This window comes from Sciurus vulgaris (assembly GCF_902686455.1).
Source record: "Sciurus vulgaris genome assembly, chromosome: 1".
In the NCBI taxonomy this organism is placed as follows: domain Eukaryota; kingdom Metazoa; phylum Chordata; class Mammalia; order Rodentia; family Sciuridae; genus Sciurus; species Sciurus vulgaris.
In genome coordinates, this window is record NC_136461.1 from 155,718,721 (window position 1) to 156,872,153 (window position 1,153,433).

At 38.4% G+C, this 1,153,433-nt stretch overlaps 5 protein-coding genes and 2 long non-coding RNA genes across 23 annotated transcripts; 2 read left to right on the top strand and 5 right to left on the bottom strand.

The window, feature by feature from the left end:
* Positions 1 to 234,022: 234,022 nt before the first annotated feature.
* On the top strand, positions 234,023 to 284,730 carry STMN2 (stathmin 2). The gene is made up of 5 exons (XM_079155100.1): positions 234,023 to 234,190; positions 260,601 to 260,696; positions 265,072 to 265,244; positions 276,603 to 276,794; positions 283,565 to 284,730. The coding sequence occupies exons 1-5, from the start codon at positions 234,172 to 234,174 to the stop codon at positions 283,622 to 283,624; spliced, it is 540 nt and encodes a 179-aa protein (XP_079011226.1). The 5' UTR covers positions 234,023 to 234,171; the 3' UTR covers positions 283,625 to 284,730.
* Positions 284,731 to 298,981: 14,251 nt separating this feature from the next.
* Positions 298,982 to 651,977, bottom strand: MRPS28 (mitochondrial ribosomal protein S28). Of its 8 annotated transcripts, XM_079111105.1 has the most exons (4): positions 651,531 to 651,977; positions 607,226 to 607,407; positions 604,488 to 604,528; positions 516,149 to 516,496 (listed from the first exon to the last, which is right to left on the bottom strand). In XM_079111105.1, exons 1-4 carry the CDS (start codon positions 651,735 to 651,737, stop codon positions 516,360 to 516,362), a joined length of 567 nt encoding a protein of 188 aa, XP_078967231.1. In that variant the 5' UTR covers positions 651,738 to 651,977; the 3' UTR covers positions 516,149 to 516,359. The 8 variants fall into 8 exon arrangements, with proteins under 8 accessions (XP_078967235.1, XP_078967231.1, XP_078967237.1 ...); XM_079111109.1 differs by lacking the exons at positions 516,149 to 516,496; positions 604,488 to 604,528 and adding an exon at positions 298,982 to 299,085 and having other exon boundaries at positions 651,531 to 651,968; XM_079111111.1 differs by lacking the exon at positions 604,488 to 604,528 and having other exon boundaries at positions 516,473 to 516,496; positions 651,531 to 651,962.
* Positions 356,720 to 363,302, bottom strand: LOC306646860. The gene is made up of 3 exons (XR_013759985.1): positions 363,088 to 363,302; positions 362,078 to 362,291; positions 356,720 to 357,130 (listed from the first exon to the last, which is right to left on the bottom strand). It is a non-coding gene; the product is annotated as an uncharacterized lncRNA (long non-coding RNA).
* Positions 382,326 to 386,243, bottom strand: HEY1 (hes related family bHLH transcription factor with YRPW motif 1). 2 transcript variants are annotated; one of them, XM_079153628.1, is made up of 5 exons: positions 385,996 to 386,243; positions 385,651 to 385,726; positions 385,409 to 385,504; positions 385,012 to 385,093; positions 382,326 to 384,087 (listed from the first exon to the last, which is right to left on the bottom strand). In XM_079153628.1, exons 1-5 carry the CDS (start codon positions 386,082 to 386,084, stop codon positions 383,504 to 383,506), a joined length of 927 nt encoding a protein of 308 aa, XP_079009754.1. In that variant the 5' UTR covers positions 386,085 to 386,243; the 3' UTR covers positions 382,326 to 383,503. The 2 variants fall into 2 exon arrangements, with proteins under 2 accessions (XP_079009754.1, XP_079009755.1); XM_079153629.1 differs by having other exon boundaries at positions 385,421 to 385,504; positions 385,996 to 386,240.
* A 3,844-nt stretch (positions 651,978 to 655,821) lies between the features above and the next one.
* TPD52 (tumor protein D52) lies at positions 655,822 to 807,674 on the bottom strand. Of its 8 annotated transcripts, none has more exons than XM_079111054.1 (8): positions 807,462 to 807,674; positions 682,370 to 682,485; positions 676,114 to 676,262; positions 669,958 to 670,059; positions 668,814 to 668,840; positions 662,272 to 662,313; positions 660,740 to 660,800; positions 655,822 to 658,504 (listed from the first exon to the last, which is right to left on the bottom strand). In XM_079111054.1, the coding sequence occupies exons 1-8, from the start codon at positions 807,478 to 807,480 to the stop codon at positions 658,385 to 658,387; spliced, it is 636 nt and encodes a 211-aa protein (XP_078967180.1). In that variant the 5' UTR covers positions 807,481 to 807,674; the 3' UTR covers positions 655,822 to 658,384. The 8 variants fall into 8 exon arrangements, with proteins under 8 accessions (XP_078967180.1, XP_078967173.1, XP_078967174.1 ...); XM_079111047.1 differs by lacking the exon at positions 807,462 to 807,674 and adding an exon at positions 697,681 to 697,932; XM_079111048.1 differs by lacking the exon at positions 807,462 to 807,674 and adding an exon at positions 697,681 to 697,930 and having other exon boundaries at positions 660,752 to 660,800.
* On the bottom strand, positions 673,918 to 676,098 carry LOC306644328. Its single transcript, XR_013759282.1, has 2 exons — positions 674,901 to 676,098; positions 673,918 to 674,870 (listed from the first exon to the last, which is right to left on the bottom strand). It is a non-coding gene; the product is annotated as an uncharacterized lncRNA (long non-coding RNA).
* A 235,097-nt stretch (positions 807,675 to 1,042,771) lies between the features above and the next one.
* On the top strand, positions 1,042,772 to 1,084,546 carry ZBTB10 (zinc finger and BTB domain containing 10). Of its 2 annotated transcripts, none has more exons than XM_079131177.1 (6): positions 1,042,772 to 1,043,015; positions 1,055,572 to 1,056,460; positions 1,069,178 to 1,069,276; positions 1,073,795 to 1,073,971; positions 1,074,168 to 1,074,340; positions 1,074,607 to 1,084,546. In XM_079131177.1, the coding sequence occupies exons 1-6, from the start codon at positions 1,042,920 to 1,042,922 to the stop codon at positions 1,074,910 to 1,074,912; spliced, it is 1,740 nt and encodes a 579-aa protein (XP_078987303.1). In that variant the 5' UTR covers positions 1,042,772 to 1,042,919; the 3' UTR covers positions 1,074,913 to 1,084,546. The 2 variants fall into 2 exon arrangements, with proteins under 2 accessions (XP_078987303.1, XP_078987302.1); XM_079131176.1 differs by lacking the exon at positions 1,042,772 to 1,043,015 and adding an exon at positions 1,043,803 to 1,044,928.
* Positions 1,084,547 to 1,153,433: the final 68,887 nt, after the last annotated feature.

Sequence of the window (1,153,433 nt, forward strand, 5' to 3'; positions counted from 1 at the left end):
TGTGATAAACAGGATCAGTTTGATTACTACTTACAGTTTTTCTAGTCATGAACAAGAGGATGGGGAAGGGTGTAGGATGTAAGTGAGTAAATAGAGGTACCTGTCAGAGGGCCTCCAGTCTCCTCCTGTAGGTATCTCAGGAAGGGAGCTGCCCTTCCAATGATGGTGGCCATGCCCTCAGAAATAATTCAAAATGCCTGCAGCAGCCTCCAGAGAAGCTGGGAAGCCCCCCTAAGAGTGCATTGAGTCACCCCAGGGGTCAGGCGCAGTGTCCCTCTATGGTGAGGTTGCTGGGCAGACTGAGAAACTGGTGTCAGTCAGCAAAACTTTGACTTTTCTTATTACATTTTACAAGATTCATTTAAGCAAAGAATATTATAACCATGTAAGCAAAAAAATAACCTGAGCTCTGCCATCTCCTAATTCTATGATGGCACTAAAATTACAGACTAACCAGAGTAAGAGATAGGGACTGGCCACAATAAAGAATCACCCATTAAAATCAAATCCCCAATATCAAACATATAAACAAAAATCATAATATTAGCAAGAAATCAAAACCCAACTCTGGATTATCATAGCACAGTGAGGTTTTCTTCCTCTGTAAGGAAAACTAAGTGGTACTTAGTCCTGATCCCTATTAAAAGCAGACACATTCTATAAGGAGTCAGTCACAGGAGGCTCCAAATATGTCATCTTGGTTAAACAAATGATAATGCTTTAAAAATTATAAGTCAAACTATATTGTGCACCTTTTCACGGAAATGGTAGACAAAAGATAAATACAGGAGAGAAGAAGCATATGTGTTAAGGAGTTGGTGAGCAAAATCAAAATTTTGGATTATTTTACGTGACTGAAATTCAGAAGGTTTTTCCATTTTATAATGATTTTAGGAAGAAATGAGAGGAGGAATTGGATCTAAAGGCAACTCCTAGGTTGGAAAAAAAATTTAAACTCAGATCCTTGATGATCATGATAGCCAAACAATGTGCATGAGTGAAAGGTGCTGGGTGTAAGACTGCAGTGAGGGGTGGAGACTGGTAAGCCAAAGAAGGAATGGAATTTCCACTCAGTTTCATGTCTTCCTGGCTTTTCTGCAGTACTCTATGAGTATCTGTACATATTTAAAGAGTCTAAGACATTTGCTTGTAAATGGATGCACCTGGGGAATATCATGCTAAGTGAAATAATTCAATTAAAAAAAAAGTCAAATGTTTTCCCTGATATGAGGAAGCTAATCCACAATAAGTGGATGGATTTAAAAAAAGAAAAAATGAAATTTCAGTGAAGTAGACAAAGGCAAATTAAGGGAAGGAAGGAGGGATGGGAAAAAGAAAGACAGTGGAATAAATCTGACATAACTCTTCTATGTACATGTATGAATATACCATAATGAATCTCATCATAGGTACATCCACAAGAAAATAATTTAAAAAATAACTACAGGTAAATGACAGAAAGATCAGTAGAGTAGAGGGAAAGGAGCTAGGGGTAGGGAGAGAAGAGGGGAAAGGAAGGTACTGGGAACTCAATTAGAATAGATATATTTCGTGCTTTTATAATTATGTCAAAATGGACTCTACTGTCATGTATAACTAAGGAGAACCAATTAAAAAAAAAAAAAAAGAAAACAAGAGAAGATGAAAATCTAGTCTCCCATTTAAATTCTCCAATATATTCTTCTACTAGATTTTTCAATGCTGGTAGTGTTTACATCCTTTTAGGACACAGCAAGGACCAAAACAGTGGGAATCTAATAAAGCATACCTACCAGTCAGATGGTCCCAATGGTGATGAGATTGCAAATTCTACTAATGTTTACTTATAAAGAGTCAGTTGTAAAAGATTACCTCCTTTTCCTCTTTATATTACTGTCTTTGTATTACTACATAATGCAAAGAACCTCTAGATATATTTAAAGAGTATTTTTTTTACAGTAAACAGTAGCATGTTCCTACCCCTCAATTATGAGTGAGGAAAGGGTACATAAGAAACTTACTTAAATAAATAACTAAATACAGTTCCTTAACAAAAACTTTGCCAAGGTTGCATGCTTTTCCTCAAGTCACTGTATATAAAATTGTTTTTATCGGCAAATAAAAATAACAAACAACAAAAATTGGTTTATATGACTATTTATTCTTCTAGTTAAAATGAAATAACAGGCAGGACTTTTCCTCTTCCCTAAAAAAATTAAAAAGGAGCACTCTGCTCAACAACAGAATACATACCTTCTTTTCACAGGGCATTTACACAGACAGATCATGTTCTATAACATAAAGCATGTTCAAATACACTTAAAAATCAAAACAGACAGATTATATATATGATCACAGTAGAATTTAATTTAAAATCATAATGGAAACATAAGTGGAAAAATCCCCAAATATTTGAAACAAAAATCTCACATTTCCAAGTGTCTATTTAGTATATTGAACTGAATAAAAATGAAAAATATAAAATATTAAAATTTGCAGATGCAAAAATTAAAAAATAAAATGAAAAAAAATGTGGGATACAGCTAAAGCATAAACTGAAAGAGAAATAGAATTAAAATACTTATTAGAAAAAAATCATCTAAATATTTCAGCTTTCCTCAAAAGAAATTAGGGGGGGAAAAAAAAGAGCAAATGAGAATCAAATGAAGTAGAAGAAAGGAAATAGTAAAGGACATAGTGAAAATAAATAAAATTATAAATAATAAAACTATAAACTGATTTTCTTCATGAAGACTACAGACTTGAGGATACTCATCAACACGGTCTATGATGTCAGACTTCCTTTTATACCAAAACCAGATAAAGACCTTGCAAGAAAACAAAACTATGGAATACAAAAATATACAGAATTCTTACTAAAATTTTGTCAAATTAAATTCATTATCATAAAAAAGAAAAATCAAAGTCATCATGATTAGTTAGGTTTGCTCCAGGAATGCAAGTCTGCTAAACATTCAAATGTTAATTAGGATATTAAATTAGCAAATTAAAAAAAGAAAATCCAAGTGAACACCTAAGTAGATAAGCAAATATAGCTGATGAAATTTGACATCAGTCACTGAAAAAATGCCCTAAAATAAAAAGAAAGTTTTCTCAATCAGATAAGTTTCTGAAAAGAGAAGTTTCTATAGGTCTCTTTGTACTTACTGATTTAAATTGAATGCAAAGATAAGGGAAAAGGCAAAGATGACCTCTTGTCACTTCTGTTCAGCACAGCTAGATGTCATAGTCAGTGTGATAAGGCAAGATGAAGAAAAAATATTTTAATAAAAGAATTAAAGATGACTTTTATTCAAGAAAGAGTAGAAAATGGTTGAGGGTGACAAAGAATGTTCACTGCATTGATTGTGATGATTTCATAGGTTAGGTACATTTGTCATTTGTCAAAACTTATCAAACTTATTCTATATTAAATACCAGAATAAAGCTGTTTGAAAAGTTTTTGCACAAAATTATGTAAATTTATTATTTCATGTAATAAGAAATCACAAAGTACAGATCATTTATATCAGTATTTTAGTGCCAAGAACACTGTTTTGTGTTTCTCCTCTTACTATTTTAGGATGGCCAAATCATCTCCCATTGTATCACTACATAATAAAAACGAAATTCAAAACAATAGCAACAAAAATTAATATTTTTGGAGTGATGATAACTTTTCTGGGAAAATTTCACTCACCTGCAATTGGTCATAATTTCATGACATGCCCAATAGAGAAAGAAATACATATTGCCTCAAAGTATCTGTTTCACTCCCTAAAAATATGGGTCCCCCAACAGTTAAACAAAATGAGAACTCTGATAACAAGGATGATTAGTATAATTGCCTTTTGTAAAAGCTGTACATTAGACACAATCATTATGTGCCATCCTGTTAGGACTATTGCATTAGCTCCCTGTTAGGACTAAAAGAATTCCTTGTTGCTAACGAAAAACATAATAAGATAGCGTATTGCTGAACAATGGGAATACATTCTGAAAAAATGCTTTGTTAGGAGATTTTGTCATTGTGCAACATCATAGCGTGTACTTAGACCCCCTAGATGGTATTTAGGTCAATCCCTCTACAAGGCCTCTTGGTGTAACCAGTAAACATGTAAACATGAGGTATATGGGGCTACTGGCATTGTAACATGGCATACTGTATTATAGTCAATTATTCTCATAAATTAGAAAGAGAATACTCTAACCAATGCAATGAGGCATGCGTATAATCCCAGTCACTCAGGAGGCTTGCAAGTTAAAGATCAGGCTCAGCAACTTAGCAAGACCTTGTCTCAAAATAAAAAATGGAAAGGACTGGGAATGTAGCTTAGTGGTAGAGAGCACCTGGGTTCAATTCCTAAGAAGAAAGGAAGAAAGGAAAGGAAGGAGGGAGGGAGGAAAGAAGGAAGGAAGAATGGGAGGGAGGGAGGGGAAAATAAAGAATATAAAGCATAATACAATAAATACATATACCAAATATTATCATTATCAAGTATCTTGTGTATATCATGTATACATAATTGCATGTGCTATACCTTTATGTTACTAGCAATCAGGTAGGTTTCTTTAAACCAGCACCGCCCCAAACACACGGACATTATGACATTATGATGGTTACAATGTCACTGAAGATTTTCACCTCCATTATAATTTGGGGGAGCATTCTCATATATGCAAGTCACAGTTACCCAGACCCTTGTTATACAGCACATAATTGTGTATCCATCTTTGAAACTGCTGGGGAAAATGTTGGGATGGAAATTTTGAAAATTCCTCTTATTAAAAATTATTTTTAGCAGCTTATAACAAATGTTAAATTTTTCCTACACTTCAAAGATAAATCAAAAGATATACTATTTATATTCCCTCTTGGGGGATAACATTAATTTTTAATATAAACATACATTAACCTGGGAGGGACAGGTAAAAACGGAACTATTGAAAGCTCACTTTTGGAATACCTTCAACGTATCAAATGCATCTAAGACCAGAAGACCAGAAGTCATAAGACAAATAAGAAATGAGTTAACAGAACTTGATAGGTACATTTTAGAGGAGATTCATAAAATTACCAAAGTCTATCATGTACAAAACTTAAAGGACACTTGTCATACAAAATTTTGGAAAAGCAGAGAAATTTCAACACTAGAAGTTCTGAGAATCACTAACCACAACTATGGATGAACTGTCAAATCTGGGACTATTCTTACCCAGATTTCAGCACAGTCCTGACTAGGAGCAGGTCATTTATAATTATGACTCCTGTCTGTGACACCAAGAACAGAGGAATAAAGCAGCAAACTCCCCTTGCCCAATCAGCAGGGCAGAGCCAGGCAACTGGAATCTCACAGATACAGGGCTCCCTCCCATTTCCCTTCTCACTTCCTACATAGGACAAAGAACTATGAAGATCCAACAATCATTGGGTGAGTAGGAGATCTAAAAGGACTAATGTTGCCACCTCTTCCTGCATTAATAGATATGAAAACCTGAGTAAGTCCTTCTGGCACCTTCTCCCCAAAATAATAAAAACCAAGGCAAGGGGTTGGAAAGCTGGGAAGTGTACTACATGCCTTGTTTTGACATGATAACCCAAACAAATGGAAATTTTCTTCTAAGCTCTCTTACTTCTTAAAATACAAATTGCTCTCACAGTTGCAAAAGCAATGGTATTGATAGAAATGATTAAACTTGGGTAACTACTCCATTTCTGTACTTCTCTTCTCACTGTGTTCTGCCTGTTACTTGACTGAGTATCCACCTTGGCAGAGCACCATGATTGGCAAAACAGTTCAGGCAGCAGGTGGAAGTGGATGAAAAATACAGTGACTCTCTTCAGGTGGCTTTAAATAATGAAAAATGATGCTTTGCGTTTCTAGTAGCAGAAGGCATTCCACAGAGGATGCTACCTGGACCTCTCTAGCTTAGCCTCAGCTCAGACTTGAATATAAGGGTAAGGAGGTGTTCCACTGCTTCCTCTGTCCAAATAAACAAATGTTATTCCTAGGTTTGTCATGATAGAAATTCCCTTTTCAGATTTTTTGCTAATTTATCTCTTTTTTTTTGAAAAGCAGCTTGTAAAAACCAGTATCATTCCCCATTTTAAAGACATTTGCACCCAGACACATTGAATTAGTGTATTCTTTAAAGGTTTAAGGATTTTAATTTGGTTTTAAATCACCACATATTCTGAGGTCATAGTGAGGACAGGTATCAGCAGCTCTTGGCTGACTAGAACTTGACACCCCTGGTTCCCCACCTCCCCCCATTTCTATTCTCAAGATACTTCCTAGTTTCCCAGTTGGAGGGGACAAATTCTTTTTATATTCTGATATTTCTCCTGGACAGTTCACATATTTCCAAAGTGCCTTCTGACCAAAGCAGATAATATTGAAATGGTTAATCAAGTGGGATGGAAAAGGGGAGCCAGTACCCCGACTCTCTTTGCTGGCTAATGGACAGGTGCCTGTCATTTCCGCCCACTGGTGAAGTATTAAACTTGTAAGGACCCTCCCTCCTGCTTCACCCCATGAGCTCCCTTGGGAGATCACTACTTCAGAAAAGAAATCTACTTCTCTTTCCCCACAAGCTCTTCTTTCTTGTCAGACATATTCCCTCCCTTACATAAGCATGCCTGTGACAATATGAACTCAAATCATTCCTTGATTCTCATTTTGAAAGAAAGTGCCAAGGAGTATAATGTATGGGTATTTATTATTAAACAATAAAAACTTAAGTACTCCTAAGTATCCTATAAGACTAAACGTAACTCAGTGTAATAAATGTTTTCTTGTTATTTTAAAAATTTTTTATTTGTTCTAATTTGTTGTACATGATAGAATGCATTTATGCATTTTCATAGACAATACATAAATGGAGTATAATCTCTCATTTTCTCTGATTATACATATTGTAGGGTCACATCAGCCATGCAGTCATATATGTACATGAGGTAATAATATCTGTTGCACGTGATGAAGTTTTAATTTGTAATGTATTTGGTAATTCATTGTTCAATTGTTTCCTGGCACTCATTCTTCAGATGTTACCATCTCCATTGTTCATGGCTTATTGAAATAACTTTCAGAGAAATAACCATAAATAAATATGTAAATAAATACCAAACATCCCCTTTCTTTTGAGAGATTAAAAAGTATAATGATAGCTCCATACGCCTTCAGTATTAAATTCATACTTACTAAATAAAAGTAGGATTGTTAGCTTTCTATCACTCTGGCAAATTGTCTGAGATAATCAGTTTAAAAGGGCAAAAGTTTATTTGGGCTCACAGTTTCAGAGCGTCCAGTCCGTGGTCACTTGGCCCTGTTGTTTTGGGCCTCTGGTGCCACAGTACATCATGGAGCACATGATGGAGTACAGTTGCTCACCTTATGGCATTGGGAAACAAAAAGGAAGACAAAAAGGAACAGAAGTCCATATCCCCTTCAAGGACATCCCCTCAATGGCCTACCTTCCTTCCAACAGACCCCACCTCCTAAAGATTCCACCCCCTCCCAAATAGCACCATGAGCTAGTGATCAAGCCTTTTTAACACTTGGGTCTTTGGGGAACTTGCCATATCTAAACTATATCAATGATGCTATAAATAAATTTATTGTGGTTATAAAATTCTAAATACTCATAGAAACTACTACATTATAATTATTTTACATTTATTATTAAAAGCAGGTGAGAAACCATCATTCAGTTGTGCATTTGGCAATTTCTATAAAGTTGAATATGATGCTTTGAGTTACTGTTTTAATGAATGCATAAGAAAATAAAAAAGAACCCTACTCCTGAGGTCAAGACACAATTGAGGGTTTATGCCCTATGAACCATATTTACAAATAATATATATGAGTATATATAATACCTTGGATATAATACATACATGTTACATGTCCTACACTTACCCTACACTTACAGACATTAAGTTTATTTAATCTTTATAGCAGGCCTGAGAGGAATATGATGCACATTTGGCAGATAGGCAACTGAAGTGCAAGTGACATACTCAGGGTCACCCAATCAGAAATGGAAGAGCCAAGTTTGCTGACTCTGGTCTGTTTCTATCAGGCAAGAAATTGCGATCCCCAGTGAAATGTCCCTAGTGGACACCAGTGAAACATCTGCTCTGCCAAGGGCATTTGATCAAAATGTTGGCCAAAGCTTGGGGACTTCAATGTTGTTGTGCATGCTTAAGGGACTTCAGCTCTCCACAAAATGGCTGAGCTACAAACAAGCATAATAACCACAAACGAACTCATGTATAAAGAACAAATTAGCATCTAAAAGCTCCAAGAATGGGTTCATATAACCAAATATTAGGCTGTATATAATAATACAAATATTTACAAATAAATGTATCCTAAATTCCAAATAAAAGAGCAACATTGTCATTAGAAGATGCACTTAGAAATGATCCAAGATTCTGCTGCTCCTCATAAAAGAGAAATTTATCAACCTCTGCAGTATCCTAGTTACTGGGAAATAAAAGAATTTAACTAAATATGAAGATCTATAAATCATCCTCCCCAAAATGAAAAGCAGGAAGCTAAGTTACTTGATTTTTCTGCCAAGGCAGAATGACCATCTACAACAAAATGTCAAGTAAACAAGCAAACTTACAATAGAAAATCTCCAAAAGAAAAATATCATGCAACATAGTTACTGCCAGAGCCATAAGGAAAGCAACCACAATCGATGCAGAGAGATAATTAAAGCATTCTTTCAAACCATCATTAATGACAGCAAACACTGCCTAGCCTCATTAGTAAATCTCAAAATGCAGTCCAACTAATGGAACCCACCGGCAGCCTCACATTATTCCATTTCTGAGGGCTTTTGTGGAGAAAAGGGCTTTAGGGGAGAGGAAGGAAAAGAAATGTTTAATCAATTTCTTTTAAAGACCCTTGCTGCTTATGAAATTACAAATCAGTCTTTCATGTGTCGCTTATGAGTCCAGGACAATAGAAGTCAAGGGGAGAAGATATTTTTTGAAGACACACTATTGTTGACTTGAAGCAACAGATCGTCAAAGCAATCTGAACTATTGTAATTTTTCCCAAATGCATAAAAACATCAGAGCTAATCAGCTGTCATACCGTTGAGCTCAATCACACACAATCCTATGCTCACTATTTAAGCAATTTTCTTTCTCTTCCTTTATTTCAAACATTTACTTTTAAGTTACCAAAGGGACAAAATCGTTTTGAAGGGTGTTAAATGTAAGTGCCTTCTGAAGGAAAGACACTTGCAAAAAGATCAGGTGGCATTACAGAATGGATATAGCTAACTGACAGTCTCAATCACAATAGCAGTGAAATACAGCAAGAGCACCCATTCAGGATGAGAATCATTTCCATCAGGTAAGGCACCATCACCTTGGTAGCACCAAACCCGAAATGAAAGTTTTTAATTAAAGTCACAGTAACCTACTGTAGATATAGAAGAACTGCTATTACATTTCCAGTACATTCCCCTTTTGAATCACACAAAAATATTCAAACCTAATATAAATTCATCTTGTCTTACAGTCTTCTTCTGGAAGAGATATAAAATAAAACCTAACATTGAGATTGAAAAATATGATAATCTCAATATATTATGAAACAGGTAAGTACTAACAACAGGCAGCATACAGCAAAACAAAAAGCTTTAAAGACAGAAAGTCAATAGAAGGGTAGGAATTAATCTTCTTACATGGTCAGGCATTAATTAGTTTTACTGACTTCAATGCCTCTTTGAAAATATCTAGGAACTAGTTTGAAATAGTTATGTGCTATTCGCCCATCAAGAAAAGACATACATCTTGGTCTTTTTAGTCTTCCTCTGATTCTGATTTATACAGGTTTAGTGAATAAAAGGTATTGCAAAAGGACTTTTCTAATATATGAAATGTCCTGAAATGCCCAGTGTCCAGCAAAGCTAGACAGTTCAGAAATATGCTCTGGTATTTAGCAAACATAAAACATCTGATCTATGAAGCTTCTCCTACAAATTTTAGAACAAAAGCTTTCAAAGAAAGAAATTGAAATGAACTTTCTAAAATTACTTTTTAAGAATTTCAGAAACTTGTTAAAAATAATCCAAACATACCTGGCTTCAAGTTTCAGAATTAATTTTCAATTAAATAGTTTTATTAGATATGGAATAACCTTTCATTTAACTCCTTAGTTCCAATTAGAGTTAGCCAAACTGAAGGACATGAAACCAATAATTTATACTGTTTCAAAATGTCTTTAAATACAATTAGAATTAAAATTTATTGTAAAACTATGTAACAGTATATTTGTTTTTTAATGCTGTGTATCAAACAGTCACAAATTTAGCAATTTATAGCCACATCTGCATATCCTTTCACAGTTTCAGCAGACTGGGACTGAGGTGTAATCAAGTTCCTTGCTCAGGTCTTTTCAAAGCTGAGATCCAGGTGTGGAGCAGAGCTGCAGTCTCATGGGGAGATCAGGATCCTCCTCTAAATTCTTTGAGGTTGCTGTCAACATTTGTTCCCTGCAATTATAGGACAGAGGTTCCTGTTTCCTTGTTGGCTGACAAATAAAAGCTCCACACTATTCTCTGTCCTCCACATCATAGCAGTTTGCTCCTTCACAGCCAGTGGAAGACTCCCTCTCACTTTAAGTTACTATTTCTTTTAAAGAATCACCTGATTAGACCATGACCACCCCCCAAAATCTAAATGGCCCTTTTGATTAACTCAAAGTCAAATAATCAAGGACTTTGTGATTACACAGGGGGTGAAAATAGTAGAATTCAGTTACAATCAATGCTTTTAAAAATAATACTATAATAAAATACTACTATATTTCATGAAAGGTTTGACTATTTTTGCTTCTTGCAACAAGTTTATTTCAACAGAATTTGCTTATACATAAAATCAGCATTAAATACTTTAATATAATTATATGACAGCCTTTGGATGTCATATAATTTGTCCAAGTTTGAAGCATTCCTACTATGAATCTTTTTCTCCTTCAAATGTTAAGCACAGTATGCAAGCAGGAAAAAAGAAATCACCCTTAGTTAGGTTACCCCTCCCTCCCCAGCCTAATTCAACCACAGAGTCTGAAAGTGTGCACTCAAAGCATCCAACGTGGAATGCCTAGTAGCTCAAAAACAAAAAACAAAGCAGCTGGGCAAGGTGGTGCACACCTGTAATCCCAGTAATTCAGGAGGCTGAGGCAGGAGCTTCGAAAGTTTGAGAGGAGGCTCAGCAACTCAGCAAGACCTTGTCTCAATAAAATATAAAAAGGGCTAAGGACGTAGCTCAGTGGTAACGCACCCCTAGGTTTAATACCCAGAACCAAACACACACGTGCACGCGCGCACACACACACACACACACACACACACACACACACACACACACACACACACCCCAAAGCATCCAGCCTGGAACAGATCAGGGAGACCACTAAGAAGTTTATTCCATTATAGGATGGACTAGACTTCATCTGATAGGTATGGTACTAGATACAGAAATAGTTGTTATGCTAGGTGCTGTGCCCACCATATCCAGAGCACTACTGTGGCTGCTTTCCTCCACAACTTCTCTGCATTTGTCTGGTCCCTGTAAAGAAGTTTCAAACACATTTCTGCCATATAATCTATGCCGTACTATTTTTTTTTAATTGGGCCATTTTAATGTTTTTTAGTTTAATAAATATTTCTCTTGATAACAAATGTGTAAGGCTATTTGATATTATTCAGAGACACCATAGTAATGATGATTTTCTTGGTAGGTTTGTAGTCTTCAGTAATTAAAAAGTTACTTGTATGAAACTGCTATCAAGTCATTAAGATGGCACTTAGGCATATAACCATCATTTTCAGGATTGTTGGTAACCCACAAATATTTTCCTTCAATAATCTTGCCTTTCAACTCATTCACATCTGCCTCAATTGACAGTACCCTTGGTAATGACACTTGAAATTGTAGATGATGTGATGGATTTGTAGACAAAAAATTGTGATGATTTTTTTTTTCTGCACCAAATATTGGCAAGCAAAAGTAGCTTTCATTTCAGATGTGTTACATGAGCCTTCTTGAAATTCAAGCCCATTGGCCTACTGAATCTTTCATAACTAGGTAGTTTTCTTATAAACCCAGGAAATTACATCAGGAAGGAGAGAGAGAGAGAGAGAGAGAGAGAGAGAGAGAGAGAGAGAGAGAGAGAGAGAGAGAGACTCACCAGGGATGAAATATAAACTTCAAAGGTACACCCCCTGTGACATACTTCTCCCAGCCACATTCCACCTGCCTGCAATTACCACCCATTTAATCTATCAGTGGGTTAGGTTAAGGCTGTCATAAGCCAATCATTTCATCTCTGAACTTTCTTGTATTATCTCATGGATGAACTTTGGGGGGACACTTAATATCTAAACCATAACACTATAAGAAAAAAATAAGGAAAGGTCAGATGCTCATTAATGTACAAAGAAGGCAAATAAAGTGATTGGTCTGAAAGTTAAGTTATACCATAAACACTGATGAGGTCAGAATCCTCATGATCCAATCATGCTCCACTTTGAAGCTTCTGTGCTGGGGACCATGATTTCAACATGAGCTTTTTGGGTCATATTTCAGATCCAAAACATAAAAGTGATTAACATCCCAAGCTAAATTACTGTCTAATGTAATTAAACAAACATGGGAAGAGAAAGCCAGAAAAAGGGAAGTCCCTCTGCCCCGAGTTCATGCCTCTACCATGTCTTTCTACCATGATGTTCTGCCTCATCTCCAGTCCACAGCTAAAGAGTCAGTTGACTGAACTTCTGAAACCAGGAGCCAAAATAAACTTTTCTTCCTCTGCATTGTTCTTGTGGTTCTTGTCAGCTCTTATGCTCACAGCAACAAAAAGATGACTAAAACACACTGTAATCCAAATGACATCCATAGTGCTTAGAGTGTGATTCAATATATTCATTTTGTATCATGAAGCCAGCCACAGAGCCACCAGGTGCATCCTTTGGTATAATGCTTTTAATTTTCAAGCCCCAAAGATGCATGAGCTGATTCACCAATTCCCTCAACAGGAAAGGCTATGGCCTACCTTTGAATAAGCACATTGGTATGAGTCTCTGACCACCTGTATCAGTTTCTGTTAGATTATACTGTAGGAAACTGGGCACTTTCTTTTTGTCCTTGGCTCCTGGCCATACCATATTTCCTGGAAGAAGATAAGAACCTCATTTCAAATATCACCTCTTAACTGAATTTTCATAATCTTGTCCTTTTTGGAATTAAACCTTCTTGGATGAAAATATGAATCAGAGTCAAAAGTAGCTATAATTTGTTTAGTATCTATGCTATGCAAATTTCTCAGCTGCATATTTTACATTCATATAAGCCTTCAACCACTCTTGAAGAAATTATTATCTCCATTTTACTTATAAAAACGCTACAGTTCTAGTGTAACTAGTACTAGGTTATCTATGTGGTAGACACCGAGGAATTAAGACCTAAGTTGAGTTAGTCTCAAATCTCATGTTATTACCTCTTTAAATAGGAATTGCTTATTACCCAAACTAGGTAACTTTTAAGAGTATAATATGTCCTTATTAATAATTATAATTAATAGTTATTAATAAAAATAAAAATAAGCCAGGCCCATGGCAAGCATATGGAAAGATATAATTTATTTAACTATAGCTATAATACCCTGTACATTCTAGGTCCTACTTTGACATTGAGACCTCTTACCAGCCAATTCAACCATTGGTGTCACTTCCCTGAGTGGGTCCCAGCTTCTTCTCTACCCTATTGCTCAATGAGATAGAAGTAATAGGATGCCTAAGCTAGTTCCTAATAGTCTAACACAAGTACATGAGTTTGAACTTTCCAAATGTAAAGCCTAGAAATAAGTCAATTTCATACTTAGTACATATTGCTCCTCTTCCTTAAACATTAGTAAGATTTCTGATTTTCATCCCGGAGACTACAAAAGCTTCAGAGTAACTGAGATTTTCTCAACAATTATATCTATGCACAGTTCTGAACACATTCTGAATCACTGCAAAAGGTTTTTAAAATATTTCTTGGTTATGATAAACATGGACACAGAGCTACAGTACCTCTGGATATGCAGACTAAAGCATGTGCATATGTGCATATGTTTTTATGCACATGTAGATAATTTTCATTCATATTTTCTCATGTCTGGATCCATAAATAGTATAAATCCTCCTATATTTCATTTGGAGTTCTTCATTATCAAAGTCTGATAAGTTGAACCTATGGTACAAGTACAATATAGCACAGGACTCAATATGCAATGAGAACACAATGAAGAATATGAATAAACTGATCTCAATAAACTAATTGAATGCAATAAACTGATATGGCATCCCTGAGTGTATTTCTCTGCAAGCCCATAACAACATCCACAATTAATTTCAATTTCCTTTTTCACTAGGTAATTTTCCAAACTAATTCTATGGATTCTAATTTTTTGAGATTATCCTTTTGAAAGAGTTGTGTAGATTTTCCAGCTAGGAAAACACTATTTTAGGACTTTGTTTGGACTTCTTAGAAATACTTAATTGTCCTTTTTGAAGAGGTCTAGTTTCCATAAGGACTCTCAATCCTTTACACTTTTCAAACTTATGGGAAGACAAATAAAAATGACTTTGGGATATTTCTTATTGATCTAGCCTTGCTTTTTATAGAGGGCAAGAACAAGGTGATTAAATGGTCTTTATAAACTCTATCAAGAAAATATAAATCTTCCCACCTTATTATTATGATTAAATGGTGGTTAAAAGGCTACCATGGGGAAAAACATCTATATCAGATAAGTTGGGGAAAAACTATACTTTCCATTACTTCTCTCAGTACTCATTATTGTCTTAAAACTTTTGAGAAGGTTGGCAATAAAGAACTTAGAAGAATTTGGCCATAAAAACATGTCCCCAAATATATCTTCAATAATCTCATTAGATAGCACTTACATGGAATACACACTGGGAAATTCTCTCCTAAATGACAAGAACTCTCAAGATTGGTTGTAGTGGCCACCTCTCCCACTGTGAACAGAGCAAAATAAAGACACAGAGATGTACAGATTCATATAAAACTGAAAGAGCTCCTTTTAGCTAAGGCCTAAGGGAGAAAAACATATAAACTGTATATTGAGTGAGTAGTAGGATATTAAACCAAAGAACCTGTTACAGTGAAAATATACTCCCTTATGGTGAGATCTAGGCATTCCCATAAACTAGACATTGGTGTCCTCAACAGGAGCACTTTTATATCAATTACCCATTCTCTGCTAGTATGAATAGAACCATAAATCCTACATACATTGGCTTTTCTAATTATCGAAGAAGGTAACAAGAATAATCCAGAAAGTGGGAAATTTGATGGTCATTATCAAAGCAGAGCCAGGAAAAGCTGCATGCTTTCATTATAGTGCTAGAAGAGAGACTGTGTGGCCTTTAGCAATGATGGTGATGAAGCAAACAGGTTAGCGAGGGACAAACGGAAGAAGTCAGAACTTCCAGTATTCATTGCCACATAGCTGCTGAAACCCAGGAAGAACCTCAGCTGGCAAACCAGCTAAAAGTCATCAGAAAAATACATAAGAAGTTGTTAGACTTAGCCATGATTTATCATCAAAAATACATCCATTTGTCAAAAAAAAATGCATCCACAGTATCAAGTCTATTTGCTGCAAAAGGAAATCATCATTCTTATTTTTCCACAGCCCACCTAGAAGGGCAAGCAATTCCATGCATACTACTATTCCATGCATAATTTCATAGTCTTTGAATTGCCTTCACAGTAATGGTTCTCTGCTCATTTAGATGAGGAATCCTTTGAGCAGGATTTCTCAACCTTGGAATCACGTGCATTTTGGACCAGGTAATTCTTTCCTTTAGGTGGAGATCTGTTTGTTGTAGGATGTTTAGCAATATCTCTACTCTCTGCCAATTGGATGTCAGTAGTTTCTGTTCAATTTTGATTGCCAAAAATATCTCAGTATACTGCCAAATTTTCCCAGGGAGGAAATTTATCCCTGTTGAGAATAGAGGAAGGATACAAGAGGAAACTCTCAAAACTTACAAGAAAAATTTTAAATGGACTATATTTATATCAGTATGCTTTAGCAGGAGGTTTGAAGCTGGGGACAAGAGTTGGGGGTGATTTTTGGTAACCCTCTTCACATTCATCAGCTGAATCCTGAAAGTTGGTTGCATTTGCAGGAATTTACTCAATGTTTATTACAATTGATATTATTTATTGTATGTTGTTCTTTGCCACATAATACAACGTCACTCAGAGCAATAACAAAATGGCCTGATATTGGTAGCCTCTTACTCTGAAAATTTTAACAGAATGAATGTCAAAAATCACTGCAGCTGGATAAAGACATAGGTGGGTTCATGGTACTTTTTTGTCAATTTTTATTTGTTATTTCCATAATACAAATATTTTTAAAAAATCAGTTAACACTATTTTGTACAAAAATATTCTATTTTAGTGGCACCTAATATTACACTATTCAAGAATAAAGGGACAAATTTTTGGTAAGTCTAAAGTCAGATTCCTAATGGGTTCTTGTAAAAATGATGTGAAGTTTCTGCAACATGATAAACACATAGTTATTTAAACTATGTTTTAGATTGTAGTTATAAACTTTCCAAAGAAATTATAGTGCTCCTGCATGCAATACATTAGGGATTTGAGCCCTTTCATTTTATTAAAATGCAAACTAACTATGCCATCTTGTTTTTTATGAAAATTCAATTACATTGGAAATCAACTAGAGAATATTGCCTCTGAGTTTAAGATGATTCAGTGAGCCACAAACGTATGAAGATTATCAGGGAAGAAATTAAACAAAATAATAATAGCAGCCACAATTTGCTCTTCACTTTAGTGTTTATAAATCACTCTCATGTACATAATCTTATTTTTTCCAACCAGTGTTCTATTTCCCTGACCTCTGACCTCTCAACCTCCCAAATAAGATTCCACAGTCTATAAGTAGAATCAGGAGAAACTATTTAAATTTTGCTTAATGGTAAAATGCAGCTACCATTTTGTGCATCTTCTTTGTCCCTAGACTATAAAAATTCATATGAAGAACGTGTATTTGATTTATATTATTGACCTTCAAACACTCCTATTCCACCAATCAACAATCAAGACTAGTTCAAAACACAGAAGACTGGTGTTTGAAGGTCTATTTGAAGGAGCTTCACATGGGATTCCCACATTCCTTAACTATAGAATGTCACAGGCCCCTAAAGGCAAGTAATACTGCACACATTTCTAGACACTTACCTGGCTTCTTGTCTAGAAAGGCATTTGAAGGCGCTTTCCTGAGTTAGACTAGTGGGCAGACATAGACCCACAGGTTGTGAATTAATATATTGTACTTTCTCCTTCTGCACATAAGACCTATTCTTTTTGCCCAAGTTTCTTGATCTAAAGGTTGAAATAAATGATCAGACATTTTATTATTACAAGAAAGAATCTGAAACAAATGGAAAATCTTATGCATTTCACTGATTGACTAAATCTGCTAAATGATACTTTATCACATTAACTTTAAGAGAAAAATCACTTTTTGATATACAAAAAAACTGTCTCCACTGTTCTATGTAATTATTACTAAATTAAATTCAAGATTTTTGAGAATAAGTAATAAATTAATAAATATTAGAGTCTTTTCCATACAATTAAAAGCATACTTAATGACATGAAAAAGTATCCTCTCCATGAGCCACTGACCACATGCATTGGGTGAAATTTCAGAAGTTTAATAATTCATTTTCCCTACAAATTGAGTTGTAACTCTAAAAACAATTAGTATTTTATGGTAAAAGCCATAAATAATAAGCCTACTTGTAAAAATCCTAAAAGAGGAATATGAATCCAGTTCACCTTGAGAAGAGACCCAGAGTAACAAATTAACTCAATAGAGTTTGAAGGGAAACATCAATTATTTAAGAAGGAGAATTCATTGCAATGAAGAAGGAGACTCAAATAACAGACTGATCTCATGTTTTCATTGTACATGCAGGATAACAAATCGATGAGGGCCTGTCAATTGAATTTGCAATATCCAAGCAGTGCCACACATAATTACATGGTGTATATAACAGATGTGACTTCCTATCAGAAAAACAAAAATCACTAAAAAAATCTCCTGACTTAAGTATACACAAAAGATATGCTAAAATGGTCTTGAAAATAAGGCCACATACTCCCTCTATAATGCAGACAAATATAAAATAAACAGACGTTTGCCTAATGAAATTCTAACAACTTGCAAAAATAGTCTTACTTTTCTAATTTTATCCTCTCATATTATATTTTGGAATATTTGAAATCCTCATTTAGGTATGTCACATAAGGTATAATTTAGATGAAAGAGAATGAATAATGCTTTCTTCAAGTTTCAGCTTCTTTAAAACAATTAGCAATAGAATTCTGTTTTGCAGGATCTCACTGTTCCAAAGAACACCTTTGTCTTTGGCAAAGAAGTTCATGGGATGAGAGTAGAGGATGAGTTTCTATGTACTAGAAACCCTTTTATCCTGAGGGATGAATCAGTAAACATCAGGGAGTCTTAGGAGGGAAGGTTATGGAAGGGACTTCATCATGTCTTGGGGTTGTTTTCTCTTCCTGGTAACTCACAAGGAGGTGAAAAGAACAATGAGGGACCGACCTCTGGCCAGGCTCAGGAATTTCTTCCTCCCAACCGTATCGTGCTAATATAATCCAAATAATCTTTTACAAAAATGTTAGGTAAGCATCCTAAAAGAATACAGAATAGGACAAAATGTTGTGATCTTATTTATTTAACTTGTTCCTTTGAACTACACAAAGACATCAGAAAATATAGTTTTTCTAGGTCTTTTAAGAAAAACCTTCAAGTGAGAATTTTTTTTTTTTTCCTAACTACACCAGTCTCATTCCCATTCCATAGTGACCCTTTTATTTTCTTGGTGTTGGAATTGAACCCAAGGCCTCACACATGCTAAGCACATGCTCTACCATTGAGTTACATTCCCAGACCCTCATGCAACACTTTGATCCACTTTTCCCTTAAAGAGTTCACCTTTTCCCAGACCCATCCCCATTGCCAACAAAATCCTACTGGCATGGCTCCTGGCTTCTGAGCCACAGAGCCAGCCCAATAATCCCTGCCAAGAAGTGATTGTGGAGCAGTGGAGTGACAGAGCAGTAGCCAGGACTCAGGGAGGCTGGAGCAGAGTGGCAAGAACTGACTGTGGCCACAGGAAGCCCACCATGCTTGGGTGAGCCTGAGTCCCAGGCACTTTGCTGGCCTGTCACCAACAGTCAGATGCCAGATGCCCACTGCAGAAGTCAATTCTACACAGATCTGTAGACCTTAACCTCCTGCTTCCCCAGTAACAGTAGGAAAATGGAAGTAGGGCAGACCTGAATGGGATTGCAGGGCCAACCAACAGCATTAGTACTTTTCCAAAACCTGATTAGCATGAGTTTGGACCAGTAGTGTTGACCCAAGTATTATATAAACCCCTAGACTAGCAAACTCATTCAGCAACCTTTCTTGGGTCCCCTCTGTCCCAAGGGGTTTCTGTTTCTATTCACACTTGAATAAATCCTACATTCATCCTCCTTTGTGGATATTTTTCTTCAGAAATGCAAGACAAGAACTCATAAGGAAGAAATTGGTGGTGAGCTGCTGGGGTCTGCTGCAATACTAGAGACCATTAAGAGGCCATTAAGAGCTACAACACATTTTTAAGAGACCTCACCCACCAGCAGAAGTGGAGAATCTGGTTTCATCTCACACTCCAGTTTCTCTACCTCTCCCATCTGAGAAAGGAGTCTAATGATGACATCATATCTTCTTGCATATTGCAAATCCTTCCATCTCAGACTTCGGTAAAATGTTGTTGGAAGTTTTCCTCTGCTTAGGCTTCTGCTGGATCTGAGGGGATGTCATTGGCCATGCACCCGAGAGCAGAAACCTCCCACAGCTCTTTACAAAATGGCTGCAGGTGATCCTCCAGGATCACCTAAGAAAAGGAGTACAATCACAGAAGAAAGTAGATTTTTCCTATTCCCAAGAGATAGTCTTCCTCCTACTCCTAGAGAAATAAGAACTTGGCACCATTGTGCTCAATGACTTCCCTACTTGCATTACAAAATGATCTCTCCTCACATAAAGGAACAATGGTTCTGTCTGAGCCAGTCACTCATACATGGTACAGTAGCCAAATAGAGTCCCTCAGTGCCCACGTGATTTCCCCAGTGACAGGAAGGGAGTGTTGGTTAGTCTTGTCATGAACACAGATTCCCATTAGACATTCATTTTCTGAGCCAAAGTCTGTGCTCTTAGAAATCATAAAACTCACCTTCAGAATTACTTCACCCACAGGTATTCTATAATGGGGGAGGTTTTGTATGACCATCATGGATAAGTTAATAGCAAAATTGTTAGACACTATGGTCATAATAGCAATAGGTCAGCAGAGGACAAATAATATATACACCAAATGTTTATAGTCCACATAATCCGTCAAAGTAACTGAAGTCCAATCAATCATTTCAACCCCAAATAGGTACTCATTCATTCAACAAAGATTTAATGAACACCAATGACATGTTAAAGGATGGATAACAAGGAAGAATGGCAAACAAATGAAGACAGAATAGCCAATCTCCAGTCCATACAGTCTTTCCTCTCTTTCCCATCACTACCCTGAGCTCCCTGCTCCTGCCGTTTTTATTAGTCCCTAATGTGATAAACTGATCATTGGAACTTGAGTCAGCACAGCACAGATAAGTGCTGAGTTGGCTGCTTCACACAGACAAAAGCTGCAGTCAGGGAGCTGGTAGAACACATACCTTCCTCCTTCCAAGCAGTCTTCCCAGTGTTTGTCATCCACCTCTCTAAACCATTCCAAAGTGGGGGTGTGCTGTTATTTTCCAAATAAGAACCTTAGATACAAGCCAAATAAGTATCTTAGATACAAGTAAACCAAGGGTGATTTGAGTGCATGTGAGTAGTGGGGAAAACTGTCCCCTGGTGGTCTCGGTGCCAGCATGGCTGTACCACATCAAGTCCCTCCTTAAACTTGCTGGGGGAGTAACATCCGGTCCCCATGGTGGACACACAGACTCACATGGCAAACCTGCTCAGAGAGGTTACAAAGGGTTTCCCACTCAGGGCTTCCTTTCAACAATAAAAAAATAACATTCCTTTGGAGCGGTGCAGGGGCTAGGGATCTACTGATAACAGAATGTTTCTCGCTGTCATCAAAATAATTACCTCAGTTGCTCTGAGTATGGAAATGGTGACCTTGTGTTGCTCTCTGCCTGCCATTTGACAAAGAGTGGCTAAGCGGCCAGCAACATGGGAGAGAGCAGGAAGAGCACAGCTTCCAGGGGCAACAGCTGTCTTGGCAAAGGAAAAAGGCTTTTAAAATGGCGAATATGATTCTCAGCTTCCCAGAGAATTAAATGCAGGTCCCAAGTGCTTTCATATCTTCACTGAAGAATCTGCTTAAGGCATGCATGTGTCTCAGCAACACACACATGAAAAATATATTCTCCCTGGCAGGAGAAATAACTGATTCACAAAACTGGTACACGATTTCAACAAAAAAATTTCACTTTCTCCCTTCTCTCTGACTAAATTCTTTAATATTTTTCCTGTTTGCCTATTTATTCTCCAGTCCATTCCTCCTCATGCATATTTGCTGTTTGTTTAGTCAGTGACAGAGATTTTGTGTCCTTACCTCTAGAATTATTTGGGCCTCAAAAAAGGAAGATAAATGGGCTTGGGAGCTAGCAGGACCACTGGCACATGCAGAATTCTGTGAAATGGGCATTACCTGAGGTTGATGGCATCCTTAGACATGTTTCTAGAGTCAGTCTTGTTTTTGTTGTTTCTGATTCCAGTGGCAAAACATGGAGAAAAACAATGTCCATGGACGACTTTGGGAAATAGGGAAGGATACTGGAGGAAAATTAATTCTCTCATTGTAAACAACCCAATGTCTTTGGAAGGATGAGAGAAGAGGGAAGAGAGCACCCTTTTCCCTTAAATACATTTCATCTCTAAACCCCAATCCAACACAATACAGAGAAAGTTACCATAATGAGCACAAAATTTAGGCCAAAATTTTATTGTGAAGAAATGTGACTTTATTTTTCTTAAACTAGACTCAATTTCTAGTTTAAGCACCTTTCTATTAAATGACACAAATCAAATTTTAATCAATTTAATCCTCTCCCCATCTTGAGGTTACATATAAAATCTAGAGGGATCACACAATGTCAGGCTTCTGTGTACGGCCTGGGAGAACCTTTATGTAGCATCAGATGAAAGATTCTATTCCATCAGATTACTGACCATCAGTCCATGAGACAGGGATTATCCATGAAGCCTGATGGCAGGTGCCCTCAGATCCAGTTCGGTCTTAGTATTACTGTCTTCTAATTTCAGGCTCAGTCTACAGTTTATATACCAACACGAGCCATGAAAATTGAGCTACTTACAACACCACTTCAGGTAATCAGAATTATTCCTTCATGCCATGTTACGCTGGAGAAGTGAACATACCCTATCATCTCAAAGTCCCTTGCCTAAGCCCACCATGAAGGCATTCCCTCTCTGGGGTTCTGCTGTCTCCCCAGTTTGACCCAAAAATAGGGTTCAGGCTGTCTCTGCTCTTAGTCCTTCAAACATACTAGGATTATTTTTTTTATCCCCTCAAAGATTGGTCTGTAGGAAGAACAGAAAATAGCCCTCAACTTGTCAAGGGTATGTAGCTCTTCTCACTTCCCTCTGACTCTGCCCTGCAGGCCAGAGAACCTTTATCCCATCTGATCACAAGGGAACCCCAGTATGTTCTTTGGACTATGGTCATGTGGAACATATCATATTCTTCTTTTCTCCCTCTGAAAATCATGCAAGATTTTGGAATTTAAAACACAGGGTAAAGTAGGTTTGTTTTCTCTCTTTCAGATATCTATCATTTCTCCAAGAAGGCAATAAACGTGGAATGGCAGAAGAAACACTGAGTAATAGGAAGTACCTAAAGAAAACACACATGTTCATACAAGCACATGTATACAATATATGTACGTATATTTACATATTATATACCATATACATATCACATCATAATATCATATTATATAATAGATTTTATAGGGAGATTTTATATATATATAAATTTTATATATATATATGAATTTTATATTTATATATATATAAAATTTCTTGACAACCTACTTTTCTCATCTGACACCATCGCATTCTTACTAAAATGTAAATCATCAAATAGGGCAGCCTTAGTGGTCCCCTTGTCATTTGTCTTTCTTCTACAGGGAAGGTCTGTGTAAATAGTAGGAACAAAAGAGAATACATTTAAAAATAAATAAAAATTTACCTGAGGTTTCTTCACTATTCAAGTAAAAAGAATTTAGGAATCCCTTGAAAGACCTTTAAAAAAAGACTTGGTTCCAGCTCCATACACCAGGGAAGAAAAATAGGACTCAACTGAAAGCTCAGGAAACTAAGTCTTAAATCTGGATAATATTTGAATCAAGATTTCAAAATGCCAGTTTACAAACAGACAACTTCTCTTCTGGATATTTATGCCTATCTGAGCACAGCAGATAAAACCTTTTTTAAAATGTCTTGTTATCTTATTTAAAGCTAATGCTCCAAAGTCTCATTGCTCTGTTTCCTTTTTCCATCTGCATGTGCTAAGAATTCCACATATTCTATTAGAATCAGACATTTCTCTGAAACTTTTCAAGTATTTCTAACATCTGGGTATGTGGCATGCAGATTCTGATATTGCAAGTGCCTCTGTAATCCAATCAAGGTCCAGGTGGATTAGCTAATTATCTACATAAGATCATGCTACACCTCTCATACTACTCTCACTGGACAATACTTTTTAGAAAATACCTGCCTCTCTAAGTAAGTTCCCATTTGCCACTGTTCTCATGTGTAAGAGATGAAGAGGCAAATTCAATGTGTGAATGGTCCTCTCTGACAGCAGATACTTGTTGCCATTCAGTTATTTATATTCTGGGATGGTAAATCTTACGGTCTCTACCTTACTCTCCAACAGTCACACAGCACACACCTTACCCCAGAGCATCACAACACAATCACTGAAATGTTTGCATGTGGTGATGATGTATATTCCTATATGTAGGGACTTATCTCAACTCATTCTTCCATGCAGGAAATGCACATGGGTTTGAGTGGTGCACTGTGTAAAGTACTTCTAATATTCTCTATTGGTGACATCAACTTTAAAAGTTTGTACTTTTTAATAATGGTAATAATGTATGTATGATTTACCTTACAACTTATGATGACTCATCTGTCTTACACAAAAGATAATTTAGATCTATGCCTTCAAATTTTAATGTGTATACAAATCACTTGTTGATTTTGTTAAAATGCACATTCTAATCCAATAAACCTGGATTGGGCACGAAATTCAGCATTTGGAAATACACACTCCCAGAAGATGGTCTTGCTCTAATGGACCACACCCTGAATACTGTTCATCAAACCAAGTGGAATGAAGCCTAGAAAATGTGCAGCCTAACAAAATGTTTATAACGATCTCAAAGAGTCTTTTTCTTTTGCACACTGTATAAACTTTATTCTCTACTTCCCTTTCACACAAATCTCACAATGTACAGCAAAACTGACATAAATACTTTAAATAATATATATAGGATTAAGGTCATTTTTATTATTTCCAAAAAAAGCATTTGTAAACTCTGCATGTGTTCCAAGATTTTCTCTGGGTGTGTTTACCAAGATGGAGTCCCTCCTTCCTGGAGCATCAACACCTACACCTTTATGTGCTAAGACCAACTGGCTCTGCCTGGTGGAAGCTGACCGATTCGCAGACTCCACAAGTATAGGATTCTCTTTGCTCACTAGGTTCCTACATGAGAACCTGGACATAACATGCAGAAAGACATAGCTTTGTTTTGGGGCAGGAAAAACTGGGATCCCAAAAGGTTATTCAAGAAACTTAAACTTCTTTGTAATTCATTTCATTAAAATAAAAGAAGGAAAAGAATATATGAATGTTGGAAAATACTGGGTGGTAGCTAATTTCGAAGTTCTTATATTCTCTATACTTTTATGTAAGTTTCAAATATTTCATAATTTTTAAAAGGCCAAGGCCATTTGAAAATGATGATTTTCTTGTTTTGTTTTTTGGTTTTTGTTTTGTTTTTTGCGTTTTATTATTGTTGTTCTTGTGGTTTTTCATTTCTCTTAGTGGATGCCTTTAGAAGAGATGAGAAAAGGGGGAAAGGAGGTAACAAGAAAACGGGACATTTATAAGCAAAACAAAATGTATTATCTTTCACATTTTACATTTTCATTCAATTCTTTTTGAAGGAAATTATCTCTCATACTTTAGATTTTCTTTTTTCTCACATCTCTAAAATGAGGAAAAAACATCGAGGGTGGGTTCTTTCACAAACAGGCTTAATATGACTCTTTTTTCTAGAAAAAAATTAGACTGAGGCCAAAGGGAGAAATTAGTCTGCTGGCAAACACCTAATTTAGAACCCGACCACACCTGCCCCAGTTAATGCTTTACCAGTAAAACAGCCTGACAAACAGAACAGGAGACTTGTCCACACAATACAAGGACCACCCCAATTAGCTTACAAGATTGGGGGATGTTTGTGGTATCCTCCTAGAGGGAAACAAGGGAATAAGTATAAGGACCCACCTCCCACAGATCCACCTCCTCCCTATACAGGAGTATACAATGAAAATGGTGAACGAATAGTTAATATTAATGGTAAATACAAATGTTCAATATTTGTCCTTCCTTCAAAGGTTGGGACGTCAAGGGCCACCCTGGAAATGTAGGATAAAAGAACAAAGAAACAACATACACAAACAACTAAAAAAATATTATCTTAAGATCAAATGCCCTCATTGCATGTTAACTGGTTATGAGTAGTTTATGCTGGCTTAGGTCTCACATATGTATTACAATAGGTAGAGGACAAATCAATAACATAAAGAATATTAGGATAAAAATTAAGCACTCACACTGATTGTTTGGCAGTAAATAACCTAACTTAGTTTTAACTGAGCTTGTTTAGGTAATAGAGTAGACCTTTAAAGTTAAATCAAAAACATAATAATATGAGCTAAAGATTAAGTGCATGTTTTGCTTAGCAGTTAGGTAAAACTAGCTTAAAACAAAATAGAGTCATTATGCTGACAATAGGTTTGACACCAAAGGATAAACAAAAGTCAGTAGGATGAAAAGAGGAAAATACCTTTCACTGTAATATGCTTATGTGAGTGATTTTAAGTAAATATAGAAAGTAGATCTTAATGTACCTGCTATGTGTTAGACACCTGCTGGAAAGTGGGGTTAATGACAAATCTTGTGGTAATTTCTCTATAACTTGTATCTTGTTTAATCCTGCTTTACTTAATACTATAAAAGAAGAGCTAAAATAAATCTGAGCAGCACTTACCTCAAGTTGCTCCAGGGGTTCCTGTCTTCCTCTTCGTGGACTCCACCCATCCTTCGGGGACCCTCAGAGTTGCTGAGGCTGGCTCCCAGCACTGCACTTTACTGAAAGACAGGCAAACAGAAAGAAACTGAAATCACTCCTATTCAGAGATACTGGAATGAACTTTTCAGCATTTGCAGCTTCATGCAGCTAGGAATATGCTTTCCTTCCTGGAATCTACTACTTCCCTGTAACCCATTAACAGTTTACTTAGCAGAATTATAACTGGAAACACATAGGGAATTTTCCTGCTAAATCCACATTACATCACTTCATCTTCACCACATTTTAATTAAATTCAAAATTTTGAATCTCAATTTCCAGGTACCAGAAATTTAACGACGCCTCAGTTTAAACATCTGAATATTGCCACTTTGGAATTTTATGATTTGAAATGACTCTGAAGAGTCAAAGCAGTCATTTGGTAAGAACAACCAGAACTCATTAAATATTTTAATGTAAAACTAATTTCAGCAATTATGACAATCAAAAGTTTACTTTTCATTGAATCCCAAACTTCCTGTGATATTTCTTTTGCATCCATACCATTGTTTGTACAATAATTTAAACCCCCTAGAAACACTAATTTTTGTTTTGCTTTTCATGTAGCTTATTATTCATATCTATCTTTCTTTTCCTAGCTACTCATTTATCTGTGTAAAAAATGTGTTGACATAAAATATTTTATTACAGAAGAGAGATCTTTATATGGTTTATGATTCTGGAGCAGCAATGAAAAGCAAGTGTTCTATTGCTGTATTGCTTTCCTCTTATTTTCAGTCATTGCCTAGGAAACTCCCAAATTATGTTTCTTAATTCTAAAGGATCAGAGCCTATTTCCATGAAAAATTCATAAATGCAGACTGAGTTATAGCATTAATACAGTACACTTGAGAAAAGAAATCTTATTGAGTCACAAGTATTTTTAAAAAGAAACAAATAAAAAATCCTGAGGCTTGCCACTCCCTTTTCAATTTGTTTTAGCGGTATTTAATTCCTTCTCCCCTATATAAACTTCAGCTTCCTTTACTGATTTGAGAAATACCTCTTGGCTATGCCTGTCTCTGTCGTTGTCTTTCTCATAACCTGAAATCACTATACCTCATATCCTGTCAATTTCTTAATAAAATATATGACTTCTGTTTCCATATGCTTGACCCTTGAACACAATATTTTAAAATACAACATGCATCAGGCTTCTAGAATAAGAAAACACTATGAACACTGCCATCTTCCAAGTATGATTATGTTCACATTTTTATGCCTGATGTTTTTAGATTTTCTGGAAGGGGAAAATGTAGTGAGAAGGTAAGTGGTACACCAAGAAAGATTGGAGTTCAAACCTAGCCTGCCCCTCACTGTATTACCTTGACCAAACTTTTAACTCTTCTGAGTTTCATCTGGGCACTGAAGATGGTTAAATAAGACAGCATAGGAAGAACATCACCTCTGCACTAGATACCTAACTCACATTCTAGTTGTTTGATATCTTCATAATTGCTATGGTTTGAATGTGTTCATTCAAAGTTCATGTATTGGAAACATAATCCTCAAATCCATATGTTAATGATATCTGGAGCTGAGAATTCCTGAAGCAATTAGGATCAAATTTGGTTGTGAGAGTATGGCCCCCAAGATGGTACTATTGGCTTCATAAAAGAGGAAGAGAGATGAGAACAAGCCTATCTGTTCTGTCTCTCCATGTGATACCTTCCACCATGTTATGACTCAGCAAAGAAGCCCTCACCAGATGTCAGCATCATCTCTTAGACTTTCCAGCCTCCAAAACTATGAGCCAAATAAACCTCTATTCTTCATAAATTACACAGTCTATGGTGTTCAATCACAGCAACAGAAAATGAACTAAGACATTAAGGCTCTCACAGAGTATTTAAATAGTGTTTCCTCCCTTTTTTCTTGTTAACACAACCCTCTTTTCCTCAGCTGCCATTTCCAGGAAGGACTCCCTTCCTTGTGCCAGTACAATTTTAAATCCTCCAGCATGTATTTCAGCTTACATTCTAAACTTATCTTTGGTCAAGGATATGTGTCCAAAATAACTGAAGTGTAAAATAACTGAGACAGGAAAGCAGATGGGAGAGAGAAAGGAAATCAGATGTGAGAGGTTAAAGGGGAACATTTCAAAGATAGGAAAGAATTAAAGTCATTTTTAAAAGAGGAATACATTTCAGCCTTGGTACTTTTTTTTAGCATAGTGAAAACATTAAGTATTCTAATGAATCTCACATCAGTAAATCCACACAACTTTATCCACACCAAATCTTGGTGACAGTCTTGTGCCAGTACTTTATACTTTATTCTACTTAGTCACATTTGCTTCACTAAAGGGAAAGAGAACTATTCATATTTCTCTGAATGTTCAAACTGAGTCAGGCTAAGAAGTACAAGCCCCTTGAAACCTTCCATTTTTCTCCTGATAGGTCTCAAACTGTGAACTCCAGGAGTACCGTAAAAACCAGGGCACTCTTTTCATGGCTCAAAGATGCTGAAACAAATTGCTATGATACAATTGAATAAGTGGATTAGTATAGTCTATCTAACAGGATTGTATAGTAGTAATAAATAGATCAGTAAAAGCTTATTAAAGGTTAATCTGTCTAGTAGAGTAACCACTAACTAACACAAGTGACTCCTGAACATTTGAAATGTGGCTAAATTGAGAAGTACTGTTAAATATAAAGTACATACTGGATTCCAAAGACTTGGTAAGAAAAAAAAATGCTATGCCAAACATTATTAACAATTTATCCTTATTAATTATTATATTAACAATTTGAAATTACCAACTACTAAATGTTGATATGTTAACACTAATTGTTAATAAGTGTCATGTTGATTACATGTTGAAATATTTTTATACTTGAGCTAAATAAATACATTATCAAAATTAAATAAGCAAGTTACTTTTTCCTTTCTTTCAATGTGGCTATCAAAATCTGTTAAATTACATATATGGCTTACATTTGTGGTCTTAATTATATTTCTATTGGACAGTGATGATCTAATGACCTTCAGGTGCCCTTTTAGATATTAAATAATCCTTTAAAAAGATGCCTGAGGGCTCTGGTCACCCTAAAAGCCTCTGCTGCTCATCCCAACTTTCCATTCACACCTTGTCCTAGGAAAAGACCCTGTTATGCCCCAACTGAATAAGATAGTTCCCTGGGGAAGTCTGTCTTTCTCTGTCCACACAATTCATTCCCTCCACTGCTTCCTGGGTTGGTGTTCTAAAACAATAATTTTTTTTTCATTATTCCCTAAGTAAAATCATTTGATTTGTCACACATCACCCAAATTTCTTATTTTTAGGCATTAGCTCTGCATTTCCAGTGACCTCTTTTACAACCCCTTAAATCTAACTGGTTACTTGGTTATCATCTTCTAGAAGCTCTCATTGATGGGTAGGTATTAGAGCATGTACTATTTTTTTGAACAAAGAAACCACATTTCCATCTAGCTGGCAGGCATCTGAAATGACTTGAGACTACATTCAGGGGAGCTAAGTGGTTGCTTTAAGTAAATATTTCCCCTAATGAAGTGTTGAGTAGAAACTGCCAACAATCTCAAGAACAGGCAGATATTTGATCAAATATGATCCTGGGTATTTCTGAGAGTGTTTTTGGATAAGAATAACACTTAAGTCAGAGGGTTGGATAAAGCAAATTGCTTTGCCCAATGCAGGTTGGTCCCATTCAATCAGTTAAAGTCCTTAAAAGAAAAAATGGCTGACTCTTTGCAAATAAAGACAGAATTCTTTTCCTGCCTGACTGCCCTTGGATTGGGATAACAACTTTTTGCCTCAACAGCTGCATACTGAGGACAAAGCTTCCAATACATGGATCTTTGGGGATATAATCTAGCAAGATTCAAATCATAGCACCACAGAAGGAGGGAAAAAAAGAAAGGATGAGATGTTACAAAGCCTCTGAGGGGTAAGCCAGAATACCAGGGGAGAAAAAAGATGTTATAAGTTTGAAGATGCAGAGGAGTTTGTATATAAAAGTGTGGGTATTCCCAAGGGCATAGTGGAATGCTGTTGAATAGACTGTCAGTTGGATGGGGTAGAAGGGTGTAAACATAGGCTTAAGTGCAGATCTGCATAGCTGTGAGACTACTAAGAAGGACAGATTAATAGAAGAATATCTGTTTTGGCAGAAGGGAAAAATATAAGCAAGCATGACTGTTCTGAACTGGAAAAAGTTAAAAATGGATATACAACACTTCCTAAGGGAACTGAGGAAAAGGAGAAGGAAGGAAGGAAGGAAGGTGGGAAGGAAAGAAGGAAAGAAGGAGGGAAGGAAGGAAGGCAGTCAAAAGTTGAGATAATAAATATGTTAATTTGCTTTACTACAGTCACCATTTTACTCTATACATGTATGTTATAACATCATGTTGTATGTCACAAATATACATAATTCAATTATTTTTAAAAGTTATGCAGATAAAGCAAACCATTCAGGAGAATAACTTACAATGCCTATTCCCAAAAATAATAAGGAGAGATAAGCCAAATAAAGCAATGCAGATAAGTCCAATGAGTATTGCTAAATGGGGATGATGATAGATGTATGGATCTTAATTTGGCCTATGCCAAAATGTGCCCTGGACAATGTATGTTTAATGAAAGTTAAGAGTAAAAATAAGGGGGGTTTTCAAGATGGCGGCCTAGAGGGTGGCTGCATTTCATGTTGCTCCAGGACTCAGGATTCAAAAGAACAGATATAGACAGACTTGGGACCAACTCAAGTAGCCGGGTGAGTCTCTCCCGTTGGGGAGGCATCCCGGATGGGACGGTGGTCCCGGAACGTAGGAAACTTTGTGAAGTAGAGCTGCCAGCGAGACACCCCTCCCCCCGCTGGAGCAGTGAACTCGGACAACTGGGAGCATCGGAGAGGAGGCCGCTCAGCACAGCGCTGGGACTCGGAGCAACCACTGGGGCTCCGGGCCGCGGCCCAGAGGAGGGGCTGCGAGGAGAGCTGTGTGGACTCACAGCACCGGGGCCTGCCCTGAGGAGGAGGAGGAGGAGGAGGAGGAGGAGCACGGCCGCTTGGATTCTGAGTAGCTATACCAAAGCTACAGGCAGTTGCCAGAGGAGGGGCTGCGTGGCGAGCTGTTTGGACTCAGACCACTTCTGAACAACGGGGCCTGCCCGGAGGAGTAGGAGGAGGAGGAGGAGGAGCGCGGCGGGTCGTTTGGACTCGCAGTGACTGCATTGGAGCTCCAGGCGGCTGCTCAGAGAAGGCGAGTGGTGAGTGGTTTGGACTTAAAGCGACCGCTCCTGAACACAAGGGGGCTGCCTGGAGGAGAAGCGCGGTGGGTCGCTTGGTCTCGAGTGGCTGCACCAGAGCTCCCGGCAGTTGCCCAGAGGACGCGTGCAGCGGGTCACGTGGATTCAGAGCCACTCAGAGCGACCGCTCCTGAACACCCGGGGGGGTTTACCTGGAGGAGGAGGAGGAACGGGGAGGGTCATTTCGACCCGGAGTGATTGATTGCCCAGGGCTACGGGTGATTGGTGGGAGGAGGCACGCAGTGAGTTGCTTGGACTCCTAGTGACCGCACCAGAATACTGGGCGGCAGTCTGGAGGAAGAGGCGTGCGGTGGGTCTCTGGGACTCAGAGCGATTGTACAGGGCCCCAGGTGGCTCAGAGGAGGGGCCGCATAGCCAGGCGATTAGGTGCACAGCAGGGTTCCAGGATCTAGGAGGCTTCTTGGTGAAAGAGCCCCACAGAGACACGCTTAGGGGCGGAGCGAATGTTCCAGTACTGCGGGCAGATTCTCTGAGGAGGGGCAGCCTAAGGAGATTCATCTGCGAAGGGTGAGGCTCCCAGGCCCACGAGGTAGGGCCGGGCCCCTGGGAACTTTGCGGAGGAAGGCAGCCTAGCCCAGGCAGTAGCTGTAAATTGAGGGGAACCTCTAGGAGGGAACAGACCAACGAGACCTCCCCACCGGGTGAGTCTTCCCTGCCGGGTGAGGTTTCCCCACAAGGACGGTAAAACCAGAGACACAGGCCCAAACAGGCCTTGCCTCAGCCCGCAGCTTAGGTCCCCTTTGGATGACCATTGGTCAACAAGTGGAGACACCTCTGCCCACTAGCAGGGAATATACCCCACCTGAAGGCCACCACTCCTAGAGAGGCAGCTTCCTTGTGGAGCACCACATTATCAACTTCCTCCAAGACTTCAGCCTACTGAAGGCTAAGAGGGGATATATATAGAAATCTTCAGGGACATTGTAAGTCAATAGAGGAAATCTGCATATATCTCAGCGGTCCACTGATACCTGAACAATATGAGAAAACAAGGAAAGAAAATGCTGCAAACAAATCTAGATGTTATATCAATAAAACCCAATGACAGCATGACAGAAGAAATGACAGAAAAGGAGTTCAGAATGTACATATTTAAAATAATCAGGGAAGCAAACAATGAGATGAAAGAGCAAATGCACGCACTGAATGATGAGATGAAAGAGGAAATGCAGGCATTGAATGATCGCACCAATCGACAGTTAAAAGAGCAAATACAGGAAGCAAAAGATCATTTCAATAAAGAGTTAGAGATAATGAAAAAAAAAACAAACAGAAATCCTTGACATGAAGGAAGCAATAAACCAAATTAAGAACTCCATAGACAGCATATCCAGTAGAATAGAACACCTGGAAGACAGAACCTCAGACATTGAAGACAAAATATTTAACCTTGGAAACAAAGTTGAACAAACAAAGAAGATGGTAAGAAATCATGAACAGAATCTACAAGAATTATGGGATATCATGAAAAGGCCAAATTTAACAATTATTGGGATTGAGGAAGGCTTAGAGAAACAAACCAAAGGAATGAACAATCTATTCAATGAAATCATATCAGAAAATTTCCCAAATCTGAAGAATGAAATAGAAAATCAAGTTCAAGAGGCTTATAGGACTCCAAATACACAAAATTACAACAGACACACTCCAAGGCACATTATTATGAAAATACCTAACATACAAAATAAAGACAGAATTTTAAAGGCTGTGAGAGAAAAGAACCAAATTACATTCAGGGGGAAACCAATACGCATATCAGCAGATTTTTCAATCCAAACCCTAAAAGCTAGAAGGGCCTGGAACAACATTTTTCAAGCCCTGAAAGAAAATGGATGCCTACCAAGAATCTTATACCCAGCAAAACTTACCTTCAAAATTGACGACGAAATAAAATCCTTCCATGATAAACAAAAGCTAAAAGAATTTACAAAAAGAAAGCCAGGATTAAGGAACATTCTCAGCAAAATATTCCATGAGGAAGAGATGAAAAACAAAGAAGCAAATCAGCAAAGGGAGGAATTATCCTACAGGAATTGTCAAATAAAGGAGGAACCAAGTTTTGTCAAACAAATACATAAATAAAATTTAAAAAATGAACCAAATGACCGGGAAATCAAATCATATCTCAATAATAACCCTGAACGTTAATGCCCTGAATTCATCAATCAAAAGACATAGACTGGCAGATTGGATTAAAAAGAAAGATCCAACAATATGTTGCCTACAAGAGACTCACCTCATAGAAAAAGATACCCATGGACTAAAGGTGAAAGGATGGGGAAAAACATACCATGCACATGGACTCAGCAAAAAAGCTGGAGTATCCATCCTCATTTCAGATAATGTGGACTTCAAGCCAAAGTTAGTCAGAAGGGATAAAGAAGGTCATTTCATACTGCTTAAGGGAAGCATAAATCAGCAAGATATAACAATCATAAACATCTATACCCCAAACAGTGGCTCATCCATGTATGTCAAACAAATCCTTCTCAATTTCAGAAACCAAAAGACCATAACACAATAATACTAGGTGATTTTGACACACCTCTCTCACCACTGGACAGATCTTCCAGACAAAAATTGAACAAAGAAACCATAGATCTCAATAACACAATCAATAATTTAGACTTAACAGACATTTATAGAATATACCATCCAACCAAGAGCGAATACACTTGTTTCTCAGCAGCACATGGATCCTTCTCTAAAATAGACCATATATTAGGCCACAAAGCTAATGTTAGCAAATACAAGAAGATAGAGACACTAGCATGTATTCTATCAGATCATAATGGATTGAAGTTAGAAATAAATGAAAGAGTAAAACACAGAGACTATTCCAACACCTGGAGATTAAACAATATGCTATTATATGATGAATGGATAACAGAAGATATTAGGAAGGAAATTAAAAAATTCTTAGAGGTAAATGAGAACAAAGAAACATCATATCAAAATCTCTGGGACACTATGAAAGCAGTACTTAGAGGGAAACTTATTTCATGGAGTGCATTTAATAAAAGAAGTAAAACTCAACAAATAAACGACCTAACACTACAGCTCAAAGCCCTAGAAAAAGAAGAACAGACCAGCACCAAAAGTAGTAAAAGACAGGATATAGTAAAACTCAGAGCTGAAATCAATGAAATTGAAACAAAAGAAACAATACAAAAAATTGACAAAATAAATAGTTGGTTCTTCAAAAAAATAAACAAAATTGATAAACCTTTAGCCACACTAACAAAGAGAAGACAAGAGAAAACCCAAATCACTAAAATTCAGAATGAACAAGGAAATATCACAACAGACATGATTGAAATACAAAACTTAATTAGAAGCTATTTTGAAAATCTATACTCCAACAAAATAGAAAATTTTGAAGACATCAACTGGTTTCTAGAGAAATATGAATTGCCTAAACTGAACGAGGAGGACATACACAATTTAAATAGACCAATTTCAAGTACTGAAATAGAAGAAGTCATCAAAAGCCTACCAACAAAGAAAAGTCCGGGACCAGATGGGTTCTCAGCCGAGTTCTACAAAAACCTTTAAAGAAGAGCTCATTCCAATACTTCTCAAAGTATTCCATAAAATAGAAGAGGAGGGAACCCTCCCAAACTCATTCTATGAAGCCAATATCACACTGATACCTAAACCAGACAGAGACTCATCAAGGAAAGAAAATTTCAGACCAATATCCTCAATGAACATCGATGCAAAAATTCTCAACAAAATTTTAGCAAATCGCATACAAAAACATATTAAAAAGATAGTGCACCATGATCAAGTGGGTTTCATCCCAGGGATGCAAGGTTGGTTCAACATCAGGAAATCAATAAATGTAATTCACCATACCAATAGACTTAAAGTCAAGAATCACATGATTATTTCAATAGATGTAGAAAAAGCATTTGATAAAATACAGTACCCCTTCATGCTCAAAACACTAGAAAAAATAGGGATAGTGGGAACATTCCTTAACATTGTAAAGGCCATTTATGCTAAGCCCATGGCTAAAATCATTCTAAATGGTGAAAATCTGAAAGCATTCCCCCTAAAACCTGGAACAAGGCAGGGATGCCCTCTTTCACCACTTCTATTTAACATCGTTCTTGAGACTCTAGCCAAAGCAATTAGACAAACCAAAGAAATTAAAGGGATGCGAATTGGAAAAGAAGAACTCAAATTATCCCTGTTCGCTGATGACATGATTATATATTTAGATGAACCTGGAAATTCCACCAGAAAACTCTTAGAACTCATAAGTGAATTTAGTAAAGTAGCAGGTTACAAGATCAATGATCATAAACCCAATGCATTTTTATACGTAAGTGATGAATCTTCAGAAAGAGAAATTAGGAAAACTACCCCATTCACAATAGCCTCGAAAAAAATAAAATACTTGGGAATCAATCTCACAAAAGAGGTGAAAGACTTCTACAATGAGAACTACAGAACACTAAAGAAAGAAACTAAAGAAAACATTAGAAGATGGAAAGATCTCCCATGTTCTTGGATAGGCAGAATTAATATTGTCAAAATGGCCATACTACCTAAAGTGCTATACAAATTCATTGCAATTCCAATTAAAATCCCAATGATGTACCTTACAGAAATAGAGCAAGCAATTATGAAATTCATCTGGAAGAATAAGAAACCCAGAATAGCTAAAGCAATCCTTAGCAGGAAGAGTGAAACAGGGGGTATTGCAATACCAGATCTTCAACTCTACTACAAAGCAATAGTAACAAAACGGCATGGTATTGGTACCAAAATAGACAGGTAGATCAATGGTACAGAATAGAGGACATGGACACAAACCCAAATAAATACAATTTTCTCATACTAGACAAAGGTGCCAAAAATATGCAATGGAGTAAAGATAGCCTCTTCAACAAATGGTGCTGGGAGAATTGGAAATCCATATGCAACAGAATGAAACTAAACCCATACCTCTCACCATGCACAAAACTAAACTCAAAATGGATTAAGGACCTCGAAATCAGACCAGAGACCCTGCAGATTATAGAAGAAAAAGTAGGTGCAGATCTTCAACATGTCGGCTTAGGACCAGACTTCCTTAACAGGACTCCCATAGCACAAGAAATAAAAGCAAGAATCAATAACTGGGATAGATTCAAACTAAAAAGTTTTCTTTCAGCAAAGGAAACTATCAGCACTGCGAAGAAAGAGCCTACAGAGTGGGAGAATATCTTTGCCAATCATACTTCAGATAGAGCACTAATCTCCAGAATCTATAAAGAACTCAAAAACTCTACTCCAAGAATTCAAGTAATCCAGTTGACAAATGGGCTAAGGAAATGAACAGACACTTCACAGAAGAAGATCTACAAGCAATCAACAAACATATGGAAAAATGTTCAACATCTCTAGTAATAAAAGAAATGCAAATCAAAACCACCCTAAGATTCCATCTCACCCCAATTAGAATGGCGATATTCAAGAATACGAGCAACAACAGGTGTTGGCGAGGATGTGGGGAGAAAGGTACACTCATACATTGCTGGTGGGGCTGCAAATTAGTGCAGCCACTCTGGAAAGCAGTGTGGAGATTCCTTAGAAAACTTGGAATGGACCCTCCATTTGACCCAGCTATCCCACTCCTTGGCCTATACCCAAAGGATCTAAAATCAGCATACTACAGAGATACAGCCACATCAATGTTCATAGCTGCTCAATTCACAATAGCCAGACTATGGAACCAACCTAGATGCCCTTCAATTGATGAGTGGATAAAGAAACTGTGGTATATATACACAATGGAATATTACTCAGCCATAAAGAATGACAAAATTATGGCATTTGCAGGCAAATGGATGAAATTGGAGAATATCATGCTAAGTGAGATAAGCCAATCTCAAAAAGACAAGGGACGAATGATATCGCTAATAAGTGGAGGATGACACATAATGGGGGGGAGGGAAGGGTTAGTGTTAGGGTTAGAGTTAGGGTTAGGGAGGGGGGCAAGTATGGAGGAAGAAAGTATTGTATAGAGGGTAAAGAGGGATGGGAGGGGTGGGGGGAAGGGGAAAAAATAACAGAATGAATCAAAAAAAAAAAAAAAAAGAATTAGCATTCTATAATCATAAGGGAAATGGATGAAATTTTCACATTTACTGAAGAAGAGGAACCTTCAACTTCTAATAATCATTAAGTAGCTATTCCTTTAGCAACAGTCAGGGAAGAAACAAGGCCTATCCTGGACTTAAGGCTGCATAGTCAAGGTAAAAAAGGAGAGAAGCTTGGGATAGTTTCAGAAAACAATGCAGTATTCTTTGACAATATAAAAAAAAAAATCAAAAAATTTAAATTCACAACTACTTGGAAAAGAACCAATTAACATTCCAGTCTAAGCATTGTCTAATTCAAAATTCATATTAAGAGTGATTCCAGGTGGAAATAAATAAATAAATATTGACCTTAAAGTTGAAGGAATAATATTAGAGACTGTGAAAGGTTGGGGAGGGGGAAGGAGCAAAGGCCGGTGGAGGGTAGATATATGCAACCATTTATGCATATGGAAATATCACAGTAAATCCACTAATATGCACAATAAAAATAAAAAATAAAATGTATAAAAGGAAAAAATCTTTTTATTTGTATTCCCATCTCATTAGTTAAGAACTGTAACTTCTATGCTATGCTATACACATTTCTCCAATCATCTTCAGTAAACAGAACTATTCTCCAAAAACACAACACAGATTAGAACAAGACACAACTATGATAGAACTGAGACAACATTATCAATGCAATCAAAAATATTTGAATTCAGCCCCAGGACATGAAATTACAGCCCACCCATGAAATTTCTGAGAGAAATATCTAGTAAAGAAAATCAGTAGGATGATAAATTATTAGCTAGACCTTTTTCTTGAAATACAAGAAAAGGAAATATGATGAACCTGGACTAAACCAGAGGTAGCAGTCAGTTTTGCTGAGCCATTTGAGTTTTACTTTAGCAATCACACCTCTTGCTAAGAACAAATGGTCCCCAACATATAGTGGTCCAATTAAAGAATATTTTATCTTGCCAGGGTGCAAAAGTTATACAGATTCAGTAAACCTATATTTCAAATTTTCAATTTTGATCTTTTGCCAGGCTAGCAATAAGTGGGACAACACTCAGGACACTGGACAGTGGCAGTGAGCTCTACTCCCAGCCAACCAGGTGATCATGGGGAAAACAACTGAATCTCCACAGTGCATGGTGTTGCTGAGCTATTAGGATAAATGTATTAAATGCCTTTTGTTTATAATACAGCTTACAATGTGTTTTTCAGAAGTTGAGGACCATCCGTATAATTCAAACCATTTCCTGGAATATGACTATCAAATTGATATTTCTCAATGACAATTAGAAAGGAGCAAGGAAAAGATTGGAAGGAGGAGGCTGATAGGCTTTATTCACTCAAAAGACTACAAAATTTTCTATTTGGCATTTTTTTAAGTGAAGAATTTAATCACCATTATGAATTGAATGATAGTCTTTTATTCTGTGTTCTTCAAGTACAGTTAATACCAATTCATCACCACTCTGTCTCATTGTGGACTAGTGCCTTCTCATAACTCTTTCTGAGTCATTGTTTTTATCCACTTCCTTATTCCAGGTTGGTCTGTGTCCCAAGCTGACCCACGCTGGTCTACCTCATTGAGACAGAGCTGTTTTGCTTATTGCAAGAGGTTTCTGTTTCTTCTTCTCTAATTGCTCACTATACAAACCTTGTATTATTGTGTCTTCATCTTCATTAATGTACCTATGTCTGATACATGTCATTCTGAAGTGACAGAGGCACATCTATGTAACCATAGGCCCCCTCTGGTAAAGTCACAGCAGTGTGCTCAACAGGGTTACTGGTCCCTAGACTTGGGGAAAGGAAAAATTCCCACTTGAATCCTACTTACAAAGCTCTCACTCATATCATATTTGTCCTTTATAATTTCCTTACCACATTTTAGAATTCCTCTTTTGTTCCAAAAGCTGTGACTAAATGTCATCCACTCTCAATTTACTGAGGTTTTGCTATTTAAGATTCATGTAGATTCATTCTGGAAGCTTTTAATTGCTCACTACTTTTTAATATTGAATGCTCAAGTCAGCTGGTGCTTGTGATAATCTATAATCACTATCTCATTTCATACACACGATTTCAGTAAGTTACAATTATATCCAACTATTAAAAAAATAGCATAAGGCACAAATAAGTAACTTGTCAAAACAAGTCAGATTTTGAAACTTGATCTTTCGACTTTTGCCTGTAGTACCTCTGACTTTCCTGAAACTGCAGAATTTGCCTGCAAAAAAGCCTTCACACTGTAGTAAATACAGTTGCACTCTTAAAGATTTGATTGTTAAAGCTGTTAAAGTAATTAATCTCTGCTGGGTACAATGGCACACACCTGTAATCCTGAGGCTCAGGAGGCTGAGGAGGAGGATCATGAGTTCAAAGTCAGTCTCAGCCACTTAGTGAGGCCCTAAGCAACTTAGCAAGACCCTGTTTCTAAATAAAGAATAAGAAGGGCTTGGGATGTGACTCAGTGGTTAAGAATCTCTGGTTCAAACCCTGTTACCAAAAAAAAAAAAAAAAAGTAATGGTAATGAATCTTGAAGTATTCAGAGGTCACCTCCTCCTTTCATCTGACCCATTCCCTGGGTAGTGATAGAGGAAGAAAATTAACCAAGACAAGACTTTCTTATGTCTGTGTATTCCTTACATTGTTAGACTGACTATCCTGTTCACACCAAAAGCTGGAGAAATATGTGCTATTTTTCAGGGCATCAGTTAACTCTGCACACCTCTTATTACTCTAGTCCTTGTGGTCACCTTGTGATAGATATTTATTAGTAAACTAGAGATATTGCTCATGGTATTGAGAAAAAAATGTAATCCTGAATCTAACCAGGAATAGAGGTCAAATGAAAGGCAAACACACAGTACATACGCGTCAGAGATGGATGGCAACTATAGTCTTAATCAGAGTTCCAGAAAAGATTTTGTGAGACTCCTGACTCAGACAGTCAAGAGAAAGCAATTTACATTTCATGTCTGAGACAGAACAATCTGTCACTTAGAAATATTTGGGTCAGTAATATTAGCTCAGAATAAAATCATGATGAGAACGTGAGAGTAATCTTAAATAAACTGGATAACCAGAAATGTTATTTCTGAAAGCAGAAATGTTCCTTCCTTTTCTTTTAAATATATATAAATATCCTACTGCTATGAGATAAGCATATGATAGGTGCTTTATATGTTCATCTGGATTCAAAAATGAGATTCTCTACATCTTTTACAATATGTGCAATGTGCAGAATTTTACTCTCAAGTATTTAGAATTGCTAGTAAGAACTCCCCACAAAAAAAAATAAATAAATTTTTTAAAAAGTCTCTTAAGGAGGCATACTGTGGTAAGAATAAAAGATAATTTGGGAACATTTCAGTATGAATTTTAAAAAAGGACAAATTGACATATTTTACTTTTTGACAAAATGAGACTGTGTCTTAAATAACTTATTTAAAATTATACATTTTATAGATTATTGGTCTCAAAACATTGGTTGTTGTATTAAATATTTTGTGATTTTGTGATTTAAAAAAATATTGAAACCATATACATGTAAATATTAAGCTGAAGCTACTAGTGGCAGAAATGTCTCTGTTTGCCATAGATTTCAGATTCAAAATCTTCCAAATTCATTTGGTCTAAAAAGGATATCATCCTTTATTGAACTGCATACTCCATATGGCAAATGGATTTTTTTGACCATGCCCAAACTCTACTGCATTCTTTAAGCCATGCTTTATTGTACTCTGAAGGCTTCCTTGTGCAGAAAAGACTGAGCTGCCTCACAATGGCTCCTCTTGAAACTGTTTGGCCATCATGCAGTTTTCCATTTACACACTACAGCCTGAGAGGTTGCTAAGCAGCAAGCAGTACCTCCTTGCCCAGAGACATGCTATGTTTCAGAGCTCCCGGCTCTGCGTTTTCTGTTCAATGTTAAAGAGATTTGATGAAACAATATTGGTCAAGCCTTAATTTTAATGCTGTCCAATGTTCCTGATACAGTAATCATTTTAACAGCACTTTGTTTGCATTAAGGGAATAGCATATGTAAGATTTCCAATGTTTTTCAAAGATCATACAGTCTAACGCCTTCAGTTTACATGTAAAGAAACTGAGGCTCAGAGAACTGAAGTTACCTAGTATCCGGTATTCTGTTACAACAGTACCAACTAGACTAAGACACAAGCATTGTGCTTACAAGGTAGAAAGTTAAAGAAGTGGTTAAAAAGATTAAGTGACCATATTCCTACAATCCAGAAAAATTAATACCTTATGGAAAATTCTTCCATATTATTCTATTCAAAAATGTAAATATATGTATTTTTATGAAAACAAGATCAAACTGTAATATTCCTGCAGATTGTTAGTGCTTTAAGAGCCGAGATTAAATTTCACAATTCTATCACAGAGGTATCTGGCATAGAATCTGACCCAGAATAAGTCCTGATAAAATTTTCACATTTTTCCATGGAATGCATGAGTGAAAAAATATTTTTAAATTAGTTTCGTTCCTTAATGTTTCTTGGGAAAGCTGGCACCTCATGAACTATACATGAGGTTCGTGGCCAATTGGTCCATCTTGACTGAAGAATTAAAGGTCACTATAGATACGTGTATGAAGGTAATATGATTGAGCTTGAAGGATAAAGAGAGATGGGTGAGACCAGGAGTGGAACAAACAAGAATGTGTACTTGGATCATTTCCTATAGAGAAGATAGTCACAGCAAGTGTATCCACAGGCATGGTGCCTAACACAAATATTTCACATATGCCAGAGATTCATTATTTTTTTGCTTCATGAAGACATATGCATTTATATTTTTTTTCATAAATGAAGAGATAAGCAGTGTGCTTTGTAACTTGAGGCTCAGCAATCCTCAGCATTTCCGTAGAAACATCTGTGCCTGAAAATGTCTTCTCAAGAAGAATCTGAAAGGGTGGAAGGACAAAGATGTTCTGATTCTACCCATCATCACTCATAACATCAAGGAAAGAGGATTTATGCTTCAAAGTCTTTAGCAAATCACTTATTTATAATAACTAAATAATATTTCTGTTGCTTTGTGTAATACTCAAGGATTCCTTAGCTTGGTTTTTTAACTGCTATTAGTTGTAACAACAATACCTGCATTTGGTAACTATTGCCATAGGGTTTTCTGCAAAGTTAAAAGAAGATGTTACTTAACTTCTCTGTACCACAGTTTCATCATCAAAAATGGGACTAATAATAACACCTACCTCATAGAGTTGTGGTAAAAATTACTTTAGCATATAAAACCATAAAGACTATGTCTAAATCATAACTGCTGAACATGTAAACTATTAGTATCTTTATTTCTATTATTTTTATAATGCACAGTGATCATTATCTTTCACTTAAAATGAAATAATAGGTTTCACTTGGCATCTCTATGCTGAACATTAATTAGAAACAAAAAGGCAATTGTTTTTTTAAAGTAATTAAAATTGATGGGACTCAAACTCTGTGACTGAAATTGACACTTGATTATTTCTAAACCTCCAAAGTCTAATCTGAGGTTGACAAAGAGAAAGTTTAAAAAAAAAAAACAGTGTTTCTTGAAGGAAAGAATGGCTGGATGAATGCAAAAAAAAAAAAAAAAAAATGGGAAGCTAAAATTTAAAATGCTACTGGATATTTACAAGGGACGCTAGCCTCTGTCTCCCTTGGAATTAATATCTGTCGTAGGATTGATGGTCACCAGGGAAGCTTTATACACAACTGCCATGTGGCAGCTGGACCTCTGGAGGGAAGAGAAAGGCATCAGTGTAACTGGAACTGAAGTTTCACAAGGACTGCCATCGGTTCTGGTACCATTCCTCTAGAGAAACAGACCCACGGAGAATGCTGCTTGCTGATTGTATTTAATATTAAGTCATTTGGGATCATAAATGTCCTATATCTAACTTGTTGAGTTCATGATATTATATGTTTGGAATATTCAACTCAAAAGTTAACCTTGAAAGTAATTCCCACCTGAGTGACTTGACAGGTTTTACATGTCTTGCTGGTGTTACGGAGTATAGGCTTCTGCATCCCAAAGTATTGCATTCCTAGGTAGGGACAATGGACAAACAGCAGAACCCCAAGGAAAAAAATATCCCACCAACATCCTTCCTGTAGTCAAAAAGATTCAAAAATAACATTTTTTGATAAGGATCTATGTGGGAAAAATAGAAAATTCCCGTCACTAAATTCTCTATGCCTCCAAGTAACTTTGTCTAAACTGTCCTACTTTATGATAGGTTGTTGTCAGCAGTTCTTGCTTCTTCAATTCTTCATTTTTTATTATCTTGGATTTCTGAAAACTGATGTTTGCCTGTACTGAGAAAAGCTCCCCTCCTATTTCATATCTGAATTTTACTCTTGAATTATAAAGTGATTCTGAATGTAGGTCACTTCTCTCATACACTGCAGAGGCTAGAAGAATCTGAAGCAAAGTGATCCAGGGGCTGAGTCATGCAAAGTCAGCCTCTTCAATGCATGAAGCACTCTCTCCCCAGCAAGTCCACTGCTGTTCTTGAACAAAGGACTCAGGGGACTCACCTCTTTTAAATCCAGTCTATGGAGGTAAAATACATTAATACACTCAAAAGATGCTAGCACCTCAGATCAGGCACTGAAGTACTAGAGCAGAATTCTTGCCATAAAGCTACCTAACGTCTAGTCTGAGACAGAGGAAATCAAAGAATAATTCCAGAGGGATAAGCGTCAGACTGTGGATCTGGAGCTGTTGGGGAATGGAGGGTTGCCATGACCTTAGCTAAGGATGCAATTAAAAAAAAAAAAAAATTCACCTGTGAAGGATAAACAAGAGGCAGGTAACAGGGGCAGGGGATGGGGTACGGGCAGGAAAGGAAATATGCACATTATAGAAGAGGCAACTGCTTGTTTAAATCATTTATGCTGCTGGGGGATTTGCTATAGCTAGAGAAAGAAGTCAAGGTGGAGATGTTGCAGGAGATATAAGGCAAGGGATTAAAGCAAAAAATGAAGCCAAGAAGGTGCTCATGTGCTTTCTGATAAATGTGAACTTTATCCTGAAGATGATTGGAAGTACAGTGTGAAGAAGAGATTGGTCCTTCAGAAAGAAAACTTAGCAACAGTGTGCAGGATGGATTAGAAAGAGTGAGATAGAAACGGAAAAACTCGTTAAAACGCTATTGTTACTTTTCAGGAGAGATGTTATTAAGTCTGAACTAGAGAAAAGCTGATGAGAATAAAGAAGACAGAAAAGATTGGAAAGTCCTTCACTGAGGACATGGCAAAAGTCAGCATTTAAAATCACACCCTCTGAAGAGAGATTGCCAGGATTTGCCAACTAAGTATTTAAGGGAAACATAATTGAATCATTACTTTTTGTAATTTTCACTATTGTGTTATTGTAATTATTATTCAAAGCATAAAGGAGGAAGAGCACAGAAGACCAACATATATCCCACCACCCAAATATAGCCCACTACCAACATATCACTGTGCATTCTTTGTCCTCTGTGCTTTTTTACAAAATCAAGATCAATCTTGATAGGCTGCATTTCACACAAAAAAATTAATATCAACTGCAACTGTCAATATTTTGTTATAAAAGTTCAAGTTTTTTTTATCTATAAAAAACATCCAAAGTCCCATTTTTTCCACCATCCTAAATACCACTTCCCCTTCGTTGGCAACCAGTATCATAAATTTAGTATATGTATTTTCACATTTCATACATCTAGAAATGTATTTTAACCCTAAGTAATATATAACATGCTTCGTGTATGCAACTTTTTAATAGCATAGAGAAAGTCACTGAGCTATGAATATGAATTCTGAGAAGCTGCACAGCCTAATGACTAAAGCTTGGACTCAAAGGTCATACTGCCTGTATTTAAGTACTAGATTTCTGTTATTTACTAGCTGTGTAATTCTAGGAAAATTCATCTCCTTATCACCTGTGACCCTTATCTAAGAAATGTGTTGCTGATTTTTGGTGATGATTAAGTAAGTTAATATATGTGAAAAGATTGGAACAGCATCTGACACTTAATATGCCTTCAAAAGATGTTGGTTAATATTAGTTAATATTTTATCAGCACATTATTATATTTTTTCCATGTATTACCCTATTGATGGACATTTAGGTTGCTTCCAATTTTTCGCTACTGCAAATGAAGTTGCAGTGAACATGCTCCTGGGTGTCTCCTTGTGCACCCTTTGAGAGTATCTCTAGGGCGTATTCCAGCAGTGAAATGACTGAGCCCCTGGGTGTGAATTTACCATTTTGAGACTCTTTCTAATCTGTTTTTTTTTTTTTTTCCTACTCACACCCTTACCTTTCCAGTTCCTCACATCTTCATCAACATTTGGTTTTGTCCAACTATTTTGTTTTCTGATCATGAAAATGGAATTCCATTTTTAATTCCTTCTTCCCCTATAAGCATCTCATAACTGACAATTCAGATTTCCTCTTCTGTGATATGCTTGTTTATTTTCTATGCTCAGTTTTCTTATATGATGATTTTTGGGTTTTTTTTTTTCTTAATATTATTAATTTGTAGGATTTATTTATATATTTTGGATCATACTTCTTTAATTATTAAAAGGCAAATACATTCTACTTGTCCATCATAGTGCTGTTAAATTTATCTTTTAACATTTGTTTTCATGTATACAAGATCTTCATATGGACTCAAGTTGATAATTTCTTTCCTTTTATGTTTTAAGAATTTTTTCCCTAGCCAAAGGCCAGGATCTTTTCTATTTTATTTTAAGATTGTTAAAGCTTTACTTTATACATTTTGGATTTTGACATATCCAGAATGTGTTTGTGAGAATAGTTTAAGATAAGGAAGGCAATGTCCCTGTACTGTTTATTTATAAAGCCATCACTGTCATGTATTAAGGTTTCATTTATATTTGATTCTGAGATTTTCCTTCTATTCCACTGATCTAATCATGCATCCCCACTGCCTATTTTAATTACAACTTCATCATGTAAGTGAGGAACTCTGTATCATTTTACAAACTACTTAATCAATTTCATATCTCTTGCATGTAATCAATGAGTTGAACTCCCAGAGATGAGATGAAGAAGGTGAAATCTTGAGTTAGTCTGGACAGTATTAGTAGGAGTAAAGAAAATCAGAAACTATTTAGAAGCTAAATTCAATAGGATTAAGCATTGTATGAAGAACTAAAAGAGAAAATATAAGAAATCAAAGATGCCTAATCAACATGCTCATAGTATGCAAGAGTTTTGTGGTTGTGATATTACAGAGTGAGGTCACATGGTAAGAAAATGGTTAACTTTAGAGTGGAGCATGTTGAGATTGGTTACAATTATTGCATCCCATCCAAAGGGTATAGCAGTTACATCGAGCAAAGGGAACTGGAGACACATGCCTAAACTCTTCAGAACCTCTGGGACCAAGAGATAAATTTACAATTTACCAGCCGATAAACTGCAAAGTTGCTAGAACTATAGGTGATCACCTAAGGGGAACATATATCTATTCAGAAAAGTCTTCTCAATGTGTAATGAGAAACTTGGAGAAAAGAAAACTTACAGAAGAGGAAGAAAGACATGAGAAAGGTAAGGTAATAAACATGCCAACTGAAGCACATTATCCAGAAAAAAAAAATCTTGGATTTGACAATTTGGAAGCTGATGATTACTTACAATGAAGTTTCCAGTTTATAATGGAAGCCAAACTGTGAGAAATTACAAGTAAGTGAGGGGACTGAGACAATACAGTTGAGAAAATAATATTTAAATGCCATGTAGTAGTTATAAGGAGACTAAGGGGAGGGCCCAGGAGGGTCTAGAATGTCGAAGACAAAATGGACAGTCTGATGTGAAACTTTAAACCTGTGGCACGAAATCTTGCTTCAGCCAGCCTCACTGTCTTGTGCAGAGCCTTTCTTTGAACTCTGTGAATGTGCTCCCTTAGATGATCTCAGATCCTCATAAACTTTGTCTTCAGACTACTGAGCACAGAGTGACTTCCAGGGACTTCTTGTTGCCTCAGGTATCTTCAACCTTACAACCAAGGAGCCTGAGCACCTCCAGCACGTTTGGTTCTGTTTCTAGCTCCGTGGCCCATTCTGTCATCTGTCAGGAGATACATATGAAGCTTTTTGATTCTGCTAAGAACTGCTTTCTAGTCTTGCTCATTCCAGCAAGTAGAGTCCTTCCATGTTCCTAATATAAAGCCTTTTCCATGAGTCATACCTGGTTTTGTTTTCCTGCCACCCTGACTTGAAGGTCTCCTGTTAGCAACATTCCCGCGATCAGGAATTACACCCATCTGATGATCCAGTGCTTGCCTCTAGCCCTTTGAATAGCTCCTGTAGGAAATTGGACTTTAAAATGTGCCTTTTGACATCTCTATCTGAAAAGCTGCTAGGACCTCTGCTTTCTGTCTGTATCTTGTCTCACTAGATCTTCCACTTCTCCTTTTCTGCCTTATGGTCTTTCAGGGATCCTCTAGTTTTCCCTGACAAGTCTGTGAAGACTTTGAGGTACTGTCCTCTGGTTTCATGATACATTCAATGAGGTCCCGTTATTGAAACAGCCTCTTAATTTCCTTAGTGTTTTGTTTCGTTTTGTTTTTACTGATCACTACGTTCCAAAGGCTATGTTTACCTATTGGTGTGGCCACTGACAATTATTTAAAAGTATAATTAGCAAATCAAGATGTATCCTGATGATCTTTAGACGTTTGTATCATGCTACACGTGATAAGAGTCACAGACCTCAGACATCAAGAGAGAAAATACATAAAAAGAAGATATGTCACAAATCAAAAAAACAGATGTAAGATTTCATCAGTAGGCAAGGACTCACCCAGGTATCATATTTCCCAACAAGTGGTTCAAACAGTAACAATTCTTGGCTATATACAGCTGTAAACTGAATAAGAGAAGATTGTATCATTTACTTTGGGCTTCACAATGACAATGCCAGGTGAAAATCTGTAATTATCATCAAGGGAGTTTTTCAAATCAGAATATTTAAATAGACAAAGTTTAACTGAATTGCAAAAGTGTTCCTAACATGGATATTCCTTTTGTAGAGTCTGGGTATGACTGACAGCAGGATTCAATGCAGACTGCTCCCTTCACATAGATTTACATATCTGCCCCCTGCTGCAATGCTGCAGCCATTCAGTTGACCTCTGCTTTTTCATGCCTTCAGGACTTCTACACATTTTTCTTTCCTTTTATAATGTTCTTCTCCCCTTCCTTTCCCAAGTAATGCAATAAATATAAACCTTTCTCTGCCTCTTTTGTCAAAATTATTTATTCTCTCTTCAGAGTTTGGGCAGTACTTTTGTGGATTAAATCACAAAATTTACATACAATTTTTTTTTGTTGTTATTTAAGGTTTCATTTTGGTTTGATTTGTTTGAGTTTGGTTTGGTTTGGAATTTTTTTCATTTGTTTTTTGCTTTTTGCTTTTTTAAGCAGTGTTGCCACAGATCTTTTTCTCTTCAAAAGATCTTAGTATAGGAATTGACAAAGAACTGAAAGTAATATTTGATGAATACATTAATATATAATACTAGTCATGAGTGAAAGTTTGTTCAGCTACTAGATATTTTCTGAAGAAGACTTGAACTTCAAAAGCAATCCATGTATTCTGTGGAACTTGGGCTCAGTATCCATAGTGAATGAAGAATTAGTGGTTAAGAAGGAATCCTTTATGAGCATTTGGGCCTGAAATTCTGAGGAAAAGAGAGGTGGATTACAGACAATATATCTACAGTTGGCAATCCTCCTGACTCTTCTCCTTTCTCAGTTGTCTTGAATGGAACAACCTCAGAGTGACCTTGGGAGTTTTTCATTGGATGGTGGAGCCACAAGATAGGAGGAGCCTAGGTTCCTGAATCAATGCTTGGAGGAGAGAAACTCAAGCAGCAACACCTCCATTATACTTGTTCTGTGAACAAGAAATTTCACTGTGCTCAGTTACTAAATGTGGGCTTTATCTATGATGGCAGCTAGTAGTATCTTAGCACAAAAATAACACAATACAACTTGTTAAAACACATGTGCAAAACAATACAAATAATATAGAACACACACAAACAAACAAAAAAATAAGCATATGTGAAGTAGAATAGTTGCCAAGAAAAAGAAATTGCAGGATGAAAATAAAGTTAAAGAGATTCAGTAGTGCTGAGGTACCCTCTGATGTATAAACCAAGAAGGGTAACTCTGCTCCAGAGGTCCAAAGGAAAGAAAAAATGCAACTGTGTAAGAAAACTACAGGAATTTGAAACTTGTACAACTGACCAACTGTCCCATAGAGATGAAAGAGCCAAATGTGGAGTTTGACCTTGGTGAAATGCCCTCTCTTCTGAAGGCATGATGGTGAGGAATTGTGGTACCGTCTGCAACTTAATCAGCTGGGTGTTAAAGGGTCATAAGTCCCAAATCACAGCTAGTAATGTGGTGAAAAATCCTATGATCCTGACATCAGAGATCTGAATCATAATCTTATAATGGATTTGCTATGCATTGTTGGGAAACACACCGTATGATCAATACCTTAATTGTCCAAACTATAACATAAATATAATCCCCCTTTTGTCTACTGTATTTTATTTTACAATTAACTCATATTAATTGTACAAATTAGTTGGTCTCACAGTGATCTTTCCAGATATTAGTACATCATTTTAATCATATCTGTCCTCCCTAGTGCCCCTTTAGTGGAGTACATGAGAGAGCATAAATGAACTGAAAGTAGATCTACTCAAGTACGGGCATCATCTCAAAAGGTAATAGTGGTGGTAGTGATGTGTGTTTATATACGGGGACAGAGTAAAGCCTATAACCACTGGAATTGGGGTACTCAACAGCTGCAAGAATCTGGCCACAAACTGGATTAATGATCTCACTTATGCAAGGTCTGTCACATCTAGTATCCCTCTGAAGAGCCAAAGATAGCATGAAAGTTTCAGGTAAGTGTGGTCCATATAATTTGGCTATAGATTACCTAATGGAGAGGCTCTCTAGGTAACTGCAGAAATAAAGATATGTAAGAAAATTTAGTCAAAGAAAGCAAGCCCAGAAATAAAATTCTAGAACAAGCAAAAGTGACTTGGAGGATGTTCCATAATAGAGTTCCTCTTTGACCCAGCTACCAAGGGTTGTTAATATCTTCAATATGTGGCTTCTCCATATTGGGTACTTGGATCACTAAAGTCCCCGAAATAGCATGAAAATGTTCATGTAGATACATACATTTTTCTGGAGAAAGGGGTGTTCTTCAAATTTTCAAAACAATTACAGACTTCGAAAAGACCTAGAATAATGGAGATTAATTCCAGTTCAGCAATTTAGTCATATATTTGATATGCCAAGCACCAAATTTAAAATGCAAATCTTTCAGGATCAAGGACAATACTGGGCAGAAAATGATGTCAAGGTCAGGCTGGAGGATTATTTAGGTCACCTGTGAGTAGCATTTATCATACTGAATTTGTCTACAAGACTACTTTTTCTGTTTAAGGTACATTCAAGGAATCTTCCCTGATCTTTCTTGACTTTTGTCCTGTTTGAAGGGAAACACTCTAAGTTTAGAAATTATTTCCCTTAATACTAAGCCCATGTCTTTGTCCTTAAAAAACTTAGTGCCAAAATCTACATCTATGAGCCCAGCTAAGCAGACCCTCTGGGAATGATGGCCACACTACCCGTAGAATTGGTCATACTTCATTTCTGCCTAAACTCATTTACTCACTCATAAGCAGGTTGGAGCTAGGATTTGGGCGATTGTGAGGAATAAAATCAGGTTGGAAGTTGGGTCATGGATGGTATTAAGACTTAAGGCAAGATGATTAGCAACAGAAATATTAAGCTCCAGGATGGGGTAAATTTCAGTGTTAAGTTCAGATAAATGTCCCTGAGGATGGATGTGTCTGTTGCAATATTTCACTTAGCAACATATGAAAATCGAAATTTATTAATCAGTTTCGATCAAGAAGTAAGACAGGACTGTCCAAATGTCCTGGGTATCAAACCATCTTTCATTACTATAACAAATGCCTGAGAAAATCGACTTATAAAAAGAAAATGTTTATTCTAACTGACAGTTTTAGGGGTTTTAGTCCCTGATCTAATGAGCTTATTGCTTTTGGTCTCTAGCAAGGCAGCATATCATGGTGGCAGCTAGTGGTAGAGCAAAACAACTCACTTCTCAGTCAGGGAGAAAAGAGGAAGAAGGGGCTGGGGTTCTACTCTCACCTTCAAGGCACGCCACCAATGCCACAAAAACCTCCCACTAGGCCCAACTTTTTAAAGTGCCAATCTGGGAACCAAATCTTTACTACCTGGGCTTCTAGGGTACATTTAAGATCCGAACTATAGCACCATCATCCTTTATAAATTGCCAAACACCCCATTTGAGGTAGCAGTGGTAGCAACACAAACGCAAAAATGCAAAGTGGCATAAACCGTTATTTTGAGAAGTGTGACGCAGCTGTAGACTAGAAAAAATATAGAAAAGGCCAGAGAGATGAAAAGAGAGTGGGTCACAAAAATGCTGATATTCTGTGATGTGAAGACAATAAGACCACTGAAAGAGGTTCCCCATCTTCCAATTCTAAGAACCTGCAGCCCTGTGAAACCAAGGTGTACGACGGAGATGGCTGACCTCTGTCTTCAATACTTTAGGGACTTGGCAGCATCACAGACAGCCAACAGCACCAGTCTTCCTCTTAGCCTTCAGGAGCTGCAATCTGATTGACAAGAGGCAGATTCCCTGCTGATCACATGGTGTTCACTGAAGTACTGTGCCTCCATTTGTCAGTCCCTTTCTGGTCTTTAATAACTTAAGAATCTTCCTCAGAAGCTTCCTGCTTATAGATTGAGACAATTCAATTCTCAGACTCATTCCTTGCAGAAATTCCATGGGGAGAACTCTTAGCCAAAGTCTTAAAATGAAGGTGTCCTCTCTTGCTTGCTGCAGTTTTCATTGAATAGAATCAATTCTAATTGTGCAAACCCTTTAAGGAGCCTGAATCAGTCTGAACTGGGAAGTTACATTTAATTGAGGTAAAAGAACCAGTTCTGCAACAGGAATGTGAGAATGGAGGAGGATTATGCCTATATCAAAGCAGTTTCCTTGAAGGGTAGAGCAGCAAAGTTTTATGGAGAAACTTCAGCTTTGTTGAACATAGGAAATAATAGGAGACACAAATATCTCATGGGGAATAGGAAGTGGTGTGAAAGACCACCATCCGATATTTGGCAACAATGTTCCAGCTCTATTTATTCAACAAATACTTCCCATACACTATGAGTTAGTATTTCATCGTGATGACCAAAATACCTGAAAATAACCACTTAAAGGAGGAAACATTTTTTGACTCACAGTTTGAGAGATTTCAAGCCATGATTAGTTGGCTCCTTTGCTCTGGTCCTGAGGTGAGGTATAACATCATGTAGACAAAAACTTCTCAGCTCATGGCATGACAGCTGGGAAGTGGAGATGAGAGAAAGAAGGGGACAAGATAAAGCCACCAGGGTCATGCCCCCAATGACCTACTTCTTCCAATCATGCTCCACCTGCCTACAGTTTCCACCATCTCTCACTAATCCTTTTAAAGTATTAACTCATCACATGGATTAATCCATTGATGAGGTCAGACCCTTCACAATCCATTCATTTCCTAAAAGTCCCATCTCTGAGCTTCGCTGGAGACAAAGACTTCAGCATATGAGACTTTGGGAGACATTCCAGATCCATGCCATAACATTATATACCAGGAACTGTTCTAGATACCATCATATACCAGTTACATAGGTAAACAAAATAGACAAAAATCCCTATTCTCCAGACTAACTTTGCAAACAGTAATAATCATCTCAAGGTGCAGCAGAGAGAGACAAATGACTCTTCAAGTGCACATATTCAAAGCAGACAAAAGCAGTCTACAAATCAAAATCACCTGTAAATTCCATGGATGATGCTTTCATTGTACACCAGTTACTGAATGCCAAACATCTTTCGTTTACCTCTCCTGAACTACTCTCCATTCCATCTACTCTGCTGTCTGCCCTGAGAGATTAATTCCTGTGAACTCCATCAATAGGTATTTGAGCCCTCAGACTCCCTGTTAGGTTCAGCTGGTGGGAAGCAGATTTTAGAGAAGGAAGAGTGGGGTCAGGTTATTTATTCCCCTGGCTCTTTCCTTTCAAAGTTATCTAGAGCTGGTGGCGTTCTTTAAAGTAAGGGGCATTACTATTACTCTCAAAGAAGCCTCCTCTACATGACTTTCTCCTTACAGGGCCCAGAAAGGGAGCCTCCATTCATCCCTTCAGGCATCTGTGCAGAATCACAACCTCTGCTCCTAGGCAACAACCCCATATGGCTCTCCTGTTAGAACTTGCCTGTTTTAAAAATAGTATAGTAGGCTGAATAAGAGTCACCCAAAGATATCCCTGGAACCTATAAATTTACCTTACAAGGAAAAATATATCCAGATGTGATTAAAGATTTTGAGAAGGGAAAATTATCCTGCCTTATCACTGGGAACTCTGAATATAATCATGATATCCTCATAATACACAGAAGAAGAAAAGACACAGCTATGAGAGAAGAGGAGGCAATATGGCTACAGAGACAGATTGAGGTGATGCAGCCACAGGTCAAGGAATACCAGTGGTCACCAAAAGTGGGAATGTGTATGGAATGAATTCTCCCCCTGAGGATCCTAAGAAAGTGCAGCCTGTGACACCTTGTCTTCAGCCCTGTGATATGGATTTCAGACTTCTAACCTCTAGAATGTGGAATGAATTTCACTTGATTGGAGCCACCATGTTTGTAGTAATTTATTATATCAGTCACAGGCATCTAGTGTACTTCATTAATAAATTCTCCTCAAATTATCCTCATTAGCCTGTTGAGATTATCATCTATTACTACAGGGTTCTCATCATGAGAGTATACAGAAGAGCAAAGCCCCTGAAAATGAAGCAAAAATTAAAGACAGGCAGTCAGTGTAGGTAGGCATTTGGGTCAAATTGAGAAAATGGAGGCCGGTTTGAGTCCAAAAAGTTGGAGACCTCCCCTGGGAGATGGGAATATCAAGGTCTCCAGAGATACTTTGATTACCAAGATTACCTGCCCATACTACCCCTCCCAAAAGGTTGCGAACAGGGAGTTGTTAATTAATGCCCCCTGGGTTGCTCCTGCCTGGATCACTCCATTTGACCCTTTCCCCTACCCATCTGCTTCTCACCTTTTGGCCATCCCACCAGCATCTCCTGGGACTAGTCACATATGCAGGAAGGAGAAAGATAATGGGGGAGAGAGCAGGAGAACAAAGAAAGTAAAATGTATAAAAGGGACAGGATGGTCTCACTTCTTGGGATACCAGGATACCAGCTATGGCCGCCCTTCTCCCTCCCAGGAGAAGTCTGTATTACTATTTTTTTTTTTTTTAATAAAACCTGCTTTCTGTGCTTGCCTTGATTCTTCTCTAACATTCAGACTTTGACATTTGAAGAAGCAGAACTCATCATCAATAACCAGCAGTATCAAAATTATGTAAAATTTATGTCTAGGTAAATCTTTAGTAAGAAGAGTCTCCCTTATTTTTATCATTCTCAAAACAGCTCTGTCCCAATAGGTTAGAAGTGAAATGATGAAGCTGAACTCTCTCAGTTATTGGCCCCCACCATAGCACTGGGCAGGCAACAAATCTTTTGATTCCACTGGGCATGCTGCACAAGATACAGTCCCCAGGGTCAGACTGGAAGAGCAAAAGGGCTTCCTAGAGATATTTATCCCCTTCCTAGAGATATTTATCCCCTTGGATTTTATGCAAAGCTACTCTTTTGTTTCAGAATTCTTTATTACTCTGACCTTCTCAGGATTTTGTCCTGTATCCAGGAAACAACCTCTTACTTTGTAGAAAAAAAATTTTTTTTTGTTTAAAGCTAAATTCATGAATTTCCTGAAAATTTTTTTTTTTTTTCCCAGCCCAATTTAGCCCAGCAAAGCAGCCCACAGGAGCATGGGTATCTTTTCCTTAAGCATTCACACATTTATCTACTTATTCTTATAGCTGAAAAAGGGGAAACAAAGACATACTTTTGTTACAAAATTATGAGCTTTTCAATTTAATAAATGGACTCATAACAGTGCCCCATAGCAGACAGTAATAAACTATTTTATGGGACCAAGGAGTGAGGAAATCACCAAAGGGAGGAGTCAAAGCAGCATCTCAAAGAGAACATAAGAATTTGTGACACTGCAGGACATACCCTGAATTTTAAACTGTCACCTTTGACTTTGTTTTGATCCAGTCATAGAAATCTGTATTTTTCAAATTGTAGGATATAAAATCACTTTAGTGGAAAAGCAGAGATACATAATATGTTGTTTCTACTTTCGTCTATTACAATAAAATGTTGTTATAAGTAGATATGAATTAAAGTTTGTGCATTTCTTTGGAAAAATACATATGGGTGGAATGGCTGAGTATATGCCAAACTTTTTAAAAAATTACCAACCTGTTTTCCAAAGTGTTTATATCATTTTGCACACCCACCAGCAGTATATGAGTTCAAGTTTCATCAGTCTCTCCTCAATATTTGGTATTGTCAGCCTTTTTCACTTTAGACATTTTAAGGTATATGCAGTGATATCTCCTTGTGTTTAAATTTGCATTTCTCTGAGTAAAGATGTTGAATATATACATATATATTTTAGCATTTACTCTCTCTGTGTATAAATTTAGTAAGATGGCTGTTCAAAGTTTTTACTCATTTATTGGAACATTTGTACTCTTATAAATGAACTATCGAAATCCTTGCATAATTTAAATTTATGTCTTTGTTGGATATTTGCTTTGCTGACCCATTCTGTGCTTTTTAAGTTTTCTTTTTCCTAACAGCATCTTTTAAAGAGAAAAAGTTTCAATTATTGATGAAATCTAATTTGTGTACAGGTGTGTCCTATATAGGTGAATGAAAATGGAGCAGAGTGGGTATTCTCTTCCTCTGACTCAGGCATGGAGATGAAGATAAGTAAATATCCACCTAGTATAGTACCAGTTGAGGCTCAGCTAAGCATGTATATAGAAGTCAAATCTGAATGGTTCTCAAATTCTGACCCACACCAAGCAAGTATTACTCTAAGACTCCAGTACTCCAGTACCCACTAAACTGAACCTGATCCCCATATTAAGACATGATTGGGAGCCCAGAAAGTCAAGGAAAATTTCTTCCATGGAACTGACCATGGAAGATCATAGTGAAGTACTAGTGTTCCCCATCTCAAAATGATCACTTATGCATTTACTCTCTAGTTTCTTCTAGCCAAATACCTGAAATTACGTTATTTACCACCAAAGTATAAAACTTATACTTAATTTTGAAAAATATGTTAATACTGCATATGTCTTGTGGGTTCTCCCTATGTATCATTCAAATGTGTTCAGTTTCAACAAAGAAAATCTGTATTGTATAATACTCTTTAAAAATCTTAACTTAAAGCCTCTTGCTTATGATGGTCTTTGTTTCCCCTATCTATTGGTGCACTATAATTGTACATTGGTTACATTCTGGTATAATCATATGTGCATGGAATTTAATTTACTACTGATTTACTACTACATTTCAGTCCCCAGTGTCCCCACTTTCCCTCCCATTCTCCCTCCTCCTATTCCCCCTTTTCCACTCTACTTTAGTCTACTTTACACTCAAATATTCTTAATTGGTGTTTTATATATACACATAAATGTGGAACTCACTGTGGTATATTTATACATGGACATAGTATAATTTTGTCAAAGTCATTTTGCATTTTCTTCCATTTCCCATCCCTCCACACTCCCTTCAATCTCCTTCTACTTGCTGATCTCAGTCTTCATTACATCCAATGCCCACCCCCATTTTTTCTTCTTACTTTGCTCTACCTTCTGCTATGGGAGAGAACATCCAACCCCTGATTTTCTGAGTCTACCTTATTTCACTCAGCATGATGTTATCCAGTTCCATCTATTCGCCAGCAAATGCCATAATTTCATTCTTCTTTATGGCTGAGTGAAACTCCATTGTTTGCATACCACATTTTCTTAATCCATTCATCTATTTACAGGTATCTGGACTGGTTCCATATCTTGTCTATTGTGAGTTGCACTGCTATAAAAATTGATGTGGCTATATCACTACAGTATGGCTGATTTTAGTTCTTTGGGATATATACTGAGGAGTGGGCTATCTGGGTCACATGGTGGCTTCATACCTAGTTTTTTGAGGAATCTCCAAACTGTTTTCCAGAGTGTTTGTAAAAATAAGCAGCCCCATCAACAATGTATGAATGATATGTCAAAAAATACATTCTACTGTCATGTATAACTAAATAAGAACATTTTTTTTTTCCTGTGGTGCTGGGGATTGAACCCAGGGCCTTGTGCTTCCAAGGCAAGCACACTAACAACTGAGCTATATCCCCAGCCCCAAGAACAAATTTTAAAAATTTTAAAAGCTATGAATATATGATGATCTCATTTTTTTACTTCAATGAAAATTTCTGCTTTTATAGCATGAGCAAACAGGGAAGAAAGAGGTTAAAATAGATCATATATCTACTGCAAGTATGGATAACACTGTGCAACTACACAGGAGCAAAAGCAAGGAAAGATAAGGTGACAAAGACATATAAGTATCTGGAATGCGATAAGAAAATAAAGATGAGAGCAGACGATAGGCAGGAAGCAAATGTAGCTGAATGAATTCACACAGGGTGTTTAAGAAAGATGAGAAATTAGAAAAAATAACATAGTCTTCTGTTTTTGTTTCTAACAAAGTACAGCTTTGTTCTATTCAGTTGCCAATTTCATATTAAGACTACACTAAATAATACCAGTGCTAGACTATTTAACTATTTGTAAGTAAGGTTGGCCACAATATCAGGTAGATTGGCATAGATAGAATGGGCTCTAGTAATAGATAAACCATTGTGCAAGAAGTTATAACTCTATTACTTTTTCAATTAATAAATACAATGAATTCTAACAGGGCTAAAAACTAGCCAACAAAAATATGGATAGATTTAGTCTGTGATTTTTCTTTGAAAGTAAATAATTAGAGCTCATTATGATGATGAAAATCAACAAAGGAAAGAACAGGTGTCTGATACATGATGAAAAAGTAATTTTCAAGGTGCTTATTCTTTTGGGTAAATAAAGAAATAGGAGCCTCAAGAGCATTGTTTCTGTGATGTCCATAGTTTTATAGAAGGAAATGGCTCTGATTGATCATTACATTTTAAAAACATGAGTGGCAGATTTATGAGCTACATATGAGAGGTATATTATGAATTATCAATTTTTGTCAGCTTTGCTGCTTTGGTCTTCATCCTCAGACATAACAGATAATCATCATTCAAACTAAATGATATTATTTATGTCAATGGTATATTTAGGTATATTTATTTCATATGTGTAGATTGTACCTAGGTATTGTCTACATTCACATATGTGAGTACTTAATCTCATAATAATGAAACAACTGCCCAGCAGCTGAGAGAATAGTGAAGAAGGCTGAAATCTTGGTTCCCTTCCCAAGAATTAATTCTGGAGAACTACTCCAAGAGAGGAAGCAAGAACTCAAAGAACTAACTTAAACACTAACAGTTTCATGTGAATCGGCATAATCAAAGATGGGAATGAAAATAGGATGGGAATGGGAAAAGGGCATGCCACAGGAGAGAAGACAGCCAGGGATAAAGGGCAGCCTGGTACAGAAGTGCTAAACTAAGTTGTGGAAATTTTCTTTTTGCTTCTTCTTTTCCAATATTATATTGGATCAGTCCCATTACCAAGAAATCCACAGCATCAGTTCAGGACTCCTGATGTCAGAAAGACAATATGGAAGCAGGGGAAAGGGTCCAAAAGAAGGACATTATTTGTATCAATAGAAATGAATGAAGCTGGCTTGACCCCTGCACGGAGGAAGCGCACCATAACTGAGCGACCCCGCCTCACCTGTGCACCTAGGACAGGCGCAATCACTCACTGGTCGGTCCCAGTCACGGAGCAAGCAGGCGGGTGAGTCAGGCAGCCTGCATCGCGGAGGTAGCAGGCAGGAACCCAAACCACCTGCCTTGCAGAGCTAGGTAGTGGGCAGCCAACCCGCCCAACCACCAGGCCGAAGACAGATGCCATCACTGAGAGACTCCTCCCAACCACCACGCCAAGGTCTGTCGCCATCGCGGAGCAAGCCAGCATACGAGCAGCCCACCCGCATCGCGAAGCTAGCCAGAGGCTTCTTTATAGGCTAGTGCAGGCATTTTGAATTATTCCTGAGGGCATGGCCATCATCATTGGAAGGGCAGCTCCCTTCCTGAGACATGTACTGTACAGGAGGCTAGAGGACCTTTGACAAGAGCCAGGAGTCAAGAAGCGGAGGAACTGAGAGACTCAGGACCAACTCAGTCACTGGGTGAGTCTCTTCCACTGGTCAGGCTCCCCAGATGGGGCAGTAGTCACGAAATGCAGGGAACTTCGTGGAGTAGAGTGGCCCAGAGAGACTCCCCTGCTGGAACCAAGAACCCAGCCAACCGGGAGCATGGCAGAGGAGGGCCAAATGGTGAGAGGTTTTGACAGAGAGTGAGGGTCCAAGTCCTGGCTGGTAGCTCCAGTCCCCAGGGAACGTAGCAGAGGAAGGTCGATCAACGAGGGAGTCCCTCGCAGGGCCAGGCTCTTCAGGCCAGGCGGCAGGACAGGACCCTTGGGAACATCACACAGGAGGACTTCCCAGTCCAGGTGGTAGTTCTTGGAGGAGAGCTGCCCAGAGAGACTTCCCCACCAGGTGAGTCTTCCCCTCTGAGTAAGGCTTTCCCACCAGGGCAGTAGACCAGAGACACAGGCCCAGATCAGACATACCTCAGTCTGCAGTATAGTCCTCCTTTGACTGACCATCAGTAAACAAGTGGAGGCACCTCTGTTCACTAACAGGGAATATACCCCACCTGAAAGCCACCAACACTAGAGAGGCAAATTCCTAGTGGAGCACCGAATTATCAAGTTCCTCCAAGAGTTCAGGCTACTGGAAGGCTAAGACGTGAGTTATTGGAAATCTACAGAAACAATATTAGTCAATAGAGGAAATCTGCAACATCCCAGAATTTCACTAGTAGAGGGGTAGATATCTGAGCAATATGAGAAACAAGGAAAGAAAGTGTCCCAAACAAACCTAGATGGTATAGCAATAAAATCCAATGACAGCATGGCAGAAGAAATGTCAGAGAGGGAGTTCAGAATGTACATAATTAAAATGATCAGAGAAGCAAACAATGAGATGAAAGAGTAAATGCAGGCATTGAAGGATGAGATAAAGAGCAAATGCAGACATTGAATGATCACACCAATCAACAGTTAAAAGAGCAAATACAGGAAGCAAAAGATCATTTCAATAAAGAGTTAGAGATATTGAAATAAAACAAACAGAAATCCTTCAAATGAAGGAAACAATAAACCAAGTTAAAAACTGCATAGAAAGCATAACCAATAGGACAGAACACCTGGAAGACAGAACCTCAGACATTGAAGATATTTAATCTTGAAAACAAAGTACACCAAACAGAAAAGATAGTAAGAAATCATGAAAAGAATCTACAAGAATTATGGGATATCATGAAAAGGCCAAATTTAAGAATGATTCCGATTGAGGAAGGCTTAGAGAAACAAACCAAAGGAATGAACAATCTACTCTATGAAATAATATCAGAAAATTTACCAAATCTGAACAATGAAATAGAAAACCAAGTACAAGAGGCTTATAGGACTCCAAATATACAAAATTACAACAGACCCACAACAAGGCACATTATAATGAAAATACCTAACATACAAAATAAAGACAGAATTTTAAAGGCTGCAAGAGAAAAGAATCAAATTATATTCAGGGGGAAACAAATAAGAATATCAGCAGATTTTTCAATCCAGACCCTAAAAGCTAGAAGGGCCTGGAACAACATTTACCAAGCCCTGAAAGAAAACGGATGCCAACCAAGAATCTTATACCCAGCACAACTTACTTTCAGATTTGACGACGAAATAAGAACATTCCATGATAAACAAAAGCTAAAGGAATTTACAAAAGGAAAACTGGCATTACAGAACATTCTCAGCAAAATATTCCATGAGGAAGAGATGAAAAACAATGATGCAAATCAGCAACGGGTGGAAGTAGCCTAAAGGAATAGCCAAATAAAGGAGAAACCAAATCATGTCAAAAAAACAAAAATGAGTCAAATGACTGGAAATACAAATCATATCACAATCATAACCCTGAATGTTAATGACCTGAACTCATCAATCAAAAGACATAGACTGGCAGATTGGATTAAAAAGAAAAATCCAACAATATGCTGCCTGCAAGAGACTCATCTCATAGAAAGAGATACCCATAGACTAAAGGTGAAAGGATGGGAAAAAACATACCATGCACACGGACACAGCAAAAAAGCTGGAGTATCCATCCTCATTTCAGATAATGTGGACTTCAAGCCAAAACTAGTCAGAAGGGATAAAGAAGAACATTACATACTGCTTAAGGGAAGCATAAATCAGCAAGACATAACAATCATAAATATCTATGCCCCGAACACTGGCCCATCCATGTATGTCAAACAAACCCTTCTCAACTCCAGAAATCAAATAGACCACAACACAATAATACTACGCGATTTTAACACACCTCCTTCACCACTGGATAGATCGTCCAAACAAAAATTGAAAAAAGAAACCATAGATCTTAATAACACAATCAACAATTTAGACTTAACTGACTTATATAAAATATACCATCCAACAAAGAATGAATACACTTTCTTCGCAGCAGCACATGGATCCTTCTCTAAAATAGACCATGTTTTATGCCACAAAGCTAATGTTAGCAAATACAAGAAGATAGAGATACTACCTTGTACTCTATCAGATCATAATGGATTGAAATTAGAAATAAATGACAGAATAAAAAACAGGAACTTCTCCAATACCTACAGATTAAATAACACTCTATTATATGATGAATGGATAATAGAAGACATCAGGAGGGAAATTAAAAAATTCTTAGAAGTAAACGAGAACAAAGACACATCGTATCAAAACCTCTGGGACACTATGAAAGCAGTACTTAGAGGAAAATTTATTTCATGGGGTGCATTCAACAAAAGATGTAGAAATCAACAAATAAATGACTTAACACTATAGCTCAAAGCCCTAGAAAAAGAACAGACCAACACCAAAAGTAGTAGAAGACAGGAAATAGTTAAAATCAGAGCCAAATTGAAACAGAAGAAACAATCAGAAAAATTAACAAAATAAATAGTTGGTTCTTTGAAAAAATAAACAAAATTGATAAACCCTTAGCCACACTAACAAAGAGAGAGAAGGAGAAAACTCAAATTACTAAAATTCGGAATGAACAAGGAAATATCATAACAGACACGAGTAAAATACAAAACATAATTAGAAGCTATTTTGAAAATCTATACTCCAACAAAACAGAAAACCTCGAAGACATCAACAAGTTTCTAGAGACATATGAATTACCTAAACTGAACGAAGAGGACATACACAATTTAAATCAATTTCAAGCAATGAAATAGAAGAGGTCATCAAAAGCCTACCAACAAAGAAAAGTCCGGGACCAGATGGGTTCTCAGCCGAGTTCTACAAAACCTTTAAAGAAGAGCTCATTCCAATACTCGTCAATGTATTCCATGAAATAGAAGAGGAAGGAACCCTCCCAAACTCATTCTATGAAGACAATATCACACTGATATCTAAACCAGACAGAGACACATCAAGGAAAGAATATTTCAGACCAATATCCTTAATGAACATCGATGCAAAAATTCTCAACAAAATTTTAGCAAATTGCATACAAAAATATATTAAAATGATGGTGCATCACGATCAAGTGGGTTTTATCCCAGGGATGCAAGGTTGGTTCAACATCCAGGAATCAATAAATGTCATTTACCATATCAACAGACTTCAAGTTAAGAATCACATGGTTATTGCAATAGATGCAGAAAAAGCATTCAATAAAATACACCCCTTCATGCTCAAAACACTAGAAAAAATTGGGGTAGTGGGAACATTCCTTAACATTATAAAGGCCATCTATTAAGCCCATGGCCAATATCATTCTAAATGGTGAAAAACTGAAAGCATTCCCCCTAAAAACTGGAACAAGGCAGGGATGCCCTCTTTCACCACTTCTATTCAACATTGTTCTTGAGACTCTAGCCAGAGCAGTTAGACAAACCAAAGAAATTAAAGGGATACGAATAGGAAAAGAAGAACTCAAACTATCCCTGTTCACTGATGACATGATTATATATTTAGAGGAATCTGGAAATTCAACCAGAAAACTTTTAGAACTCAGAAGTGAATTCAGTAAAGTAGCAGGTTACTAGATCAATGCTCATAAATCCAATGCATTTGTATATATAAGTGATGAATCTTCAGAAAGAAATTAGGAAAACTACCCCATTCACAATAGCATCGAAAAAAATAAAATACTTGGGAATCAATCTCACAAAACAGGTGAAAGACCTCTACAATGAGAACTATACAACACTAAAGAAAGAAATTAAAGAACACCTTAGAAGATGGAACGATCTTCCATGTTCTTGGATAGGCAGAACTAATATTGTCAAAATGGTCATACTACCAAAAGTGCTATACAGATTCAATGCAATTCTAATTAAAATCCCAATGACACACCTTACAGAAATAGAGCAAGTAATCATGAAATTCATCTGGAAGAATAAGAAACCCAGAATAGCTAAAGCAATCCTCAGTAGAAACAGCGAAGCAGGGGGTATCGCAATACCAGATCTTCAACTCTACTATAAAGCAATAGTAACAAAAACAGCATGTTATTGGTACCAAAATAGACAGGTAGATCAATGGTACAGAATAGAGGACATGGACACAAACCCAAATAAATACAATTTTCTCATACTAGACAAAGGTGCCAAAAATATGCAATGGAGAAAAGATAGCCTCTTCAACAAATGGTACTGGGAAAACTGGAAAACCATATGCAACAGAATGAAATTGAACCCCTATCTCTCACCCTGCACAAAACTCAAAATGGATCAAGGACCTCAGAATTGGACCAGAGACCCTGCATCTTATAGAGGAAAAAGTAGGTCCAAACCTTCAACTTGTTGGCTTAGGATCAGACTTCCTCAACAGGACTCCCATAACCCAAGAAATAAAAGCAAGAATCAACAACTGGGATAGATTCAAACTAAAAAGCTTTCTCTCAGCAAAGGAAACTATCAGTAATGTGAAGAAAGATCCTACAGAGTGGGAGAATATCTTTGTCACTCATACTTCAGATAGTGCGCTAATTTCCAGAATCTATAAAGAACTCAAAAAACTCTACACCAAGAATACAAATAACCCAATCAACAAATGGGCTAAGGAAATGAACAGGCACTTCACAGAAGAAGATGTACAAGCAATCAACAGGTATATGAAAAAATGTTCAACATCTTTAGTAATAAGAAAAATGCAAATCAAAACCACCCTAGGATTCCATCTTACCCCAATTAGAATGGCGATTATCAAGAACACAAGCAACAATAGGTGTTGGCAAGGATGTGAGGAGAAAGGTACACTCATACATTGCTGGTGGGGTTGCAAATTAGTGCAGCCACTCTGGAAAGCAGTATGGAGATTCCTCAGAAAGCTTGGAATGGAACCACCATTTGACCCAGCTATCCCACTCCTTGGCCTATACCCAAACGAATTAAAATCAGCATACTACAGAGATACAGCCACAACAATGTTCATAGCTGCTCAATTCACCAGAGCCAGATTGTGGAACCAACCTAGATGGCCTTCAGTTGATGAATGGATAAAGAAACTGTGGTATATATGTACAATGGAATATGACTCAGCCATAAAAAAATAATAAAATTATGACATTTGCAGGCAAATGGATGAAATTGGAGAATATCATGCTAAGTGAGATAAACCAATCTCAAAAAACCAAAGGACAAATGATCTTGCTGATAAGCTGATGATGACACATAATGGGGGGCGGGAGAGGGGCAAGAATGGAGGAAGGAGGGACTGTATAGAGGGAAAAGAGGGGTGGGAGGGCTGGTGGGGAATAAAAAAATAACAGAATGAATCAAAATCTATTACCCTAGGTAAATTATGATTACATAAATGGTATGCCTCTACTGCATGTACAAACAGAGAAACAAGATGTATCCCATTTGTTTATAATAAAAATAAATTTAAAAAAAATAAAAAGAAATGAATGAAGCTGGTGGTTGGTTATTAGAAGCCATCTACATGTCCAGCATTGGGAAAATTGATAACTAAAATATGATATATACATGTGATAGACTACTATACAGTTAGCAAAACAGACTAGATGGCCACACAACTCTTCTAGTAGATTTTCAAAGGTAAGAAACATAGTGTGAATTATTGTGTAATACATCCAAGTAAAATAAATACTTATGTAAAAACAAAAATACACATTTTATAAGACCAGCTACATGCTACATATAAATTAAAATGGCTGCTTATGATAAAAAAACAGTGTGAGGATATGAATAATTTGTGCATATATATATATGAACTATACATATATATACATATATGTGTGTGTATATATATATATATATATATATAAAATTTCCCTTAAAATTACACTTCTGAGAAAATGGACCATTTACAATAAATTATCTCTTTATAATGGCCAATAAAATGTACCTAAATATGTATGTGGAAGAATAAGATAAACCTTCATTAAAATCCTAGCCCTGCCTCTGGTCTTGAGAATTTGATCTTTCTAAGTTTTGTCTTGTCAACCATTACAGTGATAGGATGTCCTTGTATAAACTCTCAAATTCATCTAGGAGATGATAATATCTCATGGATTACAAAATAGTGAATAGAGTAGCTGAAACAGAGTCTATAAATATGGGATTCTTAGAATTTTTTCAAAAAGCATCTATAAATACAGACTCTCCCAATCAAAATTCCAGAAAGAACTCTCCTTGTAAAAATTGGCAAATCATTTCTAAAATTTATACAAAAATTCAAACTAAAACAAAAGCAATTTGGAAAGGAAAAATAATTAATGGGCTTCATTACCAAATTCCAAGTAATAATTGTAAAGTCATGGTAATTGAGTCAATATTATATTTGAATACAAAGACAGACAAATAAATCAATGAAATGAAATAGGGGTTCAGAAATAAACTAATATATAAATGGTCAATCATTATGACAACACAATTCAGTGATACTGAAACAACTGGACAAACTAATGAAGAGAAAATAAATGTCTACTGTTCCCCCATGTAATGCAAATAATTAAATCAATAATATAATGACAAACTGAGATAAATTATAGATATAAATGTACAAGATGAATATATAAAAGTTTTAGAACTATGTTGTTCAATGCAATAACCAATAACTACATGTTGTCATATAAAATTAAATTAATTAACATTAAATGAAATTTTAAACTTCATTCCTCAGTCACACTGGCCATAATTCAAAGGCTCAATAACCAAGGAAGTTAAAGGCTACTATTGAATAGAGAAAACCGAAAGGTCTATTGGAAGGCTGTTCTGGAAGAAAACATATGAGAATGCCTTTGCTAGTTTGAGTTAGGTAAATATTTCTTTCCCTAGGGTGGGGACTGGGGATTGAATCAAGGGTTACTTTACTATTGAGCTACTGCCCCAGTTCTTTTAATTTTTTTTTTTTTATTTTGAGACAGTCCAAGTTGCTGAGCATTTCACTAAATTGCTGTGGCTGGCCTCAAACTTGTGATCCTCCTGCCTCAGCCTCCCAATTCGCTGGGCTTACAGGCATTTGCCATTACACATAGCAAGATTTCTTAAATAACACGCAGAAATCCTCACACAATAAACTGTAGAATTGATTAATTGGACTTTCTCAAAACTAACACATCTCATCAAAAAAAAACATTGTCAAGAGAATGACAGACAAAGCATAGACTAGAAAGATACATTCATGACACGTATACCAAGAAAGGGTTATGTCTGCAGAATAAAAAACTTTCAATTCTGTAAAAAAGGGCAAACAAGCCAATAAAAAATTTGAGATATGTTTTGAACAGACAACTCATAAAAGAAGATATAAAAATGGCAAAAATGTTCAACAGAAACAAGAGTACACATCATCAATCATCAGAAAAATGCTAATAAAAACCATAAAGATACTTCTGTTGCTGAATTGAAAAAGTGATACCACCCTGATATTGATGAGAATGTGGAGTTATCCAGAACTCTCAAAAATTGCTGTTGGGAGTGTAAAATGGTACAATCACTTTTGAAGACTGTCAATGTCTTATAACATATAGGAACATGTTTATGCTGTAAAATTTCCATGATTTGGCCATTTCACTTGTGCAATTTCTTTTCCCAAACAAAAGCACATTTTGACATAAATACTGGTATACAAATGCTTCTTAGTAACATTTTTTAATATTAGCAACAAACTGGAAACACCCAAATGTCCTTCAACAAAAGAATAAATAATTAATTTTTGGTATATTCTTAAAGTGAAATACTACTTAACGATAAAAAAAGACAAACTTCTCACATACAAAGCAGTATAGAGGAATTTCAAAACTATGCTGAGATCACCAAGCCATATCCAAAGAAGAAACACTGCATTATTTCATTTATAAGTTCTAGAAGAGGCAAAACTAATCTGTGGTGATAAAAATAAGAACAGAAGTTACTCTGAGAGGAGGTGCACATTGACTAGAAAGAGGCATTCGAGAATTCCCTGGAAGAAGGGAAGTTCTGTACATTGAGATGAGCATTTAAGGTAGATACATCGTCAAAAATCATTAAACTACATTTATAATATGTGCATTTCACTATATTCAAATTATCTCCCAATTTAAATAAAGTTCTAAAGTTTTTTATTTTTATTTTTTTTAAAGAGAAGCAATCTGTGATTTTAACCATGTATTCTGAATGTGCCTTTCTTCTTGGTACCTACAGTGACTGTAGCTCCAGACCAGTATACCACTCACCCCACCCATTCTCAAGTGTCCTTCTAAAGGATTCATTATGCAATGCCCCATTATCAAGTTCCAGGGCAGAAACAGAGACCTTGCTCCTGTGGTCTTCAAAGCCTCAACCGCCCTAGTCCCAGTCAGAGAGTAATGCCTCTACCCTTGGTTGATTGAACATGGGTCATCACAAATAATCCGACAAAGTCAACATGTCAGAGACCACTGGAGTTTTTCTTATTCCAACAGCAGCTGACTCAACTGTATATTAGTCATCACAGAGATCAAAAATCTACTTTCTCATTCTGAGCTTGTAAACCTGAGCCCAGACTTCAGCAGGTATCTAAAAGGCAATTGTCAATGGATTTTTTTCCTTTATATCTTATGAGTCAAATAATAAATAAGTAATAATGCTTGAACATCCACTTTGCATTTGTTTTATATACTACTGCATGTTTAGGCATATCTTTTGGTTTCCAAGTGACCTGGATATGCTCAAACATATATTGACATCAAGGAGGTTACCATGGAAACCAATGCAACTGCACATTGAGATTTACAGGCAGGTAATTTAAGAAACCCTGGAGCAAAGGATGAGTACTTGATAGTGTCCTGGTTGCCCTGAGGCATATCAAAATTAAATAAAGCACTAAGTCTTGAAATGAGTAGTTATCACTCGAAGAACAGTAGCTGAAAGAACAAAACATTTTCCTCTAAAGGCCTGGTTGTCAGGATATGCACTATGATGTTAGTTTGTTTGATGTAAAAAATCAGTTCTGAATTCTCCATGTTTAATCAGTATATCAAAACACTGCCTAGCTATTAAGTATGCTTTATTAACATTAGTTGCCCCCCAAATTAGATTAACACCACATAGAGAGTCTAAGATTAATTCCAAACACTGACTTAAAATTAAAAGAATCCTTAAAAGTGACTCACAAATTAAGGTACAATGATACTAAGTCAGGGAAAGGACCCAATCATGTGTACCATGAAGAGCCCAAGTTTGAAGACTATCCAATTTGGAACTCAAACTAAGCAACACAAACACATCTTTGCCAAATAATGAAATAGTAGGTTTCTTTTTTCTTTTCTTCTATTTTGGTTTTTGAAGATTCTTTTTTATTCTTTTTGTTTTGTTCTGTTTGTTTGTTTTAGATACACATGACAGTAGAGTGTATTTTGACATATCAGACCTACATGGAGTATAATTTATTCTAATTAGGATCCCATTCTTGTAGTTGTATATGATATGGAGTTTCACTGGTGTTGCATTCACTATGAACATAAAGGAAAGTTTCTAACCTCTTTTGTTTTTCTATTTTGTTTGTTTTTAGTACCATGGATTGAACCCAGGGGTGCTTTACTACTGAGCTACACTCCAAGTCCTTTATATTTTTTAATTTGAGACAGGGTCTCATTAAGTTTCTGCAGCTGGACTGAAATTTGTGATCTCTGACCTCAGCCTCCCAAGTAGCTGGGATTGTAGGTGTCCACCACCACATTCAGCTCTAAACTCTTTTAAAACAAATTTAGTGACACGAAGTTCACAGCCCCAAACAGAGTTAAGTGGTAAAGAATTACTTTTGTAAGATATTTAAACAGTAGGAGATTTGATCTACATTTGGTATCTCTGCTGAAGATCAGCAAAATGAAGAGAGAGATGAATTTTATCTTCTTTACCTTTATGTTTACTTATTAATGTGGCCATTTCAAAATGTTTCCCTAAAACATGGTCAAAATCAAAATTCTTTACAATTCTTTAGAATAGCTTCTTATATTCACAAAATGTTTTCTGATAAAAAATGTTATCTGAATTTTAGACAAAACACTGTTCAATTTCAAAATGTTCTGTGAGAACCCTTCATACTTCAGAAAATTTAATACCATCTATAAGAAAGTCTAAAATCACATAGTGTGCTAGACAGAGTACAAGATTCTGAATCAGAACTCACCTTGGGTCCTGAATTTGCTATGTACCAACTGTGTGATATTGGACATTTAGTTTCTCTAAATTTTAGTTTCTTTCTTCATAAGGTGGTTATGATAATCATGCCTAGCTCACAGAATTGTTAATTGTATTTTAAATCATGTAGTAAATGTAGTAAAAGTATTTAAAGCCATAAAACAATAGGCAATTACAATGTTCACTATTTTGAAGCAAAAAATTATTGCTTGTTCCCACTCTTTCTTCACTAACAATGAACGCTAAGCCTAGATAGCATAAAATAATAATATAGGATTATAGAAAGGACTGCAATTCAGTGATAAAAGAAGATTGTGCAGTTTACATACCTCAAATAATAATAATAATGGCTACCAAATCTGGAATGGCAATCAAATGCCAAGTCTGCATGTCATTTAATCCTACCAAAAACCTACAGATATATCTTAGTTACATTTTGGAAATTATAAAGGTTGTGAGCATATTGCTTTTATCCACTAGCATCACACCCTTGAGAGTAGAGTGCCAGCCCTCCCATTCCATGTCATCCCAGGGAAGTTTCTCATTACAGCTTTCTGACTTCCCCTGGCAATAAGAGTGGAAATACACAGAATTGGACCAAGAAGCCATCTCTTTGTGGATTTCTATATAAACTTGGAGAAGAAAGATCCCTTTTTGTGATATTAAGAAAGGAGGACTGGTGTCTAAAGCTGCCAGTGGACATCTTGCCTACTGCAGGTCACAAACCACTGACACACCATAAAATCAATCAGAGATCATCAGCAGTGACAAAAATGAAGCCCCATAAGATCATATGGGCCTGAACTACCCCAAACCTAAACTTCGACGCACCACTCTTCAGGATCCGAGTTGTAAGAACAATAAATTCCTATTTCATTAAGGCTATTTGAATTGCTATGGAAAGGTCCTGGAAAGACACAGAATATAATTCACACAAAATAGATGAGAAAGACAAAGAAAGGGATAGACAGATAGAAAGATAGATAGACACACATCCACATACATAAACTTTAATGAAAGTTTTCAAGTATTCTCTGTGAAAGTATTCACAGAGATATAGGTTCCCAGGCTAGGAATCGCATGAAGCTCTTACTGCTCCTCAGGCTAAAGGGACAAGAAAAGGAAATCGTGCTTCTGTAGCCCAGTAAGAACTGGAATAGTGGAGGAGGGCCATGCTCACAGGAATCTGCTTTGGGAGGGATGCTAGGTGAGCAGACAGGAGCAATGAAGCAGGAAAGGGGCAGGGAGGGAAAATCCAAGCCACAGATTTAATCACTCTTTGGTCTCCTACAGAATCCAAATGGCAAAAAGGCCTTGGTGAAAGTCTGTGGAATTAGTGTCACAGGACAGAAAAGGTCAGGGATTCTCTGGGAAATAGGAGCATGTGGAGAAACAGCCACATTATTGAGTTTCTTTGAAATCAAGGAATACTGAAGGCAGGACTCAATTCAGATGGGTCATATACTGAAGTCAATGCTCTTTCTATTTCAAGTATTTAATGCTCAGTTCTGTCTCTGTATTTGACTGGCTTCCATTCTGGAGATCTCAGAGACAGTGTTTATGCCTCGAGGTCTCAGTAACTCATGAAGAAATCCTTGACCTCAGTTTTTCGATATTTTCCTAGCCTTTGTAATGTTCTATCATTCAGACTTCATCTTCCAAATGACACTCCCTGCTAACATTGTAGGAAACAATCTGTGCCTCACAGGGATATTAGATAACCCACACTGGTCACTGATTCCTCTTTTCTTCACCATATCAAGGAAGCAACACTTAAGTCATTCAGTTCCATTTTGGCTTTTGTTGTTTTGTTGTGAGGGTTTTTTGTTTGTTTGTTTGTTTGTTTGTTTTGTTTTGTTTGTTTTTGTTTGGTTGGGGGTTGGGATTTTGTTTTGTTATTTTCGTTTGGTTCTTTGGGAGTTTCTTGTTTGTTTTATTTTGTTTTGGGGAGTGACAAGAAAGAACACTAAGTCTCCAATTAGTTTAGCATTATTTAGGAGACAAAAAAGAGAAACGTATGCAATATGGACTGAAGTAACCTTTAAGGAGCACATTAAGTATCAAAATAAAATGCAATATATAAAGACAGTTCAGACTAAAAACTATGTCTGTGGAAATACATTTGAGTACAAAATTATAAAATATGAAGGGTAACTGTTTCTGAACTGAGGCAGCATCACAAGGTAGATTTGTAGGCAGTGCTACAAATTTCTTAAAACAAATGAAATATGGTTGCATTCACTCATTTAATTCATGCAACAAATGTCTATTGAGTACCTATTTCGTTCTAGGCACTGTTTCAGGCAAATCTTAGCTCTCAGAGTTCATATTCCAGTAAGGAAGTCAGAACATAAATTATTTATGTTAGGTGCTGATAAATGCTAAGGAGAAAATTTAAACAAGGAAAGTTGAGGAAATCCTTGCAATTTTTGAAACAGTGACCAAAGGATGGCCTCACTAGGATGGTAACACATAAGCAAAATTTGGTGAAAGACTGCATCATGTGAATTTTAGCATGGAAAACACTTCAAGCAGAAACATTTGGAGGTGGATAAAGACCCCTTCAGGCAACATTTAGTAACACCTCATGATTAAGAATAAATATATTCCAAAATAGTAAATAATCTCAAGCAATAATACATACACACACACTCATACATACACATACTATTACAGAAATGAAATGAAAAAGCTCTATATAGGTATCAAATGATGAAAATCTGAATAAAGTGAAGACAAAGAAGAATGTAAGACATGTGCTTCTGGTCTCCTTGTTATGACACTTTGCAATTCAAAGTAGTAGTAATTAAGATACATCCTCAGAGGTTTTATGAGTTTTCATTCAAACCTTAAGCAGACATCCTTATGGAAATTCCATTTCCAGTCACAGGTACTAGATACACAGAATAACAAAGGACAGAACACCAAAAATTGATGAATAATCTGTACTTTAAAAATCTCTAAAGCACAGTTGAGCTCACAGCCCAGAACAACAATTTGAGACCAAAAATGAGAAATCAATTCTTCAGGGATAAGCTACCTTACAGATAGCATTGACCCTTAGAAAATATGATAACTGCTGTTAGCTTATAGCCTGAATTTTAACAGCAAAATGGGAACAACAAACAGGAGTACTAGTTTGGGGACAGATGAGATACCCCACATAAAGTTGCGATTGCTGAAAGATAACATGTCAGTGAGTAAACCAGAAATAACCCACCCCACACAGACTTGTCTATCTTAACCTTAATTGGAGGTTAAAAAGATAAAGAAAGGAAAGAAAAAAATTATTCTCCTCTGAAAATCTTTAACTATAATACTACAGTCATATTCCATGTGTGACCCAAAGAAACTCAAACTAATAATTACTAGGGGGTGATCTTATATCGTTGCATCTCTTTAACACCTATGAGAAACAAGAAACTTCATCTCATGAAAAGGAATCTATCTTCGCTTGCAGGTCACAATGAATTCCCACGTTATGAAATTCAAAGGAATACATGTTCATAATTAAAACTCAGCAATTACACACACACACACACACACACACACACACACAAACATCACTGTAAACAAGAGCCTAGAGAAAGAGTAAATTACAGAATCAGACCTGAAAAGACTAGTTATTGGTCATATTAGATAGAGAATATAAAATAAGCACATTGAATGTGTTTACAGAAATAAAAATGAAGGTTAAAAGTTTAATGAAGGAACCATTAAAATTGATCAATCAATTTAAAAAAGAACCTACTACAGTTGATTAAGAATACATAATAGAATTAAAAATCTAATGGATGAGTTAAAAGAGAAGTTTAGAAGCTAGAAGTAGAATTCCTCAACTAGAAAATATTTCTGAAGAAATAGCTTATAATATATACAGTAACCATTTTACTATCTGTGTGTCTTATATCATGTCATACACCTCTAAACATGCAAAGTGGAATTAATTTTTTAAAAGGAGGAGTTTTCTCATAATACAGTATGGGATTAAAGAGAGGGAAAATATGACAGAAAGATTAAAGCAGAAGATAGAGAAGGTCCAAACTCCATCTAATCATATTTCAAGATGAAAAGAATAGGACAACAAAGAGGTAATAATAAAAGAAACAATAGTTATGAATTTTCCATAATCATTTAAAAAAAAAAAAACAATTCCAAGAGAAGGGAAGCCCCTGTAAACATAAATAGTATAAATAAAATGTCCATACCCAAACTTTTCTGTAATTCCAAGCAGCAAAAACAATGAATGGATATTTTTAAAAATCAGAAGGAAAAATGCCCTATAAAGGATAAATAGCTGAGTTCAAAAAGATAAGCCAGCAAACAATGGAGAAAACCAAAATAAAATCCAGAATTGCACAGAGGACAATAACATCTTCCAATAAGAAGGGCAAAATAAAGATCTATTCAGAAAAACAAAAATTTAAAAAAGCATAAAACACATAAACATTTAGCAAAAAAAATTCTAAATCTACAGACTGATCCTCAGGAAGAAAAAGATGACAGGATGAAGGTCTGAGGAAAAAGGACGACGAGTGAATGAAGAAAATGTTAACTGTTAGATAAATTCAAACATCAGCATTAAACAACAAAATTGCTTTTCAAATAGGAAAGGAAGAATGTTTTTTGTGTTGTTTTGTTTTGTTTTTTGTTAGATAGAATTTAAATCCTGAATAGCAATGCACATGCACTGGAATGATGGTGATGTGGGAAAAGTGGTCTAAGAGTCCTGGCTCAGCATGAAGGAGGCAATCACCAGGAAAACCTCGGCTGTGTCAATTAAACATTAATGTCATCACTTCTAGGAAAGTCATGGAAACATAAGGAAATAGAGTGTATAATTTCAAACTAGTACATAGGCAGACAAGAGGGAAAAATGAGGCAAAGAAAATCAATATAAAAGAAGGAAATGGGGTTACAGAAGCAGAAGAAATGTGGAATGAGAGAATCTAAAATATGATTTCTCACATGAACCCAATTTGGTCAGTGATTCCGTTTTATGAAAAGGGATTACATTTTTTTCCTTCTTTAAAGTACAAAGATCATCAGTGAATATGCCAATTTTAAGAGTACATCTAAAACAGAAAAAACAGAAAATTTAAAAATAAAAGAATATTTTTTAAATGCAAAATGAAGTTGGCTTAGCTATATTGCTATCAAAAAGCTGACTAAATTGAACAGACTAAGATGCTCTCAGTTCATGGGAAATATATGATAATCTAAATTTGCCTGCCCTTGTAAACTAATTTTTAAGTCTGTAAAGCAAAAAGTAAGAGAACAATGAGAAAGGACTAAATCTACATCACCAAATATTTTAACTCAGCCGGGTATCTAATAAACTACGAAACAAATATCAGTAAGAATAACAAGGTTACAAAATTTGATAGAATTGTTCTCATGGACATGCAAAATAAAAGTAGATGGAATAATAATTTACAATATATTCAGAAAATGAAATAATTAATATCAAGCCAAGAAAAAAATAATAATTTTCCCTGTATCAAAAAGGATGTGGTTTAGTCAGCTTTTCACTGCTGCAACTAAAAGACACTAACCAGAAAAATTGTAGGGGAGGAAAAGATTTTGGGGGGCTCACAGTTTTAGAGGTTTCAATTCATAGAGAGCAGGCTCCATTCCTTGGGGCTTGAGGTAAGACAGAAAACCACAGCAGAAGAGTGTGGCAGAGGGAAGCAGATCACATGAAGATCAGGAAGCAGAGAGAGACTGCACTCACCAGATACAAAATATATATTTTGTAGATATATATATTTTATATATACAAAGGCACGCACCCAATTACCCACCTCCTCCAGTCACATCCTACCTGCCTTCAATTACTACTCAGTTCAATTATCAATTCACTGATTGGATTGAGGCTTTCCTAACCCAGTCATTTCTCCTCTAACCCTTCCTGCACTGTCTCACACATGAACTTTTGGGGGCACCTCACATCCAAACCATTATGGGATGAATCTGAAGAAGAGCAAAGCATAATCATGTTTTTAAAGTCATATGCTAGAAGACTAGACATAATAGATACAATGTATATGAAGTTCAAAAATGGCTATATTACACAATATATTTACATCTGTGATAAAATAAGAGGGAAAATTAACAGCATGTTGAGCACAAAGTCGAAGAAAACAGCTTATTCTGGGTGGGAAGGACAGACACATGTTCAGAAGAGAACTGGCAGGACATCAAAGAAACTAATAAGGCTCTAGTTTTTAAAAAGATGATCAATGCTCAACTGACCACTCTGTATTTTAATCATTGTCATTGCTGTTTATGTTGTGGTTGCCCAATTAATATATGCACAAAAAAATAAAAAGACCAGTCTTACTTTCACAACACTCAGTAGATTTAGAAGAAAAGCAGTACCCAACACACACACGCATAGAATCTGATGGAAAAAAATATTGAAAAAGAGAAAGTGACTTTCTGGAGGCTACGCAGTGAGCCAACACTCCACTCTAAAGCCAAATCACTGATTTTCCTGCCTGTGCACAAAGTAACCTCACCCTCCATGTTTAGATAAAAGAAATTAAACTGGGTTTTTCTTTTTTAAGACTTTTGATGATAAATAATTAGGATCAAGAATCTAATCAATTTAAAAGTCCCTAAAATATTTCTTAAAATTTGAGGACAGGACAAGTGATGCATTTTACAAGTACTTCTGACAACAGTTCAAATCTTTGTCCTTCTGCTCCAGATAAGACGGACAAAACAGAAGTAGAAACTCCATTGAAAACCAGATGATAAAAATGTAGGCACTTAGCATCTAGAAAAGACTTTCCCAAAAAGAGATAAGTTGGGAGATGTTTGAAGAGCATTAGAACTAAGACTAATCTGAATGACTGAGGGTTGAACACATTAATAAACTTTAGGCATGAGCAGAAACTTGTAGGTGCAGTGGGAAGGGTAGAAGGAGGGCAATAATTATGTGTGCATTATTAATATAAAATATTAATATTAATATAAAAATATAATAAATATTATATTTTTTAAGATGTTCCAGCTTAAAAAATATCTGATCCTTAAGTATGCAAAAATCAACCTATATTTAGACTTATTTTCTAATATATTAAGATATATTAGAAATCCTTTAAAAACCATTTAATAAAATATTCATCCTACAATATTTATCAGCATTAGCATGGGTAAAAATCACTGAACTGCAAAAGGCTGAGTTTCATACATTAAACATTTAGTGTTCTATTTTTATTCACACATTTTTGCCCTAATTTCTAAGTATAGTTGAGAAATTTACTTTAATTATCTCTGTTCCCTTATCTTTCATTCTCAGTCCCATACCATTCTGGGTGTGAAATTGATAATGAGAAGAACACTGAAAAAACAAGTGAGAACGGAGGCTGAAGTCAAACTCAAGATGCTGGACTTGTTTTGCAAATGTAATTATAATATAAATTTGTAGAAATATTGGGTTTGTTTTATTATGAAGGTGTTTTGAAAAAAAATTATTTTCATGCTATCATATCAGAGCCATATCAAGATCAGAGTCAAAACTGAACAAAGTGCTGCAGTCCCATAGAGATCTGTAAATAAGAATATTCCTACCCTTCCATGGTATACCATGGTCGATTCTACCTAAATGGGCTAAAAAAATGTGCTCTATTTTACACACTAATGACTTACCTCACACTCAAGGTTTCTCATAAGGCAAAATGTTTTTCGTTTCTGATTGAATCAGAAGCTTCTTAAAAATTAATGAAATTAATAGGCTGGTTTCTACACCTGGGGTACATGATAAAAAGCACTCTTAATTAGAAGAGTAGGTTACGTGAATTTATTCTGGAATTTCCAGAGTCTGCCCCAGTAAATAATTATAAATATGTGCATATCCAGGTCATCATACCAAACATATTCCTCCAAACTTCCCCACACTCCACCCACCTCCAAGCAGCTAGTCTACTTCTGCATGATTGCCTCAGGAGAGAAGTATGAATGAGTTTACTTGACTTTGACTTCTAAAAGCAAAGTGGAGAGAACTTGAGATTTAGGCCATACTTTTGGGAAAAAGTAAAGAATAGCGGGTATAAGACTTACCCTTGAGTCTTTAAAATGTTTGCCCAGGTTGGGAAGAAGTTGGAGGAAAGTAATGGGAAAAGAGGTAGTGGGAAAAAATGATATTGGAGAGGTGATAGATGAAGTAACAACCAGAAATTGTGTAAGAAATTTGATCTGTGCTTGCAACCTCTACTCAAGTGAATGTGAATGCAACAAATAACTTCTCATTGACCTTCAGCTGGGAGTTCCCTCTAATGTGCATCTTGAGAAGATCACCAGCATCAGGAACACTTTCCACTGCCCTGAGAGTTTTTCCTGTTCCCATCTAACTTATTCCATATAAACCAAATGCTTTATTACATATCAGAACATGTGGAAGTCAAAGAGAAAGGAGGAGCATGGTGTCCTCAACACATCGTGAGGGGACAGTTAAGGAAAGTGCCATTTGACACCTAGCTGGTAGGGCCAGAGTCTCAAAGAAATAAGTTCCATTTTCCCTGGGCTATGACCCCTACCAACACTACTACTCCTTTCCAGCCCAGGTGTGCAAAGGAAAATAAAATGTCATGACAACAAACACCATGCTTAATAGGGTACAAAACATTTCTCATACATAACTTCATTCACCTTCACAAAACTCTGTGAAATAGGTGGATTTAAGTTCCATTATTTTTCCCAAATTACAGATGAGTAAAACTCAGGCTCCACAAGCTTACATAATTTACTAAGCACACACAGGATCCAGGATTCATCTGGTCCCAGAGCTTCCATTCTCTATGACTCTGCTGTTTCTTCACTACTACTTGGGTCTGCATGGAAATAGAATAGGTGCCACCCAAGGTTTGACCGCACTGAAAGCTTACACTCCCTTCCTCAGCTCCAGAATATCCTTCCTTAGAAACAACCCCTACATCCAGGCAAGGTCTTTAAGAGCTCCGGGTAAAATGGCACCACCTATCAGTCCAGTCATACAACACAGGCTCCATTGACTGAGACTTCCACAGGACACCACTACTGCTTAAGAAGTTTAAATGAAAGAGTGGGCAAAATGCCTTCTATGAAGTAGAGTCTCAATAAATATTTCCATTTTTTTGGTGGAGGGATGGTACTGGTGATTGAACCCAGGGCTTCACACATGCTAGGTAAGCACTCTGCCACTTAGCTAGCTACCTCCCAGCATTGTTTTTTTTTTTTTTTTTTGTCTCATTTTGAAACAGTCTCCAGCATCAAATTTGTGATCCTCCAGCCTCAGCCTCCCAAGTAGCTGGGATTACAGGCTTGCAACACCATATCAAGCTTCAATTTTTTTTTTTTTTCTTAATTGAAAGAAATAACTTCAGAATTTTTTGGACCACATAACCTAATCTCTTTGCTTTCCCAAAATAAATAAATAGTCATAAACAATATAATTTCTTGTATCTCAGATGATAAAACAAAATTTCAGAAAAACTAAATCTCAACAAATCTGAGTCTTTCTGAAAATGAGAATCAGAATTCAGTATCATAAAGGAAAACAGTTTTGTTACTTCAACTCTGCTCTCAGTAGTAAAATATTAAAAATTATTTTCACTAGAATTAATGAATATATCAGGTCCCTCAGCCCTGTGGCATATAAGCATAAAGAATAATATACCCTGGGAGAATGTAAAATCCTAGATTAATATTGAATGAACAGCGAAGGATAAACAGGACTTTCTGCTCTGCTCTCCCTGAAGACAAACACAAACAGTAAGCCAAGAATCAGACATGAATCAAACCAATGAATGCACGCATTGGTTTTTGCAATACCAATAGGGCTTTTAAAATGTCAAAAGAAAAGTATACTTTAATAAAAATACATAAAAATTGTGCTGAAAAATTAATGTAGTACACCATGTGCAAATAAACCCCTACATGAATAGAAAGTTGAGATTAACTTCATGCATCAGTAAACTTCAGGTGACAAATCACTATGACAACTTCTCTTCCCCTTTCAAATGCAAATAGAGGTCTTTGGGGAATAGTCGATGCATAATGGGGGTCAAAATTTTTAACTCACACAACTTGGATACGCAGATATGTGTTATTTATTTATTTTTTAATAGTTTTCCCCATGAGTCCCTATCTTCTGGTTATAAGAAAACTTTTTAAATGAATGGCTAAACCATTTTAAACCAACTCTGATTTGATAACTTAATAATCAGGAAATGTTCCATCTCCCCAGTAAGGAAAGAGCTCAGTCTCTCAGATTTCCCCTGTCTCTTTCTTCTCATCTCTGAAAGAAGGGAATGAGATGTCGGAACAGGAAGAAAATAGTGTGAACTGGGTAGGCACAGTGACCTTGAGCCTAGTGTTCTGGTCTCCTAGATAAAGTCTCGTTCATCTAGCTGCTGCTTGTCTTCCTATCATGGTTGCAGTTTGTAGTCTGTCTGTTTGTATCTCTCTCTCTCTCTCTCTCTCTCTCTCTCTCTCTCTCTCTCTCTCTCTCTCTCTCTCTCCTCCAAATTGATCACAGCCCATCCACTCCCCGACCAATCTGGTCTCACTTTGGCACCTGCTGGTCCCCAAACTCTCTTGTTCCCTGCTAGCTTTTGCTAAGACCACTCCATTCTCAGCAGATCAAGGCAGACTCAGAGGCTCAGCACCCAATCTCCTGGGGAACTAGGGCTCAGGAAAGCTAATCCCCAGAGCCTCTGACTCTGGGGAGCATGAAGACAATGGAAGTGTCTTTGATGCAGGAGAGTTGGAGATTTCCCTGAAGACCCCCAAAAGATTCAAGCCTCCTGCATTTACTTCCTTCTCAACCAGCATCCTTGTTTTTAGTTTGTTTGTTTTGTTTCAGTACTGAGGTTGTACCCTGGGGTGCTTTACCATTGAGCTACCCCAGCCATTTTTAATTTTTATTATTTTGAGATAGGGTCTCACAAAGTTGCTGAGCCTGTCCTTGAACTTGTGACCCTCCTACTTCAGTTTCCTAAGCCATTGGGATTACAAGTATGTGCTACCATGCCAGGCATACAACCAGCATTCTAGATCTACACTCCTCAGTCAAGAAAAGGGAAATGGAGGCATATGTCTAATCGATGTGTTGCTTCTTTCTCTTTCTCTCTGGATCCTTCCCATCACCATCTCCCAGGGTTAAAAAAGAGCTGGGCTCTGCTTTTACTTCTACATTCTGCCTCTGTCATGTACATGGCTTTATATTGTCATAGATGGGTGGGTAATTTCTCTGCTTTGGGATTCTCTAGGTTTAGTACCTGACATGTAATAAGAAAAAAATAAAGGGATTTAAATCTCTCAAGTCCATCATCTGGTTTATAATGCTTTTATTTTGTTTTAATCCTGTTTTCTATAGCAGAAAATGATAAAGCATTTCTTTTCTTTTCATCATTCTTTATAATGAAGTCTCCTCCTCCTTCAGACAGAGGTTCTCTCAGGTTAAATAGGGCAAAGTTCATAAACTCCAGAAGATAAAAATAAATCAGTAATTTTAAAAAATCATACTGCTCATTCTCATGCCTATAAATATGGTTGTCTGTTCCCAACGTAAACATGTTTATATCCATATATATGTGTGTGCACAGCTATCATTTCATATAAACATTCTATTACATAGGATTTCCTAATACATAAGTTTTGTTGTTGTTGATTTCTAACATAAGAAATCTAATATGGATTATTTTGAGAATGATGACCATCATTTCTCTGGCATTACCATGAAGAAAAAGAAGCCCCAAACTTTAAGATCAATGTGATAACTCTGTGTGTTAACAAAGATTGGCTCTATTGGAATAAAGAAAAATGTTGATAAGTAAAATGTAGGGGGTGAGAGAAGTGGGTTCAGAGGAATAAACTGCCTTTGAAAATTATAAGTGGTGGGCTGGGGATATAGCTCAGTTGGTAATGTGCTTGTCTCGCATGCTCAAGGCCCTGGGTTCAATCCCCAGCACCGCAAAAAAAAAAAAAGAAAATGCAAATTATAAGTGGTATTGTATGGAGAACAAACTTGCTCCATATGACTTCGAAGGACAAAATTTAGCTCAAGTAGTTAATGGGAGGACAGATTTCTAACCATCAAAGCTGTCTAATCTAATTGCATTACTTGAGCTTTGATTGAGAGCCAATGTTTACATCATAACTGGAGCTACTCAAACTAAACCAGAAAGCCTCATGGTTAGGATGTCGTGTTGATTGTTTAAGGCTATTAAACTTTTTCCAAAACCCTGAGCTTCTATACTCAGAGTCTTCAAAGCTGAGAGCCACAGAAATAGTACCTGATAAAAAATAAAGTGCCAAAAAATACAAATGCTACTGGCAGGAGAAGTGGCCATGGCCATTCTTCGATGACAATTACTGAGCCTGAATAAGAAAAAGTTTAAATTATCTATTTACAATAGAATTAGTTTACATTACAGTTTATGACAAATATGGTGAAATGAGGCTATACAAAAAAATCCATCAGGTTTCAGAAAAGAATACTGAAAGAAGTAAAATAGTGAAAACCAGTGATTTTCTGGTTTGGAACAGAGAGGAAAGCATCATTAACAGGGATTATGCAAGTAAGGAAAGCAAAAGCAAAAGTGTATGTATAAAGTTATTATGGTATGTTGCTGTTTAACCTAAGATGATGCCATTTTTGAAGAGTTGCATTACTTGAGTTGTGTCCAAGCAATATAAGATGTTATATTTATTGATTCTTTCTTTTCCCTATTGGGAGCTCTTCCTGGAGTGATAACAGTATATGGAACTCGCAGGAAAATTGATAACTGTTAATAAGTAGTTAACTCATAACACTAGACAGGTGTTGAAAAGAAGTGTGGGAAGAGATGACAAGTTGAAGGATGTAGATAGGAGAGTGCACCATTGGTCATCCTTGTCATGATGTCATGAGCCACCAGCCCATGTCTGTTAGGAAGAGGGCAGGGAAAAGGATAGAGACTAACCAGCCAGCAATGGTTCTCCAGTGCCTGGAAAGTAAGAGGAGTTGGTCAGCTCAGGATGAAACAGGGATGTCTGAGTAGAGGTCAGGAGACAGGAAGAAAGCTGACGGGCATGGGGCAGGTACTAGATGCCAGCCTAGTGAGAAGCACCTTTCACACCACTAACTCATTAATCCTTCACTTCTACTGGTGGGAAAGTATTAGTATATCTTCCCATAGTTAATGAAAATGAAACTGAGATCCAGAGAAATTATTCCCAGTCACACAACCAGTAATTGTTTTCTGGGATTTTAAATCTCAAAGCTCATAGTGTTTCCTTTACATCATTTGAGAAAAATATGCTCAAACATCAGCCAATACAAAAAAATGACAAGTGATACCAGAGTCAAGAGCCAGATGGAAAGAATAAGTCAAACTGGAATGGATAAAAACAATGAGGCTGATACTTACGAAGGGCTAGAGTGTCTAAGATCCACGCCAGAGAGTCCATTTAAACTAATCCAGGAACCAGATAGATATCAAACACAGAAGAGGGTGGAGCAATAAAAAGGCAATGTTCTCTCAAAAATAAACCCAAACAAAAATGTTTTTCAACATTTAGGTGCTGCCACTAGTCTTACCTTTATGGTTTTCTGTCTCCCAAGACTTGGGGATGAGGGAGACTCTGATTTGCTCATGTCAGTTTTGATTCTTACATCTCAGAACTGTAGCCCATGCACATGAGCTATCCGAAGTCAAGCTGCACTGAGAGGTAAGAATTGAAATGAAAGACACAGAGATTTTAGAAAAACAGTTACCACTCCATTTCTTGTTCTCAAACTGGGATTCACTTTTCCATGGAATCCATGAACTTTCTCACAGTGAGTGATTCACAGATCATTAGTATCATCTGAAGAAAAATAAAGAAGAAAGCATGAATAAGAGAGGATTGCCATTTGTCTTAGTCAGGGTTCTCCAGAAAGAAAAAAACTGACAGGAGACAGAGAGACAGAGATAGATGAGACATAATGAATTAGGAGAATTGGTTCAATCAATTATGGAGGCTGAAAAGGTCATCTGCAAGATGGAGAACCAGGGAAATTGGTAGCATCCTTAAGAACCCAGGGGGCCACTGGTGCAAGTCCCAAAGTCCTCAAGCTGGAGAATCTGGAGTTCTGATGTCCAAGGAAGAGTGTCCCAGCTCTGAGAGAGAGAAGAGGCAAATTCCTTCCCTCTACCTTTCTGTTCTAGCTGGGCCACCAGCCAATGGATAGATCTCCCTCACTCAGTCCACTGACATACACCAATTTCCTCTGGAAACACCTTCAGACACACCTGTAGTAGCCCAAACACTATAATCAAAAGAAAAACCACCTGGGTTTCTCTTTCAGCACAAGAGGGATGCACTCAGTGCTCAGGAAGCATTGAGAATAAATGCTTTACCAGCTATGAGTATCCCTTAATCCAGCCAAGTCGACACCTACAATTAATCATCACACCATCTTATAGGCTGCAGCACTGCATGGTCAGGTTTAGCAATTTTTGTCAACAGGAAGCTCTTTTGCATTTAGACAAAAGCCCTCATTTATTTTCCAAGTGAAAGCATGAAAAAAAAAGTCTTAGAACTAAACAAGTGAAAGGATATGCTATGTAAGATGCTCTCAGAGAATATGGTAATTACCAGAAATATAATATACTATAATTATGTTCTCAGAAATAGGTCTATTCAAAGTAGTCATTCATATATGTGATTATGCATGGCAGCTAAATGAAGGAGGCATTAGCAAGGTTGTCAATATGCAAATGCTATTTCTACCAGGCCATATAATTTATCAAATGGAATTAAACATCTCAAAGGAAACAGACGTCTCATTTCCCTAACACATAGCAAACATCACTATCCCCATACACATGGAATAGTCTATTCATTTATCATAATGCATTACTCCCTAATAATTAGAATCATTCTCTTTGTATTTTGTTTTTAAAGATGAATTTTAAAATAGTTACTTTACCTTGTAACCATCTGAGTAAAACGCATTTGAAAGATTTGTGTTTCTGAGGAGAGGAGGGGTAATATCAGCCATTAGAAATTGTTTTGCTTCTCCAGGGAGTCAAAATATCATATATCAGACATGCAAAGAATATACTCCTTGCACTTTTCAAGGCCAGACTAACTCCTGTGAAAGCACATACACATCTATGTGCACACGGTGCATATGTGTACAAATACACATTCTTCTTCTCTCTCTCTCTCTCTCTCTCTCTCTCTCTCTCTCTCTCTCTCTGAGGAAATCTATAGCATCGTCTCATTCAGCTATCCATTATAATTGAATGACATACAATTGAAATATAAAATTATCATTTTGAAGACCTCTTCCAGACATCATTCTAAGACTATAACCCTGTGACCTATCTGTGCAGATTTTACCTCCACTGGTTTTTCACAAATGACTCTCTCAAAACAGAACATATGCCTTCCATAATAGAACATTATTTACATCAGAATGAAAAGGGGCTGTGGAACTATCACAGGGCTTGAAGTTCTGATTTCTGAACTACTGGTTAAATTGTTTCCAGGAATACCATTTCCTGGTTTGCCCTACATTTGATTAGCAATCTCACAGCAGGGGAACGGTGGTGGGGGACAGAGTCAAGGACCCTACTGCGGCCCAAGCCACACGGTGCTCAAGAGCAAGGAAAGAAAGGCTGGACACTCCCCTTGGCAATGGCTGCTTTACACTCCCACAGAGAAGCAGGGAGCTCGCTGTAGCTGCTTGTCATTTGGGAGCCTTGAGGCGTGAAAACGGGGCTGGCTGCATAGCTGCAGGATAGGAGCATAGAATATTTGGCATGACATCCTGACTGCTTCTAAATGAGTACAAATGAAATTTTCCTATGAGGCCATGGACTCCATCCTCTCTGATTTCTAGGCTCAGCTTGACTTGCACAAAGCCACAGAGAGGGAAGCTGATTTTAAGAAATCCCCTAAAAACCTTAGAGGAAAACCTCTCAGACTGACAGGGACCCTGGCACCTGCTAATAGAAAACCAACATGCCCAGCATTTGGGGTATTATACAGCAGCAGGAACTGCAACTTTTAAGTATCCATTAGGATGCCATAGCACATTGAAACATTTTCTTTGCTTCAGAATCTTGTTGGAGTGACCTTCTTTGTGTTATCCATTGTGCCAATCTCAATCTGCCTCTCGGTTTCATTCAACAGGTGTTCATGAAACACCTTCTTGTCCATGTGTCTGTGCTGGGTATTATAAGAGCATCCCTGATGAATAAAATCGAATCTCTGGCCTCGAAGAGCAGGATGCCTAGTAAGAGAGACAAGCCTGTGAAGAAGTGGCCTAATCCAGTCTAGAAGCAAAGAGATCTATTTGTATAACTATAGTAAAAGCAGAAGCAGCTTCCTTGCATGGGAAAGACAATAGACTTAAGTAAAGGACATCAGATTCTTGGCTTAGTCACAGTTCAGTCCCTGCTATATTATTTAGGGAAGATCACTGTCTCTGGAATCTGTTTCTTTCTCCCTAAAATAAGAAAGACCACTCCTACCCTTCTTCTTCCAAAATGTATTCACAGAGCTTTTAGAGACTGGGTGTGTGTGGCTGTTGTTTTATGTGTCAATTTGACCTGGACATGAAATCCCCAGATAAGCATTATTTCTGGATGTGTTTGAGGGTGTGTGCAGAAGAGAGCAGCGTTTGAATTGGTGGACTCCGTAAAGCAGAAAGCCTCCCAGTGTGGGTGAGCATCAACCAATCCACTGAGAGCCTTCAAGGAACTGAAGACAGAAGAAGGAGATTTGCCTCTTTTTCTTTTTATCTTCCCCTGCTTTACTGTTTGAACTGGAATATCTCATCTCATCTTCTGTCCTCAGACTGGAATTTACACTATTCCCGGGCTCACCTGGTTCTCAGGTCTGCAAACTTGGACCTAATTACACCACCAGTTCTCCTGGGTCTTCAACTTACAGACAGCAGATCACAGGACGTCCCAGTCTCCACAATCATGTGAGCCACTTCCTCATAACAAATCTGGATAGATAGATGGATCAATAGATAGATAGATAGAATGATAGATAGATAGATAGATGAGCCATAGATACAGATTTAGATACAGATATTGTTATAGATACACCTATTAGTTCCATTTTTCTGAAAAAGTCTAATCAACAGAATTGATTCAGAAGTCTAATACCTAATAAGAGTTAACATTAATTAATTAGTCTGTGCCAAGCACTGTGTTAAGTAGTTAAAATGTTTCTTTGTTTAATCCTTGTTCTATTAATATCTTCCTCTATATAGATAAGGACACTACAGAAAAAAAAAAAAAAAAAAGTTGAAGGCTGTGTTTGAATGTGTCTGAATCACACACTGGCTCCTAACCACTCTCTCATTCTGTTAATTCTCTACCACTCATAAGCTCAGGGACTTTGGACAAGTCTTTTAACCCCTTGGACCTTCATCTTTGTCATCAATACAATAAAAATTGTCTCAAGGAAATTTCTTAGAACAAACAATATTAAATGCTACCATAAAGGCAAAAACTCTGGGGAGCGGAAGAGGAAGTCAATAATCCCTGTTAGTCAGGAGTGTGTTAAGGTGGTATAAACCCCAACTCAGTACTCAGCTTTCCATGTGCCTGCTCTGCCAGCACATCCTGTATTTTTACTAGCTCTCTTAGACCTACTGGCCACTGTGACTTACTCATTTTTATCATCTTCCCTAAATGATTGAATGAATGAATGGACCTATCTGATAACCTGAGCCGATTTGGGTCTTCACTACCTTTCTTCTTTTGGCTCCCCAAAATTCTGAACCAGGTCAAATTTCTTTGCTAGGTATTTGCATCACTTTCTGGATTGTCTGTGGGTGTCTGCCTTCCCCACCAGATTTTAAGTTCACCAAGATGAATACCATCTGCCTTATTTACCCCTATGTCTCCAATGTCTACCTCATAGCAGCTGATATGAAATGTTTAAATAAAATGAATGATTGAATGAATTTTCTAAAGTCTGCCTTTTCCAATGACCTAGTTTTTAGCCACCCAAAAATAACTTCTGCTCCTGAAAAAAACTCACTGGCCTAGTATTACTGCTCTGTTTAAGATAAAATACTTGGTACCTTTGAATTCAATATTTATAAATATCAAAAGATTAGATTGTTATCCTTTTAAGATATATTTTCATAGTATTATTAAACAGAGTGACATACACAGACACAAAAGTGAGATAAGGATGGTTTCTAAAAACTAACTCACAGGAGTATCCCAATGATGAATCATATTTGGTCCAACCATCTGCCAAATTGATTTCAATATCTAGATCCTAGATGACCTGAGAAACAATAGGAGAATCTAAAGCTTTAGAGAGACTAAACAAAATTCATTCTTGCTTACTAATGTGGGAGGAGAAACAGAGACATTTCAGAAAATTTTTTAAAGTTTCTAGTGTTTCATAGTTACCCTTGAGTTAAGCAAACAGACTCTGAACATCCTTCAAGTATTTCCCAAGTTCCATGTTTTTACAAGAGAAAAACAAATAGCATTCTATATAGATGCACTCAATTTATGGGAGGGTTACATGCAGACTGACCCATCATAAGCTGGAAATACTATAAGTCGAAATGCATTTGAGCCAGGCACAGTGGCACACAACTATAATCCCAACAGCTCAAGAGGCTAAGACAGGAGGACCACAAGTTCAAAGTCAGTCTCAGCAAAAACGAGACACTGAGCTACTCAGGGAGACCCTGTCTCTAAATAAAATACAAAATAGGACTGGGGATGTGTTATGATTTGGATGTGAGACGTCCCCCAAAAGTTCAAATGTGAGACAATGTAGGAAGGTTCAGAGAAGAAATAATTGGGTTTTAACAGTCTTAACCCAATCAATGAATTAATCCCTGATGGTATTAATTGAAGTGGTAGGGTGTGGCTGGAGGAGATTGGAATTGGGGCATGGCTTTGAGCTACATATTTTGAATCTGGAGAGTGGAGACTCTCTGCTATCTGATGACTCAAGCTGCTTCCCTCTGCCACACTCTTCCTCGATGATGATCGACCTCACCTCCAGCCAGGAGGAATGGAACCAGCCTTCTATGGACTAAAACCTCTGAAACCGTGAGCCCTCAAATAAACCTTTCTTCCTTTATAATTGTGCTGGTCAGATCATTTAGTCACAGCAGCAAAAAAGCTGACTAAAACAGGATGTGATTCAGTGGTCGAGTGTCCTGAGTTCAAGTCCCAGTACATCCCCCCAAAAGATGCATTTGATGTATTCAACATCTCGAACTGCGAGGCAAACCCTAGAGCAGCCCTTGTCTACTCACATGATCACATGGCTGATGGGTATCTGCTGCTGCTTGTGCTGCCCAGCATTGTAAGAAGTTATTGCATCACATATTATTTGCCTATGGAAAGATCAAAATTTGAAATAAAGTTTCTACTGAATGCAAATAACTTTTGCAACGTAAAAAAATGGTAAATTTGCAATTCAAACCATTGTAATTGAGGGACTGTCTATGTTTGAATCCTATGACCAACTTCCCTTTATCTCACTTCTGTCTACTATAGTATCTCTTCCAGGTCCACCCAGGAAAACAGGAAATATTACAAAGTATTTATAACACAAAGAATTCAATGCAGGCAACTAGTAACATAGGTGTCAGAATTGCTGAGAAGCCAAACAGGAATTATAGGCAAACACCTCTGGGCTAGAGGAACCAAGGGAAGAGGAAGTATGTCTGAGTCTAGAGATGAGGGTACTTGAGGGAAGCTGGAAGGAGGCAGGGATTCAGCCACCAGCAAAAGAGTCACCTAAGGCAGACACAGGTGAGGAAACATGCCCTATTTTATCCTCCTGTTGTCAGTCTAAGGAGCATAGATTGCAGTAGTCATCTCCCCTGTGATCCACAGAAGAGGAAGAGACAGTCAAGGAACCAATGCCAGGGCACTTATTTGACAACCTCCAGGTGATCCACTTACAGGTATATTTTCCTAGGCCACAGAAGTCAAGATATGACCATTTTGAAATCTCATTCCCATGAGAGGTTAATAAATTAATATTCTGATTGAAAATATTTTGTTACTAAGAAAACTTCTAAAGCTATCGTTCTTAAGTGCTATTATTTTATACTCACTTATTATTTAAACTTTCTATTTCAAAGGATAGCACTAACCTGTGCATTATTGCAAAAGACATGTCATTTTAAAAATCCATTCATGTTAAGGATTATTCATAATAATAGGTAAGAGCTGAGGAATTTGTTATGGCTTGCTGTTTTGCATATTCAAAGCAGGAAGTGTAGGTAAAGCTAAGATCTAAGGGAAGAATAAATAAAGGGCATGCATAATAAAATGCAAAGGGCTAGAAGGCTGCTAAATTTTCTGACAATTCCTGACACCAAGTAATAATCATTTAATTCCTGACACCAAGTAATAATCATTTTAGAAAACAAAAACCTTTTTAAAAAGCATGCCTAAAGTAGGCTGTCAAAAAGGTCTTTTAGGAATTTAAATCACTCGATTATTCAGAAAATGTACCTTGGAATATACAAAATGCACCGACCTGCTCAGCTCACATAAAATATTCATTCTGAATGACGAGTTCAGTCACTCCACTGTAAAGCCCTGATTGCTCATGGCCCTATTTCTTTGGCCCATGACCTCACTGAGATTATAAAAGCAAAAAAAAAAAAAAAAAAAAAAAAAAAAAAAGGCCAAGGACCAAGGATAGCCATCCCTGTTGGGATAGTTGTCTCTGTCCATTGGTAAATCATGGTTCTGGGAGTCATTTCTAAAGGGTTTGTGAAGCAACCAGACATGGTTTTAGGGCCTTGTCCTTCCCCACCACAGCTGACATTTCTAATGTCAGGAGCCATTTTCTTTTCAAATCATCAGAGAGTATGTTGTTATTAAAATCACCAGGAAGCTGGCTTAAACATGTCTAGTCCTGACTCTGCCAAGGCAAGCTCAGCCTTGTGAGGTGTGTGAAATTCAGAGTTCTAAAGCACTAGTGCCCATTAAGGATCCTCTGGCAATTCTCACATGATGAGGAATGGCCCAACTAAAAATGGAGAAATTATATTCTTACTCCCTCCTCTACCCCTGTGGTTTTAAATGCATTAGGTCTTTTCTGCTTCTCCTACTTTAAAATGGTAAATTGAGTAGTACAATTGTGCCCTGCTAAAACAGCCACTTATATCTCCCAAGAGCGCAGAGTTAAAAAAAGAGAGTCTCATTAATTCGGCACACTTCTTAGACATTACCTTCTCCTAACTCAACAAACTGAGAAAAAAAATGTTTACTTCCTTTGGAACATTTAACCCACTTTCCTCAGAAATTTTGAAAAGTTTGATGAGATCAAGGACAAATGAATTTTTTTCTAAAATGCCACGATAATACAGTCTCATTATGTACTTTTATACTTTTAAACTGAATAAATCTGAGTAAGGCCTGTCATCAAAATGGAAAATAGTTAAATAAAATAAAAGGCCAACCTACAGCTGAGTTTAAAAATGCCAATCAGGACAGATGAGGAAGAAAAAAACAGAACTGGGTGGATGGGGGGAATGTTTTACCTTAGAAGTAAAAAGAGATGTGACTGTCAGAAATCTTTTTTTCTACTATAGTTTAAGAGTACTTTCTAGAATTTTCAGTAAAACTGCTCCCATTTTCTTCCTTTGAAGAAAAATAACTCGTTTCATGGTAGCTAATTGATATATTAATTATGATATCAAGCAACATTAAATTGCTAGTAACCAAGTAGTTTCAAAAAAGTCAGAAAGTAATATAAAATTGAGGAAATCTCAGATTCTCAGATCTCATACTTTTTTTCATTTCTTGTGCTATCTGAAATGTCACTGACCAGGAATACCTTGTCCTAACTTATCAATTAGAAAGAATCAAATTGCATCATTATACACTCTTTTCTATTTTAAATGTCATTCCTTTCTGATGCTTCCTGACTTAGCTGTATGTAAATTACACGTAACTATTTTCCCGTACACAAGTCATTTTTAATTATAGTATTAGGGTGATGCCATTTGCTATGGTGTGAATATTCAACCTGTAAATTCCAGTGTTGTCAAGGTGATGGTATCGAAAGGTGGGACCTTAAAAAGGTAATTAAGTCATGTGTTAGTCAGTTTTCCATTGCTGTGACAAAATACATGAGATAACTGATAAGGAGGAAAGCTTTATCTTGGCAAAGTTTCAGAGATTTTAGTGTGGGGTCGGTTAGCTCCATTGCTTCTGGGCCTGTGCCAACTCAGAGAACATCACGGTGGGGAAAATGGTAGAGAAAAACCAACTAAAATGTCAACTTTAACACTATGAATCTCCTAGAATTAAACAAACAAAATAATACATCTTTGCAATATTGAGCTAGGTGAAAATTTCTTAAGAAACAAAAATCACAAACAATGAAAGAAAAAAATTAATAATTTGACAATTAAAATTTAAAACCTCTATTCTTCAATAGATAGTCAATAAAATAAAGAAGAAGGCATAGTATGGAAAATATATGTGCAAAACACATGTCTTATAAAGGGTTATGTTCAAAATGTAAAGAATTTTTTTTAATAATAAATAATCCAATTAAAATATGAAAGACTTTTAATAGAATCTTTACCACCACACCCTCCCCCACAAAAAAAGAGAGATGGGTAGAAAATAAACACATGAAAAGATAGCGTGCCATCATTAGTCCCTGGAAAAGTGTCTTAGTACCACTATGAGTGTCTAAAATTTAAAACAAATGACAGCAACTACTGGACAGAATATGGAACAACAGCAAGAATTTTCAAATATCACTAGTTGGAAAGAAAAATAATATACCATCTTTGGAATATACCTTGGCACTTTCTTATAAAGTCAAAACATATAATGAAATGTGACCCAGAAATCTAGCCTCTGGGTATTTTAAATGAAACACATGTTTACACAAAGACATATATATGAATATTTATAGTAATGCTATTCATAACAACCAAAAAAGTGGAAAAAATCCAATGTCCATCACTATTGAGTGCTTAAAGTGTGGTACACCAATATAATAAAACACTACTCAGCACAGAAAGAAACAAACTATTGATATGATGGCAGGGATGAATCTCTGGAACATTGTACTAAGTTGGGGGTGGTGACGCAAAATGCTGCATGATGTCTGATTCCTTCAGTGCCATTCTAGAAAATGTGATGTCACGAGAACAAAAGTTAAATCAGGAGTCCCTTGACTAGGAATGGATGGTCTGAGACTACAGAGCACACCTCACAGCTCTTGGGGGCAATTGTAATATTCCATAATATTTCATACACAGACTGTGTTGAAGATACTGACTTGACCTTATACCTGACTGTGCACATTGTCAAACTCAGTAACAGCATCCCTAAACATGCTGAATCTTACTGTGTGATACTTCAAAAACCTAACTTTAACCAAAGCCAATGTTATGATTACACCTTCTCAGGTCACCAAACCTAAAAAGCAATACCAAATGTTAGCAATCATGTAGAGTAACTGGGACTCCTCCTGCTGTTATCAGTACGAATCAGCGCAACCCTTTAAAATTTTGTTTTACAGTTTCTTAAAAAGTTTAAGAGATACCAACTATATTTACTCAAGAGAAAAAGAAAAAGAGTATTTCCATGTACACATAGACTTGTGCTCAAATAAAATAGTGGATTTATTCTTCATAGCTGAAAATAGGAAAACACCTAAATATCTATCAACAGGCTTTAGTAAATCTAGGCAATGGATTACATAATTCAACAATTAAAAAAAAAAGAAAACAGGAAAAATATTGAGGTGTGTAACATGGAAAGACCTGAAACTCATTATGCTGAGTATAAAACAAAATCAGACATAGGAAATAAACGTTATATTTTTTCCACTTATATAACTTTCTAGAAAGACCAAACTAATCCAGAGTGCCAAAAAAATGTTTGCCTGTGGTCAAGAAGATAGGCTGTAAAGAGATGGAAATTTTTTGACATGATGGAAATGGTTTGTATCATAATTATAGTAATGATTTTACAGGAATATACCTCTGTAAAAACACATCAAATTATAAACTTTAAGTGGATTTATTTTACAAAAATTATACCTCAATAAGAAAATTGTAAAGATAGAAAAACATTTGTAAGAGGAGACTTGAATTAATGTGATTAAGTGAAGTTCTACCAAAAAATGTCTCTGGGCTTTCAACCCAGTCAGATTTATCTTTCCACATAGAGACTATACTATAGGATGAACACTGATTATCCAACAGCTACTTTTATAAAAGCTTCACTAAGAAAAAACAGTGGGTTTTTATGGCGGCACTGTCACTTTGCAGTGGCAGAAGAACAAAAGCAGCAGTATATTCTCTTACCTGACCAGAAGCGCAGCAACTTTCAACAGCTCCTGTAACACACAGAACAGCTTCTGAGTCCCTCAGCTAGGACTAGGGCGAGGTGTTGAGCCCCCATATGACAGGCCACTGAGCCAGAATGATGTAGGACAGAAGAGGCTGGCACACAAGCAATTTTCAGGAAGCAGGTTTATCGGCTGTAGCCCGTTGGGAGAATGTGGCTGGTTCCTGAAAGATACTCTGGACCATGAGCATAGAAAGTCTTTGAACTTTATGCCCCAGTGGCAGGGGGTGGGGTGGTTAGGGGTTTACTTTCTTTTTTTTTTTTTTTTTTTTTTTAATTGGAGGGGAGGGTACTGGTCATTGAACTCAGGGGCACTCAACCACTGTAATTTAGTAACAGGGTCTTCACTGAGTTGCTTAGCACTTCGCTTTTGCTGAGGCTGGCTTTGAATTTACCATCCTCCTGTCTCAGTCTCCCATCCACGGGGATTATAGGCATGGACCACTGCGCCCAGTGGAGGTTTACATTTTTACAGGAATCCACATAAATTTTTTTTTTTATTAATTTGAGTTCTCAGAAAGTGGCTCTTTTTTTTTTTTGCCATTTTTTTAGAACAGTCAGAGGTTTTGCAAGTTTTAACACAAACCTGGCTTCTGCAAAATAGAGCAACAGGAAATAGGAAGTTCTAACCACACTGAGCTCTTTTGCAGAAACCTGCTGATAAGCTGTTAACAAGAACAATTGCAGTGAGGGTCTCCGGAGAAACTTAATTAAGATGCATTGGTGGAGGAGGGGGCACCACTACAAGAACACTTCCATCAGCTCACTTTTGGCCCAGGATAATCTCTCAAATACATACTAAGCTAGAACTGCAGGATGACACCATCATTTCACTCTAGAACGGTCTAAAGAGAAGAACTTGCAAAAGAACCAAACTTGTCTTCAGACATACTCATCAAGCCAAGTCATTCATTCCCTAGACATTTTCTTGGGCCTCACCAAATTGCCACATTTGTGTTCAAATTAACTGATTCCTGTATTCAAAATGAAAGACTACAAAAGTAAATGTGGTCCAGAGGTGCCATACATATAAAAGATGAGAATTTTTGAGATGAAATTTTCTTAAACTACTTTTCTAATTATACATAAAAAGTGGAATTCATTGTGATACATTATGCATTAGGCATAATTTGGTATAATGCACCAATGAAAAAACAATAATAAAAGGGAAACCAGCAGAGTAAAGGAAGGGGATTCAGGGAAGGAATGAGGGGGTGTGAAGGGGGAAATACGGGAAATGAAATCAATCAAATTATGTTATGCCCATATACAAATATGTCACACGAAATCCAATAATATAATATTTTGTACTTTTTAGAAAGTACAAGACATAACTACTTTTAAAAGTGAACTGCCTATCTTTGGAGCAGAAATGTAATGAGATTTTGCTTTTCTATCTTCATGGTCTTTATAACATCAAAAAACTTCTTGAGAACAAACCAACAATTACTTATTCAACTATTTGCACACTTACACTACACAAACATTTCAGATATTTTGTTCCAAATATCTGGAATTCTGTTTTCCTAGGAGAGGAAATGTTTAAATGATTGATTTTCTTTTGTTGTTGTTGTACCAGGGATTGAACCCAGGGACACTTTACCATTGAGCCACATACCCAGTCCTTTTTAATTTATTTTTTATTTTGAGACAGGGTCTAGCTAAATTGCTTATAGCCTCACTAAGTTGCTGAGGCTGGTTTTGAATTTGCCATCCTCCCACCTCAGCCTCCAAGCCACTGGGATTACAGGGGTATGATACCATAGCTGGCCTAATTTTCACTTTTTGAGCAGTTTTAGATACAGTCATGTAACAGCATGTCTTCTTAGTAAAATAATCTCTGTTTTAGAGTATCTTTCTGCAGGAAGTATTGTACACTGTGATCTGTTTTTCTAACAGCCAAATTTATTGCAATAACTCTTTTCCACTGTTTCCAAATGTGGTCACCTGTCCAGCTGAAATAACAATGTGTTTGAAACAATTTGTTAGATGCAGGAACCATTTTTAAAATTTAACAATTCATCTAATTTGGTGTTCAGATAAAAACTATTTAAATATTGAAATGGCTTTCTTTTTGCTGTTTGAAGATCCAACTATACCAGACTATAAAATGATTAATGAACCAAATGCTAAAGGAAGCACACATTTTCAATGAAGGGGAAAGATGAGGAGGTTGAATTATACACTCCAACAGAATCAAGAAAGAACAGAAATTGATAGCTGATGACTTTGCATTCCTTATTCTCCTTTGCTAACATAATTGTAAAAGGAAAGATTTTAACTTAGAAATTCAAATAATATCCACCTAAGAAATCATAAGACATGGAATCTGTACTTTACTGAAAAAAAGTTGGGAGGGTGGAGAGTAAAAAAGAATATTAAATAAAAACAATTTGACAGTCAGAGAGATCAAGAAACAGTGCTTTTGCAATCTGAGAATATTTGAATTATTCATCTTCTCCTTGAAAAGGTGTCATTTGTAATAAAGTTCACCAGAGTTTTTCACACTAAGATAATTAATGGAGAATTTTAAAAAAATAAATACTATGATAATACTTTTTAAGCAAAATTCCTTTTTTCTTGGAAGTATGATTTTTGAAAGAGAAATTTTATTTTTATATTAGTAATTCTAAGGGCTTTAACAATTTGGTTCCAATACATCTAAGAATCAGGGCCATCAGCAGTTTTTTAATATAAATATGAAAGTAAACATGGAGTCTGATTGCAAAATAATAAGAATCTAAATGGAAAAGCATAGACTAAACTGCAAACAAACAACATAAACCTCAAAACATCCCCCTCTAAAATTCAGAAATTGGGAAAACATATGTTTGTTTAGCTAGCAGTCACCCCACATGGTCATGTATGCCTTTTACCCCCTGAAAAAAATAATTAAACGATAATTACGACAGCTTCTTCCAACTCCCCCCCTCAAGAATTAAAACTGACAAGGATTCAGGAGTTCATCTGAAAAAAAATTTCTTTTTTAACCTGAGACCTTGAGTAGCAAGAACACTTATGGCAATCAACAACACAGAGGTTCCAGGTGACACAGGACATTCTGAGGCTCCTACTCTGTCAATCATGACTCCCATCTTGGTTGCCACAGAGTCAGTTCCCTAGCTCACAGTCACTGCCTCCTTTCTTTTCACAATACTTCCTCTCCTTCAAGGTGAGTCAGATAAAGCAGAGACCTGAATGAACCAATCCTGACCTACAGAGGCCCAATTTCACCTATGAAAATGAGTGCACTGTCCAAATCTCTGGTGCTGAAAAGCGAAAGGAGCAAATTCATTCACTTTAGATTATCCTCAGGGGCAAGAAAAAACACACCTACACAGCTCCAGTTTCTGACTGAAAAAGAAGGAAAGGAAGGACATCAATTCTATGCAGGAAATCATGTTTTGGATAAATAAAATACATAAAGTATCCTATATGTGCTATGGACTGATATATTAAGGTCATTGCTGCATTAATGCATAATGTAAAAAAAAGAAAAAAGAATTAAACCTTCTAAGAGGATTTATTCTGCATTATCATTTAATTACCAACATGTCTCTATTTTCAATTAGAGTGCTATCATTTCATTAGGCACATGCACTGAGATTTTCTAATTTAAACCCTCCCAGGTAACCCAATGCTCAGCAGACTTGATTAGCATTTTTATCTTTCTTTTCCTCATTGAACAAAAAATAACCTATCTTTGTGTTTAAGTCAAAAATAGTAGTCTCCTCCCTAGGTCTCCTTTGCACAGACACTATTCGCCACAATTTATGCAGGTTGCCTCAAGGGAGAATTTCACCTTGCACAATTCTATTAGAGACTGCTATGGCTTGGAATTGAACAGAATACTGATTCTCCCTGTATCTGCATAGTTTAGGAATTAAGAAGCTTTGGAGTCAAATTAACCTGGTTTCGAGATCCATCTCCACCACTAACTAGTTGTGCCTCTGGCAAATGATTTAACCTCTGTGTCAGTTTTGCATTTTAAAATGGAGACTGCTATGAGCAATAAATGGCAAAACATGAAGTGAGAAAAAGCAACATGAAGCGATTAGCACAGAATCTGATAGAACATTAGGGATAATTTTTATTGTTGTTATTATTACTTTGGTTGTTACAATATCCAGGATATGGATAAGGAAAATATTTAGAAGTTTCAATTAAGCTATACATTCCCCCAAGCAACTGAATTTTAAACTAATAATAACAATGTCAGTATAATGTATTAGAGGCCTAATATCACAAGCATCACTCTCTGCAGATTGATTGTCACCCATGCACTTTATATTAAGGACTACACAAGTTATTTTTGCTAGTTATTCTCTGACTTCACCACTCATTCCATCCTCTACCATTCACGACTCTGTTCTGACTTCTAGACTCCATCACTAGCTCTCCTGCCCTCTCCTCTGGCTTATGTTGAATCAAGTCAACAGAAAATGTGAAGATGGGAGAAGAGAAGAAGGAGATGAATGTCTTCCCTCACTACCTCCCTGCTTTGGGCCATTGTTCTGGCCCTCCATGGCTTCAGCTTTCATTGAACTCGGATAACAACCCTATTTCTCCCCTAACTTGCTACTGCCTGGGATTTGAACATCCCTCCTTGATTTGCTTGTAAATAATGCAAATACTTTGTAAATAATGTTTTTGTTAAATTCTCATCCAAAGTTCATCCAGGTATGCCCATTTTCTATCAGGACCATGAATGACAGGCCACTTCTGCTCAACACTTTCCTTGGTAGTCAATCAGGTTAGTGTTCTTTTTTTTAGAAAAAAAAAAATTGTTGTTTTGTTGAGAACTTACTACATACCAAGCATTAAGCTCAGCGCAAAGTACAAAGAAAACATAATAGATCAATGTCTTTAAATATGTGTGTGTGGGTGTGGGTTTGAGACAGCATGCACACCCCAGTCTTCCCTTTCAATGACCCCATTCTTCACAAGGAGTAGAACTATAAACCACAAACCACAATCCAGTGCAATAACCCAGAGGTCTGTGCACGTGTAAAGTGCAATAGCTATGTATAAATACATTTATAGCCTACTTTATTGGTGGAGATGCAGGGAGAGAGAATTGAGAAAAATCAGAAAATCTTTTGGTTTGTCCTAAAATAAGAAGAGGAATTTAAGGGGCAGAGCTATGAGAAAGATGCAATTTAAGCACAGAAGAGAATTTTTCAAGTCACAATGACCTGAAAATATGCAGTGTGCTGAGTGAAAAGCAAAGTGATTTGGGGTAAGTAGAAAATGGTGCTCAGGTGGGAATGCTTATGGGGTGGGCAGAGGCCATCAGGAGATATGGTTCAATGGCTAGAGATTGACCAAGTTTCAGAGGACAGTCCTGCAACCCGTACAAAAGAATTTGAGCTGTGGAATGATTTGATCTCAACTAAAATGGAGACTGACTTAGCAATAAAAATGGGATGACCAATTTAATGGACAGTAATAACACAGATAAAAGATAAGAATCTAAGTTAGAGCAGTTCTCTTTGGAGTGCAAAAGCTGGGGACAAACTGAACAAATACCTTAGAGAGAATGAGACTTGAAGACCTTTGAATAAAAGATTGTGATTTCAATATGTAATGTCTAGTTTGGGCCAGCTCCTACATGGTGACACAATTCACCTCCAATATAAATGGAGGACAGGAGGCAATTGGTCAGGGCTAGATGAGTTTCCTTTAGAAGAAAAGTTCTCATCTACTAGCGTTGCAATGATTTTTTTAAAATGATATGACAATCACTTTGAGGTAAAAGGAAGTCATCATTTTCTAATTAAAATAAAAACTACACTGGAACAGCAGTAGATGGTTGCAATTAGTGATGCCTTAAAATGCAAGAAATTTCAGAAGTCAATGACACACAAGCCTCTAGAGAGGCATTTGCTCTTCTTTAAGCCCTCCCTACATCACCAGCACAATTGGCAAATGAGCACACCCACACGGAACTTGGCAGCACCATCACATTAGACTTGTTTGTTTCATGTCTTTCCCTAAAGGACTTTGACATATATCCACAGTAACCTCTGCAGTATTTTGCATGAGGTAAGGGAACTCAATAATCAGTTTTAGTACCATCATAAAAATTTTGGCAAAATGCCAAAACTATGACACTGCATCTGTATTTCAACACCTAATTCCCAAATAATAGAGGTGTTATCCTTTTTCTCATCAAGGGTTAGTATTTTTCAAGCCTGTTAGGATGCTTCTTCCCACTTACTACAAAACATACTTATATCAGACTCTCGGTACAATTCAGCTTTTGAAAACAACATCACCAATGAAAGAAATGCTCAATCTGAAAATCCAATATTCTGTTCAAATAGGTCCCTAGCAAAGTTATTTGCAGCTAAAACTGTCACACTTCAAAATCTCCATGCATTATAATGATTGTTTTCTCCCCTACTATTACCATGTTTAAATATCATTAGATTTTGAGACTGGCAACATGAACATTAAACCCCACTATATCCTAGTGAAGAGTGATGTAGAGTGCATTGCACATGTGCATGTGTGCACACACATGCACACAAACACACACACACACACAAACACACACACACATTCCAACATAGCAACCAATGTACACTCCAATATAGCAACCATGTAACTGCATATTAGATCTCAGGCAGGAATACCAGGGCTTGACTGCCAGGTTAGTGGGAAGTCTATCAATAATAATTCTAAATTCTTCAAGTGTTTTTAAACACAAGATACCTCTCTGTATTCTATCAGTGCCAATTAACTGGATCCACATGATAGAAATTATGACTGCTAAATCAGGTTAAACTATTACTTCTCAAGGGATCTGCATAGGGGAAAAAAACACTAAATAGACTAAATATACCTGGGTCTTCTTATCCTTTTGGTTAAAATAAAAAACAAAAATAAAATTATTCTTACATGGTTTTGCCATCAAATATTTTCATAACTTTACTTTCTTCTCTTCCTTTTAAAAGAGTCTAGGCATTCTGCTTTTGTATCATCCTGCTAGAAGAAGTAAAATTTAGTGAAAACCCTTTGAATCTTTTTAAAGACCTAGACTTACCAGAAAAGGAAAAGTAGAGTGGGTAAAGGAACATGAAGCATATCATGAGGCTGAATGAAAACAGCATGGTGCTGGCCCGTGATTAGACAGATGTATCAGTCGAAAAAAATAGAGCATTCAGAGATATATGTAGAGAGAGGTGATCATAGTACAGCACCCAATAAAGATGGAATCACAAATCATGTGGAAATATGGACATTTTAATAAATAGTGCTAAAATAAATACGTAATAATATAAAATACAATAAAAATTGAATCATTTCTGACATCAAAAAAGAAAATAAGAAATTTAAATGTAAAATATGAAATTACGTCAGTATAGGTCTTGGTGATTTTTTCTGTGTAACCTGGAAGTAAAGGAAATTTCCCTCCCATTCAAAATCTAGAAGAAATAAGAAAAATAATGAATTTGACAGCATGAACTTTAAACTGCATGCTGACTATAACTTTGTAGGCAAAAATAAAAATATCAACAGCCTGACTTTTTATTTTTAATATGAAGAGGTAGTTTCTAGAAAAGTCAATACAAATGGTCTATTTTAAAGGCTCCTAATGAGGAGAGTAGCTTAAAATAAAAGACATACAAAGAGATTCTATTTCTTGTTTATCAAATGGACAAAAAATCAGGGTTTGGTCATATATTTACATGGTAAAGCTAAGGAGAAAAGAACACATACACATTACCGAAAAGGATACAAAATGTTACAAACCTTATGAAAGGCAATTTGGCAATATGTAGCAAATTATATACATATTTATGTTTGCTCCTTCTCTAGAAATCCATACCAAAGACAAAATGGTAAAATATAAAAAGATGCATAACTGTGGCTATTGCATTATTTGTAATGGCCAAAGCCATTACATTCTAAATGTCCACCAATAATGGATGAATTGGATCAACTCTTAGATCCTTCCAATGGAATATTATATGGCTGTAAAGAATAAAACCAGTGTGAATTTACATTGCATACAATCATAGAAATGAAAAGTTAGACCCCATTTGTGTACAATGAATCAAAATGCAGTCTGTAAAAATAAATCTTTTTTTAAAAAATGAATAAAACCAATGAGGGATAGGGCTTGTAATTCAGTGGTAGAGTGCCTGCCTGGCACATGCAGGGCACTGGGTTTGATTTTCAGCACCACATAAAAATAAAGCTACTGTGTCCATCTACAACTAAGAGTTTTTTTTAACAAGAATAAAACCAATGAACACTTTTTCATATGTGCTCTCTAGTATACATTGTTAAGTAAAAACAACAAGTTGAAGAAGCAATGAGTTTATATACACATTACCATTTACCTAAGAAAAGGAAGAGGTGTGTGTGTGTGTGTGTGTGTGTGTGTGTGTGTGTGTGTGTGTTTGTACATATGCACACAATAGGAGATTAAACTAAAATAAAATGATCACGCATATGACGTGAAAGAAAACATGTAGAGGAGACAGAGATAAAAGTCAGGGGCAAGAAACCTACAGGATGAATCTGAATATCTTGTCATTCCAAAAAGCACAGAACTTATCAAAAATGATTAGAGAAGAGTCAAAGAGATCATAAACCCACTTGAAGTATCTCCCACTATAAAAAGATGTATCATTCAGAGAACCAATAAGAACAATAACATCAGTGGATTGAAATGGATGGAATGTGTTAAAAATCCAGGAATTCACAATGATCACCTTTGTAGGATATTCCAGGAAATCAACTAATTATTCTGAATACTGGAAAATAAAGGGAAAGCATCATGAATATAACTCATCTTTCCAGTAAAAACAGTACATCAGGATATTAAACATTGATGAGAAGAATCTTCTCTCTGTGGAAGTATTCCAGCTAGCAAATACAAATATGGACACAATGAGTGAATCAGAATATTACCATTTGCAACCCCTTAATTATAATCTGGATCTGGGAAATGATCCCCCATGGCAGCAAACATCACAATGGTGGACAACTAGACATTCTGCATTTCTTGATGGAAGCTGAGAACACTACCCACAAAGTAGTCTTGCCAAAAATGTAACCTAAATATGGTCATGTCTTGACCTAATAACCAATTCAGTAAACACTCAGGGAAAAGAGGAATAGGTATTATTTTTTTTTAAAGGAATTGTAATAAGAAATACACAAAAAGTAAAAATTACAAAACAATGACTCTGTTTTTTCAAGAAATAAAATGCAAGTTAAATAGATCATAGATAGCAAGATAGATAAATGATAAATGAATGAATAAAAAATGGAAGGGTAACTGATGAAATAAAAAAATCTATGAGAGATATGCCAACAAAATGTGATGTGTGTATCCTGTTTGATTCCTGATTCAAATAGAACATCAACATAAAATCTTTAAACAAATAAAAGAAGTATATATGAGAAAAATATAGACTGGATATATGATGACACTAATTAATTAGGTAATCAATTAATGGTTGTTTTGGTATGAACACAGCACTTTGGCTGCATTCTTTAACAAGAGTTTTTGTTTTTTGGTTTTGAGGAAACATACTAAAATATGTGTGCAATGTAATGTCTGAAATTTGCTTCAAAATAGCATGGATAGTAAATAAGGAGTGTAAATGAATAATAGTGTGCCTGTGAGTTGATAAGTGTTGAGGTTGAATAATGTTTCATGTAGGTAGGTACCTTGTACCTTTTTCTCTACAGCTTGTGCTTTAAATTATTTATTTAAATTTTTTTTAAAAAGTCCTATGCGCAAATTCTGAATTCATCATTTTTATCTGTTGAATACTAAACAAGTAACCTACACCTTTGAGTCTCCACTTTTTTCTACATATAAGTAATGATAACAATAACTCTATTGAATAATCCTATTGAATCCACCTCTACTTTCAGATTTTGAAAAAGGTTAATTGAAGGAGATTGGAAATGGAGGATTAGAGGGGGACTGCCTTTCCAGTGGTTTCTGGCTCAGGATTCCAGCACAGGTACTGCCTCTCAGTTTCTCTTTTTCTCCTTTCTTCTTCCATTAACAGTCAAAGTTTCTTGTTCTGTCTCTCCTCCTTTATTTTGTTTTTCCTATTTTTCCACCTTCTTCATAACTGTCACTTTCTTTGTCTCTTCTGCATTCTGTTCATATTTTGAACATTCTAAACTCTCTTGTACCTTCCTATCATGTTTTCTTTTCTCTCAACAAACTGCATTTTTACCATCTTTTAAACCATTTAGTTTATATAACTTCTGCCCATACCATTCATGTTGCTGCAATTATTCGTACTGTGGATGGCATCGTTAATGCCTGCTGTTTACATTAATGCCAGATCTAGTTCACACTTATTATTTTTGTTGTTGACAACTGGTGACCCCACCATTTTTTACACTTGTGGTAATTCGTGTTGTAGTTGTAATAGTGTGCACCAGGCATTTATTTTAATGCTGTATATTCTTTGCATTGGTTGTTGCTGGTTTTGTTTGCCCCTTTTCTGTGGGGTGCTAGAAAACTACAAGGATGCTACAAATTCACCTGGTAGAGACTGCTGCTGAATTAAACCTAGCCAAAAGATAGTGGATCTTGCTCCACACACAAATTAACCACACTCAAATTTCAGATAGACTTCGATACGAAGAATAGAAGAGACAAAACACCAAACTAATAAGCAGGGCACAAATAGGAGTAGCTGGGAACGGACCATCAGTTTCCATTCATGGATGTCTACACCTACAGAAAAAAACCAGAATTAACACAAAGTCTGTGGATATGACATCCCTAAAAGGGTCTCAATCTGGATCACTCTAGAATACTTTGGCAAGAGAAGGCCAAGGCCTAAAAAGGCCCACACATAAAGTAGATGAGAAATCCATAAAAGAGATGCATAAAACCCAACACAGGAATATAAGAAATATGAAAAAACAAGGTGACACAATCTCTCCTAAAGTTAAAAATTCACCAGCAACTTACTCCAAGGATAATAAAGTGGATGAAATATCATAAAGAATTCTGAAGCATGATTATAAAAATGATCAATGAATTCCAAGAGAATGCAGAAAAACAACTGAATGAATTAAGGAAGTCAGTACAAGATATAAAGGAGAAATTCAGCAAGGAAATAGAGATAATGAAAAAGATTCAAACAGAAATCTTGGAAATTAAAAACACTACAAATCAAATAAAATGTTTAGTTGTAAGTCTCTCTAAGAGAATATGTAATGTTGAAGACAGAATCTCAGAACTTGAAAACGTAGACAGACTTGAATATTCAGATGGTATTAAAGAAAAAAAAAGTAACAATCATCATAACTCTGGGACAAAAATAAGAGACTAAATTTAAGAACCTTTAAAATTGAAGAGGATGGTGAGATGCAGGCTAATGAAGTAGACAATCTCTTCAGGAAAATAATAACAGAAATTTTTCCAAACCTGATAATGAAGATGGACATCCAGAAACAGGATGCATTCAGAAACCCAAATAGACAAGATATTTAGAAAATTAAAAATCCTCTCCATGACACAGTATATTTCTTTTTATTTTTCAGTGCTAGGGATTGAACTCAGTCTGTGACACATTATGATTGAAATGCCCAACATACAGAACAAGGATAGAATTTTAAAAGACTTAAGAGAATAATATCATGTCACATTTAGAGGCAAGCCACTCAGAATTTCTTAGTAGAAATTCTAAAATCCAGGTGAGCTTGGAATGATGTGTTCCAAATTCTGAAAGAAAACAACTGGCAACCAAGAGTACTAATATACAGGAAAGCTATCCTTCAAAATTTAAACAAATAAAAATCTTCCAAGATACATAGGAAGGTAAAGAATTCATAACTACTAAACTGGAACTACAGAACTTAAAGAAATACTCCACGCAGAAGAAATCAAAAACAAACAACAAAGCTCACAAATTAACAAATCTTAGGAGCAGCTAAGCAAATGAGAAACAGGACCAAATTAAACATTATAGATAAATCAAAAACAGTAGGAATTAATAAACCTCTCTCTATAATAATATTGAATGTAAATATTCTCAACTCTCCAATTAAAAGAATAGACTGGAAGACTGGACTGAAAAACAAGACCCAATAATATGTTATTCGCAAGAGATTCACTTGTGGGCAAAGACAGCACAGACTGAAAGTGAAAGGAAGGAAATTGATATATCATGCCCCAAAATAGACTTTAAGCAAAAACTAATCAGAAGAGACAAAAATGGTCACTTCGTACTGGTAAAGGAAACAATCCAACAAAATGATATCAATATTTGTGCCCCAAATGTTGATATACCTAATTACATAAAAGAGACACTACTCAAAATAAAACCTCAGATAGATCCCAGTACAATAATTCTGGGTGATTTCAACACATCACTCTTTCCAATAGATAGGTCATCCACATGTAAACTCAATAAAGACTCTTTAGATTTGAAAAATATTATAAATCAAACTAACATTCTACAGATTATTTTATCTGAAAACATCTCTCTACACTTTCTTCTCAGCGGTTCATGCAAACTCCTCCAAAACAGACCGTAATTTAGGTCACAAAGAAACTCTAAGAAAGTACAAAAAAAGAATAATTTCTTGAATGTTGTCAGATTATTATGTAATGAAACTTGAAATCAATGTCAAATAACCCTAAAGAAACTACATAAACATATGGAGATTGAACCGTACAGTTTTGAATGATGAACGGGTGATAGAAAAAAATCAAGGGAGAAATTTAAAACTTTAAAAATCTTAGAGTCAAAGAAGAATAGTGATACAACATACCAGAGCAGATGGGACACTACGAAGGCAGTTCTGAGAACAAATTTATAGCTAAGAGTGCAACCTGTGTTGTCTTTGCCTGTAAGGTGAGTCTCTTGCAAACACCATAAGAAAATGAGAAAGATCCCAAACAAACAACATAATGATGCATCTCAAGAACCTTGAAAAAGAAGAAAAAAAAAAAAAAAAAAAACAATTCTAAAACCACTAACAGGAAGGAAGTAATTAAGATAAGACCCAAAAATCAATGAGAAATCAATGAGATTGTGAATAAAAAACCAATACAAAGGATCAATGAAAAGATTAGTTAGATTGATAAGTTCTTAGAAACCTAACCAAAACAAAAAGATAGGAGACCCAAATTAATAAATAAATTAATAATTATTATGACAAAAGAAGAAATCACCACAAATAGTACAGAAGATTATTAGGGACTGTTTGGAAAACTTATACTCCAACACATTGGAAAACCTAGAAGTGGATGTTGCTAGACACATATGACCTATCAATATTAAATAAAGAAGACAAAGAAAACCTAAATAGACCAATGACTTGTAATGAGATGGAAGCAATAATAAAAAGCATTACAATGCAGAAAATCCCAAGGTCTGATGGATTTTCAACTGTGTTCTAGCAGAGCTTTAAAAAAGAACTAATGCCAATGCTCCTAAAATTATTCTTTAAAATATAAAGGAATGGAACTCTTCCAAATTCATTCAATAAAGCCAGAATCACACTCACACCAGAATGAAATAAGGACACCTCAAGGAAAGAAAATTACAGGCCAATATCCCTGAAGAACTTAGATGCAAAAATCCTTAATAAAATGTTAGCTGATCACATTCGAACACGTGATAAGGAGATTGTACATCATGAATGGTTTTTATCCCAGGGATGCAAGGATGGTTTAACATACACAAATCAGTCAATTTAATTTATCACAGAAATAAAATTAAGGACAAAAGTCACTTAGTCATCTCAATAGATGTAGAGACAGTCTTTAACAAAATTCAGTGCACATTCATGATAAAAACACTGAAGAAACTTAAGGATAGAAGGAACCTACCTCAGCAACATAAAGGCTAGATATGAAAAACCCAAAGTTGACATAATAATGAAGGGGGGGAAATGAAAGTATTTCTTTAAAATCTGGAACAAGACAAGGGTGTTCACTCTCACCACTCCTATTCAATATAGTACTAGAAATTCTAGCCAGAACAAGTAGGCAGGAGAACTAAATAAAAGGGATAAAAATAGGAAAGGAAGAAATCAAATTGTCACTGTTTTTTTATGATATGGTCCTATACTTAGAAGATTCAAAAAGCTACACGAGAAGACCTCTAGAGCTAATAAACAAATTCAGCAAAGTGGCAGGTTACAAAATCAACATACAAAGATCAGTAGCTTTCCTACATACCAATAATGAATCTGTTAAGAAGAAAATCAGAAAACAATTCTATTCACATAACCTTAAAATAAATAAATAAATAAATAAATAAATAAATGAAATACCTAGGAATAAATCTAACCAAGGAGGTGAAAGACCTCTATAATGAAAACTATAAAACATTGAAGAAAGAAATTGAAGAGAACCTTGAAAGATGGAAAGACTTCTCATGTTCATGCATACACAGAATTAATATTGTTTAAATGATCAGACAACCAAAAGCAGTGTATGATCAATGCAGTCCTCCGCAAACATCAATGACATTCTTCAAAGAACTAGAAACAACAGTCCTAAAATTCACTTGGAAGAATAAGAGACCCAGAAGAGTCAAAGCAATACTAAACTAAACACTCATGCTGGAGACATTTCAATACCTGACTTCAGTTATACCACAGAGCTATAGTAACAAAGACTGCATGGTTCCAGCATAAAAACAGATGCATGGACTAAAGGTACAGAATAGACAACATAGAGAAAACACTACCCAACTACAGTCTTCTGATCCTTGGCATAGGTGTCAAAACTACGCATTAGAGAAAAGACGGACTTTTCAACAAATGGTGCTGACAAAACTGGTTATCCATATGAAGAAGAATGAAATTAGACCCTTATTTCTCATCCTACACAAAAGTTAACTCAAAATGGATCAAAGTCCCAGGAATTAGACCAGAAACTATGGTCTAATAGAAGAAAATGTAGCATGAACACTCCGACATAAAGACACAGGCCAAGAATTTCTCAATAGGACCATTAAAGCTCAGAAAATAATGCTAAGAGTTATAAATGGGATAGCATCAAATTAAAAAGCTTCTGTACAGAAAAGGAAACAATTAAAATGTTTTAAAAAACAACATACAGAATGGAAGAAATCTTTACTAGCTACTCTTCTAACGAAAAATTAATATACAGAATATATAATGAGCTCAAAAAACTTAGCACCAAAAGACCAAGTAACCCAATTAATAAATGGGCAAATGAACTAAACAGACACTTCCCCAAAGAATAAATACAAATGGACAACAAATATATGAAAAAAGTATTCAACATCATTAGCAATTAGGGAAATGCAAATCAAAACTTCTCTGATATTTATCTCTTTCCAGTCAGAATGGCAGTCATCAAAAATACAAACAATAATAAATGCTGGAGAGAATGTGGAGAAGAAGGAACATTTTTACACTGTTGGTGAGATGGTAAATTAGTGCAACCACTATGGAAAAGGAAATTTTTTACACTATTGGTGAGACTGTAAATTAGTGCAACCAGTATGGAGGTTCCTCAAAAGACAAGGAATGGAACCACCACATGATTGAGCTATACCATTCCTCAATGTTTATTCTAAAAAATTAAAGTCATCATATTGAAGTGATACATGCATACCCATGTTTATAGCACCACAATTTACAGTAGAGCAAACTATGGAACCAGCCTAGGTGTTCAACAATGGATGAATGGACAAAGAAAATGTGGTATATATACACAATAGATTTTTATTCAGTCATAAAGAATGAAATTATGTCATTTGCAAGAAAATAAATGTAACTTGAGAACATGATGTCAAGTGAAATAAGTCATACTCAGAAGGTCAAAGGTGAAATGTTTTCTCTCCTATGTGGAAGCTAGGGAGAGAAAAGAAAAAGGAAGGAGGGTCTCATGAAAATCAAAGAGAGATCAGTAGGGTCAAGGAAAAGAACCAAGAGGAAGGCTCAGGGGAGGGGAAAGGGGAAAATGATATTGTTATATGGAGCATATACAAATATGTAACATCAAATCCACCATTATTTAGAACTGTAATGCACCAATAAAAAATGGGGAAAAAGTCAATTGAAAAGATGAAAATGTTAGAATCAGAAAGTACTCTTTTAACTGTCATTATTTTGTGATATTAGACAAGTACTCACCTTCTCTGAACCTCACTTCCTTTCATGTAAAATGGGCATAATACCAGCAACATACAATTGTTATGAGGACTATGCAAGTTAACACTGTTAAACTAACATTCTCCTCTCTGAAGCTATTTTGATGTCATTGGACATAATGATTCATTCTTCTGATAGATTTACTTTATCATTACACTAATAGTTTTCCTTGAGTTATAATTTAAATACTTGTTATGACAAGTCTTTGGAACCTTTGAAAATGAATCAGTCTTTGCATTCTCCACCTCATGGAGGGTATATCACACAAGAGTCATAAATCAATAAATTTTTGATGTATTAAATTCCTTAAATAGATTAGACACTTCTTCCACAAACTGATTCATCTTCTGAAACTACTGACCCTGAGTTCTATTGCTTATATTACTTAAATATTGTAAAATAGACATCAGATTCCCAGGAAAATCTCAGATGTTTTCCTTTTCAAACCATAAATGTGATAGGTAAAAATCAGAGCAGGATATGAAGTCCTGGATTATAAACATAGTTAATTGAGCAATTTATTGGTGTGAGATAAGTATGTGATAATTGTTAGTTCCTACCTTTCAGTTCCTACATGTAATACAAACATATGACTGATGCTAAATTATTTCTAGCATAAAGTATCAACTTGATTCCCCAAATTATAAAGCTATGAAAAACTACCTAGCTCCAATGATAAGCATGATAATAGTGGTAGATTTTTATGTAGGTGCGATTCACCTTGAAGCAGTTCAATAAAGTTCAATAAAGTGAAATCTCCAAAAAAGAACAGACTCCAGAAGACCCCATTGGAGGTGACAAACAAATCATTCTCAAGCACAGTTTAAAATATTCTGACTTGAGAACAAATCTCAATTCCTGTATTCTGACAACATGGTGACAGCATGGTTTTTACTTCTGAGAATTATAAGGCCTTTTTCTCATAAAACTTGGAGAAAGCCAAAAGCAGTTCAATTAGCGTGTCTACAGCTCCATGGGATAGCTCAGCTGGGCCCTATAGAATTTAGCTTTGCACTCTTCCCAGAATACCCTCTGAAGCTTCTCTGAAGCTATTAATTACACACATCTCTGTAGTAAAACTCACTCCTCAGTGCTCTTCTGATTTTAACAAGCAAACACTAGAGTGCAGTGCAGAGTAAAGGGAAATTTTCTCTCTAATTAAAAAGAAGTTCATGATCTGTAATTTCAAAGTCCATCAAGCATAGTCCTTTAAAAATACATGAGCTATGCATGAGGTTATAGGTTCTATATACAAAAAGAAAAGAAGACAAAATTAAATCGAGCTCAGTTTATACCTCTGAAAGTAAGACACTGGAAAAGAAAAATGGAGATATCATTTGTTCACTATAAAGCGATGCATTCATATTTTACAAGACCAGGACTGCACTAAAACCTTTAAAGTCCCTACACAGTTATGTATTTCAAAACATATTTAATACCATAACTCAATTTTATAACATTCTCAGTTTCCATTAAATATTTTACATATTATGAGATGTGGATTTTATTTCACCTCCTAGAGAAGTTTATGCTTAAAAAGCAATGTAGAGCAATTTCAATGTATTCCACGGAGTTTTCTTCTGTTCACATCATTATGTTCAGAAGTCAGTTGAAATATGCCAAAGTTTTATGTAACTAAAATTTTCTATTATTTTCAAGGGTTGAAATGGAAAGAGGAGTGCAAAATAAATCTGTAAAAGAATAAAGCATAAATCTACTGTGGTCATAAATTTACCATGGAAAACTCCCAGTGAAATTGTTGTAGAGAGAATTTAAACAAATGGCTGTTACATTGAGAAGAAACAGCATAACTAAAACATACCAGAGGTTAATTCTCCTTAAATTATTTTTTAAATCTGTTAAAATTTATGTCATGATAATTTTCTTCATTGATGAAATTAAGTTCATAATTCATATTATAGAAGCCACAAATGAGCTAATGCAGAGGGACAAGAGAAGAGCTTTCTAAAAAGTGAAGGAGCATAAAAATAGAAGTGATAACCAAGAGACTAATCATTGCCTGCTAATAGCCAAAAATAGAATAATGTCACACACGGCATGTAACAAAGTATATAGTACATAATAAGCATTTACTGATTTTTAATGGAAGATAACTTATCAAATAAATAAAACAACACAAAACAAGCCTGGAATGTGTTAGAGTGCTAGAAGTACTCAAACAAAACAGAGCCACACACAAACAATTGGCGTATGCCAAAGGAACACAGGACCCAACTGAAAGAGGTACGAATGGCCAAAGGTAGAACAGTTTGAACATTGAAATAAATGAAATAACTTTGGATTATAATGAAAAGTGCTGAATAAATATATGTGAACTCATAATGACATAAGCAAATAATCCAATAATTAGGTAAATAAATAAATGGGAGAGAATAAACAAATAATTTATGCAGAAGAATTTCAAATAATATATGTAGATATTCCATGCTCAAGGAAGTGGCCCCAGACTGTTTACTTGTTAAGTGTGAACTGTGCATAGCCACTTCCTTCCAAAGAGTATGGGAGAAAAGGAGTAACTGAACAGTGGAGAAACCTGACAACCACTATCTCAGCCAGGTGATCAACATTAATTCTACCATTTGTGTGTACCCTTGACATGATGTGATGACAATGGCATCTTGTTTGCGTGGTCTTCCTCCCAAAACTCACAACCCCAGCCTAATCATGAGAAAAAAGTCAGAAAAATCCCAAATAAGCAACATTATGAAAAATATCTAAATAGCATTCCTCAAAATGATCAAAGTCATCAAATGCAAGGAAAATCTGAGAAACCATCCCAACCAAGAAGAGCTTCAGGGTCATGACAGCTTAATGTGGTTTCCCAGATGGGATCCCAAAATGTAAAGAAATATTAGGTAAAAACTAAGGAAATCTGAATAAAGTATGGACAATTGTATGAATACTACTTCATTAATTATAACAATTGTACCTTATTAATGCAAGATATTAATAATAGGGGGAAATGAATGTGGAGGGGTTGGGGCAAGAAGCATCTGGGAATTCTTTATACTATTTTTTCATTTTTTTTTCTTAAATCTAAAACTTTTAATTAAAAAAGAAAAAGAAAAGCCTTACCAAATGTGCCTTTTTCTTTGTAGGAGGTGCGAAATACCACAATTTGCCTTCCACTTTGGAGTAGATGTCTCAATATGCTCCCTGACCACTGGATCCCCATTTCTACAGAAATGTTGCAGGTTTTATCTGACTCCCTCTGGTTCACATATATCTCAGTAAGACATAAAAAGTGTTTTGCTTTACATTTAATCAGCATAATGTTCTTAAAATAATAGACCACAATAGTGTTTTGTCAAAAATCAAGGCAACCATGCAGACTATGTTGCCATAGTGCAAGAAAATTTACACAGTTGGCAAAACAGTGAAGGTGTCGTTTGTTGTGCCAGATAAAAACAGTGTCTGGTGCTCTTTATTAATTGGTATTTAAAAAATGAAAGTATTAACTAGGTCAATAACTGCATATAAATTGCCAGAAGCTATGTTAATTTTTTTTAGTAAATATAATTTACCTTGAACATCTGCAACCTCTACAATTGATAGAGTTCACAGAGATACACAGTCCTTCTCCAACAACCAGCCAACTTCTGCATAGGTCAAGCAGGCAATTAAAATGGGGATGTGATCTGTATCATCACCTCTCATTTTTCAGGTCCTTGATGGTGACATTAATACCTGAAAATCTCCCTAAGATGCATTTTGCTTATAGTTTAATATCTTGGTAAGAAACAGAAACATTTAGAAATTTTCATTACTTCTTTCTGCCACAGTGATCTACCCCATGGGTCAAAGACCAATGTGGGGTTTCTTCCATGTACCAAAGTATTTCTAATCCAAATTTACAGCCAACAATTGAAATGGCAACCGGATAGGTCTACGAATTAGAGGCGTACACTTAGAGTCATATCTGAAACGACCCCATGTGTCACCTGGGCATTGCCACAGTGGTATTTTGGGTTGCCAAAAATTAGAAACAATTCAGAACCAGTGTTTAGAAACTCCAAAAAGTCTCAATATTTTCCCCCTAGTGCACAGTCATTCTGGTAAATGTATGCAGATATATTCGTAGTGCATACCTATGGCAATGCAATAGGGTTGTTCCTCAAGAGAACCTAGCTCTTCAATTAAAAATCTCTGGGTCTGACAACATCTGACAAATTGGTAAAAATTCATAACCCTTCTCAAGTATTTAATCACCAGTCCTAGAAGGGTTTTTGTAATAAAATTAATTAATGTCCTTATAGGCTCTCTACCTATTTATTCATAGGGACACCACCATACCTAGCTACAGTTAGAGGACCCTGTGAACCAAAGTATTCTAATTACTGTCCTGCCCCTGATGGCATTTTTAGTAAATATACCACCTTGCCTTTGTCAGTTGGCCATGTGGCCTCAGATATACTGGCATCCTTTTATTTCTACCATAGTCAAGAAACCCATGCCAAAGGCAGTATTACCTATAGTTATACCTGGCTACAAATAAGAGCGACCAAACTTTTTTGAGAATGCAGGTGGTACTCCATGAGAATAATCCAGTAATCCAGAATTTTCAGTAACTGTGCCCATATTGGTATATTTGGTTTGGTCTTCTTAGTATATTTCCATTCCCCTTGATCTAAGATCCTAGAATCCACTTATATTCCCCATATTATGGCTAATATGCATTAATGAAGTTTTCAATTTTTCTCTCTTGTCGAATCATATTCTGTACCTGACTACCTGAAGCCAGAAGACATAAGCATACCAATTCCCCAAATCCCTTCTGTGCAGGCCTTTCTCTTACGACCATTCCCATCATCAATTCTGTATCTGTTAGTATCTAGTCAGAATGAAACCATAAATAAATTATAACAGGGAAAATTTTATATAAAGAATTATTAATTAGTAAATAATGTATTAAAAAGAAGAAATAAGACTATAAGGAGTACAGAAGTAGCAAATGTAGAAAGCCATATCCTCAGGGCAAATAAATATTTCAGGAAGCAGGGACTGGAGATGATCTATATAAACAGTACCTCCAGTGCTGGAGAAACTTTCCTAAGGGTTCAGGGAAGCCACAGGACTGATGGTCCTTTTAAGAACGTGAGCCCTATAGGCCATTAGGCTGAAACCTGTACTAGGATGGATACACAAACATTGAACGATATCACCTTGCACTGATTGTCTAGGAAACAGATACTAAGATGGTCTTAGATGTGCATATTTATTGAGATTAAAGCCTATGAAAGATAAAGGGAAAATTGTACCAGACAGTTAGAGTAAGACTTCAGACCATGATTTAGGTCTGACACATGCAACAGAAAAAGAGAAAGGAAAGGAAAAATGATAGGAAGAGACTCATGAAAGTCTTAGCTAGTCCGGTGGTGTCCCTAAATGGAAGAGTCCCTCACAGGCCAGGCAGGGTGAGTCCTTTTATCACTACCACGTTTATCCTTAAGTTGAGGGCTGCCTTGAAAAGAGGAGAACTCAACGAGTAAGTCAGATGCTAAAGACACCTGTAGCCAGGAATTGTCAGATAACTGCTCTCTCCACAGTGGGGTCTCCCTTGGGAGATCTGAGCCACACTTTTCCACGGCTGACACATAGATTAGGTGAAGTGACTCACAATGGAATCAGCATGACCATATAGTGGACAGAATGTTAACTGTTCTGAGAGTAGACAGAGGCAAGCAAGGTATTCAGCATGCAATAATTTAAAGAGGTACTTCTTCTCAGGAGCCAACTCTGCACTAGATTGAGCCTGAGAGGGAGCACCTCTTTAAACTTGGCACACTTGAGTCCCTCGCTTGCCTCCCCTAGTACTGGTCTTGCACATAGCCACCATCTGGGCACTTCAATTAACTTTATTGTACTTGCTCTTCCACATTTCTATCTAGCCAACAATCCATCTTAGTTTTTATTAATTTCAAAGTATGTCTCACCTCTGAATACCAGATATTATTTGATGAACTAAAGCTTAATATTTTGAAAATTCCATTTGGGGAACTAATTACATACAGGAAAATACATGAGTCTTTAAAGAAAACCCAGTGCACCTGTTTAACAAAAATCTCTGTCAATACATACAACATTCCTCCAGGAAGTCCCCTCACAGCCCTTTCCAATGTTCAACCCCACCACTGGAAGCAATCACAGTTATGAATTTCCTTTTGGTCTCAGACTCAGTGTGCCTCTTCTGGAAACGCTCATAAAGGAATCATACGGCATAATGCAGGTGTGTAGAGAAAATATATTTGAGTCTGTACAGTTCAAGCTTTCTGAACAAGTTTTCTGAAACTTAGTGATATGAATGAGCAATTCCATTAACACAGACCAAATGCTGTGCCTTTCCACAATATCAGAATTTACTGAATGACAAAAAAATTTACAAGTTGGGTCACCTGATAGTCATAAGCCAGGCAATCATGAGTCCTTTCATTTTATTGCAATCTTAGTGTCTAATATCTAGAGCATTCAAGTCACACATCATACTTCACACAATGATATATATAGGTCACAAAAAGATCAAAAAAAGGGTTAAGGTGGTTACAAAATACTGTGCACAGGTGAAGAGATATGAACGCATGGAGTCAAAGATTCACTGTAGATGGTAAGATAAATATTTTAACAACCAGTTCTACAGAGTTACCAAAGCAGAGGGTGTGGCTGGATGGCAGTTTCAGTTTCAGATTGTCAACTTCAAGTGCCAGCTTGAATGGTCAGCTTGGAGAGGTCCCTGTGTCTTCCTTGTGGCAGAAGGAACTGCACTTGCACCAAGCTGAAAGGCACAGAGAATCGGAGGTTCATCTCTCTTTTGATTTTCCTGGGCAAGGCCTGTGACAAGTGACAGGGTCAGGGTGCCTGGGTCGAGTCTTGGGGTATTCTCTTTTTATGGGTCTTAGGTGAGGAAGGTGCATCTGGCAAGGTTGATAAACACTTATTTCTGATGTTCCTGATATGATCTGTAATGTCCACATGTTCAGGTACTCCTGATTTAATTTGATAAATTGGCATGAATAAGTTATCTATCAATTTGTGCCTGATAGTTTTGCCAGGCAGATGATGGTTGTTTACCTATACAAACAAGGCATATAGTCGTTCTTCTTTGGCACTTGTGCTCAAAATGGAGTAATGCATGGCAAATTACTGCTTTACAAAGCGAAGTAAGTAACTCAGGGTTAGGCACACCCTGAAAACTGCTATTCTATATAAATTTTGAAGTAACTCAGAGCAGGGCACAGCCTGCTCTTCACACTTAGTACTTTAGTAACAGTAAATTATCCAATAGGACTAAGAGAGAGTCATAATCAAGTTATTCATACCCATATAGCTAGAAAGATTTACCTATTTCAGATGTATGTCTGTATTTCAAACCAGATAACGCAGATTTGGTGAGTCTCTGGATTCTACTATTTTCCTCCAGAGAATAGTGGTTGGTCGGTTGGTTGGTTGGCTGATTGGTTGGTTGGTTGGTTGGTTGGTTGGTTGGTTGGTTGGTTGGTGGGTGGGTGATGGGTTGGTTTGTTGATTTTAGCAGACAACTTGGCTGAACTAATACCCTTAAACCTGTCTTCTCTTAAATGGATGGAAACTGAAAACTTTCTTTCTCCCTTTGAATTCCCTGGAATTTACCCCCAACACATATTATCCAGAGGGAGCCAGAGATTTGAAAGGAGTTTACATGCATAATGTAGGTCTTCACCCTTCTAGTTCCCTTTTTGAGATAGGAAAACCTTTTACTTTCTGTCACCTATGACCTATCCAAATTCTACCTACTGGTTTTTCAAGGCTTTAAGCCAGCATGATTCTATCAATTTCTACCATTCTATATGATGTGGGCGAGAATCAACAACTGGGAAAGGGTCAGCTAGTGTCCATCCATCATCAATAGTTGTTTTCTTATATTTTTAAGAAAGTAGTACTTGTAAAATTTATTTTTCATATCACTCATATGGCAGACTGTATTTTCGTAAAGGTGTGTAACAATATCTCCCCCATCCCTCTCAATTTTCTTGCAAAGTGATCTTAGTACTTCTCCTAGTAAGTACTAAGCATATAGAGAGCACTAAGTATCTGCTCTGACCGCAGAGTACTGAGGAGGTGATACTACCTGATTTTAAAACTAAGTCAGTAAGATAATGTGCCTCTGCATGGTCTCCTCTTCTTGGGATGTTAGCTGAAGCTGCTGGGTCAACCAATAACCAGCATCCACCACCTGACAGGTAAGTGAATGAGCCTTTGGATGATACTAGATTGCAGGCTTCAGGTCTTCCTGCTGAGAGCCCTGTCACAAAGCTGTCTCCATTGTGTCCTGTCCAAATGGCTGACCCATAGATTTCATGGTCGGTATTTGTCACTAAGTTTTGAGGTAATTTTTTTATACAAAAATAGTCACAACACATTAGGTATCAGAGTGATCCAGCTACAACATCTATTAATACCAATGATTTTCAGTTTTGTCTGGATAATATGGATGATTAGAGAGGCACCTCCTTTTCTCTCACACATGCCCTTCTGAAATTGCAAGTTAAAAAATTCAGTCAAATTTCCCAGATAGAAGAGGACTGTTCTTCAGCAAAATCTATTCCTTTAGTAGGACCACCTGCTCTTGGAAATTTTAAGACTCTCAGTAATTTGAACCTGAAATTCTGTGTCTCCAAAAATCAATAATTAAATTTTTACTTGGAATATCTTATGAACTAATCTTAATGCTTTCTAGAATCTCATATATGCAAAGTCAAACTTTCACTGTTCAAACCAGTGGTACTTAAACTTTATTTTTTTTTTATCTGTAGACTAATTTTTATTAAAATGTTTTGGTATTTTAATGGTACAGTGTTGAAAACTATATGCAGTTTTATTTTTTTTTTATTATTTAAACAAATGGGATACATGTTGTTTCTCTATTTGTACATGGAGTCAAGGCATACCATTTGTGTAATCATAAATTTACATGGGGCAATGTTGTTTGATTCATTCTATTATTTTTTTCCCTTCCTCCTCACCCCTCCCACCCACCCCTCTTTTCCCTCTATACAGTCCTTCCTTCCTCCATTCTTACCACCCTCCTTATCCCTAACCCTAAACATAACCCTAACCCTAACGCTGACCCCTCCTACCCCCCATTATATGTCCTCATCCGCTTATCAGTGAGATCATTCGTCCTTTAGTTTTTTGAGATTGGCTTATCTCACTTAGCATGATATTCTCCAATTTCATCCTTTTGCCTGCAAATGCCATAATTTTATCATTCTTCAGGTGGAGTAATATTCCATTGTATATATATGCCACAGTTTCTTTACCCATTCATCAACGGAAGGGCATCTAGGTTGGTTCCACAGTCTGGCTATGGTGAATTGAGCAGCCATGAACATTGATGTGGCTGTATCTCTGTAGTATGCTGATTTTAAGTCCTTTGGGTATAGGTACTTAAACTTTAAATAAGAAACTACTTCTCTTAATAAAAATTCAGAAAAGAAAAAATTTATGGAGTTTTATTCACCTTTCTCAAATGATTAAAATATGTATCAGGCAAACAATTATAAATAATAATATTAAAATAGTAGTAGTAGTAGTAATGGGAAAGGACATATCTCTATACCCAGGAGGAGGGGAAAAGAAAGAAAGCCAAGTTACAATGATGAACTTCTTTCTAGAGACAATCTGAAAATAGATTTTCAACGTCTAGGGGAATTATATAAAATATGTTATGTAAAAGTAGCTTAATGTTTGGGGGATTTGACTTCCATGCTACATTTGCCTTTATTAGTATTTTCTTCAAAAGTTATGATAAGTCTGAGCTTTTCAAAGACAAATATGATCAAAAATATACCACAAACAATTGAGGAAGAAGAAAAAAAGAGGGAGAGAAGTAATGCAAGCAAGGGTAAAGTCATACATCACTGAAGGCAATACAAATTAGTAATATGCTTTTGGAGAGCCATTTGGCAATGCCTATCATGAGAAGAATAAAAATGCTCATCTTCAGTGATTCTACTGCTGGAGTTTATCCTGATAAATTATATTAAAAGCATAAAAATTTGTAAGTATGCAGGTTTTTATTTCATAGCTTTTTTATACTCACAAAACAATGGCAACAATCTAAATGATGAGCAATTAGGGAATGGTTAAAAAGAGTCCCTCTTACACAGTTATTAAAAATAATAATTTTAAAGACAGTAACATCATGGAAAAATCTACTTTTGTGATACAACATTAAATTACAATAGAGCAATACAAAAAGAAAATGCTATTATACTAAATAAATATACATATATATGTACACACTTATATACACATGTAGGTAGACAACAGGAAAAGAACAAATAAAATGTGTTTATTTGTAAGCCCTATGGGCATCTTCAATTGATTTTGTCTTTTTAAAATTTGATACCTTTAATTTAGAATCAATGCTGATTTGTACAATAATTGATAATAGGCCACACTCCTTGAAACACTGTTGCTGTTTATGTCAGTTTATACATCTTTGAGAAAACTAGTAAAAAATTAACTCAGGTTTGCCTATGAAGTAAGTTAACTGTTTAATGAACAAAAACTTACCCAAAACTAAATTTTTCAGGAAAGTTTTTTATTCATCAGATAATACCTATATGTGGTATACATTCCCCTTATTTTAGTTCAAAAGTTGGGTAGACTGAATGAATGAAGTAGTTTGTTCCATAGTCCCACTATGCTGCAGATTTTATAAGATTTTTCTGGATTTTCTTCAGATTCATTATATTGTTTCACATTTCAGTAACTTGCTACTATTGAGGAATACCAGGAGCACACTTTAGAAAAAGAGATGAAAAAAGTGGACAGAGGATTGAAGCTACAGAATATGGGACAAAACAAATTAAACCAATATTTAATAAAAAGAAAACTGAGTATACCTACTTCATTATTTTGTTTGGGACTGACTTTGCTGAGGAGCCCTAAAACAGGGTGATTCTTAAATTACTATAGTACATTCAGGAATAGCTTCAAGTTTAGGGTTTTTAAGATATTACTTATATACCCGGACCACACGACCAAGAATCATGCTTAAACACATCTAACCTGTGAACCAGTAATCCACATCACAACAAAGATCCAAATCAATGCAGGTCCCAAGACCACACCTGAGGGTAAATAGTTTGGGCTGAAACCAAATCTGAGTTAAAGAAATGTAATAATTATCAGAAAGAGCTAAACAAATTAATAGAAGTCTGGGGCATTTATGTCTTTCTGACCCTCCCCTTCTCCCTGGCTCCTTTGTATTTATAATTCTGAACTCTATCCCTTCTTAAAAAAAAAGGATTTTTTTTAAAAAACACATGATGGGTTTAGCATTTTCCCTCTTGGCCTTTAGACATTTTGTACCTGTCAATGTCTGGAGCGTTGGGAAACCTCATGCATGAGGAATATCCAGGAAAAAAAAATGTAAGAAAAATATTCAAGAATACCAAAAAGATCAGTAAGATATCCTTATCACAGATTGGATAAAGAGATCCATAATTGTTAGGCTGTGTTGTATTAAAGACTGAGAAGAAGAATTTAGAAGAGAAATAACAGTGAACAGAAAAGGGGAAGAATAATGAACGACAGAGGCAGAACATGAAAAAGTTATAAACACTAATGGTAACATTGAAAAGTTCTGCTGGTGATAAAATAGACATGCCTTAAAAGAGAGAAAACTGTCAGGTGCAGTGGTGCATACCTGTTAACCCAGCGGCTCAGGAGGCTGAGGCAGGAGGATCGAGAGTTCAAAGCCAGCCTCAGCAAAAGTGAGGCACTAAGCAACTCAGTGAGACTCTGTCTCTAAATAAAATACAAAATAAGGCGGGGAATGTGGCTCAGTGGTTGAGTGCCCCTGAGTTCAATCCCTGGTTACCCACCGCCCCCCACAAAAAAAGAGAGAGAAAACTACCTGCTGCAATGTGACCATCTGGGAGTATTCAGGGATGTACAACATCTCTGAATCTCAACAGCTCGTAAGGGGCCCCTCTATTTCAACTGGTGTTACTCAATACTCAGTAAGAAACAATACATAAGGAACACACAGCTAGTTATAGCAATGGAGTAGGCTATATTAAAAGACTGTTTTGAATTTTCTGCTGAGAAAGTCTGGAAGAAATATGAAAAATTTGGTGTTACCTCACAAGACAATGGAGAGCTATGGGCAGCTTTAAGAAAAAAAAAAGAAAAGAAAAGAAAAAAGAAACCTGAAAGAGGAAATCTTTGAGAGATCAATAAAATATTGATTCAAACATTTTATATGACACTGAGAGTAATAAAGGACTCATTGTGACATTCTCTACAGATTCTAAGCCAAACAAAGTTCCTCAGCAGAGCTCTATCAGGAAACTAAGCTAAAGAATTTATGTAGTGTTAAGAACATTATATATCTGTTTGTTCTCACTAAAGAGATCAGTCCGTCCACCTTCGCTCCAGAAGTGCTAAATACACATTAAAGCTGATTTTATAATGATAGTAAAGTAGGGCACACAGTTTGAGTAAAAAATATGCTGAAATTTAAATTACAACCTTCCACGATCCTAACCCATCACTTGGCGACTATAAAAACAAAAACATAACACAAAAATAGGTGAAGGATCAGGAAGTATAGAAAATTTCAAGAGAAGCTTCTTTTAAAATAATTCCATTTACTGACTCTCAGCAACAGACAGGGGACTAACCTCTGGGTTTTGGACCTTTGTTTGGAAAACATATGGAAAGGTAAGAAATAGCGTGAGAATGGAGTCACTGGCAAAAACACTTCCCATCCAGAATGTCTCACCAATATTAGCATCCATGTGACTCTCTGGATGCCACTGAAGCATGTTATAGACCTATTAAAAAAAAAAAAAAAAAAAGAACTTGAAAAGGTAAATGAATTTTTAACACAGAAGTTTTATCAAATTGCCTCAATTTGGGCTTTATTGCCAGGGGCTGAGTGCTATACAGATGTCTGTAATTAGTAAAGTTGTAAAATATTCTGAAAGCCAGCAGGAGGCTAAGGGCATGGATGAAAATTCCATGTCCTTCCTGATTTAAGACAACAGGCCCAACCTAAAAATGCCTGATTGAACTATCATACTTTCAGGGATGTCTGTTCACTAGATTTTAAATATGCTATCGGTTCTGTTAGACACACTTTCATTTTTAAGTAAGTAGTGTGTCTTAGCCTAATAGATCTGAGTTTTCAACTGTAACTACCCCAAAGGACCCCAATTCTCAGAACTCTCAGCAAGTAAATAATTCCTCTGGTTTCCTTTAGATCTATCATTTCCACAGTCAATGTGTTGGGACATTTAGTTAAATAGAAAAGCCAGGCCTTGGTATGTTCTTGTACAATTTTTATGATTTCATGTATCAATTAAAAACAAATTGAGGGACTGGGGTTGTGACTCAGTGATGGAGTGTTTGCCTGACACATGTGAGGCACAGGGTTCGATCCTCAGCACTACATAAAAATAAATAAAATAAAATTATTGGGTCCATCTACTACTAAACATATTTTTAAAAAATAAATTGAATTTTAAAAATTAAATAAATGAATGAAAAGCACAATAAAGTCATGTGTGTCTACAGAAGGGTTACGAGGAGGCCAAGTGAGTCGAAATTCTACATACTGGTTAGTGAATATCACAGGAAAAGCCTGCTAAGAAGACATAGGTACTGAAGTCCTCAGAACCAGATCCACTCCATCCTGATACATACTGAGTGACCTTGGTCACCTTATTTAATTTCTTTATGCCTCAAATTCACCATGAACAAAAATAAATAGAGATGTATCACATGTTGCTGTGAGGATTTAATGAACTAATACTTGCACAAAACAGCCCAGGGATTAGCACTTGGCAGCTCTCAATAAATGTTACATGCTCATTTCAACATTTTAACTATATCAAACTTAAGTTGTTAGTATTTGTGACCTACTACTGTGGTTTAAGTGGGCATTAGCTATTAAATAGAACCTCAGCCTATAATAAAATATTAACCCCAAGATTATAATGTTTGGAATTTGTAGTAGGATGGAAACAAGTGCATGATTCCATGATGAATAATCCAAAGTAAGAGAATGCTTCAAATTTATGAACTTTCCAGATTAGAATCCTGGATTAGATGTTTGTATATATGTATATGTCTACATATAGGGATTTTTTTTGTTTGCTTGTTTTAATCTCCAAAAGCTTTCTCTGGCTTATTTTACTCAGTGTATGTGTTAGTCAGCTTTTGCATCAGTGTAACCAAAATACTCAGCAAGAAAAAAGGCAATCTCAGAGATTCGGTCCGTGGTGAATAGACTTTACTGCTGTTGGCCCAAGGTTTGGCAGCGCATCATGGTGAAAGAGCAAGGCAGAGGGAATCTGCTCAGGAAATGGTAGCCAGGAAGCAGAGAGGGAGGGGAGAAGGAAGGGGCTGTGGGATGATGAACCCTTTCACAATATGGCCCCAGTGACCCAACTCCTCCAGTCATTCTCCACCTGTGAACAGTTACCACACAGTCAGCCCATTCCAAGTCATAACAACTTGATGTTCTCCAGTTCCATCCATTTACCAGTAAATGACATAATGTCATTCTCCTATATGGCTGACTAAAACTCCACTGTTATATATAAATTTGTATGTATACCACATTTCTTTACCATTCATCTGTTAAAAATCACCTCGGCTATTTCCATAATTTGGCTACTGTGGATTACACTGCTGTAAACATTAGTATGCATGTTTCACTATACTATGCTGATTTTAGTTCTTTCAGATGAATACCAAGTAGCAAGACTCACTACTTGGGGTCATATGGTAGTTCCATTCCTAGTCTTTTGAGGAATCTCCAAACTGCTCTCCAAAGTGGTTGTACTAATTTGCAGTCCCACCAACAAAACATGAGTGAGTGTACATTTTCCCCCACATCCTCATCAGCAATTCTTGTTATTTGTATTATGATTTAATTGGTGCATTATAATTACACATAATAGTAAGATTCATTATGTTATTTGTATTCTTGATGATTGTAATTCTAACTCAAGTGAGATGAAATCTCAATGTACTTTTAATTTGCATTTCCCTGATTGCTAAGGATGTTGAACATTTTTTCTTATATTTTTGTTTTTTGGCCATTTGTACTTCTGCTTTTGAGGAATGTGTTTATATCATTTTCCCATTTGTTTATTGGGTTATTAGCAGACACAAAGTCAAAGTTTGAAGATTTTCTCTCATATAAGGAAGTTAAGAAGAAATAAGGGGAGTAAATTTCAATAAAATAAAATGAAGAACATTGTGAAAGGAAGAGGATTGGGGAAAGATGAAGTAATGGAAAAGGGGAACAATTGCAGAATGAAATTGATCAAATTATGCTGTGTGCATGTATGAATGTATCACAACAAATTCCCATTTTATGTAAAACTATAATATACTAATTAAAAAAAAACAATAAACAGATGGAAAACCAATAGAGTAGAGGAAGAGTATCAGGAGTAGGGAGGAAAAAGGAAGTAATGGGGATTGAATTGAAGCAAATAATGTTATATATCTTTATGTCAAAATGAACCCCACTACTACTTATGACTATAATGCATGTTATAGTTTGGATATAAAATATCCCCCAAAAGATGAACATTCAGTGGTGAAGTGATTATGACAGTTATAATAGTGGATTAATCCACTGATATGGATTAAAAGGATGATAAATTTAATTAGGCAGGGTGTGGCTAACATCCTGAGCTGCTTTCCTCTACCACACCTTTCCACCATGATGTTCTGCTTCACTTCTAGCCCAGGGCTATGGAGTCAGCTGACATGGACTAAACTTCTGAAACTGTGAGCCAAACATTTTCTACTTTATGTTGTTCTTGCAGGTCTTTTGGTTGCAGCAATGAAGAACTGACCAAAACAATGCACTAATAAAAAATTGGAAATAAAAAGCCAATAAAAATGAATAATTATTAATTTTTAAGAAAAAATGACTTTCTCCAAACCGAACACCTTCGAAAGGTTTATGCATAGTATTTATTTTTAATTCTTCAAAAGGTTGCCTAAAATTTCATCATATTAATTTAGCCTATGTAAGTCCCTGAGAGTAGTCAAGTACCTCAAGATAATAAAATGAAAACTAGGATGAAATTTAAGAAGATACAACATGTCATTTATAAGGAAATTCAGATGCCACCTTCAGTAGTGAGTGCTAATCTGATAATTTGTAATTCTGGTTTCTCAACATGTTAATATCTGCTATTCTGAGTAATGGTTTTATAGACTTCGCTTACTGAGCCTTAGTGAAGAAGACATCAGGGCTTATTCCAGGGCAACATTGGGAGTGGGAGAATTGTTGGGTTTCTTGGCCCTCCCCTCACAAGCAAAGCCTGTATAAATAGTCTCTTAAAATCTCTGAAGGAGAGCTGAGGTGTATCACAGTGATAGCACACTAGCTTAGTATGTTTAAGGCCCTGGGTTCGATCCCTAGCACCACCAAAAAAATTCCCTATTTCTAAAGGCAACTTTGATTTGGGATTTGGAAGAGATAAATTTAATCACCAAGCTCAAAATAATTAACACAACAGATTCCTTTGAATGTATTATTTTAGAACCTAAATTGGGATCTAAGCAGCCCATCCAGTAAAATCCAGCATATCTTCATCTTTCAATAAATATCTTTTGAAAAATGAGAAATTTGAGGACTGATGGCTTTGCTCCATGGAATAAATATTATCTTGAGATACTGAGGTAAAGTTCTGTAATAAGCTAAGATCAAGAGACACTATTACCTTATTATCTTACCCATTATTTTTTGTTTGTAATCGTGATGCCTTAATTTTTTAATACTTCTCTGATATAATTTCATGGTAATGTCCAAGGAACTTACTCATTACCTAAATTGGATTAATTAAAAGCAACTTTCTTCTAAAAAGTAATATATCTGTCTGTTACCATTTGGTTTTGAGGTGTCCCCCAAAAGTTCCTCTGTTAGTGTGGAAATATTCAGAGGTGAAAGGATTGCATTATGAGATCTATAACCTAATCAGTCAGTCCCAGTTTGAATGGGCTAGCTGGGTGGTAACTTAGGCAGGTGGGGCGTGTATGGAGAGGTGGGTCACTGGGGCATGCCCTAGAAGGGTTCATCTACCCCAAAGCCCCTTCACAACTTCTTCCTTTTCTCTTTCTGCTTCCTGACACCATGTCCAGAGCAGCTTGCCTCTTCCATGACCTTCCAACATGATGTCCTCCCTCACCTTGGACCCAGAGCAGTGAAATTAGTCCATCATAGAGTAACTCTCTGAAACCATGAGCCAATCAAAATACACTTTCCCTTCTCTAAGATGTTTTTGTCAAGTATTTGGTCATAGAAATGCAAAGCTAGCACATTGTTCAAACAATTAAAGACCCTTATGATAAGTATATTCACAATTATAAGTATTGAATCATGACCCTAATGAGTCATGATACTAATAAACATTAAAATATATTGCAAACTACAATAATCTACTTGATTTTTCCACAATTTATTACTTTTATTCCTTTGGCCTATCTTTATTATTTATTCAAAAATAATGAACAAATATTTCTGCTGGTTTCAGAATCTAATTATCAAGAGAAGAGATATATCCCTGAAGTTATGATAACAAAAATATAAAGCATTTTCACCATTTTGTGAAATGCTAATTTCAAAATTAGCATTTTGAAATTAGCATTTGAAATTAGCATTTGAAATTCCTGCACTAATTATAAAATTTACCTAGCTTCCATTTCCAATCAAAGTAGGAGGTTTCTTCTCCTACAAAAACTCACACTTCCCACAATAAAAAATAAAATAACCAGTGCTCTGATCCATCACTGATAATTTCTGGAAATGTTATGACTGTGTATTTTGATGATTTATTTAATTCCTTTTATGTGGTTTGCCTAGAAGAATTAATGTGGTTTCCTCCTATTCAACATTCAGACTCCAAAAATCATGAATTGAGGTGCTAAAATCATTTGAGCCACAAAAAAATCAAATATATTGAAAATAAAAGAACTAAAAGGTCACATTAAATTTTCATTGTTCAAGTGGTTTTCTTAATCTTCAAGTATGTATGGTGTAGTCTGTCTTGTCTATTGCAGTTTGTTTAAAAGCCAATCTTGCCTCTTGGTTTTTAAATTCTATGTTTCAAATTTATATTTCAGTTTCAAGCACTTGAGGACAAAGTATTTAACTGAAAATCTCCATCTCTTTTTCTTAATTTTCATAATTATTAGTTTTTCAAACCATAGAGAATTTTTTCTAAAAAATCTGTTGTAATTCATAAGAGGTAGCGTCTTAGATTCAGTGAAATATGTTACACACCTTAACATCTAATACTAGTTTAACATAAATCAAGTGGAGGAAAGTTGGAGTTAAATAAGTATGCTAATTTCTGCCTCTATAACAGGTAAAATTTTTCAACAGTCATTAAAACCTTCAGTTAAAATAACAAGAGCTTCCTTACTTTATCATCATACAGGAAAGCACTAAGAATAAAATAATTAACTAAAATTGGGTGATGGAAGAAAGTAAGGAAATACACTAATTTTATGATTGCTCATAAAAGAAAAGAAAATGACCAAAGTATTAAATAATTAAGTAAATTATGTAATAGTAAACCAATTTAGCTACTAAAACAAAACTACAAACCTTCTAAACACTGCAAGTAAAAATACAGTAAAGCAAAATATGAAATAAAGCAAAGAATGAACTATAGATGACTTTTGAAAGAGTAAAAACATAAAGTATAACTAATTTCAAAGAACTAGATTCAAATATACTCATAACAATACATCTAAGTGGATTAAATTCACCCCTTAAAAAAAAAGAAGAATAGGATATAAGAAGGTATGTAAGAGAAATGTAGCAAGTAATTGAAGGAAAAGAAAGAAGTAATAAACTGTGAGAGGAAGGACAGGGAGATGGGGATAAGAGGAGATAGCAAAAAAGAAAAAAAAGTAAAGAAGGGAAATAGAAGGGGAGAGAGAGGGATGGGGAAAGAGAAAGCCAGAAGACTTCATATGAGACCAGGTTGAATTCACATTATAAAACATTAAATGACACAGAGAAAATCATCATCTGGTTTTAAAAGTGAACATTTGTTATGAATTACATATGAGGGATCTCCAAAAGCTCATGTGTGAGACAAAGCAAGAAAGTTAAGAAGTGAAATGATTGGGCTAGGAGAGCCTTAATCTAACCACTTAATTCACTTGAATGAATTAACTGGGGGTGGGGCTTAACCATAGGCAGGTAGGGTATAACTGGAGGAGGTGGGTCTCTGGGGGCATGCCTTTGGGGTTTATATTTTGTCCTTGGTGAGCAAGAGCTCTCTTGCTTCATGACTGTCAAGTCCTGAGCTGCTTTCCTCCACCACACCCTTCCTCCATGATGTTTTACCTCACCTCAGTCCTGACCAATGGAGTCGGCAATCTATGGACTGAGACCTCTGAAACTGTAAACCCCAAATAAACTTTTCCTCCTCTAAAATAGTTCTTGTTAGGTCTTTTGGTCACAGCAGCATAAAAGCTGACTCAAAAAAACAATCAAATTAGTCAGAATATTTTTTAAATCTAAGATAGTGAATAGTCCAAAAGACAGCATCAATGGTCACAAAGCAATACTGCAGAAGTTACAAAAAAAATCAATAGAAGAATCTTATGCACCTCTCAGTCCATGACAGATATAGAAGAGAAAAAAATAACCTAGCAATTCTACTACTATTAACTGATTAATAATTATGGAAATTAAGAAAAATAGTATTAATATGTTGAATTAAATACTTCATCACCAAGTCCTTGAGATTGAAATATAAATTTTAAAGCAAGTATTTATCCAAAAGAAATGAAATCAGTGATAACAAAGAGACATCCATGTTCCCATACTATAGCAGCACTATTCACAATATTCAAGCTATGGAACTAAATGTTCAGCAAAGGATGAATAAATAAAGAAAATACAGTGGAGGGCAGCCAGGGACTTCCCCAAGCAGCCCACAGCCTGGCCCCCTCCAGCAGGAAGCGCCTTTCCAGGCTAGCTTCTCGGAGCAGACCACCCAGTAAGAGCCTTTCTACACAGAGCCAGCCACAAGTCCCCAAGCCCGCAAGCAGCCTCTGGGACCAGGGCAAGGCAGCCAGAGACCTCTCCAGGAGGACCTGCCCCCCCCTCCCCGCAGGCTTTTCCCACGGGGCAATCCAAGATGGTGAACTAGAGGGTGACTGCATCTCCAGTCACTCCAGAACCCAGGATTCAAGAAGGGGAGGCATTGAGAGACTCGGACTAAAATAGAGCCATGGGGTGAGCCTCCCAAACCCAGTGAAGCGCTGCCCGGGCGGCAGGCCCGGATTCGGGTGGCTTATAGAGTAGGGCAGGGCAGCTAGAGTCTTCCCCAGGCAGCTCTGCGCACTCCAGCAGAGGGGTCCTCCCATAGGGCCAAATTCTCCAGCATCTTGGAGCAGGCCCCCCAGTGAATGCCTTTCTGCACAGAACAAAGCTTCAAGTCCCTGAACCAGGGTGGTGAGTTCCTGCCTGCAGGTTGCTTCAGGGACCAGGACAGGGCAGCCAGGGACATACCCAAGCAGCCCACAGCCCAGCCCCCTCTGGTAGGAAGCGCCTTTCCAGGCTAGCTTCTCGGAGCAGGCCCTCCAGTGAGAGCCTTTCCACACAGAGCCAGTTCCAAGTCCTGGAACCAGTAGCGGGCTACAGGCAGCTTTCCTTGGAAGCACTGCATTATCAAGTTACTCCAAGACTTCAGGCTACTGAAGGCAGGAAGGTGATACACTGGAAATCTATAGGGACACTATAAGCCAATAGAAGAATTCTGCAATATCACAGAGTCCCACTGACATCTGACCAATATGAGAAAACAAGGGAAGAAAATGTCCCAAACAAACCTAGACACTATATCAATAAAACACAATGACAGTACAGCAGAAGAAATATCAGAAAGGGAGTTCAGAATGTACATAATTAAAACAATCAGGGAAGCAAACGAGGAGATGAAAGAGCAAATGCAGGCATTGAAGGAGGAGATGAAAGAGCAAATGCAGGCATTAAATGATCGCACCAATCAACAGTTAAAAGAACAATTACGGGAAGCAAGAGATCATTTCAATAAAGAATTAGAGATATTGAGAAAAAAACAAACAGAAATCCTTGAAATGAAGGAAACAATAAACCAATTTAAAAACTCCATAGAAAGTATAACCAATAGGATAGAACACCTGGAAAACAGAATCTCAGACATTGAAGACAAAATATTTAACCTTGAAAACAAAGTTGAACAAACAGAAAAAATGGTAAGAAATCATGAACAGAATCGACAAGAACTATGGGATATCATGAAAAGGCCAAATTTAAGAATTATTGGGATTGAGGAAGGCTTAGAGAAACAAACCAAAGGAATGAACAATCTATTCAATGAAATAATATCAGAAAATTTCCCAAATCAGAAGAATGAAATGGAAAACCAAGTACAAGAAGCTTATAGGACTCCAAATATACAAAATTACAACAGACCCACACTAAGGCACATTATTATGAAAATACCTAACATACAAAATAAAGACAGAATTTTAAAGGCAGCAAGAGAAAAGAATCAAATTACATTCAGGGGGAAACCAATAAGAGTATCAGCAGATTTTTCATTCCAGACTCTAAAAGCAAGAAGGGCCTGGAACAACATTTACCAAGCCCTGAAAGAAAATGGATGCCAACCAAGAATCTTATACCAAGCAAAACTTACTTTCAGATTTGATGATGAAATAAGATCCTTCCATGATCAACAAAAGCTAAAGGAATACACAAAAAGAAAGCCAGCATTGCAGAATATTCTCAGCAAAATATTCCATGAGGAAGAGATGAAAAACAATGATACAAATGAGCAACGGGAGGAACTAGCCTAAAGGAAGAGCCAAATAAAGGGGAAACCAAATCATGTCAAAAAACAAAAATGAGTCAAATGACTGGGAATACAAATCATATCACAATAATAACCCTGAATGTTAATGGCCTGAACTCATTAATCAAAAGACATAGACTGGCAGAATGGCTTAAAAAGAAAAATCCAACAATTTGCTGCCTGCAAGAGACTCATCTCATAGAAAGAGATACCCATAGACTAAAGGTGAAAGGATGGGTAAAAACATACCATGCACACGGACACAGCAAAAAAGCTGGAGTATCCATCCTCATTTCAGATAATGTGGACTTCAAGCCAAAACTAGTCAGAAGGAATAAAGAAGGACGTTACATACTGCTTAAGGGAAGTATAAATCAGCAAGACATAACAATCATAAATATCTATGCCCCAAACATTGGCTCATCCATGGACGTCAAACAAATCCATCTCAATTCCAGAAATCAAATAGACCACAACACAATAATACTAGGCGATTTTAACACACCTCTCTCACTGCTGCATAGATCGTCCAAACAAAAATTGAATAAAGAAACAATAGACCTCAATAACAAATCAACAATTTAGACTTAACCGACTTACATAGAATATACCATCCAACAAAGAATGAATACACATTCTTCTCAGCAGCACATGGATCCTTCTCTAAAATAGACCATGTCTTATGCCACAATGCTACTGTTAGCAAATACAAGAAGATAGAAATACTACCTTGTACTCTATCAGATCATAATGGATTGAAATTAGAAATAATGACAGAATAAAAAACAGAAACTTCTCCAATACCTGGAGATTAAATAATACACTATTATATGATGAATGGATAACAGAAGACATCAGGAGGGAAATTAAAAAATTCTTAGAAGTAAACGAGAACAAAGACACATCATATCAAAATCTCTGGGACACTATGAATGCAGTACTTAGAGGAAGATTTATTTTATGGGGCGCATTCAACAAAGATATAGAAATCAACAAATAAACGACTTAACACTACAGCTCAAAGCCCTAGAAAAAGAAGAGCAGACCAACACCAGAAGACAAGAAATAGTTAAAATCAGAACCGAAATCAACGAAATTGAAACAAAAGAAACAATCGGAAAAATTAACAAAATAAATAGTTGGTTCTTTGAAAAAATAAACAAAATTGATAAACCCTTAGCCACACTAACAAACAGAAAGAGGGAGAAAACTCAAATTACTAAAATTTGGAATGAACAAGGAAATATCACAACAGACACGAGTGAAATACAAAACATAATTAGAAGCAATTTTGAAAATCTATACTCCAACAAAACAGAAAACCTCGAAGACATCAACAAGTTTCTAGAAACATATGAATTACCTAAACTGAACGAGGAGGACATACACAACTTAAATAAATCAATTTCAGGCAATGAAATAGAAGAGGTCATCAAAAGCCTACCAACACAGAAAACTCCGGGACCAGATGGGTTCTCAGCCGAGTTCTACAAAACCTTTAAAGAAGAGCTCATTCCAATACTTCTCAAAGTATTCCATAAAATAGAAGAGGAGGGAACCCTCCCAAACTCATTCTGTGAAACCAATATCACCCTGATACCTAAACCAGACAGAGACACATCAAGGAAAGAAAATTTCAGACCAATATCCTTAGTGAACATCGATGCAAAAATTCTCAACAAAATTTTAGCAAATCACATACAAAAACATATTAAAAAGATAGTGCACCATGATCAAATGGGTTTTATCCCAGGGATGCAAGGTTGGTTCAACATCTGGAAATCAATAAATGTCATTCACCATATCAACAGACTAAAAGTTAAGAATCACATGATTATTTTCGTAGATGCAGAAAAAGCATTCGATAAAATACAGCATCCTTCATGCTCAAAACACTAGAAAAAATCGGGGTTGTGGGAACATTCCTTAACATTGTAAAGGCCGTCTACACTAAGCCCATGGCCAATATCATTCTAAATGGTGAAAAACTGAAAGCATTCCCCCTAAAAACTGGAACAAGGCAGGGATGCCCTCTTTCACCACTTTTATTCAACATTGTTCTTGAGACTCTAGCCAGAGCAATTAGACAAAACAAAGAAATTAAAGGGATACGAATTGGAAAAGAGGAACTCAAACTATCCCTGTTCGCTGATGACATGATTATATATTTAGAGGAACCTGGAAATTCCACAGAAAACTCTTAGAACTCATAAGTGAATTCAGTAAAGTAGCAGGTTACAAGATCAATGCTCATAAATCCAATGCATTCTTATACATAAGTGATGAATCTTCAGAAAGAGAAATTAGGATAACTACCCCATTCACAATAGCTTCGGAAAAAATAAAATACTTGGGAATCAATCTCACAAAAGAGGTGAAAGACTTCTACAATGAGAACTACAGAACACTAAAGAAAGAAACTAAAGAAAACATTAGAAGATGGAAAGATCTCCCATGTTCTTGGATAGGCAGAATTAATATTGTCAAAATGGCCATACTACCAAAAGTGCTATACAGATTCAATGCAATTCCAATTAAAATCCCAATGATGTACCTTACAGAAATAGAGCAAGCAATTATGAAATTCATCTGGAAGAAAAAGAAACCCAGAAGAGCTAAAGCAATCCTCAGTAGAAAGAGCGAAGCAGGGGGTATCGCAATACCAGATCTTCAACTCTATTACAAAGCAATAGTAACAAAAACGGCATGGTATTGGTACCAAAATAGACAGATAGATCAATGGTACAGAATAGAGGACATGGACACAAACCCAAATAAATACAATTTTCTCATACTAGACAAAGGTGCCAAAAATATGCAATGGAGAAAAGATAGCCTCTTCAACAAATGGTGCTGGGAGAACTGGAAATCCATATGCAACAGAATGAAACTAAATCCCTGTCTCTCACTCCGCACAAAACAAAACTCAAAATGGATCAAGGATTTCGGAATCAGACCAGAGACCCTTCATCTTATAGAAGAAATAGTAGGTCCAAACATGCAACTTGTTGGCTTAGGATCAGACTTCCTTAACAGGACTCCCGTAGCACAAGAAATAAAAGCTAGAATCAACCACTGAGATAGATTCAAACTAAAAAGCTTTCTCTCAGCAAAGGAAACTATCAGTAATGTGAAGAAAGATCCTACAGAGTAGGAGCATGTCTTTGTCACTCATACACCAGATAGAGCGCTAATTTCCAGAATCTATAAAGATCTCAAAAAGCTCTACACCAAGAATACAAATAATCCAATCAACAAATGGGCTAAGGAAATGAACAGACACTTCAAAGAAGACGATGTACAAGCAATCAACAGATATATGAAAAAATGTTCAACATCTCTAGTAACAAGAGAAATGCAAATCAAAACTAACCTAAGATTTCATCTCACCCCAATTAGAATGGCAATTATCAAGAACACAAGCAACAATAGGTGTTGGAGAGGATGTGGGGAATAAGGTACACTCATACATTGCTGGTGGGGTTGCAAATTAGTGCAGCCACTCTGGAAAGCAGTATGGAGATTCCTCAGAAATCTTGGAATGGAATCATCATTTGACCCAGCCATCCCACTCCTTGGCCTATACCCAAAGGTCTTAAAATCAGCATACTACAGAGATACAGCCACATCAATGTTCATAGCTGCTCAATTCACCATAGCCAGATTGTGGAACCAACCTAGATGCCCTTCAGTTGATGAATGGATAAAGAAACTGTGGCATATATATATAATGGAATATTACTCCGCCATGAAGAATGATTAAAGAATTATGGCATTTGCAGGCAAATGGATGAAATTGGAGTATATCATGCTAAGTGAGATAAGCCAATCTCAAAAAACTAAAGGACGAATGATCTCCCTGATAAGCGGATGAGGACATATAAGGTGGGGTATGAGGGGTTAGCGTTAGGGTTAGGGTTAGGTTTAGGGTTAGGGATAAGGAATGGTAGTAAGAATGGAGGAAGGAAGGACTGTGTAGAGGGAAAAGATGGGTGGGAGGGGTGGGGGGAAGGGAAAAAAATAACAGAATGAATCAAACAATATTGCCCTATGTAAATTTATGATTTTTAATTAAAATATATTAAAAAAAAGAAAATACAGTGAATATATACACGATAGACTAATCTCATCCTTTTATAAAGGACAAAATGCTATCATTTATGACAATGTAAAAGAAACTGGTGAATGTTAAGTGAAATAAACCTAGTAAGACAAATATGGCATGATCTCATTCATGTGAAATCTTAAAACTTAACTGTATAAAAGTTGAGAGTAAAATAGAAGGACCAGAGTCTGAGAAGGTGAGAAGAGGTTGGTCATTGAGTAAAATGTTATACTTAGGAGGAGTAAGTCTAGTATTCTCTCTCACAGAAAGGTGAATATAGTTAACAATACTGCCTTGTGTACTTCAAAGTAGCTAGAAGAGATTTTAAATGTCCTCACCATATAGAAATGAAAAATGTTTAGGGTGATAGATATGCCAATCTACCTGTTACTCATTATGCATATGTAACCACACACATCACATTGTACCCCATATATATGTATAAATATTATGTCAATCAAAACTTTTTAAAAAGGAGAAAAATCAAGCAATGATATAGAAGATCTAAATGATAGGGAAGGTAGAAATAATTACTATAAATCAAACTTTGTTCCCTAAAATAAAACCTACAACTTATTTTTACACAAAGTCATCATTAAAATGACCATGTTTGGGTTGTAATGGAAACCATAATTAATTCCAAAACATTAAAATACCAGCAACATTCTTTGATCACAAATGCAAAAAATTAGAAATCTATAATAAACCAAAATTTTAAATATTCTTATGAATTGAAGGAATTTATTTAAGTTATCTTTCAGAATGATCAATTGTAAAATAAAAATAATATCTGAATCACCTCATTGTGAAAGATGGATGAATTTTAAATATTATATAAGTATAAAATCTTATCCAAGAATAATCCTCTTTCTCCCCACAGTTGAGAAGCAACTTAATTTGACAGCTACAAAGATTTTAACAGCTGTACACATGTGGCTATTTAAATTAGTCTAAAGTAAGTTAAAATTCCAGTTCTTCAAAGTAAGTTTCATTTATAGACATCATTGGCTACATATGCCTAGTGACTGCCATATTGGATATCAGAATATTTCCATCATTACAAACAGCTTTATTAGGAAGTGCTGGCTTTGATTGTACTAGAGATATCAGGCTAATACTTAGAAGTTTATGAGAAATATTTAAGTTTTATTTTGGCAAATTAACAGGGTCCTTCTGGTGAGAGTCTCAGATGAATTTTTTTCCCAGTTTATTTCTTAATTATATCACTCCCTCAATTAATATCCAAATACATTAAGGTGCTAATTGAATATGATGAGTAAGCTGTGCATACTAATTATCACTAATAAGCTTAATGCTTATTGCTTAAGCCTATAACAGCTACTCACCTACACAGTGATTCAAGACAACTTGCTGTCCCTCACTCTTCATTAGGAAAATGTGTTTTATTAAATTGATTTCATTATATGTGAGCCCAGAGGAATTACACCATGGGCAGTCCTTTTAACTTTTAAAAGTATTGCAAATATTTACCCTGAATAAAATGTTCATGCAGCTGAAGGTGATTCTTAAATCCACCCCAGTTTTTCAATGATTCTTAGAGCATTTTTTGGTGGTAAACTTTAAACCATTAATAAGTACTTTCTCTGCTAATATATTTCTTCATTGGTTTGGTATTGTTTTTATTTATAACTTTTTTCTTAATTGGTGCTTTACAGTATATGTGAAGGTAAAATTCACAGTGGTATATTCATATTTGTAGATAGCATAATCTGGTAAACCCAATTGCACTGTTCCTCCTTTTTCCCATTTGATCTCCCTTCTATTCTGATTCCATTTTGTTTTCCTTAGTTTGCTTGAATATCCACATAAAAGAGAAAATATTCAACCCTTGACTTTCTGAGACTGACTTATTTAATGTAGAACAATGTTTTCCAGTTCCATCCATTTACCAGTAAACGCCAAAATTTTGTTCTTCTTTTTGGTTGACTAAAACTCTACTGGGTATATACACCCCATTTTCTTTATCCATTCATCTGTTGATGGGAATCTGGCTGGTTCCATAACTTGGTTATTATGAATTGTGTTGCTATAAACATTGGTGTGTGCATTTTATCAGATAAATAATGGAATGGGATAAGTGGGTCATAAGGGATTTCCACTGCTAGTCTTTCAAGGAAACTCCACACTGCTTTCAAAACTGGTTAAACTAATTTGGTATGTATAAGTGTGCCTTCTTCCCCATCTTCAACAGCACTGATGATTATGATTGCCATTCTGACGAAAGTCAAAGTTTTGATTTTCATTTTCCCCTGGGTTGCTAGAAATGTTGAAATTTCTTCATATATTTTTTGGACATTTGTATTTCTTCTTTTGAAGAAATGTCTGGGTAGTTCACTTGCTCATTTACTGTTTGGGTTATTTGTTTTTCTGTATTATATTTTATGAGTTCACTATATATTCTGGATATTAATCCCCTTCTAGAGAAACTGACAGAGATTTTCTCCCATTCTGTAGATTCTCTCTTCACACTCTTGTTTCCTTTGCTATGCAGGAGCTTTTTAATTTGACAACATCCTAATTATTGATTCTTGGTTTAAGAAGTTGGTGCCTATGTCAGTATGTTAGAGTGTTGAGGCTATGTTTTCTTTAGGCAGCTGAAGAAATTCTTGCAAAATTTCTAGTCTAATTCTGGTCAACTTTTGTGTGGAGTGAAAGGAATCCAGTTTTATTCTTCTACATATAGATATCCAGTTTTCCCAGCACCGTTTGTTTAAAAGGCTATCTTTTCTGTAACATACATTTTTGACAAGCATCTGATGGCTATAAGTTCATGGGTTTGTTTTTGTCTTCTATCGTATGCCATTGATCCTCATGTCTATTTTGATTCCAACCCTGTTTTTATTAATATAGCTCTGTAGTATAATTTGAGATAAGTTATAGTTGTGCCTTCTGCATTTCTTTGACTGAGTCGCATTGATTCTTTAAGATTCTTTTTAGTTACATAAAACTTTAGGATACATTTTGGCATAATCACAAAAGCATGGAGTATTATTTGCTCTAATTCAGTCCCTAGCACTCCCCCCTTCCTCCTGCTCTGCTCCCTCTATTCCACTGATCTTCCTGCTATTTACTCTAGTTTTTTTTTAATTAGTGTCTGTGCATGTACTTGATATTGGGATTCACTGTGCTATCTTCATGTATGTACATAACCAAAGTTTTGTCAGATTCATTCTACTTTTCCCATCCATGCATCCTCCCACTCAGTCCCTTTCATTTACTCTACTAATTTTTTTTTTTCTGTTTTGATGAGATTCCCACTCCCTTTTTATTCCTTTCTTTCTTTCATATACTGCTGAGAAGAAAGTGAATTCAGTGATCGATGAGTGAAATATCCTATAGATGTCTGTTAGGGCCATATTATTAACTGTATTTTTAGTTCTGTAGACTCTTAGTTTACATCTAGATGATCTATCTAGTGGTGAGAGGGTTATTAAAATCACTCAGCATTATTGTATTGTGATCTATTTGATTATTAATATCAAGTGTATGTTTTATGTACATAGATACACATAGATACACCATTGTTGGAGGCATAAATATTTACAATCACTATATCTTATTCTTGTATAATTCCCTTAAGCAGTATGAACTAAACTTCTTTGTCTCTTCTGATTCATTTTGGCTTGAAATCCACTTTGTCTCATATGATAATACCTACCCCTACCCCTGCTTGTTTATTAGTACCATTTGCGTGGTATGTCTTTTTCTGTCCTTTCACCTTCTGTCTGTGGATGTCTTTGCCTATGAGGTGAGCCTCTTGCAAACCACATATAGTTGGGTCTTTTAAAAAAATCCAATCTGTCAAACTATGTTATGATTGAAGAGTTTAGATTGTTTACATTCAATGTTATTATAGAGAGAAGCTTCTTTATTCTGTGACATTTTGATGTATTTCCAATGTTTAAATCAGGAGTGATTCTCCTTTAAATCAGATTTGATTCTCCTTTAACTGACTATTCTTGTAGTGTAATTCACCCTATGCCATTTTATTTTTATTTTTCATTTCTTCTTCATGAAATATTTCACTGAGTATGTTTTGTAGTGCAGGATTTCAGGTTATGAATTCTTTTCGCTTCTGTTTATTTTCAATTCTGAAGTTTAATTTTGCTTGGTAGTATTATCGGTTGGCACCTTTTTTTTTTTTTCCCAGAGTTTGGTATATATTATTCCAACCCCTCCTAGCTTTTAGTGTCTAGATTGAGAAATCAGTTGAAATTTCAAAATTCTTTTTCTGACATTTTCTTCACTGTGATGTCTATAGAGTCATTTGTTGAAGCATTATGGTTACTTGGAGTGGTTTGTTCCCTTGCTTTTTCATATTGTTTGTATGTCTACCCATCTATTGGGATAGTTGTCACTTCTTTTAAGCTCCTCTGTGAGCTTCTTTCTCTTAAAAACCCTAAGTTAGGTTAATATCCAGATATTGATAGTTTAACTCAGTATGCACCTCTGCTGAATCCAATATCAGCACCACCATTTTAAGAGATTCCAGTTGGGCATGGTGGTGCATGCCAGTAATCCAAGTGGCTTGGGAGGTTGAGGCAGGAGGACTGAGGGTTCAAAGCCAGCCTCAGCAAAAGCAAGGCACTAAGCAACTCAGTGAGACCCTGTCTCTAAATAAAATACAAAAATAAGGTTGGAGATGTGGTTCAGTGGTCACATGCCCCTAAGTCAACCCCCAAAACTCTCTCCAAAAAGAAAACGATTCCACTGAAACCTATTTAATACAATTGTTTCAGAGCCAAACCTCATACTATTCAATCTTTTGAAAAACAAAAGGCTTTCTGTTGTTCTTCTCCACAGTTCTTCAAATCCAGGTATAAACTTGTAGCAAAGTTCTGGAATATGTTGAGAATTTAGTTATTAAATTTAATAAAATTGCTGTAATATTAAATGAGAAATAAAAGGGAGAAGAAGAAAGATTAGGCAAAAAAGAAAGAAGGAATTAAAGAAAGAGAGAAATAAGAGAAAAGATAAATCCACACGAAGGTATAAAGGAGAAATAGATAAATGATGAGTATTTGAAGTGGTAGCAGATAATGTAGGAGGTGGAATAGGCAGAAGGAGAAGCAAGTATAAACTAGAGCTAGGGAAACAAAGATAGAAAGATTGATTCCAATTAATGCTTTAAACCATTAGAAGAAATATATTCAAATGAATTGAAGATACAATGTTGGCTATTAGGGTAACAACTGTCAATCAAGTTACAGAGTGATACATATAATTAAAGTTGATATTGTAGTTATTTATAGTAAACCATGCCAAAATAAATTCTTGTTGAATCTTGGTTTGGATTTTATCAGGGTTTGTGACATTTAGCAGATGTCCATCATTCTTTGGCTGTGGATCTCTCCATAGTAGCTGGAGCACAGGAACCACTTCCCTCTTTGCTAAGAACCTCCCAACATCCAGATCTGGCTGGTCAGCTCAGAGTTCCACAGCTGACTTCTTGGAGGGTGCAGTTTGGTTGTTTCTATTGTGTACAGGAGTTCAGGATGCAGTCTCTGGAGTTTCCCTGACTGCTGTGGGTCACCATGTGCCTGCTCACATCTACAGGATTCTTTTCATGGCGGTTTAGAGCCTGGTGGCTGTCTATAAGAACAGGTCATCTGACTGTGGATTTTCCATGGGTGTTCTATGATTCCCCCAGCCAATGTCCTTCTCTGGGGTACCATAACAAAGAGACTCAGGTAGTTTGCCTGGGTCCTAAATTTTACTCCCCCAGATTGTAAACAGCAGGTGCTTATTCTGACTGTTGACTATGACTGACACAAGGTCCAGCCAGCGTCTAAACAATGGTCTTTCACTTGTAAGTTTTGACCATGGTTCAGGCTGAGAGCCATGTCAAGCTGGGAACAGTCACTCCCCACTGCCTTGGTTTGGTAATTTTCCACCTTAATGACCTCCCTCTGCCTATGGCTGGGGGCACTTTCCACTTAAGTTTCTTGGGGTACTCATGCAATTTATCCTACCAGCTTTCTGACAGTGACTGCCACCATCTGAGAACCAGATCTCTATGATACTGGACATCCAGACAGCTTCACCCCAGTGTGGTCCCTGCAATCAAGAGGACAGTCCCTAGGCTTCCCGTGGTTCCTATCCCCAACGTCAGTTGTAGAGGCTGATGTGTCCTGATAGATCTGCTTTCCTCTGCTTGAGGCCAGAGCTGTATTGCTGCTTGTCTCTGCAGGTGCCCTGTGGAAGGAGTGCAGAGCTGCCTGCCTCTGCCTGAGCCACAAGGAGGTTGGGGTGGGCACACTCAGGGCACAGATCTGTTCCACCTCACTCCCTTTGTTCACAGTGAGGAGGAGGGGGTTTCAACGATTTTTGGCTAGGCTAGTAGCAAGCACTCTGGAAGTTCTTTTTAGCAAAATTCCTAAGAAATCTTGCTGCAGGGGACTTCCTTCTGCTTTGGTTTGCAGCTATCTGAATGTGGGAAGGTGCCATGTGGACTTAAGGGTGTGACTAGTCAGCTTAGGGCTCCACAAAATGTCTGCAGATCCCTGGCACAGCTTTCTCTTCACAATTTGGTTTTAAGCTGTTTAATCTGCTTCCAGGACACATCTTTTACCATTGCACTTGAAATTTTGTCTGCCTTTCCAAATGTTTTTAAGTCAGTGATCTTAAGAAATTATTCATATCTCTCTCTCTCTCTCTCTCTCTCTCTCTCTCTCTCTCTCTCTCTCTCTCTTTCTCTCTCTCCACCCCCTCCCTTCTCCCCTTCCTCCACATTGCTTCAGGCTTGGAATTAGGGGACTCTGCACTTATGTTCTACTCTGGTAATGAAACTTCAAGTCTCTCCAGTTTTCAGACTTTCTAGTATTGAGTTTTAGAGCATTTATTTTGTCACTCACCTCTCAATTATACTTTTCCTTCACTGCCTTCTTTCTATGTTTTGAGGAGACTGGGAATCTCTGCCTAGCTCCCTTCTGCCATCTTCTTAAACCTCTCTGATTCTTTTATTCTTCCAAATGAATTTGAGACTGGGTTTTGTTCATTTGTTTGTTTGTTTGTTTGTTTGTTTTTAGTTTTGTAAAGCATGTCACTGGTATTTTGATGGATCGCATTGAATCTATGTAACAGTTTTGGTAGTATATCGAATATTTATTCTGCCTATCCACAATAATGGGAGCTCTTTCCATCTTCTAAAATCTTCTTCAATTTCTTTCTTTAGCTTCTATAGATTACATTGTAGAGATCTTTACCTCCTTGGTTAGATTTATTGCCAAGCATTTTTTTTTTTTCTGGTTTTTGTGGGAGATAGTTTTCTTGATTTCTTTCTCAGTAGATTCATTATTTAAGCATAGGAAAATGATTGGTACATGTTGGTCTTGTTCCTGCTATTTGTTGAATTTGCCTATCAGCTCTAGACATCTTTTAGTGAAGTTCTTTGGGTCTTTTAGATATAGGTTCATGTCAGCAACAAATAAAGATGATTTGAAATCCTCTTTTTCTATTTGTAACCCTTTAATTTTCTTTTCTTATCTGATTGCTCTGGCTAGTGTTTCAAAAAAATGTTTAGTAGGTGTAGTGAAAGTGGGAATTCTTGCCTTCTTCCTGATATTGGAGTAAATGCATTCAGTTTTTGTCCATTCAATGTGATGTTGGCCTTGGACTTGTTGTATATGTTGAAGTAATTTCCCTCTGTCCCTCCTTTCTGCAGTGATTTTTAAATGAATTGGTGCTGAATTTTGTTGAATGCTTTTTCTGCATCTATTGAGATGATCATGTGACTTTTATCCTCACTTTTATTTATGTGGTGAATTACACCAATTGATTTGTGTATTTTGAACCAAACTTACATCCAAGTGATGAAACCCATTAGATCATGGTATACCATCTTAATGTGTTTTTTCAAATGAGGTTTGCCAGTATTTTACTAAGGATTTTTCCATATATATTACAAAAATACTGCTTTCGAATTTTCTTTCCTTGGTGTATCTTCGTCTGGTTTTGATAGCAAGTTTATACTGGCTTGATAGAATTAAATTGGCAGTATTTCTTCACCTTCTATTTCATAGAATAATTTGAGGAGGATTAGTATTAGTTATTCTTTAAAGGTCTGGTAGAACTCAGCTGAGAATCCATCTGTCCTGGGCTTTACTTTGTTAGAAGTCTTTTAATTTCTTCTTTGACCTCATTGTTTGATATTATTGTTTAGATTTTCTATCTCCTCATGATTCAATCTGAGTATTCTATATGTGTCTAAAAATTTGTCAATATCTTCTATGTTTTCCAGTTTATTGAAGTATAGATTTTCAAAGTATTTTTAGCAATCCTCTGGATTTCAGAAGTGCCTGCAGTGATATTTTCTTTTTCATCCCTAATTTTGTTGATTTGTACCTTCTCTTATTCTCTTACTGGCTAAGGGTTTATAAATATTTATCTTTTAAAAGAACTAACTCTTTATTGCATCGATCCTTTATTGCATTGTATTTCTTTTATTCTCAATTTCATTAATTTTACCTCTAATCTAAATTATTACCTGTTTTTCTGCTGATTATTGAATCAGTCTGTTCCTTTTGTGAAGTATAACATCAGATTGTTTATTTGGGATCTTTCTATGTTTTCAAATGTAGAAACTCAGTGCTATGAACTTCACTTCTTGCTAGAACTGTCTTCATACTGTCCCAGAGATTTTGATATGTTGTATCTCTTTTCTCATTTGTGTCTAAGGATTTTTTTTTATTTCTCTCCTGATTTATTCTCTGATCCATTTCTTTTTCCAAAGTGCATTATTTAATCAGATGTCAAAATTATTTCTGCTGTTCTTGATTTCTAATTTTATTCCACTATTATTTGATAGGATGCAAGGAATTATCTTTTTTTTATTTTCTACTAATTGCTTTTTGTCCTAAAATATGACCTATTTCTATAGTAAGTTCCATATGCTGCTGAGTAGAAAGTGAATTCAATTATTGATTGATAAAATATTCTATAGATATCTGTTAGGTCCATTTGATTAATAGTACTTTTTTTACTTTTGAAGAGTCTTTACTTAATTTATGTCTGGATGACCTATATATTCTTGAGAAAGGTTTATTGAAATCACCAAGAATTATTGTCTTGTGACCCTATTGATTTTTTTTTATATTGAGTAGGGTTTGTTTTATTTATGAAGACACATCAATGCTTGGGGCACAAATATTTACAATAAATATATCTTGTTAGATGATTCCCTTACACAATATAAAATGTTGTTCTTTGTCTCTTCTGATTAATTTTGACTTGAAGTCTACTTAGTCTGATAAAAGAGTAGCTTGCTGTGCTTGTTTTCAGTTTCTATTTGCATGGTATATCTTTTTCCATCCTTTTACCTTCAATCTGTGGATATTTTGCCTGTACAGCAAATCTCTTATAAACAACATACAATTGGATCTTGTTTTATAATCCATTCTGTCAATCTACGTCCTTTGGAGAATTTAGATGATTTATATTACATATTATTATAGACATTATTCTTATTTCCTGCCATTTTTATTTGTTTCTAATGCTTAATTCAGACTTGATTCTCCTTTAATTGGCTATTTTTCTAATGAGATTCATTCATATGATGACTCTGATATTTATGCTTTATTTTTTATGCGTGAAATATTTCATTGAGTATGTTTTATAGTACAAACTTAGTGGTTGTGTGAGGGGAGCCATCTGTGGCTTTTAGGAGAACCAAGCATAGTTGGGCCATTAGCCAGGAGGATCTGGTCTTAGGAACTCACTCACAGTTATTAATAACTGTTCAAGATTGCCTGAGTCATGTGGTTATCCTGTGTTGGTTCACTACTGAAGTTCAAATACAAGCACTGGATGTGGGAGCAACCTGCGAGAGCTTGCTTACCTCCACCCCCATCCTGTTTTTTGTGAAAGAACCTCCTACCTGTACCTTTTGTTCTGTACCAATATAAATAAAACTGGCATGGGGTTCTTCCCTGGTTGGAGCTAGACCCTCTTGGATGGTTCAATTTGGCATACCCCTCCTCTTAAGATAATTCTGTCTTCTGTCATTATTTCTGATAAATTTCATAGCTTTTATTTTGCAGCCAGCCCATCCCTCCTACAGGAAACCTTTCCCTTGCCCATGAAGGACATACGGTAAGAACGAGCACCCAACGTAGAGCATACCAAAAAAAATAAAGTCAGGTGGGTGTTTGGCCTCCTCTCGTGGAAACAGAAAACACATGCATGGAGTGCCTTGTTGAGAGAGAGAGGAGAGGAGAATCTGTGAAAGGAAAGTGAAATGCAGGTGAGCAACTCAGAAACCAGGCAAGGAGATCCACACACAGAAAGTTTTATTTGCTAGTCAGAGTTTTATAAAGGACACCACTCAAAAAGGGTAAGAGAGGGCAGGGAAAATCTAACTCTGGGGTATTTTATAGGGTTTGCATAGATTTGCATGAGCTGTCTATGTGAAGCTTTGTGGTGGACTCTTCCTACTAACTGCCTGTGTAAAGCCTGGTGGTGAGCTGCACATGTAAAGTCTTGCAGTGGGCTTTTAGGAGAACAAATTGGCTGTGCAACCTAACCTGAAAAGTAAAGCCCAACTAACTGTGATAGAGTTGGAAATTTAAAATGCTGGGAGAAAAGATCATAATCAGGAATTCAGGGGAAAATCTCTGACCCAGAAAACGGGAAATTAATTGGCAAGTTTCATAATTTAAATATGTGTGCTCCCCCACAGCTACCCGTGCTGCAGAAGTGGCATAGTTTTTAACCCTGGGCAGGGCGGATGGGAGGCAGCAGCCATGGCCACTGGGAAAGCTCACACAATCTTGCCTACTCCAATAGAGCGTGGCTAGTTCCTGCCCAAGCAGAGCCCCTCTGGGCCAGGCCACCAAAACAAGAGGAGAAACAATGCTCAGACTGGAGGTGCCAATGGCGCAGGCTTTTAAATCACCTGTGGGGCCGCACATAGAATGGCAGACCTGGGTGGTTTTCGTGGGCTCCTTCGTAGCCCCTCCCCCCTGCTCCACTGTACCTGAAAGCTAATTCTTCTTAATTCTACAGCATGAGGAGAAAGGAAAATTAAAATCTTAACTGCAATCTTCTACTTCCCTGATTAACTACGAACTAAAAAATAAAATAAAATAAGTATCTTTACAGGTTGATCTCAAACTGGCATTCTTCCGAATTTGGGACCAGCATGCTAACCATCACACCGTGGTGGTTCTCTGTTAACAAGTTTCACCAACAGGCTTCATCACAGGATTCCATTCACTTTCTTTCATCTCGAATAGATTGTCTTCAGCCAAAGTTAAACAAACAAACAAATCTAAAGTTAATAAAAGATGTTCTAATTGTGCTTTTTAATGGATTTTTTTTTCTTTTGCTTCTTAGGTGCTTTTTAGGAATGATGCTAAGGGTGAATCTAACAATCAGTAGGACAAAAAGCTGGCAATCCAAAATATTTCTGAGTTTTCCTATTATCGTTGGACTTCAAACCTTCCTTATGATTAAATCATATAAAAGTTTAATTGGTTATATCTTAAATTCCTAAACAGGTTAAGTCAAATAAGAGCTATGAAATTTATTTATCAGAAATAACAACAGAAGACAGAATTATCTTAAGAGCAGGGGCATGATTAATTGAGTCATCCAGAAGGGTGTGGTTCTAACCAAGGAAGGATCCCGTGCTAGCTTCATTTATATCGGTACAGAACAAAAGGTACTGGTAGGAGCTTCTTTCATGAAAAGCAGGATGGAGTTGGAGGTAAGCAAGTCATTTGGCTCTAGCAGGTTGCTCCCACATCCAGTGCTTGTATTTGAACTTCAGCAGTGAATCAACACAGGACAACCACATGATTCAGGCAACCTGGAACAGTTATTAATAACTGAGTGAGTTCCAAAGGGCAAACCTCCTGGTTAATGGCCCAACTACACTTGGTTCTCCTACAAGCTATGGATGGTTCCCTGCACTTGTGAATTCTTTTAGTTTCTGCTTATCATAGAAGGCTTTCTATAGTTTTGCTAGACTTCATAATCTTGGTAGTTACCCGTTTTCTTTCAGGGCTTAGTGTACACTATTTCAAGCCCACCTTGCTTTTAGGGTCAGGGCTAAAAAATCAGTTTAAATTCTAATTGTCTTACCTGTAAATGTGGTCTGCCATTCTTCTTTTGTGACTTTTAAAATTATATATTTATTTTGTATACTAGACCTTTTAGTTATACTGTGACTTCAATAGGATCTTTTCTATCTTGCCAATTTGGAGTTCTGAATGCTTTTGTATTTAGATTTCCATCTCATTCCTAAGGTTTGGATACTTTTCTGATACTATTTCTTTGAAAAGATTGTGTATTCCTTTAGTTCATCTTTAGGTACATTTCATCTATGCCAATGATTCTTAGACTTTTGTCTCTTAATGTAATCCCAGATTTCTTGAATATTCTGGTCAGGTGTTTTAACATATTTTCTATATTATTGACTTTATTTTCAAGATTATATATTTTGAGGCCTGAGAATCTGTCTTCAAAGTGCTCTAATCTATTGTTGATGCTTTCAACTAAATTTTTAATTTGATTAATTGTGCCTTTCATTACCAGGTCTTCTGTTTGTTCTTTTTCAGAATCTCTCTCTTCATTGACATGCTCCCTGAGTTCCTGTAGAGTCTCTCTCAATTCATTCCTTAGATTTTCTTTTAGTCCATTGAACATTTGAATTAGAAATTTTCTCAAGATTGTTTTCTGTCATTTCTTCCTCTTCGGTGTCAATGGAGGTAGTTGTGCTGTGAGCTCTTTGGGGTGGCACGTTACCTTGTCTTTTCAGACTGTCAGTATATCTACCCATCATCTGGATAACTGTCTCTTCTACTTTTTTAATGAGCCGATGGACTTTTTAATGAGTTCCCTTTTTTTCCTCTGTATCCTAGGTTAGGTAAATGTCTTGGTATTAATATTTTCACTCGGTTTGAATTTGCCACTGTGTAAAGTCTCTAACGCCACCTTGAGAAGAGATGCTAGTCACTAACAATTACAGTCACTTCAGAAAAATGCCTTATATTCATAAATTTTTTCTAAATTTAATAACAGTTATCTCCCAGAGTCCACTAATCTAAGTTGTAAATTGGAGTGGTTTTCTTGAATTGTTAGAGAAATTAGATAATATGGAAAATAAATTTTGGTTTCAAGATGGCGGACTAGAGGGTGGCTGCATTTCATGTTGCTTCAGGACTCAGGATTCAAAAGAGGAGATATTGAGAGACTTGCGACCAACTCAAAGCAGCCGGGTGAGTCTCTCCCAATGGGGAGGCGTCCTGGATGGGGCAGTAGTCCCAGAACGCAGGGAACTTTGTGAAGTAGAGCTGCCGGCGAGACGCCCCTCCCCCCCCCCACTGGTGCAGTGAACTCGGACAACTGGGAGCGTCATAGAGGAGGCCGCTCAGCACAGCGCTGGGACTCGGAGCAACCACTGGGGCTCCGGGCGGCTGCCCAGAGGAGGAGCGGCGAGGAGAGCTGTGTGGGCTCAGAACACCGGGGCCGGTCCTGAGGAGGAGGAGGAGAAGGAGGAATGCGGCGGGTCGTTTGGACTCCCAGTGACTGCATTAGAGCTCCAGGCGGCTGCGCAGAGGAGGCGGCGATTGGTGAGTTGTTTGGACTTAAAGCGACCGCTCCTGAACACAGGGGGACTGCCTGGAGGAGGAGCACGTTGTGTCGCTTGGTCTCAAGTGGCCACACCAGGGCGGCTGCCCAGGGGAGGCGTGCAGCGGGTCACGTGAATTCAGAGCCACTCAGAGCGACCGTTCCAGAACACCCAGGGGGTTACCTGAAGGAGGAAGAAGGAACGGGGCGGGTCACTTCGTCTCCGAGTGATTACCCAGGGCGGGAGGAGGAGGCTAGCAGTGAGTTGCTTGGGCTCCTAGTGACCGCACCAGAATACTGGGCAGCTGTCTGGAGGAAGAGGCGTGCAGCGGGTCTCTGGGACTCAGAGCAATTGTACGGGGCCCCAGGTGGCTGCTCAGAGAAGGGGCTGCATAGCAAGGCGATTAGGTGCAGAGCAGGGTACCAGGATCTAGGAGGCTTCTTGGTGGAAGAGCCGCACAGAGACACGCTTAGGGGTGGAGGGAAGGTTCCAGGACTGCAGGAAGACTCTCTGAGGAGGGACAGCCTAAGGAGATTCATCTGCGAAGGGTGAGGCTCCCAGGCCCAGGATGTAGGGCCGGGCCTCTGGGAACTTAGCAGAGGAAGGCAGCCCAGCCCAGGCAGTAGCTGTAAATTGAGGGGAACCTCTAGGAGGGAACTGACCAGCGAGACCACCCCACTGGGTGAGTCTTCCATGCCGGGTGAGGTTTCCCCACAAGGACGGTAAAACCAGAGACACAGGCCCAAACAGGCCTTGCCTCAGCCCGCAGCCTAGTTGCCCTTTGGATGACCATTGGTCAACAAGTGGAGGCACCTCTGCCCACTAGCAGGGAATATACCCCACCTGAAGGCCACCACTCCTAGAGAGGCAGATTCCTTGTGGAGCACCACATTATCAACTTCCTCCAAGACTTCAGCCTAATGAAGGCTAAGAGGGGATATATATAGAAATCTTCAGGGACATTGTAAGTCAATAGAGGAAATCTGCAATATCTCAGCGGTCCACTGATACCTGAACAATATGAGAAAACAAGGAAAGAAAATGCTGCAAACAAATCTAGATGTTACATCAATAAAACCCAATGACAGCATGGCAGAAGAAATAACAGAAAAGGAGTTCAGAATGTACATAATTAAAATGATCAGAGAAGCAAACGATGAGATGAAAGAGCAAATGCCGGCATTAAATAATCGCACCAATCGACAGTTAAAAGAGCAAATACAGGAAGCAAAAGATCATTTCAATAAAGAGTTAGAGATATTGAAAAAAAAAGAAACAGAAATCCTTGACATGAAGGAAACAATAAACCAAATTAAGAACTCCATAGAAAGCATATCCAGTAGGATAGAACACCTGGAAGACAGAACCTTAGACATTGAAGACAAAATGTTTTACCTTGAAAACAAAGTTGAACAAACAGAGAAGATGGTAAGAAATCATGAACAGAATCGACAAGAACTATGGGATATCATGAAAAGGACAAATTTAAGAATTATTGGGATTGAGGAAGGCTTAGAGAAACAAACCAAAGGAATGAACAATCTATTCAATGAAATCATATCAGAAAATTTCCCAAATCTGAAGAATGAAATGGAAAATCAAGTACAAGAGGCTTATAGGACTCCAAATACACAAAATTACAACAGACCCACACCAAGGCACATTATTATGAAAATACCTAACATACAAAATAAAGACAGAATTTTAAAGGCTGTGAGAGAAAAGAACCAAATTACATTCAGGGGGAAACCAATACGGATATCAGCAGATTTTTCAATCCAGACCCTAAAAGCTAGAAGGGCCTGGAACAACATTTTTCAAGCCCTGAAAGAAAACGGATGCCAACCAAGAATCTTATACCCAGCAAAACTTACCTTCAAATTTGACGATGAAATAAAATCCTTCCATGATAAACAAAAGCTAAAAGAATTTACAAAAAGAAAGCCAGGATTAAGGAACATTCTCAGCAAAATATTCCATGAGGAAGAGATGAAAAACAAAGAAGCAAATCAGCAAAGGGAGGAATTATCCTGAAGGAATTGTCAAATAAAGGAGGAGCCAAGTTGTGTCAAACAAATAAGCAAAATTTAAAAAATGAACCAAATGACTGGGAAACCAAATCATATCTCAATAATAACCCTGAATGTTAATGGCCTGAATTCATCAATCAAAAGACATAGACTGGCAGATTGGATTAAAAAGAAAGATCCCACAATATGTTGCCTGCAAGAGACTCACCTCATAGAAAAAGATACCCATAGACTAAAGGTGAAAGGATGGGGAAAAACATACCATGCACATGGACTCAGCAAAAAAGCTGGAGTATCCATCCTCATTTCAGATAATGTGGACTTCAAGCCAAAGTTAGTCAGAAGGGATAAAGAAGGTCATTTCATACTGCTTAAGGTAAGCATAAATCAGCAAGATATAACAATCATGAACATCTATGCCCCAAACAGTGGCTCATCCATGTATGTCAAACAAATCCTTCTCAATTTCAGAAACCAAATAGACCTTAACACAATAATACTAGGTGATTTTAACATGCCTCTCTCACCACTGGACAGATCTTCCAGACAAAAATTGAACAAAGAAACCATAGATCTCAATAACACAATCAATAATTTAGACATAACAGACATTTATAGAATATACCATCCAACCAAGAGCGAATACACTTGCTTCTCAGCAGCACATGGATCCTTCTCTAAAATAGACCATGTCTTATGCCACAAAGCTAATGTTAGCAAATACAAGAAGATAGAGACACTACCATGTATTCCATCAAATCATAATGGATTGAAGTTAGAAATAAATGAAAGAGTAAAACACAGAAACTATTCCAACACCTGGAGATTAAACAATATGCTATTATATGATGAATGGATAACAGAAGATATTAGGAAGGAAATTAAAAAATTCTTAGAGGTAAATGAGAACAAAGAAACATCATATCAAAATCTCTGGGACACTATGAAAGCAGTACTTAGAGGGAAATTTATTTCATGGAGCGCATTTAATAAAAGAAGTAAAACTCAACAAATAAACGACCTAACACTACAGCTCAAAGCCCTAGAAAAAGAAGAACAGACCAGCACCAAAAGTAGTAGAAGACAGGAAATAGTTAAACTCAGAGCTGAAATCAATGAAATTGAAACAAAAGAAACAATACAAAAAATTGACAAAATAAATAGTTGGTTCTTCGAAAAAATAAACAAAATTGATAAACCTTTAGCCACACTAACAAAGAGAAGACGAGAGAAAACCCAAATCACTAAAATTCGGAATGAACAAGGTAATATCACAACAGACAGGATGGAAATACAAAACATGATTAGAAGCTATTTTGAAAATCTATACTCCAACAAAATAGAAAATTTCGAAGACATCAACAGGTTTCTAGAGACATATGAATTGCCTAAACTGAACGAGGAGGACATACACAATTTAAATAGACCAATTTTAACTACTGAAATAGAAGAAGTCATCAAAAGCCTACCAACAAAGAAAAGTCCGGGACCAGATGGGTTCTCAGCCGAGTTTTACAAAACCTTTAAAGAAGAGCTCATTCCAATACTTCTCAAAATATTCCATAAAATAGAAGAGGAGGGAACCCTCCCAAACTCATTCTATGAAGCCAATATCACACTGATACCTAAACCAGACAGAGACTCATCAAGGAAAGAAAATTTCAGACCATTATCCTTAATGAACATCGACGCAAAAATTCTCAACAAAATTTTAGCAAATCACATACAAAAACATATTAAAAAGATAGTGCACCATGATCAAGTGGGTTTCATCCCAGGGATGCAAGGTTGGTTCAACATCAGGAAATCAATAAATGTAATTCACCATATCAATAGACTTAAAGTCAAGAATCACATGATTATTTCAATAGATGCAGAAAAAGCATTTGATAAAATACAGCACCCCTTCATGCTCAAAACACTAGAAAAAATAGGGATAGTGGGAACATTCCTTAACATTGTAAAGGCCATTTATGCTAAGCCCATGGCTAATATCATTCTAAATGGTGAAAAACTGAAAGCATTCACCCTGAAAACTGTAACAAGGCAGGGATGCCCTCTTGCACCACATATATTCAACATCGTTCTTGAGACTCTAGCCAGAGCAATTAGACAAACCAAAGAAATTAAAGGGAAACGAATTGGATAAGAAGAACTCAAACTATCCCTGTTCGCTGATGACATGATTATATATTTAGAGGAACCTGGAAATTCCACCAGAAAACTCTTAGAACTCATAAGTGAATTCAGTACAGTAGCAGTTTACAAGATCAATGCTTATAAATCCAACACATTTTTATATATAAGTGATGAATCTTCAGAAAGAGAAATTAGGAAGACTACCCCATTCACAATAGCCTCGAAAAAAATAAAATACTTGGGAATCAATCTCACAAAACAGGTGAAAGACCTCTACAATGAGAACTACAGAGCACTAAAGAAAGAAATTAAAGAACACCTTAGAAGATGGAAAGATCTTCCATGTTCTTGGATAGGAAGAATTGATATTGTCAAAATGGCCATACTACCTAAAGTGCTATACAAATTCAATGCAATTCCAATTAAAATCCCAATGACGTACCTTATAGAAATAGAGCAAGCAATTATGAAATTCATCTGGAAGAATAAGAAACCCAGAATAGCTAAAGCAATCCTTAGCAGGAAGAGTGAAACAGGGGTATTGCAATACCAGATCTTCAACTCTACTACAAAGCAATAGTAACAAAAACGGCGTGGTATTGTTACCAAAACAGAAAGGTAGATCAATGGTACAGAATAGAGGACATGGACACAAACCCAAATAAATACAATTTTCTCATACTAGACAAAGGGGCCAAAAATATGCAATGGAGAAAAGATAGCCTCTTCAACAAATGGTGCTGGGAGAATTGGAAATCCATATGCAACAGAATGAAACTAAACCCATATCTCTCACCATGCGCGAAACTAAACTCAAAATGGATTAAGGACCTTGGAATCAGACCAGAGACCCTTCAGATTATAGAAGAAAAAGTAGGTCCAGATCTTCAACATGTCGGCTTAGGACCAGACTTCCTTAACAGGACTCCCATAGCACAAGAAATAAAAGCAAGAATCAATAACTGGGATAGATTCAAACTAAAAAGCTTTCTCTCAGCAAAGGAAACTATCAGCAATGCGAAGAAAGAGCCTACAGAGTGGGAGAATATCTTTGCCAATCATACTTCACATAGAGCGCTAATCTCCAGAATCTATAAAGAACTCATAAAACTCTACTCCAAGAATACAAATAATCCAGTCGACAAATGGACTAAGGAAATGAATAGACACTTCACAGAAGAAGATCTACAAGCAATCAACAAACATATGGAAAAATGTTCAACATCTCTAGTAATAAGAGAAATGCAAATCAAAACCGCCCTAAGATTCCATCTCACCCCAATTAGAATGGCGATTATCAAGAATTCAAGCAACAACAGGTGTTGGCGAGGATGTGGGGAAAAAGGTACACTCATACCTTGCTGGTGGGGCTGCAAATTAGTGCAGCCATTCTGGAAAGCAGTGTGGAGATTCCTTAGAAAACTTGGAATGGAACCTCCATTTGACCCAGCTATCCCACTCCTTGGCCTATACCCAAAGGACTTAAAATCAGCATACTACAGAGATACAGCCACATCAATGTTCATAGCTACTCAATTTACAATAGCCAGACTGTGGAACCAACCTAGATGTCCTTCAATTGATGAATGGATAAAGAAACTGTGGCATATATATACAATGGAATATTTCTCAGTCATAAAAAAAAAAGAATGATAAAATTATGGTATTTGCAGGCAAATGGATGAAATTGGAGCATTTCATGCTAAGTGAGATAAGCCAATCTCAAAAAGCCAAAGGACGAATGATATCGCTAATAAGTGGATGATGACATATAATGGGGGGAGGGGAGGGTTAGTGTTAGGGTTAGAGTTAGGGTTAGGAAGGGGGGCAAGTATGGAGGAAGGAAGGACTGTATAGAGGGAAAAGAGGGGTGGGAGGGGTGGGGGGAAGGGAAAAAATAACAGAATGAATCAAACAACATTACTCTATGTAAATTTATGATTACACAAATGGTATGCCTGTACGCCATGTACAAACAGAGAAACAACATGTATCCCATTTGTTTACAATAAAAAAAATACATTATAAAAAAAAACTTCCTCACCTGTTTAATCATGGTACAAAATTTGAATTTAATATTGTCCCTATGTCTTTAGAGTAGTAGCAGTAGTAAACATTGACTTTTCAGAACACAATACAGAAAGTACAACATAACTTGGATCTCTTGCCTCCCACACATGTGAGCCAGAAGTATCCACTTTCACCAGATGGAAGCCAGCACTCTGGGACAAGCATCAGGTGGAATCCTGCATTCCTAAAGAGGCACTGTTGGAGCCAACTGTGGGAATTGGGCAAGAGGTTTGCTCTTCCTAATTACAATGCAAAACAATGCTTATTCTACCTAAAGTCAGAAGATATTTTAAGGGAACAAAAAGTGTAACACTATGTGAAGTAGGATGTGGAATATTTATGGAATATTTATATTTGTGTTAATTTAATTAGGAAGAGTGTCAAAGTGATTCAGTCAATTCTCAATTATCCCCAATAATGGAACTGATCAATACAACAGATAGCCTAACTATCTAACTAGTTTAAATACAGCTAATAAATCCACTCTCTTTATTACTGGTACATGTACACTGAATCTTCTTCAGGTTTAATAAAATTCATTGCAGAGCAGTAAAAAAAAAAAAAAAGAAAAGAAATTTTGTTTTTCACTTTTTTGTTCTATTTAGTTATGTATGACGGCAGAATGCATTTTGATTCCTTGTACACAAAAGGAGTACAACTTTTCATTTATGTGGTTGTACAAGATGTAGAGTCACACCATTTGTGCAATCATACATGTAATAGGGTAATGATGTCTGTCTCATTCCACCATCTTTCCCACCCTCTTGCCCCCTCCCCTCTCCTCATTCTCCTCTGCTCAATTCAAAGTTTCTCCAATCTTTCTTAACTCCCATCCCCCCATTATGTATCAGCATCCACTTATCAGAGAAAACATTTGGCCTTTGGTTTTGGGGGATTGGCTTATCTCCCTTAGCATGATATTCTCTAACTCTATCCATTTACCGGCAAATGCCTTAATTTTATTCTTCTCTATGGCTGACTAATATTCCATTGTGTACAGTTTCTTTATCCATTCTTCTATTGAAGGACATCTAGGTTTGTTCCACAATTTAGCCATTGTGAATTAAGCTGCTATGAACATTGATATGGTTGCTTCATGTAGTATGCTGATTTTAACTCCTTTGGGTATAAATCAAGAAGTGGTCAAGTGGTGGATCCATTCCAAGTTTTCTGAGTAATCTCCATACCGCTTTCCAGAGTGGTTGCACCAATTTTCATTCCCACCAGCAATGTGTGTGTGTACATTTTCCCCACATTCTCACCAACATTTGTTGTTGCTTATATTCTTGACAATTGCCATTGTGACTGGGGTGAGATTGATTAAATCTTAGTAGTTTTGATTTGCATTTCTCTAATTATTAGAGATGCTGAACATTTTTCCTATATTTGTTGATCGATTCTATTTCTTCTGTGAAGTGTCTACTCAGTTCCTTAGCCCATTTGTTGATTGGTTATTTGTATTTTTAGTGTTAAGTTTTCTAAGTTCTATATAAGTCCTGGAGATTAGTGCTCTATCTGAAGTGCTTGTGGTAAAGACTTTTTTCCACTCCGTAGATTCTCTCTTTATAAACTATATTTGGCTCTCTGGTTAACTGTTCTCCCACTGCTTTGATTCTTGAATGTGGAATTGAGGCATGAATTTTCCTCCACCATTTTCTGGGAGTTGGTTTATTTACTTGTTTTTCCTGGCCAGGTTTTTGAAATAATGTTTTCTTTCCAGGGTATTGGTTATTGTTCAGTTTGTTTATTCTCAGCTCTGACCCAAAGTGTTCCAACTTAGGGGAGTATGTATGCAGAGTTTCACTGTAGGGTTTCACTCCCTTCTTGGGTGAATAGCTCTGATACCCACCTCTTTCTGAGAGTCTCAGACCTCATGCTATAAGGACGAGAGTGGAATGCGTCATCCTATCCTTCAGTCCCCCTCTAGGCCTATAAGAGATGACTCAGGATTACAATACTTAGTCTGAATTTAATTGGCCTCAGTTCCCCATCCCTGGCCCTAGTGCCAGCCAGGATTCTCATCCTAGAACACAGAGACCCTGTTTCAAGTGAAAGTGCTCTTTGCTCCTCTCCAATTTGTATATTCAATTTGCTGGTGTTGTATTTCTGTTTTGATTCACTCTTGGAGAGTTGCTATGATAGTTTGGTTTCCTCTGAAGACCTAATTCCATACCCCAAAGTTATAAGCTATATGGATTTAAAAGTTGTTAAAAATATAGCTCATTGGGCTGAGGTTGTGGCTCAGTGATAGAACACTCCACTGGCATGTGGGAGGCACTGGGTTCAAGCCTCAGCACCACAATAAAAATAATAAATAAGTAAATATAATAAAGTTACATGTAACTTTACATTTTATTATATTTATTTATTTTATGTATATAAAATATATATATATATATATATATATATATATATGATTCATTAAGGCTGGGGTTGTGGTTCAGTGGTAGTGCACTAGGTTTGAGCCTCAGCACCACAGAAAAATAAAATAAAGGTACCATGTCCACCTACAACTAAAAAATATATTTTAAAAAAGTAAAGAAGTTGAGGTATGAAGGTAACAGGAAGGTTGAAATATTTAAAAGGTAAAAGTAGAGAAAGTGGAAGTAAAGTAGTGCATGAAGTTCCTAAAAGGGGGGATAAGTAAAAGTTCAGAAGAGACAGAGCAAAATGCATTGCTATTGGAGGGAAAAGTAAAGGAGTACGAGTTATTAAATAAGCAAACAAGTACAGCAGAACACCACCCCCCACAATACCCAATCATAAAATTAAAAGGATAAAAAATTAAAACAAAAACAAATTTTAAAAAAGTCACGCCCTCTTAGAAAAATAGAACAAAATGATAAAAAGTTAGTAACAGGAAAACAAATGATAAACTAAGAAAAACAAAAACCAGGAACATGTGTATATACATGACCCAATCAGCAAAGATAGCCAGAAAAACAACAACAACAAAAAAAAATCTTAAAACTCAAAAAGAAAAATTCTTAATGAGAAATGCCTAAAGGCTTCCACTGGGGTAGCTGAAGTTGAGTATCTACCTCCTATTTCAGTGCCCTTCTATCCCTCACTTCTTGAGCTATGCATTTCTTAGAGGGAGCCCTGGGTGGGTGATATTAAACCCAACCTCCTTTTGTGATTTTCACCTGTCTGCCTGGTGGATAGATTGAAAGTGCAGCTGGTTGCCAGTACAGGGAGGGAGAAATTGGAAGTACCTTCTATTGGAACTTTGTACAGAAGTCTTAGATCACTGCTCCTCCTTATCGTCAGTGGTACAGAGGTCTATCTTAGAAGTTCTGACTGCTGGGGTCGAGCTCTAAACAGAGCTCTAAAAAGAGACCTTTGTTTAGGGTATGATTCTAGAGTGATTAAATCCTTGCACCCCTAGGGCTGAGTAGATGTCAATCTCTGCTAGACATCTGGGTTGCTAGCATCTCCCTAGAGTTCTACTCATAGGGCAGGGTGACTGGCCTCTCTGGGTGAATGGTGCATGGCAGGTTTCATGTAGCCTTCCCAACACCCAAATATGGATTTCCAAGTTTCTGACCAGGCAAATGTGGTCACACCCACCTGATCAATTTCCCCCTGTTCTTTTCAGCTGGTCATTCACACCACAGAGCTCAGGAAATCAGGTTGCGTTCTCCTGTCTCCAATACAATCATACCTGTAATCACCTGTAGTCAATTTCCCTGATCCTTTCTTGCTGGTCACTGATCCTTTTGAGTCACAGGGCTCAAAGGGAAAGCAGATTGTACTCTCCTTTATACCTCTGTGTTGAGTCCCCCTATGGATCCACTATTGTCTATAATTGTTTTGTGATCATGATTTGCCAGGTGTACTTTAGGTCCTGCAGTAAGTACTGGCTGAAACAGAGTGGAAGTGTTTGCTACAGACTATCCAGTTCCCCTAGGAACAAGATTCAATGTAAACTCTTCAGACTGGATGGAGATCCACCTCAGTTCTTCACCTAGAAGTTGAGAAACAGAGAACACTTTTTCATGCCAAATTTGTCCTTGTGTTTCTCTTTCCCATTGTGTTGCCTGTCCCTTTGGGGTGACACAACAGCACTGCCACTGCCAAGCTCAAGTGTATTTCCTTTTATCCTCCATTCACTACTCCAGAATCTCTGGGCTTCTATGAGTCTCTGACAAACAAATAATGATTTCTAATGGTTTTCTTCAGTCACCTACCTCTTACAAAGTCATATTCCTGTTCTTCAGTTTCCAAACAGAAGAACAAGTAGGAAGTAACTCCTTCCTCTACTCCTCTACCTTGCCATCCCCACATGCCCACAGTTCAGTACATTTTTTTTTCTTTTTTTTTTTATTTATTTGTTCTAAATAGTTGTACATCACAGTAGAATGCATTTATACATTTTGATAGATCTTACATAAATGAAGTGTAATTTCTCACTGAAATGCCTAATACCACCTTGTGATTGGGTGATTCATTTATATTCTCTGGGCCTCAGATCTCCCTTAAATGCAAGGGATTAAGAGGCAACAAAATGACAGCCTAATTATAAGTTTGTATTCCCATACTTAAAAAATAGCAGAGCTTAACTGAGAAGCTTGGAGAGGTCAGAAATGTAAATTAAAATTTAAATATATGTAATAACCGAAAACTCTTTAAAGTTCAAAGATAGATATCATTGAGCACCATATCAAGAGGTGCACGTATTCCTACGGCCGTGAGCATGGAAGCTCAGAGCGTGGAGATTCCATCCCTCAGGCGAATGGAGAGAAATTCTTTCCAATGCAGATCTGACAGGCTGACTGATTCTGCTGCAACTGCACTGCTGAAGGTAAATGCCACCTTCGATTAATTCAATGAGGACAGAAAGAGATGGTGACAATCTGACAGTCCCTTCCCCCATCAGAGGGAGATGCCCAAGAATAGAGCAACCACCTGACCCCTGCTTCAGTCCCGATGTTCTAGCTTCTCTGTCCTTCCAAGAGAATCTGATTAACAGAAAAGTAAATTCCATTCTTACTTTTCCCCTGCTAATCTACACATCCATCCTTCGTCATGAACAGAATACCAGATGCAACTAAATATATACAAGAGAAAAACTCAGGAAGAGAAATTAACAATCCAAAGTAGGAAATATAGGTGAGCCAATCTACACAGGTCATCCACTCTGTTCCAAAGTTAATGGAAGGGGGAAAAGGGACTGTTAAGGAAAATTGCAATAATAGGATATGTGGTCAGACAAGAATAAGATTCTAAAGCAAAACAAAAGCAAATTATAAATGAATATTAAAATATAATGAAGAATTAGCAAAGGGAAAATGCACTGGAAAAAAGTAAGGGAAGAAACAACTTCATATCTTATGAAATCAAATGGAAAAGCTGTCTTGCTGCACATAGTAAGATAATGAACTTTAAAGGAAATTACAAATAAATATTTAAAGAACTATAAAGAAAATGATGTCTAGAAGGACAACATAAAACAGATGACAACCATGACAAGCCACCAGCACAGAGCTCCTTCCCATCAACACAAGAGAGCAATGGGATAAAGGTTTTCAGTCTCTGGACACAAGGAAAGTATCAAATATCTCACTGGCTCCTTTCACCCGCAACTCCAGTTCACCCTGGAACTGTCTCCATCTCCAAAGAACTGGGTATCTAAACAATTAATGAGAAATGTTTGTCTTTAGAGGAGCAATCCAACTAACAAATGAATAAAGAAGATTTTAAATATGATTATTTTGTCAACAATGAATAATAAATTGGAACTAATCATCAATGATTACCACTAGCATCACTATAAGAGAGACAACCTGATGTTATGGGTATCCTGATAGAAGTGCACAATCTTACCTATAAAAGTGAAATTGCCTAGAAAGTCAAACCTGAATCTGATCTAGCCTGTGTATCCAACTACTGATTTACTGAAAAGTAAGAGGCGGAGGGAAATGTTAGCTAATAACAATGGTCTATAATCAGCATAATATAGACTATAGGAAATTCTGAAGAACAAACTTACTCATTGCTTCAGTATATAAATTGCAAGATGTAAAAAGATACAGGTGCAGTTATAGATTAAAAGAGCCTTAAGAGATGTATCAGGCAATTTCAGTATATCGGATTCATTTAGGACTTTATTCAAACAAACTGTGATGCTAAAATAACTTAGGAGATAATCTCAGAGCACAATCTGAATGCAAAATATCAAAATAGGAGCCCTTAAAGCCCTTATTCTTAGATTGAATTTTTAGATTTATTTGGTGTTGTTTATAATACTCCATGTGATGCATTTCTATTACAAAAATCATGCTTTTGTTTTGTTGATATCCTCCCCAAATTTTCTATTTTCTATTTAGTTTTTTTGATGAGGGATATATTCTGGAATATTGACAAGTTGCTTATTTCAGTTACTGGGCAAAATAATTAAAAACTAACTTTATGTGTCATCACTTTTGAAGTGATGTCAGTATGCGCATTGCCCAGCACACCAGGCAATCCTCCGCAGGAAGCACGTCTTGCATCCATATGGTCAGCTATCATTTACAATAATAGCAACATCATTATCGTGATTATCAGCACAAATTATTTATCTTAGTGACAGAGACATGAGAAGTACATGAAGCAACAACTGCCTAAATGGTACGCAGCCCAGAACTTATGGGTATTTCTGTGGGAAGCCATCCTTATCTAGCAGAATCAGATGGTTCACTGTCTAGTTTCCCTGAGAAAATGGCTACCCTAACTCCACCCTATCCTGTCCATCACAGAAGAAGCTCCTCCTGGTCTTGTCCCCCTTTACCTGTGTGTCTATAAATAAAAGAGAGTTGTTGTTAGAGGCCAGAGCTGGTATGGCCAGACCTGTCACACCCCCTCTCATTTAAAAAGTGTATTGACTCTTGTGGTTTATTGAGTAGATAAGTTTATGGGTAATTGATTGATATATAGCCAACATCATCCTCCAGCAGTTAACCTTTTTCTCATCCATGCAGGATGTGACCAAGAGACCCCCACACACTTCCATCTTACTTGGATGCTTTTTCTTTCAGCTTGATTGGAAGTTAGGTCTTGTCATTGGAATTATATCTGTTCAGCTCAGTTGAGCACAAATCATAATGCTCAGGGCAACATACACAAATTTCTCAACACACACAAAATTCTTGAGAAACTCAAGAATGAGTTGATCTCATTCTCACCTATCCTTATCAACATAATCATGATAACAGAAGACACTCAACTGTTCACTGTGCCTGTGGTTCTATACAAAATGCTTCACATATTAATTTCTATTTATAAAGTAGATGAATCTGTTCATGGACCAGATGTTAAATAATTATCTTCTGATTTTTGCTATTAAACAGTTTCTCTCCAACTTGAGGGATCACTACACCTCAGTTTCTTGATCTCAAAAGTGGTGGTAATAACATGCTAACCTTATGGTGCTGTTATGAGCATTACATGAGGTGCTCAGAGCTGGAAGTAGCTTGTGCTAGTAGTGCTCCTTAACATGTGTTGTTACTGGACAGCTGAAAATAAAAGCAATCTAAATCACAGACATGTATTTTGGCTAAAACGCATGTGGTATAATAGAAATATTCTGTTATGAAGTTGTGGAAGCTTTAGAACATGCTCTTCTGCCCTAATCTTGCCATTGCTGTATTATTTTCTACAGTCCAGTCTCTGTAGCCCTTGGAATTGCAGCATTTAACAAAGGCAATTGAGTCTGGTGCTCCAGGATGAGGTTCCAAAAAGGTTTATAATCTCTGCTTCATGGAATTAAGAGAGCATTTTATTTGAATCTTTTTAATAATTTTCCATCGTACTGAGAGCCACTTTGTTTTAGTCAGCAGCCAGATTGTTCTTCGGTAACAAATTAAGCTGCAAATTGCTGTGACTTGCTCAACAAAGCATTCTTCCTACTGATTTCTGCTGGTCACCAAAACAGGGAGAAGCATATAAACTTTTTGCTAGGTCAAAATTATCGCCATCCTCTAGAGAACAAACTCAACATATATATTATAAAAAGGGCATTTATTAGATTGGCTTACACAACCAAGAGCTGGATGGTCTTACAATGACTTTTGGCAGGCTGAAGAGCTGGAGGAACCAATAGCTTCTCAGTCCAAGAAGCTGGAGCCTCAGAACAAGAGGGAACAATGATGCCTCCCCAGTCTAGGACTAAAGGCCTGATCACTCCCTGGAGAGTCACTGGTCAGAGTCCACTTTGGAAGAGTAAAGGACTTGAAGTCTGATGTCCTCAGGCAATCACAGCAGCAATTGAGAACCTGCTCAAGAAGGATTACCCCTAACCTATTAGACACTGTTGCCCAAACTTAGGGTGCTTCTCTGCTTCTGTTGCTGTCCCACATGTCAATCATTCCTAGAAATCTCTTAAGAGATATCCAGAAATCTCTTAATATTAGCGCATCTCTTAATCAAAGCAAGTTGACAATTCAGCTTAAGCATCACAGCCTTGATGTGATGAGTGTCATTTTAATTCAAATTTAATTCTCCAGAATGAGAACATGTGAATTTTACTTAACTATAAAAGGGACAGGAAATGTAGAGAAGAAAGTAGAATATTGAACTTTGCCACACACTGCAATTGGCTCCTGGATATTTTGGACTACATGTCAAAGCTTTTGTTATGCATGATCCTGCAATGGTTGGGAGGCAAGAAGAAAGTGGTGAAATTACCTACTGGTGGGACTTCATGCTGCATGGAAGGATTGATACTGGCTGTGGAGCTCACTCATCACTTGTATCACAAGTGCATGTAAACTCTACATACCAATGAATAAAACACTGAGCAAAGAGAAGAAAGGGTCTTTGTGTTTTTCAAAGATATTTCCCCATTATTCCTTTCAACATGACTGATAACTAAGGCATTTTTACCCTAGTTACAAAAGAAAATTTAAAATTTTTACATAAAATTTGAGCTCCTGGGATGTCAGATGGCAAGTGCTAAGCCTGTGTGCATGAGTGTGTGTGTGTGTGTGTGTGTGTGTGTACGTGTGTGTGTGTTCATCCAAGCATTTAAAAACACTAGACTCTATTGTTACATTCGTTTTATAGAAGGAATACTGAGGTTTAGAAACATTAAACAACTTGTTCAAAGTGCACGGCTGGGAAATATCAAAGCCGAAATTTGATCCCAGGTTTAAGTCTATTGTGTGGATTTTTCTGTCGCCCTACAGACTCCCCTCCCATGCCTGGTGGCTTTCTCCCCCATGCCTTTTTCTTTTTTGTGGTTGTCGTTGCAATATCTCTTTTGTCAGGAACATTTTATTTCCCATTCCTCATTGCCTAACACATAGTATAACATAGAAACTCACTAGATCTGGGTTAAATAAAAAAGGCAAACTTAATCTAGAATTTCGCCTTAAAGTTAATTGCAGTTTTGTGTTATGACCCTCTAGGAAATTCCAGGGTATAATATTGTGGGATGAAGGAAGTTACTACACTGGACAGACAAGCATCATGAAAAGCTCTCCTCTGAAATATTGTTTGTGCATGAGGCCATCAGCCACTATCAGGAGACCTGATAGTGATATTGTTCTCAGAACACCTGATTTGACCAAGAGAGAGCCATGGGTATGAGAATAGCAGTCAACTTCTTGCCAGAACCTCTGAGGTGTCCTGGTATACTTCCTTGGCCAATAAAATTATGAGAAGTTTGATATTTATACAGGAAGACAGTTGATGATTTTGTAGTAGTTTTATAGTGGGGTTTGATGTCAGAAAACAATGTAATTATTGAGAAAATAAGTCCAAGCAGAAACTCTGAAGGAGGAAGCCAGTCAAAAGTGTGGGCGAGAGTGCACAGTTGTAGGCACAGGAAGAGCAGAGGCAGAGGGTGGTTGTCTTGTGAAGGATTGAACATGAGAAAGAAGATCAGTACTTTCTTTTTAGGGAGAGGGGAATGGCCTTTTTGCTGAAGCTATTTTTGAGGGACTGCCTACCTCCAATGTTGGGTTCCCATTCTTTCTATGAATCTGATGGTCAGGTTTTTCTTGACTGATGTAAGGCTAGTCATGTGGCTGGTGACTCTGCCTTATTCCCATGTGACTTTACTCTCTTTTCCTGAAGGTAACCACATGGTTCTTTATAAACAAGGAAAAACACTTATTTTCCTTTCCTTTCTTTCTTTCTCTTTTTTTTTTTTTTTTTTTTTTTTTTTTGATGATGTTCTCCACTTCGACTTAGAAACCATTCGATATGAAATTTATATTTACTCACTGTCACTGTGTTTGGGGTCATGTGAGTGAAGGTGGCAGATTTACGTCCAGGTTATTTCCAAATAGACATAAAAAGTTAAAAAAAAATTATTTCATTTAGTCTAGCAGTTCAACAGAGTGTTTTAAAGTGAGTTATCGATATGTTTTGCTTTTGGCACTTTTTTTTTCCCTTATCAGTGGACAAAGAAAATCTTTAGACATCTTTTTTCTTTTTTTTTTCCCCCTTTTGTATTTTCCCAATTCTATCTTTGCCTTGCCAATTCAATCCCTCTCTTCATTTTTCTTATAGTGTACAAAGAATTGCTTTCTACTACTCTAGGGATCTTCCCTATAAATGAAATGTAGACTTAGAAATACTAGGGTATGAGTTTTTGTATCTGAATTGATATGAATGGAATGAGATTTAGCTTATCTTGTTGGTGTTAAGCAACACATTGGCTTTAAAGAAAAGGCCTTCCACTTTTTCATTTTCCTTAGCCCTGTTGTGCAGAACACCACTTATGCAAGGCCATTTTATTCACATTTTATAGAGCTCAATCATAGTTCTGGGACAGAGGCCAAAGAACTGAAGGTTTGCAGGAACACTAAAAGATATTCACTCACACCTGATGAGTAGTATCGTGAGTTTCTGAATAGAAGAGTGACCTTCAGCTGGATGTCACTGTGTTGGCAAGCTTTTAGTAAATACTTGCTACCAATGTTCCTAATTCTCTTACTTACCAGATTTTTAGGAAGTATGGCAGAGCTATGAGCAACATTTCAAAACTACTTATTTGTCTATTTATGCAAAATAGCACTCAAACACTTTTTTTTTTTTTTGAAGATTTGTTGCAAGCCTCTATCCAAGGCTACAAACAGCTTGGAAAACACTGGTCCATGTCTTGCATGTATCAATGCATGTTCTCCTGATGAAATCTGGAAGTTCCAGATAAAACCACAATTCAGTGAATGGCTCAAAGAAACGAGTATTCCAGGGACAAAGCTTCTATATGTATTCAACAAAAAAGCAACATATCTATATGTAATTCGATCACACTTTGTATCTCAATTTAATGCTGTAGTGATCTAAAAATTAATTTGACTTCTGTGTGTCTGAATCCAAATTAATTTTCTAATATTTTTCTTTGAGTACTAATTCTATCAAAATTTACATATGTGGGAAAATATTACAGAAATATAACCTCAGGGGCCATCCAAATGGCAGACTAGAGGGTGACTGCATCTCCAGTCGCTCCAGAACCCAGGATTCAAGAAGGGGAGGCCCGGATTTGGGCGGCTTATTAGAGTAGGGCAGGACAGCTAGAGTCTCCCCCAGGCGGCCCTGAGCACTCCAGCGGTAGGCTCCTCCCACAGGGCCAGATACTCCAGCTTCTTGGAGCAGGCCCCCCAGTGAAAGCCTTTCTGCACCAAGTCCCTGATCCAGTGCGCAGCGAGCACCGAGCACCGGCCCACCCACACGCTGCTTCAGAGACAGGACAGGGCAGCCAGGCACTTCTCCAAGCAGCCCGGCTCCCTCCGGCAGGAAGTGCCTTTCTAGGCTAGCTTCTCAGAGCAGACCGCCCAGTGAGAGCCTTTCCACACAGAGCCAGCCACAAGTCCCCAAGCCAGCGAAGACCTCCGACCTGCAAGCAGCCTCTGGGACCAGAGCAGGGCAGCCAGAGACCTCTCCCGGCGGACCTGCCTCCCCCCAGCCCCCTGGCCACAGGCTTTTTCAACGGGGCAATCCAAGATGGCGGACTAGAGGGTGGCTGCATCTCCAGTCGCTCCAGAACCCAGGATTCAAGAAGGGGAGGCATTGAGAAACTCGGACTAAACTAGAACCACAGGGTGACTCTCCCCCACCCGGTGAGGCTCGGCCTGGGTGGCAGGCCTGGATTCAGGCAGCTTATTAGAGTAGGGCAGGGCAGCTAGAGTCTTCTCCAGGCAGCCCTGGGCACTCCAGCAGTGGGCTCCTCCCACACGGCCAGCTTCTCAGAGCAGGCCCCCCAGTGAGAGCCTTTCCACCCAGAGCCAGCTCCAAGCCCTGGAACTAGTAGCAGGCTAGGGACAGCTTTCTTCAGAAGTTATCAAGTTACTCCAAGATTTCAGGCTACTGAAGGCTGGGAGGTGATACACTGGAAATCTACAGAGACACTATAAGCAAATAGAGGAAACCTGCAATATCACAGAGTCCCACTGACATCTGACCAATATGAGAAAACAAGGGAAGAAAATGTTCCAAACAAACCTAGATACTCTATCAATAAAACCCAATGACAGCACAGCAGAAGATATGTCAGAAAGGGAGTTCAGAATGTATATAATGAAAAAAATCAGGGAAGCAAACGAGGAGAAGAAAGAGCAAATGGAGGCATTGAAGGAGGAGATGAAAGAGCAAATGCAGGCATTAAATGAAGGCAGCGAGAGAAAAGAATCAAATTACATTCAGGGGGAAACCAATAAGAATATCAGCAGATTTTTCAATCCAGACCCTAAAAGCTAGAAGAGCCTGGAATAACATTTACCAAGCGCTGAAAGAAAACAGATGCCAACCAAGAATCTTATACCCAGCAAAACTTACTTTCAGATTTGACAATGAAATAAGATCCTTCTATAATAAACAAAAGCTAAAGGAATTTACAAAAAGAAAGCCAGCATTACAGAACTTTCTCAGCAAAATATTCCAAGAGGAACAGATGAAAAACAACAATGCAAATCAGCAATGGGAGGAACAAGCCTAAAGGAATAGCCAAATAAAGGAGAAACCAAATCATGTCAAAAAAACAAATATGAGTCAAATGACTGGGAATACAAATCATATCACAATAATAACCCTGAATGTTAATGGCCTGAACTCATCAATCAAAAGACATAGACTGGCAGATTGGATTAAAAAGAAAAATCCAACTTTATGCTGCCTGCTAGAGACTATTCTATAGAAAGAGATACCCATAGACGAAAGGTGAAAGGATGGGAAAAAAATACCATGCACACGGACACAGCAAAAAAGCTGGAGTATCCATCCTCATTTCAGATAATGTGGACTTCAAGCCAAAACTAGTCAGAAGGGATAAAGAAGGACATTACATACTGCTTAAGGGAAGTGTACATCAGCAAGACATAACAATCATAAATATCTATGCCCCAAACATTGGCTCATCTATGGACGTCAAACAAATCCATCTCAATTCCAGAAATCAAATAGACCACAACACAATAATACTAGGTGATTTTAACACATCTCTCTCACCACTGGATAGATCGTCCAAACAAAAATTGAATAAAGAAACAATAGATCTCAATAACACAATCAACAATTCAGACTTAACTGACATATATAGAATACACCATCCAACAAAGAATGAATACACTTTCTTCTCAGCAGCACATGGATCCTTCTCTAAAATAGACCATGTTTTATGCCATAAAGCTACTGTTAGCAAATACAAGAAGATAGAGATACTACCTTGTACTCTATCAGATCATAATGGATTGAAATTAGAAATCAATGACAGAATAAAAAACAGAAACTTCTCCAATACTTGGAGATTAAATAATACACTATTATATGATGAATGGATAACAGAAGACATCAGGAGGGAAATTAAAAAATTCTTAGAAGTAAATGAGAACAAAGACATCATATCAAAACCTCTGGGACACCATGAAAGCAGTACTTAGAGGAAGATTTATTTCATGGGGCGCATTCAACAAAAGATGTAGAAATCAACAAATAAACGACTTAACACTACAGCTCAAAGCCCTAGAAAAAGAAGAGCAGAACAACACCAAAAGTAGTAGAAGACAGGAAATAGTTAAACTCAGAGCTGAAATCAATGAAATTGAAACAAAAGAAACAATCGGAAAAATTAACAAAATAAATAGTTGGTTCTTTGAAAAAATAAACAAAATTGATAAACCTTTAGCCACACTAACAAAGAGAAAGTGGGAGAAAACTCAAATTACTGAAATTTGGAATGAACAAGGAAATATCACAACAGACATGATTGAAATACAAAACATAATTAGAAGCTATTTTGAAAATCTATACTCCAACAGAACAGAAACCTTGAAGACATCAACAAGTTTCTAGAGACATAAGAATTACATAAACTGAACGAGGAGGACACATACAACTTAAATAAATCAATTTCAAGCAATGAAATAGAAGAGGTCATCAAAACCCTACCAACAAAGAAAAGTCCGGGACCAGATGGGTTCTCAGCCAAGTTCTACAAAACCTTTAAAGAAGAGCTCATTCCAATACTTCTCAAAGTATTCCATAAAATAGAAGAGGAGGGAACCGTCCCAAACTCATTCTATGAAGCCAATATCACCCTGATACCTAAACCAGACAGAGACACATCCAGGAAAGAAAATTTCAGACCAATATCCTTAATGAACATTGATGCAAAAATTCTCAACAAAATTTTAGCAAATCGCATACAAAAATATATTAAAAAGATAGTGCACCACAATCAAGTGGGTTTTATCCCAGGGATGCAGGGTTGGTTCAACATTCGGAAATCAATAAATGTCATTCACCATATCAACAGACTAAAAGTTAAGAATAACATGATTATTTTCGTAGATGCAGAAAAAGCATTCGATAAAATACAGCATCCCTTCATGCTCAAAACACTAGAAAAAATAGGGATAGTGGGAACATTCCTTAACATTGTAAAGGCCATTTATGCTAAGCCCATGGCTAATATCATTCTAAATGGTGAAAAACTGAAAGCATTCCCCCTAAAAACTGGAACAAGGCAGGGATGCCCTCTTGCACCACTTCTATTCAACATCATTCTTGAGACTCTAGCCAGAGCAATTAGACAAACCAAAGAAATTAAAGGGATATGAATAGGAAAAGAAGAACTCAAACTATCTCTGTTCCCTGATGACATGATTATATATGTAGAGGAACCTGGAAATTCCACCAGAAAACTCTTAGAACTCATAAGTGAATTCAGTAAAGTAGCAGGTTACAAGATCAATGCTCATAAATCCAACGCATTTTTATACATAAGTGATGAATCTTCAGAAAGAGAAAATAGGAAAAGTACCCCATTCACAATAGCATCGAAAAAAATAAAATACTTGAGAATCAATCTCACAAAAGAGGTGAAAGACCTCTACAATGACAACTACAGAACACTAAAGAAAGAAATTAAAGAAAACCTTAGAAGATGGAAAGATCTTCCATGTTCTTGGATAGGCAGAACTAATATTGTCAAAATGGCCATACTACCAAAAGTGCTATACAGATTCAATGCAATTCCAATTAAAATCCCAATGATGTACCTTACAGAAATAGAGCAAGCAATTATGAAATTCATCTGGAAGAAAAAGAAACCCAGAAGAGCTAAAGCAATCCTCAGTAGAAAGAGCGAAGCAGGGAGTATCGCAATACCAGATCTTCAACTCTATTATAAAGCAATAGTACCAAAAACGGCATGGTATTGGTACCAAAATAGACAGGTAGATCTATGGTACAGAATAGAGGACATGGACACAAACCCAAATAAATACAATTTTCTCATACTAGACAAAGGGGCCAAAAATATGCAATGGAGAAAAGATAGCCTCTTCAACAAATGGTGCTGGGAAAACTGGAAATCCATATGCAACGGAATGAAGCTAAACCCCTATCTCTCACCCTGCACAAAACTCAACTCAAAATGAACCAAGGACCTTGGAATCAGACCAGAGACCCTACGACTTATAGAAGAAAAAGGAGGTCCAAACCTTCAACTGGTTGGCTTAGGATCAGACTTTCTTAACAGGAATCCCATAGCACAAGAAATAAAAGCAAGAATCAATAACTGGGATAAATTCAAACTAAAAAGCTTTCTCTCAGCAAAAGAAACTATAAGTAATGTGAAGAGAGAGCTTACAGAGTAGGAGAATATCTTTACCACTCATACTTCAGATAGAGCGCTAATTTCCAGAATCTATAAAGAACTCAAAAAACTCTACACCAAGAATACAAATAATCCAATCAACAAATGGGCTAAGGAAATGAACAGACACTTCACAGAAGATGTGCAAGAAATCAACAGATACATGAAAAAATGTTCAACATCTCTAGTAATAAGAGAAATGCAAATCAAAACTACCCTAAGATTCCATCTCACCCCAATTAGAATGGTGATTATCAAGAACACAAGCAACAATAGCTGTTGGCGAGGATGTGGGGACAAAGGTACACTCATACATTGCTGGTGGGGTTGCAAATTAGTGCAGCCACTCTGGAAAGCAGTATGGAGATTCCTCAGAAAGCTTGGAATGGAACCACCATTTGACCCAGCTATCTCACTCCTTGGCCTATACCCAAAGGTCTTAAAATCAGCATACTACAGAGATACAGCCACAACAATATTCATAACTGCTCAATTCACAATAGCCACATTGTGGAACCAACCTAGATGCCCTTCAGTTGATGAATGGATAAAGAAACTGTGGCATATATATACACAATGGAATATTACTCTGCCATGAAGAATGATAAAATTATGGCATTTGCAGGCAAATGGATGAAATTGGAGAATATCATGCTATGTGAGATAAGCCAATCTCAAAAAACTAAAGGACGAATGACCTTGCTGATAAGCAGATGAGGACATATAATGGGGGGTAGGAGGGGTTAGCATTAGGGTTAGGGTTAGGTTTAGGATTAGGGATAAGGAGGGTGGTAAGAATGGAGGAAGGAAGGTCTGTATAGAGCGAAAAGAGGAGTGGGAGGGGTGGGGGGAAAAGGGGAAAAAAATAACAGAATGAATCAAACAACATTGCCCTATGTAAATTTATGATTTTTAATAAAAAAAAAAAAAGAAATATAACCTCAGATTTCTGGCAGAAACTATAACATGTTGAAAGACCAATTCTGTCTTTGCCTTGCCAGTTCAATCCCTCTCTTTCTTATAGTGCACAAAGAATTACTTTCTATTACTCCAGGGATCTTCCCTATAAATGAAATGTAGACTTACCAAAGAGGAAACTAAATGTTGCTGGTTAAAATCAAGAAGATTTAGGAAAGAAAATCACAACAACCTCAAAGTACATAATGAAAAGGGGAATAAAGACATAAATAAGTATTCAGTTTTGTACTTAATTTTGTGTTTGGAATTTTGTTTTCTTTATCATAACTACAGCCTCCCAAATTAAATGAGCAGTAAGCCTCAAAACCTGGGTCTGCCCCAATTCTCTACTCTACATAGGAAAGGCAGGACAAATACTCTACCTCCCTTTATCACTTTTCACATTAATCAGATGGTTAATTAGAATCCTCTAAGTGTGATCAATGTTTTTTTTTTTTTTAAATAAGATTGTTTTCCAGAATAATTAAGCATCCAGTCAATTCTGGTATAACTCACTAATTCTTGTAAAGGTTCTTAAACAATACCAGTAAAGAAATTATACATGGTGTTTGCCTACTCGTGACAAAAATCATAAATTTACCCTAATAAAGATAAAGTGCTATTTTATATGCATGGATGGAAATTTAGATGACACACACTGGCAGTAAAGAAAATACAACCAAATTTACAGTGACAAAAAGAAATGATAATTTTCTCATGCTTACTGTGTATTTTGCTTCTTATACAATAATTTACTACATAAAATTTTACTAATTTTCCTCTGATTTATTGAAAATTTCTATTAAAAAATAGTATATTTTTCTCTTTATTATAGCTTGAATCTTTAATAGTCCCCTGAAAAGTTCATATGTTAAGCAATGCAGGAAAATTCAGAGGTGAAATAATAAAATTATGAAAACTATAACCTCTTCGGTGGATCAATCCATTTGATTGATGAGTAATTGGCATGAACTGCTTGATGGTGACTGTAGGCAGGTGGGGCATAGCTGGAGGACATAGGTCACTGGGGACGTACCCTGGCCTCTAGTTATCCCTGACAATGCTTCTTCCTCACCTCTTCTCTTTTCTTCTTTCTCTCTCTCTTTCTTGACCTCCTCCTTCTCCTCCTCTCTTCTCTTCTAGCTTTCCTTCAGCACACTGTTCCTCCATGATGTTGTTCTACCTCATCTCAGGCCCAAAAAAATGAAATCAGCAACCAAAGACTGAACCTCTGAAACCATGAGCCCTCAATAAACGTTTCTTCTTCTGAATTCTTCTTGTCTGATATTTTGATCACGACAGTGAAAATCTGGCTAACAGTGTTAATTAACAATTCTATATCTTCAATTATAAGGATATATTTTACCTGTTCCTAAGAACCTTTAAGTCATTACTTCCTTTGTCCATTCTATATTCTAAATGCAGGCTGTGAACTAGACACTGTGTGTAATAAATGGTCTGTGAACTTCTGGTACACTTTGAACTTATGGTACAGTTACAGAGACAACAGCCAAGTAAATAAATAAATAAATACACAACTTTAAATTGTGGCAAACAGCCTTAAAAGAAATAATCAGGATTAAGTGATAGCTAATGAATGAACACACTGACATTTATTAATTAAAAATATACATTTGGACTTCTGTTTCTAGTCAAGATGGGTCAGATTTATCTTTCAGTGCAGAAAACACATAAACCTTATAAAAAAAAAAAGAGGAAAAAATGTAAGAAACTATGGTATTCAAACACCAAACATCAAGCAATGCAGGACCGTGATTTTTGAGAAAAGGGAAAGGAGTTATGTGAGCCCTACAATTACATCAGCTTTCTGCCCAGGAGCTGGAAAGGACAAAAGGAGCAAGAAACTCACATGGTTCCAGCATCTCCTTGAGTTGAGGAAACAGACCTGGGAATACAGAGATGCTAAAGCAATTAGACTTTACAGGACACAGTACCACAGAGACCTGCAGGGAGAAAGCTTTAGAGATCTGCAGATGGTGCTTCTTGAGTCTTCAGGTAATAATCAATATTGCTGAATAAGGCCTGTGAATTGCACCCAATGTTCAAGAAAGAAGACAGAGAAGGAGAAAGAACAACTGTGGCTTATCTAATGATGGGAAGGCAAGTGGGGTAGAAAACCTCACAGTACATGATGTATCAGGTAGAGCAGTCAGAGGCCATATCTCAATACAGGTAAAAATTTAGACATACAGTTAAAAAAAAAAAAAAAGCTATATAGTCTCAGCTTTAGAAAGTTATTCTTTAAAGCAAGTCTTAAGATATTTAAACTGTTTCCATGGAACTTAATTTTTCCCCATAACAGAGCTTGACAATATTTATAGACTACAGAAATATCCCACAAGCAAATAGGTAAAATTGACACTCAGTAAAACTCACATTCTTTTATTCAATGAAAATGTTACAAGGCAAGCAAGGAAGCAGAATAATATGACCCTTCAATTACAATGAACCAAGAAATTGCACAGATGATAGAATTAATATGCAAAGACTTTAAATATTTATAATAACGGTATCCCATACATTCTAAAAGCTAGAGGAATGATTAATCATGTTAACCAGAAAAAATACAATCTAGTAGTGACCCATATCAAACTTCTAAAGAGGAAAAGTATATCTTTGATGAATTTATGATGGACAGAATCAACATAAATGAACTTGAAAGTATAGCAAAAAAAAAACATTCGAAGAGAATAAGAGAATGACAGAAAAAAATTAAACTAGAGAAAATGTAGATGAATTCACTTATGAGTTCTAAAAGTTTTCTGGTGGAATTTCTTGGTTCCTCTAAATAATTCATAAGGAAATTCAGTAAATTAGCAGGATATAAGATCAATGCTCATATATTCAATGCATTTTTATGCATAAGTGATGAATCTTCAGAAAGAGAAGTTAAGAAAACTACCCCATTCACAATAGCTTTGGAAAAAATAAAATACTTGAGAATCAATCTCACAAAAGAGGTGAAAGACCTCTACAATGACAACTACAGAACACTAAAGAAAGAAATTAAAGAAAACCTTAGAAGATGGAAAGATCTCCCATGTTCTTGGATAGGCAGAACTAATATTGTCAAAATGGCCATACTATCAAAAGTACTATACAGATTCAATGCAATTCCAATTAAAATCCCAATGATGGACCTTACAGAAATAGAGCAAGCAATCATGAAATTCATCTGGAAGAATAAGAAACCCATAATAGCTAAAGCAATCCTCAGGAGGAAGAGCGAAGCAGGGAGTATCACAATACCAGATCTTCAACTCTATTACAAAGCAATAGTAACAAAAACGGCATGCTATTGGTACCAAAATAGACATGTAGATCAATGGTACAGAATAGAGGACATGGACACAAACCCAAATAAATACAATTTTCTCATACTAGACAAAGGGGCCAAAAATATGCAATGGAGAAAAGATAGCCTCTTCAACAAATGGTGCTGGGAAAACTGGAAATCCATATGCAACAGAATGAAACTAAACCCCTATCTCTCACCCTGCACAAAAATCAACTCAAAATGGACCATGGACCTTGGAATCAGACCAGAGACTCTGCATCTTATAGAAGAAAAAGTAGGTTCAAATCTTAAACATGTTGGCTTAGGATCAGAATTCCTTAACAGGACTCCCATAGCACAAGAAATAAAAGCAAGAATCAATAACTGGGATAGATTCAAAATAAATATATTTCTCTCACCAAAGGAAACTCAGCAATGCGAAGAGCGAAACTACAGAGTGGGAGAAAATCTTTGCCACTCATTTCAGATAGAGCACTAATTTCCAGAATCTATAAAGAACTCAAAAAACTCTACACCAAGAATACAAATAACCCAATCAACAAATGGGCTAAGGAAATGAACAGACACTTCACAGAAGAAGATCTACAAGCAATCAACAGATATATGAAAAAATGTTCACCATCTTTAGTAATAAGAGAAATGCAAATCAAAACTACACTAAGATTCCATCTCACCCCAATTAGAATGGTGATTATCAAGAATACTAGCAACGATAGGTGTTGACGAGGATGTGGGGGAAAAGGTACACTCATACATTTCTGGTGGGGTTGCAAATTAGTGCAGCCACTCTGGAAAGCAGTATGGAGATTCCTTAGAAAACTTGGAATGGAACCACCATTTGACCCAGCTATCCCACTCCTGGGCCTATACCCAAACGAATTAAAATCAGCATACTACAGAGATACAGCCACATCAATGTTCATAGCTGCTCAATTCACAATAGCCAGATTGTGGAACCAACCTAGATGCCCTTCAATTGATGAATGGATAAAGAAATTGTGGTATATATATACAATGGAATATTACTCAGCCATAGAAAATAATAAAATTATGGCATTTGAAGGCAAATGGATGAAATTGGAGAATATCATGCTAAGTGAGATAAGCCAATCTCAAAAAACTAAAGGACAAATGATCTTGCTGATAAGCAGATGTGACACATAATGGGGGGTGGGAGGGGGGCAATAATGGAGGAAGGAGGGACTGTATAGAGGGAAAAGAGGGGTGGTAGGGGTGAGGAGAAGAAAAAAAAATAACAGAATGAATCAGGGTACCTATTACCCTAGGTAAATGTATGATTACAAAAACGGTATGCCTCTACTTTAGGTACAAACAGAGAAACAAGATGTATCCCATTTTTTACAATAAAAATGAATTTAAAAAAAAAAAAAGAAAATGTAGATGACTGCAAATAACCTAAATAACATAAGATGTGAGAAGAGGAAACTCAAAACAAAAATGTCAAGAAATATGGCTCACAATTTTTTGTAATTCCAGGAAAAATGTCGACCCACAGATTGAAGAAGTTTTAAGTATGAAAAAACTACACAAAGGGACATCACAATCAGTTTGCTCAAAATCATGAAGAGAAAAATCTTAACAGTACAATGGGGGGAGACTTCATTGTATACAAGGTAACAATGAATGACAGATTTCTCATTGAAATTATTCAATTTCAATTTGCAATCAGTGGAATACGTTTTTTTAAAGTACTAAATTCTTAAAATATCTTTGAAAGAAAGTAACAGTCATTGGGATGGTGAACAGATTAGTGATCCTCAGGGGCTAGGGACTAGGTGACTATGAGCCTAGCCATAAGGAATATTTGTGCTTATGGTAAAACATGTAGGCTAAAACTGCATCTAACCATGGCCACGTGTGTGGAAAACTGGTAAAAATATGAATGAGGGATGTGAAATGAGTCCGTGTCCAAGTCCTTATTCTAACATTATGCTATAAGGGTGCAAGATGTTACCTAGGCAAAGGTTAAAAGGAATCTCTCTGTATTACACTTTTTACAAGTTTGAAATCTATAGTTATTTTGAAATAATTTTTAATAAGACAAGTTACAATAACTGAAAGTATTTAAAATCAACATAACTGCACTATAAGGAAAGGCAAAGGAAACCTTCTAATAGAAAGAAAATAAGGCCAGATAAAAATCTACCTCTCCACAAAAGAATGACAAGCACTAGAAATAGAATATATGGGAAAATATTTAAGGCTTTCATCTTTGTGATATTTGAATATCTTTAAAAGATAATTGACTATTTAAAGGAAAACATTAATATTCGGAGATGTGTTCTCAGATTTGTGGCATAAAGAATAAACCAAAAGCCAGGAGATATAAAAAATTGTAAGTGTATTATTTTGAAGCTCTTATATTACACATGAAATGATATGATATTACTTGAAGGTAAATCGTTATAAATAAAAGAAGTACAGGATATAAAACATCAGCATTTTAAAAAGGAGACATTGTAGAAAATATTCCAAACTGGAAAATAAATCCAGTATGATGTAAAGAGAAGGGAAATGGGAATAAAAGGAAATGGGGCAAACAGAAAACTAATGGAAAAATGTTAGATTTAAACCCCAAAGTCATAAGAGTAATATTAAATGTACATGGGAAAAAAAAATTTCTCATAGGTTGAACTGCGTCCCCTAAAAGATAGGCTGGATTTCTAACCTCCAGTAGTTCAGAATATGAACTTACCAGAACCAGATCATTGCCAGTGTAAGTGGTTAAGATGCCATCAGACTAGACAGGAGCCTGCTCTTAACTCAGTGTGACTGGTGTACCTATTAAAGGGAAGAGCACGGAAAGACAGGCAAATGCAAGCGGAATGTCACGGACAGACAGATGCAGATAACAGAGCTGTGTTTTCACAAGATAAGGAACATCAAGGCTACCAGATGCTGGAAGAGGCAAAGAAGGAAGTACCATCCTACCAATCCCTTGATTTTTGGACTTCCATCTCCAGACTCCGTAAGAACAATTTTCTGTTGTTTTAAACCACACATTTTATGGTATGTCATTATGGCATCCCTAGAAAATTCATGCAATGCCCAATTGTAAAGCAAATAATGTTAGATTAGATTTTTAAAACAGCAAGTCCCAACTATATGCCATTTATAGGAGCACCTATCCCTCTGAATATAAAAACACAAAAAGGTGACATATAGAATTATCAAGAAGTTAAACATAGTATTACCTTATAACCCAGTAATTCCACTTCTGGGTATACAATCAAAAATATTCCATGCAGATTCACAGAGATTTTTATACACCAGTGAATAAGTGTATAATACAGCAGCATTGTTCACAAGAGCCAAAAGGGAGAAATAACCCAGGTGTCCATCAACGGATAAATGGATAAACAAAATGCAGTATATATCTACAATGGTATATTATTTTACCATAAAAAGAATTAATTTCTGAAGTGGATTAAACTTGAAAATAATGTACTAAGTAAAATAATCCAGACACAAAGTCAAATATTGTATGATTTCACATATGTAAAGAAACCTAATAGATAAATTTGTCAAGACAGAAAATAAAACAAAGATTATCAGAGGCTCAGAGGAGAAGATTAGGGAGTTATGACCTAATGGATACAGATACTACACAGCACTGTGAATGTTCTTAATGTCACTAAACTGTAAACTTAAAAACGGTCAAAATGGTAAATGTTATACATATTTTGCCACAATTTTTTTTAAAAAACATGTAAGTTTGTTATAGACTGTCTGTGCATGGCTTGATAGCTCATTTCTTTTAATAGCTGAATAATAATCTATTACCTGAGTATACTACATTCCATTTATGCATTCACTTACTGTTTCCAAGTTCTATTGATTATGAATAAAGCTGCTGTAAACACTCATGTTTAAGTTTTTCTGTGAACTTAAATTTTCAACTCATTTGGAGACATACCAGAGAATGAGATTGCTGCATCACATGATAAAAGCATGTTTAGTTTTGTAAGAATCTGCCATACTGTCTTCCAAAGTGGCCGTGCTAGTTTGCATTCCCAGCAACAGTGAATGAGCATTCTCATCCCATTCTGTGATGGAAGTGCTTCGTATTTTATACATTCCAGTAAACGTGTAATGGTGTCTTATATTTGCCTTCATTTGCAATTCTTTTGTGACAAATGATGCTGAACATCCTTCCATATTCTTATTTACCATCTATACGTCTTCCTTGGAAAGGTGTCTATTCAGATCATTTGCCCATTTTTTAATAGTTGTTTTCTTACTGGTGAGTTTTGAGAGTTCTTTGTATATTTTGATGCAAGTCCTTTATCAAAGACATGTTTTTCTATCATTCTGTGTGACTTGTCTTTTCATTCTTTTGACAGTGGGTTGTGTTTTTGGTGTTTTATCTTAAAAGGCACTGCCAAACCCAAGGTCATCTAGGTTTTCTTTTGTTATGATTTAGGAGTTTTATAGTTTTGCCTCTACATTTAGTTCTATGGTCCACTTTGAGTTTATTTTTGTGAAAGGCATAAGTCTGTGTCTAGATTCACTCTTTAACTTGGACGTTCAGTTATTCCAGAGCCATTTGTTCAAAGAGTTCATTGATTTTTGACAAAGGTAAAAAAATTCAATAAAAAAAGAATAGTCTTTTGAACAAATAGTGCAGAACAACTGACCAATGCTTTTACCCCATAAAAACTAATCACAAAGTGTTCATATAACTAAATGTAATACAGAAATGTATAAAATAACTAGAAGAAAACAGGGGTAAATCTTTATGACCTTGAGGTAGGTCAAGAGTTCTTTGATATGACACTAAAAACATGGTCAATGAAAGAAAAAGTGAGTTACTTTACCTAAGTGGAAAATATTTGCTTTACAAAAGATACTGACAATGGATTTTTATTTAGAATATATAGACAATTCTCCAGTCAGCACTAAGAATTATACCAATACATGGTTTGAATAGGTACTTCACCAAAGATGTATCTATAACAAAAAGGGAGATATTTTTTAAATATTCAACATTATTAGTCATCATGGAAATGTAGATTCAACCAAAATGAATGACACTAGTCAGTTATTAGGATATAGCAACACTTATTAGAATGACCAAAATCTAATATTGAAAACTGCATATGCTGGAGAGGATGTGGGACAGTTAGAATACTTCCACACCACTGGTGGGAATGTAAATTGTAAAGTCTCTTTGGAAAACAGTTTGACAGTTTCTTCAAAAGTAACACATGTTCCTACCATATGAATAAGCTATTCCACTATTAAGTATTTATGGGAATGAAATGATAGCATACACCCATGCAAAGATTTAGTCATGCTTGCCCCAAACTGGAAGCAACTCAAATGTCCATCAACAGGTAAATGGATACACCAACAACAGTACATTCATACAATGGAATGCTAGTCAGCAACAGAGAGGAATGAACTTCTGATATACAGCTACTTGGAAGGATATTGCAATAAAAATACATTAAGTGAAAAAAAGATTTAAAAAAAGACTATCTGATCTATGATTGTGTTTCTGTGTAATTCTAGATAGTGAAACTCGTCTATGGTAGAAAAGGAAACAGATTAGAGACTGGCTGGGAAAAGAAGAGAGACAGAAGGAATTACAATAAGAGAACAAAGAAAATTTGGGTAATGATAGATATATACATTATCTTGATTGAGATGGTAGTTTCAGACACATACCTATGCCAAAACCTATCAAACTGAACATTTCAAAGATGTTGAGTCTATTTCCCATCAACTATACCTCAAAAAAACTATTTTTAAACATCCTGTGTCTCACTTGAAAGAATATTATATTTGATCTTACATCTACAAGTACCTACCACAAAACTCAATACAGAAAATTCTCATAAACTTGGCTACAGAAAATAATGCTAATTTTAAGATGTTAATAAATACTTTAATTTTCCTCAAAAACTATGCATTTATTAAGCATCTGCTAGTATACACAGGTTCATAGCATAAACAAAAGTATAAGAAAAAATAACATCAGAATTATTTTTCTTTGAAAATCAACAAATTTATATGAACATTTAAAACATCCATATTTCTTAGCAAAAATATTGACTTCATGTGCTTGCAAGAAGTGTTTTGCTAAATCAATAGCAACTTCCTTTAGAATTGAGATGTTCACTGGGATCTCTTTCTAAGGGATCATACAGCTGAAATTTTTTGTTACAAAATTATGTTTTTGTTTCTCTCTTTCCTTGACAAGTCCGTTTATTTAACTAGTAGTTGCTTTGGATATTCTGTGTAAGTATGAGTTTGCTTTTCACCTAATGACATAGATATGACTCAAGCAATATGGTACTCAGGAGTCCAGCTCCTTCAGTGCACAATGGAATAGAGAAAAGATGTACTGGTAAATGCTTTTTTTAAATTTTTTATTTTATTTTATTACATGACAGTAGACTGTATTTTGACATATTATACATACATGGGGTATTCTTGGGTTGTACATGAAGAATATTAGAATTCTAAAAGTACCATTTATATAAAAATTGCCTGTTAAATATCACTCATTCTTATCTTTTTATTAAAATAATTTCTCTGAAGGCTCCTATAATATGACCTTTGTAATATAATTTGATTAGCACTTAAAAACACATGTCTGTAAACCATAACCTGTATTATATCCATAGCTGTTTTATTTTTACTCTTATTATTTTTAGTTTTAAGTAAGTGAATTTTCATCTTATTTTCTAAGGAAACAAAAATTAGCACTGTCCTTTTTCTGTAAAATGGAACAATTAATGATCAGTTTCTAAAACTTTTATTTCCCATATGTAGCCTTACTCCACTAATCCAAAATGAGATTTTTCTCCTTCTCTGCCCTTATTCATTTATCGCCAGCCTCCATTCCAGTATCTCTTTAGAGTATACATTAGCGATACAGTGTCAATTTGGGGCAGCCATCTTAAAATCCTTCTAAAGGTGCAGTGAAATCTCAGTCTTTTTTATTCGGATAGCCTATTATTTTTTAAAAAAATTATAGCTACACTTTCTACCCTTTGAATCTATTAATAAGACAAAAATTTTATATACTAGTATACATATACTAGTATCATCTTATTACAGTTATTCTTATTCAACCATAGTTTCTTTATTAAAACAGAATGTTAATAAGGTGTATCTTGGGTCTTTCCATTTAATTTATATGGTAAATTTTATGATAGTACCTTTACCAATCTCAATTTACAAAATCACTGGAATGTGATACAGTATAATAAAACCTTAGCTTGAGATATTAACCAGGTGATAAAAGTGCTACGTAAGATTCATTTGTAATATGTAAACTGCTAGTTCCATCTTCATGCCCTGTAATTACCAGGAAATACAAAACTCCTGCCTATCCTTTAAGGAGAAAAAAGGTAGCAAAACAAAGAAATTTTGCACTTTATTATTCCAGCCACCTGAACATGATGGCATAAGAAAATGTTCTAAGTACAAATCAATACAAATCCACCGCTTTGTCCAGGGAATCCATGTAGATGCTGTGCCAGGGACCAAGGGTCCTGTACAAGGGCAAAGATCCCAAAAACTCTACATAGGCCTGGATCTGACACAAAATTGCAAGACATCTTACATCTTTAACTGTCCATTTCCTGCCAGTTCTTGTCCGTGCCCCTTTGCTGTCACTTGTAAATGGATTTTTGTTTGTTTTCCCACTGACCTGACCTTTTCCTTAAAAACTAGCAGTAGCAGCAGCGTCCTTTAAGAGAGAAACTCCAAAAAGAATATTCCCTGGCTTGAAGGAAAGTGGAAGGATGCAAGTTTTGTATCCAGTCGTTCCAGTGTTTTCTTAACACAGGTGGAGTTGCCTTAAGGAGAATGCTTACTTTTTCTTGCTATGTCAAGACCATGGACCACTCGCTTAAAGAATTTATGCCCCACTGAAAGTCCCTGCTTTCTAATCCTTAAGCTAACTTGTAGTTGGAGTCTTGTCTTTTGTTTATTTTGCAAGCCTGGAATAATCTTCCCTTCCTATTCCATCACCATGCCAGAGAAATAACGTATGTAGTAAAAATGAATAATCTGCCAAAATAAAAATCAGTTCCAAGTTATATTTTTCCATGGATGTATTTATCTTGAAATGAGTGGCTCACCAATGCAATACAGAGTGTTCAATAATTTGAGTTCATTTTAAAAATGTCAAGATGTTCTCTAGACAACTGGACTGAATCTGTCATTTTCTGCTTGCTAAAGTAGGTGAATGAGGTTAACAAAAGTAAATTTTAATGTTGTTCTTTATTTAAAACCCTCCTCTAAAAAGAAAAAACTATGCTGCTTCTAAAGATCTAAAACCTTGTACTTTTATTTCACCATCTGTAAAAGGGCACTGAGACCCAGACTGTTTTCCAAAAGAACTGAAAAGAATGACTGATTGTAATAAGAGTAGAGGAGATAAGCAATCAGAGCCATTAAAATGCATGCAAGGGTCTCCAAAATTCTTTCTGTGTCAAAACTAAGTTCTGTAAAATCTCCTCTCCTCTCTCAGGATCAGTCTAATTCAAACTATAACTATGATTTTTCCACTAGCCTATCGAATCAAATAACTCAGACATTTTTAAGGAAAGGAAACATTCAAGAAATGATCACAAAACTAACAGACAAGAAACTGATGAAAAACAAACATACAATATATGTAGACAGAGAAAGGTTTACTATCCATACTATGTAAAGGGTACCTAGATAACATTAAACAAAAGATAAATGCTCCCCTATTAAAACAGGCAATATATACACATAGGCAATTAACTCAAGAAGATACATTTAATCAAGATGCAATTTTACCACAATAATAATGAAAGGACTAATAATGTATGTATCATTGATATATGTTTCAAAAATATATGTAGTAAGTCTATTTATTTATGCTATATATTATATGATATGTGAATATACATTACATTGTTCATTTTAAAAGTGTTTTCTATTCTGCTACCATTTCCAAGCAAACTCATTGAAGCTATATTGATGCAAAATGCTTAGTTTCCTAAAGTGGATGACTTTCACAGCATACAAAGATTTCCTTGGGATTCTTCTCAGAATTTTTGATGTAATGTACGCTGGTAATGTATACCATTCTTCATCAAATCAACAAAACCAGATATATTGCCAAGCCATGCCAGGTGCTCTCTCTGGAGGCAGAGTGGATGAGATTTCCTTCTGGTTCAATTTATCCTTAGCAAAGTAACTTTTAACCATTTTGACAACTTCAACTCCAAATTTCCAAAAGTAGCACATGAAATGCAAATTCTTTTCTGATATGAGCAATGCATAATATGTGAAAATCCAAAAATGAAGTTATTCATACATCTGTAGTTCCACTCCCATTTGTAGCTTCCTTCAAATCGCATGCTGAAGGAAACTGGAATAGCTTCCAATTCTTTCATTACCCACTTCAAATTAAAAGAATAAAAGTCAGCAATTCTGGAATATGTGACATCATTTAGCAGAAACTAATTCTATTGTTATTCTGCTACAAGTTACAAATAAGCTCCACCATTTCCAGGGCAAATGGATTCACAACAGTCACTTATTATATAAATCTTCTTTTACTTAGCTTTGAAACAATTTTGTAGAATGTACCAGAAAAGCTACAGATTAGGGGAAACCTAAGTCAGTAAAATTCCAGACTTCAAACTGATCCTTCTTCAAAAAAATTTTTCATCCGTTTTCGATTGACCAATATAATTGGTTCATTGGTTCCAAAGACTTTTTGCTTCCATTATATGTCTTTCCATAAAAGAAATATTTAAGCTTTCATGTCTTTTTATAAAAATAAAAACAATAAATGCAGCAGCTAAATTATACTTTCTTTACTTTGACATTTTTAACTTCACCTTACATCCAATACAAACACAGATAGATCTCCATAATGTAAACCACAAATTACATTTTTTAAAAATTACATCAATAGGAAGCAATCACAGACATCATAACAAAGCAAGTCGATGACTGATGATTCACATACTAAAGAATTTGATTACACATTTGTTTAGAGTTCAGCTGTAACTTAGGTAACTTAATATAATGAAAAATTTTTAACAAAAGAAATATCCAAAATTCTCCCCATTTGTTTACAATTAAAAAAAGAAAAAAAATATCCAAAATTCTAGAAAGGGAGTAGGAAAAGTATTTTCACCCAGCTCATTATGGATTTCAAGGAACTATCATGAGTCCATAAAACCTAGGTACTGACTTGCATCAATACCAATTTGTAATGACTAAAATCATCAAATATTTATTAAACATCTACCACCTCTGTGGTTACAATACTAAGCTTCTGCCTTTATCCTTGAAAAGTCAGTAGTCCAGTAGGAGATACTTATAGTGACAATTTAACATAATAACACAGTTAAGTAAAAATTCTATAAAAGCTTTGAAGAGGAACATTTGGCCCTAAAAGAAGATCTGGAGGAGGTGATGTTGCTTCAGCCAAGTCTTAGAAATGAAAAGAACTTGGTTGAAAAGAAATGTGAGGAGGGCATTCCAGCTGGAGCAGGAACATAGGGGTATGAAGTAACAGGGTACATGCACAAAATCATGAACACCTCAAAGAAAAGTGTAGGGAGAAGGTTAGAGATGAGAAATATTAAAAGTCATCTTCTGAAAAGTGAAAAGACAAGAGTCCCTGCTTCACACACACACACTAGGAGAGATTTTAAGTACCCCAAAATTTGCTTTTTTTAATTCTACATTTTCTTTAAATATTTTTATTGTTTCATTATTTCAATTTTCTATCTTAGCTCACCTAGGATTTATTTGTATATAGTAAGCTAGAGAACCAACAGTTATTTTCCAAATAGTTGATACCCCAGCACAATTTAATAAGACAATTTCATTTTTTCCTACTGATTGAAATATCCATGCTATACTAAATCCTCTGGTGTACTTTTTTGGTACTTCTGTAAGCTATTTGGCTCTATTGATTTATCTTCTCCTGCACATTACCACACTATTTTTTCTCTCAGCAAAGGAAACTATCAGCAATGCGAAGAAAGAGCCTACAGAGTGGGAGAAAATCTTTGCCAATCATACTTCAGATAGAGCACTAATCTTAGAATCTATAAAGAACTCAAAAAACTCTACACCAAGAATACAAATAATCCAATTGACAAATGGGCTAAGGAAATGAATAGACACTTCACAGAAGAAGATCTACAAGCAATCAACAAACATATGGAAAAATGTTCAACATCTCTAGTAATAAGAGAAATGCAAATCAAAACCGCCCTAAGATTCCATCTCACCCCAATTAGAATGGCGATTATCAAGAATACAAGCAACAACAGGTGTTGGCGAGGATGTGGGGAGAAAGGTACACCCATACATTGCTGGTGGGGCTGCAAATTAGTGCAGCCACTCTGGAAAGCAGTGTGGAGATTCCTTAGAAAACTTGGAATGGAACCACCATTTGACCCAGCTATCTCACTCCTTGGCCTATACCCAAAGGACTTAAAATCAGCATACTACAGAGATACAGCCACATCAATGTTCATAGCTGCTCAATTCGCCATAGCCAGATTGTGGAACCAACCTAGATGCCCTTCAGTTGATGAATGGATAAAGAAACTGTGGCATATATATACAATGGAATATTACTCAGCCATAAAGAATGATAAAATTATGGCATTTGCAGGTAAATGGATGAAATTGGAGAATATCATGCTAAGGGAGATAAGCCAATCTCAAAAAGCCAAAGGATGAATGATATCACTAATAAGTGGATGATGACACATAATAGGGGGAGGGAAGGGTTAGTGTTAGGGTTAGAGTTAGGGTTAGGGAGGGGGTCAAGAATGGAGGAAGGAAGGACTGTATAGAGGGAAAAGAAGGGTGGGAGGGCTGGGGGGAAAGGAAAAAATAACAGAATGAATCAAACAACATTACTCTATGTAAATTTATGATTACACAAATGGTATGCCTTTACGCCATGTACAGAGAAACAACATGTATCCCATTTGTTTACAATAAAAAAAATACAACTTATCATTTGCTAATGTTTTGCTTGTATTATCTCCTTTGTTCCCAACCAAATTGTAACCTCTTTCAAATAAAAGACTAGACTTTATATTTGTGCCTGTTTGTGTGTGTCCTCAAAAGCACTCAAAAAAATATTGTACACTCATAGAACTGAACTTCATTTGTCTGAACCTGGTCTCAGAACTCCTCAACAATCTATGTTTAGGATTAAGCTCTTCAACCTTTGCTACAGTAGAGGCGTGGAAATAGCTCTGGAACAATCTCAGCTAATGATGGAGAAAAATGACCTACCATCTTTTGTTCTGGCCCACAATTGACAGAGAATCAGAAGTACTGGCTACTCTTTTAAGTATGAAGGCTTTTCATGTCTGAGTAGTTTGATTTAAAGTTATAATTAGCATGGTTTAGAAATAATTTTGTTACTCTGCAAAAAAAAAAAAAAATAGAGCAAAATATATTTGTTCTCTGGGTCTTGGCTTACAAATTTGCCATATTGTGGTATCCAAGACAGGGGTATTGGTATTAGGAGACTTCATACAAATTTTGGGTTTTCACCTACCTGTTCTTCTCCATATATATAGTAGACAAGCCAAAAAGTATCTTGAATGAATTAATAAATAATAAATAAATAAACATTCTTTTTCCCAACACAATATGTGTTATTAATGGAAACAACCCTCAGAAAGTAGATCATATTCAGAACCAAGGTATTCAACATTTTATGGAATTGGAAACTTCAGAGGCAACTGTTTCATGGAGACCTAATGGACAAAATCAGAAGCTTCCTTTAAACCATCTTACACTCAAGTATTCAGAATAAGAAAGGTAGATTCTGTATCCAAATATCTACTTCCTCAGGCCACCTTATGAAATGCAAAGGAAACACTTCCAGAGCCCACATAATTGTGGAAACTAGATTTTTCTGTGCCTCTTGTTCCTTGGGGAAAATGCCTGGCCCTCTTCTTTACTCAAAGCTAGTGGCTGTTTCTCAAGAAAATTTGCACAATAGATCTAGTGTCTTATGAAAACTGCAGTAATTTCTCCATAGTTCATGAAATAATGGAGCATGAGCAGGGACTTTAATATTTAGACTCCAGGCAGGTTGTATTGCCAAGAGACTTGGGTCTGGGCAGGGAAAAATCCCAGGCTGAGAGAAAAATACAGGACAGGCTAAATAGGAATCAGTTGGAGTTCATTAAAGACTAGTACAGATGAGATTATGAGGACTGGACCTGAAGAGATAGCCCAAAAAAAAATAAATTTAATGAGAGAAAATATGAGCAAGAATAGGATTTGATAAGCAATGGGACATAGAGTTTTATTTAAATAAAAAGATATATAGATACCCAAAGACACATGAAAATATTTTCAACAACACTGATCAATAGAGAAATGCAACTCCAAAAACACACTGAGATATAACCACATACCAATTAAGATGGCTACTACTAAAAAATAAAATAAAATTTTAAATTAATGGAAATTTAAATTGCTATAACTGCTATAGAAAAAAGTATGAGAGTTCCTATAAAAAAACAAAAATAGAATTATGATATGATTGAGCAATTTCACTTTTAGGCATATTTCCAAGATAATTAAAAGAAAGGCTTGAAGAAATATAGGTATACCCATGTTCATAGCAACATTATTCACAATAACAAAAAGGTCAATGAATGAAGAAAATGTGATTCACACACACACACACACACACACACACACAGATTCACACAATGTAATGCTATTCAACCTTAAAAAGAGAGAAAATTTTTGGTACATGCTATAACATAGATTACCTTGAGGACATTATTCTAAGTGGAATAAACCAGTCACAAAAAGACAAATGCCATAGGATTTCACTTGCCTTATGAACCTGTAGCATTCATAGAGATGGAAAGTAGAATAGAGATTTTGAGGAGCTGAAGGGAAGGGAAAATGGAGAATTAATGTTCAATGTTCAGAGCTTCAGTTTTACAAGATGAAGGGTTCTAGAGATGAATGGTGGGGATGGTTGCATAACAATGTAAATGTTCTTAATAACACTGAACTATACAACAGTTAAAAACAGTTAAGATGGTAAAATTTATGTGTACTTTACCACAAATAAAAATTAAAAACCAGAAAACTCTCATTGCCTCTATAACTTATCTGGAAAGAGACAGGGGTGATATGCCATTCATTAAAAACAGCAATCAAAGATGGAAGGGTAGATATCTTTGGGAAAAGCTGCAAACTCCAGTAAAAACACACTACTTTACTTCATTAGATCAATGGGCTTGAATAAATGAGGAGGGTGAGACTAGACCTTTGAGGAGAAGGATGACATCCCAGGAAGAATGGTCTGTGATACAAATGAGAAGAAAGAAGATATTCCTCAGTAGTGAGACAAGTCCAGCTGAAATGAAGTATTATTAATGTACAGTGAAATAAATCATTTTACTCAATGACTTTCCTCAACGACACCACACCACCCAGAAACAAAAGTAAGGAAAAAATTCTGTAGAAAATTCTGAACTACAAAATGGTACCACAGGAAAGCAACAAGGTAAAGAAATTCATGTGCCCAGGTATTTTCCAAATACTAACTCATTGACTAATCAGTGAAGTTTGTATAGCAGATCCTAACTAAGTCTGAAATGTTCAGACTCCCAAGAACTTTCCTTATGATCACAAACTGGTCAATATTTTGCACTGTCAACATGACTGAGCATACATGATGACTATTCATTTTGGTACTTTGCTAAAAATGTCTATATTGTTCTCATAGCAGTGCACTATAACTTCTATAAAATTGTATGCAATAATCTTCACCAAGACTTCCACTCTGTCCTTCGGGAATTTACTTTGCTTTTCGAAATAAATTATTTTGTTTCCATTGTACAAAGACAAAAGGAAACTGAAACCCAAAGAAGCTAGTTATTCAGCTACCATGTGGTAGTGGAGGATGAGATTAGAGATTTTAAGTCTTGTTCTTCTTGCTGCTCTAAGCCAAAGTAGGCAAAGGAGAAGGCAGAAGACACCTATTCATGAATAAAATGGGAATAAGATTTAGCAGATGTGAAGAAATCTCAGGTGAGTGTCAAATAAAAATTTAGCCATTTGTGAGCTAGAGCTGGATGGTTAATGAAAAAGTTCAGGATATGAAAGCGATAATGGGCTGTATATGGGAGTGAAAGCTAAGGTCACTGGCAGTATGTCGAGTGAGGAACTATCTCATGCTCAACATGAACATTTAAGATGCTCATGATTTAATGGGAGAAATGAAGAAATATGTGAATGTAGAAACATGAAGAAACAATGTGAGCAGTAGAATGGACACAATGTCCAAGTATAGCAATGGCAGTAAATAACTGCAGTGCAAAAGATATTGAGATGTTGAGCCATTTTAGGTCCACAAGAATCACAAAGATTATATATACATATATGTGTAATATATATATATATATAAAATATATATTAGATTTAGATTGATTGATAGTGTTATTTGGAGAAGTTACATTTCCATTGAAGTAAAGAAGATGAAAGAAAGTTTGTAGCACTAAACTAAAGGTTACATTAAAAAAAAAAAAAACATGGAAGACATTAGTTAAGGGCAGATATGGGTAGCCTGTGGGTGGAATTAATGGATAGGATTAACTGGAATGAGTTCTGGAAAGTATGGGAAGCAAGAGAGACAAGGACAAACTATAGTAACAGGAATGGAAGTATCTTAATCTTTTGGGGGTTGCTAGAGCAAAATACCTAACGTTGAGAAACATATGAAAACAAGAGGTGTATTGGGCTCATGATCCTGGTGACTACAAAGTCCCAACAACATGTTGCCAGCATCTGGCAAAGACATCCTTGCCACATCACGATGACAGAAATGAGGGGGAAAAGAGCCACAGCAGAAAAGGCCAAGAACCTAGGGTGGCTCACTTTATGACAACCTATTTTCTCAAGAACCAACCCCATTCTGGGAGAATCACAGGAATCACTTCCAAGAGCAGCTCCTATGACCTAATCACCTTCACTAGGACCCAACTCTTAAAGATCTACCAACATTACATTGGGACCTAGACCCCAGCACATAAAATATAGGGGACACACTCAAATTATATCCAAGCCAGAACAAGAAGTGTAACAGAAGAAAGGAGTATTTCTGTAGTATTTTAATTTGAAAGTATGTAGACTATCATAAGATATTCCCCTAAAATTTCACATAAGGCTTTTTCTGGCTGTAATGAGCTCCTTGGTCAGGTACCTTGTACTTTAGAGCAAGATCAAGCATTTTCCTTGCCTGTTTTGTTCTTAAATATACCTCAAATTAGAAGCAAGGTGTGTACTTACCAGAAACATGGGATGCATGAAACACAAGTCCATGAATATTTTATAGGCAGAGGAGAATTAAAAGATCAGATTAAATTCAGAGCAATAACTGAAACCCTGCACTGAATTAATGTGCCTCATTACTTGAGTGAAGTTTTCAAGAGTAAATACTGCTCATTTCTCAGTCGGAGCACTGAACTGGTGACATGTTTCTAGTTCACTCAAGCAAACCACTCGTATTTTAATATAACATTTCATAATTGTGACAAAATCCTCTAGGTTGGAAATTATGTTTGGCCATTTGTGCAAACTTTCATTTTGTGCAAATTAACACAATTCATGGCCTGATATGCCTCAGAGCTCAAATATTTAGATGATGTTTAACATAATCTTTCTCAATGTATAAAACTATTTTGGAGAAAAGCAAGATATGAGTATAGCAATGTACAGTATTAAATTAAACTTAAATATGCTCAATTCTTAGAATAAATACTTTAATTTTAGAATCTTCTGCTCTGTGCTGTTTATTCTTAGACTGTTTTTCATTTGAATTTCTCTATATAAATAACTACATATCAGTTTTTACTTTCCATGGTGTTAATTGCTGGAATTACTGCAATAATCTCACCCATTCCTGCGTGCGCGCGCACACACACACACACACACACACACACACACACACACACACCTTTGCTCTCCTTCTCCTAACCCTTCTACAAGAGGTGAAGGTTTTTTCCTCCATCCTTTGAATGTGGGCTTAACTATTTCACTGGCTCTGGTCAATGTACTACTAGCAAGTATGAAATGACCTAAGATTTTTAAATAATTTTTATACATTGGAAGTTGCTCTCTGTCTCCAAATGCAATGTGTACCAAGGGTGAATAAACCCAAACCAATCTAATAGGTAGACCATGTGGAGTAAAGCAGAGCATCCAGCTTTCCAGTTGTTAACCACCTCACTTGAGGCCATTTTAGGCAATCCAATTTCAGTTAAACCACCAGTGAAGGAAATCAAGTGAATCAAGTGAATTACCCAGGACAGACCTTCCAAAGAACTTCCTAGCTGAGTTCAGCCTAAATTGTTGACTTACAGATTCATTAGGAAAAAAAAAAACTGTAGTTTTGTCAATACATATTTTTAGGATTTATTACACAGCAGTAACAAATTATTATTCTCTTTAGTAGGTAGCATTCATCCATTTAAAAAGGAGAGAGAGAAAAGGAAATTACTGGCTGACCAGAAAAAAGAGGAAATAAAAGTATTGGGTTAATTCTTAGATTCATCCAATCACAGTTTTTACCACCACTGACCCTAGCTAATAAATCCTTAGCCTTGTCAATTATAGAATTCTAAAACTGTAAAAAAAAAAAAAAAATTACTTCCAAGTGGTTTTATTCAAGCTATTCTACAGTCCAGTAATCCACATTGGTTAATAGTAGAATAAATACGGGGACTCAACTTCCATGTGGGGTTAATACCTTATTGCATACTTAAATTGATCAGAAGACAGCTACACCACTGTGACTGACGTTATAGCTTGCATGAGAAAGCCTGCTGGGGGAGATGGCGAAACCATAAGTTAGACTGAAGTAAGGACCAGATTGTCACTTAGTCCTGTGCCACAAAATCAGACCATAGTTAATTATTTGTCAGGATCTGTATAAATGATTTTTAATCAGGGATATGCATCATACTCACAAGTACACTTTTTTATACTACCAATTTTTTCCCTATCTCCTGGAAATATTGAGTCATTAGTCCAAAACAAGATGCCAGAATCTGTTTTGTTTGTTTTAACATCACAGGGTAGTAGCCATGCATAGTACTAAATAAGAATAACCAGTAAAAGCAAAGTAGGACATTGACAAAGTGACATGATTTGAGGAATAGCAAGAGATTGTCTAATAATAAAATCTCCAACTGAACTAATGGCTTGCCTGAAATCACATTAGTCTCTTCCTTGGCTAAAAATACATAATCCTTGGCCAGGGCATTTATCATACATGGAAAAGGCCTAGACACAAAAGACAAGGATTTTCTCCTATTTACTTACTTAACCTTGGTAAAGTCACTTAACTTCTCAGTCTTTTCCTTTGCAAAATGGGAAGATAAATCTACTTACCAGGTTACCTGGAAGATTATTCTACAAACTTTAAAATGCCATCTTAAAATGAGTAAACACTACTCATCCTAGAAAAAAGAACCATTAACTTCTCAGAACAAATTGAATTACTCGAATTGCTAGCCAATTTCCTAATAAGGAGATGAGGAAAAAAAGAACAGATCCAGGCAACTTGGGATTTGGAAGGAGGAAACCTCAATGTGCAATCATTTATAAAAGAAAAGAAAACTAGGCATGTGGGTCCAATCAGAATGTCCCCAAATGGAATGAGGACAGTGGAAGTTAACAGACCCAAATAAAGTGGTCATAAAGAAGCCAGATGCAAGCATGTCTACCCCTCATTGTAACCCTAGAAAACCTAATCAAATGGCCCCAAATCAAAATGGCTTATATGGACCCTATAGATTCATCTTATTCTTAAATTATGGACAAGATGCAGAGATAAAGAGTAAAATAAGATATAACTTGGAATGATGCACTTGATTAGAGATTATGATTTCTGTAAGCAGTTCTTTATCATTTGCTATTTGAAAATCAAAATATTTCTATGTTTTATATTTGGAAGAATAGACTTATTATAGCAGAATCACAGAAGGAATTTTGCAGACAGTAAAAATTAAAGTGAATTGCTCTTGTGAATTTAGCTTATATGAATAATTATTCATAATCTCTTTTGATTTTTTAGTCTTGAAGGTTTTTTTTTTCTTTTGATGGCAGTGAAATAGTTTCATTTATTGGGACCATAATGATCAAAATGAAAACTTGAAAAATGATGGACTCATGCACTAAAGGGAAAAGTTTGAATATTTAAAATGCTAAACAGCATAAGTAATAACTTTCTCATCTCAATTTATCAAAAATACTATGTGAAGGTGAATCCTGTGTGCTTGGTTTTGATAAAAATAAGAGACTGATTTGGGAAAATCTGACAATTCTTTCATATTTTCTGATATACAAAGTCAAAATTACATGCCATCCTTCTAAAAGAACTTCACGGCAATGCTGAATATTTTTCATCTAAATAAAAAATCGTGCTAATCTGTGAAGTTTTTCTCTCTCCATACATTTCTTTACCTATGGACTACTAGAATATGCCTTTTACCCTCTCATTTTTTACAGTGAGCACAATAGCATATAGCCTTATGATATGCACTTAAGAAAAATGATTTTTTTAAAAAACACCTGGTAGTGCTGTCCAGCTACTCTGAATCGGACAAAAAGTGAGACTTTGACATGTTATCTGGCCAAGTAGTTTTCTTAGCTTCTGTGATGCTCTGCAATTAAGCATCAGTTTACTTGTCTCCATTCTCTTCCTAGATGTCTGTAAATAAACTGGGATCATTAAAACAGGCACAATAAACAGACAAATCAACAGCCAATAGCAATATAGAGTGTAAGAAGAGTATTAGAAAAATAAAACAATGTTATCACATACTGTGATGGTAGTCAGTACCTTTCTTGTTTGATATGTCCAGTGAAAGAGGTGCATATTAGTTTTCTATTGCTGTGCAGAAAATTTGTGATAATTTTCAGCTGCTGAAAACAATGCTCATTTATTCTCTGACGGGGGTTCTCCAAATGACTAAAAATTTCATAAATTCATGAGCTTCTCAGTTTGGAGTTAGTTAGATGGCAGAGACGACAGTAGATAAAGAAAAGAAAGAATATGAGCAACAGAGCAGAGGAAAGTATACAGCACGTCCTGAATAGTGACAAGCCACACACTACAATGGAGTGAAAAGACATTAACCTTTCTCTTTGTACAAATTTCCAAAAAAAAAAAAAAAAAAAAAAAAAAGCTATTTCAGCTAATGCAGGTGTACAAGTCCACTTGAAATACTATACCAAAATACTGTAAGCTGTAGAAACAACAAAAACTTATTTCTTAGAGTTCTGGAGACTAAAAAGGCCAAGATCAAGAGGCCAGCAGACTCAGGGTCTAGTGATGGCTCATAGATAGCCATCTTTTCCCTATGTCCTCACATGATAACAAGGTAAGAGAGCTCTTTGGGGACTATTTTAGGCCACTAATCTTATTCTTGAGGTTTCTGCCCTTATGATCAACAAATCACCTTTCAAAGTCCCCAGCTCTTAATACTATCACTCGGGGTTAAGATTTTAACATGTGAATTGAAGGTGCAGGGACATAAACATTCCATCCATTGTACTAGGGACAGCTTTGTGTGAATTAGATAAAGGTGCCCTCTCCTCCCATCCCACAATCAAGCACACTCCAGGGATGACATGCAGAATGGGTTTTATTCCCCACTCCCTCTTCAGCTAGCATCCTTGTCCAGTAAACAGGTGGCATAGTTGTATGCAGTGGGCATTTAGAAAGGGGCAGCATGGTGATAGCTAGGTCTCTCCAGTGTAATCTGTCCCAACTGCCTGGCCACACACCTCTCTGGAGCTTTGACATAGCTCCTTCCATCCCAAAGCATGTGATGGCATCAGTCCACCCTGAGCTGGGGATGACACGACACAGACAGAACTCACGAATTTGCATAGAGAGAAGGCAATGGAGTTGCAGAGGATGAACACAAGGAAAGTAAAATGAAAGTTAAGCATGGAAGATGGTAGTGATGTTATCAGGAAGACACACAGACATAATTAGTTAGAAGATGATGGAATTTTACCACAGAAAGTTTTGGATTGGAAAGATCCAAATCAGAATAAAGAAATGAAGAAAGCTCATTTATACATCAATAGAGTGAAAGATTCATGTGAACCAGATTTCCAAAGGCTTAGAGAAGAAAAAATATGAACTGAAAAAAAAATATTTATCTAAAGATTACTTTGCAATTTTTATAAAGTGGAAATTTTTTCAGAACTTCCTTCTCTAAACACTATGGTTTTTTTTCCAAAACCAAGTTAGTAATAATACATTTCAATATTCATCAGTTAAAAGTGACTTTAGATCTAACTCTATACATGGAATTAAATAATACATATCATTATTCTCCCAAAATAATAATGATAACTACATATCATGTACCTACCACATGTTAGGCATTGAGCTTTGTAAACATTGTTCTCATTAATCCTTATAGTCATGAAAGTAATTATTAACATGCATATTTTATACTTAAGGAAGTCGAGATGCCTGGAAATGAGGTCAACCTTAAGGGGGTTTTGTTCCCATTATATTCCATGTGAATCATGTCTCCAGGGAGTTGGACAACCTGGTCATGCAGTGATGTGCTCACATTCGTATTTGGAGCTCACAATTGGATGTGGTTCCTCCCCACATTCTGTGGCTCCAAAGCCTTTCCACTGTTTATGTGCACCAAAAAGTAAATTGCCATTGCTTAAAATTCCAGAATGTTTTACATTTTTTATTTGAGCTGCTGTTTATGAAGATATATAGTGACAGAATATCCACTGAGCCCTTATTATATGCCAAACATAGTATTTGGTGTTCTACATGTTATTTTATTTAATCTTCAGAGCTTTCTGATATAGTTACTATTGTTGTACAAAAAAGGAAATCGAAATGTCTTAGGCTAATAAAACTGTCCAAGACATTCACATTGGTAGATTAAAGAATAAACTAAAGTGTCCCTCACTCATCATGCAAAGCTTATCTGAGAAACTATAGGGGACACCACACACTGCTCAGGTTGACTTCCCTATAATAGTTAATCTGAAATTATCCTTGCATTCATCTCTTTCTTATTAAAAGCTATCTTGTTATTCTGCAATGATTTATCATCACACATCAGATTTTATAGTCACCTCCACACAAATCTGTGGTTGATTAATTAACTAAAATTGGAAGACATTTCGATGATGAAAAGTGCTAAGTATTTCTATGAATAATAATTAGCATTAGCGTGGTACTCCAACTAAATTATGTGTGTCAGTATTGGGAATCAATCAACAGAGGGAGGGTTAGACATTTGATGACCAGAACCAGATAAGATGGATTAGTCAGAGCAACACGGATGACTAGAGCAGTTATTAGCAGCATGGAAAAAAAAAATTGAACACCTAATATGTGCCAGGACCCATACGGAATCCTGTGGACACAATACTGAACAACACAGGGACAGTCTCTGGGCCTGGTACCTAGGTAATCTCGCCGTCAGTAAGTAGATGTGTAGAAAACAAGTATGTGGTTATGGTCACTGTGATTTGGGTCCTTCACTCCAGTCCCTGGGAGATTGAGATGGGGCAAGGCAAAGTTTCAGAATTAGCAGAATCATCCAGGGGATAAATAACACAGACTCAGCTATTGAAATAAAGCGTGATGGGCCTGCATGACAGGGAAGAGATTGATAACTGGAAATAAACAAGGGCCTGACCATTGAGAGGGTACATGTGAGTAGGATCTTCAGACCTAGGTTCCTTACAGCCCTCCACAGCCAACCAGAAACAGATACAAACCCAGAAACAGAAATGCCAGGACCAGAGTCCTCTAATCCCATGGCTAGGGTTATGGAAACCTGAGATGCAGAAAGAGGAATTCATATCAGCCATCCCACATTCCCAGTTTCTTTTCTCTCCAAAATGGCTCAGTACATCTATGCAACTATGTTGAGAGATCATGCTGTCAACTCAGGTCCCAAACCAGAAGTTGTCAAAATAATAGATTCACATAGGGTGTTCCCCAAACCCTACAAAAAGCAAATATTTTTGAAAACATAAATTCAACTGTTACCTCAAGTTTTCTCGGCTGTTAATTCTACTAGTGGACAATTACCACCTTATTTCCTGGAAGCTGGACTCCCAGTCTTTGCTCTTGTTTTGAAAAGTAAAGCAATCCTGACAAAAGTACACACCCTGCTGTCTGTTGCCATGAATTATAGGAGGCCTCTGTGACCTACCCAGTTTTCTACTTTGTATTTTTATCAGAGATAAAAATTGTTATCAAGATCTTCTTCAAAGATCCAAATTCATTTCACTCTAATTCTATGATTAAACTATTTTGATACTAAAGAAGGAAATGGCTTTTATTTGCTCTTGACTTACTGACGTTTTCAGGACATAATCAGGGAATCATTTTCCTTCACTGATATTATATGTATGCGTATAGGCCATGATCAAATGTAGTGAAAAGCACAAATTGCCTGTGTGTGATCAAACAAACTGAAATGATCATATTTTGCAGAAAGACACATTGTTTTTCCAAAGGGTAAGATTTTAAAACAGCGTTATTGAGCTGTAATCTTCAGTAGGTTAAGTGTATTAAATGAATTTTCAACATATGGCACTTTCACCTTACAATTAGTTTTGTAGTACCCCCACCATGAGTTAAGAAACTTCTGTATATGGTGAGAAATATCATTTTGTGTGATTTACCAAAGACATACTATGAACTGGGTCCTTTATAAACATTATTTTGAATCCTGCCTTTAACATACTATTTCTACATCTTAAATTGAGGAAACCAAGAGTGAAGGAAGTTAAAAGATTTGACCAAGGTTCCAAAGCGAGAAGCAACAGCTTCAATTTACACCTTCTTCTAATCTCTAAGAACTTATTCTTGCCCTCCCACCATTCTTGCCCTCTGTGCCATTAATACAAGAGACCCAGCAAAAGAAGCCCACTAATCTCTAGGAATTTTTATGATTAAAGAAAGAGGGATACAAAATGATTAAGAATACCAAGACAAACCTAGAATTGGAGAGAGACTAAAAATAAAAATCACAGGCTACCCAGTCTATATTAATTCATTCAAGAATTTCCTTTCTTAAAACACAGGTCACAAATAAGTTACATTAGGGTTTTATCTGAACACTCATAAGGGAATAATCACTAAGATGACTGCCCAGACACCAAGAAGAGCTAAAACACTGTGGATACCATCCAAGACTGAGGCCAGCCAATGCCTTTCCTGGTATATGAGCTGACATATGTAAAACACTTAACACAGTGTGTGGCTTTTAGCAAATGTTATATAAATGCTAGCTGCTTTTGTTCCTGAAATTTGCCTCCCAGCAATCATCAGTAATGGACTCTTGCAGTCATAGCTCTGCCTGCTCTCTGGCCATAGGTGGTTGAGCCAGGAGTAGAAAACCAACTTGAATCAATCCAACCAGATTTTCTCTTCCAGAAATTTACTTGGCAATTCCACATTGTGAGCATGAAATAGAGTGGACAATAATGGAGCTGGGAAGGCTATTTTTCCATGATATGCATGAGTCAAATAACCAAGAGGGAGGGAGGGAGAGAGAGAGAGAGAGAGAAGAGAGAGAAAAGAAGAGAGGAGGAGAGTGCAGAGATACATGTAGGCCCAAAGAGAGGGATACAGAGAGCAAGAGTGAGATGAATCAGAATGACTCCACTTCTGACTCCCCCTCTTGGTGAAGTTTGACTTCACTTCTCTTCTTGAGTCATTGCATCCTTTCAAAATACTAGTTTTGTTTAAATTATTTGAGTGTTTTTGCTGACAGTTGAATGTTTGCTAATTAAAACAGAAATATATTCCAAAAGAAAGTGAGTACAAAGAAAATGTGAGAAACTCAAAGACCCATGTTTTAATTCATTTACTTCAGAAGAACCCACAGGGGAAACTTTAAATTGAAGCTGTTCTTAGAATACTCCAGATAGAGGCTTTTTCCATGGGGTGATCCAAGATGGCAGACTAGAGGGTGACTGCATCTCCAGTCGCTCCACAACCCAGGATTCAAGAAGGGAAGGCATTGAGAGACTCAGACTAAAATAGAGCCACGGGGTGAGTATCCCCCACCCAGTGAAGCTCGGCCCGGGTGGCAGGCCCAGATTCAGGAGGCTTATTAGAGTAGGGCAGGGCAGCTAGAGTCTCCCCTAGGCAGCCCTGAGCACTCTGGCGGTGGGCTCCTCCCACAGGGCCAGATTCTCCAGATTCTCAGAGCAGGCCCCCCAGTGAGAGCCTTTCTGCACAGAACCACTCCAAGTCCCTGAGCCAGTGCGCAGCGAGATCCAGCACACACGCAGGTTGCTTCAGAGACCAGGACAGGGCAGCCAAGGACTTCCCCAAGGAGCCCAGCTCCCTCCAGCGGGAAGCACCTTTCTAAGCTAGCTTCTCGGAGCAGACTGCCCAGTGAGAGCCTTTCTACACAGAGCCAGCCACAAGTCCCCAGGCTAGCGGAGAACTCCGACCCGCAAGCAGCCTCTGGGACCAGGGCAGGGCAGCCAGAGACCTCTTCAGGTCTCTCTCCCTGGAACCAGTAGCGGGCTAGGGGTGGCTTTCTTCAGAAGCACTGCATTATCAAGTTACTCCAAGACTTCAGGCTACTGAAGACTGGGAGGTGATACACTGGAGATCTACAGGGATACTATAAGCCAATAGAGGAAATCTGCAATATCACAGAGTCCCACTGACATCTGACCAATATGAGAAAACAAGGGAAGAAAATGTCCCAAACAAACCTAGATACTATATCAATAAAACCCAAAGACAGCACAGCAGAAGAAATGTCCGAAAGGGAGTTCAGAATGTACATAATGAAAACAATCAGGGAAGCAAACAAGGAGATGAAAGAGCAAATGCAGGCATTGAAGGAGGAGATGAAAGAGCAAATGCAGGCATTAAATAATCGCACCAATCAACAGTTAAAGGAGCAAATACGGGAAGCAAAAGATCATTTCAATAAAGAGTTAGAGATACTGAAAAAAAAACAAACAGAAATCCTTGAAATGAAGGAAACAATAAACCAAGTTAAAAACGCCATAGAAAGCATATCCAATAGGATTGAACACCTGGAAGACAGAACCTCAGATATTGAAGACAAAATATTTAATCTTGAAAACAAAGTTCACCAAACAGAAAAGATGGTAAGAAATCATGAACAGAATCTACAAGAACTATGGGACATCATGAAAAGGCCAAATTTAAGAATTATTGGGATTAAGGAAGGCTTAGAGAAACAAACCAAAGGAATGAACAATCTATTCAATGAAATATATCAGAAAATTTCCCAAATCTGAAGAATGAAATGGAAAACCAAGTACAAGAGGTTATAGTACTCCAAATATACAATATTACAACAGACCCACACCAAGGCACATTATTATGAAAATATCTAACATACAAAATAAAGACAGAATTTTAAGGCCGTGAGAGAAAAGAATCAAATTACATTCAGGGGGAAACCAATAAGAATATCAGAAAATTTTTCAATCCAGACCCTAAAAGCTAGAAGGGCCTGGAACAACATTTACCAAGCGCTGAAAGAAAACGGATACCAACCAAGAATCTTATACCATCAAAACTTACTTTCAGATTTGACGATGAAATAAGATCCTTCCATGATCAACAAAAGCTAAAGGAATTTACAAAAAGAAAGCCAGCATTGCAGAACATTCTCAGGAAAATATTCCATGAGGAACAGATGAAAAACAACAATGCAAATCAGCAACGGGAGGAACAAGCGTAAAGGAATAGCCAAATAAAGGAGAAACCAAATCATGTCAAAAAAAAAAATGAGTCAAAAGAATGGAAATACAAATCATATCACAATCATAACCCTGAATGTTAATGGCCTGAACTCATCAATCAAAAGACATAGACTGGCAGATTGGATTAAAAAGAAATAACCAACAACATGCTGCCTGCAAAAGACTCATCTCATAGAAAGAGATACCCATAGACTAAAGATGAAAGGATGGGAAAAAACATACCATGCACACGGACACAGCAAAAAAGCTGGAGTATCCGTCCTCATTTCAGAAAATGTGAACTTCAAGCCAAAGTTAGTCAGAAGGGATAAAGAAGGACATTACATACGGACTGCTTAAGGGAAGCATAAATCTGCAAGACATAACAATCATAAATATCTATGCCCTGAACATTGGCTCATCCATGGATGTCAAACAAATCCTTCTCAATTCCAGAAATCAAATAAACCACAACACAATAATACTAGACGATTTTAACACACCTCTCTCACCGCTGGACAGATCTTCCAAACAAAATTTGAATAAAGAAATCATAGATCTCAATAACACAATCAACAATTTAGACTTAACTGACTTATATAGAATATACCATCCAACAAAGAATGAATACACTTTCTTCTCAGCAGCACATGGATCATTCTCTAAAACAGACCATGTTTTATGCCACAAAGCTACTGTTAGAAAATACAAGAAGATAGAGATACTGCCTTGGACTCTATCAGATCATAATGGATTAAAAAATTAGAAATAAATGACAGAATAAAAAACAGGAACTTCTCCAAAACCTGGAGATTAAATAATACACTATTATATGATGAATGGATAACAGAACACATCAGGAGGGAAATTAAAAAATTCTTAGAAGTAAATGAGAACAAAGACACATAATATCAAAATCTCTGGGACACTATTAAAGCAGTACTTAGAGGAAGATTTATTTCATGGAGCACATTCAACAAAAGAAGTAGAAATCAACAAATAAATGACTTAACACTACAGCTCAAAGCCCTAGAAAAAGAAGAGCAGACGAACACCAAAAGTAGTAGAAGACAGGAAATAGTTAAAATCAGAGCCAAAATCAACGAAATAGAAACAAAAGAAACAATCGGAAAAATTAACAAAATAAATAATTGGTTCTTTGAAAAAATAAACAAAATTGATAAACCTTTAGCCACACTAACAAAGAGAAAGAGGGAGAAAACTCAAATTATTAAAATTTGGAATGAACAAGGAAATATCACAACATACATGATTGAAATACAAAACATAATTAGAAGCTATTTTGAAAATCTATACTCCAACAAAACAGAAAAGCTCGAAGACATCAACAAGTTTCTAGAGACATATGAATTACCTAAACTGAACGAGGAGGACATACACAACTTAAATAAATCAATTTCAAGCAATGAAATAAAGAAGAGGTCATCAAAAGCCTACGAACACAGAAAAGTTCGGGACCAGATGGGTTCTCCGCTGAGTTCTACAAAACCTTTAAAGAAGAGCTCATTCCAATACTTCTCAAAGTATTCCATAAAATAGAAGACGAGGGAACCCTCCCAAACTCATTCTATGAAGCCAATATCACACTGATACCTAAACCAGACAGGGACACATCGAGGAAAGAAAATTTCAGACCAATATCCTTAATAAACATTGACACAAGAATACTCAACAAAATTTTAGCAAATTGCACACAAAAACATAGTAAAAAAATAGTGCACCATGATCAAGTGGGTTTTATCCCAGGGATGCAGGGTTGGTTCAACATCAGGAAATCAATAAATGTCATTCACCATATCAACAGACTAAAAGTTAAGAATAACATGATTATTTCAATAGATGCAGAAAAAGCATTCGATAAAATACAGCATCCCTTCATGCTCAAAACACTAGAAAAAATTGGGGTAGTGGGAACATTCCTTCACATTATAAAGGCCATCTACGCTAAGCCCATGGCCAATGTCATTCTAAATGGTGAAAAACTGAAAGCATTCCCCCTAAAATCTGGAACAAGGCAGGGATGCCCTCTTTCACACTTCTATTCAACATCGTTCTTGAGACTCTAGCCAGAACAATTAGACAAACCAAAGAAATTAAAGGGATACGAATTGGAAAAGAAAAATTCAAACTATCCCTGTTCGCTGATGACATGATTATATATTTAGAGGAATCTGGAAATTCCACCAGAAAACATTTAGAACTCATAAGTGAATTCAGTAAAGTAGCAGGTTACAAGATCAATGCTCATAAATCCAACGCATTTTTATACATAAGTGATGAATCTTCAAAAAGAGAAATTAGGAAAACTACCCCATTCACAATAGCCTCGAAAAAAATAAAACACTTGGGAATCAATCTCATAAAAGAGGTGAAAGACCTCTACAATGAGAACTACAGAACACTAAAGAAAGAAATTAAAGAACACCTTAGAAGATGGAAAGATCTCCCATGTTCTTGGATAGGAAGAATTAATATTGTCAAAATGGCCATACTACCAAAAGTGCTATACAGATTCAATGCAATTCCAATTAAAATCCCAATGATGTACCTTACAGAAATAGAGCAAGCAATTATGAAATTCATCTGGAAGAATAAGAAACCCAGAATAGCTAAAGCAATCCTCAGTAGAAACAGCGAAGCAGGGGTATCGCAATACCAGATCTTCAACTCTATTACAAAGCAATAGTAACAAAAACGGCATGGTATTGGTACCAAAATAGACAGGTAGATCTATGGTACAGAATAGAGGACATGGACACAAACCCAAATAAATACAATTTTCTCATACTAGACAAAGGTGCCAAAAATATGCAATGGAGAAAAGATAGCCTCTTCAACAAATGGTGCTGGGAAATTTCAGCAGAATGAAATTAAAGCCCTATCTCTCACCCTGCACAAAACTCAACTCAAAATGGATCAAGGACCTCGGAATCAGACCAGAGACCCTGCAGATTATAGAAGAAAAAGTAGGTCCAAACCTTCAACTTGTTGGCTTAGGATCAGACTTCCTTAACAGGACTCCCATAGCCCAAGAAATAAAAGCAAGAATCAACAACTGGGTTAGATTCAAACTAAAAAGCTTTCTCTCAGCAAAGGAAACTATCAGTAATGTGAAGAGAGAGTGTATAGAGTGGGAGAATATCTTTGCCACTCATACTTCAGATAGAGCACTAATTTCCAGAATCTATGAAGAACTCAAAAAACTCTACACCAAGAATACAAATAATCCAGTCAACAAATGGGCTAAGGAAATGAACAGACACTTCACAGAAGAAGATCTACAAGCAGTCAACAAATATATGAAAAAATGTTCAACATCTCTAGTAATAAGAGAAATGCAAATCAAAACTACCCTAAGATTCCATCTCACCCCAATTAGAATGGCGATTATCAAGAACACAAGCAACAATAGGTGTTGGAGAGGATGTGGGGGAAAAGGTACACTCATGCATTGCTGGTGGGGTTGCAAATTAGTGCAGCCACTCTGGAAAGCAGTATGGAGATTCCTCAGAAAGCTTGGAATGGAACCACCATTTGACCCAGCTATCCCACTCCTCAGCCTATACCCAAAGGACTTAAAATCAGCATACTACAGAGATACAGCCACATCAATGTTCATAGCTGCTCAATTCGCCATTGCCAGATTGTGGAACCAACCTAAATGCCCTTCAGTTGATGAATGGATAAAGAAACTGTGGCATATATATACAATGGAATATTACTCTGCCATGAAGAATGATAAAATTATGGCATTTGCAGGCAAATGAATGAAATTGGAGGATATCATGCTAAGTGAGATGAGCCAATCTCAAAAAACTAAAGGATGAATTATCTCACTGATAAGCGGATGAGGACATATAATGGGGAGTAAGAGGGATTAGCGTTAGGGTTAGGGTTAGGGTTAGGGATAAGGAGGGTGGTAAGAATGGAGGAAGGAAGGACTGTATAGAGGGAAAAGAGGGGTGGGAGGGGTGGGGGGAAAGGGAAAAAAATAACAGAATGAATCAAACAACATTACCCTATGTAAATTTATGATTTTTAATAAAAAAAAAGAATACTCCAGATAGTAATAATTCTACCTTGAGAGCCACTGAGTCTACTTCAGTAGTTTGGAACTTAGATCTGTGCACTTCTTGAAAGGCTTTCTGCAACATTTTTCTGTAAGCAGTGCTACTGTAATTCACACACACACACACAAATTGTATCTTCATGGACTAAAAGGATTTAATAGCTTCCTTTATTAACAAGCTCTCTACCAAGAAATGACTTGGCTATTAGTCAAAAGAGAGGATCCTAAGAAAGACTGCAAAACCTGGATGCTATTGGTGTACAAAGAAATATAAAACAAATTTTAGGAGAACTCATGTTTTCTGGGAAGCGTGCAGGAACTTGGACAAAATCTACCACTTCTTCCACAGATTCTAATATTTTATGGTGTCAATCCAATATTGCAAATGTGAACCTACTTCCAAGTACTCTCATGCAGGTATTCTGTTTCATGGGACTTTATTTGCCTCACAAGTCATCATTTTCTTATGTGAAACTCTTATTAAAACATATGCATGAATCAAAAGTGGATTAAGAGGATATTTTCTTTAGCTTTATGTTAAAAATTTTTGCCTAACTCACCAATCCTCTTAGTCCAGCATAGATTAATCTCCTGTATCTCTTCAGAATTGCTTCTAATGGATAGTTTGAGATGAAAAACTCTAATGTACATGCTTGCACTATAGATAAAATGCTGAGATGGATTTTTATTATCTACAATAAAAATAAGTCTTTTTTGATTACACACACATACACACACCCCATCCTAATTTACACACAATTTTGATGTGCTCGAAGTCACCCCAGCCAGGTACAGAAATTCTTTCTACTGCACCATCAATGAGTATGTCTCTCTTTCCCTCCTTTCTCTTCCCACTCAAACTCTCCCACATTCTTTCCACCATACCCTCCACCTCATCAATGTCCCAACCTAGATGATCCCCTTCTCCTCAGCCCTTCATTCTAGCACAGTGATTCTAAGTCTGTGCTAGAGACCTGATCCCAAACTGTGGAAAATAAACCTGTGGCCTAAGGAGGGGTCTTCACTCAACCTTTTGTGTATTTGGGAAAGGATGGGGAGATTAAGTTACTGGCATTCCAACTTAGAATTCTGAATGTACTTTCCAGTGGAAGCAGTAATAGAACACTTAGATCTTTACTGTGATGGGTATTGTTCTTCATTTTCACTCATTTATTTGTTTATTCATTACACAACATATTCTTTATTCTCTCCTATGTTTCAGGTACCACTCATGAGTCTGAGGATATGATCATAAGCAAAGAGATAAAATGGTGGGTTTTTTCCCATCACTTCTAGACCTTTTGACTAAGATCAAATATAGTATCTTTTCTAATCATTTTAAAATCATGGGTTGTTATGAGTTGATCTTAATACATAAGCATGTCATGCAACACTGATTCCATAGGAAATCATAAACTGAACTCTTGATAACCAACCTACAACATGCAACAGTCCATTAATCAGCTCAGGAACTCTTAGACATCTGTATCTGTGCTTCTATAACTACAAATTTCTCCATCAAAACATTCATTCATTCATAAACACACAGCTAAAAACACATTCTTAGTAACCACACAGTATACCAGATGTTCAGAACTCAACTCACTGATTATGACCTTTTCTCAATATTTTCCAGGATAGCACATCAAATTTCTAACATATATTTTAAGCCCAAAATAAAGTTCCAAATCTAAACATTTTATGGAACTTTTCATATAAATGAAGACTAGTTACAGAGAACATATGCTTGTAAATCAGATACACTTGGGTTCAAATCTTAGTGGTTTTGATATTTTATACAAGTTATTAAGCTCTCCTAGCCCTAAGATTCCACATCTGCAGAGTAGGACAGTAGCACCTATTTCATACAGTTGACATGATGATTAAATAAAATTAAGTAAGGTATATATTAAGCCACTGGTACAAGGTAAATACTCAAAAAATTAATAAGAAATAGTTGTACTTTGATATTTGGCTATATTTTAAAACTGTTGAGAAAAAATAGGCATCCTGTCCCCTTCAGACAAGAATAGAGTGGGAAGTGACAGTAGACAGATCTTGCTAATTAGGTAGTCAATTTTATTTTTCTTTCCATTTCTGATTCTTCTTATTTTATCATGCTCCATGATATGTGTTCAAATATTCATTTTAACCTGACTTTAAGAAAGTTAATAAAGTAATTTCAGGAATACAAATACAACCTAGGCCTGAAAGGTCATGTGAACACTCCAATCAAACTCAAAAAAAAAAAAAAAGAGCTGAAAGTGATATGTGATATCTGTCTTTAATTAAATCTCTAAATCCATCTGACCAAACCCAGGGCAGAGGTGGATCAAAATGATGTATGAATTGTCAGATAACCACTCCCCACAAATAATTTCCTTGCAGGACTTGGAAATGACATTGATTGAGAAATGACAGGCTATTTTTCACAAGAGTTGTTAGCTGAGACATCTCTCTAACATTGCTTTCTATCACTTTACTCCCCAGGGTAGCATTTCAATACACAACGCTAGCATGGGATGGAGATTTATTCGGAAGGAAAAATACATTTACCCACAGCTCTTCCTGAAATGCTTCTCTGTGAGGAAACAGGCTCATATGTCTTTGTCCCAGGATTCCATTTTCCAGTTCCTTTCCTCAGCATCTGACAGATGAGGAAAAGTTCTTCTAATCACTCAAATATCAAGCAAGAAGAAAGAAAAATTGGAGTTTAATTAACCTTCTAGTGGAAAACTAGCACTCCTCTTTTCCCCATGGTAAAGCCCTTCTGAACTCTAATGAGTAGGCCAGGGGCAGTGGATCTCAGGCAGAAAGCAAGTGCATCAGACCACGTGATTAAAGGTGTTCCATCTCCTCTGGCATCATCTACCCTGGGGTGACCATTTACCAGAGGGAGGAGACCCCTGCCTGAGTGTCTGAACGTTCAAATACTAAACATGAAACGGATTCAAAGTTTTTCCTATTTCACAATGAACTCTGACTTTAAATTCAGAACCCAAATAAATCCATTAGCTTTGGAATCTTGTCTTCCATTTATGTGATTTTTCTCTCTCCATAGTTGTGTATTGCTCTTCATCTACTCAGCTTGATGACCAGTCTTTTAGGTCTACCTTGAAAATAAAAATTAGAACAAACAAACTACTAATAATCAAGGAGTAGACATAAAATATATGTAATTGTTTTTCTTAGTTTCTTTACATCTCTATATTGAAGAATCTGTGTCCATATATATATATATATATATATATATATATATATATATATCTGCAAGTGCTGTGCATAGATTAACAATAGCCCTCAAATTAAAAAATATATTTAAATAATCTCTAAGTATATCCATCTCTTCATCAAACGATAAGATCCTAATTAGTCTTATACATCTTTGTAGTATTGTGTACACTAGTGTCCTGAAAATTTTACTTCTATTTTTAATCCACAGTATTCGCATTTTAATAAGAACTCTCATGAAATATCTATAGTTAAATTGAATTTGAGTTGACATTATTTAAAATGAAAATAATTTATGTTGTCAAATATTAAAAACAACATCTAACTCTGATACTAGATACGTTTGTATGCTCTTCTGAAGCCTAAAATACATAATTTTATTTGACAAAGGTAGCATTGCAAGTCAGTGAAAAAAATATGGGTGTTTAATATGGTGTCATAACAAAAGAAAAATAAAAACCTAGGTCTTTATTTCACACTGACAGATCAGAAATCTACAATATACAACTAAAACAAAGAAACTATCCAATGGAAAAATAAAATGAATTTCCTTATATTCTGGAAGGTAGAAAAATATCCCTAATTTAATATTCAGAAGCAATAAAAGATAAAATTTGACTGAACTAAATTAAACAATATAAATTGTATATAGGAAAAAATACCATAAGCAAACATAAAGGACAAACTTAAGAGATTATAATTTTCATCATAGACAAAGGGGTAATATTTTATGATACAAAGACATCCTAAAAATTGAAGGGAAAAAAATAGAAATGTAGACCAAAAATGTGAGCAAACAAAACATGGAAGAAGAAATAAAGTGTATGAGAAAAGATGGCCAACCTAACTCATAAATTAAAATTCAAGATCTCACTTCTCACCCAAAAACTGACAAAAATTTAAACAAACAATATATTATTTTGTTGTAATGGAGCAATTATATGTGAAGTGGGAATGCAAAAAAAAAAAAAAAGAAAGAAAGAAAATGTACACACAAATATTTGGCAGTATCTATAAAAACTACTTATGCATTTTCCTTTTGACTCAGCAATCCCAAATCTGGGAATCTGTCTGAAAGTGGCACAACTGTGAAATGTTTTATATACAAGGTTATTCATTACAGAATTATTTTTAATACTAGCACTAGAAATAATTCAAATATCCATCAATAGGTACTGCTTGAATAAATTATGATAAATTAAGTATCACATAGCATAAAAAGGAATGAAGAAGACTGTCATACCCTTGTATGAAATGATCACCAGGCTACACTACAAAGTGAAGAAAGTGCAAAACGGTATGTCCAATATGCCATCTTCTCCATATGAAAAATAGCATGTATTTATTTAGCAAATTATATTTGAAAAATAACTTTTTGTACTATAAAATATCTGGTTATGAAAATAAATAGCTATAGAAAGTGAAAAGAAAGGTGACAGAAGGAACAAGAATTGAAGCAAAGCCCAAAAATATGAAAATGAAGTAAGAGAAAACCTAATTATATATCAAATTAAAGACACAAATGCAAAAAATTATTTCTCCACATAATATTTTGACTTTTTATACTTGGTAGAATCTAATATATTCAATAGAAAAATAGAATTCAAAAGAAATCTTAGTCTAATTAGTAGCAATGATACTGTTAATGCTCCTGAAATTATACATATATATAAGAATAATAAAAATATAGCAAAATTTAATATTAAGTAGTAAAATTTAAATTTAATGTCATTAAATTTAATCTTAGATTATTTAATGTTGTAACTGAATTATTTAATGTTAAGTAAATTTTAATATTAAAGATAGAGAAATACACTACATAAAAGCAATGCAAGTATAAAATCAAAAAAGTTGAATTAGTCATTTTTATAAGGTTAACATTAACTTATATCAAAGTCAGATAATGACTCTATGAGAAAAGAAAATTACAGGCCAGGGGAGGAGCTGCACGGCGAGCTGTTTGGACTCAGAGCGACCGCTCCTGAACGCCAGGGCCTGCCCGGAGGAGGAGGAGGAGGAGGAGCGCAGCAGGTCCCTTGGACTCGCAGTGACTGCATCAGAGCTCCAGGCGGCTGCTCAGAGGAGGAGGCAAGTGGTGAGTTGTTTGGACTCAAAGCGACCTCTCCTGAACACTGGGGGCTGCCCGGAGGAGGAGGAGGAACAGGGAGGGTCACTTGGACTCGGAGTGACTGCCCAGGGCTACGGGTGGTTGGCAGGAGGAGGAGGCACACAGTGAGCTGCTTGGAATCCTAGTGACTGCACGGGAACACCGGGCGGCTGTCCAGAGGAAGAGGAGTGTGGCGAGTCACTGGGACTCGGAGCGATTGTATGGGGCTCCAGGTGGCTGCTCAGAGGAGGGGCCGCATAGCCAGGCGATTAGGTGCAGAGCAGGGTCCCAGGACCTAGGAGGCTTCTTGGTGGAAGAGCCGCACAGAGACACGCTTAGGGGCGGAACGAAAGTTCCAGGACTGTGGGCAGATTCTCTGAGGAGAGGCAGCCTAAGGAGATTCATCTGCGAAGGGTGAGGCTCCCAGGCCCAGGAGGTAGGTCCGGGCCCCTGGGAACGCTGCAGAGGATGGCAGCCCAGCCCAGGCAGTAGTAGTAGATTGAGGGGATCCTCTAGGAGGGGAACTGATCAGCGAGACCTCCCCACCGGGTGAGTCTTCCCTGCCGGGTGAGGTTTTCCCACAGGATGGTAAAACCAGAGACACAGGCCCAAACAGGCCTTGCCTCAGCCCACAGCCTAGTTTCCCTTTGGATGACCACTGGTCAACAAGTGGAGGCACCTCTACCCACTAACAGGGAATATACCCCACCTGAAGGCCACCACCCCTAGAGAGGCAGCATCCTTGTGGAGCACCGCACTATCAACTTCCTCTGAGACTTCAGCCTACTGAAGGGTAAGAGGGGATATACTAGAAATCTTCAGGGACATTGTAAGTCAATAGAGGAAATCTGCAATATCTCAGCAGTCCATTTATACCTGAACAATATGAGAAAACAAGGGAAGAAAATGCCCCAAACAAATCTAGATGTTACACCAATAAAACCCAATGACAGCATGGCAGAAGAAATGACAGAAAAGGAGTTCAGAATGTACATAATTAAAATGATCAGGGAAGCAAACGTTGAGATGAAAAGAGCAAATGCATGCACTGAATGATGAGATGAAAGAGCAAATGCAGGCATTGAATGATCGCACCAATCGACAGTTTAAAAGAGCAAATACAGGAAGCAAAAGATCATTTCAATAAAGAGTTAGAGATATTGAAAAAAAACAAACAGAAATCCTTGAGATGAAGGAAACGAAAAACCAAATTAAGAACTCCATAGAAAGCATATCCAATAGGATAGAACACCTGGAAGACAGAACCTCAGACATTGAAGACAAAATATTTAACCTTGAAAACAAAGTTGAACAAACAGAAAAAATGGTAAGAAATCATGAACAGAATCTACAAGAACTATGGGATATCATGAAAAGGCCAAATTTAAGAATTATTGGGATTGAGGAAGGCCTAGAGAAACAAACCAAAGGAATGAGCAATCTATTCAATGAAATAATATCAGAAAATTCCCCAAATCTGAAGAATGAAATGGAAAATAAGTTCAAGAGGCTTATAGTACTCCTAATATACAAAATTACAACAGAACCACACCAAGGCACATTATTATGAAAATCTTAACATACAAAATAAAGACAGAATTTTAAAGACAGTGAGAAAAAAGAATCGAATTACATTCAGGGGGAAACCAATAAGAATATCAGCAGATTTTTCAATCCAGACCCTAAAAGCTACAAGAGCTTGGAACAACATTTACGAAGCCCTGAAAGAAAATGGATGCCAACCAAGAATCTTATACCCAGCAAAACTTACCTTCAAATTTGAAGATGAAATAAAATCCTTCCATGATAAACAAAAGCTAAAAGAATTTACAAAAAGAAAGCCAGCATTACAGAACATTCTCAGCAAAATATTCCATGAGGAAGAGATGAAAACAAAGAAGCAAATCAGCAAAGGGAGGAATTCTCCTAAAGGAATTGTCAAATAAAGGAGGAACCAAGTCCTGTCAAATAAATAAATAAATAAATAAATAAATAAAATTTTTAAATGAACCAAATGACTGGGAATACAAATCATATCTCAATAATAACCCTGAATGTGAATGGCCTGAATTCATCAATCAAAAGACATAGACTGGCAGATTGGATTAGAAAGAAAGATCCAACAATATGTTGCCTGCAAGAGACTCACCTCATAAGAAAAAGATACCCATAGACTAAAGGTGAAAGGATGGGGAAAAACATACCATGCACATGGACTCAGCAAAAAAGCTGGAGTATCCATCCTCATTTCAGATAATGTGGACTTCAAGCCAAAGTCAGAAGGGATAAAGAAGGACATTTCATACTGCTTAAGGGAAGCATAAATCAGCAAGATATAACAATCATAAACATCTATGCCCCAAACAGTGGCTCATCCATGTAGGTCAAACAAATCCTTCTCAATTTCAGAAACCAAATAGACCATAACACAATAATACTAGGTGATTTTAACATGCCTCTCTCACCGCTGGACAGATCTTCCAAAACAAAAATTGAACAAAGAAACCATAGATCTCAATAACACAATCAATAATTTAGACTTAACAGACAATTATAGAGTATACCATCCAACCAAGAGCGAATACACTTTTTCTCAGCAGCACATGGATTCTTCTCTAAAATAGACCATATATTATGCCACAAAGCTAATGTTAGCAAATACAAGAAGATAGAGACACTACCTTGTATTCTATCAGATCATAATGGATTGAAGTTAGAAATAAATGAAACAGTAAAAAACAGAAACTACTCCAACACCTGGAGATTAAACAATATGCTATTATACGATGAATGGATAACAGAAGATATTAGGAAGGAAATTAAAAAATTCTTAGAGGTAAATGAGAACAAAGAAACATCATATCAAAATCTCCGGGACACTATGAAAGCGGTACTTAGAGGAAAATTTATTTCATGGAGCGCATTTAATAAAAGAAGTAAAACTCAACAAATGAACAACTTAACACTACAGCTCAAAGCCCTAGAAAAAGAAGAACAGACCAGCACCAAAAGTAGTAGAAGACAGGAAATAGTTAACTCAGAGCTGAAATCAATGAAATTGAAACAAAAGAAACAATACAAAAAATTGACAAAATAAATAGTTGGTTCTTTGAAAAAATGAACAAAATTGATAAACCTTTAGCCACACTAACAAAGAGAAGACGAGAGAAAACCCAAATCACTAAAATTCGGAATGAACAAGGAAATATCACAACAGACAGGATTGAAATACAAAACATACTTAGAAGCTATTTTGAAAATTTGTACTCCAACAAAACAGAACACCTCGAAGACATCAACAGGTTTCTAGAGACATATGAATTGCCTAAACTGAACGAGGAGAACATACACAATTTAAATAGACCAATTTCAAGTAATGAAATAGAAGAAGTCATCAAAAGCCTACCAACAAAGAAAAGTCCAGGACCAGATGGGTTCTCAGCCGAGTTCTACAAAACCTTTAAAGAAGAGCTCATTCCAATACTTCTCAAAGTATTCCATAAAATAGAAGATGAGGGAACCCTCCCAAACTCATTCTATGAAGCCAATATCACACTGATACCTAAACCAGACAGGGACACATCGAGGAAAAGAAAATTTCAGACCAATATCCTTAATGAACATCGACGCAAAAATTCTCAACAAATTTTAGCAAATCGCATACAAAACATAGTAAAAAGATAGTGCACCATGATCAAGTGGTTTTATCCCAGGGATGCAAGGTTGGTTCAACATCAGAAAATCAATAAATGTCATTCATCATATCAATAGACTTAAAGTCAAGAATCACATGATTATTTCAATAGATGCAGAAAAAGCATTTGATAAAATACAGCACCTCTTCATGCTCAGAACACTAGAAAAAATAGGGATAGTGGGAACATTCCTTAACATTGTAAAGGCCATTTATGCTAAGCCCATGGCTAATATCATTCTAAATGGTGAAAAACTGAAAGCATTCACCCTAAAAACTGGAACAAGGCAAGGGTGCCCTCTTTCACCACTTCTATTCAATATCGTCCTTGAATCTCTAGACAGAGCAATTAGACAAACCAAAGAAATTAAAGGGATACGAATTGGAAAAGAACTCAAACTATCCCTATTTGCTGATGATATGATTATATACTTAGAGGAACCAGGAAATTCCACCAGAAAACTTTTAGAACTCATAAGTGAATTCAGTAAAGTAGCGGAATATAAGATCAATGCACATAAATCTAATGCATTTTTATACATAAGTGATGAATCTTCAGAAAGAGAAATTAGGAAAACTACCCCATTCACAATAGCCTCAAAAAAAATAAAATACTTGGGAATCAATCTCACAAAAGAGGTGAAAGACCTCTACAATGAGAACTACAGAACACTAAAGAAAGAAATTAAAGAAAACCTTAGAAGATGGAAAGATCTCCCATGTTCTTGGATAGGAAGAATTAATATTGTCAAAATGGCCATACTACCTAAAGTGCTATACCGATTCAATGCAATTCCAATTAAAATCCCAATGATGTACCTTACAGAAATAGAGCAAGCAATTATGAAATTCATCTGGAAGAATAAGAAACCCAGAATAGCTAAAGCAATCCTCAGTAGAAAGAGCGAAGCAGGGGGTATCGCAATACCAGATCTCCAACTCCAATACAAAGCAATAGTAACAAAAACGGCACGGTATTGGTACCAAAATAGAAAGGTAGATCAATGGTACAGAATAGAGGACACGGACACAAACCCAAATAAATACAATTTTCTCATACTAGACAAAGGGGCCAAAGATATGCAATGGAGAAAAGATAGCGTCTTCAACAAATGGTGCTGGGAGATTTGGAAATCCATATGCAACAGAATGAAACTAAACCCATATCTCTCACCATGCACGAAACTAAACTCAAAATGGATTAAGGACCTCGGAATCAGACCAGAGACCCTGCAGATTATAGAAGAAAAAGTAGGTCCAGATCTTCAACATGTCGGCTTAGGACCAGACTTCCTCAACAGGACTCCCGTAGCACAAGAAATAAAAGCAAGCATCAATAACTGGGATAGATTCAAACTAAAACACTTTCTCTCAGCAAAGGAAACTATCAGTAATGTGAAGAAAGATCCTACAGAGTGGGAGAATATCTTTGCCAATCATACTTCAGATAGAGCACTAATCTCCAGAATCTATAAAGAATTCAAAAAAACTCTACTCCAAGAATTCAAACAGTCCAGTCAACAAATGGGCTAAGGAAATGAATAGACACTTCACAGAAGAAGATCTACAAGCAATCAACAAACATATGGAAAAATGTTCAACATCTCCAGTAATAAGAGAAATGCAAATCAAAACCACTCTCAGATTCCATCTCACCCCAATTAGAATGGTGATTATCAAGAATACAAGCAACAACAGGTGTTGGCGAGGATGTGGGAAGAAAGGTATACTCATCCATTGCTGGTGAGGCTGCAAATTAGTGCAGCCACTCTGGAAAGCAGTGTGGAGTTTCCTTAGAACGTTTGGAATGGAACCACCATTTGACTCAGCTATCCCACTCCTCCGCCTATACGCAAAGGAGTTAAAATCAGCATACTACAGAGATACAGCCACATCAATGTTCATAGCTGCTCAATTCACAATAGCCAGATTGTGGAGTCAACCTACATGTCCTTCAATTGATGAATGGATAAAGAAACTGTGGTATATATATAGTCCAATATTACTCCGCCATAAAGAATGATAAAATTATGGCATTTGCAGGCAAATGGATGAAATTGGAGAATATCATGCTAAGTGAGATAAGCCAATCTCAAAAAGCCAAAGGATGAATGATATCGCTAATAAGTGGATGATGACACATAATGGGGGGAGGGAGGAGTTAGTGTTAGGGTTAGAGTTAGGGTTAGGGAGGGGGACAAGAATGGAGGAAGGAAGGAAGGACTGTATAGAGGGAAAAGAGGGGTGGGGTTGTGGGGGGAAGGGAAAAAATAACAGAATGAATCAAACAACATTACCCTATGTAAATTTATTATTACACAAATGGTATGCCTTTAAGCCATGTACAAACAGAGAAACAACATGTATCCCATTTGTTTACAATAAAAAAAAATAAGAAAAAAAAGAGAAAATTACAGACCAATATTCTTGATGAAAATAGATGCAAATATCCTTAACAAAATATTAGTAAAATAAATTCAATGGCACATAATTGAATTACACACTATGAACAAGTAATAATTAATCTTTGGATGCAGGTATCATTCAACATACGTAAGTCGACAAATGTGATAAACCACATTAACAGAATAAAGGATAAAAATCATGATCATCTCAAAATATGTATTTGATAAAATTCAATTTTCTTTCAAAATTAAACTCTCAAGAAATTAGTATAGAAGGAATGTACTTCAACACAACAAAAGTCATATATGGCAAGCCCTCAGCTAACACCATACTCAATGGTGAAAAGCTTCCAGCTTTTCATCTGAGATTAGAAATAAAACAAGGTTCCCCTCTCACTACTTTTATTCATCACAGTACAGGAAGTCCTAACCAGAGCAATAAAGCAAGAAAAAGAAATAAAAGACGCCAAATAGAAAAAGGAGAAGTGAAATTATCACTATTTGCTGATGCCCTGATCTTATTTTTAGAATACCCTCAAGACTCCATTGAAAAACTATCAAATGGATTTAGTAGTGGTATCAAATGGCTTCAGTAATTGATTCATTTGGTAGAACTACCAGATGGATTCAGTAAAGTTACAGGATGCAAATAAACATAAAAACAATCAGCATTCTATATACTAACAAATAACTGTGCAAAAAGAACCCCAAAAAGCAATTCCATTTACAATACCATCAAAAATAAAATAAAAATACTTAGGGAAAAAACTTACTTATGAATGTGAAAGATTTGTACAATGAAAACTTTAAAAGTATTGATGAAAATTTTGAAGAAGACACAAATAACATAGAATTATGTCCCAGGTTTATGGATAGAAAGACTTAATAAGGTACCCAAACTCTTCTACAGAATCAATGCAATCTTAATCAAAATTGCAATGAAATTTTTCACAGAAACAAAAAAGCAACTCCAAAATTTGTGTGGCACTAAAAAAAGAAAACTGAATAGCCAAAACTATTTTGAGTAAAATTAATAAAGTTAGAGGTATTTCATTACCTGATTTCAAAATATAATTAGTTCTCTGTATCCACGGGTTCTGCATCTGTCAATTCAAATACAGATTGAAAATATTTGAGAAAAAATTTATCATCCAAACATGTACGACTTTTTTTTGTTCTTATAGTTATTCCCAAAACAATGTAGTATTACAAATATTACATAACATTTACAACATATTAGGTATTATTAGTAATCTAGAGATTAATTAAAGTATATTCAATGATGTGTGTGGATTATTTGCAAGTACTACACCATTTTATACAAAGGACTTGAGCAACCACAGACTTTGGTATCTGTGGAGAGTTCCAGAATAGAAGCTTCAGAGATACCAAAGGTAAACTGTAATATGAAGCTATTGTATTAGTTAGGGTCTGCCATAGAGACAGAACCAAGAGGAGACTAGATGATTGATTGATTGATTGATTGAATCATTGAAATAATCATACATATATGATATATTAAAGAAGTTAACTTGTGTAATTATGGAGACAGACACAGAATGCCCACGATAGTCAAGGAGGCCAGGAGCATGGCTCAGTCCAAGCTCAAACACTGCAGAAGCAAGGAAATAGATAGAATAACTCTTGGTCCAAGACTGAAGATCTGAGAATCTAGCAGGCCACTGGTCCCAGAGTCCAAAGTTTGGAGAATCTGATGTTCTGACTTCCAAGAGCAGGAAGAAAAATGTCCCAGTTCCAGGGAAAAAAAGAGGATGAATTTGCCTTTCCCCTACCTTTTTGTTCTTTCTGGGGCTCCAACCTATTGTATGGTACCCCGTCACACTAAAAGCAGATCTTTTTCACTTAGTCCATCAATTCCCATGCCAATATATTCCAGAAACACCTTCACAGAAAATGTTTTACCAACTATGTATTGTTTAATCCTGTCAAGTTTTCACCTAATATTAACCATCATATTCATAGTAATCAAAGCAAGGTGGCAAAAACAGATATACAGACCAGTGGAACAGAATAGAGTGCTCAGAAAAACATCTACATATTTGTCAGTTATCTTCAATGAAGGCACCATAAAATGAAGCTTTGTGGAAAAGAAACACAATGAGGAAAGAATAATCTCTTTGATAAATAGTGTTGGGAAAATTGAATATTTATATACAGAAGAATGAAATTACATCTCACACCATTCATTAAAAAAAAACACAAAATTGTATCAAAGACTTGTACATAAGACACAAAGCTATAAAACTATTAGAAGAAAACATAGGGGAAAAGATGCTTCACATTACTCTGGGGAATTATTTTTTATCATGACCTCCAAACATGGGCCACAAGGATAATTTCAGTATGCACAAATGGATTCATTTAATTGTTCAAATCACAAAGCTTTAAGTAGGTTTTAGTAATAATTTTTAAATTTTCTGGATATATTGAAGTTTTCTCTTGCAGAAAGTCTAATACTCCAACTTTGTGTTGTTATTGTTGTTGTTGTTGTTGTTATTAGTTATACATGACAGTAGAAGTAACATCCCATTTTTCTGGTTGCACATGATGTGGAATTACATTGGTCATGTATTCATATATGCATACAGGAAAATAACATCCAATTCATTCTACTATCTTTCCTGTTCCCACTCCCCCTCCCTTCCCTTCATTCACCTTTGTCTAATTCAAAGTGCTTCTATTCTTCCCCCCCACCTTATTGTGGGTTAGCATCTGCATATCAGCAAGAACATTCAGGTTTTGGCTTATTTCACTTAGCATGATATTCTTCAGTTCTATCCATTTACTGGCAAATACAATAAATTCATTCTTCTTTATGGCTGAGTAATATTCCATTGTGTATACATACCACGTTTTCTTTATCCATTGAAGGGCAGCTAGGCTGGTTCCATAGTTTAGGTATTGTGAATTGAGCTTCTATAAACATCAATGTAGCTGTGTCAATGTTGTATGCCTATTTTAAGTTCTTTGGGTATAAACCTGGGAGTGGGATGACTGAGTCAAATGGTGGTTCTGTTCCAGGTTTTCTGAAAAATCTCCATAATGCTTTCCAAAGTGATTGCTCCAATTTGCAGTCCCACCAGCTATGTATATAACACTCCAACTATGGAAGGAGGAGTAGCTTGCTCTGTTTGATTTCCCTATTTACAGATAAAATGCCATAGAGGCTATAGGTGCTTCTTTTAAAATAGAACCTTCATTGACTATCAGCCTTAGAGTTTTGAAAAGGTTAAGTAAGTTCATGATGTCTTATTTTATATCTTTATTTTTTAAAATCCAAATTTGCAGGAAGTTACATGAATATTTCAGTAAACTACTACATACCCCTTACGTATACTCACTAATTATTAGCATTTTGCATATTTTCTCTATATTTTTCTCTTTTCTCATATACATATTTTTTCACACATTCATTATTACTAATGCTGGACGATTTGAAGGTTGGTTTCACAGATTATGTCCCTTTATTCCTAAGTGTTTTTGTGTGTGTCATCTCTAAGAATATGAATACTCACATAACCAACAGGACAGTAAGTAAATTCAGAAAATCTAGTATTGCTATAACATTATTATATACAGCTTTTATTCCAGTTCACCAGATGACCCAAAACAACCCTTATGTTATTTTTTTTCTTGATCCAGAATCTAGTCCATGATCACCATTGCAATTGCTTATTATGTATTTTTTATTTCCTTTAACTTGGATTAGTTTCTCAGCTTTCTTTGCTTTTATGACATTGATATTTTTGAAGAGTATAGATTCGTTTTTTAATGGCTTTGCCTTCAGTATAAACTTTTTTATGTGTTTTGTGACAATTTGTTTTGAACCTTGGCAGGAATACCACACCACTGATGCTGTCTCCTTAGTGCATCTTAGTACCAAGAGGCACGCAGTGTCAGTTGATCGCATGACTAGTGTGCTCGCTTCAATAACTTAATTCAGACGGCTGCCACTAGGTTTCTTTATGTAAAATCAACAACATTCTCTTTGTAACTAGTAAGTTATTTGTGGGGAAATACTCTGAAATGGTGCAATTATCTGTTCTCCATCAAACTTTCATCTAGTAGTTTTAGCATTTAACTATTGTAGCCTGAGTCAATTATTGCTATTACAGTTACATAACAGTAATTTTTTCCAACTCTATCTTTTTCTCTAGGTTTATCATATAACATTCTATGATAATAAAGAGATTTTTTTTCTCCAGTTTATTTCTTTAGCTTCAGTAGAAACCCACGGTTCTTATTTAATGAGTTATGATCCATTACGATTAGATTTATATTGATGGTTAGATTGTCCAGATTCTGGCCATCAGGGTCCCTTCAAACTAGCTCTGGTGTCCTTTTTATGGTCTCCTTTACTTTTTAGAACTTCCTTACCTTTTGAAACAATAAAATGTTTCAGACTCATCTTGAACTTCCTGTGTCCCTGACCTAGAATCAGTCATGTCTCTAAGCTCTTCAGAACTTATTAGCTTCTTACGAGCTACCCAGAGTTTGTTCTCCACAGTTTTATCAATAAATGTATGTTCCCTCAATACGTACCATTGGAGGGTGTATACTTTTCCTATGTAATTGAATAGTCTTCCCATGCCAATCCACATGAAAATGTGGCCTATACTTTGACTAGGTCAAATATTCTTCCAAGTAGTCCTCCTTTCTGATTCTTTTTAGTGGAGAATGATATTGTGGTATTTTCAAAACAGAATCTGGGTTTTTGCCAGGCTATAGGTATAATTTCTTCTAAGCCCATCAAATGTCTATTCTTAAGAAATAAATATTGACTTTGATTATAAATGTGGCATTTTTTTTAAATAAAAATATTTTTTATTGTAAACAAATGGGATACATGTTGTTTGTCTGTTTGTACATGGGTTAAAGGCATACCATTAAATGTGGCATATTTTAATCATGAGTTAAGAAATGTATGTGTGTACGCATAAAATACTATGGATTTATATATTTCTGGCTCTAGTCTACCATTAGATTCTTCCATACCCTCCCCAATTCTATACTTATCTCTCTCTGATCCCACAGTGAGAACCCTGGTTCTCAACAATGAGATCATATTCAGTCACTTTCTTCATCTTACTACACATGCAAAATGACTTCAGAATTTCTACCCCTATACTACACAAACAAGAAATTGTTATGAAGTATTAAGGATTTTTTGCAGGTTTTTTTATCTTTAAAGAGAAGTATTTTAAAATTATAAATCAATCATAATTGAAATGAGAACAGTTCTTATTAACAAAAAAATTCAATCCCCTTATACTAAACTTCTACCCTAGCTTTAATGATGGTGATATCTATACACAAAATCCCCATAAACTCTCACTCCTTTGATGACTAAAATTACCTTGCTACATTCTGATCTCATTGGATGTTTTCAAAACCTAACATCATACACGAAGTCATACCCAACAGATGTTACCTGCATTTCTTAAAGAGGAACCAATGAACACACCCCACATGATATACAACCAGTCAACTGCTTATGCAGGGAAAGTGAGAGTCAGTCTTACAACTATATTGAAAAGATCATTTTGTGTGTTTTAACTACTAGTGCTGCTCTTAAACTCCAGAATATATAGCCATAGATCTATACTTCTCAATGCGCAAACATATTATGGATCTTTAGACCCACTAAAGATCTAAGTCTGAGCTTACTAAAAAGGCCTCCAGATGCAGGAAATTAACCGAAATAAACATACAATTAAAATAGACAATTGTCACAGCTTTCAACATTGTCAGTAACAGATTTCTATTTGACCCAGACCCTTCTAAAAGTAAGGACCCAAACACATCAAATCCACAGCCTCAACTAAATTCTAACCCCACCACACCCTCAAAATCACACATAGAATGTGAGGGACAGAAGGGAAGAGGTAACTAATAAAAGTTATGATCCAACTAGTTTGCCATAAATTAATTCAGAACTGTCATATGATTTATTTACATCTACCTAGAATGTTTGTCTTTGTAATTAGACAAAATACGTTCAGGCAGCAACTGATACCAATTATCTTTATGTTCCTTCAACATGCACCCAAGGGACCATTTTTCCTGTGTAATTAGATGGGCCTCCCAGGCTACTGGCATCAAAATGTGACCTATACTTTGTCAAGATCACCCTGCCTTTCCAAGGATTGAAAACACATCTTTCTGTTTCTTGTATTTTGGGGGAAGCCTAACATGGTAATTTACGAGAAAAGACCCAAAACACCAGGTAGCACTTGGACCTATTTATGCTGAAATGTGTGATTCCTAGGTTTAACTGATGGCAAAGGAACCTAAATAAAACAGCCCAAGTTTTAGAAGCTCATCTAATCACCATACAATTTATTGGCTACAATAGTCCTGGCTAATAAAATTGTCCCAGACTATTTACAGACCAACCATCTATTGAGTCAATACAATAACTAACTCCTGGGTAAACACTCAGGAAAAGTGGACTCATTAATTTAAAAGGAGAAAAAGATACACAGTTATTTAAGATGTCCAGGACTGTCCATGGGACATATTTTTCTGGTTGGCTCCAAGAAAAGAATACATTCCATGCTTTTAAAATTATGTCAAAAGTGGATTCTACTGTCATCTATAACTAAAAAGAAGCAATAAAAAACTAGATACAAACGGGGATTCCAAATATTTGTCAACATTTATGATTGTCTTCATGCCGCTTATATTTTCTGCAGAATGATATGCAGGTGCTTTAAAATTACTTACACTGCTCTTATGCTAGGCTGATACTCAGCTTGCTATGTCTTACTCAATTTGAGCTGCTATAACAAAGATACCATACACTGGGTGACTTACAAAGAACAGAAATTTATTCCTCACATTTCTGGAGGCTGAAAAGTCTAAGACCAAGGCACTAGCAGACTTGATGTCTGGGAAGTGTTTGCTTTCTGTTTCACAGATGGCACCTACTAGATGTGTCCTGACACATGGAAGGGGCAAGGGTCTGAGGTCTCTTTTATGAGTCACTGATGCCATTCACAAGGGATCCACCCTCATGACCTAGCCATTTCCTAATACCATTAACTCCTAATACATCTTCTTGGGATTTCAACATTTGAAATTAAGGGGGACAAAAGCAGTCACTCAATTGCAATGCTGCTTCAAAAAGTTGAAACCATCCTGACATATAGCAAAGTTTGACCAAATAAGAAACAAAGTTATTATAATAGAGAAATTATGCACTGTTAGCTTAATTCAGGTGGAGAGTTCAACAGAGGTACAGAGGAGTGGTCAGCAGCAGGCACATGTAGAAATAAAATAATACTTTCTGTCATTTACAGTTATAAGATTTCTCCAAAAACTCCTTGATAAATGCCAGACTGCTATGGGGAAAATGTGCCCCCTGATTAGTTTTAAAAATCAGCTTTCCCATGAACAAAAAAGAAATACTACTTCACTGTTCCCTATATTGCTGTGGGTTTTGCTTATATAAACCCTTCCGTGCCTTGGTTCCACAACTGAGCTTCAGCACATGGGAATAAATATCAACTTTGCTTTTAATTAAACTGAATACATCTGAGTGATTCTTTGATAAGATGATCCTGAATCTAATCAAGGCTCTAAAGTTGACTTCCACTTACTGGAAACATGAGAATAAGTTGTGACCACATTGGAAGCAGAAGTCACACCCCAAATGTTAGAAAGTTCTTTGGACAATTGAGCCAGTTGCTATAATAAATTGATGGCAGGAATTGAAAAATGAGGGAGGGCTGCTCCAGATTAAAAGAGATTGAGAAACATAAAACCAAACATAACATGTGGACCACATTTGGATCCTATTTCAAATGAAACAAATATAAAATGGCTCTTGAGACAATCCCAAAAATGTAATTATGGACTATGTATTAGGTGATACAATGAGTTCTTGTTAAGCTGTAAAAAATAATAGAATGGTATTTGTGTCAGAAAAGTTTCCTATTTTTTAAAGATACCTTACTTAGATATGAAAGAGCGAATTTAAATAATGTCTGATATTTCCATTTAACAAATGGAGCAAAAATGGAAAAGAAAAAAGAAACAAAGGAATGAAATCTTAGTTTTTACTGGATTGATGCAAGTTCATTATTGCTCTTTCTTCTTTTTTGTCCATTTGAAATAGGTCATGACAAAAATTTAAGTATAATATTTTTATATTTTGATGTAAATATTTTAGATAAAAGACTTATGTATTCACAAGTTTGTAGACTCCTCTTTCCAAAAGAGGATGTTTCCTATGCATTCCAAATAAACCAAATAATGCATGTGCTAATCTATGGGCAATTTGTTTTCTGTTACTATAAGAAGCATAACTGCACATTGCTCTATTTTTGCTGAACTGAACTCCTTAAAAAGTTGGGTGTGTGTTCTTAGCCTATGATTCAGAGAGCAATTGGGAAAAGAAAAAAAAATCATTCAAGGCCTGAAGAGATAAAAAGAAATGGAATGAAATTCTGTTTTCTGTAGTTGAATTTGAGGCTATGGTATGTCAAATTGAATTTTTGATGAAATGGCTTTAAAAAAATACTACTTACATGTATTATTTCAATTCTATTTGATGATACAGCAGGATGGGGATGGGAATGGGGAAGTTCAGGGGGTCAAAGAAGAAGTTAATAAATGGCTCATGGGAAAATCTCTCTGGAATGCAGTATAATAAAATGCTTTTGCTCTTTTCTTCCCTAAATCCTCCTCCTCCCCTTTCTACCTGTGTTTAGAAGAACTACATTCTTAGGTAACTGATGTTAGTTGCATGTATACTACAATGTATATAGTAGGGCTCTGTCTTTAAAAAACAAATAATACCCGTGAGAGAAGTGAGTCATACTTTTAGATTTCTTTTCCAGGCATTTCAGTATTGTCACCATGTGTTCCCACTCATGGGCTGTGAGCTAGGACACTGAATGGCATCCCAAGGGGAACCAACCTCCCAGCTTCTATGATGTCCAACTAAGATTCTCCCTGAACTCAAGCCGTAAATTAACTGACAGAGAGGGGGAAATATTCATTGTTGTGAAGACAGAAAATAATTTCTCATCCTTACCAATTTAATATAAAGATTAATCTTATTAAATGTATATCAAACTCCTTTTATGATTAGAGCAAGTCCATTTTATGAAAAGATCAATTATAAAACCATCAATAGGATTTACTAATGTTAATAAGTCCTTTTGCTTCCAGGGATGGACTATACTAATTACTAATATGTTCAAATTCCATTTAGACATAAAGAAAACCCTAAGTACAGAAAAGGAGATAATAATTAACTAAGCATTTTTCAGTTGTAAATAACTAACTTAAGAGGAAAATGATGGAATAATGTCCATTTTGCATTTCAAAAATAACTCCAACATACTGGCAAATTCCTGAACAAAATAGATAGTGTTACTAATAAAGAAAAACATCTCTCCCTCCTTGCAATGACTTTGAATAAACCATATTGGACAATTCTAATAAAGGCCTTCATATCCTTTTTATTTTCATTAATCTGTAAGGATTTAAGCATGGCAAAATAATCAAATGGTAGTCGATTAACTATTTTTTTCTCTGTGCAATTATTTTAGATGCATCCCTGGATATTTCCAGCTATAACTATATTAACTTCTAAATTTCTAACCACCTAAAAATTTCTGTGGCTTTTATTCTTCAAACTTTCTTTGTAATCAACTGAGGTTAGATCAAAAGGATTAATTCAATTCTAGCAAAGTTTTTATATCTTACTTTTAATAATTACTGGAGGATTCTTTCCCAGACATGATTATTAATAGCAAAAAAATCATATGACGATATTAGATGACATCAGCTAATCCTCCAAAGCAAACTGTTCCTCTCTAGCTTGGAAGGAAATCAACACAGGCCTCCTTGCAAAGATAATACACAATAGGCTATAAGGCTATAACCTACTGTAATTAAAACCTCTGTTAGTGTGTCTTTGATCTCCACAACTTCACCTGTTAAAGATAACAAAAATTAACAAGGGCCTTCTACCAACATGAACTCTAACTACTTCTACCCATTGGGGAATGGAGCAGGATATAAAATAAACAATAGTAAATAGTCTCATACCTGCTCCTGGCAGGAGTTGAACAAACCAGGGTGGTTGGGCCAGGTGTGGTGACTCACACCTATAATCCCAGTGACCAGGAAGGCTGAAACAAGAGGATACTAAATTTAGTTTTGGGTTTTTTTTTTTTTATTTGTTCTTTTTAGTGACACATGACAGTGGAGTCCTTTTTAATATAATTATACACACATGGAATCTATTTTATTCTAATTAGAACCTAATTCTCATGGGTACACATAATGGTGGGAGTCACTGTGGTACATTCATATATGTACATAGGAAAATTATGTCAGACTCATTCCACTGTCTTTCCAATTCCTATCCCCATCCCTTCTATTTCCTTTTGTTTAGTCTACTGAATTTCTATTCTCCCGACACACACACTTATTGTGGGTTAACTTCCACATATCAGTGAAAATATTCAACTTTTGACTTTGGGGGACTGGCTTATTTCACTTAGTGTGATAGTCTCCTGATCCACTGGAAAACATCATAAAGTCATTCTTTTAATGGCTGAGTAATAATCCATTGTGTACATATAACACATTGTCTTTGTCCATTCATCTCAAAATTAGCATCATTCTAAATGGAGAAAAACTGAAAGTATTCCCTCTAAAAAGAGGATTGCAAAGTTTGAGGCCATCCTGGGCAATTTAGTGAGACTCTGTAGTCTCAAAAAAGAAAAACAAATAGGGCTGGGGGTATAACTCAGTGGTAGAGCATCCCTGGTTTCAGTCCCCAGTACTGGAAAAAAAAAGGAAGGAAGTTTGGAAGCATGGATATGACTTGATTGGGTTCAATCATTTTTAACCATTTTCAAGTATATTATCATTTATTATTATTTCATCAGCATTTATTGACAATCAACAATATAAATCATGAAGTCAAGCCATAGGAAGGACGTAAAAATATATATTGCTTAGTTCTTGCTCTTAAAAAGTTTAAATGTGAGATACACTAGGCTCATACTGGCTGCCTGCCCCAAACTCACCTGCTTCTCCCCATTCCATCCTCCCCCCAAAAAAAGAAAAGAAGTTTATATGTATTGGAAGCCATAAACATAGTCATAGAACCTACAGTTTATTAAGAAAGGTGATATAAGCAGCTTATATATGATAATATTTCAATCAACTGAAATCTCTACAAGATAGGTACTACTGTCCTTATCATACACTGAACTTATCGGGCACCTATGCTTTAATTCAGGTGTTCACCAATATCCATTAAAACCAACTGCTTCAGGGAAAGCAGACTGAGCCCACTCCATATTTACAGTGAGATGAGCCAACAAATCCCTTTGTACTGTCAGAACCAGTTGAGGTTGTTGTCTTAGGTTTTGTTTATATTATTTGCAACTAAAAGTGTAAACAGAAAGGCAGTCTTCCTCCAAAGTTAATGACATTTTCTTAAAGAGGTGGGGGTGGCATTTTTTTTCTTCATTTTATATTCTTAGACATTGAAGAGAAGCTCTTAGCTGACTTCATAATATAAAAGCCTGAAACTTCATTAAGTAAACATTTGTTGAATGAATGAATTGGCTGAAGAAAGGAATGAATAAGTGAACAAACTACTGATTATGAAATAATCGATCTGTTCCTACTTTGCCCTTACTCTGCCCTTACTCTTACAACTTTTTGCTACTCATAGTAGCAAAAAGGAAAATAAAAACAATAATTAAAAATCACCCAGCTGTTTGAATTTAGTTTCTCTTAGTTGACAATAACCTGCTATCTTTATATTCTATTGTAAATCATTAACCTATTTGACATTATTTGAAAATTCAATGAAACCAAAGTTAGGGGACTAGTAACCAGAAAGTCAAAATAGAAAAGAGTTATGCACCTGATGTTTACCCCTGCATATGTTTACCTCCCTCTCACGTTCCCATCTATCAATAAGTAATGTTCACCAGAGAATGAGAAATTTGGACATTAGAATTAGTGCTTTGCTTTTCTTATAGTGATCAAAAGTGCAATAAATCTCACTGAACTGCCAATTGCAGTTGTTAAAGACATTAATGCCATGACTCGGGCCCTTTTCCCCATGGAAACTGAAGACAGTATAGAGAAGACACACAGCTAAGGGGAAAGAGTGTGGTGGGGAGAAGGAAAATACTTTAAAGATATTAGTCACGCAGACATACTGAAGATCCCTCATCTCATGACTGGTAACTACTCCACTGAGAGGGAAATAACTCTCACATTTATACTAGGAAATGACTATAGAGAGAAAAGGGTTATGTATTTCCAGACACTGCCAATTTCAATATTGCTCTCTTGCTGTGTCATAGTCACAGACCCATACAATGACAGGAACAATAATTTCTAATCTTCCTGTTCAAAAAATAATTCTATTGATCACCACTTTATTTTTTGTTTCCCCATGATTCAGCAGATAAGAACCGCTCCAAGTTCCAGTATCTTCCTATCATTCAGCAAGAAGTTAAATGTGTTAATATGTCTTTGCAAGTTAAGAAGAGGTGAAGAAATTCATTTCAGCACCAAGGAGAGTGCTCTGCTATTTTCAAATGCATTGGAAATTGCATATTGTTCATGATACTGAAAAGAAATTTTGAAATGTGGTTTTATAGAAAGCTGCTAAAATCCAATTTCATTAATGAGAAAATTAATTTTGAATAAAATTAAAATGTCAGCATTTTATATATGTTCATGACTACAAGTTTTTTCAGCTTTCAAATATGTTGGAATTAGTGATTCTTCACCTATTTTTTTAACAACAAAGTCACAATTTCTGTGTGGGCTTAGACTGATTCGATGCAGTTACAGAAAAGTTAAATTAACAGGGATTAAAAGTTCCATGAGAACAAGTCTTAAAATATTCCTCAATGCTGTGTACATGATAAATGTCCAATAAATATTTAAGTGAGAACGAGTGAATTAAAGACTGACATTCATTAAATGTAAAGAAATAAATTAATGAATGTCTTATTTGTAATAAAAATCATTTTTCACAGCTGGTCTCAAAGATCCTTACATGCCACATCACTCAATCTGAAACTTGAACACATCTTTCCTTGGCCTAGATCAACGGAGTCTCTGGATGGCAGAAAAATCATGCCCCAGACTCTGTCTTTTTGTCTTTACTGAGTTTTCAATATAAAGATTTTTTTTTTTTTTTACATTGCCTTAGAAGGATCACTAAGGTTTCAATCTGTGCAATTCTACACCCCCAGGACAGCATGTCATCCACTGGTGGTTCCCCCAATACCCTGTTACCAGATGGACAGGATACAGACACAGGAGACTATATCACTCTCTTCCACCAGGTCCCCAGGCGTACCATACATACTACTGTCCCTATTCCCAAATAGCCAGCAGCCCCTTCCTCTGTGCCAAGGGAAGAAAACACCAGGCCTCCCTCTCCTGAGTTCAGAGACACCTGAATCCAGTTGTGCTACGAAAAAAAAAAAAAAAAAGTCAATAATTTAAGTCTGTTCCAAGCTGCCACTGCAGCCAGACATGGGCTAGCCCTGGGGGACCAGACTCTTCCAAGGACAGGGCCAAAGGTGAAAAAGAAAACATGAAAAAATAAGAACATGGATTTTTCCATCAGCCAGTATATCTGTGAGGACTTCTCAGGCCTGTGAATTCCTTTCCCTTTTTTATGTCTATTTGTGCAATGAAACATGTAAACCAAGTCAAGCCTCTTGGTGCACAGGTAGACACAGCCCAGTTCTTAGCTCCTAGGAGGATTCTAGGCTAAGGCTCCACTCTACTTGGACTGTACTATCAGGGCCCCAAAATGGGGGGAACTGCCAGGAAAGGACTGATTTCCATTTCAAACTGCATTCTGGTACTTTGTACTACAGCACCATTGGCCGATCAATATTCAATGCTTGGAGATTCTGACTCTGCGGGAGTCATGTCAGGGGACCTTGGGAGCCAATCTGCTTGAGCTTCTGAGTGATAATTATTCATGGGCTCCTGCCTCTTGCTCTTTCTCTAGCACGGTCCCACTCTGCAGACTCAGTGCCTTATTCAGTCTCCTCTCTCGCTCTCTCCGCTGCTGTAGCTGGACCCTTCGCCTTCGCCACCGCTCAGCATCTGCACATCCCCTACAATGGCTAAAACAGCAATGGGTAAGGCATCGCGCCTCGTTCTCCCTCTGTTCGACCGGGAGTTCGCCTCTCACCTGCTCGCTTAGAGCTTTGAAGGCATTCGGAGATATTTTATAAAGAAAAAGACGTTAATGGTAACAGGAGCCAGGAAGGTCGGAGGTAGCTCTAGGGGAGGTGGGAGGGCAAAAAAAGGGAATCCTTGGAAATCCAAAGCGAAGGATTTCTTTAAGAAGATAGAAGCAGGTAAGTTGCCCTCCCATGGATAGGGAATTTACTTTTTCCATATTTAAAATTAAAGCTCATTTGCGAGTGGAGCGGGCTACCTTAAAACTGTTTGCCTTTAATGGGGTTAAGGGACATTTTGGAAAGTGCTTTGTAACCTCCTATATTTCTTCTCTGGTTAAAAAAGAAAAAGGGAAGGGAAAGGGATAGAGGGAAGGTTGGGAGAAAGGAAAAAGAAAAATGCAAAGTCAAAGCGGTCCCATCTAGGCTGTTTGAAAGATGGGTGGAGACGAGGTGGGGGAGGAGGAGAGCGGGGCACATTTTATGGTATTGTCTCGTTGGAAAAACCGCTAGTCCCGGGGCGCGGTGCAGGGAGGTAGGCAGCAGGGGGAAGGGTGGGAGTAGGACCTTTCCTTTGTTTTAGGGAAAAGGAGGGGAAAGAGAGAGGAAGTCGGGAAGGGCGTGGAGGCCGCGGGTGGGCAGCTGCAGGGGCGGGGAAGCGCGCTGCGGGGAGGGGTAGAGGGACCGGGCTCGGAAGGCGCCGGGGTGGGGTTTCTTTGTGTGCCGACCAACGGTCCCAGGGGGGGAGGCACCTGCAGCTCTGGGCGCACAATGCGGACAGCCCCACCCTGTGCGGAACCGGGCCGGCCCCCACCCCCAACCCCCTTCGGTGGAAGGGGCCGAGTGGGGAGCGCAGCGCGACACCCGCCAACCCAACCCTGCGGGGACAGCGGCGCCACGCCACGCCCCGCACTCCGCACTCCTGGCTCTTGGCCTCAGCTCCCGAAAGAGACTTGACCACTGACCCCACCCGCCCCACCGTAGCCTCATTGTCTGTGTTGGGGAGGGAAGAAGAGAGTGGATTAACATTTTTTCTTTCCAGAACCACATTGAATAGGCTGTTCAAATCACAGCAAAAGGTTTCTTTGAACTCCTTTGATCGTTTTGAGGAAGAGCTTCTGGAACCTAGAGATATGTGTAAATAAATATACGGATAAAGATATGTAAACGTAATATAAAGAAAAGAGGTCAAAGTCTTAAGTTGGAGAGTGAAATTTCTATTTTGTGGGAAAGACAGGGCCAACTGCCGGTAATTTCATACGTTTAACCTATAGCAGAGAGACACAAGACTCCGGATCCAAGGCCTTAATTCCCAACTCGTCTTGCGCTTCCAGTGTCCCAAGGTTCGGGCGCCCAGTGATCCAGGGAAGGATCAGTAGACAGGCTGGGAGAGCCCTGAAATCTGGGGGTGGCTGGAAGCACCCCTCCCCCAGGACCCGGTTGCGGGATGCGGAGAGGGTAAAAGCTGCGGAGAGGGCTGGATGTGTACGGCTCCGCCCTGCCCCACCCTTCCCGCCGTGCTGGGAAGACCTCAAGCGAGGCTAGAAGGGAAAGGGACTGTGGGAGGGGCAGTTGAGAGGTCGACGGTCCTGGGACCCCTCTTTCCAGCCCCCCAGTCCAGATCAGCCGAGCTCCTCTGAGGATGTGCAGACACCTGGCGTGGCTCTCAGTCCGGGCGCGGAGCCCCTCCCAGCCAATTGGGTGGCTCTGCAGAAAAGCTGGTTTGAGCCCCACCCGGCCACACAAAGGCGCAACCCCACCCCTCCAGGCCTCTAGCCCACAGAGGTGACCCCTCCCCTGGGGTGCGGAAAGGTTTTCTGTTCTCGCCCACCCACAGCCCACCTAGAGTTCAGTGACATTTTCCCCCAACCCAAGCCCACAACCACCCTTCTCGGATTTCCCAGGCTGGAGACCCCGTAGAGGGTATCTTCCAGAGACCCTCTGTCCTCCAGTGGGGCGCGGCTCAGCCCCACCCCTCCGGGCTGGGGCCCGGAGCCGCCGGCAGCTGGCCGAGTGGGGGCGCACGTGGCGACTGGGCGCGTGGAGCTCTGCCAGCCCTGCAGAGCCTCCCGCCGCGCCCTGCGCACCCCTCCCTCTCCGGAACTGGGCGTTCGCCCCCGCGGGAGCATCCCCATAGACTGGTTTCTGCGCAGTGTCCTGAGCTACTCCCTCTTGCCACAATTCGCACTTCACCCGCATGGAAAGGTTCTGAGAATGGAGGGTAGAGGCGATCTTGCTCCATGCTGTGCACCCCTACTGCGAGGTTTCTGCTGCAGAAGGTGTCTACAAACTGATCGTCATAAGTTTTATTATTTCAAATCAGCATTATTATTCCATGACTAGTAGCCTTATTTGTTCTCATTTGTTTGTAAAGGACTGATTGCTTTTGGTGAAGGTTTAACCCTTGCACTCACTTTTCTTCCTCCATATTTCTCTCGCCCTTCTTCCTTCCCTCTCCCCCCAAAAAGAAATTTTGTCTCCAGTTGCCCCTTTTAAGTTATAAAGCAAATATATTTTGACTTCCTGTTGAGATTTTGTATGTTCATGTGACTGGGACATATATTGAGGTGCTTGCAAAGGGCAGGGTCTGTGTGCTAGCGATCGCTGGAAAATTCTCCAGAGAATTGTTTGTGGCTGCAATGGGTGAATATTATATAACTGATGATCTTTTGCATGAGGTTATAACTGTAAACATATAAATATAGGTTATGCACAACATTTTAACTATTTTTCCCCAAAACTATCTTCCAACTGCTGTTCCTGATCATGGTCTCATATCTATGCAGAAATACGAATGGAAAAATTGTAGCCACTACCTAATAAAAATCTCACCCCAAAGATAGCAAATGCAAAAATCTGCCATAATCAGGCTGCATTTGCAAATCATGCAAAGAAATACGACCTCTACAATATTAAAATAATAGATGTTGCAGTCATTCCAATCGCAACTGCAAAGCATAATCAGTCACCAAAGTGGGTGTTTTTTTCTTTATTCATTAACCAATTATTGTATTCAGCATGATTGTACTAAGTAAATATAATATAACCCTTCTACATAAATATATAAGTAACTCTAAAGATTTTGATTGGATTTTAGGATAAAACTGAAAGAAAAGAAACATCCATTAATCACATATATCTAGTTCATACCAGATGAGTAAGCTGAGCTTGCAATAAACACCGTGTGACCCAGTGTAGCACACTGCCACTTGCTAGTATAAAAGTATAATAGATCTGATGTCTATGCATGTTAAAATTCCCTGAAAGTATATTTTTTAATAATAGTTGATTGGATGATTTGAGATATTCAAATCTAAAACTTTGTTTAATCAATATTCACAATGGTTTTGCAATATGATTTACATATTTGTAGTATATTATTCTAAAGGAGAGAAGGGTATTTTGTCAGAACAATGCCTCTGCCCTTAGTCTTCAAAATTTTACCAAGATATTATTTGTTGCATTAAAAAGTTTAATTACTTTTGGTTTTTGATTTTAATTTGCTAATAGACTATGAGATAAGCATGTGATTATTTGACACAGTATCATCAAAACACTCATTCTGGTGATAAAATGCTGCAAACTACATATATTTAGATTCAAGAAATGTCCTCTCAGAGAGCCATAAAGTTGATTCATGCAATAAGTTTTCCTCTTTATAATTTAGGATCAAAATAGTTAATTAATTCTGTGAATATCAAATAGTGGCTATCAAGCAGAATTTTTAAGTAAAATCTGAATAACAAAAAATGAAATGAAAGATGAGTTAATTACATATTGAAGTGAAAATTTTGTCACTGATAAATCCAGGCCATGTTTAGGAAAATTACTGATTTATCAATCACTGTTGGTTTTTATTTCAACTAAATAAGACGGACTCTATATTCATGCCAGAGCAGTAGCTCCTTGCTCACGAAAACCTGGATGAAGCTGGCCTCAGAGCAGTAGAAGCTAACCAACCGCACACACTGGACCTGGGTGTGGTCAACCCCATAGTGCTGATAGCCAACCCCAGCTCACACCAATTTCCTTTTGGTTGTGGAAAAACATACATCATTCTGTTGTCACAATATCAGTGTCCTTATGTGAAAAACGAAATAAATATGCCAGTGCAGAGGAAAATACTTAATTAGTTAGTGACCCAGTTGTTTCCAGAATCTCCTTGATTGTCTCAATTGGAAAACCGTGGCGTCTGCGTTAACTTTTACTCCACTAGAGGGCAGTCAAGTTCTCTAAAGAAGTAGATGATTTAAAACCTTGCTTTAAATATTAACTGTTTAGTAAATTATTTTCTTTTATTGGGAATTTTCAAACGTTTGTTCAATAAATTAATGTTATGCTTTGCACTAGTGAATGAAAAGGGTCTGGGCATTTTTGACTGAGTTAAAATGAAATGAATGATCATAATCTGCAAGTAAGCTTAGTCCCTGGTTAATTCTAGTTTCATTAAGTTGTTATTACAATATCATTTATGTTACTTCTGGAGTTTGAATAAGTAAGTGAATAAGTAGTAGGAAATGTCAGAAAATGTAAGTATTATCAGCAAAATTATTTAGAAACAGAATGTTTTAATATTTAAATATAGAAATTAAAATTGTTGTTTACCTATTTTTTTTATTTAAAATGTGTCCCATTTTGGACACTCCTATTTTAGTCTCCACCTTCAGGGAAGCTGCAGGCTCTATTGGTAAAGCAGGTTTCTATAGTGTGATACTGAGGAGGGATCCTGAAAACTGTTCCTGTTTTTTTCTAGTCTTCTATTTCTCTCTTCCATTTAAAAGATGCCTTTTCAAACCAAATATAATGTGATTTCAATTCGACTTTTGTTAGCTTTCAACAACTACCAAGCATCTCCTTATAATAGTTTCATTAGTTTAGTGGAAAATTGATGTTCATTTTAAAGCAGCAAAGGATCAGCACAATTTCTAGGATCATCACTAGTGAATTTTTCTCAGGTCTGCATTAGAAGGAAAATTATTTTTCTCTTACATTTTATGTAACCGTAATCCACCTGTAAAATATTTAATAGTGTCATATCGCTGTATTCCTCATATCTTAATGTGCCTGTGAATTATCTGATTTTCATTAAAGTGCAAATTCTGATTCAGTATGCCTGGGATGAGGCCAGACATCATTCCTAACAAGCTCCCAGATGATTCTGATTCTGACCACCAAACCATAAATTTAAGAATTCTGATATGCACGTACCCCTTATAAGAACCTAATATTACATCTTAGCAAGTTTAAGTTCATGGTTCATGGCAATCTTTACAAAATATTTCACTTCCAAACTCGTGCATGCTTAGGGATTTTATTCCTCTGAGGATTATATGTTCTGTGTCATCACTCGCTTTCAATTAGATTTTTAAGATATATTTATATTGCAGGATTCAACAGAAGACCTTCAAGAGAAATGTGGGGGAAATAAGGAACTGGCTCTATGGGTGTGTGTATGTGTGTCTGTGTCTGCCTGCCTGCCTGCCTGCCTAAGAAATGAATGTGGTTTGTGGCACAGTTGAGAAAGTATGATAAATAATAATATTAGCTTACTGTTATTTACAAATGATGTGCAGAACAAAAAGTTCAAACACAACCTTTTGGATATGGGAAAGTTTGTAACCTCAAATTCAAACTTTACACCACAAATACTCCACATCATGAAGAACTTAAAAGAGAATTGAACCATACTAAATGTATCTGTGGTTTTATTTCATACTTAGTACTTATCAAAATATCCTAACAGTATTTCTTCCTGGGTACCACATGAGAAAATTATTAAGAATTTATTGATTATGGCTGTATATTCAAAAACAGATTATGGGTTTTTTCCTTGTGCTTACTTAATCCAACAGAGGACCTCCATTATTCAATACTACCTTTCCAAGAAAATCAACCTAGTGGGGAAAAACTTGGCTCTTCGAAGAATATCATCAAAAATATCACATCTTATTTCTTCCACACAGTGGTTGACTGACCACACAAACATTACCACATTTCTGGAAATGTTATCCTGCAAAAATGATACTGTATATAAAAGGTCTCAAATTAGAAATATAGCATTTCCCAAATAAATAATGCATTAAAAACATGATCCCAAATAAAGTGGGGCACAGAGGTGGTAGGATATACTGTTACTCAGCATAAAGTCGGATGAAGTCTCAAGGTTATCCATTTCTTCCTTCTTGTTTTTTGTTGTTAACAGTTTGTTCCAGGGTCCCAGAAATTGAGAAACTTTCAAGGGTTGCAATTCAAGACAATGCTGATACACATTACAAAAGTAATGTGTGTTTTAAACACTTAATCCTCACACTCTATCACAGCTATATGTAAAATTTCATTTGGAGATGTCAAAAATCTAAACTTGAAGACCTTGAAGAAAAAGTCTTCCTAACTAGTTGTTTAATCAACAATTTTCTTACCATGTTCCTTTCTTTTAAGAACCATTTTCTGGTATAATAAATACCAGAATCTCTGTAAATAGTGACTTTTTTTCCAGTACTGGGGATTAAACCCAGGGGTGCTCTACCCCTGAGCTACATCCCCAGCCTTTTGTACTTATTTCAAGACCAGATCTCACTAAGTTATCCAGGCTGGCTTCAAACTTGTGATCCTCCTACCTCAGCCTCCTGAATCGTTGAGGTTACAAGCATGCACCACCATGCCCAGCTCAAGAAGTGGCTTGTATTTATTGAATTTAACCCCTACATAGTACCTAAAACATGTGAGGGACTGTTTTGAGCAGTTTGCATTTATTAACTGTGTTAATCATCTAACAATCCTAAGTAGGAGGTCCTATTACAGCTGAGGAAATAGACATGGAAAGATGTCGTGACTTGCCCAGGCCCTTTGTTTCTGGAATCTGTATCTTTAACCTAATACCTGCTAGTCTCATATCAGCTCCATGTCAGAAGTTGTCCCACCATAGGGGTCAGACCTGTGACACTGTCTTCTTGTTAACAAGCCTGAGAGAATCTTGTCCTTTCCCAGCTCAAAGCCGCTTTGAAGAGGAAATGCATCCCAACCGATGACTAGTTTTAATAGCTAACTGGAGCTTATTAAACTAATTGCTGTGGATTAGGCTTTGGGGTGAAGAGAGCTGTGAGGGGTTTGTAATGTATGGACACAAGGCTCAAAGAAGCAGAACAGCAACTTCTGATATGAACACACTGGGATGATCACTTGAAAAGAAGCTGGCTCTATCTCATCAGGTTCAGGCTTGCTAGCACATTTCAGAATGGATCCTAACTCCTCCCACAACCTCTAGACATTTGATTTTAATAATCATTCTTATAAAATAAATTTAGAAGTGAAAGAGATATATAGTGCAGGCATCCACATTGAATAGATCTATTAAGTCTTACTTCAAGATTCTCTTATTACCCCAGAAGCAGACAGGCAGGCAAGATCTGTGGGAAGGCTCAGAATCCCTTGTGAAACATTTTTAATTATCTTTAATAAAAGAATCAGGCCCTGTCATTTGTCAAGGAGACATCTGCAGTAGTAAAACCTGTGTTTACAATAACCCATTTTTATTAATCATGATTAAAGATAACATTTTGTGTACATTTGTTCTCACAAAACACTTTTATGTGAATGTAAAGGTTAATTAATGCATTTCAGCACTCATTTTGCTAGTCATCTGGAAATATAGCTTTCCTAGGATTTGCACTTAAGAGAAGCTACACATTATACTTTGAAACCACTCTAAAACCACAGCAGGGTTGGGCACGTTCATTTATTCAGTGTGGTAGAGCACCTGCCTAGCAAGTTCAAGGCCCTCAGTTTGATCCCAAGCATAATAATAATAATAGCAATAACAACAATAATAATAATATAAAAATATAATGAAAATACTTTAGACTTTTTCCTCACTTGCAATATTTCTGACTTCAAAACTACAATATTTAACACTGAAATTTTGCTTCCAAATTTGATTTTGTGATAAGAAATAGATTATAGTCCTCACATGGTATCTCAATATAATTTATTTTAATAGAACAAGAATATTGTCCAAGACTGAATTCTTTTTACAAAATCATAAAGCAGTGTCTATAAGAGGACCCATTTAGCAGTTATTCTACAATAATCATACTTCAGATACTGGAGTTTGTACATTCTCCATCAATCCAAGTACTTATTATAACAGAAGATCATTTATGATAAGAATGTGTCAATCTTTTAGTTGTCTTCAGGGTAAAGAGAATTAAATCAAATTTAAATCTAGTCCCACAGATATCTTTTAAAAGAGATTGAACTCCTTCTTTTGGAATATTTTTTCCTATGAACTGCATCCTTAAAGTTTAATTTCCATTGGAAAAAACTTCACAGTAAATGTAAAAACAGTCTTCTAGTTCTGGTGTCCTGGTAAGTAAGAATCTAACTCACATGAAAAAACTCCAATTTATTGTTTATTAACTGTTATTGACTCACTGCAGCCTCCCTGGGAACCATGCCTTCAGGACACAATTGTCTTACTACTGCAACATTTTCGTTAATTTCAAACACAAATATCTATCGATAATGTGAGTTTACGGCAAGATGCCTGTTAACGTCTTCCTCCTAGTAATTATTCAAACACGTGAAAAATTACCCAAGCCAGTTGAAATCTTTTTATGACAGATCATTCCTGTTACTTTAAAAATTATCTTTTCATTCTACTTCTGAACAACTTTTTCCTTTTATAGTTAAGAAAAGAGTACATACACCTAGAAGATTGGAAATTGTTCAAAAGGAAAATCAAATAGCATGATCTATCTATATGGGATCTTATTATTTCTAGAAAACATTTTACTTGTCCCATCTTTTTAACTCTCCATATAATCCTTGTGAGACCAGTATAGCATACAAGTTACACCATTTAGAGATGAGTAAATTTAAGTTCTAAGAATTTGCTCAATCAAGTTCACGTATGGTAAGCTTCAGAGCCATGACTACAAGAAAGTTCTAGTAAAAATGGATATAGGTGGGCTTCAATAAAGATAAGACATTGATATAAAACTAATGAAGTTTAACACTTAATCCTCTGTACTATAATCAAGCAGGAACAGTGAAGAAAGCTACACACTAGGCATATTTGTCTCTAGTCCAAAGTCATTAATAGTTAATGTCAGTAAAACAAAAATAGATTTGAATGCCAGCTCTGTTCAGAAGCCTGTGTAAGGTATTATAAGAATATAAATAAACATGATCTTCACACTTGGGGAATTTAGTCTTAAAGAAAATGAGATCCTGTACATACCAAAAAACTTAAGCAGCAGTAATGGAAGCTCTTAACTACAGAGGTTTACCATTTTAACAATTGTGTAATGACTTCAATCAGGAAGTACTAAGATCCACCCAAAGGCTGCAGGATTAAAATATTTAAACTGTCAGCCAATCCAGCCAGAGAATCATTTAATTAAAACACTTCTCGGATTTTCCTGAGCATCAGCAGCACTTGGGGTAGGGCCATACTCCCAGAGGTTCTGATTCCACAGATCTGAAGTGGGTCCCATGAATTTGCAATTCTAACTAACTCCCAGGTGGTGTTGATGCAACTGGCCCTGAGTCACTTGAAGCAATCTGAGCAGTGATGACCAGTGGGGAATACAGGACAGTGTGGCCCTCCAGAGGGAGAATTTTGATCTCTTACTCTACAAAAGGACAGAGAGCCCAGTGGTTCTGCTCCTCTCCACCAGTCCCAATGCTATGCTGAAGGAGGAGACCAGGAGCAGGATATGAAGCCCTGAGTTTTCATCTTGACTCTCACTAACTTGGGTCTGGATTTTCTTTTCCAGCATCTCTAATTTAACAACCAGTAAAACAGGAATAATAACTTCCTGTCCATATCATAGTGTCATAGTCAGAATCAAGGAAGAGAATTTGAAAGTGATCATTATCTTTCAAGCACTTTATAAATGCAAGGACTTGAGTTCCTTGTCATCAGATATAATAACTGGACTTTTTTGTTGGAAATACTACTGTGCATGCATTTTAGAATGTGTAAAGTGGGAACAAGAAGCACAGTCAGAAAGTAAAGTCATTTGGCTTTGAAAAGTACTTCCTAAATGCTGAAAAGTGAGTTAAAATGTTGCTTGAATCTTTCAGACAATAGCATTTGACATTTTGAAAGACTTCTGATTAGAACCCCTCTAGCCCTATGTAGATAGATAGTTAAGCTTGTTTCTTAAATATCTTCTTCCCAGAGATCGATTCAGAAGCAACTAACTCACCCAAAGTTTTATTTCAATTCTTATCCAACTTTTTCCAAATCCAAGATTCTTTAAGGAAATAGTAGAAAGTAGGGACCTGAGATGGCAGCTGCCAATCTTAGAGAATCTCTGTGAAAAGCAGACAGTAGACACAGGAAATCTGAGAGCGTTAACCAGACAGAGGCAGCTCTCTTATTTGCTTTGCTTCTGGTCCCATGTTTGTCCTTTGGTGGCACCATCTTGGCACCTCACCCTTACCAAATGGAGAAAATAATACCTAAGTCACATGGCTGTTAGGAGGATTAGGAAAGCAATCAAATATTAGGAAATTAATAATAAAAATATTGATCCCCTTCCCTAACTCCCTAGATGAATGATGAAAATACTAAGTTAGTATAATGAAAAGTTAAACATCTCAATTTTATGTTAATTTCTACATATAATGAAAAAGTTATTTAAAAATTGCTTAGAATTGAGGAATTGATCACTACTTATTAATGCTTGGTGTTAAGAGGGAGAATTGATAGTATTTTATGACACAGCTGCCAATGTAGCTACCTACGAACATGAGATGTCATATTCAATAGGAATAAATAAAAATTGACTCCAGAGGCATTAAAATTTTAAAGTCTACACTAAGGTCACTTTGAAGATTAGGAGAAAGGGGAATTAAACCATTTGTGCACATGCACACACGCACATGAGCACACACGCAATCAATCTTAAAATATTCCCAGCCCATCAGTTTCATCCCAGCTCACTCTACTGTTGTACAATTTCTCATCCCCATCTATCCATCTCCCTACTTGGCATCCTATCTCCTACTTCCATTTTTGACACCCTTCCTTCAGCTAGGTATTTTCTTTCAGGGTACCTTCTTTTCTGGGTCTACTTTGCCTTCCTCTTCACCCACTCCTCTATGAGCATAATAAAGACACAAGAGCCAAAAAATACCAACAGAATATTCCTGAAATGATTGCTGGAGAAAAGGATTTCATATTCTCCCAGTTGCATGTGAAAGTAATACCTTTTCAGTCATTAGTGTTTCAGATACCAATCAATAATCTATTACTGTTTTTTTTTAATCTGTAAGGAGTTAGCAGAATATAATTACTAGAGCAGCAAAGGTATCTTGAAAAATAAAATTAGTATTCATCTAGCATCTGACTTTGTGAAGACTTAGGGAGGATAATTCACTACTGATATAAAAAGGCATCTTGGACATTTTGTTTTTCCTTTAAAACAGCAATTTATATAAATGTATGGTACATAAACTAGGGATTATATTTATGACATAACTGCATACCTATTTGGAGAAATATGTGCTTATATTGACAAGTATAGTATATTCCTTTTTCAAATTAGATACTGTTAATAATAATAACCTGCATATAAAATGCCCAATATTTTTTCACATTTATAAGCCATAAAATATAAAGGGTAAGATATACACCTACTTTCTTATAAGCATATAGACATGGGAAAATGATAAAGAGCTTTATATGAAAGGCTCACTACAATTCAGATGCTCACAAGGAGTGTAATGTAGCCATTCTCCTCACCTTAAAAAAATGTAACATCAAAACACAAAGACCAGGGCTGGGGAGTGCTCGCCTCGCAAGCACAAGGCCCTGAGTTTGATCCCCAGTACCGCAAAAAAAAACAAAGACAAAAAGGAATTGCATCTCTTCTATCAATGATGCTTGATTTTTTTTTTAAATCTAGTAGTAAAACAAATAAAATGAAATTTTATTTGAATACTTTCCAGGTTAAGGAGCAAGTTGAAGAAATACTGAATTAAGCAGCTTCAAAAAAAACTGAGTTGCATTTTTTGAAATTTTTCTTAAAATGAAATATTAAAAACTGCACAGTTGCAGTATGTTTGTGAATTGTGGCAAGTTATATTACAATTTTCCTAAGGTAAGAAACACAAAATATATTGTTTTATATAATATACAAAATATATATTATATAATATAAAATATATATTACATAAATTATACATACACACATATATATGTGCATGTCACTTAGGAAACCACTAGGCTTTGTGTCCAGCTTGCATAGCTGAAAAGAATAAAAACCTGTGCACTTAAACAAATTGCAAAGATTAAATACTGCTTCTGACAAATAGCAAACAGTTAGGAAGTTACTCTTCCCAGAAAACTGTTACCGGCAACCAAGCCAGGGAGCCTCCCTGGATCCTGGCTGACCAGCTGTTTCTCCTCAGTTTGATCAAATTGCATAAAATTCATTTTTTCTTTTTCCATCACTTGCCTATTACTTATGTGGATCAGTAGCCAAATCCAGGCAAGGGGGTTCTATGCAGTCTCTCTGGCTGGAATGTTGGTAATGAAAAATACAAATTTTATCATTCTTGATGGAGTTTTTTAAACATGAACTATGAATACACGAGAGTTCTTTCATTTTTAATACACTTTACAAGTGAACTCTGGTAACAAAGAAAGGATAATCGGCTACAATATCAAAAGGACTTCTCAGAGTTGCTTCCGAGGCAGGGCACACTTTCCAAGAACAGCAGCAGGCTTCCCAAGTCAACCTCGAGTCTAACTTTTCTTGATCTTTCCTTGTTGTGAATTCTTGGGAGTTTATTGTCTAACAATTAGCCAAACAGCATCTTGTTAGGAGTTTTTGCTATTGCCTTCCCTGTAGTTTATTCTTCACCTACTATGCATGAGTCAATTATAAGTTGCTGGTCACTATGCACTTTTTTTCCATTTAATTTTTATGGCAGCTCTAAGATCAGTTTTGTTATCTCTATTTGACAAGAAAAGCAAACACAAGGCAAGGGAAGTTATGTGACTTGCTCTGGATCACAAATTCAGGAGCCAGGTTTCCAATCCATCACTCTGCACTGCGTCCTGGCTTCCTCATCTTGAGCAAGTTTTACTTTTTGTTTCAATAAAGACATTTCTTTCTCTCATATCCAGTTATACCAAGGGCTCCTCTTAGCCCAGATTCAGGTTTCACTTACTTTGTCATCCCTACAGCACATATGGGGCTCTCAGTAATGACACTGTTGACTGATAATGTCTTGGATACAGTGTTAAGTATAGTAACCATGCCAAGAACCTTACAAGGTGTGTCATCCACATTTTTACAGGTGAGAAAAGGAGGAAGGTAAAGTCACATGCAGGCAACAAGTGAAAGTGCCAGGATTTTAAATAAATCAGTTTGGCCTCAGAGCCCATTTAACCACTAAGTATGGTCTCCTTGAATATAAAGAAGAGCTCTAGTTGTGCCCAGTGGTTTCGTGATAAGGGTGAAATAAGTAAGGGAAAAAAGCAGAATTATAAGAAATAAAAACCCACACTTTTCTCTAGCCAAGCCCTTTAAAACTTCAAAAGGTCACTCTCAAAAAATCATGATCCATTTGGAGAAAACTAATCTTTACTAAGGATATCTTACATCAGTACAGCACTTCAGTTTTTCCACACATTACCTGACTCATTCCTTAAAATAATGTCTTGCAAACATTTTGTGAGTAAACTCTTATTCAAAAGGTTTAATACGGTGTCTAAAACCAGAGAGGTCCCAAGCTGGAGTACAAGTCTTCAATTCCCACCTATTTTCTCTCCCTTACCTTAGGGTAGTATTTATTTACCTCTAGTCATTAAGAGCAACATTCCTTCACCTGCCTCTTTTTCCTCCCAGCACAGAGAATTGGTTGCTGATGCAAAGCTGCCTTCTAATGATAGAAGTGGGAGGACTTTCTTAAGACTTGCCTGTAAACCAAAAAATTGTCATACCATTAACTAGTGTCTTTCTCAACTTATCAGCAAACCACAGCTAGGGAACAAGGACCAAGTAAGAGAAGGTAACTTCAAAGTACAAAAACACGAGTCCACAGCATAATGCAAAGCTACTGAATTTCATGGAGCAAAGATCTGAGCTCTCTCATCTCCTACATCTGGGATATTAAGCCCCACCCTAAACTTAGTCTCTATGAGGAAGTCAAGTGGGTCACTCAGAGAATCAACAGCTCTTCTGCTGCTGATTCCCTCCCTGCTCCGCAACAGTCAGCAACAGTGGGAAAGCATTTATAGAACACCTGCTAACTGTTGCGTAAACTCGCATTCAGGGGAAATACAGAAACAGTAAAGGCTTTTAGACATCTTCCCTTGCCCTCAAAAAACTTAAATAGAGTGAGGAAATAATGACCAGCAGCAAACAAAGCAATTGAGGAATGCAAGCTAACCTATGTGAAACAATCCAGGAAGAAGACTATCCTGGAAGACCAGTCACCACAAGGCTTTTGCAATAGAAACCATTAAGTTTGATTCTGTTTCTAGAGATATACAAACCCAGCCTTTTGAACTGCATTCTCAATGACTGGAGAGATTTAGAAGTCATCCCTGCATCCAAGTCCATATGACATCTGTCCTAATCTATCTATTACAACTCTGTTAAATTTTTGAGGATGTGAGCAATGTTCCAAACCACAAGTTATTTTTTTATGAATAATATTTAATCCAGAGAAAATGGAACATAAAGGGGAACCAATATTGTGCCCTTAGGTAGTTTGGATTTCCAAGTTGTGATTTTTTAATGCCAAATTCTAATTCACATAATCCTATGCAGGTCAAAGACTTGATTTATTTCTTCTTTCATTTTTGTTGAAAAAATTTAGGGCCAATAAATATGGTATTTGCTGCAACAAATAAAGTATATAAATTATTCCAGTCTCTCTCAGCCAGTTACACCAACATGTAATCCTTCTCTTAAGAATGACTCTTAGAAATTCAAAGAGAGTTCCAGATGGCATCCAAAAAGCTTATATTTTATGCATCACTTACTCTGCCTCACTGTGAGAAAAGAATATTTGAAGCCAAAAATAGACCTTTCATGTAATATGGGGGAAATTATAATTTGCCCTGATAGTTTAATAATTTGAAATTCAAGACAAGCTTTGCTTCATGAATCATTTGTCACATTAGATATAATATTTTATGTCTATCATGTAAATGGTTATGAAATACTAAGATTCAGAAAGAAGAAATAATTTACAAAGCAAAAATATGAAGATAAAGTTTCCCTTTTCTTTAATATGAGGCATCATAAAATGATTTGTCTAAAGTAAGGTAAAGAAAGCTCTTACTGAAGAAAACACAAAAAGATGAATGTGTATGTAATGGGAAAATTACTTAAAAAGCGAAGTTTGCTAAATATGTAGAATTCAAATCCCAAAGCATTGAGAAACTAATTATAAATGATAAAAAGGAGTCCAGAGAGGTTAAGTGACATGATGTGACTGACATAAGTCACAGAATAAAACATCTGAAGTCCTCAAAGTCCTTAAAGGTTATTTAAGCCAATCACATTTGATGCTTATTTTCCTCTGTATAGCAGGAGATTAATCCAGACTTGTGCTTGTATCTAAGATAGAAGCAACACATTCCATAGTTGTGTAAAATCAAAGGGAAATATTGTTTTTCATGAAAATTTTGTAACTGGAGAAATTCTGAAAGCATTAAAAATTGCACATATATGGCAATGGTTAGAATAAGTAGCAACGAGTGCCACCCTTCTGGGTTTGTCCCCCAAATTATTACCCAGATTTGAAGCATGGTCTTCACAGACTGAAGACTATCCTTCCCAAGAAGGACTGAAAAATGTGACATCTTTGAAAGGCTGCTCCAAGTGCTCGGGAAGAGATTTTAGACTAGAGGGGTCTCCCACAAAGCAAAAGAAATCGTGTTTTGTTTTGTTTTGTTTTGTTTTTTATTGCCCGATACTAAAAACGTACTAGCAGATTTAGAAACAAGAGAAAAAAGTCAAATATCAAATAAAAATACTGATTTTCTTTTAAAGCCTACCATCATTCCAGTCACATCTCTTTCCCACTTTGTTGGCCGCTCTGTCCCTGCTACTACTGCCGCTTCACCACCAAACACCCGCGAAGGGTCGGGGAGCAGCATTACAGAAATAAAGGTTTTTAGGTCTGATTTCTTTGTCTATAAAATCAAATATCATTAGAGGATTTCTACTGTTCCTTCCAGGTACAAGATGCTATGGCTGGTGATTCTAATTGCACAAGATAAAATGCAAAGTTATTAATAGTTATTATTAATGAACTCAAGATAACTATTTGGAAAGATAATTTTCACCATTACAAATAAACCAGTTCTCATATAAGAGGAAGATTAAAATTCCATAGTTAAAAAATAAAAAAACACTCTTTACAATATATTTCTTCAAGGTGTGAACAAATGTTCCTGATCTCACTGGAATTCTTATTTTTATCTTTATTTTAACAACCTTATTTTAAGCATTTTTTGAAATTCACCTGCAAAAGAATATAATTACTTTTTAAGTCTTTCTGTCTTTTCTGTGCTATGTAGTTGTTTGTTTCAAGTAAATCAAATCCAGTTTTCAATAGCCTTATCTTCTCTGTGACCATTTGCTAAAGGCGAAGTGATAACTGAGCCTAGAATAATAACAAAACTTCATTTATCATAGCACAAGCATGCAAAACTTTTGTGCCATCAGAAATGACCATTTCTTTCCTTCATTAAATTTATACTTTAAGACCTACTTTTTTAACAAGTTTCAGGTAAAAAAAAAATGTTATTACTAACTGGTCACCATGTTGTACAGTGAATTTCCAGAATGTGTTCATGCCATTTGAGACTTTGTACCCTTGGAACAACCTCTCCTTATTCCTCCACCCCTATACCAAGCCCTGGTAACCCAATTCTACTATCTGCTTCTGTAAGTTCAACTTACATATAATTTTTATCTTTCTATGCCTGGCTTATTTCATTAAATTTGTCTTCCAGATTCATTCATTTGTCCTCAGTGATGAGTTTTCCTTTTTTTAAAACTAAATAGTTTACCAGTGTGTGAGTGTGTGTGGGTGCACACATTATGGACATTTAGGTTGATACCATATCTTGGCTTTTGTTAATAGTGCTGCAATGAACTTAAAAGTGCAGATGTCTCTTCAACATACAGATTTCATTTTTTTAAAATACATAACCATAAGTAGGATTCCTGAATCCTACTGTTTTTAATTTAGGAACCTCTATACTGTTTTCTATAACGGCTGTACTAATTGCATTACACCCACAGTGTACAAGGGTTCCCTTTTCTCCACATCCTTACCAACACATGTTATCTTTTGTCTTTTTTGATAATAGCCTCCCTAACAGGTGAGAGGAGATATCTCATTGTGGTTTTTGATGCTTAGTGATGTTGAACATATTTGCTTATTTACCTTTTGGATTTTTGTATGTCTTCCTTTGACAAATGTTTCTTTAACGATATGTGAAAATGGTCACTTCTTAAAACTTTTATTTCCAAACATCCAAACAAACTAGGTACCTTGCCATATGCCTGTAATCCCATCTACTCAGGAAGCTGAGGCAGGAGAATTACAAGTTTGAGGCCAGCCTGACAACTGAATGAGATCCTGTCTCAAAAAAAAAAAAAAAAAAAAAAAAAAAAAAAAAAAAAAAAACCTAAGTGTGTAGCTCAGTAGTAAAGCACTTGCCTAGCATGCTCAAGGACCTAGGTTCAATCCCTTAGTACCAAAAAAGAAAAAGGAAAAAAAAATCCAGAAAAAAAAAACTAATAAAATTTGGAAAATTTATCCTAGACTAAGTTGCCTTTCACATTTTCATTCTGTTTGTAACATAAACTGGATGACACAAACCAACTAGAATGCAAAGGTTTCAGATGCATTACTTACTTGCTCTATATATTGCTTTAGGTTCCTGGCAGAAAATTATACTAAAATTCTAGAGTATGATTTGATGGGAACTATTTCAGAAAATGAGTCCTCACATGACAAAGCTTGAAATAATATTGGAATTCCAAAATGCAAAAGCAATGCTCAGTGGCTTATCTGGGTTAACCTGAAGAATGTCCTTCACCCGATTCAGCTGTCTCTGAAATAGATGCTGAAGATAATTGCATCATGGAAGTGATAGTAAGATGCTCTACACTCATCTCAGGCTCTGTCACTCTCATACTGCCAGAAACAAAATTGTTGCTCAAAAACAAAATTACTGCTTCTGCTTTCTTGACATCAGATAATTATAAACCTTGACAGTATTTATATTTCATATTTTTAAAAAGCATGTGTATGTGTTTTGTGTGTGTGTGTGTGTGTGTGTGAAAACAAGTCACAGAACTTGTTTTCATTCAGTGGAAAATCTTAACCAATTATCTAGTTTTGCACCAGGTGCATCATCAATTTTTCAACGAATAGATAAAAATACAATCAATGTGATTTTGAAAACCCAGCATTGAGGACACTATTGAGTAAATGCTACATACTGTGCATTTTACAAAGCTTCATGTTTGGGTAGACAAGTAAACTGCTGGCTCCTACATGAGGCTTTGTGACCTTTATCTGAAATACTTATCTTTTATTAATTACTTAATTACCATTCAATTCCTAGGAAAATGTTTAGGAAGACTACCATAAGTACAATATTACTAGATAACAATTCTGTTTTATAGAAACGTGATAAATATTATTTGGTGATAGCACTAAGTTAAAATATGTATTTTATTCATGATTGATATTTATTGTACATAGCATGAGTTTTTTATGACACACTCAGAACTAAAACAATGACATGGACCTCTTGTAATACAGTGAACCACTTGTACCAGTTTAAGAAAATAGAGGTTTACATGCAAACTCTTCAAGAAATGTGCTTTGAACTTTCAGGGAATTTCCAGATTGATAGAAGAATTCAATCAGAATATAAGCAATAAGGCCTATTGCAGAAATTGCTGCGGGGTTCCTGCTTAATTTGACTCTGTTTCTTCCCAGTGTTCTTTATAAATTAACATATTCCATTATCTGAAGATAGTCAACCCCATCCTGTGATGATAAATAGGATTTCTTTGAATTCAGTAAGTGAATTATCTTCCGTGTTCAAACCACTGGTTAATTCAAATGAAAAAGTCACCTGGCCCATGAAATGAGATAAAGTCACTGGGATTTTACGATTTTTTTTTTTCACTGTGATAAAAGTCTTGCACTTTCCATCTCTGAAAGTTCCTGCTTTCACTGAGAACATAATAGGTAATCTGCCATATATATAGCCTTCCATAAAGTCACACTAAATTCTAAAATTCATGTGAAGTAGAATCCAGGGCTTCCTTTCTGGAGAAAAGCTATTACAACAAAGTGAGCCAGAGACTAACATTCTTATCATTGGTGACTAAATATTCGTCACTCTGAATATTGGCTCCAGAAATGCGATGATCATTCTGCATAAGAAGTGTGGGTTTTGCTGAATTATTATGTGAGCCATGCTCAGCCATTTTGGAGAATCAACCCAGAAAATGCAATAGCAGCCTTGAACAGGAGCCTCCTGGCTCCGGGAACTGCAGAAGGAAGAGCAAAGTCATCCTTAGAGCCATCTCTCCATGTCCAGATGAACAGACTGGTTTTATCACCTAGGCTTTGCTTCATTTTAAGTACCAACCAACCTAGCTATCACTTTAAGGCTTGTTACTACTACATGGTAGCATTTAGGGGATCAGGAAGGAGGGAGATCCCTCAGTACTCAGAATGAGGCATGGCTATAAAATCTTGACACAGAAGCAGATTAAGTACTTCTAATACTCCTTTAAACTACAGTGTAGTTCTGGCCACAGTTTAGTCTCCATCAAGGACTATAATAATTTCTTTCATCGAGAAGGGGGAAAAAAAAAAAAAGACAAGACCCTGCATGATGTATTGGAGCTCTCATTAAACACAGCAGGAGCTTAAGGGATCAGGAGTAAGGTAAGGTCCAGGTCAGGACAATTTACTGCTTCTATTATACCGTTGATCACAGGAACTGATTCATGTCATCCAGTTTCTTTTCCTTGTCACCATTTTACTGAGGCTAAAAGTCCTTTGAAATTTAAGTGCCTCATATGTTTCTGTAATACCCAGTGATGGGTTGTACTGCTTTGACCTTGTTAAATGTCCCTTTATTTGATTGGATAGCTATAATATAGAGGAAAACTGGGATGCTTTGGTTGGTCAAAATATGAATCTTTCAAAAGATAGCTGGGGAGACCATAATTCTTGAAGGGAGAGATGGGTTGAATGAATGCAGATTGAATCTAATTTTATGCTAAACCAATTAGCATTACATCACCACAGCAGAAATATCTAAAGCATTACTTCATATCAGTGATTTTCTGGGATGTTAAAATAAGTCTTTAAAAATCTGAGTGATTTATTTTTCTTTCTAAATGTCACATCTTCAGTTACATATTCATCAACCAAAATATTTTTATGCTCCAAATTTGAGCCAATATAGTATGTAAGACATATTTAAAATAAAATTATGTTATTCACTTTCACCTTTAAAGAAAAACATCACAGTGATGGAACTCCCCAAAATAGTTCTAAATGAGATGACATATCAGAGCAGTAATAATTATAACAACAATAATAATAATCTGACCTTAAATTATAGGACTCCAAAGCAGGCAAACTACCCAAGAAAGACACAGTGTGGTCACAACCTAGTTAAAACAAGCACCAGGAACTTAAATTTATGAAATGGGGAAAAGAAGAATCTAAAAGAGCTACAGGTAGCTGATTCCTATCTATGTTAAAGACTCAGGTAGTGGAAAAAAAGAGAGAAGGTGACAGAAGTAGGAGAGCAGCAGTGTGGCACAATACAGACGTAAGTCTTAGTTCTTTTCAAAACCAATTAGCAGAGAGTGTTGTTCCTCCCATTGTCTGTTGTCCTTTTAAATCCTTGGCACCAGCTGAAGACTGCCCAGCAAGTAGAGTCCATAGGTCCATAGCTCTTCCCAAGTGCCCAGGTACTAAAGACACCTCTGCCTGGAAATGATAGTTTTCTTCCTGAAAAAATAAAAATGGTTTTGTCATTCTTCATATGAATTGATCACGGTTCAAGCAAAGGGCTTTCGTCCTTTCCTTCAAAAACCATGCAAACATAATTGCTGTAAAACCAAGTGCAAGAGACTTTCATCCTACATTTCATAGCATCTGACTTTATCCTTTGCTATCTCCCCAGAGACGTTTCAAAAGAAATTTAAGTTGAATCCAAAGTGACTCTTTGGGACTTATGAAGAAAACCTCCCTGCTTAGACTAATGTGATCCCAGGGAACACAAGAAAAGAAAAAGAGAAAAGGCGATGTGTTAGCAGACCCCAGGTGTTCTTCTGTGACATCCACCTAAAACAGGCCACAGGGCAGCCATCCAGTCCTCCAAATGCATCCTTATGGTCTCCAAGAATGCCAGTGTGTCAGGACAAAGTCAGGACACACTCAACATAAGGCAAAGCTAAGGACTCAAACATTTGTACAAAATGAATAAACAGAAGAAACGTCAATGATACCACCAATTACAAATTAAATAACAACAAAACAATATGTGTGAGAACTCAAATTAATGGTTCTTCCCACATAAGCCAAATGAAGTGGAAAATTGAAAATTTTTAAGCCACTTCCTTCTAATTGTTTAGGCCTTTAAAAAATAATGGAGCATAATGTCATGACTAATATATATTATTTTCTTCTCAAAACAGGATATTTATAAAATTAAGATGTATTTGAAAATGAGCAAAGAGCTCAGAGTTCACATGTTTAGAATGATCAGGGAAATACATGTGTGTGTATATTTTATTTTACCAAGTAAACAAATCTCTTTACTGTCTTAATCTATCCCAAAATCAAATCTGATTACTGAATCTGCATATTTTGAGAAACTATTCCTGAGGTCTCTGGCCATCTCTGTACCAACACGTATTACCCAAATATAATCTACATATCAAAAAGTTTACACAGCATGTAACAGGTGGCCCTCTGTATCCATGGGTCTCGCATTCATAGATTCAACTGTGAATTAAAATTTTTTAAAAAAATTCATCTGTACTAAACTTGTACAGACTTTTTTCTTATCATTAGTCCCCCCAAAAATGCAGTATAACAAATATTTATTAGCATTTACATTGACCTTGCTTAGGTATTATAAACAATCTAGAGATCATTTAAAGCATTCAAGAAAATGTGTTTGGTTATTGTCAAATACTATGCCATTTTATTTTTGATTATTTAATTCATATTGGTGCATAGTAGTTAATACAGAATAGCCAGTTTCATTTGTGGCCTATTTGCACATACATATGTCACAATTTGATCAGTTTCACTTCTGAATACACTATTTGGTATAAGGCTCTTGAGCATCCTCAGATTTTGGCATTGGGGGGAGGTGCTCCTAGAACAATCCCCCATGCATATCAATGGACTATTGTACTTATATGTAGCCATGTAGTCAATGATTCACATGTGGGAACTAAGGAGCAAAGTCCAAATAAAATTGGGAAGAGAAAAAATCTTAGACATTTTACCTTAACAATCAATATGACACTTTGCTTTAAAAATTAGTAAAAAATGTTATTATTGTTAAAAAATATATGTAGACAGTGAAGTTCGTGCTAAAACATCTGAGCAAATTATTGGGGGACTAAAGAGTATTGAGAACAAGGCACATAGAGTCAGACAGACCTACATTCAAACTAAATATCACCCTTTGTAATCCATCAGACTTTAGGCAAGTTGTTCAAACTCCCTTAAATCTTTTTTTCCATCTGTCAGTTTGCACTAATTATAGTACCTTTCTCATAGCATTGTGGAAATGATTAAAGGATTTGCATGCAAATGCCTTAGTACATTCTTTGTGCTCAATAAATAGTCTCTGTTACTATAACTCATGGTTCATTGTAGCCATTTGGAAGAATGGAATAATACAATTAGTGTTTACACATCATTAGGTTAAGTGACTATTGCTATAGAATCATTATACTTCATGTGGGATGAATTTTAAATGAATTCACTAGAGAAATGCATTTACTTGCAAACATTAATAGTTAATAGCAAATGCAACCAACCATTTAAAAAGAGAATATGGAATTACCTATCTCCTCCCACATTTTTGCAAACACATTCAACACTGCTTGGTATTGGAATGTAGTGAAAAGATCAATATATGTTGTTTTCCATACACCAATCTAAAAAAACGATTGTCCTTTCAAAGTATGAAATATCAATAGTGAAATCTTATTAGCGTGTTTCTCATAGTCCTTTGCGTTTGCTGGGGATTCTTTTGTAGCTAACTTTTTTTTACTATCCAAATTATTTATATTTCTCTGTCTAGCCCTCATACTATATTCCTCAAATCAAACCATCTGACCAGCCTCAGCTTAGAGACACTTTCTCTGGAAAACTTTTGGGGATCTTTCACCCTATTCCCTCCCCACTCTTGTAGATCCTTAGCCCCAAATTCAATCATTCATTCCTACCAGCTCTTCTTTCATAAGGTCTCTTGCATCTTTTTTCTTTCTCCTTTGCATCCCAAGCCACGCCATCTTCCCTGCTGACTCATATTCATTTGTTTCTTAATATGCCTCCTGGTCTTTCCTGCATAAAAAGGTCAGGAAAAAAAAAATCTCTCCAAAAAGGATCCTATGAGATTTCTCCCCCTTTCAAAGTGTTCAACTGCTCCCTGTTGCTAAAATGATCAGAATGGCTAAGCCTGGACACTTTGGGCAGTGAAAAGGATTACAGTCATGTGCCACCGCACCTGGCTCCTATTTCTTGTATCCTCACATGGCAGTAAGAGATTGAGCTAGCTTTCTGACCTTTTGTAAGGGAGCCATTTCTGAGGGCTTTACCTGGATGACCTAATTACTTTGCAAGACCTCACTTTTAAATATCCTCAGGTTGGGGATCAAATTTCAACATATGAATGGGGTAAAGGGGTAGATACAAACATTCAGTCCAAAACAGCAAAGGTTATTCATTATGCATAGGGCTCTAAATGTGTTGGTCCCTGACAGTCTTTATACCCCCCTCTCTTCGCTAGCTTCTCAAGCACAGTTAGGGCAATGGTCTTACTGAAAATCACTGAATTTAATTTCCAAGAAACTAAGGACAGTTATTGAGGAGCATTCTCTTTGGTAGAAATTCATTAAATTCAGTAGAAATTCTTCTACAAACTTAAACTTAGTACTTTATGAGTTGGAAAATCTTCTATTTTTTGTTTGAATTATTTCTTAATGAAGTTGATATCTATAAACATGCCTATAATATACATTCATTCTTCAGTATGCATGGAAGAGTGGTTCCAGGACCTGTGCGAACACCAAAATCTGCACTTGCTCATGTGCCTTGTTTAAAATGGTGTATTTGCATATAACCTACACATCCTCTCACATATTTTAAATCATCTCCAGATTACTGAAAAAAGTCTATATGTGTTCAGCCCAGAAGCAATTTTTATTTTGAGTATTTTCCATCACTTTTTGGCTGAATCCATGAATGTAGAACCCACAGATATGGAAGGCTAACTGTATATTTAATTTTGCAAAATGCTTTGTTGGATACCATATTGCATTTTCTTACAAAAAACTTACCACCAGCCTCAAAAGCCTGGATGTTATTGTTTTCAGTCAGCTCATGGAATTAAATGTATTAAACCACTAAATGTGCTATCCTCTGATAGAAATTGTGATTTACATTGAACATCCATGTAAAGATCTGATTAGGTCTTTATAAGGGATGGAATTTCATTAACCAATAAAGAAATAAGACAAAGAAGTATGATTCAGTCTCTAAAATTGCAAAGGCATTTAATAAAGTTCCTCAGAATGGATTTTGGCGAGGACTTTTAAGGCACATGGCAAATTGCGTAGTTTATTTTAAGGAAATAAGCAGCAGAGATTCTTTTTTGCAGGTCCTCTGGATACGTTAGATTGAATTATATAAGACTGAAAATATTTGATCTTTGTGTCTGGTTCAACAATATGCCAACATTCTCAGCCCTGACTGTGGCCTATTGGATCTCATGCTAAATGGTAGAGCTAGAAAACTCTCAGCAATCTTGAGATAGATTGATTAACTTACTGCAGTTTTTCCAGAGACCCCATCTTCATCCGTGCCCATGTGTGACTTTGGCTCTTTGGGGCTTGGTTTCCTACTTTCTCATAGAAACTTCTTAGTCTAACATTTCGTGACTCTAAACATTTAATTATTGAATCAGTATCTTAATGGCCAAAAGAAGATGCACCTGCCAATAATGTCCAAATCCATCTTCTAGGAATTCCTTCCTTCCTAAGGTACCCACTTTCCCTTGGGTTACAGTGCTGATGAAATGACCCTGCCAAGATGCAAACGTTACCTGTTAAGTTCAGTGTGCTAGGTCGTGACCTCTGTTTATGCCTTCTTTTCTTATGCCTCTTTTCTTCTGCTTTCCTTCATTTATTAATTTCACTAATTAGATATCAACAAAGGTGAAAGAGTCCTGCTTTCTTATCCCCTTCTGACTGTTTAAAACCAATAGTAATGAGATGCTCGCCAAGTTTACGCAGGAAGTAGGAGGCTTTCTCAACAAGAAAGGAGAAAATGTAATGGAGATGGGAAGTGAGGGCCAGCACAGTCTGAAGTGCTGCTTGGCAGCTGGGTTTCAGAGGCAGGAAAGGAGTTCCTATCACATCTCACATCCCAGTAGTTGTGAGAAGAGGAAGAGATAAGACAATGTACTTGAGGATGATAGAAAGCAGCAAGAAAATGTCCCTAGAGGATGTATCTGCTTCGTAACTTAGTTCTCTGACCATCCCCAAATGAGTATGTGATGGGTCAGGCTGAACCTTCGTGAATCTTGCTTTCATACAATAGACTTGCTTTTATGTTTTCTAGAACAGTTCTGTCTCTCTGCTAATTGAGTCTGTTTCCTTTATATCTGTCCTATTTTTCCCTCCTATCCTACTGGATCTTAATTCCTTCCCTTTTCCATCTAACACCCTTTCATTTCTTAACTAACTTGCTCTGTTATGCAATTCATGTCCTCTGTAATAAGGAATACACTTCTCAGGGCTTTGTCCACATTTTTTAAAATATTTATTTAGTTGTCAACAGACCTTTATTTATTTATTTTTATTTCTATGCGGTGCTGAGAATCATTCCCAGTGCCTCACACATGCTAGGCAAGAGCTCTACCGCTGAACCACAACCCCAGCCCTCGACATGTTTATTCATTGTGAAAGAAAGCAAAGCAGTGTACCTGGCAATATTCATTCTGCAGTATGCTATAATTATTATTTTAAATTTAGAGAAGCATTAAGAAGAAATTCAAAAAACAAAAGGTCCTAACTTGAGTCTTTCTTCTCAGCCTACAAGGAAAAAATGAAGGAGCTGTCCATGCTGTCACTGATCTGCTCTTGCTTCTACCCGGAACCTCGCAACATCAACATCTACACTTACGATGGTAAGTGCCCAAATGGAAATGCCCTGCTAGCAAGATCATTTACAAAAGCCTGCTTATATTTGCTTCCTTCTCATAGCTCTTGGTATAATTAAATCAATATTTTTGTAGATCTTGCTATTGACTTGCTGTGTCTAGCTATTAGGTCTTATTGATTGCCTAATGCTCAAAACAGTTTGAATTTGGTGCTAATAACAGCACATTAATGTCTCTTAAGAAGCATGGCTGAGTTGTTATTAGCAGCCACATCCAATATATCAACATCCACAGTATGTCTAAGGCTTTAACAAATAATGTAATATATACTAAGCTGCAATTAGAGTAGATCAGAATTTGTAAGAAAATGCTTTATACTCAGAACACTCAAGAGAAAATCAAAAACCATCACTATTTTTCATTATGAAGTTCCTAGATTTTGCATATGTATACCAACAAGTTAATAACAGTAACTGAATTAAAAAACAAAACTGACTTATGACTGAGGCTCGAAGCAAAGAGGATTTAAAAAGACAACCCCTCCCTCCCTCCCCCCACTTCAAAGAGCTGGCATGACAACTTCACTGAAGCACAACCTTCTAGGTTTGATCTATCCTGATGGATTGTGCTTAGTTTGTTTTCCTTTCTGGCTCTTCCACTATCCATGTGGCCTCAGGCAAGCCAACTCTTAGATTCTCTCAGCCTCATTTAACACGAGCATCTCCTCCCAGGGATGCTATGAAGTTTAAATGACTTAATGCAAATCAGACATCAGCACCAAGCCTGGCCCCTGAAGCACTTGACAATAGTAACTGTCATTATCAACAAAATTATCTTCATCTAATTCAGTCATCAAAATGTTTGATGATGTTGTAGGTATGCCAAGAATAACTGAGGCATAGTTTGCTACCTGATGGCTCACAAGTATTTTTCTTTTCCACATTTGTAAAGAAAGACATTAAAGACAAGGAGAAATGACCTTGTAGCAGGTCACCCCTTGTATGCGTTTAAAGCCTATTTGAGGACTCAAAGGCATTTTCCCTCCAAAGTTGTTCTGTCCTGGCGCTAGCACTTCTGTCTGTAAGTGCTACTTAACTTTTTCAGAAGGAAATGCCCTCCCTGTGAAGGGATCTCAGTTTCCAACCATAATTTTCACTGGAATGCAGGACCCAAGCCTACTTTGTAACATGTTCATTCGGTCAACACATAAACTACACCGATCTTTACTTTCTTCCAGACGTAGCTGTAGCTGGGAATCCAGCAGTGTTTCCTATGGGAATCTAATAACTCCATGTTGTCACTGAGAGTCCAAAGATTAATATGGAGTTGTCCTCACCTTCAAGAGACTCAGGGCTTAGTAGAGAGCCTTCCAGGATACAAACAATCAGGAAGTGGAACATAGTGGATAGGACCCAGGAGACCATGATGGTTTGAAGGGATTGAAGAAAAGCAAAAGCTCCGTATCCACTGGCTCTTAGAAGTCTAGTATCCAATCCCATATCACTAACGCACTGCTTCCCAAGGAAAGTAGGTGGGGAATTTCGAGTTTCTGAAGTCTTTAACTCAGCCTTGTATTTCTGTCATGATACTAATGTGAATTATTTACTGCAGACAACCAATCTAACAGGAATTAACAGTATTTGGTTTTATCGTTTACCTTTATAAACAGGAAATGCCACAGTCTGTGATTTACATTAAGTGTTCTTTATCTTTTGGTCTTCACAACAAACTTATGAGGAAAGTGCTCTCTTGATCCCTGTCTTTTAATGAGGAAATGAAAACTTAAAGGACTTAACGTTTCCATGTCATAGAGCAATCAGAGGCTCTTCCTATACCAATGCAAATTCAGAAAGTTCTGATTCCAAAGTCTAACGTAAACTATTCTAAATTCCATCAGTTTATTAAATAAACTATTTTCCCATGCTCCCTAATAGCTCTTTTCATAGGCTTACATAAATTGTGTTGGTTGTATTTAAAATATAATTATAATCTTGGATACCTTCCAGAAATTTTAACATACTTTTACCTTAAAAAAAAAAAAAAAAAAAAAAAAAAACATTATTTCCAATATACTTGCTGAACTAGCTGTGACTGGATTATTTGTTAGCATTTAGGGATCTAAGACAATCCTGTCAGTCTGGGGTTAACCTTACCGCAGCCCCACTGTGCACTGAGCTTGTCAAAAGAACGTCAGCGGAAGCATTATCTTCACATTAGAAGTGGTGCTTCTTCTCTGCTGTGCTCTAGTCAGAGCTGACCAGGAGACCTGGCCCAGTCTTTGCTACAACTTAAAAGGGACATCAATACATTAGAGGCTTAGGGAGCAATTTCACTATAGGGGACAGAGGGCGTTTAGCCTAGGGGAAAGACTCAAAAGGGAACATCATAACTGTTCTCAAATACAGAGGGCCTTCCATATCCTGAGTTTTGCATCAGCAGATTCAACCAACCTCAGATCAAAAGTACTTGAGAAAAAACTGCATTTGTACTAAACACACATGAGCTTTTTTTCTTGCCATTATTCCCTGAACAATATGTATAATAAATGCATACTGTTTTTTTTTTTAATTTGATAGTATAAGTAATCTGAAACCAGTTACTGTTCTGGAGGATGTGAGTGGGTTACGTGCACACACTCCACCGTTTTATGTAAGGGGCTTGAGCATCCTCAAATTTTGGTATCCTCAAGGGGCCTTGGAACGAACCCCCAAAGGTCCCAAAGGACAACTGTACCTGAAGATTGGTGATGCACAACAGAGAACCACCTAATCTACGGAAGGTTCAGGCTGCAAACAAGGACAAGAAAGCTGACCTCAGAGAGATGCTGGGACTGAACACAAAGAGCTTTTTTCTAAAAAAAAAAATCATCATATTTCACTATTATGAGTTACATACTTGTAAATGTCCTGGCAGATACTATCACTCTTTTGTACTGTAAATTATGTTATTTTATATTATAAATCATATTATTTGGGGGTAAAACCTGAAGGCCTGATAATCTGCTTATCTTTAAGCCACTGGTGAAAAAACTGACTAGCTATTCTTCAGGGGCTTTTTAAATGACAAATTAAAAATTGTACATCAGTATGAAGTGCAACACGTTTTGAAATATACATATGTTGCAGAATGGCTAAATTAAACTAACATATTATTACACCATTTATCATGTTTTTGGTGAGAACGCTTAAAATCCACTGTCTCAGCAATTTTCAAGAACACAGTTCATTGCTATATCGTCACCAAGTTGTACGATAGATCTTATGAATGTATTTTTCCTGCCTAATTGAAATTTCTTACTCTCCAACCAACATCTCTCCGTCTCCACACCCTCCCCCCAGCCTCTGGTAACCACCATTTCTGCTCTCTGTCTCTATGAATTCTACTTTTTCAGATGGCACAGCATGTGGTATTTATCTTTCTGTGCCTGGCTTTTTTTCACTTGATATAATGTCCTCTGGGTTCATCCATGTTGGTGCAAATGACAGAGTTTCCTTTTTTTGTTTTTTTGTTTTTTGCTTTTTGAAGGCATAATGCTATTCCACGTGTATGTGTACATATTAGTGAGGAGAGGCTGTCCTCCCCAAACACCACTACCACTTCACTGACTCTTTCCCTGACTCCCAACTGCAGCTGAGTTGTACCCAAGAAGGATATTCCAAGTAGCAACAAAATAGGAATGAAGATAATAAAGTGGGCTCCTGTCCTTTGTCCCCATTAGACTGTGAGCATCTTGAAGATAAGGATCCCCACACTTCATCACTGGGAGCAGCAAACATACTGATGGACAAGTCAGGAACCAACAGGATGTTTTTCACATTAGCACTGACTTTGCCAAATACTCTAACTGCTAAGGAGGTTATTTTGGTTCTAACAAAGTTCTTGTAAATTCCTGCCACAGGAATGGTAATATTGTAATAATATGTAATTTACACACACACACACACACATATATGATTATATCTGAGAACCTGATAACTGTGTTCTTTTCCTCATCCATCTAATCAAAATGTGCCTCCCATCGTGGTAATTTCCAAAAATAAATAAATAATTCTGTGCTACTTCATTTTTATACAAAGTTCATATTTATTCAAAAAAGGAAAATAAAGCTCAGTCTAAAATCAACTCGGGCTATTTTTCCCAAGGATGCCTAACATTATTTAACTCCTGTAACATTATTGAGTTCCTCAAAACCAAATATTTGTTCCGTTAAAACATATCTATAGTGCTACTAAAGAGAGATCTTATACGTTCAAACTAATGTAGAGCAAATTATCATATGCAGCAATTTATTTTTATTTCCTAGAGTAAGAATACTACTTTTAATTGCTGAAATCCAAATTATTAAAATAAACCTAAGCTTCAAGTTCCACATGCTTAATATTCCTCAATGTTCGTTTCTTAGATATGGAAGTGAAGCAAATCAACAAACGTGCCTCTGGCCAGGCTTTTGAGCTGATCTTAAAGCCACCATCTCCTATCTCAGAAGCCCCACGAACTTTAGCTTCTCCAAAGAAGAAAGACCTGTCCCTGGAGGAGATCCAGAAAAAACTGGAGGCTGCAGAGGAAAGAAGAAAGGTAATTTTTCCATAGGATTTTAAGTTCTTCTCTCTCCATTTCCTCCCTTTCTCCCTCCCTCCCTTTCTCTCTCTCTCTCTCTCTCTCTCTCTCTCTCTCTCTCTCTCTCTCTCTCTCTCTCTCTCTCTCTCTCTCTCACAGACACAGACACACACACACTTCAACCAAAGTTTTCAGGGGACAGTAACACCTGAACCTGTCCATCCCACATGCACAGGCCTTCAGTAGACAGAGTCAGGCTTGCTGGGGTGTAAACATCCTCAGTTATGGTTAAACAAACATTGAGTTGAGGCTAGCCAAAATTGGCATTCTCAGAGGCTAACAGAGCTTCAATGTCCTCTCTCCTCTTCTTAGATCTCTTACCGTAACAACCTCCCTCCCTCGTCATCAGTATGGATGCTCTGAGAAAGCACAGCCTTAGGCGACTTCTGGGATCAGGGTGGAGGCACAGAGATGGCGAATGCTCCCTTTCAGGGTCTGCATCACACCCCCAGTGTCCTGCTTGATTTTCCTTGAAACTATTAATTACCAGTTCTTCTCCCCAAGATCATTCCAGCCCAGATGTGGTTTCCCCCCAGTCTAAGGGCTTCCTGCTCAGAGTCTCCCTGTCTGCCCTTGAAGTTAGTCCTTCCAAGATCAAGACCTTTTCTGAGATCTCTGATATCTCCCTCTACCCATTTCTAAGCCTTGACATAGATTTTTAGACTCATGTAGTCACTAAAAATACACTCCACATAAGGTCTTATGAGTGGAAATTTTGCATTTTTAAATACATTTTTTTTTATTTTATGTAGACATTTTCTATAAAAAGTCAGCCAACACATTATACACTTCTGTGTTGGATAATTACAAAAGGAATGAAGAGCAACCTTTTCCAAAGACTAAATGCTCCAACAGGGAACACAGAGCAAACATAGCAAACGTGTATGTATGTGTGTGCACATGTGTGTATATGTGCCTACATGTGTACGTATATTACACATACATACATAAATAGGTTTGATATCAAATAAAAAGCCCAAAGATTAGAAGCTCTCAGGTTAAATTTCCTGAATGAGAAAATGTTGAACTTGGTGGTTAAAAAAATCTTCCCGTGATATGTAACATATTAATCTCAACTCTAATTTTCACCTGAGTGAGGCTCTCCAAGTATTGGAAGACACACACACACACACACACACACACACACACTATTTTATCAATTACTGATGTTATGAATACAGATTTAGACAGGAAGAAACTGAACTATTAAACCTATTAAACTATTAAACATATATGTGCAGGGATTATCGTTTTTTAAAAAAGATAATTATCATTTTGATAGCTTTCTTCTCATGGTAAAGCTAGACTAAATCATTCAGTTACAGTTCATCAACACTTTGCTGCCAATAGATATAACCAGCTGGAACGGTGGCGATCATGCTGCACTCAAGACAGTTTAAGTTCCCACCCAAGCACTGGCATCCTGCAGGTAATAGGTGTAGGGATGGGCACAGGTGTATGTTCTAGCCGTAAGTTGATGTGTAGAGATCAGAATACAAAGTTACTGACTAACCAGAAATTAAAACTAGAAACCAAAGTTCAGCACCATGGTTTAGAACATTAATGGTATTGTTAGGTATATTTAATGTGGAGAAAATTATTGACAAAAAAAAAAACAGATGATCAAAATTACCTGGGTGTTAATTTATAAGTCATATAAAACTCCTTTGATGACTAATTAATGATTCTGGTAAAACTCCTGCATCCTGACAGCAATAAATTATCAACAATTACACATTTAAACAATTTATCTGAACTAGAAATTGACCACACAGCTTAACAACATTCATAAATGTAACCATTCAGCATTATGATGCCGGCAATATATATGTTTTTGGAACACTTTAAAAAGCAGTATTCTATTACATTTCTCATATAATTAAAATTTTTCAATGCAAAAATCATTATGTGGATTATGTCCTAATGGTAGACTTTTAATTAGAAGAAAGTGTAACTAATTAACAGAAAGAACCAGCTTAACGATTCATCAATTGATTTTCTTCTATTGGATTGTACTGACTTAATTAGCACTCATTTGAAGAACTGTTAATTCTCTTTAAAGAGTCTTCTGTAAATGCACATATCTCCGCAGATATCTTAGTGAGGATATGCAAATAACCCAAATCCAATTCAGCTAGCTGAAATGAAAAGTGAATGTATGACTAAAAAGTCAGGGAATGGCTATGCCCTCAGGAACGAACGGCTGAATCCAGGTGATCAAGCAGTTTGGGCAGAAAACTTTCTTTTGATGTCTGTCATTTCTCTTTGCATCAAATTGGTTTCACTACTAAAAATATTTAGTTTCAGTCAATGCCAAATTACTTTTCTCACAACATAGCAACTCCAGCAAAAAAGTAAAGTTTCTCTTTCCTAATAGTTCTAACAAAAGTCCTAGAATGGATTCTCAGTGACCTTTCTTGGATCCCATGCCCAATCCTAAACCAGTCATTACAGCCAAGGGATGCAGTAGTTCAGTTTGCAAACCTGCTTCACATGCCCACCCCTGACCTGCAGGGAAACGTAGATAAGATCCCTGGGGTGAGAAGTGTGGAAGGCTAGTTCTCAAAAAAAAAAAAAAAAAAAAAAAAAAAGAACAGGTGTTTTCATCAGAAGGGAAAATGGATCTTAAGCATGCAAAATTACAGATGTGCTCCATTTTTATCTGCAAATATTTAGCGCTACTATAACAATTAGAATAACTATTTAGCTTATACACTAATACACCATAGGACTTGTAATTCTCTTTTGCCCTGCACACACCCTATGTGCTTGTTTTCATATAAACAGAGTGGAAAACTCTATGTGGCTACAAAGAACAGCATTGTTCTTTCAAAATATAATGTGAACCACACATGTATCAAAACTTTTCTAGCAGCTATATTTAAAAGAACAAGAAATGTGCAAAATTACTTTTAATAATATATTTGAGCCCAACATACCCAAAACATTATTTCAACATGTAATCAATATGGAATTATTAATATTTCACATTATTTTGTTCATAGTAAATCTCTGAAATCCAGTTTGTAGTTTACACTTACAATGGAGTTCAATTCAAACCAACTGTATTTCAAGATCTTTTTTGAGCCATACATGGCCAGTAGCCATGGAACTGGATAGCACAGATGACAAGAGGGGAAAACTTCTACTGAACAACAGGGAAGCCTAAGTCGTTCATATTGGTACCAGACTAGTATTCAGATTCAACTTTTAAAAAAATACTGATTCTCTAAAAATAGATATTTCAAGTTTTAAAAACTACTGATTCCCTAAAATTAAATATTTTTAGAAATATAGATATTTATATCTATAACTAGAAATACAGATATTTCTATATTGATATAGAAATTCAGAAAGTTAAAAAGAAATTTCTGTGCTCTGGTTTCAATATTTGCGTTACAAAGTTAGGGACCCTCTGAATCTCACACTTTCTTCCTTGGCTCCCTGTGGTTTCTGTTGCATGTCGATTCTTGACTGGACAGGAGACTTCTCTGAGCCCAGGCTCATCTTCTGTTCTCTCTCATGGTACCCCCAGCTTTTCCGTAGTAGCACTTAGTATAATTGGTAAGCGTATGTTTATCTGCATAGTTTTATTTAACCCTTTATCTCCCATTAGAATATAAACTCCATAAAGGTAGCGATATGTGTCTTTTGTTTAATAGTGCCTAACAATAGTTAGTACTGCAAATACTTTGTGGTGGGGGGATTGAATCCAAGGACTCATGCATTCTAGACGAGTACTCTACCACTGAGCTTTATCTAGAGCCCTTTTTATTTTTATTTTGACACAGAGCGTTGCTAAGTTGCCCAGCTGGCCTTGAATTTGAAATCCTACTGCCTCAGTCTCCTGAGAAGCTGAGAGTACAGGCACCCAGCACTATAAATACTTTTAAGTGAATAAATAAATTATAAAACTTAGGCTAAATGTTAAAATGCCAATATGTAACTTCTTTTGATTTTTTTTCTATTCCATCCTCCCATCCTGAAACAAATTGTAGTCAATAAATTTCCAAATGACATCTGAAATTGCATTAAGTAAACTCTACAATACAAGAAATTCCTCGTCTAGGGAAAGTCACCCTAGATGGATATGGAGATATCCATCAAGCACCTGCTTTTTGGTTAGACCCTTTTCCAGGCATCAGGAACACCCCCACCAACCTTACATTCCAATGGAGAAAAGTAGCTAATAACATAATTTAAAATACGTCAGAGCGTACAAAATAAAGCAGGCAAAAGAATAAGGAGTGCAGTGATAGAAGGAGCTATTTGCATAGTGCAGTACAGGAGGGTCTCTTAAGGAAGAAAATATTTGAAAAGAAACATGAAACCAGGGAGGGAGGTAAAACATGCAGCTCTTCTCTGGGGACAGGACATTTGAGAGTAGCAAGTGCAATGGCCCTGAGGTAAGAGTGTACTGGGTTCTTTTAAGACACAACACAAAGGCCAGTGAGGCTGAAGCAGAGAATGCAAGGGGAGACCGAGCAGGATCTGAGGTCAGAAGCTAGTATTTGAAGGGCTTTGACTTCAAGTGCAATAGAGGTCGTGGGAGAAAATAAAACCATATCACTACTTGATGTGAATCATAGTATCATTTCAAACATGTATCTGTTCTAAAGAGGGCAGTAACTCAAAAAATAGTGTTAGATTAAATAGAGAGAACAGAAAAATGTCTAGACTAAGAGAACCAAGGGCAGGTTTGAGAATGCCGAAAGTGTGTTTTCAGGGCACTGGGTGACCCAATTTGGAGGAGTCACTTTGGGGAGGGAATAGATAGCTGGAAGGTGAGACTGGGGAGGGCCTTGAATGCCAGGTTAGAGTACAAGTTCAATTACACAAGACATGAGGAGTCAGGAAAGGCTTTCCAAAACTATACACACACACACACACACACACACAAACACACCCTGATCCAGTAGTCAGCAATAGTTTCATTGCCCTGGACTAATTTCCTTTCCCATGAGTTAGAGATTTTTAAAGAGCCTACCTAGAACTCATACTCCATTTAAATAAGTATTAGTAAATTTTCTTGCCAAGGTTATAAGCAAAGACACCTGTACCTGCCAATTCATATTTCTGATCATCCTAAGATCATAATAAGCATATTCTCACTAAATTGATGTAATTCTAACTCAAAGAAAATACAATAAAGGTAGACTTGGATATAGATGTGAAGTATAATTTCTGTTAGGACTTTTTAAACACTAAACAATTTGTGAGCTCCACCCCCCCCCCAACACACACACACCGCCATCACCATTGATATCTTTAAGGCCCGAACCTGGGAGTTCAGAGATCCTATCTGGAAACTGGGGACCTGGAATCTGTGGCACAGGCTTCCTGGATTCACAGCCAGAAGGCTGCCACAGAGATGTCTCCATGTGGGATCAATTCTACTTTATGTTAAATATTTGGCAGCTTCTCCAACTCCTCACTCCATCTATGGACACTATTGCAGCAGTGACCATCTGGTTACTAGGTGGACAATATTCCCTCAGCTTCCCTTGAACCAGAATTAATGTTCCATTGATTGGCTAGTAGAAGCTTATGATAAAAAGAATACATCTTTCCTGATTTTTTTCCCTTTTGTAATTATCTTTGGGGGTCAGTGTTCACCTCCACTGAGACTGTATTAATCTCATGCAATCAGCTTGAAGCTCACTTCTTGAAAACAAAGTCTCTGTACTACAACCAATTATAATTAGTCATCTACCCATTCATTTATTCATCCATTCAACTAACACTTATCTAGCAAGAGGTAGCAGGACTAGGCTACCAGTTGATCTAGGACAACTTTCTCCCATTTCAATATCATTATTAATGATTTCTCTTTCCTTTCTTGGGTGTTCTAGTTTGGGTAATCATTGATAAGATAGTCATATTCAGCAAAGTGCAGTGTTTAAAAGCATCTTTAAAACCAGGGTAGCTGCTGGACTTGGTGGCACACAACTGTAATCCCAGCAACTCAGGAGGCTGAGCCAGGAGGATTGCAAACTCAAGTCCAGTCTCTGCAATTTAGCAAGGCTCTGAGCAACTTAGTGAGACCCTGTCTCAAATGAAAAAAACAAAAACAAAAAAAAATTGTAAAAGCCAGGATGTGACTTAGTGGTAAAGCACCTCTGAGTTCTATCCCCAGTTCCAAAATAAATAAATAAATAAAACCATGGGAGCTAAGAACATAGGATTAAGAGAAGAGCCATGATTATATTCTATCCCACCACTTACTGACTTTGTCACCTATTCTCTCTGACTTCTTTTACCCATCTATGAAATGAGACTTGTAATAGGTCACATTTCATGAAGTGATCATGAGAATCAGAAGGTTACTGCACATGAAGACATGTAACAAGCACTGTGAAAGAGTTAACTATTATTTTGTAAAGATACATTGAGTGTCTGACCTCACAGAGATTACGGTCTAACAAACTCTTGATTTTATAAAGGAAAGTGGTTTTAATTAACACAGTGAAATGTTAACCACAGATACATTTTATAGATATTTTTACATAATAAAATATTCCTTATCAAATCACATGAAAGTATAGTCAGTTTGATAGATAATGGTCCAACTAAATGTGACTTGAAAAAATTAATATAAAAAATGATGAAAAGGATCTCAATGATATTGATAAAACTTCACACCAAAAAGATTAAATTAAAATGCACCCTACTCAAACCAGTGCAGTGAGATTTTAATTGACACACTGACATTGCCGGCATGATGAACCCCAAAGTCACTGAAGCCCTAAAAAGAAGATGTGTTGCTTACTCTGAATGAGGTGGCATAAAAGTGAATCATTATTTACAAAACCTGGTAGGCTTACATCTCTCTTGGTAAATGACAGTTCAGATGGGATTTGGGGAAAGATGGGTGGTTTTTACAGCACCGGATTTCATGATTCAGTGCTGGAGTATTCGCAGTTTGGCATTCAGGAAGCAGGTTTGACACACAAGCCACAGAATCCTTCTGGTGAGGTCCTCTCAATGAAGAGCACCCCAAATTTCTTTTCCTAGGAGTGAAAACCATCACAGGTGCTAGAATAGGAGGGACTCATTCCAAAGGGCTTTGGGTTTTAACCATTTTAAATTTCTTAGTATGCTTCTGACTCTTCAACATAAAATGAATATCGCACCCTTTGGTTTAACATGATTGTATTCAACTGTCATTTTAACAAGACGTTGTTTGTGACTTTAACTGGGTTAATAATGTTTCTTCATTGTTAGCTGTAATGCCAATTATTACAGACACATCACCTAACCTACCAGCATAAAGGCAATTTGCTACTGGGAGTTTAGTATGTGATCATTTGTCCTGGATAGCAAGCAAGTAATAAGTCCCCCAAATGATGAAAAGAAGCCAGAAAATAAAGGACAGAAATGTGTTTACTTCAGAAATAATGGGAAACTAGTGCTAACTAACTAAAATGTAGCCTTAAATCTCTTATGTGTACATAAAGTAAAATGAGTTTTATATACCAGTTAACTCAAATTTATCTTCCATTTCATTTGTGCGGTAATTAAACTCTTATACTGGGTAATAAAAGAAATGGTAATTAACCTCTTTGGAAAACGTTGAAGTGTTCCTGAATGTACAATAACTCTTCTTAGCTGTCTCATTACTTTCCCTTCACATACCTCTCATGTCATTATTCCCGTCATCTGAGTTCCACGTGAAGAGGTTTATGCCTGGAAAAGGTGTTCGCCAGTAATGTGCATTGGTTTCCGCAACAGTACCATGGAGAAGGTTTCCTAGTCTCCCCAGATGCCACCTCACACATCTCAGCTTTATACTTTGCCTTGACATTTGCTTTATATCAGTCAATCGTCAACTTGCCCTAATTTTCCATTTCAGTATATCAGCAACCTTTTACATAAGGTACACAGTCTTCAGAAATGTTCCTCCAAGGCCAGAGGGCTTTTCCATGAACAATTTATTTTTAAGCACTTTCAGCAAATGCCTCTCCAACCTCTCAATTCACATGATCAAGATTCCTTTCTGTTAATCTGCCCATCCAAAGTATAACATGAGAAGACCTATCCGAACCTGTAATGAGAACTTTACTTCTACTGAAAATGAAAGAATATGCTACTACTTTTGTATATCACATTTTTATTCTACAACCGAATACTCATTTCATGTCGTGTTTTAAGGCCGTTTTCTCTAACTTCATACTTGCTCATGATACACATACAAGAATCAGAACCAATTTTCTTCCCTGAGGGTATAATTGGAACATTAAATTTTATTCATGTGGGAATCAATTTCTTCCCAGGAATACAGTGAGAAAATTTATAGGCAGCAATAGCTGGAGACTAGACTGTGAAAAAGAGAAAGAGTTATAACTTTCTGTAACAATGGAGTAACAGAGATCTTAAGAACTAAGGTAAAGGACCCCGTGGCCTCTAGTTCCACAGAAGAATTTGTTTAAAAATTTTGAGTAGGGACCAAAATAAAAAGCCAGAGATACTTTCCCAATGAAGAATGCTTTTCATTATATTGAACTCCACATCCTGTATTTTCTTCATGGAATTGAATTTTAAATATTTGATACATGGACAATTATTAGATACTCAAAATGCATTAGTTGAGGCAATGGTGGGTATTATATTCACTTCCAGTGTATAAAGAAAGGCACCCCAGAAGTTTGCAGCCCTGAAGGATGGCCTGGCCCAGTTTCCTAGGTCTTTGTCACCTAGCCTCAGGCTCATGTGATGATACTCTGTATTGCTTTCTATTTCTGATTCACACTATTAATTGTGCTTAGAAAAATGCACCTGATCCTTATGCCATGTGTCTTGTTTAGCCCCAACAGCTGCAAAAGTACTAACCCATTAACAAGCATTTCGAAGTGAGCCAAGTGCTGCACTCCAGTAAATGCAATAGACACTTCCCAGAGTGGGAATTCTCCATCACTCACAATGGGAACTGTGGGAGGATGTGTTCATGCAGACTAAATATGTCCCACCAAGGCCAGAAATTTAAAAAGGTACGTGTTGCTATATTACTCTTTAAAGTCTTCTCTTCTCAATCCTCCTCCCCTGCTGCCTCCTCCTGATTCTGGCTCTTTTGCAAAGCAATTAAGAATGTAAATATACACATTGAGTTAAAACAGAACTGAGCTGAGTGCCAATTTAATTTGAGCATCTGAAAATGAAATGTTCAGCCTTTGCAGTGGCCTCCTGCTAACTGTTCACCCCCAGTGACTTTCTCTGTGAGCAGTTGATCCAGCCTGAGGACCAGCAGATTCACTCCAGTTGCCAGGAACTCCATGTTCACAGCACTAAGGTGGGCCCCACACTCAAAAAAACGGGATGCAAACACAGGTTTCCTGAATACCACGTTGGAACCCAATTTCAGGGTGCCACAGGAGCTCCTGTAGAAAGACTGCTTGAAACAAATGGCCATAAAAAATACAGCTGAATTCTGTCAGGGCAGTATTGGAAACACTGATCTACAGAACATGGGAGGAAAACCTTATTTGATACTGACAAATAACCCTAGGAGAGGGATACTATTCTTATCCATACACCAGAAAAATTAATTTCATGAAGACTTTTCTCAGAGACAGACTTTAAAGCATGTCCCCTATAACAGTAAAAAACAATCTCTCTCTCTCTCTCTCTCTCTCTCTCTCTCTCTCTCTCTCTCTCTCTCTCTCTCTCTCTCTCTCCCCCTCCGCCCCCCCTCCATTCCTCCATTCCTCCCTCCCCACACCCAAGCCCAGCAATCCAGCACTCCCGTAAAAGTAAAGAGCATCATCTCTGTAGGCTGCTTTAATAACAGCCCCCTCTAGAGGCAAGAAGATGAACCACCTAGAAAAATGTGTAATTTGGTGTTACCATTTTCTCATTTTTCATATTAGCTTTCCTGAAAGCTAAATCAAATAAAGAATGTAAGGAATTCAGTAAATGTTCAGTAAAACCTTTATGGAATTAAAGCAAGAAGTAAGGCTAGTTCTCAGGATTTTCTGTCTATCCTTCAGTGAGCCACAGATCTATTCCAGATGAACTTCCAAATAAACACAGGAGCGAAGACTTGTAAAGCTGTTTGATTTTACCATTGCCTATGCATCAAGTTCTCTCCAGCAAATGCCCACAACCACTACCATCAACTAAGGATTTTCCTAGTAATGCTTTCAATTGTAATCAGTATTCAACAGGCCACTTCTGAATTTTTCAGTCCACAATTATTTAGATATTCATATTTGTCAAGACTCCAGTGAAGGCTCACCTCAGAGAATCAGTCAATCCTAAGTAACTGCCCAGGAGTGAATAATAATTTGGTCTTAAACTTGGATAGTTCAGTATTGGATAAGACTTCTCTCAGTTACATAGTGTGGAGGAGTAAATAACACATCTAGAGTCACCAACAGAACTAAGGCTTAAACACAGTCCTGACCATAAAGCCCATGCCAGTGCATTTTTCAAAAAGTAGACTGTGGCCTGCCTGCCTACAGTAGATCTGCTTATCAAAAATGTAGATACCACGGCCTCACCAAAGAATCTTGAAATCAGAATCTCTGAAGGTAGATAACAGGCACCTACATTTTTATCCCACACCCCAGCAATAACACATCCCCCAGAGCCATATAGCCTCCTGAAGCTAGAGGAGAATTACAGTGCGCAGAGTAACAGGGGCGATGCCAGAGGCACGTGTGGCTTGATGTTTCTGCTCAAATCACTGAGCAAACACATGATTTTAATGAACACTCAGAATGTTCATTAAAGAAAGAATCATAACAAGGAGTTTCTGCTGTCTCTGGCCAAGTGAACATTAAATTTGTACTGTTTTCAGGTCTCCAAAGAGAATTTGACTTATGGGTAAAAAGAGAGGAGGGGATAGGCATGTAATAAAAACAGAAAGTAATTTGTTGATTTGATTGAGGAAAGGTGAAAATCTTATTATAGGTCCACGCCTACAGTTGATCAGAAAAAAGGGGAACAGGAAAAAGGCAAAAGGAATAAAACTAGCCTCAGTCCTCACCCATTTTCCTCAGGCATTGAGGGAACTTGGCCATCCAGTGATTAATTATAGCATTTCCTGTTGCATAAATGCTTAACAGCAACTTATTAAAAAAAAAACAAAACACTCCTTGATAAGGTTTAAATACTTCTCCTTCTAAGATGGTCTGTCCAAAAAAGCCACAGTGGAATATTGAACAAAGCATATTTCCCAACTAACCAAGCACATTCTATAGAAAATGTTAGAAGTGCTTTTCATTTGAAAAGAACACTCCCTGGAACCCATGGACCATTCATTATTCTGCCAGGTTGGTGTTCAGGTAATTATAAGATGGATGTATTTTTCTTCCACAGTCTCAGGAGGCCCAGGTGCTGAAACAATTGGCAGAGAAGAGGGAGCATGAGCGGGAAGTCCTTCAGAAGGCTTTGGAGGAGAACAACAACTTCAGCAAGATGGCAGAGGAAAAGCTGATCCTGAAAATGGAACAAATTAAGGAAAACCGTGAGGCTAATCTAGCTGCTATTATTGAACGTCTGCAGGAAAAGGTAATCACAACACAGGCCCGAGCAGATAGAGGCTTTCATGGGCAACACAATTGAATGAACCCCATAATTGTGAGCACAAACACTTAGTCCAAATTTGCTGCATGTACTAGAACAACTGACCCCATGGGGAGGGTCTCAGAGTAGTGTTGGCTCAGTTAAGAGCTAAAACATGGTAGAGAAACTGGGATACCCACAATAACACTGCAATTTCGTTACATTTTCCAGTAGTCAGTGGGTTCGATGTGGCTAATTCAAATGTTTGCTGTTCAAACCTTAAGAAATAAACTACTGGAAAAGTATTACATTGAGAATATTACACATTTAATATAGTAATGTTATATTAATACATAATAAACTGAGGAATATTTTATTTAATTAATATATATTTAATAGAAATATTAAATTGTAAAATATATATTCAGGAAAGACCAGGATATTTATGTACACTGGTAAGCCCATTCTCTCCATTTTGGGAAATCTACATGGAAAACTGACATATAATAACATTGCATGGAACTCCACAAAGAGAAGGTAATAGTGGATGTTTGGTTCATCAAAGGCCATTCTGTGGCCTTTCTGCACATGTACTCGTACCCATCAATCAGGATGAGCAGTGCTGTAGATCCACTGAGAAATCTTTTCTCTTTTTTATTTCATAGGCTCTATGCTATCTATTCCCCACCTAACCCCCCCCCCCAAAAAAAAACCTTTCCTTTGAAGCGTAGCTATGGTAAGTTAGCTTTTTCCCACTCCAAACATTGGGTTAAGCTCAAAAAATAGGAACTTTAAGATGCCCCAACATTTTGAGCAGTCACTCTCCTGGCCAGTACTGAGAACTGTTAGATGTGTGGTTCTGAGGATAGAGAAACAGGACAGTCCTGTCATCGCAGTGCTGGGAGTTTAGACAGATCCACTTCCTGTTTTTTGAGTATTTTTTAGGAAGCTTCATGTTTTCTAGTAGAGTTGGCCCATCTCATTTAAGGTCCAGGCAGCCTTATTTGGAAGTTCTGGTGATTCTGTGTTTTCATTCCCCATCTCTACAGATTCAGGCTAAGAGAAAGGACTTTAGGCATAAAATTCTTTAAAAACTGTAATTTCAAGATTTTCATGGGCATCTGTGCTTTTAAGAAATTTTTTTAAGTTTTGCTGGAGAAGGGAGCGTAGGCTTTGACACAGATTTAAGACGTTGAGGCTACTAGGGACATGAGCAGGAGCCAGAGTAGCCACTGGATGCTTCAGCCACAACCTGAAACTTGAGATTGGAATTTTTATTTCTATGCCAGTGTCTCCCAACTCTCAGAACTGTCATCATGTTTTACCCAAATGATTTGTGGGAAACAACAGAATTGGGCTCTCAGCAGGTTACATGTATAGTGTCAAAACAAATGCTTTACTGAGGTACAGAAGAGAAAAGTTCTGTTTGCTAAAACATATTCCCCTGCCCTTGAACCAGTCAGTCTTCCTCCAGTTACCCTCAATTCACCCTTTCCCAGAGAACAGGAAATTCTTGCTTGGCCAGTGCTAGGACCATGGACAGCAGAAAGTCACTGTGTGCTATACCTGTGACTGACTCACTTTCATTTCATATCCTAGGCCCTAATAAAAATCAAGTGCAGTTGCTTGGTATGGTATATGCTGAGCTGATCTTATCCCAGCATTCTCAATTACACCTTTAATATCCAATGCAAAATTTGTATCATTGACAGTCTAGAAGCATTATTTTTTTTAGATTATGCCTATTCAAAACTAGAGCATATCCTTCCTGATGTGAACTATAAAATTGGTCATTGAATTTGATATTTTAACCAGTATTTCCAGAAGTACTAGACTTAAATGGACAATTTTTTTTCTCCATGCTTTTCAAATGATCACCATCTCCTGCCCATCTCTTTTCTGTACTCTTTCCACCACCTCTCACCCAAACAGAGTCCCCCTCAAACACATATGTATTTATCTATATACAACTTTTCCTGCAAATAACAAACCCATGGAGGGTCTTAGTTTTCTGGCAACAAGCTGCAGATTCTTCAAGGGCAATTATCTATAGATATAGATATAGATATAGATATAGATATAGATATAGATATAGATATAGATATAGATATAGATATAGATATATAGATATAGATATAGATATATTTTAACTCTCCACATGATTCCAATATGCAGCCAGGTTTGAGGACTTGTGGTTTGTAGCCAGCTCTGATTTGAAATCTCGGCCATCAGTATTCTATCCCATGGTCAAACAATATAGCCAGTGTCATTTCTAGGACCTCATTCTTTTCTGATATTCCATAGCTAAAGAGACATTTTTTAAATCTAATAGGATCTTTGACCATTGTCAGCCAACATATTTTTTCTCTTCAATAAAGTAGAAATATTCCTGAGAAAGTAACAGAATAACTTCCATTTGATATGTTTTAAATAGATTGTAGATTTGGTGCAAAATTATTGTTATATATTATGTCTATGTTTGTATAGACTAAAACTACTAAATTGTTTTTTGTATATAGAAAAACTACTGTTTTTTTGTTATGATCACTATCTAGCCTTTTATTCAAATAAAATTACTCTTATGAAAATAGAAATTAAAAAGATCAATAATAATGCTGAAAAATGTGTAAAACTGACCATATAGCATAAGCGCTTCTGAAATCTGCCACATCAAATGATGATTACTTCAGAAACAATAGCTATTAATGAGTTAATTCTTCAACGAGTATTTATGAAGTCCCTACTATATGTTCAGGAACCTGAAAGGGGGTGTAACATCAAAAAGTATTTACCAACCATCTCTTTCCCGATGCAGACAAGATAAAATACATCACTAAATAGCATAGCATCCACAATTAGAGAACAAGACGTGTAATATGATCCAATTCAGTCAGTAAAGACCAAGGCACTGAAGAATATCAGTGAAAGCCGATCCACATCAAGGCTGCCACACCAGGAAAAACACCTGTTCTACCAGCAGGAATGATTACAGAGACACTCTCTTCTTCCCCTAACGGAATCCTTCCTCCTTTGAAGTACTTCACAGCATCCTGCTGGAAATTCTCCCCTGTCCCACCTGCCTCTCCAACTTAAAATACCATAATAAATACCAACAATATCAGGCTGTTCCAAAACAAGAGAAGTAAATCACCCAGACAAGCTTGGCAACTAGTTTACCCTATCCAACCACAAAGGACAGTGCTTAGAAAATAAAAGATGTGGTCTCAGTATAATTGGTAATTTCACCTCCAATAATCTAACAAATGTGAATCAAAAGCATTATAGCCTTTGTTCTAGTGAAAACAGCATCACATAATATGATGTAGCTTAAAAATATATTTGTCTTTGGGGGATGAAATGCTGTGGTTCTTTTCCTTTGAGTGATTTTGATAGCATAGGACTCTCTAGGTAAAATTTTCAACCATTCTCAATTTGCATCTGTTGTAACCTTATATTCTTCTCATCTGGCTGGTATTTTGTTTTATTGTCATTCGGATTCACAAGTGCATGTGAGAATGATGATGTAGCCATTTACTATGGAACATGTGATGAATGAATAATGAAAGGGGGAAGAGGATTAAAACTAACCTTTATTGATTGCTCATCGTAGGCCAGGCATTCTTTGCATTTACTGTCACATTTAATCCAAACAAAGGAAATACTGTTAGTATCACCATTTCACATCTAAGAAGCCTGTTCCTTAGAAAGGTTAAGCCATTTGGCCAAGGCCACAAAGCTAAGTAGATTGCAGAGTCTAGACCAGACTGCTTATCTTTGACTCCAAACTTCTTTACTAAGCTAAAGCTACTACTATTTATTAGTCATCAAACACTGCATTGTAAGCAGTCTCAGCAGAAGGATGGACAGTTGCACTCCATTACTACCCGTGACTCCATGGCTGCCATCGTCTTGATGTTTGAAAATGGGAGCTCTCTGGGCTTCTCGTGACTCACCCCTGCCCCCTCTTTCATATAAAAGAAATATTCCTGATGACATCAATCTTATTTTGCATTTAAATAGACTCAAGAAACAAAATTTCACAGATAGAATTAAAACCCTAAGTCATCTAGTTCAAGCCCCCTTGATTACATTTGGTACCTAGTGAAATTAAAGGGACATTAAAAGTCAAAGAAAAAAAGAGACCTCATAGTTATTACCTTCCAGTGGAGAAATCTACTAAACTTCATTTTTAGAGAACTAGAAGTTTTCCTAAACCACATTTAAGACATTTTTTCGTATCAAAAAAATAGTTACACACAATGCGAAAATACTATTTATGACACTTCCCTCTTACTGAAGGGAGGAAGAAGGTTAATTGCAAAAACCTTGTAAATTTAGATGTTTGGGTCTGTCTAGCCAAGGGGTTCTGATACTGCCCAGCCAATTTTAGGAGCCCAATAATGAAATGAATATTATCAAAGAACAGTGTTCTGGATGAACTTCTTAGAGTCTCCCAACTGCCTTAGGAAACTCTGGACTGCACGTTTTCTAATAATAACAGTTTACTGATAAGAAAAGCAGGCAATGCTAACAATTGCATACCCCCCTGTATGTCTGCTTTTGGTTCTCCCACAAGTTGCATTAACATTTCATGAATACATATTTAATAACTGGAATGTAAAGTTTTCAAATAATAGATTAAATGCCTCAAAATGTTGTAGCAACTCAGAAGAATGAATCTAAATTTCCTTTTTCTCATGTTATCTGAAGCTCACAGATTATATTTGTTTTTCCCTATGGCAAAACTCATTTCTTTGCAACAAATTTTGAATATAATAATAAGTACATCCTAAAGGAGATTAGTAATACTAATTATAAATTGCTTCCTCTTATGAAGATGGATTTATATGAATCTTTAAGCTTGAGGATTTGTGTTTTTCTAGCATAATCATGGTCCAGGCCTTTTCTCAGTTTTCTTTTTGCATGAGAAAAAGATTTTGCTGCATCTTTTCCTTATAATAGCCGAACAAAAAGAGAATCAGCTGCATCCATGCTAATTTTCCCAGAGTCATTTCCAAACAGGACTGAATTTCTCTGTACATGCCTCTTCTTTCTTCATGGTTTTTGAAGCTCATTTAAACCAATTAGATAAAAGTGCTCTGAACCTGTCCCTAATTCCTCCAATTCTGTATCACTGAAGTAAGTGTAGAGTTTCTATGCATCTTTCTTCTAGAACCTACACCTGAAAAGACCCACTTTGCCTCACTCCTATGCAACTGTCACCTCACACTAACCTTCAGATTGTACAGCAATAGTTAGAGAGGGACTGAAGAAGTGGATTCTCTGGGTTTGAACATCAGCTTACCACTTAGGTGAACTTTAGCAAGTAATGTAGCTTTTGGTACCTCAGATTCTTCATCTGTAAAAAGGGGATGATAACAGAGTCTGTCTGAAAGGATTGCCGTGAGGATTAAAGAAACTAAAGTCTGTGTTGAGACTGGCCTAGTACATATTAATAGCCTAATAAATGCTCAGTATTATAATCTAATACTTATAATCTATTATAAGTATATAATCCTGAAGTGAATTGAGTTTAATGATAATCTGGTCAATGTTATTGCCCCTGAACTAAAGGAAACTACAGAACTCAAGAAAGTTCTGGAACTTTACATAAACAATATACTAAATAGAATAATACATAATAGTACTAATAATTGACATTTACAAGTTCAATTTAATATACTTTGGCACCTACTATATGCAAAACAATATGCTTATAATCATTCAATGTAGAACCCTGTATTAAAAAAATATTGGATCCATATTTCCCCCATCAGTTTTCTCAGAGGTTCAGTTCAGGGCTAGTGCCTCCCTTCCTCATGTTAATAAACATCCACCTGTTTTGTGCTATGTGCAAAGCACTCCATTAGGCTTGCAGGTGGAACAGAAATGAGAAACACAGGACAGACCCTCAGTGAGCCTGTAGTCAACTATAACAGAAGGACAGGAATGCTCTCAAGTTTATTTATGTCACATAAAAGGAAAGATTTGTTTATGCAGATATTCACATAGAAGGTGAAATTACTTTAACCTATGGTCTCATGAAAATCTTCTTGGAGAAAGGGACAACAGCCACAGGGTTTAAAGGGTAAGATTACACTGGAAAACTAAGAATCTCAAGCAAGAAAATATAAATCCAGGGCCTGGAGATATGGCTCACATAGTAGAATGCTTGCCTGGAATGTGTGAGGCACTGGGTTTGATCCTTAGCACCACGTAATAATAAATAAATAAAACAAAAGGTATTGTGTCCATCTACAACTAAAAGATATGTTAAAAATATTTTTTAAAGAAAATACAATTCCATTAAACAGAAACATCATGTAGGTATAGGAAAAGACCAGACACTAAGACAGGAAAAGCCATCAGACAAGTTATAAAGGGAACAGGTCAAGAGTTTAGGAAACAATATGAAATATTCAGGAAGAGGAAAGACACTATTTAAAAAATGATAGGGAAACCAACAATTTGATATTTTATAGCTACTCTCTTGATTTATACAGAATTCATTATATTCAAAATCCTCAAATCATATGACTTTTTGATCATAGTTTTTAAAGATACTGTAAGTCTTGTAAAATCCTCTAATGTGACATTTCTCTGTGCCCATATTTGCCCTTCTTGTGAAATGAAAATTTCATAAAGGTAGACGTCAAACAGCCATGTCCTTACTTCCAGCCATGTCCTCATTATGCAGAAGATGGAGCAGGCCATCCTGCCCTGTGTGGACCACACTGCACTGCTCTGTGTCATTCTCTCCCTTTGGTGTTTTCTAGGAGAGGCATGCCGCGGAGGTGCGCAGGAACAAGGAACTCCAGGTGGAACTGTCTGGCTGAAGCGAGGGAGGGTATGGCACGCCCCACCGATAGTAAATCCCCCTGCCTATATTATAATGGATCATGCGATATCAGTATGGGAAATGTATGACATGGTTAAAAAGAACTCATTATAAAAACAAAAAAAGAATCAAAATTTAAAAAAAGTCAATGCGGTCTCTTTGCAGAATGTTTTGCTTGATGTTTAAAAATACCTTGGATCTTATTTTGTAAATACTTACATTTTTGTTAAAAAATACAAGTATTGCATTATGCAAGTTATTTCATAATCTTACATGTCCTGTAACAGGCTTTTGATGTTGTGTCTTTCCACTCAAATGGATTTGCAAGGTCTGTTCTTTTTGAAGCTCCCCATGTCTAACTCCATTCCCTGCCCTTTTCATCCTAACAGAAAAATGAGGTCAGTAGACAGTCTATGGTGCTAGAAACCCACCATTGCCTAATGACCTAGGTGACTTTGTAGTCTCTGAGCTTGACCAAGACCATACCTAGACCACAGGTATTGACTCCACATGAACCTCCACATTTGTTTGCTCATAATCTACTTACTGCCTAGAAACTACAAACCAGGCTAAGATAAACCACCAGTCATAGCATTTACTTCTGCTTCTCCTGGATTATGTGCTGCAAATGTGCTTTGGCTTTAGAAAGGGATGGATGAGAAGACAGATCTGAGATCAATCCGGGTAGAAGCAAAAGGTTGAACCTTTTAAAGTGCTGAACACAGATCCACATCCAAATGGTTCAAGCAGCCGCAAAAATCACTCTTCATAAAGTGGGCTGACTTCTCTAGTTTAAGTTCTTTTGATGGAATGAATTAATGTGTCAGGTGGCTTATTTGTGGATGCCATGATTGATGATGTTCATTTTAAGCTTTTACCTATAGTACAAGTACATGATGCTACTGAATATTTTTCCACTTGGAAACTGTGAGCTGGTTGTTGCATTCAAACACAAACAAAATCAAAAGCACTGCGGACTTCCACTCAAGCTGGTCTTTCTTCCCCAGTGTGAGGCATTCCTGCCTATTTAAACAAAGAAAAAAGAAAAAAAATATCACTCCATCTGTGAAGCTGATGCAGTCAAAGGGGGCTAGGCAGGGCATTTGTGCCAACTAAGAGAATCACCAGATACCCACCATAAGTACCTATCGCAGTTTTGAAGTCGTTTCTCCCCCAACTCCCACCTCCCAACTCCTGAAGGTTGCTGCCTGCATATATACTCTTCATTAGTGCTATTTTCCTGTATGTCATTGTGAGCAAGCTGTGATTAATAAAGAATTGGAGTTCTGTGAACTAATAAAGGTTTGGTCTCTTCTCTTGCCCCTTCACATTCTAACCCTGGAGCTCCAATTTTAAAAGGGTGGCCACTGGATTGGATGCTCTCGCAAGCAAAGAGACAGCTGTGCACTGGAGGGAAGCTGGGGCATGGCTGACCACTTCCCTTCTGCAGCAGCAGGCCGCTCCTCTTTGCCCCTCCCTGGGACAGGCCCACCAGTGAGACAGTGTTCATCCTCATCCCCTTAACTACACAGAGGCTGAAGGAGAAACGAAAGCTCAGATGATAAGGCCGAGGAAGAGAGCCCCCCTCGGCACTGGGAGGATCCAGGCACCTTCCCAAGTCCTCGCATGTCACCCACAGGACACCTCCCTCAGCCTGGGCCGTCTGTTAAAATGTGATTTCTCTGCCATATTGCTGAATTTTGTACTGCCAGTAAGCACATTGCACACATGGACACAGCAGGGTCCTGTCACTGGCCCAGATGGATCTTGCAGGACCAAAGGAACAACATCCAGTTTTAACAGAAAGTCATAAATAATTGAAACCACGCAGATTTATGAATAAGCAAATTGGGTTAAAGTCCCCAGGACCACTAACAAGCCAAGGGTAGCACTGAGGCCACCTGGTCTCTATCTCAAATATCCTTTCATATTTGTCAGAACCTAACACTGCAACAAACGAGACAAATGCTTTAGAACATTAGTGCTTCCGTTTAGCATGAAATAAGCCCTACATTCACAATGATTTATACAAATTAGTGCTGAAAACAGATGATTTTCCTTGGGCCAGATTCTGTGTAAAGACCTGGGAACATAAACAGGAATGGTCATCAGCCGATAGTCTAGTAGCTTATTTTGGCCTAAAAGTAGCAAATGGGGCTGTGTTGGTCAGACCATGCAGCATATGAGGGAAAACAGATCATTGCCATAAAGCTTTCTGAAATATTCAAAATAACTGATGGACCTCTCATACTACTGTGAGAGCCCTTGAACTGCAATCACTGACCAGTCCAGCTGCTTCCTCTCAAGTCTTCCCATCACTTCACACCATCTAATTCTAAGTGAAGAAACAAAGAGCTAAGTCGTAACTCCAGGCAACAACCACCTCTCATGACTTCTCTCCTCACTAATAGTTCATCAGCAGACCACTCCCAAGTCTCAGCTCTCTGGTGAGGACAACTTACGTCTGTGAAGCTCTCCTATACCAGATGTACTCAACTTTGAGTGTGTTTCAGGGTCATCTGGAGGGCTTATTAAAAGCAGATTACTGGGCCCCACCTCCAGAATCTTTGATTCCTGAGGTCTCTGCCAAAACTTGAAAGTATGATGCCAGAACGGCTCACTTGCTATGGACAATGAAACTGATCCAGAGTGTGACTTGCAGTGGCTGCCACACTGAGGGTACCTAGCTCAGTCAGAGCATGTTCCATGGCAGGCAGTGTAAACAGAAACTCATTCAGCCTTATTCAGAAAGTGGAAGTAGAAGAAATCTAAAAAAGAAAGAAAGAAAATAACTACATTTTGCAGGATACTGAAAAAAGAAAGGAATAATGCAGCTAGGGGTTGGGCAGGGCTGAGAAGCAGGTGAGGTCAGGGCCTCACACAGCACATTTCAGTAGGGCCTAAAAAGTTCTAAGATGCTCCCAACCCTTTCAGAAATGACCTAGACTCTTTGCAAGGGTGATATCAGTTAGTGAATTATCCAGTACATAGCCTGTTCCACTTAAAGATGTTCTTAAGAGTCTTGGTTTCCTCAGTGCTTTGTTTAACTTCTCTAAATGTCTTTAAAATGTTCTGTGAAAATTGACAAAAATCATGTTGATTTGATGATTCATCCATCTCTCATATCTCTTCTACACCCCCAAAATGTATGGAACAATTGAATATTGACAAACAGTGAGAGCCCTGCTGTGTTAGTCAGCTGCTACTATAAAACAAATAACCTGGGACCTCAACTTACTTAAAAAAGGTTTGTTTTGGATTACAGTTTTGGAGGTTCTAGTCCATGGTCAGTTGGCCCCCTTTTTAGGACCTGGGGAGGGATAGCACACCATGACGGAAACAACAAGTCAGAGCAGCACTTCTCAATTCATGTCCAGGAAGCAAGAGAGAAAGGAAGGGAGTAGGTCCCACAATCCCCTTCAAGGGCACACCCCCAATAACCTACAGACCTCTCTTTAGGCCCCACCTCTTAAAGTTTCCACCACCTCCTGATAGCACCATGAGCTGGAAAGCAGTCCTTTAAAAACATGTGGACTTGGGAGACACTCCAAATTCAAACCATAGCACCTACCTTTGGGTTCTTTGTTAGCCTCCATGACACTTAAGAGAAAGCAAAGTGAGAAATGTACCAATAGGCATATTAACACCATCCATGGTCTCCTACTGAGAGAGAGAGTGAGAAGGTGGAAACATGGTATCCTTGGTTTTTAGCAACCACCTCTCATGTTCCCTGGACAAAACAATCATCCTTGACTTCTAAGCAAGCCATTTGCTGAAAAATGTTAAAGCAAACACAGAGCTCAAAGGAAAGCTTACCTAAGAGCTCCCAAATTACCTCATAATTATCTTGGATTTCTCACTGTCCCTTATGATCATCCTCCCCAACAGACCATAAATAGCATCAATTTGATGTGCCATAGTGTCCTCATTCATTGCTGTTTCTACTTCCACAACTATTGCCTACTTTGGCTCCTGTTAGACTCCTCCAGCCTCCTCACATGTCCTTGCTCCTCTGCAGTCTCCCTACAGACTTTCCACTGCTTACATTGCCTCCCCCTTACATGAAGAATGAAATCCACTCTCCTCTGCAAGGCTACCCTCCAAATAATTCACTAACTGATGGTGTCCCACCATCTTTCCCTTTCTCATGAATGTTACTCCCTTGTACACAAAGTATTCACTATGACATGCCAATATGTGGACATTTCAGGCCTCCATACACATGCTGTAATCTCCATATTGTCACTACAATTTCAGTCAAGAGAGACTGCTAGGTTGGGCTGTGATTTTAAAAGGTATATTGGTGAATTAAAATTACAAAGTTTTGTTTCATACTCCTGCTATATGTCCAACATGTGTCACTGTGGACTCTTTGCTGGGTCTTTACTCACTCAGAGGCCAAAGACAAATAGAGCTGCCTCTGTCTGGAGTGTTGCTGGTCACCATGGAAGAGAGAAGAACAAGCATGGCAAATCATGCACTGGCTCTTAAAGCTTCCTTGTAGCACATATCAGATTTTATTAAACAAAGCAAGTGATACGATTCCATTTGATTCCAAATAGGCAGAAAAGGTACAATCTAATCATGAACTCAGGAAGAAGAAAGTCCAGAAATACTTAGTGCACTGCCACCCTGTTGGTCACCAAATACACAGCTCACTCTCCTCCCTGCTGGAAAGTACACTCACACAGTCCTCAAGACACACAACTGCCAATCCAATTTGGTCATGGCATCAACTCAAATGTACAAGATCTCTCTCTGGGTGTTGCAGTTTCCTATTTCTCTCTCCCTATAGGTCCTCTTTACCAGAAACAAAAACACCAAAAGACAGTCTCTTTCCCCACATAGTGACACTCAATAAAAAAATCACAATGATTCTGCTCATTCTAATGGGAAATAGGAGATGCACAGAATTCAATGATCACAAAAATTCTGGTGTCCCAGTGCCAGGCATTGGGAGGACCTCTACCCTTGAGATAAAGAGTGTTCCTTGACTCTGCTTCGATCCTACTCCCAGGGAGGAGCTCCCCAGGCCTTTGTTCTCCGAGGCACAGCTCTGTCCTCTCAGCAGATCTTCTAGGTCCTTTATTCTCCTTGGCCACATTTACAGGGGCATTGGGAATACACCCCCTTCCCTCTAGAATCTGATCAGCTTCTCAACCTGCTTGCTGCACCCCTAGCTTGGGGACCCAAGGATTTTTACCTTTTCATTGATTGCCATATAGGCCTAGATCCTGGTAGGAAACAAGAGTACACCACAAAGAAGGAAGTGAAGAAAATCTAATGGCCATTCCTTAAAAGTTTAAGAGAAACTGACAGAGGATAGTGAAGCACCTAGAAAATGCAAACATGGGGAAACCATTCCCAACCATGGCCTGATGACCCAGGGGATAGTAGTAGTTATAGAAGACTGCCTGACCAGCAGCCATGGCCTTCAGAGAGGAATTCAGTCTCTAACAAGGCCGTCTAGAGAGGAAGGACCTGGGGAATAAAAAACTGAGCATCTTTCTTCTTTCACCCTTTAATCTCTAGCCAAGACCTCACATTGGCCAAATCCAACCAAAAATCAGAGGACAAGGAAGTTCATTTTAATGCTGAATGAGGCTGAGCAGGATGAAGAAAGGCAGAGAGAACGTGGAGAGGCAGAGTACATTTCCTGTAGTCCAGATGGCAGGCAGTGATCAGCACTAACGACAACTATAATACTCTTCTACTTGGTTGTCATTAGTGCTATTGACTAATATTGCTGGATTTTCTCCTTCTGAGATTGTACTTCCTGTTCATTTTGGGCTGGGTATGGCTTGTGACTCGTTTGGGCCAATGAAATATGAGCAGAAATAATGTGTTCCACTTTCAGGAGGAAGGTTTAAGAGCCAATTCACAGTTCACTATGCCCTCTTTCCCCTCTGTTACTGTGACCTGGGAGTCAGTCACACAGCAGTCTGAGAAATGAGCTCTGGGATCCATGCTCCTGGATCTTTGAGTCATTGCTGGTTAAGAAATACTGGATGAAAATTCTTTGCCATCCTGCATACCTGGTAACCAACCATGCCATGTCCAATACAAACGCTCGTGTTGAGGGCTCAAGGGAGTATGCTCGTTTCTCTGTTTTTCAGCAGCTATCCAGTGGCTTACATATCTTCTGTTCACTTGAGCCCTAAATGCCAAGAAGCTAATTAAAGCTATGATATTTGGAGGGAGGCCTGATCTGCCAACTGAGCTATTTATCTCAGAGTCTGAAAGGCAGATTGAATTTTTTCATTGGTTTACTTTGGTAATAATCACCTACATTGTTTTAAAGGGCAAGAGAGAGAAAAGTGGAAAATAAAACAGTATATGAATTCTAATATACAAAAATCTTCACATGTAAAATGAAGTCCACCACCTCCAACGGTTACAATTTCCTAACATTCGATTCCCATGACTGGCACTTCGGTGGACTCTTTTATATGTTAAATGTTGAAACACAATTTACTAACCTATCACGGATACAGGATTAGGGCCTTCAAAGAAACTGAGGCAGCACAAAGCTCAATTCTTGTGATCAAGCCTCAATTCTTGTGGTCAAGTCAGAAAAATTTCATACAAGCCATTCAGAGTCACAGGCACAAGTTTATTGAAGGGATAGGAAAAAGGGAAGGGGACACTCTCAAGGGAGAGAGTGGGTCCTCTGAGAGAGGAGAGAGGCATCATGCCTCTTTTGCACTCCAGTTTTACTGGGATGGCAGAGAAGTTTCCAGATAGTTCCACCCAGGTTTACCTCTGGCAGCAGGTACCTCTGACATCACACTTTCAAGTCCCCACTGCCACGACAACTCTAGGTCACTTTGGCCCATGGTGACTGGTTCTAATGGTATACTTAACCATAAATTCTCACAGATTTTATGGTTAGGAGGAATTATCCTTATCTTCCTGAGTTTCAGGACCTGACCCATGAAAATGGTCATAAGATTCCCCCCACTTCAGGGTAACTTGAGTTCCTCTTATTGGGCCTGCATTTTTCCTACAGATAACAGGTAGTTTGCTAAGGGATGTGACATATCCTGTCCACTTAAGCCAGGCAGGGCTGCAGGTAAATTGCTTCTTAGAAAGAAAACATGTGGGGGTCAACACAGTGGGTCTATTTGATAGAATTATTCCCTTAGATTCGTGTTCCCACCTCTCACATCTCTCTATCCCCTAACATCACTAGCATGGGGTGCTGTCTCCAGAATAAGTCCATCTAAATCAACGAATACTCCAAGAAAGTCTTTTCAAACTTGCTCTTGATAAACATGTTACCCTAAATATCATTAAGCAAATAGATCAACCCAACTCCGTAAACTATGTGACAGACACTATACTAGACCACAAAATTCAACACGCAGCTACTGATATTATCGCCCTTCCCTCTCAAATCCCCTCCTTCTCCCTCTCCCCCTCCCAATATCCAGTGGAGTCCACCTTGTACCAGGGACAAGGATGTGAAGGATATTTTAGAGGTCAAATCCAGATCCATCAGGACCTCCCCACTAACTTTCAGATTTGTATTATGCACTCAGGTTATTTAAGAAAGAAAATGGTATCCTCTCTTCTATTCCAATCCTGTTGCCATATGTTTCCTGCCCCTCACAGCCATGCTTCTGGAGCTCTTCCTTCACCTCCCACTCACCCGTAATCTACCACCATCTGCCTTCTGTTCTCACCTCCCTAAGGAAGCTGCTTCACCAGTGCTAATGACCTCTTTGTTTTTATATCCAATGGAAATTCTTAATCTCCCCAAATTCTACTCAGGATTAGCCCCAAATATGACCTTCTCTCCAGAACTTTCTTTAACTCTTCACACCCCACTATGCAGGCAAGCCACCTCACCTAGATGCTCCCAAAGCAGTTTGTGCAAAATAGTTCAATGGTCCAGTGCACGGGCATTCAGCTTTAAGTTCGGGCTCTACAATTCCTCGTTCTCTGACCTTGAGGAAGTTGCATATTTTTTTAGAACTTCTTTACCTGTAATTTGAGGATGATATCACAGTAAATGCCTACGGTCGATGAACTCATCGTTCTCGATACTTCACTTGTCCCTGTATCCTCGACTTCCACTGCAGGAAGCCTATTTTTCTGATCATCTAAACTAGTCCTTTGTATGGTATAAAGCTTACAAAGAGAACCAGGAATGGTAAAGCCAGAGCTTAAACCTGAATGCTCATGCCCAGCCCCACTGATGTTGGGTTTGATCACACATCATACTTTAGTCAATGGAATAATAATGGATTTGAAGTAGGGAGAGGCTTTAAATATACAGAGGTTTGGCAGCTTACACCCTTTATGATCCACCATGAGAACATATCTTAGGGAAGCTGCAGAAACAAAGAGACTGTGAAGACCTGTGGAGCAGACTAGAGCCCAATCAAAAGCCTGGTACCAGGTCTGGCTGACTGGCAGCCAGAAAATATAATATGCAGGAAAGTAAATAATTGTTTTCACTAGCCTCCTCAAGGGTTTAGAATGGTTTGCACAGCATTATTATGAAATGATTCTTATAAGATCTATAAAGATTGCTGAGAAGATGAAATGAACTAAGGTAAAAGGGCTTAGCACAGCACCTAGTACATAATAAGTATTTAATAATTATTAATTATTAATATTCACTACACTGTATTAGAGTTTCCGTTTACTTAGCTGTTTCTCTCATTTAGCCACAAGCTCCTCTGAAGCACAGTCTCTAATTGGTTGTTGAATTCCTAGTACTTAACAAGTGTTCAGTTCACAGTATGGAGTAAGTGGTTAAATAAACAAAACAAATTAATGAATCCAAATGAGGGGAAAAAAATTTAGAGCAATGCTCGCCCCACATAGACAGTTAATTATTAATTCCTACCTCCTATCCTTCTTCCAAAGTCTGATAATGTCTGCTTGGTTTCACATTATTTGAGCTTGAAATTAAGCTTTATGTCATACAAAGGACTAGTTTAGATGATCAAAAAAGTAAGTTTTTTCAATGAAAAAGGAAATCTTTCTAACACCTAGTGTTAGGCAAAAGCAGAATCAAAGCTGCTTGGAGCAGCTCCTTGACTAAGAATCTGATGTCAACCCATCAAACCAATTCCCACCCCAGACTGCATGGCCTGGCTGCCAGTTCCAGCTGCGAGTCACTTAAAGCAGCAGCGAGGCCAGATCTTCAAAGCCTGAAGCTCCCGTTCAGTCCTGATGACACAGAACCTAGCTGAACGAAACTGTCTCCAGAAATGGCAAAGCATACATCAGCACTGTTCGCAGAGTTTGGTAACAATTAAATCCCCAGTGCTTTTGGGCGGCACCCTGTGTATTGTCTCCTTCAGACGTTCAATTCCCTCTGTAAACAATATCTTCCCACTGGAGAGCTCAGTTTCCCTGAGGACACTGCTTCCTCAGCAGCTTTCTCAAGAAGCTGTGCCACATATGTTCCTTGCTCGGTTTGCCACTTCTGGAACATTCTGGGTCCTTCCTAAAATCCCCACTCTTTAATTTCCTGTTACCAGACTATTCAATCTCTTTCTTCATGGGTCAGTGTTCACCAGCAACCCCCAGGTCACGTTCCCTCAGTCCCCATGATTTTAGTGCCTAGATCACTGTTACTCTCTTCCACTGTTTCTGTCCTAATGACCATAATAACATCCACATACAGCAAGTTTTCACATTCTGTTCTGAGTTCCTTGAGCCCCCACCCCATGATCTTTTTCCTCTTCTTCTCCTCCTTGGTCATTCAACCCCACAGTTATTCCCTAGACCTTATCATTATCAAAACCCACAATCCTTCTATTATCCCATTCCATGGCCAGACCACCATCTCCTGTCTCCAGTCAAATCCCTATCCCTCAACCACATTGGGACTAGGTTCCATCAATAGGACATTTTCATGTGCCTTATTTTCTTTAGTCATCACTTGCTCTTTGCTGAGCTTAAATTTCAGTCATTTAATCGTTGCCATCTCTCATACATATCCCTACAACTATCTCTCTCTCTCTCTCTCTCTCTCTCTCTCTCTCTCTCTCTCTCAATTGTGATTTTCTTTTGGCCAAACCTGTAACACAAGCTAAACTTGCTCTCCATCTAACCACACCTGTGCCTGTGCATATGAATGTAGTTGCATAAACCACACAGCTATGCTCACTGTTCATGAACATAAACTTCAAGCAAGCCCTTTATTTTCCTGGCAATCACATTTTATTTTTGTAGTCTTATTCTTCTATTTCTTAAACTTCTTCCCTATCCTCATACTGAACTGATGCCTCTCCTTTTTACTTTACTGAGAAAATGAAGCAATTAAGATGATCATTTCCATAGAGTTCTTTCTTACTCTGTATTGCTATAACAAAATACCTGAGGCTGGATGACTTATAAAGTGAAGAGGTTTGTTGGCCCACAATTCTGGTGACTGGAGGGTCCAAACAACAAGATACTGACATCTTGGTAAGAGCCTCCCTGACTGCATCACAACATGAAAGAGAAGCAGAAAGGGAACTCGTCTCTGGCAGAAGAGGTCAAGCAGGTGGGGTGACCTTGATTTAAAGCAACCCACCCTCTCAAGAATTAATCCAGTCTTATGAAATTTAACATACTCCCCTAAGATTGGCATTAATCTCTTCCAAGGGTAGTGCCCCATGATCTAACCATCTCCCCCATCTCCACCTCTGAAAATTTCCGCCACTTCAATACTGTTGCATTAGGGACCAGGCTTCCAGCATATTAACTTACAGAGGACACACTGAAACCACATCCAAACTACTGCAACTCCACCACCACACCTGGACTGTCCACCACACATGTGCTCTGCCTTCATCCTACCAGGACAAGTGAGCACAGCCAAGCTGGGGGGGTCCCAGCTCTCTCACCAGCTCAGATACATTGCTCCAGGAATTCTCTTCTCTCCCTTCTAGTTCTTCATGTCTTCTTTCTACAAGGTCAGCATAAATATATGCTATTGGCTCAGTCCAAAATCTTGTAGTCATATTTGATTCCTCTTTTGCTCAAAACCCACAAATGAACATCAGAAAATTGGTTGGTTCTACAACTTAGCTGACTTCCTTAACAAGACTCCTAAAGCACAAGAAGTTAAATCAAGAATCAATAAATGGGAGGTTTCAAGATGGCGGCCTAGAGGGTGGCTGCATTTCATGTTGCTCCAGGACTCAGGATTCAAAAGAGGAGAAATTGAGAGACTTGGGACCAACTCAAAGCAACCGGGTGAGTCTCTCCCATTGGGGAGGCGTCCCGGATGGGACGGTGGTCCCGGAACGCAGGGAACTTGTGAGGTAGAGCTGCCGGCGAGACGCCCCTCCCCCCGCTGGAGCAGTGAACTCGGACAACTGGGAGCGTCGTAAAGGAGGCCGCTCAGCACAGTGCTGGGACTCGGAGCAACCACTGAGGCTCCGGTGGCTGCCCAGGGGAGGAGCGGCGAGGAGAGCTGTGTGGACTCAAGACACCGGGGCCTGCCCTGAGGAGGAGGAGGAGGAGCGGGGCCGCTTGGATTCAGAGTGACTGCACCAGAGCTACAGGCAGTTGCCAGAGGAGAAGCCGCACGGCGAGCTGTTTGGACTCTAAGCGACCCTTTCTGAACACCGGGGCCTGCCCTGAGGACAAGGTGGAGGAAGAGGAGCGTGGCCGCTTGGATTCAGAGTGACTACACCAGAGCTACAGGCGGTTGCCAGAGGAGGGGCTGCGTGGCAAGCTGTTTGGACTCAGACCACTTCTGAACACTGGGGCCTGCCCTGAGGAGTAGGAGGAGGAGGAGGAGGAGCGCGGCGGGTCGTTTGGACTCGCAGTGACTGCATTAGCGCTCCAGGCGGCTGCTCAGAGGAGAAGGCGAGTGGTGAGTTGTTTGGACGTAAAGCGACTGCTCCTGAACACAGGGGGGCTTCCTGGAGGAGAAGCGCAGTGGGTCGCTTGGTCTCGAGTGGCCGCACCAGAGCTCCGGGCAGCTGCCCAGAGGACACATGCAAGCGGGTCACGTGGATTCAGAGCCACTCAGAGCGACCGCTCCTGAACACCCTGGGGGTTACCTGGAGGAGGAGGAGGAACAGGGAGGGTCATTTTGACTCGGAGTGATTGATTGCCCCGGGCTACTGGTGGTTGGTGGGAGGAGGCACCCAATGAGTTCCTTGGACTCCCAGTGACCGCACCAGAATACTGGGCGGCTGTCTGGAGGAAGAAGCGTGTGGCGAGTCTCTGGGACTCAGAGCGAATGTACAGGGCTCCAGGTGGCTGCTCAGAGGAGGGGCCGCATAGCCAGGTGATTAGGTGCACAGCAGGGTCCCAGGATCTAGGAGGCTTCTTGGTGGAAGAGCCGCACAGAGACAGGCTTAGGGGCGGAGCGAAGGTTCCAGGCCTATGGGCAGATTCTCTGAGGAGGGGCAGCCTAAGGAGATTCATCTGCGAAGGGTGAGGCTCCCAGGCCCACGAGGTAGGGCCGGGCCCTTGGGAACTTTGCAGAGGAAGGCAGCCCAGCCCAGGCAGTAGCTGTAAATTGAGGGGAACCTCTAGGAGGGAACTGACCAGCGAGACCAACCCACTGGGTGAGTCTTCCATGCCGGGTGAGGTTTCCCCACAAGGACGGTAAAACCAGAGACACAGGCCCGAACAGGCCTTGCCTCAGCCCGCAGCCTAGTTGCCCTTTGGATGACCATTGGTCAACAAGTGGAGGCACCTCTGCCCACTAGCAGGGAATATACCCCACCTGAAGGCCACCACTCCTAGAGAGGCAGCTTCCTTGTGGAGCACCACATTATCAACTTCCTCCAAGACTTCAGCCTACTGAAGGCTAAGAGGGGATATATATAGAAATCTTCAGGGACATTGTAAGTCAATAGAGGAAATCTGCAATATCTCAGCGGTCCACTGATACCTGAACAATATGAGAAAACAAGGAAAGAAAATGCTGCAAACAAATCTAGATGTTACATCAATAAAACCCAATGACAGCATGGCAGAAGAAATGACAGAAAAGGAGTTCAGATTGTACATAATTAAAATGATCAGGGAAGCAAACGATGAGATGAAAGAGCAAATGCCGGCATTAAATAATCGCACCAATCGACAGTTAAAAGAACAAATACAGGAAGCAAAAGATCATTTCAATAAAGAGTTAGAGATATTGAAAAAAAAACAGAAATGCTTGACATGAAGGAAACAATAAACCAAATTAAGAACTCCATAGAAAGCATATCCAGTAGGATACAACACCTGGAAGACAGAACCTTAGACATTGAAGACAAAATGTTTTACCTTGAAAACAAAGTTGAACAAACAGAGAAGATGGTAAGAAATCATGAACAGAATCGACAAGAACTATGGGATATCATGAAAAGGCCAAATTTAAGAATTATTGGGATTGAGGAAGGCTTAGAGAAACAAACCAAAGGAATGAACAATCTATTCAATGAAATAATATCAGAAAATTTCCCAAATCTGAAGAATGAAATGAAAAATCAAGTAAAAGAGGCTTATAGGACTCCAAATACACAAAATTACAACAGACCCACACCAAGGCACATTATAATGAAAATGCCTAACATACAAAATAAAGACAGAATTTTAAAGGCTGTGAGAGAAAAGAACCAAATTACATTCAGGGGGAAACCAATACGGATATCAGCAGATTTTTCAATCCAGACCCTAAAAGCTAGAAGGGCCTGGAACAACATTTTTCAAGCCCTGAAAGAAAATGGATGCCAACCAAGAATCTTATACCCAGCAAAACTTACCTTCAAATTTGATGATGAAATAAAATCCTTCCATGATAAACAAAAGCTAAAAGAATTTACAAAAAGAAAGCCAGCATTACAGAACATTCTCAGCAAAATATTCCATGAGGAAGAGATGAAAAACAAAGAAGCAAATCAGCAATGGGAGGAATTATCCTGAAGGAATTGTCAAATAAAGGAGGAGCCAAGTTGTGTCAAACAAATAAGCAAAATTTAAAAAAATGAACCAAATGACTGGGAAACCAAATCATATCTCAATAATAACCCTGAATGTTAATGGCCTGAATTCATCAATCAAAAGACATAGACTGGCAGATTGGATTAAAAAGAAAGATCCAACAATATGTTGCGTGCAAGAGACTCACCTCATAAGAAAAAGATACCCATAGACTAAAGGTGAAAGGATGGGGAAAAACATACCATGCACATGGACTCAGCAAAAAAGCTGGAGTATCCATCCTCATTTCAGATAATGTGGACTTCAAGCCAAAGTTAGTCAAAAGGGATGAAGAAGGTCATTTCATACTGCTTAAGGGAAGCATAAATCAGCAAGATATAACAATTTTAAACACCTATGCCCCAAACAGTGGCTCATCCATGTATGTCAAACAAATCCTTCTCAATTTCAGAAACCAAATAGACCTTAACACAATAATACTAGGTGATTTTAACATGCCTCTCTCACCACTGGACAGATCTTCCAGACAAAAATTGAACAAAGAAACCATAGATCTCAATAACACAATCAATAATTTAGACTTAATGGACATTTATAGAATATACCATCCAACCAAGAGCGAATACACTTTTTTCTCAGCAGCACATGGATCCTTCTCTAAAATAGACCATATATTAGGCCACAAAGCTAATGTTAGCATATACAGGAAGATAGAGACACTACCATGTATTCTATCAGATCATAATGGATTGAAGTTAGAAATAAATGAAGAGTAAACACAGAAACTATTCCAACATCTGGAGATTAAACAATATGCTATTATATGATGAATGGATAACAGAAGATATTAGGAAGGAAATTAAAAAATTCTTAGAGGTAAATGAGAACAAAGAAACATCATATCAAAATCTCTGGGACACTATGAAAGCAGTACTTAGAGGGAAATTTATTTCATGGAGCGCATTTAATAAAAGAAGTAAAACTCAGCAAATGAACGACTTAACACTACAGCTCAAAGCCCTAGAAAAAGAAGAACAGACCAGCACCAAAAGTAGTAGAAGACAGGAAATAGTTAAACTCAGAGCTGAAATCAATGAAATTGAAACAAAAGAAACAATACAAAAAATTGACAAAATAAATAGTTGGTTCTTCGAAAAAATAAACAAAATTGATAAACCTTTAGCCACACTAACAAAGAGAAGACGAGAGAAAACCCAAATCACTAAAATTCGGAATGAACAAGGAAATATCACAACAGACAGGATTGAAATACAAAATATAATTAGAAGCTATTTTGAAAATTTGTACTCCAACAAAACAGAAAACCTCGAAGACATCAACAGGTTTCTAGAGACATATGAATTGCCTAAACTGAACGAGGAGGACATACACAATTTAAATAGACCAATTTCAAGTACTGAAATTGAACAAGTCATCAAAAGCCTACCAACAAAGAAAAGTCCGGGACCAGATGGGTTCTCAGCCGAGTTCTACAAAACCTTTAAAGAAGAGCTCATTCCAATACTTCTCAAAGTATTCCATAAAATAGAAGAGGAGGGAACCCTCCCAAACTCATTCTATGAAGCCAATATCACACTGATACCTAAACCAGACAGAGACTCATCAAGGAAAGAAAATTTCAGACCAATATCCTTAATGAACATCGATGCAAAAATTCTCAACAAAATTTTAGCAAATCGCATACAAAAACATATTAAAAAGATAATGCACCATGATCAAGTGGGTTTCATCCCAGGGATGCAAGGTTGGTTCAACATCAGGAAATCAATAAATGTAATTCACCATATCAATAGACTTAAAGTCAAGAATCACATGATTATTTCAATAGATGCAGAAAAAGCATTTGATAAAATACAGCACCCCTTCATGCTTAAAACATTAGAAAAAATAGGGATAGTGGGAACATTCCTTAACATTGTAAAGGCCATTTATGCTAAGCCCATGGCTAATATCATTCTAAATGGTGAAAACTGAAAGCATTCCCCCTAAAACTGGAACAAGGCAGGGATGCCCTCTTTCACCACTTCTATTCAACATCGTTCTTGAGACTCTAGCCAGAGCAATTAGACAAACCAAAGAAATTAAAGGGATACGAATTGGAAAAGAAGAACTCAAACTATCCCTGTTCGCTGATGACATGATTATATATTTAGAGGAACCTGGAAATTCCACAGAAAACTCTTAGAACTCATAAGTGAATTCAGTAAAGTAGCAGGTTACAAGATCAATGCTCATAAATCCAATGCATTTTTATACATAAGTGATGAATCTTCAGAAAGAGAAATTAGGAAAACTACCCCATTCTCAATAGCCTCGAAAAAATAAAATACTTGGGAATCAATCTCACAAAAGAGGTGAAAGACCTCTACAATGAGAACTGTACAACACTAAAGAAAGAAATTAAAGAACACCTTAGAAGATGGAAAGATCTTCCATGTTCTTGGATAGGAAGAATTAATATTGTCAAAATGGCCATACTACCTAAAGTGCTATACAAATTCAATGCAATTCCAACTAAAATCCCAATGACGTACCTTACAGAAATAGAGCAAGCAATTATGAAATTCATCTGGAAGAATAAGAAACCCAGAATAGCTAAAGCAATCCTTAGCAGGAAGAGTGATACAGGGGGTATTGCAATACCAGATCTTCAACTCTACTACAAAGCAATAGTAACAAAAACGGCATGGTATTGGTACCAAAATAGAAAGGTAGATCAATGGTACGGAATATAGGACACGGACACAAACTCAAATAAATACAATTTTCTCATACTAGACAAAGGCCAAAAATATGCAATGGAGAAAAGATAGCCTCTTCAACAAATGGTGCTGGGAGAATTGGAAATCCATATGCAATAGAATGAAACTAAACCCATATCTCTCACCATGCACGAAACTAAACTCAAAATGGATTAAGGACCTCGGAATCAGACCAGAGACCGTGCAGATTATAGAACAAAAAGTAGGGCCAGATCTTCAACATGTCGGCTTAGGACCAGACTTCCTTAACAGGACTCCCATAGCACAAGAAATAAAAGCAAGAATCAATAACTGGGATAGATTCAAACTAAAAAGCTTTCTCTCAGCAAAGAAAACTATCAGCAATGCGAATAAGAGCCTACAGAGTGGGAGAATATCTTTGCCAATCATACTTCAGATAGAGCACTAATCTCCAGAATCTATAAAGAACTCAAAAAACTCTACTCCAAGAATTCAAATAATCCAGTCGACAAATGGGCTAAGGAAATGAATAGACACTTCACAGAAGATCTACAAGCAATCAACAAACATATAGGAAAATGTTCAACATCTCTAGTAATAAGAGAAATGCAAATCAAAACCACCCTAAGATTCCATCTCACCCCAATTAGAATGGCGATTATCAAGAATACGAGCAACAACAGGTGTTGGCGAGGATGTGGGGAGAAAGGTACACTCATACATTGCTGGTGGGACTGCAAATTAGTGCAGCCACTCTGGAAAGCAGTGTGGAGATTCCTTAGAAAACTTGGAATGGACCCTCCATTTGACCCAGCTATCCCACTCCTTGGCCTATACCCAAAGGACTTAAAATCAGCATACTACAGAGATACAGCCACATCAATGTTCATAGCTGCTCAATTCACAATAGCCAGACTGTGGAACCAACCTAGATGCCCTTCAATTGATGAGTGGATAAAGAAGCTGTGGTATATATATATATACAATGGAATATTACTCAGCCATAAAGAATGATAAAATTATGGCATTTGCAGGCAAATGGATGAAATTGGAGAATATCATGCTAAGTGAGATAAGCCAATCTCAAAAAGCCAAAGGAAGAATGATATCACTAATAAGTGGATGATGACACATAATGGGGGGAGGGAAGGGTTAGTGTTAGGGTTAGAGTTAGGGTTAGGGAGGGGGGCAAGTATGTAGGAAGGAAGTACTGTATAGAGGGAAAAGAGGGGTGGGAGGGGTGGGGGGAAGGGAAAAATAACAGAATGAATCAAACAACATTACTCTATGTAAATTTATGATTACACAAATGGTATGCCTTTATGCCATGTACAAACAGAGAAACAACATGTATCCCATTTGTTTACAATAAATAAAATTTAAAAAAAAGAAAGAAAGAAAAAAAAAGAATCAATAAATGGGATGGAGTCAAACTAAAAAGCTTCTTCTCAGCAAAGGAAACAATCAATATCATAAGGAGAGAGCCTACAAACCGGAAGAAAATCTTTACTACATGTACCTCAGATAGAGCACTAATCTCCAGGATATATATAGAGAATTCAAAAGCTTAACACCAAAAAAACAATCAATAAATGGGCTAAGGAACTGAATAGACACTTCACAGAAGAAGAAATACAATCGATCAACAAATATAAGAAAAAATGTTCAACACCTTTAGCAATTAGAGAAATGCAAACCAAAACAACTCTAGGATTCCATCTCACTCCAGTCAAAATGGCAATTATCAAGAATATAAACAACAATAAATGTTGGTGAGGATGTGGGGGAAAAAGGCACACAATACATTGCTGGTGGGAATGCAAATGGGTGCAACCATTATGCAAAGCAGCATGGAGAGTCCTCAGAAAACTTGGAATGGAACCATCATTTGACCCAGCTATCCCACTTCTTGGTTTACCCAAAGGACTTAAAGTCAGCAAATTACAAAGATGCAGTCACATCAATGTTTACAGCAGCTCAATTTACAATACTGAATTATGGAACCAACCTAGGTGCCCTTCAACAGATGAATGGATTTTTAATATATTTGTATTTTTAATATAAATATTTTTAATATATTTATATTATAAATATTTAATATATTTATATATTTTGTGTGTGTATATATATAAAATGTGATATATATATCTCTACACATATATATGTACAAAAAATGTGATTGATATATATATATATATAAAATAGAATATTACTCAGCCTTAAAGAAGAAATTATGGCAGTTGCTGGTAAATGAATGGAACCAGAGAATATCATGCTAAGTGAAATAAATCAATCCCAAAAAACCAAAAGCTGAATATTTTCTCTGATATGTGGATGCTAATTCACAATGGGGAGGGCAGCTAGAGAAGAAGAGTTACTTTAGATTAGGTAGAAGGGATTAAGGGCAGGGGAAGGGGTATGGGGGTAGGAAGGATAGTAGAATGAATCAGACATTATTACCCATGTGCATATATAACTGTATGACCAGTGGAATTCTATATCACTTATAACCAGAAGAATGAGAAATTATACTCCATTATATATGATGTATCAAAGTGCATTTTACTGCCATGTATAACTAATTAAAACAATTTTTTTAAAAAGTCAACATACTACAGTGATGAAACCACACACAAAAAAAGAAAATTGATTGGTTCTATTCTCAAAATCTATCTGTTAAGATGTAAATATGGATATGCTGTCACTTTTGTCAATCTACCCCCATCTTTTGTTTGGATTGTTGAGATGGCTCCCAAACTCTACAGGAGTAGGGGTTACTGAACAAGAATATGGACATTTGAGCTGAACTATCCAGGTCAAAATCCTATCCCTGTCACTTATTAGTCATGTGACAATAAATAGAAGCTTAACCCTTTTTGCTTCTGCTTCCTCAGTTATAAATTGGAGGATAATTATACTACTCATCTCATAAAAGTAAGTGAATTAGTAACTTTAAGCACTAAAATCAATGCCTGACTCTGATCAGGTAGTACATACCACTTACAAAGTATCTGTTATTTTTGTAATTTTTATCTAGAGAGAGTGGAGGCACAAGCATTTCTTACATGGACTTTATAACTCAACTCAAATAGGTATGTGAAAGATTTTTTTTAACTATACCTGAATTTCTGAGATTTTCTTACAAGTTTTATTAGCAATTTAATTTTCAAAATACATATCTTTTTGTATGCAACAAGAATATTTTTGGAATAGAAAAATATCTCTTTGCCCACAGTGATGATCTATATCTGTATGTATATACATATATCTAGAATCATTTTCAGAACAGAGAGAGGTATAAGTAAATATATTTCCACTCACCATTTTTATAGCCACAAACATGCTGGTCATGCACACTCACTCTAATGAGGGAACATGTTGCCCAGCACAACAATAAGAATCAGTTACAAATTCAAGCAGCTGTCATTGATTTTCCATATGTGATCCACTTCTTCCCTCATCAATAAGCATCGCCCAGGGATGATGTTTTGCTGATAAACCTTTTTCATTATCTCCTGGTAGATGAACTATTAATGAGAAAATTATACACCCAAAGAAATAAAGAAATTCTAAGATTCCCCCCGAGTTTAAAATCTTGAATACTATCTGTCTGGGAAACTTAATGTTTACACATTCTATATGAAATTGATGATTATAGAAGAAAGAAGCACCATTTCTAGTACAAAGCTAGAAGCCAAGCATAGTCACCCATAGGGGTGGGAAGATCACAAAAGGAGTGGGGAAACACATTAAATGTGAGCAATGACTATTATAGAAAGCATATTACAGAATGAAAGGCAACCTTCCATATTAAACTAACTCATGACCTTTTGATTGGATTCTCATTTTGTGCAATGAAGCTAATACCAAATGCAGGCAAAAAGCAAGGGAAAAAAGGACTAGAACCAGAAAAGTCTTTTGCAAAACAGTTTACCCACCTCCAATCTGTTGTAAAGGCTTCAGCCTGAGCTGGGAGTTAACATGTCACTTCTCCTCCTGAAATATTTTGGGAACTTCTCATTGCCCTGAAGAAAGCCTAAATTCCCCACTATAATCCACAAATCTGTGATCTCACTATTTTAATTGCCTTTATATCACTTACCAGTTATAGCCTCATAAACAATGTAGCAATCTTGCTTCCCTCAGTTTCCAGAAAGCTTGGTGATTTGCTATTCACCATAGTGAATGAATGAAAATGAATAGATAAAACAAAGAGAACATATAAACTTTCTTAACTAATTTCCCTCCTTTTGCAGTTGCAGCCTATAACCATGCAAAAAACAACTTTTTAAAAGAGTGGGCAGTAAAAACAATGAAACAAAAACTCAGATTCTCAAAGGCTGGGAATGTGGCTCAGTGGTAAAAAACTCAACCAGTATGCACAGGGTCCTGGGTTCAATCCCCAGCACCACAAAAATTAAATTTTAAAAATTTTATAAATAATCTTAAGGTATTGTTCTAGTCAGCTTTGTATCTCTGTGACCAATATACCCCACAAGAACAACTTAGAGAAAGAAAAGTTTTATTTTGGCTCACAGTTTCAGAGGTTCAGTTCATGGTTGGCCAACTCCATAGTTCTGGGCCTAAGGTGAGGCAGAACATCATGGCAGAAGGGCATGGAGGAGGAAAGGCTTCTCAGTTCATGACAGCTGGGAAGCAAAGGGGGCTTGAGTACAAGTAGCCAGGGATAATATAATCCCCATGGGCCCTCCCCCAGTGAACTACTTCCTCTAGTCATATCCTACTTGCCCACAGTTACCACCCATTAATCCATTCAAATTTTTAACCAATCAAATGGATTAATCTGCCAGTTAGATTGCAGTTCTCATAAACAACTCATTTCACCTCTGATGATCCCTGTATTGCCTCACACATGAGCTTTCAGGGGACACTTCATAACCAAACCATAACCTTCTGCCCCTGCCCCGCAAAAGCTCATGTCCATCTCACAATGCAAAATGCATTTAGTCCATTTCCAAGAGTCTCCACAGTATTTAAGAATTCCAGCATTGCCCAAAAGTTCAAGTCCAAAGCCTCATCTGAGACTCAAGCCAAACTCTTGGCTATGAGCCCCTGTAAGATCAAAAATATATATATATATATATCTCTATGCAATATGCAATGGCACAGAGTAAACATCCCCATTCCACAAGGAAGAAATAGGGGCATAGAAGGAAGTGGTGGGAACAAAGCAAGACCAAAATCGAGCTGGGAAAACAAGTCCTGTAGCACCATGTCCAGCATCGTAGGCGCATGGCATCATGATGTTCTCTCCAAAGGGTTTGGGTAGCTCCACACCTATGCCCTTGCGGGTTGCAGGCCACATGGCCTCTCTCTTGCTTTTGTTTGAGTTCGGTGGCTTTCCTCAGCAGACATTCCACATTATTGGCATCTCTTAATCTTGGTGGTCTCCACTGCAGGTTCAGGTTTCTTTTCACATCTTCATGCCTTACCCTTTAAGGCAATGCCTGCAGGGATTCTGACTCTGTTACATTTTGCTGGCTTTCCTTTTAAATCTAAGTGGAAGCCTCCATGATCCCATAACTCCAGCATCCTGCATTTCTGCAGAACCAGTACCATGTGGATGACACCAAAGTCTGCCACCATCTTGAGCAATAGCCAAATCTCCAGGGATCACAGTTGGAAATAGCTTTCTAAGCCTCCCTGTGCAAGCAGTGTGCCCCCATAGCCTCTTCTCTCAGGAATTTTTACTTTTACACCCTTGAGCCCCCAATAGGTGTGGTCTTGCCCATTCCTGAGATGACTTCAAGCCATCCTTCCTATTGCCTCTGTGTAAAGTACTTCACATCTCTCTCTTTTTTATAAGGGGCTCTTTTTAATTATATATGACAGTAGAATCTATTTTTATACGTTAACTCAAGCATGGAATAGATCTTATTCTAATTAGAATACCATTCTTGTGGATGTATACAATGTTGAGATTCACTGTGGTGTATTCACATACGTACGTAGGAAAGTTATGTCAGATTCATTCCACTGTCTTTCCAATTCCCATCCCCCCTCCTTTCCCTTCATTCCCCTTTGTCTAATCCACTGAGCTGCTATTCTTCATCTCCCTCTCCCTTATTTTTGGTTAGCATCCACATAACAGAGAAAATATTCAACCTTTGATTTTGGAGGGATTGGCTTATTTCACTTAGCATGATAGTCTCCACATCCATCTATTTAGCAGTGAATGTCATTCTTCTTTATGACTGAAAAATACTCCATTGTGTATATATACCACATTTTCTTCATTCATTCATCTGTTGATTAGCATCTAGGTTGGTTCTATAGCTTAGCTATTGTGAATTGTGCTGCTACAAATATTAATGTGGCTGTATCATTGCAGTATGCTGATTTTAGTTCCTTTGGATATGTACCAAAGAGTAGAATAAATGGGTCAAAAGGTGGTTCTATTCCTAGTTTTTTGAAGAATCTCCATATGGCTTTCCAGAATGGTTGCACTAATTTGCAGTCCCACCAACAGTGAATGAGTGTTCCATTTTCCCCACATCCTCGCCAACATTTAATATTGTTACTTGTATTATTCATAATTGCCTTTCTGACTGGAGTGAAATGAAATCTCAGTGTAGTTTTAATTTGTATTTCTCTAATTGCTAAAGATGTGGAACAATTTTTTCAAATATTCACTGACCATATTTCTTTTTTTGAGAAGTGTCTGTTTAGTTCCTTTTCCCATTTACTGATCAGGTTATTTGTGGGGGGCATGATTGTTTGTTTGTTTGTTTGTTTATGTTAAGCTTTTTGAGTTCTTTGCATATCCTGGAAATTAATACCCTATCTGAGGTATGGGTGGCAAAGATTTTTCTCCCATTCTGTAGGCTTTTTCTTACCACTCTTGATTGTTTCCTTTGCTGTGAAGAAGTTTTTAGTTTGATACCATCCCATTTATTGATTCTTGATTTTACTTCTTGTGCTTTAGGAGTCTTGCTGAGGAATTCAGTTCCTAAGCTGACATGTTGGGGTTTGGGGGCCTGTGTTTTATTCTAGCAGCTACAGGGTTCCTGATCTAATACCTAGGTCTTTGATCCACATTGAGTTGAGTTTTGTGCAGGATGAGAAATAGTGGTTAAATTTTATTCTACTACATATAGATTTTCGTTTTCCCAGCACCATTTGTTGAAGAGACTAGCTTTTCTCTAATGTATGCTTTTGGCACCTTCATCTAGTATAAGATAACTGTATGTGGGTTTGTCTCTGTATCTTTCTTTTCCATTGGTCTTCATGTCTGTTTTGTTACCAATAACATGCTATTTTTTTGCTATAGCTCTGTAGTATAATTTAAGATCTAGTATTGTGATACCTCCTGGTTTGCTTTTCTTGCTAAGAATTACTTTGGCTATTTGGAATCTCTTATTTTTCCAAATGAATTTCATGACTCCTTTTTCTACTTCTGTGAAGAACATCATTGGAATTTTAATGGAAATTTCATTAAATTTGTATAGCACTTTTGGGAGTATGTCCATTTTGACAACACTAATTCTGCCTATCCAAGAACATGGGAGATCTTTCTATCTTCTAAGGTCTTCTTCAATTTCTTTCTTTAGCATTCTGTAGTTTTCATTGTAGAGGTCTTTCACCTCTTTTGTTAGATTGATTCCAAGTATTTTATTTTTTCTCAGTCTGTTGTGAATGGGGTAGTTTTCCTAACTTCTCTTGCAGTGAATTCATCATTCAAGTATAGAAATGCATTTGATTTATGGGTATTAATTTTGTATCTTGCTACTTTGTTAAATTCATTTATGAGTTCTAGAAGTTTTCTGGTGGAGTTTTTGGGTCTTCTAAATATAGGATTATGTCATTGGTAAACAGGTAGTTTGAGCTTCTTTTCCTATTCATATCTCTTTAATTTCTTTCTTTTGAACAATTGCTCTGGCTAGAGGTTCAAGGACTATGTTAAATAGAAGTGGTAAAAGAGGGCATCCCTGTTTTGTTCCAGTTTTTATAGGGAATACTTTCAGTTTTCCTTTGTTTAAAATGTTGTTGACCTTGGGTTTGTCATATATAGCCTTTACAATGTTGAGGTTAAGTTCCTTCTATCCCTAGTTTCTCTAGTGTTTTAAACATGAATTGGTGCTGTATTTTGTCATTTTCTGCATTTATTGAGATAAGTATGTGATTCTTTTCTTTAAGTCTATTGATGTGATGAATTACATTTATTGACATTCATATGTTGAACCAAATTTGCATTCCTGGGATGAAACCCACATGATCATGGTGCACTATCTTTTTAATGTGTTTTTGTATGTGATTTGCCAGTATTCCAATAAGTATTTCTGCATCTGTGTTCATCAAGTATATTGGTCTGAAGTTTTCTTTGCTTCGTGTGTCTTTGCCTGGTTTTGGTATCAGCATGATACTAGCCTCACAGAATGAGTTTGGAAGGGTTTCATCCTTTTTTTATTTCATGGAATAATTTGAGAACACATGGAGTTAGTTCTTCTTTAAAAATCTGGCAGAACTCAGCTGAGAATCCATCTGGCCCTGGGCTTTTCTTTGTTGGTAGGCTTTTGATGGCATCTTCAATATAATTACTTGAAATTGATCAGTTTAAATTTTCTTATCCTCCTGGTTCAATTGGCGTAGGTCATATGTCTCTAGATATTTGTCTATGTCTTCAAGATTTTCTAATTTATTGAAGTATAAATTTTCAAAATACTTTCTGATTATCCTCTGTATTTCAGTAGTGTCTGTGGTGATACTTCCTTTTTCATTGTGAATTTTAATATTTTGAGGGATTTTTTTTCCCTTTCTTTGGTTACCTTGGCTAAAGGTTTATCAATTTTGTTGTGGGTATTTTTTCCCCCCAAAGAAGCAAATTTTTGTTTCATTGATTTTTTTGAAATTTTTAATTTCATCTTTGTTCATTTCAGCTCTGAATCTAATTATTTTCCATCTTCTACTGATTTTAGTGTTGGTTTGTTCTTCTTTTTCTAGGGCCTTGAGATGTACTGTTAGATTATTTATTTGGTGTCTTCCTATTGTAATGAATGAGCTGAATGCTATGAACTTTCCTTTTAGAAATCTCATAATATTCCAGAGATGTTGATACGTTGTATCAGTATTCTCATTTACTTCTAAGTAATTTTTTATTTCACCCCTGATTTCATCTGCTATCCATTCATAATTCAATAGAGTATTATTTAGTCTCCAGATATTAGAGAAGCTTCTAATTTTTATCTTATCCTTGATTTCTAATTTCATTCCATTGAGCATCTCTTTAGTGACTGTAACCATACCTTCCTTCACCCCAGTTTTACAAGCATTGGTATCAACAAGTGGGTTTTTCAATCATAGGTCAAGTTTACATGTAATGCATCACAGTAGATTGAACAACTTTGCAATTTTTGTGCAATAAACCAATGGTAGTAATTTTGGATAGATGTATTTTGAAAATTAAATTTTTAATTAAAATTCTAAGAGCAGCCAGGTGTGATGGTGCATGCCTATAATCCCAGCAGCTCAGGAGGCTGAGGCAAAAGGATCTCGAGTTCAAATGGTGAGGCTCTAAGCAACTCAGTGAGACCCTGTCTCTAAGTAAAATACAAAGTATGGCTGTGGATGTGGCTCAGCGTTTGAGTGCCCCTGAATTCAATTCCTGGTTCAAACAACAAAAATCTAAAAGTAACGGTTGATTTCCTCTTATTTAAGTGATGCCAAAAATGATTTAAAGAACATTTTTAAAATATAATTGAGATGTTACCAGTCAGATCAAGATGTAGGGTCAGGTGTACTTCATTTCATTGCTTCTGCTCAAAATGTGTGAAATGGCATTAAAGATATTTAACGATAAAACAGTTTTATGGTGGTAAACAGAAAACAGAAATGCCATACCAAGGCCAAAAATTTTGAGCAAACTTTGGAGGACAGAGAATGGCTGAACTCAGATATGGAGGAAGCCATGAATTGCACAGGTAGATGAAATTTGGGGGTACTCTGAGCCCAAAGTCAAGAGGTTAGGGTTCAGGAGCAATCAGGCAACAGAGTGTTCAGCTGAGAGCACCTGCCTTTCCCCTCTCAGGTTTTGGTGCACTTGTCAGCAAGCGGTGTCTGTGCTAAAACTAAAGCAGTGAGGGTCAACCCTAAGGACAGTCAAGCCTAGACAGCTACCAACCCCAAAGAAGGGGAAGAAGAACACAAATCCAAAACTGCACCTTCTCTCTCCACAATACACCCTGCTTCTCTCCACATTCCCCATGTGAAGTTTAAGCTGCATAGAAAGAACATCCAAATGCTGGCACACAGAAAAACTTGAAAATACAGGAAATAATGCAACGGAGAATCACAGATGTTTCAGGAAAACAAATGTTATAAAACAGAGGCACTAAAATAAAACAAAACAAGCAGAAATAAAAACAAACGAGCAGAAAAATTAAAATTGATTTCATGAAGAAAACAGAGGACTTTAAAATAAGAATAAATAATATCTTCAAATGAATGAGAGTATATTGTTTTTTCTTTTACTATTAAAGAAATGTGAAGGAAAAAGAAGGATGGACTGAGGGCTCCAACATTCATCTAAGGGTGCTTGTAGATTGCTTGGGTTTGAGGTGGTAAGTTCTTGAAGAAAATTAAAAAGAAGAAAATTTCTTGGTACTGCAGAGCAACAAGAGTCAGCAAATAGAAGGAACTAGAATGAATGAAAAATGATCAGACCCATGTACATGCTGAAATCTTGAACCATCAGGTCCTTTAAATTTCCACCAGAGATTAAAAAATAATAATGATAATTTGCCTGGGCAAAAATGAAAATCAAATTGCCTCTGATTCTCTGTTGGCAACTCTGAATGCAAAAGGATAAGGAGTAATAATACCTTTAAAGTCTTATAGATACAATTTTGAACATAGGATTCTATATTCAACCAAATTGTCAATCAAATGTGAAGGTAAGGATATTTTTAGACATCTTCAAATTTATAAAAGTTACTTCCAATTTCTGAAAGAACTGCTCAAGCATATATGCATCAATAATAGTGGTAATACCAGTAATACTACTAATACCAGTAACATGTATTTTGATTACTGCTGATGACCATGCTAGATATTGTCCAATATCACTCAGCGTCACTCCGGTTACTTCCATACTCCTCCCAAGAACCAGAAACTTGTGAACTACATTTCCTTGTCCTCTGCCAGTGGAGCTCCTGGTTCTCAGAAGGTTCTGCCATTGATACGTACCTCCATCAGATGTGAACTACGGAAGGGAAGCAGATGCCTTTTTTCCCCCTCTGGAATTGGCAGCAGACATTTCAGTTTGGGCAAACGCCATCTTCTGCTGCAGCCATGCTCCCCTGACAGTCCTTCACTTCCAGACAGTGGTGCCCTGGGCATCAGCCTTTCCCACCACTTCCTGGCTCTTGACTGGCAGCTGCAACTCCCTCATTTTCTCCCATCACAGCTACGGGTGGCTGCCCTCTGACTTTAATCCTCCAGTACTTCCTAAGTGCTGCTGAGCACTTACTTTCCCTAAATCTCTTTCCATTCAGCATAACTAGAGTGGATTCTGACTGAATTTGAACTGATAATGGTCTTTCTAAAGGTAATAATGGTTTGAAGCTTTGTTGTTGTTGTCGTCATTGTTTTTTAATTTTTTACAGACCTCATTTTGATTCATTGTACACAAATGGGGTACATCATTTTGTTTCTATGGTTGTGCACGATGTAGATTCATACCATTTGTGTGATCATACGTGTACAGAGGGTAATGATGTCTGTCTCATTCCACCATTTTTCATACCCTCCCCTCTCATTTCCCTCTGTTGTTGTTGTTGTTTTAATGTTATCCAAAGAACATTTTTATAAAGAGAAATCCTCTGTAGTCTAAATTAAAATCAGAATGATTTTCTTGCCTCTTATCAGGCATCTTCTACTCTTATCCCTAAAGAATTCAATACATGTAAGAATATGAGAAACCTCAGTTTAAAAAATATATATCACTTAAGATTTTTACAACAACAGGAGTACTAGTAAGTTGCTGTGCTAGACTCTTAAATTTCCATGTCCTCCAGCAATAAAATCTAAAAAGGGTTTTGCTACCTAGTGAAACTCTCTGAAATAATATATTTATGTAAAGACCCATGAATTTCATTTAATCTCCACAAAGAGAAATCCTACAGGACCATGTAAGGGGTCCATTTCTACAAGAGATATTCAGACTTCACTGGATTTTCTTGTCTCCTTTTATAACAAAAACCTTAAAAAATGTAGGTTAAATCTAAGCAAATCAATGACCCAGGTCTTTAAATGGCACAACAGTGAAGGCACTACAGAATAAACAGTACAACAAGAAGCCCAGAGCAAAAATAGAACCTGATTAATATGACTGGCACACAGTAACCACTGTGTTCAATTTTATCTGAAGCATTGCAGCAATCCCAGCTTGACATTTCTCTGTCACTAGCCCCTAAGGTTCTCTGGTTCATTAGGGAAGCATTCGTTGAGGATCTCTCATGGGGTTATACAGTCTGAGTAATGCATCCTCCATCCTCTGCTCTCCCACACACCAACATGTGCCACGCCCACCGTGGTCCTTATTTCATTCCTATCCATACTGATTCATGTTTGCAGTCGGCATGGATGTGGTTCTTCCTGCACACCAGGCCCTGCACACAAATGAACAGACTCTCATCCTCTGCCTCGAGGCCCATCCAGGTGGTGATCTGCTGTATATATATCAGTTGGAGGTATCTCATGCTCTTTAAACGACTGCCAGTTTCTCTCTGCATTGTCTTAGGCACACCTTCCATGACCTGATCTCTATCCTCCTTACCGGTCACACCTCTTACCACACCCTCTTGAACTTCACCTCCGACATTGCTGAATGCCAATCACAGCTCCTGTGTACGCCAAGCTCCTTCCCAGCCTGGGCCTCTACTCTGCTGTTCTCCCTGCTAGGCAGGTTTTTTTGTCTTCTCCTTGCTGGCCTTCCTCCTCCTCCCACTCAGGCAACCAAAGCCTCCTGCAGGCACCTGTCTGGAACTCACCTCCAAACCCTCCCACTTCCCCAGGCTGGATGGCTCTCCTCTCACCTTCTGTCATCTTCTGTTTGCCTCTACCAGTGATTATCACATTGCAATTGAAATGATCCCTTTAGCTTTTACTTGTTGCCTCCACAAACTTTCTTAAGGGACAGCTAGTGCCTAATACTTGGCTAGGTACTGAACACATAACAGTAAGCAAAATAGAAGCAATCTTGTATTTATAGGCCTCACATTATAGTGAGGGGAGAGCAACAGTAAATAAGTAGGCATGAAAATGATGAGAATCCTGCTCTGTGAGAAAATGGAGAGTCAGCTAAGATAAGTGGTCTAAAAATTCCTGAGATGTGGCAAAACACCTGGCACAGCATAAGTAATGAATGCTTTTCTTAACCATTGCAATGAACAAGTTTACAGAGAAATGATAGAAGTGTACATGACAGTTAAGATGGCATAAAGTAACATGGTGGAGACAAAGAAGAAGGACAGCAGGGAAAGTAGTTAAGTTAGTGCGCAGAGAGAGAAATTGGTGCACATTTCCTTTGGCTCAGATTCCCCTTCTGAAGGAGATGTGAGACCACGTCTTACCACCAGGGGGCAGTGTCTGCTCACAGGAGACGATTCGACCCAGGCACTCATTCTGTACGGGAGGCGCTCCTGTCTGCTACATCTGTCAAGAAATTAAGGACCAGGACATAAAATGCTATTCATTCCCTTTACATCGCTAATAAACACACCATCCTCGAAAATGACAAATACTGTAATTGGATTAAAATGTATTAAAACGGAAGGAAAAAGAGGCGTTTCATATTCATAATTCTGTAATTATCCTTATCTAGCGGAACCAATCTCCACTTCCTAATCATTTATAATTTTCATCACTCAGCTATAGGTCACAGCAGGTATTAATACTGGGTGGGAAGGAGTTTTCCGGTTTTTTCAGCTTTTATACTGTTCAAGCACTTCCAACCAGTGCTTCCTTCATTCTGAATAGTCTTGTTTAGCCTCCTCGTAACTCATTGAGATCAATGAGAGGCAATTATCATTTTTGCTTGGCAGATAAGAACACAGAGGAGCTCTCTGCTGGTTGGGGAAGAACTGAAAAGGGCTACCCAAGTTTGACAGGCTGCCTGTGAGACCTCAGATCCACCATTTGCCAGGATGAACAGGCCCTGGCGCAATGCCATTTCTTGGCAAAAGCCAATGACCAGGTGCTTTTTAGAGTACGTTATTTGAGATACCTAGAGATGTGATTCCTGCCAGAGCACATCAGGACGTGTATAACAATTTGGAGCCCTTGCTTGGCTCAAGAAGGGTGTCCTAGAGGCCCCCAGCAACTTCCTCAGTAGAAACCACTAATGGGAGAGACCAGATATCATTCCAGGAAATAAAATACTATAAAAGTTGGAAAGAACTAATAACCAGCCTTTGCTACCTGGTTATTCAATCAATGACCATTCATTAAACAGCCCTACATGAGTCACTGTGGGGAAAGCAATGTATAAAACACTGTCCTTATCCTGAAGGAATTTAAATCTAACTAAGAGAACATGACATGTAAGTATAAAAACATTTGTGAATAATAATATAAAACAGACTTTATGTTTGTGGCATATTTCTACAAAGAAGTATTTCATTAAATATTCCCTGATCACCAAGTACCAAGCACAATGGAATGGAGGTGTGTATATGAGTGCATACTGTGTTTGATCTTGTAGATTTCAGAGTCTGGTTGTAAACAGTATGGTTTCTTCAGTTTGCTAATTTATTCAATGAATATTAATGGGCCACCTACAACTGATAAAGCATCATGCTAGATGAGGGGGATATAAGTAACCCATGATCCCACCAACAGGAACTCAGAGTCTGATAGGGGACCTGGCAGACCTGTGAACTACTTTCAATGTAGTGTATGTGTTTGTGTGTAGTTATATATATTTTTATCAACATTGAAGCCATTGAACTATTTGTTTGCAAATAGGTGAAATGGATAGACCAATGAATGTGTGGATGGATGGATGGATGGATGGATGGACAGATGGACAGTCATTAAGATGAGCATGATAACTAAAGAAACATCACAAGTGACATTTGAGGAGTCTTTAAGGTGTCTTCCAAGTAGGCACCTGAGCAAGGAAGAAGGAAGAAGGAAGGCAGCCTGCAAATGTACAGAGTCACGAACAGGCAAAGTATTCAGTAATGCCTGAAGTTCAGAGTAAAAGTTGAGCCAATGGGGGTAAGAATGGCAGAGGGCAGAGACTAGAAGATAAAGGAGAAGAGGATTTCAGCTTTGCACAATAGAGAGCTTTTGAAATAGCAAAAGAAACCAGGGCAATCACATTTATGTGATAGAAAATAATATTTTGATTGCTGCAAGGAGGGTGGTTTAAAGCAGAACATGATTAGAGGCAAGAAGACAACTAGAAGTTTATTTCAGTAATTAAAACAGAAACTAATGAGAAGGATAGAATTAAGAAATATCATGTAGAACCAAGACAACGTGGTAGCCCATTGATATTGGAGATAAGAGAGGGAAAGTGTCAAGGACAATTCATTTCTGTTGGGTGTTCTTAATTTCTACAGAGTTATCATTGGCTGTCCAACTCATTATTTGCCTGGCATCAATAGGAGAGGAACTATTTAAAAATTATGAGGAGTAGAGATTAACGAGCCCAGCGTCAATGATGCTGGGTTCCAGGTGCTTGTGAAACATGCAGTGGAGAGGAGATACTAGTTGAAATCAAAGGTAGCCATAAAATACCTTCCGGAAAGGTTTGGATTAATCTAGACCTAGAAGAACAGGTAGAGTTTGTGGAGGTGCAGGAATGGAAGTGAAAGGGTGGGGTGGGACTGTAACTCAGGGGTAGGGGGACTGCCTAACATGCTGAGGCCTGAGTTCCAGCACCACAAAAAAGGGGGGGCCCAAAACCCACTTATATTCATCTATTCTTAAAAGAAGTCAAAGAAGTAGTGACGAAGATAGTACATGAGAACAACATGAATGAAACAAATTGTGAGTCACGAGGTGATGTTTACAGGCAGATTGAATCCAGATTCATAACGAAGTAGAAGAAAATTCTGGGGGTAACTTGCAATTATGGTTTGGAGACCAGAAAACCTAGATGAGAGTGACAAATGCAAGGTTAGTTTATTTTTCCAAAGAATAAAGAACATAAAAGAATGACATCTCCCTTAAGGAAGTAAAATGCAGAGCCTCTAAAATTTGGTATGCGAAGCAGTACCCATTTTAAATGAGAGGCTGCAGAATGGAGACGTGAGCCTATGCTTACTGTATGACAGGCACTGTGCTTTACATACTGATTCATTTAATTTACCCAGGACATATGAAGTAGATATCATTATATTGCCATCTATGGATGAGGAAATTGAGGCTGGCATGGAAAACTTGGTAAATTTCACTCAGCCGTCATGTTGTGGAAGAGGAATCTGTGCATCTGCATCTTCCATTGCTTCCCCACATCAACTAGCTCCCAAGCACTCGGCTACTCCAACTCAGAACTTCCCCTTTGAGCTTACCATCTGCATCCTTTCTGTCACCACCATGCTGATGATCTGCTCTTCCCTTTAGTCCTGACATAAGACAACACTTATAAAAGTCTTAACTAAACCATAAGGAGAAAGCCCAAGACGGATACTTAAGAAACTCAATCTGACTTAGGAAGGAAGTCTCTAATCCTTGTATAGATTGCTTGCTCAGCTCTTCATGATCCCCTTAGAAAGCCTCACTCACTCCAAGGGCTGAACACATCCCTCACCTGAGACCCTTACTTCGCGGTCTGTTCTGTGGTAAAACCATCTTTAAACCATGTAATAGGTATACAACCAACTAGACATCTATCTTAAATAAATCTTTCTGAGTGGAACTGCTTTCTTATCTCCATAGACTCACCTGAGGACTCACCTGTCAGACTCCCACAAATGATAACATCACATAGTTTCATTCACTGAGAATTTCTGTCCAGGACTGCAGGCCTATAACCTTCACCCTGAACTGTATTGATTCTTAGAAGCACAAGAACACTTATAAATGCACTGCTCCAAACATTGCATCCATGTAGGGATAATGGAATATTTTCCTACAGGATGGCAGGTTTGACCAAGAAGGAGATATTGGGCACCAATAGGAGAGAATAGGGCTGAATAAAACTTGGACAAGTGCTGTGATGTAAGAGTTAGAAATGAACCCTAAGTTTCAAGTCTAGGTGACAGAGAAATAATTGTGTTGAGAAAGACAGAGGAGTTGTTGAGAACTGGTTTGACAGATGAAAACAAAGAATTTATTCTTAACCAAGTTGTCTGTGGAGGTGTGGGAGAAAAACCCAAGTGCAGATGTCCAATGCCTGACTGGACCCCTAAGGATAGAGGTTGGTGCTGGAGGTAGAGATATGAGTGTCATCAGCATAAAGGTGACGAATGACAAAGAATTGATGTGTTCTGAAACTTGAGAGAAGAAAAAGAAAGGCCAAGAAGGGACAGCTCACAGCTTTGGGGTAAAACAAAGAAAAAAGAAAAGAAAAGAAAAGAAATAGGAGGTGAATAGAGAAAGGAGAAGTGGAGGGAAGGAGGGGGAAACGGGCATGGTGCAGCACCAGAGACGGATTTTCTGAAAAGAGAGGAGACGACTTCAAAATGCCAATGAACATCCTTCACAGAACTAGAAAAAGCAGTTCTAAAATCCACTTGGAAAAAATGAGACCCAGAATAGCCAAAGCAATCCTTAGAACAGTGAAGAAGAGAGGCATCACAATACCAGACCTCGAACTATGGTACAGAGCTACGGCACCAGAACAGGCACAAGGACCAACGGAAGAGAATAGAAGACAAAGAGACAAACCCACACAAATGCAGTCATCTGATACTTGACAAAGGCCCCAAAAACATACTTTGGAAAAAAGATAGCCTTTTTAACAAGTGATCCTGAAAATCCATATATAATAGAATGAAATTTAACCCCTATCTCTCACCCCGCACAAAACTCAACTCAAAGTAAATCAAGGACCTAGGAATTAGATCACAGACCCTGCACACACTAGAAGAAAATGTGGCCCTAACACTCCAACTTGTTGGTCAGGAATTGACTTTCTCAGCAAGACTCCTAAAGCACAAGAAGCAAATTTAAAAATCAATAAGTAGGATGGTATCAAATTAAAAAGCTTCTTCACAGTGAAGGAAACAATCAAGAGTGTGAACAGAGAGCCTACAGAATGGGAGAAAATCTTTGCCACATGTACCTCAGGGCATTAATACCCAAGCTATGTGAAGAACTCAAAAAACTTAACATAATGAAAAACCAAATAACCAAATCCATAAATGGGCAAAGGAACTAAAGAGATGCTTCAAAAGAAAAAATACAATGGCCAACAAATATTTGAAAAAAATGTTCGAAGTCTCTAGCAATTAAAGAAATACAAATTAAAACTACCTTGAGATTTTATCTCACTCCAGTAAGAATGGTAATACAAATAGAATTACGTGTTGGAGGGGATGTAGGGGAAAAGCTACACTCATACATTGTTGATGTGACTGAAAATTGGTGCAGGAACTCTGGAAAATAGTATGGAGATTCCTTAAAAAACTTGGAATGGAACCACCATATAACCTAGCCTTCCCACTCCTCGGATATATATCCAGTGGATTTTAAATAGCATCCTACAGTGATGCAGCCACATTAATGTTTATAGCAGCTCAATTCACAGTAGCCAAGCTATGGGGCCAATCTAGGTGCTCTTCAAGAGATAAACAGATAAAGAAAATGTGGTATATATACACAATGGAGTATTACTCAGCCTTAAAGAAGAATGATTTTAAGGCATTTGCTGGTAAGTGAATGGAGCTGGAGACCATCATGCCAAGTGAAATAAGCCAGTTCCCAAAAGTCAAAGGTCAAATGTTTTCTCTGATATGTGAAAGCTAATCCAAAATAATGGGGGTGGGTGGGGGGTTAAAATAAAGAATAGAAGAAAAATCACTGGAGTAGACAAAGGGGAATGAAGGGAAGGGAGGGTGGATGGGATTGGGAAAGACAGTGGAATGAATCTGACCTAATTTTCCTGTGTGCATATATGAATATACCACAGTGAATCTTACCATCATATACATTCACAAGATACTAATTTTTTTTCAAAAAAAAATAAAAACTATAAGTAAATAGCAGAAAGGTCAATAGAAGAAAGGAACAGGGGAGAGGAAGGGAGGAAGGAAAGGGGAAGTACTGGGGACTGAATTTGAACAATATATTCCATGCTTTCATAATCATGTCAAAATGAACCCTATTGTCATATATAACTAAAAAGAACTTAAAAAAAGAAAAAAAAAAAAAAAAAAAAAAAAAAACCTCCCAGCAAATAAACATGTTGATGAGGTAAGAGGACCCAGAAGACAGAGTAGAAGACAAGAAACTAAGAGAAAGCATCTTGTCTTAGTCTACTTGGACTGCTATAACAAAATACATTAGACTGGGTAACTTGCAAGCAACAAAAAGTTACTGCCCACAGTTTTGGAGGCTGGGAAGTCCAAGATAAAGGAGCCACAGGCTGGAAAAGGCCCATCCCCTCAGATGGAGTCCTCATGTGACAAAAGGGCAAACTGGCTCCCTAGGGTGTCTTTCATGAGGGTGCTAATCCCATCCAGAATGCAGAGCCCTTATAACCAATCCCCTCTGAACACCCCAACTCTTCATACCATTACTTTGGGGTTTAGGCTTAGACTAGTGAATCTTAGAGGAACACAGACACGCAGTCCACAGCACACTTGAACTATAGGTGGCAGAGGAATTCATGTTGATAATGAAAAATAATCTACCATCAAAAAAAAAAAAAAAAAAAGGCAAAGAACACGAACAGTAATTCATAGGAATAGAACTGAAAATGGCCTGTGGTAAAGAGTAATGTTCAGTAATCAACAAAATGAGAATTTAAACCTATCAGAAATAGTGATACTATCCATGGTGGCCAGAGTGTAGGGAGTCAGGCTTCTTCATACACTGTAGACGAGAGTGTGAATTGCCACAATCTTTTCAGCAGTAATCTGGTGGCATCTAATATATTTTATGTTGTCTATTTATTTTTGTGGTACTGGGGATGGAACCCAGGACCACATGAATGTTAAGTATGTTCTCTACCACTGAGTTGCATAGTCAGCCCTAACATACTACAAAATGCACAACTTTTTGATCCAATGAGCCCCCCATCTTTGATAATCTGTAACATAGAAACTAAAGCATCAATATATTTTAAAATGCTTGTATTTGAATGTTTATTGCAGCATTTTTGGTAGCAGGAGTAAACCTGAAAAATTGAATCCAAACAAGAAAATTATTTAATAAATTTGTAACATATCCAAACTATAAATTAAGGTATTTCCATTAAAAAGAATGTATGCATTTTAACCAAGATGGAGGTTTATATTTTCAAAGCAAAATTCAAATTGCAAGATGATGTTTACACTATGATTCCTTTTCCATTAAAAGTAGGGAGTAGTGTGTGCAGTTAAATGTGTTGAATAAGCACAGAGAAAAAGAGTGGAAGCATACTCGTGAAATTCTTAGCTGCAATTACTGGAGTAGAATGAGATCAAAGGGGAGGGGAAAAGGATTAACTTTTTATTTATGCACTTCTGGATATAATTTGATCTGTCACTATATGCATATAGTTTGTGCTTTTTATTTTTTTTTTTTGAATAGTCCAAATAAACAGTTGGAATCAAGAAGATATGAAAAGTTCAAAGTCCACATTCTTCTAGAAGAATGAACATGAAGATAGAGTCACTGGACATGGTAATACAGGAGAACAGTGTTCTTTAGGAAGCATCTTAGGGCACTGGGAGTCAGTGAGTGATGCAGACAACAGGAAGAATCTTGGTTTCAAGAAATTCCAAAGAAAGTGAGTTCCCATTCAGAAGCCTAACACGTGGGAGTTGAATATTTAGTAATATTTATAGACACATAAATTAAATATGCCTATTGATAATAATATTTGCATAGTTTTCTATTTCACACTCACTCACTATTTTTTTTTTAATGTTTAAATGCTTCTTGTTGCATAATCCCATTTTGGGGGGCCCAGTTTTTCAGTCCCACTTACACATAAGGAAATTTCATCTCAGATAGGAATGTGATTTCCCATAACCACACAGCTGCAAAGAGGCCACAGGGAGCTGGCAGTTGACTCTCCTGCATCAAGTCCCTGTCTGTGTTTTGTTCAGCAAAAGCCCCACAGTGCAAAGTTTCTTGGTGGACCTACCAGGGAAGCAGGCCAGAACAAAGAGAGTTTACTCCCATTGCCAAATGAAGAGCGGATCAGGGGAACCCAACCAAATCAAAATTAGCCTTCCTGCACCTAAGCTGAGGCAGGAGGCTGTGTCCAAGGAGTCAAGACCTGCTGGAGCCTTCTGTTCTGCCTGCCACAAGCTCCCTGTGACCTCAGAAACTTCACCTCTGCGTCTCAGCTTCTCTCTCTGAATGAGACACCCACCTTTCTCCAAGTAAGAACTGTGCTTAGATCAACTGGCCTCTGTCCACAATAGCTTCGAGCTTATGGATAGCAAGTGCTACACAGGTTGCCTGAGCCTGCTTCCTTAGAAGTGACTCCTTGAGAAGAGGTTCAGGAAGATGATTTATAGCGTGGCCATTCGACCCTCACTCACCTCTGGCGAGAAGAGCCTGCTACAAGACTAAATATAAACTGAAGCCACACCTGCTGAAAGCTTCGGGCTGCCAGGAGCTGTTAGAAAACCTGATATCTTTAGTAGTCGCTATTTGTGTGAAAGAATGTGACAAACCAAGGCCAAGGCCAAAGGGGACCCACCCTAACCAAAGAAAACCCTGCGGTGAGTGAGTGTGGGAGGGAAACACAATCATGCAACTTGGAAGCTGCAGATATGAATCTCACTTGAGAAAACTGAGTTTCTCTTTCATTGCTTTAGGACAACAAATAATTCACAACAGCTTCTTTGGGGTGGTTGTGGGGCTATGCCTGAGTAAACAGCCATAAATAACATAGGTGTTGAGAGAAGATGCATTTGCATGCATAATCTCTTCACCCAGCAAGGAGGTCAGTTCCTGAAGCTGGAAGACCCTCCTGAGATGGTCTCCCTGTGTTCGTTCTTCTTCCTGCCCAGCTCATTCCTCACACATGAGGCCTGACGCCCAGCTCTGCACACCAAGACTCACTCAATGCTAATGTTCAGTGGTGGCTATTCCCAGTCTGAAGGTTTCCTGCACATTCTATCAAGGAAAGCCAATCAGCAGCAGTCACTGAATTCTAAAACCTGGTATTATAGTTAAGATGTTCCCCAAGTTGGTAGCACGTGTTTAAAGGGTTTATAGTTCATGCACAGTGAGTTTCCGTTTTCCTTTTTTTTTTTAATTATAGCAGAATAAACAAATTACCTAACACTCTCTACTGCTCTGTTTATATGAATCCTCAAAAGTGTTGATACACCTAAAAATCAACCCTCCCACTACTTACTGAGCACAAACAAGGTATTGTAGTTTAGTAACTCTGCTAAATAATACTTAGTGGGGGGAGGCCAAAGATTTTTTTTGAGGGGGGTACTATTATTGGGGTTTTTTAGTTGCTTTTATTGTCATTTAAATATGATTTCTTTCTTCCAGTAGTTTTCAGTGAAGTGGAGGAGACAGTTCAGACAATCATCTTCAAGGTCCACGGTCAATGTTGACTGATCCTCCTGTCCGTTTGATGCTAAGCCTAGGCATTATGGGATATGAGAATGTATTAGGCAATGTACTTTTAATCTGTGGTCCCCTTGAGTGGTTAAATTTAGTTTTAATTACCTGGTACACCACAGAAGTTCTGCTTCTTGCCTATCAAAAGACAAAGCTAGGGCAGTAATGGCATAATTCAAATCCATAAAAGTAAATAGCAATTTTTCATAATTCCTAGATCCATAACCCTGGGTGGGTGTTATAAAAGAGCAACACGACACAAATAGAATGCAGGGGGCATGACTGTGCAGCTTCCCCTGCAATAAAATAACTTTCCCTACATGCTTTGTGTAACGGTAGTTCCCTTTATGCTTTGAATATAGCCCTTGCTGCTCTGCTACTGCCATTTATTTTTTAAATGGACATGTTTCTTTCTCTTCCTCTCTGCTCCCCACTAATCTCTTCCCTAATCTCAGGAGAAGCAGAATTACCTCTCTTCCCCACCCTGGACAGAGTTATCTGTTCTTGAGCACACACTCACCATAGGAATGAAGTAATGCAGACTTTGGGGATGTTACCAGAAGATCTCATGAAAAACTATCTCCCTCCTCTTCTATTTCATGGAATACTTTGAGGAGTATTGGAAATACAGTTATCTCATACTAGACAAAGATGCCAAAAATATGCAATGGAGAAAAGATGGCCTCTTCAACAAATGGTGCTAGGAAAACTGGAAATTCGTATGCAGCAAATGAAACTAAATCCCTATCTCTCACCCTACACAAAACTTAACTCAAAATGGATCAAGGACCTAGGAATTAGACCAGAGACCTTGCAACTAATAGAAGAAAAGGTAGGTCCAAATCTTCATCATGTCAGCTTAGGACCAGTCTTCCTTAACATGACTCCCAAAGCACAAGAAATAAAAGCAGGAATCAATAATTGGGATAGATTCAAACTAAAAAGTTTTTTCTCAGCAAAAGAAACAATCAACAATGTGAAAAGAGAGCCTACAGAGTGGGAGAAAATCTTTGCCACACACACTTCAGATAGAGCCCTAATCTCCAGAATCTATAAAGAACTCAAAAAACTTTACACCAAGAATACAAATAACCCAATCCATAAATGGACTAAGGAAATGAGCAGACACTTCACAGAAGAGGATCTACAAGCAATCAACAGATACATGAAAAAATATCCAACATCTCTAGTAATAAGAGAAATGCAAATCAAAACTACCCTAAGATTTCATCTCACCCCAGTTAGAATGACTATTAGCAAGAATACAAGCAACAATAGGTGTTGGCAAGAATGTGGGAAAAAAGGTACACTCATACATTGCTGGTGGGGCTGCAAATTGGTGCAGTCACTCTGGAAAGCAGTATGGAGATTCCTTTAAAAAACTTAGAAAGGAACCACCATTTGACCCAGCAATCCCACTCCTCAGTCTATACCCAAAGGACTTAAAATCAGCACACTACAGTGATGCAGCTACATCAATGTTTATAGCAGCTCAATTCACAATAGCTAGATTGTGGAACCAACCTAGATGTCCTTCAATAGATGAATGGATGAAGAAACTGTGTTATATATACATAATGGAATATTATTCAGCCATAAAGAAGAATAAAATTATGACATTTGCAGGTAAATGGATGCAGTTGGAGAATATCATGCTAAGTGAAATAATCCAATCCCAAAAAACCAAAGTCCAAATGATATCTCTGATAAGTGATTGATGATTACACAACAGTGGTGGGGGGAGGTAAGGGAAGAATGGAAGAAGGATGCATTGTGTAGATGGAAATGAGGGGAGTGGGGGTGGGGGGGAAGAAAGATAACAGAAGGAGACAAACATCATTACCCTATGTACATGTATGAATACGCAAAGGGTATGACTACACTTCGTGTACAACCAGAGAAACAATAGTTGTACTCCATTTGTGTACAATGAATCAAAATTAAAAAAAAAAAAAGAACTGTCTCCCAAATTAACAAGTGAATTACAACTCCAAACAGAGAATTCGTGGAATGTAGCCTTTGAAAAAAAGGCTTCTTTAAAAGCCCTTGATTCCTGCTGAGAGACAGAATCACAGCCTCTAGGACAGGAGTCCCTGTGTTTCTACTTTGCTAGCAAAGCAATAAACTTCTTTTTCCTTTCACTCAAAACCATGTCCTCATTATTGGATTTGCATCAGGGACAAGGACCCGGCTTTCTACCACATTTGCACTAAGAAATGCTGAAGGACAAAAGAAGGAAAAGAAAGATGAAAAGAGGAAGAGATAAAAGGGAAGGGAACAAGGAAGAAAGAAGAAAATTGCAAAAGAGATATTTCTGTTGTTTTGAGAACTGAATAAAACGTTTAAAAAAAAAAATTATATTGGTCCCCAAAGGGACGGAATTCCTTCTGGAACCATTCTGCTCTGTTGGAGCTACAATGGTTTCATTTCCAGAGTCCTCAGCTCCTTCCACAATCTCACTAGAGGGACCCCCAGTCATCAACGTTATTCTTCTCTGCACCTGAAATTCTGCCAGAGAAGCTGCTTCCCACCCCTCACCTGTGCAGGGAGTGAGTACCAGCTTTCAGCTTGGAAACCTACTTGAACTCAGAGGCTGTGTGGGACATGAATCCAGTCAGAAACTTACCCACTCACTACTAAAAATAGGATGCCAAACTAGATCCTTGGATCAATGAGTTCAGGACTTCTGTACTGCAGAGACGAAACAGGCTTGGGCCTACTGCTAGAGACAGAAGGAGCCTTGGGATTCAGCTTTTGAAAAACCATAGTTAGACCTAAAGAACAATCCGGAAGTGAGAAGGCAGTCTCCTTCAGGATGACTCTGTTCACACAGGTAGCTGCAGGGCCAGGTCCCGGCTCAGGCCACCAGCAAGCAACTAATCAGCACTTAGTCTTGCTCCTGGGAGCCCTGACTGTGTGCACAGCAATCGGGTTTAGACAGACCTAGTGTTCCTAAAATTAAAATTCCTGTGTTTTATTGCCTCAGAGGATAAAGAAGACATGGGATAAGAAATTAAAAAGCAGAAGGACTTAGGCCCAGAACTGAAATCCCTGGGGAAAACACTGCAGCTCTCAAGATCTGATTTTATCCCCAATGTCCAAGCCATGAAACAATTCTGCTGAAATACACAAATCCAGAAGGGAAAACGCCAGCAGGTAGAAGCACCTACGTGGCCCAGATCCAACCCCTTAGCCGTTCCAACCCCTCTGGAATCCTCCCACCAGAGCATTGTTTGCAAGTTGGCACCCGAAGCATAGGAAGATATCAACACCGTGACAAAGGTCACACATTCATATACGATGACAGTAGTACTAGTGGGCACAGAGTCCTAAAAACCAATGAATGCATTTGGGTTTCCTTAGAGATATGGATCTCCTAAAGGCAGAGGGGAAGAGATCCTGCTGTGTGTTTGGCGACTGGCAAGTTGTTCCCAAAATAATTTAAGTAGCCAGTAGATTTCTTACTATATTTTCCTATTTCTTATGACTAGCCAAGAGTCCCACCACAGCCCTCAGCTCCCCGCTCCATCCCCTCTAGGTTACTTATTTTCTTATAGCATCAAATCTATCCCTTTAGTCATTTAGGAATCCCACAAGTTTATTCAATCACTCTCACTTTACAGACATTTTAGTTCACTATCCTGTCGGAACGTGGAGCAAACAGTACATTGTATTAATTTCTGCATATCTACACAAGAGAATACTATGAGTTCTAATCACCAGAGGGACTCATAGCCTTATTTGGTCAGCTACTTTGGTACAGACGCTAGGACACTCGATGAAGTCCTCAAGATGAAACAGGATTTAACCTCTCCCCCACGTCCTACTTCCTTGACACTACGTGATTTTCTCCATTTCTTATCACAGATGCCCTGTTTTCTTCCACCATTGAAATTTCTCTTAAAAGTCTCTTTCACAGTCACTTGTCCCATGGGTAGCACTGAATTAGATATTCTCAAAGGACATGCAAGATCGTCCCGGAGTAACCCAGAGCTTCCCTGGGAAAAGCAACAGGACTTCAGGGCCATCCCTGTCCTGCTTTAAATCATGCCTCAAACCCAATGACACCGACCCTCACCACAAGTCTCGTCCTCATCTCTGAAATATCTCAAAACTTTTCCAGACTATAGGGAAGAAGTATCACAGCACTTGTTGGATTTAGTAGCTTTGTTCATAATACATTCTGAGTTTCCCACGAAGTTTCCAGGCAAGGACGGCCAGTCACATAGAGTCTGGACAATGAAGGAGCTGCTAGCAGTGTGTGGACTTCTGAAAGTCTCCTTCTGGTGTTTGCCCTCTCCACTTCGTCACCATTATTGAGGCTAAGTTCCAGCCAGCTCTCCAGCCTCAGTAACTGCAGCCACAAAGGTCCTAGGGTGGACACGATGACAACAGTGCATCTGACACATTCCATCCCTCTCCTCTTCACAGCATGGACACTCAGCCCTTTCAAAGGAAGAAATTGTAGAAGAGAGGAGAGAAAGAAGAGCTGGTGTTGTAAAATATATATATCTTGAGTTGGAGAGATAACTTAATCTAATGACATATAACTTCTAAGGGTCAGAAAGATCCAAATCCCTGCTGATTACCTCTCCTCTACTGTTATTCTGCCAAGGGGTTCACATCTGTGTGATTTCTACTGAAGATAAACTCAACACCCACTGAGGCTGGCCAGTCCATCCGTGCCAGGGTCTCAAAAAAACCACCTGAGGACCAATCTCCACTACCCCACTCTCATTAAAATGCCTGCTTCAGCATGCAGCTTAAGTCTCTTTACTGAAGTACACCCCTCTTGTTCATGTTCTAGGTCAAATATAAGTGATTCCTGGGCTTAAATAATTGCAGTGTTTTCTAGAATCAAACACCCAGACCTCTTGATCCTTCTCAAGTGAGATTTGCATTATTCTCTCCATGTATTTCTCAACATAAACCATCCCCTTAACTCCTTGAAATATTAGTAACTACCTCAAGAACTTGCAAGACCTAAATTAAGCTCAAATATAGAGTGATCCCCAGTACATAGAAGGACTTCTACTAATATCAGCTATTATTGACTCTTATTATCTATGCCCATCTCTCTTTTTATTGAACCCATATGAGCCTCTTTTGAAGGCGGGGAGAGATGAGTCTAAAAATGAGGCCTGGCTTTCTAAAAGATCCTAAAAGATCCTTGGAGAAGGGCTGCTCCCTAGCTCCCACCCCCCAGCCCTGCCCCAGGAGGAATTCCATCCAGAATAGCCGTGCCCTTTCCACAGGGAGATCACGTTGCACACATGGGTCTCGTTAGCTTCCCATTATCACCATGACTGTTTTGACATTCCTGTCCTTGTCATTGCTCCTAGATGCTTGATATATACTTTGAAGTATTTTCCTTAGAAATAAACTAAAATCTTCTTCACATAGGATTTTCGTTGGTTGAACGCCTTCTCTAGTATTTGCTACTCCTTCAATTTAGCATTACTAACAAATGGTAATGCACTGATTGTATTTCTATTTTAGGCTTAAAAGGTGCTCTTTGAGGTAAATACACATGAAGACTACCTGGTAATATTTAATTAAAATAACCGGGCCGTTCACTGATTGTTCACTAAGTACAGTGCACTGTTTTCAGAAAACCTAACAGAGACTTAACAAATATTGATTGATTCCTACCATGAACAAGTTACTAAGGTAGACTTTTTATGTGGGAAAAAAATGTAATTTTATGGGATAAAATGGAAACTAATTGAAGTGTAAATCTGCTTAAAATGTGTAAGGTGTGTAAAAACAGATACTTATTAGAAAAAACATTTTGAAGTGTTTCTCCATCAATTGAAAGCAAAGGCAAATAACCGGGCATTCTCCATGCTGAGCTCAGTTCTGGGTTATAACTCAGCCCAGATAGAGTCATGGAATCTTCCTCAACACAGTTTCTGAGGCCACCTTACCAATCTAGTCACTCATTTGTTCAACCAATGTTGATCACGTGCCTGCTATGTCCCAGGTCTTGTAATATGCAATGGGCTACAGCAGCAAAAGATGCAAAATGTGACTCCTGCCCTCCTGGAGGGTTACTAAATGCCAACCTCATCACAGACTTGATGAGACTGGCATTTAATAAAAAATCTACTTCCATCCCTGAGGTAGACTATCCATGTGTTATTTTAACCTTGTCCCACAGAAGTCATAAGATGGGAGAGGAGATACAGACACAGCTGCTGTACTGTCTGTTAACTGGGAGCCTCTAGCCCTTGGACTTGTGCATCAACAGACTGGTTAATAAAGGGATTTCTACACTATGTGATAGAAATAGGGTACATTAGTCTAGATCTCTTTGCTGGGAAGTTAACAGAAAGTCCAATATAAACTCATTTTTAAATGGTAAAGAAGTTTACAGCCTCAGTGTGTCAGAGTCAACTCAGCTGTCCCCTAATATCCTGAATGTAAACTACTTTCTCAGCCTCCCTCACACTAAGTTTTAGGGAGCACGATATAAGCCAAATGTATTTAACAGCTTATAAGTAACATTCTCAAAAGGCAGATGGTAAATACACTTCACCTTCTTCTTTCTTATACCTTCTACCTTTTAGCTGCCTGGAAGATGGCTGTCATTATATTGGATCATAATGACAAGTATCCTATTTTGGAGATGATAGAGTGAAGATTTGGAAATTTCTTGGGTCCCTGAGAACTTTTTAGAGTGGAGATGGCACACCAATTCTGAGTTGTGTTCCTACAGATTTTTAAGTGAAAATTAATTAAGCATCCTCCCACTTAAGTCCTTGTTCCTCTTGGCCTCTGCTCTCCTCCATGACAAAGAATCATCTCATGCCAGCAATGACATAGGTGTAGGGATTCTGGACACTAACATCTGCACATGATAAGATCTAAGGCTTCCAGATATTTTCTCAGAAAAGAGAAAACACACATACTAAGAAGTCCTCAACAAACCCCTCCTCTTGTAGATAGACCTAAACTACATCGTGAAACAACCACTGGAAAACACACTGGATTCCCCTGGGCCAAATAGAACAAATAATGGGTAGTGGGGACTTCTTCCTCTAGTCAGTCATGAAAGTTGGTAAGAAAGGGCCAGATGGGTATAAACTGAGGAGTATTCCACTCCCAAAGGACTTAGAATTAGCATATTACAGAAACACAGTCACATCTATGTTTACAGCGCTCAATTCGCAATGGTTATATTGTGGAACCAACCTAGATGCCCTTCAACTGATGAATGGATAAAGAAACTGTGGTATATATATGGATACACAATGGAATATTATTCAGCCATAAAGAAGAATAATATTATGGCATTTGCAGAAAAATGGATGGAATTGTAGAATATCGTGCTAAGTGAAATAAGCCAATCCCAAAAAATCAAAAGCCGAATGTTTTCCCTGATAAGTGAATGATGATATATAATGGGGGTGGGGAGTGAGGGCAAGAGAAGAATGGAGGAACTTTAGATTACATAGAGGGAAATGAGAGGGAGGGGGGTATGAGAAATGGTGGAATGAGACAGACATCATTACCCCATGTACATGTATGATTACATGAATGGTATGAGTCTACATCATGTACAACCATAGAAATGAAAAGATGTACCCCATTTGTGTACAATGAATCAAAATGCAGCCTGTAAAAATTTTAAAAAATTAAAATTAAAAAAAAAGAAAGGGCAAGATGGTCGAGCAAAATTGAAATTGTGTTAGGAAGGAGGAAAAGTAATGTTCTGGTTACATATTAGCATAACAAATGACACAAAACTTGATGACCTAAAAACAACAGTAATCAAGTTTAGCTTACAAGTCTGCAACTTGGACAGGAACAACATATCTTTGCTCTGCATGGTGTCAGCTACGGAGCAGGGCTGCTTGAAGGTCAGTGGATGGCTCCTTAAGCATCTCTGTCTCTGTATGGTCTCTCTGCATGGCCTGCCTAGCATGGTGGCTTCTGAGTCACTGGACTTCTTACCTGGCAGCTCAGGACTCTGGAGGCACATGCCTCATGGTGAGTCAGAGGTGCTGCATTGTCTTGCCTAACTTAGCTTCACTTCCATCACATTTTATTTGCCACAAAGTTTCAAGAAAGAAGAACATAAACTCTGCATTTTGATGGTTTGGGTAGAAAGGTTCAGGAAGAGTATATGAAACTGGAATTATCATTGCAACATATTTTGAAAAATTCAAACTGGCACAGGGAGAATGGGAGTTTGATAGATCACCAGTAATATCCACCACCAGGAGATAAGATATTTACGTAGACACCCACCTGTCTGCTGTACAAAGTGATAGGTACTATAAGACAGAGTTTGCAACCACCAAAAAAAGACAAGTACCTTATATAAAGTACCTTATATTATGCTAATGAGCTTGATTTAGCTGTTCCACAGTGCTTATGTATGTCAAAACATCATGTTGTACACCATGAACACAGACAATATTTGCAAATTAAAAATAATAAAATGATTTTAAGAGATATAGGGTACAAAGTGCTATAGCTGTTAAAAAATGCAAGAGATTTATATATCTGATGACAGGATTGTGCAATGATGCCAGCACTTTTAAGGGGCCATGAAGAATGGGAAAGGAAATGAGGGGAATGAGAGAAAATCTGGGCAAGGATATTCACATGAAAGGCCAAGTAAATGACAAGACTCAAAGAGATGCATGGGGAGGGGAATTCCAGATCAAGAAAGCAAGTATGGAAATCCAGAGGGGCAAGAGTCTATGCAGCAGTGCGGAATAAGTTCAACCCTTCACTAATGTCTTCACTTACTAAAGATTTACAATGTTTTCCTAGGCCTCTCCTAGGAAATAATTTAAATAAACAAATTTAATAACAGGTAAGGCAAATCATCTGACAAACAGAGGGACAGTCATGTGACAGAAAGAAAGAAATTAAGCACATGCCTAACAGGGACCCTTGTTGGAAGTCACCAGCTTACATGGTGGACCCAAATGGATGACCACATTGACAACATGGCACTTGTGCTAACTTCATCCCTTAGTTACTTTGTGTCAATGTAACAGAATCCCTAAGACTCAGTAGTTTTTCAAAAACAAAAATTTAATTTTCACAGTTATAGAAGCTAAAAGTTCAAGATCAGGGCATCAGCATTTAGTGAGGACCTTCCTCTTGTATCCTCACATGGTGGGAGTGAAAAAGGAAAGGGAGAGTGATCTCACACCCACAAGTCCTTTTATAGCAGCACTGACTTATTCACACGGGTGAAGTCTTCATGACCCAAACACCTCCCCAAGGCCCCACCTCTGCACTAGAAAGTGAGTTTCCGACATGTGAATTCTTAGGGGACACATTCAGATCATGGCATTTCCTATCAATGAAAGAATTGATTTAAAACTAACAGGTTCCCTCAGCCTGTTTCACAATGAACGTGATCACATTTCTTACAATCCAGAGGAGAAAGATTGAGGCTAGAGGTGACCTCCCGTGCTCAGGGGCACTGGCCACACAAGGAGCGGAGAAGTTCAATATCTTGCTACACCTGTCACCTGCTCAGTTGCACACTGAAATCCTCCAGAGAACTTTTACAATATTGCTAAAGCAAAGATTTCACCCAGATCCTGATTTAATTGATCCCAGGTCCAGCCAGGATAGGACTTTTTGCATGTGTACTGCACGGTTTTTGAATATATTGCTCTACAACAATCCTGATCATCAAGAGCTCCCCAGCGTTGACTCATAGAGAACGACATCTTGAGGCCTACTAGCTCAGAGTTCATCTTCACAATTGGAATTTCTGCCTGGCAATAGTATTTAATCATTACTCTGCAGGGGAACAGGAACAACTCTGTGATGGGAGGGGGAATCTGGCTCTTACATGTGTATTATGCTAAACTTCCAACTATGTAGAAGTATCTGTATGGTATTTTAAAATTTTCAGTCCAGATGTGTGACTCCATTTAGACTCCCAGAGGGAATTTTTTTGTTTCTGGTATTCCTAATGTGCAGAGGTGTCTTTGTTATTAGACATTGAGGAATTTGAGCATAAATAACCCAAGCCAGGAAAGCTCCCTATGCATCAAATCTACTTACTTCCAAATTGGTCACTGTGACAAAAAAAAGCAAAATATAGTGCCTTTGACAATTTCCACTAAATCCACATTACACTTTCCAATAGAGAAGTCAGGAATAACTTTAGTAACTCTATAGCAGAAACCCATGGGAACTTTCCTGCCATTTATTATACTTTTTAATTCATCAGTACAATCATTTCAAGAGTAAAGAAATGCTTTCTAGGACCAAATCAGCTACTGACCAATTGTGAGTTCTCCACAGCTGAATCAAAGGTGTTCAAGTAAGAACTAAGGGAATCAGAGAGAAAAACTCTCAGAGCTGAGGGGCAAGACTTGGGAACATAAAGAAACAACATATGTAAGACCTGGGCCCAAATGTCAGCTTAGGACTAAGAATCAAGAAATATATTTAGAAAATGGGGATTACCATAATTCTTGAGCTGAACTGGACCTAGTTCCTAAAGGGGTACTGACAGTTCTTGACTTGCCTGGGCTGATGTGAACTTGCACCAGAGTTTCTTATGGCTGCCATCACTGGGATCCTGTGGCAACATGCACTGTTGCACAGTAGAGAACCAGACTCAAACATCACCCATCAGGTGGCCATCTCTTGCAGATTGATTCTTCCCCATCATGGACTCCATAAAGTAGCCAACCCTTCTGGTTGGACACTCCTCTGTCTTCCACGCTTCTGCCTCCTCCTCTGCTAGGGAGGATCCGTGTCTAGAAAGTGCTGGTCTTCACAGTGATTACTCATCTGTCGCAGGTTCACTCCTCTGGCTGTGCCTCCAGGTCTTTCCTCTGGTGCTTGTGTCCCACTTTGTCATGGTTGTCTTCTTCCCTGCCTGCTTTTGTTCACACAACATTTATGCCTGAAATACATGAGCTTGGGCAACCCCCCACCCCCAGTCACTTGTCCCTGGGAGGAGGCTGTGACTCCTGTGGTAGCAGTCAGACACTCAGCACTGGGATTAGCAGGAAGCAGCCACTGCAGAGCAGGCACACAGTGAACCAAAGGGAAACGGAGCCATGGCAGGTAAACAGGCTTAAAATTAAAAGCTCAGTGGGAAAAATGAACTAACCGCTGAATCACACCATCCTGATTACACGTTCTGCCCAGGATCTCAAACCCACCATGAACACTCGACTAGAATCACTCCTGCTGGCCCACCGTGCCTCCTGCTCCTCAGTATTGCTGCAGAACATTCCATTAGAATCCCGTGCAGTGGCTCCATTACAGATGAGGCCTGAGAGTGTTGGTGACATGTCCACTACTAGTTAATGAGTCCATTGTTGACAATTGTTTCATATAAAACAAAATTAACAAAACAACAAATTCAAACAGCAATTTACTTTGGCTCTGATAATTAAACTAAAGAGCAACCACCACAAGAGGAATGAATATGACCTTTTGAATCCTAGGATCAGGAATAGAATTTTGGTGTCAAAACATGAATTTATCACTTGAGTTTCCTGCTTGATAATCAGAACAATTTGAATAATGCCAATTGAGTAATGCCAAGTTAATGTCTAGTTAGGACAGGGCCAAAAAACACTTGGGCTTTAGAGTCAAGCAGCCTCACATTCAAAAGCTGTAACTCCAGGAACTTCAGACTGCTATCTTTCCGTAAGTCATACAATCCCCTGCAAAAGTAGCCTTGACCTCTCTCTGATGCTCCACACCTGGTACTCTTACCATATCCCCTGCTGCCCTGGTTGGCCAGTCTATTGGCAAGCAAGAGGCAGACTGGTGACCCAGGGGCTCCCCAGAGAGGTGGCCTCACTGGTTCAGCAGTTTGCTATTTCACCTGTCAAAACAGCCCTGTCATCTCTCGTAGGAGCCGAAGACAACTGCCGAGCAAGTGCAAAGTGTCGGCCCCTGGCCAGAACCCGGAGCACAGGCTGCACATTGCTTCTTCTCCGCGCATTCCAGGGAACACTCTCACGTGGGACTCAGAGTCTGCCACTGCATGGGAAGGACCCAGTTTTCCCGGATGAACTTCTGCCAGCTCTGGGCTGCTGGCATTATATTCAGATGAGTAGCAACACATATCTCTCCATTTTGTCACCTGAAATACAAAAGGGACCATGTCATTTTGAATGGTGGCAAGAGTTACTGGCCATTAGTGGAGATAATAGCTCTGAAACAACCCTGTCATGAGGCTTGGGAGGAAAGGGGGCCTTCTGCAGCCTACAGCTTGGGTTGTAAGCTGCTGGTCAAGTACTTGAAGTCAGAATCTTTGGGTTCAAGTCTAGGTTTAGTCATTTACTAGAAACATCTTGAACCAGTCATTGAAACTCCAGGTTCCCCATCCATAAGATGTGGTTCTGTCTGTATTAAATTTTGCCACTATCTTACAGATGTAAAAAAAAAAAAAAAAAAAAAAAAAAAAAAAAAAAAAAAAGGCACAGCAATTGGAGCATTTGGGTTCCAATAGTGAGCCAGTCTAAGGGCCAGCATGCTGTGGAGCAAAGCATGTGGCCTTTTAAGCCACAAAACAAGTGCAAAGCTCTGTACTTCTGTTTCCTCCTGGGTGATGAGAAGGCACAGGGTGATGACCTGGGCAGGCCTGTTGCCTGGCCTCAGGGAGGTCAGTCACACAGGCTCAGTGTGTCTCCATTTTCCTTCTCTATTCAGAGAGATCAATATCTATATTTTTAAATGGAACAATGAATGCATATAAAGAATCTTTTAGAGAGACACCTAGCATATAGGAGGCACTTCATAAATGGAAACTTTGATTATTTTTGTCATCATAATATGGAATATACCTTGTAATGTATAAATAGTTACACGAATACCAGTTATTATTGATTTCTATTTTTTCCCAAAATGCCTAAAACTATTGCCTTAAGACAAGTAAATAAATTAGCTTTTCGTTGGAACACAATAATTTAAATAAACATATTTGAATAATGAAGAACTTGGAAGAGGAGTCACACTGCTAAATCCCAGATGTGTGACATCAGACAAGTCAGCCTCCCTGAGTTTCAGTTTTGTCCTTCCTAAAATGGGGTGCTAACTGCAGCTATCTCCTATGAGTACTATGAGACTTAAAGAACTTAAATACATTGAAATATGAAAGTTCTTCAGAGGAGTCTAACTCATAGTAAATGTTCAGAAGATGTTGATTATTTTACTCCTGTGTGCCAGTGACAATACCAATAGTCTGGTAAATCACAGATCACTGGGTAATTAAAAACTTATTTTGAGACAAGATTACAGATTAATGCAGAACTAGCTCTGAAAACAAACTTAGCCCCTTTCCCAGTTTTACTCCCTAAGGCAGCACTAAGTAAGCATTACCAACCAGCCCAGGTTCTTTTGCTCAATTCAAGATAAATATCACAAAGTGGTAAGCACCATCAATGAAGGAGACTTTCTTAGGACTTAAGTTCAAGTACAAGGGAGTCAGCACATGGGGTGGGTTCTCCCCTCTATTGCCTTGCACAGGCACGTCTTGGTGGTGGTTGCGCACAACTCAGGATCCCTGCACATATCGGCCTACTGCTCCCGGTACCAAGGTTTGCACTTGACACAGAGATCTGCCTTTGTGGATTGGGTTCCTCCACACTCAATGCACAAAAGATGGCCGAGGTGCTCACTGCCACCACTCCACGAAGGTTATATCGCAGTCAGGATCAGGCATTCTGCACGTGCAGGGGTTGTGGGAAAGTCTATGGCAAGCTGCAGAGGAAATCAGCAGCTCCTGAAGCTGGCCATCAATGGAAACATCGTTTGAAAACAGTTTATGTTATGTATGAATACCTTGGTGGAGAGAGGATTGTGGCTGGAGAGGGTCAGGGATCAAGGCCTCCCTATTCTGTCTCACAAGCACTGAGACTGTGGCAAAGGACAGGTAGTCAGTGGAGACAGTGAGTGACCACTCCACCCAACACAAGTTGTTGCTAATGCTTGGTCCCTGGGTGGCTCTTTTCTTGCCTTTTGGGTAGGTAAGCAAGACAGGAAAGGGTTTGGGGAGCAAAGGAAACCTGAGATTTATAAAGGGACAAGACACACACCCCTTGCACTGATACCAGCTCTGGGTTCCCTTCTCTCCTGAGAAGTCTATTTCTGTTCTGTCCCTTAAATAAAACCTGCTTTCTACACTTGCCTCGGCTTTTCTCCAGTGTTTAATCTTCAATGCCAGGGGAACGAGGACCCAGTCCTGATTTCCAAGACTGGTGTCAGCACCCATATGTCCCCTCAATCAAGTCAATCATGGAGACCAGACAGGACTAAACCAAGGCCTCTGTCTCCCCAAACACCAGCGTCCAGACGAAGTTTCTGATCTGAATAAACACACAAAATAGAGGATCCTTAAGTGTACTAACACATTCGGCACAGAATTTTCTTTGAAGCCAGCATCAGGTGGTCCTCACTTACTAAGGGGTAGCTGTTGCTGAGCAACCTAGAAGGAAGGATTTTCATCACAGCAAAAGCTTCCTGGCTTTGGAAAGAGGTAAGCACAACCACTCCATCAAGGTGATAAAGCACAAAAAGCCCGTGTGCATTTTTTCCTTACATGTTTTAAGTTCTTTCTCTAGTTTCATGGAACTGGAAAGATATTCTGCTAGGAATAGTTCATGGAGAAGCAGGTTTTTCCACTGGGATTTGCACCAAGGGATACAGCAGCATAAATAGCAAGGTAACACTTAATTTTCTGTGTCAACCATTGTTAATTCATGCAGTACCCCTCACAAATGCTCATAGCTAACTGAAGAAAACCTGTTAAAGTCACACACGAGAAGCTGCCTAGAAGCCAAACTTTGTTGTTAAATTGAATTAAGTGTTTTATGTGTCACTTTCTGAAAAATAAACTGCATGACACATTTAGCAGGCCAGAAACTGCAGAAATACTTAAGATTTTGCCTTCCCCCAACTGAGGCTAGTGCATGTCTTGATTCTATAGTGGTAAATTTTCCGTTCAGGGATCACGGAATAGACTGCTTAAGGTAAGTGTGGGTCATTATGAAATGAGTGAAATAATTCTGTCTGGGTAGTTTTCCTGATACCTAGGTTTATGGTAATGGTACACCCCCAGAGTGGCACAGCACTCTGCAAGTTCTGTTCTCTGCAGCTGCTGGCCTTGCCATCATTGATCTTAGAACTGTCACGTTGCTCCACTTTCCCATCTTACTTCTCTGCAGATTATTCACAGCAGAACAAAACAAAATAAACCTTTAATTAAGAGGGCATTTTGTGTTTTTCCTTTTTAAGTTCTCTTAGACCACAGTTACTATGAATTCAATAAATAAATCCCAAACTTTCCAATAGCCATGAAATACACTGCAATACATGCACACACATTTTACCAGATGGTGCACTAGGAATCTAAAAAGACAAGCATGGGAATTTAAATGCTCAGGGTTGGTACTAAAACGCAAAACAGTTGACTTCTTTAGAAGTATTACGAACTTAGCAATGAGTTTGTGGACTAAGTGGATGCTTTGAACGAAGAAATAAATAATACATAAAGACACTTCAGACCAAGTTAGGCTACTGGATTTGCAGACAGAGCTCTAGGCTACTGTATTTGCAGACAGAGCTCTTGAGAGAGAAGGTGGGCTTCTCCATTGAAGGGCTCATGGGAGTTGTGACTTTCCTTTCAAAAGATAGTTCCCTGGCAAACAAGCTATATGGAAGGAGAGTGTGGCTGAAGGGAAGGGAGAAACAGAGATGTCCTCTCTTCTTATTTTTGCTTTATTTTTTTCTAGGGAATATGTTCACTAAAGGCATGTATTAATTTATCTAATAGCTATCATAGAGCATCTACTTCGTAAGTACTTAGTGAGAAGAAAGTGTATTAAACACAAGTCCTACATTCAAGAATTTTCTGGTCCAGAGAACGAGCAGGAGATATATAAATAGCTGAGTGCTATGGTGGAAGTAGGCAAAGCAGCCTGCCATAAGAGCTCAGAGAAGAGAACCCTAAACCTATCTTGGGACCCTGGAAGACATCTTGGAGAAAATGCCATCTAAGCAGATGACAAAGAAGAATGTATTAGTTCGGAATGCTTTCAGCTGCAAGTAACAGAAGGTCTAACTCACACCAGCTTTAACCCAGGGTAATTCTGAAGGTAAGTAGCTGCTACATTTGGCAATGTGTTAACAATATATCAGGGCTGCCATCTTGAGGACCTCTTGTCCTTTCCCTCATATTTGTTGCCACATGGCCTGGAAAGGGTGATGCAGCTCCAGGCATTACATCAAGGAGGCCCAAATAAGAACTGAAGCAGGTACCCTGCCCCATTTTCATCAGGTTACAGAAAATGTCTCTCCCAGTAACAACCTCCAATAAAATGTTATGAGCCATAGACCGTAACAAAGACCACAAAACTGCCCTTAGCCACTAGGGAGGCCAGCAGTAGAGGCATTATGAAATTCAGCCTCTAGAGTGGGAGGTGACAAAGGGAGAAGGTAACTTTGAGCAGCCATCAATAATGCCTGCCACAGACCAGTAGGCATTCATCAAACAAGCGTAGACATTCCAGGCAGAGAGAGCAGAGTGCGCAAAGGTGGGAAAAAGAGATGACCATCTCTTGCCATAGCCAAAGGCTTAAGTTTTGTTAATCGCATCTACCAAATACCTTCTAGCGACACCTATGTTAGTGTTTGGCTGAATAACTTGATACTATAATCGAGTGTTTTTGTCAGTTTTTTTGCTGCTGCAACCAAAAGATGGGAAAAGAACAACTAGAGGAGAAAAAGCGTACTAGGGGGCTCACAGTTTCAGATGTCTCAGTCAATTGCCTTCCTTGGGACATAAAGCAAGGCAAAACATCATGGCAGAAGTGTGTGGCAGAAGAAAGCAATTGGGGACACAGCACCAGGAAGCAGGGGGAGAAAAAGAGAGAGAGAGAGAGAGGCCTCCCCTCATCGTGGACAAAATGTAAACCCCAAAGGCTGGCACCCAGTGACCTACTTCTCCAGTCACACCCTACCCACCTGTAGGCACCACCTAATAGTAGTCAAGGGATTAATATACTGACTAGGTGAAGGCTCTCATACCCCAATCATTTCACCTCTAACCTTTCATTGTCTCACACATTAACTTTTGGGGAACAACTAATATTGAAACTATAACATAGTCAAATTGACACATAAAAATGACTACCACACCTGCAACAGAAAAGGGTAACACACTTTTCTCTAGAAACAAGATTCTTTTTGTCCCTTGCTTAGAAAATTACTGAAAAGGCCACATTATTCACTAAAGCCAACCTTAAAGGCTTACCCTAATGAATCATCTTTTTGTATGAGTTCATCATGAGGCCAAGGAAGAAAAAAAAGAATTGAATCTACCATTTTTGATGGAGACAAGTTAATGATGAATCAAAGCAAGTTAGAAGCTATTAGATCAGAGATGTCCACTGATGGGCAGAGATAAGTTATTTCCACACATCAGGTATGAAGATCTGCCTAAACACTAGCACTCATTTTATGGGTAGAAGTATAAAGACATCAACTCTTTTTAAAAAATCAACTCAACTGCATGTATTGAAAACTGTTGGAATGGTTGAGATCCCTTCATCTGTCAAGTATTCCTAGGGATTCTGTATTACAGAAGTAACCAGAGGGTCTGGGGAATGCAGCTCAGCGGTAGAACACCTGTCCAGCAGGTTGTGGCCCTGGATCCCAATTCCAGCACTGTGAGAGAGGAGAGAGAGAGAGAGAGAGAGAGAGAGAGAGAGAGAGAGAGAGAGAGAGAGAGAGAGAGGGAGGGAGGGAGGGAGGGAGGGAGGGAGGGAGGGAGGGAGGGAGGGAAGGAAGGAAAGGAAAGGAAAAGAAATAGAGATAAAAAAAATATATAAGCAAGCACATTTATCACCACTTCATAGTATCAAAATATGTAAACATCACAGAGAATATTTTACAGTCATTACAAATCATTATTTCAAACCACGTTATAAAATATACACAATATATTCATCAGACACTGAAATACAAAACTACAAATAAAGTAGTATGATTCATGTTTTATAGATAAAAAAGTAGCAGAAAGAAAACATTTTTAAAAGCCTAATATCATGTGAAGATGACAAACCCATATGCCTCTGAGCTGTCATGACTCTGGCTTCTCAGTCATCCTCTGGGGAGGATGGAAATATTAATAGTGTCTCAGGATAGTCTGCTTTGGGTGACTTTAATTTTATCTTTTATATCTGTTTCTGAATATTCATATTTTTAGTAATGAGTAAAATAATGGCTAGTGTTTATGAAACTGTATTATTCCAGTTAATCCTCATGATAATCCTATGAGGTAGCAACCGTTATAATCTCATTTTACAGTCTAAAAAAAATACATGGCCAGCCTAGAACTTGAACTTAGTTCTTTCTGACTGCAAGAATTCTAGAATTCTTACAGTCAGAAAAATTTATGAATGTTTGTGATGTCCATGATAAGGTCTTTTGTTTGATCATGTGGGGTTGTTTGAGAATGGGTAAATATAAATATATATATATATATATATCAGAGTACAATATATATAAGAGTACTATATATATATATATATATACACATCAGAGTAAATATATATATATATATATATATATATATATATATATATATAAAGGGAGGGAGGGAGGTGTATATCAGAGTACAATAATGACCCAGAGACCAAAAATGAATCTGGGTAGAAATGCCTCATCTGAGATTTGTAATGTCTTATGGATATGCCAGTTTGGAACTAAAATCTTCAAGGAAAGCTAGAAGACATTTAATAAATTTGAAGATTTTGTAGTGTAAAACTAAAGGGCAATCTCAGAGGCTCCTGAGATTGCTGGCGGAAAAGACGTGAGTGAAATTAGCTTCACTAGAGTCTGCGATGAAGACATGGGAGACGGTTTTTAACAGGAATGTCAGAAACATAGTCCTAGCTTTCTGCTCTCTCTTTCACTAGCTGGGCATCCATAAGTAAATTAGTCATCTTCTTTGCCCGTCAATTTTTTCATCTGTAGAATGGGCGTAGTTACACCTTGTCTTAGTCAATTCAGGCATCTATAACAAAATACCACACACTGGACAGCTTACTAACAACAGAGGTTTATTTCCCACAACTCTAGAGACTGGAAAGTCCACGTTCAAGGCACCTGCTGATTCAGTATCTGGTGAGGGCTTGGTCCAGGTTCCTAGTGCCTTCTTTCTGCATCTTCATTTGGTGAAAGAGATAAGCTCCTTCTGGGCCTTTTATAAAAAGTACACTAATCCCATTGATGAGGTCTCTGCAGTTATGATCTAATCACCTCCCAAAAGACTCCCACTTCCTAATATCATCACTTTGGGGGTTCAAATTTTAACTCATAAATTTTGGGAAGAGGAAAGAAACATTGGAGCCTTCTAGAGTTTTTTTGACACTTAAATGAAGTGTATTTAATATCGTGCCTGACTCATGAAATATCAACCAATTTTAGCTATCATAATTATTCCACTTAATCTCATTAGTCTAATTGTCAGTCACAAAGTATGACCAATCAGCTTTTAGTTACATTATTTCACCTTTTAGTAAGAAGCTAATGAACAGTGATTTGGTGATCAGGGGAAAGTCCTGACTTGGAGCACTTGAAGATTTCTGGGTCATAAATATTCCTACAGTGGCTGGTTTCAAGCTATCAAAGGTTTAAGGTCTGGCTCTAAAAATTCCAAAATATTCAACAAATCTGCTCTCACAAGATGGTGCTATCTAACTCCAGATGGCTCTGGAACTACCGTCTGACTTCCTCTGCCAATGTTTACCCCTTCCAGACACTCATAACCAACACTAGCTAAATAATTTGCTGGCCCAAAAATATGAACCCCGTGTTCAAAAATTATTAGGCAGATGACAGCAGAGCATTAACCCAAATGCAGGGTCCCTCTGAGAGTGGGACCTCTGCAGCTGCACAGGCTGCACATCCCTGAACCTGACTTGTTCATGACTCTGCTAACATTCCACGTCAGCTGTCTTCAAACCTCTTTCTTAAGGGCAACGAAGCATGGATAGTTTTAAGGGATGCAACCTTTGTATCTCAACTTCACTCTTCTAAAACCGATTTGCCACAGAAATTTCTACGGTAGAAGTGATCTTTTCCCAACTTCCTTTTCACAATCATTATTCTGCTGATTTCAAAACAAAGGCTTACCTCTTAGTCACTCAGAATCTTACTGTGGTGCACAAACCAGAGCTATTAAAATAAAGAGACTTTAAATCAAGGTGCCACAAATATGCACCCAAAGTCAACCCACTAAAAGTTGCATTTATATTTATCAAATTTATCAAATTGTTTCTGGTGTTTTTATTTATCTGTGATAATATCTATGATAATCCAATATAAAAGTTCATTTTTTAACACTTACAGCCTTTTGTTCATAGGAACAACAGAATATATTCTGCAGAATATGAAATTGGTGGGATCAAAGGAAAACTTTCAAGCATAAAAGTAATATTAAGACAAAATTCTAAGAGAAGGAGAAAAGTTCGAAGGAGGAAGAGGAAAAATGCAATTTTTTTGACTCTTGTAAAAGAACCTGTTCTTGCATTTTTAAATGTCATAATCCATTGGATTATATTCTGTTGAATTCATTGAAATAAGTGAAACACCAATTTCAGTTTTAAATGTCAATACATAGAAAATGCTGGTAACTGAATCCTTTGTAAATACTTAAAATTATGCTCTAAGAGACTAGGTGATTATTTTCAAATGTTCAAAATTTAGTTCATAGATATGCACATGAAATTTTGAAGACGTCTCAAATTGGAAAAGCATGACCCAAGGGATTTAAGGGAATTTGCTGCAATACAGAGAAGCTGATAAACAGAACATTCATCAATAGTACAGTAATAGCACAAATCAAAGTGACCTTTACTCATTGCAGGAAGGTCACACTTAACAAAATTTCAAGAGGTGAAGAAGGTCAGAGAGGCACCAGAACCTCCCAATGAATCAGTCTTGGTGGCTGCAGAACTAGTAAGTATCCATCAGCATTCATCCTTTTACCCACAACTCTGTGAAACAATATCCTCACTCAACATTTCCAAGACTTTAGTTTTTAACTTAACCACTTAATAAAACTTCCCTGGTATGCCACCACCAGGATGGTTACTTAACTAATATTTCAAAAATCAATTCATTTTAAAAAATTTTATATTTATACTACAGAATTTTTTTTCAGTTCTAGGGATTGCACCCTGAGATTGTGGCTTAGTGCTCTGCCACTAAGCTACATCCCAATCTACACACACACACACACACACACACACACACACACACACTTTTTTTTAACCACTTTTTTATTGACACATTATAATTATACATAGTAGTGGGGTTCATATGTGCATACAATATAACTGTTTCATTGGTCAGTTTTCATTCCCTAGTATCTCCTCTTTCCTTCCCCTCCTCCTGCATTACAAAATTGGGTCCCCAAAATAACATATTTAATGTGTTCATTATACTTTTCTAATATATATTGAAATTATTTTAAAATTTTCAAATAAAAAAGTCCCACACCATGTCAATTAAAATCACTCAGCACATCCACTCCTAAACCACTAAGAAGCACCATTTTACCTGAATCTGCTGGTGAACTAAACCTTCTATCTTCAAAAACTTGGTCTACCTAAACACTGTATTACATAGGAAGGAGATGGGCTCTCTCTTCAATGTGAAAAATACAAATCTATCTCCCAAGCTCAGAGAATGTGTGTGGTTAAAGGAAATGTCCAACATTGATCCAGATGTTCATTTCTCCTCTCTCAATAAAGAGATAAAGTTGTATCATTCAAAAACTTCCCATAATGCATTTCACTTGCCACTCTGCCTGGGGGAATGATCTGTTATAAAACGATTGGACCTCTTATAAACAAAGCCAGCTAAACATCAATGACATCAGAATAAAGAATGGGAAAAATACCAAATATTTATTTAGCAATATTTGTGTTTGAATCAATCAGTTAAAAAAGAAAGCAATTTGCATATAGCCAAAAGTTTGGCAATGGCTTTAGGCTTTTACAACTGAAGGATGAGGAGGAGAACAAGAAAGAAGAAGATAGGGAGATTAAAGAGGGTAAAATGAGACATGCTTGACTTTATGAAAAATGTCAGCAGTTATTGGGTCTACATAAACATTTTTTTACACAGGTATTTCCTTCTCCTTTGCCACTACATCTTCTAAATATCTTGTTAAATTATTCAAGACGAATTATTAAATAAATGTATGCAAAAAGATAGCGAGACAGACAGATTGGCAAGCAGATGGCAGATCAATAAGACACAGATAGGTAAGTTTAAAAAAATCTTGGAAATGGGAAAATAAGAGTAATGAAAATAAAAGGAAACTAGAATTCCATTCAATACATTTACTACCTCCCATCAACTTTGCACACTTGCTAGAAATAAAATATGGGTTTGGTTTCAGCATACAGTCAACACCAAAAAAAGGAATCAGAGAATAAATATCAATGCCACAGAGGTCCCTGCAGTCAGAAAATTGTGTATTTGGACTGGGAATGTGGTGCATGCCTACAATCCCAGTGATTCAGGAGGCTGAGACGGGAGGATCGCAAGTTCAAGGCCAATCTAGGCATCTTAGCAAGACCCTGTCTCAAAATCAAAAAATCAAAAGGGCTGGGGAGTATAGCTCAGTGGTAGAGCACCTCTGGGTCCAATCTCCAATACTGGGGTGGGGGGATTGTTGGAACCTCCATTTGAATCCCAGCTCTACACAGTTGGGTGTCTCTGAGTGCAAGTCATTGAACCTTCTAAGCCTCGACTTCCTCTTCTATGCAACGGGAATGATCACACTCCCAGAGGCAAGAACCACACAAACAAGTGTGCAGTAGAGCACCAGGCATCCCACAAATGTTTCATGTAAGCTTTCACTTAAACAGCTCACTATGTATAGAATAAAACATAAAACCAGTAGCTTGGGACCAGCTAGCAAGTAGCGAACGAATTAATACCAGCAGAACTGTAGTGAAAATCAAGAGAGGATAGAGATCCTACACACTTTTCCTTAGAAACACTTGCGCTCTGAATCAACTATCGTAAAAACTAAAATAATTTACACATGACCAGAAGTTTGGCAGTGGTTTCAGGCTTCTGCATGCAGCGTTTGGGTTTCCTTGCACATGTGCGTGTGTGCCTGCAAATATGTTGTGCTTTTTCTAATTTAGTAGTCCCTTGACTAGAAGTAATACGTTTCCTTACAGATTTGCCTAGGTGACTTCAACATTGACCTTCCTTTTTCTATTCTCTTCAGAAATAAACTAAACTTGCTGGCTCTGCCTCCCTCTCTCCAGCATCCCACATACTCATAGAGACTGTGAGCTTTTCTCTTGGTGGAGAAGGCAGGTAAATCCATTGGGCCAGATGAACATAATCGTAATGGATCAAACAGTGACAAGCGCCAGACTTACTAAGTAGGTGGGAGATTTCCCAAACATATCCCCCTGGAGGGTTTTAGACTTCATGCACACCCAGCCCCCTTTGACTCAGTCACATCTTTCAGCTCCAGATCTACTGGGATTTAGTCAGCAGTCTCTTGTGCTTCGTTTTACCCCTGACCCCAAACTACTGAGCCCTGATGATTTTTCCACACCTCCCCCTGGGCAGTTTCAGCACACAAAGTCAAAGGACTTGAAATCTTTTGAACTCATTAAAAAAGATGTGCAACTGGGGCTGTTAACTCTGGTTCCCATATTCCATTGTTCCCCAAAGCTCAACATAGATTCCATTAATGAGGGCACACCTAGCTGTCCCTGGAGGTCTGGAAACAATAAGGTCATGTTTAATTCCCACTTGTGCCTGGTTTTACCTGCAGTGGAGTGATAGCCCATGCTGCTCCCACATTAGCATCCCCAGGAGCCCATTAAAGACTTTGGAAGCCAAATCACACTTTCCCACAGAGGCCAAAATTGCCATATTTCTCTGAAAACGACATTATTTTAATCCAAAACTTATGTAAAATGCTCTGAAAAAGAATCTTTTAAAAGTAAGTAGAAGTAAAAACCAGCTATATGCCCTTTACTTGATAATTCAGTACTTCTCGGGAAAGAGACACATTTGATGGCGTTTAAAAATCTCTGGGTCTCAGAAGGCAGCAACACGAAAGGAACATGTTTTCATTTTCAAAGAAGTCAGAAAACAATGGGTAAGGCCCATTTAGTCAACTTTTTCACAAAGAAGTATATCACACCAGTCAATAACAAGATGTAAATGCCTACCAAGCACTGCTCAGGACCAGACAAGGAAAACAACATCTGTCTTAAGACCTGGAGTTATGAAATCAAGTAGATGTGGGGCTCACTCTCTAGGTTTCTTATTGTGGGTTGCTAAGGAGGCTCTCCCACATATAAGCTGCATGACTTAGGGTGAACAAGTTAATAGCTTAAATTCAGTCTTTCCATCTATGAAATAGAATTAATTTTATTTCTTCCATAGGGCTGCTGTAACTGCAAATAATTTAACTTATTAATATGTACAGATCAGGGGAGGGCGATAAATTTTTGTAAGTACATATTATGGTAGAATTATATAACAAATAGTCACTGCTTTCAAAGAGTGCACAATCTAAGGATGAAGCAAAGGGCAACTGTTTAATTATAACATAACGCAAAACCTACCTGAGGTTAGACAGACTGCTTTGGGAGTCGAGAACAAAGGAACTTTCCCTGATGGACCCAAGTTGTAGCCCCTGGCAGTTCCGATCCCAGGGCCTCCCCTCTTCAGCATGTCCTACAGGAGCGGTCCTTGAACATGCAGGGGCATGATGACCAGTCTGGCTCTCAATTTTGTGTTCCGTGTGAGAAAATTCCAAACTCCATTGGCAGCTTTTTGTGACCCTTTGGACCCACTGAAACCAGTCAGTCCTGTGCCCTTTCCAAAACGTAGAAGATGATCATAAAACAGATCCTGCCTGAAAGGGCTTTGGCCACTTCATTTATTTTCTTGAGTCCACCACACATCACCAAGTCATTCATCTACACAAGTCTTCCAGCAGAATCTTCCCATAAGGATGAAATAAATGTCAAAATCAATTTTCTTGAAATGAAACAAAAAAAAAAAGACTTCTTTTTTCCCTAAAATTGTCTTTGTAGGAGAATTTATGAGAGTGGGAACACATCCTCAGGGATAAGACGGGAGGATAATTTGAAAGATCATTTTAATCTGGACTGAAGAAAACCCTGGAGAAGTCACACAAGAAACTCTACTGATCCCCAAAGGACAGACGAATGTCGAAATGTTTCCGCGTTCTTAACAGCTACAATTCTTCTGTGACATGCTGGTTTTATCTATGGCTAGTGTGTCAACAAGGTGTTTTAGACAGGAAAACTGAACAAACTAGATCATGGGCAGAGGCTGGCACAACATACTGCCGACAGCTCAACACCTGGGTGCCAAAGATACTTAGAGAAGCCCAGAATCTGTCTGGAGCTTCAATTTACAAAGAATTGCTAAAATCTTACTGGTAATCATATGAAAGTGTGATCCAATTCAACTCCGATCACCACACAGGATTCATTGTGGAATGGTCAAACTGTAAAACTGGTCCCTTTTCCATGAAAGAGACAAAGTTTTGAAATAAAAATTAGAGCTCTCCCCCATTCTGCCCCTGCCAAACTAAAGAAGTATACAGAATTTAAGGATAATTAGACAAAGGGGAATGAAAGGAATGGAGGGAGGATAGGAAAAGGGAAGAGTGGGATGAGTCTGACACAACTTTCCTATGTTCATATATGAATACACCACAATGAATCTCCACATCATGTACAATCACAAGACTGGGATCCTAATTAGAGTAAGATGTATTCCATGTTTGTATAAATATGTCAAAATATGCTGTCATGTATATCTAAAAAGAACAAATAAAAATTTTTTTTAAAAAATTTAAGGTCAACCTCAAGGGTGCCAAATTCCTATCCTTCCTTGAGCCCCCAATCTCCCTCCCCAATCCTGGTGGCTCCAGAAGTACAGACAACTGTCACTGAGTCTCAAGATATAGGGCAACATAAGGACAATTCTGGCAAAATATCAGGCATGCTAAACAGGAATGGTCATGACAGAGGACAGAACCTGGCTTTGGGACACTAGGGTCCACTATAGCCCAGCAGTGGCAACCAAGCTGGATGTACTTGGGAAAATAATCATGGCTAAGGATTACGGACATCAGCAAGGACACAGTAAAGCAAGTCCTAGTCAGAAGGCTAAGGATAGTGGTGGTTCTAGAATTTCAATACAGGAAGGACTTAGAGGCTGCAATTTTATCTGAAGAGGACTAGAGAAGCTGTATTCGTGTAGCACCCTTTATGTAGGATTAAGACCCAGGTAACCATCCATATCCAAACGATGGCAATGCTATGGAGGTTTGTGGGGAGAGCTCAAACCTCTTAAAATGTGCACTGCGGGCCACCCTGATCCTGCAGAATGGAGACATTTCTGGCATTCAGCATTCTCTGATGTCATCCCCAAACAGAATGGAGATTTAGAAGCAGAACACACTGTGGAGGGCAGGCTGTGGCTGGAGAAGTCTGCTGTGGGTGTCGTGTCACAGCAGATGTGGGGGAGGGGGGTGTTACCACCCCCAGGACAATGCAGCAGGAGGAACAGCATCCTTGGCTGGCAGGCAGGAGGGCCAGCATGCTTAGATGTGAGGAGGGCCTGACTGGGTCTGCTTAATTGCTTCCTGCCTCCAGTCCAGATTGGTCTGGGAAGAGGCAGGGCTCAGGCTGCAGGTGGGAGATGTGTGTGGCCAGCTGTGATGAGCTGAATCGGCTGAGTCAGGGGAAATGGGAAGGGAGGGGGTGGGGAGAGCAAGCTGAAATGAATCCTTGAATGTCCTGGGGAAGGAGACAGGTCACTCAATGTGGGGAAGGAACTTCCTTCCCTCTTTCCTTATTTTCCTTCCTTTTGCTTCCCTCATAAGCAACCAGCTAGAGGCAGGATGAGTTGTCTCAAGGAGGAAGAAATAAAAACAGCTCTTAATTTACTGGAGGTCATGTCCTGTTTGAATCAACAACAAGAAAAAGAGAACAGAGAGCTACCTCTCCCACAGAGTCCAGGCAGCCATGATCTCTGGCCAAAGGGATTACATTCAAACTGTCTTCATGGCCTTGGGGCTGAGGGCTGAATCCTCAAACCTCCCTTCCTCACTCCTTTGAAGAAACTACTAACCACTTCCACGTCAACCATGAAAGCACATGTTTCTTTTACTGCAGACATTTCTGCACTGTCTTCCCCTGAGAGCTGAGCTCCAATGCAATAATCCAAGAGGCCATGTCTAGGGCTCTTTTATCCTTACACATTTAGCTTAGTGCGTAAACAAGAGACTCGCAGCAACAATAAAACAGCCAAGGAGTGAACATTACCACAGCTCCCCTTTTCCAACTCAAATTGTTTAGGAGTAACTGGCAACCGAAGAAATATTGACCACTTTTTAATATGCAGATGAAACATAACTGTCTTCAGAGTGTTAATCCTACCTTTCTTCAATTCAGGCCATTCAGTAAGAAATATTTGCCTATTGAACATTCTGGGTTCTTTGCAGGGAGGCAGAATGCACAGTAGCAAAATACACAGTTGTCACTACTTAGATGCTTCAGGAAGGGTCTTAAAAAGAGAATTTTAAGACTAAACTTGGAGAGACAAAAGGTAAAACCAGTACCTGCATAAAACAGGCCAAGTCAATTTAAAGAGTCAGACTAGCTCACTGAATGTGTCAGTCATTTGTTGGATGGGGAAGTAGCAGAGCTGGTCAACCAGCTACAGAACTATAGCACTGACCATCCAGGCATCCAGGGGAAGGGACGACCTGCCCTGAGCAGATTCCTGTGGTTCCAGTGACAGGCAGAACCCACAGAATAAAAAGTGCATCACGCTGATTGTAGTTCCAGGGCATGAACAGGAAGTTCATTTATGTACAAGGTAACCTGTAACTATGGTTGAGATCCCTGGAGACTAACTGAGGAAAGGTGAACCTGCCCAGGGTCAAGGGTGCAACACTACTCCCATCAGCAGTTCTGGTGCTTATAAACGCTTGGCTACTTCAGTTACTAGTGAGCTTAGTTACTGTTAAGTCTACTCTTTTAAAAGTCTTCATGGACATGTATTGATTGTACATATTAGTGGGGTTCGGTGTGCATACATACAGCATACATTGATCAAATCTGACCTCTCTTTCCCCATCCCGCCCAACACCCTTCCGGGTCTCTGGTAGTTCCAACTCCACTTTCAGGTTGGTAAACCTGCTTTTGAGAGGTTGGATCAGCTGAAAGAGTCAGTGCCTATGGTAAACAATCAACATTTCCTGAGTGAAAAAAAGGGGAAAAGAATGGACTTCTGAACTCTTGAGTTGGTTTGACTTTAAGCCATGGAAAATCCATCTAGGCAATGCCTCCCTGCTAACAACTTGAGAGAGATCTTACAGGTCTTTCCTAGGCTGCAAGCACCCTACCTTTGCTCTTGATCAAATATCCTCTGGCTTTTTCTGATGCAGACTAACACTAATGAAACCAGTTCTTTTGGGGGTGGGGGAAACCCTTATATTTCAGAGCTTAACAGAAAACAGCAAATAACTGCTAAATTATGTGGTTCAGAAAAGCAGGAATTGCTGAGAAAAGCATTTTGAAAGAGATGCTTTTAAGTTGGCCTTGAAGAATGAAGAACTGATCCAGCACTCCAGATAGGGAAGTAAATAGTAAGACTCAGAAAGAAGGTGACAAAACTTAAAACAGATTGTATTGGTACCGATACATGTACCAAAATATGATGCTAGAAACTAAAGACTGACCAGATTTGTCAGGGTCTTAAATGCTAGACTGTTGCAATTTTATGGAGCAAAAATGGGCCTGAGAAACTGATCTGGGAACAGTGCATAAATTGAGTCAGACAGGAGAAAAACTTGAAGAGAAAGCAATGAATAATCAATGCAGGTATACAATGAAATGGGGTTTTTGAGTCTATATTTCATGTTTTGAGACTTGTCAAATTTTCTTTTATTTATAAGCTAAGCTCTTGGAATAGCGAAGGCCATGTATTAAGGGTGAGTTCAGCTATAGGGGTTGGGGACATTGATACTGGGTCTAGAGCTCATTAAGCAGGGCAATGATGTCACTGTTATACAAATATTCACCAACCAGAATCTTGTCCATGAGAACTCAGCCTGTCCAGAGAACTGTTTTATCTTCAGATTTATAGAGTAGAAGTTTGTATAGCATTTTTAAAGCCCAAAATCAAAGAGGGCTGCCTTGCTTCCCTAGGACCATCTGAAGAATCCTTTTGCGGGTAAAGTAGACTCCTCCATACCCTTTATTTCCTAAATGGATTGATCATGGTTTGGGATTAAGGCAGCCTTGGAAATTTTTCAAGAAGTACAGAATTCAAGCTTCATCCAAGTAATTTTGATTTAGGGAATTCATAAGAAAAGGATCAGCTATATCCATGATTTCCTGGAACAGGTCATTTAAATACATGAAAACAACCTTGGAATTGTGATTCCAAATTTTCCAACTATTCCAGTAATTAAAATCTGTGGAATTTCAGAGACCTACCATTTTTGATACTGTCACAAAACAGTAAGACCCTTTTCCAACTGAAACTAACTTTGGAGAACTATTGTCAGACAGTTCTCAGTCTAGGTAAACAATTCCAGCTCACCTCTAAGTAAAACAGTGACCTATTTTTAGAGACCAAGAGTCCAGTGTTTTACCATTCCGGAAATAAACATCATCATCATTCCTTCTATTTCAATGAGTGCAGCTGTCTGGGTGGGGATGTAAACATCCCTTGGCCATGTTGTGAATCCAAACACAACAATGTCAGGCTTGTGTGTGAGAACCAGGAAACAAAGCTGACTACAAATTGCACAAGAACCAATCTATTCTCCTTATCTAATCTGAGTGAAACAAGACCTAAAAGACACACAATATGCTTGGACCTCTCTTAGAAGTCAGCCCTTTTATCAATTCACACTCCAATTACAAATGCAAAATACTGCTGGAACTCCACGTTCATCATGTTTTTATTTTCTATGTTTTATGGTACTTTGACATCTGAAGGGCCCAGGGAGAGAGAGAGACTGCCTTCCTAAGGCAAGCTCACTTCCAAGATAATAAACTAGCCTCAGATGGAGGCTTCACCCTCAAGACTAATTACTTGCCAATGGCCAAATACCTTTCCAAATACCATCACATCGGAGATTAGACTTTCTGCATATGAATTAGGGAGAAAACACAAACATTCAGTTCAGAGCATGGTGTGGAATACTACTTCTTAGGAAAATGTAAGTCAAAAAAAGAAACTTCTTTCGAAGGCATTAGCCTCTGATGAGTGTCATAATCCAATCGCCCCTATTATAACTTAGAATTCTGCAGATACAATGTCATTGATACAAACTCTCATTCCCTGGGACTTCTCAACATAGTGTTAAATGCAGATGTGCAAAATCCTGACTGTCTTCACATTTATCTTCCGTGTCAGCCTGACCCACTCTAGGCACAATTGGATAAGTATGACATCAGACGGGAGAAAATATTTTCTCACCATATAAAGGTGTCAGAAAAGCCTATCTCACAGGGAACCAGCCTCACTCAACCCAGACTTTCCTCTTGGGCTATGAGGGAAGTTCCTTTACACAACAGTGAAGCTTTTCTAACTTCACACACCCAGGACACAGGCTCAAGCCTCTTTACTTTTTGACTGGCCCACTGTGTGACCTCTGAACTGGCTTCACAGGCTTTCATTTAGTGGTAATGCTGGACTGCACTCCATGAATGTGTCTTGGTTGGCTGTTGTCTTATGGCTTTTGTTTGTTTATGTAGGAAGCTAACTTCACTGATGGAAATCTCATGTGTTCCAACAAAAATTTCCTGCAACCTGGTATCTGTGACTTCTTGTAGAATGAGCATAAAAACTTTAAAGTCCATTATTGGTTAATATAACCCATAAATTAAAAAAAAAAAATAGGAGAAAGAATACTTTGCTTGTAAGGCTAGGGATATAGCACAGTAGTAGAGTGATTGCCTAGCAGGCACAAGGTCCTGGGTTCAGTCCCCAGCACAGGAAGAGAAGGAGGAGGAGGAGGAAGCAGTGGAGGGGGAGGAGAAGAACAACATCAACTTTGCTTCTTTGGTCTGAGACCAGATAATTGACATGGACCAGAAGAAAGTGGAGGCCAGAAGAGAGAGGTAAGGGATTCACTGAATGAAGAGAAGGGTATCACCATAGACCCAAACCAGAATAATGCTTGTGGCTATGTTTAAGGACTTTATTTTTTCTAATTGGAAACAAAAATTTTAAGAGAACTTTCAAAATCACACCACTCCTTCACTTTTGATAGCATAATAATGGTCCCTGCAATTATATGGCATGCTGATGTAAAATGATTCCTAATATTCATATCATGTTACGGAAAGAAATCAAGCATCAGGCTTTCCTTATCGCCAATGGAATGTTATGATCACTTGTCACTTGATAAGACTGATTTTCTATAAAAGACAGCACAAAGTCAAATTAAAGAGATTAAAAGAAAATTGGCAATGAATGGGAGAGAGGCATGGGAAATCAACTATAACACATGACGATGCTTAATTATCTCCGCATTATAGAATTATGTTTCAATTCATTGGAGTCACCATTTAACAATCAGGAATTTCACGTGGAAGTCTAGATTGTCAGCTTTGAAAGTTTGAACACTTTGGTTGTGTGGCCTGTTTTCCCACATGGGCAGCCACCTGCTAGACCTCTCCAGGCACCTCGGGCCCCCAACTCCCACCAGGCTCAGCACTCTGAGGGTGAGCATCAGTGGCCTCTAAATTGTGCTTCTACTTGACTGTCTTGTTCTCGGTGAAGAACAAGGGTCTGTGCAGCCCTGCATCAAAGCCCTGGACCTCTACTTTTGACATAGATATGACCTCATCCCACTTTGTTCTCATCTCCTTGTGCCTTTATAACATCATCAATGAAAGGACATGTAATAATCACACCAACCTTGTGTCCTGGTTGTGAAGACAAGAGTTTCTAAAGCATTTAGAATAGTACCTGGCACAAATAAGAGCACAATTAATGTGAGCTTCAAAATCCAAGTCTTCATTCCAACTTGAAAGTGTTGGAGACGGGGGTGTAGACAGAGAATACTGAGAGAGAGGAATTGTTTCTTGAACAACAAAAAAATTCACTCCCATATGTTTAATAGGCAAACCAACAGCCAGTTTCATTTGGTCACTGCTTGTGTGGCCCTCACATAGCAGAGCCTTGCTCCATACTGGGTCATCCCTAATCAAACATGGGAACCTTTTCTAGCTTAATCCACTTACTGGGCCAGCCTCCCAAGCTTGGCATCAAGGCCCTCTATGAGCAGCATTTCCTTTTAATTTCCTGCATTCCTGCCAAATGAAGCAGCAGACATCTCTCTTGAAGACCCACCACTACCTCCCCAGAGGAAGCACAAACATTTCCCACACCTACTGTGCTCTCTGCCACTTCTGGACCTAGTTCCTGCTGTTGGTTCTCCCTGCCATTCCCTTCCTGCCCCACACACAGCTTGGTCACATCCTGCCCATCTTTTAAGGTTTAGCACAAGATTGCTTTCTGGTGAAAACTTCTTTATCTCTCTAGTTAAAAATAAAGGTTCTCTTTAAATTCTTCTATCATTTCTCTTATATTCCTCATTGACTCATAGTCATGTGTATGTCTTCTTTTTCCTAGTATACTGTAAAATACTTGAAAACATCCATTTTTCTATTTCCTGGTGTACACATTATAGTAAAATGCATTTAGCCTGGATTAGATTAATTAAAAGAATAGAGAAAAAGATTTTTTTTTTCTTTTAAACCTTTTTATGTGTAACACAGAATCTAGCTAACTGTTAGACTCTCCTAAATTCCCAGGAAAGTAGTGAGAGGTGAGGCATGGAGGTGGAAGTAAAGAAGCCAGTAGAAGGTAGGAAGAAAGGAAAGAAAGCATAGCACATTGAAGACCTGGGCCACATTTGAGTGATTCCAGAATCAGGAGACATTTTCAGGAACTTCAAGAACAACAGAACTGTGCATAGAAACATGATTTCTGGCATACGAAAGCAAGGGCACTTGAAACAGAAAACCAGGAAGATTTTATCCCACCAGTCTCAGATCATGAATGCAAGTGATAGAAAGTAGAAGTACCTTTATAAGATAACATTTTAATTTTTAAAATTTTTTTTAGTTGTAGGTGAACACAATACCTTTGCTTTTATGTGGTGCTGAGGCTCGAACCCAGGGTCTCACATATGCTAGGCAAGTGTTCTACCACTGAGCCACAACCCCAGCCCATAAGATACCATTTTAAAGAGAATATTATGGGCACTCTTACAACAATCTTCTAGTCTCTATAAAATTAGTATTTGGAGAAATTATGTATTGAAACATAAAAGTAACAATATGAAAAAAATTGAACAGCAACTGCAAAATATATTAAGTAAACTGTCAATAAAATAACATCCATCTCCAAAAATGAAAAAGTGCACCAGCAACTCCATCACAAAGTTATGAGTATGGATTTCTCTTCTCTATTATACTGATTTCTATCTTTTTTTTTCCCTAGAATTACCTTTGTAATAATAACTAATGTCATTATTAAGTTTTAAAGTGTTTTATAATATAAAATAAAATGACATGAAATACTATTTTGTCCATTAGAATGCAGAATAGACATTTTAACCATAAACAATACACAGAACATTTTTAAGCACCGTATTAGGGTTCTCCAAGAAACAGAACCAATGGGATAGAGAGAGAGACTGATGTAAGAGATTTTTTATGATAATTTTCTCACATGATTATGGAGACTGAGAAGTCCTGTGATCTGCCATAAGTAAGCTAGAGAACCAAGAAAATGGGTGATGTGATTCCGTTAGAGTCCCAAGACCTAAGAAACAGGGGATTCAATAGTGTAACTCCTAGGATGATGCTTTCAGCCTGAAAACTGGGCAGTGGCTGGTGTAATTCATGGCATCCAAAGGATCGAAACCCATTATCTCTGATGTCCAGCTCAAGAAGAAAGAGAATTGTCCCTTCTTCCACCTTCTTGCTCTGCTCAGGCTCGCAATGGATTGTATGATGCTGGACCACACTGTTGGGGGCACTTCTCTTTACTCCATCTACTGGCTCAAATGCTAATCCTTTCTGGAAAAACTCATGATATGAAAGTATATCTTGTATAATTCTTTTTTGTAAATATTTACAAATCTGTTTACATAGATATGCACAGCAAAAGTACAGGAGAGAAAAATCACACAGTTGTTAACTCATTGTGATGAGATTGTAGATCTTTTTATAACATTCTGAGCTTTCTATATTCATTATGATAAAAACAATTTTTATAATCACAAAAGTGTATTTTTATATGAAAGTTACATTCTTTAGAAGTCTGATTTGTACTCAACTTTCTGTATTATACCTATTGAATCAAAAATAGCTTTGTTTAGGGCTGAGGTTGTGACTCAATGATGCAGCACTTTCCTGGCATGTGTGAGGCACTGGGTTCAATCCTCAGCACAACATAAAAGTAAATAAATAAAATAAAAGTATCATGTCCATCTACAATTTTATATTTTTTTAAAAAATAGTGTTGTTTAAAGGGAGTGTTTTTCAGATTTTTAGTTTAATCTCTAGCACATATAAGCAAATCTTAAGACATTTCAAATGAGCACTATTAATGAAAATACTATAACATAATAAATTTAAGTGACAGGAAAGCCCCCAAATTAAAACATAATCATTATTAGAAATAAAATTACAAGTTGTTTTATTTGCAGCAAAACTCTGTGTATCTTGGATCCAACGTACTGGAAAACTAAGATAAACGTAATTACTCCATGCTGTACAATTGAAGGGTAATTACTGTTCATAATGATGACTCTAAGGCATTGCAAGACCCCCAAATGCCTTCTAAGCCACCAAAGAAAGATTGCATTACATTTAAAACAGCTTCATTGTCAAGACTGTTTTACTATGCTGAATTCTCGGAAATTGACTAACCTACAGTTGGCAGGTATAGTTAGTTTCAGTAAGTTAAAATTGTCTGTTACTCAGAATGGCCTATTCCCCAATGCTTTAAAAAAAAAAAATGGAATGTACTATATAGTCATCAAAATTTGTTAGTAAATGGGAGCTATGAAATGCCTCTGGGCTTCGTCACTCCAAGCATAACCTTATGACTCCAAGTGTCCCATTATGACTTGGGGGCCATGAGTCAAAAAAACAGAAAATTTACCAATGGACTGGTAGAAAAATAAAGAAATCTTTCCAGCAACTCAAGACTACAGTAGTCCCCCATATCTGCAAGATATGTTTCAAGATTCCAGTGGATGCCTGAAACCATAAATAGTACCAAACTCTGGATATACTCTGTTTTTCTAATACATACTTACCCATCATGATAAAGCTTTATTAATAAATTAGGCCCAGTAAGAGATTAATAATGTAGATAATAAATCAGAACAACTTACTATGATAAAAGTTTATGAAAATGGTATTTTTCTTTCAAAATACTTATTGTACTATAAATCTTAGCAACCTTAGCATATGGTTTATTTTCCTTAAGTTGAGAACTTTCACCTGTTCACCTCAAGGAAGCTGTTTACAAGGTCTCTTTGGTATATCTGAATTGCCAGCATCACTACTAGTATGCTTTGGGGCCATTATTAAGGGACTTGAACAGAAGCACTATGATACCAAGACTGTTGGTCTGGTAACTGAGACAGTCACTAAATGACTAACAGGCAAGTGGTCTATACAACATGGATACTCTGGACAAAGGATGATTTACATCCCAGGTTGGACAGAGTGGCAGTGTGAGATTTCATCATGTTACTCAGAAGAGCAGAAACTTTAAAACTTATGAATTGTTTATTTCTGGAAATTTCCACTTACTATTTTCAGACCTCCATTGGATAACTGAAACTGCAGAAAGCAAAACTGTGGATAAGGGACACTCTGAACCTGGAAACAGCCCTGTCCAAAGATATGCAATGTTGAGTCCCACTGGTGAAGAATGTGACACTTGAGCACAACTGCTGAAAAGAGGGTAGGAGCAAGCAGAATGTTGTCAAGTGCCAAGTGCAGCACAAGTCCTGCTGCAGGAACTGCAGGATGCTCTCTGCAGTGAACAATGCCCACAGGAACTATTCTTCAGTGCTGCCTGGTGGAAACACGGTACACTTCCATCCTAAGAAACAGAAAACAGGCCTGCAGGGACTGCAAGTTTAGGGTCAACACTGTGAGCAGGGATCCCCATGTCGTTGTGCTTCCTGGTGCTTGGGACAAGATGGGAAGGAAAGAGTCATGCTGACCAACACACAAAGAAGCTGCAGGCAGGCAAGCATTTACCTCTGTCAGGAATCCCAGATCCACAGGGAAAGTGGTGGACAGTCAAGCACCCCTGCTGGCTTGTAGATTTTTAGATCTACCCATGGACAGCCCATGGTTGGGTTGTTAGAGCTATTTAAATTTAAATGAATTAAAATAACATAACTTTAAAGTGTAGTTCCTCAGTCACTCTGAGCACATTTCAAGTGTGCAGTAACCACGTATGGCTGACCAGTGGCTACCATATCAGACAGTTCATTAATAGAACATTTCCAACAGGGCAGAGAGTGCAACTGAACTTATATTGAAGCCAACTGATACATACTGGAGTGAGATGGCAGAGTCTCACGAATAAGATACAAGAACTCAAAAGAACTTTTGTGCTTGCACCTGGCTGTTTTGAAGCCCCCCTGGGGCTCAAGGTGTACCAATTTATCCTCTTCTTGCTGGGAGAGCCTCAGCAAGGAAGTCTGAGAAGCATTGCATTATTGGGTCAGCGCCAGAAGCACAACATTGGGCATCCCCTATATACTGCTTGTCAGCTTCATGAGCCAGAGCAGAAGCAAGAGTATCTGCTCAGGCTGCTTCTGCTTCTATGCAGCTCCTGGCCCACAGGTAATAATTAGGACAGAGAATCAGACAAGTAAGTTTGAAATTTTTTATACCCTAGGTGTTCAAGACCCAGCCATGCTGACCTCTCCTATCCTTTGGCTGAGCCAAACTAATGGGTAGAAAATCACAGGCCAGCTTACCCAGATCCCCCCTTAAAGACAGGTCAGTTCTGCTCATAAAAGGGCAAATGTTTGTGACTCAAATGGCTCTTTCCAGAGTAATTTTAGCCTTTATTAGTCATCGTGTGCTCTAGAATACACGGGTGTCTCCAAGGACCTCCTGCTTCCTGCGGCCGATGCTTTAACCTCCACCTCACCTTGGTGAGGCTCCTGCAGCTTAAGAAGAACATTTTCCCGCCCAACAATTGACTGTATCTTAAGCACAATAAGTTGATCTTTGAAATAAAAAAAATGAGGCTGAAAGTCAAACCTTGTAAAATAATTCAGACATTTTATAATGTTGTTCTGATTACATACAATTCCCACAAGAAGGGAAGTACCTTTAAAATAAGGACTATTCAATACTAGTACAGGATTTCCTCTTGTTGTTGATAATTTCCTCCTAACAGAAGACACGACGCAGTCCAAACCAAATTCAAAGGAGGTGTCCAGAGACAACGCGGCATCTACATTCTACAAGGAACATTGTTCAATCTAATTGATGTTTTCCTTGCAAAGCAATAGAGCGAGTGGAGCTATTTTTATCCACAACAGAATAGGTTCCCCCTAAAATTATGATCCCCCACCCCCACTTAGTTTTATATATAGTCAGAATCACAGATTGTACTTTTACAAAGTCAACGTTTCCATGAAATAAGTTATAAACAATAGGTAAATTGAAATGCCAAACTATGTTTTTGCTCCGTAGGCAAAACTTTACCAGCCATGGAGTTTTGAATTGTGGAAATTCCAGGTCAACTATTGCATTTTCAATGTATTCTATTTTGTCAGCAGAGATGGTGCATAGGAAAGAGTCCTCAATCTCCACGAACTTAAACTACCTTGCTCTCTGCTGGAATGATGATACATACATCTACTAATCCATTGGAATTACCTTAAGCGACTGATATCCTCTGGTTATGTGTGGTCAAGTTCTCTAAGCAGATGATAAACCTTGACGGTTGTATATACAACAGCAGCACAACTTGGCAGAACATTTTTCTAATTTCCTCCCTTCAGTCAGAGGCACAATTCAATCTTCACAATTCCTCCTGACTTTCTAGAAATAAACTAAGGTTATCCCTTTGTCCAATTACTTAAACATACCCCATGAAGAAGGCACTTCCTTCTTTAAATTGAATTAGGTAAAAGTTACGAATCTGCAAAACAAAACTTCTTGAAAGAGGGGAAAATGTAATGAAATCATATTAGCAAATGTCTAGAGCTCCATCATTACCACGGACTTTTTAGAAGTTTAATGTGAGAACTTCTTCAAGTAAAAGGAACACCAGTCCTCATAGTCCAGAGCTCAGCTGTAGACACTCAATAAATGCTTTTGAATAAATAAAGGAAGACTTAATAAGAAATCAAATTAATTTTTACAGTAATATTATATGTTTTCCAGGTTACTTCAGCAGTCTTGTTGCTCGAATAAATTCACAAGAGCAAACACAGTTTCTTTAGCTTCATTTGCTGCCACTACCATGTACATAAAAATTAAAAGGTAGCTCAAGATTTAGACAGACTGGGTTAGAAGTTCAGCCCCACACTTATCAGCGTAGGGTGTCAGTCCTGAGCAAGTTACCTAGCCCTCTGGAGTCTTGGTTTCCTTGTCTGTAGAGCAACTACAATAATAGAACCTATACTATGTGCAGTGAAGGTTAAAGGGTTGAAGGGGTCCATAAAGAAGAATGTTAACTCTGGTGCCTGGCCATGGGAATCCTATGCTGTTATGAACTCTTACATTATTGCATATTACATCGTCAACCAGCACTGTCACCTGTTGCTGTTATTGTCTGGTTATAATGGTCATTCTCAAGCCCCATTCCTCCTGGTTAGTCTCTGTGAGTAGCCCAGGGACAGTTCACTTGCTTTTTTGGCCTCAAGATGACATTTTTGCTTCTCTCCTGCTTAACTGCTGGTACCAAAATTACCTATGTCTCCTGAAAGCTGCTGAGACCACAAGTATGGTGTCCTCCCAGCATCCTCTGACCTGTGCTCCAAAGACTTCCTTCTCAGAGGTTGGGACTGTTCCATCATCCACCCAACTTTGAAGGTGACCTGTGGAGAAAACACCCTTCATCCAAATCAGACTAGACTATGGGCAAGCCTGTGGCTCTCAATGTCATACAGTCCTGATGAAATGCTTTTTTAATTTTCTGGGCTCTCTTTGTTCCAGGTCCTGGCATGGATCCTTGGAAACTGAGCTGGAAGAAAATACAAATGACAGACACCATATTGTAATCAAAACAACCTCTGTCTTTTGAGGCTGGTTATCTTTGCTTCTCTCAGTCCTTCTTTCCCTGGGTACTTTCTGGAAGTTACCTGAGTCCTTTCCGTAAATCAGCTACTGTCCCCTTGGGCCAGGCCAACCTGGGTACTGTTTCTGAGGTCTCTTAACCTCACCCGATGCTGTAGCAGAAGTGAAGGGCAATTCTTCAAGCCTGTAATTATTTAGTCAATGTATCATTAAAACACTGAGGTAAAATACCAAAGAACTGTCCCAGACCCCTGCATGGGCTCTGGAGGGTTTTACCAAATGGAAAATCCAGTCCTTCAACATACATTTTTAAAGGGGGCTCCTGATTCAAAGTCACCAGGGTTCCCCACTTCACACCTCAGTCTCCTCCTTCCCCGACTTTTCGCCCCAGAGTAGCTTTGTCAGGTGGGACCTTCAGCCTTAGCTCCACACTGACCATGTGTCAAAATAATACTTGCATCCAAAGAACTAAAAATACTTCTTGTTTCAGTTAGAAAGAAATTTTCCAGAAATTTTGATAAAACCCATTCAGGATAGATCCATATTTTATACATCTGGAAGTTTATACAATTTGGGGGACTACTTAATGGACAGGAAAAAATAATTTATCTTTACAAGTTTTAAAAAATGCAAGACCAGGTGGACCCATTTTTAGGGTCGTCCCAGACTTCAAAGGGACCCATGCATATGGGGTCCCTGCAGCCCCACCACACATGAGCCCTGACTTTACCTGTATCTCTTACCATCACATGGCCAGAATGCTCTCCACACTTGCTAAAACTGCAGCACAAACACCCCCGTTCTTCAGTTGATTGCTTCAAAGTTGAAGATAGCCGGACAAGTGGAGGGAAATGCCCCATGTAAGCATGATTGACTCTGATGGCAAAATGAGAGGCTGACCACAAACCCCTCTAAAGAGAAAATGCCGTGTCTTTTTAACTTGGCCCAATATTCTTAATTGTCTGGTAGTCTGGGGCTTTTCTTTTTGTCTGTTAGTTTTTAATTTAGTTTCTTTACAGTTACATATGACGAGAAACAATCTTTTTTATCTTCTGGCATTGAGCATCCTTGGAGGACTCCCCACCCCAGAGGGGAGGAGTTGAGCATTGTTTTGTTTTGTTTTGTTCCTAAACTCTACAAATAATAGAAGAAATGATATTGTTTGCATTGGGTGCACCTGCTTCCCTAAGCCAGGGTGAGGTGTTTTGTTTCCCTCTCCACCCCCACTCTCCTTTTATCTTGGCTGTGCATACTTTGTTGTTTGGTGGGAATTTAAGTGGCTCCTGATTTCTTAGGGAACTTCCTATCCCAGGGAATTCAGAGATTCTCCCCAGAGGCCCCCAGAGACTGTATTGTTTTATTGCCCCCACCCTCGGTCCACACAAATCACATAAACACGCACCCAAACACTCAAGATGTTTTTAAAGCAGCAGAAGAAAAGTAATCCTGCAAAGGTTTCCTGTGTATATGTGCATTCATGAGTGTGCGTGTATTTGAACGCTCTTACACCCATGAGTGCATGTTACACAGAAGTGGAAGTCTGAACACTTTTACACCCATGAGTGCATGTTACACAGAAGTGGAAGTCTGTTTGCTTTGCAATGTGCATTCTCTTCGGTCTTGAATACAACAAAAGTAAATGCAGTAATTTCTTCTCTTGCTCTAAGTTACAAGAGAGCCCCAGGTGATCAACTCCTGGAATCTCCCTCTTTTTTCTCCCATGTACATCTTTCTCCAGGGTGAAGTGCCAGACCTGGTGTGGGTTCACTGGACGGAGCCCACACAAAGTTCATCCTAGAGACTGTGCTGGGTGCACAAAGGTGACCAACCCGTCTGTTTCCACTTTGTGAATCTCTGGGTAGCCAGAATCATGCCCTGTCTCATCTTGGTGCCCCAGGTCCTGGCAAAGGACTTCACTCCTGTCATAGGACATGTCAGAAAATATTTGTAGAATGAATGTCCAGAGAAGTGACTTTGAGCAAGTCCTTTCACAGCTCTGGCTCTGGTTTACTTCCTGATAAATTAAACAGTTCATTTCTTGAATTGTTTTTAACAACACTCTGATTCTCTTTGTTCAAAATGGATTTGGATTTACTTCTTTGTGTCGGTCAGGATTCAATTCATGAAACAGAAACCAAATTAAATACTACCTTAAATAAAATGAACTTCCTTTTCATGTAAAGGAAGTCCAAAGATAGGCCATTCAGGATTCAAAGTTGTCATCAGGGACTCAGGCATGCCATCTTTCTACATTGCTATCCTCAATCCAATATCTTATGGTTATAGCCACCCTATCTTCCCTTTTTCTGGATCAGCAGGAAGAGAAAGTGAGGAGAGGGAAGAGGGCCCCCTTTGCAGACAAGTCAAATCAAATGCTGTCTTATAAGTATCACTTGACCTTGTGCTGATGTCTCATTGGCCAGAAGTTAGTCACTGGTCCAAACCTACCTGCAGGGAGCCATATGTGTCCTTTTAGCTAGGCAGGATGATGCCCTGAACAAAAACCAGGATCTTGTTACTAAGGTAGGAAAGAAGAACGGTTCTTGGTGTCAAGTAGCAATCCTGCAACACTCCAGGTCCATCACTGGCCAGGTTCACAATTCCAGGCAGTTATTCCACCACCTTTCCCTCCTTTGTGATCTTAAATAAAATTTTCTTAAATCCTCATGACATTTTTAACTTCTCCTTGGGAAAAATGAGAGAGGGAGAAATAAAAAGGTATTTTTTCAAGTGCTAACTTTATACTTAAATGCATTTTGTTCAAAGAGCTGCCCTTTATTTTACAATTAGATCATTTTCTCTCTTTTTCATGTGAAATGTGCTTTTTTCATGCAAAATGATGCTCATGATAGACAACAGTCTATTTTTTATTAAAGTTCTTACTTTGAAAAAATATTGTGAACTTTTGTAATTACCTAATTTATTTTTTAATAAGTTCTTTAAATTCAAAAGTCTAGGAATATCACTTTGGATCACTTTCTTAGTTTGCTGCCCCATTTCCATCCTCTACAGAAAGAGGGTTGGTGGGTAGATTATAAAAACATTAGGCAGGGGTGTCTGTACCTGTCAATAATAGCAGAGGAATCAAGGACACAGGTATGGCTCATCCAGGAGGAAAATGAACCTTCCTAGCCCTTGATGTCAAGGAACAACTTAGAAGTGATGTCCTCAACGTGCCAGAAACGAAGGCCTAGTTCCTGAACTCTGCCTGTCCAAGTTCAAACACTTCCTCCAGAAGGAACCAGCAAAGTGATCTTGAACAAGTTCCTTAACCTCTTGACGGTTATTTTTAAAATCTGTAAAATGTGGATAATAAAATCTTTCTTTAAAAAGTAGAGGATTAAATTTGAAAATATATGTAAAGAGTTAAGTTTGGTGACTGACACAGATTGTAGTCAATATGTATCACTTATTACAGAATTTGATTCAACTGAGAATAACCAAAAGCCAAAATTTTTGATGGCTTAAGCACATAAATATTTCTTTTTTTATCATACAATAGAATTCCAGAGGCCATTGATCCATAGTATGACTGAAAACCAGATAACCCAGACATCAGAAATCCAGATCTTTCTTTCTACTCTACCATCCTTAGCTCATCTCTTTATGATGAACACAGTTCTAGAGCCCCAGACAACACATCCACATGCAAGAAGCAAAATGGTGCAAGAAAGCATATTTCAGTGTTACTTCCAAGAACCCTGCAGCACTTGTCACTGCAGCTTATTGAGCAAAAGTTAGCCCCATGATCATACCTAAAAGGTAGAGGCTTTGAAAATGGAGTACACTGAGGTCCTGTAGAAATTGAAATTCCAGATTCCATTACTAACGAAGGAGATACAAGTGGCATAGTAAGCATGCAGGGACCTTTGCCACAGAAAAAAGTTGTGGTTGATTGTTGTTGTTCATCAAAGCTAGGACTCTGTGAAGGGTGTTGTTGGAGCCAGAGATTCTTAAAGTCACCAATGTAAGAGGTGATGATCAAGATCACATGAGCAGTGAGTCCTAGAAATCTGCTGTACTGCCCAGGGCCTACAGTCAACAACAGTGTCCTGTGTACTTGAAATTTTACTGAAAGAGTATATTTCACATTGTAGCATGTTCTTATCACAAAAAAACAAAACAGAGGACAAGAGGAAACTTTTGAACATACTAGCTACCTTAGATTAGGGTAATGATTTCACAGGTATATATTATTTACAAACTCAACAAGTGATATACATTAAATATAAGGAATAGACTAGTGATGTAGCTCAGTGGTAGAGCACTTGGCTAGCATGTGAAAGGCCCTGGATTCAATCCCCTGGACAAAAGGAAAACAATAGATCTCCAGGTTTCATACTATTACCCCCACCCATCCTCCAGCCTGATTCTAATTCAGTAGAGCTAAGATCAGTTCAAATAACATGTATTTTTAATTTTTTAGTATTTTATTGAGCACAAGTGACTCAGTGCAGCAGATTCATGAACTAGAGTGATTTATGATGTAGATTAATTTTCTGCTTGCTGCTCTCTTCCCTAGATGGGCTTGGAGGACAGCCTCTCTGCTTCAGTTGAGGTACAATTACATTACCAACACTGATGTGTGGGAAGGAACAGGCCAGTGATCACAGAAGGCTCTAAAGTCTGTTTTACCTGCTCAAAATTCACTTGGGCATCTAATTTTTAAACAGTTTAGAAAGAATATACATATTATGGTATAAATACAAAGTATCCCCCACAAGCTCATGTGTAAGACAGTGAAAGAATGTTCAGAGGTAAACTGATTAAATTAGAAGACCTGTAACCTAATCCATTACTTATCAATTCATTGATATAGATTAACTGGTTGGTAACTGTAGGCATGTAGGGTGTGACTGGAGGAAGTTCGTCAGTAGGGGAGTGCTTTTGGGTTTTACATTTTGTCCCTGGTGAGTGGAGCTCTCTCTCTCTCTGCTTCCTGGTTGCAATGTCCTGAGCTGCTTTCCGCTGTCACAGTCTTCCACCATGATGTTCTGTCTCACCTCTGGCCCAGAGCTATGGAACCATAGACTGAACCTCTGAAACAGTGAGCTAAAATAAACCTTTCCCCCTGAAGTTGTTCTTTTCCCATCTTTTGGTAACAAAAATGCAAAGCTGACTAAAACAGTACGTATGCATCATATTATTTAATTCTAAAATAAATATATATTAAATAGTTCAGTGTCTAAAACAAAAATATGACACATTTATAAATATATTTATATAATATAATAATATAACATAATACATATTATATATCTATATTAAAATGTGTTATATAATACATTATAATTATAATATATTATAAATATATATTTATATAATATTTAGAATATAAATGTATAAAGGGAAAAAATTATAGACTTTACAAGTTTTGCTCAATCATCAAATACCAATGGCCAGCCAATCAAAAGTAAGTGCTATGTCTGACAACTTCATAAGAAGTCATTTGCTTCTCAAGAGGTGTCAGATGGAAAGCACAAATGTGCACTATTCCTGGGCCCATGGTGGAGTTCTGAGTCCTCTGAATGGCCATCGCACATTCTTGGGAGTTCCAACTTCTTACATCTTATTCATTTCCTCATCTACAAATTGCCAAGGAGGTGGCTCTACCATCTTATTCATAAGTTGATCGATCCTTGTATACTGTCCCCCAACCTGATCCACTGGCATCCCACAGGTCCTGTGAAGCAGTGTTCCAGGGCTACCTCCCTGTTCCCAATCTTGGTGCAGACCTTCCTGTTCCTCACACTGTATGCTCTCCTGTTCCTGGTACCCCTGGCTTCTGTCTTCACTTTTATTTTCTCACTTCTAACTTCCCCTTGCCCTTTATACCCAAATAAGTTTGCCCAGTTATCATAGTGGCTGTTTCTTGATTATTATTTATCTCTAATCCATCTATGCTACCTTCCTGATTTAAACCAACTCTGTCTTCCCTGATCTCTGTACTGCTATGTTAAGTGCATTGCATTTGCCTAGTCTTACCCGACCCCATAAGCAAGAGTGCAGTGTTTTCCATAGTGCCAGAACAGGAAAGGAGGCCATCAATATGTGTGAAAAATATCCCCCAAAGCACCATTGTTACATTCATTTTTTTAATGTACATGTTTCTCATTAGTGCTCATTTTATTCCACTTTCTATTGTTATAAAAGAACGCCTGAGACTTGGTAATATATAAATAAAATTTTTTTTTTGGTTCACAGTTCTGGAGACTGGAAAGTCTAATATTGGACAGGCACCTTTGGTGAGATCCTCGTGGCACTTGACCTCTTGGAGGAAAGGTGAAAGAGCAAGCCTGTGCATGTAAAGAGAGAGCATGGGGTGAGCTTACCTTGGTAACAACCCACTCTCTCAATAACTCCAGCGGACACAGCATTCATGGCTCATGAGAGGGGAGACCTCCTGACCTAAACAACTTCCCCTGGGCCCTACCTTTCAGCAGGACACACTGGGAACTAGGGCTTCAACACAGGAAACTTTTGATGGCCACATTTGAACCATGGCAGTGCTTTATACAGAGTACTGTCCTCATGACAACAATAAGCACAGGAAGGAAAGGAGGAAATGCAAGAGAGAAGAAAGGAGAAATGGAAGGAGAGACAGAGGAAGGTGAGTAATTAGAAGTAAGGAAAGTAAGTGGAAGGAAGAAAAAGTAGAAAATATTTACCAGTAAATAGATATCATTGACTCTGGAGATCCTCAAACAGGAAGCCCTAAGAATACCATCAGCTTTGCAGTCCAGATATAATGAACAGCATAAGAGGCTGGATGGCCAAGCCACATGCTCCAGCCAGCCAAGAGACCAACAGAATGACGTATCTTGGAGTGTTACAGGAGCACAGAACGAAGTGAAGTCGCTGGGCTGGAGGAAAGGGAAGGGAGGGAGTCTTCTGGGCTGGACTGTAAAGACCCAAAGACCTTTAATTAAGCATTTGACTAATCCTCCACGTCTCCTTCCTCACAGTTCACTACTTGACCTGCTCTCATTCAAACAACTCTCCAGTGAGTGCTCAGAACACCCAGTAGTCTTCACAGATGTGTTTCCTTCAAGGCAATGGACTACCCGCTCCCCAGAGGAAGGCTAGAAACCACAAGGCTGGAGATGGGTAAGAGGAGCAGGTCCAAGACCAGATTTCATTGTCTTTAGAAGGGAGTCCAAGTCCAAATCCACAGAAAAATGAAAATGAGGTAACTCAAAGGGATTAATGAAAATCAGTGCTGACAATGAGGACCAGAGTGCATCTCTCTCCCACTCTCTTTACCTATTGGAGGAGGTCTACTGATGCTAATAATATTAGCTACCTGGGTGCAAAGGTAGAGGCTACATCCTGCTCAGTTGTACTCATGGTCATCTTCAAAAGCAACCTGATTCTTGGCCACTGACTTTCTTCTCATTGCCTGTAACTTACCACTCCCCCTTCTTTCAATTTCCTAAAGCAGCAATTAACAAACATGGCTGCACATGTTTCAATTCACCTGGGAATTTTTTTAAATGCTGATGCCACCCACCTCTGGATCTTTTGATTTAATCATTCTAGGGTGTGAGCTGGCCCTCAGGATTGTCTAATTTTTTTCAAATGTTTCTAATATGCAGCTCAGTTTTGCTCCACTGTCCTAAAGCAACATTAATAGGAAGTTATTATGTAATCAGAGTTTTGATGAAATTTTGGGAATTATGAAGGCATAATTCCAGAAGTTTAAAAAAAAAACTACAAAATCAACTTTAAATATTTGTGTCCTTATAAAAATTCCTTGGTCTTTCCTCACCATTGGGAAATTCTTTCTGACTAGAGAAAGATTAACAGCACCAACAACTTAATTTCATCCTATAGGACCCTCTCCTCCCCTCAAGACAATTTTCTTTCCTCTCTACTACCCATCTCTGACACTCCTGACATATAAAACTCTGTGGTAATGGAAATGGTGCCCAAAAAACTGTAGGAGCAAGTAAATATGAGATATGGAATGACCAACTGGGGAACTGGGAATCAGGCTGCATGCTCCAAAAGACATCCCACCTGTGTAGTTTAATAGCCCAGATAAAATATCAGTGGGGATCATTCTGGATACTCTGGCCAGCTAGGTCTTCTTAGGACTACCACAAGGATTCCAGGATCTCCGGATAGCTGGCAGCCTTTACTTCCACCAGATAAGAGAGCTTGGACAGGAGAACACAGGAAAGCTTCCTCACCCCAAAATTCCAAAATAAGCTGCTGCCATTCTTTGATCTTTGCAGATGCTCCAGTACTTCCTTCTCCCCCATTTTTCTGTCCTTCACTTTTTCCCTTCACACCAGCCCACCCCACTACAAAAGATAAGTTTTGGTGGACCCAGGAGAAAACAAGGGATAGGTGGATAGAGAAGGGGAGATGGTTGCTATACTTTGTTACAAAGAGTTCATCTAAACCACTAAGTCCAACTCTTCCCATCTTTCATAGCCAAACACACCCACTTCCATGTTTTACACACCAAAAGAGACCCTCTCCCTCTGTGTAGAATTCAGTGTTCCTTAGGGGCCATCCAGGTCAAACTGCACAGAGCTTATTAAACTAGTATTATTTTTTCTTTTCTTATACCTCTGTTACATCCCAGGCATCTGAGGAGAAAGTTTTGTTAGTAACCTATTTCTCAGAAGATCAAGGCTCAAAAAGCTTAAGGAACTTGTTAAACATTTCAGCAGCTAATCTGGAAAAATTTACATCTGTGACAAATTTAATTTCATGTACTTTCTATAATGAAAGGGTTTCTGGCATAAGGTCATCTAGATCAGTGTTATTAAAGATTTTTGGATTTCTTGTTTCATAGGACCATCTTGAAAAACTATCTTGACTACATTTTTAGATTAACATCTACTGAAGAGACACAGAAAAATATTTTGGCAGAAGTCTGTATCCATTCATGATAAAAAAAAAAAAAAAACTCTTCACAAAATATTATAAAAAGAACTTATCTTACCACCATAAAGACCATATAAGAAAAGTCCACAGCAAACATCACTAACAGTGGTGAGAAACTGAGACTTTTTCCCCTAAGATTCCATGTAAGGAAAGCATGCCCACTTCTATTCAACACCTACTGGATTCTCAGCCAGAGGAATTAGACAAGAAAAAGAAATAAAAGGCATCCAAATCAGAAAGGGAGAAGTAAAATTATCTCTTCAGATGACATTGTCATATACACAGAAAACTCTAAAAACTTAAGAAAAATGTTAGAAGTAATAAAAAAATCTAGTAAGGTTGTAGGGTACCAAATCAACATACAAACATAAGTAGCATTTTTATACAATAATAACAAACTATCTGAAAAGGAAATTAAGAAAATAATCCCATTTACAATAGCAACAAAAAAATGTTTAGAAATGAACTTATGGAGATGAAAGACGTATATGCTGAAGTAATAATATATTGAAGAAGGAAATCAAAGACAGATAAATGGAAAGATATCCTGTGTTCAAGGACTTAAAGAATTCATATTGTTATAATGTCCATATTACTCAAATTGATTTACAGATTCATTGCAATCCTGTTAAGGTTTGGATTTTAAATGTCACCCACAGATCATGGCCTAAAAACTTGGTCCCCAACTGATGGTGCTGGTGGGCGGTGGTAGAAACATTAGGAGGCAGGGCTCAGTTGGAAGAAGTAGGTAGGAGAGTACCTTTGAAAGCTTTATTTTGACCCCAACCCCTCTCCCCTCCTGCTTACTGGCCACTATAAGGTTGCAGCTCTGCTCTACTACACACTCCACACCATGATTTTCTACCTCACCACAAGCCCACAGCAATGGGGCAAGTGACTATGGATTGAAACCTCTGAAACCATGAGTCAAAAAAAAAAATCTTCCTTTAAATTGATTTTCTCAGGTATGTTGTCACAGCAATGGGAAGCTCACTAATACAAGTTCCTCTTATGCCCCTAATTAATTAAAAAAATTAATTCTGAAAGTTGTAGGGATCTATTAGATAGGAGGAATAAGTTTAAAAGATTCATTATACAATATAGTGACTATAGCTAATAGTAATGTATTATATTCTTAAAAATTGCTAAGAGGGTAGATTTTAAGGCTCTTTTAAAAAAAAAAAAAGTAAGTGTGGTAGCTATAATGGTTAATTTGAATTGTCAACTTGATTGGATTAAGAGATGCTGGTGATTAAGAGGCCTCTGGGTGTGTCAGTGAGGGCATGTCTAGAAATGATTGGAACATGGGATAGGAACTGAAGTGGAGCCCCTCCCTAAGTGTGGGCAGCACCACCCGATAGGATGGAATAAAAGCTGGAAGAACAGGAAGTAGATGCAAATGCAAGCTCTGCTCTTCTTGAATGGGTTCTTAATTGCTTCTTCAATCCTTCAGTCATCTGAGGATATCGCACTCTTGCTTTTTCACACTTCCAAAACAGACTCTGCCAGTGATTCTCCAGGTAGTTTCCAGAAGCCATGGTCTCGGGTGAGGATGGCACTGTTGATCTTTCTTGTTCTGGGGCTTCTGTGTCTTGGGACTGCGCAGCTACTGGTTCTTCCAGCTCTCCAGTTGCAGACGGCCATTGTGGACTATCCAGCTTCAGTTTGTGTAAGCCAATCTAATAAATTCCCTTTTTATAATCATACTTCCTGTTGATTCTGTTGAACCCTGACTAATACAGTAGGTAATACATATATTAAAAAGTTGAATTTAGCCACTCCACAATGTACACATATTTTAAAATGACATATTGTACATAATAAATATATGCAATTTAGTAAATTTTAAAATTAAAGTAAAAAATCTAAACTATTATTAATATATGTATATACATATACACTATATATAATATATAATATGTATATATATAAATAAATATATATATATGGAATAACAAAAGACCCCAAATAGCCAAAACAATCTCAACCAAAAAGAACAAAGCTAGAGATACCACATATCCTGATTTCAAAATATATTACAAGACTACAGTAATTGGGACAATATGGCACTTGTACAAACACAGACATATATACATCAATGAAACAAAAATAGAGCCCAGAAGTAAATCCACGCATCCGTGATCAACTGATCTTTGATAAAGTTGCCAAGTACACACAACAGAGAAAGGACAGTCTCTTCAATAAGTGGATATGAGAAAACTGGATATTCATGTGCCAGAGAATGGACTTGGATCATTACCTCACCTCATCTACAAAAATCAACTCAAAGTGGGTTAAAGACTTAACGATAAGACCTGAAACCATTATAACTACCAAAAGAAAACATAAGGGAAAAGCTTCTTGACATTGAGTTGGGTGGTGACTTTTTTCTTAATGATACCAAATGCACAGGAAGAAAATCACTAATAGACAAGTGGGATGGCATCAAATAAAACAGCTTCTGCACAGCAAAAGAAATTCCAGAGTGAAAATCTTTAATAGGAGAAAATATTAGTGAAATACATATTTGATAAGGGATTAATACCCAAAATATATAAGGAATTCACATACCTCAATGGCTGAAAAACAAATAATCCAATTTGAAAATTATATTAAAACACAATGCAAGATCACCTCATGCCTATTAGAATAGCTATTATCAAAAAGACAAAAGATATGGGGCTGGCGTTATAATCCCAGTAGAGCACTTGCCTAGCATGTGTGAGGCACTGGGTTCAAGTCTCAGCCCCACTTATAAATAAAATAAACGTCCAATGACAAGTAAAAATTTTTTTTAAAAAAGACAAAACATAACAAGTACAGGTGAGGTTATGGAGAAAAGGGAACATTTGTACACTGTCAAAGGTAAATTGGTGCAACCAATAAGGAAAATAGTATAGTAGTTCCTCAAAAAATAAAAATGGGCCAGGAAAGGTGGTGTACACCTGTAATCCCAGCAACTCAGGAGGCTGAGGCAGGAGAATGTCAAGTTCAAAGCCAACGTCAGCAATTTAGCAAGGCCGTAGGCAACTTAACAAGACCCTGTCTCAAATAAAATATAAAGAGAGTTAGGGATGTGGCTCAGTGGTTAAGCACCCTTGGGTTCAATCCCTAGCACAAAAAAAAAAAAAAAAAAAAATGAAAAATAGAGCTACCATATTATCCAGCAATTCCACTTTTGTTAGTCAGTTTTGCATTGCTGTGACCAAAATACCTGACAAGAAAAACTTAGGGGAGGAAAAGTTTGTTTTGACTCACAGTTTCAGAGGTTCACTCCATGGTCCACCAACTCCATTGCTCTAAGTCCAAGCTGAGGCAGAGCATCATGGTGGAAGGGCATGGCAGAGGAGCACTCCACTGCTCATGGCAGCCAGGAAGCAGAGAAGTCGCAAAAGGAATGGGTTACAGCAAAGGTGACGTTTCCAGGGCACAATGCTACTGACCCACCTCCTCCACCCATATCCCACCTTCCTACGTTAGCACCCACTGTTACCACCTAGTTAGCACATTCAAACTAGGATGAACTGATTAGGTCACAGCTCTCATAATCCGATGATTTTACCTCTGAATATTCCTGCATTAACATAGGAGCTTTTGGGGAACACCTTATATCCAAACCATAACATCACTCCTGTGCATATATGCAAAATAAATGAAATCAATATGTTGCAGAGGTATCTGCACTTCTGTGTTTATGGCAATATTATTCACATTAGCTAAGATATGGGAACAACCCTAATGTCCATCAACAGATGAATGAAATTAAGAAAGTTTGACATCTATTTCTATCTATAAATTATTATTATATATTAATATGATAAAATAACTATATGATATATATATATATATATCAGTCTTTAAAAAGTAGAAAATTCTGCCATCCCTGAAACCAAGATTTAGAATTATCCACTTTTGTCTTGTGTCCTGTAGGTTTTCTTGTCTAAGATATGAGATGGGTGAAGGGTATGATTTCCTTTTGTCATAAAGGGAAAAGGTTCCTGTGATCACAGAGGCGAGAGGGTTGAGCTTGCCCATCAAGAATTGCATACATGTGGTAGTTTAGCATCTGCAGATTGATTCCTTTAAAATATCTGTACCTGCTGGGTGCAGTGGCACACACATGTAATCCCAGCAACTCAGGAGGCTGAAGCAGCAGAATTGCAAGTCAGAGGTCAGCCTCAGCAACTTAATGAGGCCCTAATGGGACCCTGTCTGGGGATGTAGCTCAGTGGTAAAGTGCTCCTGAATTCATTTCCCAGTACCAAAATAATCACAATCATAAATATCTGTGTCCATGGGTCCATCACTCGTGGAAAGTCTTAGACCCTCTAGTAAAGCCCTTTGATAATGTCCAGGATGTGCCAACCTCTGCTTCATTGCCTCTGTCCCAAAGAGTTCATTTTCTACCCACAGAATATGTTCTATTTTGGAGCTACTGTGATAACTAGAAAGTTTCACAGGTGACGTTTTATCAAGTTAAAATCAACCAACTGATGAATTGTGTTTGGATGATTAAAAAAAAAAAAAGCATGGAGTTTAGATCTGCCATTAAATTCTAGCTTTAACAGTAAAATATTTGAAATTTTTGAACGAGTGTCTTTATCTTGCAAAATTTTTCCTTACCTGTAAAAGGAGATAATGTTGATCTTTAAATAATATGTGAAACTCACCCAGTCCAATGGTTGACATATTGCAAGCACTAAATAAAGAATTGTTGTCATTTGACCAGTTTCTGAGTCTTTTAACTGTCCCATCATCCAACTCACTTTTCTATCACTGTTGTAGGAGACGGTAAAATGCTTAGAGTAAACTCCCTGCTGCAGTACAGATATGTTACTGCAGTAGCCCCTGATGGCCCAACAAAGTAATACTTTTCAAAAGGAATGAGGATTGTAAGACATGACTTATTCTTTGTGAACTCTTATTATTTGCTGTGTTTTTCCATCACTTCTCTAAGTGCTTCATATAATTAAGTTAATAATCTGTCTTAAAACTTGATTCTATAGAGGGTTTGCGTGTATAGCTCAGTGGTAGAATACTTGCATTGTAGGAGCACTGGGTTCAATCTCCAGCAACACAAAAGAAAAGAAAAACCTTTACCCCAGACAGGTGTTCGCTGGCTTACAATGGAGTTATATCCCAATAAGCCCATGGTAAGCTTTAAATATTGTATGTATTTAATATACGTAGCCTATGGAACATCATAACTTAGCAGCACAGTCCACCATAGAGTATTGATTGTTTACCTTCATGATGGAATGACTGACTGGGAGCTGAGGCATCAGGAAAGAGCACCATACCACATATCACTCACCCAGGGGAAGAAAAAAAAAAAAGATTTCCATTAAAAATTTGAAGTACAGGGGCTGGGGCAATAGCTCAGTCGGTAGAGTGCTTGCCTTGTAAGCACAAGGCCCTGGGTTCGATCCCCAGCATTCAAAAAAAAAATTTTTTTTTTTGAAGTACAGTTACTACTGAATGTCTTATCACTTTCACATTATTTTAAAGTCAACAAATTATAAGTCAGGATCATCTTAACAGTATTAACATTAAACTCACTGGTTTGTAGTATAGAAAAATCCATCTTCTCTTTAAAAGATCAACCTCCAGGATCTCTTCTGTTTTTCCATTCCTTCAAATCACCAGCACAGGGCTGGCAACCCCTTATATAAGCTCTTCCATTGGCTAGACTCCACCCACAACCATCCCAAAACATTGAACTAAAATGAGGCAAAGAAAAATGCTCAGACATTCTGGCTAGAGAGAAGATAGAGGTGAAGAAGAAGGAAGAAACCTGTCTTCAGGGAAAAGACAGTCTTTAATGGGGGATATAAAAGAAGGGGACAACGTCCCTACATCCCCAGTAGGCACACACAGAAAGGAAGCAGACTTGAAGAATGATGTTTTGGTAGGTTTCTTAAAAGCAGAATTTAATAACAGTAAAGGGAAAATACTGAAGTGAAACATAAAATGACCTTCCCTGGTAGTTTTTAAAATGCAAGATTGGAGGTGGGGGCTGGAGAGGCAGAGGCATATCACTTTGCATCTCTTTTGCTCTTCTTCTTAGGAGTAACAAAGGGGTAGACTGGACTCATTTATTCATTCATTCACTGGTTTGTTCTGTCTTGACACCTCACAGGAATCTCTCCTGAAGGTGCTCTCGACATGGTCCTTGTATTCACTTTGCCATGGAGGAAGATGGCTTGTCAGTCTGGTGGCCTCAAATGAAAGAGCAAGTGTGTAGCTGGCTGTCTTGTGACTCAGCACACTGAAGTACTAAAGGCGCCATCTGATTTCAGGAAGTAAGAAGTCTTAGCAAAAAGCAAGCTCTATGATGGACTGTGCTGCTAAGTTATGATGTTCCATAGGCTACGTATATTAAATACATACAATATTTAAATCTTACCATGGGCTTATTGGGATATAACTCCATTGTAAGCCAGCGAACACCTGTCTGGGGTAAAGGTTTTTCTTTTCTTTTGTGTTGCTGGAGATTGAACCCAGTGCTCCTACAATGCAAGTATTCTACCACTGAGCTATACACGCAAACCCTCTATAGAATTGTAGAAGTGAATGAACCGAGCAAAACAGACAGTAAGCAGATAATCAATGAGGTGTGCTTTCTCTTGCGTGATTCTAAGTACTGTGGGGAAAAACAAAACAGTGGAGGGATGTAGGGAGTGGAGAGGTGAGAGTAGATGATTGTTACAAGTTGAACTGTAAGGAAGGACCCCATGGAGAAGGTAAGCTTTGAACAGCCCCAGTTTGCAGATTAAACCCATGTCTTAGTCTGTTTTCTGTGGCTATAACAAAATATCACAGACTAGCTAGAAATGTATCTGGCTCACAGCCTTGAAGACTGGGAAGTCCAAGAACATGGCTGTAGCATCTGATGAGGGCTTTTGTGCCTCCTCGTAACATGGCAAAAGGACATGAACACTCACAAGAGAGAAAGTTAGAGGAACTTGTCCTTTTTATCAGAAACCTACTTGTGCAATAATTAACCACTCTTGCAATAATGACACTAATTCATTCAAAAAGGTAGAGCCCTTGTGACCTACCAGTTCTTCTAGGTTCTGCCTCTTGGTACCATCGCATTGGCAATTAAATTTCAACATGAGTTTTGGAAAGGACAAGTCATAGCAAGATGGATTGTCAGAAAGCTGGAGGAAGAGCATTCTAGGGAACAGTCCATGCCAAGGCCTGAAGGTGAGAGTACACTGGGAAATGGGTACATTCCAGAAATAGGAAAGAACCAATGGACTGGAGCAGTGAAGGAAGGGTGAGTAGAAGAAATGAGGTCAAAGGGGTCAAAGGGGAAACTCAAATGTGTCATTTTTTAATTTTATGGTTCCATTCTGTATGTACAGAACATTGCCATACACCGGAAACAAAACCATGCCCCAAAGGAGATTTTTTTAAATAAGTGAGAGTAGTTACAGAAAAATTTTAGTAATAAACTCAGAGGTAGCAGCTACTCTCTTTCCGACTGAAGTATGATGTTTTCAAGTCTCTTGCTAACTCAAACCATGGACCACCTAATAACTGCCTATGAATGATCAAGAGTTTTCAAATTTAGGCATAGTCTTTGAACTTGAGTGTATGTTAAAACCCAACATAAAGCACTTATTGAAAAATACTAGCATAACAATGAGAAAATTTTATAACCACAGCATAAAGAAGCTTGATATTATGGCCAATTAACACAAAATCTGGAAAGCTGCTATGTTCCCCAGACCCATCTCTCAGGGAAATTTGTTTGCCTTGAATTTTTCTGGGCCTCATGAGCTGGGAGAAGAGTTCTCTAGCAAATGCATGTCAATACCTAAAGATAGTTCAAAGAGAAAGGCCTGGGTTTCTTTCTCCTTGGCTCTTTTTCTCCCCCATCCCTGGCCCCACCCCAGTGCAGAACACTGAAGCATCTGAGAGAAAAGCCCTGCAGCTCATCAAGATCAAGGCAGGCATTACATTTCAAGTTGAAGTTCAAAACAGCTTGCTTTTTGCTAAGACTTCTTACTTCCTGAATTCAGATGGCGCCTTTAGTACTTCAGTGTGCTGAGTCACAAGACAGCCAGCTACACACTTGCTCTTTCATTTGAGGCCACCAGACTGACAAGCCATCTTCCTTCATGGCAAAGTGAATACAAGGACCATGTCGAGAGCACCTTCAGGAGAGATTCCTGTGAGGTGTCAAGACATAGAACAAATAGAATGCTTTTGGTTTCTTTTTCCTAGCTTTATTTTACCTTGAGAAAATTTAACCATCCAGAAGAAAGTATTAAAAAAAAAAAACACTTAAAAATAATCTTTAAATGATGTCACCTACAGCTGCCTAATTACTGCATTGTTTATTTTATTTTAGGCCTGTATTTACCCATTGGAGTATTCAAAGGACATGCGTCACAAAAATATCAAGATTCTAGCCCTCCAGAGAGCCATTTGTGTTAAAGTCCTAGAAGCTGATAAATGGTGGCTGTCCATTGGCCCAGTCTTGCTGGTAAACAAACTTGGTGAATTACCAACCCAGAAAGTTTGGCTAATTCCACACAAAAAATCCAAAATTGTAGATGCTCTTAAAAAATTGAAAGATCTGGCAACAAAGGACCAAAATTCCCTGATCATCAGTCAGAATGGGTGCTGGGAACATGTACTCCCCAGATTATCACTCACCTGGCCCTACCTCACTGCATTCTTCTGCATTAGTGCCTAACCCTGAGAGCATGTACCTGGGGCTTCCTTTATTTGGCAGATGAAAAAAGCAGGATCCAGAGAATTTTAATGACTTGTCCAAGGTCACCCAATTAGATAAAGGCAGAGCTGGAGCCAGAATTCTGGCCCCCTTCCCAAGATGTCCCATTTCCTAGAGCTCCAGTTGTGAAAGAAATTGGGCCACATTTGAAGCAGTGTCTCAGAAGATGCTGGCTCTGAAGTTATTTTAATTATAAATCATCACCAGAAACTAATGAAGGCATCAAAGCAGTGACACTGGTATAGACCAGAAGGGTTTGGAAAGCTCTAACTAGGAGGTAGAACATTTCCTGGGGGATTTTAAATTTAAGTAATCTATATTTAAAATATTATGATTTTAGTGAGCAACAGTGGGGCAGTGAAAAACTGAATAAAAATCATATCCTAAATCATCTATACTGAATAAATTAAAGATGATATTTCTTGGATGCTTCAATTGGTGGGGTTTTTTGCAAGAATTCTACTCTATATCCTCCATTTTGTTAATTCATGGTAATAACATTTAATAAAAATAAGTGGGTACTTATTTAGGCCTTTTGAGAGCTTTTATGACCAATGAGACAATTTTTCTCATAAGGTAAAATGTATGAGCCATCCCCCAAAATTGATTTACATAGGTAGATGCATTATAAACTTAAAAATTACAAAAAGTATGCTGGCACCGTTACTGATGACCCTAATTTTTTTTTCTTACTGCATCAATCCTAAATTGAAATGAGAATTTTATTTTTCTTTCTTTTTTGTCTTTCCTTTTTTGGAATTGAGGATCAAATCCAGGGCTTTGTGTATGAAAAACAAGTGCTTTGCCACTGAGCTACCTCCCAGGTCTAGAAATGGGAATTTTCTTAATTTTTCTACACACTACTGGCTCATTGTTCCAATTCTATCCTGCTTCCCAGGAAGTTCGACTCTACCTACACCATTCCCAGAAATCTGTCACCTGAAAGGGCTTTTTTTTTTTTTTTTTTTTTTTTAATAAAGCGAAACAAAACACAATATGTCTTTGGAAAAGTATATAATCTCAAAAGTGACCCCTTTCACCTCCTCCCAAAAGAAAAATGTACTACCCAGATCATGATCTTGTACTACCCATAATTGTTGACATGATGAGTAGGACACGCTACATGGTTCATATTTCCACACTCTTTCAACAGAGCCCCCAAACAACATTAGCAGCCATCTAAATCTAGGAAGTCGAAGAAGTCAAAGCACAAAGCTGTTCAGTAATGCATGCAGTATTGCCATTAGAAATTGCAGTTGCTAAAATTAAACTGACACTTGGCAGAAATTATCATAACACTTTCCATCACAGTCTTATGACTGACAGAGTGGCACAGACAGCACTGGGAATGGAGCTGTGCCTCACAAGAGGGACCAAGGATGTCTAACGCCGCACAGAGAAAGCTTGAGTGGGACAGCATTTGAAACCCAAAGGCCACCCTCCCATCCCTTCCCAGGAACACAGAAGTCCTTGCTAAAGTCCAAATTTCCTCTTTGCCTTCTGTCTTTGTTTACTCTTCAGTGGTTGGGCAAAGAAAAGGAAAGCTCTATTTTGTCACCTGCCAGAGTGGGTTTTCTCCCTCTCCTCTCCTATCACCCTCAGGATCAAGGCAAACTCCTGAGGCAGCACTCTTTAATTGGCAGGTCTACTTTTAAAGCAATAGGAAGGCATCCCTCTCCCCCCAGTGTCCATGTTACTGCCTCTGTTCTGGCAGCATTTTGTTCTAACCTAAAGCATATGCCAGCTTCCTCAGGCACAGCCCAGGAATCCAGCACAACTAAAGGGTTAAACAAATTCTTGCAAACAAGAGAAGACTCCTGGTGCTGTGCAGGTGCAGAATTACAGCCTGCCACTGCTCATCATGCCAGACTCCTGAGCCTTTGCACTGGGTCTTAGATATAGCAATGTTTGGGCTTTCTTCTTTTGCCATTAAAAAAAAAAAAAAAAAAAAAAAAAAATTCTATTCTCTCAGCTGTTTTCAGCAAATATTTGTCAAATGGTCAACTAGGTTTTAAAATATTTTATCAGAGTGCTTTCCCTCCTCTGCAGCTCCCAGTCTGATAAAAGCTTTCCTGGTCCATAGATGATGGTTTAGGGCAAGAACATCTCATTTAATAGCTAAAGGGTTATCTATGTTCCCTTGGGGGTGGCAGGCCAAAGGTCTGCATTATAACGAGTTCACCTTATTCAAAAACTTGAATTTGCAATTTAGAATTCCAAGAATAATGAAATTGGTAAATACACAAAAATCGATTGGAAGGAAAATGAAAGAAATTTATCTTTTCTTAGCCTACAGAGAGAAAGGCCAAGGAATGTGAGACATATACAGCAGAATACTTTGTTCTTTCTTTTTTATTTAGTCACAACACATCAGTACAACAGAGGTCAAACCCAGTTCAGTGGAGGTTGTTGAAACTACACCTGCTAAAAGAATAAACCTGTAAAATGATATGTTTATAGCCCAAATCAGTTTAAATAAACCAAAGAGAAGGCAGCAAAGCCCCTTTAAATATCTCAATAACCATATTTCCATGCACCAAAAGGAAAACACAACATTAAACATTTTTTCTTCAATTCAAAAATATGGCAGCTCCAGGAAAATTAGGTTATGCATTTAGCAGGTTCCACTGTACTATTCAATTGACCACTTGCACACGTGATCACCCATCCAGTTAACACTTATGAATTTGAGATCCGTGGGATTAAAAATTCATTGCATTGCTTGGGGCTGGTAAATGCAGACATATTTTATGCAATTGTCTTCAGTCTCCTCTCCAACACTCCCAATGGGGCCCTAACCCACCAGTGACTGTCTCCTACGCCTGAATTGCCAGAAGGGCAAGTTCTAGCAGACAATGGCACTTGGTTACCAGGATTCAGGGTCACTGATAGTATGTACATCCACCTTACTGATGAAAAGGCAGAGAATTAACTAGTCTTTCTTGGATAAAGCTAATCATCTGATTTGTCAACGCTTTGTTTGGAAATAAAAAATTCAATATAGTCCCCCCCACACACAAAGAATATTATTTATACAACACCTTAATCTCTCAAAATATTAACAAACAGAATCATGTTAACATTGAGCATAGTGGTCTGGAAAATTAATTCTAAAATCAGACTGCAACTATACAAGAAGAAAAACAGACCCAAAACACTAAAGTTTAAGATTCCCAAAACTTTGAGGCAAAATGGAATCATTTTTAGACAGATAGGTTTACAAAGTAAATTAGGCACAGTAAAAACCTATCACAAAGAATAGGTTTGTACTATCTCAGATGTTTTAAACAAAAATTAACAACTAAGTTTTAACTGCCAATACATGACATGATAAAAAATTTAAAAAGAAAAAAGTAAACCAACAAACCTTTAGTCTTTAAAAACAAATTTATCTGAAAGTGTACCTTTTTCCTTTTTATTTTTACTGACGACTTTAAGGTGATGTTGGCAACAGTCCAGCTCAGCTGGGATTTTAAGTTTTCCCCTCCCTCATTTTTTATACCATCAGTTCTTTAAAAAGCTCCGATCTCCGTCCCCCAAGGTCTATAGGGTTTGCCAAGGTTTGCCGCCTGCGTGGGTGCCGAAGGGCTCAGTGCATTGGGAGAGAGTAAATGGAAGGAGCCAAAGGAGAAGGGGAAGGCAGACAGCGAGGCTACTGAGGACAGCAGAGGCGGTGAGAGTTTGGAAGCAGAGGTGACCACAGGGAGTACCGGTCCAAGGCCGCCAGTAGGGGGCGCTCGCAAAGTAGGCACCTCCGGATGTGCTGAGGCCAACCTGCCCTGGTGGTGTGGTTCCGTGGGCGATGCCGTGGTGCCGGAGTTGCCGTGGCTGTTCTGGGGCAGCAACAGCGGGTGCGCGATGTGTGGATGATGTCCGAAGGCGCTCCCCCAGGGAATGTGTCCAAGGCCCGCGTGGGCGCCACTCGCAGCTTCCCGCTGGGAGGCGTAGTTGTTGAGATGTGAGACCAGTCGAACGCGAAGCGGGTCAGAGGCATCTAGTCCTTCAATGATGCTCAGGTAACGGGCAACTTCTGCCAGGCATTCCCGAAACCCCAAACTCCGATAGTCCATAGCTAGGGCGTGTGCATCAAAATAACCTGAAGAAAAGAACAAAAGAAAAACCTCAGGGTTTTGCTCATTACCCGCCTTTCTTCCACCCCAAAGGCAGCCCTTTCTAGCAAATACCTAGTCTTTAAAACTGGACACCACGGGGGTTCTCCTGAAAACCCAAATATTCTGGAGCTGACCAAAATCTTTGCATTAATCAACATGAGTAGAATGTATTTGCTAATGCAAGTTCAAAGTCCAATTAGGAGCTGCGGAGCAGAAATTGGAATTATACCCTACCAGCAGATGAAACTATGTTCATTCCTTTAATGTTTTCCCTCAACAACAACAAAAAATACATCAAGGACAGGGAAACCACAGAGCAGTGAAATTCATTAGACACACAGATGTAAGTTATCATCGTGGAGCTTTTAGGCACTTGGTCCTCAGCAAAGCATTTTCCAGGCTGGAGACAGAGAAGACCGACCCACAGACCTTGGTCTCCCACCTTCTGTTAGGTTTTACTCTACTAAACCACAACAGGTTTCTATCCTGGATGTGATGTGACAGCTCTTTAAAAAAAAAAAAAATCCTACGTAAAAAATTAAGAATGTGTGTACGTTTGTGTGCATGCTATTTCTCAATCTTTTCCTCAAAACTGCAATGGACAAATGTGGCAGATATCTGATTTGAATCAGGGCTGTCAAAACTTTAGAGGACCTCAGAGACATTTTTTGGACCAACACTTTCCAAAAGATGCACTAGCTTAATTTGCAAAGGGCTGGGATAATAAATTTAATGGAGAAAATAAGATGTGCGATTCAAAGCACACTAACAGGCAAATGCACACACCACACAACCTTCTCTACCCACTCCCAGGGAAAAAACAGGCAGGAACTGCACCAATCCTGGCCTGTGCCTGTTGTTCCTTCTACCCTGACCAGACAGAGACCCCCAGGGCTAATGAGAAGTACCTTTCCCCCCTGCCGTGTGCAGCATTTTCAGGTGATCCACGGTCATCTGTAAGATCTCAGCTTTTTCTAGCTTAGCAGATCCCTAAAGAAGAGAATGACAAAAGATTGATTTGGCACAAGTGCCTTTGGTGGAAAACATATATATTACACATACATATATTATATAATGTATTATATAATCTATATTACACACAATCTTTTTCTGTAAATCAACAAGTGTGGACTACAACAAAATGAATTGTCTTCACAAAATCCGTTGTAATCTGTATGAATTCATCGAGGCATAATCAACACGGCTATTTTCTAAGACATAGATAAGGTTCAGATTCATGGGGGGGGGGGGGCGGAGGGGAAGGAGTCAGAAGGCGCAGATAGCTGTACTGATAGCTCTACCTACTTTCTCCATTACCTGCTTCTCAAAAGCACTGGGTACCAGCCTCCTTAGCTCAGACAAACTGTTATTGATCCGGTCTCGACGGCGCTTCTCAATGATCTGTGGGAAGCAGGCAAAACAAAGAAGGACATTTCTATGATGACTGCAAATTTCAAAGAGAAGAAATGTGATTCTTTCTGTTAATTAATAACAAAACTAAAAAGAGGAGCATTATTTAAAAATTAAATTAAATTTTTAAAACTCACGCCTCTCCTTCTTTTCCTGGCCAAGATCTGGGAAGATGTAGTTGGGGACATGGAACCTAGAGCCGAACTCAAGTTTCTGAAAGGAAAGGGGGGTTGGGGGGGAGAACAGCCGTTAATCGAAGGGAGGTGATCTATGTGGCCGCCCCAAAGCCCTCCTTGCACTCAGATCGTTTTGGCAAATTGGTCTTGAAAGTGACTCGAGGGTACCTCGCCACCGGCAGTGGCCAGCCTGCGACGTACAGAGGTCAACTCAGAGCACCAGGGCGCCGAACCCTCGCCCGCTGTCACCGATGCCAGCAGGCTCTCTCCTCCCTCTCCAGTCCCGCTCCGCCGTCTTCAACTTACCCATTCTCGTCCGCACTCTCTTTTTCCACCTCTATGGTCTCGTCCAGCTCGCTATCGGAGGAGCTGTACTCGGGGTGAGCTCGCTTCATGCTGGCTGCGCTGGGGCTTCGGGGGAGGGTCGACGCAGTGGGCAGGGAGGAGTTAACAACGGCGGCGCCTCTCAGCGCTCGGCTGCTCGCGTTCAGCACACACTGATCCCGCTCACGCTCTGCCTCGGGTTAAAACTCAACCATCCCTTTCCCACGCTGAACCCCTTCCCAGGGCCCTAGGGAGGGCGGGGGCGTAGGGAAGGCGGCGAGGGGGCGGAGGGGCGGGGCCGAGGCTCCAGGGCAACTGCCTCCCTCCAGCCAATCCAGCTTCTCACTCCGCTGATTGGCAGCTACTCAGGGGAGAGGCGGGGGCGAGACTGAGGGCGAAGGCGGACAGCGCCTCCGCCCCCGCTCCCGCCCCTGCCCGGCGGCGGTGCGTCGGCTCCGCGGGGGCTCTGCCGGGCCTCCACTTGGGGGGAAGGAGGAGGTGCAGGCGGCGGTGGGCCGGCGGCGGGGAGGCGCGGGAGGCCGAGTCGGGACACAAGCCCGCCGGCGGCTGCGGCCCCGCCCCGCCCCGCGCGCCCGGATTGGCCTGGCCGCGCGCCAGGGCCGCGCCTGCAGCGCCGCCGGTGAGCCGCACGCGCCGCGGGCCGTGGGAAAGTGCCGGCGCCCCGGCCGCCAGCCAATCCGGGCGGCTGGCGACGGCGACGGCGGCCGCGCTGGCGGCGGCGGCGGCGGCACTGGGCGTCCGCATGAATGGAGAAGAATGGCCAGGCGGGGGAGCGAGGCTGCGCTAGGGCGCGCCGCCCGGACTGAGCGACCGCGGGCTGGGCTCCCCGTGTGAACCTGTAATCGGAGCCTGGGCGCCTGCCGGCCCCGGAAGCCACCGCCCTGAGCCGCCGTAAATCTCGGTTGCGTAGCCGCCGTAGCTCGGCGGCTGGAGGCGCGCGCTCTTGGGGGGGGCCTGGACGGGTGCACCTGGCGGGGCCTCTCCCCGGTCAGTGGAGCCAGCAGGAAACCCAGAGAGGTGTCTCTTATGCGCCGGGCACGTCCACGGTGGCCACCAGCCCAGAGGCCAGTCACATAGAGGGTCAGGATGTGTTTTCGGGGGATGTTCTTCGTTTCTGGGGACTGAGCACGCCAGTGTAGCTCGACTCTTCTGCAGGGGCTTCCCAGCCTTCAGAATGGAATGAACTCCCCTGTGCATCTGATTTCCGGGGAAGTGGAGCGCTTGATTTCTCAGCTAACTTGGGGAGGCGGTGGCGGGAGAGGGCGGGGGGAGTCCCTAGGGATATTCATTATGTTGGTTTCTCCCCCCGCCAGGCGTTGGCGGCCAGATCCTCTCAGCAGGCGACTGGGTGGCGGGGCGGGCGTTTGCATCCGCGGCCTGCCTCATTAGGAGGATGTATGTCTCTGACCAGTAGACACACACCACATACGCACAAGTAACACACACCGCTCTCCGGCCTCGGTAGTGGCGTGGCGTGTAGTAGATGCTGTATGAAGTTCTGCAAGACCCTCAGGAAGACCGACTTGTAAAAATGCAGTTTTAAATCTCAGAACTTGTTCCCGATTCCAGGATTCGTAGCAGAAGGTTGGGATGGTTGTTTTGAAAATTGCCTTCTCTATCCCTTATAAAAGTACAGAGCGATTCATCTCAGGTTCTTTGAAATAGCTTGCCTGTGAGGGAAAGATTAACATATGTCGAATATACTAAAAAAAATAAAAAAAAAATAAAAAAAAAAAGGCATTTTTCTCACCTTTGCGGATAGCTTCTTGGTTTCTAGACCTCATTCATTATGGCCCTCTTAAACCACCTTGAAAGCCACACTGAGTGACCTGAGCTTAATTGATGTGTACCTCTCTCAGCCCCCACCACCTCCACATATGTGTGCAACCTCCCATCTCCCTCTGAAACCTTACTCCGCTCCTCCTTAACCTTTAGCCCCTCAGCCTTTCCTTCCAGCCTCCTGTTTCCCTGTCTAGGCTGGGTCCCTACATCCTGGGTTTGTTCTTACTGATATCCAGATCTATGTTCTTCCTCATACTCCATCACATGCTGCCTGTCAGTTGTCAATCCAAGGTCAGACTGGCCACCTATTTTCTCTGCTCCTGCTCGCAGGTAATGAGCATCCTGGGGGTTGCTGCTATCACAAAACTGGAAGTTCTGCTTCAAAGCTTCTTTGTACTCACTCCTTCAGTCTTCCGTCAGACACATCACATTACCTGCCTTTTCCCTCACAGAAGCTGATGTTTTAAGGCACAGGAAAGTATCCAACCCACTCTCTGCCTTTCAAAAGTCCCTCTAACATTCTGTTTCTTCTAAAGTGACAGACCACCCTGCCCCCAGCATCAGTATGTCCACTCCTCTGTGGCTCTGTAAGCTTTCCCAGCATCTGGCACCTACAGGGAGTCAGCCTTTTCTGCTTTGGCCCACTTTGTTGCTGTGTAAAGGTGTGGACAAGCTGCAGGTGAGAGGAAAAGACAGGGTGAAGTTGAGGATATTTGACCCCACTCTGATACCTAAATGGAATATTTCTCACATGTACATGTTTTCTATCAGAAAATGAGATTATCTTCTCATTCATTCATTCCTCCAACAAGTACTTATTCAGTGCCTTCTATGTGCCTGGCACTATGGTAGGGTCTGAGAAAGGAAAGTTGACCCAAAGGTCATACTATGGTCTTACCCTCCTAGAATTCACATCCCAGTTGGAATCAAATAATACACAAGTAAAATTGTTATCGATGCCTCAAAGTTTGGGAGCCCCTTTTGATAAGAAACAGGAGGAAGTGAGAACACTTTATGAGGTCTGGGAGGCCTTTTCTGGGTTTGGGCAGGGACTTAAGATCAAGATGAGATGGGTGAGGTGGTTCAATTGTTGCCAGGAAGAATGGGGTGGCAGCTCCTCCCCAGAGTGGTGAAATCAGAGGAAAGAGTTAGGCTGAGGGTCCCTGCACCCGTTCCCCACAACTGCTTTATGTAGAGGCATTTATCCCTGAAGGCTTTGGATAAAGAACTACTTGAAACCTTTATGAGGTCCCTTGAATGCACCCTGAAAATTAAGGAGGGCTGCCCAGGCCTGGCCTCTCAGGAAGGGATCTTCTTCCCACTGGAGGTGAAAGAGAAGGTGTTGCTTTTTTGTAGTTCACCTATCCTGACAGGGATCACCCTGTTTAAATTTGCTCATAGGACCATTTCCTTGCCTGGTTTGTTGATACAGGTATGGTTGTTTATTTACATTTCCACAGAGTATCTTTTGTGGTGTTCTGTGGCAGAAGGGTTACTCCCTTATGCCCCGGAGACTCTAGATTAGGAATATACTCACTGGACCAGGCCTATGTTCAGGTTTCCCAGGGGAGGAACCAGTGGAACCGCCACCTGAGGGAAGGAGTTCATCAAACCACAGCTCCAGCATTTCTATATGAAAAAGGCCTAAGGGTAGCCAACTGGTTTGAAGGGACACAAGTGCCAGGTAGGACCTACCCAGGATGAAGCCCTGATTCTTCAGTTATCCATTCTTCAGAGACTGGGTCTCTGTGGAGATCCCTACTCTGGTGCCCTAATAAAACCCTCCCTCTGCCAGTTAGCTAGTAAGTGCAAGTGATCTCCACGGAATAAGCACTGGAAATGATGCTCAGAGGGAGGCAGAGGCCACACTGACAGCTCTGAGCAAAGAAAAAATAGGCTGTCTCACTCTGAACTTTCCAGAAAATTATTTCATCCATTCTGAGGCAAAATAATCTATATAATTTACAGAATAATTAAATAAAAATCATTTGCATCAGTTATGTAAAGCACTTTACATAGTGTGTGGCCATTAGTAAAAGTTGTCAAAACAACTTTTAGGTGAAATCAGCCAGTATTTGAAACCTTTATGGTTTGCTTGTTTACATAGGCACTCAACAAACTTGTAGAAAGCCTCTACTATGTACTAGGCACTGAGCCCGGCCTGGAGCAATGAGGCCGAAAAGCCACAATCTCTGAAGCTGCTTGCACGAACTTCTGAGCTGCATGACAGTGGGAAAGTTACCTCTTTAAGGCAGTTATCTCATCTGTAAAATGGGGATATTAATAATAGTTTTCATCCAGTGTCACAGATTAAATGGGATCTTTTGTGTAAAGCACTTTACGTAGGGTATAACCATTAATAAACACTCAATAAACTGCAACTGTGATTATTAGATATTAATGCACCTTTTCTACCAATGAATTCTGAGAATTAGATTCCTCCAAGTTTTTCTTCTGATACCCTGATACACATCTAATGAGATTGAAAGCTGGCATAATTATCTAATAATTGGTTATAATAAAACAGTGTCTCTAGAAAGTAGTAGCCTTTTAATATCATGAGCCAAAATTAGTGCTTCTTATTTAGCACACCAGATTATTTTGAGTAAAATGACCATCTGCTATTCATTATTAGAGAAAGTTGTGCTTTTTGAGTCTCTTATGAAGAAACATCTCTCTGAGCCTGCAGTGCTATAAATAGGTGTATAAACAAGACTTCAGAGATGTGTACTCACAGAGTTTAGAAATGCCTCCTTTATGAGAACACACCAAATCAGAAGCCACAACTCAAAACTGTCATACCAAAATTTTTGGTAAGAGCCCATTTCCCTCATGCTGGCCGTCTTCTCTAGAAACCCTGTCTCAAGCACAAGATTGCCTGTGGCACCTCATGCCATGCAGAAGTGCACTTCCACTATCCACCCTCCTAATTGAGGACAGATGTGAGATGCCCTGGTATTTACTTGGAAGGGATTGTTTAATTGGAACCCAACAGGCCACAGGGCACACTGGGCAAAGGAGATTTCGAGTCCCCTGCCTGGGTTTATGTTACCCTTTATGAGCTGTGTGACATGAGCTGTCCCCACACCTCACTCCTCCAAGCCTGTTTCCTCATCTGTAAAATAAGAATAATACCTCAACATTTGTTTTGTGAAAGAGAGAATGAGATGCAGCATTTTGTACAGTACTGTATAAATGGTAGGACTTGTGGTTCTAAGTAATGACAATGTTAACCATGGGCTGCTTCATCCCAAGCTTTTCTAGATCACCTAGGAGGAAATTAAGTAGGTGTTTTTGGTCTTGCCAGTGAATTCCTTTAGGATGGGCCATTCTGCCTTTAAAGAAAGATGAGGAGGGCTGGGGTTGTGGCTCAGTGGTAGAGCACCTGCCTAGCACATGTGAGACACTGGGTTTCATCCTCAGCACCACATAAAAATAAACAAGTAAAATAAAGGTATTGTGTGCATCTACAACTAAAAATATAAAAAGAAAAACAAAAGGAGGAGTGGAAAGAGATAGATAAAATACCAAAGTGTGTTTCACAGAACATTAATGGCTGAAGATGCTCTGTAAATAAATGAATCCTTTTTTCTAAATACATTTGGAAAATCTTGGCAATCTGGGGGCACGTTAGAACATGAAAGGCTCGGAGAAGTCTTCAGTGAAGAAGCCTTATTTACATTTGTCTAACTCAGCACTTCCCCAGCTCACCAACTACAGCATCTCTCTTTTCACATAGCACCTGATAATATTCCATTGAAGTAGCATCCCGGGGAACACACTTTGGGAAATTCTGTCCTAACATTAAGGTGGATATGTTTTGCTTTTGATTAAAGACCACACACACACACACACACACACACACAGTTAAAAACAACTTAAAACTTATTTTTACTAAGTTGAGTGCTGGAATGTAACTTTTGCTGTGGACGTTCTTTGCCCTAGTCAGACCAATTCCTTAAAAATTGTTAATACATTTGAATAGCATTCTATGACACCGTATGCCAGGCACTTTACCTATAACTCATTGAATCTTCACAAGCACCCAACAGAGGAGTTATGATTTCTGCCACCTTAAGATGAGAAACTTGAGCAAAGAGAGGTGAGAAGGTGTCCAGGGTTGTATCTGAATCCCTACCATTGGTTTAATTCCATAGCACCCTCTTTTGCTCTGTTCCTCCATAACACCTTCTTTTCCTTCTACTGTCTGAAACTTCTTAGTAAAAACAATGCAAATACTAATGTTCAGCATCTTCTTTTCTCAATTAAAATAATTCACAGAGTAATTTGAAGTATATTTTCATAATTTAAATAATTCAACTACGTTTCTGTTTTTACACTTTCAAGACAGCTCAGGATAGAAATGAAGTAATTCTAAGAATATCACAAGAGCAGTTGGGAATATTTCTCCTTGGAACTGGTACCAAGCTGCATTTGGTGGGAATGAAGGCCTTTTCGCCCAGGCCACCTGGATGCTGATACAATATCACACAGCTGAGGTGCACAACTTCATTAGATCTGACTTCCAGGTTTTTCATCATTTAGCACTTTTCTGTCCCTAGATGTTTATGCTAAGTGCCTCTAAAGTGATTTTAAGTTACTGAAGTTAAAAGTACAGCAGGCAGCATCAGATAAATCCAAACTGGAATTCACAGACTGTGACTTTGAACCCACAGGGCTGCTAACCCACTATTGGCCCAAATTGATACACTGGAGCTTTGGGGTTTTGTTGAAAAAGATTTATTTATTTTTTTCCTTTTGAATCAGTAGCACAGGGCAAAATTGAGGAAGAAAGCATGATTGAGGGTACAGATTTTGAGTCTTAGTTGAGAAAAATGTGAGGACCAGAAGTGGAAGGATGTATGATATGTATGATGAGTATGTATATGATAGATAATTCTGGTAAGGAAAAAAAACAATTTTGCATCAACATCCAGGTGACAGTAGGATGCTGAGAGTTAGGATAGGGTCACTCTGCACCATCATTCCATGCCCCCACACGCACGCCCACTTCCAACAAATGATGCCTGAGGACACAGAGAAGACTGTGGGGTTTGGCAAGACCGCAGTCATAGGAGGGCTTGAGTCAAGGGGCAGCAGCCAAAGCCCTCATTCAGAAAATACAGCTGGCAAAGAGCTTTGAACTTGATCCTGACCATCACCAGTGAGGCACTCCCCAGGTAGTGTTGAGGACTCAGAAAGGGGTCCGAGTCCTACAGTGAGGCAGGAAAGTTAAGAGGCATTGTAATTTGGGCATTGATTGATTTCATTTGTACTCAAGTCTAATGGGGCCAGGTCACCTCCAGTTACAGGAGGAAAAAGGAAGTGAAAAGTTTTTGGATACTATTCCTGAATTATATCCTCTCAAAAGCCACATGTTGAAGCCCTAACCCCTGATGTATTAATGGTATTTGGAGATGAGGGATTTCAGAGATAATTAGGTTTAGATGAATGTGGGTCTCTCATGATGGGATTGGTGCCCTTATAAGAAAAGTTACCAGAGAACTTGAGTTCTTCACTGTCCCCATCTGTCCCCCATGTCCCCATCTGCCATTTGAGAACACAATAGAAGGCAGCATTCTGCAAGCCAGAGGACCCTCTCTGGAACCCAGTCATGCTGGGATCCTCATCCTGAACTTCTGGTCTCCAGAACTATGAGAAGATAAATTTACCAGTCTATGGTATTTTGTTATCACAGCTGGAGATAATTCCTATTACCAAGACTTTCTAAAATGTTCATGTACCTTTGTAAGTAGACATTTCTGTTATAGATAAGCATTCTATTTCCCAGCTTTAAAAATGTGTTCTATTTTACTTGTCAGTAATTGAAAGAACTGAACAAAAGATACAAAATTTTTCCCACTTAAAGAACCCTATTTTTAGAGCAAATGTATTTTTCTGTTTTTCAATATCTTGTTCAGATCCCTTATGATTTGTAAGTTAATAAAATAGGACAAATTTATTTCCAAATAAATGACAAAGAGTTTGGTATTCGTGGTGAGTATCACCATTTAGGAGGAGCTTGGGTTTAAGTCTGCAAGGTTCTCTCCATCCTTCTCATTTCTGAGTTGCTATCAGATGACAGTGATATAAATGGGTGGTTTATTTCTGCTGAATGTTCCCACTATACGGAACAGGCTCCACTGACTCTCTTGCTGATGCATGAGACAAATGAACCCAGGACGCTTCTCTTTAGGCTTTCTAGCCCATCAACCTGTCATTCCAGATTCCTAGAATTTACTATTAATAGGGATTCTTTCTCTGATCTTGCAACTGGCCACCCTCTGTGAACAACTTTCCCAGGTGCAGCTGACCCAACATGCATCCTCCCTAGGTTCACACTCTGAGACACAACTCACATGGTTGGATCTTTAGCAAATGGACACTTGAAGAAAACTTTACCCTCTGCTATAGTTCAGATTTGGAATGTTCTCCAAAGGCCCACAAGTCAATGGCTTGTACCCACTGTGGCATCACTGGGAGGTAGTAGTGCAGCCTCTTACAGGTCTGAGGCCTCTGGGTCATTGGTATACTTTGAAGAATAAAATATTTTGTCACTGAGGGAAAAGAAATGGGAGAGAATGTAGTAGTGTAACCCATGGGGGGGGGGGGTCTTAAATATGATCAAACAGGAATGGGATGATGGAGTGAAAAAGGATACCAAAATCCTAAGGACAAAAGAGAGAGAAGTGGGATAAGACAATCTAGTTAGGTTAGAAGCAGAAGGGGCAGATTTTGAATTTTCACCACCCAGAGTTGAGGTAATGCAAAAAGAATACACCGGAAAGAAAGATATCCTAGAGTCTGGAATCTGCCAGGAATGATCCTGGATTAGGACTATGGTTTCAGGGATGGAAAGAATAAGGAAAAGGAAATTGAGTAATACCAGACATGTCATCAAATGGCAATAATACTGGCCTACTGGAAGTAAGTCAAAAATCATTCTTCATTTTCTTGCTCTAAAACAGTGGCTCTCAACTTTTAGCATGCAACAGAATCACCTGAAGGGTGAAGCAATGCTGCTGCTGTTGGTCCAGGGACCACACACTGAGAACCACCCCACCATTCTGGAAAAAAAAAAAAAAAAAAACACTTGACTTTGCTGATGGAGAATCTGGCTCTAGCAGGGGGTAATTGAGAAGGAAACAAAGTTGCTTAGCTTCAAGTCAATCAAAAGATCATGAGGCGATACATGATACAGTATTCAGCTATGTAGCTTTGAAATTACCTAAATTCTTTCAAGTAATAGCTTCATACTTATCTAATGAATTCTGGGCATATGTTAACTTCCTAAATTTAGCTGTATGAATTTGGGGATAGTTTTGTTGGTGGTGGTAAGAAGCTGATATTTAAGAAAGTTACTGCCTATTTCGAGAAACCATGGACTCTCAAAATAAATTTCCCATGGGAAGGCCTCCATAGAGAAGAAAGGAAGCCATTGTTTTCCCTGCGTCAAATGAAATGTCCAGGCCTCTGAATCCCAAATAAATGAACAAATAAAACATAAAAGCACAGATGAGACCATCCTTCAAAGCCAAAATAATTAAAAACAAAATGCACATTACAATAGTAATGAATTTAATAGTACATGTTAATTATATAAACAGAGAAACTATGTTCCTTCAAGTCTGTAACCCATAGTTTTGTGATGAACTATGATCCACCAAAGACCAGATATATGGTCTTACAACTACATATAATCATAAATACATATTGGAACCTATGTATATATTCCAATTTCAGAACCTAGAACTATGCTACCTAGACCAATGGATCTAAGGATACAGGGGCTGTTCTATCCTCCCACCCAACCTCCCCGCAAAAACCTCAGGGATTGAACTTAATTTGGGGGGTTAGGGTGTGGCAAAAGTATGCTTTTCAAGCTTCCCAGGTGCAGCCAAGACTGAGAATCACTGCAAAAGCAAGCAAGGGGATGCAGGGAGTACATCACAGGCATGGTTTGCCTTCTCTGAGTTAAATATGACTTTTTCCAATAGGAATCTATTTAAATCATTATATGCAGTAGATATCTTTGTTGAAGAAAAATACTACATTGAAATAAGTGTAAGATTATGACAGTCATTTTTGAATTTGAGAAATAACTAGGTTAAGCCAGGAGTCCCCTCCCCTTTCATTGCTATAAATACAACATACTGTCTCCATTTTTTTACTGTAACATGGTAACCCACCCCTTTGGTGATCTGTAGCAAGTCATGTAAACAGAAACATTATAACTGTTATTATAAAAGCAGTTTCCTATAAATGAGAATATATGCTTATATCTAAATAAACTTGAAACCTGATCAACCAACTTTGGGTTTGGACAACACAACCCAGAATAATAATCCACTGCCAGATGATGTTTTTGAATATACAGGGTCATTTTTAATCACATAGTATAGGAATAACAGTAAAACCTGAGATTTGGGAATGGGATGGGGGTGCAGATGGGGGAGTACCAGATAGAGTCAGCTCTTAACTGTGGAATTCTTGGCCAACTTTCTGATATCATTAGACACATGTTTGTAAGTAAGTACATGCTGCTTTGGTTTTCACTGAATACTGTTTTCACTGATACTATTGTGTTTTAGTGACTGATTAAAATTGCCATTCATGACCCTTCTAGAACATACTATGCCAAGTACAGTTCTTATACCCAGAAAGACCTCAGAAATTTAGCACTGGAAAAAAAGAGTAGGGCTTGTCAAATCTTTTAATTTTATAGTTGAGGAACCACTCCACATTCCCTAGCAGGTATTGGTGAGAATCTGGAGAAAATGAAACCCTCTTGCGCCACTGGTTGGGAATTTATAGCCAATTTGGAAGCAGTTTGGCAGTTTCCTAGAGGTTAGACATAAATGTATCACCAAATAAACAATTCTATTCCTTGGTGTCTACTCAAGCGGAATGAAAACATATATTCATACAAAGACTTGCATGTTAATTCTCATAGCAGCATTATTCACAGTTGTTAAAAGGTGGAAATAGCCAGCCCAGTGACACACACCTGTAATCCCAGCTACTTAGGAGACTGAGGCAGGAGGATCACAAGTTCAAGGCAGTTTGGGCAACATAGTGATATCCTGTCTGAAAATTAAAAATTAAAAAAGGTCTGGGGTTATAGTTTGGTGTACAGTACCCCTGGGTTCAATCCTGAGGAAAGAAGGAAGGAAGGAAGGGAGGAAGGGAGGGAAAACAATTCTAATGCCCATCTCAAAATGTGTTTATATCCATGCAATGGAATATTACTCAGCAATAAAAAGGGAAGAAGTATTGATGCATGATACAACCCAGATGAACCTTAAAAACATGCTAAGTGAAAGAAACAAGTCATAGACGATGGCATGTATGATTCCATTTATATGAAATATCTAGAATAAGCCAATCTATAGGTAAATTTGTGGTTGCTTAGAGGAGTGGGGTGAGGAAAGAAGAGGTGGGTAGAGATAGCTAATGGGTCTAAATTGTGGGTGATGGTTGTACTTTACAAATGTACGAAAAACCACTGAATCACACACACTTCGAATGTATGAGATGCACGGGATATGAATTCTTCTTCAATAAAGCTGTTATTTGAAAGAAGAAAACAAGTCATTAGTATGTCATGTACTGGGAAACGTCCGAAGCAAATTTCCATCAGCCCACCTCTGAAGTCATCCTGGTCAAAGAGACCTGGAGGCCCTGAGCCAGGGGTAACTTCTGGTCAGTTGCGGTGAGCACAAGTTAGGGACTCTTGGCCTTTGCAGTCTTGTCCTCTCCGCGGGAGGCTCAAAGGATCTGGCCCACTTTTCTCTTTTGCAGTAAACCAAGTGCATTTTCTGGGGCGCCCCGAGTGCCCGCAGGTTTCCCGTACCCCACGGTGGGTACGCGTCCACCAAGCCGCCCAGCACCCTCGACCCTCCCAAGGAGGGCATCTGATGACCGGCTTTCTTGTCTTGCTCTCCCCCAACAAAGGGTAACTGACCTCCCGCGTGACCTGGCAAGAGCTGAGGTTGCCCAAACGCGCTTTCCCCCCATTGCCTGCGGACCCTCACAGATCCGAGGCCAGAGGCGCGACCCACTGGAGGGACGCGAGGCAGGGAGGCCTGGGGCGCGGACCCTCCCCCGCGCGGGCCGCCGGATCTGCGCCCGGAGGGTGGGAGGCGGGGGGAGGGGCTCTGTAATTGCCGCGCAGCCCCGGTTCCCACGCTCCTATTGTTGGCGACTTTGTTTCCAATTCCCATCACGTGTGCTAATTAGTTAGAGCTGCTGGCTGGCTGGGAGGCGTGTGGCGGGCCTAAAAGCAGAAAGATCACTTCCTGTAGGGAGCCGGGCAGGCTGAGTACTACTCCCGGCTTCTTTCTCTCTCCTTGTCTTATGCGCCTCCCTGGAGGGTGGGAGTGGGAAGGGGAAAAAAAGCGGATTGTGGAGCAAAATGTCTCTGAGTTGCAATAGCAACCCAAAAGCTGGAGGTGAGAAGTGGGAAGGGGGGGGGAGGGGGGGGGGCGCCAGGGCAGGAGGAGTGGCAGAAGCAGGGTTAGAGGAGAAATTCACCACTCTCTAACCTGATTTGGGAATGTTTCCCAAAATTCCTTACCTAATTTTGTTCTGTGAATCTTTTCAAGATTAGAGAGATGGAGAAAAGGATTTTACTCTGTTCATTTTAAATGTTGTTGTTTTCACACACCGAATAAAATAAAGCACATGCTTCACTGTTCCAAAGGAGAAAAGTGAACCCTAATGAGTCACTTATATGACTGACCCTTGGACCTCGGCTTCTGACTTTCATCACTTTGGCATTGAGGTTTTAGAAGGGTTGCAGTGATGAGTTAGACTCCTGACAAAGGACAGTAGTAAGCTTGACAATATACCTGGGTCCAATGAAATGAAAATATGCTTTCTATATTTCCTGGCTTTTAATTGAGTTGCAGGCTTTGGGCATGTTCTGATTCTCACGATGAAACTTTCTGCTTTGAAGATGCTCTATTATCCATCTTTCTTCCAGGATGGCATTTCTAAGGACTCACTGGAAAACCTTATGTGCAGTAATCAATAGGGAGAAGGTTCTGCTCTTTCCTATACAAGTGGCAGAATAGCAGAGGAATATGGTCAAGGGTGACTTCATTCAGCATACAGTTAGCAAGGATATTTTGAGGATCTTGGGCTCTTGGCCCTTGCAATCCTGTCCTCTCAGCAGGAGGCTGAAAGGGCAGGGACCACTTCTCTCTTTTACTGTAAACCAAGTGCATTCTCTGCTGTGGTACCCAACAGTTTGCTGCAGACTGCCAGCAGGGTCCCTGTGCACTGGGCTGAGAAGAGGCAAAGGGTAAATGCTGTCTTTACTTAACTTACAAAGTTAATGGAGGAGGCAGAGAAGTATTTAAACCAACGATTAAGGATGACTCAGAAATGGAGGATTCTGAGACCAGAGGAGAGGTACCAGATCCAGATGTGGGGCATTTGGGGAGGCTTCCTGAAAAAATTCCTCTGACACTAATGACAAATAACTGTTGACTAAGAGAAAAAGGAAGGAATGGGCTTTGTGAAAAGAGATCATCGGGTGTGCAAAAGTCCTACAGGTGGAAGATGGAGTGCAAGAGGCTGTGCAGACAGATGTGTACAGTGCAGTACAGGACTCTAGGAGTAGGCATGGGTAAGCTGGAGAGGTAAGCATCATGAGAAGTCTTGCAGAAGGGTTGGGAATGTATCCTTAAGGCCATGAAAAAGTTTAAGCAGAAGAATAAAATAATCAAATGTGTCTTTAAGAAGGATTACTTGGATAGCATGAATGAGGGGCTTGAAAGGACTCAGGCTAGAGGCAATTTCCTAACTGGGGACCAACTCGTGTCTTGCTAGATAAGAGATGTAAGAGACTGAAATGAAGAGTGGGATGGAGAAGACAGGCCAGATCGAAGAGCTGTTTGGAAGAGGGATTGACAGCTTGGGGACCAACCTCACTGTGGCAGTAAAACAACTCAGAGGAACGTGGGCAACTCCAGGTTTCTATGTGGTACACCTGGGTGAATGATGGTGACATTCACAGGAGGAGCATTTGGAAGATAAAGAATAGCATAGTGAAGAATGGAGGAAAGAAGCACTGTATAGAGGGAAAAGAGGGGTGGGAGGGGTGGGGGGAAGGGAAAGAATAACAGAATGAATCAAACAACATTGCTCTATGTAAATGTATGATTACACAAATGGTATGCCTTTATGCCATGTACAAACAGAGAAACAACATGTATCCCATTTGTTTACAATAAAAAAAAAGAACAGCATAGTGAAATGCTATACAACAACTACAAAGTTTTATGGAAATAAAATTGTAGCAACATGGAAAATACAAAATTAAGTGAAACAAATTTCAGGATTAAAATTTTATTTATAATTTGATCAGAACTATGTCAAATACAATCTATAAATAGAATAACAGTATGGAAGAAAATATACTAAAATATATCTTATGGGGCCATAGAGGATTTCTACCTACCTAATGTATTTTTCATATTTCCATATTAAGCAAGTATTATTTTATAAAGGAAAAAAGTAACACGTTCTCTTTAATTTTTCTACAAAAGGACTAACTATTCCTTTGATTTTAATAAGGGTATTTGTACTTAACTGAACATTAACTTTGCCCCCAATATTATCTTTTTGCATTTAATTCAAAGCTGCAGCATTTTCCCCAGATCCATTTGCTACATAAGTGATCTACAAACATATCAAAAGCAAAAGGGAAGAATAAATCATTTTCCAGTAAGTTTTAAAAGATTCTGAAAAAACTTCCATTTGAATATTTGTTTCTTTTTTGCTTCTCTTGGGTGGGAAAGAGGAAGCAAGAGAGCTTAGTTTCAGGAAGTGACATCAAACATGTTAGTTGATTCTAAGTGCTCCAAATAAAATTTAAGACCTTCTTTCTAATTGAATGTAATGGGTCAAATGCTGAGATGGACAAAATGGTCAAATGCTGCCCCTGAGCTGGCAGCTTTAGCACTGAGCAGCCCTGAAGGTCAGCACAGCCCCTGGATTGGACTTTGGATTCCATATCCACTTACACCAGCTGTGCTACAAAGAAACAACCTAATCAAAACCCAAGCATAGGACTTGGTTTAGAATATGTCAAAAGGGGGGAAAGGTATAGAATTTTGCCTTAAGAGTTTATTTTCTAAAAAATATTCAGCAACCTCTGGGTGCAGTGGTGTACCCTGTAATGCCAGCAACTGGAGAGGCTGAGGTAGGAGAATCACAAGTTTCAAGGCCATCCTCAGCAACTGAGACCCTTTCTCAAAATAAAAAATACAAAGAATTTAGTCTGTAGCTCAGTGGTAAAACACTCCAGGGTTCAATCCCCAGTACTAAAAGAAAGAAAAAAGTACTCAGCAACCAAGCAATTATGAGCATTTCTTATGTTCCAGCAACTTCACTAAGCATTTCAGGTAAAACCAATGTGCTAGGGAGCCTGCAAGGTAGGTACTGTTATTATCATTGCAATTGTCCCCACTTTGCAGAAGAGGAGACTGAGGTACAGGGTGAGAGTAAGTAACCTATTCACTCACAGCTTATGTAGATATGACTGGGGCTTGAACCCAGATCATTGTTTCCATTATTAGTGTTCCTAATCATTACACCATGTGGCTTCTCAAGATCTCTCTAAGATTATGCTTTACTGTTATGACTCTTAAACACAGATCATAGGTTAAACATGGCATTTGGGGCAAATTCTGTGCTATGCTCCTACCTCCTCATGACAGCATAGAGACAGCATTTAGGAGAAGGAATACCCATAAAAGATCAAATTAGGAAACATGAAATTACCAAGTGACAACAACCATCACAAACATTTTATTCATGATCTATTTTATTTTATTTGAGCTTCTAGCATGACACTGAGATGATTTAGTAAGGAGTAATCAAGCATCCCCTTGGAGTAAAATATTCATGCATGGCTTTGCTACAGTGGGGCAGGACCATCTCTGCCACAGCTAGGATAGAATTAGGGTTGGTAATGGAAAAATGTTCCTAAGAGAGTGTATAGTGTCTTGGGCCCATATTCTTCTTAGCTAAAAATGAGTCCTCAGAAATTCTCCAGTGGTAACTAGCCTTTGGACTCCCATGTGAAGTGAAAAAAACACAGGCTGCCAATCTAAAAATGAGCTCATCCTGTGCTCCCCAGATTCCTTTAATCAATAAATAGCACTATCACTATATAGTTTCTTAAGCCAGTAGACATTGCAGTTAGTCCCCCAACAGTCTTTCCACCTGAAACCCACCTCCCTCTCCATGATTTGAAGTCCACCATTCATAATCTCATCTCCCTTGCTAGTGGTTGGTTCATGGGTGGCCAGGCCTGTCAATCTAGCCAATGAAACCTAAAAGGTTTGCTCTAAACTGCCTAGAAAAAGAAGTCAACATTTCCTCCTCATTCAATGTGAATCAAAATACTTATCATGCGGGAAGGCCACCAATTGATGTGATGGGAAATTTGCTTTAGGACAAAGCCATTGCTGTGGATAGCAGAATAAAGAGACAAAGAATGCTGGGCTGCTGAACTCACAAACCCTAAAGCTTGTCCCAGCCCTACATTTCTGTTATTTGAGATAACACACTGCATTTGTGTTTGCCAGCAGGAAGAAAGTTTTCAATTATTTGCAACAGAAAGCATCCTCACTGATACTTTTTGCACATACAAATCATCCTTAGGTCCAGCCTATTTTCCTCCCTAAATGTTTCAAAACCCATGCACCTGTCTCCATCCCTACTACTACTGAAAATCCTATTCAAGCCACCAATGAAGTCTTTCACCTGAATGACTGCAAATCCCTCTGTTTCCAAAAAAATCTCAGTTCATTCAAATAGACTTGAAGACAAAGAAAAAGGATGTGGAAGGAGGCTATGACAGACACAGAAAGTATTTCTCATCTTTTCATAGGGCAAACTGTGAACAATGTCACACCTCAGACCATCCTAAAAGATGTGAAAAGACACAGGCTTCCTTCTGATCTCAACTTAGTGAGCCTTCTGGTGACTGCTAAGTGTCGAATCCACCTGGTGGTGGTCAGAACATTTCACTTATGTCTTTGTGTGTGATCTGTCCTTTGGCCTGTTTGCTGCTTTGGCAGTAATCCCAAATGACAGCAACATCAGTTGAGTCCAGGTTATTCTCATCCATCTTTGGACCTGGACCACCCTTTATGGTCTAGCTTTACATAGATGCACCAGGGCCACCTTGCCAGGAAATGCAGTGATTTCTGTCCTAATTTCAGTTCAGCTCTACAAATTCTCTGTTCTGTTCTGAGAATGTGCTAGACCTTTAAAAGGGCAGACAGTAAGCCTATCCTGTTCTTTGTACCCTGGTATTTGACTCAAAAAATATTTGGTAAATGAGCCAAATAAAGATATGAATGTGAATGTTTTAGTCCACTCTTCCAGCAGCTCATAATCTATTAGACATAAACACAAAGTCCACCACAAGGCTCACTGATATATAAAATTCAAAAATGAAAACATGGACTGATGCTTATTAGACTCAGCCCATTCTTCTAAGGGATTTATATGTATTCACTTGTTCACAATGATACTTGACATGTATACCAGTATTATCCACATTTTTCAGAAGAAACCAAGGTTCAGGGAAGTGAAGTTGCCCAGTATCACTTGACTGATGATGTGAAGAAACAGATGAATTGGAAAATGGAAGAGGAAGATATTTATTTAACTAGTGATCTGAAAAAGCATCACATCAAGAAAAATAGGTTTTGAGCTACATCTTCGGGGATGATGATTCAACATACTGAGGAGTGGGTGACACAGTCTAGATTACAGAGTAGTGTGAATGGAGACTTAGAAGTGGATCTTCTGTGAATAACAGCTAGTGCCATGTGGCTGAGTATAGGGTATGCAAACAAGGAGGGTGTGGTGGGAACCAAGGTCAGATGGCTGGTAGCTCAACTGTAGAGTCTGAAGTGCCCCTCCCCCCAGAATTCAGTCCTTGCTAAATCCTCATGTTTGTTCCAGAATTTTTCATCCCTGTTCACTCTAGGTACTTCAGGTATCATTAACTCCATACCCAGATTCAGGGTAGTTCCTGATTTACTTAAGACCATCAACACTTTCCATTCCCCAAGTCTCAAGATAGATTCAAGGCTGTGCCTGTGACCTAAGCCACCCAGGCAAATGAATCTCAGTACTCTTACCCAGCCCAGGGATAGCACTCTTTCTCTTTCTGTCTTCCTTTGAAAGTACTTAGGGAAATATGCAGGTCTACAAGCTTATGGCTTCTTCTTGCAAACTCCAGGCCAGTCACCCTTAGTCCCGAATGAAGCTGCGCCACAGCAGACAGGACAGGGACACACAAAGTGATTTGGTCCTTGGTCACATTATTGAACCACTGGGTCAACCATCTAGGAGCCAGTCCTCCCATTTTTAGACCTTCCTGTACATGAATGGGAAAGCACATTTTTAAAATTTTAAGCAGATTGAGTAGTTTTCTATTACTTGCATCAAAAAGAGAACTAACTTGATAAAGTCTTCAATATTAGATCACATTGTTGAAAGTATTGTTCTGGGAAGTGGTTGCATAAGATCATTCAGTGACCATATGAATTTATTAGAGAATCTCAAGACAGGGACATGGTTACAGGCCACTGCAATATGCCCAAGGACATTTAATAAGGGTGAAAATTAAAGCATTGACAGGAGACATAGAATATTCGAAGGAAGAAGCAGATGTGCAAAGCTTCTTTAAAATGTACTATTTGTCCTTCTGTTTAATCCCATCACAACATAGGATTGTTTTGGAAAAAAAAAAAAAAAATACCTTCTAGATTATGTCAGATACCGGAACTGTATTTCTCTAATATTGACAGAAATAGGAGAAAGGAAAAGAAAGTTAATTTCATCAGATATTTTTTCATTATCTAAATTTGTTTTTAGTTCATATTGTTCATTCGTTCATCATATCCTGGATTCCAATGCTCGATGGCTCATCTTTCCAGGTGTTTCTATTCTTCAGATATTTGGAGACTGACATCATGTCCCTTATAGTCATCAAGTAACCCAGTTTTGCCTACTTAGCTCTTTTAACTCTTCCTTCATGCATCAGATTCTTTCATTCCTCTTCATATAAGGAACTACACTCACTATATACTCACCTATCTTCCTCTCATCCCACTTCGTAGCTCATAGTGACAATGTCCCAGTGTGTACAACCTGCTCCTTATATTCAATCTCAGCAGGAAATGAAATTCTGTAGGTCAAAAGCTGGAATGGATGCAATTGTTGCATTGACCTTAGAGTGAGAAGACCCCAGTTTGAGGTCTTGCTGTGCCCTGTTGCATGACTTGGGACAAGCCACATAACCTCTAAACCTCAGTATCTTCGACTATAATACAGGAATGACTTCTAGGTTTGTGGGGGCTGCAGTCTTTCTTACATGCTTCCGTCATCCCCCACCCTCGGTTTCCTAAGGAGGATGAGGCTCATACAGATGAATCAAGGTCTCCATAGTGGGTCAAGTGGTGAAGGGTGGCAGTCTCACCTCTGAAGAATTGTGATCTTTTTGAATGGTGAATCATCAAGGACCGTAACTCATCACCAGTCCCGGGCTGTTTTGCTCCAGAAAGTGAAATAAGCCAGGCCTGCTCTAGGCTTAGAAAGAATCTCTTTTTCCTCTTTGCTTATCTTGTATTTTTTTGGATCATCTTCTCCCTGGACTCAAAGCAGGAAAACAGAGGACTGAGAATTAAGTATGGCTCATCAGCAAAGAAAGGTCTTGTCTTACTTTCACATGGCTGCCTCTCTCCAAGCAGAAGGAGCCCCCCAGGTGGTCCAACCTGGCTCCCAGGAGCAAAGCCTTGCACTAACAAAAGCTTGGGATGAACCTTGTCTTGCTCTTGGCACATGCCTCTGGGAACAGGGGCAAAGCAGCACTGAGCTTCTAGATTCTCTGAACATTTTCCTACCTCAACAGGACTCATACTAACAGCACCATTTTATAGATTGTTGTGACAATTTAATAAGATCATCTCAGAGAAAATGTTTTGAAAACATCTGTTTTAGATGGTTTAGATTATAAAGCAACAATCTTGAATTCTAGGCTCTTCCTTAGTTTTCTGCTTTGTTAGATGTACTTTCAGAAAATAACATATCTGTGCTGGGCAAGGTGGTGCACACCTGTAATCCCAGTGGCTTGAGAGGCTAAGACAGGAGGAACACCAGTTCAAAGGCAGCCTCATCAACAGTGAGACACTAAGCAACTCGGTGACACCCTGTCTCTAAATAAAATACAAAATAGGGCTGGGCATGTGACTTAATGGTCAAATGCCCCTGAGTTCAATCCCAAGTACCCCCCACCAAAAAACTAACATACTTGTGAATCTTGGAGGGATAACCAGAGGAAAATGTTGAGCTAACAACAACAAAAGAAGATAGAAAGAAAGAAAGAGAAAGAGAGAGAGAGAGAGAGAGAGAGAGAGAGAGAGAGAGAAGAAAAGAGCGAAAAGAGCAATTCAAATTTATGTACATATTTCATTTTATCTTTCTTAACAGTTTTGGCATTCAAAATCTCTTGCTATTGTTTGGATGTAAATTGAGTACCCCACCCCAAGGCTTGGTTTTCAGGGCAGTGAAATTGGGGGGGGTATTGTGGACATTTAAGAGATAGGGCCTTCTGGATGGCCTTCGGTCATTGGGCGCATGCCCCCAAAAGCACTTGCCATTCCCACCTGCCTCTGTTTCCCACTGGAAATGTGACTTCTTGCTCTGACTCACTCCCACCATGATGTCCCATCCTCACCAGAGGCCCCAGTCAACAGGGTTACATGATCTTGAACTCAAACCTCCAGAACCATAAGCCCAAATAAATCTTTCCTTACCTAATAAGTAGCCTGCATTGGGTATATTAAATTATAGTGACAGAAAGCTGACTACTCATGAAGTTAACATGCTGTTAAAACTCTTATAGGCCTTATGCCTTTTAGTACTTTCCTAAATCTACAGGGAAAAAATGGTTATTCATTTGCTGTATTCTCCCATGGAGAAGACATAGTTGGTTTTATTCCAAAATTGCACAACAGTTTCATTTTTGTTCCTTGTAATTACATAATATCTAGCAGTAAATGAGCCTCTGCTCACAGTGACTCTACCCCATTAGCAAAATCTGTCAATCTGTTCTATCATTTGCCCCTATTCTATTGCATACAGTTCCTAGTCCTCATGTAGTTTACATGTAGAAGGATGCCCTGGCTCCCCAGAAGCTGTACTACAGGCAGCTGGCACTGCTCGTATAGAAACAAGCATACACACATCTCAGCCAGTCTCCTACATGTGTGCCAAATATCATGCCTACCCAGCATAAAGCGCTAATGTGTTGGGACTTTAAATAAGGCCTAATTTTCTGAAAGCACAACCAACATTTCAGAGAAAAACAAAAACAAAACCTTCAGCACTGGAAATGCTATAAAAGAAATTTCAGACGTTTTTATTTCTTTAAGGCAAAGGATGAATAGGTTCCTAAAGATAATTACCACACACTAGAAGTAAAAATCAGCCAAATAACCACATAACTGAGAGCATATCTCTTTGAAATTTCTCCAAAGCTTCATATTTTCATAACCCAGGTGTTGCTGCACTTTCTTTCCTTCTCCAAAGAGTGCATTTTCTGAATTGGGGTGCTATCAGAAAGCTGATTCTTTCTCCAGTCACTCTTCGCATCTCTACTTGGAAGGTTCCATGGAGTTCCCTGTCAGAATCCACACTAGAGCCTGGAAAGGAAGCAGCAGAGCACACAATGGCCCTGTGCCCTGCCCATCCCCCCTGACCTCCACATTTCATGCCAAGTACACAAAGTCCTACTGAGTAACTGGAGCCCACTTGAAGAATTACAAGGCAAAGGGACAATGGACTTTCTGACTTTTGTCAATTGCCCTAGTACCATAGAGAGAACCTAGCCTGACATGTCTCTTGCTTGCCTAACATGTCTCTTGCTTGCTTGTTCCACCACTACTTTAATGTACCCAGAATAGCAGGACCCTTGGAGGATATATATATATATATATATCGTCCACAGATATATATATATATATATTTATATATATATATATATATATCTGTGAACACAAAGAACTCCTGAGGCTGAATGTGGCGGCACACACCTGTAATCCCAGCAGCTTAGGAGGCTGAGGCAGGAGGATCACAAGTTCAAAGCCAGCTTCAGCAATTTAGCAAGATCCTAAGCAATTCAGCAAGACCCTGTTTCTAAATAAAATATTAAAAAAGGACTGGGGATGTGGCTCAGTGGTTAAGCATCCCTGAGTTCAATCCCTGGTACCCCCAAAACAACAACAACAACAACAAACCTCCTGAGGTTCGGTAGCACAGGGTTGACAGACTCCTACACCTACCTGAAGCAGTCCAAAGGCAGAGCATCCACATTCTCTGCAGAGACTCCAGGCCTCGAGATGCTCCAGCAATCCACATTACAGAATGCGGTTTTGACCCCAGTTAATCATATAACTAAAACATTCTAAAGTCACCTAGGCAGTGTTTTCCAAATTGACAGCCACTGCCCACTCAATGTCATAGGTCATGACCAGCATTTTCAAAAACTAAGAGGATTAGAAAATATCAGAGTGCGTTGCACATAACAAAGGTAAGTGCCTTCTGTTCATTTGTATGATTTGTTCCATAAAATTGCTTCATGAAATTTTTATTTTAGGCAGGTAGGTAGGTAGATGATATGTCAGTATTATGGGCTGGGCCATTAAACAGAGCTCATTTCCACTACAACTCTTGGTCAAGGTAGGCAAACAGCGGCCAAGATGTGCTCTTCTTATTCTATCCTCCATTTCTAACTTTTATTTTTTTTAAACTCTGCTTTCAGAATTAATGAATAAACAGTGTGCTGCATTTCTCTTTTCCCTGCATTCATCGTTCCCAAAGATACCACATAGACTCTGCATACCCAGTCTGGATTTTACCTGCCGCAAGAGGAGATTTCAAGATATAGATTTCTTTTTTTAACGGGAACAGCCTGGGTAAAATAAGTATCATTCATAAGAATTCCAGACTTTTCACAGAACTTAAACCAATCTCACACACACACACACACACACACACACACCTGTATATGTACATGCACATGCACATGCACACATGCGCACATTTTTTTCTTTTTCTGGTCAAGAAAACAAATGGTAAAATGTTTTTAGGATTTAACCTGAGATTCATCAGAGTCCTACGCATTGTGACACCCTCCACTTCTAGGCTTCTAATACCCTGCATGCTTGCAGAGGCCCTCTGGGGGCAGTGAGCCGTCCTGACCTCATGACCCTCCAGGTTGTGCAGTGGTTGAGGCAGACCCTCTCCCTGCAACTTTGCTCCAGTCTGCGGTTAATCCTCCTTGAGCTGAAGTCTGACACGATGTGAACTACAACCTCCTACTCCAGCTGTTTTAACATTTCATGTGCTGACAAGAAGCAAGTGCATCTAACCTAAACCTCACCTGTTGTAACATGACTCCACTTCACTGATTCACCATCAGATGGTCACCAGACATTCCTGGAGCCCCTGCCATGGGCTTGCCATTGCACCAGGCTCTGCAGAGCCCAGGCTGCAGAAGCTCCAAGTCTAGCCACAGAGACAACACTCCATGTCATGGTGCTTGGCCACCAGGGCAGCAAAGACAATGAGGCTCAGGGTGCACAGGAGGGAACCACACAAGTTGGCCTCAGAGGACCTGACTCGGCTCACAAAACCTTGGGTTGACATGGAAACATGGGATGTGCCTGACCAAGCCTGTGAGTTTATGAGTGGCCAGGGGCTGGTTATGACCTGAAGCTTTAAGTGGCAATGGAGAAAGGCTGGAATCTTCCTCCTGAGAATACTTTCCCCTAAACTTCTCTCTGACTCCTAATTAAATATTCTCAGTTAAATTTTCTTTTTATATTCAACTTTTAGCCCTTTTATCAATTCTATTGATAAAGTTGTTTCTTTTCTATCTCTCCTTGCTATGAATGTTTATTTCTCCCCAAAATCCATTTGTAGAAACAGTGACCCCCATGGGGAAGGTGCTAGGCAATGGGACCCTCAGGAGCTGATTGGAGTCTTTATGAATGGGGTTAGTGCCCTTACAAAGGAGACCTCATACAGACCCGCACCCCTCCTGCCATGTGAGGTTATGGTGAAAAGACAACCACCCATGAGTCAGGAAGTGGAGTCCTCATCAGAGACAGAACCTGCCACAGCCTTAACTTTGGACTTGGCAGTCCCCAAAACAGGGAGAAATAAATTTCTATTGTTTATATGCTATCCAGTGTGTGATACCTTGTTACAGCAACCCAAAGAGACTAAGACACTCCCTGTACAACATAAGCTCTGTGACATCAGGGACTTCGTCTATTTGTTTTCTCTTTAGCATCTAATAAGTGCCTGGCATTAAGTATTTGTTCAGTAAACATATGAAGCCCGTTTTTCGTGGGCTTTATTAGGCTGAGATGGAGGAAAGTGCTAATGTTTAAAATGAATTCCTACAATAAGCCACGAGACCAACTCCCAAGTTCTCCTATCCATGGTAGTCGGTCCTCCATCCCCACCAGGTCTCTCCTACTCGCATATGCGAGCTCCTGGAGATGTCTCACTGTGCTCAGGAACAAGTTGCTAAAGGTGTGGCCGCCCCGCTGGAGACCTCAACAAGCCGCAGAGGTTCTGTGCTCTCTGAAGCCTCCACACATCATGGCAGGGCTGTAAACCATCGGGAAGGGGAAAGAACACCCCTTCATCCCTCGTGTAACCTTTTCCTACGATGTACCACAGCAGCCTGGTGAGGATTTCTACTTCCAGAACCATTCTTCCCTTGGATCTGATGTGAGTGCTCAAAGAGCTCATCTAAGGAGAAGGAGGATTCAGAATCTCTTCATCCCACTGATCATGGAGACCTTGGAATTAGGCTGAACTTAGTAGCTGAACTCTTCCTTAGAGTGAGGGATTCCCAGGAGGCTGTTCACCACCTGCAAAAGACACTGTTCTGGTAGCCCACCAGGTGTGACTAGATCCCAGCCATCACCACACTCAGCCTTGAGCTTGAGGGCCACCACTGAATCCCTTCTTGAAAATAGAACCTTGGGTTGACATAGAAACATCGGATGTGCCTGACCAAGCCTGTGAGTTTATGAGTGGCCAGGAAGTTTGGTGAAGTAGTTCACAAATCCACAGTCAGTGGCTGAATCCTGTGAGAGGACACTCAACTTCCTGAACCCATGGACATTTTGCCAGTTGAGCTATCACAAAGGCAGTTTGGAGAGACAGTGTGGGCCTCACAGAAGACCCCATCACCTCCATCAATGTGATGCAGTGCACAGGACCACTGTCTTTACTCTTATCACTCAGCAGGCCCTGATGGCAGGCCAGACTGCATAGGATGCTCACACCTGAACTCTGATTAGCCAGTGTGGGTATATGATGTGTTATAGAAATCCATTTTCCACATGGAGAAACATGTTTCTGTTTCGCTTATTCAATAATCAACAGATAGTTATCGAATTGCCTGCTTTGCCAGAGAGTCTTCTGTTCAAAGCCACAAAAAAGGCACAAGGTCACTATTCTTATGTACCTTATCATAAATAAAAGCATGTCACAGTGTGTCTAGATCCCAAGCAAGAAAACAGTTAAGTAACAAGATGATTGACATAATCCTGATTTTATGAAAAGGGCAAACAGTGACATGGCATAAAATGTGGCTGGAATTACTCCCCTTATCAACCCTATCTCCCTTTTCCCTTTTTTCTCTCATGTACATGCTTGAAAGATGAAACAGATATTTCCCAACTTTCATTAATGCTAGGGGTAGCAGTATGATATAAATCCTTGACTGCAGATAAAATACCCTGCAGAAAGCTTCCCTGCTCATTAAAATGCAGAGCCACATGAGAAAAGATTTTGATCCTTTTAACTTCCTCTTCTCCTTGTTTGGAACACAGACAATGCTTGGAGGCACAGCAGCTATCTTGTGATCATGAAGTACTAATCACAGGGAAGAGTCAAGATGCTAAGGATGGCAGAGTAGAAAGTGAGAAAGGGCCTGAGTCCCTGACAGCATCCCTGAGCTTGGCATAGCCCTGACCTGATTACCCTGGGTGTCTTAAGATAAGAGACGAAGTCCTACCAGGTTAGGCCCATGTTAGATTTATTCTTGAAGCCAAACACTTTCTTCCCTTTTTCTCCCCCCCACCCCCCCAGAGGTACTAGGAGTTGAACCCAGGTGTGCTCTACCACTAAGGTATAACCCCACCCCTTTTTATTTATTTTGAGACAAGATCTCACTAAATTGCTGAGGCTGGCCTCAGACTTGTGATCCTCCTGCCTTAGCCTCCTGAATCACTGGGATTACTGGAATGCCCTGCTGGAGCCATTACTTGAGAGAGGAAGAAGCAGGGAGGTCTCAGTGAGGAAAAAGAGAGGAGTGCAGAATCAAAAACGGTTTGTGTTTGCGACATCTGCTAGAGCTGCCAGTGGCAAATCATGTGGGAAGCTGGACTCACGAATCTGAAGCTCCAGCGAGAAATCAAAACTGGAGACAGACGCTGGGAACTATCTATATCCACGTGCTGCTCGAGTCATGAGTCTGCAAGTGAGTTCCTGGCCAGAGGACAAAGGCGTTCAGGCCCAGGATGTGTCAGCATTTAGGCTGAGAATGGAGGTCAGGGAACCAGCAAAGGGGACAAGAAGAGAACTTCAGGGGAAGCGAAGTAACACCAGGAAGCTTTGAGAGAGAAGAGAGAAGACCCGGAGCGACAGGAGCTCTCCTGAACGATGCCAAGAAGCTGAAAACACTAGGCAGAGCCAAGGCGGTGTGGATTGAGCTAGTTGGATATCTGGCCATCTCACTAAGAGCAGTTTTAGAAGAGAAAAGGGGCAAATCCTTGCTTCCTTGGGACCAATACAAAATGGGAGATGAGGAAATGGAATACGGACATCTCTTCAGTACAGATAGCTTTCCTCAGAAAAATGGGGTGGTAGCTACAGCTGTCAGAGCTAACGGGGGATCTGGGAAGGCTTTCTGGTTAGGAGGTAGATCTCAGGGCACTTTGTACCTGGCTATGCTAGTTATGCAATGAGGTGGAGAACTCGGCATGTATCGAGCTCTCACTATAAACCAGACGCTTTACAAGTTCCCATTGAATCCTCCCACAAGCCCGTGAAGTTGGAATTTTTCACCCTCTACCTGAACAGGAGGGAGGCAATATAATGTATTGGTTGGTACTTCAAATTTGAGCATGACATCATCTGAGCTGTGTGACCTTGACCAGTTATTTAACTCTCTGCCTCAGTTTACTCTTCTGAAAGTGGGGACAAAATAGTACTTATTTCAAAGATTGATCAGAGGATCGAAATGAAACAATCCTCATAAAACATGGGGCACAGGGCTGGGGCTGTGGCTCAGTGGTAGAGCACTGGCCTTAGTGTGTGAGGCCCTGGGTTCAGTGCTCAGCACCACATAAAAATAAATAAATAAAACAAAGGTACTGTGTTCATGCTCAACTAAAAAATATATATGTATGTATGTATACACACACACACATAAGCATGCAGCACAGGCCTCACACCTTGCAAGTTCCTTATTAATATTATTTCTTTTTAGAAATGAGAAAAGAGAGCCTTGGAGAGTCAGTATCTTCATTTATTTAACAAATATATTGAGCTTCTACATTTTGCTCGATTCCAAGTGAGGCCAGGGAATACAGCAATGAACTAGATCTGAGTGTTCTTATCTTCATAGGCTTGCAGTCCATACTGGTCATGGTCATAATAGTAGCAATAGTACTACTAATAGCAATAGTAATAATAGTAACTGTAATAGTAGTAAATAAATAAAACCAATAATAGCTAGTATGTGCCTATGTGCCAGGCCCTGCAGGCTTCATCGTTGTGAGTAACAAGCAGAATCTGCCTTGATCCACTCAGTCTTTCTATTATGTCATCCTTCCCAGGGGTATCACTTTGCAGGAAGAATGAAACCCAACTCTAATGAAATAATCCAGTTCTGCGAGGACATGTTATTGAAAGGAAAACAGTAGAGGTGATGACTAACCTTCCTTGCTTTCTCCACAGTTTCCCTGATGGTATCGGAAACGGATTTTAAGGATTGTTTTTCTCTGCTTCCTGCCTGCTTTCCCTTCCCTGGTTTCTTCTCAATTTGTTTAATTAACTAATGACACATATGTGGCTGGCGCCATGTTGGATCCTGTGGGGGTATGAAAGATAAATGTTATGGGCTGAACTGTGGCTCCCCCCAAATTCATATGCCCTAATCTCAGTACCTCAGAGTGTGACTAGGAGACAGGGTCTTTAAAGGGGTAATTAAGGAAAAATGAGGTCATATGGGTGAGTTCTTTAGTCCAGAATGACTGGTTTCCTTGGAAGAAGAGGAAATTAAGACACAGACACACAAAAATGGTGAACATGAAGACACAGGGAGAAGACAGATGACTGCAAGCCCGGCAGAGGCCACAGTGAAACAAACCCTGCCAACACCTTACTCTTGGACTTCCAGCCTCCAGAACTATGAAAGAATATATTTCTTTATTTTAAACCCCCGGTCTATAGTACTTTTTTTTGCCCTAGAAAACTAATCCAAGAAGCAAAATGTGAGAAGCACTAAGGTTAAATATCTGGGCCACCAAGGAGGAAGACCTCATTTGCCTCAGTGTGGAAGAATAGTCAGGGAAAGATCTGAGGAAGGAATAGATTTTGAACTGGGATGAGGGTGACCACATGGACTCACTGGATATCAGATGGGAGACGAGAACATTCCAGGATTATCCTTACCAAGCTCTAACCAATTATCATTCTGTTACTATTTCATTATTATGTTCATTAAGGATCATTCTCTTCACTTTACAGATGAGGAGACAAAGGCACAGAAACGGAAAGAAACCTGACCAAGGCCACACACTTAGTAAATGGCAGAGCTGGACAGTCCTCCTCTGGTGGTATAACTGAGACCAAGTTTGGTCAATTGAGGAGTGGGTGCAAATTGAGGTATTGTTAGCAAAGAGTACACTGGAAAGTGGAGATTCTTCTGGTCATAACAAAGTGACAGTAAAATAAGGAGATCGGATTTTCTCAGGAGACTTGTCAACTAGCTGGAGGACAAATACTGGATAAAAGAATTTTGAGCAAAAATATGAAATAGAAATATGTTTCCCCAGAGTGCCAAAAGGGAGAACAATGACTAAAATGGATTAACTGATATATTTATATAGACTCTAGTCTCTCTTCTTTTTTTGGTGTTGCTGGGGATTGAACCCAAGGACTTGTGCATGCTAGGTAAGCACTCTACCAACTGAGCTATCTCCCCAGCCCTAGTCTCCTTTCTTAAAGAGATAACTGGCATGATGCATTGAGGACATTGTGTTGTGCTAGAGAATTCCATGTCTACAACTAATAGGCCCAAGGTACAAATGCATTTAAAGTAATGTAACAAATGAAAATACACATTGCAGATCAAAAATGAATGGAAATGTGACTTCAGTAATTTTCTTTCACAGAAAATTACACTTGGCCAAAAAAATAATAATTACTTTTTTTTCATGGTACTGGGGATTGAACCCAAGGGTACTCTACCACTGAGCTACATCCCAGCACTTTCTTTATATTATTATTTATTTTTGTATTGAGATAGGATTGAGCTAAGTTTCCCAGACTGACTTGAACTTGCAATCCTCCTGCCTCAACCTTCAGTTGCTGGGATTACAGGTGTGGGCTGCCACATCCAGCTTAAAAAAGAAAAATTTACAAGTCGCTTTAAAATATTGGATTAGAGGAGAAAACAGATGTCCTTTTTTGAATTCAATTCATTTTCACTCAAGATATTGTTTTACTAAGTTTCTTAAAGTGTGAAGAAGAGGGTAAGAAATGCCAGTAGGTAATAAATCTAAGATAATTTTATAGAACGTATTTTTTCTGCTAAAAAGAAGTTGCTCCTTCACCTAGTATGGAGAGCATCTCAATCAAGGGATTGGAGATTCTGACAATTTCAGGATATTGATCCTGCTCTGTCATTGTCACTGGGGTACCTAGGCAGACACCCACCATCAACTCAGCTCCTCAAAGTTTCTATGGCTCTCAAGAAATGCCATATTGTCTACCCCCTCTTATCTGTGCTGCAAAGTTCTCTAAGATTTTAGGAAGAAATCGGTACTTGTAGCAACTAATTACACAAGAGATTGTCATTTCTTTCTAGACAAAAAAAAAAAAACACCTTAAAAGCAATATACCTTAGTTATCTTCCACGTGTTAAATCATGAAAAAAGATAACACATTTGTTTCATTGTTGTAAAATTAATTCTCTTCCCAGTTATTTTGTTTATTTGTTCAATTCAAACTTTGAGCAGTATAATCAGTATATATTTTTGGTTTTCATACAAAATTAATGCTTCATAAATATGAATCATGCTATTAACTGCGTGCATTGTGATTTTCTCTAATTATTGTCATTTGCATACTACACAACTCTGCAGTAGTCAAAAGATTAAAGGAAATGGTGGGGGGAGTGTACAGCACATTTTAGAATACAGAGTATACCATATGATAACTTGATCTCTTTTTTTTTTGGCACTGGAGATTGAACTCAGGGGCAATATCCCCAGTCCTTTCTTGTATTTTATTTAGAGACAGGGTCTCACTGAGTTGCTTAAGGCCTTTCTAAGTTGCTGAAATTGGCTTTGAATTTGCAGTGCTCCTGCCTCAGCCTCCAGAACCGCTGGGATTACAGATACGTGCCACTGTGCCTGGCATGATCTTTAAATGTACATGAAAGAACCTATCTAGCTGGGGACAGTGGCATATGCCTGTAATCCCAGCAGCTCAGGAGGCTGAGGGAGGAGGATTGCAAGTTCAGAGTCAGTCTCAGCAACTTAGTGAGGCCCTAAGGAATTTAGTAAAACCCTAAGCAACTTAACAACACCCTGTCTCAAAATAAAAAATTAAAAGGGTTGGGGATGTGGCTCAGTGGTTAAGAGTTCCTGGGTTCAATCCCTAGTCCTATGTTAATTAAAATAAAAGAGGGCTGGGGATATAGCTCAGTCGGTAGAGTACTTGCCTTGCAAGCACAAGGCCTTGGGTTCAATCCCCAGCACCGCAAAAATAAATAAATAAATAAATAAAATAAAAAAATAAAAGAGACTGTCTGCTAAGAAGTGTATATAGGAAAACATTCCTGATTTAATCAAGCTATCAAACTCTGGAATAAACTCATTCATGACCTCATACAGTAGAAAGAAGATTATGAAATGTTCTTTTTCAGAAAGAATGAAGACATTTTTGAAGTATTCTCAAATTTGGGAGTCTTTTTTTCCCATTAATCTGGATTACATTTTTTTCTCTGTGACAATAGAGGGGAATGTGGTTTTATTTAAATTTGTAAAAGCTAAAAAATAATGGAAAAGGGATGATAATTTCTATTTATATAACATTTGAGACAATAAACAATGCAATCCTCTTAGAAAAGCAACCAAAAAGTGCATCCTTTTGCAATGTACCTTTGGTCAGTATTGCAACACTTGGACTCTAAGGGGGAGTTAAACGCTGTGACTGCAACCAGGCAGTATATAAATCTCTATAACACAAATTCCATAATACCCCATACTTCCTGGAAAGAAAAACTTTAAGAAATATGTGTGTTGCTGAAGGAATTGATGAAACCTGTCTTTTAAAATGACAGGAAAGCTGGGTGCCACACACTTGTAATCCCAGCTATTTGGGAGAATCAGGTAGGGGACCACAAGTTTGAGGCCAGCTTGGGCAACTTAGGAAGAACCCATCTCAAAATAAAGTAAGAAGGGCTGCAGGGATAGCTCAGTGGTAGAGTGCTTGCCTGGTACGTGCAAAGCCCTGGATTCAACACACACACACACACACACACACACACACACACACACACGCACGCACACACAAGCACACAAGATATCCAGTTTAAACTATATTAGTTCCTTCTGGAGTTATGGAAGCATCATTTCTTCTTTTATAATAATTCATTCTAAACCAAGAAGTCATTTAGAAATGGGGGGGGGGAACCACCAAAATGTTTATGGTTCTATTTAGATGGGAAATCAACAAGAAGGAAAATGTAGAGTTATCAGTAAACTGAGTTTTAGTACTTCCCTGGTGGACTCGCCTACATGGTCTACTTCCCAAGTCAATGCTTGTGTTCTGGGAATGCTGATCTGTCACAGCAGTGGTCCTCAGAGTGCAAGTGTGCAGCCCCAGGGAGTTTGCCAGAGATGCGACTCAACACCTTCACTCCAGACCTACTGAATCAGAAACGCTAGTGAGGAACTCACGGGTACGGATGTTAAGTGAGTCCTCAGGATGATTTTGACATGTGTTGAACTTTGAGAACAGCAGCCTGCAGCACATGGCCTTTCTGACTCTCAATTAACTTCTCCTTCCTGTTAATGCCCCTCCCTCAGCCCTAAGCCTCTAAGCCCCACCCCTCCTCATGTTTGGAACAGCTATTTCAGCAAACCTTGACAGCTCTTTACTTGAAATAGAATTTGTCACGTACACACCACAATTAAATGTCACCTATGGTTTGTAGGGATTTGATCATACCATGTCCTAAATTGACCTTTAAATTACAGATAGTCCCTAACTTAAAATAGTTTGACTTAGGATTTTTCAACATGAAAATGAAGTGAAAGTGATATGTATTTGTTAGAAACCATACTTTGAATTTTGATCTTTTCCCAGGCAAGGGATGCTCGTGGTATGACCTCTCCCATGATGCTGGGCAGCAGCAAGGAGTCCCAGCTCCCTGTCGCTCGCGTGACCACCAGGGAAACCACCCATTCTCTACAGCGTATTGTGCTGCCAACATTTTGGGGGCACAGGTGTTCAATAAATTGCATGAGATATTTAATACTTTATTGTAAAAATAGTCTTTGCATTAGAGAATATTGTCCAACATTAGACTAATGGAACTGCTTTGGGCATATTTAAGGTAACTGAGATTAAGCTGAGATGTTTGGTAAGTTAGATGTACTAAATGAGTTTTCAACTTGAGATATTTTCAAACTTACCATAGGTTGTTGACATGTAAGCCCATCGTAAGTGGAGGAGCATCTCTCCTTTTCATCCTCCTCTTCTTCTCCAACCCCCAACCCCGGGATTGAACCCAGGGATACTTTGTCACTGAATAACATCACCAGCCTATTTTATTCTTCGAGTCAGGGTCTCACTAAATTATTTAGGTCCTAAGTTGCTGGGACTGTTCTCAAACTCGAGATCTTCTCCAGTTGCTAGGATAATCGGTGTTCACCACCAGGCCTGACACATCTGCTTTTCTTAATTGCATGTGTGTTATCACTTTGACTGAAGTGGAAGCCCTTTGAAGGCAGGAACTACATCTCACAGACTACTTCCCTTACCACAGATCTGTCAGTGCTAAAGCCACAGCTTTTGTTCCCTCTCCTGTCACATCCTTTTGTTCTTTTGATGTATCCAAATTCCACCTCTTTTCCAAGGTTCAGTTTAAATGGTACTTTCTATGATCTGGCTTCTTCTCTATATAGAATTTATTTTTTTCTTCTTTGGAAAAGCCATAGCATTTTGAAAAAAATGTTTATTTTTCTGCTCCATGTTACAGTATGCATGTATTATCTCTCTCATTACTGAAAATGGAGATAATTGTTCCAAACCACCCTTTGAAAAAAGAAAGAAAATAGCAGTATGCCTCAGGGTATGTATGTATGATTAGCTAATTCTCCCCAATATTTATAGCTCTGATTTTGGGTAATTGACTATTTGCACAGGAAGTAACTCATGTTTCAGAGAGATACAGTCTTTCTGCTAGGCACACTCAGGTCTTTAACAGGGCCTGTACTCCGGAGACGATTGTTGCAATTTGTGTGGTCTAATGAGTGGTCTCGCAAGATTAGACATGAAGTAACGGGAATCTGCAGGAAATCGAGCCATAAGGAAACCAGGGCGACTTTAAGTCCCATCGGTAAGGAAGAAAAGAGCCTCACCGCAGGGTAAGGACCAGTAGCACACGTTTAATTGTTACCAGGTCGTGGTGTGAACCTACTGGTGCTGGTGCCACTGTCTGCGCTAATGGGAACCTGATGCAGCCGGCTTCCTGAAACTCACCCGTCCTGACTTCAAACACAGCAGCCTGTTCTGCAGGAGCAAGCGGGCTGGAGTTCCACTCAGGTTTATTTCCTCTCAACAAAGGAGGGGCCTCCCCATCAGCTAAGTCAGGTTGCACCAGGACCCCAGCAGGACTCTGGGACCCACTCTGATATTCCCCACTTAATACTAAATTCTACCCTCTTCCAACTCATGAAAATCTTCCAGAATTATCTTAGCAGCCCAGAGAAATTCTGGCTCTGAGTTTGCTGGCTAAGGAGTGGGAGAAAGCTCACAGGCCAGGTCATTTGCCAGCAAATCTCACTTGATCAGCTGGAAGTGTATCCCAGATCCACATGTGCATGTCATGAAAGCAGGTATTGAGAACACATCGTTGATCGGATGGGGAGAGGGAATGCGGATGGAGGTCTGTTTCTCCTCTTCCTGCCTTCCACTACTGTTTTGCCACTGACTTTTGACAAGAAAATACCAAAGTAGCAGGCAAAAAAAAAAAAATCCCTCTGTTTATGTGATTGGAAAGTGTTTATAGTTCTTGGTGTTTGGGGCCCGCTCAAAGCCCTTAAGGCAGGCAGGTATGATCCTAGGTCTCCTCTCTGAAGGGGAGGAGTTTTCTGGAATTTAAAGCTTCCTGGGTTTTTTCTCTTACCTCAATTCCCAGAGGCTATGCAACCTGGTGTTTTTCCTTTGCTGAGAATTCTAAAGTTCCTTTTTTTTACAACCCTTATCGACATGTAAACTCCACACTAGGGTGAAAAGGTAGGTGTTTAAGATAGATGGCAACAGCTGGGATAAACTGCCTCTTAACAGGCTGTCTTAATGAAATGCATCTCTTTATATTTGGGGCATTTGTAAGCAGAATGGAAATGAAACTTGAGAAGATTGTGCGATAACCAGACTATATCCTGTCAAGAGAGTTTCTCCAATAACAGAGATGAGCTCCTAGATAGCTGCCAGATCTCCGCTTCCGCCCAGTGCCTCCCACCATAAATCTTCATTCTTACTCAGGTTTTCTGTGGATTTTTTTGAGGACAGAGTTCATTTCCCTGGAGAGACAGGCCTAAGGAAAGATCTGGAATTCCTCCAGTTTTAAAAAAAAAAAAAAAAAAAAAAAAAAGCCATCATTCTGCTTGGTCAACATTAGCAATCAATATCCTGCCGAGGGTGGTTTACATTGTTCTGAAGTCTTTTTGCAGGTGGCCAGGCAAAGATACAGTTCCTAATCTGGATTTTCTGAAAGGGAAAAGAAAATATTCCTCAAACTAGGGGGGGAGGGAAAAAAAAGGTCTGAACTCTCCTCTTACAAATAAGCTTCCTTTTGTGACATGTTCTGCCTGGGATTGCTCTCTCAAGAAATTTCAGTAACCTGATAGTTCAGCACTACCTCTCTTCCTGGAGTTATCTCTTATTTTTCACTCAGCCACTTACTAAATGTCTAATAAATTGTTGGCCTTTGAATTTTAATTTATCTCTGATAATTGTTCCCTATCTTGCAGTTTGTAAATGAAATTGTATATGTAAAATTGTATGTGATGGACATTCAATAATAAATATTCTCCTTTTCTCAATTTATCTGTTCAGTAGATGGAAGGTGGATGGGTTTTGATTGTGAACTGGATTAAGTTCTTTTTTAAAAATTTAATTTGTTCTCTTTAGTTATACATGCAGTAGAATGTATTTTTGACATATTATATACTGGGTTAAATTCTCCATCCTTTACTCTTCATGGGATGCCCCTAGGCAAATCCCTTTGCCCACCATCTTTCCCAAACTTTGGTCTCCTTATCTGTAAAAGTAAGATAGTAATAACTTCCATTATTCCCGAAAGGGATTAGGGGAGCCAAATGAGCAAATATAAACCTTATAATACATATTTTTATGTATTTGTGAATTTTAAAGCACATAAAACTTGTTAGTTATAATTATGGCTATTTATAATGGAATAAAATGCATCAAATATTATTGACACCACAAATAAACTTAAGAAAACAAAGAAAAATGTTTATTTTATAGAAAAAATATTGTGCATCTTCTTCTAGTTTTGACTGTTTCCTTAAGATTTTAATTCTTGGAGGAAAACTTTTCTGAAATAACTATGCCAACTGAGATGTTCAAAACACACACTGCTTGAGCTAAAAAAGAAGAAACCCAGAAAAACAAAGTTCTCTCAAAGTTCAAAACGTGTGGATGCCCAAATAATTTGTGAAACTCTGAGTAGGAATTATTTGAATTTGTCTTTCTCTATGGACTCCCTTGGCTTCCTGAAAAGGATCATGCACTCTGAGATCCAGTCTAGGTGGAACAGCTGGAGATCCTCCCAGCCTCCTGATGTCACAGCTTATCAGTGTTGATGGACAGAATCCACACAGCCTTTCCTGCCTTGCTGACCAGACAGAAAACACACTTCTCTCTTCTTGTTGCAAAGGAAACTGAAATATATAGGAAGTCACCAACACATTGACGGCACCGAGTAAATTCCATCCCTGAACCTCAGTGTGACCTAATTCTATTATCTATCCTATTTTTAGGGAACACCAAAACCCAACATAGTCAACTTCTGATCACCTGCAGAAGAAATACCATGAGTTTTATAAAAATCATGGACCCTTGGGACCTTACTTTTGATTTTTTTTGCTTAAACTGGAAGGGTAGGTAGACTGGATCTTTGAATTGAAGAAAGCACATATTAGATAAAGCAAAGACATATAAAGCAAGTGTAACACAATACACACACACACACACACACACACACACACACCCTATAATCCATTCATTAGTAAAATTGGAGGAAGTTAATTATTCTGTAAATTTTGAATTGGGTTGAATATTTCACAGATTTCCTCATACATACATATGACAAGATTATAGTGGAATGCATTATTTTTATTAATTTATGTCTCAAAAGAAAATATAAGAACAATCTTGAAAAAGTATGAATTTACTTCCTCATGATAAGATTAATAGGTAGAAATCAATAAATTCATATATTGTTTATATCATTAATATTATTTAATGAGTACTTACCATGTACCAGGTGCTGTGCTAGGTACTAAGTGTACAGTGATGAATAAAGCCATTATGGTCCCTACCCTCTGCACCTGCATTCTGATATTAAAATACTATGTGCCGCTTCACTGTCTTTGGCCTGGGGAAGGGGAGACTGGCATAAGAAAAATATCTCCACATTCATGATGACCTCTACTCTCCCCTGGACCAACAGGTAGGAAAAAGTCTACTTAGTTGGTCAGGCAAAACTGAAGCCATTAGAGCAGTCTGGAAAGGCAATTAAAAGCACAAGCTCTAGAGTGAGATGTCTGTATTGAATCCCAACTTCTCCACTGTCTAGCTATGTGCTCTAGGGCAAGACACTTGATCTCCCTATGACAATGGGAAAGACGGGCTACATTAAATACACATCTCACAGAGCGACTGTAATGATCAACTAATCAGAACATATAGAGTCTGTGTAATAGTGCCTAGAAGAGAGCAGGTGCTCAAAACATACTGGCCATTGTTATTATACCTGATCCCATCTCTCACCCTGGCTCCACACAGCCTGGGATCCAGGCGGCTGACTTCCATTCTCCACATCTGCCACCGTTTCCCTCTCCTGTCTTCACCCAGCCCCAGGATTCTGCACGGTGCTCCCTTTGTCACCCTTACCGTTTATTTTCTTCCCAGCAAACTTTTCTTGTATTCTTCAAAACTCACTCCAAGTTCACTTCCTGTAGGAGACTCTGTCCCCGATCGCCAGTAGTTGGGAGTCCCTGGCTCTGCTCTGCTGACAATTATGCAGATCTCCAACCCTCTAATGTACAGATGGCTAACTGCTTTTTTTTGTATTTCATCCCGAAGATGAAGGCTGCCTTGAGGCCACAGGTAGGCTCTCACTAATGTCTGCTAAATGGACAAATGTATTAATGTGTCTGTAGTTTTAAGGGTATTTTCTAGTCTGGAAAGTACACAGATCCCCTTGGTAGCATTTGTTTCAGGAGATTTCTTAACAGAAATGACCTTTCTTAAGCTACAATTCAAGTCCATGATTGCTGCCTCAAAATACTCATTCTTTCAATTTCTGGTTCATGAAAGCATTATATTTTGATAAACTCTGCATTCTCAACAACAACAACAAAAAGTAATTATAACAAATACTGAAGACCCCAGACATATCAACATGCACCAAACACACACACACACACACACACACACACACACACACACAAGGGGGATATTATGTATGAATATCTTGTATATCAAACTGTCAAAATGAAAAAACAATTACCAAGGTACTCGAATTCATTGAAATCTTTGAGAAGGTATGTATTGTGTTCCTTTCCATAGAATTTTCAACTACCAGGAGCTTTTCATTTCTCCCCTCTGAATAGAAACAATTAAACACTAGAAAAGCAAAGCAGTTTCTCAAGTTTCAAAAAGCAAGATCTCCAAGTCCTCTTCTTAGTTTCTCTCTCACCTTTATTTGTCTTCTTCCAATGAACTCACTTTTGGTGCCTGATGCTCCGTAACCCCTCTCAGTGCCTGGGGTTGGGGTGATTTGCTTCCATCTTAAGGACTGAGACTTCTAACCACTGTCCTCATCAGAGGATTATTCTTTTATTTGTTCATCCATCTAGTAATTACTTATTGACCTGGTGCAGATATTACTGAAAAAAGCGGAAAAAGTAGGGCTGGGCTTGTGACTCAGTGGTAGCATGCTTGCCTAGCGCATGATCCTCAGCACCACATAAAAATTCAAAAAAGGTATTGTGTCTACCTACAACTAAAGAGGATAAAGTAGTAACTAAAATCCCAGGAAAGTTTAAACTACTTCGTGATTTCCTGGGGAGGGACAATTTGCATGTGTGCCCTTAACTGACAAATTTAGTTTGAAAATATTCGACAAGAGTTGAATTTTTTATACAATTAATTTTTGACAAAATGAAATATTTGTATCCCCTGGCATAGAATCTGGATATAGTAGACAGTGGGCAAAAATACATTCCCTTCCTTCCAACATTTAAAAAATGGAATCATGTTTAGCATGCATTTAGGGTTTATTTATTTGTTTGTTTGTTGTGCTAGGGATTGAACCTATAGGGGTGCTTTACCACTGAGCTACATCCCGAATCCTTTCCATTTTTTATTTTGAGACAGGGTCTCACTAAGTTGCAGAGCCTAGACTTGAATACGTGATCCTCCTAGTTCAACTTTCTGAGTCACTGGGATTGCAGGCATGCATCACTGTGCCTGGCTACACTTGGGTTTTGACATTTTTGACAAAGCATCAAATTCTACTTCACTGAGAAGCTGTCTAGTGAAGAATATGAGCATGGTCTTTAGATATAGATTAATTTGGCTTTCAACACTGGTTCTCTTGGTCACTAGATAGAGAAATCATCCCAATGAAGGAACTTAAACTCTCAAAGTATTCCTCACCTGAAAAATGGGAGAATTTGGTACCTATCTCACCTGGTGGTTTTAAGATTATTTGAGATAAAGTATGTAGAACTCAGTTCATGTGACTCCTGCTTTAATAGCATCTACTATTTATTGTATATAGGTATCATTCGTAATGTCTCTGCTTTGGGAAATTAATTTACTTATTGAAACTGGATATTTCTCTCTCTCTCTCTCTCTCTCTCTCTCTCTCTCTCTCTCTCTCTCTCTTTTAAATGCCAAGAATTGAACCTAGGGACACTTAACCACTGAGCCACATCCCCAACCCTTATTATTTTGTATTTTGAGACGGGGCCTTGCTAATTTTTAGACGGGGCCTTGTTAAATTGCTGCGGCTGACTTTGAACTCGAGATTCTCCTGCCTCAACCTCTTGAGTCTCAAAATTGGATTTTCTTCAGGCAAAACAGGCCTATAATTTGTAACCAAACTTCAGCTCCAGAAAGGTAAACTATGGGATTCTGGCATCTTTGTTTTTTGTTTTTCTGTAATGGGGATTAGACCCAGGGGTGTTTATACCACTGAGATACATTCCCAGTTCTTTTTATTTTTGAGACAGTTGCTGAGACTTGTCTGAAACTTGTGATCCTCCTGCCTTAGCCTCCCAAGTCACTGGGATTAGATTACAGATGTGCACCACCATACCGGCCTTCTTTTTTATTTTTCGAGATGCAATGATGACTAGCACCTCTCCCTAGAGAACCTTCCCCATGCTAGTAGAGAGGGATTTGCACCAACACAGGCCAATGTGTGCTTCTAAAATTAGCTTTGGAAAATCTTGATTATAAAGCAGTAGCTCTTAAATCTGGAGGAGTCTTCCACTCTGGGAAATCTCTTTTCCTGGGCCTGAGGGAAATACATACAATTTTTATGTATAATTTTCAATGCCATTTCAGATGACTTAGAGTCCCTGCAAGATGGATCTGAATCTTGTTCTATATTTGTCTAACTCCTTTATTCAGTGAGTTTATCAAGTCTGAACCAGACCTTAAACTCTTCAAGTTTCCCCTTTACGCAGTTTCTCTTCATTAACAGTATCCTCTGAGAGCACTGCCTAGGAACTACAAATTCTGGGAGCAGGGTATCATCTGAATGTAGCCTTGCTAGGGAGAGCCATGCTCCACCCTCAGGGTAACAATGTCACGCCGGCAGCTCTGTGGGCATGCCCTGCCTGCTGTTGTTTTCATTGAGTTACATTAGTCAACAGCCAGGCTCTCTTGTGGTACAGAATACAGTAGACAGTGCAGTTTACATTGCAGAGTCTGTGATTGAGGGAAGACAATGGCTCCCTCAAATTACCTTTGGAAAATCTTTACAATAAAGCAGTAGATCTAAATCTGGGGGAGTCTTCCCCTCTGGAAAAAAAAATTCTTTTCCTGGGGCTAAAGGAAATAAATTTCTATGTATAAGTTTTCAATGCCATTTCTGATGAGTCACAGAATTCCTGCAGTCTTCCCAGGCACTGTTTTAGGTATCTGCCTCAAACCCATCCCTGAGTCCTGGTCAAGATCTAATTGTTTCTTTTTGTGAGTCACAAAAATCCAGCAAAATGGTCACTGCCTCAGAATGCAAACATTGAATCAGATCCCACCCAGTGGACTGTCTGTTCTGGATGTCACTCTTTAGGAAGGGGCAATCATTCATCCTACCAGGGACAACTTGGCAGATTTCCTCAGGCCCAGACATGGGACAAAACTCCAGAAGCTCCTCAGTTCAAGAAAAGGGGCATTATGCAGAAAGCACACTGCATCTCTGCAAAGGTGGGATCTTTAGCAGGCAGTTGTCTGGGGTCATTTTCTCATCAGCAACAGCAGGCTCAAAATTGATAGGCAAACCAGAAGATTAGGGAGCAAACTCTGAGTTGTTCTCTGCCTGGTTCAGGGGAAGCTGCTACAGGAATTTTTGCTGCCAGCCTCTTGTTGAGTGACGGGAAAAGAAAAAAGAATCATTTGAAGGCCCCCAATTCAAATGGTGTGTACAGAATGCCAGGCCCTGGCTGCCCCAGAGAAAGCCACTCTGGTGCCAGCTTAGGGAACAAATGTGTTCCCACTGTCTCCTGGAAAGGCTTTCCCCACCCCTGCTGAGGGGGTGGATTTCAAAGCAGCTGACTTCTTGCCCTTTATAATAGGACTGCAAGTGTTCCCGTTTTAATTCTGAAACTTTCTCCTAATTTTCTGCTCTTCCAATACCTCCCCAAGAAAAGCTGGTATTCTGGGTCACTGAAATGGTGGCAGGTTATTAAGCAGAGAAAGAAGATCAGAGGAATTGTTCCTAGCAGCAGCGGCCGCACCAGCAGCAGCAGTGATTGCTGCTATGGTCTTGAGAGCTCATGGTGCATGTTAATGAAATGCTATAAAACATCAAACCCTACAGGTATCAGAGAAAGCCACCAAAATCCCTTCTGGAGTTTGCCTTTGGCAGCTGTGTCTCTAGAAGTTCCACACCTTTCCCATATTTTCATAATCATGCATTTCCTCTTCTTTTAAAGACACACACAGACTCACTCCCAAACCAGGGTGTGTTCCCAATGCTGCCCGCCCCATCGTTCCCTGACACCACGGAGCCTTCAGTCTAAAACCCCCGGAGTCTGCAGAGTCTGGCCAGCACGCTGGGGAGAGGTAGACAGTAATTAAGTTAGCTGTTAGCTGCTGTGAGCCGACTTCGGTATTTCATGGCAGCTGCCTGCCTCTGTCTCCCCAGCCACCCTCCCACATCTTCCTATGAGACCGGCTGTGTGTGTGAAGGAGGAGCTGTTTCCCACAGCTCTGATCTAATTCAGCTGAAATTCAATCTCCGTGTGACCCACCTCAGCCAGCGCTCTCCCACCCGCTGCCAGCCTCCTCAGCAGGCTGTGTATGCTGCCCATTTACACTGTCAATCCAGCAGCCTCCCCTCCACCAGTCCCAGGGTATAGACTTACGGGTGTCAGTGGGCCAGCCTTGGGGGCCTGCCTGCTGCCCGGATGCTCACCCCTCATCCCCAGTGCTCCGAAGGGACATTCTATACCTGCTACTCAGAGGATTGAATGGGACTTGTGAGTTATCGCAGCAGAAAAGGCAGCAGAGCCAGCAGAGGCTGAGAACCCAAAACAGATGTGAAAGACATCAGGCTGAGTTTTCCATGCATCTTCAGTGCCCAGGAAGATTTATGATCCCCTTTAACCCTCTTTTTAACATAGGTTGAACTGGGCTTGTTTTATAGCAAGGAAACAAGCCTGGTAGTCATACAGAAAATCACCAGAGCACCAAGGCCTGCCCTGCAATCTGTGGCCCCTCACTTCCCTTCTTTGTCCTCTTGCCCTTAAGCTGGATCCTTTAGCCTCTGTGTTTGGTGGGGATATTCCATCACAGACTCTAGGACTCTTCATCCATCCGTAGCCCAAAGCCCTGTGACTTTGCCCCTACATGATTCTCACTTCTGGTTTGCATCTTTCTACTGAACAAGGAAATGGTAACTATCTTTTAGGAAGTCAGGGATTGTAGGGGCCAGCAGTGGCCAGTGATGCAGAGGCTCTGGCATTTTTTTGTTCTAATTGTTACCTAATCATGTTGTACAGGATCATGGTGCACTTTCTTTTGACCAAGAAAGCTTTGAACTTTGCTTTGCACTTCCTGCAAGAGGAGGATTTCTACCTAGGGGCAGGGAGGCACAGGAAGACAGAGGTTTGCAGGCGCCTTTTACAAGCCCCATGAAGCAAAAGGGCAGGGGTTTACAAAGGCGTCATAATTAGGAATGATGTGTCAAGGCAGGCAAGCACCTCTTGAACCTGACCCTGCTCGTCTCCTTGACGGCTGCCACAGGAACTCGGGAATTCAGCCTAGTTTTAGTATTGGGCACTTTCCAGTGCAAAGAATCATGGCCATCTTTCAACCTTTCATTCATTTTGCACACAGTGAGAAGGTGAGGAGCAAGGTTGCACATTCATTTTTTTTTTTTTTAAGAGTAAAATCATTGGTATGAGATTCCTTTTTGCTAACAAGCAACCAGCCTGTGTATCTCGATATACAGATAAGAACAGACAGGTGGAGCTGGAAAGTGTTTCCCTCACCCCCACCCCCACTCCCATATTAGAAGACATTTCTATCCACAGAGTCAGGGGAAGCTTGTTTGGCTCGTCTCCAGAGAGAGTTTAGAGACTATTACATCTCTTATTGTCTTTTTTGGGACAGTGGGTAGTTGTAATCAGAAGACAAGAAAATTCTTGAGCACTAAAACAACAAAATCACTTCTATTGAACTCCTCCTGGTCAGTTAGGCTCTGTCATGGGAGGAGATGTGGAATTAAAAAAAAAAAAAAAAAATTGGGGGGGGGGGGTGTGGGGAGGATACTCCTCTGCCTGGGGAAGAGGGAGATTCCCTGCAGCCAAGCTCAGAAATAATAGTCTCCCTGCGTCCTGAGAAAACTGTCCAAAATGTTAACACATCAATCTTAAGGAAACAAGCCTAGCTTTTACCGACTTAATTTCATATAATTATTTCAGAGTTTGAGTCTTTACAAGAAAGAGGGAGTGGAAGAAAAAGATCAGAAAATTGAAGGGGGTGAATAGAAGAGGAATGAGATTTTCTTTGTTTTGAAGATTCCCATTTCTGCCCCCATGCCCAGGGCTTCACCCGCACTTTCAACTTTTAGGAGCAAAAGCACAGTGGGCTCAGTGGCATGCAGGGTAGCTCTGAAGGCACTGGTTTCAGCTCAGGTCTATCTTTAAGGGACACTTTAATAAAGCCTCCTCTTGTGTCTTGGATCCTACAGCAACAAACATGCAGGGAAAGGAAGCTAGAAGACCTGTGGCCAGTCCTGCCTCCTGAGCACAGTTACTGCATTGCTTGCCCAAGTCATTAAGCTTCACAGGACTCTAACTCTATCTGCAAAATACAGAGAACACCTCCCCTGCCCACCTCAGTCGGTTTTATATTGGAAAACACTTAGAAAAGTTAAAAAGTGCTGCTATGTAAATGAGAACTATTCTTACTATAATAAAGTTTAACTAGTGTAAGTATATTCAGGAAGTTTAACTATTACTAGTATTCATGGAAGAGTCAGAGGTATAAAATTTGGTAAGTAAACAAAAAACTTAGACATTTAACAAAACACTAGTTCATTTAACATGCAAATTACAAAGCCTCATTCTCCAGGAATTTTATTCAGTGGACTCCAGCCCAGGAATCTGAATTTTAAACAAATACCTTGGGAGATTCCAAGGCAGTCTAGCAACCTGACTTTGGGTAATGTGGTTTTGCAAAACCAGCACATTTCTCATCTTCCACTCCCTGGCCATGCTCACGCTCCCACTGGGACTGGGTGTGAAAATAGAGCACATTACGTTCGCATCCCTTCATTAATATTTCAGAATCTACAACATGAAGGACTAGAAAGAAACAAAGCAGAATGCAGGATTATGTGGATGGGTTTTAGTTTCCTTTTAATGATGAGAAAAATGCATGTCTGCTTTGAGTGGATGATAAATTGATCCAGAAAATGTTGCACAAGTGTTCTTCACTAAGCTTCAGGGTCAAAGTCAACACTATAAAAGAAAACGTACCTCCGTTTAGTTAAAAAGGACTTAGGTTCAAGGAATTGCACAATGGGGCTGGTATGGGTTACACTCTGTCAAATAGCCTTGTTCATTTGTTCAACTTTCCACGGGACTTTGCCAAAGAGGACAATGGTAGGGGGGTGGATTTAGTTAATTGTGGTTGCAGTGTGTTTTTGCACCTGTGGGTTTAAAAAAAAATAACAATAGTTTGAGAAAATCATAACATTTTTAAAGATAGTGAAATAATTTGTATGTGAAGTTGGGATAATGAAATGAAGCGCCTTTCACAAAAAGAAATCCTCTTTTAGGAATCTTTGCCTACTCTAGTATTAAATAACAACAAAGAGGAAGAATTTTCTAGAAAGATGATGCCAATAAATTTGAAGATAACTTGTTGCTCAGACTGTCTCATGACTTAACATTTCTAAGATGACTTTAAAAAATTAAATGATTTGAAAAAAAAAAAAAATTAGCAAACATAGCCTCCAGAAAACCTAAACAGAGAACTCACACTATGTTTGGTTTTCTCAGAAAACTGTTAGATTTTTTTTCCTCACAATTGTAATGCACACAAACGTGTACGGGGGTGGGGGGAATACTGGTTTTCTATGCTCACGGTAAACGTGGAAGATTAGAAAATTAAAACAAGAGAAACTTTGAAGATAGGTACGATGATAATCAGAGTCATAGGTAATAAATAGCCTGATAAAAAGATGGGAGAAAGAGTCCATTTAAAAGCTTACAAAATAACTTCAGAATCTAGGATTCTTTATTTCCCCCAGAGCCTTTCTGTATTATGAGTAACAAAACCTTTGTTCACTGTAATGATCCCAAGACATCAAGAAAGAGTTAAATTATGTTCTATTATTTTCCCTGTTTAAGACGGTACTAAAACAATGTATTTTGGAAAGATACATCAAAATGGTTAAAAGTAAAGAGATATTCATACTGAAAGTAGAAAATCCTTATCTTTCCAGAACTCTCATTTTCACAAAAATACTTTTTACCCCCAAAGTTTCTGGACAAGCAAAGTTTGTCTAAGGAGCAAAAATAGGGGGAGGGGCAGGAGCAGAGAAGGAACAGCTGTTTTGAGTTAAGAAGCGTATTAATGACGGCCCAGGAGTCAGGAAGATGCTTGGTTGAGCCGGCTGGTCAAAGAAGAGATCTATTAAACTGTTGAATAAAAGCAATTGTTCTAGGCCTATGATAATGGACCTGAGCAGGGAGATTCGGAAGACAGCTTTGACAAATGAGCTATCTGGGACTTAAAACTACCCTCCCCCGCCTCAACCCAGGCTGTGATCAGAAGTAGGTGACACACAGAGGCAGGAGGAGAGGAGAGGGGTGCCGAGTGGCCCCGTCTAACTCACCAACGCTGGGGCCTTATGGAGAGCGTTTTCTGGGAAAGTTGATAACCTGAGCTGCAGAGGCCATGGCAGCGACAAGAGGGGGAGGAAGAGGATGCCTTCAGCTGGAACATTAATGATAGATACATAATGTCATGATGACGATGGAGGTTACAGGCACCGGAGGCACTAAGAAAAAAGAAAAACAGTAAGTCGTTTTATCTTTACAGTGGTTCCTACAAAGGGGTCAGCAGGTCTTGGCAGAAACTAGCAGTTAATTACCTCCTCGTGTCTCTAAGTCAGCTCATGCCTCTAGTAAGAGTGCTGTGGCCCCCATGCAAGGGAATCCTGAGCTCACTGATGCCTGCTGGGAAAGACCAGGGATGTTGAGTGGGGGATGGGAGCTGCCCGAGGGGGAGAGAGCAGAAGCTGCACCAGGCGCCACATCCAACTGGCCCCCGACCCACCCTGCACCTCCCACCCACAGGCACCTCACACTTACCCCCAACTGCTCCTGACTGGGGAACTCTGACTCAGTAAAATGGAACCAAGACTGCACTTCCCTGTTTTAAAGAAGGAGAGTTGGATGTGGAAGGTGACCAGAATGGAAACTACACTGACCAGAATGTGACCCCATTCTTAACTTTAGGCCTAAACCTCCCGAGCCACAAGACAAGGAGCCACATTTAAGATTTTGAAAACACGTGAATCTTTTAAAACCTTTTCCAAACTCTGTGTCACCTAACTCTGTGGAAATAGTTGATGCTATAGATTATAAGAAATATAAATACACATGATTATAATGTCCAAAAAAAGTTGGAGGTCAGGGCTCAATGACCCCTGCATAAAAATGACTCCCACTCCCTCATTTTTTGGACTCTTGTTTCCAGTTTCTTACTGGTCACTTCTGCCTGGCCGTCCAATAACTTGAAAACTATTTTCTTACAGATGTAGGTCTGGTGTAATCTTTTCTGCTTTAGAAGTTATTGCAATAAGACTAACAGGCTGGAATTCACAAACACATCTATTCCACTTCACCACAGAGGTGTAGACTGGATGATTTTTAAGGATGTTTAAAGGATTTAGAATCCAGGTAGCATTACAGACCTACTGAAGGATGCATGTGCCATGATCCTACACATCAGCAATTCTGAAACAGTAGTTGGGCTACAGGGTAACAAGACAGCAGGAGCTCATGATAAGGATTAACCATAGTTTTCATTACACTTAAGGCTATTTCTGAATTCAGCTCCAGAGTTTTCCCTATGGGAATACGATGTAAGAAAAGTTTGGCATTGAGTGCATGCCTGCCCATTCTGGCCCTTTGCCCTGAGGGTGGAAACCTGCCCACTCAGAATCCTTTCCAAAAGTGTTCCTGTCCACATAGACTTTCCTCAGACTCACAGAAAGTAGAACCTGAAAGGAACAGTAGAGATTCTCTGGTTCATCCCCTTTCTGTGAACAGCAAGACGTGGAAATTTAAAAAGGAGCTGTGCCAAGGGTAACAGGAATCCAGTGGCAGAGAGAGGGACAAGGAGAAGCAAGATCATCTGCAGCGTTTCTTTCTCCTTTCTAAACTACACTGTGAGGAAGAAAAATTGACACCCCTCACAGGGATGTGCACACTTCATCAGGGTTCAGCACACCCAGCTCACCCTGCAATCAGGGTGAATCATTAGAGGTGAGCAGGTGTGCACCTGCTAGCCACCATGAGGCTCCATATTCCAGAAGGCATTCCTTTCAACACCACAGAGGTCTGACATTTATACAAAGCTTCATTGTCTCTCAAATTCCTTTCAGTATTGACACCTTCATAGCTGCAGAAGAAACTACACTGTACTACTGCACAGTGTGCAGGTCATAACTGAATTCGTTGTGTAAGTTGGGCCTGCTTCTTACTCATGCAGTAATCTTTGCTATTTCTCCCCAAGAAAATCAAGGCTCATAAGAAATTCTCATTTCCTTTTGTAGTTGTTCCCGGTAAGTTGTGGCCAATTTTAGTGATTGCTCAACTACAAATCTGAGCAGAAGAAGGGGCTAAAGGTGTGGAGTGAGGTTATGGATGTGGCATGGGCCCCACAGATGTCTGTGTTTACTCATGTTGGTGACTGTCAAACCATTTCCCTGGGGCAGCCTAATTTGATTGCAAGAGAGCATACCTGATCCCAAGTATTACTTCTTTAGCATGATCTCAGTCCGTTCTTGCCTCTGCATCCTTTCAAGATTGGAAATAGTTTCTGCATTTCCATTTACTTTTCCCTCTATCTTCCTCACTTATGTTCCGCATTTATGTTAGCAAGGTGAATGCAAAAGAAACTATATTCAGGAGACATACTTCACCTAACATGTTTTAGGTGTGCAATATTGACACTGAGATCATCCTATGATGGGAATCCCTTTCTTTGTACTAGGTATCTAGAAGCCTTTGGAGAATCTGGCACCATAGAGATTGAAAAATATCTGCATAAATTGAATGTGATACAGATTACCATGTTACCTAAGTGCTAACAAGGATTAAGATTGTGATTCTTGATACAATTCTTAACATTATTCACTGGGTGTTCCTGGGTCCCTAATAAGGGAGCTACAGAATTTTTTCCAGAAAGGATTCATCTACCAAAATGGCTTTAAGAATCTTGACTGTTTCGCAGTCTATTCTACTATACCTTCATGTTGGTTTTAATATAAAATCTGCCCCAAACTTGTAGTCAAATGGATGCTTCAAGGAGACGCACCATGCCTACCCTGTGACTCTCAGTAGACTCTCAGTAGCCCCTATAATACCACTGCATAGTCCAACTTAAGTAATCAAACTTAACCCTAAGGGACCCATTAAAAGAGCCATGCTCTTTGAAGGTCAGGGTCTTTCGATTTTATCCCAAGGCTTTTTTTTTTATTATTATTATTAATTATAAAATCTGGCAAATGTTTCTGTTGAATAAGAAACAGTTAAATAAGTTGCATTACAACTCGAGGTGCTATCTGGTCTCTGTGATACGTTTTGTAAACTGATTTTGTCCACAGCCTTGCTCAACAAATAGACCAGAAACTGTGGTATATATACACAAGGAAATATTACTCAGCCATAAAGAAGAATAAAATTCTGGCATTTGCAGGTAAATGGATGGAGTTGGAGAATATCATGCTAAGTGAAATAAGCCAAGCCCAAAACACCAAATTTCGAATGTTTTCCCTGATAAGTGGATGATGATACATAACAGGGGTCAGGGTCGGGGTCGGGGGTAATGAAAGAATGGAAGAACAATGGATTGTGTGGAGAGAAATGAGGGGTGGGGAAGGGGCAAGGGGGAAGGAAAAATAATGGAATGAGACAAACATCATTACCCTACGTACATATATGATTACACAACTAGTGTGACTCTACTTTGTGTACAATCAGAGAAATGAAAAGTTGTACCCCATTTGTGTACAGTGAATCCAAAAAAATAAATAAAAAATAAACAAAAAAAGTTTTTAAAAGAATAGATCAGACCCTATTAATTCTATATGCCAAAGACTTCCCTGACCACAACTGAATGGATCCAACCCAAACTGTTTCAATGAGAAACTCTCCTGGGAATTTAGAACTGGGATCAGGGCTTACCCAGTATTGGTCCAAGAGGTGAGAGGTAACACAGAACCTCTCAGCCTGGAACAGTCCTTTTATGCCATGAACACCCTGAAGCAGAGCAAGCCCACCCAGAAAGAAAAAGAGGAGAATTAAGCAAAATCAGTTTAAAATAAAAAGAAAGCAACAATAAATAAGTTACTAAAATATTTTTCTTATGTGTCAGTTAAAAATAAACTTAAATATAAAAATAAAATAAAATATTTTTCTGACCAAAATAGTATTAAGTTGAAATGGATAAGAACAAAATTATACAGAAAAGTATCAGCTATTTAGATATTAAACAGCATGCTTCTACCTGACTCATAGGAAAAAGAAAAAAATCATGAGAGAAATTTTTAAAGATTTTTAAATGAAATCCAATTGCATGGATTGCATCTAAAACAGAAATTTGCAGCATTAAATGCTTATATTAGAAAAAGAGAAAAGTCTGATTAATTCTCTAACCTTCTACCTTAAGAAATAGAAAGGAGGAGCAAATAAATCCAAATTATAAAGAACAGAGACAATAAGGGTAACAGCAGAAACCAGTGAAATAGAAAAAGTAAAAACAGCAGAGAATATTAATAAAATCAATGGTTCACTTAAAAATAATTTTATTGTTGCATTATGATTATATGTAGAGGTGGGATTCTCACTGCATATTTAAACATACACTTGATATACAAATACAATTTGGCCAATGTCATTTCCCAGTATTTCCCTGGCCCTCCCTTCACCCTTCCTGGGTCCTTTTCCTCTACTCTACTGAGCTCCCTTCGATATTAAAGAGTTAACCCTCTCCCCACCCGAAACACACAGACCTTTCTCTTCCTTTAAAAGCTCATTTTTTAAATGCTCAATAAAACTTGAAAAACTTATATGAGATTAAACTGAGAAAATAAGGGAGATGACACAAATCACCAATGCCAGGAAAAATGTGAGCAGGTCCTACACACATTAAAAGGATAATAATGGAATATGAACATGAAGTCTATAATTTTCACAACTTACCTGAAATGGACAAAGTCTTTAAAAGACACAAACTATCACTGATTACTAAAGAAAAAGTTAATCTGAAAAGCTCAAAACCTATTAAAGCAATTGAATTAATAATTTTAAATTTTAAAAAGTAAGACTCTAGGTCTAGATGATTCCACTAGTAAATTCTACCAAATACCTAAGAAAGAAATTATACCTACTATATATAAACTCTTTCAGAAAATAAAAGAGGACATAATATTTCACAATCCATTTTATGAGTTTGGAATTACATTAACACCATTACTAGAGAGACATTACACAAATTAAAACAACAATGATACACCACAACATCCCTACTAGAATGTTGCAATACAAAATTCTGGCAGGGATATGAAACAACAGGAACTCTTGCTCATAGTTGGTGAGAATACAGGATGGTACAGCCACTTGGGAAGTCAATATTCTCACAAACGTCCATAACAAAACACTAGCAAACCAAATTCAGTAGTACTAAGAAACATAATTCATCATGACCAGGTAGGATTTCTGTTAAGAATACAAGGTTCTATCAGCAATGTGAAGAAAGAGCCTACAGAGTGGGAGAATATCTTTGCCAATCATACTTCAGATAGAGCACTAATCTCCAGAATCTATAAAGAACTCAAAAAACTCTACTCCAAGAATTCAAATAATCCAGTCAACAAATGGGCTAAGGAAATGAATAGACACTTCACAGAAGAAGATCTACAAGCAATCAACAAACATATGGAAAAATGTTCAACATCTCTAGTAATAAGAGAAATGCAAATCAAAACCACCCTAAGATTCCATCTCACCCCAATTAGAATGGTGATTATCAAGAATACGAGCAACAACAGGTGTTGGCGAGGATGTGGGGAGAAAGGTACACTCATACATTGCTGGTGGGGCTGCAAATTAGTGCAGCCACTCTGGAAAGCAGTGTGGAGATTCCTTAGAAAACTTGGAATGGACCCTCCATTTGACCCAGCTATCCCACTCCTTGGCCTATACCCAAAGGACTTAAAATCAGCATACTACAGAGATACAGCCACATCAATGTTCATAGCTGCTCAATTCACAATAGCCAGACTGTGGAACCAACCTAGATGCCCTTCAATTGATGAGTGGATAAAGAAACTGTGGCATATATATACAATGGAATATTACTCAGCCATAAAGAATGATAAAATTATGGCATTTGCAGGCAAATGGATGAAATTGGAGAATATCATGCTAAGTGAGATAAGCCAATCTCAAAAAGCCAAAGGACGAATGATATCGCTAATAAGTGGATGATGACACATAAGGGGGGGGAGGGAAGGGTTAGTGTTAGGGTTAGAGTTAGGGTTAGGGAGGGGGGCAAGTATGGAGGAAGGAAGCACTGTATAGAGGGTAAAGAGGGGTGGGAGGGGTGGGGGGAAGGGAAAAATAACAGAATGAATCAAACAACATTGTTCTATGTAAATTTATGATTACACAAATGGTATGCCTTTACGCCATGTACAAACAGAGAAACAACATGTATCCCATTTGTTTACAATAAAAATAAAAAATAAAAAAAAGAATACAAGGTTGTTTTGACATTTGAAAATGAGTCAATATAATTCAATATTACTAACAAACTAAAACAGAAAATACAGTCATCCTGATAGATATGGAAAAATAATTATTGAGATTTAACACCAATTCATGATAAAAAAAAAGAAAATCAAAAGAAACTATGACTAGAAAGGAACTTCCTCAGCCTGATTAAAAAAAATCTAGAGCTAGATTCATATTTAATGATAAAAGACTAAATTCTTTCCCCTAAAGATTTAGAGCAAAGCAAGGATTTTGGTCTTATGACTTACATTCAATGTTGTACTGTGGGTTCTGGCCCTTGCAACAAGATAAGAAAAAAATTAAACACTTGTGTAATACAGTCAGTAAAACTCTCTCTTTGCATATGGCATGATTATATTTGTATAGAATCCTAAGGAATAGAAAAAGTTACCAATTAAATAATAAAAGCACTCATAAGTGCATGCTTTAAGATAATAAGATATAAAGTCAATATTAAAAATCAGTTGCGGGCTGGGGAGATACCTCAGTCAGTAGAGTACTTGCATTGCAAGCACAATCCCTGGGTTTGATCCCCAGCACCGCCAAAAAAAAAAAAAAAAAATCAATTGCATTTTTATATACTAGCAAAATATAATTAGCATGATCCAAGGAACAAAGAATTGATAAAGTGGACTTCATCAAAATTAAAAACTTTAGCTCTGAGAAATACACTGTCAAAAGAATGAGGAAAACAAAAAAAATCTGGCCTCGGTGGCACATGCCTATAATCCCAGTGACTCGGGAGGCTGAGGCAGGAGGAGATCAAGTTCAAAGCCAGCCTCAGTAAAAGTGAGGCACTAGGCAACTCAGTGAGACCCTGTCTCTAAATAAAATAGAAAATAGTGCTGGGGATGTGGCTCAGTGGTTGAGTGCCCCTGAGTTCAATTCCTCATGCCCCATACCAAAAAAAAAAAAAAAAAAAAAAAAAAAGAATGAGAAAACAAGCCACAGACTAAAAGAAAATATTTATAAAACAAATATCTGACAAAAGACCTTAAATAAAAAAGAATTCTTAAAGCTCAAAAATAAGAAAGCAAGTAACCTTCTTTAAAAATAGGTAAAATACCTAAATGAGAACATCACCAATGAAGATTAGCAAAAGGTGAATAAGCACATAAAAAATGCTCAATATCATATGTCATTAGAGAATTGCATATTCAAACAATGATACACCACTATACCCTATTAAAATTGCCAATACCAAATTCTGTCAAGGATGTGGAGCAACGAGAACTCTTATTAATTGTTAATGGGAATGCAAGATGGTACAGCTTTATTCTGCATGTTCTCCTGCATGGACAGGACCAAAAGCAGCAGGGCCAACTAACCTCCATTGGTGGTTGGCCTGGAACCACCAAAACTGTGAGCCGAAATAAACCTTTTCTCTTTATAAATTGATTATCTCAGATATATGCCGGAGTAATGGAACGCCAGCAATGTAAAATTCTCTGGTTCCCTGGTTACTGTTATCACTCTGATATAGGATTTTGGAAGCAGTGATGGCTATGCATACATGGGAACAGGGAATGGACAGGAAATCATTGTATTTTCTGCTCATTTTGCTGTGAGTCTAAAAATGTGCTAATAAATAAAGTCTTTTTAAAATCCAAAAAGCGAACAACTCAAGTTGAGGCAAGAGAATTTCAAGTTTGAGACCAGCTCAGCAAGGCAAGACCCTATCTCAAAATAAAATGTAAAAAGAATGGGGAATGTAACTCAGTGGTAAGTTACCCCTGGATTCAATGTCCAATACTAAAATAAATAAATAAATAAAATAAAAACTATTAAAAACTGAAAAATCTGATGTTACTACTTATAATAGAATAAAGATATAAGAAATATTTAGGGATAGACCAACAAAATAAGTACAATATTTATATTTTGAAAACTATAAAACATTTCTAAGAGAAAGCCAAGAGCTGAATAAATTAATATATACTGTTCATGTATTGAATCATCAATATAGAAGTATAAATTCACCCCCCACTTATATATAGGTTCAGATTAATTATTCTAGTTAAATTTCAGCAAGTTTTTGGTAGAAATTGAAGAGTAGATTCTAAAATTTATATGGAAATGGAAAGGACCTAAAATGGCCAAAGTAAATTTGAAAAAAGAAGAACAAAGTTAGGAGTCTTATAATACTTGATTTCAAGATTTACTATTTACTACAGTAATCAAGACAGTGTGCTGCTGGTGTAAGGGAAGACATATAGATGTTTGGAATAGAAAATCCAGAAACATAGGGCTGGGAAGATAGCTCAGTTGGTAGAGTGCTTGCCTTGCAAGTACAAGGCTGGGTTCAATCCCCAGCACCGCGAAAAAAAAAAAGAAAAAAAGAAAAGAAAATCCAGAAACAGACCTACATGTGTATGGCTAATTAACTATTGACAAAGATGTTAAGCCATTCAATGGGCACAAACAGATTTCTCAGTAAATGGGGCTGGAACAACTATATACACGTATGGAGAAAAGAATAAATCTCAATCCACAACTCCTGCCATACACACACAAAGAAATTGATGTGAAATGGGTCATAAACCCAAATGCAAACTCTAAAACTATGAAATATCTACAGAAAACCTTTGTGCCCTTGGGATAAACAAATATTTCTGGGGCCAAAAAAAAAAAAAGCATTAACTACAAAAAGTTGGTAAATTTTTCTCCAATAAAATTTAAGACCTTTGTTTTTCCAAAGATGCAATTAAGAAAATGAATTGGCAGTCAGACCAGAAGGAAATATTTGCAATGCCTGCATCAAACAAAGAACTAGCTGTGTGATTGAAGGTAAGTAAATTGTGCCATATTTTGTCTGTAAAATGGGAATAGTAATAATACTTGTCTTATAGGGTTGTGTGAGGATTAAGTGAAATAAAGGATAAAAATCAATCACAAAGTAACTTTCCTTTCTAATCACAAAGCTGCAAACCCATTCAACAGAACAATATTCAGAGTAAGCAAAGAATGCTCCCAGCAAATTTGAAATGCCCACAAGGCAAAAAGGGTGCCCTATATTTATTTCTAAAAGGTTTTCTACAAGCACAGTCAGGGAAAAGCCCTACTTTCTTCCCTGTTGACTGAGTTCCCTGCAACAGTTCATTTCTGAATCTGGAGAACTGCTGTGTCCTAAAGGGAATTGGTATCTCAGAAAAGACTGAGTCGGGAAGGGTTGTTTCCTCTGCCATCTGAGATGAAAGTAGTTAGGCAAGGTTGGCAGAGAATTGATTTTTAAGCAGATATCAAACTGTATCTTATTCTTTATGCCTTGTCCTAAGTGGAGCTATTTTCTCATAAATGTGTATAATTTGTAACTAGCAATTACCTAATTTTAATTGCTGATTTCTATCAGTTTAGTCAGGTGTCTAGAAAGGCCGCCCTCCTTATCTTCATTTCTTCACTTCCAGTTCAATCTTCGTCACTGCACTCCTGTTTTTCTTGTTACCCAGCATGCCTTTGCCCTCACTACAAACATAACCCCGAGGGCAGCAGTTCTGAAAGTGTGGCCTTGAACTTAGAAGAGGCAGGGACCAGGGGCTAGGGACAGATCCTTTCAGTGCATCTGCAAAGAGAAAAAGTGGCTTAGAGGAATTCCAGATTATGAACCAAAAAGAAAAATTTCAGAACAACTTTGAAAAATTATCATTAACATCATCTGAGAATCATTATTAAAAATCACATTTGTGAAACAGGAGCACATAAATTATAAAGGGGCAGAGGTATCCTCCAAAGAGCAAAAGAAGGTGATTTTTGACCATTTCACCATATATAAAGATGACCAGGAGACTGGTTGTCTTTGGGAAAGGGAAAGGGAGAAGGGAGATGGGAGAGGAGGGCTGCTGCTGTCTTTCTAGACAAATCTCATAGAACTCGTTGACTTTTTAAAGATGAGGATGTACAGCTTGATAAAAAGATTAGCATGCTTTCAAAATGAAGGTCCAAACCTTTCAATTGTATTTTACAAGTTAATTTCTTAATTAACTTGTAAATTCTCTATTTTCTGCAGGAACAGAAACCCCAGCCTTGCTCCTGGAGTGTTTCTTGGTTTGTCATAATCTTTGTTTCATTCTAGGGTTCTTTGTTTCTAGTAAAAGATGACACATTGTAAAATGAGGATAAGAACAAGGATAATATACATCTGGAGTCTTTTCCTTACTATATCTGAAAATTTCCAAATGTATTTAAAATAGAAAGTATAGGATAAAAGGTAGGAATAAATCCAAAGATGTCAGTAATCATAATAAATAAGAATAGGTTACTAATTTCACTAAGTAAGGGCAGAGATTCTGAGCTTGAATTAAAACCAAACCAAAACAAACAAATGATTGTAATGATACCACACCAGCACCCTGTCATGGAATATTTACCCTAGTTTCCTCTGTCAGGGATTCTGCTATTCCACCTCCATCCCCATCACCCCAGGGCCCTTCCAATGAAACTTCCATTCCTCAAGTTCAGCTTAGAGGTGGCCTTCTCTGAGAAGCTTCCTGACTGAGTTAGTTGTCATCTGCATTCCTATAGCCCACCCCTTGTTAGTGCCACATCTTCACCTTGATCTCAGTCCCCTCCAATAGGAGCCTGCCACAAGCTCCTTGCAGGGGAGTCACCCAGTATGCCAATCACAGGTCACTTGTGATGGTGGATGCTCAGCACCCCCTCCACTTTGGGTACAACAGACAGAACCATGGAAGCATCAGATGAGGAGATTAAATTCATAGGTGGCCTAAAAAGGGAGCTAGAATAAAAACTTTGCCCAACGGAGATGAACCGGTTATTTTAGACTATAGTATCCTCTCATTGGGAGTCTCAGATTGGATATTTGTTATCAAAGGAAGAAACGGAAAGACACAAGAGAGAAGACAACCTTCAGATCTGCCAAGGCATCAGTGGAGCCATGAGGAAGCAGCCACAGTGAGTGAGATGGAGAGAGAAAATACACAGAGCTGAGAGAGGAGCAGAAGTGGGGGAACAGAGAGGAGCTGAGCCACCCCAGCAGGTGTTGCTAAGTGATGAGTGGTTATGGAAGCTCCTGGGATCCTGGGCCTCCTTCCCAATTAAATCAATTTCCCAGAGGCCTATCACTGGCACTGTTTCTGGTTTCTTGTGATTGCTCCTATCTTTATGTGACATGTTTGAGTGGCACTTACTTACTTCTCGCTACCAAGAAAACCTGACAAAAGCTCTCCCATCATTTACCAGCCTGCATTTGTCTCTGCTTGTCCACCACCCTTCTGGACTGGAAGCTCCCTGAAGGTTCTGTTTTCTGTTATTTTGTATGCCAAATATCAGACAGCAGGAATTAATCTTTACCGCCTAAGTAAGTAAAAGTATGCATAATTAATCAAAAGTCTTATAATGTGTCTATGGCTGAAGAGCAGGAATCAACTTCTGTTAACTCCCCAGGGCCAAGTACACAAGAACTCGTGAAAAACACTTACTGTTTGTTGATGAGCCTCCAAAATATGTGGAAGGTTCCGGAAGCTGATATCTATGCTGCGATCTAAATCTCCCTGCTCACTTATGTACCTCTACACATAATTAAAGGTTAAAGAAGTGTTGTGTGGGCTTTTATAGAAATCAAAAGAACATACAATTCTTCTGAAAGCTTGCTGATTACTCTTAGCACATTGTGTTTTAATTTTGATCTCTGGAAAATATCAGGAACAAGAAAAGAACTTCCACCCCCACCCCACCAACCCCTGGCTCCATAGGAAAAACAGTATTGAAATAATACAAACATCTTGGATCGACCCTCTTTTGAAAGTAAGAGACTCGCCTCACCCTCCCAACAGGCCTGAAGTCTGCACAGTTTGTCCGCCAAGAGAGTGGGATTTGGCAGCACTCCTCGTAAACTGAACCACAGGAGGCCTCTGATTGAATTGAAATTGTTTCCTCCGGTCAGATTTTGTTGGTGGTACTCCCCCGTCAGGATGTGAATTCATCAAGTTGGCTGTGTGGTGAGGCTGGGGTGGTGGCGGGGGCACGTGAGGGTGAACGTGTGCGTGTGTGAACCTGTGTGTGTGAGCATGTGTGAATACATCCATTTGTTCCCTAACCTCGCTAATGAAGGCAAAAGAATTATGGAAGACTACATTCGTTCTTATTTATCCTCAATATAGTTTTGAGTGATTAGAATTTAATCAGAAAACCAAAGCAAGAAAATTGGAAATGGAGAAAGTAAAGGGCAAAACTGGCAGTGAATTTCCCACAAGTCATGAACCTGGCCTTCTTGGACAGCAGGCATATTTCATAATCTTTGAGGAGCTAGGGATACTCAGAGGGTTAAGAGGCATGATCTCTGCTCAGGGATGAAAGGGGTGCACAAGGAAAGCAGGTGTTGGCTGTGATGAAACTCCACCTTACCTCTTGGTGGACCAGTATCCCCACCTACTTGTTCTTTAAAGGCAGCCCTACCATAAAAACAAAACAAAACAAAACAAAACAAAAACAAAAACACTACTTTACATGAGGAAACTAAAGCTCTGATGAGGTGTTGGATGGGGGGTTTCTTTTTGGTCACCAGATCTAAGACTTGAACATCTACATCGGAAAATATGCTGGCCCAGCCCAAATGAAATCTCACAATTTCTCAGTCTGGGCATCTCGCAAGTGTTCTCCAACAGCACACTGGTAAATAATTGAAACTTTAGGCCAAATATGATAGATTTCCAGTTTATCAGTTTTAGGATCAGTCTTAGCACAAGGAATTGAAAAAGCACTGTTTTCCTATTAAACACACACACACACACACACACACACACACAAATGTATTACTAAATACAATGCAACATTTACATGCATTTTCAAAAACAGGACCATAAAGAACTTTCCCACCTGCAATGGGGTACTTTAAGGTATGCTCATGACAACCCTGGCAGGTACAAGCTCTCTCTACTTTGCTTCTAGAAAACTGTAGCAAAAAGATTTGAGATGCACTACCACATTCCAAAGAGGACCATGGAGCATGTTTTCCTTGTCCTACTTAGTTATAGAATTTTGTGAGTGAAAAAAAAAAAAATTAAAAGAAACTCTTTCTGCCCCTTGTTATTTTACCAATGAGGAAACAGAGCCCCAAGAGGTAGAGGCCCCTGCTCACTCCCCATTGTAGAACTTTCCACCATCTGCCAAAGTACCTGTGCCTGATCACAACTTGAAGGTTTGAAATTACTGAGAGAAAATAGTCATTGGCATAGAGGGACCATGAATGCACTCACTCTGGAACTCAGATACACAGAGAAAATTCGTATATTTTTTCCTGTGCATTTGATTTGATTTGGCCCCATTGGCTAGGAAGTGATAGTAACTAAATCCCTGTTTAAATTTTGATTTAGTACAATCCATTTAAACGGTTTGTGAATGGGATGCTCAGTCCCTCTCTTTATGCTTCTCCTCCCTCCATCCTCTCCAGAAGGATGCTGGGTGTACTGAATGACCCAATGACCCGGGGTGGCTGGGTGCCTGGACCTTCTGACTGGCCTGCTGTTCTCTGGACCAGCTGCAAAGCGGCTGTTCCAAGGTCCACTGGGGAATCACTGGCTTGAGTGCTTCCTGGGCATTGAGCTGGTGTCTGTTGCTGACATCCGCAGCCGATAAACTTCTTTCTCAGCACAGCCAGGGCATGAGGCCCCTCCCTGCCATCTAGACCTCCCCCAGGCTTTGGTTGGCACTAGCCATTCTGTCTTTTATATGGTCTCCCATCCCTGCCCCTGGCCTCACCCAGTCTTGGTTACAGGGTACGTCACCATCCCACAGTGGCCCCTTAGGGATTCACTCACTCCCAACCCGCATGTCATGTGTAAGTCAAGGGCAGCTCCAGGATGTCCTCCAAGCTCTCCCTTCATCTGACCCAGCTGCCCCCTGTCTGAACTATGCTTAATGATGATGCTGAGACCCAGCAAAGTAACTTGCTCCCAAGTCCCAGAGGGAAAGCAGGGAAAGAGATTCCAGTCCTAGGTGGTCCTTAACTTTACCTAATTTATCTATTTCTCTTGAGACTGAAACCTATGCCCATGCCAGTCCTGAAGCTAGGAACCTATCTTACTCTTCTCCTTTCTATCTCCCTTCCTCTCCCCTTGTCCTATTCGAACCAACTGCTTCAAATAAGGCAACCCTTCTCTGAATTGAACTTTTTTTAAATTTTGTTTTTGTAGTTGTAGATGGGCAGAATGCCTTTATTTTATTTGTTTATTTTACACAGTGCTAAGGGTGGAGCCCAGTGCTTCACATGTGCTATGCAAGAGCCCTGCCACTGAGCTATAGCCGCAGCCCATGAATTGAACATTTTGATCTTTTGGTCAGGAGTTTAAACTCTGGGGCGAGCATAATAATCTAATGGGATAAACTGGAGCAAACTTAATAATCTGATGGAATAAACTGACTCTTTGAGGACCTAATGAGGAGCTTAGAGCAATCCTCCCTTCCTTTTGGCTGTAAAGCCTGTTGTGGCAGTTTCACACTATTCTGCCCTCCTGGCTTGGTTTCTTAGAGGTGGGAAGCTATCAGACAATGGGAGATGCAAAGAAGGGAATTAAAGTGCATCTACTTAATTGTGGGAAGCTGTCCTTATTTAGCAGAATCAGACTAGGTTGAGCAATGGGACACAGAGGCCTGGCTTCTAGGAACTTCTAGGAAGCAGGTGGCGCTGCATGGGAGTGGTTCCCTGTCTCCTTCTGGAATATTCCCCTTAAGAGAATAGCTGCTCTAACTCCTATCCTGTCCATCACAGAAGAAGCTCCTCCTGGTCTTGCCCCCTTTACCTGTGTGTTATAAATAAAAGAGAGTTGGGCTACTCCATGCTGTTAGAGGCCTGAGCTGGTATGGCCAGACCTGACTCTATGAAAAAGGTATTGGCTCTTGTGTGTTTATTGAGTTGATAAGTTTATGGGTAATTGACTGATTTATAGCCAACATAATCCGCCAGCAGTTAACCCTTTTCTCATCCACGTAGGACATGACTGAGAGACCACCCGTGCTTAATATTTGTAAAGATATTACCCTGTTACTGACATGCGTCTGTAAAGTTGAATGGCCAAACTATAAATGGCCTATGTAAATATCTAATGCAAAGTTTCTGTTTCTAAATGCTTCCTTATTTTCAAAGTTATTCATTATATAATGAATAGCTTTTTCCCCAACCTAGCCTCTCTCTATGCAGGACCATAACATTCAAAGCAAAGACTGGAGCATTTACTGTGTCAGTGGATTTTTATTTTTTATTTGGAATGAGAAGTTTGTTTCCCAATGGATGGATGAAACAAACGAGGTACATATGTACACACTAGAACGCCATAAAATGAATGAAATCTCATCATTTGCAACAACGTAGTTGGAACTGAAGATCATTAGATCATGTGAAATAAGGCAGGCACAGAAAGACAAGTGCCACATAATCTCATTCATGGCTGGAATCCAAAAAAGCTGTTCTTTTAGAGGTTGGGAGTAGACTGGTGGCCACTAGAAGCTGGGGAGGGAAGGGCCTGCTGAGAAGGAAGAGGAGAGGTTGGTTAAGAGGTCCTAAGATGGGAGTAAGACTTTCTGGTGTTCTAGGGCACAGTAGAGTGACAATAATGAATAAGTATTTGTGTGTGTGTGTGTGTGTGTGTGTGTGTGTGTGTGTGTGTGCATGTACGTGCATGTGTGTGAGTGTGTATGTGTGTGTGTGTGTATGCCCGCACAAGGATTTTGAATGTTTTTACCATGAAGAAATTATAAATATTTGAGGGGATAGGTCTGTTTACCCTGCTTTAAACATTACACGATGTATATATGTGTCAAAAATATAACGTGGTATTCTATAAATGTGTACAATTTAAACATAGCAGTTAATTTTTTTAAAGAAAATAGTTGAAAATTTAAAAAAAGAGTAAATTTTTCCTTCCTCCTTAAAGGAAGAACATCTCTGAGGATAAGTAATAGCTCTTGATCTCAGAAAGAGGGGATAGAGATGTCCCCTAAGATCACCCCCTGATTTGAAATTTAGACAATTTGTCCCAGACCACCTCAAAAGGTACCCCCAGTGGGTGGCGGGGCCTCTGACATATGGGTGTCCAGGAACCTGACACAAAGCTCTGTGGCTCTGGGGGGCTATATGGTCAATGTCTGAGGCTCTGCTGTGGGCCATTCCAGAGGAGTCACCTTCCTCTGTGGCATGAAGGAGTTTGGATAACAAGCCCTTCAAGCTAACGCTCTAGTCTGAAGCCAGAAGTCCTTCACTATTTCCCCAGGAACCTCGTGTGCTCATAAGGGGAAAAATGGAGAACCCTAAGACAATTACTGAAACTGGAGCTTCCTCCAACTAGATATTTAAGGGCTGACCTTCTCTTAATTTATTTAGAAAAATAAATGTAACACGTCTTCTATTCCAGGGTCATGGAGCAATTTGTACCCATTACATTTATGTGAAAAAACTCACAAAATCATGGCAAAAAATCATGATTAGTTATACAATTGATGGTTCAACTCCAAGACATTTTTAAAAAATAGGGAGGATCTTTGTGAGCTTGGGCTTAAAGTTTTATAGCTAATGGCAGTACTTAGAGGACAAGGGCCATTAAGAAACCCAATTTTAATGATTACTTGTCTGTATGTTATGGTAGTATGTCATGATTCCTGAGCAGGTGATTTCTGCCTTTTGATGTTATTTTGTCTCCTCTCTCCATTCCTTCGTTTTCTCTTTTCATTTACCAGGCATCTATTGCTTGCCATCTCTATGCTAGATGTCAAAGAAAAAAACAGAAAAGGAGCCCCTTGATCCCAAACCAGAGGCATAGAAGAACATACCCTTAGAATGAGCTTAACGCTCTTAGATTTGTCAGAACACTGTGACAGCACAGAATTACACTGCTCACCTCCATTTTCCAAATGGGGAGAATAATATTTTCTAGCCAACAAAATCATGGAACAAACTTGGTGAATGTTCTAAAAGCAGAAGTTAGATTAGTGAATTGCATCACAGAACTACTGTTTCTCAATTAATATGAGACTGCTCCATGCTAGAAATGAGGCAGAATGATTTGGTGGACTACTCAAAACAAAAACAAAAACAAAAACAAGCAATCTATGGACACCATTTTAAATGTCAGTCACCAGGGACTCGAGATTCCACAGAGGTTAACCAGAGTATTGCACAATGGAACCTTAGTCACAAACCCTTCATTCTGTGATTTAGAATCGTTTAACATTGTCACAGGTGTGGTTTCAAAGAAGTCACCTGTTAGCCCTCCCTGCATCATGTGTAGTAGTACAGATGGGAGGATTCTGATTCCTGACTCCCCCTTTCCCCACCTCCAGCCTTCTTCCAGGGCACAGAACAGCGAACCAGTTATCACACTAGGAACAGAGGAGCATTCTCCCTCATCACCTTTATTTGGTTACAGGAGGTAAGACCAGTTGGATCTTAGGCTTCTATTTCTCATCCCAGTTGTGTTGTTTCCAAAAGATCTTTTAGGCCTAGTATCTGAAACTTGTCACCTAACAGGTATGAACTGATTTTTCTGTAACAGCTCATTTCTTTTCCTTCCTTCCTTCCTTCCTTCCTTCCTTCCTTCCTTCCTTCCTTCCTTCCTTCCTTCCTTCCTTCCTTCCTTCCTTCTTTCCCTCCCTCCTTCCTTCCTTTCACTTTCTTCCTCTCTTTTTCTTTCTTTTTCTATCTTATTCCAGACCCATGTTTATTTGTTCACTTTTATTGAATTTTGAATTGAATAACTACAATTAAAGACTATTTCAACTATATAGCTAAGCTCCCTCAAAGATCCATAAAAAATTTTATATGTAAAGCAGAGAAAGGAAAAAAAAAAAGAATTGAGGCCTAATGTTAGTTTGATAAAAAAAAATAATAATAATTAAAGAGATATCAATTAATGTTATTAAGAACGTATTTTCATGCATAAATATTTTAATTTTTAGTAATGTGGCACTAGTTTTTACATCAGTCTTTTGGGGTACTTTTCTTGTCTCGTTTTAAGGTCTTTTAATGGAGAATTGAATAGTTAAATGCATCTTTCAAAAACCAAAATTACTTTGAAATGTTTTTATATCATTGGTAAATGGATTTTGGTACATTATCTAATATAAACCCTTTACTTTTAAATAGTCAATGATAGTGTAAAAACAACATGGGGATTACTTATTCACATTAACCTGAGTAATGATTTTTAAATAGCACAAATGATAAAGCAGTTTGCCTACATTCAAGTGGTTATTTTTGCTCAAAATTTCAGCTAAAGGCAAAACATCTTTATATGAACTTTATTTTTGCTGTGAAGAACACCTTGGAGTGGGAGGGACTTTTTAAATGCAGTCAGTGACAAATGAATCCTACGTTGACTAAAGCCCAGGTTTTGAAACTTTGGAAGTGACTCTAAAATCCAGGTGGCACCAGCATTGGGCCCTCAAGAGTTGTATATGGTGACCTCAAGGGAAACAGAATGACACACAGTACAACCCGAATCATGAAAAAAAAAAAAAAAAGAATTAGAAAATTTGCACAAATAAATTTCGGAAGTTGCTATTAGATTCTAGTAACACCCTGCCATCTTCTTTTGCAGATTTTCTTGGGTTGAGACCCAAATGCAAATTGAATTTGGATTTTTCTCTGTGTACTTTCATTTGGATGGCAAGATGTTGGGATAAAGTGGCAGTCAGGGCGGGCACAAACCCTGGAGAGGGTGGGGACAAGTAGAGGTAGTGAAGGCACCCCTCTGTCAAGTCCTGTCAATAATGTACGGGCTGCAGGTAATGTATGGCTGAGCATGGCCCTGCTCTCACTTTGGTAGGCTCCTTTCCCAGTGGACAGTCAGGCCAGCTGTCCAGGCAGCAGGAATAGCTCTCCTTTCCCAAGCCCAGACCTGTGGGAAAATCTTCATTGGCCAGTAATTGATTCCACCCTGCCAGCTCCATTACTTTAGGCTGCAGTCAAACTGGCAGCAAGCTGGGGAAGGGAGCCCGCGGAAGGCGGAAAGGGCTGGGAGCAAAGGCCTTTGGGGGACCCCCTGCAATTAACACTAATCTGAAAATTGGCCTCTGACAGCAAAGCCCAGCACCTGACAGCTAATTACTTGTGTCAGACTGATGTGCACCTCATATGGAAAGGTTATTTATCAGAGACCAGGGTTCCTCCCTCTTTATTTATTTATTTATTTATTTTTTCAGTTTGTCTTGGTTGGAAACAGTGGGGAATTGTTCCTCGTTGCTTAGCTCCTTGAAACCCTGAAAGTCCTCATACTTTATTTAACTGAAAGCCTCCTAAAAAACCTTTGTAAAGCCCGATACATGGGTGCTGTGCCTTTTCACCTGAGTCTGAGACCAGAGAAAAGCTTAGCTCTCTGAGAAGGCAGAGCTTATTTCCTCTTATCAATGGAGTCAGAATGCTGGATTTGCGACATCCAAATTATCAATGTGGAAACAATAAGGGATCCTAGAGGGATCAGACCAACTTCATCCATCCTATTTATAAAAAGCCAGTCCATAGTAGGAAAGACCAGTAAATGGTTTATTTTGAAAATAGAATTAAAAATCTGGCATCTTTAATTAATTTAAAATATTTTCTCAAATCTTCATACAGCTGTGTAGTGAGTGTCTTTGTGACACACGGATATATTTTCTTTATGTTGGAGATTTGATTTGCTTGCCAATAATAAACATAGTCATCAATAGGGAAAGGGGACATCTATGGGGCTTTCTACTTTCAACATTTTCAGAATTTCCGAGTACCTATTTTATGCAAGTTACTGTGCTGGTCCTGGGTATATGAGATAGACATAGTTCTTGCTCTTAGGAAACCTAAAGTTTAGAGAGAGACACAGATAGTAAAGAAATTATGATGTAGCATGATATACTTTATCTGAATGGTGAACACAAAATTTCTAAGCACCTCAAACAGAACTAGCTTAAATTTGTGTGGTCTAGGGTGAGATCTTAAGAATGAACAGGAGTCAGGCAGGTAAAGGAGGAAGTGTGTGTAGTGGAGGATCAAAAATATAAAGGAAGTGTCACCGATACAAAACCTGAGAGAATTCTGCAGGGGTCAAGCCTAATGCAGACGTGGCCTAGCTGAGGCTGATAAATAAGGTATACAGTTAATTTGTCCCAACACTTTCCAAGTAGAAATTTTTATCAGATTTCTAGTTTCATGAATTTTTCTCTGCTTATCTGACTTGACCCCCACCTCACGTATCAAAGTTCAGACAAGACCATACCAGTGAAAACTTAGCCCTATTGAGAAGCAATAGGTTTATTGACTAAGTGCTATGACCAGAGTCACAAGACCTAGGATATCAGACAGCTTTGATTTTTCTTTTGGTTCACCAAGTACCCATCTTTCCAATGGGACTCCCTCCCCTCAGCCAAGTGGGTCTGGGTTCGGTAAAGATTTATTTATCCAACAAGTGTTTTTGAGTGGTGCCAGGTTATAGGAGGCACCAAGAATACGGTAATGGGCAAAGTAGTTGTGGGTTCTAACCTTGAAGAGCTCATATAGACTCAGGAGAAGACAAATAGGAGATAGATCATTATGCAAGAAATAAATTAGTGGAATCTGTGGTTTAAAAATAAACCGTACAACATCAAAAGTAATCACCTGTGTGAAACTGTTATGAATGATGTATATGAACAACTAAAAGGAAAGATTTTGTCATCGAGGCGTTCATAATGTAAAGTCATAGGGAAAGAAAGGCATGTGAGTTGAGTTCCTCTCTTTTGTCTGGGGCTGAACTGATGCATTACATGTACAGCATCATAAACCTATGAGGGTGTTATTTTCCCTTATTTTGCAGACCTGTTTACCAAGATCTAAAGAGCTAAGCAAGAGCTCAAGACCATTCATCTAATAAAGGGGGCAATTGTAGGGTTTGGGCCAAGTTTGGCAACTTTCTTCCATCCCTCCCAACTATGTAGCCAACCCCATCAGCACCTCAGTGGACTTCATTCCTCAGGACAAGGAAACTAGTTCCTTCCCAGGCAAAAGACTGCATTTAGTGGCCAGAAAGGTTCTATAACTTACATGGGCCAACTTTTAATTTAGTAAAAGCTATTAGCTTATATCATCTTTCTTTTTTTTTTTTTTTTTTTTTTTTTGGCAGTGCTGGGGATTGAACCCAGGGCAAGCCCTTTACCAACTGAGCTATATCCCCAACCCAGCTTATATCATCTTGGGACAAATATTTACCCATTCCCAAATGTCATGTTTCATGAGACCTGGTAGATAATTACAGCACAAATGTAATCATCTTCCAATCTTTCTACCACACCACCCACCAAGAAATGTGCCCTGAAGAAGTATGACATGGAATCTAGAAAAACTCACCAATTACAGTTTCGAAAGGTAGAAGAATCATTAACAAAGCAAAGGGGTGGGGCTAGTGACTGTTTCTGAAAACAGGAAATCAGAGAAATTAACCAAAAACAACCTTGCAAACAAATGTACCATAACACAAGTATTTCAGCCACACCCCTTAATGTGAATTTTGGATGGGCCCCAAATGCCCAAATCATTGCTGTACAGTCATTTACACCTGCCTGTATTTTAGGGAGCATGCTATGTCAATAGTCATGACCCAGCCTCCAGGCCCCAGTGGAAAATAACTTGTTTAAGAATTGATGAGCAGAGAGGCAGAAGTCCAGTCAGACACAAAATCCTGATGAAGGAAAACAGTCTCACACTCTGCATCATGCCCAATGGTCTCCAGTTCTGAAGTTTTCTCAGGACACCAAGCCCACAGCTCTACTCAAGTGACCCCTGAGCTGGGGCTCTTGTCAAGACAATGTCAGTAGCAGCTTCTGGAAGCCGCAGACACTGTGATCTCCATCCATAACAGATCATTATGTTTGGGCTTCCTAATCACCCACTTGGAGGACAGAAAGAGAACACTAACCAGAGTGACCAGGCTGAGGCCTGCACTTGGCCTCCTGCTCCTGCCCGGAGTCTGCCTCCCCACGCAGGCTTTTTTTAGGCTCTTGATGGAAACAGTGAGATAGTCTTTTGGCCCCAAGTGAGGTCTCCATTCCACAGTTCCTGCTATCCACACAGCACAAAATCAAGTCACATTTGACACATTCACATCCACTTGTTTTCTAGATTCTTCCTTGGTCACTATGAAAATGCTGAAATCTTTCCAAAGTCCTATTTCTCTTTCACCTATCATTTGACTTTTTTTTTTTTTGGCAAATAAACACCTCTGATACCAAGAGTGAATATAATTTTAAGTTTTGGCTTGCTTTTGTGTAATGATTTCATGCCAATTTGCTTATAAGTGAGAGATGGTATGATTTAAGTACAGAGTCTATACCTTCTGTTTCATAAATAAAGGATTCCTGTTTTGGTCTTCTCAGAAATGTTTATTTTTCTTGAAAGAAATAATGCCTAACACAAGCTTTCCACTAAGTGTGGCATTTCTTGCAGGACAGCCCATGGAATGGCCAAGGGTATGGAATGTCAATATGCCAACCTGGCTTCCACCACCGGTTTTCATTCCCCTCTGCTTACCACATAGCACAAAACCATATGTATACCCAGGACCCCAAAATATTTCTGCATGAAAAGTTCCCCATAGAGCCCTCTGGATTGCTGGAAATCGGCCACACTCTCAAAGCTTCTGCAGTCCCTGGACACCATCAGAGTGCACCTCTGAGCCGAGTGACACCTGCTCTCTGCCTGTCGGGATGGGTAGAACCCTGCTGTGAGATCATTGGCATGGTACAAGACCCCCGGAGAACTCCCTTAACCAAATGCTAGGCAGGTGGGCACCACGGTCTCAACTCCAGGGGCCTGTTTGGAGCACTATATTCAGAACTATCATCGACCAAAAAAAAAAAAAAGTATTTTGGCAGCCCAAAACATAAACTCTCATCATGTTTAATAGAGAGTAATTGTAGAGACAGGCTTTACTGCAATTCTTACTTGGCCAAATTCTGATCTCTTTGGGCCTTTGGCACCCATTAACAATGGGCATCTTATTTTACCTGGAATTGCCTTCCTTAAACTGAATTTGTGGTACCAAGAAGCTGATTTACAGATCAACTTTTACTTAAGCATGAAGATGATTTTAAAATATATTAAATATAAATAATATTAATAATAACTCTGGTTTGGGCTTATATGGTGCTTATTCCAACAAAGAAAAATGCACCTCTTTCATAATCACTATCTGGCACTAACTGATATGCAAATTCCCTCTCCCATCCCCGGGGGGTGCACAAAGTTGTATGCTGCACAGCTGTGAGTCATCAGACATTAATGTAGACTTAATTTGAACTGGTGCTGGAGGTAGTGGGTACAACTCAAATTAGACATGTGGTGGGCGTTTAACCACAATATTACCAATTCCCATTCTGACATCTGACAGCCCTTAATAATTAACTTCATGTAAATGGTCAAACCTTCCCTCCCTGTTGGAGCAGTCTCTGGCTATACCAGGCCTTGCATTGTAATTGCTAGTTTGGGCTGTCAGTTGAACTGGTGACAAATCATAGGCAAAAGATCAGACAGCTTCAGGAGTCCTATGTCCTCTGATCTATCTGCCTTTTAATTGGCCTGGAAGGCCTTCCCAGCAGCTCCCATATGCTGCCTCCTTAGAAAGATAGAATATTTTCTCTCCGGATAAGAGGGAAATTGATTGTGCTTTGGGGCTTAATTGGAGGCTTTTGTGATCAGACCTGCAGTGTTCTCTAGAACACACCAGGCAGGCATGTTGCCCAAATCCGTACCTTCCTTGCCCGTATCCGAATCCTTGTCCTATCTGCTTTCTTTTCCTTCTCCTAAAACATTGTCGCATTCAGACTTGAGCCCTGGAGTCACAGGCTGAACTTCTTTTAAGTCCCTCATGATCGGAGCACTGAAAACTAAAGGGAAATGCCATATGCAGAAGTGACAAGCTTGGAACTAGAAAACCGTCCTCTCTTGAAAAACTGATACCACATTCAAGCTTGGAATCTTATGAGAAAAACATTCTACTGTTTCTGCTCAGTTAAGTGAAAGTCTTAGAGCTGGGTTTCTCTTTCTTGGACAAAACAAAGACTCAATTGATTACTCAGAAGAGTATGAATGTCAACAAAAAGATCATAATAGCCAGGCGCAGGGGCTGAGGCAAGGAGGATCACAAGTTCAGAGCCAGCTTCAGCAACTTAGCAAGGCTCTAAGCAACTTTGTAAGACTGTCTCAAAATAAAAAGGTCTAGGGATGTGACTCAGTGGTTAAGCATCATTGGGTTCGATCCCTGGCACAAAAAAAAAAAAAAAAAAAAAAAATTCATTACCTAATATTAAAGGAAACCCTAAAGATGGGTGAAGCCCACACACTGCTGCCCATGTTCCACATAGGAACTAATGACCCATGTGCATTTAGAATAAAACTTTTTATAATGCAGATAGAAACAGAAAAAACAGAAATGACTCTCACTTTTATATTATGGATGAAAAAAAGCATCTACTAAACAAATGAATGATATCAAACTGATTATGGAATATGTACAAGTAAAAGCATAAAGTTTTCAGTGAGGGAAAGCTCTTTGATAAGTCATTTAAGTACAGTTGACATGGTAACTATGAAGTTTGTTCTCTTTTTAGTAAAGTAGATCCCTAAAAAACTCATCCTGAATAATATTTTATTACTTGAATTGGATGCTCTTCAAAGTAATAAATTTGTACTTCTTTTTAAGATTCTAAAATTCAGGCTGGATTTGCCCCAAGTTAGGATACAGCTTTCAGGTTTTATGGCAGAGCTGGAGGCTATATCACTCCAGCAGCCAGGAGGCCTGGGAACAAGCCTGATACTGTGTGTTAAGTAGTAAATAAGTAAACAATTAACAGGGCTGTCAGGCTTGGCCTGTGTTCTTAATCCTGTATTCTCCCCCAGGCTGAGTAAGCACATCTGAAGTACCAACTGCAGTTATAACCTAATGGTATAAAAATAGCTAAGGGGAGAGGAGCAAGAAACAAAAATGCATTAAAGAGAGTGAGAGAGAAAATGAAAGCGATGTTCTCTAAATACCACATATTATTCGTACACAGAATGCATGAAGTAAACAGATGTGAGGGTCCCTGGAACTTAAAACATGGCTATGTGCTGGCCATTTTTCTGTCATAGAAAAAGAATAAGCCCTTTTCAAAGCCGTAGTCTAAAGGAAGAGCTAACATCAAACAGCCTCAGAATAACCAGGAGATTAAAGCCCAAAGCTATTCAACTTCCTGCCTTGTAACAAACTAATCTTCTTAGAAATGGAAGAAGATCAGGAGCCACCATTCTCCCAGAAAGGCTTTCCAGATCAGAAGCAGCGGCTATAGCAGAAGGAATGAAGAACGCAGAGCCAGGGGTGAGAGGACTTGTGCACAGCCTGTGACCTGGGCAGGTCCACGCATGTCCCCTCTCTAGAGCTTAACTCACCGGCTATCTCCCCACGGTGCCCCCTGCACAGCACACCTGGGAGCAGCCTCTGCCATGAGCAGCATGGCAAGGGCTTCTGGCAGAGGAAGAAATCAGCTCCAATCCCAGGGTTCTTTGCAGCTAGTATCTCCTGGCCATTTTCATCACCACTGTGTTGCCTGGGCACCTCTAACGTGGGCATGTTCCCTGACTCTTGACTGTTCCCAGACTCCATCTTTAACTCATAATTTTTAAGCACTCCCAGAGTCTGCCAGCTCTGGGTCGGGCTCTCCCTTGGTTCTTTTCCCAAACTTGCCTTGGCAGTCACTGGTCCTGGCCTCAGATATCTGCCATAATTCAGGGTCCTGGTGTGGCAACAGTTCTTTAGCTAGAAACCTAAAGTATTTTGGAAAATGACTGTGAGCAGATATGAGAGGGTAAAGCCACTTCCACAAACCAATAACACTGACTGACTGATTCAAAATGCTGCTATTTGGTGAACTTAGGAGAAACTTTGCAAAAAAAAAAAAAAAAAAATTACTGCTTCTACCCACCCCACCCACCCCCCAAAGTCAAGTATGTTTATCAGGCAGTCTTATGTTCATATACATAAGTGACTGGTTTGTGAAACTGGAATATTGTGAAACTAAGAAAACGAAGCATCTGCAAGGACTCACCTTGCAGTACCCTCAAATGTTCATATAACAGAAAGTAAATTATTGCAATGTACTCAAATCCAACCAAAAGGTACTGTATCAATGAGTTTAATGAAAAAAATGGTGAATTATAAAATAAGAATGCCATCAAAATCTAAGGCCTATTATTCCAAGGTAACTTAATGTTGAAACTGAATCATAAAATATGAATATATATATATAAATATATAACTATATATATATAACTATATAACTATATATATATATATATATATAAAACAGTTAAAATATCTTGACCTCTGTCTCTTCTCCTTCCCACAACTGAATTTTATTCAAGGTAATAATCTTATTTCTACCTGTCATTTTTTTTTTTCTAAGACTAGGAAATAAATAACTTGGACAACATAGAAGTTATAAATATTTACCAGGGAGCATGTAGCACAGGGCTATATTTTAATAAGTGCCACTGAATGATGAATGGATAAATAAATAAATGAATGAATGAATGAACAGATTAGTGAATGAAAACTCAACTCTTATGATTGCTTCTGATGAAATTCTAAACCAGAACCTGTTTTTAATTTTCTTCCACATCTGCTAACTCAGAAGATTTTCCATAGTCTAAGGTGGCATTTAAATGACAGTCCAGAAATATTTTCAAAGTGAAGAGAAGCATAGGATTCAGGCTTGTTTTAAAAGCCAAACTCGTTTGACCAGGTTGCTTTTTCTCCTCTGTGCACTTGACTCCTGTGATCCTTGGCTGCTGGAAGTGATTAAGAGGTGTGAGCTGTCCCTGGGAGTAATAGTTTGTTCCCAGCCACCAACCCAAAGGCGGCCAGGCTTTTTCTCCAGGCAGCCCAACTTAGAAAGAACTCAAGAAGGCGAACTCTTGATTACACAGGTTAAGCATCCCTAATTTGAAAATCAGACATTTGAAATGTTACAAAATTCAAAACTTTGAGTGCTGACCTTGTGCTGCAAGTAGAACACTCTGCCTCACCTCGTGTGACATTCAGTGAAAATGCAGGTGTTAAAATTATGTGCAAAATTACCTTTGTGCTATGTATATAAGGTATACATGCAACATCAATGAATTTTGTATTTATATTTGGGTCCAGTCCCCAAGCTATTGCTCATGTACGTCCAAATATTCCAAAATTTGAAATCTGAAACATTTCTGGTTCCAAGAATTTTGGATAAAAGATACTGAACCTGTAATACTTTGTGAAACAACAGAAGGCTCCTCTTGAAAATGTCTTCAGCATTCTTTTTTTCTTTTTTATTGAAACTTGAGCCAATAATATCTCCAAGTACAGAAAATGGAGAACCTACCTCACCTCACTAGAGTCATTTATAAACCAAAGAAAGCAAGAGGGAAGCTCAGAGCATTGGCTGGTCTTCTTGAACACACTGAGCCATGGGTTGGGAGTGTGAGGTAGCAGAAGGAGCACTCATACCAGGTTATGGGAATCACAGAAACCATCCCGACTCTATTACCAGCAAGATCAGTGAGGAATGCGGACAGTTCCCAGTGGTCATCTGTCCCCACTCAATGCTCTGTTTATTCCTTCTATGTAATAAACAGTTCATTTTTAATTTGAATATTTTTTGCTCACAAATTCAGACTTCTACCAACATACAGATGAACACAGCAGCACAAGCACTAGCTGGATAAGTAAATATGGGGTTAAATTTTTGCCTTAAAACAACACATTTCCCCAATTGTCTATAAGGAGCACATTTTGTTGAAAAGTAGATTACACTGCCTCATTGCACCCCTATTAGAGGATAGTGGCAAAAACTCTTGGACCATCAGAGCTAGTTTGGAATCTCAACTCTAACACCAACTAACCAGGTGATCTTAGGTAAGTTATTTAGTTACTTTGCACAGTTTCTTCATCAATAAAATGGAGATAACATCTATGTAAAGGCTTATAAGAATTACATGAACAATGTATAGAAGGAGCAAAGAGTAAGACTGGCACACGATAGCCATTTAATTAATACTGCTATGGCACTCTAAAAAGTATACTAAAGGCTTTGACAAGTATTGAGACCTAAATAAGTATACAACACTTGCAATGACCATATGCTTAAGTTTGTGGGGCAGTTGTGTGAAGGGGTTACAGTTCTGAATTTTAAAATAAACACAAAAGTAATAATAAAAGGATAGATAAATGATCAATGAAATGGCATAGTTGAGAAATAAGGTTTCCAAAATAAGGTTCCAAGTCAATCCAATGAGGAAAGGAAAGTTTTTAAAATAAATGTTGAACAGCCTAAAGTCAATAGGGAGAAAAAAATACTTTGATCCCTATTTCATTCCATATACAAGGCTAATTTGAGATTGATCATAGACCTAAACATGAAACCAAGAACCTTACAGCCTCTAGAGGAAAACCTTTTTTTTTTTTTCTTGTATAGAATATCTTTATAACCTTGATGTAGACAAATGTTTTTTAGGCTAGATGCAAAAATTACTAATCAAAAAATTATAAATCAGACTACATTAAAATTAAATTTTTAAACTTATTAAAAGTCACCATTAAGACAATGAACAGACAGACAATAGAATGGGAAAAGTAATTGCATCCATAAACTGATAAAAGAACTATATATAGAACATAGTTAACTACAAATTATTAATAAAAAAGCAAATATTATGTTAAAATAGACCAAAGACTTGAATAGACCCTACATAAAATATTGTGATTGACTAATCACTTAAAAGTGGATGACATCAATAGTTACAAGGGAAATGCAAATTAAAACCATGATGAGATATCATTTCACATCTAGAAGAGTTAAAACAAAAACCAATGACAACTCTGTGCTATTGAGAATGTAAACTACATGAAACTCCCACAGATTGCTAGCAGAGATGCAGAATGTTACAACCACTTGGGAGAATGGTTTGGAAGTTTCTTATCATGGTAAATTTACATCTTAAATTTTGCTTTTAGGTTATTTACCCAAGATAAATGAAAACATAAGATGCCCCAAAGAACCTTGTTTATTATAGGACATGTCAGTCAACCCAAATGTCTATCAACAGGCAATCAAAATGAGGATGGATAAATTGCAATACACCCATACAATGGCATACTCCTCAGCAAAGAGTTGACAGAGGTAACAATGAGCATCATGGGAAGGGAAAGGAGCCACAAACAAATGGCTCCATGCCATCTGATTCCTTTACAAGGAATCCAAGGATTGGCAAAACTAATCTAGGGTGACAGAATTCAGAAAGCTGCAAAAAACATGTTGGGGATAGGAGAATGGGGAAAGGCTGCAACGGGGCATGAGGGAACTTTCTGGAAGAATAGAAATGTTCTACATCTTATTAGGGATGGTGGTCACACCAGCATATATAATTGTTAAAATACATCAGTGCAGGCACTGGAAGATCTGACTATGTTAATCTATGTTAATTATACCTCAGACACACACACATACACACACACACCACACACAGAGCCTGTTGATTCAGTCTCTGCCTTCATAGAGTCTGCAACAGAGTTGAGGAAAAAAGGTATTGTCCCATGTACATTATGAGAGAGATTAAATTAGGCTTGTAAAGTATTGTGGAGTCTCATTCATTCAAATAGCATATTGCTTACCACACACACACACACACACACACACACACACACACACACACACGCTTCCTGAGAAGCCAGAAAGCTGTGTACACGGGGCAAGGCTTTAAGGCATAAAGGACTACTTTGACCTTCTTTCCCTACTGCTTCAGTGGTGGAGGAGTTGGCAGGTGGCTGTGAAGGGGGTCATTCTCCTCTGGCAAAAGAGTCCTGGATTATTAAAATCTTCCTCCTCTGGCCTGTTCACCTTCACTGTTTATTGTTTTGCCTTGTTTATCTGTGGCTGCCAGCCCAAGGTGGACCCTTGCCCCTTGCACACCCTAACAGGATTAGGCCTCACTCAACACTTGGTAATGTTTTTATTTCTGATCCTAGAGTCCTCACCATATGACTAATAAAAACCAACAACTCACCCCAGCAACCACACTTGTTTCTGGGATCAGAAAGCAAAAGTCCAAATTAATTTTTTTCTTCTCTGTTATATTCTTACATAAACTTTCTCTATTTGTATCCTAAAGCAATTGTTCCTTTTAATTTGTGATGTTCTAATTGATAGTGACATTGACGAAACTTAAAAACCAGTCAGCAGAAACCATTCCTGGCTCCCTGGGACAATAGATGAAGGCAAGTGTCCCAACAGTTCAAAAAACCTCAGTGGGGCGCAGGGAGGGAGAAGCCAAGACCACTGACTTTATTTTGGGGCTTTGATTCATTTCCAAACCATTCTATCTGTGTCCTCTTTTCACTCACAAATGGAATATTGTTCTCTTTCTCTCTGCCAACACATTCAAAAGGGAGGGAGAGCTAGGAAACAGAGCAGGGAAAGGCCATACAAAATGGCTCATTTTTATGAGTTAAATACATAGAAACTAGAGAGGGGAAAAGGCTTCTGCGGATTTGCATTGTTCCCCCCTCATTTTGGCTGCATTAGAGAACATGGAGCAGATGGAGAGAGTTGGCAAGAGCAGAACTCACACTTAGAGCTCCCTGTAACCTTGGGCCTGTGGCCTCCTGATCATTCAATGAACATGCTTAATACATGTGATTAAAGATAGACAGAAACCTAATTGACAATTCCCTGGAAACCCCACTCAGTGTTTGTACAGGTACTGTTGCTGCCTTGCCATTGGGAGGTGGGATTCCATGCTTGCCTTCCATATTGCAGTCTTCTAGAGATGGAATCCTTCCAGTTTTCAGCCATATCACTTCCAAAATATCCACATCCAATTCATGGTTCAGGGTCCAGATCAAGAACTGCTTCGTTCAGAGCGCCCCAGCATCTCTCTTGTCTGCACTCCTGGAAGTCTCCTGCTCTCTCAGGGAACCTGTGCTCTGCTCTTACAGCATTCAGAAGTTTTAGCTTCATGAATCTCCTCTTGTTCCTGCAACTCTCAGCTGAAGGACCAACTTCCTAGAGAAGAGCTTATCATCTCCTCTAATTATTTCATCACACTTTGAGTGTACTTCCCAGTTATTTCTTGTGCTGTGCTTGCTTATCAGCTCCTTTGTCTCAGGGTTCCAGGTGAGCAGACATGATGTCTCTTTCCCCATGTATTCCTATTATAAGCCTTCACTTACGGTATACAACACACATTACATGCATATCACGGGCTCCTCGGGTTCAGCTATCTGGATGAAGGTCACTGCGGACCTTCTATGTATTTATTAGTAGTAAGTGAAAACTCAAACAGTACTGCAATGAGTATCAGAGTGAAAAAGCATAAGAAAAGTGGCAGTGATAACTATAGACAACTCTTCTAAGCAATCTGATAACAGAAAAATAGAAATAGAAGGGTAAACAGGAGCAGGAAAAGGAATCAAAATAAAAGGAAGGGTTCGTTTGGGGATTTCTGAGAACTGAGCACTAGCATGGGCAATGAAGAGGAGCCAGGAGAAACAGAAGTCACGAAAAAGAGATCAAAGTCTTGAAGAAAACAAGAAAAACTGGGAGTAAGAGTGTAGGGGATGGTGGTACACACCTGTAATTCCAGCATCTCAGGAAACTGAGGCAGGAGGATCACAAGTTTGAGGCCAACCTCAGCAACTCAGCAAGGCCCTGTCTTGCTGTAGCTCAAGGTGAAGTGTCCCTGGGGTCAATCCCAAGTATAAAAAAAAAAAGAAGAAGAGTGTAGGAAGGGTGAATTTGGAAAAAGAATAAAATGTTCTCATTCTGAGATTATAGGATGAAAGAGTAGATGAAGACATGAAGAGGGAAAAGAGGAGAGCATTAATGGAAATACAACTAAGTGAAAATAGGTGAATTAGAGCTTCATTTCGATACACCTTCTTAATAAGTAGCTTCTGCTGGGACTAGCAAAGTCAGAAGTCCTACAGGGCCTGAGTGGGAGAACAGACTGGAGGAACCAGGGGGTATGGTGGACCAGACCTGTACTCCCAGCTGCGCAGGAGGCTGAGATTAAAGGACCACTTGTGCCTAAGAGTTCAAGGATGGCCTGGGCAGTAGAGCAAGACACCATCTCAAAACCAAAAAAAAAAGAATTGTGCAAATTTGCAATGCCCCCTTCTTAGCTTTCCTCACTCAGAAATTTTCCTCAGTCTTTATGAAATGATATAAACTCGAAGAAAGAGCTAAACCAGAAAAACAGTCAAAATGAAGAACTAAAACATACAGGTTCCTGTTAAACCAGTAATTAAGTAAGAAGAAGTCATTATGAGCTTCTATGTCTTAAGTTGGATGTCCTGGTAGCCTTCTGGAACAAGCTTTTAGAAGTTGTCCCTCCAAATCTGTAACCAGATGACTCTACGTCAAATGAGAAATTATAGCTACTCCCTCTGCATTACTAGGTGCCTATACTACGCATGGGATGGAAGGGTCTTCCAACCTCAAGAAGCACATAGACTATGGGCTAGGGGTGTGGCTCAGTGGTAGCATGCTTGCCTGGCAGTTGTGAGGCGCTGAATTTGATCCCCAGTCCTGCAAAAAAGATAAATAAGAAAGTAGTGCATAAACAAATGGTGGCCCAATGGAATATGTCTTCCCATTCATTCAGTGGTCTGAGGCCTGCTACAGGCTGAGAGTCTTGCCCTTGATGCTGTAGCCAGGCAACACATACCCTTGCTCTGAGTATACATTGTCCTTTAGAACAGAGAGAAATAGTACATACCATATATTTAATTATAAACTTTATAAATGCTACAAAGAAAACAGTCTGAATACTAAGAGAGCACATAACAGACTTAGAGAAATCCTGTCTGAGGAATTAAAAGATATTAAGGAACCATCTAGGTCAGGTGGCAGGAGGAGACTTCCAGGCAGAGAGAATATGCTGAAGGCCCAAAGCAGTGGGCAAGTGAGACATCGGTAAGGATAGAGAGGCAGGGAGAACTGGCCTCAGGGAGCATGCGGTAAGGGGTAAGCTGATTAGGAAGTCTAGCTTTGTCCTAAGAGCAAGGAAAAAGCCACTGATGGTTTTAAACAGATTTGATTTGCCCTTTGGAAAGACATCCTGCTTGCTGACTGGGGAATGGACTGGGGTGGGGGCATCAAGATGGAATTCTGGAAGTTAGGAGAGGAATGCAGATGTTCAGGATGAGAGATGAATGTGGCTTGGCCCGGGGTGTGGCATTGGGGGTGGAGAGAATCTGATGGATTTGGGAGAGGTTCAGGAGGGAGCACGGACAGGCCCAGACAATGAGCAGGATATGGGAGAGCAGGGGGACGCAAGTCACCAATGGACAGGACCGCTGCCTGAGGCAGAACCACAGATGAAGGACCTCCTTCTCCAGCCAGGCAGGGATAAGAACCAGCATGGAAATCTCACAGCAGTGTGCCACTCCAGCCCCCATGCCACGGCTCTCCCCAACACAAACACTCACAATAGCTTGGCCTGTGGTCATTAGAAGATCAAGTAGTTTTGATTCACGCATGAGCACTTGTGTGCTATCCGATGGGAATTTAGTCCTTCCTTCCTTCTTCCCTGGCCAATACCTCACTCTGACAATAGAAACAAATGGGACTCTGTGATTTTAACTTTTTTTTTTTAAGCTCCTACAAGACTTTTTACATAATCTTCAACAATAACTGGTCTTTGAGCAATCTGGGCACAGGTTGTGCTCTGCACTCGGAGACACTTATTTTCCACGCTTAGATGAAAAGATAAGCATTTAGTCTATAGATAAAGCATTCAGCTGCCAATGCAGCACTGGCAACTGGTTGTCCCTTCTGCTCCTCTGGCCATTAAAAGTGCCAGGCCTCAAGGTCTGCCTGGCTTCCCTTAATCCCACTTTACCTACTGTAGCTGTTTACTCTAAGGATCTCTATGAAAATAAGGATATGGGTTTGACATCGAATACAGCATGGAACAGGCACACAGCAGACTTCTGTTCTCTTTTCTTTAAGACAAGGCAGGGATTCAAAATTCGAAAGCAACAGGAGCTTAGATCCTGGTCCTCAGGAGGAAATCTTCCTGCTGCTTGAAGAAATCAGAACAACAGCCGACACCTCACCAGTTCCATCCACCTGGAAATCAGAAGGTTCTCACCTCTGCACCTGAGCCTGCTGGAAGTCAGTGCCTAGTCCTCCAAGTGCTGCAAGCCAACACTTGACCTTAGAATGCAAAGGAAGATTTGATAAGAGTCTGATGACCAGGATTCTAGTCCTAGTTTGGTACTAGCTAGCCACATGACCTCAAAGAAATTATTGGGCCTCAGTGGTCTCATTTTTTTTTATAAAAATAGAATATAATAAAACTGAATATCCCATCTCAAAGTTCAATTCAGATTTCATTGTCTTGGCAGAGTCTAAATTGCATCTGGACCAATATGTTGCTTTGTGGGGGTCTCCCTTTAGGAACTATCTCTTGCTTTCTGACTAACTTGCCTAGACAGGGATTCTCTACTATTTTAATGGTGTAGAGTTCATGGAGGTTAGATGAGAAGGCAGGAATGTCTGTCCAGAGTTAATTTTTTCTTGACAAGGGCAAGGCGCCTCTTTGTCTTGTTCACCACTGTACAGTGCCTGTCATGTAGTAGGTGCTCAGTAAATGCTTGCTGATTAAACAAGCAAGTGCTCAAGAGCAGATTGCCCTCTCCTTAATAAAAATGGAAAGCACACCAAACAAACAGAGAAGAATTCCTTATTTCATGGAGAGCCTAAGATCCTGGCTCTCTAAGGAGTGATAAAGCCATTTGCAGAATATAAAGCCCCATCTTTGGTGTAGAACCATATGTGTTGAAATTGGGTGAAACCTTCATGAACATCAGTTCTTCTGCATAAAGAATAAATATGTAATTTCCATATCACAACAAAAATGTGCATTTTATGAAGTACAATGCAAAATTAGCATGCCTTTGAAAAATAAGTGAAACGTTGAGGTTTTGTGGAACAGTGCAGGGGAAATGGTGGGCTAGGGCCAGAGACCAGGAATTCACTCTAGTGAGCTGGTGATTTGACTTTGGAAACTTTACCAATCTTACCAATCTTAAAATGTTCTGATGATGAATCCACAAGAAAAAGATGAAAACTTCTTATCCAGAAGCTTCTGATGTATTTTGTCATGGTGCCAACCTGCTTCTGGCCCAAGCAGCAGCTCAGATTGTACTTACTACAGAAGAAAGGAGGAAATAAGAGCAGTTACTGCATTTTCCATCTTTCCCCTTGTCTCACACTCATATTTTATAATATGACAAATTTAAAATGTGAGAAATTAAAATTATAATATTATATAAAATCATATATAATGCTGTATAGATAAATCCTTTCAGAAAAATGCTCCCAGTGATCCAAGCTAACTCCTCTAGCAACCACTATGCCTTAAATTCTCCCTCCCAGCATCAGCACGCTTCCTGGAACATCTATCCGTCCTCCTTGCCTGTCCTTCCACGCCATTCACTTGCACTTTAATGGCTTCCCATTTGTCCTGCACTCCGATCACTCTAGAAAAGGTCTCCTTTGCTAAATTCAAACAGTCCAATCCTGTGGCTTCGAGGACAATCTTATTATCCTCCTACCTCTCCTAGCATTCCTCTCTACAGAATCTTGGACAAGTTGGGCATGACATCTGTATTTGTCAATTGAGTTTCTGGGTGCGCAAGTATTATTTTATACTTTATGTTACTGCAAAGTAATCACTTACTGAAGACCTTTCTCTTCAGGAAAGAAAATCCCCCTCAAACTTTAAGGGTAAAGTAAAAAATGGCTAAAACAAAATAAAATTACTCTCTCTTTCTTCTTTACCAAAGAAAGCCCCTCTAAAGATGGTCTTTCACAGATTTGGCTAATAGCTTGCCTACTTTCCTCTGTCTTTCTTTACCTGTCAAATCCTAACCATGCTTCAAGGCCATCTCAAATATCTACTTTTACATAAAGCTTTCCTTGACCAATGTTATTGAAGTATTTTCTGCATTCACACTACCCTAAGAGCTATGTGTTGATACAATGTCTTTGGTACTTATCTCGCTTGTGCAGTATTATAGATATTAATAATCCTACTAAAAAATAAGCTCCTTGAAAGGCAAGCTCTATTTACTTTTCTATATGCACCAAAGCACCTAATAAACATCTAGCAAGTATCTGTTGGCTGATGATAGTGGTTTCCACAGAGTGTTTCAGTGCCAGAATCTGGTAAAAAAATGTGTCATCAGTTTTTCTAGAGGAATCTCATCCTTAACAAATTTAACCTAAGAGCTCTTTTTGAATATATTCTATGAGTTTGAGGAAGATCATTGAGAGCAATTACAAAACTGCCATGAAGTGCTGATGGGTGCGGGGTCCCCTCTGCCATGTCCTGCGTGGAGGAGAAAAGGGTTAACTGCCGGAGGAGGATGTTGGCGGTTTTTTCTATTACCCCAAAAACTTATCTACTCAATGAACACACAAGAGCCAATACTCTTTTTATGAGAAGGGGTGTGATGGGCATGGCCATACCAGCTCTGGCCTCTTACAATAACAACTTGCCCAACTCTCCTTTATTTATAACATACAGGTAAAGGGGGCAAGGACCGGGAGGAGCTTCCTCTGTGATGGACAGGATAGGGTGGAGTTAGGGGAGCCATTCTCTTAGTGGGAAAATTCCAGAAGGAGACAGGGAACCACTCCCACACAGCACCTCATGCTGCCTGGCAGTTCCTAGAAGCCAATTCTGTGCATCTCATGGCTCAACCTAGTGTGATTCTGCTAAATAAGGACTGCTTCCCACAGGTGGGGAGATAGCTGGATGCTGGGTCTGTTTTGAAGGTGAGCCAAAAGGATTTACTGAAAGATGAGAAAAGGGGTGCACTTGAAAGGGAGTGATCATTGCTGAGTCCATGAACTTTGACCTACGCAACTGGCCAAATGGAGTAGGGCAGAAGGCTGTGAGAAGTTGGAGGTGAAGGGTATCAGAAGTTAATTCTAGGAGATAATAAGTGAGTTTTGTTTTGTTTTGTTTTTAATTAGAGATTGAACCCAGGGGCTCTTAACCACTGAGCCACGTTCTCAGTCCTTTTTATATTTTATTTAGAGACAGGGTCTCAGTAAGTTGCTTAGGGCCTCACTAATTTGCTGAGGCTGCCTTCAAACTTGTGATCCTCCTACCTTGGCCTCCTGAGTCACTGGGATTACAAGTGTGTGCAACCATACCCAGGGATCCTAAGTTTTTCATTGATGACTGGACATCCTAATGGAGTAGATGATGGTTATGCAGATTGAGTATCCCTTATCTGAAATGCTTGAGACTGGAAGTGTCTCAGATTTTGGATTTTTTTGGATTTTGGAATATTTGCATATATATAATGTAATATCTTGGGATGAGATCCAAGTCTAAATACAAAACTTATTTGTTTCATATGTACCTTATGTACATAGGCTAAAGGTAATTTTGTGCAATATTTTCAGTAACCCCTGTATTTTGACTGTGACCTTTCGTGTGAGGTCAGGTGTGAAATTTTCCATTTGTGGAGTCCTATTAGTGCTCAAAAAAGTTCCAGATGGTGTAGCATTTTGGAAATATATACACAGTTCTGGAAAAATTTGGTCTAGAAATTCAAAGTTGGGATTAAGATCATGATACATACGAGCGAGTATAGATGAGAGAAGATAACAGGTGCAAGGACTTTGTCCTGGGGACTCCAACTTTAAGAAACAGGGTAGTCAAGTTGTGAGCACGTGCGTGCATGTCTTGAATCTATTTCTAAATTACATATTTCAACTCCCTAACGTCCAGACACTCCAACAGGACAAGCATAATGGGACCCTTCTGCACTAAGGCCAGTAATGTCTGTACTTAGCAGCTCCTTGTCCACGTTCTTCTAGAAAGTCACCTGAAGACTAGCTACAAAAGTATCTATATGACTTATAGGCCCTATATTCTTATTCTATCTTTTTTTCTTTAACTTTTGGGAAAAAAAAACAGAAGGAATAAAGAGGGGCCATTACTTGATTCCTTCAGTAATATTTCCTAGAATAAAGCAGTTCTGAAATAATCAACTATAAGATGAAGATATGAACATTAAAACATGTAAGTTATCTTATCCTGGCAATTAAGACACTGTTCACTCTTATATATAGAAAGATATGAACAGGAATCTAACTCTTGGCTGGATTCTTTGTAAAGTACATGGAACCTGGAACCCAGAGGCAAGTCAAACCAGAAATACTCTTATTTCAAATGAGGACTTTTAAGACTTATTTTGTGTGCATGTGTTCGAGCCTGACTCTTGACGTTTAAAATTATGAATTTTTTTAAATGTGAAAATATATTAAATATTAAATAAAAATTCTAGGTAATTTTCTAACTGCCCCCAAATCTAACCCCATCACACACGACTGGCGAAAAAGATGGGAAGTGAATGGTAGTCCTCATTATTTTTGAAGTATAAATAGTTAAAATGTTAGCTCGTTTGAAGAACAAACACTACTATCTGGAAAGAAATCATGGGGAATGTAGATTTCTTTTTTACAAAAGGAAAATGTGATACCATGGGTTAAGTGCTTCCTAATTTCCTTTTTCACAAACCTAAACTTTATGTTATTATCTTATTGTACGTCTCAGAATTTCTCAACTCACCACACAAAGGGTAGAAAGTACACAACTACAAAAGACTCCAAATCCCTTTTCTGTATCAGAACACAATACCAGTCCTTTGTCCAATAACAGGACAGATCCTGTCTTTGAGTTGCAGAAAGAATGCAATCATGTTTCTTAACTTGCACTTAAGTTCATCAGACAGCTCTGACTGCATTTGAAGCAACTTAGCAATAATAATTGAGATGCAGACACTTGACAATTTCTAGATTGATAGAGATGGATACTTTGAAATGTTGGGATATTTTATTTAAAAAGAAAAAAAAAATTCCAAATTTATAACTCTGTTTATATTCAAAATCTTAAAATTTGTAGATGTCTAGAGACTTCTGTGCATCTAGACCTTGGAGCCAACCGTGTTAATGAGATGTCCTTCCTTTGGGATGGTATACAGAATGAGCACTCATTTAGAAAAACACAGACTTGAATTTGAAGGCTAACTCCATCCCTTTTACCACTTATATGTCCTAGGGCAAGTTATCTTATCTTTCTAAGCTTTTAACTTCCTCATCTAGAAAAAGAAGATAATTGGATTATTGTATTAACTTAGCTCAGCATCTAGAAGTGGGTGGGCACTTAACAAATGTGATCCCCCCAGTTAGCAATGCTGAGATAGAGTCTTAAAAGTATTTACTGGGAAAATGAGATATTTTGAGTATGTTTTAAAATTGACAGCACATAACAGAGGAAACACAATTCTTTGTCAATTGATTACACATTGTGATTTACATTATCCATTCTTTTTTGTGTGTACTTGCTTTTGGATACTGGGGATTTAACCAAGGGGCAATTTACTACTAAGCCACATCTCTAGCCTCACTAAGTTGCTTAGGGCCTCACTAAATTGCTGAGGTGGCTTTGAACTTGGGATCCTCCAGTCTCAGTCTTCCAAGCCACTGGAATGATCAGTGTGCACCACTGTGCCTGGAATTGCATTACCCATTCTTAAAGCAAGGAAAGCATTGGCATTACCAAATCTATTAATGTAACTATTACACCTGGGGCAAGATAAGGGCTTCTTTTAAAAAATTGATCTCAGATGAAAAGTTTTCCAGGTTTTTGCAAATTCAAATATTAGGGTGGATTTTGGAAACGTCCATCAGTTATCCTTGCAACCTAACTATACCAAATGAAATCTTAACCTCAGAATTTCATTTCTGAAGCTATACTGTCATTCACATAAGTTTTTTCCTCATTGTATGCTCAAGAATAAAAAAATTCTCCTGGGCTTGTTTCCCTGTTTTTGTGTTCTCTAGAGAAACCCAGATATTCTTTTTTCACATTTGTTGGACCAGCAATCATGGTCTGATGTGCTTTGTGTAACTCTGGCATAACTTTCCATGGAATCCTTGTGGCTAGTTCTTAATTTGTGTTTCCCAGGTATTTTTGGTAATTTTATCAAACTGCCTCCCAATTCTTAATGACACAGACAATGTGGTAACCCAAGTCTGACATGGCCCTTAGCCAACCTCTCTGGATGGGAACTTCACAAACTATGAAAAACTAGGCCTTGACTCTTCAGGGATGGAAATCAGAGGAAAAGAGGATGTGAGCTAAATTATTTAGTGGATAATAATCTTTCCTGTAATCAGCACTAAGCCAGTCACCCCTGTAGTCTGAGGTTTAATTGGAAGTCATCCATTGGAATAATATGAAAAACTATTAGTTTTTCCTTATTAAAATGTTTCATTTAGCTAACATTCTTGAATGAGGAATTCTACTTAAATATTTCACAGCCAACTAAAGTTTATTACCCTAAATGCTAAAAATTACTATTTTAAATTGAAACTTTATGAAAATGGCTATTTCCCTGCCTCTCCGAATGGACTGCAATAAGCATAATTTTACCTTGTTCTAACAAATTTATAGTTATCATTATACTGCAACATATTGATGACTTTAAGACCTTTCATGCTGAAGACAGTCTGCTAATGCAAAGTCTCCCTACAACTGTTTTTATTTTATCTATCTATCTATCTATCTGTCTGTCTATCTATCTATCTATCATCTATCTATCTATCTATTGGTGGTACTTGGGATGGAACCCAGGGGTGCTCTACCACTGAGCTACATTCCCAACACTTTTTATTTTATTTTTGAGACAGGGTTTCATTAAATTGATGAATCTCACTGAGTTGATGAGGCTGGCCTTGAACTTGAGATCCTCCTGCTTTAATCCCCTAGTTACTAGGATTACAGGCATGTGCCACCTGCACCAAGCCAATTTAGACTTTTTGAAAATGAGTTACTATAAACATGTGGACCTTTCACAAAGTGAAAGGAAATAGGTGTCTCTCACCAAATGTCTACAATTTCACCTAATATATAAAAGGCATTAAGTTGGTTTGATTTTTAGAAAAGCAAAATCTTGCCTACAAATTGGCAGTTCCTTTAGTCTCAGTCTTTAGAACACAGTTTTATGGATTTTGTTGTTCTGATTTTTTCATGGTACTGGGGATTGAAACCAGAGCCTTGGGTTCACTTAGGCAAACACTGTACCACTGAGCTATATCCCCATACATACCTTTTTTCTTTTTCTTCTTCTTCCTCCTCCTCCTCCTCCTCCTCTTCCTCCTCCTCCTCCTCCTCCTCCTCCTCCTCCTCCTCCTCCTCCTCCTCCTCCTCCTCCTCCTTCTTCTTCTTCTTCTTTCTTTTTTTTTTGGTACTGGAGATTGAACCCTCAGTGCTTCACCACTGAACCATTTCCCCAGCCCTTTTTAAAATGTTTTATTGGCAGGCGGCAGCTGCGCAGAGCAGGGCCAGGCTCTGTTCAACGGGGACATGGAGTCAGAGGCTGGCGATGCGACCTCTTCGACTACGGATTTGGCCATCTGCAAAGAGATATTAATCACAAATATCTAAAAATGGGATCAGATGTTGAGATTGACCAATCTTCTGGAAGTCATCTGATGAAGTCCAGTCACCAACAGGTGTTTGTCTCAGAAGTCATAAACATAGATGGATCTCAATGGAGATGTTTCTATACCAAATTCTACATGGATTAACTTATTGCCACAGAAGAATGGTGTTGCATCAAGACTTGAAACCACAGAACCTTCTCATTAATAAAAACGGGAAGACTGATCCTGGACTGACATGTTGAAGATTTGGACCTACTTTTTCTTCTATAAGATGAAGGGTCCCTGGTCTGATTCTGATGTCCCTGATCCATTTTGAATTGAGTTTTGTGCAGGGTGAGAGATAGGGGTTTGGGTTCATTCTGCTGCATATGGATTTCCAGTTTTCCCAGCCCCATTTTGAAGAGGCTATCTTTTCTCCATTGCATATTTTTGGCCCCTTTGTCTAGTATGAGAAAATTGTATTTATTTGGGTTTGTGTCTGTGTCCTCTATTCTGTACCATTGATCTACCTGTCTATTTTGGTGCCAATACCATGCTATTTTTGTTACTATTGCTTTGTAGTATATTTGAAGGTCTGGTATTGCGATATCCCCACATTCACTGTTCCTGCTAAGGATTGCTTTAGCTATTCTGGGTTTCTTATTCTTCCAGATGAATTTCATGTTTTCTTGCTCTATTTCTGTGAGGTATGTCAATTGGGATTTTAATTGGAATTGCATTGAATCTGTATAGCACTTTTGGTAGTATGGCCATAGACTTCCTTAATATGACTCCCATAGCATAAGAAATAAAAGCAAGAATCAATAACTGGGATAGATTCAAACTAACAAGCTTTCTCTCAGTGAAGGAAACTATCAGCAATGTGAAGAGAGCCTACAGAGTGGGAGAAAATCCACTTTTCCACTCATACTTCAGATAGAGCACTGATTTCCAGAATATATAAAGAACTCAAAAATCTCTACACCAAGAATACAAATAATCCAATCAACAAATGGGCTAAGGAAATGAACAGACATTTCACAGAAGATCATCTACAAGCAATCAACAGATATATATAAAAAAAGTTTAACTTCTCTAGTAATACGAGAAATGCAAATCAAAACTACCATAAGATTTCATCTCACCCCAATTAGAATGGCGATTATCAAGAATATAAGCAACAATAGGTGTTGGAGAGGATGTGGGGAAAAAGGTACACTCATACATTGCTGGTGGGGTTGCAAATTAGTGCAGTCACTCTGGAAAGCAGTGTGGAGATTCCTTAGAAAACTTGGAATGGAAGCACCATTTGACCAGCTATCCCACTCCTCGGCCTCTACCCAAAGAACTTAAAAATCAGCATACTACAGTGATACAGCCACATCAATGTTCATAGCTGCTCAATTCACCATAGCCAGATTGTGGAACCAACCTAGATGTCCTTCAATTGATGAATGGATAAAGAAACTGTGGTATATATATGCAATGGAATATTACTCAGTCATAAAGAAGAAGAAAATTATGGCATTTGCAGGAAAACTGATGAAATTGGAGAATATCATGCTAAGTGAGATAAGCCAATCTCAAAAAACCAAAGGAAGAATGATCTCACTGATAAGTAGATGATGACACATAATGGGGAAAGGAAGGGGCAAGAATGGAGGAAGGAGGGACTGTACAGAGGGAAAAGAGGGGTGGGAGGGGTTGGGGGAGGGAAAAATAACAGAATGAATCAAACAACATTACCCTATGTAAATGTATGATTACACAAATGGTATGTCTTTACTCCATGTACAAATAGAGAAACAAATGTATCCCATTTTGTTTACAATAAAAATAAATTTGAAAAAATAAATAAAAATAAAAAAGGGAAACTAAAAAAAAAAAAAGTTTTATTTTGAGACAGGGTCTTTCTAAGTCCTTAGGGTCTGCTAAATTGCTGAGATTGGTCTTGTCTTGAACTTGCAATCCTCTTGCCTCAACCTCCCAAGTCACTGGGATTATTGGCATGTGCCACCATGCAGGGTCCTATACACTTTTATTTTTCATTTTGAGACAGGGTCTCACTAAGTTGCCCAGGTTGGCTTTACACTTGTGATTCTCCTGCCTCAGGCTCCTGAGTTGCTGGGATTACAGGTGTGCATCCACTGTGCCTGATTACAACGGTTTTTTTTTTTTTTTTTTTTTTTTTAACTTTTGTTTTTATTAGATGTAGAGCAGGGTCCATGATTAATATGTTTTTTAGGCCCTCTTTTTTTTTTTTTTTTTTTTTTTGAAAATGCAAGCATTTTTAAAAGGTCACTGAAATGGAGTATGCTAGCAGTGTATCAGCCCAGAAGTTTCTACCTTGGCCCCTAGCAACTCTGGTATGGGACTTTCAGGCAGTGGGTGGGTGAGGACACCAGGTGATAGCAGTGGGAGGAGATGGAAACTGTTACAAACCCTGCACCTGTCTCTAGCTGTTTGTAGCTGCCTGGATCCGAGGGTCTCCTTATACTCAGCCCCACACTAACCCCTCAGCATTGGACAGAGCACTAGTTAACTCCTTGTTGTCCACAAGGAACAAGGCAGTGTCCTGGGAACTGTCAACTTCACTTTCTGCAATTATTTATCTTATTCAAGTCGTCTACAATTTCTAAAAGAAAAAATTGGACATGGTTAAATAAGCAAAAAAAAGAAAAAGAAAGAAAAAGAAAAAAGAAAAAAACTTTAAAAAGTTCACTTTGCTCCCTTGGTCATTCATGCCGTCTTCTGAAAGTTAAATCCAATTTTTTTCTTGATTCATGTTTTTATAGTTGTCCTACAGTTGGGAGGCTGAGACAATGGATTTTAATGCAGCACAGGGGGCGGGGGTGGAGTGAGATCCGGAGAAGCTAAGTTGAAATGAAGACATTGCTTTCACCTGTCAAGTTTTAGTTTAGTTTTGTTTTTTGTTTGTTTGTTTGTTTTCCCCAGACTAGAATTTTCCTGGCTTTAATAGTTTTTAAGGGGTTGGTTTTTATTCTTAACTCAAATCCCATCCCACCTCCCCAAACGCGCATGCATACCTGCAGGCACACGCATGCACACATAGGGTTATATAATGCCACCAAAACCGACAAGGAAAGGAAGGCAAGATGAATAGCAAAGGAGAAGGGTGATTTCAGCACGTCGTATTTACACAGCGTTTTCCTTCAAGACCGCAGAGCTCCACAGAGATGCTATCTCACTAATCCTCAATGGAGCTTTCTCAAAGAGCCTTTATCCAGGCTCTCTCAATGGAGAAAGTGAGGCTGGGCCAGCAGAGGAGGTTAAGTCTCCGGTAAAGGTGGAAACATAACCCAAGGCTCCTGACGCACAGGCCATTGTCCTTTCACTCAACCACGCCACCTTCCTGTCAGGTGTCTGGCAAACAGGTTAACCGATCTGCCGATTAGGCGCCTCCTGCCTACGTGCAGGGACGGGCGGAAAGCAGGTAGTCCTAGCCGGTACTAAAAGTGAAGTGCGAGCCAATGAAGCCGGAGACTCGGGTACTGTCTCTAACCGGGGAAAACTCGCTCTGACCACAAGGCCGAGTGGGCGGTCTGAGCCCAGCCTGCCAGGAAGCCAAACGGTGGCCAGGAAGCCAGCTGGGCTCTTGTGAGGTCGCCGAGGGGGTGGGGGGACGCTTAGTGGCAGGTCCAGGGGCCGCGAAGGAGAACACCAAGCCTCATTTGTTAACTTTTTGTACTCGCGAATGCCTCTGGCACATCCCTACAAGAAGAGAAAGAGAAAGAGAGGAGAGCTCATAAAGGCAGGAAAAGGTCCTGAGAAATGACGGGCGCTTGAACTTGGGGTCCCGGGAAGACAAGCGTCCTTTCGCAGCTGCCCCGGCCCCGGGCGGAGCGGGGGCGAGCGGAGGGCTGCCCCCGCGGCCGCGGCGTTCCCATGCCGCCAGGGGTGACGAGATGACGACTCGGGCATTGTGGCGGTTGTCGTTCACACAAGAATCCCGCTCCCAGCGGCTCCCTTGAAAGCCTCCCCGGCCCGGCCCAGCGCAGGGCGCCCGCGCCCGCCGCCGAGCAGACGGCGCGCCGCGGTAATTGGGCACAGGGGCCTTTTTCAGAGTCGCTCAGTCGGTAAATGAAACGTCAGCTCCCCTGTGATCCCGCGTGTGTGGGGCGGCGGGGGCCGCCGAGCCGGGCGCGGGGCGGCCGGCAGCCGCTGCTCTTTCACAGCCCCGGGCCCTGCGCTGCCCGCTCCCGGTCGGCGGCCTCCTTCCCCTCCCCGTCCTGGGCCTCCCTTGTCCACTCCGGCGGCCCGCACCAGAGGCTTCCGCGGCCTTTTGCCCTGATGCAACTCGCGTGAAACCCAGAAGTCAAGATGAAATTATGGAGGAGAACGTGAAATGGTCTTCTAGATAGACCTCAAGAGATAACTAAATTTACATTGTTCATTATGACTCTCCCTTTTATTTAGTGTGTGCATCAAAGCGGAGCCCGATTCAATTAGATGAGAACTCCTTTCCCTAGAGGCATTTCATCTGAAGCTACCTGAGCAGGAGCACAGTGAACTGTGCACGCCAGCTGTGGCCTTAGATGGTTTCTCCCAGTTGAGGGATTAGTAAATTGCCAACACTTCCCAGTTGATTCTTGCAGGAGCCGCTGAAATATATGAGTTCTTTCCCCATTGCACTTGTTCTTCAGAGAAAGAGAGCTTGAGTTCTGGAGAAAGACTTGAGATTTTTGTCCCTCTCAGCACCCCTGTTCTTCCTGGCTAATGGGGTTCGCTGCTAGTTGCTGTGGGAAAGCTGAACTTCTCAACCTAGATGATGACCCCAGGGTCCTGCAGGCTGCAGGCCCAGGTGATTATCTGCTGACACTCAAGTGGAGAGTTTCTGTAGACCCTCTGTACTGCTAATAAGAAGCAGGAGTAACGCCACTTGCTTCATGCTTTATAATTATCTTATTTACTCCTCACAACAGCCTATTTTATGGATGATTAAACAGGCTTAGGAAGGTTCAGAAACTGCCCAACCACACTAAGTGGCAGGTCCATCTGGTTCCATGCTCTTAAGAGTTCCTCACTCCTGAGCTAAAGTCGGATCAATATTGTGCAGCAGAGGACAGAAAAGCCGTAGGGCAGCAAGAAGGCATTTTCCTTTTTGTTAGATACTAGTTGAGAAATCCAGTGTGTAGAGAAGACATTTTCCTTCTCCCAGAAGGTTCCTGCATTAATTTTACCTCTGAGCAATTTCCTCCCAGGCTCAAGATTTCAACTAACATCAGAGAAATTAAAATGCTCACAAGGACCAGACCCAACTGTCATTCCTTACTACTCAGACTCAGACTCTGGGTGAAATTTCTGATATGGGAGAGCTGCAATATGGCTCCACGATTCAAAGCTGCAGTAGTTTTGATAGCAACAAACAATTAGATATAGATAGCATATTAATATTAATGAAAATGAGGTGGTAGTAAAAAGGGCAGAACCAAGTGATGCCCTCATTACTGCCTAAGAATAGCTTTATGTTTTTGAACATATGACTCGACAGTCATTATTTTGCATACACAGTAAAGTGAAGCCTGATGCTGTCTTCGGGGTCTGAAGCCATGAGACCGTCTCTGAGATGGAGTTGTTGTATTTGTAATGTCTTCTGACATTTTCAGAAACTAGACTTCTTTCAGGAAAGTCCAAGAAGAATCACCTTGTAGAGAATTTTGTTTGAGAAAGAAACTCTTGTAACTGGAAGAAACTTACACAAATATTTTCACAAGGTTAGGGTCATTTAATAGCGCAACTTGGGTTGAAGCTATTATGCCAGTGGAATGCCATTTTGGTATGGTTTTTTATTTATTTCAAAAACAAGTTTAGGGAAGATCAATTAATCAAGAGTCTGATTATATTTCTCCATATATGAAAGAAGAATAATACCATTGAGAAGCCTTATCTTGGTCAAGCATAATGCCAACAGAAGCACTGTCACTCTCTAGTGGCATTTTGCATAGGGTTGGTTGATTGTGGTTAAAGCTAGGAACTGAGAACCTCCAGGCGCTAACAAAATTCCTCTCTGATCTCAGTCTTGCAAAAGAAAATTGATGCACTGAATCTAGAGTGTCAAGCCCAAGAAGAAGTGAGAGCTACAGTACTGACCTTTGCCTCCTCCTGCCCGTATATCTTTTAGCCATTCACAACTTAGTACAAATTTGGTTCTTTCTTAAATGGTGGATGAAATCAACACATTTTCTCAGTTTATTCTTTTACAGATCACCAGATGTTATATAGTAGACAGTTTTCATGATCCACATCCACTCTGAAAACTTCTAATTAGATCACTGAAAGCTTTGATAGGATGGAGAAACAGATGAAAATAGGAATAATTCTGGCTATTTGCTTCTGGTTTTCTGTACAGAGATTCCTAGATTGGGATGGGGAATTTATGGCAAAAAAATTAGAGCTTCAAAAGTAAAGTACTGAAAACACTTGGTACTCAGTGGGAAGGGGAAAGTAGATTTCAGCAGATGGAGAAGGAGCACAGGAAGGGAATCCAGAACTGGACATAATTTGCTTTATGACTTAATTAAGATTCAGTCCTGGGCATGGTCAGCTACCTTATACTCTGATCCCAGGACATGGCACTCTTGGTAGGAAGACTCTTGTGGACCATCACGCACTATTTAGGTAGAAATAAGGACTTCTAACTTGCTATTGCACGTTATTATGGAGACAACTGTTGTCAGATATAATTAAGACACTGCACTGAAAATTTTAACTGTCCAAATTTCCTGGGTTCTTGGACTCTCTATATCCCTAGGTGTACACATATTGTTGTTGTTGTTGTTTCAAAAGAGAGGTCATTTTAAGCCACATTTACTGGAAAACTTAGGCTCTATTTCTTGACTACTACAGAGTAATTACCTTGAATTTTAAAATTCTGGTTAAATATAAAATTTACCATCTTTCCCATTTTAAGTGTGTGGTTCAGTGGCATGAAATGCAGTTCTTATTGTTGTACAGTCATCAACATACCCAGTACCAGAACGTTTCCACCATCCCATACAGAAACTCTACCCATTAAACAAATCTCTTCTCCCTGCGGGCCCTGAAAACCACTGTTCTACTTTCTTTCTGAATGCATTGGACTGTGCTAGGTACCTTATGCAAGTGGAATCATACAGTGTCATTTGGGGAGTGGCTCGCTTCACATGGCGTGATGTCTTGGACGTTTAGTCACGTCATGGTTTAGCATGTTATGGGGGTTTGGATCTTAAACGTGCTTCAAAGGTCATGTGTTGAAGGCTTGGTTGGGAGAAGGTGGAACTTGTAGGAGAGGGGGCCTAACAGGAAAGATGTTAGGTCATTGGGGTTGTGCTGGTGAGGAGATGTTGGGACCTTGCTCCTCCTCTGTTCTCTTTTGCTTCCTGGTGAGCACCTTGCACTCTCTGCCATGATAAACTGCTTCACCACTGACCCGAATGCAACAGGGCCAAATGCCCATGAACTGAAACCTCTGAAACAATAAGCCAAAATAAGTCCTCCTTATAAGTTGATTGTCTTGGGTATTTTAGTACAACAACAGAAAACTGATTGACACATAGCATGCATTAAAATTTCATTTCTTTAAAAGGCTGAATCATATTCCATTGTACATATTTTCCACATTTTGTTTATCCATTCACCCATTGATGAAAATAGTTATTTTTTAATAAGCACAACAGTATTTAAAAATGCTGATGTTCTTCAGAAAAGAACTTGGAAAATTATAAACTTACTCAGTGATGACTTCTTCTGTCATGGGCTGAAGTGGGTTCTCTCCAGATTCCTTTGTTGAAGTCCTAACCCCAGTACCTCAGAATGTGACTGCATTTGGAGATTGGTCCTGCAAAAGAAGTGATTATGTCAACAGAAGGCCTAATCCAAACTGACTGATATCTTTATAATAAGAGGAAATTTGGATACACAAAGTATTATGGTTTAGATATGAGGTGTCCCTAAAAACTCATGTATGAGACAATGCAAGGAAGGTTTGAGGTTAAATTATTGGGTTATAAGAGCCTTAATCAGTGCATTAATCCACTGATAGGGATTAATTTGGTCATTTGGCAGATAGGGTGTGGCTGGAGGAGGTGGGTCATTGGGGCGTGTCTTTGGGGTATATATTTTGTATAAATACCTCTCTGCTTCCTGATTGTCATGTCTTGAGCTGCTTTGCTCTGTCACACCCTCTGTCTTAATGTTCTGCCTCACTTTGGGTGCAGAGCAATGGAGCCAGACGTCTATGAACTGAGACCTCTCAAACTGGGAGCTCCAAATAAACTTTCCTCCTCTAAATTGTTCTTGTCAGGTCTTTTGGTTGAAGTGGTGCAAAAGCTGACTAAGAGACACTAGGGGTACACAGAGAAAAGGCACAACAGGTGGCCACCTGCCAGCCAAGGAGAGAAACCTCAGGAGAAATGAGACCTCCTTGATCTTGGATTTTACACTTCCAAAACTGTGAGAAAATAAATTTCTGTGGTTTAAGGCACCAAGTTAGTGAGGTTTTGTTTTGGCAGCCCTAAAAAACTAATCCTCTTGTTACAAAAAATGTATTGGTACTTTTGTTGAAATTACCTCAACCTCAGTTTAAGTCCACGCATCCATGTCAGTCTGGTTATTTTGTAGGCACAAACATTACTCAGTTTAATCATTAGCTTTTTCTTATCATGTTTGGCTTAAATGGCTTTTGACTTTTCTTTAACAAAAATTAAGTCCTTTTCTAAAGGATAAATGCCTTTCACTAAGGATACTCAAAGGAATACCCTGCCAACTTTGAAGGCAATTCCAAAAGGAAATTACTTTGAGCAATAGCCACAGAGTTGAAGCAAGTACTTTGTCTACCATGGTAACTTGCACTGAAGGGGACAACACTTGTGATAAACTTGCTCTGTAATATTTACTAAAGAATCCATTGCCTCTTTTTATAAATATAATGTGTGTGCATCTGACACTTGCCTCCCACTTTTTTCCCCACAAAATTTCAGTCTTTCAAAAACCTCTATGACCTGACTCACAAACCAAAGCTACAGAGTCTTCTGTTTCTTTAATCCGCTGCTAGGTTTCTTTGATACTTTGGTCAAAGGAATCAGCTCTCAATGGGTCTCAGTTCACAGGCAAGCTCCAGGGAAGCCCCCCATTCCACTACCCCCAGATAGAATAAGGAAAAGTGGGGATCATAATAAAAAGATAGAATCTTATGGAAATGAGGGCAAGTCCTCGGAAAGTAGGCTTTTGAGTCATGAGGGAAAAGAACTGAGTTGGAATTAGGGACCTTGAGCCATTCTGTGCACCCGGCTTGGTGGAGAATTAACACTTGTCAGGCACTATTCAGAGAAGTTTTTGACTCCATTACCTTGTCAAGTTATTCTAGAAACAGGAATTATGGTCACTGTCATGGTTGTATCCATCTATATCTTTATTAAGTGTCCTTGTCTGCAGATTTCCCCTTGGAAAAATTCCAAAAATAACACCAACTTGGAATATCATTTATTTTATTTTTATCGTCATTTTTCTCACAGGGCTGTGACTTCATCGTCATTACAAATCTAGCACAGCACTGGCACCTAGTAGCCACTCTAAGTGCTGAGTGAATGGCCGGAAGCCCTTAACTTGTTTTCAATCCCTATGACTCCAATGTCCACCATGCTCTGTCATGTTCCCATTTCAGCTGGTTTTCTCTCATTCTGTAATCTTTGTGTCAAAACCTACATTTATGGTAAAACTTGGTCTATATCTAGAATAGCTTTTATCTTCACTACAGTTCTGAACTTATAAGGTGGGCTGGGGTACAAAAAGTAAATGGATGCTTTAGAAACCTGAGTTTGAGTCTGTTGGAAATGGACTTGGACTGAAGTTTCCTGCCCGCCCCTGTTGACCACCGCTCAGGGATCATAGAATGGTGTCATAACCAAAGGAATCCATGAATTACAGCTCCCTTAATTTTTTGTTATGTCAACTTACTTTAAAGTACCCCTTCATATTTCTTTCTGGTGGTTAATAAAATTAGGTTAATGCAAGAGAATTCTTTTATATAAGACAAAGGAAACCTAGTGCATTATATAACAATTGCTTTCATTAAAATAAACACATGAACAAAAACATCTTTTAAAGGTCTACCTTGGTCTCCCACTGTCTTGGAAATTCATGGCTTTTTATTAAATGGGAGCAACTTGTTCCATTTTCCCCCTCAAACACTTCATACATAGCTTTTGTCTAGGAGGCGTGGGCAGAGACAGAAGGATGACACCCCACTTAGTGAAAGAAGTTTGAGTACTTTATCCTTAGGAAAATGCCTTTCCAATGAGCCCTCTATTCCATTTGACCCCAGTGCAAGCTGGCAGGTGGGGGCATTCCCTTTGTGGACACCAAAGCCCTCAGAAGTTAACCGTGCCTGAACTTACCTTTTAGGCCTGTTTGAGAATAAGCTTTCTTTCTTGAGGACTGAAGAATGCAATGCCTATTTCAATTTACCTTTTAGTTTCCTCCAGGAGCTATTTTATTCTTTATTAATGCCAAGAGAAAGGGCTTAGAAGGGCTCTTGACATACGAATGTCTAATTTGGAAACTTGCAAAACTGACACCATGGAAAATGCTTGCATTTTCTTTAAAAGAAAAAGAAAAAAAAAAAAAGAATTTAGCATTAGGCTGTTAAAGAAGTCCTCTAATACAATAAAATAAACTTATTTGTACATTCCACTTAAGCTAAGCAAAGCCTGTTGCTCTCAACCAGGAAGTCAAATGTTTACATTCTCATTTGGAATGAGAAGTGTCTACCCCCAATTTACCTGACAGTTTCTTACAGAGGTTTTGACTGACTTTTCCAGGCTAACCAAGCAACTCAGTGCAATTGATGGTTTGTCCCCATCAAAACTCATGATGAAAGTTTTTCAATGAGGCAGAGTGGGAGGTGGGGCCAAGTGGGAGGCTTTTGGGTCACCCAGATAGAGTCCTCGTGAATAGATTAATGCTCCTGACTCAGGAGCAATTAAGTTCTTGCACTTTCAAAGGACTGGACTGTTTCCTCCAAGAGCAGGTTATTATAAAACAGGGTTACCTGTGTTTTGTCTCTTCCATACAGGCCCATTCCCTACTCTCACACACTCTCCTGCAAGCATGTGGTATTTATTCACACTATTAATGTGTTAGCTTGGGTTTCCTGAAGGAAGAGCTGACACCAGGGTGTGTGTGCAAGTTTATTATTTGGGAGGTGACCCTAGGGAGGAGAAAAAAGATTAGAGAGTAAGCAAGTGAAGGGGGGAAACACTACTGTGAGGGATAGGGGGTTGAATCTGCTGGGGCCACCTGAGAAGCTCACTTAATGTCTTTTGGAACTGCCCTACCAAAATATAGGGAGCAGCTCCAGGTGTCCATCAGCTCCTTCCCATCCTGAGTTGAATTAACTTCCTGATCCATGCAAATGCATGGGACAACCAGACCCTTCTCAGAATCTGTAGTGCTTCAGGATAGAAAACAAAAACATGTGATGTTATTAGTCTTCTTTGGCTATAGGATAAATCACCCCAAAATTTTATGGCTTAAGACCATAAACAATTATTACTTCATAGTATATGGTCTGGATCTAAAATGTTCTCCCAAGACCCAGGCATTGAAGACTTGGTCCCTAATGTAGCAATCTTTCAAGGTGGGGCTTTTGGGAAGTGGTTGGATCATGAGGGTCTCATCAATGGATTAAGCCAGTGATAGATTCATAGCTGAATGGACTATTGGGAGGTAGTGGAAAATGTAGGAGACAGGACCTAGTTGAAAGGAGTGGGTCCTTAGGGGTTAGTCCTTGGGAACTGTAACTTGTTCCTGGCTCCTTCTCTCTCCTTCTTTATTGCCAGGGAGTCAGTAGTTTGTTTCACTATGATGTACTGCCTCACCACAGACTCAGAAAAAATAGAGCTAGCTAACGATGGACTGAAACATCTGAAATCATGAGCCAAAATAAATCTTTCCTCTAAGTTGTTTTGCTCAGTTATTTTGTCACAGTGACAAATATACATAGTTGCTATGGGTCAAGAATGTAGGAGCAGCTGCAACACTGGCTCAGAATGGATGTAGGCAAAGTGTAGACCCAGACTTTCATCATCCAATGGTTTGGGGCTGGAGGATCTGTCTCTAAGATGGTCCATGCACATGGCTGATCACAGAAAACCATGTTCCTCCCAGGCTGTTGGCAGTAGGCCTTATTTACCATTGCATGGACCCATTCTATAGGGTTTCTAAATATCCTTTCTGCACTTCTAGACATTAGCTTCTCACAGAAAAAATAATGGGAGAGAGAGAGAGAGAGAGAGAGAGAGAGAGAGAGAGAGAGAGAGAGAGAAAGAGGCCACAAAGTTTTTTTTATAACCTATCCAATAGTATTTATGCTATGGTCACACAGATCAACCCTGATACACTGTGAGAAGGGACTACACAAGAATGAGTACATCAGAGAGTGGAGATAATTGGGGCCATCTTGTAGACTGGCTACCATATGTGAATATGTGCTTAGGGGACACTGTCAGCACAAAATGTACCAGAACCACACAGAACTGTATATACCAACATGACTGGAATCATGCCTGAGGTCACAAGGATGTAAGCCATGGTGTTCCAGATGCTTGTTCCTCCTATGCTTCCCAAGCCTCCCACCACTCATACCCGATCATTTCCTTGGTTCTTTGAGTTGAACCCAGGAGGATGTTCAAGTTTTCAAAAAACACCAACATGCAAACTGATCTAGAATTTTACAATTACAAGTGTAGTAGATGATCTGAAAATGGCATACATCTTGGATTGATTAAGTCATTTAGAAAGTTTATGTCTTGGTTTTCTTTTACCCCCAAGCTACAGCACACAGACTACAGAAGCCAACACATGATTCTCTGCCTTTTAACAGGAGAACGTAACAGAACAGATGCTCCAATTTTATGGAGCAGGACAAGACAGTACAAAAGGAAACAAATCTGTATTCTCATAAGGACAAGATTCACTTTGGTTTAAGTGTATTTAACATTGCAACAGACTATGAGGGTCATAGAGGTTGATAAACACATGCCCCAAAGTCATGATTCTTTGAAATACAAGTAACTAAGTCATTGGGTGGGTGTAGAAAAAAGTATTTCCATTCACAGAGTAGGCTAAAAAATTCTTGGTCTTAAAGACAATTAGCTATCCAACATCCATCCATCTCCATTTCCTTATTAACAGACTCAATTTTGATTTCGAGTTTTAAAAAAACAAAAATGAAAACCCTTCCCCATCTTCTCTGGCAACTTGGAGTGGCCATGTGATGCTGTTCTGATCAATAGTTTACAGCACGTCTGCAGGTGAGTTCTGGGTTCTGCTTTCCTGACACATGGTTCCTATTGCCCCTGCTTAGAAAGACAAGACAGCGACTAGAGTTAGAGTCAACACAGCCACCTTGCAGCCATGAGCGAACAGTCAAGAGAATCAAAGAGCTCTGGAGTCACCAAACAACCAGTCACTGGTTGGCTCTGTACTTGTTTGAAAAAAGAAACCCCGCAGCGTACGCTCCTACTGCTGTTGGGTTTTCTGTTCCACTAGGTTGGACTCAATGCCTAATGGACATGGCTCACCAAGATATTTTTAGATCAACCCTACTGAAGTGAAAATTTTGTTGCATTGATTGTTAAATGAAAATTTTAAAATAAATTATCCTCAAAGAATTGGTTTTAAAGTATTAGATTTGTAAAAACCATTATTGTTGATCTTCTGAAAAAATTATCTCACAATGATCCTGGAGTGAAGACCTTGTGAACAGATTAATGCCCTCTCGGGAACAAGCAAGGTCTTGCTCTCATGTGACTGAATTGTTGCTACCAGAGTGGGCTGTTATAAAGCAAGGTTACCCCTGTCTTGTCCCTTCCATACATGCTCACTTGTCACTCTCAAACACTCTCCTGCTGTGTGATACCATCTGACATGTCAAAATGCAGCACTAGGAATACAACAGAATGAGCCAAACATCATTGCCCTATGTAAATGTATGATTAAAAAAAATGCAGCCTGTAAAAAATAAATAAATAAATAATTATAAAAGAAAAAAAATGCAGCACTAGGCCCTTGCTAGATGTGTCTTCCCCATCCTGCTTCCAGAACCTTGAGCTACATAAACCTCTTTTCTTTAAGAATTACCCAGTCTTAAATATTTCTGCTGTAGCACAGAAAACGGACTAAGATGCCCATTTACATTCTCATGAAAACAGAATCTTTTTTCTGGAACTTAACAAATTGACACCTATGTATTTCCTGAGAATCGGTGTATAATATTTGCTTTCCCTCTGAGATGTAAGCTCCACAAGATCAGGGAATGTATTGGTTGTGCTTGTGCCTGTGTCCTAGTCCCTGAAGAAAAGGGTACAAAGCAGAATGTTTTACCCACACTGTCTCTCAAGGAACCAGTGGCAAAGTCCAAGTGGAGTGTGCTTGGTCCAAGGATTTACAGAATTTAGGGACTGTCAAAGATGATGTCCATGCTAAATTCTGCTAACTGAAATGTTCAAGCTTTTCTATTTATCACTATTTTTCCCCCTCAACATAAACCTCTGGGGGGCAGGAACGTGACCAGGGATGACAATCTCCACAGAGCAGTCTGGGCCGAACTTCCAACCTTCCAGCCAACCAACAGTGCCCAGCTTCTAATCTCTCTTAGTTACCTCAAACAGAAAAAATACCTCTGAATGCTTTCATGTATGTGTGTGTGTGTGTGTGTGTGTGTGTGTGTGTGTGTGTGTGTGTATTTAGGCCTGCATTTTGAAGACAGACAAAAAACTGGGAAATCTCTATTTACATTGGTGGACAAGCAGGCAACTGGAGAGCACTTAATTGTGGTGATAATTTGCTCCCATGTAAAAGCTGGGTTTGGCGTGTATCATGAAGTTATTTGGCTTTTCAGAAGGGTGCCATTCCTTTATTGGGTTCTATACAAAACTGAAGGAAAGAATTCAAGATAAGTCATTTTTGGACTATTATAACACATCCAAACCCAAATGAAAAGGCAATGAAAAACTGGTAAGACATTTCACAATTCATGAGAAAACTTGAAAATATAATACCTGATGAGAAATATCTTATTGTTTGCTGTTTATTCTACTTCTTTGCTCTAAGCATCTACTACAATGGAAAGGTCCCAGAATGACTCCTGTTTATCTAAAAGTCTCCTCAGTCTGAACTGTATGGGGCTCAAAGGACATAAAAGCAGGAAGTGGGACCAGAGAGAAGGGGAGGGAAGGTCTGCTGGAAGTTGCATTCCTGGGCACAGACTGCACACTGTGGACTGTGGAGCTGAGCAGTCTTAGTGACAGCAGGTGGCCCAGAGACCACGATTCAGATCACTTGAGAGCTTATCAATGCAGATGACTTGGGTCTGAAAGGAGCCAGATAGAAGGATTTCTAGTAAATAAATAAATCTCTGACTTAGCGGTGATTTAATTATAGGTAGGGATTTTATGAGCTGCTTCATTTTCTACTGAAATAGAATATTCCAGTAGAATATCTATTATATTTAGGATATAAATCCTAAATAATAGTATTATAATTACTAAATATAAAATAAAGGTATACTATATGAGGATAAAAATCATCTTATCAATGCTTTACTTATTTGATAGATACCTCTTTAAAGGGGGAATTTTCCCCCCTGGATTTTAATGTAACTTTAAATACTCTAAAAGAATTGTAATAAAAAATGACTTTAGAAAAAAATCTGATAGTTCTTCTCAGTGCCCTGTAGTCAAGAATTTTTAAAAAGTTATTGATAAGTTATCTATGATAGAGGTAATCCAAATGAACTCATCAGAAAATATCAGAAATATAGAATTAATAAATCTATGGTAGAGTATTATATACTTTTATATTTCATCACTATAATGAAAGTAGTAGGATTAGATGCAGAGGGGTGATGCTGCCTCTTCCAAGGACAAAAATACTTTGGAATAGTACTCCAGTGAAAGATTTTTAAAAATCTAATGGGGCCAGAATACTTATTGAAAAGTTGTGACCTTATAGTTAAAGTCACTTTCAAGTCAAAACATGGGTGTGCTGTGATCTTCTCTATCTACTCTCTGGAAGTCAAACTCAAAATGCTGAACTTGAGGTCAGAAAAATGATAGGATCCAGCATACAGCCAACATCAGTGCTAATAAAGTTGCATGAACATTTAAAAATGTTGCTTAGTATGCTGACTTCCCTTCTTATAGATAACTAGCTGTGGAACAGCTGGGTTGTATGGTAGTTCCATTCCTAGTCTTTTGAGGAATCTCCATACTGATTTCTATATTGGTTGTATTAATTTATATACTATAGCAACACATCCATCCCAATGTTTACAGCAATGCAATTCATAAGAACCAAGTTATATGGAGCCAGCCTAGGTGCCCTTCAACAAAGGAATGGATGAAGAAACTGTGTTATATATACACAAGGGAGTTTTACTCAGTCATAAAGAAGAATGAAATAGCATCATTTGCCGGTAAATGGATAGAACTGGAGAACAAGATGCTAACTGAACCAAGCCAGATTCAGAAAGTCAATAGTCCAATATTTGCCTCTCATATGTGGAAGCTAGAGAGAGGGAGAAAAAAAATGAATAAAAAAAGCTGGGGGAGAGAATCTCATGAAAATAGAAGGGAGACCAGTAGAGTAGAGGAAAGGGAGAGGGAAAAGAAGAAGAAAAGGGGAGGAACTATGTGTATGTATGGATATATTGCAATGAATCCCACTTTTATGCATAACTACAATGTAGCAACTAAAAAATAAATAAATAAAAGGAAGACCAGTAGAGTGGAGGAAGGGGGTCAGGGAGAGAGGAAGAAAGGGAAGGGGAAATACTGGGAAACAAAATGGAGCAAATTATGTTTCATGTGTATATTTCACAAAGAACCCCACTGATATGTACAATTATAATGCTGGAATAAAAACATAATAAAATAAAGAATAAAGTTGTTTTTTGTTACTGGTGTTTTCACAACTTGCAATAGAGACAGCACAGAGCAATTTTCCATGTCTGTTCTGAAATACTAACAGGCAAATAAATGAATACAACTCTGGGCCTTTCCCATGGAAGGATCAGTAAGAAGACCACTCCATGTCTGAAGCCGAGTCTGGCTGGACTTCTTTCCTGCCTTCATGCCTGCGTTTTCATCCTGAGGTTAAAAGCAGAACTATTTTACCTGCGTGTCCCAGTTTCATCTGTGGGGCTGGGGCTGAAAGAAACACAGATGGAACCAATGAGTTTTATTGTGTGGACAGTGTGATATTCACTCTCAAGTGAACTTGTTTTCTGTGTATACATAGAGAAAAGTTTAACAAGCCATCATTGACTCTGACAATGGGGGCATAGGAGTGGCTCTCAAACCAAGGAGCAGAGATTATCGCTTTGTGAGGACAAATTTGATTAAGAGGCAACCCTTGTGCACTATTTGTGGGATTAAACAGGGAGCCAAATGCTTAGCTTCAATATAACCATCTTTCCGGCAGCCTTAAGGAAAAAGCTGCCTGTCAACACTTGGGTAAACAATATGAGTGATGGAAGGAAAAGTGCTCAGAGGCAGGAAAGCAACGGGCATTGAAAGTTTATAAGACCTGCATGCAATTCATGAAAAGACCAGAATGCTCATAAAGAAAATGGATTCTGTGCCCTCCCCTCGACAGCCTCCACACACACCCCACAGCCCCTAGACTCAAGGAATTCCCCTCTGTTTGCAATGAATACAGTAAGCACTCTAGTGTTTGTGCCAAGAAAGTAAAAGAGCACAGTTAACATAAAATCATGAGGCATCTTTTACAGTCACACACAGCCATTTCCTTTGTCTCTGCCCTGTAGGCCCGCAAAATGCTACGCATGGAGACAGGAGCCCAGCAAACAGCTTTTTGCTACAATATTATAAGGAGCTATGAGCCAGACTCAAATGAACACTCTAAATCTGGATACACAAAATCTGTTCATGCAGCCTAATGTTTAATTTCTGTTCAAAGCCTCTAAAACAAAACGCAGTGAATCATGTTTTGCTCAGAAAGCATGGGGTGGTGCAGAGACAAGGAGCTGAGGTGGAGGGGACTGTTAACAGAGGAGTGCAATGAAGGTCATGCAAGAGATTATCTGCACCAATCTCATTGCTAAAAATGTCCACTTCCCACCTTGAAGATCAGAGTTTGCAGAACATTTTATCTTTCTCTGTTGATGGAGAATCCTGGAGAACGATGGCCACTAAATCAACTAAATTACATTCAACAAATACTGATGAGCATTCTTTATGTTTGTCACATGTGCTTATACAAAAGAAAACAAGGAAATGACTAAACCCAGTCCCCATCTTTGAGACTCCTATAGTTTATTAAGGGAGTTTATAGTAACTCCCTAGGAGATGGTCTACAAAGTACTAATTGGCTTCAAAGCAGAAGTAACCTGTTAATTCAATTATTCATCCATTTATTTCATTTATTCATACTTAAGATACTTAAGGAGATTGTATCAGGACACTCTTAAAACTGATTTTTAAAATATTTAAGTTATTTTTTTATTAGTTTTATCTTCTTTTCTAAAACCTTTCTATCACAAGGTTTTCTAAAAGCAGTCTGAAACTAAACTAAATTAAATTAACAACTTATAACATTTAAAACATAAGGTATGCTTCTGGAAATAAAGGACAGAAATAGAAAATAGATATCCCAAAATTCAAATTCATGCATAGCTCTATAGTTCTACAAAATTGCCCTCAGACGCTCTTCCAGACTACTATAAAACATACTTATAAATCAGAAACAGAAAAGCACATTGATACCAATAAAAATGATGGCTGACAGCAGAGCCGAGATGGAAAAAATGTTTAAAGCAAATGGAGGAAGTGAAGGATAATTATTAAAAGTCAAAAATGTTCCCTCTGTTAGATTGAGCAACCAGTTAGACATGCATAGGGATTACTAGAAGCAGCAGCTGCATTGACGTAATCATAAAGGATCAGCTGATAACATGGGAGAATGGAGGTAACAAGTGAAAAACTTCAAAGGCCACAATGTTCTGGACCATTCGCTAGGAGCTAGGAGCTCTACCCACCTTAATAATCCCTGGGAAATCACATCATTATGTCATTGTTTTCTATAATGGTGGCCCTGAGTCATCAAGGAAAACCTTAAATCCTGTTTAGTATTCTCTATTTTAAAAAGCAGGAAATGTTTTGGGGCCAGGAGTCTGAATAATGCATTTTAGAGTTTTATAAGCAAGATTTGGTTGGATACACATTTCACATATTCCCTGGGCACTGTAATCTCTAATTAATCAGGGGCTTGATCAATGAAAAGTTCTTCTAAAAGTTTTCTCTAATAGCTATCAACCATGTTAACATATCATTAGAAATGGTTAGTCAAAGAAAGCATTTATATTTTCAGATATCCCCACAATTATTTCAAAACACAAAATCTAAGCAATACTGGGGAGAGAATTTTGTGTAACTTTTGTATAGACGGAGAGATGAGGACAGCAAGGAAGCCGACAGCAGTAGAAACTGCATGAAGAATATGTGGTAACTTGGTTGCACAGAGATTTTGCATGGAAGGTTGATAGAGGCAGGATCCTACAGATGAGGCTATGGGGTGGAGAGAATATGGAAAAATGACCCCATGCCTCTATATGCCTTTTTTCAATAGATGAGAACATTAAAACAGGCATGTAATGTTCAGGCCCTAGGAAAGGGCACACTTCAGTGGATGGTCCCCACATCTTTCAAAGGGAAGAAGATGGCACTAGAATAGGAAATGCTTTTGAGAGACAGTCCCTTCCTCAAATAGGAGAGAGAACACCTATCTTTTGGCCTCACGTTTCTGTCTAGATATGCTGATGGTGTTGTTTGAGGGTGCATGCTGGTGAGAACGGAAACTGGTCTATCCTTATTAGAGCAGGAGAGAAGGAAGAATCAAAACACACCCTGGAATGCAATATGGATGAGCAAGATTTATCTAATCAGTTCTCAGCTGCAGGTGAGCTGTGTCTCTTTCTCTTTAATAACCATGGAACTCTTTAGTCTTCTTGTACATTACATATGCTTCTCAAGTGGCCATCCAGTTCACATTGTCTGTATCCTTGACCAATAACTTCCTAACCTTCCCAGGCAGCTGTAGAAAATTATTTAGAAGATAATCATAGTGAAGTTAATTCATCTCACATGAGTAAGACTTTACTTCCTGCTTTATCAGAGGATCCAACTTTAAAGTCATTTTCTCTTTTGCTTCCTGTGAAATAATATCTTTTCTGGTTTTTCTAGTTCTAGATCTGTACCTGTAAGGTAACCTTTAAGTCAGATCACATGGAGGCCAATGATCGTATCCACTTGCTAGATTTTCCAGGACTACTTCTGGTCCATTAGTCATTTCAAATTTTGGTCACATCTGCTCCAGAGGGTGAGTGGGAAAAGAGGTGTTAACAAAGACTGAAATGACTAACTCAGCAGAAATTTTTTAAGCAAAATTATAAGCATGGGGCTACTTTAAATTGCTACCCATATTTGTGGTCCTATTTTGGAAATTTACTAGAATATTGGGCATCACTAAATATATCTAAAAGACAGTCATGCAGCAACGTAACTCAGCTGTACCATTATTTCCGACCAATAGAGCTGGCCCATTTTCCCACAATCCTTGCCTCAGCTGCCTGCCTGAGTGGAATTCCCACTTCTTTTGGTATGGTTTTGGGAGTTGGGACATCATCTTTATCTACTGGCTTCTGTGGTATTTACTGCATCCAAAATGAAAGATTCTGTATTTAAATGTTGCCTGGAAAAAAACACAATATCTTGCTTTCTTTTATTCATTCATTTGAACTAATTATTGCTATCATAGTCTCTTGTGCATTTTTCCCAAACCATAATGATTTGAGACTTATAGACTATGGTAAAATAGTTGGATTGTTTTTTTCAGGCAGGCAATTTTGTGAAGCAAATGGTAGTAATCTGAGCCACTTTTTGGTTTCCAAAAATTTCATCCGTTCACAGGATGATTTCAGAATCCATATAATTTCTTACCTGGAGACTAACATCCTATGTTCACAATTCCATTTTCCGTCTCCCACATATAGAATACAGGTTTGAGAACTTAAAATAAGATCCTTTTTTCATAAAGTTTTATTTTTTCTAACTCCTTTGGGTCAGAGCATCACTGAGTTCTTTGTAATTAGCTTAAGAGATACATGGAAGAAAAAGTTACAGTTTTCAAATAAACTACATGTTTCTCTTAGGAACTTATACTAAAATGTGTATTTATTTTAAAAAACTAAATGATATGAATATAAGAAATGCAATACTGGGTCAGCCCAACGGTCTAACCAGCCTGTGGTTTCAAAGTTGTGTCACAGTACTCCGTTAATGTTGGCTTTGGAAGTTTGGAGATGTATTCAAATTCCCTGGTTTCCTCTAATACTCAGATTTTTACCATTCATAGATTCATCTACATTTTTCCTGAACTTATTTATAACTCTGGCTTATATCAACAGAGAAATAAAGAGTCCCACAATGGCAAGAGTACCACACCCCAACTACCATGAGCAAGGGTACAACTCCAGGGGAAGGAAGAACTGGGAGGGATAATTCAATGTATCATTCTTGGTTACAACTATTCATTATAAAATAAAACTCCCACAGGTAAAACTCACCCTCATCCTGTGAGCTATCTTCCCAAAGCCACATTCAATTTATGGCACCTGCTTTAACTCCACGATCTTCTCATCTACATCAGGTCCAGATCCTGCCTCTGATCCAGTGACCTATTAACTGAATAGAAAATCATCTGCTTCCAACGTACCTCTAGTAGGCAGCTTCTAAACACTCCCCCTCCCCAAATGGTCCTTGCCTCCTGATAATTGTGGCTTTATGTTGTGCTCTTCCCTTGAGTAATTCGCTTCTCATTGATAGAATGTGACAACACTGAGGACACAGCCTTTCTATGATTAGGTTACATAAGGTAGCACCTTCCGTCTTTGCTAGCAGTCTCTCCCTTTCTCTCTGGTGTGATGAAGTAAGCCACCATGCTGAGGAGGCTTGCATGGTAAGGAAGTGAATGTGACTTTCAGCCAACAGCCGCAAGGAATTCAAGCCCTCAGTCTAACCGTCCTCAAGGAACTGAATGTTGCCAGCCATGAAGGTGAGTTTGGGAGTGGATCCTTTCCCAGTGAAGCCTCAGATGAGACTCTGGTCAGGACTTGGATGAAGCTTTGTGAAAGACCCTGAATCAGGACAATGAAGGTTGCTTTACACTAACATATTTTGGGGATGATTTTTACTTAGTGTTATAGTTTGGATCTGGAATGTCTCACAAAGCTCATGTGTTACAGATTTGGTCTGTAGCTATGACATCTTTGGAAGGTGGTGGAAACATTAAGAGTGGGGCCTAGGGCTGGGGTTGTGGCTCAGTGGTAGAGCACTTGCCTAGCATGTGTGAGGCACTAGGTTCAATTTTCAGCACCACATACAAATAGAGAAAGAAAATAAAGGTTGGTCAACAACTAAAAACAATATTAAAAATAATGTTTAAAAATTTTTAAAAAAGAGTGGGGCCTAGTTGGAGGAAGAAGGTTGCTGGGGGCGGGTCTATCTTGTCCCTACCTTTCCCCTGCTCTTGGCCTCCATGAGGTGAGTGGCGTTGCTGTACCACACCATCCATGCCATGAGGTTTTGCCTCACCACAGCACTGGGGCCAAGAGATTATGGACTGAAACCATCAGGCAAAATAACTCTTTCCTTTTTTAATCGCTTTACTCATTTTTTTTTCTCACAGTGATAGAAATTTGACTAACATTTAGCAACAGATAATTAACAGTAGATTATGTACACCTAATGTACAGTATAAACAGGGACAGGATAACTGCATGAAATACTCCCATTTGAAAAGGTGAAGAATAGGAGTCACATAATAATCACTGGCTCATAGCAGTTCTGAATTTTCATTAGGTAAATGCTGTGGGGATTCCTGTCATTAACTACCTTGGTCCCTGTATCCAGCTTGATTAAATACACATTCTACTTCATAGGGATAGGTCTCAGACCTATTTTTTTTTCATTGTTCGTGGCTGTCTTTTCAGAGGTCTTTTCTATTCCATCACACCCCTTGTTCTATTGTGAAGACATCGTTGGAGAACAGAGTCTTCTTATGAGTAGAACTTTGTTTTTTTTTCCAGACCCCTCCTTTAGGAGCCTGTAGAAAGTTGAGACCAGAAGGCTCTTTTTATATCTGGAACAATCTCATTCTCTTTTAGTCTAGACTAAAAGCATTTTTTGTCAATATACATCCCTCACGAATGTTGTGGGTTTTCTATTTACTTAATTCAATCACCTTCCTATGCCAAAAGGCACATTCACAATTTGTTTTGAGACAAGACTTTCTCGCTCTAGACTTAATTCCTTCTACTTGGGACACATTCAGGCTTCTGTGGAACTTTGCCCATAAGATTTCCAAAAGTTCTTTTTGTCCACTGAAGTAATCTACTAGACAGACACACCTTGATCCTTTTGGAAGACTTAACAACAAATGTTGGAACCATGTTCTGGATTTGATCTTTACCTGAAGGTCATGACTTACTAGGAGCACCCTGAATTTCACTTTTGCTTAAGCTGTTTTAATACCTACAGCTTCTAGAACTTTCCTGAGTTCATCAGTTTCTTGTAGTACCTCATTAAATGTGGCTTATGCCTTTGACATTCTGTCTTAAGACCTCCTGATCACTTTCAACGGGGCGATCCAAGATGGTGGACTGGAGGGTGACTGCATCTCCAGTCGCTCCAGATCCCAGGATTCAAGAAGGGGAGGCATTGAGAGACTTGGACTAAAATAGAACCACGGGGTGAATCTCTCCCACCTGCTGAAGCTTGGCCTGGGCGGCAGGCCCGGATTCGGGCGGCTTATTAGAGTAGGGCAGGGCAGCCAGAGTCTTCTCCAGGCAGCCCTGGGCACTCCAGCAGTGGGCTCCTCCCACATGGCCAGCTTCTTGGAGCAGGCCCCCCAGTGAGAGCCTTTCCACACAGAGCCAGCTCCAAACCCTGGAACCACTAGCAGGCTAGGGACAGCTTTCTTCGGAAGTACTGCATTATCAAGTTACTGCAAGACTTCAGGCTACTGAAGGCTGGGAGGTGATATACTGGAAATCTACAGGGACACTATAAGCAAATAGAGGAAATCTGCAATATCACAGAGTCCCACTGACATCTGACCAATATGAGAAAACAAGGGAAGAAAATGTCCCAAACAGATATTATATCAATAAAACTCAATAACAGCACAGCAGAAGAAATGTCAGAAAGGGGGTTCAGAATGTACATAATTAAAACAATCAGGGAAGCAAACGAGGAGATGAAAGAGAAAATGCAGGCATTGAAGGAGGAGATGAAAGAGCAAATGCAGGCATTAAATGATCGCACCAATCAACAGTTAAAAGAGCAAATACGGGAAGCAAGAGATCATTTCAATAAAGAGTTAGAGATACTGAAAGAAAATCAAACAGAAATCCTTGAAATGAAGGAAACAATAAACCAAGTTAAAAACTCCATAGAAAGCATAGCCAATAGGATAGAACACCTGGAAGACAGAACCTCGGACATTGAAGACAAAATATTAAATCTTGAAAACAAAATTGATCAAACAGAGAAGATGGTAAGAACTCATGAACAGAATCTACAAGAATTATGGGATATCATGAAAAGGCCAAATTTAAGAATTATTGGGATTGAGAAAGGCTTAGAGAAACAAACCAAAGGAATGAACAATCTACTCAATGAAATAATATCAGAAAATTTTCCAAATCTGAAGAATGAAATGGAAAACCAGGTACAAAAGAGGCTTATAGGACTCCAAATATACAAAAATACAACAGACCCACACAAAGGCACATTATTATGAAAATACCTAACATACAAAATAAAGACAGAATTTTAAAGGCCACGAGAGAAAAGAATCCAATTACATTCAGGGGGAAACCAATAAGAATATCAGCAGATTTTTCAATCCAGACCCTAAAAGCTAGAAGGGCCTGGAACAACATTTATCAAGCCCTGAAAGAAAACGGATGCCAACCAAGAATCTTATACCCAGCAAAACTTACTTTCAGATTTGATGACGAAATAAGATCCTTCCATGATAAACAAAAGCTAAAGGAATTTACTAAAAGAAAGCCGGCATTGCAGAACATTCTCAGCAAAATATTCCATGAGGAACAGTTAAAAACAACGATGCAAATCAGCAACAGGAGGAACTAGCCTAAAGAAATAGCCAAATAAAGGAGAAACCAAATCATGTCAAAAAACAAAAATGAGTCAAATGACTGGGAATACAAATCATATCACAATCATAACCCTGAATGTTAAGGCCTGAACTCATCAATCAAAAGACATAGACTGGCAGATTGGATTAAAAAGAAAAATCTAACAATATGCTGCCTGCAAGAGACTCATCTCATAGAAAGAGATACCCATAGACTAAAGGTGAAAGGATGGGAAAAAACATACTATGCACACGGACACAGCAAAAAAGCTGGAGGATACATCCTCATTTCAGATAATGTGGACTTCAAGCCAAAACTAGTCAGAAGGGATAAAGAAGGACATTACATACTGCTTAAGGGAAGCATAAATCAGCAAGACATAACAATCATAAATATCTATGCCCCAAACATTGGCTCATCCATGTACGTCAAACAAATCCATCTCAATTCCAGAAATCAAATAGACCACAACACAATAATACTAGGTGATTTTAACACATCTCTCTCACCACTGGATAGATCGTCCAAACAAAAATTGAATAAAGAAACAATAGATCTCAATAACACAATCACCAATTTAGACTTAATGGACCTATATAGAATATACCATCCAACAAAGAACGAATACACTTTCTTCTCAGCAGCACATGGATCCTTCTCTAAAATAGAGCATGTTTTATGCCACAAAGCTACTGTTAGCAAATACAAGCAGATAGAGATACTACCTTGTACTCTATCAGATCATAATGGATTGAAATTAGAAATAAATGGCAGGATAAAAAACAGAAACTTCTCCAATACTTGGAGATTAAATAATACACTATTATATGATGAATGGATAACAGAAGACATCAGGAGGGAAATTAAAAAATTCTTAGAAGTAAACGAGAACAAAGACACATCATATCAAAACCTCTGGGACAATATGAAAGCAGTACTTAGAGGAAGATTTATTTCATGGGGCACATTCAACAAAACAAACAGAAATCAACAAACAAACAATTTAACACTACAGCTCAAAGCCCTAGAAAAAGAAGAGCAGACCAACACCAAAAGTAGTAGAAGACAGGAAATAGTTAAAATCAGAGCCGAAATCAACGAAATTGAAACAAAAGAAACAATCAGAAAAATTAACAAAATAAAGAGTTGGTTCTTTGAAAAAATAAACAAAATTGATAAACCCTTACCCACACTAACAAAGAGAAAAAGGGAGAAAACTCAAATTACTAAAATTTGGAATGAACAAGGAAATATCACAATAGACACGAGTGAAATACAAAACATAATTAGAAGCTATTTTGAAAATCTATACTCCGACAAAACAGAAAACCTCGAAGACATCAACAAGTTTCTAGAGACATACGAATTACATAAACTGAACAAGGAGGACACACACAACTTCAATGAATCAATTTCAAACAATGAAATAGAAGAGGTCATCAAAACGCTACCAACAAAGAAAAGTCCAGGACCAGATGGGTTCTCAGCCAAGTTTTACAAAACCTTTAAAGAAGAGCTCATTCCAATACTTCTCAAAGTATTCCATAAAATAGAAGAGGAGGGAACCCTCCCAAACTCATTCTATGAAGCCAATATCACCCTGATACCTAAACCAGACAGAGATACATCGAGGAAAGAAAATTTCAGACCAATATCCTTAATGAACATCGACGCAAAAATTCTCAACAAAACTTTAGCAAATTGCATACAAAAATATATTAAAAAGATAGTGCACCACGATCAAGTGGGTTTTATCCCAGGGATGCAAGGTTGGTTCAACATCTGGAAATCAATAAATATCATTCACCATATCAACAGACTAAAAGTTAAGAATCACATGATTATTTCAATAGATGCAGAAAAAGCATTTAATAAAATGCAGGATCCCTTCATGCTCAAAACACTAGAAAAAATCAGGGTAGTGGGAACATTCCTTAACATTGTAAAGGCCATGTATGCTAAGCCCATGGCCAATATCATTCTAAATGGACAAAAACTGAAAGTATTCCCCCTAAAAACTGGAACGAGGCAGGGATGCCCTCTTCACCACTTCTATTCAACATCGTTCTTGAGACTCTAGCCAGAGCAATTAGACAAACCAAAGAAATTAAAGGGATACGAATTAGAAAAGAAGAACTCAAACTATCCCTGTTCGCTGATGACATGATTATACATTTAGAAGAACCTGGAAATTCCACCAGAAAACTCTTAGGACTCATAAGTGAATTCAGTAAAGTAGCAGGTTACAAGATCAATGCTCATAAATCCAATGCATTTTTATACATAAGTGATGAATCTTCAGAAAGAGAAATTAGGAAATCTACCCCATTCACAATAGCATCGAAAAAAATAAAGTATTTGGGAATCAATCTCACAAAAGAGGTGAAAGACCTCTACAATGAGAACTACAGAACACTAAAGAAAGAAATTAAAGGAAACCTTAGAAGATGGAAAGATCTCCCATGTTCTTGGATAGGCAGAATTAATATTGTCAAAATGGCCATACTACCTAAAGTGCTATACAGATTCAATGCAATTCCAATTAAAATCCCAATGACATACCTTACAGAAATAGAGCAAGCAATTATGAAATTCATCTGGAAGAATAAGAAACCCAGAATAGCTAAAGCAATCCTCAGTAGAAAGAGCGAAGCAGGGGGTATCGCAATACCGGATCTTCAATTCTATTACAAAGCAATAGTAACAAAAACGGCATGGTATTGGTACCAAAATAGACAGGTAGATCAGTGGTGCAGAATAGAGGACATGGTCACAAACCCAAATAAATACAATTTTCTCATACTAGACAAAGGTGCCAAAAATATGCAATGGAGAAAAGACAGCCTCTTCAACAAATGGTGCTGGGAAAACTGGAAAACCATATGCAACAGAATGAAATTAAACCCCTCTCACCCTGCACAAAACTCAACTCAAAATGGATCAAGGACCTCAGAATCAGACCAGAGACCCTGCATCTTATAGAAGAAAAAGTAGGTCCAAACCTTCAACTTATTGGCTTAGGATCAGACTTCCTTAACAGGACTCCCATAGCACAAAAAATAGAAGCAAGAATCAACAACTGGGATAGATTCAAACTAAAAAGCTTTCTCTCAGCAAAGGAAACTGTCAGTAATGTGAAGAGAGAGCCTACAGAGTGGGAGAATATCTTTGCCACTCATGCTTCAGATAGAGTGCTGATTTCCAGAATCTATAAAGAACTCAAAAAACTCTACTCCAAGAATTCAAATAATCCAGTCAACAAATGGGCTAAGGAAATGAATAGACACTTCACAGAAGAAGATCTACAAGCAATCAACAAACATATGGAAAAATGTTCAACATCTCTAGTAATAAGAGAAATGCAAATCAAAACCACCCTAAGATTCCATCTCACCCCAATTAGAATGGCGATTATCAAGAATACGAGCAACAACAGGTGTTGGCGAGGATGTGGGGAGAAAGGTACACTCATACATTGCTGGTGGGGCTGCAAATTAGTGCAGCCACTCTGGAAAGCAGTGTGGAGATTCCTTAGAAAACTTGGAATGGACCCTCCATTTGACCCAGCTATCCCACTCCTTGGCCTATACCCAAAGGACTTAAAATCAGCATACTACAGAGATACAGCCACATCAATGTTCATAGCTGCTCAATTCACAATAGCCAGACTGTGGAACCAACCTAGATGCCCTTCAATTGATGAGTGGATAAAGAAACTGTAGTATATATATACAATGGAATATTACTCAGCCATAAAGAATGATAAAATGATGGCATTTGCAGGCAAATGGATGAAATTGGAGAATATCATGCTAAGTGAGATAAGCCAATCTCAAAAAGCCAAAGGACGAATGATATCGCTAATAAGTGGAGGATGACACATAATGGGGGGGAGGGAAGGGTTAGTGTTAGGGTTAGAGTTAGGGTTAGGGAGGGGGGCAAGTATGGAGGAAGGAAGTACTGTATAGAGGGTAAAGAGGGGTGGGAGGGGTGGGGGGAAGGGAAAAAAAAAAAAAGAACTCAAAAAACTCTACACCAAGAATACAAATAATCCAATCAACAAATGGGCTAAGGAAATGAACAGACACTTCACAGAAGATGTACAAGCAATCAACAGATACATGAAAAAATGTTCAACATCTCTAGTAATAAGAGAAATGCAAATCAATACTACCCTAAGATTCCATCTCACCCCAATTAGAATGGCGATTATCAAGAACACAAGCAACAATAGGTGTTGGCGAGGATGTGGGGACAAAGGTACACTCATACATTGCTGGTGGGGTTGCAAATTAGTGCAGCCACTCTGGAAAGCAGTGTGGAGATTCCTCAGAAAGCTTGGAATGGAACCACCATTTGATCCAGCTATCCCGCTCCTTGGCCTATATCCAAAGGACTTAAAATCAGCATACTACAGAGATACAGCCACATCAATGTTCATTGCTGCTCAATTCACCATAGTCAGATTGTGGAACCAACCTAGATGCCCTTCAGTTGATGAATGGATAAAGAAAGTGTGGCATATATATACAATGGAATGTTACTCCGCCATGAAGAATGATAAAATTATGGCATTTGCAGGCAAATGGATGAAATTGGAGGATATCATGCTAAGTGAGATAAGCCAATCTCAAAAAACTAAAGGACGAATGATCTCGGTGATAAGCGGATGAGGAAATATAATGGGGGGGTGGGAGGGGTTAGCGTTAGGGTTAGGGTTAGGTTTAGGGTTAGGGATAAGGAGGGTGGTAAGAATGGAGGAAGGAAGGACTGTATAGAGGGAAAAGAGGGGTGGGAGGGGTGGGGGAAGGGAAAATATAACAGAATGAATCAAACAATATTGCCCTATGTAAATTTATGATTTTTAATAATAAAAAAAAGACCTCCTGATCAAATCTATTAATTTGGTACAACTTTTTGTCTTTCAAGGTATCTGAGGTTTTATCAAACATTTTTGCTACTATATAACATAGATCACTATTTTTCACACCACCCAATTCTAAAACAAATGCCACTTCTGGGAATTAATTTCTGTATCAATCAGTTCTTGCTGCTTAACACGCAGCCATAAAATATATCAGCAGTTTACACTGATACATTTATGGCATTTTCTAGATCTTAGGAGGTTGCTGCTTCAGGCTGTAAGCCCATTGGTCTTGGCTGTAGTCTGAGGGTCTGTGCCAGAGAGCGAGGTCAAGCTCAAAAGCATGTTTTAGCTTAGTGCACATCACAGCCACTAAAATCCTATTGACCAGAGAAAGTCCAAAGTTAAAGAGTGGAAAGAACATTTCGCCATCAAGAGACCACACTGAGAGTACAGATACACACAATATACTACTTCAGAGTAGTACATGACCAATAATTCAATCTTTTGTGCTAGGTAATATTTCATTTGAATAAGGATTTTTATGCCTAAAAATGCTTTAAGTTTCTTGCTAGATGACTTCTAGTCATGTTGTCTTTGGAACACCACAGAAATAGAATATTTGCAACAGTAATGTGTAAATCAGCAATAGTAGAAAGAGGTCAACTGTTTAGCAAGCACTAGGATGGTTGTATGTCTCATCAAGCATCAGGGAAAGCAGGACATTTCTGCTGCACAACTAACTGGTATATCCAGAATTAGCCCATTATTTACTATAGGATATAATTTTTCCTTCTTTTTTCCTTTTTTGTTTTTTGCATGCCCTAAGTTGCTCAGGTCAGATAGACTCTTTTGACTGTATTTTCAAAAATATATTTCAGTACACCCATATCTATAGTAGCACCATACACAATTCTATATACAATGTCCAAAAGATGGAAACAGCACATCTTCAAAGAATAAAATACTGTGTAGCTATACAATGGAATATTATTCAGCCTTAAAAAGAAATGAGGTGGGGCTGGGGTTGTAGCTCAGTGCACATACCGGGCATGTGAGAGGCACTGGGTTCAATCCTCAGCACCATTTAAAAATAAATTTAAAAAAAGGCATTGTGTCCATCTACAACTAATATATATATATATATATATATATATATATATATATATATATATGGAATAAGGTTCTGATACATGCTACCACATGGATGAACCTTGAAAATATTATGCTAACTGGAATAAATCAGACATAAAAGGGCAAATATTGTATGATTCCACTTAATGAAGTGCCCAGCATAGTCAAATTCATAGAGAGAGAAAGTAGAGTAGTGGTTACTATGGACTAGGGATGGGAGAAGTGGGGAGTTATTTAATGACTACGGAGCTTCAGTTTGGGATGACGAAAGAGTTCTGGTGACAGTGGTGATGGCTGCACAAGTCACTGAATTACAGTTAAAAAGAATTTTTAAATGATAATCATGTTTATATACTTTATCATTTAAAAATTATTTACCTCATAGAAAAAAGTGTATATATATATATATATATATATATATATATATATAAAGCTAAATACAAATAATTAGGATAATACACACCAGTGTCCTATCATAATGGGTAAAGAGTTGGCCATATTTGATCATTAAATTGTAGGCCAAATAAAAATGAAGTTGAGAAGGACTGAGAAAGTCCTACGACGCATCTATACTTCAAATAAAACTAGACTTCTACAGACGTGGCAAATCTGTTATGACTGAAAATTCACTGATTTCAAGTTTATATTCTTGTTCAGAAAACCAGGAGACAAGTCAGAACTGTAACCACCTTTATAGGTCAGCACTTGCATGTGTAGAAATTGCAGTAGCCCCAGAAATGCACTGCTGAGGTCTCCTCAGAGCGGGAGTCAGGGTGGGGTGCAGTCTGCAGAGAGCTTCCAGTGGCCGTACCTTCAGAGTACACCCATGTCCGTGCTGAGGTGAAGCTCCCTGGGCATCTCCAATGACAGAACTTGGTGGGAGCAGCAGTGAAGGGTCAGTCCTCCCTAATCCAGGACCCTTCTGATTGGCAGTCTTTGCTCTGTTGGAGAATTTCACTGCAGTCTGGATTCTCCCTCCCCAGTCCTCCTCCTTTCTCAAGTGTCAGATCAACATCACAGTTTGAGGCTCCCCTATCTACTCTGTTCCTTCTTCCTTTATCCTTCACAGGCATTTCCCCCAATAGTGCATGTCCTGTTCTGTCTAGTGTCTCCTTCCTGGAGGGTCTAAACTGACACAAAAGCATTATGAGATAGGTTTGGTTGGCATGATAAATTGACTTATAAAAAAAGAGTATTGAGATGCCTGTAATCCCAGCCACTAGGGAGACTGAGACAGGAGGGTTGAAAGCTCAAGGCCAGCCTCAGCAACTTAGCAAGACTCTGTTTCAAAATAAAAAAATAAAATAAAAAAAAGGGCTGGTGATATAGCTCAGAAGCAGAGTGCCTCTGGATTCAATCTCCAGTACCAAAAATAGCACTGACTGACTTTACTTGATTCAAATACTTGCCTTACTTTAAAAATACTAAAGGAATAATGTTCCCTGAGAGCTGTTTCTCCAAGATATCTCGACTTGACTGACTTACACTAGATCACTGGTGTTTGAGGAAGTGTTTTCTCTAGGCTGGATACAGCTGAAGGTCCTGACAGACAATCTCATTAAGGCTGCGAGTGGAGGACAGGTTGTACCACAATATGGAACTGACCACCAAAGAATGAAACATGGGAAACTGGAAATAAATAGAGGTGCAAATGGGAATCATGGAGCCCAAGTTGTAGAAGAGAGGCTGGGAAATCAATTCCTGTCCAGATACCATACCTCTTAAATACACCTAGTATATTGGTTTTTTAGGGTTGCCCTGACAGATTCCCACCATTGAGTGACTTGAAATAACAAATTCATTCTCTCACAGTTCAAGAAGCCTGAAGTTTGAAACCAAGGTGTCAACACAATGGCTCCTTCTCAGGGACTGGGAAAGTCTGTTCCATGCCTCTCTCCTAGCTTCGGGTGGTTGCCTGCCATCCTTGACACCCCTTGTTTGTGGGAGAATAACTACGATCTAAAGAGATGGAATTTCATGGATGGGATCTAAAGAGATGAAATTTCATGGGTGGCAGAGTCCAAATTTGCCTCACTGTGTAAGGACAACAGTTATATTGCATTTAGAACTCACCTCAATCCAGCACGACCTCATATTAACTTGACTACATCAGCAAAGTCCTTATTCCAAATAAGGTTACATTTTAGGTTCCAGGTGAACACAAATTTTGGGGAAACAAATATTTAACCCAGTGTGCCTGGGAACTTGGGTTGAGATTAAAAGCTGGCCTACAGACTAGTGTCCATAAGAGATGGAAAAGAATTATCTGGTCATGTTTGAAAACAGAAATATAGCATCTTGCTGTAGGATCTGAAACATCAGAGGGCATAGATTCTTCTTTCCTGACCACCATTCCTCCACAATTAAGATGATTACTTAGTTGATACTCTTTGGCTTCCAGTCTTCAGAGCACAGTGAAATATCTGGCTTACAGCATGTGTGCATGTACCTCTTCACGTTTCCATAGAGGAAGGCAGACAGCCAAAGTCCAGAGTCCAAATACTGAGGTGCCAAACTTACATTAGGGTAGGAGAGAATTAGAAACTTTAGGTAGACGGGGCAACTGAATCACTGGAATGGGAGAAGGAATCCAGGGTCTTACTTCTCAGCTTTTATCTAATTCTGTTTGACATCACCCACCCGTATTTCACTTCCAGATTCAGAAGTGCCCAGCATTGTCAGTTCCTGAACATTCTGATGATTCTGTAGTAAATCAGGTTGGTTCTTAGCTTTCCCCACTGCCAACTCAGAATCTATCTGTACCTTTTCTGCTAAGGCAATTTCTATTCATCCTCTACTTTCTAGATTGCAATATTTTGTTGCTGTTGTTTTTTCCTGGGTTTTTTTTCATACTTTTTTGGGGGGGATGTATTTATTCATCCATTTATCCATCCATCCATCCTTGAGCCGTCATGTATTCATCCATCTATCCACCGTCTCCCTTTATTGTAGATTTTTGGGGTTTTAGAAGGAGTGAGAATAGGTATATAAGTTAATCTGATATCTTAACTTGGAATTCCAGATTTAAAGTGACAGCAATTGATATGATTATGAGGTTTTCTCCCACTTGGGTGCAGGCAGGAAGTAGGTGAATAGATTTGAGTGGGGTTGGAATTTTGCCAGGTAAGAAAAGAGGGGGATGAGGTGACAGGATGATGCATGACTACAAACTGGGGAAAGGAGGTCAGTGAAAACTTGGAGATGATGAAGGAAAACACTGGGAGCTAATAGATTGAAGTTCCAAAGACTCTTGGAAAAGTGTTCTGATGGGTACACAAAATTTAAGGAAGCAGGAAGGACAGTGAGTGGAAGGCTTGATGTTTTCATTTGAGATTTTGAAGGGGTGGGTTTTGAGTCTTTGGGAAGAGTGGCGTGGCAGACTATTTTCTAAAGATGACCATAATATCTCTCATCTCATTTGGTCTTCTATAATGTGACAATATCACACCTCCACTAAGGGATAGAATGTTATTTCCCTCCCCTTAACTATGGGCTGGCATTTCAATTCTTTTTTTTAAAACAATCACTTGAGTGGAACTGAAGCCATGTGACTTCCTAGACGAGGTCAGAAAAGGCCATATAGTTTTATCGTGGCTCTTCTGGAATGATCACTCTGGGGCAAGCCCCAAGAGTACCATTTAGAGAGAGAGACCACATGTACCATCCCAACTGACAGCCCCAACTAAACCTAACTTTCCTGTGGCCCTTGTCAAAATGCGAGGCCATGTGTGAAGTTATTTTGCACCCTCCTGGATGGGCCAGCTAAGTACCCAGAGTGACTTCAGTTGATGCCATGAAAACCAAAACTGCCCAGTTGACCCTTGCCTCATTTCTACCTATGTACTCTAATGTATGATAAGTGTCCGACTTGCAAGTTTCTCTTTCATGTGAACCTTTCTCATTAACTCCAGGCAGAAGGACCCAACTGCCATCAGAACATCTCCACCTGGATGTCTAATAAGCATCTCAAATTTACACTGACCAAAACTGAGTTCTGGATAGTCCTCTCAAAGCTGCTCTTCCCCAGTTCAGTTAAAGGCGATTCAATTCTTCCAGTTACACAGGCCAAAAACTTTGCCCTTACTCCTCTCTTCTCTCATACTCCTTATCCAGTAGTTAGGAAATCCCACTGGCTCTACCTTCAAATTACATCCAGACCAACCACTTCTCACTACCTCCACCACTACCACCCTGGTTCAAAATGCCTTCATTTCTCACCTGGATGATGTGATAGTCTCCTTCCAGGTCTTGCTGCAGAAGTTCTCGTTCATCTACTGGAGGGATCCTGCTAAAATGTCAGTCAGATTATATCCCTTCTCTGCTCAGGATCCTCTAATAATTCTCCATGTCCATCAGAGGAAATAATAGTCAGTCAAAGGACCAACAGAGCCTCCCTCACCTCTCTGCATTCGTCTCCTACTCCTCTTACACTCAGCTGTACTGGTTGAGAAGCACCTTCCTGCTTCTCCCTATGGACAGACACAGGCCTGTCTCAGGGCCTTTGCAATAGTCATTGCCTCTGTTGGAGTATTCTTTCCCAGACACTCACATGACTAGCTTTCTCTTTTCCATATTCAACAGTGACCTCCTCTGTGAGGCCTTACATTGACACCACACCTAAATTTCAATCTGTCCTTGAGTGCCCTGTAACCTATTCCTGGCTTTATTTTGCTTCTTAGCATGTATCACTGTCCAGCATATGATACATTTTTCTTATTTATTGTCCACTTTCTCCAGCTGAATGTAAGGGCCATAAGGCAAGTCATTATGTTGAATTTATTTGCTGCTAGTTAGAACAGTACCATGCACACTGCACTCGAAACATTTACTGAATTACAGAACTTCTTGGTATTGTTTACACTATCCCAATCAAAGGAAAACAGGGGTTAACAGGTAGGGGGATAAAGCTAAAGAAAATTCTAATGAATAAGCACTATATCACAATTATAGTTTTCACTTATGATATCTTTATTCAATCAATTTTTCATAACTTTCTAGTTACATTCTTGATGAATATATAGGTTCAACAAAGAGGGAATGAATCCCCTAGGCAAAGTTCATTTACTTTTCATGATGTTCCTCTCTTGATTTTCTGCTTTCCTGAAGTCCTAAGAGAACGGCATCAGCCTCCAGTATTGTTGTGTCTGTGGTTGCTCCCAGGAACCGAGACGTGAGCTCCAGATCTAGGAGGCGCAGTCGTACCCTGGTTCCTGTCTGGTATTCCTAAATGGTAAGAAAAAATTCCATTAATTCCACATCTCATAATGTGAACAACTGGTTTAAAATGAAATCCTCATTCTCATTTTAGTTTGTGTCGGTTTCAAGTTAAAGAAGTTAAACACAAGTATCTGGGAAATGGCTGTATTTGACATAAAATTAATTTGGTTTATCAGGATTTTCATCTTAAATGTATTCGAATCTAAAATTCAAGCAAGTCAGTTCTTAGAACTGTCATTTATTTTAATATGTCATTCATTTTTAAAGCCAGAGAGAATAATACAGGAAAAAAAGTATTCAAATGCATTTTTCTTCCTAAAATTAAAATCTTTCAAAGTAAAGGGAATTTTTATGTTACCAAAGCAACATGGGAAAAAGCCCAAGTACAAACTTAGAAGTTGATACTGACTTGAGCTTATTCAAACGTAATGCCAGCTGGATGAACCTGGAGGGCATCATGTTAAGTGAAAAAAGCCAGTCACAAAAAGACACACACTGCATAATCTTACTCATGTGTGGAATCTAAAAGTTAACTTACAGAAGGAGAGAACAGAAGGGTAGTTACCAGAGGCTGGGGAGTATGGAAGTTTGGGGAGATATTAGTCAAAGGACAGAAATTTCACTGAAACTGGAGGAATAAATTCAGGAGATTTATTATACATTATAGTGACTATAATTAGTAATAATGTTGTGTGTACTTGAAAATAGCCAAGAGAGATTTTAAGTATTTCACCACAAAAAAAAAAATGATGTGATGGGGCTGGGATTGTGGCTCAGTGGTAGAGCACTTGCCTAGCATGTGTGAGGCACTGGGTTCAATACTCAGCACCACATAAAATAAACAAAATAAAGGTACGTGTCCATCTACAACTAAAAAAAAAATTTTTTTAAATGATGTGAGGTGGTACATGTTAATTAGTTCATTTTAGTCATTTCACATGTATACATACATATGCCATGTATACATTGTGTTGTACACAATAACATAATTTTTATTTGTGCATTTAAAAATTAATAAATAAACAAGGCAAAAATGTAATACCAGATATAACATAAATGATGACTAAATTTAGTCAATAATTATTGAGTATTCAAGTATTTTGACACCAAATGAAAACTAATATTTATTTGCCTTTCTTCAATAATCAATGATTTTAAAGGTTTAAATCGATATCATAGAAATGCAGGAGACTGAAGATATTGCTACTGGTTGAAAACTACAAATCTTTAAGTATCTAAACATATTCTTCAAATACTTTTAAAATAATTTCAAAATTAAAATAAATTTACATAAATGGAATATTTTAAAGTTTTCAAAAAAGTCACTCTGGAAAGTCATTTTGGCAGACTATATAGTGAAGAGTCTCTACATGTTTGATTAGGTATTCTGAAGGAATTGAAAAATGGAAAATATTTAGGCCATTCATTTTTTTTTAATTTATTTTTATTGTAAACAAATGGGATACATGCTGTTTCAGTTTGTACATGGAGTAACAGCATACCATTTGCATATTCATATATTTACATAGAGTAATAATGTTTGATTCATTCCGTTATTTTCTCCTCCCCCCCCACCCCTCCCACCTCTCTTTTCCCTCTATACAGTCCCTCCTTCCTCCATTCTTGTCCCCCTCCCACCCCCCATTAAGTGTCATCATCCGTTTATCAGTGAGATCATTCCTCTTTTGGATTTTTGAGATTGGCTTATCTCACTTAACATGATATTCGCCAATTTCATCCATTTGTCTGCAAATGCCATAATTTTATTATTCTTTATAGCTGAGTAATATTCCATTGTATATATATACCACAGTTTCTTTATCCATTCATCAATTGAAGGGCATCTAGGTGGTTCCATAGTCTGGCTATTGTGAATTGAGCCGCTATGAACATTGATGTGGCTGTATCTCTGTAGTAGCTGATTTTAAGTCCTTTGGGTATAGGCCAAGGAGTGGGATAGCTGGGTCAAATGGGAGGTCCATTCCCAAGTTTTCTAAGGAATTTCCACACTGCTTGCCAGAGTGGCTGCACTAATTTGCAGTCCCACCAGCATGTATGAGTGTACCTTTTTCCCTACATCCTCGCCAACACCTGTTGTTGCTTGTATTCTTGATAATCGCCATTCTAATTGGGGTGAGATGGAATCTTAGTGTAGTTTTGATTTGCATTTCTCTTATTACTAAAGATGTTGAACATTTTTTTCATATATCTGTTGATTGCTTGTACATCTTCTTCTGTGAAGTATCTGTTCATTTCCTTAGCCCATTTGTTCATTGGGTTATTTGTATTCTTGGTGTAGAGTTTTTTGAGTTCTTTATATATTCTGGAAATCAGCACTCTATCTGAAGTATGAGTGGCAAAGATATTCTCCCACTCTGTAGGCTCTCACTTCGCCTTGCTGATAGTTTCCTTTGCTGAGAGAAAGCTTTTTAGTTTGAATCTATCCCAGTTGTTGATTCTTGCTTTTATTTCTTGTGCTATGGGAGTCCTGTTAAGGAAGTCTGATCCTAAGCCAACAAGGTGAAGATGTGGACCTACTTTTTCTTCTATAAGATGCAGGTCTCTGGTCTGATTCTGAGGTCCTTGATCCATTGTGAGTTGAGTTTTGTGCAGGGTGAGAGATAGGGGTTTAGTTTCATTCTGTTGCATATGGATTTCCAGTTTTTCCAGCACCATTCGTTGAAGAGGCTATCTTTTCTCCATTGCATATTTTTGGCACCTTTGTCTAGTATGAGAAAATTGTATTTATTTGGGTTTGTGTCCGTGTTCTCTATTCTGTACCATTGATCTACCTGTCTATTTTGGTGCCAATACCATGCTGTTTTTGTTACTATTGCTTTGTAGTATAGTTGAAGTTCTGGTATTGCGATACCCCCTGCTTCATTCTTCCTGCTAAGGATTGCTTTAGCTATTCTGGGTTTCTTATTCTTCCAGATGAATTTCATAATTGCTTGCTCTATTTCTGTGAGGTACATCATTGGGATTTTAATTGGAATTGCATTGAATCTGTATAGCACTTTTGGTAGTATGGCCATTTGACATATTAATTCTGCCTATCCAAGAACAGGGGAGATCTTTCCATCTTCTAAGGTCTCCTTAATTTCTTTCTTCAGTGTTTTGTAGTTTCATTGTAGAGATCCTTTACCCTCTTTGGTAGATTGATGCCAAGTATTTTATTTTTTTTGAGGCTATTGCAAATGGAGTTGGTTTCCTCATTTCCCTTTCAGCTGTTTCCATCGCTTGTGTATAAAAAATGCTGTAGATTTATGTGTGTTGATTTTATAGCCTGCTATTTTGCTGAATTCATTGATGAGGTCTAGAAGTTTTCTGGAGGAGGTTTTTGGATCCTCTAAGTATAGACTCCTGTCATCAGCAAATAGTGACAGCTTAAGTTCCTCTTTTCCTATTCGTATCCCTTTAATTTCTTTAGTCAGCCTAATTGCTCTGGCTAGAGTTTCAAGGACAATGTTGAATAGAAGTGGTGAAAGAGGACATCCCTGTCTTGTTCCCGTTTTTAAAGGGAATGGTTTCAGTTTTTCTCCATTAAGAATGTAGGCCATTCATTTTTTAAAGAAAAGTTATTTTTCTTTGTGATTATAGAAGCAAATATCCTTTGGTAAAATTTAGAAATTAATGAAGTCAGTCACATTTCCTATTCTTCCTATATATTTAAATATATGTTCAAGTGTGTATTTGTCAACATACATCATATTTTTTGTGGCTTTGTTTAAAAAATTTAAACACATATTAATTGAGGTATGACTTTATATTCTTAGAAAGCAGCAATTACAGAACACATTCCATGAGTTAGCCACCAGCAATATAAGGTTAGTTTGCAGTCCTGGTAAAGTGAAGCCCTACTTGTCCATGTTCTTGGAGTTGTAACCTGTGTTCTAATGGATTCTTTTATTTGTCCTCACAGCATGACTCAGTGATTCATCTAATCAGCTTTCATTTATGTTGACCCCCTCCCTTCCCCTCCCTTCCCTCTTCTCTGCAACATCCAATTAGTTAAGTTTGTTCATTCTTTTTTGTAAAATTTTTTTAGTTGTAGATGGACACAATGTCTTTATTTTATTTATTTATGTGGTGCTGAGGATTGAACCCAGTGCCCCATGCAAGGAAGGCAAGCACTCTACCACTGAGCCACAACCCTAGCCCATTGATCATTCTTAGGCCAGATATTTCTTTTTTTTTAAGAGGTGTTATGAGATTTATTTTCGTTATACATGAAAGCAGATCAATTTTAATATAATTATATAAGCATGGACTGTTATCTTATTCTAGTTAGGATACCATTTTTATGGATGTACATGATGGTGGGATTCACTGTGTTGTTTTCATATATGTACATGGGAAAATTATGTCAGATTCATTCCACTGTCTTTCCTTTTGCTATCCTCTCTCCCTTTCCTCCATTCATAATTGCCTAATCTACTGAACTTCTATTCTTCCCTACACCTGCCCCCTCTTATTATAGATTAGCTTCTGTATATGAAAGAAAACATTGAACCTTGGGCTGTTTGGGACTGGCTTATTTCACTTAGCATGATAGTCTCCAGATCATTTGCTGGCAAATGTCTAAAAGTCATTCTTCTTTACGGCTCCATTGTGTACATATGCCACATTTTCTTTATCCATTCATCTGTTGAAGGACACCTAGGTTCTTTCCACAGCTTTGCTATTGTAAATTCAGCTGCTATAAACATTGATGCGGTTGCATTACTGTAGTATGTTGATTTGATGTTTTGGTGGGTGGGGCACCAGGGATTGAACTCAGGGGCACTCAACCACTGAACCACATCCCCAGTCCTATTTTGTATTTTATCTAGAGACAGGGTCTCACTGAATTACTTAGGACCTCTCTTAGTTGCTGAGGTTGGCTTTGAACTTGTGATCCTCCAGTCTCAACCTCCGAAGCCGCTGGGATTGCAGGTGTGCACCACTGCGCCAAGCAGTATGCTGATTTTTAGTCCTTTGGGTATATACTGAGGAGTGGGATAACTGGGTCAAGTGGTGCTTCCATTCCAAGTTTTTTGAGGAATCTCCAAACTGCTTTCCAGAGTGCTTGCACCAATTTGCAGTTCCACCAGCAATGTATGAGTCTTTCCCCCACATCCTTGCCAACATATATTGTTGCTTGTATTCTTGTTAATTGCCATTCTGACTTGAGTAAGATGGAATCTCAGTATGATTTTAATCTGTATTTCTCTAATTGCTAGAAATGTTGAACATTTTCTCATATATTTGTTGACCATTTGTACTTCCTCTTCTGTGAAATGTCTGTTCAGTTTCTCATTTATTGATTGGGTTGTTCTTTTTGTGCGTGTATGTGTATGTTAAGTTTTTTGAGTTCTTTATATATCCTGGAAATTAATGCTCTATCAGAGGTACAGATGGCAAAGATTTTCTCCCATTATGTAGGCTCTTTCTTCATGCTCTTGTTTTCTTTGCTGTGATGAAGCTTTTTAGTCTGATACCAAACCATTTATTGATTGTCAATTTTACTTGTGCTTTAGGAGTCTTGTTAAGGAAGTCAGTTCCTGAGCCAATATGTTGGAGTGTTGGGCCTAAGTTTTCTTGTAGTATGTGCAGGGTTTCTAGGTCCTTGATCCACTTTGAGCTGACTTTTGTGTAGGGTGAGATAGGGGTGAAATTTCATTCTACTACATTTGGATTTCCAGTTTTCCCAGCACCATTTGTTAAAAGGTGTTATCTTTTCTCTGACATATGTTTTTGGTGCCTTTGTCTAGTATGAAGTAACTGTATTTCTGTGGATTTGTCTCTGTGTCTTATATTCTGTTCCACTGGTTTTCTTACCTGTTTGAGTGCCAATACCATGCTGTTCTTGTTACTATAGCTGTACAGTATAATTTCTGTCTGGTATTATGATGTTCCCTGCTTTGCTTTTCTGAGGATTGTTTTGGCTATTCTGGGTTTCTTATTTTTCCAAATGAATTTAATGACTGCTTTTTCTATTTCCATGAAGAATGCCATAAGAATTTTGAGGGGAATTGCATTGAATCTGTGTAGCGCTTCTGGTAGTGTGGCCATTTTGAGACACCAAAATCAGCAGAAGGAAGGAAATAAAATCAGCTGAAATCAATGAAATCAAGATTTAAAATAATTAAAACAAACCTATGAATCAAAAAGTTGGATCATTGAAAAAATAAACAGAACTGATGAATCCTTAGCCAAACTAACCAAAAGAGAGAGAAAAACACAAATTATTAAACTCTGTGATGAAAATAGAAACATCACCACACATAACACTGAAATACAAAGGATAATCAGAAGTTATTTTGAAAATCTATTCTCTAATAAGCTAGGAAATCTTTTTTTTTTATTGTAAACAAACGGGATACATGTTGTTTCTCTATTTGTACATGGAGTCAAGGCATACCATTTGTGTAATCATAAATTTACATAGGGTAATGTTGTTTGATTCATTGCTATTTTTTTCCTTCCCCTCCACCCCTCCCACCCCTTTTCCCTCTATACAGTCCTTCCTTCCTCCATTCTTACCACCCTCCTTATCCCTAACCCTAAACCAAACCCTAACCCTAACGCTAACCCCTCCCACCCCCCATTATATGTCCTCATCCGCTTATCAGTGAGATCACTCATCCTTTAGTTTTTTGAGATTGGCTTATCTCAAAATGACATTCTCCAATTTCATCCATTTGCATGCAAATGCCATAATTTGATCATTCTTCATGGCAGAGTAATATTTCATTGTGTATATATGCCACAGTTTCTTTATCCATTCATCAACTGAAGGGCATCTAGGTTGGTTCCACAATCTGACTATGGTGAATTGAGCAGCAATGAACATTGATGTGGCTGTATCTCTGTAGTATGCTGATTTTAAGTCCTTTGGATATAGGCCAAGGAGCGGGATAGCTGGAGCAAATGGTGGTTCCATTCCAAGCTTTCTGAGGAATCTCCATACTGCTTTCCAGAGTGGCTGCACTAATTTGCAACCCCACCAGCAATGTATGAGTGTACCTTTTTCCCCACATCCTCGCCAACACCTAGTGTTGCTTGTGTTCTTGATAATCACCATTCTAATTGGGGTGAGATGGAATCTTAGGGTAGTTTTGATTTGCATTTCTCTTATTACTAAAGATGTTGAACATTTTTTCATATATCTGTTGATTGCTTGTACATCTTCTGTGAAGTGTCTGTTCATTTCCTTAGCCCATTTGTTGACTGGATTATTTGTATTCTTGGTGTAGAGTTTTTTGAGTTCTTTATAGATTCTGGAAATTAGCACTCTATCTATGAGTGGCAAAGATTTTCTCCCACTCTGTAGGCTCTCTCTTCACATTACTGATAGTTTCCTTTGCTGAGAGAAAGCTTTTTAGTTTGAATCTATCCCAGTTGTTGATTCTTGCTTTTATTTCTTGTGCTATGGGAGTCCTGTTAAGGAAGTCTGATCCTAAGCCAACAAGGTGAAGATGTGGACCTACTTTTTCTTCTATAAGATGCAGGGTCTCTGGTCTGATTCTGAGGTCCTTGATCCATTGTGAGTTGAGTTTTGTGCAGGGTGAGAGATAGGGGTTTAGTTTCATTCTGTTGCATATGGTTTTCCAGTTTTTCCAGCACCATTCGTTGAAGAGGCTATCTTTTCTCCATTGCATATTTTTGGCACCTTTGTCTAGTATGAGAAAATTGTATTTATTTGGGTTTGTGACCATGTCCTCTATTCTGTACCATTGATCTACCTGTCTATTTTGGTACCAATACCATGCCGTTTTTGTTACTATTGCTTTGTAGTAGAGTTGAAGATCTGGTATTGCGATACCCCCTGCTTCGCTCTTTCTACTGAGGATTGCTTTAGCTATTCTGGGTTTCTTATTCTTCCAGATGAATTTCATAATTGCTTGCTCTATTTCTGTGAGGTACGTCATTGGGATTTTAATTGGAATTGCATTGAATCTGTATAGCACTTTAGGTAGTATGGCCATTTTGACAATATTAATTCTGCCTATCCAAGAACATGGGAGATCTTTCCATCTTCTAAGGTTTTCTTTAATTTCTTTCTTCAGTGTTCTGTAGTTCTCATTGTAGAGGTCTTTCACTTCTTTTGTGAGATTGATTCCCAAGTATTTTATTTTTTTTTGATGCTATTGTGAATGGGGTAGTTTTCCTAATTTCTCTTTCTGAAGATTCATCACTTATGTATAAAAATGCACTGGATTTATGAGCATTGATCTTGTAACCTGCTACTTTACTGAATTCACTTATGAGTTCTAAGAGTTTTCTGGTGGAATTTCCAGGTTCCTCTAAATATATAATCATGTCATCAGCGAACAGGGATAGTTTGAGTTCTTCTTTTCCAATTCGTAACCCTTTAATTTCTTTGGTTTGTCTAATTGCTCTGGCTAGAGTTTCAAGGACGATGTTGAATAGAAGTGGTGAAAGAGGGCTTCCCTGCCTTGTTCCAGTTTTAGGGGGAATGCTTTCAGTTTTTGTCCATTTAGAATGATATTGGCCATGGGCTTAGCATAGATGACCTTTACAATGTTAAGGAATGTTCCCACTACCCCAATTTTTTCTAGTGTTTTGAACATGAAGGGGTACTGTATTTTATCGAATGCTTTTTCTGCATCTATTGAAATAATCATGTGATTCTTAACTTTAAGTCTGTTGATATGGTGAATGACATTTATTGATTTCCAGATGTTGAACCAACCTTGCATCCCTGGGATAAAACCCACTTGATCATGGTGCACTATCTTTTAAATATATTTTTGTATGCGATTGGTAAAGTTTTGTTGAGAATTTTTGCGTCGATGTTCATTAAGGATATTGGTCTGAAATTTTCTTTCCTCGATGTGTCTCTGTCTGGTTTAGGTATCAGGGTGATATTGACTTTATAGAGTGAATTTGGGAGGGTTCCCTCTTCTTCTATTTCATGGAATACCTTGAGGAGTATTGGAATGAGCTCTTCTTTAAAGGTTTTGTAGAACTCAGCTGAGAACCCTTCTGGTCCCAGTTTTATTGAGTTTTATTGATATAGTATCTAGGTTTGTTTGGGATATTTTCTTCCCTTTTTTCTCATATTGATCAGATGTCAGTGGGACTCTGAGATAGTGCAGATTTCCTCTATTGGCTTATAGTGTCACTGTAGATTTCCAGTGTATCCCCTCCCAGCCTTCAGTAGCCTGAATTCTTGGAGGAACTTGATAATGCAGTGCTTCCGAAGAAAGCTGCCCCTAGCCTGCTACTGGTTCCAGGGCTTAGAGCTGGCTCTGTGCAGAAAGGCTCTCACTGGGTGGCCTGCTCCGAGAAGCTGGCCGTGTGGGAGGAGCCTACCGCCAGAGTGAGCAGGGCTACCTGGGGGAGACTCTAGCTGCCCTGCCCTTCTCTGAGAAGCCACCCCTATCTGGGCCTGCTGCCCAGGCTGAGCTTCACCAGCTGGGGGAACACTCACCCCGTGGCTCTATTTTAGTCTGAGTCTCTCAATGCCTCCCCTTCTTGAATCCTGGGTTCTGGGGCAACTGGAGATGCAGTCACCCTCTAGTCTGCCATCTTGGATTGCCCCATGGAAAGCAAGCTAGGAAATCTTGAAGACATCAATAAGTTCCTAGAGATACAACCTACTGAAATTGAACCAGGATATAGAAAATTTGAACAGATCTAATTCAAGTAATGAGATTGGAGAAGCCATTAAAAGCCTACCAAAAAAGAAAAGTCCAGGACCAGATGGACTCTCAGCCAAATCTACCAGACCTTTAAAGAAGAACTAATACCAAACTCATCAAATCACTCCACAAAACAGAAAAGGAAAGAACAATTCCAAACTTGTTATATGAGGGTAGTATCACCTTGATGCCAAAACCAGACAAAGACACATCAAGGAAAGAAAACCTCAAACTAATATCCCTGTTGAACACAGATGCAAAAATTCTCAATAAAATACTGGCAAATTGCATACAAAAACACATTAAAAAGATAGTGTACCATGATCAAATGGGGTTCATCCCAAGGTTTCAAGGTTGGTTCAACATATGGAAATCAATAAATGTAACATCCATCAATAGACTTCAAGACAAGAATCACATGATTATCTCAATAGATGCAGAAAAAGCATTTGACTAAATATAGCACCCATGATTAAAAGATAACATACCTATACATTGGGATAAAAAGGATCATATCTCAATATTGTAAGTTATATATGATAAAACCCAAAGCCAACATCATTCTAAGCAGAGAAAAACTGAAAGCATTCCCTCTAAAAACAGGAACAAGACAGGGATGCTCACTTTCACCACTTCTATTCAACACAGTCCTTGAATCTCTAGCCAGAGCAATTAGACGAAAGAAGACATTAAAGGGATACAAATAGGAAAAGAAGAGCTCAAACTATCTCTGTTTGCTGACCACATGATTCTGTATTTAGAAGACCACCCCCCAAAAAAAACTACACCAGAAAACTTCTAGAACTCATACATGAATTCAGCAAATTAGAAGGATACAAATTAACACTCATAAATCAATAGCATTCCTTTATTCCAATGGCTAATTAGCTGAAAGAGAAATTAGGAAAACCATCCCATTCACAATAGCCTAAAAACAAAAAAAACAGTTGGGACTCAATCTAATAAAAGAGGTGAAAACTTCTACAATGATACTTATAGAACACTAAAGGAAAAAACTGAGGAAGACCTTAGAAGATGGAAAGACCTCCCATGTTCTTGGATAAGCACAGATATTTCTTGAACTTAGTCCTTCAGGTGTCACCATCATCCCAAGCTAAAGTCTGTGACATACTATGATCTTCCTGGAGCTCATCTCTCATGGTGGGTTCCACACCTTGTAAGCTTCCATGGAAATGGCCCAGTGTCCATTTACACAGACTTCTTCTGTACCTTTGCTTTTGTTAGCAGCACTGCTTGGACCTTCTGTCTTTCTAAATCCTATTAATTTTTAAGTACCTAGATAGAATACATAAAATGCAGCTTCTCCCCAGGCCCTTGTCAATTTCAAGAGTGTGTTGTATGGATATGAAAGAAAGAGGTTTTGCAGTCACACAGATGTAGGAAGAGATCCGAGCCCTGCTCCTTACTAGTTGGACAGCTTTCTCTGAACCACAATTTCCCCATATATGTAACAGAGGTTCCAACCATTCTGTAGGCTTGCAGTGAAAATTAAATGGGATAATATATTGATAATGAACAGTACAGTAAGCATAAATGTTAGCACCTTTCATTTACTTGTACTGGTTATCTGTGTAAATATCTGATTTCTCAGTAGACTCCACACTCCCTAAGGTCTGACACTTGTATTTATCAGAGCACGCTTCCAGAGCCAATACAACAAATACTGTCAATAAGTTAACATGATGCTTGCCAAAAAAAAAAGCAGCATTAGGTCACTGATTAGACTCTCTATTTTCCTGAACTTTGCAGCTATGTGGACTGGTACATTTACTTAATCTCTCTGAAACTGGTTTGCCAAAGTACCTGACATATAGTGGTTAATAAATGCTATTTTTCCTCTTTTTCACTACTTAAACTGGTCGGCCAATTTCCTTTAACATATTTTTAGGAATATTATTCATAGGTAAACCATGAACTAACTGTGATGATGGGAACAGTGATTTTTTTTTTTTTTAAACAAAGAGAAATGAACGTGTCACAAACACGGGACAAAAACTGCACATACCAACTCTGAGAAGGAAGGCGAATGACTGGTTCTCATTCACCTCTCTGTGTACATGGTTCTATGTCATATGAGGCTGGCAATCTCCAATTTAAAAAAGTAAAACAGAAGCCCAGTGTGCCTGGAAATTTAAGGAAGGCAAAACTCTGTCCTCATTTTTAGGTGCAGTAGCCTTTAACAATATGAAAAATGTTGACTTCATCTATATAAATTTTGCAAATTCTAAAAATTGAGTAAACTGGTAATGCAGTTGAGAAGGGAACTATAGGCCTTTATGTGTGCTGAATGAAGAATCATCCAAAAGTAGATATTATGCACTTGGCACGTCAAAAACTTCTCTAAAAGATTCTCCAACTTCTGCTCTCTGGAAGTAGCTGTTTCTATACTGCAGAACCTTTTTTTTTAAACTTTGTCATAGTTATGTCTATTCAAATGTTACCTTCCCCATTAGGTGTAGCCTCCTTAAGGTCCAGGATATAATTATGCTTGTGTTCTTCACAGTGTCTTGATGAAAGCATTTCTCTTAACGTTGTCTGTTGAACAGTATGTTTTCACATTTTCTAGTACACCAGAAGCATCTGGGGTGCTAATTAAAAATGCCAACGAACAGAAACAACCCCAGAGTGATCTGGCAAATATGGGGTGGGACTTGGGAATACATCTTCTCCAAAAGTTCCCAAGATGATTCTGATGCAATCTTCTCAGATGACCACTTGAGAAAATCTGACCTAGAATTACCTTTAGTGTATGTAATCAAGGACAGGAGAACAGGTCATCCTACATGAGCACAAAGGGCTGGTAAAATAAGGACCACTGACAGAATGTTGTGGCCATCATTACCAACCTTCAGGAGGGCCAGGTGCCTTCTGTAAGTGGTAAAAGTCTTTTAGGTCTAATCATTTAGTGGGGAAGAAAAGGCCAGGCAATGGCGCTATAATGGAGAAATGCACACATGCATTTGTTGTTCCTTCAACAAAGCCTGCTGTCAGGCTGCAGTGGGGTGGCCTCTGCTGTGCACAGTCCATTCTGGGAAATCTGGGACACAGAAAGGTTAGCACACCCCTCGCTCAACAGGAACAGTGGCCATACAATGGATGAGGACTTCATTCTTGCTTTAACTTTGGAACTCTTATTAAAGGGAAAGAAAGAACTCAACTAATCATGTATTTCTGAGAACTCCATTTCTGTCAATGTAATTTGAGGTGAACCTTCACTGTTGTGGTTTCTGATAGTGACTTAAATTACTTAGTCTTCTTATTTGGCTTTCCATTGTCCCATATAACAAGATTTAAAGTGAACATGCCAGTAAACTTTCCTGAATTGTTTGTGTTGTCTTTAAATGGTTGCTTTATTCAATGATCTGGCCAAAGAATAAAAATCAAGAAGCAATGTAGTCATTCAGAGTGTGGGCTCTGGAGCCAGATGACTAGGAATGGCACTCAGCATTTCCACTTCTAAATTCGCAACTCTGACTCGGGTACTTTATCTGTTTCAGTTTCCTCGTTTGTAAAATGAGAATAATAATTGTGCCTATCTCCTAAGGTTGCTGTGAGCAGGAAATGAGCAAATATATGCCAGGTTCTTACAAGAGCCACTTAAATGTTGGCTCTCATCCTCAATGAAATCATCATCATCATCATCACAACAAACTCAGTGACACTTGATATTCTACTGTGGGTGTGAAAGAGTACAAGAGCCCTCCCAGCTGTAATAATCCTAGGTTATGATGAAATCATTGAAAGATACACACAGAGAGTTAGGAGTGGGTTTCCATTCAATATTCTGCTTTGATTCAAATCCAAATTATTTTAATAGTATAAGCATTGCTCTCTTAAAACACATTATAACATAAATGATCTACAAAAATGAAACTTTGTTTTTGAAATGAATATTGACTTTCTTCGGAAGGTATGAAACAAAATGCTGAACAAGAACGAGTACACTTCAGAGAACTACACATTCAACAGCCCCCATTTCCCAGCATTAGCCACAACAGAACAAGAAACAAGAAAGTATCATATACTGTCACTCACAAAAGGGTCATAGTGATTAATAGACCCTACGGTTCTTTTCAACAGTGGCTCAAGGAGGACTACAGGGCAGTCTTCTCCTACCTCCCATCTCTCTTGCTTTAACTCCTGAAAGGGCTGGGCATATAGCTCAGTTGGTAGAGTGCTTGCCTGGCAAGCATGAGGCCCTGGGTTCCAATCCCCAGTACTGCCAAAAAAAAAAAAAAAAAAAAAGAAATGATGTTAACTCCTGAAAGTGCTGGGGCTACATAAGCTTCTTATGAGCACACACCATTTCTTGGAAGGGTAAGATAATAACTCCTATAGGTTCATTATCTGTTCTTCCAAGAAACATTTTTTTCCAGCTTCTCTTTAAATTCACTGTCTCAGTAGTACACTTAACTTCTAACCTAATCAACTATTCTCTTCCTGATTCCATAGACTCAAACCTATCTCCTGTCTTCTTTCTAATGGAGGTTTGTTATTCTTTTATTTAATCAGTTTCTCTTCATTCCTTTGATGATCTCAATGGCTTCTGTCTTCTAAAACATGCACAAATGTCCACAAACATAATTTTGCTCTAGTTTCAGAGGTTCACAGATTACCTGGAAGACAATCTGAAAGATGACCTGAAAGATACCCATTGAGAGATGAAGTTTAAGAAAACAGAAAAGTATACCAAGGTCTCCATTCGAGTGACTAAATAGGGTAAGGCCTTGAAGATTAATAAGTCCTGCTCTAGACTTCAGATCTGAAGTAAGAAAAATGTGATTCTGCATGTCCTTCTTAAGGAAACCGGGGACTTTGCTGAACAAGCTCATTGGGTCAGTGCTCAATACTAGAAAATGGAAACACCACCTTCCACCACAGCTTTACTTTAGAATGGAGATAAAACAAAATTCTATAATATATGTAAAGAAGAAATTTTCCTTCCATTATTCCTGGACACTTAAATAAGTCTGCCTTTATTAGGAATGAATGAGGACAGGTGTTAAAAGAATTAGGTCTATAGCAGCATTCTCTTTTCAATTAAAAGATATAGAACAAAATCAATAAAGTGTATCCATAAAATGAACAAGCTTAGGATGACATATTAAGAGGCTGGGTGAGCCCACAGTTCTAAATATTTATACCACAAAGCACAGGTTTTCTAAAATTCATTGAAAATGGGTAGAGTTGCTTTCTAGTTTTCTGAACAATAGGGCTGACATTAGGGGTGGGTGAGGTCCTTTTTGTGGGGAGGGGAGCAGGTACTGGAAATTGAACCCTAGGGCATTCTACCACTACATCCCCAGCCCTTTTTGTTTTTTATTCGGAGACAGGGTCTTTCTAATAAATTGCCTAGGAGCTCACTAAATTGTTGAGGCTGGCCTTGAACTTACAATCCTCCTGCCTCAGCCTCCAGAGTCATAGGGATTACAGGTGAGTGCCACCACAGCCAGCTTGAGTGAGTTCTTGTAATGCACAGAATTCATGTCTGACAGAGTTGTCTTGCATCTGTGCTACACATTGATGTGGGTGAAAAATCTGCTATGTAACAATCTAAGCCTAGAACTTATATCTACTGAAGATAAAGAGGTTTTAAAAAATATAGTTTAAGTATACACTAAATTTCCAGGAAATAGGAAGCAATCCCAAAGCTTCTGAAAATAAATTAATAAATACATATGTACAGTAATTAATTTCCATGAATGTGATTATTAAATAAATTGATGGAAAACAGTCTTTGTTCATAACGTTAGCCAGAGTTGTTCACTATTTCAGAAAATCACATCACCGTAAGTAATGTCACCTTTTCTTTTCTATGTTTTGTGGCCTGTGTTAAAAGCACCTTTTTTTCCAGTTTTGTTTTTGGCTTAATCTTTTCATTGGTAGATGAGTCTCCTCCACACCTGCCATCCCAAAACATGACTTATGTTCTTCCCTTTCAATGAAATGCATTAATAAAAACTTAAAGGATCAATATAAAAATATCACTGCCCCAAAATAACTTTGTGTGATGATGAAACATTCCATGCAATATGATGACTGAGCACTTAATATGGCTAATGTGAGGAATTAAATTTTTATAGTCTATTTAATTTTAATTAAAATCCAAATTTAAACTCATGTGACAATGCAGCTCAAGCAAATCTCAGCTTGACAATAAAAATAGTATTCACATTTATTCAACAATATATAAATATGTTATGATGCGAAGGTTATTTTTATAGGAAAAATAGCACCATGGAAATAATCTGTTATGATAAATGACAGCTACTCTTTAGATCCAGCAATATTAAAGACTGACTCTCTATGCAGGCCATTATTGATCCCCATATTTCCCCCCTTCCTTTTGTTACTTATTGTATTCTTCCTCAAATCTGTGAGATGTACCAGACACACACAAATAAACTATCTTAGTTAAGGGATAAAATTACATTCTCCTATAGATAGCTTCTTATATGTTACAGATAGAAAAACTATGGTATATATAAGTAAGTCTAGTCACCCAATGACACCCAGAGGTATCAGAGTGTAAGAGAATTCACAGGTTGATTTCTTTTTTTCCTCTTCCTTTTCTTCGGTTCTTAATCACCTATAATTTTTTGCAAGAATAGAAAATTTAATTCCTTTAGGAATGGTAAGAATTTGCCATGGCATATATTCTTATAATGTCCATCCTGTGAAATAAAATGTAAGCCATGTTGCTGGCACCCAACCCATTATTTTAACTGTTCTCCATTAGAAAAATATCTGATGAATAATGAATTAAATTATCAGAAAAAATATCCATATAGCGTCCTGCAATGTCTACTTTTCTACATCTTTTCTTAAAACTAGGACAGAGAGAACTCCAGATATTAGTTTTTCAAAAAAATCTTACATTTCCTATTAAAACCACAGAGTAACACTGTCCTGAAAGCAAATAGGATGACTCCAATGAGCCATTCACAATGGAACAGCCGTGTTCCACTGCTTGGTGTGCTTCTTTCTTTTAACTTCAAGTGCTTCTTATGACTGATCTTTGTGAACTCCAGCCTAAATGGATTCAATCTGAGCCTTCCCCATGACTGCTCTCTTCCACTGTGCACTTTCTCAGACCATATGCTGCTGTAAAGAGTCTGCAAGTCTGAGCTGAGTAGGAAAGGGGCAATTAAATCTGGTTTTGCATTTCTGCATTAAGGACGTGGTTTAAAGACTTTCCTTTGGAGAGGTTTTGGACATTCTTTCCACAGACATTCTTTAACATCTGTCCGTGCATGCTACTGATGGTTCTCATAGACTTAAAATAGAGAGAATCTCTTGGACTAGCTCTTTGATATAAACATATTAAGTAATACAAAGCTGACAAACACCAGGCTTGGATTGAACCTCAGTATCCAAAGAGAATATTATGAGGAATCCTGACTTTGCTAGTCAAATTAGCTGTCTTTCAGTAATCATAATTCTTAGGGATTTTAAAAATAGTTCTTTTGAAATCATTAACCACTTAGGATTTCAGCTCAGTAAGTCAAAATCATTTAGATTTTGTTCCCTCACTTTCTCACAATTCCTTAAAGTTTTAAGACTATAGGAGTAAATTTTTTGAAGGAAAAAAATTAAAATGTTTCTAATGGATTAACTAACATCAATTTTATTTTTTAATTCTCATAGTCATGCTGATCTACATGTAAAGCTGGTAGTCACAGCCATGTGTATATGTGTGAGTGTGCAGGAATGAGTGTACTTAGTTCTTCTTTAAATGAACTGCCTGGGCCTCAATCTCCTGATCGTTAAAAAGCAATTTTAGAAAAGACCTGTGGTCTAGGAAACTGAAATATAGTACAGTGATATTAAGCATAAAATTGATTATATATAAAACGCAAGAATTTAAACTTTTTATTAGCTATATAACATATTATGATAGCCTTGAATATCCAATTAACAAGTAAACTTCTATCGTAGACTATCTGGTACATTTTGGATTTGCCCCACCTTTTAAAAGAACTATAAGACATATTTCTTGGATTTATACAATCTATTGCTTCTTTGTGTTCAACCTCTAGGATACCTATCAAGATTTTCTCATTTTCTCATTTAGCCGGCATGGTGGTGCATGCCTGTAATCCCAGCAGCTCAGGAGGTTGAGGCAGAAGGATCATGAGTTCAAAGTCAGTCTCAGCAACTTAGCAAGGCACAAAGCAACTCAGTGAGACCCTGTCTCTAAATGAAATACACAAAAGGGCTGCAGGGTGGCTCAGTGGTTAAGTGTCCTGGGGTTCAATCCCCAGTACCGAAGAATCTCATTTGTTCTTTCTATTCGCTACCTGATGATAAGCATGTAACATTTCACAAGCCCTAACTGGTTTCTGTATAGTCTGTTAAGTAAGTAGTTAATTGTTTTGAATATACACTTATTTTTTGCTCATCACTCTACTATCTGTACTGTACTAACATGCAGGTAATAAAAGTGTGAGAGTGTTCATAAAGTTTTACTTCTTGCCAATATTCCTAATCATCATTAAATATTTAAATAAATCTTAAGTCTTAATTACTCCCTGGTCACTATAAGATGTAAATGGAAAAAAAATTATTATAATCTTAATTTCCACTACCTGAATTATTACCAAAAGTCCTCTGGTGGGGGGAACTTATGAAAATCACTTTTAAAATACTGCGTAGTGCTGGGCACGGTAGCACACGCCTGTAATACTCGTGGCTTGGGAGATGGGGGCAGGAGAATGTGAGTTCAAAGCCAGCCTCAGCAAAAGCAAGGTGCTAAGCAACTCAGTGAGACCCTGTCTCTAAATAAAATGCAAAATAGGGCTGGGGATGTGGCTCAATGGTTGAGTGTCCCTGAGTTCAATCCCTGGTACACCCCTTTCCCCACCAAAAAAATACTGTGTAGAGCCTGGCATGGTGGCATAGGTCTAGAACACCAGCTACCGAGAGGCCGAGGCAGGAGGATTACAAGTTTTAAGCCAGCCTAGGCAACTTGGCAATACTCTGTTTTTAAAACAAACAACAACAGCAATAAAATGGACTGGGGATGCAGCTCAATAGCTCTACTTTTTGATCACATGGAATATGTATATGCATAATATAGTTTATTATCTATGGCATCAATAATGACAATTAAACTCTTTTCACAGTTACAAAAAGGATGTATCAAGAAATGAGGGAGACCAGATCCAAGATGGCAGACTAGAGGGTGACTGTATCTCCCGTCACTCCAGAACTCAGGATTCAAGAAGGGGAGGTACTGAGAGACTTGGACCAACATAGAGCTGTGGGGTGAGTCTCTCCCACCGGGTGAAGCTTAGCCCGGGCGGCAGGCCCGGACAGGGGGCAGCTTCTCGGAGCAGGACAGGGCAGCGAGAGACTTCCCCAAGCAGCCCAGCTCCCTCCGGTGGCAGGTGCGATCCACAGCCAGCTACTTGGAGCAGGCCCCCCCCAGTGACAGCTTTTCCCCACAGAGCCAACCCCAAGCCCTGAACCCAGCATGGCCCTGGCCCGCAGGCGGCTCCTGGGACGAAGGCAGGACAGGGAGAGGCTTTCCACGAGCAGCCTGGCTCCCTCAGGCGGAGGCAGGCCCTGTCTATAGCCAGCTTCTAGGAGCAGGCCCGCCCAGTGAGAGGATTTCCACGTAGAACCAGCCCCCAACCCTGGACCCAGTAGCAGGCTGCGGGCAGCCTTCTTTGGAAGCACTGCATTATCAAGTTCCTCCAAGACTTCAGGCTACTGAAGGCTGGGAGGTGATATACTGGAAATCTACAGGGACACTAAAAGCCAATAGAGGAAACCTGCAATATCTCAGAGTCCCACTGACATCTGACCAATATGAGAAAACAAGGGAAGAAAATGTCCCAAACAAACCTAGATACTATATCAATAAAACCCAATGACAGCACAGCAGAAGAAATGTCAGAAAGGGAGTTCAGAATGTACATAATTAAAACAATCAGGGAAGAAAACAACGAGATGAAAGAGCAAATGCAGGCATTAAATGATCGCACCAATCAACAGTTAAAAGAGCAAATACGGAAGCAAAAGATCATTTCAATAAAGAGTTACAGATACTGAAAAAAAAACAAAACAGAAATCCTCGAAATGAAGGAAACAACAAACCAATTTGAAAACTCCATAGAAAGCATAACCAATAGGATAGAACACCTGGAAGACAGAACCTCAGACATTGAAGACAAAACATTTAATCTTGAAAACAAAATTGATCAAACAGAGAGATGGTAAGAAATCATGAACAGAATCTACAAGAATTATGGGATATCATGAAAAGGCCAAATTTAAGAATTATTGGGATTGAGGAAGGCCTAGAGAAACAAACCAAAGGAATGAACAATCTATTCAATGAAATAATATCAGAAAATTTCCCAAATCTGAAGAATGAAATGGAAAACCAGGTACAAGAGGCTTATAGGACTCCAAATATACAAAATTACAACAAACCCACACCAAGCCACATTATTATGAAAATACCTAACATACAAAATAAAGGCAGAATTTTAAAGGCCACGAGAGAAAAGAATCAAATTACATTCAGGGGGAAACCAATAAGAGTATTAGCAGATTTTTCAATCCAGACCCTGAAAGCTAGAAGGGCCTGGAACAACATTTATCAAGCCCTGAAAGAAAATGGATGCCAACCAAGAATCTTATACCCAGCAAAACTTACTTTCAGATTTGATAACGAAATAAGATCCTTCCATGATAAACAAAAGCTAAAGGAATTTACAAAAAGAAAGCCGGCATTACAGAACATTCTCAGCAAAATATTCCATGAGGAAGAGATGAAAAACAACGATGCAAATCAGCAACGGGAGGAACTAGCCTAAAGGAATAGCCAAATAAAGGAGAAACCAAATCATGTCAAAAAACAAGAATGAGTCAAATGACTGGGAATACAAATCATATCACAATCATAACCCTGAATGTTAAGGCCTGAACTCATCAATCAAAAGACATAGACTGGCAGATTGGATTAAAAAGAAAATTCCAACAATATGCTGCCTGCAAGAGACTCATCTCATAGAAAGAGATACCCATAGACTAAAGGTGAAAGGATGGGAAAAAACATACTATGCACACGGACACAGCAAAAAAGCTGGAGGATCCATCCTCATTTCAGATAATGTGGACTTCAAGCCAAAATTAGTCAGAAGGGATAAAGAAGGACATTACATACTGCTTAAGGGAAGCATAAATCAGCAAGACATAACAATCATAAATATCTATGCCCTGAACATTGGCTCATCCATGTACGTCAAACAAATCCTTCGCAATTCCAGAAATCAAATAGACCACAACACAATAATACTAGGCGATTTTAACACACCTCTCTCACCGCTGGATAGATCTTCCAAAAACCAATTGAATAAAGAAACCATAGATCTCAATAACACAATCACCAATTTAGACTTAACGGACCTATATAGAATATACCATCCAACAAAGAACGAATACACTTTCTTCTCAGCAGCACATGGATCCTTCTCTAAAATAGACCATATTTTATGCCACAAAGCTACTGTTAGCAAATACAAGAAGATAGAGATACTACCTTGTATTCTATCAGATCATAATGGATTGAAAATAGAAATAAACGACAGAATAAAAAACAGAAACTTCTCCAATACATGGAGATTAAATAATATGCTATTATATGAGGAATGGATAACAGAAGACATCAGGAGGGAAATAAAAAAATTCTTAGAAGTAAATGAGAATAAAGACACATCATATCAAAATCTCTGGGACACTGTGAAAGCAGTACTGAGAGGAAGATTTATTTCATGGAGCACATTCCACAAAAGAAGCAGAAATCAACAAACAAACGACTTAACACTACAGCTCAAAGCCCTAGAAAAAGAAGAGCAGACCAACACCAAAAGTAGTAGAAGACAGGAAATAGTTAAAATCAGAGATGAAATCAACAAAATTGAAACAAAAGAAACAATCAGAAAAATTAACAAAATAAAGAGTTGGTTCTTTGAAAACATAAACAAAATTGATAGACCCTTACCCACACTAACAAAGAGAAAGAGGGAGAAAACTCAAATTACAAAAATTCGGAATGAACAAGGAAATATCACAATAGACACGAGTGAAATACAAAACATAATTAGAAGCTATTTTGAAAATCTATACTCCAACAAAACAGAAAACCTCGAAGACATTAACAAGTTTCTAGAGACATACGAATTACCTAAAATGAATGAGGAGGACATACACAACTTAAATAAATCAATTTCAAGCAATGAAATAGAAGAGGTCATCAAAAGCCTACCAACAAAGAAAAGTCCAGGACCAGATGGGTTCTCAGCCAAGTTTTACAAAACCTTTAAAGAAGAGCTCATTCCAATACTCCTCAAAGTATTCCATGAAATAGAAGAGGAGGGAACCCTCCCAAACTCATTCTATGAAGCCAATATCACCCTGATACCTAAACCAGACAGAGACACATCGAGGAAAGAAAATTTCAGACCAATATCCTTAATGAACATCGACGCAAAAATTCTCAACAAAACTTTAGCAAATCGCATACAAAAATATATTAAAAAGATAGTGCACCACGATCAAGTGGGTTTTATCCCAGGGATGCAAGGTTGGTTCAACATCTGGAAATCAATAAATGTCATTCACCATATCAACAGACTTAAAGTTAAGAATCACATGATTATTTTGATAGATGCAGAAAAAGCATTTGATAAAATGCAGGATCCCTTCATGCTCAAAACACTAGAAAAAATAGGGAAAGTGGGAACATTCCTTAACATTGTAAAGGCCATGTACGCTAAGCCCATGGCCAATATCATTCTAAATGGACAAAAACTGAAAGCATTCCCCCTAAAAACTGGAACAAGGTAGGGAAGCCCTCTTTCACCACTTCTATTCAACATCATCCTTGAAACTCTAGCCAGAGCAATTAGACAAACCAAAGAAATTAAAGGGATACGAATTGGAAAAGAAGAACTCAAACTATCCCTGTTTGCTGATGACATGATTATATATTTAGAGGAACCTGGAAATTCCACCAGAAAACTCTTAGAACTCATAAGTGAATTCAGTAAAGTAGCAGGTTACAAGATCAATGCTCATAAATCCAATGCATTTTTATACATAAATGATGAATCTTCAGAAAGAGAAGTTAGGAAAACTACCCCATTCACAATAGCCTCAAAAAAAAAAAAATAAAATACTTGGGAATCAATCTAACAAAAGAAGTGAAAGACCTCTACAATGAGAACTACAGAACACTAAAGTAAGAAATTAAAGAAAACCTTAGACGATAGAAAGACCTCCCATGTTCTTGGATAGGCAGAATTAATATTGTCAAAATGGCCATACTACCTAAAATGCCATACAGATTCAATGCAATTCCAATTAAAATCCCAATGACGTACCTTACAGAAATAGAGCAATCAATTATGAAATTCATCTGGAGAATAAGAAACCCAGAATAGCTAAAGCAATCCTTAGCAGGAAGAGTGAAGCAGGGGGTATCGCAATACCAGATCTTCAGCTATACTACAAAGAATAGTAACAAAAACAGCATGGTATTGGTACCAAAATAGACAGGTAGATCAATGGTACAGAATAGAGGACATGGACACAAACCCAAATAAATACAATTTTCTCATACTGAACAAAGGGGCCAAAAATATGCAATGGAGAAAAGATAGCCTCTTCAACAAATGGTGCTGGAAAAACTGGAAAACCATATGCAACAGAATGAAACTAAACCCCTATGTCTCACCCTGCACAAAACTCAACTCAAAATGGATCAAGGACCTCGGAATCAGACCAGAGACCCTGCATCTTATAGAAGAAAAAGTAGGTCCAAATCTTCAACTTGTTGGCTTAGGATCAGACTTCCTTAACAGGACTCCCATAGCACAAAAAATAAAAGCAAGAATCAACAACTGGGATAGATTCAAACTAAGAAGCTTTCTCTCAGCAAAGGAAACTGTCAGTAATGTGAAGAGAGAGCCTACAGAGTGGGAGAAAATCTTTGCTTCAGATAGAGTGCTGATTTCCAGAATCTATAAAGAACTCAAAAAACTCTACAACAAGAATACAAATAATCCAGTCAACAAATGGGCTAAGGAAATGAACAGACACTTCACAGAAGATGTACAAGCAATCAACAGATATATGAAAAAATGTTCAACATCTCTAGTAATAAGAGAAATGCAAATCAAAACTACACTAAGATTCCATCTCACCCCAATTAGAATGGGGATCATCAAGAACACAAGCAACAATAGGTGTTGGCGAGGATGTGGGGAAAAAGGTACACTCATACATTGCTGGTGGGACTGCAAATTAGTACAGCCACTCTGGAAAGCAGTGTGGAGATTCCTCAGAAAGCTTGGAATGGAACCACCATTTGACCCAGCTATCCCACTCCTTGGCCTATACGTAAAGGACTTAAAATCAGCATACTACAGAGATACAGCCACATCAATGTTCATTGCTGCTCAATTCACCATAGCCAGATTGTGGAACCAACCCAGATGCCCTTCAGTTGATGAATGGATAATGAAACTGTGGCATATATATACAATGGAATATTACTCCACCATGAAGAATGATAAAATTATGGCATTTGCAGGCAAACGATGAAACTGGAGAATATCATGCTAAGTGAGATAAGCCAATCTCAAAAATCCAAAGGACAAATGATCTTGCTGATAAGTGGATGATAACACATAATGGGAGGTGGAAGCAGTTAGTGTTAGTGTTAGGGTTAGGGAGGGGTGCAAGAATGGAGGAAGGAAGGGCTGTATAGATGGAAAAGAGGGGTGGGAGGGGTGGGAGGGGTGGGGGGGAGGGAAAAAATAACAGAATGAATCAAACAACATTACTCTATGTAAATTTATGATTACACAAATGGTATGCCTTGACGCCATGTACAAACAGAGAAACAACATGTATCCCATTTGTTTACAATTAAAAAAATGAGGGAAAGGAAAATTCTATGACTTAACAACCTAATCAAGTCCATTATTATTTTTTAAAAATTGAAAATTTGTGTCTGGTCAGAATATGAACATACATATATGAAGGGAGGGTAGCTCCAAAGGAAACAGGAGTAAATGTTTCAGGCACTTGAAATAGGCTGACAACTATAATCAGGATCAAATCTAGTACCAGGAAGATGGCATCTGAACAAAGAGGAAGGAATACATTTTGTAGTATGTAATTTTCAGTTGATGAGAGGAGAAGATACCATTGGCAGAGACAGTTTTGTCACAGGACAACACAGGTTTGCCTGTGACTGAGTATAAGAAACCTACCTTTTCTGAGCCATTTACTTATCTATAATGTGAGGACAATACACAACACACACAAGGTTGACAGGAGGTTTAGAGCATTAGAAAGTATGAAAAGTGCATGGCACCTACTCACGAATAGCAGATCTTACAAAATTCACTGTGTTAATACTTACACATAAAGTGCAACTGACAACCAAAAGAACAATAACTCCAAATATGGTTTTTTATTTTATTTTATTTATATTATTTTATTTTATTATTTTTACTAGAAATTGAACTCAGTGGTACTCTATGACTGGGCTACATCCCAGTCATTTATTTCTTATTTTGAGACAGGTTTAATTAAGTTGCCCAGACTATCCTTGAACTTGCAAACGTCCTGCGTCAGCCTCCCAAGTCACGGTTAAGTTTGGGTTTATTGAAGATACGACAGTACTACTCAAATGGCAAATCTAGCAGTAACCTTCAACATACATAAAATAAACGACAGCAGAACAAAACTTATGGAAGGCAGTCTTTAAATTTGGGGATTTGGGACTGAGGGAGAAGGACAATAACATCCAGAAAGTATAATTTACAGGGACTGACTTGGTAACTACGAAAGTCAGAACTGGGAGGCTTAACAGAATAGCCTGTGGACACTCTTTAAACTTTCAGTTCTCTTTAAACTGAATCCTGAGGTCCAGCCGAGGCTCCGTCTGAATCAATAGAATACAGCTAGAGATCGGGAAAAAGTTCCTCAACTGGGTTTGGTCTCCTGGACCTATTAAAAGACCACTGGTACATGTGTTCATAAGTTATTCTCCAAGGTTCATTGTAACTGAATTCCAAATGGTTTGTGGTAATTTGGGGCCAAGGTGAATCTTGCTTCATTCAAGCTTTCATTTCCCTACAGGTGTATTCAGTTTAAACATGTAGACGATGAAATTAGAACTGCATGTTTTAAGTATTAGGTATGAAAAGAGCAAAACTGTTTTTCCATTATGAAAACTGAAGAGATTAATATGTATGCTCATCTAAATAAAAGACCAAATCATCCTAGGATGGTTGTGGTTGTGTTTTTATGACTATAAGACAGGAGATTTTCAAAATCACTTACATGACACTCCAGAACCTAACACTGGCTATCAGAGATGAATCAAACTTTAGCTTGACAATGGCTTTATGGTAGATATTATCTTCAGATTATCTCTCATCTCTAAAACATCTTCAATAATGTCCTTTCTTGGTAAAACCTGTCTCCAGATTCCTACCTAATTTCATGAACTTTTGACTACATTAAAAATTCTGAATTTATCGTGCTGCTCCTTCTTTAGTTTTCTTTTGATCTTGTTTATGTCTCTCTAAATTAGTTACTTATTAAATAGGTACTGTGGAATTTTCATGAACACCTGTACAACACCTATATGAGGTCAGAGGATTACTGGAAGAAATTGAGAAACTACCTCCTCTCCTCCCAACCTCCGTGGCAAAAATGGAGTGGAAAGCTATATACACCAACTCCCCCAGTGGAAGGTAGAAACACTTTATTAATAGATTGATCCTGATTTCTATGCCTTTTCAACAAGAGATGGAACTTCATCAGACACCTTTTGGAAAGGCACACACTTTCCAAAAGGTAAGAGACTGTTACCACAGTTGCCTATGAGGGCTAGCAATCTTTCATAAAGCATCAAACCCATGCAGCAGATTCCATGCAGCCCGGAGTGTTGTAAACATCTGCCTTTCTAGGACCTGACCCATCAGCCATGAGAGAAGGGTGAGAAGCAGGGCAGTTGGTAAGGGTGGAGCGCAAAGGTTCCTCTCCCACACTGACCAGGCTCATGTTAGGCTTGGTTTATGAAAGACTTTCTGGACTTGGAAGAGAGCTTGTGACTTGAAAATTTTTAGACTCTGTCTGATACTTGCCCTTTGCACTCCCAACTCTGAGTACATTAAATACTCAGGTTCATGTCCTTTATTAAAAACCAAGAGCACTGAAGCACACAGGAGTTCCATGAAAAAAAAAAAATCAACCACATATGTAAGAAAAGCGGTTTAAAGGCATGTCACGTGACAAGCTAGATTTAGACTGTTGCAAATTCAGCAAGAGTTAATGATGTGTTTTGTTGTTTCATTTATTTATTTTTTTGTGGGGCTGGGTATCAAACCCCGGGCCTCACACGTTAGGCATGCATTCTGCCACTGAGCTATATCCCCAGTCCAATAATGTGGTTTGGTTCCCAAGAAAGCTAGTGTAATTTTAGGTTGAATTAGTAGAAGTATATATTCCATATAATAATGTATATTCAACATAATAATCCCAATTTCTTTTCACTTTGCTACAATACTGTGATCTATTCCAGACATCACAATTAGAGTAACTGATCATTGGAGTCTATATAGAAGAGGGCAGAGAAGAAATCTGGTATTATCTTGAATGAGAAATTTAGAAAGGAAGGTACTCATTAGGCTAAAATGAAAAACAGAAAGGAGTCTTAAACTTGTCTGAATTACAAAGAGTTTAATATTAAAATTGAAGCACTATTCACAATAGCTAAGAAATGGAAAAAACCTAAATGTCCATCAACTGAGAATGTATAAAGAAAGTATGGTACATCTGCACCATGGAATACTACTTGGCTATAAAAAAGAATGAAATCCTGTCATTTGTAACACGGATGGAACTGCAATCATTATGTTAAGTGGAATAAGCCAGACCCAAAAACATAAGTACTGCATGATTTCACTTGTATGGGGTATGTAATAAAGGTGATTTCATAGAAGCTGAGAGTAGAAAGGTGGCTCCAAGGCTGGGGACACTAGGGAGGGATAAGGAAGTGCTGATCAATGGGTGCTAAGTTGCAGTGAGACCAGAGCAGGAGATTGTAGTGTTCTACTGCACAGCAGGGTGGCTGTAGTCAATGATAGCCTAGTGCATATTTCCAAAGGCTCCAAGAAAGGCTCTTGAAAGTTTTACCATAAAAAAATGATAAATGTTTGAGCAGATATATGTACCTTGATTGAAATATTACACAGTATATATGTTCATCAAAATACCACATGGTACACCATAAAAATGTACCATTTTTATGTTTTTATGTATAAATTAAAAATTAAAATGAAAAACAAAATAGCTTCTACCCAGAGTGACACCATACATTTTGTGTGATTATTTCACGTGCCTCCAAAAAAGCAGAAATAAGACAAATGGTAGAAGATTCAGGATGCAGCAGACTTAGCATACTTCTGTTTAATATGAGGAAATACTTTTAACAGAACTGGCTGGAAAGGGTGTTGTTTTGTATAGTAAAGGTGTAAACTGCAGAGAATTTCTATAATGCATGATCACTGATGATGGAATTTGAATTTGTTAAGAGCTTAGAAGACTTTGAAGATTCCTTGCATTTCTAAAGTTTATGATTCTACTTTTCAAAAAGCCTATTGGGTTTCTCACACCAGCAAGCATAAAAGCTAGGAAGAAGGTTAAAAAAAAAAACAAAAAAAACGTTGGGCAGGGGCAGCCAAACAGTCAGAAGGTAGGTCAGCTGCACAGTAAAAAATCTAAAATCTGATTACCTTTCAGTCTCTGTTTCACTACCTCTTCACACCAAGAAGCATGGTTCTCTCAGAATGACTCACCACATCCAAAGGTGCCTGGATTTATTTCCAGAAGCAATAGCATTATACATAATTGGGTTATTCATCAAGTTCAAATCTGAAACTAAAGATAAACTTGGCAGGGTTCCTGGACAGCTAAGCTGTGTTTCACTTAATTGATCAGGCAACACAAATGTTTTACCCCTTATATTAATCATTTTTGCAGGTAGGCAATCCCCAAATTTCTTTCCTTAGATATATAAATGATAAAGAGCCACAAAGAGGTCAAATGTAAATAACTTTTTCTGTTAGCTATGCTACTCTTTTAATAAATTCATGCTAAGTGTAATATTTTTAAAATTCCACTCTGTTGCACTACTCTACACTATCAAAAGCAGGCATGTGGTCAACATTTGTAGAAGTCTATAGTAAATATATACTCTCAAATGCTATGCAAAACATCTGCAACTTGCTTCTGCAAACTGGAGTCTGAGGTCGTTGGCCAAGTTTGTATTCCACCACCTGTCCTGCTATCTGCTCCTCAACTTGGCTTCCAACCTCATCACGGCAGTATTTATTTTACATCCTAAGGAGCATCCTAAGTGTTGACAAAGTGTGACTCAACATGGTATGCTGCCCTGGTCTCTGGGTCACTCCTGTTAAAACAGGTGTGACCACACAGTGGCCACAGGGCTTAGACTCAGCAAGTTGATCATATTTTTGCTTCTGATCCAAGGAAAGAAATCAAGATTCCTCCAGGGTGACTCTCTTCTAAATACTAATAATGTCAAATATTATCAAGAGTCAAGTGCCTCTGAAATATAAAATTCTGCAAAAAATTACATACTTCAGAATCTGTGAATTAAAAAAATCAAAGCATCTATTTATGATTTTAAATTGTAAATACAAGCTCTTAGCTTTTGTTTGTTTTTATTGAAGTAGGAGATGAAGGCAATTTTCTTAGAATACTATTTTAAACCTTTTATTACCCAGAAAACAACATTCATATAACAATAAAGTTCCAAAAGAAAGAGTATTAGGTATATTTTGTTTGATGTAAATCTCTGAATAAATTCTTATTCTTTTAAAGTAAAACAATAAAGAATAGGATAGTGGCTGAAAACTTCTTCCCTACGAAGAAGGAGTTAATAGTTCTCAATAAGAAACTCTGACTTCGACCAGCATTCACTTCCCTATCAAATTCTATTTTAAAGTTTCCACTATTCAGTTTTTCTTGACCATGTAAATGGACTTCCTAAATCAGTCTTTCAGAATAAGAAAAGATTTTGATATCCTAGAACTTTTTAAACTGTTGAGAAAATGAGTTGCAGAAACAACAGAATTCTGTCTAGGAAGCACATATTATGTTACGTTCATAGGTAAAGAAAGTCAGTTTATTGGTTCGCTAGCCAGAAATTAAAATTAGCATGGACACACTCTTTTTCTGTGAATAACTCCAGGACCACAGATCATTATGTAACCTTAGGCAACATATTTATCTTCTCCATTGGTCCTGTAAAATGAGATTGCTTGAAGACTACATGAAGGAATGCATATAAAGGTAAATTTTCAAGAAAGTCCAGTCAGGTTGGCCTTGACTTAACAAGGAAATAATTTAGGTACAGAATTATCTACTTTCTGTCGTAATCAGAGTAGGCCTGACAATAAGGTTTACTGGGGCTGAAATGATTTGGTAGGAGGGCTGTCTCCTGCAGGTAACAGATAACAGGTGACCAAAAAGTGTTCAAAGATTTTGTATTCAAAGAAATTGAGAACTGGACACAGCAGTGCATGCCTGTAATTCCAGCTTAGGAGGCTGAGGCAGGAGGATCCTGAGTTCAAAGTCAGACTCGGCAATTTACTGAAGTGCTAAGCAACCCAGTGAGACCCTGTCTCTAAAAAAAAAAAAAAAAAAAAAAAAAAACTAAATGTGCTGGGGATGTGGCTCAGTGGTTAAGGGCCCCTGAGTTCAATCCCTGGTACAGAAAGAAATTGAGTTTAACTTTTCCTTTTCCCCTCCCACCCTCCCTCCTTCTTTCCTTCCTTCTTTCTTACCATCTCTCTCTTTCCCTTCCTTTCTTTCTTTTTGAGACAGGGTCTCACTAGGTTACCTGAGCAAGTTTAACTTTTGATGAATACCAATCAGCTAAAGACTTCTAATCTATTGGATATGTAACAGCAGCTGAATGTCTTGAGCAAGTGTGTTTCTAGGCCCTAGTAAGCCTTTCTGTTGATGGCAGGACCCCATCACTGAGAATATAGAAACAGAATAGGAGTGCTTATGGCAAGGGCTCTTTCATGTCTCCACCTCCTTTTATAAGGATGGGAATTCCACTGGATTAGGGCCCCATCCTTATGAACTCACTTAACCCTTACTACCTCCTTATAGGTTTTACCTTCAAATACAGTCAATCATATTAGGGGTTAGGAATTCAACTTAGGAATGGGTGTGGGAGAGGAAGGTACAACTTGGTCCATAACAGGGTATTTTGTCATATGAATTCTTATTTGCGGAAGTTCAAGTAAATGTTCAATTTATATGAAACACCTACTAGTCACTAATTGTGTGCCAAGCAGAAACTCAGAACATGAGTATGATCTTAAGAAATTGAGAGCTGGATGAACACCTCTAATGAAATGAGGCCTATTTTTTTTCTGGTTTGCTTTAGTATATTTGACATCTTTCTAACATTAAGTATGAGAAAGCAATTCTGATTCAATGGAAGTGATACCAAAAGACTTAAGATTAACATCCACTATTAGCATGTAAAACTGAGGGAAAGATTAGTGAACTGTGCTTGTAAAATTCTGCCCCCACAGGAGATGTAAGGGCCAAGTCCAAAGCCATCAATTGGAAAGATGAAAAAGATGGACTCTCAGGGCATAGGTTTCCAGTTAGAATCTACTCCTTGCTTACTATGTCAATTTTTTTTCTCTTAGTCTCATCAGGCTGATTTTCTAGGTTAATATGGTGGAGATCATGTTTGCTGTACTAGAGAAAGGAAGGGACAGCTGAACCCAGTGGCAGTGTTGAAAAGCTTCCCAAGTCACACTTGGTCCAGGCTTCTCCAGGGAAGATGGACAGAGGGAAAGGAGGTGCTGGTACCAAGTGAGCACTTGGTACAGAGCTCTGGGAAGTTCAGAGGAGCTGGAGTATGACATGACTGGATAGCAATGAACTCCTCTGACCATGAGAGTCTGCAGTGACCATATAAGGGACAGTAGTCCAAACCCCATCATGCAAAATGATGTGTATTATACCAGAGGTATATATAAATGTAAAGAATTTTATTAGGAAAGAAATTTCAGGGAACATTAGGATGATGAGCTGAAATTAATGTTCAATTTTATAGAGTGAGTAGGAACTTACCAGTGAAGCAGACAAGAAGGGCCATACCTCACAATCCAACTGCTTTGAAAAGTCTTCCTCTGATTACCCCAGCCCGAAGATATGTATGCTTTTACTGAGTTTCAAGAATAATTATTGTTTGCACAGTTCATTTAGCCATTGACGAAGTACTGCTCCTATTATCGTCTTGAACTACTATTTAAATCTTTTGTGATCAACAACTTTTAATGAGTACATTCCTTGTTTACTCACTAGAATGTAGGTTTCTCTGTGGTAAATATGTGGTGAATTCTTCAAAAGAGAAGGAGCTAAATAAATGAACAAGGCTTTGATTTGATGAAATTAAAGGATATAAAAGAGTATTTAGACGTGAGAATTAGGAGTCTTATAATCTGGTTCCAACTCCTCAATAACTAGGTTATTACTGGTTAATTTTTCTTCTGTCAAAAAAATAGGGTGGACTAGTTATCTATGATTCTTATAAGGTCTAAACTTTGATGAAGATATTAGGTCAACTCTAAACCACCAACCCTATCTAATTAGGGGTAATCTTAAAGATTCCAGTCTCTACTACTTTTTATAGTCTCCTTTTCCTTCCTGTTTGAATTTTATGTAAGCAATTAAAAGGCCATAAAAATTCATTCAATACTATATGTAACATAAGAGGGGGAGAGACAACTAAAATACATTCAATTATCAGTCTTTAACATTTACATGTTACCCTTAAAACACAGTTAACACATAACTTAACATCTAGTACAGCACAGCTAATTATTTTACTTCAAGTAAATAATATGAAAGACCAGGACCAATAATACTGGCAGGCCAATTAAGAAATATTTGCCTTTGTCTTTTAGTGACTCGATTTACACATATATATGATTTAAACATTTCATAATACAGTATTTGTATTTATACAAAAATAGTCCATGTAAATGTGAAGAAACTAAGAAAATGTAAGTTATACACTTTCTATTTTGTAACAAAATTTTATCTTAAAAGAACAAGTGGATTAAGAAGAAATGACTCAATTAAAAAGATATTTCTATTATAATTCCCAAAACACTAGTAATTATCAAAAAAGAAGTGCATCTGTTTGAAAAGTGGTTACAGTTCTAGCTTTACAGTCACAAACTCTTTTGTTGAACTACGTTAAATAAATTGGTTGTTAAAAACTAGTGCTTACAAAAGTAATTCTGATGCCCAAGTATGAGACGGGCTCCATGACCACAAAACTATGCCAGCTCTACCTTTTAAATAGAGTTTGCCAAGATGAGTGTGTTATTAGCCAGGCTTGGCTGAAACAATCCATTGCCCACAAAGCTACTTTAATGTAGTGTCTCTATTGAAAATCACAGTAATCCAACAATACATTACGATACTTTCCCATCACTGCAGCAATTCCCACCACAGGCAACACTTTGTCTCCAACAAAGAGGCCTCACATCCTACGTCTGCAAAAACCCCAGTCCTGACCAGCACTGCGTGGCTGCCAAGAGGAACATCTGTGCGCTCGACAACGCACAAAACTGGCTCTTTTTTTTTTTTTCCTCTCTTTCTTTCTTCTGCTTCTTCTTCTTCTTTTTTTTTTTTTTTTCTTATTTCCTAGACAATAAACTGCGTGATTGCTTGGTGAGGAAATAGTCTTTCATTCCCTTCCTCTTCCTTTTTGCTTGTTTGTTTAACATGACAGTCAAACAACTATATCTGCCATCCACTATTACTTTATCAAAATCTGGAAAACCCAGGAAAGTTTATTTTCTGATTTCATATGAATGTAGACTTGAGATCGGCTAAAGAATGTTCACTTTAAAGATGAGGATCCCTAAAGACATATTAATTAAAAAAAGATACCAAATTCTGAGAACATTCTAGAACTTCATCTGAAGAGCAATAAATTCAAATAAAACACTAAAAAATGGTAATATACTCTTGAGAGTAAGAAACTAGCAAACTATTTGTTCCCTGTAGAATATTCACAATGTAACCTAGTCTTTCATAAGAATACCACCTTTGGTATTTTATACCAAGACACACCATTCTGTTATGCTTATTTCATCTCAAATTTATAATTGGGCTTGAGGAAATAAAAGAAATTGAGGCACAATAGACAAATGGACAAAGATATAACTAAGGATTCACCAGAGTAAAATTACATATTCCAAGACTTAAACCTTGATCTACTCCCTAGAAAAGAAAAAAAATTCTCAAGCTCATTAATGATTAGATAAATGAAAATTAAATCTAGATGCTTTTGCTATTGATATGCTTAATATTTTAAAACAAGAGTACTCATGTTTGCAAAGGAATGGGCTAGTTGAGATTTTAAACTAATATTACCTTTCCAAAAGAGAACAATTTGATAATATGAATATTTACACCTATTTGTCTGGCAATTCTACTTCTAAAATTGTCCTACACAAGTGAGATAAGAAGGATGTAAGGATGTTTACTGTGCTTTATTTAAAATAAAAGCAAATTTAGAAACAGCCTAAATATTCACCTATAGTGTATTGGCTAAATAAGTTATGATACATCTTTGCAAAGAATACTATACTACCAAAAATGTAAGGCTTAAGAGAATATGCAGGACTGGCTGTAGTCAAGCAGTTCTTTCAACAACGCATCAGTTGACAATTATCCCTGTAGGGGTTGGGACCCACAGGTGCTCTGCAGGAGGGTCGGGGGGATGAATATATTCACTAAATAGTTAATGAGTGATAATAGCAGATTATAAAATATGATGGCAACCCACCTTTTAAAACAAAGTGCTTGCTTATAAAAAAAGAATGACAGTAGTATTGTCTCATGGTGGTGTGATAGTGATATTATATTTATCTCTTTTATAATAAATAAGTTCCTAGTTTTATAGTGAGGAAGGGAAAAAAAAACTTACTTGTAATATTGACTGACTCTTTCCTGTTAGAATAGATGGTAAATTTTAACATTTAAATAATTATCATTAAAGAAACAAAGGTATCTCTTTTCTTCTGAAAGATATTAGCATTTTCCTAAGCTTTCAAAAACTATTCTCCTGAAAATCATGTGAAATTTCATTTGAAAGTTATAATAAGAGATAGGTCAGTACAATAACTTAAGGGACCAGCGACAGAAAAATCTCTTAGGTTTCTTGCTTTAAGTAGTAGTAGATAATTGCAAAGTTATAGCTTAAAAATTTAATGAAGATATGAATTATAGCTGATGGAGACTGACTTTCACAGCCTGAAAAATCATGCAAAAATGTATCTCTATTTTATTTTATTTTATTTTATTTTTTTGGAACTAGGGATTTAACTCAAGAGTGCTTAACTACTGAGCCAGATCCCTAGCTCTGTTTTGTATTTTATTTAGCAACATGGTCTCCTTGAGTTGTTTAGGGACTTGCTAAGTTGCTGAGGCTGGCTTTAAACTCATGATCCTCCTGCTTCAGCCTCCCAAACCGCTGGGATTATAGGTGTACACCACTGTGATTTTTGGTAGATTGAAACAATACAAACAAAAGATAACTATGGTTTGTGTAACTGTTTATGTGTGTGTAGTTACTGATAGATATGGAATAGATAGGAAATGATGAAGCTTTTATTCTTTAAAGACGATGCAGGACTGTTAAATATTTACTTTTCATGGTGCCTTACACTGCCAAACTGATATTTACAAATAATCAATGGTAAAGCAATAAAATGTGTCCTGGTTTGGGATCTGGATCTCTCACTGTACACAAATAGTGTTCTTGTTAAATTTTTAAAGAAGTACTTTTCTAGAAGTTAATACATCTGGCTTGTTTGTGTGTTCATTAGTATAGAACCACATTATGCTCATAAATAAGAGGCAGAAGAATAAACTTAGTATATGAAGACCTGTCAAGAAATGAGGTCCTTTCTTTGAAAGATGTGTAGATCGTTTCTGAAGCAATGACGCACAAAGTGGGGGGAGCTCACCTATTTCCTGAAGTCTGAATGCAGTGCCATCAAGGCATGGTGGGACACAAGACCCTACATTTAACTCCTACTATTTGTCACACGTTCTGTCTTGCACTTTGCAATGTCATTTTATTTATTCTCACACAACTGTAAAGAAACACATTCCTATTACCATTTTCCAAGTGAAAAATCTTCCCCAAAGTCACAGAGCTAAGAAATGTTAGAACTGAGATCCAAACCCTATTCTCTCTGATTGCAGTCTGTGCTCTTTCTACTATGTTACTGAGTCATGAGTCAACTGATTACTAAAATTAAGGAATACATTATGGTACAAGTTCTTGTAGTGAATGTTACCAAGCTAAAAGAATACCTTGCCAGTGTTGCCAGTGGTTTCCCTACTCTCAGAGCTACTGGCAAAATGCATTTGCTTAGAGAGGTAAAGCCCAAATCAAATGCTTGACATAAAAGAATTTGTAGAGAACTGTACAATTTTGTTGCGAATCTGTCAAAAAGTTATATTAGAATACGTAAAATATAACCTAATTAATTTCTAGATAAGTTGGATTATAGATTCAATGATATCAGGAGATCCTGCTTTGATTAAGCAAAAAGAAAAAAATTTACCTTTATATGTATTTATAAATATTTATTGAATCAGTAAAACCAAATACTTAATACAAGATCTATGAATTGCAATTCTTTGGATGTGCTGGGCTGGTTGTGGAAAGGGGACAAAGGTGGTTAGCGGTCTGTGGTGACTACTACTTCAACTTAAAGTTTCTATCCATGTGCATCAGTTAATCATGGTTTCAGAGATACTTACCGAAAAATCAGGGAGAACATTCTCCCTAAATTCCTTGAGATCGGGTTTAGCTAACTCACCTAGCTTTCACTAAGAGTTTTCTTTCTTCCTTTCAAAATGATTTTGTTCACATTAAAAAGAACATCTCTAGTGGTCACATCATATTTTTACACGTTTAAAACAAGAGACCAATGCTTTAACAAAGTCACTGCCTGCTGGGGAGCGTATTGATCCCTAAGTCTCATTATGATGCATGCAGTCAGGCAATCAAACATTTTCTAAGTCATCCATCAGTCCATGTTATTTTTTGCTAGCACTGTATTTTTAAAGCTGAAAGTACACCTAATCAGAGTTGCCTATAACACATTCCCTTGCCTTTTTATGGTTATTATAAGCCTAACCACACTTCAAAATGTATTGTAATAAAGAACAAATCTGCCTTATCACTACGGAAATCTGTGATTGAACAATCCCCTACTAGGTATGTTATGGTTTGTGATGTGTCCCCCAAATATGCATGTATTGAGGGCTTGGTCCCTAAAGCAGCAATGTCCAGAGATGGGTCTTTTAGGAAATGTTTGGATCATGAGTGCTCTAACCTCTTCAAAGGATTAATCCATCAAATGGATAGATATGATGGACTAAAAAATTAAATGTACTATTGGAAGGTGATAGCAATTGTAGAAGGTAGGACCTAGTAGGAGGAAGAAGGTCACTGGGGGCATTCCCTGAAAGGATATTTCTTGTGTCTGGCCCCTTCCTCCCTTTTTCTCTCTGCTTCCCCAGTGCCGTGAGTTGAGCTGTTTCCCTCTGCCACACCCTTCTACCATGATGCTTCTGCCTTGGAGTCAGCTGACCATAGACTGAAACTTTTGAAACTGTGAACCAAAATAAACCTTTGCTCCCTTAACTGTTTATGTCAGGTATTTTGGTCACAACAATAAAATGCTAATTAACACAGTATATATTAAAAAGAAATAAAATCAATATGTCGAAGCTATATGCATTCTCATATTTACTGCAGCGCTGCTCACAACAGTCAAGATATGGAATCAACCTGAGTGTCCATCAACAAAGGGATAAAGAAAATGTGACCACATATACAATGGATTACTAGTCATAAAAAGGATGAAATCCTGTCACTTGTAGCAACACAGATAAGCCAGGAGGACATAATGCTAAGTGAAATAAGCCAGACAACAGAAAGCCAAATACCACACAATCTCACTCATGTACAGACTAAAAAAGTTGATCTCAGACAAGTTGAGAACATAATGGAAGTCACCAGAAGCTTGTGAGAGGGGGTGAGGAGGGGAGGAGAGACACTAGAAAATGCGTACAAAAGTTGTTAGGAGGAATAAAATCTGGTGTTCTGTTGCACAGCAGGATGATTCTAGTCAACAATAATTTATTGTATATTTCAAAAATAATACAGAATATTTTAAATGTTCTCATTACAAAGAAATGATAAATGTTTGAGGAGATGGCTACATAAATTAGCCTGATATGGTCATTTTACCATGTATAACACACTGAAATATTACAATGTATCCCATAAATATGCACAATTATTATGTCAATTAAAATAATATAAAACTTTAAAAAGATTTGTTATTAAATATTCTAACATGGAAGTTTCTTTTAAGGAGTGTACCTTTTAGTTTTTAGTTTTCTGGTTTCTTTCCACAATGTTATTCTTCCTGCCTCAATTTCCTATATGGTTTTTAGGTGTATATCACTTCTAATCTCTCAGCTGGGAAACCAAATAATCTTTTAAGAAGTATATGTCAATAAGAGTTGACAAGGCTCTTTCTGAAGGTCAAAAGCAACACTGTTCATTTTTAGTGAGCATCTGAAGTAGTTGGAGGATGTGCTGAATGCTCCACTTTTGACCTTATCTCCAGATAATTCTGATTTTTTTACATTTGAGGTAAGATTAATAATTTGCATACTGAGCAAAAACCTCTGGTAAGTTAATACAGAGGTTTTGTGGCCACTGTTTTTAGAAGTCTACATGATTTTTTGGTTCTCTGCTCTAGCCTGGAGAGTTGCCATTTGGGGAGCTTAATTTGAGAGAGATAAGACATCATTGCACATATCATCTGGTCTTTTACTTAAAATTCATGGAACATATTTTAAAATGTGTTTGCTAGAAATGAATTCTTTGAGGAGTTTTTTATTTTTATTTCATTTGTATTTCCTAGGAGGTGATAGCTGATGAGAAGAAAGGATTTTTTAAAAAAGTTTTTCTAAGACTGCTTTTAACATTAGTCTTACAGGGTGGAGTCTACCCTCCAAATTTGGAAAGAACAGATAAGAGATTAAGAAGTCCTGCCTTTATTGCACAGCAAAAGAAGCTATACGGCAGGACCTTGCTTTTTTCATCACCTCCAAAGGTGGCTTGCAGTTTTCCCACAGTATCCAGTTGCTGGTCTAGGTACCCACACAACCTAGGTGATAATTCACTTAGATTTAAACTGCTTTTTTCAAAGCCAACTTTTCCAAACAATGCATCATCTACATTTTAAATGGTGGGTGAAATTCTACCACTGCTCACAAAAAAAAAAAAAAAAAAAAAAAAAAAAAAAAACCAAAAAAGGGACAAGGAGGTGTATTGTACTGGATAAAAGAAATGGAGAAAAAGTATTGACAGTACAAGCAATCTATAGTACCCCTGGGGTAGAAAGAATTGTTGAAAGAGTTTTCTCACACGTGAAAAAGCAATGAAGCACACAACACTGATTTTTATTTCCTTATTTTTGGAGCCATTTATTGAAACACCTGAAAGGAAGCCATCATTTTTAATATATATAATCCTTTTTCCCACCAACAGACAAGTCAGTGATATCAGCCTAGGCTTAAAAATAAAATTTAAATTTAAATTATACTGTATTTAAAACTAAATACAGTATAAGAATTATGTTCTTGGGGGGGGGTCTCTGAAAAGTCACCTTTAAAAATCTCCTGCCCTAGACCTCCTAAATCAACATGCTGCTTATAATGAAATATAGTTCTTCCAATATTGTATGTTCTATCATTATTATTATTATTATTACTACTACCATTCATTTAGTCAAGTTACCTAGCATGAAATAATGAGATAGAAATGAATTTGAGAAGTTTGGTTTTTAAATGTTGAAAAGTTAAACTCACTGCCAAAGATAAATCAGTTGCAATGAAAGAGAAAGTGAATGGTTTATTCGGATCTAAAGAGAAGATATGTCTGTACATCTTCCAATATATTATCCATCATAAGAATTTGTGACTTGAGTATTGTAAATCAGGAAGAAAGTGATGAAGATGAAGCATGTTTTTCATCCTCATGTTCATGCTAATTACAGGGGCCAGTTGCTATGTGAAAAGGTAAAACATAGTATGTACATTTAATTATTTGAATGTGGTCACATGTCAAGGAAATTTGTTCAGGAAGTTAAAGAAGATAATAAGTCAGACACAGCACCTGAAGATGTTGAGACTCATCTCAGACCTGCTAGAGGCATGCCAAGTTTCATAACAAGGGACAAGACATCTGAGCACAATGAACTTAAGACTGCAGGGTGGAAAAATGAACATTTCTGATTTGCTCAAGGAGGTTCAGGGTCAGTAGTTAGGCCCACGAAGAAAGTGGATTAATAGATGGTAACAGACTACACTGACTCTCCACTGCTAATTCAGGCTGCATTCAAGGGAACAATGCATTTCAAAGAGGCACAGAACTTGTGAGTGAAAATAAAGTCACAACTTCAAGAGAGTCACAAAGCATCATTAGCATGAACAGTACTTTAGAGCTAACTCAAGATAACTCAGTTTCAGGAACTGACTGCTCCAAGTGAAGAAGGCATGACATTTCTGGGATTTTGAAAGAGTCCTAAAATCTTGGAATTATCACCAAATTACTGGCTAAATGCCCCAACCTCAGACAATGTTTGTATCCATCTGGTTCTGTAACACTAGTTTCTTTCATTAAATTTCTATAAGTGAACTAATACCAGTTCTAGAAGTCTGGAGTCAAGAATTGTTATGGGGTCAGTGAGAATTTACCCAACAAATCTTAAGAATACTAGTGTTTCCTCAGACTTTATCATAATTGGTATCTGGGCAACACTAGGCCAGTATTTGGGTAGTTCTATCATTTCAAATTAATTAAATTGGTCTTGAGATTGCTTTAAAATATGTCCATCTTCTAAATTAAATATTTTAAACTGTTAAACAGGCTATTATAACTATGGCTAATACAAGGGGGAAAACCTCACATGTTATCTATAGATAACAGAAATTTTGAAAATGTGATTCACTTTTGAGTAAAACAAACAAATAAATAACCCACAGTTTGGATATCCTTGTCCTAAATCACTCAGGAAGGAGAAATGCTAAAATATTCTTTTTAAAAAAGACCAAGAAGAAAAAAGGCTAGCAACGAGCTCAATTAAAACTATTTCAATATTCTTCCAGTAATTATCTATATTTTTAGGAGAAATCAATAGTGCTGTTCACTCCAAGTGGCCCAGATCTAAGATTAAAGATCCCCCCACTGTCTAGTGAGGTTTTGTTAATACCAAGTGCTATTCCCCCAGCTGTGAAGTCAGTCGGCAGCTGCCTTAGCAAACCTTGCCAACCCTACAGCAACACATAAAGACAGCTGCCCGGCCTGTCCTACAGATGAAAGAGGAGTGCTAAAAGCCTAGAAAAATCTTTAGTGCTGGCAGTGCCTGTGAAGGCAGCTGCTTGCCTGTCATACTGCTGCAGCGTGTGCTATGTGACAAGAGCTTCAAGAGATGAAGCATGAATACGAATAATTTCTACCAATAACACACTATACTTCCACATTATTTTCATCATGAGATACAACTTTTATAATTAAAATTCTTCAGCATTCTATGCACAGAAGTAAAACCTCACCAGTAGATTAGATGGTCCTGATTTTTAATTAAAAAAAATTCAAGCAATAAAGAATCTTGAATATTTGTGTCAATTCAAAAGTAGCAAATTCATTTTCTAACATTAAGCACTGTTATAAAGCTTCAAAATAACACAACAGGATACAACTGAATGTGAAGAGGACAATAATTTTATGGGAACTAACATTTGCAAAAAAGTGTTTCAGTTTCAATAAAATGCCCCTCCCTGTGTACGTTCAATATGGATTGAAAATCTAAACAGTTTATAAGCAGTAATGACATATTTTTCTTTTTAAAAATGTTTTTACTTTATTTTTTAATTTTATTTATTTATTTATTTATTTTTTGTGTGGTGCTGGGGATTGAAGCCAGGGCTTTTGTGCTTGTAAGGCAAGCACTCTACCAACTGAGCTATATCCCCAGCCCTGTTTTTACTTTAATAGAAAATATTCACTATATTAATGACCATGATGTCTACAATTTACTACTCTGAAATACTTAGAAGTATATGGTGATGTAATGCACTGTGAGCAAAATTAACCAAATATACTAATCCAGGGAATACTCAGTGGTATTCTTAATAAAAATCTATATTTCAGAAGTAGCTACTATCTGTATTTCAAGAAATAACTAACCCTTTGTTAATCACCATACTAAGTATCAGAGGTGGCATTGGTAAAAAATAGTGGGCTATAACTACCATGATGAATATTAAAAATGGGGTGAAATTAAAAATGAAATGAATAGCATTTAAGAAATAAGGGTTGACTAAAAAGTATTTTAAAGACTTGGTCTATTCATGAACAGGGCCTGGGAATCCACTCATACTTTCCCCTTGTTCATGCCTTCCTTAAATTGTATATTCTGATATCCAGCTGTGAAATGTGGAGGATTCCTTTTCCCTGTTGGGGGTTATGAAGCAATAAAGCACACAGACCTCCCCTTAGTGAGTCCTTTTTGACAAGGTGTTGGCAGAGTCTCTCTGAGATGGGGTTTCCTCAGGCCCCAAGAACTGCCTGTGCCTGCCTGTTAATGTTTAGCTAATAAATTTCTACATGTGCAACAGAATATGGTCTGAGATTTGCTTTCATTAGAATCTAATGATGAGGTTGTAGGAAGTAGCTAGTCCTTACTTACTTCAAATTTCTTTGAAGGCTATCATTATCTTCCAAAAGGAGCCTAAGAGTAGGACATGAACACACTGGCTCTGGTCAAAGTAGACTGTAAGCTGCACATTATATAAAAAGACTTAAGAATAATCCTATGTAAAGCACAATCTTGTCAAGTACAAAATTTCAAGTTCTTGATTATTACTAGCAAGAAAGATTTTTAATAGTATCGGGTTAGAATGATCTGCATAGGAACACAGTTTTACATCAAAACATATGGTGGCACTAAACTAAATGTTTTTTGTTTGTTTGTTTGCAGTACTCAAGATTGAACCCAGAATCTTGTGCATGCTAGGCAAGTGCTATACCACTAAGCTGCATCCCTAGCCTGGTATTTCTTATATTTGAATTTACCACAATAAGAACAGTACGTAGCACGTAAACTAAAGAAACTAAGTAAGAAAAATTAAGATTTTAATATATCATACAAAAATTAGGGGGAATATCTCTTTGACCCCAATGTAGGAAAGGCTTTAATAGACATACAAAGTACAACTACTCCAGCTCATGCTATAATTTTGCCTCTGAGCACTGTATTAGCTGCATCTCACGTGGTGGACATGTTGCCTTTTTATCTTCATTTAGTTATATGAAATTTTTAAACTTTCATCCTAAAATTCAGTGACTTTATTTTTTATTTTTATTTTTTTAGGGTTGTTCATATTTATTTTATTGATATTTGATAAGAGTTTCAGTCTCACAACTCATTATTGGTCATTTCATATACATTTTTAGTACTGTGGTCTAGATCAAGAAGACTTCTATTAGGTTTCTTTAACATGTGAACTCTAAGGCTTAGCAGAATTTTCCACCAGCTGCAACTGAGATACATGTCAAAGTATTTCCTCCTCCGTCACCTATGGACTTCTGAAGCTGGGTACTGATCGACAGCTTGGCCACACCTCTGGCCCTGCACCTGCACACAGGCAGTGGACAGTCTGAGTTCTTCGAGATGCCATTTCAACACCAAGACAGCTAGCAGGAACTTGGCTACATGTAGAAGTAAGAGTCAAACACTGCCCATCGGTTGCCAAGGTGACCGTGATGGATGTTGCCACACCCACCAGTTGGTATGAGGGAAGGTATCCCTACTTCCGTCCGGCTGTGTTTTTCAGCTTTCTTACTGCAAGGTTAAAGGCAGCATGGGGATGGTCCTGCTGTGAGGCTTGTCTCCCCTTTAGTCCATGCGTCCAGAGAACGCGTCCTGCGCTGCCGGGGCTGGCTGGCTCCAGGCGTGTGTGTGTGGCTCGCTGGAGTTCTTCCCTCCTGCTTTCCCCAGTGACTTTAAATAATAATAATGATCACTTGTTTTACTTAACGATCTAAAATTTGAGCAGTATTCATCAGGGACAGTTGGTATCTGTTCTACCCCACGTCTGTTGGAGTGGCTTGATTGGGGCTGGAAGATCCATTTCCAAGATGGCTCACTCACACAGATGACAAATTCACGCAGGCTGTTGGTTGCTGCCTGCATGGACCTTTCTGTGGAGTATGGCAGCTTGGGTTTCCTCCCAGGATGATGGTTAATTCCAAAAACATGCCAAAAGAGAGGAAGAGGTAGCTGTCATATTTGTAAAGCCCAGGCTCAAAACCTTGCACAATACCACCTCTGCTGCTTTCTATCTTTCAAGGACTTATACAGTCCTGCTTCAAGGGATAATAGACCTCTTTGATGACGTGTGTGTCAAAGAATCTGGAGACCATGTTTTTATGGAGACTATCATAGTAACTCATAAAGGAAAAGATGGGCACACTTGCCTGTACCAAATTTTATTTCATTTTGAAAAACTGATACACAAAAACAAAGTTGTACATATTAATGAGGTACCATATGTTTGATACATATATTCACTGCAAAAGTTTAAATCAGGTTAAAAATATTTATCTCCTCTAACATTTATCATTTCTTTGTGCTGAAAACTTTTAAGAGCCTTGTAGCTTTTTAAAATATACTATACATAATTGTTACCTTTAATCACTGTACTGTGTACCAGTACTCCAGAGCTTCTTGCTTTTATCTAACTGTATTTTAGTACCTGATGATCAAACTTTCCCATCTGTCCCCCAACACACACACACACACACACACACACACACACACACACGCACACGCATGCACTGTTCCTAGCCTATTCTACTCTTAACTTTTTTTTAGATTCTTCATATAAGTGAGATCATCCAGTACTTGTCTTTCTGTAACTAATCTATTTGACTTAACCTAACAATTTCCCCATCTATGTTTTTGCAAATAATAGGATTTCATTCTTATTGTGGATGAATAATATCGTTGTGTCCATATACCACACTTTCTGTATCTTTTCAACAGTCAATGGACACTCAGGTTGTTTCCATATTATGGTTATTGTGAACAGTGCTATATTGAACATGGAAGCACAGATATCACCTTGAAATATCAATTTCATTTCCTTTGGACATATATATCCACTAGTGGAATGCTGGATCATATGATACTTCTGCTTTTAATTTTTTGAGGAACCACCATACTTCTTTCTGTAATGGCTACACTAATTTATATTCCTACCAATACTAGTGCTCCCTTTTCCCCACATCTTCACCAGTTCTTTAGTTTTTCTGATATTAGCCATTCTTACTGAGATGAGGTAAAATCTCATCGTGGTTTTGATCTGCATTTTCCTCATGATTAGTGATGGTGAGAACTTTTCTGTGTACCTATTAGTGATTTGAATTTTTTCTTTTGAGAAATGTCTTTCTAATTCTATTGCCCATTTTCAAACAGGCTATTTGTGGGTTTTATTATTGATGTGGTTGAGTTTTTGACGTTCTTTATAGAGTTCTTTATATATCCTGCAATTTACACTTTCTTTGTGTCATGCTCTTAGAAGTTACACTCTCCTTTCCTGTGACTATGAGGATTCAAATCAATGCACAAGCACAGCTTCAATCCTTTTCACCTTTATATCCATGTTTATGTGGATAAATGTAAAACCTCATTAATTGTTAATGAAAATGACCTTGACATTTTAAAAACAAAACAGGAAGAAAATGTACAGTCTAAAAAAGCGTGAAAGAATAAAGGGGCAATAAGTGAGCCCATACAGGTAATCCCATACAACTCTGAAGAAAAATGACATTTACTGAACCTTTAATACATGCCAAATCTATCAAAGTCAATATTCTAAATATTAACTCAGTCCTCACAAAAAAAAAACACATAAAGCACATACTGTAAGATTCTATTTCACAGTGAATGAAAGATACTCCCAAGAAATCTTCTTAAAAATACTAAATCTAATTTGCATTAGAGACCAATACAAAAAGGTCTAACAGAATTTCAAGACCAAATTGTTTATCCAAGGTTCCTAAGGTGATAATCTAAAAAAACCTCCTGGATCCCAATGTTTTATTTAAAACACAAAGTCTATTACTTACTATTTTGTAACTATATCATGAACCCATTCCTTCTGCTACATTCCCAATGCCATTATCCAAAGTCAAATCATCAGAATGCCACACCCTGACAATGGCAATAATCTGTCACCTCTCTTCTGAGCTCATCTCATTCTTTTGAAAATTATCTATGTGAAATCATCAACAGAAAAGTCACAAACCTATCTACTACTTCAGTAATCTACATAAATGTGTACCTAGTGGTATCTAACCACTATTAAATTCCCTTACTTCTCTGTTAAATCTACTTAAAGCACATAGTGGAGTGCCTGGCATATTGCAGGAACTCAAGAAATACTGGTAGTACCTTTGAAAAGCAAGATTTATCAAGCCCATTTTACAGAGGGGCTAAGCAATCTCAAAGGAGTTAAACCATTTAATCAAAATTACTTTTCCCCCAGATTAAAATTTCAAAAACAAATTACATTATAATAAATGCTGAGGCAATGAAAAACATGCTGTTATATTACTTTTTAAATATAGTGATAGAACAGATCTTTATGAGTAAGCACTAAAAAGTAAATTGTTTTAAAATACATACCTACAAATCTCTGAGGCATAAGACCTATAAACTAAAGAATGTTTACCAGTATGAATTAATTGCTTTAATAAATATGTCACCTCAGCTGAGCAGCAAAGTAACAGAGCAATAGTAGGTGGTAGGGGAGAACTCTACTGACACTCAGACAAACCCATCACTGACAGCTGAGCTGGGATAAATGATACTGTGGCATTTTTAAATATTATTTAACATATGTGGTTGAAGTAAAGAAGAAGTAGATATTGTAGTATATGCTCTTTCCTTGTTTGTACTAATGAAAGTATAAATAATACTCCTAGCCCAATCAGTTTGATTTAATTGACATCTAATTTAATGTTAGGTTCAAAATCTTACAAAACAAGAATCAATTTGCCAAAAGTAGAACTAGTTATAAAAATAGTATCCACTATTAACTAAAACAAAATTTATCTGTTCAAGATTTCCTACTTCGAAAAAAATTCTAGAATGCAGCATGCTAATATATTTCCAATGATCATCTCTGAGTGGTGGGATTAATTTTCTTCTTTTGTTCTTGTGTACTTTCTGAATTTTCTAGACACCCTTACAGTAAAGAAAAAAAAAAAAAAAAACTTACCAGTAAGTCATTAATTATAGTTCCACAAAATGATTTTTTTTTTCTAATTGAAACAGTTAAAAACTCAGTTTAATAAAAAAGAAAAATCAGGCACTTTTATACTTTAATAACAAGAAGTGTCACTTTAACCTACATAGTTAGAAAACATAAGAAATAAGCACAAAAACTGGAAGAAGATTATATTTTTCATTGCTTACAGAGGATGAATTTTTTCCCTTGGAAAATCCCAGATAGTAAAAGCAGTAAATATTACAACCCACAAATTTAATGACATGACAGGATACAAAGTTAATACACAAAAATTCAGTGCCTTCATATATACAAACAAACTGACAAACCAATAAGTATTAAGACATAGAAGGAAAGATACCACTGGCAATAACGACAAAAAGACAAAACAGATATGTAAGACCTCCACGAAAACCAGCACAACACACACACATTCACGTATGCAATACCTGGATACATGGCTAGAAATAAAGATTATGAAACAAAAATATAAAAACATCTTTACCAATATAGTTACATTAATAAAGAAATGTTATTTTTCCATCTGCAGTAAATTTTGAGTTTAGGGGATTTACTTTGTCAGATTAGCTTACCTCTCAGATCTCGTTCAGGGTGAGTGATAACCAATGTCAAATGGATAAATCTCTGCTGGAGTTGCCAATGTGAAGTCAGAGCACATGCCCTGTGACTTTTACTTTGGGACTGTATTTTCTCTGGCTGTGGTGTTGACAGCAGACATCACTGATTTTCAGCCTAATGTCTATTCCTCTCTCTACCTCCATTTCTTCCTTCATGACAAAGCCCCATTTTTTTCAGGCAGCCACTCTGATATTTTTCAGGAGAGGCTGGCTGCAGTCCCAACCTCAGGAGGATGAATGGGAGTACAACCCATCAGCACAGCCACTCGGGGCCTCCTGCACAGAGGAGCCCTATGTTTGAGGTTTAATGCTCTGTTGTCACTAACCTGAAATTCTTAATAACATCATCTTTGCGTCTGTGGCTGTAAATGAAGCTTGGTGGAACACTGAAGCATGCTCCCAGGAGTCACATGTAGTCAGCTTCCTCAGAACATGTTCTTAGCCATCAGGTTTAGGGCTGGACACCTGTTCTATGGATCCCAACTGCAAGGCATAGAAGTGGCCCTTCCAGCCCCAGGCTGACAATGCTGTGGCATGTTCTGGGTGAAAAACAGTGGGAGCCTCTCATCCATCCATGATCCAGATATCTCTGTGCACTCTGGCAGACAGGCAGCGATTCCTGGGGTTGTTCACCACTGTGGGTTCCATGTTGGGCCCACAGAAGGGAAGATTAACTTCCCATTCCTGACAAAGGGACTGAATTTTCATTTTGCACTGGGCATTACAAATTATGAGGACGGTACTGGCAGATATTGATAAGTGTGAATCGATCATGTTGGTCTCACCCTCATCACTGTATTCACAGGGTAACTCCTGGGAAAGTTTTCTTACTCTTAAAAAAAGACAGAGAAAATAGATGCCCCCTTTTCTGCATCTGTAATTGTCACTTCAGAATGTGATGCCTAGTATTTTTACCACCATCTTGCAACCATGGAAGGATCAACCCTGAGTAGAAAACCTATGCAGGGAAGGTCAGCCTAGGTGAGAGAATTATAAAAAAGAAGGATCCAGGACTTTTACAATAACACAATTACAACTGCCCTGACTTTGGATTCTTGTTATATATATATATTTGTGCCCTTTTGATAGGACTAATAGAGATATCCAATGACCTACCAACTTTGGAAAATAATGAGATGTCCCCAACTCCCCTTTCCCCAAGTGGATTTTATATATTATACAGTCCATATTTTAAGTCAAATCATTCAAAAACATCTCCCTTAAAAATCTGTTAGAATGGTTTCAGTGATTTCCTTGATCATAGACAGATGGAAACGAATTTGTTCATATAACTTGAGATGCACTATCTTATCTTAATGGATTTAATAGTGGATATCAGAGAGAAAACTAAGTTTCTAGGAAGCCTACTTTCTCTTCTATCTCTAACCTGAAATTGTATCATCATTGAGCTATACATCATATAAATGAAGAGTAAGAACAAACACATTTACATTGGGCGTAGATATGGTTCACACTCTATTTTACAAGATAATGACATTAAATAAGTCTCAAGTAAAGGTGGAAATGTCCTTGCTATGACAGGACTCAGGCGTCCAGATCTTTGTCTCTCAAATGAGCTGACTTCATCTCCACATGGCAAAATAACCATCACAGAACATGCCAGCAGATCATCCCTGTTCTCACTAGCGGAACCCTTCCTCCCTCCTCACCTCTGGGTCCTTATCACAGGGAAGAGTCCTACACCCTCAGCAGAGTTCCTTATTGCCATGGGCAGCTGCTCTATTACAGGGAACAAGCAGTTCAATAAGCCAAATGGACGAGTTGCTGCATTCTACCATCCATTCCTAGAGATAAGAATAAAAAATCTGATCGAACAGTAACATTCACAATCTGATACATTTGTGTTAGGTAAAAGCATCTAAGAGCAGGTTGGAGACAAAAATTCCATCTGATTTCAGGAAAAATCATAATCTCTTGCAAAAAACAATAACCAGTTAAAGCACATGATCATAGCAGTTTTTTTTTTTTTTTCTTTTTTAGAGACAACTTTTGGTAGTGAGAAAATTAATTAAACATTCTTTAGAAGCCATGGAGCTGAAGTCAGCGCACTGACTAACAGAGCAGCTGTCAGTGCGAAGTGGGTTCCTATCCTAATCCTGTTCTGACCTCAGAGTTGAGCCTGAGAACCTGTCAGAAAGGTGCTCTCACAGCAGAAGACATCAAGCAGCAGCTGCTGGAACTCAGCAGGCCCCAGCCGTTTTCTCCCTTTTAAAAAATACAATGCCACTCTGATTGCATATTTCATGATCCAAGGGTGTATAGAGTTCTCATCACTGCTGGAGAGGACAGCAAGTTTCCAGTTCCATTAGTACATAGCTGTCAAAGGCAGGAGGGTCTCCTTAGGATTTGGAGCTAAATCTGTACCTCCAGGCATAGAGAGTCACAGTCATAGTCATAGTTATGCGATATAGTTAGCAGTAATATAATTGCCTTTTTCCCCCAGGAAGTTAAAAACGAATAGTCAACGACCTCATTTATATAAACCAAAACAAAAGTGACTTAAAATTTCTTTTAGGGCAGTTAAAGAATGAAATAAATGAGCAGCTAGGGTCGTGGCTCAGTGGCAGAGCACTCACCTAGCATGTGTGAAGCACTGGGTTCGAGTCTCAGCACCGCATATAAATAAACAAATAAAATAAAATAAAATAAAATAAAGGTCTATCACCAACCAAAAAAAATTTTAAAAAAAGAATGAAATATAAAAGAAAGTTAAGATAGAAAAAAGTAAATCATATGTAGTGTGAGAGTGAGAGAGACAGAAATAAAAGATCATTCATTACACACTGTATACACATATAAAATGATCACACTATACCCCATAAATTCATACAATTAAAATAAAATAAAGTAAAAAAGAAGGATCATGAGTTAGAGAAACACAATAAAGACATGCTAATACTTTCTTTTAACTTGGGGATGGCCATTTGTATAATAGCACTGTATGGGGTAACATCCCCAGTGACAGCAAATTATTTCTCCCTTGTCTTTCCCTTGCATAGTTGGAGAAAATTGGAAATTCATGATGAAGAATAAAGAAATTATCATGAATCATGAATTCTTCCTGCAAAAACTACACAAACCCCTACAATGCCTGACTTGGAGTGGTTGCTCCAGGGGTCTCTGTCCCAGGTTTTGCTGCCAAAAGTCCCCAGGAGGAGACATTTCCATTATCTCAAAGGCTGTAGCACCATTAAAAACATCTCTTCGTGATTTTGCTGCTGCTTCTACATTATTTGATGCTACAAGTAGTGGGATGGTTCGTTTCATGTGTCAAGGTGGCTAGGCTATTATACTCAGTTATTCTGTCAAACAGTAATCTAAGTGTTGCTGTGGAATTACTTTGTAGATAGTCTTAACAGCTACAATTACCCTAAATGATTGGAGTGGGCCTCATCTAATCAGTTGAAGGACTTAAAAGCAAAATATAAGGTTTCCTGGAGAAGAAATTCCACCTCAAAACTGCAGTATAAACTCCTGCTAGTTTTCAGTCTGTGAGCCTACCCTACATATTTCAGACTTGCCAGCCCCAACAACTGGGTAAGCCAGTTCCTTAAAATAAATCATCTATAGCTATATAATTCTTATTGGTCCTGTTTCCCTGCAGAACAAACTGGTGCAGATGGTAACACCAACTTTTCTTCTTGTAAGTGGAACCCCTAAATCCTCCAGTCTGTGCTGGGTATCTATCTGAGCTGGATCCTGATTCCAGGTATGATAAGGGACTCGGGAGCACCCCAACACCCTGGTCTCATGGGGAATAAGTCCAACCTTATGAGATTTCACTAAACCATCTGTGACTAGTAGCCTTCCTTACTGTCCCCACACAGCTTTCTCTTCACTAGAACCTGCACTGAGGAAGACCCTTCCTTTTTGTCCAGTTTTCTTTGCTATATTTAATTCTAATTAAAGTAAAATTTGTATGTTTCTTGAAAATGCAATAGGAAGATACATATAGCAAAGACTTCCCATTTAGACCAAAACCCTGGAGGATGGGGCCTTCTGGTTAAATGAATATCCTAAGTTACTGGAAATTTATCTCCTTTTTTGGTTTGTTTTTGTTGATTACATTTCAAAACAGAAAAAGGAAGAAAAGTGAATGGTAAGATAGTTGATTTAAACACAAATATATTTTAATTTCATGAAATTTAAAAGGACTAAGAAAAGTCAAAGATGGGCAGATCTGATAGATAAACAAAGCCCACAGGGATGCTGTTTGCCAGAGTCACACTTCACATAAATAAAAGGCACAGGAAAGTTGGAAGTAAAAGCATGGGTAAAGATATATCATATGAACTCTAACTAAAATGAAGCTGGCATAGACATATTAATAAGATACAAGACTTAAAAGAAGTGAAACATCAGTAGAGATAAAAAGCAACATTTCACAATTACAAATGGATGGATTCCACCAGGAGCTAAGATCATTTTAAGCTTCTAAAGACCTAAAACATTTCTCTTGATATGAAGAGCTATAAACTAATTTCACAACACAGGTTTTGGTTGAAACCTTTGTTTTGTGTAAAGCTGGCATTCTGTGGTTCAGCAGGATAACTTCTAGTACTTCTTAGGTGTCACAGGACAGTACTGGAAACGTCTCTGAAAAGAAAGACTAGCTAACACTTATTGAGCGCTACTTAGGTCCTGCAGTCTCTGACTTTCCAAAGGCAAGCAGCACAGGACCCAAGCTGCTGGGATGAGACTCATTCATTCTAGGCTTCTCTGGACCTTCGTTTCCTCTTTAAAAAAAAAAAAAGTTAGGCTATTTCATAATTTCTCTTCTGTCCCTATAATGGGTGATTATAAATGAATGAGATTAAATAATAAATGAGCAGTTCTCTCAGAGCTACTTAATGAATTCAGTAAAGCCTACAGGGCACTTCCTGGCACCCTCTGGTCCAGCTTTCCCATTGTTTACTGCTGCAGCTCCCACCTGGGCTCAGACACAAATCCTAGGCTCAAGTGTGACCTGCACCACTTCTGGTCTCTAAACAGTATGTGCTGGTTTCGTCTGTCTTCCCCTTGCTCCTGTGCCTTGGTGTGAGCTATTCATTCTTTCTGCCTAGAAGGTCCTTTTCTCCCTGGCACATTCGCTTTCTTCTCAAACTTAGATCAGAAGTCCTGTTGTTGAAGAATCTTCCCTAAGGTCTTGAGGTAGAGCACAGGGCTTTCTCTCCCCAGCCCCCAAAGTCTGGTGGGTCTCCTACAGAGAATGGTCAGGCTTTCGACATCATGTATCATACTGTCACATTTCCTGGCAGGCTTTTGTTTATGCCTGTCTGCCCTACTCATGGTGAGACTCCAGAGGGCAGGAACCATAATTTGGTCATCTCTGTATGAGTAATAATGGGACAGAACCTGGTAAAGATTAGTCATTAACAAATATTTGCTGAAGACATGTATTTTATCTCAGCTGATAATGTGGTCAAAGAGGATAAAAAATGTCTTTTAAACTATTTTATTTTAGGACTGCACAGATTAACAAGTAGGAGTGTGAATATTATGACAAGCTAATAAAATGATGCTAATGATTTAGTCCACATATAACTTACATTTACTACCCTAAAGTGGGGTATTTTGGGAGAGGTTACCTATAAGCATAAAATATTACCTATTTTTAAAAATCTAAAATATTTCCCATTACTAAAACCTTATTAGCAGCTTTATTGAGATATAATTCACATATCATAAAATTTATCCATTTAAAGGGGACAACTCAGTGATTTTTAGTACATTCTAGAGTTACCCAGTCTTGACCAGAATAGTTTTAGAACATTTTCATCATATCCAAAAAGCCTGAACCTATCAGCAGACATCCCCCATTTCTCCTCACCTGGCCCCTGGCAATGACTAATCTATTTTCTGTTTCTATGGATTTGTTTATTCTGGACATTTCATATAAAGTGAATCATACAATATGTTGTCTTTTGTGACTGGCTTCTTTCATTTGGCATAATGTTTTCAGAGTTCATTCACGTTGTATTAAAACTTCGTTACCTTTTACAAAGTTTTCAAAGGTAAGAAAAAAACACATTATTGTGACTTCTGAAATTCTCCCCCAAACAGCATAATAGGAAAAGGGATCCTTGATTGAAGGAGTTGATGCTAAGATTCAAAGGAACTCAGGGACGTTTTTAATAATTTTTATTGCTACTTAATTTTATTTGATACAGTAGCAATTTTTAACAGACATTTAGAGTCACCAATTGATTTTGATGAGTTTTTCTTTAATACAAAAAGGGAGGTGCAAGACTTTGTGTCAACAAAAAGTGGTTTGGTGACTAATTTTGCCCTGTTACTCTACTCTGTCCACACAATCTAAAATACTAACAAATGTGATATGTGGACACTGCCGGGAATACTGGATTCTGTTCATATAAAAAGTTAGGGTGAATTTTTCTTAGACCTTACAAGAAATGTTCCAAATTTAACTCGCAGGTATATCAAAACTAGTTTGGATTTACTCAACTCATTTGAATAAAACAAATTTTGCAACTGAAGGAAGTAAGGGTTCACTGTGGGTCTGTGCCAATACTGCCTTAAGCACAGACATGGGGTTTTAATCTGGCTTTGGAAACTATGTACGTTAAAGAAATAAGATTGTCTATGAATAAGTGCCAAAATAAATGAGTGATATAGAGAATAACAAGACACATTGTATGTAAATAGTTGGAGCTACACAACAGATTTTGAGTCTGTTTTAATTTTGATTTTCCAATTTCCGATTTTTAATGAAATTCTTCCCTCTTTGATACATGAGCTTTAAAGTGTTAGTGTATCCAGGAATTATATTATTTTAACTACCACTAAGAATACTGAACTAATGACAGACTACAGTTTCAAAATATTGTTATTCATTTTCTTGTGATAGTGAAATAGCACTATATTAAGTAATGCTTCAAAGAACAGGTGATAGACTAAGACTTGGAGATATCTGTTATATACAAAGGTTATAAAATATGAAAAAGTTTTCAAATTATTATTCCAAGGGAGACATTCTACCTATTTTTAATAGTTACAGGATAAATTATCTTTTCTAAATAAAAAGACTGCAATAAAGTTTTTTTCTATGAACTATAAGATTGTTATATTTTTATTTACATGTAGTTTTTAAAAGTAGGAGTTCATTCTGAAATATTAAATAGCACAACTTTAAATAAAAGGGCCAGAAAGAGGTTTCTAATGCAAAATGGTTTCCCCTATCTGAAAACATTTTTACACAGAAAATCTTTTCATCATACAGAAACTCAAGCACATTACAATATGAGGTTTTGGTATTAAACAAAGATTACTTTTCAAGTTTTAGTCCTAAAAACCCGAGTTGTGAGCAAACCAAACAGCAAATATATTTATTTTAAGCTAATTAGAAAAGTAGAAAATACTGGATTATAATCCTTGATCTTTCAGATTTTATACTTGCAAAACTAGTATGTTTTACAAAATAATACATTTATAGCAATATTTTATTTCAAAAGGCTCATAATCTTTTGAGTTACTAGGAATTTTATCAATAAAGCAACAATGAAATTACTTTCCTTTCTTGAAATAGTATAGAGGCTAAACATTGACTGAAACTTCTCAGCACTGCCAGATCTCCAGGGATGAATCCCAAAACTCAAATCCTGACAACATCCTGTTTTACAGGGAAGGCTCTTTCCTTTGGGTACAATCTCAGAGGAACCACTGAGGCTCCCCAGTGAGTCTGCGCAGGCTGCTCCTTGAATCATGCAAAGCACAGGGCAGTGAATCACTAGGGAGGCTGAGCTGCTTGACAGGGACTCCTGCCTCCTTTTCAAAGAGACAAACACTATTGTGGTGCTGGATGGAAATATGACTGGCTGTTTTTGTCCCTTGTCTGGACAGCCTCTCTCTCTTTCCCACAACAGGTAAGCACAAGCACAGACTGTGCCTGAAGGCTCCAGACCTTTCCAGGATGCTGAAACCCACCAGTTTCTGTGGCTGACTCTGGCAGACCCATTTTCTAGGGATGCTGGCTCTATGCCAGAGCCTAATTAAGCCACTGAGAATGCCAGATGGTTAACCCTCTCTGCACCCACCTACAGTTATTTGTAAAGCACTCTGATATACTTTCACTTTTCCCCAAAATAAAGATAGGTACCAGATCAATGTAGAAGAGGATGAGTGTGGGTGGATAACAGCAGGTACCACAGGCCAGTCAGCACTCATTGCAAGGAAAGAGAAGCTCAATTGCCAAGGCTAGTGTTCAAGAAACCCTCCAAACTATGCGTGTGGATTTAAATTTATTAGTTAGAGTTTGGAGAAAAACACCAAAGAATTCTAATTTTAATCATGCTTCATCTTAGGAAAATAATTCTCCACTAAAAGAAAGAGAAAACAAGTATTTGGATCACAATGTCTGTTGTCAGTCCTTTTTACCGTGTGCACAAAACATACAGCTTTTGAAATTCCCAAAGCCATTGCTGTTCATTAAAAAAAGAAAGCACCCTTTTAAGATTTAGGTGCTTTATCTTTTACAAAATGAAAAGATCAAACATAAAACCTTATTTGTAAGCAAGGCAATAGTGTCTCTGGTTTTCTTGCTAAGATCAACAGCAATGACGATGAATGAGGGGAAGCAGTGACAATGGTCAAAATGGGTGAAAGGAAGCTCTCTGTTGAGACCAGCCTTCCCTGATTGCAATCTTTAGACCTGGGGCCCAGAACTCTGTTTAACTACTATATCCTGAATAAAAAGTTAATTCTACTCTAATGAGAAGGAGTGAAGTCACTCAAGAGGAACACTGACTAACCTAATTGAGCCCATCTAATGTGATATCAGAGCAGATCTCTGTTTGAAGATAATTTAAGAATATCTCAACTGGAATTTAGGAGAAATGCAGGAAATCGATTGGTCAGGCTAATTATTTTCTCTTTTTGACAATAGGGCATCCCACTATACAGCACATAATTAAGTAATCTTTTCTTGTTCTATATTCTCTAGCAACAGACACCTGCTACAGATGTTCAGCTTCTAACTTCCTGCTAATATTAGTGCAATTTTCAAGGGTCCAAAATGATAGAAATCACTTTTCAGCTATCCAAGAGCCAATTCTTAGGCCCATTTTATCCCAACAGCTCAGTCTTCTTGTGCTTCACTTATTTGGACTTACAACTCCTATTTCTTTATAGAAAAACAGTACCAAAGTTGACTGCTTTCCCTAAAACTGCCACGGATGCACAGGAATATTCCTATCCAGTGAGGACAGATGATTTCACACCTATACAACAACACAATATGGCCAAAACAAAAGGGTAGCTTAATTAATTGCTGGCCAAGAGCCATGTTCTCTCCAAATCAGGGCTTCGGCTAGATGGCATATGGTTTGTTATTTCTTACAAATATGAAAAGCCTTTTGAAGTGATTATACATGGTATCTGTCAAAATAATTCAATATATGAAACAGCAGCACAGAAAAATAAAAGCATTATTTGTTTTTAAAAAAATACAAGGAAAAGAGGGAAAAGGAAAGAAAAAGATTTTACTGTAAGAATCTGTAGTTCTCATTTTTAAGAATTAAAACAGTGACCAGAATACCATTTATGTGAATATCATGTTAATTCTACATAGTACTCTATGTACAAGATGCCAACTTACAAATATTAATGTGAACTTAGAAATATTAATGTGAAATATTATTTTCAAAGTGGAAGGAACAGTTGTTCATTACTGATCAACATTTTCAAAGATAAAACATTTGGTAATTTTTATCATATTATTTATTGCATTAAATTCAATTGCTGTGCTTTTTTTATAAAAATGTGCTTGTGATGAGGATAATTAAAAAAAAAAAAGGCATTTACCCTGATTTCCATTAGGGTAAGAGCTTTATAATATTCATCTTTGTATCTCCAGTACCTAGAATGCAGGAAGTGATGATGAACTGTCCTCCTTTAACTGCCACAAGCTCTAAGAGACCAGCACAACTAGTCCTTGCTCACTCTGAGAAGTGTAAGACACAAAGGAGCCCTGCTTGCAGGTTCAAAAGGCAAGGTAATGGGCATTCTGGGTGCTTTCTCATCAAGGCCCAAAAGGACTTGTAACTATCCACTTAGAGACACACTGCATCCCAATATTCTACCAATAGAAAGTGTCAAAGCTGTAGAAAAACCTTGAACTCACAAGGTCTGAAAACTGGTTTCCTCTCTGCCCTGCATGAGTTTCACTCCTGATATACTTCACAATGCCACTAGTTGATGGCCTGAATTTAAAAAGACACTGATCTGTGTTTTTAAATTGTACTTCAATACATAAGCATAAAGTCTATCATCTACTAAATAAATATTGCTAGATAATAAATTGTAGAGATGAATATAGAATATTCAAGTGGTAAATGAATTTTCATGGTAGGCTATAACAGATTTCTAAACATTTTTTCTTTTGCTATTATAAAAGTAGTTCTTCTCCAAAGGACATGGAAGATGTGATGTACTAAGGGTAATTTATTCATAACTTTTGCTCCTTATAGTCCTGAAAGCAACTAGAAAGGGTAGACCTTATTAACATAATTGATAGCCATGGCCTCAAGCCACTGTGATGTACTTGCCATGATCAGGGAGTACAGGGCTCTTGCACATACTTACCACCCTGCATTGGGGGAACACAGAAATAAGCATACAGTGGATGAAGCCCAAAGCAGGCACACAAAACTCAGTTATGAAAGGAAGGCCCTTTAAAGTGATTTAGTATGATGCTGTGATTATACAGGATAGAAACATAAAAATGGTCTTCACCTTAAACTACTTTAAAATTGAGTCAAGATTATTCATGCTGGAGTTATGGAAAAGCACTGTTATCAAGGAAAAACATGCAAACCTCTGTGGTAGAGGTTATTTTATAGTATCTACCCTGTTGATCTTTCAGTCTTTCTAATCCACTATCTATTTTCAGTTAAAAATCATTAAAGTTCACCGTATGAGAACCTAGACACAGAACAAAAAACACATATTTTTTTCCCATGGGGGTGGTAACCAGATGTCAATAGCTGCAGCTGTGACTATATAATTACCTGTTTGCATTAACGTAGACCACAGTTTAGATTTAATAGGTCAGATGACAATGCAGCAAAATGCATTTAGCCTATGATTACCCCTTTCCAAACATTCTCTCACTCGCAACTTCGACCCTGGGAACATAGCAGGCACAGACTTAGGTCAATAAGAAACACTGGCCAGCACAATAGGCCTTGCCTCAAACAGCGCTGTTGACAGACACCAGCACAAAGGAAATGAATAGAGTCCCCCTCAGTTCTCACACAGAGCGAAGAATGACTCAGTGTACTGCTGCTTTGCTGCTCTGTTTGTACAGTGTATACAGCTTTTGTCCTCAGCCACTGTTCACAGCTCAATGGGGGCTAAAGAGCCTAGGAAGTGAAGGCGGAAGAATGCTCCCCACTCTTCCCGTGGCCAGCAGTTGTATCTATATGCACATGACAGGTCAAGTGAGAACTGGAAAGTCACTAGAGGAAACTCCTCCTGCCCTTAAGTATTTTTTGAGTTAAAATACAAGTAAAGCAAAACAGAAAAGTTACTGTCAGTTTAACATCAATACAGTTACTGATTGAATTCTTATTAACTGTTCATTTTTTCTTTTCTGTTGTATTTCTCCTATGACCACTTACATCATCTTTTTTAGAGACTTGTGTTAGCTGCAAAGAGAAACAGGGTTGGCTCAAAGTAGAGAACTAAAGTAAAGTAGGCCATGACTCAGAGACTGCTGGGATAGGGCCAGAAAGCAGTTGAGGGGGCAAGATCCAGGTAGGGGCTTTGAGTCATCACTAAGGGCTGGCAGTGGTATTTAAAAATGTTTTATTAAGGTACTGTACCAAGCACATACACTTTTCTCTTTAAGCCTACCTCCTGAGGTAATGGTTATAATGATAAAAAGCTGAAGCAAGGGATAAAAGAAAATTCTAAGACAATTCAGTGGAGACTATGGACACACAGCTTCTGTTGGCTTAAAATGGTTTGCTTGACACTGGCCAAGAAAACCTAGCTACAGCAAGGCACAAGCTCAAGTGCTGAATGAAATGTCATTTCCCTAAGCCAAAACTATGCTGGCAGAATTGCATCTGCATTTAAGTTTTAGAATTACTTTACGTTCAAACCTAGTTCTACCAATTAATAGCTGTGAGACTTTGTATAATCCTTCCACACCTTCACTTCCTCATTTGTAAAATGGGATGTTCATCCATTTCTTCATTCAAAAAAACCATTATTTTTTTTATTTTTACTTCTTAACTGACATAATATTTGTACTTATTTGTCGGGTACAGTATCAAAACTCAATACAAATGATCAAATCATGATAATTAGCATTTCCTTCCCAAATATTATTTCTATATGCTAGGAAACTTCAAACTCTTCTCTAGTTATTTTGTAATACAATTAATTGTAATTACCTTAATATAATTACATAATACAATATGTAATATAATTAATTTCTAATTAGTTGTTGTAGACCATGGTTATCCTACTGTGCTGTGACAGTAGAACTACTTCCCCCCAGCTATACTTTGTACTCAAAATCCACCCTCTCTGTCCTTCTTTCCACCTATCCTTCCCAGCCTCTAGCGACCTCTCTTCTACTTCAAAAAATAATTATTGAGATAATAATAATACCTATTTCCCTGGTTACAGTGAAGATAAAATCAGTTAATCCATGTGAAGTACCTGGAAGAGGGCTGGAACCATGTAAGCATTCAATAAATGTTACCATCAGTTTGGGTCTATTCTACCACTATGGTCACTTACCAACTAGTACCAGCATCCACCACTGCCACCACTCCTGCAGTGAGCACACTAGCACATTCATGGCTCTACAGGAAAATGTTTCCAGATGATTGAGCTTACTGAATCTTGAGTCCATGAGGATGTCCCATATAACCAGAGGCTGTGTTCAGTGGTCCCTAGTAATTTAAGTTTTATGGATACTATGATGTGACACAGCCATACATAATCACACTAATCTATTTATATTAGAACTTTCAAATGTATATGATTTGATATTTTTCTCAAATATAAATCAATGTGTCACCAAAGTTATTCTTAGGAGGGAAAAACAATAGTAAGCATTAATTAACTAATTGGAATTTTAGGGGCCAAATATTCTTTTAAATGATTTATCTGAAATACTATTGTTTTTACACTGAAGGACTGAGGGACAGAGCATCAGGTAATTTGCTGAAGATTACACTCTTCAATAAGCAAACCCAAGAAACTTGAGTTTAGATCTTATCATAAATATTACACCACACTTTCTCATTGATATTCCTATGAAGGTATCTGTAACAACTTGCTAAGCACTACTGTCCTTATGCTTAGCCAAGAAAAGAAGACACTGTCTTATAAGGTCTGGCATAGAATCAAACCATAAATTCACAGGAGCTCATAAATGGTACTATGTTATGAATTAAAATATGCTGAAGGTATGTCCTTTTATCTTTTTTAAAGAATAGGCAGTTAGTTGTTGACCACATCTAGTCTTTAGGAGTCAAAAGTAAAATGCCTTGTTTAATTGCTTTCATAAATCCTCATCATTATACAACCATAATTAGTTTCATGCTTATGAATTTTATCTTACATGTTAATTATATCTGCAATGATTCTGAGAATGCAAAGAAGTTAATTAATGAAAAATAACTGCCTTGAGGATAGATGCTTTAAGCATATAAGTGATTACAAAAAGAAAAAAAGAAAAAAGTCCACTGTTTCAATTACTTTCAAAATGCCTCCCTATTTTTAAATCTCCCACAGTATTTCTCTGAAAAGAATATCAATTCTAAGCAAGAACAATGTCAGAAGTTTAAGTAAAATTCTGCACATATTTTTAAAAGTTCATTCATATGACTCTGATTTATTCTTCACAGTATGAACTTGTAAACATATAAATGCATTCATGAAAGATCTTGATTGTAAGTAAATTTGAAAATAAAAACAAACTTCCACATTTACTTGGTGAGAACAAGTAAGCTGACAAAAACTTCAGCAAAAAAAAAAAGAAAGAAATATAGTGGGTAAAGTATCAAAAATATCTTCTTTAATTGTATCACTGATCCAGTAGTTTAGAATTGATTATAGAAAGGCAGAAAAAGAAAAAAGAGCTAATCTAGAAGAATAAAATGAAAAAAAGGAGAAAGTTACCTAGAATATAAAAATTCTAAACTTCAATGAGAAGTAGCAAAACAGCATCAAAACAGTCAAAAGCAAAAATTTAAATAATTACTAGCAGAAAAGATAAAAACAACATAATAGTTGTTTTTTAAATAAAATATTTATACCAATTGACTCAAAATTAGATAAAAAAGAAACCTTCAGCAAATTTCAAAAATTGGGAGTATTTTCTCTAATTCTAATACAATTACACTTGAAATCCATCATAAAAATTCTCATTTGGTTAGAAATTTTAAAAATAGCATGAAAAAGTATGTGAAAAATTAGCAAAGTTGCTCGAATGTACTATACAACAGCACAATATTATATAGTATACTAAAAAAGCACTTTAATTCTTGTGAATTCAGTTACTTGACAACCTGCAGTTTGACTTTTGGTCCTTTTGTGATTCATAGACTACTGAGTACAGTTCACAATTGTGCATACTATGTATAAAACTATAACCAATATTTTTCATTATAATAATTTCCTATATATCTCATTTTGTACTTATTAGAAATATCCCTTGGCTGAACTATCCCAAACTATAATTTGTTAAAGTTAGTTTGGTATCTTCAAATTTTCTATCCCTGAAGGTATACATTTGTGATTCTTTGACTTCAGTGTGCGTATCCTTTCAAAAAAATTTTTGGTGTGTGTATTCTTTTAAAAAAGAAATATTGAGAAATTACATGCATATACTTAAGAGCAGTCTTGATTCCTGGGCAGATTTCTTTTTCTCCACACTCATAACATGGCTACAAAACACAACATGAATCATTTGAAAAAGGTAGAAGAAAAGTAAAAACAGAAACTTGAAATTGGGCTGGGGTTGTGGCTCAGTGGTACAGCGCTCCCCTAGCATGTGCGAGCCCCTGGGTTCGAGCCTCAGCACCACATAAAAATAAAATAAAGGTATCGTGTCCACCTACAACTAAAACAAAATATTTTTTTTAAAAAAGAACCTTGAAATAAAGGTTCAGAGATACATTGGATATGTACTTGAATTTTAAATTTTATGTTAGAACACATATCGTAGTATTTCCCACTCCAAAAGGCTAGCTCAATCCAAATGCCTCAGCTGGACTGAAAATAGGAAGGCCTGACTTATATTTCAAATCATTAACTCCAACTATGTTGTTTAAGGTCAAACACTTTCCAAAAATGGTAGTCCTGGCTAGGTGTGGTGGTACGTGCCTGTAATCCCAGCCCTCCCCCCTCAGGGGAGGATCGCAGGTTTGAAGCCAGCCTCAGCAACTTAGTGAAGCTGTAAGCAACCTAGAGAGACCCTGTCTCACAATAAAAAAATAAAAAGGACTGGGGATGTAGCCCAGTGGGAGAGCACCCCCCATTTCACTCCCCAGCACCAGAAAAAAATAAAAATAAAAGGTAGTCCTGGTGTGCCTAATAGTGTATCTTTTATAGGAGGCAAGAAGAGGAATGAGGGTAGAAATGCTTGTTTGTGGATACTGAATCCTGGTTGAGAAGTCATGAGAGACACAGACATTGGTCTCTCTCCATTTTTTCATCTCTGTCTCTCTCTCTTCTCACTGATTATCTGTATGATTCTCTCTTTTATTAGATCAGCTATCTCTTCTCTAGGCTGCATGGCATGCTACTCAAAGCCCCTGAACTTACAAGTTAAAACCTCAATGTTCAATTCCAGCAGATGGAATCTGGATTGGTTCTACCTTGCTTCAGGTATCTACTCCGGTATAATGCTCACCAGTGGCTAGGTGGAAAAGGTCTTATTGGTTCAACATGGCTGCCCAGAGACACTGCCTAGGTGGCAAGGGGTAACTAAAGGTACTGTTATAAGCAGGAAATGGTGTAGGTGTTAAGCATCAGCACATAACATATGCTACAAGTAGACCATGAGTGCACCCAGCTTTTTTTTTTTTTTTTTTTTGTTAGCACTGGGGCTTGAACTCGGGGGTATTATATTTCTAGTCCCTTTTATTTTATTTTGAGGTAGGGTCTTGCTAAGTTGCCCAAGCTGGCCTTAAACTTGCCATCCTTCCAACTCAGCCTTCAGAGTAGTCGGGATTACAGGCACGTGCCACCATGCCCAGCAAGCACTGTGCTTTCTGGTGTAATCCCTGCACTTCCCTGTGCCCAGCAGGCAGGTGTCAAGTTGGACAGTCAAGGTGGAGGACACTGCCTGTAGCTTTAGTAGAGGACAGGTTGTCATTTGGGGTGGAACATGGATTTTCTCAAGAAGCAGTCTTGTACAGCAGAGAACTGTGGCCAGTGCTGCCTCAAGAATCTGACAAGTCATGTTTAAACAGAAACTGCTAATTCTTACTTTCATGTTTGGAAACATAGCATTTTATATTATCTTGAATGTACAGACTTAAATAAGTAAAAGTTAGTATAGCAAAATCATTTTCCTCTTCTCTCAGGTAAAGCACTATCACCTACCATTTATTCAGCCTATAGATCCTAATGTAATCCTTTATCTCCTCCCTATCCCCTTCCTACCTATCAACTCTTACTCTGAAAAGCTTTTTGAATCAGTCCACTCCATCAATAATGCCACATCCTAATCTAAGATCATATTACCTCTTTGCTGAGTTTTTCCAATAGTCTCTTAATTGATCACCCTGCCACCAAATCTCCAATATATTTTGTACTAGTTTCAATTTCCATAATTCTCACTTTAAAACAAAATCCCATCCATGTTATCTTCCTAGTTATAAGTCCTTTAGTTCCAGATAGCCTAAAGCAGAGGTCCTAAGCATGCCTATGCATTAGAACCACGGAGACTCCTGGTCCTCAGCCTACACTTTCTGAATCTGAATCCCCTAGAGTGGTGTTTAGGAATTTGCCTTTTTAACTAGCTCCCCACTGGACTGAAGTAGGCTCACCATCCCTTTGTGGCTCTGGGTTGTAAATCACAGCTCTATGAAGAAAGCCCACACTCCCTGAAAGAAACACAAGTCAATTCACAATTTGTTTCCAACCTTTCTCTTTCTACAACCTGAAATCTTCCCTTTTCAACTTTTCTTAAACACTCGCAGATGTCCTTGCATTTACACATTTGCCTTCTTCTCTGCTCTCTCCTTGGGAAACTTGTACCCATTCCTTAAGAATGAGTTCACTTGTCCCCCTTCTATGAAACCTTCCTTGACTACAACTAGCACCTATTCACCTTTTCTCTTTGTTCTTTTTAGATATACATGACAGTAGAGTATATTCTGACATATTATACAGGCATGGGAGTATAAGTTATTTTAATTAAGATCCCATTCTTGTGAATGCACATGATTGAGATTCACTGTGGTGTATTCATATATGAACATAATACAGTTATGTCCAGTTCATTCTGCTCTTTCCCATTCCCATCTCCCTCCCTTCCTTTCATTCCCCTTTCTCTAATCCATTGAACTTCTATTCTCCCCTGCCCCTCTCATTATGTGTTAGCATCTGCAGATCAGAGAGAACATTCAGCCTTTGTTTCTTTAGGGTTGGCTTATTTCAGTTAGTATAATAGTCTCCAGATCCATCCACTTACTGACAAAAGTCATAAGTCATTCTTTTTATGGCACAGTAATATTCCTTTGTGTATATTTACCAGGTTTTCTTTATCCATTCATCTGTTAAAGGGCACCTTGTTTGGTTCCACAGCTTAGCTATTAAGAACTGAGCTGCTATAAAAATTGTAGCATCTATTCACTCTTGATTAGAGTCTAAGGGCATTCCAACGTGGTGGTTAATAGCACAGACTCTGAAAATTATTGATGAATAACACACAACCCTGGACAAGTTACTAAACCTCTCAGTGCCCTTGGTAGCCTTCAAATTGTAAAATAGGAATAATAATAGTGTATGTCCACTATAATTCTAAGGGTTAATGAGTTAATGAACACAAAGCATCTGTATGGGCCCTAGCAAATTATCCTTAAATATTAGCTCCTTGTTTAAGTTATTCCTATTCCTTAGAATCATAAGCCTTAATTCTATTCTATTAAGCCATTCAATTTAAAAATTCCTCTTTTTAAATGTGGTACTAAAAAGAGAAAGAAAGAAAAAGAAAAAAAAAAAAAAAAAAGAACATGCCAAATAATTTACTTTCCTTCTCAAAAGATGACTGAGAAGCTAGGTCTGTACCTCAGCAGTAGAGCACCTGTCTAGCATCTGTGAGGCCCCAGACTAAAAAACCAAAACAAAAACTGAGGGTGAAGTGCTAAACCTATTTTAAAAACATAGTCATAATTTATATAAGAAGAACTTTGATTATCTTGCTAAGTCATCCACTAGAGAGGCAGAAATAATTTGTCAAGCTTAGCTATCTATTCGAATAATTTCAAAAAGAGAAAGGAAATATTGAGCTGGGCACAGTGGCACACACCTGTAATCCCAGCTACTGGGGAGGCTGAGGCAGAAACATCATAAGTTAAAGACCAGTCTCAGACACTTAGCAAAACCCTATCTCAAAATTAAAAAAATAATAATAATAAGGACTGGGGATATAATTGGATGGTAAAGAATCCCTGGGTTCAATCCCCAGTACCTCCCCCACAAATAAATAAAACATAAAGAGAAAATTGGGATCTGGGGAAGTAGCTCAGTAGTAAGAGTGCTTGCCTACGATTCATAAGACTTTGGGTTAGGCCTCTGCCACAAAAGAAAAGCAAAACAGAAAAATCTAGAAAGAACTCTAATAGAACAAAATTTTCATTACTTAGAAAACCAAAATTTAAGCCAAAAATAAATTTCAAGAACTCATGTAGGTGTTTAAAGTAACTAGAAACAATTCAAAACCTTTCAATGAATTCTGCCTTTTCTGCAGTTACTAAAGTAATATCTAAAATGGAAAAAAAAGACAGTAAAGAAAAACTTAAGTCACATGCAACAAAAAGAGAACAAATATGCTTATACAAAGTAAGAAGAAAACAGGAAAATCAAACTTGTGCTCCTGAGGTTGGTAAGCATCTTCTGTAATGTTACATCACTGTCGGATGCATTCTCACCTATTTTTCTTGATTCTGAAATATCAGTTATTAAGAAAAGGGCAGAAGCAGACATAGCGAAATCTGAAACAAGAGTCAGCTCTTTTGCAGAACACATTTCTCCCTGAACCCATTCGTTCATTAATTCATTCTTTCAATATAAAGCACCTACTGCTTGAGGAGAGCAGTGAACAAGAGGCATAGTGTTATCGTTCCTATTGTGCTCATCTCACGGGCAGCCTCTGTCCAACAAGTTCAGCAACACTTTTTGCTAACCTTATTCACTGCCACAAGAAGCCTATGGCTTCACCTGCAAATCATTAACATTAGTGAAACCAGAAGATGATATCTATCTTGTTTCCAGATCATCTGACCTCTAGATCATAGGTTTTTAATCTATGATCATGGATACCTAAAGGCCAGTGGGTGTTGTTGGAGGAAACACATTTACTGCACCCATTACTGCATGCAAATGTTGTATTACATACATGTGCAAATTTCCCTAGACAATGTGCTCTGTGATCTCAAATGAGTCTGGAAAGTTATAAATGCTCACTGGTCTAGGTGTAGGGAATTCTCTATCAATTCTGTCCTACTGAAAAAGCTGCTGCCATATACTAACTCAGAAGGCACTTGGAAAATTCCTTATCTTACATTTCTTAGCACAATGTTCAACAAGTTGAACATAACTGGCAAGTTATGTTTTGCTCATCTAGATTCCATCCTGTAATGTTTTGAGTACCAACAATCTAGTCAGTCTGTCAGACAAAGACTTCTTCCAAAACAACTGTTTATAGAACTTGGGCTCCAGCAACTCTTGCAATATAATCCTTGTGTATAACTGAACCACAGAAAAATAACTCCTTAATTTGTGGTTAGAATAACCACTGTAGAACAACCTACAGTGGGTGGCACAAAACTATCACAATTATAAAGTAACCAAGCAAATAATATACTATGTCTCTAAGAGATAAAATGTTATAAATCCAAAACATACATTGCTATAAATAACATCTGTGGTTATTTGCTGAGATACTCTAAGGTTGCAATGACAAGGGCTACTTTTAAGCATGTTTTATAAAGGAATAACTAAAGCTATTTGACAGTAGACTGGGTGGCACCACATGTATTGTTTGGGCTAAGAAATGAGGTGGACGGCACTGTGCAGTAACTTTGGGAAAGCAGTGCTTTTAATATAAACAAACAATGGATTTTCTTTAGAAGCCATGATAAGGGAGAGGAAAGCAGCAGGATCAGTACCACAGAACGAGCTGGCCTGCAATTGGGCAAACCACTGAATCAGAGCAATCAGTGTGTCTGTGTGCATTATCTGTTGACAGCTATAATTAGCTTATTTCTCCCAAAATTAAAATCATAGATTTTAGAGTAGGGAAGGCTCTTAAAGACCAAACATACAGAAATGAGGACCAAAATGGGTGTGTGACTTGTTCAAGTTCACACAACAGAACAAAAAGAAATGGAGTCTCCTGGCTCTCTTATTACACTGCTTTCTTTGCACAGAAAAGTATTTTTAATTGAAATACAATTCTCATGCCATACAATTACCAACTTAAACAATTTAACGCCTTTTAGTATACTCACTAAAAGCAGTTATGCCTCCATCATCACAATCAATTTTTGGACATTTACATCACTTCCGAAAGAAACTGTATTCTTTAGGCCTCATTCCCTTCAATGGCCCTTCATCACCCCATCTTCCCATCCCTAGGCCACCACACATCTACTTTCTACACCTACTTGCCTATTCTGGACAATTTGCCTAAATGAAATCATATACTATGTAGTCCTTTGTGGCTTGCTTCTTTCATCTAAGAATAAAATTTTCAAGTCGGGCACAGTGATGCACGCTTGTAATCCCAACTACTTGGGAGACAGAGGCAGAAGGATCATAAGTTTGAGAGCAGCCTCAGCAACTTAGTAAGACCTGATCTCAAAATAAAAATTAAAAGGGGTCAGTGGTACAGCAACCCTGGGTTAAATCCCTAGTATACCACCCCACACCAAAGAAGAATAAAATTTTGAGATTCAGCCACATTGCACCCATGGCTCAGTAACATCATTACTTTTATGGCCAAATAATACAGCAGTGTGTAGAAATGCCATATTTTCTTTATTATTGATCAGATGGACATTCAGATTGCTTCCATTTTTTGGCTATTGCAAAAAATGCTGCTATAGGGGGTGATCCAAGATGACGGACTAGAGGGTGACTGCATCTCCAGTTGCTCCAGAACCCAGGATTCAAGAAGGAGAGGCATTGAGAGACTCAGACTAAAATAGAGCCACGGGGTGAGTCTCCCCCACCGGATGAAGCTCGGCCTGGGCGGCAGGCCCGGATAGCGGCACCTTATCAGAGCAGGGCAGGGCAGCTAGAGTCTTCCCCAGGTAGCCCTGCTCCCTCCAGCTGTGGGCTCTTCCCACACGGCCAGCTTCTCAGAGCAGGCCACCCAGTGAGAGCTTTTCCACACAGAACCAGCTCCAAGTCCCACCACCAGCGAGCTCCGGCCTGCAGGCAGCTTCAGAGACCAGGACAGGGCAGCCAGGGACTTCCCCAAGCAGCCCAGCTTCCTCCGGCGGGAGGCACCTTTCAAGGCTAGCTTCTCGGAGCAGACCGCCCGGTGAGAGCCTTTCCGCACAGAGCCAGCTCCAAGCCCTGGAACCAGTAGCAGGCTAGGGACAGCATTCTTCGGAAGCACTGCATTATCAAGTTCCTCCCAAGACTTCTGGCTACTGAAGGCTGGGAGGTGATACACTGGAAATCTACAGGGACACTATAAGTCAATAGAGGAAATCTGCAATATCTCAGAGTCTCACTGACATCTGACCAATATGAGAATACAAGGGAAGAAAATGTCCCAAACAAACCTAGATACTATATCAATAAAACCCAATGACAGCACAGCAGAAGAAATGTCAGAAAGGGAGTTCAGAATGTACATAATTAAAACAATCAGGGAAGCAAACGAGGAGATGAAAGAGCAAATGCAGGCATTAAATGACTGGACCAATCAACAGTTAAAAAAGCTAATATGGGAAGCAAGAGATCATTTCAATAAAGAGTTAGAGATATTGAAAAAAAAATCCTTGAAATGAAGGAAACAATAAGCCAAGTTAAAAACTCCATAGAAAGCATAACTAATAGGATAGAACACCTAGAAGAGAGGACCTCAGACATTGAAGACAAAATATTTAATCTTGAAAACAAAGTTGACCAAACAGAGAAGATGGTAAGAAATCATGAACAGAATCTACAAGAATTATGGGATATCATGAAAAAGCCAAATTTAAGAATTATTGGGATTGAGGAAGGCTTAGAGAAACAAACCAAAGGAATGAACAATCTATTCAATGAAATAATATCAGAAAATTTCCCAAATCTGAAAAATGAAATGGAAAACCAGGTACAAGAGGCTTATAGGACTCCAAATATACAAAATTACAACAGACCCACACCAAGCCACATTATTATGAAAATATCTAACATACAAAATAAAGACAGAATTTTAAAGGCCATGAGAGAAAAGAATCAAATTACATTCAGGGGGAAACCAATAAGAATATCAGCAGATTTTTCAATCCAGACCCTAAAAGCTAGAAGGGCCTGGAACAACATTCATCAAGCCCTGAAAGAAAATGGATGCCAACCAAGAATCTTATATCCAGCAAAACTTACTTTCAGATTTGAAGACGAAATAAGATCCTTCCATGATAAACAAAAGCTAAAGGAATTTACAAAAAGAAAGCCAGCATTACAGAACATTCTCAGCAAAATATTCCATGAAGAACAGATGAAAAACAACGATGCAATTCAGCAACAGGAGGAACTAGCCTAAAGGAATAGCCAAATAAAGGTGAAACCAAATCATGTCAAAAAAAAAAAAAAAAATGAGTCAAATGACTGGAAATACAAATCATATCACAATCATAACCCTGAATGTTAAGGCCTGAACTCATCAATCAAAAGACATAGACTGGCAGATTGGATTAAAAAGAAAAATCTAACAATATGCTGCCTGCAAGAGACTCATCTCATAGAAAGAGATACCCATAGACTAAAGGTGAAAGGATGGGAAAAAACATACTATGCACACGGACACAGCAAAAAAGCTGGAGGATCCATCCTCATTTCAGATAATGTGGACTTCAAGCCAAAACTAGTCAGAAGGGATAAAGAAGGACATTACATACTGCTTAAGGGAAGCATAAATCAGCAAGACATAACAATCATAAATATCTATGCCCCGAACACTGGCTCATCCATGTACGTCAAACAAATCCTTCGCAATTCCAGAAATCAAATAGACCACAACACAATAATACTAGGCGACTTTAACACACCTCTCTCACCACTGGATAGATCTTCCAAACACAAATTGAATAAAGAAACCATAGATCTCAATAACACAATCACCAATTTAGACTTAACGGACCTATATAGAATATACCATCCAACAAAGAACGAATACACTTTCTTCTCAGCAGCACATGGATCCTTCTCTAAAATAGACCATATTTTATGCCACAAAGCTACTGTTAGCAAATACAAGAAGATAGAGATACTACCTTGTACTCTATCAGATCATAATGGATTGAAATTAGAAATAAATGACAGAATAAAAAACAGAAACTTCTCCAATACCTGGAGATTAAATAATACAATGTGATATGATGAATGGATACCAGAAGACATCAGGAGGGAAATTAAAAAATTCTTAGAAGTAAACGAGAACAAAGGCACATCATATCAAAATCTCTGGGACACTATGAAAGCAGTACTTAGAGGAAGATTTATTTCATGGGGCGCATTTAACAAAAGATGTAGAAATCAACAAACAAACAACTTAACAATATAGCTCAAAGCCCTAGAAAAAGAAGAGCAGACCAACACCAAAAGTAGTAGAAGACAGGAAATAGTTAAAATCAGAGCTGAAATCAACAAAATTGAAACAAAAGAAACAATCAGAAAAATTAACAAAATAAATAGTTGGTTCTTTGAAAAAATAAACAAAATTGATAAACCCTTAGCCACACTAACAAAGAGAAAGAGGGAAAAAACTCAAATTACTAAAATTCAAAATGAACAAGGAAATATCACGACACGAGTGAAATACAAAACATAATTAGAAGCCTTTTTGAAAACCTATACTCCGACAAAACAGAAAACCTCGAAGACATCAACAAGTTTCTAGAGACATATGAATTACCTAAACTGAACGAGGAGGACATACACACCTTAAATGAATCAATTTCAAGCAATGAAATAGAAGAGGTCATCAAAAGCCTACCAACAAAGAAAAGTCCGGGACCGGATGTGTTCTCAGCCGAGTTCTACAAAACCTTTAAAGAAGAGCTCATTCCAATACTTCTCAAAGTATTCCATGAAATAGAAGAGAAGGGAACCCTCCCAAACTCATTCTATGAAGCCAATATCACACTGATACCTAAACCAGAGAGAGACACATCAAGGAAAGAAAATTTCAGACCAATATCCTTAATGAACATCGATGCAAAAATTCTCAACAAAATTTTAGCAAATCGCATACAAAAATATATTAAAATGATGGTGCATCACAATCAAGTGGGTTTTATCCCAGGGATGCAAGGTTGGTTCAACATCTGAAAATCAATAAATGTCATTCACCATATCAACAGACTTAAAGTTAAGAATCACATGATTATTTCAATAGATGCAGAAAGAGCATTTGATAAAATACAGCATCCCTTCATGCTCAAAACACTAGAAAAAATTGGGGTAGGGGAAACATTCCTTAACATTGTAAAGGCCATCTACGCTAAACCCATGGCCAATATCATTCTAAATGGTGAAAAACTGAAAGCATTCCCCCTCTTTCACCAGTTCTATTCAACATCGTCCTTGAACCTATAGCCAGAGTAATTAGATAAACCAAAGAAATTAAAGGGATACGAATTAGAAAAGAAGAACTCAAACTATCCCTGTTCACTGATGACATGATTATATATTTTGAGGAACCTGGAATTTCCACCAGAAACCTTTAAGAACTCATCAGTGAATTCAGTAAAGTAGCAGGTTATAAGATCAATGGTCATAAATCCAATGCATTTTTATACATAAGTGATGAATCTTCAGAAAGAGAAGTTAGGAAAACTACCCCATTCACAATAGCATCGAAAAAAAATAAAATACTTGGGAATCAATCTCACAAAAGAGGTGAAAGACCTCTACAATGAGAATTACAGAACACTAAAGAAAGAAATTAAAGAACACCTTAGAAGATGGAAAGATCTCCCATGTTCTTGGATAGGCTGAATTAATATTGTCAGAATGGCCATACTACCAAAAGTGCTACACAGATTCAATGCAATTCCAATTAAAATCCCAATGATGTACCTTACAGAAATAGAGCAAGCAAGTATGAAATTCATCTGGAAGAATAAAAAACCCAGAGTAGCTAAAGCAATCCTCAGTAGAAAGAGCGAAGCAGGGGGTATCGCAATACCAGATCTTCAACTCTACTACAAAGCAATAGTAACAAAAACGGCATGGTATTGGTACCAAAATAGACAGGTAGATCAATGGTACAGAATAGAGGACATGGACACAAACCCAAATAAATACAATTTTCTCATACTAGACAAAGGGGCCAAAAATATGCAATGGAGAAAACATAGCCTCTTCAACAAATGGTGCTGGGAGAACTGGAAAACCATATGTAACAGAATGAAATTAAACCCCTATCTCTCACCCTGTACAAAACTCAACTCAAAATGGATCAAGGACCTTGGAATCAGACCAGAGACCCTGCATCTTATAGAAGAAAAAGTAGGTCCAAATCTTCAAATTGTTGGCTTAGGATCAGACTTCCTTAACAGGACTTCCATAGCCCAAGAAATAAAAGCAAGAATCAACAAATGGGATAGATTCAAACTAAAAAGCTTTCTCTCAGCAAAGGAAACTATCAGTAATGTGAGGAGAGAGCCTACAGAGTGGGAGAATATCTTTGCCACTCATACTTCAGACAGAGCGCTAATATCCCGAATCTATAAAGAACTCAAAAAACTCTACACCAAGAATACAAATAATCCAATCAACAAGTGGGCTAAGGAAATGAACAGATACTTCACAGAAGAAGATATACAAGCAATCAACAGAATATGAAAAAATGTTCAACATCTTTAGTCATAAGAGAAATGCAAATCAAAACTACCCTAAGATTCCATCTCACTCCAATTAGAATGGTGATTATCAAGAACACAAGCAACAATAGATGTTGATGAGGATGTGGGGAAAAAGGTACACTCACACATTGCTGGTGGGGTTGCAAATTAGTGCAGCCACTCTGGAAAGCAGTATGGAGATTCCTCAGAAAGCTTGGAATGGAACCACCATTTGACCCAGCTATCCCGCTCCTTGGCCTATACCCAAAGGACTTAAAATCAGCATACTACAGAGATACAGCCACATCAATGTTCATTGCTGCTCAATTCACCATAGCCAGATTGTGGAACCAACCTAGATGCCCTTCAGTTGATGAATGGATAAAGAAACTGTGGCATATATATACAATGGAATATTACTCCGCCATGAAGAATGATAAAATTATGGATTTACAGGCAAATGGATGATATTTGAGAATATCATGCTAAGTGAGATAAGCCAATCTCAAAAAACTAAAGGATGAATGATGTCACTGATAAGCGGATGAGAACATATAATGGGGGGAGGGAGGGGTTAGCGTTAGGGTTAGGGATAAGGAGGGTGGTAAGAATGGAGGAAGGAAGGACTGTATAGAGGGAAAAGAGGGGTGGGAGGGTTGGGGGGAAGGGAAAAAAATAACAATGAATCAAACAACATTGCCCTATGTAAATTTATGATTACAGAAATGGTATGCCTTGACTCCATGTACAAATAGAGAAACAACATGTATCCCATTTGTTTACAATAAAAAAAGGAAAAAAAAAGGAAAAAAAATGCTGCTATAGACATTTCTGTATAAGTTTTGAGTGGACACATACATCATTTTTCTCAGGTATATACACATAGGAGTGGAATCGTTGGATTATATGGTAACTCTGAACACAAGGAAAACTGCAAAAAAGTTTTCTAAAGTAGTTTACACCATTTTACATTTCCACCCATCAAAAAGTTCTTGTTTTTAAATCATAACAATCACATCATGAACACAGATTCCTTAATTTCTGCTTATAGGTAAGTGAAGAAAAAAAACTCAAGTGCTGATAAACATGTTTTATCTACCATTACATGAAACCCAGATCAGAACTTGAAACAGAAAGATAGCTTCAAATTACTATTTTAAAAATGGTTATAATATAGTAAATATTCCTCTTATACTTACATCACATCAAAATATTATACATGGACTAGCGCTAAATATCAAACATTTAAAATCTGGGAAAAATTTTAAGATATTAATAAAAAAAGGACAAACAATTTTCTCAAAAATTAAGTTTGAATCTATCAGTGACATCTACATAATTTCATTCATTAGAAGGGGAAATTATTTTTGAAATTGAAAACTGAAAGATATTCAACAGAGCAAAGTAAATATAGAGCACAGATTTACAACAGAAAATAGGAGCTAGCGTCTATAACCATTCAGTAAAGACAATAAAGAGCATTGTACAAATGGATTCATGATACGCAATCTGAAGACGAACAGCTTTATAAACTATGTAGAAAACAGCACATTCTGGATGGTCAGGGCCCTGCTTCTAGTTACTAGATATGTGTCCTATACAGGAAGGCTGGGAAAAGTCAGTGTCTATGACTAGTTAAGTGCAAAAGGAGATTACAAGGGAGTCTGGCCAAGCAGTACTAACTCCATGAGGGTTTCTGTCAAGGAGAGAGTTCAGAAGTTTGGGAACAGCAGCAAGTAGACAAGTGGTTAGGAGAAAGTACAACTAAGAACAGAAAGAGAAAGTAAAGATCCTGCAGATTCCAAACTCTGCACATGGTCAATTTCCATATATAAAATGGTATAATATTTACATCCCAAGACCATCCTCCTGCATACTTTAAATCATCTCTAGATGACTTACGATACCTAATACAATGTAAATGCTAAGTAAATAGTTGTTGTGTTGTTTAGGGAATAATGACCAAAAACGTCTGTATATATTCAACACAGATACAATTTATTTTTCTGAATATAGGCTGACATGTCTATGGCCATACCACCCTGAAGGTGCCCGATCTTGTCTGAGTATAGGCTGACTATATAAGTCTTTCTAGTTCTGCTATTACAAAGACTTTATTCCAAGGAAATAATCAGACACTAAAAACAAATTTTATGCACAGAACTACAGAAGTGTTATTTATAAAAGTAGTGAAAACCAGAAACAATGTTAATATATATCAATTTAGGACTAGTTAAATAAATTATAGAAATGAAATGCTATGTAGTCTTTAACAATACTGTTTATGACATAGTTATATAGCCTCAATGGGAAGTTGAATTACAAAACAATTCAAAAACAGGATTTTTTTTTTTTTGTTCAGAATCTTTTTTTTACGCTTATGTAAAAATATTTTCTCTAGGTAATCTTTTTTTTTTCCTTCTTCAATATACCTGAATTTGTACTTTGCAATCAACTTGAATTACTTTTGTAAAAGATATTTAACAATCTTAACAACATCAAGAGCTCATGTCATAGATTAGGGAGATAACTATAATCCCAAGATAAGTAAGCTAAAAAAAGAAAAGGACAATTAAAAAAAGCAATATTAAGAATGTGAAATGTTTGATCTGGTCACATGAGAATGAAAAATATTAATAACATTTAAGCCTAGTCATTCCACTCAGGAAATAATCCTATTGGTCTTATCCACAAAGACATTCATGGCTGCATCATTTGCAACAGTGAAAAAGTAGAAATAACATCTAACAAACAGGAATGGCAGAAGAAATTAGGATGTATATACATACATATAGTGCATTCTTCACAGTGAAAAAGTGCTATGATATAAATTAAATGAGGAGCTCAACTTTAACGATAGACAAACTGATTAAAATCATATACAAACAAAACCAAAACCTATGGCTCAAAAGTCTGGCAGGACACGCACTAAAATGACTATATAATGAAGTGTTAAGATTTAAATACTTAGGAAGTTTCCCACAATCTTTTTATGAAAATGCATTGTTTTTACATGTGAAACAAAAAAATAATAAATTAATAACAAGTAACATAAGTACAACTTTACTAATTTGGTTTGATCACTGAAGAATATTAGCTTTAACACTGCAGTAATCAATACATAGAATAAATAAATGATTTAAAATTTTAACCTAATGAAAAAAGAGGTCAAAGAATTAATTAGGCTTGGACTGGTCACAAATGTCTTTATAATGAACAAAAGGATATACGATAATATTAGAAAAGAGTATATAGAATAAAGAATATTTCCATAAATTAAAATTTATGCATTTTCAGTAAATAATAAATTTTAATGTAAAAGAACACAACATGTGGTATTTACAACAAATATATACATACCTACTTCTTTCTATTTTCCTTTTTATTATAAAAATTAAATTTGAAATATTTTGCTTGGTTAGTTATCCAATTTAAAAAATGAACTTTTAATTATCCAATTAAAAATTGAGAATACAGCTATATACACAGAAATGCAGACAGACCACACTGCAATGTAATTAGTTAAAAAGACATATAGCACTTTGAAATTCAAACTAGAAAGGTCAAGACAGGAACAGTCCATTATTAGTCACTAACAGCTTATGAATGACAATGGTGCAGCTGAATTTAGCTGAACTTGGTTAAGCTAAATTTAATAACACCTCTGGTAGTTATTTGGTAAAACAGAAATGGAAAAGTGTGGGCTAAGGTAAACTCAGCTTATACTCACTATCTTTTAAAAACTCCTTTATAAAAGATGATTGTGACAAAAAAGTTGAATTTAAAAAAAGTGAGACTTAGTAGTATGCTTTTTTCCCGATAAACATGTAATTTATTTATTTATTTTTTATTTTTTTAACTGATTCTTTTTAGTTAAACATGACAGTAGAATTCATTTTTTAATTTTTAAAGAACTAGAAAGATAAAAATCTGTCCTGGGGCTGTGATTATGGCTCAGTGGTACAGCGCTTGCCTAGCATGTGTGAGGCACTGGGTTCGATCCTCAGCACCACATAAAAATAAATAAAATAAATAAGATATTGTGTTCATCTACAACTAAAAAACTTTTTTAAAAAAAATCTGCCCTAACTGGAGATTGCTCAGGATGTCATCTTCACGGGGCAATGTGAATTGAATCAGGTTGCAATCCAACTCTGCTGTAAATGCAGTTTATTGATTTTTGCATAAATTTAATAATTTCTCTGGTCTCAGTCTTCTTGCCTAAAAAAATATGGATAATGTTGCCTGACTCAGAATGTTATTGTATTTATCCCTTTTCCTTTACAAAATTCAATATCATTTACTTCAAATATAAAAAAGAATAAGAGTGGACTATGACTATATTTGAGGATCAAACACATAATTTGAATTATGACTCTACCCCACCTCATCTCTGCAAAAACAAAACAAATAATAAATAAATATAGTGTCCAGTTTTCAAGAATCGTGTTATTTTAATTTTTCCAGAAAATGAAATGAGTGGATAACCACTCCTTAGGAAGTGAATACAGAACAAACTCATTTAACCTGAGTGAAACATAATAATTAGAGCAGAAAGAGAAGAAAACTCAGTCAGTACTTCACATATTGTGATTTTTTTCACAATAGAAAGTTTTAAAATGTTATTAGAAATACCCAGAAACAAACACATCTTAATAGTCATTACTAAACATAAAAAGTATTTAGACACTAAATTTTGTTTTGTTTTATTCTACTCCTTGGAGATAGGGAGGAACAAAACCTGTATCTCCCAAATTCCCCCAGCCCCTAAAGGTAGATACATTTTTATTCTGAAAAACCATAGAACTCCAAGAACTGTACCTATGTAGACGTCAGACAATGTCCCTTAAAAATGTCTGTAATGTGTCTTTATTCTTTGAGAGGCAGGATTGGAAAATTAGAGGTGGGAGATACACCTGAGTTAGAATCCCATCTTGGCCATTTAAGTCAGAGGGACTCAGGCAAAGTGCAAAGGCACTGCTTAGGTAACACAAAAATTATTCCCAACCCTCTTCTCCACAGTGAAAAAGTTAATAATTTTTTTTTAATTAAAAAAGTTAAATGCTATATTTCAGAGTCTTCCCTGCACCTACTGAGGGGGCATGTTGTATAGATCTGACCAGTGAAATCTAGAAAAGGTTTCTAATAAAAGTTTTTGTTTCCCTGGTAACAGGGATAAACAAGCTGACCCTGAGTTCTTCATTCTTTCTCCCTCCCTCACAGGCTGCCCGCCTGTAGTACCAGCAACTTTAGGGTACCTGTGACCCAAGAAGCATGAAGCCTGATTCTGATGCTGAAGCATGAAGTACTGATGGAGTCAAGTTGTTGACACAACCCTAGAAGCTAGCAACATGCAGGATTGCTATGACAGAAAAATAAAGCTCTTAATGTTAAGCCTCAAGCAGTCAAGATTTCTACTTGCAATTGCCACAAGTCTAAATGATTTGGAAAGTCACTTAAATTCACTAAGGCTCACTTCCCTCATCTATCAAGTAGGTACAACGATAGTAAGGTATGTGCGCGGAGCATGAAATCTGACACGTAGAAAAGGCTCAATCATGCCAGCTTTTTCAATGATGAAGGCCTTACTTAATCCACAGACCAACCACTGGAGGTAAGCACTATCATTCCATCCACCATAAAGACAAAAAAAAAATCCTGAGGCTCCAGGAGTTAAGCAACTTGCTCAAGATTACACAATTAATAAGGAGTAGGAGTAGGGCCAGGAGTAGGGCCAGGACTCAAATTCGGAAACCTTGTTCTGGGACCAATGACCACTATGATGCTTAGAAAAGTGACTACACACAATAAGAGTTGACATTGTTGGCTATAATGATTACAATAAAATGAACAACAATGAAGACAAGTAGGACATTTCCTAACTTAAAATTTTGGAAAACAGTAAATACCCATTGAATTCAATATTAATTTTGCTTTCCTTCTTAAAATTAAGCATGTTTTCAGCCTCTTCATCAAAAGTAATTTTGCTTCTTTATAAATAACACCAAAGGAACACTAAGAACAGTATATCTTAACCAATAATTGAAATACCCTACTGTTAGCAAAATGATTTTATGAATCCTGTTTACCCAGAAAGTAAGTAAGCAATGTGGCTGGAGGTATCATCACTGGTAGAGTGCATGCTTAGCTGTGTCAGTCCTGGGTTCAATCCCCAGCACTGAGGAAAAAAAAAAATGTGAGTAATAAATACTTGTGAATTTACAACATGCATGGCATGTTGTTACAATCTGCATGGCACTATTCCAGAAGTTTAAAAAAAATTTTCCCCCAAAGATGTAGCATATATCAGTTTTCTTAAAGTAACTTAAAATCCCTCTAGAGGGAGAATTTCTTAACAGTCCTACAAATGAGGAAGTTGCTGTTGCTGTTTTTAATCATCAACACCATTATTAATTACCACTACTAATAAATATAAAACTTATCTCACAAAGCTGCATATGCTAAGCTTTGCTTTTAGAACATTTTTCTTCAAACTTCAGATATTTCCTTCAGTATAAAATAACAAGACAAAGAACTTTTAAAAAAAAAAAATTCATGCTCAAGGCATAATATTCAAAATGCAAGTTAAATTCAGAATTAAAGTTTCTAAATAAATAACATTCAGGAATTGGGGAGGCCAAGATATTTGCAATAGCAACTGGAAAATGATATTTAGTTTCTGAAGCAGATTTTGAGATTTAAAGATTTATATTTAAGATTTGAGATTTATATTTAGCTGTTAATTTTCCAAATAGTCTGAAGTATTTTTTTTTAGTAAATATGAAAATAAATATTATGTACAGGCTTACAAAATGAATGTTGAATAAAATAGAAATTTGGAGACCAGGCTAGCTCAAGTAATAATGTCAAGTCTCAAAATACATACATTTACAGCAATATATTTTGGAAGCCAAATATTTCAAATCATATATTCCACACTAGGGGAACTATATCTTCATTATTTATCATAGCAAATAGTTGACAGTCATTTTCATAAGAATGCAGTATAAAAATGAAAATGCTTTCAAGGAAAATGTATCAAGGAAACATTCATTTACTTAATAAATTCAAAAATGACAGAGGCAATAGCACAAAATCCACATGAACATTATAATATGCTCAATCAGTATTAATTAAGGATCTAATTATACCTACTTAATATCTAATTTGCATTCTAAAAAGGAACACAAAGTATTCTATTTTAGATCCAAAATTAAAGTTCTGAATTAAAACTTTAAAAGAAACCTCACTATAGGATATTTATGGGAAAATATTTTCTTAAAATTTAGAACAAGCTGAGAACAAAGCTTATTTTCAAGTACTGGAATATGTTGAACCTGAATGATTCCTCATTCACCAAATGAAAGAAAATGGATATATGTACATGGAGACATTTATAAGTGTCATTTATAGGCACATAAGTGTCTCAAATGATGTGGTTTTTTAAATGGGGAACACGAAAACAATCCTTTCAGAACAATTATCATCATTATTTGGTTAGTACTGGAGATTGAACCCAGGATCTCACGCATTTACATGCTTTGCCCCTTTCAGGAACAATCCTGTTGGTTAAACTGGCCTAGAATTTAGATTCTTGGGTAAAGAACTTTTCCTGTACGTCCTGATACATGTGGAGTTAAAAATAAGGCCTCTTGCCCTCTGCTCCCATTTTCTTCGTGATACTTGCCTTGCTCATCTTCTTGGCACATGCCCCAAACTACTTCTGTTAGTCAGTTGACCTTTACTGTAACAAATACTTAAGTAAACTTAAAAAGAGGAAAGTTTTTTTTGGCTGACAGCTGCAGAAGTTTCATGGGTTCTTGGCCCTGCTGCTTTGGGTCTGTGGCAAGGCATTCAACATGATAGGAGCATGTGGTGAAAGAACTGCTCACCTCATGGTGGTTGGCAAGCAAAGAAAGAAAGAAACAGACCAGCCTCCCAATATCCCCTTCTAGCACATGCCCGTAGTTCCCTAACTTCATTCCCCTAGGCTGTCCTTCCTAAAGGTTCTAACCACCTAAATGGTACCACCCTTGACAACCAATCCTTCAGCACCCGGGTCTTTGGGAGGCATTCAAGATCCAAGCTATAGCACTTCTGCATCTCCTTCTGACCATTTTTATCTTCTAAAGTTTTATAAAGTACTTCCTAGAGGAATACAGATGAAAAACAGAAGAGTAGCAGGATAACCAAGAAAATAAAGGGCTGCGACAATTTCAAAGAAAATAACAACTGACAGTTTTGAATAATAAGGAGGCCTTGAGCAGATGACCAGAGATCGCTGACAAACCTAAGAGGGTGCTTTTAATTAATCTAATGGTGAGGGCAGAGTCTGATGGGCTGAGCCAAGGACAGAATGGAAATTTAGAAAACATGGGCAATATTTGGGCCAGGGAAGAATAAACTAATAGTTTCAAGGGGAAACAAGTTAAAATGTTTCCAGTTTTATCAAATTCTCTATAAAACATGATAATGAGAAAATTTAAGATAATGAATATGAAATCCAGAGAATCATATGAAGTTACAGACATTCAACTATTTTTGACTTACAAAAATAACAATTTCAGGGCTGGGACTGTAGCTCAGTGGTACAGCACTTGCCTTGCATGTGTGAGGCACTAGGTTCAATCCGCAGCACCACATAAAAATTAATACATAAAAAAAGATAATGTTTATTAACAACTAAAAATTATTTTTTAAAACCAGCAATTTTGTATGGTTTAAACTAATGTATGAACTTGACTTGAAGAAACAAAAAGGTTATTTACTAAAGAGGTGAAGAAAGGGATAAAATCTCCAAGAGTGATAAAGGTAAACTAATAAGACAGAATGGAAGAATTCTGAGAGCTGTGGTTGAAGTTGAGTAATAGGAACCTACAGTGAAACACCTGATGACGTTACACCTCCCAAAAGTAAATACATACCTTTTTAAACTTGCTCTTTACTCTCAGAGAAGCAGCCACTCTGTTCTAAGAGAATGCAAGAACCTGAACATCACCAGACTTCTTCAAGGCAGTCACTCTTACTTAATGTGACACAAACACAGATCTATACAGATGTCTACATGTGATGTGGCCTTTGTATTTTGGGTTTTTGTTTTGTTTTGCCTTTTTCTTTTTCTGATAAAGGCAGAAGATACACAGATTTAGAGCTAAATATGAAGTTGCTAACTCTAGGTCTGCTGCTTTTAAACAGCCTAATTTCTTATTTCCAATTCCATGTACCAAATGCTTGCTTATAGAATAATCAAAACATGTCTAGAACAAAGCTCCACTTCCTGCCCTGTGAACTGCTCCTCTACCCAACTTCCCTCCCGTTGTGACCTCCAGAAGGTCCTATCAGTCTTAATTTGAATCCTATCAGTTTTAGTTTGAATAGCCTTCCCTGGCTTTCTGTTCCCATTCTTCTCACTCCAGTCCAGCCCTACTCAGCTCCTGCTTGGATCACTACTGAGTCTGAGAACTGGTCTTGCTGGATCCACTCCACTCCACACATCACTACTAACATCAGCATCCAAAAATGGCCATCCTCAAACACCATGCTTCTGCTTCTCCTGTCATAACTTTTCAGCCTGAAATTCAGAGTATTTCACAAGGATCCTAGCCAACCCAGAAAAGCAAACTATTTCACCGCTCCCTAAATTGTCAACCATGCCATGAGACCTTGACCACTGAAGTGGTTTTAAAATATGGACACAGAAAAAAGGGGAAAAAATAGGATAAAGGAAGAAAGAGAATGATTAGGATGAAGTCACTTGGGCAAATCCAGATATGAAGTATAAGAGGTCCAAGGCTGGAGCAAAGCACCAAAGGCAGAGACAGAAAAGATGGCAGATTTTAGCAAGTCTTAAGGGGGAAGGTAGACAGCAGCTGATTGATTGATTAGATCTGGGAGGAGGGTTGAAATGAAGAGAAAGGAGCCTTATTATGTCTCTGAGCTTTCTAGTCTAGGTGGCTGGGGGGATTGTAATGGAATTAACCAAACAAAAGATGTGGTTTTGAGGACTGAAGTTAGCAAGACTCTCTTGCTTGAGAGGGAAATGACTACTTAAGAGAACTGATTTCCAGTAGCCTGAAAAAGAGTTTTTGCCAGCACTGGACTGCAACTGAGAGAAAGAGAGAGAAGCTGTGCAGCCCAAGCTAGCACTGAGTCTGACAAACTTCAAAAATGTTTCCTAAACTAGCCCAAAGTTACCAGCAGTTTACTAAGTGTATGAATAGGTAAGGAGCTGAAGTTTTAGATTTCAGAATCACAGTAGGGAAGAAAACAATAAAAGTATCTTGTAAGCATATGGGTAATCCAGGCTTAAGTAATGCCTAATAATAGTAATATTAGTGATAAAAATATTTAACATTGAAAAAGGAGGAAAAAGGAAGTTGTTTCCATTTTCTTAAATCAACAAATTATACACACATCCACTTTGGAAGTGTTTTTGAATAACCTAAAGTAGTGGTTAACAAAAATGAACTTAAGCTACACTGCCTCAGGTGCTTCCTTACTGTCATTTCTGGGTAAATACTTAAAATCTCTATGAGTCTTAGTTTCTTCAGTGCTTTTTCCCCACTAAATGAGGATCCTAACAGTGTCTACGATACAGAGTTAAAAGGTTAAAGAAATCAATGCATGCAAATCTTTGAACAAAGCACCTAGCAAGGAGAGAGTACTCAACAAATGTTAGCTATGATCTGTATAATTAATCACAAATTACAAAGTACATGCTGAAATTCTGAGTTCCTAAGAGTCACTAGATGTTATCAAGTGGCAACCTAAATCAATACAGAATTCTACAAACTAAAATAGAACTCAAACCTTCTATTAAGATAATTTCTGATTTTTCAAAAATGTACTCATAAGGGAATAGAACTACAGCCTGGACCAACTGTAGGAGTATAGCCTTGACTTTTTCCTCTTCGTCCTATTAAGATATTAACGTCAAAGTTTTTGTGGGAACACTTAATTGCTTGCATTCTTTAACAAGCAGCCACCAAAGTAGTTTCCAGATTCACTTTTGACCTTTACAGTCCTAAAATGGCATATAAAATGGCAAACTACTAGACATAGAAACTTAGATAGTCTCTGGACTGATAAAACCATACATGTGACTGCTACATAAAGTAAGTCAATTTTGTGTGCTAATCAAAATAGAATCAGAACCACCAATCCATCAGAACAAAATCCAACAGAACTTTGCATGACATGTATGAAAACAAGAAAAAATTACCCTCTAATGCCATTTGGTCTGAAAATCACACGTGTTTCATGAACCCAGAACGTTACTAAACTCATATTTTATAATTTGATATTTTTAACATATAATTCATATTTGAACATATATTATATTAGAACATATTTCTAAGGTTTCTTATTAAAAGTTAAATATAACATGCTCTCTTTTCCTTAAAAAAATCAGAGTTCTGTTAAAGAAAAGCTAATAGGATGATTTTTAAATCACCAATCTATTCAAAGCTATGCATACTTTTTAATTGTGTTCCATGTCCTCTGGAATAAAAAGACCCACTCTATTCAAATTCTTGTTTTCTTTTTCCCCCAATACACCTTGCAAACTTTAGTTTTTGAAACATTCAACATACATTCCACTTTCTATTTGACCCTACATATCATAGAACCTGAAATAGAAACAAAGACTGGGAAATTAGCTTGTTTATTCCACCTTAGTGTCAAACAAAAGTACACATAGTATGCAGTGCACGTGCTAGTTACCTTAGAGCTGCCAATCATGCTTGTTTTGAAACTCTTCGATTTTCAGAGGTGTCAATCATAAATGTTGTGATACAGATGCCCATGTAGAGATAATGCTTTAAAAGACACAACACTCATTTCCACAATAATAAATAAGTGGACTTCACTTATAAAACTGAACCTGAGGATTTTACAGAAGATGTCAACAGCTCTTAAAGAATCAAAACTAAAATATAACCATAAAATGAAAAGATTTTTGGCTCTTTGTAAAATACAAGAAGCATGGATTAGTCAAAGGGATATCATAAAAAAGAGAAATGTTCCTTGCTCAATAACTAAACAGAACTTTATGACCATGAATAGAAATCATGTAAATCTGGGCAAGTGGGCAAAAACATCAATATAATACATAATCTCTTCTCCACCTCCCCAATTCAACCTAACTCACTACACCTACCTAGTCATTTACATCTGAAATAAAATACTATTCAAAATTTTTCCCTGTCTCACAATCTAGGACTATTTAGTCCACAAAACCTGTCTCCTCTATATCCTAAATCGCTGTCTCCTTTCCCCATATGCAGACTTATTTCACATCCACATCAATTTTTTCCAATAGCTTTCTTACTGAACTAACTTATGCATTGTTCTTCAACATATACTCCATACCTTTGCCAGAATGATCTCACTGAAATGAAAATATGATCTATGTTACCTATTGCAATATTTTAACGGCTATTCAACAACTTCATAATACAACCCCACTTTTTTAGAATGGCATAAAAGTTTCTGAAAATTTGGCTCTATCTGCCTCCCTACTCTTCCACCACTTCTCCTTAATTTAGGCCACTAAGCCTCCTGGCTTCCCAGGAAAGACAGGCTCTGCTTACTTGAAGTGTTTGCCAAGTTGTGCTCCCTCATCTAGAAACACTCACTGCCTGCACTTAGTGGCTCCTACCTATCTTTTACAACTCAGTTCAACTATTAGTTCCATTAAGAAAGCTTCTCTGACACAAACAACTGAACCATTGATTACTCTCTTCTCCATTCCCGTATAATCAGAAAAAAGAACTCAGTGATATATCTATCAGTTTATTCTCTATGCCCCAGATTGAATCAATTCCCAGAAAGCAGAGATTGCCTTTAATCCATACATCATAAGCACCAAATAGAGAGGCAGCATATCATAGCTGCACCTTAAAAGCTTGCTGGCTCAATGAAAAACTGTAACATGCCTAATTTATTTAAAAATAAAATTAATAAAAGAAATTTCTTGAAACTGATAAAATGTTTTATAGATATTTTCCAAAGCGACCAAACTAATCAATGCCATAAAGCAATATTTTGGGGCTTAACAAAACTGCTCACTACTTACAAATTCATATAAGAAATGGCATCATCTCAAATAGAATTTGGGACTCAATAATCTCATCTTATTTTCCCTATTGTTCCTACTGGAGGTCCTAAAGCTTCAACCATGATAAATGCTCATGTCAAAACACTCAGCCCCTTGACTGGTTCAACAAACACTGTGCTGATATGTGACAATCCCTAGTAAGGGCATCAGTGAGCAGGCAGTTGACGCAGGCAAAACCCCAAACCAGTGACACTTCACTTATCAGGAAGTTAGTTATCTGATGACATCAGGTATCTGCAGAACCCAATGAGAATTAAGCAGAAGGAGTTTAGGAGCTGTCAAAATACATGTTGAAGTCCATGCATTAAAGTGCATGCACTTGCCTTCTAGAAGTGGCTGCTAGGACCTCACTCACATACTAGGTGCTCTTATTTTAAGCATAATACACATGGTGACCAATTTCTCACAACCTGAAACAAGATAATTAAGAGGTCTAATAAAAAGCAGAATTGGGCATAGTAGCAGAAAAGGAAAGTTGAAACAAAACTACAGAACTAGGAGGTTATGTGGTTATTAAACAATAATTCTATATAGTATTTGTATGATGATATAATAAAAAATTAGTATTTATAATTATGACCCTGGCTCATCATCAACCAACAATAAAGGTTAAATTACTTTAGATGTAGCAAGTTTAAAGAAAATAGATGATGTATTTTAAAAAGCACAAATAATTAAAAATTAAGCTGGCCAACTTCTATTATTTGCAGAATAAACTTAATAAAACTTAGTGGCCTACATTAAGAAATAAATTTCCCAAATAACACAAGGCATTCTGACTTAAAGTGACGAACCATTGTCAAAATTTAAACAGTTACTATGACAACAGGTTTCACTATAATTATGTTATAGATCCATTCAAAAACAAAATGGTGCCTGCTAGTCATTATCTTATTGGTGTACATTATCTAAATACATTATTCCATTGTGTTAGTTGGTTCAGGCTCCTATAACTAAATATCATAAATTAGGTAGCATATGAACAACATTTATTTCTCACAGTCAGAAGCTATGAAGTCCAAGAACAAGGTACCAGTGATTCAGTGTCTGGTGAAGGCTGGTCCTGGTCACAGGTGGCAGCTTCTCACTGTGTCCTCACTTGGCAGAAGGACCAAGGCAGTTCTCTGGGGCTACATTTATAAGGACGCTAATCCTACTCATGAGGGTATAGCTCTCATGATCTAATCACTTCCCATTAGCCCATTTCTCAAAAACATCCCAGTGATTATTATCTTTCGATGTATGAGTCCTGGGGGCACACAGACATTCAGAACACAGCAGTCATGAACACCATAACCGAGGGTATCATAATGGACTACCACCATTCCTTAGCAGCCCTGCACAATGCTCCCTATCTCACTACCACCCCTAACCTCAGGGTCCTTGGTCTGAAACTACTTCATATGTGAGACTATTTTAGGAGGTTTTTAAGACACTTGAGTAACTACATGTTCTACAACTTAGAAAACAACAGTAAGGTGAAAAGAACATTGATGGGCTTCAGATCTATACTGCACTAGGTTTGGATCTCTGCTTTGTTAGTTACTAATTGTGTGACTACGACACATTATTTATGTTCAGAGATTTATTTTCTTCATTTGAAGAATGAAAATAAAATTGTCCACTTTCAATGTTTCTTGTAAGTTATAAATTGAACAATACATATAAAATGCCAATTGTTTTAGTCACCTTTTTGGCTGCTGTGATTAAATGACTTGACCAGCACAATTGTAGAGGAGGAAGAGTTTATTTGAGGACTCACAGTTTCAGAGGTCTCAATCCATAGACAATAGTTTCATTCCTCAGGGTTCAAGGTGAGGCAGAACATCATGGCAGAAAAGTGTGGCAGAGAGAAGCAGCTCACATCATCAGAAAGCACAAAGAGAGAGAGAGACTCTACTCTCCAGATACAAAATATATACCCCAAAGCCACACCAATTCCAATCTCCTCCAGCCACACCCTATCACTTCAGTTACCACTCAGTTAATCCCATGGGAGGGGATTAAATCACTGATTGAGTTAAGACTCTTACAACCCAATCATTTCTTCTCTGAACCTTGTATTGTCTCACACATGAGCTTTTGGGGGACACCTCACATCCAAACCATATCGCCAATGTAGGAATGTAATCTGGTGTGATTATGGAAAGAAATCAGATGGAATATGGAAAAAGAGCAAGTTTAATTCACACTGAGACAAATTTTGTAAAATTGTGTGCTATATTAATATGACAGAAGAAAAAATATCTAAAGGGTAGGCAAGGTCACATGATAAAAAAAGTGCTTTGTTTAAATCACAGAAGCCCCCTGACTTAGAATGTTCATAGAAGTAGGTCAAAGAGAAGATTCACAGAGAAGGGCACACATACACTTGTAAAGAAATTAATTTATAGCAAATCGGTATGGCTATTCTAAAATTAGGTCAATATCTTTTCTCTGAGTTGGGGTCCACCCTCTGGAGCTCTGTACTGACTTTCTTACATAAGAAGACCCCACCTAGGTCTGCCAGGGCCGGTCACATGAAAGCAGAATAGGAACACAAAGACATTTTGAAAGGAATACCTTCACATATTCATAATATTCTTTCTAATCTTGTGTGTGTGTGTGTGTGTGTGTGTGTGTGTGTGTGTGTGTGTGTGTGTGTTGCTAGGGATTGAACCCAGGGCACAGTGGGAAAGCACTCTACACAACCCCTAGCCCTGATTTTTTCAATATTTTAGTATTCTTTTCATACCAATTCAATAGCAATTGCTTAACAAAATACCTTTACTTAATGGAGTCTTTCCAAAACATTAAATTTAGCTTTTGATTTGGAAGAAAAATGTAATGGGTAAAACTTTTGAGGTCAGAGCTCTAAGTATGAGGTCCCACTCATGTCCCCAAATCTCTGAAATTCCTTATATTTCTATATTGTAATTCTAGGTTACTATTGTTCAAGTTTAAATACGATAGCTTAGACTCTAAACATTATTAAAAATGCAGTATCTTTCTAGAATTAGTTTCTTCCTTTAAAAGTACTTTCCAAACTTTAACTTTTTTTGCAGTAGAAAAAAGCCACCACTACCCACACACTTAAACAGAATGTTCCACAACTGTAATAAATAAACAGATAAAGGTGAAACTGTTCTAAAACTGCTCTCTATTGCCCATCCTCTGCAAAATCTTTGAAACCTTTCTGCAAAATTCTAGGGCTTCTTGATGCAAAGGTTGAAAACAGTTCCTCAAAATTAATATTAAAATAAAAAATTATACAGCATAAATATTTAACTATTAAATTAAATATTAAAATAAAAATATAGAGCTTATTAAGAGACTATTATTTAGCCAATTATATTATTCAGGTAACCAATCCTTATCAGCTGCTGTAAGTCTGAAATGCCAACAAATTTATTTATTTATTTAAATAATGAAAAAATTAAAATCTGGCTAATCTGGATATTTCATTGAATTTTAGTTATTTTCACTACATTTAATTAATCTTTAAATGTACCCAAAACACAAAAGTCTGAAATGATTTTCTAAAGGGATTATAAAAAAGAGGTCAGTCTGATAAATGATAAATAAGTTATAGAAATCTCCAGGTCTTATTAATAGTGATTTTAAATGTATCACAACAGGAAGGTCTGTCAGAACTGAGATTGAGCCTCCTAGAATCTGTTCAGTTGGAGGCCTGGACATTATGAGGGAGAATGCCAACAGGTGTCCAGCCCAACAAGCTGTTCTATCTAGTCACATCATCAAATCTTGTAGGTATAAAAAGGGTAGCACAGAAACAACCCAGCTGGACTTCATTATTTCCCCATTCAGTGCTATCATCTTTCCCACCAATAACAGAGCCAATAAGCAAACATTTGAATAAAGTAGGTTCCTACTCACAAATTTTGTTTTGGACAAAAGTAGAAATAAAAATTAACTAAAACAATATGCTGGTCTGACAATATTTTCTAAGTGTAAGAAACCTAGAGAAGGGTTTTACAAAGAACCTAAATATTTCTACATACACAAATCAAGAGATTTTATAAACATTCAGTGAAGAGAATAAACTTTCATTTCATGAAAAAAGTACAAACTGAAAACAAGGAATCTGCTAACTTAGGAAGTCATTCTCCAAAATGCAATGTATGTAGATTCAGACCTGGAGTTGATACCTACATTGCCATGAGTAATTAAACAATTCAGGTTAAATATTGACTGAAAAGAGTTACCACCTTGCACGTACTATTAGAAACAACATTCTGACTCACAGGATCAGAGAGGAATAGAGTTTATACTTTAACTCCTGTTTATCATTTCTCATTTTTTTTTAAAGAAGGCACTTTGAAGAATCTTCATATTGCTTTCCACAGTGGTTGCACCAATTTGTGGTCCCACCAGTAATGTATGAGTACATCTTTTCCCCCACATCCTTGCCAACACTTATTGTTGCTTGTATTCTTGATAATTGCCATCTGATTGGAGTAAGATGAAATCTTAGGTACTTTTGATTTGCATTTCTCTTATTACAAGAGATGTTGAACATTTTTCCATATATCTGTTGATCACTTGTAAATCTTCTGTTAAGTGTCTGCTCAGTTTCTTAGTCCATTTATTGACTGGGTTGTTTTTTGGGGTGTTAAGCTTTTTGAGTCCTTTATATATCCTGAAGGTTAATACTCTATTTGAGGTGCATGTGGTCAAGATTTTCTCCCACTCTGTAGGCTCTTTCTTCATGTTATTCTTCCTTTGCTGAGAAGAGGCTTTTTAGTTTGAATTCATCCCATTTAAAACTTTTTAGGAGTATTTTAGGAATCTTGTTAAGGAAGTCAGTTCCAAAACTGACATGGTGAAGATTTAGGTCTATTTTTTTTTCTGTTAGGTGCAGGGTCTCTATTCTAGTGTCTCAGTCTTTGATCCATTTTAATTGAGTTTGTACAGGGTGAGATATAGGGGTTTAATTTCATTTTGCTACATATGGATTTCCAGTTTTCCCAGCACCATTTGTTGAAGAGGCTATCTTTTTCTTCAATGAATGTTTTTGGCACCTTTGTCTAGTATGAGATAACAGTATATATGTGGGTTTGTCTCTGTCTTCTACTCTGACCCAGCTAACCCATTCCTGGGTTTATACCTAAAGGACTTAAAATCAGCATACTACAGTGATGCAGCCTATCAATGTTTATAGCAGCTCAATGCACAATACCTAAACTATGGAACCAACCTAGGTGTCCTTCAATAGATGAATGGATAAAGAAAATGTTACATACACACACACACACACACACACACACACACACACACACACACAGAAAATGGAATATTACTCAGCCTTAAAACAGAATGAAATTATGGCATTTGCCAGTAAGTGGATGGAGACGGAGAGTATCTTGTTAGGTGAAATAAGCCAATCCCAAAGAACCAAAGGCCAAATGTTTTCGCTGATATGCAAATGCTAATTCACCATGGTGGGGGCAACTAGGGAAGAATAGAGGTACTTTGGATTAGGCAGAGAGAAGTGAATGGAGGGAAGTGGGCAGGAGTTAGGAAGAATAGTAGAATGAATCAGACGTTAATACCCTTTATGCATACATGACTATAAGACTGGTGTGATCCTACATCATGTACAACCAGAAGAATGAGAAATTATACTCCATCTATGTACAATGTGTCAAAATGCATTCTACTGTCATATATAACTAATTAGAACAAATAAAGTAAAAAGACTGGTATTAAATGTTTGCTCTACTGTGTTTCCATATATTCAGTAAATCTAAATATCAAATAAAACGAATCACATTTCTCTAAAAAAAAAAAAGGCACTTTGATAGCATTTATAGCATTTCACACTTACAGCAACAGAAACAGAAGTAGAGTTCAAAGGCCTTTTCTGAATATTTTTATTTTCTACTCATTAGCACCTTGTCACCATATTACCTATTTGTATAACCACCAATATTTTATTTATTTATTATTTTTTTAAAATATTTTTTCTAGTTGTAGGACCTTCATTTAATTAATTTATTTATATTTGGGCTGAGACTCAAACCCAGTGCTCCACACATGTAGGCAAGTGCTCTACCACTGAGCTACAACCCCAACCCCCAATATTTTATATGGATTTATATACTTGTTTCCTATCTGCTGTTCCTCCTTCACCCATTAGAATATTCACTTCATGAGGAAAGAGAATTAGTCTGTTTTTTTAACCAACCCTTAAAATAGTGCCTGGCAAATTGAAGAGGTTCAGTCATATTTATTATGAGTGAATGAAGGAATGAATGAGCATAGAAATGAACAAATCAACCTCTGTACCACTCTGGCTCCTTCTTTTTCATGATCATCATTCATGAATGTATTGATTTTGCAAGTACAAATTTAAGTGGGTATTTCTGGATGGTAACTGGATACTGCATATGTGGTTCCATGGAAGCAGGAGCTGAGAGATAACTATAGAACACAGAGATGCAGGCATTTAACTCTTGAACAACATTAAAAAACTAATACAGTGACTGCTCCAAAGAGTAGAGAACTTATTTGCAAAATTATTAGATTCTGACTGGCGTAGTAACACACATCTGTAATCCCAGAGATTCGGGAAGCTGAGACAGGAGGTCCAAGTTTGAGACCAGCCTCAGCAACTTGGCAAGACCGAAAGGAAAAGGAAAAGGAAAAGGAAAAGGAAAAGGAAAAGGAAGAAGAAAAAGAAAAGAAAAAGAAAAAAAGTGAAAAAGAAAAAAGTCTGGGGATGTAGTTCAGTGGTAGAATACTCCTGGGCTCAACCCACAGCACTGCCCTGCCAACCCAAAAAACGAAAAAAAAAAAAATTACCTTGAGTTTTTCCCCACAAAAGCGTTTCATTAAACACACTGCTTCATTGGGGAGAAAAGAGATAAAAATAAGCGTTTTTTGAAGCCATATAGTAATTTCCATAAAACAATATGTGCATACATGGTACGTATATGGCTTTCAATAAAAATTTAAGATTTAATAAACGCTGCAAGACTCCAGTATTTAACCATTTAAAGCTATACTACACATAGAGTAAATTCAAATCATACTATAGCACTAAATAAAGATCTGATCCTAAATACTGACATTTAAAATTTTGTGATTTAGCAAATAAGACATAAAAATCTAATTCATAATTCTAGATCTCTAAGGCATTCTGAAATATGTTCAAGAATATGACATAGGGCTGGGGATAAATCACCAGTAGAGTGCCTACCATGCACAAGGTCATGGGTTCAATCCCAGGTACAACAAAATAAAAGAATATGACATAAAGACAAAATTGATGTTGTAAAATTTTAATTAAGAAAAGAATAATGTGGATAAAAGAATATCCACAAAGATATAAATATGCATGAAAGAAATATCATTAACAAAATTCCATCCTTTAATATAAAGAAATAGGTATATTACTGGTATTTGGTTGGATGTTATAATGAAATTATCTAAACGGGTGACTCTGCTAAGAAATATCTCAGAGTTGTCTATAAAAATATGTCTTTATAGGGCTGGGGATATGGATCAGGGTTAGAGCACTTGCCTAGCATGCATGAGGCCCTGAATTTAATCCCCAGTACTGCAAACAAAAAAAGAAAAGGAAAAAACCCATCTTTTTATAAAGTTAATATCTGATTCTCTGGTCACATGTTAGATGAACTTATAAGAATAAGATAGTTACTGCAAGTGGAATTCACCCATGTAGCATGATGAAAAGTTTTCCAGTTATAACTAGAGACTAGAGGACTTCTTAGTAAAAAATAAAATAGTACTTCATTTTTAAATTACTGATATCCCTTTATTAATGAAAAAATAATTGGTTATAGCTTCTACTGACAGTACCCAACAGTTTAGGAGGTTTCTCTTGAGATAATTTTAGGACCACATATGTTCACACATGCCTCCTCCCTAACGGCTCCTCAATAGGAATTTTTGACTGGTGTCATCATTAGGTCACAAGGATTTCAATAATACAAGAAAAATAACAATTGTAGCATCATTTACCATGTCAGTCATGTTTTAAATCTTTACATATAACAAATAATTTACTCCCTTCAACAACTCTACATGATATATAATATGGTACTCAAATCTGAATTGACAGATACAACCTACTTATAAATTTTCCTAGGTCTCAGTACTTCTGAATGAGTTTGTATGTTATTTGATATACTAATTCAAACCATGCTTGAACCATTACCTCCCATGCCAGGAAGTGTAAGAAGCCAATTTTCCTTCCCAAGTATCATCTGGTTTACACCACTTACTTCACTAAGAACTGGCTGGTGTCTGATTAGTAGAGGAAGAAGTGTGCTGAAGTTGGCTTGTTATTAGCTTGTGGACAGTCCACTGTACACACCCACCGTACACACATCTTCCCAGCCCTGCATTCAGTGACATCACATCGGTAACTTGAAATTGGGCATAATAAGAATTTACACTAGAGAAATTAACAAATTGAGGTCTTTTGTTAAACTCAAAATCTGATTATTAAATATTTACTCATATATCAATGATCTGAGGAAATGTGTATTCTGTTAATTTTTGTTGAGTCTTTTTCAGACTCAGGTAGAATGAACTTATGTCCCATCATTGGGTGAGCTCCATTATCATCTACACCTTTAGATGCCTGGAATTTTCAGAAAGACAATTCATTTCATAATTCACATTTAGATACAGAATAGGTTCTCTTCTTATTCATTTCTACAATACATTTCATTATGAAACTCATAAACTTCTTCATTACTATAATTTATCCTAACAAGTTACTGATTACTAGAGTCACCTTTACAAATTATTCAGGAGAAAAAATGTTATCAATTAAATCAATATACCATCAACTGTAAGATGCATCTTGATACCAGAAATATGGAAATCTAAAAAGTATGCATATTAAAAATTGATGAGAAAGAGTCATTTTCTAACTTGTTTACCGTTGCTTTCCCTTAGAATCTGAGCTCAACATTTCCTTTACCCTTGATATGCTACTCCTAGATCTCCCACCTTAGTGCTTTCCTCAATGTATATTTAGACTTACAAATACCTTTATCAGTACAGACTATAAGTAGAACTAATTCTACTAATATAATAGGAAAAATAATAATCCTGAAAAGGAAATGGAGAATAATTTTCAAAAACAATAAAACATTAGACTTTGGTGGGGTAAGAGACAGGAGCATGAAGAAATGACAGGGGGAGATTTCCCTTAGAAGTGGAGACTGTGGAATAGAGAAGAGGCAAAAAAAAGTTTATAGGAAAAAGGGTCTGAGCAGCATCTAGTATTACAAAGCTTATTTTTATTATGGTATGGAATGGTTTGTTACCAGGATGAACATTCATATCTTCCTCCCAACTGTTCTCATTGCTTTGATAAGATATGAATATGACCTAACATGACAAACAAATGTGTCTTAAGCACTTCAGACTTTTCTTCTAGTAGTATTATCAAGAGAAATAATACGTTGTCTATCTTTTTAAAAATCACCTACATCCAACAATACTTTTGAGGTACTTCAACTTTTATGAACATTCTTAAAGCACTTGGAAATGATTCTACTTACTCTCCATCCACTTCTGGTCTTTTACATACACAATGAAACTTGGCACCAAAATCTATGTAAAGATCATTTTCCACAACATGAAAGATCCGTCCAATGACCAGTTTATCCTTGGCAGGCCCCATCTGTGTAAGAGGAGAGTGCCTCAGCATGGATGCGAAGGATTCCACATTTTTCTGAGACTCCTAAATATGAAAAGAGATATTTTTATACATAAGAGTCAACATAAGACACAATATGGCAAGTATAATGAAGTCTTACAGGGAAATTTTTAAAATCCAATTTGCTCTACATTTACATCTGCAGCAATAATAAACGAATATAAGTGGAATTTTGCTTTTAAAAGCTAGTTATACTCTTCAACTTGCTCTTCCTTTTCCTTCCTCAAGACGAACCATTGAAAAGCAAACACCTGCACTTGGCAGGTGATGGAGGGATGAGGTGGGCCAGTGTGAGTCTTGAAAGCCCAGGCAGGAAAACAACATGGGGCATCAGCATACAAACTATCCCAGAATGGGGACTGGGGTGTTCAGAATCTAAATGTGAGGAGGGCATCCTAAGAGACCACTGATTGTTCCTAGTACTGACATATGATTCAGGTTTGGTGAGAGGGACTATGGGTTTAGTACAAATTCAAATATACATTCAGATAAAAACAATTAAGGGTGCTTTTATCACAATTATCAGTCTGAACATGAGTTCTTATAATAATTCAAGTGACTTTTTAATTTCCTTCTTTTTCCAAAGGTAAAATCCCAAAGGAAAAAAAAAATAGCTTTTTCAACTATTTTATGCTGCTCACTTTCTAGGGTTTTTTTTTTTTAAGATTCAATTCACTTGAGGTATGGCTGAACACATACATAATGTAATCTAATTACTCCTTTCATTTTTTTCTTTCTTACAATTTTTTTTTTCCAAATACATGCTTTTGTAGAAACCCATGAGCACAGAGATGTACCTTCTACTCATCCTTTAATTTTCACAAAGAGTGATATGTGCATGCTTTGGCACCAACAAAGGGAAGTACTAAGTTTTTGTTTGTGAGAGTTAATCACAGAAGAACATTAACAATTTGATCCAGCTACCTACATCCTGTATTTGAAGTGAGTTTTACATTTGTTACTCATGGAAAATTATTGAGTTCCATTGCATATTTACTTTTTAAACTACACAACTATAAATATGATTTAATTTTAGTACATGTATTGCTCCAAGGATTACAATCTCAAATACCAGGCCACATGGGAGCTAGATAAGCAGAAGAATATGTACCCAGCCTAAGAGGTGCAGCCACTATTCAGCTGCAACTGCAGCTACAATTCAAGTCCAGTTATTGCCACATTTTAATTATCCAAGAAGCCCCAAATTCATACATTAATATAAAATTCCAATTTTTAAATTGAAAAATAAAAATTTTCCACTTTACAAACTGGGCAAAACACATTCAAGTATTGAATTTGGCCGATGGACCATGAGTTTATGGCCTCAGCCTCAGGAAAAACAAAGTCAAGACACCTAGCTGATGCCAAGTCCCTAAGATACTGGAGGGAGGATAGGGTGATGAACTTATTTCAGTGAGTTGAAACACACAAGGGTCAATCTAAATCAAAGACCAGTCTGTAGACCCAGATGCCAACTAGGGCTGAAAGGATAGCCAGGAGTATATGTCATGAATCTTAACACTAGTTTTTAACTCCACAGATAACTGTGGAGTAAAATAAAATATAAAATATTAAATATTAAAGTTCCTTAATAAGCACCTTAAAAAATAATATTCCTGCAGAGAGTCAAGGAAAAAGCATATTCTATAGGCTCAACATAGGCACAGCGATGAATTGCCCTCTAGAGACAGTGCAAAAAGAATAATACTAAGAAAGACTTCAGTGACAAGATCACTACTATGCTCCTCTGCTGAAAGCCACTATGCCATCTACAGCAGCTGCCACCAAAGCAGCAGAGGAGAACACTGCTCAAGAGAAAAAAAAGACAGGGGACCAACTTGGAGTCTTGTCCTACTTGTAACCAGGGAGGGTCCTACCAACTTTTCCGTGCTTTCCCAATACTCCATTCTGTGGTTACTATCCACCAGAATTCCTTTTTTCATTTTCTTTTCTTTTTCAGTAAATTCAACTGATGCCATAGTTCAGTTAAGACAGATTCTGATGACAAAACATCCAGTAGTGGATCCAGTAGTTAAACATCTATAGAAGATAATATACACATCACTATGCCTGCCTCTAAAATACCATAAGATCCTTTATAACTGGAGAGAGATGTTTGGGCTAAGACTAGTGTGATGATAAGTGGCATCCCCCACACACACCCTTGGTTTTAGGAAATTAAGTAATCTTTCCAAACAAAAAATTTTATTGGTGCATTATAATTATACGTAGTATTGCGATGCATTATGCCATATTTGTACATGCACATAATGATTTGGTCAATCTCATTCCCCAGTACCTTTCTTTTCCCTCCTCTCCTCCCTCCCCCAATCTTCTTGCTCTACCCTGTTTATCTCCCTTTTATCATCATCATTATTATTTTAGTTAGTATATTATGATTATACATATAAGTGGGATTCATAGTAGTATGTTTGTACATGGACATAATTTGGTAGATTTCATACCCCAGTACTTTCTCATGCCCTCCACTTCTCCCTCCCTCTTGATCCCCTTTCTCTATTCATCTTCCTTCTACTTTTGTAAAAATCTACCTTTTTTTAATTCCTTTTTTCTATCTCTAGTTTCCACATGAGAGGAAACATTCAACCTTTACTTTCTTAATCTAGCTTATTTCACTTAGCATGACGTTCTTCAGACCAGTGAGATAATCCAAGTTCTGAAAGAAAAAAATTGCCATCCAAGACTGCTATATCCAGCAAAGCCACCAGTCAGAATTGAAGGAGACAAAAAACTTAAGGATAAACTAAAAGAACTCAGGACCACTAAGTCATCCTACAGAAAATACTTAAGTAAATATTACACAAAAAAAACTTAAAAATAAACCCCAGAGCCTCAATATGAATGAATCAAAAGCAGTTAAACAAATGAAAAGACTGAATTAAATATATAAAACAAATCAAAATGGCAGGAAATAAAAAGCATGTTTCCATAATAATTCTGGTTTGTAAATGGTCTCAAATTTCCAAATAAAAGACATGACTGGCAGAATGCAATAAAAACAAAACCCAAATAAATGCTACATGCAAGAGACTCATCCACAGGCAGAAAGTAAAAGGATGGAAAAAGATATTCCATGCAAATGGAGTCTAAAACCAAGAAGGAGTAGTTATACTAATAACCAACAAAGTAGATTTCAAGCAAAAACTAATCAAAAGAGACAAGGAAGGTCACTGCATACTGCAAGGGTCAATATAATGATATATAATGATAGTAAATATTTATGCCCCAAATGTCATAAAACAAACACTTGAAATTAAGTTTTGGAACCCAATATGATATTACTGGGTGATTTTAACACACTCCTCTCACCAATAGACAGGTCATCCAGATCAACAAAAATCAACAAGACCACTTCTAACCAAAATAATACTGTATATCAAATTGACTTAACAGACATCTATAGAATATTTAATCTAACAGCAGATGAATTTACTTTCTTCTCAGTAGCCTGTGAAGGCTTCTCCAAAATAGATCATATTCTAGGTCACAAAGCAAGTCTTGGCAAATACAAAACAACCCCTTGCATCTTATCAGTTTATAATGGAATAAAATTAGAAATTAACAAGAAGAAAACTTATAGAAACCACCTAAACACATGGAGATCGAAAAATACTCTTTTGAACAGGAATGGATCATAGAAGGAACAGTTTGAGAAATTTCAAAAATTCCTAGAATCAAACAGAATAGTGATTCTGTATGCCAAAATCTCTGGGACACTATGAAGGAGGTTCGAAGAGGAAAGTTTAGAGCAATAAATGCCTACATTAAAAACATGGAGAAAAAAAAAAAAACATGGAAAGATCCCAAATAATCTAATGATATATCTGAAGGCCCTAGAAAAACAGGAACAAGCTAATTTCAAAACCAGTAGAAGACAAGAAATAATTAAGATCACAGTTAAAATTACTAAAATTGAGAATAAAAAATAAAAGCATCAATGCAACAAAGAGTTGGCTCTTTGAAAACATAAACAAGATTAATAAATTCTTGGCCAAAACAAAAGAAAGAAGACCCAACTCAACAAAATTAGAGATGAAAAAGGAGATATCACCAAATATTATTGAAATACAGAGTATCATTGAGGACTATTTTGAAAACTCATATTCCAATAAACTGTAAAATGTAGAAGACAATGATAAATTGAGTACTCTTGACTATTTAAGAAAATTCTGAGATTTTTAGTAAACCTGTTGTGAAATACCTGTTACATTACAAACTTTAAAACTAGGAATAATGATTCCTTACAGACAACTTTAAATTCAAGTGGAGGGCTAGGGATGTAGCTCAGTAGTAGAGCACTTGCCTAGCATGTGAGACCCTAGGTTCAATTCCCAGCACCACAAAAAATAAAGTGGAAATAACATGCTACTGCTTTCTGTTCCAGTATTTTTGCATTTACTTCATCACATTTTACAATGGAGGTGAAAGCATTTTCAGTGAGTGAAATGATTGTACTACAAGTATAATACTTTTGAGTTAACACCTAAATGTTTTTAAATTGTACATTATTGCTCATTTATTTTTGAAAACTCATATCTAACAATCAGACAAAGCCCTCCTTCAAAAATCAGTCTAGAACCACCTCTGAATTCCTAGGGTATGAGCCCAGTTGTACTTATTTACTTGTCAAGTGACTTCTAAAAATAATAAATGTAGCAACTCCCACAATACATGTTGACAACAGGAAATCCTGTTTATTAGGTTCTAAACCAACATTGTTAGCTCCTCTCCTGTTGATACAAAATCCAATGTGGTAGGTATACCTAATCCACTGCTGGGTCTGTATCATAACCTGCATCCAGGTTATGGAAAATGTTACCTAAAAAATTGCCTTGGAGATAAAGCAGGTAACCTGGAGTTGACTGCTTCCTTTTAAGAACTGGTATAGAACTCAAATTTCCTGTTATTCTGCTGTACTGTTTTCTCACTTTGAAGCTGGACAGGAATGTCTAGATAGGAAGTGGGAAGGTACAGGGATTACAGACACAAGAAAAAGTACTGCTTAATCACTCATTCATCAAACATACACTGAGTGGTCAGCATTTGCCTCTCTTCTGGGCTTCATCTGTGTTCTGGGCCTTGTTTGTAAATATGCACAATGGTAAAGGAACACAGAGTTAAACCAGAACAACTACAAAGCATAGGGTCCAAAAAGTTGCTGAAAGTAATTGCTACTCATACTTCAGTTGTAAAGAGTCTTTTATTCCAGGCCAAGTAAGTTGAAGATCCTATAAGAAATGGGGAGTCAAAAGAGGTTTCTGAACAATGGGGTGAAAATACTTGTTCTTTGTTTTAAAAAGAAAGCCTTGGCTGGGAGCAGGTGCAAGTCTATTAATCCCAGCAGGTCAGGAGTCTGAGGCAGGAGGATCGCAAGTTCAAAGTCAGCCTCAGCAACTTATTGAGACCCTTAGCAACTTCTATCTCTAAATAGAATACAGAAAAGGGCTGGGGATGTGGCTCAGTGGTAGAGCACCTGTGAGTTCAATCCCCAATTCAAAAAAAAAAAGCTTTGGCAGCAGTATGCAAGGTGGACCCAAGGGAGAGAAAGAAAAAACTGGAAAGAGGGTCAACCACTGAGAAGCTCCTAGCTCCTTCAAGGTGATAAAGGGCCTTCAACTGAAGCCAGCTGTGGCCATAGAAAAACAAAAGAATGGATACAGAGATATTTACCAAATAGTAAAGCAAGGACTTGATTTCCTTGGGGGATGGGTAATCAAGAAATGGGGTGGGCAGAGCAGCAGAGTATGTTTACTTGTACACATATTAGGTTTATGACATAAACCTATATAAAATTTTAGGGAACACTGGCTGTCTGGTAGATAGTTTAAGAAAACACTGTAGGGTTTGGAACACAGCTCAGTGATAGAGTGCTTGCCTAGCATTCACTAAACCCTGGGTTCAATCCCCAGGCTCACAAAAATAACAACTAAACAAAACCCACCAGTGTACATATTTTTTATGAATATTTACATATGTTTAGTGATATTATACAGATATAAATCCCTCAAAAGAAATATACAAATGCTAACTGCAATAATTCGTGTATAGAACTATTTTCTTCATATTATTCATTACAGAAAATCTAGAGTACAAAGAATATGCATTACTTTTATTACATTAACTATATGTACATATTGTAACTATCATGCATTTGAGGACATTGACCATATAAATTGTAATCAGAGATTATTTGTGCTAAAAGAAATGTGAGACATCAACTAGTTCAACTATTTAATACAGGATCATATTTGCTATTCAACAAAATTGTCACAAGATACAGAAAATAGAGACATCATATAAAAACTTAAAATGGAAGAATACAGTGTGGCAGAATAACAGAAATTCTGGAAATTCGAATTCTATAAGACTAAAATGGTCAATAAATAGATTTTTTTTTTTTAAATCTTGAGGGGATGGGTGTGGCTCAGTGGCACAGCACTTGCCTAGCATGCTAGAGACCCTCGGTTTGAGCCCTAGCACTGGAGGAAAAAAAAAAGAAAAGCTAGTCTATTATCTTATCCCAAAGCATTTCATAAAGATGTGGAGTTGGTTAGTGACACCAGGAATAATAGAAGGCTAAAATGAAAAGACCAGATGAAAATAACAGGAATAACTACATTAAAAAGAGGTAATGCAGCCTATTGTCTGTTAAGCACAAAATACCTCAAGTATGCAAAAATAAATATTTTCCCTCTTCTCTAAAACATTTTTTGAACAAATTGTCCACAGGAGAACTAAGTTCAGGATTTTCTATTATTCAACAACAGATAACATTAAAAAACAATAAAGAATTAAAACGATAGCGGTGAGTGATTCATGAGGACTAGCACTGGAGGATCCTGAAGGAAGGTTTTAAAGTCACATGCTTCACATTTGGGCTCTACGACCTCCCAGGCCTGTGGATGAAGCAATGCACTGCGCCTCTGTGCTGCTGTACAAGATATCACCTTATATAGTGTGGTTAATAATCTCAGTACCTACTGTTCAGGGCTGCTCTGAGGATTGAATAGATGCATGGCCATATGTAAGGCATTCAAATAATGCCTAAAGGAAGCAGCCCCGAAAACTCAGCTTTTTAAAAAATTAGCCAAATCTTTACAGAATTAGTTACCATAAAATTTCATTGACTAACCTAGTATTTTTCAAAGGGGATGATAGTGCCCCACAAAGGACATTTTTGGCAATGTATGGAGATACGTTTGATTGTTATGACTGCGGATGCTACTGGAGAGAGGCCAGGGGTGCGGCTGAACATCCAAAAACGCACAGCAAAGAATTATCAGATCCAGCTGTCACTAGTATCAGGGTTAAAATTCCTGGACTAAGAGAACCAGCAGCAAACAGCAGAATGATGTATATTACATTAAGGGAGTTCTAAGGGGGCAGGCAAGGCACAAGATTAAGGAGTGAGTTTCCAGGACATTGGAATGATGGTCAAGTGACCCTAGACTGTATGAAGTAAAATAGGTCCAGAGAAAAGCTGATGGACTCGTGGTGAAAGGTGAGATTAAGGGACTAGAGAACATGATAAAGGTAAAATTGTGGTCCAAGAAAGAGCTCAGGCATTTGAGAAGTTGAACATAAGATAGTTCTAAGTGATAATCATACACAAATTATCATATCTACAAGTGAAGGAAAGTGGAAATAAAGATCTTAAAATATGATACTGAAAACCTGTGTGGTAACTGCTGGTTTCTGGTGCTGAATGTAAGAAACTAGAAGTTGCCACTTCTTCCTAACAGGTAAAAAGATAAACTGAAGAAAACAACTCCTTTAAATACATCGAAAAGGTGGGAGTCACAGGGCAAACTGTTACCACCACCCCAACAGGAAAATACAGAGAACTGTTGGTCAAAGCAGAAACCCACACACCAGTGCCAATGTAGGAAAACATGAATTGCAACTGATGAATTTCTGGAGGTTCAAAATGGACAACTCTGGGAGATAAAAACTCCAGAGGGACCCAGTCACAGGGTGATTCCATACTTTTGTGAGTTTAACTTCTAGGAGCTTAACCTGGTTCTCACATTAAAGATATAGGAAAAATCCCTTTGTGCTTCAGGAAAGGGGAGGGAGGAAATTATTTTGAAATACATCAGAGCATTCTGTTCTGTTCAACAAGGTATATTCTCAGGAGAAGCTATTTAACCAGAATCTAACAGGCTGGGGTTTTATCAGAGCCTAACCTGGAGGAAGGGAAATATCCAACCCCAGCAGGCTCTAACCACCAGGTTCCAAGGAAGGTGGGGGGGGGGGGGGAGTTGGGGGTGTACAATACCCAAGAAGCACAAGTTAAGTTTATAGCTCAGAGGCACAGGCTTACTAAAAGACTAAGTCCTATTCACAGGGCTATAGAACACTTCCTCTTATCATTATAAAATTGTTTATATAAAGTGGTTCTTTTTACCCAATATATCATGTGCAGCTATCACGAAAAATTACAAGACATATTGAAAAGAAAAAAACAACACCAAAAACAAAAACAAAAACACACAGTAAGAAGAGACGATGAGCATCAGAACCAGACTCAGATATGACAGCGATGTTGGAATTTTTAAACCAGAAATCTAAAACAACTGTGATAAAGATGCTAAGGGCTCTAATGGGTAATGGAGACAGCAGGCAAGCACAGAAAGATTGAAATGCTTGGAAAATACCAAAATCAAAATGCCAGAGATCAAAAATGCTGTGACAGAAATGAAAAAGGCCTCTGATGAACTTTTGTAAGACAGGACACCTGTCTTACAAAAGAATCGCTGTCCTTGATGATATCTCAATAGAAATGGCCAAGACTGGCCCACCTGCCCCTGCCACCATGGATGGACACCAGACACCCCGCCAGCCCCCTACGCTGACTCGGTGCGCCCTCGCTGGGGCTCCCAGCTTCTTTGGAGGCTGGTGCAGGCATTTTGAATCATTCCTGAGGGCCTGGCCACCATCATTGGAAGGGCAGCTCCCTTCCTGAGACACCTACAGGAGACTGGAGGCCCTTTGACAGGTACCTCTATTTACTCACTTACATCCTACACCCTTCCCCATCCTCTTGTTCACGACTAGAAAAACCGTAAGTAGTAATCAAACTGATCCTGTTTATCACAACAATGTTAAAGTCTTTATAGGTGCTGTCTGGTTCAGGGCTGCATTTTCTCTGTATTGGGTGCTACTGGTATTGATATCCTCTTCAAAGGAGAGGCAGTGGAAAACTGTAGGATCATAATAAACCTGCGGGGTTGGGGATAACTTCAGTATCTCTGATCTTCACTGGTAGAGGGGAATATATAGAAACAATATGAAAAAATAGGGGAAGAAAGTGTCCCTAACAAACCAAGATGCAATTGTGATACAATCCAATGAAAGCATGGCAGTAGAAATGACAGAAAAAGAGTTTAGAATCTGCATAATTAAAATGATCCATGAAGCAAAAGATGAGATAAGAGAGCAAATCCAGGCAATGCATGATCATTCCAATAAACAGTTAAAAGAGCAAATGCAGGAAGAAAAAGAACACTTCAATAAAGAGAGAGAGAGAGAGAGATTCTGAGGAGAAAAAAAAAAAAAAACAGAAATACTTGAAATGAAAGAAAATAAACCAAATTAAAAACTCAATAGCATCACCAACAGAATAGATCTTGTGGAAGACAAAATCTCAGACAATGAAGACAAAATATTTAATCTTGAAAATAAAGTTGAACAAACTGAGAAGATGTTAAGAAATCATGAACAAAACTTCCAAGAATTGTGGGATATCATGAAAAGACCAAATTTAAGAATTTTGGGATTGAGGAAGGCATAGAGATACAAACTAAAGGAATGAACAACCTGCTCAAAAAATAATATCAGAAAATTTCCCAAACCTGAAAAATGAAATGGAAAATCAAATACAAAAGGCTTACAGAACACCAGGTGCACAAAATTACAACAGATCCACACCAAGGCACATTATAATGAAAATACCTCACATACAAGATAAAGATAGGATTTTAAAAGCTGTGAGAGAAAAGCATCAGGTTACTTATGAGGGGAAACCAATATAAATATCAGCAGGTTTCTCAGCCCAGACCCTAAAAGCAAGACGGGCCTAGAACAATATATTTCAAACTCTGAAGGAACATGGATGCCAGCCAAGAATCCTATACCCAGCAAAACTAACCTTCAGATTTGACAATGCAATAAAATCTTTCCATGATAAACAAAAGTTAAAAGAATTTACAAATAGAACACCTGCACTACAGAACATTCTCGGCAAAATATTTCATGAGCAGGAAGTGAAAAAAGCAATACAAGTCAGAAAAGGGAGGAACTATCCTAAAGGAAAAGCCAATTAAAGGAGACACCAAGTCAAATTAAAAATCAAAAATAAGCCACAATGATTGGGAATACAAGTCATAGCTCAATAATAACCCTGAATGTTAATGGCCTACATTCAATAATCAAAAGACATAGATTGGCAGATTGGATTAAAAATAAAGACCCAACAATATGCTGCCTTAAAGAGACTCATCTCATAGAAAAAGACATCCATAGACTAAAGGTGAAAGGATAGGAAAAAACATATCACACACATGGCTTCAGTAAAAAAGCAGGGGTCTCCATCCTCAGATAAAGTGGACTTCAAACCTAAGTTAGTCAGAAGGGATAAAGAAGGACATTTCATACTGCTTAAGGGAAGCATAAATCAGCAAGACATAACAATTTTAAATATCTATGCCCCAAACAATGGAGCATCTATGTACATCAAACAAGCCCTTCTCAATTTTAAGAATCAAACAGACCAAAACAAAATAATAGTGGGGGACTTTAACACACTGCTCTCACCACTGGACAGATCCTCCAAACAAAACTGAACAAAGAAACTATAGAACTAAATAATACAATCAATGATATAGACTTAAGGGATATTTACAGAGTATTTCATCCATCATCAAGTGAATATACTTTTTTCTTAGCAGCTCATGAATCCTTCTCCAAAACAGACCATATGCTATGCCACAAATACAAAAAAATAGAGATACTACCTTGTATCCTATCAGACCATAATGGAATGCAATTAGAAAGCAACGTTAAATAACAAACAAAAACTATTCCAACACCAGGAGAGTAAATAATATGCTGCTGAATGATGCAATGATAACAGAAGACATCAGGGAAGAAATAAAAAAATTCTTAGAGGTAAATGAGAACACCACCACAACATATCAAAATCTCTGGGACACTCTGAAAGCAGTATTAAGAGGAAAGTTCGGACTGGGGATATAGCTCAGTTGGTAGAGTGTTTGCCTCACAAGCACAAGGCCCTGGGTTCAATCCCCAGTACCGCAAAAAAAAAAAAAAAAAAAAAAGGAAAGTTCATTGCATTGAGCTTATACATTAAAAAAATAAAGTCAACAACTAAATGGCATAACATTAAATCTCAAAGCCTTAGGAAGAAAAGAACAGATCAACACCAAAAATAGTAGAAGATAGGAAATAATTAAAATCAGAGCTGAAATCAATGAAATTGAAACAACAGGAATAATTCAAAAAATTAACAAAATGAAAAGTTGGTTCTTTGAAAAAGTAAGCAAAATTGATAAACCCTTAACCACACTAACGAAGAGAAGGAGAGAGAAAACTCAAATTATTAGAATTTGTGATGAAAAAGGAAAGATCATGACAGACACCAATGAAATATGTAACATAATTAGAAGCTACTTTGAAAATCTATACTCCAACAAAATAGAAAATATCAAAGACATTGACAAATTTTTAGAGACATATGATCCTCCCAAACTGAATCAGGAAGATGTGCACAATTTAAACAGATCAAGAACAAACACTGAAATAGAAGAAGCCATCAAAAGCCTATCAACTAGGAAGAGCCCAGGACCAGATGGATTCTCAGTCGAACTCTACAAGACTTTTAAAGAAGAAGTAATACCACTACTCCTCAAAGTACTCCAAGAAATAGAAAAGGAGGGAACCCTTCCAAACTCATTCTATGAGACTAGTATCACTCTGATATCAAAACCAGATAAAGATTTATCAAGGAGAGAACACTTTAGACCAATATCCCTGATGAACACACATACAAAAATCCTTAACAAAATACTGGCAAATCGCATACAAAAATATATTAAAAAGATAGTGCACCATGATCAAGTGGAATTTATCCCCGGGATGCAAGGTTGGTTCAACATCTGGAAATCAATAAATGTAATTCATCATGTCAATAAAGTTAAGTATCTTATGATTATTTTAATAGATGCAGAAAAAGCATTTGATAAAATACAGCACCCCTTGATGCTTAAAACACTAAAAAAAATAGGAATAGTGGAAGAACACACCTCAACATTGTAAAGGCTATCTATGCTAAGCCCACAGCCAACATTATTCTTACTGGAGAAAAACTGAGAGCATTCCCTCTAAAAACTGGAACAAGACAGGGATGCCCTTTTTCACCACTACTATTCAACATCGTCCTTGAAACACAAGCCAGAGCAAATTAGACAGACCAAAGAAATTAAAGGGATACAAATAGGAAAAGAAGAACTCAAGCTGTCACTATTTGCCAATGACACGATTCTATATTTAGAGGATCCAAAAAAACTCCACTAGAAAACTTCTAGAACTAATAAATGAATTCAGCAAAGTAGTAGGATATAAAATCAAAGCTTATAAATCTAATGCATTTCTATTCATAAGTGATGAATCCTCTGAAAGAGAAATCAGGAAAACCACTCCATTCACAGTAGCCTCAAAAAAAAAAAAAAACTTGGGAATTAATCTAACAAAAGAAGTGAAAGACCTCTACGATGAAAACTACAGAACACTAAAGAAAGAAATTGAAGAAAACCTTAGAAGATGAAAAGATCTTGGATAGGCAGAATTAAAATTTTCAAAATGGTCATTCTAGCTCTTACACACTTGCTTTTCCTCCTCCTCGCTTTCCACTCTCTCTAGCACGTACCCTTTCTCTTTCCTTTCTCTTTTCCTCTCATTTTCTCTCTTACCCTGCAGGGAGACACTGTGTTTGCTTAATAAATTCCCTTATGTGATTTCCCGTGTCCGTCGTGGATTTCTGGGAGCTATTGTTGAGCTGCAACTGAGACCAGGCATACGGAGCACCAGTTCCGTCGGAGGGGCTGGAGCTACCACGGGTCCCGAGCTGAGCTGCATTTTTCCTTACATTGGTGCCGTGACTCTGACGGGATCTTCCGCTGTCTCTTAAGTGAGTGGAACCCCATCGAAGCCCCAGTGCCCCCCGGACACAGCCCCACCTTCCATTCTGCCCAGACGCTCTGCTCTACATTCATCACTGGACTTCAAATTGGTGAGTCCTCTAGTCCAGTTCCCCTAGGCTGATTTATACCCTTGAAGCGGCTGAGGGGTGGGGGTGCCCCCAGCCACAACTTTTATAGTTATGGCTGGCTCCTATAGTCGGTCTTATCTGCCAGGTGGATTCCTGAATTTATGGTGGAGATCCTCTCAGGGTTGAGGCTCATCTCGCACTCACAATCACACTTGAAAACCCTGAAATCACATCCTCAAACCCTTCTCGGCTTTTGCCCTGCACACACATTGCTGCTTGTGTGACAACACAATCAATGTGCTGCCCCTCATCTCCAGCCCAGTATTCTGGCCTCGGGACGTGCTGGCCACAGACTGGGCTGTATCAGTCCCCACCATGGAATCTGGGTCCTCCAATCTGGCAGATTCCACCCTGGGAACCCTTTGCTCGACCCCCGGTACTTAAAGCCATCAAAATCCATTTGTGTAATGGCACACAGCTTCCGGGAGCGAGCGGGCAGATGGAAAGGGATTCCTTACCTTCAAGTCTCTTCTTTCTTGCTTCTTAAGCTCTTCCTACAGGCTCAAGCGCCTCCAGACCCTGCTTCTCTGTCTTCCCCTGCTTCCCCATGTAATATAAGCAGCCCCATTCCCCTCAAGTAGTGGGAAATCATTGTTTGACAATTTTCTGCATCCAAACCTAAATTAATTACTAACCAGGAAAAAAGGTTAAAAGGACCTAAGCATCAAGTTTCTGCTAGAACATTTTAGCCCCTTTCAGATTCAGATCTCAGTCAAGGCTTACTTTGAAATGTAAATGGAGGAAGGTGCAGTGGGAGACCAGTCTCAAACCCAAAGAAAAATAAGTGTCCATTTTAAATTTCTCCTGGGCTACAACTCAGAATACTTTTCTCCTTTTCACCTTTTCTCTCCTTCTCATTTTCTCATGCTTTAATTAATAACCATTATCATTTTTCTTCTAGGACTTTTGTTTTTCTTAAATGCTATATTTTTGAGTTCACAATTTTGATCCTACATACCGAGGTTAATGATTTTTGATCAGTTCTTTTTATCCAACTCTAGAGTTATTTTTGAATATCTGTTACATTGCAATGGAGACAAATATTACAAGGCCTTTTCTTTTGTGTTAAATATAAGCGCACATAAAAATTAAAATTTTTAAAATGGATCCAAATATTTTTAATTCACGTGATTTAAAGAGGTTCAATTTAAATTGGGTAAACTAATAGAAGTAAAATGTCCTTAAAATTAACTCACAAGTCTCTAGGTGGTCAAACTAATAAAATGTTGATGTTTATAAAATGTCTAACATCAATTTTTCTAGGACTTTTCTTCAACAGGAAAGAGACGGCAAATACTGTTGGTATGCTCGTCTGATATCTTGGTTTTTTTAACAATAAGATGAGTGAATTAGAGTCGACATGTATGGTATTACTCAAACGTGTTTGTTAGAGACATCTAATTAATTTACAAAGTTATTCCATGGAGTAACATACTAAAAAGCATTATTCTTTATAAATTAAATGTGTTCATATTTTCCAGGTATACAAGCCTTTAAAGCAGAAAATTTATCAAGCTGCTATTCTCCAAATTAAACTTGTCTGTAATGGTAAACCTATCATTTAATGTTCTATTATAGGACCTGTCATCAATAGAGTATATGTAAAATTTGTTAAATGTATTTCTAAAAGTTATTGAGAGCCTGATTTGTTTAAAGATTAAGCATGAAAGCATTTTATCACTTTGCCACACAAAAGGAAATTTAAAAGCTCTCTCAGCCTTTCTTTAATTCATGTTTTAGATATAATGTTATCCGCATTTCCATCAGAGAACGGAGCTCCATCTGATCTCAGCTTAATCTTCAAAATCTGTGTTTATAACCCTTTATTTTCTAATACTCCTTTGCCTCTCACTGAAAAGCCCCACGTTACCTGAGATAAGGCTCTGCCTCACAACCCTGCTACACATTAGAATGGCTCCAAAGTAAGCCAGACTTTAACTCATTTAAAGTTGTGTTCAAAACTTTGATGTTTGTTGTAAAGATTACTGTGATCTCAAATGGGAACTCGGCCAAAATTCAAGATAGCTATTGCACAAACTGAATGTTTTACTGTTGGTGATTCCATTTTGTATTTTCCTTGTAAACTCTAATTGTTGCCTGATCAATATTTTGCAGAAGTACTGCTTCAAGAGCGAACACCATAAATTAACTTGGAATATTAAGCCATCACCTATAGAACAGATAATGTAAACCCCAATTAGATAAAAGGGGGTAAATAACTGTAAAGTTATAGACATTGAAGCTAAAGCCCAGTACTCTTACTTTATGACTGGTGAGACTGACTTGTTTGATGGTTAAGATCAAACTTAGAGATTGAGATTAAATACAAAGGTCAAGAAAAGTCCATATTTGGGTCTTGCCCTCAAAGTCAGCCTGAACCCAGGGAACAAGAGGACTTCTCCAAGGAGCTTTGCAACTCTGGGTCACACAACCTCCTGACCAAGGAGATTGATGAGGCCACTAGAGAAAAAGCCACTCAGTGCACCTGCTGCAGGGGAGGGTCAAGGAAAAAGGGAGACATCCCTGGTGCTTTCAAGGTAAGCCACCTCATCAAGGAGACCTTACCTAACCAATGGCACTAATGGAGCTAAGAAGCTGCTCTTAAGTTCTCTATGAGTGACCCCTGTGGAAACTCAGCTGACTCTTTAACAGACAGGAACAGGTCACTTTAATCAACTTGATCCTAAACACCTAGCAAAACAGTTAAGACCAAAATATAGCCATCCTTGGGCATTTAAAAGAAATAATACTTAAATGTAACTTAAGATGTACACCTGTGTTAGCCCACTAGAATAAAGACTAAAAGCTACAAAAGAGATTCTTAAGCAAATGTGCCTGATAACTATCAAGAGAAACTGCCAGAGTCAGTTTTAGTCAGTTTAAAGCCTACAGACACAAGTAAGCTTAATCTATGTTTGCTATTAACAGAAGTATAGAGATCTCTACTAAATGTTGTGTTTACATTCCTGATAACCTGGGCAATGTTAAAGTTCCCAAATAAAGGCCTTGTCCTCTCCAGCCTTTGCTAGGCCTTGTTATGGGAACAACTTCTTAGTTCTTCCACCCCCTGGTAAGGAATTATTGACTTCTGTCATCTTTATGATATGCATTGGCATGTTCCAGATTCTGCAACATTTATATTGTATCAATCTTGTTTCCATACTCATGTCTTTTTGTTCTTCTCTCATAGAAGCACCCATACCCAGATGCCTTTACAACCTGCTCTTCCCAACCGGACTTCTACCATGGACCGTTAATCGACCCAATTTCTAAAAAGGGAACTCCTAACTGCTTGCCCTGCACTGCCCCTTTCCAGCTCGAAGAAGCCAGATCGGTCATCACCCCCTTTCCCTACAGCAGTGAAGGAGTTCCTAGAATTAGAGGGGTAAATGAAGTCAGAATTGGAGACAGGCAGTTAGTGTAGAAATAGGGGATCAGTCAAATCAAGGAAATGAAGTCCATGAAAACCATCTGCCTTTGAAAGTCTGGAAGGAGAATGGACTTTTTACATCTCACCTGCAAAACCAGCCCCAGTCACTTAGGCAGGAAGGAGAGAGAAGGCTTCAGAAAGGACTGGAGAGCAAAAGATTTTCTTATAAAAACAGAAATGGGGGAATGTAATGTATAAAGCTGCTCCCCCACCCATTCCGTTGCAGTCATTTTCCCACCTCCCAACCACTTGTCAATCTGTGAACATCCTAGCTAGCTATTGGTTCATCAGACAGCTTGCAAGTATCCTTCTCCGTTACTGGTCCCATTAGCCTGGTGGAATTCAACCACCATCTTTCCTCTTTTGCTTCTCTCTCTTACACACTTGCTTTTCCTCCTCCTTGCTTTCCACTCTCTCTAGCGCGCACCTTTTCTCTTTCCTTTCTCTTTTCCTTTCATTTTCTCTCTTACCCTGCAGGAAGACACTGTTTGCTTAATAAATTCCCTTATGTGAATAAAAAAAAAAAAAAAGGTCATTCTATCAAAGCTGCTATACAGAGTCAATGCAATTCCAATTAAAATCCCAATGACATACCTCATAGAAATAGAGAAAGCAATCATGAACTTCATCTGGAAGAATAAGAGACCTGGAATAGCCAAAACAATCCTGAGCAGAAAAAGTGAAACAGGAGGTATCACAATACCAGACCTTAAACTATATTACAGAGTAATAGTAACAAAAATGGCATGGTATTGGCACCAAAATAGACAGGCAGACCAATGGTACAGAATAGAAGACACAGAGACAAAACCACATAAATACAGTCACCTCATACTAGACGAAGGAGCCAAAAATATGCAATGGAGAAAAGATAGCCTGTTCAACAAATGGTTTTGGCAAAACTGGAACCCATATGCAGTAAAATGAAATTAAACCTCTATCTCTCACCCTGCACAAAACACAAAATAGATCAAGGTCATAGGAATGAGACCAGAGACCCTGCACCTAACAGAAGACAAAGTAGGTCTGAATCTTCATCATGTTGGCTTAGGTTCAGACTTCCTTAACAAGACTCCCAAAGCATAAGAAATCAAAGCAAGAATCAAAAAGTGGGATGGATTCAAACTAAAAAGCTTTCTCTCAGCAAAGGATACAATAGATAATGTGAAAAGAGAGCCTACAGAGTAGAAGAAAATCTTTTCCACACGCGCTTCAGATAGAGCATTTATCTCCAAAATTTATAAAGAACTTAAAAAACTTTACACCAGAATACAAAGAACCCAATCAATAAATGGGCCAAGGAACTGGACAGGCACTTTACAGAAGAAGACATAAGGCAATTAATAATATAGGAAAAAGTGTTCAACATCTCTAGTAATTAGAGAAATGCAAATTAAAACAACTCTAAGGTTTCACCTTACTCCAATTAGAATGGTTATTATTAAGAACACAAACAATAACAGATGTTGGTGTGGATGTGGGGGAAAAGGCACACTTTTACGTTGCTGGTAGAGTTGCAAATTGGTGCAACCACTCTGGAAAGCAGTGTGGAGAATCCTCACAAAACTTGAATGGACCCACCTTTTGACCCATTTATCCCACTCCTCGGTTTATACCCAAAGGACTTAAAATTAGCACACTACAATAATGCAGCCACATCAATGTTTATAGTAGCTCAATTCACAAGAGCTAGATTGTGGAACCAACCTAGATGCCCTTCAATAGATGAATGGATAAAGAAACTGTGGTATATATACACAATGGAATATTATTCAGCCATAAAGAATAATAATATTATGGCATTTGGGGAAAAAATGGATGAAATTGGAGAATATGCTAAGTGAAATAAGCCAATCCAAAAAACCGAAGGCTGAATGCTTCCCCTGATAAGTGGAGGATGATATATAATGGGGGTGCGTGGTAAGAGAAGAATGGGCAAACTTTAGATTATGTAGAAGGAAATTGGGGGGGTATGAAAAATGGTGGAATGAGAAGACATCATTACCTATGTACATGTATGATTACACGAATGGTATGAATCTACATTGTGTACAACCATAGAAACGAAATGATGTACTCCATTTGTGTACAATGAATCAAAATGCAGTCTGTAAAAAGTAAATAAATAAATAATTTTTTAAAAGAAAGAATGGCCAAGACTGAAAAAACAAAGAGAAAAAAGATGGGGTGGGGAATAGAATTCCAAGAACTTTGGGACAACTACAAAAAGTATACAATAAACATAATGAGAAGTCCAGAAGGAGAAAAAGAGAGGGGAGAGGAGGAAGAAAGGAAGTATGTGAAATAATAATGACCAAGAATTTCCCAAAATTAGTATCAAAAACCAAACAACAGTTCCAGGAAATTCAGAGAACACAAAACAGGATAAATGCCAAAAACTTGCCCTATATAATTTTCAAACTAGAGAAAGGCAAAGATGAAGAAAAAAATCTTAAAAGAAGCCAGAGGCAAAACAAACACCTTACCAATAAAAGGGTAAAGATTAAGAATTACTTTTAACTTCTCAGAAACCATTCAAACAAAAACAGAGGGAAGTGAAACACCTAAAATGTTGAGGAAAATAAGAAAAGATTTTCTCTGACAAACATTGATGGAATATTTTACCAGTAAGCTTTGAAAAAAAAGGTATAAAAAATTCTTGCTGGGTGTGGTGGTGCACGCCTGTAATCCCAGTGACTTGGGAGGCTGAGGCAGGAGAATCTCAATTCAAAGCCAGTCTCAGCAACAGCAAGGCACTAAGCAACTCAGGGAGACCCTGTCTCTAAATAAAATATAAAATAGGGCTGGGATGTGGCTCCATGGTTGAGTGGCCCTGAGTTGAATCCCAGTACCCACAAAAAAAAAAAAAAAAAAAAAAAAAAAACAAGAAATTCTTTCGAGAGAAGGAAAATTACATAAAGGTCAGAAACTTGGATCTCATAAACAAAGGAAGGGCATTAGAGAAGGAATAAGTACAAATAAAATAAAAACTTTCATTTTTCTTATTCTTAACAGATCTAAAAGAAAACAGTTCATTAATGAACAATTTTCCAAGAAGAAAGACATAACAATCATTAGCATGTGTGCATCTACAAGCAGAAAGTCAAAACACATGAGGCAAAAACCAATAGAACTGCAAGGAAAAGGACAAATCCACTATTACAAATGGAGACCTCAACACCCCTCCCACATGAGAAATGGACAGATCCAACAGGCATAAAAATCAATAAGGATATGGTTGAATTGAACACCACCATCAATCAACTGGATATAATGGACATTTATAGACTATTTCATCACAAGAACAGAATACATATTCTTCTGAAGCTCACTTGGAACAATTACCAAATTAGGTCATAGTCTAGACCATAAAACACACCTTAAACTTAAGAGATTAGAAATCATACAGTGACTGCTCTCAGACAACAATGGAATTAAACTAAACAATAACAGAATGTAGCTCAAAAATCTCAAAATACTTGGAAAGTATAATACATACTTCTTAATACCTGGGTTAAGAAGAAATTTCAAGAAAAAATTTAAAAACTACTTTCAACTAAATGAAAATGGAACTTATCAAAATTTGTGGGGTGCAGTGAAAGTAGTGTTCAGAAAGAATATTACAGTGCTGAATGCATATATTAGAAAAGAAGAAAGCTCTTGAAATCAATCAACTAAACTTTTACCTTAAAATGGAAAAGGAAAAGCTAACTAAACCCAAAGTAAACAGAAGAAAAAATTTAAATTAGGGCAGAAAGCAATGAAACTAAATCAGGAAATCAGAACAAAAAATCAACAAAGCCAAAGCTGTTTCTTTAAAAAGATCAATAAATTTGATAAGTTTCCAGTCACGTTAACCAAGAGAAAGAGAAGACATAAAGTACTAATATAGTAGTCCCCCTCTATCCATAGCAGATATGTTCCAAGACCCTCAGTGGATGCCTAAAACTGTAGATAGTACTAAACTCTACATGTTTTCTTTCTAAACATACATATCTCTGATAAAGTTTAATTTAAAAATCAGCTAGTGATTAACAATAATAACTAATAACAAAACAGAGCAATTACACAAATATACTGTAATAAAATTTATGGAACTATGATATTTCTCTCAAAATACCTTTTTATACTATAACAGCCATTCTCTTGTTGATCTCAGGTAATTGAAACCATGCTGAGCAAAACCATGTATAAGATATAAAAAAGGGATATGGCTACAGAACTTATGGACATTAAGAGGCTAATAAAGAACTCTATGCCTGCAAATTTGATAACCTAAATGAAATGCTCTAATTCTTTGAAAGATGCAATCCACCAAAACTCATACAAGAAACAGGCAATCTGAATAGGCCTACTTCTATTAAAGAAGTTCAATAAATAATTAACAGCCTTCCAAAACAGAGAACACCAGGTCCAGATGAATTCACTGATGAATTCTACCAAACATTTGGTAGAATACCATACAATCTCCCTTAGAAGACAGAAACAGAGGGAACACTTCCTAGTTCATCCTATGAGGTCAGCATTACTAACTACATAAGGACATTACAATGAAAACTATAGACCAATATGTTTCATAAACATGAATTTTAAAATCTTCAACAAAATATTAGCAAATCAAATTCAACATTTAAAAAGAATTATACACCATACAAAGTGGGTTTTATGACAAGTTCAACAAGTTATGAAAAGTCAATTAATGTAGTTAACAGGCTAAAGAAGAAAACTCACATGATCATATCAATAATGGCAAAAAGTACAACAAAATCCAATATTCATTCATGATTAAAGATTCTCAGTAAACTAGTAAAAGGAAACTTTTCAAATTGATAAAGAACATCTCCAAAACTCTAACATCATACTTGATGAGCTAACATCATACTTGATGAGAAACTTGAAGCTTTTCTACTAAGAACAGGAAGAAGGCAAGAATGTACCTCTCACGTGGCTTTTCCACATGATACTGAAGTTCTAGCTAATGCATAAGACTAAAAAAACAAAAACAAAAACCCCACAAAAAATAAAAGATAAAGCAATCCTCAGTAGAAAGAGCGAAGCAGGGGGTATCGGCAATACCAGATCTTCAACTATAGTACAAAGCAATAGTAACAAAAATGGCATGGTATTGGTAACAAAATAGACAGGTGGATCAGTGGTACAGAATAGAGGACATGGACACAAACCCAAATAAATACAATTTTTTCATACTAGAAAAAATTGCCAAGAGTATGCAATGGACAAAAGATAGCCTCTTCAACAAATGGTGCTGGGAGAACTGGAAAACCATATGCAACAGAATGAAATTAAACCCCTATCTCTCACCCTGCACAAAACTCAACTCAAAATGGATCAAGGACCTTGGAATCAGACCAGAGACCCTGCATCTTATAGAAGAAAAAGTAGGTCCAAATCTTCAACTTGTTGGCTTAGGATCAGACTTCCTTAACAGGACTCCCATAGCACAAGAAATAAAAGCAAGAATCAACCACTGGGATAGATTCAAAGTAAAAAGCTTTCTCTCAGCAAAGGAAACTGTCAGTAATGTGAAGAGAGAGCCTACAGAGTGAGAGAATATCTTTGCCTCTCATACTTCAGATACAGCACTAATTTCCAGAATATATAAAGAACTCAAAAAACTCTACACCAAGAATACAAATAATCCAATCAACAAGTGGGCTAAGGAAATGAACAGACACTTCACAGAAGATGTACAAGCAATCAACAGATACATGAAAAAATGTTCAACATCTCTAGTAATAAGAGAAATGCAAATCAAAACTACCCTAAGATTCCATCTCACCCCAATTAGAATGGGGATCATCAAGAACACAAGCAACAACAGGTGTTGGCGAGGATGTGGGGAAAAAGGTACACTCATACATTGCTGGTGGGGTTGCAAATTAGTGCAGCCACTCTGGAAAGCAGTATGGAGATTCCTCAGAAAGCTTGGAATGGAACCACCATTTGACCCAGCTATCCCGCTCCTTGGCCTATACCCAAAGGACTTAAAATCAGCATACTACAGAGATACAGCCACATCAATATTCATTGCTGCTCAATTCACCATAGCCAGATTGTGGAACCAACCTAGATGCCCTTCAGTTGATGAATGGATAAAGGAACTGTGGCATATATATATATATATATATATATATATATATGTATACACAATGGAATATTACTCCGCCATGAAGAATGATAAAATTATGGCATTTGCAGGCAAATGGATGAAATTGGGGAATATCATGCTAAGTGAGATAAGCCAATCTCAAAAAACTAAAGGACGAATGATCTCGCTAATAAGCGGATGAGGACATATAATGGGGGGTAGGAGGGGATAGCGTTAGGGTTAGGGTTTGGTTTAGGGTTAGGGATAAGGAGGGTGGTAAGAATAGAGGAAGGAAGGACTGTATAGAGGGAAAAGAGGGGTAGGAGGGGTGGGGTGAAAGGGAAATAAAATAGCAGAATAAATCAAACAACATTACCCTATGCAAATTTATGATTTTTAATTAAAAAATAAATGAAAAAAAAAGATTGAGAAATAAGTAATCTTTCCTTTGCCAATGACATGATTTTATAGATATATTATTATATTATATATTATATAATATTATATATTATATTTTATGTTATATATATAAAATCATGTCTCTCACACATCAATGTATATATAGAAAATTGTTTTTAAAAAGGAAATCAATTACAATTAAAAAAAAAAAAACCACCTGGAACTAATAAGGGTTACGATAGGGTTGTAGGATATAAATAGAATGAAAACCCATCTAGTCAAAATATTGGTAAAATCATCAATGAAGATGAAGTCAGTGAAGATGGTAAGTACATACAGAGAAAGAGAAAAGATGTGAACTAGTGCTAAAAAAAAAAATGAAAGAGTTGAGAAGATTTCTATCAAGGAGGCTTTTTAAAGCATTTCTAACAAAACAGTAGTTTGAAATGTTGCTAAGTAAAAACTTCTCTGCTCTAGGAGACCTCTTGCATCCTACATTAAGGAAGGTCAGAAGGGAAGTAATGCTATCAAGAGTTAACAAGAAGGCAAGAAATAGTTACAAGGAAGGTTAAAGTGTTGACTGTTCATAAAAATATATTTTTTAAAGCAAATACTGGAACAAGTCCTCAAAAATCTCTTAATGAAGAAGCATGACTGAAAATTTTCAAAAACCTTTGGAATGAAGGGATTTCATAGTAGCAGGAGAATAACTACACTAGATATGGAAAAATGGAGTTACAAGAGGAAGCTATGTGTCCTCTCTCTTGGTAGACATACAGAATTTTACTTCCAACTATTCTAGGAAGTAGAACATTTCAAAACTAGATCAAATGTCCTTCTTCCAAGTCTTACATAACTCAATCAGTACTATACAGTTTCTTTAAAAACATTACATTTTATTAAAATTTTAACTTTCTTGCTATATTTCAAAATGAAAAGAGGTATCTATCTTGTTTACTACTAAAAAAAAAAAAAAACAAGCAGCATAAATATGTAAACTCAGTTCCAAAAAACAAAGAAGAAAATAGAATTGGCATATATCATATTTTATGAAGAATCTTCTAGTAATCAATTTCTCTCCCATCTATGGCACCATCTGACACTACCCACATTTCAATGTTTAACAAACACGCCAAAGAAATTCTTTCAGAGATGTTTTATATAAAAGGCTACTCTTAAAAGTGCTTTGAGAGATCTGACATAAAAATGCTACTACTGCCTTCTTCTACTTCTTATTCAACCTGCACATAAAAATACAGGGGCAACACAAATAACATCTGGAAAAAATGTCCAGGACAGGAACAGGCTCATAAATAGACACTTAAAATTTAAATCCCTAGAGCAAGGCTGTGAATATGAGATGAGATACTAAAACTGTTTCAGGGGAACAGAACCTCAATGTAGGCTGTCAGAATAAATTCAGGGTTGGTTCCCCAAAGTGATTCTGCCTAAAGGCATTAATTGATTTCATTTCCAGTGATAAGGAGCAGTGTGGTTGTCCACAGTGTATGGTGGCAAAGCAGGTACATGTAGCAATGTGTGGTATAGCACCTGGAGACATCTATAACCAAGTACCACAGAAGTCAAGGCTTTGAGGTAAACAAGCCTTTTCTGTCCCACATCAATTAGATCAAAATACTGAAGAATAAAAGTGTTGGTTGTTGGCTGCTAAAGATTCCCAGCTAAAGGTCAACATAAGGAATCTCAAAGTTTCTATGACAGCCCAAAAAGAAACCTTTACCTTAGTCAGTCATGATTTTCTAAAAAACAAACTCACAGTCTAATTCTGCAGATGGCTGAATGACAATATAAATTGTATTCCAAACTTTTCAGATCCTCTAATATTAAAGTATCAATTAGGCAGGCAGTGGATTCTGAAAACTGCAGTGGGATGGTATAAGTAGATGCTTAAACCGCCAAATTCTACTGAGTGTTCTCTGCCAGTAAAAGAAGTCCCTCCACACCCATCTGAGGAGTTTAGTCTCCCCTTTCCTGAAGAACCTGCAACGGTCAACATGAACGTACTTACAAGGGACAGTTGATCCTCCTAAACATCCATCTCTACCACTTGTTGTTTCTAGACCCACATTGTTCAGTATGGTATCCACTAGACATATGTGGCTATTTAACTCTAATTTCAAATTAAAATTAAATAAAATTTAAAATTCATTTCCTCCATTGCACGTTACATTTTAAATACTCAAAAACTATATGTGAATAGCATATTTTAGGACATTTCTGTCATCACAAAAAGTTCTATTAGAGAGCACTATCCCAGACTTTTATACAAACTCAAGTTCTCAGTAGACTATCAAAGGTAAGATAAAAAGTACAGTCCACATGGATATGCAATATACACAAAATGATTGCATGATTTTGCCAATTTAGATGAACAGAAACTGGGGATAAGTGTGGAAATGGGTCCTAAGAGTCTGGTATCATGGGGAGAGGAAAACAGTGTGGCCTGAAATCAAAATTTATTGTAAGTAGATGTTCTGGACACTATGTTAGCTAGTGGGTAGGAGTAGCTTTCAGGAGTTCGCATAGTTGGTTGAATGAAACTTGGACCCATTTAGACTACACTAAATGAAACTGAAATACCAAAACTTTCCAAGGATAGAGGAAGATATTTAAAAGGCTTGGAGACAATGGAATGTTGGAGTGGATTTATTATTTCCCCTTAGCATGTTGCCTGGGAGGATGTATAAGATACTCCTTTCACCAATATTCAAGAAGTTTCATTGTTAATCTGCTTTCCAAAGGGTGTTATGGCTATTTACCCAGGCGAGTGTCCATGGAGGAAGGGAAAATAATCACACTTTTCAGAGATTATCTGAACAGACCGTCTCTTAGAGATCCAATTTACTACCAGTCAGAAGAGGGGCTACGGTGTCCACATGCTCACTGTCATTATAGCTCAGGTCCAACCCATGCACCCATTCTGTGGTTATTTTACAGTTCCAGAAGGCAACTGGGATAGGTACTAGGCAACTAGTAGAATCTCATCATTGGTTCCCTGATTTATGTACTGAGGGCTATTAAGCCAGAAAGAACAAGTGCAAGATACTAGAACTTGCCCTTGTTCCACTTTACCAAAAATGCAAATTAAAGGCAATACTACATTCCTGGAAGGATTACAGCAATGAATGCCACCATCAAGGACTTGAAAGATATAAAGATACTAATTCCTACAATATTCCCCCTTAACTTGCCTACTTGACCCTGCAACAAACAGATGGGTCTTAAAGAATGACAATTTATTATCATAAACCTAATCAGCTGATAAATCCAATTGTAGCTGCTATACAAGACATGACTTCAAGGCTGGAACAAATCAAATATACTGCAGCATCTGGGATGCAATTATTGACCTGACAAAGCTTTCTTTAAGTAAACCTGCTAGTAAAGCCCATGTTATCTCAAGGTTATATCAATTCTCTAGCTCTATGTTTTGTCCTAATCTATAGGAATTATGATTGCCACGCCATTCCATTGGACATTATGCTGGTCCATTACACTTGCTGATGGAACCTCCAAGCAGCAACAACTTCTCCAGACACACGGTAAGATACATGAATGCCAGATACATGAATTTCCCACCTTGGTGAAATTCCTAAGGGCTAATGGTCTAGAACATGTAAAGATACCCTTTCTTACTAAAAGGAAAGAAGCACAATCCTTAGTGGTTCTTTTTAAATTTTGTAAGCAACAAATACATTATTTGGACATGTTTCTCCAATCCCTTTATCAAGTAACCCCCAAATCTGCCAGTTTTGAGAGGACCCCAGGACCAGATAAGACTCTGCAACAGAGCCAGGCTCTCAGGCCAGCTATTCTGCTTTTGGGCTGTATGACCTGCAGATGCAGTAGTGCTTGGAAGTCTGTAGGAGATGAAGTTGGAGGAGTCTTTGACAGCCCTCTGTAGGTGGCTGACAGTACAGACCCAAGGTGGCACTGAAGGACAGTTGTTAAAATAGCTGGCAGAACTCTGAACAGTACACGCAAATAATCATTTTGCCCATAAAGAGAGATAGCTTATATTTATTGTAGAAAATGGTGAATGATTTTGCTAATAGTTAGGTGCTTATAAAAAAAATGACTGAAAATAGATGATAAGGTCTTGAGCTCTCTGAATAGGTACAGAAGTTGGGTGTGGTGGTGCACTCCTATGATCCCAGCTACTTGGAATGCTGAGGCAAAGGATTGCCAAGTTCAAGACCAGTGTGGGCAACTTAGCAGACTCTGTCTTGAATTAAAAAATTAAAAGGGCTGAGGATGAAACTCACTAAGAGTGCCACTGAGTTCATTCCCCAGTATTGGGGCAGGGGTGGGGGTACTCTGAATAGGCACAGAGTAAAAATATAAATGAGTCTATAGTAGTCTATGTTTCATTGCTTTAACAAAATATCCAAAGCTGGGTACTTTATAAAGAAGGAGGTTTATTTAGCTCACAGTTTTAGAGTCTGAGAGCTTGTTTGGAGGGTCTAGCAGGGGAGCGCAGCTACTCGTATACCCTTGACCGAAGAACGTCCTCCTCTATCGGGGAAGGTCCCTCTTCGACCAAGGGCGCAGCTTCGGGAGGGACGCACATGGAGCAGTGAGGGAGGAAGGGGACACCCGCCTAGCCAGCCAGATCAGCCGAATCAACCCTGGCGATCAATGGGGTGACAGATGTCACAGCCAGATCGCCCTCACATCCATAGAGTCTGAAAGTTCAAACAAAAGGGCCCCCATAACTATGTCTCATCATGGCAAATGACATGGTGGGAGTATATCTGATATGGAGAGATCACATGGCCCTAAAGGAAGCCAAAAAGCAATTCAGGGGTCACACTTACTCTCTTCTAACAACTCTTTCTCATGAGAACTAAATGGGGTCCAATAAGAATTATATCAATTACTTCTGAGGTCAGCACTCCCAATGACCCAATCTCCCAACATTGGGTTTCACCTCTTAAAGGTCCTACCACTTCTCACGTCACCACACTGGGGACCCAGCTTCCAATACATGAACCCTTGAGAGACAGACCATAGTCAGACCATAGCAAGTTACATGTGAATGACCTCTTCATCAGAAGAATCTTAATACTCAGGTGGACAAGATAACCATTCCTTTGAGTGACAGTCAACCTCTTCCCCCAGCTATTCCTGTCCCTCCCAAATAGGTTCAAGAACAAAGTGGCCCCAGCAACAGGGACGTGCTTCTGTCTCAGGGCTAAAAGGGGTATCTCAACATGCCCCAGACCATTAGTTATATAAAAATGTCAACAAGGTAGTAGGTCCTTCTATAGTGAAGTTGGAGAGTATGAATGAATTCAGGAACACTGACTTTTACTCACCTATGTTGATATGGTTATAATTCCTACTAGATGACTAATCTGTCAACATCAAAGACAAACACTAAGATACCAATATAGCATCATTTCCTGGTGGGCAAATTGATTACATTCAGCCGTTCTATATAAAATAATAATAACATTATCACTAGAATAGACACTCTGAATATGGACTTGCCTTATTTGTCCAAAATGATTCTACCAAAACACTATCTCGGAGTTTTCAAGATGGCGGCCTAGAGGGTGGCTGCATTACGTGTTGCTCCAGAACTCAGGATTCAAGAGAGGAGATATTGAGACGCTTGGGACCAACTCAAAGTAGCCGGGTGACTCTCACCCCCTGGGGGGGCATCCCGGATGGGACGGGGGTCCCGGAACGCAGGAAACTTTGTGAAGTAGAACTGCCGGCGAGACGCCCCTCCCCCCGCTGGAGCGCCATAGAGGAGGCCGCTCGGCACAGCGCTGGGACTCGGAGCAGCCACTGGGGCTCCGGCGGCTGCCCGGGGGAGGAGTGGCGGGGAGAACTGTGTGGACTCAGGACACCGGGGCCTGCCCTGAGGAGGAGGAGAGGAGCGTGGCCACTTGGATTCAGAGAGACTGCGCCAGAGCTACAGGCGGTTGCCAGAGGAGAAGCCGCGCGGCGAGCTGTTTGGAATCAGAACGACGCTTCTGAACCCCGGGGCCTGCCCTGAGGACGAGGAGGAAGAGGAGCGGCCGCTTGGATTCGGGTGACTATACGGGAACTACAGGCGGTTGCCAGAGAAGGGGCTGCGTGGCGAGCTGTTTGGACTCAGACCACTTCTGAACCCGGGGCCTGCCCAGAGGAGTAGGAGGAGGAGGAGGAGGAGCGCGGCGGGTCCTTTGGACTCGCAGTGACTGCATTAGTGCTCCAGGCGGCTGCTCAGAGGAGAAGGCGAGTGGTGAGTTGTTTGGTCTTAAAGTGACAGCTCCTGAACACAGGGGGGCTGCCTGGAGGAGAAGCGTGGTGGGACGCTTGGTCTTGAGGGGCCACACCAGAGCTCCGGGCGGTTGCCCAGAGGACCCGTGCAGCGGGTCACGTGGATTCAGAGCCACTCAGAGGGACTGCTCCTGAACACCCGGGGGGTTATCTGGAGAAGGAGGAGGAACGGGCAGGGTCACTTCGACTCGGAGTGATTGATTGCCCCGGGCTACGGGTGGTTGGTGGGAGGAGGAGGCACGAAGTGAGTTTCTTGGACTCCTAGTGACCGCACCGGCATACTGGGCGGCTGTCTGGAGGAAGAGGCCTGTGGCGGGTCTCTGGGACTCAGAGCGATTGTTCGGGGCCACAGGTGGCTGCTCAGAGGAGGGGCCACGCAGCCAGGCGATTACGTGCAGAACAGGGTCCCAGGATCTAGGAGGCTTCTGGGTGGAAGAGCCGCACAGAGACAGGCTTAGGGCGGAGCGAAGGTTCCAGGCCTATGGGCAAATTCTCTGAGGAGGGGCAGCCTAAGGAGATTCATCTGCGAAGGGTGAGGCTCCCAGGCCCAGGAGGTAGGGCCGGGCCCCTGGAAACTTTGCAGAGGAAGGCAGCCCAGCCCAGGCAGTAGCTGTAAATTGAGGGGAACCTCTAGGAGGAAACTGACCAGCGAGACCTCCCCACCGGGTGAGTCTTCCCTGCTGGGTGAGGTTTCCCACAAGGACGGTAAAACCAGAGGCTCGGGCCCAAACAGGCCTTGCCTCAGCCCACAGCCTAGGTCCCCTTTGGATGACCATTGGTCAACAAGTGGAGGCACCTCTGCCCACTAGCAGGGAATATACCCCACCTGAAGGCCACCACTCCTAGAGAGGCAGCTTCCTTGTGGAGCACCGCATTATCAACCTCCTCCAAGACTTCAGCCTACTGAAGGCTAAGAGGGGATATATATAGAAATCTTCAGGGTCATTGTAAATCAACAGAGGAAATCTGCAATATCTCAGCGGTTCACTGATATCTGAACAGCATGAGAAAACAAGGAAAGAAAATGCTGCAAACAAATCTAGATGTTACATCAATAAAACCCAATGACAGCATGGCAGAAGAAATGACAGAAAAGGAGTTCAGAATGTACATAATTAAAATGATCAGAGAAGCAAACGAGGAGATGAAAGAGCAAATGCAAGCATTGAATGATGAAAGAGCAAATGCAAGCATTGATTGATCGAACCAATCGACAGTTAAAAGAGCAAATACAGGAAGCAAAAGATCATTTCAATAAAGAGTTAGAGATATTGAAAAAAAACCAAACAGAAATCCTTGACATGAAGGAAACAATAAACCAAATTAAGAACTCCATAGAAAGCATATCCAATAGGATAGAACACCTGGAAGACAGAACCTCAGACATTGAAGACAAAATATTTAACCTTGAAAACAAAGCTGAACAAACAGAGAAGATGGTAAGAAATCATGAACAGAATCTACAAGAACTATGGGATATCATGAAAAGGCCAAATTTAAGAATTATTGGGATTGAGGAAGGCCTAGAGAAACAAGCCAAAGGAATGAACAACCTATTCAATGAAATAATATCAGAAAATTTCCCAAATCTGAAGAATGAAATGGAAAATCAAGTTCAAGAGGCTTACAGGACTCCAAATACACAAAATTACAACAGACCCACACCAAGGCACATTATAATGAAAATACCTAACATACAAAATAAAGACAGAATTTTAAAGGCTGTGAGAGAAAAGAACCAAATTACATTCAGGGGGAAACCAATACGCATATCAGCAGATTTTTCAATCCAGACCCTAAAAGCTAGAAGGTCCTGGAACAACATTTTTCAAGCCCTGAAAGAAAATGGATGCCAACCAAGAATCTTATACCCAGCAAAACTTACCTTCAAATTTGACGATGAAATAAAATCCTTCCATGATAAACAAAAGCTAAAAGAATTTACAAAAAGAAAGCCAGCATTACAGAACATTCTCAACAAAATATTCCATGAGGAAGAGATGAAAAACAAAGAAGCAAATCAGCAAAGGGAGGAATTATCCTAAAGGAATTGTCAAATAAAGGAGGAAACAAGTTGTGTCAAACAAATAAATAAACAAAATTTTAAAAATGAACCAAATGACCGGGAAACCAAATCATTTCTCTATAATAACCCTGAACGTTAATGGCCTGAATTCATCAATCAAAAGACATAGACTGGCAGACTGGATTAAAAAGAAAGATCCAACAATATGTTGCCTGCAAGAGACTCACCTCATAGAAAAAGATACCCATAGATTAAAGGTGAAAGGATGGGGAAAAACATACCATGCACATGGACTCAGCAAAAAAGCTGGAGTATCCATCCTCATTTCCGATAATGTGGACTTCAAGCCAAAGTTAGTCAGAAGGGATAAAGAAGGTCATTTCATACTGCTTAAGGGAAGCATAAATCAGCAAGATATAACAATCATAAACATCTATGCCCCAAACAGTGGCTCATCTATGTATGTCAAACAAATCCTTCTCAATTTCAGAAACCAAATAGACCACAACACAATAATACTAGGTGATTTTAACACGCCGCTCTCACCACTGGACAGATCTTCCAGACAAAAATTGAGCAAAGAAACCATAGATCTCAACAACACAATCAATAATTTAGACTTAACGGACATTTATAGAATATTCCATCCAACCAAGAGTGAATACACTTTCTTCTCAGCAGCACATGGATCCTTCTCTAAAATAGACCATATATTATGCCACAAAGCTAATGTTAGCAAATACAAGAAGATAGAGACACTAGCATGTATTCTATCAGATCATAATGGATTGAAGTTAGAAATAAATGAAAGAGTAAAACACAGAAACTATTCCAACATCTGGAGATTAAACAATATGCTATTATATGATGAATGGATAACAGAAGATATTAGGAAGGAAATTAAAAAATTCTTAGAGGTAAATGAGAACAAAGAAACATCATATCAAAACCTCTGGGACACTATGAAAGCAGTACTTAGAGGGAAATTTATTTCATGGAGCGCATTTAATAAAAGAAGTCAAACTCAACAAATAAACAACCTAACACTACAGCTCAAAGCCTTAGAAAAAGAAGAACAGAACAGCACCAAAAGTAGTAGAAGACAGGAAATTGTTAAACTCAGAGCTGAAATCAATGAAATTGAAACAAAAGAAACAATACAAAAAATTGACAAAATAAATAGTTGGTTCTTCGAAAAAATAAACAAAATTGATAAACCTTTAGCCACACTAACAAAGAGAAGACGAGAGAAAACCCAAATCACTAAAATTCGGAATGAACAAGGAAATATCACAACAGACAGGATGGAAATACAAAACATAATTAGAAGCTATTTTGAAAATCTATACTCCAACAAAATAGAAAATTTCGAAGACATCAACAGGTTTCTAGAGACATATGAATTGCCTAAACTGAATGAGGAGGACATAAACAATTTAAATAGACCAATTTCAAGTACTAAAATAGAAGAAGTCATCAAAAGCCTACCAACAAAGAAAAGTTCGGGACCAGATGGGTTCTCAGCCGAGTTCTACAAAACCTTTAAGGAAGAGCTCATTCCAATACTTCTCAAAGTATTCCATAAAATAGAAGAGGAGGGAACCCTCCCAAACTCATTCTATGAAGCCAATATCACACTGATACCTAAACCAGACAGAGACTCATCAAGGAAAGAAAATTTCAGACCAATATCTTTAATGAACATCGACGCAAAAATTCTCAACAAAATTTTAGCAAATCGCATACAAAAACATATTAAAAAGATAGTGCACCATGATCAAGTGGGTTTCATCCCAGGGATGCAAGGTTGGTTCAACATCAGGAAATCAATAAACGTAATTCACCATATTAATAGACTTAAAGTCAAGAATCACATGATTATTTCAATAGATGCAGAAAAAGCATTTGATAAAATACAGCACCCCTTCATGCTTAAAACACTAGAAAAAATAGGGATAGTGGGAACATTCCTTAATATTGTAAAGGCCATTTATGCTAAGCCCATGGCTAATATCATTCTAAATGGTGAAAAACTGAAAGCATTCCCCCTAAAAACTGGAACAAGGCAGGGATGCCCTCTTTCACCACTTCTATTCAACATCGTTCTTGAGACTCTGGCCAGAGCAATTAGACAAACCAAAGAAATTAAAGGGATACGAATTGGAAAAGAAGAACTCAAACTATCCCTGTTCGCTGATGACATGATTATATATTTAGAGGAACCTGGAAATTCCACCAGAAAACTCTTAGAACTCATAAGTGATTTCAGTAAAGTAGCAGGTTACAAGATCAATGCCCATAAATCCAACGCATTTTTATACATAAGTGATGAATCTTCAGAAAGAGAAATTAGGAAAACTACCCCATTCACAATAGCCTCGAAAAAAATAAAATACTTGGGAATCAATCTCACAAAAGAGGTGAAAGACCTCTACAATGAGAACTATACAACACTAAAGAAAGAAATTAAAGAACACCTTAGAAGATGGAAAGATCTTCCATGTTCTTGGATAGGAAGAATTAATATTGTCAAAATGGCCATACTACCTAAAGTGCTATACAAATTCAATGCAATTCCAATTAAAATCCCAATGACGTACCTTACAGAAATAGAGCAGGCAATTATGAGATTCATCTGGAAGAATAAGAAACCCAGAATAGCTAAAGCAATCCTTAGCAGGAAGAGTGAAACAGGGGGTATTGCAATACCAGATCTTCAACTCTACTACAAAGCAATAGTAACAAAAACGGCATGGTATTGGTACCAAAATAGAAAGGTAGATCAATGGTACAGAATAGAGGACACGGACACAAACCCAAATAAATACAATTTTCTCATACTAGACAAAGGGGCCAAAAATATGCAATGGAGAAAAGATAGCCTCTTCAACAAATGGTGCTGGGAGAATTGGAAATCCATATGCAACAGAATGAAACTAAACCCATATCTCTCACCATGCACGAAACTAAACTCAAAATGGATTAAGGACCTCGGAATCAGACCAGAGACCCTGCAGATTATAGAAGAAAAAGTAGGTCCAAATCTTCATCTTGTTGGTCTAGGACCAGACTTCCTGAACAGGACTCCCATAGCACAAGAAATAAAAGCTAGAATCAACCACTGGGATAGATTCAAACTAAAAAGCTTTCTCTCAGCAAAGGAAACTATCAGCAATGCGAAGAAAGAGCCTACAGAGTGGGAGAATATCTTTGCCAATCATACTTCAGATAGAGCACTAATCTCCAGAATCTATAAAGAACTCAAAAAACTCTACTCCAAGAATTCATACAGTCCAGTCAACAAATGGGCTAAGGAAATGAATAGACACTTCACAGAAGAAGATCTACAAGCAATCAACAAACATATGGAAAAATGTTCAACATCTCTAGTAATAAGAGAAATGCAAATCAAAACCACCCTAAGGTTCCATCTCACCCCAATTAGAATGGCGATTATCAAGAATACGAGCAACAACAGGTGTTGGCGAGGATGTGGGGAGAAAGGTACACTCATACATTGCTGGTGGGGCTGCAAATTAGTGCAGCCACTATGGAAAGCAGTGTGGAGATTCCTTAGAAAACTTGGAATGGAACCACCATTTGACCCAGCTATCCCACTCCTTGGCCTATACCCAAAGGACTTAAAATCTGCATACTACAGAAATACAGCCACATCAATGTTCATAGCTGCTCAATTCACAATAGCCAGACTGTGGAACCAACCTAGATGCCCTTCAATTGATGAGTGGATAAAGAAACTGTGGTATATATATACTATGGAATATTACTCAGCCATAAAGAATGATAAAATTATGACATTTGCAGGCAAATGGATGAAATTGGAGAATATCATGCTAAGTGAGATAAGCCAATCTCAAAAAGCCAAAGGACGAATGATATCGCTAATAAGTGGAGGTTGACACATAATGGGGGGGAGGGAAGGGTTAGAGTTAGGGTTAGGGAGGGGGGCAAGTATGGAGGAAGGAACTACTGTATAGAGGGTAAAGAGGGGTGGGAGGGGTGGGGGGAAGGGAAAAAAATAACAGAATGAATCAAACAACATTGCTCTATGTAAATTTATGATTACACAAATGGTATGCCTTTACGCCATGTACAATCAGAGAAACAACATGTATCCCATTTGTTTACAATAAAAAAAAAAAAAACACTATCTCTGTATATAATCCCTTATTCACTGACAAGGCATTCCATATGACATTGCTTGTAACCAAAGAAATCATTTTATAGGAAACAGTGTAGGGTAATAGGCTTATTCCTTATGAAATTCACTGGTCTTACGTGTGCTGGGCCTGACAGTCTAGTGAAACGATCCTTTTTATTTTTTTAATTAAACTTTCACTTTTGAAATCATCATAAATTCTCATGCAGTTTTAAGAAATAATACACAGAGACCCACTTACTACTTACCTTTATAAGATTATCACAACTAGGAAATTAAATCAACACTGATATAGTTCAAAGATCTTGTTCAGATTTCACTAGTTTTACCTGTAATTGTTTATGTATTTGGCTTTAGGAGATTTTATCATGTATACCGGTTCCTTTTTATCACCACAGTCGAATATACAGCGATTCCACTGACATAGGATCCCTGTGTGTCCTTTTATACCTCTCCACCTCCCTTCTAACTACATATCCCATTCCTACCTCTTGGCAGACACTGATATGTTTTCCATCTCTATAATTCTGTCATTACAACATCATGTAAATAGAATCACCCAGTATGTAACCCTTTGAGACTGGCTTTTTATTTGTGCAGCCTAATTCCCTTTAGAGTAGTTGGGATTATTGCATGTATCAACTGCTTGTTACTTTTTATTGCTATGTACTATTCCATGATAAAAATGTACTACAGTTTAACCTTTCACCAGTTGAAAGGCATATAGGCTACTTCCAGTTTTTAGTACTACAGATAATGCCATTACGAACATTTGTGCAGGAAGTTAATGAACATAATTTTTCATGTCTTTGGGGTAAATTCTCTCTGCCCAGGAGTGTCCAAATCCTGCTGTCCCCTTATTTCTTTTGGGAGAGCCCAACCATATCAATCTGGGTAGTTTGTCAGAAACCAGACAACTTGGAATTGCCAACTCCCATGCCAGGACAGACTCACTGTCCAGCAGTTGCCAACTGCAGAGTCTCTGAAGCTTTAAAAAGGAGGACAAAATGTAAACTAAATCTGAACTATTTAATCTTACCCCCCAAACCGTACAAATCAGATTCTTCTTAAAAGTTACATTCTTTAATGTAATTTAAGAGTTTCTTTTATGTCCTTAATGCCAATAAATAAAAACAAACTTAAGAGCTATAATCATGCCACAACAATTAATATATTCAAATGAGAAAAATATTTTTCAAAAAAGAAAAATAAAACCTAAACAACCTTAAAAGAAGGTAGCAACATTCCTGGGCAAAAATAAGAATTAGAAAAGATCTATAAATAGAAAAAGTTAATGCTGATTCAAGAAGTTTCTAAAAGAGTATGAGCCAGATTATATGACCACCTACAAAATACAATATATACAGAAAATAAGCATCTTCCCTTTTAGGAAATGGATACTACTGCTCAAAGGCACAGTACAGGTACTGATAAAGACCTACTTTTCCCTGAGAATTCTATTCACTTTTATTGTCCTTTTATTAAATAGTCACATTTCCTTTAAACATGCTTTGAAAATGTTAGACACCACCATGAAACTAAACATTTCAGAAGATTTTTTTATCAGTAACTCAGAGATAACTCTTAGAATTCTACAATGTAAAATCAGGCTGGCATTACAGTTAAAATCAGAAACGTTTTCCAATATTCCTTTTCATATTAAACATTAATTTTTTAAAACACTGGTGTAATTTTTAAAGTTGTCAACACAAAACTACGGGAAGAAAAAAGGTTAACCAAAACTAGATAATTTTGCTACCATATGAATTTAGAGGACTTAAAACTTACATAAAAATTAAGAGGGGCTGGGGATATAGCTCAGCTGGTAGAGTGCTTGCCTTGCAAGCACAAGGCCCTGGGTTCAATCCCCAGCACCACAAAAAAAAAATAGAGAATTTTTCCCTTTTTTTTTATTGTAAACAAATGGGATACATGTTATTTCTCTATTTGTACATGGAGTAAAGGCATACCATTTGTGTAATCATAAATTTACACAGGGTAATGTTGTTTGATTCATTCTGTTATTTTTTCCCTTCCCCCCACCCCTCTCACATCTATTTTCCCTCTATACAATCCTTCCGTCCTCCATTCTTGCCCCCCTCCCTAACCTTAACCCTAACCCTAACCCCTCCCACCCCCCATTATGTGTCATCATCAGCGAGATCATTCGTCCTTTGGTTTTTTGAGATTGGCTTATCTCACTTAGCATGATATTCTCCAATTTCATCCACTTGGAACTTTTCTCTTTATATTGAAACAAATCCTTTAAACAATCTGTATTTCTCATTTTTTTCAGTATTCTAAAAAGAACTAACATCTGATTGAAATGTTCTGTCTCTCAGAATATTCCAGTATTTTGAAATAAAAAATAATAGTAACAATAAGAAATGTTCACAAGTGAAAAATAGCATTTAAAAATGTTTGCAAGAAATCCACCTAACATATTGCTAAAAATAAGATAAAACTATATGCTGTCCTGTAATATGAGTATTCTAAATAAATTAAAAAGTAGTAAGATGTGCTACTGCATTTTTTAATGTGCTAAAAAGTGATATGCCACCCTCTACTGTAAAGGACCAGTAGTAATAATGTTCATAGAGCAGAAAAAACAATCCTCTGTTCAACTATTGCCACCTTGTGGCTATGAGATGTGTTAATGCTACAGCAAAGGCCCAAGTCTGCAAATTTATATTACTGAAGTACATAAGAGAGATTAAGGTTTTAAGATGTTAAGAGGGGAGGGGGAGAAAAAAGGTTATCTGACCAAAAAACAAACTTTTGCAAATATTTACCAAGTTTTTTATATATAAGTGGGCAACATATTGGTCACAAAACTAAATAGGACTTGCTCCTACCCCCAATAAGCCAAAATAAAATAAAAATTAGTTGAAAAAATAAATGTAGAAACCAGTATTAAAACTAATGAACCAAAGGAAAAGTAAGTGGATAAGAGAGCACAGGGTAAGTACCGAACTCACAGCCTCCATACAAAAAAACAGTGTTGCAGGTCTTTTAAACCCAGGTTTTCTACTGAGTAACCTTAGTGATACATAAGGAAAAGAATCACAATGCACTGCCCTTAGGAAAGGTCTCTGCAAGCGTAATTTTGGGGGCTCTTATTGAAAAGCACCTACTGAGGTCCACATAAACTCTGTACTTTAAGAACTTTAAAAATTAAATCAAAGGGTACTACTTGAGCTTCATTTATATATATATATATATATTTTTTAAATCCCATAATAAGTGATCTGAATGTCATTTTTCATTTATAATTATTCAACCATCAAACTAAATATTACTACAATTTATACCGTATTAAATTCTTGCTTATATATAAAGCTTTAAGTAAGTGATGAAAAGAGTGAAAGGTATAACCTTGATCTCTAAGTCAGATTCCTTTACTGTTCTTCCCTTATCCCATCCCTCCTCCCTCCCCCTCAATCCCCTTCCTCTATTACTTCTTTCCCTAACAGATCTTTCTTCTATTTGATGGCACCCCCACCTCCCATGATTTTTTAAAATAAACTCTGCAGTCAGAGAAGCTAATTCCAGGGTAAAGAGCAAAGGTAAAGTAATAATGTTTTGTTTAGGGAACAACAAATTTTATCTTCAAAAGAAAAAAACTGAGCAGACGCCATTCTACAAATAAAATCTTACACAGAACCCCAATATATACATATAAAATTGTTTTTGTTAGTATATCTTATGAATTCAAATTGGTAGCATTTCTTTATTATGAAGTAAAAACAGTGAATGTGCAGTAATTTTGATGGGTATCAGAGATGAGGGATAACAAACCCAGTTTTTAATTCCTGTATTTTGTTTTAGTTGTCCAATATGAGGAAAATCCACACACACACACACACAAGAATCAAATTCACTTATAATAGCACATGTTGATGAGGGCGAGGAAATGAGCATTGCCAAGCACTGCAGTGAGAGTTAATTAAACCAGCTACATCTATCAAATTCAAACTGTGCATGTACTTTCTCCCAGAATACATCCTACAAATTCACTCTTATAAGCATGCAAAAAAAGCAAATGTCCACTGTAATATTGTCTGTTGGGGGGAGAGGCAACAACCTAACAATTTTAATGAAGGCCTTTCCTAGCTAAATAAATGATATCTACCACAAAATACCAACAATTTTTAAAATGAGGTATAAAAATCACACATATGACTCGAAGTTACACTTCAGTGAAAATAACAATTTTCAGTAGCAGCAATTAAGACATACTTTTTTTTTTCAAATATTAGGCACTTGTATTAAGTTTTTTAAATAATTAATTATTTAATCAAATAAAAATAAGGTTAGGCAATAATGATTTGTTTAGGGAACAGCCCGAAAGAGATTATTTAATCTCATAATAATCCCATGACATAGTGTTTCCTTTTATTAAAAAAGGAAAAGGAGATATAAAGATATTTAGTCATTTCCCAAGGAAAAACAGTTATAAATAGAAAACCAGGATTTAAACCCAGAGTTTATACCCTTAAACAGAAATAACAGTTCAAAACAGTACTTATAGTATTAGTCAATTTAATAATTACACTTATAATATGTATACATATATAAAACTCCAGACGCACCCATTAAAAAGCCTACTCTCCAGTCTTGAGAAAGCAAGAAAAAGGAAAAGAGTTGTTTATATTTCACGAAATAATTTTCAGTGCTATGTACACTTTGTTTTTAAAGTTTATAAATGTTGCTTTTATACTTCATTAATAATTAATTTGTTTCAAAAATCCTGATCATACAGTCAGTATTCATCTGTAATCTCAGGATAGTCATCAATTAAATAGATCCAGAAACTTCAAAAAGGCAAAATGGACCCCTGTCCACACCTAACAACTGCTCATATTACTCATCATAAATGTAAGAGAGAAATATACACAAAACTTCCAAATGAACATTAAAATTAAATTTTAAGTTTTCTTATGATTCTTACAACTGTTTTCACTCAATTATTGTTCTGGTCAGGCACATTTAAATAATATGCTCAAGCCTGTATTATTTAACTTGTGCAAACTGCTTAGAGTAGTCGCACACACATCAGCATTCAAAGACAGGACAGGTGGAACTGAAGTTCTAATATACATGTACGTTCATTCATTTATTCATTTGGCAAATATTTAGAGTGCCCACCATGGGTCAAGCACTGTTCTAGGTACTAGGGACATACAAGGGAGAAAGGTCTCTCTCTGTCCTTCTAAAACTTACATCCCATTAGGGTGGGAGAGAAGTCAAGAAAAACTTCTTTCTGAAGTGTGCACATAGTACCCTGGCACAAGGTGACATATTACAGATTAAAAATATCCTTAAATTAGGGATTGAACAGTATGTCACATGCATGTAAATGGCTGATTTTGGGTGTTTGTTTGGTTGGTTTTATTTATTCATTTATATTTTTTTTTTGCTGTGAAAAACTTTATTGTCTCTGAAGCATACAGCTCAATCTCTAAATAGACTTTTTTTTTTGCAGTGCTGGGGACTGAACCCAGGGCATTGGGTTTGTGAGGCAAGCACTCTCAATCGAGCTATATCTCCAGCCCTACATTTTTTAAATAGCCTCTTAAGTGTTTTTTTTTTTTTTTTCTTTAAGAGCAGTTTTAGGTTTATAGCAAAACTGAAATAGTAGAGAGAAATCCCACGCACTTCCTGAACCCTAACTATACAGCCTCCCCTACTAGGAACATCCCCACCAACGAGTACATTTGTTACAATGGATGAACCTACATGGTTTGTCAAAGCTTATTATTCACTATTTGATAGTAAGGTTTCATTAAAAGAACTATGTGGTTCTGAAACGTCTCTTGCAACTACTCTCCAAAAGGCAACAGGACAGTAGAGAGATGGCTGGGGTCACATAATATCTAAAATGCATTAAGCGAAAGTTTTTTCTATACCATGTAGTAAGAACCCTTTAAAGGTATTATTTTATATAAACTTCCCAATAACTCCAGTTAGAGTATTATTTTCACTTAGAGATGAGGAAGCAAACTCAAGTAGGCTAATTTGCCAGTCACTCAGCTAGTAAGATGGCTGGATCAGAATCCCAGTAGCCTCAAACTGAGCAAGACCACTACATCTCCAATACCATAGCAAGAAAGGTATATTTAAGCTTGTAAGCAATATGAATGGTGGTTTACAAAGTTCCCAGGAAAAACATAAAGACCAACGCCTTACATCTGATTTGTAGAGCACAACACTATTGCAGTGTGTATAATGACTGAAGTCAGAGGTATCAATTACTGAATAAAAGGGATCATTCAAAATGCAAAGCTAAGAACCTGTAAAACACAGACTACAACCCAGGTTCCTGATACCCTCCTCCCCTGAAAATTTTCCTTCCATTAAACCAAGATGTCCAAGAACTATGAACCAGGAAAATGTGAACCACATATCACAACTAAACACATCTACTCTCCATCTAGTAGAATAATGTTTTCAGAACTGTTAGAGAAAAACTGCCTGTGGAGACTCTGTTTAGTCTGAACTGGACTAGGCAAATCCAATGGATGTGCTGAGACTATCAGGAAACTGGGAAAACTAAGCAGCCCAATTAGAACTGTCTTGGAGAGGAATGGAAAGGGAGTCTTGCTCACTTATACATACCCTGAATGTTGCCTTCATTAAACATTCATTACTGCTTACAAGTAAAACACTAAAGTATGAGAGACATTTTAAGCTTCAAATTCTACACATGTGATACCATAATTTTTATTCTTGCCACAATTAACTCAGCAATTGAAAATTATTTTCTGAAAATTCTGAAGGAACTTTAAATGTGGTACTTATGGGGCTGGCAGTGAGAAAGGGTGAAGGTGAGAAACAGGGAAAGTCTATTCCCACACAAATATTCAGAAGAACACTGAATTATATATATGCTTCCTACCTTACCACACTTCATCATCAATGCCTTATGCCAAGGCTGAATCTCATTCATCCCTTTGATGATTTCAGGTCCGCTGAGATGTTGAATTCCCAAACTATGGTAGACAGAATAATGTGCCCCCAAAGAAGTCCACATCCTAATTGGAATGTTACCTTCCATGGCAAGGGAGAATTAAATTGCGGGTAGGATTAAGATTATTATTGTAGATTATCTGGTAGGCCCAATGTAATCAAAAAAGACCTCAAAAATGAAAGAGACGTAAGTCCTTGTTAGAAGGACTCAACCTATTGTTACTGGTTTTGAAGAAGTAAAAGGAGGCCAGAAGTCAACCAACACCAGCTCCTATAAATTAGAACAGGCAAGGAAACATCCTTCCAAAACCTAGGGAAAAGGAAACTCTGCCAACACCTTGGTTGTAACCCAGTGACACTCCACCAGACTTCTCATAACCCTCAAAATAATAAATTTGTATTAAGCCACTAAATTTGTGGTAATTCATTACAGCAGAAAAAAGAAAATACACCAGACTTCTAATCCTTGGATCTTAGGAAAATTTTGACTATCACCACTAAAATGACCCTATAATCCAGGAGACTGCCTATTAGCTATTTGGTACCATTGCCCAAGGAAATAAATACAGAAATTGAGAAAGTTTTTAAAAAATATAATCCAATTTCATGTCTGCAGATCCCAATGGTTAAAAAAAAAAAAAAAACCCTCAGGCTTGTATTTATATCTATTTCCTCTATTTCATTTATTTAGTTATTTTTTACTTTACAAAAGTATTGGCTAAGGCAGAGGGCAAATAAAAAACCCAAAAAGGTCATTTACAGAAAAGGAAAGTGAAGCACTGACCTGTTAAATCACTTGCCCAAGTTCAGAAAAACAGTAATTCCATCATTCCCCCATCACTTTAATAAATGCTTATGAAAAGCCTTGTACAACAAATACCAAGCTCCACACTAGAGGTATTGTATAGAGTAAGACCAAGCAGAGCCTTGCCTCTCCCAGAATGAGTCCACTGCTACCAGTCCCCGGAGTCGCCCTAAACCGCCTCACTGGCAGCACTCCCCGCTGGTCCCAGGGCCAGCAAGCCCTAGCAAGACTAGCGTTTACGGAGTGAGGGCAGGACGTAAAAGTACAAAACAATGCAGAAATACACACACCACGAGCTCGACTGCTAGGCCAGCGATTGAGCCAACACACTTCCCAACTCCAGACCTCCAGCCCCACTAGCCTTTAGCCGCCTTCGGCCCTCCCAGCTCGGATTCCCCTTGCCGGGTCCCCGCCCACCAGCAGACCTGGCTTCACCCACCAGCCGGTCTAGCCCCACCCACCAGCCCGCCTGGCCCCGCCCACATACCACTGGCGTGGCCCCACCCCTTACGCCGGCCCGGCCCAAGCGGCCCGCCGCGTCGTGGGCGTGGTTCCGCGGCTCTCACCCGTCGGAGCTCCTCCCGCTGCAGCTCTGAGTGGCGCTCTAACGCGCTGGCAAAACCGCCTGGACGCGTCTGAGGCTTCAGGGAATCGGAACTCCCGCTTTCGGAGCCACTCTCAGTGCCTGCACCTCGAAAGGGCCTGGAGAAGAGAAACACTCGTAGAAAATGGCTCTCGGCAGCTACGGCACGAGTCCGACACAGCGCCGCCATGACGCCTTTACAACCTCTGACCTATGGCCTCTGTTTCGCAAGCGCGCGGGTCACGGGCGGAGCGACGAGAGGCCCGCCCACCTGCCGCGGAACACACTAGGGACCTGCGATTGTGGCCTGAGCGGTGCTGGGGAGGAAGGCGTGTGGGGAGGGGGAGGTTTAAGCTAACGTTGACGGACTAAATCCTTAGTGATTGGAGATGACGGTTCCTGCGGGAAGTGCACTTGGCTCGCAGCGGAGTGTGTGTGGTAATGCAACTCTTAACGATCCCTCGGTGGCCGCAGGGTTCGCATCCCCGCGCTCTTCCGGTTCTCCTTGATCATTTTACTTAGAATTGGAAGCCCGGATATTTACGCCGCTTCTCTGCTTTTTTTCTATGCTATTTAGTACTTCCTAATATGCCATGTGTTGTACTTAAAATAAATTTTAGGTGCTTTCCGAGTTTTCTCCATGAAGGAAGGAATTTGCTTTTAGATCCTTTGCACTGGGCACCTAGACGCAGTTCACATCGAGAAATTCACACTCGTGAAACTCTGGATCCAATTTTGTCCTTTGCCACTTCTGTGGCCAGACCCCTCACGTATATATAGTAACCTGAGAAGTTTATCACCGCCTATGAGCTACTACTATACCTTATAGTGTTAACAAGCTGGGGCCTTGCAAGAAACAAGCAGTGCAAATACCTGCCCTTAAAACCCCGATTTTTGTGATAGAGTCAGAAAGATTTCAGAGGTGTTGTTCAGAGTAACAGGAATGAGGTGTTTTCTGTGGGGAGTCGGGTACTGAGGATTGAACTCGGGGCACTTGAACACTGAGCCATAGCCCCATCCCTGTCTTGTATTTTATTTAGAGATGAACATTGAGTCACACCCCCAGCCTGATTTTGTATTTTATTAAGAAACAGAATCTCACCGAGTTGCTTAGCGCCTCGCTTTTGCTGAGGCTGATTTCGGTCCTCTTGCATCAGCCGCTGGGATTACAGGTTTGCTTCACTATGCCCAGCAGGAATAAGTGTATTGGGAGTAGAAAAAGGAAAGGGGACCCTCTCAAGGGAGAGAATGGATCCTCTCTGAAAGGAAAGGAACAACACCCATCTCCTACATGTCGGTTTTATTGGGGATCCCAGAGACCCCCCAGCTGTATTTCCAGAGTGTTCCACCCAGGTCCATCTCGACTTTTGGCTGACAGCAAGATGACATCAGACTTTCAAGTTCCCACTGCCATGACAACTCTAAGTCACCTTCACCTATGCTGACCAGTTCTAATTGGATTCTTAACATATAGTCTTAGGGATTTTATGGTTAGGAAGAACTATTCTTACCTCTCAGTTTCAGGATTTGGTCACAAAAGTCACCCCCTTCAGGGTAACTTGGGTTCCTCTTTACCAACATTATTTTGGGCCTGCATTTCTCCTGCAGATAACAGGTCGTTTGCTAAGCAATGTGACAAATCTTGTCAAGTTAAGCCAGGCAGGGCTGCAGGTAAATTCCTTGGAAAAGAAAGTGTGGGGTCAGCAAGGCCCCCCCCCTTTTTTTTGGGGGGGGGGAATTATTCTCTTAACCTCTGTGTTTCCACCATTCACATCTGTCAGTTTCCTAACCCTAGGGAATTAGGGAATTTGATTGTGCCTGTATACTGCACCAGAGGCCATCACTGTCATTTTTTTCACAATATTCCAAGATTTTGCCCTCCCTCTTCAAAACCTAACCAAACACCATACTTTTTAATGAATGAAGTAGTTAACCCATCTTTTACCCAGTTTTAATGTTAACCTGCAATCAAGTTATTTCAGGGGCAGGTTGCACACATCTTTCCATGTCATTTGAAAACAACAGACCACAACACCTATTTTACTAATGCCTTCGAGTAAGGATTTACACCTTTCTCATGCTCTCAAACTATGGTACAGACATTGTACAAAATACTAGGAAGTAATTGCAGGATTATTACTAGCCAACTGTGGAATAATTATAAATTCAGTAGGGGCTTAAAATAAATTCTATTCTAGGTGAGTTCTCCCTCTTGGTACTTAAAACTGTTTCCCTTGACCATTAATGGACTCTTGCCTAAAACAGTTTTTGCATTATTCTGGTTATTGCTACTTCCACTTCCTGTCAGAAGAAAAAGTATGGTAAATTGTAAAATGCTGAGCCTGTGACCTTTAAATACCTTTAATTGTAGTCCTGACTAATCCTGGTCTTAAGGCAAGCCAATTGGATGTTGCCAATTTGGTTTCCTTACCTGTAATTCCAAGCTGTTACCACAGTGCTAAGTTTAAGGAAGTGCTTTGTAAACAACTACGTGCATATGGACAGAACAGGTAGGTTTACTAAGGTTCCAGCTCTGAAATTCAATAGATACGTCATGTTCTATCTTAGACAAATGATAAACTTCTCAAGGACTGTGATGTCATTTTTGGAACAGTTCCAGTAGTTTTTTAATGGACATATTGATGGGCTGTGAGCCCACATGATAAGTAGGCTACATCTTCTTGAAATTTTACTTGAAGATTGAAGTTTACTTTCACATTAAATATTTTTTAAAAATTTTTTTAAATTCTCTGCCTTTGATAGGAGAACCAGAAGCATCAAATGAGAGGAATTTCTTTGCAGGCTTTCTTGCCTTTGCAAGCCACAAATAGAAACAAGCTGTACAGGGGCAGTGTTTTCACATCTTAAGGATTCTGATCCTACCCTCACTGCACCTTCCCTCTTGATTCATTAAAAAGTCCTTTTTTTGCAAGTTCACACACATTGCAAAAATTTTAGTAATGGCAGATGGCAAGAAAAGTGAGCATAAAATAAATCAAATAATTTACACAAGTATTGGCTATGTCTCATCTATAAAACTGACACCACACCCCTAAGAATTAAAAGAGTGTAAAATGCCTAGGCACTTAATGAAAGCTCAAAAATTAGCTTATTGATAGCTAGGTGAAGGTGACTAGAAGGTGATTAAAGATTCCTGCCTTTTAACCATGTATAAATGCCTGGAAGAAGGGACTAGTCTAGACATACAGTCTAAAGATGGTCTTCAGGTGAAGAAATAGATAAGCTCATTAAGGAGATCGATTGTGTAGATGACTGAAGATAGGCAATAGCATTTAAGGAATTGGAAGAATACTATAAAAGAGTCAAAATGGAAAATAGAATTAATCCTAGAAACCAAGAAAAACTTTAGAGAATGTTTAAGGTGATATGCACTTAAAAATATATATTAAAAAAAAATTGTTTTGCTTATACCTGTGTGGTAGAAAAACCATCAAATTAAAATATTCACACCAGTCTCAGTGACTTCAAAATTATATATGAGCTGGGCAGGGTGGTGCATGCTTGTTATCCCAGATGCTTAGGAGACTAAAGGAGGAGGAGTACAAATTTGAGGCCAGCTTGGGCACCTTAACAAGACCTCTTCTCAGAAAATAAAAAGGGGTGGATGTATGTAATCTAGTGGTAGAATGTCCCTCAGTTCAATCCCAAGTGCAAAAAAAGAGAAAAAAAAAAATTACTGTGAGTTGTCAAGAATTTGAGTCACCAAACAGCATTTATTGCAGTATGAAATCCTGACAGGTGACAGGCACATGCAGGCCCTGCCCTCTGAGAGCTTACATACTAAGAATTTGAAAAACCCTTTAGATTCATTTTGGTTTCAACATCAGAACAATATGGAAGTTTTGAAGTTTGCTGGTTTATTCAAAAGCAATGTTTTCTATTAATTGTGACCTACCATGGTCTCTAAAATTAATCCAAAGAATGGGACCAGCACTAAAAATAATTAATCAATGGCCAAATGTCTTCACTATGTGCAAAAATCAGACTTTTCATCTGGTTTTAACTATAAAGAAACATGATTTTGACAAACTGCCTTATGCAGCATTTCCTCTGGAACATGTGCAGCAAATAGTCACTTCATAAATGCCTTTTGGTAGCCAGTGTGTAGCTTTCTCATTTTTGCTTGATAACATTGATTAAATACAGCTGTTGTGGTTCCTTACATTATCAGGATAGGACAGGTTTGGAGTTAAATATGCATAATGGATTTGCCCCTTTCCTCCACAGACAGGTAATACATACAAAAGAACCCATACCCAAATCAGAGAATTTTTATTGTTTTCAAATACTATACAAAAAAATAGTGTGTATATCTTAACAGATCAAGGAACAGTCCAAGTTGCGTTTTTTCTGTATTGCAGTAATTAATTTGCTAGGATGATAATCCAATCAATGTGTTCCCTCTTCATTGATTACTTTGGTCTTACAAGCATAAGAATCATGCTATATTCCCACAAACTCCATAATTTGAAGGCGTTCCTATTTTGTAAGACAGGATTGTTTTCATTTATATTTTCTTCTGTCAACCTTCCTCAATCCTTAAATATTTGAGATTTCACTCTCCTGCTGTTTTCTTGTGTCACACATAACACAAAACAGAGTAGTCAGGACCTCTTTCTGGTTTTCCTAATTACTTTTCCAAATTTCTTAAAATACCTGTGATTTCCTAACATTGAATCTACTACAAAGAATAATTTGCATAGTATGTCTAAATCCATGTTTTATTTCATCCTCACTCTTTTTACTTTGAAGAAGCACGTGTTGGTTGGTTGGTTTGTAGATTGGAAAGATGTCTACAAAAATGATTCTCCAGTTCTTTCATGACCATCCACAGTACTCACCTGCATATACTTGTGCCACTTCCCATCCCAATTTCTATCATTTTTTTCTCATATACACAATAAAAAGAGAATATATCTCCCAACTAAAGAAATTGCCACTGTACTCTATTTGGCAGTGTTGAGAAGACATGAACAGGGCAGGACACCCAAGAAACAATGTGATCAACTGAAGTTGATGGAAAAGCAACAACAACAATTTTTAAAAAACTAGTTGTTGGGAAAAATAATTTAACATCTATGATGAACAACCAACAATATTTCTATAGTGACAAATTTCTACAGATCTTTTTTCTGGGTCAATGCTTCAACTTTTGCCTTAAAGCCTTTAGAAGGAAATTACAGAATAGTAGTCCGATACCATTAAGCAGTGGTTTAAAGTGGATTATTTTTTTAAATTGCCTTTTTTAAAGTATAGGTACCAGTTGATTCTTTAATACAACAAACTATTTCCAGACCACTGGTCTCATAATAGATATAAAGACCTATACTACTGATACACAGAATTTATTAAGCTTTTCACATGTAATAGAGCACAGTGTCAACTGCATCAGAGTGCCAACAAGCTCTAGCAATCAAGAATGGCAGCATGTCACTTTATAACAACACTTGGGGCTTTCCAAATTTTGTGTTTAGAAGAATTTATCCTGAAGAATTCTAGTCATGCTTTTAAAAATGTTTGAGGTCACTCCAAGCTTGGCAATTTAACATTTGGCATAAATAATAAAACAATCACAACTTGATAAATAACAATGTGAGCCATTACATTTACAGCATAAGGAAAAGGTGGTGGTGAGTCAGTAGTTAATACAGAACCTCAGCCTCTATGCAGATCTGACCAAAGGCTTTGATTCATCAGCTCTCACAGCAGGGGAATGTCTACAGTATTATTTTACAATTTCTAACACACTGAAAACAAGTAGAGAATGATAAATTGATTTTTATTAATGCATTACATCCTCAGGAATTATCACCAAAAAATGTTCAAGTTATAATGGTCATAACTTTGTGTACTTCTTACTTTAAAGGATGCTAAATGGATTAATTGTGGAGACAGCAATCTCTCCCCTAATGTTGATTTTAGCATGTTTACAACTAGGTCTAAAACACTTGAACATTGATGGGTGCACTCACATTTCAGCCTTCTGAAATAGAGTATGCTTGACTCAGAATGATGTCAGTTTACTCTGAACTTAAAACTTGAATCTGGTAAAAAGTTGATATAAGTGGTAAAATAACCAATGAGCTGAAATGGTTAGTCACAAATGGCAATTAACAGGGATATGGGAGTGAAGGGCCCTACACTCAAGTCACCCAACAGTTTGAATAACTGTACATATTGTCACTTATAGAGTTATAACAAATTGGATGTAGAACTGTTTAGTTTAGACTGACATCTTCAGATTCCCAAGATAGGTACCTTATGTGAAGAAGTGTTTATTCAAAAATGGGACAAAATCCCATTTTTGTAGCTAGTAGTTCTTCCCTTAAGGTAAAGAAAAATGATATTGAAGCTTTTAATAACCAGGATTCACAAAATTTAAAAGAACAATTTTAGTTAGGAATCAAATATGCAGAGATTCAAAAAGGAAAAAAAATCTTATAGAAGACAAAAGAGCGAACTGGCATCCCAGATGCAGAGCCAATTTTATAAAGTGGGAAAGCAACTATGATCACTGCAACTTCTCAAATCATCCTAGTGAGTATCCCCAGGTACTATATGTGACTTTATATAATGGTATTTCCTAAATAAAGGACCTTTGATACATATTAAAGGGTGTTTCCCAGAAGTAGAGGTGAAGGTAGTTTCTTTCTTTTTTTTTTTTTTTGTTTAACCCACAAACTATTTGGTCAAAGAAATATGTAAAGCTAAATAAAAGCACATCTGGTAGAAATCCATGGCAATGAATGTTGACAAGATGTGCTTGGATCTTGCTTGCAGCATCTGGCAGTGGGTAGCAGAACAAAGGTAGGAATCTCACAGGCTCTCCTGCGTCTGTTCTGTAGGCGGCTCTGTGGCGGTGGCACTAGCATTTGCAGTCGAATTCAAGACTTCCCCAAAATCACTGCCAGCAGACTTGGTTCCCCCTACTTTAGACTTAAAAAAAAGTTCAAAAAAGAAAAAACAATATGAAACAAAATTAGCTAACTCTGCATAAAGAACTCTAATTTTACCCTCAAAAACAAAATGAACCTGATAGCTAGGTGATCATTATATATGTATGGAATTTAGTACTATTATAATGTTCAGGATGGTAAATTCTACCCTTCCCCAACCCCATCAACTAATTATTCTTCAAAAGAAAATTTGTTTAAAGAACTCTGTGAAGCTTATTCTAAAATATCTACTGAAAAAAATTAAGTATCTTGCTTGGATAAACATTTTGTATTACACTGATTTCTTCATTCAGCTCCACGTATTGAAGAATTACTGGGCAAAATAAATAAAAAATAATATATGTATATTTTCCAGCTTCAGTTTAAGCATTTCAACCCTTTACTACTTAAAGTATGCTCCAGGGACCTGCAGACTCAACATCACCCGGGAGCTTGTCAGAAATGCAGAATTTCAGACACATATTCTTCCCCACCCCAACTTCACAGAATTTAAATTACATTTTTACAGGATCCCCAGGTGAGTCATATGTACGCTCAATTTGTGAAACACTACTCTAGCCTATCCAACCTGAAACTGTCAATAAATATGTTCAAATGAATATATCTACCTTACATTTATACAGTGTTTTATGCTTTTCAAAACCTTTATACATAACATGTCAGTTCTTGCTTTTCAACATAGATGTATCTGTGCTTGCTAGCCATTTCAAAAACTAAGCAGATCTCTTGTACAAACCTAGAAGAATGATATATTTTTTTATTCAACCAACACATATTGAGTAACGTGCGAAGGACTATTCTAGGCCTTGAGAAGTATGAGTGAGTAGAAAGAACAGGTCTCTACCATTATGGGTTCACAGAGAACCATGCTAGTGGATGTTGAATAAGTAAGCTATAAAGCTGTGTGTATAGTGTGACTCTGGAAAGCATTCATATCGCATGCAAATAGAAAAGGTATGTGGTATGTACAAGAAAAAAATCCAGATTGCTATACAGCATTCAATTTTCTTTCAATAAATATACCCTGGCTCTCTAATTTTTAAAAGATGATTTAAGATGATTGGTTCAAGTTCTGAAAGACTAAGCTTTTTTTACGCTCATTAATATTAAAACAATTAAGATATCAGCTTTAACCCTTAAAAGATGCCACTGTAATTATCAGAGTTAAGTTAGGAAGCAATGAACATAAGCCATCATACAAATTAGAGCGGGTCAGGCAGGGCACAGAAACTAGATGACATTTCAGGTCACTGATAATTCTAAGAATTGATGATTTCATAGTTTTTAATATAATCTTTGAGATAAAACAGTGAACAGTAAATGACAATCATGGCCATCACTGTAATAAAATAATAGAATGCACAATAATTAAGGACTAAATAAACAATATCCACCTTAAAGCATAAATAGCCATTGAATATAATGTTGAAGGAGAAGACCTAATGACATAGGAAAGTGTTTATGATTTGTAATCAATTCTTTTTTTAAAGGGTAACAGCATAGTACTATATATAGATATATGTATCAGTACTACTATATATAGATATATGTATATCTATCTATCTACATATAGTTATTTGTATTTATATATAGTATTGCCTCTGGGTAGTAACACCAAGTTTAAAAATTTTTTTGTGTTTTCTATATTATTAACTACAATAAAGTTATAGTAGATTTTGTCCAATTATAAAAGTACTTAAAATGAATAAATCAAAAAGCAGGATAAATTGTACCTATCCTTAAACATTTAGCATGCTACCATGCTATAACATACCCTCAAAAAAAAAATAGCCAGGTATGATTGTGCACACCTGTAATCCTGTAATCCCAGTGATTTGGGAGGCTGAAGCAGGAAGATTACAAGTTCAAGGTCAGCTTCAGCAATTTAGGAAGACCCTCAGCAACTTAGTGAGACCCTGTCTCAAAAATAAAATAAAAATGGGATGTAGCTCAGAGGTAGAGCACCCCTGGGTTAAATCCCCAGTACAATAAAATAAAATAAAATAAAAATTTAAAAAGGGCTGGTGTTATAGCTCGGTGCTAAAACACTTGCCGAGCATTGTAAGGCACTGGGTTCAATCCTCAGCACCACATAAAAATAAATAAAGGTATTGTGTCCATCTATAAAAAAATAAAAAAGAATACAGATGCAAATGATTTACCCACACCAAAGACAGTTGAGGAACATGCAGTATGTCACAAAGACCCTGTTCACCTCTCTACTTGCCTTTAAGTTTTCAACCTTTTCTTCAAATGATTTGAAAGTCGGAGAGTTTCTAGGGAGGGAAAAAAACATAGTTAAATTATAAACACTGAAAAAATTGGACAGTTTTGAATACCACTAGCTGACCATATTCCTCTTCACCATTATTCTCAGTGAGCAAAATAATGGATATATTTGTCTGTACCTGTGTGCAGTTATATGCACAAATATTTATTATGTAAGATTACCAATTCCTAAGCTAATATTTCTACAATTCCGATTCTGAGTCCATGAAGATAGTCATTTAGAAAAAGTCCAGTACATGTGAGAGGAGAGGGAACAAACCAAGTAAAACATCAATTCTGTCACGTCCCCAATCACCTTGTCACAATACAAGAAAATCCCACCATTAGGTTAGTTTAATTTTGGTGAAGATACTACACTCTATAGAATTCCTGATGAGATTCATCTCTTGCCTGGAAGGAGTACCATACCACCCATTCAGGAAAAGCAGATCATGTGGGGTTCCATAACAAGGATTCTAATTTCCAGGGAGCAGCACCACAGACTGGGAAAGGAGGGACCAAAAGGAGGAGAAGAGCACAGAAACTTGGCTTTGATACTTCACAAGCTGCCCCACCTGACAGCCCTCTGAGCCCTGGGAAAGCTTTGTGGGCACTGCCACATTAATTAATTAATGTCCCACATTAATTAAGGACTGCAGCACTTTTGTCTCATCCATGGGTTTCCACAATTTTTATCCTATCCACTTGACCTTGAATATCCTCCAATTAAGATGAAAAGGCAGAGAATGAAACCAGGAGCTTCCTCCTTCTCACAGTGTGATGGCAGACCAGTATAAGCCAAATGGTTCTCAAAGTGTGGCCCCCAGAACAGCTGCATCCGCAGCTCCATGGAACTTGTGAGTAATGCAAATCCATAGTCATACCCCAGCTCTACAGAATCAGAAACTCTAGGAGTGGGCCAGCAAGCAGGGTCTAACAAGCGCTCCAGGAGATCCCAATGCAAACCAAGGTCTAAGCCAAAGAGACACTTAAATTTTCTGCCTCTCTAGAGGGGTTGGGAGAGAAAATGACATGTACCACTTCAAGTGCTCACTGATGAAATCAGACAGTAGAATAAATCAGAGTTGGCTCCCAACATCACAATGGGATGAGGGAAGCAGAGATGGGTTGGATGGGAGAAGAGGGGAGTATAAAGAAGGCTCACAAAGGGCCAGCTGTGCCCATGAACAGAAGGTTCATTAGAGAGTAGTGTTCACTTTTAATTAAACAGATTTCTGTTATTAAACAATTTAAAGGTTTTATAAAATAAAATAGAAACTCCTTTCTAACTCAAACATTTAATGAATCTCTTGGACCCATGCCAACATGTAAAAATAACTAAAGACTAATACAGTGTTAAACACATAGTCTGTCAAGAGCAGAATTCTAGATCCCCACCTCAGAACAGTCCAGGTTAAACACTGAAATAAAGCACCAGAAAGCATAACAACAACTACATTTTATAAAAATATACTTTACCTCATAGCAGGCATGCTAATTGAATGTTGAATGGAGCGTATACTAAGAGGCAGCATTAAAAAGAGACAGAAATAAAGTTAGTATGTAGTGGTGATTCAACATATAAAAAGCCAACAAGCAGCTTTCTAGCTTATTCTTTGGGCACCATGAAGAATTATCTGCTTTTTGAGGTGGAGGGGATCAATGTTCTTCCAATATAATTTACTTTTATTCATGAGCCAATTATATCCCAATCATTATTAACTAATACAACCTTGCATTTTTATTGCACTTTGAAAACTGTAAAGTGCTTATACCTAGATCAGTAAGATGCCTAACACTGAGTCTCAGAAGTTAGATGGTTAACCCAAGGTCATGGCAGAATTAAGAATGAACCTGGGTATTAGGGACTCTTAATTCAATGTTTACCACCTCCCCTCAAAAATGAAGCACTCATACATACACACACAGGTGAGGCCAGTGAAAGGCCCTGCAGCCATCTTTCTCTCAGGTATTTGTCCCCAGGATAGAGCAGGTAGGTTTCTAAATAAATTACCTGCCAACTTTAAATGATTTTAAAATTACATATCACTCTTTAGTAGTAACAGTATCCATTCTGTAACAAGAGACACTTCCTTATACTTCATCCCAATTAAACTGAATGCTTCCAAAAGGTCAAATAACATTTGGTCCTCTCTCTTAGTAGGTCCAACTGCTACTTAAGGAAGGCAGCTGAGAGACTGACTGTTCAGGTTCAAGGGTTATCTATTCTTAGCTATTTCCCAGAGAATATCTCACATACTCAAAGTACCTTTATTCCTAGGATTTAAAAATCATTGCACTCTGCTCTTACTGTTACCATATACATAATATTTTGACCACTGGCACAGCTTTTTTAAGTACATAAATTTTACTTTGGGTAAGGTAGACCATTCAAGGGAGTGAGTCTCAATTATATTTAAATATTTCATGTGTTCATGATTTGGTTTTCTCCAAAACCCAGTTGTTACGAATAGTAATATGATTTAAATGCAGCTCCTTAAATCTAACTTTGCATAAATGTGTAATGAGTTATGATTTTAAAATACATCAAAATATTCTGACAGTTTGTGTAATCAAGATAGTCAATAAAATATCTGGACATCTCTGTATGTATCACAGGAAAAGATCCATGTAACTCAACATTCTCTCCATCCTACAATACTGGTTGATATGCTGGCTTAATGGACTATAATCTACTCTGGAAGGAATTTACTAGTCCTTTTCCTACTTGATCTTCTGAAGTTTATTGGTCCCATATTTGAAGGACAGAGATTAATGAGAAATATCCTTCTAACTCCACAACACCAAAACTCCAGTCCTCACCTGCCCCTTGCCTTACTCTTCTAAAGAAACTGCCTGGAACAGCCACACTGCCACAAAACACCTTCCAACCATGAGTCTTCCACCATGATAACTGGGTCAGGGAGCAGAGCCCACATTTAACCTCCTGTGAGCTACAGATTGTCTGGACTGAAGAGGGGAGAAGGTTAGAAGATTAACTCTTATCCTAGCACGCTGGAGTTAGCTGCTGGTTCAGTTAGTGACAGGTAGTTGAGCTAGAAAGTCGCATTGACTTAAATACTGAGGAAGACATTTTGGGGACAAGGGGAAAGCTGCAAGAATGCAGAGGAAGCCATTCCCAAAGAAGAAATCAAGCCTACACACAAAGCAAGGTAACAAGGAGAGAAGATCATGCAGGGAAGAGGGAAGGAAGGGTTAAGGAAGAACTGGTTTCCTGGTTTCTTCCATTTCTAGAAGCTATCCTAATTTCTAACACATTTCTAGTAAAGCAGGGCTGGCTTGAGTGGGGCCCAGGCTTGCTTCCTTTCCTCTGTGGATCATAAAAGAATTTTTTTTCTATGCAACACAGTCTCCATTTAAGATGAGCTAACATAGATAGTTTTCTATTCCTTGTGACCAGATCTTCACTAGAACATGAATTACAGCAGAAACTATCAAATTCTGGTGACAGAAGGTGAGTGATAGCCAAACCCGGGATAAACTGTCCACAGGACACTCGCTGAATTCTATAGTATCAACAGACTGAGGAAATGTGTGGATAAGGTAAGCACAAATTTTAAAAATTCACAGCTAATTGTAGTCACTGATCTTATCAGCAGGCAGCTTGGTTCTCTGTCCCATTAACCAGTGCACACTGACTAAATGTTCTTCAGTGGTGAGATGTAAGAAAGAGCAAGGAAGTGATTTGATCAAGGTTTATTTTGTAAAATCACTAAATTTGAGCACTTCTCTGTATGCATTGTTTCACAATAAAAGAATTTTTAGATGTACCCACTAAACAGAATAAAATTAATTAACAGAGATAGAGCTATAGTTAAGGCTTCTCTGCCTTTGAGGTAGCCATGTCAGAAGGAATAACAAGAAGCACACATCAGCTTCAATTCCATCCAGTTATCTGGTCCTCTCTGCAGTCCAAATTTAGATAAAATTCACTTTTTATTTTTATTTTTTGGTAGATAGTCTGTAATCAAACTAGAAGGGGCAGCTGCTCTCTCATTTGGGCTTCTCTATGGAAAGTTAACAAAAACTTTGACCTGTTTCAACTTAGAATTTCATCCAAGGTTGAATATGATGTGGAAACCTACAAAGCAAAATGCCAAGGTGTTGCTGAAACAGAATCATCTCTCTAGATTGTCAGGATCAGTTAGCATCTACAGAAAACTTTGACAAAACACTTCTACCTTCAAATATATTATCAAAGTAGAAATACAAAGCTATTTCTCTCAAAACACAATGAGAAGGGGGAAAGAAAATCACAGGGCAACCTGATTCTCACTAAATAACTTCCTCATCTCAAATTTACTCACTGTGGAAAATGTTATTCCTTTAAATTGCTGAACTGATTTTAATATTTTTCCTGTTTCTTACACAGTTATTTGACCTTTTCATCTTAATAACTAGGGGTGGAGGGGCAGATGTGGGGAAAGAGAGGTGCAGCAGGTGAAGGAAGAGAAGGAAGCAGAAGGGCTGGCTTGTTAGAATGCTTCGGGCCAGACAAGCTTCCAAGAGCCATCCATGTGTTACTATGCCATTATGCCCCAACAACGTCTTCATGTAGGCAATGGACGAGTTACTTCCATGGAAGCCATCTCAAACTATCACTGCTCTGGGGAGGTGAGGAAAGAGTGGCAGCTTCAGATCTAGGGAGTCCTGGGGTCAAATTCCACCATCAGTTACTCACACTTGCTTGCCAACCAGGAAGAAATCAATCTCCCCCATGGGAGATTTTCTCCATGGGAGTTTCCTTCCAGCTGCAGTATGAAAGCAACACCCGCACTTACTTCAGAGGTTCGATATATAGTTTTGCCTGGCATAAAACTCTTTAACCATTATTATAATGGACGACTAGAGTTAAAACATAAATCAGCATCTATTTCCTGTCAGATTTTATCTCTCAAAGTTTTCAAATTTCATAGTTTTTATTTCATTTGTCCAGAACAGTACCTGACACACAGCACTCAAGAAATACTTCTAAGTGCAAGAATTGAGGAATAAACAATTTTGTTAACTAAAATTGGGAAATATGGGTATGAAAGGTAGAAAAGTTATTACAGTGCTTCAAAGTCTAATGAAAGGGTATTCACTTTCTAAAAACAGACATTTCTTTTCCACTAAGGGATAGAAATTTTCAGCAAAAAAGAATTATCTTGAATGATTTTGACAAATAAAACAAAAATATCTAGAAGTGTACATGAAGAAACATTTTTAAAAGCAATTTCCTTTGAAAATGAGGACGAAACGAATTACCCCTTCCTCTTAAATATATCGAAAATAGAGCAACAAGGCTACTGAATTATTACAGTACACTATTTGTAACACTGAAATTTATGTTTAACAGTGGCACTGAGGGAAATAACATTCTTTTAAAGTTTATCTTGAAATTACAAAGGCATGAGTCAAAGTTTACACATATGTATAAAGAATAACCAAATAGGAAAGTGGTAGAAATGCACACAGCACCTGGGAGAAAGCCAGCTGTCCCCAGAGGTTCCCTAGGACAGTTCTCACTACCTGTCCTACCTGACCCCTAGCCCTGCTGGGCCCTCCTTCTCAGGATATCAGATATAGATATTCATATCATCATTCCTTCTCTCTTACTGCCCCCAACCATCTCCCTCTACTTCCTTCTCTTTTCCTCTCCATCGCCCTCATTTTCCCTCTCTCCCTCTCTCCTACCCTTTTCTCCTAATTGAGTTAAAATTATGACAAATATCTAAATCTTAAGAGATAATTAGATGACTCTCTAAAATGAAAATTGTTGCTGACTCTAATACCTTCGAGTTGGCAAAACTGGGTACATTTCTCCTTCTGTACTTGTAATTACACTGCAGAGTGAAATCACTGGCCTAAGTTGGCCAGAAAGAAAGATGTGGAACAGTTAACTGAATTAACCAAGCAGTTGCCAAAAGAAGCCTCCTGCATCTATCCCTGGGGGTAAGGGGTCTTGCAGCTGGAACTGAAGCATGAAACTCTACAGCCCAGCTCCTTCTCCTCGAACTGTTCCTGTGGCCAGGATTTGCCTCTGTGATCCACATGATCTCAAAAATATAGTTTTCCTTTTTACACTGAACACATTGCATCAGATTAAGTGACTTTAACCAGTTAGGTGTAATAGTGCACACCATTGGGATTAGAAGAGGATTCCAAGTTCAAGGCCAGTCTGGGAACTTAGCAAGACCCTGTCTCAAAATAAAAAATTAAAAGGGTTGGGGGTATAGCTTAGTGGTAGAGTACCCCTGGGTTCAACTCTCAGCTGCACCAAAAAGGGGGCAGGGGGAGGGCTTACCCAACCTTTGGTCTGTAAGAACAAGACTAGATACCTAGATACATCTACTTAAAATTTTTAAAGGTATATAAAAAGAATAGTGATAAGTACAGATGAAACATATCATTTCTCTATAGCCCTTACATATTCTTTTAGTTTACATCCATACGACACCTAATATTGTTTTAGAATCAAGTACTCACAGGTTCTTCCATTTTTAATGCATCCCAAGTCCCCTCCTCCTTACTCAACTCAAAAATTTTAAGCTCTATTTTAATAACTGCGTTGTCTGTTTTATAGTTATAGCCTTATGATCAGCCCACAGCAGGCACTCTCGTGTTAGCAGAATGAATTATGTACCTGAATGCTTACTCAGTGGCCTACAATATTTAGGCCATTTTTTACTGAACTCCAAAGATACAAAATCACCTCCTATCACCGTTGACTTGATTTTCTTTTTAGTGGGGGGTACTGGGGATTGAATCCAGGGGTGCTTGACCACTGAGTGAGTGAGCTTCATCCCGAGCCTTTGTTTTTACTTTCAGACTAAGTTGCTTACAGCCTCACTAAATTGCTGAGGGTGAACTAGAACATGTGATCCTCCTGCCTCAGCCTCCTGAGTCAATGGGATTACCAGCGTGTGCCATTGTACCTAGCTGGTGACTTGATTTTTTTTTTTAACACACAATTTTTTGCCTTAAAGAGTTTAACATTTAGAGTCTGTACATTCCTATGACTGACTCACTTCTAAGGCTGTCACCAAGACCCAAGCTGTTACATATCTGTTTGCTTACTTAAGAAGGCATATAATAACTAGATCACAGTAAGTGATGCTTGAGAAGACAATTTGCATTAATAGGAATAGAAATGGAAACTACTATGTTATCCTTCCTGTTGACACTCTAAAGATCTTCCTCCAAAAAAAAAAAAAAAAAATCAAAAAAGATCTTCCTCCACTTTTGTTTTCTTCCCACACCTGAATGGATAATCAGAGTCTGTATGGGAGAGAAAAGAGATTTGCTCAACATCACAAGTACTCCTTCTATAAGGTATAACCTGAGATAATGTCTTTTGAATGCGCTGTTTTAGACTTATACACTTTTTCCTTTGCAAACCATGAAATTGCTCTCTGTGCATAAAGAATATGACTAGGATAAAGAAATAATTAAATAGTAAAAACTGTAAGCTAGTAAAACAAGTATTAAAAAATGCAAAGTAATGGTAAAATTTTCTTATTTTACCATGCACATAAACTCTTATAAGACAGAAGACTTAACAACAGGAGGCAGTACATATGCAGTCTATTATAATTACATAATGGGACCCAGGTGAAGGAGAATTCCAACATCCTTACAAAAGCACCAAAGAAACAAGAGCATCAAAAAACAAACAAACAAAGTCAGACATTAAAAGGGAGGAATTCTGCATGCCATGGTAAGGCTGCTTTTTACCCCCCCCCCCAAAAAAAAAAATTAAATAGAAACTTCAAAATCAAAATCATTTCCATATCCTTTGAACCACAGTGTCAATTTCTTCTTTTAATTTATCCATTACTCATGGTATACAAAAAACCCTCCCTTTAAAATTAGAAATGCACTAGAGAAAAAGATACTCCAAATGCAAGAAAATTATGTAGTGGACAAACATGACCATCCAACGTGGCTGAATCATCTCATCTTAACACACTTGTCTTACACAACTGCTAGACTGCAGCAATGGTTCAAACTCTCCTTACCTAAAGGAATGTGAAAAAGCTTGCAATCTGTAAGAAGCCAGAGTAAGCATTAAAAAAGAAAGGAAGTACTGATAAATCTAAAACAATTAAATAACCTACTTTTTAGAAGTCATATAATGTTTTACCTGGGCCCAAAAATGCTACACAATTCAGTCAGCATAAAAAGAAAACAGAGCACCTAATAGACGTATGTATATATATATATATATATATATATATATATAACATGTAAATATATATACATAAATGTCAAAGGGAGTCAAGAAAGCTATGCTTATTATATTAGGATTAGAGTGACAATACTCCAAATACATTGAGCCAGGAACTTAGTTATTTTGATACAAAGCAGAAAATACCTTGACTGATCAAACCTATTCAACTAACAAAATTCTGGTTGTAAAATCTACTTACTTGCCCCACAAATGAAAAACACGAAGTCATGCAATCTGAGCTTTTTTTTTTTAAATCACAAATTTTGCATGCCAACAGAAGCACAGCTGATATAAACCACGTTTGTCATTTTCACACTATTCTAATTTGCACGGATAGAGGGAGGCACAAAAGCACTATGAAGTGGTTTTATCAAAATGACAAGAAAAATTCTGAAAACTAATCTCAAATACAAATGCAAAATAAAAAGCAACAGCTCAAAATCAAGATTTAGGCCTAAGCATGAATGTAGGTACAGCTTATGAGTTAGTACACATCACTGCGCAAATCAGCATGTTGCAATCACATCATGGTAGAAAAATGTCACATACAGAATGTAAAGCTGGGTCTCAATCCAAGCGTGCACTTCAATGTTCTTGTACTCATCCCGAGAAAGACACCAGGCTTTGCCCACAATCACAAATTTACAACCACCGGGGACATACTTACCACCCTATAAGATGAAGAAGGACTAAAAAACACAAAGTTTGCAACCAGAATTTTTCAACAACTTTTAACAGATTCAGAAGGTGATCATTTTGAAGTAAGAATGTTATGCAAACATTTTAGGTCCTGGCTAGACAGAGCAACCTTGCTCACTCCATCAGAGGAGAATTCAGCATCATCTTGAACCAAAGTCAGGAAACAAAAGCAACCAAGAGAACATTTCAGTCTGCCTGAGCTACTTAGTGAGCAAGGAAAAATGCAGACATACTTTACGTCTTCCAGCTTTCTGGTGATGACTGAGCTAACAGATGACAATGCAGCAGAAGCCTTCTGTCCAGCCTGAGACAGGGTTTCAGATGTCTTCTTATATCTGTATTCAAGTATCAAACAAAAAAAAAAAGTCAGTTAATCTTTTCTAATATCAATTATTTCAAGGCAGTGGTCACCACCTATTGAAGGACTCTCAAAATATCTTTAAGAACTTCTAAAATCCTGCAAAACACCAGGGCAGCAACAACACATCACAGTATGAACCATCATTTCAGGTAGTCTCCTGCAGCAGCCTCATCCAGACAGAAAGACAGAGGCCCGTCAGAGAAGGCCACAGAATCCAAGGGAAGGGATACAAATAGCAGCAGAATGAAAATGAAAATGAGCCAGAGTCTGAACAAAATTATACTTCTTCTTCCTTTCTTTTCCACCTAAGTCAAAGAAAGCACAAATGAAATCAAATTGTCCAGATGCCTTTTAATCAGCCTCAAAAGCAAAAAGTAGGTCAGGTTAGATAGGGTCCTTGTATATTTTATTACCCAAACAAAGTTTAAGTATAAATTCTTTTTTTTAATTTTTCCCATTTATATAGCTACCAAACAAGGATTTGTTGAACCCTCAAGAGAGTATGTAAAAGATGCAAAACTTAAAAGGACTCTAGGATGGTTATTGTAACAGAAAGGTAATGAATTACCATGCCGCTCTTCCCAGCGACCTGAGATTGAAGAAACAGACAACAAAAAGAGTATGGTACCTACCAAAAATGTTAAGATTCCCCCATTGTAGAAATAAATGCTCAGGCATTTTTTCCTTTCCCTATCAAGATCAAATACCAGGAACAAACATTGTTTATGGTAATGCAGTCAAAGACTAGTTTCCTCTGTGTTTTCCCACTGCCAACTAATATGGATAGAAAATGGACCAAGAGTGGGCAAGTACTCTCATGTCAAAGATAGTCAGCCTTACTGATAATGGTCAAATTGTAAACAGCTCCTAAGCTGTCCTGCTCAGCAACTGCAACAATACAAAAGATATGTAACAGTTTAAATCCGTTGCTAGAAGTTTGCTCCTCCTTGTGACAAGGAAGAAAACTGCACCAAGATAATGCTGTATCATAACATGTGTGATCAAAGACACATCTTAAAGAACTGGTCTCTGCTATGAGCACACAGAAGAGACTGACCTGAGAATCTTATAATACATATAAGCAGGTTACATAATTAGAAGTTATTTTGAAAATCTATACTCCAACAAAATAGAAAATCTCAAAGACATCAACAGGTTTCTAGAGACATAGGATCCACTCAAAGTGAATTTGGAGGACATACACAATTTAAACAGATCAATTCAAGCAATGAAATAGAAGAAGTCATCAAAAGCCTACCAACCAAGAAAACTCTGGGACCAGATGGATTCTCAGCCCAGCTCTACAAGACCTTCAAAGAAGAACTAATTTCAATATTCCTCCAAGTATTCCATGAAATAGAAAAGGAGGAAACCCTTCCAAACTCATTCTATGAAGCTCATATTACCGGACACAAAAACCAGACAAAAACACATCAAGTAAAGAAAATTTCAGACCACTATCCCTAATGAACATAGATGCAAAAGTTCTTAACAAAATTTTAGCAAAGCGCATACAAAACATATTAAAAAGATAGTGCACCATGAACAAATGGGTTTCATCACAGGGATGCAAGGTTGATTCAACATCCGGAAATCAATAAATGTAATTTACTACATCAGCAATAAGAATCATATGATTATTTCAATAGATGCAGAAAGAACATTTGATAAAATATAGCACCTCTTCATGCTTAAAACACTAGACAAAATAGGGATAGTAGGAACTTACCTCAACATTGTAAAGGCTATCTATGCTAAGCCCACGGCCAACATCATTCTAAATGGAGAGAAACAGAAAGCATTTCCCCTAAAAACTGGAACAAGGCAGGGATGCCCTCTTTCACCACTTCTATTCAATATCATTCTTGAAACTCTAGCCAGAGCAATTAGAAAGACCAAAGAAATTAAAGGGATACAAACAGGAAAAGAAGAACTCAAACTATCACTATTTGCCGATGACATAATTCTGTATTTGGAGGAGCTGAAAAATTCCACCAGAAAACTTTTAGAACTCATAAATGAATTCAGCAAAGTAGCAGGATATAAAATCAATGCTCATAAATCTAATGCATTTTTATTCATAAGTGATGAATCCTCTGAAAGAGAAATTAGGAAAATTACCCATTCACAATAGCCTCAAAAAAATAAAATACTTGGGAATTAATCTAACAAAAAGAGGTGAAAGACCTCTACAATGAGAACTACAGAACAATAAAGAAAGAAATTAAAGAAAACCTTAGAAGATGGAAAGATCTCCCATGTTCTCAGACAGCAGAATTAATATTGTCAAAATGGCCATACTACCAAAAGCACTATACAAATTCAATGCAATTCCAATTAGAATTCCAATGACATACCTCATAGAAATAGAGAAAGCAATCATGAAATTCATTTGGAAGACTAAGAGACCCAGAATAGCTAAAGCAATCCTTAGCAGGAAGAGTGAAGCAGGTGACATCACAATACCAGACCTTCAACTATACTACAGAGCAATAATAACAAAAATAGCATTGTATTGGCACTCCAAAATAGACAGGTAGACCAATGGTACAGAATAGAGGACAAACCCACATAAATACAGTTATCTAATACTAGACAAACGTGCCAAAAACATACAATGGAGAAAATATAGCCTCTTCAACAAATGGTGCTAGGAAAGCTGGAAATCCATATGCAGCAAAATTAAACTAAACCCATATCTCTCACCCTGCACAAATCTCAACCCAAAATGGATCAAGGACCTTGGAATCAGACCAGAGACCCTGCATCTTATAGAAGAAAAGGTAGATCCCAATCTTCATCATGTCAGCTTAGGACCAGACTTCCTTAACTTGACTCCCAAAGCACAAGAAATAAAAGCAGGAATCATTAATTGGGATAGATTCAAACTAAAAAGCTTTTTCTCAGCAAAGGAAACAATCAACAATGTGAAGAAAGCGCCTACAGAGTGGGAGAAAATCTTTGCCACACACACTTCAGATAGAGCACTAATCTCCAGAATCTATAAAGAACTCAAAAAACTTTACACCAAGAATACAAATAACCCAATCAATAAATGGACTAAGGAAATGAGAAGACACTTCACAGGAGATCTATAAGTAATCAACAGAAAGTATGAAAAAATGTTCAACATCTGTAGTAATAAAAGAAATGCAAATCAATAGTACCTTAAGATTTCATCTCGCCCCAATTACAATGTCTATTATCAAGAATATAAGCAACAGTAGGTGTTGGCAAAGATGTGGGGGAAAAGGTACACTCATACATTGCTGGTGGGGTTGCAAATTGGTGCAGCCATTCTGGAAAGCAGTATGGAGATTCCTTAGAAAACTTGGAAGGGAACCACCATTTGACCCAGCTATCCCACTCCTTGGCCTAAACCCAAAGGACTTAAAATCAGCATACTACAGTGACACAGCTGTTATAAAAATTGACATTTTTATAACAGCTCAATTCACAATAGCTAGATTGTGGAACCAACCTAGATGACTTAAGATGAATGGATAAAGAAACTGTGGTATGTATACACAATGGAATATTATTCACCCATAAAGAAGAATAAAATTATAGCATTTGCAGGTAAATAGATGGAGTTGGAGAATATCATGCTAAGTGAAATAAGTCAATCTCAAAAAACAAAAGGCCGAATGATTTCTCTGATAAGTGGATAATGATACATAATAGGGGTCGGGGGAGACAAGAATGGAGGAAGGATGAATTGTATAGAGGAAAATGAGGGGTGGGGAGAGGGTGGGAGAAGGAAAGATAATAGAATGAGACAAACATCATTATCCTACGTACATGTATGATCACACAAACAGTGTGACTCTACTTTATGTACAACCAGAGAAATGAAAGTTGTTCACCATTTATGTACAATGAATAAAAAAGAAAAAAAAAAAAAAAAAAACCAGACTGGCTGCATAGTTGACCAGATTTGAATTCAAATCTTGACTCCATTCACATTGAGAGGTAATGTGACCTCAAAACTTCACTTATCTGAGCCTGTTTCCTTATCTAGGGTTGTCTTACCAATACTCTAGTGAGTTATTCTGAGGACTAAATTACACTATATATATATTTGGAAAGTCAATATACAGTAGTCCCCTCCCTAATGTGATGGGGATACATGTTCCAGGACCACCACTGTTAAAACCACAGATCTCACAAGCTCTGCATATACTGCTTTCTCCTATGTGGCTTCTAAGTGACTAAGGCTGGGTAGCAGGACAACAAGAGATTTCTCTTTTTTTTTTTTTTTAATGATCTGTGGAAGTGCCTAATGGCAGGGATATATTTTTCCCCACATTTTTTCATTGGTGCATTATAGTTGTACATAACGATGGCATTTGCTGTACATATTCATATGTGCATACAATAATTTGGCCAATATCCCTCCTCAGCACTTCCCTCTTCCCTCTCCAATGCCCTCAGTCCCTTTCTTCTACTAAGCTGCCTTTGATTTTCATGAGATCTGCCCCCACCTTTCTTTTCCTTTTTCCTCCCTAGCTTCCACATAAAATAGAAAACATACATCACTTAACCTTCTGAGTTGGACTTATTTTGTTTAACATAATGATTCTCTAGCTCTGCCCATTTTCCTTCAAATGACATAGTTTCATTTTTCTTTATGGATGAATAAAACTCTTCTTTATCTACTTATTCACTGACAGACACGTAGACTGGTTCCATAGCTTGGCTATGTGAATTGTGCTGCTATAAACATGGGTATGCATGTATCACTGTAGTGTAAAGACTTTAATTCTTTAGGACAGAGACCAAGAACTAGGTCATACGGTCTAACTAGGTCATAACTAGGTATAACTAGGTCATACGGTGGTTCCATGACTAGTGTTTTGAGGAATCTCCACACTGATTTCCATAGCAGTTGTACTAATTTATAATTTCACCAACAGTGTAAAAGTGTTCCTTTTTCTCCACATCCTCTCCAGCATTTATTAATATTTGTATTCTTGATGAATGCCATTCTAACTGATGTGAGATGAAATCTCAGTATAATTTTTTGGTTTTGGGGGATACCAGGGATTGAACTCAGGGGTACTCGGCCACTGAGCCACATCCCCAGTCCTATTTTGTATTTTATTTAAAGACAGGGTCTCGCTGAGTTACTTGGCACCTCACTTTTGTTGAGGATGGGTATGAACTCGCCATCCTCCTGCCTCAGTTTCCCATGCCACTGGGATTATAGGTGTGCTCAACCATGCCTGACTCTCAGTGTAGTTTTTTGCTTGTTTGTTTGTTTTGGGGTTTTTTTGTTTTTGTTTTTGTTTTTTTTTTCAGTGCTGGGGACTGAACCCAGGGCCTTATGCTTGCAAGGCAAGCACTCTGCCAACTGAGCTATATCCCCAGCCCCTCAGTGTACTTTTGACTTGCATTTCCCTTATTGCTAATGATGAACATGTTTTCATATATTTATTGGCCATTTATATTTATTCTATGGAGAACTGTCTGTTCAATTCATTTGTCCATTTACTAATTGGGTTATTTTACTTATTAATGTAAAGTTTTTGTGTTTATATATTCTAGATATTAATCCTCTGTCAAAAGAGTAGCTAGCAAAGATTTTCTCCTTTTCTGTAGGTTCTCTCTTACATCTAATTGTTTCCTTTACTAAATAGCAAGAAATTTTATCATGTTACTCAGAATGGCATGCAATTTAAAACTTATGAATTATTATTTCTGAAATTTTTCATTTAATATTCTCAGGTTGTAGTTGACTGCAAGAAACTGAAACCTCAGGAAACAACTGTGGTAAGGGAGAACTACTGTATAACATTTTTAGAATTGAATTTTGTTTTTTCCAACTTAAATATGAGGCTGGTTTTCTTTCTATTCCCTACAACAGTTAGAATAGAGTCAGGTACACTTGAGAAATGGAAAGCGCCCTGTGTGATTTAAAGAAAAGCTATCCAAGTGTCCTCATTGCCTTTATCTTCCCCTCCCCAAAGAAAAGGTACAAAAATGTCCTTCACATTGTCTAGAAAAATGTATGATTGAGGGAACATACGCAGTTGTTGCCGTCACATCTTGCCATCCTTTGGCAATGTTCTGTTTTAGTTCCTGTAGTGAATTGATTCCAAGTTTCCTCTTGATCTCTGTTAGATGCTTCTCTTTTGCTGCTAACACTTGAGACAGCGTCTGGATTTCTTCTTCTACCTATGAGGAAGGTGTTTGGGTTAGGAATATGGCAAAAGTTATTCAGTAAGTTAAGAACATTAGAGCAAAACTCTATTCAAAATCCCAGAGTGATTTTAAAATTCATTCCTTTATCTGTCTCTTTAAAAGCATGTTGTTAAGTAAACTGGCTACTTGCAGGTCTTCTCTGTTCATTTCTCTCCCCAGGTAGTTGTTCAAATTCCTGTTGAGATGTCCTCTGCCTTCTCTCCCCCTGAAGTTCCTTACTCAGTTATCTCATGGCAGTTTAGAGTTGCAAATCCTTTCAAATGGATAATACTCAAATATATTTCAACACTACTTGAATGCCCACAAAAGCTCCTATTTGTATATAATATCAAAATAATCTTCAGTCCCCACCAAAACATGCACAACCAACCCACACTCAAACTCAACTTTCTTGCATATTTCATGACTTCATACTGGGTACGTCATTTCCCATGCCTGCCAAAGAAACTGCCATAATAAATCAAACTGCCCTCCACAGAGGCCTGTGGAGATCCTCTGGGGGTCAGTGATCCAAGGCCAGTCGCCTGCTGAGTGGCCACAAACCAGTGATATGACTGGTGGGAGAGAGGTGCTTGACTGTTCTCTCATCCAGGAGTTTAGTTTGAGAAACTGAGATAACCCTGGGAGGAGAAGCTGAAAAAGCTGGAGGAAGAAGCCTTAAGGTACAGCTAGGACTCGGTGAGATTATGAGATGCTGTGGAAGCTAAAACTGTAAGCAGGTGCTACAAAGAAAAGAAAGAGCAGGAGAAAAGGCTAAACCAGGAAATCAGAAGAAGAGTCGGCTCACACAGGGAAACACACCACATGGAAGAAATTTTTTTTTTTGGTCCTAGGAAACTAAAAAATTAGGTCCCTAAGGTATGCTCCTTATTATTCTAGACTCTTACAGAAATGTTTCCCTTAGCTTGCTGCCAAGCCATACTCTCAGTCCTCACCAGCACACTTCTATGACCTCAAAGACAATACAACCTTTAAAAACAACATACAATATAGCTAAGTCAACTGTTTTCGCTGCTAATTAAATCTTTAGAGAACATGAAATGAAAAATATAGTGCTCCACAATGGAGAGAAGACTATATCAAACACGACATGGCTACCAGAAAAAGAATACTCCATCCACACAGTTCTTAGATGGCTTAACTGGACGGCACGTCCAGAACAAGCTGACGGATGATGCTCTGTGCCTGTTGGAGATAATCTCAAGTATCACACCAGTTTTGAAAGTCACATTTTAAGATTAATGCTGATGAAGTGGAACATAAAAAGGCAGTAGAAGAGGAGTGAATATGGTTTAAAATTGAGTAAATTGAAGGATTTGCCCAAAGTCATTCAACAAGTAACACAGGAGCCACAAGTTCAACCCAGGTTTCCAGACTCCATTTCTCAATGATTTAAGAATGAGAGACTTGGTTAAAGTTCTGAAAGAACTAACAAATCTTTGTGACTAATGATTAATTCTTACAGACCAAAGGTTGGGTTGATCACCACCCCTTTTTCTTTTTTTGGTGGTACTGGGAACTGAACCCAGGGGCCTCATCATACACTCTTACCTTTCCAACACCTTTCTTTCCCAAAAACGCCAAATCCCCAGGTTCTTCACAGAAACCTACATAGTAAGCTTCCTACCCTCAGTTTTCTGAGGTGCCAATTTCCCCTAATGAAAGTGGTAAAGAAAGACCACTGTAAGCCTTCCCCACAAGGCAGAACCCAACGTATTCCCTGCTTTTGCTGGTGAGCCTGTGGTAACATACAGCCCAACACAGCTGCCATTCCATAATTCAACACACACACAATGACCTTAAAAGCATTAAAGAACATCATTAAGAATCTCTGACACAAATAAAAAATAACGAGTGAAAAAGGCACAATAGGTTCTATTAGCAGAGACTGTGGTTCCTGGCATTAAGAACAGACATGGGAGGACTGGGGACATAGCGCAGTCATACACTGCCTGCCTAGCTTGTTTGAGGCTGTGGCTTCAACCCCGAGTACCAATAAAGAGGGGAGGAGAGGCAGGGAAGAACATGCATGCGTACAGATCAGTGGAAGAAAATTAAGCGAACTAGTTTTCAATGAATGTGGCCAAGACAATTTAGTGGAGAAAAAATAGGGATTTTATTCCCCCAACAAATATGACTTGGACAAATGAATTTCCATTTTTTGGATAAAAGAATAAAGTTCAATTCATACACAAAAAATTAACCCAAATGGATTAGATACCAAAACATAGGAACTAAACCATATAACTCTCAGAATGAAATGCTGAGGCAAATCTTCAAGATCTTGATTTGGGCAATGGTTTCTTAGATACAACACGTAAACCACAAGCAACCACAGAAAGACATAAATTAGACTTTGTCAAAATTAAAAACTGCTGAGCTTCAAAATATATTATCACAGAATAAAAATGACAACTGACAAGTCAGGTACAGTGTTGCAGGTCTGTAATACCAGTGACTAGGGAGCTTAAGGTAGGAGGACTGCGAGTTCAAGGTCAGTCTCAGCAACTTAGCAAGATCCTGTCTTGAAAAATTATGTTGTGTGCATGTACAAACATATAACAATAATCCCATCAATATGGACAACTACAATACATCAATAAAATAGGTAGAGAAAAAAAAATCCTGTCTCAAAAAATAAAAACTGCTGGGGGTATAGCTCAGTGGTAGAGCACCTCTGGGTACAACCCCAGTACCAAATAAGAAAAACTGATGGACTGGGCCAAGTATCTTCAAATTAAGTACCTGAAAGTTAAATTTATATATATAATATATCTGGTCTAGTATCCAAAATATATAAAGAAACTTACAGCTCAATAACAAAAAGATAAATAATTCAATTTAAATGGGAAAAAGACTTGAATAGACATTTCTTGCAAGGAGATACGTAAATGACGATAAGCAAATGAAAAGACCATCCACATCAATAGAAGTATCACTTTCCATCCATTAGGACTGCTGTAACCAAAAAGACAGACATTAACCAGTGTTGGCAAGGACAAAGAGAAACTGCAACCTCAGTTACTGTTGGTGGGAAGATAAAAATAATGCAGTTTTGCAGCAAAGCAGTTGGACAGTTCCTCAAAAATATTTTATGTCCTGGCAGTTCTACTCCTAGGTATTTAACTAAGAGAACTGAAAACATATGTCCCCAGAAAAACCTGTATACAAATGTTCATAGCAGTATTACTGTATAACTGCCCAGAGTGAAAACAACCTAAATGTCCATCAACTGAGGAATGGAAAAACAAAATGTGGCCATGTAACAGAATACTGTTCAGCTACTAAGTCATGGTATGTGCCATAACAGGAGTGAACCTTGAAAACATTACACAAAGTAAAAAAAAATAACAAAATAAAGTAAAAGAAGCAATCACAAATGACCATGTGTTACACAATTCCATTTACATGCAACATCCAGAATAGGCAACTACACAAAAAAAAAAAAAAAAAAAAAAAAAAAATTTTAAAGGAATAAACTAAGGAAGTATAAGTTATATACAGAAAACTACAAAACACTGCTAAATAAAATTGAAGATGACCCAAATAAATGGGAAGACATTCTATGTTCATGGACTGAAGACTTAATATTGTTAAGATAGCAATATTCACCAAATCAATCTACAGATTCAAAGCCAGTCCTATCAAAATTCCAGTGGTATTTTTTGTGGTAGAAAAAGCAGATTCTGCTGGGAGCAGTGGTGAACACCTGTAATTCCATTGACTCTCGAGGTTGATGCAGGAGGATCCCAAGTTCAAAGACAGCCTCAGTAATTTATCGAGGCCCTAAGCAATTTAGTGAGACTCTGTCCCAAAATAAACAATAAAAAGGGCTGGGGATATGGCTCAGTAATTAAACACCCCTGGGTTCAATCCCTGGTACAAAAAAAAAAAAAAAAAGCAGATTCTGAAGTCCATATGGAATTGCAAGGGACACTGAGTAACAATTTTTAAAAGAAGATAAGGTCAAGGACTCATACTTCCAGATTTCAAAACTTACTACGAAGCTACAATAACCAAAACAGCATAGTACCATTCTAAGAGGAAATGTCTACAGGAATGTAAAAGCTCAGAAATAAACCCATATATGGTTAATTGATTTTTGATAAGGATATCAAGAGCATTTACTGGAGAAGAAAAGTCTGAGACAGCTAAATATCCACATGCAAAAGAATGAACTTGGAACCCCATCACAAACCAGAGATTAACTCAAAATAAACAAAGGGCTTTAAATGTAAGAGCTAACACTATAAAAATATTAGAAGAAAACACAGGGACAAATCTTTATGATTTGAGATTTGGAAATGGATATTTTAAATATATTTTTAGCTGTTGATGAACCTTTATTTTTATTTATATGCAGTGCTGAGAAACCCAGTGTCTCGTACATGGTAGGTGAGTGCTCTACCACTGAGCCACAACTCCAGCCCTGGAAATGGGTTTTTATATATAACACCAAAACCACAAGCAACGAGAGAGGGGAAAAAATTGGAATTTTTCAAAAATTAAAACACATCAAGGGATACTATTGAGAAAGTAAAAAAAATAGCCTACAGGATAGAAGAAAACATTTGGTCATTGTGTATCTAACAAGGGTCTAGAATCCAGAATAAATAAATACACACACACACACACACACACACACACACACTTACATCTCCACAACAGACAACCAACCCAATTGCTTAAATGGGCAAAGGACTTGAAAAGACATTTCTCCAAGAGAGACTAATGGTCAATGAGCACACGAATAGATGCTCCATATCACTAGTCATTAGAGAAATACAAGTCAAAACCACAATGAGATACCACTTCACACCCACTTAGAATGGCTATTAGGGAGACAGAAAATAACGTTTTATCAAGGATGTGAACAAATGGCTGATGATAACATAACTTGGTGGTTCTCCAAAAAAAGTTAAAGTAGAATCACCATATGACAAAGCAATTCCACTTCCAGGTGTAACAAATATTTGTACATATATGTTGCAAGCTCACTATCCACAAAAGGTGGAAACTACACAAATGTCCATCAATGGATGAATGAAGAAATGAAATATGCTAGGATATTACAATGGAATATTACTCAGCCATAAAAATGAAGTATTAACACATACTACAACATGGATAAACCTTGAAAACATTATGCTAAGCAAAAGAAACCAGATACGAAAGGTCATACATGGCATGATTCCATTTACATGAAATATCCAGAAAGCAATTAAATCCATAGAGACACAAGCAGATTAGCTATTTCCAGGGGCTGAGAGAAGGGAAATCAGAGAGTATGGAAGTCTTCTTTGGAGCAAGAGAAAATATTTGGAACTTGAAAGAAGTAATAGTACACAACAGTGTGAATGCACTAAATGCTACTGAATTGTACAATTTTAAAACAGTTCTTTTTTTTTTTTTTTTTTTCCAGTACTAGGAACTGAACTAGGGGTGCTCTACCACTGAGTTACGTCTCCAGTCCTTTTTATTGTTTTATTTTGAATCAGGATCTTGCTAAATTGCCCCGTCTGACTTCAAACTTGAAATCCTCCTGCCTCAGCCGCCCAAGTCACTGTGATTTTACAGATGCACCATGGTGCCCAGCAAAACAGTTAATTTTATGTTATGTGAATTTTATAGAAGAAAGGAAGTTAGAATTTGGAAGTCGGCCAGAAGCTGAAGGAAGGAAAGGAGGGAGGGAGGAATGGAGTTGGAGGACAGGAGGTTCAGGGGTGTCCACATCCAGAACACAGGCAAGGACAGAGTAATCATGGGTGCAGCTGAAGAGCGCACATACCAGGCTCAGCAATGTCCCTTAGGAGATTCGTGGGCATTCTTCCCCTCGATTCCCACCTCACACGCTTCTTCTAAGACCCACCTGACGCATATGTTTTGTCATACAAAAACAAACTGGAATCATCCCCTTCCATCTCCTCTCCTGAAGCAAGACCTAATTTAGGCAACTAAACACAGAGTGCTTTCGCTTCCCTAGAACTCACTACAAGCCATTCCCACATGCTTTAGAGGAACTACGGATGCTGCATATTAAGTGCAAAACACCAGGATATAAAAGGAATGGGCTCCTTTACCTTTACAAGTTCTCTTCTCAGCTCCTCTTGTTCCTCTTCTGAAAGCGTCTCTGTGGCATTGAGTGTGGCTGCAGCATCTTCTCCTTCCTCGGGTACTGTGTCTGTCCTCAACAGACCTTGGGGATAAAAAAAGAAAAAGAAAAGTCTGTCAATTGTGAAAGGTCAGTAAAATTCTCCTTTAGGTTGCTCTACCAAACTGGCCAGAATAAAGTCAATTAGGTTAGATCTACACATCACCTTTCTATACCTTCACACAACCAGGCTCTCCCCAGGAAAAGACAAGTGAAGTCTGGGCTATACGGAAACTACTGACTTAGACTGCCAAAACATGAATTTAAAAAATACAGCCTCTAAGTTCAGTGGTAGAGGGCTTGCCTAGGTCATGTGAGGCACTGCTGGTTTCAATGTTCAGCACTATAAATAGATAAACGGATGGATAGATAGATAGACAGACAGACAGATAGATAAAATAAAGATATTGTGTCCATCTACAACTAAAAAAAATTAACAAATAAAAATAAAATGAAATGCAAAACTTAGCTGGGCATGAGGACACATGCCTGTCATCCCAGGGGATCAGGAGGAGGCTGAGACAGGAGGATTCTAACTTCATAGCCAAAGCAACTTAGTGAGACCCTCCCTGTCTCAAAAAAAAAAAGGTGGAGATGTGGCTCAGTCAGTGGTTAAGTGAGTCCCTCTGGGTTCAATCCAAAAATAAATAAATAAATAAATAAATAATCGATCACGTTTACCAAAAAAAAAAAGTAAATTTAAAAATATAAAAAGGGACAGGGGTGGTAGAAAAAAAAAAGAAAAAGAAAGCATAGCCTCTACTAGCTTCTGGTCACATTCTCAATCACCAGACAGTTATGACAGAGCAGAAGAGAGGCTGAGAACAGGGTCTGCCCAGGTTATATCTATAAGATGCTACACAAGTAAATTAGCATAAATTAGATACAAGATTTTAGCCCCTTCACACTAGCCCCTGGGAGAATATTGGGCACATCTTTAGCTTCCTGTGGTGATCAAACCCAACATTTGAAAACCTCAAAGATGGGGAGAAACCTCAGTGGCAGAGCACTTGCCTAGGATGTGTGAGGTCCTGGGTTCCATCCCCAGCTCCACAAAAAGAAAAGAAAAACAGTGGAGAAACATCATGGAATGAACTCAATGTCCCATCCATTTCTTCCCACGTAGCTCAGTGGTACAGCACTCCTGGGTTCAATGCTCAGTGCTAGTAATGGATATGGAGAATAAAAATTCCCAAAATAGTAAAACCTGGGGACAAGAAAAGGGAGTGAAGGCCATGCACTGACAGCTCTCATCTCCCAAGACGAATGTTTTCCAGAAGCTGGCTGCAGGCAAAGAGGATGCTTTATCATCCTCAAAGAAAACAGTCTCTGGGAGGCGTTATTTCCTCCAAAGCAAAATCCTTTTTAGGCATTGTCCACTGACCTTGACCGAAGACGCACATTTCCAACTGTCTAAGCAAAACTGACAGATGTTCACTAAACCACCCCTCAAAATAACCTACATAAACCCAGTCCCTTTCTTTGTTCAGTGGCTCATTTTCCACCAGGAGAGTGGATCTGTGAGCACCATTTCACCCCCCTGAATAAAGAGCTGAGATGACGCGTGAGGTTTGCATCCTGCTGGGTCTTTTTGAGCAAACACTAGGTATCCATATACTCTTTAAAAAGAATCCATACGGGGGTTGGGGATATAGCTCAGTTGGTAGAATGCTTGCCTTGTAAGCATGAGGCCCTGGGTTCAATCCCCAGCACCACCAAAAAAAAAAAAAAAAAAAAAAAAAAAAGAATCCATACATACGGACACAGTGAAACACACACTTTCACATAATTTACAACCAAACCAGTTGCACCCATTCCCCTGGAAGAGAGTCCGTTAGACAAGCTCTGAATCTGGAGTGGCCAGGGAGGAAGCTGCCCCTCACTTCTCCCTTATCATCTTGCTTAATCCTCATTCAAAGGTTAAGATGAAGCCAGTAAGGTCCTACGCCTTAGTGCAAACTGGAAGTGGGCACAAATAATACTGTAATGCAGGTTTTTTAATATATTTGTTAGTTACATATGGACACAATATCCTTATTTATTTTTATGTGGTGCTGAGGATCAAATCCCGTGCCTTGCACATGTGAGGCAAGCACTTTACCACTAAGCTACAGTCCCAGCCCCGTATTGCAGTTTTAAAATCAAAATTAATTCAAAGAATCCATGACAAACATAATACCCAACTGTAAATAGACAGGATCAGTACTGATTTTTCCTCTTGCCTCAGGCTCCAAAATGGCTTTACATGGACAGCACTGTTACTGATCTTGTCTTTAAACTTTTAATATTCAATATTCTGTTCATCACAGATTTTGTTTGCATTAAGTTTGACATTTTAAAAACATTGTATTGGGCTGGGGATATAGCTCAGTTGGTAGAGTGTTTGCCTTGCAAGCACAAGGCCCTCTCGGTTCAATCCCCAGCACCGCAAGAAAAAAGAAAAAGAAAAATGTATTAAGCCAGGTGAAGTGGCGCATGCCTATAATCTCAGCAGCTCAGGAGGCTGAGGCAGCAGAATCATGAGTTCACAGCCAGCTTCAGCAACAGTGAGACTCTAAGCAACTCAGTGAGACCCTGTCTCTAAATAAAATGCAAAATAGGGCTGAGGATGTGGTTAGGGTCAAGTGCCCCTCAATTCAATCCCCAGTACAAAAAAAACAAAAACAATGTATTAACATATGTGACTGCTGAGTTTTTGACACACACACGCCGCCCCCCCACACACACCCCGCTTAAATATCTCCACCTGAAGCAAGCACTCAGTGTCCTCTCACCCATTCCCATGTCACATATTTGAGATTTCTGCCAGTGAGTGTCACAGCCACTGCAGTTGTTCCCTACCACCTTCTACTACCATTTCTGAGAAGGGCTTGTGCAGTCATATCATCATTGTGGCACCTGCCCAAAATAAGATGCCAGGAGCAGATGAAGGACTTAACAGGCAAGCAGGCAGAGAGAAAAAAGATCTACAATGTTGAAAAAGCTGCCTTTATCACAGCAAACATGAGAGAAGTATATGAACTAATGTGCCAGTGTGCATGTATGTTGTGTACATGTTACAAAGGCACCTGGAACAGGACCCGTTGTATAGTAATTGTTTAATAACAAGAATCTCCAAAGTGAAGTACCAAAGCAGTGCCTACCTGGAAGGTGTTTAAAGAATTAAGTCATGCAAATAAAACAATTCCAAAACCACAAATTGGACTGACAAACAGAATATGACTAAGCTCGCAAATGCATACACAATACTTCAAATGTACGATCAGCAAGTAGACAAGCTCAATGTTTAACTGCTTCTGCATGTTTCCTCTAAAATATCTTGAATGGACTACTCTAAGTAACATTTCCATCACAGAAGCTGGACCATGTCACTTGCCACTTGAAATCTTCTAGCGGTTCCTTATTGTTTTTAAACAAAGCTTGGCCCCTTAGGTCAGCACCCAGGCCTTTACCGATGCATCTCCTGCTTCCTGGCATTGGCACCTCTTAGTGCAACGCCAGCCAAACCAAACTGGGAGGAGGCACTGTGCCCTGTATTGTCAGAAACCACTTCCGAGATCTGTGTGCACTTGGAAATTCACCCTCCACGTCAGACTGTGTGACAAGGGAGTATGAGACTGAGGACAGGATACAAGCACACAAGGAGCCATCAGATAAGGCAGCACAGAAAGAACTGTAACAGAACTGCCTATAAACATTTATTTGTTTTTATTTTTTTGCAGTATATGTGCTGCCAAAACAAGCACTAAACGTGATTTTAATGCTCTGCTCAGAGCTCCCGAGTTCTCAATTAGAACAGGAGCCAAAAACAAAACAAGACTGACAAAATTCAGGTGCTAAGTCATGCCTTAAACAGAAAAGACCCTCCCATGCTTTTGAATAAACAACACTTTTCGAATCAACTTAAACAAGGGAGAAATATATTATCTAGTTGCTAATAATGCTTTATGTGTACTACCCAATTCAGGAAGAATCTAAAGGGATTCAGATACAGGTTGAGCACTCCTAATCTGAAAAACCAAAGTTGATGCTCAAAAAGCTACTGAATTTTAAAGCATTCATGATTTTGGATTTTCCAATTAGAAATGCACAATTGGTAAAGTCTGTGCAACCCAAAACTCTATACACTCCAAAATCTGAAACACTCTGGTCCCAAGAATTTCAAATAAGGGATACCCAACTATGTACATATTTAACTATGTGCTATTTAAATATTCCATTAGGCTACCAAGAAAAACAAAGAGGTTCCAAGGATGTGGGATTATTCATGTTTGGTTCAGGACCACCTAGACTACATGGAAATGTCATATTTCACATCTGAGAAGCTGGTAATGGTCAGGTGTGGTGGCACATGCCTGTAATCCTGGCTATTTGGGAAAGTGAGGCAGATGAAAGTTGAAGGCCAACCTGGGCAACTTAGCAAGACCCTGGATTGAAAATAAAAAGGGTTGGGAAGTAGTGCAATGGCAGAGCACCCCTGCATTCAGTCCCTGGTACCAGGAGGAAAAAAAGCTGGTAAATGTTGTGTTCTGCTTTCCCATAGGAGCCTGTAGGTGGCAGCAAATCATCAACATTATTTAAAGTTTGTTTTTAGACAATCAACTGGAAAAAGAAAATGAAAATAAAAGACATGAAGGAAGAACAGAATGGTAAATCCAAAATAACCAGAAAGGTATATTATTATTAACCACATAGTATATTAGTTATTAACCACACCCACCAACACAAGTACATCCTATTTATATCCAAATCTGAGTTAAGTCCAAATACATTCATTTACCCACAACATTTCCGTAAGGTGGGGAAAACTACCCCCATTTACAGATGAGGAAACAGAAGTTCAGAGGAGATAAGCAACCCACCCAGTCTCACACCTGAATGAGCGGTGAAATTAGGGTTTTGAACCCAGACAGTCTGATTTGAAAACAGATGCTTCAAATCACTGATGTGAAAACTTAAGACAAATGTAGGGGGCTGAAGGACAGGCTTGGAAGATATCTGGAAGCATTAATAAAACTAAAAAATGAAAGAATCCGGCCACTAGATCAAATCCAGTCATCATCACTTCCAACTCTACGGTTCCCAAACTTCACCTTATGTATTTTCTCAACATCAGCTTGTTTCTTATGTGCTCAGCTACTTCAATACCTAAGATGGAAAGAGAATCTGGCTGTAGAAATACAACAGTTTCTCATTCAACATGAAAGGTGAGAGATGAGGATACTTTTAAGTATTACTTGTTCATTAATTTTAATGTTCCTTCTCAGAATCTGGAGAAAGCTGTTTTTAAAAGATGAGGCGAGGTGGAGACTGGGGATGTAGCTTAGTGGTAGAGTGCTCGCCTAGTATGCATGAAGCCCTGGGCTAGATCCTCAGTACCCCTTCACCCCCAAAAAAGATAAAGAGGGAATATAACATTAATATAATATTTATTAAAGTTTAATACCCCAGTTACTCTGAGGGGAGATTTTTACATAGATAAAGATTCTTTGCTTGACCAAACTTCAGTCAGGTCTTTGAACCCTTCCTAGGCCCATCTGTGTACTTCCTTGTAAAATCTAGTTTTAGCAAAAGAACCCTGCTAAGTCAGTTTAGCCAGAATCCACATCCCTGATATCCAATCTGCCTTGACCTCTGATTAGTTGCTTCACTCTTGGTCACCCGCAGGTGATATCTGGTCACTCTGGCCTGCCTTCAACAAGAATCCTGTTGAGTTGGTTTAGCCAGAATGTACCTTACCCCTGATGCTTCCTCTTAGTGATTTTCCACCCACAGACCCCCATGTTTCTCTCTGGCTATAAATTCCCATTTGCCTATGCTGTATTCAGAGTGGAGCCAGTCTCCCTCCCCCACTGCAAGACCCCCAATGCAGTGGTCCCCACATCTACCTTGATGGTCTTGGATAAAATCTTCCATACTGTGCTTCAAAACAAGTATCACTGAATATTTTTTCTCTAATAACATGTGATCTCATAAAAATAGAAAAACCTTACAATCACCACCTGACGAGGAGACTAGTATTTACTTCTACAGAAAACTTGAGATTCCCCTGAGAGTATATAATTTACCCAGATTCACAGGAGCAAGATAAAAACTTATGGTCCTTCTGACCCTAAAATTCTTGCCCCTCCCATTTTTCTTAGATATACACCAACACAGAGATGGGGGAGGCCCTCAGGACAAGAAAACAGGGCCAATTCTTTCTCCACAGAGACTTTCCACATCACTGGTGTTACAGTTTGGATATGAGGGGTCCCCCAAAATGAGACAATGAGAGAGGGTTCAGAGGGAAAATGACTGGGTTGTGAGAGTCTTAACCCAATCAGTGAATTAATCCCCCTAATAGGAATTAACTGACTGGTAAGTGAAGTGCTAGGGTGTGTGGAAGAGGTGGCCATTGGGGGCGTGGCTTTGAGGCATATATTTGCATTTGGCAAGTGGAGGACCTCTCTCTCTCTCTTTCTCTCTCTCTCTCTCTCTCTCTATCTATCTATCTATCTATCTATCCTGATAACCATATGAGCTGCTTCCCTCTGCCACTTTCTGCCATGATATTCTGCCTCACCTTGAGCCCCAAGGAATGGAGCCAGTGGTCCATGGACTGAGACCACTGAAACTGTGAGCCCCCAAATAAACTTTTCCTTCTCTACAGTTGTCCTAGTTGGGTCTTTTAGTCACAGCAGTGAAAAAGCTGACTGCAACAACTGGCCTGAAAGTACCAAGAGAACTGAAATTGATGATCCTGTGTCCCATCAAGTCATTATTTTATCTACTTCCTTATTCATCTAGTTGTGCAAACAGATTATTGCCCATCTTCAACTCCACCCACGTGTCCTGAGAGGTGGTTAAGTCGGGGAGTGACCAGTGTATCCTCTGAGAAGTCCCTCTAGCAGCAGGGTGGCTGGTGGCCTGCAATGAGGTGACTGTTGGATGTCCAGTGAGAGCCCCACACTCTGGGAAGCAAGGATGGAGGAGACAGAGAAGACACAGGGCATCAGTCTTAAGATACCCTTCTACATTTTACATCTGAGTTCAAGAGGCACTGTACAACAGATTGGTCAACCAGGCCTGTGACTCTGCTCTGTATCACCTGCAAACTGGGTATGAGTGACTAAGAGGTCCCCAGATCTACTTATAGACCCCTCACTTAAGAAGGACTGTAACACAGACAACGTGTGTGTGAAGAAAATAAATGCCATGGGCATAGAATATTCCTAGATAAAAAGTAACTCAGGCAAGTGAGACAATAAATGTAAAGGCATTTTAGGAAAACCTCAACTTTCTGATTTCAAAAAAAAATATGCCCATGTCATATTTAATAAATCATGTATAAATTATTATATATAAATGTCATATATAAATAAACCTAAAAGTCTTTTCACTACACATAAAACTACAATTTTTAAGTGACAAGAAAGAATAGTTTCTTAGTTCAACTTGCCAATATCTTTTGCCTCTTAATAAAACACAAAATAGGGTGGGGGCTGTGGCTCAGTGGTAGGGTGCTTGCCTTGCATGTGTGGGGCACTGGGCTGGATCCCCAGGCACCATATAAATAAAGACATTGTGTCCATCTACAACTAAAAAACAATTGTAAAAAACACAAAATAAAGGATATCTTCAAACCTGAGGTCTTAGATTTGATGAAATGTGATACTTGTGAGCACTTGTGGGTCATCTGAGGAAGACAGAGTCCTTAAGCTTTTGACTGGTGGGAACCCCTGGGAGCAAGTGTGATGGGCAGGAGGGAGGCAGGCTGGCCTGAGAGAATGGAGAGAGTTCAGAGAAGGGAACACATGCCAGTTCTAAATTATAAAGTCCTGATGTCACTCCCTTATCTTTTCATCTTAGAACTCATAGTTCCTAGAGCTGGGCACAGTGGCACATGCCTGTAAGCCCAGCAGCTGGGGAGGCTGAGGCGGGGGAGCCCGAGGCAGGAGGATCACAAATTCAAAGCCAGCCTTACCAATTTAGCAAGGCCCTAAGCAACTCAGCCTCTAAATAAAATATTTAAAAAGGGCTGAGGATGTGGCTCAGTGGTTGAACACCCCTGGGTTCAAACCCCAGTACCCCCACCCCCCAAAAAAATCACAGTGCTTAGAACAGGACAAATGTTAATAAAGATTTTATTTGAACTGAAATATTGGCTCAAGATTCAAAGCAAGTGTCTGTCTCTCTTTTCACATACATAACCACCTACTTGCCACACACCTCTGCAAATCTCAAATGAGGAAAGCAACATGGTCTTTTCTACACATTTCAGGATCCTGCACTCAAGCCAGGAGTGGGAGCCTGCTGTGCACCACACTGCTCCTCTGCTTGGTGCCGTGGTGCAGGCTCAGGCCCCCATGTAGGGTACCCAGCTGAAAGGCTTTCAGTTCATCTTTGACCTTCATCCCACTGCTTCCCTGAAAGACTTTCTATAATGATTAAGACTTCTGTTAGCCATTTTCACACCGTGTTAGATCTGAATAGAACCGGGGGTCATTTAACTTAAACACTTCCTTGAATGAAGACAGGAAACTGTGGAGACAGATATTTTTAAAGAATAGGAAAAGGAAAGCATTAAGTTTTGAAATTAGATGGTGCCATGGAAAGCAATGTGTCCCCTTCAAAGATACATTCAACTTCCTAACTCCTGGAACCTGTGAAAGTGCCATTTTGCGCACCAGTCTTTGCAGACGTCATCAGGTTAAGGTGAGGTCGTCCTGGACGAGGGCATGCACCAATCCAACAGTTAGTATCCTTATCTCATCAAAGAGACTGTCATGGGAAGACAGTTCACAGACACAGGGAAAATGATATGACGCTGGAGGCAGAGACTGACGGCGGGCAGCCACCAAACACTAGAAGAGGCAAGGGAAGGCTCCCTAGAGGGAACATGGCACTGTAGACATACTGATTTTGGTCTTCAATCCTCCAGAACCATATGGCAATCCATTTTTGTTGTGCTGAGCATCCCAGTTTGTGGCACTTTGTTACCGCAGCACTAGCAAACACAGATGGAAAGGAATATAAAAACTGACTAAGCCAGTTAGTAGCTGGGTGCCTCCAACTAAATGTTTATCCTCAAGAGCCCCACATTCCTTACCCCTAAAAAGTGGATACACAAGACATGTTTCCCCCACCATCCCATGCACCATCGCTCATTCCAGCTCTCTCTCTCCTTTGCTCTTTCATGAGGCTGGGCTTCAGGCCTGCCTCCCCTTCCTCTTCAATCCCCTTGACTTGCACCTGCCCATTCCACATCCTTTCCACTAAGGACAGTTCTCAGTCATGGTCTCATTTGGCATCTCCAAGGCATGTGACATGAGTTCCAGTCTGACACCTCACATTACCCACGCTCCCTGAGTTTTTTCTTCCTACTTCTCTGAGAGGTCACTTCATCTCACTGTTCAAGGGTCTACTTCACTCCTCACCTTCAACCCCATCACTCCTGCCTCAATTCACCAATTCCTCCTTAGATTTTGCTCCCAGGTGCCTTACTGGTCTCCATCCCCTACAATCCATCTACCACCCGGTCTCCAGAGTGAGCTTCGCTCTACGGTAGGCGTCTGACCATGACGCTCCTTGACCTAAATCTTTCCATGGCCTCCTACCTTCAAGTAAATTGAGCTCATTGCTCTTGAAACTCACCTACTACATCTCCTGCTACTGCCCACTCTCACCACATCTTCCAATCCAAAGTTCATCCAGGGAGTTGCAATTTGGGATTATTTTAAGGAATATATTCATATGCATAAACCTACCTCCCATACTTGTTTGGGGTTCATTTTTATTATGTTACAATATATAACATGTAACATTTTAACCATTTTAAGTGTCCAATTCAGTGGCATTAATTGTATTCACAATACTGTACAATCACCTCTCTTTCTCAACCTGCTTGGTGTTTTTGCACATGTTACTTCTCTGCCCGAAAACCCCTATTTCCAACTCTTATTCATTCCCATAACATTTTAAGTGTTCTTGCTCCTGGAGGATTTCCCCTGGACCCTGTGATCCGAGCTGAGAAGCATGCCTGACTCAGTTCAACAACCCATGAGTAATGTCTACAGTACTAGAACCCGGCCCAGACTGAGCAATGCTTGGCTTCTGTGTTCCAGTCCCATACCTGTAGCCCCAGCACAGTCTCTGATGCAAAGTACCCAGCACACAGATGTTCACATTCTCCAAATAAATGAATTACAAGAAGGTACATGGTTCAGAGGGAAATATAAAGAACCCAGAGGGAAATATAAAGAACCCAGTCTGGCTTTACTGTCTACCATAAATTTTGAGACTTTGATTTTATATATGACATTCTCACTTAGCTGCTTTCACCAACAAAGGCTTTCCTATTTAAAATAGACATAAAATGTCACTTTGCTAAAGCAACAAAACCTCTATCTTATATCTCAACTATCTGAAGCTTACTATTTGGACAGGCCACCTAACCTTTGTGTTACTGAGAAGTGTGTCCAAGGCAAATGTGTGATGGTTACACAGGCAGAGCACAAGTGACATTACAGAAGGAGGGCTATATCAGCTGCTCCTAACAAGGTTCAACTGGGAGGAAAGAAGATGCAAAAAGTACCAGCCTATCTGATATCTGGTCATAGTGTTAACACCATCTACCTGAGAAAGAGTATGTTGATGTATAATTAAGTGTTGAAAGTTTCTTTAGAAAATAAAATCATATACCCCCTGTCCTACACACTCTTCAAAGAGGTAACAATGGCTTTAAGTCCAGAGTCTAAGTAAGAAACTTTAGTGTCTAGGATTGTTTTATTTTAGCACCAACAAGAAGAAATATGCACCTTTGTAGCCCTAGAGACAGAGAGAGATACTACAGAGTTTGAAGTATCTTTAGTGGCAATATCCCAAAAGATCACAAGATAAAGATGTTTCCCCTCACAGGTCTGTGCTTGGGCTCCTGCTCTCTGCACCTTGCTCTTTATGGATGTAATGAAACTCCAGAAGAAGCAGGAGGAATGTGTGGAGGTCCCCTCGCAAAGGCATTCCCTTCAGTGAACACAGGCACGGATGTCTCGAGTCAGATTTCACTCTATGCCGGGAGCCTACCCTGGGTAGCATTGGGGCCTCCACACACTAGACACCAGAACCAGCCTCACACCCACACCAGGTGTGACAACCAAATGCCCTCCAGGGGGCAAAAGTGCCCTAGGTGAGAACCACTGACTTAAGGCAAGAGACATCTGAAGACCCAGGCAGCTGATCACCTTCGGAAAGAGGCAACATGGAAACAAGGGCCCTGGGACCTTTGGATTCTCAAGGCTGTCATTTCCCCATTGTTTGTCCACGATGAGGAGAGTAAAACCTGAGGGAGGAAACCAATCACTGTAGAGCAGCGGAGAGCAAAGCTGAGAAAACTCCATTCGCTCCACCTGGGAACCCCGAGAGCTTAACCGAGGGATGTCAGGATCATTAAGGAGGAGAGGAAACAGAAAGAGGGGAAAGGTGGGTACTAAGGCAAAAGAAGACAGGAGGGCTTGGGAGCCAGAGAGTGGTGAGGCTCCTGGGACCGAGCAGGAAAGCAGGGTCCTGGACAGCTGTCAACTTCCCACCCAAGAAAGAGTCACCTCCCAAAACTTCAGTGAACACGGCACAGATGTCTCGAGTCAGATTTCACTCCACGCCGGGAGCTCTACCTTGGGTAGCATCGGGGCCTCCACACACTGGACACCAGCACCAGCCCCACACCCACACCACTGCAGGAGTGGAGGAGGAAGGAAAGCTCGCCAAGGTAGAACATATTTTCAAATGCTTTACTTGCTCCTTCCAGATAATCTAACCGACCTTAAATCTGTTTCATCTTTTTAAAAAGGAGGAAAGAAAACCTTCAGCTACTTCAAAGTCATCTCCTCCCCTCATCAGTCCACTCTCCTCTGCCCAAACCAAGTGTAAAACTAATAGCTGGGACACTGCAGAGGAGAGACAGGTCAACCGTGGAGAATGTGGGGGTCCCCAGAGAGGAGGAGCCTCTTCCATCCTTAAATTTCTTCTCTAAAGAGTTCTCCACCTCTTCAATTCTACTCTGGTTTTGATTTTGTAAAATACATGTGTTTTTTAAGACCTTTGCAATCATGAAAACTTGTAAGATGCAACAACCCTTTCCCTAAAAAGAAGTGGGAATGACAAAGAGTAGAAATCAAGAAGAGCAAAACAGAATGAAGAGAAGTATGGCAGGCTTTTCAGTTTCACTTTTTACTCTTCTCAGAGTGTTAGATTGAGATTTTTTTAATCAATTGCTCATAATTTCCAAAGCCACCTGTAACAGCCAAAGGAATGAAAAGTCAGATCCATCTTCCTCAGGATTCCTAGAAAACTCTCAAGACAAAGAGAGCGTCTACATAAATAACATCTGGGAATGATCCTTACAGGGGTGAAGAGGTTCCTAGAATGGAAGAGAAAAAGGCAGCACATGACACCAGGCATGAGACTACCGTTGCTGAAGGCTGTCCACAGGTGGAATGGAGCGCTCAGGTCCCCACAGCACATAAAGAACCAGCAAAACACCTCAGAGTAAAACTCCTGACCTAAGGAGAAGCTGTGCCTTGAATGACTAACCTGTTCTGTGACATCCATCACCAGAGAGGCTGCGATGCTGTAGGTCCAAAACCAAACCCTGGCTTGAAAGCTGAGAACAGCGAGAGCCCTGCTTAGGCAGCTGGAGTTTGTGATCTGAAGGTACCGGACGTACCTCTCGCACTCAGTGCTCACATCTGTAAAGTGGCCTGAGTGTGAGCTAGTCCTTACCAGCTTCATTCACTCCTTCATTCATTCAACAAAGTATCTGTTGAGCCACAAATGTCAAGTACTGTTCCAGATGCTTGGGGAAATGACTGTGAACAACAACAAAAAGACAAACTAACATCCCTTCATGGAGCCTCCACTCCAGATTCTGAATCTTACTATAGACATCAGTGTTTTCAAACTATAGGTGGTGAAATTCATTTAGCACTAGTGCCTGATAAGCATTTTAAGGAGAAGAAATGGAACAGAAGAGTATAAAATACCAGAGTGCATCACACGTATTGCTACGTGTGATAAGCGGTCTCATAGCTTGATAGATATTTGTATTTAGGAGGGTCAAGAGGGATAAGGTATTTCTGAATGTGGGTCACTGGTTCCAAAACAGGTCAGAAGTCCTGATAAAAGGCCTCTTTTCTTTCTGGCCACTGGCTCACCTCCTACTCTTCACTGCGGGTGCTTCTTAGGAACATCCTGCCCATAGACTGAATCTCATTACTTTCTCATTTGCCCCAAGATGGCATAAATATCTATATGCTCTTTCAGATCAGTGTTCACAACTTCTCTGAGTAGGATGCCTTTTCATATCAGTCCTCTTTTTATCTACAATTCTTGTCTGATTAAGAAAATACAGTGGCTGAAAGCCATATGAACTTTCAAACAGATTCATCCATATAAATCCTAAGAATTTCCAAACAGAAATACAAATAGTACAAAGACACAGAAAAGAAGTTTTTCATTCCGTCTACTCAGCAAGCTTGAAGTTCAGACAGGTTTGCTGGCCTCTTGTGCCAGAACAGTTCCCAGGTACAGAGACTGATAATCATTGTTCCAGGTCCCACTTTTATTTGGCTATTTTAGAATCACGGTGTTCTTACCAGATGGCCTCTTGTGATGGTTTCTGCTCATTTTCTTGCTCACCCTTTTAATTAATACAAACTCTCCTTTTAATTAATACAAACTATTTAATCTGAGCACCAACAGTTATTGGAGTTTTTAGTTTTTGTTGTTCATTTGTTTTATAAATCCCATGACCCCAAGCTCTTTCAGACTGCTACTAGTAACTGTGAAGACAATTTTTCAAAACTTGCCTAAAGGCATACCCAACCCTACAACTGCCTTTGTTTTGATAGAAAACATTCAAAGGCAGCCAGAACTGGAACCAGGAAAGTGAAAGACAAGAATGACAAGAAACAAGCAGCCCAAGTGTTCCCAGGAATCTCACACCCCAGAAGTGCAGCAGCTGCAGACCTGGCTCCTCCAGGGTACATAAAGCCCTTATCACTGAGGTTTTATTACAGAGGTCCAACTTTCCAGCAGCATGTGCAGCTCTGATAAGACTTAGAAGTCTAAATGGATGATACCGTCTTTTTAGAGGCTGGGCAAAAAGGAAGCCTGATCATCACGCTGTATGACAGAGGTGCAAGGTGGACCACACAGACAACGGAAGGTCAGCAAAGCAGAAAACTTCCTGAAAATCCAAGTCCCCCAATAGGCATGAGCCCACCAGCCCTAGAAACCAGCTCTGACCTTTCTGTTCTTGTCAGTATTTTTTCCCTTCCTAGAAATCCAAACTGCATCCCCAAAAGTGGCTATGCTACCAACTGCAATCAAGAGTTAAAGGCAGGTTGCTTTATCTCACTCTGTGGTCAGCAAATACACAAAGCTCAGATGCTTATAACTAGCTTCATACTGTATCCTTTACCATTTGTTTTCCACGTTCCATGCTTAAAAAGAACAAAATGTGACCTGTTCTACTAACAAGGAAATAATTAACTTTTTCAGGGAAAACCTGGTTACTTCCCTGGCAAGTTAAGAGGAGGTCTCTTTCCCATTTTATAGCAAAGGCTGTAAAATGAGGGACATACCCTGGACAAAGCAATGGCTAAGGCTGCCGCTGGCTTGGTGCTGTCCTGTGATCCTGGTGGGGCTCCAAACTTCAGGAAAATTCATCCTGGCGCATCAGAGGGAATAACTGCTTTCAAAGGTACAGCGATTTTTTCTTTTTTAAAAAAATCTCTTGCCTAGGTATTTCTGTACACTGTTCTCAATCTTCCATTACAAACTCCAGGACATCTAGTGCAGGCCCTTGAATTTGGTCAGTGCTTCACAAACTTATACCTCATTTGACCAAAGACGAAAACAAAGGTGGTCTCCATAAATTACATTAGCAACTGGAAACCAAGTCCTTCAGATTCCTCCTTTTCTGTTACTTATCAACTCAACATGCTCAAAGTGATCAGAAGACCTCTAATGATCACAGAAATGGCACTACTAACTTCAAAACCTACTTCCCAATACATATACATTCTAATATTTAACAGGCCATCTCTCTCCCGGCTTTGAACGTTGAACAACTTTGTAAACTAGGTACAACACAACAACATCCTGGTGCATCTTGACACTGAAAATCATAAAGCCAGGTTAATCTCAAGTTATGTGCAGCTTTTATCAGAACAACCCTAACGTTACAAAATTAATAGTTACCGAATTTCTGAGTAGGTGATCCAGGTGGAGATGAATTCCCACTGGGAGACAAGTAGAGATAGTTTTTGTTCACTCCTGTGTCAAAATCAAACGGGGACTGGTAGTCCTCATATAAGTCCATGTCTCGACAATCCATTCCAGACAAAGGCAGGAGGCATGGCTTGATTACCACCGGAGGTTACTCTTCAGTTACAAGCCCTCTGGCCATATTCGCTCTGCACCCTGCACCCTCACTGAGAAAATCACCCCAGTTTAGAGGCCCCGCCCTGGCTTCCGGGCCCAAGTGCAGCAATTCCTTCTGGGAACCCTTCCCTTGTGGCAAGCAGGCCTATTTCATAAATGACTTCTCCAGAGCACCTTTAGGAGGGGCTCTATTCACCACCTGTTGTTAATTTTGGTCAACAAAGAACAACCTGGGCAGGGGAGTGGAGCTTGCTTCAGTAAATAAAGGAGGGTCAGGCTCTGCAGCAGCACTAGATGTGCAAACAGTTCAAGCCAACGTCAGGCTCTGGCAGAATTACAAGAAACTACAATTTATTCTTTTAAAAACCAGTCAGCTGACCACAACTATACCAGGCAGACTTAATCTTCTAGGACAAGAAAGGATTATCAATCAGTAATCTCCTGCAACTGCCATCTGGGTGATACTTTTTTTTTTCACTCTGGATTACCAATGAATTCTGAAAGTCAAGCTTCACCGGCTTTCTAAGCATAACCTAGTACAAAAATAAAACTATATTTTCATCATTACTTGATCTAAAGCAGAGTCACATTACTGTCATAAAAATTTCAATCCATCTTTTCTTTCTCCCTTTCTTTCCTTTTTCAGAAGGATGAAGTGTTTCAGTTACTTGCACTGAAAAGAGATGAACAGCTTTGAAGGTGCAGCCCCCGTGTCTTCTTGACCCTTTGACTAAGGTCATGGCTCTGCAGGTTCTACATTAAACCTGTTTCCCTTAGCATAGCCCACCCTCCAGCAACTGGGCCACAATTAGCTTGTAGTACAAAACTCCCAAGTCACCAAATTCCTTACCACAAGGCTCCTAGCGGAATCTTTGTATGCTCACCTATGCATGGTCTTTGCTTAAGCACAGCATTTACAGTTCCTGCTGATTCTAATACCAAGCAGGTAAAAATAAAGGCAACCCACTGCACCCCTTAAAAGGCAATAGTCTGTCACTGTGTTATGGTTTACATATGAGATGTCACTCCAAAAGCTCATGTGAAACAATGCAAGAAACTTTATAGAGGTGAAATGACAGGGTTATGAGAGTCTTAACCTAAACAATGCATTAATCCACCGATGGGGATTATCTGGGTGGTAACTGTAGGCAGGTAGGGGTTGGCTGGAGGAGGTAGGTAGCTGGGGGCATGTCCTTGAGGTTTATCTTTTGTCCATGGTGAGCAAGAGTCTCTGCTCCTTGGTGGTTACTTCCTGACCTGGTTTCCTCCACCACATTCTTCTGCCATTACCTTGGGCCCAGAGTAATGGAGCCAGCTGCCTACGAACTGAGACCTCGTAAACTGTGAGCCCCAAATAAACTTTTCCTCCTCTAAAACTGTTCTTGTCAGGTCTTCTGGTTTCAATAATGAAAGAGCTACCTAAAACACACTGTATAAACTCAAGAATGGGATCCTAATTAGAATAAGTTACACTCCAGGTATACATTATATGTCAAAACACACTCTACTGTCATGTATGCTAAAAAAGAACAAAAATATTTTAAAAAGAAATTTAAAAAATCACTAAGACAAAAAAAATCATCAAATTTTCTGCTTAAAAACAGCAGTTACAAAATAAAGTTAAGCCTATTTCAAATCCTCCAGTATGAAAAAATACATACATATAAATGTGTAGATAGAAGAAATAATTAAAAGCTATAGGTCAACATGCTAACAGTAGTCATCTCTGTGTGACAGAACTGAGAACAGATTATTTTTTACATATCTGTGCTTTTCTGTATTTTCTATCAGGAAAAATGTCAGATAACTGACATTATTTTCTTTTAAATAAGAGTATTGAATATTCATTATTTTGAAATGGCTCATTTTAAGTGCCTGCCTTCATATGTTAGTACAGAGATTTTTCCCAATCTTACAACAGGTGCTACCGCATAATACAATTCAATTCTTGACTGTGATCATATTACACTTTTATTAGTAAGACATTCTGGAAAATGATTTATAAACAATTTAGAAATATTATGCACAATTATATACCATTCTTATCCAACAAAATTGAATTTCCTTATGTTCCCTTACCAAACTATATATAGAGAGAGTTGTAAAACTGTTGCAACTTGTATACATACAATTTTGTATTCTTTTTCACTAAACATTTTGTAAATATTTTTCAGTGATGTTATATAGTCATTTCTGGTATTAGTCCTCTTCATTACTGTATATCCATGCTTCGTATATAAAAATATTCTTTCTCACAGTGGAAAAATGCATAATGCATAACAAAAAAGGGAATGTCCTACCTGAGAAAATAAGAACTTGATACAGTGTCCCTGAATTAGAAGTAAATACGAAACCCAATGTATTTTAAGCATTAAAAAAAAAGAATCAGTGTGTATCTAGTGTTTTTCTAGCAATGAAAAAGTTGTTTAAAACACACTGTATAACAATTACATGCACCAAGGTAGTTCATATTCATCTCAATTTATGGTTGGTTTTTATTTTACTTTTTGTTACTCTCATGTTTTACTCCACTTATAGCAATCTTTATCTTACCATTTGTGTAGTCATACATTTACAAAGGGTAAGGATGTTTGATTCATTCTGTTATTTTTTCCTCCCCCCCACCCCTCCCACCCCTCTTTTCCCTCTATACAGTCCCTCCTTCCTCCATTCTCGCCTTTCTCCCACCCCCCCCCATTATGTGTCATCATCTACTTATCAGCAAGATCATTTGTCCTTTGGTTTTTTGAGATTGGCTTATCTCACTTAGCATGATATTCTCCAATTTCATCCATTTGCCTGAAAATGCCATAATTTTATTATTCTTTATGGCCGAGTAATATTCCATTGTGTGTGTGTATATATGTGTGTGTGTGTGTGTGTGTATAAATATATATAAATAAATATATATATTTATAAATATTAAAAAAAAAAAAAAATATATATATATATATATATATATATATCACAGTTTCTTTATCCATTCATCAATTGAAGGGCATCTAGGTTGGTTCCACAGTCTGGCTATTGTGAATTGAGCAGCTATGAACATTGATGAGGCTGTATCTCTGTAGTGTGCTGATTTTAAGTCCTTTGGGTATAGGCCAAGGAGTGGGATAGCTGGGTCAAATGGTGGTTCCATTCCAGAGTTTTCTGAGGAATCTCCGCACTGCTTTCCAGAGTGGCTGCACTAATTTGCAACCCCACCAGCAATGTATGAGTGTACCTTTTTCCCCACATCCTCGCCAACACCTATTGTTGCTTATATTCTTGATAATCGCCATTCTAATTGGTGTGAGATGAAATCTTAGGGTAGTTTTGATTTGCATTTCTTATTTAGGGTTTTTAAAGTTTCATTTTTTAACAACAACAACAACAACAACGAGAATTGTTTTTTCCTAAAAGGTACCAAAACTGGGGCAACTACAACTGTTGTTCATTTTACATTTAGAAGTAGAATGATTTCTTTTTTAATTATTACTTGAAAGAATGAATTGCCGTTTTCCAGAACACACGTCAGAGTTATGTCCCTGGACTGGAAGTGGTTCATGGGGGTGCCTGGCCTTCTCCACACATTCAGCATTTGGTAACTGAATATTGGTAGAAAAAAAAAAAAACAATTCTCTGTTATAGTGTTTTTCCTTTTGGAGCCACAGGTCTTAGAAGGTGATACTGACATAGATACAATGCAAGCCATAGTTACTGCCTCACTTCTCACCTCCTCAAACCCATGTCTTTGACCTTCTGTTGAGTATAAGCTACACCCTCTACCTCGACAAAGTCACGCATCCTTCAAGAGTTAGGCAGAAATGCCACCTCTTCTCAGAAGCCCTCCCAGTCTGCCCTCCCCTCTCCCAGCAGTGACACACAGATGTGAAGTTCCTGTTGGCCAGCCTCCCCTCTGGGGCCACAGGCTACACAATTGCACCTACCCTGAAATGAGGCTTGCAATCAACGTGGAGTGGGAAAAAAATCAATAACGGCTTATGAAGACATTATTTGCCTTACTTATAAACATGAGGATTTAAAATTTAAGTAACTGTCTACAAGTTTTGCTCTACGTGCTTAGGTACAAGTTTAGGGCTGTTAAGTAACATCCTGGCTCTTAGAACAAGTTCTTGCTCTCCATATCACCCATCAGAACCTAATTCATACATTCTAAACTTGAGAAAAGTGAAACAGGTAAGTTAATGGAATGACAGAAGTTCAAGTGATTCAAGAAGTTCAAATAGATTTCTATTCTGCTTTTCCTATTTGATTTTATCAATTAAATAGAAAAAGGTTCAAAATACCTACTTTCCAACCACATTTCCCAACTATTATCCAACAATGTTTCTGCCAAATTTTCTTTTTCTGTTTCTTGAACATAACCCAAACCTGTCCTAGACAATTTTTTCTAGGTTCTCCTTTCTCTATATTTTAACAAATTCCTAACCACTTATCAAACTCTACCTAATAAGTCACATATGAATGGTGTGATGTACAAGGAATGTTTATTTTATATGCTACCTTAAATTTTAAAAATAGGTAACAAATATAACTATTAAAATGCAATTATTTAAATGTATAAAAGAACATCCATGTAATATTAAAAATACACAGATATTAACATGATCTAAATATATATCTATTTGTACATGGAAATATTCTTAATATATTTCAAGTAACAAAGCAGGTTCAAAATAAGGTTGTATTCTATGATCCATACTTGTGCAAAAACTGAAGAGAAAAACAACCGACCAAAAGAAGGAAAACAGAAACACAGCATTGAACTCCCCAAAAAGTGCTCATGCACTGTACAACCAGCAGAGGGCACCCATGGGCAGTTCAGAGGTCAACCTGGTACAGCCAGTTACGTGCACATAACAGGGCATAAACCCATTAGACTCATACTGCAAATGGACATGGGAGTATGTACAATGACCGTATGGGAAATTAAATTTCTCTCTGCCTACTAAAATGTCACTCAAATACGTCAGCATACATCCTCTCCAAATCTGAAAGACATTTTAAGGGCTAGTCTGATTTTAAATAATAGGACAGTAGGGTACCATGGGACACAGCTATAACCTCAGGAGTTCAAGGCCAGCCTCAACAACCTAGCAAGGTAAAAAATAAAAAATAAAATTCTGGGGGTATGTATGTGTGTATGTATATATATATATGGAGAGAGAGAGAAAGAGAGAGAGTAGATGTGTGTGTGTGTATACCACCAGTAGAGTCTCCTTGTATTCAATATCCAGTACCAAAAAAAAAGTATATATGTATATATATATATATATACACACACATATTATTTTACATATATACATGTGTACTTATACATACACACACATATATATATATGTAATTTTTCAATAAAACTATACAATCTCTAAAGGTGGTAGGCCTCTAAAGGGCATCTCAAAGAGAGACAATGTAGCTGCCCCAACAGCAGAGGTAGGTCACAGGTATTTGGGTAAGGTACATGAGCCACAACACAGCAGCCAGCTTGAAGGGGTCCATTCAACAAATGCAGGGCAACCAAACCAAAATAATTAGGGGCAGCAACAGTTTATAAATCACTGGGAAAAGAGGAATCCAAGAATCCATGCAAATAATAAATATAAACATAAATCAAGAGGGAAAAAGAAGACAATTTCAGAAGAATGCCATCCTCCCATCACTGCAAAGAGTCAGGCAAGAATAATTAATGGATGCCAAATCCAGGAAGAAATTTCAATGATGAGCAGGATATTATGTGGTTTTAAAGTGCCCCTCCCCATGCACACATTAATCAGCTATCAGAAGGAGAAAATATACTAATGGTAAAGTTGACCAAAACTGCCATCACCCAGTGAGAGCAGATGGATGTGTCCTTAAGTGTGATGCTTTGAAAACCTCCATGGCATTCTGACCAGGAAAGCAGAACCTGAATCTATTAATAAGGAAACATCAGTGAAATCAAACATGAGAAGGTTCCGATTTTTAAAAGGGGAGGGGGCTGCATTCTTCAAACGTATTGACTTCATTAAAAACAAAGGCTTCTTTAGTATGAAATGATTCATACTAAAGAAGATTACAAACACACAACAACACCCGATCCTAGATTCATTTTTCATTCAAGGGAACAAAAGAAACTGTACAAAATAGGACATTACTGGATCGGCTGTAAAACTGGACCACAACTGCGAATCAGCCAAAAGTCTTATATCAATTTCCAATTTACTGAGATTGATCACTGTACTACGTTTAAGAGAATACTGCCCTTTGCATGAAATACAAGAAGTAGTGAGGGCAAAGGACCCTGGAATATGCAACTTCCTCTCAAGTACTTCAGAAAATAAAAATACTGTGTGTGTACACACACACACACAGAGAATGATAAAGCAGATGGGGTAAAACGTTAACAGTGAGGGAATCTGAAAAGAGAATGCATGTGCTCTCTATACTATTCTTATTTCTTGCCATCTTTCTATAAATATGAAATTAAAAACTGGCTGGAAAGAATTCCTCTACATCAGATTTAGCAGTCTTGAGGAAGCCGAGTAAAAATGAAGAGGCAGCTATGGGGTCACTGGCCTGCCAGGACTGAGCTTGGGTTACCACTGAAATACACAGGCGCATCCTGACTTCCAGCCACTTCCGAGAGCTGAAAGGACTGCCTCCCCTTCCACTGAAGAAATGCCTGATCCGCCATCCACAGGAAGAGCAGTCTCACCCCCACAGCCTTTGCTGGTCATCCTTTGCAGGGGAGCAGTGAACTCCTGCAAGCAGGAGGCATGGCCAGGAATTTGCCAAGGGCAGAAAATGCCCTTTAACGATGACAATAACCATGACTCACCCCTAAGGAACCACTACTGTGTGATGCATTCTTCAACGCACTTCTCACTGACCCTTTGGGACAGACTTTTTCACCCCACTCATTTTACAGATGAGAAAACCGAAGCCCACAGAAGTGAAGTGACTTGCCTCAGGCATGCAGGAAGAGGTGAAGCTGGGATTTAAAGTCATGCAGTCTGGCTCCTGTGCTCTCAAGAAGCAAAACACATGGAAGAAAACCTAGAGTGATCAATATCACAGGAATAAAAGAGACAGAATCGACGAGATCAAACACCGGAGAGACTGAATGAAGACACTGGAGTTGGGGTCCAAGTGACCTTGTGTAAGTTTTAGTACAAGATACGATAAAAGATAAGGGGATGTGGAGGCTAATAGAGGGCAGAGAAGGGAAAAGTTAAGTGAAAACAAGTTTTAAAAAATAAAATTTAAGTGTGTATACTGGAAGAGACAAGATGCAATACAAGGTGAGTGCAGTAAGGTCAGATATCCAGGAAGGCTTTGAGGTGGCTTCAATTCCTAAATCTAGTAAAGTTAGATTAAATCATTTTGGCTTCCTTTTAAAAATATATCTTGGGAGAGCCCTGCCTGGTGGTGTACTCTTGTAATGCCAGTGAGTGGGGAGGCTGAGGTAGGAGAACTGCAAGTTCAAGGCCAGACTTGGCAATATTGAAAGATCCTCAGCAACTTAATGAGATACCGTTTCAAAATCTTTAAAATAAATAAAAAGGACTTTAGTGGTAGCTCAGGGATAAAGCACCTACGAGTTCAATTCCCAGTGCCAAAAGTTTTTTAAAATAAATTTTTAAAAATTTAAAAGTAAAAATATATGTCAGCCTTCAAATTAAAAACTTTCCATTAGAAATTGAAAAAATATTCCCCATGGAAATGCCATTACTTTTCCCCTTTATTTTCCATCCCAAGGTCTACAATGCCAAGTATCACTTAAAAGTTGAATATAAAAAATCTATCTGGGCTGGGGATGTGGCTCAGTGGCTTAGCATGCCTGAGGTCCTGGGTTCAACCCCCAGTACTGCAAATAAAAAACTATACTCTTTGATGTCCCTTCTCCTGAATAAAAATGCATAAACTAGGAGACATTTTCAAATTATTTACACCTAAATGCAAATACTCCTTCAGTGACAAGTGAGTTCTTTAAAAAATACAAATCCATTTACCTGGCCCTCTGACTTGCAAAGAAATTCTCATTTGGCAGGAACCCTAACATTTCAGGTAGAATGTTCTGCCCTGTCAAAATAAGAGTAACTGAGTTCAAGTCAGTTGTCAGGCCAGAGGCTTTCTCCCCACTTAAGACTTTTTTTTTTTTTTTAATTAAAAAGAGCAAGAGTGACACATAATGAGATTTCATTCCCTCCCTAGACTTATCACCAGACATATTTTCTGGTTAAGCTTTTAACTGGAGAGGTCAGCACCTGTTGAGAAGTCTCAAGAAAGGCAGTATTCTCTGTCACAGGACGTCAGACTAAATTCCAAAAAGCACAAGATCTTACCTGGTTGATTCAGTCATCTCAAGACATGTTCTTGCCACTGCTGTTCACAGAGGTTTCGGTATCATACCACAAAATAGAAACATAACTTGATATTTGCCATGTATGTAGATTTTTAACTACAATATACCAAAGAAAAAAGATTTTTTCATTTTTCATGTTGATAAAGAGGCTGAGTTAAAGTTTTATGGGCACTCACACATCTACTCATTTCTTCCTATTAAAAAAGATTACCTTATCTCCACCAGGAAATGGACTTTTGGGGGCCTTTGAAATAAGTATTTTGAAACTTGATGCTGTCTTATGGTATTTCAAAGGGGAAAAAGCACTGGGCTTCAAAAATGCTAGCAGGACTTCTTTGAAATGCCACAAGGTGGCCACTAGATGATGGGAAATAAGCCAAAAGACTGACAGAATAAAATCAGTTTTTAAGGAACAACCTTGTAACGTGGGGATGGTGAGGGAGAGGTTGTTTTGTATTTTAATTTATAGCCAACTGTATTTCTCATCTTAAATTTCTTAATTTTTATAGTTACTGTTAGCAAGATTTCCCTAAAATTTCATATACTGGTTTCTACAATTTGTATCTGAAATTTCTCAGTGTCAGAGTGAGGGGAAAGCACTGATTTATTTGAAACTAAAATGTTTTTACATTTTAAGCTTAGAAGTCCTTCCTTACAGTGTTGATCTACCCATTATCTTAGAAAATCTACTTTAATCTGGTTTTTTCCAACCTGAAAGAATTAAATGAGAAAATCATTTATCTGAGTTATGTTAATTAACAGTGCCAAACAAATCCTCTTCTTTTAAAAAATATATCTTGTAAGAAAATGAACTGGTCCAAGGACGACTGAATAACAGATTGGATCTGTACTGAAAAAGACAAAATTATTATTTTTTCTTTTACTTGCTAGGCTGAACAAATTGAAGAATTACATTCAACTCAAGTTTTATATATATTTTAACCACTGACATTTACATTCTTATTAGGTCAAAAAATAATGAACCGTGGGTTTCTTTCTATCCTTTCCTTTAGGCATATTCTCTCTTAAAAGTTTTTTTTTTTAACTCCTTATAAATATTTTAAAAGAGCCCTCCCCTCCTAAACTAAGTCTAATGTATGACATATGAAATATTTTGAAATAACATTTTTACTAGTATGAACAAGTCATATGAACACTGAAAAACTTGGTAACATAGTAACACAGTAAATGGATGTTATCACTGTCTATAGTTACTTTGTTTTCCATTATACTTTACAAATATGTTCTTGGTGCAACTTATTTATTGACAATTATTACCAGACATCTTGTTTATATAAAATAAGTTTCAGTGTGAAAAAGAAGCTCTAAAATTAAGCATATTTGAAAATAAAATTGAAATAAAATTTCAGTTCACATATTCCAACAATTACTTCATATTTTCGTTTGTAAGCATTTATATTTCTCTACTGGACAAAGTCAACTTTTGGTTTTACACTTAATTTTGAGTTGTGAAGGATAAATTATGCATCATTTAATACATTTGAGAATAATAAATCAAGTACAATATAGTACCAGCCACCTAAAACTTCATGTTTTCTACAAATCTTGATTTTTAATTAACATGCAAACTGTAAAAATTTTAAATGAAAGTCTGACTTGATTAAGAAAATGCTATTGAAAACCTTTAGGTTACCAGCATTTTTGATTACTAAATCTCACTGATTTGTTTGCACTGAAGAATCTCCATTACAATATATTCCATATTGAAAGAGGAAAGATTTCTTGCTGCTTTCTGATTGTCTTTTGGAAATTTGCCCATTTTCTTTAAAGTATGAACCCTTAGTTGTGAAAAATATTATTGTGTCCAGCTATTGTGTATGTACATATCAGCAATTGATAAAAACTCAGTGGGAAATGCTACTTTGCTGGTAATAAATACATATTTTCATATTTTAAAAAATTTATGGTCACTCCTCAAACTAATTGGTGGTTTCCTTCATTACAGGCATAGGTCAAAGTTCTCCAACCAGTACTTCTCCAACTTTCACACATATATGAACCACATAAGGACCTTGCTGAGCTACAGACTGATTGAGAAGGTCTGGAGAGGAACCAGAGATTCTGCTTTTGAGACAAGCTCGAGGTGATTCTGGATCCTGTAGGGCCAGCTTTAGTTAACAGCTGCTGAGTTTCCCAAGGATGACAGCTTGAGCAAACTCTGCAGTCATGTGTCACCTAATCAGAGGACATATTCTGGGAAACATGTAATTACATGATTTGGTCACTGTGAGAGCATCACTGAATGTACTAACAAAAACTAAGGTTATGACCTCATGAGATGATATATTATGGAACCGCTGTCATATGTGTGGTTCATTCTTGTGCTAAGTCAGATGTCCATTGCTGTAACAAATTACCTGAGATACTCAAAAGGAGAATAGATTTATTTTTAATCATACTCAGAGGTATCAGTCCTTAGTCCCTTTGGGCTTGTATGTAGCAAGAAAAAATGGCAGCCAAGAGCGTGGTGGAGCACAGCTACTCACCACATAGGGGCCAGGAAGCACAAAGAGGAAGGGGCAGGATTCCCTAATCTTCTTCAAGGACATGCCCCCAATGATCTAAACTTGCTTTCATTAGACCCCACCTCTTAAAGGTTCCACCACCTCCCAATAGTGCCCTAGGCTGGTGACCAAGCCTTCAATACATGAGTCCTTCAGGAACATCCCAGAGACAAAGCACTGCAATAGTTAACTGAATTATTATTTTTGCCAGGCATAGTAGCACATGCCTATAGTCTCAGCAACTCAGGAGGTGGAGGCAGGAGGATCACAAGTTCAAGGCCAGCTTCAGCAATTTAGCAAGACTCCCAGCCAACTTAGCAAGACCCTATCTTAAAATTAAAAACAGAAAAAAGGCTGGGGATATAGCTCAATGGAAAAACTCCCCTGGGTTCATTCCCCAGTAAACCCTCCCCCGAAAAAAGAAATATTATTTGGTACATGACTGTCATTCTACATGATCTCATCGTTTTTAAATGTATTTTTTCTTTTTTTTTTTTTTTTTTTTTTTTTTTTTTTTTTTTTTTTTGCAGTACTGGGGATTGAACTCAGGGCCTTGTGATTGCGAGGCAAGCACTCTACCAGCTGAGCTATCTCCCCAGCCCTAAATGTATATTTTTGATAAACAACTTAATAAATCCCCAGCACCATCACCAAAAAAAAAAAAAAAAAGAAAAGAAAAAAGAAAAAACTTTATAGCCAAAGAAGATTTTTTTTTTTCTTTTTGATGTTTGTTTTTGTTTTCCTGCTGTCCCAAAAGCTCACAAAGCAAGCGAGTTCAGGACAAACTGATATGTCATGTCAGGACAGGTTGTTTCTATGGATAATTACCTCAAGTCTAGAATTATAATAATAATAAACAAAAACTGGAACAGTAATATGGAAAGGAAAGCTGGCCTGTCTAGGAGTATTAACAATGCATTTGAGAGCACCATGGTCTCTATGGTAAGATTACTGGAAGATGAAGAGGGTCCATCTAAGCTGAATGATTTCAATTTGCTGACTGAGTTTAAAAAGCACTCTATAAGGGTGCATAATAAACACAACTGTCAGAACCCTAAAGGAATGAATGCAGTGGCAGACCTAATTTTAATTGGAAAAACTTGTACAATGCTTACACATCTATTCCCAGCAACTGGAGGCTCAGATGAAAAACTTTTCTTAAGGGAGTGGGAGTTTCTTGAGAACAGTAGGCACTTACTCAAAATTAATGTTAGCCATGAACTTCAATCACCAGCAAGCTGAAGCATGCCAAACATGTTCAAAATACCAGCAAGTCATATAGCTAGAGAGCTGAACTCACTTTTAAGCTTGTAATAAACTAATTAGCTGTATCCACTGGGTCCATTAAAAAATACACAGCACAAATATTGCCTATTCCTGAATTTTATTAAGAAACAGAGTCTCAAGCCAAAATTTATAGCATCTGTCTCTGAACCTGGTAATGTGTTTGGGAACTGCTATCTCCAATTCCAAATTTCATATCTCTTCCTTCTTCTTTAATGTTTTTATTAATGCATTACAGTTACACACAAGAGTGGGGTTAATTTTGACAGATTTAAAAATGCATATAACATAGTTTGTTCCACGTCCTTTCCTTCTTAAAGACAACAGAATACCAATGCTACAAGTAAGTTGAAGAGTACCTCATTATCTTGAAACTAACTCAATGGCTAGGAGGTGTCAGGTCCTGAAATTTTTTAAATATCTGACTATAGCAACTGTACTTATTATTGTAAAGGCTCTTCATGGCCTTTTCTGTTTTATATACTGTCATTTTCACAAGGGTATTTATCAAAACAGCACATTATTTATTCCAGGAAGCTCTCCCACTGTTGAAAGGATATGATCACTGAAATATGGATAGGAAGGGAGCATGAAATGGAAAAATGCTCTCCTGGAAAGTATCCAGAACTGGGAAACCAAGCAATTACTGCCATGCCATCCCTGAAAGACCAAGATAATTATGAGCATGGTTTAATCATCTTACTTAATATGACCAAGAATGCTAATCACCAGAACAATTTCCTCTTATTTCTATGCACACTTCCCAGGTTCCTGCAGTTAGATGTGGCCATGCGACTAAGTTGTAGCCAAAGGAATATGATACATACATAACATGAGAAAGACATAAAGATCATTGTCCACAGTCACTGAGATTTGGGGGGTGTTAACTGCAACAAAATTTAGCATAAGCTGATTGATGGAAATATTCTGCCAAACAGAGTTTCAAATGGATTTTTTAAATTCCTCTTTTAAAATGATCGTATCCCCAGATGAAAAAGTTTTGGAAACAGATAGTGGTGATAGCTTCATAATGGTGTGAATGTAATAAATGCTTCTGAACTGTATATTTAAAAATGGTTAAAATGGCAAATTTTGTTATACACATTGTACCACAATAAAAAATACCCAAATAGTCACATAAAAGTTATGACAGAAATTAAAATTTAATTAATACCAGAAAGACCAAAATAAGAAGTTCAACATGGAGCAATGGGAAAGTGTGGGAGCCCATTAACTATAATTAAGCAATACTCGTGGTTAAAATTTTTAAATACTCTTTCTGGAAGACACAATCAAAATCTCAAGGTACAGATTTGTTCAGAAAATGTTTCCTGTGAAGAAGAACTGGCAGAGGAAAGACCAGGTAGGTTGCCACAGGTAAGGAGGACAGTCATCAGCAAGAGAATAGACACTGGTATTCATATATAGGAATACAAATATGAATATGTATGTAGAAATACAAATGAAATATTTAAATGGATATAAATTTGTATATAGCTATTTTTCTTGAGATGGACCTTTACAATTTGTTTTAGTTATAGTTTATGATTCTATAACTGAATATATATGGAAATGTATGAGCAGGAATTTGGTTGCCATTAGGGTATATGAATGTAAATAAACATGTAGGAATATATATGTGAAAATATATATGGATATTCAAACTAAAAAATTGCTTTAAAAAAGACAGTTGATATGAAAAAATAAATAAATAAAAAAAGAGGACAGACACTGGGAACAAGTGAAAAGAGCCACCTGAGAAGATCATATATGCATGACTCCAACATATGGCATTCTGGGAAGACAAAACCATGGAGACAAGAAAAAGATCAGTGGCTGCCAGGGACTGGGTGTGAGAGGAAGCAGGGAGGAATAAGTGGAACACAATGGATTTTAGGGCAGTATAACATACATACTTTGTAGGATACTATAATGATGGGTGCATGTCCTATGCATTTATCAAAACACACTCAACTGTCCAACACAATGAGTGAATCCTAATAAACCACAAACTTTAGTTAATAATGTATCACATTAATCAACTGCAACAAATGTGCCATACAAATGCACTTGTTTTGTTTTTTGCAGTACTGGGGATTGAATCCAGGGCCTCCCACATGCTAAGAAAGCATTGAGCTACATCCTCAGCCCTTTTTACTTTTTGTTTGAAACAGGGTTTCCCTAAATTGCTGAAGCTGGTCTCAAACTCATGACACTCCTGCCTCAGTCTCCCAAGAAGATGGAATTACAGGTGTGTTACCATGACTGACAAAATGTAATATGTTAGTAGGGTAAACTAAGGGGTGAGGAAACTTTCTGTACTATCAGCTCAATTTTTTGTACCTAAAACTGCTCTTAAAGAAATTGAAACCTATTATTTTAAAAAATAAACACATTTCACCTACTCTGCCCAAGGGAAAGCACCCAGAATACTGAAGCAACTCTACTTGGATTTTTTATTGTCAAGACTTTACCACAGAAAGTTCTAAGCTCATGATAAAGAAATGACAGTTTTATTAGCAAGTTCCATTATTAATGAGAAGTAGACAATCACTTGAGCATCTCTAGACAAACCCCTATTTAAAAAAAAAAGTAGTAGTTTCAGTATCTGTAAAACTAAAGATGCTGCCAACTGTGGGAGAACAGTATCATCTTCAAAAAAAATCTTCCACTTCAGGTGAAGGTGTTTCACAAAACTGGCTGATCTAACATCTTTCTAAAACTAATCAGAAACAGAAACCTATGTAGCCATTATATCCCATTATCCTACAAATGAGCAATTTTGTAGCTGTCCTTTAAAAATTTATATAGTTTTTTTATGGGTGACCTATATATATATATGAGAGAATGGGACATAATGGGTTAACATAGAAAAAGGACACCAAGTTGAAAGCCTACACGTGATCCTTAAGTTTCCTTCTTGGTAAAAATTCAGTGGAAACAGCCTTACCAAGATGACAAAACCCTCAGTACCCAAGGGCACAACGGAACACTGGCAGCCCTGGCTCCTTTCTATGGATTTCTAGGAAAGCAGACATGACCCCAGCAGCTCCTCTAAGCAGTGTGCTGAACACTTAACACACATGCTGATCAAAACAGAGAGCAATTATAAATTCAGGTTCTCCATAAGAGGATTAGGTTTAGGAAGGTAATCCTCTGGAGAAAGTTGACCTCCACATTTTAAGAATTGGAAATCAAAGGGTACTAACCCCAGGATGAGGCAAAATGACTCACAGAAACCATGATCATACTTACCTTTATAGGAAGATTATTGATTTAAATACACAGATCCAAGCCCTAATGATTTTTGTCTACCACAATTTCTTACTTTTAAACAAAAACAGAAACACTACTCACAATGACTTCCCCTTGCAGACTTTACTCTGCATAAGAAGCAGAAGAGAAGCAAGAAGTCTGCTCTCTAAAAACCAAGAGTATTTTTGCAGCAGAAATTAGAAGCTGCATCACTGAAAACTGCCGGAAACAAGGTTCACTAGGGCTACTAGGGGAAGGTCTGCCCAGCAGGTGGCACCTTAGAAATGACTACATTCAGCTCTCTTCAGTCCTAGCTAATGTGTATTAAGTCATCCGTATTAGTCAGGTTTCACTATAGGAGATATATCTATCTTGCCATCGTGGAGGCTGAGAAATCCCAAGTTCTGTAGTTGGCTAGCCAGCAGCCCAGGAGAGCGGAGGATGTTAATTTCAGACTTTGACAGTCTGAAAGTAGGAGAAGACCAAGGTCCCAGCTCAAACAGGTGAAGAGAGGTCCTGAGAGGTCTCCCCTTACCCAGCCTTTTTATTACCTTCAGGTCTCCAAGGACTGGGGGATCACGCCCACATAGGGATTGAGGTCTACTTTACTTTTCTATCAACCGAAATGCTAATCTCATCCAAAAACACCCTCACGGACAAACCCAGACTGTTTGACCCCAAGTCTGGGCACCCGAAGGCACAGTCAGGTTGACACATATACCACCACTTCACTGCTGAGCTCAGAGTGCTGCCACACCGAGGGCTGCACTGACACAGTCACTACTTAAAGTTTTAGCAACAGCAACGATATCAACAACATATTCAGTGGAAAAACAGGTAGAACAGAGATGATCTAGGTTAACAAGCATAATAAAGGAGTAAATTAGGCAACAACATGAAATTGTAAGAGAAAAAGGGGAGGAGAGAGGGAAGACACTGAGCAACTCTAGAATGCTGGGAGAAAGGCTGTGATCTGTAACTTTGCAATAGGAATTGGAGGATGTACTAGTACTGAGGCTGCTTAACAAATGTGAAGGTCAGGTATCCGGGAGAAGCTCAGCTGGGTGGTTCTGGCTCAGGGATCTCATGGGGTTGCAGGCAAGCTTGAGTCTGGCCAGCCATTGCCAAGCTCACTCACATAGCTATTGGCCGGAGGCTTTCTAACTCCCCCAATGACCTTTCATAGGGGTGCTCCTGAGAGTTAACTCTCCCAGAGAGTGACTGAGAAAAAGAGGCCAAGATGGAAGCCACAGTCTTTTATAACTCCATCTCAGAAGTCATTTGCCATTATTTCTGTCATATCCTACTGGTCACACACAGACTAAACCTGGTAGTGCGTGGGAGGGGACTATATCCAGGAGTGAATACTGGATCACTGGAAAGCAACCTGGAGGCTGCCTACCACGTAGGGTGTGTGAGTTCTGGTGATGGTGCAGAAAAGCACCTTGGAATGAGTTTTGGTCCTGCAAACCTGCAAATAGAAAAGCTTTCTAGAATATCTTGCTGTGCTATTAATATACATATGGTCTTCATTCCCTTTTTCTGACATACTGTTCCTGCACTACTTGGACTCTCCAGAGGGGCTGTCTGTATGCTAACGAGGTAACTGGTGGTTGGGGGCTTCTAACTAGCTAGGATAGGAGCAGGTAATCAGGCAAACCAACCATATGACTAGAGGGTTGTTGATCTTATTCCTGCTCTCCAGGGAGGAGAGAAGGGTTTCAAGTCAAGGATTGGTAAAACAATGACCAACGATGTAATCACTCATGTGTACACAATGGAACTTCCATAAAAATCTAAAAGAACCAAGTTCTGGGAGCTTCCAGACAACTGAACAGGGGGAGGTTCCTGGATGGTGGCACATACAGAAAGAGCATGGAATTCTGTTCCCCCACAGCCTGGTACCTCACCCTATGCATATCTTCCATCTGGCTATGCATGAGGAACCTCTGTCATATCCTTTACAATAAATGGGAAAATATCTGTAAAGTATTTCTCTGAGATTTTTTTAGTCAGTCTAGCAAATTAACAAAAGCCAAAAAGGGAGATTTATGAGAACTACAATTCATAGCTGGTCAGTCAGAAGCCCCAGAGGCCCAAACTAGGGACTGGTATCTGAAGCACGAGACCGTCTTAAAGGGCTGAGCTCTCAGTGTGTGCAATCATGCAACCTCCAAGTACACAGTGTCAGAACTGAACTCAACTGGAGGACACCAGGTCTGTGTCCGCTACAGTTATTTGGAAAATGTGTGGGTAGGGAAAGCTTACACACATTTGGGTCACAAAAGCATTCTGTGGTATACTGAGTGACTGTGAGAATGGAAAAAATACTTTGGTTTTTCCATAGTTGTTTCACCACACTTATAAAGACCCCTCTTCACCTCCCCACCAAAAAATCCCCTGTCTTAAGTTCTCAATCCTACAGGATGATGTGACTCACCATTAACAAATCATGACCAATGAGGGTTTTCCAGTAATGGGAAAAATTGGAACAAACACATCTGACTATAAAGTACACATTTACAAGATTCAAAGGGTAAGTAAGTAGAAGATGCTGTGGAGGAAGGAGTTGATGAAGGGTTATGGAAAATAATATTCCTACAAGAAAGTTCCCTAAGAAAAACAGAGGGACAGTGTGGCTTGGGAGGAGAGAGGGGAAACTGGTCAAACATTAAACCTCTCCCTGTGCACCCTTTCCTAATAACTATATGCTGGGCCCTAAACTTTGACTTTCCCCCATTGCAAATTAGTCCTAACTGGAGGCACAGCAAATATTGAAACTCTGGGAAACAATGGATCCCAGAGAAAGAAAAGCAATGAACAAAATTTGAGTACTCACCCTTCATGATCTGGACTCCTCTCTTCCCAGATAACAATGAGTTTCAACCTTTTAACAGCTGCCTTCCTAAGTTAAAGTTCTAACCTGTACAACTAGTCCCTGACTGTCAAAACTGCACATCCACCATCTCCAAATGAAACTATAAAACTCAGACTCCTTCTGTAACTTGGGGCAGCTCCATACCCAGAAAAGGCGCCCTCTCATGCCTGATCCATGGACCTCGCTGCAGAATAAAGAAAAGTTTGCTGATCTGAGGTTTGCTTCCCGTCTCCTGCCTCCATCATTTGTGGGCCATGAGCTTACAGTTGATGCTCTGGAGTCAGGAAGAGCTAAATATCCATGGCAATTCCACAGCTCAATGGTTGTGTCACTTCCAGCAAGTTTCTTCATCAGCATGAACCCAGGTTTTTCATCTATAAAATTAAGCCAATATCTCCCTATTTCATGGGGTTGTTGGAAATGAGCACAGCATGCTTGGCATTCAACATGCACCAGAATAATGGCATCAGTTGCTAAATAAACCACTGTATCTGGGAAATTTAAAAATTAATGGGTCCACATTCTAACAAAGACACTATAGTACTGAAGCTCTAGAAGTAGTAATAATGTATGCCCCACTGCACATAGCCAATGATCCACCCAGTTGACTGGTAAAACCAAAAATTGTCTTACCTTCAGAGATGCATCAGTAAAAACAAAACCAATAGTATCTAACACTTAGTGATTACAAGGTATTGCCTGTAGGCATGACCCTAAACAGTTCACAGCAATTTCACCTCACAACAATTCTATGGACAAGATAGTATCACGAGAGAGGTGCAAAAAGGTTACTTATCTTGCCCAAGACTACTGAGTAAGGGGCAGATTCAGGATTTGAACCCAGGCTTACTGGAGCCTGTGTTAACCACCATCCAGCTCTGGCGACTGGGTCTCAGGCAAGGCCCAGGCATCTGTATCTGCAACTAGGCTCCCTAGTGAGTCTGATACAGATCATCCATGAGTACACTCAGACAAACACTGAACTCTCTCAGTAGCAAACAATACTTAGGACTTGTGTTTCTCTTAAGTCTAAAAATAAAGTACAGCTTATCATTAATTAACTGCTAGACTTTGGTAAGGTATAAAAATACACAACCAGGTGGAAAAGGAATTCCACTTCCAAAACTAAAGCCTCACATCAGGTTGTACAGTACTCCAGCACATGCCTGCCTGCAGACTTTCCATCTACTTGCCCTCTCATGCAGCACCACTCAACTTGGCTTTCTAGATTGTTCTCCCTGATGAACCTAGGTTCTATCATCTGCCACCTTCACTCTGAACTCCACTTTGACTACCCATTTCAAATCACAACTATGCTCTTTACCCTAAACCCCCATATGTGCACCTAACCCTGCTGCCCTACTCTATTTAGTTTTTTAATGGAATATACACCTAATATACCATGTGATGTATTTATTATGTATCTTGATTATGGACAACTGTCTCCCCCAACTAGAACATAAGTTCCAGGAGCAGGATTTTTTTCTTCCTTTTTTTTTTCCAGCATGAGGATTAATTTTACTCATTGACATATCCCAAAGTACCTACAACAGTACCCGAGACACATAAATATCTGTTGGATTACTTATTTGTCACTGGCCAGCTCAAAACTTTTAATAGCTTTTCAATGCGTATTAAATAAAATTCAGGCATCCTCTCAGGATTCCTCACATTCCAAAGCTGGGTCCTAACTGACCTTTCCAACCTTACTTCCACTAAGTGAGACCAAGAAATCCAAGGAGACTGCATTTCCTCAACTTTCTGTTTTCCTACCCCAGTGCCTTTGTTTATGCATCCCCCTTTCTAGAATGCCTTGACTACATACAATACTCTCACCTTCAGTATCACAATACCTATACCTATCATGAATGAGAGGCCATTCTCCAAGGTCTCCGAAATGGTGTCTTTTTCAAAAACTTTTTCCTGAATTCTGAGACACTAAGGCTCAGTTTCTGCCAAATGTCGCTTTCTCATACATTCCCACATTGTAGGTAAGCATGTTTGAATTCTATGTCCTCCAGGGATGTTACCAGCTGAGGGCACTGATAGTATGTGGGATTTGGGTACATCTGTTTTCTATAAAATAACTGCCTACTATCTGCACAGTTTACAAGTCGAGGTAAGCTGGGGGTCACAGCATAAACCAATCTAATCTCCTCTCTGAACAGAAGTTCAAAGGGAGATAACCAAGTGTCAAGAGCCAAGTAATGGGAACACAAGCCACAGTGACATAAACAGAGATGACAATGCTCAGAGCAACCAGCAATCAGGAGCCATGTGGTTTCAATAAGCAGCAGATAAGGTAGAGGGACCACGATGGTGGAATGTCACAGTAGCGAGCAGGGAAGGAATATATCATCTCTGAGGAGACCATTACTGAATTTCACATCAAGCTTCCTGCATCATGCAGACCTATAGATTAACTCCTGATGACCCCTGTTGTCCCAAGAACACACGTTTGACTGTGTGGCTAATCCTTTTATTATTATTATCATTATTATTATTATTATTATTATTCTCTATGAATTCAATAAAACCCATCACCATAGGGAAAACAAGCTTGTCTTTTTCTTGAAGCTTGAAAGAGCCTGATTACATGGCAGTAATGAACCATGGTTAAGAACATGAACTTGATTCCCATCCACAAGTCAGAAAAACAAAAAAACATCCAAGATCAAAAGTAACTACAAACAGGAAAAAAAAATATTTAGAAGCTACATGTCAAAGATTAATTTTATGTAACAAAAATCTTGGTAAAATCAATAACCCAATTAAAAGAATGAGGATAGGACATTATAGATAGTCAATATATATTTTAAATTTTTCCTCCTCATTCAAAAATGTAAGTCAAAGTAAAATTAAAGTGTTCACAAATTATAGTGGCAAAGAATAAGTTAGATATTCACTGCTGATGAGACTGTAAAGAAATGCTAATACACAATCGTACCAACTCTATGAAGAACAATTTGTCAATATTTCCTAGTACTGAACACTATATTCCTTTAATCTAGTCAATCAACTTCTAAGAATTTGCCCTTAGAAACATGGTTATCACCAAAAATACTATAAGATATATAAAAAGATACTAACTGCAGTATTATACATAGTACTAATGGCCATAAAAAGATTAATCATGGAATACTATGTACTCAGTAAAAATAAGTTGGATCTTTATGGAAAGATCTCCAAAGTATAAAGTTTGAAAAAGCAAGTAGTGGGGATGGGAATGTGGCTCAGTGGTAGAACCTGTTTAGTAAGTGCAATGTCCTTGGTTTAATCTCCAGCACTCCAAAAATAATTTTTTTTAGTTGATAGTGCAAGTAGAACCAAAGTCATGAGTAAAAAGAGCAGTCATTAATAAAAAAAAAAAAAAAAATCCAGAATAAAAAGATTATAAAGGAATACTATGAATAATTGTGTGCCAACAAATCAGACAGCTTACATGAAACAGACTCCTAGAAAGACCCAAAACCCTGAAACTGACTCAAGAATAAAGAAAAAAATCTGAAAACATCTGTAACAAGTAAAGAAATTTAAAAACCACCCACAAGGAAAAGCCCAGTCCTATATGGCTTCACTTTAAATATCTACCAAATATTTAAAGAAGAATGGATATCAATTTATTATACTACTATATGGTGTGCATGCATCCATATGTAACAATGAATCCCACTGTTATGCAAAATTATAATGCACCAATAAAAAGGGGGAAAAGAGTGAAGGAAAAAAGTAGAGAGGAACAACATCCAGAGCTCAGTCTACAAGACCTGATAAAACAACCATACAAAGATACCAGAAGAAAACTCTAGACCAATATCTCCAATAAATACAGATCCCAAATTCCTCAAAATGCTAGCAAACCATACCTAAAAATATTTAAGAGGGATGAGAACATGAACAAATGAAACTGATCCAGGAACATAAGGTTGGCACATTAATAGTATAAAGGACTGAAAACATGATCATCACAACAGACACAAGAGACAGGAAAGTCATTAAACAACATGCATCACCTATTTATGATAAAAAAGTAATAGACAAAGTAGGACAAGAAGGGAACTTCTCCTCCTGATAAAAGACATGGATGGAAATGCATAGCTATTAAGTTAGAGAAAAAGACAGAATGCTTTCCCCTTAAGATCAGGAACAGATAGGATATCAGCTCTCACCACTTCAATTCAGGTTTATACTGAAGGTGCTTGCCAGGACACTTAGATAAGAAAATTAAATGAAAGGCATCTGTTTTGTGAATGAAGAAGACAAACAAACTCTACTTACAGATAACATTATCTCATATGTAGGACAACTGAAAAATCCACTAAAAAACTATTAGAACTACCTAACAAGTTTAGCAAGCTTCCAGGATGTAAGACGAATAAACAAAAGTTGTCAGGTATCTAGTCAATTGTAATGAATAATATGAAAATTAAATTAAGATAAATTCCATTTCAACAGCATTGGAAAAAATATATTTAACAAAGAAAAGCAGAATTGATACTTTGAAAACTATAAAATATTTTTGAAAGAAACCAAACAGTCTAAAATCAGTGGGATGATGCCCCATACCCAAAGATCTGAAGACTTAATATTGGTAAGATGACATCACAAATCACTTGACAGATTCAACGTAATCCCTATCAAAATCCCAGCTGATTTCTTTGTGGCAATTTACAAGTTCATCCTAAAATTCATGTGGAAATTGAGGAACTCAAAATAACCAGAAAAATCTTAAAGAATAGTAAATCAGAAGACTTACGCTTTCCAATTTCAAAACCTGCCACATGGTATGTGATGGATAGTATGATATGGATATAGAGATAAGACATAGATTCATGGAAAAGAATTAAGAGTACAGAGGTAAACATTCACATTTAAGGTCATTTGCTTTTTCACAAGATGCTAAGACAATCCAATGATGAAAATAAGACTTTTCATAAAATAGGTGGGGAAAATGATTACCCACATGCAAACATGCAAAATTGAATTCCTACCTCAAACCACGCACTTAGAACAAATGACCTACATGTAAGAGCTTAAATTATAACATTCTAAGAAAACACAAACATAAATCTACATGGTCTGGATTATGCAATGTTTTCTTAGATATAACACCAAAAGCACATACAACAAAAGAAAAGACCGAAGGTGGGTCGTGGGGCTCAGTGGTAGATCATGTGCTAAGCATGCATGAGGACCTGGGTTCAATTCCCCAGAAAGGCAGGACAGGCAGGAGGGAAGGAGGGAGGAAGGAGGAGTTAAAGAAAGAGGGTTTTGGCCTAGACTTATGGCTCAATGGTATAGCACTTGCCTAGAATGTATGAGGCACTGGGTTCAATTCTTAGCACCACATATAAATAAAGGCTCATCAACAACTTTAAAAATAAAAATTAAAAATTAAAAAATATATATATATATATCGAGAAAGAGATTCAATTTTCATTTAATACCTTGCTGGTCACATAAAATTTGTTTCAAACTATGTAAGAGAAAATACAATTTTTTTTTAGTTTATATGGCATTTAAAGTCACAGTGCTATATACAAAATACAAAAAAAGAACTAAAGTTTAGAAATAAATCCATGTATACAAAGTAATTTAATATATGAAAATATTGTATGAATGGAGAAAAGAAGTCATTCTCCAGCCAAAGTCAGAAATTCCTGATGGAATAAAAAAATTACACATACACATTAGGAAATCTACACAAGAAAAGTGCTAGAAAACCGATAGGATATTACTTTTATAATTTGAGTACTGATGATCTAAGATTTAAAAAAAAACTCAAATGTTACAGGAAGACTAACGAATTTGATTACATATAATTTAAATTATTACAATAAAAAATGTTAAAAGACAAGTGACAGAAAATATTTACAACAGACATGAGTTTATATACTTTACAGCATACATAGAATAATTCAATAGATAACATCCTAAATAAAAATTAGAATTTTTATGTTTTTAATAACTTTTATTATAGTACAATAATTGTTCTGTTTTATTATTAGTTGTTAAACTTACTGTGTTTAACTTATAAATCAAACTTTATCACAGGAATGTATGTACAGGAAAAACAGCACATATAAGGTCTGACACCATACACGCTCAGGCATCCACTGGGGGCCTTGGAATGTATTCCTAGCAAACAGTTGGTGGGGGGGGGGGTCGTAAATATTTTTAGGTACTAAGAAATCATGTGTGGACTGAATTACAGTTTGACTCAGTAAGGTATTGATGGTACTAAAATGCAATATATGTACAGAAGTGAAATGCAGCTTTAATATTTAAAGTATTTGTCCCTCTCTAGTGAACAATATAAACAAATGTTTATTATAATAATTTCTTCTAGAAAAATCTACGACAAATAATTCAGAATGAAACGGGCTTTCTTCAATTGCCATACATCTTTAAACACAATGTCAATTGTAAAACAAAAATTCAAATTTGTTTATATTGGTTTTCTCTTCCTCTACCCACACAAATTCACAAATATATCTCACTAGGTACAAGATCATTACCACGACAACTAAAATCAACACTTCTATCACTTTTCACAGAAACAAATAATCAATGTAAAACTAAGGGCTAAAATGAATGCAGTAAAACTGCCACCCTTTCATAAGTCCAGAACAGGCATGAAATGACAGGAACCCCCGAAAAATATGACAGGATGAGACCTCCCTCCACAAAGGGTAAGAAGCCACATTACTCAATTCCATCAAAAGATTACGGGCACAGAAACTGGGGATTTTGACAATGTTTTCATAATGATCTCTCAGAGCCTTAGGTTTCTTCTTAATGCGACCATTAATCCTCACAAATGCCACACTGCAAAACCAATAAGTACATTGTGTGAAAGTAGTCAAGCATACAAATAGACCGTACAAACTAATCTTATGAAACCTCAAAAGCCACTCAGAAAATATATAATCATCTCCCCCCAAACTCTGTACATTGGCTACAAGAAACTCGTGAGATTACATTCTCATACAAATACCTGTAATTAACTCCAAAACAATCCAAACCCAGACCTAACCCAACTGCCTTCATGACCCTAGCCTGCACTGCTGGTCACCTTTGTCTCCTTTCACACTAGCAGCCTGATGTACCACCAGGGATCCAGCCTGACTTCGTCCTTTTTCTTTTTTAAATACCGTTATTGTATTTATTTATTTTTATGTGGTGCCGAGGGTGGAACTCAGTGCCTCATACATGCCAGGCAAGCACTCTACCACTGAGCCACAAACCCAGCCCTGACTTTGTCCTTTTTCTTTAATGCTGAGTTTCTAGAGCTATGGGTAATAAGACATAGGTGAAAGTTTCCTTTTCCATTATTATTAGTTACTTAATAATACAGAAAATATGTTTATAATTTTGATAATTTTGTTACCTCTACTTTATTAATTCCCCCTTTGCTTTCAATATACTATCTCATAGCTTCAAAAAAATTCTTAGGCAATGATGTTTTATCATCACTGCCATTTTATATATGAGAACACTAGAGATCATACCATTCATTTAATTTTGCTAAAATCACTCAAGAGTCCTCTCATCAGAACCAGGAATCAGGTTTTACACCATACCAAGGGCTTTCAAATCTGTTGTAGGACACTGCATCTCAAAACAAAACAGAAAATACAATTAAGCCAAGCTTTTTGGCTTAATGCAGAGTGCAGAGAAGGATAAGGCATCCACTGAAACAGAAGCAGCATTTGGGTTGAATGAACGGCAACACACAAGGACAGGTCAATTCTAAGAACAAGGAATGAATTATCTAGGTTAGAAAGTAATGTTTGAAGAACCTTCCCTGCCAAACTGAGAGTGCTGAGCTTTACCTAAGGCCAGAAAAGGCAAACCGGGACCAGAGCAGCCAGCAGTGGGGCACAGGGGCAGAGGGAAGGCAAGCACAGGGTACCAGGCAAGGGCAATGGAAATGGGAGCGAGGGAGGTACCTATGTGTTGGAGACAAGAAGCCAGAGAGATGACACTTTGGACCTGCCACTGAGGTGAGTGCCTCTGGTGACTGGAGGACCGAGTGAGAATGCCAAATCCAGACACAGGGAGACCAGCTAGGAGAGCCCTTGTGTTTCCATGAGTGGGTGAGGTTTTGGTGGGAAGTCCCTGTTGGCTTACCGTAGGAGTAAAGTGAATGCTGAGAGAGATCAGAAATATACTAAATTACTGCATGTAGAAGCAAAAAAAAAAAAAAAGAGAGAGAGAGAAGAATGACTCTGAAGACTGGTCAACAGTGGTGTCACCAACAACCAAGAAAATTCAAAAGATGAAGAAGGTTTAAAGAAAACTGAATTCCATTTAAATCAAGTAACGTTCAGGTAGATATGAGCAGTTGGAAACAAGACTGTGATGCTGAGGGACAGCCAGAGAGTGGATTTCTAAATCATGAGCATAAAACTGAAGCTGAAAATGTGAGAAGGCCTAAGCTCTGAAGGAATGCACACAGGGAGACAGAGAACCATGAACCTGTAAAGGATGGACAGGGAATGTAGTCTTTAAGAACTGGTCCAAGAAGTATGAGCAACACTGCACAAGTTCAACCAGAAAGATTTGGGAATAGAGTGTCAAGGAAAGAAATGGGCAACAGCACCCAGTGTAACAGGAATGTCCAGTAAGGTAAGGAAGGCCAGAGCAGTGGCAAGCAGGAGACTGGATGCGGACAACAGTCAGGAAAGTCATAGAAGGGAGAAGCCTAAAGACCAGAGCTGAAAGTAAGGAAGTGAAGACGGAGCAGACCTCTTTGGAGAAGTGAGCAGAAGAAAAGCAGGCCATATATTAGCTGATACCAGAGAGGAACCTAGGGTCTTTGGAAAGTGTGTTTGACTGTCTTGTAACTTGAAGGTACCTGTTGGGTGATACAGTCCTCGCTTATTTCCAAGAACTTACTGTATAAACAGGAGTCCAGTCTGACACTTCCTCATTCTCATCTCTATATATTAGACATACAAGTTTATTAATAATGAAGACATTCATGGTTGTTCCCCACTATTCACATCTGCCTGCCTAGAACACTAACTCCTTTTTAAAATAACAATTTTAAATAGTTACTATTATTGTAAAAATCACAGTCACACATTACACAAACACCAACGCTGAGATCTGTCAGCTGAGTCACACCTAAGTGCTCGTAGGTTTCTTTGCTCTTCTATTCTAGCTGCACATTTTTGTTATTGTTTTTTATTTCTCACTAAAGAACCACCATTTATGTTCCATGGTTTGCACAGCTGATTTCACCTACAGGAAGGGAAGAGAGTGGCAGCAACCTAAGTATTTCAGACAAAGGATACTCAACCTGTAAAAGCATAGGAAGCCGATATTACAGTTTTACTTTTAAAAACTAGCTCTCCAGGCACAGTGGCACTTGCCTGTAAGCCCAGCTACTAGGGAGGCTGAGGCAGGAGGATCATAACTTTGAGATCAGTCTGGTCAACTTATTGAGAATGTCACAAAATTTTTAAAAGGTCTGGGGATGTAGCTCAGTGGCAAAGCATCCCTGTGTTTAATCCCCAGTACTATTAAAAACAAAACAAACCTCTAACTCACTTTGCAGTACCTGTTTGTAAACAAAGGCCTTTCACGGCCCTTTGGACCAAATTTACTTTTTTTTATATATATATTTTTTAGTTTTCAATGGACCTTTATTTTTTTTATTTGTATGTGGTGCTGAGAATCAAACCCAGTGTGTCACGCATGCAACGCAAGTACTCTACCACTAAGCTTCAACCCCAGCCCCCAAATTTACTTCTTAATGTGGCAGAGAAGACCGTTAGGCCTCTGGATTTTTGCTTACTAAGTCCATCGCAGTTCACCTACTAAAGCACCCTGGTCACCAAGCAGCTGTACAAAGAGCTACGTAACCTGTCCTCCATCCATGGCACTCCTCTTCGCCACAGTAGGGAGCTTTAGCTACCTTCTTAGGTTGAGATGGACAAGATGGAGACTAGAAATCACCAGCAATACACTAGACAAATTCTTTTTCACATTTATAGCTTGAAGAAACACTGTGTGGCATGACTGAAACATTAAGATGCAGAGCTCCAGGATGGACTGTTGAGAAACCAACCTCACCTGCCCTCAGGCTAGCGCTCACCCTTGATCCAACCCACAAAGAAGATAAATCCCAACATTTTCTACCCAAGAAGAGTCATCAACACACTACAGTATCGCCTAAGGGCTGGGAAATAAAATATATGATTTTATGCTTCTATTAATGAAGAGATACAATTATAACCATACTTAAAATAACATTTTTAAAAAGAAGTAATCTAGGAAGAAAATGGTTTAACTAGTCTTCTCCCAAGTCCTTAGAATTATTTTGCCTTCCCACCCACAACGGTGATTCCTGGAAACAGTTAAAGTGGGGGTTGGGTGGGGGTGAAGTTTTGGCTTGAGGAGTCAGTGACTCAATGGTATTCAAAGCCCTGGTCCTAAGTAAGATCACCTACAGAGCCAGTGTGGACAGAAAGTTAAGAGGAGGCCAAGAATGGAGCCTGGTGTTAATATCAGAAAGCCAGCAAAAATTGGCCACCCACAGATGGGAAACAAACTCACCAGTCACTCCTTTTGCTTCTCAGGTATATTCCTCTGGAACTAATAAATTATTATACTGATAAATTTGCTTTAGTAATCACAGTAAACACACTTCACTGCAAAATATCTGTCACATGTATGCCCTTAAGTATTAACTGGTACACTGAATAATTGAGACTCCCTTTTAAATTCTAATCTCAGCTAATATCCTGGTGTCTTCAAAAGATGAGTATGTCTCCTAACCCTTTCACTCCTCCTCCCCGGCAAGACTTCAGCTCAACGTCCCAGGTATAGCTGGTACCTTGATCAGGCAGCTTTTATAGCAAGAGTCCCTGGGCCACCACTAAACAATTCACTTCCTCCACACTCACCCAACATTGTTGAGATGTGGCCATGGTTAGTCTTCCATGGAACTCAGTACCCTACAGCAATACCTACAAGAAGACTCCTTCTAAGACAGGACACCCATTGGCTGTCTCAGCCATATATCCCCTTATGGCTCCTCCACGTAGCAGCCATCAAAACCAAATGGTGTCTGGGGCTGGACTTGTAGATCAGTGGTAGAATGCTTGCCTAGCATGTGTGAGGCACTGGGTTCGATCCTCAGCACCACATTAAAATAAATAAAGGCACTGTGTGCATATACAACTAAAAAACTTTTCTTAAAAACCCAAATAGTAGAGAATCCAAGATGGCGGCCTAGAGAGAGGCTGCATTTCATGTTGCTCCAGGACTCAGGATTCAAAAGAGGAAATATTGAGACACTTGGGACCAACTCAAAGCAGCCGGGTGACTCTCACCCATTGGGAAGGCATCCCGGATGGGACGGTGGTCCCGGAACGCAGGGAACTTGTGAAGTAGAGCTGCCGGCGAGACACCCCTCCCCCCACTGGAGCAGTGAACGCGGACAACTGGGAGCGCCATAAAGGAGGCCGCTCGGCACAGCGCTGGGACTCGGAGCAACCACTGGGGCTCCGGCGGCTGCCCAGGGGAGGAGTGGCGAGGAGAGCTGTGTGGACTCAGGACACCAGGGCCTGCCCTGAGGAGGAGAAGGAGGAACGTGGCCATTGGATTCGGAGTGACTGCACCAGAGCTACAGGCGGTTGCCAGAGGAGAAGCTGCGCGGCGAGCTGTTTGGACTCTAAGCGACCCCTTCTGAACACCGGGGCCTGCCCTGAGGACGAGGAGGAGGAAGAGGAGCGCGGCCGCTTGGATTCGGGGTGACTACACCAGAGCTACAGGCGGTTGCCAGAGTAGGGGCTGCGTGGCGAGCTGTTTGAACTCAGACCACTTCTGAACCCCGGGACCTGCCCGGAGGAGTAGGAGGAGGAGGAGCGCGGCGGGTCGTTTGGACTCGCAGTGACTGCATTAGCGCTCCAGGCGGCTGCTCAGAGGAGAAGGCGAGTGGTGAGTTGTTTGGACTTAAAGTGACAGCTCCTGAACACAGGGGGGCTGCCTGGAGGAGGAGCGTGGTGGGTCACTTGGTCTAGAGTGGTAGCACCAGAGCTCCGGGCGGTTGCCCAGAGGAACCGTGCAGCGGGTCACGTGGATTCAGAGCCACTCAGAGGGACTGCTCCTGAACACCCGGGGGGTTATCTGGAGAAGGAGGAGGAACGGGGAGGGTCACTTCGACTCGGAGTGATTGATTGCCCCGGGCTACGGGTGGTTGGTGGGAGGAGGAGGCACGAAGTGAGTTTCTTGGACTCCTAGTGACCGCACCGGAATACTGGGCGGCTGTCTGGACGAAGAGGCCTGTGGCGGGTCTCTGGGACTCAGAGCGATTGTTCGGGGCCACAGGTGGCTGCTCAGAGGAGGGGCCACACAGCCAGGCGATTAGGTGCAGAACAGGGTCCCAGGATCTAGGAGGCTTCTGGGTGGAAGAGCCGCACAGAGACACGCTTAGGGCGGAGGGAAGGTTCCAGGCCTGCGGGCATATTCTCTGAGGAGGGGCAGCCTAAGGAGATTCATCTGCGAAGGGTGAGGCTCCCAGGCCCAGGAGGTAGGGCCGGGCCCCTGGGAACTTTGCAGAGGAAGGCAGCCCAGCCCAGGCGGTAGCTGTAAATTGAGGGGAACCTCTTGGAGGGAACTGACCAGCGAGACCTCCCCACCAGGTGAGTCTTCCCTGCCGGGTGAGGTTTCCCCACAAGGACGGTAAAACCAGAGACTCAGGCCCAAACAGGCCTTGCCTCAGCCCGCAGCCTAGGTCCCCTTTGGATGGCCATTGGTCAACAAGTGGAGGCACCTCTGCCCACTAGCAGGGATTATACACCACCTGAAGGCCACCACTCCTAGAGAGGCAGCTTCCTTGTGGAGCACCGCATTATCAACTTCCTCCAAGACTTCAGCCTACTGAAGGCTAAGGGGGGATATATATAGAAATCTTCAGGGACACTGTAAGTCAATAGAGGAAATCTGCAATATCTCAGCGGTCCACTGATATCTGAACAATATGAGAAAACAAGGAAAGAAAATGCTGCAAACAAATCTAGATGTTACATCAATAAAACTCAATGACAGCATGGCAGAAGAAATGACAGAAAAGGAGTTCAGAATGTACATAATTAAAATGATCAGAGAAGCAAAAGATGAGATGAAAGAGCAAATGTATGCACTGAATGATCGCACCAATCGACAGTTAAAAGAGCAAATACAGGAAGCAAAAGATCATTTCAATAAAGAGTTAGAGATATTGAAAAAAAACCAAACGGAAATCCTTGACATGAAGGAAACAATAAACCAAATTAAGAACTCCATAGAAAGCATATCCAATAGGATAGAACACCTGGAAGACAGAACATCAGACATTGAAGACAAAATATTTAACCTTGAAAACAAAGTTGAACAAACAGAGAAGATGGTAAGAAATCATGAACAGAATCTACAAGAACTATGGGATATCATGAAAAGGCCAAATTTAAGAATTATTGGGATTGAGGAAGGCCTAGAGAAACAAGCCAAAGGAATGAACACCCTATTCAATGAAATAATATCAGAAAATTTCCCAAATCTGAAGAATGAAATGGAAAATCAAGTTCAAGAGGCTTATAGGACTCCAAATACACAAAATTACAACAGACCCACACCAAGGCACATTATAATGAAAATATCTAACATACAAAATAAAGACAGAATTTTAAAGGCTGTGAGAGAAAAGAACCAAATTACATTCAGGGGGAAACCAATACGCATATCAGCAGATTTTTCAATCCAGACCCTAAAAGCTAGAAGGGCCTGGAACAACATTTTTCAAGCCCTGAAAGAAAATGGATGCCAACCAAGAATCTTATACCCAGCAAAACTTACCTTCAAATTTGACGATGAAATAAAATCCTTCCATGATAAACAAAAGCTAAAAGAATTTACAAAAAGAAAGCCAGCACTACAGAACATTCTCAGCAAAATATTCCATGAGGAAGAGATGAAAAACAAAGAAGCAAATCAGCAAAGGGAGGAATTATCCTAAAGGAATTGTCAAATAAAAGAGGAAATAAGTTGTGTCAAACAAATAAATAAACAAAATTTTAAAAATGAAACAAATGACCGGGAAACCAAATCATTTCTCTATAATAACCGTGAATGTTAATGGCCTGAATTCATCAATCAAAAGACATAGACTGGCAGATTGGATTAAATAGAAAGATCCAACAATATGTTGCCTGCAAGAGACTCACCTCATAGAAAAAGATACCCATAGACTAAAGGTGAAAGGATGGGGAAAAACATACCATGCACACGGACTCAGCAAAAAAGCTGGAGTATTCATCCTCATTTCCGATAATGTGGACTTCAAGCCAAAGTTAGTCAGAAGGGATAAAGAAGGTCATTTCATACTGCTTAAGGGAAGCATGAATCAGCAAGATATAACAATCATAAACATCTATGCCCCAAACAGTGGCTCATCCATGTATGTCAGACAAATCCTTCTCAATTTCAGAAACCAAATAGACCATAACACAATAATACTAGGTGATTTTAACACGCCTCTCTCACCACTGGACAGATCTTCCAGACAAAAATTGAACAAAGAAACCATAGATCTCAATAACACAATCAATAATTTAGACTTAACGGACATTTATAGAATATACCATCCAACCAAGAGCGAATACACTTTCTTCTCAGCAGCACATGGATCCTTCTCTAAAATAGACCATATATTAGGCCACAAAGCTAATGTTAGCAAATACAAGAAGATAGAGACACTAGCATGTATTCTATCAGATCATAATGGATTGAAGTTAGAAATTAATGAAAGAGTAAAACACAGAAACTATTCCAACATCTGGAGATTAAACAATATGCTATTATATGATGAATGGATAACAGAAGATATTAGGAAGGAAATTAAAAAATTCTTAGAGGTAAATGAGAACAAAGAAACATCATATCAAAATCTCTGGGACACTATGAAAGCAGTACTTAGAGGGAAATTTATTTCATGGAGCGCATTTAATAAAAGAAGTAAAAATCAACAAATAAACGACCTAACACTACAGCTCAAAGCCCTAGAAAAAGAAGAACAGACCAGCACCAAAAGTAGTAGAAGACAGGAAATAGTTAAACTCAGAGCTGAAATCAATGAAATTGAAACAAAAGAAACAATACAAAAAATTGACAAAATAAATAGTTGGTTCTTCGAAAAAATAAACAAAATTGATAAATCTTTAGCCACACTAACAAAGAGAAGACGAGAGAAAACCCAAATCACTAAAATTCGGAATGAACAAGGAAATATCACAACAGACAGGATTGAAATACAAAACATAATTAGAAGCTATTTTGAAAATCTATACTCCAACAAAATAGAAAATTTCCAAGACATCAACAGGTTTTTAGAGACATATGAATTGCCTAAACTGAACGAGGAGAACATAAATAATTTAAATAGACCAATTTCAAGTACTGAAATAGAAGAAGTCATCAAAAACCTACCAACAAAGAAAAGTCCGGGACCAGATGGGTTCTCAGCCGAGTTCTACAAAACCTTTAAAGAAGAGCTCATTCCAATACTTCTCAAAGTATTCCATAAAATAGAAGAGGCGGGAACCCTCCCAAACTCATTCTATGAAGCCAATATCACACTGATACCTAATGATAAACCTTTAGCCACACTGACAAAGAGAAGACGAGAGAAAACCCAAATCACTAAAATTCGGAATGAACAAGGAAATATCACAACAGACAGGATGGAAATACAAAACATAATTAGAAGCTATTTTGAAAATCTATACTCCAACAAAATAGAAAATTTCTAAGACATCAACAGGTTTCTAGAGACATATGAATTGCCTAAACTGAATGAGGAGGACATAAACAATTTAAATAGACCAATTTCAAGTACTGAAATAGAAGAAGTCATCAAAAGCCTACCAACAAAGAAAAGTCCGGGACCAGATGGGTTCTCAGCCGAGTTCTACAAAACCTTTAAGGAAGAGCTCATTCCAATACTTCTCAAAGTATTCCATAAAATAGAAGAGGAGGGAACCCTCCCAAACTCATTCTATGAAGCCAATATCACACTGATACCTAAACCAGACAGAGACTCATCAAGGAAAGAAAATTTCAGACCAATATCCTTAATGAACATCGACGCAAAAATTCTCAACAAAATTTTAGCAAATCGCATACAAAAACATATTAAAAAGATAGTGCACCATGATCAAGTGGGTTTCATCCCAGGGATGCAAGGTTGGTTCAACATCAGGAAATCAATAAACGTAATTCACCATATTAATAGACTTAAAGTCAAGAATCACATGATTATTTCAATAGATGCAGAAAAAGCATTTGATAAAATACAGCACCCCTTCATGCTCAAAACACTAGAAAAAATAGGGATAGTGGGAACATTCCTTAATATTGTAAAGGCCATTTATGCTAAGCCCATGGCTAATATCATTCTAAATGGTGAAAAACTGAAAGCATTCCCCCTAAAAACTGGAACAAGGCAGGGATGCCCTCTTTCACCACTTCTATTCAACATCGTTCTTGAGACTCTGGCCAGAGCAATTAGACAAACCAAAGAAATTAAAGGGGTACGAATTGGAAAAGAAGAACTCAAACTATCCCTGTTCTCTGATGATATGATTATATATTTAGAGGAATCTGGAAATTCCACCAGAAAACTCTTAGAACTCATAAGTGAATTCAGTAAAGTAGCAGGTTACAAGATCAATGCCCATAAATCCAACGCATTTTTATACATAAGTGATGAATCTTCAGAAAGAGAAATTAGGAAAACTACCCCATTCACAATAGCCTCGAAAAAAATAAAATACTTGGGAATCAATCTCACAAAAGAGTTTAGTGAAAGACCTCTACAATGAGAACTATACAACACTAAAGAAAGAAATTAAAGAACACCTTAGAAGATGGAAAGATCTTCCATGTTCTTGGATAGGAAGAATTAATATTGTCAAAATGGCCATACTACCTAAAGTGCTATACAAATTCAATGCAATTCCAATTAAAATCCCAATGACGTACCTTACAGAAATAGAGCAAGCAATTATGAAATTCATCTGGAAGAATAAGAAACCCAGAATAGCTAAAGCAATCCTTAGCAGGAAGAGTGAAACAGGGGGTATTGCAATACCAGATCTTCAACTCTACTACAAAGCAATAGTAACAAAAACGGCATGGTATTGGTATCAAAATAGAAAGGTAGATCAATGGTACAGAATAGAGGACATGGACACAAATCCAAATAAATACAATTTTCTCATACTAGACAAAGGGGCCAAAAATATGCAATGGAGAAAAGATAGCCTCTTCAACAAATGGTGCTGGGAGAATTGGAAATCCATATGCAACAGAATGAAACTAAACCCATATCTCTCACCATGCACGAAACTAAACTCAAAATGGATTAAGGACCTCGGAATCAGACCAGAGACCCTGCAGATTATAGAAGAAAAAGTAGGTCCAAATCTTCACCTTGTTGGTCTAGGACCAGACTTCCTTAACAGGACTCCCATAGCACAAGAAATAAAAGCTAGAATCAACCACTGGGATAGATTCAAACTAAAAAGCTTTCTCTCAGCAAAGGAAACTATCAGCAATGCGAAGAAAGAGCCTACAGAGTGGGAGAATATCTTTGCCAATCATACTTTAGATAGAGCACTAATCTCCAGAATCTATAAAGAACTCAAAAAACTCTACTCCAAGAATTCAAATAATCCAGTCGACAAATGGGCTAAGGAAATGAATAGACACTTCACAGAAGAAGATCTACAAGCAATCAACAAACATATGGAAAAATGCTCAACATCTCTAGTAATAAGAGAAATGCAAATCAAAACCACCCTAAGATTCCATCTCACCCCAATTAGAATGGCGATTATCAAGAATACGAGCAACAACAGGTGTTGGCGAGGATGTGGGGAGAAAGGTACACTCATACACTGCTGGTGGGGCTGCAAATTAGTGCAGCCACTCTGGAAAGCAGTGTGGAGATTCCTTAGAAAACTTGGAATGGACCCTCCATTTGACCCAGCTATCCCACTCCTTGGCCTATACCCAAAGGACTTAAAATCAGCATACTACAGACATACAGCCACGTCAATGTTCATAGCTGCTCAATTCACAATAGCCAGACTGTGGAACCAACCTAGATGCCCTTCAATTGATGAGTGGATAAAGAAACTGTGGTATATATATACTATGGAATATTACTCAGCCATAAAGAATGATAAAATGATGGCATTTGCAGGCAAATGGATGAAATTGGAGAATATCATGCTAAGTGAGATAAGCCAATCTCAAAAAGCCAAAGGACGAATGATATAGCTAATAAGTGGAGGATGACACATAATGGGGGGGAGGGAAGGGTTAGTGTTAGGGTTAGAGTTAGGGTTAGGGAGGGGGGCAAGTATGGAGGAAGGAAGTACTGTATAGAGGGTAAAGAGGGGTGGGGGGAAGGGAAAAAATAACAGAATGAATCAAACAACATTACTGTATGTAAATTTATGATTACACAAATGGTATGCCTTTACGCCATGTACAAACAGAGAAACAACATGTATCCCATTTGTTTACAATAAAATAAATAAATAAATAAAAACCCAAATAGTATAAGACTAGCTGTGGATAGAAAAGGCTTTTGTTTGGAAAAGGTTTCACATGAAGAGGCAACTTAGCCTCCTTACAAAGAACATCAAAGTCTACAAAGTCTGAAAATGCAGGGATGCAATGCTGCTAAATATCTACCACTTACTAAATGTGTGAACTGGTGAAACAAACTTCTTCGATAAAAGTGGGACAATAAAAATCTAATTCAATTGCTATAAGAATGAACTCTTTCTGTGTCCACAAATCATTCCATACACGGTAAATATTCCAGAATTAGTTACTGGAAATTGTGATTGCTATTATTTGCAAGAGAGGATTTAGGATCCTGTGGCAAAATCTATCTGCCAACCAACCCTTCCTTTTCCACACTGACAATACAATCTATGGCAAGGAGCCACACAGAACTATCCTTCCTGGTTTTACAGTATACAGGGTGAGGCTGGGAGAGGACAAGAAGGAAGAAGAGCTGAGGGTGCCTAAGGCTCTTAAAGACAGGATTTGAAACCAGACTTCCATCTGCTATTCTCTGCTACCTCCTACTGATTCACAGAAAGAAACAGAAGTCTCCTGCCTAAATAGCAAGAGGGAACGGGTGCCCTTTGGGAGATACAATACCACATGAGGATGTCCTCTAGCAGCTGAAGAAATGAAGAGCAAAAGATGACTTGGTTCCTGGGGTCCACATGCCATTTCTGAGTGCATCCTTTGGAGTTCTGATTCTAGCATCTCGCCTAGCCATGAGGCCCTTTGATGCTGATATAAAAAGAAGATTCACTTATTGATAAAGACTGAGTGTAGAATGCAAATCTTTGCTCCCACATCTACTAGCTCTGTGACCTTAGACAGGTCACCTGGTCACTACAGTCCCTTTTTCCTATATTTTTTAAATTGGGGTAACCAACATATTTTATATAGCTGCTATCAGGAATAAGTATGACACTCAAAGTTTTGGTGTACAAATGTTTGTTCTACTAGACATAGTAGTGCATGCCTACTTCCCAGCTACCCAGGAGGCAGAAGGAACACAAGTTCAACTTGGCAAGACACTATCTCAAAGTAAGATAAAAAGGGATGTAACTTGGTGGTAAAGAGTCCGTGGGCTCAATCTCCAGCACTGGAATAAAAAAAATTTTTTGTTCCCTTTACCTTTCTTCCATAAGCCACAAATCTCTCTTCCTGGACCAACTCCAGACATTATCTATAAGAAGTTTATACTCTCTGCCCTTGAGAGGTTCGAAGAACAGCAGCAAGGAACATTATATCCATCCGGGGTTACAATCTCAGGAATAACAGTCTGGTAAAGAACACCCACTCCCTCCAATTTTAAATCCAAACTGAATTTTACCCCTCCCCCTTCAAAACCAGATACTCTTTCCTCTTTTCCTCTGTGTTCTTTCTAGTTTCCTAGTGATATAATCACATGGAGGCACATGCCTGAAATCCCAGCAACCAGGAAGGCTAACGCAGAAGGACTGCAAGTTTGAGGTGAACTTCAGCAACTTAGCAAGACTCTCACAACTTGGAGTTACCCTGTCTCAAAAATAAATAAATAAAATGGACTGTGGATGTTGCTCAGTGGTAACATGCCCCTGGGTTCAAGCCCCAGAACAAAACACACACACACACACACACACACACACACACACACACACACACAGAGCATCTATACCTCTTCCTTCCTTATCCCGCTCACTGATTCAGCCAGCACATTACCAATCCTTCCCTCGGGCTCCTTCACCTTCGTTTCTTTCCATTCCTCTCACCACACCTTAGGCCTAGATCATATCACCACCTCTATTCTAATGGTTTACTGCAGACACTGTCTCCATACCTCAATCTGGAGTCCAGGAACTGCTGGTACCATTAGTACTAAAAAAGGAAAAGAACTGTGGATACATTTTGAGAAAGCTGGGTAAGGAGGTAGAGGACAGCCAATACACACCAAGGGAGAATGATTTTTAAGCATTTAAGTTTCTCTTGTGTCATTCCACACAAGACGACAATGACTCAGGGCACTATGAGTCATGGCTGAAACTTAAAATTGGAGAAATTATTCAGACATAGAAAATAACATGTGTTCTATGTCACCCAGACAGAAAATAGTAAGAATCGTTTTCCGATATTCAATATTCTGTGCAGTCAATGACGTGGCAGACACAGTGTGGACCCCAACCCATGGCCACAGCTTAGGGGCAGTAGCCATTTAACTTACCAATTAGTCTTATTTAGTGCCTGTCGTATCTATTTTGGGAACTGTGATAGCAGCTATTAATTGCATGTGTGCCATGTACTAGGTACTAGGCCTTGCAATCTACATGTATTCTCTCCAGTGATCTTTACTGCAACTCTGTGTTGCATTCATTCAAATACAACCAAGTGCCACATAATGACATTTTGGTCTGTAATGGTGGACCCACAAGTTTATATTGTGTAATAACATTGTACTGTCTGAATTTCTAAGCAGGTTCTATTGATATTCACACGATAATGAAATTGCCTAATAACACACAACAATGAAACTGCCTAACAACACATTTCTCAGATTACACCCAATTTTAAGCAACACCTGACTACATAAGAATTGGCATAGGGAACCTGTACATACTAGGCAAGTGTTCTACCACTAAGTTCCACCCCCAGCCTTAAGCTAAGTGTTGTATTACAAAGTCACGAAAGTATTTTTTAAGTTAAAAATCTATGAAGTAAGAGTATTATAGTTAAACTAAGGTTAACTTACTATTAAATTAAAGAAAACTATAAATTTAGTAGTACTACAGTAATATATAGTAAAGTCCCAGGCCTTTACTTTCCATTCACTCACCAACTCACCCAGAGCAAACTTCTAGTCCTATGAGTTCCATTCAAGCCAAGTGCTCTATATAGGTGTACCAATTTTTTTTTATCTTTTATACATTATTTATACTGTATCTTTTCTATTTAATATACAAAAATCATTTTGTCACAATTACCTACAGTACTTAGAAAAATACAAGCTATTCAGATTTGTAGCCTAGGAGTAACATGCTACACCATTTAGTCAAGGGGTGTCATAGGCTATGCCATCTATATTTGTGCAAGTACACTCTACGATACTGGGCCAACAATGAAATCACCTAAAGACACCTCATGCAGAACAAACCCCTTTTAAGCATCACATAACTATATACTAAATCCAGCACAGCCAAACTCAACTCATCATCAACATTCAAATTGAACTGTGCTCAGGAGGATCACAAAATCATACCAAGATCCCCTATACCATTACTACAACCATCATCTAGTCAGCTGCTATGGAGGCCAGTCTCCATGATGGCCCCAGTGATCCCACCTGCCGAACTCACATTCTTGGGTAGCCCCTCCCACATTGTTTCAGGGTTGGTCTCCGTGACCAATAAAATACAGAAGTGACTATATATGACTTTCAATGTAAAATCATAAAAGACATTCTCCCCTCTTTCTCTTCCTCACTCTTGATGTGAGAGTGTGTCATGCAAACACTCAAGCAATTCCACACAGAGATCCACACATGGAGGAACAGAGGTCTCCTGCCAACAACTATGTAAGTGAGCCATCTTAAAAGAGGATCCTTTTGCTCATGCAACCTTCAGATGAATGCAGCCCCAAATGTCTCATGAGAAACCCTGAGCCAGACCATCCAGATAAGCCATCCAAGATTCCCAACTTGCTTCTAAGTAATAAATGTTTGCTGCCTAAGCCAAATTTTGAGATAAACTATTAAACAATGTTAAGTAATACAGTTGCCCAATCCAGAAACCTGAGACATATGAAGCCTAAGGGTCTTCAACATGAAGAAACTGAAGAACTGGGATGCCTGGAATTAATGACTTCCCCTTTGGCTGATGTATACAAATGAGTATGTAAAAACATCAAACAGATATGATAGAAGGATGCATGCCTCAGATAGAAACTTGCACAGATGCGCTATTCACATTACTTTCAACCACAAGATCCAATGAATTTAATTTTTCTAAAGTCTGTCTGAGTCTAGACGTACATAATATCAAAAATGCCAGAAGCGATTAGTTGATAAGCAGACTGAAATCACCCAAAACCTCCTGTCAAGTACATTTGAAATGATTCATTATTTTTGGTGAAGAAAAGTGGTCACACAGGAAGTGTCATTTTCACCTCTCAGTTCCCACAACTACCTAACCCACTTCCCTAGCTAACCCCAACAAATCTTTATCTCAATCAAGTAACCACTTGCTAGGCACAGTGACAAATATCTGTAATCCTAGTAATTTGGGAGGTTGAGGCAGGAGGCTCACAAGGTGGAGGCCAGACTGCGCAACTCACTTGGAAAATGTCTCAAAACAAAAAACTAAAAGGGCTATGGATGGGGGCCAGGTTTGTAGCTTGATAGTAAAGCGCTTGCCTAGCACGTGTGAGGAACTGGGTTCAATGCTCAGCACTGCATATAAATAAATAAAACAAAGGTCCATCAACAACTAAAAAAATATTTTACAAAAAAAAAAAAAGACTTCTGCTTTAAAAAAAAAAGGGGGGGGGGGCCTGTGGATTTAATCCCTAGTACCTTTCCCCCTATTTAAAAAAAAAAAACTAGCCACTGTATCCTAGTCTTCTCACCCTACTGGGCCCTTAAAAGCTCAGATGTGGAAGAAGTATGAATATAACCTGTTGGATCTCTTGATTCTGATGTTTACATAATACACACACATTTATAACTAAAACTCAAGTTTCAGAGAACAAGGCTCACCATTGCAACATGTAAGGCATTTTACTATTATACTGTTCTACTTTGTTTCTTAAAAAATAATTGGTCCAAAGTCACTACCCAGCAACAGGTTCCAATGCACATTTTGAAAAATATGTTCTTAATCATACACCTGAACATTCAGTAGCTCCTGAATTTCTTAGCTAGAGACAAAAGCAAAAACCCAAATAATAAATTCCCCTCAGTCCCAATCATGTGTAATATTTAGTTCTACTTCATCCACATCCATAAAATACATATTTAATACATGGAATTTTACCTAATCAAGAATGACCTCAGGCAGTTTCTATTCAAATGCAGATAATTATCCAGGCCCTAAAATTCTCCTAGTCCTACAGTTAATGACTAGAAAATCCACAATTTCAGCTAAAACTCCCTTATCTCTCTTACCAAGGATGGCTCAAAGGCAAAATTTCCAGCTTGTCAAAACATTTTTAGGAGGAAGTAGGAAAGCAGTAGAATAATACATCAGCAAAAACTAAATCTGCTTGGAAGGAGACTAGTTAAATACATTTTTGTACTTCCACATAATGAACCAGCGGCCTCCCTTTAAAAGAGAAAAATCAATCTAGAGAGACAGGAAGTAGATTAGGGGTTGCCTGGGGGTAGGAATGTGGAGGACTGTAAACAGGCAGGGGTGATGGAAAGGTTCTAAAAGGACTGTGGTGACAGCTGCTCAATGCCAAGTTTACTAAATATCAATGAATTACTCATTAAAAAGCGAATTTTAAGGTAAATTATATGGTAATTATTTATGGCAAATTATACCTCAATAGAGTTATTTGAAAAAAGAAAAAGAAATCTATATGTGCCAGTTAAGGAAAAATGGTCAAGATTCAAGGTTGTTAAAACAAGCAAAGCACAGAACAAGGGCTGGGGCCATAGCTCAGTGGCAGAGCGCTTGCCTAGCCTGTGTGAGGCACTAGGTTCAATCCTTACCACAGCATAAAAGTAAACAAAATAAAGGCAATCTGTCCATCTACAACTACAAAAATAAATAAATAAATAAATAAAACCAAGTACAGAACAATGCGTATGACAAGCAGGTGGCTGCCCACATTACTACCTGCCTGGACATTTCTGGAAAGACAACCAAGAGGTTGATCACGACAGCTGTGTCTATAAGAAATGAGTCCAGGTAAAGAGAGTTTGGATTTTAACTGCATACCCCTTTATACTATTTGAATTTATCTGCCTCAAGCATGTATTATTTTTCATAAATACAAAAATAAGTTGGGTGGAAGCCCTCAGAAGCAGGACTCTCACAGCAATCCTGAGTTCATTATGGTGCCAGTCAATACTGTCCTTTTGAAAGAGAGTGCTTCAGAATTTAAATATCCCTCAGTAAAAGATCACACTGAAAAGGTCTGTCTTTGACAGTAAAATGCCAAGTGACAGAATCTCCCATCTGAAACCTTACTGCATAAAACCCAACAGGAAGAGAATTTGAATGCCCTCGAGAAAAGGGAAGTGTGGCTTCCTAAGACTTAGCCATCTGCCTCTGCAGGTGCTGGAACAAAACTCTAGACTTTGCAACTGGAAATCTGAAAAGGCATTAGCTACATTATATCCCAGTATAGGGCAAGGGAACAGAAAAGGTACTCTGAATGAAGAGTTAACAAAAATTAAAATACACAACAAAAAAAACTAAAATTGTCCCCAAAAGGTAGCTGAACACCACACTCCCAAAGCTGCCAATGGGCCCTTCAATAACTGCCCAGGCCCAGGCGTGGTTCTGCTTCTTACCTCCTCTCATCTTGGCTATCACCTTGCTAGCCTATGACACAGACACTGAAAATGAAGAACTTGTGGCTCACCCCATCCTCACCTCCCGACTTCCACAAAATGCAGGTATCTCTAGCCTGAAACCCACTCTGATGTACAACAGAAGGCCACAGTAACCAGAACTGGAATTATAAAATACTACCCAACTTTCAAACACGGGACTCGTGCCTGACCTGAATCCAGACTCATCTACACTCTTCCCACCTGGATCCTCACCTGCTTGAGGCACAACTTCCTTCTGAGCCACCATCTCTGTCCCCTATGGGACCTTCCTCTCCCCCTGGAGTTTTACTCCAGCCACTGTAGGCCCTACTCCCACCGTCATCTATTTGTGACATTTGGATTACTTCAACTGTATTATCTGCTATGGTTTGAAATGTCCCCCAAAATTCAATGTGACAATGTTGGGAAGTGAGGCCTCATAAAGGGTCATTAGGTCATAAGGGATCTGCAATCATGAATGGATTGACGTCACTATCAGAGGGGTGGGTTAGTCACTGCAAGAGTGCATCTGTCATAAAAAGAAGGTTAGCCCTCTCTGGCTCTCTCACTCCCACCCTGTGGCCTTCCACATTGTGCCATGGGAAGCACAAAGGCCTTCATGCTATGGATGTCCCAGCTTCCACAACCATGAGCTGAATGAAATCTGTGTTCACTAGAAATTACCTAGATTCAGGTATTCCATTACAGCAGCAGAAAATGGACTAAGATACTATTCGACATTCAGATACCCGCATGTGCTAAACAGCTTACTATGTCTAAGACAATGAGGGGCAAGAAATAAGGGGATTTTTGTAGTAACATTTAAGGTAGTGTTTTGTTTCTTCATAGCAGTTTTACTGAGACATAACCACACACTATAAAATTCGCCCTTCATAAAGAGTACGATTCAGTGGTTATAAAGAGTTTATTCATAGTTGTGCAACCGTCACCAGGATCTAATTTGAGGAACATTTCATTACCCCAAAGAGAAACTTGTATCCATCAGCAGGTCCAGTCCAGGATAGTGATCTTATGACCAAAAAAAAAAAAAAAAAAAAAAAAGAAAATTTTTTTTGGAGTTTCTGATGTACAAACTTTAAGAGCATTTAAAATTGTAGACTGTTCATGTTATCAAGACTGTACAGTTGTGATCTAGATTAATACAGTTAATAATTACCCACTGCTGAGCATATGCAACTTACAGAGCAAAGGTAAAGTTTCCCATGGAAAAAAATTCAGCACAACTATTAAAATAATACGCAACAATAAACAGGTTTGCGCTTGGACAGCACCCCATAGCTTATAAAAAGCACTTAAATACTACAGCTAGCAATACCATACTATACACTTAAAAATTTAATTAGGAGGGTAGATCTCATGGAAAGTAGTCTTATCAGAAGATCAAATTTTAAAAAACAATCCTCCCAACCATCTTGGGAGGTACAAAGGACATTTGGAAGTGGAGAGCCTGTCACTCAAGGGTGACACTTGGCTGTCACCCCGGCTGCACCCCCAGACCAGCTATTCTGCCTGTACAGGAAAAGTGAACAAACCTGCTCACGGATCAGACGCCCTGTTACAGTTAAGCAATTCCAACTGCATATCTGACTCAAAAAAAGGAAAATAAGAGCAAGCTATTTATGCTCTCAACAGACAAAGCATGCCTTTGTTTCATGGTAAGCCCTGGAGATTTTCTCGGCACTGGCAAGCCTGTGACACACAGACACTGGTCCGATGTCCTGCATAAATGCTTTCCCTTTGTTTGGTGGCAAGAATGAAAGTCAAAGTCCAGGGTTCTCCCCAGATTACACGAGAGTTAGGAACAGAACCTAAAACACATATGTGTCCCTCAGATGGGAAGGTAGGCTAAAGTTAGAATCTTTTAATTAAATTGAGGCAAAATTCTAATTACTCTACAGTTGTCCTCAGAATAACATCACTTCTGACTCATCAAGTCTTCTTAAAACTGACCCACTGGGAACATCAGCTCCACCTTGTTAACTAGAGAAAACAGCTGGCCTTTTTCCAGGAACATTAACTCTTTTTTCAAGCAATAAAGTAGTATTTTGTGGATCTGCTTATTAGTCTCTAAGCTGTTAATGACCTAAAAGAGATTAACCAACTACTGAAAAGTCATCTGTGTAAGTAATAATGGTTAAGACCTCCCAGAATGCAGGACACGTCTCTTAAAATTAACAACGACATGGGTGCACACCACAAACAAATACGACTCCCTTGTGTCATCTACTTTTATGTGAATTGGTCACATGTGGTAACAAACAACATAAATAAAAGGGTTAGCAGCACTGCAATCTAGAAAATTGCATATTCCTACTAGCTCCAACTTCTGCACCACTTAAAACCAACAAAGTTAGAGGGATCAACACTCCCAAACCAAAAAGAGTGACTGCTTAACTTTACACCAGAATTCTACAAGTTTCATCATCCTAGCAGGAAAACACAATCAGAGGCTCTTTCAATCCCATCCACACAAACCTGGCTCTCTGCTCCACTCCCCCAGTCCCCAGTGACCTCTGAACTCTCATCCTTATAATTCATACCTCTGCAGATGTATCAATTTCCTACTCGGATCACAGTTAAACAAAAATTCTAACACCGAACTAGACTAAGCTGTTTGAAGGTCAATTCCACATGTTCCACACCCCATAAAACTCAACCCCATCATCAGCATCAATTTCACCTCCCCTAGGTTCCAGCTAAAGTAGGTGTGCCTTTCCCCCACGTATACTCACACATCTGGAAGAGCACCACTATGGCCTCAAGATCACTGAGATAGGGCTAGGGGTATAGCTCAGTTTGGTAGAGTGCTGGCCTTCCTTGCATGCTCAAGGCCCGAGGTTTCAATCCCCAGATCACTGAGAGTATACACCCTGTGTAGGCCCCTTACATATGGTACCAGGGCTGATTTGCCAACAGCTTTACTACACCCTCCAGGAAGATAATGAGCCAGAACCAGTCAAGTAGCCCACCCCAGGCTCCTGAGCTGTAGAGACCAGGTGACTAACAAATGACCTGGGTTTGTTTTTGCTTTTTAGGGGACAGTATGTTATGAAGCAATAGACACTAAGACAAACTCCATACCACCTTTATCTGGAATATTTTTCCCTAGGATGACCTATTAAAATTCTAAACACTGTGATCTAAGGAAAGAAGCTCATCATTTATGACAATGTTTGGAATCTCACTCTCAAGAATTACTCCTTTCTCTCCCCTGAAATTGCATGGCTAAGTTCTTGAACACTGATGCCACTCTTGCTTTAAGGCTCATGGTCCTGCATCCCACCCTACATCCTACAGCATAATCCACTCTGTCTCTTCTCACTGAGAGCAGTTTGAGCTGGTCATATTAGGAACTCGCACCCCACCCCACACCTGTATATAGGAAAAACTGGGAAGTGACATGGTTGGGTATTAAATTAGGATTGGGGCTGTTTCCCAATGATAAGAATGGATTAACCATGGAGAGAACTTCTCTAGTTAGGGACCACATTAGCAAAGTGTGGAAGGTTGAAGAAAGAGAGAAGGAAAAAAAGCATACTCAGGTCATGTGCAGAGCTCAACCTCTGTTTATCTTTCTTACCCCCTACACTCCTTTGTACTGCCACCAGAAGACAGTGGGGAGGAGAAGAAGAATAGTTCATAGGAACATCATCTTGATGATGATGATTCTGTGCCCAGAATCCAGAAAGAGCTAAGGCCCCTGTACACAAGTTCAGGTATGTGTTCACATGTACACATGGGTGCACGTGTTCACAGGGGAAGTGAGGTAAAGGCAAGGTAGGGCTCAGGAGGCAACAGAACACCACCCACCAAGTCATCTAACCAGCTCTTCCTGCAGCTGACGGTTGACAGTAGTGGCCACAGAACACACACTTAAGAATCCAACCACCTCAGGTTTACCTCTTGACTCACTATGGATCATATAATGAGGAAGAAGAATCCACTCTTAGACCCTCAGATTACCTACAAATGACTAAGACAGCTGTTGAAGAGGGGAAATGACATCCATCTAGGATTTAACAAAACACCAGATCAAAGCTTGTCAAAACCGTCCACCCCTTCCCGTCTCTGGGCTTTGAGAAGTTATATCCAGAATGGGTGGGTATAAGCAGCAACCTGAAAACCAAAGTTATCTCTGTTTGCTTTGTTGCTACAAATCCCAAGAGCGCTCTACCACCCTCAAATTCATACATGTGGCCCCAACTAAAAGTTTGGCTCCCTTAAAACATATATTGATAAAACTCTTTAAAACTTAACAGGAGGCCACCCGTAAGCATATCTGAGTTAATTACACAAGTACCACCCTGAATAACTTATAAGTTAATCACATACTGGCCTACCCTACTATCTATACCCTTACTTAGGTGCAGAAGCCAGGATTCCTTTTCCCTTCTTTCCTTTTTTTTTTTTCTAAAAATATCATAGTTTAGCATAGTATCCATTACGTTATAAGCAACTAACTGATCAGTCAACCAAAAATTAGTATTTCTAGAACTTACCAAGATCATCTAATCTTACCCAGGAGACTGAGAAAGTAGAATACACTGAATCTACTAAGAACTGCATAGTTTCATTTTCAACAGTGAAGACCATTTGTTAAATGGTTATTAAGATTCTCGAACATTCCAGGTTGGGGATATAGCTCAGTAGTAGTAGTGTCTTCCTGGCATATGTGAAGCTCTAAGTTCTAACCCCAGCACCACCAAAAAAAAAAACAAAAAAAGAAAAAGGTTCTAGTACATTCCACTGTATTAGGCACCAAAGCAGACAAAAAGAAGGAAAGATTTTCCAAAAAAATGTTATTTTATGAAACATTCTCATATAATATTCATGAAATATAAAATTTTAAACAATCACTAAAATCACAGTTTGTTTGTTGGTTAATCCATAAAATAAAATTCATGTAAAAGATTCTAAAATTTAAATACATATGTACAAATTCTATAATGTTTTTAAAAATTGTAGGTATATACAGAATCAATCAAGAGCACTTTATTCTTCAAATGAAAGCAATTTTTGTCAGGCAAGAATTTTATAATTATTATGAATACTGTAATATTTTATTCTTTAACCTACTGTGAAGAATTGTACAATATTGCAAACAATTGGCAAATAAACATTATCTTAATTTCACCAGCATACAAGACAAGGCTAATATTCTGTCACTGGAATTAGTCCAAATAAAATTCTAACTCAAATAAACAGTACTTTAAAAATCTTGAACAGTTAAAAATGTTAGACACATTACAACATGGGACACCATGGAGAATGCTCTCCAGAACCAAGCAGAGATTAAATGACCTTTTGCTCTTGCTCTAGTTTAAAAGGCCTGCCTCTGTCACACAGCTGAGGCCAGCACCATCTCTCCATAGCAACTGCAGCAAGCCCTTCAGATGCCTCCTCTTACATTAAACATTTATTAGGTTTCAGAACAGTGGGCTTCTTAGGGAAGTTCATGGGAGGCACACACAGCTCAGAGCCTACCACCCGTCCTTCAACACCTCTTCCTTCAGATTCACTGAAACCCAGAGAGAGACTGTACACAACCCATTCTTTGCAGTGGGAAGGTGTTGGATCGTCCCTATATTTCATGATGGGGGTGTGTGTGTGTGTTATGCTGGGAACTGAAGCAAGGGCCTCCCGCATGCTAGGCAAAGTACTCTGCCACTGAATAACATCGCAGCCCTACATGACTTATTTTCCATTTCTTTCATGCTATTCAGTGTCCATTTTAAAATATTTTTCAAAGTTTTCAGGTCATCTCAATTCCCTCCGCACCTCATCTAGTTAAGCTATAACAACAACCAAAAAAAACCTAATAAGTACAGTATCCCTTTAAAACCTAATAAGCCCTTTACATCTTCATTGTTTGGAAAGAATTAAAATTGTGACGAGTTATTATGTGTTTTTTTTTTTTTTTTTCCCTCATACCCCATGAGGTTTAAAATGAATAACTACCTTAGACTCAATAGAAGCCCTCCTGGAGGGCCATTCCATATCTGGGGAGCCTGGTGTTAACATTAAATTTTGTTGATGTGTATTAGCATTATTTTCACATCCCGAAGCAGAGGCTCAGAAGTTGGGAACAGATATGAAGGTTTCCCAACAATAAAAAGGCTGCCACCACTGGACCCCATCCTGCCTGTGTAGCTAAGTAAATAGCAGTGCCTCACAAGACTCTCAGATACAGCAGTGATCTTCAAGCCCAGTTGTGGCCAGAAGTGACAGACCTATGTAGATTCTGGTGGCAAGAGATATCTGAGCAGGCATGGCAAGCTATCAGTACAGAAGGTGGGACACATTTTCACAGGACAGTGTACTGTATGCTACAGAAGCCGGAGTCACAGGAGCTGCTATCACGCAGGAACAAGGTCCCCTGCTTCTCTTTCTCCAGGTCTAGCTCAGTGCAGGAACACGGCAGGTGCTCAAAGGGTGGGAACAATGACTCGAGGAATCAGTGGAATGCTTATTCCTTCAGGACACCACAGACTCCAGGCCCACTGCCCAGCAGACTGACAGAGAACACCATCACTACATGACAATCTAGGTCAGCCTGAAAGAGTCATCAAACCTATTCAAGAAATGACTGAGTTCCTCTACAAACTAGGACAATTCTTCACTGCATCAACATTTTCACTTGTGTGAGGCAAAAGGAGAAATGAAAACCAATTTTCCTGACACTAAACATAGAAGTAATGCCTTTTATTCTGAGATAATATCCTTCCAGGTTGGGGGAGGGGTAGAAAAATCTCAAATTTATAAAATATCGTGGCTTTTTGTTGATTGGTTTCAATGACAAGGCAAAAGAAGGAGTTGAAAATCCAGTGTGATCTCTCTTTATCCCTTATTTTATCATTCCATGAAATCCAAAAATTCAGGATTGGTAATGGCAGGATTAAGGCTCACTCATCCTGCCTTAACTCACCTATGATAGCAGCCTCCCCAAAACCTGTCCAACTCCTGTAACACCCATCACTGCTCAGGACAGAAGAAAAAGAGGAAGAACTGGTTTAGAAGGAGGAGAGCACAAAGAATGACTTGGTTATACATGCTCAGAGTCTGATTTGAGGTAAGAGCATCCCCTAGGAAGGCCAAGCACTGACTCCACATTAAAAATACATTGGGACCAGTTCCCTAGAAGTGGACCCAAGTGAGTCGTTGCTGAGAGCAATTCTTATCCCTCGGGTGTACTGGCAGGGAGATAAAAAGTTGGATATCACTGTTTTAAGAATTCTACTAAAAATTTAGATTAGCCAATAGCTCAAAGTCCCATGCAGGTTACATTTTTAAAAGGTCCAGCCAGCACATTTTTTTTTTATAATTTTCTTATCAACTCTGAGGAAATTCCAAATTGATAGGAGGAAAAAAACAAATTACATAGGACTGTGCATTGATGTGGTAAGAATCAAAAAGTCAGGGTGTCATTCTCTCTTAACCCAAAATGAAATTAAAAATGTGCATGCATGCTGAGCAATTCCACTTCTCCATATTACCCTAGGTAAGCATGCTTGCATAAAAGAGGAATATACAAAGAGATGCAATACAAGCATTTTTTATAATGATAAAAAAACTAGAAATGTCCTTTAGTAGAAGCTAAATTAAGGAACATTTACACTCTGGAATGATATGCAGCAGCTGAAAAGAATGAAGTGCACCGTGTATACTAGCACAGAAAGCTCTCCATGAAACAAAGCTGATCAAAACAGTAATAGTGTGTTAGCATTTGCTTTTTATAAAGGCACACAAAGGTTTTAAGGGTAGCACAGAGGTTGTGCTCTTGCCTAGATACATGAGTCACCTAGTTTGATTCCCTGTATTGCAAAAACAAGAAGAAAAAAAGGCACACACACAAAAATCAATTCTATCTAGTGTTACTAAATGTGGTCCCTGTGAATATTAACAATAGTCCCACTATTATGAATAATTATAATGCACCAATAGAACTATGGGGAAAAAATGTGGTCCCTGAACCAACACCATCAGCAGCACCACCTGGTGTTGCAAATTCTTGGGTTTAACCTCAGACCTACTGAATCAGGACTCTGTGGGTGGGGTGAGTATTCATATTTAACAAGCCCCTAAGTTTGAGAACACCTGGTCTACACTAGCAGGCATGGAGATCACTAAGAGAGAGCTATACCAACTGAGATGCTTGAGCTTTATCTATATTCTCTTTCACTTGTTTTTAAACAAGGACAGTGTATTTGTACATTGCTTCCAAAAATTAAAAGTAACTTCTTTGAGATACTACAGGTGCTTGGGAACAGGTGGGGGAGGGGAGGTTAGTGAACCGGCTCACTACACTCAACAGTGGTAGCGATAAAGCTCTGAGGACAGAATTAGGATCCGAGGGGCAGCTGAACAATGGAGTTCACAGAGGGCACAAAAAAACACTCAGTAGGGATTTCACTCAAACCCTCAAGAGTTGGTCTTACTGGGTCTTCCATGGAGAGAGCACATGACAAGTAGCCAAGTCTAGTAAGAAGGACAGCGAGCAACCACAGGATGAAAAGACTGAACAACGCAGGCCTTGTTTTGGGAAAGTTCTATGTTTATGAGGTCTTTTGTTGCCCTGTTTTGTTGAGTCTTTAGCACTATACATCGACTGCAGCTCCCAGCCCCCACTGTCATTCTCACTTTTGCTGGGACCACTGAGCAGGGCAGCAGGGTAGAAGCCAGAAGCGTGGGCGCCTTGAGAGTTAAACAGCAAACCTTAAGAAGTATCACACATTCCCTCCAGACCCTGTTCAAGGCCCCTTCACCACAGCACATCACAGAAACAGCCCTCTGCACACACACTTGTTTTCCCTATGAAGTTCACTGTCAGATGCAATAAACCATTACTGGCAATATTTATGGGAATCAAATGTAGTTGGGAATCTACTTTAAAATAAGGTTTACAAACCTTACAAACAGAAGAATAGATTAACTAGTTACCATTCAGTTAAGAAATGGCCATACTAATCTTCCCACCTTTGCTATATTTTTTAAACTCACAATTAAAAGGGGTATTTTATAAAGAATTATAAATATTTCACTTTGAAATTTTCCTTAAAGTGGCAGTTTAGTTGACTTGATGTCAAAAGTGCATCACATCAGACTGGGGTTGTTCAGTGATAAGAGTGCTTGCTTGCCTAGCATGTGTGAGGCGCTGGGTTCAATCCTCAGTACCACCTAAAAAATAATATAAAAATAAAGGCATTGTGTCCATCAAACATAAATAAAAATAAAGGGCATGGCATAGCTGGGCACAGTGGTGCACACCTGTCATCCCAGCGGCTCAGGAGGCTGAGACAGGAGGACCAAGAGTTCAAAGTCAACCTCAGCAAAAGTGAGGCACTAAGCAACTCAGTGAGACCTTGTCTCTAGTAAAATACACAACAGGACTGGAGATATGGCTCAGTGGTTGAGTCCCCCTGGGTTCAATCCCCAGTAAACCCCCCCCCCCCAAAAAAGGGCATGATATCACCCTTGACAACACAGTGTACAACAGTTTTAAAAGCCAACACCTAGAACAACCTTCAAATTCTTTCCTAACTTGATGATAAAAGATCAAATGAAAGTTTAGCTCTCTGTAACAAGCACTTTTGAAATTTCACTGAAGACAAAAACTGAATAAAAATACATTCTCAGGCCTGGCTTTGGAGAAAACAGCTACCCAGTTTCAAGCTATATTCTCTTGGATTTAGAAGGTCATCACAACCCACTTACACTTTGATACAAGCAAAACCCGATCCTGGAAGTTACTGCAGAACTACAAAGAAACAGCTGTGTGCTATTCAACTTTTGGGGCTATGATTTTTGTTGTATAGAAAAAAATATTTCTTTTTTTAACCTGAAAGCTAACAGGACTCCTCTCATCCCCTACCTAGTCAGCCAATTTTTTGCTTCCTTTAACAGATTTTTAGTTGTATTCATCTAAGAAACTTAGTCTTTACCAGAGAAGATAATACAAAAAGTGTTTTATTATAGTCTCATATAATAGGGATAACCAATTATCCAAAAAAGAAAAAAGACCTGCCACTATGTGGGAAGGAACAAAAGAAAGTATACTTTTACCTCTAAAGATAAGAAATTAAAGACTTAGAAAAATAGCAAATATCATCTTTAAGACATGTTAAAAAAAATTAGAAGTCATTTGTTCAGTACTCAGCTGTACTAGAGCCCAAGAGAACAGAGCAAAGAAAAATGTTCTCAACTTATGCTAAGTGTCCCAGAATCAAACTGAAACTTAGGCAGATAGATTCCCCAAAAGTCAAGTTTTTCTGAAAACACAAGAATCCAGTCTACCTGAGTTAGCTTAATTAAGGAAGTCCCCTCTGCTTTACACCTTGGGGGGGGGAAAGTAGCTTGAAGTAACCTGATGTCAACCAATCTTTTTTTTTTTTTTTTTTTTCCTATTGTTCCACTTCCTTGTTCCCACTTTACAAAACCCACTGTTCTGTCATTCCCACTGGGAGTTCCCATTCTATATGAATCTCAATAAAACTCAATTTGATCTGTAACTAAATTTGTGGTCATTTTGTCTTTTGACAAGTATAATACAGTACATGATCATTCTGGAATACATCCATTCGTACATGCAAGACACCAGATATAATTGCCTTTATGTCAATATTTGTCAGAGGAGGCCTAAGCACTTCCTGATAAGCAGCTTTCCATATAACAAGAGCCCTGCACCTCTCTTACTTCCTTGGGCTTTAGAGACTCCTTCTGAAACAGAGACTCCTTTCTGAATAGCCAGCAACAGCTCAAGAAAGGAAGAAGGCCAGAACTGATTTTACCTGCCCTCTGGCCCCCATTTCAGGAACAAGTAAGTCCTGAACATCTTTTTTCAACCAGAGGTAGAAATGGATAGAGAAGATGAGAGGTCAGCCATATGCTGAGGAGAAGCCAGTAGGAGGCAGGCCAGCCCACAAGGAACTGACAGGCTCACATTGACAGAAGTAAACCCCACATGGGGCATCAAGATAGGCATGAAATGATGCTGTGAAAACACTTTTCCGCCCCTGCACCCACCCCACCAAAAAAATTCACTACATTTAATATCCAAAACTGAGATTGGCAAATCCAGCTCTAAACAAGATCTCTTACATGAAAAAAGGCAGGCACAAGCAGGTCTTGGGTTCCCTTTGAACAGAGGAAATCTGATAGCTTGAAGGGCTGCCAACAAAAGCAGCCTGTGTTTCAAGTAAAGGCCTGTGATTAAGAACCTGAACAGTGGCTTGCCAGGGTGTGTGCAGGGGAGGGCACAAACATTAGTGAATAAAGAGAATGAGGTCTCCTCCTGAGTTCCACTTTTATTAGATGTTCTTATGTTTCTGTTAGATTATTTGCACCTTAATTTACATGTATATTAAAATAAATGCTGACTCTTAAGATACTAAAAAATCAATGTAGAAGAGTGCTTAAGACTGGGTAGGTCCTAATAATTAATTTATTTATATATAAACACAAAATAAACATGTAAATAAATTAATGAAAATCTAGTTTTTATTAAAGTGTTTCATTGCTATGTTCTCACACACGTTTCTTCACTAAAGTTATGGTAATTTGTGAAAGAAAAAAAATGATAACTATATAGGTGTGGTGCGCACAGCTCTAATGCCAGCAGCTCTGGAGGCTGAAACAGGAGGATCATGAGTTCAAAGTCAGCCTCAGTACCTTAGCAAGGCCCTAAGCAACTTAGGGAGACCCTGTCTCAAAATAAAAAAAGGGCTAGGGATGTGGCTCAGTAATTAAGCACCCTAGTTTCAAATCTCTGACACCAAAAAATAAAAAAAGTAATGACTTGAAAGCATAGAAAAATAATAACTACATTAAGTACAGCTGATTTCAGTTCACAATGCCCAGAAATTGAAGGAACTGAAGGTGACCCCAGCTATCTCCAAGAACAGGAGGCTGCACGGTGGGCCACTCAGGCTTCCTCTGAATCAACAGAGGTATACAGCCTCCAGGGGAACAGTTGTTTCCTCAAAGGCAGCTGCACCCCCTCCAGCAGGCTGGGCAGAGTGAGCAGAATGCTTCTTCAGCACTCTCCACATTTTACCATTGCCTTCTCCCCTTTCCTACATCACTGGGCTTTTCTCTCCAAAACAGTCAACAGAAAAACCAAAGATTTTCCTCACCAGGTATCATAACATTCCACCCATGATTAACTCAATAATTCCAAGACAAAATCGCTTATTTGAGACTTAGTATTATTAAATAAATCAACTTCATTCTGGCAAATTAATGTCTATAACAAATTCATGTAAAATAAGGTCTTTCTACATCAGCAGCAGGTAGTAAAACTGCAGATAAACTCTGTGATCTCGGATAATTTCTTCATCCTCATAAGCTCTAAACTCCCACATCAGTAAACAGGAAGAGGCAAAGCACATGTGCACAGGGCTAAGGTGAAGATCAGTTAAGGCCCTCACCCATAAAGCCAGAACCTAGGAAACGCATGATACAAGTTGTTATCACCACCAAACGAAATTCCTTCTTTTTCACACAGTACTAGTTGAAAAGAACTAAAAACTTCAAATTCTGCAAAAGCTGAAAGGCCCAGATCATCCCACCTCACCCTCTGCATCCTCACAATCACCTTTCCAATCTTTAAAAAGAGATGAGTAGAACTGCCACACTGTGAAGGGCACAATGACATTTTTCCTTTGTTCAGTGTGCAAAGTTAAGATATGAGATTTAACATATCCTAACTTTGGGAAAATGAACACACCTAAAAAAGTCAAAAGCAAAAAAGTGATTGGGCAGACAGGCATTCTGGTCAAGAAAAGCAGGAGAGTCAGAAAGACACAGGCCTAACCGCATCCTGTCCTGAGCTCTGGGCCCAGGCAAGCACGGCAGGAGCAGAAGCCCTCAGCATTGGCCCATGTCCATGCAGATGTCACAATACCATGGAGATCCAGGTCCTAGGACGAAGCCAGATCAGAATCAACAACTGACTCACCACTTTCCCTCAATCCCTTTATTTGAGGACAAAAAATTCAAAATTTCCTATTCCTCTTCTAGTGAGTTTTTAAGAAGACAACACCACTAAGGAAAAGCCTTTGTGACCTCTATTTCTCTGTTGGCCCAGAGAGACCCAAAAAAGTTAAACTAACCAATAAAATATGATTTCGTTAAATTATCAATTAACAATTTGAAATACTTCTTTTAAACCTTGAAACATTTCTCCCACATGCACTAAATTAGCTTTGAAATAGAAATGAAATTAATAATAAATGAACAAACTAAGTGAAATCCATTTTCGGAAGTTATTTTCCTGTTATTCCTACACACACAAAAATTAACAGGATACATAAAGCATACTGAATAAGCTCATGAAATTCCTAACATAGAAGCAAAACAAAAACACTGAGTTCCATCTAATGGTTCCAAATGGGAAAGGATAAAAAGAGAAAGAAGAAAAGAGAATTAGTGAAGAAAAAGGAGAGGAAAATGAGGATGGGAGTCAGAAGCCCTGAGAGGAAGGCACATGCTGAGAGCAAAACAGGAAGCAGACACCCTGACTAGACTTGAGGTGTGGGCTTCACTTGAGATTGGAGAAAATGAGCAAAGCTATCTGGAACACTTCGAGAAGTTGGCTGTCTCAACAGACTTACCTGCTTTCCTTATGAATGGGACAATCCCACTAGGAGAACAAACTCTGCAGTGACCACAGCCTGACCAGAGCACATCACCAGGAAGACAAGGCTCAGAGTCCCCTCTCGGGGGATGTAAAACAACAAAAAGGAAGAAAGTTTGAGACAGAATTCTAAAGCTCCTAAACCTAGAGAAATCTGTCATGTTATCTTTACTATTAGTCAAACTTTCATTGAATCCCTGAAGCAATGAGCAGTGACAATCCATTTAAAATCACCAGGCAAGGCAGACGGGGCAAACAGGTCTATCTTCCAAAGATGACCTGAAGGAAAGGGCTGGCTGACTCCCAGGTTAGGGAACTGGCACTGGAATGAAAATCATCTCTCAAAAGGACCTGACAAGACTATTTGATTAATCCAGACACCACACAAATCAATCCCATTGCCAAGACACTCCATGATGAAGCAAGTACTCACAAATTCAGTTTGCCCTTTGAAACCCCTGGCTAAAATTTTTAAAAAGCACAGCAGTACAATTTTGCTCTAATGTCATCTCTAGGCTCAACTGCTTCTCTGGTGATCAGACCACCCAGGGAAAGTATACTACTTTCATCAAGGAAATAGTTAATAAGTGCTTAGTCTCTGCACGACTCTTATACATTGAAGTGAATTACTGCTTATAGACCTGAGCTCCTTGCAGGTCAGACTCTATAATATCACTATTTTTGCAGCCAGGCATGATGGCTCACTCTTGTAATCCCGGCGGCTCAGGAGGCTGAGGCAGGAGAATCGTGAGTTCAAATTCAGCTTTAGCAAAATCAAGGAGCTAAGCAACTCAATGAGACCCTGTTTCTAAATAAAATATAAAACAGGTCTGGGAATGTGGCTCAGTGGTCAAGTGCCCCTGAGTTCAATCCCTGTACCCAAAATAAAATAAAATAAAACACATTTTGCATTAAAAGCATCTTAACTAAAACCAGAGGTACATGTAGGGATAGCAAACTCACTTTTCCTCCCTTGCCCTCTGGTTTCTTCTCTCATTTTACACACATTCACAAATGTCAAACAACTCATCCTCTCCATTTCCAAAGTAAATAACAACACTCCACACAAGCAAGTACCAGATGAGGTGGCACATATAATCCCAGCAGCTTTGGAGGCTTGGAGTTCAGCCTGGATAACTTAGCAAGATCCTGTCTCAAAAGAAAATTAAAAAGGGCTAGGGATGTAGCTCAGTGGAACAGTGCCCCTGGGTGCCCCAGTACCAAAAAACAAAAAACAAAAAAACAGGCAAATGAATTGCCATCACCTCCTATCACCTCTTATTTCAAATTTCCCTTTTAAAACACCCCTTGATTTATCCAAATAGCAGGGTCCCCTTTTTGGATGACTCCATTTAATTATTTCCACAAGCCTGGAATAACCATGCCTGCCCACCTCGACCTACAACTCCAGAGCCTTTGGAAGTCTAACTCTATTTCTTAACTCAAACATTCACCTCCCTGCTCTAAGAGGTCCACACTCCAGGCTTGTTTCTCTTTTGGCTCTACTTTTTCTCCTGAGCCATCTTAACAACTGAACAGCTTCAAATATCACACGTGCTAAGTTCTCCCAAACGGTGATATTGTCCTGCCCATCTTGTTCACATGGAGATCCATGTTTTCTGCTCCTGCACCTATCCACATGATCGTCCCCCAAAGACCTGGTGAGCATAAAGCATGAACACATTCACTGACACTGCCCACCTAAAGGTGAAAAGTCTAATTCCCCTCTGAAGGTAAGCTGGTGCTGGGGACACATTTCTAACCATTCTAAGATACAGAAGTGAGGCCTCATGACTTCCAAGGCCAGGTCATAAAATGCCATATAGCTTGTACCTGCTTCCCTCAGGGTCCCTCCTGGGAAGCACTGAGACAATGTGCAAGAAATCTGGGCACCCTGGAGCTGCACAAGACCAGGTTAAGAGACAGGTGTCCAAGGAACACAGCTGTTTGAATCTTCCTGATACCAACCACCCCTCATGTGAATGAGTGACACTTTGAAAGACCCCAGTCTCTGTCTTAAAGTCCCTCCAGTGAAGCTGAATCAGAGTAGCTGTCCTCAGAGGCCCTTCTCAAATGGAAGGTCTGAGCCACAATAAATGTGGTTGTACTAAGGTGGGATGGGTTTGTTGCACAGCTTTGGAACTTGGGACAGACTTCAAATATAATGTGCTCCCAAAACAAATTAATTATCTGCCTCTTGGTATCTGTTGTTTTTTCTGTATCAACTACCCTAGTTTCTCCTTCATTCAACCTGAAAGCTTTTCTCTCCTCTTCCCTTTCCTCAACCTCACCCCTTGCCACCTGACCGATTCTATCCCAGAAGTCTCAGGAATCAAAGCACCTCACTCTCCTTGTCTCCTCACCTATTTTTGCATTTGTGTTGTTCGTTTTAAAGCCTGCATCTTCATGGTAAATTTCTTTCCTCACCCCTTTCTCTCAGCACTTACAAAGACTCTTACTTTGTCAGCTCAGGCTGCTATAACAAAATACTACAGACTGAGGGACTTCAACAATAGATATTGGCTTCTCACAGTTCTGGACTAGAGTCCAAGATCCAGGCACTGCAGATTCAGTTCCTGGTGCAAGCCCTCTTTCCTGTTTTTGGATGGCTGCTTCTTGCTGAATTCACACAGGGTAGATAGTCACAGAGATCACCTCTCATTAGTCTCTTCTTATAAAAGGCACTAATCCCATTCCTGTGGGCTCCCAAAATACTTGACTCCAAATAGCACATTAGAGATTAGGGCTCCAGCAAATGAGTTTATGGGGGAGTCAAACATTCAATTCATAGCAGCCTTCAAGTCTAAGTTCAAAGGTCAACTTTGGGTTCTTTTCTGATGACCCCAGCAGGAGCTGCTCACTTCCTCCTTGGCAAGGTTACACAGCTCTCACAACATCCACTTCCTACAGTGGCCTCGTTGCATGTTTGTTTCCTCCAGACTGGCCAATGAGTCTGGGGCAGTCATTCTATCCTATTTACCCTACATAAATGATATGTTTAATTTGTATTCGGAACCACAGAATCAGCATTCCCCAGAAATACTTAACACTATGTTTCAGAATCAGTATCTACTGAGCACCAGTGCTACTCACGGATTTTTTTTTACTTAATTTCCAGAAATACTTAAAAGTATTAACAATCCCAGAGAGGGTTAGTGACTTAACCAATGTCTCATAATCAGAAAATGATGAAGTCAAATTCTGAACCCAGATGTGGCTTCACATTCTGCATTCTGCCCCAAACATTTACTGTTAGCTCTGTTGCACACAGACAGACATACAGGCCACCTGCTTCTTAGAGATGCCATCTGTGGTTTCTACGGTAGTTGTGCTACCCTTGAACAACACCTTTGGAAAGAAAAGAGAGGCTGTGTTACTTCGAGGTGATATAATAGGTAAGGACATGTACTCCGTATCCAGGCATCACAGATCAGAAGTGCAGATCCATCTGTGCCAAGCTCTGGGCCCTTTAAGTTATTATTCCCAACATTCAAGTCTGGTTGTTTTCTTTGTAAAGCAGGGACACAATCAGCACCTGCTCCCTATTTGTTAAGATTTTTAAAAATGAAACATTAACAGCATTTATAACAGAACCTGACATACAGATAATACTCAATAAACATTGCTGCTACTGGTAATAGTAGTATTACTAAAAGACTCCCTAAACCTCAGTTGGAAAACTTTAGCAAATGAAACACAGGGATGAAGCTTTGTCCCTTCAGATTTCAATTTTGCTTAAATTAATTGTAAGGAAAACATTTCTAAAGAGTTAGGACAGGTTCCTAGCTCTCCAAACTGGTCAGATATAAATTAAGTTTTTCTTGGAACCCAGGTTATTTTCTTAGAGACAACAGGTTTGGGATGGAGTTTTTGTACAGCTCTCCACATCCAGCAGAGTAAGTCTGGGGAAGCCATGGTCATTTAGACTGCTTCCCCTTCTCCCAAACAAAACTGACAGCAATCCTAGCTCCCTACAGTACTGATGACTCAAAGGAGGTAACAGGAAAGTCAGAAAGAGCTCTGAAAGACCACATGGCACCTTCACCTGGGGCTGTAATACAGGCGTCTCCCCTATTCAGGTTTCATTTTCTGTGGTTTCAGTTACTCTGCTTCAACACAGTATGAAACAGTCAATGGAAAATTCCAGAAATAAATAATTCATAAGCTTTAAATAACTTTTAATATAGTACATTGCTATAAATATCCTTTTTTTATTAGTTATTGTTAATCTCTTACTATGTCAAATTTGCAAATTAAACACTCTTAGGATGTATATAGAGGATATAAATGCATTCCACTGTCATGGACAACAAATGAGAACAAATTAAAATTAAAAAAACACAGTACATACAGTTTCAGGCAGCCTCTATGGGCCCTAGGATGTATGTAATTCCCATGGATAAGAGAGACCATTATAAAGTCTATACTCTATACGACGGTCGTTCCTTTGGAAAACGTTCCAGACAGGCAAGTGTTTGCATTTTTCTTTGGTTTCCCCCCACCCCACCCACAGAGCTACATCCCAGTCCTTTTTGTATTTTGAGACAGGGTATCACTAACTTGTCCAGAATAGCTCCAACTTTCAATCTTCCTGCCTCAGTCTCCCAAGTAGCTGGAATTAAAGGAAGGTACCACCACACCTGGTGGCACTTTTGTTGTTGTTGTTGTTGTTGTTGTGTTGTTGTTGTTGTAAATGGACACAATACCTTTATTTGTTTGTTCATTTTTATTTTTATGTGGTGCTAAGGCTAGAACCCAGTGCCTCACACATGCTAGGCAAGCACTCTACCACTAAGCTATAACCCTGGCCCCTGCATCTTTTCTTTATTGAATTTTTGTTCTCTTTTCCCAGCAGAAAGCATTTTTCACTACTATTAACACACTCCTTCCCCTCAGTGATATTCAAAGAAACTACTTGGTATTGACACCATGCATGCCTGCTAAGGTCAGGACACATTAAAATCAAGTAACTAACTTTGATAGATCAGCATTACAAAATGTGTTATTAAAAGTACTGATAGAGCACTATACCCCATACCCTTTGGAGAATAAAAATTTGGCCAACATTATCTCTTCTATGTATATATACTTGCATATTTTTACATATAGAATTCCAAAGTAGAGTTCCAATTTCTCCTCTATTTACAGATCAGATTTTCAGTGCTTATATATAAAACCTTAAGCACATTTGGAACATATATTCCTATCTCCCTGCCAAACCTTTTTTTTTTTTTTTCACTAATTCTTAGCCTTTTCTGTCTACTCCCATCTGACTCTATTTATGCTAGAAGTCCTTCCAACTGATGTGAGTGTGATACAACAAATATTTATGGAGTACCTACTACACACACCCTTGAACTGAGTGCTAAGAAAATGTTCTAGTGACACTTTATTTCTAGCCAAGTACATTTTCTAACAGGTTGGATGAACTATTATCTTTATTCCTTCAGCCCTCCTGATTGAACCACAAGCTTTATTTCCATATCATAATACTTCAAATAAACCCTAATTAATCTTCTTAAGTTACCAGTCCAAAACTTTATCAAGGTATAATATGATTATATTCAAAAATTATATAATTTTTGAAATTGACATTTACCTACCTCAGAGTTATATCCCAGCCCTTTTTCTTATATTTATTCTGAGAGAGGGTATCACTAACTTGCCCAGGATGGCTCAAACTTTCAATCTTCCTGCCTCAGCCTCCCAAGTAGCTAAGAGTAATTAATAAAAAAAGAATAATTACAGCATGTAGAATATTAAAAGTTATTTTAAAAATGAATTACTATGAAGGAATTGTTCATGAATTATATATCCCACACCCTAATTAATGGGTTTAGATTCAGTTTTGCAATATGAACATAGCATAGCTATAACATGAAATACACTATGTTTATAAGCTATGGTATATAAATTAATAGCTTCTCTGACATCACTCTTTTTAAATTTAGTTTCAAAAAACTACTTCTAAAATGTGTTGAGACCACCCATGTCTCCTAAAGTCAGGACACATTAAAAACAAGTAACTAACTTTGATAGAACAATATAAAAAAATGTGTTATTAAAAGTACTGACAGGGCTGGGGTTATAGCTCAGTGGTAGAGTGCTCACCTAGCATGTGTAAGGCACTGGGTTCGATTCTCAGCCCCACATAAAAATAAATAAATTAAATAAAGGTATTGTGTCCACCTGCAACTAAAAGAAAAATTTTTTAAAGTGCTGACAGAGCTCTATATCCCACACCCTTTGGAAAATAAAAATTTGCAATTTAGACACAGTAAAAGATTAACAATAACTATAAAAAATAACAATTATAGCAATGTATAATATTGTTATTTAAAGCTTGTGATTATGAAGGAATTGTTGTTCAATGGGTTTAGATTCAGTTTTGCAACATGGACATGGCATAGTCGTAACATGAAATACACTGTTTATAAGCTAAGGTATGTAAATTAATAGCTTCTCTAAAACCACCTATTTTAGTATTGGTTACTGAAGAGAGAAGGTACAGAGAAGGAAGTATTAAAAGTCACTCAAGAGTCAAACAAAATGTCCGAAAAAATGTCACCTAGAAAACATTTACTCTTAAGTTAGTATCTAGACTATATAAAGAACTCCCACAACTCAACAAAAATAAGTAAACTGATTCAAAACAAAAAAAGTCAAAGAGCTTGAACAGACATTTCCCCAAATAAGATATACAAGTAGCCAACAAGTATAAGCAAAAACACACATTACTTACCATTAGAGAAATGCAAATCAAAACCACAATGAAAAGGGAAATGAGGAAAACAACTCCATTTGCAATAGCCTCAAGAAAAAAAAAAAAATACTTGGGAATCAATCTAACCAAAGAGGTAAAAGATCTCTACAATGAAAACTACAAAACACTGAAGAAAGAAATTGAGGAAGACCTTAAAAGATGGAAAGATCTCCCATGTTCTTGGATAGGCAGAATTAATATTGTCAAAATGGCCATACTACCAAAAGTGCTATACAGATTCAATGCAATTCCAATTAAAATCCTAATGATGTACCTTACAGAAATAGAGCAAGCAAGCATGAAATTCATCTGGAAGAATAAGAAACCCAGAGTAGCTAAAACAATCCTTAGTAGGAATGATCCCCAGTACTATTAAAAACAAACAAACCTTAACTCACTTTGCAGTACTGTTTGTAAACAAAGCCTTTCACGGCCCTTTGGACCAAATTTACTTTTTTTATATATATATTTTTAGTTTTCAATGGACCTTTATTTTTTTATTTGTATGTGGTGCTGAGAATCAAACCCAGTGTGTCACGCATGCAACGCAAGTACTCTACCACTAAGCTTCAACCCCAGCCCCCAAATTTACTTCTTAATGTGGCAGAGAAGACCGTTAGGCCTCTGGATTTTTGCTTACTAAGTCCATCGCAGTTCACCTACTAAAGCACCCTGGTCACCAAGCAGCTGTACAAAGAGCTACGTAACCTGTCCTCCATCCATGGCACTCCTCTTCGCCACAGTAGGGAGCTTTAGCTACCTTCTTAGGTTGAGATGGACAAGATGGAGACTAGAAATCACCAGCAATACACTAGACAAATTCTTTTTCACATTTATAGCTTGAAGAAACACTGTGTGGCATGACTGAAACATTAAGATGCAGAGCTCCAGGATGGACTGTTGAGAAACCAACCTCACCTGCCCTCAGGCTAGCGCTCACCCTTGATCCAACCCACAAAGAAGATAAATCCCAACATTTTCTACCCAAGAAGAGTCATCAACACACTACAGTATCGCCTAAGGGCTGGGAAATAAAATATATGATTTTATGCTTCTATTAATGAAGAGATACAATTATAACCATACTTAAAATAACATTTTTAAAAAGAAGTAATCTAGGAAGAAAATGGTTTAACTAGTCTTCTCCCAAGTCCTTAGAATTATTTTGCCTTCCCACCCACAACGGTGATTCCTGGAAACAGTTAAAGTGGGGGTTGGGTGGGGGTGAAGTTTTGGCTTGAGGAGTCAGTGACTCAATGGTATTCAAAGCCCTGGTCCTAAGTAAGATCACCTACAGAGCCAGTGTGGACAGAAAGTTAAGAGGAGGCCAAGAATGGAGCCTGGTGTTAATATCAGAAAGCCAGCAAAAATTGGCCACCCACAGATGGGAAACAAACTCACCAGTCACTCCTTTTGCTTCTCAGGTATATTCCTCTGGAACTAATAAATTATATACTGATAAATTTGCTTTAGTAATCACAGTAACACACTTCACTGCAAAATATCTGTCACATGTATGCCCTTAAGTATTAACTGGTACACTGAATAATTGAGACTCCCTTTTAAATTCTAATCTCAGCTAATATCCTGGTGTCTTCAAAAGATGAGTATGTCTCCTAACCCTTTCACTCCTCCTCCCCGGCAAGACTTCAGCTCAACGTCCCAGGTATAGCTGGTACCTTGATCAGGCAGCTTTTATAGCAAGAGTCCCTGGGCCACCACTAAACAATTCACTTCCTCCACACTCACCCAACATTGTTGAGATGTGGCCATGGTTAGTCTTCCATGGAACTCAGTACCCTACAGCAATACCTACAAGAAGACTCCTTCTAAGACAGGACACCCATTGGCTGTCTCAGCCATATATCCCCTTATGGCTCCTCCACGTAGCAGCCATCAAAACCAAATGGTGTCTGGGGCTGGACTTGTAGATCAGTGGTAGAATGCTTGCCTAGCATGTGTGAGGCACTGGGTTCGATCCTCAGCACCACATTAAAATAAATAAAGGCACTGTGTGCATATACAACTAAAAAACTTTTCTTAAAAACCCAAATAGTAGAGAATCCAAGATGGCGGCCTAGAGAGAGGCTGCATTTCATGTTGCTCCAGGACTCAGGATTCAAAAGAGGAAATATTGAGACACTTGGGACCAACTCAAAGCAGCCGGGTGACTCTCACCCATTGGGAAGGCATCCCGATGGGACGGTGGTCCCGTAACGCAGGGAACTTGTGAAGTAGAGCTGCCGGCGAGGACACCCCTCCCCCCACTGGAGCAAGTGAACGCGGACAACTGGGAGCGCCATAAAGGAGGCCGCTCGGCACAGCGCTGGGACTCGGAGCAACCACTGGGGCTCCGGCGGCTGCCCAGGGGAGGAAGTGGCGAGGAGAGCTGTGTGGACTCAGGACACCAGGGCCTGCCCTGAGGAGGAGAAGGAGGAACGTGGCCATTGGATTCGGAGTGACTGCCACCAGAGCCTACAGGCGGTTTGCCAGAGGAGAAAGCTGCGCGGCGAGCTGTTTGGACTCTAAGCGACCCCTTCTGAACCCGGGGGCCTGCCCTGAGGACGAGGAGGAGGAAGAGGAGCGCGGCCGCTTGGATTCGGGGTGACTACACCAGAGCTACAGGCGGTTGCCAGAGTAGGGGCTGCGTGGCGAGCTGTTTGAACTCAGACCACTTCTGAACCCGGGACCTGCCCGGAGGAGTAGGAGGAGGAGGAGCGCGGCGGGTCTTTTGGACTCGCAAGTGACTGCATTAGCGCTCCAGGCGGCTGCTCAGAGGAGAAGGCGAGTGGTGAGTTGTTTGGACTTAAAGTGACAGCTCCTGAACACAGGGGGCTGCCTGGAGGAGGAGCGTGGTGGGTCACTTGGTCTAGAGTGGTAGCACCAGAGCTCCGGGCGGTTGCCCAGAGGAACCGTGCAGCGGGTCACGTGGATTCAGAGCCACTCAGAGGGACTGCTCCTGAACACCCGGGGGGTTATCTGGAGAAGGAGGAGGAACGGGGAGGGTCACTTCGACTCGGAGTGATTGATTGCCCCGGGCTACGGGTGGTTGGTGGGAGGAGGAGGCACGAAGTGAGTTTCTTGGACTCCTAGTGACCGCACCGGAATACTGGGCGGCTGTCTGGACGAAGAGGCCTGTGGCGGGTCTCTGGGACTCAGAGCGATTGTTCGGGGCCACAGGTGGCTGCTCAGAGGAGGGGCCACACAGCCAGGCGATTAGGTGCAGAACAGGGTCCCAGGATCTAGGAGGCTTCTGGGTGGAAGAGCCGCACAGAGGACACGCTTAGGGCGGAGGGAAGGTTCCAGGCCTGCGGGCATATTCTGAGGAGGGGCAGCCTAAGGAGATTCATCTGCGAAGGGTGAGGCTCCCAGGCCCAGGAGGTAGGGCCGGGGCCCCTGGGAACTTTGCAGAGGAAGGCCAGCCCAGCCCAGGCGGGTAGCTGTAAATTGAGGGGAACCTCTTGGGGAACTGACCAGCGAGACCTCCCCACCAGGTGAGTCTTCCCTGCCGGGTGAGGTTTCCCCACAAGGACGGTAAAACCAGAGACTCAGGCCCAAACAGGCCTTGCCTCAGCCCGCAGCCTAGGTCCCCTTTGGATGGCCATTGGTCAACAAGTGGAGGCACCTCTGCCCACTAGCAGGGATTATACACCACCTGAAGGCCACCACTCCTAGAGAGGCAGCTTCCTTGTGGAGCACCGCATTATCAACTTCCTCCAAGACTTCAGCCTACTGAAGGCTAAGGGGGGATATATATAGAAATCTTCAGGGACACTGTAAGTCAATAGAGGAAATCTGCAATATCTCAGCGGTCCACTGATATCTGAACAATATGAGAAACAAGGAAAGAAAATGCTGCAAACAAATCTAGATGTTACATCATAAAACTCAATGACAGCATGGCAGAAGAAATGACAGAACAGGAGTTCAGAATGTACATAATTAAAATGATCAGAGAAGCAAAAGATGAGATGAAAGAGCAAATGTATGCACTGAATGATCGCACCAATCGACAGTTAAAAGAGCAAATACAGGAAGCAAAAGATCATTTCAATAAAGAGTTAGAGATATTGAAAAAAAACCAAACGGAAATCTTGACATGAAGGAAACAATAAACCAAATTAAGAACTCCATAGAAAGCATATCCAATAGGATAGAACACCTGGAAGACAGAACCTCAGACATTGAAGACAAAATATTTAACCTTGAAAACAAAGTTGAACAAACAGAGAAGATGGTAAGAAATCATGAACAGAATCTACAAGAACTATGGGATATCATGAAAAGGCCAAATTTAAGAATTATTGGGATTGAGGAAGGCCTAGAGAAACAAGCCAAAGGAATGAACACCCTATTCAATGAAATAATATCAGAAAAATTTCCCAAATCTGAAGAATGAAATGGAAAATCAAGTTCAAGAGGCTTATAGGACTCCAAATACACAAAATTACAACAGACCCACACCAAGGCACATTATAATGAAAATATCTAACATACAAAATAAAGACAGAATTTTAAAGGCTGTGAGAGAAAAGAACAAAATTACATTCAGGGGGAAACCAATACGCATATCAGCAGATTTTTCAATCCAGACCCTAAAAGCTAGAAGGGCCTGGAACAACATTTTTCAAGCCCTGAAAGAAAATGGATGCCAACCAAGAATCTTATACCCAGCAAAACTTACCTTCAAATTTGACGATGAAATAAAATCCTTCCATGATAACAAAAGCTAAAAGAATTTACAAAAAGAAAGCCAGCACTACAGAACATTCTCAGCAAAATATTCCATGAGGAAGAGATGAAAAACAAAGAAGCAAATCAGCAAAGGGAGGAATTATCCTAAAGGAATTGTCAAATAAAAGAGGAAATAAGTTGTGTCAAACAAATAAATAAACAAAAATTTTAAAAATGAAACAAATGACCGGGAAACCAAATCATTTCTCTATAATAACCGTGAATGTTAATGGCCTGAATTCATCAATCAAAAGACATAGACTGGCAGATTGGATTAAATAGAAAGATCCAACAATATGTTGCCTGCAAGAGACTCACCTCATAGAAAAAGATACCCATAGACTAAAGGTGAAAGGATGGGGAAAAACATACCATGCACACGGACTCAGCAAAAAAGCTGGAGTATTCATCCTCATTTCCGATAATGTGGACTTCAAGCCAAAGTTAGTCAGAAGGGATAAAGAAGGTCATTTCATACTGCTTAAGGGAAGCATGAATCAGCAAGATATAACAATCATAAACATCTATGCCCCAAACAGTGGCTCATCCATGTATGTCAGACAAATCCTTCTCAATTTCAGAAACCAAATAGACCATAACACAATAATACTAGGTGATTTAACACGCCTCTCTCACCACTGGACAGATCTTCCAGACAAAAATTGAACAAAGAAACCATAGATCTCAATAACACAATCAATAATTTAGACTTAACGGACATTTATAGAATATACCATCCAACCAAGAGCGAATACACTTTCTTCTCAGCAGCACATGGATCCTTCTCTAAATAGACCATATAGTAGGCCACAAAGCTAATGTTAGCAAATACAAGAAGATAGAGACACTAGCATGTATTCTATCAGATCATAATGGATTGAAGTTAGAAATTAATGAAAGAGTAAAACACAGAAAACTATTCCAACATCTGGAGATTAAACCAATATGCTTAATATGATGAATGGATAACAGAAGATATTAGGAAGGAAATTAAAAAATTTCTTAGAGGTAAATGAGAACAAAGAAACATCATATCAAAATCTCTGGGACACTATGAAAGCAGGACTTAGAGGGAAATTTATTTCATGGAGCGCATTTAATAAAGAAGTAAAAATCAACAAATAAACGCCTAACACTACAGCTCAAAGCCCTAGAAAAGAAGAACAGACCAGCACCAAAAGTAGTAGAAGACAGGAATAGTTTAAACTCAGAGCTGAAATCATGAAATTGAAACAAAAGAAACAATACAAAAAATTGACACAATAAATAGTTGGTTCTTCGAAAAATAAACAAAATTGATAAATCTTTAGCCACACTAACAAAGAGAAGACGAGAGAAAACCAAATCACTAAATTCGGAATGAACAAGGAAATATCACAACAGAACAGGATTGAAATACCAAACATAATTAGAAGCTATTTTGAAAATCTATACTCCAACAAAATAGAAAATTTCCAAGACATCAACAGGTTTTTAGAGACCATATGAATTGCCTAAAACTGAACGAGGAGAACATAAATAATTTAAATAGACCAATTTCAAGTACTGAAATAGAAGAAGTCATCAAAAACCTACCAACAAAGAAAAGTCCGGGACCAGATGGGTTCTCAGCCGAGTTCTACAAAACCTTAAAGAAGAGCTCAGTCCAATACTTCTCAAAGTATTCCATAAAATAGAAGAGGGCGGGAACCCTCCCAAACTCATTCTATGAAGCCAATATCACACTGATACCTAATGATAAACCTTTAGCCACACTGACAAAGAGAAGACGAGAGAAAACCCAAATCACTAAAATTCGGAATGAACAAGGAATATCACAACAGACAGGATGGAAATACAAAACATAATTAGAAGCTATTTTGAAAATCTATACTCCAACAACATAGAAAATTTCTAAGACATCAACAGGTTCTAGAGACATATGAATTGCCTAAACTGAATGAGGAGGACATAAACAATTTAAATAGACCAATTTCAAGTACTGAAATAGAAGAAGTCATCAAAAGCCTACCAACAAGAAAAGTCCGGGACCAGATGGGTTCTCAGCCGAGTTCTACAAACCTTTAAGGAAGAGCTCATTCCAATACTTCTCAAAGTATTCCATAAAATAGAAGAGGAGGGAACCCTCCCAAACTCATTCTATGAAGCCAATATCACACTGATACCTAAACCAGACAGAGACTCATCAAGGAAAGAAAATTCAGACCAATATCCTTAATGAACATCGACGCAAAAATTCTCAACAAAATTTTAGCAAATCGCATACAAAACATATTAAAAAGATAGTGCACCATGATCAAGTGGGTTTCATCCCAGGGATGCAAGGTTGGTTCAACATCAGGAAATCAATAAACGTAATTCACCATATTATAGACTTAAAGTCAAGAATCACATGATTATTTCAATAGATGCAGAAAAAGCATTTGATAAAATACAGCACCCCCTTCATGCTCAAAACACTAGAAAAAATAGGGATAGTGGGAACATTCCTTAATATTGTAAAGGCCATTTATGCTAAGCCCATGGCTAATATCATTCTAAATGGTGAAAAACTGAAAGCATTCCCCCTAAAAACGGAACAAGGCAGGGATGCCCTCTTTCACCACTTCTATTCAACATCGTTCTTGAGACTCTGGCCAGAGCAATTAGACAAACCAAAGAAATTAAAGGGGTACGAATTGGAAAAGAAGAACTCAAACTATCCCTGTTCTCTGATGATATGATTATATATTTAGAGGGAATCTGGAAATTCCACCAGAAAACTCTTAGAACTCATAAGTGAATTCAGTAAAGTAGCAGGTTACAAGATCAATGCCCATAAATCCAACGCATTTTTATACATAAGTGATGAATCTTCAGAAAGAGAAATTAGGAAAACTACCCCATTCACAATAGCCTCGAAAAAAATAAAATACTTGGGAATCAATCTCACAAAAGAGTTTAGTGAAAGACCTCTACAATGAGAACTATACAACACTAAAGAAAGAAATTAAAGAACACCTTAGAAGATGGAAAGATCTTCCATGTTCTTGGATAGGAAGAATTAATATTGTCAAAATGGCCATACTACCTAAAGTGCTATACAAATTCAATGCAATTCCAATTAAAATCCCAATGACGTACCTTACAGAAATAGAGCAAGCAATTATGAAATTCATCTGGAAGAATAAGAAACCCAGAATAGCTAAAGCAATCCTTAGCAGGAAGAGTGAAACAGGGGGTATTGCAATACCAGATCTTCAACTCTACTACAAAGCAATAGTAACAAAACGGCATGGTATTGGTATCAAATAGAAAGGTAGATCAATGGTACAGAATAGAGGACATGGACACAAATCCAATAAATACAATTTTCTCATACTAGACAAGGGCCAAAATATGCAATGGAGAAAAGATAGCCTCTTCAACAAATGGTGCTGGTAGAATTGGAATCCATATGCAACAGAATGAAACTAAACCCATATCTCTCACCATGGCACGAAACTAAACTCAAAATGGATTAAGGACCTCGGAATCAGACCAGAGACCCTGCAGATTATAGAAGAAAAAGTAGGTCCAAATCTTCACCTTGTTGGTCTAGGACCAGACTTCCTTAACAGGACTCCCATAGCACAAGAAATAAAAGCTAGAATCAACCAACTGGGATAGATTCAAACTAAAAAGCTTCTCTCAGCAAAGGAAACTATCAGCAATGCGAAGAAGGAGCCTACAGAGTGGAGAATATCTTTGCCAATCATACTTCAGATAGAGCACTAATCTCCAGAATCTATAAAGAACTCAAAAAACTCTACTCCAAGAATTCAAATAATCCAGTCGACAAATGGGCTAAGGAAATGAATAGACACTTCACAGAAGAAGATCTACAAGCAATCAACAAACTATGGAAAAATGCTCAACATCTCTAGTAATAAGAGAAATGCAAATCAAAACCACCCTAAGATTCCATCTCACCCCAATTAGAATGGCGATTATCAAGAATACGAGCAACAACAGGTGTTGGCGAGGATGTGGGGAGAAAGGTACACTCATACACTGCTGGTGGGGCTGCAAATTAGTGCAGCCACTCTGGAAAGCAGTGTGGAGATTCCTTAGAAAACTTGGAATGGACCCTCCATTTGACCCAGCTATCCCACTCCTTGGCCTATACCCAAAGGACTTAAAATCAGCATACTACAGACATACAGCCACGTCAATGTTCATAGCTGCTCAATTCACAATAGCCAGACTGTGGAACCAACCTAGATGCCCTTCAATTGATGAGTGGATAAAGAAACTGTGGTATATATATACTATGGAATATTACTCAGCCATAAAGAATGATAAAATGATGGCATTTGCAGGCAAATGGAGAAATTGGAGAATATCATGCTAAGTGAGATAAGCCAATCTCAAAAAGCCAAAGGACGAATGATATAGCTAATAAGTGGAGGATGACACATAATGGGGGGGAGGGAAGGGTTAGTGTTAGGGTTAGAGTTAGGGTTAGGGAGGGGGGGCAAGTATGGAGGAAGGAAGTACTGTATAGAGGGTAAAGAGGGGTGGGGGGAAGGGAAAAATAACAGAATGAATCAAACAACATACTGTATGTAAATTTATGATTACACCAAATGGTATGGCCTTTACGCCCATGTACAAACAGAGAAACAACATGTATCCCATTGTTTACAATAAAATAAAATAAATAAATAAAAACCCAAATAGTATAAGACTAGCTGTAGGATAGAAAAGGCTTTTGTTTGGAAAAGGTTTCACATTGAAGAGGCAACTTAGCCTCCTTACAAAGACATCAAAGTCCTACAAAGTCTGAAAATGCAGGGAGCAATGCTGCTAAATATCTACCACTTACTAAATGGTGAACTGGTGAAACAAACTTCTTCGATAAAAGTGGGACAATAAAAATCTAATTCAATTGCTATAAGAATGAACTCTTTCTGTGTCCACAAATCATTCCATACACGGTAAATATTCCAGAATTAGTTACTGGAAATTGTGATTGCTATTATTTGCAAGAGAGGATTTAGGATCCTGTGGCAAAATCTATCTGCCAACCAACCCTTCCTTTCCACACTGACAATACAATCTATGGCAAGGAGCCACACAGAAACTATCCTTCCTGGTTTTACAGGATACAGGGTGAGGCTGGGAGAGGACAAGAAGGAAGAAGAGCTGAGGGTGCCTAAGGCTCTTAAAGACAGGATTTGAAACCAGAACTTCCATCTGCTATTCTCTGCTACCTACCTACTGATTCACAGAAAGAAACAGAAGTCTCCTGCCTAAATAGCAAGAGGGAACGGGTGCCCTTTGGGACGATACAATACCACATGAGGATGTCCTCTAGCAGCTGAAGAAATGAAAGAGCAAAAGATGACTTGGTTCCTGGGGGCCACATGCCATTTCTGAGTGCATCCCTTTGGAGTTATGATTCTAGCATCTCGCCTAGCCATGAGGCCCTTTGATGCTGATTATAAAAAGAAGATTCACTTATTGATAAAGACTGAGTGTAGAATGCAAATCTTTGCTCCCACATCTACTAGCTCTGTGACCTTAGACAGGTCACCTGGTCACTACAGTCCCTTTTTCCTATATTTTTTAAATTGGGGGTAACCACATATTTTATATAGCTGCTATCAGGAATAAGTATGACACTCAAAGTTTTGGTGTACAAATGTTTGTGTCTACTAGACATAGTAGTGCATGCCTACTTCCCAGCTACCCAGGAGGCAGAAGGAACACAAGTTCAACTTGGCAAGACACTATCTCAAAGTAAGATAAAAAGGGATGTAACTTGGTGGTAAAGAGTCCGTGGGCTCAATCTCCAGCACTGGAATAAAAAAAATTTTTTGTTCCCTTTACCTTTCTTCCATAAGCCACAAATCTCTCTTCCTGGACCAACTCCAGACATTATCTATAAGAAGTTTATACTCTCTGCCCTTGAGAGGTTCGAAGAACAGCAGCAAGGAACATTATATCCATCCGGGTTACAATCTCAGGAATAACAGTCTGGTAAAGAACACCCACTCCCTCCAATTTTAAATCCAACTGAATTTTACCCCTCCCCCTTCAAAACCAGATACTCTTTCCTCTTTTCCTCTGTGTTCTTTCTAGTTTCCTAGTGATATAATCACATGGAGGCACATGCCTGAAATCCCAGCAACCAGGAAGGCTAACGCAGAAGGACTGCAAGTTTGAGGTGAACTTCAGCAACTTAGCAAGACTCTCACAACTTGGAGTTACCCTGTCTCAAAAATAAATAAATAAAATGGACTGTGGATGTTGCTCAGTGGTAACATGCCCCTGGGTTCAAGCCCCAGAACAAAACACACACACACACACACACACACACACACACACACACACAGAGCATCTATACCTCTTCCTTCCTTATCCCGCTCACTGATTCAGCCAGCACATTACCAATCCTTCCCTCGGGCTCCTTCACCTTCGTTTCTTTCCATTCCTCTCACCACACCTTAGGCCTAGATCATATCACCACCTCTATTCTAATGGTTTACTGCAGACACTGTCTCCATACCTCAATCTGGAGTCCAGGAACTGCTGGTACCATTAGTACTAAAAAAGGAAAGAACTGTGGATACATTTTGAGAAAGCTGGGTAAGGAGGTAGAGGACAGCCAATACACACCAAGGGAGAATGATTTTTAAGCATTTAAGTTTCTCTTGTGTCATTCCACACAAGACGACAATGACTCAGGGCACTATGAGTCATGGCTGAAACTTAAAATTGGAGAAATTATTCAGACATAGAAAATAACATTGGTTCTATGTCACCCAGACAGAAAATAGTAAGAATCGTTTCCGATATTCAATATTCTGTGCAGTCAATGACGTGGCAGACACAGTGTGGACCCCCAACCCATGGCCACAGCTTAGGGGCAGTAGCCATTTAACTTACCAATTAGTCTTATTTAGTGCCTGTCGTATCTATTTTGGGAACTGTGATAGCAGCTATTAATTGCATGTGTGCCATGTACTAGGTACTAGGCCTTGCAATCTACATGTATTCTCTCCAGTGATCTTTACTGCAACTCTGTGTTGCATTCATTCAAATACAACCAAGTGCCACATAATGACATTTTGGTCTGTAATGGTGGACCCACAAGTTTATATTGTGTAATAACATTGTACTGTCTGAATTTCTAAGCAGGTTCTATTGATATTCACCACGATAATGAAATTGCCTAATAACACACAACAATGAAACTGCCTAACAACACATTTCTCAGATTACACCCAATTTTAAGCAACACCTGACTACATAAGAATTGGCATAGGGAACCTGTACATACTAGGCAAGTGTTCTACCACTAAGTTCCACCCCCAGCCTTAAGCTAAGTGTTGTATTACAAAGTCACGAAAGTATTTTTTAAGTTAAAAATCTATGAAGTAAGAGTATTATAGTTAAACTAAGGTTAACTTACTATTAAATTAAAGAAAACTATAAATTTAGTAGTACTACAGTAATATATAGTAAAGTCCCAGGCCTTTACTTTCCATTCACTCACCAACTCACCCAGAGCAAACTTCTAGTCCTATGAGTTCCATTCAAGCCAAGTGCTCTATATAGGTGTACCAATTTTTTTTATCTTTTATACATTATTTATACTGTATCTTTTCTATTTAATATACAAAAATCATTTTGTCACAATTACCTACAGTACTTAGAAAAATACAAGCTATTCAGATTTGTAGCCTAGGAGTAACATGCTACACCATTTAGTCAAGGGGTGTCATAGGCTATGCCATCTATATTTGTGCAAGTACACTCTACGATACTGGGCCAACAATGAAATCACCTAAAGACACCTCATGCAGAACAAACCCCTTTTAAGCATCACATAACTATATACTAAATCCAGCACAGCCAAACTCAACTCATCATCAACATTCAAATTGAACTGTGCTCAGGAGGATCACAAAATCATACCAAGATCCCCTATACCATTACTACAACCATCATCTAGTCAGCTGCTATGGAGGCCAGTCTCCATGATGGCCCCAGTGATCCCACCTGCCGAACTCACATTCTTGGGTAGCCCCTCCCACATTGTTTCAGGGTTGGTCTCCGTGACCAATAAAATACAGAAGTGACTATATATGACTTTCAATGTAAAATCATAAAAGACATTCTCCCCTCTTTCTCTTCCTCACTCTTGATGTGAGAGTGTGTCATGCAAACACTCAAGCAATTCCACACAGAGATCCACACATGGAGGAACAGAGGTCTCCTGCCAACAACTATGTAAGTGAGCCATCTTAAAAGAGGATCCTTTTGCTCATGCAACCTTCAGATGAATGCAGCCCCAAATGTCTCATGAGAAACCCTGAGCCAGACCATCCAGATAAGCCATCCAAGATTCCCAACTTGCTTCTAAGTAATAAATGTTTGCTGCCTAAGCCAAATTTTGAGATAAACTATTAAACAATGTTAAGTAATACAGTTGCCCAATCCAGAAACCTGAGACATATGAAGCCTAAGGGTCTTCAACATGAAGAAACTGAAGAACTGGGATGCCTGGAATTAATGACTTCCCCTTTGGCTGATGTATACAAATGAGTATGTAAAAACATCAAACAGATATGATAGAAGGATGCATGCCTCAGATAGAAACTTGCACAGATGCGCTATTCACATTACTTTCAACCACAAGATCCAATGAATTTAATTTTTCTAAAGTCTGTCTGAGTCTAGACGTACATAATATCAAAAATGCCAGAAGCGATTAGTTGATAAGCAGACTGAAATCACCCAAAACCTCCTGTCAAGTACATTTGAAATGATTCATTATTTTTGGTGAAGAAAAGTGGTCACACAGGAAGTGTCATTTTCACCTCTCAGTTCCCACAACTACCTAACCCACTTCCCTAGCTAACCCCAACAAATCTTTATCTCAATCAAGTAACCACTTGCTAGGCACAGTGACAAATATCTGTAATCCTAGTAATTTGGGAGGTTGAGGCAGGAGGCTCACAAGGTGGAGGCCAGACTGCGCAACTCACTTGGAAAATGTCTCAAAACAAAAAACTAAAAGGGCTATGGATGGGGGCCAGGTTTGTAGCTTGATAGTAAAGCGCTTGCCTAGCACGTGTGAGGAACTGGGTTCAATGCTCAGCACTGCATATAAATAAATAAAACAAAGGTCCATCAACAACTAAAAAAATATTTTACAAAAAAAAAAAAAAGACTTTCTGCTTTAAAAAAAAAAGGGGGGGGGGGCCTGTGGATTTAATCCCTAGTACCTTTCCCCCTATTTAAAAAAAAAAAAACTAGCCACTGTATCCTAGTCTTCTCACCCTACTGGGCCCTTAAAAGCTCAGATGTGGAAGAAGTATGAATATAACCTGTTGGATCTCTTGATTCTGATGTTTACATAATACACACACATTTATAACTAAAACTCAAGTTTCAGAGAACAAGGCTCACCATTGCAACATGTAAGGCATTTTACTATTATACTGTTCTACTTTGTTTCTTAAAAAATAATTGGTCCAAAGTCACTACCCAGCAACAGGTTCCAATGCACATTTTGAAAAATATGTTCTTAATCATACACCTGAACATTCAGTAGCTCCTGAATTTCTTAGCTAGAGACAAAAGCAAAAACCCAAATAATAAATTCCCCTCAGTCCCAATCATGTGTAAATATTTAGTTCTACTTCATCCACATCCATAAAATACATATTTAATACATGGAATTTTACCTAATCAAGAATGACCTCAGGCAGTTTCTATTCAAATGCAGATAATTATCCAGGCCCTAAAATTCTCCTAGTCCTACAGTTAATGACTAGAAAATCCACAATTTCAGCTAAAACTCCCTTATCTCTCTTACCAAGGATGGCTCAAAGGCAAAATTTCCAGCTTGTCAAAACATTTTTAGGAGGAAGTAGGAAAGCAGTAGAATAATACATCAGCAAAAACTAAATCTGCTTGGAAGGAGACTAGTTAAATACATTTTTGTACTTCCACATAATGAACCAGCGGCCTCCCTTTAAAAGAGAAAAATCAATCTAGAGAGACAGGAAGTAGATTAGGGGTTGCCTGGGGGGTAGGAATGTGGAGGACTGTAAACAGGCAGGGGTGATGGAAAGGTTCTAAAAGGACTGTGGTGACAGCTGCTCAATGCCAAGTTTACTAAATATCAATGAATTACTCATTAAAAAGCGAATTTTAAGGTAAATTATATGGTAATTATTTATGGCAAATTATACCTCAATAGAGTTATTTGAAAAAAGAAAAAGAAATCTATATGTGCCAGTTAAGGAAAATGGTCAAGATTCAAGGTTGTTAAAACAAGCAAAGCACAGAACAAGGGCTGGGGCCATAGCTCAGTGGCAGAGCGCTTGCCTAGCCTGTGTGAGGCACTAGGTTCAATCCTTACCACAGCATAAAAGTAAACAAAATAAAGGCAATCTGTCCATCTACAACTACAAAAATAAATAAATAAATAAATAAAACCAAGTACAGAACAATGCGTATGACAAGCAGGTGGCTGCCCACATTACTACCTGCCTGGACATTTCTGGAAAGACAACCAAGAGGTTGATCACGACAGCTGTGTCTATAAGAAATGAGTCCAGGTAAAGAGAGTTTGGATTTTAACTGCATACCCCTTTATACTATTTGAATTTATCTGCCTCAAGCATGTATTATTTTTCATAAATACAAAAATAAGTTGGGTGGAAGCCCTCAGAAGCAGGACTCTCACAGCAATCCTGAGTTCATTATGGTGCCAGTCAATACTGTCCTTTTGAAAGAGAGTGCTTCAGAATTTAAATATCCCTCAGTAAAAGATCACACTGAAAAGGTCTGTCTTTGACAGTAAAATGCCAAGTGACAGAATCTCCCATCTGAAACCTTACTGCATAAAACCCAACAGGAAGAGAATTTGAATGCCCTCGAGAAAAGGGAAGTGTGGCTTCCTAAGACTTAGCCATCTGCCTCTGCAGGTGCTGGAACAAAACTCTAGACTTTGCAACTGGAAATCTGAAAAGGCATTAGCTACATTATATCCCAGTATAGGGCAAGGGAACAGAAAAGGTACTCTGAATGAAGAGTTAACAAAAATTAAAATACACAACAAAAAAAACTAAAATTGTCCCCAAAAGGTAGCTGAACACCACACTCCCAAAGCTGCCAATGGGCCCTTCAATAACTGCCCAGGCCCAGGCGTGGTTCTGCTTCTTACCTCCTCTCATCTTGGCTATCACCTTGCTAGCCTATGACACAGACACTGAAAATGAAGAACTTGTGGCTCACCCCATCCTCACCTCCCCGACTTCCACAAAATGCAGGTATCTCTAGCCTGAAACCCACTCTGATGTACAACAGAAGGCCACAGTAACCAGAACTGGAATTATAAAATACTACCCAACTTTCAAACACGGGACTCGTGCCTGACCTGAATCCAGACTCATCTACACTCTTCCCACCTGGATCCTCACCTGCTTGAGGCACAACTTCCTTCTGAGCCACCATCTCTGTCCCCTATGGGACCTTCCTCTCCCCCTGGAGTTTTACTCCAGCCACTGTAGGCCCTACTCCCACCGTCATCTATTTGTGACATTTGGATTACTTCAACTGTATTATCTGCTATGGTTTGAAATGTCCCCCAAAATTCAATGTGACAATGTTGGGAAGTGAGGCCTCATAAAGGGTCATTAGGTCATAAGGGATCTGCAATCATGAATGGATTGACGTCACTATCAGAGGGGTGGGTTAGTCACTGCAAGAGTGCATCTGTCATAAAAAGAAGGTTAGCCCTCTCTGGCTCTCTCACTCCCACCCTGTGGCCTTCCACATTGTGCCATGGGAAGCACAAAGGCCTTCATGCTATGGATGTCCCAGCTTCCACAACCATGAGCTGAATGAAATCTGTGTTCACTAGAAATTACCTAGATTCAGGTATTCCATTACAGCAGCAGAAAATGGACTAAGATACTATTCGACATTCAGATACCCGCATGTGCTAAACAGCTTACTATGTCTAAGACAATGAGGGGCAAGAAATAAGGGGATTTTTGTAGTAACATTTAAGGTAGTGTTTTGTTTCTTCATAGCAGTTTTACTGAGACATAACCACACACTATAAAATTCGCCCTTCATAAAGAGTACGATTCAGTGGTTATAAAGAGTTTATTCATAGTTGTGCAACCGTCACCAGGATCTAATTTGAGGAACATTTCATTACCCCAAAGAGAAACTTGTATCCATCAGCAGTCCAGTCCAGGATAGTGATCTTATGACCAAAAAAAAAAAAAAAAAAAAAAAAGAAAATTTTTTTTTGGAGTTTCTGATGTACAAACTTTAAGAGCATTTAAAATTGTAGACTGTTCATGTTATCAAGACTGTACAGTTGTGATCTAGATTAATACAGTTAATAATTACCCACTGCTGAGCATATGCAACTTACAGAGCAAAGGTAAAGTTTCCCATGGAAAAAAATTCAGCACAACTATTAAAATAATACGCAACAATAAACAGGTTTGCGCTTGGACAGCACCCCATAGCTTATAAAAAGCACTTAAATACTACAGCTAGCAATACCATACTATACACTTAAAAATTTAATTAGGAGGGTAGATCTCATGGAAAGTAGTCTTATCAGAAGATCAAATTTTAAAAAACAATCCTCCCAACCATCTTGGGAGGTACAAAGGACATTTGGAAGTGGAGAGCCTGTCACTCAAGGGTGACACTTGGCTGTCACCCCGGCTGCACCCCCAGACCAGCTATTCTGCCTGTACAGGAAAAGTGAACAAACCTGCTCACGGATCAGACGCCCTGTTACAGTTAAGCAATTCCAACTGCATATCTGACTCAAAAAAAGGAAAATAAGAGCAAGCTATTTATGCTCTCAACAGACAAAGCATGCCTTTGTTTCATGGTAAGCCCTGGAGATTTTCTCGGCACTGGCAAGCCTGTGACACACAGACACTGGTCCGATGTCCTGCATAAATGCTTTCCCTTTGTTTGGTGGCAAGAATGAAAGTCAAAGTCCAGGGTTCTCCCCAGATTACACGAGAGTTAGGAACAGAACCTAAAACACATATGTGTCCCTCAGATGGGAAGGTAGGCTAAAGTTAGAATCTTTTAATTAAATTGAGGCAAAATTCTAATTACTCTACAGTTGTCCTCAGAATAACATCACTTCTGACTCATCAAGTCTTCTTAAAACTGACCCACTGGGAACATCAGCTCCACCTTGTTAACTAGAGAAAACAGCTGGCTTTTTCCAGGAACATTAACTCTTTTTTCAAGCATAAAGTAGTATTTTGTGGATCTGCTTATTAGTCTCTAAGCTGTTAATGACCTAAAAGAGATTAACCAACTACTGAAAAGTCATCTGTGTAAGTAATAATGGTTAAGACCTCCCAGAATGCAGGACACGTCTCTTAAAATTAACAACGACATGGGTGCACACCACAAACAAATACGACTCCCTTGTGTCATCTACTTTTATGTGAATTGGTCACATGTGGTAACAAACAACATAAATAAAAGGGTTAGCAGCACTGCAATCTAGAAAATTGCATATTCCTACTAGCTCCAACTTCTGCACCACTTAAAACCAACAAAGTTAGAGGGATCAACACTCCCAAACCAAAAAGAGTGACTGCTTAACTTTACACCAGAATTCTACAAGTTTCATCATCCTAGCAGGAAAACACAATCAGAGGCTCTTTCAATCCCATCCACACAAACCTGGCTCTGCTCCACTCCCCCAGTCCCCAGTGACCTCTGAACTCTCATCCTTATAATTCATACCTCTGCAGATGTATCAATTTCCTACTCGGATCACAGTTAAACAAAAAATTCTAACACCGAACTAGACTAAGCTGTTTGAAGGTCAATTCCACATGTTCCACACCCCATAAAACTCAACCACTCATCAGCATCAATTTCACCTCCCCTAGGTTCCAGCTAAAGTAGGTGTGCCTTTTCCCCACGTATATCACACATCTGGAAGAGCACCACTATGGCCCTCAAGATCACTGAGATAGGGCTAGGGGTATAGCTCAGTTGGTAGAGTGCTGGCCTTCCTTGCATGCTCAAGGCCCGAGGTTCAATCCCCAGATCACTGAGATATACACCCTGTGTAGGCCCCTTACATATGGTACCAGGGCTGATTTGCCAACAGCTTTACTACACCCTCCAGGAAGATAATGAGCCAGAACCAGTCAAGTAGCCCACCCCAGGCTCCTGAGCTGTAGAGACCAGGTGACATAACAAATGACCTGGGTTTTGTTTTGCTTTTTAGGGGACAGTATGTTATGAAGCAATAGACACTAAGACAAACTCCATACCACCTTTATCTGGAATATTTTTCCCTAGGATGACCTATTAAAATTCTAAACACTGTGATCTAAGGAAAGAAGCTCATCATTTATGACAATGTTTGGAATCTCACTCTCAAGAATTACTCCTTTCTCTCCCCTGAAATTGCATGGCTCAGTCTTGAACACTGATGCCACTCTGCTTTAAGGCTCATGGTCCTGCATCCCACCCTACATCCTACAGCATAATCCACTCTGTCTCTTCTCACTGAGAGCAGTTTGAGCTGGTCATATTAGGAACTCGCACCCACCCCACACCTGTATATAGGAAAAACTGGGAAGTGACATGGTTGGGTATTAAATTAGGATTGGGCTGTTTCCCAATGATAAGAATGGATTAACCATGGAGAGAACTTCTCTAGTTAGGGACCACATTAGCAAAGTGTGGAAGGTTGAAGAAAGAGAGAAGGAAAAAAGCATACTCAGGTCATGTGCAGAGCTCAACCTCTGTTTATCTTTCTTACCCCTACACTCCTTTGTACTGCCACCAGAAGACAGTGGGGAGGGAGAAATAGTTCATAGGAACATCATCTTGATGATGATGATTCTGTGCCCAGAATCCAGAAAGAGCTAAGGCCCCTGTACACAAGTTCAGGTATGTGTTCACATGTACACATGGGTGCACGTGTTCACAGGGGAAGTGAGGTAAAGGCAGGTAGGTCAGGAGGCAACAGAACACCACCCACCAAGTCATCTAACCAGCTCTTCCTGCAGCTGACGGTTGACAGTAGTGGCCACAGAACACACACTTAAGAATCCAACCAACTCAGGTTTACCTCTTGACTTCACTATGGATCATATGAATGAGGAAGAAGAATCCACTTCTTAGACCCTCAGATTACCTACAAATGACTAAGACAGCTGTTGAAGAGGGGAAATGACATCCATCTAGGAGTTAACAAAACACCCAGATCAAAGCTTGTCAAACCGTCCACCCCTTCCCGTCTCTGGGCTTTGAGAAGTTATATCCAGAATGGGTGGGTATAAGCAGCAACCTGAAAACCAAAGTTATCTCTGTTTGCTTTTGTTGCTACAAATCCCAAGAGGCTCTACCACCCTCAAATTCATACATGTGGCCCCAACTAAAAGTTTGGCTCCCTTAAAACATATATTGATAAAACTCTTTAAAACTTAACAGGAGGCCACCCGTAAGCATATTCTGAGTTAATTACACACAGTACCACCCTGAATAACTTATAAGTTAATCACATACTGGCCTCCCCTACTATCTATACCTTACTTAGGTGCAGAAGCCAAGGATTCCTTTCCTTCTTTCCTTTTTTTTTTTCTAAAAATATCATAGTTTAGCATAGTATCCATTACTTTATAAGCAACTAACTGATCAGTCAACCAAAAATTAGTATTTCTAGAACTTACCAAGATCATCTAATCTTACCCAGGAGACTGAGAAAGTAGAAACACTGAATCTACTAAGAACTGCATAGTTTCATTTTCAACAGTGAAGACCATTTGTTAAATGGTTATTAAGATTCTCGAACATTCCAGGTTGGGGATATAGCTCAGTAGTAGTAGTGTCTTCCTGGCATATGTGAAGCTCTAAGTTCTAACCCCAGCACCACCAAAAAAAAAAAACAAAAAAAGAAAAAGGTTCTAGTACATTCCACTGTATTAGGCACCAAAGCAGACAAAAAGAAGGAAAAGATTTTCCAAAAAAATGTTATTTATGAAACATTCTCATATAATATTCATGAAATATAAAATTTTAAACAATCACTAAAATCACAGTTTGTTTGTTGGTTAATCCATAAAATAAAATTCATGTAAAAGATTCTAAAATTTAAATTACATATGACAAATTCTATAATGTTTTTAAAAATTGTAGGTATATACAGAATCAATCAAGAGCATTTATTCTTCAAATGAAAGCAATTTTTGTCAGGCAAGAATTTTATAATTATTATGAATACTGTAATATTTTATTCTTTAACCTACTGTGAAGAATTGTACAATATTGCAAACAATTGGCAAATAAACATTATCTTAATTTCACCAGCATACAAGACAAGGCTAATATTCTGTCACTGGAATTAGTCCAAATAAAATTCTAACTCAAATAAAACAGTACTTTAAAAAATCTTGAACAGTTAAAAATGTTAGACACATTACAACATGGGACACCATGGAGAATGCTCTCCAGAACCAAGCAGAGATTAAATGACCTTTTGCTCTTGCTCTAGTTGCTAAAAGGCCTGCCTCTGTCACACAGCTGAGGCCAGCACCATCTCTCCATAGCAACTGCAGCAAGCCCTTCAGATGCCTCCTCTTACATTAAACATTTATTAGGTTTCAGAACAGTGGGCTTCTTAGGGAAGTTCATGGGAGGCACACACAGCTCAGAGCCTACCACCCGTCCTTCAAGGACACCTCTTCCTTCAGATTCACTGAAACCCAGAGAGAGACTGTACACAACCCATTCTTTGCAGTGGGAAGGTGTTGGATCGTCCCTATATTTCATGATGGGGTGTGTGTGTGTGTGTTATGCTGGGAACTGAAGCAAGGGCCTCCCGCATGCTAGGCAAAGTACTCTGCCACTGAATAACATCGCAGCCCTACATGACTTATTTTCCATTTCTTTCATGCTATTCAGTGTCCATTTTAAAATATTTTTCAAAGTTTTCAGGTCATCTCAATTCCCTCCGCACCTCATCTAGTTAAGCTATAACAACAACCAAAAAAAACCTAATAAAGTACAGTATCCCTTTAAAACCTAATAAGCCCTTTACATCTTCATTGTTTGGAAAGAATTAAAATTGTGACGAGTTATTATGTGTTTTTTTTTTTTTTTTCCCTCATACCCCATGAGGTTTAAAATGAATAACTACCTTAGACTCAATAGAAGCCCTCCTGGAGGGCCATTCCATATCTGGGGAGCCTGGTGTTAACATTAAATTTTGTTGATGTGTATTAGCATTATTTTCACATCCCGAAGCAGAGGCTCAGAAGTTGGGAACAGATATGAAGGTTTCCCAACAATAAAAAGGCTGCCACCACTGGACCCCATCCTGCCTGTGTAGCTAAGTAAATAGCAGTGCCTCACAAGACACTCTCAGATACAGCAGTGATCTTCAAGCCCAGTTGTGGCCAGAAGTGACAGACCTATGTAGATTCTGGTGGCAAGAGATATCTGAGCAGGCATGGCAAGCTATCAGTACAGAAGGTGGGACACATTTTCACAGGACAGTGTACTGTATGCTACAGAAGCCGGAGTCACAGGAGCTGCTATCACGCAGGAACAAGGTCCCCTGCTTCTCTTTCTCCAGGTCTAGCTCAGTGCAGGAACACGGCAGGTGCTCAAAGGGTGGGAACAATGACTCGAGGAATCAGTGGAATGCTTATTCCTTCAGGACACCACAGACTCCAGGCCCACTGCCCAGCAGACTGACAGAGAACACCATCACTACATGACAATCTAGGTCAGCCTGAAAGAGTCATCAAACCTATTCAAGAAATGACTGAGTTCCTCTACAAACTAGGACAATTCTTCACTGCATCAACATTTTCACTTGTGTGAGGCAAAAGGAGAAATGAAAAACCAATTTTCCTGACACTAAACATAGAAGTAATGCCTTTTATTCTGAGATAATATCCTTCCAGGTTGGGGGAGGGGTAGAAAAATCTCAAATTTATAAAAATATCGTGGCTTTTTGTTGATTGGTTTCAATGACAAGGCAAAAGAAGGAGTTGAAAATCCAGTGTGATCTCTCTTTATCCCTTATTTTATCATTCCATGAAATCCAAAAATTCAGGATTGGTAATGGCAGGATTAAGGCTCACTCATCCTGCCTTAACTCACCTATGATAGCAGCCTCCCCAAAACCTGTCCAACTCCTGTAACACCCATCACTGCTCAGGACAGAAGAAAAAGAGGAAGAACTGGTTTAGAAGGAGGAGAGCACAAAGAATGACTTGGTTATACATGCTCAGAGTCTGATTTGAGGTAAGAGCATCCCCTAGGAAGGCCAAGCACTGACTCCACATTAAAAAATACATTGGGACCAGTTCCCTAGAAGTGGACCCAAGTGAGTCGTTGCTGAGAGCAATTCTTATCCCTCGGGTGTACTGGCAGGGAGATAAAAAGTTGGATATCACTGTTTTAAGAATTCTACTAAAAATTTAGATTAGCCAATAGCTCAAAGTCCCATGCAGGTTACATTTTTAAAAGGTCCAGCCAGCACATTTTTTTTTTTATAATTTTCTTATCAACTCTGAGGAAATTCCAAATTGATAGGAGGAAAAAAACAAATTACATAGGACTGTGCATTGATGTGGTAAGAATCAAAAAGTCAGGGTGTCATTCTCTCTTAACCCAAAATGAAATTAAAAATGTGCATGCATGCTGAGCAATTCCACTTCTCCATATTACCCTAGGTAAGCATGCTTGCATAAAAGAGGAATATACAAAGAGATGCAATACAAGCATTTTTTATAATGATAAAAAAAACTAGAAATGTCCTTTAGTAGAAGCTAAATTAAGGAACATTTACACTCTGGAATGATATGCAGCAGCTGAAAAGAATGAAGTGCACCGTGTATACTAGCACAGAAAGCTCTCCATGAAACAAAGCTGATCAAAACAGTAATAGTGTGTTAGCATTTGCTTTTTATAAAGGCACACAAAGGTTTTAAGGGTAGCACAGAGGTTGTGCTCTTGCCTAGATACATGAGTCACCTAGTTTGATTCCCTGTATTGCAAAAACAAGAAGAAAAAAAGGCACACACACAAAAATCAATTCTATCTAGTGTTACTAAATGTGGTCCCTGTGAATATTAACAATAAGTCCCACTATTATGAATAATTATAATGCACCAATAGAACTATGGGGAAAAAATGTGGTCCCTGAACCAACACCATCAGCAGCACCACCTGGTGTTGCAAATTCTTGGGTTTAACCTCAGACCTACTGAATCAGGACTCTGTGGGTGGGGTGAGTATTCATATTTAACAAGCCCCTAAGTTTGAGAACACCTGGTCTACACTAGCAGGCATGGAGATCACTAAGAGAGAGCTATACCAACTGAGATGCTTGAGCTTTATCTATATTCTCTTTCACTTGTTTTTAAACAAGGACAGTGTATTTGTACATTGCTTCCAAAAATTAAAAGTAACTTCTTTGAGATACTACAGGTGCTTGGGAACAGGTGGGGGAGGGGAGGTTAGTGAACCGGCTCACTACACTCAACAGTGGTAGCGATAAAGCTCTGAGGACAGAATTAGGATCCGAGGGGCAGCTGAACAATGGAGTTCACAGAGGGCACAAAAAAACACTCAGTAGGGATTTCACTCAAACCCTCAAGAGTTGGTCTTACTGGGTCTTCCATGGAGAGAGCACATGACAAGTAGCCAAGTCTAGTAAGAAGGACAGCGAGCAACCACAGGATGAAAAGACTGAACAACGCAGGCCTTGTTTTGGGAAAGTTCTATGTTTATGAGGTCTTTTGTTGCCCTGTTTTGTTGAGTCTTTAGCACTATACATCGACTGCAGCTCCCAGCCCCCACTGTCATTCTCACTTTTGCTGGGACCACTGAGCAGGGCAGCAGGGTAGAAGCCAGAAGCGTGGGCGCCTTGAGAGTTAAACAGCAAACCTTAAGAAGTATCAGACACATTCCCTCCAGACCCTGTTCAAGGCCCCTTCACCACAGCACATCACAGAAACACAGCCCTCTGCACACACACTTGTTTTCCCTATGAAGTTCACTGTCAGATGCAATAAACCATTACTGGCAATATTTATGGGAATCAAATGTAGTTGGGAATCTACTTTAAAATAAGGTTTACAAAACCTTACAAACAGAAGAATAAGATTAACTAGTTACCATTCAGTTAAGAAATGGCCATACTAATCTTCCCACCTTTGCTATATTTTTTAAACTCACAATTAAAAGGGGTATTTTATAAAGAATTATAAATATTTCACTTTGAAATTTTCCTTAAAGTGGCAGTTTAGTTGACTTGATGTCAAAAGTGCATCACATCAGACTGGGGTTGTTCAGTGATAAGAGTGCTTGCTTGCCTAGCATGTGTGAGGCGCTGGGTTCAATCCTCAGTACCACCTAAAAATAAATATATAAAATAAAGGCATTGTGTCCATCAAACATAAATAAAAATAAAGGGCATGGCATAGCTGGGCACAGTGGTGCACACCTGTCATCCCAGCGGCTCAGGAGGCTGAGACAGGAGGACCAAGAGTTCAAAGTCAACCTCAGCAAAAGTGAGGCACTAAGCAACTCAGTGAGACCTTGTCTCTAGTAAAATACACAACAGGACTGGAGATATGGCTCAGTGGTTGAGTCCCCCTGGGTTCAATCCCCAGTAAACCCCCCCCCCCCAAAAAAGGGCATGATATCACCCTTGACAACACAGTGTACAACAGTTTTAAAAGCCAACACCTAGAACAACCTTCAAATTCTTTCCTAACTTGATGATAAAAGATCAAATGAAAGTTTAGCTCTCTGTAACAAGCACTTTTGAAATTTCACTGAAGACAAAAACTGAATAAAAATACATTCTCAGGCCTGGCTTTGGAGAAAACAGCTACCCCAGTTTCAAGCTATATTCTCTTGGATTTAGAAGGTCATCACAACCCACTTACACTTTGATACAAGCAAAACCCGATCCTGGAAGTTACTGCAGAACTACAAAGAAACAGCTGTGTGCTATTCAACTTTTGGGGCTATGATTTTCTGTTGTATAGAAAAAAATATTTCTTTTTTTAACCTGAAAGCTAACAGGACTCCTCTCATCCCCTACCTAGTCAGCCAATTTTTTGCTTCCTTTAACAGATTTTTAGTTGTATTCATCTAAGAAACTTAGTCTTTACCAGAGAAGATAATACAAAAAGTGTTGTTATTATAGTCTCATATAATAGGGATAACCAATTATCCAAAAAAGAAAAAAGACCTGCCACTATGTGGGAAGGAACAAAAGAAAGTATACTTTTACCTCTAAAGATAAGAAATTAAAGACTTAGAAAAATAGCAAATATCATCTTTAAGACATGTTAAAAAAAATTAGAAGTCATTTGTTCAGTACTCAGCTGTACTAGAGCCCAAGAGAACAGAGCAAAGAAAAATGTTCTCAACTTATGCTAAGTGTCCCAGAATCAAACTGAAACTTAGGCAGATAGATTCCCCAAAAGTCAAGTTTTTTCTGAAAACACAAGAATCCAGTCTACCTGAGTTAGCTTAATTAAGGAAGTCCCCTCTGCTTTACACCTTGGGGGGGGGGAAAGTAGCTTGAAGTAACCTGATGTCAACCAATCTTTTTTTTTTTTTTTTTTTTTCCTATTGTTCCACTTCCTTGTTCCCACTTTACAAAACCCACTGTTCTGTCATTCCCACTGGGAGTTCCCATTCTATATGAATCTCAATAAAACTCAATTTGATCTGTAACTAAATTTGTGGTCATTTTGTCTTTTGACAAGTATAAGATACAGTACATGATCATTCTGGAATACATCCATTCGTACATGCAAGACACCAGATATAATTGCCTTTATGTCAATATTTGTCAGAGGAGGCCTAAGCACTTCCTGATAAGCAGCTTTCCATATAACAAGAGCCCTGCACCTCTCTTACTTCCTTGGGCTTTAGAGACTCCTTCTGAAACAGAGACTCCTTTCTGAATAGCCAGCAACAGCTCAAGAAAGGAAGAAGGCCAGAACTGATTTTACCTGCCCTCTGGCCCCCATTTCAGGAACAAGTAAGTCCTGAACATCTTTTTTCAACCAGAGGTAGAAAATGGATAGAGAAGATGAGAGGTCAGCCATATGCTGAGGAGAAGCCAGTAGGAGGCAGGCCAGCCCACAAGGAACTGACAGGCTCACATTGACAGAAGTAAACCCCACATGGGGCATCAAGATAGGCATGAAATGATGCTGTGAAAACACTTTTCCGCCCCTGCACCCACCCCACCAAAAAAATTCACTACATTTAATATCCAAAACTGAGATTGGCAAATCCAGCTCTAAACAAGATCTCTTACATGAAAAAAGGCAGGCACAAGCAGGTCTTGGGTTCCCTTTGAACAGAGGAAATCTGATAGCTTGAAGGGCTGCCAACAAAAGCAGCCTGTGTTTCAAGTAAAGGCCTGTGATTAAGAACCTGAACAGTGGCTTGCCAGGGTGTGTGCAGGGGAGGGCCGACAAACATTAGTGAATAAAGAGAATGAGGTCTCCTCCTGAGTTCCACTTTTATTAGATGTTCTTATGTTTCTGTTAGATTATTTGCACCTTAATTTACATGTATATTAAAATAAATGCTGACTCTTAAGATACTAAAAAATCAATGTAGAAGAGTGCTTAAGACTGGGTAGGTCCTAATAATTAATTTATTTATATATAAACACAAAATAAACATGTAAATAAATTAATGAAAATCTAGTTTTTATTAAAGTGTTTCATTGCTATGTTCTCACACACGTTTCTTCACTAAAGTTATGTGTAATTTGTGAAAGAAAAAAAATGATAACTATATAGGTGTGGTGCGCACAGCTCTAATGCCAGCAGCTCTGGAGGCTGAAACAGGAGGATCATGAGTTCAAAGTCAGCCTCAGTACCTTAGCAAGGCCCTAAGCAACTTAGGGAGACCCTGTCTCAAAATAAAAAAAGGGCTAGGGATGTGGCTCAGTAATTAAGCACCCTAGTTTCAAATCTCTGACACCAAAAAATAAAAAAAGTAATGACTTGAAAGCATAGAAAAATAATAACTACATTAAGTACAGCTGATTTCAGTTCACAATGCCCAGAAATTGAAGGAAACTGAAGGTGACCCCAGCTATCTCCAAGAACAGGAGGCTGCACGGTGGGCCACTCAGGCTTCCTCTGAATCAACAGAGGTATACAGCCTCCAGGGGAACAGTTGTTTCCTCAAAGGCAGCTGCACCCCCTCCAGCAGGCTGGGCAGAGTGAGCAGAATGCTTCTTCAGCACTCTCCACATTTTACCATTGCCTTCTCCCCTTTCCTACATCACTGGGCTTTTCTCTCCAAAACAGTCAACAGAAAAACCAAAGATTTTCCTCACCAGGTATCATAACATTCCACCCATGATTAACTCAATAATTCCAAGACAAAATCGCTTATTTGAGACTTAGTATTATTAAATAAATCAACTTCATTCTGGCAAATTAATGTCTATAACAAATTCATGTAAAATAAGGTCTTTCTACATCAGCAGCAGGTAGTAAAACTGCAGATAAACTCTGTGATCTCGGATAATTTCTTCATCCTCATAAGCTCTAAACTCCCACATCAGTAAACAGGAAGAGGCAAAGCACATGTGCACAGGGCTAAGGTGAAGATCAGTTAAGGCCCTCACCCATAAAGCCAGAACCTAGGAAACGCATGATACAAGTTGTTATCACCACCAAACGAAATTCCTTCTTTTTCACACAGTACTAGTTGAAAAGAACTAAAAACTTCAAATTCTGCAAAAGCTGAAAGGCCCAGATCATCCCACCTCACCCTCTGCATCCTCACAATCACCTTTCCAATCTTTAAAAAAGAGATGAGTAGAACTGCCACACTGTGAAGGGCACAATGACATTTTTCCTTTGTTCAGTGTGCAAAGTTAAGATATGAGATTTAACATATCCTAACTTTGGGAAAATGAACACACCTAAAAAAGTCAAAAGCAAAAAAGTGATTGGGCAGACAGGCATTCTGGTCAAGAAAAGCAGGAGAGTCAGAAAGACACAGGCCTAACCGCATCCTGTCCTGAGCTCTGGGCCCAGGCAAGCACGGCAGGAGCAGAAGCCCTCAGCATTGGCCCATGTCCATGCAGATGTCACAATACCATGGAGATCCAGGTCCTAGGACGAAGCCAGATCAGAATCAACAACTGACTCACCACTTTCCCTCAATCCCTTTATTTGAGGACAAAAAATTCAAAATTTCCTATTCCTCTTCTAGTGAGTTTTTAAGAAGACAACACCACTAAGGAAAAGCCTTTGTGACCTCTATTTCTCTGTTGGCCCAGAGAGACCCAAAAAAGTTAAACTAACCAATAAAATATGATTTCGTTAAATTATCAATTAACAATTTGAAATACTTCTTTTAAACCTTGAAACATTTCTCCCACATGCACTAAATTAGCTTTGAAATAGAAATGAAATTAATAATAAATGAACAAACTAAGTGAAATCCATTTTCGGAAGTTATTTTCCTGTTATTCCTACACACACAAAAATTAACAGGATACATAAAGCATACTGAATAAGCTCATGAAATTCCTAACATAGAAGCAAAACAAAAACACTGAGTTCCATCTAATGGTTCCAAATGGGAAAGGATAAAAAGAGAAAGAAGAAAAGAGAATTAGTGAAGAAAAAGGAGAGGAAAATGAGGATGGGAGTCAGAAGCCCTGAGAGGAAGGCACATGCTGAGAGCAAAACAGGAAAGCAGACACCCTGACTAGACTTGAGGTGTGGGCTTCACTTGAGATTGGAGAAAATGAGCAAAGCTATCTGGAACACTTCGAGAAGTTGGCTGTCTCAACAGACTTACCTGCTTTCCTTATGAATGGGACAATCCCACTAGGAGAACAAACTCTGCAGTGACCACAGCCTGACCAGAGCACATCACCAGGGAAGACAAGGCTCAGAGTCCCCTCTCGGGGGATGTAAAACAACAAAAAGGAAGAAAGTTTGAGACAGAATTCTAAAGCTCCTAAACCTAGAGAAATCTGTCATGTTATCTTTACTATTAGTCAAACTTTTCATTGAATCCCTGAAGCAATGAGCAGTGACAATCCATTTAAAATCACCAGGCAAGGCAGACGGGGCAAACAGGTCTATCTTCCAAAGATGACCTGAAGGAAAGGGCTGGCTGACTCCCAGGTTAGGGAACTGGCACTGGAATGAAAATCATCTCTCAAAAGGACCTGACAAGACTATTTGATTAATCCAGACACCACACAAATCAATCCCATTGCCAAGACACTCCATGATGAAGCAAGTACTCACAAATTCAGTTTGCCCTTTGAAACCCCTGGCTAAAATTTTTAAAAAGCACAGCAGTACAATTTTGCTCTAATGTCATCTCTAGGCTCAACTGCTTCTCTGGTGATCAGACCACCCAGGGAAAGTATACTACTTTCATCAAGGAAATAGTTAATAAGTGCTTAGTCTCTGCACGACTCTTATACATTGAAGTGAATTACTGCTTATAGACCTGAGCTCCTTGCAGGTCAGACTCTATAATATCACTATTTTTGCAGCCAGGCATGATGGCTCACTCTTGTAATCCCGGCGGCTCAGGAGGCTGAGGCAGGAGAATCGTGAGTTCAAATTCAGCTTTAGCAAAATCAAGGAGCTAAGCAACTCAATGAGACCCTGTTTCTAAATAAAATATAAAACAGGTCTGGGAATGTGGCTCAGTGGTCAAGTGCCCCTGAGTTCAATCCCTGTACCCAAAATAAAATAAAATAAAACACATTTTGCATTAAAAGCATCTTAACTAAAACCAGAGGTACATGTAGGGATAGCAAACTCACTTTTCCTCCCTTGCCCTCTGGTTTCTTCTCTCATTTTACACACATTCACAAATGTCAAACAACTCATCCTCTCCATTTCCAAAGTAAATAACAACACTCCACACAAGCAAGTACCAGATGAGGTGGCACATATAATCCCAGCAGCTTTGGAGGCTTGGAGTTCAGCCTGGATAACTTAGCAAGATCCTGTCTCAAAAGAAAAATTAAAAAGGGCTAGGGATGTAGCTCAGTGGAACAGTGCCCCTGGGTGCCCCAGTACCAAAAAACAAAAAACAAAAAAAACAGGCAAATGAATTGCCATCACCTCCTATCACCTCTTATTTCAAATTTCCCTTTTAAAACACCCCTTGATTTATCCAAATAGCAGGGTCCCCTTTTTGGATGACTCCATTTAATTATTTCCACAAGCCTGGAATAACCATGCCTGCCCACCTCGACCTACAACTCCAGAGCCTTTGGAAGTCTAACTCTATTTCTTAACTCAAACATTCACCTCCCTGCTCTAAGAGGTCCACACTCCAGGCTTGTTTCTCTTTTGGCTCTACTTTTTCTCCTGAGCCATCTTAACAACTGAACAGCTTCAAATATCACACGTGCTAAGTTCTCCCAAACGGTGATATTGTCCTGCCCATCTTGTTCACATGGAGATCCATGTTTTCTGCTCCTGCACCTATCCACATGATCGTCCCCCAAAGACCTGGTGAGCATAAAGCATGAACACATTCACTGACACTGCCCACCTAAAGGTGAAAAGTCTAATTCCCCTCTGAAGGTAAGCTGGTGCTGGGGACACATTTCTAACCATTCTAAGATACAGAAGTGAGGCCTCATGACTTCCAAGGCCAGGTCATAAAATGCCATATAGCTTGTACCTGCTTCCCTCAGGGTCCCTCCTGGGAAGCACTGAGACAATGTGCAAGAAATCTGGGCACCCTGGAGCTGCACAAGACCAGGTTAAGAGACAGGTGTCCAAGGAACACAGCTGTTTGAATCTTCCTGATACCAACCACCCCTCATGTGAATGAGTGACACTTTGAAAGACCCCAGTCTCTGTCTTAAAGTCCCTCCAGTGAAGCTGAATCAGAGTAGCTGTCCTCAGAGGCCCTTCTCAAATGGAAGGTCTGAGCCACAATAAATGTGGTTGTACTAAGGTGGGATGGGTTTGTTGCACAGCTTTGGAACTTGGGACAGACTTCAAATATAATGTGCTCCCAAAACAAATTAATTATCTGCCTCTTGGTATCTGTTGTTTTTTCTGTATCAACTACCCTAGTTTCTCCTTCATTCAACCTGAAAGCTTTTCTCTCCTCTTCCCTTTCCTCAACCTCACCCCTTGCCACCTGACCGATTCTATCCCAGAAGTCTCAGGAATCAAAGCACCTCACTCTCCTTGTCTCCTCACCTATTTTTGCATTTGTGTTGTTCGTTTTAAAGCCTGCATCTTCATGGTAAATTTCTTTCCTCACCCCTTTCTCTCAGCACTTACAAAGACTCTTACTTTGTCAGCTCAGGCTGCTATAACAAAATACTACAGACTGAGGGACTTCAACAATAGATATTGGCTTCTCACAGTTCTGGACTAGAGTCCAAGATCCAGGCACTGCAGATTCAGTTCCTGGTGCAAGCCCTCTTTCCTGTTTTTGGATGGCTGCTTCTTGCTGAATTCACACAGGGTAGATAGTCACAGAGATCACCTCTCATTAGTCTCTTCTTATAAAAGGCACTAATCCCATTCCTGTGGGCTCCCAAAATACTTGACTCCAAATAGCACATTAGAGATTAGGGCTCCAGCAAATGAGTTTATGGGGGAGTCAAACATTCAATTCATAGCAGCCTTCAAGTCTAAGTTCAAAGGTCAACTTTGGGTTCTTTTCTGATGACCCCAGCAGGAGCTGCTCACTTCCTCCTTGGCAAGGTTACACAGCTCTCACAACATCCACTTCCTACAGTGGCCTCGTTGCATGTTTGTTTCCTCCAGACTGGCCAATGAGTCTGGGGCAGTCATTCTATCCTATTTACCCTACATAAATGATATGTTTAATTTGTATTCGGAACCACAGAATCAGCATTCCCCAGAAATACTTAACACTATGTTTCAGAATCAGTATCTACTGAGCACCAGTGCTACTCACGGATTTTTTTTTACTTAATTTCCAGAAATACTTAAAAGTATTAACAATCCCAGAGAGGGTTAGTGACTTAACCAATGTCTCATAATCAGAAAATGATGAAGTCAAATTCTGAACCCAGATGTGGCTTCACATTCTGCATTCTGCCCCAAACATTTACTGTTAGCTCTGTTGCACACAGACAGACATACAGGCCACCTGCTTCTTAGAGATGCCATCTGTGGTTTCTACGGTAGTTGTGCTACCCTTGAACAACACCTTTGGAAAGAAAAGAGAGGCTGTGTTACTTCGAGGTGATATAATAGGTAAGGACATGTACTCCGTATCCAGGCATCACAGATCAGAAGTGCAGATCCATCTGTGCCAAGCTCTGGGCCCTTTAAGTTATTATTCCCAACATTCAAGTCTGGTTGTTTTCTTTGTAAAGCAGGGACACAATCAGCACCTGCTCCCTATTTGTTAAGATTTTTAAAAATGAAACATTAACAGCATTTATAACAGAACCTGACATACAGATAATACTCAATAAACATTGCTGCTACTGGTAATAGTAGTATTACTAAAAGACTCCCTAAACCTCAGTTGGAAAACTTTAGCAAATGAAACACAGGGATGAAGCTTTGTCCCTTCAGATTTCAATTTTGCTTAAATTAATTGTAAGGAAAACATTTCTAAAGAGTTAGGACAGGTTCCTAGCTCTCCAAACTGGTCAGATATAAATTAAGTTTTTCTTGGAACCCAGGTTATTTTCTTAGAGACAACAGGTTTGGGATGGAGTTTTTGTACAGCTCTCCACATCCAGCAGAGTAAGTCTGGGGAAGCCATGGTCATTTAGACTGCTTCCCCTTCTCCCAAACAAAACTGACAGCAATCCTAGCTCCCTACAGTACTGATGACTCAAAGGAGGTAACAGGAAAGTCAGAAAGAGCTCTGAAAGACCACATGGCACCTTCACCTGGGGCTGTAATACAGGCGTCTCCCCTATTCAGGTTTCATTTTCTGTGGTTTCAGTTACTCTGCTTCAACACAGTATGAAACAGTCAATGGAAAATTCCAGAAATAAATAATTCATAAGCTTTAAATAACTTTTAATATAGTACATTGCTATAAATATCCTTTTTTTATTAGTTATTGTTAATCTCTTACTATGTCAAATTTGCAAATTAAACACTCTTAGGATGTATATAGAGGATATAAATGCATTCCACTGTCATGGACAACAAATGAGAACAAATTAAAATTAAAAAAACACAGTACATACAGTTTCAGGCAGCCTCTATGGGCCCTAGGATGTATGTAATTCCCATGGATAAGAGAGACCATTATAAAGTCTATACTCTATACGACGGTCGTTCCTTTGGAAAACGTTCCAGACAGGCAAGTGTTTGCATTTTTCTTTGGTTTCCCCCCACCCCACCCACAGAGCTACATCCCAGTCCTTTTTGTATTTTGAGACAGGGTATCACTAACTTGTCCAGAATAGCTCCAACTTTCAATCTTCCTGCCTCAGTCTCCCAAGTAGCTGGAATTAAAGGAAGGTACCACCACACCTGGTGGCACTTTTGTTGTTGTTGTTGTTGTTGTTGTTGTTGTTGTTGTTGTAAATGGACACAATACCTTTATTTGTTTGTTCATTTTTATTTTTATGTGGTGCTAAGGCTAGAACCCAGTGCCTCACACATGCTAGGCAAGCACTCTACCACTAAGCTATAACCCTGGCCCCTGCATCTTTTCTTTATTGAATTTTTGTTCTCTTTTCCCAGCAGAAAGCATTTTTCACTACTATTAACACACTCCTTCCCCTTCTCAGTGATATTCAAAGAAACTACTTGGTATTGACACCATGCATGCCTGCTAAGGTCAGGACACATTAAAATCAAGTAACTAACTTTGATAGATCAGCATTACAAAATGTGTTATTAAAAGTACTGATAGAGCACTATACCCCATACCCTTTGGAGAATAAAAATTTGGCCAACATTATCTCTTCTATGTATATACTTGCATATTTTTACATATAGAATTCCAAAGTAGAGTTCCAATTTCTCCTCTATTTACAGATCAGATTTTCAGTGCTTATATATAAAACCTTAAGCACATTTGGAACATATATTCCTATCTCCCTGCCAAACCTTTTTTTTTTTTTTTTCACTAATTCTTAGCCTTTTCTGTCTACTCCCATCTGACTCTATTTATGCTAGAAGTCCTTCCAACTGATGTGAGTGTGATACAACAAATATTTATGGAGTACCTACTACACACACCCTTGAACTGAGTGCTAAGAAAATGTTCTAGTGACACTTTATTTCTAGCCAAGTACATTTTCTAACAGGTTGGATGAACTATTATCTTTATTCCTTCAGCCCTCCTGATTGAACCACAAGCTTTATTTCCATATCATAATACTTCAAATAAACCCTAATTAATCTTCTTAAGTTACCAGTCCAAAACTTTATCAAGGTATAATATGATTATATTCAAAAATTATATAATTTTTGAAATTGACATTTACCTACCTCAGAGTTATATCCCAGCCCTTTTTCTTATATTTTATTCTGAGAGAGGGTATCACTAACTTGCCCAGGATGGCTCAAACTTTCAATCTTCCTGCCTCAGCCTCCCAAGTAGCTAAGAGTAATTAATAAAAAAAGAATAATTACAGCATGTAGAATATTAAAAGTTATTTTAAAAATGAATTACTATGAAGGAATTGTTCATGAATTATATATCCCACACCCTAATTAATGGGTTTAGATTCAGTTTTGCAATATGAACATAGCATAGCTATAACATGAAATACACTATGTTTATAAGCTATGGTATATAAATTAATAGCTTCTCTGACATCACTCTTTTTAGAAATTTAGTTTCAAAAAACTACTTCTAAAATGTGTTGAGACCACCCATGTCTCCTAAAGTCAGGACACATTAAAAACAAGTAACTAACTTTGATAGAACAATATAAAAAAATGTGTTATTAAAAGTACTGACAGGGCTGGGGTTATAGCTCAGTGGTAGAGTGCTCACCTAGCATGTGTAAGGCACTGGGTTCGATTCTCAGCCCCACATAAAAATAAATAAATTAAATAAAGGTATTGTGTCCACCTGCAACTAAAAGAAAAATTTTTTAAAGTGCTGACAGAGCTCTATATCCCACACCCTTTGGAAAATAAAAATTTGCAATTTAGACACAGTAAAAGATTAACAATAACTATAAAAAATAACAATTATAGCAATGTATAATATTGTTATTTAAAGCTTGTGATTATGAAGGAATTGTTGTTCAATGGGTTTAGATTCAGTTTTGCAACATGGACATGGCATAGTCGTAACATGAAATACACTGTTTATAAGCTAAGGTATGTAAATTAATAGCTTCTCTAAAACCACCTATTTTAGTATTGGTTACTGAAGAGAGAAGGTACAGAGAAGGAAGTATTAAAAGTCACTCAAGAGTCAAACAAAATGTCCGAAAAAATGTCACCTAGAAAACATTTACTCTTAAGTTAGTATCTAGACTATATAAAGAACTCCCACAACTCAACAAAAATAAGTAAACTGATTCAAAACAAAAAAAGTCAAAGAGCTTGAACAGACATTTCCCCAAATAAGATATACAAGTAGCCAACAAGTATAAGCAAAAACACACATTACTTACCATTAGAGAAATGCAAATCAAAACCACAATGAAAAGGGAAATGAGGAAAACAACTCCATTTGCAATAGCCTCAAGAAAAAAAAAAAAAATACTTGGGAATCAATCTAACCAAAGAGGTAAAAGATCTCTACAATGAAAACTACAAAACACTGAAGAAAGAAATTGAGGAAGACCTTAAAAGATGGAAAGATCTCCCATGTTCTTGGATAGGCAGAATTAATATTGTCAAAATGGCCATACTACCAAAAGTGCTATACAGATTCAATGCAATTCCAATTAAAATCCTAATGATGTACCTTACAGAAATAGAGCAAGCAAGCATGAAATTCATCTGGAAGAATAAGAAACCCAGAGTAGCTAAAACAATCCTTAGTAGGAAGAATGAAGCAGGGGGTATCACAATACCATAACTTCAACTAGTTGAAGCAAACAGTAACAAAAACGGCATGGTATTGGTACCAAAATAGACAGGTAGATCAATGGTACAGAATAGAGGACACGGACACAAACCCAAATAAATACAATTTTCTCATACTAGACAAAGGGGCCAAAAATATGCAATGGAGAAAAGATAGCCTCTTCAACAAATGGTGCTGGGAAAACTGGAAATCCATATGCAACAGAATGAAACTAAACCCCTATCTCTCACAATGCACAAAACTCAAATCACAATGGATCAAGGAACTCGAAATCAGACCAGAGACCTTGCATCTTATAGAAGAAAAAGTAGGTCCAAATCTTCACCTTGTTGGCTTAGGATCAGACTTCCTTAACAGGACTCCCATAGCACAAGAAATAAAAGCAAGAATCAACAACTGGGATAGATTCAAACTAAATAGCTTTCTCTCAACAAAGGAAACTATCAGCAATGTGAAGAGAGAGCTTACAGAGTGGAAGAATATCTTTGCCACTCATACTTCAGATAGAGCACTAATTTCCATAATCTATAAAGAACTCAAAAAACTCTACACCAAGAATACAAATAACCCAATCAACAAATGGGCTAAGGATATGAACAGACGCTTCACAGAAGAAGATCTACAAGCAATCAACAAACACATGAAAAAATGTTCACCATCTTTAGTAATAAGAGAAATGCAAATCAAAACTACACTAAGATTCCATCTCACCCCGAGTAGAATGGCGATTATCAAGAATACAAGCAACAATAGGTGTTGGAGAGCATGTGGGGAATAAGGTACACTCATGCATTGCTGGTGGGGCTGCAAATTAGTGCAGCCACTCTGGAAAGCAGTGTGGAGATTTCTTAGAAAACTTGGAATGGAACCACCATTTCACCCAGCTATCCCACTCCTCGGCCTATACCCAAAGGTCTTAAAATCAGCATACTACAGAGATACAGCCACAACAATTCATAGCTATTCAATTCACAATAGCCAGACTGTGGAACCAACCTAGATGGCCTTCAATTGATGAATGGATAAAGAAACTGTGGTATACATATATACAATGGAATATTACTCAGCTATAAAGAATAATAAAATTATGGCATTTGCAGGCAAATGGATGAAATTGGAGAATATCATGCTAAGTGAGATAAGCCAATCTCAAAAATCCAAAAGGCAAATGATCTCACTGATAAGCGGATGATGACACATAATGTGGGGTGAGAGGGGGGCAAGAATGGAGGAAGGAGGGACTGTATAGAGGGAAAAGAGGGATGGGAGAGGTGGGGTGGAAGGAAAAAATAACAGGATGAATCAAACATTATTACCCTATGTAAATATATGATTATGCAAATGGTATGCTGTTACTCCATGTACAAACAGAAACAACATGTATCCCATTTGTTTACAATAAAAATAAATTAAAAAAAAAAAACACAATGAGCTATCACCTTGTACCCATTAGGATGGCAGAAGGGGATGGGGGAGAGGGAAGAGGAGAAAAAGAGGGAGGAAGGAAAAATGACAGAGGAAGAGGCAAGAAAGAAAAGAGGGAAGTGTTGGCAAAGATGTGGAGAAACTGCAATCCTTGGGCATTGCTGGTGGGAATATATACTGGTATAGACATTTGAGGAAATATTGAGGTTCCTCTAAAAACTAAAAATAAAAAAGCCTTATGATCCAACAATTTGACTTCTAGACATATCTCTAAAGGAAGTGAAAACAGTATTTCAAAGAGATGTGCATGCCCATGTTTACTGCAACATTACTCACAGCAGCCAAAAAGTACAGGCAACACAAATGTCCACTCACAGATGAATGATAAAGAAAATGTGGAATATACATACAATATTATTCATCTCCCAAAAAGAAGGAAGTTCTGTCACATGCTCCAACCTTGAAGATTTTATACTAAGCACAATAAGTCAATCTGGAAAAGACAAATACTGCATGATTCCTCCTACATAAGGTATGTCGAATAGTCAAATTCAGGAATGGTGGTTACCAGGACAGGAGATGGGACAAGAAGGAATTGTTGTTCAATGGGTTTAGATTCAGTGTTGCAATATGAAGAAGTTCCAGAAGAAGTTCTGTTAAACAAAGTACATATCATTAACACTCCTGTACTGTAAACCTAAAAATTATTAAGAGATCACATATGAAAAGCCTGAAACGTTTCACCTCCTTGGTATTTCAGGAATTCCATCTTAAAATAACTTCTTTTAAAGCACTATTTGTAGTAGCTAAAATGGAATACAACACACTCTAACAGAGAAACATTTAAATGAATATTCAAATGATGGAAGGGTAAAAACCATAAAATATTACAGTTTAGGAAACTTTTATAATGATATGGCAACATCCTGTTATCTAACAGTACCGTAAATATTAAGATAAAAAAATATATACAATATGAACCCGATGAACATACCTTGGGGTATCCAATAAAGAAACAGACCAATATCTGAAAAAAACAGAAAGGGGATAGAGGGAAGAGAAAAACCTAGGCTAACACTATATCTGTTGAATTTTCATCTATACAAGTTGATTGTAATATTCATTTGAAAATCAAATCTGGTAAGAATAACAAGAAAAATCTAATAACAACAACAACAACAAAAAAAAAAAGAGTAATCAAGGAAACAAGCCATTCCAGGCATTTTCACATTTTATGAAGCTAAAATAATTTATACAGCTTAGTTGCTGGCAATGAACATATATATCAAGGGGGAAAATTTTTAAGAATTTAGTATATGACAATGGTGGCATTTCAAGTCAGTAGAGGAAAAATCCACTGGGCAATGAATGGTATTGAGCAAATGGTAGCCAAAAGGTGAGCAGGTATTAAGATTCCTACTTCACTTTAAGTCAAAATAAACTCCAATCACTTTGCTTTTGAGTTGGGGGAATTGGGGATTTAACCCAGATTTGCTTTCCCAGCTTTTTTTTTTTTTTTTTTTTTTTTTTTTTTTTTGAGACAGGATCTCACTAAATTGTTGAGGGCCTCGCTAAGTTGCTGAGGCTGGCCTTGAATTGGGATCCTTCTGTCTCAGCCTCCTGAGTCTGGGATTACAGATGTGCACCATCACGCCCAGCCAAAATAAACTCAGATGGAGAAAAGATTAAAATGTAAAAAAGAAAATCATAAAAATCATAAATTGAAAGTGAGGAAGGCTATTCTAGGAATGATTCAAAAGCTAGAATCCACAAATAAAAAGAGCCATCAATTAGTATTTCTACTTGGGGGGAAAAAATCTCTAAAATCAAAATAGAAATGATAAACTAGGAATAAATATGAAATAAAAACTCACACTATGATCAAAGGGCTACATATTACAAAACAAGGAGCAGAAATACATAATAAACTGGCAAAGGTTACTACAGCCAGAAACGTCACAGAAATGAAATCTAGATCTAAAACCTATCAGAAGTACAACTACCTTCACATTAGAGTCATGATGAAACACACACTGAGAAGCCACTTTTCTCCTGTGAGACAAGCAAAGCTGAAAAGTGTGAGAACAGCCTGACCACGTGGTGCAGGAAAGCAGACGGTCACACTGCTGGTAGAAGTATAATTGGCACCACTTTTATGGAGCAGAATTTGGCACAATCAAAACTGAACAGTCACATTCTTCTAAGAATTCTTCCTACAGACATAATGGCATTTTGAAGAAATGACGCATATATATGCGTATGGAGATAGATAGATAGATAGATAGATAGATAGATAGATAGATAGATAGACAGACAGACAGATAGATAGATAGACAGATAATCTGCTGAAGCTTTTCAACACATACCACCGCCAAAACATTCCATTTTGGCTTAATGATTACTTTGAGCTAATTGGCCTTGAATAATAGCAGGTGCAAGAGGGCATTCTGACATCCTTTATCTTCCTGAAATCAGATGAAATTTTCATATGAACAATGTCTTTCCTACACCAGGAAGAAAGAAGCATTTGTACAGCAAAGACAGACGCTAAAGATAAATCTATACAAACAAACCTTGTTAAACTAACCTTTGTTTTAGTTACTTTTTCATAATTACCACTCACAGTGTATAAGAACTTAGGCCCAGCCACTTCTTTGGGTCTTCAATTTTCTTGTGAGTGGCCCCGTGTTCACGTAAACTAAATAAACTTGCATACTTTTATCCATTAGTATATTTCTCTTTTGTTGATCTGACTTTACGCATGGGCCCATCAGAATATCCTGAGAAGGCAAAGAAGAAATTCTTCTTCCCATATAAAGTGACACTTACTTAAAATATCCATCAGTAGGGAACAAGTTAACTCAGACCCAAGTGTTCAATTTTGCAAACATAATAAATATTCAAACATTATTTCAGAGTTACCATAAGTGATAAATATTCATTGCTCAATTTAAGTTTTTATAGGTGTTTCACACCTGGGAAGACACAACAAAATGGGTTAAAAATTGCCTACTGCAGACACAAAACAGTTTGTCTATAACAGGCATGTACAAATGGCCACTAAAAATGAAGCTGTTCTAATCTGGGGCTGTAGCTCAGTGGTAGAGCGCTTGCCTAACATACACAAGGCCCTGAATTCTGTCCCCAGTATAACAAAAAAAGAAAGGTATTCCATATAAAAAAGGTATTTCATATAATATTATGTTGACTGACCAGGAATACATATACTGTATTTAATGAAGAAAGTTGAGTCCCAAACAATTTATATGCTATAATTTATACAAACCACACATACATATATAACCCAAACATACACAGAATAATCGCTCAGGATGAACAGAGAAACTAGTAACAATGGCAGCATTGTTATCCAAGAGAAATCACTTTGGAGATGAGAATGGGAAGGAGATTTAAATTGTATACCCTTTTAGTCATTTTGAGTTTTGAATTGGGTGCATTCATTACCTGAAAACACTAGACAAACGATGTTGAAGTATATTTTAAAAATACATTGAGTTTTTTTTTTAAGTTTAAATGTAGGGTAGTCAATAAAACTGCTTTGTGATTTATTTAAACAGATAGATACACAAATGAATACAAACAAATATGTTAACTATGATTTTCCAGAATAGGATTACAAGTGATTTCATTTTCTTTTGCTGCATCTATACTATTGATTTTTCTAAAATGGACGACTATTCTTGATACAAGAAAAAAGTATTTTTATATTCAAACATTTTCTTTATAAACTTCCACTAACAGTTTAAATCTCTATCATCTTTACCCTTTCTTTTTCTTAAATAAAAAGACGTGCTAAAATTATGGTTTCAGTACAGCTTGTAACCACCCAGTTTAAGTAAATTTGGGAATATTTCAGAAGAGAGATTTTACAACAGTCAACAACTAAAGCAGCAATAATTAACCCCAACAGGAAAATAAAATAAGCTTAGCCTGCAACAAAAGGCTCAGTAGCATTGAAGTTTGGGGAATTTGGGTATTCTTTTTTGTTCTAAACTGTGCATGTACGCTATGTTTTTATTGAATGCATAGATTATTTTGTTTTGAGATCTTGCTAAGAGATCACAACCCCTCCTACCACTCAGCTTTTTCTCCAGGGACTAGGCAAGCTGCTGCATAAAAATAAATGCAAGAAGTGAAGGAGAGCTAACAAAGACATTAGCACCATATGGAAATCGAGAGTGTTGACCAAAGAAATTAATAGCCTGGGTAGATCACACCCAGAGACTTGTGAGCAGACCCTCACAATGGTGTTCATTCTTCTCCATAAATGCTTTACTTTTAAATAAATGACACTCCACATTTGTGTTGTTCCTAAGGCAAAATTACAATGAGGAAATGATAGTAGCAATTATTGTGTTACTCCTCTCTTGCAGTCTTTCCTCTGCAGGTTTTTGGCCCCAGAAATCTTCCCCTATCCCCTTAAAGAAATAAAGTTGAATTTGTTTCCTTTAGTTCTAACTAATAAAATGCTTGGTGACTGTCTCAGCTTCAATACAATAATGCTAAAATAAACTTACATAAGAGAGTACTTGCATATAAATACTTAGCCTATAAAAGGAGGCAGAAGTTTTTTTTTGGTTGTTTTAATTTGGTTTTGTTTTGTTTTGTTTTAACGTAAGGTATGCTCTGGTTAGCCAGTCACACTAGGAAACACCTTACACATAAATGTGTTGTGCTCAGCTCAATGCTTAGAAATTCTTGAAAGACATGTTTTTAAGGTATTTCAAATTACTGAATGTTTATTGAACTCTAAATGCAAGCAAAGTATTGTATATAAGGACAGGGTATAGAGAAAAGTAGAAAAAGAATCTGGTCTTCCTGCAACACAACATAGAATAAATGAATGAAAACACAAAGAGAAGTGTTCTTTTTTAAACTTTGCAGCTGTTAATAAAATTGGTAGCAAAGGATAGATTTTTGACACCTTATAAGGTTTAAGAAGGACATTTTCAATAGAGAAATGCATGTAAGAGGGTATTTAATTTTGTAACTAGAGTTTTGTTTTTGTTTTTTAAGAGACAAATTTAAGGCAACTTCATGCACATAAAAAAATAAAGAAATCCTAAAAATTTATGATTTGGCTGGAAATAATTTGCAAACAAAATCACAATTCAAGAAACAATCACAAAGTTTTATAAATCTTATCTCAGTCAACACAGTTTGCTAATGAAAATCAGATTCAAACTCGCACATTCTACCTTGTTCACTTTAAGCCAGGCGTCTTGATACAGATTCATTTAAGATAGAACCATCTGTCCTACTAGTTCAAAGGCCTTGGAAATAAACTTATCCACTAAGCCCAACACAGCCTTATCAGCAACTTTCTTTACCTAACCACAGAGTTCTGCTTCTTGAGAAATAGGGGAAAAGTAACAGGAAGCAGTGAGAAGCAAGAGATCAATTTGGAGGGACAGAGGTTCTAGTAGCCTGAACCTGCTCTTGGGACACTTTTTCCTTTCATCTTAGACAGATGAAATGACGGGCAGGCAGAAACAAAAGTTTAAGTAAAGGCCACGTGGATCTAGCGTGGCAAAGCAAAGGAGTAAGTCAACTGACCTTCCCAAGGCAGAGAACTCCTCTTTCACTAGACTCTACCACACTATCACATTAAAAAGGTGGATTTCCCTGGCCCTCCAGGATGGACAATTAAAAACAAGGACTAACATAACTAATGAACAACTCAACCAACCAAACCATCTGAAAATTATAGAATCACCTTAATCAAAGGATTAATCTAACTCTTAGAATTAGAAACTTAAGAAAAATCCAACAAATCCACATAAAGTGTGTTAGCAAGCTAGAATATTGTGGTGGTACTGTGACTTACCGCACAAAGCAAGTCACACAATATACTAAAACTAATCAGTCCAGTCATCTATATCAAACAGCTATTTAAACCACTTTGGCATGTACCAAACTCAGTTATTCTAAAAACCTCATCATGTTAAATATGACAATGTAAAAACAGTTGAGAATACAAATATCTATGTACCTGTTTACCTCTGCCACCACCCACATTAAAAATGAGAGTAATGCTGGCTTCTACAGTGGCCCCCAGGTCTTCCAACAATACACAGAAGAACTATGTTGAGATTTCTTAACTCCTTTGAGGGCCTACTATGTACAAGTCACCATCCTGCCCAATCAACCACACATCAAAGATGGAATGTTTCTGACCTTAAGAAGCTAAAATCAGGCTGAGGATGTGGCTCAGTGGTACAGAGCTTACCTAGCATTCCTGAGATCCTGGGTTCCAACTCTGGCATAACAACAACAAAAAAAAGCAAAAAAAAAAAAAAAAGCTAAAAATCTACCCAATAACGTGAGCAGGCATATAGAGACATACATACTGAATAACATGTGTATGTATAAAACATATTGTATATAAGATTTATAAGCACTTACACAGTAAGTGTGAAATTAAATTTCAGGGGTTGGGAGAGAGGGTTGGAAGATTCCAAAGATTGTATCTTACAAGCTATCAGAAGTAAAAAACAAAACAGTATATGTTGAATATGGCTTTATTTACATAAAAACTCATACACGAAAGCAAATACTGCAACAAAATAAGCAAAAAATGGTTAAGTGTTGTGTCTGGCTCAAAACAGGAGTAATTCCCATTCCTACTTCCCAAATGTTACCTTGTTATCTTCTTACCATTTACATGTCTTTTTAAAAGCCTGCCATGCATATCTACCTTACACTCCCTGGTTTATAATCAGCAGAGAGATCTCTAGGATGAAGCAATATTTAAATCTAAAAATTATGCCCTAATATTGCTACATCTCATACAATGAGTCTCTTCAAGGCAATTTCACTTAAGTTACTGTCTTAAAAAACAGAGCTATGTTAAATTAAGAGTTCTATGCTGTGAGATTTCACCTTGCTGGATAAAAGAAAACCCTCGATATGAAAAGATCCCTTCTCCCCAAAATTAAGCCCACAGACACCACTCCACAATTTGGGAACACCTAGTATGTGTAAATAAATACTTCCAAAACCACTGCCACAGGATCAAAACCACTAAAAATCTTAACCAAGCACCTAAACTCCAAGTGAGCAAAAAGTCTTACCAAGTCACATACCCAACCTGAGGTCGTTTCTGAGGGTCAAAAACCGACCTACAGCCCTCAGTTCCTGGTGCCCATCACTTACAAGCTCTAGCTGTACTGTAAACCCAAAGCGCTGCGTGCTTGGCCAGCACCTTCTCTGCATCCCAGAATCTTCTCTCTCTCTCCTTCCTAAGGCTCCCTTCTCCTTCTCCTCCCCAACACACACAACCCGCAGCCCCACGTACCGGTTCCGCCAGCCAGGGCAGCTCCCTCCAGCTCAGCCACCCCAGGATGCCGGATCTGGATCCGGGAGAAGCAACTTGCGGCGCGGGCCGGGGAGGCTCGGCACCTGCCCAGCCGCCCGGCCGCCCGCAGCCCCGCGCCGAACCCGCGCCCGCGCCCTACTACCCCAACCCCCGGAGCCGCGGTGGCCGCGGTGGCCGCGCCCTCACCTTGCTCGCCGCGGTCCATGTCTCCCGCCGGCCGCCTCGCGTCCTCTGCGCCTCGGCCGCCCGCAGCCCGTCCGCCTCCGCCTCCGCCCCCGCCCCCGCCTGCCGCGCCGCGCCCGGAGCTCCTCCTCGTCTCCGCCGCGACTCCTGCTAAGTCCCCACCCCCTGAGGCGTCGGGCGCGGCGGCACCGCCCGCCCCGGGCGGGAGCGCTTTCCCTGGGCGTCACCCGACCACCTGACCCGCGACCTGTGCGCTCCGCCACGTCGGCGGGAGCGGGCGGCGCCCGGCGAGGAGGGCGCGTCGCGGCTCGAGTTCGGGCAGGAAATCGGCCGGGAGAAGGGAGGAGGACGCCCGCGAGCCGGGACTCGCCATGCAGGCCGCGCGGAGGCGGCTGAACCAGGATGGCGTTCGTGTGCCTCCACCAAGTTATTTATAAAATCAAAAGTTTCCTCCGGAGCTTTGGAGATGCCCTTTCTCCGCCTCTGCGAGCACCTGTTCTCATGCACTTGTAGAGTAGAAACCACAGGAGTAACCATTTGGAAATGCCAATGGCCCTTTTTTCCCTTCCGTCTCCATATTCTCAATACCCTATGGTATCTTCACTAACTAGGTCAAAACCCAGCAGAGGCGAACATTACAAAGAATCTCTTGAAAAATAATACAGTCCTTTCTTTTCAAAGAAGATAACGGATCTTTCAGGTGACCACTTAGAATTCTGTGTAATAAGAATGTGAATGTTTTGAGTAGCAGGACTGGAGACGACACTCAAATGAATTAAATGAAATCAATTAAATTAACCAATGGACAGAAAATATCAACAGATCAACAGGGATCTTTGAAACATGCATTTTTGGGCTTCATGTTCATTGATCAAACATCTGTTTGAAGTTCTCGTAACAGTACTTTCAATTATCAGCATTAGCACTGTTTTCAAGGTGTTTTATAGTTATTCATCTTCCACACAGTTATTTGATTATATGACTCCTAAGGTGGTACCTCAATTTCATTAGCCATCTGAGATGCGAGTGTGTGTGTGTCGGGGGGGGGGGGGGGGGTGTCTTTCTGCGTTATATATGGAGACTCCGGCTTGACCTTCAGCTCTGAGCATTGTATAGTACTCCACAGGTTATATACGCTTTTATTAGTATGTTTTTAAATTATTCCTAGCTACCAAAAGTGGCTCCATGCTTTCTCTCTGTATACTGTTGACCTCTACTTAAGTATAGCTGCTTCCGGCCAGCATCTCCCAACATCTTCTCTTTGTTGCAGTGTATTCTATTTACCCCAAATAGGTATAGTATTGACATTTCTCACTGCACCTGGCTCCTCTCTTCTGGTACTTACTCCTGATGGCTGTCCCTAAGTCTAGCCTGCCACAGCTGTATCTGTTTCACAATCCAACTGGGTTACAAGTTCTGAAGGGTAAGGATCATTTTGATCACCTTTGCATCCCTGTAATTATACATGTATGTTATAGTCTGTATCTTGAATGTCTCCCAAAGGCCATGTATTCAAGGCTTGGTCCCATGGTAGTGTTATTGGGAAGTGGTAGAACCTTTAAGAGGTGGTCCATATTGGGAGGAATACTTACCTTGCACATGCAAAGACCTGGGTTCAATCCCCAGTACCAAAAAAAAAAAAAAAAAAAAAAAAAAAAAGAATTTTTACTAGCTTATGCTCCATCTATTACACATAGATAAACATATGGAAAGATAATCTCTCAAGCTTTGGCTAATTGTAGACAAATTAATGGCATTTGGAAATGAGTATTGGCTAAAACACTGTTTAATTCACTGTTTATATAGTTATAGATTTAATTTACATGTATGTTAAAAGGCAAAATTATATTATCTTTTGAAGAGTTAATATAGTTGTTCACATGTGGCAACTTTCTCATTTTTTCTTCCTGAAAAAACCCAAATATTGTCTGTGAAAGCAGAGTGCCCAGCTGACACATTGAACATTTCAGGCTCATACTTACTGCTAGGGGTAGCTCTCTAAATCATTAATGATTGAAGAGATACAAGCAAAGTGTGACTGTAGGAATCTCCAGGAGCTGGGGTTGCAGCTCAGTGGTAGAGCGCTTGCCTAGCATGTGTGAGGCACTGGGTTTGATCCTCAGCATTACATTAAAAAAAAAAAAAAAAAAAAAAGTAAAATAAAGGTATTGTGTCCATCTACAACTAAGCATGTTTTTAAAAAAGGAATCTCCAAGAAGTTTTTTATAAGGAAAACAGACTTAACAACATTATTTTCCCCTTCACCTTTCCTGCCTGGAGGAGCAGCAGCCACCATCTTGCAAACATGAGGAAGAAAGCTGCAAGGCAGAGATGGTAGGCAGAGTGGAGAGGTTAAAAATAAAAATGAAGAACTGAGTGTTTAATGGCATCACAGGCTTGGTTCTTACAGGAGAAAAACAAATGTTCCACTCTTTTAAGCCACTGTAGTTGGATTCCTGTTACAAGGGGCCAAAAGCAATTCTGATAAAGAGGGGATATTTTAAATCCCCTTCTGGCATATACCACAAAAGTGGGTTCATGCAATCCTGGGCCTTAGGCAAATGGTAACTTAATTTTCTCTGTAAGGTTAAATAAGTTCTTTTCATTCTATGAATAACCTAATACATGATATTTCCACAAAAGCCTGCTTTTCTCTTGTATCTTCTAATTATTTTTTTCCCTAACAACCAGACCCTTCACTTACAACTCTGATGTGTTGCTTTTAAAATGAACAGAGCTAACAACCTTCTAAGGAATCTCTAGAGAATGGTTAGCACTTAAACAGAGGACCTGGGTGCTGTTAGCTGAGCCACACTTAAAAGGCTCAGAACAAAAGAGACACTAGATTTACTTTGTCATGTTACTGTTATTGGTGGGTGACATGGATTTTTTTTAAGTTTCTTTTTTCAAAATGCTCACCCACTGGTGAAATTTCTACAAGAAACAATAGACTTCCCCCAAAAACAGATGCATTGAAGCAAGTGAAAGTATTAAAGAGGACAGACAGAAGTCAGAGACTGGGAATGTAGTTCAAAGTTCAGTGATAGAGATCATGCACTTAGCATATGTAAAGCCCTGGGTTTGCTCTCTGGCACAAATAAATTAATAAATAGAGGTTATATAAGCAACACTTCTATACTCTGCCCTCCTTATACACATCTCCTCAAAACGATAGCCAGCAGAAATTATACAAAATGTGTGGATATCAGGATGATTTCTGCAGGCCCACCCCACATATTTGTGGCAAGAGTAACAAATGCAAGCCCTGACTTTCACTTCTGACTGTCTTTTCCATTTTGCTCTGTCCTGCATCAGTATGAGCCTGGCCCACTCCTCTGGGTGGGGACACCTTACAACATATTCCATCTCTATCCACCCTCTCCCATCAGCTGCCCCTCGTTCATATTGCCAGTCTAGAGTGGCCTCCAAAAGCATTGTCCAGGGGAAAATGTTGAAGGCCCTGACAACAGATGCAGATCAGTGTAGGAAGGAGATTTCAGAGTTTCAGGTACCTGATGTATGGTCTATAAAAAGTGTACAGGTATGAATGGAGATGTTTACTTGGTGCCAAGGACTCCCCTCCTTGTGGAGAGGCACTGATAGCAGTCTTCTAAACTCAGGGCCCCAGTATATGCATTCCCAGGAGCCTAGATCTAGGGTTGCCATGTAAGATAAAAGATGCGCCATTCAATTTGAATATCAGATAAATAACAAGTAATTTTTTAGAACGTATATATCCACTGAAGTATTGGTAATATGCTTATACTAAAAAAAAATGATTTGCCTTCAAAATTCTTAGGCATTGTATATTTTTATTTGCTAAATCTGAAAACTCCACCTGTATCTAAGGACAGTACAACTCACTGATTCATCAAACAAGCAAAAGAAGATGATACCACAATTTTGCAAGTTATTGTTCAGGAGAAAGACAAACTCTTCCTGCTTAAACCATGAAAGTAAATGAAAGGGTGAGGATTAGGAGATCCAAGAAATTAAGAACAAATTTTGGAAAAAAATCAATTTAATGTCAGGTAATTAACATTTAATTGATTACAAAAATATGAGAGCCATCTTCTTGTACTCTTGGCTATAAAAGATTAACTGTGAATATGAAATAAACAACTTAAAACGTGTAGAAATGGGTATTGACAAGGAAGAGTACTTAACACTAGTGCAAATTGGACATATAAATCCCTAAACATTAACAGGAAGCAATCTCACATTATTGATTTTGGCTATGTTAAGAAAAACCATAGACCACTTAATCTTCCTTGTATATTTTTAAGCCACTTCAAATTCTGTGTATTTGTCAAATTATGTTAAGAGAGCTGGGTGGGGAGGAAAGCACAGGGAGAGATGTGGCCCCTTTTCTCCTATGGTATCTGCCATCACTGTTGACAAGTGTTTTTGTATTTTCAACCATCCTTTAAATGAGCCAGGGTATAAACTGCATTAGTTGTATGCCAATTCAACAGCTAAACAATTAATAATATTCTAAAATTTTTAACAAATGTTTGGACTTAGTGTCTTATAGATCATGCCACCCCTGCAAGTGTGATTAGTTTTCCAGTGCAACAGTGATCCTCTTGAAGAAATGGTATAGGTTACATTAGCAAGAACCCAGGGTCAAGGCTGAGGAATATATGTGTGTGCTATTGTCACTAAAACACAACACTACAAGGCCAAATACAGCTCAGAACACGAGAATGGGTTCAGCTGAATTGCCACCTAAAAGTCATTCACACACACACCCACAAGTCATATCTTAAAACCATCCCAGTATTTGACTTCTCACATGGTCTTCTCTGGTTCGCCATTCTCATTTCTAAAATCTGGAGTTATATCCTGGGTTAAAAATGCTATATTATCCAAATTCTATTCATTTTTTTCAATTTATTTTATTAGGATTTAATTCACGCACTATAAAATTCACCCTTTTAAAGCTCATAATTCAGTCGTTTTTAGTATATTCACAACATAGACTCATTTTTACCTCCTCCATAGCTAAAAAAATTTCAGTAGAAGGGGACAAACCTACAAGGACAAAGAGAATATGAGAGGATACACAGTGGTCATTGATCTTGCAGATCTGAGAAAACCAAATGCTAAGCTGGCAGTAGAGAAAGCCAAGATGATTCTAATTTACACCGCAGAACTCTCAAAAAGCCTCAGGACTTGGCATCGGGTATCTTTGCTGCAGAAATAAAAGCTCAAAAAGGAGGATGGTTTGAATGCCTACTTAAGAAAGAGTGAAATTCCAGTTCCCTCCTCTCCTCTGTAAAGGAGACCAAAATGATTTTTTGAAGAAGGAAATTGAACAATCTCTTGACTTGTAGAACAGTAAGTAAGTACATTTGATGGTAAGGATTTCCTACTGAAAGAAGAGAAATTCATTAGCAGGCCATATTATGAATGCTGAGATCCCCAGCTTCCCTCTCCTTATTTCCCAGAATGCAGACAGCCAACACCACACCCTGAAAGCAGGATATTGAAAGATCCATCTCTCATGGATTCGATCGACCCATGAGAAAAGAACTAAATAGGCTGATATTGGACAAGCCAGGTCACCTTATCCTCAAACTTATGGTCCACAGGTCTTTCCCAGGTAACCCGAGGAATCAATCAGGTGCTTAATACCCAGAGCAAGCAGTCATGAACCAAAAGATAACTCCAAGATGGAAAATAGAGACCAAAATTATCACAACAAAAAGGTCACTTACATAAAATAAACTTTACAAAGAGAAGAAAACAGACTTTAAAAGCTCTTATTATATATTCAGAGAGATAAGTAGAGTCATCCTATGACCCAGGGAATAGCTCAGTAGTATAGTATACACTCCACATGCATAGGGCCCTGGGTTTAATCCCCAGCACAAAAAAGAAAAAACCTAAAAAGCAAATATTCCAAGCATGAAACAAAAATAATTTGCTATACAAAAAAGGGGACATTCAGAGAACAAAAAATTCTTCAAAATTCAATAGATTATAGTAGACATCAAAACTCCTGCAGCAGGTAGAGATGTGTGTGTCCTAATCCCCAGAGACTGTGGGGAAAAAAGGACTTTACAGTAAGGTTAGAGATCTTGAGATGGGGGCGCTCTCCTGGATTATTAGGTGGGCCCAATCTAATTGCATGACCTCTTCAAATCTGAGAATCTTGTGACTGGAGGTTGGGAGATGCCACAACAGAAAAAGAAGCAAGAATGATTAGAAGGCATGAGAGGGACTTGACCCTCTGTTGCTGGCTTGAAGATAGAGGAAGGGGCATGAGCTAAGAACTACTGTGGGAGGAATTTAGAAGCTAAAAGAGCCTTTTGCTGACAGCTATCCAGACAGCAAGATGCCATCCCTATAATCACATAAAACTGAGTTCTGCAACAACCTGAATACACAAGAAACATATTTTTCCCAAGTCTCCAGAAAAAGTGTAGTCCTTCAGCCACCTTCTCCAACCAAGTTTGATTAGTCCAGCGAGATTCTTGATAGATTTCCAAGCCTCAGACTTCTAAGATGATACATTTGTGTTACTTCAACCCACTGCATTAAGTAAATTTCCCGGAGTAGACAAAAGAAAAAAAAAATATATAGTCAATATAAGAAAATTAGAAGACTGATCCCAGAAGTCCAACATCCAAAAAAGAGTTCAAGAGAGTAAGATGGAGAGTAAGAGAGAGTAAGAGAGAATGAAGGAAATCATGAGTGAAATAATTCAGACTTGCTTTCCATATTGAAAGGGCTCACTGAGAACAAAGTAAGGCACATATTTATGAAATTCAGAACACTGGAGACAAAGCTACAAGTTCTAGAGATGAAGAAGAAAAGGTCATAAGTAAAAGGAATAATAACAGCATTGAACTTTTAAACTAGAGTAAAAGACAATGGAGACTTACCCTTAATTTGCCAAAAAAAAGTGACTCCCATTTTATTGCCCCCTTGTACTGAAGGGACAGAATTAGGAGCAAGCAGGAAAGGGTGGGGGATAGTAAGGAATGAACAGAAGGGTTGAATCCTCATCATTCATGGTGGAAAAACTGGTGAATATGCCTATAATCAGAAGAAGTATCAGTATATGCTAGTTATTTAAAAGTAAGAAAGTATTCTGCAGAACAAAGGAAACAATCAACTGAGTTAATAGGCAACCTATAGAATGGAAGAAAATATTTGTAAACTATTCATCTGAAAAGAGATTAATATCCCAATATATAAATGTATAAATAATTCAAACAACTCAACAGAAAAACAAACAATTTTTTAAATGGGCAAATGATCTGAATAGGTATCTCTGAAAAGTATACAAATGACAAATGACCAAGAACTTTGCCAAAATCTACTCAGGGCTGAAGATGTAGCTCAGTAGTAGAGTGCTTGCCTAGCACTTGAGACCTGAGTCTAATTCCCAGCACTGCTAACTGCATATTCAACTCATGATGAGATATTATTTCACCACTGTTAGAAAGACTATTATTAAAAAGACAAAATAAATAAATGCTGGCAGAGATGCAGAGAAAGGGAACTCTTATACACTGTTGCTTTAATATAAATTAGCACAGCCATTATGGAAAACAGTTTGGAGAGTCCTCAAAAAAATAAAAACCCAGAGCTGCCATATGATTCAGCAATTCCAATACTGGGTATATAGCTAACGGAAAGAACAAGCATATCAAAGAGATAGCTGTACTCTTATGTTTATTGCAGCATTATTCACAGTAGCCAAGCTATGGAATCAACCTAGGCATCTATGCATGGATGAATGGATAAATTGTGATATTCAATCCTACTCAACATAGTTCTTAAAAATTTTAGCCAGAGCTATCAGTCTGGATAAGAAAATTACAGAGAGATACATAGGAAAAAGAGTAAAATCATCTATTTGCTGATGACATTATCCTACACTAAGAAGACCCGGCCCCCAAAAAAACTTCCTCTAAAAGATTCCTAGATCTGATAAACAAATTCAGCAAAGTTGTAGGATGCGAGATCAACATTTGAAAAATCAATAGCTCTCCTATACTCTAATAATAAATCTGCTGAGAAAGAAATCATGAAAACAATTCCATTTATGATAGCCTCAAAATAAAAATACTTGTGAAAAACTTCTAGAGATACCTATTCAGATACCTATTCAACAAAAATTGTAAAACACTGAAGAAAGAAATTGAAGAATACCTTACAAGATGAGAAAACTCCCCTATTTATGGATAGATAGAATTAATATCATCAAAAATGGCCTATTACCAAAAACAATCTACAGATTTAATGCAATTTCCATCAAAATACCAATAACATTCTTCATAGAACTAGGGGGGAAAAAGTCCTAAAATTTAAATGGAAGAATAAAAGACCCAGAATAGCCAAAGCAAACCTGAGTAACAAGAGTGAGGCTGGAGTCATCAAAATATAATCTCAAATTATACTATAGAATTATAGTCACAAACCAGAATGATATTGGCTTAAAAATAGATATTAAGACCAATGGACTAGACCAGAAGACCCAGAGACAAAGCCACATAGATACAGTCATCTGATCTTTGACAAAGGTGCCAACAGCATAAGTTGGAGAAAAGATAGCCTTTCTGACTAATGATGCTGGGAAAAATTGGATAGACGTCTATATTGTTATGGTTTGGATGTGAGGTGTCCCCCAGAAGCTCACATGTGAGACAATGCAAGAAGGTTCAAAGGAGAAGTGATTGGGTTGTGAGAGTTTTAACCCAATCAGTGAATTAATCCCCTGATAGATAACTGAAGTGGTAGGGTGTGGCTGGAGGAGGTGGGAATTCGGATGGCTTTGGGGTATATATTTGTATCTGGAAAGTAGAGACCTCTCTGTCTGCTTCCTGATCACCATGTAAGCTGCTTCCCTTCGCCACCCTCTTCTGCCATGATGTTCTACCTTACCTTGAGCCTCGAGGAATGGAACCAGCTTCTGAGACTAAGAACTGTGAGCCCTCAAATAAACTTTTTCTTCTTTAAAATTGTTCTGATCAGATCATTTAGTCACAGCAGTGAAAAATCTGACTAAAACACATATGTAGAAGAATGAAATTAGATTCCTCTCTCTCACTCTGCACAAAAATCAACTCAAAGTGAATCAAAGACCTAGTTAGACCAGAAACACTGAAACTGCTAAAAAAATAAAAAATAAAAAGGCTAGACACTCAATACATCAAAATGGGCACTGACTTCCTTAATTCGACTCCCAAAACTCAAGAAATAAAAACAAAAATTAATAGATGGGATTTCATTAAATTAAAAAGCTTCTGCACAACAAAGGAAACAAGATCATGAAGAGAAGGTCTACACAATGGAGAAAATCTTTGCCAGATACTCTTCTGACAGAGGATTAATAACCAGAATATATAAAGAACTCAAACAAACAAACAAACAAAACCCTAATAACCCACTCAATAAGTGAGTGAATGATTCAAAGAGATATTTCTCAAAAGAAATACAAATAGCCACAAAATATATGAAAAAATATCCAACATCTTTAGTAGTACTCAGGGAAATGCATACCTGAACTACATCAAGATTTCATCTCACCCCAGTCAGAATGGCAATTTTCAAGAATACTAATTACAATAACTGCTAGCAAGGATGTAGGGGGAAGGTACACTTATATATTGTTGGTGGGATTGCAAGTTAGTACAACCACTTTGGAAAGCAGTATTAGTATTCCTCAAAGACTAGAAATGGAACCCCCATGTGACCCTGCTATCCCACCAGTTGGTATTTATCCAAAAGAATAAAAACCGGGGCTGGGAAGATAGCTCAGTTGGTAGAGTGCTTGCCTTGTAAGCACAAGGCCCTGGGTTCAATCCCCAGCACTCCAAAAAAAATAAAATAAAAAATAAAAACCATCACACTATAGTGATATATGCATACTAATATTTATAGAAGTGCAATTCACAATTGCCAAGTTATGAAATCCCAGCCTAGGTTCCCATCAGTAGATGAATGGATAAAGAAAATGTAGTATATTATACACAATGGATCTCAACTCAGTCATAAAGAGGAATGAAATTATGGCATTGGATGGAAAATGGATGGAACTAGAGAACATCAGGCTGAGTGAAATAAGGCAGACTCAGAAAGTCGAGGATCAAATGTTTTATTTCATATACAGAAGATAGAGAAAAAAATAATAAAGAAGGGGATCTCATGAAAATAGAAAGGAGATCAGTAGAGTAAAACCAGAGGAACATTGTGGGGGAGGAGGGAAAGCAAAGCGGAAGAACTGGAGAATAAAGTTGACCAAACTGTGCATGCATGAATATACCTCAATGCATTTCAATTTTATGTATAACTATAATATGCCCATTAAAAAATAAATAGGGCTAGGGAGATAGCTCAGTTGGTAGAGTGCTTGCCTTGTGAGGCAAGTACAAGACCCTAGGTTCAATCCCCAGCACTGCAAAATAAATAAATAAATAAATAAATAAACAAATAAATAAATAAATGGAAAACCAAAAGAGTAGAGGAAGGGGATCAGGAGGAGGAAGGAGTGAAAGAAAGAGGAATGTACTGGTGATTGAAATGGAGGAAACTATGTTACGTGCATTTATGAAGGAATCTAAAGGAACCCCACTATTATGTATCACTATGGTTGCATCAAGAGTAGTCCACAAGGGCTTGGAATGTAGCTCAGTGGTAGAGTGCTTGCTTAGAATGCATGAAGCCCTAGATTCAATACCCAGCATCACACACAAAAAACAAGAAAAGAAAAAAGAAAAAGAAAATCCATATTGTTTAATGATTTTAAGAGTTCCCGTCGAATGATGAAAAGTTCTTGAGATGGACAGAGGTGAAGATTGCAAACTATGTGAATGGACTTAATGCCACTGAATTGTATACTTAAAATGGGTAAAACATTTTTTTGTTTTGTTTTGTTTTGTTTTGTTTGATACTAGGAATTGAACCCAGGGGCATTTTACCACTGAGCTACACCCCAGTTCTTTTTATTCTTTGTTTTGAGACAGGGTCTCACTGTTATAGAGGCTGATCTAGAACTTGCGATCCTCCTGCGATTTCTCCTGAAGAAAATGGCAAATTTTATCTTATTTTCTTATATTCTCTCTTGCTCCCTCCCCAAGGAAAATGCCAAAGAAGTTTGAGGCTTCCAAAGAATTAACTAGATACAGACGTGAGATTGCCTCCAAGAGAGGTGCTCCTGACACAGGAAAGAAATATTCTCTTTCTTCTTCACCAAAAAACCAGAGGTCCCCCAGTTAGTCAAGGGGCATATAGATTTCCACCTATTGGTCTATGGATGAACTGTCTGGAAGATATTTTTTGTGATTCTCAGGCTATTCCTTAAGGTTTTAAATTCTGCACTGAAAACACATTGAATTACTTTTTTTTTCACAATTCACACTTCATTTTATTCAATACCAGAATTTTAATGAAGCCAAAGATCAATAGGAGAATATGGACTGACTCTCCTTACCACCTTGGAGTGACAGCATGACATCTTGCAAAGGAGGATAGTGAGGTACAAAGATGTTAAGAAACTTACTGAAAATCACATACATTTTAAACATCAGAACTCTAACTCAACAGAGAGCTCCTTTCAAGTTTAGAGTTTTTCTTGCTATACCACTGTAGCAAAATAGCTTAAGGATGAATTAATGCATTGTCATAACTCAAGTTAGGAAAAAAACAACCACAGGTGAGCATTTCCCACTTATCCCAGCAGCCTGGTGCCCATCCAATGGACAAGCCTAAAATTAAAAAAATCCTAGAATACTCATAAAACTTGGGGCTAGAAATTACTGCAAGAGGACATCTAGTTTGGTCTTTGGGGAAATACCTTTATCCTTAAGTCCGTTTTATTAGAATAGCAGTTGAGTTCCAAAGAGGATCAATAAGTGTCCAGGGCTTATCGTTGTTAATGAAGGGACAAGCAGAATCCAGGACTCCTCTACTCCCTGCAGTAAATCAGGCCTGCAGAATGGATCCCCAGTTTGAGGTAGGTAACAGTCATACCATTCATTCTAAAATGACGTTGCTCATGTTTCAGGCAGCCCAGCAAAGGACATTATCCTACTAGGTGGAGGGGACATGAGATTACTGCTGAAAGATTCAATATACAAATGCACAATGGCCTCAGTTATTTGGGAAATAGCTCAGCTATTTGAGAATTGTTCAGTTCAAAGCCAGCCTGGCAACTTAGCAAGACCCTGTGTCAAAATTTAAAAAAAAAATTTTTTTTAAGGGGTAAGGGAGTACCTCAGTAGTAGTAAGCCCCTGGGTTCAACCCACAGGCTCTACCCAGCAAAAAAAAAAAAAAAAAAGAAAGAAAGAAAAAGAAGAAGAAGAAGTAAAAAGGGCTTTGGATGTAACTCAGAGGTAGAATCCTTCAGTTTTTGATCTCCAGCACCAAACAAAACAACAAAACACAACCAAAAAACCAAATGGACAATGGCCAGACCACATATGACAATAGAATTCTTATCCACAATCTGCGGGCACTAATCCAGAAAAGCAAATCACAACCTCTACAGCAATCAGCCCAGAATGGTGAGGACATGGTCATTAACTGTCAGCAGCCCTATCTTCTGCCTGCCCTTCCAATCCAGAACCAACCAGAGAAAGCCAAGTATGCTCTGTAAACCAGTCATTTAGATAGGTGCCTGCTGCTGGCTGGCCTGCCTCCAGCCTCCCCATGCCAACAACTCCAATCAGCACATACCGGAAGCCTTCTTTTTCCTCACTGTAAATCTTCCCACTTGCCTGCCTGTCTTTGAGTCTCAGCCAAACTCAAATGATAGTGGCTCATTCCTTTGCCATAGCAGTCTCTGAATTCATAGCCTTTGTTTGTTTTCACTTGGGTGGTCTTTGCTTATTTCCACAATTTTCCTTGCACTGCCATAATACATGATCTGCACTGCCTGTTGCTGCAGACCACTGTGTTTAACCAAGTACAGCACCACCGAGACCCCTTAGGTTCCACTGCCTGTGGCTTTTGAATCTATGTTGACGTGGCAAATCGGCACCAACTGTCTCTTCACATTGAGTTCCATGTTTCTTCCCCCCATGCCCAGCCCAATCCCTAGTACTGGGGATTGAACCCAAGGCTACTTCACCACTGAAGCAACATCACCAGCCTTTTTTAATTTTTATTTTGAGACAGCGTCTTGTTAAGTAGCCAGGGTGAGGCTTGGATTTGTGATCCTCCCGCCTCAGCTTCTCAAGTCATTGGGATTACTGTTGTGCACCCCTACGCCCAGCTGCCATTACTATTTCTTCTGTTTGATGCCCAGGTTATTTATTAGTTCCCATTTGTTTGGCATCTTTTGTTGAAACAGGCCATTTCTTTTCATCCTGTTTTCTTTTTTTGCTTTTAATTTCTATTATGCTATCTGAAAGTGTTGTTTGCCATAGAAAGAGAAAAAGTAGAACTCAGGCACAGACCTTATTAGACTATTTTTAATGTTAAATGTATTTACATGATGACATTAGTTTTCAAAACATCTTTAGTAAATACATGAAGGCAAGAGGTAATTTTCATTGTAATTTTCTTGGTGAATCTTAACTGAAAAATTTCTTGTTGCATTTGCTATTTTTCAGCTACATTTTGGTTTGATTTGTTTTGAGGTGCTGGGAGATTTAGTTCAGGGATCCCCAGTCCTTTTAATTTTTAAATTTTGAGACAGGGTCTCACTAAGTTGTTAAAGTTGGCCTTAAACATGCAATCCTCCTGCCTTAGCCTACCAAATTGCTGGGATACAGGCGTGTACCACCATGCCCTACCAGCCATAATCTCTGAGTTCTTCTTTTGGTTATGTCTTCTTAACTGACGATCTGCCAGCAGTTCTTCCACAATAGTTCTTTTCCTCTGCTTGCTCGGAATTCATAAATGATAGAACTCAGCTGGATTATCGACAGTGGTTCCAACCAGAAAGTACTGAGGGAAGCCATCTCTATCACTTTTCTTGTAAAATCATTTTGGATCCATATGAGCCTTTTTTTTTTTTTTTTTTAAGTCAGTTTCATAGACTTGTTAAATAGATGATTCTCACCAAATCAGTAGTCATTCAAACAAACTTTGATGTGGGTCACCAGTAAAACTGGATTACGTTCTTCTACCTTGATTTTGGTTTTGGTGGGGGGTGGTCCTGGGAGCGTGGTTTTGACCCAGAGAGAATGTTCTCCCTGCTTTTCTACCTACTAGTGAGAACCACATTCAGAGGTGGCCAATTGTCAGGTTGCGATCTGAGACATAAGTGCATATCACTTTCTTTTTTTTTTTTTTTATTGTAAACAAATGGGATACATGTTGTTTCTCTGTTTGTACATGGCGTAAAGTCATACCATTTGTGTAATCATAAATTTACATAGAGCAATGTTGTTTGATTCATTCTGTTATTTTTTCCCTTCCCCCCACCCCTCCCACCCCTCTTTACCCTCTATACAGTAGTTCCTTCCTCCATACTTGCCCCCCTCCCTAACCCCAACTCTAACCCTTCCCTCCCCCCCATTATGTGTCATCCTCCACTTATCAGCGATATCATTCGTCCTTTGGCTTTTTGAGATCGGCCTATCTCACTTAGCATGATATTCTCCAATTTCATCCATTTGCCTGCAGCATATCACTTTCAACCGATCGTTGCCAGCTCTCATGGGTTCAGTTTAGTCTAAATCCTCTCCTCCTCCAGGAAAAACTTCTCACTAGTACTCTCATTACAGTCCTAATTCTTGTGACTTCTTTCTGAAGCAAGGATGACTTGGACCCTCAATGGCCACACTGGGGAGACATTCAACTTGAGCAATATTGTTCATGTGAGGGGAATCTTAAGAAAGAGAACAAGCTTTCTCAAGTCCAATGTGCAGTATTTTTTTTTTTTTTTTTTTGTATCCAGAGACCTCCAAACAAAATTTAGATTCAATAATGGCTTCACTAAAAAAAACTATTTGGTCAAAGCTAATGAACAATTTGATAAACTTAGTTAATAACAAACTAGACCCATTTCCCTAATGAACCTCCTTGCTTCTGTTCTCAGCTGTTCCTCTTCTCCAGCTCTCCCTCTTATCATTTATCCTTCTGATCTATTTCTATATCTAGGCTTCTCTCTTTTTCCTTCATCTAGACCCTGCCTTTCTAACAGCTCTCCTGAGACCTGAGGATATCAATGGCCTCTACCAATCAATCTGACCCTTTAACCCTTATGTGGGCAACAGTAAAATTTAAACCTTGGATATGAGCTGAATTAAGAGCTATAATTAAGGATTTTCCTAAGCCCCGACAATACAACTATTCATAGATGAATTCAGAACTATCATGCATGTGACCTGGGTGCATATGAGCCCAGGGTTCCCTTAACAAGATCAAATCATACACACATTAATCAGAATCTCAGATGCTGAATCCCGGGTAGCAAAGGTTGATTGGATTGACCCAGAATAATATCTAGAGGATTCTTCTTTCCATAGTAAATCCAAGAGTCAAAAATGGCCCCCAAAGCTGGGCAAAGTCTCACCAGAGACACTTCCCATAGGAATCAAATGGACCCTAACTCAAACATGCCAACAGAGATTGTTTTGGAATAATCTACAAAATATCTTCCAACAACATTTAGGAATTAAAGAAGGTGACAATATAACATTGGCATGATTAATCTAAACAAAACCTTGGGGTTTTAACTCAGCTTCATGAGAACCATCCAAAATCCATTACTGCTGGGCACAGTGGCACACACCTGCAACCCCAGCGACTCAGGCAAGGCAAGAGGATGACAAGTCCAAGGTTAGTCTCAGCAATATAGTGTGACCCTAAGCAACTCAATGAGACCCTGTTTCAAAATAAAAAATAAAAAGGGCTGGGGATATGGGTCCATATTAAAGTTCTCCTGGGTTCAATCCCCAGTACCAAAACAAACAAATAAAGCAAAACCAAAAAATATTGTTTACAATAGCCTCAACCATGATCTAGTTGCAAAGTCTTATCCTGCATATGTTAGGGCATTGTCTGCCACTGCAGAACCTGTCAATGCTTCTGTTGAACGAGTTCTAGGCTCCCTACTTGATCTCATACCCCCTCATGCAATACAGGCATTTTTGCTGACTAGGAACATATAACACATTTACCCAGGCAACAGACACTTATGATTAATGTACTGACATGCTTTACTTATGGTGTAAAAGGTGTACTCTATCCTTTGGAGGGGATCGAAGTGTGTAGATTTGCAGCCTGCCCCTTTGTCCCACCAGCTGGTGAATAAAGATGGTTCTGTCTCCTGCTTTAAGATTGACTTGGTGATTTATTGCAATCTTGCCATAACACCCTTAAGACTCAGGAGGTACAGGAGGGAAAAGGATATTGTCTTTTAGAACCACACTTCACAAAAACTCAAAGTATTACAAATGCCTTAAATTTGACTAACATCCTCCACCAGACAATTCTGCCCACCATTTAATCACAGTTTCCTTTAAACCGACCAAGAAGTCTTTGGGACATAGCAGGGAGGGCCCCAGTCATTATCCCTCTCAGGCAAAACACCTACCAACTCAATAGATATCCTCTCTACTTCCATTTCCACAGTCATCACTTAGTCATTCAAAGGGGCAGGTGAATCCTACTCGCTTGGTTTTATGGACAAAAGGACAGGTTGGGCTGACTGCCCTTCTGCAGTGCCTCCAAAACATGAGGTCTAGATTCAATTATTCAAACTGAACTGGAGACCCTCAGGACCACTAGTTGGCTAGGTTTGTCATGGATAAATAAATTGCCAAGAAGTCTTTCTTGCAGACCATTAGTTGGTTGGAAGGCCACATGGATCTGTTGTTAACTTACACCCTGACTGATGTTGGTCCCCTTTGGGGCCCACAACAATGATAAACAACATTGTACTTCCTGTGTGGAAGTTTCTCTTAAAAGACTATACTGCCCTTTGCTCCAGAGGAGATACTTTGTCTTCCAAGAGTGTTCACAATATAGTCATCCCAGAAAAGATAGTCTGGAAAAAATAATGTCTGGTGTAGCATTAACTTGCCTCCCTAACAAAAATGTGTTCACTTGCATATTAAGGGTGGCCATACAAGACCTTCATGTATATAAGGAAATGCACAGATCACACAATCCTTAGATAGCTGCAGAGATCTCTCCAGAATGAGACTTAGTTATTTTAGGAAGGTTTCTAGAGGGTGAACAGGTTTGTTTTTTGTTTGTTTGTTTGTTTGTTTGTTTTTGGGTACCATAACTGAACCCAGAGACACTTAACCACTAAACCACATCCCCAGCCCTGTTTATTTTTATTTTGAGACAGGGTCTCACTAAGTTGTTTAGAGCTTCACTAAGTTGCTGAGGCTAGCTTTAAACTTGTGATCCTCCTGCCTCAGACTCACGAGCCACTGGGATTATAGGCATGCACCACCATGCCTGACCAGACTTGTTTTTAATGTGTACCTTAAGGACAGTTTACCTTATGATGCAATTCATCCAATTAAACAAGATAATTCAAAATGTGTTACTGATTTTAGCCGAAGTGATTGATGATAACACCCTGGCTTTGGAAGGCATTCAGGGCATCTTCAATTCACTGGTTTGGTTAGTCATGCACAATTAAATTACCAAGAAGTCTTTCTTACAGACCAGGGTAGAGTCTGTACAGTCTCTAATCCATCCTGCCATGACTGGATTAATACCTTGGACCAACTGAAAAAGTGGGCAGAAACTGAAGAAGAAATCTATCCAGCTTTATAGATAAAGTCTGGTGGTTTGGGAATTTCTTCAGCTAGTTGGGTCCAGGAGTTGAATGGACATGATTATGGTCAACATTGCAGGTTGGCCTCATCCTGCTATCCTTGGAGTCCTGTTAATAGTAGCCTAATTAATGCTATAAGAGACTAATTAGTTCCAGTCTTTGTGAGTCAGGTTAATTAGAGAGGCCAACAGGGTGCATACTCTTGGAAGTTTTTCCACGGATCTCATGTTTCTGCACATCCTGGAAGCAGGGCCACTCTAGAATATCTTTTCAAGGACAATTGCATAGTGAGCACTCTTGGAAGATACAATGTCTTCCTCCCAAGAAAACAGTGGTCTTGATTACAGTCTTGCAAGATACATAGTGTTCCCTCCAAGCAGAAGTTAGGTAGGTTTACTTCCCATTATAAAACATTCAGGTGTCATGAGCTCAGGTCTCCTGTAAGGCCACCCACTAAATATGCAGCCCTCTTTTTGCCTCATTTGATAGGCACTGGGACTCAGACTACAGTTAAAGAAAAAGAAACAAAGCATATCAATACTATAATTATTATTAACTACAGTTATTATTTTTGCAATGAGTAATAAAGTCCTTTATCTGTGATTGAAGGGCGTTGTGTCAATATTCAGGGAACAGTGGCAAATTCATTTGTTAGGATAAAAGTAGAATAAAATCTTATATTCTTCACACTTCTTAACCATCATATTATCAATATTCTACAATTCTTTTTCCTGTATTCAAAAATTATCTTGAGAAGAGCATCAGTAGTAAGAAGGGTACTATTTATCCATGGAATTGGAGGATCGAATAGGACATCCAAGTGGAGACAACTAGTAGAAGTGGGATATTGCAGTGTTTGGATATGAATGGCATTAAACACATGTGTTTGGAAGAGGTGACCCAGGAAAAACATGTAACTGGTGTGCTGAAATCAGTTCACAACTGTTTACATAGCCGGTTGTATAAATCCTTTCCTGATTCTATGTTCAGTGCATGTTGGTTGCTTGAGATTGGCCATAGTGAGAGAATTTACATGATGAAAATTAGAAAATGCTCCAAATCATGACTTCCCCTTGAGATCTGGTTGTTATCAGCATATGACAGAGTATGGTATAGCTGGTAGGTGGTGGGGACAAGTTCCTTAATCTGTATTATTTCCCTCTTCTTCTTCCTGTTGAACCCTGGGCACTTTACCAATAAGCTACATCCCTAGACCTTTTTATGTTTTATTTTCAAAGCTTCACCAAATGTCTGAGGTTGGCCTCAAACATGTGATCCTCCTCCCTCAGCCTCCCAAGTCCCTGCAGGTGTGTGTCACACACCCAGCTCTTTGATCTATTTTTTTCTTCTGTGAAATGTGAAGGTAATTGTGCCTATATCATGGAATTGCTTATAAAACTAAATGAGAGAATCTGAAAAACATGTCCAATAGTCAATAATAGAACCTAAGATACTACCAAATTAAAACTGCAGCATTATTTTAGGTTGTACTGCCAAGAAAAAAAGGAAAAAAATTGTCAATAAAATTGTAAAATAAAATAAAATAATTTAAAAAAATAAAATTGTGCTTCTTACCACATTGTTTTTTTTTTTTGTTTTTGTTTTTGTTTGTTTGTTTGGTACTGAGGAGTTGAACTCAGGGTGCTAAGCTACATCCCTAACCATTTTTATTTTTACTTCGGAGACAAGGGCTCCCTAAGTTTCTTAAGACCCTGCTAAATTACAGAGGTTGACTTTGAACTTTTAAGGTGCCAGAATTGTAGGCATGTGCCACTCCGCCTGACTTTACCACACTGATTTTAAGATGTCTCAATTTTAGGGATGGTAACATGAAAAAATGTCTGTCTTGGAATGCATTAAGTGCAGTAACATGCTTGTACCATGTTTCACTAACGGTACATTTGCACTATAACCAGCTCAAATGTGTATGTATATCATAAAAAGTCAGTTCTATCTTTTTGATCATCAACATAAAATCAAAATTTCCAGCAATAAAAATACTAAGAAATCAGATGGTTTATATTACTGAATGATTAGTATGTAAGTAGGTGGTAAGGAGAAGATTGGAGCAAATTTTTAAAGAGAAAAGCAAACATAAATAGTTGTGAATTACAAAATAATTTTTTAAAAAAAACATGACGAGAAACATTTGTGAGACCATAATACTTAAATCATAAACAAGTAAATTCAGAATTAGTCTTTCTCTAAACAATCTATCCATATTGTAGAAAAACCATTTGAATTTATATGTTAAATAAGGCAGTACTAAATGTATTTATTTCACTAATTGTGTGTGTTCCAGAAAAAAGAAAGCTGGCAAATAATGACAAAGGAAGGGAATTGATTAAAGTGTAATGGGAATGAATTTATATTATATAAAGAAAAATTCCCAGAAACAAATGAATGCAGGCTACCAAATTTAGAGAGAGAAGAGAAACGACTCTGTTTATACAAAAGAACTTAAAAAAGAAATACGGTTTGTTTTCTTTTTCACACCATTGCAACCAAAAATAAAATAGAAGAATCTACTGTAATTATGTGAAGTGTTTACAGATATTTTACAGAATACAGAATTTTAATCAGGCTATAAAATATAATGACCTTCAGAAAAACTTAACTCCAAACTCTTTAGAAGCAATCTCCAATTCTTCCTGTTGAAGTCTAATGTTTAGCATAAAAAGATCTGGTTTGTGACCTCAAAATAACTCCAGAACTTGGCACACAGTTGCTCATTTGCTAAAAGTGTACTTGCCAACTGACCACAAGCTGGGACACTCTGCTGGAAATAGTTTGCAAATCACTTTCCAGATCATGAAGTGGAGAACACACTCCCAAAGATCAGTGTAAAGGATGTAGCATGAAATTTTGAACCAAAGATGTGTTTCTGGTGTGTCATTGAGATGTGTGCCTTGAGCAGCAATTTGTGAACCTGGAGTTCTTAGCAGCAAAAGGGAACAGTGAGACTCATCTTTCAGAAGTCACGAGATTCCTGAAGAAATCAACATTTACTTTAAAAATGCTTATAATATTGTAAAATTATTTTATAATATAATAAATGAATTATTGTTACAATGATTCATTATTGTTCATTATACATTCATATAAATCAATTATTTTTATTAGTGCTACCATTGGTACTCTTACTTGCCCTGTGGAATTGGCAAAGTGGCAGTCACCATAATCAATGTATGATGAACTTGGGACAAAATTCTACAGAAAATAACAATGAAGATATATTACAGTATCTTAAAACACAAGTGCTTCCTTTTCTGTCATGAAGTCTAAAGGAATGCTACAAAAATCATAGGTTTTAATTCAGACAGATATTTGAATTTGAACTTAATATCTTACCAATTGTGTGTTGATGGGAAGGTTATTTAACTTCTCTGTATCTTGAATCTACCATTCAAGCTTATTGTGGGCATCCCTGCATGTAAAGGGACTATCTCAATAAATTTCAGCCTCCTCCCTGTGCTCTTGGATACTTTATATTTTTTTCCCTGCATTTTGTAGGGTGCATTGGAAGTGCTCAATGGGGTTATGGGCAATGGCTTATACATCCCTTGTTTTCTTCCAGTCTGCTCAACAGGAAGCAGTCAAGAGAAACAATGCTCCTTTCCCACTATTTGAGACTACCAAGTATAAATTAGATGAAGTGACAGAGAAAATCTGGAGTTGTGTTTTGTGTTATTGTGGGGGCAAAAGTAATGCTTTATCAAATGATAGTGACATGTATTCCACTCATTTATTCCATTCCATGTGTCAGGCACTGTGTTGTCTTTATATAGATGTTTTCTTTTAATCCTTACACAATCCTGCAAGGAGGCATTCGTGTATTATATTAGTTTCCTATTGCTGCTGTAACAAATAAGTAAAAAGTCAGTGCCTGACGAATGTATCCTTTTAGAGTTTTGGAGATCACAAGTTTAAAATCCATCTTCAGGATTTTATTCCTTCTGGAGTCTCAGGGGACAGTTCATTTCCTTGCTTTTCCAGATTCTAGAGTATTCTCACCTTTCTTGACCCTGCGTCACTCTGACCTCTGCATCCATCATGGCATTTCCTCTGGCTTTTTTGCCTCCCTCTTTCCTGTATAAGGACCATTATGATTACTTTGAACCCACTCAGATAATCTAGGATAATCTCCCTGTCTCCTCCTTAATCCTTAATTACAACTGCAGAGTCCTTGATTGAAATTGCAAAGTACCTTGTCAGGCAAGGTAAAATATGTACAGATGTTAGGAGATTAAGATGTGGACATCTTTAAGGGGATGGGGTTTATCATTTTGTCTCTCACCCATGCTTATGTAATATGTGAAAGAATTGAAACATACACAAAGTCCTAAGTGCTCAAATTGTACATGTTGTAAATCAGAACCCAAGTTCTAAGTCTTTGAGCCTAGACCGAAGCCTCTGTTCTTTACCCAGAAGTACACACCACCGATTTTTTTTGTATGAACTTATGTGAATACATTTGGGAAATGATTTTTGGATTGATTATGGTGACAACTATTGATTAATAAGGATCAGCCTTGGATTCATTTGCTACAATGTTTCAAGTACTGGTAGCCATATTTATTATCTGCTGTCCAACTGATCATCTTCAAGAAAAATTTAGCACCTGGTTCTCATCATACCAGTCATAACAGAAAATTAAACAAAGATCCAATTCATTTTCCCTAAGGGAATTTCCAAAGCAAACAGCATAAAAATTCCAAAGTATACATGTCAGAATAAAGTCCAGTAGGATTGCTATCAGAACTAGGGATGACAATTGGCCCATTAATTCATTGGAATTGTTTTGTGGGACTTTAGTGAGGGGGCTCCTGACTTACTGCAGTTACTATATTCGATTTAACATTACTTCAGAAAATTGAAATTGCTTCCTTTTTTTCATGCTTACTGGATGACAAAATCTATTACAAAAGAAACAACTGAATAAAAGAACAGACAAGGTGTGGGGAGGGATGCAGAGCTTCCATGTCCTCTCTCTCACTCTCTCTCTTTTGTAAAGCACCCTCTAAGGACCTTCATGTATTTAGCTAAAAGGAAGCTCTTGCTTTCACCTTGTGGGTGGTGGTGCAGGACTATAACCCCAGCTACTTTGGAGGCTGAGGCAGGAGAACTGTCAGTTTCAGGCCCACCTGGACAACTTAGTGAGACTTGTCTCAAAATAAAATCAAAAGGGCTGGGGACACAGCTCAGTGGTAGAAAGCCTGCTTAGTATGCTAGCATACATGAGGTCCTTGATTCAATCCTGGATTCAATACCCAGGACTACCAATTACATATATAATATGTGTATGTATTATATATGTATATATATAGTTGCATATTTACATATAGTATATATTTTAGTTTAAACCCACTTATGTATATGTGTATATAATATATATAAATATTATATATTATACATATTTACATATAACATTATATATTATATATATTTTAATTTAAACCCATTTATAGGAATTCAAGCAATAGTGATTTCTATGGATATGAGTTCTGATCAAACAAATAACTCCAGTTTTTCCTCATTAGAAATTGGTCAAAATGTTCCCCCAGTGCTGGAGTATAGAGGGACTTGTAACAAGGGCCCCAATAATGAGCTTGCTAAACCCTTTAAACATCAGCTCTTCTCATTGCTTCCTGTTACCAGATTTCAAAGCAGCTTTCTTTCTGGTGAAAATGTTGCTATTAACATCTTGGGGTACGGGAAACCTGGAGGGATAAGGAAGAATACACAACTGTGGGGTCTCAGGATAAGGACATAGAGAAGAGAAATGGAGAGAAGAAAAAAGAACAAGGTAGGAGAGAGAGAAAACCTGTGAATGGAAGGGAAGAGAAGGAAATCCCCCTGGAATCAGCACCTGACAACTTCTTTTTAAAAATTTTTTACATTTGTTCTTCTTAGTTATACCTTACAGTAGAATGTATTTTGACATATCATACATACATGGAGCATAACTTCCCATTCTTGTGGTTGTATTTGATGTGAAGATACACTGGTTTTGTATTTATCAATGAACGTAGAAAAGTTATATCTCATTCACTCATTCATTCATTCATTCTACTGTCTTTCCCATTCCCCCCTGTCCAATCTGGTAAACCTCCGCTCCTCTTCCCCGCGCCCCCATCTATTGTGAATCAGTATCTCTGGAGATATCAGAGAGAATATTTGACCTTTAGCACCTGCCAGCTTCTATCAGTGAGGATGGAACAACAGCTTCATTCCTCTTTTGGGCCCTACATTGATTTTTTTAAATTTAGGAGACCTAGAATGAGATGCTTTTTAAAGATCTATCCTAAGACTGATGTTTCAGACTGGGTACCTGTTTTTTACTGCTAATGTAAGGTAGCTGACTTTTCTCCTGGTCTCTGGCTCCTAAAATTAGGCTAAAAATAGTTTTGGAAGGAGGAAGGGAAGCAGAGAAGAGAAGAAGAGAGAGAAGGGGAAGAAAGACAGTTCTTGAAGCAAACACCCTGCCCTGCTGGAATGGCTGGACTCCCACCACTAGTTGCTGAGCTGGCCCAGTGGCCTTTGACCTTTGGAGAATGATTCAAATCCTCCTTCCACGCCAGTTTCTGGAATGTTCAGATTACACATACAAGTTTGAAAGTGCATGAAATACATGCAGATGTGGATGAAAATGTGCCCTTTGGCCCAGGGCTTTAAAACTCACAGGACAGTCAGGGAGACAGGAAACTGAACTCACACCAGGTAGAGAAACTGAGTTCCCAGAAGTCCTGTGCATCCTGACCTTGTCAGTGGGCCGCCTTGATGGTGGTGGTAATGTCACTTTAAGGGAGATTTGGCCCTGGAAAAATGCCATATTGGAGAGGTGGGAGGAGTCAGAGAAGAAAGGCGCCATATAAAAATAAAGTCATCATCTGTCAAGAAGCTCAAAAATACAGCCATTATTTGCTTATCTTCTTGAATTCGAAGCCTCACTCTCTCTCTAACTTTCCTTCTCAGTCCTTCCATGTTTAAGGCTTGGAAAATAATTAATGCCTTGCTTTTAACTCCAACTGATGCTCCTGTTTGTACATCCCACACTGTAATTTTTACTCATAATTCAATTAAGGTATGTATGTCTGGTGTGGTTCGTGCTTAGTTCTTCATATAATTCAGTAGAGGTAATACATTATCCCCAGAAAAGTAGGGAAGGGATGTCACAAACAGCTTTACTCTGGATGATTACTTCGTGTATCTTGCCAGATCATGAATGTCCATCTTTCAGTTCTTTCTATATATGATGAGTATTAAGTGTTCCAGAAGTATTAGCTAATGGCCCACTGCCTTCACTTCATTTCCTTAGAGAAGATTTATCTTTATTTGTGTCTGCACCAGCAACTGGGTAGCATGCTTACTGGTTTGTGAAGCGCTCTTATGCACCATAAACACAATGAGTAATGAACACAATGCTGTCATTATTCTTACCTGCTTCACTGCTGAAAGTGAACTATTTGTTAACTATTTCATGAAAGTGTTTTTTATTCACTAACAAAAGTGATAAGCAATGGAAATGTAACGATCAACACAAATCCTATAGGATAAATTGTATAAAACATTCTTGCTATTCTCTGTGTTACCATATGGCCAGGAATGACAGCTTTTAAATCTTTAATGTTGACCCAGTCCTCTGAGCTGATGAAAGAAATGTGTTGGCCACTCAGGAATCCTCTGGGGCCTGATGTGGGCTGTTGAGGATTTGCCTGCTCTAAAACAGGGGGAAAATCCTTCAGTTTTCTATTCATTGTGCCTCCAGAGGTCTTCTAGGGAGAAATACACAGGTCAGATAAACACCATTTTGAACATGAGCCAAATCAATACCGTGCTAGGTCCTGTACGTTTGTTATTTGATTGAGGCACTCTGCATAGCAATTCTCTGAATCGAATAATATCCCAATTGTACTTCTTTTCTCCCCACTCCCCTGGAGCTTAGGATCCAACCAGGGCCTGGAACATGCTAGGCAAGTACTCTACCACTGAGCTATACCTTCAGTTCCCCAATTTTACTTTTGATGAAAATATTCAGGCCTCATCAGTCTTTGATTATAAATTTGGTCATGATTTTTTTTTTTTTTTCAATACTGGGGATTGAACCCAGGGCTCATGCATGTTAGACAAGCACTCTACACTGAGCTATATCCCCAGCTTTTATTTATTTATTTATTGGTACTGGGGATTGAACCCAGGGGTACTTAACTGCTGAGTCATATCCCCAGCCCCTGCTTTTTTTTCTTTTCTTTCTTTCTTTTTTTTTTTAGAGACAGGGTCTTGCTGAGTTGTTAAGTGCCTTGCTAAGTTGCTGAGGCAGGCTTTGAACTCATTATCCTCCTGCCTCAGCCCCCGAGTCACTGGGATTACAGGTGTGTACCACCATGGCAGCCCTAGCTCTTTTTATTTTATTTTGAGGCAAGGTTGCCTAGACTGGCCTCTAAATTGCAATTCTCCTCTCTCAGCCTCGTGGGTACTTGGGATTATAAGCATGCACTACACCTGGGTTGGTTCATGATTTTAAATGCTCAAGTTATGAAACTTTGAACACCCCCACCCCCTCCCAAGAAGGGGCAAGAAACAACTCCTCCTCATCCCCAGTATCTGGTAAGTGTCTCAGGAATATCACCTTGTACAGCCCTGTTCTTCCTCCTTGACCCCTGTTGCTGCTGCCTTGGAAGGAGGACAAGCCACAGCAGGGAAGAAGAAGAGGAGAAGGAAAAGGATGGAGGAAGAAAGTTACTCTTCCTGGTGTGACCATATGTGTCAAGTGACATGCTCTGTGCCTTCCTTATCCACTTATTCTCACAACAGCCCTATGAGATGAGTGTTAATACTGTTCCCAGTTGGTGGGGTTGAGGAAGGATGGGGCCTCTGGGAGGCTAAGCAACAGGTTCAGCTAGCACTAGGGAGGCATCTGCCACAAATTCAGGTTTTTCTCCTCCCAGGCCCTGTCACTGTTGCATGGCTCTTTGTATTACGTTATCACTAGAGAACAATTACAGGTTCACTATTACCATCTTACTAGTACACATTTATTTTGTTCTGCCACAGGACAGTAAATACCCACACAAATCCTATTCAACATGGTTGTCTCATCTGCTTGGGCTGCTGTAACAACATACGACAGACTAAGTGGCTTAAGCAACAGACATTAATTTCAAGATTTTTTTTTTTTTTTTTTGCAGGAGAAGTTACCAGGGATAGAACCCAGAGGTACTTTACCACTGAGTCACATTGCCAACCTTTTTTATTATTATTTTTTTAATTTTGAGACAGGATCTCACTCAATTTAGGGACTTGCTGAGTCTGGCCTCAAACTTGTGATCCTCCTACCTCAGCCTCCCAAGTTGGTGGGATTACAGGTGTGCGCCACCATGCCAGGCAATTTCTTAGTTCTGAAGGCTGGAAGTCCTTTATCAAGGAACTCAATCACTCAGTTCATGGGTAGGATACAGAAGCTGTTTTCCTGCTATGACCTCTCATATTCAAGAGGGAAAGAACTCTCTTGGTATCTCCTCTTATATTGGTATTGATCCCCTTATGAGAGTTCCAACTCTTGACCTTTAATTCCCAAAGGTCTTACTTCCAAATATATTACACCAAGCATTAGGGCCTCCACAAATGAATTTTATGAGGACACAACATTCAGTTCACAGCAATGATGAACCTAGAAAACTATTTAACAAAAGATGTGTGTGTATTTTTCACACCAGAACTATATTTGTTGTATATAGTCTTATATTTGGGGTATTATAAAATACCTTAAGTATTATAAAATTGAATTTTTTTCTATGATGACCACATGCCCAGTATTCCTCAGTAGTACTGGTTTATGTCTATTGTCCTGAAAATTATTAATAACTTTCTCTTTTACCCTCAAAAGCATCCTCGTTTAGACAATGAATCATGGTTACCTTTCTTATTACCAATGTTTCAAAAATATATTCATAGGTTGAAATATTTTACTGATAGTTTTTAAAGGTGGATGATGGGTATATAGGTGTTTGCTTGTCATAGGAAAATATTAAATACATATGTATTTAATACAATTTTATAGTTATGAATCTTTTGTCAGTGCTGGTGATCAAACCCAGGGCCCTGCACACATTTGGCAAGTACTGTACCATCAAGCTATATCGCCAATCCTTTAGTAATGATTTTAACAAATAGGGGGCAAATAATTGGTACAATCACTCTGGAAAGCAGTATGGATATTCCTCAGAAAACTTGGAACAGAACCATCATTTGACCCAGTTATCCCACTCTTCAGCAAATACCCAAAGGACTTAAAATCATCATACTATAGTGACACAGACACATCAATGTTTATAGCAGTTCAACTCACAAAAGCTAAGCTATGAAACCAACCTAGGTGCCCTTCAACAGATGAATGGATAAAGAAAATGTGGTATATGTATGCAGCCATAAAGAAGAATGAAATTATGGCATTTGCTGGTAAATGGTTGGAATTAGAGACTATATTACTAAGTGAAGGAAGCCAATCCCAAAAGGCTAAAGATTGAATGTTCTCTCTGATATGTGGATGCTGACTTTCAATAGTGGTGGGGGGCAGTTTCACTGGATTGGACTGAAGGGAGTCAGAGGAAAGGGAAGGGGGAAGGAAATGAGAAAGACAATAGAATGAATCGAACATAACTTTCCTATGTTCATACATGAATACATGACCAGTATAACTCCACATCATGTACAACCACAAAAATGGGAAGTTATCTTCCATGTATGTCAAATATATTCTACTGTCATGTATAACTAAAAAGAAAAAAATATTTTTAAAAATAGGGGGCAAATTTGGTTCAAGCAATTGCCTTTCTTTCATATATAAAGGTGTCACTCATAATCAGGTATGGTACCACATGCCTGTAACTTGAGCTGCAGGATTGGAGGCTGAGGCAGGAGAATTACAAAACAAGGCCAAATGGGACAATTTAGTGAGACACTGTCTCAAAATAAAAAAATAAAAAGTCTGGGGATATGGCTCAGTGATAAAGTGATGGCCTAGCACGTGTGAGGCCCTGGTTTAACTTTTAGTGCCCCCTCCAAAAAAAAAAAAAAAAAAGAAAGAAAGAAAGGAAGGAAGGAAGAAATTACAGTTCTCTTTTCACGTTCTTGAAGAGTTTAAAGTAAAGCCAGCTCAGTAGTGCAAGTCTGTCATTCCAGCTACTATGGAGACAGAGGCAGGAGAATTGCAAATTCAGGGGCTAGCCTCAGCAACTTAGTGAGATCCTGTCTCAAAGTAAAAACTAAAAAAGGCTGGGAATGTACGCCAGTGGGAAAGCCCCTGGGTGTAATCCTCAGTACCAAAAAAAAAAAAAAAAAAAAAAAGTAAATGAAAAGTATCTATTATATTCAAATTAGATTCAAAATTATATTCAGAATTTTCTGAATGAATGAGGAATATTTGTTACAATAAGGGACTCAATAGAATCCTGTCACTCAATAAAGAATTCTTTTGTAAAACTGTCATTATCGTCCTTATTTTCCTTCTGTGCAAATGCATACATTTTATATAGCCCAAGAGGCAACAAAATTTATATAGTTTTCTCACCTATCAAACAAGGAAAATGATATCACTTCCTAGAAAGCTGTTCTGGATATGAATTTTAAAATGTCATGTGAAGAATGTCTTGTTGCCTGGTATAAATAAGAACACAGAAAATATTACTATTTCATCAGTTATTGCCATAATTATTTTATGATCGGATATTATATCAAGTGAAGTGTTAAATGGCAACAGAATCACAACACTCTTTGGATTCAACACTTTTATCATGCTGCTTATTTTTTGTAATTAAAAACACCAGTTGGGCACAATGGCACATACCTGTAATCCTGGCTGCTTGGGAAGAGGCAGGAGGATCTTAAGTTCAAAGCCAGCCTCAGCACTAGCAAGGCCCTAAGCAATTTAGTGAGACACTGTCATAAATTAATAAATAAAAAGTGGCTCCATGGTTGAGCACCCCCAAGTTCAATCCCTGGTAACCACAACAACAATAACAACAAAACAATAACAACGACAACAACAACAACAACAACACTGATAGGTAGCATTGGAGTAAAATTCATACTGAAAAGATCCTTAAACAAAATCTGCAGTTTTCATTAATTCATCTACCCAGTCAGCCAGTCGTGAACTATTTTTTGAATGTCCCCTGAGTGCAAGCTAAGACCAGTGGAATCAAGCAAGGCAAGGTGGGCAACTTGATAGAGCAAGAAGTAGCAGCACACTAACATGGTCCCATACACAATTGAAGTTTACCGTGGTGGAATTAAGAGATGCTGGTTAAATTACGAATTTTCTTATTAATCTGAATATTCCATTCTACTTTAGCCACAGTGTTTTTCCAAAAGTTCTTAGCAAGACACAAAGAGGTCTCTGATGCGCTTTTCACTTCTGTAATTTCTATGCCTGGAGGCTTAAAATGGTGTAGGAAAGTCTATCTTTCATTCTTTTCAATCTGTCTCCAGGCTTCAGGCCTCCAGACTTTGAAATAAATCAATACTGAATTAATTGATTTAGGCATTACAACAGAACAAAGAAACTTAACAGTGTAGGTAAAGCATTAAATCATTTGTAATTACATTTTTTCCCAGAGTATCCATTTCTTTCTTCTTGGAATAGCAACAGTTAACAGTATTCTTGCCATAGAATTGCCATCACTTTGCTTGCAAACAAGCTAAAAACCATTGTTATGGCTTGAATGGGTCCCCTAGAAAATTTAGGTATTGTCAATGATAGTGTTAAGAGGTATGGCTGGGCACAGTAGTGCATGCCTGTAATTCCAGCAACTTGGGAGGCTGAAATAAGAAGAGCGTGAGTTCAAAGCCAGCCTCAGCAACTTAGTGAGACCCTGCCTCAAAATAAAAAATAAAAAGTACTGGGGAGTTGCTCAGGGGTTAAGCACCCCTGGGTTCAAACCCCAGTATAAAAAAAAAAAAAAAAAAAAAAAAGTAGGGTCCTTAAGAGGTGATTGGCCCATGAGGGTTCCTCTCTCTTAAATGAAATTTTTTGGTACAGAGAATTGAACTAAGGGGCACTTAACTACTGAGCTATATCCCAGTTTTTTAAAATTTTTATTTGTAATGTTGAGATAGGGTCTTGCTACATTGCTAAGGGCCTCACTGAATTGCTGAAGTTGGAATTAAGGTTCTTTTAAAAGAGGCTTCATATGGCATTCAATCAGCTTGCCCTTCAGCCTTCTGCTATGATCCTCAACAAACTAAGGATGGACTTCCTAACCTCCAGAACAATGAGAATAAATTTCTATTCTTTATAAATTTCTTGGTCTCCCTGTAATCCCAGCAACTTGGGAGGCTGTGGCAGGAGAATCGCAAGTTGAAAGCCAGCCTCAGCAAAAACCAAGCGCTAAGCAACTCAGTGAGACCCTGTATCTAAATAAAATACAAAATAGCACTGGGGATGTGGCTCAGTGGTTGAGTGCCCCTGAGTCCGATCTCTGGTACGCCCCCCAAAAAATTTCAGTCTCAAGTATTGTACAATAGCAGTACAAAATAGACTAAAACAACTGTTAGTTACCCCTTTCACAAATTATTTTATATATAGCAAACTGGAATTTCACCAATAGTCACTAGTGTTTACAAAAGAAGGTACTAAGGGACTGGGGATATAGTTCAGTGGTAAAGCATTTGCCTAGGATGCACAAGGCTGTGGGTTCAATACCCTGCTCCACAAAAAAAAAAAAAAAAAAAAAAAAAAAAATTTTAAAGAGGGTACTGACTACAGGTGTGGTACACCTAGCTATGTGGGAAACTAAGGCAGGAGGATCCCAAGTTTGAGATCAGCTTGGGAAAGTTAGTGAGACCCTGTCAATAAAGCAAGAAAAAGGTTGAGAATGGTTAGTGATAGAATATTTGTCTTACAAGCATGATCCCTCAGTTCAATGCCCAGTACTGCAAAAAGAAAAGAATGCAGAAAAAATGCATAATTTTATAAACGTAAGCTATGAATAGTTTTCAAGCAATACATATACCCAAGTATATTGTATCTGGGTGATAAAAATATTTAATGAGGGGCTGGGGTTGTAGCTTGGTGGTAGAGCGCTTGCCTGGCACGTGTGAGGCCCTAGGTTCGATCCTCAGCACCACATAAAGGTAAATAAATGAAAAATATTTAATGAGTAATCCTGAACATGAAAAACACTCACTTATTTCTGAAAAGCTTACAGCGTTTCACACATACAAAAATTTTTTTTTCAGGAAAAAAAAATAAAAGCATACACCTGTGGGATTATGTATTCAATAGCAACTGGAAGTTGCCAGGTTCTCTTTTGGTTTCCTGATCAATAAGCAACAGGGAGCTCCAGCTGTCTGTTAGTATCATTTTAGTTACAGACAGAAATCTCAACTCAAACTGGTTAACAGTAACTAGAACAGGATATTCAAAATGTAGGACAGCCTTCAGAATGATTTGATTCATAGCTCTGTGGTGTCAAAAGAACCTAGTTAGGAAAATTGTCAAAATGTCACACACTTCCCTACATGTCATAGTGTACACCATCCTATAATGATCCCTCCTGTCTAAATCTGAGCCTACCAACAGATGGTGTGATTTCCAACAAACCCTCTTAGCCTCAAAAATCCCACTCATTAACCTATCATCTGTTCTCCAGAATAATATCATCTTCATAAGAACTTTTCAAAGAAATTCTACATGGTAATCTGAGCAAAAAAATTGGTACCATAGTACAGTACTAGTGCCAATCCCCCACTGCACAGTCATGGGATGTCAGCAAGCCATTGACCTCAATAATTTTCAATTTCGGTCTGCAAAATTGAGCACAAATGACCAGGCATGGTGGCAAATGCCTGTAATCCCAGTGACTCAGAAGGCTGAGGCAGGAGGATCGCATGTTCAAAGCCAGCCTCAGCAACTTAGAGAGGCCCTAAGCAACTCAGTGAGACCCTGTCTCTAAATAAAATACAGAATGTGGCTCAGTGGTTGAGCACCCCTGGATTCAATCCCCATTACCAAAAAAAATAAAAGGGCACAAATAATGTCCCTTGACTTTTAAAGAATATCTAACAAAAACCTACCACAAATATTTTACTAAATGATGATACTTCAGGAATCTTCCTTGTACATTAGGAGCAAGCAGGCTGGTTTACCTCTCGACTGTAATTGCTTTTACCCACAATGGCAGAGTAGCAGTCACAGAGATGGTATAGCTTCTCAAAACCTAAAATGTATCTGATCTGGCAACTTCGGAGAAAAAGTATGCCAACCCCTATCCTAGAGAAGGAAGTCTTTAATACCAGACCGCAGCTTCACAAGAAGTCTGGGATAGTTTTTGGATCACTGGGAACACACATCTTGGGGAAAAGGGAAAGTAACTGAAGAACATCCAAATTTTTACTCAGAGGGTGTCAGTCAGGGTCCCAAAGGGAAACAGAAGGTCGTTTTAACTCAGATAATCTGAAAAGGGTTTAGTGACACAGAGATAATTTACAAATTGTGAATTTAGGAGGATCATGATTAGCAGGAGCCAGCACCTAAGGTGATGTTGGAGAGGAAGCAGTTGCCAGGAGAAGGGGTTCCTGTAGAGTTAGTGACCCTGAGAAAACTGGGGACATCTCATCAAGGGACATAGCCAACTTCAGGAGACCTTCCAGGGGTGAGGCAGGGTAATATATATTGGACTTTGTCTCCATTCGCTTCCTTCCCTTTCAGAGTGACAAGGACTTGGGAACTGGTCCATATCATGCAGGCTTCTGGGCAGAGAACAGGAAGGAGAACGCTAGAAACTGGGTATGGCAGGACAAATAGAAACCAGATGGTGCAGAGAACAACCTTGGGGGTTTCCGTTGGCAAAATGAAGAATTGCGACAGTAAAACAGATTGTCACCAAAAGGTTTCTAGATAGAATGATACACTGGTAGCAATGAACACACCTCGTACCCAGATTCTTCATTTCTAAAGGACACTCTTAAATAAAAAGAACTATTGTTCCTTGGAGAAGTGGCTGTCTCTAGGGCAGGGACAGGGAAAATACAAGATGAGCCTGGAGGATCTCGTTTTGGCAGAGAGTAAAGAGGACCTCAAAGAATGAAGTAGATGTTCCAGAAGGACAGCTCGAAAGAGTGCCCACTGACCAACTCTGAGACAGTTTGGACTAATATTTAACTATTTGTAACAGCAATAGTTACAGATTAATACTTGGAGTAAAATAGGAGTATAAGAACAAATAATGAGAAAATAAATGAGGAAGAATGAAGTTTCTACCTTCTAATGAAAGTCCTAAAGTATACAGCCACAGAGTACCTGTTAATTATTTATTTATTTACTTAGTTAATTATTCATTAATCACTGAACACAAAGTACTTGTTAATTAACTTTATACTGGAAAAACTTAGCAAATATCACATTAACCAAGTGATAAATGGAAACATCATCAATAATGAGACATCCTATGCCCCGATGAGACAAAATGCGAAAAATACAGCATCACCACTATAGCATTTCTTGCAACAAACAAACATAAATTTTGAAGAAACATCAGAGTAGCCCAAATCAGAGATTTTTAAATGATTACTAGCCTGTATTCTTTAAAAGCGATAGGTTGCCAGGTTTGGTGGCACACACCTGTAATCCCAGTGACTCAGGAGGATGAGGCAGGAGGGTCACAAGTTGGAGACCAGCCTCACCAACTTTGCAAGACACTAAGTGACTTAGTGAGAGCCTGCCTCAAAATTAAGAAAATAAAAAGGGCTGGGTATGTTGCTCAGTGGTTAAGTGCCCTTGGGTTAAATCCCTGCTGTTGCTGTTGCTGTTGCTGTTGCTATTGCAAAAAAGGACAAGTTAATGAAAAGACAAGGGAAGTCTGAGACATGGTTACTGTTTGAAAGAAAGTAAACAGATATCTTAACTAAACCTAACACATGACCATGGCTTGGATTCTGAACCTATAATGGAAATGCAGTCATATATATATTTTTTCATACCAGGGGCTGTACCCAGGGGTGCCTAACCACTGAGCAACATCCCCACCTCAGCCCTTTTCCTATTTTATTTAAAGACAGGGTCTCATTGAGTTGCTTAGGGCTTCAGATAATCTGAGTCTGGCTTTGAACTCACAATCTTCCTGCCTTAGTCTCCCAAGTCACTAGGATTACAGGCATGGGCCATGACACCTGGCTGTATATAGAGTTTGAGCAGGGTCTGTGAATTAGGTGGTAATGCTGAATTATTATTCATTGATCGATTTTGATGATGGCACTATGGTTATGTAGAAGAATGTTCTTGCTTTTAGGAAATTCATACTGAAATATTAGGAGGTAATGGTTCATTATATCTACAACTATTCTCAAATGGTACAAGAGAAGCCAGGTGTGGTGGCACAACCTGTAATCACAGCAACTTGGGAGACTGAGGCAGGAGGATTAAATGTTCAAGACCAGTGCCTCTGTGTTCATCCTCAGTGCTGCAAATATTATTAATAATGATAATAATAATAATAATATAATTCTGCTTTAAATAATAACTATAATAATAAATAATAACTATAATATGTAAATATGATTATTATATAATTACATAATTAATATAATAAATATCCTTGTACATTTGTCTCTATATACTTACATGACTCTTACTATAGGATAAATTCAAGAAGTATATTTCTTGGTCAAAAGATGTAAATATTTTAAATCTGATTAGATATTGGAAAATTGCTTACTAACGTATGTTTGTTTTTTTCCCTGCACTGGAGATTGAACTCAGGTCTTTGTACACACTAAGCAAACAATCTACCACTGAGCTACATTCCAGTCCTTTTTATTTTTTATTTTGAAACAGCATTCACTAAGTTGTCTAGGCTGGCCTTGAACTTGTGATCCTCCTATCTCAGTCTCCCAAGCTGTTGGGAATACAGATGTGTGCCACCATGCCCCACATGTCTAATTTTTAATTTTTGTTTACTTATTTACTTATTTAGTACTGGGGGTTGAATACTGGGCCTCAAGTCAGCTAAGCTTGTGCTCTATCTTGGAGCAACACCCTCAATGTATTTCTTATTTTTTAATTTAAATGTAAATTGATCTGGGTTGGTGGCATATTAGTGTAATCCTACATATTGAGGAGGCTGAGGTGGAAGGATCCTGAGCTGGAGGCCAGCTTGGGCAACTTAGTGAGACTCCAGTCATAAATAAACAAATAAATTGATAAATATTAGCTGTATCCATCCTAATCGATACTATTGGTTTTATCTATTTAATGTCTTTTCTCTCCGCTTTGTGTTTTCTTTATTCCTTTTTGATGACTCATCTCTATACTATTTGGCCAGAATCTGGATCTGGAGGAGTGTGACCCATGGAGGCTTTACATTATAAACAAGAAATCGCTCAACTGCTTTTTCATGCACCTATTACCTTGGGCTCCTGGAAAAACAAGTTCCTTAATGTGGTTATCAAGACAAGCTCAAAAGAATTTCCTCTAAGGGATGAGGTGTAGCTCAGTGGTGGAGTGCATACAAGAGGCCCGGACTCCATCCCCAACACCACAAAAAGAAAAAAAAAATCTTTTTTCTCTAAGGAAACTTTGCAACTTAAGATTAAGTCTCTTCAGTACTATAAATTCCTCTGTGAGGATGATATATTTGATTTGCCTGAAAAGCATTATTACTGACACGTTATCCTGATTGGTATTTATATTTTAAAAGTTGAGGGCTGGGGATATAGCTCAGTTGGTAGAGTGCAAACACAAGGCCCTGGGTTCAATCCCTAGCACCGCAAAAAAAAAAAAAAAAAAAAAAAAAGTTGCTTGTCATAAAATTCATGGACTCCTGTTGGACTTTAGGCCAGTTGCCAATATTAAGACAAAAGGCAGTGATGGCCTGAGGGAGGGACAGTTCAGGTAATGACCTGGATTTGACTGGTCAGGAAGCAAGCAGAGTTGAACCCTCTCAGAGATGCTGAAATTTAGCAGCTTGACGTCCTTTCTACATCAGCTATTTCTATGCTTTTTCCTTTACTTTCAGTAACACATGGTTCTCTATAATTGGTGCTTCCAGCTCTCTTTTATTGTCTTGGGGTCAAAGAGAAGCTGGCCAGAGTGAAGGCTATCCCTCAAGGGATATTCGCTAGGCCTGTCATTCTTAACGGGTGCTTCTTTCCATCTGACAGATTCTGTATCCGCTATTTAGAATGGTGGAGGATGGTGGACTTGACCACTAGGCATTAGCCATGGTTCCTGTCAGGAAAGGTCTTGGGTTGTACAGGGACATGACTGAGACTAGACTGTGAACATTTTTTTTGTTCTTCTCTTAAAGGAAATATGATTACCTTATTGTCCTTTCCAACTGACCACCTAGCCCAATCCAGACTTGTTTTCAAAACATTGGCCCTGGACTGGGGTTGTAGCTCAGTGGTAGAGCACTTGCCTAGCATGTGTGAGGCACTGGGTTCCATCCTTAGCAACACATAAAAATAAACAAATAAAATAAAGATCCATCAAAACATTGGCTCTGCATCAACAGTGAAATTCCATAACACGTACAACCACAAGAATGGGATCCTAATAATAATAAGTTATACTCCATGTGTGTATAATATTTTAAAAAATATTCTACTGTCATGCAAATCTAAAAGGAACAAATAAAAAATAAAACTGCAGGGCTGGGGTTGTGGCTTAGTGTAGAGTGCTTGCCTAGCATGTGTGAGGCACTGGGTTTGATTCTTAGCACCACATATAAATAAGTAAAATAAAGGTCCATTAACAGCTTTAAAAAATTTTTAAAAATAAATAAACAAAACTGCAAAAGAAAAAAAAAAATTGACCCTTATAGAGAAAGAGCACGTGTTCACAAGGGGGCAGCAGGACTTTCTCAGACGTGGTTCTCTCAGAGCTGCTGTTATACCATTCATCATCACATGGAGAACAGATACTGTTGGATTATTTGAGTTTTGGATTTTCCTGGCTTGGGCTTTGGACCTTGGGTTTGGGAATCAGGTAAAGCTAAACTGAAGCTGGAGCACCATTTCCTGCTGTTTGCTCAGAGTCTGAACTGTACCACTTTTGTGAGGTTTGGGATCAGAGAGGAGAATGCCTTGAAGAGGCCCTAAAGCTTTCCAGTGAGTTGGGGAAGTGCAATGAGACAAGGAAATGATTGGAATTGCTATAGTTGTGTGTTATGTAGTAATAATAAGCTGTATTTGGTATTTGCCTGGACTTGTAAAACTAAAATAAAGGCGCCTGGTGACAAACTTGTTGTGTGGCAGGATGACACTCCTGAAAAATACCAATATGAACCTTCTTTATCTATGATTTGAGTGGTGGCTCCTAATATAGTCATGTTCTGGTCTTTATAAAGGAAGACCAGAGCATGACTGGGCTGAAAATCATTACTTAAACTCCTGGACTTTTGGAGCAAACTGTCAGCAGCATCGTGACCAGAGGTCTCCACATTGCTCTGTCTCTTGACTGCCCCGGCTGCTGTCCACTCCATCACTGATTGCTGATCAACCATTTTCACCGAGGCCAGACGACTGACCACCTCTCCTGCGGCGACAACTGCCACATAGCCTCCAGCTTCTCGGACACCTGAGGACATCCAAAGACATCTGAGGAGCTGAGAGAGGCTGTGGCTGAGAAGAATCCCCTCGGTCTTGCTGACTGACTTCTTGGCTAGAGACGTTGCATTGAGTAAGTCCGTGGGGATTGGACTCTAAGTGAACAAGGGAGTGAATCTTCAGTGTATTGGTGACTTGCTATTATTAGGAATGTTAAGTTGAGTGTGCATTGCATGAATAAAATCCACTTGTTGGGAAAACTTGATTCCTCTCTTACTCACTGCTCGCGACAGCAAGAAAATGTGTTTTCACTCTCCTTGCCTTTCTCTTATTTCCTTATTCTTTTTTAACCTGCTAGGTGTTGTCTGATAAGAGTTCTGGATGAGTTGGCTACGTGCTAATCTTCTAAAGAGATCAGCAAAACAGATGTTCTTTCATTACAAAACTTACTCCAAGCAGCAGTAGCCCGTATAGATAACTGGCTATCTGGATAATTATTACCAGAAAGGAGCATGAGAATGCAATTGTTCTCATCTTTAATTTTCTGTTTTTATTGCTTTTGATAAAAGGTTGTATTTTATTTTATTTGTTCTAGGAATCGAACCCAGAGGCACTCTACCACTGAGTTATTCCCAGCCCTTTTTAGTTTTTACTTTGAGACAGTTCTTGCTAGGTTGTCCCAGATGGTGTCAAACTTGGAATCCTCCTGCCTCTGGGTCACCAGTCTCTGGTTACAGACGTGCACCACAGGATTCAACTAGTTGTTTAACTTTTAACTGGTTTCTAAATGACCCTTTCATGTAACAGATTTCCTCATTTATCTACCTTAGAGTCCATTTCTCAGGTAGTTTATGTTGAAAGAAATGTCAAGAAGTAGCACCAATCAACAGAGTATGAATTGTTTACTGAAATTTTTTTTTTTTTTTTTTTTTTTTTGAGACAAGGTCTCACTATATTACCTAGGTTGGTCTTGAATTCATGGGCTCAAGTGATACACCTGCCTCAGCTTCTCAAGTAGCTGAGACTACAGGTGTGCACCACCATTCCTGGTTATTGTTTGTTGTTCAAGGTAAGGAGGTTTGGGTATAACTACTTTAAACCTGGTCCTGAGAGTGGGGGTGTAGTTTAAGGATAGGATGCTTGCCTAGCATGCATGCAGCCCTGAATTAGATCTCCAGCACTGCAAAAATAAATAAATAGTTAGATAAGGCCCTGGATAAAACTATGGAGTAAAACTCTGGAGATTAACTGTCTATTCTTCTGTCCAATGAACATGGGTTGGCCTTCTAGTTAGAATCTAGTCCTCTTCCATCATCTCCTCTGCCTTTACAAAAGTGCATAACCCCACCTGAGATTATAGTCTCTTGGCAAATAGGAATCACTGTACAGCAGATACTTGCCTGTGGCTAAACAGCAGATACAGCTCATTATCACCCAACAGGTGAGAAAATCAAGTTTCTTCCTTTTTCTTCCTTTCTCCCTTTCTTTCTTTCTTCCTTCCTTCCTTCCTTTCTTTCCTTCTTTCTTTCTTTCTTCCTTCCTTCCTTCCTTTCTTTCCTTCTTTCTTTCTTTCTTTCTTTCTTTCTTTCTTTCTTTCTTTCTTTCTTTCTTTCTTTCTTTCTTTCTTTCTTTCTTTCCTTCTTTTTTTCTTTCATTCTCTCTCTCATTCTCTCTCTCTCTCTCTCTCTCTCTCTCAATCTCTCAATCTCTTCTTTTTCTTTTTTCTTTTGGTACCAGGGAATGAAACCAGGGGTGCTTAATCACTGAGCCACATCCCCAGCCCTTTTTAATATTTTATTTAGAAACAGGATCTCGCTGAGTTCTTAGGGCCTCCTTAGGTTGCTAAGGCTGGTTTTGAACTCTCAATACTTCCTTAGCCTCCTGAGCATCTGGGATTACAGGCATGTTCAACTGTGTTGGCAAGACTCAAATTCTCAAAGAGCTTCTAGAAGGAAACATAGTTCAGCCTCTCTTTCTGAAAGCCTAAAATCTATTTCTGAACCAAACCAGACCAAAACATAGCTGAATCCTGTCAAATTAATTGACACAAGGCATGTGCAGCTGCTACACTAAAGGAGTTTCCCAAACCAGGCTGGAAATGTGAGGGAGGCTTCCCAGAGGAAGTAACGTCTAGGGTAGGACCTGAAAGACAAGCAGGCACAATAGTAGACAAGGAAAGATGGAGTCAAGGAGAACCAGGAAGGGAGAGAGTGCGCCTGGAATGTTAAAGGAACCAAGGAGAGCAGAGAGTAGAAGACAGGAAGCAGCAAGAGATCAGGTAGGCAAGAGCCAGATTGTGCAGAAACTGAAAACTTGGTTAAAAGTCTGAATGTCGTCCTAATGGCAATGGGAAGCCAGTGGAAAGTTTTATGCAAAGGTGGTAAAAGGCTGTGAAGTACTTCATTGAAAAAAGATTCCAGTGGCATTACAATGACAGAGGGGACACTTGTAAAAGACAAGACTGGAAGCTGGAAGACTTGGGAGGCTGTCCTATCAGTCTAGGTGGGAGATGACAGTGAATGGAGAAATTGTGGGGTCTCTGCTGGGCTCACCATGTAGGGTGCCTAAGAATGCTGGCACTCAGTCTTCCTGCAGGTTTCATGTCCCAGACTGCACCTGCTTTCTAAGATTCATTCATTTAGGTGCTGGGCATGGTGGCGTGCACCTGTAGTCTCAGCAACTTGGGAGGCTGAGAAAGAAGGATTATGAGTTCAAGGCCAGCCTCAGTGAGACCCTGTCTCAAAATAGAAAGGGCCAGGATATGGCTTAGTGGTAAAGCACCCCTGGGTTCAATCCCCAGTACAAGGAAAAAAAAAAAAAAAAAAAAAAAAAGATGTGTTCATTTAGATGAGTTTAAAAAAAAAGAAACATAATACTTAAATTCTACACAAGTTACGGGCATTTTAATCTTGTGTTTTGAAAGATTTTTGAGAAATATAAAACATTGTACCATTCCATTTGAATTTTGTTAAGTTGGCTTTTGTTCTATGTCTATAACACACTCAAAGTTTCCTAATATGACAGGTGAGGAGCTCTCTTTGATTCCTCTGTCCCTTATCTCTCCCATCTAAGGAATGACCAAGTTGTTATGCTTTAGATAGGAATCATCTCTCTGAGACTCATGTGCTAAACACTTGGTCCCCAATACAGCAATGTTGAGAGGTAGGGCTTTGGGGAATGTGATTGGATCATGAGGGCTCTGACCTCATCAGCAATTAATCCATTAATAACCCATGAACGGACAACTGCCAGGCTGTGGAGGTCATGGGAGGTGGGACTTAATTGAAAGAGTGGGTCCTTGGGGCTGGGCCCTGGGGATGATATCCCTCCCCACTTCCTAGCTTCCTGGACTGAGAAGATTTCCTGAGCCACACAATGAAGCTCTGCCTCACCTCAGGCCCAAAGCAGGGGAGCCAGGTGGCCACGGACTGAAACTCCTGAAACCATGAGCCAGACATAAACTTTTCTTTCTTTAAGTTGTTTATGTCAGGTATTTTGGTCACAAAGCTGACTAACAAGTCCTGTAAACACTAAAAGGGATCCACAGTCTGTCCCCATATACCCATACCATAACAGTTCAAGTCACATTATCTTTCAATTAAAAAGCCCCCAACAGTTTCCCTTTCTTCGGAATTTCTCCTTTCTGTGTATTTTCCAATGTAGAGCCAGTATGATTCTTGTAATGAGAACTATCCCTCTTATCCCCGTCATCCTTGAAATGTCTATAATGGCTCCTCATGGTTCTTGCAGTAAGAAGCAGGTCCCTGCTCCCTCCTATGGAGTCACCTCTCACTGTCTTCCTTTGTGTGTTCTACTAAACCCTCTCCAAACTCCATTCTTTCTCTTCAGTCAATATCTCAACTCCACAATTCACAAAAGCTGTTCTCCATCATCTTAATGTGGGATATTCCCTTTCTTCTAGCTAGCTCCTACTTTTTCCCTAGTTCTGTCTCATCTCACTCGTCATATTTTTCACAGTTCTCAGATTTGAATAAATCCTCTTACAATCCAATATTTTCATAAGTATCTATAATTCCTCTATTATAATCTCCATCATACATTGTTAATTCTCCTTTAAGTGCCTCTCCTTCCTGGCTATCTTGTTCCCCTCCACGTTTCATGTTTTTTTGTTTTTGTTGTTTTTTGTACTGGGGATTTATCTCAGGAGCACTTCGCCACTGAACTACATTCCCCAGTCCTTTTTATTTTTTTATTTTAAGACAAGAGTCTTGCTAAGTTGCCTAAGGGCTCCCTAAATTGTTGAGGCTGACCTCAGACTTGCAATCCTCCTGCCCCAGCCTCCCAAGTTGCTGGGATTACAGGCACGTGCCACCATGCCTGATTCATATTTCAGTATTTCAAAGATATTTAAATTAAAATGAATTATTACAGGGCATTGGTACATGCCTGTAATCCCAGTGACTCAGGAGGCTGAGGCAGGAGGATAGCAAGTTCAAAGCCAGCCTCAGCAACTTAGTGAAGCCCTTAGCAAATTACTGAGACCCTGTATCAAAATAAAAAATAAAAAAGGTTAGAGATGTAGCTCAGTGGTTAAGCACTCCTGGGTTCACTCCCCAGTACCAAATAAATAAATAATAAAAGATCTGGGAATGTAGCTCTGTGGTAGAGCACCCCTAGTTTCAATCCCCAATACTGAAAAAAAAAAAAAAAAAAAGACAATATGATACTGGCTTATAAGTAGACATACACTTCAATGGAACACAACTGAAAGTCCAGAAATAAATCCATGTGGACCAAGAATGTGGTTCAGTGGTAGAGTGCTTGCCTTGCATATATAAGGCCCTGAATTTGATCTCAGCAGCACAAAAATAAATAAATAAATAAATAATATATTAAAGAATAAAGCCATGAATTTGTGGTTAATTGATTTTGGGGGGTGGTGGGCAAGGAAAAAGGGAACAAGGATAGTGTTTTCAATAAATGAGATTGGGACAAGTAGATGTGTATAAGCAGAAGAATTAAGTTGGAATCCTACCTCACACCATATATAAAAATTAACTCAAAATGGATAAATGACCTAAATGTAAAAGTTAAAACTAAAGAAATTTAAAAATTTTAAAATTTTGTATCAAGTATAAACTCTTAGAAGAAAACAAAGGGCTAAATCTTCATGACCTTGGATATGGCAATGATTTTTCAGATATGATAGAAAATCATCAGGACCAAAAAAATAAAATTGATAAAAAAGCAAGTGTGAGTTTATTAAAATTAAAAACTTTTGTGTTTTAAAGGACACTATAAAAATATATAAATATATGTATAAATATATATAAATCTTATATCTTATAAAGAACTTTTGTCTAGAATGTATTTTTTACAAAAATCTGTGTGACAGATCTATAATAAGAAAACCTAAACACAGAAAAATTTTCCTTTCTCTCATTACTGCCTTAGCTTTATTTCAAAAATTTTGATATATTTTCTTTCAGTTTAAAATAGTTCCCAAATTCCCTTGTGATGTCTTCTTGGCTTATTTAGAAAGGAGCTGCTTGATTTCTAAGTATTGGGGGAAATTTCTTGATAATTTTTTGGGTATTTATCTATTTACTACAATTCTTTAATTGTCATTAAGTAAGTTCAGACATGGAACAGACCAGATTTTGACCAGAGATTCAAGCTATTGTCCTCACTTCAGTTTTATAAATCACAGAATGGATCATTTTATTTCTCTCTGCCAGACTCTGCTGCCTCCTTCTTTATTGGGTTAAACTTAAAAGATGAAGAGAAGGGTATTTTCAAGAGCACCTCATAAACTCCAATGAGACCTAAAATGTTGACTGGGGGTGAAGACCAGTGGTAGGGCACTTGCCTAGCATGTAAGAGACCCTGGTTTCAATCCCCAGCACCACCAAGAAAAGAAGGAGGTGGGAAAGACCTAAAATGCAAATCAGATATTTTAATAAGAAATGAGACTTGGTATATTTGATCCCTCCCTGTGACTAAAATTTAAATTTCATTTTAAAACATGAAAATAATGAAATGAATGCTGCAGAACCACTGGAGTTGAAAATTCACACATGGATGAGTTCCATGATTTCACATGCTTAATTGCTCGTTAAGATGGTTGCCTTGGCAACAAGCTACATCGGATGATAGCTTTAACAATTCTGACCTAGAGAGAACCTTCTTAAAGTAACTCAATGGCATTAAGCAAAACATTAAGTAAAAAATGATAACTTTACAAGCTACTAAAATTTTTATATATCAAATAAAAATTTCTTATCTAGTATAAAATTCTCAGAACTGTAGACATTAAATGCAGAATGCATAATTATCCTTTATTACAACTGAATGGGTCTCTCTTATAAACTGTGGTACAATTAAAAAAATATAGATTTTTTTTGTACTGGGGCTTGATCTCAGGGGCACGCAACCACTGAGCCACATCCCCAGGCCTGTTTTGTATTTTATTTAAAAACAGGCTCTTACTGAGTTGCTTAGCACCTTGCTTTTGCTAAGGTTGGCTTTAAACTCATGATCCTCCTACCTCAGCCTCCCGAGCTGTTGGGATTACAGGCGAGTGCTACTGTGCCCGGCAATTTCCAAATTTTTGATCTCACGATTTCTGAACAATAAAAGAAAGGATGCTGGTGATATCAACATGTGCAATTTAACCTATTATAGATAGGCTGTCAATAAAACATTCCACTTCAATAAACATTTATCTATCATGTCATTAGGTTTTTGAGACAGAGAAGTTTACCATCAGCTAGGAATAATTCACTTACTCATTCAACAAATATTATAGAGCCCCTGTATTATGCCAAGTCATCTTCTATGAGCTGGGAATGAAAAGGGGTGTTCGAGGAACAAAACAGACAAAAATCCCTGTGCTTATGGGAATTAACACCCTGACAGGCAAAAATAAATAATAATCAAGTAAAGAAATCATATACTTGCTGGGCCTGGTGGTACATGCTTTTAATTTCTGCAACTCAGGAGGCTGAGGCAGGAGGACTACAAGTTTGAGGCCTACCTCAGCAATTTAGCCAGACCCTGTCTCAAAATTTAAAAATTTTAAAAAGGACTGGAGATGTGGCCCAATTGGTTAAGTGACCATGGGTTCAAGTTCCAGTCCAAAAACCAAACCAAACCAAAACAAACATACTCATCAGATTGTAAAAGTGTTATTGAGAAAAATTAAGTGGAAGGACAATAAAATGTATGAATGAGTGTGTGTGTGTGTTGGGGTGGGACAATAGAAAACCTCAATACATTTAGAACTAGTGAGCTAGAATCCACTTAAATGACCCCAGTTTGTTGGTAATATCAGATGGGAGGTCTAGTCCGAAGTATGCTTCCTTCCTTCCCAGGGATGTCGGCCCTAGCCATGTCAGAGTGACAGTGCTTCTTCACAGCTTCCTGGATCTGTCCTGCACAACCCTGGTGAGCGCTGAGTGTTGCATCTTCTATCTGACCCTCTGAGAGTCAGGGAACCTGATGGTAGTCCAGGGTTGAGCTTCTCCCTCCAGGAAGCATGTTTCTGAAGGTGTATGGCTTATTTTCACAGTCAGTGTCCTGGCCCACTGGAAGGGGGAAGATGTGGGGTCTTTTTCTTGTTTTAACTGTGGATGTCTTTCTGCATGGTCTTCTAGTTTATAAAAACTTCCCTTTTGCTTCAGTTTGGGGAAGAATGTCTCTCCTTTTTGAATCATCTTAGAAAGGGACAGATGTCATTTCAAATAGGATCGTCAAGGAAGGTTTCCACATAATGTACCATTTAAGGACTTGAAGGAAGTGAGAGAGGGAGGCAGCCAGATCTGTAGAGTAATTGCAAAGGCCCTGGGGTAGTAATGTCTAGTGTGTTAGAGGTGAGTGATGCCAAACAACAACAACAAAAAAAAAAAAACAAAAAAAAAACAAAAAAAAACACACACCTATGGTAAATAGTAACTGTAGTAAAGAAAGTACTCCCAAGAAAGGAGCAATTAAATTTTACATTTATAAATAACCTGTAAAAAGTACTTTTACTTTAAGGATTTCTACTGCATTTATAAACAAACAGTGGCTACCTAACCAATATAACAGTAACGTAGGCATGCTTATGTTCAGTTTATGCATCTGAAAGCAGAGGGAGAAGATAATTAAGAAGAAAAGTTAGGCAACATGAATCAGAGAATGGGCATGGAAGCTATTTATCCTGAGTAAAAAAATCCCAACTTTGCACTGAACAGGTTCTGAATTTCTCTTTATTCAGTTTCAACTTTAAGATGAAGATAATCATAGAGCCTCTGGTGCAGGATAGTTCCAGGATTAAACAAGATGATCCATACAGAGGAGTGCCTCTGAAAACTTACTGTGCATGCAAATCTCACTGAAGCCCCAGATCCCAGCCGGTGGTTCTGGGGTGGTGTGGAGGTTCTACAGGTCCAATGAGCTCCTGGGGTTGCTGGTCCTCAGACCACATTTACAAGTCAAGTCATGAAACCTAGAGCAAGTACCTCGCTCACTCCTCTGAATAGATTTATGCTTCCAGGCGTTTGAGCTGGCAGGGAACTTGGATAAAACCTCTTTCTCTATCAGATGTTCCCTGACAATAGGGCATCCCTGATGAGAATTCTACTGCATGGCATGCTGAGCTCAGGTGATGAATATGTGTATACCGATAGCACCGTTTTCATTTTTAAAAACCCTCAATAACAGCCTTGGGTTATTGTTTTTAAGCTACATCAAAGTATCACATACCCTGTGAACAGGAGGCACTTGATAAATAATTGTGGGTAAAAAGGATGTCCAGACTGTCTAAATAAATCATCCTTCCAGGAATGAACAGTTCTGGTGGAGTTCAGCATTATTTTAATACAGTGACACGTGTATCAAATCATTATTCCAAGAATGTGGCAACTGTCCTCTAAAATTCAAAGTATGTCGTTCTAGCCTAATCGCTTTAGAGAAACGCCAGGTAGGCTCTAACCCAACTACATAGAGTACTTCCCTCTTCCTGTGCCGTTCAGCCCAGACTTCACATGCTAATAGTGCCCTCTACTGCTCAGGAGCTGCTCTGTGCCGCAGAGTCTAACACCGAGACCTGCAAAAACCAGAATCCACACAACCAGATGCACTTACCACACAGAGATGGTTTGTGTGTCTTGAAGGGAGAAGGCATTCAGATAGCTGTCCGTGTGGTAAGGGCTGATCTCAAGGTCAGCTTCTGGGCAGATCCACATGAAACCGACCAGGATCCCTGCAGAGGAGAGGAAATCTGGTTCCTGTTGACAGGTGCCCTTTCCTTCCCTGACAAGCACTGACCTTCAAACTTCCCTTCAGCAGGGCACAGGTGCGCATGCCTGTAATCCCGGGGGCTCAGGAGGCTGAGTGCAGAAGGACCTCAAGTTCAAAGCCAGACTAAGCTACTTAGCAAAACTGTCTCAAAATAAAGAGGGCTGGATATGGCTCAGTAGTTGACCACCCCTGGGTTCAAAATCCCTATACCAAAAAGCACAAAAACAAAACACAAAACAAAACAAAACAAAAAAATTCCAAAAACCCGCTTCCCTTTCTCTGCCTTAATCTGATCTTTCACTCTTCATCCTCCTCCTCCTTGAGGTGATTTGCATATGAGCCCTTTCCACCTGCCACTTGTTCCACCTGCCAAATTAAATTGGATAAATTTGGAAAAACAAGTCCTCGAACTAAATCTCCTTTCTACTAAACCTGAGCAGCTCTTTTCACTGTGATTTTTTTTTTTTTTTTTTTTTTGGGTGGTGTACTGGATATTAAGCTCCGAGATGCTCAAACACTGAGCTACATCCCCAGTCCTTTTTATTTTTTATTTTGAGACAGTGTGACAGTGTCTCTAAATTGTTGAGGCTGACTTTGAACTTGTGATTCTCCTGCCTCACTCTCCTGAGTCACTGGGATTACAGATGTGCACTAGAGTTCCCTGCTCCCCTTAACTTTCTTTTTCTTTCATTTTCCTTCTTTTTGGTACCAGGGATTAAACCCTGGGATTTTAACCACTGAGTCACATCCTCCTCCCTTTTTACTCTGAGACAGGGTCTTGCTAAATTGCTGAGGCTGGCTTTGAACATAAGATCCGCCTGCCTCAGCCTCCCAAGTCACTGGGATTATAGGCATGAGCCACGACACCTGTCTTGACTTTTGTTTTCAGTGTTTTGTATAATATAGTCACAAAGTTGCACAACCATTATCATAACCTAATTTTGAAAATTTTCATCACCCCCAAAAGATTATGTATCCATCAGAACTCTCATTTTCCCCATATCCTATCCTCAGCCCTAGGTATCTATTAGTCTACTTGATAAATCTGACTCTTATAGACATTTCATATAAATGTGACTTTTTGTGAAGGGCTTGTTTCACTAACAGTATTTTCAAGGTGTATCATTTATCAGTACTTCATTCCTTGTTGCTAAATAATATTCCACCATGCAAATGCACCATATTTTATTTATCCATTCATCAATTGATGGACATTTGGGTTGTTTCTACTTTGGGGCTATTAAAATTAATGCTCATATGAATACTCATAATAGTAGAATTTGTGTGTGTGTGTGTGTGTGTGTGTGTGTGTGTGTGTGTGTGTGTGAGACTGGGGATCAAACTCAGGACCTTGCACATGTTAGGCAAGCACTCTACCACTGAGCCACAGTCCTAGCCCATATATCTTAGCCCATATATAAGTTTTTGAGTAGACCTGTGTTTCTCTTGGGGAGATACCTGGGAGTGGAGTTACTGTATCATAAGGTAAGGGAATTTCAAAACCTACTCCCATCTAAGAATATAGAATGACTAACGTGGGGTAAAATATTTTTATTTATTTATTTATTATTTATTCTTTATAGAAATACATGATAGTAAAGTGTATTTTGACATATTATACATACGTAGAATAAGTATAACTTGTTCCAGTTAGGATCCCATTATTGTGGTTATACATGATGTAGAGTTACACTGATAATGTCTTCATATATGAACGTAGAAAGTTATGTTCGATTCATTCTACTGTCTTTCCTATCCCCATCCCCACTCCCTTCCCTTCTCCCCTTTTTCTAATCCAGTGAATTTCTAACCTTCAAGGGGTAACATATTGTTACCTTGATGTCTGATAACTACAATCTTACACAGGATTATGATAAAGAGATTGCTAAAATAAAAAGAATGCATTTTACTTTGTGATAGTCATACCTCAATGAAACTGACTTTATGTTGGGGAGTGAAATAGGCCAAATTACATTGTTATATTGTATGCACATAAGAATATGTAACCACAAATTCCATCAGTATGTACAATTATAACGCACTAATAAAAATGTGAAAGAAAGAAAACAAAGCAAAAATAAATAAATAAAAGGAGATTTTGGACTTGGTGCATGGCTCACACTGGTAATCCCAGTGACTCTGGAGGCTGAGGCAGGAGGATCATGAGTTCAAAACCAGTCTCAGCAAAAACAAGGGGCTAAGCAACTCAGTGAGACCCTGACTCTAAATAAAATACAAAATCGGGCTAGGAATGTGGTTCAGTGGTTGAGTGCCCCTGAGCTCAATCCCTGGTACCCCCCCTAAAAAAAAAAAAGAAGAGATTTCTAATAAATGATCCAGTTTTGATTCTTCAAGACCAAGGTCAGGTCTTGACCCAGAAAATTGTTCCCTTATATTATCTGCCCCTTCAGACTCTCTGATCTCTTCTTTCTTGACAGCCCTAAACTTGTCCACCAGCATAAGTGTTTCACATTCTTTTGAAGCATATTTTTCTGACCCACTGTTTAGAATCACTCCCATTTGGCATTTTATGATTTCAAAGCCTTCCTAGAAGCAGTGGTCATCTCTATTAGGTAACTGGTATTGCTTAGTTGTTTTTTGTTTTTTGTTTTTTTTTTTTTAAGCCACAATATCCAACCAGTCAAATAATCAAGTATTTCTTGAAAATTCACTCCCGACAGCAAATAGAAGACAACCAAAGAGATCCGGCAAAGCTTGTCTCGGGGAAGTGTTCTTTTATTATCCAGTTGGGAGGGAAAATAACATTACGACTGGAAATTTGACATTGACTGTGGGTATAGCCCAGTGGTAGAGCTCTTTCCCAGCGTGTTCAGATTCCAGCACCACACAGACACATACACACATACACACATCATACAGGGCCCAAATGTCTTCATCAACATGTTGTCTACAGAGCAGTGACAAAGGCATGGCAAACACAGACTATGAAAATACTTGTATGTACACTGGGTCTGGGACATCTGGTGCCCCAGCCTCCCTGATGTGGTTCACTATCCCTCTCACCTGCAGCCCATGGGGACACACCAATGTAGCAGCATATCTGTGGAAATCTCTAGTCCACAGGATAAATTCCAAACTTTTTGTGTGGCACTTAAGAAACTGGCCTTAATCCACCTTTCGACCTTTTCTTCCATGAGCCCTCAAGAGGAAACGTTGGGTAGGAGCATCCAGGAAGTAAAGCAGGCCCAGGAGAGTGGGCAGTGCCGTGCTGCCACATTGTCAGGCCTCGGGCTTTTCATCTCTTACATGTTACTTCCGTCCTTAGTATTTGTGTACTTTCTCAGCATCTTTGAACAAAAACATTATCCTGAAGGAACAGCATAAATTCAGACTATTTTGAATTGAATCTTGATGTAAAGACAACATCCTGATTGAACCCAGAGAAGGTTGGAGGAGTACAAATTAACAGGCCCCCTCTGCCTGCTCTGAAGTAGCCAGACATGAAGAGCAGGAGGAGAAGGGAGAGGAGGAGGTGAAGGAAGGAAAGAAAGGGGACAAGGGAGAGAAAGGGGAGTGGAGAGGAGCCAGAAGTCAGGAGTCATCAAACAAAAACTGAGTTGGGCACTGTGGTACACACCTGTAATCCCAGTAACTCTGGAGATTGAGGCAGGAGAATCACAAGTTCAAGGTCAGCCTGGACAACTTGGTGAGGCTCTGCCTCAAAATAAAAATTATAAAGGGTTGGGAATGCAATTAGAATGGCGATTATCAAAAATACAAGCAACAATAGGTGTTGGCGAGGATGTGGGGAAAAAGGTACACTCATACATTGCTGGTGGGGCTGCAAATTAGTGCAGCCACTCTGGAAAGCAGTATGGAGATTCCTTAGAAAACTTGGAATGGACCCACCATTTGACCCAGCTATCCCACTCCTTGGCCTATACCCAAAGGACTTAAAATCAGCACACTACAGAGATACAGCCACATCAATGTTCATAGCTGCTGAATTCACAATAGCCAGATTGTGGAACCAACCTAGATGTCCTTCAATGATGAATGGATAAAGAAACTGTGGTATATATATACAATGGAATATTACTCAGCTATAAAGAATAATAAAATTATGGCATTTGCAGGCAAATGGATGAAATTGGAGAATATCATGCTAAGTGAGATAAGTCAATCTCAAAAAACCAAAGGACAAATGATCTCACTGATAAGTGGATGATGACACATAATATGGGGTGGGAGGGGGGAGAGAATGTAGGAAGGAGGGACTGTATAGAGGGAAAAGAGGGGTGGGAGGGGTGGGGGGGAAGGAAAAAATAACAGAATGAATCAAATACCATTACCCTATGTAAATGTATGATTATGCAAATGGTATGCTGTTACTCCATGTACAAACAGAAACGACATGTATCCCATTTGTTTACAATAAAAATAAATTTTAAAAAAAGGATTGGGAATGCAAATTAGTGGTAGAACACCCCTGGGTTCAATCCCCAGCACCCTGCCACACATATACACATACAACACAAAGACAGATTATGTTCTTCTCACATTTTACTGCAGCATTATAAATCATATTTCTTTTATTGGTAGATTAACACCCTCATATGATTTTGCATTTTAATGTCATTTAAAGTACACATAGGGTAAAAGATCTCTACAATGAAAACTACAAAACACTGAAGAAAGAAATTAAGGAAGACCTTAGAAGATGGAAAGATCTCCCATGTTCTTGGATAGGCAGAATTAATATTGTCAAAATGGCCATACAACCAAAAGTGCTATACAGATTCAATGCAATTCCAATTAAAATCCCAATGACGTACCTCACAGAAATAGAGTAAGCAATCATGAAATTCATCTGGAAGAATAAGAAACCCAGAATAGCTAAAGCAATCCTTAGCAGGAAGAATGAAACAAGGGGTATCGCAATACCAGAACTTCAACTATACTACAAAGCAATAGTAACAAAAACGGCATGGTATTGGCACCAAAATAGACAGGTAGATCAATGGTACAGAATAGAGGACACGGACACAAACCCAAATAAATACAATTTTCTCATACTAGACAAAGGTGTCAAAAATATGCAGTGGAGAAAAGATAGCCTCTTCAACAAATGGTGCTGGGAAAACTGGAAATCCATATGCAACAGAATGAAACTAAACCCCTATCTCTCACCCTGCACAAAACTCAACTCAAAATGGATCAAGGACCTTGAAATCAGACCAGAGACCCTGCATCTTATAGAAGAAAAAGTAGGTCAAATCTTCACCTTGTTGGCTTAGGATCAGATTTCCTTAACAGGACTCCCATAGCACAAGAAAAGCAAGAATCAATAACTGGGATAGATTCAAACTAAATAGCTTTCTCTCAGCAAAGGAAACTATCAGCAATGCGAAGAGAGAGCCTACAGAGTGGGAGAATATCTTTGCCACTCATACTTCAGATAGAGCACTAATTTCCAGAATATATAAAGAACGCAAAAAACTCTACACCAAGAATACAAATAACCCAATCAACAAATGGGCTAAGGAAATGAACAGACACTTCACAGAAGAAGATGTACAAGCAATCAACAGATAATATGAAAAAATGTTCACCATCTTTAGTAATAAGAGAAATGCAAATCAAAACTACCATAAGATTCCATCTCACCCCGAGTAGAATGGCGATTATCAAGAATACAAGCAACAATAGGTGTTGGAGAGGATGTGGGGAAAAAGGTACACTCATACATTGCTGGTGGGGCTGCAAATTAGTGCAGCCACTCTGGAAAGCAGTGTGGAGATTCCTTAGAAAACTTGGAATGGAACCACCATTTCACCCAGCTATCCCACTCCTTGGCCTATACCCAAAGGTCTTAAAATCAGCATACTACAGAGATACAGCCACAACAATTCATAGCTATTCAGTTCACAGACTGTGGAACCAACCTAGATGTCCTTCAATTGATGAATGGATAAAGAAACTGTTATATGTATATAAAATTATATATATATATAATCTGTTATATGTATAATGGATATAGAAACTGTTATATATATATATACACATATATATACACAATGGAATATTACTCAGCTATAAAGAATAATAAAATTATGGCATTTGCAGGCAAATGATGAAATTGGAGAATATCATGTTAAGTGAGATAAGCCAATCTCAAATAGCCAAAAGAGGAATGATCTCACTGATAAGTGGATGATGACACTTAATGGGGGATTGGAGGGGGACAAGAATGCAGGAAGGAGGGACTGTATAGAGGGAAAAGAGAGGTGGGAGGGGAGGGGGGGAAGGAAAAAAATAACGGAATGAATCAAACATCATTACTCTATGTAAATATATGAATATGCAAATGGTATGCTATTACTCCATGTACAAACTGAAACAACATGTATCCCATTTGCTTACAATAAAAATAAATTAAAAAAAAATAAAGTACACATAGTATTGTATTTCATTTCTGCTTCACTACAGTTTCTAACAACAATTTGTTTTTTAAATTACTGTTTCCAAAGCATGCCCAGAAAGTTCTGGAGAGCACCCCAGGGCCACCAGTTGGCCACCCAAATCCTAGCATCATCTCTGGTCCATCGTTTTTCTATTCTCCCAACATGGCTAAAAGGTATTAGCTCAAAAAGGAAATTATGGACTTCTAAAACTTAAGCAAACCAGGGGTGGTGGCACTGACTTGTAGTTCCAGTTACTCAGGAGGCTGAGGCAGAAGGATCACTTGAGCTTAGGAGTTCAAGGTCAACCTCAGCAATATGTCTCTAAAAATAAATAAATAGTGCCGGGGATGCAGCTCAGTGGTAAACACTTCCCTACCATGAAGAAAGCCCTGTGTTCAATCCCCAGCACTATACAAAAAAAATAATAATAATATCTAAATACATAAATAAATAATAAAAATAGAGATAATGAATATGGAGGCTTAAGAAAGGAAGTGGCATTCCCTTAGTAAATGTTCTATGTTTACTAAGGGCCATGCAATATGGCAGGGCCAGCAACCTACATAGAAGAGGAGCCTGTAAAAAACTCAGTGTTGGGGAGTATGGAGGTGGACCTGGTAAGACATTTTAGCTGGGGAAGAACGGTATCAAGAGCTTGCCTCCTCACCTTTGGACCTTAAGTTTATTAAACTTTGTTGAAGGTGGGGAAATGGGCATGGCAGGAGAGTGAGGACGAGACTACTCCAGGAGACTCTGCACTTACAGTCTGGAGTTAGTCAAGGGGGATGGGAGTTCTGGCTCCACAGCCATCCGTGGCATTTATGTCCCCTCCAGCTGCACTGGACATGCCACCACTTTGGGACTGCCTAATGTGGCAAGTGAGACCCTGAGGAAAGTAGCATCCCACACCCCAGCTCAAGAAAGCCCTGCCTGCTTTGCACTAGTTGTGGGGGCTGCAGCTTAGCCTGGCCATCATCTCCCCTCTGACAGATTTCGGCAGCCACATCAGACCTCTGGCTTCACTACTGACGGGGGAGCAACAGGATTCTGAAGGAATCTAGTCTGAGGGGTGTGAACTCTTCAAGCCTCAGTTCCAGCTTCAACAAAGAGGTGAGAGAATACAGAGCCAGGCCTTTGGATCCATGTGTGCATCCCTGACACTCAGGTTCAGAGCAGAGGAGAGGCCTCTGAGCAAGGGCGAGGAAGTCCATTAGGGGAGATACCACACCATGTGGAATGTTTCCTACTTGCACCCCAAGTAGGAAACACGAATGTACGTGTGGCACATATGTAAGTATAAAATGTGATATATCCATTAATATAATAAAATATAATTAATGCAATGATATATATGTATAGAATACTGAATAAATCTAATTAAGGGTGCATCCTGGAAGCATCCAGCATTTACATTTAAGCACAGGAAACCTAAAGCCCAGGTCTAAACCAATCACAAAAGTTAAACCAGAGCCTAAATTTGCAGATTCTTTGTCCCCCAATGGGTTATCTCCCAAGGAACAATTCTCAAGACTTGACCACTGTCTCCCTTTTCATCAGAGCTCCATTAATGGGTGGGGCATTAAAATATCACTGCAAACTTAATGAGAAAATGAAAGCTGTATTTACCAGAACTGCTTTCAGAGACAGTACAGGAAGTGCTGGAAGAATTCTGTGATCAACTGCGTGGGGAGCTGGGGGTAGGGGGTACCCTCATGGGGCAGGCTTTATCTGTAACAATAGATCATTACCCAGCGGCATGTGAAAAGTGCCCCTGGATTCCAAGGTTGTATTTTCCTGGTAGGAGAATGGAGGTTTGTCTTCAAAGGAGAGTCTAAGGCTGGAGTTATCCCTCAGGGATGAAGTCTTGCCCATAGCATGCAGGAGGCCCTGCGGGCCCATGCATGAGCCTGTAGTCCCAGTTATTTTGGAGGCTGAGGCAGGACCACTTGGGTTCAGGAGTTAGAGACCAGCTTCTGCAGTAAAGTGAGACCCTGGCCCCCAAAAAACAAAACCAACTGCTCACTTAGGTAGCACATACACTAAAATTGGAAAGATACAGAGATTAGCATGGTCCCTGCACAAGGAGGACCCGCAAATTCATGAAGTGTTCCATATAAAAACAAATCAAAAACAAAAAATAATCTGGTTACTGCCTCCAGGGAAACTCCTCCTCAGTCCTTCCTCAATACTCAGAGACAAACTTGTCTGTCTGGGTGGCCAACTACTAATGTGCCCTAACCATTAACTGTGCCCAGGTTGCTACAGAGACAAGCAAGGTCCTCTACCAGGGTCTTTGTTGTTGCTTGCTTGCTTGCTTGCTTTTGCAGCACTGGGGATTGAATCTAGGGACTCCCACAAGCTAGGCCAGTACTCTACCACTGAGCTACATCCCCAGTCCTTTTTATTTTTTTATTTTGAGACGGGGACTCGCTAAATTGCTCAGGCTGGGTTCGAACTTGCGATCCTCCTGCCTCAGCCTCCCGAGTGGCTGAGACTCCAGATGCGTGCCACATTACGCAGTTCAGGGTACTTATTCTGAGTGGTATCAGGCCTCCTGTCTGTAGTCCTCGGTCCTGGCCATCATATGTCTTTGGTTCCATCCACCGAGAACTGTCTTCCTCATTGTCCCGCGTGGTGGACGCTGCGTCGCCCCCTGCCGGCACTCCGCGGAAGACCAAGCCGGGACAATTTCTGAAGCCCGTCTCAGGAGGCCAGCTCAAAGGCGCAGCCCGCGGTCTGGGTCCCGCGCGTCCGCCCCTCTCTGGAGCCAGCCCTTGCGCAAGACAGCGCTCTGTTCTAGATTCTGACCTGAGCCCCACGATTGAGAATCAAGGACTTCTGATTCTCAGCCTTTGTGTTTTGGAGAGACCTACAATGAGGTCAATGAGATGTCTGCTTCCTTCTGGTTTTCTGCCCATTTTCCCCTCCATCCTTTTTTTTCAAGGTGGGAGTGAATGTCAATGGCCCTGACAGAAAACAGAAGGCAATGAGGGGCTTGGGGTGGGGGGTGGGGTGCGGAGCAATTGGGCATTGAAAATCCAAGGCTTCCTTCCAAAGAACGTGCTCACTGAAAGGAAGAGTAGCAGGTGCACGGGAAAAGGATATATTCCATGAGGATTAAATACACATTCTCTGTATACAGAATTTTCTTATGACTATACATCCTTTCCAATAAACTTTAAAACACTTTGCAGAGCATAGAATCAATTTATTTAATTTTGGTGCCGGGGATCAAACCCAGAGCTCAGAACATGCTAAGCCCACACTTTATCACTGAGCTATGCACCCAGCCCCAGATTTGATTTCTGAAAATTCTTCCTTCAGTTTGAATATTCATATGCAAAAATTACTATTCTTACTTTTGTGATTATCTTCTCCCCAAAACTTCTTCTCTTTCTCCATTACATTTTTCCCATTTAAAAAAAAAAATTTCCTGAACCTGCTATAATTTTCTATCTCCTTCTTTAAAAGTATCACTGTCTTTTGGAACCTGAAATTCTTCACATTATATTTTGATTTTTTTTTTCAGTTTCTCCTTCATTTAGCTGTGATACACATATTTGCATTTGGTCGTTCTCATCTTTATTTATAATTCAGTATCCCGATTCCTTTGTCAGCTTTGCTTATCACTGAATATCCACCAAAGATGTTGCTAATTATGAGACTGAGACACCCTGATTGAAGAGAAAGTAATGTGTTCTCTCCCTAAATCTGCATAGATTAGGAGCATCCTCTTTAAGCTCCCTGGTCACCTTTTTTCCCCTTATAAAACATTATAACCTTTAGTTGTACTTAAGAAGATGGTTTATTTGTATCTAACTTCTGTCCATTTCATACCCAAACTTCACTATCCAAATTATTTTAAGTGGACTTTTTTCTGCATTCCTTACTCTTTTCAACTTTGAAATCAAAATGCCTAGCCTACTTTTTACACCATTTTACAACCATTTGATTCTCTCTCTCTGACTGTCTTGAGTCATCGTGATCTGATTTACCCCTTGTTTATGTTACCTTATAATTTATGGTAATCAGAAAATGGACCACATAAATGTGTCCATTCCTAACAGACTGGGGACAACTATTTGCCTGAACTGAAATTAGCATCACTGCAGTGGAAATACATTTAAAAAGCCACAGTGAACTGCAAAAGAGAAGACAAGATTTTAAAAATATGCTTTCTTCATAGAAATTCAGATGGTAATGTATCGACAGATGGAGAGCCAAGGGCGTCGGTTAGAGGAGAATTATTCAAAACCACCGCTGTGCAAAGGGCTGGCACGTAAAGTAGCTTTTCACATTGGGGATTTGAACAATGAACAATTTTTACAGACTATTGTATTTTGGTGTCTCTAATTAAGAGCTAATTAAATGCTTATTTCATTGCATATCTAATTTTTTCAAATGTTTCAGAATTTCCCCCAAATGCATATTGCTGCTTAGACTGGATAAACCTAAGCACCAACTCAGATATATACATATATATTCCTATGCTTTATATATGTCACTACTTAGAATGGAAAGATGATTTTTTAAACCCAAGTGTAGGACTGAAAATATACAAATTTTGTGGATACACAGATAAAGAGAGGCTGCAGAAGAGGCACCAAATGTCAATATCAAATATCAATCTTCCCATACACCATAATCATATTTCTACTGATGACAGGGCATATTATTATTTTATCTATTTTAATTTGTTAATTTTTTGTGGTGCTGGGGATATAATTCAGGGCCTAGGTAAGTGCTCTACCACTGAACTAAGCCCTCAGGCCTTATTTTTTAATCAAACGTGGTGTGTGTGAAACTAGGCATGGTGGTGTCCTCCTGTAATCCCAAAAACTTGGGAGACTGAGACAGGAGGATCACTACTTGGAGAACGGCCTCAGCAAATAGTGAGACCCTGTCTCACAACAACAACAACAAAATAATAATAATAACAATATAAAGGACTGGGGATGTAACTCAGTAGTAAATCATCCCTGTGTTCAATGCCCAGTAGCGCACACACACACACACACACACACACACACACACACACACACCCCATTCATACACACACAAATAGGGAATGTGTGTGAGCGTCTGTATGTGTACACATACCCTAAAATTCCAAAATCAGTGCACAACATAATAGGACTTTTGAATGGTGATAAAAGGAACAAGCCAGTGTGGTGATGCATGCCTGTAATCTCAGCTACTTGGGAAGCTGATATAGGAGGATTGCAAGTTTGGGGCCACCCTCAGCAAATTGTTGTGGCCCTAAGAAACTTAGTGAGACCCTATCTCTAAATAAAATATAAAAAGGGCCTGGGGATGGGCTGGAGTTGTAGCTCAGTGGTTGAGCGCTTGCCTAGCACATTTGAGGCACTGCTTTCCATCCTACAATTAAGAAAATAAGGCTGGGGGTGGCTGGGGGTGGCTGGGGATGTGGCTCAATGGCTGAGTGTCCCTGGACTCAATCCCCCGTACCACAAACACAAAAAAGGGAGGCTGGGGATGTAACTCAGTGGCAAAGCACCCCTGGGTTAAATCCCCAATACCAAAAATGAATAAAATAAATAAAATGGAGAACAACAGCAACAAAAGGGAAGAATGTGCTAATGCAAGCTAGCCTATGTCCCAGGTCCCACCACCACCACCCACCACCTCTTACCCCTGCGGTGTACCCACCGAGTTACACCGCTTGCATTTCTCGAGCCTTGACACACCTCCACAATCTTCCTGAAACTGCTCCCTCCGTTCAAAACGCAAAAGAGGGCTTGCCTTCCTCCAACTTGGTAGGCCTCCAGGACTTCCCTCAAATGGTTCTTTCCCAAATCTGGTTCACCTAGACTACTTACCCTCCCATTTTGAAAGTCACTGACATAGTACTGCCTGCTACCAAGAAAGTTCACCACAAAATGCTAACTGAATCAATGAAATATCTCAGGGGAAGCCTCTCATGATAGTCCTAATAAAACATCTATGGGTTGGGATGCCGATATACTTAGAGATCTATGTCAAAAGAGCAATAGTAACAAAATGACAGAAAAAGGTAAAAGTCATTCGGGAACATTCTGAGTGTTGGGACAGTCAGATAAGTTTACAAGACAACGCACATAGATGTTAGGAGACCTAGTGCTTAAACATCTTAATACAAATGCCTACTCTTATCTGATGCAAAAGCCAGTGATAGAGAAATTATGTAAAAAATAGGAGGGAACTCTCTGTCTGGGTGTTCAGGATTCACAGCATCAGAGACGGGGAAATCATGCAAAAGCACAATTCACCAAGCTTCGAACAGGAAAGGTCTTATCAGGGGAGCCCCTTGTTTAGTCAGGCTATAACTCTGTTTTGCCTTAGAACCATTTTATTGGATCTGTTTCCTCAAGGATAACAGTATGACACAGACATCCCTACATGAGCCAAGGAAGGCTAAGAGAGGGAGGTGTTGCTATTACTCAGTCCACAAAACCACCCTAGGGTCTACTCTGGTTATTATGGTTTCTTTATTTCTTTTCTCTCTCTTTTTCTCTTTCTCTCCCTCCCCCCCCCCCCACACTCACTTTCTTTCTTTCTTTCTTTCTTTCTTTCTTTCTTTCTTTCTTTCTTTCTTTCTTTCTTTCTTTCTTTCTTTCTTTCTTTCTTTCTTTCTTTCTTTCTTTCTTCCCTCTCTCCCTTCCTCCCTCCTTTCTTTCTGTCTTTCTTTCTTTCTTTCTCCCCCCCCCCTTTCTTTCTTTCCTACCAGGGATTGAACCCAAGGGCACTTAACCACCAAGTCACATTCCCAGCCCTTTTAGTTTTTTATTTTGAGACAGGATCTCACTAAGTTGCTTAGGGCATTGCTAAATTGCCAAGGTTGGCCTCAAACTTGTGATCCTCCTGCCTCAGCCTCCCGAGCTGCTGGGATTATAAGGCCACCATACCTGTTTTATTTTTTGGTTTCTGATAGGCAACTTCTTTAAGATTCTTATAGACATTTTCAAAGAACATTAAGGGCCTGGGGTTGTAGCTCAGTGGTGGACTTGCCTTGAATGTGTGAAGCACTGGGTTCAATCCTCAGCACCACATGAAAATAAATAAAGTTATTGTGTCCATCTACAACTAAAAATAATAATAATGTGTATATATATATGTATACATATATATATATGTGAATGCACATTAAATAGTGTCTTGCATTTTGGAAGAAAAACAGCCCTTGGAGGTAACAAGTGGAGGCTGGGAGAAAGAGGGCATCAGTGGGGTCTGCACTGGCCACTCTGCTGTCTGAAAGGCAACAGTGCACTGCAGGCCTGGGTATTACCAACATATTCCCACTTGTTATCTCTGAGTCCTGAGAAGAGCTAGCTTTCTAAGTTGGCTGGCAGTTGGGTTTGTCAAATTGAGTCATTTCTTTCCCATTTAATTCCAATTGTAGAATGCATAATCATCTTTGGTAATCAAGAACTACTTGTAAATTCTTCAAGTCTTCATGGGAATCAAAGTGGCTTCAGCCACTGCTCACCAGCAGCCTAAGAACCTTGCACCTTGGAGGAGCAGAGCAGCAGGAGGTAAGGAAACACATGTCCTTGTTGACTTCCAAGGGGAGTGAGCAAGCGGCAGGCTGTCAGGGGCTGTGATAATGTGAAGACCCTGCCTTGGACAGGCAGAGGGGACAGCAACATCCTTCTGATCTCAGACACAAAGGGGAGCCTCTTCCTCTAGGGAGGAGACCCAACACTCCTGTCATATAGAAGACTGGCAGGGGCCACTCACCATCTCCCATGGCTCCTCTTCCTATCCTCCCGGAAATGACAGCTTACTGTGAAAGCCCAAGGAAATCTACATCTGCTCTAATAATGAGATTCGGTAACAAACTATTGTAAGAATTCCTTGAACCTATAAAATAGTCAAAGTCTCAATGCCCCAGTGAGGAAACTGAAGGGTGTTTGCTTGTTTTTTTCTTTAAGGATACTCTTGCTGGGTATGGGGGGTACATGCCTATTGTCCCAGCGATTCAGGAGCCTGAGGCAGGAGGATGGAAAAGTTTAAGACCAGACTTAGCAACTCAGGGAGATCCTTCGCAAGTTAGCAAGACCTTGTCTCAAAGTTAAAATAAAATAAATACTGGAGATGTAGCTCAGTGGTAAAGCGATCTTGGGTTCAACCCATAGTACAAAAAAAAAAAAAAAAAAAAAAAAAAAGAAAAGAAAAGATCAAGGACCAACAGAGTTTGAAAATCTGTGTAAATACCTACATGGTGTTATCTTTTAATCTACATGCCTTGCAAGAGACATTTGAGTATTGTCAATAGTTCTCATGACAAAAGAGATGATTATTGACAATGTGCCAACAAGGACATCCATCACTGAATGTCCACCTGGATTCTGCCTGGACAGCTTTGGGTAGGGGTGAGAGATGGGCTTTTGATCAGAGAGGCAAAGAATTCAATCCCTGCTAGGGCCTGGGGTGCAGCTCAGCAGCGAAGAGCTGGCCTTTCTTGTGTGAAGCCCTGGGTTTGTCTTTGCTAGCTGGAGTCTTCACTCACTGGAAGACAGTTGGCTTAAATTAAGTTCAGGTTAAATGCTAAGGCCTATAGCACGGGAACAATATTACCTCTCGAGATCACTAGTCGGTTTGAATGATGTGACCACTCTTAACCATTTTCCAGTTGCATTGTCTTTGCAGCATTAATCACTGTCTGAAATTACTTATTTTCTGTGCCGGTTCCCTCTCCCTCTCCTGAGCTCCTTGAGAGCAGGCACCTGTACTGCTGCCCTTGTTCAATGTTGTTTCCTCCTTGTATGGGGACACGCCGGCATGTGGCAATTGCTCAGTCAATATTTATTGAATAAATGAAGATGAAATAAATGCATTTGCAAAGCACGTGATAAAGTCTCAGTAACTTTTTTTTCCTCTCTAAGGGTTTCAGTTTACCTCTGTATTCGCTGTAGCAACCAGTGGTGTGGAAACGACCTGGACTGCAGGTTCTGGAACTCAGCTCAATCCTCTTTGTTCCAGCTAAGATCTTTTCTGGACTCTTCAACATCTTACCAGGAAGGGTCTCTGAGCTATTATCATCAGCATGACCGGGGTCCAAGGTCATTTGTTGATCAGTTGGTATCTTTATCTTAGGTTCATTTCTGAATCTGTGTTGCCCCCTCTCATCATCCTGGCTGTTTTGGATGAAATTCTCCAATTGAGGTGGTCACTCAATAGGTGGCACTCTTTCCCAGTGCACTGCCATTCTTTGCTGTCCAGATGTTAGACTGCAGTTAGAGGAGTAGCAGAGTCACAGTCGCTACAAAGGGATGCTGATTATCCTGTAACTTTCCTTCCCTCCCACCCATATCCCATATCCATATCCCACTTCCTCTTTTTTTTTAGGTGCTGAGAAGAGAACCCAGAGCTTTGTGCATGCTGGGCAAGGACTCATTCACTGAACCACACCTCCAGCCTCTCCCCCCCATTCTTGTTTTCTTACCTCCTTTAGAACTCAACTTCTGCTATCTTGTAATTAAAAAAAAATGTGTTGGTCCTTCTCTTAAGATGATTCGGAACAAAAGACATTTCCACGCTACTTTCTGTGCTTGAAGTTCAGTTTTGATTATTTTTTTCATTCATTCACTTACTCATTCAATTTATTCACTAAACTGTAGGCCAACACATACCAGTGATGAGAACAGACGTGGTAGCTAGTAGGGAATGGGAAAAAAGGTTTGAAGTTTGGGTCTGCTGTTTATTAACTGAGCGAATTTCTTACCCTAATAATACCTCAATTTCCTCATCTGTAAAGTGAAGGTATAGTACTTATTGGATTATTTCAATGATTAAATGGATTATTACTTATACAATACAACAATATTAAATAAGGGTTTATTATATAAACACTAGTTATAAAATACTTGCTGATGACTTGCTTAACTTTCTAATGGATATGGTAGTATTTTTTATGTTGAATACATTACATATTTTCTTCTAGTTTAGTATCACTGAAATCAAAATGGGATATCATAATTTGGCAACATTTTTTTTCTCCTAGTGATATATAAGATGTTATTCATCTTGAAATTGATGATATATTGGTTGATGAAATATTGTAGTTATAAATAACATCTAAGAAAGCTGGTTCCTTCCTTTCAGCTTCCATGTGGGCTCAAAATTTCCCAATTAAAGAAGAAGGGGGTAGGGAGGAATCATTTGTACCTGTGCAGAGCACAGTCTTGAATGGCATTGAGAGGGATCCTTTGAAGCTCTGAGTTGAATTTGGAAGTCTCAGGTCTCAATTTATCTTATTCCCATCTTACCTAGAAATGGCACACATATCCATATCAGGGAGAGAGTCTCACCAAGGTGATGTGGGGAGGGAATGAATCTCCTATATTGAAGCTTGGGTTCAATCCTGTTATTGTTCTGGAAAAGTCTTAAATTAAGTGCTGGATGGTCTTTCAGAAAAGTTTCTTCTCAAATCCTGGTTGAGAGTCATAGTTAGAGGGACTAGGTCTGGTACCCACAGGTCTGGCCTAAGTCACTACCCTGATAAGGCCTCTGAGCAAAGAGCATTCTCAGTTTCCATGTGATCATCAGTAAGTACGGTAAGGAAGGCTACATTCAGTTTTTTGTGTATGTGCACCTTCCACTTGGGTTCTTTCTTTTGTGTCATTGATCCAGTTTAGCTCCCTTAAAGTCCCCTGAAGCTTCCCTCCATTTGGTGACTGTCTGTGAAGATGCTCATAGCGATAACCTGACTCTTCATCATGCCAAGATGATCTGTTGTGGTGTCCAGTACTCCCAAGACTCACCACTTTTGTTTGGAATGCTTCTAACACCCCTCAATTCATTCAATACCCCTCCTAGTCTACTCTGATGATCCTGAAACATTCTCCCAGTTTTGTGCTCACCCCTCGGGTGCTAATCACTGTGCGATTTCTCTCTTCAACTCTAATTATTCCTCCATGGAGTGCTTTTTGTGCTCATCCATATATTCTAAGCAGACATAGATGAATTAGACTTGTCCTGGGAATGCAACCACCTTTCTCCTTCTGGAGACTTCCACAAGTTTTCTGATCTATGCTTTAAGATGAGCATAGAGCATCATTGAGATGGGCATCTACTATTCATTTTTTACAGGTGAAGAGACTGAGGACAGGAGGTTAAATGACTTCCTCAGAGGAAACAGCACCAGGATATCCCTCGATCCACTAGGAGGTACACTTAAGGCTGGGGCCTGCTCCCAAGGGACCTGCTTGCCAGCAGCTGCTGGGCCATCTGCCTCTCATCCTACCCTCACTCTGACGTTTCAATCTAACATAAGGAGTTATGGGTCCTGGTCTACCCCAAACCATGGCACCTCCATGAAGGCTTGGACTTGTCCACACTTGTCTACGCTCATCAGCAGAGTCAAGGGCTTGCTTCATCTTCCCCACACTTCTTTTTCTGTCTTAGATGTGTGCGGCTGAGGTTGGGCCGGCCTGTCAATAAACACTTGCTGAGCATGGAACACGGTGCTAGACTCTGGGGAGCTGGGAAGATACTAACACCAAAATTCTTCAAACAAGAAATGTGATAAGGGTCAGGGATGTACCTCATGGGTAAAGCACTGCCTGGCATGTGCAAGGCCCTAGATTCAATCCCTAGCATCGTATGCGCGCGCGCACACACACACACACACACACACACACACACACACACTTATAATAGAGACCCTACAGAATGTGTTCATGTTTTTAACAGAGTGACAGTGTGAGTGGGCAGTAGCATTTATATTTGTTTTTCTATTTTTAATTGTTATATTTTTATAGTTAGGATTCTGTCCAAGCCTGAGGTCTAGGCCCCTCGGGTGCTCCAGCATGAGGTCACTGCTGAAACCCAGGTTCACAGCTCCAGGGTGGAGGGGACTTGTGTAACCTCAGAAAAACACCCAGCGAGGCTGTGGTGCTCTCCTCACCCCCAGGTGTCTGTTGAGTCACCTCCACTCCGCCCTCCCTCCTAGGGGGAGGGTGAGGCTGCTCTTTAAAGAAACTGTGGTCTGTTCTGGCAAAAGCCCCAGAGGAGGTCGAGTTCTAGAATTGGTTCTCAGCAGAGTAAAGGGGTCATGATCAGAAAAATCTATTACCCTTCCTCATTCAGTCTTAAGAGGAAAGACGCTGCCGAGAAGCAGCCCAACTGCTTGCCACATCTTACAAGTGGGGTGGCCACTGCCCATCTCCAGGTTAGAGTAGGTGGGTGCCTCAACATTGCTGCCCAGGAGTGGGCTCCAACTCTTCTCTCATCTTCATCTCTACACTGCTTGTCCTGCTGCTACGTCCAGCAGTAACTGGGCAAGTGATCTTGGGTAGGTTTATAAACTCTGCATGGCCTTGTTTTTCTCACCCACGATGTAGAGAACAACACAGCCCCCACTCAAGGGGCCAGATCGCGGAGTGCCGTAATTCAGGTCTTTTTTTTTTTTTAAATTGAAAGATTCTAAACAAAGGTTAATTGTTTTTCCTCTACTTATTTCTTCTATTATGGTGTTGGGTGAAGACATCTGCCTCAGACTCTCCAGGCACTGTATCTGACAGCACAGGCGGTCTGCCCAGGAGGAGCCTCCTAAGTGAAGACTGTGATACCCAGTGGGGTTAAAGCAATAAATGAATACCTTGTGAAGCTGGTTGCTTATTACCATCTCTAATGAGAAACACTGGACCTTGTGGAGAAAAGAAAATGCCTTCCATTGATGGGAAGAATAGGGTGGGGGAAAGGTTCCCCTTTCAAATGTTTTTCTCTCTCTACCTCACCCCACCCTACAAGTGTTCCCTCATTCGAGACCTCCCTCCCCTCCTCCCCACCCTACCCTGATCCTTGCTCTCTGATCACAAACCCTCAACTCTCAAGATAACATACCATAGCATCACATTGAGATGAAAATGGATGATATGGCTAAGCACTGTGAAAGGACAATGGTAGAGTCAACCATGGGCAGGCTATCTAGGGCGTCCCTCTCATTTTACAGAGGGGCACTGGGGGTCATGCCTTACCTCTACCTGTGTTATATTTGTCACGACCAAGAGTTGGATGAGAGTAGATTTAGGATTTGGGTGTTCTGGGCTGCAGAGGGTGGGATAGGGTGGGGTGCAGTGTCCTCCCCCCTCCACCCAATCTGAGATCTTATCCAGAGAGGTGCAGAGGCTCTATGGAAATGGAATCCTCCAAGGTTTTTATCTGTTTTTCCCACCCCCCTTTAAAAGGAACCGCATTGCTTTCAAGTTTGAACAATAAGATAATTCAGTTAAAAGAAAGCCATAATTCTCCTACCCAACTGCCCCCATAGGGGGTAAAAAACCTAAAATAGCCAAGATTTTTCTCAAATATGATTCATCTTTGGAGGCTTTCTCCCCCATTTTCAGACACCATGAGTGGCCTGACAAACAACTTACTTTCTTTCTTTCTTTCTTTCTTTCTTTCTTTCTTTCTTTCTTTCTTTCTTTCTTTCTTTCTTTCTCTCTCTCTCTCTCTCTCTCTCTTTCTTTCTCTCTCTCTCTCTCTCTCTCTCTCTCTTTCTTTCTTTCTTTCTTTCTTTCTTTCTTTTTTCCCTCTCTCTCTCCCTCTCTCCCTCTCTCTCTCTCTCTCTTTCTCTCTCTCTCTCTCTCTCTCTCTCTCTTTCTTTCTTTCTTTCTTTCTTTCTTTCTTTCTTTCTTTCTTTCTTCTCTCTCTCTACCCCTCTCTCTCTACCCCCCCCCTCTTTCTTTTAAAATTGTGGTATTGGGGAATGAACCCAGGGCATTGCACAGGCTGGGCAAGTGCTCTACCACTGAATTACGTCTCAGCCTTTTTCCTTTTAAATTTTGTGAGACAGTCTTGCTAAATTACCCAGGTTGGTCTTGAACTCGCAATTCTCCTGCCTCAGCCTCCCAGGTAACTGGGATTACAGGTGTGCACCACCATACCTGGCCAGCAATCAAGGCTTGTGTACCTGCTTCCTCACTTGCCTGTACATTCTCACTTTCTAGACTGGGGCTGCTTTGAAGACAAGCTCATGGCTTGTTGGCATCTGAGGTTCACTACACGTACTTGACTCAATACTGGTGCATGAGTGAACGAGACAGGTGGAGCAACAGCAAGGAGCCGGCCTGGGTTTAATGTCCAAGTACCGCATGTGGAATGCCCTTTAGAAACTAAACCATGCAGCATAGATGTTTCCTCACCCTGATTTGGAAGAAAAACATCATCTCCAACTACCTGAAACACAAACATTTCCCTCCCATAGATCCAGCTAATTCACTCAGCAAGTATGTCAGGGCTCCCTACCAGGTAGAGGGCCAAGTCCCTCCCTAAGTCAGCTGCCTTCTTCAAAGCCACCTACTTCCTGCTTCTTGATTTCTCTTAAACCATCTTCTCCTCCATTTCTCCTGGACCCTAGTGATGAACACAACAGTTCACTTATTACCTTAGAGACCGGCTAATGGAAAACTATACTCTACCTTTTCCAGAGCAATGAGGAAACAACATTCTCTCTCAGTCCTGACTGGAGACCTGGTGTCTGAGGTTTGCCTACTTGTTTATGAAGAGGACATAGAGACCATCAGGATGCAGAGGAGAGGATGGCCGGGTACTGGGATTCCACTGCTCAGTGTCTCTCCTCTGGGTACTCCTGTGCCTGCCACCCACACACCCTGTCACCCCATTCTTGATCCTGCATCCTCCCTCAGCTGTTGCAAACCAACTTACTTAAGAGTGCCCAAAGTGGAAAAACAGTAGACAAATGCCCAGATTGTCCCTTTCCCTCATACTACTTGGTTCAGGTGAGGTCAGGTGGGGTAAGTAGTCACTGGTGAGGTAAGATTCAGGTAACCCAGGAGGGCCACTGCTCAAAAACAAATTCCATGGAAGTGCCTGGACTGCTGGTGACTAACTCGTCCCTTTATTCACGAAACAAATATTTACCCAGTGCTCCCCAGACAGCCCCTCTCCCAATCAAACAGAAATGGTGTCTGACCTCAGGTTGATCAAGATGTAGTTGAACATTCTAACACAAACACAATCAGCCCAAAATGGCGGGAGGGACTTTGTTTAGGAGCAGGGGCTGTTGATCTTCGAGTTGGCCTTCCAGACCTGGTTGATGACCTGTGACAAGGTACTTAAACTATGACAACCCAGTTTTTCATAGGTCTGAAAACAATGGTGAGGTCTGAGGTGCAGCTCAGTGGCAGAGGCTTGCCCAGCACGCGTGAGGTCCCAGGTTTCTTCCCCAACACCACAAAAATAAGTCAGTAAAAATAAAAGCAATGAGGACAGTAATAGCGTATCCTGGTTGTAAGAAATCCACAAGACACACATGATGCCCAGAAAGGGCACTGAGAAGCTTCTAGTAAGAAGAGAACAAAGTACAACTGGAGTGCAAAGGGAGTAACAATGACATCTGCCTACCGGCACTGAGAAGGTCTCCTAGGGGAGGTGGCATCTGATAGGAGTCTTTGAGGACAAGTAGGAATTGGCCAGGCAGAAAAGACCAGATAAATATCAGACAAAGAGAACCGCATAAGCAAACTGACAAGTAGCACAATGCCTTCTCAGAACTGGAGAGGCTCAGTCTTGAAAAGACAGGACACCTTGGAGAGTGGGGCAGCTCTTCTGCTAGCTCCTCCTTCATTTCTTTGTTCAAAGGACACCTACCCAAGGAAGCTTCCCCAACACCTCAGGACAAATTACTGAATTTCTGGCCCATTTTCCTGCTTTCTTTCTTTTTTTCCCCCAAGTACTTGTTGTACCTAATATAGTTTAAGATAGTATAAATATAAGCCGGGAGTAGTGGCACACGCCTGTGATTCCAGTGACTTGGGAGGCTGAGGCAGGAAGATTGCAAGCTCAAAGCCAGCCTCAGCAATTTAGAGAGGCCCTAAGCCACTTAACAAGACCTGTCTCAAAATAAAAAAAATAAAAAATAAAAAAAAGCTGGGGATGTGGCTCAGTGGTTCAGTGCCCTGGGTTCAAGAAAAAAGAAAAGAAAAGAAAGTATAATATAGTTTATTATAACGATAGTACAGCATAGTATTGTATAATATAATATGTACTTTATGGGCCTCCTAGGCCCCCTCATCCCCTCCCCACATCACTACATATAGTTCTCTGAGGAGGGGAATTTGTGTCTGTTTTCTTCACTACCATATCCTCAATGCTTCACACAGAAAAGGACAGACAAGAAGTCATTAAATTCATCCAACCTTTATTTGTTTCACGCCTGCAAAGCACTGTGTCCCAGTTTGCAGTTGGGCTCTAATGTAGAACAAGATTGGGTCTCTACAATCAAGGAATCAAGTTGTCCCGTGTGGAAGCAATAAGGGTCTTCGGAGAGGTCCCCTGGCCCTTCTCTGACAGCTTTTCAAAGTGCAGTTTCCTCTGCCTTTCTTTGTCCACTCCCTAAACACTTTCAAAATGGGGTTGAGCCCACTTACAGTAAGTCTCTTACCTTTGTCAGACTAAGTTTAATGAGTGTCTCGTGCTGGGAGAGGTGACTGGGAATCCAGTGTGACTACCGGGTGCCTGGGGGGAAGCAGATGTTGAAAGGACACGGTGGGGGTTCAGGAATGGAGGCGCCCAGAGACACGTAGCCTCTTTCACAATCTGGCCTGGGGCTGATCCTGTGATTGGGAGCCTCAGCCAAGAATGTCCCCAGAATTCCAAGTCATTTTTAGGTACAGTTTTCTTTTCCTGTGCTCAATAACTTTTCATGAGGTGGCTTTTAGATCTGGAAGAAAAGGGGGCTAATGTGAGTAACTCTGCTTAAGGGCTTGAAGGGAAGAGAAAGGGCATCAAAACTTCCTTTGATGTTTGTTTTTATTTTTGTTTTATAAAATATCACAAAATACAAAAACAAGTAACTGATAGTATAACAAACTCTTTTGCGAGTTCAATACCCATTTATCTAGTTTTTTAAAAAAATGCTATTATGTTTTATTTGCCTTTCTTTAGCATTTAAAGCAATTAAAAAAAACCATGTACCTAAACAGCAAATAACACCCATTATAAAATTAAAAGACAAATCACAAACTATAATATCTGTGCATACTTATGAAAAAGAAAAGAATTACTATTTAGACATCCTAAATAGCTCTAAAAATAAGAATAACAATAAGAAACAAATGAAACCATCCTGGTTGCTTTGTAGCAAGCTCATCTTTGGCAGGTTTTTCTGGAGCCTTCCCCTGTCCTCTTTCCTTCCTCTCACCTTCTACCACTCACAGCAGAAGTTCACAGACGTGTCCAGGGCAGGGACGTGGTAAAGAACTCCAGTGCCTTTCTCCTTTAAGCAAAACTCAAGCAAGATGAGACAAGTCATCGTGTAGATCTTAAAATGCCTTTCTTTTCTTCTTTTCTTTTTTTGGTACTGGGGATTGAACCCAAGGGTGTTTTACTACTGAGCCACATCCCATCCCTTTTAATCTTTTATTCTGAAGCAGGGTCTCGCTAAATTGCTGAGGCTCACCTGGAACCTGTGATCCTCCTGCCTCAGCCTCCTTACTCGCTGGGATTAGAGGCATGTGTCACCATGCTGCCTTTAAATGACTTTCTCTTTATTTTTTTTTTTTTTTTTTTTTTTGGTGGTCGGGGGGGACCAGGAATTGAACTCAGGGGCCCTTGACCACTGAGCCTACTTTGTATTTTATTTAGAGACAGGGTCTCACTGAGTTTGCTGAGGCTGGCTTTGAACTTGTGATCCTCCTGCCTCAGCCTATGGAGTCACTGGGATTACAGATATGTGTCACCATGCCTGGCCGGCTTCTCTTTTATTCTTTTTTCCTCCTTTTTTCTAACATGAGAAAAGAATGCTTGGTTTATCCTCTGTGTAGCCAACTTCATAAGGGAGGCCTCAGTATCTCCAGTTTCATGGTAAAAAATACCAAGCCTGGAAGAAATGAATTACTTTTGAAGGTTGCACAGGAAACAAGTACAGTTGGCCTTCCATATTTGCAGGTTCAACCAACCACAAATTAAAAATATTCTGAAAAAAATTGCACCTTTACTGAACAAGTACAGACCTTTTCCCTTATCATTATTCCCTAAACAAGGCCCAGCACACTTGGCAGGCCTGGAAGCCTCAGCAATATAGTTAGACCCTAAGCAACTTAGGAAGACCCTGTCTCAAGATTTAAAAAAATAATAATAAAAAGGGTTGAGAATGTAGCTCAGTGGTGAGCACCTTGGGTTCAATCCCCAGTACCAAAAAAAAAAAAAAAAAAAAAAAGAAGCGACTGGCTGCCGTGGCTCATGCCTATAGTCCCAGCTAATTGGGGGGCAGAGGCAGAAGGATCCCTTGAGCCCAGCAGTTTGAGATCAGCCTGGGAAACAGAGCCAAACCCTGTGTCTAAAAAAATAAAAAATAGCACGTGCAGTGGCACATGCCAGTGATCCCAGCAACTCAGGACGCTGAGGTAGGAGGATTGCAAGTTCAAGGCTAGCCTCAGTAAATTACTAAGACCCTGTCTCAAAATAAAAATTAGAAAGGGCTAGGCATATAACTCAGTGGTGTAACTTTTAGGGTTCAACCCCCAGTACCTAGCAATAATAATAACGATAACAAAAACAACAACAAAAACTTTATTTTTTTTTTATTTTTTTTTTATTTTATTTTATTGTAAACAAATGGGATACATGTTGCCTCTCTGTTTGTACATGGCGCAAAGGCATACCATTTGTGTAATCATAAATCCACATACAATAATGTTGTTTGATTCAAAAACTTTAAAAAAAGAAATGAATGTGTCAGTGAATCACTGTTCAGCATGGAATTGGGACAGGGGCTTGTGCCTGTAATAAACCCTCTGTAGCAAATTCTTGATACAAAGTAGTTCTTTTGTTTTATCATTATTATCATCATTTGGCAGATAGGGTGGCAGAGATTTATGTATTTATTCAGGGGCTATAATGCTGACAAGGCTGGAGTCTAGTGGACCCTGGTTTCTTCCTATGAGTAACTCTTTGTAACAAAGGAAGGAGAGCTGGTAACGGGCCATGAAATTAAATGTCGAATGCTGAGAAATCAGCAGTTGTGCCAGGTACAGTGGCACTCACCTGTAATCCCAGTGACTGGGGAGGCTGAAGAAGGAGGATCACAAGTTTGAGGTCAGCTTAGCAACTTGGTGAGACCCTGTCTCAAAAAATAAAGAAAGGATGAGGGAAGTACCTCAGTGTTAAAGTGCCCCTGGCTTTAATCACCATTACCAAAAGAATTAGGAGAAGGAGAAGAAGAAAAAGTCAATAGTTCTAATTGGACTCCAGAGAAATATGCTTTTTTCTGCTGTTATACATATAACCCTCCTATACAGACTGTGTTTAAGAGCAGGCTTTGAAATGTTGCAGAATCCAAATTTGAATCTCTGCTCTGCCTCTTATCAGATGTGTGATTATAAGCAGTTACCCTAAGTCTCCATTTCCTCTATTTGCAAAGTGGGACTAATACCTAGGTCATGGGGTTGTTGAGATAATGTATGTCAAGAGCTTAGCCCAGGGCCTGGGATGTAGTAAACCTTCGATCCAGAGTAGCCCTTTTAATTTTATCATCAGGATCAGCATTTGGCAGATAAGGTGGCTGAGAGGCAGAAATTAATTCATTTATTCAGAAACTATTTATTGAACAGCAGCTTGTCACCAGCACCATGTTAGGCCATTATTGTCCATTGGTTGGTTAACAGAGTCAACCAGGATCCTACCTCCTGGAGTGCATTCTGGGGTGGGGAAGACAGACAATAAGCACCATAAATAAGCAAATGACATGATATAAGAATTATGATATGGGGAGAGAAAATTAGGAGAAGTTTATGTGACTATCCAAGTCACACGTTTAATTGTGAACCTTAATCTAATATGAACCAGCATTGATAAATGCTGACCCTGGCAGTAGAGTTGGTTAGAAACTGATGCTGAGTAGGGCAGGGGCGAGTTGGGAGGCTGAGGCAGGATTACAAGTTTGAGGCCAGTCAAGGAACTTAGCCTGTCTTAAAATAAAAAATAAAAGGACTGGGGATATAGCTTAGTGGTAAAATATCTCTGGGTTCAATCCCTAAACTGGAAAAAAAAAAAAAAAATCTAGCATGTGAATTCCAGAAATGTTTTTTCTTTTTTTTTTTTACCGGGGGGGGGGGGGAAGGGGTGGGTACTAGAGATTGAATTAAGGGCGCTCAACCATTGAGCCCTTTATTCCTTATTTTGAGAAAGGGTCTCACCAGATTGCTTATAGCCTCACTGAGTTGCTGAGGCTGGCTTTGAACCTGCAATCCTCCTGCCCCAGTCCCCAGAGCTGCTGGGACTACGGGCATGAACCACCACACCTGGTCCAGATAAATGGTTTTATTTTCCATTATTTTTGCAACAACATCACACCTGGTGACTGAGATGCTAACTAAATTATAAAAGACAAAAACTCAAAACTAGAGGTCTAACTGATGGCATCTTTTTATGGATGATGCAAAGAAAAGCATCTCATAACTTGAAACATCTTCCAAACAAAGGAACTAATCATAGAAAGCCTAGGTTAGAAGGCACCTTTAAGGTGTGCTTGAGGTCCACAGGTTCAGACCTGACCTGCTGACCATGAACTGTAGTGTACTAGAGCCATATTGCCTGGGAATTATAGCTTGCTAGAAGTTGATCTTCAGAAAAGGAAGGTGAGATGGTCACCAGCTTTTCTTCAGAAGGAAAGATTTTCTTCCCCAAGCTGCTACTGAGAAGGCTCTGGTGAGACACAGGTTTTACTTATTTCTGTTAAATACTTCAAGGCAGGTAGAACAGGGGGAGATGCTACTAGGACTGAGGCCTGGCCGCCTCCACAGGTGGTCTCCATCTCCTTCGCCCTTCTCCTCCTCCCCCCTCCCTTCTTCTTTTTGCAGTCCGGGGGGTCAAACCCAGGACTTCACACATTTGACACACACCCCACCACTAAGATATATCCTCAGCCCTGTTTATTTACTTAGAGAAGGAATATTCCTAAATTGCCCAAGCTGGCCTCCAACTTGTGACCCTCCTGCCTCAGCCTCCACAGAGTTACTGGGAGTACATGTCTGGGCCACTGTTGCTATCTTGTTGTGATTGAAAAGTTTAAAAGACATAGAGTGGAGAGTACTATAACAAAATTTCCATTCCAACATAACAAATCTCAACAATTTTTTGCATTTTCTTCTGATCTTTATTTAATATAGATGTTAAATGAATTTAGGTACAATTAGTACTCCCATGATACTTTTTTCCAATCTTATTCCTCTCTCTCCAGAAGCAAACTTCACCCTGTAGTATAGGTACCTTCTGTCTATGTGGCCATACTTTTATTAATATGTATGATTCTAAAATCAAAAGATAGCATTCTTCCCGGCATGGTGGTGCATGCCTGTAATCCCAGTGATTTGGGAGGTTGAGGCAGAAGGGATGCAAATTCAAGGTCAACCTGGGCAATTTAGTGACATCCTGTCTCCAAAAAATGGGAATGTAGCTCAGAAGTAGAGCAAGTGGGTTCAAGACCTGGTACCCACCCCCCCCCCCAAAAGGAGCAAATACCTAGCTTTGTATCTGTATTTTTAAAAATTTGCATATGGTATTATCCCACATGAGTTTCATTCCAACTTTTAAGATCTCCTTGAGATCTGCTCAAGGTTATTAGTTATAAATCTGGTTTACTAATACTGTATCTATAAAAGTAACTAATAGGATTTCCAACCCCTGGGACCATATGAAAAATTAGCAAAATATATTAATCCACATTGTATTCCTCTGGATTCTTCACTTTATATTTCAAACTGTCAACCCTCTGAGACTAACATGCCAACCTATGAGGTAAATTCACTGAGATAAGGAACAAGAGCTACTTGAAAATAGTTGAATAATAAAACAAGCTAAGTGTGAGGTAACATAAGGGGAACTAGTTACTTCACTGGTACAGCACTTGCCAAACATGTGCAAGCTCCTGGTTCAATCCCCAGTGGCATAAGAAAGTAAAGGAAAATAAAATAAAATGAAAATGAAATAAATAAATAAAAAGTAATAAAATAAAATAGGGCTGAAAATTGACCATGGTGGAGCATGCCTATATTCTCAACTACTCAGGAGGCTGAGCCAGGAGGATCGCAAGTTCAGGCCAGCGTGGGTAACTTAGCAAGACTCTATCAAAACAGAAATAAAAAAGGTTTGGGGGACTGGGGCTGTAGCTCAGTGACAAAGTGCTTGCCTAGCATGTGTGAGGCACTAGGTTTGATCCTTAGCACCACATAAAAATAAACAAATAAAATAAAGGTATGCTGTCCATCTACAACTACAAAAATTTTTTTTTAAAAAAGGGTTGGGGATATAGCTCAGTTAGAGTAGAGTACCTCTGCTTTTAACTCACAGTACTGCAAAAAAAAAAAAAAGAAAAAGAAAAAGAAATAGATATATGTATGCATATGTCCAATTGTGTCCTGCAATATATATATGTGTGTGTATCTATATATATTTTTTTTGGGGGGGTACCGGGTTTGAACCCAGAAGTATTTAACCACTGTATTTTTAAAAATTTTCATATGGTATTATCCTCAGCCATTTCTTATATTTTATTTTGAGACAGGGTCTCACTAAGTTGCCCAGGTAGTCCTGGAACTTGCAATCCTCCTGCCTCAGTCTCCTGAGTAGTAACTGGGATGACAGGTGTGCACCACGTGCCCAGTTGCTTCTTCATATATGTAATAAATTTATATGTGTGTTTTTTTTTTTTTTGTCAAACATTATTGCAATATGGTAAAGGAAAGAGAGCATGTATTTGGACTCAGAAATCTTGGTTTCTAGGGTCCTATCTATCACTTATCAGCTGGGTGACCTTCAACAAATTTCAGAGAGGCTTCTCCGAGCATCTTTCCTAATCAGCAAAGGGAGAATTATAAGGAGACCCACTTCGTGTGGGTTGTGGTGGGAAGCAAATGAGATAACAAAATGCTTTGAAAATTCTAATCTTTTTGAGAACTACAGAAGAAAGAACTTGGATTTCAGAGTCAAAAGATCCGGATTCCTGGCTTCAGTGGACATGTGACAAAAAGGCAGTGATAAGAAAGCCATGCGGAGGAGGTGGGGGCTGGGAAGGCTAGCCCGGGAATAAGGGCTGCATCCTGACCCTGGCCTGGCCCGGCCTGTGCTTCGTCCACATTCTTTCTTCAGCAAAACCACAAGTTACTACAAGTCATGGCACTTCTTGAATAATCAAACCAAAACTGTCAAATGATCCAATTGCAGAGATTTGCATAGAGGGGACCTTGACTGACAGGAAGAGCGCATTCTCAGAGACTGATATCATAATTCAGTTGTCTCATTCAGTCATCCTGCAGCCAGCTCTCACTGCCTCGTGGTGGCTGCTAGGCATTATTTTAGATGGCAGAGATATAAAAAGGAGAGGATTCATTGTGATACTAAAATTTCTGCCTGGTGGGGAGGGGCTCCAGGCTGGTAATCCTGTTGGTAAATCCTGAGTGAGGAGTGGAGGACTCTCATCTTGGGAAAGGCTGATGGGGATGGGAATCAGGCTAAGAGGAGGCCCTTCAGCGTCCTGCTGAAAAAGACCCAGTTTCCATCATTAAAGAGTTTACTGCCTCATGGAGGAGACAGAAATAGAAACCAGGAATGACAAGACAGTGTGATAGTTGTGTGAAGCAGATAAGCACATAGTGATATGAACATACACAAAAATATCAGTTCAAATTGGAGATGTACCAATGCAGGGAAGAGCATTATAGCCTAAGGGAAAACTCTGAAATTTATGATTTACTAGATCTTCATCTATGGATTTAGTGCTCCTACTGCTTGCCACTAACACTTTGCTGTGCATGACACTTTATGCTTAAAAAGTACTTTCACACTGGGTAATCCCAGTGACTCAGGAGGCAGAGAGAGGAGGATCAAAAGTTCCAGGCCGGCCTCAGCAGTTTAGCAAGACCCTGTCTCAAATATCTCAAAATAAAAAATAAAAAGGGCTGGGGATGTACCTTAGTGATAAAACTGCTGGGTTCAATCCCCAAACAAACAAAAAAGTAATTTGGTAATCTGTGTTTCTTTTTCTTTTCTTTTTTTTTTTTTTTTTTTTGGTGGGGCTGGGGGTGAAACCCAGGGGCACTATACCCCTGAACTACATCCTCAACTCTTTTTATTTTTCATTTTGAGGCAGGCTCTTGCTAAATTACCTAAACTGACCTTGAACTTTTTCAACCTGCCTCAGCCTCCTGAGTCACTGGGATTACAAGTGTGGACCACTGCACCTGGCTCACAATCTGTTTCGTTTAATGAAAATAGGATTGGAAAACAAGATAATTCCCATTTTACAGATGTGAAAATCAATATAGCAAGGTAACCAAAGTCACATGCTTTGTAAGTAGTAGAGTGGAAATTAAAGTGTTATCCTGCCTCTTAGACAAAACTACTTTTCTTAGTATGAATAAATGACTTAATTATCAATCTGATAAGACATTCAGTTTTGAACCTTCATTGATCTAATTTCATTTTTTTCTTTCCTATTTTGCAATTTTTTTTCTTCTAGGACATAGGAAGTGTTTGGAGTCCAGTGCCACTGTGATTTGAACAAGCAAGAACATGAATTACATTCTGGGATCCAAAGGCCTCATACTTCCAAAGTCACTGTAATTATGGTCCAGCCATGTGCTTCCCTTAGGAAAGAAGCTGGCAGTTTCTGCAACATCAAGTCTAGGGCTCAGAGCACAATCAGCACTGACATCCCATGATTCCTTCTTACAGCCATCATTGTGACTTGATTCTTTTTTTTTTTTTTTCTTGGTACTAGGGATTGATCCCAGGGGCACTCTACCACTGAACCACATTCTCAGCCCTTTTTATTTTTATGTTTTTTATTTTTGAGACAAGGTCTTGCAAAATTGTCCAGGCTGGCCTGGAACTGTGATTCTCCTGCCTCAGCCTCACAAGTAACTGAGATAACAAGTGTGTGCCACTGTACCCAGCTTTTTCTTTATCCTTAAATATATATTTCGTTTCTCCTTTTCTCTCTCAAGCATATGTTATATAATTTAGGTAATAAATATATAATTCCATTTGGTACTGAAACTTAAAAATGTGTGCCTGGCAATATCTAGCAAACTAATAGCACCATGGAATGCTTTCAACAAGTACATGTTGGCAATTTAGAATTCAATCATGAGATTGAATAGTACTACTTTTGACAAACATATAACTGAATAAGGATTTTTGTTGTTGTTTTGTTTTTGTACCAGGGATTGAACCCAGGGGTGCTTAACTGCTGAAACACATCCCCAACCCTTTTTATTTTGAGATAAGATCTCACTCAGTTGCTCAGGACCTTGCTTACTACATTGCTTGCAATCCTCCTGCCTCAGCCTTCCAAATCACCGGGATTATAGGTGTGCACCACCACTCATCTTAATTGAATAAGTTTTGACAAATAGTCATACATTGCTTAATAATGGGGATAGCATCTGAGAAATGTGTTCTTAGGTGATTTTGCCATTGTGTGAACATCAGAGAATGTACTTATACAAATCTTAATGTTGTGTTAATCACTTGGCCCCAATCTGCCTTTTTTTTTTTTTTTTTTTTTGCTTTTTGTGGTACAGGTATTGAACCCAGGGCCTTCAATATGCTAGGCAAGCACTCTACCACTGAGTTACATCCCCAGCCCCACTGCCTGCTGTAAAAAAAAAAAAAAAAAAAATAGGGCTAGGGATGTAGCTCAGAGATAGAGAGCCTATCATGCATGAGGCCTAACACAGGAAAAAAAAAAAAAAAAAAAGAATAAATAAATATAATTTGAGGGCAATATATTCTTGCCAGACAGAAATAGAATTAACATTTTCTGAGACCCTACCCTGTGCCCAACTACATTTTAGGGGGTCTTTACATATATCCCATGTCATCCTTAAAACCCGTCTGAGCAAAGCATGCTGTGCAGGCCTGTAATTCCAGCTACATCAGAGGCTGAGGCAGGAGGATCCCCAATTAAAGGCCAGCCTGGGCAATTTATGAGATCCTGTCTCAAAAATAAAAATAAAAATAAAAAGGTCGGAGGCTGTAGCTCAGTGATAAAGCATGCCTGGGGAGGGGGGGGGGAGGGAATCTGAGGCCAGGCTAGATGGCACATGCCTGTAATTACAGTGACTCCAGATGAGGCAGGAGGACCCCAAATTCAAGGCCAGCCTGGGCAACTTTACAAAACCCTGTCTCAAAATAAAAGAATCAAAAGGGGTGGGTGGGAATATGGCTCAGAGGTAGAGTAACCCCCAGTATTGCAAGAATAACAGTAATAAATAAATTAATTAATCAATAAATAAAGAAGCTGGGTGGTAGAGGGCTACCTAGCATGCCTGAGGCCCTGGGTTCAATGCCCAGTATTAGGGGGCAGTGCAGGGAAAAAACCCCAAAAACAAAAAACCCAGATGGGTCAGTGACACACACCTGTAATTCCAGGAACTTTGGAGGTGGATGCAAGAGAATCTCAAATTGAAGGCCAGCCTCAGTAATTTAGCGAGACTCTGTCTCAAAATTAAACATAAAAAGGGGCTGGGGATATAGCTCAGTGGTAAGGCACCCTAAGTTTCAATCCCCAGTACCCAAAACCAAACCAAAACAAAAAACCCATGATGAAACAGGAAGCTCCTGAACTTCCTCATGCTGAGGACAGATGCCAAGGAAATGAAGATTGACATGGTCTCTTGTTAACTAAATCTACAATCTACATACGTAGATTGGCTTTTGTGTCTATAAATTGTAATTGCTTCTGTGGGACCAGCGGAGAAGCTATCTAGCTGCTTCTCCCCAGTTTGATCAGATTGCAGAAAATTATTTTTTTCCTTTTTCCATCAATTGCCTATCTCTATATCCCTCTCTCCCCCTCTCTCGCTCCACCCCTTCTCTCCCTTTCTCTGGCAAACCCAGGGGTGCTTTACCATTGAGCTATATCCCAAGGGCTTTTTATTATTTTCAGACAGGGTCTCCCTAAATTAACAAATCTGTTCTCCAATTTGCAATCCTGCTGCCTCAGCCTCCCGAGCTACTGGCATTACAGGTGTGTACTACCACGCCCAGATTATCATTTGCCTATTTATTATTTTTAAATTTATTTTTTATTTGGTCTTTTTAAATGTGTATTTTATATATATATGTATATATATATATATATATATATATATATAAAACAAAACCAAATATATATATATTTTCCTTTCAATTTTTCTGTTAACATAGAACTGCTTTAAATATATCTAAGAAAATGGAAGGTAAAGGAAAAGGGCCAACCTTACTGGCTTCACTAAAAAATGAGTACTTGTCCTGAGCATGGGAAAGAATTTCCCTTTTTTCATTCCCTGAGGTTGAATAAATTAGAATTATTTGTTCTGTTTAGATACACATGACAGTAGAGTGTATTTTTTTGGGCACTGGGGATTGAACTCAGGGATACTCGACGACCACTGAGCCACATCCCCAGCCCTATTTTATATTTTATTTAGAGACAGGGTCTCACTGAGTTACTCAGTGCCTCTTCACTTTTGCTGATGCCGGCTTTGAACTCACGATCCTCCTGCCTCAGCCTTGGGAGCTGCTAGGATTACAGTTTTGTGCTACAGTGCCCGGCAGGTAGAGTGTATTTTGACACATTATACGTATATGGAGTCTAGCTTATTCTAATTAGGATCCCATTCTTGTACATGATGTGGAGTTTCACTGGTGGCGTGTTCATAGGTGAACATAGGAAAGTGATGTCCAATTCATTCTATTGTCTTTCCTACTCCCATTCTCCCTTACTTCCCCTCATTTCCCTTTGTCTAATAAAATGAACTTTTATTTTCCATCCCTGCCCCCTTATTGTGTGTTAGCATCTGCATATCAGAGAGAACATTCAGCCTTTGGTACTTTGGGAGATTGGCTTATTTCACTTAGCATGATAGTCACCAGATTCATCCATTTACTGGCAAAAGTCAAAGTCATTCTTTTTTATGACTGAGTAATATTCAGTTGTATATCTGTACCACATTTCCATTTGCCTATTTCTTACGTGGCAGTCAGCAGAATCCAGTCAACTAGGCATCCAGGCAGACTCCCTGGCTGGGCTGGCAGTAACAATTGGAGAGGCTGGTGTATGATCCTTGGTTTTTAAATGAATAACTGACTCAGAGAGGTGAAGTCATTTGCACTGGCCTAGAAGGTAAAGTTGGGTTTTCCTTGGTGGACATTGGGGCCACTATAAGGGCTTCTGAGCAGGGGCAGGGTGTGCCGGGGAGGTGTGCTTTATCTGAGGTGGGAAAGAAACATCTCCATTCCAATCAGTTTGGAAGCTACTGATCCAGTGTGCACCATAGGTGACAGTCATGTACGCACCCTCTTTAGCATCAGCACTGTGGGAAAGGAGAACAGCAGCTAGACTTGCGAGCCTTCTAGAGGTAAACACCTGAGTATACCTGGTGGGAGAAAGGGACAATAATAGATACTTAGTTTTGAAAATTCCCAGTGTACAGAATAATCTAAGAAAGGAACATGTGTCCCCTCTGAGGCTTAATTTATACTGCTAAATCTTGTAGGTTATGAATTCAGAATACTTAATGTCATTTGCAGTGGTGCATACCTATAACCCCAGCAGCTCTGGAGGCTGAGGCAAGAGGATCATAAGTTCATAGCTAGCCTCAACAATTTAGCGAGGCCCTAAGCAACTTAGTGATAGCCTGCCTCAAAATAAAATACAATTTTATTTGGGGGTGTGGCTCAGTGGTTAACGCATGCCTGAGTTCAATCCCTAGTGCCAAAAATAAATAAATAATTAAATAACCAATGAAACTACTTAATGTTCTACTATTATAGGCATAATTCTTGTCAAATGTAGGTGAAAACACAGACTAGTTAAAAGGACACACAATTATTGCTTTGCAATAAGACATAGTTAATCTGATTCATCAGTTAAGGCATAATTCATTCTTTTCTTTTCTTTTCTTTTTTTTTCTTTTGGTACCGGAGATTGAACCCAGGGGTGTTTTGCCACTGAACCACATCCCCAGTTCTTTATTTTTTATTTTGAGACAAGGTCTCACTAAAGTTGCTGAAGGTTTCACTAGTTGCTGAGGTTGGCCTTGAACTTGTGAACCTTCTGCCTCAGTCTCCCAAGTCATGGGTTAGATAGGATTACAGGTGTGCATTACCACACTGAGCTACTTTACATCTCATAAATGGTGGATTCCATTTTTACATGGCCAACTTTGGGCCAGTTTATTTGGTGATGCCTTTAAAACATCATCTTTCATGCACCAGTTGCATAGAATGATCTTGAGAGATTATGGGATAGTAGTCCTGACAGCCAGGTGCTACTCCTAGGGGAAAGAACTAGGCCTCAGGTAAGTCTGGGGGGAAGGGGAAGGAGAGGGACTGGAGTGACAACTTTGGAGGAAGGGACTAGGGGACTGACCCCTCCTTTCCTCCTCACCCCCACCCCAGTGCTGGGGAGAAGCAGCATTTCTATGCAGGAGGGAGCACCTTAAAGCAGAGGCGCTGCCCACTGGGCTGAGGGGGAAAGAATGTAAGAACCATGTGCCCACCCTCCTCTTCACCTGAGGGTTTAAAGATACTGAGATGTCCTCCAATCACATGTAAACTAAGACTGCGTCAAGGCCTGGGAGTGGTGATCTTATCCTGTCTCAGGGTGTTTGCTGAGTTTATGGCTGAAATTACTAAGTTTGTTCTAGGTTGCCAGCTACAAAGCAGAGAAATGAGGTTGCTCCAACTTCTATAGACTTGGGTTTCTTTTTCCCTAGGTGAGGACAATCACCTAGGGAAAGTCTGTCAGGTGAGAATGTCTGGGATAGCACCTTGCTGTGCCAAGTATGGACCACCAGAAGTGCCTGGGCATCATGTGAGAGAGTTTGGGCAAAGAGACAACTAGCCCCACCCCAGGCTTTTTGGGTCAGAATCTGCATTTTAAACAAGGCCTCAAGGGACTCAAGTGTATGTTGATGTCCCAGAGACTGGGCCCCCACTGGATCACTTCTCTCCAGAGCCTAAGTTCTGCAGGAGAATCATGAATACTGATTAATTACTGGGGAGTTCATCAGACTTTTAAAGGAGCATGATAACAGGCCTCAAAGTTACTTTCCTAAAAGGCCCAAAGGACAACAAAAAAGGGTTTATAGTCTTATGAGCATTTAATTGAGGGTATTTAAAACAAAACAAAACAGAGCTCAGAGAGCATGCCTGTGCCCCAAGCAAATAGGCCTCTAAACTTCTTTGCCTCTGGGATAAGACTGTGGAAAGAATGTGTGAATGATTTTAAGGGTTTCTTTGACCTTTGAACAGAGCACTTTTGTTTTTTTGGTACAGGGGATTGAACCCAGGGATGCTCTACCACTGAGCCACATCCCAAATCCTTTTTATTTTTATTTAGAGGCACAGTCTTTCTAAGATACCCACCTGGCCTTCAAATTTTGATTCTTCTACCTCAATCTCTAGAGTTGCTGGGAGATCACAGGCATGCTCCACCACACCCAGCTCAGAGACACCATCTGAGAAATGTTGAGAAGTTTTGGAAAACTCGTTTGGGGGGAAAATGGGTGTGGGTATATCTGTTTTTGTTTTTTCATCTCCCATATTTAAATGCAGCATTTGATATCTGCTTCCGTGACCTCAGGGGAACCAGACATTCATGACCTACTATACTATGAAGCAGAAGGCTACATTTCAAATTTTAACCTTACACAGCTTATTGACAAATTCAGGCCTCAGTTTTCTCGTCCCACAAATGGGTAACCATACTTACAAGGTTGCTGTTGGGGATCCTGTATTTGAGTATCTTCAAACAGTTGGGACATTGAAAGCTTTATTTGTAAAAATGCTTCTGAAACAATTAACCGCCAGGTATGATGGTACATGCCAGGTATGATTCTAGTGGAAGCTGAGGCAAGAGGGTCGCCAAGTTCAAGGACAGCCTGAGCAACTTAGAGAGATCCCATCTCAAAGTGAAAAATAAAGGACTGGAATGCAGCTCAGTGATAAGAGTGGCACTGGACTCAATCCTCTGTACCCATAATAAAATAAAACAATGAACTGAAAATATCCGGCCTTGCTCACTCTCTCCAGTGTTGTTGCCCTGAGGGTAAAGCCCATGCCATGCATTGTACCAGGCAGGCCTGAACCAATGCTTCCTGTCAGGGACCTCATCCCTCCCCCTGAGTTCCCCAGGGATGGGCAGCTCCTGCCCCACTGTCCTTCCCTCTGTTCCTCAGTCATGCCCCATTCTCAGCTTTGGGCCTTATCCCGCCTTTGTTTCCAGCCTCCTATCTTCTTCCCAGGTATCTGTGCAGGAGACTTATGTCATCCAGGATGTCCTCACATCCCCTTACAGAGGTCTTTCTATCTGAGGAAACAGTCCCCCATGGCCTCCAGACACTGTCCAGCCACTGTCCTTTTACATTGTCTTTGCATCGGTTTATCTATCTGAAGTGATTTTACATTTACTTGTTTACATATATGCTCTCTGATGCGCCCACCATAAGGATGACAGCCCCGTGAGGGCAGGATTTTCTCAGCACTTTCCCCAGTGCCTGCTCCAGGGCCTTGACATACGGCCAGGGTGCAAAGAACTGTGGATGATTGACAGAATGAGTGAGCCAGCAAATACATGGAATGAGAAATATCCCAGGAAGAAACATAGGAGGGCCGGGTGAAGGGGCTGGGAGGGCCGATGAGGATGGAGAAGAAAGAAGGGATGAGGAGGAGGAGGAGGAGGAGGAGGAGGAGCAGGAGCAGGAGGAGGAGGAGGAAAGAAAAGGAACACATGAGATGTGAAGCCCCTGGGGAAAGACAGGGCTTGTCTTGGGTAGGCACAGAGCGGGAAGGGAGAACTGGAAACTTCTCTACAGTATCTTTATTTTTGTGGTGCTGGGGATTTAACCCAGGGCCTGGTGCCTGAGATGCAAGCACTCTACCAACTGAGCTATATCCCCAGCCTCTCTATAGCGTCTTCATCGCCTGCACCTATCAGCCATGGCACCTCTAATTGACTCTGAAGATTTTTAGGTTTGCACTTATCTGTCTTCCCCACAGGAGTTCATGCCTGGTTCTATTTGACTTTAATCAGTGCCTAACACCACACCAGGCTGGCATATCACAGATCACAGATGCTCAAGAAAAATGAATGGTGAATGAACAAGCCCCTGTGTGCACACATACGTGTGCGTACACACACACACACTCACACACACACACACCCACACACACACACACCCTACATTTCGTTAATGCTAATAGAGTGATTGAGGCTTGTCTTTGGAAAATATTGGACTTTTTAAATAATGAAAGTCTGCCTCTGTTATTTTGGTGTCTTCAAAGTAAGGTCTGGAAGTGTGTAAATGCACTTTGGTACTTGGTGGCAAAGAGAGGAACCAGGGGACAGGCACTAAAGAGCAAAGTCAGAGACCTAGCTTCCTTATTCCAAGAGAATGGGATCAAGCCAGGCAGGTGAGGGACACCTGGAATTTCCTGCAAGGAGGTAGAGAATCATTCCATCCAGCTCTTGCCTTTAAGCTCAGGCCCAGGGGGGACTCTCCAGGGTGCAATCAGGGGGGTGAGGGGAAGAGTAGGAGGGGTGGGGAGGAGGGAGGGTGGGGAGTCAGCAAACACTCTCCAAGTACCTTTCCATAGATAAATGAGGGTGGGGGAGAGAGAAACCCCCCCAGGGAGGCTCTGGGAAACCTGCACTCAGGTGACCCCTGAGAACTCAAACCTTTTCAACTGGCCCCACCTCAAGGTCAATTGTTCTGCAATCTGCAGAGTGGTTTGGAGCTAGGCTTATCTAAATCCAATCTTGGGGGAGCAGGCTACAAGGGAAAGGGGTTTCTTTCTTTGAAGGGGGAAGGACAAAAGATAGAGCTCACAGGACAAAAGTTTTCTTTATGGTAGAAATTTTACTTCTTCAAAAATAAATTACTTACAAGCTGGGTGGGGTGTGGTGGTGCAGACCTGTAATCCCTACCAGGGAGGCTGAGGCAGGAGGATCACAAGTTCACGGCCAGTCTGGGCAATTTAGCTAGACCCTGTCCCAAAAATAAAAAGATAAAAAGGACTGGGATGGTGTTCAATGATAGACCACCCCTGGGTTCAATTCCCAGGACCACAAAAAAAGAAAACAAAAAATTTCAATATTTGAACCTAAGGAATGTGTGGTATCCCACTGTGACAAGTCACAGCCTCTCTAGGCCTCGTTTTCCTCGTTTGGAAAATGGAAATAACACCACCTATTTCATTTACTTGTATTAAATGAGATAACGTGTGAAAAAAGGATTCGGGAGAATACTTGGCTTATTATTATCACACATTAAAACTTGGATATTATGAATGGTGTATTATTTTTCCATTTTGTTTGGTATGTGGTTCTGGGGATCAAATCCAGGCCCTTTGAAGGCTAAGTATGCACTCTTTCACTGAGTTACATCCCCAGCCCTGAATTATTATTATTTTTTGTGGTACTGGGGATTGAATCCAGGATGTCTCCCACTAACCCACATCCCCAGCCTTTTTATTTATTTTTTATTTTTGAGACAGCGTGTTGCTAAATTGCCCAGATGGGTCTCAAATGTGTGATCCCTCTCCTGCCTCAGCCTCCTGAGTAGGTGGGATTGCAGGCCTGTACCATGGTGCCCTGATCCCAGTTGTGGATTTCCAAAAAGCACTCAAATTCATTTGTATCCCACAAATGTCTCATTAGAATTTGGAACATAAGGAGGAAGATGTCCCCATCTTTAAGGAGCTTGGTTGGCCACCGAGTGACTGGGATTATAGGACCACACCACTGGGGTGGGTGAATCAATGTCACTTTCAAGAAAAACAAAACAAAACAGAGTCACATTATTGATATTGTAAAACTGAATATTTCACAATGAGCTTTCTGAGGATCCAAGGTGGGTTAGAAAGGGCAGGCACAGCCCAGCGGCCAGTGTTCCACATCATTTTGGTTGTCCCAGACACTGGGCAGGGTGATGCGTGAACAAAGAGGAGACGTGGCTCCTGCACTCCAGGAGCTGATGCAGAGCTTGGAGAGACTGAAGGAGGCCCAGTGTGGTCACATCACAGGGTACGCAGCAGAGGCCTGGCAGCTGGTCACCAGGCAGCAAAACCCAGGCGCCACCACTCATCAGATTGTGAATGGGTTGGGAGCGCTGGAGAGGGAGGTAAGGGGGTGGAGCTAGATTTGTACACGGTGAGGTTCTCCAGGAATGTCAGGGGAAGAGGGAAGGAGCTTCTGTAGCAGATTGTGAAACTTTAGTTAAGTTTTATATTGTTTTATCTCTACCCAAATCTCATGTGACCTGCTTTTCTCAACCTTCCCCAGGTGAGAGAGTAGGTCAAAGGTGTATACCCTGGAGCCAGGAAGCCCATCTCAGTCCTATTAACCCTGTGTCCTCTGGAAAGTGACCCAAAGTTTGTGTTCCCTAGCTTTCCCCACTGTATACTATATGGTTGTTTTGAGCATTGAGTTAGTTTAGAGAAAGAACTGAGAGCGCAGCTTGGCACATGGAAACTACTGGCTGTTGACCCTCACCAGGACATGTGTCATTGCCACTAGTAAGGCCTCAGCCGTGCACACACTCGCGGACCATGGGAAGCATTGGTGTGTTTAAAGTTGAGACTGAGCTAGGCACAAAGGTGCATACCTGTAATCCCTGTGATTTGGGGGGCTGAGGTAGGAGGATCACAAGTTTGAGATCGGCCTCAGGCAATTTATTGAGGGACTAAGCAAATTAGTAAGACCCTGTCTCAAAATAAAAAATAAAAAGGGCTAAGGATGTGGCTCAGTGGTTAAGAGCACCTGGGTTTAATCCCCAAAACCAAACAAATAAACAAGTTAAAGGCTAGGGCTAGTGGGTATGGCTCAGTGGTATAGTGATTGCCTAGCATGTGTGAGGCCCTGGGATCAATACCCCCACACTAAGAAGAAAAAGAAAAAGAATTATTAAGTTGAGGCCTTAGTGGTCATGTTTGATTCTATTTTTTTTTTCTTTTGGTACTGGGAATTGAACCCATGGGTGCTCTACCACTGAGCTACATCCTCAGCCCTTTCTATTTTGAGACAGAGTCTCCCTAGGTTGCCCAGAACTTGTGATCCTCCAGCCTCAGCCTACCGAGTTGCTGAATTTACACGTGTGTGCCACATCACCTAGCTCATGCTTGGTTCCTGAGAGGCAATTTAAAGAAGGACACACCTGGAGGAAGCCTGGAGCACTAAGGAAGAGATTGCGGCAGGGTCTACCTGAGAGGGAAGTCCTGCACCCAAGAGGACAGAGTGAAGAGCAGAAAATAGTGAAGGTAAAATTGACAAGGTTTAGTGAGTGGTTAGAAGTGGGCGGGAAAGGTGGACTCCACAGTACCTGGCATATTGATTGGGAAGATGATGGTGCCAAGGGCACCATCATAAATAACCTAGAAGAGGCTGATTTGGGAGGGTCACAATTATGACTTCCATTTTTTTTTTTCTGCTGACCATGATGCATCTGCAGGGATTTCCTGCTCACATAGTTCTCTGCTCAAAACTTGTCAATGAATTACTATAAATATTAGGCAAGTGGGGAATTCTAATAGTATTTACCTCATAGGAGTACAGTAACAATTAGTTGATGCCAGCTGACTACTTACAACATACTAGGTGTACGCAGTCAGTACCATGTGTATGTTTGCTGTTATAATTATGATTCTATAAATAATTAGTATAACCTTCAAAGCCTTCTAGCATCTGTCTTCTGTCCCTGTCCCAGACTCATGTGTCCTCATTCCTCTCACTTAAAGTCCCTCCAGGTCACTGAAGACACTGACCATTCCTCACCTCTGTACTTGAGAACCCCCAGACTCCCCTTTCTCCTATGTAACCCTGTCCTGGGTTTGGTTTGAGGGACCCTTCACACTTATCACACTATGTAGAACCTTCTGGTATGGTGTCTGTGAATCTATGCACTTGGCGCACCTAGAAGATGGGTCCCCTGTGATCTGGTCGATCTTCTCAGCAAAGTGGCACAGGAAAGAGCAGTCTATACATTCTGTGCAGAAGAGTGAATCAGAGTTGCCTTTGGAAAAGAAACTTGGAGGGGAAATGTGGGCTAGGGAGTCATCTGCATACGATGGAACGGCGTTTTAATCAGGAGAGAGATGAGGTCTTTGACCATGGAGTCTTGTTTAGACTTTACCTCTCTCACCTTTTGACCATTTATTTTCTTCTGGAAACTGTTCTTTATGGTTCCAAGGATACCATCCTACTCCACTTCTTTTGCTACTGTGGTGACAAACTCTTCTTGGTTTCTTTCATTGATTTCTTTGACCCTAGCCACCTCTTGGGCATCCATTCCCCACCCCCACCCATAGTTTCAACTATCCCTAATGGACTGTTATCTCCAGCTTCAGCATCCTTCCTGAACTCCTGACCTATATATCCAACCACTCCCAAACACACCAACTGGATATTTCCCAGCTAGCCAAGTGGAACAGGACATTATTTCTACCCTCATTCCCACGCCTCAGACTGAACTCTTCCCCCTACTTCCCGGCTTGGTTAATAGGATCCCCATGTACACAATCACTCGGACTAAAATCTTAGAAGTTTCAATTCCTCCTCCGCCTCTTTCCCCACATCCTTTCTCTTAAATGCTTGAATTTCTCTCTTGGAAAGTCTTGAATTTGACTCTTCATTTCATTTTCACTCCCACAGTCCCAGGTATGACCTTCATTATTCATCGCTTGAACCATTATAATAACTTCTTAACTGTTCTGTCTCCAGGTAACTTTCTGCATTTCACCTTGTATTTCACATACATCTGGTCAGGTCACGTTTTCACTTGAAAACCTTCCAAGGCCTTTCAGCTTACAGAATGAAGCCCAGCTCCTGACCCTGGCATTCAATGCCTTCACAGTCTGACCCCAACCTATATTTGTGTCTTGTCTCTCACTAACCCATCTCCAAAAGCACTCCATATATCTCTGTATTGTCTTAGAAGTAGCCATTTGTTCCAGGAGCAGTGACACACACCTGTAATCCTAGAAGCATGGGAGGCTGAGGCAGGAGAATCACAAGTATCAAAGCCAGCCTCAGCAAAAGTGAGGCGCTAAGCAACTCAGAGAGACCCTGTCTCTAAATAAAATGCAAAATAGGGCTGGGGTTATGGTTCAGTGGTCAAGTGCCCTTGAGTTCAATCTCTGGTACCTCCCCCAGAAAAAGAAGTAACTCTATACTTCCAAATTGTAAACTCCATGATGTCAAGTCCAGCAATTATTTTTTATACATTTTGTGGTGCTGGGGATTAAATCCAGGGTCTCACATATGCTAGGTAAGTGCTATAACATTAAGTATGTTCTCAGCCCTAGGTCCAGTCCTTATGAATCTCTGCATCTGAAGACCCTAACAGCATGCCTGGCAAATGAGCCCTATGAGTATCTTTTGGGTAACTGTGCATCAGTACTCCCAAAGTCAGACCTCACTTAACTCTCCTGATTGACATCTCATTCAGTGTCTTACACATGGAATGCACTTGGTTCACATTTGGGGGGATAGTTAATTTATAGTGAAATGAAAACTCGATGAGGGCAGGCACTTTGTTTTTTTCACTTTGGTATCTCTTGTCTAACAGTGCCTGACATAATAGGTACTGAATATTTAGTGAATGGAAGGAAGGAAGGAAGGAAGGAAGGAAGGAAGGAAGGAAGGAAGGAAGGAAGGAAGGAAGGAAAGAAAGAAAGAGAAAGAAAGAAAGAAAGAAAGAAAGAAAGAAAGAAAGAAAGAAAGAAAGAAAGAAAGAAAGAAAGGAAGGAAGGAAGGAAGGAAGGAAGGAAGGAAGGAAGGAAGGAAGGAAAATCTCCTTTGTGGTACATTTTAAACAAATTAAGAATTCATTGCAGCTTCCTGACCCTGCTTTCCTTTGGTATTTGTCATTTTGGGTTTTATTTCCAGCACTGTGAAACTAGCTGGCACTGTAACATGATGTCACATCTGTGCTTCTGTTTGCTGAACTTCTCAATGTTGTACACAGTCAGCTCTTTCCCACCTCCACTCAGCTCATTTTGGACTGTGGAACAGTGTTTTGAATTGTGTAGGTGTGACAGGGAAAGGATAAGATAAAATTACCCTGATGTTAATTTGAAGTTAATTTAATTGACATGAGTTTCTTCTGGTGTTAGCTAAAGCTTTAGAAAACAGGCAGTGGTCGAGTGTGGTGGCTCACTCAGAGAATCTCAGGGAGGCGGAAGCCGATGGAGCACAAGTTAGAGGCCAACCTGGGCAATTTATAGAGACCCTGTCTCAAAATAAAACATTAAAAGGGCTGGGGATGTAGCTCAGTGGTAGAGCACCCCTGGGTTCAATCCCCAGTACCAGAAAAAGAAAGAAAAGAAAAATAGCGATAGAAGATAATTTCTCATCTCTCATGTGAGATGGTCTATATTAGAAATATAAATCTAAGCCAGACCTGGTGGCACACACCTGTAATCCCAGCAGCTCAGGAGCTGAGGCAGGAGGATCAGATCACGAGTTCAAAGCCAGCTTCAGCAAAAGTCAGGCGCTCAGCAATTCAGTGAGACCCTGTCTCTAAATAAAATACAAAATAAGGCTGGGAATGTGGCTCAGTGGTTAAGTGCCTTTGAGTTCAATCCCAGTATAAAACTGTCTATCTATCTATCTATCTATCTATCTATCTATCTATCTATCTATCTATCTATCTATCTATAGTATCAAAGGAACTTACAAACTTATACTGAGCATTTGTTCTTTAAGGGTTCACTTTCTTATGCACCAGTGGTTCTAAAAATAGATCTACATCAAATTCAGGTACATCAAATTGATTCAGGTACATCAAATTCAGTGTGGATTTCTGGGTGCCACCTCAAATCAACTAAATCTGAATTTCTGGGGATGGGACCCAGGGATCTGCATTTTTGTTTGTTTCTTTTTTATTCAGGGTCCTGCTATATTGTCCAGGCTGGTCTCAAACTCCTGGGCTCAGGTGATCTTTCTACCTTAGTCCCCTGAGATGCTGGGGCTATAGACTGTCACTGCATCAGGCTGGGGATCTGCATTTTTAATGTTTTTGATGACAGTTCTTATCCATAGCTACAAAGGTACCAGTCTTTGGAATGGTTTTGTTTCTTCTACTATTTTGGTGATAGATTCTGTATGTTTGTGCAAGCACGTGCATGTGTGTGTGTGGAGGGGGCGGGTAATTGGGGACTTAACCCAGAGGTGCCCTACCACTGAGTTATATCAGCCCTAGCCCTGTTAAAAAAATTTTTTTTTGAGCCGGGCATAGTGGCACATACCTGCAATCTCAGCGATGCAGAGGCTGAGATAGGAGGACTGCAAGTTCATACCTGGCCTCAGAGTTTCTGTGCCTTGGCTGGGATATCATTTCTGGGAGATAAAATAGCCCATGAAATTGGACCAGCATCTAGGCACTTGAGAATCAGCTCGAGGTGCTTTGAAAAGAAGAATTAACACCAATACTCCTCAAATTATTCTATTATGAAATAGAAAAGGAGGGAACCCTTCCAAACTCATTATATGAAGCTGGTATCACCCTGATACCAAAACCAGACAGACATATCAAGGAAAAAATACTCCAGATCAATATCCCTAATGAACATAGATGCAAAAATTCTCAATAAAATCCTGGCAAATCACATACAAAAACATATTTAAAAGATAGTGCACCACCATCAAGTGTGGTTCATACCAGGGATGCAAGGTTGGTTCAACATATGTAAATCAATAAATGTAATTCATCACATCAGTGGACTTTAAGACAAGAATCATATGATCATCTAATAGATACAGAAAAAGCATTTGACAAAATGCAGCACCCATCCATGTTCAAAACACTAGGAAAAAGAGGAAATAGGAACATACCTCAACATTGTAAAAGCTATATATGCTAAGCCCAAGGACAACATCATTCTAAATGGAGAAAAACTAAAAGCATTCCCTCTAAAAACTGGAACATGACAGGATGTCCTCTTTCACCACTTTTACTCAACATCATCCTTGAAACTCTAGCCAGAGCAATCAGACATAAGAAAGAAATTAAAGGGATATGAATAGGAACAGAAGAACTCAAACTCTCACTATTTGCCAATGACATGATTCCATATTTAGAAGATCCAAAAAATTCTACCAGAAAACTTCTAGAACTAATAAATGAATTCAGCAAAGTAGCAGGATATAAAATCAACACCCATAAATCAAACTCATTCCTATACATCAGTGATGAATCCACTGAAAGAGAGATTGGGAAAACTATCCCATTCACAATAGCCTCAAAAAAATATATAATTGGGAATCAATCTAACAAAAGAGATGAAAGACCACTACAATGAAAACTACAGAACACTGAAGAAAGAAATTGAATACTACTGTAGAAGACAGAAAGATCTCCCATGCTCCTGGATAGGAAGAATTAATATTGTCAACATGGCCATACTACCAAAACTGTTACACAGATTTAATGCAATTCCTATTAAAATTCCAATGATGTTCTTCATGGAAATATAAAAATAAATCACAAAATGCATTTTGAAAAATGAGACCCAGAGTAGACAAAACAATCCTTAGCAAGAAAAGTGAAGCAGAAGTTATCACAATACCCGACTTCAAACTATACTACAGAAATGGCATAGTATTGGCACCAAAACAGACTTGTAGACCAATGGTACAGAATAGAAGACACAGAAACAAAACCACATCATAAATATAGTTATCTCATACTAGACAAAAGTGCCAAAAACATTCACTGAAGAAAAGATAGCCTATTCAACAAATGGTGCTGGGAAAATTGGAAATACACGTGTAGCAAAATGAAATTAAACCCCTAGGACTGGGAATATAACTCAGTTGGTAGAGTTCTTGCCTCACATGCACAAGACCTTGGGTTCAATTCCCAGCCCTACAAAAAAAGAAAGAAAAAAAAAAAAAAAAGAAACTTCTCTCACCCTGCACAAAACTCCACTCAAAGTGGATCAAAGACATAGGCACTAGAACAGAGACCCTGTGCCTAACAGAAGAAAAAGTAAGCCCATTTTTCACCATATTGGCCTAGGATCTGACTTCTTCAACAAGATTCCTAAAGTGCAAGAAGTAAAATTAAGAATCAATAAATGGGATGGATTCAAACTAAAAAGCTCAGTAAAGGAAACAATCAATAATGTGAAGAGAGAGCCTACAGATTGGGAGACAATCTTTACCACATGCACCTCAGATAGAGCATTAATCTCCAGGATATATAAAGAACTCAAAAAACTAACACCAAAAAACAAATGACTCAATCAACAAATGGGCTACGGAACTGAGCAGACACTTTACAGAAGAAATACGATTTCTCAACAAATATATGAAAAAGTGTTCAACATTTCTAATAATTAGATCTAAACTACACTGAGATTTCATCTCACTCAGATGAAATTGTCAGAATGGCAATTATCAAGAATATAAGCAGTAATAAATGTTAGGGGCTGGGGTTGTAGCTCAATGGTAGAGCGCTTGCCTAGCATGTGTGAGGGACTGGGTTTGATCCTCAGCACCACATATAAATAAATAAATAAATAAATAAATAAATAAATAAATAAACAAACAAACAAACAAAATAAAGGTATTGTGTTCATCTACAATCTACAACTAAAACAAATAAACTTTAAAAAAAAACAATAAATGTCAGCGAGGATGTGGGGAAAAAGGTACACTCATACATTGCTGGTGGGACTGCAAATTGGTGGAACCACATGGAAAACAGCATGGAGATTCCTCAGAAAACTTGGAATGGAACCATCATTTGACCCAGCTACCCTACTTCTTGGTTCATACATAAAGGACTTAAAATCAGCATACTATAGTGACACAGCCACCTCAACTCACAATAGCTAAACTATGGAACCAATCAAGGTATTCTTCAACAGATGAATGGATAAAGAAAATGTGGTATATATACATAATGGAATATTACTCAATCTTTTTTTTTTTTTTTTTTTTTTTTTGCGGTGATGGGGATTGAACCCAGGGCCACATGCTTGTGAGGCAAGCACTCTACCAACTGAGCTATATCCCCAGCCCTACTCAGTCTTAAAGAAGAATGAAATTATGACATTTGCTGGTGAATGGATGGAGCTGGAGACTATCATGCTAAGCAAAATAAGCCAAACCCAAAAAACCAAAGGCTGAATGTTTTCTCTTTTGTGCAGTTGATAATTCACAATGGGGAATGCTAGGGAAGAATAGAGATACTTTGGATTAGGTAGAAGGGAGTGAAGGGCGGGGAGGGATGTGGGGGTAGGAAAGATAGTAGAATGAATCTGACATTATTACACTATGTATATATACATGACTACACGATTGGTGTGATTCTACTTCATGCACAACCAGAAGAATGAGAAATTATATTCTATTTATGTATGATATGTCAAAATGCATTCTATTGTCACATATAACTAATTTGAACAAATATAGAAAAGAATAGCCCATGAGAAACATATATCAAAAACACAGAGGATATCCATTAATGAATAATCAATGTGTGTCATATTTTCAACCAGTGGACTGCTAGCTGTAGTCTTGTAGCTGTTGAATTAACCCTACCACTAAATTGACTTCGATGGGTGATATTTATTGATAAGTGTGCTTTTCTCTATACACACTCAATTTTTCTTTTAAATCAATCAGGATATGAATGGAAAGAAGGGGGACAAAAAAGTGTCAGTTAAATTGCTTTTGAACTTTAGATAATGCAGAAGAATCACTTGGAACCTTGTGACCATGCAGAGGCCCCAGTGGGGAACTTTCCAAGAGTAGTAAAATAGCAATCTATGAGTGACAGTTGAAATTATGACTTGTGTGTTGGTGGGGGGATCTGAGGGGGTCTCCAAAATGATTACGGAAAAAGAAGTCCATGAAAGATAGAGAATAAAAAGTGTCACAACCAGGTACAGTGGTACACACCTGTAATCCCAGTGATTTGGGAGACTGAGGAAGGGGAACAGCAAGTTCAAGCCTAGCCTGGGCAATTTAGCAAGACCCTATCTCAAAATTTAATTTTTTTTTTGGTATTGGTAATTTAACCCAAGTGTACTTTACCACTGAGCTATATCTACATCCCTAACCCTTTTTATTTTTTTTATTTTTGAGACAGGTTCTTACTAAAGTGCTTGGGTCCTAAGTTTCTTGAGTGGTACGGATGCAGTGGTACATACTTGTAATCCCAGAGATTCTGGGAGGCTAAGGCAGGAGGATCACGAGTTTGAGAACAGCCTCAGCAATTTAGTGAGGCCCTATGTAACTTAACAAGACCCTATGCCATAATAAAAAAATAAAAAGGGCTGGGGATGTGGCTCAGTAGTAAAGTACCTCTGGGTTCAATCCCTGGTACCAAAAAAAAAAAAAAAAAAAAAAAAAAAAAATCCCAAACTTGACAATCTAAAGGTAGGCAGGAACTTGGGCCCTCAGAATCACAGGTGCAGTCATTTAGATGGTGACAGCCTTATTTGTGAACAGGAAGGAACTATTGAGACTATGAATTCAGGTCATAGACATATCCAAATCCTGTCATCATTATTACAGTTGAGAATTTATGATTTAAAAGGTACAGATATATTAAGGTATAGAACTTAAAAATCATTTTATTATCACTAAAGGCTAATTCTGGGCTGGAGTTAGAGCTGAGTGGTAAAGCACTTCCTGACATGTTTGAGACTCAGAGTTCAATCCCCAGTACCACAAATACAATCAATCAATCAATCAATAGGCTAATGCTAATACTGTTTAGTATCACTATTTTACAGATGAGAAAACAGGCTCAGAGAGGTTAAGTAATTTCCTCAAGGTAACTCAGGTAATAGAGTAAGGACTCAAACCTGCTAGCACTGAAATCCAAGTTCTTTGCATAATATCTTATTGTCCTTTGAGTCAAAAGAAGAAGAAAACATGTTGCCTGCCCTCCTGGTGTTTTCATTAGTTAGAGAAAGTGTGTTATAAAGATGGAAATTATGCTAAGGACCTAGGGGAGAGGTTTAAGTACTTTGTTGTTGTTGTTGTTTGCCTTGCTTAGAGAATGCAGGGGTGGTTAGAAACAATTCCATGCTAAGAAAGTCTCTTCTGGAGGGCTTCCTGGAGAAGAAGGGCATGGAAAGCAGAAGGCTGCAGGCAGAGGTGGCTAGGACAGTCTTCTAACCAGTAGGGAAGGCAAAGTCCAGGTGTGGAAATGCAGAGTGACTTGCTCAGGAAACCCCGTATGCTTCACCACAAGTGCAGTATAAAGGTGCTGTCATGGAACAACATACAATAACCCTAGAACAAGACGGTGTGTCCAGAGCCCAGAGGACTCCAGGGAATACCCTCATCACCAGGTGGCAGAAGAACCCTCAGAGAGTTTAAGGCAAGATGAGACAGTTAGAGTCATGCAGTACAAGAGTGATCTGGTCTCAGCACGTCCCGCAGATTGAAGTGAGACCAAATGACCAACCAGGAAGAAACAGCCAGAAGTAGAGTGGTGACTGACAGAGACAATGAATCGAAGAGGGTCAGACCTGGAGGTGCACGCCTGTAATCCCAGTAATTGGAGGCTGAGGCAGGAGGATTGCAAGTTCCAGGCCAGCCCAGGCAATTTAGTTAGATCCCATCTCAAAAAAAAAGGCTGGGGATGTAACTCAGTGAGAGAGAATTCCTGGGTTCAGTCTACAAGACCCACCCTCCCCAAAAAATAAAAATAAAAATAAAATAGAGGAAGAATGCGCAAGAGGGAAGGACATGAGCCATTTCTGAGGTGGGACACAGGACTTCTGTGGAGGTTGTGGGGTGGTGGCTTGGAGGACAGGAAGGGTGTGATCACTCAGATTGTCTTAGATTTGGGGAAAATCCCTAACTGAGGGATGCGTGTGTTCAGCGGGGCAGGAATCACTGAGCCCCCTGGGTCTGGGTGTGTGGAGTTGAGGGCAAGGGACAGGTGGAAGTTTGGTTGAGCTGGTGAAAACTCACAAGTTGCAGAGAACACAGCTGAGGTCCTCCTTGTGGGTTCAGATGTGACAGCCTTTTGCCTGGAAGTGCTGGTTCGAGTTGCTGGCTCTTGTGGAGGTGTTCTGCTTGAGTGGTTTCCTGTTAAAGGTTAACCTATGAACACCACTGATTAAAAAAGAAGAAAGAAAGAAAAAAGATGACTATTCCAAAACACTGGTAAAAAGAGTTCTGGTTTCAGATCCAGTTAAATAAAGAACAATGATTGCTATCTAAACAACTAAAAAGTTACTTAAAAGTTAATGGAATCGATTTTGAAACAGTGACTTGGAGATTTTCCTATAGACTGAAAGCATCATAGTTGAAGTCAGTTGTGGTCGTGCTAGATGTCCTCCTTATTTTTTTTTTTTCTTCTGGTTATATTTCAGACAATTAATAGTGCCTAATGACTCAGGGTTTCAAGTAATTATCACCAACAATTAGATTTTCTTATTAGAATGTGCTTCTCACATAGGGATTCTGGAAGAGAAGGAAAATGTATGATTATTCATGAAAGTTCTTTCAATAGACTGTAAAAAAATTATTAGACTTTAAAATAAAATTCTTCATTTCATCTCTAGTTGTAGTTAGAAAAAAAATTATCAGAATCATTAGTACCCTTTAAAAAGTTCTATAGTTCTTCCTCACTTTTTCTTTCTTCCAATATTAGAATGTTTGAGAGAAATCAGAAAGCAAGTAGATGCTGTATATTTTAATTCCTTGTAGTGCTTGGCTTATAGGTCTCCCTTTTTTTCTCCTAGGTGTGAAAGTTAGTGAAAGTTTCATGGAAACTTTGTAAATAATTAATCCTCTGTTTCTTAGAAAAGTCTGACAATGTAAAAGTAACAATAACAGGCCATAAAACACTCCCCCTAATTGTGCAAGGGCCTATTCTTCCCAGGCAGGGCTCCGGTGGACTGGAATGTGCTGAGGTCACATTCCAACACCTTCTTCTAGCCAGGACAGCCATGCGGGACTCCAAGGGGAATTAAGGAGAATCTTTATCTTTATTTCTACTCTTATAAAGGAGGACTGGGAAGAAGGAAGAGGGCAGGAAGCGCAGTGGAAAAGGAGATGGGCCCGGGAAACAAAGGACAAAGGACACAGGGCAGGACTATGGTCCATACTCAAAGGATGAGACAGGACCAAAATAAGTCAGGGAAGAGGAAGGAAAAGCAGATCTGGGATAAGCAGTAAGGCAAAAAGTGGGACTCACATTTGATGAAAAGGAAGACCCTTCAGAAGGTGAACACTGTTCATCCACCCGAAATCTCATCCTCCTCCCACCAAGACGATGTAGTTGGAAATAAAAATGTACAAATTTCTTCACTAATCTGCTTCAGCAGATGATAGGATGAAAAATTACAAAACTCAACCTTGACAATTTTACTGGGCTCTGTTTAGTAAACTCTTTAAAATGAAGACAGGGTTCCATAAAAAAAAAAAAAAAAAAAAGAAAAGAAAAAAAGAAAAACACAAACAACAAAATAGACAAACACAAACCAAAATAAAACAAAACCCCCAACATCCAAACATTTAAAAATACTTATTTTTTTCTCTTGCCCAGGTTGGTCTTTTTTTTTTTTTTTTTTTAGGTCCAGGTTGGTCTTAAACTTGTGATCCTCTTGTCTCAGCTTCCCAAGGGGCCTGGATTATAGGTGCGCTTCAAAATTTTAAATTTCAAAGAAGTCAATTTCTTGTTTCTTTTTTTTTCTTTAATGAGTCTGTGCCTTTTGTATTATATTTAAAAAAAAAAAATCTTTACCTATCTCTAGGTCATTAAGATTTTTCTAGAAGTTTTATTTTGAGTTAACTTTTTGGTTATGATGTAAGGTAAGGATCTGAATCAATCATTTTGTATCCCGTATCTTTCTAAAAGGGAATTTTTAAAAACCTACGTTCCTTGGGATAATAATTGGGATTTGTGACACCACTTTGGTTGTTTGTTTGTTTGTGTTATGGTTTGGATACAAAGTGTCCCCCGAACATCTCATGTGTTAGGCAATGCAAGTGTGTTCAGATGGGAAATGATTAGATCATGAGAGCTATGACCTCGTTGATTGATTAATTCATTTGTTGGATTAATATGGACTACTGGGTGGTAACTTAGGCAGATAAGTATGGCCGGAAGAAGTCAGTCACTGGGAGTGTGCCCTTGGGGACTATATCTTGTTCCTTACCCCTCTCCTCTGTGTCCTGGCTGTCATGAGCCATGATGGTCTGCCCCATCTTGGACCCAGAACAATGGAGTTGGCCGACCATGGACCAAACCTCCAAAAGTGTGAGCCTACCCAATTTTTCTCCTCTTAAATTGTGTTTCTCAGGCATTTTTGTCACAGTACTGCAAAGCTGGCTAACACTGTTTTGTTTTTGCAGAACTGGGAGCTGAACCCAGAGGCAGTCTACAACTGAGCTATAGCACCAACCCTTTTTATTCTTTTTTTAATTTATTATTATTATTATTTTTTTTTTTGGATGAGGATTAGAGATAGACAGAAGGATTTTCTGAATGTTTCTTTTTTAAAATTTTTTAGTTGTTGATGGACCTTTATTTTATTTATTTATTTTTCAATCTTATATTTTATTTTATTTATTTTTTTAAATGTATTTTTATTATAAATAAATGGGATACATGTTGTTTCTGGTTGTACATGGAGTAAAGGCATACCATTTGTGTAATCATACATTTACATAGGGTAATGGTGTTTGATCCATTCTGTTAATTTTTCCTTCCCCCCCACCACTCCCACTCCTCTTTTACCTCCATATAGTACCTCATTCCTCCATTCTTGCCCCCTCTATCCCCCATTATGTGTCATCATCTGCTTATCAGTGAGATCATTTGTCCTTTGGTTTTTTGGAGATTGGCTTATCTCACTTAGCATGATATTCTCTAATTTCATTCATTTGCCTGCAAATGTCATAATTTTATTATTCTTTATGGATGAGTAATATTCCATTGTATATATATGCCACAGTTTCTTTATCCATTCATCAATTGAAGGACATCTAAGTTGGTTCCACAGTCTGGCTATAGTGAATTGAGCAGCTATGAACGTTGATATGGCTGTATCTCTGTAGTATGCTGACCTTTTTATTTCGAGACAAGGTTTCCCTAAGAGGCACAGGAGGGCCTCAAACTTGTGATCCTCTTCCTGCTTCAGCCTTCTGAGTCACTGGAATTACAGACAAGAGACACCATGCCCAGCTCACTCTGTAGTTAAAAGTACCAACTGCATCTGATATTTTCTTATTTATTTAAGTATTTATTTATTTTTGGTATGGGGGAATTGAACCCAGGAGCACTTTAACACTGAATTATAATCCCAGTCCTTTTTATTTTTTGAGACAGGGTTTATGCTGAATTGCTGAGGCTGGCCTCAAACTTGTAATCCTTCTACCACAGCCTCCCAAGTCAGTAGGCATGCACTGTGGTGCCTGGCTCATTCATTTATTTTTCATTTCTTTTTTGTCTGCCTCCCAATTTGGTCAAAAACTACAGAAGAATGTGACCTTATCTGTGTATTCCATTGCTTTTTCCCTAATGACTGGCATGTAGGAGGTGATCAATAAATATTTGATTAATAGATGAATTGCTGGGCTAGTAAATAGGTTGCCAAAACCAAATCACCTCTGCTGGTGTCTGGGGAGTACAGAACTGAAGCTTTAGAGCAGGAACCAGTAGGTAGTGAGCCCAGAGCTGAAAGATCGGGGCTCCTTTTAGTTAGATTCTCCCCCACGACACACACACACACCCCTTTGTGATCTAGGACCTGTGCTGGCTTCTGTAAATTTATTAACAAAATGCCTTTAAACTGCCCCAAGAAAAACTTTTGAAGACAATTAAATGTAGTAGTTAAGAACATAAGGTTTTCTGTTTGCTGGTTTTGATGCAGGGTCTTGCCGTGGCGCCCAGGCTGGCCTTGAACTCCTAGGTGCAAGTGATTTTCCTTTCTCAGCCTCTTGAGCAGCTGAGGCTATGGGTGTGTACCATGGCACCTGGCTAAGGACATAAGTTTCAAACTTATGTATCATTCACTTATTCAACACATGTGTTTGTGTTCCTTGCCAAGTATCTGACACTTTGCTAGGACTTGGGGATTGAGATAGACAAGGCAAGTATTGTCCCTGTCTTAAAGAAAGGGTCAGCTCCCAAGCCTCTCAGTAACTAGCTGTGTGAACTTGTGACTGTTACGTAATCTTTCTGAGCCTGTTTCCTCATTCATTAAATGAAGATGATAAATTATTTGATTTTAACAAATAATAAAGTAATTAAATAAAGGAAGGACAACTGCTACTGTCCATAATAGGTATTAAAAAGGTATTATGAGTTGCTTAACCTATTAGGTAAAATAGTATATTATTCAGCTTCAGATTCTGTCTAGGATCTTATTAGTGGTACTGAGAGAATTACTGAGGGACAGGGAATTAATATATTTTAGGTAGGCATACTAGTACATGCCTATAGTCCCAACTGATTTGGGAGCCTGAAGTGAGAGAGAAGATTTTAAGCCCAGAAAGATCATTTAAGCCAGGAGTTTAAGACTCTATTTAAAATAAAATAAAAAAAATGTGTGTGTATGTGTTTATATGTAAATAAACATTTTATTTATTTATTTACTTATTGGTACTGGGGGGTTGAGCCCAGAGGCATTTTTACCACTGAGTTACACACCCTAATTATTTTAATTATATTTTTTTTTATTTCTAGACAGGGTCTTGCTAAGTGGTTAAGGCTAGCCTTGAACTTGTGATCTTCCTGCCTCAGCCTCCTGAGTTACTGGGATTACAGGCGTGTAACACCTCACCCACTTCTTAAACATCTTTAAACTTGTTTATATAAAGACAGCAAATGCACTAGGTAAAAGGCAAATTCAATCAGTAGTGCAGAAGCATATACAATAAAAAGTACAAATCCCATTCATATCCATACACACCCAGCTCATTCCTCAGAAGTAATCACTATAAACAATTGTTTCCCCTTTCAGAAAGATTTTAGGCATAGAAGCCGGACACTGGCATACACCTGTAAACCCAGTGACTTGAGAGGCTGAGGGGGGAGGATTGAGAGTTCAAAGCCAGCCTCGGCAATCTAGCAAGCCCCTGTCTCTAAATAAAATATTTAAAAGGACTGGGGAATGGGGCTCAGTGATTAAGGACTCTTAGGTTCAAACCCCAATACCAAAAAAAAAAAGATCGTATGTGTAGAAAAGTGTATCCTGTATATGAATATCCTTAGAAAACAAATGAGTACATTCAGATTACCAATCAATCATTGTCAATAATATATACTGTTCAGGAGATATATTGTTATTATTCAGAATATTTTAAAACATTCTCAACACAACACTAAAAAGAACAAGAAACCCTCTCAAACTTTTTGAGAGCGTCTGTGGGCTCTGCACTTCTTCCCTCCCACCCCCGCAGTCTCCAGCTCAGCCCCATGGCTTCCAGCAGCCAGGGGCTGGCACCTGCCCACCCACACTTTCTTGGCCTGTGGCTGGCTGTGGTCAAACCAGCAGCAGAAAGGGAGGGTTGGGGTGGGGGAAGCAAAGAAGGAAGAGAAAACAGAATTTCCATGAGTAGTTGAGAAAGAGCAGTTAGAGTAACATCAGGGCTGGGGAGGTAGTTCAGTGGAAGGGTACTTACCACGCATGTTCAAGACTCTGGGTGCCGTTCTCAGTACCTTAAAAAAAAAAAAAAAGTAAAATCAAATGAGCACATAAAGCAATCGTACTCTGAAGTGTTTTACAACATGCGTTTACACAGGCAGTATCAAGGAAGAATGTTCTCCAAACCTTGAAAAGACAGTGGGTGTAGGAACAGCCAGGCTCTTACAGTGGTAGAGACAGCTGTACCTGAAAGTCCAATTTGTGGATGTGGAAAGTAAGAGAGAACTTGGGGTGTTGAGGGGCCAAACCTGCTCCCTAGAAATGCAGTGGTGGTTGTGGGGGCAGCAGGAACAGAGAGAAGCTCTCAGAGAAGTGAAATGGTGAGATTGGGCCCAGTTGCAGATGATGGCCCAGGAACACTCTGCTGAATACTAGACCCCACTTCTTCCATTTTTTTCCACCTGTTGCTCTTCTGCCACCCCAGGGATCTTATTCACTGACTTTATTTCACTTCTTCTTCTTCTTTTTTTTTTTTTTTGGTACCAGGGATTGAACCCAGAGATGCTTAACCACTGGGCCACATCACTAGTCCTTTTTATTTTTTACTTTGAGGCGGAGTCTCATTAAATTGTTTAGAGCCTCGCTAAGTAGCTGAGGCTGGCCTCAAACTTGCAATCCTCCTGTCTCAACATCCTGAGTTTCTGGAATTACAGGTGTGTGCTACTGTGCCTGGCTTTACCTTACTTCTGTGTGAGACTTTAGCTGGCGCTCAGTCCCCACCAAGGCTCTGAGTGACTGACATCTCCCTCTGACCACACACGCTTTTCAGTGGTTAGATGTTACAGGAATCAAACCTGAGGTAGACTTTTTGATGTCTGGAAGATGAAGAAAAGATCTTTGGTCTTTTCCTCTTTCCACTGGTTACTCATTTAACCTTGAATCTCTGGGGTATTTCTACTTTCACCTGTGCCAGAAAATAAGATTACAGAATGGTTTGGAGCTTCCAAATTGGGCTGTTTCAGGGGCCAGCCCCTTAGCCTGCTGGCTTGCATAGAGCCCACACCCAAGAAAGCAGAATCTCTCCGTGGGTAGGGCTTCCTAGACAGAAAGCTTTACCGTACTTCTAAGCAGGGGAAGCTCAGGCCATGATTATATTGGGCAGGTAATAAAATTAAGGGCAATAAAACCAGATAAACCACCTCATTAGCAGCAGTTTACTGGTAAAGCCACTTCAAGAACAAGAGGTAAGAGGAAAGACTCAAATTCTTTGTCAAGTTGGGCATGGTGGTGCAAGTCTGTAATCCCAGTAATTTGGGAGCCTGAGGCTGGAGGATCACAAGTTTGTGGCTAGCCTCAGCAAAACAGTGAGACCTCGCTTCAAAATAAAATATTAAAAAGGTCTGGGAGTGTAGCTTAGTGGTAGAGCACCTTAGTACCCAAACAAACAAACAAAAACAAAACAACAACACAAATAAAACAACTTTGTCAAATTCTTTCATATAGAGTCATGTGTAACTTAATGATGGGGACACTTTCTGACAAATGCTTCATTAGGTGATTTGGTCACTGTGGGGACATTTACAAACCTAAGTGGTATAACCCTCTATACGTCACCTGGGTCATATGGTACAGCCACAGATGCTTACATAATCTTTGTTGACTGAAACATCATTGGAAGGCATTATTACTGTGGTCTCCTCTGCAAGGGGAACATTCTTTTCAGGACTTGGTGAGAGTAAAGTAGCAGCTCAGAGGAGTCTCTGGAATTCTGACCCCTCACTTGATTGCTTCTGAAATTACCACTAAATTTGCACAACTTGTCTCAAAACCTTTCATGGAACTGAGAGAGTGGAGATCATACACCTGTCGAGACTCAACTAGTCAGTGAGTGCTGATCTACACTTGAAAAGTATCAGACTTATTTTGTGAAGATGGAAACATTTTCTTAACATATACATCATGGCAATGTGTTGGAGGCCAGGAGTACAACACGCCTGACGCCCTGGGTTCAATCCCCATACAACCAAAAAAAGTTATAATCATAACCTGCTTTTATTTTATTTTATAGGTAGCAAGCATTGAGCACTTAACCACTGAGCCACATCCCCAACCCCTTGTTTATTTTTTTATTTTGAGACAGGGTCTTGCTAAGTTGCTGCGGCTGGCTTTTAACTTATGGTCCTCCTTCTTCAGCCTTCTGACCTGCTGGGATTACAGGTGTGTACCACCATACCCAGCAATATACTGCTTTTAGAGAATTAAGGAGCAAAAACTTGAAAGATCAATCAGATTCTCAAAATTGCCTGCATATGATCATGTACCTACACTCACACACACAGGTAAAATAACTGAATTAGAATGAGCTCTAAGTATGTTTTATTTTTATTTTCTATCTTATTTTTTAGCAGCCAATTGTGTGTGTGTGTGTGTGTGTGTGTGTGTGTGTGTGTGTGTCTGTTACTAGGATTGAACCCAGATGTACTACCATCCCAACCTTTTAATCTTATTTGGAGATAGGGTCTCACTTAGGCTAAGGCTGGCCTTAAACTTGTTAACTTCCTGCCTCAGTCTCCTGATTTGCTGGGATTATAGGTGTGCAATACTGTGTCTCACAGGAATCAATGTTTGAAATTGGGAATCCAATGCAACAAATCTAGACTTATTGAAAATGAATCAGTGCCGAGCATGGTGGCACACACCTGTCATTTTAGCAACTCAGGAGGCTGAGGCAGGAGGATCACAAGTTCAAGGCCAGCCTCAGCAATTTATCAAGACTCTGTCTTAAAAAGAAATTTAAAAAGTGGGGAGCTGTAGATGCTGCTCATTGGTAGTGTATTTGCCTAGCATGCTCTGGCTTCAATTCCTGTACTGCAATAAAGGAAAAAAAAAAAACCCATCAGTAAAGGAGTTTCACAGGTCCCACCCCTAACCAGCACCAAGATGGCTGTTTGTCCAGACCCCAGTCCCTCTCGAGTCCCAGAATGGACAACCAAAAGCCAGGGTCAGCCTGGCATATGCCTGCCAACACCGCAACCCTGTTTACCCCTCCCTCCCTTAACATACACCCTGGATCAGCAGGCTGGTCCAGAGAAAGAGAGGACAGCAAGGTTTCTGATGTGACAGGGAATCACAGTCACATCCCAACCTGTTCAAAATCTCAAATTAGTAAAGGAAAACAGAAGGAAGATTGGCATGCCCGCCCATGTCCCTCCCTCAATATCCCAAACAGCAGCACTGCAGCCCTCAGTCGCATGGTGAATCTGGGGTGCCCCTCCAGTTCCCAGGGACTCCACCAGCCTCGGATGACTCCTGCAAAGGACACAAAGACCAGGAGGAGAGGATAAGCATTTGCCCCACTGCCTGCTCAATATTAGCCAGTCAAGATGCTATCCTCAGCTCCAAACGGGAGTGCCAGGGCCCCTGTCCCCTCCAGAACACCTATGGCTGGGAACCCACAATCCTCCTGCCAGAAAGAAATTAGTTCTAGGAGGACATTTCATCCCCAGCCTGGGAGGAAGGATGGACTATGAGACCTGGGACAGCTACACTGATTCCTTGGCTTCAAAGAAGCTCTGCAGGATGCTGAGGGCCCAAGGATGAGGTGCTGCAGCACGGACCATTGCAGTGCCCACTGCTCTTTGTTCTCACTGGTCCTCCAGAAGAGCTCCTCTTACTCCAGGGCTGGGTCCTGCTCTTTCTGGATCAGTTCCACTTGTTCCACCAGCTGTTGCACTTGTAGCCACAACCCACCCAGTTTGTCTTGGGCAGCAACATCTGCATGTCCCCAGCATATTCACCCACACGGATGTCCAGGTGGATTCTCAGGGTGCCTCCAGTGAAGAGGGAGAACTTGGACTTGGAGTGAAGACAGATCTGGTGCTTTCCAGGGCTATGGGAGGGAAAAGTGAGCCTGCCCTCAGAGCCATATAGCAGAGTCAGCATGACCTTGTCCTCTGGATTCTTCACCTCCTAAACACGCCAAGCCTGGGGCTTCTCCGAATGCTTTTCATTCAGCCATGTTGGTAGTTTCCTATGCCATGAATTCATCTTGAATCTCCTCTGTCTCCCAAATAGTGGAAGAGAGCATGCATCTGATAGCTGCAAACCGGAGCGACAGCAGGAGGACCCACATCACTCAGCTCTGCCCTATTCTGGATCAGGGCGAAGACCCAGACGCTTGTTCTGCTGCCATATTGTCCTACCTCTATTTTAATTTTTTAATATTTTATTTTTTGGTACTGGGGATTGAAACCAGGGGCACTTTACCACTGAGCTGTATCCTCAGTCCTTTTGTGTTTTTCTTTGAGACAGGGTCTAAATTGCTGAGGGTTTCACAAAGTTGTTGAGGATGACCTCAAACTTCTGATCCTCCTGCCTCAACCTCCGGAGTCGTTGGGGATACAGACGTGTGCTACTGTACCTGGTTCCCACCTCTGTTTTTTAAACCCTAGCAATCCCTTTCTATAAATAAATATTTACCCTTGTCAGTTTTATTTCCACAAGGTACAAACTTCTCTAAATATCATTTGGGGACTGAGTCTGAATATGAAATAAAACACTTTCCTAACACTTGCAAACTGCATTTGTCAGCTAAGAAGAGACATGCAGGAATCCATGACTGTGTTTCTTGGGAGGCAGGGTTGTGGTGGTGTGGGCGCCCACCCCGCTTAGGACACATCATGCTGGTGAACCACCGATTGGGGAAACGCTGCCAGGAATGGCTTCCTCCAGTTCCCAGGACAAGTTCAGTCAGCACCAGGGAATGGCCAGGAAAGGACTGGTCAGATACACAAATTTCTGCAGTTGTAAGGATCCTAAGAATCTGGGGGTTATTCTTATTTAAAAATTAAATATATTCATTTTAGTACTGCAGATTGACCCCACAGGCACTTTACCACTGAGCTACATCCCCAGTCCTTTTATTTTTTATTTAGAGACAGGATCTTGCTAAGTTGCTTAGGGCCTTGCTAAATCCCTGAGACTGGTCTCCAACTTGTAATCCTTCTGCCTTAACCTCTCGAGTCGCTGGGATTGTACCTCTGTGCCAACAAATTAAATTTATTTTATATTTTATGTTTTATATAAAAATATAAAACATGTACATTTATGGGGTACCATGTGATGTTTTGATATATTCATATATTGTATAGCATTTTAAAATTTTTACTTTTGGTCTATAGATCTATATATGTGTGTGTGTGTTTGTGTGTATATGTATGTATGTATATATATATGTAGATGGACACAATACCTTCATTTTATTTATTTATTTATTTTTATGTGGTGCTGAGGATCAAACCCAGTGCCTCACACATGCTAGGCAATCACTGTCACAAGCCCATCCTTGTTCATAGATCTTGATTGGCTTTATTTGTGGTTCCAGAATCCAGCAGCAAAAATGGCTGAGGATACCTCTCATTATCAAGTTAAACCTACCTATCTCCTTGAACATTCATCATCTCTTTATTTTGCTTGTTTTGCAGTACTGAGGACTGAACTCAGGGTTATGCTACCACTGCACTACATGCCCAGATCTTTTAATTTTATTTTTTTTTAAATTTTGAGACAGAGTCATACCAAATTGTCTAGGTTGGCCTTGAACTTGTGATCTTCCTACTGTAGCCTCCCTCCCAAGTGGTGGGGATTACAGGTGTGCACTACTGCACTCAGCTATCATCTCTTCATAGTAAAAATATTAAAAATACTGTCTTTTGATGTTTTGAAATACGCAGTACGTTATTATTACCTATTGCCAACCTGCTGTGCAATAGTATGCCAGAACTTGCTACTGCTAACTAACTCTACTTAGTGCCCATTGGTCAACCTTTGTCCATTCCTCCCTCTCCACTACTCTCCAGTCTCTGGCCTCCACCATTACACTCTCAACTTATTGTGAGATCAACTTTTCTCCATCCCACATGTCATGATGATGTGGTGTGTGTCTTTCTATGACTGGCTTATTTCACTTATATTGATGATCCTCAGTTTCATCCATTTTTTACGGGTGACTAGTACTGTGCAGTATTCTGCTGTGTATTTGTATTTGTATTTGTATTTTCTTTATCCCTCCATCAGGCTATAGACACTTAGATTGTTTCCAGGGAATGCTCTCCATACCTCTCCTTTCCCTCTCTTCTAGGTCTACTCAATTATCAACATCTCTCCAATCTTTTCACTCCTTTTTAATTTATCACCACTTTCCTATGCCAAACTACCTAGATAATTACAAAATGTTTCCAACTGGGAAACCTCCCTTCACTTTTGCTCCTTTCAATCAAGTCCCCATACAAAGACCACGTTGATTAAAAAGTAAGCCTCTATTTGAACTACCTTTGCTCTCCCTAACACTGCAATGGCTCCCCATTGCTCTTAGGTTGAAGATCAAAACCCCTGCCATGCTTACAGGCCATGAATGAGCCGTGCTGTGTATAAGCCAGCCCCTGCCCAACTCACATCACCTTTCCCTATTCCCTCCACTCCACCGACCTGCTCAGGGCTCCTCGGGTCTCAGGAGATTTGAGGACAGAGAAGACTCAAAGCTGAATGCTCCCGAAGGGTCCTTAGGCAATTCTAAACCACTACTACGATTTCTAGCCATCAGACTAAGTTGTGGTCAATTTGAAACTTGTACCTTAGGCTCCTTAGGATAAGTTCACAGTTGCTGGCATCAGGGTTTAACTTAGGTGTATAGGACAGGCCAGGAAAATCCCCAAAGTGGCAAGTCACAGGCAGGCTTCATAGAAGTAGTTTGCTGCTGTACCTTTGGCTATTCAAAAAGACATGGAGAAGTGAATTACACACAAACCACTGAGAAAGTGCTTTTTGACATTCTGTAAAATCTAAATCTAGCTCAAATAAGCCAGCATGAGGCTGAGGATGAACTCACAAAAGCTCAGGAACATTATCTAGGATGAAGCAGATGGTTCCTACATAACCAAAAACTCAGCTGAAAAATGTCTTTCTCTGGAGGATTAGACCTTCACATTTGCAGATTCTGTTTAGTCCTGTGATAACAGAGCTTGTTAAATGGATTTGGACGGGTGGTGGGTCAAATCCTGTTCCAGAAACAAGACAACTAGGAAGGGCTAAGCTTCATCACACAGGATATGGCAACTCTCTTCCAATTCCATTATAGAGAGGTTCCAACATGTTGTCAAGTCCCCTTTTCTGAAAATATCTCATGAATTGCATGTTAGAAGCAGGATTCATTTTATTTGTCACTGCTATTTATAGCACACACTGAGTCCTCAGCCAGCTGTGGGAGGATATGGCTACAGTTTAGATTCCCGTCGAGTTGTGTGTGACAGTATCTGGCATGCTTTCAATGAGTGTAGTCATAACTCCCAACATTTCTTGGAGAGTAGAGCACAGAAGGAAATAAATCAACGTTTAGTGTCAGGATCTCACACCCTCTCTAATGTTTTTTGGATACGAATGAGGCAGTAACTGTATAATTAACCTGGATCTTTCCACTCTATAGCTAGATGATGACTTTACCAAGAGGTACTATCTACAACACAAGCAAAAATTATTTAATTAAAAACGAGAGCTGAACAGGCTAGACAAAAATCTTCTTAAAATAATGATTATTTGGGGCAGGGGTGTTTTCAGTGGTAGAGTATGTACTTAGCATGCCCCAGGCCTTGGGTTCAATCCCCAACACTTCCCTTTCAAAAAAATTAATTTTATATAGGTAGTATATGCAAGAGGACCCAAATTGAAATTGTTTGAAAGAACTTGAGACCATTATGTTAAGCAAAATAAGCCAAACTCAGAAGGTCTAGGTTCACACGGTTCTCTCATATGTAGAAGTTAGAAAAAAAGAAAAGAAAGATGTGTGTTTAGGTGGGGGGGGTCTATAAAATTGAAGGGAGATCAGTAGAAGAAAGGAATAAGGGAAGGGAGGAGGGGAAGAAAAGGAGAAACACTTGGGAATCATATTGCCAAATTATATGTTATACTGTGTGCATATATAAATCTATAATAACAGATCTCGTCATTATGTACAATGATAATGCACCAATAGAAAATTTGGAAAATGAACATTCAAAAGAACTAACAGTGAAAAATATGCCTGCCTCCCAGCCTCACACCTCAGTCCTCCAGCTCTTCTCCCTGGAGTTAAACACAACGATCAGTTTTATCTGACCAGGGGTGTGTGTGTTTTTGTGTGCGTGTGAGTGTGTCTGGGAATTGAACCCAGGTCTTCATATGTATTGAACACTCTCTACCACTGAGCTATACCCCAACCCTTTTTATCTTTTAAATTATTTTGTTTTAATCAGTTAAATATGACAGTAGAATGCACTTTGATACATCATATATAATGGAGTATAATTTCTCATTCTTCTGATTATATATGATGTAGAACCCCAGTGATGGTATAGTTATATATGTACATAGGTTAATAATATCTGATTCATTTTACTGTCCTTCCTACCTCCATACCCCCTCCCCTTCCTTCACTCCCCTCTTTGGAATCTAAAGTGCCTCTATTCTTCCCTAGCTGCCCCCCTCCCTGCATTGTGAATTAGCATCCTCACATCAGAGAAAACATTTGATCTTTATTTTGGGGGGCTTGGCTTATTTCACTTAGCATGATATTCTCCAGCTCCATTGATTTACTGGCAAATGCTGTAATTTCATTCTTCTTTAAGACTGAGTAATATTCCATCATATATATATATATCATATATATATATATATATATATCACATTTTTTTTTATCCATTCGTCTGTTGCCTTCAACCTAGATTGGTTCCATAGTTTAGCTATTGTGCATTGAACTGCTGTAAACATTGATGTGGCTGCATCATTGTAATATGCTGATTTTAAGTCCTTTGGGTATAAACTGAGAAATGGAATAGCTGGGTCAAGTGGTGGTTCCATTCCAAGTTTTCTTAGGAATTTCCATACCACTTACATAATGGTTGCACCAATTTGCACTCCCAGCAGCAATGTATGAGTGTACCTTTTCCCCACATCCTTGCCAACATTAATTGTTGTTTGTATTCTTGATAATTGCCATTCTGACTGGGGTGAGATGAAATCTTAGAGTAGTTTTGATTTGCATTTCTCTAATTGCTAAAGATGTTGGACACTTTTCATATATTTGTTGATGGATTGTATTTCTTCTCTGTGAAGGGTCTGTTCAGTTTCTTAGCCCATTTATTGATTGGACCCTTTTTATCTTTTGAGACAGGGTCTCACTAAGTTGCCCAGGCTGGTCTTCAGCTTATGATCTTCTTGCCTCAGCCTCCTGAGTAGCTGGGATTACAGGCACATGCCACACTGTCCAGTTTATATTTTATGCATAAACACACACACACACACACACACACACACACACACATGCACGCACATTCTTCCTTTGAAACCCAAATAGTAGCATATTGTACATGATTTTGTATGTAATAAATGCTGATTTTAAAAATAATATGTGCTAATTGCTCAACATTTGTGCATGGAGTCAGGCCTGACTTAATTGTTAACAGTTGCTTTTCATGCAATAATTTCTTGATTGCCCAAAGAACACTTCTGTACCATAGAGGACTTTTGCAGTGCCTCTGTACTCAGGTATGATACAGAAAGTCCTCCAAAACTGTGTCCTACACCTGCGACTATTTAACCTTAATTCCTCAAACCAACTAAATTGACCCCCTGTGGCTCTTGATGAGTGTTCTAATGTCTGTTTTTTGAAATATATTTTTTGATATATTTTTTGAGATGGGGGCTCTCACTAAGTTGCTGAAACTGGCCTTGAACTTATGATCCTCCTGCCTCAACCTCCTGAGCAGCTGGAATTACAGGTGTATGCCAGCATGCCCAGGGGGAACAATTCTTGATCTTAGCATTATGTCCTTAATAAAACAGGATTAATCAATACATAGATTGCACATGTTAGATGTATTAGGAGTCAGTTTACTGAGAAGGGTGGGAAGGTGTAGTAAACATCTATAATTTAATGAATGGATGTATATTTAATGAATGGATGTACTATTAAGCAGATTAGAAAATGGCAGCAAAGTTAATGAAGTACTGCCTAAGGATAGGGGCAAAATCCATTCAAATCCATCTTTATGAAAAGAGCATTCTTGGCAAAGAGTCAACCTAAAACTGGCAAGTTTATGTGAATTTTTTTAAAATTTTAAACAAATGGGATACATCCTGTTTCTCTGTACATGAAGTAGAGGCATACCATTTGTGTAATCATACATTTACATGGGGTAATGGTGTTTGATCCATTCTGTTATTTTTTCCTCCCCCCCTCCCACCCCTCTTTTCCCTCTATACAGTCCCTCCTTCCTCCATTCTTGCCCCCCTCCCACCCCCCATTATGTGTCATCATCTGCTTATCAGCAAGATCATTCGTCCTTTGGTTTTTTGAGATTAGCTTATCTCACTTAGCATGATATTCTCCAGTTTCATCCATTTCCCTGCAAATGCCATAATTTTATTATTCAAGTTTATGTGAATTTTTAAAAATGCAATTTCAAGTGAAAAAATTAATTATATGTATAATTAATCAAAAGTATCTTAATAGTAATAATGTTTTATGTATCCCATTGCAATCTTGAATTTTCTCCTAAGACTAATATGCTTTTCTTAACTGAGCTCTATAATGGAAACCACATAGAGGCTTCTGAATACATATTACTAGACTGCAAATTGTTTTAATAGTAAAGACTCTAGGTCCTCAGAATCAAAACATGCTTACTTTGATAAAGTTCTTCAAAATACTGGGGTACAAAAGGACTAAAATTATATAGCTATATATTATGTGCATGTATGAACATGTAACAACAAATCCCATCAGTATGTACAACTAAAATTCACCAATAAAAATATTGAAAAAATTAAGTTGATTGGAAAATGTTTTTCAAAACATATTTCCAGTGCTTGCTTTGGATCTCTAATATTCCCCAAAGGCCCGTGTGTTAAAGGTATGATCTCCAGGGTGGTGCTATTGGGAGGTGGCGGACCTTTAAGAGGTGGGGCCTGGTGGGGTTTTCAGGTTATTGAGCATTTGTCCTTGAAGGGGAATGTGGGACTGTTTTCTACCTTTTTCTTTTATGCCCAGCCATGAGGTAAATAGGCTTTCTCTGCCATGCATTCCCACCATGATTTATTACTTTGTCTTAGGCATAATGCAATGAGGCCAAAAGGTCATGGACTGAAACCTCCAAAACTATGAGCCAAAATAAACCTTTCCTCTTTATAAGTTGACTATCTCAGGTACTTTGTTATAGCAATGGTAAGCTAATATAGTATGCACTAAGTAATTTAAAACAGCCTTTCAAGCTGGGGGTATAGCTTAGTGGCAGAGTATATACTTAGCATGTGCAAGGCCCTGGGTTCAACACCCAGCAGTAAAAATAAATACAAAAATAAAATAACTTTATGAGATGGTCACTATTTTTACTCTGGCATTGGAGTACAATTGTATCATTTAGTGAGTGCTCTGAGGGACACATGCAGAAGAGCTCTCAATCTGTGGCTGACCTCTTCATTAAGTCATATTTTCACAGTTACACTGGGTTCTGATAATGACTGGCATTTTTTCCTGGCTGACTCTGACAGGTTCCAGGCCATGGTGCCAAAGGATTGTCTCTCATCATGTACTGCCTCTTGCATCACAGATTCTTCTCTAGCGGATTTGGCTCCATCTTATTTCATTACTGCCAGAAGCATTTATCCAGTCATACATTGCCCTTGATGCCATAGGAGCTAATCCTTGTGGGTTTTTTTCCCAAACACTACAGTTCTTCAAATGGTGTTCCAAAATAGAATATGGCAGAGGGCCTCCACTTGGCTCTTACCCTAAGGGTCCTCTGGAGGCACAGGATGGGAAGCATCGAGGGAGTGAGGGGAAGCTGGATAAGGCCTAGGCGTTAGCACAGGTTCTGGAATTAGACAGACCTGGCTTTGTATTAGGCTCTATCTGTTCCCAGGGGAGATCACAGTGCAGGCAAGAGGAACCAGCCAAGGCCAGTGGTGCAGAAAGTCATGGGGGCTGGGGTATCCATGGACAGCCATGTGGGGAGGGAGGAGGAACTTCAACCCTGGGAATAAATAAACTTTGGACAGATAAAAAGAAGCACATAAGGTATTCCAGACTGGAGAGAGCATCATGAGCCAAAGTTTGGAGTTAGGAATGAGCATAGATGTAGATAAAATAAGTAAAAAATGATCTAGTGCTGGGATGAGGCTCAGTGGTAGGGTTCTTGCCTAGCATGTGTGAAGCCCTGGGCTCAACCTCCAGCACTGAAAAAAGAAGTGACTCTGAAATATTTACACACACACACACACACACACACAATGTAATGTAATGTAATGTGATATAATAGGGAATATTGGACAAATATTGGAGTCAAACTGAGGAAGAATGAGAAGTTTAATCTTGAATACACGAATTAGGATTTCCTGTGAAATGTTCAAAAGAGGTGTTGAAAGAATAATCAGAGTCAAGAGCTGGAAATTTGCATGAGAAATTGTCTGAGAAAGGTCTGTGCCTTAGTGTAAAGGGCTCAGGGTGACGAAAAAGAGGAAATAAATGTTTGTTGAAAGAAAGGGAGGAAAAAAAGAAAGGCAAAGAGAGAAAGAAAAGGGAAACAGATGGATATGTGAACCAATAGGGGAAAGAATAAAATCAAGATAATTGGTATCACAGAAGCCCAGGAAAGAGAATTTGAAGAAAGGAAAAGTTGTCAATAGAATCAAATATGCTGGATGTCAAAGGTTATTACAGCTGGTAACAAGGTCACTGGACATGATGGCAATTTGAAGTACATATTTTTAGTTGCAGGACAGAGGTAGTTATTTGCTGACTGAAGATGGTCCAAAAGTGAAGGTGTGGTTAGAACATGTAGACAGCTAAAATACCCTTGAGTCCTTTTAAAAATATGGATGCAAGATAAGACAAAGATGCCCAATATGATTTCTAATACTTTACATTGGTTTGAAACCTCTAACTCAATGCATAAATACAAGAGAAAGAAAGAGGTATGGGGCTGCGATGTAGCTCAGTGGTAGAGTGCTTGCCTTGTGTGCACAAGGCCTGGGTTAGATCCCCAGCACCATACAACACACACACACAGTAGCTCAGGGCAAACTGCTGCTTTGTAAAACAGAGTCACTCAGGCCCGGGAATATCCCGAAAACTGATGTTCTATACAGCATGGAGTAATTCAGGCAGGGCACAGCCTGATCTTCATAACCTCACAAGGGAATAGACGTGAATTTTCAAGAAAAATGGAAGAATGGCTAATAACTTTTTTATTTTCTTTTTTCTTTCTTCTTCTTTTTCTTTTTCTTTTTTTTTTTTTTTTAAACCGGGGCCTTAGGCTCTGCCACTGAATTATATCCCATATCATTTTAAAATTTTATTTTGAAATGAGGTCTAAGTTGCCCAAACTCACCTCAAATTTGCAATCCTTCTGCCTCAGTCTTCCAAATAGCTGGATTACAGGCATGAGCCACTGCACCCAGCTCTAATAATTCTTACAGACCACATTGACATAACTACATGGTAATGCTATAGGTTTGTAAGTTTTTGTTGAATCCCACCATGGGACAACCTGGGAGGATCACTTGCAATTAATCAAGTTATGCTCAATGACCTGATGATATGTTGCTATCAATTCCTTATTGCTATAGAGCAGAACTGGAGTTTATAACTGTATTTAGCACTGTAGAGTTTTAGTCTATCTAATGAGCGCCTTTCCTGTTCCTCAAAGGTCTTCACATTTGTATTCTCCTGCACCTACTGATGCTCAGCACATGGCAGGAACTCAAAAATATTTGGAATTGACCTTGTTTGGCATCCAAATAATTCAGTGAAGTCAAATTTTTTAAAAATGAGCCAGGAGTGGGACATACTCCTATAATCCTAGCAGCTCAGGAGGCTGAGGCAGGAGGATCTTGAGTTCAAAGCCAGCCTCAGCAACTTAGTGAGGTCCTAAAGCAACTCAGTGAGACCCTGTCTCTAAATAAAATATTAAAAAGGGCTGGGGATGTAGCTCAGTGGTTGAGTACCCCTGAATTCAATCCCTATTACCAAAATAATAATAATAATAATAATACAAATATAGTAATGGGACTTACTAATTAAGGACACTTGCATGCTGACAGTATGCTAAGCATGTCATAGAGAATATCTCATTTACTTCTTTCTTACACTTCAAGATGTTGGTACTATGATGAATATCCCAGTATATTGATGGGAAACAGGGTCATAGGAAGGTTAAATGGTTTGACCCGAGTCTATGAAAGAAAATGCAGAGCTGTGAGGCCTGAGGTCCTCTGATGATAAAGTTAAGGCTTTTTCTATTACTTTTTGCCTTTTATAAAATCAGATTTTGTCTTAATATTTGCAACCCTTTCTCTCCAATTAGAAAAAAATGAAGCCTCTTAAAATAAAGGAGAATAAATATGTGATGAATTCACTCTGAACGGAGATTAACTATTTAGCACCAAAATTCGCAACCCAAACACACACACACACACAAATGTTAGACCAATAGTATGTCAGTTAGGGGACTGACTATCCAGATCGTGACATTTAGGGAAGAATGGGTTCCCTAACCCATTGACATTTAGGTTAATTCCTGTTTCGACCAGTTCATGGTAGAGACTGCTCAGCCTAACATGACATCTTTACAAAATGCTACCGAATTTATCTCTTTATCTAACATGTTGGAGGCCATCTTGTCACTAAGTTGGGCGCAGAGGAAGCAGATTCACCCACATCAAGTGAATCATGCCTTTGTTCTCCAGGCTTTCTTGGTTCTTTAGATCATTTATTACTCTTCTAGTAGAAATTCAGGATGAGTACAGATAAGTCTGCATCTCTGTTTAGAAGCCTTGAAGGGCAGGGCTATGGGTCTGCTGTGACCCTCCCCTCTGTCACCATCCTGCTTGCTGGTGTGCTGGGCCCTCAAACTTGCTGGCTCACCCAAGAGCATCCAGGGTGAGTGGCATCCCCAATCCTGCCTTCCTGCCCTTCCTTACAGTTCTCAAGGATGGGCATGGAGCAAAAGCAGGTTTGCTGGGAGATCAGCCAGGTAGAGCACATCCAGCAGCGGAGCGCATTTGGGGGAACCATGAGCCAGAGCGCCATTTGGTTGTGGCAGCAGCGGAAAACTTTTATATCCACACCGCAGATCACTAGCAAGCAGCAGGTTAACCACCAGAATTGCCTGGCAGGTGAGAAGCAGGGAGTGGAAGAAAAGCAGAGAAGGGAGAGAACGGGGGTGGGTTGGGGGGGAGCGTACAGGTGGGGGTGCCTGGCAACACCCGCCTTTACTTTCTGGAGCCCTGGGTTGATGGCAGACAGCTGACTTCGGTTCCTGCATTACACACACCTGGCCACTTCCCACCTTGCAACCTAGGTATTAGTTAAGACACTTGCCTGTTTAGGACCTTTCAATTCCTAAAAGAAGCAGTGGCAGGAACCCAGATAATGTATTTTATTCCTATGGTATCCAAATCCCATATAATATGCATATTAGTTTTCTGTTGCTATTATAACAAATTAGCACAAACTGAATGGTTTAAAATAGGACAAAGTATTGGCTTACGGTTCCGGAGGTCAGAGGCTTTTAAAGTGAGTCCACTGGGAAGCTTCTTTCTGAAGTTTCTAGGGGAGAGTCTGTTTCCTTGCATTTTCCAGTTTCTAAAGGCCATCTACTTTTCTTGGCTCATGTCCCCTTCCATCTTCAAATCCAGCAGCTTAGCATTTGTCTTCTTCCCCATCCTTTTTTTTTTTTTTTTTTTTTTTTTGATAGGGTCCAACTATGTTGTCCAGCCTGGCCTGGAACTTTTGGGAAAAGTGCTCCTCCTGCCTCAGCTTGGTGAGTAGAAGGGACTACAGATGGAGACTTGGAGCCTCCTTCCCTCTGTGAACTCCTGCCTCCTCCTTTTCTTTTTCTTTTTTTTTTTTTGGTGGGGGGGGTTACTGGGGATTGAACCCAGGGGCACTTAACCATTGAGCCCCAGCCCCAGCCCTTCTTATTTTCTTACTTTGAGATAGGATCTTGCTAAATTGCTTAGGGCCTCACTAAGTTGCTGAGGCTGACCTCAAACTTGCAATCCTCCTGCCTCAGCTTCCCGAGCTGCTGGGATTACCAGTGTGCACCACCTTGCCTGGCTTGCTCTTTCTATATTGCTTTCTGGTTTTCTGTACCGAGGCTTAAACACAGGGCACCTGATCATTGAGCTACATCCCTAGCCCTTTATACTCTTTATTTTTAGATGGGGGTGGGGGTCTCCTTAGGTTGTCCAGGCTGGCCTCAAACTTGGAACCCTTCTCAGTCTCCCAAGCTGCTGGGATTACAGGTTTGCACAACCACACCCAGTGAGGGAGAAATCTTTGAAGTAGGAATTATGGTCACATGTGAGTCCTTTTCCTTTCTGCCTTCACTGCCTTTTCCTCATACTCTTCTCTGTTAATCTAAATATTATTTGTCATTTGTGCAGCATTTAATCTGTGTCAGACACTGTTCCAAGCATTTTACTAACAGTGTATTATTTTCTTTATCTGGGCTCCCCTCTGACTTTATTATCTGTGCTTTGGGTATCAACTCTCATTTCATCTAAGGAAATATTTCTTTTCATGATTAGCACCCTACAACAAATAAGTTCCATGAGCAGAAAGCATCAAATGGCACAACTTGGATTCCATGGAACAGCACTGTTGTTTTCTTTTTGCAACTAGAGATGTGGCATTCACTGTGCCATATTGGTCACTGTTGAACCAAGTGCTTGCAGACAGTAAAACAAACAGTACTTAAGAACACTGGGTTCAAGACAGGCACAGTGGTGCACACCTGTAATCCCAGCAGCTCTGGAGGCTCAGGCAGGAGGATCACAAGTTTGAGACCAGTCTCAGCAACTTAGTAAGGCCCTAAGCTGAAATAAAATATTAAAAATGTGGCTCAGTGACTAAGTGTCCCTGGGTTCAATCCCTACTACCAAAACAACAACAACAAAATTGGGTTCAAAATTAGGTGTAAAATCCTAGCTGTGGCACTCATAGTTATGTGATTGAGCTAAGTTAATTTTTCATCTAAATCTTTGTTACTTCTTGTGAAGACTAAATGGCATGATGTGAAGTGATTGACAAAATACGAACTCTAGAAATGTGACTTATTCTTTGCAGTTGCCTATGCTTCCTTATTGGGTATCACTTTGCTCTAGAGAGCTCCTGAAGCTGACAAGCTGGATATTTATTGATAGGTGTGTATATGAGCTGCAAATAGTATCTCATTTGATCCTTACACTATCCCTGTCAAATGACTGTCATTGTTATCCTCCTTCATAGATGGAGGAAGCCAAATTTAAGTAATTTCTCCAAGGTCACACAGCATATGATGGAGCCAGGTGGGGCATGAATGTTTGATTCCACATTCTATGCCATTTAGTGCACCATTCATATTTTGCATCTTTTGCCAGTATGCAGTTTCTAAATTCCAGGCATCATAGATATTAATAAAGAATAATGTCATGGACTTCGTTACGCATGACCTAGTCATTTCCATAGTTCTCCCTCTGGATGTGGAAATTTCTTCTTCCACTGCATTATCTGTGAACATAGAACTTTCAGGGCAATAAATCACTCTGGTTTTCCTTCACCCCTATTGACCCACAGAGGCCCTTTTTTACACTCAGTGAATCCAGTGTATATCAGCCAGCTTGTAAGGAGTGTAACTGTCACTAAAGAAACGAAGTAATTTTACACTCTCTTTCAAAAGCAAACAAACCTAGACAGCGCCATGCACTGCCACAGTGAGCCTGGCTGTGAAGGAGGCCCCGTGCTATGAAAGTAGACTTTGTGAGAAGCAAAAGGAGTGTTTCTTTTGGAAGTTCACTGGGACTTTCTAAGCTAACTTTGATCCCATTTTCTGGCACCCAGGTTCCTGAAACCACCCTCTACTGCCCAATCAGATGCTGAAACTCTCAGATGATTTGACATGCTTGGTTCAAGGTGCCAGGGTGCCTAGGTGGCATGCATTACCCAGGAGGACCACAGGATGTGGGGTTATGGAGTCATTCATAAGAGACATCTTCCCTAGTCTATCTCCTGATGTTTCGGTATAAATAAAGTCAGGTTAAAAATGCATTTGCAGCAGGGTATGGTAGCACATGCCTGTAACCCCAGTGTCTTGGGAGGCTGAGGCAGGAGGATCACAAGTTCCAGGCAAGTCTTGGAAACTTAGTGAGACCCTGTCTCAAAATAATAAAAAGTAAAAGGGACTGGAGTGATAAAGTACATCTGGGTTCAATCCTCAGTACCAATAAAATAAAGGGAGGGTGTAGCAGAGGTAGAATGCTCCTCGGTTCAATCCCCAGTACCCCTTGTCCCACAAAAGAATTTGCAGAGCCTTTGGGTGGCAGCATGTGAAGAGAGAAAATCATGGCTCCATGGGAGAAGGGTGAAGAATATTAAAGACCAATTGGACCAATGGGAACATCAGGTCTATTCAGTCCTTTTCTCTCCATGTACCTCCTTAAACAATGCTCAGGTACCGGGTTTCAAAGTCTGAGGCTTAGGAAAATTCTGGAATTCAGAACCGATGGCACCATGTAGACCCAGATCTCAAAGCAGGAAGAAAGGAGAGAAAACCCTTAGCGCCAAGGGTTCTCTCATTCTCCCATGGGACAATCACCTCTCTTCTCTCTCTCTTACATTCTTTGTTCTGGAGTATAACAATGAAGGGGTGACATAGGAAAAGAACAGCACAGACAGCAACAGTTGTTGGTGCTATGATTAGTAGTTGCTGCTGCTTGTCATAACACATCAGAAAAGCAGCAACCCATCTGTTCCAAATTGATACAGTAGGGACTCAGAGAGAAGAGTTTCTCCAGATTGTGAGGAGGAGTGTCTGCAGTGTACTGCACACTGACACGTGTGCCCATCAGCGAGAAGATGTCAGACGCTAGCTTTCTACCTTGCTGTGTATCATGTCACATCTGTCACCACATCGGCGAAGAGTTTTGACAAGTGGGCTGTTTTAGCACAAAAATGTCCAAGTGGGAGGAAGAATATCTTCTACTGAAAGTTAAATGCCACTTCAAATCTACAACACCACTTAGACTAGTCTACACTGAACATATAATAGGAAATGGAATCAAACTGCCTCTCCAAACCACAAAACAAATTGCCATAGCGCTCAGTGTTGGCGGTTCCCAGCACTTCCCGCTAGTGGTAATTAGCAGCACATAAATGCTAATGACTAACTACCCTAGCCTGTGCAGACATGGGGATGGCCGACTTAGGTGCATAGTAAAACTCCAGGTTTCAATGACTCCTGGGTTGGGGCAGGGGGAAGGAGGAAAGGTATGTGAATAAATGAATGGTATTTGGAACTTTGGAGGTAGAGTTGGGTGACTAACAACTGCAAGCTGACTCTGAAAATAAATTTAATTCAGAGGTGCACACAAAGTCTCTGCGAACATTTTTTTGAAGGTCTGTTTTTCTCTAGATGTTCTATTGTCAGAAGGAGTGATACCTAAAACATCTGGTATCCTTAATAAAACATGTCAGATAAATGGGTGGTTTCTGGACAGCATCTGTGGATATAATTCACTATTCTGGAAAAAATATCAAGGTCAAGAGATGACTCTTCATAACAAGGTGTTAATGAGGTGTCACAAGAACACAGGGCCCTGTCTATTAACCAACACCCATTCCTGTGTCCTCTAGGGAGAAGCAGTGCACACTTCATAATTTCTATAAAGTTTGGGCTTAGGGACAGTGATGAACTTATTAAAATGGACTAGACAACTTATTTCCAAGCTGTGATGCCAATTAATTTTTCAAAATTTATAAAAAGCTTTGGTGGTACTAGGGATACTTGATGACTGAGCTACATCCACAGACCTTTTATTTTCTTCTTTTGAGACAGGGTTTCATTAAGTTGCCCAGATTGTCCTTGAACTGGTGATCCTCTTGCCTTAGCCTCCTGACTAGCTAGGATTATGAGTGTGCCAAAGTGCCAGTACCCAGCCACAAACACAGTTTTGACTAGCAGTTTTGTTTAGTTTTGGGAAATGATTTGGGGAAAGAAAGGGGAGATGAGAAGGAACTTAAGTCCCCACCAGGCAACTTTGTGGACCTGCCATTGGTGAGAAGGAAGTACATTATTTGAAAATTCTTATTCCCCACTGATATTCTTCATACACCTGGGGTAATAGTTTTTTTCTCAGAGAAATCAGGAGACTGGTAAATTTATACCAATTAAACTTACCTAAAATCAAACGCCTGAATTTCAGATTCTGATGTCCTGTTGATTTGTTCTATAAAACTAAAATGCTTATCTTTCTGTTGAATAATTAGCATAAGGCTTAAATATGCCTTTTGTCTTATTTTCAGCCTTTTAAAGGGGTTAATATGATTCTTTGGGGGCCGTGGATATAACTCAGTAGTAGAGTCCTTGCCTGCCACGTGCAAAGCCCTGGGTTCAGTCCCTAGTACTATCAAAAAAAAAAAAAAAAAAAAAGGTTTTGAGGATAAAATTTACTTTTCTCAATTCCATCCAAGCACCAACTAACTAAATATCACCCATTTTACTAACTCAGAATTTTCTCATTTTATTTCAATTTCATAAGAAGGGGGATCTAGGATCTTAAAACTGAACTACTATATTTGAATTCCAGTGTTACTACACCAGACTCATAATAAAGTATACATATTTTGTAACAAAACCCCATCAAATTTAGTGTATTTTGTTTCTTAAAGCTGCTGTGTTTATATTTTCCATTGGCTATTATAATATTTAAACACTATACTGACAAAAGATTAGAAATCCTTTAGATTTTTGATAATGCCACTCTCTTCAGACCATATCAACCAAACAACTTGTCATTTCAGACACTCTGGTTACAATAAAACTAAGGATATGAATTAATATTTTGGGGTTCCTAAAAGTTAAAGATTACTTTAGACATAATTTAGAACAATGACCTTGAATTTGAAAGCAGATGAATCTTCTCTCACACATCACAAATACCAGGTCTAAACTGAGACAGGCTGACAGGTTAGCAACCTTTCAAAAGGATGCTCTGTAAATACCTCTGCTCGTTATTTACTTTGAAAGAGATTAAGGGAATGGCAAAAAGGAAGAGCATTGGAAGGTACAATGGGTATCACCTTGACTACTTTAGGCAGTCCAGCTATGGCCCCAATCTTGCAGATCTCACCCAACACAAACTATTCTGAATTCAACAAAAACAGCTTTTTGGTTTTTTTTTTTTTTTTTTTTGAAAACGCAAAAGGTCCCTACCCCCAAGTTGCTTATCAGAATACTTCTCTAAACACTTCTATGAGAGATATTCTGGAAAACACAAATTTCCTTGTCTATTACACTTACAGCAATGTTTTAATATGTGGTCACATTTTCGCACCCCTTAAAAATTGACACCTAAATAGTTGTCAGCTGGCCACTGCTTAGTCTTTTTCCTGTCCATATAATCCCTTCCTGGTTCTTACTGCTCTGTTTCGATGAAGTAGTTTGCCTGCTGGGGGAGCACAGGTATCCTATGTTTTCTAATTTTAATCCCCCTCCCTTTCCAAATTCCAGAATATCAAGAAACAATGCCTGCAAAATGTCAGTCACTCCCAGTTTTCTTAGTTCTGTCAGTAAAGACTTGATAAGATTTAAGGTTCATATGTATCTTTTTCTGTTAAATCATTTCCAACTTTCTTCCTCTTGTGTTAGGAACTTTGGGGGAGAAGACTCTGATTGGAAAGGAATTTTTAAAGTATTATACAGTAAGTAATATGTAAAAATAGACTCTACTGTCATATATAATTAAACAGAACAAATTTCAAAAAGTAAAAAAACCTGAAGATTAAAAAAAAATATAGAGTAGAGTAATAATTTGTATAAATTGATTCATCTAGACAACAGAGAACTAAAGTTTCCATCTGTATTAGTTTCTCATTGCTGCTGCAACAAAATACCATCTTTAGTGGCTTGCAATATCATGTATTTATTACCTTAGCATTTTGGATGTAAGAATTTTATAATGGGTCTAAGTGAATTAAAATAAAAATTTTGGCAGGGCTGCATTCCACTTGGAGATTCTAGGGGAATATCCATTTCATTTTCTCATTCATGGAGGCTGCCAGCCTTGCTTGACTCATGGTCCTTGCCTCCATCTTCAAAGTCTGCAACGGCTGGCCTAATTTTTCTCCCATTACTCAGACACTAGATCTTTTACCTCCTTCTTCCACATTTACATATCTTTGAAATTTCATTCCACCTAGATAATCCTGGCTAATCCACTCACCTTAAAATAGCTCATTAGCAACCTTAGTTCCATTTGCTATAACGATTCCCCTTTGCCATGTAACATACTGAGAGATTCCAGGGATTAAGATGTGGACATCATTGTGAGGCTGTTATTCTGCCTACCACATCATCTTACTCATCTAAATATTACAAAGCTTGGCAAAGACTTTCTTTTCAGTATTTATTCCTAGATCCCTACTCACTGTGGAGTTCTTGTTTTCCAGAGAATTCCACAGTGGGTGGTGTGACTGCTTACAAGAGAATTAGTGGTTGATAAAAAAGCAAATGGACAGGGATCATCCAATTGCCCTGAGTTCACTGAAATGCTCCAGGGAGGAGGTTGAATTTGACAGGCGAGAAGATTAAAAGTAAACAACATTGTCTATTATGACTCATTCCATTGCTAGATATAAATTGAGAAAACCATTATATTAATGAATTTAGCTTGGCAAGGTGGTACACACCTGTAATTCCAGCTATTAGAGAGGCTGAAGCTGGAGGATTGCAAGTTCAAGGGCACTCTGAGCAATTTAGCAAGATCTTGTTTCAAAATAAAATTTAAAAGGGCTGGGGATGTATCTCAGAAGTGCTTGTCTAGCATGTGCAAGGTGCTAGATTCCATCCACAACACCACCAAGACAACAAAACAAACAAACAAACAAGCAAGCAAAACCCAAAACAAAACTTACCCACTAACAGAAAATGTGTAAGTAAAGTTAGCCTAAATTTATACTGTTATGACTTGGTGGCAATCCTAAATGATCTTGGAGCTTGTCAAATTCTGGCTCCTCCAGATTATTACCAAAGGAGCCTGCTGATAAAACAAAACTTGGTTTCAAATAATTCTAATCCAAGCGAATGATTTCATTGCTTATTGCATGAGAGTGATTGTCACTCTAATGGGGTCTTTTTTGCGGGACAGGGGAGGGTACTGGGATTAAACCTAGAGGTACTTAACAATTGAATCACACACCCAGACCTTTTTATTTTTTTGAGATAGGGTCTCGCTAAATTGCTGAGTTTGACTTTGAAGTTGGCATCCTCCCACCTCAGCCTCCCGAATCACTGGGATTCCAGGCATAGGCCACCAGCAACATATTACTAATCAAAAAAAATAGTAATAAAAAAAGTTCTACTTTACTCCAGTTTAGTCCCCTTGTGAACATTATTGGTGCCCTGCCCAAATTCCTTCCTCCTGTTCACCAACTGTTTGTCCACCCCCAAATTCTGTGTGCTTTGCTGATATCTGTAACTAGAAAGGATTATCCTTTGGTGATGGAGCTGACTAACCCATAGGAAAATAAGAACAGCTCCAGTCAAAATTTTTCTCAAGACAGTCAGTAAATGACAACTGACAGGGCTAAGACTATAAAAGCTCACCTACTTGCCTTCAGGTGGGGCGAACTCTGGAGTGTCAACTACAGAGTAAGTGTAAGACTTCACTAAAAATCGCTTTCTTGCTTGGCTTCTTCTGTTTCCTATAGTGCTTATTCCACTTTCTTACTAGTTTCTTCTAGGATCATCTCCTTTAAAAATCACTCCATCCAGGCTGGATGCAGTGGCGCTTGCCTGTAATCCCAGCTCACAGGGCTCAGGTAGGAGGATTCAAGTTCATAAACCAACCTCAGCAATTTAGTGAGGCCCTAAGCAACTTAGTGAGACTCTGCCTTAAAAATAAAAAATGAAAAGGGCTGAGGATGTGGTTTAGTGGTTAAGTGTCCTGGGTTCAATCCCTGGTACCAAACACAAAACAAAAAAATAAATCATTCCATCTGGGTGCAGTAGCACACGCCTGTAATCCCAACTACTTGAGAGTGAGGAGTAACTCAAATTCAAGGCCAGCCTTGGCAATTTAATGAGATACTGTTTCAAAATAAAATAAAAAGGTCTATGAATGTAGTTCAGCAGCATAGTGCCTCTGGATTCAATCACCAATACTACTAAATAAACAAATACCACTTGAACTCAAATCATTGGTTTGGGGTCTGCTTCTGGGAGAATGTGATTTACATTTATCTCCTAAAATTCTATCATCTGGGCTGGAGAGCACTTGCCTATCATACACAAGGCCCTAGGTTCAATCCCTAGCACTGCAAAATAAATAAATAAATAAATAAATAAATAAATAAAAAGTTATGATCACTAAAATTCTATCACCTGAAATCTATGTAAAGCTTTGGTCACGTCACTTCCCTACGGCAGCCTCATTAGGTCCTCCTTACCTATTTAATGTCTTCATGTGGCATTTGAGGCTGGCCACTGTTGGGCTTTGCTACCTCCCCCCACCCACTCCCGTCTCATCGACCCTAGCGTCCTTCTCTGTGGCACAGTGCCGTCCACTAGCTTTGTTCTACTCATGAAAGTTCTAGCAGCCCTGCAACCTCCAAGAGCTCCTCCAGACGGGTTGAGGTTTCTGTTTTGTACTTTCCCAATAATCTATCCAAGCCCTTCCCTTGCCCTGACCACACTGCATTGCAGTTCTCTTTTCATTTGTCTCCCCAGCGAGGCAGTGAGAGCCTTAAAAGCAGGCGCCATGCCATCATCCTCTTGAGGTTCATTAGCTACCATAATGCCTAACACTTAAGGTCTGTTATAAAAAAAACATTTTTGAATGAATTCACAAGCCATTTCTTTTCCATGCAGCGTAACCAGAGTTATGTAGGTAATTACAGCAGCATGCATTTTAATTTTATCTCTTGGATAGTAGAAACACTCAAAATAATAAAAATGACAAAAACTTTCAAAACATTTATACTCTAGCAGCCAAACATAACTATAGGGCTTAAAGTGATAAAGCATTAGCATCAGGAATTCATCCTACAGTATGTACCTTGAGCTTTTTTTGCTCAAAAACTTTTTACTCTAACTCAGATGATAATATGGTAACTGGCTGGTGTGAGCCATTATGTAACCCTTATTGGGTTCTCCACACCCCCCCCCCCAGTAGCTTTGTTTACAAAAAAAAATTTTTAACTTTGTGGTTTTTGTGGACTCCGCAGGACTGCTCCCCTGACCTACCTCCTGGATTAGGAACACAGCCTTCTAGATCCACAGCCACCACTTACCACCATCCTCATTCCTTAGCTGGGTTGGCATAAGTGAAAATGCCACAGGAAAAACAAGAGAGGGAGCTAAAATTAGTTTGTTTGGTTTCATCCTGCCAGAAACTATCTGAGAATAATTCGACATCCATCAAATATGAAAATGTCAAAATTAGGAGAAAAAGAAATGTTTTGGTGACTTTTAAGGAAAAGTCACATCCTCATGAATTGCAGAAGAGTATTAACACATCCAGAAAACTGGCTGCAGGATTAGTGGCATGCAGATCCAGGGTCACGGAGAGGTGAGAGGTCAGAGCGAACGTGGTCCACAGACACTTGGTTATGCAAGGGAGGGCTTTTCTTTATTGCAAATGGTTCACATCTGGAAGACATCGAGCAAGATGCTGCACTGAAGGCCTCAGAATCACATTTGCAAGGATCCTTTTCTGCCTCATTTCTTAAATTATGGTTTACCTGCTACTCACTCCCATACCCTCTTGCCTGCTCAAAGACATTGTTCTAGAAATTATCCCTGCTCTTCCCTGCATCCAGTTTTTCCTTTCCTTTGGATCATTCTCAGCAGCATAAACCCTTTTCATTTCTCCTATGTGTCCCAAATCCTTTCTTTATTTCCCTCTTTCTTTGCGGACTGTGCCACTTCACCCCTCCATTTTTAGTTTCCAATATGGGACAGAATGCAGCTCCTTAGGAATGCTAGGCAGGTGCTTCCCCCGGAATCTTCCCACTTTTTTGAGACAGGATCTTGTTAAATTGCCCAGGCTGGCCTTGACCTTACCATCCTCCTGCCTCAGCCTCCCAAGTAGCTGGGATTATAGGTGTGCCTTGTATAAATAAATTCTTTTTTAAAATTATTTTTTAGTAGTCAATGGATTATTTATTTATTTATTTATTTATTCATTCATTTATTTATATGCAGTGCTGGGTATCAAACCCAGGGCCTTACACATGCCAGGCAAGTGCTCCGTCACTGAGCCACAATGTCCAGCCCAATAAATTCTTTTAAAATGTCTTCTATACTGCTGACTGTAATTACTTTCCTCACATTCTTAGTTTGTCGTCCTTTAGTCAGGCTTCTGTCCCATTACTTGGTTAAAATTGTTTTTGTCTAGATTACTATTGACCAACCCCTAATTAGGCCTAGTGGTCAGTTTTCAGTTCTCAATTATCTTGATTCATTAGCAACATTAGCGCATTTTACACCAAACTACCCTACCCCCACTTCCAACATGGCTTCTAGGAAAATGTAACTCACTGATTTTCTTCCTAGATAACTGGTCCTTCCTTCTCAGTCTCTGGGCTGGTTTCTCTTTATCTTCTTGGCTTCTTGACATTGGAACCCCTGACTCAGTCTTAGGACTCTTTTCTTCGGCCATCTACTTTGTTGTCTTGGTGAACCCATCTAGCTTTAAAATTCTTTATATGCTAATAAATTCCAAATTTACATTCCCATCAAGAACTCTCCCCTGAACTCTAGACTCATATCTGTCTACTCACTATTTTTCCTGGGATGCCTAACATATATCTCCAACCTGGCACCTCCGCACACAAATCTCTGGTCTTCCTCCTGAAGTCTTCTCCCTGAAGTCTTCCCTCAACTCAAGGCTGTTCTCACAATTGCTTGGGCTTATTTAACATCTTGGACTCTTGCTTAGCTCCTCTCTTTTCCTCAGATTCCAAATACAGACCGTGAATAAATCCTGTGGGTCTTCCTTCAAGACCTATCCAAATCTGACCACTTCTCACTGTCTCCACTGATACAGTATGGTCTATCTAAATCACCCAAATCTTTCCTGGATTGTTGCAGTAACTGCTTAATCAGGCTCTCTGCTTCTATTTAATTTACAAATGACACCATCACCACACTCCTTCTTTTTGCTTTTTCTTTATATATCATTTATATAAAGAATATATTTGATCACCTTTCTTGAAATATAATTTAGGTACGATTCAATATATTCCCTTTAAGTGTGCATTTTGTTTGTTTGGTTTTTGGTTCTGGGATTGAACTCAGGGGTGCTTAGCCACTGAGTCATATCCCCAGTTCATTTTTTATTTTTAAATTTTGAGACAGGGCCTCACTAGGTTTCTGAAGCTGACTTTGAACTTGTGATCCTCCTGTCTCGGCCTCCAGAACAGTTGGAATTACAGGTGTGTGCCACTGCGCCAGGCTTAAGCGTGCATTTTGATGAATTTGACAAATTTATGCACCAGTAACTACTACCACAATCAGAACATAGAACAGGGCTGGAGGGGTAGATCAGTGGTAGAGTGTAATACATGAGGCCCTAGGTTCAATGCCCAGGTCCAATAAAAATAAAAATGAAAAGAACATTTCTATCATGTCAAAAGTTTACTTTTGCCCCTTTCTTTGAGTAAATTATTACCCTATCCCTGGCTCCAGGCAACAACTGATGTACTTTTTAACAACTGGGGTGGGAGTTAGAGAAAGAACAACATGTTTTCTTTTTATGGGAAAGAACCAGTTGAGAAGAAAAATAGATGATGCACATCACAACACATTATACTGTATTTGCCTTTTCTAGAAGTTCATAAAAAATGGAATCATCACAGAATGTATTATTTTGTGTCTGGTGTTTTTAAGATTCAACCATGTTGCATGGATCAGTTCACGCCTTTTTATTTATGAGTAATATTTCATTTAAAGTATGTACCATGACTTGCTTATTAATCCACCAGTTGATGGGGTCATTTGGGTTATTTCCAAACTGGAGCTCTTTTTTTTTTGGTGGGGGGGTATTGGGGATTGAACCCGGGAGTACTTTGCCACTGAACTACTTCCCCAGGTCTTTTTATTCTTTATTTTCAGATGAGGTCTTACTGAGTTGCTTAGAACCTCACTAAGTTGATGAAGCTGGCCTCGAACTTGCAATCCTCCTGACTCAGCCTCTCAGGTCACTGGAATTACAGGCCTGTGCCATTGTGTTAGGCCAAATTGGACTCTTATGTATGAATAAAGTTGAGTAAATATAAAACATTTGTATACAAATCTTTGCATGGAAATGTTTTCATTTCTCTTAGGTAAATACCAGGAATTACTGGTTCATATGATAAGTATGTTTAACTTCATAAGAAACTGCTAAACTGGTTTCTGTGGTTGTACCATTTTACATTCCCATCAGCAATGTATGAGATTTCTTTCTTTCTTTCTTTCTTTCTTTCTTTCTTTCTTTCTTTCTTTCTTTCTTTCTTTCTTTCTTTCTTTCTTTCTTTCTTTTTTTTTTGTTTTTGGTACTGTGATTGAACACAGGGGGTCCTTAACTACTAACTACATCACCAGCCCTTTTATAATATAATATTTTATTTAGAGACAAAGTCTCACCAAGTTGCTTAGGTCCTCACTTAGTTGCTGAGGCTGACTTTGAACTTGCAATCCTCCTGCCTCAGCCTCCTGAGTCACTGGGCTTACAGGTGTACACCATAGTGCCCTGCTGTATGAGATTTCTGTTTGCTCTACATCCTTGGTATCGCTTGATATTTTCAGTCTTTTTAATTTTAGCTTTTCTAGTGGATATGTAGTGGTTATCTCATAGTGGTTTTAATTTGCATTTCTTTATGACTAATGATGCTAACAGTCTTTTCATGTGCTTATCAGTCATCCATATATCTTCCTTGGTAAAAAATACCAGTTCAAATCACTTGCCAAGGGGCGAGGTTTGTGGCTCAGTGGTAGAGTGCTTGCCTAGCACCTGTGAGGCACTGGGTTGGATCCTCAGCACCACATAAAAATTAATAAGTAAAATAAAGGCATTGTGTCCGTCTACAACTAAAAAAAAAAAAATTATTTTAAAAATCACTTGCCCATGTTTTTAACTGGGTTATTGTTTTCCTGTTGAGTTGTAAGAGTTCTTTACATACTCTAGTTGCAAATCCTCTGTCAGATATTTGTACTACAAATGTTTTCAACCAGTACATTGAATGTTTTCTGTTTTCTTAATGTGTCTTCTGAAGAGCACACATTTTAAAATATTTGATAAAGCCCAAATTACCAATTTTTCTTTTATTGTTTGAACTTTTTGTGTCCTAACAAATTTTTGCTTATCTCAAAGTTGTGAAGATTTTTTTCTATAAAATAATATTTACTTATTTCATTTTGTCTTCCATAGACAAACAACAGGAAAAAAAAACCAGACTAGACTAATTTGAATTAAACTTGTTCTGTTCACATTTTCTAACTTCTATCTTAACTAGATTTTGTTTTCTTAGCTTGCCAGTAAGTTTTTGCTAGAGTGACAATATAGCAGAGTGATCAAGGGCAAAGACTTGCAAAACAGACAGACAAGGAACTGGACCCCGCAGCCTGTCCGAATGGCCCTGATTGGGCAAGTCACTTAACTCTCTGAGCTTCTATCCTCATAATCAAAATGAAAACAGTGATGATTTTATGAGATAATATACACAAAACACCTGGTCTAATCCTGGGTGCACAAATAGGGTTTAATAAATTTTAGATTCCATTATTATTGTTACTAGTTTGACAATGATGATGTTAAATGTGTAGCTGCTAATGTCAGCTTAGCCAACAGGATATGGTGAATATTATTTATAAAATAGAAGTTAAGAGTATTGCTATGATTATTATTGAATTATTATAGGAGCACTTCCCAAATAGTAATGAGTCACACATTTCACAGTTGGCAGTATGTTTTCCTAACAAAAATTTGGGGGTGTTTGTAATTTGTTAGAGCCATATGTCAACAAATTCCTTCCAAACTTCTAAGAATAGAATAACCTCAAATTATTTTTACCACAAAAGGACTATCTAAAAAATGTGCCTTGGCTGCGGCTGACTCTGCTTCACAAAGTCAGGTCTGGAAGAGTCTTTGTACGTTTAATGTATTTGTAGCAATTGCTTGTTTTTTCTTGTCTTGGACCATGTCAATCACTCATCAGTCACATGCTAAGTCTTAGGCAAGAATATAGATTTACCTGATAGACTTCCTTTCCACTCACAGAACTTTTGTAATTTCTTGTACAGAGTGCCTTCCGGCATGTTAGCAACATATCTAAGTCTCCTACATTATTTGTATGTCATCTATAATTAAGTTAGCTTTTCAGGTTTACAATCCTGGACCAAATATTGAATAAGCATCCCCAGACTCCAACATTGGTTGCATTTAATAAATAAATATTTGAAACTAGCCACTCCAAAAGGGCAACTCTGGTTCCTTCTGATAATTGCTAAGTCCTATGCACAAAAGCCTCATTATGTATTCTGTGGTGACTTCCCCGGAGGATATAAACACCGTAAGACAGAATTTGATGTCAGTAGGTTGTGATGACTGAGGGACTTTTGCTGTCTGGATGATTTTAAACCTGCATTGCTTGGTGCCTATTCTCCAGTGACACATTCTGAAAGCACAAAATGACTCACTTCTCACTCTCGCTGATCTATCGGCTTCAATTCAAACCGCACAAGATACAGTTTGGATTTGACTGTCATGTAGTTAGGTAGGGTTTAGCTAAATGTTTGTATGCTTCCTTACCCCTGAACTAAAATTCTACCTCTTCATGTTTGCTCAGGGCATAATATTTCTTTTTCAGTGATAAGATAGCTGGGTTTTGGTGTAACCAAATTATTCAGCTTTCTGATCACACACAGCATGTCTCTGGGTATCAGTGGGCACCTGCTTTCTGTTTCATTACTTCCTTTGGGTTTTGCAAGAGGCTGTTCCCAAGGACACCTGACCAAGGCACAGTTGTATGGTGTGAAGACCTCAGACAAAGGAAGCAGGCATTTCCTGACCCAACAGATCCTATGCTTCCTATGCATGAGCATGATGGGTATTGGGATGCTGCCAGAGCCTGTGTCCTAGGTGAATTAAAGCTTAATTCCATTGGTTCATTCTATAAAACAGATGAACTGATGCCCTTGAGAGAGTAGAGCTCTATATGTATATCTATATATCTTTTAAAAATTGTTATTCATTTTTTTTGGGGGGGGGTACTGGGAGCACTCAACCACTGAGCCACATCCCAGGTCCTTTTTTTTTTTTTTTTTTTTGTATTTTATTTAGAGACAGGCTCTCACTGAGTTGCTTAGGACCTCACTTTTGATGAGGCTGGCTTTAAACTCGCTATCCTCCTGCCTCAGCCTCCCCAGCTGCTGGAATTATAGGCATGGGCCACTGCACCTTGCTCTTTGTTGGTTTTGTTTGTTTGTGTGGTGCTAGGGATCAAACCCAGGACCTCGAGCATGCTAGGCAAGTGGTACTCCAGCATGGAGCTACATTCCCAAACTCAGTTTTTACCTATTTTCATGTGAATGGCTTCCTGATCATTACCTGTGATCTGATATCTATAGGAGATGGAGGGAAACAGAACCAGATAGAATATAAAAGCACTGTGGATGCGAGGAGGGACACAGGAGGGCCATGTTGAAGGATAGGGAAGGGAGAGAAGGTGCCACTCCCCAAATCTTCATACTCCCCAGTTTTTCTGAGTGATCATGGAAGTGGGTGCGGAGTTCTTTGTGGTTATCAAGCACACAGCCTGAACTGGTGGTTCTTGATCTCTACGATATGATTGTTTCACCCAGAAGGTTCTAAAACTACCTAACTATAGAACCCACTCCTTATCTCTAGCCAGGCTGATTTAATTGATCTGAAGTGGGGCCAAGAGTTCAGTATTTTTATAAACTCTCCCATCATTTCTCAAATATGGCCAGGATCAAGAAACCAAGCCTGAAGGGAGCTCAAGGAGTCCCCAAAAGTGGGGATCCCCACTTTGGTATCTTGTCGTAGGGAGCCTGGGGAAGTCCTAAAGACTGTTCAGCAATGGAAGAAATCCCCACTCTATCTTGTGGGAAGAGAAGATGGGCGGGTCTTCACCCTGGAAACTCCCTGACCCTCCCAAGTCTCTCCCTGAAGGCCCTGGCACCAAAGGCCTTCCTAGGGGTGTGGGCTGCTATTTATGCCCATTTTTTCACATTCTTTCAGACTAAATTCCTTTGGAGATATATTTACAATTAACCTTTTCTCAAGTTAGATTTCAGACAAGTTGGTACGATTGTAACATGATTTTCCAGTTTGGCATGGCTTGAGACCTACTTCCCCAGAAGCAAGAAAAGCCTATGGGGTTTTATAGTACATTTCTTAAACACAATCATAATGCAATTTACAACTACAATAGGTGTGGACAAAATATGTTGTAATATAATCCAGTTTAAAATCAGATTACTTACTCTGTGCTTCTAGATTAGAACTTAAAGAAGAAGAAAAAGCCTAATCTCTTTCAAGATCTTTGTAAGTGTGATAAACATGGAACAATTAGAAAAAGATTCTGGCATAGTGGAAAACCATTTAGTCTCAATTTCTCATCTGAGAAATGGAACTACAAATACCTGCCTTTCTTGTCAAAGATTTGTTTATGAAGATTAAGTTGGATGATTTAGGTGAGTTTACTTTAGCAACCATAAATTATTTTTCAGAGATAAAATACTTTTCTGGTTCAGTTGAAATGTTTTTCAATTTAGAATTGATTGCATTTGAAATGAATCACCTTATTTAGTTAGTTCCCAATATCAAAACAGTATGAAAAATGAAAATGTCTATATAATTCATCTATGCATCAATCTATATTTACTAAAAAGATCTTGTTTGGTAGAGATTTTTAAATGAAAGAATGAAATCTTTTCAGAGATTTTTACCTTTTAATCTAGTTTTATTCATATAATCACTTAATAGTAAAAACCCAACTTCAGGCTTTTTTTTTTTAACCATATGTTTTGTCTCGTTTCTTCTAGACCAAACCACTTCCACCCCTTGAACCCCCAGGATTTTTTCTTTAAAACAAATCCCAGACTTTTAATCATTTCATTCATAAGTACTTTAATTTTTGAAACACATTTTGAGATAAAATGGTCATAGTTTCAACAATCCAAATGTGGAGATGGAGGCTTTCTGGCCCCTTGTGCTAAGTCCCATGGTTTATTAGTAAAACTGGGACTTGAAACATGCTTTTTAGACTTAATTAGAAACAAACAACACTTTTTAAAGTGCCCATTAAAAATGTATCTTACCTCATGGGTAAATATGTCTTGTTAACAAAACATACCAAATATGTATTTGTTCTTATGGATTAATAAATAAACTATCAAAGAAGTAGATAGGATTTAATATTTTGTCCAACCTCTTCATTTAAATGAAGAAGTTGACATCCACAGAGATTCAGAGGTGCACAGAAAAGTCTATAATTTCATAGAGTGATTTGAAATGAGTTGGCATTTTGTAGAGATGAGGCAAAATATTTCAATGGGTAGAATAATTAAGAATTTGCTTTAAAAGAATTGAGAATGAGAAGCCAATCTCAAAAAGCCAAAGGACGAATGATATCGCTAATAAGTGGATGAGGACACATAATCGGGGGAGGGAAGGGTTAGTGTTAGGGTTAGAGTTAGGGTTAGGGAGGGGGGCAAGTATGGAGGAAGGAAGCACTGTTTAGAGGGAAAAGAGGGGTGGGAGGGGTGGGGGGAAGGGAAAAAATAACAGAATGAATCAAACAACATTACTCTATGTAAATTTATGATTACACAAATGGTATGCCTTTATGCCATGTACAAACAGAGAAGCAACATGTATCCCATTTGTTTACAATAAAATAAAAAATAATAATAAAAAAATAAAATAAAATAAAAAGAATTGAGAATGTAAGTGAATTTTGTGTGTGCACACTCTTTACTGGGGATTGAACGTGGGTACTTTACAACTGAGCTACATTCCTAGCCCAGCCCTTTGTATATTTTTATATATTTTTATTATATATTTTTATTAGACAGGGAGTCCCTAAATTGCTGAGGCTGGCCTTGAACTTATAACCTCATGCCTCAACCTCTGGAGATGCTGGGATTATAGGTGTGTGCCAGCACTCCCACCTGCACACTTTCTCTGTATTTTTTCATGATGATACTAATACTGGGAATTTTACATGTAAGAAAGGAATGACAATATGAGTGTTCACATAGGTGAAATTCATTTTGGAGTCACTCAAGTAGGACAGTGATCTCCATGGAGCAAATGATTTCTGGGCTGAAACAGATACGGCAAATTACAATCGTATGAAGAACACTTAAGGTTCAAAAAATTAGACTGCAGAAAGGAAATTTGCATTGGGGAAAAACAAACCAAACAGCTTTTAATTCAATAATTTTGTGTGGAATCCAGGTGTGTGCATGTTTATGTCTAGCCACAGGCAGTGGCTGTCAAATTAGTATAAATTTTAGTTGCAGAGCTCAAGGTCACATAGGCTGGTGTCGTTCATGAATATAATAGTCAAGAGAATTATGATGAGCCAGAGAGGTGGTGCTTTCCTGTAGCTACTCAGGAGGCTGCTCCTGGAAGATTTCAAGTTCAAGGCCAGCCAGGTCAACTAAGTGAAACCTAGTCTCAAAATAAAATATAAATAAGCCTGGGGATGTGGTTCAGTGGTAGGGTGCCCCTGGGTTCAATCCCCAGTACCAAACACACACACACACACACACACACACACACACACACACACACACACACGTTATGATGGGCCAACAAGTTTGATGGAGTACCAGGGAAAGCTTCCAGGACGTTGTTATTATGCCAGGGTTCTTCTGAACCCTGGGGTCTTTTGCCCTCAATATCAACTCAGAGTTACTACATTGGTTGTTCTGTTCCTTGGGTAGGGATGTAGGCAAGAAGGACTTTGATTGCTTAAAGTGGTAGCTCTTAATCATTGAGTACTTAAAAAAAAAAAAAACAAAAACCCAAAAAAACCCACTGATGATTGGGCCATACTCCCAGAGATTCTGATGTAATTAGAATGAAGTGGAGTCTAGGAGGTGGTATGACTTCACATGCTTCTTGTGATTCCAGGTGTAAATAGGGTTGAGAAGCGCTGATGTAGCTGGTGAGGGATCCCTCATGAGTGGGACTCTCCTGGGGGATAAGAAACTATCTTCAATACCAGGGTCACCCATGTCACTGCCATGGAGATGTCATCTTCTCTGGGAGGAGGCAGGGGTTGGTTGGGAGGGGGGCTCAGGTGGTATCTGTGTCCTCTCATTAAGTTGACTACCCTTCAGTAGAGTTAGAGTTTAACTGTGAAGACCTCTTTATGTCACCAGAACTCTCATTATTAGGGATCTGGACGTTCTCTGAAACCAGAGGAGAAAACTATTTTCAGGAAAACTATTTTTATTTTGGAACTGGGGATGGAACCCAGGGGTGCTAAACCACTGAGACACATCCCCAGCCCTTTTTATATTTTTATTTTGAGACAGGATCTTGCTTAGTTGCTTAAGTCTCATTTAATTGCTGAGGCTGGCTTTGAACTTGAGATCCTCCTGCCTTAGCTGCCCCAGCCACTGGGGTTACAGGCATGTGCCACCGTGCCCAGCTAGGTGAGATTTTAATAGAAGACTTCTCAGGTTGATTTCCATTTTGTGTCTGGCCTATATTTAAGGAGCAGGAATTAGCTGCAACGTCAGGTCAAAGTCATTTTGTATTGCTTGAGAAGAACGTAGGCCAGCAAGTCATTAGGAACAAACCAGGCTGTTTTCTCAGGACACACGGTCTCAACCACTTACTTGTGGCTCACTGTATACAGTAAACACTGTGCCCAGTTTAAAACGAGGACTATAATACAGTCGATTTCCATGAATTTATAAAAATGAATAATACATATAATCACACTCTTTACCTGTAAATAGGAAATGAGTTTCTTTATTTCCTATGACAAGATATTTCTTATCAGGACAATTGTGTTGTAAGACACAACTTATATTAGTCAATTGCTTTTCCCTTTAATCCGTGTGTTTAAATGTTTTTCTTTTCTCCATTATTGCATTCAAAAAGCACTACATGAGCTGGGGATGTAGCTTAGCATGCACAAGGTTTGAACCCCAGCACCAGGGTTAGAAAGAAAGAAAGAAAAGCACTTCATCAAGAAAACTTATATAACCTGGAAAACCAAAATTAAAAAGAAAAGGTACACTTATACTTAGATAATCACACTTGCCAGTTGGGTTATCTTTCCAGTTTTGGGGGGTGGGGAGTACTAGGGATCAAACCCAGAGGTGCTCTTTCACTGAGCTACATCCCTGTATCTTTTTATTTATTTATTATTTATTTTGAGAGAGGGTCTGATTAAGTTGCCCAGGCTGGCCTTGAACTTGGGATCCTCCTGCCTCATCCTCCTAAGTCACTGGGATTAAAGGTGTGTGTAATTTTTTTTTTTTCAAGTGAAACACTTTCATGCTGGGGAAGGCAAGTGATCAGAACAAAACAGGGCCCATCCTTAAAGGGAATTACAGTAACTAAAAGATTCTAGCAAGGGAAATTAATGCGGGATCAATTCAAAAGCAAACATCTAAAAGGGAGCCCAGTAATCAAACTTGGATACCATGAGAAAAAGATCTTGAGACTGAACAACTGTGCACAAGTCAGGAGACTAAGAAGATTTGATTTCTCAAATTAGATTTGGTTCTGGAAGCTGGGTACAGGTAAAATTCCCCATCTTTGTGAGGAAGAGGAGGGCTACGCATGTATCTTCATCCTCACCGTATCTTGGGCCATAGCTCTAAAACCATCCCTCTTCCTACTCGCCTCAAGCAAATGTGTCCTGGTCATTTTCTCTGAGATCTCCTTCCTCCAGATGATCCTAGACTGCTGCTAGATGAGTCTCCTTAAACCATTTTTTTTTTTTTTTTTTTTTTTTTAAAGAGACAGAGTCTCTACATTGCCTAAGCTGGCCCCAATTGACTAATCAAGCCAGTTCTAACCTTCTGTCCTTGGCTCTCAGGATTCTCTATTATCTACCACAAGCATTTATGCCATTTTCCATTTTCCAGTTCTTGCTCTGTCCCCATCCAATCAGGCAGATTCACTAATTGTTCTAAAATGCATTATTCTCATTACCTTGGTCCTACCCTGATCCCTACACTATCGTCTTAGCTAGAATGATCTGTCTTCTTCCTTTTATTGCCTCCTTCCAGGCCTGGATTTAGTCACACCTTCTTTCTTATATGTCCCTGAGTTCTTCCAGACCACATTGATTTGTTTTCTTAGACCATCACATCAGTCATAGTTTATCATTATTTATTTGCTACCTTGATTTAGTCACTTTTTAATTTTTTTATTTTTTGGACGAAATTCAGGGGCACTCGACCACTGAGCCACATCCCCAGCCCTATTTTGTATTTTATTTAGAGATAAGATCTCACTGAGTTGCTTAGTGCCTCACTTTTGCTGAGACTGACTTTGAACTAGTGATCCTTCTACCTCAGCCTCCCGAGCCATTGGGATTACAGGCATGCACCCCCACACCCAGCTGTCAATTTTATTTTTGTCAACAGTTCCTCTTCAATTGTAAGCTTGTTGAGAATGAAATTTATAACTTGTTCTTTTCTCGTCTGGTTTATAGGGCTGGATTTGTAGAAATACATCAACAAATACTCAGCTTAATGGACAGAATATTAATATTATATACAGAACAATTTAATATTCAAATTCTGTTAGAGTAGATTTTTTTTTTGATGTTTAAAAGAAAACCTGCTTTTCTTTCTCTGCTCACTGAAATAGTTTTTCTGTGCATATAACTTAAAGCTGTATCAATAAACAAAATTGAGGAAAGACTAAAGTTTATAGATCTCAAACATTTTGCCCCTTTTTCTCACACTATTCAATGGCATGAGAACAGAGTAATTCAGTATAGATTTGAGTTTATCATACCCATAATGACTACATGAGTTCAAGGATAAGACAGTCATAGTCTTTATTTTTTTTTCCTTTCTTTTGGTACTGGGGATTTAACCCCCAGGGATGCTTTGCCACTGAGCCACAGCCTCGGTCCTTTTTGTTTTTTTCATTTTGAGACAGAGTCTTAGTAAGATGTTGAGACTGGCCTTAAACATGATCCTCCTTCCTCAGTCTCTCAAGTCCCTTGGAATTACAGGTGTGCCACTGGTACTGTCAGAGTCTTTTTTAAAGGTCATTTAAGCTGATGTAATTTCATCTCTAGTCACCTTCAACAGTAATACTGAACTTTTGTATTTAGGAAAAATAGAATATTGGCAAATCCATATTTAAAGAACATATGTAGCCATCTGTAATAGTAATAACTATAAAAGTAAATAAATAAGATCATAAGCTGAACCATAAAATATTATATCATCTAGGTGCTATTTCTTTGTGAAAGATAGAAATATTTACTTATTTGAATGATGTTTTCCAGGTTAATATGTGTTATTGTTTGTTAGTTACAAGATTAATAAATGTTTTAGGAAAATATTAAAGTCTTGGGGCTAAGGTTGTAGCTCAGTGGTAGAGCACCTGCTTAGTTAGCATGCTCAAGGTCCTGGGCTTGATCCCCAGCATCATTCACCCAAAACAATTAAAAATAAAAAAAAAGAGGGAGAAAGAAAGAAAAAAAAAAAGTTATGGACTGAACTGTGTCCCCTAAATCCATAAATTAAAGAGCTAAACCCAGGACCTCAGTATAGAAACATATTGAAGATGAAATCTTTAAAGAGGTGATGAAGTTAAAGAGAGGTCATATGGGTGGACCCCAAGCCAATCCAAACAGTATCCTCATAAGAAGAGGCTATTAGGACAAAGATAACACATAGAATGAGGAATGACTTTGTGAGGACACACAGAGAGAAGGCTGCCATCTGCAAGCCAAAGAGAGAGGCCTCAGCAGAACCCGAACCTGCACATAGTCTGATCTTGGGCTTCTAGGCTCTGGAATTGTGAGATAAATTTCAGTTGTTTAAGCCACCTTGGTTTAATGCCAGTCTGTGGTATTTTGTTATGGCAGCCCTAGCAATCTAATATGCTATGCAAATAATAATCCCACCATTCCTTAAGGACAGGTGTTAGCTTGCTTCAGGGCATTCTTTTGTCCTTAACCTTTTGAATTGCCATTTAGGTGGCTTTTTGTCTTTTTGTTACTATTAACACTGTATGAAGGACATACTTAATTTTGTACATACATCCGTGTGTACTTAACAGATAAGAAACATGACTTAAATGTTTTTCTTCTGGTTATGTATTCATTGAAAATAGGGCTGGGGGTATAACTCAGTGGTAGAGCACTTTCCTAGTATGGGCATGACCCTGGGTTTGAGCCCTGATACCACCAGAAAAGAAAAGAATAACAAAATAAGCAAAAACTAAAATGAATGATTAAAATTAATTTTAAAACGCCATAAGCTCAACAGAGGCAATCACTCATAATGTGAGGATCTCTGTCCGTCCACACTCTCCGTGTGATTTAAAAGGGTAACATGTTTGTTTCTTAGTACCCCAAAAGGTCCCAAATCCCCTTGCTCCCATGTATCCTGTGATGAGCTCTCATGGGGAGGGAGGGAGTTCTGCTGTGAAATATAAACCAGGAACTGAATGTTGTTTTATCTGTTCCTTAAAAGTTCTTGGAGTTCAGTTATTTTTCAATATGAAAACACCTGCAAGGCTGGAGGCTGAGCCACAAGGCATTGGTGAAAAGAGGTTGGGGAGAAGCGTGGGGCAGCCAAGAGATGCCTGAGAAGTAGGAGGAGCACATCTGCACATACCTTTGGAAAGAAGTCATTTTTCTGTCTTTCTCCTTCCTCTGGGCAGTCAGGGTTTCTGTTCTAGGCAAAAGGGAAAAAAGTAATACCATGATTTGGAGTTCTAAATCCCACATCCTTCATTCCCTTGAAAAGATTGGAATGAATTCAAACTTCCATTTTAAGTACACACAGCACTTTGAAAGAGAGTAAAGAGAGAATAAATGATAAATTGTCATTTGGAATAGGTAGGCTGGTCTTAACTCCCCTTCTGTGTATGACATTTCTGGTTTATCAAGATGTTTCATAATCTGTTAAAATGAGGAACACGGACCAGGTGTTTTATAAGGTTCTTCCCAGCTGCAAGCTGCAAAATTCTTGGACTCTATTTGAACCAATTTGAACACTACCACCACGCAGGGCCTAGCACAAAGCAGGCCTGCCACACACATTTGCCAAGTTAAATTAAAAAGGGCCAGAAAAGATTGCTGCTAACTAGATTAATTAATTTGGAAAAAATTAAATTGAAGCTCTGTATAGATGATTGAAAAAAGCAAATTCCTCTGTGGCAGGATGTCTGGTAATTATTTTGCTCTTAATTAGCCTTAAGTTGATGATTATCAAAATGTTAAATGGTAGTAGAATTAGAGATTAAGGAAATAAATATTAAAGTTGGAGCTCACATTAACTGGACATGGAGTTCAAGTACCACCAATTAGGGTAGAATCCATTGCAGATGTTCAAGAAATATGGAAGGTACCTGGTAGATAAAGAGTGACTCTATGTTTATAACTCACCTTCTTCATCATCAAAGTAGAACTAGCAGGAATTCTCCCGCACACTCACCCCTGATGGGGCATCCAAACACGCCATGGAATTTGTCCCAGGTTGCCCTATTTCCAGTTGAAATGGAAGAGAACCAAGGCACTGGTCCTGTATCATGGAAGAACTCACTGGAGGACTACCCTCTGGACACCCCGGTTGGTTAAAATCCAAATGTCCTCAATGGTACCAGATTTTCATATTCTTAGATTTTGTTTTCAAAGAGAAAGTGTTTCAAGAGGAAATAACAAGTAGTCGTGGGCCCTGAATAATTGATGCCTCCAAAAACTTTGAACTCATTACCAAAAGTTAAATTTTTATTAAAAAAAATGTAAAGGAAATGAAGGATGGTGTCAATGATTTACTTTCCATGCATAGTCTCAGCCTAATTCAGTATCTCAAACAGCTACAGGATATATGATATGACCTTAAGAAAATCAATGAGATGTAGTGGCACAGGCCTGTAATCCCAGGGACTCTGGAATCTGAGGCAAGAGGATTGCAAGTTCAAGACCAGCCTCAGCAATTCTGCAAGGCCTTAGCAACTTAGCAAGACCCTGTCTTGAAAAAAAAAGGACTGAGGATGTGGTTCAGTGGCAAATGCCCATGGTCCCTGGATTCAATTCCTAATACCAAAAAAAGAAAAGAAAAGAAAAGAAAATCAATAATGGGGCTGGGATGTGGTTCTGAGGTAGAACGCTTGCTAGGATGGGACCCTGAGTTCAATCCCTAGTATTGTTAAAAAAAAAAAAATGAATGCCAAACACTGGTATTAGGTCAGAGATGACTTTAAGACAAACTGCAGCTTTTCAAGCAATCACAGCTGTGAGGTAATTCCAGGTGCCTTTAGTCTTTGAAAAGATTTGTGCAGTATGGATTTGTTGACCATGAATATGTGATTTGCATCTTTAGGAGGTGTGCATTTCTTGTCTTTGTTGCCAGGTATGCCATAACAAACTAGGACAGTCATCTTAAGAAAATTCACGAGATTCCCTGATGGAAAAGACCAATCCCATTATACCTATCCATTATACCATAGGGTATTCTGTCAGTCTATAACAGACTGTGTGGGGAAAAAAAAAAAAAATGCAGAAATGAAACTATCCTCAAGTGACCTCACCTACCAATATAATATTGCTAGTCCAAATGGCATGATGTGTACCTGCATTGCAGTCTGGCATCTGTCACTATGATAATTCTAAGTTATACTTACTCTAACTCCTACAGCATCCTATTTACTTGCTTCCCATTATAATGCGTTATTTTCAGATTGTGTCAAATGAGTCCAGCACATGGACTCAGCACATCTGAGCCTTTGAGACACTTTCACACTGTTGACTGTGGGAGACTTTTGGACTGCATATTCGGCTCATACCTAGGAAATCTTGCAAATAAGTCATCCTGGTCTGTCTCCCCAGAGGACCCTAATCAGCAGGAGTTCAGGGCTATAGCCTCAACTTCTTTGCCTGGTCCTTATCCATTCAATAAATGTATGTCAAGTGAAAATCTAAGACAGCAAATTTTTAGTATTCTTACTAAAAACATGACAAGTATGTGAGGTGATTCATATGTTCTTTAGCAGGATTTAGCCATTCTGCAATGTATATGTATTTCAAAACATCATTTTATACATGACAACTATATATAACTTTTTGTCAATAAAATATAAATTGATCAAATTAAAAATGTTGAATAAATTATATCCCAAAGCAAGAATAATTAGCAAATTTATTAAGATTATTTCCCTCTTGAGTTTTAATTAATATATTCTGCTACTAACAAGGCATTGTTGCTTGAGATGAAGGTTATTTTTTCCTAAAACCAAATGAATAAATATTATTCTTAATTAGGGCTGTGGTTTAGCATAATACCTGCCTTATCTTGGGTTCAGTACATTTTTATTGACTTAAACTGACCTTAGCCACTCTCTATATTTCAAAAACCTTTGGTGTTGAAAATAATTTTATCATGCTGAGCATTTTCAAACTGAAATGATACAGGAAAACAACTATTAAATAACACAGTATCTGAAGTATCTAGAAAAATGTCTGGCATCTAGTAGATGTTCAATATTGACTAATTCTTTCTCCTATGTGTATTTTAAAAGAATAATGACAACCCGAACTCTAAAATGTGGTGGAGCTGGCACAACTATCCACACCTGTAATTTCAGGTACTCGAGAGGCTGAGGCAGAAGGATCAGAGGTTTGAGGCCAGCCTCATCAACTTGGTGGGACCCTGCCTCAAAAATAAAATAAAATGGACTGGAGATGTGGTAGAGTGCCCCTAGGTTCAATCTAAAGTACTACAAACAAAACAAAACAGAGAAAAAAAACTTGATGGAAAATAGAAAACGAATTTTAGTAAGAGGACAAATGATTTAAAAAAATAGTATTATCTTCTGCGCTAACAGTGTAACCATCTTATCAGAATTTTAAATGTTATCTTGCCCTTCTCCTATTTCTAGGGATAATCTGAAAATGCATCTAAAATCAAGGTTGCCAGATAAAATTACATAAAGCCTAGTTAAATCTGAATCTCAGATAAATAGTGAATAATTTCTTATTATAAGTATACCTCCATATGATATTTGGAACATGAAAGATTTGGGATACACTTATACCAAAAAATTATTCATTGTTGATTTGAAATTTAAGTTTAACCGGACACCCTATATTTTTGGTGGCTAAATCTGGCAATCTTAATCAAACAGCAATGACTACCAGCCATTTGAAAAACAATAATAATTTGGTGAGCTCTTTTTATTTTTTAAGAATGTTTTATTGTCAGTAGACCAATTCCTTTTAAGTTTTTAAGCTAATCCTCCCCTTTATCCGGTAAACCCATGGTTAGTTTGAATAATGGCACTGTATTTCACCTTCCTTTAGAAAATGCTCTAGAATCAAAATATCTATTTTGGCTCTCCATGGTCACCAGAATGTGGCTTGCAAAAAAAAAAAAAAAAGGAACAGTTGTTAGTCCTGGCTAAAAGCCAGACATTTGGTGTAGAATTATCAGTTGCTTATTCTACTAGAAGTTTCTGTGGAAGCTTGTAAAGCAGGTTTTCCTTATTGGTTTGGATCCAGTAGCCAGGAGACCATTTACATTGCTGTTTATTTTCATTACATAGCGAAGAGCCCCAAGCATTCATGCTAAGGAAGAAAAGGGCCAAGCTTGATAAGCAGTGTGGCCAAGGGATAATAAGGGGCCTGTGACCTGCCAGCGAGCTCTGGTTCACAGAGCAGAGGAACCGTGAGCCAAGTCTGGATGGAGGTCTTGGCAGGGCAGCACCAGCGGAGAAAGAAAAACCAGAAGTTGCACTAAATTGGTCCTTTTATGGGCACTTTTCCCCTTCATTATTCACCTCTCTCAAGCAACCATATAAATCATCTTGTGCCTGAACTCTAAACTTCCATAAAGTTGGTAGGTGTGCAGCTGTGGGAGGCCAGGGCCTCTTGCCAATACAAAACCCTAAGGACATTCCGGGTCTCCAGCCAGCTCCAGAAGGCCCTCTTTCCTTTCTTCTCTGAGCCCTAGGGATTGGCCAGCATGTTTCCTTTCCTCCCTTACCACCTGTTATTTCCAACTGCGTTTATCTCCTCCCCTGGAACAGTGTGGGACAGAAGACAGCTTCATAGCTTCTGGCCTACCTTGTTCACACCAACTGCCATTTATGGTCTGCTCACCGTGCCCGGTGCCCTCCTGTTTGGTATTTAATTCAGTCTTTACTACTGTCCTGAGATGGTATGGTTGTATGCCATCTTACAGATGAGGAACTGAGCCCTTTGCAGGACACAAGTAATGAAAATGTGCTCCGACTGCATCCAGTTTTATGATCTCAGTCCAATTCCTGAGAAAAGTAACACCGCTTGTCTAAGTGACATCGCTCATAAAAATCACAAGAAAGGGGCTTTCCCTAAAGCAACAGCAGGTCTTCTTACAGGAAAATATAAAGACCACAAAGGTGTGAATACTGGGTCTCTGAGGTTTAATGAGGCTTTCTGGGTGAGATAAGGAGATCAAGAGATTATCTTGTGAAGAAGTGGTTTGCAAATTTTGATGAATACGGAATCATCTACAGGGGCTTGTTAAAACACACCATGATTTACAATTATTTTAAAAACCAGGATTGGATTGTAATCCAGTGATAGAGTGCTTGCCTAGCATTTGTGAGGTCTTGGTTCAATCCCTAGTAACAGGCGTGCACGCACACACTCCTCTTCTGAACTGACTGGTAGTGAAAACACAAGATAACAAAGTTTATGTTATGTAGGTAAAGTGGTATTTAAGCCAATATTTGTGGCTTGAAGAGAAATTTTAAATTAGTGATTCAAATTTTTACATTAAGCAAGAGGATTATGTTTGAATAATTATAGTTTTAAAAAAGAAAAGAAGTTGGGTGAGGTGGCCTGCACCTATATTAGTCCTAGCTACTCTGAGGCAACACAGGGCGGCCCTGTCTCAATAAATAAATAAATAAATAAATAACCAGAAAGAAAGAAAGAAAGAAAGAAAGGCAGGAAGGAAGGAAGGAAGGAAGGAAGGAAGGAAGGAAGGAAGGAAGGAAGGAAGGAAGAAGGAAAAAAGAAAGAAAAAAGAAAGAAAGAAAAAAAGAAGAAAGAAAGAAAGAAAGAAAGAAAGAAAGAAAGGAAAAAGAATTAAATTTAGATAGAAAAAAGAAAAAAAAAGAGAAATAATGTTAAAGCAAAATTGATGAAATAAAGAAAATTCAAAAAGCCAAAGGTTGCTTCTTTGAAAAGATCAGTAAAATTCATAAACACAAAAACTTATTAACAACAACCAAAAAAAAAAAAACTGTGTGGAGGTACATATTGTAATCCCAGCAATTCAGGAGGTGAGGCAGGGGGATTGAAAGTTCAAGGTCAATAAAATGGGCAGAAGGAGTTGCTCAGTGGTGAAGTGGGTTATGGGTTAAATCCCCAATACAAGGAAGGAGGGAAGTTAGTTCATTCAAGACCACGCTGGGCAATTTAGTGAGACCCTGTCTCAAAATAAAAAGGGCTCAATGGTAGGATATCCTCAGGTTCACTTCACAGGGCTGGGGTCCAGAGGGGTATGAGAGTAGAGGGAGGGGAGGGGAGGGGAAGAGAGAGAAGGGGAAGAGAGAGGAGAGGAGAGAACAGGAGAGGAGAGACAGGCCCTAAAACTCAGTGGTAGAACATTTGCCTAGCATGCTGGAGTCCCTGGGTTTGATTCCCAGCACATACACAAAGATTTTAAATATTATTTATAATACTATGAAAGTATATTAAATATTTAAGAATAAATTTATTAAACTATGGGCAAGACCAGTATATTACAAAAGTACAAAATAATACTGAGATTTAAAATATATAAATAAATAAATAAGAGAAGCTTTGTTTTTGAACTGAATTACTCAATCTGATTAAAAATGTTAACTCTCCCCCCAACCATCTATAGAATCTGGAAAAGCTATACAACCCCATAGGCTTTATTGTAGAAATTGATAAATTTGTTCTAAAATTAAAATGAAAATACAAAAGATCTAAATTACCAAAACATTTTTGAAAATGAAGTACATAGAATACTAATACAATTTTACCTCAAGGTTTCATGTAGGACTACAGTAGTCAAGACACCATCATCCTTGCAAGCACAATCCCCAGGTTCGATCCCCAGCACCCAAAAAAAAAGACACCATCATATTGGCATAGACATGATAGATATGATGATCAATTGGACAGAATAAAATTCAGAAATAGACCCACACGTATATGGTCAATAGGTTTTTGTAAACGTGCCAAGTCTATTCTATGGAAAAAGAAAACATTTTCAACAAACAATGCTAGAATAACCAAATACATGCGTACAAAAATTGGACCACAGTTTCTTTGCCACATCAGGCCCTAAAATTAATTCAAGGTGGATCCTAGACCTAAATGTGAGAAACTCAAACTATAAAGTTTTTACAAGAAAATATAGGAAAATATTTTTTGTAAACTTGTGTAGGTGAATTTCATAGAAAAGTACAAAACAAAAGCACTAAATGTAAAAGAAAAAATTGAATAACATTATCTAAATTTTAAATTTAAAAATTAAAGAGACTTGGGAGACTAAGGCAGGAGGATCTCAGATTTGAGGCTAGACTCAGCACCTTAGCAAGGCCTAAGAACTTAGTGAGACACCGTCTCAAAAATAAAAAGGGCTGGGGATGTATCTCAGAGGTAAAGCATCCCTGGGTTCAATCCCCAGTACCAAACAAACAAAAACCAACAAGAAAAACAACTACTGAATCAAAAGACAGCCAGCAGTCTTACATCCAGAACACATAAAGAACTCCAAACAGATAGGACAAACAACCCAATAAATAAACGAGCAAGGCTTGAATAGGCTCTTCACCAGTGTAGATAGGAATGGTCACCATTATTAATTATAAGAGAAATATAAAGTAAAACCACAATAAGATTTAATTTCACATCTATTAGAATTGAATAAAATTTAAACACCACCAAGTGTTGGTGAGGTTGCAGGATAACCAGAACTCTCAGACATTGCACCTGGGTGTATAAAATGGTTCAAACACTTTGGAAAATAATTTGATTTTTCCAATTAAATTTGAAAAATGATTTGGCAATTCCTTACACCAGAAATTCTACTTCTAAGCGTTTACCCAAGGGAAAGAAAAGCAAATGCTGATTTAAAAACTTGTACAATAGCTGGTTTATTCAAAAATATGGAAACAACTTGAATTGTGGCCTGTTTATACCACATAGTAATATTCAGTAACTTAAAATGAGCTATTGATACCCAGGAGAACATAGAAGCCAGGCACAAAGCCAGGCATATCTGAGAATCCACTGATATCAAGTTCAAGATTACAAATAGTCTAGAAAGATGGAAACTAACTTATGTGAAGTTGGCACCCACCAGACGGGTACACGGAAATTTTGGGGCGATGCAATGTTTTAAGTATCTCCACTGGGAGGTTGGTTATGGGTATGTACATTATCCAAAACTCACAAATTGTACCTTTAAGATTTCTGTATTCCATTAGATATAAATAATAGCTCAATTAAATGAGCAATTAAATAAAAGTAGTGTAGATGAGGCTGGAAAGGTGGACGTGGTCAACAGTGTTTGTACATGAGGGGCCTGATGAGCCATGACGAGGAGGTTCAACTTGGCCCCCAAAACAACAGGGAGCTCTTTTTTCACACATCCCATCCCTGCAAGTACTGGGAATTGAACCCAGAGGTGCTGTTTCACTCAGCTACATTCCCCGGGGCCACATCCCCAGCCCTTTTTATTTTTTATTTGGAGACAGTATCTTGCTAAGTTGCTTAAGGGCCTCGCTAAGTTGCTGACTTTGAACTTGTGATCCTCCTGCCGCAGCATCCCAAGCTACTGGGATTGTAGGCATGTACTACCGCACCCTGCGCCCATCTCTTTTATTTTGAGACAGGGTTTCACTAATTGCCTAGCTGCCTGCAAACCTTCAGTCCTCCTGCCTCGGCCTTCCAGTGGCTGGGTGGGTGCCACCCACCTGGGCAACAGGCAGCTCTTGAAGAGCAAGTACTGTCCTACCATAAGAAGTGCATTTGGGGAAGATTATTGAGGGCCTTTATATGAAAAAAGGCTTTACCTTTCTTTTGTTTTTCTTTTATATAGCACCATCAGTGGCAATTTGATAGTCTCTGTTGTCAGGGTCAGCATAGCACTCAGATGAGAACCTGTGTTTTCCTCTGTCCCCACCTGATCCCAAGAACTCCCTTTTATTTCTCGTTACTTTATTTTTCAGAAAAGTAAATAAAAGATTAGAATCCCTCATCAGAATTATCTTCACGAGTGTCTTCTATAGGCTGATATGAAAGTCAGCCAACAGACCCAAATTTCATTTATTATGGAGTGGGTCAGACTCTACACTTGAGAGTGGCAAAGGCTCTCACTTTTCACGCGCAGTGTTAGTTTCAATCCTAAAGTTTTAGAAAACAAATGAATCAAAATTTAAAATGTGAAAAAAAATTGCAAAGGTTTTAATAAAAACACAGATTCATGGTAAGCTGCGGCCTGTTCATCTACCCTGTTCCATCACTGTCTTCCACTTGGGTCTCATTGGTATTGAGCTTCTGGCCTTCACTGGGCATGATGTCACCTGCAGCGGCAATTGTCACAAAGTCTCTGAGAGGGTACTTTATTTTCATGAGTTGTAACTCTTTCATTTGTAGTTGTAGAGACTCTAAATTCAGATTCAAGGTATGAGGGAGGCTATGGGCCTGTCTGGTTCACAGGGTATGTTTTGGTTAGTCTGCTCTGTGTTGTATAAATGTGGGAGCAAGCTGAATTTCTGGAGTCACTGGTGTGCTTCTTCCAGAATTTTCTGGAATGCTCCATTATCTTTCCATCTTTTTCTCTAATAATTCTGTAGAAGCTGTGCCCAGCCAGCCAGGGGTCCTCCATGAAATGAGTATTCCTATGAGGTTAAATAAAATTTCTGGTTAAAATGAAACTCTGACGTCTGCTCACTCAGCTGTATCACTTCAAAGAGGAAAACAAATAAAACCCAGCTTCCTGTCATCTCCCGGCATGAAAGGATGACAAACTACAGTTGCTTTCCATTTTGACTAGAAGCAAAACTACAGATGAATAACATAATAGATCAAGAAGCCAAGCAAACTGAAGTAACCTCTTCATCAGCAGAAGTCAACTAGTTAAACGCAAAGTGAAAACCTCCCACGCTGACGCCCTCTTGACTTCAAATGAAGGCAAGAAGAAAAAAAAAAAGGAAAGGAAGAGAAATTCTTTGCTGAGCAATCAGATCATAACCTAATATTTTACATAAACTACCGAAACCTGCAAGTACAGTAAGCTTATTTACAAGGAGTTAAAAAGAAACTACTGAAATAACAGACATATACTCATCTACCATGGAAGGTCTTCTTGTCCTCAAGGTGAATTCCTCCTTGTCTCCGACAGAAGACCTTGACTATTAGAGACCACTAGGGTGGGGTCTCTTCTGGCACCTGAGAGTCATCCCTGTCTCCCACTCATTCATTTACCTGGCAGGTACTTATTTATTCATTCCATGCCTACTCTCTGTCCACCAATATTGTTAGAGGACCACTTGAAAGCACTTTTTTGAGGGGGCGGGTACCAAGGATTGAACTCAGGGGCACACAATCACTGAGCCACATCCCCAGTCCTATTTTGCATTGTATTTAGAAACAGGGTCTCACTGAGTTGCTTAACCGCTTGCCATTACTGAGGCTGGCTTTAAATTTGTGATCCTCCTGCCTCAGCCTCCCAAGCCACTGGGATAATAGGCATGTGCCACCACACCCAGTGAAAACACTTTTTTAAAATGTACTTTCAAGGCTATTGCTTTTTGATGATGCCAACACTTAATTAATTTACTTTATAAAGCAACAACCTGCACATTCTTTGACAAATGTTCAACACCCTCCACTAAGAGCAAGGAACCATGTTCTGATCTCTATTTTTTCAGAATGTAAGTAGATGGATGATGTCAGGAATAACTGTGGAAACACAGTTATATTAATTAGACATGTTATATTAATTAGAAACAGCAATATTATATTAATTAGATTAGTTAGCAATATTATATTAATTAGAACAGTTATATTAATTAGATCAGCAATGACAATGATAAGACACACCTTCTATATTCTTTATAGAAGAGTTTAGGGTAGTTTAGGGTTTTCCAATATGGGGCCTGTGGACTCAAAGTTACTTGGGTGTTTTTCAAAATTGTTTTATTTCTGGAATTTGCCCTAGAGTTATTGAATTGGACTCTCTCAAGTAAAGTCCCTGAATCTGCTCTTAATGCAGGCACCCAAGGAGAGTCTTGTGCACTACAAAGTTGACAGTCATTGGGCTGCATGATCTCCATGGTCCCTTCTGGTTCCAAAGGTCATGACCACGGTCTGACACATAGAAGAGATGGTGTCACCTAGAAGATGTTTTTTTTTGTTTGTTTGTTTGATTTTTTTTTTGAGGTTGAAGGATGTTGAGGATAGGGAAGTGATTTTGGAAAACAGAGAACTTTAGAAATTATGCAATTAAATACACACAGAAAAATTATACTGAAATATTCAAAAGAGCAAAGAAACAATGGTATTTGGAAATTAATAATTCTAGCATGTTTTGTGATGGAGAAACCTATTAGAAGTAACCATTTGAAAATGTGTGGTTGATAAATTTAGCTATAATTAGAGACTAAGGGAATAAATTCCAGATGCTTCTATTTCATGTAGCAGCACAGTGACATCGGTTTAAGCAAGGGCTGTTCAACTTAAGTTAGAAATGACAAGTGTTTGCCACAGAATGCAGTAAATATTTTTGGTAGAATGCCTTTAATCATCATTCTGGTGGTGGATTATACTTCACTGGTGATAGAAGGAAAATAAACTGAAGAACCATAGCATAACTGAGGAAACATAACATTTTGATTTACAGTTAACAGTGATTGTTTGGGAACTGTCATTTGCTCAGCTGTTTTGAGAGAGCTGCTGAAATAAAAAGCATATTTCTGGGTCAGAAAAATCCTGAAAAGGAAAACATTTTAAAATACAATAAATCTCACTAGTGAACCAACTTCTCTAGACTGGTGGTAGCCATGCATACTCCTTGGAATTTTCAGTCTCTCCCAGGAATATAATTAATTATTGGAAGATCTATTAACTGGGTTAGATGATGTCTTCAAAGCAGACACAGTAGCTGGATGTGATGGTGCACATGGGTAATCCCAGATACTTGGAAGGCTGAGGTAGGAGGATAGCAAAATCAAGGCCAGCCTCAGCGACTAACAACACCCTGTCTCAAAATAAAAATTAAAGGAATGGGGATGTAACTCAGTGATAGAGCACTTGTATAGCATGCACAAGGCCCTGGATTCATATACATTACTTCAAAAAACAAAAACAGACATGGTCAATTCTTACAATGTCATCTTTAGGCCATGCCTATTTTCTCTCCCCCAGACCTAAAAACTTGCGCCAATTGTGATACCCCTCTGCGGGGGGGGGGGGGGGGGTTAACCTTGTTAAATTTGCAAACTTGTGGGTCTTGTAGAACTACAGGTGCATCTCAATACTCTGACACCAGGAAAACAACTGAGTACAGCATTCTCCTTGGTGATACAACGATCGCTAACTTGTGAGATGTGTTGCATGGTGACTTTGTAAATAATGCCATGCCTGAGGTTTTAAAAGGCCCACGCATTATACTGGGGGGTTATTGTCTTAATTTGGGTCTGCTTATGTTGTCCAGGAAAATCACGTGCAGCCCTGATTGCAAGTATATTGGCCCTTTGCAGCACTTAAGAACATTGCTGCTTGTAGCACACTGAAGAAAAAAAAAGAATTGAAATTTCCTTCTTTTAAAACTTATCTTTAGACAACTCCATTTCCTTGTTGATGGGCTATTTCCCATTTCTCTCACTCTCCTCAGTCCCTGCCACTTTGGGTCTGCTCAACCCCTTTGCTGGGGAAATAAAAAATGACATCATTATATATGGCCTTTTTTTTTTTTTGATGCTAGGAATTGGAGTCAGGGACACTTTACCATGCAGCTACATCCCAAGCCTTTTCTTTCTTTCTTTTTTTTTTTCTTTTCTTTTCTTTTTTCTTTTTTTAAATTTTGAGATATGGTCTCTCTGAATTGCTGAGGTTGCCTCAAACTTGCCATCCTCCTGCCTCAGCCTCCCCAGTTGCTAGAATTACAGGCATGTGCCATCACACCCAGCTTATATGCTTTTATGAAGGTGTTTTAACCCCTTTTCTATATTTCCTTTTCCTTACAAACTTATAGTCCTATTGCCCTTTCCTTTGTTTTCATATTCCACTCAACACTAATCAGTCCTAACCTTTCTATTATTACTCATTCAAACCCAACCTTCAGCCTACGCTGTTCTTCTGAGTTCCAGACCAGCATTTATTCCACTACAGCCTGTCCCACTGGGATGTCCCACAGACCCCTTATTCACCATCCCCTCAACTGCTGCCTCTGTGTTTTCTCCAGAATGGATCCTTCCTTCTATGATGATGTCTTCATTGGTATCACGGTCAGAGCCACAGGTAGGAGTCATCCTGCTCGCTCCTGCTTGTCATCTCTTCATCTAGTCAATTATCTGGATGGATCTGTCAACTTGGCACCAATATTCTTTGTTTTAAAATAAAATAAAATACTTTTATTTTATTTATGTCGTGCTGAGGATCGAACCCAGTGACTCACGTGTCCTAGGCAAGTGCTTTACCTCTGAGCTACATACAGCCCCAGCCTCCAGCACCAATATTCTTTTTTTTTTTAACATTTAGTCACTTTTTAATTTAATTTAATTTTTTCCCTTTTTAAAAATTTTTTCAGACTGCATTTTAATTCATTGTACACAAATGGGGTACAACTTTTCATTTCTATGGTTGTACACAATGTAGATTCACACCATTCATGTAATAATACATGTACATAGAGTAATAATGTCTGTCAGTCCACTAACTTTCCTTCTCCCACCCCTTCCTACCCCATCTCCCTCTACACAATCCAAAGTTCCTCCATTCTTCTCTTCCCCGCCCTGCCGCCCCACCTCATTATGTATCATCATCTACTTATCAGAGAAAGCATTCAGCCTTTGGTTTTTTGGCTTGGCTTATTTCACTTAGCATATTCTCCAACTCCATCCATTACCAGCAAATGCCATAATTTTATTCTTCTTTATGGCTGAGTAATATTCCATCGTGCACAGTTTCTTTATCCATTCATCAATTGAAAGGCATCTAGTTTGGTTCTACAACCACAATCTAGTTATTGTGAGTTGAGCAACTATGAACATTGATGTGGCTGCTTTACTGTACTATGCTGATTTTAAGTCCTTTGGGTATAGGCCAAGGAGTAGGATAGCTGGGTCAAATGGTGGGTCCATTTCAAGCTTTCTGAGGAATCTTCATACTACTTTCCAGAGTGGCTGCACCAATTTGCAACTCCAACAGCAATGTATCCCACATCCCCACATCCATACCAACCCTTATTATTGTTTGTGTTCTTGATAATAGCCATTCTAATTGGAGTGAGATGAAATCTTAGGGTGGTTTACACCACCCCAGACACTTCTCACACCATGACAGCCGTCTCTCAGCTGGTCATTTTGCATCCTGTCTGGCTTACCTGCTATCCATCTTTATTCATTGATACACATAATTATGTATGCAAAATTATGTTCATATCAGTCTCTTAAAAATAGGAATCTTCTGGATTCCTATCTTAATTTATAATATCACTTAAAAAAAAAGTCCCTACTGATTTGACCCCTCTCTGTCTTTCCCCAGCATTGCCCTAGTATTCATCCCTTCATTCAAATCACAACTGGGAGCTTTGATTCCAGAATGTGCTGGTCTCATTCTCTCTTTGGGAGTCTGTGCATTCGGTCCCTCCACCAGAAATGCCCCCACCTCCCTTTGGTCTCCTGGTGAGTTCATCCTCATCCTCAGTTCTAACTCTCTCCTTTCTGGTATCCTTCCCTCCCATTGATGGCACAGTTCAGGGTGACTTTGTACCTGCCTCCTCTCATGTTCTCTGTGCAGCCACATCAGACTTGTCAACTCTTCAGACATGCAAGGTTCTGCATTGCTCCTGGGCCTCTCCATACACCATTGCCTCTAACCTGGAATTTTCTTTCCTCCATTTCTCTTTCTCTAACTGGCTAACTGCTAACTGTCCCTCATTTCTCAACCTAAATATCCCTTCCTTCATGAAGGTTTCTTAATGTTACACTAGACTGGGCCCCCTTTCTTAAAGACTCATAAATCTTCATGCTTCTCTTATTGTAACTCCTCTTTGGGACTACCTGGGAAATTTTCTGTCTTCCCCAATAGACTATAAACTAGATTGGACCAGGGACTAGGTCTCTTTCTTGCCTACTGTGTCTATGGCACTAGCACAATGCCTGTCACCCAATAGGAGCTCAACAAATATTTATTAAATAAATGGCTATGCTGTCTATCACATTTCTATAATACTTTGTCTATTATGTCTTTCTTGGCAAGGATTTTTCTCTTCGTGGTCATATGTCCAGCATCTACTACAATGCCTGAACTACTAGACAGTTAACAAATGTAAGATGAATGAATAAGCTGCAATCAGCAATCAGAAGAGCTCAATCTTTTCACCGAGCTGATATGGGCAGTCTTTGATCTGTTCGTGTTATAGTCCTCAGTTTATTTGTCTAGGAGCTTAGATCCAGAGATAAAAGGCACATTATCATCAGTGAATTCACCCTGATCTCCCACCTGAAATGTATTCAGGAACAAGAGTTACTCTTATTTTCAAACATTCTGAAAGTGATCTTAAATTATTGATCAGTCTCTGTCCCATAAAAGAATAAGCAGAGAATATCCTATAAAAGAGTATTGCAGGAGAAGAAAGAAAAGGAAAACGAAGATCTATGAATCTCATAGTCTGAGCTTTGCCATATCACAATAACTCTAAGAAACAGTATAATTATGCTTAGTTTTCCAGATCAGAAAAATATTACCCAATTGACTGGGAAACCTGAAGAAGATAGGTTGGTCGCTAAATTCCATACTTTACCCACTGTAATGCTACGTAGACACAAAAGATCCCCGTGAGTACACTTCTCAACTCTTTGTGTTGTTCTTCTTACACTTGTACCACAATTATTTAACATTTAAACAAATTAGCAAACATTTTTTCAGAGTCTACTCTGAAAAAGTAGATATATTAATCTTCAAAAAATTCTATGACTTGGTATTGTCCTCTATTATAGATGCTGAAAGTGATTCTTAGGGAGACTTGAATATAGTTCATAAAGAATAGAATGGGAATTCAAATCCTGGTTTGGGTGCGTCAACCCCCTGGAGTTGCAACTTTAAGTGAACACCTTATTTTGCTCTGTCTGAATGAGGCTGAAACTTCAGATAATTAACCCACAATGTCTGTGGAACTTGCCCCTGCCTTGGAGGAGCCGGAAGGGTTTTAGCAGTGGGAAGATTAGCAGTTTATCAGACGCTAATACCTTTGACCTTTTCAAAGTACAAGCCATACCATAGTAGTGAGCCCTTAGCCCTGAGGCAGGAAAGGGGAGAATGGGATGGAGATTCTTGCAAGTCAGTTTATACAGGATAAATAGGAAAGTGAGTGAAGTTGCCAGATTCTAGACAAATGATTATGCAAAGTACTTAATAACTAGTAAATTTTAGTGTTGGACAGTAAGCAGAAAACATGATCCTCAGCACGCTATCAGCAAAACACATTTGCAAAATGCATATAGCAATAAAATACTGCCTGACAATTCAATGTACCAAACAAGCTCTGAATTCTTCAGCAAGCTTAATAGAAAGAAGAAAGTAGTGTTTCTGTATGTTAAATACCTCTTTTCAAAATTAATTTAAAAGAATTTTGGAGTTGATGGAATTTTTCAAACTTTTCCATGATGTCCATTTCTAGAGAGGCTATGTGAAAGTTTGATTTTCACCCAGATTAATATTTAGGGATGTAAGAATTTCATATTAACATCATCATAAAAATTTTAAGCCCATTTGCCTTTTGAAGGCATGTTGATGTACACCTGTAATCCCAGTGACTCAGGAGGCTTAGGCAAGGAAGATGGAAAGTTCAAGGTTAGCCTCAGCAATTTAGTGAGGCCCTAAGCAATTTAGCAAGATCCTGTCTCAAAATAAAAAGTTGAAAAGGAAAGGGATGTGACTCAGTGGTTAAGTGTCCCTGAGTTCAATCTCCAGTACAAAAGAAAAAAAAATTTATCCTTTTTAGTTTAATGGCAATTTTTTTCAGGTCATCTCAGGGCCATTAGAATCAAGTGTATTCCAAATACCATATTGTTCCTGGATAGCAACTTTGTAACATGTACATTCTAGAATTTCCTTCACATTTTCTTTCAGATAGTAGGAAAAGGCAACAGGAATGGAGTTAAGCTAAATTGTTACTTCTTCGATGATGTCCTTCAAAGATCTTTGTGTGTCTGCATGTGGTGTTCACATAATCAGTGATCATAAAATCCAAGTGTATTAATATTATCACAGGAACACAGAATTTATTAATTGTCAATCTATTCCAAGAGCTGGACTTTTGTTCAATATATTTTCTCATTACTTTTAAGAAAGGAATGAACTTTTCCTATGATAATTAAGAAAAAAATTCATGTAATCTTTTGTTGATTGATTGATGATTTGGATCCTGGGGATAGAACTCAGGGCCATGTGCATGCTAAGCACATACTCTACCGCTTAGTTATGTCCTCATCTCTTTCCTGTAATATTTTTAAGATACGTTCTTTGATTCAAGAAACTATTTATTAAGGTTTACTTAAGAACACCAGTGGAGGGCTGGGGTTATGCCTCAGTGGTAGAGCACTTGCCTAGCACATGTGAGGCACTGGGTCCCATTCTCAGCACCACATATAAATAAATTAATTAAATAAAGATCTATCAACAAGTAGAAAAAATATTTTTAAGAAACACCAGTGGATACTTAAAAAATAAAATTTTCAAACTTGAATGCATGTTCTGACAAGAAAGAATATTATCAAATGAATAACAAGGAAGAATTTTTGACATTAGGACCATCCCAGAAAATCTTGGACATATAGTGACCATGACAAATCATTTAACATTTTTCACTTCCCAATTTCCTTAAAACATGTAGCATATAATTCCTAAATGCTGGCAATGCAGTGTTATAAATTGAAAATAACCATAATAAATCATCAGAATCTTCTCTTTGTGTTTAAAAAAGACTGAATTCATGCAGGGAATGCTTTATGGTAACTTCTGAGGGCTTGTGTCAGTGGATTCTGTTGCCCTGAGAAACTTCTTGGAAAAGAGGAAGTGATGGATTCATATTTACTTCTTAGGAGATTCATAAGGTGCATCTTCTACTTTCATATTCATTTCCAGTTGCTCAATCAATGATCATGCTTCATTCATAAGAATCTGAGTTAGGAAATCAGAAAAGATGCATCTATAAGCTGTTTGCTGCCACTTACTGGATAATCACTCTTCTTGCCTGAACAAATGGAGAAGAATTTGTTAACTGCTTCCTGGCAGTCATATACACAAATGTCAGAAAAATTTTAGAGATAAAATTAATAGGAATATTACTTTATAAATAGATTACATGTATTCTTAATAAAATAGATACTTCTGCTATTAATATTATTAGTATTTTATATCCACAGAAAGGAAAGCAGAAGCAAAACCTTGCAAATAGAATTTCTGGGAAAAGGGGGAGAAGGAGTGCAATATTTCATCAAATATAGTGAGTAAGGAACCAAGAAGAACATTAGTTAATTGCAACCCACAGAATGTTCCAATAGCATAAAGCTATAATATGGGAAACTTTTCTCAGAACAAGTGGTATCTTTGTCTCCACAAATATTTATGTGGTTTATTTGCTTTGATGCAAAACATTTCCTTTGTGTAGGCTATAGAACCCACAAACGCATGTCATCTTCCCCTATTCAGTTAGGACCACAAATCCAATAGAAAGGGAAGCCTTTGAACATTGTCATGGTCAAACAGGTGTCTAATCTTTATAACATTACAGTTTTTGCCCTTGATTGTGCCTCAGCTGTTTCTGAAGTTTTCACACATGAAGATAGCAACAGCAGCTCATCCAAACATTCCCTTTACTTGGGAGTGAGTTTGGCTTGTGAAATGATTGTAGCCTTTGTGGAAGTCTGTGTAAAATTAGTTGGAATGTCTATTGTTCTAACCCCAAATGCAATTTTATCAAAAATTATCAGAAAAGAAAATAAATGAATTAAATCAGCCCCATCTGATATAATCTTACATCTCTGAGCTGGAATCAGCTTTAAAGGGAATTAGTAATCATTAGATAATCAGATAGGCTGGCAGTTTCTTCCAGAAAGATGCCCATTTGTTCAACTAACATTAGGGGGTACTTTGCATGGATTAAGCAAGCATATACTGCTATGTTTTCTCTGCACCACACCTAAGTAGGCAAAAGGATTTTTTTTTGGGGGGAGGGGTAGTAGGAATTGAACCCAGAGGGGCTTAACCACTGAACTACATATGAGAGAAAACATACAAACCTTGACCTTCTGAATTTGACTTATTTCACTTAACATAATGTTATCAAGTTACATCCATTTTTCCTGTAAATGACATTTTTCTTTATGGCCAAAAAAAATGTTGTTTGTGTATGTGTGTGTGTGTGTGTGTGTGTGTGTGTGTGTGTGTGTGTTTTCCAGTACCAGGGATTGAACCCAGGGGCACTTAACCACTGTGCCACATCCCCAGCCCTCTTTTATATTTTATGTAGAGACAGGGTCTCACTGAGTTAGTTTAACTGAATTGCTGAGGCTGGATTTGAACTCACAATCCTCCTGCCTTAGCCTCCTGAGCTCCTGGGATTAGAGGCATGCTCCACCACGCCGGGCATAGCACATTTTCTTTATCTGTTTATCTGTTGAAGGGCATCTAGGTTGGTTCCACAATCTAGCTATTGTGAATTGAGCGGCTATAAACATTGATGTGGCTATGTTTACTGTAACAACTATTGACTTCACATTTACATTGTATTAGTATTTTAAATAATCTAGACATAACTTGAAGTTTACGGGAAGATACGTGCAGGTTTTATGAAAGTGTGCTCCTCAAAGATGTTCCTGGTCATCCTATGCCCTGGTGGTCACAAAGATGACATCATTAGTCACTCAGCTGCTTTCCTTTTTCCTCTCTCTCCACATAAAATAATGAAATCGGTTGAAGCACCCTCTCAACGTCTCTCCAACCTACCCAGCTCTGTCCACACCCAAGGCCCTTCCCTAGACCCGCCCTCCACATCCCCAGCTAACGCCATGGTAATCACCTCCTCACAGGGCTTCCTCTCCTCACTCCCCAAATGTGCCACACTCTCAGCTGAGTTGGCCCAGAGATATGACAAGTGTCATTGCCTTCCTCTCTCCCTTAAAAGTTCTCACTGGTTCTGCAGTTGTCTTGGGGTCCAGTCCCTTCTCTTCCACAGGGCCTTTCCAGTGTCTAGGAATTTGCCCATGCGCGGACAGCACAATCTCTCCAACAAGGGAGACAGATGGGCAAACAAGTCAACACACGAGTACAGCTGTTTACAAGTTGCTCTAACTGGTACGAAGGGAATGAACAGGAAACTGAGACGGAGGCAGCAGTTGGGCCCGGTGGACACTAGGGTTCCTTTAGGTAAAGGGAAACTGAGTGAAAAGCACTTTAAAGGCCCTGAGTGGCGCACAATCAAGGACTTGAAAAAAAATCTGTGTGACTGGGGCAAGATGAAAAGAGAAAAAGTGGCATGAGCTGAGGTTCTCGGCCCTAGACCCTGGGATGGCATTTGGATTCCCTCCAAAAGAATCCTAAAGAATTCGCTGTCATTTCAAGAGATATCTCTGGCTGCTCAGTGGAGGGCAGGGCATTGAGAAGAAAAGCAGAAAGATGGTTAGGAAGGGGTCACAGAGGTGGGCCCAGGCGGCAGTGGTGGCAGAGGCTGGGAAGTTGCTGAACACATCTGGGTGCATGGTAGAGACAGAACTGGCTTGACATCCTGATTTGGATTGGTGGTGTTCAGCAAAGGGAGGAACAAAGACTGACTCCAAGTTCCTGGCCAACAGTCTCAACTGGACCATGTTGGGAAAAAGGAAACCTGGGAGAGGAGCAGACTTAAAACCCAAAGACCCCTTTTTGACATGCTAATTTTGAAATGCTTGTGAGTATCTCTAGCAAGTGGAATTGTCAAAAAGCTAGTTGGTTTGGAGTTTAGAATTAGAGGATACATCTGGGTCAGAAATTAAGAGTGGGAATTTGGGCCAGGAGGGGTGATGCGCACCTGCAATCTCAGCTTCTTGAGAGGCAAAGACAGGAGGATTGCAAGTTTGAGGTCAGCCTCAGCAATTTAGCAAGGCCCTAAGCAACTTAGTGACACCCTGTTTCAAAATTAAAAAATAAATAAATAAAAAAGGCTTGGGGATGTAGCTCAATCAAATAAATAAATAAATAAAAAAGGCTTGGGGTAAAGCACCACTGAATTCAATCCTCAGTACAAAAGAAAGAAAAGAAAGAAAAGAAAGGGAAGGAAGGAAGAGAGAGAGAGAAAAGGAGAGAGGGAGAGAGAGAGAGAGAGAGAAAGAGAAAGGAAGGAAGGAAGGAAGGAAGGAAGGAAGGAAGGAAGGAAGGAAGGAAGGAAGGAAGGAAGGAAGGAAGGAAGGAAGGAAGGAAGGAAGGAAGGAAGGAAGGATAGGAATCTGTCCATACATGGATAGCACATGGAACTCCTCCAGGAAGCTCGTCCAGAGTCCAGTCTGGTCTAGAATTCCCCACATCTAGCTTTTCATTCTGCATTTCCACTATTACTACCCAGATGATCCCTCCATCTCTATACTTGAGACTTTCCATGACTTGTCTGTGTCCTTCATCCAAGAGGAAGCCAGTTCCAAGAGAACAGTGGCTTATCTCAAATTCACTACTGCACCCTCAATCTGATCTTATGAATGTCATCCATTCAAAAGGAGAAAATGTGAGCATCCAAAGGCAAGCTTCACCTTATTGACAGTTGTGTTCCGTGTCCTAATATTGGGGCACATGAGTCCAAGAAGCATATTACTTTGATATTCTCCAGCATGGACCCAGAGTAGGCTTTTTATGTGCCACATCTGTGTAGTCAAGGTACATGCCACCTTCCTCCTGAAGTTCCAGCTGATTGAGTGTGACCAAGAGGGTGTGACCAAGAGGATATAAGCGTTGTAAGGGATGCACAGCACAAAAGGAAGGGCAGACAGGAACCCTGACTCCTAAGAAGGTCAGCCTCCAGGGCCAAATGGCAAACAGATGTTTTATTTAAGAAAATTAAACTTCATTCTTCTTTCTTTTTTTTATTGTTTGTTCTATTTAGTTATACATGACAGCAGAAAGCATTTTGATTCATTGTGCATAAATGGAGTGAACTTTTCATTTCCTCTGTACATGATGTAGAGTCACACCATTGGTGTAATCATACATGTCCATAGGGTAATGATGTCTGTCTCATTCCACCATCTTTCCTTCCCCCGTCCCTTCTCCTCCCCTCCCCTCATTTCCTTCTACACAATCCAACCTTCCTCCATTCTTCCCTTATCCCCTCTTCATTCTACTTTCAAAAATGAGAAACTGGGAATGGTTTCTGGAAATTCCTGTGTGCCTCCAAAACTTTGCTGATGTCCTCCATCCTTGGAGAAGAGTGATGAGTTCTCTTTGTGGTAGAACTTTTCCTACCTGTTGGCCTTTCTCCCTGTAGTTGTTCTCAACTGGTTTGGCTAGCACTATGGTTTCTTTTATAATTTTACTAATGGTAATCACACTGGCTTTAGAATCTACACTGTAAAGTTCTAGTGCCGGTTCTGTCAATGCAAGCTGGATGGTTTTTGGCAGGTTGAATGAGCCCTGGGTTCCCCTTTTGTAAAACAAGAGGCATGAACTCAAGTTTTTCTCCTTCTAAAATTCTGTCATTCTAGAAATCAATTTGTTACTGCTTCCTGGCATTACCTCAACAGTGTATGTAGAACAGTGCAAATTAGCTGGTTTTGTTGATTTGCCCTTTCAAGTTGTCCCTTGTCACTTTTCCCACCCTTGCCCCTAGTCATATGTAGTAGGGGTGCCAGGCTAGCTCAGGTGCAAGTAAGAGCCACGGAGTCAAGACCCAGACCCCGGGAGTTGGGTAGGAGCAGGCTTGTGGCGAGCAGCCTGCAAACTCATTTATTGCAGGAAAAACCATACATTTTATAGACTTTTTTGCCCAATCACAATGTGCCATGGGGGATCAGACCACCAGGCCCCTATACAGGTTCCCTGGGTAACACTAGGTCAATTTGGGGGCAGTTGTTTACTTTCCTAAGTGACCAGAGCAGAATGCTCCTCTCCGTAGTTTTCCTGATGGGTGTGAAGGTGTGAAGGATTTCCTTTTATACACTTGAGACGTTCACAGCTGCTAGCCAAGACTTAGGATTTCTCCCAACAGTCATGTGGGACTTTTTCCTTTTGAGTTCAGAAGAAACTGTCTTTCTTACATCATGTGTTGGTTATCTATAGCTGCCTAACAAGTTGCCCTGAAAACTTGCAGTTTAAAACAATAAACATGCCAGGCACAGTGATGCACACCTGTAATCCCAGCAGATCAGGAAGCTGAGGCAGGAGGATTGTGAGTTCAAAGCCAGCCTCAGCAACTTAGTGAGGTACTAAGCAACTCAGTGAGATCCTGTTCTAAATAAAAATACAAAAAAGACCTGGGGGCGTGTCTCAGTAGTTGAATGTTCTTGAATTCAATCCCCAGTACCAAAACAAAACAACAACAAAACAATAAACATTAATTATCTCACACAGTTTCTGAGATTCAGGAATCCAGGAGGAGCCTAACCTGGTTTCTCTGGCTCCTGACATGTCAAGTTATGGGCTGAGGCTATAGGAACTGGAAAACTGGCCTTCACGTGCAATAATGGAGATGAGGTGAGAGAGAAGAAAGAGGAGAGCCATGGATCTTTACTCTTTCATTGTAGAAGGGACAACCATGCGTCTATCAAATTCCATTCTCCTACAAGCAGCTTAGTAAGTCCAGCCTGTGCCCAATGGTAGAGAAGTTAGCTCTGCCTCTTGAAGGGAAGAGTTTCAAAGAATTTGTGGACATGTCTTTAAAAGAACTATGGTCAGCTGAACGACTAAATATTCTTATATGTGTGGGGTGGTTATAAAAATAATCTCTGCATGCAGTAAAATACTTATTAAACCTTTTTTACAAAGATGATCAGTTACAAACCAAACACTCACTTTTTAAAATTCAATTACAGTATTATCCTTGCTTTGAGACTGAGTTTGGAGTTAGCAAAAACTTTACGACTAAAGAATTGTTTTTACTTATAAATAAACATACAAGAAGGAGCACTCAATATAGCTATCACTATAAACTGACAGTCATAATACACAGCCTTCCAGCCACCAGACTTGTAGGAAAAAGGGGAGAAAGAAAACTATCAAAGAAGAATGCCTGCCAATCTAACAATGTATAATTCTGGGTGTTTTTTTGTTATTTTTTCTTGTGCATGCGTGTGGGGCGGGGGCAATACTAGGATTGAACCCAGGTGTGCTCTACCACTGAGCTACATCTCCAGCCCATTTTATTTTTTTTATTTTGAGATAGGGTCTCACTAAGTTGTCCAGGCTGGCCTCCAATTTGTGATCCCCCTGCCTCAGCCTACCACATAACTGGGATTACAGGCATGCGTCACTGGGCCCAGCTAATCCTGGGTTTTAATTGTTAATTTATTTACATTAATTTACAATAGGCAGTAAAATGGTTAATTGCTACTCTTATCAATATCAGTTCCTTCAGAAGGTTTGCTGGGACATAGAACTACTGCTGCTAGTCATGAGGTTTTTATTTGCTCTGGGATTAGTAAGGTAAAGAGAACCAAAGGCCAGTTGTAGAATCCATGCAATAGTCTATATTACCCCAATACGTTATTACACGAAGATTCTACTAATTTTTTTAAAGCTGAAACAAATTCCTTGTTTAACTCTGCTTTTAAGAAATGATTTTACAATGTCGTAAGATACATTCATTATATTTTTAAAGTCAAGGCAACAATGGAGATAAAGGATTTTAATTTGGATATTGGAAATCCTAGATGCTGTTAACTTTAGGAATTACAATGATTGTCTTGGTTCTCTTTCTCCTCCTTCTCCTTCTTCCAATGCTGGGCTCAAACTCCTAGGCCCAAGCGATCCTCCTGCCTCAGCCTCCCAAGTAGCTGGGACTACAGGCACTCCGCCACGTGCAATTCAATTCTGGCTTTGCATTTTTTCTGCCGTCACAATACTTCCTAATACTCAACTACTGTTACTATTTCCAGCTATTCAAGACCTTACCTGAGCTATTTCTCTTTATCGAAGTGCTAATTATAGAATGTTTTCTTTTTTTTTTTTTAATTTTTGGGTGCTGTGGGTTGAAGCCAGGATGCTCTACCACTGAGCCACATACCTAGCCCTTTTAATTTTTTATTTTGAGACAGGGTCTCACTAACTTTCTTAGGGTCTTGCTAAGAGGCTGAGGCTATCCTGGAACTTGTAGTCCTCCTGCCTCAGCCTCCCAAGTGGCTGGAATTATAGGCACGCACCACCACATACTTATCTTTTTTGTACTTCTAATTGACCATATCTTTCTTATCTTTATTTGTGAGTCTGTTTTGCTGGTATTTGTTGCATGATTATTTTTGGAATTATTTATCCTTATTTGATTCTGACATAATAAGTGCAACCTAATTTCCTAGCCTACAAAGATAATTTTGAATTCTGTGTATTTGCTCTCCTTTCCAGATATGTGGAACTATTAGAAAGTCCAGTTGCTCTTTGCATCCCTACCCTATAGACTTTGCAAGATCCAACACATTCTTTGCCAAAAAGAACAGCCTCTCTACTCACGACTCTGTGCCCGGCTCGCCTGGAGCAGCTCCAAGTTCCTAGTGAGCTACACGCTTGCCACAGTGCTTCCAGGCTCCAGTGAATCCGTGAGTTGTTTCTCTTCCTTACGAAGGTCAAACAGCAACTGACCTGTGTCCTGTGTCCTGTGGTGGCCCCCTTCTCACATGTGGTTTGCCCAGTGGGTCATGTCAATTCCAGTGAGTTCTCATGCTCCAGGTTACAATATTGGTTACCAGGTCCTTGTGCATTAGGCTCTTGGGAAAAGACGGTAGATGAGGGAAAAGATGTGCAAGAGGACATGTAGGTGGTTTATTCCCCTGTCCGGATGCCAGCATCACACTAGTTACATTCAGACTTTCAAAAAACAGGCTCATCTTCTCCATTTGGTGAGGACAAAATGTGGGTATGTTTAAATTTCTTTCTAATTGGATTATTTTGGACAAATTAATGGACTATTCTGGCGATAGTAAAATAAGAGAGTTGGACTGAGATGCCCACCAGTTGCCCGAGAAGTAGAATTCTATAGTTCATTTCAGTTCTCTGCATCCCTTGAGAAACTAGTCATGTGGGAGGTATCCTTAGATGGTATTGACTCAGAGTCTAGGTACTTTCTGTAATAAAGTACTCATGCATAGCATTGGATCAAGGTTGTAAAATGCCCTATCATGATCATGATTTTCAACACAAACTTACAACAAAAATTATCCTGTTACCTCAATATTGTCAACCACTTTTAAGAGTTATTTGCATAGAAGAATTTGGTTTTTTAAATGATATGCAATCTGAGGTCCAAACTTAGACCTTATCAACTGACCGAGGGATAACTAACACTTAACAACTTTCACATCAAATGACTTCTGTTCCTGAATTTCCTATGGTGGGGAGCAGTACCCCCAAAGAACTGAGAGTCAAACTCAGATGTCTTCTCTCCCCTTTCCTGTGCTCCAATCCCCTCCCATTGTAACAATGTATAATTTCACAGGTTTTGTTCTTATTGTTGTTGTTTTACAGTACTGGGGTTTGAATCCAGGATTGAAATGGAGATTGAATCTCTGTGTTCGGACAGCAAGGTCTACACTAAGTTGCCCAGGCCAGCCTCAGACTCCATCCTCCTGCCTTAGCGTCTTGAGGATCTCGGATTGCAGGCACGTGTCATGATGCCGAGCTGGCTCCTCCATCATTTAATCAAAAAGGACTGCTGATGCAAGTTGCCCCACACCAGTCAAAACTGCCCCCTCTTTCTGCCTTCCTACTGCTGTGTGAGTCCAGGATTTTCTCCATAATAGCCTTGCTTACTCAGGGTTCACAGTCCTCCCATCTATTCTCTGTAGTGATGGCAGCACAATCATGGAAGAATACAGATCTGGCCATCAGCCTCCCTTGACCCTTCAAATCTCCCTCCATGGATTGACACATAAGATTTACATAATCCAGAGAGCCCACTGAGACAGGTCTGCAGCCTCATGCTCTGCTGTTCTGCAGGGTAACCTCTGTTTTTCCCTCTCCTTCATGTCTCTGCCTGGCTGACTTCACTGTATCTCCTTTTTGAAAAGTATATATTCTTAACTTTTTAATTGGCTCATAATAATTGCACATATTTATAGGGTACAGTGTGACATTTCAATGCAGGTCTATAATGTGTAATGATGAAATCAGGACAATCAGCATTTCGATTATTTCAGACACTCTTTGTGTTGGGGACACTCAAAATCCTCTTTACTAATTATTTTGAGATATTCACTTTATTATGGTCAACTATAGTTATCCCACTGTGTTAAAGAAGATTTAAAGCAGTTCCTCCTATCCAAGTGAACCTCTGTACCTGTTAACCACCCTCTCTCCATCTTCCCTTCCCCAACTGTATCTTTGGGACTCAGCATGAGGGTTACCTTCTTTAAGAATCTTCTGTGACCTTCTCTTTGCAATCTTTATTCCAAGCAGGACGCACTCCTTGGTACTCAGCAGCACCTTGGATCCTTCTTATCATTGTTGATTTGTCAGTCTGTCCACATGACCCCTCATGGATGTAAAATAAGATTTTTTTTTTGTAGTGCTGTGGATCAAACCCAGCAGCACAGGCATGCTAGGCAAGAGCTCTACCAGTCACCAGAATGGTATCTTTGACGCTAGTACAGTAGGAATTCATTGAGAGCTGAAACACATTTTGCGGCCTAGATTTTCTTCTAGAGCACAGTTTTATTAAAATCTCCTTTTCATTTTAAGTTTTTGAGACAAAATAGGTAAAGATAGTCTGAATGGTACAAGTTCATCTAAAAAGAATTCTGTCTCAAGCAGTTAGAATTCCAAATAAAGATCTCATTTTCTTGAAATTCTTCAGAAAATACTGTACACTGGGGAAAAGTTGTCTTAAAATGTCCTCATTAATTAGTTTCCTCAACAAATATTTACAGAGGGCATGCTGTTTGCCGAGCCCTGAAATAAGCACAGGGCGATGGCAGGAGGGCATGAGACCAAGTTCTCGCTCTTGCAGCATTTGGAGACTGATGAGGGACTAGAAGCGAAACAAGTAAAAAACAAACCGAAAAAATAATCTAAGAGATGAAGCAGCAACGGATTGGTGAAGGCTGGGTGTGAGTGTGGAAAATGACAGTGGAACCTTTGGTGGGCATGCCTGAGATGGCCTCACGACACAATGACATCGAAGCCAATTTCTAAAGTATGGGAAGAAACCAGTCATAGAAAGAACAGAGGGAAGGGCTGCCTGAAGTCCCAAGGTGGAGAAGGACTTGGAGAAATAGAAAACACCCTTGTGTGATTGCCACCTTGAAAATGAGGGAGGAGCTTGAGAGGAAGGCTGGGACAGTGAGCAGAGGCGGACACCTTGTATAGGAAGTCAGGATTTGGTTTGAAATGCCAGGGAAGGGAATGGGAGTGTGGCCCAGAGGTACAGCCGGAGCTTAGCATGCAGGAGGCCCTGGTTTCAATCCCCAGCACCAGCATGCTCCCTGATCCCCCACCCAAAAAGGCAAGAGGAAGTCAGCTAAAGGTTTCTTCAAGGGCCACCGTGCTTCATTTTTAAAGATGTGTGTAGAGTAGGAGACAATCCATGGAATTAGGGGCTAAGTGAAGAATTCTTAGACTTGAAACCAAATTCCTAAAAAAAAACTGAGAAATTTGACTTCATCAAAATGAAAACCTTCTCATCTACAAAAGTTCCTATGGAAGGGGAATGAAAACTCAAGATACAGACAGCAAGAAAAGTGTTTGCAAATCACATATCTGACAAGTAACTCATAACTAGAATATAAAGAACTCTCAAAATGCAACAGTTGAAGAGAAAAAATGATCCAAACAATCCAATTAGAAAATGAGCAAAAGACATGAAAAGACATTTTGTTGAAGAGGGTATACAGACAAGCATATGAAAAGATGTTCAAAATCATTAACCATCAGGGAAATGCAAATTAAAACCACAGTGAGTTATCACCACACATCTATCAGACATGTCTAAAGTAAAAAATAGCGACACTACCAAATGTTGGCAAGAAGGATATAGAGAAACTGGATCACTTGTACACTGATGGGTATGTAAGATGGGATAGTCAACGGTAAAACATTGTGGCAGTTTGTTAAAAAATGAAACATTTAACTACCATAGAGCTCAGCAATTTTACTCTTTGGCATTTATCCCAAAGAAATGAAAACTTATGTTCACTCTAGAACCTGAACATGAATGTTCATGGCAGCTTTTTCTGTAATAACCAAAACCAGGAATTAGTTTAGTATCCCTCAAATGGCTGAATGGTTTACCCAACAATGAAGAGGAATAAACTTCTGATACACCAAGAAATTTGCATGGATCTCCAGAGAAATTTACTGAGCGAAAACAGCCAATCCCCAAAGATTTCATACTGCATGATCCCATTTATATATTTTTTTGAAAAGAAAAATTTTTAGAAAGGAGCCCATAATGAGTGACAGAGATTGGTTGGTTATACAAGGGCAACAGGAGGAATTGTTATGATAATGGAACTCTTCCTATGCATCTTGACTGGGGTGAAGAATATACAAAAAATAAAACTGCATAGAATAAATACACACACACACACACACACACACAGAGACACACACACACGAGTACAAATAAGCTAGGTGTGGTGGCCTCACCAGTAATCCCTATAACTTGGGAGGCTGAAGCAGAAGGATTTCAAGTTCAAGGCCAGCCTCAGCAACTTAGCAATGCACTTGACAACTTAGTAACACCATCTCAAAATAAAAATAAAAGGACCATGGATGTAGCTCAGAGGTAAAGTGCTCCTGGTTTTAATCCTCGGTATCATACCATACCAAAACAAAACAAAATAAGAGCAAATGAGTACAAATAGAACTAGAGAAATCTGAATAAAATCAGTAGATTGTATCAATGTCAATATCCTGATATGGTAATATTCTGTAACTTTGCAAGATGCTACAACAGGGAAAAACTAGGTAACAAGGGAAAAAGGCACACAAAGGTCTTTTAGGTTATTTTTATAACTGTTTGTGAATTTACACTTATCTAAAAGAATTCAGATTAAAAAACAAAACAAAACAAAAAAAAAAGGATACCTAAAGAGAATGATGGGAGTAGAAGGCAGGGAAAGTTAGAATGGAAGCACCAGGGCCAGGTAAGAGGTGACTGCGATGGAGATTATCAACTGGTGGCTCAGACCCTGCAGTTAGGGGAGGGAGTGGCCATGAAGAGGAAAATAACTGGGTTCGATTTGGTCTCTAGAGTCGAGACCTTTGCCATTTAAAGGGAATTTTCCCTGAGGGCTTCCCCATCCCCAAATTTGCAAGAACCATGATAACATAGAATAACAATATCTATAATGTATGATTAAAATTTATGGATAGTCCTTTTCCCCTTTAGTCACAAAGATACAAAAATAAGAACAAACTCAAAGTAGGAGTGGATACTGACCCGGAGATCTTATGGGTCTCGCCTTCCCTGATCTCCCATCTTCTTCTAAATGGAAGCTGGTGCTGGGCCTCACTGCTGCTCTCGCCCTCAGTAACCCAGTATCTACAATCCCGGCTGGGTCCCGGGACCCCTATCTTCTTCATCTCTACCTTGAATGACAAATGGGACAAGGAAGCTGGCAGGTCAGGCTTGCTTCCCATTTTCCAGGCACCTGAAAATTCACCATCAACACACACCACCCCCTCTTCTTACCTCATATGTCTTCTTCCTACCCTGTACCCAAGTTTAAATCCCATTCCTTCAAAATCATGCCACACAGACTTCAGGGCCACTCTGGGTCAAGTTGGTCAGTCCTCATAGGCCTCTGGTTCCAGGTGGACGGCTCACCTTAGTGTTTTTCTCTGAGTGAGATCAAATGTCTTTTCTCCAGAAAAGTCTTCAGAGCCACAAATATTAATTTAAGAACTAAACAAGGTCTTTGCCCCCAAAGATGGGAGAGACACCAAAGAAAGTGAAAAAAATTCTCAAGAGAATGTAAGAATAGATAAATGATGATAGCGAACATGGGAGCGTACAACATTCATTATATTAAGAACACTAAGAATGAAGCTTACCAAGCGGAGCAGCTGAGAAATATTGTGGATTGTGACTGTTTTTGTCCTGATCGTTCTCTGTGACTTGAATTTTCAGAGAAGCCCTAGACATCTGGTCCTTTGTAACTGAGATTGTGGCTTTTAGATACCAGGTCAGCAGGGAGGGAGGTGATGAGACCCAGACGTGTTCCTGGCGAGATGAAAAAGAGTTCAACTCCTGGAGGGTCCAAGTGGCCCCTTCTCCAGTGACCTCTCTCCCTGTGTTCTAAGGTGATCAGGCACAGCTTCAACTACAAGAAAACCAAGATCTTAGAATCAGGAGAAAATTTCACAGGGTTGGCAGAAGTCAATTTCAACAGCCCACACCCAACTCATAGTTTGGGTAGTTTGGGGAGATTGGCAACTGAAAGTTTGGAGATGAGTCAAGTCCCCAGATTCTGCAGAGGGGGATGGAGCATCACATTCAAGATGGAGTGGGAGGTGATGGAGCTACCAGGAGTGAGAATCCCACAGGAGAATGTGTAGAGCTAAAGAAATAAAAATAAAACACAAAATCATACCGGGCACCTGAAAATACAAGATAAAGTTCAGGGGGGAAGAAAAGGCATCTGTTCGTTTTGTGGACACTTCACTAATTTGACTACTTTCCTACCTCTTGAAAATTTTACTCTTAAAAAGATTTACTTTGGAGCATATATGTGGGTGAAGAGACAGGATGCTTTTCACTGGGTGTTTTGCTTAGGACTGCCATTTCTGAGACCTCTCCTCCTTCTCCTCCCTTCCCCCATCCTCCTTCTCATCCACCCTCCTCCTTTTTTCCTTCCATATTTTTGTCCACATGAAATATAAGTCACATGCTTAGCATGCCTGGGTTTGATTCCTGGCACCCTGGGTTTGATTCCTGGCACCAACAAATGAGCAGTCTCTCTCCCCTCCCCCATATTGAATAAATTTCAGACTCAGAACCCTGGATCTTCCTGATTGAATGCCTTCCTGGTACCACACATTGCATTAAGTGGTGGAGATACAAAGATGAACAAACAAGTCATACTTCTTTTTATTTTTAATTTGCTGTTTTTAAGTATACATGGCGGTAGAGTGTATTTTGACATATTATTCATACAAGGAGTCTAGCTTATTCTGATTAGGATTCCATTTTGTGGTTGCACATGATGTGGAGTTTCATTGGTGGTGTATTCATATGTGAACATAGCAACAACACATGCTTCATTCTTTTTTGATACATACTTCTTTTGGGGTAAAACCTTGGTACAAAAAAGACATAAGAATAAACAATTCCAAGGGAAACCTCTGCGGTCATGGATCATGCAGTGGGAACAGAGTCCCAAGAGATGCACTTTCGTTGTTGCATTTGTTAATCTACTTATTTCAATGTTTAATTTATCGGATTTCTTTTACGAAACGATGGACTACCTGTTAAATAGTAGAAAACGTAGCAACAGTTCACAGTCTCTGTAGAACCCTTAGTACCCTCCAGGCCCTGAGAAATACCATTCGTGTCGTGAAGCTGTTAACCGGAGGCTCTTTTGGATGCTTATGATCCATGATAGCACTCAGATGACACTTAAAGTGACAAGGAATGTGGGGTCCCTTCAGGAGAATTGAAAGCTTCAAAGGTATTCTGTTCATAGCAAGTCGTCCATAGGTTAGTGAGAGGATGTTGGGGATAAGAACGGAAAACACAGTGTGCACACTGACACACACATGTAATGCCAGTGACTTGGGACACTGAGACAGGAGGACCACATGTTTGAGGCCAGTCTAAGCAAATTAGTGAGACCCTAAGCAAATGAGCAAGACTGTCTCAAAATAAAAAATGAAAAGGGCTGGGGATGTGGCTCAGAGTTCCTGGGTTCAACTTCCAGTACCAAAACAAAACAAAACAAAACAAACAACAAACAAACAAAAAAATGCGTTTTGCTTATAAAGCCTCCCCAGATCAGGAGCCACCTGCAGACCATGTGTACAGCTGTGTCACAGCAGAGGCTGACAACCCATCTGCCCACCAGTCAGTGGCAGCACGCATTTTCCTCTGTATTTAAGAGCAGAGATAATAACATCAAAGAGAAAATTACTTACAGAAGTCTTAATGAACTCATCAAATTGTAGAAATATGTGTATGTATAACAAGTGAGAATGTGGGTCTAACCTCATCATTATGAGCATCTCATTCTTCGAAACTTGCCCTGTTTATAAATACTGAGGTTTCCTACTAATCTCATGTCGGTTCCTCAAAGTCACCACAAGAGAGACATCTGTGTGGAAGAAATCATTTCCCAACCTCACTAAAAAAAAAAAAAAAAAAAAAAAAAAAAGGCCACAATGATAAAACTTCCACTATGCAGTTTATACAAATGCACTTACTTTTCTTTGTGTATCAACTTCTCTGCTGTAAAGAAACTATTTGTGTTTATAGCCAAAGGACTTAAAATCAGCATACTACAGTGATGCAGCCACATCAATGTTCATAGCAGCTCAATTCACAATAGCTAGATTGTGGAACCAACCTAGATGCCCTTCAGTTGATGAATGGATAAAAAAACCGTGGTATATATACACAATGGAATATGACTCAGCCATAAAGAAGAATAAAGTTATGGCATTTGCTGGTAAATGGATGAAGGTGGAAAATATCATGCTAAGTGAAATAAGCCAAGTCCAAAAAACCAAAGGCCAAATGTTTTCTCTGATAAATGCATGACAATATATAACAAGGGTGGGTGATGCGGAGAAGAGAAGAATGAAGGAACTTTGGATGGTGTAGAGAAAAATGGGGTGGGAGGGAATGGGAGATGGAAAGATAGTAGAATGAAACAGACAGTATTACCCTATGTATATGTATGATTACATAAATGGTATGAATCTACATGTGTACAACCATAGGAATGAAAAGTTGTACCCCAATGAATCAAAATGCAGTCTGTAAAAACAAAAAAGAACAGAAACCATTTGTGGCCAGGCGCAGTGGCACACGCTTGTGGGAAACCAAGACAGGACCATCATGAGTCTGAAGTAGCCTCAGCAACTTAACAAGGCCTTAAGCAACTTAGCAAGACCCTGTCTCAAAATAAAATATAAAAAAGGGCTGGGGATGTGGCTCAGTGATTAAGCACCCTTGGGTTCAATCCTTGGTACAGAGAGAGAGAAAGAGAGAGAGAGAGAGAATATTTGTGTCAAAATAATGCAATACTGTCTTTTTGGAGGGAGGACTGTACTGGGGGTTGAACCCAGGATTGCTCTATCATTGAGCTATATCACTCGTCCTTTATTTTTGATTTTTATTTGAGACAGGCTCTCACTAAGTTGCTGAGGCTGGCCTTGACCTTGAGCTCCTCCTGCCTCCACCTCCTGGGTTGCTGGGATTACAGGTGTGTGCCAGCATGCCTGGCTGCAATACTGCCTTTTAAATACTTGTATATGATTTTACATGTCAGTCAAATGTGCTGGGAATTGATTTTTAGGAAATGTGACTCTAAATAACATGTAACAGAACATGTAATCAGCAAACACAATGTCACCATGTATGCTCTCATGACGATGCCACATTGCTGACTATTGTGGTGACATCTTACTACTCATTTCTGAGCACCAAAAGTGTGCCAGAAATTTGGTTAGGCACTGTATATATATGAACTCTTTACTAACACCTTAAAATCTCAGTTTCTTAGATGTTCAAATTTACCTCGCAATAGCTAGATTGTGGAACCAACCTAGAGGCCCTTCAATTGATGAATGAATAAAGAAACCATGGTACATATATACAATGAAATATTATTCAGTCATAAAGAAGAATATAATTATGGCAATTATTGCTGGTAATATCATACTACGTGAAATAAGTCAAGCCCAAAAACCAAAGACCGAATATTTTCTCTGATAAGTGGATGATGATTCATAATGAGAGGGGTTGCAGGGGGGACAAGAGAAGAATGGAGGAACTTTGTTTTTTGCTCTTTTTATTAAAATATTTTTTTATTTTTAGAGACACATTTTGATTCATTTTACACAAATGGGGTACAACTTTTCATTTCTATGGTTGTAGATTCACACCATTCATGTAATCATACATATACATAGGGTAACACTGTCTGTTTCATTCTACTGTTTTTCCATCCCCCACCCTTTCCCACCCCATTTTCTTCTACACCATCCAAAGTTCCTTCATTCTTCTCTTCCCCTCACCACCCCCCATCGTTATATATTGTCATGTACTTATCAGAGAACACATTCAGCCTTTGGTTTTTTGGACTTGGCCTATTTCACTTAGCATGATATTTTCTACCTTCATCCATTTACCAGCAAATACCATAATTTTATTCTTCTTTATGGTTGAGTAATATTCCATTGTGTATATATACCACAGTTTCTTTATCCATTCATCAATTGAAGGGCATCTAGGTTGGTTCCACAATCTAGCTATTGTGAATTGAGCTGCTATGAACATTGATGTGGCTGCATCACTGTAGTGTGCTGATTTTAAGTCCTTTGGGTATAAACCGAGGAGTGGGATAGCTGGGTCAAATGGTGGGTCTATTCCAAGCTTTCTGAGGAATCTCCATACTGCTTTCCAGAGTGGCTGTACCAATATGCAACTCTACCAGCAATGTATGAGTGCACCTTTTTCCCCACGTCCACGCCAACACTTCTTATTGTTTGTGTTCTTGATAATAGTCATTCTAATTGGAGTTAGATGAAATCTTAGGGTGGTTTTAATTTGCATTTCTCTAATTACTAGGGATAATGAGCACTTTTTCATATATTTGTTGATCACCTGTGTATTTTCTTCTGTGAAGTGTCTGCCCAGCTCCTTAGCCCATTTATTGATTGGGTTCTTTGTATTTTGGGTGTAAAGTTTTTTAAGTTCTTTATAAACTTTGGAGATGAGTGCTCTGTCTGAAGTGTGTGTGGAAAAGATTTTCTCCCACTCTGTAGGCTCTCTTTTCACATTGTTGATTGTTTCCTGTGCTGACAAAAACCTTTTTAGTTTGAATCTATCCCATTTATTGATTCTTGCTTTTATTTCTGCACTATGGGGGTCTTGTTAAGGAAGTCTGGTCCTAAGCCAACATGATGGAGATTTAGGCCTACTATTTCTTCGGTTTGGTGAAGGGTCTCAGGTCTAATTCCTAGATCCTTGATCCATTTTGAGTTGAGTTTTGTACAGGGTGAGAGATAGGTGTTTAGTTTCATTTTACTGCATATGGATTTCCAGTTTTCCCAGCCCCATTTGTTGAAGAGGCTATCTTTTCTTCATTGTAAGTTTTTGGCACCCTGGTCTAGTATGAGGTTACTGTACTTATGTGGGTATGTCTCCATGTCTTCTGTACCACTGATCTACCAGTCTGTTTTGGTGCCAGTACCATGCTGTTTTTGTTACTATTTCCCTATAGCAGAGTTTAAGGTCTGGTATAGTGATACCTCCTGCATCACTCTTCCTGCCCAGGATTGCTTTGGCTATTCTGGGTCTTTTGTTCTTCCAGATGAATTTCATGATTACTTTTTCTGTTTCTATGAGAAATGTCATAGGAATTTTAATTGGAATTGCATTAAATCTGTATAGCGCCATTGGAAGTATGGCCATTTTGATAATATTAATGCTGCCTATCCAAGAACATGGGACATCTTTCCATCTTCTAAGGTCTTCCTCAATTTCTTTCTTCAATGTTCTGTAGTTTTCATTGTAGAGATCTTTTACCTCTTTGGTTAGATAGATTCCCAAGTATTTTATTATTTTTTTGAGGCTATTGTGAATGGAGTTGTTTTCCTAATTTCCCTTTTAGATGTTTCATTGTTTATGTATAAAAATGCTTTAGATTTATGAGTGCTGATTTTATAACCTGCTATTTTGCTGAATTCATTGATGAGGTCTAGAAGTTTTCTGGAGGAGGTTTTTGGATCCTCTAAATATAGAATCATGTCATCAGCAAACAGTGACAGCTTAAGTTCCTCTTTTCCTATTTGTATCCCTTTAATTTCTTTAGTCTGTCTAATTGCTCTGGTTAGTATTTCAAGTACGATGTTGAATAGAAGTGATGAAAGAGGGCATCCCTGTCTTGTTCCCGTTTTTAAAGGGAATGGTTTCAATTTTTCTCCATTAAGAATGATGTTGGCCATGGGCTTAGCATAAATAGCCTTTACAATGTTCAGGTATGTTCCTACTATCCCTATTTTTTCCAGTGTTTTGAGCATGAAAGGGTGTATTTTGTCGAAAGCTTTTTCTGCATCAATTGAAGTAACCATATGATTCTTATCCTTAAGTCTATTGACATGATGGATTACATTTATTGATTTACAAAGGTTGAACCATCCTTGCATTCCAGGAATGAACCCCACTTGATCATGGTGCACAATTTTCTTAATATGTTTTTGGACACAGTTTGGCAGTATTTCATTAAGGATTTTTGCATCTACATTCATCAAGGATATTGGTCTAAAATTTTCTTTCCTTGATGTTTCTTTGCCTGCTTTGGGTATGAGGGTGATATTAACTTCATAGAATGAGTTTAGTAGGGTACCCTCTTTTTCTATTTACTGAAATACTCTGAGAAGTATTGGAATGAGTTCTTCTTTGAAGGTCTTGTAGTACTCAACTGAGAATCCATCTGGTCCTGGGCTTGTCTGGGATGGTAGGCTTTTTGATGGCTTCTTCTATTCCATTGCTTGATATTTATCTGTTTAAATTGTGTATGTCCTCCTGGTTCAGTTTGGGAGGATCATGTGTCTCTAGAAATTTTTTGATGTCTTTGGAATTTTCTATTTTGTTGGAATATAGATTTTCAAAGTAGCTTCTCATTATGTTCTGTATCTCAGTGGTGTCTGTCATGATATTTCCTTTTTCATCATGAATTTTAGTAATTTGAGTTTTCTCTCTCCTTCTTTTTGTTAGTGTGGCTAAGGGTTTGTCTATTTTGTTTACTTTCTCAAAGAACCAACTTTTCATTTTGTCAATTTTTTGAATTGCTTCTCTTGTTTCAATTTCATTCATTTCAGTTCTGATTTTAATTATTTCTTGTCTTCTACTACTTTTGCTATTATTCTGTTCTTCTTTTTCTAGGGCTTTGAGCTGTAATGTTAGGTCATTTAATTGTTGACTTTTCATTCTTTTCTGGAATGCACTCCATGCAATGAATTTTCCTCTTAGTACTGCTTTCATAGTGTCCCAGAGATTTTGATACGTTGTATCATCATTCTGATTGACCTCTAAGAATTTTTTTTATCTTCTCCCTGATATTTTCTGTTATCCATGTTTTATTCAATAGCATATTATTTAGTCTCCAAGTGTTGGAGTAATTTCCCTTTTTTATTTTGTCATTGATTTCTACTCTCAGTCCATTATGATCTAATAGAACACAAGGAAGTATCTATCTCTATTTTTTTGCATTTCCTAAGGGCTGCTTTGTGGCATAACATATGGTCTATTTTCGAGAAGGTTCCATGTGCTGCTGAGAAGAAAGTGAATTCACTCGTTGATGGATGGAATATTCTATATATGTCTATTAAGTCTAGATTATTGATTGTATTATTGAGTTCTATGGTTTCTTTGTTTAGTTTTTGTTTGGAAGATCTATCCAGTGGTGACAGCAGTATATTAAAGTCATCCAGAATTATTGTACTGTGGTCTATGTGATTCCTGGAATTGAGAAGGATTTGTTTAATGTACAGGGATGCACCATTGTTTGGGGCATAAATATTTACTATCGTTATGTCTTCCTGATTTATGGTTCCCTTAAGCAGTATGAAATGTCCTTCTTTATCCCTTCTGACTAACTTTGGCTTGAAGTCCACTTTATCTAATATAAGGATGGAAAACCCCGCTTTTTTACTGAGTCCATGTGCATGGTAGGTTTTTTCCCATCCTTTCACCTTTAGTCTGTGGATGTCTTTTTCTATGAGATGAGTCTCTTGCAGGCAGCATATTGTTGGGTCTTGCTTTTTAATCCATTCTGCCAAACTATGTCTTTTGATTGATGAGTTTAGGCCATTAACGTTCACGGTTATTATTGAGAAATAATTTGTATTCCCAGTCATTTGGATTATTTTTGGTTTTGAAGTTGGCTTGGTTTCTCCTTTGAGTGGTTTTTCTCTAAGGTAGTTCCTCCCTTTGCTGACCTTCATTGTTGTTTTTCATTTCCTCCTCATGGAATATTTTGTTGAGAATATTCTGTAGTGCAGGCTTTCTAATTTGTAAATTCTTTTAACTTTTGTTTATCATGGAAGGATTTTATTTCATCTTCAAATCTGAAGGTTAGTTTTGCTGGGTATAGGATTCTTGGTTGGCAACCATGTTCTTTCAGAGCTTGAAATATGTTGTTCCAGGCCCTTCTAGCTTTTAGAGTCTGGGCTGAGAAATCTGCTGATATCCATATTGGTTTTCCCCTATATGTAATCTGATGCTTTTCTCTCGCGGCCTTCAAAGTCCTATCTTTATTTTGAATGTTAGGCATTTTCGTTATAATGTGTCTTGGTGTGGATCTGTTGTGATTCTGTGCATTTGGTGTTCTGTAAGCCTTTTGTATTTGATTTTCCAGTTCATTCTTCAGGTTTGGGAAATCTTCTGATAGTATTTCATTGAATAGGTTGTTCATTCCTTTGGTTTGTATCTCTGTGCCTTCCTCAATCCCAATAATTCTTAAATTTGGTTTTTTCATGATATCCCATAGTTCTTGGAGATTCTGTTCATGATTTCTTACCATCTTCTCTGTTTGGGCAACTTTATTTTCAAGATTAAATATTTTGTCATCATTTTCTGAGTTTCTGTCTTCCAAGTGGTCTAGTGTTTTGGTGATGCTTTCCATTGAGTTTTTTATTTGGTTTATTGTCTCCTTCATTTCAAGGATTTCCATTTCTTTTTTTTTTTTTTTTTTGAGGCTCTCTATCTCTTTGTTGAAATGCTCTTTTGCTTCCTGCAATTGCTCTTTCAACTGCTTATTGGAGTGATCATTCATTGCCTGCATTTGCTCTCTTATCTCATCCTTTGCTTCACAAATCATCTTAATCATTTATAATCTGAAGTCCTTTTCTGACATTTCTTCTACCATACTGTCATTGGATTCTATTAATATAGAATTTAGATTTGTTTGGATCATTTTCTTCCCTTGTTTTTTCATGTTGTTCATGTATCTTCCCCTCTAGCGCTGCAGATCTGGGGTATTGCAGTTTCCCCCCATAGGCTTATACTGACCCTATATGTTTCCAAAACCTTTTCTTTAAGGAGGAGATCAAAATTAGCAGTGCCCAGTTCAGACAGTATGCAACCCTAGACCAAATAGCCCCTTATGAGGACATTAACAATATTGTAATAATAAACAGAATGAGTTCGATTTTTATATTCAGTATAACAAACAGATTTGCAATAAGGTCTGCAGTTTCTAATGGAGGACAAAGAAGATGCAGAGGGATGTAGGTTGTAGCTGTTAATGGGATAAGAAAAGAATGTATAGAAGTTCTAGATGATAGAAAGAGTGAGAGTGTAACCCAAAGAGGTTGGTTGTTAGCCTGTGAAAAGGGAGAAAGAGACTCTGAAGGAACAGGTAAACAAAAAGAAAAGAGAGCTAGAGAAGTAAAGAAATAAAAACTAAAAAATTTTCAATAAGGAGAAAAATGAAAATCTACACTATAACAGTCAAATAGTATTCAAACCTCCCAGTCTTCAGTAGCCTGATGCAGGAGAAGTACCTGACAATGAGCTTCAAGTCTCCAGGAGGCGTCTCAGGATGGGATTTGCCCCACCTAAAGATCGGAGCTACGGCTTCCAGGATTATCCAGGATGGCTGCTCTGGCTTCCAAATGTGTTGGCAAATGGGGAACTGCAGCTCAGGGTGTGGACGTGGTTGGCTGGAGGTCTTGAATGCGGGCTGCAGTCGTTCAGGCAGGGGTCCTGGAGGTGGGGTGTGGTTGGTCTGGTTGTGGGATCCTGGAGCCAGGGTGTAATCAGTCGGTCTGGGGGTTCTGGTGGGGGGGAGCAGTCATTGGATGTGAGAGTCCCGGAGACAGGGAGTGATCGGTCAGGCTGAGGGATCCTGGAGATGGGGCCCAGTCCTACTGTGCCTGCCTGTTGTCTCAAAATTCAATGGAGGGGAGTCAGCAGTCAGGCCCCATAGGACCCCTGGCCAGACTGCCTCACATCGACTGACTGCTCCCTGCTGCCAGGACCTCCAGACCAACTGACTGCACCCTATCACCGGGACCCCAGACGGACTGATTGCACCCGGCCTCCAGGATCCCACAACCATACCAAACACACGGGACCTCCAGGACCCCTGCTGGACCAACTGCATTCCCTCTCCAGGACCTCCAGCTGACCACATCCACCCTGAGCTGCAGCTCCCCATTTGCCAACACATTTCGAAGCCAGAGCAGCCATCTTGGATAATCCTGGAAGCCGTAGCTCGGATCTTTGGGTGGGGCAAATCCCATCCTGAGATGCCTGCTGGAGACTTGAAGCTCATTGTCAGATACCTCTCATGCATCAGGCTACTGAACACTGGGAGGTTTCATTAGTATATGACTGCTATACAGTACATTTTCTTTTTTCTCCTGTTTAAAAAATTTGTTTTATTTCTTTGCTTTCCTTGCTCTCTTTTCCTTTTGTTTACCTGTTCCCTCAGTCTCTTTCTCCCTTTTTTGCATGCTAACATCCGATTTCTTTTGATTACACTCTTACACTTTCTATTTTCTAGAACTTCTGTATATTCTTTTCTTATCCCATTAAAAGCCACATTCTACATCCCTCTGCATTCTCTTTGTCCTCCATTAGAAATTGCAGAGCTTATTGCAAACCTGTTTGTTTTACCAAAGATAATATTTGAACTCACTTTGTTTATTATGACAATTTTGTTATTGTCCCCATAGGGGCTATTTGGTCTAGGATTGCATAGTGTCTGATTTGGGCACTGCTAATATTGATCTCCCCTTAAAGAAAGGGTTTTGGAAACCTATAGGGCCACTCTAAGCCTATAGGGGGAAATCTGCAATACCCCAGATCTGCACTGCTATAGGGGAAGATACATGAACAACATGAAAAAACAAGGGAAGAAAATGATCCAAACAAATCTAGATTCTATAGTAATAGAATCCGATGACAGTATGTTAGAAGAAATGTCAGAAAAGGACTTCAGATTATAAATGATTAAGATGATTCGTGAAACAAAGGCTGAGATAAGAGAGCAAATGCAGGCAATGAATGATAATACCAATAAGCTGAAAGAGCACCTGCAGGAAGCAAAAGAGCATTTCAATAAAGAGATAGAGAGCCTCAAAAAAAAAAAAAAAAAAAAAAAAAAAACCAGAAATCCTTGAAATGAAGGAGACAATAAACCAAATAAAAACTCAATGGAAAGCATCACCAAAACACTAGACCACTTGGAAGACAGAAACTCAGAAAATGATGACAAAATATTTAATCTTGAAAATAAAGTTGCCCAAACAGAAAAGATGGTAAGAAATCATGAACAGAATCTCCAAGAACTATGGGATATCATGAAAAGACCAAATTTAAGGATTATTGGGATTGAGGAAGGCACAGAGATACAAACCAAAGGAATGAACAACCTATTCAATGAAATACTATCAGAAAATTTCCCAAACCTGAAGAATGAACTGGAAAATCAAATACAAAAGGCTTACAGAACACCAAATGCACAGAATCACAACAGATCCACACCAAGACACATTATAATGAAAATGCCTAACATTCAAAATAAAGATAGGACTTTGAAGGCCGCGAGAGAAAAGCATCAGATTACATATAGGGGGAGACCAATACGGATAGCAGCAGACTTCTCAACTCAGACTCTAAAAGCTACAAGGGCCTGGAACAACATATTTCAAGCTCTGAAAGAACATGGTTGCCAACCAAGAATCCTATACCCAGCAAAACTAACCTTCAGATTTGAAGATGAAATAAAATCCTTCCATGATAAACAAAAGTTAAAAGAATTTACAAATTAGAAAGCCTGCACTACAGAATATTCTCAACAAAATATTCCATGAGGAGGAAATGAAAAACAACAATGAAGGTCAGCAAAGGGAGGAACTACCTTAGAGAAAAACCACTCAAAGGAGAAACCAAGCCAACTTCAAAACCAAAAATAATCCAAATGACTGGGAATACAAATTATTTCTCAATAATAACCGTGAACGTTAATGGCCTAAACTCATCAATCAAAAGACATAGTTTGGCAGAATGGATTAAAAAGCAAGACCCAACAATATGCTGCCTGCAAGAGACTCATCTCATAGAAAAAGACATCCACAGACTAAAGGTGAAAGGATGGGAAAAAACCTACCATGCACATGGACTCAGTAAAAAAGCGGGGTTTTCCATCCTTATATTAGATAAAGTGGACTTCAAGCCAAAGTTAGTCAGAAGGGATAAAGAAGGACATTTCATACTGCTTAAGGGAACCATAAATCAGGAAGACATAACGATAGTAAATATTTATGCCCCAAACAATGGTGCATCCCTGTACATCACATAAATCCTTCTCAATTTCAAGAATCACATAGACCACAACACAATAATTCTGGGTGACTTTAACCCACCGCTGTCACCACTAGATAGATCCTCCAAACAAAATCCAACCAAAGAAACCATAGAACTCAATAACACAATCAATAACCTAGACTTAATAGACATATATAGAATATTCCATCCATCAATGAGCGGATACACTTTCTTCCAGCAGCACATGGAACCTTCTCAAAAATAGACCATTTGTTATGCCACAAAGCAGCCCTTAGGAAATGCAAAAAAATAGAGATACTTCCTTGTGTTCTATCAGATCATAATGGACTGAGAGTAGAAATCAATGACAAAATAAAAAGGGAAATTACTCCAACACTTGGAGACTAAATAATATGCTATTGAATGAAGCATGGATAACAAAAAACATCAGGGAGGAGATTAAAAATTCTTAGAGGTCAATCAGAATGATGATACAACATATCAAAATCTCTGGGACACTATGAAAGCAGTACGAAGAGGAAAATTCATTGCATGGAACGCATTACAGAAAAGAATGAAAAGTCAACAACTAAATGATCTAACATTACAGCTCAAAGCCCTAGAAAAAGAAGAACAGAATAACAGCAAAAGTAGTAGAAGACAGGAAATAATTAAAACCAGAGCTGAAATCAATGAGATTGAAACTAAAGAAACTATTCAAAAAATTGACAAAACAAAAAGTTGGTTCTTTGAGAAAGTAAACAAAATAGACAAACCCTTAGTCACACTAACAAAGAGAAGGAGAGAGAAGACTCAAATTACTAAAATACATAATGCAAAAGGAAATATCACGACAGACACCACTGAGATACAGAACATAATGAGAAGCTACTTTGAAAATCTGTATTCCAACGAAATAGAAACTACTGAAGACATTGACAAATTTCTAGAGACATTATGCTCCTACCAAACTGAACCAGAAGGACATACACGATTTAAACAGATAAATATCAAGCAATGGAATAGAAGAAGCCATTAAAAATCTACCATCCAAGAAAAGCCCAGGACCAGACGGATTCTCAGCCGACTTCTACAAGACCTTCAAAGAAGAACTCATTCCAATACTTCTCAAAGTATTCCAGGAAATAGAAAAGGAGGGTACCTACCAAACTCATTCTATGAAGCTAATATCACCCTCATACCCAAACCAGGAAAAGACACATCAAGGAAAGAAAATTTTAGACCAATATCCTTGAAGAATATAGATGCAAAGAACCTTAACAAAATATTGGCAAACCATATCCAAAAACATATTAAGAAAATTGTGCACCATAATCAAGTGGGGTTCATCCCTGGAATGCAAGGATGGTTCAACCTTCATAAATCAATAAATGTAATCCATCATGTCAATAGACTTAAGGATAAGAATCATATGGTTATTTCAATTGATGCAGAAAAAGCGTTCGACAAAATACAACACCCTTTCATGCTCAAAACACTAGAAAAAATAGGGATAGTAGGAACATACCTGAACATTGTAAAGGCTATTTATGCTAAGCCCATGGCCAACATCATTCTTAATGGAGAAAAACTGAAACCATTCCCTTTAAAAACGGGAGCAAGACAGGGATGTCCTCTTTCACCACTTCTATTCAACATTGTCCTTGAAACTCTAGCCAGAGCAATTAGGCAGACTAAAGAAATTAAAGGGATACGAATAGGAAAAGAGGAACTTAAGCTGTCACTATTTGTGGATGACATGATTCTATATTTAGAGGATCCAAAAACCTCCTCCAGAAAACTTCTAGACCTCATCAATGAATTCAGGAAAATAGCAGGCTATAAAATCAACACGCATAAATCTAAAGCATTTTTATATGCAAGTGACGAAACAGCTGAAAGGGAAATGAGGAAAACAACTCCATTTGCAATAGCCTAAAAAAAAAAAATAAAATACTTGGGCATCCATCTAACTAAAGAGGTAAAAGATCTCTACGATGAAAACTACAAAACATTGAAGAAAGAAATTAAGGAAAACCTTAGAAGATGGAAAGATTTCCCATGTTCTTGGATAGGCAGAATTTATATTGTCAAAATGGCCATACTACCAAAAGTGCTATACAGATTCAATGCAATTCCAACTAAAATCCCAATGACGTACCTTACAAAAATAGAGCAAGCAGTCACAAAATTCATCTGGAAGAATAAGAAATCCAGAAGACCTAAAGCAATCCTTAGCAGGAAGAATGAAACAGAGGGTATCGCAATACCAGAACTTCAACTATAGTACAAAGCAATAGTAACAAAAACGTCATGGTATTGGCACCAAAATAGACAGGTAGATCAATGGTACAGAATAGAGGACATGGACACAAACCCAAATAAATACAATTTTCTAATATTAGACAAAGGTGCCAAAAATATGCAATGGAGAAAAGATAGCCTTTTCAACAAATGGTGCTGGGAAAACTGGAAATCCATATGTAACAGAATGAAACTAAACCCCTATCTCTCACCCTGCACAAAACTCAACTCACAACGGATCAAAGACCCTGAAATCAGACCAGAGACCCTGCATCTTATAGAAGAAAAAGTAGGTCCAAATCTTCACCTTGTTGGTCTAGGATCAGACTTCCTTAACAGGACTCCCATAGCACAAGAAATAAAAGCACGAATCAACAACTGGGATAGATTCAAACTAAATAGCTTTCTCTCAGCAAAGGAAACTATCAGCAATGTGAAGAGAGAGCCTACAGAGTGGGAGAATATCTTTGCCACTCATACTTCAGATAGAGCACTAATTTCTAGAATATATAAAGAACTCAAAAAACTCTACACCAAGAATACAAATAACCCAATCAACAAATGGGCTAAGGAAATGAACAGACACTTCACAGAAGATGTACAAGCAATCAACAGATATATGAAAAAATGTTCACCATCTTTAGTAATAAGAGAAATGCAAATCAAAACTACACTAAGATTCCATCTCACCCCAATTAGAATGGCGATTATCAAGAACACAAGCAACAATAGGTGTTGGTGAGGATGTGGGGAAAAAGGTACACTCATACATTGCTGGTGGGACTGCAAATTAGTGCAGCCACTCTGGAAAGCAGTGTGGAGATTCCTTAGAAAACTTGGAATGGACCTACCATTTGACTCAGCTATCCCACTCCTCGGCCTATACCCAAAGGACTTAAAATCAGCATACTACAGAGATACAGCCACGTCAATGTTCATAGCAGCTCAATTCACAATAGCCAGACTATGGAATCAACCTCGATGCCCTTCAATTGATGAATGGATAAAGAAACTGTGGTATATATATATATATACACAATGGAATATTACTCAGCTATAAAGAATAATAAAATTATGGCATTTGCAGGCAAATGGATGAAATTTATAGAATATCATGTTAAGTGAGATAAGCCAATCTCAAAAATCCAAAAGAGGAATGATCTCACTGATAAGCGGATGATGACTCTTAATGGGGGGTGGGAGTGGGACAAGAATGGAGGAAGGAGGGACCGTATAGAGGGAAAAGAGAGGTGGGAGGGGTAGGGGGGAAGGAAAAAAATAATGGAATGAATCAAACATCATTACTTTATGTAAATTTATGAATATGCAAATGGTATGCTGTTACTCCATGTAGAAACAGAAACTACATGTATCCCATTTTTTTTACAATAAAAATAAATTAAAAAAAAAAAAAAGAAAGAAAACTTGGAATGGACATACCATTTGACCCAGCTATCCCACTCCTCGGCCTATACCCAAAGGACTTAAAATCAGCATACTACAGAGATGCAGCCACATCAATGTTCATAGCTGCTCAATTCACAATAGCCAGACTATGGAACCAACCTAGGTGCCATTTAATTGATGAATGGATAAAGAAACTGTGGTATATATATACAATGGAATATTACACAGCCATAAAGAATAATAAAATTATGGCATTTGCAGGCAAATGGATGAAATTGGAGAATATCATGCTAAGTGAGATAAACCAATCTAAAAAATCCAAAAGACGAATGATCTCACTGATAAGCAGATGATGACACGTAATGGGGAGTGGGAGGGGGGCAAGAATGGAGGAAGGAGGGATTGTATATAGAGGGAAAGGAGAGGTGGGAGGGGGTGGGGGGTAAGGAAAAAAATAACGGAATGAATCAAACATCATTACTCTATGTAAATGTATGAATATGCAAATGGTATGCTGTTACTCCATGTACAAACAGAAACAACATGTATCCCATTTGTTTACAATAAAAATAAATTTAAAAAAAATAAAGAACAAATTTGCAAGACTTTTTTTTTTCTTTTGAATAAATCCATCCAAACAGCCAAAAAAAAAGTTCAATGGAGGAACTTTGGAATATGTAGAGGGAAATGGGCAGGAAGGGGTGGGAGAAGGAAAGATAGTGGACTGAGACCGACACCATTACCCTATGTACATGTATGATTACATGAAGGGTGTGATCTTCATTGTGTACAACCATAGAAATGAAAAGCTGTACCTCATTTGTGTACAATGAATCAAAATGCAGTCTGTAAAAATCAAAAATAAAATAAAATAATTTTTAAAAATTTACCCCAAATCCCCAAGAGGTAAAAGGGCAGAAATCACCCTCTTGTGTAGAACGTTGAAAAGCAATGTTTCCAATGGAGTGGGTTTTAAAAGACTCTGTAAATGAAATGATGCTCCATGGATTGTTTCAGTCAGTATCAGAATTTCTGGGATGAACTAAATGAAATTGCCAGTATGGGTGAAATATTGGCTATTTCACATGATTCAGCCTTACTGTAACTAGGCAATTTCTTATGGGTGGACCTATGCTGTAATGCTGTACCTGGACCATGAGAAAGAAAGAAGAGAAAGGTCAGGAGGCTGAGGCAGAAGGATCGCAAGTTCAAAGCCAGCCTCAGCGAAAAGCAAAGCGCTAAGCAACTCAGTGAGACCCTCTCTCTAAATAAAATACAAAATAGGGTTGGGGATGTGACTCAGTGGTCGAATGCCCCTGAGTTCAATCCCTGGTACAAAAAAAAGAAAAGAAAAGAAGAGAAAAAGAAAGAAGAAAAAGGGAATACAATGAAAAAAATTTTTCCATGTGGTTGGTTTGCAAAGCAGAACTGTCTCTCTCATGCTATTGCTTTACAATCTTAATGACAACTCCATAGCTCGACTGCCAAGAAGAAACTTAAATTCTGTGATGAACCATTGGTTGGGATAACCTTGTCTGATAATTGCCCCAATCATCAGAGAAAAGTTGACAGTGTGACAGGGTGGAAATCAATTCCACAGCAAAAACCTTTCTTGTTTATTTCTTTAACTGACTGGAAATGTACATATGATGTCTCTGCTTACTGATTATACCTTCTTTGAACTGAAACTGTAAATACCTAAAATGCAAAGACCTAAGGGGAAATGGCTATCTCATTGTTTAAAATTCGTTGCCAAAAAAAGCTAACCTGACACAAATAAGAAGCAAACTATGTTTATGTTAAAAACGTCTTATTTCCTGTAATCACATTTTGAATGCATGGCCAATTCATGCCTCTTGCCTGAGGGCTAATTTTGTATCATAGCAGAATAATGGGAGGAATAAGTTCCCCAACAATTGTGTAGAGGAAAAATGATTGTTATCTGGGAGTTTGTTAGAAGAGAATTATGCATCCAATTTTAAATGATTTTACAAAACCTGAAAAGGTCAGAGAAGGGCTAATCCAAGTAGATTATTTCCAAGCTAAATAAAATGGAAAGAATGAACAGGAAATTAATAATGGGTGCTATGGATTACTGATTATATTACTAAAATGCCTGAAAAACAACAGTCCTGGACATATAGTAAACATTCAAAATTTTAACAACTACTACTATTTCTACACTACTAACCACTATTACCAGTAATGTTAATAATATTGACTACATAGAATTACTTTTGAGATAATAGTTTCACTTATTTTATTTTTATACATGCTCAAAAAGTGTCAATTTGGTTAATTTTCTTTAGTCAGGATCAGAGAGTAAAGACACCTTATTCTGCAATAAATTATAAAATTAAGGATGCAGGCAATGCCTTACCTGAGGTTTGTATGGTACTACAGTAAACTCTCATGGAGGTCGTGTAAAACTGGCATCTTAAAAACATAGATTTAAGGATGGGCTCTCTTACTGTTAACCAGGGAGGAGTTGCTTAAAGTCACGGGAGCCTTATTTTCCTTATCTCTAAAATAGGGTTAGTCACAGTAGTAGTACCAAGAGCTAATGTGTAGAATATGATGCTTCCTATGTGTCAGCGAATTTTCTAAGGATTCTGTCTACGTTAACTCAGTTACTCATACATTACAGAATGCCTAGTATTCATTTAGTAAAGGGGGATTGGGTAAATCAGTCTCTGTTTGCATCAGCCTACCCCTGTAGATCCACCCTTGGGTTCCCTGAACACCTGACTTTCAGTTGCTGCTCAGACAGAGGAAGGCATCAACAAGAGAATAGAAGGCAGGAGGAGAGAGGGGTTGAGGTCATCTCTTCCCCACTTCCTCCTTGACTTGGCAACCTTATTCTAATTTGAATGTGTTGGGGTGAGGGAGATTACCAGACTAAAGCTCCTGCCAGACAGTCTCTTTTCCATAGCTCTTTTTCTTGCTGGGCTTGGTAAACATTATGTCCTCCTTTTATCTCTTCATGCCCAGAATGGTAATGACTTCCTGCTGTTCCAGTTTCTTGGTACCTAAACATCCCTCTCTAGTTCCCTCACCACATCTCTGTAAGTGGTTCCCCTCAGTAACGTTTCTTGTTGTTGTTATTTTTAAAAGAGGAGTCTGACTGTTCAAGGAACTTTTCCTCCTGAATGGTTAGTTTTGTTGTTTTTCCTTCCCTTACTGGGGGTTGAACCCAGGGCTTTGCACATGCTAGGCAAACACTCTACCACGGAGCTACATCCCCAGCCCTATTCAGTAAACGGTTCTTGATTTGAACCCTATAATGAAATACACTTTCTTTCTGGATCTCAGATTCTTAGAAGAATTTATTATTTTAGCATTTTAGTCAACTACTTGTTACTGAGTACAGTATGAGGACATTTTACAGAGTTTTGTTTTCTAAAACAGAAAAGAAGTTGGTATGTTAGGAAATGTGATCTTGCATTTCGATAGTTTTAGAAAACCAAAAGGTTTTAATTCTAATTTGAACTTGTTCGCTATTAAAAAAATTTAACAAACAAAAATCTCTTTCATTTGGTTCACACTTTAGGAAAAAGTTATCTGGGATTTGATTTAGTTCTGGGGCTCACCAAATTGGCTTGGTATATCCCAATTAAATGGTCATGTTTATGTTGGTTCTGATTCAAGCATAAAACCCTGAAATACTGGAAAAGTGAAGTTGGAGTAAATTATTTCTCTGAGTGGGACACACTCTAATTATGGGGATATGTTACTAGAATAGTAGAAACTCAAGGTCATCCTAGTAATAAGACAGAATTATTCTCACTTAGGTGAATGGTTCATCAGTCACTGGATTTCCCATTGTTTATAGTTTACTTTCCTAAACAAAATCAAAGACAGCCGGACATGGTGGTACACACCTGTAATCCCAGCAACTCAGAAGGCTAAAGCTGGAGAATCACAAATTCAAGGCCAGCCTCGGCAGTTTAGCAAGACCCTAGGCGACTTAGTAAAACCCTATCTGAAAATAAAAATAAAAAGGGCTTGGAATGTAACTCAGTGGTAAAGCAGCCCTTGGTTCAATCTTCAGTAAAAAAAAAAAAAAAAAAAAATCAATATCAAACTATGTATGACACTTAATTCCCTAAGTGCTATTTTTTTTCTCTTTTGTAAATGAGATCAATGCTTCTTCAAGTGTAGGCCCCATATCATCACCTGAAATACAGAAATGCAAATGTTTAGGCCCCCTCTCAGATTTACTAAGCCAGAAATTCTGGGGGTAGGTCACAGAAATCTGTATTAAAAAAACCCTCCAGGTGATTCTGATGCATGATAGTTTAGAGCCATAGAATTAGACTGTATGGTTTTTGAAACCAAATTCTAGCTCATATTTCTGTGTTAGGATTGGGCTCCACTCAAAGCTCATGCTGATACTATTAATTCTTTGTGTGTGTGAGTGAGAAGATAGCAGGGCGACTGAGGGTGTGCCCAAAGACACACGACAGAGCTGTCTTTGCATGTGAGCAGTCAAACTCCAAAACTGATTCCTAACCACCTTGCAAGAATACACCCCCAAAGGCCACCCAGAAGCAAGGTGCGAAAGCAGTGTGAGGACCCGAGCAAAGTTTAAGGATTCTCACTTGAACTTTTTAATCCTCAAACATCCTGAACCTGGGAATGAAATATGTATTTACAAGAATACACATTATTTGCTTTATTGTCTGTATCTAACAGAAAAGGGCCAAGATGTAATTTTGCAAACACACATCTAAATTTTCAAGCACAAGTTTCTGATTACCCTGTAACTAAATAAGTTTTCACGTTTTTTGCTCATTTCTTTACTTAATAAAAAGCAGGCGAAGAGAGCAGCTACAGTCCGTGATAAAGCCTTGGACACCTTGTTCTAAGCATTCCAAATGTGTTTAATTGTATCTTCTAGCCTTCATATTTCTTCTTCTAGGACAATAGGTCTGTTTTTTTGTGTGTGTTTGTGTGTGTGTGTGTAATTTTATTTTTTGCGGTGGTGGTGGTGGGGTTGGGGGGTGCGGACTGGAGCGGGATCTCACAGCTTCTGGTGAAAAGCACAAAATGGGCAGGCAAGGCAGGACTGGGGGCTGAGGGGGGTTGAATTCTAATCTAGGGATTCCCTTTGTTGGAAGCTAGTGATGTTTCACAGCACAGGCACATCTTTAATCTCATGGTGAATAATGTATAATGGTTTAGAGAAAGATTTAATAAAAGATCCTTATGCTCCAAAGCCAGTAATTTGGGAGTTATGCTAGTTCCTCCCTCTCTCACCCCCAAACACAATCTGTTACCAAGTCCTACTGATTCTTGCTGCCAAGCCATTCTCAACCCTGTCTTTTCCATTCTCGTTACAACTGTCTTAATTTAGGACCCAGTCTTTTAATTGGACTTCCTTTCCCTTGCTCCCTCTTGTCTCATTGTCATGACAACTGTAAAGACTTTTCTTAATTCCACATTGCTTTCCTATTTTAAATGTCTTGAACACCCACCTGAGCAGGCGTACCTCCTACATCTTCTCATTGCTCAATCAATATTCCAGCAAGGTACTATACAAGCCAGTGTGTTTCAGGCCTTATAGGCTTTGCTTTCTAGCCATTTCCTCTGCCTGGAATTCTCTCCCTTCTTCTAGGTCAAGAGGAAAACATATTGTGTTCCCTCCAAACCTAGCTCAAAAGCCACCTCCTCCCGGAAGGCTTCCTAGCCCTGTGAGCAGGGATTTCTCCATCTCTCGCCATAATCCATCACAGGGTTATTGTAGTTATTTATTTAGAGGTCTTCCTAATTTGGGGTTTCCAGACATTTCCACACAATACCTAATACAAAACAGGCACACATAATTTTAAGGGATGATTGCATTCATCCACACAACATGAGTCATGAGCTGTGTGAAAATGATATTAAGTATGGATACAACTTGAAAAATTTTTCTCTCTTGTGCAAACATTCACAAAAACCAGATGTTTGAGGTTGAATGATACAGTTTTGCCACCTGTCATCTATAGCATGTTCTCATTCAGTGTTTAGTTACAAAGGAAGAGAAAAAAATGTTTCAACTACCACAGAAATCTCCTTCCTATTGTTGAAATTATATCATAGCAACATAAAGGAATCATAGAAAAAGTCAGCCAACCCTCTAATTTTGCTTTATTTTGCCAAGTACACATTTTAGGGTGTCTAGTACTGATATGTTAGGTATAACTATTAATCTCAATAGTTAGAGTATAAAATTTGAGATATAAAATGAAATACCAATGATATAAGAAATAGATGTTTTCAAACATTTTGCTCCTCCTATCTACTCCTGCCTAAGCTGGAGGTAGTTAGAAATCAGAGGGCTGATTGTCGAATGTGAACTTGGAGCACAGAAAGACTGCTTGTCTTCCAAACCAGAAAACAGCCTGATGAACTATTCTGTTCCTCACTACCACCTAGTTTCCAGGTCCTGGACGCATTGCGTCTGGCAGGGCAGATGCCTCTTCCTCCTGAACAACTCAGAGGAGCAACACCAGATACCTTTGCTCACTCCCATTTCTTTGCCAATTCTCTTAATTTTTGTTTTGTTTTGTTTCACAGACAGGCCATAATAAACAGTGAGCTCGGAACCCCTCCCTTTCACCCTTGCCTTTTCTAACTACTTGCTCTACCTGGCCTTTTGAACTGGCTTGGTCTTTAATCCTGCTTTTATTTTCATTTCCTTTTGCTCACCTCAGAGGAGGACCTGGCCACAAGACAATTACTACAACAAAATTTGGGTGGTGGCAGTTTCTTCACTCACCCAATTATGGTTCTGTCTTACCTTTAGGAGACAAATCCCATCTTCCACATTTTTTTGCCTTTCTGGTTTTCTTCTTAGACAATAACATTCTGAGAGTACCTAATATTAACTCCCTAGATACTTACTTTACTTGAACATGATGCTCTTGACAACTACTGTCCCATGATTTTCTCTTTTAAGGAAGAAGGAAAATTAGATATGAGGGCCTGCACCTTTCTCATACAAATTCTTCAAAACACTTTCTTTCTGCTGACACTCAAAAGCTGAAGATGGGAGGTAACCTTCCTAAGGTTATATTAGGTAGAAGAATTAATCACTGCCAGAAACTAGGAAAAGTGGTTCCGTTCGTGTCATCTTTGCCAATGTTTTCCACAGTGAAAAAGCGGAGGCTCAGAAGAGAGTTTATGTTACAGGTATTCGCTGTGTGACTCAGGAATTGACTTCATTTTTTAAAAGTTCTACTTGTGGGATACCTGACTTCTTGCCCAAGTTTGCCACAGTTATTCATGGTTTTGAAGGGCACAACTTGTTCATTGTCTGCATTATCTTTTGCATATAATTGTATAATAAGGATAAAATATACTTGGTCTTGAGCTACTACACAGATATAATCCAATTTAAGCACCTAAAAAATTATTCAATGTCTTTTTTTAAAGTTTTTGATTCTGGCTGCTCAGTTTGGGGCACATTTCTGAAATATTATTCTAATTATCCTACAATACAGAAAAGCTAAGCCTCTTTCAGTAGATGACTTGTTTCTACCCACATGCAGCTTTTTAAATCATCTTTACACCAGGTGTGGTGGAGCATGCCTGTAATCCCAGAGACTCGGGAGCTGAGGCAGGAGGATCGCAAGTTCAAGGCCACCCTCAGCAATTTAGGAGACCCTAAGCAAATTAGTGAAACCCTGTCTCAAAATAAAAAGTAAAGAGGGGGAAAACCTGCTATTGGGTTTCCTCTCACACTACAAGAGTTCTGTTCCTGTTTCTGTTCTTCAGTAAATCCTCTTCCTTTCATTCTTAAAAAAATAAAATAAAGTAAAAAGGATTGGGAATGTGACTCAATGATAAAATGCCATTGGGTTCAATCCCCTCTACCAAAAAATAAAAATGAATTAAAATCACCTTTACAATAGTAAGTACTTGTAATACCAGCTGCTTGGAAGGCTGAGACAGAGGATTGCAAATTCAAGGCCAGCCTGGGCAACTTATTAAGACCCTGTTTCAAATAAAATATTGATATTTTCTGGTGCTTAACTAAATTGTAGTTGGCTACTAAGAAACACTCAAAAACTCCCAGTGATTCCTGTGAGTATCATTTGTTTTGTTGACACTTTTCCATAGATTTACTTAAATTCCCACCTGGATTCTTAATTTTTCCTTATTCTCATCATAAAATATTTAGGAAGACTGTATTTCTATGCTAGGGACCATGCAGAGAACATTGCCAAGAAGTGGGCCTTATCTTTAAGAGGTTTGCAATTTTACAGAATACAAACTGATGTGTAATGTAAGGACAGCAAAATAAGTCACTGTATAATTAGTAAATTAGATGTGGAATGTGTATATCAGGACTAAGTGGATTTAGGGTTAATAAATATAAGTGAGGCAGATAATGCTGACTTACCTGTACAGAAGGATGGCAGAGCTGTGCAGTGGTGGGAAGAAAGACAATGTAGTCAACCAGGGCTGGTTCAAGTCCCAGCTCCACTGGTTCTTCCCGTGCACCAGCCATATAGATGTGGTCATGTCCTTTGGACCTTGGCATTATAATCTAAGCTTGCATTTTCTTATCTGTAAAATTGGGTTAATAACACTTTACCTTATTGTTTCTTGAGATGATTTGAATGATGTAAATCATGTAAAGCACTGAGCACAGTAAGAGTTTTGTGTTTCTTCAGTACTTTTAGATACATCATCTTATTTGACTTGGACACCAGTTCTGTGGAGAAGACGAGGCAGGTATTATATATCTATCTCTTGCATTGCCCTACACACACACACACACACACACACACACACACACACACACACACACACACCTTCCAGATTCCAAACAGAGACACAGAAATGGCTTTAAGGTAGTAATAGAGTTGGTACAAAACCTGCTCTTTTTCCATTCTCTTTCATGGAGTAGGAAACACAGACAAGCGCATTCCCAGGTCCAGACAGAGTGATGTCACGTAAACAGTTAAGTTTTCTGAACAGCCTAGGAGAACTTCACAGAAAACACGAGAGATTTCACAGGCTATTTGTCCAGTGGTGAAAAGGTGAGTTTTAGATGAGGTGAAGGATTGGAAGTGTACTTCAGCTCTTATGAAGTGGAGTCTGAGAGATGAACCCAAGGGACTTTAGTAAGAAGCTTCTTGAAAAGAAGAGGGCTCTTTCAGTTTCTTCTGTAAACAGAAGCTACTACCCATTTTCAGAATTGTAATGAAGATTAACTGGGGTAAAATGGATAAAGGAGTTTGTCCATGGAATTGCTACAGAATCTAAGGATCTGGAAGTAAAGAGAAATGAAAAATTTTTTTACCCTTCAATATATCCTATACCCCCCAAAAGTAAACTATCTTTACTTCATCACTTTGCTTGAGTTTATACTCATTAGAGCTTCATTAGGGTTGATAAGCAACTGTTTGTAAGATGCACATTATTTCTGAAGTTTACTTATATATCAGTCATTTTTAGACTAATGTGTTGCTTAATCAGATTGCTTTCCTCACTTTTAAATGACAGTGAAGGAAACAATCATTTGACCAAGACCTGGGTGCCATGGCATACGCCTGTACTCCCAGTAACTGTGGAGGTTGGAACAGGAGGGTTGAAAGTTCAAGGCTAGCTTCAGCAACTTAGCAAGACCCTAATCAACTTATTGAGATCCTGTCTCAAAATAAAAAATTAAAAAGGCTGGGGATGCGGCTCAGTGATTAGGTGTAACCGAAAACCCAGTCTTTGTCCCCAATGCCAGTGGTTTTGAGAAAAAGGGAAAAGATGGTTTATTGCTTTGCTAGCAAAGGAGAAACACAAGGAATTCCTGTCCCAAGGGCTGTGAGTCTGCCATCAGCAGGAACAGGGGAGATTTTAAAGAAGTGACTCAGAGAAAATGAGATTAGGGAGGAGAGATCAGGAAGGAGGAGATCAGGGAAAAGAAGATCAGAGAGGAGAAGGTTAAGGAAAAGAAGATCAGGGAGGAGAAGTTTAAGGAAAAGAAGATCAGGGAGGAGTAGGTTGGGAAAAAGAAAAAAAACAGAAGTTTCAAAGCCACAAGTGATATAGTCAAAGAATCAAGTGAACCCCTGTTACATAAGTATCCCTGGGTTCAACCTCCAGGACCAAAAAACAAAGCCTCACTCCCAGATTTCCCAGTTTTGGATACTTCTTTGGGGCTCAGCCGTCCCTGCTCACCTATGCCGTGCTGCTCTCTAGAATATGATCTAGGGCTGGGGATATAACTCAGTTGGTAGAGTGCTTGCCTCACAAGCCCAAGGCTCTGGGTTCAATCCCCAGCACTGCAAAAGAAAAAAAAGAATAGAGTATGGTCTGGTGCTAGCTCCTTCCACAAGTTACCTGCCTCAAGCATTTTATCTATGTATAATTACCTCTGTTTGTCTTCTTACCGCTAGAATTTCAGTTCTAGGAGAACAGGGATCTTGCCTTATTCTCAGAGACCGTCACCTGAAACCCTTCCCAGTACATACAGTCATTACTTGGTTGAACTCACAATATTTCAAACTATTATAACATGTACTTTAGAATCAGAAAGAGGCCTTAAAGACTATAAGGCGTGGCCCTTTCATGTTATAGATGTAAAAATAATAGCACACCCGGAGGTTAAATGGCATATTTGGAAAGTGTAAAGGCCGGTACTAGAATCCAGTTCTCCCAACTCCACAGCTTCTCGAGGCCGCTGCATCCCAGGGAGTCGCCTGCATTCTTCTCCTGATTCTTCAGCTCGCTCGATCATATTTCTCCTCTTCCTTTCTTAGACAATTTTTCTAAGCTATTGTTTTGTCCATTCATCACAGATAGTATAATTCATTTATTTGTGAAGCTTACTAACTTTCTTATTAACTCTATGAAATGCTTTGTGATGCTAGTAATAAAGAATATCTTATGAAAATAAACCATAATGTGAAAAAAGCCACAGTCTACAGCAGTACTGCACACAGTGCCTATAACAAAGGCTCAGTTGTGCTGTTGCAGGGAAGAGTCAATAATTAGTAACACATTTCTAAAGGTCTCTCTTGCATAATTTTTGTGTCCAGATGTCTATGACATTTGGGTTCTAAAATAGAGTTCCAAATACCACACATTCATGCACATTTTCCAAGAATAATTGGATGATTTTTGAGTCTTTCTATTTAATAAACATCAGGACCAAAGATGGACTACTTCACTCTATCAAATTTATTCATTTTAAACATCCATTTTGATGTGGAAAGTGTTTGGAATAAACACAATTAAAAGAGTGCCAGATTGTAAATCCTTTGAAGTTTGTGTTTATGATATGTCTCTTCCAACTGCTAGTAGTGTAAAAATGGAAAGTAATTTGCATAAAATTTTTCAATTCACATGTTCTAGGAGATTAACTATTAACAACTCCCACAAAACACTATGGTGCATGGATGCCCATGGCCTGGAGTACAAAGTCCAAGGGCCTTAATGAGGTACAAGCTCCCTTTCCTGCTTGGGGACCTGCCTACTTCTTCAACTTCCACCACCACGACTCCCTCCTCAAAGTGCAATCTCTAGGAACACGAGTTTCTTATAATTCCTGGAACACAATGGAATGTTTCTTTCTTTGATGATACTGTGCATGTCTGTTCACTCTACTTTTCCAGGCTTAGCCCTATGCAACTTACAAATTTCAGTTCAAGGGTCACTTCCTGTTGGAAATTGTCTCTGATGCCCATAGGTTGGGTGAGGTAGTCCTTGGAACGTATCTCCTTCACCGTGCCAAACTGAGTTGTAACTAACTAGGGCATTTCCTGTTGGGCTGTTGACTACTAAAGGGAAGTCATCTTGGTCTCCACAACATATAGTATGAGTTAAATAAAAACAAATAAATTAGGGTTCGCACAATGAAATTAAGTTACGGAAAAGCAAAAAATCGAATGTTAATGATTGCTAAGTACAAGAATAAACCTTAGAACCAACTGAGCGAGTGATTTTTTTGGACTCTCTAAAGGAAAAGGATTTCCATTGTTTATGTTTTTAAAATCTCAGGAAGAAATCATTTTTGTTTTTAAACCAAGGATCTATTAAAATGAACGAAAAGCCTAGGAGCAATGGTACAGATCTATAATCCCAGTTACTCATAAGACTGAGCCAGGAGGATCACAAGTTTAAAACCAGTCTCAACAATTTAGCAAGAGCCTGTCTCAAAATAAAATAAAAAAGCTGGGTATATAGCTCAGTGGTAGAGGCCTCTGGGTTAAATCCCCAGTAACATAAAAGGATGAAAAAGAGAAGACAATTTCTAGGCTATGTCATAGTATATACGACATTTAGTAGAATAATCTTCTAAAGCTCATTCATGGTCCCCGGAGCACTTTACCACTGAGCTATTCATTCATTCATTCATTCATTCATTCATTCATTCATTGAGACAACAAGGTCTCTCTAAATTGCTTAGGGCCTCGCTAAATTGCTGAGGCTGGCCCCAAACTTGTAATCCTCCTGCCTTAGCCTCCCAAGTCAAGGTCAGCTTCAGCAAATTGGTGAGGCTCTAAGCAACTTAGACCCTGTCTTAAAATAAAAAATTTAAAAGGGCTGGAGATGTAACTCAATAGTAAAGCACTCCTGGGTTCAATCCTAGTACTCAGAAAATGTATGTATGAAAAAAAAAGTGTGTGTGTGTGTGTGTGTGTGTGTGTGTGTGTGTATTTAGAGAGAGAGAGAGAGAGAGAGAGAGAGAGGGAGGGAGTCCTATTGGGGATTCAGTTGTCAACTTCTAGGTGTAGTTCCCGCCATCAGGGTGCTTTTAGTATAGTAGGTGAGACAGACAATGAACAAGTAATAACAAAATGGGTGAATCCTATGCAAGAAAAAAAAATCTGGAAGCTATTTTAGAAAAAAATAGGAGATAAGGAAACAGGTATTCAACAAACTTTTTAAGAAAGTGACTTTTAGATTGAGATCTAATGCTAAGAAGCAGGCAGTGCATAAAGAGATGGAGAAATAACATTCTAGACAGAGGGACTGGTATGTGCTAAGGCCCAGTTAAGAAACAATCCCAAGTATATGAGAACTGAAATAAGACCAAGGTGGATACAGGACACTGGAAAAAATGGAGGTGGCATTGGAGAAGTAGAGACAAGAGCATGCCAGGCATGTGGGTCAGTAAAGGGATTGCCCTCTAAGCACAGTATGAAAACAGTGGAGACAGGCAGGCTGGCCTCTGTCTATCAAATTACTTCATACAGTGCTAACTTGTGTTGCGTGTCAATAAAAACATTTCCCAGAGACTCACGTCATATTTATGAAAATATTTATTTTTCAGGATACAGAATAGACTATCATCATACTGAATATTTTTCTAGAATATGAACAATTTATTCTAGCAGAGCTAGCCAATTGTATATTGATAGAAGCTTAGGCCTTCATAGCACCCATTTCATCTGAGCTCAAATGGATATCCACAGAGCAAAAAGGGCTATTGAAATGAGAACCCAGAGGGCAAATTTTTTTCTCTTTAATTCTGGGCAACTGGTTCCAAATGGCAGCAACATTCTCTCCAGTTGGTTATTGTTCTGGTCACAAAATTTCAAAAAGAATATGACCTGACGTAGAGCTGGGGGAGGCGGCAGAAGCTTTGGCCAGAGATGGTGATGCTGTCTTCCTTCTTGAATTTCAGAAGATCACTATAATGTTTACTTTGAGTTTATTCTCATTATTTATTCTTGCATAAACTAAATTTTTGCACTTCCAAAGTATTCTCCTAAATGAGGGGGGAGGCTGTGTTTCTATATCCTGTTGGATTTGAAGAATAGCCTCAAACCTGAAATAAGAATGAAGCAATCCTAAACATACTCATGAATATCAATCTCATGTTTTATGATTTTTAAAGCACCTTCACAGATTTGTGACGGTGTAGTTCCTATAACTTGAGGCATTTGCTTTCCACTGGGCTCTGAGGAGAGATTGAGAAATCAGCTGTCAGCGAGTTCCCTGAGGTCTTGGAAGCCTTGGTGATGTAAGCGCTTTTCTTCATTGGGTTAAAGTTAGGAGGAAAGGAAAATCTGCTGAGTTGGTGTTTTTTGTGGCAATAAGCCAGTTTTCCTTTCCATATGTTGTTTGCCCTGGGGCACTCTTATAAGGTACTTGGGATTCATTTCCACTGAAGGAGAAGACTTACAGCACGGGAGAAAAAAAAAATGAATGACACAGGATGGTATGATTAGCTATTTACTATGATCCGTAAAATACTATAAAATTGAGAATGGATGCTGGGGATTACAAATGTGCACAGATTCGGGCAAGCATTCCCAGAAAGTAAGCAGATTGTCTTGATTTGCTGCATACACAGAACAAGTTGCTGGAAGATCAAGGCCAGGAAAGTTTGGTCCTAAAGTATAGGCACTCACCGAGATCACAGTCCAGTGGGATTTCAAACAAAGAGACCTATGGTCTGAATAAGTGCTCTGAGGAGGGAAGCAGACATTACCTCAAGGGTAGCACTAGGAAGGACTTGGGGTTGTGGAGAGAAAGGCTTTCTGGAGGAAGAAGCCCTTTCTGATCTGAGATCTAAATATAATGAAGACTGATTTCAGATACAGGAATGGGATGGGGAATGGGGTGGGGTAGGCTGGTAAGAGGATCATGGAAGAGGAAGTGTTCATGCAAAATAGTGTTCAATGGCAATGGGAGGTGCCTTCCAGGAACTGAGAGTAACTCAATATGCTGAGACACCACAGGCAGGTGGGAAGAGAGAAGGGGGATTAAGAGAGCAGGCCCTAAATGTGCATCCATTTGTGATGGAGAAGACAAGATTTACCTGAAGACAATGGGGACCCAGTGAGGGTTTTAAGAAAGAGAGAATGATCACTTGAGAAAGATCAGGTTAGCATCTGTGTGAAGAATGAATCAGAGGGGTCAGGAGGTAAAGCAGGGGCCCAGTAGGAGTCAGTTGCAATATGCAGGTGGTAGGTAATGATGACCTGAGCTAAGGTGGTAGTAGTGGAATGGGCCGAGGTAGATGGAATTAGGAAGTGCAGGAGGGCCTGATAAGTGCTTGAAAGAAGGGGTGAGGGAGGTAAGCAGTCCAGTTTTCCTGTAGGTTTCTGGCTTAACAAGCTGGTGGATGGTGTGACTATCCTCTAGGATAGCACCCAGGGGAGTGGGAAGAGTATTCTTCACACTAGGCCATGGTGTCTCCCCTCTGTTACAGGTCTTGCTGCATTGAGTCAAATTGAGGCAACCAAAAGGGAGCCATGAATTTGGTATTATAGTCTTGATTTCCCAAGATAGTCCTGCTCTATGCCTATTGATGTCTCATCTGGTTTATCATCTTTCTAGAGAAGAATGTACTGATTTGAACTATAAATAATGCCACCTACTATGGGTGACTGCCCTTAGAAGGAAAAATATGTTTGTTTGGTGCTGGGGATTGAATCTAGGACCTCACAAGTGCTAAGCAAGTGCTGTATCACAAAGCTATACCAGCCCCCACAACTTCCTTATTCTTTTCTCCAACACAAATGTTACTGGGATAGTAGCCACAAATTAGTTTTTTAGAAAGGTTAAATAGGGTAGAAAAAATTAGTAATGAATAATCTATTATTCTTATTTTTTGAGTAATATTACCATAGTAGAAATTCTGAATTATTTCTGATAAAAAAAAAAAAAAGAAAGAAAAGAGAAGGTTATTGGACTTTGGAAATTATTGCACACCAACCTACCATTTTAATTTTCAGATTGTGATACATGATCTAAATAATAAAAAGAGGTATAATAAGCCATGGACATGACTAGTGTTATGAGTGTTATGAGTTTTTGCAGTGCTTTTTATTCATATGAATGTGAGATGAGGTTGTTCTTAGGATGTAACTGGGCCTCACACCATATTGGGCTAAGTCTAAATATATTCTAATGTGAATATAGTGGTCTTCCATTATTCCTACAGGACATGTTCCAAGTCACCCACGGAAACATGAAACCAAGGATTGTACCTAAACTTAAATATACTATGTTTTCTTCTCTGTGCCCTGTAGTGTTGCCACATAGTTCCAGAGTTAATCTGTCCTTCCATGTTTTGTGCTCCAGTGCCTCCTCTCTGCATTACTACTGTTGTGGTCTGGAGTCATTATTAAGTAAATTAACATTACTTGAACAGAAGTACTGTGATACAGTTGATTTGATAAGCCAGAGCTGGGCTACTAAGGGACTAACAAGTGGATAGCATATACAACACGGATACACTGAACAAAGGAATGATTCACATCCAAGGTGGGACAAAACATGACAGCGTAAGATTTCATCACACTATTCAGAATAGCATGCACTTTAAAACTTATGGACTGGTTATTTCTAGAATTTTTCATTTGATATTTTCAAATGGTGGTTGACTATGGATAAGTGAAACCTCAAAATCACAGATAAGGGGGTACTACTACAGTTTGTTTCAGGGCTATGAAAAGGTAAAACTATTCCATAACTCACCTTAAAATCTTAAAATCTACCTAGGTACTTTTATCTATAAGGTTCATTTATATATTCATATATATATATTCATATTTAAGAAGTATCTAAGATAACTCAAAAAGATTTAGCCTGTTAGAAAAGTCTTTCATAGTAGTTGATGTTTTTAACTGTAAACTTTCTTTCGAAAACTAACTTATACAGGCTTCCCTGTTATTTCATTTTCAAACAGATTGCATTCCAAAAATGCATTTGGGGGTTGATTTTTCGGAAGATGGAATTCATTTTGCCTTCAGAAACACTGTGAAGGGTGAGTTCCCAGCTAGTGCACACAAAAAAACAGTCAACCTTGGATGTACATGATTCACTTGAGTTCTGGATCCTGGAAGTATTACTGGGCAGAGGGGCAGAGTAGAATGAAAAAAAAAAAAATTCTCTATATGCTGAAGATAATTCTAGAAAATGTGAAGTCTGTCCTATCTTCACCCTTTTCTCTGGGTTTTCTCTTTCTTGCTGGTACTTCTCTAGCCCCAATGCTGTTTCAAGTCATAACTGCTTCCCTCCATTTGGGCCTGTTCCAACCCCTAATAATGTCATTTTCCCTAATCATTGCTTCTTTCTTTGCTAATAAAACTCCAATGCCTGCAGAGTAATGTTATCTTACCTTCTCTTTAAAACTCTGATTGAACACCCATCTGTGAATGACTAATGGATTCCGCATATTTAGAGTTCTTTTAAAAGAGACAAGGAATATATATTATTTCAAACATTTATGATTTGGGAGGAAAGACTGTAGTGCAAATTAATAATAGAAAGGGAGGAGATTTGGGTTAGGATAAGGTGTTCTGAGTCCAGGGCCTCCAGAGTTAGATTCTTTAAATTCTTTTATTTGTGTGCCTTTATATTTAAATGGGAACAATAAGTGACTTAAGCACATCACTTTATAAAATGCTTCCATATATGTTTGAACCCACTAGGGATTATTCCTGTTTAGCAGAAGAGGAAACCAAGACTCAGAGAAGCTAAGAGCATGCCTTGCCTGGGATCTCTAGCTATTGGCATGAAAACTCGGGCTGGAAAGAACCCAGTTTCTAATATTCCACTTCTCTGTCAGTTCAGTGCCATCGACCACCCCTCCAAGTTTCCAAAGCTCCTGACTTCTTCATGTTTGTAGGGAAGGCTCGGGCAGTGCTGGTGAAAGAAAGGGCATGAAAAGTCAAGAATTTGGCTCAGGATTGCCATCCTGAGTGAAAGCCATTTTTGTCAGAATTCAAATGTCCTCCTTCTCTTGGGGAAAAAAAAATGTTGCTATGCTAATTGTCGATGCAAACTTGAGATTTTGTCAGAAGGGAGTGGGGAAGAGTAGAGAATGAATGGAAACAGCCAGGACAGGTGGTGCCCACCTGTAGTCCCAGTTACACAGGAGGCTGAGGCAGGATGGCTTGAGCCTGGGTAACATGACCAGACCCTGTCTCAGAAAAGAAAGAAAGAAAAGAAGAATACATAACTCTCAGGGCCATAATACCATGGTTGTAATCAAAATGAAAATGAAGTCCAATCCATCATCAGTATCACTGGAGGGTAAGAGTCTTTACCACCAGCTCTGAGCTTGACAGAGAACTTCCTGTTCCTGAATGCCATGCATGGACGTGCAACTTGATTTTCTTACCTTTTTTTTGTGGGGATGGGGAATCAAACCTAGGGCTCCACACATGGTAGGCACGTACTCTCTACCACTGAGCTATTCTTCCCAGTCCTTGTGTTGCCTTTCTCCTTTGAAGTCAATTCAGCTCTTCAGCAGTGCATTACGATAACACAGAAAAACACTGGTGCTGAGAAGTCCTAGGAACAGCTCTTTGAAATGAAGTACTGGGGGACCACTGGGGTGCTTCTCAGGGCGCTTAAATCCACCAATACCTGAAAGTCTTGATGTGTCTCCTGCTAGAAGTACTCTGAAGAAGTGGTGGGGAAAGAGCAGAACAGAGCCATTACTCTTTTCTTGTTAAAACATTTAAAATAGTACTAGGTAAACATTTATCAAAAGCCATTCAACCAGGAAAAATCCTGACTGTTGAAAGGAAGGGGCTACCCCATTGTCTGAGTTCAAAAGAGTAAGTCAGAGCAGGGCGACCTCGCCTGTAATCCCAGTGACTTGGGAAGCTGAGGCAGGAGGATTGCAAGTTCAAGACCAGCCTGGGCAATTTAGGGAGACCCTGTCTCAAACAAAAATAATTAAACAAACAAAACAAGTTAGTCGTAGGAACCTGTTACGAGAAAGAAAGGGGTTCTTATCAGGGAAGAGGGAGGAGTGGGAAGAAAGCGAAGGCTGGAGAGCTGTGGTGGGTTTCTTTAAATTTCTGATGGTCTAATCAAGCCTAGAATAGAGAAAATCTCAACAATGAAAATGTTAATCCAATGACTTTAAACAAAGACTCAGACTGTAAGTGGGCAGATAGGATCTTGTTTGTTTCCATTTGAGAGTGATTGGATCCATTTGAAATTCAGAACCTCCTCAAAGAATGTTAAACTGAAATAAAAGAAGCTTTTTTCACTTTGAGTTTTATTTTGGTGCATAGGGGGGTTCTTGTTTGCATTGAAGAAGCACATTTGGGTTTACGAAGGTATAGTAGTATTTGTTTACTGCACTACATTTTATTACTAAAAGATTCTGAAAGATGTATCTCACATACTTCTTTATATTGGTTATTCTTAATTTTCTTCCTGACACCCTCCCTTCACACTGCTGGGTTTTTAACCCAGGGATATTCTACCATTGAGTTACCACCTCCCCAGCTCTTTTTCTTTTCTTTTCTTTTTTTTTTTTTAAATTTATATTAAATTTAATTTGTTTGGAGTTCTGAGGATTGAGCTCAGGGCCAGTAAGCACTCCACCACTAACCACATTCCCAGCCTCCTTTATATTTTTATCTTCCGACAAGGTCTCTCTAAATTGCTGAAGCTGGCATTGAATTTGGTTGGCCTGGAATTTGTGATTCTCCTGTCTTGGCTACCTGAGCACCTGAGATTGCAGATGCTCAACAGTTATTCTTAAAATTCTTTACTGTGTGATATTTCATTATTCATTTAGACACAAAAACAATCTGTGGATTGGGAAGGCAGCTCAGTGGTAGAGTGCTTGCATGCCCAAGGGCCAGGGTTGTAGCCCTAGCATGAAAAGTAAAAAAAAAAAAAAAAAAAACTGAGTCTCTGTGACCTTAAATTTCAGTGCAAATTGTGATTCCTCTCTATTATTTTCCACCAACATACTTTGCATTATGCTAGCACATGATTCTCATAGTTTAATGAAGGCATTTCTTTAGTATTTATAGAGTTATTTACAGAACAAGTATATCTTTGAATATAAATAATATATGAATGATGTTTTAGGTCAATTTTACATTAAATTCTGCTACCTTTATAACTCCATGCTGAGACCACTTTTTTTTGTTAAATGAATATTTGTTAAGTAAATGAATTCCCATGTTAAGAATTTAAGAACAAAGTTAAAAAATATTAAAGCAGTTTGAATTAGATAAGACAGATGATACGAAACAGATAGAGCTGATAAAATGAGGTTTCATTGGTAGCAGAGTAACTTAATGGAGTCCTTCTGCTTCCACAAGACCCAGGGGAGTGATAATAAATCCCAAAGTATTCATAGCATTTTGTAGTTTACTAAGCTTGTTTAAATCCATCATTTCATAAGATCTTCATAATTCCTATCCCCCAAATTTAAGTGTGTGTGTCTTTTCTTTCTATCTATACTACTATTCCTTCATACAAACTTTTGTTTCCAACTTTGCTTTTTAAGGTTATAATGAATGGTTTTTACTTTATTCCATCCTCTACATAAATGGTAGAATACTTTCTCAAAGTGAAAATCAGAATATGTCACTCACTGGCTTAAAACTGTCTTGATATTCCACAATCCTTAGAATAAAATACATATATCTTATTGTGGTCTATAAGACCCTATGGATCTGGATTGTGCCTACCCTCTGACATCATCTCAGGTCATTCCTCTTCCTCTTTTACTTCACTCCTGGCAAGAATCTTCTTTCAATTCCTCTAATATATTATTATTAGTAGTAGTAGTAGTAGTATTGCTAAGGATTGAACCCAGGACCTTGAGCATGCTAGGCATGTACTCAATCACTTAGCTACATCCTAGTTGCTCTCCAATATTATAAAATCTGTACCATCTCAGTGTCTCTGACTATGATGTCCTACTTCAAAAACTCATTCCCAACAGGGTACAGTGGCACACGCCTGTAATCCAAGTGGCTCCAGAGGCTAAGGCAGAAGGATCTTGAATTCAAAGTCAGCCTCAGCAAAAGCGAGGTGCTAAGCAACTTAGTGAGACCCTGTCTGTAAACAAAATACAAAATAGGGCTGGGGATGTGACTCAGTGGTCAAGTGCCCCTGAGTTCATCACTGGTACCAAAACAAACAACAACAAAAAACCCAAAAATTCACTCCCCACCATTAGCTAAGTTAGTTCCTTCTCAGTTTTTGGCTAAAATAGTATCATCTTCATCCTTACCTAAAGTTTCTTTCTCTTGTTTTCTTTTTAATATTTGTCATAATTTGTAAATTCATTTATTTTTAGTTTAGTGTTTTTCCCCATAAGTTATTTAAAAAATGGGTTTATTTTTATTTATTTATTTATTCTGGAGGAGCCACATCTGAGAATGGCCTTCTTGCTGGCAGAGTCCAGAGGCAGACAGCATCATGTGGCAAGAGACAGTGTACATGTGTACATGTCTACTGAGTTAGTTTCTAAAAATTCATCTCCCTCCTCGATCCATGAGCATACTCTGTCCATCTTGTTTACTGATGGACACCTAGTACCTAGCACAGAGCCTGCTGAGCAATAAACATGCAATAAAAGCTTATCATAGGAGAATTAATAAAAATAAAATGAATATCTCAGTGATGTGGATAGGCCTTCCATGGTGGTCAACATTATTTACTGATGATCACACAACTGTTAAGTGGCGAACCAAATAAAAGTGAAGGCTTTGTGATTGATAGTCTAGGGTTCAGGCCATTCATGGTGTGGCCATCTGACTGTCTCCCCTTCCTGCCATGTACTTCTATTGAGCAAATTACTTAATAGTAAATAGTAGCAAAGCTGAGAATGCAGCATACTGTTTTACAGTAATTTCCGGAATCTAACAATGCTGGGGTCTCGAACCCTGGTCTCGGGCACGGAAGGCAGGCACTCTACGTGATGGGCTATATCGCCAGCAGCACTACAGTAATTCCTTTTTTTTTTTTTCCTAAATAGAAGGAGTATTCCAGAAGGATCCCCTTCCCCCACCCAGAGTTGGGGATCACAGACTTAGACAGCTGCTCTTCCACTGAGCTACATCTCTGGTCATGGAATATACCCTAAAATAACTCTGAAAAATGTAATGTAGTAAGCATATAAATCTGTAACAGAGTTGTTTATAATTTTCAAATATTATGTTCTGTACAAAATTGTATATGCTTACTTTATAGACTGGGAGGACAGTTATGACATTACCATGGTTACCATGGCTATGATGTCACTAGGGAATATAAATTTTTCAGTTCCATTATAATCTTTTTTTCCCCCTTTTTTGTGGTATAGGGGATTAAATCCACGGTCTTATATATGCTAGGTAAGTGCTGTGTCTGAGTTATATCTTCAGTCCTCTTTATTTTATTTTTAGATGGTACTCACCAAGTTGGCCAGGCTGGCCTTGAACTTGCCATCCCCCTGCCTTGGGTTCCTGAGTAGCTGGGATTACAGGTGTGCACCAACTTACTCAATTGCTATTATAATCTTATGGGATAACTGCCATATATGTGGTCTGTCATTGTCCAAAGATTGTTGTGCTAAGTATGGCTGTACTTAAACCTCACAATAACCCTTTAAGACGGATATAATTAATTAACTTGTCTAAAATCCCCACCAGTAGTAAGTGGTAGAGGTATAAATATAATTCAAGTTTATCTGGGTATAAACCATCAAATTTTATAAATTGATTGCAAAGGAAAGCTTGAGAAACATATGAACTACAAATCAGTTGAAAGAGAGTGGTACCAAGAGCAGTTACTTGTGGAATAAATGAGTGAGAATAAATAGGATAATTTATACTTAAAATGATCATTTAGGGATGTGGGCAAGGAGTGGACCACAGTTCAAGATATTTTTCCATTCATTAACGCAACAAATATTCATTATTATTCACTGTGTCTGATATTGTGCTCATCAATGGGAATAGTATTTCTGCTCTTTGGGTCTTACAGACTAGTGAACCAGATAGATATTTGTATTTGTGGTGGTGGTGGTGGTGGTGGTGGTGTGTGTGTATGTGTTTTGAAAGAAAAACAAAGGCTATTTTGAAAACTGGGGACCTGAGTTACTCTGCAGCATTCTTGGCAACTGACACTTAAGTTGGAACATGAAAGGTAAATAGGATTTCGTTAAGCGAGTAAGTGGATATGAGCTTCCAAAGGACTCAAGGCAAAAAGTAGCAGGGTGTTGGAAGAAGGGGACCAGTTTGGGTGGAGCATGGTGAAGAGAATGGGCAGATGGAAATGGGAGAGATCATGCAGACTTCAAGATCTAGGGCTTTTCTCTAAGGGCAATGAGTAGACATTGTATACTTTCAAAGCAGAGAAGGTTAAGATCAGATTTATGTTTTAAAGTGATCCCTTTGTCTGCTTGGTAGAGAACTGGAGGGAAACCAATGTGAATGAAGAAAGACTACTTAGAAGAGGTCATTACAATAACAAAAAGAGACTTGGTAATGTGTCACACTGGTACAAAGAACTGGATGGATTTAAGAAATATTTAGGAGGTAAAATAGTATCTGGTGATTGGATAAGGGCATGAAGAAAGGTTTCTGGAGTGATTGACCATAGTAATTAGGAGGTGCTAAATTAATAGAATTGAGACCCCATGTGGAATAGAAGAGTATGGGGAGTGACTACCTGAAAACATGAGGTCTGGGCTGGGCTGTACTACCCAGTTGTAATACAGGAAGATGTGAAATTCATTGATTGAGAACAGTGATTTTTGAACTTTTTTGTGAATAAATATTTTTTAGCGAGTAGCCCCATACATTATGTTTATTTATAATCCTAAAATATTGTCAATATTTACATTAATAACAACTGGTTTTTTTATAAAGATAAAAATAAAAATTACTATTGCTTTATCAATTTCTTCAAGTTCCCCAGTAGATGGTGATACTTCGGAGATAATCAGCCCAGAGAATTTTTTCTTTTAAAGTACCGTTATTTTAGGCATACAATTTCTGGAAGTATCAAAAAAAGTCTCTTTAAAGCTTTTATTTATTTATTTAGTTGATACTGGGGATTGAACCCAAGGATACTTTATCACTTTATCTACATTCGCAGATCTTTTTTATTTTTTATTTTGAGACAGGGCCTCCTTAAGTTGCTCAAGGACTTGCTAAATTGTTGAGGCTAGCCTCAAATTTCTGATCCTCCTGCCTCAGCTTCCCAAGTGGCTAGGATTATAGGCATGAGCCACCACACCCAGCCTCTTTAGATCTTTTAAAGAAAATCATACAGCATCCAAAATAATATTCTTAACAATAAAAAATATTGTATAAATACATCTTCTTGTTCATCTGGGAAAAAAGATTAACAGTCAATCAGTCAATAAATGAAAGAAGGTTTCTGAATTTTTTATTTTATTTTATTGGTAGTAGAGTTTGAACTCAGGGGCATTTTACCACTGAGATACATCCTAGTCCTTTTTTTAAAAATTTTTTTTTTATTTTGAGATTTTGACACAGGGCCTCACTAAGTTGCTGAGGCTGGTCTCAAACTTGCCATTCCAAAAACCAAAACAAAACAAAACTTGCCATCCTCCTGTCTCAGACTTTCAAGTTGCTGGCAGTGCAGGCATGTGCCACTATGTCTGGTTTGCTTCTGAATTGAACTATCAAATAACTCACCCAAATCAATAAGTGACATCCAGGAAAGCAAGCAGCAGCTCCAGAGAAGAAACCTCAAAGACTGATAGGTCCTAGCACACAAAACAGAATCTCATAGAATACTAGGCAGGAAGCAGAAGTTATTGGAACCAGCTTAAGCAAAGAGAAATCCATTAGGAAGATTCTGGAGTGTTTCATGGCACCTAAGGAGAGTAACAGGACTTCTGTGGAGTTGAATTCAGGAACCCAGGACTTGAATCACATCAATCACAACAAGAAATCTATGTTCTTATCCACATCTCTCTCTCTCTCTCTCTTTTTTTTTTCTAAGATTTAAATTTCCTAACCTATAGACACAGTTAACATTTCCATTTTATGGATGGGGAAACTGAGGCATAGTAACTTGTTTAGAGTCATTAAGGTTAAAAATTAGTAGAAACCAGTTGGGTGAAACATGCCTATAATCCCAGCAACTGGGCAGGCTAAGGCAGGAGGATTCCAAGTTTGAAGCTAGCCTAAGCATCTTAGCCTAGGCATCTTGGCCTAGATGCTGTGGCTCAGTGGTAGACCACCCCTCTAGTATTGAAAAAAAAAAAAAAAGAAGAAGAAGACAAATAAGAAGAAAGAGGAACTTGTTTTACTCAATTTATTTCTTTATCATGAAAAGTAAATTTTATATTACACTATCCATTTTAAGTTCATCTACAATAAAAATTAAATGGAACCATAAAGAGCTCGTGGTCTCTATGACTTTCTAGTGTCATCTCACTAAAATCTCTGAAAGCACTGTTGATCCAACATCCCCAGTAATCAACTAAAATCTGGAAAGAGATGTATTTTAGTCATGGTTGTGTGTTTGCATTAAAGAACAGATCACTCCAACTTTCACTGAGCAAAATATGAAGAACCTGTCTCCTTGTTAAAAAAAAAAAAAAAAAAAGAAGACTGGAATGCACACTAATCCAAGTAATCAAAGAATTAATTGTTAAAATTCATGGTGTTGAGAGCCTTGTGCATGCTAGGCAAGTGCTCTACCATTGGGTTATATCCCCAGTCCTATTATTTCCTTTTTAAGAACAAGAATATCTGTAAACGTTTAAACTAGATGGTTAAAATTGTAGTTGCCTTGTAATTTATAAGGTTTTTCAATAAAGTTCTTGCACAAGTGCATTCGTAAACAATCAAACAAGCACAAACATAGCACATGATAAATGTGCAAACAGGTGACTAAATGGAGGAAATAAACAGGTTAAGTTCCTAGGCAAAGGAAGACGCCTAGATTACAAAAATTACAGATGAGAAATTTTTATCCTGTTAATTCATTTTATTAGAGTCTGAGTTATCAACTTTTTTTTTTTTTGGCTTAGGAGATAATTTAGAAAAAATTAATTGTGAAACTAAGATGATCTATCTTATTGATTACTGTCACTAAAGGAAAGAATGAGGCTTGAGTACCCATTCTTTCTAGTATTATTATACTGATGATTTTAATAGTCACTTGGTTGGATTAATAGTAATACATTTTTGTGGATTTTCTTTCTGAGGAGGGCTTGTGCTTCTCCAGGAAAATGTCTTTTTGGTTTATAATACTCTCATTTAGAAATGTGTTACATATAACAGTCCTAATTTGGTTAGCAACCTTTAAGTGTATCACTTAGTTACTAGAGATAAATACTTATTCATACCTGTTACATTCGATTTTTAACTGTTCAGTGATATCCAGAGGACTTAAAGTACAAATCAGAGTTATTGTCCTTGTCCAGTCACTACATTTTATATTATTCATTTCATGATAATCAGTTGTAAATTTGAATTGATAATGTTATTGCTCTTAACAGTGTTCTGTTGCATCCACTGATGATGCAGTCTGCCATTCATTCAGTCAGTATCTTAGGAGAAATCACAGTGCAAGGCATTATGCCAGTGTGTTATGGATACAAAGGTAATCATGATATGATGTCCCTTTAGAAAACTGATAGCATGGTGTTGCAGACAAATCCATGCACAGACACGTTAAAATAACATGGTTAGGACACTAATGGCCATGAGTCCTGGGTATTACAGAAGCACAAAGGTGTGTGTGTGTATGTAGGTAGGAAAGACTTTCTAGGAAGAGACTCTAACTGAGGTATGTTTTACGAAAGACTGATGAGCCAACTGATGAAGAAGATGGCAGAAATGGCAGGATGTTCCAGACAAGCACAGGAGAAATACCACCATTGCTAGGGAGCCAGTGAAAGACAAGAAGTAGAGGAAGGGGATGACAGATCAGAATAGAAAGTTAGATGGGGGCCAGATCACAGAATTCTTTAATTTCATGTCAAGTAGCTGGAACTTTATTTTACATACAATGAGGAATCATCAGGTTATTAATTAATTAATAATAATTAATTAGCTAATTAATTAATGTTTCATGGTGCTGGGAATCAAACTCTTGTACTTGTTAGGTAAGCATTCCATCCTAGTTTACCCCACTTTTGAACTTTAAAGATAAAAAAGTGGAAAGATTGTGGACAAGACCAGACATTAGAAGCCTCGTTGAGATCAGCTTCAGTATCCAGGACAAGAGGCTGAACTGGGGCAGTCATAGCATACATGGAGAGTAGAAAAGGATGTCAGAGCTAATTAGGAGAGAGAGATAAAAGGGGAGGAAATGTGGAATGAATTCTTTAAAAATCATGGTATATGCATGCATAAAAACACCACAGGGAACTTTACCTTAATGCATAAGTAAAAAGAACCAAATATAAACAAATAGTTAAGCAAAAGGAAGCCTGGTAGACTAGAGGAAGGAGAATGGGAGAGGAGTGGGAGGGAGGACAGGAGAGAAAAGGGGGGAGGGAAATGGGGGGATCATGAACTGAAATTGAATTCCATGCATGTATGAGTTGGGATGAACCCAACTTTATACTGTGTATAACTATAAAGCTCTAATTAAGAAAAACAGGGGCTGGGGCTATAGCTCAGTTGATAGAGTGCTTGCCTTGCAAGCATGAGGCCCCAGGTTCATATCCCCAGCACCGCAAAAAAAAAAAAAAAAAAAAAAAAAATCATAAAGATAAATAAAAGGCATCTCAATTTTTTTTTAAAAAAGAACTAACTAGGGCATAACTTGATGATTGGTTTGAATTCGAGAAATATGGAAAAGTTGAAGTCAACTGTGAAGCATAGCACTGACATCAAGCACAATAGAGAACACAAGAAAAGGAGGAGGGAAGGAGTAGAGGGAGAAGGAAAGTGATGTCTTCCATAACTTTAATCCTGTTGATTTTATGATGTACCTGGAGCATACACGTGGTAGACAGCAGCTCTGGAGAGAGGTTTCAGGTATAGCTGTAGACTTGGTCTCATAACTGATAGTTAAAAGTTCTATCAGTGGGTCGAGTGACTCAGAAAGAATGCAGAGCGAGAGAATCTTTCTCTCAACTCACTGTGAAGTTGTACTTTTAGTAGTGTGTTCCTCTCTGCCATTAACTCTGGATTTTGAAAACAGTATTCATCTTAAATGAATCTGCCTACCTGATTTATCATTAATTTATGCATCTTCAAGGTTAAAGTTTAGACATGGAGGCTCTTGTTAAGTGAAGAAGCACGCAAGAAAAGAAACAAGCAACTGGCCAGGTGTGGTAGCTACTGGAGAGGCTAAGGAAGAGAGGTGTTGAGTTCAAGGTCAGCCTTGGCAATTTAGCAAAATTTTATTTTGGTTCAAAATAAAAAGTACAAAAAGGGTTAGGGATGCAGTTCAATGGTAAAGTGCCCTTGGGTTCAATCTCCAGTACCCCAAACAGAAAAAACAGAAAGAAAGGGGGGGTAGGGAGGGGGGGGAAAGAGAGAGAGAGAGAGAGAGAGAGAGAGAGAAAGAGAGAGAGAGAGAGAGAGAGAGAGAGAGAGAGGGAGAGAGAGAGAGAGAGAGAGAGAGAGAAAGAAAGAAATAGGAAATAAGCAACTAAAATCAAACATTTTGACTGTCCTTAAGGATTATTTCTTATCTTCCAGGGTTTGAATATACCTGCAACATACTAATTCTTCAATTTGTTGTACTTCTTATTTCAGTTTTTATATTAGCCTCTACCTGTCCATCAAAGATGTCATTGTATTCTTAAGTGTTCTAATTTTTTGTTTTTTTAATATATCATTTGAAAATATGCTGTCAAGGCAAAAATTTAGCATTACCACCAGAAAATCTCTTGTGGAACTTATGACAGCCGAATTCTTTGATTAATTTCTAAACAAACAACCTCTATTACTTTTTGTTGACTTCTAAGTCAAATCAAGAGTACTTTCTGAGCAGCTTCAAGGAAAGAACCATGAATAAAACTCTTGTAATGACATTTCAGAACCATGTGTGGCAACCATGCAGATTAACACTCCAAGGGTTTCTAAAAATAGACCTTGTATAACTGGGCAAAATGAGTGGGTGAGTAGATTTTTTAGTAGGGCCATGACCTCTAAGATTTTCTGTTGTCTTTCCTACGGTCAGTAAACTGAACAAAGTTCTATTGTCTTTTTCAAAGGAAGAATCTGTTAAGAATCTGGAACCAAATTATCTCATAGGAATAAAGATATAATTCATGTTGTTGTTTAAAATTTTCTCTTTTTTGTCTTTTTTCTTTCATAAATATATGTGTATATATATGTATGTATATATATGTATATGTGTATATATATATATGTATGTATATATGGGGATATCATGGATTGAGCTACTGAGTCATATCCCTAGTCCTTTTTATTTTTTATTTTAAGTTGCTGAGGATGGTCTTGAACTTGCAATCCTCTTGCCTCAGCCTCCCCAGTTGCTGGATTACAGCACTGTACCTAGCATACTGTTTTGTTTTAAATGCAAACATGGGTAACCTGTACCTCCTCTTCTATGTCCCATGTTCATGGTAAACAATTTACTACTACAATTCCAACAATTCCAATTTGTCACATCACTTCATAAACTAGGACCTTAACATCAGAATCCTTAACATCATATTGTTCAGCAACAACTAAGTTAATACTAATCAACTGGAGCTGACAAAACAAGATGAAACTCCAGTGCCATCGCTGGATTGGTCCTTTGTCACACTTGATTTAGGACAGGCATCCAATATGATTCTTGAGGTAAAATGTGAACTGAGAGCTGGGCTTGATGGTACACACCTGTAGTCCCAGCTACTTGAGAGGCTGAGAAGGGTGGATCACTTGAGTCCAGGAGCTTGAAATCAAGCTGGGTGACATAATGAGACCCTATCTCAAAAAAAAAAAAAAAAAAAAAGAAAAGAAAGAAAGAAAATAAAGGAACTAAGAATACAAAGATAACCAGGATCATCTTCTGTCTTTAAGAAACTCACAGTGGAGTAAGAAACAGACATGCCAACCATCAATGAACAATACAATGTGATAAGAGAAATAAGGGAGATCATTTCACACACACAGTTTAAATCTGCTTTTACAGTTTAAATAAGAAAGGGGGGAAGAAAAAGAATATACTCTTTTTGGGGGGAGAGGGTACTGGGAATTGAACCCAGGGGCACTTCACCACTGAGGTATATCCCCAACCCTTTTTGTTTGTTTATTTTAAGATAGGGTCTCATTCAGTTGCTGAGGCTGGCCTTGAACTCCTAACTCAGCCTTCCAAGCCCCTGGGATTACAGGCATGCACCACTGTACTAGGCAAGAACCCTTAATCTATGCCATCTATGCAAGTTCATGGAACACATGCAAATTTCTTACCTCTGACCCAAACTGACATCCATAAACTCAGGAGTAGATCAACTTGTTTCATTCATCACATAAGGGGATTGAAAATTATCATTCTGAAGTGTCACAAAAGGAATTTAAGGTGAACAATAAGCACAAAATTTTATTTTATCCAGGTAGACATAACCAATATAAAGTAGTTTGTTAAAAAAAATCCTGTATTTTAACATGAACAAATCCAAGACAGCACTGGGATACATAGTTTTATAAGAAATTTTAGAAAATTCTCCAGTGATCCTCAAAGTGAATTTTGCAAGTCCAATGTCCAGCAACAGACTCTACAACTTAAAGAGGGAGGTGGAGAAAGTGGAAAGGATTCAACAGAGAGTCACAGAGATGATTAAAGGGTTGGAAAAATAGGAGCTAGAAATTATTTAGCCCAAGTTAGAGCAGACTACTAGGTTTCTTAATAACAGTATTCAAGCATAGGAAGGGTTGTTATATACAAGATGATGAACAGCTGCTTTCTATCTCAACTGGAGAGTGAACAGAAAAAAACAGACTTTGATTAAAGCATGGAAGGTCCAAGTTAGACATGAAAAAGAACTTTTGAAAATGAGGATTATTGAATGTGGGGATCATCTCATGATCCTCTTTTTGCACCTGTTCATTAAATAATGCCATCTCTCAGGGTTCTTTTTGAAGTTCTCTATCCTCACATGCTCTCTTTATTTCATTTACTCTCATTTCAATAACCTTTAAAAGCTGATAGTTTCCAAATATAGCTCTAAATATCTTTAATCCAGTCTATTCTCCAAATGCTTACTGGGCATCAGCTTTTTTATTTTTTATTTTTATGTACTAGGGATTGAACCTAGGGGTGCTTTACCACCGAACTATATCCCCAGCCCTTTTTATTTTTTATTTTGAGACACAGTCTCACCAAGTTGCTGAGGCTGGCTTTGAACTTGTGATCCTCCTGCCTCAGCCTCCTGAGCTGCTGGGATTACAGGCATGTGCCACTGCACCCAAGGATCAGCCTTTCATCTCCTGCTTGTTTTATTGAAGTAGCATCAGAGTTGACACCCCTGTCTCCAAGCCTTCCATTCCCTTCTCTATGATCATCTGAAACTTTCTATCTAAAAACAAGCCTAATAATGTAATTTCCTTGATTAAAATCTTTCTGTGGGTCCCCATCCCTTACTTGCTTTCCATCATTTGGTCCCTGAATTATCCAATATTATCACCTGTCATTCCCCAAATGTTATTAATTTCAAGATAATTTCACTTCTTTATCCCACTCATGCCTTTGTGCCCTTTTAAGCCTCCGTTCTCTTCACTCCTGCTGGAACACACTATTCCTTCTGTGGTCAACTCCCCCACTCCACCCACCTATCCCCATACAGGCGTTTGAACCCAGGGGCACTCTACCAGTAAGCTACATCCTTGACCCTTCTTTTATTTTTTATTTTGAGACAGGTCTTGCTGAGGCTGGACTTGAACTTGTGATGCTTTTGCCTCAGTCTCCCCAGTTGCTGAGATTGCAGGTATGAGCCACTGCTTCTGGCTGTATAGTTAGCTTCTATGCTGTGGCTCCAGGAATTCCCCCCCACCTAACCAAGTTGGACCAATAACCGTCAATAAATGTTCACAAATTCCATAAAAACTTCCCTTGAATAATGTTGTAGTTAGTTCTGAGGAGAGTCTTTCCAGGCTTCAGATTCAATAACTACTCATTTAGAAAACATCTTCATTAACTGGCTCATTAACAGAATTTAGGGATCAGCCCTCAAAAGTGGTGTATACCAGACTATTTATTTATCTCACTGGATTCAGCCTGCTGCTCATCTGACACACTTCACAACATCGTCTCAAGTATTTTCAAATTACTCTTCCACTACTGACTCCAGTATCTTTTCCTTGCCCTTATCCATGGTTATCCAGGTATCCTTTATGTGTATTAACTCCAACTCAATTCTTATGTCATCTCTATGAAGAAGGATAAATTCCCCAACTTAAAGCTGAATGAGTCACCACCTATACGCAGATAACATTGTGTGTATACACGTGTTTATGCTATATACATCACAAATGTGTCAGTGTGTATTACTTATGAGCTCTGGTCTACTTAACAAGTTCTTTCCCCTGCCCCCAGTACTGGGTTTAGAACCCAGGATACCAAACATGCTAGGCAAGTGCTCTTCAGTGAGGCACATCCTCAGCCCCTAACATGTTCTTTTGAATGTCTCAAAAGAACCTCAAAATTGGATTTCCAAAAATGAACTCATAATTTTACCCCCAGACTTTCTTCTTCTGATGTCACTAGACTCAGTGAATGGTGACAGAAACCTGGGAGTTATTCTATTTATTTACTTATTTATTTATTTATTTATTTATTTTTTATTGTAAACAAATGGGATACATGTTGTTTCTCTGTACATGGCGTAAAGGCATACCATTTGTGTAATCATAAATTTACATAGAGTAATGTTGTTTGATTCATTCTGTTATTTTTTCCCTTCCTCACACCCCTCCCACCCCTCTTTTCCCTCTATACAGTCCTTCCTTCCTCCATTCTTGCCCCCCTTCCTAACCCTAACTCTAACCCTAACACTAACCCCTCCCACCCCCCATTATGTGTCATCATTCACTTATCAGCAAGATCATTCGTCCTTTGGTTTTTTGAGATTGGCTTATCTCACTTAGCATGATATTCTCCAAATTCATCCATTTGCCTGCAAATACCATAATTTTATCATTCTTTATGGCTGAGTAATATTCCATTGTATATATATACTATAGTTTCTTTATCCATTCATCAATTGAAGGGCATCTAGGAGAAACCTGGGAGTTATTCTTAACACTGTTCTTTTTAAATCCATCACTGACTTGTATAAATTTTCCTCCTACATAGCTCTTGAATTTGTTCAGTCTCTCACCTTTACCACTATCAGCCAATCAAAGCTTTTTATCGTGTCTTGTAATAGTCTTTATATGCGCAGGTTCTCTTCTCATTCATTCTCTGCAACAAAAATGATCTCAAAATCCAAATGTGATTGTGGTACTGCATGCTGTCCCTTCTTCCTATTTCGTTCAAGCCTTCAAAAGCTTCCCATTGTTCTTTTTTACTTTTTCTTTATTTTTTTAAAATTATTTAAATTATTATTTAGTGAGGCTACAAATTTCCCATTGTTCTTATCAAAGAAAGACACGTCACATTTTTTTTTTTTTACAAAAAAACCTTAAAACTGCCACAAGGTCTTGCACCATGGATCTCACCTGCTCTTTTCACACACACCTCATCTCACATTCTGTTCCCAACAACTCCAACTACTTGGGCTTGCTTTTCATCCTTCAACCCTGTGATGACCGGCTCCTCCGCAGGCACTGCCCAGGCTGGAAAGCTGTCCTTCTCTACTTCACCTGGTAAACTCCTCATCATGCTTCAGCTCAAGAGTTTTGTCCCAGGGAAGTATTCTCTGATCATCCCCACGAATTGGGTCAAACATTTCTATAACAAGTTCACAAAGTGCCACATTCTTTCCCTTTTCCCTCCTCACCCTTCCCCTCTGCTTCCTTTTTACATTCATTGTTGTGACTGTCAACCTCCCCCATTAGATTGTAAGCTTTATGAGAAGAACTATGTTCATTCTTATTTTTAAAAAGTGTTTGACACATTATATAGATTCATGGATTACAGTATGACCTTTCAATACAATGTGTAATGACCAGATGGGATAATTAGCATACCCATCACCTGGACTGTTTATTCTTGCTCACCATTTCATCCGCAGTACCTAACAGAGTATCTGACAAATATAAAGTATTTGAATATGAATATGAATATTTGAATATGAATATGAAGAAATTAACCTGTTGGTTTATTTACCAACTACTGTGCTAAATGCTTTACTTATATTAGCTCATTAAATCTTCACAATAAACTTATGAGTTTACTATCATTTTATTACTAGTTCCATTTTACAAATGAGGAAATATTAAGCAATTTGCCCAAGGCTTCACAATACAAATACTGAAGTCTTACAATAGAACCATGTGACAGTGTGACTGGTACTCATTCTTTGGTGATGTTTTTGTAGATGTAAATGTGTTAACCAAAGTAACATGGAGCATGTGAGAATTTTAGTCCGCCCAGAAAACCTGAAAATCTTGAAACATTTGAGTCAACCACAGAAGCCCACAGTTGTTAGGTCAGATTACTTAAACAGAAGAAAAAAGTAGGTTGTACCTGAATTGTACTTGGTCAATGAACCTAATTGTTCTACTGACCGGTGAGGCATAATAACTTTACAGTGTATAACTCTGACTGGCCTGGGGAAATATAGCTCCATCAAGAAACATACCAAGTCAAAATAATGACTTCTCATTTCACCTACAGGAAAATAACTTGCCCGCCCCACTTGTTGTCATTGTGAAGCAGATAATACTATTGACGCACTGACATAACCTTACTACAGTAATAACTGCAGTTACACTGAAGTACTACTGACTCACTCCAAGTAGTACAATTACTTTGAGTCATTTATCCAAAGATACTTAGGAATTTTTCCTCTTCCACCCATGCTATCTCTGGTTTGCTCTTTGGTGAACAGAGGTGTAACTGCAGTTGTTCCCTACAGTTCTCATTGAGCCAGAGTATTGTGTTAGTGTTTCAGAGAAATTTTATGTTGGTTGATCATAAATGTTTGGAAAAGCTTTGACTTCATTTCTAGTTGTATTAAGGATTTTTTTTTTATTTTTTCCCTAATATTGCAGATTGAATTCAGGGGCACTTTACCACTGAGCTACACTACTATTTCTCTTTATTTTGAAACGGTCTAAGTTGCTGAGTGCCTCACTAAATTGGTGAGGTTAGCTGAGAACTTGCCGTCCTCCTGCCTCAGCTCCTTAGTTGCTGGGATTGCTGGGATTACAAGTATGAACCACCACGTCTGCCACTTAAATTACTTTTTAATAGACCAAATCTGGCAAGGTAACATACCTTATTTTCAAAGGGAATTTCCTTCTACTGGGTGAGCAGACATAGAAGACAAATTAAAGATCTGATTGATGGATGAACAAATAATGAGAATGAAGGAAACTGATGTTAAGAAGTATCTGCTTTAGTTACTCCTTTAAAAAACTTTCAGTTTCCCCACTGTTAATCAGGATAAAAATTCAAGCTCCTTATTGATCGCTTTGTATTGATCAATCCTCCTTTCTCAAACCTTACTTCAAGCATTTCTCTTACAGTCCAAATTCCTTAAGAATTCATTACTTTTTTGGGGGGGGGGGGGGGTTTCTGGAAATTGAACCCAAACATGCTTTACCACTGAGCTACCCAACCCCCTGCCCCCCAGCAGTTTTTTATTTTTTGAGACAGTATTGCTAAATTGAAGATTTCCTTACTTTTGCAATAAATTTCATCTTTATCTCAAAATCCTGCTTAAAGATTATCTTCCCTAACAATTTGATTTTTCAAACCAGCAACAGTCCTGTTTCCATAGCAATTTTTCATATCTCTATCAACACTTAACCTCTACAGTTACTAATTTGAATATTCTCCTTCCTTAGTGGAATGTGAAATTTCTTGAGAGTTAGGACAATTTATTAAATTAAATCCTACTGTTTGACACAGTAGAAACTCAAAAAATGCCTTTAATGTTTCATTCATTAAATGAGGTGGTAAATTGACTCTCTATTCCTCAATAGTTCCAAAACATTCTGTTTTATAAAATATTCCAGTTTACATTTCATTAGGTCAGTGGTTTTTTGACAGGTGTGAATTTGTTAACAAAAAGAATTTTTAAACATTTTGAAGAGCAACAAAGAACATTTATAAAGCTACCATCCATTCACATCACAATTTCAAAAAACTACAGCTTAAGTCTAAATGCATCAGAGAGGGCATAATTTTTAAAATATGAGCACTTGTTTAAATTAAACATATTTAATTTCATAAAAAATTTTCTAGGGTTGGAGGGATGCTCAGTGGTAAAACACATTTTTCATTCACCACCAATTGGTGAAAGATGGCATTTGGAAAACAATGAACTAGATTAATGTCCTCCCTTAAAAAGTTTTGAAAAAATACCCATCTATACCTTTTTTTTTTTGGTTCCAGGGATTGACTCCAGGGGCACTTAACCCTTGAGTCACATCCTTCACCCTTTTAATTTTGGATTGAATCCAGGGGCACTTAACCACTGAGTCACATCCTCAGTCCTTTTTATTTTTATTTTGAGACAGGATCTTGCTAAGTTCCTGAGATTGGCTTTGAACTTCAGATACTCCTGCCTCAGCCTCCCAAGTTGCTGAAATTACAGGCATGCACCACCATGCCTGTCTGTACATTCTTAAGTATCTGAGATATTTCATTGTAAGTTCTAATTATGATGATGAATGTCATTTCTAGCATGTTGTAAATATTTTTTTTTTTTTTTTACTGTAAACAAATGGGATACATGTTGTTTCTCTGTTTGTACATGGCGTAAAGGCATACCATTTGTGTAATCATAAATTTACATAGAGCAATGTTGTTTGATGTTGTAAATATTAACACTACACAATTAAATGACATAAGTTCAGAATATCCATGCAATGGAATTTAAATATCATAGTTATTTGATATGACCATTAATTGAAAAATACAGGAAAAGTTAGAAAATTTAGATTTTTAGATTCCCTTTATTTCCATTCTACTTCCCCACAGAATTTTGTAACATATTTATACTCAGAAGTCTATTTTCAATTATTTTAAATTTAATTTTAAAAATTTCTGTGACTACAAATGTCTAAAAATGTCCTGAATTGAGTTACTGTTAAAATTGTTAGTGTACATTTGATCAAAGAAACACAAACATATTACAAGTATTATATTAAACACAAGACATTAGCATTCATTGGAGATGCATGTAATTGGCTGATTTTGTTCAGTTAATGTGCCAAGGATGTGTTTGCCAGAATGAGACAGGATTTGTCACACATTTCATTGCTTTTTCCTTTTCTTTTATGTATGTGCTGAGAACATTTGTTCACAAAAATTATGGATGATGGGAATAGAAGTAGTTTTGTTTTAGCTATGTCACAAAATTCTTTAAACTCCTTAAGCTTTACATAAAAACTCTTAGTGATCTATCAAAGTTGTTTTCAATGATTAACTGACTCCTCAGTTAGGTCCTTTAGTTTTGTTGAAAGCAAAAGCTGGAAACTATGAAGTATCATAAGTCTTGCTACCAAGTAATTAGGGACATTTACTTATCTCTGATACCCTTTTTCTACTCTGGGACAATGTATCACAGTAAGATTAGGAATAGGTGAAATGTATACTTTTTTGGTGAAGTGGGAGAGGGATAACTGTACAGTAGAGGTGGAGAGAAAAACCAGTTTGAGAGGATTAACCTCCAGCAATTCAGTGTTTGGAAACAGGTTCATTTGGAAGGGGAATGCCTGAGAACCATTCTTTCAAAAATAGTTCATGTGCTCATATACTCCTTGGAAATTCTTTGCGTACTTCCAGGGCTAAGCATACCCCAGTTTGAAGAACACTTTCTAGTAATCCCCATCACTCAGGAAGCTAAGGAAGAAGTTGTTTGATGCTAACTTGGGCAATTTAATGAGATCCTGTCTTTTAAAAATCAACAAACACTGGACTGGATTTGAAAATACTAATTTTCTCTGAAGTGGTAACATTCTAATCCCAGGATGTGCCATCAATATTTTTGTTTGTGTGTTTTAAGAAAAAAAGATTGAAACTAGGGATATTGAATCCAGGTCCCCCAGCTCCTCCTTTAAAAATGTTTTTTTGAGACAGGGTCTCACTAAATTGCTGAAGCTCACCTAAATTTATGATGTTCCTGCCTCAGCCTCCCAAGTTGCTGGGATTATACCTGCATGCCACCACCCCTGACTTGTACCCTCAAACTTGAACAGAAGGGAAAAACATCCTAATCAAATCTTTAGCAATGCCAATTTCTTTTGTAAGAATTTATCTCATAATTTATGTTGGGCCTATTAGTTTGTCTTCAAAGCATAGTATTTTGTGATTTCAATATTATCTTCAAACTCTGGGGGACCGAAGTTACACCATTTGGAACCTAAAGCTCCCATGAAGTTACTGCATGGACTGTAGCAAGTCCTGCTTTGTGGCCTTTTTTTTTTTTTTGGTACCAGGAATTGAACCCAGGGGTGCTTAACCACTGAGTCACATCCCCAGCCCCAACCCTTTTAAAAAATATTTTTTTCGCTGTTGATGGACCCTAACTTATTTATATGCAGTGCTGAGAATCAAACCCAGTGCCTCACACATGCTAGGCAAGTGCTCTACTACTAAGGAACAATCACAGCCCTTCCCCAGCCTTTTTTATATTTTATTTAGAGACAGGGTCTTGCTAAGTTGCTTAGTACCTAGCTAAGTTGCTAAGACTTTAACTTTCGATCCTCCTGCCTCAGCCTTCTGAGCTGCTGGGATTACAGGTATACGCCACCATGCCTGGCTGTCTTGTGGTATTTCTTCATACACAATTCCATTATCACTTGATCCTTAGGAGAGTAATTGGCTTGCATTTGTAAATTTATGAGACAGGTGTGTTATTGTGAAATCTGTGGCTACTGAACAGTCAAGTTAATTGATCAACAAGAGGAATGAATTTGTAGCTGTAAATATTTGGAATGGGTCTCCTCCTTAGAAATCAGTAATATAAACGTAGTTTTAGTAATCGTTTTCACCAAAAATAAATATCAAATCTTTTCTCCACTATTCCCATTTGTTGTAGCCAGCCCATTATCAAAATTCATATTATAGCCTGGACCTGTAATCCCTGTAACTCAGGAGGCCAATGCAGGAGGATCACAAGTTCTAGGCCAATCTTGACAACGAGTCTCAAAAATAAACATTAAAATGGGCTGGGGATGAGGCTTAGTGGTCAAGAGCCCCTGGATTTAATACCTAGTACCACAAAAAAGGGGAAAAAAAGTGTTTTGATATGCTGACCAACAAAACATATTTGAAACCATGTAGGGCTTTAGGCATGAAGGGATCAGCAATCAAGAGTGTTGGTGGGAGTGACAGGATCAGATTTGCATTTTGAAAAGATTTTTGGCTTCTGTAGAGAATGGATTGAAGGACAGGTGTAGAACATAGGAATATACTGGGATAAATGCTTCTCTGAAAATCTGCATGTAAAGTTGAGATTTTGTGAGATAAATAACTTTTTAAAAGTTGGAATTTTCTCAGGAAAAAAGCACCATGGTTTTTATACTTTGGATCTTTTGTTTCTAGGGGTTGGGAAAATAGTTCATAATACATGGAGAAAAAGAAGGAACAGTATATTTCTCCAACAGTCTTGGGGGAAAAAATATCATTGATTAAGTTAAGCTTTTCTTCCAAAATGCAGTTTTATTTTTTGATTACATACTCAGTAGAAATTATATTTTTCAATATAAGATTACTGAAAATGTATTAAGAAAGTTTTGAAACAGGTGCAGTGCTGCATGCCTTAATACCAGCAACTCGGGAGGCTGAGGCAGGAGGTTCATGGAGTTCAAAGTCAACCTCAGCAACTTAGCAAGACCCTGTCTCAAAAACAAACAAACAAAATACACATAAAAGGGGCTGGAATGTGGCTCAGTGGTTAAGCCTTTCTGAGTTCAATCACTGGTACCAAAAAAAAAAGAAAAAAAAGGTTTTTAACAAGTAAAATTTTACTATTAATCACTGACTTGATTCTGGTGAATGGCTTTTTAAACATGCTTACATTCACATATGGATTTCTGTACCTGCTCTAGGGACCAGGGCCATTTTGTCACTGTACATGGGGCAAACAAGCTCCCAAGTACCCTTTTTAGGGCACTAATCCCATTTGTGAAGGTTCTGTCCTCATGATGTAATCACCAGTGAAAAGCCCCACTTTTTATTCCCATGACCTTGGGGTTGAAAAGTTTGTTTTTTTTTTTTTTTTTTGGCAGGGGCAGGGCAGGGGAGGAATACTAGAAATCAAATCCAGGGATGTTTACCATTGAGCTGTATCCCAGCCCCTTTTTATTTTTTGAGACAGAGCCTCCCTAAGTTGCTGAGGCTGGTTTCAAACTTGAGATCCTCCTGTTTCAGCCTCCTGAGTCCCTGGGATCACAGGCATGTGCCATTACACACAGTTGGGGTTTAGGTTTTAATATATGAAATTTGAGAGAACCCGGATGTCTGGACTATATCACTTGTGTTTCTTGTTCTGTAATTTTCCAGTACATTCCTTTGTGTATTTTTTCTTCTAATATTTGTGTTTTTAAAATTTATTTATAATGGCCCTTAGTATATCAGTGATATAAAGCCTTTGTCAGATTTCTTTTCCTAGTTCACTTTAAAAACACTTTGTTTATAAAAATGTTCATTCCTTGTCAGAAATTTCTCTTTTTTAATTTGTCTTAAGCCAATTGATTATGTCAAATTTTACTTCCAAGGAGGATGGTCACTGAAGAGTTGTTTATATGGCAAAAACCAAATAAAAAATGTAAACAATGAAATGTTCAACAACGAAAAAACAGTTTAATCAACTATGGTATATCATTAAAATATTTAATGATATTAAACACATTAATAAACGTACAAGTATACTAGGATCCAACCTATAAAGACCAAAACACAATCGTAGCTAGGCACAAAAAAAGAAGACTGTATTACACGTTAGTCCTTAAGTGTAGGTAATCTTTTTTTCCCAATAAGCATATTTGAACAAGAAAGTTTAAAATTTTGTGTAGTTAAAAAATTATGCAGATATAAAATTGTTAAGTGTATCATGCATACTTTAGTAGCAAAGGGTGCCTTAGATGGAGGGGTATTACTCTTGTGGGTAACCTTATAAATATAACTTTTGCTTCAAAAATCCAGAACAAGATGGTTTACCTTTCTGTATCAAGGTTTCCCCATGTATTAAATGATGATAATAATTCCTACCTTGATTTAATTCACATGGATCATTGGGTAAACTGATCGTAATTCACTGTAACTACATAGATAATGGCACTAGTAATATTATTTTGATTCAACTATAGTAATTATGATCACTTTTAATGTAAATGCAATGGAAACATTAACTCAATACTTTAAAAAAGAATAATTGTTATTTAACTAAGAGAAATAAAAAAGCAAACAAAGAAAAGTTTGTCTACCAAAATAGATTGCGAGGGAAGATATAGTAAATCACTCAACAAACGTTTACTGTTTGCCTATTTTGTGCCTGCCTGGACCTGGTGATTGGGGAGTATAAGGTGGTCCCCTGACTTCATGCACATCATTGTGGTGGATGACCATGTCTAGACCCTAAAGGGGAAAAATGCTTACAGAGGCAAAGTACCTCTACTTAGAACAGTCTGACTAGCAAAGATCAACTACTAAGCCAGGTATAGGACCATCAGAGTTGTGGTAGGACAACATCAAACATAATCTCCAGAAGTTTTACACTGTCTGAAGTGAAATTAGGGGACAAATTGGTTGGGGATGCCCCATTCTTAAGGGGTTCCCCTGGTAAGCATAAGGGGGAATTCCCTTAAATATGGTAGAACCCTAACAGTACATATATGGGCTATTGGGGAGAACAGATCCCTGCTTGCTAGTAAAAGACTGGAAGGGGTGGGGGAATTCCTAAAAACTCCATTTACAGAGTAGGAGATCCCCTTCTGTTCTCAAAGTTCCCTTGTTACGGGGTATTCTGAGATATTTGTGATTACTATCCCCTTAAGCTTTTTTTCTGATTCCTTCAAGATTTCCAATCTTCCTTCAGGGTTCAGAGGAAGACAATTGAATATGTGTATTATACATATTCAGTTCATAAGTGTATGGGTATGTATATATATACATCATACATACAGAGTGATAAATACATACACAAGTATGCCTGTGCACACATGTGCACACGCACATGCGTGCGCACAGACACACACTAGACTCACTAATACTTGTTTAGCTGTTAGTTCAGAGGTCCTAGAATTTAAGGATTTTATTTTTATCACTTTAATCTAGTACTATTCATTTGTAGTTAGTTTGTGATAAAACAATTCCAGACAGACAACAATGTAGATTTTGTAAAACATACGGTAAGATGTATCTGAAAAAAACACCATTGAGAATTTGAACACTTTTGGTTGATTCTAGCACTATTAAAAAGCAAATATAATTATAGCATAAACTAATATAGTACCTATTGTGTATTTGGGATATAAAATGAGGAAGCAAAGATTTGAATTTAACAGTTTTGAAATGGAAACAAATTTTATAACTGAAATAAAATTTAAGTCCATTTCTATTTCCCCATCACCTTCATCTCAGATAAGCAATTGACTTCATAACTCCTTTTTTTAATGGGGAAAGAGATGATGGTGGTTAAAATATAATAATGTATTTGAAAAATGCCTAGAATTTTTAAAAATGCATTAAGGACAAAGAATGGTACTATTGTTACATTCTTTTATACATAGCACAAATTACATAAAGCACAATAGGCAGAATTCTCTCATTTTCCAGGGTATGAATTAGGTCCAGATTATAGACTCCACTGTCTTCAACTGTCTACCAACTAAAACCTACAAACTGCACCAACCTGAGGACTCAAATCACAATTTCAAGCTTGTTGACTATTGGTGCCCAGGTTGGACAATAAGAATAGGTGACCTATATACATTTATCCCTGGAAAAATAACTCCAAGTTCAAGTCCTTTGGTGGGAAATAGTGGTGTTATTCTTCACATTGAAATTACATTTAATCTGTAAGGCAGAACTAATGTTATTGTTTGATATACAAAACTTTATACAGATACTAAAATTACAGTGAATTAAGTGAAAGCGGCTTTGAATAAACGTATACAATCAATATATGAGTCTGGATGGGCATGCACACACGTGCTTAGTTAAAAACATTAAAGCAAATGGTATTTTATAATATGTTCAGGAAAATTCACTTTTAAAAGTTACCTTGAAAAATGCTCTATTTCATACTGTATATTTGAAGACTTAAATATTGTTTTCTTAAAAACAGAAAAAAGTTAAGGCAAAAATCACAAGACTAGATTAACATTTTTTTTTTTTTTTTGTACCAGGGATTGAGCCCACAAGGGTGCTTAACTAGTAAGCCACATCCCCAACCCTTCTGTTACATTTTGTTTTGAGGCAGGGTCCCCCTGAGGCTGGCTTGGAACTGCTAATCCTCATGCCCAGCCTCCCAAACTGCTATTAGGATTACAGGTTTGTGTCATTACACCCGGCTCAACAATTATTTTGAACATATTGTATATTTGTTATTTGATTTCTAATAATTTCTTCAAAGAGAAAAAAAACACATCTTTTCAATTTGAGAACTTTACCTGAAATATGTTTGACCGAAAATAAAATTTATGTAACATCGCAAATTAGTAAATGATGTTAAATACATTTAGTGTTTGCTAAATTTAGCGTATTAAAAAATGTAAGTCATAAGTTTAAGAGCTTGGAATTGGAAAATCTATTTCTTAAAAATCCCACTAAGATTATGTTTATGGGAGGCTCATTTCCAGCTCAATCTTCTCTAATCATTCTATGCATAAATTCTATATGAAATATAAAGTTAAAAAGAAGTCTTAAAAATTAATGCTTGTCATTAAACACCATCTTCGTAGCCACATACAATCTTCGGAGCCGCACACAACGCCCGTATGAGCAGACTCCTCCCCGCTCCTGGGGAAAACCCTGCCTAATATTTATAACGTTATGACATACTGTAATACTCACAAGGTGGTTGTAGAAGTATAAACACGACTGGAGTTATCTGATTGGCTGCTGGTGATGTAACACCCATGTCAATACTTCCCAGTGAACGCACGTGTTCGACCTTTTATTTAAATTTCCATTTCATCACAGCAATAAGACACTCGGGGCGGTGCGTTTTCTGTGAAATGATTATTGCCTCGGGCCCGAGGTGCTGCCTCGCGCACACAATGTATCAGAGGAGGTGTCCGTGGTTGTAACCTCTTCGCGTGAAAGGCACCGCCTGGTCCAGGCTTTGTGAAGAAACAAAATAAGTTCACTTCCTTGACCATCGCCACCCGTCCCCAGCAAATGACAAGGCTGGAGCGCAGCTTCCACCGCACAGTTATTTCCAAAGTCCCAGGTGAACTCGTGGCGAGAGAAGGAAAATGCGCGTCCCGGGCGCGGGTAGGTGCGTGTGGGCAGCGGGGTGGCGGCCAGACCCTGACACTCGCCAGCTGTTTGTCCTCCGCGTAGCCCGGCCCCGGCCGCACACGCCCGCCCCTTCCCCGGGACCCCCAGCCTGACACCCGGCCTTTTGTCCCCCGCCCCTCCGCCGACTTCCTTCCCCCCGGCCGCACCCCCGCCCCCAGGCCGGAGGCGCGGCCCGGCCCCTTTCCCGGTCCCCTGGCGCCCCCACCCCACCCCAGCCCAGCCCCAAGCCCAGCCCCCCTCCCCCCGCCCGGCCCCCACCCTTTCCCCCTCCAGCGGTTACTGCTACCCCGGTGCATTGTGGGCGCACGGTCCGTTGTTCATTTGCCATTCGACCTCCGCCAGGGCCTGGTCGGACGGAAACGCTCCGCCGGCTTTATTGTCGGTTCGTTATGTGGCGGAGCCCAGCAGTTTAACGTGCCTTTCGCCCTCAGCGCCTCGGAAGCCGGCGGCGGCGTCGGGACTCCTCGGCGCGCCGGAGGAAGGATATCTGTTGGAGGGTCGGTGTGTGTGCGCGCTGCTTTAAAAGAGGGGGCAGCGGAGGGTCTCCCGCACTCCGCCTCTTAACTTCGAAGGCCCCACGCGCCCCGGCTCGCTGCTCACCGCTCCGCCGCCCGCCCCCTTCTCCGCGCGGGACGCTGCCCGGAGCGCAGCGGGGCGGGGGTGGAGGACGAGGAGAGCGGCCGGAGGCGGCGGCCCGGCGGCGGCGGCGGCGGCGGCGGCAGCAGCGGACGCGTGCGGCAGCCCCGGGAGCGAGCGCGAGCCGGGAGGGAGGGTGAGGCCGAGCCCCGCGAGACCGGAACGCCGGGGGCGGGGGCGGGGGCGAAACGGAGGGGGAGCCGCGGGGAGTGCGCGGGACGCGGCCCGAGGCCGGGCGCGAGCCGGGGCACCGGGCGGCGGCGGCGGCGCGCGCCATGTCGTTCAGTGAAATGAACCGCAGGACGCTGGCGTTCCGAGGAGGCGGGTTGGTCACCGCCAGCGGCGGCGGTTCCACGAACAATAACGCTGGCGGGGAGGCCTCGGCTTGGCCTCAACAGCCCCAGCCAAGACAGCCCCCGCCGCCAGCGCCGCCCGCGCTTCAGCAGCCCAATGGGCGGGGGGCCGACGAGGAAACGGAATTGGAGGGCCTGGAGCCCCAAGACTTGGAGGCCTCCACTGGGGCGTCCGCCGCCGCCGCCGAGGAAACCAAGGAGTTGCTGCTCCCCCAAGACGCGGTCGGCCCCACCTCTCTGGGCGGCGGTGGTTCGGGGGGCCCCCTGCTAGCGGAAAGGAACCGTCGGACTCTGGCCTTCCGAGGAGGTGGCGGTGGGGGTCTCGGCAACAATGGCAGTAGCCGCGGCCGCCCGGAGACCTCGGCGTGGCCCCTGAGGCATTTCAATGGGCGAGGGCCGGCGGCTGTGGATCTGGAGCTGGACGCGCTGGAGGGGAAGGAGTTGATGCAGGACGGCGCGTCCCTGAGCGACAGCACCGAGGACGAGGAGGAGGGGGCGAGCCTGGGCGACGGCAGTGGGGCGGAAGGCGGCAGCTGCAGCAGCAGCAGGCGGTCGGGCGGCGATGGCGGGGACGAAGCGGAGGGCAGCGGTGTGGGAGCTGGCGAAGGAGAGACTGTCCAGCACTTCCCGCTCGCGCGGCCCAAGTCCCTAATGCAGAAGCTACAGTGCTCTTTCCAGACCTCCTGGCTCAAGGATTTTCCCTGGCTGCGGTATTCCAAGGATACTGGCCTTATGTTTTGCGGCTGGTGCCAAAAGACCCCTGATGATGGGGGAAGCGTGGACCTTCCGCAAGTGGGGCATGATGAGCTTTCGCGGGGAACCCGTAACTACAAGAAAACCCTGCTTCTGAGGCACCACGTCTCCACCGAGCACAAACTCCACGAAGCCAACGCCCAGGTACAGTATATCCTGCTCCTGCTTTTTGAGGTCTTTTGGGGAAAGGCTTATCAACCTAAATAAGAAACCCATTTTCCTGGGCGAAGGCATCATTCCTGTTGACAGAGGTGCGAGGAACTTAAGCGTGGGGGTTTAGAAAGCCTGGGAACAAAGTTTTCAAAAGTTATGTGTGTGGGGGGGGGGGGGGTGGAATGACAATTTTCTAATCGTAGCGCTGAATTTGTTTTATTTTTGTATTACTCAGATTGCTTATCAGATTGAATCAGAAGGAAAGTTTAAGAAAATGAGGTTGAAGGTTTTAACCAAAAAGCTTAACTTTGGGTTAGAAGGAATTATTAGCTGTGATTTTAGAGAAGCCGCCTTATGTTCGTAGATATTTAGTGTGCTTAGAGGAAGTCAAATCTGGCAACGCTCTGTGAAGAGTGAATTTAAAAGTTTCCATAAGTTTTAGACACTACCTCTATCAGGAAAACATCCACCCGAAAAAATTCATATATCAGGTCAAGATGATGTGAAATCTGAGAGTGGTATGTAAATGTTGAGGAAGCTATTTGAATAACCCTCCTTTCTCTTGTGAATCATTTTACTAAATTCATCTGTTGAACTTGTTGAACCTTCTTACCAAGCTTGCTTTTGTCAAATTATTGTGGTTTCTATTCACTTCACCCAGATTTCTGTTCTGAGGTATTTCTATATTCTTTTTAAAAAACTTTCTGTGGTAAACACATGACTTTAAACTTAGCATTGGAAATGTTTTAGGTGAAGATACTTGTATTGAGCAGTTGATTGAGACTGATAGGGAATTTATTTACCAAATTCTGTGAAAATTTACAAGTCCTTGGTTATTGAACAAGTAAGTTGTGTGGTTTTCAGTCCTTTAGCATTTCTTGTCAAAAGATAGTAACCTATTTTGGTAGCCCTTTTCAAGCCAGATGTTTATTATTCTTCCTTTTTATGCCTTTTTAGACAACCTTGTAGAGGGGGAATGAAATCATTCTTTTGTACTGATAGCCAGTCATTGATTTTAGAAGGGCAGTGCTCAGATACTTCTGCTCAGGTATTAGTCCCTTGCTATGGTGTTTATGGGAGCAATCCTGCCATTCACTACACTTATACTGGAGTTAATTAGGTACACCAGTAATCCCACAGACATAGCACAAAAGTTTCTCAGAAGTTGGGGTTGTAACTTCAAAGTATCAGGTTATTTTTTTTCCAGAGGGCAATGAAACAGCTTTTTTTTTTTTTTCTCTTGGTGGAGGGGGCACAAATTCTAGTTGCCTCAGCCCTAGAAGAGTCATTTTTTAGAGAAATAAAACTCTGAAAGGTTAATTACCCTAAACCCTGGGTGACAACTGACACTAGAGCCTATTAGGAATGTTGTAATGGAAAAATAATGGGTTCAGATCCCAGCCTTCTGCAGTTTCTCACTTTGTGAGCTTGGGCAGTGGAGTGAGCTAGAACATTTTCTTTATGTACCAAACCCACATTTACTTTAGTCCACAAAGTATTATCTTTGTTTCCATTTTACAAAGGACTGATCTAAAGCTTTAAAGGGTTAATGTAATTCTGAAATTATTTATGAGATAATGGAGACCCATAACTTTGCACAAATGAAAGCTTAATTTTCCCAGTAATGGTAGCTTGGTTATTTAGAAAAAATTTAAAAGACAATTGGAATGAATTTTTTTAATCTACAGTGGACCAGTTATTCTTATCAGCAGTCTCTCCCTGTAGGCAAATCTGAATGGGAATGCAAATTATAATTAGCTGCTTAGTGAACCTGAAATCAGAGGAAGGGGGAATTAGTTGGATAACCTTATGGTAGACTTAGAATGGGTGGATCTCTTAGTATGGGTGTATCACAGAATTCATTTGTAGTTAAAACATTTTCCAAACTTGACATCTGAACTATTCCCCTTTCCCCTGTTGAAATTGCCCTTTGGTATAATCTGTAGGCTATCTGCTTTCTTTTAGGAAATTTTTCTACTAAATTTAGTAAATCCTATTTGTCTTAAAGATGTATATTGGTTCCTTTGATTGAATTTTGGGTGTTGCCACTTTGATCTTATCATTTCTCTAATTTCTAAGTAACCTAGTTCAGCGAATATCACCTGCTAAATCTTTTATCTTGTTAATATGAGTAGCAGTTACCTTCCTAATCTGTCTTAGTCCTTTGGGCAGAATTTAGTCTTTTTGGTATTATAGCCCTCAGGGTTTTGATTACCTATAGGAGGCAGTAGAACACTGCTGTGAGAGCATTTTTTTGTATCCAAGGTCAAGACCTTGGGTCCTGAACTCTATTTTTTTAGCAGGAAAATTAGTTAACTTCTTGTTTCTTTATGTATACATGGCAACATATAATTGCTTAGTAAATAAGAATCATTATTGTCATGTTTACTTATTTTTAATACAGGTAAACGTCCAAAATTTCTTTAAAAATTTTAAATTTGGGCAGTGTTGGAGATTGAATCCCCAGCCTTACACATGCTAAGCTAGTGCCCTACCATTGAACTATACCTCCAACCTCAATAACTTTTTTGTGGCCTGATACATCATATGTTAGCATCACTAGTTTTTTTCAGTTTTGAAGTCTCTTTCATGGATTCACTCTTTTGATTCTAGAGCGCAAACCATTTCTCCTTATACCTCAGACTTAGGCCATTTTGAGCCTTCATCTCATGTAATTTTTCCCAGCTTCACAGAGAATATCTTGCATTTGCTTTCTATTGTTCTAACATTAAAATGAGAATTTCAGAATTCAGGCAAGAATTTAGTTAGAAGTTTAAGATAGTTCACTCTTTATTTTTCACCTTATTGTTGTTTTGGGGGGTGCTGAGGATCAAACCAAAGACCTTGTGCATGCTAGGCCAAGCACTCTACTACTGAGCTGTACCCCCCAAATCCTTTTTCTTTTAAAAAGTTTTGGTGTTTTGAGAGGTGTTTGAGCATATATCTTAGTATATCACTAAAGGTTATTTTTATTTCTCATTTTTTCTATAACGAAAAAAAGTCCCTTGTTAATTTTTTTTTGGTGGATACCGAAAATATTTAAAGATAGCTTTAAAAAGTTTGGTATTTTGTATTTGATATTTTGTGCATACATGTAATATCAGTGACTTGGGAGGCTGAGGCAAGAGAATCCAAGTCCAAGATCAAACTCAGCAATTTAGTGAGACCCCCATCTCAAAGTAAAAATTTTTTAAAAGAGCTAGAGATCACAGCTCAGTGGTGGATTGTGAGAGGCACTTAGTAGAAGCTCTGAGTTCAATCCTAGTACTTGAGGGGTGGGAGTAGGGAGAGAAAAAGTTTAGTCTTTTTCGTTTCTTTTATTTTTTTGAGATGGGGATCTCCTGGTATCACCCAGGTTGGCCTCAAAACTCCTGGAATGAAGCCATTCTCCAGTCTCCAAAATAACTGAATATGCAAGCATGAACATTTGACTACTTATATTGGTTAAATTGGATCTTAGTATTAAGGACTACTCCTGGAGAGTCTTTAAACATGTTTTCTGAATCTGGGTTCTGAACCTTCTGTGTCAGAGGTGTTCTGTATTTGGATGTGAGGACAGTTTTTGGTTTTTGTGGGGTGGTAGTGGTAAGGATCTGTAGTTTCTTTTTCTTGTAGTGGGAATTGAACATTACCATGCTAGGCATGCACTGAGCTCTACATCCCCAGCCTTTATTTTATTTGAGATAGAATCTTGCTAAGTTGCCCAGGTCAGTCTCAAAACTTGTGATCCTCCTGCCACAGTCTCTCAAGTAGGTGGGCTTAAGATATCTGATTATCTTCAATAGTCAAGAGTCAGTGATTAGTTCATTCATGATTTGACCATTTGGTCCAGAGGACTAAAAATTGCTTTAATTACAGGTTTTACCTCTGTATCTTGGTTTAAACCACTTTTTTCCTTCCTCTTTGGCTACTGGGGACTTAACCTGGGGTCTCATTACCACTGAGCTACATCCCCAGCCCTTTTTATCTTATTTTGAGACCAGGTCTTATTTAGTTACACTGGTTAGCCTCAAGCTTATGATCCTCCTGCCTTTGCTTCCTGGGGTGTGCACCATCTCACCCTGTTCAAACCACTTTCTGCCCAGTTGTGAAATTTTCATTGCCTAAGTCAGTCCTATCAACTCTTTCCAGTTTAGTAAGCCTACAACATTCACCCAAATAATTACTGTAAGTTTAGTTAACCTTCAAAAATAGTGAATTCAGATCAGTGATCTGATTCAAATTACTGCCTGTAATATTTGATGACAGGTGGAGCAAATAAAGAAGGTGAGGTATATTTACCAACCTTCTTTGTTTTGGGCAAGAATAAGTTCTCACAGTTGTTCTAACAATTTAGGAAGAAAGTCTGGAAGACCTTTGAAAAGAAGAAATAGTATATTTAAGGATGAGCCTATGTTTTATTAAATTACCACTATATAATGATTATAATTTATTCATTGTGTGATTGAGTAAAAGCTTGTTCATTTTCCTTGCTTTTCAAATTTTTGGTAGTATAACATTATATTTCTAGGATTGACATCTTCCTTCTTAAATTTATCTATAATAGGTAAAAGCAAAACACTGGCGATAACCTATAAGACTTTCTCTGCCCTCAAGGAACCTGTAATCTAATAACAATGGACAGACTTGACGATAAAAGTACAGATACTGTTGTGGAAATATGTTCAGAGTACAGTGAAGACACTGAAGGGGAGAGGACAATCAGTTCTACATGCAGTGGTTGGAAGAAGCTTACAGAATTGGCTCTTGAACTTAACAATGTTAAATAAACAGGCATTGACCAAGGAGGGAAGGGCATTCTGGCACTGCAGTTGAAAGCAGCATGAGGAAAGTGAAGAATGGTGTATTGATGTGTCTGAGAAAATGGATAACTTGGTTCCCGAGCAGGGTGAAAAATTGTTTGAATAGGTCTTGGAGGATCTCTTTATACTTTAATGATTGCATTTTATTCTCTTAACAAATGGGCAACAATACAGCAGTTTTAAGTAGGAGAAAAGTATGATCAAATGTGTATACATTTCTGGTTAGAGGCACAAGTGTTGTGATGTGTTTGTGGGTTTAGAATTTGAGGAAAGAAAACATATCTTTGATAATTAGAGTTGGCTGAATGTGCAAATCTCATGAAGTCCATCTCCCCACCACCACCACAGAATTAGAATTTCTGGGGAGTGTGCTTAAGCTACGAAAGAGAATGCCATTACTGAAGGACATCATAGAGGTGATAGAAGACTGCAAAGGGGAACTTCCTGTTTTTCTCTACCAGATATAATTGGTATTACCAGCAGGTATTATGTATTATCAAATCTTCCATAGCCTCGTTTGTTGTCCTATTCTGTAAAACAAATTTGATTTTTTTTTTTTTTTTTCTAAAATTTGGATTTGGAAGTGGAGACTGATGTTTTCTTCTAATAGGCTGTTCTGTTGGGTTGCAACAAAATGCAGATTTTGGACCTTTTAACACTTTTACTTTATTCTTTGTTTTGGAAGTTCTCTCTGCTAATCTATTTATTGGAAAAAAGTCTGTAATTCTGAGTAGAGAAGTAAATTCTACTTGCTGAATTTTAGCTAAACAACCTTTTCCTATCACTAATGGATTGATTATAGTAAGCTGTTTGACTTTTGAATTCAAACAAAAGTTAGCTTCTCTCCTTCTGTTTCTTAGAAAGGCTGAGACCAGCTAGTGGTCTTGTATCTCTACAAGCTGGCATCTGATTCCCCAAACTAGAATGCTAAAAGCTAGAACAAGGTTTTCCTCCATGACTTTTTCCCCTGTGTATTTCATCATTTAAATTCTGCTGATTTAACCTTTCAAATATTTTTTTTTTCAGGTTCTGCCTCACCCTCCATTAATATTTATCTTCCCTAGTTAAGGTTCTTGTTGCTTGTACATATGTTGTACTATTAACAGTAGCTTCACTACTGGTCTCATGATCTGCAGACTAGTTCTGATAATCCTCCACATTGCTGCCACAGTCATATCTTTTGCTTTCCAATCCAGTCTTGTTATACGGCTTTTAAAAACTCTGGCCCTGGGTTCAATCCCTAACTTTTATTTATATATATTTGTCTATCTCTGTATATATACCTATCTAAATGTGTCCCGTACTTTTATTTACACACACTCACATTCTTAAAAACTTGGTAAGGTTCCCATAGCAGTGGTTCTTAATTGTTTTGGGGGGTTTTCCTTGGGGCGGTTTGGGTACTGGGGATTGACTCAGAGATGCTGTACCACTGAACTATGATCTAGTCCTTTTTTAAGAATTTTAAATATTGAGGTAAGAGCTCACTAAGTTACCCAGCCTGGCCTCAAATTTGCTCCTCGTGCCTCAGCCTCCCAAATTGCTGGAATTACAGATGTGTAATGCCTAGCAGTGGTTCTTAATCTTTTCAGGGATCTGATTTTCTTTTATAATTTGAGGGAATTGATGAACATTTACCTCTGAAAAAATGTGCATATTTGCATAAGTGAATGGGGGCACCTTGACATGTTGGGATGGATCTAGAATTCTGTTGATGCTGTTGACCATTTTAGGATTTTTTTTTCCCTCATGTGTCTCATTTGCTTAGAATCTACTTCACCCTCTCATTCAGTCTTGAATTCTTTGACTATGCTCAGCTTTCCTTTTTATCAAAAAAGCACTGCTACACTTACAAAGAAACTGGAATAGATAACACCTCCTCTCTGCTCTTGGAACATCCCTTTTTTTTTTTTTTTTTTTTTTTTTTTTTTTAATATTATGCAGTACCTAAAGGTTCTCTCTACTAACAATAACTTAAAATTTGAAACTAAATTATTTTGTTACTCAGCATAGGCTTTGGGTAAAAGTGGGCATTCCATTAATGATTATTAAATGAATGAGTGAAGTAGGATTTTTCAAGCCTTTAAGAGCTTTTTTTCCTCAAAAGTGTTTGTTAGCATCCTGTGGAAATAAAGATAAGTTAGAATTTTAACTAAGTGAATGTTTCTCTAAACTTTGGAAAAATTGATCCTAAGGTCGCATCCAGATTAAAATTAATGATTTTACTTGTGAGCATCTTCACAAATAAAATTTAAGACTTCATTTTTAGGTCTGGATGTCCATTTCCTTAAAGTCTCCTTGTTTAGATAAAGTTCCTGTACTTGAAGAGACAAGTTGTGTAAATATTTAAACTCCATCAGTATGTTTAAAAACTATCCATGATACCTGATGCTACCAAAATACCATGTGGAAATAGAATGCTGAAGGAACCAGAGAGTGATAACCTGGAGTTTTTAGGAATCTACTGTAACTTTGTGTTACTGGTACTAAGAATGTTTTAACTTTTATTTGGTTCAGCAAATAATACTGGCAGTTTATTTTGTTATGTGCATATTTAGCTATGTTACCTGAATTCTTAAATAATAATCTACTTGGAGAGTATACATACTCTTGACTTGGAAACAGTTCATTTCAAGGGGCATATTTAATAGTTGTTTGAAACAGGATCGTCCTTTAATAAGTAATGAAAAGAAATTGTCAGTATTGCTTGTATAAAAGCAGGGAATGTTAATCTTGTATAGCAGTAATGAGAAAAAAATAGTGGTGCATATTGTTGATTTGTATAATTTATGTCAAAATAGAATGGGCAGATATTTGGTATATAGGCTTTTGACTGAGTTATTTTTAAAAATTAGAACATTGCGGTGTGATAAAGGCAGAGAATCTTACACAAATTGGTGGGACCAATATAGAAAATAAGGGACATGGTGACAATAACCTAGGAGATGGTTACAATTAGACATAACCACTTCCCAAAGGGCTTCCAGTTGCTTGTTATTTAAACATTAAGCAGTACTTGATTTGTAAATGCTAATTCGCAGCTTCCACAAACACTTCATGGATGTGCTGCCAAATTTTATTCAGTGTTTAAAATTTTTTCTTTCAAGTATTGATACTTTTACTGACATATCTATTAGAACTTTGAACCAAATGAGCTTGCTGACTAGGTACAATAGGGTAACAAAGTGTAGAGTCAGGCTTACACTAAAAGATTTCTTACTCATGTTCAGAATTTTCTATAAAGAGCATAGACAAATTAATAAAATTTAATTCAAATAGTCTCAAAGGGGAGACTAATTAACCAACAGGCTTTATAGAAAATTATTCTGTAACTGATTATTACAGGCATTTTTAGTATTCTTAGTTCTTTGTATATTCATGAGCCTTAAATATTTTCATTACCCTTCGCTTAATGTTCTGAGATTTCACACCATACTAATTTATATACAAGATCTAGGTTAAGTAAAACAAGCCCTAGAGGTCCTTGGTTTGATCCCCAGCACTACCAAAAACAAAACAAAAACAAAAACAAAAATCCCTTTTACTTCAGTTTTCCCTCATCAGCCAAAAGCAGAAATTTAGAAGTTTACTCATAAATGAATTTGTTTTGATTTATATATTTTTACAGAGGATTGAGTGTTTGAGTAGGAGAGAAGAATAGCTAATTTAGAGCATGGAGCATTTTGGTATGATGTTGGGGGGCATGAGGAGAGGGGAGGTTTACTATAGTAGAATGGCATTATGCACCTGAGGTACTAAGAAGGGGCTAGGAAGGCTGCTAAGGGTCAGGTGAAAATGAAAAGAAATTTTCTACTCTGCATGCTTCATTCTGTCGTGGTCTTACACTCTAGAATTTATTCTGCAGTGGTCATATACTCCATACTGCCATATTATCCCTGTGAAATGTCGAAGTGTTCTGGAATTCTAATATTTTGTTTCTTCTGGTTGGCTACCCAAGCCTGGAAACAGCACAAAAATTCTTAGATGGACCATGGTTTAGTTTCAGAGAATTGGTTTTATTTTGTGTATAGCTTCCTGTGACCAGGATTCAGAAGTAAAGTTAATATTTTTATAAGTTTGCCATTCCTATTTTTGGGTTAAATGAAGTTTGTTTTTGTTTTGGTACAAGAAATTGAACCCAGAGGTGCTATACCATTGAGCTGCACCCCTAGTCCTTTTTATTTTATTTGTTTGTTTTGAGACAGGGTCTTGTGAAATTGCTAAGACTGACCTTGAACTTGGATTCTGCCTCAGCTTCCTGATAAATGGAGTTTTGTGATTAAGAATAAATGATCTAGACTAATATTTCTAAGAATTCTTTTGCAGTTCTGTCTTCCTTATATTCCTGCCTCTCTTTAGGTCCTTTCGGTGTGTTTACATTTTGGTCTATTTTTCCATGTTTTCTCTATTCTCATAAAATAGATCCATGGGTGTTGTTATTTTATAGAAATAGCCTTTATTTAATAATGTTTTGTGCACTTAATTTTAGCACTTAAAAAATTTTAGCACTTAAAGGTCAGTCTTTTCAGTCATCCTAACCACCACCCTCCCAACCAGGGATTGAACCCAAAGGTGCCTAACCACTGAACCACATACTCAGTCAGCCCTTTTTATTTTTTTGAGACGGGGCCATTAAGTTGCTTAGAGCCTGGCTAAGTTGCTGAAGCTAGCTTAGAACTTGGAATCCTCCTGCCTCAGCCTTCTGGAGCTGATGGGATTACAGGCATGTACCACCATGCCCAGCTTCAATCATCCTTTCTACTAGAAATGTCTTAGCAGTTTTTCTCTTGGGAAAAAAAATGATTAATTATTTAGCAAGTTATTAGACTGTGCCAAGTACTACATAGGATTGTAGGGATAATGTAGCTGTGCTTGGAGGAAGCTTATCAGCCTAGTCACTGAATAAAGAAAGTCATAAAGTTGTTAAAACTAACATTGGTAGTTCTGCTTTGTCATTTAAGATAAAGACTCAGGGATAGTGATTTGCCAGAGGACAAATTATTAATAACTGGTACAGACAACATTCTGAAATTAGATCATACTCATATTGTTTTATAATAAACCACACAATTTTAATTGTATAGGAATTCACCTACAGTGATGCAAAATTGAACACTAGTGAATACCTGTATGATTGATAAACAGAATTACATACATTAAGGTTTTCAAATTCAGAAATGTTAACTTACCTTGCAGTTTGTAGTTTTATAACCTAAAGAGATTAAGATTTTTTCAAAGTTGATTAGGAAATTATGTAACAATATTTCTACAATGAAAGCAAGTTTCTTCTGATGGTCTTAACGTTATCACTAGTTATCTTAACTAACTTCATTGACCTAATTTATTTGATTTAATGTTTGCCAAGACTTAAAATTTACCTTTTTAATAGTGTTAGATAGGTGATATGTCCACTGTGTTGTAACTTGAATATTTTGTTTTGTCAGAGAGATTGCTGCTTTCCTATCAAGAAATAAAGCAAACTTAACTCCATTTCCATAAATGAAAGTTTCTTAAAGTAATTGCTGTTTTGATCTTAATTTTAAATAATTTTCAAGTCATATATTCAGTTTATTTTGAAAAGATCAGCGAAATCCTGCTCATCCTATCAGATGTGTTCCATTTTTCTTAATAGCAATGGGTTGCACCATACTATTAACTCCATTCCTTTCAATATGGATGATGAGCACTTGAATCTCAAAATGCATAATGATTACTCACAAGTTTGTTTAGTACTTTTTAAAACTTAAGTTGGTAATGATATTTGTTTTCCCTGCATTGAGGGCTTTAAAATGTAAATAAAATGTAATATTAATGTTTTTCATCCAATTACAGGAGTCAGAAATACCATCAGAGGAGGGGTACTGTGACTTTAATAGTAGGCCAAATGAGAACTCTTATTGCTATCAACTTCTTCGACAACTAGATGAACAGAGAAAGAAGGACATTCTTTGTGATGTCAGCATTGTGGTGAGCGGGAAAATCTTTAAAGCTCATAAGAACATCCTGGTTGCAGGCAGCCGTTTCTTTAAGACTTTATATTGCGTTTCAAACAAAGAAAGCCCTAACCAAAACAATACTACCCATTTAGATATTGCTGCAGTTCAAGGTTTTTCAGTCATCTTGGACTTCTTGTATTCTGGTAACCTGGTGCTCACAAGCCAAAATGCCATTGAAGTGATGACAGTGGCCAGCTACCTTCAAATGAGCGAAGTTGTTCAAACTTGCCGAAATTTCATTAAAGATGCCTTAAATATAAGCATTAAATCAGAAGCTCCAGAGTCTGTAGTTGTGGACTATAATAACAGAAAACCAATTAATAGAGATGGTCTGTCTTCACGGGATCAAAAAATTGCCAGCTTTTGGGCAACACGGAATCTTACCAATTTGGCAAGTAATATAAAAATTGAAAATGATGGTTGTAATGTCGACGAGGGCCAAATAGAAAACTACCAAATGAATGACAGTAATTGGGTCCAGGATGGTTCTCCTGAATTGGCTGAAAATGAGTCTCAAGGTCAAACGAAAGTATTTATTTGGAATAATATGGGCTCCCAGGGAATTCAAGACACTGGCAAAACAAGGAGGAAAAACCAAGCTACAAAGAGATTTATTTATAATATACCACCTAATAATGAAACAAATTTAGAAGATTGCTCAGCGATTCAGCCACCTGTTGCCTATCCAGAAGAAAATAAGACCCTTATCATCAAGGAAGAACCAGGTAAATATTGTGTTTACAAAGATAAATCAGTTTTCATTCTAATGGGATATAATTTGGAAGTATATTTTTAATTGAAATTTTATTATAAAAGTTATAATACTCGTTGAATGTCTATAATACAATAAGGGAGAAATCACTTAAACATAAAACTTGATTTATTTTGTCTTTTCTCTAAGCATGTATATGTTTTTCAAAAGTTGATCTTAATAACTAGGCATTGCATATACACATGCTCCTTGACTTAAGATGAAGTTATAGCTTCATAAACTAAGAAAAAACTATCAGGTCAAATAAGACATTCTATACACTTAGCCCCCTGAATATCATAGCTTAGCGTAGCCTACCTTAAAAGTGCTCAGAACACTTACACTATAATAGGGCAAAGTCATCTAACACAAAGCCTATTTTATAATAAGTACTAAGCAAAAAAGAATGGTTGTATGGGTACACTTTTACACCATCTAAAAAGTTGGGACTGTGTATTAAGCAATGTGAACTCTGTAGTTCTTTGACTTTACTCATCTTAAACCTCTGCTCATTTTACCAGTAGTAGAAAAAGATAGTCTTTTTAGTTATATATAATCATTGTATCATTTTGGAACTTTTTTTTTTTTTTTTTGGCAGTACTAGGGCCTTGTACATACTAGACAAATGTTCTACCACAGTTACATATTCCAGTTCTTTTTATTTTCAGGCAGATCTAGCTGAATAGTTGTCCCAAGCAGGTTTCAAACTTGTGATCATTTTACCTCAGCCTCCTGAGTAGCTGGGAGTACAGGGTATGTCCCACCATCCATGCCTGGCTCATTCTGGAACATTTGTAAGATTCAGTTAACACGTTTTCTTTTTTGTATTTAAATTCATTTTTTTGTACAAGGGATTGAACCCGGTGGCACTTCACAATTGAGCCACATCCCTAACCCTTTTTATTTTTTGAGACGGTCTCCCTAAGTTGCTGAGGCTAGCCTGGAACTTGGATCCTCCTGCCTCAGCCTCCCAAACTGCTGGGTTTACAGGTGTGCAACACTGTGCCTAGATGTATTTAAATTTTTTTGTTTTATAGAATTTTAATAATTATTAAATTATTCTAATTTGTTTTTTGGTACCAAGGATTGAATCCAGGGGCACTTAAGGACTGTATCACAACCCCAGCTCTTTTTAATATTTTATTTAGAGACACAGTGTCTTGCTGAGTTGCTTAGGGCCTTGATAAATTGCTGAGGCTAGGTTTGAACTCAAAATCCTCCTGCATGTGAAAATTAGTATGTATATATAGTGAATTGTATTTGCTACTCTTTTTTCCATGTACTTTATATCAACATTTTAATAATGAGGCATTTTTGTTAAATAAAATATTGAGAATAGACAGATGGACCCTTTACTGGTACTTTGTTTAGACATAATTATTATTATATAGAAGTCCTTGTTGGAGTTCTCAAATTAGGGCCACATTGATTTTCTGCTGCATGGATTATTCCAACATGGTGGGACCTTATAATATTTTAAAATACAAATATGTGTTTATACGTATATTTGAGTCCTTGCAAATATGTGCAGTGCATTTCCTTTAAAGAATAAGCTGTTCCTTGGGGGTAATAGTTGATTGATGGCAAAACTATATGATTGGAGAGATTTAAAGAAAAGCACAAATACTGAATCACAATGCATACTTTCAAAAAGAGCAGAACCACTAACAATTATGTTACCTACCTTCTCTTACCATCCTTGTATAGGATTAGAATTAGTTCTGAATTTAGGATTATATCTATATATATTTGTTTGTTTGTTACTGGGAATTAAAGTCAGGAACACTGAACCACATCCATAGCCCTTTTTTATATTTTATTAGAGACAGGGTCTTGCTAAATTGTTTAGGGCTTCGCCAAATTGATGAGACTGGCTTTGTTCTTCCTGCCTCAGCTGCCCAAGCTGCTGAGATTACAAACCCTACTTTGCCCGGCACGTCTATCTTAAACTAGTTGTTGTTAGCCTGCCGTGTTTTCTGTTTAATTTTTACCATCTCATAAAAAATAATTTTATTCTTATGTCATTGATAGCACTTTGTATCTGCACTTAAACTCACAAATTTGGTTTTATCAGGAGTGTGCTACATCCAACCATTTGAACTTTCTAGTGCCTCTAAATTGAGTGTTATTCCTTTTAAGTTCTACAGGTGATTCTATTGTGAGTCAAGGTTGAGATCTGCTGAGGCAGTAAAAAGAGCCTAAATTGAGTCAGACATAATGGACTTAAAAGTCAGCTTTGCCACTTACACACTTACAACTTAAGTTAAATTGTCCTCTTGACCTCATCCTTTTAAAAACGGCACTTATTTTATAGGATTATTATGATAATTAAATGACAAATGTAAAAGCACAAGAACTATCATGGTTATATCTCAGTCCCTCTTAAAATTGGAAAAGAAGTTGTATGTTTTCCTATGTTGTGTGCTTTGTACCAAATGCTAGATAGATGGTCTTATAGCCTCAGTCTGACTTTTTGTTTGAATACTTATAAAGATTACCTTCTTAAGCAGCCTGTTTGCATATAGGATGATTATGATTAGGAAGTCATTTAAAATTTAGCCAAAATTTGCTTCTCCTTAACTTCTTAATTCTGCCACTTTTCAGTAGTATAATTTGAACCCAACCTCTCATCCCTTTAATCTACCCAATAAACCCTTCAGATGTTAGACATTTAAAAAATTCCTCAAAACTCCTGTTTTCCTAGGCCAAGTGCTATTCCTTCCACCTTGTGAATACAGGAAATTGACTTAGGTTTCCAGGCAAGTTCTGACCAATATAGAACACAGTGGGCCTATATTTACCACAGTTAATTTCCCAAGGTCATTTCTGCCAATAAAAGTAGAGGTGGGTTTTATATGAAGGACCATCTCACATTAAAACCTTGTAATTAACCAGTGAAGTGGTAGACCCCTGCCTTTAAAAAAATTGGACCCTTTTAACTTTAAAACATTTTTATGAACCCCTACACTGCTTTAAATATGTCCTTTTAAGTGAATTTGAAGTTCTACTGAAAACGTCTGAAAAGTCAGTGAATTATTCAGTCTACAAACAAAACATGACACAAATGGGTTTGTGGATTTCTTGGGAAGAACTGTGACTTCCTTAGGGCCTTAAGTGTTTTAGTTTGTAAACCATAGGTCTAATAATGGTGTTGTCTTCTTGCTATATTATTGTTGAAGCTGCTGTTGGCCTCATCAAGATTAAGATAAGGTGTGCCCGTAGCTACAGGGATCTTATTCAGATGGTATTTTTTTTAAATCTTGAAGAAGCTAGTATATGTTTTTTAATTCACTACTGAGGTTCACTTAAGATCATTTCTGATTACAAGACTACCTGAACTCAGGAAGATTAGAGACTTCTGTTTTTATGAGGTTGTGGAATAATTGTCAGGAAATTTAAAATCTGGGTAATCAGGGGGAAAAAAGACGTCATTGGTGAATTCTAATAGTGGAAAGATTTCAAATATTTGTCCTTTATTTCTAACTAGGAAACATTAAATCTTAACCAAATAAAGTAGATAAAAATCTGATCAGAAATTAAGTTGTGGAAATATGAAAAATGCCTGAATTGTTTTACCAAGTATATTCATGCAAGTAGTTGTATTTAATCAGAGTAAGTCAGGTGTTAATCCCATTTTTGATCTTGATGCTGACGCTAATCTGTAATTTGGTTTTCTAGGTCTTGATTTTTCTATTTATACCAGTCACACAGGAGTTTCCACCTATTGTAAATAATTATACTCTGTTGAGTACAGACACATCGCAATTTGAAATGACAGAACCACATTAGCAAAATATAAGTAAATAAAAATAAAACAATTTAAAAGAATGCTAGTCCTGGGACATAAAAGTGTGATTGCCCTAGTTCAGTTTTTAGTTGGTTCTAAGACACTAAGCATCCTTTCTCAAAAGGAAGAAGCATAACAGTTTTTCAGACTTTCTTGGTACTGATTTCTGAAAGAAATTTCTCCAGTGGGGTTTTAGAAAAGACACCAAGTAGGACAGTTTCCTCAAGTGCTTTCTAGTAAGTGCACCAGTAGGTTTATTTACACAGTAATTGATTTTTATCTTGACAGAAGTTGACATGGTTCCATGTAGTAGTTGATTTTTTCCCCCCAATGCTGCACAAGTATTCAAACATAAGGCAGTTTTACTTGATCAAAAGTTATAAAGCTATTTTAAATCTGAAAGTTCCTTTTTCCTACCTAGATTTCTGATAGGAAGATAATTTTAAGCATTTATAGCTAAGTTTTTGGGGCAAGCCTTGCCTCAGCTTCTTTGAGTCTCTGGGATTACAAGTGTTTTCTACCAGTCCCAGCCAGTGTAGGCCATCTGATTTGACACCTTCCACTATCTTGACTATGCCATACACATCTAGTGTACGTACTGTTTAAAAAATATATGGAACTTGACTTTGGTCAAGGAAACTGGTTTAGGCTCTGTTCTGCCACTAAACTAGTCTTGAGTATATTTCAGACAACCTTGTATTGGGAAAGAAGTAAAACTAATACCTCGTGATTCTGAAATCATAAAGACTCTAAGCTTCTTATTCATTTGGCAACAAAAACTATTTATGTATTTTTAAACTTATTTCTTTAAATGTCAATATTCTTGTTTTATTGCAGAAATTTTAATTTTTGATTATAGGATGCTACCCCTGACCCCATTGGGGTCTTGTAGTTATCACCTTTATAAAATATGAAAAACTTTGCATTCTCTTTTTACTTGGAGGGTTTCATATAGAGAAGATTTATGGGCCTGATTTCATTTTCTTTCTCTTAGGATAATCCAGATGTTCAGCTAAACCTTTCAGGCATCCTTTTGGTATGAAATAGGTTTTAAAAGATGAGCTACAAGTCAAATGTTAAATTACTTTTCATTGGAAACTTATTGAAAGTTCAAAGACCTGTTCCTTTTTAAAAAGAAATGTCCAATAGTTATTGGGCTTTAAAGTATTCTAAATAAAAATCTTCAATATTTAATTTTAAAAGGATGGTGGTGGTAGTAGAAATAGTTTGCCATTTTTTTTTTTTCTTCCTCTGCTTTTGTTTTGCTTCCTCTTGCTTTCCTTTCCAAACTGCCACTTTGGCACAAGAGAGGGCTGTATTGGTGATTAGAAACCCCAAGGAATAGAGGATGTACAGTCAGATTGAATCTGCAAGCTGAAGAAGACTTATGTGGATCATTTATGTGAGGTAAATTGTCTAGCCCCTATAAATGTCAATCCCTGAGAGTTTTTATAAGTTTTGGTTTCTAATAGCTTTAATATAGTGTGGTAACCAGATGAAGTTTTTATTCTCAGCTTTACTTTTCAAAAAATAAGTCTAATAACTAAATATAAGTTTTCTGAGAAATTCCAAAATATCTTTCTAGATCAGAAGAAGAAATTTGAAAACAAAACTTTTTTTTTTTTTTTTTTTTAATTTCAAGAAACTAGGGCCAGATAATGTCAAGATTGAGGAATCTCTGATCTGGACTAATTCACAATAGTGTAGAGGTGGGGTAGAGATATATCTGCAGCTGAGCATGGTGAGCTGCATGTCTGTGATCCAAGCAACTCAGGAGACTGAGGCAGGAGGATTGCAATTTGAGCAACTTGACCCTGTCTCAAAAATAACACAAAAAGCCTGGGGTGCTGGGGATGTAGCTCAGTGGTGGAGTGCTTGCATAGCATGTGTGAAGCCCTGGGTTTGATCCACAGCATCACAAAGTAAATAAAGTTAATAAAGGCTGGGGAATGTGGCTTTGAGTAGAGTGCCCCAGGGTTCATTCAGTTCCCATCATGACCGGCTGTGCAGGGCAGGAAGAGGGACATGGAAGAGAGGAAGAAATGTGGTGCAGTGTGAAAATGTTAAAGAAAGATTTAGAATTATGGCAGAGTATAATAGGAGGGCCCTAGCTGCTCAGAAGAGTTGGAGAAAGCTTCATAGAGAAAACATTAATTGAGTTGAATCTTGTCTTGTATAGGAGTTTGCCAGGAGAAGAAGGGCTTTCATTGGCTGATGGCAAGAGCTTAGAATACGGGGGCAAAAGCATAGGAGACTGTAGGAGCAACCTTGAGATAGGTTAGGGATACAATGAAATTATCTTTGTATGCCATGGTAATAAATTGTGAATTCTGTCTTACAGATTGAGACAGGAATTTTATTTGTAGTACTAAGATTAAACCCAAGGCTTCTTGCATGCTAGGAAAGCATTCTACCATTGACGTATATCCCCAGTGCTGATGAAAGGTTTTTAACTAGAGATTTGATCTGTTTATATTTGCATTTAAGATTGCATTTAACATTTGAAGAGAATTGCTCATGAATTTGGGTAATGCAGTGGGAAGACCTGTTAGGGACAATTTGTGGCAGAAGCAAGTCTTGAATAGTGCAAAGAAGAAACTCAGTGGAACACTTTCTAAGGGCAGTGAGTTTGAGAGTGAAGAACAAGTTTCTAGGGTACTACAGGAACTGTCAAGGGTGATATATATAATATGTATATAAATATTATCCATTTGCAACTGAATTTGTTGAAGGGGGAAAAATGAATTCAGAGAAAACTCTATACTTATTTATGAATAAATAAGACTTAGTTCTGAATCTCATCTGCAGAGAACAACACTTGATTTCTGGTGTATATTTATATAAAAATGTTTACTAGATCACAATGAGACTTAAAGAGTTTTTATAAAATGGGAGTTTAGTTTTATCTAAAACTTCCATTTCTGATTTCTTCTCATATCATTCTTTTTAATAGTATTTGTGTTCTAAGAAAATCTGGATTAGTTTGCACCTGTGTCATTCTTGGAATATTGAACACTGAGAACCAGAAGCAAATGGTCAGGCAGACCTTCTTTCCATCCCTTAGTTAATTTAGCACTCAACAGGCAGGTGCTGTACCATTTGCTTCTCAGATTCAGTAGGGTTGCTTGCCCACTCTGGTCCAGGGGATGCCTACTGTGACCACAGTCACCAATATTAACCTCACTTAATAATGGCACTTTGTTTTGTATTGCACTCCATACAGCTACTTACTTAGTATTTTCATTTGCTAATATCACTTCTTGTTGCAGCTTTGTGATGTAGGTGAATATTGCTACTGTTTTCTGTGTGAAGGAAAGTTACATAAATATGTTTTGGTAGACTGAAATTTATATCAGTCTTTTATTCCCCTCTAGTTTTTTTTTCCACTGCTTGTTAGTCAGATTTTTAAACCCATAAATGTTACACTTTTTAAAAAAATTATATTACATATGTAATTGGAAATATAAAATATGTGAATTCTGAAGAGGAGGTTGAACAAAAACGTATGATTATAAGAACAATGATACCCAATTGCTTGACACCCTTAAGAGTTTGGGATGGTTTTATTATTTAACTACAGGGAAAGTACTAAAAGTGAATTCTGTTTTAGCATAGCGTGAAGGTTTATTTTGTTCATTTAAATATCAAGTATCATTAACACAGCTGGTTTGAATATACTTCTGCATTCTCATTCCCAGGATTGCAAATTACACAGTTTTTTGATTCCCTGCTGTGTTCTAGGCTCCAAGACTGGTATATTCCCTAATAAACCAGAAGACCATGTAATAAAGTTAATTAATGGTAGAGCTCTGCTATCACCTTGTTATTTAACCCCATTCAGCCTTAGTGTTCTCATTAGTAAAGTAGAAGATAAAATACTTTTTTTTGATACCAGGGATTGAACCCAGGGGTGCTTACCACTGGGCCATAGTCCCAGCCCTTTTTGTGTTTTATTTTGAGGTCTTAGGGCCTAGCTAAGTTGCTGAGACTGGCTTTGAACTCGGAATCCTTCTACCTCAGCCTCCTGAGTCACTGGGATTATAGGTGTGTGCCATTGTGCCCAGAAGATAAAATATTCTGAATATCATATAGATAGTGAGATTTAAATGAGATACTATATGTAAAGACTGCATTTCTTTCATACTGCTGCATGTAAAAAATATGCTTTTGTGTTGTTTTGAGGGGGCTGTTATCTGTCCACTGGGGAAGTACATTCTTCTACTTTGACAAAAATAAAAGAAATTACACTCAGCTTGTTTAACTTTGGTCATTTGGATATTAGTTTCTGTACATATATCCACTCCCAGTCCAAAAAACAGCTGGCAACTGTGAAATTAATGTTTTAATAGAGCTTCAGAAAGATCTTTTACTGTTTCCAAAGGAATATTAGTCTTTTTTTTTCCTAAGTAAGTTTTAAACAAAGCAAAGCATTTCTATAGCAGGGTTTTTAATATTCCAAAACCTCAAATATATCAGTTTATTTTATAGTCCTATAATCTTGAAGAAAATAGTGATGACTGAGGGATACTGTTAGGCTTCCTAATAAAACTTCTTATTCCTATGTCAAATGAATCATTGGTTTCCTGACTTCTGACACATTTGCATTGTCATAACTAATAATAATTTTCTTTCTTTCTCTTTTGCTTTCTTCCCTTCCTTTCCTTTCTTTCTCTTTCTCTTTCTTGTGCTGGGGTTTGAACCCAGGGCCTTGTGCATGTGAGGCAAGCACTCTATCAACTGAGCTATATCCCCAGCCCCAATAATTTTCTTGATGCTTTGATTGGTTTTGAATAAGGTTACAATAGGGATCTGATATATTGATTCCTAAGTCAGGCATCCTTTTGACAAAAGCTTATTATCAACTTGGAAGAGCCCATCTATTTTGGGATTTGTTTTTGATGTCAAGAACCAAGTAGTTTAAACTATTTCAAAAGATATAATTTGGGGCTGGGGGTGTAGCTCAGTGGTAGAGCGCTTACCTAGCATTTGTGAGATTGAACTCAGGGTCCCTTTAACACCAAGCTACATCACCAGTCCTTTTTATTTTTTATTTTGAGGTAGGGTCTCACTAAATGTCTGAGGCCTGCCTCAAACTTTCAATCTTCTTGCCTCAGCCTCCTAAGTCACTAGGATTATAGGCGTGCTCCACCACACCCAGTTATAAAACCCAATTCTTATTGTTTCTCCCTCTTCCCTTTTATAGTCAAATTTCAGAACATTGTCTATTTTATCTATTAATTGGTCATCTTCTATTCATAACACTGGACATTCCTTCCATTTGCCCCACTGACCTACCAGAATCAGTCTTAAGATTACTAGTGACTTAAAAGTGAAAATAATATGCATTTTCATTTTCATCTTGAATTCTAGGTATCACTGGCAAAGTAGGATCTCTTTTCCCTGAGAACCTTTTATCTTCTCTAACTCAAGATTTTTTTTTTTTTTTGGTATGGGGGGTTTTCCACTAAGGTCGCTTTTCCACTAAGCCACATCCCCAGCCCGTTTTATTTATTATTTTGAGACAGGGTCTAGCTAAGTTGCTTAGTGCCTTGCTAAGTTGCTGAGGCTGACTTTGAACCTGCAATCCTTCTGTGTCTATGTCAGGTTTCCTAACCACTGGGATTACAAGTGTGTGTCACTGGGCTCTGCAGACATTTTTATCTCTAGCTTAAGCACCAGATCTATAATTAGTGTCAAGTGATCCTCAGACTTTCCTTCCATTTTTACAGTAAAACTGTTCTCAACTTTATTTATTTTTTTCGCAGTATATGAGTTGAGCCAAGGGATACCTACTACTGAGTTACACCCCCAGCCCTTTTGTATTGTTTTGTTTTGAAACAGGGTCTAAGTTGCCCAAGCAGTCCTTAAACTTACCTTCCGCAGCCTAGGGACTGTGGACATGTGCTGTTCTCAACCTTTAGTAAACATTAGAATCACTTAGGCTGCTTACACCTAAGATATAGATTCTTGGGCCCCACTTCCAAAGTATATTTCCAAAATGTATTTCAGTAGTTCTAGAGTGGGGCCTAACAATTTATACTTCAGCCAATTTCTGATGATGCTTAGAGAACCACTTTGTTAGAGAAATAAAATCAGTTCTTTCACAGGTGGGATTCAGTTAGAGACAGAGTGAAGCTTACACCTTTAATCTACCACCCCTATCCCAAACATATTCCATTTTCTACGTATGTCAGATTTAATATGTTCATAGTAAACATCATTTATATTCCCCTCCCCCTGGTCCACCTCCTGGGTTTCCTTGACTACCATTGGTATATGCTAGAAATTTCCCTGGTAAGTGACCCCTCACTCCAATATTCAGTCTGCTGCCAAGCCCAGTCCTACCTCCACAAGTGTCAGATTCATCCACTTTTTTCCTTTGCCACTCTCATCCCTAACCTGGGTTGCTAAAATAGCTTTCTTACTGATCTCCTTAATCTCTTTCCCTCCTTTAATTTCTAACAAGTCATATCACACACACTTTGTTGTTGTTTTTTGGTACCGGGGAATCCAAACCAGGATCTCCTGTGTGCTAGGCAAGCATTGTACCACTGGGCTATACCCCCAGCCCCTGCAAGGAGTAGTTTTTTAAGGCAAATGAGTTAATTTCCTGTTTTAAAATCCTTCAAAAGATTTAGATAGCCTGTAAGGATCTACATTTCTGATGTCATTTTATACTCCTCTTTTTCAATTGTGCGATCCTAGTGGCCTGTGCCTCTCAGTATTTCAGAACCAAATTTGTTTGGTGATTTTGGGCCTCTTAACTGTATACTAGAACCATTGCTATGTAGTGCTCCATTGTAAGAATATACAGTAATTTATTGGCCCACTGTAAATATATTTAAGTATCTATTTAGGTAAGAGGTTTTTTAAATTTTTGTTTTCATTTTTTAATCTTGTATGCAGAGCATCAAGGATGGTTGATACCAAAGATAGATAAATCTTGATTGGGAAGTATAGGGGAGATTGTTCACAGGTACCATTTTTAAAATGTCTTTAGACACCTAAGTCATTTTACAAAGTAGAGGAGGGTTTGGGACAGTTGGAATGATGCTTGAGTCAGAATCAGGAAACCAAATATTAAACTAGACTAAAAAAATTTGAGGTTCACCCTGAAAGCTGTGGTGAGCCATCAGAAATGTTTAAGACTTGTTTTAGGAACAAGAAATATATTCATTTGGGAAATGAGAAGTGTGAATACTTACCATTTGGAAGAAAGGAGACCAGAAATCCGTTTCACTAGTTGATTAATCCATCAAAGTACTGAAGGTAGTGGAACTGAACAGATTTGCAGGAAATTTATAGATTTGAAACCAAAAATATTTATCTCATTCTTCCCTTTTGTTCTTTACCCTGTCTCTGCACCCTTTTCATTATATTAAGATTAGCTTATGGGGCTGGAGTTGTGGCTCAGTGGTAGAGCTCTTGCCTAGCTTGGGTAGGTCCCTGGGTTTGATCCTCAGCACCACATAAAGATAAAATAAAGGTATTGTGTCCACCCACAACTAAAACAAAATATTTTTTTAAAAAAAAGATTAGCTCTTAAGAATTGCCTCTTCTCAAATCATTATCTACTATTCTAGCTTTAATTTACCCTTTCACTTTTGAACCAATAAAGAAACAACAACAATCTCTTGATATTTTGTACTTCTTAATATGAGCCAGTAGCAGGTATCTCTTGGGTATCAGGCACTATAATAATAATAAATAAGAAACTGTGGTATGTGTGTGTGTGTATATATATATATATATATATATATATATATACACACACAATGGAATATTACTCAGCTATAAAGAATAATGAAATTATGGCACTTGCAGGCAAATGGATGAAATTAGACAATATCATGCTAAGTGAGATAAGCCAATCTAAAAAATCCAAAAGACGTATGAGCTCACTGATAAGCAGATGATGACACATAATGGGGGGTGGGAGGGGGGCAAGAATGGAGGAAGGAGGGACTGTGTAGACAGAAAAGAGAGGTGGGAGGGATGAGGAGGAAGGAAAAAATAACAGAATGAATCAAACCTCATTACCCTATGTGAATGTATAATTTTGCAAATGGTATGCTGTTACTCCATGTACAAACAGAAACAACATGTATCCCATTTGTTTAAAATAAAAATAAATTTTAAAAAATAATAATTGGCTTGCATTATCCAATTAAATTCCTATATCAAGTTTATTATTTTTTATTTAAAAATTTTTTTAGATGTTGATAGACCTTTATTAAAATTCATTTATATGCAGTGCTGAGAATCAAATGCAGTGTCTCACACATGTTAGGCAAGTGCTGTACCACTGAGCCACAAACCCAGCCCCCCTATATCAAACTTATGATCAGTGGATTTAAATGAGGAAACTGAGGCAGATGGTCAGATAGAAAATAGCAGGATTGGCACCTAATTCACCTTGACTCTAAAACTCATTCCTAACCAGTGTTCTGTACTTAACTGTTTTCAGTGTGTACATGTTCTTGTGGTTGAAAACCATGTCTGAATCTCAGATTATCAGTTCATAAATTATTTAGGTATATGCTATCTCCTCGTTCTTAAAACAAGTAATATTTAATTAAATTTAGTACATCTAACATAATTTCTGGCTTTAGTTTTCTAAGTACTGTAAGTCAAAAATATCAGGTACATGTTAACATTTGATGAACAAGTAATTTTGAGAGTGTGTGTTTAGAAAGAAAGCAGCAAGAAGTGCACAGTTCTGATTGTCCTGGAACTTAACTTTGTTCTGATTTGTCTTCTGTGCCTTCTAGTGTTCAGTACATAGTATATAACCAATATGCCAATGATCCTTTTTATTTAGTCTGCATAATCTTAAGAAAGTGGTGTTTTGGGTAGTGGCTGTCGTGTGACTTGTCAGTAAATTATTTTACTTGTCATTTTCAGATTTGGATGGTGCTCTACTCTCAGGGCCAGATGGTGATAGGAATATGAATGCAAATTTATTGGCTGAAGCCTGTTCTGGTCAAGATGGAGGTGATGCTGGTAGGTACAGTTAAATTTTTAGCAAGAGTGCATTTAAGAGAATTTGGGAAGTGTTTATATTCATGTTTACTGAGGCCTACTACATTTCTTTCCCTTAAGTATTAAATAACTTTCAATCTGTGGTAGTTTTGCTTATAACTGTGGAAATTTATTTGGTAAATACAAATTGATGTTTCTGGTTTTGTTTGGAGGACTCATTTAGAGTTTTTAAAACTTTCAAATATCAAAGGTATTTAATAGAACACATGGCTTCCTGCTAGTGGATAGATGGAATGGTAATTACCAGACTCGTTCACAAATGTATTTTAATTTATTTTGATGCAAAATAATAGTATGATTGTCGGTGGTTATAGAAAATGTTGGTTAATTTTAAGTAGTAATATTTGTACTGGGTAAACTTGGGAACCTTGATGCATACAACGATGCTATATTATGAGTAAAATATAGTAAAAGGAAAAGGGCTTCTTTATTCAAGAATGTTAAGCTAATAGAAGAATAATGGAATTAGAAAAATACCTGTTTTTCAACCCCCGTAAGAAATAATTTAAGATCATCAGTGGGATGTTAAGCTGCTGTTAACAGGCTTGTCCCACTATGATTGGGTGAAAGGTTGTTGGGGAACAAGCATATTCACATCATCTCAAACTCATCCCACAGATTTCTTCTAATTACAAAGGGGAAGAGCTATCTTTAAAGAGATCTGGGGAACATTAATAATAACCAACTGTTCAAACTTAGTATCATTAACAATAGAACAAACAAATTAACTGCCAGCTGATGCATTGCACTAGCTGTCATACAACATTACCTATGTAATATTCTTGAAATGTATTTAATGAATATAATTGTGAAGGAAAAAATGAGAAAAATGTAAGTAAATTCAGCTACACTACAGGTGGTCCATGCTCTATAATGCTATGAAATACAAGCTGAAAAACCACTAGATTAAAGAAAACCAGCTAAATATAGTATGTGTCTTGGTTAGATAAGGGTCAAATAGGATTTAAAGGGGGCATTTTGGGAACAGTTGGAAATGTGGGATATGTGGTGTATGTTAACAATATTCAATCAGTTTTAAATTTCTTGGATGTGCTATGGTTTTGTAGGGGAATATTCTAAGTATAATCCTGTATTTAGGCCTAAAGTATATTTTCATGAGACTTTTCACCACTCTGTGACCAAAAGACTGAAAAGAACAATTTTAGAGGAGGAAAAGTTTATTTGGGGCTCACGGTCTCAGTTGGTAGATTATCAACTTCATTTTTTGAGGTCCGGGGTGAGGCAGAACGTCATGGTGGAGGTGTGTGTTGAAGGAAAGCAACTGGGAATTCGGCACCAGAAAGCAGAGACTTCTCTCACCAAAGACAAAATATATACCCCAAAGGAACACCCCAGTATCCCACCTCTTCCACCACACCCTGTTTGCCTGCATTTACCACCCATTTAGACTGTAACAGGGAATTAATGCACTGGTTAGGTTAAAACTCTCATAACCTAGTTGTTTCACCTCTAAACTTTCTTGCGTTACCTCACATGTTACCTTTTAGGGAACACCTCTTATCTGAACCACAACAAAGTAAGTGCAGATTTTAAATGTGTATAAAAATGTCTGTGTATACACACAGAGAACACGGCAAAGTTAACATTAAAAAAAGGTAAAGGGTTATGGATGTTTAATTATTCAATTTCTCTGTCTTTGGAATCCTTTTCAAAGTTGATGGGAATGAGAGGCCATCTACAGGAACTCTGCAAAAAGTAGGGGCTCTACACACAATAGGTGCTGACCAAAATTAAGTCATGGTTCTGAAGAAATTGCCTCAAGGTGGTGTTCCCTGATTGTTGAAAAGTATTTTAAAAGTTTTGAAATTAGCAATATAAGAGTTAGTGATACTGAATATTTTTGAAGATTTTCTTTGCTTATACAGACAATAGCTAATGTAGCAAGAGTATTTTATTATACTTGCTTTTTGATTTAGAAATCTGATCTGCTCCAAGAATGGTCTTATTTTGCCTATGTAAAATTTGAAATTCATGTACATAAACATTTTCTGTGAAGTTATTTATATCATTCTCAGGTAAACCCTTGAGAGTCATTTCACTTACATTTTTTCCATTAGTAGTTTTGCACCTGAGATTAGCTTTTGTCTTATAATGTAATGTCTTCAATGTCAAAAACATTGCTTTCTCCACCTTTAGTTTGCTATTATAGAAAAGTGTATTCAGTAAGAGATAATGAACACTAAGCATTTTTGAAGTAGATCCTTAATGATCCTTAAGTGTATTGAATTACAGTGACAATACCTTTATTCAAGCTATTCACAAGTAATTTCTGCTAGTTTCAAGAATTAGATGTATGAAATTTAGGGGAGAGGCTATTTGTTTTCTACATAGGGTGTCTCTTGCTAGTTATGGATGTTTTATACAGGGAAGCATGGAATTTTTAAGTATTTCAAAATCTGTAGTTCTGAATCCTGAATTATCAGTTCATAAATTGTTTTTGGTGTATTCTATCTCATTATATGCAGTGAATAATGCCGATTGAAGATGTTGGCAAATCTAAGATTTCTAATAGTAGTTTTCCAGGTATTTTGAAGGAGTTAACTTTTGCTAGATAACAATTTTTCAACAAATAATTGGAGGGCATATGTTTTACACATTAGAAATATAAAGGAGAGAAAGACCTCCTGGAGCTTAACTGTTTTGTACTGACATAGATAAGAAAGATGCCCCAATTTATTTAGAAACATGAAACAAAATTGATAGATTGATGCACTCTGACTGCCATCTCCATCCTAGTCACTGTTCTGCACACATGGAAATGTCTCACTTCAAAATTCTGAAAATTTTCTTCCTAACAGTAGTACCTTAAAATTAAATTATATATGATCATAGTTTCAGAGGGCTTTTTTTTTTTTTTTTTTTTTAATTTTCCCTCATAACCTCCGTGGCTTTGCAACTGAAAAAGGACCCTAAGTTTGTGTCATCTGTGGCCCTGTTGCAGCTCAGAAGTGGGACCTCCCATTTTCTGTATTTTTTTTAATTGGTGTGTTATAATTACTTAAGGGTGTGATTTTTTTTATTGTGTATTCATACATGTACATGCTATCATTTGAACGATGTCATTTCCCAATATTTTCTCTTTCCCTCCCCCTTATTCCTTTCCTCTTCTGATCTCTTGGAGGACATTCTTGACATCAAAAAATGGGTGAATGTATCCTAGGAAAGAAACATTTAATAGTAATGAAGTATATTTAACAATATTTTAGAGATCTTTTTAGTTCTTTTGGTATTGATCCTTTCACCAAAGAGGACATCTTAAATTTGTTCTCAATTTTTAAGAGGATTGATGTGTCTGGTTAAAATATGGGAGCATTCTTTATCAAAACCATGTGGCATTCATGATAGGAAATTTTATTACATATTGAGTATCCCTTAAACTGAATGCTTTGGATCAAAGTGTTTAAGATGTTGGAGTTTTTCAGAGTTTTTGAGTATTTGCGTAGACTTTACTGGTTAACAACTTTGATCTGAAAATCTGAAATGCTTCCAAATCTGAAACTTTCTGAGCATCATGGTGCTCAAAATATTTTGGATTTGGGAACATTTCTGATTTCAGGTTTTCAGATTAAGGATACTCAACCTGTGTTGCTGCATGAATGAACTCTGCATACATATATCTTAGAAGTGTTTGAGGAAGATGAAAGTATAAGTGCCTCAAGTGGGAGCTTGTTTGCTGTGGAAGAAACACTGAGGCTGGTATGGTTGAAATGGAGTGATAAAGGGCATGGTTTGGAAACAAGGGCTCCAGAAGGTAAGGCTTTGTAGAATATTGAAGGTCGTTTTTAACATGAATTGAGGAGGTGTGTAGCCCTTGCAGACTTTTGAGTAGACTGGTGACAGACTCTGAATTAGTGTTTTTAAAAGAATCTGTGATTACCAGGCAGAGTACAATCTCTGGAATGGTTAATAGTGGGAGCAGGGAGACATGTTGGCAGTCATTGAAATAACCCCATAGGCTATAATTGATGATTGATTGGATCAGAGTGGCAATAGGTGGAAGATTCTGGGTACATTCCTATTGTCCAAAGATTCCTGGATCCAGGGAGTTACATACAAATTCAAAACGAAATTAAATCCAGAAGAAGGTAATTCTTGCCTGTGTTAGTCAATTTTCTGTTCCTTTAATAACTGAGACTGAATATTTTAAACCCCCCCCCCAAAAAAAAAAAATAAATAAATAAATAAATAAAGATTTAAGTAGCTCACAGTTCTGGAGACTTAGTATTTTTATTCAGTTTATATTAAGGTATTCTATCACTGCTCATATGTTTTGTTTTCTTTAAAAAACACTGTTATTTCTTTAAAAAGATAATAATAGCCCTATATATCATTTGCTGTTCTAGAGATACGAATAGAAGAAATTTTGATAGCAAGTCTTCTATTTAATAATATCTAATGACTGTTGAAAGAGATCTTTATTATCATCATTACTTCAAGCTTACTTTTCAATTGTTTTAGGTACTTCACATGATTTCAAGTATGGTCTGATGCCTGGTCCTTCAAGTGATTTCAAGTATGGATTAATACCAGGTACTTCAAGTGATTTCAAGTATGGATTGCTACCAAGTGCTTCAAATGATTTCAAGTATGGATTATTGCCAGAATCGTGGCCAAAACAAGAAACTTGGGAAAATGGCAAGTATTGGTCAACCAAACAAATACAGAATTCCTAAAGAATTTTTAAACATTAAAATCTTCTATATTTTGAACTATAAAAAATAATAGCCCTATATATCATTTGCTGTTCTAGAGATAGAAGAAATTTTGATAGCAAGTCTTCTGTTTAATAATATATAATGAGTGCTTTTTAAATTTTTTTTAATTCTTAAAGGTGAATCATCTCTAATCATGAACAAATTGAAATGCCCTCATTGTAGCTATGTAGCCAAATACAGACGAACACTAAAAAGGCACTTGCTCATTCATACGGGAGTGAGATCATTTAGCTGTGATATTTGTGGAAAGCTGTTTACTCGAAGAGAACATGTAAAAAGACATTCCCTGGTAAGTAACTTTAAATACAACTGATCTTTGACTTAAACTATATTCATGTCAGTGATGTTTAAAGTATTTTAACAGTTACTTACAAATTTAAGGATGATTCTTAATTTTCTTTAAACAAAGAATGTGATTAATGTGAACTGATGCTGATCTTCATACAGAAAAACATTGGTATATTCAACCATTAAATGCATGATTTAATTTGAGTGGGTCAAATGCATTCTGTTTCTATACTATCCTTATATTGGATTTTTCCCCCCTTCAATTAGGTGCATAAAAAGGATAAAAAATACAAATGTATGGTGTGTAAGAAGATCTTCATGTTAGCAGCCAGTGTTGGAATAAGACATGGATCTCGACGCTATGGTGTTTGTGTAGACTGTGCAGATAAATCACAACCAGGAGGGCAAGAAGGTATAGATCAGGGACAGGATACAGAATTCCCTCGGGATGAAGAGTATGAGGAGAATGACGTAGGAGAAGCTGATGAAGAGCTGGTTGATGATGGAGAAGATCAGAATGATCCATCTAGATGGGATGAATCAGGAGATGTCTGTATGTCTCTGGATGATTAACTGACCTACTACTATACTCCTCAAGGATGCTGCATTTGGACATAATATGAATCGACAATTTGGATTGTTGAACTTGAAGGCTTGCAAAATATGGTACATGCTGGATGGTAGTTATGTTGCTGTGAAAACTGTAGGGTCAAAGCCTTATAGCAAAAAAAAAAAAAAAAAAATTTTTTTTTATATTTGCACAGGACTGTACAGCAAACAACCATGTGGTTGGATTACATGGAGTCCCCACATATTCAGTCAGTTATCAAAGTAAAATATTTTTTATTTATAGGATATACAGTAACTTTTGGGGTCCTATGAAAATATAGTACCTGTCCTTAATAGAACTTACATTCATGTGCTACTTTAACATGAATGAAGAAAATCCATTTATGTGGAAGTATAGTGACAGTTGACCCATCACTTTGTCCATCAAACCACTCAGGCTAGTTTGTACTAGTAGAGTTTTGTTTCTATTTTTATTTTTATTAATTTTATTTTTTTTAATACAGATTTTCAGTGAGGGGCTTTTTCAACCCCATTGGTTCTATTTTCTTGTATTTTTCCATTTTAATTTGCTTCATAACTTAAACCAAGTCTCTTCTAGTCTTAGGTATTTCTCAATTTTGTGCTGATGGGCATGTTTATAAGAACTGGAGAGGTAATTTATTGGAATGAACTAACTGACTTCCCCAATCCCCCTTTCCTTTTTTGACATGAATTTTACTACTTCACAAATGAAGAATGATGTTGCGAAGTTACCGTGGTGAAGTTGACAAATACCACTAAAATGATTATGATTTAGAAGTAACTTTCTCCTGCTGCTCTAATCTGATAAATGGTTACTATATGACGTTTTCTGACATGGTATTCGGTTTTGGGTATCTGTTACTTTGGCACTATTCTTGTTTGCCTCTTATTATTTTTGCCAGTGTACTATACCTCAGCCTTATTTGAAAGACATAAATCTGATCAAAAAGTCATAGAAACAATAAGTAAATGATTTGTTTTATAATTTATCCTCCATGTCCAGTTTGGTTAGCTTGTTATGCAATATAAGTGAAATATCAGGTTTTTACTCCTGTGCCCTCTTTATCATTAAAATTAACACAAAATGTTCATTCTCTTTTATTTCATACTTATGGGATATTGAGTGTTTCAAAATTATGGTTAATTTATTTTCTCACTCCTTAAAGTCACTACACCTTGATATAGTCTTACTAGTCACCATGATTCAACAGTCTACAAATACCTTACAAATAAAATGTTGAGAGGCTTTACTTTAGGGTACAAAAGAGGTGATATATTAAGTTGTAATTATTAGATTTATTTAGCCTGGTGATGAATGAATTAGCTATTCGTGGAAGTCTAAGCAACATTTCACCTGTTAGTAACATGGACATTTATCAGGAGCATAATATATATTATAAGATTGAGGGACATCATATTTTCAGCTTTCTTTTAGGTAAAAATTGAGTATATTTTCCTATTTTATATCAGGTAACTAAATTATGCTAGCTGTGGAAATTTTTGCAAAGATGCTTTGACAGATGCAATTCTTTTGGTGCTCCATCTAATCAAAGTTGAAAAGTTGATTTTTTTTTTTTCAAGAGACAAGCTTTATCATTGTCTCTGATTTCAGTAGAATAATGGTTTAATGTTAGTGATGTTTCTGCTTGGGTAAATCAAAAATAAAAAGTTACCATTACATGGTTACATGCAGTTTCTGTCATCTAAACTTTATTATAGTTTCTACATAACTATAAGCCTGGCAGATGAATAGTTTTGGTTTGATTTTTGTTTTAAAACTGAAGAGTATATCTTATTCTCAGTGTTCTAGACAAATAAGTAAAATGTATTTCTAGTGAGGTCCAAAGTAGAAATTAGTTGGGCAAAGATACTATGAATGAAAAAGTATTTTAAGCGTCAAATGTTCTGCTTTGTGAATAATGTAAGTATAGTATAAAGATTTCTTTCATCCCATTTATCCCCTTCCTTTAAAATAAACCTAGTTTACAATTGGTAGATCTGTCTATATATAAATATATATTAAAGAGCAAAGATATATATCTAAAAAAAAATCACCTAAGTCTGCTTTATTAGACTATAGTTCACTTATTGCATAGAAACTGGACTTGGCTTTACATTCTTAATGTACTTTTACTTTTCCTCAAGATATGAACTTATTCTCTTGAAACTGAACTTTCTTTTATTACTTAAATCATTTATGTATATCTGGTAAATTATGACCAAATTTTTTGTTAGATTGCATACAGTAAATTGAAATACACATTTGGTACACTACGGGATTGTTGTGCATTTGTTTTGGTTTTAGTTGGAAACAAGGTTTGATGTAGATGGTTTGTTAATGTTAATTTAAAATATTCTATAATTGTCCATTACCTTTAATGTTGTGTTGTGACAGATTTGGCTATATTTTTAGTCATCTGAAATATGATACTTTAAAAGTTTGTTTTTAGGTAATCCAAAGGAAAAATGTTTATACTCTTGAATATATTAGCCTCAGCCTATATGAAAATTTCTTTGAAGTAAACATTTTACCAGAAACAGAATTGACAGATTTTTCTACTTGCCGACTGCCTAACTTATTATGTTTCATGATCTCAAGGGACTGCCTTTTTCCCTTTTAGATCTTTTTAAAAAAAAATAGTTTTAGTACTAAGGTATACTACTGGACGTTTCTATTTTTTTAAGTATATTCTTTTTCTGACTTACAGTACAACAATTTCAGGAAGTTAATAGATACTAAGAACTTATGATTGGTCTCGAGGTAACAATGAAATGAATACTCATAATTTTGCCTGGAATTCTGGCAGAATTATGTGTTACACATTTGGTGAAGTGTAATTTATATTTTAAATGAAAAATATTAGAGCTTTTAATTTTAATGAAGGGGAAGATTTTAAACTTTCATATTCAGTCTAGTAACAAATCCTCTCAAGTCAAGATCTTATATTTCATAGGATTCTGAGAGACAGTTACTTCCATATGATCTCCTCTTTGTCATGGTTCTTGGCCCTTGTTTGCTTTTTAATTCACTAGATAATTTTCTAAATTTTAGTAGGCAATTGAGAGCTTAAAAAAAAAAAAAAAAGGAAACATCGTAGGGAGAGGAAACTGGACAGTAATGAGTAACTTTGAAATTTGTGGTGTGGGGATCTCTAGCTGGTTCAAGTTGAGCCATCCTAATGGAGAATAGTGAACTGAATGAGTTAATTCATTTACAGGTCTTAAAAACACTGGTACATACTAGGTAAATAATACATTTTAGTTTAATAATAGATGTGAACCAAGAGGAAAAGAAGAAATAAAAAGTGGTGGAAAGGAGGAAAATAAAAGGATTCGGATTTTGAAATTCATGTATGATTTAGTATAAAAGGCCTGAAGATGACTGGAGTAGTATTTGGGGATGATGTGATGAAAAATAGGTTTTAAAATAAAATCTTAAAATTTAAAACTTAAATAAGCTTTATATTTGTAGGGTTTTCTGAATTTAGCATGAAAAGTTTAGATTCATTTTTATGAATAATATTCCAAAAGCTACCAGTTTCTTTTGAGTGCCCACACTTGCCATTGTTCTGTATGTTATTTTATCTAATCCCTATATGGTAGGTGCTATTGTCTCCATTTTATAGATAAGGAAAGGCTCAGAGAAATTCAGAAATTTAACGCAGCTATAATAGAGCTGGGATTTGATCAAGTCTGATTCTGAAGCCCATGCTCTTTCTAGGAGGCTCTATTGCTGCCTCATTAAACAACTTTTTTGTAGAAATGGCAGCTCTTTAATAGAGTCTGTCTATGAAGATTTATATTTTCCCTACAAAATAGCTATGTTAGGAATTTTGTGAGTATCCTTCCTCCAGTAAGCATCCTTACTACTCTTTTCCTCCTGATAAAGCAATTGTTTAGTCACTTTGACTTAAATAAGACACACAACCTCAATGTAGCATATGTTATTAGTGGGCTGTGGCATTTTCATTTTTAAAAGGATGGTTTTTAATCTGAAGAACTAGATATGAGCCCCAGTTTTTGTGCCGTTCAGTCACCCGGATCCTTAAACTTTAACTATGGTACATGATATACACACTTAGAACTACAAACAGGTGTTTTCTTAGTCACTTTAGGATAAAGTTTTTTGTTTTCCTGCTGTATCCCTGCGTTCAAGTGAAGTTGAACAGTCCTAGATAGTTTAAAATGTGTTAGGGATAAGCACACTTAAAGATGTTTTCTAGTCCTGAATTTTATGACCATTGGGTACTTAAAATTAGAGTACACTAGCTAGTGAGAACAAGATTCTGGGTTGAGGAGAGAGATGGTTGAGGCCATTATCAAATGGGAGAATCAGCATTTTAAACACTGTAAACATAGAACACTTTCTTCTGCCTGCTGTTTGTAAAAGCTCTCTGGAAAGATCTTTTACAAAGACCAATTTTTTTTTAAATGTAATTTACCTACCTAATATAAGTGTCCTAAGACATGTATGTAAACTTCCAAAACTGTTTTGTTTTGTGTATTTAGAAAATACACAAGAATCTTTATCAAACCTAAAAATATAAACTTGTGAGCACTAAACTGCATCTGGCTTTGTGAATTTTATTGACTCTGATACTTAATTCAAATTTATTTGCAAGTGTATTAATTTAGACTAATTGGGACAGGGGGAACACCTTTGGAAACGTTGACTTATGTGTAATTCAGAAATCTTTGTTAAGTTTTACAAATTGAATTGTAGAATATTATGAGGGGTTTATTTATTTGTATGTTTTTATATGAAAGTACATAAATGACTACCTCCTGGTCCTCAGAGAGCTGCATTTAATTAATAACAGTTATTTGTGTATTAAGTATATGTCTCATCTTTATTTACTTTTAGGATTAGCTACAGGTTTTAGTAAATATCTAAAATAAAAATAATTCCCCTATAATTACACTTGTTTATAAACTTGGGGAAATGGGTTAAAAAGCAAAGATGAGGGGCTGGGTTGTTGCTCAGTGGTAGAGTGTTTGCCTAGCACATGCGAGGCACTGACTTTGATCCTCAGCACTACATGAAAATAAATATAAGTATTGTGTCCACCTACAACTAAAAAATTTTTTTAAAAAGCAAAGCTGAACTGCTTTATTCCATATTTACTGAATATTGGACTAATGAATTACCAGTAAATTATATAATATAAATATCAAGACTTTTAAAACATTGTTAATATAGAGGAAACATTTTCAGTTTTTTTTTAAGTTAATAGTAAAAGAAACCACAGAATGGTTAGATACTCCAATTTTACTAAGATGAACTTTGATTTAGTTTGGAGAAGGGCAAAGTAAACAGGTTGTGGGGAGGGGCCCACATAGCATATAATGGCTAGATATCTTTGAACATATAAAAAAACTTGTGCAGTAGAATAATTAAGATTTATTGTATATGAACCGGACATGATAACAAGCTTGTAATCTCAGCTACTCAGGAGACTGAAGCAGGAGGATTCCAAGTTCAAGGCTAGCCTGGGCAAGTTGGTGACAACCTATCTTAAAATAGAAAATGGGTAGGGATTTAGGTTGATTGTAAAGTATGGGGTGGTGTGTGTGTGTGTGTCTGCACACATTCTGTGTGGTTCCAAGAGTTAATGATTAGGACAGCATGACTCAAGATTAAGAAGCAGTTTTTACTATTTATTCTTATTTGTGGTACTGGGGTTTGAACTCAGGTTGCTGATTAAGCTATATCCTCAGTCCTTTTTGTTGTGAGACAGGGCTTTACTAACTTGATTAGGATGGCCTTGAGGTTGGTGGTCCTGCCTCAACCTCCCCAGTCAGAAATACAAGTCATGTACCCCCATACCCAGCAAAATGCAGTTTTTAAGATTATCCAAAGATGAAAATGGGATTGTTTGGGGGGGGAAATGCAATCTACTACTGCAGATGGTCAAAGTAAAGTTAAAGATTACCTGACAATCACTTTGGCTAAGGCAGTATTGACCAAACATTTCTGTTTCAGAGTAGATTTTTACAAAGTGTTGGGACCATCATAGTTGTCAGCCTTTTGTTTTGCTTAGTAAACAAAATTAATTAACTGGTTTATGTGTTACATGTATGTATAAATATTTCATGAATATTTTGACACAATTTGGAAAATTTTAGAATTAAGAATTTAGAAGTTTGGCTAGAGTTGTAGCTCAGTGGTAGAGCACTTGCCTAGCACATGTGAAACACTGGGTTCCATCCTCAGCACCATATAAAAATAAGTAAAGGTATAAAAAAAAATTAAAAGTCAAACTTAGCTCTATGGGGGAAATATACTACATTAGCTTTTCTCTTTTTCAGTACTAATCATTGTCGTAGACCAGAATTTGGGAGCTGGCACAGAAAATCGAATTACTGTATTTATGGTTAGATACCAGATAATTATGTCTCTGGCATAATTATCTTTCTGAAGTTTGAACCAAAGGAGGAAATCTTAAAAATTAACTTCAAAAATTATTTTCTGTTAATTAAATAAAAAATAGGCTCCATAACTGCATGGTGCCTTACCCGGTACTAATACTGCTCCTGACTATCAACCAGTTTATTTTTTCCAAAACATAACCCAGTCTTAAATTTGGCAATAATAAATGGGTGTTAGAATCTTAGTGAAAGGTACAAAACTGTCTGGCCTCTTGATATATGTCCCAATAGTGAGTAAGAGTACAATACATAAAATGGTTTCAAGATAATTGCAGAATTACTTAGGTTGAAAGGGACCTTAAAATACTATCTAATGAAGATTACCCTCAGAAGTTACTATAATGACTTTGCAGGCAATTTTAGGACGTGGGAGTTTGCTTCCATTTCAGTATTTTTCTCAGTATCAAACTCAGTCAATAATTTGAAATCAAAGAAAACATTGAAATTAAAATGCTGCAAAGTGTACTGAAAGTACCTGGTACATAGTCTGTGCCCAAAACTATTTACTAGTGAGTAACTAAAGGTGTTATCAACTTTTAAGGATTTTTGACAGTTTGTATCAAGTGACATGTAGCTTAACACACCAGCTTCATTTAGAAGTGTTGCCAGCCTATGTGGGGATCACACTGAACTTTTGGGACCCTTTCCTCCATACCTAGAGGTCATATAGGAACACTATACTACACACTGTGATGACCAATGTAATCTACAGCAAATATTGCTATAGAGATCTCAAAATGGCATTTTGTGTTTGATTTTTACCTAGACATCTCCATCACTCAGAATACTTAAAAGTATTATCCATGCTGAAAAATAGCTGTTTTAAAATAATGACTGGAATAGCTACCACAGCATCTAAATGCTGAGCATGGGTATATATGTGAAAAATTAGAAAGAAAGCCCTGTTGGAGTTTTCATGGTGGTAGAGTGCAACAGTATACATCGACATTTACAATATGTTTTAGTTTACAATATGATTTATTTATGAAGGGGTATATTGGGTGTTGGCATTTATATTTTGCCATGTGAAAGAAAAATATGTATTTAAATGAAAGATTATGTGGTGCTTAGTACTTCTGTCAACTTATACCCCATTTTAAGTCATCCACTTGGATTATTTTCACCCATCCCCTGAATTGGGATATTGACTTTTACATAGAAACATGGGTAATTCTCCAGAACAGGATTTGCCACACTAATTTTTCAAGGACAGCTGCCCTTGTGTATCCACAGTTTTCATGTCTATAGATTCAGCCAACCTCAGATTAAAAATTGGGGGGTGGGAATTGCATGTGTACTGTACACTTTACAGACTATTGTCATTATTCTTTTAATGAATACAGTATAACAACTATTGGTGTTTGCATTAGGTATTGTATGCAAATCTAGAATGATTTAAACTATACAGGAAAATGTGTGTAGCTTATATGCAAATATGCCATTCTATGTAAGAGATTTGTGCATCCTCCAATTTTTGCATCCACCAGGAGTTCTGGAACTAATTTAGGACACTGGGGAAGGACTAATCACCTAATTTTTTTTTTTTTTTTGGTACCAGGGATTGAACCCGGAAGTGCTAAATCACTGAGCCACATCCGTAGCCCTTTGTATGTTTTAATTTTGAGACGGTCTTGCTAAATTGCTGAGGCTGGCTCTGAACTTGTGATCCTCCTACCTCAGTCTCCCAAGCCCCTGGGAATATAGGCATGTGCCACCACAACCAGTATCACCTAAATCTTTAAATAAGAGTTTGCTCATTCCAAAGAAGAGCAAATGTAAAAATGAAATCAACTCCTGAGAATATTAGTATCATGTCCTCATTTATAGCAGTGAAGACTAAATTAAGATTTTGCCTGAAGTCTAGTATTTTACACATGTAGTTATGACTTGGTAGTCTTAATTTGCCTCTTCTCTAGAACTTTATTGTTTCTAGAACTTTATTGTTTCACAGATTTAGATGTCTTCCATGTGTACTGTACACTTAATAGTACACTGATGGCAATATTTTGGAGCCAGTAATCATCCTAAACTTTTGCCTTTTTCTTGCACTATGAAGGTTGCTTTCTCTTTGACATCCTAGTCTGTATTTGCTGGCCCTTATTCTTTTTCACTGATGACAAACTACATTCGGATGTGGGCTCCTACTTCAGTCTGTGAACTCTTCTTTGATCATGCATGTACGTTGTATGTATACACATGTGCACATATGTATGCATATATATACAAATGCATACTTAAAATGCCCAGTTGTTAGAAAATGTTTTGACCCTTTAGTAAATAGTGAGTCTGGAGTGTATACAGTGTTCATAATTATTGAAATGAAAGCTGATTGGGTTTGGAAAAGATGCAAAATTAGGCAAGCAGGGAATTACATCAAAAAGGCCCTTCGTTGCCAGGTACAGTGGCATATACCTGTAATCCAGGAGCTCAGGAGGCTAAACCAGGAGGATTGCAAGTTCAAATCCAACTTCAACAACTTCCCTAGCAGGGCCCTGTCTCAAAACTGTAATGGACTGGGGATGTGCTCAGTGGTTGACTGTCCCTGGTACCAAAGGAAAAAAATAAAAAAAGAAAAGCCTTTCATTTCAGCTATTTTTTTTGAAAAGGAGTATGGCAGGCGAACAGGTAGAATGAATAAAAAACACAAAATAATGCAGATCAAGTCAAGGTAGAGTGTGTGTATATAGCACTTTACATTGTTTCCCTTCAACATAAAAGGAAACGACTACTTTCATCTTGGAAGTACCAAAGTTTTTAGGAAAATACTCATTGTGTCATGCATTGGCCTTATACTTTTGTCTAAACTGGCAAGCATAAAAAATTAATGTTAGCCAGTCTTTCTAGAGCAGGAAATTTCTGTGTCCACTTAGTTGAACAGTGCTGTAGAATTGTGTAGAATTGGGGGGGGGGGGTGCGGGGGGGGGGATTGAACCCAGGGCCTTAGCATGTGCTGGGCAAGCACTCTACCAATGAGCTATATCCCCAGGCCCTAGAAAAGGCTCTTTTTCTCAGAAGACTCAGCATACACTCAGGGAAATGACACTTTATTTAATAGTCTGCCTTCTGTTTCTGGAGCCTAGAAGATAAAGGGGCTTTGATGTAAAGGAGTTTTCCCATCCCTTAAAACAGTGTTTTAGGGTTAGTGTTCATTCTGCATTGTTTTTATTTTCTGGTTTTTAGGGGGGGGGGGGGGGGGGGAACACCTTTTCTGAGGATGAAATCACTAGCTTCTCTCGTCTTTTTTTCAGGTTATTCCCAAGGAAAACTAGGTATCTTTATTCAGTTAAGATGTGCTTTTTATGTAACTCCCACAGTTAAACTTTTAATATCAAGTAGTCAGTTGTTCAGTTTCCAATTGTACAGACCACAGTTGATCAGTTGACTCCAGATCAGGTTCTCCCAATATCCTACCTTTTTTTTTTTTTTTTTTTTTTTTTTTTTTTTGCGCAATGCTGGGGAACCCAGGGCCTTGTGCTTGCAAGGCAAGCACTCTACCAACTGAGCTATATCCCCAGCCCCAGTCTTCCACTTTTGTTACTTTAGTGCAAACATTGAAGACAGATGTGCCTTCTTAATATGCATTATTTCCAGAGTTAACAAATACAGAGTAGCAAAGAGACTTAACCTTATTGGCACCATTTTAGCCCAGGAGTGTAAACATTTTACCATCTCAGCTCTGATTAAACAATAAGATCTTAACAGGAATCCAGAAATACTACATCCCAGGACCCAAGTTCTCTGATACCCTGTTCTTTGGGAGGGGGAGTTTGGGGGTTGAACTTGGAGGTGCTTTGCCACTGAGCTACATCTCCAGCCCTCTTTTTATTTTGATACTAAGTTACTAAGGCTGGCCTCAAACTTATGATCCTCCTGCTTCAGACTCCTGAGTTTGTGGGGTTACATGCATATGCCCTGATTCTTAAAAGATGATACATCCAATTCAGAAATACATTCAGAACTCCATGAGGGAAGACTTTCACTTGCTGATAAAAATAAATACCTTTCTAATCTAGACCTTTTATTGCCCACATTATCCTATGTCAGAGGTCTTTTTTAGATGTGACTGCATCCTTAATTGAGTTCTATACATTGACTTTCCACAGCCTTCAGAATGTAAAGTACTTGGGTACTTTCATTAATAAATATATTCATAAAAAGTGTCAGTTAATGTTTCAGTTATCTTGGGTGTAACTTGAAAATGTATGCCTATGAGCCAAAATGTGACCCAAGAGACACTGCATAAAGTCCCTGAAGAAGTAAATCCCATCTGAAATCTGTTTCAGACACTGATTCCCCATTTAAGTCCCACTAAGGACATTCCTGCAGTTTTTGTGTTGGCCTCTCAGTGTAAATACATGCCAAATTCTTTATAGACAAAGAATTTCTATGTAAAACAATTTAAGTATTAATCTAAAATTTTTCCAAAAGTTATCCCTAATTTTAAGGTTAAAATTAATCGGAACAGATAGTTTGATCCTAAAGTGTTTTTGTTTTTGTTTTTACAAGTTTGTTGTTCTTCCTGTCTGAGATACTGTTCCACCAGGATTGTCAGATGTAATCAGAAAGGACATACCCTGAGGTAGACACAATCACTGAAGAATATAACAGATTACTGAGAGGGCATCCTACGCATTGCTCCACCCACTGCCATTTAGATTCTCTAATATTTGAATGAAACTGCTCAAAAAGGCCACTAATAACTAATTGCCAAATCCATACCCCACTTTGCAGCATTTCGCATTATTAACAACTTATCCTTCAGATAATACTTGTCTTCATTTGATCCTATGTGATTGGCTTTCTCAACTGGGAGTGCTGGGCTACCATAATCCCAGCTACTTGGGAGACTGAGGCAAGAGGGTCACTTGAACGCAGGAATATGAGGCCAGTGGGGGCAACTCTGGAACAGCCTATCCTCAAAAACAGTAAAATTAAAAAAAAAAAGAATGGTATTCCCTTGGTTCTTTGCTGGGCACCCTTTCTTAGTATTCTTTCCCTTAGTGGCCCTTTTTGGTTTTAGTGATTAAATTGACTTACACTGGTGATGTTCCTGACCTCTCTTTAGAGCTCACAAATATTTAAGTGACACCATGCGTTGTCATTTAATGCACAAAGGCTATCAAGTCACAACCCTTATCTGGGTCATAGTCCCTTAGATTTTCTTCTGTGTCCTCAAAGATCTTTTGATTATATTTCACTATATAAAGTCTTGCCATAGGTTGATATTGCATAACAGATCACCTTTAGAAAAACTATAACTTTGACTTTTCCGAAAATATTTAATGCATATCAAATTATGTTAACACTGTATTTGATGAGGATGGTGTCTAGCTGACTTCATGTCATTGCAACATGTATGTGTCTGTTAGCTAAAACAGACTAGAACAATCTTAGAGCCGAAAGAATGCTAGAAACTGTTCACTGGCCTGGGTTTAGTCATTTCATACCTCTCACTCATTACCTCACATCAAAAGTCATTTAGCTGAGGGCCTTTCTGTTAGTTCCTCCCTAGGTTGGGTCATGTAGAAACTTGCCTCCTTCCATTTCCTCTGGTAATCCTTCTCCCGTCTCTTAAGCCACACACATTATGTTTGAACCTTCCACTTGGTGGTTTATGTGACGGGGGAAATTGGACAGGAGGGAGATATGCTATTATTCAAGATGTGCTAGGACCTTAATAGTTTTCCACTCCTAGAAAACAGTTATCTATACTCTCATTCCTGTAAGTATAACATGAGAAACCCATGCTGTGTATCCTTGTCCAGTTTAATGTTTTACTCATCATTATAAGGCAGCGAATTGATTATTGAAATATGAAAGTTGTTGCCCACAAAGAGATTTTAGAGAAAAACACTTCCTATAAAGTGGAATATTAATTTACTGGCATGGGTATAGCACTTAACTTGGAGAAGCAAGTTTAAGCTTATAATCAAGTTTGCAGCTTGATATCAAAATTTAAATGTTGGGAGATAGCTCAGCTGGTAGAGTGCTTGCCTTGCAAGTACAAGGCCTTGAGTTCGATCCCCAGTACCGCAAAAAAAAATAAATAAAATTTAAATGTTGCTTGATCCCAGGTTTTCAAGAATTTCACAATTGACAATGCTGTGTAATTTTAACATTTATAAATTTAATGATTCAATTCCTCTTAGAAAATGTATTACACTAAAGATAAATGGGTTTGCTTTAATTGCATTTCACAGAATATTCTAAAAGAATTATTTTAATTTATATTATTAAATTTTTGTAAAACTTCAAGTCCCTAAGACCCAAGTCATTCACCTTTTTTAAGCAACAGTACAGATTTATAATTATGGCTGCTTTTGAAAAAGATTAGGAGTATAGAGCTCTAGTACATTAATGTTACTAAGATGGAAGAATATTGTCCCCATTAGAGAGCCAATTTAAGTCCTAAAAATTATTGAGTGCTCAGTGTATTGTGTTCTCAGTATTTGAACTTTAAATATGAGTAGGAAATCTAATAACAAAAGCCACCCAAAATGTACTTTTTAAGGGTGACTGCATGCTATTTTAAAGTTACCACCACAGCCTTCATTCTCTTGGCACAAAACCCAAGAATATGAGAGCTTCAAAACCTAAGATATTTTGCCTGTGTAGGTAATGAATTTCATTGTCATTTCCAACCATTTATGGATATGAGAGGAAAGTGGAATGTTTTTACTCTTTTAAGTATTTATCACTCACTAGCATGCCTGTTTTGTTTTACATTTAATGTAAGCAATATATAGTGCCATTGTTTTTTATTTTGTTTGTTTTTATTTTGCATTTTTCAGTGCTAGGGACTGAACACATGGCCTCACTCATGGTAGGCAAGTGCTCTCCAGTACTGAGCTACACCTTCAGCCCTGTAGTAGCATTGTGACTGTAGACTTCAAAATGGCCATTGTTGGGAAACAAGTGCAAATTATGCAAACATTATTTTTTGCAAGCAGAAAATGAATAAATATCTATTAGCTCGTTTACCACTATAAAAATGTTCTCTGCATGTGTTATGAAAGTAACTTGAAAAATCAGATTTATGAATGTTTCCAGCTGGGCATGGTGGTGCATGCCTGCAATCCCAGCGGCCTGGGAGACTGAGACAGGAGAATAGGGAGTTCAAAGCCAACCTCAGCAACAGTGAGGCGCTAAGCAACTCAATGAGTCCCTGTCTCTAAATAAAATACAAAATAGGGCTGGAGACGTGGTTCAATGATTGAGTGACCCTATACCAGTACCTCCAAAACGAATTTCCAGTAGATTGTGCTATCATTAATGTCCTATTTTTTAATAGTATCATGTTATATTTTTTACCACCTTTATTAACATAGCTCATTTTTTGAAATGATTAATGAGGCAACAGTATAAACAGAATCTGGCATTTGGGATATCTTAAAAGAGAGACCATGAGTTTTTTTTTTTTTTTTTTTTTTTTTTAAAGGGAGTCTCTCACTACATTGACCAAGGTCAGGCTTTCTCACTACATTGACCAAGGTCAGGCTTCAACTCCCAGGACTCAAGTGAACTCTTACCTCAGCCTCCTGAGTAGCTGGGACTATGGCAGTTTCCACTGCACTGGGCCAGAGACTCTTCAGTTTTACTTTTTAATCACATGCATTGATAGAAACCAAAGCTTTAATCATACTATTAGAGAAAAATATTAAGGAATTTAAACTAAGGATTAATACTATATGAGTCTCATAATAATTTAAATATGTTTAAAGTGTTTCCATTTTAGGATTAGCAACTAGAATATAGCATATATTTAAGGCCTTTATCTTTCAGTTTTAGAGATTAAAGCTTTCAAAGGCTTTTAAGAATTTATAGTTATAACACAAATGTGTCTCTCATTCATGATGTTGGAGAGGGAATTTTGAAGTCTCATGAGGTACAATATGAAAAGCAAAAGTTTCTGTGATTTGTAGGTGTTATTTAGAAAGATTTCAGAATAAGCTATAGTTTCATATAAACTGGCTTTACTTGTTTGAGCAGGTGAATTTGCTGAATAAAGAATGTTTTCCTTTAGTGTGTTCAGATCATTTGGTATACTATTTAGATCACTGTTGTTACCAAGTATGTTTCTTTAGCTCTGTTAGAAACCGTGTATTTTTTTCTTTAGTAAATATTGATCTAAATTGACATCTATGCAGTTGTATTCTGCAGTGACTAATTAGGATAAGCTATTCAAACACACCAAGGCATTTCCACTTTAAAATCTTTCCTTAAAGAAAAAATATATTTATGGGATAATTTCTAGTAATACTATTCAGTCTTTTAAAATAATCTAGTCAAATTATTGATAACATGAATTTTAAAACTGAATGCTTTGTTTGAACATTGTATTTTCTCTTTGCCTTTGGACTTGACCACACTATACATTCTAGGCCTTTGCCTCCAATTTCTACTTTGGCCCCTTGCTTACCTTCATTTGACCTTTGGATAACTGGGGATTTTTCTAGCTAAATTATTTTAAACATATCTTGCAATATTTTAGATATAAAGACAAAGGTAAGGATTCACTGAATCCTCATTCTAACCTAAAATGAATTTGCATTCTATTTTATTTGTCCAAAATGATCTTGATCTTTATATTTTTATTCTAATGTTAACCATGTAACTGCCTGATTTTGAATACTTCACTACCAAGGACAGTTTCTTCATGGTGAATTTTTCTCTGCCTTAAAATTTGGCCATTTTGCCCTGACTATGACCTTTCTTATTTAAGCCTAACTGGCTAACAAATGCAGAGCAAACCTCAAAAGAGCAGCATTGTTTTCACTTCTAAATAACCTTCTTCAGGGATTTTCAAACTGTGCTCTGGGGTCCAAGGGGTTCTTTGAAGATGCCTCTGGGCCTGCAGGGTGTGGGGTTAGTGGGAGCAGAGTAGGTGGGGCCCTGGGCCTCAGCCAAACCTCAAGTACCACAGCTTCACTTTTATCTGACTTCTTACGCTTTCAGGGTTCAGTGCTTTAAAAAAAAAAATTTTTTTTTTAAAATCACTGACTTAATTTAAAAACATTCATGGGTGATGATGATGGTAGTGGCTTATTTATAGAGCACTTATCATGCCCAAGACTCTGCTTTAAATAGTTTTGAACATTAATCCATTAATCCTTAAAACCCCTATAAGATTAAGTAGTTTTATTATTCCTGTTTCACAAATGAGGAAGCTGCTACTTCAGATTAAGTGACTTGCCTGCAGGGTCACAGCTATTAAGTGATAGAATTTGGATTGAAATCTTGTATGCCTATTAACATCTTAGCTTAAACCAGGAAGAGCATGTGCAAGGTAAGTGTGTCCCCTTTCCATAACCCCACGTTGGAGGCAGGCAGAGCTAATAGATGAAACAGTATTTTTCACTAACCGTCAACAGCCTTAGACTCCTTCTAAACAGGTGCTATGGGCAGTCACTCCTAATCTGTTGGTGTTAGTATTAAGAGGAGACCTGTTTACTTCCCTTACTCTAAGGTGGGGTATTTGTGCCCCTCCCCCCTGCCCTCGCCACTTCTGATTAGGAAATGGCCCTTGCCAGATTCGGTGGCAAATGGCTGTGATCCCTTTGACTTGGGGACTGAAGCAGGAGGATCACAAATTCGAGACCAGCCTCTGCAACTTGGAACCTATTTCAAAATAAACAATAAAAAGGGTTGGGTATGGGCTCAGTGGTAAAGCTCCCTGGGTTCCATCCCTAGTATGACCGGAAAAAAAAAAAAAAAACAGGAAAGTGTTCACCAATTCTAACAGTGTTGCCAAGTTGTTGTTTTTATACTGGTAGTAGCAAAACACCAACCTATCTTTGATCCTAGGATTTTTCATGGTGAATTAATCATTATTCTATGAAATAAAAGACCTATATGTATCTTCCTCATTCCGACCAACTTTTAATGGAAGAGGTTTTTTTCTGTATTTACATATTGATCATTTGTATGAATGTATACACCAATAATTATAAATACCATACAATCTTCATAATCAGGAGAGTTAGGATTTTTTAAGCTTCTCTTTGAGAGCCTAATGGAATAAAGGCCTAAAGTAATTTATATGCTGAGATCTAATATATTAGGCCTGGGTTGGAGGTAGTGAGGGAGAGGGTGGAGAAGTTTCCATATAGTCAAGACTTAGTGGTTTGAATGATCTTCACTGTTTCCACTACCAGCATGCTGTGGCCAGGAATGGTGTAGCCACAGGGCTGGGTGAATGCCCAAACATTTAAAAAAGGAATGCACACACCCAAAACCCAGATGATTTTTCAGATTTGCCAGAAGGTAACCAGTAGTTCTTGTGCAGGGCCCATTCTTACCAGGGAAAGCTGGGTGCAATTAATATTTTTCCTGTTAGGTGCAAGGCTCTTCACATGACTCAGTAGTTCCAACTCAAGACATGTCAAAAAGGCCCAAGGCCATGTTTAGGAACTTATGAAATTGCCTGTCGGTTCCAACTAATTTTTCCCATATAGTATGTATGGAGTGTAATTTATAATTTTAAATATATTTTTAAATGTAATTTTTATTGTAAACTGGTATTGCAACCTAGACCGCCTTCTTCTGTAAAATGATTTAACAATCATCAGCATACGCATTACCCTTATTGGAATAATCCTCATATGACCATTATCATGGAATCCTTTAAATCCTTGTTCATGAAAACATTTGACGATGTCTTAAAATGTTCTCTATATGAATAAAAAGGTTCTTCCTAAAAAAACTATTTCTGATGCATTCTCTTTTCAGTTTTTTGTAAAATTAGAAATTGCTGAACAGTCCTAAAGGGAATGAATCATAGTTATTGGATCCAGTGACACTTGGATAGTGTTACTAACTCTGAAGTTCTTTTAAGAGAGTTTAAAGAACCATCATCTCCTGCTGATGAGGATTTTGGAAAGTCTTGTGGATGCGATGTAAGGTAAGCTCCACATTTTTCTCCTGGATTTTGCTTTTGTTGCTAAGAGAAAACAGGTCACAATTGTAAACTCTTATTCCTCACCAGTCTGGTCTTGCTGAGGAAACCATCAAAACCATTGATTGAATTACATATTAAAGTTTTAATTAGGATTAGTAGCCCACATGAAGCAAAGACAGAAAGATCAACCAAGAGATCCCAAGATAAGATTTCCAGAAATCCAGAAAAAGAACCCTGAAGATGAGACCAGGCTTATATTAAATGGTTATTGATAGCAATTAAGGTTTGATGAGAAAGGTCTGGGTACATCTGTTTTTTCAAAAACTTGTTACCCTTAATATTTCTAAATCACTGTTTCTTCAAGTATCTAAGGCTAAACATTAAAACTTCCGTTTTTTAGGAAAGTAAGCATGCACTGCAGTTACCTTATGCTACCACATATTAATTGCATGAAAAATATTCCATAGAAATAAAAAGTCCTTTTGGATATGAATTTCCAAACTTACATATCAATGGCAAATATCATGAGTTATAAATTGAATACCGTTCTTTTTTCCTTAGCGATTTGGCAGAAGGGAACTTATAAACTTAATATAAATATTAAAATCTCTGCTACTTTCAGCAACTAAATTAAAATACTGTATGATCAGAATAATCTCATAGATTGATAAAGACTATCATTTTTTCCCTTTTCATTGTGCATTTTAATTATACATAGCAGTGGGACTCGCTACATATTTGTACACGCACACAATATAATAATATAATTTGGTCAATTTCATTTCTCAGTACCTTCTCTTTTTCTTCCCCCTCCCTCAAAACTTCTACTTTGAAGGGAAAGATTTTTCATGAAAATAAAAGCCATAGACAAAATTCTTCTATAAAAACCTACTTTTTAAAAAAATTTTATGAACCTTTTATTACAATTTCTGACTAATAAATTATTAGATAGCAGCTATCAGCATAGCAATACTATAGTACTTGTCATCAAAATGCCATTTATATGCAAACAAACACATAAAAATAATCCAGTGAACTAATTCTCAAATATAAATTAAACCAGAAAATGGATGATGTAATTTCTTAAAGTTACAATAATCTAAAGTGGCAATGGTGAGGTGAGATAAAGCTATTGAGACAATTGGGGGAGGCTTTCTGATAAGCACTTATATAATACATTTCAAGAGTCAAAACATTTTCATGCCTCCAAAATGCCACTCCTAAAAAACTGTCCCAAGGCAGGTGATATTTTATACAACAATGTTTTTCAAAGGAGTATTTATTAAGAGAGAAAAATAAAAACCTACATTTCTGCTAGGCGCTGTGGCGCACGCCTGTAATCCCAGCGGCTCAGGAGTCTGAGACAGGAGGATAATTGTTCAAAGCCAGCCTCAGCAAAAGTGAGGTGCTAAACAATTCACTGAGATGCTGTCTTTAAATAAAATACAAAACAGGACTGGGGATGTGGCTCAGTGGTCAAGTGCCCCTGAGTTCAAACCCTACAACCCCCCCCCCCAAAAAAAAACCCTACATTTCCAATAACATGAGAATTAGTAAATGATGGTAGATCCTCATATTAGGTACATATTAAGGATACAAGTTTCAAAGACTGTTTGATTATTTAGTATATTATATTGTCTAAAATGTTATTTTTAATGTTGATTTTTTATTCTTTATTGTATTTTCCAAATTATATTAAACATTTATTTTAATCAGAAAAATAAGAATCAGAGCATTTCTTATTTGAAGAAGCACACGTATAATTTTCATTTCACAATATATGGAAGTGATGTTATTTGGTTGATGAGTTTGGGTCTTTCACCTTTGCTTTCTTTCATTTTTCCAATTAGATATAGCTTTTCTTCTGATTGTAAGAATAATAGGGGGGAGGGGAGAAAAAAATAACAGAATGAATCAAAAACTATTACCCTAGGTAAATGTATGATTACACAAATGGTATCCCTCTACTTCATATACAAACAGAGAAACAAGATGTATCCCATTTATTTACAATAAAAATAAATTTAAAAATTTTTCTATGTTAAGATGAACATCACTAATCTATTTTTTTTTCTAAAATGAATTGACATTAAAGAATGCAATTTACACTGCAAGTACCTGTATTTAATGATGTGATTCATTATGGTAAATTATTTGTGAAATTGTTATTGTCCTTTTTTTTTCTTATGTAACTTTAATTAATTCTCTGATCTCTTAAAGGCTTGTATAACAAATTCTATCATGTTTTGGGAATTAAACTACTGCATAATTTTAAAGAAAAAAGAATATAATAATGCTGTTAGTTTAAAAAATATGAAAATATAGAAAAGTATAAGCATAAGAAAAGTAAAATGAAAAATCACTCAATCTTACTACTGAGACATTCATTAACATTTTGTTGTATCTCCTCCCAAATAATTTTTATGCATCTGTTTCTATATTCAGCTCTGGTTTTCAGGGGAATACATCAATAAATAACCGCATCTGTTATTTGCAACCACCAACTATTCTGGTTGTTCAGTGTCCTTGCCTACAGGTGGTAAACTATCTACTATCACCCTTTTCCTATTCATTAATTGATTGAGTGATCTGTTTTTATATATTTTACAATGTGATCATAGTATGTGTTCTGTTTATAATCTTCCCCTTTTTTCATTAACCAATGTTGTAACATCTTTTCTAGGATAATGAAAATGTGGTTCTACTTCATTATTTTATTTATTTATTTATTTATTTATTTATTTATTTATTTATTTATTTGTGGTGCTGGGGGTTGAACCCAAGGCCTTGTGCTTGGCACACACTCTACCAACTGAGCTGTATCCCCAGCCCCTCTACTTCATTTTTAACAACTGCATTGAGTTTGATTATGTGCTTAGGAAAGCCTTGTCCAGAAATATTGGTCATCTTTATTACTCTCCAGGCAAGCTTATCTCTAACTCAGTGGTCAGCAAACTTTTTCCGTAGAAAGCCAGTATATGTTTTTGACTTTGTGAACCATAATTTCTGTCGCAACCACCCAACTCTGTCATTATAGTAGGAAGCAGCCATAGACAGCCAATACTTACACAAATGGGTGTGACTATTGTCTGCTAAAACTTTATGCACAGTGAAATTTGAGTTTTATATCATTTTCACATATCACAAAATTAAAAAAAAATTTTTTTTCAACCATTTAAAAAGTTTGAAACCATTCTTCCCTTTCTCAGCTCAGCAGACATACCAGATGAGTTGGCAGGTGGCAGTTGGCCCTGGGCTGCAGTTTGCTGACTACTCAGCTTAACACTGCCCTTGGAAGCTGTCATCTGCTGTGGAGTAGCTGTTGTCACACCTAAGTTTCCTTTGGTTAGATACAACCTCCTTGGAAAACATTCTTTTGATGTACAGCAAGGTGCTGAGTTTTGAAGCACAGAATCACACCCATGACTCAGCCTGCTATTGTCACAAGTTTCCACTCCAACCCTTAAAACTTAAAATTCAGAAGTTGGGAGAAAAAACCTTCATTTCTGTTTTAGAAATCCAGTCATTCCACTTCTCCGGGCAAGCTGTGTTCACTGGTATATTTTATAAATTTGATGTTGTTCTTTGTTTTTTTTTTTTTAAAAGGAAAGGAAAACCTTCCCACTGGGACTTGGGTTGTGGTTCAGTGGTAGAGTGCTGGCCTGGCATGTGTAAGGCCCTGGGTTTCGATCCTCAGTACCAGAAAGAAAGAGAGAGAGAGGGAAAGAGAAAGAAAGAAAGAAATTAAAGATGCATTGTCAAGTAAAAACATATTTTAAAAAAAACTTCCCATTACTTTTATACTTTTACTACAGCAAAACTGACTTGATATTGAAGAGGGCAACTTTCCCTTAGTGCTCCCTGTGGAAACCATATTCCCAAACTTTATTATATACTCTTTTTAAATAATTTGTACCGTTTAAATACTGCTTTTTTTTTTTTTTTTCTCAGTTGGTCACCACCAATATTGATTATCAAGTGTCAAGAACTTTTTTCCTTTGGTACCAGGGATTGAACTCAGGGGCACATCCCAGTCCTATTTTGTATTTTATTTTAGAGATAGGGTTTTACTGAGTTGCTTAGCACCTCTCCATTGCTGAGTCTGGCTTTAAACTCTCCATCCTCCTGCCTCAGTCTCCCAAGCCACTGGGATTACAGGCCTGCACCATCACACACAGCTATCAAGAACTTTTTTTAAAGGCCTAAACATATATTATCTCATATGTGGTAGGTATTTGGACCCATTGCACAGATTAAAAAGTTGGGGTCAGAAAGGTAAATCAAATAATTGCCCTGAGGTCATTCACCAGCAAGTGCAGGACACAAATTTAAACCTGGATTTGTGAGCCTTCCAAGACCATGAGTGCTCTTGAGCAGTGGTAACCTCCCTCCCTGTCATTTATTTGCCTTCCTGATGAATTTCACTTTTTGGTATTCATTAAAAACCTTGTTAGAGATTACTTTGATGTAATTGCAAAGGCTTGTCTCTACCATGTTCATATCCCATCCAAAACCAAATTACAGCTTGTTTGGCCAGCATAGAAGAGGCTTAGAAGTAAGCCAAACAAACTAATTATGTTTAAAAAAAAAAAACTCATAGTAGACAGGTATGTTTTCTGATACAATACATATACAAAACCATTTTAGCATTGTTCTATTTGATAATTTATCTTTTTTAAATTTTAGATATACATAATAGTAGAGTATATTTTGACATATTATACATACATGGAGTATTGTGGGGGGTTCTCCTGCCACGTCCTATGTACATGAGGTAAAAGAGTTTCTATCAGAGGATGGTGCCAGCTATCGATTCATCACCAAGAAACTTATCTAATCAAATAAACACAAGAGCCAATAATCTTTTCAAATGGGACTGATTAGGCCATGCCAGATATGGCCTCTAAAACAACCTGGAGGAGGCCACACTCCCTTTATTTTGTAAACACAGGTAAAGAGGGACTGGGAGGGGCTTCTTCTGTGAGGAACAGGATGGGGTGGAGTCAGGGGAGTCATTTGCTTAGAGAATTAGCATTCCCTCAGGCAGTGAGTCACTTGCACAGGGTCACCTACCCCAGGCTAATAAAACAGTCTCTCATGACTGCCAGTTACTGGGAGTCAGACCTCTGTTTCCCATGGCTCAGCCAAGCCTGATTCTGCCAAACATGGATGGCTTCCCACAGAGTATAACTTGTTCTAATTGGGATCCCATCCTTGTGGTTGTACATGATATGGAATATCACTGGTGGTGTATTCATATATGAACATAGGAAAGTTATGTCCAATTCATTCTACTGTCTTTTTTTTTTAAATATTTTTTATTTTTATAGACACATTTTGATTCATTGTACACAAATGGGGTAGAACTTTTCATTTCTATGGTCGTACACAATGTAGATTCATGCCATTCATGTAATCATACATATATGTAGGTAATACTGTCTGTTTCATTCTACTGTTTTTTCATTCCCATCCCCTCCCACTCCTTTTGCCTCTACACCATCCAAAGTTCCTTCATTCTTGTCTTCCCACCACCACCCCCCCATCGTTATACATTGTCATGCACTTATCAGAGAATACATTTGGCCTTTGGTTTTTTGGGCTTGGCTTATTTCACTTAGCATGATATTTTCCAACTTCATCCATTTACCAGCAAATGCCATAATTTTACTATTCTTTATGGCTGAGTAATATTCCATTGTGTATATATACCATAGTTATTTTATCCGTTCATCAATTGAAGGGCATCTAGGTTGGTTCCACAATCTGGCTATTGTGAATTGAGAGCTGCTATGAACATTGATGTGGCTGCATCACTGTAGTATGCTGATTTTAAGTCATTTGGGTATAAACCGAGGAGTGGGATAGCTTGGTCAAATGGTGGGTCCGTTCCAAGCTTTCTGAGGAATCTCCATATTGCTTTCCCGAGTGGCTGTACCAGTTTGCAACTCTACCAGCAATGAGTGCGCCTTTTTCCCCACATCCACACCAACACTTATTATTGCTTGTGTTTTTGATAATAGCCATTCTAATTGGAGTTAGATGAAATCTTAGGGTGGTTTTAATTTGCATTTCTCTAATTACTAGGGATGATGAGCACTTTTTTATATATTTGTTGATCACCTGTATATCTTCTTCTATGAAGTGTCTGCCCATTTCCTCAGCCCATTTATTGATTGGGTTCTTTGTATTTTGGGTGTAAAGTTTTTAAGTTCTTTATAAACTTTGGAAATGAGTGCTCTGTCTGAAGTGTGTGTGGAAAAGATTTTCTCCCACTCTGTAGGCTCTCTTTTCACATTTTTGATTGTTTCCTGTGCCGAGAAAAAACTTTTTAGTTTGACTCTATCCCATTTATTGATTCTTGCTTTTATTTCTGCACTATGGGGGTCTTGTTAAGGAAGTCTGGTCCTAAGCCAACATGATGGAGATTCAGGCCTACTTTTTCTTCTGTTTGGTGAAGGGTCTCAGGTCTAATTCCTAGATCCTTGATCCATTTTGAGTTGAGTTTTGTACAGGGTGAGAGATAGGTGTTTAATTTCATTTTACTGCATATGAGTTTCCAATTTTCCCAGCACCATTTGTTGAAGAAGTGATCTTTTATCCATTGTAAGCATTCTACTGTCTTTAATAATCTATTTTTTTAAACTTTTTTCAGTATAATTTTTTTACACAGCCAAACCTTTCTTGCTTTCTTTATGGTTTTATACTTTTGATGTCTGCTATGGAGAGGACTTCCCCCATCCAAAATTATCAGAATATCCTTCTATTTTTCCTTTCAGTACTTTCCTTAAAGCAACCAAGCTTGTAAGATTGTTTGGCAATATATTTAGGAGTAATCCATGTCAGAGCATCCACATTCAATATGCTTTTGCCTTGGTATCAGTACTCAAAAGTTAGGCAGCCATTTTGCTATGACATTCTCTTCTCCATTACAAGTCTTGATATCTGATTTATCATATTCTAATTTAACTCCACTTTTCAATAGACTCAGTTACCTGGGAAACAGTGTTTCATGTTTATTAATTGCAGAGAAACCCATGAACTGTACAAAAGAGATCCTATTCCTAGAGATTAAGCTCAGATTACTATCTAAATAACTAGCTCATATTGCAAATGATTTTTTAAATGGTCTCTTATTAATGCCTCAAGAGAGAGATAATTTAATTCAGAAATTGCCTGTTGCAAAGCCTGTCCGTGCACTTGTGACCCACAAATGGATGATCCATATGTTTCCTTGTGGAGCAATTGGCTAAAATCTCAATCTCTCTGAAAGATACACTAAATTCTTTATCTGTTCAAGTAATTGAGATTTATAGTCCACCAAACGAGCTCTATTGGGTTGCAGCTGGGAGTTGGCCATTAGAACTTCATAATAGCTTTTTAAAATTTTTTTTCTATCTGATTCCAAAGAGATACTTTGGCCTGCCTTTTTTGCTCCAGGTAAAATACTACTGAGCAGTTTATAAATTTAATTTCACTTTTATTTCTTGTTAAAAGTACAGATACACAAGATTTTAAAGGACGGCAGGGAAGAACTGGTGTACAAAACTGATAGGGGTTTTGAATTTTTGGAAAAAACAAGAAAAGCATATATGCAACAGGAAACCCTTGGAAAGATGATACTTGTTTATTCACAAGTGGTGAGATTATGGAGGATTTTCTTTTTCCTTCTATCTTGGCTATTTAAAGAATTTTAACAATGAGTATGTAATACTTTCATATTAGAAAATAATTTTTTTGGAGCCAGGAATGGTGATGCATGCCTGTAGTCCCATCTACTCAGGGGGTTGAGGCAGAAGGATCACAAATTCAAAGTCAGTCTGGGCAACTTAGCAAGACCCTGTGTCAAAATTTAAAAATTTTTAAAAACAGGTTCGGAGTATAGCTCAGAGATAGAGCACTTCCCTAACATGCATGAGGCCCTAGGTTCAATCCCCACTACCAAGAAAAAGGAAAAAGAAAGTAAAATTTTTTGGAGAAAACATCAACCGATTCCCTTTTACTAAAACTTATGGTATTGAACTTATTTACTTATTTATTTATGTAGGGGATGGAACCCAGGGCTTCCCTCATGCTAGGCAAGCCCTCTACCACTGAGCTACACCCCCAGCCTGGGGTGGACATTATTTAGTAGACTTACAACAACTTTATTTCCGAGTAAAAATATAATAATGAAATGACAGAAAAATATGAAATTGGCAAGGCATTGGCTTATTCCATAGCACTGTAAAATAAATAAGGACATGGAGACGACCTTAGATGGAGGGACTAGAAAGCTAACTGGTGATTTAAAAATGATGGAACACAGGCCCTGAGGACCGTTCGTATCCTCTTTTTCTTTTTTAAAGGGATGTGATATCTTAGAATGAGAGAAGTCATGGAAACCAAGTCATGAAAACCAATTCTGAACCAAAATATTAATAACCAAAATATTAATTATTTATAAAACTGAATTAACTCATTAGTCATGAGTTAATCATTAATAATAATAGCTATTAATTGATTTTACCCATTTGGTGGCAATGAGTTAGCACATGTAGATAGCTGCTCTGAAAGGGACTCAAAGGAAGCCAGTCTAGACCAAGTGTACTTTTAAAAAAATCCAAATATGATGTTTTATTTCATGATCTTTATGATAGTTATATGGGTGAATTCACTTTGTAAACATTCATCAAACTCAATACTTAAATGTGTTTACTTGTCCGTGTGTTAAAATTTGATTTTTTTTAAAGTTTACTTGGGGGGAAAAAAAAAAACCTCACTGTAGCTTGCTTTCTGCCCTTCTGTAATGCATAGTGGTGACTACTGTGTTTGGTTCTTCAGAACATTTCTTCTCTGGCCCAACTCCAAGTCTAGCCTATCATGCAGCCCCTCTCCCAGGCTCAGCGACTGGTGAGTGTGTCTCAGACAAGGCTAGTCAGTGTCCTTCTCTGGGCCCTTTCAAGTGTTGCGGGCCAATTACCAGCAGATGTCAGAAGTGGTGGAGCTGATGTCAGTGTATCAATCACAGTATATCATTTCTTTTAAATTCAACTGTTTAAAAATCGAACAATCTGGAGGCACAGGAAGTTGTTCCTCACTATCTCAGTTTCTCTTCCTATCAGCCCTCAGTGGGATAGAATGAAAGGTGACAACTTCCTCTGACAAACTATCATATTCTCAAGTTACCCAGATTTTTCTCTTTTCTTTTTTTAGACAGGGCCTCCCTTTGTTGCTCAGGCTAGACTTCTGAGCTCCTGAGCTGAAGGGATTCTCCTGCTTCAGCCTCTCAATTAGCCAGGGCTACAGGTGCATACTACCACACCTCGCTGATTCTTTTGGCTAAATTCACCAGGTTCTCTAACCTGAACATAAGGAAAATGTTCCCTCATGGCTCTTCTTCCTTCATAGCATCATTGACCCACATGGAAGACTTAGACTTAGACCTATATACATTTTAAAAGAAGAAAAATTTTAAGCCAAATTCCAGCTACTCAGGAGACAGAAGCAGTAGGATCACAAGTTCAAGGCCAGCCTAGGCAACTTAGCAAAACTATTTCACAATTTTAAAAAGGAGCTAGAGATGTATCTTAGAGGTATAGCACTCCTGGGTTTAATCCTCAGTCCTGCAAAAAAAAAAAAAGAAAAAAGAAAAAAAAAAAGAAAAGAAAAAGAAATAGCTTTTGACATTATCAAGCACTCAAATAGCAAAATACTATTAGCTATATATCATTTGCATTTGTAGACTCACTTGCCACAGGCAAAATGAAATGAACAAGTCAGAGCCAATTCTAAAGCTGGCCTTTAACCTTTTCTGCAGTTTTCCTTTCCAACCCCTTTCTAGCCATCTAATTCTATCTTTACCATGGTAGGTGACCAGTGAGTCAAGGTTAGGGACCCACTATGTCAAGGTAATTTGGTTATGGCACTGCCTATAGGCCTAACTCATCTATGTTCTTCTGTGCTTTTCTGAATCCACTTCAAAGGATTCATACTCTGTTTTTTAAAAAGATCAACCGAACCAACATACTCAATTCTTGCTTTAGTCAGAAGGAATAAGAAAAAAGGGTCTGAGGGAAAGAAAATAATTGATAAGGTACTAATTGCAGCTAATTTTGTTTATCTTGATTTTATTTGTATGTGTGCGCACACGCATATGGTACTTGGGATCTCACCCTAGGCTTTATATACGCTGTATAGGAACTCTATCACTGAGCTGCAGCCCAGCCCTCAGTTGTAGGCTGGTTTTTGTTGTTGTTTGTTTGGGTTTTGGAGGGGGTGTTTTTTGTTTTTGTTTGGTTTGGGGTTTGGATTACTTTTTTGTTTGTTTGTTTTGTTTTGTTTTTTGGTTGTGAAGGGTTGAACAAAGGGAAACTCTACCACTGAGCTATATTCTCAATCCTTTTTATTTTGAAACAGTGTCTCGCTAAGTTGCCAAGGCTGGTCTCAAACTTGCAATTCTCCTGCCTCAGCCTCCCAAGTAGCTGGGATTTTAGGTGTGTACCTCCAAGCCTGGCTTCTCAATTTTATTTAATATTACTTTTTCCTATACTTAAGTATCCATCATATCTTGGAAAATGACTCATAAGTTTCTTAGGTTTCACTTGTATTAACCTTGTTGTGGTAGCTTGAATGAATACAAGTGTGGAGTATTTTGTTAACGTATTGTACTTTTTCTAGTTCTAGGGAAAAGTACCTGTCATGGTTTGAATGTTTATGTCCCCCACAAGTTTGTAAGTTGAAATCCTAACCCCAAAGGTGATGGCATTAGGAAGTGGAACCTGTAATAGATGATAGGGTCCTAATTCATGATTAGGTTTTACCCTCGTGAATGGAGTTTTGCCCTTATAAAAGAGGCTCCAGAGCTGCCTCCTTCCACCATATGGGGACACAGCAAAAAAGTATCCTGTCTATACCAGAAAGTGGGCCCTCACCAGATAGAATCAGCTGGTGTCTTTTTTTTTTTTTTTTAATTTTTAAAAATTTTGTTTTCATTGTCAATGGATCTTTTATCTTATTTATTTGTTATTTATAAGTGGTGCTGAGTATCAAACCCAGGACCTCACACATGCAAGTGGTAGGCAAGCGCTCTATCACTGAGCCACAACTCCAGCCCCTCGGCTGTTGTCTTGATCTTAAACTGCCCAACTTCCAGAACTGTGAGAAATAAATTTCTGTTGTTTATAAGCTACTCAGTTTATGACATTTTGTTGTAGCAGCCTAAAATGGACTTAAGACAGTATACTGCAACATCTCTACTAATAAATATTTTATATTTAAATACTTAAATGCCATAAATCTGACAAAAGCATCTAAAAGTATTTTTAAAAATTTGAAGTTATTCAAGAATTATGTTGATTCATGTGTACATGTTGCTCAGTTAAACATTAAACATTTAATTCTATAATTAAATGTATGAATTTCTTCATTTCTATCTTTTCTGTATATTTTGTATTTCTAATATCTGTACATCTAACCATGGATGGGTCCCAAAGTACTTCTGTGCACCTGTAAATGCATTTCCTCCAAATGCTTGCCATAAATACTTTCAGAAATTATTTCAAAGAGCATTAGAAACTAGGAGTGGTGGCACACACCTGTAATGAAAGAAGCGCACGGAGCCACAGTCCAAAGCAAATCACCGGAGAAGTTCCATTTTATTTTAAAAATGCACACACTTTTTTAAAAAAATTTATTTATTTTAATTAAAAATCATAAATTTACATAGGGCAATATTGTTTGATTCATTCTGTTATTTTTTTCCCTTCCCCATCCCTCCCACTCCTCTTTTCCCTCTATACAGTCCTTCCTTTCTCCATTCTTACCACCCTCCTTATCCCTAACCCTAAACCTAACCCTAACCCTAACGCTAACCCCTCATACCCCCCCTTATATGTCCTCATCCGCTTATCAGTGAGATCATTCGTCCTTTAGTTTTTTGAGATTGGCTTATCTCACTTAGCATGATATCCTCCAATTTCATCCATTTGCCTGCAAATGCCATAGTTTTATCATTCTTCATGGCAGAGTAATATTCCATTGTATATATATGCCGCAGTTTCTTTATCCATTCATCAATTGAAGGGCATCTAGGTTGGTTCCACAATCTGGCTATGGTGAATTGAGCAGCTATGAACATTGATGTGGCTGTATCTCTGTAGTATGCTGATTTTAAGTCCTTTGGGTATAGGCCGGGAGTGGGATAGCTGGGTCAAATGGTGGTTCCATTCCAAGCTTTCTGAGGAATCTCCATACTGCTTTCCAGAGTGGCTGCACTAATTTGCAACCCCACCAGCAATGTATGAGTGTACCTTTTTCCCCACATCCTCGCCTACACCTGTTGTTGCTTGTGTTCTTGATAATCGCCATTCTAATTGGGGTGAGATGAAATCTTAGGGTAGTTTTGGTTTGCATTTCTCTTAGTACTAGAGATGTTGAACTTTTTTTTATATATCTGTTGATTGCTTGTACATCTTCTTCTGTGAAGTGTCTGTTCATTTCCTTAGCCCATTTGTTGATTGGATTATTTGTATTCTTGGTGTAGAGTTTTTTGAGTTCTTTATAGATTCTGGAAATTAGCGCTCTATCTGAAGAAATGCACACACTTATATAGGGCTGGGAAGAGGCTGACTGGTTGGGGCATGAAACCGGGTGAGAGTTGATTGGGAGAGCCTTGTTGCTGGGGGTCTGGGCGGGGTGTCGAGCTCCATTGGCGGGAAGAAGTTATGAGGAGTACAATCAGGAAGAGAAGCTCGGCCAGGGCCATGTTGGCACCTAAGGGGGGAGGGTGACCTTATATGTAATCCCAGCTACTCAGGATGCTGAGGTAAGAGAATGGCAAGTTCAAGTCCAGCCTGGACAATTTATCCAGATCTTGTCTCAAAATTAAAAAAAATTGACTAGGGGTATAGCTCAACAATAGAGCACTTGTGTAGCATGAGCAAAACCCTGGGTTCAATCCCCAGTACTGCAAAAACAAATAACAATACAATAACAAAAATCAGAATAATACAATAACAAAAATCAGAATAATGGCATGCATATCTTCATGTAAAAGCAACCAAGTAATTTTTTTAAAATTAATGACCCTGTGATCACTAGGATGCTGAGCACTGACCATTCCCATATGCCAGCAATGAATATAGAATGTAAACTTAGGAAAAGCAATGTAACCACATGTGTCTAATTCATACCTTTGATCAAGCCATGTGGTTTCTAGGAATCTCTTCTATATCAGTCATAGATTAACTCAAGGATGTGAGTATAAATATTATGATATTGCACATAATCATAAAAAATAAAAGTAACCTCTATGTCTAGAAATCAGGAATTGGGAAAACAGAGGCTGAGTGTTTAAACAGATTTTCCAAACTCAAAGCAAATGAAGTACAGAGCTAACTGAACACTTATCTGTCCACTTTCAATGCCCTTCCTTGTACCCCTTAAGCTGGTAGTTTTTCCGGTGACTTTCCTAGAACTCTTTCAAATTGCCTCTCAGACTCTAGAATTAAAAGCTTGTTTCTGGTTTTTGTTTTTGTTTGTCTGCCCCTACTCTGTGCTTAATATTAGTGGTTTGTAATCCCTCTTGTAGCCCAGCCTTGGTTTTGGGGTCCAAGGAAGATTTCTTGGGAACTTGAGGGCAGAATAGAGAATGCTGGTAACAGCAACAGAAAATCTTAGTCACTGTCCACCACACTGGATATAGTCCCACTCTGTACCCATGTGAGCTAAACAGCAGCCACTCCTCCCTGAAGCACTCGACTGTGAGGCTCAGGGTTGGCAGGCTGGCAGGAAACCCTTAACTCAGTGCTCTATCTTCAAGGTGGCAGGGCTGGGGCTATAGGTCAATGGTAGAGCTGCTTGCCTAGCAGGTGTAAGGCCCTGGGTTCAATCCCCAGAACAAAAGAAAGAAAAGGGCCTGTCTAGTGAATACTAATTGCACTTAGAGCCATCCTCTCCCAGGAACCAGTACCCCTTCCTTCCATTTCTATTTTAACAAGTAGTATTTTCTCTCTGGAAAAGTGAAATCTCTAGGAGCCTCTCCTGGAGTTCCTTTGACAAGGAAGGACCATGATTGAGACGTTTCTGTCCACTGATGAGAAAAAGCCACAAGCCATGCACAGGCTGACCCATGTTCCCTAAGTCTTGAGTTCCTTCATATCTGAATTAGCTGTTGCAGTTAAAAAGTCAAACATCACCCCCCATATTCAATGCCTATTATTAAACATTGTATACATGTATCAAATTATCACACCATGCCTCATAAATGTACACAATTATTATACATCAATAAAAAATTTTCTTGAAAAACATGTCAGCTCTATTTAATTACCTAAGCCAGTGACTTTCAGAGTGCATCAGCATCACCTGAAACTTGTTAGAAATGCAAATACTTTCAAAAAATTTTTTTTTAGTTGTAGATGGACACAATACCTTTATTTATTTATTTTTATGTGGTGCTGAGTATGGAACCCAGTGCCCCATACTAGCACTGAGCCACAAACCCAGCCCCAAGAAATGCAAATTCTTGAGTCCCACCCTAACCCACAGTGTGGGGGCTGTTCAAGCAAACAACCAAGCAGGCTGCACATTAGCAGACCTTCCAGGGGATTCTGATGTGCTGAGTCTCAGAGACACTGCCCTCACCTTGCAGGGTATATCCACTCATAATGTCTATGTCATAAATTGAGTTGTCAAAGTTGTCTTAAAGGTATATTTTTACTGAGCCCCAACCAAATGGCATGCCAAATCCTAGTTAGAGGGAAGACACACAAGAAGCCAAGTGAGGTTCTCCATGCCCTTAGGTGCTGGTAAAAGTAACAATTCCAGATTTACTTAGTAGTTAAAGCATAGCAAGACAATAATTAATCATTCTTATAATTATGATTTAAATGCTATAATTAATTTATGATTAATTACCAAGTGAATGAGGTGGAGGGAAAGAATATTTGTGGTTAAACAGGACTGTAGAATCCTTTGCCTTTGGCCCCAGGCTTGCTGGAATGCTTTCTAGAAACATGGAAGCTTATTCAGTGTTTATGCGCACCTCTTGCCTGGCTTGTCAAGGTGTAGGTGAATCACTGATGTCTTTGCACCCTTAATAACTCGTCAGTGCATGTTTACTGGTATTTCTACAGAATAAGCGTGCTTGCAATACTGGAACCAAGTAATGACTGATGAGGTCTTGATTTTTTTTTTCTTTTTTTTTCCCAACTGAGATTGAAAAAAGTGAGAATTGCTATTATTGTCTTCTTTTCCTTGTCTCCAGACATTGTGCTCCTTGGACTGAAATGCATCTATCTTTCTGATCTGAATCTCTCCAGATAGAATGAATAGGACAGGAATTTGTGTCTAAATAATACTTCCAGCTCTAAAGAAAGGAGGGGAAAGGGAACAGGGGGAATCTAGTTGTAGGGAAAAGGAGGTGGTTGGCTCCAGACAAAGACCTGGAATTGGGCCTGGAAACCTGCTTCCCTGCTTTCCTTCCTCTATTTTCTACCAGTTCTCCTCCTCTTTACCAAAGATGTGTGCATGTGAGTGTGTGCGTGCGCACACACACACGGTACCAAAGAAAGTATTGCATAATGTAATCCCTAATGCATTTCAAGTGCCTGCCACAGCACCTGGCACATGATAAGCTCTTATTATTAACATTTTAATTTATTTTACAGTATTTCTTTTCCCTTTCATCTTTTTTCCTGCTACTTCATTCTCTGCCTGGCATACTCTCACTCCGAACCCAACTGAAATATTACTGAAGCCCCTTCCACCCCTCCTACCCCTCACACCAGCAATATAAGGTTTGTCACACTATGTTATGTTATGTCATGTCATGTGATATTTAGTTGTGTCCGTAGTCCCCCCATCAACTATGAACTCCTTAAATGACAGATCCTAGGTTTTATCCAAGTCCTTATCTTCAGGGTAAGCACTGCACCTAGCACTTATTAAATGTATGTTAGGTAAATGTTGAATAAATGGAGGCACTAAGAGAAAAGGGAAAGTCTAAGATGAGTGCTTTCATTCAAGATCACTTGCCATCAACCGTGTAATCATGTTCTCTGGGATCCACATGCTACGATTCATTGTCTTATTGCTACTGATTTTAGAGCAGCTGTTTCCTTTTTGCAAAATATCTTAGCTCCAATCTCTTCCAGGTTCCCCTGCTTTGTCACATCTTCCATGAAGAACGTTTTTTTCTTCCATGTTATTTTCTTTCTTTTTTTTTTAATTTGAAAACTCCACTCTTACTAGTTCAATGAATTTAATGTAAATTGTGAATGAAAATTTCAATAATAAATCTCACATATTCTTGATGGTTTTCTTAAAAGTAAATGAGTACTTTACATTTATATATCATTCTTTCTCTTAGAAGTCTCTTCTAAACTTTAAATTATTCTTGCATCTCTACAGAAGAAAAATAAAAGTGTTGGCAGAAATCTTAAAATATCTGTGCAGAGGAATACATAAGATGGTGCCCTAGTACTAAAGGGGAATAGAATTTTCCTTTGACCTTTGTCTTCTTCATCCCATATTATTTTATATATGTGCGAGTGTGTGTGTTTGTTCTTATTAGTTATACCTGATAATAGAATATATTTTGACATATTATACATATATGGAGTATAACTTATCATTCTTTCAGTTTTACATGATATAGAATTACATTGGTCGGGTAATCATATATGCACATAGGATAGTAATGTCCAATTCATTCTACCAGCTTTCCTTTTTTTTTTTTTTTTAAGATTCAAGATATTTTATTAACAGCTACTACAAACAGTAAGATAGCTCAATTAGATTAGCAAGTACAAAATCAACATACAAAAATCAGTAGTTTACATATATTCAAACAATCTTTTGGAAGATTTAAGTTACAGTATTTCTCTATTTCATATATAACAGTAACAAAAATACATTAATGTTTGTCAATAAAAATGTGAGACCTATTAAAAACAAAAATTAAAATACCACTGAATGCAAAAAAATAGTCTTTCTACAAATCGAAGGACCATATTATTGTGTAAATTAATTTGCAAATTTAACAAAATCTCAATGAAAATTTAAGTTTTAAGTTATATCACCTGATGCTAAATTTAGTGAAAAAAAAAATAAACATAGAAGAGGGACCAGCACTAAAATACATTAAGGTATTTTAAAAAAACCTAAATAATTTTAAGAGTATCATACTGGTATATTAACAAAACAAAATATCCAGAAGTAAGTACACTCAGATACATAAAGAAATTGAATGTGTAAAGAGGACATCATCTCAAATCACTGGGAAAAAGAAGTAGTCAATAAATATTATAGGGATAAGTAAAATAATATCCCTGCCTTACCTCATATACCATGATAAATTCCATATGTACTAAAGATATTTTTTAAGTAATACAACCATTAAATAATAAGAAGAAAACTTGAAAATTATTTTCTTTACAAATCTGGAGTTAGCAAGAACTATCTAACCTATCATGACTCAAAATCCTCAAGTCATAAGTTATTTCACTGGTACCTTTTGTTACATAAAAATCAATTTGTTATGGAAGAAGCATCATAAACAAACTTTTAAAAAAGACAACTAAGGGAGATATTTACAGTTCATATCACAAAGAACTATCCTTCCTAACATGTAAATTGACAAAATCATAACCCTTTTGAAACATAGAAAAAGGAAATAAAATTTGCTATTTACAAGATAGTTAACTTCACTCATTAAAAAAGAGAAATGTAAATTAAAACTGCAGATGAAAGACCATTTTCTCTCTCTCCATTGGCAAAAATCCAAAGCTAGCTAACATACTCTATTGATAGGACTCTGGAGGGGAAAGCATTTTCTCTTGCATTCTGACAGCAGTGTGTTAACATCACCCAGAATTATTGTGTTGTGGTCTATTTAATTCCTGGAATTGAGAAGGATTTGTTTGATGTACATGGATGTGCCATTGTTTGGGGCATAAATATTTATGATCATTATGTCTTCCTGATTTATGCTTCCCTTAGGCAGTATGAAATGTCCTTCTTTATCCCTTCTGACTAACTTTGGCTCAAAGTCCACTTTATCTAAGGATGGAAACCCCCACTTTTTTACTGAGTCCACGTGAGCATGGTATGTTTTTTCCCATCCTTTCATCTTTAGTCTGTGGATGTCTTTTTCTATGAGATGAGTCTCTTGAAGGCAGCATATTGTTGGGTCTTGCTTTTTAATCCAATCTGCCAGTCTGTGTCTTTTGAATGATGAGTTTAGGCCATTAACATTCAGGGTTATTATTGAGATATGATTTGTATTCCCAGTCATTTTGACTTATTTTTGGTTCTTGACTTAGTTTCTCCTTTGACTGACTTTTCCTTTAGGATAGTTCCTCCCTTTGCTGACCTACATTGTCATTTTTCATTTCCTCCTCCTTTCATTTGCTGAGAATGTTCTGTAGCGCAGGCTTTCTATTTGTAAATTATTTTAACTTTTGTTTATTATGGAAGGATTTTATTTCATCTTCAAATCTAAAGATTAGTTTTGCTGGGTATAAGATTCTTGGTTGGCAACCTGTTCTTTCAGAGCTTGAAATGTGTTGTTCCTGGTCCTTCTAGCTTTTAGAGTCTGGACTGAAAAATCTGCTGATATCCATATTGGTTTCCCCCTGTATGTACTCATGCTTTTCTCTCACAGCCTTTAAAATTCTATCTTTATTTTGGATGTTAGGCATTTTCATTATAATGTGCCTTGGTGTGAATCTGTTGTAATTTTGTGCATTTGATATTCTATAAGTCTCTTGTAGTTGATTTTCCATTTCATTCTTCAGGTATGGGAAATTTTCTGCTATTATTTCATTGAATAGGTTGTTCGTTCCTTTGGTTTGTATCTCTGTGCCTTCCTCAATCCAAATAATTCTTAAATTTGATCTTTTCATGATGGTTCTTGGAGGTTCTGTTCATGATTTCTTACCATCTTCTCTGTTTGGGCAACTTTATTTTCAAGATTAAATATTTGTCTTCATTGTCTGAGGTTCTGTAATTCCAAGTGATCTAGTCTGTTGGTGATGCTTTCCCTCAAGTTTTTTCAAGTTTTTTATTTGGTTTATTGTTTCCTTCATTTCAAGGATTTCTGGGTTTTGTTTGTTTGTTTGTTTGTTTTGTTTTGTTTTATAGAATCTCTATCTCTTTGTTGAAATGCTCTTTTGCTTCCTGCAGTTGCTCTTTCAACTGCTTATTGGAGTGATCATTCATTGCCTGCATTTGGTCTCTTATCTCATCCTTCGCTTCATGAATCATTTTTATTAAGTATATTTTGAACTCCTTTTCTGACATTTCTTCTACTATGCTGTCATTGAATTCTATTAATATAGAATCTTGGTTTGTCTGGAACACTTTCTTCCCTTGTTTTTTCATGTTGTTCACATATCTTCTCCTCTAGCAGTGCAGAACAGGGGTGTGGTAGTTTCCCCCCGTAGGCTTATAGTGGCCCTGCAGGTTTCCAAAACCTCTTCTTTAAGGGGGAGAGCAATATTAGCAGCACCCAGTACAGACAATATGCAGCCCTAAACCAAATAGCCCCTATGAAGACTTTAACAATATTGTCATAATAAACAGGATGAGTTCAATTATTATCTACAATATAACAAATAGATTTGCAATGAGGTCTACAGTTTCTAATGGTGGACAAAGAGGATGGGGAGGGGTATAGGATGTAACTGTTAATGGGTAAGAAAAGAGTATGTAGAAGTACTAGATTGTAGGAGGAGTGAAAGCAGAATCAAAAGAAGTTGGTTGTTAGCATGAGAAAAGGGAGAAAGAGACTCTGAGGAAACAGGTAAACAAGAGGAAAATAGAGCAAGAAAAATAAAGAAATTAAAACAAAATTTTCAAAAGGGAGGAAAAAAATCTGCAATATAACAGTAATATACTATTCAAACCTTCCAGTCGTCAGTAGCCTGATGCATGAGAGATACCTGACAGCAAGCTTCTAGTCTCCAGCAGGTGTCTCAGGATAGGATTAGTCCCACCTAAGGATGGCAGTTTCCACTTCCAGGAGACTCCAATATGACTGCATTGGCTTCCAAATCTGTTGGTAAATGGGGAGTTGCAGCGCGGGACAACGGCACCCAGTCTGTGTGGGTTGCGGTCAGTCTGTTCCAGGGATCCTGCAGGCTGATCAGTTGGGCTGGGGGTCCTGTAGGTCCTGGCTATCATCCCAAAATGGTGGCAGCCACATGTAACCAAACCAGCAGATACTGTGACAGTGGACTTTCAGGCAACAGCAGGAAGCTGGTGATCTGCTGGTGGTCTGCAGGCGGTCTGCAGGCTACTGGTGGATCATTGGCAGTTGGTCCTCGGGTGGTAGGTGATGGGTACGTGAAAGGCATGCTATGGGCAAGCAAGAACCAGGCAAATGGGCAGATGATAGGCGGCAGTCAGTGAGTGATCTGCCCTCAAAAAGTAGTCAATGTGCTGGCAGACTGAGGGTGATCAAGGTGGACAAAAGGGGTAAACAGCAAGGGATCAATTAGCAGCAAAGACTGCCTCACAGAGAAACAGATTTTCCTCTGCTTGAAACCCTAGTTATGGAGTGACAAAGAATGCAATCTCCCTCTAGTCCACCATCTTGGATCGGCCCTTTACTAGCTTTTCTATTCCCATTCCCCCTCCCTTCCCTTCATTTCTCTTTGCCAAATCCAAAGTACTTCTCTTTTTCCTTACCCCCCAACCCCTTATTGTGAGTTAGTATTCACAGGTCAGAGAAAACATTCACCTTTGGTTTTTTGGGATTGGCTTATTTCACTTAGCATGATATTCTCTAGTTCCATCCATTTACTGGCAAATGCCATAATTTCATTCTTCTTTATGACTGAGTAAGATTCCATTGTGTATATATACCATTTTCTTTATCCATTCATATGTTGAAGAGAATCTAGATTGGTTCCATAGTTTAGCTGTTGTGAATTAAGCTGATGTAAACATTGATGTAGCTGAATCACTGTAGTACGCTGCTTTTTAGTCCTTTGGGCATAAACCTAGGAGTGGGATGACTAGGTCAAATGGTGGTCCCATTCCAAGTGTTCTGAGGAATCTCCAAACAGCTTTCCATAGTCTTTGCACCAATTTCCATGGTCTTTGCTGCAATGTATAAGTGTACTTTCCCCCCACACACTTATCAATATTTATTGTTGCTTATAATCTTGATCATTGCCATTTTGACTGGAGAGAGATGAAATCTCAGTGCAGTCTTAATTTGCATTTTCCTAATTGCTAGAGATGTTGAACATTTTTTCATGTATTTGTTGACCAATCATATTTCTTCTTCTGTGAAGTGTTCAGTTCCTTAACCCTTTATTGATTGGGTTATCTAGGTATTTTTGGTGTTAAGTTTTTTGAGTTCTTTATATATCCTGGAGATTAATGCTCTTTCTGGGGTGCAGGTGGCAAAGATTTTCTCCCAATCTGTAGGCTCTCTCTTCACATTCTTGATTGTTTCCTTTGCTTTGAAAAGTTTTTTAGTTTGAATCCATCCCATTTATTGATTCTTGATTTTACTTCTGGCACTTTAGGAGTCTTGTTAAGAAAGTCAGTTTCTAAACCAACATGATGTAGGTTGGGACCAAGTTTTTCTTCTATTAAGTACAGGGTCTCTGGTCTAATGCCTAAGTCCTTGATCCACGTTGAGTTGAGTTTTATGCAGAGTGAGAGATAGGGATTTAATTTCATTGTGCCACACATTCCATGTCATTTTCTAAAACACTGCACGCTAGTATTTATTGAGCCCTTATATTTATTTATTAAATAAATATGTATTGAGGGAGTATCTACTATATGCCAAGCACTTTCAAGGTACATTATGAAATAGAAGAGCAAAAATCCATGTTCTGAGTCTGGCTCTGGGCTGGATGTTTTCTATATATATCATCTCATTGAACACATGCTGTGAAAATGAACTTCTCCAAGTGTTACAACAAGTTTCAATCTAGAGAACTAGGGAGTACTTCTAAGTTATATTCATTCATCTCTTCTACTGTAGCTTGACTCACAAAAGAGACCTTCAAATTATTACTAATTATGCCATATCCTTTTATATATTATGAAGTTTACCAAGTTCTTCCTCTGACTCAAAACCCATTATTGAGCATCGAGCAGGCTGGCATTAAAATCTCAGTCTAACCTGTGCTATATGCTGACCTGCAGCTCTGTTTATCAGGTGAGGTCACTTACAGTATTTTGCACCCAGGCAGCAGCTTGGATAAGACTGTTAAAGCTCCTGTGTGCCTGGGTTCTTATAATTATTATTATTATTGTTAGGCTGACAACCACATGGCCTAGAACTTTGGAACTCCTGGTTAATTCCTAGTTGCAAATAGGGAATGTTGAAGAGTAATTAAGAGGTACTATATCCAACTTTATTGCTCAGGGTTTTTTGGTGGGGGGCATTCTTTTTTTTTTCTCTCTTTTTGTTTCTGCTGGAGATTGAATCTCAGTCCTCACATGTGCTAGGCAAACACTGTCCCATCAAGCCACATCCCCAGCCCAACATTATTTTTTTTTCCCAACATTATTTTTTTAAACACACAAATTAAAATTTTTATCGTGGTAAAAAACACACAACACCAAATTTTCCATCTTAACCATTTTGAAATGCAGTTTGGAAATGCTGACTATATTGACAAAACTTTTTCATTTTGCAAATCTGAAACTCTGTACCCAGTGAACAGCTCCCTTTTCCCCCTCCCTGAAATGTCTCTAAAGGGTATTCATGCCCAAAGCATACAGAGTTCAATTGTTTTTATTACAGAGGTCTCTGAAAGCACAAGAAAAAAAAATAGTAAAGGAAAAATAAAATGCTGTTGCCCTATAAGACATCTCTTGTAAAGCTGGATGGGTTTCAGATATTTCCTGAGTTGCTTCAGGTCTTTAGCAGACAACCCTGGCCTTGAGTGGTGCAGGAGAGTTAGGACACCTTTCGGTTGTTTGTGTGCTTGGGGAGAACATCTAGAAATGTGTTCTAGGAGATAAAAAGGGCTGTCAAACTGTGTGCTCCTCTCCCGACCCCCCAGCGCTGGGTTCTCTCTCTCATGTGGGCCCTGCGTCTATTCCATCTGATGATGGCCTCATTAGGCTTCTAAAGTCCATATTCTGTCATCATTTCCATTTAGGATTACTCTAAATTTTTAGGAAACATCAGGAAACTTGTGTCTTACGTACCTGAAAGTACTAGAGTTACCTATCTGGTCTGGTTCCATCTTCACTGCTTCAAGCTTGCTCTCTTGCCAAACTCAATCTGAATTTATGAGATATAAAAATAAAATATTATAAAACATGGAATATTAATATGTGACAACTGAGCCTTCCACATTGGTAGAGTGCATTTATGCATTCCCTAACCAATAGTGTAGAGAACAGCTCACCCTGGGATGGAGCCTGGAAGCTGGCAGACTAGTGGGGGATCAAAACTTTTGTTTGAATTTTTGTATTTTCTAAATATCTCTTTGATGTCATCATTCCTCCTATTCTTAGCTCGTGTGGTTCAGGCAGAGCTAACTCTACCTCTCCCTTTAGAGGTAAGCATGTCATCTAGGAATGTCCACAGAACACTGTGCCCCCATCATGGTGCTGATGAAAGCCACCAGGCTGTCCTTTATCTCCAGGCAGGGCTGTGAGAATTGCCTCCTGTGCGATATGGACGTCCAGGGCCAGATCCAGCAGCAGCTACTGTAACGGAACTTTCAGCTGCAAGGCAACATGATCAAAGTGAACTGATTATAAGAAAGGTTAGCCATTCAGTCTGATGGGAAATAAGATTAGGAAATTAGATGTATAGTATGAAAATAAGTGATATTTCATTAAGAAGTTGCTAATGAATTAAGAGAAATGTTGAGAGAATTGAACAAGTGAAACCATTCCTAAACTCTATCAAATTCCATATATATGTTTGTTTCTGCAATATATTAAAACTTTATTTTGGGGCCAGGAATGTTGCTCAGCAGTAAAGTGCTCACCTAGAATGTGTGAGGTCCTGAGTTCAATCCCTAGCATCACCAACAAAAAAGACTTTTTTGATAGAGGGGAAAAAAGCAATGTATGTCATTTCTGCACTTAGCCCTGTGTTGATTGTTTCTGTGACAGTAATTTTAAAACTTCTCTACAGATAGTTTTAGCAACTTTCACTTCAAAAAGTACTTCTGGACATTTTGAACTGAACTGTGCCTTTTGAGTTGAAGATTAACTTGTTTAGAAGACTTTGTGCTGCCAAAAATACCAAAAGATAACAAAAAATAATAAAGAAATAAGCAGCTCAAACTTCACTGATCTGTATGATAACCCAATTTCCCTCATGGTTGTCTACCTTTTGAAGCTCCATTAACTCGATCCTTCATGTGTTACCAGGGCAGTAACTTTCTAATTTTTTTGACACTTATACACTTAAGAAATATTTTCTATGGAAATCTAGAGCAGGCATCCTGTATACATGTTTGCATACATATGTAACCTTTCATTAAATGTCACCTTCCCTTAAAACATATGATACACTGATCTTTTTTCCATTCTATTCCATTCCATTCCATCCGTACTATTGCTTTATTTGTTTTGTTCTAGCCTTTTCTATTTCATTTCTTAAAATGTCAGTTGTAACTCACAAAATTGATTTCACGATGTAACTAATTGGTCTTAACAGGTAGTTTGAAAAACAATATTCTAGTGTAGGGTAGAGAAAATATAAACACAAAAAATGCTTTCTCTCTCTGTTCCAGCCCCAGAAACTCTGCCAGTCGACTTCAGATTCACTCTCCACACTTCTTTTTTATTCATCCATTATTCCTCATTTCAATTAATAATTGAGGAATATCTATGAAACTCCTGACCCACGACCATTAGGTGGACAGGATGGATGTGGTTTCCACTTGTCCAGAGCTTACAGGACTAATCAACTTATAAGAAAATGACCAAACTTCCTCCCCTGTGGGCTGCACACCAGTGAGCTATCTCAGGGAATCACTGTTGGAAGAGATCTTCATACTAAGGAACAGGCAGTTATAGAGAGAAAAGAGACCAAATGTGCTTTTACATCAAGGTGCTGGGCAGTCATTACTCAAAGTCTTCCTGGTGGTGACGATGAATGCAAGTTTTAGAAAGGAAGGCATTTTACTTAGTTCTACAAAGATGATGGAGAAGCATTACCCCTTCTCAGCTGCTGGTCTGATAGTGTGGGGGTGGGTAGCTCATAAATGATTACTACAAGCTGAAATAATGCAATAGAACCAACATAGCCATTTTTTGAGTTGCGTAGAAGGAAGGGATAGTTGGGAGGAGAGGAAACAGAGATTGTGAGTGGAGAGGAAATGACAGGAGATGATGATGAATGAACATCCGGGAGGAAGCCTGATTGTAGGGAGACATTTTCCAGAATGAGAAGAGATTTGAATATTTTGAGGTTGAAGGAAAGGTAAGTGGAGACAGGTCATGGTTAATTGATGAATTAGAATGTCGGGCAGAAGTAGAGTGACTTACTGGGAAAATAGTCACTACATGGTGATCTCTTTATGGCTAAGGCAAAGATATAGTGTTAATAGTAACTCAATATAAGAAACATGTAAATAAAGCAGAATTTCCTTGTGAGAGCACCCTTGACCCATCTGTCATCTGCTACTAACCCAGAATTCACAAACCAGATTCCTCATGTCCATCTCCCCACACCAATTACTGTTAACATCTTGGTAAACATTCTGTATAAAAAATAATTTATTGTATATTCATTTATATTTACTATTAAGAGCAAAAATATTTGATATGATAGGAAATTTATCAGTATGTTTTCTTGAATGACAAATAGTATGTCGTCCTAAAATGACTCCCTAAGTTACAAGTCAGTCCTCTTGCTTCATCCCTCTCTTTCATTGATTTCTTTAGGCTTGCCAAAGCTACATTATCTTTCATTCCACAACCCCTCATTTTTAAAATTGTAATGGAAGAATAACATTCACATAGGAAAGTTTGGGAAGCAAAAGTGTGCTGTTTGATGAATCATAAGAGCACATCTGTGATTAATCTGTATCCACTTTAAGAAGCAGAACATCGCAGAAGCCAACCATTTCCAGGAACCCCTTCAGGTCTCTCCCCCATTCAAAAGTAACTGCTAGCCTGCCTTCTAACAAAGGGCTTCAGTTCTCATTGTTGTGGTTTATTTGTTTTTTTTGGGGGGGGTTGGGGCGAGTGGCACTGGGGATTAAACTCAGGACCTTGTTCTTGCTAGGTAAGCTCTCTACTGCTGAGGCACATCCCCAGCCCACAAAGTGTTTATTTTTAAATGAGAAAATAATGTGAGCTCTTAAGTAGATAAATTCACATGCAAGATTTTTTTTTTTTTTTTTTTTTTTAAGGAAAGTTGTCCAAGTAAGGAAGCTTCCAACCTTTTCTCAGCTGTTTACCCCAAATATTTCCTTCACTCCTTTAATGTTTGCCTAGTTAGAGTCAAAGTGGAGTGAAGAATAGGCCAGTCAGAAAGCTTTGGTCTTGAAGACTCCCCTTAGAAACAAATGTTCTCAAATGAAATGGGAAGCAGGATTAAAAACAAATGTGGCCAAGCATGGTAGTGCAACTTTGTAATCCCAGCGGCTCAGGAGGCTGAGGCAAGAGAATCGGGAGTTCAAAGCCAACCTCCTCAACTTAGCGAGGTCCTGAGGAACTTGCAAGACCCTGTCTCAAAATAAAATATAAAAAGGGCTGGGGACATGGCTCAGTGGTTAAGTACCCCTGTGTTCAAACCCCAGTACCAAAACAAAAACAAATGTGAACAAATTTCTATAATCGCTAACCTATCTCTAGGCATCTGATGCATGGCTATCGATTTAAAAGTCAAATTTCAATATTACTTACAACATGAAATTTTGCAAGATACAGAAAAGTCACAGTCCATTACCCAGAAATACCGTTTTTAATGTTACTATACATTTCTCATTGATTACATTGTTTATTGAATATATATATTTATATATGGCATTGTTTTTAATAGTGAAAAATGAAAATGTTTTAACATCCATAAATAGGGAATGGTTATATTATGATACAATAACAACACTAAGACATATTAAAAAGAAGCAAATGGAACTATGTGAACTGACATGGGAGGATATTCATCACATCCAATTTATAAGTAAAAAAGATTCAGAACTATAAAATAATCTCATGTTTAAAATGCATAGATGAAAAGGATTTGGGTTTATTTTCAAATTTTTATTTATTTCTTTGTTTCTGTTTTTATAAGTAAGTTCTTTTTTTATAAATAAATTTTTATATAACCCAGGGGCACTGTGCCACTGAACTATATCCCTAGTACTTTTCAGTTTTCATTTTGAGATAGGGTTTTGCTAATTACCCAGACTGGCCTTGAATTTGTGAACCTCCTGCCTCAGCCTCCTGAGTAGCAGGGATTAACAAGCCCCTGCACCCAGCTTGGTGTTTATTTTTTACCCCATAACATCCTTGGACTCACATAGACATGGCTTAATTTTGTTATAGGACTAATTAAGAAACACTATATTTCAGAGCCAAAGCTATTTAAGAACAGTGGCAAATGGCTTTTTATTCATTTATTCAACACACATATATTGGTAAATAATGGTTTAGAAGCCAAGTGTCTTATGGAAATTTGTTAAGTATTTAGAGTTACTATATTTATAACATTTTCTATATATGCTGATTTTTCAGTTTTAGCAAGTCATTCTTGCAGTGTCACTAAAGCAAGTGTGATTTATTGAAATATGTAAGAGGTTGGAACTCAGGGCTGAGGGCAGAGTGCTTGTCTAGCCCTGGGCTCAATCCTCCCCTACCAAAGGCAGAGGGGAAGAGGCAACCAGAATACTACGAGGGCAACATCATTTATATCCAATTGTCCTGAAGTTGATATATAACTATAAAAATAATTCTTTTTCTACCACTACAAACAATTCCTCTGCTACCCTTATTACCAGACTTTCGAAAAACTAGCAGCAAAGGGCACTCCTCTGTAAAGAAATCTGTTTCACTGGGAATAAGATGCAGGTTTCTGGCTGGGGAGATAGCTCAGTTGGTAGAGTGCTTGCCTTGCAAGCACAAGGCCCTGGGTTTGATCCCCAGCACTGCAAAAAAGAAAAAAAAAAATGCAGGTTTCTTTTTTTTTTAAATTTATTTATTTATTTTGGATTGTCGATAGACCTTTATTTTATTCATTTATTTCTATGCAGTTCTGAGAATCGAACTCAGTGCTTCACACATACTAGCCACAACCCCAGCCCCTAGTTTTCTTTTTTCTAAGTATGTGTGTGAGTGTGTGTGTGTGTGTGTGTATAATATATAATATATATAATATATATATAAAATCACTTATCATTATAAGTTACTTAATAGTTATATTTACTTAATACAATTTATTTAAATTGTATTTACTTATAGGTTTTGCCCAATAGATCATTTCTTCTTCTCCTCCTCCTCCTCCCCCCCCTTCTTTTGAGCATGCACAGAAATTAAAGCAAGGGTACTGTCTTTCTTCTTTGTACTCTAGCCTATAACAATGCTCAAAACATTCCAATACTATCCAATATCTAGATAATCATATATAGATGCCAATCTAACTATTTAAACAAACCTATTTTCAAAAGCATGTCTTTTTTAAGTGAACAGTTCCATCTATTCATTAAATAGCTTTATTAGGAACTGTGGAAGATTATATTTCCAGAGATGGCTACTACAATGTATACCATTCTACAGACTCCTTGTACTATGAGAAGATGACACTCCTCCCATCAAATTTGTGTGACCTTTGTCCCTTCCCTTGGAACACAGGCAGATCTCTATGACTGCCTCAACCAATGGCATGCAATTGGAAGTGATGCTATATGATTTCCAAAGGTAAACCATAAAAATTCCATGCATTCTGCCTTATCCCCTTGAGATATTTGCACTTGGGACCCAACCACTATGTAAGGAAGCCAAACAACCACTTAGGGTGGCCATATGCAGGTGTATCAGCCAAGAACTGCAGCTGAGGTCCCAGCCTGCAGCCAGCATCAAATACTAGATGTGCTATTGGGGGTTCATATGGTTGCAGCCCCTGGCTGTGGAATCACCAGCTGCTACAAGCACAAAGAATCAGTAGGCTGTTCCTACTGAGACCTGCCCAATTTGCACATTAATGAGCAAAATAAATGATAGTTGTTGTTGGTTTTGTTGTTGTTTTGGTACCAGCGATTGAACCCAAGGGCACTTAACCACTGAGCCACATCCCCACCCCTTTTTATTTTTTATTTTGAGACAGGGCCTCGCTAAGTTGCTGAGGCTGACCTCAGCCTCCCAGTCTCTGGGATTATAGGCATGCATGGGTTGTTGTTTTAAGCCCCTAAATTTAGGTAGTTTTAGATAGTTCATTAGGCAACAATAGATAACCAGAACAGGCCACCATGAATTCACACACCAGGCAAAATGGAGTGGTGGTTTGGGGGTCCAGACCCTCCCTTTTATTTCTTGTTCCTAAATCTCAATGCAGTGAGAAGGAACATGATCAAACGGGAGTAAGATTCGAACCTGAAGGAGGATCCCAAAACAAGTCCTGGAAATTAGAACTCATTAAACTTCCATTACCTTTCAAACAGAAGCACTAAAAATGTATTTGTTGTGCACAGAAATTGTGTGTGAGGAAGCAGAAAAAAATCTTTTAAACAATTATATAATGATGGTAGCAAATTCTTCTAATATTAATGTGTTAAGAATCATTTATGGCATTTGCTGGTAAATGGATGGAGGTACAGAATGTCATGCTAAGTGAAATAAACCAAACCCAAAAAAACAAAGGTTGAGTGTTTTCTCTGATATGAAGAAGCTATTCACAATAAGGGGGCGGGGGAATAGGGAAGAATAAAGTTACTTTATATTAGGTAGAGGGACATGAAGGAAGGGGAAGGGGTAGGGGGAAGGAGTGAAACAGACATTATTACCTCATGTTCATGTATGACTACATGACTGATGTGATCCTGCAATATGTATAATCAGAAAAATGAGAGATTACACTCTATGTATGATCTATCAAAATGTATAAATGCATTCTACTGTCCGGTACAACTAATTAGAACAAATACAATTTAAAAATTTTTTAAAAACCAGGTATAGAAAGTGTAATTATCTAATGCTGGTGATTTATGAATTTGTGATAAAGGACCTGTTACTTGCTGCAGGATGACTTCAAGACTTTCCCAAAGTTACTGAACAATCAGTGAGAGCAGACTATGGTTACTGTCTCATCAGTGCTTTTGACACAGTAAATCATATTGTGATGAAAAAGTTACACTGAAGTGAAACCCAAGCTGCAAGTGTAGATGAGTTAACCGCTGGTCCATGGAACGGGCTGCTTTCTTTCCTGGGAAATTATTTGTGACAGTTAAATTAACCTTAAGGGACTTGAAGGTTGGCAAAGATTTGCATACTTTCCCCCCATTCTTTATTTATGAACTGCCAAGTTCTTTTGAGAGTACAACAGTGCACTTTTATATTAACAATGAAATACATTATTTGGGAGGAAGCAATGAAGAATGAGATTGAAGAAACCAACTTGGGGCTTATCAACCATTTCAATCTATGAAAGCACTGCAGTATATAACCTTGAATAACATGGTCTTGGCTCTTTAATGAAGATAATATGTAGACTATTTTTATTAAAAACAAATGCAATTAGATTTCAATTTTCCCACGTAAGTCGAACTACCTATTTCTTACTTTAAAAATGGCAGTTATCAGAGGGCACAGTGGTGCATGCCTGTAACCCCAGTGACTCAGAGGTGAAGGCAGAAGGATTGGAAGTTCGAGGCTAGCCCTAGCAGTTTAGCGAAACCCTGTTTTGAAATAAAAACAAAATAAGGGGAAAGGACCTGGGATATAGCTCAGTGTTAGAGGTTCCCTGGGTTAAATCCCCAGTACTGAAGAAAAAAAAAAAAAAAAAAAAAAAAAGGCATTATCAATCAAGTGTCTTTGGCTTAGGCTAATAAGAGTGACCTCAACTGAACAAATGGTAGCATTTCTACTTGTTTTCCAACCATGGGATGCCTTCCTGGATGAAGTTAGAATAAATGAAGATCAGGACCCTCCCCATCCTACAGCTTGAATTCCAAGGGGCCAAAATTCATTAATGATAATTACTAAACCCAAAATATTGAAAGTATGTATAGAAAGATGTTTATCATGGTACTTGTTTGTGATTTCAGAACTGTCAAAAAAATTTAAGTTTGTAGCTGGGTGTGGTGGCACACACCTGTAATCCCAGTGGCTCAGGAGGCTGAGACAGGAGGATTGGGAGTTTAAAGCCAGCCTCAGCAATGGCGAGGCATTAAACAACTCAGTGAGACCCTGTCTCTAAATAAAATACAAAACAAAGCTGGGGATGTGGCTCAGTGTTTGAGTGCCCTTGAGTTCAATCCCTGGTACCACCCCCCCAAAAAAAATTCTTTGTAAAGTATATTATGCATAATTTTATAAGGTATGATTTTAAAGAAAATTTAGAAATGGAAGATCTAAACTCCTGTTGAGTTGATAGAAAAGTAAGAAAATGTATTAAGTTATTAACAAAGTCCTTATTAGAGTAATAGAACAAAGAATGATTTTTTCCCTCTTTTTTCTATGTTCTGTAAACTGTTGTTAAGTATTTATCAATATTGAATTCATTGTACTCCAGTGCAGGAGTAAACAGATCATTTTGAGTCACAGACCAAAATAAACTGACAAATAAATACACAGAAAGTCTTGGCAGGGGATTTTGTTTTGTCAAATAGAAGAGGCATATCGAGGTGACATCCATCAGTGGACATAGTCCCCTCACAAATAAACTCTACTCCTTTCCTGCTTTTCCTCAAAAGTCTGCCTGAATATTCCATCTAACTCCTTCAGACCCTCAACTGTTCACACAATCCGGAGGTAACAAAAGACATTCTGTGTATAAGTCTATTTTTAATTTAGAAAATAGCAGATGTACTCAGGAAGTGCAAAACTGTTTTTGAAAAATGAGGAGACAAGAGGAGTTATGAAAAATATATGAAGGTGAGATGCCATCAGAGGTATACCTGGTTTTGAGGGGGGAAAAATTAAAACTAGTGAAGGAAAGTCAGAAGTAAAAGTGGAACTTGCAAAGTTGAAGTAGTTGAGTCACAGACTTTACAGGAAAGTGTTGGTCAAAGCAAGAGTTAGGTTGTGGATAAAAGATAGATAATCCTGGATTGGGAGAGGGCTGGCAGGAAGGGGGTCTGATAAAGTTATCTTGACCTTCCAAATCATTTGGGGCTTTCAGAGTGGTCTGGGATTGCAAAGCTGCCAGCATAAGCTTGCTTTGAAGCTACAATTTACATGTAGTTTGCAAATTCACGTTTTAAAGACTATCAGAAAATTTTTGCTTTTCTCCCCTTGCTTAACTCGATTTTTCTTGGATGATATTGTTATCTTGCCCTATACACACTTCCATTTTAAAGATTTTTTTCTAGTTACAAGTACTAATAATAGGTTAATACAAAATTTATGAAAATAGTCTATAAAAATGTTCATTTTGCCTTCTACACTGCATGCATCCAAAATAATTCCATCAAAGTTTGATTCCCCTCCCAAATATGAAAACCAATATGCCTGAAATTCTGGCTGGCATCACAGGGCTTATCAACATCATTATTATTTGCATATATTTGGAATAAAGACATGGGGCAAATAACATTATCTGTGCCTTGCTTGAAGCCAAATTTTTTTCCTGAAGAATATCATTAAAATGTTTCATTCTTTTGACAAATCCATTTCATAGTCCTTATATGTGGCTGTAATCGTTCTTTATTATGATAGTTGTAAGAAATTCTTCATGAAGTCATCAATTGTGTATGACAAATTGTTTATCCATTTCTCATCCCCAGTCATTCCTCTCTCTCTGACAAAAAAACACAAGTTGTTTGCCGAACTCATTTTACTTATTAATGCATCTTTAAAATTCCTCTTCTCCTTCCTTATATAAACAATTCCAATAAAAAATTTATCCCACTTTCTGCTATACAATCACCCCACAGGGCCTTGCAGATTTTTTCAGTGGTGGTTTCCAAGATCAGGACTCTATAGTGTATGGTCTCCATCAATTATTTAACTAATGACTATGGTTAATCAAGTGAGTACATGTTTGTCTTTCAACTATTGTATATGACTCAAATATGAGCCCAGTATTTTAGGTATGACTCATAGATGAGTTGAATGCTTGATTTACACCAACTTTTTTTGGTACTAATCCTTCTTAATACCTTAATTTTATTTTATTATAGAAATTTAGTGGAATTAACCTTGAACAACTCCAAATTATATAATTAATTACATTCAGATTCTATGACAATTACTTTTTAATGTCAGTCTGATGCTCCAGTAGAGATTTGAAACCCGGTGTCAGTCACAGGTGGATGGAGAGGCCTCTCCAGCTTTGGCTTGTATGGGCTCACTACTTATATAAAGTGCATTTATTTTTGCTAAAAAAAAAAAAAAAAAAAAAAAAAACTCAGCGATTAGTCAAGTGAATGCCAAGGTCTTGAAGAAGTAAAGGAACTGAGAGGAAAGGGAACAACTTTAAGCAATTTCCTGTTGGTTTCCCTTAGCATTCATTTTGAAGGAGTTTAATTGGTGTAATTTTTTAAAATTCCTGTGGTCACGTAAATTTGGTTTATGCTGGATTAAAAATTAAATAGCTTCTTTTTAAAGAGCTGGTTGGTTTCTAATATGTTAATTCATTATGTTGTGAATCTCCAAGAGGTGGGATACAAAAACATGTCCTAAACTGTTTTGAACAGAAAACATCCTTCTTTAAAATAGTTTCAATGAGGGATAATTTATGTGACATGTAACTTACTTTTTAAAAGTAAATTGTACCTCTCCTTTTTTAAAAAAAGGGTTTTGAACATTTTATCCACCTCAAAAAGATTTATTCTAGCTGGGCAAGGTGGTGCATGCCTGTAATCCTAGCAACTTGGGAGGCTGAAGCAGGAGGATCGCAAGTTCAAGGCCAGCCTCAGCAATGTAGCAAGGCTCTAAGCAACTCAGCAAGATTCTATCTCTAAATAAAATATTGAAAGGGCTGGGGATGTGGCTTAGTGGTTAAGGTCCCTAGGTTTGATCCCTGGTACCAAAAAAAAAAAAAAAAAGATTTATTTTTATTACTAGCTATTTCTACCTCAAGCCCCATGCAACCACTAATATTTTTCTGTCTATGGATTTTCCTTTTCTGGAAGTTTTATGTAAATGGATTCATACAGTATTTGTTTATGTGTGTGTCTAACTTTTTTCACTAAACATGTTTTTGAGGTTCATCTACTTTATAGCATTCTTTTTTTCCTTTTTATTGTCAAACAATATTCCATATAGATAAACCACATTTTGCTTATCCACTCATCAGTTTTGGGCATTTGAGTCGTTTCTACTTTTTTGGCTTCTGTGAATAATCCTACTGTGAACACTCACATACAAGTCTTTGCATAGACCTACTTTTTTTTGGTGGGGGGTACCAGGGATTGAGCCCAGGGGCCTTAACCACTGAGTCACATCTGCAGCCACTTTCATTATTTTTTTTATTTTGAGACAGTGTCTTGCTAAATTCCTTAGTGCTGAGGCTGGCTTTGAACTTGGGATCCTCTTGCCTCAGCCTCTCTAGCAAATGGAATTACAGGAATGCACTACCACACTCGGCTAAACATACATTCTTATTTCTTTTGGGTATATTAAAAGGATTGAAATTGTGAATCATATGGTAAATTTGCATTTAACTTTTCAAGAAAATTCCAAACTGTTCTCAAGGTGGCTGCATGATTTATATTCCTAACAGCAATGTGCAAGATTTCCAATCTCTACATCCCTGCCACCACTTGTCATTGTCTGTCTTTTGAGTCGAGCCATCCTAGTGAGTGTGTAGTAGTTAATCTCATTGTGGTTTTGATTTGTTCTCCTTGATAACTGTTAATGTTGAGCATGTTTTCATACATTTATTCACTATCTTTTTTCCCCAAAATGTCTATTCAAATTTTTGCCCATTTTTAATTTGGTTCATTTTCCATTACAAGAGTTCCTTATGTATTCTGGACATAACGAGCTTAATCAGATATCATTTGCAAGTGGCTCTTGAAGCACAGGGTTTTAATTTTGATAAAGTTCAATCTATCGATTTTTTAAAAATTGCGTATGCTTTCTGTTTTATCTACAGAGGTCACAAAGATTTACTCATGTGTTTTCTTCCAAGAGTTTCGCAATTTCAGTTCTTACATTTAGGTCTGTGGTTCATTTGGAGTTAAATCTTGAGTATGATGTGGGGGTGAAGGGTTTAAATAAGTATATCTTTTTGCATGGGGATATTGAATTGTCCCAGCACTGTTTGTTGAAAAGACTATTCTTTCCCTACTGAATTGCTTTGGCACCTTTGTTGAAAATCAATTAAGCATAAATTTAAAAGTCTTTAGTATGTTAATGTTGTTGTGAATCTCCAACTGGGAGACTATAAAATGTTTCCCAAAATGTTTATAACAAGGAATCCTTTCCCCTCCCCCCTTTTAAAAACACCAACAGTCAAATGGGTTCTCACTGCTGTCCAAAGGATCAAGCTTTAGGGAAGTCTTCTCTAAGTTGTTCAGGGCTCTAACTTTGTTTTTTGAGAGGCAGAGAGATTGAGTGTTCTATATCTGAAAGGTGCTATATCCAAAGACAGAGCTCCTACTAATTTACTCATTTCACTATGTAGCAGTATCTGTAAAAGCTGTTGCAGATATTCATTATTGAGTTAGGCTCCTTATATATACATATAAACAAAGTGAGTTTTCTTATCAGCACAATGAATGAAACTTTGGAAATATAGGTAATTTTACATTGTTCTTTTTTTTTCCTGTAGTAAACACCAGTAATGAAGTATTGCAGTGAAAGAAGATCTATTTCCATACACTTCCTCTTTCTCTCTCTCTCTCTCTCTCTCACACACACACACACACACACACACACAGACACACACACACACACACATAGACACACACAATTATGTACACATACACACACATATTGGAGATATACATTTCCCTTTTTAAAACTAGATTTTGTCTTTTTTAGTTAACCAATTATAATGAAATATGTTGGATAATTGCTTAAATTTGATCTTGCAAAAGGGACAATACTATCACTTTAGCTTTATATTGCTGCGACTGACAATTTTAGTACAAAAATTAAAAGTGAAAAAGTCAAATTGTCTCTTTATCACCTTTTATTTATCTGTAGAAAGAGGGAAAAAAAGGTCAATCATGAGAGGGAAAAAAAATGGTGCTCACTGGGGCAGCACATATACTAAAATTTTCGACTTTTATACTTTCAGAGTTCCTAAAAATAGATGAGTCCATTTGATGTCAATTTCACATTTTTGTGGGACACAGATTTACTATTTCTAAATATGTAAGTTTAAAACTACATAATTATAAGAATTCTACATCATCTTTCATTTGTGTAATTGGTCTTACTATTTGAATAAATCTGTAACTTCATCATTCGCCTTTTGAAAAAGTCAAAATGAAGTATTATTGGAAAAAATAAAACTTCTCTTGATTTCAAACAATTTTGCCCACCTCCTGAAACCTTAGGTTATGGTCTCTGCGCAAGAATGACACACAAATACGTGATGGAAAGAAACGTAGAGAACGTGTCGTCATACAATTAGAGGAGTCCCCAAGAGCTTGGTCAGGCCTGTGCGCAGTGATCCTGGGAACAGCCGCTGACCAGCGTCAGGAAGCACACCCCTATGACAACCCCGGTTCTAGAACCTAGAGGAAAGGTGCGTGTAGAAATTGTACCGAGGTCCTCGTAAGTGCGTTCAGTGACAAAACGACGTGTGGATTTTCTAACCTTGCCTCCTGCCTCTAGTGATGTAGCATAGCATTCATTTTTAAAAGGTTGAGTAATCTTGTTGGGGGGAATTTTTCAAATAGCACTGTCTCATATAGAAGAAAGGATCGCGTACGGAAGTTTCCAAATAGGTAATGGTATTTTTTTTTCCTTTTGAGTACTCCATCACGTCAAACAAAATTTACGTAGAAAATATGTTTTGTTGTAAACCTTCGGCCCAGTTTAGACATGACTGAGAATATAACGCGCCCTCTCCCTTTCTCGGTGCGTTTTGAGGCCTAATTGCCCTTGTCCATTTCGATTCTTCGCACTACATTTTCTTAAGTAACTCAAGTGCTCATCTTAATTTAAATCTCAAATCCCTTTTACAAGTAGATTTTTAGTAATTAGCCAATTTGGGGAATTGTCTTGTACTTTATTCTTTCATTCGTGACCTGAAACCATGCTTGTCTTTCTCTCTGCATTTCAAGATTTCCCCCACTCCGGGTCCCCTTCCAGGCTTCTTGGAAACTTCCAGGCTGCGCCCTTAGGAGAGCAGTTTGCAGGTCTTGGTTTCAGCTGCCTTCAGTCTGCCTTGTTCTGCATGAGTGTCTCCATTCTCCCTGTCCCTCTTTTGCCTCTTTCTACTAGTTACCTAAAAAGTACTGTCGTGGAAGGCGAGGTGCTATTGGAGGAGAAACCACGTTAAACAGTGACAGCTTCTGCCCTCGCTGACCTTGTACACCCCGGTGCGCGGGGCGGGAGTCCATAACGTCACAGCCTAGCTGCTGGGCCAGTGCCTGGGGCGGGGGCAAAAGTGGCCCCAGGACACCTCGTGGCGGCGGGATCGGGATGGAGAAAGCTTGGATTTCACACAAATACCAGGACACTCATGTTTCTGCCTGTTGGAGAAGTCCCTTTTCAGCCGAGCCCCCCGATTCCGCTAAAAGAGGAGACAAGATTCCCCGCCCCCGCAGCTGCACAGCTGGGCGGTTTCAGAAAGTTGAGAGCAGGAGGCTGATCAGGCTGAGCCTGGTGCAAACAGGAAGTCAGTCCCCTGGAACAAAATACTAGGGGCAGGAATTTGCATATCTTTCCCGGGAGTATCAAAGTCTGGGAGTTTCCACCCCCAAACCAGCTGCCCTAAACTGAACTTAGAAAGCTAACTTCCAGGGACTAACTTGGAGTGGTTCCCTCTGCAGGCGCCAGAACGTGGATAATAGAGGAAAACTCCCATCAAGGAGGGGATTAGTCTGTCAAATGCCTTGCTACGATTTTTATGAGGGTAACGAGGGATTGGAAATGAATGTATTTGTAGTCATATATAAATCTGATATTGTGAAATGCAGGGAGTTTTTATTGTGCTGTATAAGGTCAACCATTACCACATCAGTTACTTGTGTTATCTTTATAAAGCTCTGATTTAAAGAACTCCTACTGTGCAGATAAATGTCTGGCCTGGCGGAACTCCCAAAGCACCCAAAGCATCCTGGCGGCTGATTTTCAGTCTGTATGCCTCAGTGCTACATATCGCGTATTAGCAAATGTCACTGATGAAAGAATGTTAACAGTATTAGCAGATATTATCAATAAATGATGACATAGGTAGAAAATGACCAGCAAATCTGTAAAGTCCATTAAATTGGTAATATATTTCTACTTAATTGCCTGCAACTCTTCACATTTCCATTCCTTCTGTTTACTCTGCAAAGAGAAAAGCCCTTTGAACCCAGTCATTTCTTGACCCCAGTCACAGGCAAGCCATAGAATTTGTCAGAGGGAAGTCAGATCTTTCAGCATCTAATTCTAGCAGAGGTGGAATTGCAGGGTGTAACTGCTCAGGGGTTGTTGGGCAAAATTGGCGATTTCCCCACACAGCTAGATTTGATTTGAAAAACATCCTCACGAAGTCATTCAAATGTAAGCATATTGACCAGATCCAATGGGAGTGATTCTTGACATGTCCATACCACTGCTTCCCTCCTGTAGATTGGCTTGTGTTACCTTAAATAAATTTGGATGTTTAAATAAAAAGGAAAAGCTAAAGGGGGGGGGGGATTGTGAAAGGAACAGAAGTGGAGGCACCTACTCTGAAAGAGCCCTCATACTCTGGGAAACTTTAGAGGGAGATGAGATTACTTTGAAGTAGGAAGAGCTCCCATGCTAGGTTCATTGATGCTTTGTCTTTTATTAGCTTTGATTCTTTTGGGGAGAATGGAAGAGCATTAAAAAGGGAGTTACACTGGGGTTGGGAATGTAGCTCAGTGGTTGGGGTGCAAGGCTCTGGGTTTAATCCCCAGTGCCAAAAAAGGGGGGGAGGGTAAAACATGGATTTTAGTGTTATTTGAAAGGCAGGTAATGTTTCTATGTGCTCATGTGTACCTAATTTTATAATCACTTACAGTATGTCTGAACCAGCTCTTAACTTCAGTGTTGGTGGGGAAACACCACACTTTTTCTACCCAAGGAATTGAAGTTTATTCCCAAAGACTAGATTTTGAAACTCCCAAAGGAATTATTCTGCATAAAAATACTAAAAGAAACTCTCCTACTGGAGAAATTGTGTTGGATTAGATGTGTATGCCAGCAAATGCTTGGTCAACACTCCCCCACACCCCATTCACACACACAAACCCCTTAGAAATGGAATTTCCTCTCTCCTTGAATGGGGGCTCATCTGGGACTGCCTGAGTAGTAGAAGGTGGTAGAAGTGGTGCTGCGCCAGCTCTGGGCCTAATCCTGAAAAAGGGTTGGAGGTTTCCATTTTCTGTCTCCTTTTGGGATCCCAAACTCCCCTCCAGAAAGACATGTGTCCTGTGTATAGAGGAATGAGACGACCTGCCAGCCTTCCAGTGGAGACTTCAGGAGCCTCTAGCTCCGGCCATCCTTTAAGAGACACCAGGTAGGACCAGAAGAACTGCCAGTTGAGCTGTTAGCCCTCAGAAGTTAGAAAGCAAACAGTGGTTATCATTTTAAGTCACATAATTTGGGGTACTTCGTTACAGAGCAAGACATAATTGACATAGAAAGTAAACCATGCACTGTCACTTTTAACACTTGGTTACCAGGGAATGGCTTTGCTTTATTGGGAAGACAGCTAGACTTGGTTCTGTAGACAGATTTGGCTGCTGATGACCGAGTTGCAGAAGGTACAGATAAGTCCCTAAAGGGAAGGTAGGGATATGAGATCAGAAATGACCATGCACAGAGAGGGATAGGGACTAGGACTTTCCTTCTAGGCCTGGGCTGGTGGTGGCCGAACATAAGGAACCAAATAGATGCTGTGAATAAAACTAGTAATCGAGAGGCAGAGGGCAGTACTAAGGCTGTGAGCATCGAAGCGGGAGGGGAGGGAGGAGTGATAAAAATAAATGCATAATTATTCAAATAAAAATGTTTATTCATATGCCACATAAAATTATCTACCCTACTACACTTTTGGAAATGCTGCTTAGAAATAACACTCTTTTCATACCTCATGGCTCCTTCTGAAGGAGTCCTTCATGAGAAACTAAGTAAATAGGAATTTTCTCTTAAAAAAAAACTAGGTTTTTTTTTTTTTTTTTAACACAGTGAAACACAGATCTTTCTTCATTGCTCTGTATGGTGGCCACACTTGGTCCCATCAGTGCAGTTAAACAGATTTACACACAGGGAAAAACACAACACACACACACACACACACAAACACACACACACACACACGCTCACAGGCACATGTTCTTAAGATGTTTTACAAATTGGTAAACATGAAAAATTTTTTTCAACTTTTCCACTTCTAAAGTTCCTCAAAATAGATGCATCCATATAAGGTTGATTTCACATTTTTGTGGGAAATAAATTTACTTATGTTCCCAAATATGGAAGCTTAAAACTACATAATTTTAAGAATTCTATATCATCTTTGATTTGTGTAATTTGTCTTAGTATTTGACTAAATCTGCAGCTTCATCATTTGTCTTTTTAAAAAATCAAAATGAAGTATTATTGGATAAAATCAAACTTCTCTTGATTTCAAAAATTCCAACTTTGCCCACCTCCTGAAACCTTAGGTTTAGTCTCATGATCATATTATTTGGTCTGAAACCCATTTCGTTGAATCCCAGTATCTTCCATTTATGAAAATAGGTATTTTTCTGCACTGGAATAGGATTATTGCATGAGGTAATCGTGTTTAAGAACATCATCATATAGATAATGATAATGGACTACACATTTCAAAACCTACAAGAAGGGATTTGGAATGTTTCTACCATAAAAAAAAAAAACAATAAATATTTGAGTATTTAGAAATGCTTACCCTGATTTGAATATTATACAATGTATTCATGTCAACATCATATGGTACCCAGAAAAAATGTACATTTTTATGTCAATTAAAAAATAAGGAACAAATATTTTAAATTAAAAAAAGAGCTTCGTGTGATGCACAGGGGAACCACTAATCTGTGTCCTAAAATTTTAATATGTAGAGTTTTGTTTTCATAATTTATAATAATTTTGTTTTTCATATTTTTATTGGTGCATTTTAATTGTATGTAATGGTGGAATTTGTTATTACATTTTCATACATGTGCATAATACAACAGTATAATCTAGCAAATATCGTTCTCCAGTATTTCCCCTTTTCTGCCTTCTCTTTCCTCCTGGTCCCTTTCTCTAGAGAGCTCCCTTTGATTCTCATGAGACTCACCCCCAACTCTCTTCTGTGCCTCTACCCCCTACCACTCCATACAACCCTTCTGAGTTCTGAGTCTGGCTCATTTTACTTAACATAATGTTCTCAAATTCCAGCCATTTTCCTGCAAATGACATAATTTTGTTCTTCTTCATGGCTGAATAAAACTCCATCGTATATTTCATACGTACCACAAAAAATATTTATTTTTGAGACTAAATGTTTCATCTCTTATGCAGTAGGTTACAAGAACATTTTCTTAAAATTAGCAAACAGTTCATTATTTGGGCTGGTTTTTTTTTTTTTTTTTTTTTTTTTTAATGCCTAGATTTTAAAAATTGCATTTAGTCTGAGGACTTCTTATCTGTCTACCAGTTTTGCATTTATTGTCTGATGAATATCTGCTGTTATTTCTATTTACTTATGAAACCATGGGGGGGCTAGAGCTGTCAGCTGTCCTGGAACTGATGGCTTTCTTATCCAATTACTTTGATGATGGAGGCCCAGAGAGAGTCTGTGGAGTAGTGGTTCAGAGTCATACAGGGTCTGTACATCCTTTCCTTTGAATTAATTAATTTTTGCCTGTTACTTTTCAGAGAGGTCCCATTTCTGTGATGGAACAACTCTCCCAGCAGAGTAGGGCTCATTGTTCCCTAACGGTGGGCAGTCCAATACTGGACTTTCTTGTGAGCAAGCCCTCTCCAGAATGCACAAAGACATGAATGGAGAAGGCCTGCTAGACTTCTGGTCATCCACAGGCCTGCCCCTCTGTACTTTGGTTCAATGGCATGCTCATGCCAGAATGAGCCCATCTGTGAAGTATGCCCCCTCTCCTGAGTGAGACCCAGCTGGTTAAGATTCTCCCTGTGTCTTTTGTTGTCGTTGTTGTTCTTTTTAGATATATATAACAGTGGAGTGTATTTTGACATATTATACATATATGGAGTATAACTTATTCTAATTAGGATGCCATTCTTGTAGTTGTGCATGATATGGAGTTACACTGGTGGTGTGTGTATTCGTATATGAACATAGGAAAGTTCTGTCTGATTCATTCTACTGTCTTTCCTATTCTCTTACCCTACCTTCCCCCATTCCCCCTTTGTCTTGCTTTGTCTTTTCAAATCTGTGCCTTGGTGTCTGCCGCACCTGGGTGGGAGGCAGCACATTACAACTAAAAAAAAAAAAAAAAAAAAAAAAAAAAAAAAAATCCCTGTACAGGGAGTTCTGCCACAAATGTGTGACCCCAGGCCAGTCACTTAATATCTCTGTTCATAATGGAGTATTTTAGATGATCTCTAAGATAAATGAAAAAACAGCAGATGTTTCATAGAATCCTAAAAGGAGACTCAGTTTTTCCTTTCTATTTTTAAAAGAATCTACTGTACTTGATTGCATTGGAATAATTCAGCTTTCCTTCCTGCCCCTTAATCTAGAAGCAAGGAGATTAGAGGGAAGATTCATGGAAAAGCAATGTTATATCCTACAGCATGATAAAAAGTTGTGAAAGGAAGGCTGGGGGAAGCAGAGGACACATTATTGCTAAGGTCGTGGGGGTGAGTAGTGGTTACCATGGAACACGGAAATGACTGTTTTAGAGAATCTGTAAGTCAAGATGTGAGTAGTTAAAACATGATGTAGCAAGCTGCGGGGAGCCTTCGGAGACAGCCTGCTTCGCTCTTACCAGATCCTTTCTCTGAGAAGTACCTTTTCCTCCATTTAAAATTCATGATTTAAAATCCACATTCTCTACTACATATGACTGGCTCCGACACAGAAGAACATTTGACTAAGTTGGTCGTGTTTTTTTGCCCCCATATTTAGAAAAGAGATGCAGATGTAACTTAGGTGATAAAACTGAACTTTTTGGTGACCTCATTGATTAACTTTGCTGCTCCTCAGAGTGAAAAGTTAAGAGACTTCATGGAGAGAAACTGATGAAAAGTGACATGGGTTGGGTACTCTGCTTTGCTCTTGACAGCTTTTGGATTTGTGATCAAGTTCCTTCTGGGTCAGGGTGTGCTTGCCCTTGGGCACCACCAAGTACACTTATGTGCCTATGTCCCCTTAACCCAACAATAAATTTGCTGGGTAAATATTGTTAAGGTATCATATAAAAAAAAGGGCAGGAACATTCTTGTCTAGTGTAGGCCAGCGGGCAAGATCAGTAAAGAAAGAACAGGCCTTGATCTGGAAATATGCTTCTTAGAAAAGAGAGGAAAGAGTAAATCCCAGCAAAATCCAATCTGTCTCTTCCCAAGGTCCTTCACAAGCTGCCCAGCCACTCCCAGAAACCCCTCCTTCTACCCATTCCTTTTCTTTTCTTTTATTTTGGGTACTGGGGGTTGAACCCAGACTTAATCACTGAGCCACATCCCCAGCCCTGTTTTGTATTTTGTTTAGAGATGAGGTCTCACTGAGTTGCAGAGGGCCTTACTGAGTTGCTGAGGCTGGCTTTGAACTCACAACACTCCTGCCTCAGCCCTGTGCTCTTCTAAGAGAGCACCTAGGAATTTAACAAGGGGCTGTGGTCACTCCTCAGAGGGCCTCACTCCCCAACCCCATCTCTATCCTGGATTATTCCCTCAGATCTTAAAGAAATAGGATGATGATTTCCAAATTGTAAAGTTTTTTTTAAAAAAAGGGGCATTCTTCAATTAGGTGTTAACAGCAGCAGTGGCCTCCAGTTCTCTTTCAATGAATCAATTGGCTAAGATGTTTCCCATCCTCCTTCCACCCCTAAGCATTGACTATCCTCTCAGATGAATTAGGCCAAAACTTTTAAGCTTGAAATAAAAAATCATAGTCAATTCTCCTGGATATTCCTAAGCATCTACGAATGTCTGAGAAAGAGCCTCTGCTTTCCACTTGACTCTGGGCAAAAAAAGATAGTGTCTGAAACTTGGGTCCAGCTGGGTGCAGTGGTCCACACCTGTACTCCCGGCAGCTCGGTAGGCTGAGGCAGGATGATTGTAAGTTTGAGGCCAGCTTCACCAACTTAGTGAGGCCCAAAGCAACTTAGTGAGACCCAGTCTCAAAATAAAAAAGGGGCAGGAGATGTAGCTCAGTGGTAAAGTGTCTGTGGGTTCCATCCCCAGGACCAATAAATAAATAAATAAATAAGTAAAAACTTGGGTCCACAGGGAAAACCAGCAGCTCCCTCCCCTCAGCTCTGAGTCTTTAAATGACATGAGTAAAACAAAATAAGTGCCAGGAACTCTTAAGAGGCCGGAATGTGCTTGTCCCTGTGTTCTTTGCCTTGACTGTCTTGGAAGGGGTTTCCTCTACCACTCGCTGCTAATTACTGCATTGAGGAGGGAGAACCCCGGTGGAATTTCCACCTTTGCCATTTATGTTCTTGGGTCAGTTGTTGGTCCTCTCCAATCTCAATCTGTTCACCTATATATTCTGCACAGCAATAATGCAGTGTGGTGGTGCGCCTCATAGGGTCATGGTGAGTATTGCGGATAGAACTCTATGACCTGGTATCTCGCACACAGTAATCTTACCTAGTATTTTGCTCAAAAGTGTCAGCTGTTTTTTATGTATGTATGTATGTATGTATGTATGTATGTATGTATGTATGCATGTACTGGGGATGGAACTCTGGGGCACTCAACCACTGAGCCACATCCCCAGCCCTTATTTTCTATTTTATTTAGAGACAGAGTCTCACTGAGTTGCTTGGTGCCTCACTTTTGCTGAGTCTGGTTTTGAACTCGTGATCCTCCTGCCTCTGCCTCCCAAGCCACTGGGATTACAGGCATGCTCTAGGGCATCATCCTCAGTTGTTCTTTTTATCAAGCCAGAAAAGTCCAGTTGGATGCTTCAGCCTGTCACTCTTGTTCCTGTTCAGACTTCCTTGGTAACATATCCCTCACTCTTAAGTCCTGTCTTCTATCTCAAGACACTGGTACAGCTTTTCTACTAAATTATGTGCCCCATAATGCTGTTTTCTCATGTGGCAGTGTCACAAATCTCACTTTATAAGGTCCCCCTCTCCCCACTTACCTCATGCTAATAAGGCCCAGATATAATTTTGGTGCTTTTATTTTTCTAAGAAAATATATTGCTTCCTTTCTATGTAAATAGTACATGTGCTTAGAATTATTTGGTGATCAATACTAATTAGGTAGGTATTCTGTTCAATAGATGTTTAATGTTTTAATTCTAAACTTTCATCTAGTTACTTTGAATTGGTATAAATCAAATTCTATATTGATTAAATTGTCTTCTTTTTGTTTGACCCTCAGTAAAGGGGAAAAAAACATTCAGTTGTATTCCTTTAAATTTGAGACCTAAAAATCAGTCTGTGAGTATAAAAAGACAAAACAAGGCATGCATAAGATTACCGCAAAATGCTGCCTATGAATTCAATTAAAAGGAACTTTTGTTTAGACACAAACTGGAATCCTGTGAAAAATTCTTATAGTCTCTCCCTCCCTCCCCCATTCCTTCATTCTTATTTTCTAATAAATCTTATTCAGACTAGAGATCCTACTGGGAAATTTCACTTTTAGTTTTGGGAAATGTCAGTTACCCATGATGGGAATATCAGAATATTTAAGCAAAGAAAAAATAATCTCTCTCACATGTGTTAAAAATAGCCACAGGGTATTTTTCCCTCTAAATTCTGTAAAAGGGGAAAAAAAAAAAAAATCACCTTTGGACTAAAGTTAATGAGGGCATGTTTTCCTAAGGGGAAAACCTTTTTAGAAAATTAGAAGAAATAAAAAGATTTGAGGCTGCAATCTGTCATAGTGGAAGGCATCTGTCTGACGGCCTTATTCCCCAGCTCCTTCCCTTTGGACAGGAGCACAGGCCATCAGGGAAAATGACTCTGGCCAGGAACAAACACCCTTTTCTCCCCTTTAGTTTTTCACTGGCAAGAAGAGAACAGAGTAAGTGCTTACACTCTAAAACTTCCCCGGGGGGGCCTGAGCCTCTTGGACCTGCTCACTTGTGCATGGGTCTCCCTGCCTTCCCCCCTCCCCTGTTCCCAGAGACGTCAACTGAAATTCAAACTTGACCCCAAGCCAAGTCTTGAAAAGAAACTCGCTATCAGTTCTCAGCCTATAAAACGCGCAGTGCCGACCGGCCTTTCTGGTTCTCAACCATCTCCCCATCTTTCCCCCTCCCTGCCCGCTCATTGGTCCAGCCCCCCTCCCCCGCCCCCCGCGGTGTCTACTCTGCTCAGGGAAAAGTGAGACTTTGCTTACCTCTACCCCAAATGTTCTCCTTTTGTTTCTTCCACATACCCTTTCCTCATTTGCCCACTGCTGCTGCGTTCCGTCCCCAGAAGAGCCAAGGCAAAAAAAAAAAAAAAAAAAAAAAAAAAAAAACCGATGAAAAAAGGTGAATCGAAGGATTTAAGGATGCATATCTTCCCATTCATTTTCAGAGGCCAAATTCTGCAGAAAACTCTGAACTCCCACTTGACTTTGTTCTAACATAAAATGATGCTTAGTCTATTCCTTCTAAGTTATAGATGCCTAAGAATTTAAGGTTGTGGCCTGACCTGTAATTGAAAATAAATAAAAACATAAGCCACAGGATATAACCACCTTAGAAGAAAAAGGCTTTGTTGAGGAACACTTAAAAATAAGAACGCGATGATTCTTGAATTTACATGTCTCTCCAATCCAGTCTAAAACCCAGACAGAACTGAGAAATTCAATTAATCTATAAACATTTTTTTCCTCATAGCTATATTATTATTATTATAGATGAGATGAGAGGGAAGTCCTGCTCTTGTGGAGTGTGGTCAGGGAACAAACTGGTTAGGCATGGCAGGTTTGGGGTCTTCATTCCCCCTCACCTTGCCAATAACTGCTGTGTGAATCTGGGAGGTTTCAATGTACTTTCTAAACCTTAATTTTTTTTTGCCTCTAGATGAAATAATATTAGTATTTGCCTTTTAAATTTAAGACAATCAAATAAAACACCAATATCTATAAATTGCTTAGACTAGTGACTGGAATGCAGTGAACCCTCAGAAAATGTTGCACATCAACTCGTTGGGCATCTACGGCTACAAGTCAAACATTTTATGCCAAAATACATGAACATTTAGAGTTTCATAAATATAGCTGGAAGTTAGCTTACATTTTTTTCATCTTTTCTTTTTGGTCGAAGATAGAGCTGAAACCAGATGGAATATCACACAATTACAAACCTACAGGTTTTCCTGTTACTTTTGGGTTGGTACCTAATTTGGGAGTATGTGGGTAGAAGAAACCAAAAAATGTTCCTTTGGGTAATACCTGAAAACAGGGGTGACAGATTTGGATTTTCAGAACAAACAACAAAAGTCTTGGCCATATCTACAGAAACTGTTCTTTAAAGTTTGTGAGGATTCTCTGACCTTTGCTTTATGAAACATGGCCAACATTACATTTGAATGGTGAATTTTCTGCCTTTTTTTTTTTTTTTTTTAACCATGTTCCCTGCTTGAAAGCTAATCCTATTTATGGAGAGTACTGTTTTTTCAATTAGGTTTATTTTCATTTTCCCATAGGCCATGTTAGCTGAGAACATCCAAAAGTTTATTTTTCTTCCCTTTACTTTTTATAATGGTTTTAAAATAAAACACAGCACTTATCTATAGGTTTTCTTTTTAAATACTGATAAGTCTGAAATAACTTTTTTTCGCACATGTAACATCATGTCGTAAGAGCTAAAATGCTTTTCAGAGTGTAATCAATCATAGTCCATTTTGATGGCAAACTTCGAGAGCAAGGATCACGTCGGTTTCACCAACTTTGTGAAATGTCTTGTGCAAGCTGCTGCTTAGCAAATAGTACTTAAGAACGACGATCTGTTTGTGACTTGGCTTTTCCTAAAAATTTTCTGCTGGATATGGGGAAACATTGTTTCCAAATTCCAAGCTGGGCGTTAGTGATACTTTCTCTCCAAGAGGTTCCTGATTTGAGGAGTGAAGTTAGCATGGGGGGTGAACTCCAAATAAGAGCCCACATCACCTTTCTAATAGTTTTGTAACGGGAAAATATTCTCTGGTGAAAACACTCCGGGCGAAAGCGAGCCTTAGCTGCCCGAGCGCCTCCCCTCTGGCAGCCTGGCTGGGAGCCGGTGGGAACCGGGGTTCGCACCTCCCAGGAGGACTGGGGGCTGTTCTGGCTCTGGGGAGACCGCTCGGGGCTGGGAAGGTGGGTGCATCTAGAGAGGGGTCCCCTGGTGGTGGGAGGAGAAGGGTGGGGAGGGATTTCGGCTCGCTCCCAGGCGCGCCCCGCGGGCTAGGGTAGGGGGCGGCAGACCTCTCCACCTCCCGGCCGTCCCGCCCCGTCTCCCACCGGCCCGCGGTGGTCCCCGCCCGCCGGAGCGCGCCCCCGCCCGCTCGGCTTCCCGCTCCTCCCTCCCGTGAGCGCGGAGCAGGAATTCCACCCCAGGACCTGACGGGCCCCGGCGCCCCGGCCGAGAGCCTGGGCGGGGCCGCCCGGGGCCGCTAGCTCCCCTCAGGCTCCGCTTCCCCTACCTGCTCTCTCTCCCGCCCCATCCGGGCTCCCGCCCCCTTCCTCTCTCCCCCTAGAGCCCCTCTTTCCTGCTCTCCGCCTCTCTCCGGCTTCCCATTCCTCAGTCCTGCGGTCCTTCCACCTTCCCTCTCAGCGCCCCTTCTGCCTGCTCCCCGCTTCTCCCTCCCGCCTTCCTCCCTTGCGCCCCATCTCCGGGCTCCCCCTCCTCGCTCCTGCTCTCGTCCCCGCTGCCTCCTCGGCGCCCCTTCCCGGCTCCCTTCTCTCTCCAGCCGCCCTCCCTCCTGCCTTCCCCGCGCCCCTTCTCGCTCCCTCCTCCTCTCCTGCTCCGCTCCCGGCTTCCTCCCACCTCCCCGACTCCTAGGCGCGGTTTGTGGAGCTCCCACGCTGTTGCTATGGAGGCGACCAAGGCTGTTCTCCGCCTGGCGGGAGCTGCCCTGGGGCCCCGGGGACCAAGCAGTGACTCTGCCCAAGGCTCCGGCTCCTCTCCCCATCAGGGCCCAGGAACAAAGCGCGCCCTCCCCCGCCCGGTAGTGCGCCGTGAGACCTTCAGGCGCCCCAAGCACCGAGGCTTAAGACCACCGAGAATCTGCTTGCCCCCAACCTCTGTGGGCAGGACCCCTGGGGCCGAGGTGACAGCTGCGCTCTACCGCGCTACCTTCCCAGCTCCCCGAAGATCACTACCCCTCGCCCCATCCCGGAGGTGTCACTGGGGCCGAGGGACGACCAGATGGCCCCATTTAACAGGACTGTCCCCTTTTGTTGGGGGCCAAGGAGCGTCCAGGCAATTTACATAGGAAAATGGGGTTTGTGTCCCCAATTCAGTGCAGTGCCCCGACAGCTGGTGGCTCTGTCATTATGTCAGGACCCCACAGCGTGATGGTTGAAGTGGCTTTATGTGTGCAGATGTGTGAGTGTGAATAGCAATTGATTGAGAACCGGTAGCTCTTGGGTCCGGCATGGAAATACTAAACCTTCACAGGGGAACTGTATCAGCCTGGTCACAGATAAGATCCTAGAACAGAACTATCCCACCAGGACTTCTGATGCTCTCTTACAGACCTTATTGCTTATCATTTTTATATTCAGAAATCTCAAAAGTCAAATTGTTTAAATCTGAGAAGGATTTTGAAATCCTTACTATTTGGGACTTGGTCATTGCTTGCAGAAGCTGCAAGGCTGAACCTGAAAAGTCCTAAGGGGGAGTGCTAGGACTTTTAAAAACTTACTGCTGAAAGAGCTAATCTAATTCCTTGTTTTAAGGTACTTTGGCTCAGCTGGTTTGTGTCCAGGGCAATAGCTTGTAACAGCCTTAAAGTTATCATTTGGTTAGTTGCTTAAGTATGTGTACTTAAATTGTAGAATTTTAGGACAGAGAAAAACTACTTCCATTCTCTTACTTGAGCAGGGAAGAATTTGAGTCTCAAGAGGTTAAGTGATTTTTCCCAAGATCATGCCTTTCTGTGGAATATCATCTCAATTATTTGAATTCATAAAGGGAAAGGAAAGGAAAATGAAAAGACAGTAGATTGAGGAGTCCTTGAAAATACCTTAATTAAAAAGCCCTTAAACCTTTCCACCAGTACGCTGGAGCCACCAACAGGTAACTCCCTAGAAGACAAGGAATCAGAGGAATTCTTTCCCTCAGCCTCTATATATTCATCACATTTAGTTTTAGAATCTGTGTTGGGGGCAATTCAGCCACTAGAATTTTCCAGAACCCTGTACTGGGACCCATTTCTGACAGAGCAATCATTTGAGATAGCTGGAAACTTCTTGGTGCCCAATTACAGGTGGGAGGACATAATGATTATTATGGAGTCTGCATTTACCTCACAGAAGGTAGGGTGATTAATTTGGAAAGGTTTCCGTCTCCACAGAACAGTGCTAGTTGCCTTTATAATGATTTAAAAGAGGAAGATGATATCTTTATGCCAGGAAGTGTGTTGAAAGAATTCTATTGGATAGATTTACAATAGACTTCTATTGTCTAACCTTGTGCCTTTAAGTCATAACCAAGTTTATCATAATTTAGGAAAGACTGCCTCTAGGAAAGCTTTTAGTTGGGCTGTGTAGAACCACAGGATGCCACGTGAAGAAGAGAATGTGAGTTCACACACTGTACTTCAAACAGGAGGCAGATCAAAGCTGCACACCTGAGTTGACTGGAGATGGATGTTAATTTCTGCTTTCCTGCTCATCCCAGAACAAGGTTGAAAGATTTTCTCCCTCCTCTTCGTTCAGGCTCATGTAGTACTAGAATGAGAGTACCATCTGTGATGAGGATTTCAGACAATGGACATAAAGACCTCTTAATTCTTGGCAAGAGATTGATTATAGGATCACTAATAATGTACTTTAAAAGGAACTTTATACAAGGAAGATGTTTAAGCCCACCATCACCACCACTATATAATATTCTCATCCCTTTTACTGCTTTATTTTTGTTACTCTTTTCTACCTGTCTTAGTTAGCTATTGAGGTGTAACAAATGACCCCAAAACTCAACCTTGAAACAATGATCATTTCTTATTATGGCTCATGTATCTGTGGGTTCACAAGAAGTCATTAGAGCTGGACAGGGCACATTGGGTGGCTCTGCTGATGTCAACTGGGCTTCTAAATTTGCAAGGAAGAGTCTCTAGGGGCTCTGCTTTACACTGTGCTTGGCTGAGGAAGTTTAACTGAAACAGCTCCACTCTAGATCTCTTACATTCTTCTTCTTGGACCAGCAGACCAGCCTGGTCCTGTTCTTTTCATGGAACAATGGCAGGAAAGCAAAAGAGGCATTGAAATGACAAAAACCTCTTATTTCTTTAGAATATTTAGTGAGGAACTGTCACTCTGTCCGGTTCAAAACTCTACTCACTGCAGAAAACATAACAGAGAGATGGGTAGAGGGAAGGTGAAGAGTTGGGACCATTAACGCAATGATAACAGAACTTGTCAACATCTAATGTATATATTTTACTTACTTTTGTTTGTTTCTTTTCCTGATAGAATGTAAGCAGAATATGGGCAGAGATTGTTATTTGCCTTGTATATTGCTGTGTCTCCTACCCCTAGAACAGTGGCACATTACAGATGTTTAACAAGTAACAAATGGAATATTACTCATCCATAAAGAAGAATGAAGTTATGGCATTTGCCAGTAAATGAATGGAAATGGAGATTATCATGCTAAGTGAAACGTCAATCCCAAAACCAAAGACCAAATGCTCTTTCTGATAATGTGGATGGTGACTGACTCACAATAGGTGAAGGCGGGGAGTACAGGGTATAGGTTCACTGGGTTGGACAGGGGAGAATGGGGGTAGTGGAGCAGGGATGGGAATGGGAAAGACAATAGAATGAATAGGACTTAACTTTTCTATTTTCATAGATGAATACACAACCAGTATAACTCCACATCATGCACAACCACAAGAATGGGAATTATACTCTATGAATGTATGATATGTCAAAATACATTCTACTGTCATGTATAACTAAAAAGAACAAATACAAAATAAGATAAAATACAAAAAAAGACTTAAAAATTAAGCAAAAAAAAAAGACCATATTGAATGAATCAATTAGGAGGATTAACTTAATTATTATTTTTTTTTTGCTTCTCCAGAGATGGAATGTAAGTTTGCTAGTTTATCCTAAATTGATGGTAAAAATCTTCTGATTTAAAGATCATTAGCCACATTTGCAGAAACTTCTGGGTCTTTAGAAAAAACATAATTCCTTAAACTTTAAAAAAATGGCCTAAATTTGAAAATCGTTTAATAGAACATATAAACAGATATTATATAAAAGTAGGTTCTTACACGGGGGGATAATTAGAAAGACAGAAGGGAAATTTTACACATATTTTGGCAGAGAATAAATTGCTTCTTCCTACATGTGAATAACACTAATATAACCTCCGACTTCGAGAATTGACTCTGAAAAGTTCCTAAGACCTTTGGATTTGAACAGGTGTGGGATACAGGCTAGTGCCTGTGCAAATGGACCTCTGGGTCCACAGACCTGCGCTCATTTCTCTCTTCTCCATCCCAGTTTATCTAATGCAGAAGACACAGCACACAGGAGTTTTCTTAAGGTCATGCTTTCAAGGGGAATTCCTATGCAATATGCAATATATGTTTTATTCCTTTGGAATTTGAATTTGCGCTGCCATTTTTTGACTATGACAGATGATGAGGTAGGAGATAAAGTAGGCGTTAATGCTTAGTTATATAAAGGAGAGTTTTGCATATGTCCATACTTAGCAGCAGGCTAATTTGGGATTCCCATAAGAAACTTGAGGCTGGAACGCTGGAGTATCTGAAGTTTCAGCTGTTAAGTGACAAACTCCTCAGGCCATAGCTGGGGGTGAGGGGATGGGAAGAGGCACAACTTCTGCACCTGAAAGCTGGATTCCAGGTGGATGCATTATTTTGGATAAGAAAGAACCTTAAAGTTAGGGACCTGGAGATGTCCTGAATTAATTGCAGTTTGTTCTGTCTCCCCTCTCCCCATCTTCTGAAGACCTCTGAATAGAATCCCCAGCAACAATGGATATTCCAAGTTATACATTTAAAATGTTATAAACATATCTCAGAAAAGTTTCATTTACGAATTTACATGAATGTGTTTATCTTATTGCTAGTGAGATCCTAAAAAGAGTCCAATTAGTTTAGTGTAACTTCAGTCTTTCGGGTTGAGAGTTTGGAGATTTAGAGGGTCGTTGGTTCATTCATTGAGGGTCTCCTGAGTGCACCAAGTGCAACTGCACCTTGCCCTTGGCCCTGAGGTGCTCACTTGCTGCAAGTCAAGACGTATTTTCAGCACAGAGGGTACAGGCTATGACTGGGAAAAGGCTCAGTGAAAGTTCAGAGGAGAGGTGTCTTAAGAACGTCTTGGGAGGCAAAGAAAGCTAACTGACATTGGTAGTTGTGGAATGCCTTCCAATTCACAGAGGCCCTTCTGCATTCATCCTCTCCCTCCTGCTGACAGTAGTCCCACCTGCAGGCTATTGCAGGTTGAAGGGCACCCGGCCTCAAGGCTGAATGCCCTGTAAGAGATCCATTCATGCCTGGGTGGACTGTCAAAGGGAGCTGATGGTCTCCTGTGGAACAGCTCCAGGCTCCTAGCTGGTGTCAAGCAGCCTTGGGCTGAGTATGAAGCAGGGTAGAGTCAAGCAGAGGGCACTTGAGGGCTGGAAAGAAAAAGCCAGGCAGGAGAGATAGATTTGGAATTGACTGGAAAGTTTAATCTGTGGACAACAAACAGTAACAAAACAGAACAGGAGGCTAAAGTATAAAGAAAAGAAAAATAACAGTAGGACTCATTGAAGGAGAGAAGATGCAGTAAAGACAAGTTGAAGAACTAGGTGAGAAGAGCAAATTACTAATCTCCTGACCTCTCAATTTAAAAATGGGAATATCTTTCTTATAGAGCACTATCAAGGAGATGAGGCAATGTAATTAAAGACTGCTGTCATGTCGTGACAGATGCTTGGTAATTGTGATAACTCCTAAATGTAGGTATGGCTGCTTCACTGAACATAGAAAAAAAAAAATTTTAAGTCACTTTTTTCTGGATAAAATTCTAAGATGGCTGTGCTCTTTAGTGTGCAAATGAGTTTTTGAATATTTAGCATTTCTCTTCTCAGTTATATATGGATTTCCTGGCCTTCCAAGGTTATATAGGGCCTATAAAATACTAACCTACAAAATTGGTGGGTCATGGAGGTGCACATCTGTAATCCCAGCAACTAGGGAGGCTGAAGCAGGAGGATATTGAGTTAGAGGCTAGCTTCAGGAATTTAGCAAGGCCCTACGCAACTTACTGAGACCCTGTCTCAAAATAAAAAAATAAAATAAAATAAAACGAACCTAGGATATATCTCAGTGGTTAAGCACCCTGGGTTCAATCTCCAGTACCAAAAGGAAAAAGAAAAAAAAAAAAAAAAAGAAAGAAAGAAAGAAAAAGAAAAAGGAAAAGAAAAAAGAAAGAGTGACTTTAGCATCTCATGATTATAGCCAAGGTGTTCTGGCTAAACTCAATCTTGGTTAACAGTGTGTCTTTGGGGGCTGGGGAGATAGCTCAGTTGGTAGAGTGCTTGTCTTGCAAGCACAAGGCCCTGGGTTCGATCCCCAACACCACCAAAAAAAAAAAAAAAAAAAGAAAGAAAGAAAACAGTGTGTCTTTGTGCACACCTGACAGGGATGGACATCAATTTGAATGGGGTGATTTGGTGGTCTTCAGGGTTGTTCACAAATATTCTGGTTCTCTTCCTTCAGCACAGGCTAGGATTGCACCTTCTGTTCCCTGGAGGCTAGGCCTGCTCTTGGGACTTTCTTTGGTTAATGAAATGTGTTTGGAAGTGATTTGTGTCTCATCTGAGCAGATTTTAGGGGCCTGATCATAGAAGCCATGGGAATGTTTTGAAATGAAGCCTCTCAGCTTGACTTCTTAAGTGACTTAGAGAGCACAGAGCTCCTAACATCCAAAGTGACACATGCAGGAGATATAAGACAAATTCCTCTGTTGCACTTCACCACTGTTGATTTTGTTTGTTACAGCCACATTACTTGGCCTATCCTGACTGATATATTAACTTTTCCAGAGCCTTTTAAATTCAACTTAAGGAGAACTTTTGTTTCTATTGCTTCTTTCATTGAGGGAAGAGGAAGATGGAATGAATGACATGTACCTGTTCTCCATCTAAGCCTCGGTCTAGTTTGAAGCCACAGTGGAGAAAGATGTGAAGCTGGAAGCTGAAGGAATTCTTTTCACAGATGATATTTGGAGACTCGCCCCAAGTTTTAGGGCCTGGTTGACCAAGAAGTGTTCTGAAATTGGAAACTGGCCATGATCTTCACCTTGCCCCTCAAACCCAGTGCTGCGTGGCCTCTCAGGGACCGAGGGTTTGGGGAGGATGTAGACCTTTCACAGACCTGGTTTTTCCATACAGGGGAGCAGCAAAGGCAGTTGTGACATCCCAGAAATGACTGCAGGAGCAGCAACACATATAGGTGGATTTGTCACTGGACACATCTGAGATGTTACTCTGGAGATTGCCAGAAATAACCAGGGGAGATTTGGGAGGATCAACTGAGTTCCTGGTGTTATACTGATGATGCTCAGAGCCTCCATTCCTTAGAGATAATATTAATGTGACCTCGTATGACGTTTAGGTTTAGGAGGGGGCGTGGACAGTGAGTCAGATAAGTGTTCAGCTACTTCAGTTCACTTGGGCCTGAAGCACGCCTGCAGATCTGTTAACGATATGCATCTATTGATTTTTCCAATTGACCATCCGCTTACACTGTTATTTTTCCATATAGACTGCTATTATCTGGTATATCGATCAGTGTATTTTTTTCCCCTAGCAATTAAAATGAATGTTTAAAGTATTAATTTCTTGAGGAAGAACATTAAAATGTTTAATTTTAAAAACAGTCTCATTTCTAGACTTCATTTTCATTTGCCAATTTTCCTTTGTGATTCTGTTCTTTTCCCTTTGGGTGCTAGGAATTGAACCCAGGGCTTTCTTACATTGTTTTTCTTTTTTATTAAATAATTTTCTTTTGCAGAATGAGTATGGGGACTGGTTTGCCAAATTACAGTTACTTTGTCTATGCAATGACTTTAAGAAGCCAATAGACTCTTCAAAGGCAAATTTTAGAACCAGTGAAGAGTGTTGTAAAGGAAGAAATAATACAGAAATCACTGCCTATGTGATACTAAATGATGCAAAAAAAAGCACGGAGACTATTTTTTATTGTAATCAAACGGGTTGAGGGGAAGGCTTCCATTTTAATACCTCGTTACAAAGCCCCCAATTCAGCTGTGCTACCTAGGGCATGTTATTTACAGTGTCCATTCATCTTAGGTTTCTGGTCCCTGGAGGCGACCTTAGAGGATTGACTGTTTATCTCCTCTGTTTTATCATCTTTGTCCCTGTCTTTAGGCAGCAGCACCGAATTTCTTGGTGACACCTACAGTTGTGACTCCGGCTTTGAGAATCCATTAATTCTTCTCCATCTGCTTGGATCAATAGCTGAGGCAACCCTGGGCATCATGGTCTTGTGCACGACAGAACCGTCCATCTTCCTGTTGAAATAGAGTGTAGAAATCCAGGCGATGTCAACCTGGAGAGTAATGTTTATTCTTTTTATAATCAATGTTAAAATGTTTTTGTTTCTATCACATTTCTGTCAAATATTATAACTTAAAATTTATAAAGCTCTTTTGAATGAATTCACGCAGTTTCTCACTCAAAATGATGAATTCCAATGGAGTTATTATTAACCTGAATTTGCTGATGAAAAAACTGAATTTTGCTCAAGGTCACTAATTGGTAGTGGAAGTGGAACTCACTCAGACTTTCTGATCCCTGGCCATCACCCCTTGCTTCATTTTGAGGGCTTTGTTAAACAATTAAAGGATGACATTTTCTATGATATTTTAAAGCTTCAACATTGTTATTTTACTTCCATCCAAAGGATCAAAGAAAAAGTTTTCCACTTTGATGTAAAGTATGATGGAGTGCCGCTAATGCCTGAGTTCCTCTGTTTCCCTGGATAATAGCTCCTTTTGTTACATTAGCCAGCCTGTGTCTTTATGAACCACCCTATAAATTCACCCTGAAATCCAACTATCAAAAAGAGCATACGTACAAGCAAATATCTGAGTTCTGACAATTTAGGATAAGAAATATTCATTACAAGAAAAACAGAGAAAAAGAGAGTGGGAGCAGGTTAAAAAAACAAATAGTTGCCTTATATTAGTTAATCCAATCCCTTCTCTGAGTTCCAGAGTAATAGTCAAACATTAGCAAACACTGAGTGTTTAATCTGGGACCAAGTAGGACACTCGGCTTGCTGTCCACCCTTTTGTGGACTGGCCAGTATAGCCCCATCTTATAGGTATCGCTTCCACCCCACTTTACTGATGGGGAATGGAGGCTCACAGAGTTTACATAGCTTTTCTAGCAGGCGAGCAGCTGGCCAGTATTCATAATCACATCACTGACTTTATTCTTACACCAAGGGAAATGGCATTTCATGAAAAAAAATCCACAAATTAAAAATAAATAAATAAAAATTCACCCAACCCAGAAATGAGCTGCAGATGCCAAAACCCAGTTTGCTCATTGGAATCTGGCTTCCGTGGAGACTGGTTAATCTTGCCAGTTTTTCTAGAAAATTAATTTGCTTTGCAGCAAAGCCTTGGGACAGTATGTATTAAATGTTACAACTAAGCAAGAGCCTTTAGCCAGGCCAAAACTGTAGAATTTAAAGTGTGTGTGTGGGGGTGTAATAAATTAAGATAAAACAATGTGAAACAGTTTTCATTTAAAGAAAGGCTAGCCATGTAATATATTATTTTTTTCTAGCTACAAGGTCTTGACCCTTCAGGGATGTTGAAAAGAACAGCAGGATTGATTGAGGCAACGAAAAACAGCAACTTTAAAAAGCTCGTGGCAGATTAGATGGTGTTATGATGCCTGGTCATGACTTCCTCCTGCCAGAATGAGATTCATTAAAGAAAACTCTTAACTTAATTAAAACTCTGCTCACCAATAGCCTCCCCTCCAGATGTTAATAACCCACTAGGCCCGTTTGACAACGTGGCTGTGGGTAATCAGTGGAAACATTTTTATTAAGAGGTATGACAAGAAGCACTGGGAAATATTTGACGTGCTTTTAACCCAAACTGACAAAAACAGCTGCTGATTGATGACTTCTTATATCAGGGACCAGTGATAGTCTGAGTATGTGGAGCAGTTGCTCATCAGTTCAGATTGTTGTTCCTGTGCCAACGTGATGCTGAAGTTATTTCCTGACTGACTTATGTGATGAAAGTTGGCTTAGAGAGCGGTAGGTGGGAGGGGCCTTTGACTCAGACAGTGCCAGACCCCTTGGAGGATTGTGGTCTTTTCTGGGCTGATCATCAGAGTAGCTTATGCTTTGGAATAGACGCAGCCACAATTCCTCCTGTGGGCATGTTGGTTTGCAGAAGATGGCAGAAAATAGAATTGTCCATGTCAAGTGAGAACAAACTTCCAGTTCTGCCATTTCATTACATAGACATCCACTGCTACAACACTCAAAGGGCACGTGTGTTGAGTGGAGCTGCTAAGTGACTGGTTCCTCTGGGTGTGCAGGTTTGGAGACTTGCACCTGGAAGAAGACAGTGTAGGTCACTTACCTTGTACTTCACCTCTCTAATGCCAAGGGGAAGTTTTGAGTGTGTCCCCCACCCCATCACCTACATTTCAGGAAATAGGAATGTTAATGGGCATCAAAGGAGTATTTATTTGAATTTTTTTACTGCATCATAAGCTTGTTCAAAACAGTAATTTGTTAATTATTTTCACAACTTCTAGTGTAGTGCTTGGCTCATAATACAACTATTTGGGTGAATTAATTAATGAAGGAGTGTAGGCCTGACTTTAAAATAGAGGCCACTTACCCTACTCACTTTGAGGATGCTGTGGACAGAGGGGCAGGGTGCTTCTTGCTGGGGAAGAGCCCTCCCTTAGCAGACCACGTGTGCCCAGGTCTCCTGCCCCGGGGGGAAGGAGGTGTGAAGTCGGTTCCTTTGCTCACTGTGCTCCAATGTGGGGGAGGAAGTGCTCTGGAAGCTGACCAAGGGCTGAAACTCCAGTTCCGTGTTCTCAACATTCACTAAACTTAAGAATCTACTGAAAAGTATTAAAAATAAAAACCAAAAACTAAAACCAAGATCCCACTTGCTATGATTTGGATCTTATATGTCTCCCAAAGAAAATCTTGGCCCTCAGCCCCGGGAGGTAAATCCTTTAGGAGGTGGGGCCTAGTGGACGGAAGTAGGTCACTGGGGGCGGAAGTAGGTCACTGGGGGCGGAAGTAGGTCACTGGGGGCGTGCCCTTGAAGGGGGTATTGGTGCTTCACCCTCTTCCTCACTCTGCTTTCCAGCCGGTATGAACAGTTCTGCTGTACCACACACCGACCACCGTGATGTTCTGCTTTGCTACGGACCCCAAAACAACAGAGCCAAGTGACTATGGACTGAAGCCCCTGAAAACATGAACTCAAACAAACCTTTTCCTAAATATTTTTTTTATCTCAGGTATTTGCTACAGTGACAGAAAGCTAACTAACACATCACCCTAAAGTGAAAGAGAACCTGGGGGTGGTGTTACAGAAGAAACGTGTACTTTTAAAACATCTAAAAATATATATATATATATATTATAAATATATACATATATATGTGCATATAAAAATATAAATATATATTTATATACTGTGTTAAGAGTTGGAAGCCATGATGTGTCAGAATCACCCATGAAAGTTAAAAATACTGAAGTACAGTGCCTCACCCCAACTGTGTCCAGGTTGGTTCACACTTGTATTGACACAGTGTTTTGAAGAACAGTAGGATTGAACAACTCTTTGGCTCAGGGTTTCACTTTTCAAAGAACAACTTAGGGCGCTTGTTAAGAACACAACTTCCTGGGTCCTCACTAAATCTACTGAATCATACTAAGAGAAAGACAAAGGAATTCGGAGTTCAAAAAGTGCCCTAGGCTGGATGAGGTGGTGTTCATCACTAGTCTCAGCTACCCAGGGAGGCCGAGGTAGGAGGATCGATTGAGTCCAAGAGTTTAGAACCAGCGAGATCACGGCTCAACAAAAACCTGAAAAGTGCTCCAGGTGATTCTCATGACTAGGGAACCACTGCTTTGGCTTGATGTTTCTCAAAGGGAGGCCCCAGACTAGCAATATCTGTACTGCCTGGAAACTTGTTAGAAATCCAAATTCTTGGGTCCCACCCCAGCCAGAGAAACTCTGGGGTTGGGGCCCAGTAATCTGTCATCTAAAAAGCTTTGCAGGCATTTGATGCTCCAATCTCAGAATCATCACTCTTGTTCCCTGCTTCTCAAAGTGTGAGCCAGGGACCAACCTCCGTGGCATTACCTGGAAGCTTGTTAAAAATGCAGTTTCAGAGCTGGGGATATAGCTCAGTTCGTAGAGTGCTTGCCTGTCAAACACAAGGTCAAGGCCCTGGGTTCAATGCAGACTTTCAGAAAAAAAGACCCTCAGGTTCCAACCATCCCTCAGAAGTTAGAATCTCCATTTTAAATAAGTCCCCAGGTGATTCCTAAGTACATTAAAATTTGAGAAACACTGCTTATAACACCAATAAATA

What these genes read in the sequence shown, in the direction of transcription:
- STMN2 (XM_079155100.1), top strand. An exon ending in CTGCAGAGGAAAGAAGAAAG is followed by an intron (nt 265,245 to 276,602) that starts GTAATTTTTCCA and finishes TTTCTTCCACAG; the next exon opens with TCTCAGGAGGCCCAGGTGCT. An exon ending in TTGAACGTCTGCAGGAAAAG is followed by an intron (nt 276,795 to 283,564) that starts GTAATCACAACA and finishes GGTGTTTTCTAG; the next exon opens with GAGAGGCATGCCGCGGAGGT.
- MRPS28 (XM_079111105.1), bottom strand. Translation starts at nt 651,737, where the DNA reads ATGGCGGCGCTGTGTCGGACTCGTGCCGTAGCTGCCGAGAGCCATTTT. An exon ending in AGACCAGAAGTGGATGGAGA is followed by an intron (nt 604,529 to 607,225) that starts GTAAGTAGAATC and finishes TCCCCAATGAAG; the next exon opens with CAGTGTGTTTAATGAAACGC. An exon ending in TTTGTGGGGAAAAACTCAAG is followed by an intron (nt 516,497 to 604,487) that starts GTAATTTTTTTT and finishes CATTGATTTCAG; the next exon opens with CTGATTTTATTTCCTTCCTT.
- HEY1 (XM_079153628.1), bottom strand. Translation starts at nt 386,084, where the DNA reads ATGAAGCGAGCTCACCCCGAGTACAGCTCCTCCGATAGCGAGCTGGAC. An exon ending in CCAGGAAAAGAAGGAGAGGC is followed by an intron (nt 385,505 to 385,650) that starts GTGAGTTTTAAA and finishes TGCTTCCCACAG; the next exon opens with ATCATTGAGAAGCGCCGTCG. An exon ending in GCACACGGCAGGGGGGAAAG is followed by an intron (nt 384,088 to 385,011) that starts GTACTTCTCATT and finishes TCTTTTCTTCAG; the next exon opens with GTTATTTTGATGCACACGCC.
- TPD52 (XM_079111047.1), bottom strand. Translation starts at nt 697,816, where the DNA reads ATGGATTGTCGAGACATGGACTTATATGAGGACTACCAGTCCCCGTTT. An exon ending in ATCACCTACTCAGAAATTCG is followed by an intron (nt 682,486 to 697,680) that starts GTAACTATTAAT and finishes TTTATCCCCAAG; the next exon opens with GTCTGTTGAGGACAGACACA. An exon ending in AGAAAGCTGGAAGACGTAAA is followed by an intron (nt 668,841 to 669,957) that starts GTATGTCTGCAT and finishes GGCTTCTTACAG; the next exon opens with ATTGCAAGCTTTTTCACATT.
- ZBTB10 (XM_079131176.1), top strand. Translation starts at nt 1,043,954, where the DNA reads ATGTCGTTCAGTGAAATGAACCGCAGGACGCTGGCGTTCCGAGGAGGC. An exon ending in ACAAGAAACTTGGGAAAATG is followed by an intron (nt 1,073,972 to 1,074,167) that starts GCAAGTATTGGT and finishes TAATTCTTAAAG; the next exon opens with GTGAATCATCTCTAATCATG. An exon ending in ATGTAAAAAGACATTCCCTG is followed by an intron (nt 1,074,341 to 1,074,606) that starts GTAAGTAACTTT and finishes CCCTTCAATTAG; the next exon opens with GTGCATAAAAAGGATAAAAA.